This window comes from Bos mutus, chromosome 2, assembly GCF_027580195.1.
Source record: "Bos mutus isolate GX-2022 chromosome 2, NWIPB_WYAK_1.1, whole genome shotgun sequence".
NCBI lineage: Eukaryota > Metazoa > Chordata > Mammalia > Artiodactyla > Bovidae > Bos > Bos mutus.
Window position 1 is genome coordinate 106,714,602 of NC_091618.1, and position 1,050,178 is coordinate 107,764,779.

General features: G+C 38.4%; 2 protein-coding genes, 1 non-coding gene and 1 pseudogene across 7 annotated transcripts; 3 read left to right on the forward strand and 1 right to left on the reverse strand.

Annotated features, from left to right (window-relative positions):
• Positions 1–177,928: 177,928 nt before the first annotated feature.
• XIRP2 (xin actin binding repeat containing 2) lies at positions 177,929–257,568 on the forward strand. Of its 2 annotated transcripts, XM_070357855.1 has the most exons (9): positions 177,929–178,087; positions 205,038–205,198; positions 210,702–210,839; positions 237,427–237,537; positions 237,956–238,028; positions 238,966–239,096; positions 239,760–249,078; positions 251,172–251,305; positions 255,672–255,810. In XM_070357855.1, exons 2-8 carry the CDS (start codon positions 205,142–205,144, stop codon positions 251,264–251,266), a joined length of 9,924 nt encoding a protein of 3,307 aa, XP_070213956.1. In that variant the 5' UTR covers positions 177,929–178,087; positions 205,038–205,141; the 3' UTR covers positions 251,267–251,305; positions 255,672–255,810. The 2 variants fall into 2 exon arrangements, with proteins under 2 accessions (XP_070213956.1, XP_005900543.1); XM_005900481.3 differs by lacking the exons at positions 177,929–178,087; positions 239,760–249,078 and having other exon boundaries at positions 205,039–205,198; positions 255,672–257,568.
• Positions 257,569–308,293: 50,725 nt separating this feature from the next.
• B3GALT1 (beta-1,3-galactosyltransferase 1) lies at positions 308,294–936,561 on the forward strand. 4 transcript variants are annotated; one of them, XM_070357856.1, is made up of 6 exons: positions 490,442–490,513; positions 515,695–515,779; positions 516,803–516,906; positions 517,658–517,724; positions 883,575–883,705; positions 931,651–936,561. In XM_070357856.1, exon 6 carries the CDS (start codon positions 931,879–931,881, stop codon positions 932,857–932,859), a length of 981 nt encoding a protein of 326 aa, XP_070213957.1. In that variant the 5' UTR covers positions 490,442–490,513; positions 515,695–515,779; positions 516,803–516,906; positions 517,658–517,724; positions 883,575–883,705; positions 931,651–931,878; the 3' UTR covers positions 932,860–936,561. The 4 variants fall into 4 exon arrangements, with proteins under 4 accessions (XP_070213958.1, XP_070213957.1, XP_070213960.1 ...); XM_070357857.1 differs by lacking the exons at positions 490,442–490,513; positions 515,695–515,779; positions 517,658–517,724 and adding an exon at positions 308,294–308,589; XM_070357859.1 differs by lacking the exons at positions 490,442–490,513; positions 515,695–515,779; positions 516,803–516,906; positions 517,658–517,724 and adding an exon at positions 779,485–779,547.
• Positions 573,277–573,350, forward strand: TRNAV-UAC (transfer RNA valine (anticodon UAC)). The gene has a single exon. It is a non-coding gene; the product is annotated as a tRNA-Val (tRNA).
• An 84,983-nt stretch (positions 936,562–1,021,544) lies between the features above and the next one.
• LOC102283884 (lathosterol oxidase pseudogene) lies at positions 1,021,545–1,022,430 on the reverse strand (annotated as a pseudogene).
• Between the last annotated feature and the right edge of the window lie 27,748 nt (positions 1,022,431–1,050,178).

The window sequence follows — 1,050,178 nt, forward strand, 5'->3', positions numbered from 1 at the left end:
TTTTTAATTTTGACTAAGCTCACTTTTTTCCCTCTACCTTGGTTTCAGTTCACTTCACTTGCTCAGTCAGGTCAGACTCTTTGCAACCCCATGGACTGCAGCATGCCAAGCTTCCCTGTCCATCACCAACTCCCAGAACTTGCTCAAACTCACATCTATTGAGTCGGTGATGCCATCCAACCATCTCATCCTCTGTTATCCCCATCTCCTCCCACCTTAGATCTTTCCCAGCATCAGGGTCTTTTCCAGTGAATCAGTTCTTTGCATCAGGTGGCCAAAGTATTGGAGTTTCAGTTTCAACACCAGTACTTCCAGTGAATATTCAGGACTAATTTCCTTGGGGATTGACTGGTTATATCTCCTTGCAGTCCAAGGGACTCTCAAGAGTCTTCTCCAACACCCACAGTTCAAAAGCATCAATTCTTTGCTGCTCAGCTTTCTTTATAGTCCAACTCTCACATCCATGCATGACTACTGGAAAAACCATAGCTTTGACTAGACTGACTTTTTTTCAGCAAAGACAACCCAGAGGGATGGTATGGGGAGGGAGGAGGGAGAGGGGTTCAGGATGGGGAACACGTGTATACCTGTGGTGGATTCATGTTGATGTATGGCAAAACCAATACAATATTGTAAAGTAATTAACCTCAAATTAAAATAAATTATATTTTTAAAAAGAAAGAAAGAAATGAAATAAACATAAAAATTAAAAAAAAATAATATGCTGTCTAGGTGGATCATAGCTTTCCTTCCAAGGAGCAAGTGTCTTTTAATTTCATGACTGCAGTCACCATACACATTGATTTTGAAGCCCAAAAAAATAGACTCTCCCTGTTTCTATTGTTTCCGCATATATTTTCCAGGAAGTGATGGGGCAGGATTCCATGATCTTAGTTTTTTGAATATTGAGTTTTAATCCAGCTTTTTCACTCTCCTCTTTCACTTTCATTAGGAAGCTCTTTAGTTCTTCTTTGCTTCCTGCCATAAGGGTGGTGTCATCTGCATGTCTGAGGTTATTGATATTTCTCCCAGCTGTCTTGATTCCAGCTTGTGCTTCATCCATCCTGGCATTTCTCCTGATGTACTCTGCATATAAGTTAAATAAACAGGGTGATAATATACAGCCTTGATGTACTCCTTTTCCAATTTGGAACCAGTCTGTTGTTCCATGTCCAGTTCTAACTGATGCTGCTTCACCTGCATACCTTGGTTTAGGTAAAATGAAAGTCAAACAATAGACTCAAGTACAAAGGGTCTTGCATAAAGAGTATTAAAAGGACTTCCCAGGTGGCTCAGTGGTAAAAATTACACCTGCCAATGTAGGAGACTGAGATGTGGGTTTGATCCCTGGTGGAGGAAATGGCAACTCACTCCAGTATTCTTGCCTGGAAAAAAACATGGACAGAGAAGCCTGGTGGGCTACAGTTTGTTGGGTCACAAAGAATTGGACATGACTGAACAACTGAACACACACACACACACACACACTCACAGAAAAAATATTAAAAAGACTTCTGAAAATTAATAATTGAATAAAAAGTACCATTAAAATGTGATCAGTCGGTTCAGTCGCTCAGTCATGTCTGACTCTTTTTGACCCCATGAATCGCAGCACGCCAGGCCTCCCTGTCCATCACCAACTCCCGGAGTTCACCCAAACTCATGTGCATCGAGTCAGTGATGCAATCCAGCCATCTCATCCTCAGTCATCCCCTTCTACTCCTGCCCCCAATCCCTCCCAGCATCAGGGTCTTTTCCAATGAGTCAGCTCTTCCCACGAGGAGGCCAAAGTATTGGAGTTTCAGCCTCAGCATCAGTCTTGCCAATGAACACCCAGGACTGGTCTCCTTTCGGATGGACTGGTTGGATTTCCTTATAGTCCAAAGGACTCGCAAGAGTCTTCTCCAATACCACAGTTCAAAAGCATCAGTTCTTTGACGCTCAGCTTTCTACACAGTCCGACTCTCACATCCATACATGACCACTGGAAAAACCATAGCCTTGACTACACAGACCTTTCTTGGCAAAGTAATATCTCTGCTTTTTAATATGCTATATATGTTGGTTATAACTTTCCTTACAAGGAGCAAACATCTTTTTATTTCATGGCTGCAATCACCATCTGCAGTGATTTTGGAGCCCAAAAAAATAAAGTCTGACACTGTTTCCACTGTTTCGCCATCTATATCCCATGAAGTGATGGGACCAGATGCCATGATATTAGTTTTCTGAATTTTGAGCTTTAAGCCAACTTTTTCACTCTCCACTTTCACTTTCATCAAGAGGCTTTTGAGTTCCTCTTCACTTTCTGCCATAAGGGTGGTGTCATCTGCATATCTGAGGTGATTGATATTTCTCCCCGGAATCTTGATTCCAGCTTGTACTTCTTCCAGCCCAGCGTTTCTCATGATGACTCTGCATATAAGTTAAATAAGCAGGGTGACAATATACAGCCTTGACGTACTCCTTTTCCTATTTGGAACCAGTCTGTTATTCCATGTCCAGTTCTAAGTGTTGCTTCCTGACCTGCATACAGGTTTCTCAAGAGGCAGGCCAGGTGGTCTGGTATTCCCATCTCTTTCAGAATTTTCCACAGTTTATGTGATCCACACAGGCAAAGGCTTTGGCATAGTCAATAAAGCAGAAATAGATGTTTTTCCGGAACTCTCTTGCTATTTCGATGATCCAGCAGATGTTGGCAATTTGATCTCTGGTTCCTCTGTCTTTTCTAAAACCAGCTTCGACATCTGGAAGTTCACAATTCCCATATTGCTGAAGCCTGGCTTGGAGAATTTTGAGCATTACTTTACTAGCTTGTGGGATGAGTGCAATTGTGTGGTAGTTTAAGCATTCTTTGGCATTACCTTTCTTTGGGACTGGAATGAAAACTGACCTTTTCCAGTCCTGTGGCCACTGCTGAGTTTTCTAAATTTGCTGACATATTGAATACAGTACTTTCACAGCATCATCTTTCAGGATTTGAAAGAGCTCAACTGGAATTCCATCACCTCCACTAGCTTTGTTCATAGTGATACTTTCTAAGGCCCACTTGACTTCACATTCCAGGATGTCTAGCTCTAGGTGAGTGATCACACCATTGTGATTATCTGGATCATGATCTTTTTTGTACAGTTCTGTGTATTCTTGCCACCTCTTCTTAATATCTTCTGCTTCTGTTAGGTCCATACTATTTCTGTCCTTTATCGAGCCCACCTTAGCGTGAAATGTTTCCTTTTTAAAATGTGATAAAAGATTTGAAAACATATTTACTATAGAAGTTACATAAATGACCAAAAAGTAGATGAGAATGTATTCAACATTATTTATCAGAGAACTCCATATCCAAATCATGAGATGCCAAAATACTGAAACACAATTATATACTTTCTAGAATATCTATAATTATTTTGACTTACAATACTAAATGTTAGTGAATATATATAGCAAGTTGGTCAGTAACATATACAAAGTTAAATACATGTGTACCCTGTTAATCAAAATTCAACCCCTAGGTATTTATCTGAGATAAAAGATGGTATATAACAACAAAGATATTAATGGAAGTTTTATTCAAAATGTGAATAATGCAAATACCTTCAAAATTGAATGAACAAAGAAATTATGACAGAGACATATAATTGAATGCTCAGTTCAGTTCAGTCACTCAGTCATCTCAGACTGTTTGCGACCACATCAATCGCAGCATGCCAGGCCTCCCTGTCCATCACCAACTCCCAGAGTTCACTCAGACTCACGTCCATCTAGTCAGTGATGCCATCCAGCCATCTCATCCTCTGTCATCCCCTTCTCCTCCTGCCTCCAATCCCTCCCAGCATCAGAGTCTTTTTCGATGAGTCAACTCTTCGCATGAGGTAGCCAAAGTACTGGAGTTTCAGTTTTAGCATCATTCCTTCCAAAGAAATCCCAGGACAGATCTCCTTCAGAATGGACTGGTTGGATCTCCCTGCAGTCCAAGGGACTCTCAAGAGTTTTCTCCAACACCACACTTCAAAAGCATCAATTCTTCGGCGCTCAGCCTTCTTCACAGTCCAACTCTCACATCCATACACGACCGCAGGAAAAACCATAGCCTTGACTAGACGGACCTTTGTTGGCAAAGTAATGTCTCTGATTTTGAATATGCTATCTAGGTTGGTCATAACTTTCCTTCCAAGGAGTAGGTGTCTTTTAATTTCATGGCTGCAGTCACCGTCTGCAGTGATTTTGGAGCCCAAAAAAATAATCTAACACTGTTTCCACTGTTTCCCCATCTGCTTCCCATGAAGTGATGGGACCGGATGCCATGATCTTCATTTTCTGAATGTTGAGCTTTAAGCCAACTTTTTCACTCTCCATTTTCACTTTCATCAAGAGACTTTTTAGTTCCCTTTCACTTTCTGCCATAAGGGTGGTGTCATCTGCATATCTGAGGTTACTGATATTTGTCCCGGCAATCTTGATTCCAGCTAGTGATTCTTCCAGCCAGCGTTTCTCATGATGTACTCTGCATATAAGTTAAATAAGCAGGGTGACAATATACAGCCTTGACTTACTCCTTTTCCTATTTGGAACCAGTCTGTTGTTCCATGTCCAGTTCTAACTGTTGCTTCCTGACCTGCATACATATTTCTCAAGAGGCAGGTCAGGTGGTCTGGTATTCCCATCTCTTTCAGAATTTTCCACAGTTTATTGTGATCCACACAGTCAAAGGCTTTGGCATTGTCAATAAAGCAGAAATAGATGTTTTTCTGGAACTCTCTTGCTATTTCGATGATCCAGCGGATGTTGGCAATTTGATCTCTGGTTCCTCTGTCTTTTCTAAAACCAGCTTCGACATCTGGAAGTTCATGGTTCACGTATTGCTGAAGCCTGGCTTGGAGTTTTTTGAGCATTACTTTACTAGCATGTGAGATGAGTGCAATTGTGTGGTAGTTTGAGCATTCTTTGGCATTGCCTTTCTTTGGGATTGGAATGAAAACTGACCTTTCCAGTCCTGTGGCCACTGCTGAGTTTTCCAAATTTGCTGGCATATTGTTTGCAGCACTTTCACGGCATCATCTTTCAGGATTTGAAATAGCTCAACTGGAATTCCATCACCTCCACTAGTTTTGTTCGTAGTGATGCTTTCTAAGGCCCACTTGACTTCACATTCCAGGATGTCTCGCTCTAGGTCAGTGATCACACCATTGTCATTATCTTGGTCATGAAGATCTTTTTTGTACAGTTCTGTGTATTCTTGCCACCTCTTCTTAATATCTTCTACTTCTGTTGGATCCATACCAGTTCTGTCCTTTATCGAGCCCATCTTTGCATGAAATGTTCCCTTGGTATCTCTAATTTTCTTGAAGAGATCTCTAGTCTTTCCCATTCTGTTGTTTTCCTCTATTTCTTTGCATTGATCACTGAGGAAGGCTTTCTTATCTCTTCTTGCTATTCTTTGGAACTCTGCATTCAGATGCTTATATCTTTCCTTTTCTCCTTTGCTTTTTGCTTCTCTTCTTTTCACAGCTATTTGTAAGGCCTCCCCAGACAGCCATTTTGCTTTTTTGCATTTCTTTTCCACAGGGATGGTCTTGATCCCTGTCTCCTGTACAATGTCTACACAGCAAAAAAACAAAACAAAACAAAATTTGTTGGTGATTTTCAGTTGCCTGGTCATGTCCCACACTTTGCGACCACATGGACTGTAACACACCAAGCCTCCCTGTCCTTCACCATCTCCTGGAGTTCAAAATGCAAAGGGGAAAGAAATTGTGATTGGGCCATATAATTGAATGCTACTCAGCAAAAATAAAACAAAACAAAACAGAAGTACTACTACACATAACAACATGAATAAATCATGTAATTATTATGTTGAACAAAGTAAAACAGGTTATAAAGAATGCATATTCAATTATTGGTTTTATATAAATTTTAAGAATAAGGCAAATAGAGCTATATTGATAGAAATCAAGACCTTTGTTTATTTGTGAACAAGGATAGATTGTAAGAGGGCAGCAATGAATTGTGTAGAGTGATAGGAATGTCCTACATCATAATTGATTGTTACACAAGTGTATATACTTATGAAAATCCTGTGAGTTATTATCTGTGCATTTCAGTGTATATTGAAGAATATCATTCCACAACTGTTGTAGACAGAGCCTTAAATGTCCTCAGACAGATATCCTCTGATAATCACCATCAGTAATTTGGAAAATGGGAATTGAAAGATAAACTTTCTAATGGCTAAGGGAAGTAAGTCCCTTGCCACATGTGAACATAGTCATTTATATTCAATTCTCTTATAAAATAGAGAAAAATAAGTCAATAGTTTGTATTGAAGTTTATATTGAAGTTTATATAATTTCACAAAAGCACTGCTTTCTTTTTGTTTTTTTTTTAATTTTTAATTTTTTTTAGCATTGCTTTCTTTAACCTGTCTGAGAGAAGCAATATTCTTGACCTGCTAAAATTAAGTTGTTGCTTTGAAAGCACCACTTTATATTGATCAAGACATTGGTGAATATAATGGAGAAATTTTCCTAGATCATCATACAAATACTATCATTGTCTTGATCTACCATTAACAACTAGTTGGCCGCTTCAACTCATCTAAGTGTATAATTACCTTCCAATCTCACTGGGCCCATATGCTGTTTTCTATCACATAAGACAAATCAGTATCCTGATACCGTCATTAACCACATCTCCCAGTTATTCTTTCCCCATCTTTTCTATTATATTCAGAAGCAAGTCAGTTGTTTTATCTAAGGCCAACTTTTCCAGCTGTGTGGTGTTTCTTCCACTCTCACACTCTGTGTTAGCAGTTTAAATTTCTTTTATCTATATTGTATCTGAATTATTTGGCTGCTGCTTTTTGCCTCTTTGGCAGGGTGATGATAATAAAACTTTTCTATTATTAGCTTTTTCTTCAATAAGAGTTTTAGCTGCACTCTTCTAAATGTGTTTTTAGTGTTTGCTGGAGTGGTTACAAAATGCATCTTTGCAATGGACTGAGTGTTTGTGTCCCCCTAAAATTCATATATTGAAACTGTAATCCCTATGTGAATATATTCAGAGGTGAGGCCTTTGGGATGTAATTAGTTCATGAGGGGAGCTCTCATGCATAGGATCAGAGACTTTATAAGAGAATAGCTGGAGTGCTAGCTAAATCTTTCTGTGTGAGGTTACAGGAAAAGTTGGCAATCTGTGATCTGGAAAAAAAAAAGGCTCTAACTGGAACCTGACCATGCTGGCTTTCTGATCTCAGACTTCTGGAAATGTGAGAAGTAAATTTCTTTTGGTTATAAACCACCCTGTCTATGTCACTTTGTTGTAACAGACTGAATGGATGAAGACAACCCTAAAATTGTTACATCCTTCAAATTCATATTGTACCACTTTCCATGTCCCACCCAATACCTGACAAGTCCCACCTCCCACCTCATAAGTCACTCTTGACACACACCAGAGCCTCCTGATAACGTCATCCCATGCATGGCCTCCCATCCTTTGTGCTATTGTTGTCTTACGTTTTTTGTTTCTACATATATCAAAGACCCCGTCTTATAGTGTTATTCTTTTTTTTAAATATTCATTTTCCTTGTAAAGAACTCAAGGGAAGAAAAATAATCTCTATATACCCACATATGTATAATTTCTGAGCCTCTCCATTCCTCCTTCAAGATTTGAGTTTTCATATGCTGTCATTTAATTTTTTGTAAGATTACTTTCCCTTTGTTTTTGAACCTAGTTAAAATAGCTACTTTGAAATTCTTGCCTGCTAATTCCACATGTGTATTATCTCTCTATTCCTTTTCCAATGACTCTGCTATGGTTTTTCAAGTCAAGATTTTCCACTGGAGTTGTAGTCTTTCCTGAATTGGCACTGACTGGGGATTTCCATCTTATTAACAGCTGTTAAACTGTGAAGCTCACCCAAGGCTATCCCTTTGTACTAAGTGCCAACTTACCTCAAGTTTTTGCCTATTTTGATTCATTCTCTGGTGCCTTTAGTTAGTTTTTTTGTTGTTGTTGCTATTGTTAATTTGTTTTGAATAAAATTGTCTCATGAAATATCAGTGTTGGGTTTCTGCCACTCAACAGGGGTCCCGCCAATGAGTTTAGAGAATTAAGACAAGATGTACCTGGAACATTTTTAGGTACCATTAAGTAAAGTGTGCAAAAAAGATGAGAACATAAAGAATGAAGGATCCTATTTGAGGGAGCTCCCAATGTCCCTATATAGGACAACTTGAACAACAAAGTAAGTAAAAACAGTAACTAATTCAGTCAACAGAATAAAACAAATATCCATCCAAGAATCCATATTAATATAAAGAATTGAACATATAAAAAATGGAAAAATATATTCTTCCATACAGTAGAATTCTAATTAATTAATATGGAAGGCATGGTGAAAATATAAGACAACTCTTAGGCAAACTCTACTGCAATTGTGGTGACCAAGAAACACTGATGAGTTCTAAAGCCTGGGAATAACAATGTGATGAGAAATACTACATTTGCTTAGTCTCAGAGGCTCTTCCTACAAGATATTTCTTTTGATTACAAAGAAAAACAAAAGGGAAAAGGAATAACTTTGCTTCAGCAGTACTAAGACATATTGACATCAAGGGCCCCCAGTTATGGGAACATTGAAAAGGAGACAACATCACCATAGTTGTACTCTTGCCAATGATACATAGAAATTCATTTTAATGATGAGAAAACATCAGACTAACCCACCTTGAGGGACAACTACAAAATAATTGCCAATATTCTTTAAAAATGACAAGGAAAATCAGAGGAACTCTCATTAAGTGGAGGAGACAAAGAAGATATGACTGCTAACTGCTATGTGAGATCCTAGGCTGGATCTTCCACTAGAAAAAGAGCCTTAATCAAGAAAACATGAAGCTGTGATTAAAATTTGTAGATTAGTTGCTAGTATAATATCAGTGTTAATTTTCTGGTTTCAGTCATTGCACTATGATTATATAAATGATGCTGTCACTAGGGGAAACTGGCTGAAGTGTTTACAGAAATTTTGTACTATATACTCTACTTTTTTTAAGTCTGTAAATATTACAAAATAAAAAGTTTAAACATAAGAAAAATGTATACTTTGTTTTTTTTTGTTTTAACAGACATTCTTTTTATTGATTCTAGGAAATTGTTAGTATAAATACCAAGGTAGAAGTGACCATCTGGCATTTGGATATATGACTTGTTGGCATGATCAAGTTTTAGTAAATTTTTAAGGAAAAAGAATTAGTGACTTTTTTTTTTTTCTTAATGCTTTACTACAAGTATTGCCTTTCTAAATTACTGGCTATACAGTCAAGAAATATTGGCCAGAATCAATTAGCATTGATATTGATATTGATATCAATTAGCATTGATACTCTGTTATGAGTGCTACTCCATTCCTTCTAAGGGATTATTGCCCACAGTAACAGATACAGTGGTCATATAAATTAAATTTGCCCACTCCAGTACATTTTAATTCACTGATTCCTAAATTTTCAATGTTCATTCTGCCATCTCTTGCTTGACCATGTAGAATTTACCTTGATTCATGGACCTAACTTTCCAGCTTCCTATGCAACTAGCATCAGACTTCACTTTCACTACCAGACATATCTGCAACTGAGTGTTGTTTCAGCTGTGGAAAATTCTTAAAGAGGTGGGAATACCAGACCACTTTACCTGTCTCCTGAGAAACCTGTATGCAGTTGAAAAAGCAACAGTCAGAACCAGACATGGAACAACAGGCTGGTTTAAAATTGGGAAAGGAGTACGTCAAGGTTGTATATTGTCACCCTGCTTATTTAACTTATATGCAAAATACATCATGCGAAATGCCAGGCTGGGTGAATCACAAGTTGGAATCAAGATTTCCTGGAGAAATATCAACCACCTAAGATATACAAATGATAACCATTCTAATGACAGAAAGTGAAGGGGAACTGAAGAGCCTTTTGATGAGGGTGAAAGAGAGTGAAAAGATGGCTTAAAATTCAACATTCAAAAAACTAAGATCATGGCATCCAGTCCCATCACTTCATGGCAAATAGAGGGGAAAAAGTGGAAACAGTGACAGACTTTATTTTCCTGGGCTCCAAAACCACTGCAGAGGCTGACTGCAGCCATGAAATTAAAAGACACTTGCTCCTTGGGAGAAAGCTGTGACAAACCTAGAAAGCATATTAAAAAGCAGAGACATTACTTGCCGACAAATGTCCATCTAGTCTAAGCTATGGTTTTTCCAGTAGTCATGTATGGATGTGAGAGTTGGATCATAAAGAAAGCTGAGCACCAAAGAATTGGTACTTTCAAATTGTGGTGCTGAAGAAGACTTCTTGGACAGCAAAGAGATCAAACCAGTCAGTCCTAAAGGAAATCAACCCCGAATATTCATTGGAAGGACTCATGCTGAAGCCGAAACTCCAATACTTTGGCCACCTGATGCCAAAAGCCGACTCGTGGGAAAAGCCCCTGATACTGGGAAAGATTAAGGGCAGGAGGAGAAGGGGCAGCAGAGGTTGAGATTGTTGGATCGCATCACCGACTCAGTGGACATGAGTTTGAACAAACTCCAGGAGAGAGTGAGGGATGGGGAATTCTGGCATACTGCAGTCCATGGCATGGCAAAGAGTTGGACACAATGCCTGAACAATGACAATGACAATCAATTGTGATGTCTTTAAAGATAACTTTTTCTGTTAAATTTGTCCCATCATCTATCAAATTCCTGATATTTGTTTTATTGCCTTTAATCTTAAAGAGATTGAAGAAAGGTGTCTTCTGAGTTGACTGTAAAATTAAAGAGACTTCAATCTCTTCATCTCTTATAGTATGAAGATAAAAGAAGCAATAAGAACAATTACTATAGAACAGTTTTGCTGTGAAAGTAATTTTCAAATATAAATTTCTCAGTAGATGTCACATATTACTAACTTCTGTGGACTAGTATAAAATTTGTAGCAGATTGAGAATTTTGGAAAATTTCTTCCCATGGATGATTCCTTTAAGAGGATTGGCATTAACCCTCAAGCCATCAAATGGTACTTCCTGTCTCAGATTCTATGCTTACATTGTTCTGAGGTTTCTATTTCTGTCGTCACCTGACTGATTTGAATCATCCCTTACTTTCCAATACATCTCCTTCATTAAATCTCATTAATATCTCTCCTCTTCTCCTCTCCCACCCCCTACCTTTTATATGCTCCTGAATAGTGTAATATAATTACTTCATGTCTCAGGTTCCCCCACTAAGTTGTAAGCTCTTTGAATCTCATTCAAGGGTTGAGTCTTATTCTTTTCATAGCTACAGTTCTTAAGAGAGTACCTGATACATAGTAGATATGCAGGAATTATTTGTCAGAGAAATGAATGAACAATAAAATGACCCAGGAGCAAAGAAGACAAATGGTAACTGTGAGGTGACAGATGTGTTGATTAGCTTGATTATGATAATCATTTCACAAAGTATGCATATATCAAATCATCACATTGTCTACCTTAAATATATAGAATTTTTATTTGTCAGTTATACCTCAATAAATAGCTGGAAAAAATAAAAACCTATTCTGCTATATATAAGCAGTGACCCCCTACCTATCTACTCCCCCCCACCCCCACTCCGAAAATAGAGAAGGAAAAAACAAACAAACTGATGATTCAAATTCAGGGAGGAATAAACAAGTCCAGGTTAAAAGCTCATAAAATTTGTTAATCTAAGCAAAATTCTAAAATGTCTCCTTGGACATATTTTTGAGTGTATTTTAGAATTCCAAGTATCTAATGTAATGCAGGAAGATTATAATCAGCCTAAATCAAAATGATTCACTGTTGTTCACAGTTTGGTACCCCTTTTTATCACAACCCAAATTTACAGGAAGCCCCACTGCCCACCAACACACATACAAACACACAAACTCACCTCTTAAATTTAAGAATTCATCCAATCTGTAATTCTGGCTAGGTCCCATCTCCATTTTAAAATGAATCTCACTTGTGCCCATTCCCAAAAGTCTAATTAAATTGCTTCAAGAAGAAGTAATATTTGTCCTTTCTAGGAAATACTTAAACATTAATCAAGAGGTGATAATTAAAAATATACCTAAGATAAATATACCTAAGATAGATATCACAGAGTAATGAATGAAAGTAAGTTTGCTTTGTTTTACTTGTGCTAGGAAGGATATCACTCAACCTAAATACAGGATTATCTGTACATCTTTGGTGATGATCAGAACATATTTTTAGCTCTGATATATTTCAAGAACATAAAATTATTTTTAAAGGATTTTGAATAATTTCTAGTTTTCCAAAACCACCATTTGTTTTTACTATATTTTTAACCTAATTTTGTTTATATTTTTTTGAATTCTGTCTTGTACATTACAGGCATTTTTGTATTTTTGTTTACCTAAAGATACTCTTCTTATAATTGTGCAATATTTTCCAGGTCCTAACTTAGTCCCTTAGAGCAAATCAATAACTTGTGTAGCTTTAAAAAGCTACATAAAGAAGGTTAAATCAGGAAGTAGGTTAGTTGCCAAGAAAATCTAGTTCAATATGTCAGTCACATAGGGAGTAAGTCCCATTTAACTACTTATTTCTTTTCTAGTCATTGTCTCTCCATAAATGTAAGTTACTCAGAAATGACATTTTGAGGTGACTTTTGCATAAAATGTGTGCTTTGACTTTGCACAAATTGAATTTCTGTATGAAATACAGCTGAAATGCCTGAAAATTTTTGGAAGACTTTTTGGTTTAGATGTTGATTTCTGTAGGTCATATTAAAGAGTTCCAACTTGACAAATATGCAAAGATAAAATTGTTTCATTATGAAGTTATAAATGGTTTCATACATTCCTTATAAATCATAGCATCAAATGCATGTGCCTCGGAACCCTATCCTCTAGAATTAACTCAAAACTTAAGTATATCCCTAGTTTATCTCTAGAAAACAACTTTAAAATCTGTAACTTTTATTCAAAATAGATTTTTCAGTGTTGTTTTTTAACATTCAATGAATTTTTGAAGAAATTGACATCTAAATTTTTAAGTTAAATAGCTGATTAAAAAATAATAATACCTAACTAACTAAAAAAGTGAAAGTGAAAGTTGCTCAGTCCTGTCAGACTCTTTGTAACTCCTTGAAATTCTCCAGGCCAGAATACTGGTGTGGGTAGCCTTTCCCTTCGAAAGAATCCACCGGCAATGCCAGAGACCCTGGTTCAATTCTCCGATCAGGAAGATCTGCTGGAGAAGGGATAGGCTACCCATTCCAGTATTCTTGGCTCCCCTTGTGGCTCAGCTGATAAAGAATCAACCAGCAATATGGGAGACCTGGGTTTGATTCCTCGGTTAGGAAGATCCCCTGGAGAAGGGAACAGCTACCCACTCCAGTATTGTGGCCTGGAGATTTCCGTGGACTCTACAGTCCATGGGGTGACAAAGAGTCTAACACGGCTGAATGACTTTCACTTCACTTCACTTCAAAAACTAATACAATTATGTAAAGTTTAAAAATAAAATAAAATTTAAAAAAATAAATAAAAAAAGAAAGATACAAAAAAAAAAAAAAAAAAGTGATAAGTGAAGCAAGGCTAATTTTAAATACAAACTCAAAGTAAAAACCTGTGGATTATTTCATTCAACTCTAGACATAGCAGATTTGTAATAGCGACCTTAAATATATATATATATATATATATATATATATATATATATATACACTTCATATATATATGAAGTATGAGTCCCACTCAAGTGCTATTTTTGCTTGCTTAGCCAAAGATATATGCCTCACTGAATTGGAAGGACTTAGACACAGGAAAATGTTTTGAAAATATTTAAATATAAGCTTTAAATATTTAAAATATCTTAAAGATAATGCAGTGGGTGAATCCATATTGCTTTAAATTCACAACTCTCCTACCTTTCCCCACTTCTACAATTACAACAGAACTAGTCCAGAATAGGTATATAGAAGGAATAATTCCATTCTTCCTTTAATCTAAGGAAGATAGCTGTAAAAATATCAACAAATTTCAGACATGTCTCTTTGATATACTATAAACACTAGATTACAGAAGAGCCTGGTCAATTTATAAGTCTCCTGTTAAACCATTGCTATATCAGCAGTAAATCAATGAAACCTCTGACCTCTTGAACAACACTGAACTTGAAATATCAATAGCTAGATTTGGAATAGGTGTGGTTCATAAGGCTGGCTGAGAAAGTTCAATTTAAATCATTTTTGTCACTGTAAATCTTTTTAGTCCCAGGACAACAGCAAAGCCAGGAACCAAAAAAACACTGATGAGCGGAACACCTAGTGGCCATTAAAGTGATTTACAATGGATTTTTCCCTGAAATAGTGCGATTATTTCTGACAATTCAATTGACTGCTTGATTTAAAAGTTCCAGTTGCTGAGAAACTGACTGTAGAAACCAAGACTGAATACAGTATTCATGGCAACTGGGGGCTTTGGATGCCTGCTGTGATGGCAGGAGCCCTGGAGGAGTGCCATCTCCAGGAATTGTTTGTTTTTGGTGATACTGCTGTTGAAACTGGACTTGGACACTGTGCACACAAGGTCTATACCCAGTGTATCATCTAAACTGGGGCACTTTTAAGAGTGAAAGTAGGTGGTTTTACTATTAGACAAGGTGAGCAGGCATGGGGACTCCTGGACAGACCAGGTTGTATTTTCACTCTATATCGGCAGCTGGCCCTGTTCTTTGCTTAGGTCAAGACATAGCAGGTGCCTTCATAGTCTCTTAAAACACTGAACTTATTTTTTCCTGTGAATCTGGGTACATTGGACAAAATATAAAAGCTATTACTTTTCAAGCATGAAAAATATGTCACGTTATGTTTGGCATTTTGAAGAATAGAGACCATAGTTATGAATTTATTTTTTAAGGGTTGCTCATTACCTGCCTAATGCATGCTCCCAGAACAAGCAAATATCTATGAGTCTTTGATGCTAAGAGGTCTCTAAAACCAATTTTTTTTATATATATTTTTATTTTATTTTTTAACTTTACAATATTGTATTGGTTTTGCCATATATCAACATGCATCTGCCACAGGTATACACATGTCCCCCATCCTGAACCCCCCTCCCACCTTCTTCCCCATACCATCCCTCTGGGTCGTCCCAGTGCACCAGCCCCAAGCATCCAGTATCGTGCATTGAACCTGGTCTGGCGACTCATTTCATATATGATATTATACATGTTTCAATGCCATTCTCCCAAATCATCCCACCCTCTCCCTTTCCCACAGAGTCCAAAATACTGTTCTATACATCAGTGTCTCTTTTGCTGAACATGGTGGCAAGCAGGGGTGGGGCGGGGTGGGGAGAATGAAGGAAAGGATGCCCGATTACTATAATACAGCTCTACCTTTAAAAAATCTCATTTTAGTAACATTAAGATGAGGTATCTGAAAACAAAATCAATCAATCAATCAATATTCAACATAGAAATGTATATACATATATGTCGGGCCTTCCCTGGTGACTCAGCAGTAAAGAATTTTCCAGCCTATGAAGGAGATGCATGTTCAATTCCCAGGAATTGAACATGCATTGGGAAGATATCCTGCAGAAATCTTTAATTGGGAAGAAAAATAATGGCAACTCACTCCAGTATACTTGCCTGGAAAATCCCATGGACAGAGGAGCCTGATGCGCTACAGTCTCTATAGAATTATAGAGAGTCAGATATAACTTAGCAACTAAACAACAAATATATATGTGATATAGAAATATAAATTTACATATAAAAATATATATATAAAGGACAAGGAGCAAATTCTTGGTTTGTCAGTCTCTTAGCTGTATGCAACACAAACTTTTTCTAGCTGAGAGATAAGTCTCAGAGTTTTTGGAATGGTAATTTATTGAAAAAATACTGCAAAATCAATCTTAGAAAATGAGCAGGGGGTCTACCTACTAAAGAGAAGAAAAAGGGAAGATAATGATATGCAGTTTCATACGGAGAGGTGGACGCTTGTCTTCCACAAAAACCACGAAAGGTGGATTTCCTTTCCTTTCATCCAAATAGGAAGAATGTTAGCAGTTGGAAAGCTTCTAAATCACCAAGGTATCTGCAGCATCCATGCAGGGATTTAAAGCAACAGGCTAATTGAAAAAAATAAAGAAAAATTAAGTTGGCCTTAGTATTCTCTGAAACATGTAATAGAAGGGAAAATGAAAAACTTGAACCGTGAACTTCCAGATGTTCAAGCTAGTTTTAGAAAAGGTAGAGGAACCAGAGATCAAATTGCCAGCATCTGTTGAATCATGCAAAAAGCAAGGGAGTTCCAGAAAAATCATCTATTTCTGCTTTATTGACTGTACCAAAGCCTTTGACTGTATGGATCACAATAAACTGTGGAAAATTCTGAGAAATGGGAATACCAGACCACCTGACCTGCCTCTTGAGAAACCTGTATGCAGGTCAGGAAGCAACAGTTAGAAGTGGACATGGAACAACAGACTGGTTCCAAATAGGAAAAGGAGTACGTCAAGGCTGTATATTGTCACCCTGCTTATTTAACTTATATGCAGAGTACATCATGAGAGACTCTGGGCTGGAAGAAGCACAAGCTGGAATCAAGATTGCCAGGAGAAATATCAATAACCTCATATATGCAGATGACACCACCTTTATGGCAGAAAGTGAAGAGGAACTAAAAAGCCTCTTGATGAAAGTGAAAGAGGAGAGTGAAAAGGTTGGCTTAAAGCTCAAAATTCAGAAAACTAAGATCACGGCATCTGGTCCCATTACTTCATGGGAAATAGATGGGGAAACAGTGGAAACAGTGTCAGACTTTATTTTTTGGGGCTCCAAAGTCACTGCAGATGGTGACTGCAGCCATGAATTTAAAGACGCTTACTCCTTGGAAGGAAAGTTATGACCAACCTAGATAGCATATTGAAAAGCAGAGACATTATTTTGCCAACAATGGTCTGTCTAGTCAGGCTATGGTTTTTCCAGAGACAGAAATGGCAATCCACTCCAGTACTCTTGCCTGGAAAATCCCAGGGACAGAGGAGCCTAGTGGGCTGCTGTCTATGGGATCACACAGAGTCGGACACAACTGAAGCGACTTTGCAGCAGCAGCAGCATGGTTTTTCCAGTGGTCATGTATGGATGTGAAAGTTGGACTGTGAAGAAAGCTGAGCACCGAAGAATTGATGCTTTTGAACTGTGGTGTTGGAGAAGACTCTTGAGAGTCCCTTGGACTGCAGGGAGATCCAACCAGTCCATTCTGAAGGAGATCTGTCCTGGGATTTCTTTGGAAGGACTGGTGCTAAAGCTGAAACTCCAATACTTTGGCCACCTCATGCGAAGAGTTGCCTCATTGGAAAAGACTCTGATGCTGGGAGGGATTGGGGGCAGGAGGAGAAGGGGACGACAGAGGATGAGATAGCTGGATGGCATCACTGACTCGATGGACAAGAGTTTGAGTGAACTCTGGGAATTGGTGATGGACAGGGAGGCCCGGTGTGCGGCAATTTATGGGGTCACAAAGAGTCGGACATGACTGAGCAACTGCACTGAACTGAGGTTTTTATAAACTCAGCCAAGTAGTCATTCACAGCAGGAGATTACAGAAATAAATTTTAAAATACCAACTTATCAAGGAACTATGTAACACTGCACCCTTGAGAAACTGCTTAAGGAAGAACTCTAGCCTAGCAGGAAATTTTAACATAATGAAATGGTATTAGTACTGAAACTTATATTAAGAATCAAATTACTTTAGTAATTATTGTAAATATAGCTTCGAACATAGACTGTTTTAATGATAATACAAACAATATACAATAATAAAATAATTTAAAATGCATCAGATTACGAAAAGAATAAAATTTGGGAAGCAAGTAAAAATATGTATACTAATTTATTTTCACTTAAGCATAGGTAGAAAATATTTTTTTTCAAGGAGAAAAATGCAGAAATAGATAATCATATATATATATTTTTTTCCCTTATAGGTAATTTTCCCTTATAGGTTATTATGAAATATTGAGTATAGTTCCTGTGCTCTATAGTATTCCTTATTGGTTGTCTCTTTTATATGGAGTAGTGTGTAGTGTTAATCTCAAACTCCGAATTTATCCTCCCCCTTCCCCTTTGGTAACCATAAGTTTGTTTTCTATGTCTGTGGGGGCTATTTCTGCCTTGAATATAAGTTCATTTGTATCATTTTTTCTACATATAAGCGATATCATATGATACTTGTCTTCCTGTGTCTGGCTTACTCTCACTTAGTGTGATAATCACTAGGTCTATCCATGTTGTTGTAGATGGCATTATTTCATTCCTTTTATGGCTGAGTAATATTCCATTGTGTAACTATTCCACTTCTTCATCCACTCATCTGTCAATGGGGATTTAGGTTACTTCCAGGTCTTGGCTATTGTAAGTAGTGTTACAATGAACACTGAGATGCACACAGCTTTTCAAAGTATGCTTTTCTCTAAATTTATGCCTAGGAGAGGGATTGCAGGATCATACGATACATCTATTTGTAGATTTTTAAGAAATGTCTATACTGCTCTTCTGGAGAAGGGCATAATAATAATTCCTGCTGGCTCAGATGGTAAAGAATCTGCCTGCAATGCATGAGACCCAGGTTCTATCCCTGGGTCTGGAAGATTCCCTGGAAAAAGGAATGGCTACCCACTCCAGTAATTTTGCTTAGAGAATCCCATGGACGGAGGAGCCCGGCAGGGTGCAGTCCAGTGGTCACACAGAGTCGGACATGACTGAAGCGACTTAGCACGCACACACACTTACTCCATAGTTGCTGTACCAATTGACTTTCCCAACAGTATAAAAGGTACCTGTTTCTCCATACCCTCTCCAGCATTTATTATTTGTAGACTTTCTGATGATGGCCATTCTGACTGGTATAAAATGATACCTCGTTGAAGTTGTGATTTGCATTTCTCTAATAATTAGTGATGCTGAGCATCTTTTCATGTGCCTTTTAGCATTTGTATGCCATCTTTGGAGAAACATCTATTTAGGTCTTTTGCCCATTTTTCAACTGAGTTTTTGTGTTTTTTTTTTTTTTTTGAGCTCTATTCACTGTTTGTATATTTTGGTTATTAATTCTTGTTGGTTGCATCATTTGCAAATATTTTCTCCCATTCTATTGGTTGTATTTTTGCTCAGTATATGGTTTCCTTTGCTGTACAAAAGCTTTTAGTTTGATCAGGTCCCATTTGATTATTTTTATTTTCATTAATTACTGTAAGAGACAGACCCAAAAGTATATTGCTAGGATGTATGTCAAAGAGTATTCTGCCTTTGTTTTCCTCAAGGATTTTTGTAGCATCTGTTTTTACATTTAGGTCTCTAAGCCATTTTTAGTTTGTTTTTTGCATATGATGTTAGAGTGTTCTAATTTCATTCATTTAGATGTAATTGTTCAGTTTTCCCAGCACCATTTATGGAAGAAACTGTCTTTTCTCCATTTTATGTTCTTTATTCCTTTATCATAGATTAATTTACCATATGTATGTATATTTATTGAATTTTTATCCTGTTTAATTAATCTATATTTCTATTTTGTCACCAGTGCCATATGGTTTTATTTCAGCTTTGTAGTATAGTCTGGACTCAGGGAACCTGATTCCACAAGCTCCATTTTTTCTTTCTCAAGATAGCTTTGGTTACTCTGGGTGTTTTGCGTTGCCATGCAATTTTCAAAATTTTAAGCCAAATATATATTTCCTTTCTAAGCTAAGAAATGAAGAAAAAAATTTAAAGGCAAAAAGAAGAGTAGTAGCCCATGTATGACTGTGTTTAAGTGCTGCTTTCTTGTCATTTTGACCAAAAGCAAAGACACCATTGCCAATGTATATGCAATATATATCCACATTCTTATATCAAATTCTACTTGTAAATTTAATGTTGTAAAAATCTTAAGATACATATTTTATATCCTTTCACTTATATCATTCAAGGAACTCTTCTGTTTCTAACTAACCCAATATTTTAGACTGTCAATTTTTAACCCCTTATTTGATTCTCAGTTAAAATTAACCCCTTATTTGCCTCTCACTTAAAATAGATGACTTAATTTTGAATCTACATTCATAGGGAAATCCGCAGCATTGATAAACTTCAGTAAAGGATAAATAAATTGTAATAAGCATTTATTCTTCCAAACACAGGCAACTAAAAATCCAAGAGCATTTCAAGTTATATATGAAAGTGACTATTAGAATTTAGTGCCATTCTTCAAGTTGTTATTACCTTCCGTTAGCTAGAAGGATATTATTTTAAGAAAAGAATATTTAGTGTATAGAGAGCTCAAGTAGAGCCATAAATAATTTTACACTAACTTAGAATGTTTGGTCTAAAGTAGGCAAATGTCTTGGATAATTAATTCTCATTTGAAATGTGTGCTTACAATACCCTAACCTTGATGGCAGTGTAAAATTTAAGTTGCCCACTGGGTTTTCTGTCATAAATATGAGAGTGCTCCAGTATGAAAAGGTAAAAATAACATTTGATGAGGAATACCAGAGAACGTATTAGAGAAACATCATTAATGAAACTGGAAGTATTGTTTTTGTGCCTTTGCTAAGTTATTACTTTATTATTTATTAAAAAATAATACTTCTTTTTAAAGGAAAAAAGGAAATTTTCAGTTTCTTCTTGACTTAGGATCCACAAAGCCCCACATTTTGTGATTATTTAATGGATTTCATAAGACACTTTAATATCTTTTTTGTTTGTTTATTGCTTGTTGAAGAAACTTAGTTTTCCTGTAGATTTTCCCTATTCCATATACTTTTCTTGCATTATGTGAGTTCCTCTGATTTCTGAAAGTCCTATAAAATTGTAGTTGGGCTTTAGTCAAGGGTTTAGTCAAGTTTGGCTTTTTGTTGGTTTGTTTATTTTATGGCCAAGACTAATTTAACAGTGGATTATGTTCTTCTAAGAGGAGAAACATGTGTCTCTTTTGGTATGTTAGTGACCATGGGGCTTCCCAGGTGGCTCTAAAGAACACCCTGCCAATACAGGAGACATAAGAGACTCGGGTTCAATCCCTGTGTGGGGAAGATCCCCTGAATGAGGGCACAGCAACCCTCTCCAGTACTCTTGCCTAGAGAATTCCACAGAAAGAGGAGGCTGACAGGCTACAGTCCATAGTGTTGCAAAGAGTCAGACATGACTGAAGCAACTGAGCACACACAGTGGCCATGTGTGTTCAGCTTCATAAATTCATTAAGGGTTGAAATATTGGTTATAAAGAAATGCATCTCATCTATTTGTTTACATAGAGCTATAGTTTCTATAAGAGATCTGAATAAAACTTGGTTCTTTCTCTTTATTTATCATTTTTCCAAACAATAAGTCATTTCCTTAGCAATCTTTAATTTTAACTCTAGTATAATTATTGGCCACAATTTCTCCATCTCAGATTACCCATGCTTTTTGCCTTGTGACTTTACAGTTTCTCTTAATAAAAGCAAAGCATATTTTCTGACTCCTTGATTTGGACTCTAGCCATGGATTTCTTTTGGTCAATAGGATATTAACAAAATGAAACAAGCTGAGGCTTGTTTTTGGCATAGTTGGGCTTCTTTTTTGGCATTTGTCATTATTTTAAGAGCATGCACTAAGAAACCAGCTAATCCAAGGAGGCTGAGGAAGATGTGAAAAATCCTAAACCAGCCTGAAGCTTAGTGCTAAAATCAGCTGAATCCAGCCTAGATCAGTCAATCCCCTCTAGCCCACATATATGCAGGAAATAATAAATAATTATTGCTTTAACCCACTAAGTTTATATGTGATTTTATGTTGAATTTTTGTGGCAATAAATAAACTAACTCATAGTTGTTGTTGTTTTTAATTTTTTTTAGTACCACTAAGGGCTTGTGAATTTAAACACATATTATGTGTTTCAGTCATTCACGCAGTTATTTTCTTGAATTATGTTCCAATTGTCTTCAAGTGGGACATTGGGAGTGCCTTCATATTGATCACTGTGCCATTTTGACATTATCCTATTCTTTTTTATAATCTAGCATTTAAAGATTATGATTTCAGTCCTATATAATATTCAAATAACAGAAGTAGTAAACAATGAAATGGATATAAGAGAGTCTAGACAAGTTCTTATTGTTTTTTCTAATGGTCACTTCAATTTTTTCTTAAATATTGTATACTGAATTCTTTCAAGAATGTTTTAGTGGGGTGGATGAATTAGTTTTGCAAAGACACTAAACTTTGCTTTCTGAGCCTATTGGGTAAATAACTTTGACACAAAGTGAATATGTGCCAAAAGAATAACATCAATTCTATGTTGAACTCCACATCCCTTCCCCAAACATAAGAACCTATATTCCCCATGAAAAACAAATACTCACCTCACTTTCCTGAATCATTTCTGGCAGGCCATAAAGAATGGAAACTTCAGTGATTCAGAGATTCTAAGCACTGGTTAAGAATTAGAGATCATCTTTAACAAGCAGTTATTATCTCAATTCAAATGATGTCTATGCTGCTGCTACTGCTGCTAAGTCACTTCAGTCATGTCGGACTCTGTGGGACCCCATAGACAGCAGCCCACCAGGCTCCCCTGCCCCTAGGATTCTCCAGGCAAGAATGCTGGAGTGGGTTGCCATTTCCTTCTCCAATGCATGAGAGTGAAAAGTGAAAGTGAAATCACTTCTGCAGCCTACCAGGCTCCTCCGTCCATGGGTTTTCCAGGCAAGAGTACTGGAGTGGGTTGCCACTGCCTTCTCCGAATCATGTCTATAATATACAATATTATCAATCTGTCTTTTATTGCTATTTCAAGTATACCATAAATCTTAAGCTCTGAACATAAAGTTAAATCATAGTATTAGATAAAGTATAAAACTGGAAAAGAAATACTATTTTGGAAATAACACCATCACTCAACCAGTCATCTAATCATTACTATCAATGAAATCTTTACCAAAATAAACTTGTCCTTTTGAAAATAGCCTATTAGTCAACTGTTTAAAAGAAGAAGGAAATACATGCTGTAAAACCTAAGATTCTAAGTGCCCCTAGTATTGAAACTTATTTTTTGATTTTCAGGTATCTATATGCTTACTCAGCTTTGATTTATTATATTTGTGATACTTATCTTCTTCTTGAGACTTTACATTCTTGAAATGTAGCACTAGCTAAAAGAATCATGGAAGAGATACTGGTAGAGAACGTGTACACTCTTCTTTATATTTCTAAAGTAGTATGTAACATTTTAGTTGACATTTTTTATTTTCTTTATGTACCTTTATGTCAATCAACTATTGTAAAAATATTTTTAATTCCAGCTACTTTACTTAAAATATTTTATTTTCACTTGAAATAAAATATTATTTGAAAGAATGCTACTAAACTTGCTCACTAATGTTATACTCTAGTCTTGGCAAAATAACATGACTTCCTATACAGCAATACAAATAATTTTCAGAAAAACTTTTTAAGTTCACTTAGTTTGTTTAAGGTTGAATGTGGCCCAACTATAATTGGAAGATTATATAATAATATTAAGTATTTTTCTGAAAACTTTTTATTAGATTCCAGTTTTATTAAATATCCAGATAAAAATAACTGAATGGCCCCAGCTAGAGAGGAGAGCCAAACATAAGTTTGGACAGATCTGTTAAAAATCAAGTTTCAATAATTCACAATTAGACAAATCAATTGGGCTTTGACTTAATATCTAGTCTTCACATGTTATTGTCTTCATGATGTCATGTTATTTTATTGTAATTTAAGCATGCCCAGAGTGATTATGGTAGGTTTTTTTTATATCTATGCACTTTTCTTCACCAAGAATAAAAAAGGACAAATACTGAAAAATTGAAAGGAGAATAATTTCCTATCATCACATGTCCATATCCTATTAATGTCTTATGGTAAAACGCAAAAGTTTTCTTTTCTATTTTTAAAAGGGAGTTATCTTTCCTTATTTTGAACTTTTATTGCATTTCATTATTCATGTCATTTATCAATGTCTGGCTTTTTCATGTGCGTGCCTTATCTTACCTCCTAGAATTTAAATTCTCTGGGAATAAGAATTATTTCTCAGAGCATCAGGTCTAGTATCTTGCACATAATGATTTTCAATAAATATTTGTTGAATGAATGAAAAAATAATAGAATTGCATCAGTGAAAGGAAAGATGATAAAGTTATCTTTATCTGGTAAATAGCTCTTTAAATATACAAATGTGGTATCAGTGCTGTCTTAATCTATTAACATTAGGGCATAATCTGCATCCATTTGCTGTTTGGATTGTCAGATGCTCATGGCTTATTAATCCTATAGTTTATAAAGCTTGAGAAAGAAAAGTCACTAGTGTATTTGCATACAGGCATACCTCAGAGATATCATGGACAGCTTCAGTTCAGAACCACCACAATGAAGCAAATATGGCAATAAAGAAAGTCACACAAAGTTTTTGGTATTTCAATGCATTTAAAAATTATGCTTATACTATATTATAGCTTCTTGTGCCATAGTACTATGTTTAAAAACTCAATGTACACTCTGTAACTAAAAAAATACTTTATTGCTAAAAAATGCTAACCATCGTCTAAGCCTTCAGCTCTTTATAATCTTTTTGCTGGTGAAGGATCTTGCCTTGATGCTAGTGGCTGCTGACTGACTGGGTAATTTTTCTAGAGACTGGGGTGGCAGTGGCAATTTCTTCAATAAGACAACAAGGAAATTTGCTGCATCAATTGTCTTTCACAGACAATTTGTCTGTAGCACACAGTACTATTTAATAGCATTTTATCCACAGTAGAACTTTTTTCAAAATTGAACTAGTCCTCTCAAACCCTGCCACTACATTATCAGCTGCTGCTGCTGCTGCTGCTAAGTCGCTTCAGTCGTGTCCAACTCTGTGCGACCCCATAGATGGCAGCCCACCAGGCTCCGCTGTCCCTGGGATTCTCCAGGCAAGAACACTGGAGTGGGTTGCCATTTCCTTCTCCAATGCATGAAAGTGAAAAGTGAAAGTGAAAAGTGAAAGTGAAGTCGCTCAGTCATGTCCAACTCTTAGCGACCCCATGGACTGCAGCCTAATAGGCTCCTCCGCCCATGGGATTTTCCAGGCAAGAGTACTGGAGTGGGGTGCCATTGCCTTCTCCGACATTATCAGCTAGGTTTATGTAATGTTCCATATCCTTTGTTTTTATTTCAATAACCATACTAGCACCTTCACTTGGAGTAGATTCTATCTTAAGAAAACATTTTCTTTGTTCATCCATAAAAATCAACTCCTCACCCATTAAAATTTTATCATAAGGTTGTAGAATACAGTCAAATCTTTAGGCTCCACTTCTAGTTCTCTTGCTATTTCTACAATATCTTCAGTTACTTTCTCTACTGAAGTTTTGAACCCCTCAAAGTCATCCATGGGGATTGAAATCAAGTTCTTCCAAACTCCTGTTGATGTTGATACTTTGGCATTTTCCCATGAATCACAAATATTCTTAATGCCATTTAGAATGGTGAATTCTTTCCAGAAGGTTTTCAGTTGACTTTGCATAGATCCATCAGAAGAATAATTGTCTGTGGCAGCAATAGCCTTACAAAATGTGTTTCTCAAATAATAAGACTTGAAAGTCTACATTATTATCTGATTCTTGGGGTGTAGAATGGGTGTTGTGTTAGAAGTCATGTTGCCATTGTTTACTCGCTAAGTCATGTCTGACTCCTTGCAACCCTATGGACTGTAGCCTGCCAGGCTTCTCTGTCCATGGAATTTTACAGGCAAGAATACTGAAGCAGGTTGCCATTTCCTTCTCCAGGGGATCCTCCTTGCCCAGGGATCAAACCCATGTCTCCTGCATTAGTAGGAAGATTTCTTTACCTCTGAGCCACCATGGAAGCCTCATTAACAGTCTTTAAAACAACATAAATCTCACTGTACATTTCCATCAGAGTTCTTGAATGACCAAGTACCAAGTCAAGAAGCAGATATATTTTGAATGGAATCTTTTTTTTTTTTTGAGCAGTAGATCTTAACAGTGGGCTTAAAATATTCTGTAAACTGTGTTGTAAAGAGAAGCACTGTCTGCCAGGTTTTGTTGTTCTATTTGTAGAGAACAGGCAGGACAGATCTGGCATAATTCTCAAGGACCCTAAGATTTTTAGAATGGTCAATTAATATTAGCTTCCACTTAAAGTCTCCACCTGTATTAGCCCCTAACAAGTGAGTCAGTCTATCCTGTGAAGCCAGGAATTGACTTCTCTCTAGCTATGAATGTCTTAGATGGCATTTTCTTTCAAGGAAGTTTTGTTTACATTAAAAATCCATTGGTTTAGTGTAAAGTGAAGTCGCTCAGTCGTGTCCGACTCTTTGCGACCCCCTGGGCTGTAGCCTACCAGGCTCCTCTGTCCATGGGATTTTCCAGGCAATAGTCCTGGAGTGGATTGCCATTTCCTGTTTAGTGTAAATGCTTTCATTAATTATCTTAGCTAGATCTTCTGGAAAACTGCTGCAACTTCTATATCAGCACTTGCTGGTTCTCTTTGCACTTTGATTTTAAGGAGGCAACTTCTTTCGTTAAATCTCATGAAACAACTTCTGCCAGCTTCATACTTTTTTCTGCAGCTTCCTCACCTCTCTCAGTCTTCATGGAATCTAAGAGAGTTACGACCTTGCTCTGTATTAGGCTTTGGTTTAAGGGAATATTGTGGCTGGTTTGATATTCTACCCAGATCATTAAATTTTCTCTATATCAGCAATTAGGCCATTTCACATTCTTGTCATTCATGTGTTAACTGGGGTAGGACTTTTAATTTCCTTCAAGAGTCTTTCCTTTGCAGTAACAATGTGACTTACTGGTGCAAGACACCTAGTTTTTGGTCTGTCTCAACTTTTGTCATGGCTTCCTCACTACACTTAATCATTCCTAGTTTTGACTTAAAGTGAGACACAGACTTCTCACTTGAACACTTGAAGGCTGTTGTAGGGTTATTGGCAAAATTTCAATATTGATGTGTCTCAGAGAATAGAGAGCTGGGAGGAGAGGGAGAAAGATGAGAGAACTGCCAGTTGGTGGGGCAGTTAGATAGAACACACACAACATCCATCTATTAACTTCATGGTCTTATACAGACACAGTTTGGGGTGCTCTAGAACAATTACAAAAGTAACATCAAAGTCACTAATCTCAGGTCAACTTACAAATCAAATAATAGTGGGAAAGTCCATAATGTTTCAAGAATTCCTAAAATGTGAGACAGAAACTGACAAAATGCTGTTATAAAAATAGTGCCAATAGATGCTCAACTTAGGGTTGCCACGAACCTTCAATTTGTAAAAACTGTAAATCTGTGAAGCACAGTAAAGTGAAGCTTAATAAAACAAGGTATGCCTGTATTTCTGAAAATCATTATTTCTTGTGTTTCTCCTAGTGAATAATTCATAAAATAAACCAAGTTAGTTTTAAAATATAAATACCAAGAAAAGATAAAATATGTCTGCATTAAAGAGAAGAAAATAGAGATGTAATTTGACAGTCAAAAACATATGTAATATTCATTAGTTGCAGGTGAGCATTACATGTAAATGAATCTCATTTATCTAGTTAACAGACACTTCTGTAGGTATTGGGATACACCCCACAGACCTGCAAGGCCTGAACTTGCTTATCTTCAAGACCAAAGACAGAGCCCAGAGTAAGCATCACAGACATCAGTGGTTTAAGGGATAGGGGGAAATTACATGTCTGAAGCAAGGTCCTGGTGCAATACCCTACCCTGTGAGGTAGTGGCGGGGCAGGGTATGACATCAGTCTTTGCTCCCAGGGGAATGGGGAGATTACAGGATACAGAGGAAATTGATGTTAGGTTAGCTCACTGGTTATCAGGGAAACTAGCAGAGGGGGCATGCCCTTCACTAGTAGCTGAGGCCTGAAGCAAGTATGCAGGAAGGTCAGTCATGTGAATATAGTGTAGGTGAAACAGGCACTGGTCCTGCATGGGATGTATAGAGAGCAAGAGAACAGTCACCTGGTGTGGCCTAATCTTACCTTTAAGGATTTAACAGGCTTTAAAGATTGGTATAGGAAGAAAGAAATGATGAATCAAGAAAACACTTCCCTTGAAGAATTCTCATCGTTAAGTTAGAAGATAGAAATATAAAAAATTAAGTACAATCAGTTCAGTTCAGTCAGTCACATCTGACTGTTTGCAACTCCATGGACCACAGCATGCCAGACTTCCCTGTCCACAACCAACTCCCGTAGCTTGCTCCAACTCATGTCCATTGAGTCCGTGATGCCATCCAACCATCTTGTCTTGTGTTGTCCCCTTCTCCCCCCGCCTTCAGTCTTTCCCAGCATCAGGGTCTTTTCCAATGAGTCCACTCTTTGCATCAGGTGGCCAAAGTATTAAAGCTTCAGTTTCAGCATCAGTCCTTCCAGTGAATATTCAGGACTGATTTTCTTTAGGATTAACTGGTTTGACCTCCTCGTAGTCCAAGAGACTCTTAAGAGTCTTCTCCAACACCACAGTTCAAAAGCATCAGTTCTTCAGTGCTCAGCTTTCTTATGGTCCAACTCTCACATCCATACATGACTATTGGAAAAACCATAGCTTTGATTAGATGGACTTTTGTCGGTTATGTCTCTCCTTTTTAATATGCTGCTAGGTTTGTCATAGCTTCTTTTTCCAGGAGCAAGCATATTTTAATTTCATGGTTGTAGTCACCATCTGCAGTGATTTTGGAGTGCAAGAAAATAAAGTCTCTCACTGTTTCCATTGTTTCTGTCAGGCAAGTGTATGTTTCTCGGTTCTTGTCTCGTCACAACAATGATTTGGGGCGACGGACATTAAAGCCCTCCATGCATCACAGCTCTTGGGTCTTGAACAAACCGTGTCATAGCTCTTAGATAAATCAGTGTTACAGCTCTATTTTATTTAGAAGATAGCAGGAGAATCCATCCTCGAAGAAGAGAAGAGCGGAGGAGCCAGCACACATGGTGGGGGACAGGGGGTCAGAGAGAGAGAGAGAAAGAGAGCAGGCACATGGGGGAGAGAAAGAGAGAAAGAAAGAGCACAGGCACGCGGGGGAGAGAGAGCCAGAGAATGCTTGGCTCCTCCTTTTATATGTTTTTTTCCTCCCCCTGGGCCTGCCCTATGCAAATTGGGCTTAGCCAGGAGTGCTGTTTGTTCTTCCTGCAGTCCTCACTCCGGTCCTCAGACCTTTCTTTGACCTTCCTTTGTTCTATTTTCGCAGACTTTTCCCTTCCTTGTCTTTTAGCCACCGCCATTTTGGACCCCTTTTCTCTATTCTATCTACTGAACATTTCCCCATCTATTTGCCATGAGGTGATGGGAGCAAATGCCATGAACGGATGCCACAACTAAAAATAAATTGAGAACTGGTCAAGAAACTTTGAAGAAGAGGGACATTTGAACTGGTTGTTAAAGGACACATTTTGTTGATAAGTATCTGTATGGAGAGGGCTTCCCTGCTGGCTCAGTGGTAACGAATCTGCCTGCCAATGCAGGAGATGTGGATTCATGGGATTGAGAAGATCCCTGGAGAAGGAAATGGCAACCCACTCCAGTCTTCTTTCCTGGAAAATCCTATGGGCACAGGTTCTGGCAGCCTACAGCCCATGGGGTCGCAAAAGAATTGAACATGACTTAGTGAATAGACAATGACAAATCTGTGTGGAGAGAGGCAGTGAAAGAAATTCCAGACACAGAGAGCAGAGTTCCAGAGAAGTTTACTACTTTCCCTGAGTTCATGACAATAATATTGGCACAGCTATTTAACTTTTTAAAAATACCAATAAGTAGTCTTTAACTAGTATTTATTTTCAAGACAGTATTACTGAACTTGATCTGCTACATGTATATGCAGCTAAAAAGTTTTTTATTGCAAGATATTAGATCACACACTGAATACGAACACAGTGTAATTTGTAAAAGCAATATGTCCATTATCTAGAAAAAATGTGTAGCTGGATTCTCACAGAAGTAGGAGACTTGAAGCTTCTGAAACTAGCTCTCCATGTGCAATACAATCTCCATTTATAACTAGCTACCTATTTGTTTCATAAGTGAAGTGCATTGTATTACTACCTGGCATTGATATAATAGAGTTCCTATGTAGAAGAAATGATAAATTCAAAAATGAAAACAACTAACATTTTAAAATAAAAAGTACCATTTAAGGAAATTTTTTTAATCACCATTTCTTGTTGTGGTACATTTGTAGATAACAAGTTAGAACCAATTTTGGAGATTTTCCAATTTTTCTGGGAGTCATTCTATGTATAAAATGATAAGGAAATGAGGTACTTTCATCCTAAACTCTTCCCCTTTACTCTTCAGAAGGAACAAGCTTGACTTTTATATCATTCTTCAGAGACTAGATCAGCCTAGGGCATGGGTACTATCTTTTGTCTATTTTGTTTGTAAGTGTAGTCACCACAGGTCTTCAATCAGGGATGGCCCTGCAGGAGGAAACATTTGAGATACTACTGTAGATCAATCCTATCATGCACAGATGAAGGAACTGAGATGTAAAGAGATTAAAGTCACCCAGTGAGTTAATGAATAATGAAAACATTGAGATTTAGAACCATGGAAAATTATTTAGAATAATCAAAATTTCTAGAACAATTATAAAGGTTTGGCAACTGTTTAAGAGTACAGTATAGAAGACTATAGAATGAATGACCCCATAAGTAATTTGTAGTTATAGGGATTACTCAGTAGGGGAAGTTCTGTAGTTGTTCTCAATTTAACCATAGGTTAGAACAAAACAGAACAGGATGAAATTAAATTTGATGGGGGTGGGGGCTACAAAGAAGAGCATTTGCAAAGTACTTGACAAATTTTATGTACGTCAAAAAGAATCTCTTTATTGAATGGACTGACCAGTTATTCAACTGGCTATTTGCTAAGCCAGGGACTAGAATCAGCTTTAAAAAGCTTGACTTCTTGCTAGTTCTGAGTTAGCATATATGTGAGAGTGGGAATGTTGTTCCAAATCTATTTGGTCTGGTGCATGCATGTCAGAATTGTAACTTTAGAAGTATTTATATGATAATTTAATGTTTATTTTATTAGTTTGCTAGGCATCCTGGTGGCTCAGAGGTTAAAGCATCTGCCTGCAATGCAGGAGACCTGGGTTCAATCCCTGGGTTGGGAAGATCCCCTGGAGAAGGAAATGGCAACCCACTCCAGTGTTCTTGCCTGGAGAATCCCATGGATGGAGGAGCCTGGTGGGCTACAGTCCACGGGATCGCATAGAGTCGGACATGACTGAGCAACTTCACTTTCACTTTCAGGCATATAATAAAATTAATTGATTATAATAAAATTATTTTTTAAATAGTTTGCTAAACAGCAAGGAGATCAAACCAGTGAATCCTAAAGGAAATCAATCCTGAATATTCACTGGAAGAATTGATGCTGAAGTTCAAATACTTTGGCCACCTGTTGCAAAGAGCAGACTCACTGGAAACGACCCTGATGCTGCCAAAGATTGAGGGCAGGAGGAGAAGGGGGTGACAGAGGACTAGATGGTTGGATGACATCACTGATTCAATGTACATGAGTCTGAGAAAATTCCGTGAAATAGTGAAGGAAAGGGATGCCTGACATGCTGTAGTGCACGGGGATGCAGAGTCGGACACAACTTAGCGACTGAACAACAACAAAGGCAACAAAATGCCCCAAACTGAGTAGTTTAAACCACAATTTATTTTCTCAGTTTTGTTGGCCAGAAGTCTAAGATCAAAGCGGTGGCAGGTTGGTGTCATGTGAGGCATCTCTCCTTGGCTTTCAGACGGCCACTGTCTCCCTGTGTTCTCAAATGGTCTTTTCTCTCCATGTGCACAATCTTGGTGTCTCTCTGTGTGTCTACTTCCCTCTTCTTCTAAGGATACCAATTAGAATGGTCTCATTTTGACTCATTTAAAAAGCCCTGTATCCAAACATGGTAATGTTCTGAGTTACTAGAGGTTTTTGCAGCTTCATCTCCTCCTCCTTACAGCTTCAGGGCTTCCCTTGTGGCTCAGCTGGTAAGGAATCCACCTGCAATACAGGAGACCTGGGTTCCATCCCTGCATTGGGAAGACCCCCTGGAGAAGGGAAAGGCTACCCACTCCAGTATTCTGGCCTGGAGAATTCTATGGACTGTATAGTCCATGGAATCATAAAGAGTCGGACTGGACTGAGCAACTTTCACTTTCACATTACAGCTTCAACATATAAATTTAAGGGGAAGAAACTCTGCCTATTATGTCTGTCTTCCCTTTAGAATGTAAAATTCATGAGGCTATGTACTATGTTAATTTTGTTCCTCACTGTATTCCGGAACCTAGTGCTGTGCCTGGCATGTTTTAGATGTTCAGTGTTATTTTTGATGAATGAATGAATGAATTGAGAGGTTGAAACAGAAGTTACAAAAAACATTTGAGGAGATGTTTCTGTTATTTGGAAATAAAAATATTGATAAGCTTGCTACTTTTCTTTTTTTTGCAAATTATGTATGATGTTATAAGCTGTCTAGAATTTTCTTTTCCTGAGAGTTATAAAGAACAGTGTCGATGGCAACAGTTGCATGAAAAAAATGGATGAAGGTTGTAGAAGATTCAAATTCTTTGATGAAACAGTAGGAAAAATTGTGGTATTGCTCATTGTGAAAAGCTAAAATACTGTCTATGAGTTGCTGCATTTTTAAAAGACCCTTTTCTCTTTATTTGCAGAGGAGGAATATTCTCTGGGAATAGAAAGTGTGTCCTTTCTGCTTTTAAACTGTACTGCATAATATTATCATGAGAGTGTTCAGCTAGCTGATAGGCAAGACAGGCCCTTCTAAGGTTAAAAACAGCAGTTTTTATTTACAGCCAAAGCCAAATATGTACTATCTTTTAGATACAAAGGAGACCAAGTATCCCAGAAAAATGCATATGACTTTCATATCCGTAGCTGGACAAAAAAAACCTTTGGATGAATTGAAAGCATTGTTAAAAATTCTATCATGTCAGTGAGTTTTCTTCTGTTAGTAATATTTTTTCTTTGAATAAGTCTGACCATCATAAAGATTTAAGTTTTAAGTGTTTTACCTTTCTCATCCTTCCTGTAGTTTCATTTTTTTCCCATCCTTCTTTAATGTGTTTGAACTACGTACGTTCATCGTTCACTAAAGTAATACAGAAAAATAATAAGAAACTCTATAGAAACAATAATTTTTCATGGAGTATAGAATTAGAACAACTAGATGTAACACACCAAAGGAAAATCACCTGAAACAACTTATGAGGAGCAATGTTTTATTAAAAAACAACATTTAATTTCTCTAAAGCTCTTTTGATTTTTCAAAGATGTTGGCAATAACTTCTATGTTACTATAGGATGTACATAATCACAAAGAAAAAAGACTTTTTTTTGTAAAATAAGTTAAAGATACACTTGAAAACCACACTTAGGACTAGGAACTAAAATGAAGTTAGAAGTTACATAGTCACAGATTCAGAAATCTCAGATTTAGGAAAAACAACAAACAAACAACTAAACAAAAAAGCAAGCCATTGCCAGTAATGAGTTGTGAAGCTAAAAGAAACATTTCTAAATTATTATTTTTAAAAACATATACATTAATCAACATTGCCAGAGAAAAGACTGAGTTATCTTTCCAATACCCAAGAGAAAATGATATGACAGAATTTGATTTTGCTGTTGTTGTTTTGTGGCTAAGTCACGCCTGACTCTTTGCAATCCCATGGACTGTACTCTGCCAGGCTCCTCTGTCCACAGGATTTCCCAGGCAAGAATACTGGAGTGGGTTGCCATTTCCTTCTCCAGGGGATCTGCCCTAACCAGAGATCAAAACTGCATCTCTGCATTGGCAGGTGGATTCTTTACCTCTGAGCCACCAAGGAAGACCCATGACAGAAATAGTATCCAAAAAAGATGTGTAAGTATATGCAGTCAAAAATATGTGGGGCGGGGGGAGTATTATAGAAATATAACAGACACTTCAATTAAAATATTGAGTTGTTTTTTAGACTTTATGAAATTTGTGGTATTGGACATCTTTTGAAAATGTGTACATGGTTGGATATTTTCTCACTCTAAATAAGCATGTGCTGCTGTACCTATTTCTCTATTGCAGTTATGTATTTTTGTTTACTTTCACAAAGATAGTGCCACCAAATTGCAAAATCTTTAGGTTCCAAAAAGTCAGGCGCTATCCTTCAATTTAATATACTTTATCTCAAATGCCATTCCATTATAAGGCATGTAGCTTGTTTTATCATGTTGACTCAAACTTGTCAACCTTTGTCTTTTCCTATACACCAAGACTCAATCCTCAAAAACCAAAAAAGAGCAACCTTTATTTTTTTTTTCCAAACTAAAGTGATTATTCTGTTTAACCTCTGTCTTATTTTTGCTAGACAGTATCCTGTTTCCTCAGTTACTTTTTATATGGAAATAGTAAACTGATCTTTCTTTTCTGTCTATGCTTCATGTTACTCTTAAAGCGTTGCTAAGATCATAATAAGCAAGATACGATATGATGAATTTTTAATAAAGTCATAAAATATTGTTATAATAAAATAGTATTTCTGCTGTCCCACTTTAGATCCTATTCATAAAATAACTGAAAAAAATCAGCTTTTGTTGGTGAGTGGTATCCTCAGTGGGCAATGGGGTGATGTTCAACAAAATTATACATGCATTTATCATATGACCAATTTCACTTTGGAAAATTTACCTTCATATATGTTTGTATATGTGTGAAAAACTTACATATAAGATTATTTATTACATTATTACATAGTGTACCAAAAGATAAAAAATAATCTAGATGCCTATCAGTAGAGGACTGGTTAAATAAATCATGGTGCATTCATGCAACAGAATTATATGCCTCTGTTTTAAAAATGGCAATGTAGTCAAATGATGAAATACAGAACAATCAAAGCTTTAAAAAAATTATGATAACAGCAAATTAAAATATATTAAATATATAAAATCATGAGTTCAAAATGTACCTCCATGAGTCACTCTTATAGGATGCTGGGACATTAATTCATTACCCCAAGAAGTGACAAATATCCTATCTTTCCTATGGGTATTTCACAGTACCCCAAAAGTTGGTGAATAAAGGTTTGTTACAAAAGAATTACAGCAAATTAAAGCAAGAGGGATGATAGAATTATACAAGCATCATTTTGTAATTCCTTATGAAAAATGAATCTAGGCAACAATCATCAGTGGCTGCTACAAGCATCAGGGGATCAGTGAAGGAGAATTTTGTGCTGAATAAACCAGGTTGACGCCACCTAGACCCACTGATTAATCACTGCAAGTGAGCTATCCCGTAATATGTGCATCCTGCTGAGATGCATCAGGAAGAAGATAGGCTCACTTATGAAAGATGCTTGTAAGTAATTACACCTGAATTTAATAAAGCGCCTGACTCCAATAAAGCCTCTAGTTCTGACTGTCCTTTTATAGGAAGTATAGTGGGAAGAGACCCATGTTAAATAGTAGGAGGACACAGTCAATTAAATCTGAATGTGGGGACTTCTACACGACAAATGGTCCTTCGATTAAAAAAATCCAGGCCAGGGAGAGAAAAGAGAAAGAGAGATGTTATCGATTAAAAGAGGCTTTAAGAGACACATCAACCAAAAGCAGTATATAGACTTGTCCGAATAGTGATTCAAATAAACCAATTGTACAAAACTAATTTTGAGCAAAGTTGAGGAGTGACTTGAACATGATCTGAGTTTTAGATTATATAAATGAGTTGTTAATTTAATTGAATGTGGCAATGTGTTTATGCAAATAAGTAAATTATGTTTTTAGCTATTAGAAATACAATCATCCCTTGAATAATGTGGGAATTAAGGGTGCTGACTCTTTGTACTGAAATATGTGTATAACTTTTAGTTGGCCCTCCTTATACAAGGGTCCTCTGTATCTGAGGTGCCCCATCCCATGGATTCAACTAACCTTGGATCCTCTAGTACTGTTGTGCAGTTGCTATGTCCAACTATTTGTGACCCCGTGGACTGCAGCACACAAGGATTTCCTGTCCTTCACCATCTCCAGGAGTTTGCTCAAACTCATGTATCTACTGTTAAAAAAATAATTCAGTTGAATTGAACTTTCACAGTTCAAATCCATATTTTTCAATGGTCAGCTGTACAAAACAAAATATTTATTGATGAGATATCTGAGATTTGTTTTAAAATAACCAAGAAAAAATAAAAATAGGAAACAGATGAAGCATGAGTAGCAGAATATTGATAATTATTTCGGGAATCATACTATTCTTTCTACCTTTATTTGTTTCAACAGTTTCCATAATAAAAACTGAAAATAGAATAGAACCAAAAACCTCTTTATGTATGCATATGGAAAGATTACCAAAATACGACAAAGTTGGGAGATACCTAGTTGGAAAATATTTTGTATACTATGCTACCATTTGTATACAAGGAAAGAGAAATAAAAATGTAGATTCATATTCTTGTAGTGATATATAGTGAAGCTCTGGAAAGTGACATAGAAAACTAATCCTAGAAGTGGTTAGCTACAGAAGAGGACAGGGTAGTAAATTTAAACATAGTATTAATTTTACTTACATCACACAAATCAGTAAAAGTAAAAAATGAGTTGTTAATATATGCAACTGTGAAAACTAAACATAATCATCAACATGAAATTAAAGAACACATTTAATTATATCCCTTGTAAATTCCAGTATTTTAGCTGCGTTCATATAAAATCTATTCAAATATTAAAACATGTATGGAGAATGGCAATTTGGAGTTATATTCTTCATGTTTTCCTCAATCATTTTGTATCTATTTACTTCAGATCAGGATACTGTACTTAAATGTCCCTGTTGCCTGAGTTTAGTAGAACTTCCTTTTGCCAACTATAGAATTTTATAAAATTCTGAAGTGATTATTTAGTCATCATAATAACAGTTTTTAAAACTATAAATAAAAATATTTTTAAAAGATAACTTCTCTTTTTAGCAGACATTCTTACAACTCCCTATTACCAATATTTATTTCTCATTCATTCAACAGAGTTAAATGAGTGTACTTTAAATTATAATTTGGTAATATCTAAGTTAACCAGATTGGATTTTTGTCCTCAGTTTAGTAAGGGAAACTGATGTGAGCAAACGATTATAATACAAGTAGAGAGAAACCCAGTGAGAGTTGAGTAGTCTGGTTTCCTTCTCATGACTATTAAATTTACATCACAATCTCCACATAATAATCTACATTTAAGGGCCTTTGTCTTTCTAGATTTAAACTTTCCTGTCGTCATCCTGACATAACCAAACCATATGTTCATTCTCTATGTCTCCTCGTCTCTGTCAATCCATATCTTATAAGACTTGCTGGGTCAGCTCCAATGGTGCTTAAAGCTACAGCTGTCTGCTTTCTTTCTGGAATTGTTAGTGACTTCTTTTTTGATGCATGTCCTTTAAACCATTTTTATTTTAGAGACCCAGACTATGGGATCATAACCAACACATTTTTTCAAGCTTTTGAAATGTAACTTCCCATCATCTGGCCTGTCAGACTGGCTCTCCTAGATTTCTTCATTATCACCGAATCTTAAATGGCTAACTCCAATTCTCCAACCTCCTATTATTTCCAGTTCATCGACTGGCTCGTCCATGATGGTAAAAGTAGGACAATGGTGGTAAAACTTCTTGTCACTTGCTTTTTCTTCTCAGTGGAAAAATCGACATTAAGTCCTCAATTAAATTGAAAAATTTATCTGCTAACCTGCTTTTACACTGAATCATCCAGAAACTGTCTATCAAGCTAAAATGTCCACCGTTACCATATCTTACCTCTAATTTAGTCTGGTCATCTCTGATTTGACCTTGCCAGTTACTTTCTCTTTGCCTTTATTTTTGCCAGAGGTTTTCAGTATATTTCTTTTCCCAAGTACATGGATTTTCATGCAAATTTTTGACGTGAAATGCTGCTCATTGTTCTTCTCTAAGCTCTCCCCCCAAATATATCATGCTAATGCTTCCAAGATTTTGAAATAAGGTCTTCAACGTAAAATGCATTTTAAGGAAAAACTAGTTCTAGAAAAAGAAATAAAGACCCTCAACTTGATCCTCTTTCCTATCTACTGCAGACTTCAGTGAGCATAAGAATGAGCTGGGGACCTTGTTAAAATGCAGATTTTGATTCAGTAGGTCTGGGAGGGGCTGAGATTCTTCATTTCTAACAAACTCCCTCAGTTCAGTTCAGTTGTTCAGTCATTCAAACGTGTCCAACTCTTTGCCACCCCATGGACTGCAACAGCATGCCAGGCCTCCCTGTCCATCACCAACTCCTGGAGCCTGCTTAAACTCATGTCCATGACGTCGGTGATGCCATCCAACCATCTCATCTTCTGTCGTCCCCTTCTCCTCCTGCCTTCAACCTTTCCCAGCATCAGAATCTTTTCCAATGAGTTCGTACTTCACATCAGGTGGCCAAAGTACTGGAGTTACAGCTTTAGCATCAGTCCATCCAATGAATATTCAGGACTGATTTCCTTTAAGACTGACTGGTTGGATCTCCATGCAGTCTGAGGGACTCTCAAGAGTCTCCTCCAACACCACAGTTCAAAAGCATCAATTCTTTGGTGCTCAGCTTTCTTTATAGTCCAACTCTCACATCTATATATGACTACTGGAAAAACCACAGCTTTGATTAGACAGACCTTTGTTGGTAAAGTAATGTCTCTGCTTTTTAATATGCTGTCTAGGTTGGTCATAGCTTTTCTTCCAAGGAGTAAGCATCTTTTAATTTCATGGCTGCAGTCACCATCTGTAGTGATTTTGGAGCCCCCAAAAATAAAGTCTGACACTGTTTCCATTGTTTCCCCATCTATGCCATGAAGTGATGGGACTAGATGCCATAATCTTCATTTTTTGAATGTTGAGTTTTAAGCCAGCTTTTTCACTCTCCTCTTTCACACTCATCAAGAGGCTCTTTAGTTCTTCTTCACTTTTTGCCATAAGGCTGGTGTCATCTGCATATCTGAGGTTATTGATATTTCTCTCAGGAATCCTGATTCCAGCTTGGATCTCTCTTTGTGTAGCAAAGCTCTCCCTCATAACAAAGTGTATACTAATACACTGATTATATTGGGATCCTTAAATTAATATAAAGACTATACATGTGAAAATATAGATGAATATGCTATTCCACTATAATTATGTTTGTTAAAGACAAATTTATTTGCCATTTTAGTTCACACTTCTAATGTGAAACTATTAGTATTTAGTCAATAGATCAAAAAAGTCACTTATAACAAGAAACCCCAGAAATAATATCTGTCGATCTTAAATATTTCATTGTAGCTTTAAACTTATGAATATACATTCAGACACAATCTTTCCACATAATTCCAAAGTTTTTCTTTTGAGTGAATTAGTTAATTAGAGTATTCCTTTCTCGTTCTTGCTGTTCCACATCCTAAGATATTAATTAAATATAGAGTCTCACTTTCTTTAAAAGAGTATAAGAACTTAACATTTATGAAATAAATTGAATGAAAATCAGTTTAGAATTCAACATTTAAGCACTTTCATAACTGTCTTGCTCTTAATTAACCCACCAGTACCAATTTTTACTTATTGTCAATTTGGTAATTATCTGTTGAGATGTAATATAAACAATAACTCTTCCACACTCCTTTTTTTTAAATTTGTTTACCACTTCCTGTCCACTGCTAATCCAGTGATTCTTCCTATTTTAGAGAAGAAACAGACTAATCCACATTACAAAAAATATGAGGGACGGACAAGGATCACCAGGCCTCTGAGGACAACTTCTAGAATAAAATAAACAAAATAACATCTAAACAGAGAATAAACAGATTTTTCAGGGAATGTGAAAATAGCAAACTAGATTGGTACATATAAAAAGATCTAAATATAACACTGAAAAAAATCAAGAATGTATTGTTTCTGAAAATAAAATACTTAATTCTGAAAAAGGAAAGGTTGTGGGAAAATAGCGCCTTGAAATCTGAAATATGACTGTATGTGTTATAAATCTGTAAAAGCACTGGAGGATAGAATGTGATGAAATTTTTCAAAGAAAAGAGCAAACATACCAAGAGGTGAAAATATGAAAGGAAAAATGAAAAAGAACAGTTAAATACATATCAGAACAATAGAAAGAAGGTCAAAAACTAAACAGGAAGCAAGAGGAAGAATGTGATAAAAGTTAATTTCCCAGAGCCAAAGGGTGGAAATATCTTCAGAATAAAAGGACCCATATAATGTTAAGAGGAACGAGTGATGTAACCATAACAATAACTAGTTTTCTTAGGCTGTTTATTGTGTGTGATTTTCTGTGCCAAATATTTATTCCTTTTTTACAGAAAAGTGAGGCTGTAGAAATTAAATTATTTGCTCACTGTTACATGACTAGCGCCTAATGGATTCAGATGTCACTCTAAACCTCCTGCTCTTCAACACTACAGAAATAGAACATATTTTATGCCTCCTAATCTCACCTACTGGGTAGATTGTCCAATCAACCATAATTTTGCACATTCACCAGTTTTCTTAGAAGACTAAAGTATTCATGCTGGTTTCAGCACAGCATGACTGGTTTCTTTTTCTGTGAAAATGAGTTCTTTCACTGCACCTTCTCTAGTCCACATATAAGTTGGTCATAAACAGTCTACCAGACATTACCACATAAATTCAACATAAATTCAAAATGTTTTTTTCTTTGGTTGATGCTGATGACCATTTGAAATTTATTAGACATATTGTTGACTTCCCTGGTGGCTCAGACTGTAAAGAATCTGACTGCAAAGCAGGACACCTTGGTTTCATCCCTGAATTGGAAAAATCCCTTTGAGGAGGACATGGCAACCCATTCCAGTATTCTTGCCAGGAGATTCCCATAGCGAGAGGAGCCTGGCAGGCTACAGTTCACAGGGTCGCAAAGAGTCAGATATAACTGAGCGACTACACACACACAGCACAAGCATAGTGCTGGGCTTCTCGGGTGGCAGTAGTTATAAAGAACCTGACTGCCAATGCAGCAGACATAAGAGACACGGGTTCGATCCCTGGTTTGTGCAGATCCTCTGGAGGAGGGCATGGCAACCCACTCTAGTGTTCTTGTCTGGAGAATCCCATGGACAGAGGAGTATGTCAGGCTATAGTCCATAGGTTCGCAAAGAGTTGGACACGACTGAAGAAGCTTAGCACACACTTACAGCCATAGTGTTAAAATCTTTGCAGAATTGTTAAAAGTCCATATTATTGCTACTCAGTTAATACAAACCAGTAAAGAATGCCATTTCCCTTACTTTGAGCTATCTTTAATATTCTAGAGTCAATCTTCTTTGTATCATAACAATAAAAGTTATATCTAAATAGCGCTTACCATTCGAGACACCTCACAGTACTGTCTTTTACTGCTTGCTAACATCCTTCAGTTTCTCATTATCTCACTGGCAAGAAGTCAATTCAAAGTAGTAATAACCAGCCAGCTCTGAGGTCCTTGTAGGAATCATTAACCCCATATTTCTAAAACTCCTGAATCTAGTTTTTTTTTTTTTACTAATGAGACAAATATTTTTTAATTGAAGCATAGTTGATTTATAATACTATATTAATTTCAGGTGTACAACATAGTGATTCAGTGTTCTTGTATACTATACTCCATTTATGGAGAAGGCAATGGCACCCCACTCCAGTACTCTTGCCTGGAAAATCCCATGGACGGGGAGCCTGGTAGGCTCAGTCCACGGGGTCGCTAAGAGTCAGACACGACTGAGCGACTTCACTTTGACTTTTCACTTTCATGCATTGGAGGAGGAAATGGCAACCCACTCCAGTGTTCTTGCCTGGAGAATCCCAGGGACGGGGGAGCCTGGCGGGCTGTCAGCTCGGGGTCGCACAGAGTCGGACATGACTGAAAAGACTTAGCAGCAGCGTACTCCATTTAAAGTTATTATAAGATATTGTCTATATTTCCTGTGTTGTACAACATATCCTCGTAGCTTATTTATTTTATACATAGCACTTTGTGCCTCTTAATCCTCTGCCCCTATCTTGCCCCTTCCCATGCCCCTCTCCCCACTGCCAAACAGTGTCTTTTTCTCTGTATTTCTGAGTCTGTTTCTGTTTTGGTATATTCATTCATTTGTTTCATTTTTTTTAATCCACATATAAGTGATAACATATATTATTTGTCTTTCTCTGAATTATTTCAGTAAGCATAATACTCTCTAGGTCCACCCATGTTATTGCAAATGGAAGCATTTCATTCTTTTTTATGGTTGAGTAATATTCTGTTGTGTATATATATACATATATACACACCTCTTGTTTATTCATTCATCTGCTGATAGACACAGATTGCTTCCATATTGTGGCTTTCATAAACAATGCTTTATGAACATTTAGGTGCGTGTATTTTCGAATCAGTGTTTTATTTCTTTGGATATATACCCAGGTGTGGAACTGCTAGATCATATGGTGATTCTGATTTTAGTATTTTGGGAAACCTCCATGTATTTTCCACAGTGGCTGCACCAATATGTATTCTCACCAGCAGTGTCCTAGGGTTCCCTTTTCTCCACAACCTTGCCAAAATGTGTTATTTGTAGACTTTTTGATAACAGCCATTGAGTGGTTAACACTGTACTACTCTTCTCACAGCTGTGAGGTGATATCTCCTTGTGGTTCGGATTTGCATTTCTCTAGTACTCTTGCCTGGCAAATGCCATGGACGGAGGAACCTGGTGGGCTGCAGTCTATGGGATCCCTAAGAGTCGGGCCCGACTGAGCAACTTCATTTTCACTCTTCACTTTCATGCATTGGAGAAGGAAATGGCAACCCACTCCAGTATTCTTGCCTGGAAAATCCCAGGGACGGGGGAGCCTGGTGGGCTGCCGTCTATGGGGTCGCACAGAGTCGGACACGACTGAAGCGACTTAGCAGCAGCAGCGGTAATTAGCAGTACTGAGCATCTTTTAACGTTTCTGTTGGCCATCTGTATGTCTTCTTTGGGAAAATGTCTGTTAAGGTCTTATGCCCCTTTTTTTAATCAAGTTTTTTGTTTCTTAGATGTTGATGTGTATAAACTGTTTGTATATTTGAATGTTAGCCCATTATTGGTCATGTCATTTGAAATATAAAATCTCTCAATCTTTGCACCTTCATGGGGCTTCCCTATACCAGGACATTTTCCCAGGTTACCTCCATTAAAATCTTCAGCAGTTAGGCTACCACTTCTGCCCAGGGCTGTCTATACCCAGATACCACGAAAGATAGTATCCTCCTTGCTCACCACACAACAAGTGAACCAGTCAGAAAACCCCATGTTCTTTTGACTACTCTTGGTACCAACTGTGTTATTTCAGGTTTCCCAAGAAGCAGGGGATTTCTACATGCAGCTTCTGGTAAATAATCCACCTGCCAATGCTGGAGACGTGGGTTCAATCCCTGGGTCCAGATGATCCCCTGCAGGAGGAAATGGCACCCCATGCTGGAGGAATCCCATGGACAGCAGAGCCTGGCAGGCTACAGTCCATGGGGTCGCAAAGAGTCAGACACGACTGAGCATCTGAGCATAAAAAGCAGTCTACAAACCTAGGTTAGTCATGAAAGAGAGATTGAGGGTGAGGGAAGGGAACATATATGAAAGATAAAAAGGAAGAAAAAGAAATAGAGAGAAAAACCAATCAGTCCCTAGAAACTTGACCTGAAAAAAAAAATAAATAAAATAAATAAGAGGGGAGAGGTAGGAGGACTTGGAAGGAAAATTCTGACTTTAGCACAAAAGAATGCTTTATCAGGCAAAGAGGGATGGAACCAAAGGTATCCATTAGAAGAGTCCCCCATCCCACAGGAACGGCCTGCACAAGTACCCCACAGCTCTCAGTTTTAGGTCTGAAACAAGCCAAGGGAAGTATAGCTTCTATATTCATAAAGCATTGAGTCCAGCCGGGGCTGTCAGTCAACTGTGCTCCACCGTAGGAGACCTGAGCAGTGCATTTTCTTGGCCAGCAGAGACTTGAAGTACCATTCCCCCACCACTTGCTGACATTTACTGTTAATTCAAATTTAGCTTCTGTTTATTTCCACTGGGAAAACTTCCCTCTCTCTTCCCTTCCCTTTCTCCGTGTCCTTATAACATGCAAAACTTTAATCCATTCCCCAGATCCCAGTGTATACCAAATGTCTGCTTGCTTTGATCTTTCATATGAGCACCTGGAAGGCAGGGACTTTTTTCTTTTTTTAATTTTTGACTTTTTACTGCCTCGTACAGTTCTTAGGATGTGGCAAATTCTGAGTGACTGTTTGCTGAGTGAATAAGTGCATGCACAAGAGACAAAGGAGCTCTCTTCAGGTTAGATGTTCAAAAACTGATATACAACAGTGATGAAAAGGAAGTGCCTGTCTACAATCTCTCTGTAAATAGTGAAATATTTGCAATTTCCTGGAATGGTTTGGAGACTTAAACTTTGAAGTGATTTAAGAAGTAAATGACTCAAGGTGCCATTCAGTCCCTGCTGTTATCAAAATCTGAGTGTCAGCTTTTTTTTTTTTAAAGTTGTGCTTTAAACTAACAGCAAGATGTGTGTTCTGATTACAAGCAATAATGATCACAGTAATAATACCATGAATGAGAAACATTAGCAGGTGAAATAAGTCACTGCGAAACGGTAAAGAAATAGATAATGTTACTAAAAAGGACGAGAATTTAGGAGAAATATAAATGTAAAGGGACTGACTTCTTTGCTACAAATCTAATCTCTGGGGCAGTGTGATTGTCAAGAATTTTGCTTTCATTAAAGAAAAGATTCAAAGTGAAAAAGAACAAGGCAAAAAAACAAATGTCAGACATGCCCAATTAGCCAGACAGGGTTAAGACCTACAGTCTTGAATTTAAACTCAGATTTTCAGTGTTTTCATTCTTTTTTTTTTTTTTTTTACTGAGAAATAGCAATATGGTCAGAAGATTTCCCATTGATTAAATAAAATTTAATTTTAAAATGATTTCCATAACCTTGAATTTTTATTAAGACATTTGGCCCAAGTATCAGGAAATGAATTATATACTTCAAGGATTATAAATTCCTAAAGTTATTAAAAAGTAAAGTGAAGTCACTCAGTCGTGTCTGACTCTTTGCGACCCCACGGACTGTAGCCTACCAGGCTCCTCCATCCATGGGGTTCTCCAGGCAAGAATACTGGAGTGGGTTGCCATTTCCTTCTCCAAGGGATCGTCCCAACCCAGGGATCCAACCCAGGGATCCAACCCGGGTCTCCCGCATTGCAGACAGATGCTTTAACTTCTGAGCCACCAGGGAAGCCCTAAAGTTATTATACTTCTCAAGTGAGAAAAATATAACTTTCTTTAATATATTGAAACAGGTACATTTTATAGCAATCATTTGTCTTGCCACTCTAAGTGCTTCTGTTTGTAGCAAGATGACTTTTTAAAATCATATATTTTAATAATCTAGTTTTCAATATACTTATTGTGTGGTTCACAAGTGCATTATTTAATTTAGGGGATAGATATTAATGTCACACATTCTTTCAGGCATAATGAAGACCACTGATTAACTTTAAAAAGAAAGTATACTAATTAACTTGTCTTCATCTGTATTAAAGCATTTGCTTCAATTTTCTTGGAGCCAAATTAAAGATAGAGTCATAATCAGGCTGAAGAAATGTGTAGATGATCCAAAAAATTGATAATAAGAACTTCACTGTTATCTCATCTATCTGGAACTTTCAGGTTGAAATTTATTAACAGATATTTTAGTTACTTACATAGTAGCTTAAAAGTTTGTATAATATTAAACAATATTCAAATAATGATGAAATATAAATAACCAATTCTGATTTTAAAAGTATATTCTAAATCTATCTCCTTGTACCATCAACAAAGACCATAGATTATTATTTACTCTTTTTAAAATGAACTTCAGTTTAGTCAGTCAGTTCAGTCACTCAGTCATGTCCGACTCTTTGCAACCCCATGAATTGCAGCACGCCAGGCCTCCCTGTCCATCACCAACTCCCGGAGTTCACCCAGACTCACGTCCATCGAGTCAGTGATGCCATCCAGCCATCTCATCCTCTGTCGTCCCCTTCTCCTCCTGCCTCCAATCCCTCCCAGCATCAGAGTCTTTTCCAATGAGTCAGCTCTTCGCATGAGGTGGCCCAAGTACTGGAGTTTCAGCTTTAGCATTATTCCTTCCAAAGAAATCCCAGGGCTGATCTCCTTCAGAATGGACTTATGTGCATGTATATGTGTAGAGCATATTACATACAGTATTATGCATACAACATATTACATATAATATACAACACCATGTATTATGTAAAATGGGTATATGTTCTAACTGGAAATTTCTTTTTTATTATGTTTTTTGAGAGTAGAAATCAAGTCTACTCTAAAATATATAGCTCCAAGTGTCTCATACTGAATGAAAGTAATTGTTAATTCATTGGCTGATGCTTTTTTTAAAAAAAATTATTGGAGTATATTTTACATACAATGTTGTGTTAGTTTCAGGAATACAGCAAAATGAATCAGTTATACATACACATATCCACTATGTTTTAGATCCTTTTCTCATATAAGCCATTACAGAATATTGAGTAATGTTCCCTGTGCTATACAGTAGGTCACTATTAGGTATCTGGTCCCATCACTTCATGGCAAATAGATGGGGGAACAATGGAAACAGTGACAGACTTTATTTTGGGGGACTCCAAAATCACTACAGATGGTGACTGCAGCCATGAAATTAAAAGACACTTGCTCCTTGGAAGAAAGCTTATGACCAACCTGCTGCTAAGTCACTTCAGTCATGTCCAACTCTGTGTGACCCCATAGACGGCAGCCCACCAGGCTCCCCCGTCCCTGGGATTCTCCAGGCAAGAACACCGGAGTGGGTTGCCATTTCCTTCTCCAATGCATGAAAGTGAAAAGTCAAAGTGAAGTCGTTCAGTCGTGTCCGACTCTTAGCGACCCCATGGACTTCAGCCCACCAGGCTCCTCCGTCCATGGGATTTTCCAGGCAAGAGTACTGGAGTGGGGTGCCATTGCATTCTCCGATGACCAACCTAGACAGTATATTAAAAAGCAGAGACATTACTTTGCCAACAAAGGTCCATGTAGTCAAAGCTCTGATTTTTCCAGTAGTCATGTATGGATATGAGAGTTGGACTATAAAGAAAGCTGAGCACTGAAGAATTGATGCTTTTGAACTGTGGTGTTGGAGGAAACTCTTGAGAGTCCCTTGGACTGCAAGGAGATCCAACCAGTCCATCCTAAAGGAAATCAGTCCTGAATATTCATTGGAAGGACTGATGCTGAAGCTGTAACTCCAATAGTTTTGCCACCTGATGCGAAGAAGTGACTCATTGAAATAGACCCTGATGCTGGGAAAGATTGAAGGTGGGAGGAGAAAGGGATGACAGAGGATGAGATGGTTGGATGGCATCACCAACATCAATGGACATGAGTTTGAGAAACCCTGGGAGTTGGTGATGGACAGGGAGTCCTGGCATGCTGCAGTCCATGGGGTGGCAAAGAGTCAGACACAACTAAGCGACTGAACTGAACTGATTTCATATATAGTAGTGTGTATACGTCAATTCCAATTTCCCAGTTTATCCCTTCCCTTCTAACCTCCTAGTAACCATAAGGTTGTTTTCTACATCTATGACCCTATTTCTGTTTTGGAGATAAGTTAATTTGTACCCTGTCTGGATACCACATATAAGCAATATTATATATTTGTCTTTCTCTGTCTGACTTACTTTACTCAGTAAGACTACATACAGGCCCATCCTTGTTGCTGCAAATGCCATTATTTCCTAGTTTTCATGGCTGATTAATATCACATGTATGTATGTACCTCATCTTCTTTATCCATTCCTCTGTTGATGGACAGACTGCATCCATATCCTGGCTATTGTAAATACAGTTGCAGTGAACATTGGGTTGCATGTATCTTTTCAAATTATGGTTTTTTCCGGATATATTTCTCCAGGGCTTCCCTGGTAGCTCAACTGATAAAGAATCCACCTGCAATGCAGGAGAACCCAGTTCAATTCCTGGGTTTGGAAGATCCCCTGGAGAAGGGATATACTACCCACTCCAGTATTCTTGGGCTTCCCTTGTGGCTCAGCTGGTAAAGAATCTCCCTGCAATGCGGGAGACCTGGGTTTGATCCCTGGTTGGGAAGATCCCCTGGAGAATGGAACAGCTACCCACTCCAGTGTTCTGGCTGGGAGATTTCCATGGACTGTACAGTCCATGGTGTTGCAAAGAGTTGGACACTACTGAGTGACTTTCACTTTCACTTTTCAGCTGTATGCTCAACAGTGGGAATGCTGGATCATACGGTAGCTCTGCTGCTGACTGTTCTCCATAGTGACTGTACAATGTACATTCTCACCAACACTGTGGGAGGATTCCCTTTTCTCTACACCCTCTCCAGCATGTACTCTTTAGAGATTTTTTTGATCATGGCCATTATATTCAGTGTTGGGTGATACTTCATTGCAGTCTTGATTTGCATTTCTCTAAAAATTAATGATGTTGAGAATCTTTTCATGTGCTTTTTAGCCAGGCTGTTGCTTTTTTCAGTTTCATTCTGACTGCCTCAATTGATGAGATATTTTTCAATAGTAGATGGCTTCCTTTCCTGTTTTATAATTATTTACTTTATCACTGTGTGGTATATTTCATGTGACCAGAAACTCATCAAAAGACTAAGCAACATTTACTGTTTTTATTTCATAAATTACTTTTATTAAAATCTTACTTACTTCAAAATATAATTTACTTGCTGCTGCTGCTGCTAAGTCGCTTCAGTCCTGTCCGACTCTGTGCGACCCCATAGACGGCAGGCAGCCCACTAGGCTCCTCTGTCCCTGGGATTCTCCAGGCAAGAACACTGGAGTGGGTTGCCAAATAAAAACAACTTGCTCTTCTAGTGGTCTTCCAAATCTATTTCTTGGATTCTTTAGTTGACAGCAGTGGTCCAGAGACCTGATTCTCACCCCTAGCTATTTTGGAATCACTTGGGAGGCATATTATTTTTAATTATCTGTGATGAGGTCTAATCTGCATGCTTTTAAAACTTTCTGGATAATTCTCACATACAATATTTTGGAGTCTATCATTCTACAGGAGCCATGGTTTCAGATGTGTTTTAGAATAATTACTCATAAGATTTTGTTTGAAAAAATGGTCTTATTGTAAAAAAAAAAATAGAATCCTATGCTTCATTGCTCTATTTGAAATGTAGTTCCTTTGTCAGTAACTTGCATAATTTTTTCAAGAAAATATTTTATGATGATATAACTATCTGTTTATTATATTCTGATATTTCTACTTCCAAATGATATATTAGTTTATTGTTATACTTAAAAATTATTATTAATAATGTTAAATTTTATTAAAGCTTTTACTTTTGGAATACCACTTTCAGGCTCAATTTTCCCCTTTCTATGGATGGTTTCTAAAATTCACTGGGAGTTTTCATTTTTAAAAATTGCCATTTAAAAAAGAATTAATTAATGAATAAATCTGTAAAACTAGTGTCGTTTCTTAATTATTTTTAGATTTATTTTCTATATATCATCATATTAATGTCTTTTTTTTTTGAAGTTATAATCCCTACAAAAGGGAAGATCCAAAATATAGGATTAAAAATAAAATATTAACTTATTCACATCTAATGTGTTTATGACCACTATAGTAGTTTGCAATGCTTGAAGAACTTTTCATAGCAGTTCTAAATTTCTGTAGTCAATATTTAATATAGCCCTTTAATTTCTCTCTTATAACATTTTCAAATGTTAAGGTAGAGTTTTCTTATAGATAATAGAATAGTAATATATGAAATTATGAGGGTCAGCAGTACTGTGTTCCTAAGACAGCATCAAATTTTTCCAAGTAGCAACATCATATTTAAATACAGGTTCACTTGAGAGTAATTTTTGCAATGTATGTAAAAGTAGATATAGTTTATTTCAATATCACCTTATATTATTAGGTACATGTTGCTGGTTATTATTCTAATTGTTAATTCATTTCCCTACAACATACTGATCACACAATATTATGTATTCATTCTTATGAGTCAGAAAACTGAGTTCTGAAAATGTTAGAATAAATAGTATCATGCTGTCATTAACAAAGCCGAAGTTTGAACCAACATATTTCGACTTTTCACAATCCTATAACCCAAGGGTCACAGATAATCCTCTAAAAATAAGCATACATGTATTGTTGCTCAGTATTGTCCAACTCTTTGTGACCTCATGGATGGTAGCTCACCAGGCTCCTCTGTCCATGGAATTCTCAAGGCAAGAATACTAAAGTGGGTAGCCATTCACTTCTCCAGGGGATCTTCCTGACTCAGGGACTGAAGCCAGGTTTCCTGCCTTGCAGGTGAATTCTTTACCATATGAGCCACAGGAAACCATAAACACATAAATCTTTTATTAATTGTACTTCTATAAGCATAATTGCAAAGACTTCCCTGGTGGCTCAGATGGTAAAGCGTCTGTCTACAATGCGGGAGACCTGGGTTTGATCCCTGGGTCGGGAAGATCCCTGAAGAAAGAAATGGCAACCCACTCCAGTATTCTTGCCTAGAAAATTTCTTGGACAGAGAAGCCTGGCGGGCTCTAGTGCATGGGGTTGCAAAGAGTCAGACACAACTGATCATATACACAAAAAATATATAATGATGGTAATAAGCTAAATTTATAATTATTCAAAATACTAAGCATTGTTATTTCTAATGTTGAAATCATTGATGATTTTTCATTTTTCATAATATGTTTCTATATTTAAAAGTTTTCCTTCAATCAGATTTATCCTTTCCATGGCATGAAAATAGCAAGGTAAACTAAAATATTCAATTGAATTAAACCTAATATTGGCAACATATAGAAAAACACAATTTGAGAAACTTTCAATTTGTATGTAGACGTTTTCAATAAAAAAGTTTTTCTTCATTTAATAAATTTCAAATCATTAATAAGCCATGTAATATTTGACAGTATCTTTTATATGAATTTTTAAATTAAAATTGTAAATGTCTTGCTTTGCTATCTTTATAGTTCAAAGTTGTTTTTTATAAATTTCTTGATTTGGGAATGTAAATTTAGTAGCTGTCATTCTTATCATATCTCTAATTGTTAATGAAGCTCTAAGAAACCATAAAAACTAATAAAATATGCTTTACTTAAAGTTAAGTACAAACTTCAGAATGCACTTTATTTGTATCTTTTTCCAATCAATATCCATAAAAGTTATTAATCATTATATAATCATTAAATCTATAAATAGTGGAGATAAACATTGTCCTACATATTGAGATTAAACTCTTGACCCATAAATTCTATTCACAGCAATCTTAGTTTTAGAATTTTTATCCTCAATATTGGAATAGTATATAATAATTAGTGAGAAAAATCCTATTCTTCTTTTCTTTCATTTTTTACCATGTAAATAGTAAGCAAGACATAGGTTCGATCCCAAGGTCAGGAAAATCCCCTAGAGAAGAAAATGGCAACCCAGTCCAGTGTTCTTGCCTGGGAAATCCCACGGACAGCGGAGCCTGGCAGGCTATAGTCCATGGGGTCACAAAGAGTTGGACACGACTGAGCATGCACACATGCAAATATTAAGGCTAGAATAATATAATCTAATATTCATTATTTAATTTTAAAATAGGGATTCCTCACTGCATTTATACTAATATCCTAAAATGTGACCTAAGGGATTTATAGATAATTATTATGGCATGAGCCTCATGAGTCTAAATATTAATTTTGACTAATCTGATTATAAAACCAGGAAGATTAAAGAGTTTGAAAATTGTGTATGAAATTGTGTACAATCATAGAATAAATACATACAGGACCACTTAAATATCTATTTTAGTTAAGGCCTAAAAAAAAAAAGAAACTGATTTATACAATGTGTGCAGTCATTGATGTGTAATAAATGTACTGGTGTGTACAATCAAATTTCTCCTTATGAAATCAAAATAGCTGAACACACCAATTGTTTTCCTCAACTTGTTTTCAGCATAAAAATATAAATTCATTAAATTACTTTTGTATAATATTTTTCAAAAAAATTTACTATGTTATTTGATTTTATCTTGACAAAAATATAATTCAGAAGATGCACACATATACACATCTACCTATCCTCTATAAAAGAGGGATTTGTCACAAAATAATCCCTGGTGGCTCAGATGGTAAAGAATCTGCCTACAATATGGGAGACCCAGGTTCAACCCCAGGGTCAGGAAGATACCCTGGAGAAGGGAACGGCAACCCACTCCAGTATTCTTGCTTGGAGAATCCCATGGACAGAGGAGCCTGGTGGGCTGCAGTCTGTGGGGTTGCAGAGTTGGACGTGACTGAGCTAATCTCTGTCTGTCTGTCTAAGATAATTCTAAAGAGCCACAATGAATTTAGCTTTGGCAGGGCACAACTTTTGCATGAGAAACACATTTGTCTCAGTAATTCTACTTTCTTTGTACATAAAGCCTTCAAATTTTCCTTTACTGATTCATTCATTTATTCAGTTATTCACTCATTTATTTAACAATATTTGCCATATGCCAGGCATTGCTGGTCATTACTGTGAAAACACACATTAAAAAAATATATAGCCTATAATTTCTACAGGAACTTAAGTGGAAAAAAGGTTTGAGAGGCTTAATAGCTGCTGCTGCTGCTGCTAAGTCACTTCAGTCGTGTCCAACTCTGTGCGACCCCATAGACAGCTCCCCTGTCCCTGGGATTCTCCAGGCAAGAACACTGGAGTGGGTTGCCATTTCCTTCTCCAAGGCATGAAAGTGAAAAGTGAAAGTGAAGTCGCTTAGTCATGTCCGACTCTTCGCGACCCCATGGACTGCAGCCTACAAGGCTCCTCCATCCATGGGATTCTCCAGGCAAGAGTACTGGAGTGGGGTGCCATTGCCTTCTCTGGGCTTAATAGCAAGCAAGGTCAAATAATCAAATAATTATGACACAAAGTGAAGAGTAAACGGTAGAGGAAAGAACAATCAAGTCTATCTAAAGGGAGTCCAGGATGACTTCTCATTCCTATAGCTAAATGGTTATGGAAAGGGGATTCCAAGAAAATAGAGCATTATGAAAGAAGCTATGAAAAATGTGGTATAGAAAGAATGTGGGAAAGGAGAGAAGGAAAAATGGTGAAAGTCACTTTGCTAGGCTATAGTAAACTTAGATGGGCCTTGTACAACATCACACTGATTATTTGTGACTTTTTTATCATAAAAATTTTTAATCATACTATTTCTCTTTTTATCTTATTAATATACACTGGTTAATATTTGAATTCTAAACCACCATTTAATTCCTGGAGTAAGCCTTTGTTAATGAACTGTTTATTATTAACATTATGGTTTTTAATATACATGTATTTTAACCCTGTGCCTGAGTAGTCACTCAGTCATGTCTGACTCTTTGCAACCCCGTGGACTGCAGCCCCCCAGGCTCCTTTGTCCATGGAATTTTCCAGACAAGAACACAAGAGTGGTTTGCCATTTTTTACTCCAGGGGATCTTCCAGACCCAGGGATTGAACCTGCGTCTCTTGCATCTCCTGTGTTGGCAGTAAGATTCTTTACCACTGAGACACCTAAGAAGCTCTATTTTAACCCCATGTCACTATTTTTATTGACTTAAACATTTATTATTCTTTTTTTTTTCTCTCAAGCATAAACCAAACTTTTTTTTTTTTTTTTTTGCATTCTTGTGCTTATGTCTAAAATAGTTTTGTTAGTTTATTTTTCCCCAGTTAATTTGTCTTGGTATCACTTTTGGAATTGACTTACGGTAATAAATTCTTAAGAGTTTTGTGGGTAAAGAAATATATCTAGAGATAGTTTTGATTTGTTTTTATTACTGAATAATATTTTCCCTGTATATTGAATTCTATATTCAATATTGTTTCATTTCAGCACTTTAATGGTACTGTTCCACTGCTATCCATTTTCCATTATTTTATTGAGATGTCAGCAAAAAACTTAATGATGGCCTTTTATAATTAACCTTTTATTTTTCTGGTCAAGTTTAGAAATTTGGTTTTGTTTTTAAGTAGTTTTATTGTGATATTCCTAGATATGGTTTTCCTTTTATTAATACCATGTGAGTTTCTGGAATTTCTTAAATCTGTATTTTTACATTTTTTATCAGTCTTGGAAAAATTCTCAAATATTTTCTCTCCAAATATTGCTTCTGTATCATTCTCTTTTTCCTCCCTTTATGAGCCTCAGTTATACAAACAACATCCTTATTTACTCTGATCAATATGTCTTATGTGTTTTTTGTGCACATGATGATTTTTACTTTTTGCACTCTATTTAGATTATATTCTATTTTTTATATTGAGGTAAAACCTGGAAAACAATCTTGTTTCTATGTGCCTTCCTTTTTTTCCCCCCCATGATCCCAGTCTTGGCATGAAAATCTGACTGCTTTCATATCCCTTAATTTTTTATTCCTCCCTAGGATTATAAGATTGCTGAAAGCCCTACTGGTCTCCCAGCTTCTTATCTGCTTCCTCTGTCCAGCTTCTTGGCCCCTTGTCTGAAACTAAGAGCAGACAATGCCTGAAGGGTAAAGTAGTATGCAAAAATTTGAACTTACCTCAGTGAGCTATTTTTTTCTCATTCTTTCTTCCTGAGAATTTTCTTTTCATTTCTGGCTGTTAGTAATCTCTAAGAAGTTTTCAAACAGATTTACTTTTCTTTATCAGTTTGTTTATTGTTAGTGCCTTTACTGATCTGGCCAAGCTTTGCCATCTTGGCTAGAAATTGTAGTGCCTTTTTATTTTTAAATTTGTTTTTATTTTAAAACTTTGTCTGTAATTTACTAGCAAACAAAAACCAACATTATATTCAGCTGAAGATAAAGATATTCTTTGCTGCTTATGTGTTACAAAAATAGTTAACAGGAGAGAATAACATACTTTGTATTTCTTTTTTATTGAAGTATAGCTATATATATGTATAGTAATATATATATATAATACATATACATGCATATATGCTCTTTTTACATTCTTTTCCATTATGGTTTATTATAGGATATTGAATATACTTTCCTGTCCTATGCAGCTGGACCTTGTTATTTATCTGTTTTGTATAAAGTAATCTGTATCTGATAATCTCAAAAGTTCAAAGTTCAGTCGCTCAGTCATGTCCAGCTGTTTGCGACCCCATGGGCTGCAGCACACCAGGCTTCTCTGTCCATCACCAAATCCCAGAGCTTTCTCAAACTTATGTCCATCGAATCGGTGATGCCATCCAACCATCTCATCCTCTGTCGTCCCCTTCTCTGCCTGCCTTCAATCTTGCCCAGCATCGGGGTCTTTTCCAATTGAAAGCTCCTACTTTATCCCTCCTCCACCCTCTTTCCCCTTTTGGAATTGTAAGTTTGTTTTTTATGTCTGTGAGTCTATTTCATAAATAAATTCATTTTGTCATATTTTAGATTCCTCATATAAGTAGTTATATGATATTTGTCTTTCTCTTTCTGACTTGCTTCACTTGATATGCTAGGCACATCCATGTTGCTGCAAATGACATAATTTCATTCTCTTTATGGCTGAGTAGTATTCTGTTCTGTATACTTACCACATCTTCTTTACCCATTCATCTGTCAATGGACTTTTGCTTCTTTATCTAGGCCATTTTAAATATAACTACTCTAAACACTGGGATCATGTATCTTTTTTAATTATACTTTATCTGGATATATACTCAGAACTGCAGTTTGCCAGATCATATGACAACTCTATTAAGAAACCTCTATACTGTTTTCCATAGCAACTGCACCAGTTAATTTCCCAACAGTATTTGTTTCTTATATATAGACTTTTTAATGATGACCATTCTGACAAGTGTGAAGTCAGAATGAGCTCACTATAATTTTGATTTGCATTTCTATGGCAGTTAGTGACGCTGAGTATTTTTTCATGTGCTTATTGATCAATCTATATGTTGTCTTTAGAGAAATGTCTGTTTAGGTCTTCTGCTCATTTTCTGACTGGGTCTTTTGTCATCATTTGTATTTCTTAAGAGCTTTTGTTTGTTTCACAGATACATATTTTTTCAAATACTGGAGACTCTGCTCAGAAAAATGCACATAATTAAGAAATGCACAATTTAATTTGTTCTTTCCTCAGCTCAAAAATCTATTAAAACCCTTACACGAACCCTAAATTTATAGCCTCGTAGGACATCTTTTGAAAATACTTAGTGTGGAAATTATCTTTATGCATTCACAATAAAGAAAGCTAGAATGTTTGGATTAACTTTTTTCCCTTTTTGCCTTTTTATTTTTGCTGGACGTATTTTGGAAAAATTACTTATCTTCACAGTATCAATTCATCTCAAAGGAGGAGAGAACCAGAATTAGAAGATAAATGAAAAATAATAGTGTGAGACTAAAGTACACCAGAATCAAGATTTCTGGGGAGAAATATCAATAACTTCACATATGCAGATGATGCCATCCTTATGGCAGAAAGCAAAGAGGAACTAAAAAGTCTCTTGATGAAAGTGAAAGAGAAGAGTGAAAAACTGGCTTAAAACTCAGCATTCAAAAAACTAATATCATGGCATCCGATCCCATCACTTCATGGCAAATAGATGAGGAAACAATGGAAACAGTGACAGACTTTATTTCTTGGGCTCCAAAATCACTGTTCTAAACCCCATCACCAACCTGAGCTGAGAAGAATGGGGTAGGGGTCTGGAATTTCAAAGTGGAAGAAGACAAGTTACATGGAGATTAAAGTCTTTCTGATGTAAAGTACATTCTTTTCCTAAAAGCTCTCTTCTTTATAAGGGGTTCCTATGTACATTCTTTTAGGCAGTTAAGGGATGGGGAGGTAAAAAAAACTCTTGAGTCTGTAGGGCTTTGATTGTCTTCAGTTCAATTCAGTTCAGGCACCCAGTTCTGTCCCACTCTTTGCGGGCTGGTTGAATCACAGGCTGGAATCCAGATTGCCAGGATAAAGATAAACAACCTCAGATATGCAGATGATACCACTACAATGGCAGAAAGTGAAGAGGAAATAAAGAGCCTCTTTATGAGGGTAAAATAGCAGAATGAAAAACCTGCCTTACAACTCAACATTCAAAAAACAAAGATCATGGCATCTGGTCCCATCACTTCATGGCGCATAGCTGGGCAAAAAGTGAAAACAGTGGCAAATTTTACTTTCTTGGGCTCCAAAATCACTGTAGATAGTGACTGCAGCCATGAAATTAAAAGACCATTGCTCCTTGGAAGAAAAGCTATGACAAACATTGACAGCATTTTAAAAAGCAGAGACATCACTTTGCCCACAAAGATGCATATAGTCAAAGCTATGGTTTTTCCAGTAGTCATATATGGATGTGAGAGTTGGACTGTTAGAAGGCTGAGCACCAAAGAATTAATGCTTTCAAATTGTGGTGCTGGGAAGACTCTTGAGAGTCTCTTGGACAGCAAGGAGATCAAACCAGTCAATCCTAAAGGAAATCAGTCCTGAATATTCTTTGGAAGGACTGATGCTGAAGCTGAAGCTATAATACTTTGGCCACCTAATGTGAAGAGCCGACTCATTAAAAAGACCCTGATGCTGGAAAAGACTGAGATCAGGAGAAGGGGATTAGAGAGGATAAGATGGTTGGATGGCATCACTGACTCAAAGGACATGAGTTTGAGCAAATTCTGGGAGATAGTGAAAGACAGGGGAGCCGGGCGTGCTACAGTCCATGAAGTTGCAAAGAGTTGGACAGGACTTAGTGACTAAACAACAACAATCTCAAGAATGAGTTTGGGATTCTGACACTATGGTTATATGGTACTTTTCTTCTACTACAATACTGGGAATTCTAACTGAAACTGTATACTATTCTCATTGATAGCCAGTTGCCAGTTTCCTTGATATTTTGCTTTCTTATAGTTTCCAGTGTGACTGGTGATGGAGTAACTGCTAAAAACCTATACTGTTCTTGAGAAGTAGAAGCTATCTTTCAGCTGGTACATATGAGAAAGCTTACTCCAGTGACATAGATGGGATTTCTAGCCTGCACAGTGGTACAAAATCCACCTTTCACTGCCAGAGATGCAAGAAATGGGTTCGACCCCTGGATCCGGGGGATCCCCTATAGTAGGAAATGGCAACCCACTCCAGTATTCTGACCTAGAAAATTCCAGGGACACTGGAGCCTTGCAGGCCACAGCCAATGGGGTCACAACGAGTTGAACACAACTGAGTGACTGAGCACAGATACACACACAGTGATACAGATGGGTGATGGGTGATTTTAGCAGTAATTCAATCTAAATCTACAAGTGGCTCCAGAATATTTTGTTATCACAGATTTACATGATTGTCATATGAGGTCTGTGAACACAGGGGTTCTACTTAATATACATTTGAGAAATTTAAGCAATATAAGTACAGTTAGCTCCATTGTTTGTGTTTTTCAAGTGAAACCAAAATGATAGTTAACTCAGAGTATGGAAAGTTAATTGTGTACCTGGAATGAATAGAAGACAAAAGATGTCTTCACTAGAAGACAAAAGGATTTAAGTTAAATGATGCTTTTCCTAGAATCTTTGAAATGGAAATACACTTAGGACCTGATGGCACCCAGCATGGAGTGCTAAAGAGAACAGTCCTAGGGAGAGAAGTCCTGAGGACTGTTCCATATACGTCATATCAGAAAAGAGAAAACATTAGGAAACTGGAAGAATTGAACCAAAGATTAAAATCTGGTTAAAGTTAATTATTAGTGAAACCAAAAGAGTTAAGCAGAAGATGAAGCTGAAAAAGAAGGTAATAGCAGCAAGCTCACATCGTGGAAAAGTAGAATAATGGGTCAAGACTGACACTATCAATATTGAGCATCTGCCAGCACATTTCTTGTATAATTACGCTGACTCCCTTGTTTGAGAGAAGGGGAGAGACTGAAAGGAGTTGTTTGAGACAACTGAAATAGTACTCTGTTGTCTACCATAATGTGTTCCTGTAATCCATCCTAGAATTCAAGCTTCCTCAATATATACGCAAAGTTGTTTTTCTAAATTCTCACTAGTCCTCTTTAGGCATTCTTGGCATCAATTAAACTGCACTATATTGTCTGTCTATGGAAAACACCTCATGCTTCTTCTCTTAGAGTTGTAATTCATACTGCCTCTTTTCCCTTCATCCTCATATGTGTACAAACCAGACTTCCATTACATATCAAAGCAAAATCTCACCTCTTCTACCAGCTAATGTAGGAATTTCATGAAGCCTTCTGTATTTCACACTAGCCAGAAACAATTCGTAAGAGCCTACAATATTTAAGAAACTATCTTATCACTATTTTTTCATGCAAATGCATGAATTTCTATTTTATTTTCTAAACTTTTTCCAAATCATGACTCCCATTTTATAGATATACCTAAGAGGATCCATGTCTCCAATGTGTTATAATAGTACATAAGTATGTATATATATATATACACACACATATATGTGTATATATATATATGTTCTTATTAAACAAGTACATAAGTGTATATATATATATGTTAATCACTCAGCCATGTCTGACTCTTTGCAACCCCATGGACTGCAGCCCACCAGGCTCCTCTGTCAAGAATACTAGAGTGGGTTGCCATTCCATTCTCCAGGAGGTCTTCCCAACCCAGGGATTGAACCTGAGTCTGCTGCATTAGACAGATGCTTCACCATCTGAGCCACCAGGGAAGCCCCTTTAGAATATATCTAGTTCTTTCTTCACTGCTCTTATGCATGTGAATGTATAAGAGACAAATACATACAGTTCAGTTCAATTCAATTCAGTCTCTTAGTCATGTCCAACTCTGAGACCCCATGAACTGCAGCACACAAGGCTTCCCTGTTCATCACCAACTCCCAGAGCTTGCTCAAACTCATGTCCATTGAGTCAGTGATGCCATCCAACCATCTCATCCTCTGGTGTCCCCTTCTCCTCTGCCTTCAATCTTTCCCAGCGTTGGAGTCTTTTGCACTGAGTCAGGTCAGTTCTTTGCATCAGGTGGCCAAAGTATTGGAGCGTCAGTATCAGTTCTTCCAATGAATATTCAGGACTGATTTTCTTTAGGATTGACTAGTTTGATTTTCTTGCTTTCCAAGGGATTCTCAAGTCTTCTCCAACACCACAGTTCAAAAGCATCAATTCTTTGGTGCTCAGCTTTCTTTATGGTCCAACTCTCACATCCATACATGACTACTGGAAAAACTGTAGCTTTGGCTAGCTAGACCTTTGTAGGTAATGTCTCTGCTTTTTAATATGCTGTCTAGGTTTGTCATAGCTTTTCTTCCAATGAGCAAGCGTCTTTTAATTTTAAGGCTGCAGTCACCATCTGCAGTGATTTTGGAGCCCAAGAAAACAAAGTGTGTCACTGTTTCTATTGTTTCCACATATGTATGGTACATATATATAAATATAAGCTTAACTTTCTTCATTTACAAAATAGGATGTTCAATTGTGTTTCAATACATTATTTAACACTGGATCTTTCATTATTGATATGATTTTTAAGAACCTAATCCTTGTGAGGATGGGGCTAATAGATCATTTTATAGATCTCTTTATGTAAGCATCTTGCAAGAGGCAACTATGACATGAATATCTGATAAAAAGTGAGAAGATGCCTTCTCTGTATCCGAGAAGGGAGTGCTAAGTTATTTCCTTGGGTATAAATCTAATTATTGTTATGTAAAATGTGGGAAGGAAAAAATGTTTTGTACTCACTTTCTTGTTTCATTTTGTTGTGGTATTTCATACATATTTTGATCATTTATCATGTTTTACTCTAAGTAATTCTGTATGGTAACAGGGTCATTAAACATTTAATTTGAAACTTCCAATTACTGACCTTTGGCATCTTATATTTTTCTTAGTTTCAAAATATCAGACAACAAAATCACATTGCTCCAGACATGTTCACAATAATAAGAATTTCGTAGTCAGATGTTCTTGATAAGGAGTTTGTTGACTGAAGCGACAGCAATAATTGTGATGTTTTGAATAGTTTCCTAAAGTCATATTTCGGGGAAGTGTTCTTTATCATGGTTGAAGAATTGCCTGATTTTGGATTTAAATTTCCCTAAACATTGAGAATACAGTTACAGTAGTTTTCACAATTAAAGTTGACAGACTAAAATTCGGTAATCTTATGACTTCTTAAGATTTGACCAGATGGCCAGCATCATATTTTGCATGACTGCCTTCAGAAATTCACCAGCATAGTTTTTATCACAATTGCTACTAAAAAATCAAGTGCAAAATGCCCAAAGAAGTATTGTTATTGCACCTTTATTTTGAACAGAGTTGCTTTTTTACATCAACTACAATAGATGCTTTGTCATTTTCGATTATTAATGATCCATACCTTAATAGAAGGCATTGAACATCTTTGCTTAATGCTTTAGCAAAAAAAATTATTAGATATTAAAATTGACTTATTAATGGCTGACGTGTTCTGAGATCTAAAGGGATCAGGAACAAGTTTTATCTTAGCGTTAATTTACCATACTTGATTTAACTTTTATTGGTATGTGAACATAATTTTGTGTGTGATATGTGTGTATGTGTGCACACACACTCAGCCACTCAGTTGTGTCTGACTCATTGCAACTCTATGGACTGTAATCCACCAGGCTTCTCTGTCCATGAGATTTTCCAAGCAAGAATACTGGAGTGGGTTGCCATTTCCTTCTCCAGGAGATCTTCGCAGCCTGTGACTTTTGCATTTCCTGCATTGGAGGCAGATTATTTACCACTGAGCCACCTGGGAAGCTCTTGTGTGTGATAATGTGTGTGATTTTTCTGGAGCCAAGTGGAAATTTTTTATGTCTCTGTCTTTGTCTATTTCTGTCTCTCTCTTTCTCTCTCATTCATGTGCTATAAGAACCCCAAATTGATACTGATATTTGAATTTACTTTCAGAATAGATTATGTTGAAATATGATACATTACCTAGTCATTACACAAAAAACTCCAAAACTTAGTCTTAAATCAGTAATCATTGAGCTTATAATTCTGTGGATCAAAATTTATCTGAGCTAGTTGTAGGGTTCCTCTGATGTCTAAGCTCAGTGGTACTTCCTCATGCCTTTACAATCCTGCAGGTAAACTAGTTATGGTAGAATCAGTAACCCATTTAAGCTTCATATACTTTCTATTTTAATGTCATTTTTATTGTACCTCAGTATTGTATAAAATCTTTGAAAATTCTTCCTTTTCAACCACAAGAAGGACACCAAAGAGAAATCTCTGCATCGATGCTTGAAAAAGAATTATTGTTTTGTTTTTTAAAAAGGCAGTGGGGACCTTTTATCTGGGGACTAAATGAAGGTAGAGAAAGCACAATTCAAGAGCAACAGATGTGGAGTAACTCAGTCCAGCGGCTCCCTGCCACCTACAGATCATTCTTCTAGGGGGAAACATTGAGACTTTATGTGTTTATCTTAATGATGGAGGAGATTCCACAAGGTGTTTTTTATTGGGAATATTGGATGGGTCACTTTATATAAAGATTACAATCTATGAATTGAGTGCTATAGGAGTAAATATAAGAAATGTTATGGCTTATTTACTAAAGTTTATCAGAAATATAAGCCTTTCTCCTTGATGACTAATGAATCATACTCCTTGTCTTAGTTCATCTCAGGCTGCTGTTACAACATACCCACAGCCTGAGTGGGTTATAAATAAAAATTTATTCACACATTGTTGGAGGCTAGAAAACTGAGATCGGGTGGCATCATGGTTGGGTTAGATGAAAACCCTCTTCTGGTTTCAAATTGCCAACTTCTCGTATTCTAGGGTGGTGAAGAGAGGGCAGGAAAGCTCTCTAGGATCCCATTTATGAGGGCATTAATCCCTTTCAGTAAAGCTCAACTCTCATGACCTAAGCACCTCCCATAAGGCCCTGCCTCTTAATACTGCCACATTGGAAGTTAGGATTTCAACATTTGAATTTTGCAAGGGACACAAATATTCAGCCCGTTGCACCCCTCCTGGGTGAAAACATGAAATGATGCTATAGTTTCATCTCTGAATATGTTTATTACACCTAACATTAAGAAACCCAGGAAAATGAATAGATTTACAATATTCCCCAAATATATTGAGGAAGGGATGCTTTAAAAAATTTTTTTAAAAACTATTTGATTGATATAATAAAATTGCAACCTGATCTCAGACTAGATTGCTAACATCTTCTTCTGAATCTTTATTTATGTATTTTTAGGGGGATAAAAAAGTTTTATCTTCTGCCTTGGACAGTATGCTCTAGGGTTCAATTTTATATGAAATACATTAGCACATTAAGCATTTGCCATTTTAAGTAAGACCTAATTTCATAATTATGTGATATACCACACACTTTTCTTTAGAAATATACCAGGTTCAGTAAATACCTTCTATTTCATCTTAATATATTCCCTTCTTCACTAATTTTCTGGAAAGTTAAGATGTTCCTTAAGTACATAATAAAAATAAAGCCAGTTCTCCTTAGAGAAAGCATAAACCTTACCTGTATTAGAAATATTTTAATATGATAAGTAAGCAATAGCTAGGGTGGCATTTACTAAGGAGATTGAGTACTTGCAGGCTTCTATGTCATTGGGGGAAAATAAAAAGAGGGCATTGCTCTCATTTCCTGCTAGAAACCTGAAGTTATAAAAATCAATGTGAGAACATAAATGTGAAATTACTTTTTTTACGAATATAAATCTGATTGATTTAAGTGGTTACTTGTTCATGTCTGTATGTTCTCTCTCTATATTGAGAGTCTCAACACACATCTCTAGTTATTGGAAGTCCCTTTGTACAAAGTGATACCAAAAAAGTTTCCTCTTCAATAAATATTAGAAGTTCCCAGTTTATTAAGAAAACTTTGTTTTCTTACTTTCCTAAGGCCTTCTCTCGGAGAAGGCAATGGCACCCCACTCCAGTACTCTTGCCTGGAAATCCCATGGACGGAGGAGCCTGGTGGGCTGCAGTCCATGGGGTCGCTAAGAGTGGGACACGACTCAGTGACTTCACTTTCACTTTTCACTTTCATGCATCGGAGAAGGAAATGGCAACCCACTCCAGAATTCTTGCCTGGAGAATCCCAGGGACGGGGGAGCCTGGTTGGCTGACGTCTATGGGGTCGCACAGAGTCGGACACGACTGAAGCGACTTAGCAGCAGCAGCAGCAAGGCCTTCTCTGGGAAATATTATGATGGGCTCATTATGAACTTGGCTTGCACTCCTAATCACCCGTGCTCATAGTCACATGATCCTTTTGTGAGTGTGCGCAGAAGGCTTAACAGTGCTGAGTGCTGGTTTCCTCAGCTATAAAACAGGAACAAGGCTAACCACCCTACATATTGTGTTTGTTGTTCAGAATAGCACGATAATGCAGGTGTAATGGGGCAGTTTGGCTGATTGAGTAGGATACACCTGTCGATGCAGGCGGCTCCCCTGGTAAACCTGCCTTTCCTCCATATCTCTTTTCATTCTCTTATAAGAGAGGAGCTTTGGTTATAAAATAAGGCAGTGGAATAAGGGATGGGATGAAAGTTCCTGGTGTCAGTCAGACTTGGTTAAACACATGAAATGGGACATGACAACCAAAAAGCTTCTCGAACTGGGTTTGTGCTCTTGTGACTAGAGTAAAGTTGATCAGACAAAAACTGATGCAGTTTCTTGGAAACTTGTTTGATCTTTGGCGCTTTCACCTCTTGAAGTCTGCATACCCATCTGAGGAACGGTGATGATAACAATACTATTTCATAGAGGTGCTGGTTGTATTAAATGGAACTGTAAAAGTACAGTGTTTGGCCAATGATTAATAAATATCTATTATTATTTTTTTTATCATCTGTGAGACTCTATACAAGCTAGCCTATTTCAGAACCTAGATGACAAGCATAGGAAAGAATTGGGTAGGAAGCTACTTTCCCCTCTGTGTTCTTACCTTCCAAACCAAGTAGTTCCAAACTATGAGAACATAGGGAGACCACACTCCTCATGTAGATTGGCATTTTCATGATGGGAAATGATACTATGAGATTTCACCAAATGTATTTGTGGACAGAGACAGAAATAAGTGGAGCCAGAGCAGGAGTAGATATCATGGTAGCTTCCAGATGAGAACCTTCTTTGGTAAGCACAGAATGCTGAAGTTTAGGACACCTGGATTACACACGCAAAGGCCTGAACACAGTGCCGTAAGCATTCAAAAAACCGATTGCTATAATTATTATCATTGGGTCCATTTTCCACTCGCTGCAACAGCCAGATAGCTGAAAAAGAAAATGAACTCCTGAAACAGCTTCAGTCATCTACAATAGTGGTTTTCTTGGCGTGTCGACAGTTTACAATCACTTGGGTTTAAAATAATGACATAGTGTTGTAGTTCAGCCTGGTTAATGAAAATAGAGACAACCATAAATCCTGGGGGATTTTCTCCTCGGTGAGAAGTAAAGAAAGATAAGTCAAAACGTATTAGAAATACAGGATACCTATATCACTTTGCTCAATACTTAATATTTCAACATCTTGAAGGATGTGTAGGATTCCAATAGGCAGGCATACATTCTAGAAGGAAGTAAAAACATGAGAAAACCAACAATAAAAGGAGGAAAATGAGAAAGAATTTATGGAAAATGTGTGTAGTCCAGTTTGTCTGGGAACAAGTCTCTCCTTTGTACCCAATTCAGTTATTTATTGATGCATAAGGAAATACCCCCAAACAGTATCTTAAAACAGGGATTTTTACTTCTTGCCATTCTGGAATTAACTGCTCAGATCTTTTGATCCACAAGGTGTTGACTGGGGTCACTCAAGTGGCTTCATTCAGTGGGGAATCTGGCATAAGTATCTTTATTCTCCTCGACGTATCTTTCTCTCTCATTACATGAAGTCTCCTCTACCTCAGGTTCTCTCCATGTGACCCCTCTCCAGCAAAATGGCCTAGAGTGCTACTCCCAATGTAAAAACAAAGATATGCCTCTGCTTGAGTCATTGTTGCTAATACCCCACTAAGGAAAGCAAGTCATGTGAATAAACATCTGGAGTCAATATGAGAAACACAGGAAGATACAGATACTGAGAGTTGTGACTTGTGTATATATTGAGAATGGGAGATGCTGACAGCTCTAATGGAAAGGATTGAAAGATAGAGTCAACCATAGTCACTTATCATCACCATGAAACATTATAGGGCACAGAGTCTACACGTCTACTTTCAAGCATAAATCTCAGGGGGAAAAAAAAGAAAAAAAAAATTGGGGACAAAAATAATAAATCTGTCATAAAGATGAAAAGTGTGAGTTTAAAATTTGGTAGATATCACTAGAAGATTTAGATCATAGGTAGGATTAGATTGACTTGAGAGAACTGTGCTCAAAGGAAGCTTAGGAAATATCTCTGCAGAGGAAACATTCATTCCAGAAAAAAAACTAGAATTCAAGAGAGAGCAAATAGAATTAGTAGGATTAATTTTGAGGGGAATTTTCAGGGAAATGTCTCCCTTCCCACCAAAATAAAATCCAAATATATTAAGCAGTAGGCAGTGGTGGCAGTCTGATTAAAAAGAGCTGCCTACTTAGTAGACAGGGTTCCCAGTGCATGACAGACTGTTACTCTGGAGACCCCTGTGAAACACATCTCCAGGATACACAGCTTGTGTTCTCTCTGCCAACACTGAATCTGGTCGTGAGACAGCAAGAGTAATACAGGAGCTTCACAATAGCCTGCCCAGTGAAGTATAGCCATGTGGGAAGCTTTTAAGAGCATCCTGCTGCCTTCTAAGGAACTCTGGCTATAAGTTTCTAATGATAAGAGAAACACCGCATGGAAAGACAGTGGACACCTTGAATCATGGTCATCTTGGACATTTCCATCCAAGTTGAGCTGCCGCGAGTGATCCCAGTTGATGTTACATGAAGATGAGAACCAGATCCCACCAAATTTACCCAAATTGCAAAATTCAAGTTAAATAGATGCTTGTTTTATAAACCATTAAATTTTCAAATGACATGTTATACAGCAATAGGTAAATGAGAAAAATAGATGACTGGGGGAGAAAAGTACAGAAATGTGTGTAATTCTTTTTGTATAGAACATTCATGATTCAGGGAAGGCATATAAATGAAAGATAAAAGGGCAACCACATCCACCAGGAGAAGAACACTAAAATCCCCACAGCCTCTCCTTAGTGTGGCAATTTAGTGGGAGTGGTATTTCCATGCCTCTCTTTCATAATTCAGGCAAATTCTCCTGTCAATATGTCCTCCCCACTGACAATTAAACCTACGCAAAGGGGAAATATTGTTCCGTAAGTCTTCATCTTTACATTTTATTATTTTAGTCTTTTTCTGATCCTAGGAGAAAGTGTTTGGTCTTTTAAGTGCAATGTTGTGGTAGATTTTTTGTAGATGTCATTTTTTCAAGTTTTTTCAGTATTATGGATTGTATTACATCTCCCCAAAAGATATGCCTAAATTGTAACACCTAATACTTGTAGATGTGACCTTATTGGAAAGTAAGGTCTTTACAAATATAATTAAGATAAAATCATACAAGGTTAGGGTTGTCCTCATGAGAAGATAAGAAAGATGAAAATAGACACAGGAAGACCATTAAAGAGGGAGGCAGAGATCAGAGTAATCTACAAGCCAAGGAATACAAAGGATTGTTGGCAAGCACCAAAATCTAAGAGTCAAGGAAGTGTTTCCTTTAGAGGCACCAGAGAAAATATGGCCCTACCAACAACTTGATTTTGGATTTCTAGCCTTCAGCACTGTGAAGCAATAAATGTCTGTTGTTTCAAGCTATCCAATGAAAGATGATCCTGTGAAAGTGCTGCAGTCAATATGCCAACAAATTTGGAAAACTCAGCAGTGGCCACAGGACTGGAAAAGGTCAGTTTTCATTCCAATCCCAAAGAAAGGCAATGCCAAAGAACGCTCAAACTACCACACAATTGCACTCATCTCACACGCTAGTAAAGTAATGCTCAAAATTCTCCAAGCCAGGCTTCAGCAATACGTGAACCGTGAACTTCCAGATGTTCAAGCTGGTTTTAGAAAAGGTAGAGGAACCAGAGATCAAATTGCCAACATCTGCTGGACCTTGGAAAAAGCAAGAGAGTTCCAGAAAAACATCTATTTCTGCTTTATTGATGATTCCAAAGCCTTTTACTGGGTGGATCACAATAAACCGTGGAAAATTCTGAAAGAGATGGGCATACCAGACCACCTGACCTGCCTCTTGAGAAACCTATATGCAGGTCAGGAAGCAACAGTTAGAACTGGACATGGAACAACAGACTGGTTCCAAATAGGAAAAGGAGTACATCAAGGCTGTATATTGTCACCCTGCTTATTTAACTTATATGCAGAATACATCATGAGAGACTCTGGGCTGGAAGAAGCACAAGCTGGTATCAAGATTGCAGGGAGAAATATGAATAACCTCAGATATGCAGATGACACCACCCTTATGGCAGAAAGTGAAGAGGAACTCAAAAGCCTCTTGATGAAAGTGAGAGGAGAGTGAAAAACTTGGCTTAAAGGTCAACATTCAGAAAACGAAGATCATGGCATCTGGTCCCATCACTTCATGGGAAATAGATGGGGAAACAGGGGAAACAGTGGAAACAGTGTCAGAGTTTATTTTTGGGGAGCTCCATATCACTGCAGATCTTGATTGCAGCCATGAAATTAAAAGACGCTTACTCCTTGGAAGGAAAGTTCTGACCAACCTAGCTAGCATATTCAAAAGCAGAGACGTTACTTTGCCAACAAAGGTCCGTTTAGTCAAGGCTATGGTTTTTCCAGTGGTCATGTATGGATGTGAGAGTTGGACTGTGAAGAAAGCTGAGTGCCGAAGAATTGATGCTTTTGAACTGTGGTGTTGGAGAAGACTCTTGAGAGTCCCTTGGACTGCAAGGAGATCCAACCAGTCCATTCTAAAGGAGATCAGCCCTGGGATTTCTTTGGAAGGAATGATGCTAAAGCTGAAACTCCAGTACTTTGGCCACTTTATGCAAAGAGTTGGCTCATTGGAAAAGACTCTGATGCTGGAAGGGTTTGGGGGCAGGAGGAGAAGGGGACGACAGAGGATGAGATGGCTGGATGGCATCACTGACTCGATGGACGTGAGTCTGAGTGAACTCCAGGAGTTGGTGATGGACAGGGAGGCCTGACGTGCTGCGATTCATGGGGTTGCAAAGAGTCGGACACAACTGAGCAACTGAACTGAACTGAACTGAATGTGTAGTAATTTGTGAAAGCAAGCCCTAAGAAACTAACATGCTCAGTTTTCATAATTTGTATTGGATATGTGCAAATGATTTATCTACATCTATTGAGAGGAGCATAGTTTTTTTTCCTTTTATAGTATGTTAATATGATGATTTATTTGAATTGATTTTTAAACATTAAATCAGTAGAATGCCAATTGTGTGCATCTTTCCCAACTCTGAATTCAGTAAAATAACAGTGATAGTTGGATAGAAATTGTCCATTGTGGGAATTGCAACAGGAATATTGACAAATGCTGCAAATTATTCGTTTTTCTTTTTCCTCCTTCTGGAGCCTATTGTTACAAATACATGAACAGACCACTCTGTTAAATCAACTTAGTGTCTTCTGATAAATCTATTATTCATGATGTGTTTTTTTTTTAATATTTTCTGGAATTGATTTGCTGAAATTATGTTGTTTTGTTTGGTTGTTTCCCTGTTCATCGGGGCTGCTGCAATATAATATTTTTGTTACGTCATTATCTGGTTTTGATAACAAATACAGGCATCATAATATGAGTTGGGAATTATCCCCTTCTCTTCTATTTCAGAAAGAGATTGTGTAAAATTGATTATTTTAGCCACAAATGTTTGGTGGAGTTCACTAGTGAAGACACCAGGACTTCAAGTTTTCTTTGTGGAAAATATTTTACTATGATGTTGAAAGGTTGTTGTTGGATCACGCGAAGACACCGGAATTCTTGGCCCCCGGAGGAGAAGAATTCAATCCGGGACCAGAGACGAGGCTTGATCACTCAGAGCTTTTGTGTAATAGAGTTTTATTAAAGTATAAAGGAGATAGAGAAAGCTTCTGACATAGGCATCAGAAGAGGGCAGAAAGAGTACCCGCTTGCTAGTGTTAACAATGAGGTTATATAATCCAAAGACTGTCTGGAGGTTGTAAAGACCTCATCAGACCTACTCCCATAATTTACATTTTAAGATAACACTGTCCTCAGGCAAGATACATCCTTGTAAAGACCAGGTCTACTCCCATAATTTACATTTTAAGACAACAGAAGGTTGAATCCAAAGACTGTCCTTAGGCAGGATACATTATTGTTATATAATCCTAAGGAATGTGGAGAAAGAAAAAAGTTTGTCCTTTCTTCCTCCTTGAGAATTCCAGACCCTTCTCTCCTTGGGGACCCCTAGACTCCCTATCAACCTGCCTAGGAAATAACTCTCTCAATGTTACAGGGTTATTCAGGTTATCTTTTCCTCTTAGGTGATTCTGGCTGTAGATGACATGTCATCAATGAACTATGCATTTTATCTAACTTATTGAGTTGGTGGTGATAAGGTTGTTTATAAAATTCCTGTATAATGCTTACGATGCCTAAACAAGTGATACCCTCATTTCATTCTGATATCATCTTCTCTTTTCTTCTTCATCAGTCTGAGCAGAATTTTATCAACTTTATTGATTTTTCTGAAGAATCAACTGTTAGGTTTATTGATTTTTATCACCTTTCTGGTTTTAATTTTGTTGATTTCTGTTCTTTATCATTTTCTAATTTTAAGTTTCATTTTATCTTCATTTTTCTAATTTCTAGATGGAAGCTTCCACATTGATTTGAGATTTTTCTTATTTTCTAATGTAAGCATTAGAAGCATTGCTCTAAATTTCCGTCCAAGAAATGCTTTAGCTGCATTCTTCAAATGCCATTTTTATTTTCAATCTGCAAAACCAATACAATATTGTAAAGTTAAAAAATAAAATAAAAATTTTCTAATTTTTCTTGTGAATGCCTTTTTGTTTAGAAGTTAACTTCCAAATATTTCAGTATTTGCCAGAAATATTTTTGTTACTGATTTCAATTATAATTTTATTGTGTTTGGAGGCTGTATTTTGTCTGATTTTAATCCTCATATTTTTTTGAGATTTGATTAATGATTCATAAAGTAGTCTATGTTGGAGAATGTTTTTTATGCACTTGAAAGAATGTGTATTCTCCTCCTTTGAGATGAAGTGCAATCTAAAATTCAATTTGGTAAAATGGAGCAAAATGGGTTGATAGTGTTATCCAAACTTTTGTATCCTTATTGAGTTTATTTGTTTTCGTTCTAACAGTTATAGAAAGAGAACAGTTGAAATCCCCACCTGTAGTTGTAGGATAGATGTATGTGATATAATTTATCTGTTTCTTCTTTCAATTTTATCAGTTTTGCTTCGTGTATTTTTGAAAGATATACACACCCAAGATTGTTCTGTCTTAATAAATTGACATCTTTTATTATGAAATGTCTCTGTTTACTCCTAGTAATATTCTGTTTTAGTGTTCTTTGTCTTGATGTTAATAGAGCCTATTTAGTTTTTAATTTTTATTTTCTAGGTTTATATTTTTCCGTCATCCCACTTTTAATCTCTGTGTCTATATTTGAAATAGGCTCATTGTAGATAATCTATAGTAGGTCTTAATTTTTTAATTCAATCTGACTTTTTAACTTTTAAATAGAGTATGTAAACAACTGACCTTTTGCAAAATATCAATATGTTTAGATAAATCTGCAATCAGCCTATTTTTTCTCTTTTTTCCTTGCCTTTTTAAAAGATTCTGTTTTAGCTCCACACTTACTATTCCTCTTTGTTTTATTTTATAGTGATTGCTTTAGGATTTACGTTATATGTCTTCAATTTATCACACTTTGTTTCCAAATAGTTATACCACATTGGGCTTCTCAGGGGCTCAGTAATAAAGAATCCACATGCCAATGCAAGAGACGCAAGAGACGTGAGTTCTATCCCTGGGTTGGGACAATCCCCTGGAGTAGGAAATAGCAACTCACTTGCATATTCTTGCCTGGAAAATTCCATGAACAGAGGAGCCTGGTGGGCTATAGTCCATGGAGTTGCAATGAGTCAGATACAACTGAATACACACACACACACACACACACAGTTTGTAGCATAAAGTCCTTATAACAGTATACGTCAGTTCACTTCCTTCTGTCCTTTATATAATTGTTACACATATTATCTCCATGTATAATCTAATTGTAATTTCATTTGTAGCTGTGATATAACATACATAACATAAAATTTACCATCTTAGCCATTTTCAAGTGTACAGCTCAATAGTGTTAAGTACATTCACAGTGTTGTGCAACCCATCTCCGGAACTCTTTCATCTTGCAAAGCTAAATCTCTGTACCCATTAAACAGCAAATCCCCGTTCTCTTTTCCCTCATTCCTGGCAACTACCATTCTGCTCCCTAGCTTTATAAGTCTAACTACTCTAGGCATCTCATATAAATGGTACCATACAGCATTTGTCTTTTTGTGATTGGCTTCTTTCACTTAGCACAATGTTCTCAAAGAGTTATCTATGTTGTAGCATGTGTCAGAATTTCCTTTCAAGGTTGGATAATATCTTATCATGTATATATTCCACATCTTGCTTATCTATTTACCTTTTGATAGCCACTGGTGTTGCTTCTACCTTTTGGCTATACTGAATCACATTGCTGTGAATGTACTAAGTCACTTCAGTCATGTCCAACTCTTTGTGTCCCTATGGACCATAGCCTGCCAGGCTCCTCTGTCCATGGGATTCTCCAGGCAAGAATACTGGAGTGGGTTACCATGCCCTCCTCTGGGGAATCTTCCTGACCCAGGGATTGAGCCCATGTCTTTTATGTCTCCAGCATGGACAGGCAGGTTCTTTACCACTACTGCTACCTGGGAAGCCCTATTGCTGTGATAATGGGTGAACAAATATCTTCATTTCATCTGGGGAGATATAAACCCAGAAAAGGAATGTCTGGAATATATGACAATACTATGTTAATTGTTTTAAGGAATGACTGTACATTTTTCCATAGCAGATGCTCATTTTACATTTCCACCAACAGTGTTACAAGCATTTCAATTTCTCCACATTCTAACCAATACTTATTTTCTGGTTTTATAATAGTAGCCAATCTAACAGTATGAGGTAATATCTCATTGTGGTTTTGATTTACATTTACCTAACGATTATGATGTTGGGCATCTTTTTATGTGCTTATTGGCTATTTGTATATTTGCTTTGGAGAAATGTCCATTCAAACCCTATGCCCATTTTTAAATTGGGTTATTTATCTTTTTGTTGTTGAGTGTTAGGAGTTTGGTATGTACACTGGATATTAATCCCTTATCATATAATTTCCAAATATTTTCTCCCATTCCATGAACTCTGTTCACTGTATTCCTTGATGCACATAAGTTTTTTATTCTAATATAGTCAGATTTATCAATATTTTTCTCTCATTGCCTGTACTTTTGGTAACATATCCAAAAAAATCATTGCCAAATCTATTGTCATATAAATTATTTTTCAAAATATTTTAAAGGAAAACTTGTTTTTATGTTAACCTACATGTTTATCACTTCTGGCTCATTTTTTATTCTTTATGAAGATTCAAATTTCTGTGGGCTATTTTTCCTCTGTAAAGATCAATCTATAACAATTTTTGTCATACATGTCTCCAAGTGATACGATTTCTTTGTTTGACTCAAAAACTCTTTATTTTTCTTCATTTTTGAAAGAGTTTTTTCCACTGGTTAAAGAATTCAGGAACAACAGAGGGGTGTGTGTGTATATCTCTGTGTGTATGTTATATGGATTATGCATTTTGTTTTCTTGCAGTATGTTATGGGTGACCATCCTCACATGCATAGTTTCTGATGCTAATTCTTACCTTTGCCTCTTGTACATAATGTGTCTTTTTCATCTGGCTATATTTCTTAATTACTACCTTTAAGCAATTTCACCAAGATACACTTTGGGGTGGTTTTATTTTATCTTTATTCTGCAAAGGGTCATTGATCTCCTTGAATTAAATCTGTGGGTCATTGAACTCCATGAATTGAATCTATGGGTATATATATTCAGTAAACTTAGATACTCTTCAGTCATTATTTCTTCAAGTATATGCATTCCTTCTCTGTTTTCTTTCCTTCTCTGTGTTCTTTTCCTGTGACATCAGTTACATATGTATATGTTTGACAGCTTGATAATATATCCCAGTTCCCTGATAGCCTATTTATTGATTTTTTTGTCTATTTTTCTATCCATGCTTTATTTTCAATATTTTCCAGTGCTGTCTTTGGTTTCACTGATCTTTTATTTTGCAGTGCTTTTCTATTAATCCCAACCAGCGCATTTTTAATTCCATATTTAAATTTGTTTTATATCTACCATTTCCATTTTTTCTCTATATCTGGTACTCACATTTTCCTCTACCATCTTAAAAGTATAGATATCTTCATAATACATATTTTGAGGCTATGAAGATAGTTATAATGACTGTTGACATGTCCTTTCCAAGGGTTCTATCTCAGGCTTCAATGTAGTTTTTAGTTCTCTTTATTCATCTTAGATCATAACTCAGCCAAAACCTTGAGGAACCTTTCTGCATTTCTCTGCAACTCTCCTTAATTGTGTTCTCCAGAGCTCCATTCCTTTTATAAGTTTTGGAAATTGCTCAGCTATTATTTCTTGAAGTGTGCTTCTGTTCATTGTCTTTCTTTACTCTGTCAGAGACCCCAATTTAAGTTAATTTAATCATATTTATTCTGCTCTACAGGTCTCAAATACTTTTATATTTTTCACATGTTTTCCTTTATGGCTCAATATGCATATATTCTAATATTCTATATTCAGTTCAGTTCAGTTCAGTCACTTTGTTGTCTCCGACTCTTTGTGACCCCATGGACTGCAGCACGCCAGGCCTCCCTGTCCATCACCAATTCCCACCCGGAGTTTACTCAAACTCATGTCCATTGAGTCAGTGATGCCATCCAACTATCTCATCCTCTGTCATCACCTTCTTCTCCTGCCTTCAATCCTTCCCAGCATCAGGGTCTTTTCAAAAGAGTCAGTTCTTTGCATCAGATGGCCAAAGTATTGGAGTTTCAGCTTCAGCATCAGTCCTTCCAATGAGTATTCAGGACTGATTTCCCCTTTCCCTTCTCCAGGTAATCTTCCCAACCCTAGGATCGAACCCAGGTCTCCCACATTGTGGGCAGATTCTTTACTAGCTGAGCCACAAGGGAAACTCAATATATTCTATATTACACATCACTAATCCTTCCCTAATATGCTCTTTCCCCTAAATTTCCTTGATAGATTTTTTCATCTATAGAATTTCCATTAGATTCTTTTCTCTGGTGAAAATCCCAAACTCACCTTCTGTGGTTTCATCTTTTTCTCTGACTTCTTGATCTTATTAATATATTATTGTTCAGTCACCAAGTGTTGTCTGACTTCCTGCAACCCCATGGACTGCAGCATGCTCAGCTCCCTGTCCTTCACCATCTCCCGGAGTTTACCCAAACTCAGTTCCATTGAATTGGTGATACCTTCCAAACATCTCATCGTCTGTTGCCCCCTTCTCTTCTCACTCTCAGTCTTTCCAAGCATCATGGTCTTTTCCAGTGAGTCAGCTCTTCACATCAAGTGGCCAAAATATTGGAGATTTAGCCTCAGCATCAGTCCTTCCAATGAATATTCAAGGTTGGTTTCCTTTAGAATTTACTGGTTTGATCTCCTTTCAGTCCAATGGAATCTCAAGAGTCTTCTCCAGCACCACAATTTGAAAGCATCAATTCTTTGGCAACCATCCTTTTCTATGGTCCAACTCTCACAGCCATACATGACTCCTGGAAAAACCATAGCTTTGACTACACCGACCTTTGTCAGCAAAGTAGTCTCTGCTTTTTAATACACTGACTAGGTTTGTCATACCTTTCCTTCCAAGGAGCAAGGGTATTTTACTTTGATTCAGTTTGTTGTGATCCACACAGTTAAAGGCTTTAGCATAGACAATGAAGCAGAAGTAGATGTTTTTCTGAAATTTCCTTGCTTTTTCTATGATCCAACAAATATTGTCAATTTGATCTCTGATTCTCCTGCCTTATCTAAATCCAGCATGTACCTTTGAAAGTTCACTGTTAATGTACTGTTGAAACCTAGCTTGAAGCATTTTGAGCATTACTTTGCTAGCATGTGAAATGATTACAATTGTATGGTAGTTTTAACATTCTTTGGCATTGCCTTTCTTTAGAATTAGAATGAAAGCTGATCTTTTGCAGTCCTGTGATCATTGCTGAGTTTTCCAAATTTGCTGGCATGTTGACTGCAGCACTTTAGCAGCAGCATCTTTTAGGATTTTAAATAACTCAGCTGGATTGCGTCACCTCCACTAGCTTTGTTTGTTGTAATGCATCCTAAGACTCAATTGACTTCACACTCCAGGATGTCTGGCTCTAGATGAGTGACCATACCATCGTGGTTATCTGGGTCCTTGTGACCTTTTTTGTATAGTTCTTCTGTGTATTCTTGCCACCTCTTCTTAATCTCTTCTACTTCTGTTAGGTCCTTTCGAATTTTGTCCTTTATTATACCCATCTTTGCATGAAATATTCCCTTGGTATCTCCAATTTTCTTGAAGAGATAGCTAGTCTTTTTCGTTGTATTATTTTCCTCCATTTCTTTGCATTGTTCACTTAGGAAAATTTTCTTATCTCTCCTTGCTGTTCTCTGGAACTCTGCATTCAGTAAGTATATCTTTCCCTTTCTCCTTTGCCTTTCTCCTCTTTTCTCAGCTATTTGTAAAGCCTCCTCAGACAACCACTTTGTCCTCTTGCATTTCTTTTTCTTGGGGATGGTTTTGGTCACTTTACCCTGTACAATGTTATGAACCTCCATCTGTAGTTCTTCAGGTACTCTGTCTACCAGATCTAATCCCTTGAATCTATTCATCACCTCCACTGTATGATCATAAGGGATTTGATTTAGGTCATACCTTCGTGTCTGGTGGCTCGACGGTAAAGCGTCTGCCTACAATGTGGGAGACCTGGGTTCAATCCCTGGGTCAGAAAGATCCTCTGGAGAAGGAAACGGCGACCCACTCCAGTACTCTTGCCTGGAAAATCCCATGGATGGAGGAACATGGTGGGCTACAGTCCATGGGGTCGCAAAGAGTCAGACACAACTGAGCGACTTCACTTTCACTTTCTTTCTTATAGCTTAATGTCCTAGTAGTTTTCCGTACTTTCTTCAGCTTAAGCCTGAGTTTTGCAATAAGGAGCTCATGATCTGAGCCACAGTCAGCTCCCAGTCTTATTTTTGCTGACTGCATAGAGCTTCTCCATATTTGGCTGCAAAGAATAAAATCAATATGATTTCGGTATTGTGCATCTGGTGATATCTATATGTAGAGTCATCTCTTGTGTTGTTGGAAGAGGGTGTTTGCTATGACCAATGTGTTCTCTTGATAAAACTCTGTTGGCCTTTGCCCTGCTTCATTTTCTACTCCAAGGCCAAACTTGCCTGTTACTCCAGGTAGCTCTTGACTTCCTACTTTTATATTCCAATCCCCTATAATGAAAAGGACATATTTTTTGGTGTTAGTTCTAGAAGGTCTTGTAGTTCTTCATAGAACCATTCAACTTCATCTTCTTTGGCGTTAGTGGTTGGGGCATAGACTTCAGTTACTGTGATGTTGAACTGTTTGCCTTGGAAATAAACTGGGATCATTCTGTCATTTTTGTGACTGCACCCAAGCACTGCATTTTGGACTCTTTTATTTACTATGAGGGCTACTCCATTTCTTCTAAGAGATTCTTGCCTGGTGGTTTTGGTTTAGTCACTAAGTCATGTCCAACTCTTGCAACCCCATGGACTATAGCCTGCCAGGCTCCTCCATCCATGGGATTCTACAGGCAAGAATATTGGAGTGGGTGGCTGTTTCCTTCTCCAGATTCTTGGCTACAGTAGTAGATATAATGGTCGTCTGAATTAAATTCACTCATTCCCGTCCATTTCAGTTCACTGATGCTCACTCTTGCCATCTCCTGCTTGACTATGGACCTAACATTAATGGACCTAACATTCCAGGTTCCTATTAAATATCCTGTAAAGAGAAGACTCTTTACAGCATCAGACTTTGTTTTTTCCACTAGACACATTAAAAACTGAGTGTCATTTCCACACTGGCCCAGCAACTTCATTCTTTCTGGAGTTATTTCTCCACTCTTCCCCAGTAGCATAATAGACACCTACTGACCTGGGGGTCTCATCTTCCAGTGCCATATCTTTTTGTCTTTTCATACTATTCACGGGGTTCTCAAGGCAAGAATACTGAAGTAATTTGCCATTGCCTTCTCCAGTGGACCACATTTTGTCAGAACTCTCAACCATGACCCATCTGTCTTGGGTGGCCCTACATGGCATGTCTGATAGCTTCATTGAGTTACACAAGATTGTGATCCATGTGATCATTTTGGTTAGCTTTCTGTGAATGTGGTTTTTGTTTTGGAGGTTGTGGGATTTTAGTTCTTGGTTCTTCTGTCTGCCCTCTGATGGATGAGGATAAGAGGCTTATTCAGTTCAGTTCAGTCGCTCAGTCGTATCTGACTCTTTGAAACCCCATGGACTGCAGCACACCAGGCATCTCTGTCCATCAGCAATTCCTGAAGTCTACTCAAACTCATGTCCATCGTGTCAGTGATGCCACCCAACCATCTCATCCTCAGTTGTCCCCTTCTCCTCCTGCCTTCAATCTTTCCCAGCATCAGGGTCTTTTCCAATGAGTTCTTTGCATCAGGTGGCCAAAGTATTGGAGTTTCAGCTTCAGCATCAGTCCTCCAATGAATATTAAGGACTGATTTCCTTTAGGATTGACTGGCTGAATCTCCCTGCAGTCCAAGGGACTCTCAAGAGTCTTCTCCAACACCACAGTTCAAAAGCATCAATTCTTTGGCACTCATTGAGTGCAGCACTTTCATAGCATCATCTTTTAGGATTTGAAATAGCTCAACTGGAATTCTATCACCTCCACTAGCTTTGCTAATAGTCATGCTTCCTAAGGCCCACTTGACTTTGCATTCCGGAATGTCTGGCTCTAGGTGAGTGACCACACCATTGTGGTTATCTGGGTTATGAAGATCTTTTTTGTGTTGTTCTTCTGTGTATTCTTGCCACCTCTTCTTAATATCTACTGCTTCTGTTAGGTCCATACCATTTCTGTCCTTTATCGTGCTCATCTTTGCATGAAATATTCCCTTCGTATCTCTAATTTTCTTAAAGAGATCTCTAGTCTTTCCCATTCTATTGTTTTCTTCTATTTATTTGCATTGATTGCTGAGGAAAGCTTTCTTATCTCTCCTTGCTATTCTTTGGAACTCTGCATTCAAATGGGTATCTTTCCTTTGCCTTTAGCTTCTCCTCTTTTCTCAGCTATATGTAAGGCCTCATCAACATAAAAGATAATGCTGTGAAAGAACTGTACTCAATATGCCAGCAAATCTGGAAAATTCAGCAGTGGCCACAGGACTGGAAAAGGTCAGTTTTCATTCCAATCCCAAAGAAAGGCAATGCCAAAGAATTTCAAACTACTGCACAATTGTACTCATCTCATACACTAGCAAAGTAATGCTCAAAATTCTCCAAGTTAGGCTTCAACAGGACGTGAATCATGAGCATCCGGATGTTCAAGCTGGATTTAGAAAAGGCAGAGGAACCAGAGATCAAATTGCCAACATCCACTGGATTATCAAAAAAGCAAGAGAGTACCAGAAATTCATCTACTTTTGTTTTATTGATTATGCCACAGCCTTTGATTGTGTGGATCACAACAAACTGTGGAAAATTCTGAAAGAGATGGGAATACCAGACCACCTGACCTGCCTCCTGAGAAATGTGTATGTAGGTCAAAAAGTTAGACCTACATACAGTTAGAATGGGACATGGAACAACAGACTGATTCCAAATCGGAAAAGGAGTATGTCAAGGCTGTATATTGTCAGCTTGCTTTTTTAACTTATATGCAGAGTACATCATGCAAAATGTTGGGCTGGATGTAGCACAATCTGGAATCAAGCCTTCCAAGAGAGATATCAATAACCTCAGATGACACCACCTTTATGGCAGAAAGCAAAGAAGAACTAAAGAGGCTTATTACTATAGTTATTTTAGTCTTCCTCAGCTAATACCTGCATCTAAGTCACCTTTATATCTGTTCCATTTCTTTGTTTTCAGTCTTGATTTCGAGTCATGTGTCCCCTTCTTTCACAAGAATAATTTTCTTAATTGAATGATAAAGAGTGTGTATGAATAATTGTAGAAGTTCTAGAGAAAGGCATAGCAAATATTAGGTTTTGAAGGCTATATATGATCTGTATCTCATATGTTTCTTTTTTCTTTCTCTTTATTTTTGGTAACAACCCTTTAGAAACAGTTTAGTTTGTGTGGGCAAAGCAGTAAGTGTGTCTCAGCAGCCATGGCTTGCCAAGTCCACGGCCTGAATAGTGAAGTGATTTGCCATTGCCTTCTCTAGTGGATCGCATTTTGTCAGAACTCTCCACCAGTGCTCATGGTGATAGGCGGTGTGTTGGTAAATAGTTCAGTGCTATGAAATCCTGAAAGGCTGGGGGTTAGGTGGTGGAAATGATGAACTAAGAAATAGGATGCCAATGGTACAGATGTAGACATCTCTCTGAGAACAGAGTTAGAAGAGAAGCAAGAAAGGAGTTGGCAACTAAACAATCAACCACTGTCAAGATTAGAAATTTTCAAGATGACAGTTTAGGGCAAGGTCAAAGGTAAAGCTAGAGTGAACAAAATAGGAATTAGGTTTGTTATTTTCTTGATAAATATATTTGTACAAAACTTCTACAGAGTTTATACTGAGGCAGCAAAGTATATTTTGTAAAAAAAAATTTCAAACTGCAATACTAGTAAAAAGTGTATTTGAAACTTGTAAATTGCTGATTTGCCCTTAGAATAGCACTGAAAAAACAACACTTCTTATATCATGTTTTGATACAAAATCAATCAAATAATAACATGAATTTTGAAATGACTAAATATATTTTTACATAGCACATTATTCAACGTCATCATAGACTAGTAAGTAAATAATAATGCTCAAAAGTTAATAAACACATTCATATGATACACAGTATTATTTTCAATAGATTAAATACTGTAGCTTCCCAACCATGATCCTTTGATCTGTATCTGCTGCTGCTAAGTAGCTTCAGTCGTGTCCGACTCTGTGCGACCCCATAGACGGCAGCCCACCAGGCTCCCCCGTCCCTGGGATTCTCCAGGCAAGAACACTGGAGTGGGTTGCAATTTCCTTCTCCAATGCATGAGTATCTATAACAGCTTAAATAGATATTTGTTAAACCTAATCTTGAATATATATATAGGAAAAAAGTCTTACCTTTCTTATGTAGAAGTTGTTATTATTAATATTTAGCTATTTTCCTGGTAAAACATCTTGACATTGAATACTATTGCAAAATATTTTGTTTCTTCACTCTGGAGAGTCTTATCTTCTATTATAGAGAGTTCACGCTTCCTAACAGTAGATAGAACAGTGGTTGATCACTTAATATAAACAGGCACTGTGCAGAGTTAAACTGGGAAGTCTGATAACGTTCTGTTTATCTCTGCTATTCCCCTGGCCCTCCAGCATTTTTAATTAAGAGCATGGTATATAACCTGCATATCCCTCCTACTGGTGTGTCCTATACTCTAGTCATTGTCTTGTCAGAATTTCAACATTTCTACTCTGCTGTCCAGGGGCTTTCTGCTCAGATTTGTAGTCTCCTAGACCAGGTATCCCCAGTATTTGGAAAATATCCTGAAAAGAAACTGGCTCTGTGCTGGAAACTACCAAAGCCTCTCTGTCCACGGTGGCCCTCCACCCCACAGTGGCCATCCTCACCATCGGCATGCCCAGAAAATTTGGTCTGAATCCTCAGTTCCCTGCTCATGCCCAGAACGGGCGCATTTCCCCAGGAGAAGCTGGCAAAGTTCGGCTCACTTCTCTAGGGTGATTCCCTTTTTCATGTTAGCCATTCTGTTTCTAATTGGCTTCTGTTATTCTCCATCTCCTTCAAACTGATGATTTCTACAGTCTATTTGGCTGTCCTAGTTTTTCTAGAAGTGCTACCCTGCCATGAGCTACCCTATCCCCCTGGTAGCAGAGCTCTTTAAGATGGTCTAATAATAAGCAAAAAACCATCAGTTTAGCCTTCCACAGTCTGACCTCTATCTTTATTCCAGTCATATCTCAGCTATGCCCGAGTGACATGATTCTGTTCTAACTTGCAAGCGCTCCAAATAATCTCTCAACATCACTCGTTAGAGTTCTTAATCTAACCTCTTCTGAATCCCTGCTTGTAGAAGTAAGATCTGCTTAACTCTTCTCCGTAGTCAAATGCTCCTTGAAGTTAGACAGAATGAGTAATGCTTGTGTTTACATTTTCTGGTGTCTCATCATTCAGAGCTATAAGCATGGCAGGAACCCAATAAATATTTGATGATCTTATTTGAGTAGCCTTTATATAGTATTTTGACACCCTCTGCTCTTTCTTCTATGACCCATTAATCTAGGAAAGTTCAATTCCAGATAAGTCTTTTATCAGCTATGATTTTTCCTGGTGAAACTTCAGATTTTGAGCTCATTGACCTTCAGGTTAGCCATATAGAACCAAATAAACAGAAAATACGATATCTAAATGAATTTTAGTAACTGAACAGACCAGAGAAATTAAAATCTTTATCTTTGACGTACTCTGAATTTAATGACTAATATAGTTTGGAATTTAAATTCAGATACATTATTCTTTAAAATGTCCATAGGAGTCCAGATGGCTATTTCTTATCAGCTAATAAAAATAGAATTTCCTATTAACACTTTTATCTGTTCTTTCCCTTTATGAGTTTTTATTATAAGGATGGACAGTGTGTCTGCTGGTGAAAAGTCTGCCATTAATATTTTTAAAGATTTAAGTTGGAGCAAACGAGACTCACAGAAAGTTATTTTATCCATGACATGGTTTTAGCATTTTTCTTTAAAGACCAAGTTCATCTTGATACCCTTTTTTTAAACTGATTCAGAAGGAAAAATATCTTAAAGAAACAATATACAATGGCAACAACTATTGTTTCTTAGAAGTTTATTATGTTGACATCCCTGTACTAAGCAATTTTCCTGTTTATATCTCCTTTAAAATTCACAATAACTTCATAAGGTGGGTACCCTTATAACTGTTGTAATTATACATTTATAATTATACACTAACCATTGTAAATGAGTCTTGGAATAATTAAGTAGTTTGCCGAAAACCAAACATTTAACAAGTGCCAGAATGAGACTTGTACCAAATTTTGTCTGAATTCCAAAGTCGGTACACTTAACGTATAAGCTGCTGGCCTTCTACCAAGAGATGGAAAGTCACCAAAAATGATTTATGAAGGAAGGAATCAAATTAAAATATTATAGCATGAACATGTGTGATTAAGTGTTGACCTGAATTGGGTTAATAAAATATAAATTAATTTTGACCATAAATTAATATGAATGGCCCCATTTTACATAGAAAAGTTCATGAATTAATAAAATTGAAACATTTTCCTAAAGCTATCTATACCTGAAAAATGTCCGTTTTAGACGTAATATATGTCACAGATATAAGAATTCATTGCTGTTGACTGTAACAAATCTGAAGTAAGCATGCCTGGGGAACTGGAGAGGATTCTTCAGAAGTCTGTCTTACTTTGGACCGAAAAATATCATATGGAGTAAACTCGTAAGAGAAGCTTGATCGCATGTTAAAATAATCATTTTCTGAAGGGAAAGGGAATTTCAAATAGAGGGTAGGAACTGTCACTGAGATTCAGCTCCTGGTCCATTTCCTCACTGATTTATCTGTAAGAAGGAAAAAAAAATCAGAATAACCATTGAACTGTGTAAGGCAGCACAACAAAAACATAAGAGATAAGAAAAAGGGGAAAGGGTCTTTTCCCCACTCCTGCTGAAAGTCAGCTGGCCTCCACGCGGGCCAGCTTCTGAGAATGCGGTGCGTGGCTGGTATCAGTGTCTCATTGGCTGGACACCTCCCATGAGATCATCAGCATCAGCCACTCCCCATGGGCATAGATAATTGAGTGAAGAATCAGGAGCCCAGATGAGGAACACATCCAGCCACTACTGAACCCACATTTGGTGAGACTTTGCTCATAAATCGCTTTGAGGTGTTATACTCAGAAGTAATTCACAGGAGCCTATCAGTGATATACCATATGCCACGCATGGCAGCGGTTGCTCTTTAGTCACTAAGTCATGTCTGACTTTTTGTGATTCCATGGACTGTAGCCCTCTAGGAGCCTCTGTCCATCAGATTTCCTCAACAAGAATATTGGAGCCATACATGGTACAGTGTTTAAAATAATGGTCATTAAATATAACGGCGCCATGGGGTAAATGTTTTTTAAATATATCAGTTCAGTTTAGTCACTCAGTAGTGTCCGACTCTTTGTGATCCCATGGACTGTAGCCTGCCAGATGTCTCTGTCCATGGAATTCTCCAGACAGGAATACTGGAGTGGGTTTCCACCCCCTTCTCAATATCAGGCAAAAAATCACCAACATTAAATCAGTAAATATGTAACCCTGACTGGATTGCCTGATACACTATACTTTTTCTTCACATGATAAGATGACCTTCACTCTTCACATTAGGTCAAATCCTTTTGTTTTAGAATTCTCTGGTACCCGGATTTCCTTTGTCTTTAATACAGCAATACCTATGTCATAGTATTCAGCATACACGGGCTAATTGTGTGTTACTCTATATCCTCAACCCAAGTAGAGTGACAAGCATTCAGAAATACTTCATGTGAACTATGTTCTCCGAAATCAAAAGTTTCTCTCAGATGCATATATCTAACAATGACTTATACATTAACCTAGTGTATTATTGGACCACCTTTCCAATCATATTTACATTGTGGATATCTTGCTTAAATAAAAACACTTATATACAAACAATTTAAAATTTTCCATCCTACAAAGCAGATAGGAAATATTTGAGGATCCAAGAGAGACTGCCATCACCTCCTGAGTCAGACCACATCAAGGGTCACATACTCTACATAGAGTATATTTACATCTCATGGCATAGTTTTATTCTTAATGTTTTAATTTCATTGCTCTAACTGTTTATTTTATATTGAAGTATAATTGCTTAACAATGTGATAGTTTCAGGTATACAGCAGAGTGATTCAGTTATGCACATACATGTATTTATTCTTTTTCAAATTCTTTCCCTATTTAGATTGTTATATAATGTTGAGCAGAGTTCTCTGTGCTGTACAGTAGGTCCTTGTTGGTTATTCATTTTAAATATAGCAGTGTGTACATGTCAATCCCATAGCATAGTTGTAATATGAATTTTTAAAAGCCTTTTGCATTTTCCAGTTTAGCTTTATTCTATTGATTAACAAAAATAAAAAGATAAAAGAAAAAATTTTAAAAACATAAGCCCTTCTGTAGGACAAAATAATTATTTTAAAAATGAATTGAAGACCGTTACAACAGTTATTTTAAACACATGTCAAATGATCATTAATTAAACCTCCAAATTTGAATTGTTATTTAAAATATATTTTTTCTTTTTTTAAAATAAATGAATCTACTTGTAAATAACAATTATTTATTTTCTTTTATTAAGTAGTAAAAACTATTAAATAAACTTCTATTCTTGTAGGATCCATGTTCCTGTTTTTAAGAGAGTTCTACAGTAGGCTATTGATATGTCCAATAATACACTGTGTTCTTTCACCTACTTTACAAGATCTGTCACTTAACCTTATCTCAGTCTTTATCGTATGCTTTCAAGTCCTGGCAACCACATATCAGTGTCATCCCATTCATGATTTAATGCATTATAATACAGTTCTTCTTTTGTAGCAAATGTCTACCTATGTAAACCTACTGGTAAAATTAAAGGTTTGAGTAAGGAACAAATAGATAAATGAAATTTAGAAAAAGGATTTTCTTGACTGTTTCAATCAAAAGTTCTCTATTCTCATAAGTATAGATTATTTCTATGTATTAGAATATATGGTCCTAAATAGAGGGGTCAGTTTTTCATTTCCTATTTGTAAAACTATTTAAATAATAATCTTTATATTGAGCAGGATAAAAGCAAAAAAGCTTAAACAGTAAACATCTTAGATTTAGAACTTTGAATATCAAAGTAAGTTTAGTTTTTTAATAGTGTAGCCTAGCATGTTTTAAATCTTCTGTTCACTGTACACTTTCATTTGGCTACTTAGTTAAGAGCTTGTTCTCCTTGAAAGCCAGCAGCTTTAGGAGAAAATGAATTGAACCAGGCAACAGAAGTTGTCAGTACTACTACCACAGTTTCACCATTTAATTGAAGGAGTGATCTTAGCTAATCGTAAGAGGCCCAAATCATCAGCTGTAAAATGGGGATTGGATGAATTATCTTCATGTGCACTCCCAACTTTAACATCTACAATGAGTTTGTGTTTGTGTGTGGGGTGTATGTTGCACAATATACAGCCTGTAAATATTTTTTGAATCCATAGAACCTAGAACAATGTTTGGTCCCCAGGGGTATTGGTTTTGTTTATTTTTGTTTGTTTGTTTGTTTGTTTGTTTTGCATAAAAGTAGTAAGGATCAAAAGGTACAATGGCGGTTGGGAAGGAAAAAAAGTGTTTTTAGAAATGTGGAATTAAAAAAGACTATTTCTACTTCTGCTTTATTGACTATGCCAAAGCCTTTGACAGTGTGGGTCACAACAAACTATGGAAAATTCTTCAAGATATGGGAATACCAGACCACCTGACCTGCCTCCTGAGAAATCTGTATGCAGGTCAAGAAGCAACAGTTAGAACTGGACTTGTAACAATGGACTGGTTCAAAATTGGGAAAGGAATACATCAAGGCTGTACATTGTCACCTTGCTTATTTAACTTATATGCAGAATACATCATGAGAAATGCTGGGCTGGAGGAAGCACAAGATGGAATCAAGATTGCCAGGAGAAATATCAATAACCTCAGATATACAGATGACACCACCCTTATGGCAGAAAACGAAGAACTAAAAAACCTCTTGCTGAAAGTGAAAGAGAGAGTGAAAAAGTTGGCTTAAAACTCAACATTCAGGACACTAAGATCATGGCATCTGGTCCATCACTTCATGGCAAATAGATTGGAAAACAGTGGAAACAGTGACAGACTTTATTTTTTTGGATTCCAAAATCACTGCAGTTGGTGACTGCAGCCTTGAAATTAAAAGATGCTTCGTCCTTGGAAGTAAAGCTATGACCAACCTAGACAGCATATTAAAAAGCAGAGATATTACTTTGCCAACAAAGGTCCATCTAGTCAAGCTTTGGTTTTTCCATTAGTCATGTATGGATGTGAGAGTTGGACTATAAAGAAAGCTGAGCACCAAAGAATTGATGCTTTTGAACTGTGAAGATTCTTTAGAGTCCCTTGAACAGCAAGGAGATCCAACCAGTCCATCCTAAAGGAGATCAGTCCTAAACATTCATTCAATGCTGAAGCTGAAACTCCAATACTTTGGCCACTTGATATGAAGAGCCAACTCATTTGAAAAAACCCTGATACTTGGAATGATTGAAGTCGGGAGGAGGAGACAACAGTGGATGAGATAGTTGGATGGCATCACCAACTCAATGGACATGAATTTAAGTACGCTTCTGGAATTGGTGATGGACAGGGAAGCCTGGCATACTGTAGTCCATGGGGTCGCAAAGAGTCGGACATGACTGAGCAACTAAACTGAACTGACTGCCTATTAAGTAGACCTTTCAACACGAGGCAACAATATCACAGAAAGATTTGGGGAGATATTTGCTGTTGTTTTATATTTAGCCACCCCCCCCCAACATCTGGAACAATTCACTCACATTTGAGGCACAGCATTTCTAACAATTTCACAGGTGCTCCATCGAGGTACTGTTTTCATTTCTTAGCAAGGAGCACTGTTGTTAGTTTGTTAACAGTTTTTGCTTCTTAGTGTCTCTGGGTTTTATTTTCTCTGTCCATTTTTTTAAACTTCATTCACATTCAGGGCCACTATTTTAAAAGAAATTTTAGTCTCATCTCTTTTACTGAGATTTATCTTTCAACAAGGACCAACGAGTATTCACTTCACCAATCCTGCAGAGTAGGCAGTTCTTAACTGAGTTCTCACCGAAAGGAGAATAGGTCCCTAGAATACAACCTTCTTTAACATGCAGAGGGTGGTATCGTGAGAGTGGCAACAGATGTTTGCTAATTATGATAGAAAATGGTGGCTCACTTGTCTAGCTTTTATTTTTCTTAAATGTAAATGATCTTAAATTATTAGGTGTTCAACTCATAGGTGAAAGTTAAGCTAACATTTCCAAAGAAATTTAGAAGCAATTTATATGGCACCCAGGCAATTTCTGCCTTCGAGTATACTCAATTTTTTATTTTAATGCTGACACCTCAAGCTGGAAGGCTTTCAGTTACGATTGAAGTTAAAATAACACAGTGGAGATAGGTGAATAAACTGTTACCAAAGACATGATGAATGTTCAGAAAACAGTGTCTATTATATGCAAGAGAAAACACACTGAAGAGAAGAAAGTGAACTTGCAAGATGAGTTGAGGGGGAAAAAAAGACAACTAACATGCAGAAAAATGAATGTAGACTGGGGAGAGAAGAGACATGTGTTCAAGAAAAACAAAGACAATCTTCTTTCTTCGTTACAGTTAATAAGCTTCAGAAATCTTCTTTCTTGCCTTTTAGCAGTGTCTGTTAGCCCCTTCAGGTTGACTGGTCCAGGTGAATTGATTACATGTTTAAAGAGAGAAAATTATTTTTGAAATGGAAGATTCACTATATCCATAGGCATGAAATGTATACTGACTTTGTGGTGAACAGGAGAGCTGAGAAAGTATCTTTCCATTCTAAGGTGACAGTTACTATGATTATTTATTTGTTTAGTTGTGCTCTGTTTTTTTCCTAAATTATTTGAGGGAAAAACAATTATTCAATGAAGGAAAACCTTTGTGACAGTATAAATGGAGTAGTTAGATGAACTTTGCAAAATGACATTTGAAAACTGGTAGTACAAGCATTTTAATGGTTTGCCTCTCTAATATTGGTGTCCATATATTGAATCACCTACTACTCAATAAATCATTGTTGAGAGCATATTTTGTGGCAGGTGCTAGTCTACACCGAAGATGGAGGAGTTTTAGAAATTGCAAAATAACCTCCACTTAAAGGCTGATTTTTAGGTAAGGAGACACAAAATAAAATATATACACAGCTTGCCCTAAGGGCTATAGAGGAAAATAATGAATGGTAAGGGCATAGGACTAAAAGAGATGGAGACAGGACTGTGGTTTAAATAGTGCAACCCAGGAAAGTCACTGAAATACATCTAAGTAAATATCTGAAAGGCATGAAGAAATTAGTCATAAAAATACCTGGGAAAGCATTGAATCAGCCTAACACACATAAAGTACTAAGGCCTGAAGTCAAGAGCATATTTGGAGTATCACAGAAAAGACCTATAGGCCATTGATAGGATATGCCCATTACACAGTAAGATGAGAAGCTGTAGAAGGCTTTGAGCAAAAAATAACATAATAAGTTTTAAGTTTTCAGAGGATTGTTTTAGCAGTTCTGTGGGAAATAACTGTAGTTGCCCAAGGAAAATAAAAATTGTGAACAGTTAGGAAGTACTGGAACAGTCCAGACAAAATATAATGGTGGCATGTGCCAAAGTGGTAGCATGATAAAAAATGGCTATGGTGCTCTTTCTCCTTCATGGATCACAGCCTTGTCATGGTGAAGGGGCTTGTGTAACTCAGTGAAGCTATGAGCCATGACATGCTGGGCCACCCAAGATGGACTGGTCATAGTGGAGAGTTCTGACAAAACGTGGTCCACGGGAGAAAGGAATGGCAAACCACCCCAGTATTCTTGCCCTGAGAACGTATTGATAAGGCAAAAGATATGACATCAGAAGATGAGTCCTCCAGGTTGAAAGGTGTCCAATATGCTACTGGTAAAGAGTAGAGGGCAATTACTAATAGCTCCAGAAAGAGCTATTATGAAGAGGCTTGGCCAAAGCAAAAACCACACTCAGTTCTGGATGTGTCTGGTGGTGAAAGTAAAGTCTGATTCTCTAAAGAACAATATTGCATAGGAACCTGGAACAGTAGGTCCATGAGTCAAGGTAAATTGGACATGGTCAAGCAGGAGATGGCAAGAGTGAACATCGACATCTTAGGAGTCAATGAATTAAAATAGGTGGGAATAGGTGAATTAAATTCAGATGACCATGATATCTACTGCTGTGGGCAAGAATCCCTTAAAAGAAATGGAGTAGCCTTCATGTTCAACGAGAGTCCAAAATGCAGTACTTGTGTACAACTTCAAAAATGACAGAATGATCTTGGTTTGTTTCCAAGGCAAACAATTCATAACCACAGTAAACCAAGTCTGTGCCCCAACTGCTAATGCTGAAGAAGCTGAAGTTCAATGGTTCTATAAAGACTTACAAGACTTTCTAGAACTAACACCAAAAAAAGGTCCTATACATCACAGGGGATTGGAATGCAAAAGTAGGAAGTCAAGAGGTACCTGGTGTAACACAGGACAAAAGCTAACGATTGTATCAAAAGAACACACTGGTCACAGCAAACCTCCTCTTCCAACAACAAAAGTGACTACTCTCTACGTGGACATCACCAGATGTACAATACTGAAATCAGATTGATTATGCTTTTTGCAGCCAAAGATGGAGAAGCTCTATACAGAGACAAAAATAAGATATGGAGCTGAATGTGGCTCAGGTCATGACCTAATTATTGCAAAATTCAGGCTTAAGCTGAAGAAAGTACAGAAAACCACTAGGATATTCAGATATGACATAATTAAATCCTCCACTGTATAAGCATTTATACAGTGGAGGTGATGAATAGATTCAAGGGATTAGATCTGGTAGTCAGAGTGCCTGAAGTACTATGGATGGAGGTTCATAACATTGTACAGGAGGCACTGACCAAAACCATCCCAAAGAAAAAGAAATGCAAGAGGGCAAAGTGGTTGTCCAAGGAAACTTTACAAGTAGCTGAGAAAAGACGTGAAAGGCAGGGAGAAAGGGAAAGATATACCCAACTGAATGCAGAATTTCAGAGAATAGCAAGGAGAGATAAGAAAGCCTTCTTGAGTGAACAGTGCAAATAATTGGAGGAAAACAATAGAATGGGAAAGACTAGAGATCTCTTCAAGAGAATTGGAGATATCAAGGGAGTATTTCATGCAAGGATGGACATGATAAAGGACAGACACAGTAAGGACCCAATAGAAGCAAAGGAGGTTAAGAAGAGGTGGCAAGAATACACAGAAGAACTATGCAAACAAAGTCTTACTAACCCAGATAACCATGAAGATGTGCTCACTCACCTAAAGCCAGACATCCTGGAGTGTGAAGTCAAGTGGGCCTTAGGAAGCATAGCCACAACCAAAGCCTCGTGAAAGTGATGGAATTCCAACTGAGCTATTCAAAATCCTAAAAGATGATGCTATTAAAGTGTTGCACACAATATGTCAGCAAATTGGGAAAACTCAGCAGTGGCCACAGGACTAGAAAAGGTCAGTTTTTATTCCAATCCCAAAGAAGGACAATGCCAAAGAATGTTCAAACTACCATACAATCATGCTAATTTCCACATGCTAGCAAAGGTACGCTCAAAGTCCTTCAAGCTAGGCTTAAGTTTCCCAGATGGCACTTGTGGTAAATAATCCATGTGCCAGTGCAGGAGACATAAGAGACATAAGTTCAATCCCTGGGTTGAGAAATTCCACTGGAAGAGGACATAGCAACACACTCCAGTATTCATGCCTGGAGAATCCCATGGAAATAAAAGCCTGTTGGGCTACAGTCCATAGGGTCACAAAGAGTCGGACACAACTGAAGTGACTTAGCCCACACACAGGCTTCAGCATTATGTGAACCGAGAACTTCAGATGTACAAGCTGGGTTTAGAAAAGGCAGAGGAACCAGAGATCAAATTGCCAGCACTCACTGGATGATAGAAAAAGCAAGAGAATCCAGGAAAACATCTACTTCATTGACTATCCTAAAGCCTTTGACTGTGGAGAATCCTTAAAGAGATAGGAATACCAGACCACCTTATCTGTCTCCTGAGAAATCTGTATACAGGTTGAGAAGCAACAGTTAAAACCAGGCATGAAACAATGGAGTGTTTCAAAATTGAGAAAAGAATATGACTGTTTTAAAATACCCTGTTATTTAACTTCAATATGCAGAGTACATCATGCAGAATGCCAGGCTGGATGAATCACAAGCTGGAATCAAGATTGCCAGGACAAATATCAACAACCTCAGATATGCCCGTGATACCACTCTAATGACAGAAAGTAAAGAGGAACTAAAGACTCTCTTGATGGGGGTAAAAGAGAAGAGTGAAAAAGCTGCCTTAAAATTCAACATTCAAAAAACTAAGATCGTGGCATCCAGTCCCATCACTTCATGGCACATAGTTGGAGAAAAAGTGGAAGCAGTAACAGATTTTGCTTTCTTGGGCTCTAAAATCAGCATGGATGGTGACTGCAGCAATGAAATTAAAGACATTTACTCCTTGGAAGAAAGCTGTGATGAACATAGACCCTAGCATATTAAAAAGCAAAGAAAACACTTTGAAGACAAAGGTCTATGTAATCAAAGCTATAGTTTTTCCAGTAGTCATGTATGGATGTGAGAGTTGGACCAAAAAGAAGGTTGAGTTCCAAAGAACTGATGCTTTCAAATTGTGGTGCTGGAGAAGAATCTTGAGAGTACCTTAGACAGCAAGAAGATCCAACCAGTCAATCTTAAAGGAAATCAACCCTGAATATTCATTGGAGGAACTAATGCTGAAGCTGAAGCTCCAATACTTTGGCTATCTGATATGAAGAGCTGACTTGTTAGAAAAGACCCTGATGCTGGGAAAGATTGAAGGCAAAATGAGAAGGGGTGGGGGGGTGGTGCAGAGGATGAAATTGTTAGATAGCATCACCAACTCAGGGGACAGTTTTCTCTCTCTTTAGTCGCTAAGTCATGTCCGACTCTTGTGACCCCATGGACTGTAGCCTGCCAGGCTCCTCTTGTCAATGGGATTCTCCAGGCAAGAATAGTGGAGTGGGTTGCCATTTTCTTCTCCAGGGGATCTTCCTCACCCTGGGGTCGAATCCGGGTCTCCTGCACTGCAGGTAGATTCTTCACCAACTGAGGTATGAGGGAAGCCCAAAGTGAAAGTGAAAGTCACTCAGTCATGTCCAACTCTTTGTGACCCAATGGACTTAGTCCATGGGATTCTCCAGGCCAGAATACTGGAGCAGGTAGCCTTTCTCTTCTCCAGGGGATCTTCCCAACCCAGGGATCTAACCCAGGTCTCCCACATTTCAGGTAGATTCTTTACCAGCTGAGCCACAATGGAATGAGTTTGAGCAAACTCCAGGAGATAGTGAAGGACAGGGAAGCCTGGCATGCTGCAGTTCTCAGGTTTGCAGTGTCAGACAATCAACTTAGGGACTGAACTACAACGTGGCACTCTTTGCTCTAATGATGATATTGGTTATTTAGAGACCAACTCTGAAACAGAGATGCAGGAGACAAAATAAAAATGGTTCTGTGAAAGCTTTTAGGAAGTGAGCATATAGCAAGGACTTTCAGAATAAACAATTATCAGAGAAAGCAAAAATCCCAGAAAGGTAAAACAGGACACTTAAGATGCAATGGCCCAAAGGGCATTTACTTATACTGTAGGCTAGCTGATAAGCTGATGGACTCTGAAGGAGAGGGAGTAGAAATGAATGCCAGAGGGTATTAACAGCAAGAACCCTTAATAGTATGCATTATGGGATAGTATGGAATAGTATGTATAATAAAGTAGAACCCTGAAAGACAAGAATTCTATTATGCTAAAGATGACCCAGTCATCCTCATCCCTGAGGACTGAGCAAAGAGTTGGAAGGAAGGAAAGCAGAAATATTCCAATCTCATTTGACGAGTTCAAAACCAAATATATATTTTTGGCTAAATGAATTAACTCATGAATGTGTTTACTGTATGAATGTTAGTTTATACTTTGGAGTTCTGGAATAAGATAATTTCTCTCTCTCAGTTAGGAGTACAGTGGAACCTTTCCCTATATGAAAGAACCATTTCTGGAGACAAATGTAGCCATTTCCATGATCATGATTTTTTATTTATTCCCAATTTATATATAATTTTAATAAATGTATTTATGATTGTGTTAATAAAATATTTAGTAATTTCCAAAACATTGAATGTGAAGATTTTGAACGCTTTAGGACAATAATATGCTATAACTTTTTGATCTGAATATATGATATTCAATTTAGTTTTTTTTTTTTAAAGAAATGAAGCATCTTTTCATGTGTTTGTTAGCCATCTATATGTCTTCTTTGAAGAAATATCTATTTAGTTTTTGGCCCATTTTTTGATTGGGTCATTTATTTTTCTGGAGTTGAGCTGTAGGAGTTGCTTGTATATTTTTGAGATTAGTTGTTTGTCAGTTGCTGTAGGAGTTGCTTGTATAATTTTGAGATTAGTTGTCAGTTGCTTCATTTGCTATTATTTTCTCCCATTCTGAAGCCTGCCTTTTCACCTTGCTAATAGTTTCCTTTGATGTGGAGAAGCTTTTAAGTTTAATTAGGTCCCATTTGTTTATTTTTGCTTTTATTTCCAATATTCTGGGAGGTGGGTCATAGAGGATCCTGCTGTGATGTATGTCGGAGAGTGTTTTGCCTATGTTCTCCTCTAGGAGTTTTATAGTTTCTGGTCTTACGTTGAGATCTTTAATCCATTTTGAGTTTATTTTTGTGTATGATGTTAGAAAGTGTTGCAAACTAGTGCAGCCACTATGGAGAACAGTGTGGAGATTCCTTAAAAAACTGGAAATAGAACTGCCTTATGATCCAGCAATCCCACTGCTGGGCATACACACGAGGAAACCAGAAGGGAAAGAGATACGTGTACCCCAATGTTCATCGCAGCACTGTTTATAATAGCCAGGACATGGAAGCAACCTAGATGCCCATCAGCAGATGAATGGATAAGAAAGCTGTGGTACATATACACAATGGAGTATTACTCAGCCATTAAAAAGAATACATTTGAATCAGTTCTAATGAGATGGATGAAACTGGAACCTATTATACAGAGTGAAGTAAGCCAGAAAGAAAAACACCAATACAGTATACTAACGCATATATATGGAATTTAGAAAAATGGTAACAATAACCCTGTGTACGAGACAGCAAGAGACACTGATATATAGATCAGTCTTATGGACTCTGTGGGAGAGGGAGAGGGTGGGGAGATTTGGGAGAATGGCATTGAAACATGTATAATATCATGTATGAAACGAGTCGCCAGTCCAGGTTCAATGCGATACTGGATGCTTGGGGCTGGTGCACTGGGACGACCCAGAGGGAGGGTATGGGGAGGAGGAGGGTTCAGGATGGGGACACAGGTATACCTGTGGCAGATTCATTTCGATATTTGGCAAAACTAATACAATATTGTAAAGTTTAAAAATAAAATTTAAAAAAAAAAAAGAGAGAGAAGAAATGAAGCAACTTAACTGAGAAATCATGTAGACTTTGTTTTGACTCTACCTTTAAATGTACACAATGGTCAATTTTAATTTCTAAATTAAATTGCTTAGGTCACCTTGTACTGTTATAGCTTCAGAAAGAACCCAAAGAACCTTCATTCTTAAGTTAAAAGGAATCAGAATACATAATAATTATTACTTACAGTAAGAAAAAGTCTTATATTGTTAAAATAATCAGATGATAAATTGGACACTCTTCATGCACAAAGAGTTTTCAGATTCTGAGAATCTGAGTGTTATCTTCTGTTATTTATCTACGATGACTAAAATAAGAAATCTCTAATTACTAGATCAGAAGCCAGAAATTATTTAAATATAGGTCCCTTAATTTAAGATTGGAGTAAAGCTATTCAAGCACACAAAAAAATATGCCTGCTTTGAAATATTATTTCCTTTAAATATTTTAAGTATATTCAGGAGATATTATGGTTGATATCTTATGTGAGAAAACATAGCTAGCTAGGAGGGGTGGAGATCACATCAACTTAACCATGTACTTTAATCAGATAACTGGCTGTATGATTTTAAATCATGTGTCCTGTGAAAATATTTCATTAGAAACTACTGGATTTCTGACAATAGTGATCTTAAAACTTTTCTTTTGGAAAGAAGATAAATTATAGATGGACAAAATCTGGAGTGTATGAAAGTATCCAACATATTATAAAATTAGGTAAACAGTATAAAAATTTTGATCTGGGACTTATTCTATAACATTTTATATATGCTCCTTCCCTGACTCAACCCCCAAAAGCACTGTCAAAAATTCACTGCATCCTTTATTCTAGCCAACTCTTTGGCATCCTTCAAGTGCCTGCTTGAACCTCACATTCTCACTTTCACTGCACCTCAGACTAGGTTACATTTCCCTGTTTAACACCACTGCCACTGCCCCACCACCAGCTGCTTCATCTGTCTCCTCTGGGTGCCTCTTTACTGAGGCCCTGGCTTCCAATGCAGGCCTGATCTAATCTATCTCCACCTCATAGCCAGAATGATCTTTTAAAATGCTAATTTGAGCATGCCAAAGCCCAGATTTAAAGCCTCGTATCCCTGGCATATTTTTTAGGATAAGGTTTAAAATCTCTAATGTGGTCTATACATTCTAAGATTGCAGAGTGCCCAAGCACTCCTCCAGCCCTCATGACTGCCATGCCTTGTTCTTTGTGTTCTAGGCATACTGGGCTCCCTTGACTTCCTTCCATGTGCTCCCTGTTCTCTCATATTTTAAATGCATTGGTTTCCTTTCTGGAACCCCTTCTCTCTATCCTTTATCCTAGCCAACTCTAACTCATTTTGCAAGTTTGGGTTATACTGTACTCAGAAAGCCATTCACTGCACCCCAGACAGGTCACATTTCCATAGCCCTCTGAATTCTCCTCACACATTTAATTACAAGTGTATTCTCCATCTTCCCTATTAGAATTTAGCATCTAGGATCTGAGGGACTCTGCCATTTTCCCCTGTACTTGGCATATAATTAGCATGTGACAAATGTTTGTTAAATACATGGATAGATTAATGACCTGACAAACTGGAAGAGTAACCCTTGTACTGCAGTGCTGTCCACTTAGTATGCCAGCAGTGTGCACTTAAGATGCCGTTGGCTTTGCCCTCAGGTAAGTGGCCTTCTACCTTATAAGATGGTTGTCATACTTCTGGGCATCACATGCAGAAAGGATTAGACCCAGTGGAGAAGAAGCAATTATTAGAGTGTTTTGTTTTGTTTTGTTTTGTTTTTGATAGCAAAAACAGCTTTTTCCCAAAACCCCTTATAAGAGTTCCCTTCACATCTCATTGTCTGGTCTACCAAATTTCAAAATCTAAATAACTATAGTTGATGTGTTAATTGTTCTTTCAAGTAGCAGTGGTCTTCAACAAGGAAGCAGTTAGTTCAGCACACGAATGATAGGGTCACGTAAGTACCTTTCCTTAAGACAATACGCAGTTTCCTTCAGCATGTAGACAATATGCTTTATGCTTACTTCCCACTATGTCACAAAGAATATACATGTACTCAAGAGTTAAGCTTTTAAAAAATCAATAATTCCTACTCCTTCAGCAAGGGAAATTTTTAAGTAAACCTGTCTATGTGTATGTGTATATATGTGTGTGTATGTGTGTTAACTTGTTCTTACTGCAAATTGAATCATAGACCAGAGGTCAGCAAATGATGGTCAATAGGTCAATTGCAACCCATAGCTACTTTTTTAAAAAAATGACGATTTCTTGGAATACAGCCATATCCATTTATTTATATATTGTCTACAGATGTTTTGCTTTTAAATTTCAGGGTTTAGTCATTGAGACAGAGACTATATGGCCTACACAGTCTAAAACTTTTCCTTTCTGGACCTTACAGAAAAAAAAAAAAAAATACTGACATTTAGCACAAAAAAGTACAAAAAAAACTAGTAGAGTTTGGTGTCACTGCCTTATTTGGGGCTAAGAATCTAGCAATTTTACTTGTCATGGCCTCCGCACGGTCAAATAAAATGCCAACTCAGTGAAAAGGGCAAATAGCATCTTATTATGAAAATCAAACCATCTTCATGGACACACTAAATGGTCTTAGGTACCCCTTAGACCAGTACAGTACACTTTGGAATAATTCTCAGATTATAATGTGCATTCATATCAGAATCTAATATAAATTAGTAGTTTTACCTCTTCTTAGACAATGCAAAATTTTAGAATATTTTAATTCCATTTATTCCATTCACAATTGTTATGTCATTGTGATAGGGATTTTCTCTGTATTTAAACTCTACAAGACATGATTGTTTTTAAGCAATTGAAGTGAAGTGAAGTGTTAGTCACTCAGTCATGTTCGACTCTTTGTGACACCACGGTCTGTAGCCTGCCAAGCTCCTCTGTCCATTGAATTCTCCAGGCAAGAATACTGGAGTGGGTAGCCATTCCCTTCTCCAGGGGATCTTCCTGACTCAGGGATTGAACCCAGGTCTCCTGCATTGCAGGCAAAAGTTAATATCACTCAAATATCTTTTCAAATATTGCTTCCTAAATCTCCAACCTTTTCTCAAGGATCACTGGCCAATCATCTGAAAAACACTGTAGGGTATCTTGTTTGATCTGTGGCTGGTTGTAGTATATGCTCTACATTTTTATTTGCTTGAAAATATCTGTATTTCACTTTCATATTGGAGGATGTTTTTCTGAATAAGGCATAGTATATTCAATATGCTGAAATGAAGTACCTTAATGCTAGCTATGACTCCATTGCTAGTTGTTTGAAATAGTTTCCAATGAGGAATTAACTGACAGTCTTGTTCCTGTAAAATGATCTTTCTTTGCTTTTGACTTTTTTTTTTAGTCATTTTTCTATGATGATACTCTAAAGAGTATCATTTTCCTTATATCTATAATTCTTTGCTTTGTGGAAATGTTTGCTGCCTTTATCAGTCTTGGGAAATTTTTAGTCAGTTAATCTCTTTAAACTTTTTTTCCATCATGTTCCCTTTCCCAGTCCTTCTAAGACTCCAGTTATACTTATTATATACTTTTCATAGTACCCCCTTTATCTTTTATGCCCTATCTGTATTTGCAACCTTACTTTTATCTGTATTTCAGTTTGTATATTTTTTCTGACTTCTCCGCTAATTCCATCTTCAATTTTGTCTAATAGAATTCAAACCATTGTATTATACTCTTAATTTTAGGAATTGTATCTTCCTTTTGTTTAGAATCTCCATTAGGCTCTTTTAATATAAATTTATTTATTTTAATTGGAGGCTAATTACTTTACAAAATTGTATTGATTTTGCCATACATCAACATGAATTTGCCACAGGTGTACAAGTGTTCCCCATCCAGAACCACCCTCCCATCTCCCTCCCCGTACCATCCCTCTGGGTCATCCTAGTGCACCAGCCCCGAGCATCCTGTATCATGCATTGAATCTGGACTGGCGATTCGTTTCATATATGATATTATACATGTTTCAATGCCATTCTCCCAAATCATCCCACCCTCGCCCTCTCCCACAAGTCCAAAAGACTGTTCTATACATCTGTGTCTCTTTTGCTGTCTCACATACAGGGTTATCGTTACCATCTTTATAAATTCCATATATATGCATTGCTGCTGCTGCTGCTAAGTCGCTTCAGTTGTGTCCGACTCTGTGCGACCCCATAGATGGTAGCCCACCAGGCTCCCCCGTCCCTGATTCTCCAGGCAAGAACACTGGAGTGGGTTGCCATTTCCTTCTCCAATGCATGAAAGTGAGATGTGAAAGTGAAGTCGCTCAGTCATGTCCGACTCTTAGCAACCCCATGGACTGTAGCCCACCAGGCTCCTCCATCCATGGGATTCTCCAGGCAAGAGTATATATGCATTAGTATACTGTATTGGTGTTTATTTCTGGCTTACTTCACTCTGTATAATAGGCTCCAGTTTCATTCACCTCATTAGAACTGATTCAAATGTATTCTTTTTAATGGCTGAGTAATACTCCACTGTGTATGTGTACCACCGCTTTCTTATCCATTCATCTGCTGGTGAACATCTAGGTTGATTCCATGTCCTGGCTATTATAAACAGTGCTGCGATGAACATTGGGGTACACGTGTCTCTTTCCCTTCTGGTTTCCTCAGTGTGTATCCCCAGCAGGGGGATTGCTGGGTCACAAGGCAGTTCTATTTCCAGTTTTTTAAGGAATCTCCACACTGTTCTCCATAGTGGCTGTACTAGTTTGCATTCCCACAACAGTGTAAGAGAGTTCCCTTTTCTCCACCCCCTCTCCAGCATTTACTGCTTGTAGACTTTTGGATCGCAGCCTTTCTGACTGGCGTGAAATGGTACCTCATTGTGGTTTTGATTTGCATTTCTCTGATAATGAGTGATGTTGAGCATCTTTTCATGTGTTTGTTAGCCATCTGTATGTCTTCTTTGGAGAAATGTCTGTTTAGTTCTTTGGCCCATTTTTTGATTGGGTCATTTATTTTTCTGGAATTGAGCTGCAGGAGTTGCTTGTATATTTTCGAGATTAGTTGTTTGTCAGTTGCTTCATTTGCTATTATTATCTCCCATTCTGAAGCCTGTCTTTTCACCTTTCTTAGAGTTTCCTTTGTTGTGAAGAAGCTTTTAATTTTAATTAGGTCCCATTTATTTATTTTTGCTTTTATTTCCAATATTTTGGGAGGTGGGTCATAGAGGGTCCTCCTGTGATTTATGTTGGAGAGTGTTTTGCCTATGTTCTCCTCTAGGAGTTTTATAGTTTCTGGTCTTATGTTTAAATCTTTAATCCATTTTGAGTTTATTTTTGTGTATGGTGTTAGAAAGTGTTCTAGTTTCATTCTTTTACAAGTGGTTGACCAGTTTTCCTAGCACCACTTGTTAAAGAGATTGTCTTTTCTCCATTGTATATTCTTGCTTCCTTTGTCAAAGATAAGCTGTCCATGCTACTAAGTCACTTCAGTCGTGTCCGACTCTGTGCAACCCCATAGATGGCAGCCCACCAGGCTCCCCCGTCCCTGGGATTCTCCAGGCAAGAACACTGCGGTGGGTTGCCATTTCCTTCTCCAATGCATGAAAGTGAAAAGTGAAAGTGAAAGTGAAGTTGCTCAGTTATGTCTGACTCTTAGTGACCCCATGGACTGCAGCCCACCAGGCTCCTCCATCCATGGGATTTTCCAAGCAAGAGTACTGGAGTGCCATCACCTTCTCCGTAAGGTGTCCATAGGTGTGTATATTGATCTCTGGGCTTTCTGTTTTGTTCCACTGATGTATATTTCTGTCTTTGTGCCAGTGCCATACTGTCTTGATAACTGTGACTTTGTAATAGAGCCTGAAGTCAGGCAGGTTGATTCCTCCAGTTCCATTCTTCTTTCTCAAGATTGCTTTGGCTATTCAAGGTTTTTTGTATTTCCATACAAATTGTGAAATTATTTGTTCTAGCTCTGTGAAAAATACCATTGGTAGTTTGATAGGGATTGCATTGAATCTATAGATTGCTTTGGGTATTATACTCATTTTCACTATATTGAATCTTCTGATCCATGAACACAGTATATTTCTCCATCTATTAGTGTCCTCTTTGATTTCTTTCACCAGTGTTTTATAATTTTCTATATATAGGTCTTTAGTTTCTTTAGGTCGGAGAAGGCAATGGCACCCCACTCCAATACTCCTGCCTGGAAAATCCCATGGATGGAGGAGCCTGGTAGGCTGCAGTCCATGGGGTCGCTAAGAGTCAGACACAACTGAGCGACTTCACTTTCACTTTTCACTTTCATGCATTGGAGAAGCAAATGGCAACCCACTCCAGTGTTCTTGCCTGGAGAATCCCAGGGACGGGGGAGCCTGGTGGGCTGCCGTCTATGGAGTCACACAGAGTTGGACACGACTGAAATGACTTAGCAGCAGCAGCAGTTTCTTTAGGTAGATATATGCCTAAGTATTTTATTCTTTTCATTGCAATGGTGAATGGAATTATTTCCTTAATTTCTCTTTCTATTTTCTCATTATTAGTGTATAGGAATGCAAGGGATTACTTTGTGTTGATTTTACATCCTGCAGATTTACTATATTCATTGATTAGCTCTAGTAATTTTCCGGTGGAGTCTTTAGGGTTTTCTATGTAAAGGATCATGTCATCTGCAAACAGTGAGAGTTTTACTTCTTTTCCAATTTGGATTCCTTTTATTTCTTTTTCTGCTCTGATTGCTGTGGCCAAAACTTCCAAAACTATGTTGAATAGTAGTGGTGAAAGTGGGCACCCTTGTGTTGTTCCTGACGTTAGGGGAAATGCTTTCAATTTTTCACCACTGAGGATAATGTTTGCTATGGGTTTGTCATATATAGCTTTTATTTATTATGTTGAGGTATGTTCCTTCTATTCCTGCTTTCTGGAGAGTTTTTATAATAAACAGATGTTGAATTTTGTCAAAGGCTTTCTCTGCATCTATTGAGATAATCATATAGCCTTTATTTTTCAGTTTCTTAATGTGGTATATTACATTAATTGATTTACAGATATTGAAGATGGAGAAACAGTGGAAACAGTGTCAGACTTTACTTTTTGGGGCTCCAAAATCACTGCAGACGGTGACTGCAGCCATGAAATTAAAAGACCCTTATTCCTTGGAAGGAAAGTTCTGACCAACCTAGATAGCATATTCAAAGCAGAGACGTTACTTTGCCAACAAAGGTCCGTCTAGTCAAGGCTATGGTTTTTCCTGTGGTCATGTATAGATGTGAGAGTTGGACTGTGAAGAAAGCTGAGCGCTGAAGAATTGATGCTTTTGAACTGTGGTGTTGGAGAAGACTCTTGAGAGTCCCTTGGACTGCAAGGAGATCCAACCAGTCCATTCTAAAGGAGATCAGCCCTGGGATTTCTTTGGAAGGAATGATGTTAAAGCTGAAACTGCAGTACTTTGGCCACCTCATGCAAAGAGTTGACTCATTGGAAAAGACTCTTATGCTGGGAGAGATTGGGGGCAGGAGGAGAAGGGGACGACAGAGGATGAGATGGCTGGATGGCATCACTGACTCGATGGACGTGAGTCTGAGTGAACTCTGGGAGTTGATGATGGACAGGGAGGCCTGGCGTGCTGCGATTCATGGGGTCACAAACAGTCAGACACGACTGAGCGACTGAACTGAACTGAACTGAAGAATACTTGCATCCCTGGGATAAAGCCCACTTGGTCATGGTGTATGATCTTTTTAATGAGTTGTTGGATTCTGATTGCTAGAATTTTGTTAACGATTTTTGCATCTATGCTCATCAGTGATATTGGCCTGTAGTTTTCTTTTTTTGTGGCATCTTTGTCAGGTTTTGGTATTAGGGTGATGGTGGCCTCATAGAATGAGTTTGGTAGTTTACCTTCCTCTGCAATTTTCTGGACGAGTTTGAGTATGATCGGTGTTAGCTCTTCTCTAAATTTTTGGTAGAATTCAGCTGAAGCCATCTGGACCTGGGCTTTTGTATTTTGGAAGATTTCTGATTACAGTTTCAATTTCTGTGCTTGTGATGGGTCTGTTAAGATTTTCTATTTCTTCCTGGTTCAGTTTTGGAAAGTTGTACTTTTCTAAGAATTTGTCCATTTCTTCCAAGTTGTCCATTTTATTGGCATATAATTGCTGATAGTAGTCTCTTATGATCCTTTGTATTTCTGTGTTGTCTGTTGTGATCTCTCCATTTTCATTTCTAATTTTATTGATTTGATTTTTCTCCCTTTATTTCTTGATGAGTCTGGCTAATGGTTTGTCAATTTTATTTATCCTTTCAAAGAACCAGCTTTTGGCTTTGTTGATTTTTCCTGTGGTCTCTTTTGTTTCTTTTGCATTTATTTCTGCCCTAATTTTTAAGATTTCTTTCCTTCTACTAACCCTGGGGTTCTTAGTTTCTTCCTTTTCTAGTTGCTTTAGGTGTAGAGTTAGATTGTTTATTCGGCTTCTTTCTTGTTTCTTGAGGTGTGCCTGTATTGCCATGAACCTTCCTCTTAGCACTGCTTTTACAGTGTCCTCCAGGTTGGTGGTTGTTGTGTTTTCATTTTCATTCATTTCTATGCATATTTTGATTTCTTTTTAGATTTCTTCTGTGATTTGGTTATTCAGCAGCGTGTTGTTCAGCCTCCATATGTTGGAATTTTTAATAGTTTTTCCCCTGTAATTGAGATCTAATCTTACTGCATTGTGGTCAGAAAAGATGCTTGGAATGATTTCAATTTTTTGAATTTACCAAGGCTAGATTTATGGCCCAGGATATGATCTATCCTGGAGAAGGTTCCATGTGTGCTTGAGAAAAGGTGAAATTCATTGTTTTGGGGTGAAATGTCCTATAGATATCAATTAGGTCTAACTGGTCTATTGTATCATTTAAAGTTTGTGTTTCCTTGTTAATTTTCTACTTAGTTGACCTATCCATAGGTGTGAGTGGGGTATTAAAGTCTCCCACTATTATTGTATCATTGTTAATTTCCCCTTACATACTTGTTAGCATTTGTCTTACATATTGCAGTGCTCCTATGTTGGGTGCATATATATATTTTTAATTGGTATATCTTCTTCTTGGATTGATCCTTTGATCATTATGTATAGTCCTTCTTTGTCTCTTTTCACAGCCTTTGTTTTAAAGTCTGTTTTATCTGATATGAGTGTTGCTACTCCTGCTTACTTTTGGTCTCTATTTGCATGGATTATCTTTTTCCAGCCCTTCACTTTCAGTCTGTGTGTGTCCCTTGTTTTGAGGTGGGTCTCTTGTAGACAACATATGTAGGGGTCTTGTTTTTGTATCCATTCAGCCAGTCTTTGTCTTTTGGTTGGGGCATTCAACCCATTTATGTTTAAGGTAATTATTGATAAATATGATCCCATTACCATTTACTTTATTGTTTTGGGTTTGAGTTTATACACCCTTTCTGTGTTTCCTGTCTAGAGAAGATCCTTTAGCATTTGTTGGAGAGCTGGTTTAGTGGTGCTGAATTCTCTCAGCTTTTGCCTGTCTGTAAAGCTTTTGATTTCTCCTTCATAATTGAATGAGATCCTTGCTGGGTGCAGTATCTGGGCTATAGGTTATTTTCTTTCATCACTTTAAGTATGTCCTGCCATTCCTTCCTGGCCTGAAGAGTTTCTATTGAAAGATCAGCTGTTATCCTTATGGGAATCCCCTTGTGTGTTATTTATTGTTTTTCCCTTGCTGCTTTTAATATTTGTTCTTTGTGTTTGATCTTTATTAATTTGATTAATACGTGTCTTGGGGTGCTTCGCCTTGGGTTTATCCTGTTTGGGACTCTCTGGATTTCTTGGACTTGGGTGATTATTTCCTTCCCCATTTTAGGGAAGTTTTCAACTATTATCTCCTCAAGTATTTTCTCATGGTCTTTCTTTTTGTCTTCTTCTTCTGGGACTCCTATGATTCGAATGTTAGCGTTTAACATTGTCCCATTGGTCTCTGAGAGTGCCCTCATTTCTTTTAATTCATTTTTCCTTTTTCCTCTCTGATCCATTTATTTCTACCATTCTATCTTCTACCTCACTAATCCTATCTTATGCCTCCGTTATTCTACTGTTTGTTCCCTCTAGAGTGTTTTTGATCTCATTTATTGCATTATTCATTATATATTGACTCTTTTTTATTCCTTCTAGGTCCTTGTTAAACCTTTCTTGCATCTTCTCAATCCTTGTCTCCAGGCTATTTATCTGTGATTCCATTTTGTTTTCAAGATTTTAGATCATTTTAACTATCATTATTCGGAGTTCTTTATCAGGTAGATTCCCTATCTTTTCCTCTTTTGTTTGGCTTGGTGGGCATTTATTCCGTTCCTTTACCTGCTGGGTATTCCTCTGTCTATTCATCTTGTTTATATTACTGTGTTTGGGGTTGCCTTTCTGTATTCTGGCAGTTCATGGAGTTCTCTTTATTGTGGAGTTTCCTCACTGTGGTTGGGGTTGTATGGGTGGCTTGTCAAGGTTTCCTGGTTAGGGAAGCTTGTGTCGGTGTTCTGGTGGGTGGAGCTGGATTTCTTCTCTCTGGAGTGCAGTGAAGTGTCCAGTAATGAGTTATGAGATGTCATTGGGTTTGGAGTGACTTTGGGCAGCCTGTATATTGAAGCTCAGGGCTGTGTTCCTGTGTTGCTGGAGAATTTGCATGGTATGTCTTGCTCTGGAACTTGTTGGCCCTTGGGTTGTGCTTGGTTTCAGTGTAGGTATGGAGGTGTTTGATGAGCTCCTGTCGATTAATGTTCCCTGGAGTCAGGAGTTCTCTGGTGTTCTCAGGATTTGGACTTAAGCCTCCTGCTTCTGGTTTTCAGTCTTATTTTTACAGTAGCCTTGAGACTTCTCCATCTATAAAGCACCATTGATAAAACATCTAGGTTAAAGATGAAAAGTTTCTCCACAGTGAGGGATACCCAGAGAGGTTCACAGAGTTACATGGAGAAAAGAAGAGGGAGGAGGGAGATAGAGGTGACCCGAATGAGATGAGGTGGAATCAAAAGAGGAGAGAGCAAGCTAGCCAGTAATCACTTCCTTATGTACACTCCACAGTCTAGACTGCTCAGAGATGTTTACGGAGCTATACAGAGAAGAGAAAAGGGAGGAAAGAGACAGAGGTAGTCAGGAGGATAAAGGGGGGAATGAAAAGGAGAGAGACAGATCCAGCCAGTAATCAGTTCCCTAAGTGTTCTCCACCGTCTGAAACACACAAAGATTCACAGAGTTGGGTAGAGAAGAGAAGGGGGAGGGAGGAGCTAGAGGCGACTTGGTGGAGAAAAAGGAGAGTCCAAAGGGGGAGAGAGTAGTCAAGCCAGTAATCTCACTTCCAAGTAAAAATGGGTACTGAAGATTGGGTTGTTAAAGGTACAAAATTGATAACAAATACCAAAAAGCAAAGATTAAAAATCTAGAGTAGAGGTTGGATTTTCAAAAATACAATATTAAAGAAAAGGGGAAAAAAAGTCACAAAAATTATAAAATATAAATATATGAAGTTTGCTTTAAAAAATAGGGTCTCTCTTTTTTTTTTCAAAGTAATAGTAGGTTATAAAAATGAAAATTAAAGGAGTGATAGAGGACTTAAAATTTTTTTAATTAAAAAAATTAAGAATGATAGTAAAAATATATCTAGTCTTTCTCTGGTGGTGTTGTGGGCAGTGTGGGATCAGTTCATTTTCGGATAGTTTCTTGATCTGGCTTATATTTCCCAAGATCTATAGGCACCTTCCTATGTAGTCGGTTCTAACTACAGGGTTTTAATCTATTGCACCTGTCACTTCCAAGGAGGGTCCCTCTGTTTTAGCTTCTTCTGTTTGCTGGTCTCTTCAGTGTCTAACTTCCTCCCTGACACAAGGGGGCAGTGGTGGACACTTTTTTAGGCTCACTTGTTCAGTCGTGCTGTGGGGAGGGAGGGACGCTGCAAACAAATAACACCGGTGTGTGCTCACACTGTCTCAGCCACACTGGGTTTGCCCCCACTCACGGGGTCTGTGCTTTCCCTGTCTACACTGCTTAGGCTCTAGGTTGCTCCTCCAGGAACCATCTGAGGCCAGCCCTGGGCTGCATGTACCTCCCAGGTCTAAGCCGCTCAGGTTCAGGCACTCAGGTAGTCTTCAGAGGTGCAGACTCGGTTGGGCCTGCGTTTTGTGCCCTTCCCAGGTCCAAGCAGCTCAGGTGATCAGGTGTTTGGTGAGCACGGTCGCTGCATCTTATCGCCTCCCCCGTCCCTGGTGCTCAGTTTTCTGGGTGTACAACCTGTGCATCTTCTCAGGTGGATGTTGACCATCCAGAATCCCAAGAAGTCTTAGCAACAAAGCCTGCTTACAGTTTGGTAGATAATGCTTCTCTGGGGCCGCGATTGCCCCCTTCCGGCTCTGGCTGCCTGTCACCGGAGGGGGATGGTTTGCAGCTGGCTAGCTCTGCTCAGTCCTTTGTTCTGTGCACAGGCCTGGCGGTGTCTTAGGTTAGGACTTTTCGCATGTAGCTATCCCACAGTCTGGTTTGCTATCCCAAGTTAGTTCCCTCAGATTGCCCTTAGGGCATTCAGGGCCAGTCCCTACTCTAAGCAATGCAGCCTGCGCCTCCCTGCCCAGCCCCGCTCGCTAGTGGCGCTGCTTCTCCGCTGGGGGAGTTACCAATGGGCACGTAATCTGTGGGTTTTAATTATTTATTTATTTTTCCTCCCAGTTATGTTGCCCTCTGTGGTTCTGAGGCTCACCACAGACTCGGCAGTGAGAGTTTTTCCTGGTGTTTAGAAACTTCTCTCTTTTTAAGACTCTATTCCCTGGACGGAGCTCCATCCCTACCGTTTTTGTCTCTCTTTTTGTCTTTTATATTTTTTCCTACCTCCTTTCGAAGACAATGGGCTGCTTTTCTGGGTGCCTGATGTCCTCTGCCAGCATTCAGTTGTTTTGTGGAATTTACTCAGTGTTTAGATGTTCTTTTGATGAATTTGTGGGGGAGAAAGTGGTCTCCCCATCCTATTCTTCTGGCATCTTCCCATATACTCTCCATTAGGCTCTTTTAACGGAGAATGCTATGGCACCCCACTCCAGTACTCTTGCTTGGAAAATCCCATGAACAGAGGAGCTTGGTAGGCTGCAGTCCATGGGGTTGCTAGGAGTCAGACATGACTGAGCGACTTCACTTTCACTTTTCACTTTCATGTATTGGAGAAGGAAATGGCAACCCACTCCAGTGTTCCTGCCTGGAGAATCCCAGGGACGGGGAGCCTGGTGGGCTGCCGTCTATGGGGTCGCACAGTCAGACACGACTGAAGCGACTTAGAAGCAGCAGCAGGCTCTTTTAAACATATCTTTTTCTCTCCTCAAACTCTTAAATTTGTCTTTTTATTTCCCTGAACATATTAAATCATACTTTTAATTCTGTATCTGATCATTCTGTTTTTATTGTCTATTGCTTTTGTGATCCTGTGGGTTTGTATTCTTATGTTCCTGACTACTTCTGAATTAAATATTGCATATGAAAATATGTAGGAATTAATAATTACATCTGGCAGGCTACTATGAGTACTTGGCATCCAAATCCTTATATCCCAACAGAGATCATTTAACACTGGTTCTCCTTTCGTTTTAGTGCTAGTCAATTGTCAGTTCATCCTTCCTTTTAGTTTGTAGTACCTTGGGGTTGAGTCTCAAAGCTTAGGACATATACTAGATAATCCCTCCTTAGAGCCTCCAAACTAATTATTTGTCACTCTAGCCTCCATAGTTTGTCAACAGCCCTGCTCTACCTCTTAAAATCTGTCACATTTTATGGGATCAGCAGCTAACTCTAGAAGAAAAGAAGCCCAAAGATGAGGCTCACCTTTTGGGGTTCTGTTATTCTCCCGGATTTTAGATATAAAAATTGATACTACTTTTAAAGCTTTTCAGTGTCTTCATACAATTATTAATGATTTTGCTTCTCAGCTTTTCAGATAATTGTTATAGTTTGGCAGATAAAACCAAATTACCTAGTCTACCCTTATTGGGAGTAAATTCTGGATTGGTACACCTCTGTCATAGCCTATTCTACATGTCATTTCATTATTTCAACTTTTGTATTCTTTCTTTTGAGTACTATACAGTTCATATCCCATAATATTTTGATGCTTACTTTTTTTAATATCATGCTGCTGCTGCTGCTGCTAAGTCACTTCAGTCATGTCCAACTCTGTGTGACCCCATAGACGGCAGCCCACCAGGCTCCTCTGTCCCTGGGATTCTCCAAGCAAGAATACAGGAGTGGGTTGCCATTTCCTTCTCCAATGCAGGAAAGTGAAAAGTGAAAGTGAAGTCACTCAGTCATGTCCGACTCAGCAACCCCATGGACTGCAGCCTACCAAGCTCCTCCGTCCATGGGATTTTCCAGGCAAGAGTACTGGAGTGGGGTGCCATTGCCTTCTCCGTTTAATATTATAGATTTAAATAAAAATAAGTTTTCTCAATCACTCCATCTGCAAGTGGTATTTTCAAATACGCCCCCTTTCCTCTTGAACCTCCCTCCCCTACCACCCTTTCCCACCCATCTAGGTTGTTACAGATTCCCAGTTTGAGTTCTGAGTCATATAGAAAATTTCCTCAGGCTATCTGTTTTACATCTGTTAGTATACATGCTTCCATGCTACTCTCTCCATTCATCTCACCCTCCCCTTCCTCTCCGTCCTTGTCCATAAGTGTATTCTGTGTCTATATCTCCACTGCTGCCCTGCAAATAGGTTCATCAGTACCATCTTTCTAGATTTCATATATATAGGTTAATGTACCTTATTTGTTTTTCTCTTTCTGACTTACGTCACTCTGTGTATTAGGCTCTAGGTTCATCCACCTCATTAGAACTGACTTAAATGTGTTCCTTTTTATGGCTGAGTAGTTTTCCATTGTATATATGTACCACAGCTTCTTTCTCCATTCATCTGTAGTTGGATATCTAGGTTGCTTCCATGTCCTAGCCATTGTGAATAGTGCTGCAATGAATATTGGGGTACATGTGTCTTTTTCAATTTTAGTTTCTTCAGGGTATATGCCCAGAGGTGGTATTGCTGGGTCATATGGTGGTTTTATTCCTAGTTTTTTAAGGAATCTCCATACTGTCTTCCATAGTGGCTGTATCAATTTACATTCCTACCAGCGGTGCAAGAGGGTTCCTTTTACTCCACATCCTCTCTAACACTTATTGTTTGTGGATTTTTTGATGATGGCCATCCTGATTAGTATGAGGTGTTATCTCATTGTAGTTTTGATTTGCATTTCTCTAATAATGAGCGATGTTGAGCATCTCTTCGTGTGTTTATTAGCCATCCATATGTCCTCTTTGGAGAAATGTCTCTTTAGGTCTTTTTTGCACCTTTTGATTGGGCTGTTTGTTCTTCTGGTATTGACTTGTATGAGGTGCTTGTATATTTTGGAAATTAATCCTTTGTCAGTTCTTTCATTTGCTATTATTTTATCCTATTCTGAGGGTTATCTTTTCACCTTGTTTATATTTTCCTTTTCTGTGCAAAAGCTTCTAAGTTTACTTAGGTCCCACTTGTTTACTTTTGTTTTTATTTCCATTATTATAGGAGGTGGGTCATAGAGGATCTTGCTATGATTTGTGTTAGACAGTGTTCTGCCTACGTTTTCTTCTAAGCATTTTATAGTTTCTGGTCTCAAGTTTTTAATCCATTTCGAGTTTATCTTTGTGTATGGTGTTAGGAAGTGTTCTAATTTCATTCTTTTACATGTAGTTATCCTGTTCTGCCAACACTACTTACTGAAGAGACTATCTTTTCCCCATTGTATAGTCTTGCCTTGGAGACTAATAACTATTACCAAGTATATTTAATAGCTTTCTTGACTTCTTGTTTATATCATGTACAGATTATACAGTTAATGATGAAGTGCTATGGCTCCACTGTGGTTATCCAGGAATTGACTTGAAGAAGCATACTTAGTGATAGAAAATGATGATTATATATGAGTTATAGAGAGAGATTTAAGTAAACAACAAGCCAGGTACTGATCTAGAAAGGGAGACACAATACTGAAGGATGTGTGTGTGTGTGTGCTAAATCCCTTCAGTTGTGTCTGACTCTCTTCAACCCTATGGACTGTAGCCTGCCAGGCTCCTCTCTCCATGGGATTCTTCAGGCAAGAATACTGGAATGGGTTGCCATGCCCTTTGCCAGGGGATCTTTCAACCCAGGGACTGAACCTGCATCTCTTAAGTCTCCTGCATTGGCAGGCAGGTTCTTTACCTCTAGTGCCTCTAGAATGGTAGAACTTTAACTGGAGTGTAAATAGACTATAACAGAAGTTTTAAAAATGTATATATATACACATATATATTTTTTATCTACTGGTTTATATAGTGTCTAAGAAAGCAACCAGAATTAAACACTTTATTAACTTCTTATAATAACATTATTTTTCAATAGATGTTAATGCAAAACATACTTGTGCAAATAGTAAAATAATTGTAAAAGTAAAAATTGTTTCTTTTCCTCTGCTTTACTATTCCAACTTTAATTTGTGCCAGAAATTTTTAATTTAAGGCTTTGGGAATAATAATATAACATTATAGTTATATTAGTTAATATAAAATTAATAAATTAAATATTAATAAATATTAGATGTATGACTTAATACAGTAGAATATGAAGTATATTATTTGACAAATGTATATCAATGCATATTTTTGTTTTATATTTTTAGCTCAATAAACCTCTTACACAGTTTACCTCATTTACTCCCCACAATACCACCAAAAACTGGGACCACAAAAGCCTTCACAGAAATGACTCAACTAGTAGCTGAATAGTTGAATTGAAATATGAGCACCGGCTGATCTGATCCCCCAAATTATATTTTCCCCACTGTATCATATGAAGTAGAAGAAAAAAATGCAAAATCAGACATGATACTAGTGTTCACAGACATACATATAATATTTATGAAATATTGTGCAAGGATTTCTGTTTGTGGCTAAGATGGTTAATTAATAATCAGTTGTTTGAGTAATATTTATTTCTTTAGAATTATTTCAAATATTTGATTTTATCAGAGTACATAAAACACCTAAAACTCAGGGTTTATATGAGTAAATAATATAAAAATTGCATGGAAATTATTGAATCACATGTGACATATTGGCCTATCTAGATTATTATTCTGAGGATACAATCTCTCATTTAGCAGCACCAAACTCTCCCCCATAGCAGCAGACCATTAAAAACAACAGTACTTCCCTTTGGCCTAGAAGGAAGCTACATGCAGTGTTAATATTTTCAGCAGACTCTTTTAGCAATTACAATCTATAATCACTCACCTGGGACTGAACATATGTTGTGCTGAATTGTCATTTGTCTTTGCAGATTAAAAGCGAGTAAGCATCTTGACTGCAGTAATCACTCAGGAAATAGTGGTTGACATGAAATCAAAGACCTGCTTCTTGTCAGGTCTGTGCATGCTACTTTGATCTTCAGTCCTCTATCTCTAGCTTTCCTCCTTCCATCATTATTAATTCCCTGCTCCCAAGCTCTGAATAAAGTCATGTTTTAATTCATCTCATTTCTTACCAGAAAAATAAGTTATGGAAAAGATAAAGCAGATGTTTATTTCTCAGAGGTTCAAGTATAAAAGGATCCTTTGTTCTACTTTTTGTTTGTTTTTGCAATTGTTGTTTATTCTTTTTCTCTAATATCTTTACCCAGATGCTCAAGGTCATTAAGAAAAAATCTATTGAACCCTTTGAGTTTATAATCTTGCAAAACTATGGTTTACCTTACATTCCCTGTATTCTAAATCCACAAGTATAATTTAAAAATATTAGTAATATACTTCATACATTGGAATACTATCTAGTTATGAAAAAGAATGAAGATCTATATGTAATGCTATAAATAATCCATAAGGTTTATTACTAAATAAAAATTAAGGTGTAGTAGTGTGTTTAGAATATAATCTTATTTGTGAAAAATGGTGAAAGTGTCTGGATATGTACATACATACTTTGTTTTCCATTGATTGTAAGTGGAAAGATACAGAAGAGAGCAGTTTCTGAGTTCCCTGGTGGAAGGGAAACTTACTTTTTAACTCATACACTCTTGTGTACCATTCAAAATTTTTATGAAATGCTTCAGGTAGTTTCAATTTTTAAAAATAAAATGACGCAATTCAAGATTTCTCCAAACAAGTGTATGCTGCATTTATAATGCATTATAACAACAGTTATAATGCATTTATTCATTCATTTATCTAAGAACTATTTATGAAATCTCCTTAATGTTCTGCCTATTAAACTGGATTTGTTGTTGGGGAAGAAGGTGGAGAGTAGGGTGGTCAGTGTGCTTCCAGGACACAATGAGTAGAATAGGTGGTATTGACATTTCTGAAAATTAAAAATGAACAGTTATCCAGCCAAGATGAATTTCTACTCTGTGTCCAGGTGGCCTTAGTGCAGATTAGAGGTCTCCACTGAAGGGTTTAGTTGCCCATGTAGGTTACCCCTACAGTAAGTGGTTACCCGTACAGAACTATTGAACCCTGATAATAACAGCTTGATTTAGATTAGCTAGGACACCAATTAATAGGAAGAAATCTAGAGATTGTGGAAACAGGTGTCCAAATCAGAGACCTGGAGGGGCGTTGAAAACTATCAATACTAGGATGAAATAATCAAAATCCTAAAGAAAAGGAATCCTTTGGTATGGTAGCTTTTAAAGCTTCAGTTCAGTCACTCAGTCATGTCCGACTCTTTGCGACCCCATGAATCGCAGCACGCCAGGCCTCCCTGTCCATCACCAACTCCCAGAGTTCACTCAGACTCACGTCCATCGAGTCAGTGATGCCATCCAGCCATCTCATCCTCTGTCGTCCCCTTCTCCTCCTGCCCCAATCCCTCCCAGCATCAGAGTCTTTTCCAATGAGTCAACTCTTCACATGAGGTGACCAAAGTACTGGAGCTTCAGCTTTAGCATCATTCCTTCCAAAGAAATCCCAGGGCTGATCTCCTTCAGAATGGACTGGTTGGATCTCCTTGCAGTCCAAGGGACTCTCAAGTCTTCTCCAACACCACAGTTCAAAAGCATCCATTCTTCGGTGCTCAGCTTTCTTCACAGTCCAACTCTCACATCCATACACGACCACTGAAAAAACCATAGCCTTGACTAGACGGACCTTTGTTGGCAAAGTAATGTCTCTGCTTTTGAATATGCTGTCTAGGTTGGTCATAACTTTCCTTCCAAGGAGTAAGCGTCTTTTAATTTCATGACTGCAGTCACCATCTGCAGTGATTTTGGAGCCCCCCAAAATAAAGTCTGACACAGTTTCCACTGTTTCCCCATCTATTTGCCATGAAGTGATGGGACCAGATGCCATGATCTTCGTTTTCTGAATGTTGAGCTTTAAGCCAATTTTTTCACTCTCCACTTTCACTTTCATCAAGAGGCTTTTGAGTTCCTCTTCACTTTCTGCCATAAGGGTTTTGTCATCTGCATATCTGAGCTTATTGATATTACTCCTGGCAATCTTGATTCCAGCTTGTGCTTCTTCCAGCCCAGTGTTTCTCATGATGTCCTCTGCATAGAAGTTAAATAAGCAGGGTGACAGTATTTAGCCTTGACATACTCCTTTTCCTATTTGGAACCAGTCTGTTGTTCCATGTCCAGTTCTAACTGTTGCTTCCTGACCTGCATACAAATTTCTCAAGAGGCAGGTCAGGTGGTCTGGGATTCCCATGTCTTTCAGAATTTTCCACAGTTTACTGTGATCCACACAGTCGAAGGCTTTGGCATAGTCAATAAAGCAGAAATAGATGTTTTTCTGGAACTCTCTTGCTTTTTCCATGATCCAGCGGATGTTGGCAATTTGGTGTCTGGTTCCTCTGCCTTTTCTAAAACCAGCTTGAACATCTGGAAGTTCACGGTTCACATATTGCTGAAGCCTGGCTTAGAGAATTTTGAGCATTACTTTACTAGCGTGTTGAGATGAGTGCAATTGTGCAGTAGTTTGAGCATTCTTTGGCATTGCCTTTCTTAGCCACTCTCAATTTTTGTTTCTCAGTCATGTCCATCTCCTTGTGACCTATAGATGGCAGCATACCAGGCTTCCCTGTCCTTTACTATCTCCCAGAGTTTGCTCAAACTCATGTCCATTAAGTCAATGATGCCATCCAACCATCTCATTCTCTGATGTCCCCTTCTCCTCCTACCCTCAATCTTTCCCAGCATCAGGGTCTTTTCCAGTGAGTCAGCTCTTCGCATCAGGTGGCCAAAGTATTGGAGCTTCAGCTTTAGCATGTCTTTCCAATGAATATTCAGGATTGATTTCCTTTAGGACTAGCTCAGCCATTCTCAATAGCCATCTTTATATTACATTAACATGGCCATTTATGAACCATTTTCTGTGAAAAATAACTGCAAAAGTATGCATATTGGCATTCATATAAACAACATACAAATAAACATTGTAAAGAAGCAATTAATGTCATGACAACCAAGAATTATGTATAAAGCTTGAAAACAGGCTGTGTGAAAACTGCATTTACTGTATCATTAACCTAGATTTATTGCTAGGAAGAGTTTCATTGTAAATCTAACATTAAAATGGTGACAATACCATTGTTTTTTGACAGAATAAAAATGGTAAGATATGCTATCCTTTAATCTCCATAAAAGTACTATCTTTAGAAAGATCAGAAAACTGAAGAGACCACCAGTGCGGGTTTCATTGCTCTCCTCTGCACCAGAATGTGGTCTTATCAGTTCTGTGTCTCACAAGTATTCACTGTTTCCTATTTCTCTCCAGGATACAGCAGACTTTGTTGGCAGCAAATTTTTTGTTCTACTTCTATTTGGTTTCCAAATGAAAAAAAATTTTCCTTTGAGATTCAGGTCTTCTTTATCTCTTGGGTTATTTTATTACAATATCCTCTTTCTATAACTGGCCTGTCAGATAAAAGATTAATTGCTGTAAATAACAAAGACTAAAAACGCTTTGGAATTGGCCTACTGTGATCTACCAGATTAATAATTTCAAAGAAAGAATTGTGTCCTATTTTGGTACATTCATGGAGCATTGGCTTTTTCTCTTTTCCAAATTGAAAATCATCAGCTATGATACTTGAAAAAGATAATGTTCTATCACAGATAAAACTGGCTTCAGTGTGTTCTTTTTTTTCCTCTCTCTCTTTTTTTCTCTTTGTTGTTGCTCTTTGAGATTGGTGTCTTCTGGGTTTGCATGGTAAGATCTTTCTTTATTTCTTACCCAAACAGGCTTTTCTAACAAATCTTGAGATTTGGGAAGGCACCTCTGCTTCCAGGAATTTGTTCCCCAAAGTCAGCAACAGACTTAGCCAATATTATAGCAATGCTCTAGGTTACAGGAAAGCTGTTATTTGACCAGATGTTATTACAGAGTAGAAAAACAGATTACTCTTTATGTTTTGGATTCTATAGAAACCTTATAAAATAGTTATACCTAAGGAAATATAGAAATCCATTCATCAGAAAACACGTTAGCTAAATGGAGTCAAGCGCTGGTTATATCCTTGCCCAGGTTTGTAAAAACTCATTCTTATGACTTCACATTATTTTAAAAAAAGAAAAGAAAAAGTAATGAAGTGCCAAGGCCAAACTGCAGCTAATTTTAAATGTAGCTTCTCTTATCACAAAACTCTATTAAGTTATTGCATTATTACCAGAAACAGTGATTGTTTTTTCTACCCTAATCTATATTCCCTACTGTTAGAAAAAAAAAAGTCAGCTGACTTCCTCAGTGACGCCTTGCACATTATAGTTTTTGTTAGGACTCCTTTAGAAATTTCTCTTACAAAGTGTTCACTTGGGTTTTATATGAGAACAGAAACTAAGCTACCAGCACACCAGCTGATAGGAGCTGACATTCCTTGGTGATTAATTCTCCTTAAAAAGAAATTACTGTCTTTTATTCTCTTGGCTTTTCTCATGAAGGATTTATATATCTTTACTTAATTGGAATAATTTTCTTACTTCTTACAATAGAATTTATCTGTGTTTTTTTTCATGTCCAATTTTTATTTTCCATTTTATTCCTTATAAAATTAGTAAATAAAGAAATGCATACTGGTAAAATATTCAAAAATATCAATGCATATAGAATAAAAATTAAAAATTCCCCTTCCCACTTTTACCAACCCAACATATTAATTGGATTCCTCTCCCCAAAATAATCATTATCCTTGCAGAATATTCTCAATTTATATTTAGATACTCTCACAGATTCTATTTTTCTACTTCTAACATATCAAATAACCAAGCTATTTAAATTTTTTTTGAGGTAAAATTAAATGAGTAAAGTAATGACCTGAACCAAATGCTTGTGCTTTATTGTGTGAATTTAGTGACATTTATTGGCTTCTTAGAGATATTTACTTGTTTATATGTGCCTTTCTTCATTCTTAATGGTTGTAGTTGCCAAATTAGTAACCTCTTGGTAAATATTGTATTCTCATAGCTTTATTTTAGTGTTGCTTAATTTATTTCTTCCCATATGAAATTGAGTTTTTGCCATCGTTAGTAGCATTAGATGTATTTATGATTCAAATCAGTTGACCCACAGACATAGTTATGATGGATTTATGTCATCAAAGCTACTTTCAATTTGCTTTCTTGATCACTCACAATATCAGTATATAATAACATTCAGTTATCCTTATTCTGCACATACCTGTTAGCTCATTCAAATTACTAGTCCAGATGATGAAATCATCCAATATAAGTGTTTACTAAAAGTAAAATTTTTTACTCAACACAATTTTTCTGCTAAACCAATCTATGAATTGTGTTGAACTGATATATTTGAATAGCAAAATCTACTTATGATTAATAACTAATTACTACATAACTAAATTAGTTTTTTAATCAAGTTTTATTTTGAGATAGTTACAGTCTTAGCCAAGCTTCCCTGGTGGTTCAGATGGTAAAGAATTCATCTGCAATGCAGGAGACCCAGGTTCAATCACTGGGTCAGGAAGAACCCCCAAAGAAGCAAATGGCTATCCACTCTGGTGTTCTTGGAGCTTCCCTGGTGGCTTAGACAGTAAAGAATTTGTCTGCAGTGCAGGTGATCTGGGTTCGTTCCCTTGGTCAGAAAAATCCCCTGTAGAAGGGAATGGCTACTCACTCTAGTATTCTTGCCTGGAGGATCCCATGGACAGAGGAACCTAGTGGGCTACAGTCCATAGGGTCTCAAAGGGTCGGACACAACTGAGCAACTAACACTTTCATTTTTTCACATAGGCTTACACAAAGTTGTAAGAAATAATAGAGATCCTCTACACCCTTTACCCAATTTCATCTTGTAAAACTTGTAACATCTTGTAAAACTCTCACAGTATCACAACCAGGATATCCACAGTGAATATTTCCATCACTACATAGACCCTTTCTATTCCAATTTGGAGTAACATCCACTTCTCTTCCAACCCCTCCACTTCCTCAGATCTTGGCTACCACTGATCTGTTCTCCATTTCTGTAATTTTGTCATGTCAAGGATATTTTATACATGGAATCATATAGTTTGTAACCTTCTAGAACTGGCTTTTTTCATCCACCCTAATTTTCTGATGATTCATCCAAGTAGTTGAGAATATGTGTAAATAATTTGGTTTTATATTGCTGAAAAGTATTCCATGACATGGATGCATCAGTTTATTGACTCACCCACTGAAGGGCATGTGTCAATTGCAGCTTGGGGCTATTATAAGTAAAGCTGTTATGAGCACTTACGTACATAAATGAGAGAGAATGAGAGAAGAGGACTACAATTGAAAAAGAAAGCAATTTATAAAAAGGGTGGCCAGAGAAACAAGAGGAAAATCAAGAGAATATAATGTTGTAGAAGCCCAGGGAAGGAGATGATTTCAAGGGGACAAACGAGGCTAGAGTGTTAAGTGAGTTAAAGACTGAGACATGTCCATTGATTTCAGCAGCAAAGAGGATATGGATGAGCTTGACCACATTATAAAATCAATGCAGTGAATCAGTGGAAGCATGAATCTGCATTGGGGTGAGTTGAGGAGCAAGTGAGAAGTAATAGAATGGCAGTAGTAGCAGTGAACAATTCTTTCCAGGTTTTTGAAAAAGGAGAAGGAAGATAAGGACTTCTTGAAAGGGAACCAGGAAAATTTTTCTTTTTAAAATTTTAACATTAGATAAACATTAACATCTTTTAGGAGGAATCTAATAACTGGGGAGAAATTGAAAGTGTTTAAAATATAATTTTCAAAAAGGTAAAATATCTTAACAAACGGCAATATAAAGTCAAAGATTTTATGTAACATTAATTAATGAAGGAAGCAGTGTGATACTATGACCTGTTCCTATAGCAGCTGAGAAGCTGAGATTGTTAAAGGCAATCTAACAAAGATATGCTATGATAGGATTACTGGATTAGACATAAAACATGTTCATGTCCAACAGGCCATAAGTCACTGAAGTTATCGGTTGTACCAGTCAGAAATTATTTGCATCTCTATTGGACAAAAATTTGCAGATTAAAATGTGTCTTCTCTAAGTCTCCAATTCTGACTTCTAATCAGTAGTAAAGATATGATGTGGATTAAGTACATTCCTCAAGACAATATGCACGTAGCTCCAACGTGATATTGAAATGTACCATCACTTTTTTGGCCTTTTTTTCAAATTTTAGATAATTTTTCTGACATGGTACGTTAGAGACACTGGATAACTGTTGAGTAAGATCTCAAAGATGGTAAGAAAGTGTTCTCATCCTGGCTGAACACTGAAATCTCCTGCAAAATATCTTAGAATACTTAAGTCCTAGCTCTAGTCGGAGAGAACCTAATTTAATTAAAGCAGAGTGGGGCCCCAACAGCATCCAGAGGTGAGAACTGTAGCAGAAGGTATAATAATAGGGGCACAAGTGAGAGAATTAACCCTAGAAAAAGGAGGATACCACTTGGTCTATAGAAAAGAAGCAAGGGTGAACTGGAGATGCAAAATCATAAATTTAGAGGAAAAAGATATGCCTGTTTCATTTACCTGGTTCTGACAATTTAGTGAGAAAGCAGATACAGTTTCTTTGAAATGGAATAATGTTTTAATCGTGCTGAATGGATTCATCACTCTTTGTAGTTTCCTTGTGTTCATTGACAGAAACAATATTTTAAAGTAAAATTAATGGTCTCTATGGAATTTTAGTTGTTACATTCACCCTCTTTAATTTAACTTAGGTGTTCTCCATAATAGGAATGACGCATTCTCCTTAACAAACTCCTCATTTTATACTGCCCTGGTTGGACTTGCACCCCCTTTTTAATTAAGATAATGCTTTGATATGCAGAACAAGAATAAAATACTGTAGGGATCACCAGGAACAAGACGAAGAGGCAATATGTGTAATTCACTTGGAAAGTTCAGCACTTGGGTAGCATCTCAGGACTCACTACCTCTGAGCACCATTGCACCAGCCTACAGTTACTTCTGCCAGACTGGGAGCTCTTAAAGACAGGCTCTTGACTGTTTGTGTTTTTAAAATTTCAGTGTTTGATAACGTTTTTGGCATTTGATAGGTGCTTAATAATATTTGCTGAATGAATAAATATAATTTACTTATGATGCCCACAATTGTTCCAAAGACTACAGAAATAATTATAATTCAAACCACACAGTTTGTGAGTTAAGATTGAAAATTTCTTAATATGGCACATGCTAAAGTTCAGCAGTTTATTTATAGGACAATTTTGTTTCTGCTTCTCTCCTTCATTGCTGCAAATGTTAAACATCAGTCTGTCACGCATGCAAAGTGCTCATCTAATTGGCCTATAAGAGCTCTCTCTTCCCTTTCAGCATCGTAAAAATGTTATATGGATAATCCACTTAGAGCCTCCCCTTCTGTGCTACTATATTTAAAATAGTTGTGTTGTTCATGGGGATTTACAAAATGAGTTTCTAAGAGATAAGAAATCTTAGAGTACTTGTACACTTTCTACTTTTCCCTAAGTCTTTGAAAGGATTTATCTCAGTCACAGTGGGACTGATTTCCCTTAACACTTTTTTGACCATCTATAGTCCAGAAATGCAGAAATGAGAACTCTCCCAGGAAAAGCTTTAGAAAAGATGAGGTCCTTTCTGCACTTCATGAACTTCCTCTCTCTGGGGCCGTGTCTGGCTTCCTAGAGCTCCACAGTATTATTTCTAGCAGAGAGCAGTCTCCAAGGAGGCACAGACTTGAACAAGCTTTCTTTGCCATCTGTTCCTCCATGGTGTTGAGTGTTTTATTCCCTAAGAATTGCACATAATGGTGTCAGGGTGTGTTATACCTTCACAAGTCTCAGTGTTTCTACCTTTTGCTTCTGAACAATTCGAACTTTGAATGAGAGCACGGTGCCTCTGAAGCATTGAAGGTATTTTGTAAGCATTATTTTCAGTACTTATTCTAATCATCAGTACAGCAAGTCTGAGCTATCATTGCCTTCCATTTATGGTAAAGTAAGAGTTATAGGTAGTTTATGATATATCAAGTTCCTGTACCTCATAAGGGATGAAAAAGATAAAAGCTCACCTCTTTTGATAATTAGAAGATTCTTTCATAAAACATGGATAGTCAGAAGCTTCACAAGAGCATGTATCTCAGGCTGTCTTCTTAACAAAATTTCAATGGGACATAATTAGCTCATGGATATAAATATTTATACCTTATGAGGACCATATATTTTTCTGAATATTCAATTTAGTGTCTAGAAGAAAATTTGCAGCCAGAAATCAAATACACTCCCCAAGAAATCTTCTCTGAAGTGTTTCTTTGACTTTGAAAACTCGGTTTCCTTAGCATTTCATTGATGACTGTTAAAACTGTGTATTGAATTACCTATGGAGTAGCTATCAGGTGTTGAATGCCTGTTCTATCCAATGCCATATTTCATATTCACCACAAAATGAGCAATAGTATCATAATTTTACAGAGGAAGAAATGGGAGCTCATGGAGGTGAACTAATTTTCTCAAGTTCACTAAGCCAGAAAGTAATGAAGTTGAAATTTAAACCCAGGTGTGACTAGCTTTGGGCCATTTTCCACCTTGTCACCCCAACTCAACACAATCATGTGAATTGTTTGAATGATAGTTTGAGTACAGAAATTTGCTCTTAACTCAGCATGCAGCTCTAGGGAATAGCATTAGGTTATCTCATTTTCAAAAAGTTAAGGGAAAATGAAATAATGAGTGAATATAAGACTAGGAAAAGAAAACACTGTGCATGCTAACACCTAAATCTCAAAAGGCACATCAGTTTTAAAACATGTTAAAGCAGATTAGCTTTAAAGGGTTTGGCCATTAGGGAATTTTCCATTGCAGTAATATGGCCAATTGAAACTAGTTAGAATATTTTAATAGAAGTTTTCTTTTCATTAGAATTATTTCAAGCCTGGATATAGTCTCCAACTAATAAAGATAATCATAAAATACTTCAGGGGTCCATTTAAGCAAAATGAGAGCAACTGGGGGCAAGCTGCAGGCTGTTATTCTTGACTGAGAAGAGAAAGAAGGCGGTATTTCTGCTTTTTATGGAAAATTAACTGCCTAAATGGGATACCAGCATGAAAATAAGGGTACATAGCACTAAATTCTGCATCTTTGGGAATTTGTGTTCAGTTCTCCCGGAGCATAAAATGCCACGGGCTCTCTTAGGCACACAGCAAGTCAGATGAGCGTGGTCTCGAAGGAAGTGAGAAACAAAGGAACATAATGATACGCGCTGCCACTCAAAGCTCAGATAACGACATGGTTTATTTTTGTACATGGGGAACTTCAGTGGACTTTGAAACATACTTCTTTCAATTTCACGATATTCTTTCTGTTCAGTCAGTAGCAAACAGCAAAATAGTCATGTACATGTCCAGCTTCTAAATGAGATATGTTAAACTAAAGAAATAAGGAAATGTGCATTCAAGACCTGAATCATCTTTTCCCCTCCCTGAAGAATATTTCTTCTAAGAATATTAAATAATGACACACTGAATATTTTCTTTAAAAAGTTGGGGCAAAAAATAAAATAAAGTAAAAAGTTGGGACATAGGAGTATTCATTTTGGACTCAACCAAAAATGGGGTTATGAACCAGGATTATAATTATACTTAATTTCTCCCACTTAGAAAACAGGGATGACAAGATCTAACTCTCTGTATGGGGCACAATACAAGATTCCACACCAAGAAGGTGAATATATGCTGAGTTCTTTTATACCCATTTGTGTGTTCTAGGAGAGGCGAGGGGAGAAGGCAATGGCACCCCATTCCAGTACTCTCGCCTGGCAAATCCCATGGATGGACTAGCCTGGTAGGCTGCAGTCCATGGGGTCGCTAGGAGTCGGACATGACTGTGACTTCACTTTCACTTTTCACTTGCATGCATTCGAGAAGGAAATGGCAACCCACTCCAGTTTTCTTGCCTGGAGAATCCCAGGGACGGGGGAGCCTGGGGGGCTGCCATCTATGGAGTCGCACAGAGTCTGACACAACTGAAGTGACTTAGCAGCAGCAGCAGCAGCCGCAGGAGAGGCAAGGAGGAGCATATTCATTCTCCAGAGAAATGACAAAGCAGGCATGAGAAAGGTTGAAGGTCTGGGCTTCCCTGGGGATTCAGATGGTAAAGAATCTGCCTGCAATCCAGGAGACCTGGGTTCAATTCCTGAGTTGGGAAGATCCCCTGGAGAAGGGAATTAGTGTGTTCTAGTAGAGGAGAGGAGGAGTGGACTCACTCTGCAGAGAAATAACATAAAAGACATGAGAAAGGTTGAAGGTCTACCCACAGTTACTAGTGACATTGTTTCCAGCCCCAGAAGCTTGTTGTTGTTCAGTCACCCAGTCGTGTCCAACTCTCTGCGACCCCATGGACTGCAACATGCCAGGCTGCAGAAGTATAGGTGACAGTGCTGACTAGACTGTAACAGTGTTGACTTAGCCGTCCAGGCTCACCAGCCTCTCTGGCCAAGCACAGGCACCAGAGAGTACCATCTGAAAAGTACCTGACTGTGGCTGCATGGAGACCCAAGTTCCCAGTGGCTGAGCTCTGCTGAATCCTGCAGCTATGTGACTGCCCACTAGTTGCATTTATGAGCAAAAAGCCTCTTTTTGAATTAACACATTAATTTTTTTGATAATATAGTGAAGATTGGTAGGTGCATTACATTAGGTAATCTACAGAAATCCTAGAGACTGCCTTTTATTTTGAGAACATTTCTTACTGAATGCCTTCTCCAACCCTAACCTGTAGAGAACACTAAAAGGAAAAGATGAAAGATAGAAGAAACAGACCCTTATTCCTGAGGGCCACAGCATCTATTTCAGGAATCCTGAAGAAGAAAATTTGGGGAGAATTTTAGTATACATCACAGGCTTGGAGATAAAATTCAAGATGTCTTCATATCATTCTAGAACTAAAATCAAGGTGAAGAATGGCCTTCAGTGGTAAACCTAGAATTAAAGAAAATAAACACTATGTAAAATAAAACACAGGGAGAATGATCTTGAGGGTCAATGCTGTTTGTGCAATTATAGTTTTTTGCTTTAGATCTTTCTGCCAGAGAATTCTATGGGACTTTGTGCCTTCAGTTGTGCTGGCTTGTCAAGAACTGGGTAACGGTTACATTCATTTCAACCTAAATGAGGACCTAAAAATCTGCCAGAATTTAATGACATTGACTAGAATGCAGGCAGAGTCACAGAGGAAAGTGAAGTCGCTCAGTCGTGTCCGACTCTTCGCGACCCCATGGACTGTAGCCTATCAGGCTCCTCCGTCCGTGGGATTTTCCAGGCAAGAGTGCTGGAGTGGATTGCCATTTCCTTCTCCAGGGATCTTCCCGACCCAGGAATCGAACCCGGGTCTCCCGCATTGCAGGCAGATGCTTTACCGTCTAAGCCACCAGGAAGCCACAGAGGAAACATATTTGCAAAAGTCAGAATTTCAAGAATGAATCTCAGTTTGGTCAGGAGGTTATAAAATAGCTAGGAAAACTTTTGCCTGTGGCTTTGTCTCAGAAGAGAGGGTCTGCATACATTATATCACATGTGAGCCTTACAACTACTTTGATAGTTATCCTGTTAAATGCATCCAGTAAGTGTGACTGAGAGACCACATTAGTGGTAGTAAGGACTTTTATGTCTAGCTATAGAGACATGGAGCTTCCCAGGTGGTGCTAGTTGTAAAGAACCCACCTGCCAGTGCAGGAGACATAAGAGACCTGGGTTTGATCCCTGGGTCAGGAAGATCCCCCGGAGGAGGGCGTGACAACCCACTCCAGTATTCTTGCCTGCAGAATCCCATGGACAGAGGAGGCTGGTGAGCCACAGTTCTTAGGGTCGCAAAGAATTAGACATGACTGAAGTGACTTAGCATGCAATAATCAATTATATCCCTATTACTCTAAGTATACTATATTAGTTTGCCAGGACTACAATAACACAGACTGGGTAGCTTCAACCAGCAGTCCCCAGCCATTTTTGGCACCAGGGACCAGATTCATGAAAGACAATTTTTCTACAAATTGAGTGAGGAGGGGATGGTGTGGGGATGATTCAAGCACATTATATCTATTGTGCACCTTATTTCTATTATTATTACATCCGGTCTACCTCAAATCATCAGGCAATGGATCCCAGAGGTTGAGGATCCCTAGCTTAAACAACAGAAATTTATCTTCTCACAATCCTGGAGGCGGACTTCCAAGCTCCACTCACTGCAGGGTTGGTTATCTCCGAGGCCTCTCTCTCTCCTTGGCCTGCAGACGGCCACCCACTTGCTGCCTCTGCACACGGTCATTCCTCTGCGTGTGCACGCCTGGTGTCTATTAGTGAGCCCAGACTTCTTCTTCTTATAAGGATGCCAGTCCGACTGGATAAGACCTACCCTAAAGGCCTCATTTTAACTTAATCACTTCTTTGAAGACCTTATCTCCAAATACAGTCACATTCTGAGCTACAGGGCATTAAGGCTCCAGTGTATGAATTGGGGAGCGGGGAGAGTCACACAGTTCAGCGCAGTTCAGTAGTAAGTGAAATGAATTCATGAACATGGCTGGGTGTGGTATCTGTATGTAGTGTACTAGAACAGGGGACTATAGGGACTACTCGGGATAAAAGTACCTACAGGAGTGACTAGGATGATGTTGATTTTATGGCCATACAGTCAATAAGGATTTATAACAGCAAATTGAAAATTATAAAAATTATTGATGCATTTTTTTCCCTGGGAAGTGGTAGCTTCTATTTTGTTGTTTAGTATTTAAACTCATTCTGGAAGGATGAATAGAAATACCATGATAACTTATGATCCATTTTTTAAAAGGAAATTATTTTATAGCACTTTAGCAAAAATGCATATATTCTTGCTTATAAACAATAATTTTAGTACCCCAATTGTTTCTCTCATATGTCATGGATTTTTTTAAGTTTAGAATTGTTTTAAATTGTGAAAAAACCATTTTGCATTAGACCACTGAGTTGTATCTAAAGGAGTAATTTTAAAGTGTTGGCAGTAAAGTTTTGGGTTGTCACGTGTAGGGTATAAATTTTGTTTTTTCTTCTCTTCCCAAAGGAGTTAGCTTGTTTTTCTTAATATCTGCTCCTTTCACTCTCTCTCACATCTTTACCTTCTTTGGACATTTCTAGATTATATTTAGTTCTGAATTTTTATTTGAATATAAAATTCAAAAATTATTTGAATCCATTCAACAAACATTTAGTAAGCATCTGCAATGTTCAAGGAAAGCAGTGTGTTAGATGCTATGTGGGCTCTAAAGGTGAAAAAAGCATATCCTTAATGAGCAGATGGTGTAATGGGGAAAACAAGATGAATCAAAAATGAATAGAGTGCAAAGCAGAATGAAAGGCATCAAGGAGGATGCAAATACTGGAGGAGTTCTGATGTGAGAGGGATTGCTTCTCTCTATGGTCTTAGGGGAAAGCTTCCTGAAGCAAGAGCCATTTAACCTTCATGTGAAAAGACGGTTGAAATTGCAATAGTAAATATGGCAAGTAGGGACATGGGGGAGAGTGTTCTTTAGAGAAACATGTATGAACACAGGTGAAGAAGCAGAAAGTACAGAGATGATTTAGGAAATACCTTTGAGAACAGCCAGAGACATGGCCAAGCATGGGCAGATGGAATTTAGTGGAGCCATATTGAAAGATTCTAGATGCAGAGTTACTGAGATGTTACTGGGAAATCATGCAGCTCAGTTAACTCACCTGATAAACCCAACATTGAAATTATCAATCAAGTGTGGTTAAACGAGGGAGTTAGCCATGGTTTCTTTTGATCCTTCATGAGTGATGGCTTGCAATAGAGTGTATAAATTATGTTGTAGTAGTGTCCATCATGCTTTCCCCATCTAACTATTGAATTTGCTTATTTTCTTTATGTCTGTTTCTGGATGCCATGTGAATATAAAACATCATGAGATTTTAAAAATTCACCTCAACATGTGTTAAATGCCTACAGTGTATAAGGCATAATGCTACCAAAGGCGTAAGGAGGAATGAGACCCATTTATAGCTGTAAAGGACTTGATATTTTGCCTGTCATCCCATTCTAGTCCATATTATTTCAGTTTGGGGGACTGATTAATAAGTTACACTAGGAAGACAGGTTTATGTAGCAATTTAAAATATCAGCTAAGAATCAAACACACCAGCATTTGAGATGAAAATCTAGCACTTTCTACTGTGTGGATGGGGGCAACTCACTTTAGTTACTTAAGTTCTCTAACTTTATTTTCTTTACTACAAAATAAAAGTTACTGCTGGAAATTCCCTGGTGATCCAGTGATTAAGACTTTATACTTCCACTGCAGGGGACACAGTTTCCATCTTTGGTCTAATTGGAACTAAGTTCCTGCATGCCAATGGCATGACCAAAAAAGAAATAAACAACAGCAACAATGAAAAATGTATTATTTTAACTTTAAATATTAAAAAAATAAAAATAGCTACCTCAGAGTATTAAAGTATTAAATAAAAATATGCATGTAGAGCAAAACATATGGCATAACATAATATTCAGGAAATCCTGGCCCTTAAGATTTCTTCAAGGAGTGTTTCTCTTCTCCAGCTTTCTTATTTTTGAGTAAAAAAATGAAGGCCACAGAAGCTGAACAATAGGAGAAACAGTGGGTGAAGATACATTTTCTGGTTGTTTATTACTGCATAACAAGCCAGTCCCCAAATCTGGTGGCTTCATATGATTTATTTTTATCTGTCATGGTTCTGTGGGTTGGTTTGATTCAACTGAACAGATCTTACTCAGACTCTTTCATGAATTTTTCATGTCACATGGTCTGAGGTTATACACATGGTCTGAGGCTATAGGTGTCTGAAGATTCCACAGCACTCAACAGCCAAGATGGCTCATACACACTGCAAGCTGCTGATTCTCCTGTGGCGTGGGAAATGCAGCCTGGTTGTAGAATGGAGCATGTACAAATGATCTGTCCAAGTGGCTTGGACATCCCAAAGCATAGGGATGCTTTCTGAAAGAAACCATTCGGGGAGACTTGGCTGGAAACTGTATAGACTCTTCAGTTGCATTTCTGAGCACCCACGCTGCTTGCGATCTCCTTCTCCTTTCCCCTTCTCTCCCCCATCTCATTCACAAGGGCCTTTTGCTCCATGGTGTTCGCTGTTGTAAGCACACCTGCCATATCCAGTAGGTATGCCCTGACTCAAAGAAGCAGAGACGTAGACCTTACTTGTCTTGGCAAAATTGACAAGGGAGGGGAAGATAACATGTGCAGAGGGGGAAACTGTTGCTGCTTTGTGACAGTCTTTGAAAAAGTACTGTGAAAATAGGGTAGACAGCGAGGTGTCTCCATTTCTGTGATGAGGAAGCCAAGGCTAAGGGATATTTAGAGTTAGCAGGGAGAACATTATTCTTTATGAAAGAACTGGACAGTGGATTTGGCCTTCTGAATCCAAATTGCATCTTCTGGGAAAACAACCATCTGTCTCTCCTCACACATCCCATTGTGAATTCTCTGCAGAGATGGGAGAGATCATGAAGGCTCAAAGCTATAATCTCTTTGCCATTCATCTCACCACACATCTATATATCACCCTCATCTTCTTTATCTGTTCCCTGTCCTCCTTCCTATGAATCACAGATTCATAATCTCTAAAATGCGGGTAAATTTACCTTCTCATAAATTGAGATTAGGCTTGCAAGAGTAATATACATGAAATGCTTAAAATGTAACATGTTCAAGGCTTTCTAGCTATTCTTGTCATTGCTGTTATTTTTATTATTACTCAAATCCTTAAGAATAAGGATATGTATAATTCTGTTGCTTATTTTCTCTAAACTCTCTGCTGCTTTGAAAATGCCCACATCCTGGACTTTTATGACTTTCAATCATCACTGGGTGCTTCTGGCAGCCACATGGAGTTGTACAGGTTATAATCTGCTCAAGTCACACATCTAGGGAAAGAGGTACCCAAAACAAGAGTGGTGTCATCTATTATGATATTTTCCAGCAGGTGGCAGTAACATGTTCTGATCTAACAAAATCCATGTATTATGACAAGTTTCTGACAGATGGAATAGTATCTTGAAGGGGAGGCTTTTTTTTTTTTTTTTATTCACACAAGGTACCGTGTGGACCAGAGTGGCCCTGCTTCTGACTGTTTTTCCTCTCCTGCCTTCCCTAGGTAAGCTTCCTTTGCCCGTCTCCTAAATGTCAGTGAGGATCTTTCTCAGCTATCTGGACTTAGTCTACATACTCTGATTGGGAAATTTAATATACTTTTAGTATAATAACTATCACCTTATTGCTGGTGAGTCCTAAATCTTTCACTCTAGCACAGACTTCTCTTTTGAGAAATCTAGCTGCCTCCTGGATGTCTTCATCTGGATGTCTCATGTAAAACTAATATTCAGCATGTCAAAACATAATTCACAGAGGAGGCTGCACCTACCAACCCCTCAAGAATGAAACCCAGACTTCACTTTTAAAGCAAAATAACTGTTTTATTACCCCTATTTTAATGAAAAAGTTCGATTTCACTTTCATGTGTGAAATATATATTGGGAGAAAAAGAAGAGCATGTTTGTGGGATTGCCCCTGCAACTTGTATCCAGAGTAATATTGTGCCCAAACTGCGAAGGTGTGGTGTATGTTTCATCTCCCAGGATTCCTCCCGGGATACCTCACTGTAGTGGGTCCAGAAGGAAACCTGAAATTGGCCTAAGCTCTCTGGGGCACTGATTGGTTTAAAGAAGAGATTCATCCTGTTTTATTAGTTTCGGAGAACAATCCATATTAGAATATCTGTGAGTTATGCTAGACTTTGTTTACTCATCAACTTCCTTTAGCCTCAGTTCAGTTCAGTTCAGTTGCTCAGTCATGTCCAACTCTTTCCGACACCATGAATTGCAGCACACCAGAACTCCCTGTCCATCACCAACTCCCAGAGTTCATTCAGACTCACGTCCATCGAGTCGGTGATGCCATCCAGCCATCTCATCCTCTGTCATCCCCTTTTCCTCCTGCCTACAATCCCTCCCAGCATAAGAGTCTTTTCCAATGAGTCAACTCTTCACATGAGGTGGCCAAAGTACTGGAGTTTCAGCTTTAGCATCATTCCTTCCAAAGAAACCCCAGGGCTGATCTCCTTTAGAATGCACTGGTTGGATCTCCTTGCAGTCCAAGGGACTCTCAAGAGTCTTCTCCAACACCACAGTTCAAAAGCATCAATTCTTCGGCACTCAGCTTTCTTCACAGTCCAACACTCACATCCATACATGACCACTGGAAAAACCATGGCCTTGACTAGATGGACCTTTGTTGGCAAAGTAATGTCTCTGCTTTTCAATATGCTATCTAGGTTGGTCATAACTTTCCTTCCAAGGAGTAAGCGTCTTTTAATTTCATGGCTGCAGTCACCATCTGCAGTGATTTTGGAGCCCCCAAAAATAAAGTCTGACACTGTTTCCACTGTTTCCCCATCTATTTCCCATGAAGTGATGGGACCAGATGCCATGATCTTTGTTTTCTGAATGTTGAGCTTTAAGCCAACTTTTTCACTCTCCTCTTTCACTTTCATCAAGAAGCTTTTCAGTTCCTCTTCACTTTCTGCCATAAGGTTTTGTCATATGCATATCTGAGGTTATTGATATTTCTCCTGGCAATCTAGATTCCAGCTTGTGCTTCTTCCAGCCCAGTGTTTCTCATGATGTACTCTGCATAGAAGTTGAATAAGCAGGGTGACAATATACAGCCTTGACGTACTCCTTTTCCTATTTGGAACCAGTCTGTTGTTCCTGTAGCCTACCAGTTACTAATTTTATTCAAAAATATGGTTTAATGTGCTCTCTTTCTACTTTCCTTTTCACTATGCTGTTGTAGGTTTGTCCTGTCCCCCAAACGGAAATTTTAATGATTTCCTTACAAACTTACTGTGTAAGATACTATCATCTTATTCCATTGTATATTTCTCACAGAACTGACAGATACGTTTATCTAAAGTATGAATCTAATCTTGTCACCCCTATTTCATTCACTTTCAAGGATTCCTGTTACCTACAGGATGGAGTTCAACTCCAGCCCATGAATTGGCTCTGACATAACCTTTTTTAGGAAGCTCTCTCTGACCACATGTTAAAGGAATCCTCCCTCTGTGTGTCCAGGATGCCTTATTATTTTCCTTATTATTACACACTCCTGTTTGTGTTAGAAGGGTCAATTAATGTATTTCATCTGTCACTAGACTGTAAGCATCTTGAGGACCCAAGCTGCATCTTGATCATCTTTGGATTCACAGTGCCTAGAACAATGCTTGAGACATATTAAATGTTCAAAAGTATTCTGAGTGAACAAAAGATGCTTGTGGAATGGAATGATTGGAGGAACTTCATACAGAAGGCTGCACTGAGTTATGAGGGAAATTATATTTTTAATACACAGAGGGAGAAGGTAAAAGCTTCCAGAAAAATGGGCCAGGAAAAGGGGATTATAAACTTTCAAGAGGATTGTTCACTCATGAAGTTTTCAAGCCATGATTAGAGTTCTCTTTTTCTCTCAAATTAGCAAAATTCATCATGAGGAGGTTTATTCTCCTATCTCTCGCAGTTTGATGATTTCCGTTTCTTTTTGAGCTTTTCTTTGTGAAGGCATAAAACTTCCCTGTTTGTATGGGGAGGGAGGAGGGTGGAGGGTTCAGGATGGGGAACACATGTATACCTGTGGCAGACTCATTTTGATATATGGCAAAACCAATACAATATTGTAAAGTTAAAAAATAAAATTAAAAATAAATAAATAAAATTTAAAAAAAATAATAAAATAAAATTTCTCTAAAGGCAAGAATCCATTGAGTCTAGGAATGTACTTAAGCAAGCTCAGAACTTTAAATATTGGCAAGTCTAAACATTCTCATTAATCCATGCTTATCTTCCACCCCTTCCCACCTCAGCAACCTTTTCACTCATGTATCCATACTGAGAGGAAAAAATCATAACGTAATAAGGCAGACCACTTTCCTTTGAAATGTCTGGGAAGATGTTCTGACTGTTTTAGGTGATCTTATATAGCTCCATGGTCTCTTGGGAACTAGATGGCTAGATTGTGATTAAAAGTTGGCATTTTCCATTCTCATATTTAAAACACATATATTTCATCTTCTAAGATAAATTATTCATTATGTTGATACATAAATGTATATAAATAACAAAAAAAATTTCATTCTCTTTTAAGCTTAAATTTCTCCTACTTTCCATGGCTTTCCTGGTTTCAAGGTGTTTTAAAGCTAGAAGAGGTTGTAAGCATTATTGAGAGATTTTATTTATTTAGATATTATTTAATCCAGAACTTTCACCAGTACTTCTGGAGCTACCTCTCCATCATCGGCAACCTCCTCTGTACCCTCAACTTCCCCGACATGTGCTTTCTCTACTTTCTTGCCTTGACAGAAGTATGACTCTCCCCTGAAAAACTACCGTCCCTGAACCCTCCTCCTTGTGTACTTGGAGGCATTGCTCTCTCAGGCCACTCCTTTCCCACTCTCTTGTTAAAATTCCGATCATCTGAGGTTCAGGATGTACCCTCTTGTCCCCTTTCATTACTGTTTTATTTCATTTCAGTTAAGTTTCCCTTGTTTACCAGGGATGTTGAAACTTAACTTAGTTATTCTCAAGCTTCCAAGCCCTCTCATTAATCTGAGAAAGCATAGCCTCTGAGCTCCTTTTCCTCCTTTTTAACAAGATTCTCCTCTACTCTACTTTAGCTTCCATATTCATGGTCACAACTAGATCCTAGAAACTGTATCTATTTTACTTCCTAAATCACTGAAGCAAATACCTCATTCACCTTCCTTTCCAATTTGCTTCACCAAATATTCACAGTACATGTGTTCTTTAAATTCACCAGGATTCTAATCTGTTGATCTTTTTTTGTCTTCCGATCCACCCTTCCTTTACTTTCTTCCCTTTCAATTCATCTTACCTCCCATGGTTTCATTTCAATCACTTTCTTATTTCTCTTGATGGGAACCTAAATACCCCTAAACCTCTCCCCTCTCACACCTTAGCCTACCCTACAATACACATTTTATTTTGATTTTTTCCTCACATAACCTCTACCAGGTTGAAGTCAGCAACTATCCACTTTCTCATGGTCTAAAGTAGAGCTATGGAGAATTTTCAGACAAAGTCACTCAACAGCATCTAACAATATCCCTGTAAACTCAATATTATCAACCTCAAATGGGCACCCAGGGCTGCGTTAGGCCTGGCCATCTGTCTGCTCATCTCACTTCTCTGTATCCCACAGCAATGAAATTAAACTTCTTTCATTGTCTTCTCGATGCTCTTCCCACTTGCATCAGACCTCACATTCTAACAGTGAAAACAGACGATCTCAGATTGGGATGTGTTTATCTTCGAGCTACCAAGCCTACAAATTATCTATATCTGTATTAAATTCACCTTCCTTCCCCTCAGTAACAACCAGAATGCGTATGTTCTCGTATCTTTGGGTTATATCTGATCCCATGTTTTGGGTCCCATTCTCTTTCCCCTCTCAGAAATTTTACATCATTGATTTTCCTTGTCTCTGCAGCATAGCCAACCATCTTCTCCATCTCACTTAATCCATTCAGCTGACTTTTCAACACATGCACATCTCTCTCTTTACCACAAAAATAAAACATGTCTCTCAAGTTACTGCTCTATTTCTTCCCTTCACTTTAACACTAAACTATATAAGAAATTATCCTCACCCACTATCTCTCAGTCAGCTCTTCACCCATTTCAATCTGCCTCCCAGCTTTTTACTTTCACCAAAACAATTTTGCTCAACAGTTTACATCCATGTTGCTACACTTAAAGTATGTATTTAAGTTTCTACCTAATTTTACTCCTAATAAGAATGTAATACTGTTAAAGATACTCTTCCCTTCTAATTTTCTTCTAACATTCTTCTTGCCTGATATTACTTCTCTGCCCTAATATTAAATGTCAGCATTTTTCAAGACTCAATTCTGGATGTTTTCCTCATCACACTTGAAGAAAGTTCATGCACAACTGCTGTTTCAATTACTGTAAGACAGATGACTCACAGATTACTTGTTCATTAAGACCTCTCCACTAAGCTCCAGGGCTACAAATGCAATCCCTTTGGATATCTTGGTACCCAACTCATGGTCTGTTTTTTCCTGCCAAACCAGTCTTCTTCTGGTGCTTTCACATTATTTAATCATACCACAACTCATTTAGTTATGTACACCAGAAAGAAGAAAAATGAAATTCTCTCTCTCTCAAACCTCAGACAGTCCATCATCTAGCCTTGTCAATTTTACATCCTAAATAGTATTCAACTTAGTTCACTGATCTTTATTTCCATCACCACCCTTTTTCATCACTTGCCTGGAGCACTACCATAGTCTCATAAGTTATCTTCTCATATAAATATTGATCTTCTTCTGGTCCAGCCTATCCTGAAGCAGCAGCTGTCAATCAGGGATGTCTTTGCTCCCCATGGGGTATTTGGCAATGTCTGAACACACCTCTGATGGTCACGGCCAGGGGGCCATGCTACTGGCATCTAGTGGGTAAAATGGAAGAAGACTTGCTAAGCATCCCACAGTGCACAGCATAGGCCCCTCACAGCAGAGAGTTACCTGGTCCAAAATGCCAGTAATGCCAATGGAATAGTGAATAGTGAAGTCGCTCAGTCGTGTCCGACTCTTTGCGACCCCGTGGACTGTAGCCTACCAGGCTTCTCCGTCCATGGGATTCTCCAGGCAAGAATACTGGAGTGGGTTACCATGTCCTTCTCCAGGGGATCTTCCCAACCCAGGGATCGAACCTGGGTCTCCCGCACTGGGGGTAGACGCTTTAACCTCTGAGCCAATGCCAATGGAAGGCCACACTAACTATTATGACCTTAGCTGAGTTACTGAAGAAGTTTAAGCAATGTATGTATGTGTGTGTGTTTGCATATGTGTGTGTGTACATATGCACACATGACAGAATCAGGGCTACAATGTGAAAAGCTAGAGTAGGTTTTGTCAAAGTAGGATGTTTATCCTTCAAATATCAGCCAAAGTTCTTCTGGGGTAAGGGTGGAGGTGAACACTGTTTGTGACTTTCCTCACACTAGGAGGATTCTTCTATTTCAGACACTCAGAGTGTATGTATCTCTTCTTCCTTACCTGTATACAGTTGCATATTTATGTTGATTTATGTGCTTTACCACACTTTTTCCTTCACTAGACTGGAAGCTACAAAAAATGAATCACATTTTAAAATTTTGTTTTATTTTATTTCAAATGAAATTGCACTACAAATAGTTGATTGTTGGATATTAGAAGTTTGGTGACTAAATCTTTTCCTATAATATATGAGAAAACTTAGTCCCAGATATATTAAGTGACCTGAACAAGATCACACAGCTAATAAGTAGTGAAGGGAAGGCTTGAATCTGTTTCTCATAATCAAAGGCTGTGGGTATTTTCCCCCTCTAAACTGGTGTTCTGTGCATTTATTTAAGCCTGTGGATTTTTACTCAGTAAATCTTTTGTTGGGCCACAGTGCATAAAACAGATTAAAAGAGATTACAGCAGATCATTGATTAAAGACAACTCAATTCAACCTTATCTAAGAAGTCCTTTTCTATACAGGCCCCTTCTTACCATTTGACAGGGTGCTAAGGAAGTTGCCACACACTGACATGAATCTGATGATGGAGGCTTGGAAATGTGTCTACTTGTCCATATTTGAATTGTCTGTGGGGCCCTTTACTGCCTCAGTATATGAGGCACTCTTGATAGTTGTGAATTCAGAGTTGAAAATACCAATGTAATATACATCAGAGTTATCACTGGCTGAAATTTGGTTAAGCAATTTCACCAAATCACATTTTGTGTTTTTATATATGAAACAGAGAGATGATAATTTCACATCACCTTTAGGAAACATGAGAGACAGGGGTTCAATCCCTGGGTTGTGAAGATCTCCTGGAGAAGGAAATGGCAGCCCACTCCAGTATTCTTGCCTGGAGAATCCCATGGACAGAGGAGCCTGATGGGCTGCAGTCCATGGGGTCACAAAGAGTTGGACACGACTGAACGGTTGAGCACACGTGCACAACAGGTTTGCGGACCATTTTCAGCATTCTGGCCATTATCAAAACAAAAATTTTCTGAACAAGAATCATGACTTTTAAGGCATTTTTATTTTTTCTTTGCTTATCTTACTTCGTTTTTGCCAATGCAAGGAGCTGGATTAAATTGCTGAAACAAGAGCAAACAAATGTGCTGCATCCATTTCACAGTAGTCACTTCATGTGGCAGTAGGGGAAGACACCAGACTGAACTGAGGAGAGCATTCTGTGCTACTCTACTAGCTAAGGCAACCAAGCCACCTGACATGGCTTATCCGACACTGTATCTTGATGACATAAAGCAAACTACAGTTATGAGCATTTGGGTTTTTGCTAATAGTTGGAAACAGAAATGTTAAAGGCAATGCCTTTTTTAAAAATATAAGCTTCTTCACCATTGTTTGATGCCTGTAAATGTTTTTAGTTCCAGTTAAACATTCACAGTAAGGAAGACAGTATATATCATATATTGGAAGGAGGGGTACTGAAAGATGAGATGGTTAATCACATACCACTATTTTCTAATTATATATATGTAGTGTATATATGGGAGAAGGCAATGGCACCCCACTCCAGTACTGTTGCCTGGAAAATGCCATGGATGGAGGAGCCTGGTAGGCTGCAGTCCATGAGGTTGCTAAGAGTCAGACACGACTGAGCCACTTCACTTTCACTTTCCACTTTCATGCATTGGAGAAGGAAATGGCAACCCACTCCAGTGTCCTTGCCTGGAGAATCCCATGGACAGAGAAGCCTGGTAGGCTGCAGTCCACGGGGTCGCACAGAGTCGGACATGACTGAAGCGACTTAGCAGCAGCAGCAGTGTATATATATAAATGTTATAAATGTAGTATATGTATGTATATATAATGTGTGTGTGAAAATTAGAAAACATAAACATGCTAAGAAGTTAGAAGGTTATTTTTCTGAAAGCCTTTCCTGTCTAACCACATCATAGACACAGAAAATGTACCTACTCTAAGAAATGTTTTAGAGTTTTTGTCTGTCTCTCAAACTTGACTCATTCATGCCAGTGTATTTAAAATGTAACAAAAGTAAAGAGCAATTCATCAGTTCTTTATCTGAATGGTCATGGTTTAGAAAATACAACTTCATGTACGAAAATATAAAAGTTGTGAGTAGCTATTAAAGTTTTTTTAACATATTACTTGATTTAAAAAAATACACTTTGCTTCTCAAGCTGTCTTGGCTCATTTACATTTCACAATTTTTTATTCAAAATAATTAGTCTAATTGATGGGGTTTGCTTGGTTGGATTGTGTTAATCTATAAAACAAGGAACAGTAGACTCCCTGTATTTGAAATATCCTTTACACATTTTTCCTTTGGGAAATTTTTATCTCTCCAATTTTGAATTACTGTCTCAAAGAAGTAATTTCATAATCTCTATGAATGGCCAAACTGTACTTACTGTATGGAGTTGAATAGGTTTGTAATTTGGGAGCTCTATAATTACTAAGATTATCACTATAGGATGAGCATGTTATTAAAGAAAAACTCATTTCCTTCTGTCTTAAGCATATGACGTTGATACATATAGCTATTTTTAAAAATCCCTTAAGGACATTTCTCAGGCCTTAGGAAGTTGCATCTATTAACATGTATTAGGTTATATTTTGACTCTTATTTCTACTTTCTCTCTTTTACGAGAGCAAAACAAGCCACATGAAAGCAAAGCTGATTTGGAAAGTGGAACTATTTCCAGAGAAGTAAAGTAAGCGTCAGATATGCGTTTACAGTGCTTGGCTAAGTTATCAGCATTTTCCCCGAAGCATATTGGAAAGCATCACTAGTAGAAACCTCCTCCCTCCCTCGCTCCCGCTTTTTAAACCCCCTAAAAACCACAGCTGTTTCCAACTGATAGCTTTTAACACATATCCCTTTAATGTCTTCTAACAGGAAGTGGAAATTGAGAGAAATTTGTGTTCACCAACATTTAAGAGTCACCCTGGGAGCCAGTCCGACGATTCTGTGAAAGATTCAGGCAAGAAAGACAAGGAAACACCTTATGACAAGATCTCATCTGAAAGTGGTCACAGTCACATCGTAGAAGGTTAGCATAATTTTTTTTATATTTCTTGGGATTATACATTGTATAGCATGAGTGGTTAATAAGTAAAATCTTTAAAAGTTTTGTTTAAAAATTGGGAAGGAACAGCTCACAATTCAGGGGAGAAATGGCATATTTAAATACTTCTCTCTATGTATCATATTCTGGAGAAGGCAATGGCACCCCACTCCAGTACTCTTGCCTGGAAAATCCCATGGACGGAGGAGCCTAGTGGGCTGCAGTCCATGGGGTCGCTAAGAGTCAGACACGACTGAGCAACTTCACTTTCACTTTTCACTTTCATGCATTGGAGAAGGAAATGGCAACCCACTCCAGTGTTCTTGCCTGGAGAATCCCAGGGACGGGGGAGTCTGGTGGGCTGCTGTCTGTGGGGTCGCACAGAGTCGGACACGACTGAAGCGACTTAGCAGCAGCAGCAGCATATATCATATTCGCTTTGATTTTTAAAAATAAAATATCTTTTAATTGATTATAAGCCAGTACAATACGTGTTTTCAGTATTAGGCTTTTGGAGCCATGCATTTGACCGTCACTTGACTTTTCCTATTGTAAAGGAAAAAATTGTTTGTCTCCCTGTCTGTGGGAAATAAAAGAATAAAATATAAGTAATTGTCAATGGCAAAAAAAAAAAAAATGTAAAGCCTTCAACATCTCTTTTTCAGAAAATTAAACTAAATGTGCTTAATGAATTCAGAATAAAAAGTGACATGAAAGTGTCATAATTTAAGGGAAAACCTCATAAATTTGATCAGTGTTCTGCAAATGTCATTAAAAAGTTAATAGCTCATATGGTAGAAATTACAGTATCAGTATAATTTCAACTATGACAGAATTGCAAAATATAAATAATTTATTGTAAAATATGGATATAATTTATCATTTCTGATTACTCATATTCTGGGTTTTTCTATTTTAGCCAAGTAATGCATATTATAGCATTTGTGATGTTTGTTAATAATCACAATTAGTACAACTTTTAGGACACTTTTGATATATATATTTATATATAGCCAACCATCAAGATGCCAGTCAAAAGTAATGTGGAATATTCTTTGGAATATGATAGACAAGTCACAATTTGGGAAAGCAAATGATGCTCTACTTTAAAACTTTGCTGTTCAAAGTATCTTCTGTGAATCAGACCAGGAGCATCCCTTGGAGGCATATTACAAATGCAGAACCTTGGGCCCCTCATCAGTCTTACTGAATTAGAATCCGTATGTTAACAAGATCCTCAAATGATTCGTGTGCACATTAAAGTTTGATAAGCTATAGTCTATGACAGTACAAACTGAACCTCAGAATAATTTACATATGATTTAGCCCATTCTGTTTCCAATTGATTTAAGTATGTAATTTGGAGTGGGAGATGATGTGGGAAGAATAAAAGAGAGCTTTCTTTCTTTTTTTGGCGGGGTAGAGGGGAGTAGGGGTGGGTAGTTTTCTAATGAGGGCCAGGCATGGATTTCAAAATACCTTCAAATTAGGATCTCAATCTCTATTTTTCATTTTCAATTCATTGTGGTATGCCCAATAGATATCCTAATATGATTGGTATTAGTCTTGAAGAATTTACTCCATATATTTCTGGCCTTGTGATTAAACTTTGTGTGCACTTGGCTGAATGCTAAGAATTAGATTAGCAGAGGCCAAAAAAAAAGAGAAGCTTTAGTGAATGATTTATGTTCTGATGATGCTGGCCTGTGGAGATCTTAGCACAGAGAGGCTGGCAAACTAACAGCTCCTCTCATCTCACCTTACTTCTTCTCTCTTTTGCTTTCTTTCATTTCCATGCACAGCTTGTCAAAAGCCTCTTAACTTTACAAGCTTAGAAAAGGTAGACTGAAGGGTATTCTTTATTATCAAGGTATGACTTAAATTTTAGAGTGACCACAGATTTAAATTTCTAGGTATATTGAAAATCTCAAACAACTAAACTAAAACAACAACAACAACAAAAGCCAGAGTGGAGAAATTGCACTAAAGACGAACATAGCAACTAACTGAATTTTTATTTTATATGTACCTTGCACAATACCCTAATCCCTCTGCATCACTACTTTTTAAGAGAAACTTCTTTCATTATAGGATCCTTTTAATTCTTCCATGGTACCCCAAATTTTTCTCTCTGATGAAATAGTCATAAGCCCTTTTAATACTTATAGTTAACTTATAATCTTGACAAAGGCAACACAATCAAAGGATATATTCATATTGTTGTTCTGCTGCACAGAGATAGAATTTATTCCAAGAAGGTAAACACAAGTGTCTGAATAATTGTAATAACTGAAAGATATCAGAGTTTATACAATTATGTGAGTGACTGTAATGGCCTCACATATTAGTTAAGCCTCCTAAGTAGCCTCAAGCATTTCATACTTGAAGGTAGCATTTACTTATAGCTCTTTTATAGACAGTAGCATTTTTAAAATAAACTAACAATAGATTATGAACATGTAGTTACCTAATGGCCTGCATTGTTAGAATTTAGTAAAATCGATGTAAATTGATAGTCCCATCTCGGCACTCAGGAACAAAAATGCCGAATGGATTATCCCTGTCCCTCATCCTCAACTGCAGGTCACAGGGAGCAGCACAGAAGGGCACTGGGGTTTCCCCAGACTCCTCTCCGTGTCTGATGATCCGTCCCGGGTTGTGTTTAATTGCCCTCACCACCCCTTCTTAGGTTGCTGAGATTCCTCATGGATGGATTAGGGTCAAACAACATATAGTGCTGTGTGTACATGTTAGTGCATTGTGTTCATATTTTCTGTGGAATGTACTCTAGTAGTTAGCTGTTCCAATGCTTCTAGGAAGACTTGGCTCATTTGAAATTAAATGTCAAGCATGACAAATCCATAATTTGACAAATTTGGGTGATATGATAGGTGTGAGAAAAGACAAATTCATATAAATGGGTTTTGACTGAAGTGTTCCGGTGCTATTAAAAACCTGATTTATGGAATTTCCTTCAGAAATTTAAAAACCACTAAGTTGGAAAGTAAATAATGAGGGTCCTAGATACTGATTTACACGGTTTGATCTACTTCAGTTTGATCCACATGTACATAGTATACACTATCTACTTTTTCTGCTGAAAATTTCTGGACCAAGAGATGCTTCAAATATCACAGGTGATTGGGTAATGTTCATAAATTTTAAATTCATTGGGATTTTCTTATATGACAGATGCCTACTTTTCACTTTTATTCTCTAAACCATCATTTTAATACTTATTTTTTAAATCATCAACATGTAAAATGCTAACAGATAAAATATACGTTCAAAGGCACTCTTTCAAGGGCTTTTGTGATAAACCTTAAGATATTACCTGGTATATTTCTCCTTTTATTATGCCGAATTAAAGCTAAATTTATTTTTCTTCTCATAATGGCCATTCGTCTTCCCCGATAGAGTTCTGGGTTCTGTTTGTCCAAATCTTCCACTAGTCTCTAAGTGGTGGGATCCCTTCAGTTATTAATGTTTCTACTATATTGATATATGTGCACTGCATATACTTGTGTGTGATTATTATCCACGTGTCTCGTTTGTTCTTTAAAATTAGATGTTTTAATGTTTTTTAATTAGTTTAATTGTAGGCTAATTACTTTACAATATTGTGGTGGTTTTTGCCATATATTGACATGAATCAGCAACAGGTATACATGTGTCCCCCTTCCTGAACCCCTCTCCCGCATCCCTCCCCATCCCATCCCTCTGGGTTGTCCTGCACTGGCTTTGAGTGCCCTGTTTCATGCGTCAAACTTGGACTGGTGATCTATTTCACATATGGTGATATAAATGTTTCAATGCTATTCTCTCAAATTATCCCACCCTCGCCTTCTCCCACAGAGTCCAAAACTCTGTTCTTTATATCTGTGTCTCTTTTGCTGTTTTACAGATAGGGTCGTTGCTGCCATCTTTCTAAATTCTGTATGTATGCGTTAATATACTGTATTGGTGTTTTCTTTCTGACTTACTTTACTCTGTATAATAGGCTCTAGTTTCATCCACTTCATTAGAACTGATTCAAATGCATTCTTTTTTATAGCTGAATAATATTCCATTGTATATATGAAACACAACTTTCTTATCCACTCATCCGCCGATGGACATCTAGGTTGCTTCCATATCCTAACTATTGTAAACAGTGCTGCAATGAACATTTGGGTACACATGTCTCTTGTAAAAGTGTTCCACATGTGTACACTTCAGTGTGGTAACACCAGTAGCAAATAACCACTAATGACAACTAAGTACTTCAAAAGTACCTGCTGAGATTGAGCAATTTGTGAATTTTACTGAATTTTAATCAATTTAAATGCAAATAGTTACCATTTTGGACATTATAGTTTTAGTAGATGTCATTTCTTCAAGAAACTCATCATCCACCTTTCTCATAGGAAGGGATCCAGATGATAGTCAATTTTAACTTACCCTTTCTCTGCAAATTTACCCTTCTAAAAATATAAGTGGGTAAGTATAAAGAAAGTCTATGTCAGCAAAATAAACAAGTAGCAATAATCCACATAATAAAAAGGTTGTCTACGAGGTTTAGTAACTGTCTCTTCTGTGCAGTATTTCCTAGTGACAAAATTAAGAGAAACATAGTTTCACGTGTGTCCCCTTCTCAACGCACTATAAAACAATGGTACTATTATAGGAACAGACATTTCTACTGTGAGGCTATGCGATTTTCCTATAATACCTTTTCTAGAGCTTAATTGTCTTAGGAATATGAATCTGCTCAGGTCAGGAAGCAAACCATTCTCTAAATACCTAAGGTCAACAAAGTTAAATGAAATACAGTAACAGGATGCCTTAAAATTAACAGAACCATTCCTTCAATAAAAAGGGGCTTCATTTGGAAGCTCATAAATAAATTAGACATTTAGTCACAGAGCAGTTCCAGCGACAGCCATCAGCACCATTTGTTCTGCTCTGATGTGTTCTCTCTAATGAAACTCAAAATACAGGCTTTTAGACCTAGTCTCTGGGCACACCGTGGTGAACCCAAGACTCTCAACACCGGCTTCTACTCCCAGACCTGCTTCCTTACCTGCTGTTCCTTCTTTCATGCCCCCAGGTAATCTCCTATAAAATAGCCATGTTATTTTAATTCATACAGGAGACATGTCGTCAGGAAAAATATTGTCAGTGAATCACCATTTAAAATAATCTCACAGTGACGTCCTTCACAAAAGTGAAGGCTCCTTTTGTCATATCAAAAGGATTTGCTATGTTTGATCTCTTTACTCAGTTTGAGGTTGCTCTTTTTCTTTCTTAAAGTGGGTTTCACCTGCAGTTTTTCAATGACTCCCATATGTTCCTTTTAGTCCCTTTTATAGTCAGTGAGTCAAAACAAAGTCCAGAGTTAAATCATGGACTCTGCTGGAAGGGGCAGCTGGGGGTTTGCTATTCTGAGGAAACTGTAGTGAAGGATCTATTCATGAGGTCTTTCACATGGTAGCTATAAATCAGCACCTTGGAATGCTGGAAAATTTCCATTGGTTAATAATCAAAATCCCAGGAAATCATTTTGAGCTGGGACATGGTCATACTTAATTTTAAAACATGATGCCATCAAAGAAAGAGAACAACAAATATAAATATCCCACTTGAGAACCATTCATTCATCTTGTATATTAGAAGAACTAAATATTATTTTTTAAGTATTCTGATTATAGAATCAGAAATGTATATTTATTCCTGGAGAATATTTTTGATGCACTGTTTTAATTTGTCCATTCATTCATTCATCAAATTTTTTGATTGTTTATTTGAGCCAGGTACTAGTCTACATGCTTGGGAACATCCATGAATAAAATAGACTAAGATGAGGGAAAAGAAAAAAAAAATCTGCCTTCGTGCAGTTTGTATTCTAACAGGGAGAAACATACAATGCACAATAAAAATAGTTAAGTAAATTATATATCAGAAGGCAATAAGTACTATAGAAGATATAGATCAGGATAAATTGGATAGGGTACTGTGAAGGTTTGCAGTTTTAATTAGGATAGTCAGGATGAGCCACAACAAAAAAGATGACATTTAAGCAAAGACTCAAATAAAAGATTTTTTCTCTTTCTTCATCCCTAGGAGTATACAAAGTTATAGTTTTTAATGTGTTAAAAACAGATATATTCAGGAAGGTTTGAAGCAGAATCCTCCTTGAGAGATGACAGTCTCCATGATCTGAGTAGACTATATTGTTGGTATTTATGCAATTTACTTGATGCACAGGTACCATGGCAGTAAAACCGTTATGGGGTTTCATAGATGGAGCTAGTGGTAAAGAATCCACCTGCCAATGCAGGAGATGCAAAAGACATGGGTTTGATCCCTGGGTCAGGAAGATCCATGGAAAAGGGAATGGCAACCTACTCCAGTATTCTTGCCTGGAAAATTCCATGGAAAGAGGAGCCTGGCAGGCTACAGTCCATGGGACCACAGAGTCGGATGTTACTGAGCAACTAAGCACACACATACCCTTATACCTTACCAGTGTCACCATGCAAAGTGTGTGACTGTTCCTCCCTTTGTTCCTCAGTACACATCTTATACATTTGGCATATCTATTGCTCACTTTTGGTCTCCAGAAGACAGGCTAAGATAAGAGACAAATGATTCAGGCAGAATCACAGGACTAGCTAAAGACTTGGAGCTCACAATGGGACCTAAACCAAGAAGTGGTTATTCTAGGGAAAGGGACATGAGAATTGTGTTACCTAATAGGTTTGAAATTAGAATGTCAGTACAAAGGTGAAACACAAGAACCCCACATCTTAACCTGAGTTCATGTTCTGTCCAGGTTGGCACAGCTCATATGGCTGTCAGTGTTTCAAAATAAAGGTAACGTTAGAGGTTCACGAATGTGGTAGGTCCACATTGGACAAGTTTGATGACAGGTGTTGAAGATGCAATCATAGCTGGGTTTAAGCACAAAGCTAGTCACAAAGGATTAATGCATGACTAAGAAAACACATTACTTTGAGGCAGTGATTTTTGAGGGAAAAGAAAGAGAGAACGAAGAAAGGAGAGAGAGAGAGAAAGTGACAAAACAGAAGTAGGAATAGAGGCGGAAAGGCAGGAAAAGGCATCAGGGGAAAACAGTCCTAAAACAGTTTTTGAGAAATATCTAGAATCCAGTTACTAAATAACTGGCGTCAGAGACAAACACAGAGGGAGAGCAATAGCAACATCCATACATTCAGCAAATATTTACTGAACATGTACTATGGACCTGCTTCTGTATTTGGTATTGGGGAGTGGGGTATATGAAGGCATATTCTGTCCCTGAGCCACTTTTAAGAAAGGAAGCACATCCACAAGCAAAAATTGTCTTTTAAGGATGAATAGTTGTTTAGTAGAAGGACATAGAGAAAGTCATGTGTCCCTGGACCCAAGATGCTTTGTAGAAGTGCTGATTTTCTTCTTTTTCTTTTTTAAGTCTTTTTGCAGAGGGGAATGGTGCTGATCGTGAAATATGATTGGGATTTGTAAAGAAGATGTTTTTTTCAAAGATGTTTGAAAGGGAGGAATATGAGAAAGGGGGAAAATTCCAGGTAGATCAATTGAAAGTAAGGAATTTGGGGGCAATAGGAAAGCTTCCATATATTTTATACTTAGCAGTTCATGTCAATGAGTGTCTTTATACCCAGTGAGGTGGTGCCAGAGTAGGATCTCAATTCCAAAATGAAACAATTTAGGTTGAGGTTAATATGACTCAGTTGCCAGGTTAAGAAAGCTGGTTTCAATGAAAAAGGAAGGCAATTTTTATGCATTCAGGGTTGATTAAAATGTTGATTGAGATGTTTTAACAAAATTTATAAAAGTGAAGGAGTGGAGTATTTATCTATTTTTTACCACAATAAAAAACTAACATTCTAGGGATAATCCTAAGCTCTAGACATCCTAGATATAAGGAGTGGGGAAAAAAAGCTGCCAAGTATATTAGCTAATTAGCAGTTCTTTAAAAATTCAGTTTTCAAAGTATATATGTTTTTTATATATTTGTATTTTCAGATTTTGAGCCAAATATTTTTATTACAAATGTGTATTTTTTTCCAGACAATCTAATATAAGAAACATCTCATTTATTTGAAATCAAAATTAATTAGAAGCATGTTTTTAAAGATAATATCTTATTATTTCTGCTTAATGCAGCTTCACATGCTCCTTAAAATATTTAGTGTCCATGGTGAATTAGAAGAATAAAAACTTATCAATAAGGAATATGAAAGCAAGTAATAATAGCACATGAATATGAAGTTATATTTACAAAGAGTTACATGTTTCTATATTTGGCTTTTTTTGCACATCTATAAATATGAGGATTGAGCTAAAATAATGTTCTATGAATAAATTTTGCATGTCATAGTTATGATTCTTTATTTCCAACTTCCAAAGTGATGAAACACTATATGGGGCCTCAATTAGAAGAGTACACAAAGTCCCAGCCAGAGGGTCTCAGGAATTCTTGAAGAATAACACATAACTTTGTATTGCCTAATAGAAAAGACCAGTTGTTCAAGTTTTTTGAAGATCATCTATTTAAAAAAAATAATAATCAGTTCTTGCCAAACACAATAGGAAGCAGCCTGTTTAATGGTTTACTAGGTCTAATATTTCAGCACGTAACATTCTAGGTAGTTCCAGATTTATTCAGTTCAGTTCAGTTCAGTTCAGTCGCTAAGTCGTGTCCAACTCTTTGCCACCCCATGAATCGCAGCACTCCAGGCCTCCCTGTCCATCACCAACTCCCGGAGTTCACCCAGACCCACGTCCATCAAGTCAGTGATGCCATCCAGCCATCTCATCCTCTGTCGTCCCCTTCTCCTCCTGCCAGATTTATTAGGGGATGCGTAATCACTCTCTAGTGACTTGTTAAGACCATTGCCTTTCAAAAACATCAGGGAAGAATTTTATACACCACCTCCAAACCTATTTTATTTTACTTTTTTCTTTTTTTTTAAATTTTATTTTATTTTTAAACTTTACAAAATTGTATTAGTTTTGCCAAACCTATTTTATATCATCATATAACAATACTTTCGACTCATTGCTTAAGTATCTTCAATCTCTATCCCTAGTGATGATGAAGTGCTCTGTGGGAAGATGATGTCAGAGCATGGAGCCCATTACTTTTAGTTATATTATGGATAGGAAACTGTTAAGGAATTTTAATATCAATTTTTAATGGATCCAGGTTAGTAAACAGTTGGTGGGACAAAATATAAATCCTCTCTGGCAGAATGTTCTTAGTTGACTAAGGCCTCAATAAAGTCCAGGGTTAGAGTTCCAATGAACATGAGCTCACAATCAAAAATCACAGTACAGGCAAGAAGCAATACTATGTAAGAGGCATATGTAACAAGACAGAACTATACCTACACAGACATCAGATGTGAATTAGAGGTTTTAGAAAGAGAGCTCTGTATAAAATTATATTAATATAAGTATATGCTTATGACTTGAGAAGGGAAAATAAACAGAAAATGTATGAGACCCAATATCATAAAAATATTTAAACTTCTGTTGAATGAAAAAATTGCACAGCCTAAAAGGTGAGAATTATGTTTTAGTTGGGGCATTACTGAAGACTTATCTAGAATACACAATACTAAGCCCAGAATATAGCCTTTTAGATATCTCTGGGAGTCTGTTCTAAAAAGGTAAGGGAAGAGCCAGGACATTGGAATTTTTGCAAAACAAACAAACAAACAAAAAGAGTTGAACATGAAAAGATTACTGCTAATTAAAGTAAAAGCAAACATCCTAAGTTAATGAATTTAGCACTTTTCTCTGTATGAGAAGATGCGAGTCTGGGTGTTTTTGGGGGGATCATGTTGCTGGGCCTGTGGGATCTTAGTTCCCCAATCAAGAATCAAACCTGTACCCCTTCTTTGGAAGTGCAGAGTCTTAACCACTGGACCATCAAGGAAGTCTCCTCTTTTTTTAAAATCTGGGCTTAATGAAATTATTCCTTTGATATGCTTCTTAACTAAGTAGGGCCAGTGTCCTGTTTTTCGCCATCCTGAACCCCCCTAGGGTGTACTGTCATCGAGGATGGCTGATAGCTTGATAGCCCCATTGTCCTTTGGTTACTTATATGGCAGGTGACATTTTTTGTCTATGGTTCTGAAAACAATATATTAACTAAATAAGAGAATAGAAAAATAGCAAATATTATAAGACATATAACCAACAAAACATTAATATCCAGGATATATGGGAAGCATCTATCAAAGAGACAACCAAATTTAAAACTGGGAAAAGTATCAGTTTCCATTTCAGTTCAGTCACTCAGTCGTGTCCGACTCTTTGTGACCCCATGGACTGCAGCACACCAGGCCTCCCTGTCCATCACCAACACCCAGAGTTTACCCAAACTCAGTCCATTGAGTCGGTGATGCCATCCAACCATCTCATCCTCTTCTCGTCCCCTTGTCGTCCCCTTCTCCTCCCACCTTCAATCTTTCCCAGCATCAGGGTCTTTTCAAATGAGTCAGCTCTTTGCATCAGATGGCCAAAGTTTTGGAGTTTCAGCTTCAACATCAGTCCTTCCAATGAACACCCAGGACTCATCTCCTTTAGGATGGACTGGTTGGATCTCCTTGCAATCCAAGGGGCTATCAAGGGTCTTCTACAACACCACAGTTCAAAAGTATCAATTCTTTGGCGCTCAGCTTTCTTTATAGTCCAACTCTCACATCCATACTTGACTACTGGAAAAACCATAGCCTTGACTAGATGGATCTTTGTTGGCAAAGTAATGTCTCTGCTTTTTAATATGCTGTCTAGTTTGATCATAACTTTCCTTCCAAGGAGTAAGTGTGTAGGAAGCAAAATAAAGCTATAATTTATAATGATCATATGAAAATGTGAACAGCAATATTAATTATTGATAAAATTGACATAGTAATTAGGCATAATATTTTCCATCAGAATGCAAAAACTTTCTGCGACAAACTTCCATTTGTGAAAAAGTGAAAGTTATTCACACAGTTGTGTCCAACTCTTTGCAATTCCATGGACTGCAGCCTGTCCCACTCCTCTGTCCATGGAATTTTCCAGGCAAGAGTACTGGAGTGGGTTGCTGCTTTCTTCTCCAAGGGATCTTCCCCAGCATGGATCAAATCCAGGTCTCCTGCCTTGTAGGCAGATTCTTTATCAGCTGAGCCACAAGGGAAGCCCCTCCATTTGTAGGATGTACTAGGTAATGAAAGTGTGTTATCTACTCAGCCATGTCCAGCTCTTTGTGACCATGGACCATAGCCAGGCTCCTCTATTCATGGAATTCTCCAGGCAAGAATACTGGAGTGGGTTGCCATTTCCTTCTCCAGGGGATCTTCCTGACCCAGGAAATGAACTTGAGTCTCCTGCTTTGCAGGAAGATCCTTTACTGTCTGAGCCACCAGGGAAGCTTTATAAAGAAATAGACCCTCTCATACGTTGATGTGGTGGGGGGAAAAAAAAAAAAAAAAAGTATTCTTTCTTGGAGAGACAATTTAACAATGTTAATCAAATTCAAGATTTCAATCTAAAAATTCTTACCAACTTTTATCTATTTTTCTAAAAGAAACACTAGAAGTAAGTACAATCATCAATGATGGGGAATATATATTGAAGAATTGAGTTTACTAGAGAAAAATTTTTGATTAAGATTACTAAAATCTTTATAATATTATTGTTGAATTTTTTTTAATCTTGCTAAAATATTGTTAAAATCTTTATAGTATTGTATCATAAGCTTCTCATAACAAAATTCAGGCTTAAGCCAAAGAAAGTGGGGAAAACCACTGGGCCAGCCAGGTAAGACTTAAATAAAATCCCCTATGTGAAGAGGAACTAAAAAGTCTCTTGATGAAAGTGAAAGAGGAGAGTGAAAAAGTTGGCTTGAAAGCTCAACATTCAGAAAATGAAGATCATGGCATCTGGTCCCATCACTTCATGGCAAATACAGGGGGAAACAGTGGAAACAATATCAGACTTTATTTTGGGGGGCTCCAAAATCACTGCAGATGGTAACTGCAGCCATGAAATTAAAAGACGCTTACTCCTTGGAAGAAAAGTTATGACCAACCTAGATAGCATATTGAAAAGCAGTGACAGTACTTTGCCAACAAAGGTCCATCTAGTCAAGGCTATGGTTTTTCCAGTGGTCATGTATGGATGTGAGAGTCGGACTGTGAAGAAAGCTGAGCGCCGAAGAATTGATGCTTTTGAACTGTGGTGTTGGAGAAGACTCTTGAGAGTCCCTTGGGCTGCAAGGATATCCAACCAGTGCATTCTAAAGCAGATCAGCCCTGAGTGTTCTTTGGAAGGAATGATGCTAAAGCTGAAACTCCTGTACTTTGGCCACCTCATGTGAAGAGTTGACTCATTGGAAAAGATTCTGATGCTGGGAGGGATTGGGAGCAGGAGGAAAAGGGGACGACAGAGGATGAGATGGCTGGGTGGCATCACTGACTCGATGGACGTGAGTTTGAGTGAACTCCAGGATTTGCTTATGGACAGGGATGCCTGGCATGCTGTGATTCATGGGGTTGCAAAGAGTAGGACACGACTGAGTGACTGATCTGATCTGATGAATATACATTGGAGGTGATGAATAGATTCAAGGGATTAGATCTAGTAAACAGAGTGCCTGAAGAACTATGGACAGATGTCCATAATATTGTACTGCTGCTGCTAAGTTGCATCAGTCGTGTCCAACTCTGTGCGACCCCATAGACGGCAGCCCACCAGGCTCCCCCGCCCCTGGGATTCTCCAGGCAAGAACACTGGAGTGGGTTACCATTTCCTTCTCCAAATAATATTGTACAGGAGGCAGCAAACAAAGCCATCCCAAAGAAAATGAAAAGCAAGAAGGCAAAGGGGTTGTCTGAGGAGGCTTTACAAATAGCTGAAGTGAAGTGAAAGGCAAGGGAGATAGGAAAAGATACACCCAAATAAATGCAGAATTACAGAGAATACCAAGGAGAGATAAGAAGGCCTTCTTCAATGAACAATGCAAAAAAAAAAAAAAAAGAGGAAAACAACAGAAGGGGAAAGACTAGAGATCTCTTCCAGAAAATTGGAAATATCAAAGATGGAACATTGGAATCAAAGATGGAACATTGGAAGTACCAAAAATGGGCACAATAAAGGACAGAAATGGTAAAGACCTAATAGAAACAGAAGAGGTCAAGAAGAGATGGAAAGAAGACACAGAAAAACTGTACAAAAAAGGATCTTAATGACCTGGATAACCACAATAGTGTGGTCACTTACCCAGAACCAGGCCTTCTGGAGTGTGAAGTCTCCTAGGTCTTAGGAAGCACTGCTGTCTGTAAAGCTAGTGGAGGTGATGGAATTCCAGCAGAGTTATTTAAATCCTGAAAGATGACACTATCAAAATGCTGCACTCAATATGTCAGCAAATGTGGAAAACCCAGCAGTGGCCACAGGACTGAAAAAGGTCAATCCTCATCCCAATTCCCAAGAAGAACAGTACTAAAGAATGTTCAAACCACTGAACAATTGCACTCATCTCCCATGCTAGTAAGGTCCTGCATGCTAGGCTTCAGCATGATGTGAACCAAGAATACGTAGATGTCCATGCTGGGTTTAGAAAAGGCAGAGGAACCATCAAACCAGAAAAACATCTACCTCTGTTTCACTGACTATGCTAAAGCCTTTGACTGTGTAGATCATAACAAGCTTTGGAAAACTCTTAAAGAGACAGGAATACCAGACCATCTTAACTGTCTCCTGGAAACCTGTATACTGGTCAAGAAGCAACAGTTAGAACCTTTATGGAATAACTGGTTCAGGATTGAGAATGGAGAATGACAAGGCTGTTTATTGTCACCCTGTTTATTTAACTTGTATGTACCTCATGAGAAATGCTGGGCTGGATGAGTTATAAGCTGAAATCAAGATTGCCAGGAGAAATATCAAGAACCTCAGAAATGCAGATGATACCATTCTAAGGGCAGAAAGAGAAGAGGAACTTAAGAACCTCTTGATGAGGATAAAGGAGGAGAGTGAAAAAGTCAGCTTTAAACTAAATATTAAAAAAAACTAAGATCATGATATCTGTTCCCATCACTTCATGACAAATAGAAGGGGAAAAGGTGAAAGCAGTGACAGATTTCCTTTTTCTTGGGCTTTAAAATCACTGTGGATGTTTACTGCATTCATGAAATTAGAGGACAGTTACTTCTTGGCAGAAAAGCTATGACAAACCTAATAGTATGTTAAAAAGCAAAGACATAACCTTGTGGACAAAGTTCTGTGTAAGCAAGACTATGGTCTTTCCAGTAGTCATGTACAGTTGTGAGAGCTGGACCATGAAGAAGGCAGAGCACCAAAGAATTGATGCTTTCAAACTGTGGTGCCCGAGAAAACTCTTGAGAGTCCCTTGGACTGCAAGGAGATCAAACCAGTCCATCCTAAAGGAGATCAGTGCTGAGTGTTCCCTGGAAGGACTGATGCTGAAGCTCCGATACTTTGGCCAACTCATGCAGAGTCAGCTCATTGGAAAAGATGCAGACTGGGCAAGATTGAGGGCAGCGGGAGAGGGGGGTGACAGAGGATTAGATGGTTGGAAGAATCACTGATGCAATGGACATGAACTTGGGCAAACTCCAGAAGATGGTGGGGGACAGGGAGGCCTGGGTACTGCAGTTCATGGGGTCACAAAGAGTCAACACAACAGGATGACTGAACAACCATAACACTTGTTGATCCCAAGGATACACATCACATTGTTATGTATATCCCTTGAGGAGGAACCAGAACCCTGCTGCATCACTGCACTGTTTCTTGACAGTCTTTCCTTTCTTTCTGCATTCCCTCAGCCTTCTAATTAGTAACTGTTTGAATCTGCCCTTTAGAACTCTGGGAATGTCTGGAAGGTTGAAATCTTTTCCTGCAAACAAGAAACAGTGGACACGGAAATCTTTTGTATCTGGGAGGGCCCCATAGGGTCCTGCTTGGTTTCAGTACTGTGAGTGGCATGTCTATATGCTTAAGAGTTGTAAAAAGCTGAGGGACGATGGCAGCAGGCCCACCCCCCACCGGCAGCAGCAAAAAGAATTGTAAAAAGCTGTAAAGAGTTAGGTTTAAGTTTTATAATAGCAATATAAATGAAAAACTATTATGTTAAAATATGGCTGTTTAGACAGTGGAACTGGCCTTTTTGTTGTTATTTGATTCCACATTTTGTAAAAGACTATTGTTATTTCAATTTCTACTTTGGTGGAAGTTTTTTAGAGATTTGCAAGTTTAACAAATATTAGTGAATAAAGTATTTTAGAAGAGGTTAATGGAAAATCTTGTAACTTTAAATAAAATCTTTTTTTAGGACACAACTCAATCTATGACATTGTGTGAAGTACAAGGTCTAGATTCTTTTATAGGTTTAAAGAAGAATGAATTCAGTGTTCATCATTTATCACCAAGCAATCTGGATTGGGTCCCAGTGGCTATGGGATGTTGTTTGCATTTCAACCTGCTCTTAGTAAACAACTCAGTTATCTTAAGTGATATTGGAAATTGTTAATGGCATAGAGAAGGTTCTCATTAAATATAAACCAATAGGCTAAATTTCTATTGAGACTAGGCCATAACATAGGATAAGAAGTGATAGGAAATGGATTCTGGGGCAGGAAAAAGGTTAACAAAAGAAGACAGATCATGAATAAAACTGATGGTCCAGGAAGCACAGGCATCTACATTTTGAGGAAGGATGTTAATACCAATTATGTGTCAAACAGAGGCACTGACAATGTCAGGATGCATAAAACATCCTCCCTCAACTCTGGTCTTAAAATTTGAGTTTTTCAAATCACCCTGCTAGCATGATTATTGAAATGCAGATTTCCAAAATAAATAAATAAATAAAATGCAGATTTCTCAGTGCAACCTACAGCTTACAGTAAAATGTAGCTTACCTCTTTGATTTAGACTCTGAATATCCATGCATTTTAATAAACTTCCCAAGTGATTTCTTTGCACTCTGATCTAGTTTGGTAAACAATATTATCTTGGATTTTTGTTTGCTAAGGGAAATAGCACTGAGTTCTAGCAGCTCATCAGTACTAAGACTGATCCTGTATTTGGAGAGAAGCAGGAGTTGGGCTGGAGTGGGATCAAAGTTTGAGTTTTGGGCACAGGCCAATCAATGTGAAAATAACTAACAATATAAAACACAAGAATGCAAATAAAAAGTACCATAAATTTTAGATTAGCAAAAATTCTCTTTAGACAGAGAGAAACAGGGAAATAAATTCTCAAACAGATCCTGGGATCCTACATCTCTCCCCTCTCTCCATAAATCAAGGAAATATGTTGCAGTTGTTTGTGTGAGTGGAACAGTTTTGCAACATCTGGGTTGAGTTGATTTATTTAGCAAATTATGATTGAGCATCTCTTATAGACTAGGCTCAGAAGATACAAATATGAATTAAGACTATAATTTTGCTCTCAAGGAGCTCAGAATTTATAGAAGATGGATAGAAATACAAATGCAACCCCTCATGGGACTAGCCCACCAGGCACCTCTGCCCATGAAATATTCCAGGCAAGAATACTAAAGTAGGTAGCCATCCCCTTCTCCAGGGGATCTTCCCAACCCAGGTCTCCCACACTGCAGGCAGATTCTTTACCATCTGAGCTACCAGGAAAGCCCAGTAGGGCTATAGAAGTCATTATTAATTTATTCAAGCAACACATTAATAAAATGACAACTGGATACCAGGCCCCAGATATACCATGATGAACAAAAATGTGGTTCCTGCCCATATGGATCTTTTCTGCTGGTGAATAAAGTAGACAATAAGTATATAAAGGGATAACAAAATAAATAATGACAAATTGAGAGTAAAGGAAGAAAATTGGGTGTATGAGGTGGCTGTGGAATTACTGGGGACAAAGGAACCATTTACACATAATCTTTAAAATTGAATTTCTCTCTAGATTTCAGAAGAATTAGCTAAATCTGACAAGTTATTTTCTATTTATGTGTCAGTAGGCTGTCAAATGATTGTATTAATAAAGGTGATATCAACTCTCTTTTCCTGTTGTATTTTTAAATTAACTTAGTCCTAAAGTGAGCACCAGAGGCTGACAGTTCTGTGAGAGAAATGTTTTGACCATATATTTTCATTTCATTCAGGTTAAGCTTACTTTATTTTAGACCAGCTGGTTATTATTGCTTACATTGTTAGTCTTTATTTATATATATATACATAATCACTTATGTCCTCACAGCAATGAATTTGATATGTCTTCATGCCCAACACAACCTGGGCCTGAAGAGCCAGAGGACAAGTCAAATCATATTTAATTAAAGCTAGAAAAGCAATGTAACAGAAATCTCCACTCTAGATAAGGTGAATAGCTATTTCATTAAGAATAAATGGGCTGGGGCTTCCCTGGTGCTCAGTTGTAAAGAATCTGCCTGCCAATGCCAGAGATGCAGGTTCAATCCCTGATCCAGGAAGTCCCCACATGCCACAGAGCAACTAAACCCATGTGCCACAGCTAGTGAGCCTGTGCCCTGGAGCCCAGGAACAGCAGCTACTGAGCCCGGGTGCAGCAACTACCAAAGCCCACCCACCCTGAGCCCATGCTCTGCAACAAGAGAAACCACTGCGATGAGAAGCCCTTGCCCCACAGCTAGAGAGCAGCCCCTGCTTGCCACAAACGGAGAAAAGTCCAAGCAGCAACAAAGACTTAGCACAGCCAAAAATAAATAAAATTATTTTTAAAATAAGTAAATAAATGGGTCCATAGAGAATTGTTTGCCACATTGATGCCCCTCCCCCATGTAATCACTTTGAGAAGTACAACATTCTACAAAATAGAAAATACCTAGACAGCCTAAAGAGAAGTTGGTATTCTGAGCCACTGGCATTAGAATAACAGATAAAATGATCCCAGGATGTTTTCTTCAGATGCTCCGTCAGATGCAACTCCTTCCTAATTGCACACGCAACCTTTACAAGTATCTATATGATGATTCTATATTGTGTTATGATTTATTTGTGTGCGTTATTCACAAGTACGTAGCAATATATGCCTGGTGTGGACTATATGCTCAAAATACTTGTTGAATGAATAAATTAATTTTTAAATACCAAGAATCATTGAACATAGTTATAATTGTGAGCATATGAGAATATGCTGTTTCATATATGGACTCATGATAAAGTAGTTGAACATGCTGATTTGGTGATGGGCAAGTTGAGTTAAATCCTATTTGGGTCACTTACAAATTGTGCAACCTTGAGAAAGTTACTTCTCTGCTCTAAGCTCTAGTTTCCTATTCTTTAAAACAGTAAAGTTAATAATAGTAAAGTTAATAATATGTATCTCTTAGGCATATTGTTAGTATTGCCTAAAATATTACAGGAAAATAACCTATTACTCTGCATAGCACTCAAAATGGCACAGAAATAGTTTACCAGCTAGGGAAAGTGTTCAGCAGTAGGAAAGTGCAGTCCATAAAACTTCTATAAGATATATTTATAATTAGAGTGAATTATTATTTAAAACATATCTCTAAGATGTTTCCAAGTTCTTTGCATCAATAAACAATTGTAAGTTTATCAATGCAAGATAAGTTGTATTTGCGTACTCAGTGCTACATAGATGTTCAAGGAATTTTATTTGTGTGAATACATGATTTTCCAGTTTTTGACAAGGTGGTTGACTATGGATTGCACTTCTAAGGCATAAATTTAGATAATAAGTTTTGAAAAAAAACTTTGTATCAAATAAAGTCTGCTATGTTCATGTTTTATGACCTGTCAATAGGAAAAAACACTTTTTAATAACTAAGTCTTGAAGGGTAAGAGAAACTGACCTATCAGCCTGAAATGACATCTGAAGCAAAGCATAAATGGCTTTTTGGTTAGTCAATAAAAATAGATGAATGTCTAAAACTTCAAAGACAATGAAACTGACTGTTCATGATTTTCCTCTTCCAAGCTCCACTGAATATTCTTTTAGATTTTTATTTTCATCTTGCTTATGTTTTTTTTTCCAACTCACAGTCTAAAAATGCACATGCTAAATCATCCTTACACATTCTCCCAATTCCCAATATAAACAAATCAAATGTTGCTCAGAAATATTTTGTTATTTACAACAACAACAAAATGCATCGAGTGCAATAAAGTCATGGAGACAAGCATTCTCAAAAGACACACAAAGCAGTTTATGACATCCAAAGGGCATGCTTGAAAAAAGTGTTAGATTCATGAGAAAGCCCAGCGATCCTAGTTTTTATTACTAAATTCTTCCATCACATCTTCTCAGCTTTGATTCATTCATTCATTCTTTTACTTATCTATTTATTCTGTATAAAACAAACATGTTTTCAGTGTGCTTTTGACTTAATTCATTATCTTTGGGGGGCTTCCCAAGTGGTGCAGTGGTGAAGAACCTGCCTGCCAATGCAGGAGACACAAGAGAAGCAGGTTTGACCCCTGGGTCAGGAAGATCCCCTGGAGTAGGAAATGGCAACCCACTCCAGTATTCATGCCTGGAAAATTCTATGGACAGAGGAGACTGGCTGACTACAGTCCATTGGGTCACAAAGAGTCGTACATGACTGAGCACACATGCACATACTTGGGATAACATGTCATCCTACTGTGTTCAGTGGGATGTTCCTATGTGAAAAAGTCAGTATCTACTTTATATGGACATTGCTCTTCATTTACAGCAAGCAAAGGAAAGAAGCTTACACATATGCTGTATACGGTATACATGTAGATATATAACAGCTCAGAGACTATCCTATGTCTTCATTTTTTGTGAAACACCAGACACACAGAGAAGGAAGGCCACCAAAAAATAAGTGATTTTCATTACTTTAAGAAAAAATTTTGTGAATCCAGAATTTTTGCCTGTCTTTCCCCATCCACCCCTGTGATCAAAGCAGCTTGTGAAATGTTACTAATTCCATACTCTAGAAAAAAGCAACAAACTTCCTTGACAAGGCAGCTGAAGATCATTATGAAAAGTGTTGCAATGGGACGAACAAACAGTATATGTGTGTACAAGCCCATGGACAGATGTAAGAAGAAAACAATTATAGAGCTTCATCTTGGCCATAGTGACATATTTTAACTTGATATCTGTCTAGTCTTTTGGGTGAAACTATTGTAGGAGAGACTATTAAGAGTGGGGGAAAAAAAATCTATGAAAGCTGTTTTTTTCTCCCTGAAAATAAAGGGCATCAAATGTGAAGTTATTTATCTACATAATAACTTAAAACAGTGTTCTAGTTGTGCTGTAATATAAACAGTTTGGCATCAGAACCTATAATTTGCTTAAAGATAACAAAAGAAGACTCATGCACAATTAAATGTTTTCAGTCAGTTCAGTCACTCAGTCGTGTCTGACTCTTTGTGACCCCATGGACTGCAGTACGCCAGGCCTCCCTGTCCATCACCAACTCCCAGGAGTTTACTCAAACTCATGTCCATTGAGTCGGTGATGCCATCCCACCATCTCATCCTCTATCGTCCCCTTCTCCTCCTACCTTCAATCTTTCCCAGCATCAGGGTCTTTTCAAATGAGTCAGCTCTTTGCATCAGGTGGCCAAAGCAGGTTACAAACAGTAACTGTTCTTACAAAATACACCTGAAAATCATTAATTAAACAGTACATCACAGTTTTATCTCTGGGTCTACATAGGTTTTTTTCCCATGTTTTCTATCTCTTTTATAACTACAAATGTGTTTGAGTCAAGAGTCAAGAAGATTTTGAGATGCTGTTGAAGAATGCAAAGTAAATTTTTGTTGTATAATATTTACCTTTTGCTCAATGTCTTTATCTGACATTTTTAAAATTTAGCTCAAATGGACTTAAACATGAAATGGAATGATAGAGATGTGTTCATGCATCTGTTCACCAAACCAGCATTTATGGAGCACCCACAGTGTACCAAGCCCTGTGGAAGGCACTGGGTATCCAGTAACTGCAGGACAGAAATGCGCCTGTCCTCACAGCATTTACCATGTAGTAATAATAACTCACATTTCTATTGTGCTTTCACAATATGTAATGCATTTTTATAAACATATGTGTCACCTACTTCTTATCCTTTGAGATAAATGTTATTATTCCCAGCATGTAAATGAGATTATTGAAACAGGAACACTTTAAGGCTGGGAGGTTCAGAGATAACTACAGATATGTATAGGGGATATTCAATCTCAAAAAATAGCCATTTGTATATCTTTAAAAACTTTTTATTGGCATATGATTGGTTACAATATTGTATTAATGTCCGCTGCAAAGCAAAGTGAATAAGCTATATGTATACATATATCCTGTCATTTTTTGAATTTCCTTCCCATTTAGGTCACCACAGAGCACTGAGTAGAGTTCCCTTTGCTATACAGTAGGTTCTCAATAGTATCAATAGTGCGCATACATCAATCCCAATCTTCCAATTCATCCCAACCCCGCCTTCTCCCTTGGCATCCACGTTTATTGTACATACTGCTGCAGTGAACATTGGAGTGCATGTTTCTTTTTAAATTATGGTTTTGCCCAGGTATATGTCCAGTAGCAGGATTGGTAGGTCACATGGTAGTTGTATTTTTAGTTCTTTTAAGGAAACTCCATGTTATTCTACCTAGTGGCTGGACAGCCACATGTAAAAGAATGAAATTAGAACACTCCCTAATATCATGCACAAACATAAAATCAGAATGGATTAAACACCTAAATGTAAGGCTAGATACTATAATACTCTTAGAGGAAAACATAGGCAGAACACTCCTGGCATAAAGTACAACAAGATCTTTTTTGATGCCTCTCCTGGAATAATGAGAATAAAAACAAAAATAAACAAATGGGACCTAATTAAACTTAAAACTTTTGCATAGCAAAGGAAGCCATAAACAAGACAAAAAAAGTAACCCTCAGAATGGGAGAAAATATTTGCAAATGAAGCATCTGACAAGGGACTAATCTACAAAATGTACAAGCAGCTCATGCAGCTCAATATCAAAAAAAGAAACAACCCAATTAAAAAAAAATGAGTAGAAGACCTGAATAGTCATTACTCCAAAGAAGACATACAGATGGCCAACAAATACTTGAAACGATGCTCAACATCACTTATTATTATAGAAATGCAAATCAAAACTACAATGAGGTATCCCCTTACACCTGTCAGAATCACCATCATCACAAAATCTACAAACAATAAATGCTGGAAAGGATGTAGAGAAAAGGGAATCCCCTCACACAGTTGAGAATGTAAATTGATACATCCATTTATATTTTATTGCACTTAATGGTTCTTCCAGTAAGATTTCAATCAGGAGACAAGAAACATACAGTAAATTTAACAGGGAAAGTTTAAAATAGGGAATCATTAGCTATAACAGGAGATAGGAGCAAAAGAGAATGGTACATAAAGGGGTAAAGAAAACTCTAAGGAATATAGAAATAGAAGATACAGAAAGCAGCCACAACCTCTAGAGGTAACACGGATCACCCAAGAAACTAACGAATATAGAAAGGGTCCTCTGCCCTGTAAGGCTGGGATCCAGACCTCCCTGGAGAGCACACTACTGAGGCCCACCAGATGGCAGAGAGGTTCATAGAGGGGCTGCACTGGGAAACTGGGGAATCACCTTCTGGGTCTCTGAGGGAGGTACCATGGAGAGGTACCATATGCCCTGGCCGCAAAGCATTATAGGAACCTGCCAGGAAAGGATGCACAGAAACCAAGAGCTGTTTCTCTTCCAGGATCCCTCCAGGGTTCTCTACTGATGAAGCTTACCATCTTGCCAGCTGGCAAGAGAAAAATGTTCCAGCATTGCAAGCAGAGCCACCGAGGGTAGATTTGGAGCTTAGAGGAATAAAATGATAAATGACACGTTGGTATATCAAGAACATTTAGATGAATTACATAATATCATTTATTTGTCACAGTTCACTAAGGGGATACATATTTTATTCTTCCCTGATGGATTAAATAATTTTTTAAATACATTTCATCTATTTATTTCTAAAAGATAAAAAATTTTGAAATTACTTTGCCCATTACTATAAAGAGTAAGACTTACAACCTGGTAATCAAAAGCATTGAATTGGGCACCAGACTGTTTGGATCCAATTTCTGACTGTTAGACTTTGAGCAAAATATGTTGGGAAAAATATTTAACCTCTCTCTATATTTTGGTTTGTTTGCTTTAAAAAAAGCAGAACTTACTACATATATTTCTTATGAAGATTATATTAGACGATGTTTGCAATATATTTGGAATGCAACTGGCACATACATATGCTCACTTGCTGTTATTATTATTTGCTGCTATTATTTTCATATATTATTATTTCTTCCATTACAAATCTTAAATATGTAGGATAAAAAATAAAAAGTCTTATAAGCAACCTGAGAAGAAAATCAGTCATATACAAAGTAACACTGTCAAGCTGCACTGAATTTTTCTCCAACCTATGCTCTGCTAGAAAACAGTAGAATGATGTATGCAGGTTTGAGGGAGAAGAGATTATTAATAAATAATTCTATAAGCAATCTAGTTGTTTCTAACATCTTGACTATATAGGCAATAGAATCCAATGGTTAAGACTCCATGTTCCCAAAGCAAGGGGCACAGGTTCGCTGCCTTGTCAGGGAAGATCCCACATGCCACATGGTACATCTCACACACACACACACACGAAAAAAGACATAAAAAATTCTAGCTACAAAAGTTCTTCCACTTCTATGTTTTCAATGCCAAATGACAGCATGTTTATTTGAAAAACATTAATGAGGCTTATTGTTTTGTTATTGTTATAATGTGATTTTCCATTGTGAGATAAATTTAAAAAAAATAAAATTACTAATATTCCTACCATGGAGAATCAGGTATATTTCCTCCTAGTTTTTTCTCAATGGATGTACATGTAAAATAACACGTAGAAATATACATTTTTAGAAATTAGTGTTCTACTAGCTGTGTAGTGGTATTCCACATTCTACTAGATGTGTGGTGGTATTTGGTTTTGCTTTTATTAGTTATAGTAATTTTTGAAGACTTTTAAGTATATAGTAATGCTATTTGAATAGTGGTTGGTTTACTTCTTCCTAATCATTTGTCTCATATTTATTTTTCCTACCTTATTACACTGGCAAACGCTCCAGCATGATGCCAAGTGGAAAGAATAAGAGTAGACATCCTCATCACAATCTTAATAAAGACAAAACTTCACTTTCCATCATTAAGTGTGATGTAGGCAACAAAATTTTATGTACATGCTTTTTATGAACTGTAAAAAATCTTTTTATTCTTAGTTTATCAAAAGTTTTTAATCATGAACACATATTGAATGTTGTCCAATTGGTTCTTGGTTATTGGAATGATAAATTACTTAAAATATTTTTAGTCTACAATTATGATGACTGACTTTTTTTACTTTGGAGACATAAATGGATTTGCATCATTTTTCACAAAAAAATAAGGCAAATATAAACCACTGGGTATAAAATTATCCCATTATTATAAAAAAGGAGAGTATGGAGATATATATATATATAGATAGATAGATATAGAGATATAGATATAGATAGATATAGATAGATATAGATATAGATATATAATCTATATATATATCTCAAACCCTCCTTTTTTATAATAATGCGATAATTTTGTACCCAGTGTATATATAGACATACACAAATAGATATGTATTTATGCATATATTATCGCTCACATAATGTCTTTTTACGTACAAAGAACATTTCAGGAGACATGAAAAACTTGACAACAATGTGTTGTCCACATAAAAAAGGTTTGGGTGTCTGGACTACAGGAAGATTTAATTTTATTCTTACTCTCTTGTGTGAAATGCTGACTATATATGACTTTGAAAAAATACGTACATGTCTCTATTTCTTATGGTTGTTTGTTGCATTTAGGCTTAAGTATTTTATGAGCTTAGAATATATATTTGAAATATAAGGTGTGACTTTGAAATGTTCTTTTTTTCTTTTTTCCAGTTATTTAGTTGAGTTTCTATGCTCTAGAAAACTAATTCCATTTTGTATGCTTGACCAGAATGATTATTTTTATTCCACTAAAAGGATATTGATTTCAATGCCAATTTCACTATATTTGAGTTAATGTAGCTTTGTAAATTGTAATTTTTGTTGGGGCTAGTGTGTCATATTGGCTTATCATGTTTTTTAACTCACTCTTTTTCTTTAATTTTTGTATTTATTTTCCTGATAAAATTTGAAATTTGGTCACTACCTTAAGGTGTGTTCCTTGACCACTCAACCCAAAGTATTTTCTTCTTCATACTGCTGATTTCTTCTCCTTCATCAACTTATCCCTGTATAGTATATCTATTTGTGTATTTACTAGGGCCCATGGATGTTTTGTTCATCCTATAAACACTATCTATTGTGCTTGATATACAGCTGCTCTATTAATATTTGATGACTGACCTACTCAATGAATGAATGTATGAGTGAGTGATTTGAATAAATTCATCAAATTCCAAAAAAATACACACTCAATTTTATTTCCCCTGCTTTCTCTCTGCTCTTGACATTTAATGTCACATAATTTATTTTATCTGTGATTAGAACCCTGAATTATTATATTTTAAAATAAGGTGTTACGAATACTAAAATGTTGTTTTCCATATATGCTTTTTCAAGGATGTGGGGGAAGTTTACACTCAATTTTTTTTTTTTTTTTTTGGCTGCACTGTGTGGCATGTGGGATTGTAGTTCCCAGACCAGGGGTCAAACCTGCCCTCTCCCCTGCAGTGGAACAGATGAGTCTTAACTACTGGAGTACCAGGGAAGTCCTTACATTCAGTTTTATAACTGTGTTTACAATATTTGTCTGCTTTTAACTCAAATAATAAAGCTTTTATACAATAAATTTCTCATTCTTTAATTCTTGATTTGAATCATCTTTTGTAGGCTTACAGATATATTTTAGCAGCTTCCCTACTGAGGATATATTAACTACTTGCTTTGAGAAATTTTTTATTTATTGAAAATATGTCTCTATGTGCCTCATACATAAATAACAGGTACTTGTCTATAAAGAGAATTGTCCATTCAGTCTATGTCCATCATAAAAACAAACAAAAGCAAAACCCCTCATACACTATATCGCACTCTATCATGGTACATAATGTCTCAGTGAGAACTCTGAGACTAGCTTGTCTTTTTCCTTGTTCATTATTTTTTATCTTTAAAATTCAAAAATTTATAAGGGCATATCCAAGTATCTTGATGAGCCTTTGGTTTTCTCTTCTCAGATCTTTCTTCAGCTTGAAAACTTTTTCTTTTCTTTTAAACTTAATTATTTATGTCCTTGCTATTTTTTTCTTTCTTCCCCAAACAGTTGTCTTTCTTTGATCATATCTCTGTCCTTCATATCCATCATTATCTAGGCCATCATTTTCATCTCTTTGATTTCACTCCTGCATTACAAAAAATTTCTCAAATCTTTTCCCATTTCATCAATTGGATTCATCTTTTTCTTACATGCTCTTTGCTATCTCAACTGCTACTTTAATTTTCTATTGAATTTTGCATTTTCTTGCAACCTACTATAGCCTTCACTTTTCCCATTTTTTTATTTCATCCTATTCTCTCCTTAATAACACGTATTATAGTTCTGTAGAGGCTTTTCTTCATGAATCTGCTTGAGCACATCAAGAATGTAAATGTTAAAATGAAGAATATAACTGTAAATTTTTCAGCTATTTAAAAAATAAACTAATTCTCAGAATTATGCTTTCAACTGGCCTCATCAAGTCAATACACTTTTGCCTTCCTCCAGCAGTGCCTCTTTATGACATCTTGACTTATTTACTTTACTTGCACTGTGTTGAGATTGATTCAGGCTTGCCATTTCCTTCACATAGGGTGAGTGAATTTTTTCTTTTTTTTTTTTTTTTTTTTTTGCCATCATGGAACACTTGGATCTTCATTCTTACCATAATTTTTCCATTTTCTCTTTGAACTACATTGAAAAGCTTTAATTTTTACTCCTATCCAAATTTGCTGAGTAGAGGTTGAAGCTTCTACCTTCTACCTTACAGAATTAAACTGAGATTATCAGGTATAGTGTATAAACTTGCCTTTGCATAGTGCAAATCATGACAAATTGTACAGAGTTCCTCCATCTACTGTCTAAAGTGCCGCTTTAGAAGCCTAACAACCCACCCACTTCTCCATTCTGTTCTGAGAGATGTAGTGTATGTACTGATGTATTGTCAGAGGGGTAGGAGTGGAGATGAGTCAGGGCTATAGTGCGGCTTGGGCCAGAAGGTATTCACATGATATTGAGAGAAGACCTCCTAGTCTTGGTCAGAGCAACATGAGACTGTGGAGTGAGTCAGTCTTTCTCTCTTATTTGAGAGAATTATGTGTCGCCTTCTGATTCGGAGGGTTCTCTATGCAATGTGTCATCCAAAACCGTGATTCATGCACTCGGACTGAAACCACTGTTGGGTATTCTATACAAAAGTCAGCATATTTTCTCCTTTTCTTTCTTCTTTTCTCTCATTTTCTTCTTTGTTCATCTTCTCTCTTACACAAACATAGCATCCCTTTAATATTCTAGCTCTCTCATTATTAGCAATCCATGATATTTTGGACTGCTTTATTCTTTTTTACTATTTTAACTGACAGTTAATATGAGGCTTATTAGGAATACCTAGTCATCTGTCATTTTTTAACCAAACTGTACCCTAATATTAACTTTATCTGAATCAAATCTCATAGAGTCCCTGTAGTTCTTTAATTCATCTCCATCTTTGTTATAGGGAACATGTTTTATCCAAATTATATTTAAAGAGTAGAGATGATTCACATGCTGAAGTACCTAGTAAAGGACTATTTTATATTGGGAGCCAGGTCACCAGTCTCTTGAATGCAGACCCTGATGGTGAGTCAAGAGGGTCCACATTAGGCTTATTAGTCATGTCATTCCACCATCCTGTTTGTCCTGGACTGTTACAGCTTGTGCTATTGTGTTATCATAATTATTTATAGTGTTCTGTTCACTCTCTAAAGCATTCTGGTTTGCATGATAAATTTCATGATCATCCTATATGACACTATGAGATACAATTTAAATGTCAGTTATATATCCTTGAAGGACTTATTCATGCTTCCTTAATATTGTGATGTAATTTTAATGGAATTAAACTTGAGCAGGTGAAAATTGCTGTTAATTAAATTGAGCTACAATTTAGTTACTAATATCCTAATCCTGCTTGCATGAAAACTGAATGGGTCATGTCATCAACAATGTTCAAAGCAGATTGTTAAACTCTAACTGGTGGACTAGTACTTCATGTATGCTAGATAATAACACAGAATTTGGGGCTTTAAATATTCAAGTTCTTTAATTCTGTAGATTCTAGACATTTAGTTGTTAATTCTAAAAATCTTAGATTGGCCCCATTGGTCCAGGGATTATCATCAGGTGACTGAAGTGCAGATGTCCCAGCTGTAAAGTTCTCACTCATCCACTCTTTTTGTCTTTAGAGTGTCCACTGTTAGTTAACTTTGCTGCAATGCACAAAGGAGCTTTCTAGAGTCTACCTACTTTGCAGGCAGTGATCAAGACCATCTCCAAGAAAAAGAAATGCAAAAAGGCAAAATGGTGGTCTCAGGAGGCCTTACAAATAGCTGAGAAAAGACGAGAAGCTAAAGACGAAGAAGAAAAGGAAACATATACCCATTTGAAGGCAGAAGAATAGCAAGGAAAGATAAGAAAGCCTTTCTCTATGATCAATGCAAAGAAATAAAGGAAAACAAGAGGAAGGGAAAGACTAGAGATCTCTTCAAAAAAATTAGAGATACCATGAGAACATTTCAATCAAAGATGGGCTCAATAAAGGACAGAAATGGTAGGGACCTAACAGAAGCAGAAGATATTAAGAGGTAGCAAGAATACACAGAAGAACTATACAAAAAAGATCTTCATGACCCAGATAACCACAATGGTTAGGTGGTCCCTCACCTAGAGTCAGAAATCCTGGAATGTGAAGTGGACCTTAGGAAACATCACTATGAAAAAGCTAGTGGTGGTGATGGAATTCCAGTTGAACTATTTCAAATCCTAAAAGATGATGCAGTGAAAGTGCTGCACTCAATATGCCAACAAATTTGGAAACTCAGCAGTAGCCACAGGACTGGAAAAGGTCTGTTTTCCTTCCAATCCCAAAGAAAGGCATGCCAAACAATGCTCAAACTACCGTACAATTGTGCTCATCTCACACGCTAGTAAAGTAATGCTCAAAATTCTCTAAGCCAGGCTTCAACAGTACATGAACTGTGAACTTCCAGATGTTCAAGCTGGTTTTAGAAAAGGCAGAGGAACCAGAGATCAAATTGCCAACATCTGTTGGATCATCGAAACAGCAAGAGATTTCCAGAAAAACATCTACTTCTACTTTATTGACTATGCCAAAGCCTTTGACTGTGTGGATCACAACAAATTCCCATAGAGATAGGAATACCAGAACACCTTACCTGCTTCCTGAGAAATCTGTATTCAGGTCAGGAAGCAACAGTTAGAACTGGACATGGAACAACAGACTGGTTCCAAATCAGGAAAGGAGTATGTAAAGGCTGTATATTGTCACCTTGCTTATTTAACTTAGATGCAGAGTATATCATGTGAAATGCCAGGCTGGATGAAGCACAAACTGGAATCAAGATTGCCAGGAGAAATATCAATAACCTCAGATATACAGATGACACCACTCTTATGGCAGAAAGCAAAGAGGAACTGAGAAGCCTCTTGATGAAAGTGAAAGAGGAGAATGAAAAACTTGATTTAAAACTCAGCATTCAGAAAACGAAGATCATGGCATCTGGTCCCATCACTTGATGGCAAATAGATGGGGAAACAGTGGAAACAGTGACAGACTTCATTTTCTTGGGTTCCAAAATCACTGCAGATGGTGACTGCAGCCATGAAATTAGAAGTAGCTTGCTCCTTGGAAGAAAAGCTATGACCAACCTAGATAGCATATTAAAAAGCAGAGACATTACTTTACCAACTGAGGTCTTTCTGGTCAAAGCTATGGTTTTTCCAGTAGTCATATATGGGTTTGAGAGTTGAACTATAAAGGAAGCTGGGCGCCGAAGAATTGATGCTTTTGAACTGTGGTGTTGGAGAAGATTCTTGAGAGTCCCTTGGACTGCAAGGAGATCCAACCAGTCCATCCTAAAGGAAATCAGTCCTGAACATTCATTGGAAGGACTGATGCTGAAGCTGAAGCTCCAATACTTTGGCCACCAGATGCAAAGAACTGACTCACTGGAAAAGACCCTGAAGCTGGGAAAGATTGAAAGTGAGAGGAGAAGGGGACGACAGAGGTTGAAATGGTTGGATGGCATTACCGACTCAATGGACATGAGTTTGAGTAAGCTCTGGGATTTGGTGAAGGACAGGGAAGCCTGGCGTGCTGCAGTCCATGGGGTCACAAAGAGTCAGACACAACTGCTAAGCAGCTGAACTAAACTGAACAAGTGTCCCTCTCAAAGCATATCATCCAGCATACATAACAGTGATTGGATAGAATGTGTAGATTATGGTCAGGATAAATAACATATCCCAAATGATCCAAACATATGAAATCAACAAAACTGAATCTAATTTCCAATACTGCTGATTATTAACTTTTGCCTTTGAAGGAGTTCCTTAACTTCACTGACCCCCAGTTTCCTAATATGAAGTTGTAATAATACCAAAAATCTTGGTGTTTTTGTAACAATAAAAGAAAATATATGTAAATCACTCTGATACAATTCTTTTTCATAAAGTCTATATTTATTAAGAGAAAATTAAAGAAAAAAAGATTCACTGCTTTTCTTGGAAATTTGTACTATTAATGAACAAGAAAAGAAAGTGAGCCAAATGAATTCCCAGAGAGTGTCTATACTTTTTGTCAAGGATAATAGTCTTCAACCAACAAATGGTACCAGGAAAAGTAGAATAAGGGAATAAATTCAAGATAACTGATGACCCAGTAAAGAAGCACGTAGAATTTTGAAATCTCCTAATCAATACATTTTATATCAAACCACCAAGAACAATGCAATTGTATATACATAAATGAACCTAAACTCATACATCAGTTTCCCCTCAGAAGGAGGTCGTTAGCAGCACTATGACTTTAAATATGTCAGTGGTTCTTTTCTGTTCAATATTCTTTATCATTCACTTAGATAAAACATATATTGCAGTTTGTGAAGAGAAAACTATGGTAAATGGCAGAAGCATGCTGGACTAATGGGATGGCGCCATTACCATTCACTTAGGCATAAATTTTTAAAAAATAAGAGAATGTAATGTGGCTTGTCAGTAACATATGCAAAAAAAAAGGCTTACATTTTAATGAACGGTAGTTATATGATTCAACAATAGCATATGTCTACAGAAAATCTCATGAACACTTTTTGATATTCAATATAAAATATCCAAACAAAACCTTTCTATTTTTTATTCACCTGTCTTCCAGATTATTAATCTTGTCTTTCACTGTCTCCCATCTGGTGTTAAACTATCCCTCAAGTTTTTAAATTCTGATACTGTATTTTCAGCACTGGAATGTCCATTTCATTATTATTTTGTAATTTTGACTTTATTGCAAAATTCTCCATATTTTTATATACATCTTGTGATATTTCCTGTATTTTCTTAAATATAGAAATCATGATTGTTTTAAAGTCCTTATTATGTAATTAACCATCTATTAATATCTGCTTTTTTCCCTTTTGTAAGTAGAGACAATGTTCTGTCTCTTCTCATGCCAAGTACTTTTTTTTAGTTGAAAGTCAAGCATTGTGTTTTCAAAAAACAAAGGTTTAAACACCTCCAGATGATATACTTTAATCAGAGAGGTCAGCCTCTCCTCTGCTAGGCAGACAGAGCAGAGGAAGTAGAGAGGCTGACTACTTTAAGTTTTTATGGAGAATCTGTCAGATCCTATCTCTGCTCTACTTTTCAAAGGTCTTCAGCTTGGATATGTAGTGACACACCCCGTGAAGCTTCTGAGTTTGGTAAATTGAGGAAGAGAGACTGGCTCTTGTTAAGTCAATTCAAGTCATTAATTTTCTCACCCTATGCCTAAACTGGTCCCTCCTTTGCTGTTTCATCTGTCCTCCGTCTTCTAGGGGCTGAGACAGGATCCTCACTCAGCTCCAGTTCAGTCTGCACTATCAAGCACCCCCAGAGACAAAGCAGTTATTGAAGATTATTTAAAAGTCAATTCCCCTTTCCTTTGAGGATTTGAGCTGTCTCCTGCCCTTCTAGTAGATCATGAAAATGTAGGCTATCCCACTTTTCTGTGTTTGGGCTTATGACTATAGCCTGCTGTCTTGTGAAATTTTGAAACTTAGCCAATGTCTTGAGGAGCAAAATAAATCTGAGGTCCTGCTCCTCTCCAGTTTTGTTATCCCAGTCCCGTGCAACTGCCAAAACTATTGTTGTTCTTTTGTCCCTCAGCCTCAGTGCTCTTCCTGAGTTAGCCTGGATTGTCAGCTTCATCTGCATCTAGAAATGAAAAATAACCTCCAGGGACAGCTTCAGATTCTTAGCTCACACTTGAAAAATCATATTTCTTGGAAGGTACTCCCTCTAGTCTTTATGTTTGGCTGATCCTTGATGCTTTTAATATACTTTTTTTGTAATTGATTCAACTTTTCTAATTGTTCTCAATGGGAACATTGCATGCTGTCGCTCAGTCATGTCCAACTCTTTGTGACCCTTATGGACTGTAGCCGCCAGGCTTCTCTGTCCGTGGGATTTTCCAGGCAAGAATACAGGAGTGGGTTGCCATTTCCTTCTCCAGGGGATCTTCCCAACCTCCACTCAGCTATCATACAATCTCACAAAAGTGTTTTGCAAAAGAGCAGAGAAAAGAGATGCGATTCCATATATAGAAGCATTTACGCTATCGCATCAGGAGAAAAAGGAGTCAGAGAACTACCATATTACGGTATGGAGGTCGAACGAAAACCCAAAAGGATACATAGACAGAGGAGCTTTAAAAATTCAGGAGAAAAAACAAAACCAACTGAGGATCCATCAGAGTTTCTAGAAAGAATTTATCAAGCTTTTAGGTTCAGCTCAGTTCAGTTCAGTTTAGTTCAGTCACTCAGTCATGTCTGACTCTCTGTGACCCCATGGACTGCAGCACGCCAGGCTTCCCTGTCCATCACCAACTCCCAGAGCTTACTCAAAGTCATGGCCATCGGGTTGGTGATGCCATCCAAAATCTCATCCTCTGTCATCCCCTTCTCCTCCGGCTTTCAGTCTTTCCCAGCATCAGGGTGTTTTCCAATGAGTCAGTTCTTCACATCAAGTGGCCTAAGTATTGGAGCTTCAGCTTCAGCATCAGTCCTTGCAATGAATGTTCAGGACTGATTTCCTTTAGGATGGACTGGTTGGATCTCCTTGCAGCCCAAGGGACTCTCAAGAGTCTTCTCCAGCACCACAGTTCAAAAGTGTCAATTCTTGGCCCTCAGCTTTCTTTATGGTCCTACTCTCACAACCATATGGAAAAACCATAGCTTTGACTAGACGGACCTTTGGTGGTAAAGTAATGTCTGTGCTTTTTAATATGCCATCTAGGTTGGTCATAACTTTTCTTCCAAGGGGTAAACATCTTTTAATTTCATGGCTGCAGTCACCATCTGCAGTGGTTTTGGAACCCAGGAAAATAAAGTCTGTCAGTGTTTCCACTGTTTCCCCATCTATTTCTCATGAAGTGATAGGACTAGATGCCATGATCTTAGTCTTTTGAATGTTGAGTTTTAAGCCAACTTTTTCACTCTCCTCTTTCACTTTCATCAAGAGGCTCCTCAGTTCCTCTTTGCTTTCTGCCAGAAGTGTGGTGTCATCTGCATATCTGAGGTTATTTATATTTCTCCCGGGAATCTTGATTCCAACTTGTGCTTCATCCAGCCCAGCATTTCTCATGATGTACTCTGCATATAAGTTAAATAAACAAGGTGACAGTATACAGCCTTGATGTACTCCTTTCCCAACTTGGAACCAGTCTATTGTTTCATGTCCAGTTCTAACTGTTGCTTCTTGACCTATATACAGATTTCTCAGAAGGCAGGTAAGGTGGTCTGATATTTCCATCTCTTGAAGAATTTTCCACAGTTTGCTGTGATCCACAACATGTTTATAGGTGCTACATGCAAACAGACCTGGAGGTCCCTGAGAATGTAACGATGATAAATATGACCCTCATCATGCAAAGTGCCCCAGAGATTTAAAAAATGTAGAAGTCAGACTGTGTATTTGAAATGAATCCTTCTCAACTAGTAAGTGTTGTTTCAAAAGTATTCAATAACAGGGAACGATGACAGAAGCAAGGAGATGCAAAACCAAATTCAGCTTTTCTGGTAGCCACATTGAAAGCAAGTAACCTAAAGGAAGGCTTCCAAGATGGGTCAATGGTGAAGAACCCACCTGCTAATGCAGAAGATGCGGGTTTGACCTCTGGGTCAGGAAGATCCCCTGGAGGAGGAAATGGCAACCCACTCCAGTATTCTTGCCTGGAGAATCCCATGGACAGAGGAGCCTAGAGGGCTACAGTGCTTTGGATCGCAAAACAGTCAGACATGACTTAGCAATTAAACAACAACAAACACTAGAAAATATGGAAAAAATAATTTTATTTATGTATTTAAATCAAATATATTTCTTTCCTGAAAGGGCCAAAAGGTGAAAGTTTGAAGAAATATTTTCTTGAATTAAACTTACAGAAACAAGTGAAGAAACCTATCACTACAATGGAATGAGAAAGCAGGCAGTTTTGAGTAAGAAGAGAAAATACAAAGCTGCAAGTCCTGTCTTTGAGTAACTGACAATATTTTGAAAGACTAAAACCATGATAGCATCATTAGCTTCTATATTCAAATACAAAAGTAAAGATTACTGTATTTACCTTGTAGGTCAATATCCTCATGACTAAAATTGAACTGTTGTGATTATAGGTCCAGTGCCATTTTCTTAACCATATGCAGGATAAATTCATAATAATAATAATGATAATTTTTAAATAAATATTTTTCCTAGATTTGGACCTTCACGTGTATTATATATGGTTGTCATTTAGTTGCTAAGTCATGTGCTACTGTTTTGCGACCCAGTGGACTGTAGCCCACCAGGCTCCTCTATCCATGGGATTTCCTAGACAAGAATACTGGATGGGTTGCCCTTTCCTATTCCAGGGGATCTTCCCAACCTAGGGACTGAACCCGCATGTCCTGCATTGGTAGGCAAATTCTTTATCACTTAGCCATTAAGGAAGCTCCTGAGTATTATACACACACACACACACACACACAGTCATTTAATCTTCACAACCACCATTTAAAGTAGGTAAACTGAGTCCCATTTAGTTATAGAGAAGTAAAGTGAAACATAAACAATGTATGAAATTTGTCAGGTCACAGAGTTTAGTTGGCATCAAAGCTATGTTAAAATCCCGTGCTCTAAATCAGCATAGAATTGTCTGCAATAATAGGAATGTGCTATCACTGCAATGTCTAATACATAGCCACCAGCCACATGTGGAAATTAAGTATTGAAATGTGCCTAGTGCAACTGATGAAATGAACTTTCAATTTTATTTCATTTTAATCAAGGAAACTTTTGCTAGCAAATTTGGAAAACGCAGCAGTGGCCATGGAACTGGCAAAGGTCAGTTGTCTTTCTAATCCCAAAGAAAGGCAATGCGAAAGAATGCTCAACTACTGCACAATTGCACTCATGTCACATGCTAGCAAAGTAATGCCCAGAATTCTCTAAGCCAGGCTTCAGCAATATGTGAACCGTGAACTTCCAGATGTTCAAGCTGGTTTTAGAAAAGGCAGAGGAACCAGAGATGAAATTGCCAACATCCGCTGGATCATCGAAAAAGCAAGAGAGTTTCAGATAAACATCTATTTCTGCATTATTGACTATGCCAAAACCTCTGACTGTGTGGATCACAACAAACTGCGGAAAATTCTGAAAGAGATGGGAATACCAGACCACATGACCTGCCTCTTGAGAAATCTATATGCAGTAAGGAAGCAACAGTTAGAACTGGACATGGAACAACACACTGGTTCCAAATAGGAAAAGGAGTTCGTCAAGGCTGTATATTGTCACCCTGCTTATTTAACTTATCTGCAGAGTACATCATGAGAAACGTTGGGCTGGATGAAGCACAAACTGGAATCAAGATTGCCAGGAGAAAATCAATAACCTCAGATATGCAGATGACACCACCCTTATGGCAGAAAGTGAAGAAGAACTAAAGAGCCTTTTGATGAAAGTGAAAGAGGAGAGTGAAAAAGTTGGCTTAAAGCTCAGCATTCAGAAAAGGAAGATCATGGCATCTGGTCCCATCACTTGATGGCAAATAGATGGGGAAACAGTGGGAACAGTGTCAGACTTTATTTTTTGGGCTCCAAAATCACTGCAGATGGTGACTGCAGCCATGAAATTAAAAGACACTTACTCCTTGGAAGAAAAGTTATGACCAACCTAGACAACATATTAAAAAGCAGAGACATTACTTTGTCAACAAAGGTCTGTCTAGTCAAGGCTATGGTTTTTCCAATAATCGTGTATAGATATGAGAGTTGGACTATGAAGAAAGCTGATCACCAAAGAATTGATGCTTTTGAACTGTGGTGTTGGTAAAGACTCTTGAGAGTCCCTTGGACTGCAAGGAGATCCAACCAGTCTATCCTAAAGGAGTTCAGTCCTGGGTGTTCATTGGAGGGACTGATGTTGAAGCTGAAACTCCAATACTTTGGCCATCTGACTCATTTTAAAAGACCCTGATGTTGGGAAAGATTGAGGGCAGGCAGAGAAGGGGATGACAAAGGATGAGATGGTTGGATGGTATCACTGACTCAATGGACATGAGTTTGGGTAGACTCCGGGAGTTGGTGATGGACAGGGAGGCCTGGCGTTGCTGCAGCCCATGGGGTTGCAAAGAGTCAGACATGACTGAGTGACAAAACTAAAACTGAAACTTTGAATGATTGATCACGTGTCTAGTAGCTCCCACACTGGACAGCACTATTGTAAACTAATTAGATTGTATTGGCTCCTGGCCCTGAAAAATCTGTTGGGTGTACAAGAACACTGTTTCCGAAGCTTTTTCCTAGAGTTAATCAGTTGGAATATCACTCCTTGACCTATTTTTATTAGAAAGTACATGTATATGGAATATTGTATATGGAAAAATGTAATGTATATACTAGTCTTTATTAGTAAACAATATGAATGGCTTACTTGTAAGCATTTGTATGAAATAAACAATATGTGAGTCAAGTGATTTCTTTAAGGCTGATTTTTCTCTTTATTTGGGCTTCCTGTGAGGCCATTAGTGTACACAGTAAGCCTATCAGAGGCAAATAATAGAAGAGAGGAAAGATAAGGATGCTGCCTGGTTTATGTTTACTTAGACAGTATTAGATGTTGGCATTATGGAGCTAAATTGCAATTCTAGGCGAGTTCTCCCACTTCCTTCCGGGTCAGGTCTCCAGGTTGTGCTGAGTAAGGAGAGTGGCAGCAAAGGACACCGAATATGATTCTCTCAGGAGCATGTGAGGTGACTCCTTTCCTGGCCTGCTCTTCCTTCTGCCAAGTGCGCTTTATTCTCTCTAGAATGCTTTATCACCCCTTCCTCTCTCACTTTCTTTAAACAAGAGAGCACTTTCTTCCTTACAAATATACCACAGCGGTGTTTTGTTTGTATGTGAACTGCAAAAAGCAATCCAATATTTTCAATACCTAAGAGCTGTTTGTAAATAAAAATGGTGTTTCTGCTTCCTGAAAACCCAAATTCCATCATAATAAATTGGAACATTTCCTCTATGCTTTATTTTCAGATTCCTGACTCTTAAAAGGTTGAAATTTAACAAATGAAACTAATTCAAAGACTGTCAGTCCTTTCCCTCATCAGTGCTGGTTATTTTTTAGACTTTGTTCGGAAGTGGAGAGTTGGCTTGATGGTCCTGGCTGCAGAAGGAGGTTTGATTGACTGCACATGTGTTAATACCATGCATACATTACTGAGGAACTACGAGGCAGTGTGCCCTCAGAGACACACTTCTGAAAAGAGTAGTTGACTCAGGCTCCACCTATACAGAGCTCAGTTCCTAAAAATAGGTGCTAAGTTACATCCTTTAGACGCAGGGCTAAAATAAATTCAGCCGTCCCATCTACTTGCTTGATAGACCCTTCAGTGGAGCTGGCCTCCACTCCACCGATTGCTTTCAGGGGACTGGGAAATTTGCTGTACAAAGGAGGAAACTAGTCTGTGAAGAACTGTAAAGATATATGATATTTCCACGAACTTGGGGTTAAGTCTAAATATTGCAGAAGGTATGTGTTACGTCGCCATTGATAAATGTCTACTTCCATAGCTGTAATATGTTCTTACTGATTGCTTAAGATCAATGAAGACCACAGGTCAAACTGTACTTGTTAGCAGAGGAAATATTCAGTCAGATTTTGTTTTTATGACAATATTTAGCATTACTTCAGATTATTACATTTAGGGCTTCATCTATTAATCTCTTTATAGATCAATAGTTAGTCCTTTTTTATTTTTAGTATTAAAGAATAATAAGCCAAATTTGATAAACAGACATGAGTGGAAGTTATACTTCAGGTTATAGCCAAAAGAGAAAACTGAAAAAATTAGTTCATCTTTTATGAGCATAAATTGATAATCTATACAATGAATATGTTTAAAACTCTAAACTATATTTCTTAAAATTTGCTGAGGGAAAAAGAGAACTTAAAATATTCTCAACTGTTGCAGCTTACTCAGGGAAATGTATGAAATGTATTCTTTATCCATCCTTAGTTTGATTTTGTACTTCTTGCCCCAGCCACAGTCTCATCTCCTCTGGGAGTATTACTGGAGTAAGGATTAAAGAATCAGGTTCTTACATGTTTTCCAGAATTAAGAAAAGCACAGCCAGTCAGATCTGCCAGCCCTAATTATAGTAACTATAAACTTAAAGAGAGAAGACAGATTTTACTTTAAAAGTAGCATGCCCTATATACTGTTTCAAATGAACTTTTTCTGTCTTCAGTTGCCTGTGAACACCTTAATTTGGTCCTGTTGTGCCTTAAATGTTTAGAATGTTAGAAACTAAAGCGATTTGGAAGAGACATTATAACAGATTCTCTTAAATTAAGACACCAACTAAAAGCAAGGACACTTTAAGATTACATAATGCAGGGTTTAAATTTAGCCAGCTGGTGCTGAACTGAAAGATATTTTATTTTTATCAAAGCTCTATTTGCTCACTGACATGTTGGTGTTGGTTTGAATTATTTTAAAATTTTATGTACAGAGTGCCAAAGGACGAGTAAAATATTTACCTCAGCTACCTTCAGAGCCATGAATTTTAATATGAAAGAGCACCTATTTTGAGTTTTAGAAGCTATTACCATTGAGTTTTAGAAGCAAAAATACCGGATCAAAAATGGGAAAGTCTTGAATTCTATGCTTAAGTATTTCTCTACTTCTCTGCCTAATCTTTGACTCTTTTACCGTTTTTACTGTTAATATATAAACAAACAACTAGACCTTTTTTTTTAAAGTCAGTCAGCATTTCAAATGTCTACAATATGGCAAAGTGCCAGCTGTTTGGGGAAAATGTAGTCTGGAGTTTGGCATGAATGTTTCTGCATGAAGTACTGGGCATCTTTGATACAACTGCCTGTAACCACCTAAAAAATAGAGAGGCACTGTTTAATGATCACAGAGAGCATCACTTTAGAAAATGTCAGGCGAGCCTCAAGTCTTCAGTGATTACAGAGGGAGAGAGGGTTGGTTCTCTTTCTTCAAGTTGACTTTTGGGTAAAAAGACCACAAAGTTCATATATAATTTATTGTTGTTTACCATGGATAGCTGTCTGCTAGTCAAGCATTTTGCCTCTCACGTTTACCACAATTGAAAAGCTTCTGCACATCAGTATTCTTTTTTATTTTTCTGGTAAAATATTACTTACGATGAGACAATTTGGGGTTGGACTCCCGTGATAACCTTGGAACAGGGAATTGATACTTGGTTCTTCTCTCACTTTTCTCCATCTCTCTCCTCTCTTTCTTCCTCATGCACGTATGCAACTGGGCAGTAAGAGACCATTTTGTAACACTTATTTGTTAGCTCAAAGTCATGTCTAAATTCAGTAATTTATAGACCAGGGCAGCAACTTAATAAGTGCCTGGCAGTATAATTTCAAGACTTCTGATTGAACAGTCTGTGGGGAACAGTACTTAATTGACAATACGTTGTCCTTTTTGTTTTCCACCTCCTCTTTAAAAGCATTCAAGTTACACTTTGAAATTTAATTAAATTGTAATTTGTTTTTTCCTGTTTCTGAAACAACCACTTGCTCATTCAAATTACAGTTTCATCCTTTGCAGACTGTGGTTAACTTCAGACTTTTCTGATTCAGGAATAGCTATTTGAGAACACTGATTTATTCAATCTTTTTTTTTTAAGTTTTTTTAAATGTGGGCCATTTTTTAAAGTCTTTATTGAATTTGTTACAATATTGTTTCTGTTTTATGTTTTGTGTTTTTTGGCTGTGAGACATGTAGGATCTTAACTCCCGACCAGGTGTTAAACCCACACCCCCTGCACTGGACCACCAGGGAATTCCCCTAGGTAGATGGTTTTCATGTGACTGTGTAAGATATGATATTGTTGGTTTTCTTCCCTGATACCAAATGACTGATGTTTTCTAACACCAACCAGTTCTCCAATTCTCTGATAGCAACTGGGTGTACAACAATTCATTTCAATACTCATACTAACTTCCAGAGTTAGAGCAGAACCCACAGGTTGACCCCACTTTAGCCTCGAACTTGGGTTACAGCTCAAGAACAGTCAAATGGAAGAGATTCATAGAGTAAAGTGTTTGTGTGGAGATGGTGCACAGAACTTCCATGCCCTCTCTGGGCTGACCATCAATCAACGTGTCCACCAGCCTGGAAGCTCACTACATGCTGTTGTTTAGAATTGAGATTTCATTATGTGGGGAAATTGGCTGAATCATGGCCATTGGTAATAGGATTCAATGCCTAATCCCTCTCCCCCTTTCTTAAAGTAGAAAGTAGAGCTGAATATTCCAACTCTCTAATTACTCAATTGGTTTTTCTGAATGTAAACCCTGTCCTGAAACTATCTATATTTCCCCCCCACAAGCAACATGAAGCCAGGAGTTACTTCATTAGCTCGCATACCAAAGACACCATCAAATTCCAAGAGTTTTAGGAGCACTATGCCAGGAATCAGGGAAACAGGCCAAATATATTTTTTTTTTATTATTTCACATATGTCCCACAATATTACTCCTCTGTGAAGTGCTACCTATGAATTCCAGAGTGAAATATTCACAGTATTTATTTTCCAAATCACTGAAATCTTTCTTTTGCAAATTTAACTAACCTGAGTATTTTTCTATTTGTACATTATAGTCAAGAAAAGCACAAAGAACAGTGACAATCAGACAGTCAATGTAAAGAACAAAGATTTTGCTTTCTTAAAAGAGTTGAGAGTCAGCAAATTCAATGCGTTATTTGTGTCCGTTGGATATAACAAATGACGGCATGGCTATATTTAATGACTCCTGGGACTCCATGGGCCTAAATGATGGCGTAAAAATAATCTGGTGGTGAGCAGTGCAATAGGTAATCCAAATTCCTGGTAGAGTGGCTGTACTTCTGAAAATGTCACAAAGGATAAAAGGAAGTTGTCACATAGATAACACAAAGAGCCCCACTGACTCATTTGACTTAACACTTTTAAGTTCTAGATAAGAAAACTGAGGCACAGAACATTAATTAGTAACTTACAAGATTTAGAAAGAGAGAAGTAGAAACCTACTCTCTTGACTGTATTTTATTCTGCAAAGCTTCATGCAATCATCACTCCATCCCCACTCCACCCCCACGACTTGGAATACATTTCAAAGTACAACTTGATAAAGTCTTTTTGTCCCAGGTTATTATTTTTCTTTTCATTTTTCATTTCATATTTCTCTCAAATTTAGGGTAAATTATGGAAAAGGAGACCTGATCCACATATTTATTGACAACTTAATGAATGATCCTTGGTTTATTTTTTAGCTTTACTAATCATCTAAGTTTGCTTGTCATCTGTGCTAGATGAACTCTTCCCCTCTTCCCCAGCACTTCCGCCCCATGTCCCCCGCCCTCCACCATCACTTTGTCATTGGACACATCATTTTTCACTGTTCTTTTTGGCAGACCTTCAAGTAGGTTTGTGTCTTCTGCATTTTTCTAATTGCATGCAGGATATATCCTGTTGCCTGATTAACTGAACACTTTAGATATGTCTGGCTGTTCAAAAATAAATAATTGCCAAATTGCTCCAGGCATACATATGACTTAAAATGAATATAATACTAAAATAATTTATTTTAGGAAATTTTTGTTTATCAAAGACCCAATTCCCCCAAAATATGAATATATCAGCGTATGTGTTTCTAAGTGTATGTACTTGGTAGTCAGCAACATGGAAAAGCTAAAAGAAAAAAAACAAAAATCACATCACCGTTAATTTTAAAAGCTAAGTTCAGTGTTATAAATGGTTTCAAAACATGTCAATGCTTTTCATGTAAACTTTCACAAACAGGAACTATAAATATAAAATAATGTTCAGATAATAATTATTTTATTTTCTTACTTAATTCATAAGAAGTTAATTCCACTGAAGTAAGGTGTAGGCAGATCTCACTTTATTAAGTGGTGGGGTTTTTTTTTAAAGCTATATATATGCAATTTTGATGAGTAGAGTCACATTTGGAGAAGGCAATGGCACCCCACTCCAGTACTCTTGCCTGGCAAATCCCATGGATGGAGGAGCCTGGTAGGCTGCAGTCCATGGGGTCGCTAGGAGTTAGACACGACTGAGCGATTTCACTTTCAGTTTTCACTTTCATGCATTGGAGAAGGAAATGGAAACCCACTCCTGTGTTCTTGCCTGGAGAATCCCAGGGATGGTGGAGCCTGGTGGGCTGCCGTCTATGGGGTCGCACAGAGTCGGACACGACTGAAGCGACTTAGCAGCAGCAGCAGCAGAGTCACATTTCCCCACTGCTGCTGCTGCTGCTGCTAAGTCACTTCAGTCGTGTCCGACTCTGTGCGACCCCCATAGACGGCAGCCCACCAGGCTTCCCCATCCCTGGGATTCTCCAGGTAAGAACACTGGAGTGGGTTTCCATTTCCTTCTCCAATGCATGAAAGTGAAAACTGAAAGTGAAGTCGCTCAGTCGTGTATGACTCTAGCGACCCGATGGACTGCACTGGATTGCATTAAAATCCACAGGTGCTTTATCACTATCTCTGTTGTTGTTGACTGTTTTCAGTCCATACAGTCATAACAAGAATTCAGCTTTATCTTATCTAACCACTAAGCCTTTTTGTCAAGTAATTAGACTTCAGAAGTAACTACAGTAAATAAGTGTTCCAGAGAAACAGGGAGAAATCTTTTTGTAAAGCTAAGGATCAGCTTTTAATTTATTTGTCATGTAAGTTAGAGTTTTTTATTGTCAACACAAGTGTCTTATTATCAAGTTGGAAAATCCTGGAAAGAGACAAAAATAAAATGAGTTCATTCACATTATTTAGAGGTGCCAAGGAAGAGCAGTGGATGGCGATCAGCCGCTTGGTCACTCTCTCTGTCCTCTGTGCCACCCAGACTGCTCAGAGTAAGAACAGAACCCTGTTTTACAGCCCTGTTTTTCCTTCTTCAGTGGAAACTGTACTAGCCCTCTGGATCTCAGAGGACTCAAAAGTATTTATTTTGAGGAATATAACTGTGTTATGCATGTGTGCTTCAGTCACTGACTCATTCTGGAATGGGAATAATTTCAGGATTCATCATCCTTTCGTCATCCAGAGTTAGGCAACAACCACAAGTTTAATTCTATAAAGTATCAGAGAAATGAAATTTGAAAGGAAGCCATGTGTTTGTATTTAAGTTGCAATCTTTTTTATTTTTTTTTTCCTGTAAAGATCTAGTTCAGTTGTTTCAATTGTTGGCTCAAAACTACAATTTATAGTTTCTAATGCTATGCATGCATGGTAAGTCGCTTCAGTTGTGTCTGACTCTGTGCAACCCCATAGACGGCAGCCCACCAGGGTCCTCCATCCACAGGATTCTCCAGGCAAGAGTACTGGAGTGGGTTGCCATTTCCTTCTCCAAGTTTCTAACAGTCCACCCTTTAACTAGAAGCAACAAATTACCTCAAATTTCAATTTTCACTGCTTTTCTTTTAATTCATCATTCAACCCAACTGATCCCAGCTTCTCTACTATGTCATTTTGTTATACGGTTACCATCTCTTTTAATTTGTGTTCCATTATGATCATGTATATACACGTATGTGTATATATATGTATGTGTATGTATCTGCATGGGCCTCCCCAGTGGCTTAATGGTAAAGAACCTGCCTGCTGGTGTGAGTTTGATCCCTGAGTCATGAATATCCCCTGGGTGAGGAAATGGCAACCCACTCCAGAATTCTTGCCTGGAAAGGCCCATGGACAAAGAAGCCTGGTGGGCTATAGCCCATGAGGTTGCAAAGAGTCAGACACGACCGAGCAACTGAGCACATGTATATGTATACATTATTATACACAAGGCACAGTGTTACCTATGTCTCCATATTGTTTTCCCTTTATTTTATGTTCTCAAAGTCCATTTAGATGTTCAAAAAAAAATGAGTAGTCTTCGAACAATAACCAATAACCACAATATCATCTATAGTGACACTTTACCTTTTGTGTAACATTGCTTTAAAAACTTCCGTTTTGTAAGCATTTGTACTGATAAAGTACAAAGCTATATTTTTATAAAAACTATAACAATAATAAACATTTTCTATAAGATTATTCTCCCATAGATAGCTGTATAAAAGGAGTTCTAGGAGTTGATATATAAAGTTTCATTATTGATAATCATCTTTATATTTTGAAATTAGAAAACTTTTTGAAAATTTTTCAATATTAGAAAGATTTCAGAAATGGTATGCATTGTTCTCTCTCTCTCTCCCTTTCTCCTTCCTTCTTTTTTTTCATTTCTCTTAAAGACCTGTGGAATATATTACTTAACCCTAGGGCTATCATTATCCTTAAGATTTATGGAGTGTCCTCAGTTTACCAAAATCACAAGAACATCACCTTCTAGAGCCAGAAGAGATCTCAAAGGAAACCCACATAACATTTTACTGCTGCTGCTAAGTCACTTCAGTCATGTCCGACTCTGTGCGACCCCGTAGATGGCAGCCCACCAGGTTCCCCCGTCCCTGGGATTCTCCAGACAAGAACACTGGAGTGGGTTGCCATTTCCTTCTCCAATGCATGAAAGTGAAAAGTGAAAGTGAAGTCGCTGAGTCGTGTCCGACTCTTCGAGACCCCATGGAGTGCAGCCCACCAGGCTCCCCGGTCCATGGGATTTTCCAGGCAAGAGTACTGGAGTGGGGTGCCATTGCCTTCTCCAAACACTTTACTAGGAAACCAGAAAATGCTGTGTCACGTAAAATCTAACTAGTTGAGCACAGACTTTGAAACAAGACAGTATGGGTTTGAATTCTGGCTCTTAAACCTAACCAACTGGTTGATCCTGGGCAAATTACTTAATCCATCTCTGTGCCTATTTCCTCATCTGAAAATGGAGATACTAATAGAATCTATCTCATAGATTACTGTTTTGAGGATTAAATAAATTCATATTTGTAAAATGACTAAAACAACAGTGCCTGGTATACAGTGTTACATAAGTTTTTGCTATTATTATTATTATCATTATTATTACTGTCTAATATATGGGGTTCATATAATAACATTTATGTGTTTCCCAGAGAACAACTTAAGAATTTAAAGTACCAAGTTATCCTAGATACTGCAAATTCAAAATAACACCATACTAAATAAAAACGTTTTTAAGAGAGAAAATTATTTACCCGATTTAATAAGTTGTTCCCACTCCAGTACTCTTGCCTGGAAAATCCCATGGATGGAGGAGCCGGGTAGGCTGCAGTCCATGGGGTCTCTAAGAGTCGGACATGACTGAGCGACTTTACTTTCACTTTCTCTTGTTAAAGGTACCCTTCTTTTTCAAAGGTGCACTCTTGAGCTCAAATTAAATTTATGTCCTCTTTGGAGTTGTAGAAAGCTATTAAATATCATTTTTCTATTATAATCATTCCAACACTTGAAACTAATAACTTTTTGGTTATCTTCAGTGATATCAATATTACATTACTTCAAGAAACTGAACTCTTGAACCACTTCAGCCATAATGAGTCTGTCTCCTTTCTGATGGAGCTGCTCATAGCCACACACTGGACCCCCTCATTACTTTGACTTAGTTCTTAACTCTCAAAATACTCTTAGATCACAGTCTTTTTTCTTTTAGCTGCAACGAACCTTCTTGACCCACAGAATAGTGTTCCCATCCTCAACACATCCTGCCCATCAGCCCCTCTGCTCTTTTGCCTCATCTCTCTGTATTTTGAATCCACTCAGTGTCTGAGTAAAGATGCAGGGAGAACTCTTACTTGGGAGGAAAGCATTGAAAGATGCAGCTGTGGGCACCTGTTCATCAGGAGAATCTAAAGCAGAAAAGGCCAAGAGGAATCCAGTAATGGAAGAGAAAGCAAAAGTTTATGAGCCAGTGAAATGGTGCAATGTATCAGGTTTGATGGATGAAGCTAAGCTATAAACAGAAAAATAAACCACAAGGTCAGAAATAAGGAAAACTAAGCACAAGACAGGATGGAACCTAGGATGGATTAGGGCACACATTTCAACTGAGGCCAAGAACAGTTCAGGAGTGTTGGTGGCCTGGTGTTAAGCGCTCCTGACTCCAGGCTTCAGGCATGGGGCTAAAGCTTAAAGGACCCATGCCAGACCCAATGCCCACTCAGCCTGGGCCCATTGTCAGCTGCAAGATTAGAAGTTCCATTGATCTCCCATTTCATTTGTCCCCACATTCTTGAGCTCAATATACCTTATCAGAAGCCAGTTTGACATTTTCCTCATCATCTGATATATTTGCCCCCATTCCCAGGTTGTGTGTGTGTGTGTGTGTGTGTGTGTGTGTATTTAAAGGTTTGTGGTTTTGCATATATACTAATACCCAACAATCATTTTCTTCACTTTTAATTGACTGCATGTCACATTCACCATTATCCTGACAATCCCAGATGTTCTCCATTGTAATATACAACTGGAAAATTTGAAAATGAAAAGAAGTTTGCGAGTAATATTCTTTTTAAAAGTCACACTGAATTTTCAAAAGTATGGCAAGGTTAAGATTAAGTCTTAAATAGTTACTAGAGATATACATTGATATAATATGGATGAAACTGAGAGCTAATAGAATGTGTGTGGTGAGACAAAAACACAAGACTGGGGATGGAACCCTGAAAAATGTACATGATTGGGTGTCAAGAATTGTGTGTGTGTGTGTGTGTGTGTGTGTGTGTTTCAGGAGACTGGTCACGATAGATGAGTATTACTTCTGTCTGGTCTAAGCTACTCACCAGCTCCACACTCAGTTTTAAGATTTTATAAAGCACACTGCTGAGAGTGCTGCAAAGCATCAACATTTTAAATTCCTTCTCCTGAGATACTTCATGTAATAGCAAATGTTAGGCTCAGAGAGTTTCGTGATGTTTTCCTCAGGTCCTGCACGGCTGGTGAATGGGGTCTGGGGATTTCTGCCCCATATGTTTTCCTTCGCAGGCTTCCAACTCAGAGCTGCACTGGGACAGTCTGAAAACCTCGGGAGGGCTTCCTCCTCGATCTCATAAAGCAAACAGGATACTACTTGTGATTAAATAGTCCCCCAAAGAAAAGTGTGTGTGTGTGTGTGTGTATGTGTGTGTGTGTATTAGTACTTGCATGTTCTATCTGTAGTCTTGTACTTACCCACTGGAATGAGGAAGCTAGTTATCTTCTTCTGGACCAAACTGTGATGGAGATATGAATGTATCTGAAATTTTTTAGCTATAACACTTTTCTAATTTCTTTCTGCAGATAGGTAATAACAAGAGAATTTCTGACAGAAATGAAACTGGGCAGAAAGCCCAAAGTTGACTTGTTTCATTTTCCGAACACACGATTTTATGCAGTTTTAATTTTCACCTGCTCATGTGGTGTCTTGCTGAGCATTTTGGGAGATGAGCTGGATTTCATTGTGGGAGACTCACAGGTTCACAGGCAAGAAGTTTATTTCTCCTCCCTCCTGGAAGCTCTAATCCCAAATTTCACATCACTGCTCTGCTTAAATAACTTCTGTTACAGAATTGGGAACTTGTTTTCTACTCTTTAAAAAGAACTACAAGAGAAAAATTAAAATCTGTCAACAGAAACCCTAAAAGGATGTGCACTGAATTTTGCAGTATTGTTGCAAGGCAAATTCATTCAATAAATGCTTACTGGGCAAGTTATAATGTTATATGTTAAATACCTGTGAAGCTGGCCATATTCATCTCAACTGTCAATTTGCTTCTTGGCAATCTAGGAATTTTAGTTCCTGGTAATAATAAAAATTGCATATAACCGGTTCTTCCAAAAACAAAAAAATTTTAGGAGAGGCTCTGGCACTCATTGTTAGGAAAAGCACAAGAATATCATTCTTACAAATGGATTGTATTTCTTCTATTCCCATATAAAGGCCCATGGGGATCATTTCTGGCCACTGTTTGATGACCAGACTTTCACATTCACATTGTGGGTGTGACCACTTTGTAAACTGATGAGGCTAAGAGATTCTTTGACTGAAATAATGGTAAGCATGGTGATGTATGCTACTAGAAGACTGAAGAGATGGAGACTGATGCTGAGTCCCTGACTAGTGATTGTTAGTTCCCATCTGTAGCTGTAGTTAAGTGTCTAGATTTTTAAATAATCTTTAAAAATAAACAAGGACATACTTAACTTTATAGTCTGAGTTCCTTTTCAGGTAAGTTGTCTTAAAAGAGTGGAAGGTTACACTAAGTTGAAGTGATTTGTCCAGCTGCCTAAGGTTTTTTGGTGCCTAACGGGAGTAGTCTTGGAAAGTGATTCTGTTTGAAAGCTGTGAAAGCCTAGCTTCATGTGGAATCTTACAAAGAAGCACAATATATAATTTTTAATTCTTTTTACATTTCTTTCCCACCCCCCCACCCCCAACAACTTTCCTCCCCTTACCTACCACCACACCTGAGTGGTCTATCAAAACTTTTGTTTGCAAGCTTTAATTAAATTCATTGTTCACAGATGTTACTGTCTTATCGTGCATAGACAAGAGCGAGTTTCAATCCAAATAACACTTAGAGACTGATTTTTACACTTCGCCCTTTAAAAACAGGAGTGAAATAGGCAGCATAAACTGAGTTCCACCACTTATGGGGCCTGATAGGATTAGGTTTTGAATCTGAGAGAAAAGAAACAAATGCCAATGCCAGATTTTCAAGGATAGTAGCTATAAATAAATTAAGGGATGATGAGACTGACTGACTATGTGTCTCATGTGTATCTTAAGCAGGGAAGACTATTAAATTACTTCCACTCTTTGGACTGTTCTAGGACCAGGATATCATTAGGAAACTGACATCATCTCTTTCTTTTGAAATTACAGGCTGTGTTGATATGCAAAGGGTATTTAGGGCATGTTAATGGTGACAGGGACAGTAACCCAGCACCTGGCTGATTCAGTTTTGACATAATTAAAATTATTATAGTTTTAATTTATAAACATCCTTGTTCTAAATTAAAAGACCGTTCAAAATGTATACAGTATTATCAAGTGTCCTTTGCAATTATGGGGGACAATAATCAGAAAGGAGTCATGGCAGTACAAACATTTGACAAGTGCTGATTACCTTTCATTTTATCACATATTAGGAGAACCTAGAACTTTGGTAAGAGCTGTGTTTAGTCACTCAGTCATGTCTGACTCTTTGCAACCCCATAGACTGGATGGATTCTTATTATTTCTGCTTAACATTCACAATTTTATTTTCCTACCCAGGAAACATTTAAATGACTAAAGATCACATTGTTTGGAATGTGTTTGTTTCTTTAGGTAGAATTTTTCTAGCATATCACTGCTCTGAAAGAGTGAATTTACTTCCAGAGGAGTCTGTTATTTAGCAAGCAAAATGTTGCATTACTTAAGCATTTTCACTTTTCTCCTTGATTGCTTAGCCTTTCCAAATAATGTTCGGTAAGGAAACTGTGTGGAGTTTGTGAGGTTTCCTTTCTTTGATGAAGTCTATTAGCCATTTAGTTCAAAAGAAAACCATATCAAAGTATGCTGTTATTTGTGGACTTAGGCAGAGAAAGTATTTTAAACAAAGACTTACTTAAGGTCATTGAAAAGAGTTTGTGTAAATTCAGAGACTGAATTTCTCTAAGACGAAAAGCAGACTGAAAAAAATGCATTTTGTTTTTCAAAGGAAAAGTATGGTCAGTAGGAAAGAAGCTGCCACAGCATCAATTGTCTAAGTCAGTGAGAATCAGAACTGAATGATTCAGGCTTTCTTTTAATGCCCTCTGTCAGAATAAATCTCAGATGCTAACCTTAATGGAGAGGGGAAATTTAGAGGATGAAGAATTGAGGAATTCCTAAAAATGGATCTGGAAATGTCTGGCTTTTCCAGATTGCAGCTAGCATAGACTGATTTAAGTAGAAAATAAGTTTCTTACTCTGCCCAAGCTTGTTTTAAAGGTAGGCATACTGGGAAGATGTTTTTCAAAGCTGCAGATGATTAAAGGTTCATCTGCATTTTATTACTGTTGCTTATTTTTGATCTGTTGAGTGACAACAGCATCAGATCAGATCAGATCAGTCGCTCAGTCGTGTCTGACTCTTTGCGACCCCATGAATCGCAGCATGCCAGGCCTCCCTGTCCATCACCAACTCCCGGAGTTCACTCAGACTCATGTCCATTGAGTCAGTGATGCCATCCAGCCATCTCATCCTCTGTTGTCCCCTTCTCCTCTTGCCCCCAATCCCTCCCAGCATCAGAGTCTTTTCCAATGAGTCAACTCTTCGCATGAGGTGGCCAAAGTACTGGAGTTTCAGCTTTAGCATCATTCCCTCCAAAGAAATCCCAGGGCTGATCTCCTTCAGAATGGATTGGCTGGATCTCCTTGCAGTCCAAGGGACTCTCAAAAGTCTTCTCCAATACAACAGCATACTTGGAACTAAATAAAATAGTTCAGTACACATGAACTAGCTTTGCATGAAATTTTTCCAAGCCTGAAAAATAAAAATGGATTGTTTTAGGGAAAGAACATATTCTAAGCTAGTATGCAGTAGGAATATAAAAGGAATACATTAGGAAATAATGGGTGAGAAAAAGTTAACTTACATCAAAGAGGAAATGAGTTAGGAAGAGGTGAATTATGCAGAAACATAGCAACTTTGGAGAGTTTCTAGACCAAGACCTTAGGGGGAAAAGGGGATGGAAATCAATTTAAGTAAAGGAATATACAGATGAAATAGAAAGAATACCTATATTCCAACTAACCAAATATAAAAACCCCTCTTCCTTTAGCAGTTATCAAACATCTCAGTAAGGTACTTAGAAGAGATACTTAGCAGAGGTACCTAGCAATGTAGAAGTACTTACCAGAGCAGCAGTGGAATGGATTGTTAAACATGGAATCCAGGATCCTTCTCTTTCTTTGCCTTTGGAAGGCAGAAACAAGGAAGGCAGAATCTTAAGGAGCAGCCCAATCATCACTACCTAACTGATCCAGGCCAGAGTTCATTGTGCTAAGCCCACTGCTCAGAGACACTACAGGGAAATAAAACATGTGAATAGCTTTGAGTGATGATTTCATGATTTTACCTAAAAACAGAGGGAAGGGGGAAATGTGAGGAACCATTTGCAGGGAGAAAAGGAGTAGATTCATCCCCACAGTGTGATATACTAGAGTGATTTTCACACATTTCACATTTTCTAGGGGACTGCCCTCCTGTTTCCTGGTGAAAAATTGATGGTTCATTGGCTAATGCCAAAAACACAGACAGACTAATACTTTGGATATCACATTCATCGACATTCTTCTCTTTTAAATACTTTCTCCATTCCTGTGGCCATATGAACATGACCATACACCTTCTTTGCCCCAATCTTTCCCAGTAATTACCTACTCTTTCATGGTCTATTGTATTCTCCTTGTTTCAAGTGACATGACAGATACTTGACTTTAGAAAGGAATGGAATAGCCTTGAGATTCATATGGATCAGTCCAGTGCTATCCTTTCTACTTACTAGCTTTGAGATTTGGGGAACTTTGTAACTTTTATTATTCTCAGACTTGTATCATCTCAAATTATCTGGATAATAATACCTAGGATATATAACACCACCTAAGGAGACAGGAAGCTAGTGAACATATATTATTTACTATGTGCAAGATACTATGTAAAACTCATTGCTTTAATCAGATATCCCTCAGTCCTTACAGGCATTTGGGTTCTGGTATCATTTTCTTGTTATAGGGAAGAAGAAGACTTCCAGGGGTTAAGAAATTTGCTTAAAGTCAAAAGTAAGTGTCAGAGACAGAATAAATATCAGGCTTTCTGGGTCCAGAGTAGATGGTTAATCTCCCTTGGGTTTGCCTCATGCAGGATGAAACCCAGGTAGAACGGATATAAAACGGGTTTCAAAATGAGCTTAACCCAGCCCTGTGCTGGAGGAACTTGCATACAGGTGGAAGGGGAGAAAAGTAGGGATGACAGAGAGATTCAACAATACAATAAAAAGTAACACATAATGCAAACAGAAGTGTAATTTTCAAACATTGGGAGAGCACAGTAGAGAGAGCTACTCATTGCTTGGGTTAAGTGGGAAAAATCTGAAGAGAAATTAAGCCATTATGAGGATACATGTGAGGGACTTTTCAACCCCATCAATATGATTAGTCTTGATCTATTTTACTTCAGTTTCATCTCAGTATAAATGAATGTGGTTTGGGGGATGGGGATGTGGTATGTGTGTCACCAAGTTCCTTTAGGATTCCCCACCTCAGGAGGACTCCAGCTGCTGCATATTCACAAAAGCTAACTTCCTTGGCAGGGCCAGCCATATGGGAACTTTTTATTCCTAAGTCAGCATGTGGAAATGATGCAAGCTGTTGTAGTTCTATTTTTAGACACAAGGCCAGATCAACACTTAGAACACTGTGTTTCTTGAGGATCACTCTGGGGTTTTTCTTTTCTTCTCTTTTCAAGTAGAGCAGGACTAAATACAACAGTGATTACTTTGTGCCCTGCCCTGAGCACTATGCGTGGTCAACAGTTGTTGGTGTTCAGTCTTTAAGTCATGTCTGACTTTCTGTGACCCCATGGACGGCAGCACACCAGGCTTCCCTGCCCTTCACTATCTCCTGGAGTTGCTCAAATTCATGTCCATTCAGTTGGTGATGCCATCCAACCGTCTCATCCTCTGTTGCCCCCTTCTCCCTCTGCCCTCAGTCTTTTCCAGCATCAGGGTCTTTTCCAATGAGTCAGCTCTTAGCATCAGGTGGCCAGAATACTGGAGCTTCAGCTTCACCATCAGTCCTTCCGATAAATATTCAGGACTGACTTCCTTTAGGATTGATGTGATCTCCTTACTGTCCAAGGGACTCTCAAGAGTCTTCCCCAGCACTGCAATTCAAAAGCATCAGTTCTTCGGGGCTCAGCCTTCTTTATGGTCAACAGTAGATGAGTAATAAATGTTTAACAAATGTATGCTGACAGCCTTAAGGGGAGAGTTTATCAAATACCCTTATTGTATACCTGGGATACAGATTTAAACAAGAAGAAACTTTGATGGAATCATGCCACCACTTCCCATGCCCTGAGGCAAAACAAATCAATAGCAATGAGAGTAGTCCTGGCTTTGTATTTCCTTCCCTTACAGAAAAGCTTGACTCTGTCCCTGCTGGCTTGGATCAATACCTAACCCTATCTCAAGTTTGAGCTCCACAATGAGTGACTGAAGAAATATAGATGAAGAATTTGCTTGATTTCCAGTTCTAAACTCAAGCTTATAAGGACAAAAAAAGAATTCACTTAGAGGCACAAAAATTCACTTTGTTGGTTTCCCTTTGATTTATCCCTAGATACTCTGAAATAAAGGATTTGTGTGTAGATGTTTAGGAAGCAGAAAGGGACATTCATACCCTTCATTAAAAGTTTACTTTATAATGTTATATGTTAATGAAAAACACTTACATAAAAGACTGTGCAGAGTTAAATAGCCTTGTACTCAGAAATACCAGAACTTTTTCAAGCTCAGCCATGTATTGTATGATTTTATCTTTTTAAATGTTACTTTTGCCATTAGTAAACTGGAAATAATACCACCCATCAGGTAGAGTTGTTATAAGAATTAGACATAAAATGATGTGTAAGGTTATGGCTAATACATAATTGATACTCATTAACAAGTAGTTATTGTTGTAATGCAATATAAGTCTCATTGTGTTAGGGAAATATCTAACAAGACTTATTTTGTAAAAGTACGCATCATCTATAGGCATTTAATAGTTTCAATTTATTTGACCATTTCAAAGAAATTTAAGTCATTTAATTCAATTATTGATTTTTTAACTGGCCAATACTTTAAGCAATCAATTTAAAATATTTAATAGCAATATGATTGAATTTTCAAATATGTCCAAACTAGCTATAGTAAGCACTAATGATTATTTAATTTCCATCTAAATTCTATACATTTATAACTGCTCTTGTACCAGGAGAACTTCTTATGAGATGCTAGGGGCTGCAGAAAAGAGAAGACAAATCTATACAAGAAGTTGTTATTACAGTTAGAAATGGCAGTTCTGTTACTCAGAGAGATTAGAATCTAATTGGACTTTTATACTAAGTCTTATATATGAGTAGGTGAACATTTATTCTTTGAGGCACAAAGAAATTCAAAGATGTTTCCAACAGAGCATGGTTTGTGTGTATAAATCTATGAAATTTGGGGCAGCTAGAACTGAAATATGCCATAAAAATAATTTACTGTGTAGTGATTTCCAACTTGGTGAGGTGTATATATATGTATGTATAGTGGATGCTTGTATTAGTTTTCTATTGCTGCTGTAACAAATTAATGCAAACAGTTATTAATACATACAATTGTGCTTACAATAGCACAAATCCATTCTATTACAGTTCTGGAGGTCCAAAACAAGTTTCACTGGATCAACATCACAGTGTTGCCTGGGATGCCCCCCACCCCTTCCTCCTAGAAGTTCTATGGGGGAGCTTACATTTTTAAGCTTTTAGAATCTACCTGCATTCCTTGACTCATGGAATCTTTCCTCTGCTTTCAAAGCCTGTAGCTTAGATTTTGTATTACATCTCTCTCTCTCCCCCACCCCAGTCTTCTCCTTCTCCTCCTCCCCTCCCTCTCACTCCTCTTCCTCTTCTCCTTCCTCCTCCACTTCTTTCTCCTCTTTTTCTTCTCCTTCTTCACCTTCTTCCCCCTCTCTCACCTCTGTCATTACCTCTCCTTTTTGACTCTGACTCTCCTGCCTCTCTTTCCCTCATGTGAAACCTTGTGATTACATTGAACCCACCTGGACAATCCTGGATAATCTTCCCACCTTAAAATTCTTAATCACATCTGCAAAGTCCCCTTTGTCATGTATTGGGTTGACCAGAAAGTACATTCAAGATTTTCTGTAAGATCTTGCAGGAAAGTCTGAATGAACTTTTGGTCAACCCAATAAAATATCATATTCACAGATAATGGGGCCTCTCAGTGGTGCAGTGGTAAAGAACCCACTTGCCAATGAAAGAAAAGCAAAAGACACAGGTTCAAGCCCTGGATCAGGGAAATCCCCTGAAGAAGGAAATGGCAACCCACTCCAATATTCATGCCTAGAGAACCCCATGGACAGAGGAGCCTGGCGGGCTACAGTCCATGGGGTCACAATGAGTCAGGACATAACTGAACACACACACACACACACACACACTCACTCACAGATTTGGGGATAAGGATGTACACGTCTTTTGAGAAACTATACTTTGTTTACCACATTGCTAAACCTTGTCTTTCTCCTCTGTAAGGCAACTGGATGTGTAGGATCTCTTCCAGTACCTGAATAAGAAGAAGAGTGGTTAGGGAAGATTTACTAAGAAGGCAAGAACTAATCCTTTTTATTACCCTGAGAGATGATCTGTTCTTGTTAATGTATAAATCGTGCAAATCACATGAATGAATGGATTTTGGAGAGGTGACTAGAGTACACACGACACAATGCTTCTGGGGGGAATGGGGCCAGAGGGAGGTTGGTTTAAAAGGTGGAATCTGATTTACTGGGTGCATATGCCACAGCATGCCTTTCGTGCCGTCATGTCAAACAGTTTTACTCAGTTAACTCTCTGCCCTTCTTCTCCATGTTTTTTTTAAACACTGTAAATTAATGCAGGATTTGCTATACACTTGCTCTTTCATTTTATTCTCCACCTATTTCTTGGTTTTATAATATTCAAATAAGGGTAAAATATATAAAACTCAAATTGAGTACAAATTTGACTTGGCAGCAGCATTCTGAATGCTTAAAAGAGATGAATTTTATTATTAGCTGAGGGATATGCAAATGTTAAGAATTATAGAAAATTTATTCATGCTAATGGCTCTGAGTCTATGGTATGTCCATAGATTTGATCTGGTGTACACAAATTTGAGCTGGGTTATAAATCATATATTTAGATTTTATGGAATTTAGTTCATCATTCTCCCAATTTAGTTCTAAGTCAATTTTCTGAGTACTAAGTAGTTGACTTCTTTAGAATGCATCCAGAATATAATAGCAAGGCTATTAATATGTCTCCAGAAGTACACTTGCCTTTTGAAGCTGACATCTGTATTTGCATCAGCTTTGTGGACTTTTGTGACACTCCAGCTCATTCTTTGCCTGGCTTTTAGTTTGGACTAAATAAAGGCTTTTTAAATTTATTTTAGAAAATTTCTAATAAAAAAATCTTTAAATTCTTATTTTTCTGCCTGAGAGTTCAAATTACTATTAAACCTTAGAATTTCTTTTGAGTCATAATTATACATCAGATCAGTATTCTAGGTCTATCTGTTTATTTTATATGTTTTTATTGCATATGCAATGAGTCAGTTAGCAAAAAAAAACAACATCATTTTGTTGTTTGAATTTTACTTCATCTCTTTCCTTGGGAAGGTAATTGTTTGGGTTTGTCTTTTGGTTTTTGGACATTTGTACTTCTTGAGATATAGCATAGAATTGTACTTAAGTCACAGAACCCAGAGCCAGATTGTCTAGCTTCCTTTCCAGCTCTGAAGCTTACTAGCCACCTGATCTTGAGCAAGTTTGACAGTCTTTCTGTGTCTCTGTTTCCTTATCTGTAAAATGGAGATTAAAAATAAATATAGTCTCTACCTCATAAGGCAGTTGAGAGCATTAGGAAGACTAATGTCTGACATGTAGAAAGCACTTTATACATATTTTCTATTGTTTTTTTGCTTGTGAATCATTCTTTTGAGTCATTTTTTTGTCTTTTCAATAATGTTAGGTTTTTTTTTCAACCAGTGTTCTTTACAGAAAATTAGAAAATTAACACTTCAGCCTATTTATTATACTTGTCTGTCCTCCAGTTTTCTTTTGTCTCAATACATATTTTGAAAGATTTTGTCACTTTGAATTTTTATGCTGAGAAAGTCCAACTGAACTCATTTTATGAATTAGCTATATCTCTCTAAGGAATTTTCATCATTTTAAAAATCAGTTAAGTCTTGCTTTAGAAATAAGATCAAGACAAAGCACTTGGTGGTGTGAATCTGGTCATATTAGGTGTTTTCTAAATATTTTCCTGACTTTGACATGTGGTGAGAAACTCTTAATGTTTTCCTCAAAAGCATTGCCTAATTTTCCCAACACGATTTGTTGGTAATTCTGCTGTTTCGTTCCTCTTCTGCATCTTCTTCTCTTCCACATGGTCACATGCCAACTCTTTCTTGTTTCAGGGCAGATATTCCACTTCTCAGGATGCCTTCCTGACACCTAACGCAATGACACACCCAGGTAGATTAGGTTCTCCCCATCCCAGGGGCTCCCAACTCAACCTGAGGGAAAACCATAAACGCTCTAAACTAAAATTGCCTGTCTCTCTTACCAATTAGACTGGAGGTTCTGGAGCATAATGAATATTTATTATAAGCAGTATTTGTTTAATAATAAATAATACATAAATGACATTAAAATAAACCTTATTAAAGTATAATTCAGCTAATTTATTTTTGAAGTTTCATATGGCAAAGATGGAAAAACATTAAAGTCATCCACAGCAATTATGTTTACAACAATTATATAAAAATTCTCCTTTTTGTTACAGATGACCTTTATATGTTTCTGTTCTATGCTAGTCAGCATCCAGAAGCCCATTGTTGCTATGGCTTCATAGTGGGATGGCATCTTCTATTTATAGAATAGCTCTCTATTTCATTGAATATATTTTTGTTTTTAATGCTACTGCATGAAAGGAATATAGCCATGATAACTCCTCTTCATTTATTTTTGCCTGGCAATTTCTTGCCCAAGATTTTCTTTTTAAATTTTGTCTTGCAAGTGGCGTATGACTGGACTTATTAATATTTGTCTTTTGTCTTTTAGGTGAAGTTTGGCACATGTTTATTTACATTTGGTTTTACACTATTGCATTTGATTTTGTTAAGTCTCTGTGTTTTCTTTTTGGCTGACTTGTTCAAAGGATTGTGTCTTGATTTTTATTGACTTTTCACATGAGTACCAACTTGAATTCACGTAGACTCTAGTTCTCAGAGTCTTGAATTCACATAGACTCTAATTCACAGAGACTCTAGTTCTCTACGGAAACTAAAATTTCAGTAATCAGTTCTCTAACTGCTTTTAGTGTTCAGTGTTAAAAAGAAGACATCCTGAATTTTGCCTCATCATCACAGAAATCCTTCATCTGTCTGGGTGATTTCTTTTCCTTGATTCTGAAATGTTTTACCAGGATTTACTATCAGTGTTTTAAAATTACTTTTTATCCTGGATTATGGTAAATACTTTAAATCTACCAATGCCCAACTTTTATTTTCAGCAAATATTTCTTCTATTTTCAGCAAAAATTCTATTTTTCATTTGTTCTGCTCATTCCTCCACCTTCCCACTGAAATGCTACTATCTTGCAGTAGCATTTTGAATTTTGCTGTCTTTTCTCCATCTTTGTCATCTTCTTTCACATTGTCATTAGTATTTCGCTATTGGTTTTTCTCTTCTGCAGTATATGAAAAATAAAGTCGCTCAGTCATGTCCAACTCTTTGTGACACCACGTACTGTAGTTCACCAGGCTTTTCTGTCCATGGAATTCTCCAGGCAAGAACACTGGAGTGGGAAGCCATTCCCTTCTCTAGGGGATCTTCTGGACCCAGGGATGGAACCCAGGTCTCCTGCATTGCAGGCAGATTTTTTACCATCTGAGCTACCCGGGGAGTCCTCTGCAACATATAGTAACTCTATTAACTGCCTTCAATGTGTGCTTTAAGTCTTCTAAAAAAGTTTTATACCTTTAGTTCTTTTCCCACCTTTGATAACTTTCCTTCTGATTTCACCACAGCTAGGAAATCAGACACACCTCTGCTTATACCTGTGCTCTAAATCAGAGAGACCAAATATCAGCTTTACAACTCAGACTCTAGCAAACAGTCTCTTAGTGAAATAAAGAGGTCAAAGTATTTTTTTACTTTATTTCACATAGCTCGTATTGCGCAGGCAAAAGGGAGAAGTAAAGAGGTGACTCACAAAAATTTACACCATCCTTGTGCAAGCCAGTTTTGAAGCTCCTGGTGTTCAATATCAGTCTTTCATCCAATAACATCCATTGACATATCGTCTTTTCCATAAAACTTTACCCACAACTACGATTTGGGAACGGGCCTCTTGTATTTTGAAAATAAGAAGACATATTTAAATTTAGAAAATGTGCTGAGATTGAATCTTGCTTTAGAAATAAGATCATGACAAAGCACTTGGCCGTGTGAATCCTGCCACATTAGGTGTTTTCTAAGTAAATACTTTTATGACTTTGACAGTATTTTGAAGCAATACACTGAGCCTACCACTATGTATCTAGCATTAACCTTTATTTCCAAGTCATTACTCTAAAAAGACCCTAGAATTATATTTATAACTTGTTATTTTACTTTTTAGACATTTTTTAATGAGAAATAAGGATAGATTTGTCATTTTTTAATTTTTTAATGAGAAATAAGGATAGATTTGTCATTTTTTAATGCTCTAGGAATATATCATTTATAAAATAAAAATACTGAATTGCATCTTTGAAAATTCCTGAACAGCTAATTCAAAGACTAGTTCATAGCAAATGTCTCAGTGACCCTTTTGAAATGCCTCTTGATATTAGTCTCTGCATATTTCTAAGAATTCTTTCACTGATAACAGAAATTGTGAAATTAGGAGAAAATTTCAAAGTGTATTCAAAACATTGACTATTCCTCATCATTTTGTATATCTGATATCTTAAAACTATTATCACCTCCAAGAAAACACAGAAGACTGACTATGCAAACCCTTCTGTGACTGATTACATGCAGATGAATAATTGCTCAACAAAATCAGGGCATTCTGCATTACCTTGTACTACTTTGCTTTTTTAAAAATTCCTTAAACAAGGACTTTCCACAGGAAGTAAAACTCAAGGAAGCATAATAAATTTTGCAACCTAGGTAAATTTGCTTGATTGATCAATTGGTTTAGTCAGTTTCTTCATTTTTAAAAACTGCAGAAGAAAAGCGCATGTTTGGGGCTCATGGAAAATAGAGACATGAAAAATAGTCACAGACTCTCTCATGATTTAAGAAAATAGGAAGTGGACATCAATTGGGTCTAACTGGAGTATGTAACTTCTTATATTACAAAAGGTAATAATAGAAATCTTTTCCCTAAGAATCTCAGAATTCTTTGAAAAGGCATTCTTACCCTTGGTTTCCAATAGTCTCATAATAACAGCTTAGATTTGTTAGTGGTGTATATTCTTTCCAAGTGCTTCCCTATATGCTCTTTCTGCTTTACAGGATATATTCTATTGCAGAAAGAATTAATTTTGGGGTGGATTAGCAATTATTTTCTTATCAGCAAATAAAACATTCTATATATAGGGTTACAATAGAGTCTAGGCTGGGCTGGAAAACTCATTAACTGGAGATTTGAGAGAATTCATTGAACTTTTAAAAAAGTTTATTTACTCATCTGCACAGTGAATTACCTCTAAATCCCAGAGACAAATAACTTCTAGAACAATGGTTTTGTGATGTAAATATTTATAATGCTTCCTATTAGAAATAGTCATCTAAAATTTTATTTTCCCTTCCTCTTTTTCACAGACCACTGTAGCCTTATAACATGTTACTCCACCCTCTGTTTTCCATTAGAACACTTACAGGTCCTATTATTCCCTATTTTCTGCACGTATTTTATGACAATAGCATCTTTAGTTTTCAGTCAATTATTAGTAATTTTTTTAAATTATTTAATTTTTAAAGGTTATCTTCCATTTACCATTATTACAAAATGTTGGCTATATTCCCTGTGTTGTACAGGATATCTTTGAGTCTGTCTTACACTCACTTTGTTCTGTATTGCCTTTCTCTTTAAAGTAACCCTAAACTCAGTTAACACTGTTTCTAATCTCAATCGTATTCTGAAAGAGCATATCATGAGGTCAGGCAACCAATGTTCCTATCTTCTTTGCCACACATCACTAAGAAAGGGACTGTCCTTACAGATGGCTAACAAATATATGAAAAGATGCTCAACATTTCTTATTATTAGAAAAATGCAAATCAAAACTACAGTGAGATATCACCTCACACCAGTCAGAATGGCCCTCATCAAAAAGTCTACAAACAATAAATGCTGGAGAGGGTGTGGAGAAAAGAGAATGCTCTCACACTGTTGGTGGGAATGTAAATTGATACAGCCATTATAGAAGACAGTATGGAAATTCCTTAAAAAACTAGGAATAAAACCACCGTTTGACCCAGAAATCCCACTCCTAGGCATATACCCTGAGGAAACCAAAATTTAAAAAGACACATGTAGCCCATTGTTCATTGTAACACTATTTACAATAGCTAGAACATGGAAGCAACCTAGATGTCCATCAACAGATGAATAGATAAAGATGTAGTGGTACATATACACAATGGAATATTACTCAGCCATAAAAAGGAACGCCTTTGAGTCAGTTCTGATGTAGTGGATGAACCTAGAACCTATGATACAGAGTGAAGTGAGTCAGAAAGAGAAAGATAATATTGTATTCTAATGCACACATACAGAATCTAGAAAAATGGTACTGAAGAATTTATTTACAGGGCAGCGATAGAGAAATAGACATAGAGAATAGACTTATGGACATGGGGAGAGGGGAGGAGAGGGTGAGATGTATGGAAAGAGTAACATGGAAACTTATATTACCATGTGTAAAATATATGCTGCTGCTGCTGCTAAGTCACTGCAGTCATGTCCGACTCTGTGCGACCCCATAGACGGAAGCCCACCAGGCTCCTCCATCCATGGGATTTTCTAGGCAAGAGTACTGGAGTGGGGTGCATAAAATAGATAGCCAACAGGAATTTGCTGTATGGCTCAGAAAACTCAAACAGGGGCTCTGTATCAACCTAGAGGGGTGGGATGGGGAGGGAGATGGGAGGGAGGTTCAGAAGGGAGGGGATACATGTATACCTATGGCTGATTCAGGTTGAGGTTTGACAGAAAACAATAAAATTCTGTAAAGCAATTATACTTCAACAAATAAATAAGTTAAAAATAAAAAAAGAAGCTTTTTTATGAACCTTACAAATGTACATCAGGTGTCATCAACATCAGAATAGGAACAGATGGGTGTGCTGCCTCACAGTACATTCGACAGGAAGCATCACCTTGTTTTTCAGATGAGGAAATTAAAAGACATTGACTTAGGAGGTTAAAAAACATGGACACAATTTATTTGCTCCAGGTAGGTTTTCTACTCCACTACCCTGCCTGTGTAGGCAAAGTCACTGATGGGGAAAAGAGAGGGGGAGAGAGAGAGAAAAACAGAGAGATTAAAATGTAGTGTCTTTTCTGTGATCAGAATAAAGAGCCACAAGGCAATGGAAGCCAAATCTCTTTCATACTCAGGCAACTGATTTCCTGACCATTAATAATCTTAGGCATTTCCCAGTAAGTAGGATAAAAATTGATAAAAATTGAAGTATTTGGAAAGTAAATACTCTGTACATTTTTGCAAAAATAAACTACTGACTTTCTATTAAGACTGATAAAAGAATGACATATTTTATGAATAATGTACAAAATGAAATTTATATCATAATGTGGAAAACCTTTAGTGGTTCACGTTCAATAAAATTTATATAGTGACCATTTACAACAAGAGGAGTATGGCTGAACATGATCAGAATTCATCTGTACAAATAGACAATGCACAGAGAAAAATAAAGATATATTTTCCTCAGCATGTGAAAGACTTTCAGTAGATTGTGGGAATCTCTTTTTATCAGGATTATCTAGAGGAGTTATACTTTTGTGTGGATATATAGAGTTTTCGGAAGACAGGTAAATTTTAAAAACTAATTCACATTTATTGTGAATATATCAGGTTATACAATCACAGCATGCATATGATACAATGTCTTATTCCTTTATATTTTGTTTCTTTTTGATATGAGTGAAATAAAATATAAAAAAATTAAAACCTTAAAATATATCCATAATTTAATATAATAAGTCCTTAAGGAAAGCCAAATACTCACGGAGTCAAACTACAAATGATTTTTAATCTCTCCTGGGTCACACATATTATTCTCAAATTGCTGTGTGTACATAAACTTTGAAGTAGCTGATGGAAAAAACAATGTAATAAGATGGTTCAGTGTGGGGACAAGGTGAGAAGATAGGGGAACAAGGCAGGGAGGAAACAGCTTGGTGGTCTGTTAACTGGGGTTTTCTGGGGCTTTGAGTCAGTGTTAGTAAACCAATTCAAATAACAAAGTACACCAAAAACCACTACCCTATGAGTCCAAAAATCAACAAGCCCTAAGGAGAAAGGCAGGGTGTATGAATGAGTGATAGACATCAAAACACACACCTTTCACTGGTTGGCCCCAGAAGGAGCCCTTGAAATGATTTTGGAATTACAATTTTTAAAGAGTGAATAGTAAACCAGCAGAGTGATAGCAACAAAGAAACACTAAATTAAATAACAAAAACTAGTTGTGAAATCAACTCTGGCACCAATATTTAAATAAACATGGAGAATCACACTAACCAGGGAGGGTCCTTATATTCCTTTCACATCAAGAAACCTTTAGATGTGTTTCTTTATGCCTAAAAGGAACCAATTAGACCAAATGAGACTACAGTATCTCTAAGATGTTTCTGCTTCTAACATCTGTTATCCTGTGGTCATGCAATCAGGCTTTTGCTCTGTTTGCAAATATGTAATATCTAATGCCCTATATTTTTGTCAGGTAGATGGCTTTCATGGGAAAATATCAGGTGATCTGGAATGACTGGTAAAAGTTTTTTTAAAGGGAACTATTAATTCTGTCTTATGTAACACATGCCTCTATGAAATAAAAGGAAAAACTCCAGTCTATAATTCTCATAGCATTCACATATTTTAGATCTATCTCAATAGATCTTTCTAGATCTATCTCCTTGAGGGTTGAAAGGTAAAGTGAGAGGCAAAGAGCAATTTTTAGACTTGCTAAAGATTTAGTCAAACCACCAAATCTGACACTAATTGTGTGATCATGGGAAAGTTTTTTAATTACTCTGATTCTCCATTTTCTTTATCTGTAAATTTTGGAAAATAATGGAACATACTTCATGAGGTGGTTAGAGAAGTTAATGAGATTATGCTTTTATAGCATTTAGCATAAATCCAATACATAGTACTTCAGGAGTTTCATTAACATTATGTGTCTCTTAATAAATACTTACTGTTTATTGGAATGATGGCAGGAAAGAGGGGCAGTACTTTCATTTGCTGTTTGCATAAGCAGATGCTTCTCTATGGGCTTGTAGCTTTGCTTGAAAGTTTAAAAAAAGAAGGTGACCATGAAACATGGGCAATACTGTGGTATATTACAGTCTGCTTTCCAAAACCAGATGTTTTAACTGCCTTCACTGTTCCTAAGATGATGTTATTTTCTTTTTAAAACCTGAATCATATCTGAGCATGCTACGTTTGTTTTTAGTGACTACTGGCCCTAATAAGCCTGCAAGTGGATTTGCAGAAGACACTGCCGTGCAGAGCAAGAGTGCATCAGACCTCCAAGAGGTGGTGTCCTTGAAGGAACGGATGGCGAAGTACCAGGCAGCTGTTTCCAGGGGCGACTGCCGCAGCTTCTCCGCCAATGTAAGCTGCTCCTGGTGCTTCTGCATTAAGCCGGCTGATTGTCTGCCTTTCACATGCCCTCTTTACATGGCAATATAAGAATACTACTGGATAAATTGGATAAAGTAGAGAAAACAGAAATACTATGTATCAAATTCAGGGTATCTGAAATTAAGCTTCAGCTCTGCCACTTGCTGGGGCTTCCTAGGTGGCACTAGTGGTAAAGAACCTGCCTGCCAATGCAGGAGACATAAGGGACTAAGGTTTAATTGCTGGGTCAGGCAGATACCCTGGAAGAGGGCATGGCAATCCACTCCAGTATTTTTGCATGAAGAATCCCATGGACAGAGGAGCCTGTCAGGCTACAGCCCCTAGGGTCACAAAAAGTTAGACAAGACTAAAGCCAATTAGCATGCACGCTGCCACTTACCATTTGTATAAACTTGGGCTACTATCTTAACCCCTCTCTGAACTTCAGTTTCCTTAACTGAAAAATGGGAAAAACCACCTACTGCAGAGGGTCTCTGCAAAGAGTCAAAGAGATAATTTACATGTAAGCCGTAAGGCACTGTATAAATGTGTTATTATTGCCACAATTATCATTTAACCTATAGCTATTCTCCTCAGGAAGGTTGGGAATTAATTTCAAAATCTTAATAATGTGGGTCTGTCTCCCATCCTCCTTGGTCACATGTATAGTTAATTTAAATTCACTGGCAATATAATTTCTTTTGCTTTTTTCATTTCTCTGTATGCACTAAATCCATTACGAGTAGCTTAATCAACATAGAAATGAGGGAGATTAGCAATGTAGGCACTCTGCTAAACCAATTATGATTATAGGAAACAGCAGGATTCAGTAAGACCACCGATTTTTAGAGCCAGTGCATAATAAAGTCATATTCAAAAGAGTTTGTTGGGCTCCATATTCTGTGGCCTTCAAGCCACAGGATTTGAGAAGTCATGTTATTAGTAGAAGCTTTATAGTTTAATGGAATGTAAGGATATTCTTTTATAATTATAATCTTCAAATTAGCAAAGATGTTCATTTATCCAAAAGAGAGAGAGAATAGCCAAGAAGGGTGGTATTCTAAAATAGCTACTGTGAAGCAGCGTTTTTCTTTACAAATTATTCAGAGACAAGAATGACTGTGCCAAACTCATTAACAATACTGCAATTCTAGATGACATTTAAGATTTTGCATCGTAATTAAAATACATTTGAGACACAGCATAGATGCTGAATGAATGTAGAGAAGTAAGTATCTAAATACTTCCAAAACAAATAGTATCCCTCCAGCACCTCCTGCCAGCCTTCTTACATAGCACCCCCTGCTGGATCATTAAGCAACTTCACCACAAGTTAGATAATAAATTGGAAAAATGTTTCTTGGGGAAACAAGCTGACTTTGAAAATACCTAGATAAAGACTAGCTATTTACTAAGCTATCTTTTATCTAGGAAGACTTTTATCTTGCTAGGCACGAGGATACTATACCATAAAACAAATGTGTACAAGGCATGATTTGTATTTATAGTATGTTAAAAGGAAAACATTTAAATTGGGCACATGAGAAAGTAAATTTCTCACTATTTCATATAAAAAAATTTTAATTTCAGTGCTATTCTGAAGAAAGTCTATATAAAAGGAATGTAAAAGTCCCTGTGTTTCCTGCCCATGTACAGATAAAACAAACTGAGGGACAGCGATTTGTGGGAGGTCATGTAATTAGATAGCAACAGAGCCAGACTAGATTCAAAGTCTCTTGACTCTAATACTCTTTTAACTATATTCAACTGCCTCTTCTTATACAGGAAAGCATCTTTGGTCCAAAAAAAATGCCCTATTGTTTGGTTTGCCCCTAAGCTAATATTTTGAGAAAAATGAGCACATATATTATCTCAGAGAAATCCTGATAAGTATTTAAGATACAGCAAAATAACTGCCTCATTTGGTCAATTGCTTCAAATGTTTGTTTAATCAAAAAAGCATGGAAACTACTTATAACCAAGTGTTGTCTACATAAATAAACCAAATATTTTATATGCAGAATTCCGAAGTCATTGATTTGGCCCCAAACTGAATCCATTATATTTGAATCACACTGAGATAGTTTCTTTGTCCTAGATCAGTTTCTCTTTGTCCTAGAATCAGCCAGATGGTATTTTGTTGAACATAAAGGAAAGGCTGGGGCTTCCCTCAGAGCTCAGTTGGTAAAGGATCTGCCTGCAAAGAAGGAGACCAGGGTTCAATCCCTGGGTCAGGAAGATCCCCTGGAGAAGGAAATGGCAACCCACTCCAGTATTCTTGCCTGGAGAATCCCATGGGCAGAGGAGCCTGGCGGGCTGCAGTCCATGGGGTCTCAAGAGTCCGACACGACTTAGGGACTACACCACCACCACCAAAGGAAAGGCCTGCCTGTGAAAAAGCATCAGTCCACAGAAGCCCCCTGGAGGAGAAAGGAGAAGTAACATTTATTAAGCAACAAAACAATACATTTTGTGCTGTGCAGTTTCATTTCCTTTATCTTCTTTTTCAACACTTGCAAAAAATCTGTGAGAAATATGTTGCTACTCCTCCGAGTTTATAAGAAAGAAAACTGAGGTTAAGGAACTCTAGCCCAAGGTTTTAAGGCTCATACATGGGATCAGAATCACTGTTTGTCCTCTCCCCAAATTATGTCATTTCTATTATGCTCTAGAAACCAAGAACAGTTCTTTGTAAACAAAATTGCTGATTCTCTATGTAATATACTCGCCTAGGTTTAAGTGTTATATATTTAAATTAACTTACTATTAAAATAACATTAGGTAGATTTTGTGTTAGGTATTTAAATTGACTTGTTAATAGAATAATTATTATTGGTGTACCCATTAAAATCCAAATCTTGTTGCTGTGTCCAAGAATAGGAAACATAGAATAAGGATAAACATTTTTTGAAAGGTTCAACGCAAAGCAATCTAAGTTATATGGTCATTGACAAGTACATGGAGTAGTTGAGATGTCAGTACCTGGTGGTAACCAAGGCAAAATGATTTCAGTCTAAGCAAAGAAACATCACTCCAGCTCATAGTCACAGGCTGCTTCTTGAGTAAGTCCTGCCATCTTACATAGGTAAACTTGCACTTACAAGCTGAAGTAAACAAGAAAACCTTTTCAGTCCTACTAACTAAACTATAGCTCAAAGGGCTTTCCCCCTTAGGCCAGCGAGTGGCATCAGGAGTACTGGGTTGTATTACTAGAAAATATTAACAAACTGTATGCATTGTTGCATGTGTAACATGGTTTAATTCCAAAGCACGATGCTAAAGGAAATGAATGGATATATTCATTTTTTTCTAATTCGTTTAGTAGACAAGAGGCAATCTATTCAGTGTAAGAACTGATATTTTTGTGCAAACATACATACTAGGAAAGTATCCATTCATTAGCACAATTAATCAGACCTACCAGATTAATTTGCACATCATTTGGACATTGTTTATAGTTGTTGGAAAAGGTAACTTTCTTAACAAAATTTGGCTTGATTTCTGTAATTTGATATTTATATATTATCTATACATGATCAATTGAAAAAGGTCATTTATGTAAATTAAATGATGGGGATAAGAGAAATACTGTAGCCTTAATTTGCCCTTCCCTTTCTTTATCTTAAATTTCAAAAGAGATGCCATAATTTCTTATGATTTTAACATGTATCAAGTGATAGTAATTGACCAGGATTTATGCATGAAGTTTGTTACAGTTTGATAGAAAGTATCCCTTCTTTCCATTGAGCTAATGTGCTATTCTTAAATATTTGGCAGGCCCTGTAACTGGGGAAAGGTTATAAACTTGATAAAGCAACCACTTGAGTATCTGCCAGTAATTCAGACAATCCTGAATGTTAATTTCATCTCCGGTATCTTAGAGTATTGCGTGCGTGTGTGCCTGCATGCACGGTCAGTCCTGTCCAACTCTGTGACCCCACGGACTGCAGCCCGCCAGGCTTCTCTGTCCATGGGATATCCCAGGCAAGAATACTAGAGTGGGCTGCCATTTACTCCACCAGGGGATTTTCCCGACCCAGGGATCAAACCCTCGCGTCTCTTGTGTCTCCTACATTGGCAGGTGGATTCTTTACCACTCCCACCTCTGGAAACCCACTTTAGCGTATAGCAAACCTCAATATAGTGTTGTACTTTTAGTACTTGTTTGAGAAACTATTTCAGTCAAGATTTCAGGATCGTAAGAATCCACAGTCCAGGGAAGCTCAGCTCACAAGTATCCAGTTACTCTCGGGTCTCAAGTCTTCCAGGGTTATGTCAGGACTGGGCCAGACCTCAGGAGACCTTCTGTGCATGAAGTGTCACTGAATCTCCTCCCAGTCTCATACTGAGACACATCCTAGAGGAGAGTGGGTTGGCCTGGGGCCTGTTTGCTTAACAGTTGTCGTCCCACCTGGGCTTGAGTGCCTGCTGGGCTGGGGAATATGCTGAATCGTCAAAACCAAAGTCTTAGAGTTACTACTGCTTCTTACAGGGGCAGAGTATCTGAGACAACTTCTCAAAGTTGTTCAGCTTGCTCCAAGTGACTCCTACTAGAATGAGCTTTCTCATCCGTAAACTGCCATAGACCAGGATCTTTCTAAACTTAGACCCTCCCCCCAAACCCAGAGTCTCATATACCAAGGCTAAGAGCTGAGTCCTAGGGTACATCCAGCCCGGAGTATCTGTTTTTCTGCCTAGTTTTTAAAGGCTAGTGTTAAGACAGACAGCTGTGATTAAGACAGGCAGATGTGGGTTCAAACTCCAGCTCCCACACTCACACCCTAGTTGTAAGAATTTAACAAGATGTCTTACTTCCCCAAACCTCAATTTCCTCATTTTAAAGTGAGGATGATAAAAGTTCATATCTCACAGAATATGGAGAAGCATCAAATGAAAAAATATATGTAAACATATAGAAGAAAATCACTCAGCACTATGTATTAAATAGTGGTTATTTTTATTAACTTTAACATTTTTGCGTATGATTAAAAATATGCTCCCCTAAAATAACTCCAAAGCTATTTTATTTATCCTTAATGATTTAAGTACATTTTGGAATAAGTCAAATGTTTTTTAATATTCTTAATAATGTGTTACCTATCTAGACATTTGGAATTTTAATAATGACTTTATTATGGATTAAAATTTAATCCATTATCTAATATCTGGCTAGTTTGTGTAGTATGAGAGAAATATATTCTAATAGGTCTAATCTCCAGACATCAAAATCTATCTGAGATAAAGAAAATTAACTCAATACTTTGAAGATTCTTCTAACTTTATATCAGAAGACTGACACATGAAAATCCAATATGGATAGATTATTTTTATTAAGGTTTTCTGTAATAAAGCCCTTCTGAAATAATTGTTTATGTTACTGTCTTTCTATTATACCACCCATTAATAACTGTCAATGATTTTTTTTTAAACAGCTTGAGAATCCCACCCTGAGATGATGTAAAGTTGAATTTTCCTTTTTCTTAATTTGTCTTAGATGCTGGAAGAATCAGAAATGTGCACAGTACCTGGTGGTTTGGCCAGAGTGAAGAAACAGTTTGAGAAGGACAAAATTGCTTCTTCCTCTAATACCTTCACTCAGTACCAATACCAACACCAGAACAGATCTGAGCAGGTAATACTACTATCAGTAAAGGATAAATCCTGTAGGGCTGAAATGCTCTTATTTCAGTGCTAATATAAAACACACATACCCGCCTTCTTTGGTGGTATATTTGTTTACATTACTCATCAAGAATGGTAATTTTGAAATGTTTTGAAAATCATCCTGAAAGCATATCAGCATATTGACTTACTAGAGCATTTTGACATGTTTCTAGAAAATCATACTGGTATATTTTTTTCTCAGCTTGTATTGTCTCAAAAATGAAAATTAAATAGTCTAAGTCAACAGGTAAACAGAAATGTTGAGAACAATATTTACATTGAACCTCTGTCTTTACATTATAACTCATGATAAACTACCTGTTATTTGTTTGCATAGATTAAATTTGAAGCATTATTCAGCTGCTTATTCTGATGAGTTTTCTGCTTTCTTAAAATCATCAAAAATTGAGTAGTGGAACCCAGATGTTATATGAAACTTACTGATGCAACCTCTAAATGTTATCTTACATGAAAGATTTATTTTCCCATTTCATTACTCCATTGTCATTTTTCACCAAATATTGTCATGGGTTATAATGATTTTTGATTGTGAAAACATTAGTAATAAAACTCATTAGATTGAGCCTGGCACTGTGAAAAATAGTAATTGCACTATAAATAGCCTTTCTATGAGGAAGAAAGTAACTGGGATAGTTCTGAAATGTTGTCATAGGACATAAAAGTATTTTTTGTTTTTTTGTTTTTGTTTTTTTTTTTCAGAAAAATCCCAAGGATATTTAGAGTTGTCTCAGTTTTGAATATTAAGGCAGTTGAGTGTGTATGGTGGTAGGGTAGCAGGGAAAGTATATCAGATTAATTAAAAGTCTGATATGTGAATTAGTATTTGTTTTCTTTTTCTGGCTTTTTGAAAAAAAAAATTTAAGTAGATCAAGTTTAAGGCAAGATTTCTTTTAATTTTTCCTAAAGGAAATGTAAATAAATTAAGATTGGATGTTGTGTTTTTTTTTTTACTGTTTTATTTTTTTAATTTTATTTTATTTTTAAATTTTACATAATTGTATTAGTTTTGCCAAATATCAAAATGAATCCACCACAGGTATACATGTGTTCCCCATCCTGAACACTCCTCCCACCTCCCTCCCCATACCATCCCTCTGGGTCGTCCCAGTGCACTAGTCCCAAGCATCCAGTATCGTGCATCGAACCTGGACTGGCAACTCGTTTCTTACATGATATTTTACATGTTTCAATGTCATTCTCCCAAATCTTCCCACCCTCTCCCTCTCCCACAGAGTCCATAAGACTGTTCTATACATCAGTGTCTCTTTTGCTGTCTCGTACACAGGGTTATTGTTACCATCTTTCTAAATTCCATATATATGCGTTAGTATACTGTATTTATGTTTTTCCTTCTGGCTTACTTCACTCTGTATAATAGGCTCCAGTTTCATCCACCTCATTAGAACTGATTCAAATGTATTCTTTTTAATGGCTGAGTAATACTCCATTGTGTATATGTACCACAGCTTTCTTATCCATTCATCTGCTGATGGACATCTAGGTTGCTTCCATGTCCTGGCTATTATAAACAGTGCTGTGATGAACACTGGGGTACACGTGTCTCTTTCCCTTCTGGTTTCCTCAGTGTGTATGCCCAGCAGTGGGATTGCTGGATCATAAGGCAGTTCTATTTCCAGTTTTTTAAGGAATCTCCACACTGTTCTCCATAGTGGCTGTACTAGTTTGCATTCCCACCAACAAGATATTGTTGCCCTTTGGTCGCTAAGGCATATCCAACTCTTTTGTGACCTCAAGGACTGCCCATGGAGTTTTTCAGACAAGATTACTGGAGTGGGTTGACATTTCCTTCTCCAGGGCTATCTTCCCGACCTAGGGATCAAACTTGCAGGTGGATTCTTTACCACTGAGCCACCAAGGAAACCTGGGATTGGATATACTTGTGATCTAAAATATAGCTTTACAACATAGGAATCTAAGTGAATCAAGTATGTGTATTTACTTGAAATTGATCGACTACATGATATATAGTCATTATTAATAATTTAAATAAATCCTACGTAGAAGTATAGGTTTTACAGATCCTTTAACTTACAGGAAAGCGGTGTGATAGAGTGTAAGAACTATGAGACTTGTAGATATGAGTTCACGCGCCACCTCTGAAGTTTATCAGCTGAGTCACGTAGACCCAGGGCCGCCTTCACGGGGAGCAGGTACACAGGACCCCTTGGGTGGAAGGGCCCTGCATTTAGTTTCATACTCTGCTATTATCTTGAAATTCTTCATGATTTTTGAACAAGGAACATTACATTTTCATTTTACACTGAGTATCGCAAATTATGTTGCCAGTACTACATAGTCCAAATTCATAACCCCCTCAAGTCAGTTTCTGTTAAGATGGAGAAACCGATGAGTGATTTGTCTATTTCACAAGGTGATTGTGGTGGTCAAAGATAACAATGGGCATTTCCGTGAAAGCATTTCATCATCTGTAAAATTTGATATCAATTAGGACACTTTATTTTGCAAAAGACCAAAAACCCAACCACAAACGTCTTAAACTAAAAAGCATATCACAGATTCATAAAAATGCAATCTTGTAGAAGGGAGATTTGATGTAATCTCCAGAGGTATACTAGAGCAGCTGGCTTGTGCCAACCCTTTCATTATTAAATTTTTAGGAATTTTGAAAACCAGATAATATCATGTTAATAGCTTGATATCAGCCATATTATGAATATTAATACCAAGGGAATTGGCAACAAATCAGGAATATTTTTCCTCCCGTCCTTCCTGCTTTCCTTCCCTTCTATTCTTCCTCCCTTTCCTCTTTCTGTCTTTTCTTTGAGAACCCATTGTTAAGCAGGTATTACATTACCATTGATTTACCTAAGGATTCACAGTATGTCTCTAGCACAGTAGCTAGGAGCACTTGGATGGAGCCAGATCACTTGGGTCCATATCCCTGCTCCTTAACTCGTTGTTGTTGTTTAGTCACTCAGTCGTGTCCGACTCTTTGGGACCCCATAGACCGTAGCACACCAGGCTCCTCTGTCCATGGGATCTCCAGGCAAGAATACTGGAAGTAGGTTGCCATTTCCTTCTCCAGGCGATCTTCCTGACCCTGGGATCGAACCCACATTTCCTGCTTTGGCAAGCGGATTCTTTACTGCTGAGCCACCAAGGAAGCCCTTCCTAACATATTAGCTGGTGACATTCGGCAAGTTTCTTAATATCTCTGTGTCTCAATTTCCTCAATTATAAAGCCAAGATTAGAATAGCACCCACCTGATAGGTTTGTTAAGAGCATTAAAAAAGCTGTTTTTGTAAAGTACTTAAGATTGTGCTTGGACCTTATAAACACTTTCCAAGTGTTTGTTTTAAAAACTGAATATCTCCTTGATCATATTTCTTTTCTTTTTTAACCTCTCAGCCTTACTTCCTCTGAGTTGGCCCCATTTTCACTCAAATTTTCCCCAGAAAAGACTAAAAATGATGGAGAAAAAGGAGAATCCTTTTCCCAGAAGCCCCAGGAAAAGCCTTTATAACATCTAATTGGCTCTAAATGGAATACATGTGCTTCCCCTAGAACTAAAGTACTATAGCCAGAGGATGCTGATTGGCTGAGCAGCCTCTGTGCATGTCCTCCACATCCCCTTAGGAACAAACAATAAATAGAGGCTGGGTAAAAACCATCAAACCAAAACAATCAACCAATCAAAAACAAATCAAACCTGGGTAAAAACAATCAAATCAAAAAACAATCAAAAAAATCAAAGCAGTCAAGCAATATGTGTGTGTATGTGTTTTGCAGATGTACTATTATAGGCTGTAATCCCTGCTCTGAGAACATGAAATACTAAAGTGTGTAAGAGTAAATAAAAAAATGCACTAAAAACCTGAATAGCTGCATGATTCTAAGCCTGTAATGACCTCTCTGAACTTCAGTTTCATTATCTGCCTTTAGACATACTAATAATACCCCATAATTCCATAAGGACTGCAATGCAATATAAATAAAATAGAAAGGAAACGTGGGAGAATGAACAAGTAAATACCATTTATTGACTCTTACACAGAAATCTGTAGGGAATAAAAGAAACAAGTCATCTGTCCTTAAAAGTCAAATTACTGACTTATAATTCTTAATGGAAATTTGAGATATCTATCAAATTTGGTTATAGGGCAGAAAATGCAGAAAACTCATGTTTTAGATATTCACTTAAATGTTTAAAGCGTTCTGAATGCATTCTAAAAATCTCTTCTTTTATCAGCAGGGATTGAGGACAAAACATTTATTGGTAGACAAACAGTTAATTCTGTTTTATCCAAATTGTTGTCATGCCTGAGAGTGTTTTCTGTCTCTTTGTTTAAAGTACTTGAGATTTATCTCTCTGCTAAGTTCTGCCCATAGCCAGAAAAATATTTAGTTTGCTAACATATATAAATTAACTTGGAAATCAAGTTTAATTAGAGTTAAAAGAAAGAACATTTGTTTTGGATTTCTGACAATATTTAACATCACAATTAGTAATAACTTCATAGTGAAGTGAAAATGTTAGTCGCTCAGTCGTGTCCAACTCTTTGCGACCCCATGCACTTGTAGCTTGCCAGGCTCCTCTGTCCATGGAATTCTCCAGGCAAGTATACTGGAGTGGGTTGCCATTTCCTCCTCCAATAATTTCATAAGGTGTAATATGAATTCCAATCTGCCTCTTTTTTTTCCCTAATGTATTGAAGTGAGATGTTTCAAGGTAATTAGCTATTTGGAAGCAGTTTGTCTAGAAGACAGGCAACAGGACTAAACAGGTTTTGAAAATTAAGCTATCTCTGAGGGTAAAGTTCCCTCTTTTTTTAATTGATTATACCTATTGAAAAAGAGGTTTAAATAGTGGGGGGAAAGCAGGTTCTAGATACAGGAACACTCACTATGCCAAACATTTTAAACTGGGAATAATGTCCTATTTATGTATTCTAGACTTCGACTTCAGAGAAGGCAATGGCACCCCACTCCAGGACTCTTGCCTGGAAAATCCCATGGACGGAGGAGCCTGGTGGGCTGCAGTCCATGGGGTCGCTACAAGTCGGACACGACTGAGCGACTTCACTTTCACTTTTCACTTTCATGCATTGGAGGAGGAAATGGCAACCCACCCCAGAATTCTTGTCTGGAGAATTCCATGGACAGAGGAGCCTGGTGGGCTGCCGTCTATGGGGTTGCACAGAGTCGGACACAACTGAAGCGACTTAGCAGCAGCAGCAGCAGCAACAGTTAGCAACATCACTTCTAGCTTGTGGGAATATCCTTATGTAAATTAGAAAAAAAGCCACTCTGGACAGTCATGGTCTCTGGGTAACAGGGGTGTGGAGTTCAGCTTCTTAGAGGAATGTGTTGGGGAAAACTTTATTATTATCAGTGGTTCTGGTAGTTAGTACTGTTTTTAATATCACCCATTTAGAGCCTGTTTTTCAAAGTATCCGTTACTTATTCCTGTAGATAAGAATGAAATCCAACCCTCCTTAAGGGATTATGAGCCATTCAGCATGTGTCCTGTTGATATTTAGATTAGAAATACCACATTAGCATTGTTTCTCATTTTGTCTTAGGACTGAATTCTCAGAATTCTATGCCAGTGAAAAGCAGTAGGTTCTTAATACTAGAATGGAAAGGACCACTTAAGAGGGATATTTTTAATCCACTCACTACAACAGGCTCCATTTGGGAAAACATTCTGAATAATCCATCCCCTCATCTTTAAAAAGAGATCTTGAAGTACATGGAGCAGATATTAGGATAAATGTGTTGTTGGTAGGAAAATGTCATTCTGCTTGTCAGAGTTTATTTTCACTCACCCATTGTATGGTTGCTGGGTTGTTGTTCTTTTTAAAGACTTTCATCCTCTCTTTCTTCATTTTTAACAGCTTTATTGAGATAATTTGCATACCATAAGGTTCACCCATTTTAAGTATACAGTTCAATGGCTGTTTAATATATTTACAAAGTTGTGCGGTGTCGCCACAATCTAATTTTAGAACTTTCCCATTCCTCCAAAAACCAAACCTTGGACCCATTAGCAATCTTAGGACCTTCCTTCTCTGAGCCATATTCTCACATTCAGGATTTGATCTTCATCCTCTCATGCTTATTTCCTCTTCTTCTTTCTCTTGTATTTACACAGTACTGAGTAGCTCTTTGTGTATTAATTGTGAAGTCCTAGCAGCTCTTTTCTGGAGTTGCTTCTTTTTTTCCTCATTTTAAGTGTTCTACATAGGGAAGAACAGATGGAGCTCCAAAAATCTGGTAAGTACTCAGTGCAATGCTGTGCTTAGGTAATTGCTTTCATATGAGAACGGCTGCACTGAATCTATGTCAAGAGTCTAAAGCATGCCTGACTTCCACTCCCTGCTGCCAAGTCTGATGTGGACCAGTAGGGAGCTGCAAGACAGGGTGTATCTTTCCACACACATCTGCTGTTGCAAAAAGCCTCACATAAACAGTCGTACTCTATTAAGATTATGTGGATTTGAAGCAATCTCTAGACAATTTTAGGTTGATAGAAAACATTTTTGACAGCTTGTGATATATCTGACATCTGTGTGTTTTAGACTCTTTAAAGGTGACCCATAATTATTTTCTAGCAAGCTAAACATATTTTTATCAACTGTATGTCCACATTGCAAAGCATTTCTCATAAAAAGTGTTTTAAGCCTGACTTCAGCTTTCTGCCACATAGATAATTTTTCAAGGGCCTGGATTGCTATTAACAACCCCAACCTAACCTATATCTCTATCAGCACACAGGATTGTGACCAAAAGTATGTCTTGAAAAAAAATTTTTTTTTTTTAAGTTGTGTGCATGGTTTTTAAATGACTATTGTAACTAAAGTAACCCAATCAAACAGGCAGTTTAGAGGAATGGTTAAGCCTATCAGTTCCAGAATCAGACAGCCCAGGTTATAGTCTCCTGAGTTAACCACATAACCTCCTCTATAAAATGAGGATTAAGTAACATATGTGTTAAGAATAAAATGAGGTGGTTCATGTAAAATTCTTACCAGAACTGACCAGCAGATATGAACGGTTCCGTAACACCAGCTACTATCAGTAGTAGTATTGACATTACTTTGCCATTCAAAGTAGAATACGATTCATAAACTTATTTTATTTATAAGTAAAATGACAAAGAAGGATGGCATTATTCTATGCCTCACACCTTCTTTCTTTTCGCCTTTTTGGCCTGGGGAGACAGAACCATTTCCTAGAAGCTCATTAGGCAATTCGAGATTAGTTTAAAATTAACATCCCTGAATATGCTTTGCAACTGGTAACCTCCCGCTACCCAGTCTCCATCTGCCTCCTCTCTTCCTATTCATGTCCACCTTCCTATAGCTCTGTATGTCTTGGTGAAACCATGTCCAGTTCTAACTGTTGCTATTAGACCTGCACACAGGTTTCTCAAAGACAGGTAAGGTGGTCTGGTATTCCCATCTCTTTACGAATTATCCATAGTTTTTGTGATCCACAGTCAAAAGCTTTGGCATAGTCAGTAAAACAGAAGTAGATGTTTTTCCAGAATTCTCTTGCTTTCTCTATGATCCAGTGAATGTTGGCAATTTGATCTCTAGTTCCTCTGCCTTTTCCAGATCCAGCTTGTACATCTGAAGTTTCTTGGCTCACGTACTGTTGAAGCCTAGCTTGAAGGATTTTGAGCATTACCTTGCTAGCATGTGAAATGAGTGCAATGGTGTGGTAGTCTGAACATTGTTTCGCGTTGCCCTTCTTTGGGATTAGAATGAAAACTGACTTTTTCTAGTCCTGTGGCTACTACTGAGTTTTCCAAATTTGCTGGCATATTGCATGCAGCACTTTAACAGCATCATTTTTTGGATTTGAAATAACTCAGCTGGAATTCTATCACCTTCAATAGCTTTGTTCATAATAATGCTTCCTAAGGCCCACTTGACTTCACACTCCAGAATGTTTGGCTCTAGGTAAGTGACCACATCATTGTGGTTATCCAGGTCATTAAGGCCTTTTTTGTATAGTTCTGTGTATTCTTACTACCTCTTCTTAATCTCTTCTGCTTCTGTTAGGTCCTTGCCATTTCTGTGCTTTATTGTGCCCATCTTTGCATGAAATGTTCCCTTTGTACCTCCAATTTTTTGAAGAAATCTGGTCTTTCCCATTCCATTGTTTTCCTCTATTTCTTTGCATTGTTCACTTAAGAAGTCTTTCTTATTTCTCCTTGCTATTCTCTTGAACTCTACATTCAGTTGGGTATGTCTTTCCTTTTTGCCTTTTGCCTCTCTTCTTTTCTCAGCTATTTGTAAAGCCTCCTCAGACAACCACTTTGACTTCTTACATTTCATTTTCTTTAGGATGGTTTTGATTACCACCTCGTAACAGTGTTACGGAACTCCATCCATATTTCTTCAGGCACTCTGTCTACAGATTTTATCCCTTGAATCTATTCCTGACTTTGATTTAGGTCATACCTCTATGGTCTAGTGGTTTTCCCTACTTTCTTCAATTTAATTCTGAATTATGCAATAAGGACTTCATGATCTAAGCCACAGTCTGCTCCCGGTCTTGTTTTTGCTGATTGTATAGAGCTTCTCCATCTTCAGCTACAAAGAATATAATCAATCTGGTTTCAGTATTGACCATCTGATGATGTCCATGTGTCAAGTCATCTCTTGTGTTGATGGAAGAGCATGTTTGTTATGATCAGTGTGTTCTCTTGACAAATCTCTGTTAACCTTTACTGTGCTGAAAATGAGCAAAGAAACTAATCTTCCCCATGGCTTAGACGGATTTAGAAGCATCAACATATGAAGCCCCATCCCTATCCCCTGGTTTCTTAGGCAGGCAGGACCTTGGGGGATAGTACAAATACTCATAAATAAGAGTAAGTTATAAGAATAGATTCAACACTTTCAAAATATCTTGAATTGGTTGCTTTTCTTTCTATGATCATCTTACTGATTCTCCAAAACAAAATTTGTAGGAACAAGATTTATCCCAGTTATTGGAATATTATGACCATAGTTCCTCTTCTTCTGAATGGTACTGTGAGTTTTCCATTTCTGTAACCTCTTTGTTCTTATAGAACCCATTTTCAATTTCTTTTACAGAAGACAAGTGTGTTTACAGATATACCCTTCACTTCTTTCAAGTAAAAGGAGTTAGGATTGCTCAGGAGGAAAGAAATGGCATTGTGCTTATCACAGGGCCTGTGGTTGTTGAGGGAGTGTCACCTGGACCCTTTCCACAAAGACACAAAATCACGGCAGAATTTCATATTCTTGGTGCTCCAACACATGATCTCAAAAAGCTTTTGATGTTGATAAAGATGTAAAGATTATTTAGACATAATCAAGTTGTATGTCTTCTTTTATGGGAGACAGTAGACATTTAGGGAAAGTTGGAATAGGAAAAGAATATATATTTGTATAGCCCATTCTTCAATCTGAAGTGTCCTATTAGTTTAAAATTATAACTGTGCTCTGTGTATAATTACACCTAAAAAGCTTCTCAAGTATGTAGACAATATAGTATATTTACTAAATACACTTTCTTTTTAAATTTAATAATAAAATGGTAAGATACAGTATTTTAAGTTCTGAGATTATGCTAGTTTGTGAAGAGCAAGGAAAATTATAACAACAATAGAAATCATTAACATTATACAATCATTATGTTTTCAGAACTTAGTAAAATCTGCAAAAATGTGGTTTTTTCCATATAATTACTTTTATGAAAATGGGCACTTGACATCAGAGGATATAGTATTAGCTTTTTCTGCTGCTTCTGGATCTGATATTTCTCAAAATAAACCTGTCCTCTTGGGGCTCTGAAAATGATTGGATTGAGTCAAGCCTGTCTGTTCTTTTGGATGTTCATTTATTCATTCGTTTGCATAATTACAAATGAATTATCCTGCTACAAAAACAAAACTGGAAGAACACAAGGCATGAGCAAAGCAGCAGCATAAAGAGGAAATTCTTCTGCAGAGATGTCTTTAGGAAATTCTTGATTTTTTTTTCAGTTTCTTTGCAAATCTCAACATCACAGAACCCAAAAGTAAGATTACATCTCCTTCCAACAGGCTTTTCTTCTGCTTCTTCTTTATCCCTCTCTGTCCTGAGTGATCTACTCAGCATGGTCCAATAGACAGCTCTTTCAGTTCAGTTCAGTTCAGTTGCTCAGTCGTGTCCGACTCTTTGTGACCCCATGGACTGCAGCACTCCAGGCTTCCCTGTCCATCACCAACTCCCAAGGAGCCTTCATTTTCAACCCTGTCAGGAGGACAGAGCATTTCAGGTACCACCCACTAGGTGGACACCAAAAGTAGGGAGCCAAGTACTCAATCCATCTTCCTTATCCTTGGGTATATGCCATGGTCTTCTAGAGACATCATTCTGCTTTGGTATTTGAAATCCCTCCATTGAATTATGCAATTCATCATATTGCACAGTGTATAGAAATATATTTGGGGAAGATTTGTGAGGCTTCAGTGAAGTCAAGACTTTAGGCTGGGGTCCAGTTTGTGAACCCGTTATCATAAGCATTTTTTATCATTATTCTAAAAGTATCAACAACAAATTCCCCCAATCACATTTTCGTTGTTTTGTTTTTCTTAGAGGATCTAAAAAAGGAGTATTCCTTTCTTCCCCTCAATTTCTTTTCTTTCCTGTCTTTATTGTTTCCAGCCCTTTCATTACTAAAGAGGGGATTATGACAATGACAAGGTGTACCATCAAGTCTGGGTACAGAAAATAGAGAAAGAAAAAGCAGTAATTTATGGAGATGAGGGAATGCAAGGAAATATGGGTGAGAGAATTAGAGATACTTACATACACAACTACTTTTTCTATATCAGAATCAGATATATTGTGTTGATTTCCTCCTGTAAAAATAGTGGTGAGACAAACAATATCATTTCAGACAAATACAGGTTAACTTATTTAAATATAATGATCATTGTCTCTGTGTTTAGCACTTATGCTCAGTAAAATTTCTCTTATAATTCTGAGATATGTAATCAAGTATTTATCTTTTACTGTTTCCTAGACCACTACACTTGAAGTTTTAAAGACTATCACCCCTTCTTAGCAAAGTCTATTTGAATCTCATCTGCTCTGACCCCTCCTTACAGAACTAATTTGATCTTCAGTCATGAATCTCCAGCAAGTGGGTGGGTGTTCTACCCTTTACATTGCCCTGGAGTTGATAAGTACGATTGGAGGAAAATCCAATACAGGTCAAAGGCTATGTCCTTAAATTTCAATTCATCTGATTTGTTTCTATATATGTATAGGAGTTAAATGGCTCAATTTTTAAAAGCTATAGATGTATCAGTTCAGTTCAGTTCAGTCGCTCAGTCGTGTCCAACTATGTGCAACCTCATGAACCTCAGCATGCCAGGCCTCCCTGTCTATCACCATCTCCCAGAGTTCACTCAAACTCACATCCATCGACTTGGTGATGCCATCCAGCCATCTCATCCTCTGTTGTCACCTTTTCCTCCTGCCCCCAATCCCTCCCAGTATCAGAGTCTTTTCCAATGAGTCAACTCTTCGCATGAGGTAGCCAAAGTACTGGAGTTTCGGCTTTAGCATCATTCCTTCCAAGGAACACCCAGGGCTGATCTCCTTTAGAATGGACTGGTTGGATCTCCTTGCAGTCCAAGGAACTCTCAAGAGTCTTCTCCAATACCACAGTTCAAAAGCATCAATTCTTCGGCTCTCAGCTTTCTTCACAGTCCAACTCTCACATCCATACATGACCACTGGAAAAACCATAGCCTTGACCAGATGGACCTTTGTTGGCAAACTAATGTCTCTGCTTTTGAATATGCTATCTAGGTTGGTCATAACTTTTCTTCCAAGGAGTAAGTGTCTTTTAATTTCATGGCTGCAGTCACCATCTGCAGTGATTTTGCAGCCCAAAAAAATAAAGTCTGATACTGTTTCCCCATCTATTTGCCATGAAATGATGGGACTGGATGCCATGATCTTCGTTTTCTGAATGTTGAGCTTTAAGCCAACTTTTTCACTCTCCTCTTTCACTCTAAGAGGCCTTTTAGTTCCTCTTCACTTTCTGCCATAAGGGTGGTGCCATCTGCATATCTGAGCTTATTGATATTTCTCCTGGCAATCTTGATTCCAGCTTGTGCTTCTTCCAGCCCAGCATTTCTCATGATGTGCTCTGCATATAAGTTAAATAAGCAGGGTGACAATGTACAGCCTTGACGTACTCCTTTTCCTATTTGGAACCAGTCTGTTGTTCCATGTCCAGTTCTAACTGTTGCTTCCTGACCTGCATATAGGTTTCTCAAGAGGCAGGTCAGGTGGTCTGGTATTCCCATCTCTTTCAGAATTTTCCACAGTTTATTGTGATCCACACAGTCAAAGGCTTTGGCATAGTCAATAAAGCAGAAATAGACGTTTTTCTGGAACTCTCTTGCTTTTTCGATAGATGTATACTTTTAGGCAAAATGAAACTATTTAAACATCTACTTAAAGCAAATAGTTCTTTGTCCTTTTTTTGTAAGAGTCTCTTTTCAATTTTGAGACCCCTCTAACTTTTGTATTTTTTAAATCTTTGCACGTGATTACCAGTATTATATTGATAGAAAAGATGTTTCACTGAATCACCAACCTTAAAAGAAATAAAACTGTGCAGTTACCTGATAGACTAGTGAAAACCATATTAGGGGGAAAAGACTCAGTGATTTTTGAAATCAGTGTGCAATAAAAATTACAGCACATGAATTTTTTAATTCTTTGAAGGTGTTTCAGAGCAGTTCTTCAGCATAAATATTTAGCTACTTGAGGATAACGACCCTCCTTTCTTGTTCCTAGTTTAAACACACTTTAGGTACATCACAAGTGCATGTTGAGCACATAACTTACTGCTTTTAGGTGTTAAAGCATTGATTCTATACTGATGGAATTCTTGTTAACCTCTGTACCATGGTATATGTTTGGAATTTTCAAATCCTGTGCAGCATTTTCCCTTTAACTCCTTTTACTGATTAAGTCCATGGGTAATCAACATGTAGAATTTAAAAATGGGAAAATTCTTAACAAATCAGATGTTATAAAGTGTGAAGGGCCTTGTGTATTTCCTGACATTTACAACAGTCAGTGGTAGGTCTTTCTTTCTGTCTCCTTCAATACTTCCCTACACTCTATCCCGGCAGATTACAAATCAGGATTCTAACTGCGACTGAAATTAGCTGTCATTTACTTACCTGATTTCTCACTTGAATTGATGACAAACTCCAGCTCATAATCTACCATTCCTATTTCCACTTCATTATCTTTCCATTCCTGATGTTACTAGTAGATACATTCACTAGTGCAACTGCAACTAATTACCCTTCTATTTTTCAGAAGTTTCCCTCATTTTGAAGAAAACCCAAGTGATCAGAGTAATTTGTAATCATAATTAATAATTACCCTGAAAGGCTTGGTTTGCACAGATTATCTTGGAGTGCTTACATCAGAGCTAAATCTGTTTTATTGCACTTTCTTCTGCTTGGATTTTTATATAAGGAATTAAAATGTATCGCTCCAGTGAGTAGGACTGATGACCATAAAGACTCAGAGGGATGGTGAAAGGAGGAGGCAGGTTTGTATAACAGGAGCTCTTCATGATCCTTTTAGCAGAGAAATTTTACTGTCTCAGTCCTCCCAAAGGAATTTGTAAAGTCAAATGGAACATATATTGCCAAGAAATAAGCCCAATTCAGTTTCATCATAAGACATGAATAGTGTTTTCTACAATGAATGGCATCCCTTTTCTTGTGTTTTTAGAGGGTTTCTGTTTGATTAATAAGACTGCAGTGTTGATAAATAACACTTTCTTAGAAGAGATAATGCCCTATTTTCATTCTTTTGGACATCTGCACCTCCGTCTACCCCTGGGGACTTCACCATCCCATGAGGCAGAACCAGTCTCCACTAGCAGAAGCTGTAAATACCATACACTCACTAACCTGGCCTTCCTGGTATGTAGGATTCAAGCTTGTTGACTGGACTGCACCAATCAGACATTTCCAATTCAAGCTTTGCATGAGGAAGTAATGAAACAACATGAGAAGCAAAAACTATGTAGAAACAGTTTTGGTGATAGCTAGTAACAGGAGATTAGCTACATCAAGTTTCAAGAAATAGTCACTGTAAAAACAGTGTTCATGATACAGTATCAGTGACTTTGGCAGTGGGTGTGTCCAGTGTCAACCGCAAGGGTGGATTCACCAGAAGGTTCTGCAGCTTTATTCAGCATGGTTTCTCGCTATAAAACCTCCAAGTCTCATTCTCTGAGAATATTTCAGGAATCATATTCCTGGTGAGTCTGAGAAATACACTTCTACTGTGAATTGTTTCTTTAACAAAGTACCTTTCCTATTTATATCAGTTAGACTCTGATGCTTGGCACTGGGAGCTGTGACTGATAATATACATATATATGTGGTGGTTTAGTCACTATATTTTGAACTTCCCTGGTGGCTCAGACGGTAAAGCATCTGCCTACAATGCGGGAGACCTGGGTTCAATCCCTGGGTCACGAAGATCCTCTGGAGAAGGAAATGGCAACCCACTCCAGTGTTCTTGCCTAAAAAATCCCAAGGACGGAGGAGTCTGGTTACAGTCAACAGACTAAGTCTATGGGGTTGCAAAGAGTCGGACATGACTGAAGAATTAACTTTCAGTTAGTCACTAAGTTGTGTCCGACTCTTGCAACCCCATGGACTGCAGCCTACCAGACTCCTCTGTCCATGGGTTTCTCCAGGCAAGAATACTGGAATGGGTTGCCATTTCTTTCTCCAGGGGATCTTCCTGACCCAGGAATTGAACCCGAATCTCCTGAATTGCAGGCAGATTCTTTACCAACTGAACTATGAGGGGAAATTACAAATCTTAACATTCAACTTGTTATTTACATGAGAGGCAAAAAACAGGACCTTTTAATGAAGAGTTAAGTGTGAAAAGAATTGTATAATAGTGAAAAGAAGAGAAGCGAAAGCAAAGGAGAAAAGGAAAGATATAAGCATAAGAATACAGAGTTCCAAAGAATAGCAAGAAGAGATAAGAAAGCCTTCCTCAGTGATCAATGCAAAGAAATAGAGGAAAACAAAAGAATGGGAAAGACTAGAGATCTCTTCAAGAAAATTAGAGATACCAAGGGAACATTTCATGCAAAGATGGGCTCAATAAAGGACAGAAATGGTATGGACCTAACAGAAGCAGAAGATATTAAGAAGAGGTGGCAAGAAAACACAGAACTGTACAAAAAAGATCTTCATGACCAAGATAATCAAGATGGTGTGATCACTCACCTAGAGCCAGACATCCTGGAATGTGAAATCAAGTGGGCCTTAGAAAGCATCACTACGAACAAAGCTAGTGGAGGTGATGGAATTCCAGTTGAGCTATTTCAAATCCTGAAAGATGATGCTATGAAAGTGCTGCACTCAATATGCCAGCAAATGTGGAAAACTCAGCAGTGGCCACAGGACTGGAAAAGGTCAGTTTTCATTCCAATTGCAAAGAAAGGCAATGCCAAAGTAATGCTCAAACTACCACACAATTGCACTCATCTCACACGCTAGTAAAGTAATACTCAAAATTCTCCAAGCCAGGCTTCAGCAATATGTGAACCGTGAACTTCCAGATGTTCAAGCTGGTTTTAGAAAAGGCAGAGGAACCAGAGATCAAATCACCAACATCCGCTGGATCATGGAAAAAACAAGAGAGTTCCAGATAAACATCTATCTCTGATTTATTGACTATGCCAAAGCCTTTGACTGTGTGGATCACAATAAACTGTGGAAAATTCTGAAAGAGATGGGAATACCAGACCACCTGACCTGCCTCTTGAGAAACCTATATGCAGGTCAGGAAGCAACAGTTAGAACTGGACATGGAACAACAGACTGGTTCCAAATAGGAAAAGGAGTCCGTCAAGGCTGTATATTGTCACCCTGCTTATTTAACTTATATGCAGAGCACATCATGAGAAACGCTGGGCTGGAAGAAGCACAAGCTGGAATCAAGATTGTCGGGAGAAATATCAATCACCTCAGATATGCAGATGGCACCACCCTTATGGCAGAAAGTGAAGAGGAACTAAAAGGCCTCTTAAAGAGAGTGAAAGAGGAGAGTGAAAAAGTTGGCTTAAAGCTCAACATTCAGAAAACTAAGATCATGGCATCTGGTCCCATCACTTCATGGGAAATAGATGGGGAAACAGTGGAAACAGTGTCAGACTTTATTTTTTTGGACTCAAAAATCACTGCAGATGATGACTGCAGCCATGAAATTAAAAGATGCTTCCTCCTTGGAAGAAAAGTTATGACCAACCTAGATAGCATATTCAAAAGCAGAGACATTACTTTGCCAACAAAGGTCCATCTAGTCAAGGCTATCGTTTTTCCTGTGGTCATATATGGATATGAGAGTTGGACTGTGAAGAAAGCTGAGTGCCGAAGAATTGATGCTTTTGAACTGTGGTGTTGGAGAAGACTCTTGAGAGTCCCTTGGACTTCAAGGAGATCCAACCAGTCCATTCTAAAGGAGATCAGCCCTGGGTGTTCTTTGGAAGGAATGATGCTAAAGCTGGAAACTCCAGTACTTTGGCCACCTCATACGAAGAGTTGCCTCATTGGAAAAGACTCTGATGCTGGGAGGGGTTGGGGGCAGGAGGAGAAGGGGACGACAGAGGATGAGATGGCTGGATGGCATCACCAACTCGATGGACATAAGTCTGAGTGAACTCCGGGAGATGGTGATGGACAGGGAGGCCTGGAGTGCTGCGATTCATGGGGTTGCAAAGAGTCAGACACGACTGAGCGACTGAACTGAACTGAGATCAAATCCCTGTGAACTGACTCTTCGTTGGATATCAGTTCATGAAAGATGAATCAGAGAAAAACTAAATCAGTGATCTGAAAGCTACTCTCTGGCCATGCCTCTATAGAAATTTCTATGTCCTGGGGGCCAGAATGATTTAGAAGGGTTATAATATGCACAGGCACCTTTTTGCTTCTCTTTCAATAAACCTCACAAATCCACTTCTTCTCTGGTAGAATAAAGAATATACATATTGAAACTTGTTTTTTCTTTTGTTTCTGGACTTATTTATATAATGAAAAATTTCATGGCAAAATATATTGACATAACCAGAGACAATCTACTTTCTTTCAATCTTTATTTTTTTTCTTTTGCCTTATTTACTGTATATCTTGAATTACTTGGGAAATAGCTGATGCAGAGTAAGTGTACAATGAATATTTGTTAAGCAAATAACAAATATTCATGTAGCACTTATAAGCCAGGTTTTCACAAATGTTACTCTGATTCTCCTTGCAGTAACCTTCTAAGATAGGCACTATTTCATCTGCCCCCTACACGCACACACACACACACACACACACACACTTTTTTGGACAAGAAATGAACTCATGGAAGAGCTAAGTAATTTGTCCAAAGAAAGTGAGCAAATGTGATCCAAACTCAAGAAGGCTAATTCCAGAGTCTGTGCCTTGTAATTTTTTTATTCTGCTGATAGTCATTAAGCATGCACCATATGTCAAGCACAAAAGATTCCGTGATGAGTGTGATATTACTTTGCCCTCAAGAAGCTCTCTCTATCAGAAAGACAGACACATAACAAATGATTACAAGTGCAATATGGTAGATTCTATGATAGAAAATATAAATGAGGTTTGTTAGGACACAAAGGTTGTGATAAACTTTACTCTGGATGAGGGATAATTGAGGGGAATCTGAGAGTGGAGAATGCTTCAGCTGAGACTTAAATTTTTTTTTTTTTTTATAAATGTAGAACTACATTGTAGGTGAAAGAAACAGCTTATGCCACAGGTAAATTCATATATTTATGAATATAGTGAAACATAATTGAGTCGTGGGGCTGGAAGTGTAGCCAAAGCCTGCATAAGAGAAAAAAAATTTTTATTTTATTCTAAGGCAATCAAAACCCATTGAAGAAACAAACAAGGGAGAAAGAAGAATAGATATGCATTTAAGTAATGTTTTTCCTAGCTGTATAGGATTGACATAAAAGTTAGATTGAAGAAGGTAAGTTAAGAGACTACTGAAATAGCAGATTAAATACATGAGGGCTTAAATGGGTCAGAAATTCTAGAATAAAGGGGACACCGACTCAAAAGATAATTAAAGGTAGAATTGGCAGGGCTTTTACTGTCAAATCAACTGAATATTGGTGAAGAGGAGTTGTGTAATGAAAAGGTACAATTCTTCTTTTTATCTATTTTGGTTTGAATTAATTAACATAATATACATGTTACCCCTGGTTTTCTTTTTCTTTAAATTATTTTCATTCTTTTTGCAAGCTTTTTACTTGCAATTTCACTACTCCTTGAGACTCCATGTTTTAGCCTCTTTTATTGTACTTTTATGTTTATTTATATCCAAATGCCCTTTTGTTTTTAAGATGCCTTACTTCTATGTTAGACTGAAATGTTGTATACATGTATATGTGTGTGTGTGTGTTAATATATAATATATATATTATACTTCTAAATAATACTTCTAGGTGTCTTTTACTGAAAATCAAATGTTTTATGTATCCTGTTTTTTTACTTTATCAAATAAGTATCCTATTTATATAACTAATATGTTTGATGGCTCAGTTGAGAGTACATCTTTTACAAGTTCTTTTTATGAATCTTTAGCATTTTAGATGCTGAGATATGACTCTATAAATAACACTTTGGGGAAAGAGGCGGACAGAATTTTAGCAGTGAAAGCCAGCATTACTTATTCAGAAACCTCTCTTTGAAGTCAAATATTTCTACTTTTAAATTAAGTATTTTTATTAAAAATGATAAGTTTTGCTCTTTATAGCTAGATGTGACCAAAGCATAATTCTTTTGAGTCAGGAAATAGTTGATATTAATTGAATGATAGCATTCAATTAAAGTATGAATTAGTATGAATTCAATAAAGTATGAATTCAATTCTCTCAGAGACTTATACAACAATCCTACATAATTTGTGCATTTCTATATATTACAGATCTTAAGAGAATTTCAAGTTAAGTGAGCCATTTTTATTCCATTAGATATATATGTACATATTTATATATATTGCACAGATATAGAGATAGACTGACAGATTATTGATATGTAGATAGGTTGGTAGATAAAACTTTTATTAAAACAATACTGACAGACATACAGATGGCTAACAAACACATGAAAAGATGCTCAACATCACTCATTATCAGAGAAATGCAAATCAAAACCACTATGAGGTACCATTTCACACCAGTCAGAATGGCTGCTATCCAAAAGTCTACAAATAATAAATGCTGGAGAGGATGTGGAGAAAAGGGAACCCTCTTACACTGTTGGTGGGAATGCAAACTAGTACAGCCACTATGGAGAACAGTGTGGAGATTCCTTAAAAAACTGGAAATAGAACTGCCTTATGATCCAGCAATCCCACTGCTGGGCATACACACTGAGGAAACCAGAAGGGAAAGAGACATGTGTACCCCAATGTTCATCGTAGCACTGTTTATAATAGCCAGGACATGGAAGCAACCTAGATGTCAGCAGATGAATGGATAAGAAAGCTGTGGTACATATACACAATGGAGTATTACTCAGCCATTAAAAAGAATACATTTGAATCAGTTCTAATGAGATGGATGAAACTGGAGCCTATTATACAGAGTGAAGTAAGCCAGAAGGAAAAACATAAATACAGTATACTAATGCATATATAAGGAATTTAGAAAGATGGTAACAATAACCCGGTGTACGAGACAGCAAAAGAGACACTGATGTATAGAACAGTCTTATGGACTCTGTGGGAGAGGGAGAGGGTGGGAAGATTTGGGAGAATGGCATTGAAACATGTAAAATATCATGTAAGAAACGAGTTGCCAGTCCAGGTTCGATGCACGATACTGGATGCTTGGGGCTAGTGCACTGGGACGACCCAGAGGGATGGTATGGGGAGGGAGGAGGGAGGAGGGTTCAGGATGGGGAACACATGTATACCTGTGGCGGATTCATTTTGATATTTGGCAAAACTAATACAATTATGTAAAGTTTAAAAATAAAATAAAATTAGGAAAAAAAAAAAAGAGACACTTTAGTTCTTCTTCAGTGTTTCTGCCATAAGGGTGGTATCATCTGCATATCTGAGGTTATTGATATTTCTCCTGGCAATCTTGATTCCAGCTTGTGTTTCATCCAGTCCAGCATTTCTCATGATGTATTCTGCATATAAGTTAAATAAACAGGGTGACAATAAAAAAAACAAACAAACAATACTGACAATGCCTAGCAAAATGCTATAGAGATAGGTGGTGCTCAGTAGCTGTTGGTAGAATAAATAAATATATAGGTGAAGTGATATGAGGTCACTCACATTTAGAGATGCAGTAATTTCAAAGGAAAAAGTTGCTACTTTACTTTTTTTTACAAATGTTTTGCATCATCAGTCTCTTAGGATCCAATAGTCCAACCAGCTTCAGGGAGCATTCATCGCTTCAGGCAGCCCTAGTACTAAATGAAGTAAAACTGGAGTCTTCACTTCCGAGTATATACAGGGATACAAAGGATCATGACTTACATTTGCCTGGACTCTTCTTTCCCCTTTATAGTGAAAATAAGGATAAAATAGTATCTTTTATTGTCATCACAAATATATCAACTTAATTTGTTGATGTCGTAGTAATTCTGCCCAAAGCATTCTACTGTTGTTTTTACATAATGCTTGATAATGCATTGATTTACCAACCCAATGAATAATAACAATTTACAAAAGAAAAAAAAACATACAGATTAGTTTCTCACCAATAAGATCTTTTATAAAAAGAACATTTGAAAATAAATTTTCCTATTTTGAAAGGTTCTTTAGTTTCTGTGTGTGTTTGCTGCCTTTGTGTATCTTTTGGTTTCTTGATACAGGCTTTTCTTCCCTCTAATGATTTCAATTTCTCTTTATAGCATAACAGCACTGCCCATGCTCTTCCGTAAACGTTCCAACCATTTGAGTGTTACCAGGAGAACTCTGCTAAGTATACTTTGTCAGTGATTGACATATTATTGCTATATGCATCAGCTTCAGTAACCCTGCCTACCAATTATGAAATGTTCAGTATCAAAGATTATCAACTGAAATATCAAAAAATGAAATCATACGATTTTATAGAACTTTAATTTTTAAACTAGATTTTTATAAAATCATAAAGTTTTCACATTCCTAAGAAAAGTTATTTGTATCCATGCATTCACTTCTTGACATTTAGAGGGGAGGATCTACTCTCTACCAGGAAGATAAACATCAAGATTTGAAGATGCATGAGTTCAGTTATGAGAAATGTGATAGGTAGGTAATAGAGATATGTACTGACCATATAGGAATATGATAATAAAAGCAGGAACAGGTACCTCTGTATAGAAAAGTCAGGAAAGGTTTCAAAGAAAAAACAATTTTTGAGCCAAGATTCAAAAGTGTGTAGTGAATGAGGAAAAACCCTAACATGAAGCTCAAACTATAGGGATATCAAATTTTATGCTGTAAAATTTTAAAGTAAATTTTTTAAAAAGTGAAGAGAAAAAACTCAGGGCAAAAATAAAACATGTTTGAATTCAAATATATCCAAATCTAGACAAACACAATATATCAACCACAAATTTTTATGTTCGTCACTTAAAGAACTGATTATTCTTTCAAGTCTTGAATCAACTGACATCTTTGTTAACATAAAAAGCACATTTTTGGTATTATTTCTGCCTGTTTGACAATGGTACAAACCCTTCCTGGTTTTATTAAGAATGAGGTTAGTGATGGGTAAAATTGCTGAATTACTAGCATTGAAAATGAGCTATTTTTTCCACTTTAGTGAGGCAGTTATTATCTACTCTTCTGCCAGTTACATCACACTTTATTTTAATGGATGTACTTCTAAGAGTCACAATAATAGTGAGTCATCATAAAAAGCTTGTCTTTTTTCTTCCCTTACTCATTGTGATAGCATGAGTTTGCATTTTTATCACTGGAAATGTACAATGCCTTTTCTTACAGTGATAAGAACAATGGCAAATTAAGTAGGCAAAGTGTGGAATCTTTTCTGTGCTGGAGAAATCCCTTTTGGAGAAATGTATATGCATGGAAACTTTGTAATATACTTGATTAATCTATGAGCTGATACCAGATTGGCATGAGTTATGCAAACATTATAACATTTTTTTATTTTGCCCGATGTTGTCTAGATTCCAAAATTAGAGCATATATATCATATGTTTCTTTTCAGGGATGAATGAGATTTTTTTTAAAAAGTTAGGTGTGATTTAGTAAGTTACCCATAGTAACTTATGACATACCTAGTATAAAGGAGGGCGTGAGTACTGATTTTGGTTGATCCACCTGTGAACCCAAAATTGTATTTTTATTCTTGCAGCCAATCTATATTTGAATTTAATTTTTTAAGTATTAATACCAATTTCATGAATTGTTTCATGTGAATTTATGTATGGTGTTCTGGCCAGAATTCTTTATTGCATTTATTTGTATAATTGGATTTCTTCCTGATCATTATGATGATCCATCCTTTTATCTAACCCTTCAGTCTATAGACACCAACACTTGGGAAGAAAGAAAGTCAGATTTAAAATCCAACTCCACTAGTTACAAAATATGAAACACAGTAAATAATGGAAACAAAATCTTGGAATAATTTAAGACAGGCTTTATGTAAGTTACAGAAAACAGGGGGCAGTAAAATTGATGCATTGACACTAACATACCGAACTAGTGTAACAATTATAGTTCTGTTTCATAATAGCACGTAAGTGCTGAAGTAGAAGCTTATACCTCTAAACTAAATTTATGTATCCTTGTACTGTTTATGTGTTTATGTTGTGTCATCTCCCACAAGAAAATATATTTAGAGATGATAGGCCTGGATTTTTTTAAACCAAATAGATACACATTAAGTATAAAGTGTTTGCCCCAGAAAATAATAATTTTTTAAAAAATGTGTTGAAATATATTTATTTACTGTTTTTCTACTCCCAACATTTTGCATTTATCTTTCTCAGCACACCAAGTTAACTTACTGACTTTATTCTTTCAGCCTGACAGTTAGCAGCAAGTATCAGAAACTCAAATTGCTATGGTTCCAGGCAGGTTTGGTGTGAAACATTAGTGAGTGATGGGAACAGGGACCAACTGAAAAGTGTATGTCCCAACTAAGACGGGTGGCCACTTCTTTGTCCAGCAAGCCACTGCCATGCTGGAATGTGAATCCAGTGTTGCCGGATCTTCAAAATTTCAAACATAAGCAGGAATCTTGATTATTTTTGTAGGCGTTAACTAGCTCAAAACCTTAAAATCATTGAGTGGGTCAAATAAATGGGTCTCTGGATCACAGCTTGTCATATGCGCCTCTAGGCAGAGATGTCATTCTGTAGTAATGATCAAAGTGCCCTTCCATAAGGATCTTGTCACTGATCAAGTTCCCATGTCCTTTGCTCTTTCACTGTTTAATCAGTACTTCCTATTTCTCAGTGTGTCAAAAGAAACCCATAGAATATCCCCATTATATGTCGATAGATAGAAAGATCTGCCATAGTTGCAAACAGTTTTTACACAAAGAAATGTTATTTGTACCCGTGCATTCCTTTCTCTCTGTGGTCTTCAATGACAGTTTTAATTCTCTCCATGCATGCTAAGTCGCTTCAGTCATGTCTGACTCTTTTCAACCCCATGGACTGCAGCCTGCCAGGCTCCTCTCTCCATAGCGTTGTTCTCCAGGCCAGAATACTGGAGTGGGTTGGCGTGCCCCCCTCCAGGGGATCTTCCTGACCCAGGGATTGAGCCCGAGGTTCTTATGTCTCCTGAACTGAGTAGGTGGGTTTCTTACCACTAGCACCACCTGGGAAACCTAGGTGATGACAACAAAAGATAATACTTTTATTATTTCCTCCAGCATAATGTTATTAATAACCTTAAATAAAACTTGATTATGCACAACTTCTTATTATAGAATTATGATTCTCTGAACTTAAAGGAAAGAATATGGATTATTTACTTTCTATACTCCCTCTTGAGAAAGTAAAGTACACATTCGTTCATTGTTCTAACCCCAGGTCCTAGGACATTCTCAGGCAAATAGAAGGTTGAATGAAATTAATTTGTTAATGGAAGTTTTATTTTGTTTTATTCATTCATTCATTAAGTAAACTTTTCCTTAGCATAAACTATGCATCAAGCATGTTAATAAATATCATGTGATAAATGACTAGAGCTGGAAGCGCATTCTGCTTAGGAAAATATTACACTGGTCTTTAATTTAATGAGGTATAATTTAAATTTTTTCAGGTACCTTTTCAAATGCCTTTTTTAGATATTCAGTTATAACTTTATTGAAGTATAATTGAAAAAATTATAAGATATTTAAAGCATACACAGTGATAATTGGTATACTTATACACTGTGAAAGGATTCCTCCCATCTAGTTAATTAACACACCTAATGGAATATTAGGTGTAAATATTAGGTTTACCCAAAAATATTTGGGTAAACTCTGGGAGTTGGTGATGGACAGAATGGCCTGGCATGCTGTGATTCATGGGGTCGCAAGGAGTTGGACACAACTGAGCGACTGAACTGAACTGAAGTGAATGGAATATAATCTACATTTTAAAGTACAAACCTAGATTTTGGCTTCAATTCTCTGTAGGACATTTGAGAGGTTATCAATTTTTTGTCTTAATTCTCCTTCCCAGAGAAGTGTAATAAGATCAAGTCATGTTTTATATACATATATGTGTGTGTGTGTGTGTGTGTGTGTGTGTGTGTGTATACAACTTCCCTAGTGGCTCAGTTGGTAAAGAATCTGCTTGCAATGCAAGAGACCAGAGTTTGATCCCTGGGTCAGGAAGATCCACTGGAGAAGGAAATACCCATTCCAGTATTCTGGCCTGGAAAATTCCATGGATAGAGGAGCCTTTCAGGCTACAGTCCAAGGGGTCACAAGAGTTGGACATGACTTAGCAACTAAACCATATATATATATATGTGTGTGTGTGTGTGTGTGTGTGCAAATATATGACTGCCACTTTATTAACTTTGACCCTATATACCAAATAGACTTGGGGGAAAAAAGCCAAACACTGCAAGTATACTAGCAAGAAGAAAAAAAAAATCACAAGTCAAGATCTCATGAATTAGCTTTAATATAAATTTATTCTTGGTTTAAAGGTTTAGAATTTAATCACTTAAAACTATTTAACTCCATGTTTAAAAAGAAAAACTTTAGTGCTTCTATTTGATTAATAATAATAATTCACCTTTGCTCACTTGACTATACTTTAGTAAGACAAAGTTTTTATTACTGAAATCCCATATCAAAAACAGCACTTGCTAGTCATGTAAATTATCAAAAGTAAAGTGAAATCCCAACTTCAAAGGTGTTCAAATAGATGTGTTCTTGGAGAGTCATCTGTCTACATTCTATTTTTTGATGGTAAGATTTTTAGCAGTATGCCAAATGTTTCATATCAATCAAACAATCATATATTTCTGTCAGATCCCATCCCATAGTAACAGCAGGGATGGATCACCAAAGTTAGTAGCAGTTTCAACCATCCAGTTCAGTCAGGATCACCTATGCTAACTTAACTGGAGAAGGCAATGGCATAACTAAAATCAAAAGTAGCCTGATGTGTGATGATGGAGATATGCTAGCATAATATGGCCTGTTTATATTGGTTTTATGTAATGATTATACTCTTAAATTAGACTCTAGATCTGCCACCAAATCAGAAGGTCAACTTGAACACAGGAATGTCTTTCTGTAACATGAAAATCTGGCTTATAAACAACAATATTAATATATTTCTTTTTCATCAAGGATTTTCATTTTCTCTTTGAGAGTCATCCTTGTCATACGGGGTATGAGTTGCCTTGTTAACATTTGTTGCTTTTTAAGGGTGGTAAACAGAATACTGGCTCCTGAAGATACCTGTATCTTAATCCTCAGAATTTGTGGATATGTTAAGTTATGTGACAAAGAAGAATTAAGGTTGAAGATGGAATTACAGCTGCTAAGTAGCTGACCTTTTGACAGGGAGATAATCCTGGATTCTGTGGATTAGTCCAATGTAATCACAAGGGTCCATAAAAGTGAAAGGGGGATCAGAAGAGAAAATCAGCAAGATGGCAGAGTGAGAAAAAGTTTAACTAGAAGAAGGAGGCCACGATCCAGTGAAAGTGGGCAGCCTCTAGAACTGCTGGAGGCAAGAGAATGGATCCTCCCCTATAGCCTGGAGAAAGGAATGGCACCTGCTAACACCCAGCAAGACCCATTCAGTGTTTCTGACCTATACAACTGTAAGATACTAAGTTTGTGGTCATTTGTTACAACAGTCAAGCAAAGCAATATACGGAGGAAACAATTTTTTTCAGAAGTCTCTTTCACTGAAATTGCACTGATAAAATGAAAGTTAAAAATTTCAGAATTCTCTTAAGGCATTGTCTATTCATTCATTCATTTTCAGGAGGTAATCCGTAGCAGCCAGGTCGACATTTCAAGATGCAGCCAGGAAATGGAAAGAAATGAACCAGAAATTTCCGAAGCACACAAAATTGATGTTCTTGGAACAGAAATGGTAACTACTTAGAAAAAACACTTTCCACACAGTTTCCAGAACTGTGTGGACGTTCTGATCTTGTTATAAACAATTGCTTTTATATTCCTTTATGTATTTAATACCAATACACATCAGTGTCTCTTTCCCAACTTTGAAGTCTTTGAAATATAAAATGAGCACCCTGAAAATATAAGGGTACTTTAGATGTCCATTCATATATGTTCTGTTATAGCATGAGCTCATGCATTAAAATAAATGATCAGTGTTTAATTTGCATCTCTCTATGTGTACTGAAGTCTTGGATGAAAATCACTCTGCAATGTAGAATACGCTTTACCGTCTGAGCCACCAGGGAAGTCCAAGAATACATGTACAATCCTGAAATGACCTGATTTCTTAAAAACAATTATTTATTTAAAATTATCTTTAAACATAGGTCTCTCATCTTGAAAAACACACTGAGGAAATAAACCAAGCTTCTAAGCTCCATCAATATGTTCAAGAAACAGGTAAGAATCTGATATTATTTGATTTGAATATACCTTTTTACTGTTGATGCGTCTGTGTTTGAATAGAGAACTTCTAAAGTACAAGCCTTCCCACTAAATAAAGTTAGTAACTATTACTCATGATTCTAATGGAGATAGGGCAGTATTTCTATATATAATTAGGTTCTGTCTATGCTAAGAGCTGCAATAAGCTTCTAAAATAGTTCATTGCCCTTCAACCTTATGATGTATCCAAAAGCCTAGAAGGTGATAAGCCAGTCATCTCTGAATTGTTTCTGCCTTAGGGATCTAGAATAAACTTGATGTTTATCAAGCTCCTTGGGAACAGAAAAGTTATCTAGATTGTACTACTTTTAATGATAGATTCAAGCATGTTTAAGTCTAATTCTCCAACCTCCAGATATGAGATTAGATTCCAGGCAAACTTGTGCGGATCTGCATAAAATGGGTACAGAGTGTCTTGCCTGTAAAAGGGGAATGAGTTTTGCTATTCCTAAGTGCTAGAAGGGAAGATTTAAGCCAACTGTGACCCAAATGTTACTTAACTATATCTGAATTTTGTTTTATTGTAGTTTTGCTTAAGGAAGTAGATCCTTTTCTATTCTTCTGCTGTTCTTTTCTTGTTTTATAACTTTTATTATTATTTGAGCACAACAGTAAAACATGCTTGTAGAAAATTTGGAAAATATATGCAATTAAAATAAATAACAGCTTCATAACTTATGACTTTCCATCCAGTAACCACCATTATTTTTCTTCCTATATTTCTTGACAATTACTAACTTACCTAATGAAGTAGTGCCATATGTATACACTTATATCCTGAATACTTTTACTTAACTTACATTATAAGAAGTTTTCCATAGTATTATAATGACTTCTCAAACATCATGTTTATTAGTTACATAATATCCATGGTGTTCTTTTGTGTTTATAGTCATAGATACACCTGAAGAGGAAGAGATTCCAAAGGTTTCGACTAAGTTTTTAAAAGAACAATTTGAAAAGTCTGTCCAGGAAAAGGTCCTTTATTCTGACAAAGAATTGACCCCAGCCAAGCAGATTAAGGTAAGATAATGTCTCTGCACAGAGACATGTTAAGTATAAAACCACATGTAAACACATAACATTTTCAAATTATTGAATGAAGAGGTTTTCCAATAGCAAAAAAAATATCCTGAACCAGTACTTATTCTGTTCCAGACAAAGAATATTATTCTACATGAGAAAAGCAGTAGAGAGAATTAAAACTTTTCTCACTAAAGCAAATTAGGGGAGAAAAAATTATGTATGTACTTAAGTTTAATAATTCACATTAGATAAAGTAATAAAGCCAGTTTTTAAATGTCATCTACTTACTCTGTTGTGTTTAAAATTCCAAGGAAAACAAAACAACCCTCAAAAGTGCTTTAAGATTTTAATTTTTTCCCTCTAGATTACTCTGCATAGCACATTAAGTAAAGAAGGAAAGACAGTCAAGATTATGGGTAAATGTTAAAATACTGAGTTCCTGATGTATTGAATAGGGAATATAATTCTAAAAAGTGCAAATGGATTATAGGAAAGATAGCAACATATACTGAATGTTGCTTTGAAGTAGGTCTCTAAATGGACTCTATCACCTCTTGTTCCCAATGGAGATATCGTAGCATGGGCAGGTGAAAGGCAGTGCCCAGAAAGTCTCCACCACTATACTCATCTTTATAAGATTTGATTTTCTCTCCCTTAAAGATGGAAAGTGAATCTGAAGAGACTTTAAAGCCATCATCAATTGTGGGTACCTCTTCTACTTCTTACACTTCAACCAGCCAGAGGAAGGAAACATCAACCACCAGATACAGTGACCACAGTGCCACTTCCTCAACTCTGGCACAAATTAATGCCACTCCTTCGGAAAAGACAGAAGAATTTCCTCCTCCCCCGCCCGACATGCTTCAACCTCCAGTAGATGTGACAGCATTTTCCCAGTCCCCTGAACTCCCCAACCCTCCTAGAAAACCACCAGTCCCCAAAGAATTATACTCCAAACAAAGAAATTTGTATGAATTAAACCGTTTATATAAACACATCCATCCCGAGTTAAGGAAAAACTTAGAAAAAGATTATATCAGTGAGGTTTCTGAGATTGTTTCTCGTCAAATGAATGCAGGGAGCTCAGTTTCAGCAGATGTGCAACAAGCCCGGTATGTTTTTGAAAATACGAATGACAGTTCTCAAAAAGGTCTGAACTCGGAAAGAGAACACGTGGAGTGGGATGAAATTCTGAAGGGGGAGGTGCAGTCCATGAGATGGATCTTCGAGAATCAGCCATTAGATTCCATCAACAATGGCTCTCCAGATGAAGACAACATCTCCAAGGGCATTGCTGATCAAGAAATCATTGCTGGTGGTGATGTGAAATATACCACATGGATGTTTGAAACCCAACCCATCGATACTCTGGGGGATCATTCTTCTGGCACTGAGAAACATGCTGAGAAAATTCCTGAGCTAGCCAGAGGAGATGTCCACACAGCCCGGTGGATGTTTGAAACAAAGCCATTAGACTCGATGAATAAATTGCATCAAAGCCAAGAAGAATCAATAGCAACTGCCATAAAGGACATAACTGGGGGGGATGTCAAGACTGTGAGATACATGTTTGAAACTCAACATCTGGATCAACTTGGACAACTTCACTCAGTAGATGAGATGCACCTACTGCAACTCAGATCTGAGCTCAAAGAAATTAAGGGGAATGTTAAGAGAAGTATAAAATATTTTGAAACGCAACCATTATATGTTATTAGAGATGGCTCAGGTCAAATGCTAGAAATTAAAACTGTTCACAGAGAAGATGTTGAAAAGGGGGATGTGAGAACAGCACGTTGGATGTTTGAAACACAGCCCCTAGACACAATTAACAAAGATATAACAGAAATTAAAGTCGTCAGAGGAATATCCATGGAAGAAAATGTCAAAGGTGGGGTGCATAGGGCCAAGTGGTTGTTTGAAACTCAACCTTTGGAGAAAATCAAAGAAGAGACAGAAGAGGTCATCGTTGAAAAGGAAACAGTAATAGGTACAGATGTCTCTAAAAAGTGTTGGATGTTTGAAACACAGCCATTAGATATTCTGAAAGAAGTTCCTGATGCAGACCATCTAAAGTCTGAAGAGATAATAGGGGGCGATGTACAAACTACTAAGCAACTATTTGAAACACTTCCAATAGAGGCTTTAAAAGATAGCCCTGATGTAGGAAAACTTCAAAAAATTACTGCTTCTGAAGAAGAAAAGGGGGATGTCAGGCACCAAAAATGGATTTTCGAAACCCAACCTCTGGAAGAGATTAGAGAAGATAAAAAAGAGTACATACGAACAGTGAAACTTGAAGAAGTTGACAGAGGAGATGTAAGGAATTATACACATATCTTTGAATCAAACAACTTGATTAAATTTGATGCATCACATAAAATAGAGGTGGAAGGAGTCACAAGAGGTGCTGTAGAGTTAAATAAATCACTCTTTGAAACAACACCATTATATGCCATTCAAGATCACCTTGGAAAATACCATCAAGTAAAGACAGTCCAGCAAGAAGAAATCCTAAGAGGTGATGTAAGAAGCTGTAGGTGGCTTTTTGAAACAAGGCCCATCGATCAGTTTGATGAAAGCATTCATAAATATCAGATAATTAGAGGAATATCTGCTCAAGAAATACAGACTGGGAATGTAAAATCTGCTAAGTGGCTATTTGAAACCCAACCACTTGATTCGATTAAATATTTTAGCAATATGGAAGAAGTAGAAAGGAAAACTGAACAAGTCACTGATATTGTTAAAGGGGATGTCAAAACCTGTAGATGGCTTTTTGAAACCCAGCCAATGGAATCTCTTTATGAAAAAGTTTCACTAATGACTGGCAGTAAAGAAATTCATAAGGGAGATGTCAAAGCCTGTACCTGGCTCTTTGAAACTCAGCCACTTGATACCATAAAAGATGACTCTGAAGCAACAGTCAAATTGCAAACTGTGAAACAAGAGGAAATCCATGGTGGGGATGTTCGTACAACATGTTTCCTTTTTGAGACAGAAAATTTGGACAGCATACAAGGAGAAGAAGGAAAGGAGATCAAAGCCATAGAAATGGATATCCAAGCTGGGGATGTCTCCAGCATGCGGCATAAATTTGAAAGTCAGTCCTTAGATTCTATAAGTTCCGGTTCAGAGGAGGTTTTGAGAAAGATCAAAACCCTAAAGGCTGAAGATATTCAGAAAGGCAATGTTTTAAATTGTAGGTGGCTCTTTGAAAACCAACCAATTGATATGATAAAAGAAAGTCAAGAAGGTGATGAATTAGTTAAGACAGTGACAGACATACAAGGTGGAAATGTAAGAAAGGGGTGCTTTATTTTTGAGACTTTTTCTTTAGATGAGATTAAAGAAGAATTGGACTATATTAGCACCAAGAAAACAATTACTGAAGAAGTAATAAAGGGCGACGTAAAAAGCTATAGAATGCTCTTTGAAACCCAGCCACTCTATGCAATTCAAGATCGAGAAGGGTTTTATCATGAAGTGACTACAGTTAAAAAGGAAGAGGTAATTCACGGCGATGTACGAGGGACAAGGTGGCTTTTTGAAACAAAACCATTAGACTCAATTAATGAATCTGAGACTGTGTATGTGATTAAATCTGTCACACAAGAAGACATTCAGAAGGGGGATGTTAGTTCTGTTAGATACAGATTTGAAACCCAGCCACTGGATCAGATTGCAAAGGAATCACGTGATATTGTGCCCACTGTGGACTGTATTCAAGGTGGGGATGTAAGGAAAAGTAAACAATTCTTTGAGTCTGAAAATTTGGATAAGAATACTTATGTAAGAACAGTAAGTGTCAATGAAATACAGAAGGGCAATGTTAAAACATCCACCTGGCTGTTTGAGACCCATACTCTAGATGAACTGAGAGGAGAAGGATCAGAATATGAAAATATCAAAACAGTCACCCAGGAAGATATGCAGAAAGGTGATGTGAAGCAGGCAGTATGGCTCTTTGAAAATCAAACTTTGGATTCTATTAAGGAAGCAGATGAAAGCATCACAAAAATCACCAAGGAAGAAATCCCTCCTGCTGATGTCAAGACAACTACATGGCTCTTTGAAACCACACCCCTTCACAGATTTACTGAAAATAGGGTAGAAAAGGTGGAAATTATTGGCAAGAGCATTAAAGAAACCTTAGGAGAACTGTACTCTCAAAAAGTTATCGAGGCTCCTGGAATCATCATTGAAGCTGATGAGGTTGGGGATGTTCGAATGGCAAAATACAAGCTAATGAATCAAGCATCACCTGAGATACAGAAAGAAGAAATTATCAAGGTTGACCTCAGAAATATAATGGTGAACCTTCTTTCTGAAAGAGACTGTAAGAAAAGAGAGATTTTGGTCAGTGAAGAAGAGAAGGGAAATGTTAATCTGACCAAAACTCAGTTATTAAACAGATCAACAGAATTTCATGCTGAAAAAGAAGAGATAGTGAGTGGTGATGTCCAACAAGCAATAAAAAACCTGTTCTCTGAGGAAAGATCTGTAAAGAAAGGTATTTTGATTCAGGAAGATGAAAGAGGCGATATTAACATGACTATCTATTGTCTTCTTCATGAAAATGCTGGTGATACAATTAAGCGTGAAGAAATAGTAGGGGGTGATGTAAAACGTACGATTCATAATTTGCTATCTTCCATATCAAACAATAAAATATCTGAAAGGGCTAAAATTGATGCCTCTGAGAGAGGAAATGTTCAGTTTTTTACAACATGCATAGAAACTGGAGCTTTGGATTATCTCAGACAACTCCAGACAGGCTCAAATGAGATACTAACAGGTAGGAAACAAGAAAAAGAGGAAGAAATCATTGGTGGTGATGTAGAAGGCACAAAACTGTTATTAAAGAAAAGGCAATCTCAGGTTGAACGTACTGTTAATGAAACTGACATCATCCCAGGAGATGTGCATAATACAGTTAAGGTTTTTCTGACAGAGCCTCAGAATACATCTTGTAAGTTACCCAAAGAAGAAATTATTAAAGGTGATGTGAAGTCAACCCTAAACTCCCTCAGCCAGGCCGTAAGTCAGAAAACAGTGGCTAAAACAGAAGAAATTATAAAAGGTGACATGCTGACCACCCTCAAGTCACTTAAGGAATCAAGTCAAAAATGGAAAGATTCTAAACAGCCTGACGTCGTCCCTGGGGATATTGAGAAAGCTATTGAATGCCTTGAAAAGACTGCACATACGAGGACGGAAATACTGAAAAAGGAGCTTATCCTAGATGACCTCGAGGCATCATTAAGGAATCTAAAAGAAACACAAACAGCTTTCAAAGAGGTAAATAAAAGTGCAGTGAAAGATGAAGTGCAGACTGTGATGGCAGGATCCAAAGAAGAGCAGAAAACAGGGACTCATCAGGTGGCTGTACAGAGGGACAAAAAAAGCATTCTGCAGCCAAGACCAGGACCCTTTGAGCCAGCAGCCAGGTGGCAGGAGGGAGCAGACATTCTCAATCAAACTATAAACAAATCTTGTCATGGAGATTTAATGAAAGAAAGAACTGAGGTTAATCTTCCAAAAGCCCCCAAAGGCCCTGTAAAGATTGTCATAGATCGTGAACAAAACAATGATGCTCTTGAGAAAAACCTTAGAAAACTATCTAATTCACACCAAGTGGGTATCTGGACTGATAACATGACAGAGCAACATCTTAGGGATGAACATGTAAGCGGACAGTTGACTTCAACCCTGTCAGTTAGGGAACATCGAAAAACCAAGGAAGCAGAGACAGAGAGAGAACAGAAGAAGGAGGCTGTGTTTTTGCAATCTATTGACAAAACAATTGGAAAGCAACAGACTGAAACTGGCCAACTGAGGAATGACTACCAGAAGATTGAGGCTTTCCCTGTCAAGAGTCCTAAAAATACCAAAAACACTAAAATATCAACAGATACACAAAGCTCTAGGCCTGGTTTAACCCAGGGTCCAGTCAACAGGATGGCTGGAGAAACACGTGAGGTTTCAGAGGACTTTCAGAAGCAGACTCTGTTAAAACAAGAAAAGCAATATTCTAATAAAGATATAATGAAAAAGAATGTGACCCTTCAACCAGGGTGGCAGACTTTGCCTGTGAATCAAGACATGTCAAATGTAACAGAAGTGAAAGTCTCCCAAAAAAGCCACAATCAACTTAAGGCAATTGACAAAAAGCAGACTGATATTCATCTGAAGAGCCAGGACTTTCTAATGAAGACAAATACCTCCAAAGACTTAAAAATGGCAATGGAAATGTCCTTTAATCCAATCAAATTTAACCCTGAAAATAATGCAAAGGAAAATGAGTTCCCTCTTCCACCTCCATCTCCACCTCCTCCTCTACCTTCCAATGCATCATCTGAAATTGAATTTCCTCTTCCTCCTCCACCTCCTTTAATGATGTTGCCTGAAAAAAATGTGTTTCCTCCATCACTGTCCACTGAGAAGATACAGGCTGAATTTGAAAATTTTCCAGGCCTCCCTCTTCCTCCACCACCAGAAGATGAGAAATTTGAAAGAGAATGTCTATCCACGTTTCCACCACCGCCCCCTCCTCCTCCAGCTCCAGCTCTAAAACCAGCACATCTCCTTTCCTCTTCTGTTCAAGAAAAGCATAATGGAACATTCATACAATACTCCCAAGAAGAAGCCTCAAGCTCTCAGGCTAAAATCACAACAGGAAAATCTGGAGGACGTTTGCCACCTCCCACACTCCCCAAACCCAAGTTTCCCAAGCAGATAGAAGATATAAAGAATCATAGTTCCCCAAAAGTTGATTTGGAAAATTCTCTGCCAGATACAGAATGTAAAATGACTCCCTCAAAGGATCAGAAAAGAGTAATAACGGCAACTAGCAGTGAACACATAGAGACAATGCAGAATGTATCTAGCAAAAGTCTTGATAAAAGAAAACAACTATCTATGGACTCTACAAGGTCTTTCTCACAGGCAGTTCCAGAAAGTTCACCACCCAAGAAAAAACCTATAGCACCTCTCATAAAATCTCATTCATTTCCAGCAGGTTCAGGGCAGCAAAGTCCAAAACCTTATATGAGAAAATTTAAAACACCTTTAATGATTGCTGAAGAAAAATACAGACAACAAAGAGAAGAGCTTGAAAAACAGAGACAGGGGAGTTCGGGCTACAACATAGTTAGAACAGAGAGCCAAAATCAAAACATATCAGAGTTGAAAAAGGAAGTGCTGTTACAAAAAACAAAGGAGGAGGTCCCCCTAACTGGAATGGATTCAGAGGTGACTGCAGCCCAAACCAACCCGGTCTCTCAAAGTCTTTCTCAAGATCTAAGGGTCTGTACTGATAACCAGCTTTCCACAACACCGGCAGTGACATTCTCTGCCAAGAGGCTCCAACATGTTCCAGCAACCTTGGAAGGCAAAGATACGATGAAAAAGGAAGTTTTGCAGAGCTCAAAGGGTATGATCCAATCTAAATCAGCTTGTGAAATTAAACAGAGTCAGCAAGAATATAGGACCCAGCAAACACAACAGAAGCATCTGGAGCAGTTGCACTTGCCCAAAAGCCAGCCAGTTTCCCCCAGTTTCAAAGTTAAAACCATGAAGGTTCCAATTCTAGGTCATAAGTTAGATGAAACAAACCACAGCTATGAAAGTCATAAAAAGCAATCTGAAGTTGATATTCAAACCATTACCAAACAACAGTACCAGGAAACCGGGAGAACAGAAGCAAGGACTGAAGGTAGAAGCTATAAGCAATCAGTGACTGAAAAACATTATCAATTACCTGCGAAGGAGAAGAGAGCAACAATACAATTGCCTACAGAAACCACAGGGAAAAGCCATGAAAGTAAGCTCAAAATAGTTCATGAGAAGCAAAGAGAATTTAGAGAATCTGAGAGTGGGAAATTTCTAGGAAGTGAAGAAACAATTCAGGGACCACCAATGATTGGTCCAAAGAAAGAAAGTCTAATAGCTGAAAACAAACAAGAACACTTGAATATATCAGCTCAGAAGGTAGTCGAACAAAAGGTTACTGAGGCACATCTTGATTCTCAGACTCAGAATTTTCAGCAAACACATACACAGTCTTTTGAAAGTCAAGTTGAACATAAAAAATTGCCCCAGCCAAATAATAATCTTCAGGAAGAAAAATATCTTGGCGTCAAGGGCATACAACAGAAACAAGTCTTTTCTAATACTAAAGAGTCAAAGCAAGAGATTACACAGAACAAATCTTTATTCTCTTCTGCGAAAGAATCCCAGCAGGATGATGGAAAACGTGCTGTAAATGTATTGGAATTCTTGAGAAAACGTGAAGAACTACAACAGATTCTGTCTAGGGTAAAAGAGTTTGAAGCAGAGCCAGATAAAAATGGCCTTAAGACATTTCAGATGCTGTTAAAAATTATTCCAGTATGGCTATTAAGTGAAGAAAAAAGAGAATATGGAGTTCGCATTGCTATGGAGAATAACACAGAAAAAATCAAAGAAGAAATAACACACATTAAGACTCAGGCAGAGGATATGCTTGTGTCCTGTGAAAATACAATTCAAACGGCCATGATATCGTCTAAAGCGGGAAAGCAGAGAAATAAAGCTACCAGTCTTAATGAAACATTATCTAAAATGTCTAATGCTAATGTCAGTTATAATAAAAATACCCAGCAGAAAGAAAATACAATTGTGGAAAAAGCAGAGCACCACCAAGTAGCAACTCATCAAGAAACTACTGCTCATCATCAAGTGAAAACCCATCAGGAAATTAAACTAGATGATGCCAAGGTTCCTCCTCCATCTTTAAAAACACGCCCATCGTCACCAACTTTCATAACGATCGAGTCTACCGCCCGGCGAACACAAACCTCTCCCAAGGATGAGCTTTCCCAGTCCCCTAAAAAGGACAGTTTTGCTGAACTATCACCAAGGCCGTCACAACCAACTAGAATCCTCAAAGCAAGTACCTCCCCTTCGCCACCCAAGAGTCGTTCTGAACAACTTGTGAAACTCAAAGACACCACTGCGAAGTTATCCAGAGGGATCATCCCATGTTCATCGATAACCCCGGTTCCCATTGTGGAGAAGAGGTCTGAGATCATCACATCTCCTGCAACACTTCGCCGTCAAATTAAGATAGAGGCTCGTGGTAGGGACTCTCCACCTACAATCACAATACCTATAACTGTAAATCATGCTGACAGTGGTTCTTTCAAAGAATCCATGGAAGCTCAAGAGGAAGTAAGGAAAGTAGAGAATAGGTCGACTTACGTTCACAAAGATGGAGTAAATTCTGCTACAGACATAGTGCCAGATACTGAGAGTTTTGACTCAGTGGAAATCATCCGCAAAGTCGAAGGACCTCGCCTGTCAGAGCACGCGCAGAGATACGAAGCAGCCAACAGGACTGTTGAAATGGCTGAAAATTTCATGAGTGACCATGAACATGAAATAAACAGGTGGTTCAGGGGATTTGAGGATGGCCTAAGTTTTGACACACAGTCAAATAGAAGAGCTTATATAAATGGAGAAGCAAATCGTAATATAAAGCAAGAAAGCCGTTCATTTAAGGAGGAATTTGGATTAACATCTTCAGAAAGCACTAGCTTTACGGGTTTTTCTCACAGTCGTCCTAGAGAGCTACAAGAAATGATGCCCGTTAAGCTGCCCAGCATACGCTCTGAAACAAGGTCTCTCAGTGAACATTTCTCAGGTGTGGATGCATTTGAGAGTCAGGTTGTTGGGTCGAAGACGACAGTCTCTTCGTCACATGGCTCAGAAGCTGGCAGATCTCGCTCTGACTTCAAGCACGCCCCACCCACCTATGAGGATGTCATCGCCGGCCACATTTTAGATGTTTCTGATTCACCTAAAGAACTCAGGAGGAATTTTCAACAGACTTGGCAGGAGAGTGAAAGAGTTATTAAAAACTTGGGATATTCAACCTCAGATGCTTCTGCAACTGAGATGGAAACCACCTTCCAAGAGGAATCTGCATTTATACGTGGTAAATGACCTTGCAAAGAGTGAAGTAAGATTAACCCTTTAAAAGCACAGAGCTAAGACGATTTGCAATTAAAAGAGTACATGGAAAGAACTAAACACCATAACGTAAAACTAACAGCTTTCCCTGGTTGTTGCTATCCTTCCCTTTACCATGCTTGCTTTTACTACTTTCTCTTTACAAAAGCTTTTAATATGATTCACCAGCCCTGTGTGAGAGTAACAAACACTACTCTATAGGTTATTGAGACCTGTGTTTGTCAAGGTAAATAAGGCTTTAGATAAAGCAGCAGGTATAATAATAATTGCTATTGTGATAGCATTAATTATTATATAGATTTTATATTTATTAATTATTGTATACCATTAGTACATTATGAGTATTTCTTATTAAAATATTATTTTATACACTTGTTAAAGACAATAGGAGATAATATTTCTTGACCTATTATTGATAGATTTTTAACTACCAGACTTAAGTGGTGTTTGAGTTTGCATTCAATACAACCTGGTAATAATCCAAGAAACAATTTACACTCTGCATATGTGCTTTAAGGATTTTCATTGATTGGGATCTCTGACAAAAGTGTAGTATGGAATTAGACCTTTTGTATATTTAATTATTGTTGTTGAGTTGGATGGAATTGGCTCTCTAATGCCACTGCTATTTTTCCCCTTGTAATTGATTTTCTTTTGCCTTTCCTAAACCCCAAATTATAGCTCAATTGGCCTCATTCACAGATAAATGTGGACAATAATTTTAAAATATAATTATATTTGGAAGAAAAGAGATTTAAAACACATGAACTTAGTACAGATTTTTTTAACATCAGAGAACAGCTCATTTCTTTATATTTTCCTCCTTTTTACAATTAATGAGGCTTCACAATAAAAAGATTTGACATAATTAATGTAGCCCATTATTTTAGATAGATTGAAAGAAATAGCAAGCCTAAAAATAAAAACTGCTGAAACTAATAATTCTGCCCTTATCATATTTGCAACATATGTGTCTACTTTATCAGGTTAATATAATTTCTTAATGTACTGGCTTCTGGCATAATTAAGCAAAGCTGTCTAATTTCAAATGCTGAGTTTCTGTTAACTAAAGACATAAAAAATACAAGGAAACTGGTGTTAAATATAGAAGTGTGTCTCCTATTAGAACAAAATAAATAAAGGAGATTTCTTAGTAGCCCAAATTGAGCATCAAAACATTAAAGTGTGTGTATATAATATTTATTTATATAAAAAACAATGCACATATATGCTCATATATAAAACTACTACAAAAGCTTATTCTTACAGATGAGTTGTGAGAATCAAAACAATACTCTGGCAAAAGTTGTGTCAGTTTTGAACCACTAGGCAAACATTGGTAATATAACTATGCAAACACTTGGTAATATAACTACTTATAGGAACTGGCATTCACATGTAATTTTGGTGGAGGTAGGGAAATCATAAGAGGCAGAGATAAGAATCCCCAAAGCCCTGAAATCTTAAGCTATTTAGACTGAGGACAAATGGTTCTGAATAGTTCAGTGTATTTAGGAGTCTCGTCTTATTGTTAAGAATTAGTGTCACAGAGTCAACACTAAGTCATCAAGAAAATACCTAAACAAATAAAATATCAGCTGAAAAGATATATGGATATATTTTAGAAAAATCTCTACAGAATACTTTAAAGACTAAAACTTTAGACCAAGTTAGGTATAAACTTTTATATACATAGAAAGTTCAGTCATTTAGAATGATAAGTGGTCTCAGGAGGTCTCCTCGTGGCTGATTTTCCTATATATCCTTTTCAGTGTATTGAAGTTAGTGAACACATTTTACTCATGTATATTCCCTAAAATAATAAAAATTAACTTGTCCCATGTATAAATAGTAGAGAAACCAGAATAAGGTTGATTGTACCAGAACCTTATGCCTAATGGTAGATGCCCTACATCCAGAGAAGGAACATCGAGACCAGTAGTGTTAGAACTTTCTACACTAACTGCATGGCCAGTTAATATGCTGTTCTGTTTGTTTTGTTTTTACAATGTGACTGAAAACAGTATTACATAAGCTCTTATACATTTTTATTTTTAGAAACTGCAACTCCAAGACAAGGAAATATGCATACTTTGTCAAAAGACGGTTTATCCAATGGAGTGCCTAGTAGCAGACAGGCAGAGTTTTCATAAATCCTGTTTCCGCTGCCACCATTGCAACAGTAAACTGAGGTAAAACTGTTTTGTGGCCTGGGGCACAAATAGTCAAAGAGCTTGCAGTATACTTATAACATCATGTCTCTTCAAAGATGTCAGTTTTTCCAAATCCTGTTTCCATCAGTTAAAACAACAAATGGAAATGTGGTCATTTTCTGTGTTGCTCGGAATGGCTGTTACCTTTTTCCTTTTGACATTTTGCTTTCTTAATAAAATTCAGAAGGGGCCCTTTAGTCCAAGCATGAAGATCACATAGATAAGAGAAATAACTCTCACCACCACCAACCGTTCCCAATGCCATGCTCCATTGCGTAAGAAGAATGATCTTTCTAAAAATGCAAATCTGGGATCACTTCCCAGTTTTAAACATATAATGGCTTCCTCTATTCCCAAAATTAACATATAAATATGAATTAAAAAGTGATTCAATATCTTGTCCCTTCTCATCTCCCAGCACCCCTTCCTCCTGTTGCCTGTTGCTTTTCATGAAGACTGAATTTCAGTTCCTCGAAGTCATTTTTTTTTCTCGCTCATCTAGCTGATTCCAAATGTTGTTGCTGCTCCTTGGAGGAGTTTTCCCATGCCTCACCCCCATATCATTCCTCAGACCTCAACTGAGACTTTATGTCTTTGAAGTGACCTGCTTTTACCCCTGTATATGGATCACAGCATCTCCTGTGCTCGCTCCATTCTAACACAGTCTAGTGTAATTGTCCCTGGCTGTAGGAAATGTGTTAATGTTTGTCTTGTCAGTACCAAGTAAACCCAAATATACAATAAGGACTCAAAAATATTTATTCAATGACTGCTATTTTTAAAAAGCATTATATAAAACCCAGGCTTCCCTAGTGGCTCAGATGGTAAAGAATCTGTCTGCAATGCGGGAGACCTGGGTTCAATCCTTGGGTTGGGAAGATCCCCTGGAGAGGGCATGGCAACCCACTCCACTATTCTTGCTGGGGAACCCCCATGGACTAGGGTAACCTAGTAGGCTACAGTTCTTGGGCTCAGAAAGAATCAGACACAACTGAGCAATTAAACACAGTACAACACGTATAACACCCACAGATACAGAAAACCAAGCAAAGCAAATATGTGGCTCACTAAATTATAAAGTGAACACTTCATAAACACTATCAAGATCAAGAAATACAATATTGTTAGCCATTCCAGAAGCTCCTTCCTCCCTTTGCCCTTTGCAAACATAACCAGTCTCTTGCCTATGACTAAATATCATCCTTTATAGTAATTGTTTCCTTGCATTTTATAGTTTTATTTACCCAAATGTGCTTTCTTAAATTCTGTACTCTGGTTTTATCCTTTTTTAAAAAACTCTCTCAAGTCTTTCAAGTCTTTTTTAAAAATAATCTCTAGGCTAAGCTTTCCATCCATTCCTTTCATTCCTTATTGCTTACTTGTGAAAGACCCAGGACATTTGACCTATTATTAGAATACTTTCACAGAAGATGCTTCCCTGTATTTGGTATTTGGTTACACGGTGATACAGTTAATTTAAAAAAAGGCAGAATAAGTCCATAATTCTTTTCCTTTATTCATCAGTGTTGTCAATGTATCAATTTTTTATTTAACAATTTCATATAATAGTTTCTTATCTCCTAGAGATAACCACTTTTAAGATATTTTAATGTCTTTATAAACTTACAGATTTACACATGTTTACACAAACAATTATCATCATTACTGAAACTCCAGTTACTCTATACCTGGCCAGTGGAAGCCACTTCAAGTTGTCTCCTGAGTCCTTTTGACAGAACCCAAGTTGTCTGTGATAACCTCCTCTTTATCTGATAGGACTAGATGTCCCATGCTCATCTTATACATTTACTGGCCCAGGTGCAGAATCAGTCATTTCTCTAAGCCTTGGTTTCTTCTAGTGAGAATGTGAAATATTTCAAGACTATAATCTTGACACTCTTTCTACTGAGTTGATCACTATTTCTAAGCTTTTAAGTGTTAAGATCTAGTAAATATTTATATATACAGAAAAAAATAGGAATTCATAGGGATGTTTCCAAATTGAATTCAGAATTTCATAGCTTTTGCTTAGCCTCTTCTCCGTTACAGCTGTATCTTCTACTTCAGGGCTTCTGGTTCTCAAAGACAAAGGAGATAACAGAGTTAGACTATCCCATATTCATTTGAACAACAGTTTTAGAAAAACAAAGCTATCAGCACCACTAATTTGATTATCAAAGCATTAAAAATTGAATTTGCTCCGCTGATCACTCACACCCCATTTTGTTAAAATAGTGTACTGAGTCTTTGGTGTCATCATATATAGCTGTTACATGTTATAGTACCCCCCTCTATACCCTCATTTCATCCCAGTTAATATATAACAATGTATTTAATCTAACCCACAGTCCTTATGTTGACATTTCCTTAGTTATTATGGTTGCTCAAGCTTATTTTCAAGTAGATTCCTTAGAAAAGGCTCATGGAAAGTTTATTCCTTTAGTTCTTACATACTGATAACAATTTGTGATCTTTCAGTATGTAATTTCATTCTTTTTTATATTGGGAAATGCTCTTTAAATTATAGCTTTTTAGTATTTAACTTGTTTCATAATTTTATTTTCTCATTCAGGAACTCCTATTATATATTTTTCATTTATGATTATAAATTTTTTATCTTTTAATTTTCCTATTTTTCTTTAGTGAAAGTGTTAGTCACTCAGTCGTGTCCGACTCTTTGTGACCCCATGAGCTGTAGCCTACCTGGCTCCTCTGTCCATGGAATTCTCCAGGCAAGAATACTGGAGTGGGTTGCCATTCCCTTCTCCAAGGGATCTTTCCAACCCAAGGACTGAAACCAGGTCTCCCACACTGAAGGCAGGTTATTTACCATCTGAGCCACCAGGAAAGCCATATTTTTCTTAAGACGTTTCCTATTGATTTGCTCTTGTTTTTCTTTTAGTTTGGTTTTTATTGCTGACATGTTTGACTTTTTCCTTTTCTGTTTTCTTCTTGATACCTGACACCTTCTTTATTACTTTTTCTAATTACAATTCATGCTGTTCTTTTGGGTCTTTTATCATTTTCTTAATGTCTTTTAGCTCATTTTGAAATAGGTTAAAAGTTTGATGTTTCAAGAACATGTTTTTCTACCATGTTTTCGTTGCCTACAGTGATAATGCTCCTTATTCTTTCACTTCTCATAATAACTTTATATACTGTTTGGCCTTGATACTTTGCTGTTGCTTATTTTTATATGGTGTTAATTTACACAAATCTTGGAAGGAAGCAAAATTCAGGATGGTTTTCCCAACTTCACAGGGCTACCTTTTCTAATTTTCTTATACTGTTCAAAAAACTGTGGTGCCTTGATTCCTGGGATTTCCTGTCTTGAATTCTCTCCCTCATGTTGACTGGGACCTTTTGATTTCTGTCATCGTTGTTCTCCTCCCTTTTGATTCCACTCCCGTGTTTATTTTTCACAGTGTAGGATCTAAACAATCCCAGTGGGTCAGTTTTGAGTTTAATTTCTCCAGCCTCTTCAGACTTTCCTGCCACAGGACTTTTGCACTCTCACTGGCTATTGAAATGCCAAAACCTCTCCCAATTTGAGCTGCTGCTCTCCAATTGGCATGTGATACTTTCCAGGAAATATTGATTATTGTGTAGTCTCATTTTTTCAGGTCCATCAGACACCTTCCTTTCTCCCTCTGTTGTCATCCACACACATGCAACTATTATGCTAGTCTTGTAGCTGATATTGGTTTGTCCTTCCCTCCTTGTATTTTGAGGTTGATGAGGATACCTTGTCACTTAGTTTTGTTGTAATTTTATCCTTGGGTTTTTAGTTTTTCTCTCCATTTTTATGTAGTGATTCAGAAATATTAAAAAATTATGTTGCTGCCTTTGACTAAATTTGATGTTAATTTTAACAGGCATTTCTATTTGTTAATATTTCCAAAGAGACAAGATAAAAAATTGCATAGACAAGCTTTCCAATTCATTCATTCAAAGTCCACTTAACTAGGAAGTTCAAATAGTTAATTTTTTATGCTATTCAGGATTTGCTGAAAACTGCAGCCCCTCACAATTCTCGGAGTTAGCAAAGATTTAGTCCTTCCATTTTACATCATCTATAACTACATATGCATTACACTATAGCACCTTTTGTACCGGTACCTGACATACAGCACGAAATTCTGACTACTGCAAGACAAGTATTATAGAGGGCATTAGTGGTGAATATAATCTAACAGGAATGTTCAATTAATAGGCACGTTCCTATTGCCAGTAAGTTAATTGTACTCAATCTCTGATTCATTGCTCGAAATAATCAGTTCCCTAACGCTGTAAGAATTTGCAGTGTATACATAAAATGTTTAAAAATGTTTTTTCTTTTTGACAGTTTGGGAAATTATGCCTCACTTCATGGACAAATATATTGTAAACCTCACTTTAAACAACTTTTCAAATCAAAAGGAAATTATGATGAAGGTTTTGGACACAAACAGCATAAAGATCGATGGAAGTGCAAAAATCAAAGCAGCTCAGTTGACTTTACTCCTAATGAAGAACCAAATATGTGTAAAAACAATGTGGAAAATACCCCCATGCTTGGAGAACTTAATAAACATTTAGATGCTGGTAACAGTGAAGGGCAAAGGGATGGTTTGAAAAAATGTGGAAAGAGGGGAAAATTAAAAATCATTTGGCCTCCTTCCAGGGAGATACCTAAGAAAACCTTCCCCCTTGAGGAAGAGCTCAAAATGAGTAAACCTAAATGGCCACCGGAAATGACAACCCCTACATCTGCTGAATTTAAAAGTGGATCACTGATAGAACACATGAAAACTGTGGAAAACAAAGGACAAGAACGAGATAACATTTCTTTCCTGCAGCCATGCCTGCAGTCCATCCACATGTGTCAGAAAGAAGATGTTACAGGAATCAAAGAAATGGAAGCATATGAAGCAAGAAAAGAGAAGAAGGAAGGAAATAAGGATGTACAAGATAAGGTGAATGAGGCTGAAGACACGAAGAAGAGGAAAAGTGAAATGGATCTTAATGACAACAATAATGCGGTTGTGCAGAGTGCTGAGAAAGAGAAAAATGAAAAAGCTAATGAACCTGATGGTGCAGAAGTTTTACAGGTTACTAACACTGATGATGAGGTGGTACCAGAAAATCGTAAAGAGAATTTGAACAAGAATAATAATAACAATTATGTAGCAGCGTCATATCTGAATAATTGCAGGCAGAAGACATCTGTTTTAGAATTTCCTAATCTATTGCCACTGTCAAGTGAAGTGTACTACACTGCAAATGAATATCAAATTGAAAACTTAGAAAATGCTTCTAAACTCTCGGAGTTACTTGGTATATTTGAATCTGAAAAGACTGACTCAAGAAACGTGCTGCCTATGACTCTAGATAAACAGACTGACGGAGCTACTGCTGGCAGTCCTGTGCAGTCTGTCTCCAGGTCAGGCCTCGGTGATGGGAAAAGTTCAATGCCCTCTTCTGAGACAAACATTTTAAACATCAAAGGAAACCACTCCAATAATAAAAACCTACATTTCTTCTTTTCGAACACGGTGAAAATTGCTGCTTTTTCCAAAAGGAATGAGAACATTTCTACGCATAATTTAATAGATTCTGTAGATCATATTAAAAATATGCCATGTTTGTATTTAAGAGAATTGGGGAAGGACATCAAACATTGGCATGGGCAAACAATAGGAGCAGCACACGTCACAGATCTTGATGCTCCGAGCTGTGAATTTACAGCCAAGCCTCCGTTTCCCAGAGTGGAAGTCCAGTCTGAACAACTCACAGTGGAAGAGCAAATTAAAAGGAACAGACACTACAGTGACACTGAGTAAGTGTCTCTGGCCACTTGCAGTCCACAGCAGGCACTGAGAAATATCAGTGTTCTGAAAGAAGACTTTGCGGGTTTTGATAACCTCTTGTTGAATTTGTAAACGTTCAGAAATCTCATGTCTATCACAATGGATATAATATATCCATTGGATCCATAATGGATAAAATAATTCCTTGTATTACACTAGATGATGTTTTTCATAATTGGTTTGAATCTACTTTTAGTCTGAATGGAATCAAGAGATGAAACATTCTTGAATGTTTTCTTATCAAATGATACTTAAGTGTATTGCTCTGTTTTTTCAACATGCCAGATAACATCATGGTGACATTCTGTACTCTGATATTTATCACCATTCTTACACTTTCTCTATAATTTCTGCTGAAATAAAATTGAATCACCTGGGGTGCAAACCAAAACACTTGTGTCTCTTTTCTCCATGTATATTTTCATTCTAAGCATGTGTGTTATCATGATTAGGAAATATATGTCTTGCAGCAAGCATTTAATACGTAAACACACACTCCTGGAAAATTTTAATACTAAGCCAGAGCCACAGTATTATTAGAAAATATAAATACCCTCTTTTTCCCTCTTTTTATAAAGATACAAGAACTATTATGGTTGTTTATTTACCTATGTTAAACTATCATGGAACATACCTATAAACATTTAATGAAAAAAATATCACTTTGCATCAAAATAATGTGAATGTGAAGTTCATACTCAGAAATCAACTGAACTTGAAAGATTTTAGAAGTTACTTAAAAAAATTATGGCACACATTTTTAATGCTTACTATATATGCAATTGGTGGACATATAAATGATATCATTACATTTTGTCAGATTTTTTTCTTACCCTATTTAATGGACGTTAATTTTTTGTTACAAAACACTGTCTTTCGAAAATTTCACTTCTGACTTTTCCTTTCCTCAAATACATGTGATAATTCTGAGAAGAAAAATAATGTGAATATAAATGAGCCACTGCATGTTAACTTCAAGTTTAGTTCAGTCGCTCAGTCATGTCCGACTCTTTGAGACCCCATGGACTGCAGCACGCAGGCTTCCCTGTCCATCACTAACTCCAGGAGCTTACTCAAACTCACGTCCATCAAGTGTGAGGCCATCCAACCATCTCATCCTCTGTCATCCCCTTCTCGTCCTGCCTTCAATCTTTACCAGAATCAGGGTCTTTTCCAATAAATCAGTTCTTTGTATTAGGTGGCCAAAGTATTGGAGTTTCAGCTTCAGCATCAGTCCTTCCAGTGAATATTCAGGACTAATTTCCTTTAGGATGGACTGATTGGACCTCCTTGCAGTCCAAGGGACTCTCAAGAGTCTTCTCCAACACCACAGTTCAAAAGCATCAGTTCTTTGGTGCTCAACTTTCTTTATAGTCCAACTCTCACCTCCATACATGACTGCTGGAAAAACCATAGCTTTGACTAGACGGACCTTTGTTGGCAAAGGTCCTTTGTTGTCAAGAATGTGAAAAGGCATTTTGATGTAAAATGTACATATATAAAATAGGCCTTATTCTGTATTTTTCTACATGAGCACAGACCATTGTCTTTCTATCAAGTATGAAACCAAAATGTAATGTTGAAAACTCATTCTTTTTAGGAATTATAACAATTCTCTCTTATTAGTATGTTCTCAACAGGTTTCTAAGACATTATTCATTTGCCAGGGTTGCCATATAAAGAACCACATACTGGATGGCTTAGACAACAGAAATTTACTTTCTCACAGTTCTGAAGGCTAGATGTTCAAGATCAAGGTGTCTGCAGGATTGGTTTCTCCTAAGGCCTCTCTCCTTCACTTGCAGACAGCTTGCCCTCTCACTGCGTCCTCACATGGCCTCTTCTCTATGCAGGTGTACTGATGATGTTTCTTCCTCTTCCTATAAAGATATTAGGCCTATTGGATTAGGGCCCCACTCCAGTAACTTCATTTAACCTTAATCATCTTTAATACAAACCCTACCTCCATATATAGTCACACTGGGGATATGGCTTCAACATATACATTTTGTGGGAATATATTTACCCAGTTTAATGGAGTACTGTGAAAATCTGCAAAGAAAACCATTAACTGTGGTACTACAATAGCAAAATTACTGTTTAAATGGAATTATTCCACTTTTGATCTACTCTTTGAATCTTTATTATTTATTTATTGGCTTTGAGTTGGCTCAGTGGTAAAAATCTGCCTGCCAATAAAGGAGACACAGGAGATGCAAGTTTAATCGCTGAGTCAAGAAGATCTGCTAGAGAAGGAAATGACAACTCACTCCAGTATTCTTGCCTGAGAGATCCCATGGACAGAGGAACCTGGTGAGCTACAGTCCATAGGGTCACAAAGAGTTGGACGTGACTGAGCCACTGAGCATGCACATATTATTCATTTGGCTGCTCTGGGCCTTAGTTATGGCATCTGGGATTTAGTTGTGGCACACACAACCTTTAATTATGTCTTGTGAGATAATATATGCTAAGATTACACAAAAGTTTCCGTAGAGAAAAAATAATTTATAAATGATCATGGCAATATCTTGAGATTTAGTTTATTAATGTCAGTTGCACTTTTACAAAAGTGGTTTGCTTTACAAAATTTCTACCTTGGGATTCTGCGCATTTAATTTTGATATCCCAGTCCACATAACTGTCAGTTACATTAAAACTTGGGATTAAAATTAGCTAATGTAGATATCAGGGAAGACAATAGAAAAATATGAATTGTTCTTTTGTTTAACCTTCACTCAATCAACAACATATTGTTTTAAAACCTTCTTTATCAGAAATAATCATTGACTGCCTCACCTTCCTTGGGTAACATGTAAGATTTTTTAAAAATTCACATATATTTGGGGAGAGAACAAGATGGCAGAGGAGTAGGTGGATGTGGAGTACATCTCTCTCCATGGATACATCAGGAAGATGCCTTCAGCCACAGAAGTGCATGCAGAACACCAGCTGAGAGCAGACAGGAGTACCTGACCAGTGGGAAAGAATATATAGAACCACCCAAAACTCGGTAGGACAAAGGAACTAGGGGGAAAAACAGGAGTGTTAGTAGGACTGGACCTGCCCTCGGCCGGTGGAGGAACTGAAACAGGGATCTGATCCCCACATTGGGGCAACTGTCTGAGTCAGAGGAGAAACAATTAAGGCCAAGAGTGAAACAGCTGATCTGTGGCAGCCTAAATGGAATGAGAATCAGACAGTCCTTGCCGCAGCCATACCTACCCCAGACAGGGACACAGGTCCCCTGGAAGGCACAGCAGCTGGGAGCTGGATTTTAGGGATTGTGGAGCAATCCCAGTGCAGGGGCTGCTGTTGACTGAGACGAGACAGATCAATGGGATGTGAGGGAGGAGATCGTGGTGGGAAATGCCAGTTAAGGAAAGCCAGGCAGCCATGGAAGCAAGGCAGTACTGCTGAGTCATACATAAAGGGTGAAGCCATCACCATAGCCTCTCTCTCCCCAGGCGCCAGCATCAGCAGCTGGACAATAGAGAGGCTGGCCCATCAAACTCCTGACACACTGAACTACAGAGTAGGACCCCACCCAGGGTTCCCCTTTAAGTGCCTGATGCACTGATCTACAGAGTAGGCCCCCGGCCGGGGGCTGGGGGGGAGGGGCCCTCTATGTGCCTGACATGCTGAACAACAGAGAAGGACTCCAGGCAAGGGAGCACTCTAAGTGCCTGGATGGGCAGAGCTATGGAGAAAGACTGGCCAAAGAGGCTTTCTGATCGCCAGCTACAAGAGGCTTAAAAATCTGATAGGGCCATAACTCCTGTGGCAGAGGCAATCTGTGGCCCTGCACACTTGGTGCAGCCAGGGTCCCCACAAGCCAAGCAGCTGTGCTACCTTCACACTCAACACTCACTGGGGCAGAGCTGCCACAGTCAAGCAAAAGTCTTGCATCTAAGCACACAGTGAGTAGTGTTTGACTCTTTGTGACCCTGTAGACTGTGGCCTGCCAGGCTCCTCTGTCAGGGATGGGGTTCTCCAGGCAAGAATACTGGAGCATATTGGCCAATACTGGTTCCTATACCCTTCTAAAGAACTATATTTCCTGCTTCCCTTGCCACAAACTCCCCTGAGTACTGGATGCTGCCAGAAGCCCTGTGACCCAAGCAGATGCACCTCCACAACTGGCCCTCACAGGGGCAAACCCAAGTCCTCCAGGGCAGCCTCAGGAGCAAACCCCAGTGGACGAACCACATGTGGAGGTGGAAATAAAACCACAGTTGAAACCCAGGGGCAGTGTGGCTAAGGAAGAAGACCCAAAACCTTCCCACCATCTGTACAAGCTACAGATTAAATCCACACGATCAGCTAGGCAAACTCTGTTATATTCTATTTTACAGAATATAAAAAAGGTCATTGAGAGCTCCCCAAAAAGAAAACGCACTGGTTCTGATAGCTGTGGACATTGGAGGCAAGAACACAGAGGGTAGGACCAGATTAGAATCTGAGCTCCCCCCAAAGCAGGTCCAGAGATCAGCAAGTGCTTGAGGGCATCCTAGGGAGGTGAGGGGGACTGTGACTCTCAGCGAGGGAAAGGACTCTGAAGCAGCGACTCAAGAAAAACTATTTTTCTTATGTTTTGACTTTTCTGTAGATTCTTTTGGATTTTGTTACTTTTTTTTTTCCTTCGCCACCTCCCCCACCCCGCCCCGCCATTGTAGTAGTTGATTTTATTGGCACTATGAAATCGAATTAAGCTTTTGAACTTTTTTTTTCCTCAGTCACATTTGTTATTGTTGTTATAAACCTCTGCCTCTACATTGAGCTTCTGCAGTTCTGTAGAGTTTTCCTTTTTTTTTTAATTGTTCTTTTCTCTTTTTCTAATTTTAATTTTTAATTTTTTAACCTATTATTATTTTCTCTACATTTATTCATTTGTTTGCTTTTCCTACTGTTATTTTCCCCTTGCAGTCAATCTTTAGTGTATGTAAATCTTCTTCATCTACCTCTATTTAACTTTGCATATCTATTCTATCTTTCTTTCCTTTCCTCTCAACATGTTTGTTAATTTTATTTTCATTGCTTTATTCCCCAATTGGCACCTTGCTTTAGTTTTGTTTTCCAGTTTTTGCTTTAGTTAGTTTTGTTCTGGTAGATATAATTTTTGGTTTCCTTTGTTTGCCAGGCCAATCTATTGTACTTTATTTTTGTTGGACTGTTTTGATTTTGCTTATGGGTGTATAGGTATATGTGTATATTCAGTCACACTTTTTATTGTTGTTATAAACTTCTGCCTCTACATTGGGCTTTAGCAGTTCTGTGAAGTTTTCCTTTTTTCCCTTTTTTTTTTTTTCTTCTGTTTTTTTTTTTCTCTTTTTTATAATTTTAATTTTTAAAAATCTATTATATTTTTTCTACATTTATTCCTTTGTTTGCCTTTCCTACTGTTCTTTTCCCCTTGTAGTTAATCTTAAATGTATATCAATCTTCTTCATCTACCTTTATTTAACTTTGCATATCTATTCTTTCTTTCTTTCCTTTCCTCTCAATATATTTGTTAGTTTTGTTTTCACTGCTTTATTCCCCACTTGGCACCTTGCATTAGCTTTGTTTTCCAGTTTGTGCTTTAGTTTTGTTCTTAACTGATAAATATAATTTCTGATTTCCTTTATTCACCAGGCCAAGCTACTGTACTTTATTTTTGTTGGACTGTTTTGACTTTGCTCATGAATGTATATGTATATGTGTATATTCCATTATTTTAATTATTATTTGCTGATTTTGTAACTGCCATTTGTCTGGAGTTCATCTTTGATTTCTCATTTTTGGATATTTGTTTTAATCTCACTTAATGCCATAAAAAAAAAAAAACCCACTTCTGGAATCTTTGTTCCTGACCAGAGATAAGCCCTGAGCCTTTGGAGTAGAAACACTGACTCCAAGACCCTAGACTACCAGAGAACTAATCCTAGGGAGTATCAAATAGTGAGAACACAAACAAAGGAACCCATTTGAATACAAGACCCAGCATCATCCAAGGACCAATAGTACTCTATGCAGGACCCCTCATCTAAACAACTAAACAAAAATACAAACCCAATCATCAGTAGACAGGATTACCACCTCACTCAGTCTTTCCCATCAGAGGAAAAACAAACAGACAAACAAACAAAAACTCAGCACAAATCTCACCCTATACAAAGCTTACACAAACCACCGAACCAACCTTGCTGCTGCTGCTAAGTCACTTCAGTCTTGTCTGACTCTGTGCGACCCCATAGACGGCAGCCCACCAGGCTCCCCTGTCCCTGGGATTCTCCAGGCAAAAACAGTGGAGTGGGTTGCCAATTCCTTCTCCAATGCGTGAAAGTAAAGTCACTCAGTCGTGTTCGACTCTTAGCGACCCCATGTACTGCAGCCTACCAGGCTCCTCCATCCATGGGATTTTCCAGGCAAGAGTACTGGAGGAACCAACCTTAGGAGGGCAGAAACCAAAAGGAAGAAAAAATTCCACCTTGAAGCCTGGGAAAAGGAGATCTCAAACACAATAAGTTTTAAAAAAATAATAATGAAAAGGCAGAGAAACACTACATAAATGAAGGGACAAACTAGAAACACAGAAGTCCAAATAAATGAAGAGGAAATAGGCAAACTACCTGAAAAATAATTCAGAATAATGATAGCAAAGATGATCAAAACCTTGAAAACAAAATGGAGAAAATGCAGAAATCAATTAACAAAGACCTAGAAGAATTAAAGAATAAACACACAGAGACAAAAACACAATTACTGAAATTAAAAATACTCTAGAAGGAATCAATAACAGAATATCTGAAGCAGAAGAACAAATCAGTGAGCTGAAAGGTAAAATGGTGGAAATAACTTCTGAAGAGCAGAATAAAGTAAAAGGAAGGAAAAGAACTGAGGATAGTCTCAGAGACCTCTGGGACAATGTCAATGCACCAACATTCAAATTATAGGGATCCCAGAAGAAGAGAAGACAGGGTATGAGAAAATTTTTGAAGAGATTATACTTGAAAATTTTGTCAACCTGGAAAAGGAAATAGTCGGTCAAGTCCAAGAGGCACAAAGAGTCCCATACAGGATAAACTCAAGGAGAAACATGCCAAGACACATACTAATCAAACTAACAAAGACTAAACACAAAGAAAAAAATATTAAAAGCAGCACGGGAGAAGCAACAAGTAACATACAAGGGAAACCCCATATGCTTAATAGCTGATCTTTCAACAGAAACTCTGCAGGCCAGAAGGGATTGGCAGGATATATTTGAAGTAATGAAAGGGAAATATCTAAACCAAGATTACTGTACCCAGCAAGGATCTCATCCAAAATTGATGGAGAAATAAAAACCTTTTCAGACAAGCAAAAATTAAGAGAATTCAGTGCCTTCAAACCAGTTTTGCAAAAAATGTTAAAGGGACTTTTATATAGTCAAGAATACAAAGAGAAGAATAAAGATCTACAAAATCAACCCCAAACAATTAAGAAAATGGCAAGAGAAATATATATATCAATAATTACTTTAAATGTAAATGGATTAAATGCTCCAACCAAAAGACACAGACTGGCTGAATGGATACAGAAACAAGCCCCATATATATGCTGCCTACAAGAAACCCACTTCAGACCTAAACACACGTATAGACTAAAAGTGAGAGGATGGAAAAATATATTCCATGCAAATTGGAAGCAAAAGAAAGCTGGAGCAGCAACCCTCATATCAGACAAAATAGACCTTAAAATAAAAATTACAAGAGATAAGGAAGGACACTACATAATGATCAAGGGATCACTTCAAGAGGAAGATGTAACAGCTGTAAATATCTATGCACCCAACAAAGGAGTACCTCAATACATAAGACAAACGCTAAAAGACATAAAAGGAGAGATTGACAGCAACACAATAATAGTAGGAGACTTTAACACCCTACTCACACCCATGGACGAACATCAAAACAGAAAATTAATAAGGAAACACAAGTCTTTAATGATACTTTAGATGAGACGGATTTCCTTGATATCTTCAGGACATTCCATGCAAATGCAGAAGAATACACCTTCTTCTCAAGTACACATAGAACATTCTCCAGGAATGACCACATCTTGGCTCACAAATCAAACCTCAGTAAAATCTCCAGCAACAATGCTATGAGAGTAGATAACAATCACAAGAAAAAAACTGTAAGAAACACAAATACATGGAGATTAAACAACATGTTTCTAAATAGCCAACAGGTTACTGAAGAAATCAAAAGGAAAATCAGAAAATTTCAAGAAACAAATGTCAATGAAAACACGACAACTCAAAACCTATGGGATGCAGCTAAAGCAGTTCTAAGAGAGAAGTTTATAGCAATATAATCCTAACTCAAGAAACAAGAAAAACATCAAATAAACAACCTAACTTTACACCTAAAACAACTGGAAAAAGAACCAAAAACAACCCAAAAGTAGTAGAAGGAAAGAAATCATAAAGATCTGAGCAGAAATAAATCAAAAAGAAATGAAAGAAACAATAGTAAAGATTAATAAAAACTAAAAGCTGGTTCTTTGAGAAGATAAACAAAATTGACAAACCTTTAGCCAGACTCATCAAGAAAAAAGAGAGAAGAATCAAATTAATAAAATTAGAAATGAAAAAGGAGAGATTACAACAGACAAGGCAGAAATAGAAAGGATTATAAGAGACTATTATGAACAACTATATGGCAATAAAATGGATAACCTGGAAGAAATGGACAGATTCTTAGAAAAGTTCAATCTTCCAAGACTGAACCAAGAAGAAATAGAAATTATAAACAACCCAATTACAAGCACTGAAACTGAAACTATGATCAAAAATTTCCCAAAAAACAAAAGCCCAGGACCAGATGGTTTCACAGGAGAATTCTATCAAACATTTAGAGAAGAGAAGAGCTAATGCCTATCCTTCTAAAACTCTTTTAAAAAATTGCAGAGGAAGAAACACTTCCAAACTCATTCTATGGGGCCATCATCACCCTGATATCAAAACCAGACAAAGACAACACACAAAAAGAAAACTACAGGCCAATATCACTGATGAACATAGATGCAAAAATCCTCAACAAAATTTTAGCAAACAGAATTTAGCAACACATCAAAAAGCTCAAATACCATGATCAAGTTGGGTTTATTCCTGGAATGCAAGGATTCTTCAATACATGCAAATCAATCAATGTGATACACCACATTAACAAACTGAAAGATAAAAATCATATGATAATCTCAATAGATGCAGAAAAAACCTTTGACAAAATTCAGCACCGCTTTGTGATTAAAACTCTTCAAAAAAATGGTCATAGAAGGAACCTACCTCAACACAGTAAAGGCCATATATGATAAGCCTAAACAAACATTATCCTCAATGGTAAAAACTGAAAACATTCTCTCTAAGATCAGGAACATAACAAGGATATCCACTTTCACCACTGTTATTCAACATAGTTTTGTAAGTCCTAGCTACAGCAATCAGAGAAGAAAAAGAAATAAAAGGAATCCAGATCAAAAAAGAAGTAAAACTCTCACTGTTTGCAGATGACATGATACTGTACATAGAAAATCCTAAAGTTAGTATCAGAAAATTACTAGAGCTCTAGTAAATCAGTGAATTTAGCAAAGTTGCAGGATACAAAATCGATACACAGAAATTGCTTGCATTTCTATATACTAGCAATGAAAAATCAGAAAGAGAAATTAAGGAATCAATCCCATTCACCAATGGAACAAAAAGAATTAAATATCTAGGAATAAACTTATGTAAGGAGACAAAAGGACTGTACACAGAAAATTATAAGACACTAATGAAAGAAATCAAAGACAACATAAACAGATGAAGAGATATTCCATGTTTCTTGGTAGGAAAAATCAATATTGTGAAAATGACTATACTACCAAATACAATCTACAGATTCAATGCTGCTGCTGCTGCTGCTAAGTCACTACAGTGGTGCCTGACTCTGTGCTACCCCATAGACAGCAGCCCACCAGGATCCTCTGTCCCTGGAATTCTCCAGGCAAGAATACTGTAGTGGGTTGCCATTTCCTTCTCCAATGCATGCACGCATGCTAAGTCGCTTCAGTCGTGTTCGACTCTATGTGACCCCATGGACAGCAGCCCACCAGGCCCCTGTGTCCACATTATTCTCCAGGCAAGAACACTGAAGTGGGTTGCCATTTCCTTCTCAGATTCAATGCAATCCCCATCAAATTACCAATGGTATTTTTCACAGAACTGGAACAAAAAATTTCACAATTCATATGGAAACACAAAATTCCCTGAAAAGCGAAAGCAGTCTTGAGAAAGAAGAATGGAGCTGGAGGAATCAACCTTCCTGACTTCAGATTATATTACAAACTACAGTCATCAAGACAGTATGGTACTGGCACAAAAACAGAAATATAGACCAATTGAACAAGATAAAAAGCCCAGAAATAAACCCATGCACCTATGGGTACCTTGTTTTTGACAAAGGTGGCAAGAATATACAATGGGGCAAAAACAGCCTCTTCAATAAATGGAGCTGGGAAAACTGGACAGCTACATGTAAAAGAATGAAATTAGAACACTTCCTAACACCATACACAAAGATAAACTCAGAATGGTTTAAAGACCTAAATGTAAGACCAGAAACTATAAAACTCTTAGAGAAAAATTTAGGCAGAACATTCGATGACATAAATCAAAGTAAGATTCTCTATGACCCATCTCCTAGAGTAACGGAAATAAAAACAAATGTAAAAAAAAGTGTGGTCTGATTAAACTTAAAAGCTTTTGCACAGCAAAGTAAACTATAAGCAAGGTGAAAAGAAAACCCTCAGAATGAGAGAAAATAATAGCAAATGAAGCAACTGACAAAGGATTAATTTCCAAAGTATACAAGCAGCTCATACAACTCAATGTCAGAAAAACAAACAATGCAATCAAAAAGTGGGAAAAAGACCTAAACAGACATTTCTCCAAAGAAGATGTACAGATGGCTAACAAACACATGAAAAGATGCTCAACATTGCTCATTATTAGAGAAATGCAAATCAAAAAAAACTACAATGAGATATCATCTCACACCGGTCAGAATGGCCCTCATCAAAAAGTCTATAAACAATAAATGCTGGAGAGGGTGTGGAGAAAAGGGAACACTCTCGCACTGTTGGTGGGAATGTAAATTGATACAGCCACTATGGAAGACGGTATGGAGATTCCTTTAAAAACTAGGAATAAAACCACCATATGACCTAGCAATCCCGCTCCTAAGCATACACCCTAGGGAAACCAAAATTGAAAAAGACACATGTATCCCATTGTTCACCGCAGCACTATTCACAATAGCTAGAACATGGAAGCAACCTCGATGTCCATCAACAGATGAATGGATAAAGAAGTTGTGGTACATATACACAGTGGAATATTACTCAGCCATAAAAAGGAATGCATTTGAGTCAGTTTTAAGGGGTTGGATGAACCTAGAATCTATTATACAGAGTTAAGGGAGTCAGAAAGAGAAAGATAAATATCGTATTCTAATGCACATATATGAAATCTAGAAGAATGGTACTGAAGAACTTATTTGCAGGGCAGCAATGGAGAAACAGACACAGAGAAAAGACTTATGAACATGGAGAGAGGGGAGGAGAGGGTGAGATGTATGGAAAGAGTAACATGGAAACTTACATTACCATATGTAAAATAGATAGCCAACAGAAATTTGCAGTAGTCTCAGGAAACCCAAACAGGGGCTCTGTATCAACCTAGAGGAGTGGGATGGTGAGGGAGATGGGAGGGAGTTTCAAAAGAGGGAGGGATATATGTATACCTATGGCTGATTAATGTTGAGGTTTGACAGAAAACAACAAAATTCTGTAAAGCAATTATCCTTCAATAAAAAAAGAAAAGAAACACACACAAAAAATTTTTTAATTCAGATATATTTAAGAAGTCCAAATATTTCTTTGTTTAGTGATGAGTATTGGTTCACTCTAATTATGACAAAATGTTTCAGCTAAATAAATGGACCTAAAGTACAGATAAACACACAAATCCAAATTCAATAAATTTTCTTATTTTTGCAAACAGGGTATTAGTATGCTAGGGCTGCCATAACTAAGTACCACAGACTGGAGTCATTTAAATAACAGAAATCTCACAATTCTGGAAGCTGAAGTCCAAGATAAAGTTGGAAACAATTTTTTTTTCTGAGGCCTCTCTGCTGCTGCTGCTGCTGCTGCTAAGTCGCTTCAGTCGTGTCCGACTCTTCGCGACCCCATGGACCACAGCCTACCAGGCTCCTCCATCCATGGAATTCTCCAGGCAAGAGTACTGGAGTGGGGTGCCATTGCCCTCTCCTGAGGCCTCTCTATTTAGCTTTAAATGGTTATCTTCTCTCTGTCATGGTTTTTCTTTTGTATAGATCTGTGTCCAGATTTCTTCCTCTTGTAATGACTCCATTTATACTGTAGTAGGGTCCATCTTAATTACCTATTTTACACTAATTACCACTTCAAAGACCCAACATCCAAATATAGTCACTTTTCCAGATAATGAGTGTTAGGACTTCAACATATTGTCTTAGGGGACACAACTCAGTCCATAACAGCAGTTATTACATTTTACCTTGATTCTTTTTTTTAATATGTCTATGAATATTATGAATTCCCAATAACCTTTTCATTCAATTTTCACTCAAAATTCCCAATAATTTTCTCTAATTTATATCACAGAATTATGTCACATATAGATTTATGCTATCAGTTCAGTTCAGTTGCTCAGTCGTGTCTGACTCTCTGCAACCACATAGACTACAACACACCATGCCTCCCTGTCCATCACCAACTCCCGGAGTTCACCCAAACTCATGTCCATTGAGTCAGTGATGCCATCAAACCATCTCACCCTCAGTCGTCCCCTTCTCCTCCTGCCCTCAATATTTCCAGCATCAGAGTCTTTTCAAATGAGTCAGCTCTTTGCATCAGGTGACCAAAGTATTGGAGTTTCAGCTTCAACAAAAGTCCTTCCAATGAACACTCAGGACTGATCTCCTTTAGGATGGACTGGTTGGATCTCCTTGCAGTCCAAGGGACTCTCAAGAGGCTTCTCCAACACCACAGTTCAAAAGCATCAATTCTTCAGGACTCAGCTTTCTTTACAGTCCAACTCTCATATCCATACATGACTACTGGAAAAACCATAGCCTTGCATAGACAGACCTTTGTTGGCAAAGTAATGTCTCTGCTTTTTAATATGCTATCTAGATTGCTCATAGCTTTTCTTCCAAGGAGCAAGCATTTTTAATTTCATGGCTGCAGTCATCATCTGTAGTGATTTGGAGCCCCCAAAAATAAAGTCAGCCACTGTTTTCAATGTTTCACCATCTATTTGCCATGAAGTGATGGGACCAGATGCCATGATCTTCATTTTCTGAATATTGAGCTTTAAGCCAACTTTTTCACTCTCCTCTTTCACTTTCATCAAGAGGCTCTTTAGTTCTTCACTTTCTGCCATAAGGGTGGTGTCCTCGGCATATTTGAGGTTATTGAGATTTCTCCCAGCAATCTTGATTCCAGCTTGTGCTTCCTCCAGCCCTGCATTTCTCATGATGTACTCTGCATATAAGTTAAATAAGCAGGGTGACAATACACAGCTTTGACATACTCCTTTCCCTATTTGGAACCAGTCTGTTGTTCCATGTCTAATTCTAACTGTTGCTTCCTGACCTGTGTATAGATTTCTCAAGAGGTAGGTCAGGTGGTCTGGTATTCCTATCTCTTTCAGAGTTTTCCATAGTTTATTGTGATCCACACAGTCAAAGGCTCTGGCATAGTCAATAATTAGAAATGGATGTTTTTTCTGGAACTCTCCTGCTTTTTCAATGATCCAGCGGATGTTGGCAATTTGATCTCTGGTTCCTCTGCCTTTTGTAAAACCATCTTGAACTTCTGGAAGTGCATGGTTCACATATTGCTGAATCCTGGCTTGGAGAATTTTGAGCATTACTTTACTAGCGTGTGAGATGAGTGCAATTGTGTGGTAGTTTGAGCATTCTTTGGCATTGCCTTTCTTTGGGACTGGAATGAAACTGACCTTTTCCAGTCCTGAGGCCACTGCTGAGTTTTCCAAATGTGCTTGCATATTGAGTGCAGCACTTTCACAACATCATCTTTCAGGATTTGAAATAGCTCAACTGGAATTCCATCACCTCCACTAGCTTTGTTTGTAGTGATTCTTCCTAAGGCCCACTTGACTTTACATTCTAGGATGTGCGGCTCTAGGTGAGTGATCACACCATCATGATTATCTGGGTCGTGAAGATCTTTTTTGTACAGTTTTTCTGTGTATTTTTGCCACTTCTTCTTAATATCTTCTGCTTCTGTTAGGTCCATACCATTTCTGTCCTTTATTGAGCCTACCTTTGCATAAAATGTTCCCTTGGTATCTCTAATTTTCTTGAAGAGATCTCTAGTCTTTCCCATTCTATTATTTTCCTGTATTTCTTTGCACTGATCAGTGAGGAAGGCTTTCTTATCTCTCCTTGGTGTTCTTTGGAACTCTGCATTCAAATGGGTATATCTTTCCTTTTCTCCTTTGCTTTTTGCCTCTCTTCTTTCCACAGCTATTTGTAAGGCCTCCTCAGACAGCCATTTTGCTTTTTTTCCATTTCTTTTTTTGGAGGATGGTCTTGCTCCCTGTCTCCTGTACAATGTCATGAACTTCCATCCATAGTTCATCAGGCACTCTGTCTATCAGATCTAGTCCCTTAAATCTATTTCTCACTTCCACTGTATAATCATAAGAGATTTTGTTTAGATCATACCTGAATGGTCTAGTGGTTTTCCCCACTTTCTTCAATTTCAGTCTGAATTTGGCAATAAGGAGTTCATGATCTGAGCCAGTCAGCTCCCGGTCTTGTTTTTGCTGACTGTATAGAGCTTCTCCATCTTTGGCTGCAAAGAATATAATCAATCTGATTCCGGTATTGGCCATCTGGTGATGTCCATGTGTAGAGTATTCTCTTGTGTTGTTGGAAGAGGGTGTTTGCTATGACCAGTGCCTTGTCTTGGCAAAACTCTATTAGCCTTTGCCCTGCTTCATTCTCTACTCCAAGGCCAAATTTGCCTGTTACTCCAGGTGTTTCTTGACTTCCTGCGTTTGCATTCCAGTCCCCTAAAATGAAAAGAACATCTTTTTTGGGTGTTAGTTCTAAAATGCCTTGTAGGTCTTCAAAGAACTGTTCATAAATTTATGCTATAAAAATTAATGTTTCCAGGAATATAATTCTCTTTCAAAGGAATCAAAATGGGTTTATGATAGACAAGTGCTTTACCAAAGGAGTCTGTATGATGGCAGAGCTTAGTATATAAGGGGTTTTGCATCATTTTTCAAGACTGGACCTTCTAATGAATATTATAAAAATGTTATGTTACCCAGAAAACTGTGCTGAACTATCTATCTTTTTCAACTTCCACACAATCAATCCTTGTGACATATTTGGAACTCTGGGCAGCACATTCTTTGGTTTGGTACAATTATTTTCCCACAGTGCAATGAAACTTCAGAATGTACACCCACTACCCCATCTCTGATGTGCAACAATCATGTGTATCCATCCACCATACTTTCCCCTAGATTAACAGTTTTCTATAAACATTTCTAGAGTAATTTCTAAAGGGACATTAATTTTTTAAGGAACTTGAGGATAGAAAAAGTATACCTTCTCTGCTATATTTTAATAATTATTAGTTATAAGCCAATGGAGGAGGAGAAAACTTTCCCCATTTCTAAGAAAATGAATTTATAGAAAGATAATCATAGATGTTGCAGTGAAAGAAAAGTACAATGCATTTTTTTCTCTCTGGAAATGCTATTGAGAACCAAGAGTTATTGCCACATCTGATGTAAAATTTTTAAATCTGCATATTAACAGTAATATAAAATCTTACTTTAGAAAAATCAATTTTACATGGGGATGACAAGTAGACCATGAATGTAATTCTCAGATTCAAAACAAGAGCCAAGAGTATATGAGAGTGCTGAAGAGTTTAGTCTCAATGTCCTGGAAATTATCTCTAATAAAAGACAAGAAATATTTTTGGATAAATGTAATCTAAAAGTAACTTAATCTCAACTTTGATAGAGTACTTTGTGTGCGTGTTAGTCACTCAGTCATGTCTGACTCTTTGCAACCCTGTGGACTGTAGCCCTCTGGGCTCCTCTGTCCATGGGATTTTCCAGGCAAGAATACTGGAGTGGGTTGCCATACCCTCCTCCAGGGGATCTTCCTGACCCAGAGATCGAACCTGGATCTGTGCATTGGTAGGTGGACTCTTTACCATCTGAGCCACAGGTAATTTAATCTCAACTTTGACAGAGTACTTTGGAAAGGCTAATTTAAGCTCCCTAACAAGGTTCGTTTTTCATGGATGTTTCCCCCCTAAAATATCATGAGAAATTTTAAGATTTTAAAACTGTATTTATATGCAAATGAAGTGGTAGAGGGAAAGTAATAGTCATAGAATGTTTACAATGTGGTCATTATCTTTTCATATAGTACTTCTTTGTAAAAGTAAACTGATGGATAGAAAGCCTGACTAGTACATACTGTGGCAGGACCAGCCAACAGCCATTCTGCAAATATCATAGAACATTCAGTATATGTTGGGACTTCCCTAGTAGCTCAGCTGGTAAAGAGTCTACCTGCAATGCAGGAGACCTGGGTTCCGTCCCTGGGTTGAGAAGATCCCCAGAGGAGGGCATGGCAACCCACTCCAGTATTCTTGCCCGAAGAATCCCTATGCACAGAGGAGCCTGGAGGGCTGTCAGACACAACTGAATGACCAAGCACACTCAGTATATGGTGTCAGAGTGACTTTTTAAAGAAGAACTCATGGTATCTTCCATATAAGGTCTCAGATTTGAATTAAAAAAAAAAAACACTAATTATAGCTGATGTTTTAGATGTAGAGGGAACCAACCCAGGAAAATGTATAACCATAAAGAGTCTCTTAAATTAGAGTACTTCAAAATAATAGTAAATAAACGTGAGAAATTTGGGACTTTGAAAGGTAAACTATCTTCATATTGCCATAATCACAATTTATTTTGATGGAATTATATGGTTGTGGACTCTATGATGCACAGCCAAGATTCCCCCTACAGGAAGAAGGACTTATTTCCCCCAAAGCTGGAAATACTGCCCACAGAAAGTCCTCCATTTTCAGTCCCATGCCAGGATTGCTTTAGCTAAAGAAAGTCGCTTCCCTCAACACAGACTGTATTCAATAAGTTATGAATTCAAGGACAACTTGGCACAACTCTGAAAAGCCACTCCAGTGTGAATCTCCCTGTAGAGCTGGCTGAGCTCTCCACTGAGCCTGCATCACAACTCACCTTCTTCTGTCCAATCTCCATTCTTTCCCATCCCTTCCCTTCCCTTGGTACCAACAGCACACCCTGATAAACCATCACCACATCAATCTCTGTCTCAGAATCAATGTCTCTGAGAACCCACCTGGACCAGCTGGTACTAGGAATGACCCCAGAACACAGACACTGGCATGATATTTTGGAGCCGAAATATTTGCTGCCTGACACTGGGCACAAGATGGCAGTGCAATTGTTAAAAATCCCAGCATTGCTGATCTAGAATGGCTGTACTAATTGAAGTAAGCGCTTAACTGGTACCATATGTCAGATATTTGAGATGTGCAGGAAAAGTAGCAACTACAAAATGAAAATGAAATTGAGTGGCCATTATTAAACACTGTCACTCTGTGGGGGAATTAACAAAAACCTGAAATTATCAATCAACAATTAAAGGCTAAATGTAGCTTAATTGTAAGCGTACCTGGGCCCTATGAAAGCTTAAAGGTTTGCCAAGGTCAGGGACTTGTTTGGAAAAAAATGGAATTCAGAACATGGTTGGAGATAAGTTGGCTGATGTAACCAAAATGTTGCAAGATTCCTCTGAATATGTGTTTAATAGTTAATATCCAAATTTCAAAACCATCAATATCAGCACTTTTCTATGCTCTTCAGCCTGTTTTTAGCAACCCAGATCATTCAATCTTAAAGCTGTCAAAATCACCAACTCTGAATATGCCATTGTTAGAAGTTAATAACAACATTATTTGGATAAATATTTATCACTTGGATAACATTTATGTTACCAATTGTAACATTCAGGCGATGCATTTTACTCTTCTCTTCTTTATTAATACCTTCAGTGGTTTATTGTTAATGTAGATATAGTACTGGTAAGCAAGTGTGTGTCTATTAACGTAATTCGTATAACCATGCTATAGCTACTCAAAATGTTTTACTAATTTATTTTATTTCTTCACCTATATGATTCCTAGCAATTTTATCCATGCCCAAGGCTTCGATTATCTTCTTAGTATCAGTGACTCCCACATTTATATTACCTTACCTGAGTTTTCCTCTGAATGCTGGAATCATAGACAACTGCCAGTTTGATGGTTTCTCTTGGGTATTTCAATGGCACATTAAATCCAGCATGTCCAAATCACAACATTACCTACTCCATACCTCCAGCCTTAAACTTGGGTCTCTTTTGCTATTTCCCATCTCAGACTCTATTATAACATCCAGTTACTAAAAAAAAAAAAAAAAAACTAGGACTCATAGTTTATATTCTTAGTTTTTAATCCATTCACAATTAAAATCTTTCACCAAATCCAATTGATTTTTACTGTTTAGGAAACTCATCTATTCTTCCTAGCACAAATCACATTTGTGTTGATCATTTTCCATGTTTTTAATAAATTATTTGATGAATGCTGGTGGCACTCCACTCACGCCTCCCACACTGACTGGAAGCTCTACAAAGACAGGAGTAGGTCTAATTTCACTCTCCACATTTCCTAAAATTCCAGCAATAAGTTAGGCCTATGGTAGGCATTTAATAGGAGAAGTCAATGGCACCCCACTCCAGTACTCTTGCCTGGGAAATCCCATGGACGGAGGAGCCTGGTAGGCTACAGTCCATGGGGTTGCTAAGAGTCGGACACGACTGAGCGACTTCACTTTCACTTTCCATTTTCATGCATTGGAGAAGGAAATGGCAACCCACTCCAGTGTTCTTGCCTGGAGAATCCCAGGGACAGGGGAGCCTGGTGGGCTGCCATCTATGGGGTCGCACAGAGTCAGCCACGACTGAAGCGACTTAGCAGCAGCAACAGCAGCAGGCATTTAATAAATTTTGAAGAAAAAAATGTAAAGAGCCACTGTAAATCTAAAACTTGAGCCACTGTACATACTGTTTTAGAATAACATATGGAAATGGATAAAGATATTTTCTGGGATCACTTTTGGATTAAACACAAAGTATCAATCACAGACCATGTTGGTAGTAATGTAAAAGCAACACTTCCGAGAGAACTGCAGTTGTACTCCCAGACTGTATATCCAAATGTCAGTGGCACCATTGGGCATGTTTCTAGAATAACAGCTGAATGGGTAAACTTTATTATTGCAAATAAGACTAGGCTGATTTTTTTTACAGGAAAATGTGTTTATTTTCTTAAAGACTGACAAAATTAATCCAATACCTAAGGATAGACAAAATCATTCATATAAATACATATATTTAAAGTCTGTATTAATATTCATTATATTAGCTTTAAGGTATGAATTTTCCCACGTATTACTAGTTAACTTTGTACAACACCTTGTATAGAATATGCTGGTTGGATAGTTAAAGGCTGGAATGATGATAAGTCCTTGATTTGGAGGTCACATTTCAAAAAAATACCCACATATAAATAAAATGCTGTTAAAGATGGAATTTAAAAAAGCATATTTAAAGTATAAGAATGTATATGGTAATATCTCTATTATTTTGACTAACTATAGAAGTTTATATAGTTTCTTGTAACTTGTAAATCACGTCAATATGATTTATCTCAATTTTCACAAAAATCCTACACTGTATGTAAATCTTTATTTCATTTGACATATAAAGAAACTACAGCTCAGAGAGGTTATGTATTTATCCCCCCAAAATTCAGGGCTTCCCATGTGGTTCAGTGGCAAATTATTCATCTGCAAATGCAAGAGATGCAGGAGATGGGGTTCTATCCCTGGATTGGGTAGATCCCCTGGAGTAGGGAATGGCAACTCACTCCAGTATTCAGGCCTAGAGAACCCTGTGGACAGAGGAGCCTGGGGGCTACAGTCCATAGGCTCGCAAAGAGTGGGGCATGACTGAAGTAACTTGGCACTCAACCCAGTAAACTAGAAGAGAAAGAGATTTTAGTATTCCTAATTTATATTTGAGAAAAACAAGATTTAGAGATATTGAGTCACCTAAGATTACGTGTTCAGTACTTTAATGTAAGAACATAAAAGGGCTTCCCTGGTGGCTCAGCTGGTAAAGAATCCGCCCGCAATGCGGGAGACCTGGGTTCGATCCCTGGTGTTGGAAAGATCCCCTGGAGAGGGGAAAGGCTACCCACTCCAGTGTTCTGGCCCAAAGAATTCCATGGATTGTATAGTCCTTGGGGTTGCAAAGAGTTGGACACGACTGAGCAACTTTCATTACATTACATTAAGGACATAAAAAAGGTTATTGTTTGAAGTTCCATACCCTTTCTTCCATTGAAACAGTCTCTGAAAGTCTGACGATTTTGCTACCAAACATTTAATTTTTATTCTGACTTTGTTTTTGCCCTTTCATTTATCTTTGTACGTAATTGGTGATGTATGTAATATGTGTGTGACTTGTGCATACATGTACATCCATGTGTGCATATACATGTGTATGCACACATACTAATGTTCTAGAACCAAATCTGAAGCATCTATTGCTCAAACAAGGTCCTACACATGATTTGGCTATAAAGTATTAGCTTTTATATAAATGCTCATAATTTCAATATATTTAGAAATTTCTTTTTTGAGTTCTACTTTTTAAAAAAATATAAATTTATTTATTTTAATTGGAGGCTAATTACTTTACAATATTGTATTGGTTTTGCTGTGTTGATCATTTTAATGAACTCAGATAATCTGTGGAGTACATTCGTTTTGGAAGATTTTAACAAGCATTGAAAAGAAAAGAGTATGGACTAACCATTATTTAACCAGAAATTAGAGATAGGCAGAGAAGCAATTGCCATTAATTAGAAAATAAACAGCTATGCTTGTCCATACAAAAATAATATAAATTAGTTGCAGATAGTATTCATCTTTTGCTGTGCTCCAACCTCACAGCAAGGACAAGCACCATGGTCCCTGATCTCATTTAATTCGCACAAGTGTTCCACGGGTATGACACGAAATAAGGTTTCATGATTATGACATGAAATAAGGATCTGTGGCTTAAGACGGTTCAGTTTCTTGACTGAGTTTTACAAAGTTATCCAGCTTGTGAGTACAGAGGCACAGATTGAAATTAGTCCTAACTGACTAAAAAGTCCATTAACTGTGCCTTGTCGCCTTCTTCTGGCCTTTCAGCCCTTTATTGTGTGAGTAAAACATATGCACCAAATGTTCTCATACATACTTATAAGCACAAGTATGCCTAACTACTATGTTTATAACTATATTTAGATATTACAATGAGTATACATATGTGTTATACTCATTGCATTTTTTTGTATAAATGTATCTATGTACAATTTTGTGTTTATACACACACACATATTATTACATGCCTACTACCAGGTACTTATGCCCGTACATTCCAAAGACATGTTTATAATGCAAAGTAGAGAAAAAAAGATTACTTACGGAAAATGTCATCAACCTCAGGGAATGAAAGTGAAGGAAATACATCAATTCGCCCGCCTACCTCAAAGGCGAGAAACAAGCAGAACTGCTCTTTTTAAATCGATGAAATTAACAAAAGCAATTGCATGTGGCAGAGAGGAGATGTCAGGTAGGAATCAGCACATGCGGGACCTGAAGACTGAATAACTTAGAGAAAGACATCAAGGCCTCTGCTGCTACTGATTACCTCACTCTCCGTGTGGCTGTAAAACATGGCAGCGTTTTCTCCTGTGCCAGGAAATGTCAGGATGCAAAAGGTTCAGCCTCGGCCATGTGAAACAGGACAGGAACTGTTCACCCTAAATCCCAAACCTTTTAATTTTCAAAGTTCTGAAATATTTAAGCTAGAAATACTTCCAACACAGAAGGATGTGTAAATGGCTACTTTATAAAGAAGAAAGGAAGAGCATGTGCCTATTTTTTAATTCATAAGAAAGTTATTAAATCACTAGCATTTCAAAGAGCCCACTTTCAATTACCCATGAAGAGATTGCCTATAGAAAATGTTCAGTTCCAGGCTGGCGTCTCCAACCTACCCAGACCACTGGCTCCCTGCCACCTTTACTTGTGTCCTCCAGGAACAAGAACGCACTTCAGTATCAGCAGAAGTAAAACATAATGGCCACATTTACAGAATAATTTCCTCTGATATTTTTATTCCAAGGCAGAAGGAAGAGAATTGTGAGCATAAATGACACAGGCTGGATTTCTGCTGCTTCTGCTTTCAATGGCAATCTTACACAAGATCCTGCTAAGACAGTCCCCATGGACTTCCTTTCCCTCTATCTCCTGCCCGCAGGGCATGCAGCCATTTACTTCCACACCACTTTTCCTAGCTTTTTTCATTAACCATGGCACCCTGTCTCTGTCTCCCTTAATACTAACACAGGATGAGTGCTCAGTGAATACTTGATAGAAGAATGAATGAATGAATGGCATATGTTCCTGTGGACAGCAAATGGTAGCTCGTTGAAAAAGCACCTTCAGATCTTTGTTCCCCAATGTAGCTAATAATGGAGAGTTAAGGGAGCAGGAAGAAGAAAAGGAGGGAAGAAACTCAGGTGGATGTCTACATTTTGCCAAAGTTCAGTTTTTCCAAAATAAGTATCTATTAATATCCATGTGATACTTATGTTAAAATATCTGGCCTATATTTTAGTATCATGTTTTTATACTTGAGGTAACCAATTGAGGTTCATTTAGTTTTAACAACATACTTCTGAGATGAAATTATTATCTCTATGTAAAGAACTTACATCTTGAAGAAAATTAAACTATTTTCTCAAGGTCACCCATCCAGAAAGTGGCAGATCACAATAAATGATGAAAGATCTCGGGAACACTGGCCAAAAATTAGTATTCCTAAACCTAATTTGGGAGAGCCGAGAAGTAGAGGTATATAATAAAAGAGAAACTTAGTCAGGGAAACAGCTTAAAAAATATGTATTTTGGTTTCCTCAGGGTATGTGAGATGTATGTAAAGAATAACATGGAAACTTACATTACCATATGTAAAATAGACAGCCAACGGGAATTTAGGCCAAGAAACTCAAACAGCAGCTCTGTATCAACCTGGATGGGTGGGATGGGCGAGGGGAGATGAGAGGGAGTTTCAAAAGGGAGGGGATATATGTATATCTATGGCTGATTAATGTTGAAGTTTGACAGAAGACAACAAAATTCTGTAAAGCAATTATCCTTCAATAAACAAATTTAAAAATATATGTTTTTATTTGTTTTGCACTTAAATGTGGGTGATCATGAACAGATGACAGAAAAATAACAGGTTTAGCAGCATAACTGGGGTCCAGTCAGTAAAAACAGATTGGTTCAGATTCTAGGACTGAAACCCCAGAAGCTAGGAAGGCAGTTAGAGGAACGTATTGGTTACTGTCAGTGACTCCAGGTGTAACAGATAGACCCTGAAATCTCAGTGGTGTAAGGTAAGAACGGTTTAATTCTTGCTTCTATCACAATCCACTGTGAGCTGGTGAGGAAGAAACTCTGCTCTAAACAGGCCTTCAGGAGCCTAGCGTCCTGGTTCTGCCCTCCTGCACAGCCCTGGAACGTCGTGAACTGGCAGACAGAGAGGTAAGGGGAGTGCAGTTCAGCAGTGGGAGGCTTCTATGAGCCAGGCCTGGAAGTGGGTCACATCACTTTTGCCTGCGTTTCATTGTCCAGAACTCCACGCTATAGCCACACCTGCTAGTAAGGGAGCCTGGGAAATGTACTCAACTTTGGGCCCAGGAAGAAAATAAAAACATGCTTGTATCTGAACATCTGCCACAATGAGATAAATGGAAGTCCAGACTTTCAGACACCCAATCACATCTATTTTTCAGAACCATTGTACTAAATGTTATTCTTTAAAATTTGTACCTGTATGGGTTACAGCCTTTCATTTAGAAATCCACCATAAATATTTTGGGGCTTTTTTGTTTTGTTTTGTTTTTAATTTATTTATTTTAATTGGAGGCTAATTACTTTACAATATTGCAGTGGATTTTGCCATACATTGACATGAATCAGCCATGGGTGTACATGTGTTCCCTATCCTGAACCCCCCTCCCACCTCCGTGCCCATCCCATCCCTCAGGGTCATCACAGTGCACCAGCCCCAAGCACCCTGTCTCATGCATCGAATCTGGACTGGCGATCTGTTGCACATATGATAATATACATGTTTCAATGCTATTCTCTCAAATCATCTTATCCTCTCCTTCTCCCACAGAGTCCAAAAGACTGTTCTATACATCTGTGTCTCTTTTGCTGTCTTGCATATAGGATCATTGTTACCATCTTTCTAAATTCCATATATATGCGTTAGTATACTGTATTGGTGTTTTTCGTTCTGACTTAATTTACTCTGTATGATAGGCTCCAGTTTCATCCACCTCATTAGAACTGATTCAAATGTATTCTTTTTAATGGCTCAGTAATGATATGGATGGATGAATCTAAGTCAAAACAGACAAGCAGACCACCTTTGGGAGGTCGAGCACTGGGCTCAGGGCCATCTCAAAAGGCTTGCAGCTCACAGGTTCAGGAGTTAAGAGCAGGCAAAGTGGAGACCAAGCAAGCCGGAAAGTTACAGCACAGAACTTCAAGCAGGAATGCAGACTGGGCCATTTCAAACAACCGTGGGTCTTTGGAAGATCTGAGAGTTCAAAGCACCCCCAAGTATAGAAAGGTTAAGAAGCTGCACAAGTGGGAGGCACGTGGCAGACGCTACAATAATGACTCAACTCTGAGGGCCAAGATCCAAAGCAGAATATCATTCACTCAGAACAACCTGAGAGCCCAGGTGTGAGCCCTGGGAAAGACTGACTACTGTTCTCAGCCTTGCTTGCAGGCATTTTTCAAGACGCCCTGCCAGAGACTGGAGGATTGCTGCTAAACCTACAAGAATGGAAAAGGCAAAAAAAATGATGAGACTAAAGATTACAGATGGGTTGGCAAAGATACAGCGCCAGCTCCAATCTCTGAGGGAAAAAGGGAGAATTTCCAAAGTCAATCATTAGTGTTTCTAGATAGATGTGCTAGGCAGAAGGCATTCTAAATCCCAAAATGAACGGGTTTGGCACTGGCATTATCTACTACTTTGCATTATCTTGACCTCTGCATTGTTGCTGGGGTAAACGATGGGTAATTCCACACTTTGGGAACACGGTCAATGGCAAACGACAGGCCCATGGGTCACAGACCAAGTTACCGCTGTTGCCTCCTCCTTCTGCCTGGGAACCTCTTGGTATTTGGCCATCTGAGGCAGTTTAGTTTAGTCTTGTAGTTCTCTCTCTGTGTTTTGCGTGTTTCTTCATAATTTTTTTTTTTTTTCTGGCAGTTATTCAAATCAGTGCCTCGTTAAGCTTCATGGATACAAAAACCTGGGAATACTTTGGCAGGGGTAATCTTTTCTTTCCATCCAGGTCCTCGTGTGTGTCAAATAAAGATTCATACTCTTCTTATATATATATGAGTATGTATGGGTGTGTGTCCGCAGGTACATGGATACATTGTCTTTCCTCTCAAGTATTAAATGGAGTTATGTTTATAGAGATCCTTGTCTTTCATATCTATAGGCCACAGGTGTTTTCTAAAGCTTATTTGAATTCTCATTGCTGAAATACACTTCAAACATGTTAACTAACAAGTTAATTCAGTTCTATTGGATATGAAATTACTTGCACCCACTGTGAGTAATAGGTTGAAAGGATCTAGGAAAAACAAAGGGATAAATTTGCCATGAAAGAGGAGTTATTTTTCCCCATAAAGTAAATATATGACAGGATGCATGAAATAGAATATAATTAATAGATTCAGATGTCAGCTTATTAGAAAGTTGACTTTGTGCTGATTTTAAAACTGTTGATCTATCATATCGAATGAGCTTAAATTTTTGAAAAACGTGCTGCGCTGTATCTACAGGTAAAAATATATTGTGCATAAACTTCTCTAAGGGTTGTGACAAGGCTCTCACACTATGCTTTTATATTTTCCTTAATTTCAACATTGTTATGGAAAAGTGGAGGAAATGAAGTTTTTCTCTTTTGCCCCATATCAAAAATCTCAAAAGCTAATTTATGGTTAAACTTTCCTTCTCTCTTCTGGTCTTCATCCTCCTGCTTCTCCAGGGATCTTGTTGTATCAGTGGTACTTCCTATCTCCCAGAACTTCTACCTAATCTTCGTCCTGTTCTGATGGAGCTCACTCAGTCATGTCCGACTCTTTGCAACCCCCTGGACTGTAGCCCACCAGGCTCCTCTTTCCATGGGGTTTTCCAGGCAAGAATACATCTCCCTCCTTGAAACCACCATCTACTTTAGTTTCCCTAACACACATCTCTCCTGGTTCTGTTCCCAGTCTCTTGGTATTCAGCCTTTGCCTTTTCCCCAGCTCCTCCTCTATTTCTCATTGGAATGTGTATTCTCCAGACTTGACTTTTCAGCTTTCTCCATTATACATTCTGCCCAGACCAGTCTATTCACATCCATATTCACCTTGCATGAGTAGATCCTACAGCTGTGTCTCCAGCTCTCGAGACCAGACCTTCCTCCTGAGCTCTGGCACCTTGTCTCTAATTGGTTGGTCTTCCACAAAGACGTTCAACACAGTATATTCTGCCCGGACATTGACCTCTAGTGTATGTGATTATGTGTCTGTGTTTCATGGTGTGTTAATTGAGGGAGATGACCATGGCTAGCAGTCGACAAAGCCAGCTGGTGCTCATCCTTTGTTTCTTCCTCTCTGTCTCTCTGTCTTGTCTGTCTGTCTGCCTCCCTCTCTCTGTCTTCCTCATGCTGTCCTTTCCCCCTGGAGGCCCTTTCTCTGCCTTATGCTAGGTTAACCCATCTCTCATACATGTCTCTCAAGATTAATTCAAGCTTCACTTCAACTTGAAAACATCCTTACCACCCTAGACTGATTTAGGTGCCTATCCTCTGTAGCCTGTTGTTTCTGTATGTGGACTTAAAACAAATGGTCAACCATCTCGAGGTTGGAAAAATGTGTCTTTATCCTGTCTGTATTCTCAGTGATAGGAATAAAGTAAGTCAGGGCTTGAAAACTGGAGGCATCAAATTGGAATTCATCCACACAAAATGGATATGGGTATGGATGAAACTGCCTAGGCAGAATATATAAGGACTGATGAATTGAAAACATTAGAATCGTGCATGAGCATGACAATATGTTTTGTGTGCAAAAGTAAATGATTGAGCTTTATGTGTAGTACCTACGAGCTCAAGATTTAAGACAAACAACACTGGGTGTTGACAGACTAATAAACCACAACCAAATAAAACAGGAGCGTGAAAATACACACGCTCGATGAGTAACATAAGTCATAAAGAATGAGAGGCATCCAAAGTCTTGTAGAGATTACTACTCTGGTTTCACTCTGACAAAATACAAAGCAAGGTTTGAGGAAATAGTTGGATAAACCAAGAAGAGGAGACTTGGATGAGGTATTGGAGTGGGGAATGCCAACAATAGGATATTGATTATGAAAATCAGAGTAGGATAATCAGATAAAGAATAAAGGTGCTGAAATAAGTGTGTCTAAAACATGGGGGACTAGGACTAAAACAACAGTCATCAAATGTCCAAATAATACAATAAGGGATATAATGTTTGTGGGATGATTCCCTTTCACTTTTTAAGTTTAGACTCTGAATGAATTAGTATGTGTTAGTTTCTTATTGCTGCTATAATAAATAATTGCAGACTTAGCGCCTTAAAACAATACCAATTTATATCTTTTCTTTCGGGAGGACACAAGTCCCCAAATCAAGATATGAACAGGACTGTGTTCCTTCCAGCGACTTTGGGAAGCAGTTTCCTTGCCTTGCCCAGCCTCTATAGCCCTCTGGCATTCCTTGGTTCATGCATGCCAGCAGAGTAGCAATCCAGGATAAGCACACCATCACAGTATCTTTAGCTTCATCTCATCTGCAAATGTAAATGTAAATATTATTTAGCCATGTAAATAACATATTCACAGGCTCTGAGGATGAAGATGTGTATATCTTTGGGGGGACATTATTCTGCCTAACATAGATAGTAGAAAGACCATAAAAATTAGGCAAATATCTGAATTTCACTCCTTTATTAACATTTGAGAGTCTATTTTCCATTTAAAAACAATCCCTTACATTAACAGTTTCACGCTCTTTAAAACATTTTCACACTCATGATCATACTTGAGTCTTAAAATAGCCTTGTGAAAGAGATAGGGGAGATATGTCCATTTTATAGATGAGTTTATGCATGTGTTTGTAAGAGTTTAGTGGCTTGCTGCAAGGCACAGAGCTAGTGAATTCGAGATTTAAAATATAATACCATGTTTTCTAACTATAAATCTTTCTCTCCACTATTCCGTAAGTTTTCCTTGAGAGTTTTCTATAAATACATTCACACACAAAAAAATTGACAGAATCACCGAAAAGGGTTTTAGTCTTAAAGATGTGATGAACAATTCTGAAGCCAAAGAACTCTCAGTAATAGTGGGACTGTGTTCTATCATTCCAACCCAAAAAGCTCTGTCATTTTTAAGAGATAAGAGTGAAACAGAAAAAGTCAAGAAAATTCAATACACTTTGAGTAAAGAGGACATGTTGAATGAAGTGAGGACTTCCTGCCCAAAGCAGCAGGGCAGTCAGGACAGATCGGAGTAGGGAGCAGTCCAGCAGCTCACGCACCAAGGAAAGCAAGGATGACCTTGGCAACTGCTGTTTGCTGCTATGCAGCAGAAGCGAACTGGCAGCCTAGACAGAACTTGCTCAGTGACAATGACCCCAGGTGGTGAGAGCTGGCAACATAGAGGCGGAAGACCTTTTCTGGTTTACAGTTCTTGAAGATGTGGACAGAAATGAGTGCAGCGGCTCTGATCGTGGAAACTCACTTGGAGCATGTTGTTCTTGGCGAGGAAGGTATAAAATGTGTTACACTTACCTAAGGATGTGGGGTTGGGGAAGTCTCCTCAAGTCTGCATTCTGAGTGGTAGAAGTTGTGTAAGCCAAGGAAGCAAGATTTGGAAATTTTATAATGGTGTCCATTCCTCCCATTTGATATAATTAGAATAACTTTCTTTAAAAGTCAATGTCAAGAGATAATCATTGCTGTTTCTAGGTAAATATTTAAATGCCTTTCATCCTGGGATCTGCCAACCCCCAAAGTGATTTTTTTTTTTTTTTAGTTTAGTATATTCACTCTTTCTGCTACAAAGTTCCATGAGTTTTGAGAAATGCATCATGTCATATATCCATCATTATAAAATCATACAGAATAGTTTCACCATCCCCAAAATCCCCCTGTATCTCAACTATTCAGAACCCTCCACCTTGAACCCCAGGCAACCACTCACCTGTCTACTATCTCTACAGTTTTGCTTTTTCTAGAAAGTCACATAAGCGGAAAAACACAGTGTGTAACCTTTGCAGACTGGGTTTTTTTTCACTTAGCATTATTCATTTGTCTTTGTGTATCATCGTAGTTCATCGTTTTTACTTTTCCCCTCTGAATACTATTCCATTTATGGATTACTACAGTTGTTTATCCACTTACCTATTGCAGGACATCTTGGTTGCCTTCAGTGTTTGTGATTCTGAATAAAGTCAGCATCAACATTTGCACAGTATGTAAGCACAAACATCATATGGGGGTTTACCGTACCATCAAAGCACAGCAATGTTGGGTTTGGTAAGAGACTGCCAAACTGCCTTCCAAAGTGCTTGCACTATTTCACATTCCCAGCAGCAATGAATGAGAGTTCCTGTTGTGCCGCATCTTCACCAGCAGTTGGTTTTTGGATTTTAATCACTGGTAACATGCATGTACGGGCATCTCCTTATCATTTTAATTTATAATTCCTTAGTTACAAATGACTTGAGGATATTTCCAAATGTTTATTTGCTATTTGTATATCTTCTTTGAGGTATCTGTTCAGAACTTTGTCCATTTAAAAATTGGGGTATCAATTTATTGCTGAGGTTTAAGAGTTCTTTGTATATTTTGCATACAAAGCTCTTTTATCAGATATGTGTTTGACTAATGTTTTGTCCCAGTGTATGGCTTGTCTTTTCATTCTTTTTCCTGTGTGTTTCACAGAGCAGAGTTTTTAATTTTAATGCAGTCCAACATCAACTTTTCTCTTTCATGGATCAAGCTTGTTTTTGACCTGCTGTTTTCATTTAACAATATGTTTTGAGCATATTCCTTGCTAATAAATATACTCTTATAGTTTGAAAATCCAGAGTAAAAAAGCAAAACACTTTCAGACAGAGAAAAGAGTGTTAAATAAATGTTTTCTAAGATCATTAAACAGAAAATTAGTGCAAAAAATTGTTTTTGGTTTTATGAATAAATGAGTGTGTCATCTGACACACAACTCCTATTATAGTCTCTGTATTTTCCTGATTATCTCTTCTTAATTTAATTTCTATTCCGCTGCTACCACTGTGGCACTGACAAGCCGGATGCTTAAAGATTATCAGAATGTCAACATGTCTTTGGTTATGCTTCTAAAAGTATAGCCTAGTTCTTTGAGGTATAAAATAGAAGGCTTAAAAATCTAAGAATGGAACCTCAGAGAGAGAAAAAAAAAATTGGGAATGAATTTGAATCATTCATTCATAGCATCACTGAATTATTTTTATCTTTAAAAGGTAAAATTTATAAGCAAGATCAAGGTTATGGGTCTTTTGAGTCCCTTAGATTACCCTTGATTGATAATAGGGCAAAGATATACTGTAAATTAAAGGTTTGTTTACATTTTTTATTCCATTTTAGATCACATACGCAAAATGCCTTTCAATTCTTATAATTTAATCAAGTAAATTAGTACGTACTCTGTACCTCACTGGTGGCTCAGACAGTAAAGAATCCGCCTACAATGCAGGAGACCCAGGTTTGATCCCTGGGTTGGGAAGATCCCTGGAGAATGGACTGGCTACCCACTCCAGTATTCTTGCCTGGAGAATTCCAAGGACAGAGGAGCCTGGTGGGCTAGAGTACATGGGGTCGCAAAGAGTTGGATGTGACTGAGAGACTAACCATTTCACTTTCACTTTCTGCACCTAGGGAAAAAATATGGCTTATCTTTTGCCATTATATCCTTTAATCTTCCCAATTTCCTTACAAAGTAGCTATTATTATTCCCATTGTATAAATGAGAACTGATACTCTGGGAAGTTCAGTAACCCAATGGCACAGCTAATTTATGGTGTAGGTGGATTTTGAACACAGGACTAACTGATTCAAGAGCCTAAGCTTTCTCAACTATCAATACAGAAATAGGAACCAACTATATGCTTTATGTTTGTATATAAACAGTTCTCTTTTGGATGGAGATGCGGAAGAATTGACACAAATATAGATCCTGGTGTGATGAAAAATCATCTGCTATGGTGTCACAGTGAGTGTAATGAGAAATCAGTAAGAACTGAAGTGAACTGGTGAGGAACTAGTAAGCTGTTCAGGAAACCCATCTCCCTTTCCTCTGGACAGATTGACCACATTTCTCAGACTGTGCTGTGCTTAGTCGCTCAGTTGTGTCCAACTCTTTGCGACCCCATGGACTGTATATAGTCTGCAGGCTCCTCTGTCCATGGGGATTCTCCAGGCAAGAATACTGGAGTGGGTTGCCATGCCCTCCTCCAGGGAATCTTCCCAATTGAGGGATCGAACCCAGGTCTCCTGCACTGTAAGCAGATTCTTTACCATCTGAGCCACTAAGGAAGTCAAAGAATACTGGAGTGGGTATCCATCCCTTCTCCAGGAGATCGTCCCAACTCAGGAATCAAACCGGGTCTCCTGCATTGCAGGCAGATTCTTTACCAACGGAGCTATAGGCCATGACTACATATTACTTCCAGGCCTTGCTCATAAACATCAGCTATGTAATCTCCTTCCCTTTTTTCCCCTGGGTTTCTATCAGTCTGAATTCTTGAATGGATTCAGTATTGCCAACTTCATTCCTTTCTGCAGGCTGGTGGCAGCACTCTCTGTCACCCTGGCCCTCTTTGCACGGGAGCTGTCTGGTTTCTTCTTAGGAGTTTCCATGCTCAACAGCACCCAGTGTCTCATCTATATCCTTTCTAATATACTCCTTTCCTTCTTGGCCCTTTTCCACCATAATCCACACCTAATTAACTTTATGTGAGCAGGACATGCACATCCACTAATTTAAGCCAATGATATTTCTAGATTTATCTGTCATAGCAACTGGTGTTACCTTGACTAACACAGAAACTGGTGTCAGAAAAAAGAGACATTACTTTACCGGATGCTACAAAGCAAAAACTTAAAATATGTGGCACTGGCTTAGCAGTTGGGCAGTTCAGTTCAGTTCAGTCACTCAGCCGACTCTTTAAACAGTTGTGTCCAACTCTTTACGACTCCATGGACTGCAGCACGCCAGGCTTCCCTGTCCATTACCATGTCCCAGAGTTTGTTCAAACTCATGTCCATAAAGTCAGTGATACCATCCAACCATCTCATCCTCTGTCATCCCCTTCTCCGCCTGCCTTCAATCTTTCCCAGCATCAGGGTCTTTTCCAATGAGTCAGTTTTTCACAGCAGGTGGCCAAAGTACTGGAGTTTCAGCTTCAGCATCAGTCCTTCCAATGAATATTCAGGACTGATTTCTTTTAGGATTGACTGATTTGATCTCCTTGCAGTCCAAAGGACTCTCAAGAGTCTTTTCCAACACCACAGTTCAAAAATATCAGTTCTTTGGTGATCAGCTTTCTTTATGGTCCAACTCTTACACCCATACATGACTACTGGAAAAACCATAGCTTTGATTACCCAGACCTCTGCCGGTAAAGTAATGTCTCTTTTTTTAATATGGTATCTAGGTTTGTCATAGCTTCTCTTCCAAGGGGCAGGCATGTTTTAACTTCATGGCTGAAGTCACCATCTGCTGTAATTTTGGAGCCCAAGAAAATAAGGCCTGTCATTGTTTCCTTTGTTTCCCCATCTATTTGCCATGAAGTGATGGGACCAGATACCATCATCTTAGTTTTTGAACATCAAGTTTTAAGTCAGCCTTTTCACTTTGATCAAGAAGCTCTTTAGTTCCTCTTTGCTTTCTGCTATAAGGGTGGTGTCATCTCCATGTCTGAGGTTGTTGATATTTCTCCATGCAATCTTGATTACAACTTGTGCTTCATCCAGTCCAGTATTTTGCATTATGTACCCTGCATACAAGTTAAACAAGCAGGTGACAATATATAGCCTTGATGTACTCCTTACCCAACTTGGAACTAGTCCATTGTTCCATGTCCATTTCTAACTGTTACTTCTTTACCTGCATACAGATTTCTCAGGAGGCAGGTAAGGTGGTCTGGTATTCCCATCTCTTTCAGAATTTTCCACAGTTTCTTGTGATCCACACAGTCAAAGACCAGCATAGTCAGAGAAGCAGAAGGAAATTTTTTTTCTGAAATTCTCTTGCTTCTTCTGTGATCCAACGGATGACGCAATTTGATCTTTGGTTTCTCTGTCTTTTCTAAATCCAGCTTGAACATCTGGAAGTTCTCAGTTCAAGTACTGTTGAGGCCTCACTTGGAGAATTTTGAGCATTACTTTGCTACTGTGTGAGATGAGTACAACTGCAGTTTCAGCATTTTTTGGCACTGCTTTTATTTGGGATTGGAATGAAAATTGACCTTTTCCAGTCCTGTGGCCACTGCTGAGTTTTTCAAATTTGCTGGCATATTGAGTGCAGCACTTTCACAGCATCATCTTTTAGGATTTGAAATAGCTCAACTGGAATTCTGTCACCTCCACTAGCTTTGTTTGTAGTGATACTTCCTAAGGCCCACTTGACTTTGCATTCCAGGACGTCTGGCTCTAGGTGAGTGATCACACCATCGTGATTATCTGGGTCGTGAAGATCTTTTTTGTATAGTTCTATGTATTCTTGCCACGTCTCTTAATATCTTCTGCTTCTGTTAGGTCCATACCGTCTCTGTCCTTTATTGAGCCCATCTTTGCCTGAAATGTTCCCTTGCTATCTCTAATTTTCTTGAAGAGATCTATAGTCTTTTCCATTCTATTGTTTTCCTCTATTTCTTTGCACTGATAACTGAGGAAGCCTTTCTTATCTCTTTACTATTCTTTGGAACTCTACATTCAAATGGGTATATCTTTCCTTTTCTCCTTTGCCCTTAGCTTATCTTCTTTTCTCAGCTATTTATAAGGCCTCCTCAGACAACCATTCTGCCTTTTTGCATTTCTTCTTCTTGGGGAAGTTTTTCATCACCGCCTCTTGTACAATATTATAAACCTCCATCCGTAGTTCTTCAGGCACTCTATCAGATCTAATCCCTTGAATCTATTTGTCACTTCCACTGTGTAATCATAGGGATTTTATTTAGTTCATACTTGAATGGCCTAGTGACTTTCCCTACTTTCTTGAACTTAACTCTGAATTTTGCAATAAGGACTTCATGATCTGAGCCACAGTCAGCTCCTGATCTTGTTTTTGCTGACTATAGAACTTCTCCATCTTTTGCTTCAAAGAATAAAATCAATCTAATTTCAATATTGACCATCTGGTGATGTCCATGTGTAGAGTCGTCTCTTGTGTTGTTGGAAGAAGGTGTTTGCTATAACCAGTGCATTCTCTTGGCAAAACTGTTAGCCTTTGCCCTGCTTCATTTTGTACTCCAAGGCCAAGCTTGCCTGTTACTCCAGGTATCTCTTGACTTCTTACTTTTGCATTCAAGTCCCCTATGATGAAAAGGACATCTTTGTGTGTGTGTGTGTGTGTGTGTTGTGTTTGGTGTTAGTTCTAGAAAGTCTTGCAGGTCTTCATAAAGCCATTCAACTTCAGCTTCTTCGGCATTCGTGGTTGAAGCATAGACTTTGATTACTGTGATATTGAATGGTTTTCCTTGGATACAAACAGAGATCATTCTGTCTTTTTTGAGATTGCACCCAAGTACTGCATTTTGGACTCTTGTTGACTGTGAGGGCAACTCCATATCTTCTAAGAGATTTTTGCCCACAGTAGTAGATATAATGGTCATCTGAATTAAATTTGCCCATTCTGGTCCACTTTAGTTCACTGATTACTAAAGTGTGACATTCACTCTTGTCAGCTCCTGTTTGACCTGGGGAGTTCATCTTTCAATGTCAGATCTTTTTGCCTTTTCATACTATTCATGGGGTTCTCAAGGCAAGAATACTGAAGTGGTCTGCCATTCCCTTCTCCAGTGGACCACATTTTGTCAGTACTCTCTACCATGACCCATCCATCTTGGGTGACCCTACACGGCATGGCTCATATTTTCACTGAGTTAGACAAGTCTGAGATCCAAGTGATCAGTTTGGTTGGTTTCCTATAATTGTGGTTTCCACTCTGTCTGCCCTCTGATGCATAAGGATAAGAGGCTTGTGGAAGCTTCCTCATGGGAGGGACTGTCTGTGGAGGAATCTGGATCTTGCTCTGATGGCCTGGGCCATGCTCGGTAAATCTTTAATACAATTTTCTGTTGATGAGTGGGGCTGTGTTCCCTCCCTGTAGTTTGGCCTGAAACCAAACTATGGTAGAGGTAATGGTGGTAATGGTGACCTTCTTCAAAAGGACTTATGCCCAGACTCTTATATTCAGTGCCCCTGACCCCATGGCAGGCCAGTGTAGACCCACGCCTCCGCCAGAGCCTCCTGGACACTCACAGGGACATCTGGGTCAGTCTCTCGTGGGGTCACTGCTCCTTTCTCCTGGGTCCTGGTGTGCACAGGGTTTTGTTTGTGCCCTCCAAGAGTTCGGTGGTAGGTTACCAAAAAATTAGTACTATGAGTTTGAATATGTAGAACGATGCCATTTGCAGACAGAATATTTGGGGAAATTGCTGTTGGTAATTAATCAAGTAAACAATACCAAACATCCACTAAGGTTTTCTTTAGAACTAAGAAGAGTTGGAAAATGCAGTTTTAATAGTGTATATTATTTGCTTATAGCTAAACTTGGCAAAGTACTAAAATAAGTTATGAATTGACTGTTTCATAAGTAGAAATGAAAAGCGGAAGACTAAAAAATTGGTGACTTATAGTTTTGACAAACTTGACTCTGGCCATTGCATATTAGAAAAGACAATTTAAAAATAGATTTAGAAACCTGGTCAATTAAATTGGTTTATGAGTATATCCACCCCACCAGTTTTGTTGATTTATCTCAAAGATGCTTCCATTGAGTTGAAGGGCAAGAGACAGGGATAAAAACAAATACATTAGGCTTGAGAATTATGTCCAAGGAAGAACTTGTGAGTATGCGATTATGAGCATACAGTACTATCTGGAAACAAAAAGGATGGAGCCTTTTAAATTTTTGATGAATTGTATTGTCAAAGACATCAGAAGTCCAGGCTTTAAAAACAACTGCAGCAACAACAAAACTTGAACTCTCCAGGGTATAAAGCAACCATCATGTTTCTGAACTTGAACCAGCAAGAAGCAGACTGCAGAAGCAGAGTATGTGTCCCATCACTAACTTCAAATGGAATCGTGGAGAATAATTTACACGAGAGACTCCTTCCTGCAGGTAGAAGTGGGGCCAGAGAGAAATATGCACAAGAGACTTCCTCCCAGAAATTAGAAACAGGGCCTCACTAAGAAACTTTTATCAGGCAGACTGGGGGCTTTCAAGAAGCCCACAATAATGTTTTCTTGTTTGCTGTGGACCAGTCTGCTTGACATTTCCCAGTCCTCTCATTCCTAAGAAGATAGCATTTAATTGCTACTATATTTACCATTGTTCATTGGGAAGAAGGTGTAGATAACTAGTCTTTTAATTTACACTTTATGAGGAAGCACACCAGAAGGACAAGAGGGGTGAGCCAGATGTGGTATCTATCAGTGGATGGGAATTGTTTTATCTTTCTGACCATAGTAGTGGTTAAGTGAAATTTTATTTATTTTTTTCTATTTTGTAATTGGAGGATAATTGCTTTAAAATGTTGTATTGGTTTCTGCTGTACAATAATGCATATCAGCCATAATTATATGTGATATATATATAGGCTTTGCTGGTGACTCAGATGGTAAAGAATCTGCCTGCATTGGGAAGATCCCCTGGAGAAAGGGAATGGCTACCCACTTCAGTATTCTTGCCTGGAGAATTCCATGGATAGAGGAGCCTGATGGGCTCAGACTATGGGGTCACAAAGAGTGCGACAAGACTGAGTGATGAACACACACACACACACATATACATATACATATATATACATATATATATGTGTGTATATATATATATACGCATGTATATATATTTCCCTCTTGAGCCTTCCTCCCCACTCCCATCCCATCTCTCTAGGTCTTCACAGAACACCAGGGTGGTCTCCCTCTGCTATACAGCAGCTTTCCACTAGTTACCTTTTTCACACACTATAGTGTATATATGTCAATGCTACTTTCTCAATTCATCTTACCTTCTCCTTCCCCCCAAAAGGTAGCCTGTGGTAGAAATGGAGGAGCTGTTCACCAAAATCTTGAGTCTCTTTACTCCTGGTGAACAACTAGACTGGCATTCCCAGCCCCCCTTGAAGCTGATATAGCCATTTCACTGCGTTTTGAACAGTGACATGTCAGCAGAAGTGACATGTGGCCCCTGAACAATCCTTCTGGTCTCACATGTCATCTATTTCAGGGATGATGATTCCCTGCGTCATTCTGAAGACTATGTTGACAATGAAAGCATCTGAACAATCCTGTGGAACAAAGCCCTTCGCTTCTCCTTCTCACTACACCAATAGAACAAGAATGAGTAGGAAAGAAAGGTCTATTGTGTTAAGCCATGGATGTATTGGGGTTTATCCATTTCAGGGTAGTATCCCAAAAACTGCTTTAGGAAAGGTTTCCCAGAAACAAAGAAAAGTGAAATGGCCTCTGAAATTTATTTGTAATGAAGACACATATCTCTTTAGTGGGAAAAGCATGAGCAAAAACTATAAGACTAGATTGATCTTTAAAAGAATACTTGAAAGTTGGGGTAAGTCATCCACCCCAACTTTGGTTACTCCTACTCTAATATATCTTCCCTGGTGGTTCAGACTGTAAAGAGTCTGCCTACAATGTGGGAGACCCGGGTTCAATCCCTGGGTCAGGAAGATCTCCTGGAGAAGGAAATGGCACCCCTCTTCAGCACTCTTGCCTGGAAAATCCCATGGACAGAGGAGCCTGGTGGGCTACAGTCCATGGGGTCGCAAAGAGTCGGACACAACTGAGAGACTTCACTTTCACTTTCTTTCACTTGTCTAGTGCTTACCTGGTGGCTCAGATGGCAAAGCATCTGCCTGCAATGCAGGAGACCCAGGTTCGATTCCTGAGTCAGGAAGATCCCCTGGAGAAGGAAATGGCAATCCACTCCAGCACTCTTGCCTGGAAAATTCCATGGACGGAGGAGCCTGGTAGGCTACAGTCCACGGGGTTGCAAAGAGTCGGACATGACTGAGCGACTTCATTTTCACTCTAATATATTGATCAATAACAATGAAAATGATCTACATAGCTACTATATATTGAGCAGTTATCTTCCAGGTACTAACCTAAGCACTTAGAACACATCATCTCATTTAAATTTCAAAGTCCATCTGAGAACTAGACATTATTATCTCTATGTTACACAAGTGAGGAAACTGAGGCATTGAGTTATAAGTAACTGACTCATAAGAGGTAGACCTAGAATTTTAACTCAGATTGGTCTATCCCCACACTCCCCAATATGAATTACTTCTTTGTATATCATAGAAAGCAAAGCACTTTAAAACTTTCCTGCTTTACCCATTCCATGTAAATAAAAATATGCTTGGGATGATTGAGGTTCCACGGTGGGGTTTTCCAAAATGACTCAAACTGCGTCTCTCTTAAGTACATTTTCAGTTGATTACCAAAACCAGCACTCATCTTTTTGTTCCACTGTCACTCAGTCAGTGCCCAGAAAATCGCATAAAATTATACCTCTCTTGTATTTGTATCACTGAATACTAGCCTCTCCATTCCGATGAATATAGACATGACACATTAATGACTTAGTGGTTGCTTTTCATTACCTTCTCATTCAAAGTCAAGCAAAAAAAATAATACTTGCACATTTTGGGGTCTTGCATTTGTTTTCTTCTTGTGGTTGATTCGCAACTGTGCTTCGTGTAATTATCCTATTACTCTTCAGAAAATGATGGTGCTCTTGCCCCACAGAGGCAAAAGCCCAACAAAGAAGATCTACGTTCTGGTACCAGTGCCAGCTGTTGGAAATTATCTTCCAGCTCAAATTCGATCTGTTGCTTTTAGATTTTAGGGTCTACTGTTCAACCCCCAGAAACAACATTTATTTCAAAGATTGAAAAGACACGAATTAGTTACATTAAAGTACCTGATCTAAATGTTCTGTTAAGGGATTTCCAAGTTGCTACAATGGCTTGAGACTTTATACATTGTCTAATGGGTAGTACTGTAGAATATTTTGGTGTACTGGACTAGGGGATATAATGCTGGGATGCTGTTAGAAGGGTTTGAGATGACATGTGGCTGAGGACTGGATAGATTCAGGAAGATTTACACCAAAGAATTAAAATCCACAGGGCAGTGGCTTTATGAGACCTGACCATCCAGGAGGCAGTAGGGGGTGTTATTTAAATAAAAGCAAGGTAAAATACCTTGTCATCTTTCTCCCTTATACATATTAATGTTATTTCTAATATAACCTATTTATAGAGTGCCTAAAACCTGGTAGGGATGTTACAAACATGTTGGGAATCTGACTTATCTAACTATGTGCAGTTATGCTTTGCAATGTCCTTGCTATAAATATTTATAATTAATGTCTCAATTGATAAGTGCTTGATAATAATCAGGATTTCTTCTCTAAGAATGAGGTACTCAAGTCAAGTACTATATAGGTCTAACTGGTGAGTATAATTAAGGAAAAAAAAAACACCTGAATTCAGTGTATACATGTAAAATCTCAGGCAAACACTGAAGGATACAAAAAAGCATAAAAGCCATTATTATTGCAAGTCTTTAAAATTAAATGAAATAATGAGTTTTTTTTTTTTTTTTCCAGAGATATTCACATAAACTGTTAGGAATTCACATCTTTTGGGAAAGAAAAGTCAGTATGAGAATAGAGTTATAAGAATTTAGAAAGGATTGTAAGCCAGGGGCATAAATATATAGACTATAAGATTTCTGGAGAAGGAAATGGCAACCCACTCCAGTATTCTTGCCTAGAGAATCCCATGGGCAGAGGAGCCTGGCGGGCTACAGTCCACGGGGTCGCAAAGAGTTGGACACAACTGAGCGACTTCACACACACTCACACATAAGATTTTTAATATTCTAGTTTACATAAGATGCATTTTAAGATTTTGAAATGTAAAACCAGATTTTCAGTTTGTGATTAAAATAATGCTATTAAGAAAGGTAGGTTTTTCTACCTCTTTAAAACATTTACTCAGTGCTACACTGGGGATCTTTTGAAGGAGGTCATTATTATCTTCATTACCTCCACCATTGTTTAACAGGTAAATAGCAGGGAGGGAACACAGCTCCACCCATCAAAGAAAATTGGGTTAAAGGTTTACTGAGCACGGCCCCGCCCATCAGAACAAAACCCAGTTTCCCCCTCAGTGAGTCTTTCCCATCAGGAAGCTTCCATAAGCCTCTTATCCTTCTCCATCAGAGGGCAGACAGACTGAAAACCGAAATCTCAGAAAACTAACCAATCTGATCATATGGACCACAGCCTTGTCTAACTCAATGAAGCTATGACCCATGCCATGTAGGGCAACCAAGATAGACAGGCCATGGTGGAAAGTTCTGACAAAATGTGGTCCACTGGAGAAGGGAATTGCAAACCACTTCAGTATTCTTAAATCTTCCCTGGTGGCTCAGACTGTAAAGTGTCTGCCTACAATGCGGGAGACCTGGGTTCAATCCCTGGGTCAGGAAGATCTCTTGGAGAAGGAAATGGCAACCCACTCCAGTATTCTTGTCTGGAAAATCCCATGGACAGAGGAGCCTGGTGGGCTACAGTCCATGGGGTCACAAAGAGTTGGACATGACTGAGAGACTTCACTTTCACTTTCTTTCACTTTTCTGTATTCTTGCCTTGAGAACCCCATGAACAACATGAAAAAGCAAAAAGATAGGTCACTGAAAGATGAACTCCCCAGGTTGGTAGGTGCCCAATATGCTACTGGAGATCACTGGAGAAGTAACTCCAGAAAGAATGAAGAGACAAAGCCAAAGCAAAAACAACACCCAGTTGTAGATGTGACTGGTGATGGAAGCAAGGTCTGATGCTGTACAGAGAATAGGAACCTGGAATGTTAGGTCTATGAATCAAGGCAAATTGGAAGTGGTCAAACAGGAGATGGCAAGATTGAATGACGACATTTTAGGAATCAGCAAACTTAAATGGGCTGGAATGGGTGAATTTAACTCAGATGACCATTATGTCTACTACTGTGGGCAAGAATCCCTTAGAAGAAATGGAGTAGCCATCATGGTCAACAAAAGAGTCTGAAATGCAGTATTGGATGCAATCTCAAAAATGACAGAATGATCTTTGTTCATTTCCAAGGCAAACCATTCAATCTCACAGTAATCTAAGTCTATGCCCTGACCAGTGATGCTGAAGAAGCTGAAGTTGAATGGACCTACAAGACCTTTTAGAACTAACATCCAAAAAAGATGTCCTTTTCATTTATAGGGGACTGGAATGCAAAAGTAGGAAGTCAAGAAACACCTGGAGTAACAGCCAAATTTGGCCTTGGAGTATAGAATGAAGCAGGGCAAAGGCTAATAGAGTTTTTCCAAGAGAACACACTGGTCATAGCAAATATCCTATTCCAACAACACAAGAGAAGACTCTACACTTGGACATCATCAGATGGTCAACACTGAAATCAGATTGATTATATTCTTTGCAACCAAAGATGGAGACGCTCTATACAGTTAGCAAAAACAAGACTGGGAGCTGACTATGACTCAGATCATGAACTCCTTATTGCCAAATTCAGACTGAAATTGAAGAAAGTGGGGAAACCCACTAGACCATTCAGGTATGACCTAAGTCAAATCTCTTACAATTATACAGTGGAAGTGAGAAATAAATTTAAGAGACTAGATCTGATAGAGTGCCTGATGAACTATGGAGGTTCATGACATTGTACAGGAGACAGGGAGCAAGACCATCCCCAAGAAAAACAAATGCCAAAAGCAAAATGGCTGACTGAGGAGACCTTACAAATATCTGTGAAAAGAAGAGAAGCAAAAAGCAAAGGAGAAAAAGGAAAGATATACCCATTTGAATGCAGAGTTCCAAAGAATAGCAAAGAGAGATAAGAAAGCCTTCTTCACTGATCAGTGCAAAGAAATAGAGGAAAAACAACAGAATGGAAATGACTAGAGATCTCTTCAAGAAAAATAAAGATACCAAGGGAACATTTCATGCAAAGATAGGCTCAATAAAGAACAGAAATGGTATGGACCTAACAGAAGCAGAAGATATTAACAAGATGTGGCAAGAATACATAGAAGAACTATACAAAAAAGATCTTCATGACCCAGATAATCACAGTGGTGTGATCACACACCTAGAGCCAGACATCATAGAATGTGAAGTTAAGTGGGCCTTAGGAATCATCACTATGAACAAAGTTAGTGGAGGTGATGGAATTCCAGTTGAGCTATTTCAAATCCTAAAGGATGATGCTGTGAAAGTGTTGTACTCAATATGCCAGCAAATTTGGAAAACTCAGCAGTGGCCTCAAGACTGGAAAAGGTCAGTTTTCATTCCAATCTCAAAGAAAGGCAATGCCAAAGAATGTTCAAACTACTGCAAAATTGCACTTATCTCACATGCTAGTAAAGTAATGCTCGAAATTCTCCAAGCCAGGCTTCAACAGTACGTAAACTGTGAACTTCCAAGCTGGTTTTAGAAAAGGCAGAGGAACCAGAGATCAAATTGCTAACTTCCAGTGGATCATGGAAAAAGCAAGAGAGTTCCAGAAAAACATCTATTTCTGCTTTATTGACTACACCAAAGCCTTTGACTGTGTGGATCACCACAAACTGTAGAAAATTCTGAAAGAGATGGGAATACCAGACCACCTGACCTGCCTCTTGAGAAATCTGTATGCAGGTCAGGAAGCAACAGTTAGAAGTGGACATAGAACAACAGACTGGTTCCAAATCAGGAAAGGATTATGTCAAGGCTGTATATTGTCACCCTGCTTATTTATATGCAGAGTACATCATGAGAAACGGTGGGCTGAAGTACAAGCTGGAGTCAAGATTGCAGGGTGAAATATCCATAACCTCAGATATGCAGATGACACCACCCTTATTGCAAAAAGCAAAGAGGAAGTAAAGAGCCTCTCAATGAAAGTCAAAGAAGAGAGTGAAAACGTTGGCTTAAAGCTCAACATTCAGAAAACGAAGATCATGGCATCTGGTCCCTTCACTTCATGCCAAATAGATAGGGAAACAGTGACAGACTTTATTTTGGGGGGCTCCAAAATCACTGCAGATGGTGACTACAGCCATGAAATTAAAAGATGCTTACTCCTTGGAAGAAAAGTTATGACCGACCTAGACAGCATATTAAAAAGCAGAGAGATTACTTTACCAACAAAGGTCCATCTAGTCAAAGCTATGGTTTTTCCCGTAGTCATATAAGGATATGAGAGTCGGACTATAAAGAAAGCTGAGCACCAAAAATTGATGCTTTTGAACTGTGGTTTTGGAGAAGCCTCTTGACAGTCCCTTGGACTGCAAGGAGATCCAACCAGTCCATCGTAAAGGAAATAAGTCCTGATTATTCATTGGAAGGACTGATGCTGAAGCTGAAGCTCCAATATTTTGGCCACTTGATATGAAGAACTGACTCATCCAAAAAGACCCTGATGCTGGGAATGATTGAAGGCAGGAGAAGAAGGTGATGACAGAGGTTGGGATGGTTGGATGTCATCACTGACTCAATGGAAATGAGTTTGAGTAAACTCTGGGAGTTGGTGATGAACAGGGAGGCGGAGCATGCTGCAGTCCATGGGGTCACAAAGAGTCAGACACGACTGAGTGACTGAACTGAGTAATTTTCTCTAACCTTATCTAAAAGTCCTCTCCACTAGCAGCTAAAGGTAGATGGGCTTGAATGAATCTATGTGCAAAGAAACTCACATTCTGTGGTATTACACTTATAAACACATGCTCTCAACTCCTCAGTTTATTTTAAAGCCTCAAAAATTTTGACATTGTGAGGGCATAAAATATTTAGTTGGCTATTTTTATTTAAGGCCTTCTACACTGAGATGTGCAAGTCTATATAGTTTTCTCTGGGAATGTAAAAGCGTTCCATGGTGTTCACTGGGTTTTGTAAGTCAACTTGTAATGAAACAGAAGTAGCAATGGCTTGTGGGCTTCCCTGGTGGTTAGAAGGTAAAGAATCTGCCTGCAATGCGGGAGACCAGGTTCAATCCCTGGGATGGGAAAATCCCCTGGAGGCATGTCAACACAGTCCAGTATTCTTGCCTGAAGAATAACCATGGACAGAGGGTCCTGGCCAGCTACATACAGGCCATCGGCTTGTAGAGTCGGACATGACTGAGCAACTAAGCACAGCACAGCAGTGGCTTGCACACTTCACTTACCAACTAAACAATGGCACCTACCTACCCCTAGCATTGCCAGCCATAATACTAGCCAATGACAAAACAAAGGCTGTTTATGTTTGTGACTTGGTTTTTTAAACATTCAGAGAAGTGGATTTAAAAAATCAATCCTATTGTGCATTATCAGTACACTGTTAAATAGACACCAAAGGTTACTGACTATAAAGGACATATCCAGCCTACCTCCAAAGTAATGCATCATCAAAAAAATTTAAAAAGGGGGCTGAAAGAAAATACTATGGGTTTATCTACAGGTACAGAAACTAAGGCAGGCTTTCACAACAGAGAAAAAATTTTTAAGGAAGAAAAAACCTTTACAAACTTAATTTCTAGTATCAAGCTGCATGGTTGCATAAAGTCCTATTGATCCAAATTTCTCTTTCTGTATGAACTCCACAGACTTGCATGACTTGGCATCAGTAAAAGCTAATGATGATTCATGTTATTAGCTTCATCTGCCCCAGTCCCTAGGAACTCAGCTTTGACCTTTTACCCACACTTTTCTCCCTAGCAAGCAGGATCATTCTCCAGGCATACTTCCTAATCATCCAAAACCACCTGGAGAAAGAGTTACACCTGACTTGGGTGAGGGGCTGGGAAGCTAAGGAAAAAGAAAGATTCAGACTGAGGAGAGAACGTATCCCATCATATGATCTGCCCAGCAATTTTGGGAAAACTTGCAAAGTAATATTGCATATTAAGATTTCATTTACATAAGGTAAAATAGTCATAATTACAAGACATGTTAAATGTTATCAGTTGATTTTAACTTTTAGCAGCAGCCTGCCCCTTCCCCTGCAAAAACCCATGCAATATTTATAAATTCCTTTTTCCTTGATCAAACATTTATTAAGCTCCTAGCACTATGCTAGGCACTTAAACAGCATTCTACTGTGGTAATATAGAAGTCAATACTTTTTTAAAATTAATTTTTTAGTGTCCTTTACTTTAAGTGGCTTCTGAGAGAAGTATTGATTTATGAAGCCATGGAAAACTGCTTCACAAATAACTAAGAAAAACCTCTACACCTCTCCTTCCTACTCTTTCCGTCCCCCACTTCTCTTCCTTCATTTGCCTAGCCTTCCCCACAAGCCCCCTCATCTCCTTTCCACTTTTCTGCTTGAGGCTGGATCAATGCAACATGCAGGTCCAGCATGAAATAGAAAAGTAGATTAACTTTAGTGATTAAAGTTACAGGGAAAAAAGAGACATTATTACAAGAGATTGGATTATTAGTTATTAGTCAAGCAAACAACCTAATTCGAGATTATAAAAATTGAAGATAATCTAAAGGGTAGTTAAAGAAAGATTTTTTCTTCAATTTTGGTAATGGTTTGGTTTCCGTAACATACACACTCATTGAAGGATTGTGTATCTTTGCAAATGTTTTGTTTCAATGATAACAATAAAGACTGTCCATACTTTAAGACTCTGTGAGATTTTGTGTCAATTAAAATTATTATACAGCCTTCTGTATAAATCATAACTCCACCTTTATTTCAAAATACTAAACCTAGAATGAATAACATAACCCTTTTCTAACATAATAGTAGGGACTTCCCATGTGGTGCTATTGATAAAGAACCCACCTGCAGCAGACCTAAGAGATGCAGTTCCAATTCCTGGATCAGGAAGATCCCCTGGAGGAAAGCACAACAACTGCTTCCCGTATTCTTGCCTGGAGAAACCCATGGGCAGAGGAGCCTGGAGGGCTATGGTCCATAGGGTTGCAAAGAGTTGGACACCACTGAAGTGTCTTAGCACACTTGCAGCGTGATAGAAGCATGCCCACTGGAACTCCTTTTCCCATTCTGTGTGGCTCAGATGATTTTCATTCAAATCAGCCTACCATAATATCTCTCGTCAACATTTAGAGTCAAGAGTTGGCATATTTAACCTCCAGTCCTTTAACAACTTTATCTTTCCTTGAATTCTACAGTGCCAAATTACTTTTCAGTTTCTTCTGGGACTTCATATTAAATTACCTCCCCTGCAAAGAGACCCTGCCATCTTTATGTTCTCTTAATTGTAAGTAATTTCCTACGTTTGTTGCTCTGTCTGTACTTTGTCCTTGGATATCTTTTACATTCTCTTAGTTTCAATGATTCCCTTTCTCCTGACAACTCCCAAGTCTCAGGAGAAAAGTATGATGAGGGGGAATAGTATAAAGGTAGGTGTTGTAATATTTGCTTGGTTTGGAGACCTGTTCCCTATTAAATTTTGATGAGTGACTTTATTGTATCCATGTGTGTTCATGGGGGTGCTGGTATAAAGTTTGTAAAAAAAAAAAAAATACTAGTTATGATGACCTGAATAGAATACAGTTTCTTTCTGGTGGTTTTGTTTTCTTGTCTCGATTATTCTTTAATCTTTTAACACAAGAAACTTACATAGTAATCTTCTAACATGAGCATGGCATCCATTGTTATAGATGTTTCAGAGTTCTAAATATGAAAAAAGAAAACTTATGTATTTGAAGTTATCTAATTAATTACATTACTGGGTGAAATCCCTTTATTCCAGGTGCAACTGACATCCAATACTAAATGAAATGGGTTGACTCTCATTTAAATGAAGGAACCAGCCTTTAAATGTGCATATTTCAACCATATTGGAAATGGCATAGTGAAGGAACCATGAGAAAAACAGTCTCTGGATGACAACAAATAAAATGTATCTGACAGTCAATTTACTGTAAAATTGGTAAAAAAAAAAAAAAAAAAAAAAAAGCCTCTTTGAACTTACATTCATCTGTAGAAACAGGTATTATCAATACATATCCACAATGAACAGGGCTGTTGTGAGAGTTATATTAAGTCACATTCGGAATAGGGTAATATTATCATTAAATTCCAGTGCGCTACCTTTCTGGAAGATCTTTTCTGCAGAAAGCCCGTTGTGGCTTATAGTTCCAATTATAAATTAATCCTCACATCTAAGAAAATCAGCTATAGGTTTACTTTGTTTTTAATCTCTATTTTACAGATAAGAAATGCTGGGTAAGTTTAAGTGACTGACCTGCGATTTTTCACCTGGTCATAAGCAGAGCTGGAACTAGATTGATTTCTTTCCTTTTTATTCAGTTTTGTGTCTGCTGGATGTAGCTTTTATTCAGGATTGATTCCAATGAAGTATTCAGTTTCTATTCTTGATAAATATAGATTTTTTTGCATCAATTAATATAAAATTATTATATATATGTTAAAGTTTGGGCTTCCCAGATGACAATAGCAATAAAGAGCCCACCTGCCAATGCAAGAGATACAAGTTCTATCCCTGGGTCAGGAAGATCCCTTGGAGGAGGGCGTGGCAACCCACTCCAGTATTCTTTCCTGGAGAATCCCTTGGACAGAGGAGTCTGGCAGGCTGTAGTCCATAGCATCTCAGAGTCAGACATGACTGAAGCGACTTAGCATGAACGCACACAAGCAAATTTCTTCCTCCTCTAACAAGTTGTGTGAGTTCTCTCATTGCATGGGGAGAAAAACAGACATACTTAAAAACGCACACAAAGAGGAATTAGCTCATTAAATACGCATATTTAAATAACACTGGACTTTCTGACCAATATAGATGATGAAATTCACAGCCATGCATAAAACTAGAATCAGCATGCAATCTTTTCAGCTATCTTTTTTTTATAATTTTCAATCGATTTTAAATATTTAATGGTTTTCATTCTTAGTAAGTTGTTAATGGTGTACAGGTTTCTTTTGCTCAAAGCTGCTTATGCATAGCACTGCTACTGCTGCTAAGTCACTTCGGTCGTGTCCGACTCTGTGCGACCCCATAGACGGCAGCCCACCAGGCTTCCCCATCCCTGGGATTCTCCAGGCAAGAACACTGGAGTGGGTTGCCATTTCCTTCTCTAACACAGGACAAGTGAAAAGTGAAAGTGAAGTCGCTCAGTCGTGTCCGACTCTTTCGAGCCCATGGACTGCAGCCTTAGCGGTAGGCAGTATTGCTGTTTTATCTGTATGTTGTATGCTGTTAATTTTCTTTAATATTTTTGCTTCTGTAAGAAGTTGTTTGATCATCTTAATCACTACCAAATACATTAGGACCCAAATATTTTCAGGACTGACTGTTGCAAAATACCAGATATAATAGAAAAGATTACAGGATACTAGAAAAGACTGTATTAGGCAGGGCACAGAGGGGTAGTTAGAAAAATTATGTAGATATTATGTGCACCTCTCTAAAAATTTTTAGCATTCTAAAGTTTGGTAACATTTTCATATTACACATGCTTTCTTTAGTCAGGATTAGTCTTTTGATTGAATGTCATTTTATCTTTTATCACAAATATTTCTAAACTGTTATTGCATTTAAATTTTCTAATTTTAAGATATACTTTTTAATATTTCTAGTTATTACAAATAACTCCCTTTTCCCCCCAGTTTGAATAAAGCACCTTTTTTTCCCTTTCTCTCCCAGACTTAAACTCCATTCCTCTACTGATTACTTCATGTAGTTAATGAGGGTGTTAATTTTAAGTTACACAGTTACAGAAGTAATTTAAAATGCTAAACAAACAAACAAACAAAACCCTCCTCTAGATTAAAAATTCAAAGTGATGTGGTGCATACATGTTTTCAGGCTTAAAAATAAATAATATATGTTTTATTTGCACTGTTGTTTTCATAATCAGAGATGGTCTATCTCCCAAACTAGATTGGTCAAATGACTCATGACGCGGGGTGGGGGGGGGGGGGGACGAGTACAAGAAAATTTGGATGAATGGTGCTGATATGTACATACATTTTCTATAGTACTAGAAGACTGCAACACACAAGTCTATTCTGCAATCAAATTTTTCCTTAGAGTGCTCACAAAATTTCCGCAGGGTTTGTTTAAGGTATCATGGGTTACACGGAATTATCTTGGAAGGCAAATGAAGAAAGGTGATTGTTGCAAGAAGACAAAGATCACTTAAATATAATTAGAACTAGCAGCAGCAGCAGCATTCTGAATTCCAACTAATCAGACCACTATGTTGCTAATTTATACACGTGATTTTTGACTTTCGCAACAACTTTGTAAGATAGAGAAGGTTACTCGAAGAATGACCCACACATTAACATCTTCTTGTAGAATTTAAGCTTGTCTTACTGCAACAATAATTTACTGCAATTGATTATAGACTTATTAGAACTCTGGACCTTTGAGTCGTATTTGCACTGAAGGGACTTATAATGCTGCATAAGGAAAGCTCATTATTAATTCTGGGAGATGGTCATGTGGGGAAAGTTTGCCATTTTCTCTTTTTCTTTCCTTGTTAAATATTTCTCTCGTGTTTGTGTCAAGTGCGCGCGTGGGCGCGCGCGCGCGCACACACACACACGAACAAAAGAGCACCCATTTAATCATTCAGAAGTGATTCCCCAAAGGTTTAAAAAGGGGGGTACAAACCAACTACGTTGCCTGTTTAAATTAGCTTTCTCCTTGCTCCCTGAGGTGTTTTGTTTTGCTGGGTGGAGGTGGGGAAGTTCATTTGGAAGGAAGGTCTGGAGGGACCCTCCACCTACAACTTTGAGAACATTTCTCCAAATTCCTCTTTCATAGCTCGGGCAATCTTTTGGACTGATTACTATGGCAAGGAGCAGTTCGGAGGCTCAGAAGTACCACTCTTTTCAGATGCCAAAGCTACCAAAGGGAGAAGGACGGGGGCGCTGTCTGGTGACTGTTCGCATGATTTCTCCAAGGCGCCGACCACTTCCAGGGATGCGCTCTCCCGCACTGCCGTTCGTGTCCCACTCGGGTCCCATGGCCGGGGCGCAGGGATGCCAAGAAGCTGACCCTCCAAGCCGACGCTCTGGGGACTGACTCACCCCAGCACGCCCTTTTCTGCTAAGCCGCGGGCTCCGGACCATCAAAAACCGCGCCAGGCCCACCTGAGTGGGCCCGGTCGTTCAGCCTCACCTAAGGCTCGAAAGCCAGGAGTCCCGCCGCGCGCTCCTCCCTTGCCTCCCCCATCCCAAACGCGAGCAGCCTCGCTGCCTCTCCCGGAAACGAGCCTGCTGAGCAAAGGCGGAGGAAAGCCATGGGCCTTCCGCTCTGATTGGTTTCCCCCCGCCTTGCGGGGCGACGCAGCGATTGGCTAGCCAGCGTTGTCAGTCGCCGAGGCCAGAGCCTTCGCCGGGGAAGCGCAGCCTGGCTCGGGTGCTCCGGCTGCCGCCGCGGCTGCTCTAGCCGGTGCAGCTGGGCGAGCTCGCGCGGGCGCCACCGCCTCCGCTGCTGCCCACCCCGCAGCGCCGCAGGCGCTGCCGGTCCTGCAGGCGGACGCCGGGGAGGGGCGGTCGAGAGAACGGAGCACGAGGAGGCGGAGGCGGCAGCGAAGTGATGCTGCCGTTGGGGATGGGGCAGCGGCAGCGGAGCAGCAGCATCTACGGGACCCCGGCTGCAGCGTCCCTGTGGCCCGCGGGCCAGCCAAGCGGCGGGAGACCACGCGCCCCACGGGTAAGGTCTGGCCCGGCAGTGCGCGCGCCGCCCCCGGGGCCACTGATGTTATCTTTGGGGGTTTCCAGGCTCATTGTTCCTGGGGCATTCAGACAAAGGTGTTTGGGACCCGGGCAGCGAGTCCGGACGCGCGGCTAGGCTGATGATCGCCCGGGTGCCACTCCTGCTCGTGCGTTTTCCCCTCTGCGCCGGCTGACTTTGATAGCGCGGGGATGGCATTGTGTATGCATTTGCGTGTGTGAGCGCGCGGTTTAGGGCACTTTGCTGGGAGCGCGGTGGGTCCCCTCTCGCGTGAACCTACGTCCTTCAGGGCTCCAGGCTGGGATAGAGTGAATTGGATGCACTTGGCTCAGCTGGAGGGAGAGCGCACGAGAACGCACGGGGAAAGTCCTCAGTGGCTCATTTAAGAGCCTGGCAAATTGAAGTTTATTGCCTTGATGAAAAGAGGGAGCTGTCAGTGCGCCAGGGGACAGGCACATTCACCGAGGCTCCCAAAACTCCCACTTTGCGCCGGGGACTTTGGAGGGGAGGAGATGAAAGAGGAAAGTAAAGGTTGGTCCGCTTCGCTGGAAAAAAGGATGACGGAGAGGGGGGAGAGGAACGAGGGTTGGGGAATGGAGCTAGGCTTGGAGAGTGGCGACTTTTTTGTGTGTCGGACGCCCCACGTAGGAAGAGGAGCTCGCTACACTTTTCGGGGATGCAGATTTGGGGAGGGAGAGAGTCAAGCTTTGAGGGACTGATTGAGGGTGTTCCTGGCCCGCGCCAGTGTGGGGCACGCATGTCACTGGAACGGGGCGGGGCTCGAGTGCCGGTTCAGGTGGAGTCCCTACCTCATCAAGCTACCTTAGTAGATATCTTCGGGATCCGGACACGGCCGGGCGCGCGCGTGGCCGCTGCGAACTGTAGGGTGGCTCCGCCCTCGGAGAAAGTTCCAGCCCGCTGGGGTCTGGGCAACTAGACCTAAAGCAGGTTAACCTCCCAAGTGTAACCAGGGTTACGTACCCAGCTGCCTCCAGTACCTACACTGTTTTTTATTTTATATATTAGATTAACTTATTTTGTAAAGCCACTGGGAGTTCCACCAGCGATGTAAACCTTTTCCGCAGAAGGCTGTTGTTTTTTTGTTTGTTTTGTTTTGTTTTTTTCGCTGCTGCAAATGGATGGTGCTACCGGGCTAAGTCCAGATCTCCGGAGCTCAGTGCAGGGGTTTCTCCATCCCTCTTCCGGACGCACAAAGTTATTCTTGGCGATTGCTTTGTACGTGGTCTTTTGTCTCCTAGGAGTCTTTGCTTGGAAAGTTCTTGAAATACCTCGGCACTGACAAACTGTCCCTGCCTGGCATAGATGGAGAGGCTGTGGTGGTCCTGTACAGAAGCGAATGAATTGTAGCGGGGAATGGAAGTGGAGAGGGCAGCTCCCTTCTTACCAGCTAGAACCTTTGGAAAACATTTAAAAATTAGCTCAGTACAGGGAGCCGGATATTAAGCTGAGAACACCACTTCCCCAGTTATGTAGATCCTTAATCCCTTTCACTGGAAGAATATTTTGCCCCTAAACACAACGCAGCAAAACACAACAAAAATAAAACCCAAACCCCAGCGGCGGAAACGACTTTGGTGGGGCTCATTTCTGATTTGGCAAAGCTAAAAAAAAAAGTAAAAACACTTCATAGAAATGTTGTAGAAATCAGAAGGGAGCTGTCCAAAATGTCAGCATTTTTTACAAGTTTGTTTTTTTTTTTAATTTTAAAGATTACTTCCCCCCTATTTAGTAATTTAAAATAATTATGGAGCAGATGAATAATTTACTGGTGAACTAGGAATGATGTTAATTTTATGTTTGAGAATGGTTGCACATTTTTTTCATCACTTAATGCATGAACTGTAAATGGAATTTTTCGTTCTATTTTACTTGAACACTTATAATTGCATTTGGGTTAGTACAAAATTGGCAGCGAGTATTTTCCCCTTAGTAGTCATCACGTCTGGTTTAAAAGGCTAGTTTTTAGATATCATTAAGGAGAGTATAGCTTGTGATTGTTACATTTCAATACAAAATTTACCTGTTGCCAGGTGAGTACTATAATATTACAGTATTTGGTTGTAACTTTTAGGACTTTATTAAGGTGATTAAACACAATAAACGTGTTGTTGCATTACTAATCAATAGTTTTCAAATAAGCGTAAAGCCACTTACTAAAAGCATCTAGTTATCAAAATGGAACTTTTAAGGAAATTTTCAAATACTTGGCTAAGAATGTGGGTTTTCACTTTGCAAACAAATAACATCTTGTAAATCCACTGCATTATATATCAGGGCAAGTCACAACTTTCTAAGCAGAAACAGAGCTTTTGTATTAATTTTAAGGGGTTTTGAGGTTTTTTTGGAGGGAACAGACTTTTATTTGGGAGTATTTTTCAGGTAATTAAATACATTTTCAAAACCACCAGACCAAAATGTAACAAAGTGCAGAGAAATGTGACATTGAACAGAAATATTAGGATAAAGCAGCAAGGTCTGTGTGTCACTGAGGGTGACCATGCAGGGAGTGTGTGGGAAGGGGGGCACTCAGGTTTAGGGGAGATAATAGATAAAGTTAGCAACTTAAGTTTATACAAGCAATTCAAGTTCTACCTAGTCTGCAAATTCACTTTAGCTTTGACTTGTTTTGCTGCAGGGCAGCCCATGAGCTCAGATTGCTTTATTTTCTAGATGGAATTTAGTAACTCAAGTAAATGTCAAGTTGTCAAGACTCCAGGCCACCAAATTCACTTTCTGACCTATACTGGATTTTAATTTCAATACTGCATAACTTTTGTAAAAAGATCACATTTACTGTGAATAGCAATACAATAAACACCATGATCTTCTTGAAACATAATTTGTCAAATAGTCATGATTAGTTTCTATTAATAAATTGTTAAGTAAGACAGTGAAGTTTATTTTAATTAATAGTAATTTATATTCATTTAATTAATGGTGAAATAATTTTGTTTTTTGAAAACTAACATGTTTCAGGGAATTAAAAACTGCAAGCAGTTCAGTAAACCCGAAATTCATTTGCATTCTCTCGTAGTCTGTCTTTCTCTCTCTCTCTGTCTCTCTCTCACACACACACACACACACACACACAAAATACACACGCATGTACACATACTGGAAAGGCTCTCAGGAAAACTGTAACTACTCCTGAATTTGAAACAAATTCACCAACCCATCCTAAGTGATGAATATACTTCATAAGGCATAATTCTCATCCTTTCAGGTACTGTCTTACTAATTAATAATGATACTGGTTTATTCAAGTAAATTGTAACAAATTGAACTGTGTTCCAGCTGTGTGCAAAACATTGTTCTAGTTGGCTTTGACAATATTAGAGAGTAAATCAAAACCCTTGCCCTCATAAAGCTTATATTTTTGTGGGGTAAAATAGAATAGATCATAAAAAATATAAGTAGGTAACTTTCTATATATTTTGTAACTTATTTATATATGTATATAAATGATTTATCACCTACCAGCCTATCCACTATCCATGGCTCAGTCTCTTTCCATCTCATTTTGTCTCCAGTCAATACCCATCTACCCACACAAATATACTCACATTAATCTAAGAACTGGAAAATGATCATGGTTAATATCTGATACATGTTACTTCTGAAGCTGTGTAACTGAAAACACTGCATAGGATGGCAGTTAAAGATGATTAAGGAGTTAAAGACGGTTTAAGACTATTTAAAAACCTTTAAAGATGGTCAACAATTTAAAGATAATTAAGCAAAATATGACAGGATACCTGTCTTTAAAAATTATTTAAAATCAAATAACATTTTTTTCAGAGGAACTGAAGTGGGAAATACTGTTGCAGGAAGGGGGACCCTTTCCAGGGCCGGAAACTGGGCTCTTGTCTAACACTTGGAAATGAATTGTCCGAGGAGACACATTGTGTTGACAAAGCAAGAGATTTTATTGGGAAAGGGCACCCGGGTGGAGAGCAGTAGGGTAAGGGAACCCAGGGGAACTGCTCTGCTGCGTGGCTCGAAGTCTTGGGTTTTATGGTGATGGGATTAGTTTCCGGGTGGCCTTTGGCCAATCATTCTAATTCAGAGTCTTTCCTGGTGGTGCACGCATCGTTCAGCCAAGATGGATGCTAACGAGAGGGATTCTGGGAAATGGATGGACATGCGGTGTCTCCTTTCGACTTTTCCCGAACTCTTCCGGTTGGTGGTGGCTTATTAGTTCCGTATTCCTTATCAGGATCTCCTGTCATAAAACAACTCATGCAAATGGTTACTATGGTGCCTGGCCAGGGTGGACTGTTTAAATCAGTGTGCTTCCCCTAACAAATACTCTTCTAACATATTTCATTCAAACTAACAACATTTTAAAGGGTGTTTATGACTATTCACGGTCCTTCTACATAACCCCATTTAAAGGAGATGAGTGAATTTGAAGTAGAAATAAAGCACTCAGCTACATAATTTTAATGAGAAACATTCTACTTCTTCCACATTGAAAGGAATGTATTCATGTACCTCTGTGAAAGTCAATCAGAAAGAACCCCTAGAGTTTGAGGTCAAAGTTTTCCTAAAGTTTATGCATCACCCCCCCAAAAAACCCCCAAAACTTCACAATCTGATCATCTAATAATAAATGACAAAACACTTCAAAATTTCAAAATTAGTTCATCTTTAATTCAAAATTGATTTGGTTATCCAGTCAGTCCAATTACAGATAAAACCTTGCAGTATTTTCTCTACTCTTGCTCATGAAAGTGTGCAATTATGATTCCAGTTTCACTTTCCATGCTTTTCATTTCATTATTTTCTTTAGAGTCTTTAGCTTACATATCCAAATAAATGTGTGTGTGTTTACCTTCGTGTAAAGAATGGGTCCTAGCTTGACTTTCAACAGTTAGTTTGTGAACAGTATTTTTATATTAGAGGAAAACTGAAATTGTAGTCTCGAGAAGCCACGTTACATAATGAATTAATGCCCTCTTATTCACAAGTTTTATTATGACTATATATTAGTGCAGGGCACACAATATTAATAATGGTAATTTCTGAATTGATTTCCATCATTCAAGGAAAATCTTTTGAGATTACTGCTCTGCAATTCATTTTTAGCAGATGAGGAAATGTCTTCTGATACTGCTGTTTCACTATATGCTTAGTTTCAAAAATCCATGTACCACCCATTTAAGCCTTTACCTTTTATTGCCCTGGCTTTTCTCTATTCTGCCCAATACAAAACTTTAGGAAAACAGTGTTTAAAAACGCAAGTAAAGCAACCAACAGTTATTGTACCTGGCACACAAAGTCAGCTCTGGCTGATTATGAAACAGATGAAAACTTACCAGAAGTCAGCTATTTAGACCCAGGGAAAACCCAGGTCATTAGTCTAAGGTCCCCTATGTGTAATAAAGAACTTTAGGGAGTTAATAATTGCCCAAGGTCAACTGAAAGTAGAGCCAGGTTTAGAAACATTGTTTGTCATCTACTAAGTGGGCATGTTGACTCCATGTCTGCTGCCCGTTATACAGCCTTGCATTTATAATGTGGTAACATTGGAGAAGGCAATGGCACCTCACTCCAGTACTCTTGCCTGGCAAGTCCCATGGACGAAGGAGCCTGGTGGGCTGCAGTCCATGGGGTCGCTAGGAGTCAGACACAACTGAGCGACTTCACTTTCACTTTTCACTTTCATGCATTGGAGGACGAAATGGCAACCCACTCCAGTGTTCTTGCCTGGAGAATCCCAGGGATGGGGGAGCCTGGTGGGCTGCTGTCTCTGGGGTCGCACTGAGTTGGAAACGACTGAAGCGACTTAGCAGCAGCAACATCAGATTGGTTTATTTTTCTCCCTCAGTTCTTATAGCAACAAAAATTTGGAACAGTGGACTAAAGGGTTTAAAACAACAGACAAGTTACAGCTGAAGCAGACAGATCTTTTATTAGATAGGCACTCCCAAGACATGGGAGTAGACCAGCCGGAAAGGAGTTGACCTAACATTCCCTTTTGGCTTCCCGCTTTTTATACTTCTGTCTCTTTCCCAGGATAGTATTAAAGAACCTGCCTGCGGATGCAGGAGACGTAAGAGATATGGGTTTGATCCCAGGGTCAGGAAGATTCCCTGGAGGAGGGCATGGCAACCCACTCCAGTAGTCTTGCCTGGAGAATCCCATGGACAGAGGAGCCTGGGGGGCTATAGTTCATTGGGTTGCACAGAGTCTGACACAATGGAAGGGACTTAGCATGGCTCACACTCCTCCTGGTTGTACCCTGTGCAAAATAGGGCTTGTACCCACCACCAATCAAGAAAGGGAATGCAAATAGGTGTATGTCCAAGGCCAGTTGACAGTTGCAAGTTACAGAACAGTTGTATTTGTCTTCCCATAATTCAGTCTGTTATAATCAAATATATGTATATGTATAGAATATTTTGGAGAAGGCAATGGCACCCCACTCCAGTACTGTTGCCTGGAGAATCCCATGGACGGAGAAGCCTGGTAGGCTGCAGTCCATAGGGTTGCCCAGAGTCAGACACGACTGAAGCGACTTAGCAGCATCTTAGAATATTTATGAACCCTTGATTGGCTCCTAGCTTTCTAGGATTCCTTGAGGAAGCCCCTGTGGTAAGTTTGTATCCACTGGGTGCCTAGGGTGCTTGTGTAGGAATTGGAAAAGCCCCTGTGGTTATTTTTGTAGCATATCTGTGAACTCTCCTGGGTGTGTCTGAATGGGGTTTAGAGATCAGCTTGCAACCTTTTCCTTAGCCTCCCATCCTTGCTCATACCTAACTTCCTACCTAACAGTAATGTAAGCAGAAATGACTACATCTACCAATTTGTACATCTGAATATTTTCTAGTAATATCTGAAATAATATATCACATTAATATTATGGTGGATCAAGGAAATGAAAAACTGGGAGGCATTTAGAGATGTCATCTAAGATTATAGGGCTAGAGGTGTGTCTGCATGTAAAATATTTGTATTTAATACAGTCATTTTGTCTAAGATTCCTTTAAAATATTTACCAGTATTTCTAAAACAGGATTTCTTACTTCCAGAAATCTATAGACTTTAAAGTGATCAATAGGTGAATTAGGGACTTCAGGAGATAACCATGGTTTGCAAGTTCTTTCCATTCATGAATATTCCGAATTAGCTGGAAATGATTAAGAAAACCTTAAAAGCTACTGCTCTAAATTCATTCAGTTCAGTTCAGTCGCTCAGTCGTGTCCTACTCTTTGTGACCCCATGAATAGCAGCACACCAGGCCTCCCTGTCCATCATCAATTCCCGGAGTTCATTCAAACTCATGTCCATCGAGTCGGTGATGCCATACAGCCATCTCATCCTCTGTCATCCCCTTCTCCTCCTGCCCCCAGCCCCTCCCAGCATCAGAGTCTTTTCCAATGAGTCAACTCTTTGCATGAAGTGGCCAAAGTATTGGAGTTTCAGCTTTAGCATCATTCCTTCCAAAGAAATCCCAGGGCTGATCTCCTTCAGAATGGACTGGTTGGATCTCCTTGCAGTCCAAGGGACTCTCAAGAGTCTTCTCCAACACCACAGTTCAAAAGCATCAATTCTTCGGGGCTCAGCTTTCTTCACAGTCCAACTCTCACATCCGTACATGACCACAGGAAAAACCATAGCCTTGACTAGATGGACCTTTGTTGGCAAAGTAATGTCTCTGCTTTTGAATATGCTATCTAGGTTGGTCATAACTTTCCTTCCAAGGAGTAAGCGTCTTTTAATTTCATGGCTGCAGTCACCATCTGCAGTGATTTTGAAGCCCCCAAAAATAAAGTCTGACACTGTTTCCCCCTCTATTTGCCATTAAGTGATGGGACCAGATGCCATGATCTTCGTTTTCTGAATGTTGAGCTTTAAGCCAACTTTTTCACTCTCCTCTTTCACTGTCATCAAGAGGCTTTTTAGTTCCTCTTCACTTTCTGCCATAAGGGTGGTGTCATCTGCATATTTGAGGTTATTGATATTTCTCCAGGCAATCTTGATTCCAGCTTGTGCTTCTTCCAGCCCAGCGTTTCTCATGATGTACTCTGCATATAAGTTAAATAAGCAGGGTGACAGTATACAGCCTTGACATAATCCTTTCCCGATTTGGAACCAGTCTGTTGTTCCATGTCCAGTTTTAACTGTTGCTTCCTGACCTGCATATAGGTTTCTCAAGAGGCAGGTCAGGTGGACTGGTATTCCCATCTCTTTCAGAATTTTCCACAGTTTGTGGTGATCCACACAGTCAAAGGCTTTGGCATAGTCAATAAAGCGGAAATAGATATTTTTCTGGAACTCTCTTGCTTTTTCAGTGATCCAGAGGATGTTGCCAATTTGATCTCTGGTTCCTCTGCCTTTTCTAAAACAGCTTGAACATCTGGAAGTTCACGGTTCACGTATTGTTGGAGTCTGGCTTGGAGAATTTTGAGCATTACTTTACTAGCATGTGAGATGAGTGCAATTGTGTGGTAGTTTGAGCATTCTTTGACATTGCCTTTCTTTGGGATTGGAATGAAAACTGACCTTTTCCAGTCCTGTGGCCACTGCTGAGTTTTCCAAATTTGCTGGCATATTGAGTGCAGCACTTTCATAGCATCATCTTTCAGGATTTGAAATAGCTCAACTGAAATTCCATCACCTCCACTAGCTTTGTTTGTAGTGATGCTTCCTAAGGCCCACTTGACTTCACATTCCAGGATGTCTGGCTCTAGGTGTGTGATCACACTATTGTGATTATCTGGGTCGTGAAGATCTTTTTTGTACAGTTCTTCTGTGTATTCTTGCCACCTCTTCTTAATCTCTTCTGCTTCTGTTAGGTCCATACCATTTCTGTCCTTTATTGAGCCCATCTTTGTATGAAATGTTCCCTTGGTATCTCTAATTTTCTTGAAGAGATCTCTAGTCTTTCCCATTCTGTTGTTTTACTCTATTTCTTTGCATTGATCACTGAGGAAGGCTTTCTTGTCTCTTACAATTCTTTGGAACTCTGCATATAGATGCTTGTATCTCTCCTTTTCTCCTTTGCTTTTTGCTTCTTTTTTTTTCACAGCTATTTGTAAGGCCTCCCCAGACAGCCATTTTCCTTTTTTGCATTTCTTTTCCTTGGGGATGGTCTTGATCCCTGTCTCTTGTACAGTGTCATAAATCTCTGTCCATAGTTCATCAGGCACTCTGTCTATCAGATCTAGTCCCTAAAATCTATTTCTCACTTCCACTGTAAAGTCATAAGGGATTTGATTTAGGTCATACCTGAATGGTCTAGTGGTTTTTCTCTACTTTCTTCAAAAATTAAGTCTGAATTTGGCAATAAGCAGTTCATAATCTGAGCCACAGTCTGCTCCTGGTCTTGTTTTTGCTGACTGTGTAGAGCTTCTCCATCTTTGGCTGCAAAGAATATAATCAATCTGATTTTGGTGTTGACCATCTGGTGATGTCCACGTGTAGAGTCTTCTCTTGTGTTGTTGGAAGAGGGTGTTTGCTATGACCAGTACATTCTCTTGGCAAAACTCTATTATTCTTCGCCCTGCTTCATTCCATATTTCAAGGCCAAATTTGCCTGTTACTCCAGGTGTTTCTTGACTTCCTACATATAGGGGACATTCCAGTCCCCTATAATGAAAAGGACATCTTTTGTGGGTGTTAGTTCTAAAAGGTCTTCTAGGTCTTCACAGAACCGTTCAGCTTCTTCAGTGTTAATGGTTGGGGCATAGACTTGGATTACTGTTATATTGAATGGTTTGCCTTGGAAACGAACAGAGATCATTCTGTCATTTTTGAGATTGCATCTAAGTACTGCATTTCGGACTCTCTTGTTGACCATGATGGCTACTCCATTTCTTCTGAGGGATTCGTGCCCGCAGTAGTAGATATAATGGTCATCTGAGTTAAATTCACCCATTCCAGTCCATTTTAGTTCGCTGATTCCTAGAATGTCGACGTTCACTCTTGCCATCTCCTTGACCACTTCCAATTTGCCTTGATTCATGGACCTAAGGTTCCAGGTTCCTATGCAATATTGCTCTTTATAGCATCGGACCTTGCTTCTATCACCAGTCACATCCACAGCTGGGTATTGTTTTTGCTTTGGCTCCATCCTTTCATTCTTTCTGGAGTTATTTCTCCACTGATCTCCAGTAGCATATTGGGCACCTACTGACCTGGGGAGTTTCTCTTTCAGTATCCTATCATTTTGCCTTTTCATACTGTTCATGGGGTTCTCAAGAATATCAAAGTGGTTTGCCATTCCCTTCTCCAGTGGACCACATTCTGTTAGACCTGTCCACTATGACCTGCCCATTTTGGGTGGCCCCACCCAAAACTTGGGTGGCTTAGTTTCATTGAGTTAGACAAGGCTGTTGTCCGTGTGATTAGATTGGCTAGTTTTCTGTGATTATGGTTTTAGTGTGTCTGCCCTCTGACGCCCTCTCGTAACAGCTACCGTCTTACTTGGGTTTCTCTTACCTTGGATGTGGGGTATCTCTTCATGGCTGCTCCAGCAAAGCACAGCTGCTGCTCCTTACCTTGGATGAGGGGTATCTCCTCACCGCCACCCCTCCTGGTGGCGACCTTGAACATGGAATAGCTCCTCTCGGCCCTCCTGTGCCTGTGCAGCCACTGCTCCTTGGACAATTAGCATAAACCAAAACAACACAACAGAGGGAGGGAACATGTGTGGATAAGGAGAGGATTTTAAAGGACTGAAAGTAAAAGTGAAGTTGCTCAGTCGTGTCTGACTCTTTGCGACCCCATGGACTGTAGCCTACCAGGCTTCTCCCTCCATGGGATTCTCCAGGCAAGAGTACTGGAGTGGGTCGCGGTTTCCTTCTCCAGGGGATCTTCCCGACCCAGGGATGGAACCCAGGTATCGCGTATTTCAGGCAGACACTTTAACCTCTGAGCCACCAGGGAAGCCCTTTAAAGGACTAATGCCTCTCTTATTACTCAAGGAAAAGGGAAAGAAAAAAAAAAAAAACCCTGTTGCTAGATTTTATCAGAAAACAACCAGGGCAGTGGTTTGAAGAGACAATGTGTTGCAAATTTCTAAGATGCAGATTTGCAACTGATCAGATGGCTTGTTACTGATATACTGCACTTGGTTCTGAGTTTCTGCAGTTAGCATTGTTTCTTCTTTGACTAAGAAATGTTTTCATGACCTATATAGATGATATCAGAACTGAATCAATTCCTCACTGAACAACAAAATTTGTGGGTGACTTCACTAGGGCTTTAGTACTCAATCAAAGACAATTGCCAGAGGTATAGTTGGGTTGGCTATAAATTTAAGTGCTACTAGACAAGAAATCCAGAGAAGGCAATGGCACCCCACTCCAGTACTCTTGCCTGGAAAATCCCATGGACGGAGGAGCCTAGTGGGCTGCAGTCCATGGGGTTGCTAAGAGTCGGACATGACTGAGCGACTTCACTTTCACTTTTCACTTTCATGCATTGGAGAAGGAAATGGCAACCCACTCCAGTGTTCTTGCCTGGAGAATCCCAGGGATTACGGAGCCTGGTGGGCTGCCGTCTATGGGGTCTCACAGAGTCAGACACAACTGACGTGGCTTAGCAGACAAGAAAAATTGCACTAAATGTGCACGTTTGCACTGTGACTGCATGGATAAGGCACGTGAACTAATATAAACTCCCTCCGTTGCTGGTGAGTTCCCACCACAGTCTATCACTTCTTTATTTCTATGTCTATTAAATGACAATAGCATTGCTGATTACTTGAATTGCGATTTTTGAGGAGTTAGATGAATTGAATGTGAGTAATACATATTGATTTCTCTGAGTGAACACAGCCATCTAATTACAGACAGGAGAAGTGCTATATTTGATAAGCAAGACTAAAAAATAATGAATTACACTGATAAAGTCATTTTAAGTGGGGATTTTGACTTATTCTTTATTCAAAGAAAAAGATGATCTTTGGTTTCTAACCATGCTGATTAAAATTTAAAAAGTAGGCCAATCCTGAAATGTCTTGAAGGCAGCTGAAGTAGTCTTTTTTTTTCCTCCATCTTTATTGGTTTCTTCTGTGTCTCTCTGTCCCTTTGTCTGTCTCAACAGATAGATATTTTATATTCTAAATGTTGCAAGGAATTATTTCAGAGCTGCCTGAAATTTTCTACTGACTTTTTGTTATAGTAAGTTAAGACTCAGAAGAAATTAAAACTCAAACCTTTACTAATGGATATTGACAAGAACTGAGAAAAGGTAGAGGGTTTTCTGAAATAGAAATGTTGAATGTGTATGTGTGTGTATATACACACATCCATATGTAGACAATCCAAATTAAAATAGAAAGAGACTGTTGGGAAATTTAGAGATTCGAAAGTTCACACAGAATAGCAAATAAGGTTTTTTGAATATTAAAAAAATATTTATTTGGCTGTGACAAGTCTTAGTTGCAGCACTTGGGGGCCTTTAGTTGTGGCAGGAGAGCTACATGTGGCATGTGGAATCTAGTTCCTGGACCAGGGATCAAACCCAGGCCCCTGCATTGGAAGCATAGAGTCCTAGCCACTGAACCACCAGGGAAGTCTCAGCAAATAAGTTTTAATTGCCAAAGAATGTTTAAATACAAAAAAAATAACACAACATTGAGACAAAGTTGAACTGTCAACTAATGATATTGAAAATGGCTGTAATTAACATAGTATGTTAACATGCAGACAGACCTGAAGAAGAAATGAAAAGAACCTCAATATACAAGCTCTAAAATACAGAAAATAAAGCATAACATGCAATAAGCACGAATCTGTGGGAAAACAAAAAATGATCAATATGTGGTTCTGGGAAAATTGAGTAATTATTTGCAAAAAAGGTACATTCTGTATCTCACATTGCATTTAGAAATAAATGTCAGATGAAGAAACCCTAAATCAAGTTAGAAGAAAATAGACTTCGTAAACACAGTATAATGGGGAAAATATACAGATTTGACCTCATAAATTTTAACAGACTTAAAGTACCATATGTAAAGCAAGAGAATATTTTTAGCACGTTATGAATAACAGTTTAATATTACTCTAATAATAACCTTTCAATGTTTTCTATTAGAAGACTTACCTCAAAATATTGTGATTCACAGCTTATATCCATCTTACTCACTAGATTGAAAACCTCTTAAAGAAAGTGATTATCATCATTCTATCCCTAGTACTTTCAACATAATCAGGGACAGTAGACATTGTCATTGACTACTGAAAGTTCTCCAAGTATACCAGTAGAAAAGTGAACTAAGAAATAAATTGATAATCTATAAAAGCTGGACATATATAAGACCAATAAGCATCCAAGATTTTAACTTAATGATAAAAAGTAAAGGAAAAAAATTAGATACATTTTCTAACTTATCAAAGTAGCAAAGACCATAAGTGAAGGTTGATTCATTTACAACTTTGATGGAGATGAAGATGGGGCAAACTGCAGATTCCCCTACATTTTTGGTAAGGCTCTTCATTGATGTTATAGAAATCTTTTGTTGCATGCTACAGAAATTGATTATGACTAACTTAAGGAATAAGATCCACAACGAAAAGAAAGTATTTTGTAGCTCACAGAATCAAAAGAAAAGGAGAGGAAATACAATCGCTACAGAGATGATGGGCGAAACTGCTGAAGCCTTTGCCAGGAACTGTCACTGGGATGACTCAGCATCAGGCCTTTTCTGTCCCTGTGTCAATTTGCTCCAAGCCGGAATTCCTGGAATGAGAAACATGACTGACCTAGCTCCAGTTTCATACCTAGGCTTTGGTCAGCAGATCACCAGACACCTTGATTGCCCTGCTGTCAAGACCACATTCAAAAGAAAATCAAGGGACTCTTAACTGAGGAGCTGGTTGTGTAAAACAACAGGTATCCATAGTGTGTGTATCAAAAGCCTTAAAGGTATCGCCTTTGTTTCAGTAATACCACTTCTAGCAGTTAATTCCATGTAATTAGAAATAACACACAATTTCATTAAAATGCCATTTGTAGTAGTTTGGTAGTAAAATATAATCGACTTGGCCAATAACATCAGAGTAATGAAATTATGGCATATATTATTAAATTATGGTTTTGAAAGCTTGGTAGTAACATTGAAAAATGCTGATGAAATCATAGTGGAAAAGAATACAAAATTTAATATGAAGGAGAAGCTTGCATTCACATATACAAAAAGGCTTAAATATTAATGTTTGTTTTGGGGGATATTAGGATTATGGGAATTTTGTGTTTAAGCCTATGAAAATAGTTTTGGCAGGAACAAGCACTACTTCAATAATCATATGAAAATCAATACTAAAACAAAAAGACAAAAAATAACTGGAGAAATGACAGTGGCTTTGAGCTTCTTGACAGCTGTATTGGATGCAAAACATTGGACTGATATTCTTAATTTTGGAAGGAAAGGAGCTTTGTATAATACAACATTCCCTTTTCCACATTAAGTTAGTCACTATATCAAGTGAAATTTGGCTAGATTCCCATCTGAGTGACTTTTCAGGAGCAATCATGGACTTTGCTTTTTAAATCTTTAGCTGAATGTAATAGAATTTAAAATGTGTTTTCATCTTATGGTTCAAATGAAGAATTCTTACTAGCATAGGAAGTTAGGATAAAAATAATTACTTATATTGATATGTGTATTTCATTGTTTACCTTGCTCATTCCCATAAGCTCATACTTAAATTTAGACATTATATCTTAAGATAAACTATAGTTTGGCTTGGTTGTTCATTAAATAAAATTAAAGATACTATACAATTTGATGGTAATAAAGCAGAAACCCATGCTTCCTTACATAAATCAGAAAGCACGCATAGCTGACTATTTTGAATATTATTTTCCTCTTGTTCATACCTGCAGCTCAGAAATTATAGTTTCCAAAGAAGAACAAAGGGGTCTGGATATAATAATGGGTGGAATTTTCCTAAAAAAGCAATGTGTTTCTATTGTCATAGATTTTTCCTCTGGCAGTTTACTGTGGTGTATTGGTGGAGCTTTGTATGGGATGATCTTGTGAATTATACTTGAACAAATAATGCAATTACTGGAAAAGAACAGAAGAAAAAGAAAATTGGTTGATCTTTGGTTTCCTCTAATAATCACTGCTGCCTTGTAGCTCGTGGGGATGGGCAGTCTAGCAGCTAGTGCCTTCCAGGGCACAGGCTAGGACCATTTCGTTGTCATTTTCCTTTGTTAATGTATGTACTTTTTGAATGGATAGTACGCACATGGCAGAAAACACATGGTAAAAATTCTCCGTTTCATATCCCTTCTCCTTACACCCAGTGTTCATCTTTCCCAAAGAGGTAATTACTCTTACTAGTTTCTTGGTGTCTTTTCAGGGCTTGCCAAGTGCATGCAAACAAACAGTAAGCTTTCCAACGTTTTCTTTTTTCTTCCAATTTTTATACAGATGCTAACATTGTTGTTTGTGTATGTATATGTGTTTTGCTTCCTGCTTTTTAAACTCAGCAATGTTGGAAGGACTGTCAAAGTTGATCGTTTCTTCATTCATTTTTAAACTTCATGGTATTACATTTATTGAAAGTACCATAATTTATTATCAGACAGTCGCCTCCTGATGAACGATTGTGGTTTTCATATCTTTTAGCCAACGCAACCAATACTGTCATGCAAAATCTTGTAAGCATTATTTCATGTGTGCAAGAATCTTTAAGACATAGAAGTGGAGTCTCTGGATTAAAATGTATGTGTATTTATTTACTTTGAAAATGTATGGGTCTTTGTTTATATTACGTTTGATTACCTTGCTTTCCTTATTTTTCATCCCGTGATTAATAGTGCGGAATTGAACTGGACCAAAAACTAGGATTCATGAAATTTTCCTAGAGACCCTCCCCCAGGTTTGCCACGGTCTACCAGTGTGCTTTGTGTTTATGCAATTTACTGTGAACTTATCTTGCTGGGTGATCTGCCTGCATCTGCTTTACCATCTTGACCACAATAATAGTCACTAGAATAGGCAGACTTTGTCAAGTTATTCCTTAATTTCAGATAGTCTCCTCTCCTATCCTTTGGTCTACTAGACTAAGCCAATTATATGAGCAATGGGAGGACATGTTCTTCATCTACTAAATGATACTATTAAAAATAATCATGTCCCGTGTTGGCAAGGATGCAGTGAATATGGTGCTTTCAGAAACTGTTTGTTGCAATTAAGATTGGCATGGATCTCTTGAAAGGCAATTTGGCAGTATATTGGGGTAAAAACTATAAAAATATTCATACTGTCTTACCCACTAATATTACTTCTGGGAATCTCTCCTAAGAAAATAGTATAAAATATGGAAAAGGTCATATATTTGAAGATGTTGATGGATAAATTTTGTGAAATAAAAAACTCAGAAGCAACTCAAATGCCCAATAATACACTTAGATGCATGTATTTGAGGATAATATGTAGCCATTAAAACTAAATATGAGGATTATAATAGAAATGCCTATGCTATAATGTTTCTTGGATAAAACAGGGTACAGGTTCAACCATAGCTAGATAAAAACCTATGCCTGTGAACATTAAAATTATAAATGTATTACACAATGGTGGGAAAAGTGGTGATCCCTTAGTTAACTTTTTATTTTTTTTTCCTTAGTTAACTTTTTAATCTCCATTTTCCTAGAATGTTTTACCACATTTTACATTTAAAATGAAAACACACTAGATTTCCCCTTTTCTTTTTAATATTTTGTATTGAACATGAGTTACAGCTTTTGATGATTCTTTGCTACCATTCAGTGACAGGAGCTTTTCATCCTCTGTTTTTTGCACAGGTGAATGTAGCGCTTACCATCTTCAGAGATTCTTGGCTCAATCCCATCTGTGTATCAAAAGACATTTTACTCAACTTTCTTTCACTCATTCTCATGCTAGATAATTTTTTTCTTAGGCAACATTCAAATATTCAAAATTCAAGCAGTACTGAATTTGCTTTTTACTTCTTTTTAGATTTAACCTCCTACGATCCTCTCCTGTGCTCACTAAGCTCTTACCATGTTGATCTTTTTCTGTCTCCGACACTAGGCCAAATCAGACTGTTTCCTAATTTTTGTTAAATTTTAAATATTTCATTAAAGTACACTTAGGGAAGGCTAATAACATAGCACAGGTATCATGCTTTCAATGTACTTACCCTGTGCAATAGATGGACATTAGATAAGATTGCCCATGATAGTTGTATATTTTTATGAAAAAGCAAATAACTAAAGTATAGTGAGAAAAATACCCTTTTTATGGTATGAGTTAATTTGTTACATATGAGTACATGTAAGTACATTTGTACATGTGAGTTAATTTGTTAACTTGCAGTGAATTAGGAAACAGCATGAGGTATGCATTTTACCCCACTAACTCCTTGGGAAATGGATGCAGTGGCATTATCTCTCTTTATTGAAATGAGTTTTATCATAGCCTATCTTGTTATCTTTGCCCAGTTGATTATCATGTTATCTTCAAAGTGTTCAGCTCACTGTTAATTTCAAAGAGACAGCAACGAGAAGAGTGTCATCTCATGTTGGAAGCACTATATTTTACAATTCCATCTACTTATCTCTCCTGTCAAGAGAACTGATTTTGAATATCTTAATAGTAAAGATGTTAATTTCTGAGACAATGCACCAGTGACTAGACAGGATCATTTTGAAGCCACAGTGAAAGGCATGGTGTTGCTGCCTAAAGGATTTGGTTTGGTCAAGTCCCATCAGTGGTCTGCCAGGACTGTCATCTGAGATTGGGTCGGATTTTAAAGAATCTGTCTGTTTCACTTCAGTTTAGTTCAGTCGCTCAGTCGTGTCCCAACTCTTTGCAACTCCATGGACTGCAGCACGCCAGGCCTCCCTGTCTATCACCAACTCCCAGAGTTTACTCAAATTCATGTCCATTGAGTCAAAGATGCCTTCCAACCATCTCATCTCTGTCGTCCCCTTCTCATTCGCCTTCAGTCTTTTCCAGCATCAGGGTCTTTTCAAATGAGTCAGTTCTTCATATCACGTGGCCAAAGTATTGGAGTTTCAGCTTCAGCCTCAGTCCTTCCAATGAATATTCAGGACTGATTTCCTTTAGGATGGACTGGTTGGATCTCCTTGCAGTACAAGGGACTCTCAAGAGTCTTCTCCAACACCACAGTTCAAAAGCATCAATTCTTTGGTGCACAGCTTTCTTTATAGTCCAACTCTCACATCCATATATGACTACTGGAAAAAACATAGCTTTAACTAGATGGACCTTTGTTGGCAAAGTAATGTCTCTGCTTTTTAATATGATGCCTAGATTGGTTATAACTTTTCTTCCAAAGCCTCTCTTAATTTCATGGCTGCAGTCACCATCTGCAATTATTTTGGAGCCCCCCAAAATAATGTCTGTCACTCTTTCCACTGCTTCCCCATCTATTTGCCATGAAGTGATGGGACCAGATGCCATGATCTTAGTTTTCTGAATGCTGAGTTTTAAGCCAACTTTTTCACTCTCCTCTTTTACTGTCATCAAGAGGTTCTTTAGTTCTTCGCTTACTGCCATAAGGGTGGTGTCATTTGCATATCTAAGGTTATTGATATTTCTCTGGGCAGTTTTGATTTCAGTTTATGCTTCCTCCAGCCCACCGTTTCTCATGATTTACTCTGCATATAAGTTAAATAAACAGGGTGACAGTATACAGCCTTGACATACTCCTTTTCTTATTTGGAACCAGTCTGTTGTTCCATGTCCAGTTCTAACTGTTGCTTCCTGACCTCCATACAGATTTCTCAAGAGGCAGGTCAGGTGGTCTGGTATTCCCACCTCTTTCAGAATTTTCCAGTTTGCTGTCATCCACACTGTCAAAGGCTTTGGCATAGTCAATAAACCAGAAATAGATGTTTTTCTGGAACACTCTTGCTTTTTTGATGATCCACCAGATGTTGGCGATTTGATCTCTGGTTCCTCTGCCTTTTCTAAAACCAGCTTGAACATCTGGAAGTTCACGGTTCACGTATTGCTGAAGCCTGGCTTGGAGAATTTTGAGTATTACTTTACTAGCGTGTGAGATGAGTGCAATTGTGCAGTAGTTTGAGCATTCTTCGGCGTTGCCTTTCTTTGGGATTGGAATTAAAACTGACCTTTTCCAGTCCTGCGGCCACTGCTGAGTTTTCCAAATTTGCTGGCATATTGAGTGCAGCACTTTCACAGCATCATCTTTCAGGATTTGAAACAGCTCAACTGGAATTCCATCACCTCCACTAGCTTTGTTCGTAGCGCTGCTTCCTAAGGCCCACTTGACTTCACGTTGTAGAATGTCTAGGTGAGTGATCATACCATCGTGATTATCTGGGTTGTGAAGATCTTTTTTGTACAGTTCTTCTATGTATTCTTGCCACCCTTCTGCTTCTGTTAGGTCCCTACCATTTCTGTCCTTTATCGAGCCCATCTTTACATAAAGTGTTCCCTTGGTATCTCATTTTCTTGAAGACATCTCTAGTCTTTCCCATTCTATTGTTTTCCTCTATTTCTTTGCATTGATTGCTGAGGAAGGCTTTCTTATCTCTCCTTGTTATTCTTTGGAACTCTGCATTCAAATGGGTGTATCTTTCCTTTTCTCTTTTGTCTTTTGCTTCTCTTCTTTTCACAGCTGTTTCACTCATGGAGTACTAAAAATCCTCCTTCTCTAGACCTGTTAGGGATATCACTGCCACGGTCATCCTTTTTTAAATCTTCCTAGTTAAACTCAGATATTTTACTCTTACCTATTCCAAAGTCCCCTCCACTCACCACCACCCACAGTTGATAATTTAAAAAAATTGTGTGTGTCTTCCTTAAAAAGACCTTCAAATATACACACTACTGTATTTAAAATTGATATCCAACAAGAACCTACCATATGGCACAGGGAACTCTGCTCAATATTTTTTAATAACCTAAATTGAAAAAGAATTTGAAAAAGAATAGATGCATGTATAATCAAATTACTTTGCTATACACCTGGGACTAATACAACATTGTTAACCAACTATACTCCAATATAAAACAAAAAAGTCCTTCAGCAACTTCTCGAGCTCTAAAAACATATCCATTTCAATGTCTATCCCATGATTAGGAGTAGGGATGATATGATGAAATTTGAAAATGAAGTTAAAATATAATTTTAGTAAATGGTACAATAGTTCCTATCTCATTAAGCTTTTCATTGAGAATAATAGAAATAGTAATAATATATAATTTTTAGAGTGTTACCATGTGTTGGATATAGGATTGCTTATCCTTTCATAGGAATTTTATCTTTTATAACTTAGCAAAACCTGAGGAAGTAGTTGTTATTAATATATTTTATAGATGTTGAAATTAAGAACACGATATTGAGTTAAATAACATTTCCAAGACTCAAAAATGATTTTTTTCTGATGGAGTCAAGAATCTAACTCCAGAACCTCAAACAAAAAGTGAACTACTTTTGTTTACTGGCTTTTGTTGTAGAGTCAAATTTTCCTTCCTGAAGAAAGTCAATAACGGAGGTGAAATTTCAAATATACATATATCTATACATGTACATGGGCTTCCAGGTGGCTCAGTGGTAAAAAATTTGCCTACCAATGCAGGAGATGCAGGTTCAATCCCTGGGTCAGGAAAGTCCCTTGAGAAGGAAATGGCAACCCACTCCAGTGTTCTTGCAAGGAGAATCCCATGGACAGAGTCTGGTGGGCTATAGTGCATGGCGTCGCAAAGAGACACGACTGAGCCCGCAACTCTCATGCCTAGATGTACACACATGCATTTATACATATGCATGTTTATATCTATATTTGTTAGTAAAAGGGAACAGGCCCAAGGTGGTCTAGTAACTGGGAAAACCATCCCGTCTTCCTCAGACATTGGCTATAATTTCTGTCTATATTATTCATGTCCTCTGTCATGTATTTACGATGCTGTTTTATTACTTCACATCTCAATTTAAAAGTTGTGAAATGCAGTAAGTGATATTTTAAAATCAAATTTGTAAGATCCCCTTTGTGTAGTCAAGTTTAAAAATGAAATCAAGATATTTGGCTTCTAACCAAAGCTTTTTTTGTGAGATGGGTATGGGAGCTGAGAGTTGAATACGTTTGTATCACTTTTTTTTAAAGCTTATTTTAAGTTGATAGTTATTTCTCTTTCTTGGTTGGTAATGGGAAAACAGGATCCTATACTTAATTTTCCCTTATAACTCAGATAGGATGTGAGAACTATTTTATGCCATTAGAGGCTTGACAGATACTTATGATGGATGATCTTTTTCATCTATGTAAAATCCTGAAAAATAGCCCAAAATAGCTAAAGCAGTGATTTCAATTCACAGCAACTCAATCATTAACTCCTGTTTGAACTGGGGACTTACACCTGAAGCCTTGTTTCCTAGCTATTTTAAAGTCATATTCATTATCATATTTATATGTATTTACCAGTTGCAAAAGTAATTTTCCCAGCAGGACTTGGCTTAATAGCCAAGAGGCCATGAATCACAATCATGAAATTTTTTTCATTAAATATATTAATATTATATTTCAAGAAACTGAATTCTCATAGATTATGATTGAAGAAGACTCATAAATGTACCTTGGTCTGTATTGATGCTAGATGCTCCAGAGCAGAAGGGTTAGATCTGGCATTAATCCCCATTATTCAGTTTTTCTTTTTCTTACTTTTGCTTTGCTTTCTTTTCAGTTACTTTTTATACATTTCATGCTATCTCAAAACTAATGTACTATAAAATCCCAAATAGCAGAATTCAAAATTTCTGAGAATGAGAAAATAGATAATGCATGAATGTTGGAAAGATGGAAACTTAGAGTTTGTATACTTTAAAATTATATGTATGCTGTGCTTAGTCGCTCAGTGGTGTCCTACTCTATGTGACCCTGTGGACTGTACCCACAAGGCTCCTTTGTCCATGGGATTTCCCAGGCAAGAATCCTGGAGTGGGTTGCCATTTCCTTCTCCAGGGATCTTCCCGACCCAGGGATCCAATCTGCATCTCCTATGTCTCCTGCATTGCAGGCAGGTTCTTTATCTGCTGATCCCTTAGGTATACCCACTTTTTGGCTGTTGCTTCATATTTGTGAACCACTATTTGTGTGTGGCAGAATTAATGTATGTGGTGCACATGATTACTTGTTTTAGTAGAACTCTATTGCTACATTGCCCTACCTCATAAAAGTTCTTGGCTGTTTTCTAATCTGTCCTCTGGTGATGTAAAAAATACTTAGCGTCCGGATGTCTTATGCCTGTCAAATCACATTATAATTCCAAGAGTGCAATAGTATTTATTGATACTAAAGGGTGAAATAACAAAAATAACTTGTAAAAGAGAGAGTTAATAGGCAGTAGGAAAGGAAGAGGGATGAGAGTATAGGAGGGGGAGAGCAGCAAAAAACCAGATAATGTAAGGTAACGTGTCAGGGAGTGTGAGTGCTATGAATGAGAACAAGGCACAGGAGGGCATAAAGCCAGAAAGAAGAGTGGACGGCATGCTTTAGATTGGGTTGTTAAGAACAGTTTCTCAAAACTTGCAATATTTGAGTTCAGTTCAGTGGCTCAGTCATGTCCGACTCTTTGCGACCTCATGGACTGCAGCACACCAGGCTTCCCTGTCCATCACAAGCTCCCTGAGCTTGCTCAAACTCATGTTCATCGAGTCGGTGATGCCATCCAACAATCTCATCTCCCATCGTCCCCTTCTCCTCCTGCTTTCAGTTTTCGCCAGCATCAGGATCTTTTCCAATATTTGATATATGAGTAAAGACCTGAATAAAAAGAAGGACCATGCCATTTGACACTCTCTGGGGATGAATTCTCCAGGCAGAGATGCTGCAAGAGGAACGAACCAGGTGTGTTGAGACACCTCACGCAACCCAGTGCTACTGCAAAAAGTCAGTGAGGAGTAGGCCAGGAGGTGAAGATGGAGAGGTTCCAGAGCCTGCCAATGAGCCCCCTGGAGGCTTGAAGAAAGATCATAGAATAGGTTTGAAATATCAGTGATGGCAGGGTTTTGATTGGAAAGGTAGGATGATGTCTTTTCTGGCTGCTCATGTGTAGAATTGCCAACAGGAGAAAAAGAGCCTGCTAGGAAATGAGTTAGAGGCTATTTTAGAGTAGTAGTTGAGAAATAATGGTGGCCCGGGAGGCATGGAATCGAAACACCCCAGCTGCATTCACCAACCTCTGAAAATGATTCATCTTTGTTTGCTAATGTCTCACTTATGATTATACACATTATATAAGGATAATGGAGGAAACCAAGGTGCTGCAGACTTATTTAGGAGCTGTATTCTTCCCTTATCATCTTTGTGCATCTTATCTGTCCTAAGGCAACTTTTCAATAATAAAAACCCTAAGAGATTTGATGACATGTAAATTAAATGTGCTAATTAGCATTTCCATCTTCTCTCTTCTTTAGGTTTAATTCCTACTACACTGTTTATCATTTAACACACCTTCTCCTTCTCAATTGATTATTGCTCACTGACCTGGATGAGAGGAGAGATATTCTATAGTTACATACATCATTTTATTGTGTGCATAGCTTCTAAAACTTTTTAACTTATCTGGACTCTGAGTTGCAAGACAGAAACCCAGTTCAAAATAGCTCAGGATAATTTATTGGCTTCCATAACTGAACAGTCCAAGGGGGAAAATTCAGATATATCAGAATCAGAGATTTAAGCCAATGATATGGGACATTCTTTAACCCAGCATCATTGTGTGCTGCTAACTTCTGCTTGGCTTCATTCTCAAGTGATTTCTGTCTTTTTTTCTCTTTCTCCAACATCACCCTCCCTTCTGTCCCACCTAAACTAGTTATCTCTGAATGAAAGACGACAGAAAGGAAGAACTGATTTTCTTTGCTGAGGATAGTCACATGTGACCAGGAGGAGTGAGTGCCGGCACTTGTCTGCACCTTGCTTTTCTGAAACCTCTTATAAGGGCTAATCATGACCCTAAGGAGAGTTGATGGGGAGACAAAAAGTAATTACATTGACTTTGGTTGATTGACTTCAAATATATTTCAGGGTTTAACAGCTTCCAAGAAATCCAGAATCTACGTTTTTTGGGTTAATTTATGTGAGAAAAGGGTTTTTAATAGTCTGAGGTAACAGAACAAACTTCGTTGATATTTGGGTGAATGCAAAAGTTGCCCAATGGCCATGAGATAATGATTGGATCATTTTCTGTTAAACATTGCTTCCAGTTACGATACAAACATTCATTTGAACCACCCTTTCCACCAAGAGCAGCAAGAAAAGTTGTTGGATGGAATGTAAAAGAAAAGCAAAACTTTCTTAAATGCAACCAAGTGTGTGAAGAATTATAGTGCTGAAATATGGAGAAGGAAGAACCAATAGAAGTGAGTTCAGCCTTTAAGAATATTTTTATCTCTCTTACACTGTTGGTGGGAATGCAAACTAGTACAGCCACTATGGAGAACAGTGTGGAGATTCCTTAAAAAACTGGAAATAGAACTGCCTTATGATCCAGCGATCCCACTGCTGGGCATACACACTGAGGAAACCAGAAGGGAAAGAGACACATGTACCCCAATGTTCATTGCAGCACTGTTTATAATAGCCAGGACATGGAAGCAACCTAGATGCCCATCAGCAGATGAATGGATAAGAAAGCTGTGGTACATATACACAATGGAGTATTACTCAGCCATTAAAAAGAATACATTTGAATCAGTTCTAATGAGATGGATGAAACTGGAACCTATTATACAGAGTTAAGTAAGCCAGAAAGAAAAACACCACTACAGTATACTAACGCATATATATGGAATTTAGAAAGATGGTAACGATAACCCTCTGTACGAGACAGCAAAAGAGACAATGATGTATAGAACAGTCTTATGGACTCTGTGGGAGAGAGAGAGGGTGGGGAGATTTGGGAGAATGGCATTGAAACATGTATAACATCATGTATGAAACGAGTCGCCAGTCCAGGTTCGATGCACGATACTGGATGCTTGGGGCTGGTGCACTGGGACGACCCAGAGGGAGGGTATGGGGAGGGAGGAGAGTTCAGGATGGGGAACACATGTATACCTGTGGCGGATTCATTTTGATATTTGGCAAAACTAATACAATATTGTAAAGTTTAAAAATAAAATAAAAAAAAAAAAGAATATTTTTATCATCAGGAAGAAGTGTCTGAGGGGTGAGTTGAACTCTTGGTGCTCTTGTGGGTCTGGGTAGAATCCCTAGAACTTTCCCAGGGGGATTCACTGTCTTACCATCCTCCACCTGGGGCTGCTTAGGAGTAAGTTTATGGAAAGCAAACCAGTCTTTGCACAACTTGCAACCCACCTCTGTGTTATATGGGTGGCCTGGAAAACCACAAGCCTTGAAATCAGATTAAATTGGCTCAAACTGGCTGGAATCTCAAGTGCCTGGAAGAAGAAAATGAAAAGCCTGTCTAGAAGAAATATCATCATTCTAAGTTTGAAATGCTTTAACATATAATTTTTCATGTATAATAGCCAGTATACATTTAAACCAAACATACATTCACCAGGGAATCAAAATGAACACTTTTCAATGCAGGGCAGATGGTAATCATGTGCCTCTAGATATAATATCCTGAGAATGAGACAGTATCATTTATATAATATTATGATTGAGATTATATAATGTGAATCTAATCATTGGGAGACAACACATTAATGAGGTCATTTTATTTAAAAGAGGGAAAACAGGAGAAAAGATGTAGTAATGTTCTAAATTAAAAGATATCAAAGGGACATGACAGCTAAATCCTACACATTGTCCTATATTGAACTCTGTACCGGAGGGGAAAATATGCTAAAAAATGATGTTATTGACTCAATTCACAAAATAGGATATTGGATGAAAGGCTAGATAAAAATATTTGTATTAGTTTGCACGGCTACAACAAAGTATCATAGTCTGAGTGGTTTATAGAGAACAGAAATCTCTTTCTCACAGTTCTGATGACCAGAAGTCTGAGATCAGGGTGCCACATTGTCACATTCTGGTGAGAGACCCCTTCTGGATTGCTGATGGCTGCCTTCTCCTGGTGTTCTCTCCTGTGGCAGGAAGAGCTAGCCAGTTCTCAGGCCTCCTAAGGACGCTAATCCCCTTCATGGGGGCTCTATCCTCATGACCTAATTATTTCCCAAAGGCCCTACAAATACCTTCACTTGGGATTACGGTTTCAACATAGGAATTTTATAAGGACACAGACATAAGGACACAAGCATTCAGTGCACTGCAGTGTTATAACAATGTTAAATTAACCGAAGTTCATAACTATCTTGTAGTTATGTAAGGTAATATCCTTATCTTAGAAACTAAACTCAAAAGGTTTTATTAAATATCAGTAAGCAGTCATGTATGCAACTTATCCTCAAATGATTAAGAGAAAACTTATAGAAATATATTATAGACTTGTATATATATTTATTTATGGATAAAATGATAAAGCAAAGGGGCAAAATATTAAAAATATTTGAATCAAGAAAAGGTTATTTGGGTATGCTGTGTATTGCTTTTATTCTTAGAAATTCCATATAATTTTCAAGTTATTTCCAAACGAAAGTTAAAAGAAATAGGCCCACCAAGACCTAATATGTAAATTATCAGACATAACCTATAATATCTTAACTAAATAAAAAAATCATATGTATTTATTATCTTTATTGATGTGAAAAAACCAAACTTGAAAATTTACACAGGGATGACATAGAAGCTTTGAAAAAGAATCATTTTGAAATCATGATTTGAAAATAACAATAACTGAAGCTAAGGATTTACTGGAATAAGTTTAACAGTAAATTAGACATAAAGAAGAGAGACTTAACTAGCTAGAAGAAAGGGCAGAAGAAACGATGGTGATTGTAAGATGAAGATATGAAGGTATGAGAAAGACAGTGGGTAGTCTTTACATGCATCTAGTTGGAGTTCTAGAAGGGAAGGAAAGGAGGAGACAGAAGCTATTCTTGATGAGACAATGCCTAAACCTTTTCCAGAAGTGACCATGAATTTTAATCCAAGGAATCCAAAGGAAATTAAAAAAAAAAAAGGAAACCATACTTAGACACTTCATAATGGAGTTGCAAAAATAATAATACAGAAGAAAAACATATCTTTCCATAGTTAGATTAGAACAACATCCAGAACCCTAGTGGAAGGCAGGACAGTAAGATGTTATATTTAATAAATTGACTAAAAATAGCTACTTAGCTGTAAAAATGTACTTAATGGAAATATTCTTAAAGTGAATAAAATGTGGAATAAAACTAGATTTTCAGATAAAGTAAGCCAAACAAAAACTGAGTTTATCACCAGCAAACCTGCACTCAAAGAGTTATTTTGTGTATAAGGAAAGTGATCTCACAGGTACAGGAAACCAAAAGATCAAAGAGAATGATAAATCTGAAGATAAATCTAAATGAGATTTGATTTTATAAAATAATTATGAAATTGCATAAATTGAACTGAGAGAATTAAAATACCTGATAACAACAACAGTATCATATCAGTCAAGGGAAAGTTAAATGAAGATAAATTGGTTATTTTGGTCCTTTAATTGTCTGAAGAGGGATATAAGACTTTAATAAATTGATGATGTGCTGTAAATTCTAGAGTAAATCTAGGAGAATTGAAAAATGTATATAATAGAAAAGTGAAATTCTAATTAAAGGAATATTCAGTAGAAAAGATACCAAAAAATGAAAGAAACTGTAATGACACAACCAGGAAAAATAGAAAAACATAGGTGGTGAAGTCATAATGGATATTTTGTAATGATAGAAAATGTAAATTGATTAAATGATCTCAATCTCAAGGTTATTAGACTGTATTAAAACTATTTTGTTTTCAAAGGAGTACTTGAAACTTTAGGATGTGGAATTTGAATTACGCAGGACTGGAAAAGCTATCACTATTCATTAATTCTTTTTGGTGGTGATCGCTTTATAAATAATCATCAGGGAAATACATTTCAAAACTACAATGAGATACCACCTCAAGCTTACTAGAATGACTGTAATAAAAAAGACAAGAGATAACAAGTATTGGTGAGGATGTGGAGAAAAGGGAACCCTTGTGCACTACTGGTGGGAACATAAATTGGTATTGTCACTATGGAAAATGGTTTGGAGGCTTGTCAAGAAAATTAAAAATAGAACCACCATATGATCCAGCAATTCTGTATATATACACAAAGGAAATGAAACAGGGTATTGAAGAGGTATCTATACCCAGTATTCATTATGTCATTATTGACAGTAGCCAAGATAATTAAACAACCGAAGTGTCATCAGTGGATGAATGGCTAAAGGAAACGTGGGATGTACATGGATGGATATGAATAATAATGGATATTATCCATCTGTAAAAAAGGAAATTTTGCCATTTGCAACAACATGGATGGATCTTGAAGATATTATGCTAAGCAAAATAAATCAGAGAAAAATATATACTATAAGATCTTATTTACATGTGGAATCTAAAAAAACTGAACTCATACAAAGTAGAATGCTGATTGCTAGGCACTGGGGGTCAGGAAAATGGGGAGATGGTGGTCACAGCATACACACTTCCATTTATAAGATGATTAAGTTCTAGGATGTAATGTCCAGCATGATAATAGTAGTTAACAATACTGTATTATATATTTGAAAGTCGCTTAGAAAATAGACTTAAATGTTCTCACCACACACAAAAAAGGCAGTTATGTAAGGTGATGGAGGTTTTAACTAACCCTATTGTTGTAATCATTCTGCAGTATATACATGTATCAGATCATCACTTTATACACAATAGATTTACACAATAAAACTTCAATAAAACTAGAAAAATATTATAAAGCATAAGATTTCATTCACGTGATATATATAAATGTACACACACACACACACACACACATATATATATATATATATGCCACAGGACTGAAAAGGGTCAGTTTTCATTCCAATCCTAAAGAAGGGCAATGCCAAACAATGTTCAAACTGCCACACAATTGCACTCATTTCACATGTAGCAAGGTAATGCTCAAAATCCTTCAAGGTAGGCTTTAACAGTATGTGAACTGAGAGCTTACAAATGTACAAGCTGGATTTATAAAAGGCAGAGATACCAGAGATCATATTGGTAACATGCATTGGATCATAGGAAAAAGCAAGGGAATTCCAGTAAAACACCTGATTCATTGACTGCACTAAAGCCTTTGACTGTGTGGATCACAACAAACTGTAGAAAATTCTTCAAGTGATGGGAATGCTGGACCACCTTACCTTACTCTTGAGAAACCTGTATGCAGGTGAAGAAGCAATGTTTAGAACCGGATATGGAACATGAACTGATTCAAAATTGGGAAGGGAGTACATCAAGGCTGTATATTGTCACCTTGCTTATTTAACTTCTATGCAGAGTACATCATGCAAAGTGCCAGGCCGGATGAAACACAAGCTGGAATCAAGATTGCCTTGGATATGCAGATGAAACCACCCTAATGGCAGAAAGTGAAGATGAACTAAAAAGCCTCTTGATGAAAGTGAAAGAAGAAGCTTGCTTAAAACTGAACATTCAAAAAACAAAGATCCTGGCATCTGGTCCCAACACTTCATGGCAAATAGGTGGGGAAACAATAGAAACAGGAGAGAAAAAAAAAGAGAGAGAGACTTTATTTTCTTGGGCTCCAAAATCACTGAGGATGGTGACTGCAGCTATGAAATTAAAGACACCTTTTGGAAGAAAAGCTATGACAAACCTAGGTAGCATGTTAAAAAGCAGAGACATTATTTTGCTGACAAAGGTATGTATAAATCAAAGTTATGGTTTTTTCAGTAGTCATATATGGATGTGAGAATTGGACCATAAAGAAAGCTGAGCACCAAAGAATTGATGCTTTCAAACTGTGGTGTTGAAGAACGCTCTTGAGAGTCCTTTGGACAGCAAGAAGATCAAACCAGTCAATCCTAAAGGAAATCAACACTGAATACTCATTGGAAGGGCTGGCTGATGCTGAAGCTGAAGCTCCAAGCTTTGACCATCTGATGAGAAGAATTGATTCATTGGAAAAGATGCTGATGGCTGGGAAAGATTGAAGGCGGGAGAAGAAGAGGGTGACAGAGGATGAGATGGTTGGATGGCATCACTGACTCAATGGAGATGAGTCTGAGCAAATTCCAGGAGATGGTGAAGGACAGGGAAGCCTGACGTGCTGCGGTCACAGAGTTGTACACAGCCGAGCGACTGAATAACAACAACGTCTATGTAAATATGTATGTGTACACACATGCATACACACACTGACATATATATGCGTGTGTGTGTGTTTACATTAACTGGGCTTTAGTAGTGGCTCAGATGGTAAAGAATTCACCTGCATTTGAAGGAGACCTGGGTTAGATCCCTGTGTCTGGAAGATTCTCTGGAGAATGGAATGGCTACCCACTCCAGTATTCTTGCCTGGAAAATCCCATGGACAGAGGAGCCTGGTGGGCTACAGTTCATGGGGTTGCATAGAGTCGGACACGGCTAACACTTTCATATATAAAGTGGTTAGTTTAAAAATAGTATAAAGAGCAGTCATAAATATGTGCCATTAAATTATTACTATATTTCTGTTCTAGTTTTATTCTATTTTCCTGAGATGACTTTTCTTTCTCCTACAGCCCCTCAAAGTACAGTGAACTAAGTCAAGAAGTGTCCCAATATAGTGGCCTAACGGAGTAATTATCTTGCTAAATGTACAGTATCTTGGCTTTATTAAGTCCAGATTTTCTTCTTTATTCCTGGAAAAGCCAGTATGCTGTCACTTTTGCCTTTTTTCTACGAGGATCTTACTAAACTAACTCTCTCTCAGGATGTATGCATATGTGCTAAGTCACTTCAGTTGTGTCTGACTCTGCGACTCTATGGACTGTAGCCCGCCAGGCTCCTCTGTCCATGGGATTCTCCAGGCAAGAATACTGGAGCAGGTTGCCATGCCCTCCTCCCGGGGATCTTCCTGATGCAGTTATGTCACTCGCTCTTTTCTTCCCCATGTCTATTATGCCTCTTGCTTTGGCAGGTGGGTTCTTTATCACTAGCGCCACCTGGGAAACCCCTCCTATCAGGATAACTTGCTGTATATTTTTGCCTGCCTTTTCTCTGCTTTTGATAGAGAAAAGCATAGGGAATATTTTAAAGTTCATATCCTAGTTCCTAAATCGTCTTTTAGTAAGTGATTCACTGTGATTTAAATTACCTTACCTAAAAAATCAACAGACTATTCTTAACTGTGATCAACGTGTTAAATGACTGAATATAACAACTTTAATTTAAACATAAATAGATAACTGTATATAGAAAACTTAAGGGCATTTTTAGGATCTAAATCCAGGCCAGATCGCCCAATCCAGGGCAGTTTAAACAAGTACTCTGGTCCTTTGGTGACCAGAGGTCAGATAAAGTTCTCTCATGCAAAGCATTCAGTTTGTTTTTCGACATGGTTAAGGCAAGGAGGGGCTTCCCTAGTGGCTCAGTTGGTAAAGAATCTACATGCAATGAAGGAGACCTGGGTTGGGAAGATCCTCTGGAGAAGGAAATGGCAACCCAGTCCAGTACTCCTGCCTGGAGAATTCCATGGACAGAGGAGCAGGGCGGGCTGCAGTCCATGGGATTGCAAAGAGTTGGACAGGACTGTGCAACTAACTTTCACTTTCAAGGCAAGGAGAGAAAACGGTTCTCTTTTTAGTCCAGCATTCAGATGCTGTCATAGGGAATTTCTTGATTTGGGACTCTGAAAGGTGGTCTTCAGTCCTATTTCTGCCAGTCAGTTATTGAGAAGATAATTGATTTATTGATAAATATCACATGATAATTGTGCATCTGATGGATGCACAGCAATTTAATATACCTAATAAAAATATCCTTTCTTTTCAGACTTTGAAAGTCCATGTCACTTGTAGTCACTTAGTTTTCATTACCATTGTTTCCCTTGGAAAGGAAAGGGCCTTTATATTTTTAAATTGCATTTCTGAAGTCCTAAAGCATATTAAGAGTACCTCTTCTCATGTTGCAATCACTAGGAGTAACATGGCTTTGCCATTAGGTTATATCCTGATGAAGATCATATGGTATTAACATCACTGCTGGGAGATGAGAGGGTCTTGATCCTTCACACAAAAAATTGTTGTCAACAATATTAGCCGTATGTGCTTTTGAACTGAGCTTAGTGAACTTTTTAAAATATTTTCTAATCATGTATATTTACATGCTGCTTGGCATTGGTTTCCAGACTTAAAATGAGGAGGGATCAAATTTTTTTCAAAAGGAGGTTGGGGAAAACCGGCCTAGATACTGAGGTATCTGAGTCCCTTGGGAGGGGAGAGTAAATTGCTCAAATATTGTCTTTGTCCTGTAATAATGTAAGCTGGCTACTTATCGGCACCAGAGTTGGTCTGTCACTTGACTAGCATGTACAATTTTACTTCAATTGTAGGAACGCTATAAGCTATTTGACATTTTGCCAACACTAACAAGTGTTCCTCTGATTGTGTGTGTTCACCAGCTCTTCTAATAAAGATATAATTTGTGCCAAGAGTTGATGTGTCATTTGTGGTTTTACCAAATTAGTTGTTTGTGTGGAATCAAACCATAGGTTTATTTTGTTGTTTTTAAATGTAAAATATTCAGCACTACTAATAGTGATTTGTGTATCACTTTAAATTGTCATTTTCATTATGAATCTGTACTTTATCTTGGCTGGTATACAAACAGGACACATTTTTATATGAACACATTTTTTTTTCTGAGTGTGATAAGGCTGTTAACATGGGTTGCTGAAAGGTTTGGTACATTTATATTGACTAAAATAATATTTCTATTTTGTATTTTAAAGCCCTTCAAGATTCTGGACCTCCCATTTCTCACAAAAAAGATCATAAGTGATATTTTGCATAAATTATATGGATACATAAGCTTATATCCTAGGAAAATTCTCAAATTTACATAAATGAATTGTTACATATTGACTATCCATTTCTAATTAGAGAGCTGTTTCCTGATTCAGTTCAGTGTGTCCATTAGACTACCAGATAGCTCCAGAACAGGAATGCTTAATAAATTATATCGCTTAAGCATTATTAAAATAAATCATGCATATTTAGTAAAAGCTCTATAAAAGTGGTGATAATGATATACATCCATTGATTCTTGAAACATAATTGAAGTATTAGTAGAAACTTTTAAAAACGAAGAGCATGTTCTACATAATAAAATACAAGGCAGAGAATAATACACCTTGTCTTTTGCTCCATGCCAATCCATATTTAAAATCCCAGTTTAATATCATCGTGACTAAGTATAAATCCACCTACTATGAAGAGGCTCCTAGAATAGTTGCCAATCTAGATACAAAATGAAGAGAGAATTTTTTCATAAAGACTTCTTATGTTCTGAACTTTTTTCAGTCTTGGATGGGATTTTTTCAGAGTGCATTACCCACTGGACTCTGGCATGATATGTGTTTTCTTGTGACAAAGGAGCAATAGCTGCTACTACCACCTCCGTCATCCCCTACCTTCTGCTTCTTTCTGCTTCCTATTTTCAGGACTGTCAGGAAGACAGATCTTCACTGCTCATCATTTTCTGGAAAACAGAGGGAAGTAGCACCTTACCCATCTCAGAAAAGTTATATGAGGATAAAATGAGGTATTTGTGCCTTGAAAGCTTAGATGGACATAATACTTTATAATTACTATAAAATTCAAAATGTCTTTTCTCCCCTGTCTTGCCCTTCATTGCCAAACACAATCCCATTTTAGCTTAGTTGAGCAGAATTAACTTCTCTGCTGACCTGACTTCACAGCCTTTCTGTTTCTTAGGCAACAGTTTTATGCTGAGAGATCTTTTGAAAGTGAAGTGAGTTTTGTTGCCACAGAGGTAGAGAAAGTGTTCTACTTGGCTTGATTTGATAGGATATGTTTTGAAGCATTTCTGTCCATTTTATCAAATTTATAAGTATATTTTATATATTTTACTTATTAATAAAGTGCAAGTGTTTACATACCTGGTCCTTTACATATTTATATAATTCCTTATAATGTGAGAAGAAATATTAAACAAGTGATCAAGATTTTTTTTTTCACATTTATTCAGGCCTTGGAAATAGAAATAAAAAAAGTCCTGCTGAATTTCTAGCATAGTTGTACTTCTGTTGCAATTGTGAGAGCTACCAGACATAATAGCATATTCAAAAGCAGAGACATTACTTTGCTAACAAAGGTTCATCTAGTCAAGGCTATGGTTTTTCCTGTGGTCATGTATGGATGTGAGAGTTCGACTGTGAAGAAGGCTGAGTGCCGAAGAATTGATGCTTTTGAACTGTGGTGTTGGAGAAGACTCTGAGAGTCCCTTGGACTGCAAGGAGATCCAACCAGTCCATTCTGAAGGAGATCAGCCCTGGGATTTCTTTGGAAGGAATGATGCTAAAGCTGAAACTCCAGTACTTTGGCCACTTCATGCAAAGAGTTGACTCATTGGAAAAGACTCTGATGCTGGGAGGGATTGGGGGCAAGAGGAGAAGGGGACGACAGAGGATGAGATGGCTGGATGGCATCACTGACTCAATGGACGTGAGTCTCAGTGAACTCTGGGAGTTGGTGATGGAAGGGAGGCCTGGTGTGCTGCAATTCATGGGGTCGCAAAGAGTCGGACACGACTGAGCGACTGATCTGATTTGACCAGACATAAATGGGAGAGTGGGGAAGCTCGAGTATTTGGTGCAGAGGATACCACACCAGCCTCTTAAGAACTTTTTCTTAAAGTTTCTTGGGAGGAAATGGTAAGGAATGGTTTATGCACAGTGAAGATATGAAAAATGCGTGTATAACAAGAGCAACAAAATCTAAATGGGGATGGGCATCTGATTCACAAAAACTTTTACCTTGGGATTCTTGCATAGCACAGTGCTTCCTGCCCTGTAGTAAGCTGTTGAAAAATAATTATTGTGTAACTCTCAGTTTTGCTAATATCTTTTACAGTATGACAGAATATTTCAAGCATCACTCCTGTTGTGTAAAGAAAATTTGCATCCACCCTTTATTTTATTTCTGCTCATAACCTGCTCATTACTGAAAGTTTGGATCCGGCTGTTCACTGCTGGGAAGCCAGTACTCAAGCGGCAAGGTTGGTCTTTAGCACTGAGCCACCTGGAAAGCGCCAGGTAGAAAGGAAAGTTTGCTTTATTTCAGAGGCTGGCAACTAGGGGAGATGGTGGGCTCATGTTCAAATGGCAACTCCCCACTGATGATCAGTGGGCAAGAGCTTTTAAAGGGGAGTTTCATGGGTATATATATGTGGAGGGAGGGGTTAAACGCAGAAACAACACCTTCAGCTCTGACAGTCATCTTGAAACTGGTCATCAGTGGTGTGATCAGCCATCATCTTGATTGTTTTGAGTACAGTTAATCTTCAGTTCCAGGCTTGATCTGTTCCCATTTCTTTGAGGCCATTTCTAGGAATTATGGCAGCTTGTGTCATGGCTTCCCAGGTGGCGCTAGTGGTAAAGAACCTGCCTGCCAGTTCAGGAAACCTAAGAGAGACAGATTCGATCGCTGGGTCAGGAAGATCCCCTGGAGGAGGGCATGGCAACCCACTCCCGTGTCTTGCCTGGAGGACCCTATGTACAGAGGAGCATGGTGGGCTACAGTCCATGGGGTCGCAGAGTCGGACACAGCTGAAGTGACTTAATATGGTTGCATGTCATGGATACAGTCTGGTCATCATGTAGTTAAGTTCTTACAGCTGGTGGGGGTGTTAGTCTCTATAAGACAGCTTGCCAGATATGGCTCAGTTTTATCTGTAGCCCTTGAGAAGGAACTAAATGTCCTTGACTTTGTTTATTACTGATTTTGAAGGACACAACTGTTTATTTTGTCCAGTTTGACTACTTCCTTTGTTTCTGCATTTTCTTACTTCTCTGATTAAACTTATTCTTTGGCTAAAGTTTTTCTGCAGACAAAAGTAGGCAGAAGACATGGAGCTGGGGAGACCTTAGGGTCTTGCTTGTTTCAAGCTCAGCATTAGTATACTGCAAGCTCACCATTAGTATACTGACAACATTTGCTGCCAATCTTGGTAATCTCCAGCTGAGGGCTTTCAGACCTCAGACAAGGCAGGTTGGACAAGAGCACAGGTTACTGCTCCCAGGAACATTCTTAACTAATAGCATCTTGAAGTTGGAGGTACATACACACCTCTTCGCTCCCCATGTGGGCTAAGTCTGAGATATATTCTGTCTTGTCTCCTGGCATTCCCTGCAGGACCATTGGATAAAGCAGTAACCTACTCAACCACACACCCTTTTTTATAAAATTAACTTTTGTTGGTGTGTAGTTGATTCACAATGTTGTGTTTGTTTCACTTGTACAACAAAATGAATCAGTTATACGTATATCCACTCTTTTATATTCTATTCTCATATAGGTTATTACAGAGTACTGAGTAGAGTTCCCTATGCTACACAGTAGGTCCTTATTACTTATCCAGTTTCTGTATAGTGGTGTGTATATATCTATCCTCATCTCCCAACTTATCCCTCCCCCCGTTTCCCCTGGTAACCATAGGTTTGTTTTCTGCATATGAACCATACACCCTGTATTGGCTTCTTTATCTGGCACCTGTCTTCCCTCATTGATACTTCCTGAGATGAGCTCCCAAATAAACTACTTGCATTCAAATCTTCCTCATAAGATCTGATTCTGGGGACATCCAAACTAACATAAGCACCTTCCAAAAAATTCTGAGGACACTAGCAAGGTAAATATAGCACAGATACTAAAGACATACACTAGTTAAATTTTTTGTTTGTTTCTTTTACTAATTTTCAAGTTTTGTCGATCCTCTGAGACTTAATGTAACTATTTCATTTTCCCAGGCTCCTAGGATTAAGTGGGTTGGATATTTTAGGATGAGAGGAATAAAGAAACAAGGAGAACAGCTCTAATTATTTCACTGTGAAGCACTGGAGGCATTAGAAGGCTACATAAATAATGTGTTTATGTCAGAGGATAGACTGAAATATGCAGGCGTTTCCACTATTGATCAAAACATAAATGAATATTGCAGATGATGTTAGAGAATCCAGATAATCAGCTCAGCTACCTTGGATGGCAGTGGAACGAGAAATGAGTGTAGAAACAAGCTTTTTTTTTTTTTTAATTGGAGTATAATCGTTTTACAATGTTGTGTTGGTTTCTGTTGTACAACAAAGTGAACCAGCTATATATATACATGTAACCGTTCCCTCTTGAGCCTGCCTCCTGCCCTCATTCCATTCCTCTAGGTCATCACAGCACCGAGCTGAGCTCAGCTCCCACCAGCTCAGCTCCCACTAGCTCAGCTCCCACCAGCAGCTTCGCACTAGCTATCTGTTTTACACATGGCAGTGTATAGACGTCAGTGATACTCTCTTAATACATCCCAGCTTGTGCTAATAGGACTCAGTCCACCTCCAGAGCCTTCCACGTGTGGATAAGGAAAAGCCAAACTGCTTCAGCTCTGCCAACACAGTACATTCTTCCTGGGAGTGACTTGAGGACACATTTAGAAGCATGTGAACTACGAACCTCACGAATGCCCAGACCAAGATGGTCCAGTAGACTTCTTAGAGCTATAAGTAAGAAGCCTACCCTATTCTTTGAATTTTCAAATGTTTGTGTGTGAAAACACAAAACAGAAACTTTTACATTCTCCTTGAGTGATGACATCACATATTTGGTTGGATATATATTTCATATTTGCAATCCAGCATATTTGAAATTTCTTTAAAAAAATCAAAAGTCTAATAATTAAGGATAACTTCCATTACAGCAATTATATTAAAAGGAATCAGTGTATCATTTGATTTTTATGCAAAAATCTTTGCTGCTGCTTGTATATAAAGAGAATGACAGAATTTGTTTTCTAAACAAATGGCAGAATTTAAATCCTGAGATTATTTTATCTAAAAATGGCAAATTTCTTTTCAGAATTTCTGAAAGGTTAGTTTTCACATTGCAAATAGACCAGAGCCAAACATGAAGATCTAAAATTCATTATTAAAAGCTCGAATCAAACTTGACAAGAGTTTTGTGAGTACATATATTCAAAAGCAGTTGGTTATACCCAATACCAAAATTATTACTCTATTTGACCTTTTTGTAACTTTAATATTCTGATGCTTACATTTTAAAAGAAATTCTGTGAAATCCAAATAGTATTTCTTTTTGTTGTTCAGTCACCCAGTCATGTCCAACTCTTTGCAGCCCCATGGACTGCAGCACACCAGGGCTCCCTGTCCCTCACCATCTCCCGAAGTTTACCGAAGTTCACGTCCGTTGCATTGGTGATGCTAGCCAGCTATCTCATCCTCTGATGCCCTCTTCTTCTGCCCTCAGTCTTTCCCAGCATCAGGGACTTTACCAAGGAGTCGACTGTTCATATCAGATAACCAAAATACTGGAGCTTCAGCTTTAGCATCAGTCCTTCCAACGAGTATTCAGGGTTGATCTCCCTTAAGATTGACTGGTTTGATCTTGCTGTCCGAGGGACTTTCAGGAGTCTTCTCCAGCACCACAGTTTGAAGGCATCAATTCTTTGGCGTTCTGCCCTCTTTACGGTCTAGTTCTCACAACCATACATGACCACTGAGAAGACCATAGCCTTGACTATATGGACCTTTGTCGGCAAAGTAATGTTTCCGCTTTTCACCAACACTCTCTAGGTTTGTCATAGCTTTCCTACCAAGAAGCAGTTGTCTTCTGATTTCATGGCTTGCAGTCACCATCTTCAGTGATCTTAGAGCCCAAGAAGAGGAAATCTGTCCCTACTTCCACCTTTGCCTACTCTATTTGCTATGCAGTGATGGGGCCAGATGCCATGATCTTAGTTTTTTTAATATTTAGTTTTAAGCTGGCTCTTTCACACTCCTTCTTCACTCTCATCAAGAGACTCTTTAGTTCCTTTTCGCTTTCTGCCGTTAGAGTGGTATCATCCGCATATCTAAGGTTGTTGATATTTCTTCCGCCTATCTTGATTCCACGTTGTAACTCATCCAGCCTGGCATTTCTCATGATGTGCTCAGCATATTGATTAAACAAACATGGTGACAGCAGACAGCCCTGTCGTATTCCTTTCTCAATCTTCAACCAATCAGTTGTTCCATATAGGGTTCTAACTGTTGCTTTTTGACCTGCATACAGGTTTCGTAGGAGACAGGTAAGGTGGTCTGATATTCCCATCTCTTTTTTTTTTTTTTAAATATTTGTCGGCGCGCGCACAGATCACGGGCCAAGGCCCGATGCCGCTGGCGACAGGTATACCCCGGGGACGGCGGATGGAGCCAGATGGGATCGGATAACAGCGATGGCGCCGAGCTCCCGTATACTTACCTCCCATCTCTTTAAGAGCTTTCCAGAGCTTGTTATGATCCACACAGTCAAAGGCTTTAGGGTAGCTGATGAAACAGAAGTAGATTTTTTTTCTGGAATTCCCTTGCTTTCTCTGTGACCCAGCAAATTAGGAAGTTTGATCTCTGGTTCTTCTGCCTTTTCTAAATCCAACTTGGACATTACTAGTTCTCTTCCACTCTTACCCAGTAGCATATTGGACACCTTCAGACCCAGGGGACTTATCTTTTGGTGTCATATCTTTTTGTTCTTTTATACAGTTCATGAGGTTCTCATGGCAAGTACACTTGGGTGGTTTGCCATTCCCTCCTCCAATGAATCACATTTTGTCAGAACTCTCCACTGTGACCCATCCGTCTTGGGTAGCTTTACACAGTATGGCTCATAGCTTCACTGAGTTACACAAGACCCTTCACCATGAAGAGGCAGTGATCCCTGAAGGGGCAGAGTAGTATTAGGTTGGTGCTAAAGTAATTGTGGTTTTGCATTATTGAACTTTGTTGTTTGATATTGAAATACATTCCTAAATAAATGTGGTTATGTTATACATCATTTTAATGCACATTTTGTGCTTTGTTTTTTTGCTAATAACGAATTACTTGCTGTGTATTTTACATTTATTTTAGACTAGGGAAATGATGTTAGACAAAAAAAGCAAATTCAAGTGATTTTATTATTTGAATTCAAAATGGGTCAGAAAGCAGCCGAGACAACTCACAACATCAGCAACACATTTGGCCCAGAAACTTCTAATGAATGTACAGTGCAGGGATGGTTCAAGTTTTGCCAAGGAGACGGAGAGCCTTGATGATGAGGAGCCAGCAGAAATGGTGGGCCATCGGAAGTTGACAGTGACTAACTGAGAGCCATCATCAAAGCTGAGCCTCTTAAAACTACATGAGAAGTTGTCAAAGGACTTAACATTGACCATTCTACTGTCATACTGAATTTGAAGCAAATTGAAAAGGTGAAGAAGCTGGATAAGTGGTTGCCCCATGAGCTGACTGCAAATCAAAAAAAAATCATTATTTTGAAGTGTCATCTTCTTTTATTCTTCACAACAGCAAATCATTTCTCAATCAGATTGTGACACGTGACAAAAAGTGGATTTTATACGACAACCAGACACTACCAGCTCGGTGGTTGGACTGAGGAGCAGCTTCAAAGCACGTCCCAAAGCCAAACTTGAACCAAAAAAATGGTGATGGTCACTGTTTGGTGATCTGCTGCTGTTCTGATCCACTACAGCTTTCTAAATTCTGGTGAAACCATGACATCTGAGAAATGCTCAGAAAATTGATGAGATACACCAAAAACTGCAATGTCTGCACTTAGGATAGGTCAACAGAAAGGGCCCAGTTCTTCTCCATGACAATGCCTGACTGCATGTTTTACCACCAGTGCTTCACAAGTTGAACAAACTGGGCCACAAACTTTTGCCTCATCCACCATATTCACCTGACCTCGCGCCAGTCGACTACCGCTTCTTCAAGTATCTCAACAACTTTTTGCAGGGAACACACTTCCACAACTGCCAGGAGACAGAAAATGCTTTCCAAGAGTTAGTTGAATCCTGAAGCATGGATTTTTATGCTACATGGATAAACAAACTTATTTCTCATTAGCAAAAATATGTTAATTGTAATAGTTGCTATTTTGATTGATAAAGATGTGTTTGAGCCTAGTTATGATGATTTAAAATTCATGGTCCGAAACCGCAATTACTTTTTCACCAACCTAGTAGCAGACATTTACCCAAGTTTCATTACCTGTGCAAGTCTAGGTATAAAATAGGGCTTGCTGCTGCTGCTAAGTCGCTTCAGTCGTGTCCGACTCTGTGTGACCCCATAGACGGCAGCCCACCAGGCTCCCCCATCCCTGGGATTCTCCAGGCAAGAACACCAGAGTGGGTTGCCATTTCCTTCTCCAATGCATGAAAGTGAAAAGTAAAAGTGAAGTGGCTCAGTTGTGTCCAACTCTTAGTGACCCCATGGACTGCAGCCCACCAGGCTCCTCCTAATGATTAGTTTTATGAGACGAATGAGTGACCTCGGTTTCTACCCTTAGTTCCTCTTTCCAACTAGGCCCTTATCCTGTGAAGAACTGTGATATAAGCAAAAAAATCCAACTTGTGTTTTCTGTAATTATTTTCTGTTAGAAAGTTTATTTTTTTAAAAATTCATTAGGATTTCATAAATATTTAAGTGTAATGCTTGTTGATCTTAATTATCCAATTTGGGTTCAGAAATGCAAGCTAAGGAGAGGGAAAAATATTAATACCTTCTCCAACCTCCTGGATTCCCTGAGGTGCCTGGGCTTTCACCCAGCCTCTCTGAGAGACATATTCAACTGCTGTGGCGGGGAGACCCCTGTCTGCACAGAGGCTGCAAAAAGTCTATCTGACCAAATGAAAATCAGCCACAGAGAGCCAGCTGCAAACAGGATAGCGGGGTCCTTGGAAACATCTGGCCCTTTGGAGACTGCAGGGTGCCTGCCATTCTTTGTCAAGAACACCTTTCTCATCACCTTTGCTCTCAGAGGAGTTTGAGCTGCTTCTATTTATAGCTGTGAAGAAGGATGACTTGGAGAATTCAGCAGGAGACACCATTTCCTTGCTTGTGATGGACTTTAGGACTCTCTGTGAGGAATAATAATGCTTAGGGCAAACTGGAAACTGACCCCTTTAGGCTCATGATGTCTGGAGCACATTAGGAGCAAAGCTGCCGTTAATCTCCATGTCCTTGATCTCATTTCTGCAATAGGAAACTGTGTGTTCAAATATCCCTGAACTTTTAAGAGGGCTCTTCTAAACCTTTCATCTTTACCTCACTTTAGTTTACCTTTTGTAATTTTTTCCCTGAAGGCAAAGTTCCTTTCAGGACGCCTAAGATGGTAGCTTCTGACCTGTTGGTCTGAACATGGTCAGTTCAGTTCAGTTGCTCAGTCATGGTCAACTTTGCAGCCACATGGACTGCAGCAGGCCAGGCTTCGCTTCCACTGCCAACTCATGGAGCTCACTCAAACTCATGTCCATTGAGTCAGTGATGCCCTCCACCGGCTCATCCTCTGTCATCCCCTTGTCCTCCAGCTTTCAGTCTTTCCCAGCATCAGGGGCTTTTTCCAATGAGTTGGTTCTTCGTGTCAAGTGGCCAAAGTACTGGAGTTTCACCTTCAGCATCAGTTCTTCCAGTGAATATTCAGGACTGATCTCCTTTAGGATGGACTGGTTGGATCTCCTTGCAGTCCAAGGGACTCTAAAGAGTCTTCTCCAACACCACAGTTCAAAAGCATCAATTCTTCAGTGCTCAGCTTTCTTTATAGTCCAACTCTCACATCCATACATGACCACTGGAAAAAACATATCTTTGACTAGATGGACCTTTGTTGGCAAAGTAATATCTCTGTTTTTTAATATTTTGTCAAGATTGGTCATAGCTTTTCTTCCAAGGAGCAAGCGTCTTTTAATTTCATGGCTGCAGTTACCATCTATAGTAATTTTGGAGCCCGAGAAAATAAACTCTGCCACTGTTTCCATTGTTTCCCCATCTATTTGCCATGAAGTGATGGGACTGGATGCTATGATCTTCATTTTTGAATGTTGAGTTTTAAGCCAGCTTTTTTACTCTCCTCTTTCAGTTTCATCAAGAGGCTCTTTAGTTCCACTTCACTGTCTGCCAGTGAAGTGAAGGGTGGTATGATCTGTGTATCTGAGGTTATTGACATTTCTCTCGGTAATCTTGATCCCAGCTTGTGCTTCATCCAGGCTGGCATTTCGCATGATGTACTCTGCATGTAAGTTAAATAGACAGGGTGACAATATACAGCCTTGACGTATTCCTTTCTCAATTTGGAATCAGTCTATTGTTCCATGTCCAGTTCTAACTGTTGCTTCTTGACCTGCATACAGATTTCTCAGAAGGCAGGTCAAGGTGGTCTGGTATTCCCATCTCCTGAATAATTTTCCACAGTTTGTTGTGATCTACACAGTCAAAGGCTTTGGCGTAATCAATAAGCAGAAGTAGTTGTGTTTCTGGAATTCTTTTGCTTTTTCCATGATCCAGTGGATGCTGGTAATATGATCTCTGGTTCCTCTGCCTTTTCTAAATCCAGCTTGAATATCTGGAATTCACGGTACATGTACTGTTGAACCCTGACTTGGAGAATTTTGAGCATTACTTTGCTAGCAAGTGAGATGAGTGCAATTGTGCGGTAGTTTGAACATTCTTTGGCATTGCCCTTCTTTGGGATTGGAATGAAAACTGACTTTTTCCTGTCCTGTGGCCACTGCTGAGTTTTCCAAATTTGCTGCCATACTGAGTGCAGCACTTTAACAGCATCATCTTTTTCATATTTGAAATAGCTCAACTGGAATTCCATCACCTGTTGGACTGAAGATGGTACTCATGCATAAATACAGCAAAAACTGGAAATGATTTTCAGTTATCAAATACCTCTGCATTGATGCAAGTGATAGCATTTCTGTAAACTGAGGTCACTGTAATTCGAAAGTAGAAGAGCATGGAGAATCTCTGGATGTCACTCATTTGGATGTTTTAAGAATTCTCTTTCAAGAATTACCCCGTTGTCCTGCTTATTGTTTGACACAAAGAACAAAAAAGAACACACTCTATTTTGTTGGAACTCAAATGAAGAAATTTATCTCCTTCTTTAGAAGAGGGGTGTGCAGAATCATAACACATGTGATTTTTGTAATTCCTCAGACATGGGTACCTAATCATACAGAAAATGTCTATTAATGACGAATAATAATGACCAGGATCACTGAGTATTTTCTGTGTGCCAAGGCCCTGTGCTAAGTCCTCTGTTACAGGTACCAATTGGATCCCAACAGGCTTGGATGAAAATGCATTAATTTCATTTTCAGATGAAAACACTGTGGCCCAGTAGTTAAGTGATGTAGTTACTCACACACCTTCAGTTCTACAACTTAGGATTGATCAAGTTAGGGTTTGAACCCAGATCTGTTAGAATCATGTGTTGGCTTGATTAATCACTCACTATCTTACATTTCTTGCCTTCTATTTTTTAAAGATTTTCAATATGATGGTTTTATACTTAAGTATGTGTATGTGTGTGTGTATATACTCACACTATGAAATGATTCAGTTCAGTTCAGTCGGTCAGTCGTTTCTGACTCTTTGTGACCCCCATGGACTGCTGCACGCCAGGCCTCCCTGTCCATCACCAATTCCCAGAGTTTACTCAAACTCATGTCCATTGAGTCGGTGATGCCATCCAACCATCTCATCCTCTGTCATCCCCTTCTCCTCCCACCTTCAATCTTTCCCAGCATCAGGATCTTTTCCAATGAGTTGATTTATGGCCTATCCAATATTGTTTTTTATGGCATCAAACTTTACTTCCATCACCAGTCACATCCACAACTGGGCGTTGGTTTTCGCTTTGGCTCTGTCTCTTCATTCTTTCTGGAGTTACTTCTCCAGTCTTCTCCAGTAGCATATTGGGCACCTACTGACCTGGGGAGTTTATCCTTCTGTGTCATATCTTTTTGCCTCCTCATACTGTTCATGGGGTTCTCAAGGCAAGGATACTGAAGTGGTTTGCCATTCCCTTCTCCAGTGGACCACGTTTAGTCACAACTCTCGACCGTGACCTGTCTGTCTTGGGCAACCATGGCATCGGCTCATAGTTTCATTGAGTTAGACAGGGCTGTGGTCCATGTGATCAGTTTGATTAGTTTTCTGTGATTGTGGTTTTCATTCTATTTGCCCTCTGATGGATAAGGATAAGAAGTGATTACCACAATCAAATTAATTAATACATTTATCACTGTCACATTGATACCATTTTTGTGTTTGTGGTGAGAACACTTAAGATCTAGTCTCAGCATATTCATGCATGTACCATATTATTAACTATTGTTACCATGCAGTAAATTAGATGCCTGGAACTTACTCATATTATAACTGTAAATTGGTAAATTTTGGCTTATATTCTTTTTGAAATGCTGTAAAACCTGCCTTTTCTGGTTAGTTTGAATAATGTTTTGATTTTAAGAACTTTTAAGTGTTTATCTATTTTTACAATTCAACATTCTGGACTATATTTCAAGACTCCTGTACATCTAGGTTTCAAAGTTCATCACACAGCTGGATATTGCCATGTTTGTGTTAAAACAGTGAAATCCACTTTCCACTCTTCACCTCTTTTCTCTCTTCAAAATATCCTCATTCTGAGTATATACATATGAGCATAAAAACCTTTTCATAGCAGTTTAACTAGTGTTTCCTGTATAGATTATAAGCATATCATTTAGCTGTATTTTTAGAAAACAACATGTTTTTAAAAAATCGATGGAAAACACTTAAGTGGATAAATGGGAATCAAGCCATTCAGGAGTGGGCATTGTAATTGTATAATAGCTCTTGAAGAAAAATGTTCACCTAAGGTCTGCTTTTTAGGTTGAAAGGAAGATTTCCAAGTTGAAATACATTAATCACCATAAAACAGAACCCCTACTCTCAAATATTCTAAACAATGGAAAATATGGAGTCACATCTTTATAATGAGTTTTGGTAATTGTGGCAGAAAGAAAATCATTAGGTGATTGAAAAGAAAAATGAACCTATGCTGAAAATCTAGTATATATTAAAAATAGAGAAAAACCTAAAGTAGAAGAATAAAGTTAAGCCAAAGCCTTTGTGTCACTTTTTTTTTTTTCCCGAAAGTCTTATATCTGTTTCTTTTTGGAAGCGTATTTTAGAAGATTTACTTTACTTTTTTGAACTACTTCTCAGAATTCGACCCATCTGGGGTCGAAGGAGCTGAGTGACTGCACATCTCTGAGTCTCGGTTTGTTGTTGTTTAGGCTTTAAGTTGTGTTCAACTCTGTGACCGCATGGACTATAACCCGCCAGGCTCCTCTGTCCATGGGATGTCCCAGGCAAGAATACTGGAGTGGGTTGCCATTTCTTCCTCCAGGGAAAGAACTCAGTTTTTTAGAGCAGTTTAGGTTTACAACAAAATTGAGAGTATGGTAAAGAGATTTCCCATGTACCCCTGTCCCTACAAATGTACCCCTCCTCCATTATCAACATCATTCACCAAAATGGTCCATTCCTTTTTTTTTTTACCAACAGTGAAACTACATCAACACATCATGACCATCCACAGTTCACAGAATATATTATGGTTTACTTGTAAAGACATATATCCAGCATTATAAAAGCATGCAAAATATTTGCTCTGAGAATCCTTGTGCTCTGCCTATTTCTCTCTTACCCCCAACTCCCCATGGATCTCTTTTATGTCTCCATAGTTTTCTTTTCCAAAATGACATATAGTTGAAAGCAAACAGCTTTTTCAGATAGGCTTCTTTCACTTAGCCATATGAATTTGAGATTCTTCTATGTTTTTTCCATGGCTTAATATGCCATTTCTTTTCCAGGCTGAATAATATTCCATTATCTGGATAGACCACAGTTTCTCTGTTCACCTACTAAAGGATGTCTTAATTTGCTTCAAAGATTTGGTACTTAGGAAGTAAATGCTGTAAACATCCATGTGCAGGCTTTTTTTTTTTTTTTTAAACATAAGTTTTCAGTTTCTTTGGGTAAATAGTACAGAGCATGATCATGTGGTAGGAATTATGTTTAGTTTTGTAAAAAACTGCTAAGTTTTCTTCCCAGTTGGCTGTACATTTTTACGTTCTCACCAGCAATGAATGAGATCTGTTGCTTCATATCCTTGCCAGCATTTGGTGTCAGTGTTCTGGATTTTGACTAGTCAGATAGGTATGTGGTAGAACCTCATTGTTGTTTTTGCATTTCCCTAATGATATTTTAATTTGTGTTTTCCCTGATGTCATATGATGTGGGGCATCTTTTGGCTTATTTGCTATGTGTGTATCTTCTCTGGAGAGATACCTGTTAAGCTCTTTGGGTCATTTTTTTGAGTTGTTTGTTTTCTTGTTGTTGAGTTCTGGGTTCTTTGTATATTTTGAGTAACTGTACTCTGTTGGATGTGTCTTTTGCAAATATTTTCTTCCAGTCTGTAGCTTGTCTTTTAATTTACCTTATCGTTATTTTTTTCCTTCCAACTTTATTGAGATATAATTGACATACAACATTGTGTAATTTTAAGGTGTACACATGGGCTTCCCTGGTGGCTCAGATGATAAAGAATCTGCCTGCCTTGAAGGGACCCAGGTTTGATCCTTGGGTTGGGAAGATTTCCTGGAGAAGGGAATGGCTACCCACTTCAGTTTTTTTGCCTGGAGAATCCCATGGACAGAGGAGCCTGGTGGACTACAGTCCATGGGGTTGCAAAGAGTCAGATGCAACTGAGTGAGTAACACATACACAGCATACAAGGTGTACACGTGTTAATTTGATACACTTATATATTTCATTATGACCCCGCCAGAGTGTTAGCTAACACCTCCATCATATCACATAATTATCACTTCTGTTTTTGTGGTAAGAACACTCAAGATCCGGTTTCGTAGCAACTCTAAATTTTATTGCACAGTATTGTCATCTCTAATCACAATGTTGTACATCAAAATTTATTTATCTTTTCACTGGAAGTTTGTACCCTTTGACCATCATCTCCTAATTTTTTCCACTCCAGCCCCTGCTAACCACCATTCTTTTTGTTGCTGTGCTTTTTGTAGATTCCACATGTAAGTGTTACAAACAGTATTCATCTTTGACTTATTTCACTTACTGTAACAGCCTTAAGACTACCCATACTGTCCCAAATCCCATCTTTCTCATGGCTGAATAATATTCCATTATTATGTTATATGATACATATGGTATCATATCACATCTTCTCTATCCATTCACTCATTGATAGGTAGTTGTATCCATATCTTAGCTATCTTGAGTAATGTTGCAATAAACATGAGAGTGCAGGTAACTCTTGGATATTCTATTTTCACTTCCTTTGGATACATACCCAGAAGTGGGATTGCTGAATAATATGATAGTCCTATTTTTAATTGTTTCAGGAACCTCCACACAGGTGTGAAATGATATTTCCTTTTAGTTTTCATTTGCATTTTCTTGGTGATTAGTGATGTTGCACATCTAATCATGTATGTTTTGGTCATTTGTATGTCTCCTAAGTTAAAATGTCTATTCAGTTCCTCTGCCTATTTAAAAATCAGATTGTTTGTTTTTTGTTATTGGTTTATATTAGTTCTTTTTATTTTAGATATTAGACCCTTATCAGATATATGGTTTGCAATTCCTCTGTTTCTTTTGCTGTACACAAGTTTTCTAACTTAATGTAATCCCACGTGCTGCCTTTTTCCTTGTGCTTTTGGTGTCATACCTAAACAGTCATTGCCAAAAACTGTGTCAATGAGATATTTCCCTGTTTTCTTCTAGGAGTTCTATGGTTTCAGGTCTCTTGCTGCTAAGGCACTTCAGTCGTGTCTGACCCTATGCAACCCCATAGACGGCAGCCCACCAGGCTCCCCTGTCCCTGGGATTCTCCAGGCGAGAGCACTGGAGTGGGTTGCCATTTCCTTCTCCAATTCATGAAAGTGAAAAGTGAAAGTGAAGTCGCTCTGTCGTGATTGACTCCTAGTGACCCCATGGACTGCAGCCTACCAGGCTCCCCCGTCCATGGGATTTTCCAGGCAAGAGTACCGGAGTGGGTTGTCATTGCCTTCTCCAGGTCTCTTGTTTATGTCTTTAATTCATTCTGAGCAATATACAATAGAGTCCAGTTTCATTTTTCTACATGTGATTACCCAGGTTCCTGACATCATTTACCTTGGACCTGGGGTAGCTCCTCTCGGCTGCCACCCCTGACCTTGGACGTGGGGTAGCTCCTGGAATGTGAAGTCAAGTGGGCCTTAGGAAACAGCACTATGAACAAAGCTAGTGGAGGTGATGGAATTCCAGTTGAGCTATTTCAAATCCTAAAAGATGATGCTGTGAAAGTGCTGCATTCAATATGTCAACAAATTTGGAAAACTCAGCAGTGGCCACAGGACTAGAAAAGGTCAGTTTTCATTCCAGTCCCTAAGAAAGGCAATGCCAAAGAATGCTCAAACTACTGCACAATTGCACTCATCTCACACGCTAGTAAAGTAATGCTCAAAATTCTCCAAGCCAGTCTTCAGCAATATGTGAACTGTGAACTTCCAGATGTTTAAGCCGGTTTTAGAAAAGGCAGAGGAACCAGAGATCAAATTGCCAACATCCTCTGGATCATCGAAAAAGCAAGAAAGTTCCAGAAAAACATCTGTTTCTGCTTTATTGACTATGCCAAAGCCTTTGACTGTGTGGATCACAATAAACTGTGGAAAATTCTTCAGGAGATGGGAATACCAGACCACCTGACCTGCCTCTTGAGAAACTTATATGCAGGTCAGGAAGCAACAGTTAGAACTGGACATGGAACAACAGACTGGTTACAAATAGGAAAAGGAGTACGTCAAGGCTGCATATTGTCACCCTGATTATTTAACTTATATAAAGAGTACATCATGAGAAACTCTGGACTGGAAGAAGCACAAGCTGGAATCAAGATTGCCAGGAGAAATATCAATAACCTCAGATATTCAGATGACACCACCCTTATGGCAGAAAGTGAAGAGGAACTAAAGAGCCTCTTGATGACGGTGAAAGAGGAGAGTGAAAAAGCTGGCTTAAAGCTCAACATTAAGAAAATGAAGATCATGGCATCCAGTCCCATCACTTCATGGCAAATAGATGGGGAAACAGTGGCTGACTTTATTTTTGGGAGCTCCAAAATCACTGCAGATGGTGATTTTGCAGCCATGAAATTAAAAGGCACTTACTCCTTGGAAGGGAAGTTATGGGCAACCTCATGGGCTGCTGTCTATGGGGTGGCACACAGTCAGACATGACTGAAGCAACTTAGCAGCAGCAGCAGACAGCATATTAAAAAGCAGAGACATTACTTTGCCAACAAAGGTCCATCTAGTCAAGGCTATGGTTTTTCCTGTAGTCATGTATGGATGTGAGAATTGGACTGTGAAGAAAGCTGAGCACCAAAGAATTGATGCTTTTGAACTGTGGTTTTGGAGAAGACTGTTGAGAGTCCCTTGGATTGCAAGGAGATCCAACCAGTCCATCCTAAAGGAGATCAGTCCTGGGTGTGCATTGGAAGGACTGACGCTGAAGCTGAAACTCCAATCCTTTGGCCACCTGATGTGAAAAGCTGACTCATTTAAAAAGACCCTGATGCTGGGAAAGATTGAGGGCAGGAGGAGAAGAGGATGACAGAGGATGAGATGGTTGGATGGCATCTCTGACTCAATGGACATGTGTTTGGGTAGACTCTGGCAGTTGGTGATGGACAGGGAGGCCTGGCATGCTGCGGTTCATGGGGTTGCAAAGAGTCGGACATGACTGAGAACTGAAATGAACTGAACATCATTAATGAAGAGACTATCACAGACGGCATTTGTTGAAGAGTTCCCTTGTCAAGGGCTTCCCTTGTGGCTCAGCTGGTAAAGAATCCCTTGTAAAATATTGGTTGACCATATATGTGAGTATTTATTTCTTTGCTCTTAGTTTTGTTCCATTAATCTCTGTTTTAATGCCAGTGCCATACAGTTCTGGTTACTGTAGCTTCATAGTGTGCTTTCGCATCAGGAAATGTAATGTCTTCAGCTTTGTTCATCTTTCTCATGATTGCTTTAGCTATTCAGGGGTATGGTACCATACAAGTATTAGGATTATTTTTTTCTGTTTCTGAAAAAAATACCATTGGAATTTTGTTAAGGATTGCATTAAATTTATAGATGACTTTGGGTAGTATCCTATGGACAGAGGAGCCTGGTGGGATATAGTTAATGGGGTTGTAAAGAGTCAGACATGACTGAGCAACCAACAGTTTGGGTGGTATGGCTATTTTAATAATGTTCTATGAGCTATGAGTATTGGGTATCTTTCCATTTTTTTGTTTCTCTTTAACTGTTTTATCAGAGTCTTGTAATTTTCAGTGTACAAATCTTTCCCCTCCTTGGTTAAATTTATCCTTAATATTGTTTTTGGATGCATCCTTTTAAAATAGTGGATTCTCTGTTAATATAGTGTAACCCACAAAATCTATTAATGTATACTTAAGTGTTGAAAAGGGTATTTATTCAGTGAAATAAATAAATGCTGAATGTTAATACTTAAAAACCTGTTAAAGAAAATATATCTGAGTATTTTCTTCTTTTTTGGTAGTGTGTCACTATTTAAAATTTATTTATTTTTAATTGAAGGATAATTGCTTTACAGTATTGCATTGGTTTCTACCAAATATCAGTGTGAATCTTACAAACCTATTAAAGAAAATACATCTCTGAGCATTTTCATTTTACAGACAGAGTAGTCTTAGAAAAAATTGTTCTAGTATATGTAAAATGATTAGTTTTAGCATATTAACTAGTGGTTTAAGATTGTCTTAAACCACTAAGCTGAATACTTACTATATATGATGTTTATTTTTTCTCTTGTACCATCTACTTAACACAGCTTTAAATTCCACCTTCCCACACCTTCTCAGCTTCTAACATATGTCAGTTCACAAAGAAAATCATGGTCAGGAACAGACTGATATCTAAACCCTCAATATTCAGACACCACATTTAGTGAAACACCTACATTCTCACCAATTCATTGATCCTTTAACCAGGTCAAGATGGAAAAAGCATCCCTCCGTTTGGCTGTCAATAATTTTTCTTCCCATTTTCTTAAAAATCTTACCTCCCTCTCTAATGGTACTTCTCTAGGTGCATTTAAAGACTTTCTATCTTGAAAACAATAACAGAAACAAAGTAGCTATCCCACATCCTATTTTAACTGCTACCTCAGCTTATAAATTTGTGCAGGTGGTAATCTAAATTGGGATCCATTTTCCCAATTTCCATTTACTCCTCAGCCAATTTTATGCCAGTTTTTGAAGTTACCAGTCACTTGGAAGCTTTTAACCATTAAATCCAAGGGCAAAATATACAGGGAAGTTGTTGGTTCCTTTCTTGTTTAAAATCTTGACGTCATTCAGTACCTTTGGCCACTCCTTCCTTAGTCTAGAAATTCTTCTTTGGTGTTTGCTGCTGCTAAGTCGCTTCAGCTAAGTCACTTCAGTCGTGTCCAACTCTGTGTGACCCTATAGACAGCACCCCATCAGGCTCCTCTGTCCATGGGATTCTCCAGGCAAGAATACTGGAGTGGGTTGTTATTTCCTTCTCTAATGCATGCATGCATGCTAAGTTGCTTCAGTCGTGTCTGACTCTGTGCGACCCCATGGATAAGCAGCCCATCAGGCTCCTCTGTCCACAGGACTCTCCAGGCAAGAATCCTGGAGTAGGTTGTTATTTCCTTCTCCAATGCATGCATGCATGCTAGGTTGCTTCATTCGGGTCTGACTCTGTGCGACCCCATAGACGGCAGCCCACCAGGCTCCTCCATCCACAGGATTCTCTAGGCAAGAACACTGGAGTGGGTTACTATTTCCTTCTCAAATAGTGTCCTTGGTGTTTAAGACACTGCAATTTCTTAATACTCTTCGTAGGATATGGTTGTTCAATCTCAATCTCTTTAATGAATGAAGTGATATTTGCATTCTTTAGTCATTTTTTCTTTCTACTAATATTTAAATATCTACCTAGTAAGCAATTTTCCAGGCTGTCTGGTATATAAATTCTTAAAGTGTCAGAACAATTTATCCCTCTCTCCCACCTTCCTTCCCTCCATCTTTTCTTCTCACTTCCCCACCTCTCTCCCTTCCCTCTTCCTTCCTTCCTTTATTATTATTATTATTTTCTCTCTCACCTGACAGTCTACCTAAAGTAACTGACTTAAAATCTGACATTCAGGATTATGTAAGTACCTCAGTGTACTATATTTTTCCTGTAATGTGATGTATTATTTCAGAGCTTTTATATACATATTAACATTGGCAAGGTGGTAGATGTTTGAAGAAATAGGAGCCCCAAAGTGGAAAAACTAAAGTTATATCCTTGTGCCTCTAAGGATATATATGTATTTTTGCTTCTTCCATAGTTTTAGGACAGGTATTTACATTGTTAAAAGATGATAAAATGCTATTTTAAAAGACTGCATTTTCTAGAAAAGGACTGATATGCAAAGCTATTAAGCTATTTTATTTTAATGGTCTTAAAAACAATAAAAGAAGCACACTTTTAGAATAAAATATTGAGGAATTGGTTATTTCTATCTTTCAAAAACTAAGGTGAACTATTTTAAATTAAAATTTTTAATGTATTAAAAATTATTTATTAACTCTACCAATGCCCCCGCCATAAGCAGAAATACACTCAGTATCTTGAGATGTTTGCTCTTAAAAACAGAGATGGTTACATAGAACACTCCATAAAGACATAGGCATGTCTTTCAAAGACTTCAATATAACAAAGACTTATAATAAATTCCACTAGAATGAGCTACCCAGGGATAACTTAATATATTTAATGAGTTAAAAAAATGTGTGGTATCTAATAGTTATAAGCTTTTTAACAAAAAAGAACTAATATTGAGAGAAAAAATATAAGGATATTTCATTTGAGAAATGAGCTATATCTGAGATAAGAGGAGACTAATTTTTAAAATATTAAAATTTTGAATGGTTCCAAGAATCCAGCCAATGATCACTTTTCTCAAGGTGAGACTCTCGTGTACTACTTATATAAAATAAAGACACACATTCTCAGGAAAGTTAGAATCTGCTTATTTTGAACATCCAAACAAATTAATATGGTGGTTAAATGTATTATTTAGTTTTATGGAGAGAAATACAAATTCCCTGGTGTCTCAGACAGTAAAGAATCTGCTTGCAATGCAGGAGGCCTGAGTTTGATCCCTGGGTCAGAAAGATCCCCTGGAGAAGGGCATGGCAACGCACTGCAGTACTCTTGCCTGGAGAATTCCGTGGACAGAGGAACCTGGTGGGCTATAGTCCATGGGGTCGCAAAGAGTCAGACACAACTGAGCGACTAACGCTTTCTTTCTCTACTTTCTAAACGTATTATTTAATTTCTGTGAATAGAAATACAACTTATCAAATTGTTACCTAATTTTTAATGAAAAGTTCTTCCCCGATATATTTTTACAGTGATTATCCTGATGCAAGCTGTCCCCTACCTTCCAGTTAAAGCATTTAATAGTTGAATGTCTTGAGGAAAAACAGTAGAATCTCACTGATGAGATTCAACTCCCAGGAAGTTAAAAAGTGATAAAATTGATAATTAGTCTATAAATAGGGAAATTTTATGATTTATAGCTTTAATATTCTTAAAAATTAAAAACTGAATTAAACACCAAATATAAAAAAAAAATTTACCTGATATACCTCTCTGAATGCCTGAATGTGCCATATTTTCCCTATAACATGCTAGATAAGTTCACATTACTTGCATGACTTTTAGGAAAATTAAAATAAGTGATTTGACTGTTGAGAAGCATTTTATGATGATTATGCAAGGAAAAGAATAAAAAATAATGCTGTTCACTTTGATGGCTTCTTATCAACTTCCTTGAAGAATTTCTCATAAGAAATATGAACTCCCAGGTTTTCCTGTCTTGGTGAAGGGGCCTGTAACAGCTGTGTAGCTACCGTCTGAGGGTGGTAAAGCCCTCTCTGAATCCAAATTACTGGCAAGCTTTTGAACCTTGATTTTTAAACTTATAAACTAAAATGCTTATTTATTTCATCTATCACTGAATGGAAGCTTTCAGACAGAATCCTCTCTGATAGAAATAGGGTGGTTCTTCTTCATGATTTTGGATTGTGTTATTTTTCCTCGCGATTGGAAACACAGCCAGTCAAGCTTAGGATTCGTCACTTGTGGCATGACTCACCATTTCCATTTTTGTCTCAGTTATCTCCAAAACAATACCTTCATTTTCTATTTTCTGGTCATTTTTTTATGAAGTAAAGGCAAAGCACAATCAAACATTATTACGATTGCTCTATTATCGCAGCATAGACAAGGTATATTGTTTGTGAGACTACAGCCATGCAAAGCAAGGAGGCAGATAGCCCCATTGTTCAATAGCTTGAAGTATTTGTTCACCAGCCTGTGATATATAGGTCATAATTTAGCAAAGGAGAGAAAATTTAAGAGTGTTCATGTGTAAGGTTGTATGTGGCATGCGTGTTGGATATGTGAAAAGTTCATTTTAGGTGGTAAAGTATATATCATAGATGCAAATTGATTTCTGTTTTAGAAGATCTTTGGTTAAGGGCCTCTGTCTTCTTTTCTGTACATATGACTTTGAATAGATTGGTGCTCAGAATGTTTATTTGATGTGATTGTTCAGTTGCTCAGTCGTGTCTGACTCTTTGTGACCCCACGGGCTGCAACACGCCAGGCTTCCCTGTCCTTCACTATCTCCTGGAGTTTGTTCAAAGTCATGTCCATTGTATTAGTGATGCCATCCAGCCAGCTCATGCTTTGTCATCCCCTTCTCCTCCTGTCTTCAGTCTTTCCCGGCATCAGGGTCTTTTTCCAATGAGTTGCCTCTTCACATTAGGTGGCCAAACTACTGGAGCTTCAGCTTCAACATCAGTCCTTCCAATGAATATTTAGTGTTGATTTTCATATGTCTTATTAAATGAATGAGTGAATGAATGACTGAATGGTTGGCTACTTTGCTGAAATGCCAGGTTATTAGGACACTCAATAACTTAGTAAGATAGGCAGCCATGTTAAATTTAGAAAATGCAAAGGGAATTATAACTGAGTATGTACAGACGGAGTATAGACGGGTAATAGAGGTTTTTTAGGAGAGAATTGGGTGTATTAGAAAGAGCATGTTGCAACGATGCACATCTGTATTCAGATCCTGTTTTATGACATTTGAAGCATTGAGAGTGTCAGTTATGTATATGCTTTTCTCATTTGTCAAACTGAACCTTAGTTTTCTCATTTGTAAAATGGGAATAGTTTTGTTTTTCTCACTAGGTTTTGTGTATAAACCTAGATCAGAGCTTCACATTTGGTAACTGCTCAGAAATTCAAGTTTTCAAGAAAAATTTCATTTGAGAACTCGTACTTGTTTTTGCTTCTGACGTCTAGGACCTAGTGCTCCAAAGTTACTCTGCAAGTTCAAAAGTTAACATTGGCTCAGTTTCCTGATTTCTTTTTGAAATACAGGCAGTGATATTGTCTTGCTTGTGGGAGTTTGATAGAAACAATCCAGGCCACCAACAATCCCCATGGTGGCTTATTGCTTCTTGGCTCACATGTAACTCTGATTGATGAGTAGGGTTTCAGCAGGTGCAGAATTTGGCTACACTCTTTTGGCTGGAAATGCACTAGTGCCCTGCTTCAGAATGAGTACTAATGTTGATTCAAAATGCAATTCAAGTGATCACTGTTGGGTTTTGACGTTCCTAGAGGATATGGGCCAGAATTACCCTACTTATGATTCTTTTTCCTTTATGTGAGCCTAATAGATGAAATTAACAGCAGCTGTTCTGTAAAGATTTCTAGGTATATAGATGAAAAATCTGTAGTTCTGGGATTCTCTGTTTTGACTGCATCAGTTCATGACATTCAGTTCACAATTTGAGGCACATTCCTTTATGATAAATGATGGAGTGTCAGGATGGTAATCATGAGTTATCAGTTATTTATCATTATCAGTTGGTCCACGTGGCACCAAAAATGTGCCTAAATTTGTTGCCTGGTGCTGGCTTGTTTGTTACTGTTTATAAAGCTTCTGTTTGTTTTGAGATTTCCCTGTGATAAACTTTAATTTACTCATTCCTGAGGGTTTTATATTATGAGGACCTTAAACCAAGGAAAATGGTTTTTAACCTAGTTAATATAACACACTAATTTGTTGTACAGAAATTACTGAAGCAGTATTATAAAAATTTAAAATTATATGGTTACCTATTGTACTAATAGGGGCAGTTAAATAGTGTTAAATTGCTTAGAAAGAGTCACAAGATCCAAAATGGCAATGCATGCAAACCTGCAATTTATTGCAGGAAAAAGTGGTGAAATACTGCAGCAGGATTTAATCAAGGACATGCATCACATCCAAAGACTGTTGGCTCAAGAGAGGGCAGGTGCCAGCTCTGATTGCCTTCCTTAGTAATGGCCATACTAAATGCACTTCTCTCAGAAAAGGAACCACAAACAGTGCACAAAATTCCTTGGAGCCAGGAAGCCACAAATGGAGTCTGAGCCCAGATGAGTCTGCTGGTCATGGAGACAGATTTTTTGCTCTATAATCAATGTCCTAAGAAGTGTCTCATGGAGACCAGATGCAGATCATCAATTTCACTGTTACCAAGAAACAATCTTGACATAATAGACCAAACCTCCCCAAACTCTTTGAACCCGTGGTTATAAAGCAGCACTGTGAATCAGTCCATGTCATGCCTTCACCAGGTGTCAGTTCTGTAGGGTCTTCTCTAATTTTAGTAGCAGAGCTGAGGCCCATTCCAGGTCTGTTGGAATTAGTCCTCACAGCATATCGTTTTTGAAACAAGTTTAAGAAAAACTAATTCTAAGTAATGATGGCAGGTTGAACATGTGCACTGACTTTCACTGTTTGCTGAAATCTTGTTAAAATTATAGTAACTGTTCTTTAAAGGTATAAAGCCACAAGGACCAAAAAAAAAGAAGAGACAACAGTAACGTAATTTTGGAAACCAAAAACGTGGATGGGCAGGTGGTAGCTGACCTAGCAGTCCTCAAAACATTCAGTCCTGAAGTAATTGTACAGAAAGCCAAGAAACTACATAGCTAATTTTATAGATCTCCAAAAGGCTTCAATTGGTGCTAAGAGGTACTCCTGGAAATAAGTGTGAAAGTGAAAAGTGAAGTTTCTCAGTCGTGTCTGACTCTTTGCGACCCCGTGGACTGTAGCCCACCAGGCTCCTCTGTCCATGGGATTCTCCAGGCAAGAATACTGGAGTGGGTTGCCATTTCCTTCTCCAGGGGATCTTCCCGACCCAGGGATTGAAGCCGGGTCTCCCGCATTGGAGGCTGATGCTTTAACCTCTGAGCCACCAGGGAAGCCGAGATAATATATAGGCTGGGAAGTGTGAAGCAGAGCTAAAACCAGGAGAACTAATTGCATTTCTGTTTAAGTTCAATCCTCAGATCTCCTATTGCTTTCTGTCTTCCACAGTGCTGTAGATTTAGAATTTTATAATCTGAAAGTCACTGTTAGATTGGAGTTGAATCATGAGCCCAAGGGGCCTTCCTCGATCTCAAATAGCTAGTTAATAACCGTGGCTTTATTAGAACTAGGTTCTGAATTTCTTGCTATCTACATTGAAACTACTTGCTAACCCAGAATGATTCTGCAAGAGAATGCTTTGGATCAATAGGTATATCCTCTGGTTAACAGGATATACAACTCAAGATATGGAACCAGACCATGTGAGAAATAATGTATTGGTGGTTTGTAGAATGCACTAGTTTAGATTTAGAAGGCAAGAAGAGAAATCACTTACATTATTGTAGAATTTCAGGGAAGAAGTGGACTAGGCTGGCCCAAACTGTAGTGAAGTTACTGGGAATGGAAGTTTGAGGACATATTGAAAAGATATAAAAACGACCTCCCTTCATAGGGTTGTGTTTCATGGCATTGGGAAATCTTCCTCTTTAGGTTTAAGGAGCTTTTTATTTTATCTTTATAGTGTAAGGTCATTGTACTTTTGTCTCATCATTTTCTTAGTTTCCAGATAACAGCTTACTAAAACTTTTATTCAGGTGCTTATTTTTATTTTATTACTACATCAGTTAGCATTAGTTATTATATTATAATTGACTACAGTTGAGAACATGACCCTATTTATATTGGATAATAAACATAATACAGTGCAGTTCAACAAGTATTATACCTACTTACTATGATTAGTCTACTAGTGATACTCAAAAATGACATATACACTATGTACTAAAGAACTTAATGATAATGTGGATCATTTGATATTGACTGTCTTTATGATTAGTGTGGATGGATAACTAACCATCTGGTATCTCCTCCTAATCTTCCTCAAAGAGGAATAATATGGTGGAAAGTAAAGGGACTCTATTCGCTTTTAAATAGTCCCTGCAAGGTGATTTCACCATGCTTTATTATTCATTATATTAAAGACAGTTCATGAAGCATGAAGCAGTCATTTCTGTAGTTTTAAAAGAGGTCATGAGCTGATTCATTCAGGTTTGTAATTCCCTCTGAAACCATCTTTGAGCCAAAGATATTTGAAGATATATTTCTATAGCTACAGATACACACACACACACATATACACACTAACATAGAAATATTTTCTACTATTATTTGGATACTTATTGAAGGAAGAGGATGTTAAACAGCAATAAAAAGAAGTTTGCAGTCCTTCAGTTAAAGATGATAGTATAGCTTCTCTTCTTTAAGGAAAAGGATGGTATTTTAGGGTGCTATTCTTTTTTTTTTTTTTTTTATCTGAGTTTCATGTCTATTATTTTGTATGTTCAACTTTTTTTTTTCACTTTCAGATTTTATCATAAGTTTTTCCTTTTAATTTTTCATACAGATGTTTTGTTTTTTTTTTTTTTTCATTGAAATATAATTGATTCACAGTGTTCTTTAGTTTCAGGTATACACCAAAATGATTCAGTTACACATATTATTTTCAGATTCTTTCCCTTATAGGTTATTACAGAATACTGAGTAGAGTTCCCTGTGCTATACAGTAGGACTTTGTTGCTTTTCTGATTTATATATAGGAGTGTATCTATTAATCTAATATCCCTAATTTATCCCTCTCCCTCTTTCCTCTTTGGGAACCATAAGTTTGTTTTCTATGTCTTTGGGTCTGTCCGTTTTGTAAATAAGTTCATTTATATCATTTTTTAAGATTTCACATATATGATATCATATGTATTTGTCTTTCTCTGACTTTGTTCACTTAGTATGATCTTTAGGTCTATCCATGTTGCTGCAAATGGCATTATTTCACTCCTTTTAATGTTGAGTAATATTTCATTGTATACATGTACCACATCTTCTTTATTCATGCTTTCATTTCTTGGCTATTATAAATAGTATTGCAATGAATATTGGTTTCTTTTTTTTTTTAAGAATAAATTCTTAATATCATCAAATATCCAGTGATGTTTAAATTTCCAGTTGCCTTACACACCTCTTTTTTTTTTTTTTTTTTCTTGCTAATTTTCTGTTTAGTTGATCTATCCATAGGTGTGAGTGGGGTATTAAAGTCTCCCACGATTATTGTGTTATTGTTAATTTCTCCTTTCATACTTGTTAGCATTTGTCTTACATACTGCGGTGCTCCCGTGTTGGGTGCATATATATTTATAATTGTTATATCTTCTTCTTGGATTGATCCTTTGATCATTATGTAGTGACCTTCTTTGTCTCTTTTCACAGCCTTTGTTTTAGAGTCTAATTTATCTGATACGAGTATTGTGACTCCTGCTTTCTTTTAGTCCCTATTTGCATGGAAAATCTTTTTCCAGCCCTTCACTTTCAGTCTGTATGTGTCCCCTGTTTTGAGGTGGGTCTCTTGTAGACAACATATGTAGGGGTCTTGTTTTTGTATCCATTCAGCCAGTCTTTGTCTTTTGGTTGGGGCATTCAACCCATTTACGTTTAAGGTAATTACTGATAAGTATGATCCCGTTGCCATTTACTTTATTGTTTGGGGTTCGAGTTTATACACCATTTTTGTGTTTCCTGTCTAGAGAATATCCTTTAGTATTTGTTGGAGAGCTGGTTTGGTGGTGCAGAATTCTCTCAGCTTTTGCTTGTCTGAAAAGCTTTTGATTTCTCCTTCATACTTGAATGAGATCCTTGCTGGGTACAATAATCTGGGCTGTAGGTTATTTTCTTTCATCATTTTAAGTATGTCTTGCCATTCCCTCCTGGCTTGAAGAGTTTCTATTGAAAGATCAGCTGTTATCCTTATGGGAATTCCCTTGTGTGTTATTTGTTGTTTTTTCCCTTGCTGCTTTTAATATTTGTTCTTTGTGTTTGATCTTTGTTAATTTGATTAATATGTGTCTTGGGGTGTTTCTCCTTGGGTTTATCCTGTTTGGGACTCTCTGGGTTTCTTGGACTTGGGTGATTATTTCCTTCCCCATTTTAGGGAAGTTTTCAACTATTATCTCCTCAAGTATTTTCTCATGGTCTTTCTTTTTGTCTTCTTCTTCTGGAACCCCTATGATTCAATGTTGTAGCGTTTAATATTGTCCTGGAGGTCTCTGAGATTGTCCTCATTTCTTTTAATTCGTTTTTCTTTTTATCCTCTCTGATTCATTTATTTCTACCATTCTATCTTCTAATTCACTAATCCTATCTTCTACCTCTGTTATTCTACTATTTGTTGCCTCCAGAGTGTTTTTAATTTCATTTATTGCATTATTCATTATATATTGACTCTTTTTTATTTCTTCTAGGTCCTTGTTAAACCTTTCTTGCATCTTCTCAATCCTTGTCTCCAGGCTATTTATCTGTGATTCCATTTTAATTTCAAGATTTTGGATCAATTTCACTATCATTATTTGGAATTCTTTATCAGGTAGATTCCCTATCTCTTCCTCTTTTATTTGGTTTAATAGGGTGCTATTCTTTATGAGGAATTTTAAACTTTATAATACAGATGAAATATGGTGAATAAGGTGACTACAGAGATATTTTAGAGAATACTTTAGCATAACCAATAGTTTATTTGTACAGATTCATCTGGAATCATGTTTTAAGAATTTATGTCATAGACATAAGATTGCTGTACTTTGATGGTGGCAAAGTTCTTTTCTGAGGTCAGTTTTCCCTGAATTTCCAAGTACTTGTATTCTGTAATTTTATTTTTTCCTTTCTTTCTTAATATTTGTCCTTTGTTCATAGTCTTGCTTCATTTCTCAGATTTTCTGCTGAAGCTCTCCTCCTTTATATTTCAACTTGAGGTGTAATTTTTGGCTTTGCTTACATGGTTGGGTCTCTAGGTTAAGCTCCATTCTCTTTAGAAGCTTAAAATACTTCCTTTTATGTTTTAGTTCTTGGCCTGCTTTCTTCAAAATGTTCTCAAAAGGAAAAAATAGCAGCATACTTTATTCTAACAAAGTACACTGGCTTATCTGTTCTTCCAGTGACCACAGGTATATTTTTGACCATCTATTCACTTAATTAAGAAGTCTGATTTGTTTAAGGATAACCACTTCTTAATATACTATCCACCTTCCCCATCTTGACATCTGAGAAGTGTCCATAGATAAACATTTTCAACTTTGCCTACAGTAATTTATATGTTGTAAAATATAGGTATAAAAGAAAGCATACAATTCTGGTTTGTTTTCAATAAGTATAGTTCAGTGCTACATTGATTTTTAGAAATCATCTAATGATTTAACACATTCATTTTAGAGATGAGAAAATAAAAGACCTAGGGTACTTGGAATTTTATCCAAGTTTCCCAGCTAGATGGTTGCAAATTTTGATTTATTTGTTAGTTTTTTGGTGATTACATTGTTGGGAGAAAAATAAAAATGCTTTGGTTAAATTAAAAAAAAAAACACCTAGATATTCTTCCTGCTTTATTGCTAATTCTCGCCTTATCTCAGTTATGTTTGCCAGGTAATGGACTGTTTACTAATCAGTCATCCCTTGGTATCAGCAAAAGGATTGGTTCCAGGGCCACCCCTCAACCTTCCCAGGGTATACCAGAACCTGAAGATCCTTAAGTCCCTTTTATAAATGCAGTAGTATTTGCATATAACCTATGCACATATCCCCATATACTTTAAAATCATTTCTAGATTATAATAGTTAACACAATAAAAATGCTGTGTAGATAGTTACCATCATGTGGCAAATTCAAGTTTTGTTTTTTGAAACTTTCTGAACTATTTTTTCTCAAATATATTCTATCTACCTTTGGTTTAATCTATAGAAGTTGAACCCACAGATATGGAGGGCCTACTGTATCTTGTTGATAGGAACCCCAGAGGAAAACCTGATGGAGTTTATTCTGCTTCCACAAATTTACGGCTCTAGTGACTTGCAGATTGAAGTAGTTTTCTGCATGTCAACTTGGATCCACGGTTTTAGACCATCTAAGATCTATTCAAGTAAGCATCTTGAAGTAGAGTCTTAAACATTACATACATTTTCCTCCTCCTTTTAAAGGGTGGAAATTGGGATTCATGCTTGGTAAGGAGGTTAGGATTTTTTCCAAAAAACATGTCTACCACTGAGAAGGCACTTGCTCTAATACTCATCAACAAAGGTACTGATCATTCTAAATAATTACTTGGCATTCAAATTAATCTCTGAAAGATGTTGCTACTGTGGTAATTTGAGCTCAGTGTTCAGTCAACTAGGGCATTCTTACATAAAAGTAGGTTAGTTTAGCAAGGCAAGCTGATGATTTTTCTCCATTCAGTTCCTTGTTAGGTACTTGACAGTTGATTGTGGATTATTTTGTCCAGTTCTTTTTACAGGTGCAGAAGTTAAGCTAGATGACTCCATTTCCTGGGCCCTTTCTTTGTCTCCTTTAAAATACAGATGCTTTTTGGTAATTTCTTTTAAAACGTTTTTGTTGTTGTTGTTGTTGTTAGCTCTTTACCAGTCTACCATAACGTCTGTAACCTGGAAGATATAGGCTCTGTAATAATTTTTATTTTATTTGTCTTAAATCACTTAATGATATACAATAATTTTAAAAGTTTTAAGCCTTTTCTCTCAAGGATCCATAGCCAATTGTAACCTCAGCTTGTAGCCACAATTGAGGGTCGAATTCTGCCTGGAAATCCCTTCGTCATCCAGTAGGGCTAGGTGGGCACAGTTCCCCTCCAGCTCTCTCGGTTTTCTTCCCTCCTTGGCTCCCTGTCCTTCTGCCACAGGTAGGATTAGGATGCAGAGAAGCCAGGGCTGGTTAGAACAGGATCAGCATGTTGAACAGCAGCAGCGTTACATGAGGGCTGGTATAAAACTCTAGTTGAAGGTGAACTTGTCCTTTAATTTTAACTGAAAAATGCCTTCAATACAGGAAAGTCATAGGATATCATTTCTGTGGCTTCCTATAATGCAGGTCTTACCAGGGGATATAGGTAATATGCTGTGAGGATTGGAGTTTATAAAGTCATTTCTAGAGAGTCTCTTTCTCTCATCCATTCCTTTGCTACACTTTTTAAACACCCATGTATACACATACACCCACATGCACACCACACTCACTCACATATGCGTACATGCACACACACACACACTCTGCAATAAAAACCTTTCCCAAAATACATTTCCTTTTGTGAAGAAATATCTGACCAGCTGGGTTTCCTGTATAATTTATTTTCTTGTAATAACTTTAGCATGTGGGGTATATAATTAATTCTTTCAGGCTGCCGCAATAGACTTGAGTATTCATTTGGTAGCTGTGATCCTAACAATTTAAAAAATAACAAAGAATGTACCTCCTTTAGTTTCAAATGTCCTCTACTTTGAGTAAGTTATTACTAGAGACAATGTTGTCAGTGCATAGTTGCTGCATGGGATGTCGGTATTTAAATTTGAACTTTAGCTAATAATAGCCATGGAAAACTAATATGCCTTTGTATTTGATGACTTTTTAGCACTTACTATGAAAAAAAGCATGAAACGTAATCTATTAAACAATTATTGATATGCATTTGTTTTTCTCAAGTTACTAACAAGAAATATCAGTGTTCTTTCTCTCATTGGACCAATTCTCTGTATTCCCATAAATCAATTACAGAAGCCTTTTCAAGTATATTTTGCCTTATTTTGCTAAATTGGAAAAACTCTGAAGCCCAAGACACAATGGGTCTAACAACTCTTGTTGCATTCTCCTGTGTAAGGTAAATACTGAACATTTTGGATGAAATGATGGTAAGATCGCATATTTTCAAGATATTTTTGGAGGAAGTGACCTACTTTCCCATTTTAGGAAAAATGAATAAGGTAAAAATGATTATACACAGTGGACAGAATCTATTATTTCTTAGATCATATGTTAAAGTGTACAGAGATTATCAAAATGTTAAGCTAGAGTAAACAGAATGTTAGTAATCTTAGTTCTTGGTCTTGGCATGCTTGGCAGATAATAAATAGATTATCAAAGTATTTAGAAGGAATGCCTCAGTGTGCAAAATTAAGTCATTGCATCCTCACATGGCTCTATAGCTCTGTAATCAATTCCATTTCTCTGAAGTGAGGGGTTTTATACAGAAGTTTAAATAAATTAGAAAGATATACTATATTTATAAGCATAAATATTCAATATTAGGAAGATATCAGTTAAGTCCCTTTTCACCATTCTTTTTCAGTGTTACACTAGAAGTTCTGGCTAGTGCAGTAAGATAAGAAAAAGAAATAAAATGTGTACAGATTGGTAAGGAAGAGATAAAACTCTCTGTGTTCTCAGATCACCTGATAATCTGTGTAGAAGATCCAAAAAAATTGACCAAAAGTACCTGGAACCAGTAAGGATTATATTAAGGCCACAAAATACAATGTTGATGTTCGAAGGTCACTTGCTTTCCTATATACCAGCAATGAACAAATGAAGCTTGAAATTAAAAACATAACATCATGTATATTAACAACCCCCAAAATGAAATATTAGTACTTAGATATAAATCTAACAAAATATGTAAAAGCTATAAAACACTGATGAATGAAATCAACGACCTAAATAGATGGAGAGTAATTCATGTCCTAAGATAGGAAGACCAGTATTCAGTTATGCCAAACATGATCTGTATATTCAAAGCAATTCCGATCAAAATCCCAGCAAATTATTTTACGGTCATCAGCAGACTGGTTTTAAGCTTTATATAGAGAGGCAAAAAACTCAGGACAGACAACACCTAAAGTTGAAGGAGAAGAACAAAGTGGGAAGACTGACACTACCTGACTTCAAGACTTACTATAAAAGTATAGTAGTTCAGTGTGGTATTAGCAAAAGAACAGACAAAATAGAAAGCCCAGAAGTAGACTCATGTCAAAATGGCCAGCTGATCTTTGACAATGCAGATGGTGTCAGAATCAATCTAGACACAGACTTTAAACTCTTCACAAAAATGGACTGTGAATGGGTTGTAGAACTAAATGTAAAACACAAAACTCCCAGAAGTTAATATAGGAGCAAACATAGATGACGTTGGGTTTGGTGATGGCTTTTTAGCACCAAAGACATGATCATGAAGGAAATAATAATGTATATATACTTCATTAAAATTAAAAACATCTGTTATAAGAAAGAAAATGTCAGGAAAATGAGTAGACCAGCCATAGATTGGAAGAAAATGTTTACAAAGGATACATCTGATAAAGCCCAGTTATCCAAAACTATACAAAGAACTCCTAAAACTCAACAATAAAGGAGCAAGCAACTTGATTAAAAATGTACCAAAGACCTTAACAGATATCTCACCAAAACAAATTTACAGGTTGCAAATCAACATGTGAGAAGATTTTCCACACTGTATGTCATCAGGGAAGTACAAATTAAAGTAACAATGAGATAGCACTACACATCTATTAGAATAACCAAGATTGAAAACACTGACAGTACTAAATGCTGATGAGAATGTGGAGCAACAGGAACTCTCATTCATTGCTGGTGGTAATGAAAATGGGGAAACCATTTTGGAAGACAGTTGGTTGGTTTTTAACAGAACTAAACATTCTCTAAGCATATAGTCCAGCAGTCAGGCTTCTTAGTATTTACTCAGAAGAGTTGAAAACTTACATGCACTCCAGAACCTGCATACCAATGTTTATAGCAAGTTGGTTCATAAACTGCCAAAACTTGGAAGCAACCAAGATGCTTTTCAGAGGGTAAGTGATGGAATATTATTCAGCACAGAAAATAAATGACTTATAAAGCCATAAAAAGACACAGAAGAGCCTTAAATGCATATTACTACGTGAAAGAAGTCAGTCTGAAAGAGGCTGCACACAGTTTGAATTCAAGTATATGCCATCCTGGAGACAATAAAAACTATCAGTAGTTTGTAGGGATTAGGTTGTTGACATGGTGAGCAGGCAGATCACAGAGGATTTTTAGAACAGTGAAGAGAGTCTGTGATTAATACATGCTGTTATACATAGAATGTATAGTACCAAGAGTGAACTATAAGGTAAACTATGGTCTTCAGATGATTATGATGTGTCAGTGTGGGTTCATCAATTGTAACAAATATACTCTTTTGGTAGGAAATGTTGATAATCTATGGAGAAGGCAATGGCACCCCACTCCAGTACTCTTGCCTGGAAAATCCCATGGACGGAGGAGCCTGGTAGGCTGCAGTCCATGGGGTCGCTAAGAATTGGACACGACTGAGCGACCTCACTTTCACTTTTCACTTTCATGCATTGGAGAAGGAAATGGCAACCCACTCCAGTGTTCTTGCCTGGAGAATCCCAGGGACGGGGGAGCCTGGTGGTCTGCCGTCTCTGGGGTCGCACAGAGTCAGACACGACTGAAGTGACTTAGCAGCAGCAGCAGTTGATGATCTATCACAGGTGAGGCAATACATGTCGGGGGCAGGAGGTTTAGGGAATGTATACCTTCCCCTCAATTTTTGCTGTGCACCTAAAACCACTCTAAATAATTACAGTTGTCATTAAAAAAAATCAATTCTCTTAAAATTTATCTGACTTCATTGAAATAGATTTAAAGTTGCAATGGGTTTTACATGAATGTTTATATGTATAGCAGAAGCTGTACACCTCTACATTTTCCAGCTTCCCATGTAGTTATTTTAACTAAATGATTAGCACTGGCCAGTAGAACATTATAGAAAATGATAGGTGTCATGGGTGAGCTTCAGGTCACTGAGAGTGACCATGAGGTCACAGATGAAGTAACCTAAACCTCTCATTCATTACTTGGTGGAGAGGCACTTTTTTTTTAAGCCATTAAAATTTTGTGTGAACTTTTTTTTTTTTTTTTACTTATTAAGCATGGCCTTACCTATCTTGATTAATACAGCTACTAATGACAGAGGATGCGGTGGCTGGATGGCATCACTGACTTGATGGACGTGAGTCTGAGTGAACTCCGGGAGTTGGTGATGGACAGGGAGGCCTGACGTGCTGCGATTCATGGGGTCGCAAAGAGTCGGACACGACTGAGCAACTGAACTGACTGAATGAATGAAAATTTATATGAAGCAGAAAAATGTCAGGAATAGGTAGCTAATTTTGAAGACTAATAAATATAAGGTGAGAGAACCGATAGATGAATGACATTGAACAGAGATTCAAAAAACAACACAAGCATACCTGAAACTTAGTAGATAATATAGGTAGCATTGTAAATCACTGAAGGAATGCTGAGTCCATTGGCTACATACATGAAAAAAAAAATTGATACTTACCTCATACCTTAATCAAATATTAATTGTAGATGGATTTAAAACTAAAGTGTGTACAGTAAGAATTTAAGACATTTAGGAGAAAGTTTAGACAAAGAATTTCTTTCTTAGTCAAGAAAAAATATATAAGCTAAAATGAGAAAGAAGTGTTATAGGTAGCAATGGAGAAACAGACATAGAGAATACACTTATGGACAGAAGAGGGGAGGAGAGGGTGAGAAGTATGGAGAGAGTAACATGGAAACTCACATTACCATATGTAAATTAGATAGCCATTGGGAATTTCCTGTATGTCTCAGGAAAGCCAAACAGGGCTCTGTATCAACCTCTAGAGGGGTGGGGTGGGGAGGGAGATGGGAGGGAGGTTCAAAAGTGGGGGGATATATGTATACCTATGGCTGATTCATGTTGAGGTCTGACAGAAAACAACAAAATTCTGTAAAGCAATTATCCTTCAATTAAAGAATCAACAAATTAAAAATTTTAAGAAATGGAAAAAAAGAACAGAAAAAGAAGTGTTATAAATGAGTACTTTGAAGTTGTAAATGCCTGTACATTAAAAGACCCAAAAAACAAAGTGAAAAAGAAAGACCACAGGCTAAGAAAAAGTTTTGCAAAATGTATAATAAACATTAATATTTAGCATATATGAAAATTCCTTCAGTAGATAAGAAAACATAACTCAAAAAAAATAACAAAAGGAGATACCAGTTCATACCATCAGATTGTCAAAATTATAAAGGCTAAATAAGTACTAGTGAGAATGTAGAGGAGCAGAAACTCCCATAAAATGTGGATACATTTAAATCAGTATTGTCTTATTGGTGAGCAACTTGCTCACTTTAAAGATGTGCATAACCTATGACCCAGCAACTCTCCTTCTAGGTATATATTCTATAGAAATTCTCATACTTGTGAAGGGAGAAACTGTTTAAGGATATTCATAGTGGTTTTGATTGCAATGGCAAAAGAAAGAAAAAATTGAAATGCTCAGTGAGAGTGTATAACAAGAACTGCAAGTATTAACACAAATTTAAAAGTAAGTTGAATTTTTAAAAGCAAGTTGCACAAGGAAATAGAATGCATGATACCTTTAATACAAAGTTTAGAAATACATAAAAACTACTAAGTAGTACGTTATGAATTTGAATGCACATGTGTAGAGGTTTGAAAATGTGTGATGGTGATGAATGGGTGTAAATAAAGGGCATGAAGATGTCTATCAGAATCATAAAGTTTAAATTCAAGATCATTTTTGGGAGGGAATTTTATAGGGCTTTTCTATTGTACTTGCTGTGGTTTATGATGTTGGAAAGTGGGCTGATTTGCAAATATTTACTTCTTAAGCTGAGTAGAGGATACACTGGTGTTTGATATACATTATTCTCTATATGCCTTTTGCTAGTCTTAAAATACTTTACAAGTAAATGAAGTTTTCAGTTGAAGAATAGAAATTCAAAACAATGGGAGCCTTCCATTTTCAAAAAGAATGAAATGGTTCACAGTGGGCCAAGCTTCTCACTGAAAACAAGCAAGCCAGTGAATTACAAAATGATCTACGTAAAGGCATTAGGGATCAATGAAAGCAGTGAGAATTTAAAAGTAAAATTACAGATGGAGAACCCTTCAGAAGTGAGCCGAGGATCTGCAGTAGTCCTCTGGAGACAGTTACTAAACCTTCACACTAGTTATAAATCGTAGATATCAGCTAGACCCAAACAGAAGATCTCTCCTAGAAGCAAAGAATCTAGCAGAACTTTTTACATCCTCATTGGGCTAGAGTAACAGAAATGGAACGTGAGGCATCTCAAACACATGTAGTTTCCAACTGTGACATTTAGTGAGTTCTGAAGCTGCTTAAGCTTTGAGCAGAACTTTTATAAAAGCAACCTGAGTTCCTTGCATCCATGTTTGGGAAATAAAGACCTGCTGTAGGTGGAGGCAAGGAGAGGTAAATGAGAACAACAGGTGAAAGCTGGAAGGACTTGAAGGGGTGTCAGATGGACTTTGATGATCTCTTCAACCACATAATGCCTAGAGTCTTTTAAAAATCCTGCATAGAGGTTCATAATAATCTAGGTTCTACCTAAAGGGAGAACCACTTAAGTGGGACAGAAAGCTAACAAAAATAGTGACAGTGGAGCAGGGCTGATGTTACAAAATCAAGGACTTAAGAGGTCTCAAAACATCAAGGGGATTCCCAGGTAGTTGTAGTGATAGCCTGCCTGCCAATTCAGAAGACGTAAGAGACGTGGATTCGATCCCAGGGTCGGGAAGATCCCCTGGAGAAGGGAATGGCAATCCACAACAGTATTGCCTGGAGAATCCCATGGACTGAGGCGTCTGGTGGGCTACAGTCCGTAGGGTCGCAAAGAGTCAGACACGACTGAAGTGACTTAAAGTAGCATAGAAAACATCATCATGCAGTCTCCACCTCAGGACATTTGTCAAAATATGAAGCTGCACAGTCAGGAGCCAAAAAACTAGATCCTAAAGATCTTTTTTTTTTTTTTAAAGGTGAATTTTTTGCTGTCTTTTAGTGCTGAGGAGACAAAGATTCATAGGAAATTCCAAGGAGAATCATGAAGGACTATCTTGTAAGAAGAAAGGAAACCAAAGTGGAGCCTGAGTCTTAGCAAAGTAGCTGCCCTCCCCTGCATGACTGTGTTTAAGGTTAATAGCATCACTCTACCCCACCCCACTGTTTCTGACTAGCAGAAGAAAGAATAAATCTTCTCTAATTGAAGATATCATCATCTGGACCCTCTACTGTTTTCTTGAAAATGTGCAGTATCTTGTATTCAAACAAAAATTACTATGGGCTTGGAAAGAAAAGATAGAACTGTGAAATTGATCATGAAACACAATAACAAGTCAATTACTTGTGTTGGCAGGTATTCACTTGAAAATAGCTATGTTTAATATGTTATGATAGTAGAGGAAAATAAGAAAAATATGGAGAACTATAGCAAAACAGGAATCTCTCAGTAAAATCAAATAGAAACTCAGCAATTGAAAACTGACATTAAGAACTGATGTATTTAACAACAAATAACAGAACATAGGATCATAGAACTTAAGACAGGACATTAGAAGATGTCCAAGCTGAATAAAAGAGATAAAACGGATAAACAGAAACAATTCTGAAACACAGAGACAAATAAAAGACCCCCAAAACAACTTAACCAAGGCAAAGGAATAGTGTTTTTTTTTGGCTGTAGTTTTTGTTTGTTTGGGGTTTTTGTTTTGTTTTAGTGTTGAGGTTTTGGTTTGGTTTTGGTTGAATGCTTCACTGAGATGTGAGGAAGTTCTGATCAGAGTTATGATTTAAAGTCTGGTTCACTTCAAGTGTTTGTTTACCGTTTATTTGAAAGAGAGGCTGATATTCAAGAAAAGGCAAACAAGAGGATCACTGCTCACCCCTTTCTCTCTTGTAGTGAACAGTTGAGTTGTGGTTCTGAATATGTATTCTTCACTCAACCCTGAAAATGTCCTTCATCAAACTCACTATTTTTAGAAGGTTGTCAGTCAACCCTGTTGTTACTTGAATGTGACCTTTATAAGATCACCACTTATCCAAGATATAAGTCTCCAAGGAGAAATAAAACATGCAACATGAAATAAATATTAACAATAAAAAAGAGACATTTTGAAAATGTCTAAGAAAAGACAAACGGTCTTGGGATCGATATTTCTTAATAGAGATGGAGTTTTTCAATTTGAAAAAAAATTGTAAAATACTGGAAAAGGGTCTATATTGCTTCTCTGGCTATTTAGTACTTAAATTTTTTTCCTCCCCTTTAATCCATTTTTTGAGTTTCCTGCTCTTTTAACTACAGTTCCCATTCTAGTACATAGCCTGATATGTGTACTGAACATAAAGGGTTTGAGTGGTTGTGGTGACGTCATTTTTGGTGGCTGTTGTTAGTGTTTGACACATGTTTTCACTGCTTTCTTTTTCATTATCTTGAAATTATCTTTAATTATGCTTCTGGGGTCCTAAGAATTTGCTCAAAGGAGAAAGAATAACCACAGCAAAATGAGCTCCTAAGGTGGTCCACATACCTGTCACCTCAAAGGGGCATTTAGAATTTATTCACTTTTCCTTCTTGAAAGAAATTCCTTATCCTGCTCACTGGGTCAAGTGTCTGTGAATATTATAAATTGGAAGATTCTAGGCTTCCCTGGTGGCTCAGAGGTTAAAGCCTCTGCCTGCAATGCGGGAGACCTGGGTTCAATCTCTGGGTCAGTAAGATCCCCTGGAGAAGAAAATGCCTGGAGAATCCCATGGACAGAGGAGCCTGGTGGGCTACAGTCCACGGAGTCGCAAAGAGTTGGACATGACTGAGTGACTTCACTTTCACTTTCATAGTGGTAAGAAGTAGCTTCATATTTTTGTTTCACCTTTTCTCTGATAGTGTTTGAATCATAACACCCTAGGTGTGGAGCAGGTTGAGTGAAAAAGAAAAATCAGTATCCAAAGAAGGAGGGAAAGCCGACTTGCTGTATGGTATCACACAAAAGGAAACTTGTCAATTAACACTCCAGTCATCTCCCCAGAACCCCAAGTTTCCATTCAGTGCACTTTATTAGTAATGAAAGAAGGAGAAAAGGAGGCATGGATTATGAGTATGTGGTCCACCTTCTGGCCTTCTCAGAATGATTGTAAGATGACTTCTCTGTTTTCAGGTTTCAGTTCTTTTTCAGACTTTGTTAGAAGGGGAGAGGGATGGAAGAAGCTAAAAAGCAGAGGATAAAATAGGGTATGCTTTCAAAAGTGCTTCTCTATGTCTTCTCGTATACCCCAGATTTCTACTGGGTAAAATTAGCCAAAACTGAAACACATTTCTAAATCCTGTCTCTGTAATAGAAAAATATGAGGGAGAAGAAAGTATTGGATGGCTTTGGGGTGGTCAGTTTATAGTGTATTTCCATCTCTTCATTTTTAAAAATCATTACAAGCATTATACATAAAAATTATAATTAATGAATATGATGAATAAATAACAATATGACAGAGGATGTGATCTGTGACTATAATTGTAATAAAGCAAGAATGTAAAAATAAATTTAAAAAGATGGAAAAATAAGATGAGCTATAGAGTCACAATTTACTCTTGTGTCATCAAAAAGAACCTTGGCTGGTAATCATTTTGCAGTATCAAATCAGCATGTTGTATACCTTAAACTTACATAGAGTTATGTGTCAATTATTTCTGAATAAAGCTGGAAAAAAGAACTTTGTCCACTCAGTCCCAAAACAAACTCACCTCGTTTCCAAAAGTGAAGAGAATGGACAAGAAAAGCAGCATAATTGAAAAACTGTTTTGTGTTATTTAAATCCATTTGACATCTTCTTGTGCTGATATTTAATTTTCCTCATGTGCTTATAATCAGCATCTTTTTTTTGCTCTCCTCATACTAATCAAACACTCTGAAATAAACCTGGGGCTTTGGGTAGATGAATGACAATTGACAGAGTCTCCTTAGGGATATTAATCTATCTTGGTGCAGAGCAATGAGCTAAACAGAAAAAAAAATATTTTGATCCTTTTGGATACTATACCGAATTTAAAAAGGAATGGACCCCAGTATTAGATAAAAGAAGATTTTTGGGTCACGTTAAATGCTTGACTCTTCAACTGCGTTAGGTGGAGTTATTATTTCCTTTTGAGCTGGATTAACTATATAATCTTTGTAGTGAAACCTCAGTAGAGGACATAGAAATATTGTATAAAAATTGATTACAAAGAACACATGATGAAGATTTGTTAAAGAACTTTATAGGATTTTTTAGAAAATTATGTGATAAATGTGAGTGGAAAAAGAATAAAAACCTCAGTGTTTTACTTGGAAGATCTTCAAAAGATTAAGCTATAATCTGAAGCTTAACTTCAGTGAAATATCTACATCAATTTAACTAGTAAGGTATTTGTCAATTTTTATAAGGAAGGAGTGAAATAACATAAACAAATTCCCATTATATTTTAGGATTTAAGCAAAAGACCTTTGCTGAAACACTGAGATGATTTAAAATAAACCTTCTAAGTTATCTAAAATAAAATTCTAAGTCACTTTCTTCTATTGTAAAAAAAAAATGCATTGTAGACATAAGTATCATTAATTATGCATTTTTTGCAGTAAAAATGCTAGTTGGGTGATGTCTTCATATTTAAATCCCAGCCAGGAGTAAGTTGTTAACTCAGAGTCCTTTGAGACCCTCCAGTTGTCATTTCAATAATGTGGCCACCCTGACTGTGATTTGTCCTGGGTCTTAGTTCATTTGGGCTGCTATAAACCAAAATTCCACAGACTGAGTGGCTTAAGTACAATAGAAATGTATTTCTTACAGCTCTGGAAGCTGAGAGGTCCAAAATCAAGGAGCTGCCAGATTCAGTGTCTGATGAGAGCCTATTTCCTGGTTCCTAGACAGCTGGACTGTTGCTGTGTCCTCATGAGGTGGGAGGATGAAGGGGCTCTCTTCTTGTAAAAGCACTAATTCCATTCATGAGGGGTCCACCCTCATAAGTAGCTTCCAAAGGCTTCCAAATACCATCACTAATAGATTAAGAGCTTAGAGATGAAGAGGGTGAGCCTGATTGGTAAAATTACATAAGACCTCTTTTACCTAATGACCATTGTTGTTCAGTCACCCAGTCATGTCCGACTCTTTGTGACCCCATGGACTGCAGAACGCCAGGCCTCCCTGTCCCTCATCATCTCCTGGAGTTTGCCCAAGTTCATGTTCATTACATTGGTGATGCTGTCCAGCCATCTCATCCTCTGATGCCCTCTTCTACTTTTGCCCTCAATCTTTCCCAGCATCAGGGCCTTTTCCAATGACCATTAGGAATCCCTGAAACAAATTAAGTTCTGCAATAAATGTCCTTTGCCATGGGGGCCTTCTCACCAGTGTTCTCTCTCTGATTATCAGATCATCTTCCCAACTGGGTCCTAGGAATTGTATTTGAAGTTCTGCATCAGCAGGGTTTATCGTTTTCTTTTTAATATAGGAAATTTTAATTTATGTGTACTGTAGCACTCTTCAAGCTCCATGTGAGATGAGATTCACAAGAACTGATTATACTGGAAAATGGCTTGATATTTTTTAACATCAGTATCAGTGCCAGTGGAGTTTATATAAAAGTGTGGATAGAATGGTTTCTTACAGAATCTATAATCCTGACTCGTCTTTGCTTTAGAATCCATGAATTTGCTGTTTTTTTTTTTCTTTTTAAAGATAACTTTTTTTTTTCCTGTGACTAGGTAAAAGAAGAAAATATAAAATCATTTATTCTTTTATCCTGGAAAAGTTGTATTAGTATATGGAAAACCACATGTATTAATATCTTCAGAGATCGGGTTTACCTTTAGAGATATTGGTTTGGTGTTTCAGATAGCAGAAAGAAGTGACACTAGTTTTGAAGCTTGGCTGACCTGGGTAATCATCCCATCTCCCAAACTTATTTTACTGTGTGATCTTGGGCATTTCTGAACGTTAATTTTATCTTCTATAAAATAGTATTAGTAATCCTCAAATTACAAACCTGGTGTGATGATCCAAGATAGTGTGTGAAATCTAAATTTTACATAGCAACTGGCATGTAATATATATTTAGAAAAGGTTGACTCATTATTAGAAACAGTGATAGATTTTTAAGGCAAAAAGTTCAGTAAATTTAATGAAAGTTTTAAGTCATATTGGCATACATTCATAAGCATAACCAGTATTTTTCCTGATGCTTTTTAAATAAATTTAAAAGTATTCTATGTTGTACGAAATATGAGACTGCAGTGATTTGGAAATAAATTCATTTCTTTATACTCTTGATAGACACTACTACCTTTAATTGCATAGAATATCTTCATGAATAGAACTCAAGAAAGCAAATTTTATTTGATGAAGGTCTTAGGGCTTAAGATCTGCCAGAGAATTGAGGAAATTGATAGAACTTGGTATGCTTAATCACATAAAATGACCTAAATTCAAACTTCTTGGTTAGTCATTCGAAGCCTACTATAAACTGCTCCTTTCATCTTCAAACCTACCTTCTACGAATCCACTTCTTATTACATACACTGAATTTCACTTTCTGGAATTATAAATGATTTTTTATTCACTCAAAATGTAAAGCCTTTCCACCAAACTCATTATGTTCTCATTTCATTTGTTCTAAAAGACTTCTATCAAAGTCTTTCTATTCCAGATTCACTTACTAAAAGTATGTGCTGTTTCTCTAACCCCTATTATTATTTTCTACAGAGGTTTTATAGTATCTATCTTTCTGCATTGTAATATAATCATATTCCCTATATCTTATCTTTCCTGTTATTTTAAAAGTCTCATGAAAGTACTATCCATGCTCAATTAATCTTTGTGTCCCTGCAATAGTGAGCAGAGATTTTATACCTAGTAAGCCAACCATCCATATTTGCTGAACTGGTCATAATTCACATTTTTCAGGTCAGGATATAGGTATTGAGATGTTGTACTAATTGTTAAGTGATGAGATAGATAATTATTTATACTTGTTCAGTAACTAAGTTGTGTCTGACTCTTAGTGACACTGTGGACTGCAGCATGTCAGGCTCCTCTGTCCTCCACTATCCCCTGAAGTTTGCTCAAATTAATGTCCTTTGAGTCGGTCATGCTATGTAACTATCCCATCCTCTGCCACCCCCTTCTGTTGCTTTCAGTCTTTTGTGGTATCAGTGTCCAGTATTCCTTAAAGACACAGGCTGTAACTTCTTGTGTACATTTTTAATGGAGCATTACTTATATCTGTTACAGTTTTTTTTTAGTTTATTTTTAATTGGAGGATAATGGCTTTACAATGTTGTGTTGGTTTTTGCCATACAAAAATGTGGATCAGCCATAAGTGTACATATGCCCCCCCTCTCTTGAACCCCCTCCCACCCCCACGCCATCCCTCCCTTCTAAGTTGTCACAGAGTACCAGATTGAGCTCCCTGTGTTTTTCAGCAACTTCCTACTAGCTATCTGTTTTACATATGGTAATATATATGTTATATAACATATATGCTTTATATATATATATCATATATATATATGTTTCAGTGCTACCTCTCTCATTCCATCCCACCCTCTCCTTCCCCCACTGTGTTCACAAGTCTGTTCTCTATGTTTGCGTCTCTACTTCTGCCCTGAAGTAGGTTCTTCAGTACCGTTTTTCTAGATTCCATACATATGTGTTGCTGTGCTTCATCAGTTCAGTCGTGTCCGACTCTTTGCAATCCTATGGCCTTTAGCCTGCCAGGCTCCTCTGTCCATGGAATTTTCCAGGCAAGAATACTGGAGTGGGTTGCCATGCCCCTCCTCCAGGGGATCTTCCCGACCCAGGAATCCACCTGGGATCTCCTGCATTGCAGGTGGATTCTTTACCAGCCAAGCTACCAGGGAAGCCCATATGTGTGTTAATATATGATATTTTTCTCTTTTTGACTTACTTCACTCTGTATAACAGTCTCTAGGTTCATTCACCTCACTTCCTGTACAAATAATATTGAAGAACTTAAAGTGTGCAGTTAAGCTATAACTTCAATCAATGAATTTCATATATGGAATACAAAAATAGAACTCCATTTTTAAAAGTTTTTTTTTTTAATAAAAGATCTGATATCAATGTAAAGAACTTTAAGTTAAACCTTAAACTTACAGCTTCACATTTGTAATTGCCAATAATGACTACTCAGCATTTTCACAGAGACAGCAAAACATTATTGTTTCCAGTCTTTTAAACCTTAAGGAAAACATGGTAATTGAAAAAAGATTTTAAATGCAGGTAAACTGACCAGAATCATAACTTCAAGTAATTCTACCACTCATTGTTAGAGTGGACTTTTTGGTAGAGTCCTATATCTCTTTGGTTGTTAGTTTTTCATTTTTTTTCATTTTTTATTTGAAAATGAGGATAATAGCACACAGCCTGCCTACTCAGTAGGTTGTTGAGAAGATCAACCATGATTATATATGCAATGGAATTTGTAAAATCTTGCATTGCTTGTGTATATAAATAGCATCATTGATTATAATTCACATTTCAGTCTTTTGAAAGAAAGCTTTATATCGGTGTGGGAAGGGTCCCAGTGCAACTGGACGTGTCTTCTGTGTTCCTCCAGTTCTGTAAACCTTGTACTCAATAAGTGACATGCTGTCAAGCTCACAAATTGCATTTCAGGGAAAAAGCTCAGCACTGACCTTGTGTATACTTTCCTGGTCCATCTGTATCCAGCGCAGGCAAACTTTTCTCGGAACTGTTTAGCTAAGCAATGGCCGTTGGTCACACCTCCAGCTTTCTGTTTTTCAGGCCCCAAAGGGTCAAGGTTGGAGTTCTTTCACTGGGGCGGGAAGCAAGGCTCATGCAGCTTCACTGGCCACACTCTGCTACACCGTGGAGCTGGTGCCCTTGGGGGACCAGTGCGTTGCTAGAGGCCAGATATTGTGTGTTCTCTCTCCTCTTTCTGCAAATAAACACTGATCTACTGAGGCCTGGTGCACTGCTGTTTGACTCTGGGGCCTCATACACTTGTCTCTTCCCCAGATGGCACTTCTCTGCCTTTCAACCCGGGCTGCACTTGCTATGTTCTGTCCTGGGGCACAACCTGACCACTCTGTGAAGCTACAGCATTTTATTTATCATCATTCTGGAGGTATTTTTGTACAGTCTGTGCTACAACTTCTCTGTATAGTTGCAGATAAAGTAGATATTCAAGTAATTTTTGGGGGGAGCAAAAATAAATCCTATCTCATTTTGATAAAAACCACCCTTTGTAGTTTTGCATTAATTCCTACTGATGACAAGAGAGAGAAATGGCAGTTTTGCTTCTGAAAGCAGACTTGGCTTGGTGAAAAGAGGTTTGGTTTGCCAAACCAAAGGATATGTGTGGAGGAACGGTGAGATATGAGGTTTGTTTGGTGTTCAGGAATAGTTTTGTATTTCTGAATTTTGCCTGTGTAATGAGTGACATATGAGTAAAACAAGATGAAGGTCAAGGGGACTGAAAAGTTGGAGGAATATGAAATGACCCACTTTGCTTTCTTCATTTTCATACCTCCCTGGGTTGCTTAAAAACATTATCTATGTTGAGTAACATGGGTACAAAAACACACAATCACTGCTCTATTTGATTTTTACTTCAAGATAGTGATAAGTTGATGTGGTTGTGAATAATAGCTATGACTGGGGGTAAGTGACAGAATCTCCCAACAAGAAGGCTTCTTGTGAATTATTTTAACAGCCCATTGCTAGTTGCTTCTCTACACCATTGATTTATGAAGAGATAGATGAGTTGCTTGCTCTCTGTTTGGCATAGACATATCTATAGAGTTTGTCTATGTGAGTAGATTGAGAGTATTAAAGATAGTTCAGGAACTGTAGAAACTGTACCAAGAAGAGGAAGAACTAATTGCATAACAAACATCAGGAGTCACATTTAATAACCTGGCATAGAGGTTTCAATAGAAAAGCGATGGATTACCCAACAGTCTCAAGAGGAGAATTTGCTGTTGAGCAGACATCTCTCTTCTTCTGGGAGAGTGAATGTTAGGATAATAAGAATAATTATAATATTCTGATAATGAGGCATAATATCATAACTAGTAAACCCAGTGGGATTTTGTGTGCCAAGGGTTTATTTATAATGGAGATGAAAAAAGAAGCCCTGTGGGGAGAAATTAAGGATGAGAAAGCAAAATGACAGAGACTGGATCTCCATATTGTAAGTATGCCAGGTTTATCTATCTATTGGTTTATCTATCTTGATTGAGCTAGTTCAATAAAAGGGTTTCTTTTTGAGGCTAGGGTTTCACTCAATGGTATTAAAGGAAAAGTAGTTCCTCCTTTATTTCCTCTCTCAATTGGGGGATGAAAACTGGTTGCATATGAAATGACTTGGCAACAGTTATTTCCTAGAATTTTAATTTGAACCTGTGATTTGAAGTCTTGAGGTGATGTGTTTGAGGTGCAAGGTTATTGGCCAGGATTGCTGTCGACTATGGAAGAGTCAACAGTTTGTTCAGTAGTGTTCACTAAAACTCAGGCTGTTCTGCGGGTTAGGTGACCTGTGACTTGCTGCTTCACAGCTCTCTCAAAGATTACTTGAAGTTGAACCTTACTGGTATTTTTTCCAGTGAGATGTTTTTCAGGTAGACAAATACCCCTGTTTTGTGATGTTCAGCAATTTTTGTGTAAGCACTGCTCAAAGGTTGCTAGGTAGGATATTATTCAAGGCCTTAGAGCATCTTATCCAATCAGTGTATGTATGCAGTGCAGCTAACTGCAAATAAGAGTTTCATGAAGGATTTACTTTTTATTGCTATACCTTGTATCATTGCAAAATCCAAATACATCAGATAAATAATTAATAACATAAAAATCTTTATTAAATTCTAAAACCTTATTGAAATATGTCAGTATAGAAGACGTATGACTTTTCAATTGCTTGTGTTTTTACTGTACTGTGGCCACATGTGTCACTTGGAATACCTAATACCTGCCTAATAAGTGCTGTGTTTGTTGGTTATCTGATACCTCGTAGAAGTTTGGGGAAGGAATTTAGTGTTGCAGTATTGAAGGATGAAATTTCAAGCCTCCTTTTATTTATTGTGATAATAAATGATATAACTATTCATCAGTGACAATAATGAAATCTTACAGAGCTAATTCAATTCATAAAACATGATATGTGGATGCTAATACAGGTTTTAGTTTTTTTCTTCTTTTGGAAAGATAGTACCATTTTGACACACCATCTGAGGATGCTGTAAGTTGTGAGAAATCGTCCACCACCTATGGTATGTCAGCTCCTTTGTCTGATAGGCATGTTCTACAACAGTACCCTTCCCCAGCTGCCAGGTTGTATCATAGCTCTCAATTGTGTGGGTGTGTGTGTGTGTATATATATATTTCCTGACTTACACCATGCCATAGTGCCATCCTCTCTCTAAAACAGCCAAAGCCTCTTCACGTTATTGCCAACTTTTATTTCCTTCCCTCTCATAGTAGTACATCACAAGTATGGTTGTTTCTCCCTTTCTTAAATCTTTTGTGTCTGTCCTTTTCTTTCTACTTTGCCCCTGCTTGGTCTAAGATTGTTACAACCTCATTCACAGTTTATTAAGAGCCCATTGACAGGACTTTATGCTTCAGTCCATGACAGTATTCCATGCAAGTTATTCCCTGCTTCACCATCCTTCAATTGTCTTATATCGCCTGTACCACATTTACTACCTACTTGCCCAGTCTAATGTACTTTCCCATCTTTCTCTCTCAAAATATCATTACATCAATCATTGATTCCCCCAAAATTGGTTTGCTGAAACATGCCATATGGAGTCTGGACTATCACCATGCTTTTAGTCATTCAATACCTTCTGCTCCTCTTTTAAAATATATTTTAATTTCCCCCATTTTCAGTGGCTAACCTCAAGTCTTATCTCTTCCATAAAGTCTTGCAAAATCCATCAGTAGTGGCCCAACAAAAGTTTCGTTCATAGTAGGCTTTAATACAATAGGATGGGAGACTAGGTGAATTTGTTACATGGAGAGTGACTAATAAACATGTATTTTTTCACTCCTCTCTTTCCAACATATGTCTCAGAATGATAATGCACTTCTCGTTTAACCTTCTAGGTAACTATCTCAAGGACTTTTAAAGGCTTAGAGACCTAGAAGTAATTTACAAATTACAGTTAGTCTAAAAGTGGAAACCTAATTGATTAAAATTGCATTACACTGGTGAGGAAGTGAGTGAGGGCTGAGTGGACTCAGTGCTCTCTTGGGATATCCTGGGTAATCCTAACCTTTAAAGTTGAATTTGATGCCAAATACATTCTTGTGTATTATATTTAAAAACTTTAACAGGTCAATAAATAGAGTATTAGCTAGAATTATCAGTCTTTTGCTTTCATGCAGTCTGAGCTATCAATAATGTCTGAACAGGGTGTCATTATAACACTCTTGGTTTTGTTGTTCAGTATTAGCCTAGTAGTAGTTTGTGTTTCGTAAAAATTTCTATTAAAATTAGTTTCTGTCCTTGGTTTTAATATTTTTGAAATTCAGACTATATTTTCTTTGAGTTTTTTATTGTGTTTTTTAGAACAAATGATTTTTCTTAACGACAAAGCTTAAACTGTGTGCAGTTAGTTTGAACATTGTACTGAAATCCCTGTACATTTTTGATGTACTAAGATGTAGAAAGATGAATATTCATAGCTTTCCTTTTCTTCGAAAAGGCTAATTCATGGTAAGTAGACTGAAACATGCAGCTGGGGTGATAAGGGTAGGAAAATGTTTTTGTTTTCAATATGAAAAAAGAGGACTAAGAATGATTAGTGCTAAGAATGACTCATGTAGAGCAGAGTTGCCAAGTGCGACCTAGTTTTATTTACAGCAACTGAGTATATCAAGTTTTCCAGGGAAACTAAGCACAACTGATGGAGTGTGAAGACCAAACTGGGTTAAATCTCCTCCAAGAGAGGTACTACCCTAGCTCCTCTCCCCTGCTCCCTGCAGAAACTGCTGTCCACGTGGTGGTAAGGTTGCTGCTTCATGTATGATACATTATAAACGGTGGCGTTTGAAAGGGGGATTTTGAGCATGTATTTCTGTACCTGTTGCTGCTTTTCTTTAATACAGACTGTATCAACTAAAGAAAGTGAAATAGACCCTCAACACACACGTGTGTCCTTGGCCAAAATTTGGAGAATGAAAGTTGGAGGAGTATGTAGACTAGAGTGATGCATTTGGGTTTTTTTTGTTAATAAGTACTGTTGTCACTCCAGCATTCTTGCCTGGACAATCCCCATGGACAGAGGAGCCTACTAGCATGGGGTCGCAAAGAGTTGGACATGACTGAGTGGCTAAGCACACACACATTGTTGTCGTAAAACTGTAATATAAGGTGTACTACTTTTCATGGTAGACACTGTATAATTGTACTAAATTGCATCTCTTGCTTCTATCATTCTAATGGTAAATTTCTGTGTCTGCAACACTAAGTAGATAGTGCTGTATAAACAAATGCTACATACTGTTGGGAGTCCTACATTTAAAGAAAGCTACTTATGAATCCTTTTATAAAGTGAAATTTTTGGTAATCTAAAAATATTGTATTTAATATACCCTAGAACTTCAGACTTCTCTAATAGATTTGTATAAACCTTGGCTCTAAGGTAATTGCTAAAGGTTAATTTTAATAAAATTTACATAGTCACATATATAATGACATAACATATTGCTAGTTTCCAAAGAATAACTTGTATGAGTCAAGCATCATTAGGGTGGCATTTCAGTACACTGATAATGCTCTCAAATTCTCAATGGGTTCATAATTTAAATTTAAGTGAAGAAATCATAAAAATACTAAACAGAAAATAGATACACCATTAACCTTGACATGACTATTGCAGATAATTTCCCAAGTTTAAGTTGTGTGCATATATACACAGATGCGTGACCATAAACATATACTTGTGAATATACATGTATACAGAATTACTTTTCTAGTGCTTTCTGGAACTTTGCATTACAGGCAAATTATATAAAATGTGGATAATGAATACACAACTGTATATATATTTAACACCATTTAAAATAACTTATGTGCAGAATACATCATAAGAAACTCTGGGCTGGGAGAAGCACAAGCTGGAATCAAGATTGCTGGAAAAAATCTCAATAACCTCAGATATGCAGGTGACACCACCCTTGTGGCAGAGAGTGAAGAGGAACTAAAAAGCCTCTTGATGAAAGTGAAAGAAGAGGGTGAAAAAGTTGGCTTAAAGCTCAACATTCAGAAAACGAAGATCATGGCATCCGGTCCCATCACTTCATGGGAAATAGATGGGGAAACAGTGGAAACAGTGTCAGACTTTATTTTTTTGGTCTCCAAAATCACTGCAGATGGTGACTGCAGCCATGAAATTAAAAGACGCTTACTCCTTGGAAGGAAAGTTATGACCAACCTAGATAGCATATTCAAAAGCAGAGACATTACTTTGCCAACAAAGGTCCGTCTAGTCAAGGCTATGGTTTTTCCTGTGGTCATGTATGGATGCGAGAGTTGGTCTGTGAAGAAAGCTGAGCGCGGAAGAATTGATGCTTTTGCACTGTGGTGTTGGAGAAGACTCTTGAGAGTCCCTTGGACTGCAAGGAGATCCAACCAGTCCATTCTGAAGGAGATCAGCCCTGGGATTTCTTTGGAGGGAATGATGCTAAAGCTGAAACTCCAGTACTTTGGCCACCTCATGTGAAGAGTTGACTCATTGGAAAAGACTCTGATGCTGGGAGGGATTGGGGGCAAGAGGAGAAGGGGACGACAGAGGATGAGATGGCTGGATGGCATCACTGACTCGATGGACGTGAGTCTGAGTGAACTCTGGGAGTTGGTGATGGACAGGGAGGCCTGGCGTGCTGTGATTCATGGGATCGCAGAGTCAGACGCGACTGAGCAACTGAACTGAACTGAAAATATGTATTTTAATATTTATCTTGAGTTCTTTGTATTTCACAGCTCTCTGCAGTTAACTTGCATTTCTTTATTTAAAAAAAATTTTTGAAGTAGACTAAGTATAAAATATTTACTGAATTCTTGTTGCAAATTCAGGAGAAAAACTTTTCATTTTAAAAAGAAAACCAAACATTTAATTAATTTTTAAATGTATTTTTCTCTTGGAAATTCACTTCAATGTTATTATTATTTTGAATGCCAATATTTAACAGTGCTGGCATTTATTTTAGCTTCACCCTAAAATAGAATGTTTGGTGTATTGAGTTACATTTGGCTATAATTCATCATTTGAGTAGTTAAAGAGAAATTTTATTCTTTTTTTTAATCCCTGCCACGACAACTTTGTGTCAAAATGCCAGTTAGTTTTGTCAGGGACCAGGATGGTGGTTAAGAAATTGGAAACATTTCTGCTGGCAGGTTCACTATTCATTTCTGACAGCCGGCTGGTACAATATTGAGTGCTTTAATTTATTGAAGTTGCTGTTCGGATAATAACAGTCGTACACTCTTCTACATGGAACCTATTTGAACATTTTTTTTATATCTGTTTGGACACAGTTCATAGCTTTTTAATAAAACATTGCACCTTCCTCTTTTTAAACTGTAATATAAATGATAGGTAAAACCATTAACTAACTTAAATTCAAGATTCACTTTTAACACTTGCCAAAATTATAGGATATCAAACTAAAAACATTTTTAATGTATGATAAAGTGAATTTTTGTTTGGTTTCCTTGTATCATCAAACTCTAGCTATTTTTAATAGGTTTTAACATGTAGACACCTGTTTTTAAAGCCCACTTATTTGATAACAAAATTACTATCTGCTATTTTTTTTTTTTTTTTGCAAGAGATAAAACAAAATCTTTAGATGTGCTGATGACTTGGATGATTGATGGGAACCAGAGCCAAGATGGTCAAAAATTGAGTCTGAGCCATCACTTTACAAAGAGCCAAGGTCAAGACAGGGGAACCAAGGTAAGTTCATACATGCAAAGTCAGAAATAAAAGCATGTGTGAGCAGCAGGCACAATTTTTAAAAGGAATTCGGGAAGAAGATTCTGGGTTAAAGAATGGCATCAAAGTTTAGGACTTATCTTTATGGGCTACTGGTTAGAGGTGCGTGGATGGATTAAGTTATCATAATGGTAAAACGTCAGGCATTATTCTGTTTGGTAGATCTTGTTTTGTTCAGGCAATATACATAAAATTTTTTTCATTTCTAATTATTAGTAAAGCTAAGAAAAACTATCCAATTTTGTAGAGCATGTTGGTAAACATCTTTTCAGTAATAACTTGAGAATTTTGCAAAAGGCTCAATTTGAAATTGTCAAACTTGAAATTCGTTAACTAATACATTCACAGTCTTTATTTTGATGTGATATCTGAATCATTAACACTGTTCACTATTATGAGATGGGATTTTCATAGATTTTAACTATACATGTTGAGTTTTACAGACTTTAATGTATAGAATTTGTAGTTAGGTTAGGAACTGCCATATTCTGGCAAATACAGATAGGTATGTAAGCAACTATATTGCTGTCATTAGTGGTGCTGCTGCTGCTGCTAAGTCGCTTCAGTCGTGTCCGACTCTGTGCGACTCCATAGACTGCAGCCCACCAGGCTCCCCCGCCCCTGGGATTCTCCAGGCAAGAATACCGGAGTGGGTTGCCATTTCCTTCTCCAATGCATGAAAGTGAAAAGTGAAAGTGAAGTCGCTCAGTCGTGTCCAACTCTTAGCGACCCCATGGACTGCAGCCTACCAGGCTCCTCCATCCATGGGATTTTCCAGGCAAGAGTACTGGAGTGGGGTGCCATTGCCTTCTCCACATTAGTGGTGAGGAATATTCTAATCATTGTGTTCAATTAATGTTAGGAATAAAGAACATTGTTGCTAATCAAGGGACCTTAAGTTTTCACTTGCTGTCATTTACCATATAAGACTAAGTCTTCTGAGACGATCTAGTAGTAGGAAGGATCTTTATCAATGATTCCCACAGTGTGGGTCCCTAGACTAGTAGCATCAGCATCACCTTGGAATGTCTTAGAAATGCAGATTCCTAGGCCCCTCTTGGTACCTACTGGGTCAGTAACTGCAGTGGAGACCTGGTAACTCTGATGTATATTTAAGTCTGTGAACCATTGATCTGCATAAATGGAGACCTTATCTATGAAAGGGAGCGTGGGACCAATTATGACATAAGAAAGCCCAGAGATAAATCCACACACCTATGGACACCTTATCTTTGACAAAGGAGGCAAGAATATACAAAGGAGAAAAGACAATCTCTTTAACAAGTGGTTCTGGGAAAACTGATCAACCACTTGTAAAAGAATGAAACTAGAACACTTTCTAATACCATACACAAAAACAAACTCAAGATGGATTAAAGATCTAAACGTAAGACCAGAAACTATAAAACTCCTAGAGGAGAACATAGGCAAAATACTCTCTGACATAAATCACAGCAGGATCCTCTATGACCCACCTCCCAGAATATTGGAAATAAAAGCAAAAATAAACAAATGGGACCTAATTAAAATTAAAAGCTTCTGCACAACAAAGGAAACTAGAAGCAAGGTGAAAAGACAGCCTTCGGAATGGGAGAAAATAATAGCCAATGAAGCAAGTGACAAACAACTAATCTCAAAAATATACATGCAACTCCTGCAGCTCAATTCCAGAAAAATAAACGACCCAATCAAAAAAATGGGCCAAAGAACAAAATAGACATTTCTCCAAAGAAGACATACAGATGGCTAACAAACACATGAAAAGATGCTCAACATCACTCATTATCAGAGAAATGCAAATCAAAACCACAATGAGGTACCATTTCACACCAGTCAGAATGGCTGCTATCCAAAAGTCTACAAGCAATAAATGCTGGAGAGGGTGTGGAGAAAAGGGAACCCTCTTACACTGTTGGTGGGAATGCAAATTAGTACAGCCACTATGGAGAACAGTGTGGAGATTCCTTAAAAAACTGGAAAGAGAACTGCCATACGACCCAGCAATCCCACTGCTGGGCATACACACCAAGGAAACCAGAAGGGAAAGAGACACGTGTACCCCAGTGTTCATTGCAGCACTGTTTATAATAGCCAGGACATGGAAGCAACCTAGATGTCCATCAGCAGACAAATGGATAAGAGAGCTGTGGTACATATACACAATGGAGTATTACTCAGCCATTAAAAAGAATAGATTTGAATCAGTTCTAATGAGGTGGATGAAACTGGAGCCTATTATACAGAGTGAAGTAAGCCAGAAAGAAAAACACCAATACAGTATACTAACGCATATATATGGAATTTAGAAAGATGGTAACGATAACCCTATATGCGAGACAGCAAAAGAGACACAGATGTATAGAACAGTCTTTTGGACTCTGTGAGGGCTCTGTGGGATGATTTGGGAGAATGACCTTGAAACATGTATAATATCATATGTGAAACGAATCACCAGTCCAGTTTCGAAGCATGATACAGGATGCTCGGGGCTGGTGCACTCGCATGACCCAGAGGGATGGTACGGGGAGGGAGGTGGGAGAGGGGTTCAGGAGGGGGAACACTTGTACACCCGTGGTGGATTCATGTTGATGTATGACAAAACCAATATAATATTGTAAAATAAAAAAATATATATATACACACAAAATGGTGAAATAAATGAATAAAAAAAAAATGAAAGCAAGAAAATTCTCAGTGGCTCATCTCTCCTAAATGATGCAGAGAAAATTCTTCATTCAGGAAAAAAAATCCAGTGATCCAGCCAAAATTGAAGAAAGGGATTGGAAAGGCGAAGGCTTCCACATGGCAATGTGAACCACCAAAGTCAAAGGGAGCAGAAATTCAAGTCAGGTGGTGAGCAGGGGACGGGTTTTAGTGCCTCTGTAAACACAGCAGGTTGTGATCCATGAGCAAAAATCCAAAAGGGCAAATTGAAAGAAAAATCCTCTCTGCTTTTCCTTTCTCAGAGCATCTTACTGCTTAGCATTCTTGGTAACTATTCATCTGTTTCCTTCTTGTCAACATGTTGACAACCAGCACCCATCAACACTTATTCCTGTTTCCTTGTTTTTCTCTCTCTTTTGTTTTTCATTCTAAAACCTTCTTTATCCCAAATCAGAGTTTCAGGTTCTAAGAAAATTACCTGTCACCATAGCAGAGATGTTTTAAAAAATAAAAACATATTCCACAATTCAAAGCTGTATAATATATTGCAAATCCTCTGAATCAAGGATTGTTTTTCCACTTTTGATTTATGCATTATCTAAAAGACTTTTAAACTGACAAAAACGTAGTGATACAGGGGAGTGTGAATGGAATGTAGTTAGCATAGTAAAATAAGTTACTGTTTTCCCCTCTCTTTCTGTACTTTCCTTTATTCTCTTTTCTCAAATTCTTCCTTTCTCTTGTTCACACACGCTTACTTCTTGGAACTCTGGGGATATTATCTTTAGTTTTCACACCATTATCTCATGTTCTTTGTTTCTCCCCCTTTTTCAACTTTTCTGTTTTAAAATGAACATTTTTCCCAGTTCTTTTTTGCTGCATTGTCTCATTCCCTCATTCACATATTCATTATCTCTTCATGTCCCTGTTCCTTCATCTTCATGCCTTTCTTCTGGCTGGTTGTCTGTGCTCTTTCAGCTGGGTCTTACTTAACTGTCTTTTGATCTCGCCCTTCTCAGAACCTTCTGTGTGTTTTTTTCTTCCCCCTCCCTTCTCCACTCATTTTCAGTAAAATAGTTAATGCGCTGATAAAAATGCATAGCATCTGCAAAGCTTGAAATATCTACTCTTCATAGGAAGATGAATAGTCATGGTTCTTGCTCACAAAGAATACAGTATTCACAATGGCCTTTGACTCAGGCCTCTAAAATGTGTCTTGTCGGTTGTCAGCTCGGCCCTCAGTACTTGGTGGTAATGATTTTACTCATTCTTACTTGTGGCATTTTCACACTTGGTCTTATTTTCTTGTCTTCCCTCAAGCCCTGTCTCAGCATTTTCTAGTGTTGGAGGGTAGCGTTGCCTCCAGATTTACAAAGAAAGAGACACCACTGGTCATAACGTTTTCTCAATTTTTCAACTCTCCCTCACCTGGTAAACCTTCAAGTGCCCTGAAATCTGGTTGCGTTCCTACTCCATTTTCTGTTGTTTTGCCAGGAGTGACCTACCTGCTTTCCTGGATCATACTTGTGTGTTTTTTCTTTTTTTTTTAATGCCCAGTGCCTGGGTCACAAGAGGAATTTAATAAATGTTTGTGAAACCAAATTAAAGTACCTTTTCCCCATCCATATTGTCTGTAGCATTTCCTCCCATCCTGTATGTCTCATGCACCGATTATTGCCAAGTTGTCATGTACTCAGCTGTTCTTTTCCTTGGTTTTTGAGGGCAGGCTTTCCATCTCTGACTCCTAACATCTTAGTACCTAGTATGTAGCAGAAGTTCTCAAACAGTTTTGCTAAATAACAGCCAATGAGTGAGTCTCTTATTTTGCCTGCTATGAAAACTGAAGGAATATCTACCCAACTCCACCTCTGGCACTTTTGCCATTCTGCACATTTTCACCCTGGGGTCTGGGAGGGAAGCTGAGGTGTGGTTTGCATCAGCCTGAAGACTGGAATCCATTTATAGCTGAATGTTCTCTTTCAGTTCTCATATATACACATATACTTGGACATCACTGTGCTTTATATTTAGCATAAATGTTGATGTTGGGTTTCCTTGGTGGCCAAGTTGCTATAGAATCTGCCTGCAGTGCAGGAGACCCCAGTTCGTCCCCTGGGTCAGGAAGATGTTAGCTTGTATCTTCATTTTCTTTACTTTGTCCTTTCCAGTTTGCATCCCATGTGTATCGTTAGACGAGGCAGAATCAAAACATACATGAGATCCTCTTAAAGCCCACTATTTCTTGGAGCATTGGGTATTATTTGATGAACAATCTAGATGGACTTGAAGTGCCTGAAATGTAACAACAGGAGCAATCAAATGTGAGCTATATGGGAATGGTTTCCTGATGGGCATTATACACTATTTTTTATATTAGCTCAAGAACAGACTCCAAAACAGTTGTGGAATTTCTTGACTACAGGTAGTTTCTGGGGCTTCAGATAATGAATTACAGTTGAGGGATTAAAATGAGAGACTTGCATCAAGGATCTTTCTTGGCTCACCTCCCTTTGCAGAGAAGGAACTGAAGTCTAAGAACAGTCTCCGAGTGGAATCAGAAAGAATTACGTTCTTCCTGCTCTTTCAGCCTGGAGCAGTTGGTAAAGCTATTTGGAAATTTGGCTTCCAAAGCTAGCCAGAAGTCTTCAGGTTATGTTTCAATTATTCTTACTAAATTCCCCAAAACTTATTCTACTTTGGAAGGATCAGAGATACTGGCTCTTGCATATCTCTTCTTGCTTTTGCTGCTGTCATGATAATATCTTTCTTAATCACCCCTAGTTTGCAGGATGTTGAACAAAAGATATAAGAAAATCATATTTCTCTCATATTCATAATATTAGATGAACACACACTCACTCTAAATTGCCTTTTGCCAAATTCTCAAGAAGAAAAAAAACTGCTTTATTTTTATTATTTTTGCATCTTTGTTTTCTTTCATTTTATTTCTTCTGAGTGAGGATATAAAAGTAGATTGCCCTAAAATCTCTAAACCATAAAAATGAAGTCATATATACTACTGCGGCACATGAAAGAAACGAGGATGATAATAGTGACAATAATTATCGACCAGAATTTATTGAATGCTTTTGTAATGCCCCTAACAATAAGTACTCACGCAAAACAGCAAGGCAGAAATAGTTATCCTGAATTTATGTAGAACGAAACTGCATCTCCAAATGATTAAGTGACTGGCTGAAGGCTTCACACATGTGAGATTCCTGTGTTCCTTTTGTGAAGCAATTTGGAAAACATCAGAAGAAAGAGCGCAATGCTTGCAGAGAACATTATTGGGAAATGTCTTATCAAAGACACATTGTAAAGTTTGCAGAAAAGAATTTGAGAGACTAATGATGATTTTGAAACACTGTAATTTCTTCTCTAAAATGAAAATTGGCCCACTATGTGTACGAGTATGGCAACATCTTGTTTATGAGGTATTCAGCCTGCTGACAACTGAGGTTCACCAACTTGAACTCATGTGCAAAATCAAATATTCTGTTGCAAAATACGTATTACCTCTTTGGCTCCAAAACTTTACTTTTGTATTGGGAGTAATAGATAAAAATTAGAATAGGGAGTTAAAGGTAATATACTAACATGGAATAGATTCAGAAGTATGGAATAGTTTTGAAAGCACTGCAGTGCGTTTTTTGGTCACATTTTACAAACAGTCTTATGGAATAATCAGAATTTATACATGTGGAAATTGGAAATATGAACAGCTAAATGACCAGACCATAAGTGGTGGACCTGGAATAAGAATCCAGATCCTCTGATATCTTCTGTTGTGTTCTTCAAAAAATTTGATGACCATGAGCCATCAAGAAAAGATCAAGTACAGTGTTTCAGTTGTTTGTTATCCCAAAACACAGTGGCTTAGAACAGCAGCAAGCAGTCATTTGCTCATATGATACTTTGCAATCTGGGCATGACCCTGGAGGGGGCTCATCTCTGAGCCCCGCAATGTCCCCGGGGAATATCCACGGTGAATATCCCGGAATATCCACAGAATGTCAGCTGGCTCCACTAAATTGAGACTGGAGAATCCATTCATAAGGTGCTTCACTCTTAGGTGTGACAAGTTGATTTTGGCTGTTGACTGGAAGGTCATCTAGGCCTGTCAGTCAGGGACCTCAGACCTCCTTGTTGACTCCCCATGAGATGCAAGGTGCCTCATGGGGGTTCCTGGCTTCCTATGCAGCACAAAAGCAGAAGCTGCTAGGCCTTCTTAAGTGTTAGGCCTAGAGCTAGCAGAATATCAGGTTTGTGGCATTCTTCTGGTTAAAGCCAATAACAGAGCTAGTCCAGACTTCCAGACTCAAGAGGAGGAGACTCCACAAGTGCACAAATAAATTGAGGGTGGGGGCTTGCAGTCTCTTGAGGACCACTGATGTAACTGACTGTTACATCACATACAGTTTAGAGTATTCAGATTAAGAAGGACAGATGTAGTAGACCGTTTAGAAAGGTTTCTAGAGAGTCAGGTATTTACAAAAATAAACTTTAGTTAATGTAAAATATTTGTTACTTCCTCCAACGAGCCAGGTAAAAGAATCCACTGTAATTTGAAAAGGGTTCTAAAATAATCTATCTTAACTATTTTTTCCTTTTAGCAGTTTGTTATCTGATTTCGGATAGAGCTTTTCAGTGAGGATGATGGATTACCCATTGCTTAGTGTTGGATCTTCTTTGTGAGAGTGTCCAATGTTTTCTAGCATTCTTACTGGACATAGAGTCCTGAGTACAGCCTCTCATTCATATTTCTATGTCACCCTAAAGAAATCACTTATATTTCATAAACACGTTTTTGAAGAAGAGCCAAGAAGATACCTCAAAGATGAGATGTTGGTTTGTGTGTTATGTATTTAACTCTATTCAGCAAGTGGAACCTGCAGTTCTATTAAGAATGGAAAAATCAACTATTGTCACCAACTTTGCAGCTGGGAAAGATAGTGGAGTTCTTTCCAGTTAAATACATAGGCTGGCCCTGAAGGAGTTTGATCAAGAATTTGAATACTTATTTGCCAACTAAATAAAAAAATACCCTACTGCTCCCTGAGTAAGACTGGCCTCCTTCATGGGATATTTATCAAATGCTATGGCTCCCTTGCTAACATCGCCTTACAGTGGTCTAGTCATTCTTTAAATCATAAATAAGAATCTCTGGAGTGTTTCAAGGCAGAGCAAATCAAATATAACAGAACTTGAAAAGTAAGAATTTTCCCATTTATTCTTCTACCAATCTTGTGAGCAGGAAAAGAATTGACACTAAACTAAACCCTCTGCTGCAAATGCTCCTTCCTTTAGTAGCCAGGCTAAGAAGCAAGAGGACCAAATAGCTATAAGGAACACTTTTCTCTAAGAATGAGAAAAGTATGACACCTTCGTCTCAAGTTATCTGTAGACCAGGAAATGTGAAGATTCTCAGAACAGTTAAATGGGAGCCAAGAAACTAATTTGAGAGAAAAATTGTCTTCGGGAGTGTGTGACCAGACTGCTCATGTTCACATGTTTCATCCTTGAGTGTCTTGAAGTTTTGTCCTTTTTACTTTTATTCTTTTACCTAGCAGTATAAGAGACATGTAGCTTAATTCCAGATGCTATTAGGAAAAAAAAAAGAGTTGTTATTTGTGCTGATGCAGAAATCCTGAGGGTTATATTTGCCTTTTAGAAGCCTTAAATCTTACTGTCCCCACTCCATGATTTCCATTGCACTTTGCCCCTCTGCTTTATACCTGGTTCCCTAGATGACAGGTGTAGGTAAAACTGCTGTGACCACTTCATGTTTATGCAGAAACTATATAAGTAAAATAAAATTCTCAGCCACCATTTGCTGCACATGACTCTGACAACTCTCATTTTCTGTGTCTGCAAAGGTCTGGCACTTTTGTTACTTAGGCAATTTACAAAGAGGAATCACGTTCCCCTGAAACATCTGATTAGGAAGTGTTAATTAAGGCTTTATGTGATTCACAATTAAGTCTCCAAATTTAACATCGTGTATGTCTAAATAAATGTTACCCTTGCTGTCTTGCCTTACTGTTGAGAGGACTGCTTGTGAATTAATGCTCTTGAATCTTGGGAACCTGTCTCCTTCTGCCCCAGGACAAAATGTTATTTTAGTGTGCTCCTTATTTACTGCTTCTCTTCTCCACTCCATCTAATCAGTATCCTGTTTATTTTCTCCTTGCTGATGTCCTCTGTATGCAAACAATTAATTTTGTAAAATTTCTGTGAAATTTGAGAGTCTGAAAATGATTGAGAATATCTTTAACCACTTTAACTTTCTGTAAGTCTTATGCTATGTGGACATATCTTAGTTTAGGGTTATATTCCCTCAGCATAGATATTCTACTGATTTTTAGCATATGATTTAATAATTAGTTGTGCGATTCTTATTCATACATGTTTCTTTTTTCTTCCCAGAAGCCATCAATGGGGATTGTTTGGTCTGTTTTGCTTGGCACTTGGTGGACTCTTTAATTTTATGTGTATATATATATATTTCTTCAGTTACATAGTATTTTCCAGTAACATTTCTTAGAATTGTTCATACCTTTTCACATTTACTTTTCTTTCTGCTTAAATTCCTATGGAAAAGGTTTATATTTATTAATTGATTCTCTAAATTCTGTAGCTTTTCATTCATATTTTCTATTTGATAAGTTTTGTGCTGATTATTAGTAAATGATTTGTGTGGTCTTCCAAACTATTTCTGTTACAGTTTGCTGCAACTGTTTGATTATTCAAGCTATGGGTAAATGTCTTCATTTTTTTTAGTAATATACACATTTTACAGTATTATGTCAGTATTACCAGGTTAATATATGAGGATGTAAAGCAGCCAGTGTAAAATGAGGAATTAAATCATTGAAGCGATTATTTATAAGGAATCAGCTATACTTTTTTTTCTTAAAAGATTTACTTTTTAAATCCAAAGTAGTAAGATGTTTTGTATTGGATATATACTATTCATATCGTGTGTGTGTGTGTGTGTATGTATGTGTGTGTGTGTGTATGTGTGTGTGTGTGTGTGTATTGAGTATCTTTGAATAGGGGAGAGATTAGTGTGTTTTTAGATGGACCTAGCTTTGCACCCAGCGGGTCCTTTGTGCTGATATGGGTGTGACACAATATAGTGAAGTTGTTTTGAAGCTCTTGCCTTTTGCTATCTCTATATTCAGAATAGTGGGAAAGAGTGAGGGATGGGATTCTATGAATTGGAACCCCAGTGTGGGAGAATCACATCAAAAATTGCTAAGAATGGTAGTGTTTGCAGTATTTTGTATTTACTAATTGTGTAAAAGATGGGAGAGGTTTTTCAGGAAAGGGCTGTATAAAGATGTTTTGTTTTGAGTGATATCAGATAAGATTAAAGTTTGAAGTATTGACTTGAGTAAGCTAGGGATTGGAAAATATTTGACATCAACTCACCACCAAATTGACCGAGCTGTGAAACAGTTGAGAAAAGTATATGCCTTACAAAGGTAGTGATAGTAATACTCAATTTGATTTTAACTATCGAAGCATAGATTGGAGTACATTAAGTGGAGCAAATGAGGCTAGGGTGATTTCGTAGGTCTGGAGCAGGATTGCTTTTAGCTTTGTCTGCCGAGCCAGCAAGGAAAGGAATGTATGATATGAAGGATAAAAGTGGTTGTGATTAGACAAAAGCTGTGTTTTATAGAGTATCTTTGCAGGGTAACAGGGGACCAAGGAACAAAGTGAAATTCAGCATAGTCCAGGTTAAAAAACATTGTCCTTCTTAGCAGTTTTTAAATTTTATTGATTTATTTTCGGAAGATATTGAATGTTTTTTATTGTACCAGTTCGATTAACAAAACAAAACAAAACAGAAGCTTTAGTTCCATTACCGATACTTCGTAAGCCTCTATCTGTTTTTGTTTGTTTTAATAATGGAAGCAGTGATGGTTGAAATTAACTGTAAGTGCAAAGAAAGTTAGTGTTTGTTTTCTTAAAGTTTTTATCTGTGTACAAATGTTAGCAAATTTCCATTGCTTGTATTATGAGATTTTAATATGCTTTAGAATGCTTATGTGAATACCTCATTAGTGTATATACATAGATGTTTAGTTTAGATCCCAGTTTCTTGGTGTTCAGTCACTCAGTCATGTCCGACTCTTTGCGACTCTATGCACACCAGGCTTCCCTGTCCTTCACCATCTCCCGGAGCTTGTTCAAACTCATGACCATTAAGTAAGTGGTGCCATCCAACCATATCATCCCCTGCTGCCCCTTTCTCCTCCCGCCTTCAATCTTTCCCAGCATCAGGGTCTTTTCCAACAAACCAGTTCTTCCCATCAGGTGGCCAAAGTATTGGAATTACGGCTTCAGCATCAGTCCTTCCAGTCAATATTCAGGATTGATTTCTTTAGGATTGACTGGTTTGATCTCCTTGCAGTCCAAGGGTGTCTCAAGAGTCTTCTCCAACACCACAGTTCAAAAGCATCAGTTCTTGGGCTCTCAGCCTTCTTTATGGTCCAACTTTCACATCTATACGTGACTACTGGAAAAATCATAGCTTTGAGTATACAGACTTTGTTGGCAAAATGATGTCTCTGCTTTTTAATATGCTGTTTAGGTTGGCCATAGCTTTTCTTCCATGGAGCAAGTGCCTTTTAATTTCATGGCTGCAGTCATCATCTGCAGTGATATTGGAGCCCAAGAAAATAAAGTATGTCACTGTTTCCAGGATTTCCCCATCTATTTGCCTTGAAATGATGGGACCGGATGCCATGACCTTAGTTTTTTGGATGTTGAGTTTTAAGCCAGCTTTTTGACTCTCCTCTTTCAACTTCATCAAAGAATTCTTTAGTTCCTCTTCACTTTCTGCCATAAGGGTGATGTCATCTGCAAATTTAAGGTTATTGACATTTCCCCTGCAATCTAGATTCCATCTTGTGCTTCATTCAGCCTGACATTTCTCACGATGTCTGCATTTAAGTTAAATAAGCACAGTGACAGTAAACAGCCTTGATGTACTCCTTTCCCAATTTGGATCCAGTCCATTGTTCCATGTCTGGTTCGAACTGTTGCTTCTTGACCTGCATACAGATTTTTCAGGAGGCAGGTCAGGTGGTCTGGTATTCCCATCTCTTGAAGATTTTCCAGTTTGTTGTGATCCACACTGTCAAAGGCTTTGGTATATTCAATGAAGCAGAAGTAGATGTTTTTCTGGAATTCCCTTGCTTTTTTTGATTCAGTGAATGTTGCAATTTGATCTCTGGTTCCTCTGCCTTTTTTAAATGAAGCTTGAACATCTGGAAGTTCTTGGTTCACGTACTGTTGAAGCCTAGCATGGAGGATTTTGAGCATTACTTTGCTAGAATGTGAAATGAGTGCAATTGTGCAGTAGTTTGAACATTCTTTGGCATTGCCCTTTTTTGAGACTGCACTGAAAACTGACCTTTTCCAGTCCTGTAGCCACTGCTTAGTTTTCCAAAGTAATGGCCACAGTTGTATCCCTTTAACTGTTAAGTCTGTGTACATGATAGTTCATTTTGTTAAACATAAGTCCCACACAGGCATATATTATACCTAATGGCAGTGTCTGCAGGCACTGAATGACAGAACCAGGAGTTCCTGTAGTACTTTCTCTCCACAAACATTAACTAAACAAATACTCTTGACTGGCTTAGTGCTAGGCCCTGTGGAGAAGAAATAAAGATATAGCTAGCCCTGCAGTAGAGCACACACACTCAGGTTTTGGTGCTTCTAAGATGGGAAGATTAGTCTACTAGAAGAATTAGAGAGTTTAAGGATGGCTGCTGTTGGTGGAGGTGCACTGATGTGGGGAAAGGGAGTGGGACACATAGGTAGCTAAGACCAGCAATATTCTAACTGTTGGGGTTAGGTTCTGTTTCCATAGTGTTCATTATTTGTTAAAATACCTAATTGATTAATTGCATGAAACAGTGATGCACTGGTTAAAATCATCAACCATGATTTACAAAATTTCCATTCTGTGCACCAAATAGCCTAAGCAGGAAGTAGGGCAGCAGTGATGTAGCAGAGATAGAAGGAAAAAGAAGATACAGCAGCAGACAATGCCAAGAGCTCTGCAAAATTTCTGCTGTGAGTTTGAAACATCCAAGCCAATTCAGTGATGTCATTCTTCTCATTTGCATTACAAAAATATTTGCTCTATGGGGGCTGGGTTTTTTTAGTGTATTTTTGTTTACTGCTATATCTTGGGTGCTTTGCGCATAGTACGTACTTAAATTTTTCTCAGCTGTTTACCCAGCATGTCACAAAATCCTTTAGTCTTTATAAGTCAAACCTGTTATCTCATTTTCAAAATTTAACACATATATTCCTAACAAAGAATACATACTTACAAAAGAGCAATGTTTAGATCTTAAAGCTCTTGTTTGCCTTTTAATAACAATGTGTTTAAATAGAAAATACAGATACTCCACCCCATTTTTAACGATAAGGTCCAAAAATGTTCCTATGACGTACTTTAGAAATTCTCAAAAATAGATTTAATTAAGATTATTGGCAGGCTAAATTTATTCAGACTCTAAGTAAAACACTTAATACTTTATCTAAAGAATATAATAGCATAAATTGAAAGTAATGGGCTGCTGTAGCTGGATGAATTCTTAGAAAGTATCAAATCCAGTTCCTTCATTTCATAAATTAGGAAGCTAAGAATGAGGGTAGAAATTATAAATTGTCCAAATTACATATATTCTTAAGAGAAATCAGTTAATTGCTTTTTATAATTTCTTATGAGTTAATTCTGAATCTCTAGTAAGAGAAATATTTAACCAATATTATTGCTATATCCATTCTAAAATTTTTAATCAGTTGAAAAGTTTTGTAATATTAGAGGCTTTAAAGCACTTGCTGACATAAAGTGAATTTGATCATTAAGTTTTATATATATACTAATATATTTAAAAATTGGTAGTCTACCACTAAAATGATTTAAAGGTATTAAAATTATAAAGTTCAGGAAAACTTTGATAAAATTTATATCAACTGAAGTAACTACTTTTATAATAAAAAGTATTCCCACATAGTTTGGGTAGTTTCATTGGTAATTCTTCACGTACTTAGAGAAGAAATACTATTTTTGCATAAGCTCTATCACTCTTTAATGAGGACAACATAAGTTTCATAACAAACCATGACCAAGTCATTAAATGAAAGGAAAATTATAAACCAATATTTCTCATGAACATAGATGGAAAAAATCCATAACAGAATGCTAGCAAATTGAATCCAACAATGCATAAAAAGGTAAAACATCATGACCAAATTGGGTTTATCCTAGAAATGAGAGGCTAAAATAACATTCAAAAATAACTTTTATAGTTTATTATATTTACAGAATAAAAGAAAAAAAATATTATTATTTTGATACATGCAGAAAAAGAATTTGACCAAATTAACACCTATTTATTGTTTTAAAAAGATGTCAGAAAACTGAGGATGAATGTGTCCTCAATCTTATAAATGTAATCTATTAGAAGCCTATAACTAACATTATACTAAATGGTGAAATATTAAATGATTTTCCTAACACTGGGGCCAGAACAAACAAGCGTATTCTTTGAGCTGTCCTAACTTTTGTGGAGGCACAAGCCACTATAGTAAGGGGAGAAATCATAATAAAAGGCCAATAGATTGGAAATAAAGTAACAAAAGCATGATTGTTTATTTAGAATATTCTAAAGAACCTAAAGAATAATTCCTAAAGTTAATTTAGTGAGAGTACAGTTTAACAAGTAAATATATGAATATCAGTTATATTTTTATACATCAAAATCAAATAAAGGAGAATGAAAAATTTAGAAGTCCTTTACAATAATATCAAAGTAAAAACACACCTAGTAAACACTTAACAAAAAACATAGGCCTATAAACTAAAAACTAGAATACATTGCTGAAAGAAATTACGGAAAACCTAAGTGAATGGAGAGCTGTATCATATTTGGGATTAGGGCTGTCTTGGTGGCTCAGTTAAGAATCTGCTTGCAATATAGGAGACCCCATGTTTGATCCCTGGGTCAGGAAGATCCCCTGGAAAAGGAAATGGCAACCCACTCCAGAGTTCTCGCCTGGAGAATCATGGACAGAGGAGCCTGGTGGGCTACAGTCTATGGGGCTGCAAAGAGTCAAACACGACTTAGTGACTGACACAACAAGAGCACTCAATATTGTTAAGATGTCAGTTCTCTCTAAAGTGATTTGTAGATTCAACACAATCCCAACCATAATCCCAGCAGGTTTGTTTGTAAAATGTATAAGATGTGTAAGATTTATACAACTGCAAATGAAATATAAATGATATGATCTAAAATAGCCAAAACAATTTTGCAAAAGAAGTTATAGGACTCATAGTACCTGATTTCAAGATTTATTTAAAGGTACAATAATAAAGTCAGAGTGGCATTAGCATTAACAATAGGAAAGTACATCAACTGAGTAGAATATCGAATCCAGAAATAGCTACCTACTCATACATGACCAGTTAATAAGAGTCCAAGATAATTCCATTTTGAAAGAATAGCTTTTCAAAACATAGTTTTGAAACAATCCAATAAGTTTATGGGGGAAAAATATTGGGCTTCAGCTCTGCTACACATCATATGCAAAAACTAATTTAAGATAGATGATAAACCTAAATTTAAAAGCTAATTTGAAGCTTCTACTAGAAAATATAGACTATATTTAAAACCTTTGGGATAGACAGGACACAAAGCCCAAGCCATACAAGAACATAATTTATAAATGAACTTCATCTAAACTTAAAATGTCTGCGTTTTAAAAGATACCATTAAGAAAAAAATGAAAGGAAAAAAAAAGTCACAGGCTGGCAGAAAATATTCTGAGAGAAAGAACTCAATATATATGACAAAGAGAAGACCAGTTTCCATAATTAACAAATAATTCCTATAAAATCACTAGGAAAACAAACAGGCCAAAAAAAAGAGTAAAGGACTTGAAAGATACATTATAAGAGAAGCTTAATATCATGATTTGAGAAAGAAAAGTGATAATAAAATCAGTATTCAAGTGCTGCCTTGTAAATGCTTTTGTTTTAATGTAATTTTTTCCCCTAATTGTACTGACATCAGAAATGTCTAGGCCAGTGATTTTCAATGCTGACTGTATGTTAGAGTCACTTGGGAGCCTTTGAAAGCACTGTCGAGGCTCCATCCCAGACCAGAACCATTGGGGTGAAGTTGCTGGGGATGTTGGTTATGATTTGCAAGCTTTTGGTGATTGTAATATGTAGTCAGAGTAAAGAACCAGTTCTCTGTAACTAATATATACACACACATATATTTGTATGCTGCTGACTGGAGGATTGAGAGAAGTTTACATAGACTGTGTTGCACTTGTGTCATGAAAACCTGATTTACCATTGCCAACATTTCGAAGATATATTGAGCATTACTCAGTGGAACCGATGGGGAGCAAGTAATACCAACTGTTTACCAGACAGGGACTGTTGTTTTAAGGATCATATAAAAGCCTTTGTGGTATTGAGGCTGTAGAACTGGCAGCCAGCATTTCATGTAATGGTTTATTTACCTACAGTTTTGATCAATTTATCTTTCTTAACTCTGATGATGTAGACAGCGGGATCCTTTTAAATGTATATCAGATATATTGGGCATAGCCTATTACTTCAGTAACCAGTGTTGCCAAATGTGTTTTGTTGGAGGTTGAGGGTATGAACCAAAGGTGGCTAGTTGCAACAATAGTAGCAGGAATAAGTTATTGGGCTTAAATTGAGGCTATTCATTTTATAGTTGCAGGATGTCATTTTTCCATATCTCCATTATCAAGTTACCTTTAAGTCCCAGTTATTTAGCATCAGTGATTCCACCATTTAATAATTTTCGCTCATTTGTAACACTTCATTGGTGTAATTTAGGTTTGGTGATCCAAACATAATTTTGGAATGCAAGCTTTTTCATATTTTCATTCTGCCCTTCTGCGTGAGTTTCTTTCTCTCTTCTGAGTTTTTATTTCTGTAAAAATTTTTAATTAACTCTCTCATCCTTACTACCTTTGCATTACTTTTTTCTTTACTTAAGGATGCCACTTACAGCTAAAACTTGTCTTTGAGCTGAGTTCCTGCCTCTCCCTCCCTCCTTTTCTCCATCACTGTGTGTATTTATTAAGAACTCCTCTATGAGAATTATTCAAGGAGTGGTAAGGGTTTTACCTTAAAATTGAAACCAGTAGTTCTAAAAACAATCACTGTTAGAAATACAGTAGGCAGAAGACACTGCAGTAATCTGCATCGAGAAATTAAACTTGGTGAATAGGGTGTATGGAAGCCTAGCCACCCTTTGCAGGTGAAATGAAGGAAGAACAGGGGTGGCAGGTGGAGGCAGGGGCGCAAATCATACCTGAATTTGCCTAAGTTCCAAATGTTGCTTTAAAAACCACCGGGGAGGATTGCATCTACATTAAGTTAGATGCTATATTCTACACCTTGTTTATAAACACCCTTACATTCCTTGGTTCCTTATATATTCACTGAAGGAGTTGGAGTCAATTCCCTCCCAGCTCTAGCATTTTGTAATATTATAGTGTGCAGTGCCTTATTTTGACTCAACGCATGTTTACTACAAAGGCCAGGGGCAACTAGGATTCAACTCTGAGTAATTTCTAGTCTTAGGAGAAACAACTGTTCAAAAAAGAAGCTCCAGAGTCATTCAATATGCAGGGTCCAAATCAGAGATCTTTCTGGGAAGCAGGAAGTTTCTGAAGAATGGGAAGGAGGCCAGACTGTTCCCAGAACAATGCACTTGCCCAGCTTTTATCCTGGTTCACTCTTAGGTATCTTTTTAACATTATTTTATATTGGCGTACAGCCAATGGACAGTGTTGTGATAGTTTCAGGTGAATAGCAGAGGGACTCAGGCATGCATATACATGTACCCATTCTTCTCCAAACTCCCCTCCCATCCAGGCTGCCGCATGATGTTGATCAGGGTCCCCTGTGCTATATAGCGGGATCTTGTTGGTTATCCATTTTAACTATAACAGTGTATACATGTCAATCTCAGACTCCCTAACTATGCCCTTCACCCCATCCTTCCCGCTGGCAACCATAAGTTTGTTCTAAGTCTGTGAGTCTGTTTCTGTTTTATAGAGGAGTTCATTTGTATCATTACTTTTTAGGTTCCGCATGTAAGGGATGTTGTAAAATATTTCTTCTTTCTGACTTCACTCAGTATGACAATCTCTGGGTGCATCCACGCTGCTGCAAATGGCATGATTTCATTCTTTATAACGGCTGGGTAATATTCCATTGTAGATATGGGCCACATCTTCTTTATCCACTGCTCTGTTGATGGACATTCAGGTGGTTTCCATGTCTTGGCTGTTGTAAACAGCTCTGCAATGAACATTGGGGTGCATATATCCTTTTGGACTTTGTCTATCTCTGCATATGTGCTTTCAGGGATTTCAGGGTCATATGGTAGCTTTGTTTTTAGTTTTTTAATGAACCACCATACTCTTCTCCATAGTGGCTGCACCAGTTTACACTCCCACCAACAGTAACTCTTACACATCCTTTGATTCAGTGCCTGCCTTCGCTGAAGAGCCCAGGTTAGGAACTGCTTCTCTGTAACACATGGTATTACAGTAATAATTTCTGTGTGCGTTTCTGACTGCTCCACTGGAATGGGATCGGGGATCTTATTTTTCAGTGCTGAAACACCAGAATATAGTATGGTATGATATGTACTGTAAATGTAAAATAAATTTTTTAAAGCAAATGCCTGAGTATGCAGATGTTCTGTCTGGTGGTAGAACTGTCCACAGTTCCCTTCTGTACAGTTCACAGTTCACTTCAGCACAGTGAACCAAGCACTTCATAGCCCTTTACAGTATAATCCTTCAGTTATTGACAATGGCAAAGTTTTTCTTAACATTTTTCTAATACAGACTTCTCTCAGGTTTCAAGTGTAATGGTTAAAGTTCTGCCTTTTATGGCTAGAGCTTTTATTGTTTGAAATATAGTATAACATTATAACCCTTTTTAATATAGGTATTTTACTTTCAAAATGTGTAATGTTTATATATACATCCTTGCCTACATGTTAAATATAAAGCTATGGTTAGTAGGAGTTAGTGTAAAGAGGACCAGCTCCTTAGGTAATCAGCTATTGGGACTCTAGCAAATCTTTCCATTTCAGTTTTGAAATAGTAGCAACAAAATCTTATCCCTTTAATGATGGAAGATTGTGCAACTTGAATGAGAGAAATGAATCTAGAAGAATTTGAAAACCATGAAGGTCACACCACTTGGTAAAATGCAGCTGATTATCTCTCTTAGATTCTCAGAGATTTGGAACAGAACTAGAAAGCAACTCCCTCCTTGGATGGTGCATATACATGCTTGATGAGCTTGACGACGGACACGCTGCAGTTTTCCTCCAAGAAACTAGCGTATGTTGTGAACATGTGTGTTCTCCAGGAGATGCTCCAGGGGTCCTGTGGCAGGCTTGGGCACTTTAAAGTCTAGACTCTTATTTTAAAGCCCTCTCTAGGCCCCCACCTACTCATCTCCTCGTACACACTCCTGTATTCCCTGATTCACTTGGCCAGAATCGTTATCCAGTGAGCTGCCCTATCTAGACACCTCTGACTTGTGTCTCGTCCCTCCCCACAGACTGCCAGTCCCCTGGTTTCTCCAAAATGTCTGTCATACTATCTCACCCTAGTCACGCTCACCACCTCTGCCTCTGGCCAGCCGCCTGCATCTCTTTCCTGCATTATTGCCATAGCCCCAGCTCAGTATTTCTCTAAGCATCTGGCTTTTCCTTTCTATTATCTAAACCATTAACTGTGCTTTACCCCTCCTCCAGATATAAAACTCCGTCTTACTAGTTTCCATGGGCTAAAAGCCCATTCTTCTCTATCCAGACCAGCAGTTCCCCCCAAAAAGGTGATTGATCCTTTTTACACTTTTTTAGCAATCAGCAGCATGAAGCCAGAGCTTTGAAACCACTACTTCCTTGCCTCCCAGAAGCAGGCACTCTCCCCCAATGCTGTCCATCCACGTTGTCCCTTCTGCCACAAATGTTCTTTCCTCTCCCTTACCTGTCAACCTTGAACTCATCCTGGGAGATGCTGCCCAAATTCTACCTTCCTCTTGGCAGAGGGGTCATGGAAGATTCCAGGGGCCACACTGAGAGGAAATAACATGACTGAGATTATGAGACAACATGACTATAGCTTTCCTTTCATCAAAATAGTTATTTGATGGACACCACTAGCCCAGGTTTGAAAATCTACTCAAGACAACTTGTTGACTACCATAGTATTTCACTATTATGGTAGCCTAATCTCACACTCCTTGGAGGATGAGCATTAAGAGTTCTGTCAAACCATTTCCCAGATTTTCCATCTTGCAAACACAGTAATGTTTGAAAGGAAGACTGTTTATAAACCTTTGTTCATATTTTTGGGAACCATATTCCAGGTAAAGGAAATAATCTGCAGTTTCTTGCTCCTCTTCCCTTTCTTATTTGTCTTGCAGGCTAGAGCTGTTAAGCCAAAGCAGATTGGTTCCCTACTATGAGATTGTAAGTCTTTGGAGAATTTTGCTAATTGACATAGTCTAGAATTGAAATAGATGCACAGTGGGAAATCCTGTTATATCTTCATCCCGTTATCTCTTCTTGAGCAGAACCCTACCACTGTTGTTCCTTAGAAGATGCTAATTAAGTTCAGTTTGGTTTTGAGAGCTTTCTGGGTACCCTGGTAGGCCATTTGAAGATGGCATTGCTCCCTCTTAAGAAAGTCCTTTAGTGTAAAATGAAAATTCTGCTTCCCAAACCTAGTTGATTAAATTGGTACACATGGTGGTATTAATTTTATGATGGGGAGCCAAAGAGAAAACTAAGGAATAAAAACACACAAAACAATCATATAAATAATGTTTTTTAATATAAGGTGAGCAGCAGAAGAACTTGGGAATGTGTTTTCAAAATGCATACCAACACAACCATCTCACCTTTTCTCCAGATTTTGACTCAGTAAGCATGGGATACTGCCACATTTTGAATTTTTTCCCAAAAGCTTTTTTAATCATTTTGGTGTAATATACTGAACTATAAACAGGAATGCTAGTCTCAAACCATGTTATAGCCTTACATAGCAACTGGATTTCATCTTCTAATATCAAAGTCTAGTGTAGTATGCAGAGAAGGCAATGGCACCCCACTCCAGTAGTCTTGCCTGGGAAAATCCCACGGATGGAGGAGCCTGGTAGGCTGCAGTCCATGGGGTCGCTAAGAGTCGGACACGACTGAAGTGGCTTAGCAGCAGCAGCAGCAGCAGTGTAGTATGACTGAGATGCAAATTCAAATTTCTAGTGAGAGGCTTAGGACACATGACTGAGGAGCTTAAATCCTACCCAAAGTGTTCCTCCATTTGTTAAATTGGACAAGACCTTGGCCAATGTTTATTTTAATAGTGTTTCAAACTAGTTTTAGAAAAATGAAATCTTTTTTCCCTCTAACAAAAGCAGCCCTAACTATATAATAGATGAAAGAGAAGACCAGTTGAATGAAGTAGGGGCTGCATAACAGCCTCCTCTTTCCTTTAGAACTGGTGTGACCTTCTTGATTCCTTTAGGGATCCACAGTTTTAACTACTGGTAGTCTACCTGTCCCATTTCACAGATAAGGAGACTGAGGCTTAGTGGAAACAACTTGATGTGAAAACCAGTGTTAGAACGTGGGGGTCCTCACTGTCAGTCTACCACACTACATCATTACTTTTCTTCACTCTGCCTAAGAGAGGGCATTAAAAGATGTAGGCTGCCATTGTCCTTACTAGCATTACTAACATTTTTACTGACAATATGCCATTCCTAAACTCAAATTTATGATTGCTAAAATAAATGGAAAAATATATCAAAAGTTAAATTAGATTTACTATCCCATTAAAGGAATCATTTGATTTTGTCAGTTGGGAAAAATACTGTAAAATCAAATGTGATATTAATTAAGTAGAGTAATATAATGAGGCTTCAAAATTGTAAAATTGGATCCTGATAGGGCCCTGTAGTGGAGGTGGTATGTTATCTCATTATATGAAGTCTTGGGACGGGGGCTGGGGGGTGGTTTCCTCTTGCATACATTCAACTGAAAAATGTAGGAATTAGTTGAATCCCTTTGACTCCTGTCAAAAAAAGACTAATAGGCATTGCCAATGGAAATTATGAAGGTAAAGAAAAGCAAATCATTTAACTCAATGTTAACTCCTTACTTTAGCAACTACTAGGCTTACCTTAGGAGAAGGCAATGGCAACCCACTCCAGTACTCTTGCCTGGAAAATCCCATGGATGGAGGAGCCTGGTGGGCTGCAGTCCATGGGGTTGCCAAGTGTCGGACACGACTGAGCGACTTCACTTTCACTTTTCACTTTCATGCATTGGAGAAGGAAATGGCAACCCACTCCGGTGTTCTTGCCTGGAGAATCCCAGGGACGGGGGAGCCTGGTGGGCTGCCGTCTATGGGGTCACACAGAGTTGGACACGACTGAAGTGACTTAGCAGCAGCAGGCTTACCTTGGTGCCTGGTGATGCAGGAAATGTAAGAGATGTGGGTTCAGTCCCTGGGTCAGAAAGACCCCTACGAGGAGGGCATGGCGGTCCACTCCAGTATTCTTGTCTGGAGAATAATCCCTTGGACCGAAGAGCCTGGCGGGCTACAGTCCATGGGTCACAAAGAGTTGGCACGACTGAAGTGACTTAGCAGCAGCAGGCTTACCTTGAAAGCTCCCAAAGAGAGGCTGCTTCAGTTTGTTACTAAACTTGCACATTTCATTTTTCAGTACTCCTGTTTACTAGTTAAATCATAGAATATGTTGATATACATGCATTTACTTTAGGTTGAATAACTCTATATAATTCTGTAGATATTTTATTTGGAAAAGGAAAAAAAGATAACATAAACCTCTGCTGCCTAATGTCTCCCCAAAAGCTAATAATGCCTTATTTTTTTGGTACTGGCAGAATACAGAATATTGCATTTCAGAATTCAATTTTCTTTATTTCATGGTAGCATTGAAGCATGTTTGAAAGGAACATATGTAACTTAATGCCATCCATTACATCACTAGTGGCATTTTCTAAAGAACAAAACTTGGATAAAAATGTAAAACAAATATTGAATATTTTTAAATAGCAGGTGACATTGGGCTGAAAGATAGCTTTCCTTTCAGCAGCATTAAACATAATTTTGTAAGGGAGCTTTCTAGATGGAGGAGACTAAGGCATTAGAATACTAAATCCTTTGTTTATTGGGAGATGCAAGATGATGAAATAAGTAGATATCACAAAATCAAGGGAGAATGGACTTGCTTCCTTGCAACTCACGCTGGAGGATAGAATAACCTTTACCGGGTAGGATTTAAGATTGCCTTGCAACCACTGAAGGCTTCTGTGCTGTCTGAGGGAAGAATCTGGCCTTAAATCATCAAACAAATTAAAAATAGCAAAATGTTTTGTTAAGACAAACCATCTGTTCCAGAGCAGCAGAAAGAGAGAGGCTGGGGAAATCTCCAGAAGGCTTGTGGATTTAGGAGTGGAATAGTCACACAGAGCTTATACTCCTCTGAGCCTCACTCAAGTTCATTATTGATCCCAACCTCACCAGACTAGGAGATGCTACCTGGGAATTAAAAAGTGAAACCACGTGAGATTAATATTCTACCCAGATATCCAGGATTTTGGTGCACAGTAACGAGGAAATATGCATACACTGACCTTGCAGCTATGATTTTCCACCCTGACTGCACAGCAAAATTGCCTGCAGAGTTTAGAAAGAAATCCCAATGCCTGGGCCCCGTCTTGGGTCAGTTAAATCAAGGCCCCTGGGGGATGAAACGCACATCAGAAGGATTTGTTAAAAACTGGGGAGGTGATTTAACATGCAGACAGCCTTGAGAACTTCCTTTCTGTGTAGTAAGAAGACAATAGCAATAGAAACCAGGAGTCATCTCCCTGATAAAACCATATGCTGATATTTGGCAAATTTGACTTTTGTAAATACAACAGCAGGACAGGGAAGTCTTGTCCCTTAAGGGCAAATGCATCTGTTTCTTTTGTGGACAAAATAATTTCCTAGAGTGTAAATTATCTTTTTGAAAAATTCTGGCAGAGACATTTCCAAGAATATATCAGCTTTTGGCTGGCAAGAAGTCACAATCCGGTAACAGAGAGAGCCAGTATGTTATATAAGAAGAACATCTTGTCATAGACTTGATTCTGTGATTCTGGTGTGCCCGTGAATATTTCTGATGAGGAAGACAAGTCTTATTTGTTCTCAGCATATAAGCATGGGATACGAGGAATTTGAGGTTTTGTCTATGTTAAGCATTCTGGTTCTTTTGTTTGCAAGTCAGAGAGAAAATTCAGATGTATAGACCTTAGTAGTTTCATTTAGATGAAAGCAGAGAAAAATAAAAATCCAATGAACCAACCAACCAATCATGGGACCGAGATGATTTTCAGTGATTTGGTGCCATTTTATTACTCCAGTGTCAGCTGGAGTAACTGACATGTCTGTAGGAAACAACTATATTAAGAATAAGAGGAGATTTTTCTCGTGGTCCAGTGGTTAGGAATCTGCCTGCCAATGCAGGGACATGGGTTCGACCCCTGTGCAGGAAGATTCCACATGCCCCGGGGCAGTGAAGCCCACGTGCTGCAACTGCTAAAGCCAGCAAAAGCTAGACCGTGCTCCACAGCAGGAGAAGCCACCACAATGAGAAGCCTGTGCGCCACAACTGGAAAAGCCCACACACAGCAATGAAGACGCAGAGCAGCCAAAAACACATAAATAAATATTAAAAAAAAGAGGAGAGGAGGAGCCACCACCAAGAGCATTTGCTCTAGACTGTGTGAATTAAATCAGCTTGCTGAGGCTACCTTGAGGACAACCGAATACTTCAAGGCCTAACAGAGTGCGGCATGAATGGGTTGTACATGAATAGAGCACTGAAAAGGGAAAGTCTGGGTGGTTGTACAGTGAGCTAGAGCTGCATGGTGGTTGTAGGAAATTTGCTTAGTTACCAAAGGACCCCAGTCAGAAACCAGTGGTATGAGAAGCAAAGGCTAGTCACCTACAGAAAAAGGCAATGGCCAGATGAGTTATCAAGAGAATAGACCATGAGAAGAGATCCTGGTAATGACCCCAGTCTGTGAGAGACCTCAGCCATATTGAGGAGGGATCAAGGCAGAAGCTCAGACCTATAAACCAGGCCATTGTGGAGGAGAAAGGGTAAAGTAACAGCTACGTAGGGCCCTGGACCAAATCATTACTACTCCATTGCTGGCCTCCAACCCTCAATAGAAGGGAAGACTAAGGTTGTTCCAATATTTGCTGTTCCAGCCAGAATTTATGTTGGGAACTAGAGCTAGACTGGTGTGCTGGTGGGGCAAAATAGTTGATTCAAGTTTGAGGTAGAAGGACTACAGAGATGTAGGAAAAATTACGCAGCTGATGGAGTTATTCCCAGTGTACGGGATCCTGATCATGCCATTTCCAGAAATTGCCTACAGTGGTCACCACATTTCTTTAAAGAAAATGAACTCATTCTTAATATTAATAACTTACTTCTTTCCTCTCCTATTTTCCTCACTGCTGATGGAGGTGGAACACTGGGTATATTGGGAGAAGATACACTTTATTTATTTTTTTAAATTTTATTTTATTTTTAAACTTTACATAATTGTATTAGTTTTGCCTAGACTTTGACCTAGGCTCCAAGTGGAGGCTGTCACTGGGAGTACACATAGTAACCTTATCTCTGGATCTTTTCCAAACTAAACCTGCTCTTTATCTCCATATTTTGCTGGAAATTCTGTTTATATCCTCTCTCTCCATCCCTCTGCTCCTCCACCCCCAGATTCTGTACACAAGGCAGAAATCTTCTTAAGGTCCTCTTCCACATCATTCATGACATTTGTGACTATGTATTGATGTTTATCATATTTTCTGCGAGGATGTGAGCCATGCTGCTGATTTCTATGAGGGGAAGAATCCCTGTCTGAAGTAGAGAAAGCATTTGGTCAATATTCAAATTGGGGGAGTGAGTGAATCCACTTACTTATCTATTTTAATTCAACACATTCATCGTCCTACCTGCTAAAGAACCACAACATAGAGAACATTTACAGTTTTTTTTTTCTTTTTTTTAAGTTATATTCCCTCTTAACCTCCTTTCTTATTTTAGATGAGATGATGATATAGATATAGAAGGTTGGGACAGGTCTATATTCATTCTGAAATACAGTATGAAACTTGCTATGAGACAAAATTTCTCATCTCTGTCACCTCGAATTCTTCAAGGGAGAAGAACATGAATGCTATGGAAAAGAATCCAGTGGATTGGCTTCCCAAAGATGGAGGTGATTCCTTTGGTTCTATGATCCACTATCATCTAGTTTTATTGTATGAGAGAAATTCTGTTTCCTCAAAACAAGCAGTACTATACAGATGAGTGAATGCACTGGATAACAGTATATTTATGTGGCAATTTTAATTATAGTCTGTGGGTACTATATCATGATTATATTTTGATTCTGTGAGCTCCCTGGAACTTGTTTTTCATTCCTTTATTATAGCTCACTTATTATTCAGAAACTCTTATATAACAGCTTCGTGCTTTGATAAGACTTAGAATTACCTCATAATACTGGATGTTAAGCCTAATAAATTGGTTGATGAAGAACACTTTGATGAATCATGGGAATAACTGATGAAAGAATAATGAATGCTATTACACCCACTGCTGGTTGCTTTAATGGTAACTTTCATTAGTAGGTGTAATTTTGCGAAAGCTCAATCTAGATTAACCTGAGTGAGTAGATTTTTATGGCAAACGTGAGTTTTCCATTTTCTTGTTTTTAGAGAATCAATAATGTCTGAGCATTGTCTTCCCAACTACCATTATATTTTTTGGTTCTTTGTCGATGAAAACTTAATTTTCATTTCTGCCTTTAATTTGAGTTTTTGTGATTTATTTTACATCCCATTGTAAGTGGGCTATAATTTCTATAAGGAGGTAGAATATCTATTGTGTCTCAACTTTGGATCTCTGGTACCTAAAGCAGAGCCTAAGACAAGGAAAGCATGCAATAAACACCTGTTGAATTAAATACCATTGAATGATGTAACTTTAACTACTGTCCCACTTTGAATAAAGTGAGGGTGAATCTGATTAGAAAGTGCACACATTTTTAAAGTGACTAAATGTTGACCTCTCCTGAAGCATTTTCAGACTTGACTTTTTAGTCTCTGGAGCTCCAGAGACTTCATTAGTTATATCTTGAGATGTATCATCACTGTTTTAAAGATGAATTATTTTAAAAATCAAATAGTATATAATTTGGCTTCTCTAATGGCTCAGTGGTAAAGAATCTGCCTGGGTTGGGAAAATTCCCTGAAGAAGGAAATGTCAGTATTCTTACCTAGGAAATCCCATGGACAGAGGAGCCTGGCAGGCTGCAATCCATGGGTTTGCAAAAGAGTCGCATATGACTTAGTGAGAAATGCTGGGCTGGAAGAAGTACAAGCTGGAACCAAGAGTGCCGGGAGAAATATGGATAACCTCAGAAATGCAGATGATATCACCCTTATGGCAGAAAAAGAAGAACTAAAGAACCTCTTGATGACAGTGAAAGAGGAGAGTGAAAAAGTTGGCTTAAAGCTCAATATTCAGAAAACTAAGATCATGGCATCTGGTCCCATCACTTCATGGCAAATAGATGGGGAAAGAGCGGAAACAGTGGCTGACTTTACTTTTTGGGCTCCAAAATCAGTGTAGATGGCGATTGCAGCAATGCAATTAAAAGACAGTTCCTCCTTGGAAGGAAAGTTATGACCAACCTAGACAGCATATTAAAAAGCAGAGATATTACTTTGTAAACAAAGGTCTGTCTAGTCAAGGCGATGGTTTTTCCAGTGGTCATATATGGGTGTGAGAGTTGGACTCTAAAGAAAGCTGAGTGCTGAAGAATTAAAGCTTTTGAACTGTGGTGTTGGAGAAGACTCTTGAGAGTCCCTTGGACTGCAAGGAGATCCAACTAGTCCATCCTAAAGGAGATCAGTCCTGGGTGTTCATTGGAAGGACTGATATTGAGGCTGAAATTCCAATTCTTTGGCCACCTGATGTGAAGAGCTGACTCATTTGAAAAGCCCCTGATGCTGGGAAAGATTGAGGGCAAGAGGAGAAGGGGATGGCAGAGGATGAGATGGTTGGATGGCATCACTGACTCAATGGACATGGGTTTGGGTAAACTCCAGGAGTTGGTGATGGACAGGGAGGCCTGGCGAGCTGCAGTTCATGTGGTCACAAAGAGTCGGACATGACTGAGCGACTGACCTGAACTGACTTAAACTAAACAACAACGATTAAAAGATGTAATTTAAATCACTTGGTCAGTAAATCTTTTAAAGTAGCTACTCTGTCTTAGACAACTTTAGTTTTTTGAAAGATGGCGTGAAATAGCATAAAAGAATATTAAAACTTAAGATAATAACAGAGACACTATTATAATACATTTAACTCAGTATATTTTCAAAATTCTATTTCATCAGCCTTGCCAAAAGTAATTTAAATTGCATATGATATTGATGGATAGACCATAACATGCTCTCCTTTAGAATAAACACTTCTAAAAAATCCATACATTTTCTGGGCTGAAAATGAGCCATTACAAAATATTTATTTATTTTTTAATTTTGTTTGTTTTATAGTCTGTGATCTGGTGCAAGAACTGAGATTCATTTTAACAGATTTGGGCAAAATCAAGGTGTTCAAGGGAAGGGAGAGTTTCATGCTAAGAGTAGTTGGAGGTGACAGGGATCTGTTTCACATTGTGTCTCTCTCCTAACAGAAGCCCTGCATGAAACAACTACACGTAGAAAACAAAACAACCAAACATCAGTCTACATAGCCATTTGCCTTCTTTTCTTAAAAATAAATGCAACTGCACAGTATTTTTTAAAAGTAAACAATTTTGAAAACAATTTAACTTCATACATTTCTCTTTTTGAAATTAGGAATTATTCTATCTGTGTCAGTAAAGATGCCCTGCTTTCAATGAGACACAAATCTATTGTGTAATATTTTGGAGATCATCTCGAAAAATTTTTCAACATAATGTGGTATTTTTTCAGTGGTAGGCCTCCAAATGTCACTCTTAATTCTCATTACTGGGAGGGATTGGAGGCAGGAGGAGAAGGGGACGACAGAGGATGAGATGGCTGGATGGCATCACTGACTGATGGACGTGAGTTTGAGTGAACTCTGGGAGTTGGTGATGGACAGGGAGGCCTGGCGTGCTGCAATTCATGGGGTCGCAAAGAGTCGGACACGACTGAGCGACTGATCTGATCTGATCTGAATTCTCATTACATAGGGCAGGACTTTAAGGCCATAAATGGAACAGACATGCCTTACGTTTTAGAGACCATCTATTTGTCTTTGCTCCAAATTATTCTAAATTGGACATGGAGTGAACAATATTGTCCTTTATCATTATACTTAAATATAAGAACTTTTTATAGCTTATTAATCTGCATCTATCATACTACCAAATGTCCCCTTCCTTTATTGGAGCTAGTTTGTTAAATTAAAGGCAGAAATGGCTAACATTACAGAGGCATCACAACTTTTTTTTGCTTAGAATTCTTATCTAAAATAAACATGCCATTCGTCATATTCAATTTAGTTGTGAAATTAATCCAAAGTAAACATGAAAACTGGGTTCAATCCCTGGGTTGGGAAGATCCCCTGGAGGAAGGCATGGCAACTGACTCCAGTATTCTTGCTTGGAGAATCCCCATGGACAGAGGAGCCTGGAAGGCTACAGTCCATGAGGTCGTAAAGTGTCGGACATGACTGAGCGACTAAACACAATTATAAAAATAAATTGCGGCCTTTGTATGTACCTGTTAACAATAAATGCTCTGAATTTCTGATGCGGTTGTATCCAACAAAAGTTTGGGGTCAGGAAAAAAGTTAAAAAATAACCATTCCTTCTGCTGATTTAAACACACATGATTTCAGGTCAGACATGCATTGTTTTCTCTATGCAGAAGAGATTTGGCAGTTCTTCTAAATTTCATTTGTCATTACGAAAGCCAGATTATCCTGAAGTAATCATCGCATTTAGTTTCAACACAAAAGTACCATAGCCAGATTTTCATTATGCAAGATGTGTGGATCGCAATAAACTGTGGAAAATCCTGAAAGAGATGGGAATACCAGACCACCTGACCTGCCTCTTGTGAAATCTGTATGCAGGTCAGGAAGCAACAGTTAGAACTGGACATGGAACAACAGACTGGTTCCAAATAGGAAAAGGAGTATGTCAAGGCTGTATATTGTCACCCTGCTTATTTAACTTAAAGGCAGAGTACGTCATGAGAAACGCTGGGCTGGAAGAAGCACAAGCTGGAATCAAGATTGCTGGGAGAAATATCAATAACCTCAGATATGCAGATGACACCACCCTTAGGCAAAAGTGAAGAGGAACTCAAAAGCCTCTTGATGAAAGTGAAAGAGGAGAGTGAAAAAGTTGGCTTAAAGCTCAACATTCAGAAAACGAAGATCATGGCATCTGGTCCCATCACTTCATGGCAAATAGATGGGGAAAGAGTGGAAACAGTGGCTGACTATTTTTGGGGGGCTACAAAATCACTGCAGATGGCGATTGCAGCCATGAAATTAAAGGATGCTTACTCCTTGGAAGGAAAGTTATGACCAACCTAGATAGCATATTCAAAAGCAGAGACATTGCTTTGCCAACAAAGGTCCGTCTAGTCAAGGCTATGGTTTTTCCAGTGGTAATATATGGGTGTGAGAGTTGGACTATAACCAAAGCTGAACGCTGAAGAATTGATGCTTTTGAACTGTGGTGTTGAAGAAGACTCTTGAGAGTCCCTTGTACTGCAAGGAGCTCCAACCAGTCCATCCTAAAGGAGATCAGTCCTGGGTGTTCATTGGAGGGACTGATGGTGAAGGTGAAACTCCAATACTTTGGCCACCTGATGCAAAGAGCTGACTCATTTGAAAAGACCCTGATGCTGGGAAAGATTGAGAGCAGGAGGAGAAAGGGACAACAGAGGATGAGATGCTTGGATGGCATCACCAACTTGATGGACATGGGTTTGGGTGGACTTCTGGGAGTTGGTGATGGACAGGGAGGCCTGGTGCACTCTGGTTCATGGTGTCGCAAAGAGTCGGACACGACTTAGCGACTGAACTGAACCGAAGATGTGCTCTGCTGTATTTCTGGAGCAGTACAGAAATAGACTATAGACTCATTTGAAAAGACCCTGATGCTGGGAATGATTGAAGGCAGGAGGAGAAGGGGATGACAGAGGATGAGATGGTTGGATGGCATCACTGACTCAATGGACATGAGTTTCAGTAGGTTCCAGGAGTTGGTGATGGACAGGGAAGCTTGGTGTACTGCAGTCCATGGTGTCACAGAGTCGGACATGACTGAGCAACTGAACTGAATAGGTAATTGTAGCAAAGGAGGTTCTTTAAAATATATTACTCCAGATGCGTGCATGATATTTTGATACTGCAGCTTTGATGCAGTCCTACTGAGGGAAGAACCTTTTTTATTTTTTAAGGAGGGGTATGCTTTGAAATGGTCTTTTAGCTAAAAGGAGTTTGGTATGAGGATATTTTTTATATGTTATACATTTAATATACACATATTTTCAGCATATGTGTGTGTGTATATATATACACATATATATATGTATATAAACATATACATTATTTTCAGCATTTCATTACAGAATGCAATATATTTTCCTTTCATTCTGATACACGTTTCACCAAATATGTTCTACTCCCCAACCATGGAAATTGCAAATGAGGTAGTTTAGGGATAGAGAAATGTCCCACAGGGCTGAACCACAGAGAATTATTCCCAGGAATGGAAACCTAATGGAGTTTACCTAGTTGGATAGAACATTGTTTGGTAGTGGTGGTTTAGTTGCTTAGTCATGTCCGACTCTTGTGACCCCATGGATTGTGACCCGCCAGGCTTCTCTGTCCTTGGGGTTTCCCAGGCAAGAATATTGGAGTGGGTTGCCATTTCCTTCTCCAGGGGATCTTCCCGACCCAGGGATTGAACCTTTATCTACTGCATTGCAGGCAGATTCTTTACTGACCGAGCCACCAAGGAATCCTGGCACATTGTTGAGGACCAGCAAATCCTTTCTTCTTTGTATTTTCTTCTCGTTGGAATGGACTTGTCTATGGCTTTTGTCCTATGCTGTTCCGCTGTTGTATTTGGGAGCAGATCATTTATCCTCTAATCTCACAAGTCTTCAGATAAAGCAGAATTTTGCCTCAGAATAGCTCATCCCCAGAGTCTCAGCCACATCTGGTTTAGATGATGAGGTTTGGGGTTCCTGAGCTGATGATATTTAGATGAGCTTTCACTTTGAGCTGATGCTGTAATGAGTTGGGGAGTATTGGGATGGGATGAAAGTACCTTATATGTGGGATGGATCTGAATCTCTGGGGGCCAGAAGAGGACTGTAGTAGGCTGTATCCTCCATGTCCTAGTCCCTAAAACTTATGAAGGCTAGTTTATAAGGCAAACAGATCTTTGGGAAGCAATCAAATTAAGGATTTAGAGATTGGGAAATTATCCTAGATTATCTAGATGGGTCTGGTATAATGACAAGGGTTCATATAAAAGGGTCAGAAGATGAGTCAGAGTTAGAGGGACACGTGATGTGATGATTGTGGCAGAAATTTGAATAATACGTTTTGAAGATGGAAGAAGAGGCTACAAACCAAGGGATGCAAGTGGCAACAAGAAGCTGGAAAAGGCAAGGAAACCAGTTACCCCCTAGAACTTCCAGAAAGAATGTGGCCCTGCTGACAGTTTAACTTCAGCTCAGTGAAACTGATTGCAGACTCCCTCTGACTTCCAGAATTCAAACATAATAAATTCATGTTGTTTAACACCTCTCAGTTTTTAATGATTTGGTACAACAGCAATAGGAACCTAAGACAGAGGGTCCATATGAAACTGCTTTATAATGGATTCTGGCAGAAAAGTGATATTCCTTGGATATTAATTTTATTATTTTTAATTTTATTTTTTTAGATATCACTTTTTCTTGTGTGTGTGGGGGTTTAATTTTAATTGAAGGCTAATTACTTTACAATATTGTGGTTTTTGCCATACGTTCACATTAATCAGCCATGGGTGTACATGTGGTCCCCATCCTGACCCTCCCTCCCACCTCTTTCCCCATCCTATCCCTCAGGGTCATCCCAGTGCACCAGACCTGAGCACCCTGTCTCATGCATCGAACCTGGACTGGCGATCTATTTCACATATGATAATATAGATGTTTCAATGCTGTTCTCTCAAATCTTCCCACCCTCGCCTTCTCCTTCAGAGTCCAAAAGACTGTTCTTTACATCAGTGTCTCTTTTGCTGTCTCACATATAGGGTCATTGTTACCGTCTTTCTAAATTCCATAAATATACATTATTGGTGTTTTTCTTTCTGACTTACTTCACTCTGTATAATAGGCTCCAGTTTCATCCACCTCATTAGAACTGATTCAAATCCATTCTTTTTAATAGCTAAGTAATACTCCATTGTGTATATGTACCACAGCTTTCTTATCCATTCATCTGCTTGATGGACATCTAGGTTGCTTCCATGTCCTGGCTGTTGTAAACAGTACTGCGATGAACATTGGGGTACACGTGTCTCTTTTAATTCTGGTTTCCTTGGTGTGTATGCCCAGCAGTGGGGTTGCTGGGTTATATGGCGGTTCTATTTCCAGTTTTTTAAGGAATCTCCACACTGTTCTCCATAGTGGCTGTACTAGTTTGCATTCCCACCAACAGTGTAAAAGGGTTCCCTTTTCTCCACACCCTCTCCAGCATTTATTGTTTGTAGACTTTTGGTAGCAGCCATTCTGACCGGCATGAGATGGTACCTCATTGTGGTTTTGATTTGCATTTCTCTGATAATGAGTGATGTTGAGCATCTTTTCATATGTTTGTTAGCCATCTGTCTTCTTTGGAGAAATGTCTGTTTAGTTCTTGGCCCAGGATCCTCTATGACCCACCTCCCAGAGTAATGGAAATAAAAGCAAAAATAAACAAATGGGACCTAATTAAACTTAAAAGCTTTTGCACAATGAAAGAAACTATAAGCAAGGTGAAAAGACAGCCTTCAGAATGGGAGAGAATAATAGCAAATGAAGCAACTGACAGAACTAATCTCAAAAACATACAAGCAACTCCTGCAGCTCAATTGCAAAAAAAATAAGCAGCCCAATCAAAAAATGGGCCAAATAATTAATTTTATACTTCTGGAAAAAAACAAATACAGAAGATAACTCTGTGTAAAGGTGGTGGGAGTTGGAGAAGTAAAGGTCATGAATATTCACTGTGTATCTTACTGGCTAATAATTAGAAGAGTTTTACAGGTTGACAGGACTATTTTGTCTAGTATACAAAAAACCTGCATTGAAACCCCTTTTCATTTGGTTTTCCTGGATGTTTTCTCTTCTGTGTCACTCACCCCCACTCCTCCAGAGTGTTTCAAGTTGGACCTGCAGGGACCCTTTTGAAGGTTAAATGGAGTTCAAGGGCTTCCATTCTTAGTTTCCCTGCTGAGACAAAAGATACACTAATTAATGGCTTTTATGAAGACTTGACTTTTTACTGGAAATAAAACCAAATAATTCCTCTGAAGACTTTATAACTAATTGCTATTTAGCATAATTTGATTTGAATTTCTCATGGAAAACAGTTGAATGATAACAGAGTTGATTATTATGAATCCAAAAGTTTCTTCATCTGAAGATTAATCATGCTAAAAGCCTATATATCACTTATTAATTTTATTCTGCAGAACATTTCCTGTTTTGATGTACTGTTTTGGAATGCTTACTAAGTAGAGTGAGCCTTTGGAAAGCTTTTACTACCTGGAACTCTCAAGCAAATAAGTTGTTTCAGACTGAAACATTTTTTGGATGGAATTTTTCCTTTTAAGCAAAAAGTCATATGTATTTGTGTGTACTTCATGGATATATATTTATATATATATGCTTATTTTTTGACTTTAACAATTTATAAGAAACTTACAATATATAAAATCATATATATATATTTTGTGATTTTTAGATAACATGAAATACAAATGAACTTTTCCTGAGTGATACTGTATTAGCCATAAGACTATTTTTCTGGACCAAAGCTCAAGAACACAAGAATAAGCTTGTTGAGATGTGCAAAACACGAGTCTATATGAGGTCCAGAATATGCCTACATAGGGTCACAAGTATGAGTGTGATCTTTCTAAAAAGTAGTGGAAACAAAGGTGATATGATTTAGTGTGTATGAATAAAAAATATGACTTATCTTATATTCCCTTAGAAGGTTTTCATTAAAATGTCATGTTTTAATGCAGTCTGCAAAGGTCTCAACAGCATCCTTAGGATTATTATTCCAATGATTTTCTAAGGTTTGTTTAAATAAATAGCCTTTATATTGGCTTTATTGGTTAATGGCAGAAAGTCAGAGTAAAGTTTGAATAAAATTGTCTTATTAATGAGAATATGCCAGGTCTTCAAATTCAAGTCTTCCTAAAAGGAATTGGATCTCTTTAAAGGCAATATAATGTTTAGAATAGGATTTGAATTTGTTTCTTTACTAGGTGAAATCTGATTTTTGGTTTATTCATCATCTTTTATTTAGAATGAAGATTTTTCATTCCCTGCCTCATTTCTCTTTCTTCCCTCCCTTCTTTTTTCCATTTTTAAAAATCTTCCTTTTCCATCTTCCCTTTCTCTTTTTACTTCATTCTTCCCTTCTCTCCTTCCCTCGCTTCATCCTTTTTTTCCTTTCTTCCATCCCTCCTTCCTTTTACTGTACCTAACTGGTCAAAGTTGAATCTAAAATGCTGAGCCTGTTTTCTGGACAAATATGGAGCAAACTTTTTAAATATCTCTCAAGTTATCGAAGACGTGAGGGAAAAACATTTTCCTCTTAACTCAGAAGGCAGTGTATTGGAATGTCATTTATATATTTTGAAAATATCTTAGAACATCCTGTTCTCACTGGCTCCCTGATTGCACTAACCATCCCTCAATGCATACAGATTCTTGGACAGTTAAGAAAGGGAATGAAAGAGAATGAAGGGGGAGTGATCGTTTTCTACTCAAATGTTCCATACTGCACGAGTAACTAGTGAATAATGCAGAAATGGTGTCTTGTCTTCTTGATATTATAGATTTGTCACCTAAAACATGAACATTTATTTTCCCCTGCATGCCTTTATGTTCTTCAGTTTGTGTTCTCCTTTTCTGGATTTTGCTGTCCCATGGGTGAATGGAATTTACCTTCATTCCATCCGAGAACATCTTCATCAGTTAAAGAAGGCGTATCAGTGAGCAAAATATTCTCTCCCTCTTTCTCAAGGGAGGGTAGTCCTCATTCTGTTACAATCTAAGAAAGAAGGCAAAAGACTCTGAGATTGTACTTCTTATTCAGTTGGTTGAACGGCTTCAGCATTAGCTTTGACTCACAAAATAGTGTGGCATTTCTTATACCTCGAGTGTTATGTAGCAGTTAATCTTTTTTGCCCACACAAAATAATGACAGGGAACTTTTTGATATGCACCTGTATTTGAAATGTAATTCACTAGTTTATAGCTAAAAATAGTGTGTTTTATTTACTAAATGACAGAAGATAAAATGGTTAGATGGCATCACCGACTCTATGGACTTGAGCTCTGGGAGTTCATGACGGACAGGGAAGCCTGGCATGCTGCAGTCCATGGGGTCACAAAGAGTCGGACACAACTGAGCAACTGAACTGATTTAGTAACTTGAACACAGTTTATGGTTCAGTCTTTGAGGATATAATCAGTCAGTCCAATGGATTAGGTTGAATGGATCAGGTTCCAAGGAATGACCAAAAGTCTTAGATCCTCACTTGTTAGTCCAGACCTGGCAGTTACAAATTCCATTAGGTAATGAGAGAAACATTTATTTTGCCTTTCTCGTCGTCTCTCTTCTGTCTCCCTTCTTTCCTCTATTGCTAGAGCTATGCCTCTCTATCTCTACTTCTGTGTTGCTTTCTATCTCTGCTGTTGCTGCTGCTAAGTCGCTTCAGTCGTGTCCGACTCTGTGCGACCCCATAAACGGCAGCCCACCAGTCTCCCCTGTCCTTGGGATTTTCCTGGCAAGAACACTGGAGTGGGTTGCCATTTCCTTCTCCAATGCATGAAAGTGAAAATGAAAGTGAAGTCGCTCAGTCGTGTCCTACTCTTCGCGATCCCATGGACTGCAGCCTACCAGGCTCCTCCGTCCATGGGATTTTCCAGGCAAGACTACTGGAGTGGGTTGCCATTGCCTTCTCTGTTTCTATCTCTATTATTGCCCAACTCTTAAGAAATAATAGCTAATCTTTAATGAGTATTTAACATGTTCCAGTTATAAATCTACATGAATTTTATTTAGATTTGAAGGGATGATAAAATGGAAAACAAAGCAATTGTTTTACATTGAAAAGTTATGAAAAATAAACTTCACTATGCATTTCATTTTTTTTAGTTTATTTATTTTAATTGGAGGTTAATTACTTTACAATATTGTATTGGTTTTGCCATACATCAACATGAATCCGCCACAGGTATACATGTGTTCCCCATCCCGAACCCCCCTCTTTCCTCCGTCCCCGTGCCATCCCTCTGGGTCGTCCCAGTGCACCAGCCTCAAGCAACCATTATCATGTATCGAGCCTGGACTGGCGATTAGTTTCATATATGATATTATACACGTTTCAATGCCATTCTCCCAAATCATCCCACCCTCTCTTCTCCCACAGAGTCCAAAAGACTGTTTTATGAGAGGAATACCCACTAAGGATATTCATGAGAGAAATGTCCACTAAGATTATATGTCTGATGAAACTAAGTGGTCAGAATATCATTTGCTTAGTTTTATTTAATTTATCCATCCTCTCTTCATTCAGCAAACGTATCTTAGGTGCTTACTATTAGTATATCAAGATTTATGCTAATGAGTGTAGCTACAGAACAAAGGAAACTTAGTTTTCATCCATTGCAACCTATGTCCTATAGTGGGTTTTGCAATTCCTTGCTGAACTCTGTCTCAAGAGATCTCTGTTCTAACACCAGTATATCTAAAAACCAAGGTGACATCTGACAACACAGACGTTCATATGCTACATTATTGACTCCAGTCGTCAACATTCACAGATCCCCATAATTTTGAGCTACTGTAAATGTGGCAGACTGCCATGACCATGTCTGGCAGAAACTTTTTTATAGTTGTTACAGGGCAGACTTCTCATTTAATTGAGATGCATTAGGTAAATATGATGCAGGTGGCTTCGTTAGTTGAGTTTTACAGAGTGCAGTCAGCCACAGCCCTCTGAAATTCTAGAAACACAGGGGCCAGCAGTAGTAGCACAAATTAATAATTGAGTTGAACACTTCCCCCACCCTGCACCCCATCAAGGGTCATCTTCAAAACAAGCAACAAGGGTCTCTTAGAATGTATCAAATGTCTTCTGTTTCTTAGAGGTCAGAATATGTGTTAATTTATAGCATGGATAGAAATAAATTAGATAAAACAAAATTTAAGCAGCTCTTTTTTCTCTAAAGTATAAATAATATAGTAACACCTGTGCCATATTTCTAGTATTGAGGCCAGATGGCTCATCCTCATTCTCTTTCTCTCATTCTAGTTTTCTTTTAACTGTTTAAAATCGTGATATACTTGTTTCATATTCTAATACTCATTGTTCTGCTTTCAGTTTTCCCTGCATTTTTTATTGCCATTATATGTTTGCTGGTTCATAGGAAAAGCGTATTCCTTTATTCTTCAGAATTGTTTATTTTTTCAATTATATAGGTAATTCTCTTTCCTCCCAGTGAGATCTCTCCCATAGTCCTTGATCTACTGCTTTACAATGAGTTGTTTGATTTTTTTAGGCGTACTTCATAGTTGTCATTATGGGATTTCTTTTAGGTTACAGACATTGCTTTCTGAAATTTTATACCGTCTTCTATCTTGTTTAGCTCTCACTTTGCTAGGAAAAAAAATATATATAACATATACTCACATACACACCCTCTAGTTAGTTTCTTAGAAGTATGAAGTGAAGAGCAAAGAAGTAAAACGTAGTTTCATGTCAGAAAGTGTTATTATGTTACCTTTATTAATAACTTGGACATAAAATTACAAATACAAAAGCATTTTCTTTAAAAATTAACACCTCATTTTAGTATTATCTAACTTCCCTAATATTATCCATCCCCCACCCTTTTCTCCTTTCATAAATGTAAGTTTGCTTTCTATGTCTGTGAAGCTGCTTCTGTTTTATAAATAAATTCATCTGAGTCCTATTTTAGATTCCACATGCAAGTGATATCATATGGTCTTTGTCTTTTTCTGACTTACTTAATGTGATAATCTCTAAGCCCATCTATGTTGCTGCAAATGGCAGTGGTTCATTCTTTTATGGCCGAGTACTATTCCTTTGTGTAAATATGTACCACATCTTCTTTATCCATTCATCTGTCATTGGCCAATCAGGTTGCTTCCGTGTCTTGGCTATTGTAAATAGTGCTTCACCACACATGTGGTGCAGTATCTTTTCAAAATATGGTTTTCCCTGAATTTATGCTAGGGAGTGAGATTGTTGGATCATATAACAACTCTATTTTTAGGTTTTTTAGGAATACCGTTTTCAATAGTGGCTGTCCCAATTTACATTATCACCAACAGTGTAGGAGGGTTCCCTTTTATCCACATTTTCTCCAGTGTTTGTTACTTGTGAACTCTTTGATGATGGTTATTCCTACCAGTGTGAGGTGATACCTTTGATTTGCATTTCTCTAATAGTAATGATGAGCGTCTTTTCTTGTACCTATTGGCCATCTGTATGTCTTTGGAGAAATGTTTGTTTAGGTCTTCTGCCTATTTTTTATTGGGTTGTTTAGTTTTTTGTTATCGAGATGTATGAGCTATTTCTGTATTTTGGAAATTAAGCCCTTGTTGGTCTCATGGTTTGTAAATATTTTCTACCAGTCTGTAGGTGGTCTTTTTATTTTGTTTATGGTTTCCTTTTCTGTGCAAAAGTTTTAATTTGGATTAGATCCCATTTGTCTATTTTTGCTTTCGGGACACTAGCCTTAGAAAACCTTGGTATGGTTTATACCACAAAATATTTTGCTTATGTTTTTCTTCTAGGAGTTTTGTGGTTTCATGTCTTATATTTAAGTCTTTAAACCATTTTTGAATTTACTTTCCTGTGTGGTATAGGGGAGTGTTGTAACTTCATTGATTTACATGCAGCTGTCCAGCTTTCCCAGCACCACTTGCTGAAGAAACTGTCTTTTCTCCATTGTATATTCTTGTCTCCATTGTTGAAGATTAATTGACCGCAGTGTGGGAGTTTATTCTGGCTCTCTATTCTGTTCCGTTGATCCATGTGTCTGTCTGTGCCAATATCATGCTGTTTGATGTTTTGAGTACTGTAGCTTTGTAGTATTATCTGAAGTCTGAGAGGGTTATATCACCTACTTTGTTCTCTTTCCTCAGGATCGCTTTGGCAATTCTGGGTCTTTTATGGTTCCATATAAAGTTTAAGATTGTTTGTTCCAGTTCTGTAAAAAATGTCATAGGTAATTTGATAGGGATAATGTTAAATCTGTAGATTGCTTTGGGTAGTATGCCCATTGAACAAAATTAATTCTTCCAGTCCAAGAGAATGGTATATCTTTCCATTTCTTTCAATTTTCTTTAATTTCTTTTATCAGTGTTTTATAGTTCTTAGCAAATAAGTCCCCACTCCAGTACTCTTGCCTGGAAAATCCCATGGGTGGAGGAGCCTGGTAGGCTGCAGTCCATGGGGTCACAAAGAGTCGGACGCGGCTGAGCAACTTCACTTTCACTTTTCACTTTCATGCATTGGAGAAGGAAATGGCAACCCACTCCAGTGTTCTTGCCTGGAGAATCCCAGGGACGGGGGAGCCTGGTGGGCTGCCGTCTATGGGGTTGTGCAGAGTTGGACACAACTGAAGTGACTTAGCAGTAGCAGTAGCAGCAAATAAGTCTTTCACCTTGATCATGTTTATTCCTAAATTTTTTTAACTTATTTTGATATGATTTTAAGAGGGTTTTTTTTTTTTTTTTTTTTTTCCTTTCTGATATTTCACTGTTGGTATAAATAAATGCAACAGGTTTCTAGGATTTTTCAGTGGCGTAAGTTGGGGGACAGCTGTGGGTTCCTGCACCCTGAATACACCCTAGAGATACATAATTTTCAGAAAGTTGTTGTAAGCTCATTCACTGAAGATCTCCTCTCTCAGTTCTGTTTCCGTCACTAATGCAGATTTATACTCTTGTACACTTTTTCTGTCAATTTAGTGGGATTTGGAAAGGGTTAGAGGGAAAAAAATCTGTAGCAATTTGGCCATTTTGAACCGAACAGGATACACATTTTCAATAGCTTAACTGGACAAAGAGCCAACTAGAATACCTGGCTTTTGGTAAGAAATCTATCCAAAAAGATTACTGTCACAGATAGGAAATAGTGACTACAACCTAAACTTCACAGAACTGAATTAAATAAGAATTTCAATAACTGGAACTTCTAGCAGACTTGCTAGTGACTAATACAGGGTGAGAATTTTATTTTGCTTGTCTACTTTTTTAGTTCCCTTTTTTCATGGACATATGTGTAATCAATTTGAATAGGCAGATCTCATAGGATATATTTAGATATCATCATTGTTTTTGTCTTCCACTCTTTCTTTAAATCTGCTAGGTGAGTGACTTTATGTTCCTGCCACTGGAACAGTCCTGGCTGAACCAAAAGTCACTTTAAATTACCAAAGTAATCTTGATTAAATAATTATAACTACTTGGTCCCAGATAGTATTTAATATTTTTAAACTTTATGTAAGATTAGTCTGCCATCCTTTTTTGCTCCTCTGTTCTCAGCAGGATGATATCAATTTTATTAATCTTCAGTTTGATAATTTCAGTTGATTAATCAACAACTGGAGTTTAAAGAAAGCAAAGGGAAGGATGTTTATGTGTTTTCTGAGCTTAACCAATGTTTAAAACTGGCTCTCTCATGGGGACTTTTGTGAATTCTGTGAATAATTTTGTAGTGGGTTTTCTCTCTGCAGCTCCCTTGAGGTGGACATCACCCCTTCTTTGCCCAGCTTCTCCTGAGCTCCCAGCTTCAGTCTCCACTGTGTCATCCACAAACTTTTACAATCGGGGTCCTCTTGTCTTGGCAGGCTATCTTCTTTGGCAAGATCCTTTTCAGAAGGATCTTTTCACCAATCCACTGTGTCCATAACTGCAGGGAATACACATCAATTTCTCTGAGTGCTCTCTTAGAATTCTTGGTTACTTTTGCTTGGAGTTAGAGTGTGGCCCCTCCTTGCCCCTTCTGCCTCAGGGAAATGACTCCCAGACCTGTTCTCTTAAAAAAAAATCCTCCTCCCTAATTTTAGCAGACACGAGGCGCTTACTACTCTCAAAATTCTCCTTGGCCAACATCACCTATGGCCTTCACACCTTAACTAAAACTGAGACAGGAAAAGGCATGTCTTAAAACCCTGTTAGGCACAGGTTAATTGAACACAGCATTGACTAAAAAGTTTGAATGATTCTTTAAAACTCTATGAACTTTAGGCTTGAATTCTGCAACTGGAGTAGAATCTCATAAAAAGCAAGAAATTGAGTGGAAATAAATGAGTTGTTACCAATAAATGATTTGAGATTGTCACTAATTCGGATATAAAAGGTTCTCAGACAAAGCTGAAACTGGACTGGCTTTTAATAAATTCAGACAGCATATATTTGAGTAAGAATTGGCTCAAAGTTTAATTACATGATGAAAATATAAACAATTTCATTAGGAGAGCTAAATGGAAGGAGTTGTTAAAATATCTACGATTAATTTTTCCACTAATATGATAATTGTAATTTCTAGAAAAAATTATGAACTATGCTTGATTACCACATTTACGAATGATGAAATATTAGCCTAAATAATTCAGAAGTTTTATAATTCTGAATTTAGTAACTACAACAAATTTCTATTGATTGTGGTGCTGGAGCTGACTCTTGAGAGTCCCATGGAGACCAAGGAAATCAACCCAGGCAATCCTAAAGGAAGTCAACCCTTAATATTCATTGGAAGGACTGAATCTGAAGCTGAAGCTCTATTACTTTAGCTACCTCATGCGAAGAGCTGACTTATTGGAAAAGACCCTGATACTGGGAAAGATTGAGGGCAAGAGGAGAAGGGGGCTTTGGAGGATGAGATGGTTGGATGGCATCACCAATGCAATGGACAAGAGTTTGAGCAAACTCTGGGAGATAGTGAAGGACCGGGAAGCATGGTGTGTTGCAGTTTATGGGGTGGCAGAAAGTCGGACACAACCTGGCAACTGAACAATAAATAACCTACTTTCAAAATAAAATGTCAAAAAACAAATCAGGTGGAGCCTGGAAATATGCATCTAAGCAAAGCCATTGATAAGCATTATATATTCTGAAATCCACTATCTGAAGGAATGTGTAACTGGACCTACTAGATGCTTTCTTAGTAACTAATATATTTTAATTAAATGAAACCTCATAAGTAAAACCTGTGAGGGGATAGTGTTGTTACTTTATCATTTCTATTGTGTCAATATGGCTTCAAGAACACAAAACTTGAATTATGGATCAAGACATCTAGTGGCAGGACTCTTAATCATTGTGCTGGTGGAAGTGACCGGACCCTTGTGAACTATTAAAATTTTCATTATATTTGAGTTGGCAATTCAGGGACAGGGGAAAAAAACAGAATGGGCAGAAATAAGCCCAATTTCTTGATATTTTCATGATATTTGAGTGGGTTCATTAAGATGGATTTCTGAAGTCCCAGAGTTAGTCACATTTCCATGGCATGAGATTTTGGAAGATGATTGAAAGGTATTAGGAAGCACTTAGCACTGCAGCTCTCATGGTATAATTTAAATTAAATTTTTTTCTGAAAAGCCCAATATGGAATAATGGCAAGACCTCCCACCCGTTGCATTGGCCTGTAAATAATGAGTGAGATTTGGTTAAATAGAAAAAAAAATGTAGAAGACTCAGATACTGGTTTGCACAGATATGGCTTTGGTTGAGTCAGGCCAGAGAGTTATGTGATCAATATTATGATGTGGCCAGTGAACTTCTGAAGATGAGTGTAAGAAGAGTGACTGGGATCAGGGAATAGACACCCCACCACACCTATACTGGAATGACCAGGCTAGAACACTGCACAATTATGGACAAACTGAACATGTTCATGAGGGAGACAGCTCAGTGTATAATAAAGAGAATTAGAAACCAGGTTGGTGAAGAACAGTTGACTATTACCTTGGGAAGAAGAGAGAACATGAGGTTTTTATTTATTTTATTTTATTTTTTAATGTAAAGGTTAACTTCTATTCATGAAAAGTGATTAGAATTTTTTTTATTTTCTGCTTTGTCCCAAGAGGTAAGGAGAGATGGATAGAAATAGAAGGTGTGGAACAGACTACTTTGAGATTGTGCTGTGCTATGCTAAGTCACTTCAGTCGTGTCTGCCTCTTTGCAACCATATGGACTGTGACCCACTAGGCTTCTCTGTCGATGGGATTCTCCAGGCCAGAACACTGGAGTGGGTTGCCGTGCCCTCCTCCAGGGGTTCTTCCTGACCCAGGGATATAACCCACGTCTCTTATCTCCTGCGTTGGCAGACGTGTTCTTGACAACTAGCACCACCTGGGAAACCCGACTTTGAGATTAGCAATTGTTCAAGTATTAAACTGGAGAAATTTCAGGTAATTAGCAGGTTGTTCGGTTTTATTGTTTTGTTTCTTCTCGTTCAATACAACTTGTTTGCCCTGTTTTTTTGGCTGGATGCTTTTGGCCAATATGCCGATCTTGACTGATTTTGAAATTGTGAAAATGCATTACATTCTTTATCAACATGTTCGCTGTGATGAAAGTCCTCTTTTTGCAGTGAGAATTGATGTTGGGTGGCATACTCATTGTTCACTCAGTGCAGTTTGCTCAAAGACCTCTCTATTAACCAAGAATGTCTTACCAGAATGCTGCAGTGACTTGTACTGTGCTTAAAGAAAGCACATCCTGGCCTGAAAGTAAATGAATGCCTACTGACGCTCAGTTCATGTATTCCTCAGAGTGTATGATAATTAGGATGCTTGTTTAATTGCTGTCCTTTTATTTCCACTGGATTGTGGCAGTAAAGAGCAGATTTCAAACCATGCACAGGTAATTTATAAACTCATTTTTGCTGTTACGAGTACATGTAAATCATCCTGAATGTCAGTAAGTCACTCTTTTATTAATTTTGTGCCAGCTGTTACTAAAGGTACATTTGGCCCTCTTCTTAGAAAGGATTCCTTTGAGTGACGGCATTTCATGCCTGTGTCCCTTTGACCATGATAAGTAAGCATTCTACCACTATAATAATTTTTATACAGTAAGAACTCTTGAGATGTATTATGGGTGCAACCAGCTTTCAAATGCAAATATCAAAATATCTGTAAGTTATAAAGTAGCTTTCAATTACATCAGGGGCAGATATTTTATCCTATTCAGTATTATTAAATAAATATTATCAAGTAAAAGGATTATATTTTAATAATTCCTTTCAGTTCAGTTCAGTCACTCAGTCGTGTCCGACTATTTGCGACCCCATGAATTGCAGCACGCCAGGCCTCCCTGTCCATCACCAGCTCCCGGAGTTCACTCAGACTCACGTCCGTCGAGTCAGTGATGCCATCCAGCCACCTCATCCTCTGTCGTCCCCTTCTCCTCCTGCCCCTAATCCCTCCCAGCATCAGAGTCTTTTCCAGTGAGTCAACTCTTCACATGACGTGGCCAAAGTACTGGAGTTTCAGCTTTAGCATCATTCCTTCCAAAGAAATCCCAGGGCTGATCTCCTTCAGAGTGGACTGGTTGGATCTCCTTGCAGTCCAAGGGACTCTCAAGAGTCTTCTCCAACACCACAGCTCAAAAGCATCAATTCTTCCACGCTCAGCTTTCTTCACAGTCCAACTCTCACATCCATACATGACCACTGGAAAAACCATAGCCTTGACTAGACGGACCTTTGTTGGCAAAGTAATGTCTCTGCTTTTCAATATGCTATTTAGATTGGTCATAACTTTTCTTCCAAGGAGTAAGCATCTTTTAATTTCATGGCTGCAGTCACCATCTGCAGTGATTTTGGAGCCAGAAAAAATAAAGTCTGACACTGTTTCCACTGTTTCCCCATCTATTTCCCATGAAGTGATGGAACCAGATTCCTTTAGTGATCTGAAATATAGCCAATTTATTACATTAGGAATGCTTAGAGGATGTTGAGTTTCTGAGGGTCGTTAATGTTAACTATCACAGTGCAATAATTATTTTCCAAATTCTATTGTTAAGCAATAATTTTTTAAATTATAATAAGCCCAGTTTCTTGGGATATTACTGTTGGGTCAGAAAGGGTCAGAAGCTGAGGTGTTGTTATTCCTTCTAAGGAAATCATTTAAAAGTTCATGTGAAAGGCAAGATGAGCTCTTACCAGATAATCTTTACTGAATTTGTTATATTATTAAAGGATTTACTTCACATAAATACAGTTACAGGAATACTTAATTATTGGATTACTTGTGCTTTCCCTTTTTATGTAAAATGTATAATATTATATATATTACATAGTTCAATTCAGTCTCTTTTATTTTAAACCTTATTTTAAATGTGATTTAAATGAACTTCCCCATGAAGAATCATGAACTAAATCTCTTTTCCAGAAAAACTCTAATAATCCATAGTAAATTAAACATTCTAATGCCCAAAGGGTAGTATCGTACAGGCATACCTTAGAGATATTGCAGGTTCCTTTCCAAACTACCCAGTAAAGGGACTATCACAATAAAATGAGTCATACAAATTTTATAAATTCAACATAAAGTGAATGATCTTCAATTTGTAAAATGCACAGAACAAATACAATAAAACAAGTTATGCCTGTATTCAAAAATTATTGTTGAATAAATGAAGTACATAAACATGTTTGGTTAAGTATGGTCAGCCCATTGTATTCGCAGATTTCACATCCACAGTTTCAGCTAGGCTCAGGTCAAATATATCTGGGGAAAAAAATTGTGAAAACTTTCAAAAAGCAAAACTTGAATTTGGTGCAGAGGCAATCATTTACATAGCGTTTATATTGTAATTAGAATACCATTTACACTGTATTAAGTATTGTAAGTAATCTAGAGATGATTTAAATATATGCAAGGATGTACATAGATTATATGCAAATATCAATACTACACCAGTTTATTTCAGACACATGAGCACACTTTGATTTTCTGATCTGATGGGGACCTGGCGCCAATCCCAGTGAATAGCAAGGGGAATGACTGTACAGAAAGGAAGAAAAAGAATACAAGTAAACACTGGGAAATGAAAAAGCTGTTGAGTAAGAAATGATGGTATTTGGGGAAATCGTTTTTGTTAAGCATGAGCATAATTTAAATATTTGAAAATAATCACAGAGAGCACCTGGGGCAATTTCTTGCCTTTAAGCAGGATGGCATAAAAGTATTCAAGAGGGAAGAAAGAACGAGAACTAGAAGAAAAGATCTAGCAGGGACTTTGGATCAAAAAAAGTATACATTTTGGCTGAGGAGAATGATATCCAGAAATTGATTAGCTTCCATTTGACAGCTGTGGTAGATTACAGATCACCTGATTTCCAGTCCCACACAGTACAGCATGTCATTGTTCAAAGAATACTGAAGTTTAAAAAACGATTTCTAGGTTTCATCTATGTTTTTATTTTGTATTGGTGGCACCATGCAATATTTACTTTGCAACTGAAGGTAATACCTAAAACTATACTCCAACTTCAGAAAATTTAAGTTACAAAAAAGAGGTGAATTGACTCCAGATGGATTTTAGAAATAAATATGAAAGGCAGAAGAATAAGGCTTTAAAAAAGAAAGCATAGAGGAAACTTTTCATGACATGTTATTGGCAGAGGTTACTTCAATAGCATATAAAAAGCACTAACCATTTAGAAAAAATGAAAAAGAAGTAAAATAAACTAAATTACATTTTAACTACAAGTTTTTGTTTATCAAATGGCTTCTAAGTGGTTAAAAAAAACCTACTCATAGAATTGCAAAACATATTTGCAATATCTCTTAATTAGTTAGGGATTTATATCCAGAATATGTGATGAATTTCTACAAATTAATACTCAAAACACAGACAATCAAATGTAGAAGTGGGCAAAAGTCTTAAATAAGCACTTTGCAAAAAAGGAGAACAATCCAAGTAAGCAATATTTTAAATATATGTTCAACTAATAAATTGATAACAAAAACAAAAATTTAATTTGCAACAGAACACCATGCATACTTACCAAATGATTCCTATAAAAAGAAAAACCACACTAAGTGTTGGCAAGGCTGTGAAGCAAATGAAACCCTCATACATCAGTAAGAGTATATGAACTGGTGTAAGCACTTTGGAAAATTGTTTAGAATTATTTACTTAAGTTTACCATCTCTCGTTGTTTAGTTGCTAAATTGTGTCTGACTCTTTGTTAACCTGTGGACTATATTCTGCCAGGCTCCTCTGTCCATGTGATTTCCCAGGCAAGAGTACTGGAATGGGTTGCCATTTTCTTCTCCATAATTTTATCATCCCTTGTTACTGCTGTTGATCAGTTGCTCAATCTTGTCCAGCTCTTTGTGACCTTATGGACTGCAGCATGCTAAGCTTCCCTGTCCCTCGCTCTCTCCTGGAGTTTGCTCAGACTCATGTCTATTGAGTTGATGATGCCATCCAACCATCTCATCCTCTGTCAACCCCCTTCTCCTGCCCTCAATCTTCCCCAGCATCAGGATGTTTTCCAGTGAGTCAGCTCTTCATATCAGGTGGCTACAGCATTGGAGTTGCAGCTTCAGCATCAGTCCTTCCACTGAATATTTAGGGTTGATTTCCTTTAGGATTGACTGGTTTGATCTCCATGCTGTCCAAGGAACTCTAGAGTCTTCTCCAATACCATAGTTCGAAAGCATCAATTCTTTGGCACTCAACCTTCTTTATAGTCCAACTCTCACATCTGTATGTGACTACTGGAAAAACCATAGCTTTGACTATATAGACCTTTGTCAGCAAAGTGATGTCTGTGCTTTTTAATATGCTCCATATGTTTGTCATAGATTTCAAGCTCTTCCAAGGAGCAAGAGTCTTTTCATTTCATGGTTGCAGTCACCATCCACACTGATTTTGGAGCCCAAGAAAATAAAATCTCACTGCTTCAACTTTTTCCCAATCTATTTTCCATGAAGTGATGGGACTGGATGCCATGATCTTAATCTTTTGAATGTTGAGTTTTAAGCCATTCTTTTCACTCTCCTCTTTCACCCTTATCAAGATACTCTTTAGATCCTCTTTGCTTTCTACCATTAGAGGCGTCCCTCATAACCCAGCAATAACATTCCTAATATATAGCCAAAGAACATGTGTACATCTCCTCACCAAAAGGCATGTATATTTTCTGTAACATTGGATCTGAAAATTGCTATAAAGAACTCAAATGCCCATTAGTATATTGTGGTATTTTGAAGTATTTTTCAAATATGAGAAGAAAATGAAAGAAATGAGAATGCTACAAGCTGGATGGGTCTTCTAGCATAATATTGAGCAAAACACATCATACAAAAAAGTACGTATTATATGACTCATCTATTGTATGAGAAATCAGAATATTCCTCGTAGAAGGCTAACATCTAGAAACAGACAAGAAAAGGGCTTCTTGGATTCTGGTAATATCCTATTTCTTGTTTGGAAGACTGGTTACACTATTTGTTCATGTTTTGGACATTAATTGAGTGTACAGTTATGATTTGTCTTCTTTTCTGTATGTAGATTTTGCCACAATAAAACTTACAGATGGAATGAGTGTGAGAGGGCTGGAGGGACAGAAAGAGAAAGAGAGAGAAGGAATAGATGAAAATGGAAAAAAAATGGAGAATACTATCAGCTTTATATTCATTCTTTGGAATTTCTAAGGCATTTTTTGACCTAATAAATGGTCAATATTATAAATTTTATGTTTGTTTTAATAGATTGTACATTCTGATTTGACAGAATTTCATATATGTCTTCTGGCTAGACTAGCAATGGCTGCAAAGCTATTTGAGGTTGTCTGTATCACTGAATTTTTTTTTTTTTTTTGCATGACATTTTCTGAGAGCAGCATGATAAAATTTTCAATCCAAATTTTTTTTATTTATCACTGCTTTTTTTGTTTTACTAGTCTTTTGTATTTTGAAGTTGTATTGTTAGATGCATATGTATTTGTGATGAATGCATCTTATTTATCTGTTGCTCATTTTTAAAGTACATAACATGTTTGTACTGTATTTTTTGCCTTAAATTCTGTATTTTCAAATATTAATATTACTGGAGATTTGGGGGAGTTTTGTATTTGTCTGACATATCTTTTCGAGTCTATTAATGTTATAGTTCTTATGTCTTTTTGTTTTATGTCATTTATATGTAAGTTGCTCTTTTACTAGGACTTTGCTTTGTCTTCTTGTCCACATCAACTCTCTGTAGTATTATTCTGTTTTGTTTTAATATATTTTTGCTTTCTTAGAACAGCTAAAGTTGTTGGGTTTTTTCCTGATGACTCATTCTTTCTAATTTCATTTATTTTTGTAGTTGATTAAACTGAAGAACCATATTCAGTTTATTTACCCTTATTGTTGCATTTAACATAGTACTTTCTCTCCCTAATAAGAACAGCACTTCAGTAGTTAAGGGAAGTATTCTTTGATGATGTAATATTGACGTATGTGTGTATTGGATCTAAATGTGAGATGTATTTCTTTTGTGGCTGACACTTAGAAACATTGAAAGCTGTGAGTCTCTTCTGTAGACCTTTTTTAAAAAGGTCAGCATATTTCTTTTAGGTCTTCAGTTTATTTCTCTGCCCCAGCACATTACCAAAATCATTTTTATTCAGGTATTTACTGTAGCACACATCCAGCAAGGAGTTGTTCTCAGAATGATTAAAGAGCATTCAGGTATAAAACTTATAATAGGAATGTCTCAATCATCAATCTGTTGTATTTCTTTAACTGTGCTCTAGACATTCCAAGCATATGACAAGTTATTTTAATCTTGGGAAATGTTTTCAAAAGAGACAGAAAAGGAAGAGTTATTAAAAATTAAAATGGTTTTACTTCTTATGTTTCTTTTGAGAAAAAAGAGTCTCTCTGTATTAATGATCTGATAGAGTAGGAAAGATATAGCCAACCTCTTCCTGTCTAATCAGTAATTGTTAATGGAAATAAGACACCATTCAGGTTAGAGGACAATTTCTATGAAAGAGGAATGAGGAAAACTTACTTTTGATGCCTGAGCATTATGCTTACATTGATTTTTTTCATTTTGAAATATGATTTTAAAATCTTATCTTTATCTACATAACAGGTTTTGCACTACATGTAATTCACTGACTTTAGGAATTGGTAGCATTAATTAAAAATTAGAACAAGTTTTTATTGAAGGTAATCTTGTTCAGTCTAGTGCTTAATTATATACTCCCAATATCTGTTTTGAAATGTGAATATTTCTGTTGTACATGTTTTAAGGTATCTTTATTAACATGAATGTTTCCAAGTTGGCTCTACAGATTAATTTCACAATACCACCTCATATAGGTTAAATTATAAAACTCTTTTACTAAATAAAGGAACTGAAGAAAAAGAGAAAGATTCAAGTTTTCAAAGAACAGCCTTGCTTTTCTTATAGATAATGCAAACAGTGAAGACAATTTCTTTTTGTCCAGTCTTGGGTCATTAAGTTGTGGCGATTTCCATGAAAACCCAGAACACCTCTAGTTTTCTTCTTATTGCATCTGGAGAGAACAGCAGATATATTGAATATTAACTTCTAAACTAGAAGACTTAAGCTTAAATCTTGACTTGCCAATTGACTGACCATGTAATTCTGGCCAGGCAACATAAGCGTTCTGAGATGCAAAAATTTCTTTTTGCTAATTAGCTCTAATTTATAAGGTCCAAGGAACCAATTAGATTATAATGTTTCCTTTATGGAAGTCATTTTTGTTCCGTGTGTGTTACATTTCTCTTCAAGTGGCACATAATTAACCATGTGTCCTCTTCTTGTTTCAGTGCTTTTTATAAGAACCACAGTAAATTAAAGATGCCAAATCATAGATGTCAGTGCAGAAAAGCAAAGTGGGCGTTCTCAGTAAAAGCCATTTATATGAACTATGGAATCTTAAAAAGATAAGTTATGTTAAAGATTTATTACATTTGAATGAATACATACTCACTCTTAGGAACCTCGGGTAATGCCCACAGTAAACACTGCTGGAAGCCATCAATCAGAAGCTCACTTTAATGCCACTAGAAAGTTAACGGTGCTATGGGTTCATTCAAATATGCTTTCATCTCTCACCAGGCTTTCACAAATACTGTATTAACAATCTTGGCAGCCACAGGTGTGAGGAGTGTGAGGTATATTCCCTTAATGCATGGCCCAAACTGCTGTTTTAATTTTTAACAGACATTGTTCAAGAAGCAGGGCGTAGACTAATAGAGTTTTGCCAAGAAAATGCACTGGTCATAACAAACACCCTCTTCCAACAACACAAGAGAAGACTCTATACATGGACATCACCAGATGGTCAACACCGAAATCAGATTGATTATATTCTTTGCAGCCAAAGATGGAGAAGCTCTATACAGTCAGCAAAAACAAGACTGGGAATTGACTGTGGCTCAGATCATGAACTCCTTATTGCCAAATTCAGACTTAAATTGAAGAAAGTAGGGAAAACCACTAGACCATTCAGGTATGACCTAAATCAAATCCCTTATGATTATACAGTAGAAGTGAGAAATAGATTTAAGGGCCTGGATCTGATAGATAGAGTGCCTGATGAACTATGGAATGAGGTTCGGGACATTGTACAGGAGACAGGGATCAAGACCATCCCCATGGAAAAGAAATGCAAAAAAGCAAAATGGCTGTCTGGGGAGGCCTTACAAATAGCTGTGGAAAGAAGAGAAGCGAAAAGCAAGGGAGAAAAGGAAAGATATAAGCATCTGAATGCAGAGTTCCAAAGAATAGCAAGAAGAGATAAGAAAGCCTTCTTCAGCGATCAATGCAAAGAAATAGAGGAAAACAACAGAATGGGAAAGACTAGAGATCTCTTCAAGAAAATTAGAGATACCAAGGGAACATTTCATGCAAAGATGGGCTTGATAAAGGACAGAAATGGTATGGACCTAACAGAAGCAGAAGATAGTAAGAAGAGATGGAAAGAATACACAGAAGAACTGTACAAAAAAGATCTTCATGACCCAGATAATCACGATGGTGTGATCACTGACCTAGAGCCAGACATCCTGGAATGTGAAGTCAAGTGGGCCTTAGAAAGCATCACTACGAACAAAGCTAGTGGAGGTGATGGCATTCCAGTTGAGCTCTTTCAAATCCTGAAAGATGATGCTGTGAAAGTGCTGCACTCAATATGCCAGCAAATTTGGAAAACTCAGCAGTGGCCACAGGACTGGAAAAGGTCAGTTTTCATTCCAATCCCAAAGAAGGGCAATGCCAAAGAATGCTCAAACTACCGCACAATTGCACTCATCTCACACGCTAGTAAAGTAATGCTCAAAATTCTCCAAGCCAGGCTTCAGCAATATGTGAACCGTGAACTTCCTGATGTTCAAGCTGGTTTTAGAAAAGGCAGAGGAACCAGAGATCAAATTGCCAACATCTACTGGATTATGGAAACAGCAAGAGAGTTCCAGAAAAACATCAATTTCTGCTTTATTGACTATGCCAAAGCCTTTGACTATGTGGATCACAATAAACTGTGGAAAATTCTAAAAGAGATGGGAATACCAGACCACCTGACCTGCCTCTTGAGAAATTTGTATGCAGGTCAGGAAGCAACAGTTAGAACTGGACATGGAACAACAGACTGGTTCCAAATAGAAAAAGGAGTACGTCAAGCCTGTATATTGTCACCCTGTTTATTTAACTTATATGCAGAGTACATCATGAGAAATGCTGGGCTGGAAGAAGCACAAGCTGGAATCAAGTATGCCGAGAGAAATATCAATAACCTCAGATATGCAGATGACACCACCCTTATGGCAGAAAGTGAAGAGGAACTCAAAAGCCTCTTGATGAAAGTGAAAGAGGAGAGTGAAAAAGTTGGCTTAAAGCTCAACATTCAGAAAACGAAGATCATGACATCTGGTCCCATCACTTCATGGGAAATAGATGGGGAAACCGTGGAAACAGTGTCAGACTTTATTTTTCTGGGCTCCAAAATCACTGCAGATGGTGACTGCAGCCATGAAATTAAAAGACACTTACTCCTTGGAATGAAAGTTATGACCAACCTAGATAGCTTATTCAAAAGCAGAGATATTACTTTGCCAACAAAGGTTTGTCTAGTCAAGGCTATGGTTTTTCCAGTGGTCATGTATGGATGTGAGAGTTGGACTGTGAAGAAGGCTGAGTGCCGAAGAATTGATGCTTTTGAACTGTGGTATTGGAGAAGACTCTTGAGAGTCCCTTGGACTGCAAGGAGATCCAACCAGTCCATTCTGAAAGAGATCAGCCCTGGGTGTTCTTTGGAAGGAATGATGCTAAAGCTGAAACTCTGGTACTTTGCCCACTTCATGCGAAGAGTTGACTCACTGGAAAAGACTCTGATGCTGGGAGGGATTGGGGGCAGGAGGAGAAGGGGACGACAGAGGATGAGATGGCTGGATGGCATCACTGCCTCGATGGACGTGAGTCTGAGTGAACTCCGGGAGTTGGTGATGGACAGGGAGGCCTGGCGTGCTACGATTCATGGGGTTGCAAAGAGTCGGACATGACTGAGCAACTGAACTGATACATTTAATGCTTTTCAAGTGAGAAGGAAATCCACACTTCCTGAGTGTTCATTACATGTCTTACATGAATTATCTTGTTTAATTTTGTAGCAACCCAATGAGATAGATATATTTTACACTCCCACCCCCCCATTCCTTTTACAGATTAGAAACTGCATCTGAGAGTGGTTACATCATGTGGCCAGACTTACATAGTCAATCAACTGTGAAGTTAGCATCTGTGATCTCTTAAGAAGTAATTAGAGGAAAATAGTATTATTTAGGGTTTTCCTTGAAATTTCTAGGACTCATTGGCCCACCATTGAAGGATGGCGTCAAGAATAATGGTTAGTCTTACCATTATTAGTTAGTCTAATCATGGTGAATAGCTACATGATTTTAGTTAACCCATTAGGCCCAGTGAATCACAAAAATTCATGGTCATGATTATTCCAAGTATTAACTGCTCAAACAAATACTAAGTTCTCTGGCAAAATGATGGTTTTCCTATTGCAGTGGTGACTCAGTGCTCTAATGAACATTGTGTAGACCTTGGTCTAATAAGTGTAAGATATGAATTCCATGGCATGATCAGTATATCGCAGTAGCAGCTTCTGATGCTCTCTTGATGGTAAGCACTATTTATTGTGGTTACAAAAGTCCGTGTGTTTTGCCGTTCAGCAGAAGAGTTTTTAGCTCCTGAAAATGGCAGATTTGGGTCATAGTTTAGTATTCACTTAGAATTTGCGTATGATTTATTTCCATTTTGGACCTCCACCTTGTGGCCACTATGCTCTTTTGGTTGAAGACATTTTCAGGAATCACATTTGTCTCCATCATGCCACTGATGCCGTAAGTGGCACACAGCTCTGAGGCCCGGTGCTTTTCAAGTGCTTCTGGAAAGTTCAGATCTCTAGAAATGTGTGAATTAGCTGTCTGACTACTCCTACTTTCTTTTACTTTCTCTCCTTCAGTGTAGGTGTGGAAGCTGTGACTTAAAAGGAAAACAACTTGATGCAAAGTCTAACGTTGTCTTTAAAACCTTGAGGGCAAGAAGACGTAGAGATGTAGGGCTGAAGTGAAGGGAAAGAATGATAAGAAAGAAGAACAAATGTCTTTTCTATGGTGGTTAAAGAAAACTTAGCAGGGTTGAAGCTAGTCACCTCAGAGCCAGAGAAAACCAATTTTCCATTGCCTTAAGTGATACTGCAGAGCTTCCATAGAGCCCAGTGACCTCAAAGTGAGTTGTAGAATGGAATTTGTACTTGGTAGTGGTTCCTGACTTTCTCTCATAAACAAGGCTGTGACTTTACCAAGGGCTAGAGCTGAGGCTACTTTCCCACTTTTTCTTCCTCCTCCTCCTCTCTTTTCTGCCCATCTGAGCTTGGAGATGCAGGTTATTTGATTGAAAAGTGCAGTTGCCGTGGTGGCTGTTACTCCATTGGCGAACATTATGTGTTTGCTTTTGGTGAGTGGCAGATACCACCCAGCCCCTGGGTGCTGTGGTTGCTGTCAGTGTCCTACTGCAGGAATGAGATGATTCTATGTGTTTAACGGTTTTCTTACTTTTCCAGGATAAAAAAATCATTAGGAAAGTGACTCAGTGGACTCTGGTTTAAGAATTCTAGAAGGGAAAAAAAAAAAGCTTAACCACAGTTCAGGGCAATGTATCTAAATGAAAAGGAGAGCTATAATCTTATCAAATAAAGAACTAAATAAGACCTAGAATATAATGTATTAGGAGCTACTGTGCTTTCAAATATGATCACACAGAAAAATTGGGAAAATTATTTAAAGCATGGAGCACCTACTTGATGTTAGTGCTTAGTCTTTGCCTGCAAAAGACAATATTTAAATCCAGTTTCTTCTTCCTAAGAATGTTTGGTATTGTACATACTACTGATAAGCAAGTATTTATTAGATGCCTTCTAGTTGTCTAGCATGAAACTAGGCACCATGAAAAATACAGAAAATGTATGAGACATATTCCTCTGCCCATAAGCAGAGTCTGTGTGTGAGATAATAATAGATATCATTAAATTGCTAAAATGTGTAATAGAAGCAAGTACCATAGGAATTTAGAAAATGTGGAGGACTGATATGAGGTGAAACATCTGGGATGATCAGCAGGGGGATGTTGGGACAGAATACCTTTATTCATATTATCATTCATACTCAAAGAATGAAAAATTTTAAATCATACCTGAGTTAATCTGTTGTAGTCTCTTCAGCTCTGGAAACACACAATGAAGATTGTACTTCCTGTTTTCACTGACTGTTGACCTTGTTCACCACCTTTAATCAGAAACAGTCCCGTGGGCCTGACTGTGTCAAAACCAATGAGTCTGATAATAATGTTATTTCCCAGCAGATTCCAACAATGCTACATACATCACCTGAGATTATCAGACTGAACTAAAACAATTCTAAAACCATAGTAGTTAAACAAAACATATTGTTTTTTGTTTTCCTGTGGGATTTGTTCTGAGGATTTAAAGTGAAAGTGAAGTCACTCAGTTGTGTCCGACTCAGCGCCCCCAGGGACTGAAGCCCACCAGGCTCCAGTCCAATGAACTTCCAGGCAAGAGTACCAGAGTGGCTTGCCATTTACTTCTCCAGGGGATCTTCCTGACCCAGGGATCAAACCTGGGTCTCCAGCATTTCAGGCAGACGCTTTTACCGTCTGAGCCACCAGGGAAGCCCTAATAGGATACTTCCTATAAGATTATTCCCAGCAAACTGATACCTGGGTTTCATCTGTCCCTTAGAACATAACTCCAAGTGAAACTCTAGAGCAAACTGAAGGTTTTTGTAGCAGTGTTTAAAATATATATATATATATATATATGTATTTATATAAATTTATATAAATACGTATATTATATATGTATAAATACATATATATAAATATATATATAACAGATTGAGAATTGATCCAAAATTCATGTAAGTGTTCCATGAATCAGCATCAGTATTTCTTATGTGCTATCCATTGTTTGAAATGACAAAATTAGTATCTGATGAAATCCTAGAATGTGCCCTTAGCATACTCACTGAAGGTCAGTGTCAATGATTTTCCACTTAAACTGGTGAATAATGGATAGATGATTTGGCCAACTAATGAATGATAACCACAAAAATTAACAAAAAAGCAGAAATAGTGTAAATTTACTAGATGAACTGAAAGTAATGCGGGGCTAATAGTTAAGTTCAGAAATGTCTAGTTCAACCTAGAGTTATCAGAGATGATACAGGTTGTTTGTATGAAGACATAGTGCGTTTCTAAAAAACAAGGACAGATCCAAATACTAGAAAAAATTCACTATATTCTGGGGTTAGCCCCAGTGAAGACTAGTGAGTGCTGCCTAACTCAGATATGTCCTTTGCATCTCTAAAGTATTTTGAAATACATATAAATTACCTCATGCCCAGCATGGCCATTGCAGTCCATATCTTCCATGATGACTGGCTTTGCAAATCACATGAACTGTCTTAGCTGGGTCCATCTTAGTAGTTACACATAGACTCAGTCTCAGGATACATGTAGTCATTGCTCTAAACCTTCTTTGAAGGACAAATGATGCACACTGGGTTAAGTCCTAGCTTCCACAACTACTTTATACATAAAGTAGAAGAAGGGCATAGGCAGAGTTATGGTAGGAAATAGAAAGGGATGTCATTTGGTGTTAGAATATTATCAAAAATGACTTATAGTAATATCACCTACTAGACATAGTTAAGTGCTAATCTTTGATAATGTGAAAATAAGTCATTCAGTACTTCTTGAGTAGAATGATATAATGGACTACAAGTAGAGCATCATTCTGGGTACTGGTGCACAAAGGAAAAAATTAGAGATGGAGCTCCTAATGGTGTGGCAGTGCACTGTCTGGTATGTGGGTACTAAGCACGTGTGGTAGAGCCGGGAGCTCTGCTTCTGGGATGGTCTCCCTTTCCACTGAATGGCAGGGCAAAGATGTGCTTCCCCCATGAGCCTGATGTGGACTCTACAGAAGAGAGCCAGGTTTAGGTCATCTTGAAGTGATCCCCACCCAAGAGTTTAGGGGTGAGGTATACTGAGAAAGTGATGTGGGATAAATTATTGCAAGATGGGCCCGAGGAAAAGCACAGAAGCGTAAGCCAGAGGAGACAACTTATGTCAGAGAATTATAGCTGGAAAAACCCCACCAACAGCAATCTAAAAATCCCAAAAGCATTCTAGAAGATGAAAAGCAGCATTCAGATATCAAAATCTAAATATCAATAGATTTGATATAGACCAATCTAAAATCAAAAGATATTAGGCTATTCATCTATCAGTCAAGTGATATCTATTGGATTTTTGCTTCTTTGTTTCTCTAGTCCAACCTGAGGAATCCAGAGGCAGCTCTGTTAATGGGTAAAAAGCCTAGAATAGCCAAGGGTGGGGAGTAAAGAAGTTGATGGCACCCCTGTTCACAAGGGGGCGTTGAGTCCAAGCTTCAGCTGAACGAAGGACAGAAATTTTTAACTGGCTGAGTGATTACATTAAACCAGACTGATCTCTGCAATACCAGAAAGCAACCAGAAAGGAAGGACGATATATAGAGATTTATGAAGGGGACTTGGTGCAAAATAATTTTCTTTCTGCTTTCAACCAGTTGAGACTAGTTTGTGCATTAAACCAAATACAAATAAGAAAAATTTGTATTAAACCAAATACAAATTTCTCTCCAGTAAAATGAATCATTTAAAATCCTTGTAAAGATGTGAAGAAAGCTGAGTGCCAAAGAATTGATACTTTTGAACTGTGGTGTTGGAGAAGACTCTTGAGAGTCCCTTGGACTGCAAGGAGATCCAACCAGTCCATTCTAAAGGAGATCAGCCCTGGGTGTTCTTTGGAAGGAACGATGCTAAAGCTGAAACTCCAGTACTTTGGCCACCTCATGCGAAGAGTTGACTCATTGGAAAAGACTTGGATGCTGGGAGGGATTGGGGACAGGAGGAAAAGGGGACGACAGAGGATGAGATGGCTGGATGGCATCACTGACTCGACGGACGTGAGTCTGAGTGAACTCCGGGAGTTGGTGATGGACAGGGAGGCCTGGCATGCTGCGATTCATGGGGTTGCAAAGAGTCAGACACAACTGAGCGACTGAAATGAACTGAAAGAGCCTTTAAAAGTGTACATGATACATTGTTAAGCAAGTCTGAAGGTTTCCTTTCAGATAAACAAACTGAATATTTCTGCCCAAGGCTTGTGACTGTTATTCTTTGCAGCAATTAGTACTAATTCAAAGAGGATTATGAGTAACCTGTGAACCACAAACAAGACCCAAAAAACTTGATTACTAGTTATATCCCTACAGCTGCTTCCTTGGACCTTTCATTCTTGGCACTGCTGTTTCCACATTTGCAGATTGGCAGTGATAATGTCTAGAATATAAACCCCTTCCCTTAAAATAGGAGCATCTAATTTGTTTCTCTCTGTGTTCCTAGTGCCAAGAACAGTGCCTGGCACATAAGAGATAATAAACATCGAATGAGTGGCTTTTCTGCCAAACTCACAATACTGTGAAGATCAGATGAGGTGGTAGACGTGACAACATGTTTCAAGCAAGACAGAAGCCAAAGGTATACACCAAGTATCAGTGTGCAGGATGGGGATGGTTTGAAATATCCAGGTGTCAGTGTGCAGGATGGGAATGGTTTGAAATATCCAGGTGTCACCTTTTCCCAGGCACATTTGGCATCTCTAATCATTCCGTGACAATTTATTGGTGTCTGACACCTTTAGTTTTTTGCTTTGATGTGTCTCTTCCAGTCTGTCTTGAGTACCACACATGCTGTAAGTGAGAGGGTCTTAAGTGGAATCAAATAGGAAAAGAAAAAAATTTTGGAACAGAATTTCCTATTTTGTTCCCTAAGAATAAGATATAAGAGAATTTGGGATAATGCTCATGCTACAAAATGAATAAATGTGCCAGAAGACCTGGTTTTTATAGGCATCTAAAAATGATGGTGACAATAATGTAATTCTAGAACAGTGGACTGGCAGACTAGCAAAATATACAGGGAAGCCCAGATGCCAGAGATTCATTGATCACTGAAATGCCACCTGCTAAAATGCCAGAAGGAAGACATAATTAAAATTATGTAATCCGAGGAAGAGTCTTTTTTTTTCCAACTTGAAACTTTCAAAAGTGTTGTCTACAGAATGTGTGTTGTGTGTGTAGTGATTTCCAAAATGATGAAGCAAAAATATTTTGCAAGCCATATTTAGATTGAGACAAGCCAGTCTGGAAGCACTAGGGCTCTTTTCATCCCCTGCTCATTTTTCTATAGCTGACAATGAAAATATACACTTCTGTAACAGCCAGTCTCCTTTATAGCCAAGAGGGTCTTTGTGAAGGATAGTGGACTTATGAGTGGTAATAGAAGACTTACGTATATTACACCTAGTTTCCAACAGCAGATAGACAATGAAATTTGAATGTATCCTGTTAAGAATCTGTGCCTTGGGGTGAGCAGAGAAGAAGGAAGAGAATTCTTTGCCCATCATTTTGAAGTCAGCATTGCGTTTTCACCAAATGCACACACATATGCCTGCACTTCTTTACCCAGCTGCTCCTTCTGGTTAATTTGTTTACTTCTGAAAGCTACATCTTGCCAGTGGTTTTATCAGCCTCTCCTGCTACAATAAATCTACCCTATTACTTAATATGCTGCAGTAAATAATTTGTATTTGTGACTGTAAACAGCGCTGGCAACCTCTGTGGATGATAGGCACTTGACAAAGCCTGCAGAGTCTTTATTTGTCCCTGGCAGACAGAACCCTGCTGTTTGTGTCCTGTATTGAGTGCAGATCCAAAACTGGGAGCTTTATACATTCCGTTGGCAGTTGCCATTTACCACTTTCAACTAAATTTGAAGGCAGCAACTGCTTTAGTTGTTATTTTGTATGTGATTCAGACTTTTTTCATTTTTTTCTTGATGTAATGCAGTGATGAGTTACACAGAATAACCAAGAGAGTCTGCCCAGGTTCAAAGGCCCACCATGGACTATTAGATGAATCCCACCAAAGGGGAAAAAAGCCACCTATTTAAAGGAAGCATTCATCTCAGATAATATGGGTTTTAAAGGATTAAGAACAATGTAGTAATAAGGTTGAGAAAAATTCACTTTCTCATACATCTTAAGATGATATATAATTTTCCAGTTGCATGCTGTGCAGACTACTGCCAGAAGTGGGTTATCAGAATTAACTCCTCTGGCAAATTAGTGTGGGAATAAGAGAATTTGCTCTGCTGCATGGTCTTTTATTTGATATTCAGCACCAGATTTTCTTTGGTTCTTCTTCATTTTTCATTCGCATTTATTCACACAAATGTATATTTGTATCTGAGTACCAAAGCTATAATGATTCAATGCTTTTGTACATGACTTATATGCACTAATTTTGTAATTATGTGCACAAATTAGATGCATGTGTAAAAACAGAAGCACTCAGAAAAGTGTGTCCATTGAATTTAAATGAAATCAGAATTAAAGACTCCTTAAAAACTGAACCGATTAAATATTATTCTGACATGAAGTGTAATATACCATTTATTGCTGCTTTGAGGTACCTTTTATTCATTTGATTTGTGATTTGTCAGGGTAAGACATGCAACCTGGGATGGGACCAGATGGGACCAGATGCCATAATCTTCGTTTTTTGAATGTTGAGTTTTAAACCAGCTTTTCACTCTCCTCTTTCACCTTCACCCTGCAAAGCAACTATCTAGGAGTTGTTTCCTGTGACATTGAAGAAGCATATTATTCCCCATATAATATGTACATCCCAAATCAACATAACAGAAGTGAAGCAGCTTGAACTGGTGCTGTTGTTGTCAGTTGCTAAGCTGTGTCCGACTCTTTACGACCCTGTGGACTGCAGCACGCCAGGCTTCCCTGTCTTTCACTGTTTCCTAGAGTTTGCTCAAATTCATGTCTATTCAGTTGGTGATGTTATCTCACCATCTCATCCTCTGCTGCCTTCTTCTCCTTTTGCCTTCAATCTTTCCCAGCATGGGGGTCTTTTCCAATGAGTCGGCTCTTTGCATCAGGTGGCCAAAGTATTGGAGCTTCAGTATCAGTCCTTCCAATGAATGAATAGTTAGGGTTGATTTCCTTTAGGATTGACTGGTTTGATATCCTTGCTGTCCAGGGGACTCTTAAGCATCTTCTTCAGCACCACAGTTCTAAAGCATCAATTCTTCCGTGCTTAGCCTTCTTTGTGGCCCAACTCTCACCTCCATATATGACTCCTGAAAATAGCCATAGCTTTGATTATATGGACCTTTGTTGGCAAAGTAATGTCTCTGTTTTTTAATATGCTGTCTAGGTTTGCCATAGCTTTCCTTCCAAGGAGCAAGCATCTTTTAATTTCATGGCTGCAGTCACCATCCACAGTGATTTTGGAGCTCAAGAAAGTAAAATCCCCACTGTTTCTACTTTTTTCCCCTTCTATTTGCCATGAAGTGATGGGACCAGATGCCAGAATCATTTTTTGAATGTTGAGTTTTAAACCAGCTTTTCACTCACCTCTTTCAGCTTCATCAAGAGGCTGTTTAGTTCCTCTTCACTTTCTGCCATTAAGGTGGTATCATCTGCATATCTGAGGTTGTTGATATTTCTCCAGGCTGATGCTGATGCTAAGTTGCTTCAGTAGTGTCTGACTCTGTGGGACCCCATAGACGGCAGCCCACCAGGCTCCCCCGTCCCTGGGATTCTTCAGGCAAGAACACTGGAGTGGGTTGCCATTTCCTTCTCCAATGCATGAAAGTGAAAAGTGAAAGTGAAGTCACTCAGTTGTGTCTGACTCTTCGCAACCCCATGGACTGCAGCCTACCAGGTTCCTCCGTCCATAGGATTTTCCAGGCAAGAGTACTGGAGTGGGGTGCCATCGCCTTCTCCGTCTCCAGGCTGAGTATGATGTTAATCATGATCATGATGATGCCTTAGATTCTTTACCTCTGCAATAAGATTCTTTCCTGAAAAATCATATTCCTAGTTTATCGCCAGCCAGGGTGCTGATAGAAATTTAAATCCTGACGTGCATGAAGGATTTGTTTATCATTATTTCATTTTATAATGGACACGGTGAAAGAGTGTCTCATGTATTCATCTTTCTATTCCTTGTTCCTAGCAAACTGGGGCATAGATAATCTTAGAAGTTATCAAATGAATGAGTGGACTGATGGAAGAGCAAATGAGTATGATAGCCTAAGTAATATACAGTTAGGTAGTGACAGAGCTCTCAGGAATGTGCATGTACCATTGGTAAGTGTAGAAACTGGCAAAACCGCCTTGCAAAATGGTGCGGTATTACCAGCTAAGGTACGCCTAATCTATGACCCCGCATTCCACCGTGAAATATATGTTCCAGAGAAATGTATGGCTGTGTGCTGCAGGCTGTAAGGGAAAATAAGTTCATAACATCATTGTTTCATATATCCCCAAATTGGATTCAACCTGAATGTTCCTCAGTCGCAGAATGGATAAATAAGTGTGATATAGTCATGTTGTAGAATATGAAATGGCAATTAAAATGAAAGATCTGCTGTGGGTCAGTTTTCCAAGTATTATACTTTATCAAATTGTATAGCAGAAAGGAACAGAAAATAGTTTCATTTATCCAAATTTCAAAAATAAGTAAAACTAAGCTGTATTGTTTAGATCAAGTATGCAGGGATAACATGATTAAGATAACATGAAAATTACTACTATAAGTTCAGGGTGATGACTACCTGTATGAGGATGAAAGAGATGTGATTGGAATAGGATATGTGGGTGGGGATCTGGGTGTCAGTGATGTTTTGTTTCTAACCTGATTATTACACTAGTGGTCACTGAATAATTATTGATTAGACTCTATGAAGGCTCCGTGTATTCTCTGTAAGTATACCTCACAGTAAAAAAAGATAAAACCGGTAGAAAGTTTAATTCAACTTATATTACCAGAGTCTATTTAAAATAGTGGGACAGTATATTGATTATGAGCTCTCCCCACAAGGCGCTGTTGGCAAAAAGTAGCATTTTTCCCCAGCTTTGCTGAGATATAATCAACATATAACAGTGGATATGTTTCAGGTATGTAACATGATTTTATATACATATATATTAGGTATAGCCATATGTATAAATAATATGTTTTCCAGAATAAGTTTAGTGAACACATCACATAGTTACAATATTTTTTATGATGAGAACTTTTAAGGACTTGCCTAAATATACAATACAGCATGAATAGTTAACTATAGTAGATCACTAACAACAAATCACTAATAACTTTCTCATGATAACTAATACTCACCAAGTTATTATGATCACTTTTACTGTTAGAATCATAAACCATTAATGTCAGCAGTAGTCCAACCCTTTATGTCACAATTCAGATGATGTCATTGAGGCCAAAAAGAATTGGCTAAGTTTAGATAAATCCAACTGTTAAAGGCCAGAAGTGCCAATCTTAACTCTTTCCAATACCAAGGCATGTTATTCTGAAATTTCTCTCCTATCAATAAAGTTAAGGAAAAATTATGTATCCATCCTTCTCCGTTTAAGTCCAGGCTTCTTCTCTTTGAAGCCATGTGGGCTATTCATTTCATTAAACTTTTGATTTTTGTTTCCTCACTGGCTTCTCTTTGTAGTCTAGCTGCAGTAGGATGGATAGGATGAGCTGAATTGTGTGCCAAATAATCGTGAGTGTTTTTGTACAGAAGAGGTTCAGATAGAGATTGTTATGAAAGATTAAGATCGATGCAGGAGTTCTTCAACATTGAGAAGTCCATTAGACAAAAATCCAAACGTTGCAATGAGTACATTGACATTCCATCCTGCAGCCTTGCTTCTGAACAAATATCCGTAGGATTCTGATGCTCTGGCCTGGAGGAAACAGATTAGATTTAGCTGGTATGAAACACAGTGAGCTGAAGAACCCACCATGAACAAAAAGTTTGTCTGTCCCTGAATTATTGAAGATTTCAGCATAAACTTTTATGAGGTTACAGAATGACCTTAAAATGAAGAATTTAGCTTTTTCTTTTTTAACATGAATTCTGAGTTATTTTTGAATATCAGAAATATTTATAATATGACATTACAAATGTTAACATTTATAAAAGGCACATACCATAGAAACTAAAAGCAAAAATGCCATTTTACACTGCCATAGTTCCTTTAGAATTTCTATAAATGAATAAGTAAAAGTTTTTAGGCCTGAAACTTTAATCACTTGGGATATTTTTATAAAGCCTTTCTATAACATTAATAATTTTTGGTTCAGCTGTTTAATTAAAACTAAACTTTGAAATGTCACAATGAACTCTGCCTAAAAGACTATTTTTGCCAATACTTTTTGTAAACTGGAAATCAATATAGGGCATTTCAGAAGTACTATATAAGACAATGGATCTCAATTTTCTTTAAAAAGAGTTTGAAACACTGGTAAAAAAGACAGTACCATGATAGCTACATTTTCCAATCCCACGTCCCTAAGAGAAACAAGGAACAAAGGCAGATTGTCCTTAGCGGGGGCGGGGAGAAAAACAGTGGGAAAAGCAGTTATTATTTGTGACCCTCCATTCTGAGAATGTTCTCTTCCTGCTTAATAATGGAATTGCTCCAGATTTTAGACATAATATCTCAGAATTACACTGGAAGTGGAGTTGGAAGGGCCCTAGAGTCTGTCATGAGTTTGCAAAATGTTTATTCTGTACATACAGGAGGCCATTTATGTGATTATTTTAATGGTAAAATGTACTTTAACTTAGAACATGATGTGATCGTCATTCAGTTCCCCATGTGCTATAACCATGATTTAAGTTTTTTGCATTAACAAATGAAGGGAAATAGTGCCTGTGATCATGTTTGAAAATTCAGAATACAGACATGAAAATACATAATTAATAATAGTAACACTATTTACCAAAGACTTAAACTAATAAAATATTTCACATTAAATTATTGGTTGTGAAGAGACTGTGTGGAGAATTGAGAGTCGACTAGAACCACTCCTCCGCTCCTACCCCAGCTCCTCACAAAACCACGCACTGTGGAGAGTGTTTCCATATCTGAACAGCAGGGTTGACAACAAATCCTGGAAGCTTCGCAGCCCACCGGTGCTTGAGCAGTAGGATGAGTGAGTAAGTGAGCAGAGCTGATCAGCCCCAGAGTAGAGCCAGTACTGCAGGTCCTGGGTGAGGAATGGTCCCATGCTTGGCCATTAATTCATGGCCAAGGCTGAGGATAGACCTTGGCCACTCCCAGCTGCGGAGCTTGAGAAATTGGTAGTAGCCTGGAGAGCCCGTCCCCACCCTTCTGCCCGCACACCTTGCTAAGGAAACTGTGACTTAACCTCATCTACTGTGAAGAGTGAGTTTTGGCTCCATCTGACCAGAAAGGCAGACAATAGCTCCTGGAAGCTGTTTGGCCCAGCAGTGGATAAGCCAAGAGAGGGGCAGGCAGAGCTGACAGTTTGCAGAGTAAAACCAGGGCCTCTGTTTAAGCAGGAAACTTGAGGTGTGGGTCAGCTTGAGTTAAGACAGCAAAGCTTTACCAGCTTTAGGCTACTTCTCCCTCTGGGCAAGGAATCTAATTCATAGCCCTGCTCACCACAGAATATAAGCCTTAGTGTGTCCAAGCAGGAAAACTACCCAAAGCTGCACAGCCCATTCAGCAGTCCTCTGTAGAGTGGCATTTGAGGAGAGAGCACAGCTTGTGACTTCCCTTGTCTGCAGAGCAAAATTAGTGGCCGTGTCTGATCAGGGATTCCGTGCACACTCTGGCTGGATACAAGTTCCCAAATGATGAGCTGTTCAGGCACTGTGTCCTGTCTTGCTGCCCCGCCAGGACAGGCAAGCTAATTCCAAACTCCACCTACTACTGAATGTAGTACCCAGTCCCAACCATGTAGTAAGCCTGACCAGAGAATCCAGACAAATGGAGAAACCATCCTCAGCCTTGGATAGGCAGCCATGCCAACAGCCCTGTCAAACTGTTCTCATCCAGTGGCACCCTCCCCCACCTTTCCCTGTCCTTAGAACTTGAACAGTTGCCTCATCAAAAAAATAGGCCATAATGTTAACAGCCGCCCCCCCACCCTACCCAAAGACATGATCAACAGACTCACCCAGAAACCCAAACTGAGCTGACTGGTTAAGAGTTGTTTCTGCCAAAGAAAACCTGAAAAGTTTGGAAGAAGAGACTGATCATTCAAATGTGCAGATATTGATGGAAGGAACCAAGGATCACGAAAATTCAGGTAAACATGACACCACCAAAGAAAACTAATAAAGCTGGAGTCATGACCCTAAAGAAATGGAGATCTAGGAGCTGTTAGACAAATAATTCAGAATAATCCTCTTTAAAAAGTTTAGCAAACTACAAGAAAACACAGAGACAACTAAAAGGAAGTAGGAAAACAAAGATGAAAATAAAAGTTCAACAAGGAAATAGCAACCATAAAAAAAAGATTCAAGATTTGAACACACAGTAACTGAACTGAGTAATTAATAGTTTCAAAAATAGACTAGACTATCAGAAGAAAGAATTAGCCACCTGGAAGATTGTTATTGTTCAGTTGCTCAGTGGTGTCCGTCTCTGCGAACCCATGGACTGCAGCACGCCAGGCTTCCGTGTCCTTCACCATTTCCTGGAGCTTGCTCAAACTCATGTCCATTGAGTCGGTGATGCCATCCAACTATCTCATTCTCTGTCATCCCCTTTTCCTCCTGCCTTCAATCTTTCCCAGCATCAAGGTCTTTTCTAATGAATTGGCTCTTTGCACAGGGTGGCCAAAATATTGTAGCTTCAGCATCATTCCTTCTAATGAGTATTCAGGATTGATTTCCTTTAGGATTGACTGGTTTGACCTCCTTGCAGATCAAACCTGGACAATAGAACATTGGAAACTATTTCGTTAGAAGAGCAAAAACAAAAAGAATGAAAAAGAGTGAAAACAGCCCAAGAGGGTTGTGAGACAGAATGAAAAAAAACATATTTACATTGTAGGAATTCTGGAAGGAGAATAGAAAGGAACAGAAAGTATATTTAAAGCAACAATGGCTGAAAACATCCCAAACCTGGAGAGAGAAATGGACATCCAGATCCATAAGGCTCAAAAAAAAAAACCAAAAAAAAACCCCAGATAGTTTGAACCTGAATACAGCTACACTGAGACCCTTTAAGATTAAATCGTCAGAAGTCAGAGACAATTTTAAGAGTTGTCCCCATAAGGGAGTCCCTGTAAGACTATGGGACACAGGAGTCCCCATAAGACTATGGGCAGATTTCTCAACAGAAACTTTTCAGGCAAAGAGAGAATGAGGATGACATACTCAAAATACTGAAAGAAGATAATTTAAGCCAAGAATTCTATACATGGTAAAGCTGTCGTTCAGAAATGGAGGAGGACAAAGGCTTGCTTGAACAAACAAAAACTGAGGGAGTTTATTAGCTCCAGACCTGCCTAATGAGAAATGCTGAAGGGGGCTCTTAGTGTGGGAGTGAAAGAACACTAATTAACATCATAAAAACATAAAAATGTCAACAATAACAGTAATGGTATGAGAAATAAATCTCCTTGACGTGGGTCTGGGATCTAATGATTTTTTGGATATGACACCCAAGGCATAGGCAACAAAATTTAAAATAAGCAAATGGGAGTTTTTCAAACTAAAAAGCTTTTGCACAGCAAAGAAATAATCAGCAAAGTGAAAAGAAAGCCTATAGGATTAGAAAAAAAAAATTGCAAGCCATGTATTTGATAAGGGATGACTATATAAAGAATTCAGTAGCAAAATAATTGTAGCAATGGGCAAAGGGTCTGAATAGACATTTCTCCAAGGGAGATATACAGAAGGCCAATAGATGTATGAAAAGATGCTGAATATTAGTCATTGGGGAAATGCAAATTAAACCTACGATGATATATTACCTCAGGCCTCTCGGATTGTCCATCATCACAAGGTTAGGAGATAACAAATGTTGGCATGGATGTGGGGAAAAGGGAACCATTATACATTGTTGGTGGAATTGTGATTGGTATAGCTGTTATGGAAAAGCAGTGGAGGATCCTCAAAAATTAAAAATAGAACCAGCATATGATCCAGTAATTCCACTTCTGGGAATGTATCCAAAGGAAGCGAAAACATTAACTTGAAGAGATATCTCTTCAAAGATATCTTTTCAAAAAAGATAACATGTACCCTCATGTTTATAGCAGCATTGTTTAGAATAGCCAAAACATGGAAGCAGCTTAACCAGCTCTCAATAGGTAAATGGATAAAGATGTGGCGTACATGTGTACCCACACAACATGCACACAAGAATATTATTCAGTATAAAATATGTGGAAATCCTTCCATTTGCAACAACATAGATGCACCCTGAAGGCATTATGCGAAGTAAAATAAACCAGAGAAAGACACATACTGTCTGACTTATATGTGGAATCTAAAAAAAAAGGGAAACCTACCAAATTCGTAGAAAAAAAGATCAGACTTGCAGTTACTAGAGGATGGGGTGAGGGAGAGCTGGAAAACTGTGGTCAAAAGGTATAAGTAGTTGGGTTGCAACTGTAGCCAATGCTGCCATTTCATATATAGGAAAAGTTTTAAGAGAGTGAATCTGAGGAATTCTCATCACAAGAAAAATTTGTGTTTTTTCCTCTCTTTTTCCCCTTTCTTTTCTTTTCATTGTATCTGTAGGAAGATGATCGTTAGTTGAGCCTGTTGCATTCATTTCACTACATGTATAAATCAGCAGTCATGCTGCATGCCTTAAAATTATACAGCGATGCATATCAATTATTTCCCAATAAAGCTGGAAAAATTATTGGTTGTTCCTACATTAAGACATATAACAAAACTGTAGATCTTGTAGGAAAGAGAAATTTGACAGAACAGATTTTTAATTCAGCCTTCAGGGTACTCAACAGCAAGATCATTTAAATATCATTTAGAGATTATACTTCAAACCTTGAACATGATATCATTCGAACTCCAAATTCTTTTATCTGTAATTCATATCACTGTATTTGCATGTTTTCTTCTTGGTTGATGTATTGATTTGTCATTGGGTTGATTGATTAGTTTGACTGTGCTTCGTTCCAAAAGGAAGTTGAAGTAGCTTATTATGTTTAGGTCCACAAACTAAGGTTTGCAAGGATGTCACTTTAAAAAAATTTATTTTCTCTCATTTAAATCAGTTTCTGACCCCAGATCCTCAGGATCTGGTGGAAAATTTAGCCTCTTTGCTTTCAGCATTCTTACTTTCCCTAGGATGGTTACACAGCTCTGTTGTCTTTCAGAGTGCTGTGGCCATTCTTTTCCAGATCATTGTCTAAATAGATGGCTTTGGGGAAACTCCATTTCCCCTGCTGCATAATCCCTCAGTTCTTTACCACTTATGGGCAAACCTGGGGACCCTGGTGTTCTCTCTGCAGCTGCCTAAGATCTAGCCTATGGATGCTCCCCATAGCCTCACAAGGGTTACTTTTCAGAGTTGCTAACAGAGGTAGGGTCCATCTCTGCTGTCCTGGGTCTCTCTGGTTCCCCCATCCTCTCCTCTCCATCCACAAAAGCCTCCTCCCTTTCTTTGCTGTCTTCCACAGACACCTTTATGTTCTTTTAGGGAGATGTTTGTTGTTGTTTATTTGTTGTTTAGTTGCTAAGTCATGTCTGACTCTTTTGCGACCTCATGAACTGTAACCCACGAGGCTCATCTGTCCATGGGATTTGCTAGGCAAGAATACTGGAGTGGGTTGCTGTTTCCTTCTTCAGGGGATCTACCCAGCCCAGAACACAACTCTTTGATTTGATTTCTAAATAGATATATGTATCTTCATGGCATTTCATTGTAAAGGTATATGGGATGTTTACATAAATACCATATACAACAAAGATAAAATACATAATAAGGGAAGTTGAAACGTGTTTGGGAATGGGGACTTTTGGGAAGGTAATATAAAGCCATGGTTAAGATTAGCACCCAACGTTACATGGTAAAACTTAGCTTACATTTTCTTTCTGAGTTACCTAATGAACAACCCAGACGGAAACACAAACATTTACATAATTAATAGTGTCCAAAAGATAAAAATGACCCAAGTATCTTGAGAAACATAGCTTGTCTGTTCTTGAGAACTGAGAGAAATTTCTTCTATTGATATACATTAGGGAGAAACTTTCTCAAAGTAGTGAACAGTATTCTCCGCTTAAAACACACACACACGTATCAAATGAGTTTCTGATGAAAGCAAGTACAATGTTGTGATTTGAAAGTGGAGACTTAAAGGACAAAGACACTGGGTTTGGCTTTCAGCTCTGCCATTGATACCTATGTAACCTCAGTTAAATTTTTCCTGTGGAGAACCTCAGTTTCCTCCCATGGAGGGAAAACCACTGACTTCATAAAATTGTGAACATAAGTAATTCCTATAAAGATGATGCCTGGCCAATACAAAAAGGCAATTGATATTAGCCTGTAATCTTTTTTCATAATAATGTATCATATGTATTGAAGCACTGTCTTTATTTAATGCTTGCTATTTGCAAGGTACCATTCTAAACACTGGAGATGCAGATCAAAATCCCTGCCTTCAGAGAGCTTGAATTACACTAGGAGGAGGCAGGCAATGATCAAAGTATTTAAGTAAAATGAATAGTATGATATGAAACCATGAATCTGTGGATAAAATAGGAATGAGGTTAAATAATGCCAACAGTGAGTGTGGGTTGTCTCAGTTCTAAATAATATAGTTGGAGTGGCCTCCCTGGAAGAGTTGGAGAGAAGGCGTGAGTGTATCTGGAGGAGGAAAGAAGGCCAGGCAGGGAAAGCAGATGGCTGTTCATGAGTGTTTGAGGAACAAGGAAACCAGTTGGGAGAAACAAGGTAATGAGGAGAAGATACATTCCGGGAAATGGTGAAGGACAGGGAAGCCTGGCGTGCTGCAGTCCATGGGGTCGCAAAGAGTTGGACACGACTGAGCAACTGAAAAACAATGACAACAGTCAGGGAGCTTATGAGGGACCAGTGTCATTGGGACTTTGCGACCCCTGTTGCCTTCTGAATGTGATGAGGCTACTGGAGAATCCAGGTCGAAGATGGATATAATCTAACTTACATTTGTAAAGAGTCATCTGATTCCTCTGTCGGGAGGCTTTTGGACTTAGCCAGGTGAGGGAGTAGCAATAGAAGCTAGCATCAGGATGGAAGCAGTGGAGGTGGTGAAAAGTAGAGACATCTATAACCTTTTGAAGTGAGAGGCAGCAAGATGTGAAGGGTTGCAGGTGGCATATCAGAGGGAAAGAGGAGACAGTGAAGGCTGCAGAGCTTTTGGTCTGAGCCGATGAAAGGATGGAATTGACATTAACTGGCTAAGGTCAGAAAGGGATTGAGGGAAGGTTATGGGAATAGCCAGCTTCAGGAAGAATAATACCAGTATCAACATTATCATTGCTACTTTTAATAGTATTACTCTCTTTCTCAGAGCAAAGTGATGACTTTCACCAGATTATAATTCAGAGGAGGCACTTAAGTGGGGATCTGAAGGAAAGTTGAGTAAATGTGCAGCTTTTTGAGGATCTTACTAAAGCAAGCATAAAATTTAGGGTATTAGAGGACTTAATGCATTGCTTATCCTTCAGACATCCTGTCATGTCATTTCTTACAACTGAAATGCTGGTAATATTTGGACAACAGAGAATTCTTTCATATGAAACTGTCATGTTCATTGTGCTACTGCCTGGAGAAAATCCATGTGCTTTGATGGTCAACTGAGTGGCTAGCATAATTAATTATCTAAAATGAGACGGAAAGAGTTACAATTGAAGAGAGAATCATCTCCCCTTCACATAGCAGAAGTTGAGGGGGAAAATGGTCAGGGATAAATACTTTCCTCAGAGAACAGCACTTAGAAAATAAAGCTCCCAGTCCTTGATTCTTTTCCATGGAGCATCTCTCTAGTAACTGTAACCTAGTAAAATTTCATCACAATATTACCTAACACCTACTATAGAAAAATTTCATTAATGGACCCTTGAGAGTTTTTATTTTAAAATAATATAACTTTTTGATGAATTCAGCAGGACTAATTAAGTTGCAGAAATGCATCTCTGAGCAGCTAAGTGGGTTAGCCTGTAAGAGGTTATGATTGCAGAGCAATTGTTTGAGAATATCTCCTTCAGAGAGATTTTTGCTTGTAGGATATCAGTCCTTAAATCATTTGTCTTGACAGTAGTTGGACCTCATGTTCTGTTGTTTATTGAGACTTCTCTTATTTGAGGTGATAAAAATACATCACTGACAACTTTCTGTTTACTGTGTTAGAGGTAAAAGTAAAAGTCACTTAGTTGTGTCTGACTCTTTGCGACCCCATAGACTGCAGCCCACCAGGCTCCTCTGTTCATGGGGTTTCCCAGGCAAGAATACTGGAGTGGGTTGCCGTGCCCTTCTCCAAGGGATCTTCCCAAAGCAGGAATAGAACCTAGGTCTCCCACATTGCAGGTGGATTCTTTACCAGCTGAACCACCAGGGAAGCCCATGGTGGAGGTAAGGGTCTCCAGATCAACCAGAAGCAGTTTAAAGTCATTAGGACACCTGTTGAGAAAAGACAGACAAAGCACACTGCTGTTTCAGGCAATTCAGAATTATCATCTGAAATGTGGTCAATCTCTCCAGAAAAGATGACGGCTAGAGAATTTTTAGGAAAGGAGTAATTCATATACTAAGAAAAATTTCCAGGAAATATAATAATAGGGGGGAATCTGCAACAACAATGGAAACTAGAGAATAAGCTGTAAGTCTTCCACTGACTTGAAATACTTTCTGCTAGAATGACGGTAGATGCGGCATGAATAAAGAAGGAATTACTCATAAGTCACTGGCCCAGAAGAGATGGACTGTCATATAGGAAGTATGCAGATATAAGCCCTGAGAGACTGATCTGGCAACTCCCAGAGGGCCCTCATGAGTCATACTGTGTATAAGTGTGCTCAGTTGTGTCAGACTCTTTGCAACCCTATGGACTGTCATGGATCAGCAGAATTCCTGTAAGTTGTAGTTGTGCAAAACCTGGGAAATAGACACATGTATACCTGTGGCGGATTCATTTTGATATTTGGCAAAACTAATACAATTATGTAAAGTTTTAAAAATAAAATAAAATTAGAAAAAAAAAAGAATCAGAAAAAAAAAAAAAGAAAAGTAAAGGAAACAGAAAATGTGCGGTAATGACGACAGCTGTGATTTTGGCTTAGCACTTTAGTGACTTCCATGATAAAATTGAATTGGGGAATTCAATTTCAGGAACTATGGATCTGGAATCATAGTATCTTGATACTGAGTGGGAGGTTCTGTTGACTGGGAAGTTAGTGAGATTGATCCAAAGAAAGACAACTGTTGCTGCACCTGGAAGAAAGCTGGGTATCACCCAATCTAACTCCTGACAAAGAAGCTTCTGCAAACAGAGAGGAAAGCAGGCAGAGGTAAAATTGGTCTGCTGGGATCATTCACAGCCTCAGTGGCCCCACTACTCTTATACATGGATGTCTGCGTATGAGCAGTAAGCCCTCTGGACTGAGCTTTAAAAGAATTTCTCTTACAGTATGCAAGTAGAAAATGAGAAAGCCTATGGCTTTGTTGGGAAATACCAGGCATAGAGAGCCTTGCCACTTTTGAAGAATGAAAAAAAAAATTCAAGAGGGCTTATGAAAAAATGAAGTATTCAAGAGGCAGAGGGAAATCATTTTTTAAGAAATAGACTTTTATTTTTAGAGCAGCAAAATGGAGCAGAAGGTGAAGATTTCCCATAGTTGTCCTGCCTTCCCACATATATAGACTCCCCCATCATCAACACCCTGCACCAGAGTCATTGGTCCCAACCCAGGAGTCTACACTTACACATTGCGTGTGTGCGCTCAGTCGTGTTCAACTCTTTGCGACCCTCATGGACTGTTTCCAATCAGGCTCCTCTGTCCATGGAACTTTTCAGGCAAGAATACTGGAGCAGGTTGCCATTCGTTCCCCAGGGGATCTTCCCAACCCAGGGATCAAACCAGCGATCCCTTGTGTGTCCTGCAGTGACACAAAAGGATTCTTTACCACTGGAGCCACCTGGGAAGCCCTACACTTACACATTATTATCACCCAAAGTGTGTAGTTGATTAATCCATCCCAGTTCACTCTTGGTGGTGTGCATTCTGTGGGTGTGGAGAAATGTATGACGTGCACCAGAGGATTTTAACTGCTCTAAAAATCCTCCACTTCCTGCCTATTCATCCTCAGCCTCTTCTTCAACCTCTGGCAATCACTGATCTTTTTCATTATTTTCATAGTTTTGCCTTTTCAAGTTGGAATCACATAGTTTGTAGCCCTTTTAGATTGGCTTTTCCACTTACTAATATGTGTTTAAGTTTTCTCCGTGTCTTTTTGACACTTGATAGCTCATTTTCTTTTAGTGCTGAATAATACTCATGGTCTAGATGTACCACAGATTAATCCATTCACCTGTTGAAGTTCATCTTGATTGCTTCCAAGTTCTGGCAGTTATGAATAAAGATCCCCAAAGCATCTAAAACCATATTCTTTCTGTTATTGTTAATCTGCTGACTTAATTTTTCTTTTAACTTTTGGTGAGGTATAGTTGATTTACAGTATTGTGTTGATTTCTGCTATATGATAAAGTGATTTAGTTAAAATATGTATCAATTTATTTGGCTTAAATCACATTAACTATGAACATTGATATCAAATATGGTTCCCTATGCTGTACAGTAGGATCTTGTGGTTTATCCATCCTGTATATAATAGTTTGCATCTACTAGTGCCGACTCCCAATCCTTCCCTCCCCCACCTCACTCCCTGCTTGGCCGTGTCTGTGAGTCTGCTTCTGTTTAGTAGATATGTTCATTTGTGTTGTTATTTGGATTCCACGTATAAGTGATATCATATGGTTATTTGTCTTTCTGTTTCTCATTTACTTAGTATGATAATCTCTACATCCGTCCATGTTGCTGAAAGTAGCATTGTTTCATTTATTTTTAAGGCTGAGTACTTATTCACTGTACTTTGATTAATTGTATATTAATCTATACCACATCATCTTTATCCATCTGTTGATGGACACTTAGGTTGCTTCTGTGCCTTGGCTGTTGTAAATGGTGCTGTTATGAGCACAGCAGTGTGTATATCTTTTTGAATTATAGTTTTGTCTGGATATGTGCCTAGGAGTGAGATTGCTGGATCATATGGTAGCTATTTGTAGTGCTTTGGGGAACCTCCATACTGTTTTCCATAGTGGCTGCACCGGTTTACATTCCTAATGGTGTAAGAGGGATCTCTTTTCTCCACATCCTCTCCAGAGTTTATCATTCGTCGACTTTTTAATGATGGCCTTTCTGACTGGTGTGAAATGGTATTTCATTGTGGTTTTTATTTGCATTTCTCTAATAATTAGCAGTGATGAGCATCTTTTCAAATGCTTATTGGCCATCAGTACAAATATATTTTCTTGAAAAATATTTTATATATGCAGCAAGAAATTTCAGATTCTATTTGTTCTGTCCTTTTTGACAAAAGAGGAAATCATAGACTGTATAAGAAGAGAGATAAAAAATAAAAGAAAAGAGGTTATAAAAAATGGAGCTATCCAAGTGGCAAATCAAAGTTTGAAGAGAGATCAGCAATGTAAAGTTATGGAAAAAATTTTAAATGTTTTAAAACCAATTAAGAGCAGAAAGTATACAAGAGGAAACTGAGCAAATGTTATAGAGCTCAGAATGCAATAATAACAAACATTTAACTGAGCAGAAAAAAAGATAAATGATGTGGAAAGCAACATAGAATTGGCAGAGAAATAAAAACATATTAAAATGATGTTAAAACACATAAATATCATTTCATAGGTAAAGATATAATTTGATATTTAACAAAATTCATAGAGTTAATTTTAAAAGATAAAGATGTGGAAATAGTAAGGATATTGGAATTTAAGGAAAAGCTATTCAGCAAGCATTCTGGCTGAAAATCGTGAATAAAAAACACCTTTCTTGACAAAGAAACTGTATTTTTAGATCTTTATTCCACAACTATAGAAAAGAATAAATTATAATTAGCCTTTTCCCCATTCTTGTTCTATTATGAAAACTTTCAAATACATATATAACTAGAGAAAATTTGTACAATAAACCCATATGTACCCATTCCCCAGCTCAATATTTATCAACTCATTGCCAACCTGATTTCATTCGTATCTCCAGCCACCATCCCTCTGAGCTTAGAAGCAGTTCTAAGATATCATATCACTTCTTTCATAAATATTTTAATATATGTCTCTAAAATACAAAGTCTCTTTTTTGAAAGCTTAACTGCAGTCCATTGCCCTACCTAAAAAACTGTATTTCTGTAATATCATTCAATAGCCAGTCAGTGTACCAGTCATCCCAACTTCATACATTTACTTTTGATTTATTCAAATCAGGATCCTATTTGGGATAGGATTTGCATTTACAAATTGTTTGGTTAATAAATCTTTAAAATGTAATTTAATCTGTAAATATCTCCTCCCATTCTTTTTCCTTGTACTTAATTCATTGAAGTGATATTTATTTTTCTGTTCTACAGAGTTTGAGGGAAAGCGCTGTGATTCTAAATTCTAATTAAGTTCTAAATTTATTCAACTAGTCACTTATTTGTCTATGAGATTAAAAAATGTTTCATCCTTGTACCTTTCCTTAAATGTAAGCAAACAACAAAATCCGTGAAAATAAAGACTCTTCAAATGGAAATGTTATGATATAGAACTGGTAATGAAAATAGGAGTAGGTCTTAAAATTACAAGTCTACGTTATAAAATAGAATGAAAACATTGTGACTAATTCTCAAAAGCAAAGATACATAATGTATGAGTCTTTCCTCTTCGATGATTTCAATAAAACCATTTTAAATTAATTTTTACTTTGATAGTGGGTGATCAACACACTTCTTTTTTTTTTAAATGCTTTAAGTGTATAATTAGAAAAGCAAAATTTAAGAAACTGAAAACAAGTTTGTAGAGAGAGATACTTTCCTTTTAGTTCTTTCAACAACTTTTTCTTAATTTTAATTGCAAATACAAATTTACTGAAGAAGATTTATCTAGTTGTTTTATTACTTGTTGCCAAATTCTGGGCTCAACCTTTTTAAGAGTACTAAATCTTTATCCTCTGTGCATATTTTCTATAATAGGTCATCCAGCGAAAGTCTAATGCTCTTGCTCATTTGGGTGCTAAAGAGTTTTTTCTTGTGTATCTTCCCAATATGAATATTCTGATATGAACTCCAGCTGCACTTTTCTCCTTTTCCTTTAGAATTGATATCACTAATGTGAGATCTTTAATGTGGACTAGGGTCTTCCCTAGTGGCTCAGTTGGTAAAGAATCCACCTGCAATACAAGAGACCATCTGCAGTGAAAGAGACCCGAGTTCAATCCCTGCGTTGGGAAGATCCCCTAGAGAAGGCAGTGGCAACCCACTCCACTCTTCTTGCCTGGAAAATTCCATGGACAGAGGAGCCTGGCAGGCCACAGTCCATGGGGTTGCAAAAGCTGGACACAACTCAGTGACTAACCACCAACCTCCAGAGGTCAAATGATCATTTAAGACATCCCTTCATTCGTGACATACTATTTTATACCCTTCATTCATGACATGAATCCTCACATGGGAGAGAAAGTTGATGTCTATGAGCAACACAATAGAGCTTTCAGTAATTTTTCATCCTTCAAATACCTAAAGTGAATTCATACTGAGGAAAACCATACACGTCTCTATGTGGGAAAGCCTTGACTCATACTCTGCTCCTATCAATATCACAAACTACACTGGAGAGAAACCCTATAAAATGAATATGGAAGTGTCTTCTTCCAGAGTGTGTATCAGACACCAGAGAATTCACACTAGGAAAAACTGAATATAATGGATGTGGGAAAGATGTCAGTCAGAGAGCTAACCTGTATTCACACGGAGAATACATGATTGAAAAATTATGTCTGTAGTCATTGTGGAAAGGCCTTTGTTGATAGTTTATCCTTTAAAAATTAATGTGAGCAGACTCCCACTGGACAGCAGCCTGTTCTGTAGTCACAGTAAAGGGGCCTTCAGTGGAACTCCAGCCTTTGTATGCACAGGGCAAGTCAGACTTGGAGTGACACAATAGGAAAGAAGCAGGAGAGGCTTTACCAAGAGACATACATTTAAAAAATACATGCTTGCAATTAAAGATGTATAATTTAAAAAATTGTCAGAGATAGAGTGTGGGGAGAAATCACAAGAAGCCCTGGACTTGGAGAAAAATTATTCTGAGATGTATATCTGAGAAATGTAAGCCTCTCAGTTTTCCTGTATACCTGGGCAAACAAGAAGACTGGCTACAGATTGACCCTGGTTTAGTAAGGACTATCAGGCTATAAGCAAAATGTTATATAAAGGACTTTAAAGATTTTCCAGTGCGTTAGTTTTGTGTTCTAGTCTATCACTCTAGTCTACTGAGTATAGTTTCATTGTGATTGAAAGATGCTGTCTGTTTCTATTCTACTTGTTAGAATTGGTTGAGTTCTAATTGATATCCTAATAAATGATTCATTTTTAAAAATGTTTCATAATTCCTTGAAAAATATTCTATAGTCTCTGTCTGATGGATGTGAGTTCTGTTCTCTGCCTTGGTCTCTGTTTCTCTCCATCTCTATACACACACACATACTCACACTCAGTTCAAGTATCATTATGCCCCATTATGACTACTACAATAACACTTCAACTAATCTCTCTACCCAGCACATGCCCCTCTGTATTCTACATTGTTAGAACAGTCCTTTAGAAGATGACTCCTGTGACTTCACTGCTCAAAACCTTCAACTCATTCAAAATTCACAGTGCTCAACCAAAGCCTGAAATTCCTTACACCATCTGGCCTCTGGCCACTCCTCCTTACTTTTCTCCTTTTTTCTCCTTTTTACACTCAGGTTAGCCTCCTTGCCCATCCTTCCACCCACCAAGAATAGTCTTCCCTCAGGCACATGTTTTACGTGTGGCTTCCCCTCTCTACTACGCTCTTCCTCAGACGTGTATATGACTTGTTCTCTCTTTACTTCCAGGTCTCCGTTAATCTGTGTCCTTATTCAGGGATCTTTCTTGGACCAACCAAATAAAAATAACCCCTAACCATTCCCTTACTTGGATTTAATTTACTTCATTTCTCTTAAAAACCACTCAGAACACCACATATTTATTTATAATCTACATTTTTGTATTGGTATATAGATTATAACTTTCATTTTCTTTCATATGTATTATTTATTTAATATATTTGCTCAATATCTGTCTCCTTCCACTGAATCATAAACTGCATTGCTGTGTCCTAGAACAGTGCCTTTACCCAATAAATACTTGGTTAATGAATGCAACCCATTTTCATCTCTCACTTTACATACAGGTAAAATCTGCACCACCGTATTAGACATGGTGTGGGCTTCTGAGAGTCATCCATTTTGCTTTTATCCTGCAGTCCCTGATTTGGGAACATTCACTCTAGTTTGTTACCATTGATGATTAGCCTGACTCTTATCTTGATACTTAGAAGTATTATACCTGAAATTTGTCCCTGCAGTTAACTGCATCCTGGCTTCTGGATATATAATCTCCATCACTCACACTAAATACAGAGATAATGCAACTGAGATACGTTTCCCAGTGTGAAAAAAAGAAAACCAGTATGATTGTCCTGGTAGCATTATGAAACAGCAGTCTATATTGTATCCCTGTTATATTTAGTAGATTTTCATTAAATTCCTCTTCTTGAAGGGCTCTCTTGTTGAGGGATGGAAGGTTCTAGATTTTTGAACTCCCACTAGGTGGAGCACATTCCACACACAGGGTTCTAGAAATCTTCCCCTGAGTCTGAAGCTGTCTTATAGTCTGCTAGGATAAATGAGCATTTGTTTGTGCCTTCTAATCTTGAATGAGATAAGTTGGGTGAAGTGTTTAGCCACTACGGATATATTCTCTGGTTAAACACGAAGAGCTCTGAACACTTAATTCCAGTGCTTCCTATCTGAACAGTCTTCATGTTAAGAAGACTTAATGGGTTGAACATTCTGCTGGAAGCAGCAGGCACACGTTTTCCATTTGGATCTGATAACTTCTCCAGTTTGGGAGGGGAGAGGAATCACTGCCTAGTTTAGTTTTTAAATTTCTGTCCCTAATCACATATTCAAAATGATATTTGTCAAGGAGATACTCATGGAGTAAGGCTAATTGTATCCTCTGACCTTAAACTGAAAAGATCACACCTTATTTATGAATTTACTACTCAGCTTATATTTTAAGCCTTGGAAGTGGTCTTGATCCATGTGCTGAAAGAATTTTTGCTTTTCTCTTTATTGCCTGAACTAATGGAGGCAATGGCGATTTTCCCAGTGTCACATATATCTTGGTTGTTATTCAGTCGCTAAGTTGTGTTCGACTCTTTGTGACCCCGTGGACTGCAGCACACCAGGCTTCCCTGTCCTTCACTGTCTCCCGGAGTTTGCTCAAACTCATGTGCATTGATTTGGTGTTGCCATCCAACCAGCTCATCCTCTGTCGCCCTCTTCTCCTACTGCCCTCAATCTTTGCCAGCATCAGGGTCTTTCCCAATGAATTGGTTCTTCACATCAAGTGAACAGAGTATTGGAGCTTCAGCTTCAGCATCAGTTATTCCAAGGAATATTCAGGGTTGATTTCCTTGCAGTCCAAGGTACTCTCAAGAGTCTTCTCTAGCACCACAATTTGAAAGCATCAGTTCTTTGGCACTCAGCCTTCTTGACCACAGTTAAATCTCAAATACTCAGCTGTTCCTTCTTTAAGAGTATCATATGCCACTGTTGTCCCAGATTTCTTTGACTCTCATGGGAAACAGTGTCCTTGACCTGAGCTGAAGAAATTCACATCTTCATGCTGATGTCTGATCTGTGATAGACACTGGAAAATTATAGTCTGCATGGGTAGACCTGTTACCTCCAATGCCAACCTCTTGTGTAACAAGATGTTAAATGGGATATGAGTTTAGTTTCTAGTGAATCAAAATGACAGAAAACAGTAGGTGACAACTTCTGTCATGTTCTAAAGTAAGGTGTTAGACCACCTACACATGCCTTACAGAGCAGATTGTCAACCTCTAGCTATAAAAGAGGATAGGTAAGGAATTGAAGATTGGAGAGAGAATTTCCTTGTAAAAACTTGTTGCAGTGCTGTGGCATACCCCCACATACAACATGACTAAGAAAGGGAGGTGCTTTTCCTCCAATCTCCAGTAGATTGATGGAGGTTTCAAAGAAACCTGAGAAAGTGTGGTGTTTTCTTTGGAGGTTCAAACAATGCATATCAATTAGTGACTGATATGCCTGAGAGAACCAAATTGCAAGAAATGGAAGTTGCTTGTGGCAGCCCAGTAGAAGACTATAATTTGGAGAATAACTGCTTTCTCAAAGATTGGTTAAGAAATGCATGTTTCCTTTGGATATACACAGAGAGTTCCCTGGGGTTGTCTCATTGGGATTATTTCTAGGAGTGAAACCTGGAGATTTGGTGGAATTCTGAGGGGTTGGCTAGGCTTAGACTGTTGAGAACTAAAATCCGAATTGGGCGTGGGGAGAGGTCATCCTAAGCGTGCAGCCGGAAAGTGCACCAGAGGATTTCAGAGAAAGATTCTAAGCAGTGAATACTCTTCACAAAACCCACAAAGCACACTCAGAAGTGAAATTCAGCACTTAACCAAACTAAGATCATGGGATCCGGTCCCATCAATTCATGGCAAATAGATGGGGAAACAATGGAAGCAGTGACAGACTTTATTTTCTTGGGCTCCAAAATCACTACAGATGATGACTGCAGCCATGAAATTCAAACACGCTTGTTCCTTTGAAGAAAAGCTGTGACCAACCTAGACAGCATATTAAAAAGCAGAGTCATTACTTTGCCGACAATGGTCTGTCTAGTCAAACCTATGTTTTTTCCAGTAGTCGTATATGGATGTGAGAGTTGGACTGTAAAGAAAGCTGAGTGCCGAAGAATTGCTGCTTTTGAACTGTGGTGTTGGAGAAGACATTGAGAGTCCATTGGACTACAAGGAGATCCACCCAGTCAATCCTAAAGGAAATTTGTTCTGAATATTCATTGGGAAGACTGATGCTGAAGCTGAAACTCCAGTACTTTTGCTGCCTGATGTGAAGAACTGACTCATTGGAAAAGACCCTGATGCTGGGAAAGATTGAAGGTGGGAGGAAAAGGGGATGACAGAGGATGAGATGGTTGGATGGCATCACCGACTCAATGGACATGAGTTTGAGCAAGCTCCGGGAGTTGGTGATGGACAGGGAGGCCTGGTGTGCTTCAGTCCATGGGATCACAAAGAGTTGGACATGGCTGAGTGACTGAACTGAAGCTAAGGAATTATTGATTCTAGCTTATAACTTTAGGAAGCTAGTCTCTGCTTCTTTCTTCTGCCCACCACATTCAAAGAGCCTTGGGAGTCTACTGAGTTAATATAGGGAAGAGAGACAGTATCTTCAGGTGGGGTCAATAGAGAAAAACTAACTATGTCACCCTTTCCCCTTGCAGTGTTTCCATCTATAGGAAACAGAAGGACTTTATATTATCATAAAGTGGCCAAAGAAGGTGGAGATCTGCCTAAGATTTTATCTAAGGACAAGGGAAGACCAAGACCCACAGAGTGAATTTTCAAAAGCAGTCATGGAAAAAAAAAAAAATTGCCTTGTTTTGCCCCTTTCTTCTGCCCTTTGATATTATGATATCACATATCTCATATACATACATACTATATACTATGTATACATTATGGACTCCATAGCATATGTATTATACATATAGTATATATACATATAATGTATATGTATATAATGTTGATGTATGTATCAATGTCATTCATTTTTGTTATTCAAATTCTTTAAACTTTGAATAGGGTTTTACCTTCATATATGGATACCTGAGATAGTTGTGTTAATGATTAACACTCGTAGTATTCAATATGATTATTTTTTTGGTCATCTTTCTTGTACTCAGGTTTTCCTTCTGTACTTGAAAGCTATATTGCATGAAGTCTTGTAGTTATATCTTCTTAGACAACCTTAGGGCTTCCCTGGTGGCTCAGACAGTAAAGGATCTGCCTGCCATGCAGGAGAGCTTGGTTTATTTGATCCCTGGGTTGGGAAGATCCCCTGGAGAAGGAAATGGCAACCCACTCTAGCATTCTTGTCTGGAGAATTCCATAGACAGGGAAGCTTGGCGGACTACAGTCCACGGTGTTGCAAAGAGTCTGACACGAATGACTGACTAGCACTTCACTCACACTGATTAAATTCCTTTGAATCCTAATTTTCATACCAGTATTATCAACTCTGCTTGATTTCTACAGATATTTTCCTCATATATCATTTTAAATTTTCTTATTTTCAAGTTTATATATTACTTTGTTTTAGGTTGTTGGATTTGGGTTATACGTATATACTTTCTGTAATGTTCAGTTCAGTTCAGTTCAGTCGCTCAGTCGTGTCCTACTCTTTGCAACCCCTGAACCGCAGCTCGCCCGGCCTCCCTGTCCGTCACCAACTCCCAGAGTCCACCCAAACCCTTGTCCATTGAGTCGGTGATAGCATCCAGCCATCTCATCCTCTGTCATCCCCTTTTCCTCCCACCTTCAATCTTTCCCAGCATCAGGGTCTTTTCAAATGAGTCAGCTCTTCACATCAGGTGGCCAAAGGATTGGAGTTTCAGCTTCAGCATCAGTCCTTCCAATGAACACCTAGGACTGATCTCCTTTAGGATGGACTAGTTGGATCTCCTCACAGGCCAAAGGACTCTCAAGTGTCTTCTCCAACACCACAGTTCAAAAGCATCAATTCTTCTATGCTCAGTTTTCTTGATAGTCCAACTCTCACATCCATACATGACCACTGGAAAAACCATAGCCTTGACTAGACGGACCTTTGTTGGCATTTTTAAGATGCTGTCTCTGCTTTTTAATATGCTGTCTAGGTTGGTCATAACTTTCCTTCCAAGGTGTAAGCATCTTTTAATTTCATGGCTGAAATCACCATCTGCAGTGATTTTGGAGCCCCCAAAAATAAAGTTAGGCACTGTTTCCACTGTTTCCCCATCTATTTCCCATGAAGTGATGGGACCAAATGCCATGATCTTAGTTTTCTGAATGTTGAGCTTTAAGCCCAACTTTTTCCCTCTCTGTAATGTTAGAATTAGTATTTAAAGTTACAGCTATATTTTGATCTTATTGATTTCATCATAGTCTAGTTTTATTTTGACTAGTAAAAATTACCCCTATTTTCCACAGATAATATTTAAACATACGTTCTGCTATTAATGGAAACATCTAACCTAAATCTATAACCTCACTTGTGAATGAGAAAAGATGCTTAGCAAAAATTTTACCTATTTCTTCTCCCCTACTAATTGCCTTTCAGATTTTGCATTAATTGTTTACAATTTTAGTTCCCAAATTGAAATAGTTATATTATGTTTTTCCATTATACCTCTTTCATGAATCCTTATGTAATAAAAGCAGTATATTTTACAACTACAATATAAACAATTATTTGAAATTAAATACACATTTTCCTGAGCTCTTGGCATACCTTTCTTTTATCTTTTGTATTCTAGAATCTTGGATTTTGTTTTATTTTCTCAGACATCACTAAGAAAAAATTTAAGGCCAATACATTGTAACAGTTTGAGATTTTTTAATACATTATGAACATGAATTCAAAATACTGATTTAACTGGGCACAAGAGTTGACGTTTTCATTCATCACTCCTGTGCCTTATGAATTTGCACTATGATTTCCCTAAAATTTCATTTTACAGGTTAAAAGTTTGATATGAGATTCTTTTGTCTATGGAAATAACTTTTTTATTGTTCCTATATGGCTTTTTTTTTTTTTTTCTTTATTTGGTTCTTAATTTAGTTGTGCCCTGGTAATTTATTTTATTTTTTTAATATTGGCCTTTATTTTTTTCCTTTATCTTTTTCATAGCTCTGTTCTGGAATTACCATTTTGCTAGTTGCTAGCTATTTTTAATTGATCCTCTGTGTCTTACAGCGTTTCTTTTGTATTTTTTCTTTCCCTTTGCATTGTGTTCTGAGATACTTTCCTGATTGAGCTTTTCAGACCTTTAACCTTGATCTTTTTCGGTTTGTTTTTAAAAATTTGTTTTCTCTATTTTTTCCCTCCAGTCACAGCCATTGTTTTATTTAACCTTCTAATTGAGCCTTTAAAAATAATGATCATGATTAATTTTTGAGAATGCTAATTAAACAAAGTTGGTCATTGATATAAAGGATAGAGTCTGGATTGATCTGTACTAGTTGCCAAACTGTATTAATTTCTCTCTACTGGCTCTCAGGAACCAGCAATCTGAAGTCTAACTGTAGGCTCCCTAGCTGTATGAGTAGGTTGTGCATGTGATTGGTCACGTGGACTCTTGCATTATATGCTGTGAGTAGTTGAATTCCCAGCCTCATGAAGAGATTGAGAACTTTCCTGGCCCATGACCCCACTTTTGGCTTTTGTCTTCACCCATAGTCTGAATCTCTGGTGGCAGGTTTGCTTTAAAGGACTGTTCTTTCATTTTTAGCTCAAACTCTGGAACCAGCCATTCTGAAAGCAAGTGAATTAGACTTGTTAGTACATCCTTTGTTGTTGACGGGCCCACTTACACTGCCCATCATTCAGTCTTGCTCCTCAATTCTTGCTGCCCCAAGTACTGGTTTGTTAATAGGTCTTCTGAAAAAGTCACTGGCAGTTTTGTGAATTCTTACATTTTACATGCTTTTTTCTACCAATCTTATACATATGTTATCATCTAGAAATCTTCAAGATTTGATTTGATGGCACCCTTTCTTATTAGTTATTTAGTATACTGGATTTATTCTTACTTATTTTAATGTCTCATTGTGGTTTAGGATCTATGAATGAATATAGCCAGATGCTTTTCTAGTTTTAATGACCCAGACTATTGGATTTAGATGTCTGATTATTTTTAAAAAAGTACATCTGTTTTTTTTTTTTTTATTGTAAGGTGTCTTGTAATATTTACAAAATGACCATTTGGAACAATTCTGATTCTGATATCTAGTTCTCTATAAATTGTTTTACTTATATATTGTTGAAATAGGATGTTTTGCTATTTATGGCTTCTCTTTCTTACATTTGTTAACTTTTATTGGAGAGAGACATTGAAAATCTGCCAGGAAAACACATTCAGAAGCAGAGATACTGAGGAAGAACATGAGCTGCATTGCCTTGCTTCCTGAATTCAGATCAAAATAGCAGTCAGACGCTTTCATCCTGCTCAAACAAGGGAGATTGCCAGAGTGTATAAGGTGGAGAGAGTCATGCTTCTTTTGATACTTCTAGCAAATAATGGCAGTGACCCCTCCTGATAGCTGCATCTTGTAATCCATTAAGGCAAACAAACATTAAAGATATGATTTAAAGTAGGAACTCTCCTGGAAAATGGTCATGGTATGGCAACCTCAACACAGTTATTCTATCAAACAATATGTTTGGGGGAATCATACCTTCAAAGCTTGTTATCAAATCATTCTACAGTGATAGCTCTCTTTTTCTGAAGCACTTCCTGTAAAAAAAAAAAAATGAGTATTTAGGGAATTATTATCTATCAAAGAAGAAAGAAAAATGAATGTGCACTGGATAATTTCTAAGGCTTGTCATCCTTTCCTGGGAAAGACTCCCAACCATGCAACCTTCAGAACATAAACAAAAATGAATGAATGAGTTAGCAGTAATATTGTTTTCAGTTTTGATGTGAGTTAAAAAGTGAAAGTTATTCAGAATATTCCTTCATTCAAATTAATCTTCCCTGGATTCCTCATACATTATTCAGAATGCTGTGGTAGAATGACCAATTCCATATGAATACTAGATGGTTTATTTTCTTCTAAATAGAGCCTCTGCCAGCTGCATGCATAACTGTAACTCCATGACAAAATTTTTAATGGAAAATATATTTTAAAAATATTTTTCTCTTCCTTTTAGTAATGACTTTTATTGTCATTCTGACTTCTAAGTGGCATGGATTCATCAAAGATTAACACTCTTCTAGTATTTTTTTTTTTTACTATTTTGATTAATTATAAAAAAAGTTCATCTTTTGTAAACAGTTCATGATCATAATTATCTGTGTCTCTCAGGAGTATTTGGAAAAATTATGATGATGAAATGGAAAGATGTGACAGAGGAGTCGGGCTCACAGTGTGTTCAGTCTGGGTGAAGTTTAGTAATGTGCGTCTCTAGCATCATTCAGATACACAGGTGTAAGAACTGTACTTTGAGAAACATCAGTGCACAGTACTTCTCAAACTTTAATAGGAAAAAGAATCAACCAAAAATCTTGTTAAAATACAAAGTCTGATTCAGTAAGTCTTGGGGCTGCCCTGAGATTCTGAATTTCTGAAAGACTTGTAGGTAGTGCCCATGCTGCTGATTCAGAGAAACCACGCTTCACATAGCAAGTTGAGAGCAGTCTCCAACTTTGCAAATACAGAAGTCTCAATTTTTCCAGTTCATATTGAATTTGATCATGAAGAGACAACACAACAATAACCAAAGAGACAGGAGGCTGATGTTCAAGCCAAATTACCAGTTTAATTATGGCACGGCTTCTTAGCCCTGAGTGCCATGAGAATAACGCAGAGAATGCCAATGCTTAGACACAATTCTGATTTAATTGGTCTGGAATGGTCCTGAAATACATAGTTAAAACTTTCCAGCTGATTTTGATATGCAGCCACAGTGAGGATCCCTGTTTACATTGAGATTTATAATGCCAGTAGATCAACCAATGGTAGTTGACCATCACATCCTGTTTCTTGAAGAAAAGTCTACATAGGGAGCCAGGATTAGGTTGGTTGCTTGCCTGGGGAATGTAGACTCACAGGGAAGAAGTAGAATGATGTGAGCCTCAGCAAGCTTGATAGGTGCACCTTTATCATTGGGTATGCTTGCCATGGTTGAGGGTGTGCAGTAAACCCTTCAGTGCCCTTCTCCCATTGATACAATCTTACACTGTATTTCCATCTAATTTTCATTTTCTGTACTGAGTCTATACTAAGACTATCCTACCTCTGTTTTTTTCCTTCATTCTTTAAAAGATATTTCAAATGCTTTATATAAGACAGATTTTTGCTGTATTCATTTATTCCTGTTTATTTTAATCCTCTCTTTCTAGCAAAATTCTTACTCCCCTTGATTGAAAGTGTTTGTCCCAACATTGCCTCTGTGGTTCACTTTATCATTCATGCCTTAGGGTAGAGTTTCTTTATATAGTTCTGATATTTCCTATTATATATATCCTGCTTTTTAGCTTCTTTCTTTGAGTGTGAGCCTCAGTTCCAAATTCTAGACAGCCCCTCCAATTTTATAATTGCTAAATTATTTGTTCAGTATCAATTAGATGAATATATGAAATGCAGTGTTTTATTGCATTTATATTCCACTAGTTTTTTAATGCAAGAGTTATATTATTTTAAGACAAAGATGAAATGAAAATGAGTAGCACATAGTTTCGGTTCATAGAACAAGACTTCATTTGTCACTTAGGAAAAACTGTTCAGTATAAAATTGAAATGATACAAAGTCACTTTCATGCAAAACCATTTCAGCCTGCAAACTGGAGAAGTGCCAACTGAGTGTTTAACTGACTTTCTCTTTTAAGTGGGAGAACAGTTGACCTCAGAACCATTTTTTGTGAGGGGGTAAACTTTTGCTATTATTAAACTCAGTGGAAGTTTTAACAACAGATCATTTTGAGAACATGTGAAAAGAAGGAGGTAGTAATCAGGAATTCTTTGTGAACTTCTGTCAGACTAATTGAATTTTCCTCTCTGTCAGAATGATAGGACTGATATATCAGTTGAAGTAACAGATGTAATTTACCTTGACTTTAAATGAGCTTCAGCGTCTACTTTTTTGGCATACAAATTGCAATTTTTTAAAGTAATCTAGACTAGAATCTTGCACGTTAGAGTTTTATTTATCTACACCAGAGGCTTATCCAAAATTATCTAAGGTTTTTGTAAATGTGCACTGAATTTTTATTAAGTTATAACCATGTCTAAATTATATTTGTATATTCTTAACCTACAACTGCAGATGAGCCACAGTAATTGTATACAGTAATGACAGTAATATTGTGTGTGTGTTTGTGTGTATAAACCACCAACAAGTCAACAGCCTGCAAGTGGAGTGTTAGCTTAGCTTGGAATATCAGGACTAATCTTCTGGAAAAGCCATATCAAATAGTCATAGAGTCTGGGACGGAAATCAGATTTCTCTAGAGAACACAACCAGTAACAAATACATATAATGGGGCAATAGTGTTGTTTTGCTCTGTTATCTTGAAGCCCACCACAATCAACAAAGCTAAAATATATGGCTCCGTGGGGGCGGGGGAGGTTTGAACATTGCCTAGATAGTAGTAGGCATTCAATATATGTATGCTGAATTGATTTTAGCACAGTAAACATTGTACACACACACACACACACGTGTGTGTGTGTGTGTGTGTGTGTGTGTGTATAGGAGTTGACTCGCATGATGTTTGCAGAGGCTGAAAAGTTCCATGATCTGTTGTTTGCAAGCTGGAGATCCAGGAGAGCCGTGGTATATAGTTCAGTCCAAATCTGAAGACTTGAGAACCAGGGAACAGATGGCACAAGATCCCAGTGAGAGGTCAGGAAGAGACTCATGACACAGCTCAAACACTTGGAGGGACCACACTGTCCCCTCCTTCACCTTTTTGTTCTGCAGGCCCCCAGTGGATTGGATGTTGCCCACCCATGTTAGGGAGGGCAGTCAGCTTTACTCAGTCTGACTCAAATGCCAGTCTCATCTGGAAATAACCTCACAGACACACCCAGAAATCATGTTCACCCAAATATCTGGGTACCCCATGACCTGGTCAAGTTGACGCATGACATTAACCATCATAGCCACCACTTCCATCCCAGCCTCCCCTGTGTCTTTGCACTCGGTTATCTGGTGACACTGAAACACAAAAAATCAACCTTGTCATTAAAAACAAAGAGGAATCTGGGGAGCTCTGTGGAAGGAAAAATGCTTTAAAATTTCAGAAGCCAATTTCTCAAATACAATTGATAGTGTAGGAGAGATGCTTAGACATACGCCTCTTGTAAATATCATCTGCTTATTTAATTGTCAGCCTTGTTGGAAAACTGAATATGTTAAGAGGGGAAAGCAATGTTAGAAATGATAACCCCTTTGAATAGGATTTTGCAGTAATAAACAAAAGTCCCATCTGTTATCTCATTTGCGACTAAGAACATCCCTCTGAAATGAGATGACAGTTTTTACTATGATAAAATCAGAGTCAATAAATGTTAATTTTTACTGTGCTAAAAACAATCAAGTTAGCATAGATGTATTGAATACCTACACTTTCCAGGAAGTGTTCAGGCCTCATCCACACCTGAGGATCCACAGGCATGTACAGGAGCCTGCAGGTTATACATTCCTGTACCTAAGATCAAAGAAAGAGCATGAATAAGTCAGGGAAATCTCCCCCTAGAGAACCAGTTTTAAAATACTAAGCCTTATTGCAACTTACTAATTCCATTTGCAAGAATTTCATGTACCTAAGTTAAGCATTTCTAAATCAAAATTTATCCACTCATGGGTCTCCATGCATGGGACATTCCATACTTTCCTGTGTCCTATGATTGCCCTAGATTGAAAACTTCTAAAACATATGTTCATGCAATAGACTTGTCAGAATGCTGACATTTACTTTTAGGGAAAATTCTAACTGAATCAAGGTTATTTTTTAGTGTTTATGCAGACTTAAACCCAAGTTTCACCAGATTTGGAAAAATATACCTAATATCATTTGGGGGAAATAGCAAGTTCCTTATTCATATTCACATGAGTATGTGATATATATTTCATATATATATGTATATAATTTTTAGTTGATTTTGGTGAACTTCAAGATAGAGAAGTAAAATAAAAATGCCATTGCTCCTTCATTTTGAAGAATTCAGTTCTTAATTCGTAATAGATCGCTCTAAATGCTACACTGTTAATAAATATCTGTAAAATTGTGGAGTACAGCACATCTCATTCTCTTGAAAATGAGGTCCAGCCAACACATATATGATCACCTAATTTAAAGCAAAGAGACCATACAGAGCAATGGAGGAAGATGATCTTTTCAAAAAACTGTTAGTTGGCTATATGAGAAATAAATTTGATGCCTAACTCAAACCATACATACTTCAGATCTGTATGTGATAAAAGAAACAATAGAACTCTGAGAAGAAAATATACAAAAAGTCTTCCTGACCATGAAATAGGCAATGATTTCTTAAATAGGAAAACAGAAAAATCCCAATAATAAAGGAATTTTAGAAAAAGATAAATAGGACCATATTAAGACTAAAAACATCAGTTCATCAAAATATACTGATAAGGAGAATGAAAAGGCAAGGCACACTGGCAGAATATATTTGCAAAAGTCACGGGTTATTAGAGTATGTAATGCTTAAGTTTTTATTTATTGGGAGATTTCAATTATTCAGGGCAACCATGATTTTTTTTTTTTCTTGGAATGCAAAGTGCTGACTCCTGATTGGAATGTGATGTGCACCCTTCGCCTTAATGGCAGCAGGGTAAAATATCAATTTTGGATCTACTTGTGATGATTTCCCACAGCAACATTTCAGTTCAGAGAGATTATTGTAAAAGGCATAAAGATTTAAAATATACTTCCAAGGAATTTTAAATACTTTGCTCCATCAAGGATATAGGTATATTAGCTACAATGCATTTTTGGTCTAAGGAAAAGAAAATTCAACTCGAACTAGCTTAAACAATGTTGAGAGTTCTAGGGGGCTGTGTTATTAACTGAATACACTCAGAAGTGCTTCAGAAAGCAAGTCCATTTCTCTGTTTCGTGGTTCTGCTTCCTCTGTGTGTCAGTGTCCTCGTCAGGTGCTTTACGAGATCGTCACTCTACTCCTAGTTCCCCATGTGTAAGTAGATCAAAGGCAGGGACAGTGGCTCTCACATTTGGCCCATGATTGGAGCTGCTTTTCCAGAACCTATTCTCATTCCTGCCCTTACCTGTCTTTGGTCTGAAATCTATTGCACACCCATTTCTTGAGCAAATGTTTGTTACTGAATGGGCCTGAACTTAAGCTGCCCATCTTGAATGAATCGCTGGGACACGTGGCCTGGAGTTACCCTGAGTAACTTAGCCCAACATTTCTTAAAGTGTGAACTTTGGAATGACAGCATCAGTAGCATCTGAGAATTTGCTTTAAATATAGTTCCCTGGTCTTCATTCTAGATCAGTTGAATTAGTAACTCTGAGGGAGAGCTCTGGCCATCTGTATTTTGTCCAGATCTCTGGGAGCACCACAGATGTAAGCTCACATGCTTACATTTGAATACCACTTTTTGACTAATCAGAGACCACATCTAGAACTGGAGCCAAACACTCAAACAGCTACTGATTAATTGGAAAGGTGTGAGATGTATTATAGATATAGCCATAAAGCCAACTACATACAAAATATACGAAGCATGTTTTATTATGTTTAGTTAATTAAAGTTGTATAGTGTTCTATTTTGGAATCTTTTAAATGAGGTAAACTGTCATTTATTTGGATTGGTTGATTTTTCATACTCTAGATTGTGATGCATTTAGGTGATTATACAATTTATTTAGTAGTGACCAGATTTTTTTAATGTGTAGATTTACTGTATAGAATAGAATAGAAAATAGAATGTAGCAATGTGAAATTGTGATTCAAATTTATATCTACATGTTTACATATGTATGTGCTACTAGGTTGTAACATAACATCCTTAACAACAAGCTGTCTGGTTGCCATGAAGTGATGGGACCAGATGTCATGATCTTAGTTTTCTGAATGTTGAGTTTTAAGCCAGCTGTTTCACTCTCCTCTTTCACCTTCATCAAGAGGCTCTTTAGTTCCTCTTCACTGTCTGCCATAGGGTGGTGCCATATGTTACTGAGCTTTCAGCCTGCAATCTTGATTCCAGCTTGTGATTCATTCAGCCTGGCATTTTGCATGATGTACTCTGCATATAAGTTAAATAAGCAGGGTGACAATATACAGCCTTGATGTACTCCTTTCCCAATTTAGAACCAATCCATCCTTCCATGTCCAGTTCTAACTGTTGCTTCTTGACCTGCATATAGATTTCTTAGGAGGCAGATAAGGTGGTCTGGTATTCCCATCTCTAAGAATTTTCCACAATTTGTTGTAATATACACAAAGACTTTAGCGTAGTCAGTGAAGCGGAAGTGGGTGTTTTTCTGGAATTCTCTTTTTCTATGATCCAGCAGATGTTGGCAATTGATATGTGGTTCCTCTGGCTTTTCTAAATCCAGCTGTATATCTGGAAGTTCTCAGTTCATGTACTGTTGAAGCCTAGCTTGAAGGATTTCGAACATTGCCTTGCTAACATGGAAATGAGTACAATTGTGCAATTGAACATTCTTTAGCATTACCCTTCTTTGGGATTGGAATGAAAAGTGACCTTTTCCAGTCCTGTGGCCACTATTGAGTTTTTAAAATTTGCTGGCCTATTGAGTATAGCACTTTAACAGCATCATCTTTTAGGATTTTAAATCCATCTTTGTCCTTAGACACTGATGAATTGGATTTGAGCACTGAAGGGAAGAAAGGAGCTGAAAACCATCTGATATCAAAAGGTAGGTGTAGACTTTCCCTAAATTTTGTGATTTTTGCCCCTTACTAGCATTAGAAACATAGTAGTAGGCAATACCTTTTAAAGTTTATTAGAAAGAATTGTGAAGTTTTGCACATAAGTCCATACAGTTTTGTCTCCCTAATAGTTTATTATTAATATATAATGACTCAGTGCTAAAGAATTTTCCTGCCAATTCAGGAGACACAGGTTTAATCCCTGAGTTGGATAGATCCTCTAGAGAAGGAAATGGCAACCCACTCCCGTATTCTTGTCTGGGAGATTCCATGGACAGAGGAACCTGATGAGTTGCAGTCCATGGGATCGCAAAAGAGTCAGACACGACTTAGTGACTGAACAACAGCAACAACAATTAATAGTAATAATTAGTACTTAACAATTCTTAACAGTATTTCAAATATTTTTCATGAATTATTCATATAATTCTTACCACAACCTCTAAGTAAAAGGGGGAAAGAAAATTCCATGATCACATCCTTTACATCCAGATATGATTAAGCAGTAATAGCCTGTTTCAAATGTCCAGCACTGATGAATTTCAGTGCTTTTAAGATTATATAAAAAAGTGGATTTAAGATTTTGGGAAGTTCTCTAAGGCTAATGCAGTGAAAGATGTGGAAGTGGCAAATAGAAGGCATAAAAATAGACAGTAATATAGACATTTGATTTAAATGAGAAACAAGATGGGTATGGTAATCCACTGAAAGCGTACTATCAAGACAGCATTTATAAGATAAGACTGACACTTTGGAACTATAGTTCATGTCTTTGGCAAGCTCTGTCTAACCAAGAGGCCTTGAGCATGAGCAAAGACAAACTAAGCTTGGGACTGGGCCATCCTTTCAAAGCTCTGCCTTACTCTGGTCTGAGAAATGTAATTATTCCATCTTTAATCTTTATTTCTAAGAAAAAGTCAAACTGAAAAAATGGGCTTTCTGAAACATAGTTACCTTAAAAGATTTATATGAGGAATTCATTACTAGAAGCTGAGTCCTATGTGATTTTTTTAAAAGGATCTCTTTTCATTTGAAATAATTATTTGAAAAACCTAGACTATCAGGAGGACAATCATATTATGCCTTTATTGCACTGCTTCAGCTGTTTCTTAAAGGAGATAACTTGAAAATAAAGACAATTGAAATGCAAATTTTTGGCCTCAATGAAATAATCATTCTTTTCAGACAAGGATAAAACATAATATTTAGAATGGGCTTTTTTTTTCCTTGTAAGAAGATAAAAATGTTCTTTCCTGCAGCAGATTTTATTTGGCCATCAGAAAGTTCCAAGGCATTCCAATTAAGAGGAAAAATATAATCTAACCTCATTATAGAAAAAAAAAAAAATTGAGAGTGCTAATGGTGGCCAGTCCTTATTCATTTAGCAGAATCAGAATCCATCCCATGGAAACATGAGTAAGGCCACTTAGGATAGTGGCTATGAGCAGGGCAGGGTTGAAGTCAGATAATACTAAATTAGAAATGTAGCTTTTCTGAGTGTTAGTTGAGTGACTTTAAGTTACCTGCTGCTGCTGCTAAGTCGCTTCAGTCGTGTCCGACTCTGTGCGACCCCATAGATGGCAGCCCACCAGGCTCCCTCGTCCCTGGGGTTCTCCAGGCAAGAACACTGGAGTGGGTTGCCATTTCCTTCTCCAATGCATGAAAGTGAAAAGTGAAAGTGAAGTCGCTCAGTAGTGTCCGACTCTAGCACCCCATGGACTGCAGCCTACTAGGCTCCTCCATCCATGGGATTTTCCAGGCAAGAGTACTGAAGTGGGTTGCCATAATTTTCCCTAAATTCCACTTCCAAATCTCAGACATGGATATGAATGGAAATATTGAGTTAAAGGATCATTTGGGAAATTGATGGTCTAATAGATGTGACATGTCAAGTGCAATAAATGGTAGTTACAGTGTTGTGATGTAAACTCGACACTGCATTTCATTCACGTATTGCTCACTGCATAATTGATCACAGGAACATTTTTCAAATTTGTATTGGCATTATGGTCTATTCTTCTCAGTTCTTTACGTGTTAACATAAATAAGTTACTACTTTAAAATATTCAAATGGTTCTTGAGAGGGAGGGTCTTTTCAATATAAATAAACAAATAGATTCATACACACACACATATAAATACCTCATTTTTTCAAGACAAGACATTCCAGTAGTTATATTGGAGATACCTGTTAACTTCTCTATTTCAGTCACATGTATGAATATAAGATTTTCTTTCCGTTCTGGAATATGAAAAGGAAAATATTTAAGAAGTACTTATATATTAATAAAGAGTAAAATACTTAAGTGAAAAAAGTAATTCCACTGAACTTGTTTGCGTGTATATGTTTTTAATATGACAAAGTATTTGTTTATGACAGGATCAAAGATCTATATATTCAAATGTATTTCAAAAAGAATTCCAAAAAGCAAGTATAAATTATTTTTAATTATTTGTTCAGTAATTGAGATTGAACTGTAAAAAGGAATAGTGCTAAGTGGTTTTAAAAAAAACCTACTTCGTATCACCTAAAGGGAAATGGCAAATTTAATGAAGATGTGACTGAAGTTTTTTTCTCTTCCCTTCAGTAAGGTTATTTCTTTCCATCTCCAAGGGCTTTTCTCACAATGACCTCTGAAAGAGAAGCTCAATGACATTGCCTGCAGAAATTATCTGCTGCTTCTAAGTCAGTCACAGGTTTTGCTTCAAGGCAAGAAACACATTGCTCCCAATCATACCTAAGTGCACCATTTTCAGAAAGCTTCACCCTCCTCTAAATGCAGCCCCACCTCCTACAGACAGATAGAAATATTTCAATGAATTACTCAAAGGAGGTATTACCTATGGCCCAGTTTCATGATATGTACTTTTTTAAAAAAAGAAGATGCTCAGTTATCAAAAAAAGGAAGCAATAAATTTGAAAATCAAATATAGATATATTAGCACATATTAAGAAAAATTTGCATGTTATTTATGAATATTTTAAGCAGAATGTCTTGGAAAAAAAGGCTATTAACTTGACCTCAGTAAGCTGTGTACCTTATTTGTATAATTATTACCTACTATAATATTCCTTGATATTAAAACATGATACCATCATGCTGTAGCTGTAGACTTTTTGATGGATGCAAAATCAGCTACTCCTTCCTTTTGTCCATCTAATGACCAACAGGGAGGGATAGGAGACTTTCGCATTCTGGGGGCGGGGGGGTTGGGGGGAAGCAGAGCTGAATGGAAGGGAGGCATGCTTAGCAAGGAAAAGAATAAAGCTGATTGGCCCACTCAGGTTCACATTAATAGCATACATCTTTATCAGAAGTAATCTATGACTAGTCTTTGTTCTCTTGGGGAAAAAAATAATAGATACAGTAACCTAGGTATTGCCTTGGCTTATTACTGATGCAGAGTCTCCCCCAGGTCTTGCTTTTGATAACAGATACATAGTCTTCAGTAACCATGTTGAGCCCTATAGGATTACTCAGTAGTACAAACAGTAAAGAACAAAAATGTTCCATTAAGATTTCTCAAGAGATGACTACCTGTTTCTTTGAGTGATTATTCCCACGTTTGTAAATCCTGTATCATAAACAGTTGGCTAGTTTTTCTTTGTTTTGTCCTGTCAGCTGAGTTTGGACATGATGACATATGACTGGCAGGGCTGTGTTCCTTATAGAGGATGGGAGCAGAAGGCCATTCTGTGGTATAGATAATGAGCAGATAAATACGTTGACTCCTAACTCCCAATGCCATCTTGTGTGGCACTTGTATCTTGTTAGTCAAAAGTATTGTTTTTCACAGCACGAAAAAAGCAATCGATTAAGCAAATTAATTCAGCATATACTTTTAAACTTGATATAATACACATGCATAGAGAATATCTAGACTGTATAGTCTGAGATTAATGTATTCATTCATTCAGCATTTAATGTGTGGTATATAACAGACATTGTTTACGGTACTGCTGTAAGGTAAAGACCGTGTTTTATGCTGTTTACATTCTGGTAGAACAAAATAGATAATAAACACCCAAACAAATACACATGGTTAGTTGGGGATAATGGGAAGATATACAGAGTGTGGTAAGGGGGTAGAAGGGCTTCCCTGGTGTCTCAGGGGTAAAGAATTCCCCTGCCAGTGCAGGAGATGCAGGTTCAATTGCTGGGTCAGGAAGGTCCCCTGGAGAAGGAAATGGCAACTCACTCCAGAACTCTTGCCTGGGAAATCCCATGGACAGAGGAGCCTGTCAGGCTGTGGTCCAGGGGGTTGCAAAGAGTCAGACACAATTTAGCGACTGAACAACAGCAAAAGGGGGTAAAAAGGGAAGATAGTGATGCCGTTTATTGCTCAGTGGCACTCTTAAGAGCGTAGCTTTCCAGAAGGACGACAATCTTGGGAAAATTCTGTAGACTACTGATTTGCACAGTCTGAGGACTATAATGTTATAGACAGATATTTCATGACTTTAGGTTTATGGTAAGCAATTTTCTGTATAGATTACTTTTGAGAGTAGACTGCAAAATGGTCTTCTAATCAAATCTAATCAAAATCTAACAAGGGCATTATACGAAGAGGTGATTATAAACTACTCTTTCTCATAAATGCAAAAATCTTAATCCAAATATAAGCAGGCCAAATTCTATGATATATAAAAATTATAATACATATTGCTCAAGTTGGACTTATTCCAATGATGAAAGATTCAAAAATTAAATCAATATTATATCACATTTAAAAAAATAAATGAGATGTTCTGAATAAATACAGAAAAATAACTTGATAACATTTAACATTTCTTCAGAATTAAAAAATAAAACTGTTATATTACTAATAGGAATGATTTTTCCCATCTGACAGAATATTTCTGACATTATTCTTAAAGATAGAATTCTTTTTTTAATATAAATTTATTTATTTTAATTGGAGGCTGATTACAATATTGTATTGGATTTGCCATACATCAACATGCATCTGCCACGGGTGTACACGCGTTCCCCATCCGGAACCCCCCTCCCACCTCCCTCCCCGTACCATCTCTTTGGGTCATCCCAGTGCACCAGCCCCAAACATCCAGTATCATGCATCGAACCTGGACTGGTGATTCATTTCATATATGATATTATACATGTTTCAATGCCATTCTCCCAAATCATCCCACCCTCTCCCTCTCCCACAGAGTCCAAAAGACTGTTCTATACATCTGTGTCTCTTTTGCTGTCTCGCATACAGGGTTATCATTACCATCTTTCTAAATTCCATATATATGCATTAGTATACTGTATTGGTGTTTTTCTTTCTGGCTTACTTCACTCTGTATAATAGGCTCCAGTTTCTTAATACTCACTCTATAAGATCAGAAACAAGGCAAGAATACATCTATAGCCACTTCTATCCAGCATTGCACTGAAGGGTCTACCCAGTGAATAAAATGAAAAGGAACAAATGTCAAGGGATTAGAAAAAAGATTACTATGTTGTATATGAAGAGAGGATAAAATATCTATAACAAAATTATTAGATTAGTATCTAATATTAATAATTATATATTATTAGATTAATATCACCATTTTATATAACATGGTAATGGGTTTAAAAAGATGGTCACCATATACATACATACATATATATAGAGAGAGAGCGAGAGAGAGAGAGGGGAGATATATGTATGGATACACATGTGACATGTATAAACATTTCGTTATGGGTTGAATTATATCACTTAACAATTAAATGTTGGACTCCTAATCTCTAGTACCTCAGAATGTGATTTTATTTGGAAATAAATAAATAATAAATTTGCATGGGAGTCAAAGGGAGGTCACTATCATGGACCCAACTGATATAACTGATGACACTCACAGAAGGAAAATATGAGTACACACGGAAGACGACGACTGTGTGTTAGGAGTCATGCAGCTGCACGCCATGGAAAGTCAAAGATTGCCAGCAATCCACCAGAAGCAGGAAGAGTCAAGGAAGAATTTTCTTAAAGGTTTCAAGAGGCGCATGAACCTACTGATGGCCTTTAGAACTGTGAGATAATAAATTTCTGTTTCAAACCTCCCTGTTTTTGGTAACTTTGTTACAGTAGCCCTAGGAAACTAATACAGTTCATATCAACATTATTTGTTGTGTTAAAACATTTGAAAACAACCCAAATATCCATCAACAGTACCATGAACTTTTTTTTTTAAGGTGGTATGTTCACATACTGGAATAGATGTATTCATGCACTGGAGTCAGAATAAAAATAAATAGAATACTGCTACAGATACAGATAGGTAGATGATAGGTAGATAGTTATGATAGGTCCATGCATAAAGTAAAAATTAGTTCAACTCCCTGGTGTTAGATCAGAATAATTATTACTTGTTTGGGCATAAAGAGGTCCTCTTGGTGTTGCTGTTGCTGAAATGACCTGAAACACTCATTCTACAACCCAGAGAATTGCAGAAGCCAAATTGTAAGATAAGCTACTTCGTGGTATCCTGAGAACCACGTAGTATTGTGGGAGGTTCAAGAGGGAGGGGACGTAAGAATACCTATGGCTGATTCATGTTGATGCATAGCAGAAACTAACACAATATTGTAAAGCAGTTATCCCCCAATTAAAAATAAATACATTAAGAAAAATTGTGAACTCTCTAGCCAGCCTACTGAAGTTTAAAAGCCAGCCCCACAACTTGCTACTAAGTTAATCTAGGTAAGTTACTTCTCAGGTTTCAGTTTCTTATCTATGAAATAGAAACAACATTATCTATTTTAGGAGATTGTTTTAAGGATATAATAAATTAAAGCTTCTAAAACATTTAGAATAATACCTAAATATTTAATATGCATTTCTTAGTATATATTTATTAAATATATTTATATTATATATTTAATTTATGTAATTAAATTTATATATTTATTATATTTAGTATGTATTATATCTTTATTGCATATTTCAGTTCAGTTCAGTCACTCAGTCGTGTCCGACTCTTTGCAACCCCATGAATCACAGCACGCCAGGCCTCCCTGTCCATCACCAACTCCCGGAGTTCACTCAAACTCATGTCCATCGAGTCAGTGATGCCATCCAGCCATCTCATCCTCTGTCGTCCCCTTCTCCTCCTGCCCCCAATCCCTCCCAGCATCAGAGTCTTTTCCAATGAGTCAACTCTTCTCATGAGGTGGCCAAAGTAATTTTGAAATCTCATGTTTAGAATTAGATTGTTTTTATCCATTTATGCTAAGTCTGTACAAACTAGTAAGTAGTACATTAGTGAAGTGTTAGTCACTCAGTCGTATCCGACTCTTTGTGACCCTGTGGACTGTAGCCCACCAGTCTCCTCTGTCCATGGAATTCTCCAGGCAGGAATACTGGAGTGGGTTGCCATGCCCTTCTCCAGGGGATCTGCCCAACCTGGGATCGAATCTGTGTTTCCTGCGCTTCAGGCAGCTTCTTTACCATCTGAGCCACCAGGGAAGCCCAGTATGTGAGTACACTTAAGCATTAAGCAGTACATGTGAGCAGATATGTTCATGATAAGAGCACATTCTAAATCTTAATTAAATGCATCTTAAATCACTATTAATAGTATTGAAAATGTGATCTAAAGAGACATTTGCAATCATTATAGAATAAAACAGCTAAAAATATTATCTGTATGGAGTTGAGACTTGGATAACATACTGTTAAACTATAGTTATTTCCCTTAAAAGATGAAACTGTATTGAAAGCAGTTTCTAATTATCATTCACATTTTTAGACATGAATGCATGAGTTTAATTAATATACCTAATTATTAAAAATTTAAAACAGGTAAGCAAGAACTATTGCTAGTATTTAAAAACTGTTAGCCTTTAGATAGGCTTCCATGGTAGCTCAACTGGTAAAGAATCTGCCTGCAGTGCAGGAGAGCCTGGTTCCATTCATGGGTCAGGAAGATCCCCTAGAAAAGGGATAGGCTACTCACTGCAGTATTCTTGGGCTTCCCTGGTGGCTCAGGAGGTAAAGAATCCGCCTGCAATGTGGGAAACCAGAGTTCCATCCCTGAGTTGAGAAGATCCCCTGGAGGAAGGCATGGCAACCCACTCCAGTATTCTTGCCTGGAGAATCCCCATGGACAGAAGAACCTGGCGGGCTACAGTCCACGGAGTCCCAAAGAGTTGGATACAACTGAACGACTAAGCACAACATGGCAACCTTTAAATCTCCAACACCTTTGCAAATTGTCAAGTATTCTCTATTTTCTTATTAATAGCAAATTGTGTAAAATTATTTCTGTAGAATTTGCAATGAAAGACTGTCTTTCCACAATGTTGAGTCTTAAGAGTAGAGTTGTTATTTTTTTTCTGAACACTCATTTTGCCCACTTTCAAAAATAAACTCCCATCATAGTAGCTTTCCTCTGAACTATAATGCTGATGTGTATTCATGAGTTCCAGGACCAAGGGCTCGGCAATACATCTCACCAGCTTCAAACTCAGTGTCCATCTACCTGATTCCTGCTCTATCCCAAAGCGAGTTTATTTGATGCCATTAATTTCACAATACCGAGAAGATTCACTGAGTTCACTGGTATAATCATCCTTGAAAATGGGACCATTAATCATTTTCTGCTGTCAGATCAATTCAGAAAATACTAAAAATTGGTTAACTTATTTTTCAGGGTTCTGACACTCAAATATAAATAGAAGTAGTAGTTTGAACATGTTCTTTTTCTTTTATTCAAAGATAGATTTTAATCTGGGTATCTTAATTTTAGTTGTATATAGATTAATAGATTTTTAATTCAATATAGATACATAGCTATATTTGTAAACCAATTCATCAAAATATTGTTAGCGATTTGGATTTTAAATAATACTTCCTAGAGTGATGTGAGGTTATTTAAAAAACTATAATAGTTATTGAGTCTTCTGCTGTAAAAAACATGTTATCTAAATTGCAGTTGGTACCAGAAGGAGCTGGAGAGGGATTGAAAATCATCTTTATGAGTTGAAGTTGCCACCATCCTCATAATCTCTACAGCCCACTCCTAGTCTACTGACTTACTTATCATAATCCATTCAACTCACGTGGAAAATTTTACAGAGTTACTTATGATTATATTCACCAGTTATTTAAATATTACTTTTGTGAGAGATAATCATCAGTTTCTGGGACCTAATTTCTATTTAAAGAACTATGAAAAGTATTGAGTAAATCTAAAATTAGAAATAAAATATGTATTTACTTTTCCATGTAGCTTGACAGTTTCATATACCTATTGTTAAAGAAGCATTCAGAGCCTCTGGCCTAAGGGTTCATTTTTTTTCTACATAGAAAATAGGCTTTATGACTTTAGGCAGCCTGCTGTTTTGTTATCCTTTATACGGGTAGGAAAGAGCAGGCTGATTGAAGAGATTCATTATAATGTAGTTTCAGCTCCTTGATCCTGTCCAATGAGAAAAAGTAAAGAAGAACCTGCTAAAAATAGATAAGCAGAATTCTGGGTAAACAAAATGAAGAGACCCTTTCTTATTTAGGTTCCTTTCTTGAAAAAGCCTGTGGGAAATGTTCTTTCTGAACATGACCTGCTAATTAATTAGCACATATTAAATATATGTGCATTTTGAAAACAAAAATTGACATTTGGTTCATTTATGCCACATAAATAGAACTAAGACTTTGTGGGAAGACACGTTCCTATATCCAAATTATCCTTTCGTAGATGGGATAGTTTCATCGCTTCAAAGTTAGCTAAGATGCAAAACAAAATCAATATACCAAACTCCATCTTCTAAATTACTCCCATTGAAAATGAAACATGGGTTTTGCAGTTGAAAATCTGAAAGAGCAGATGTAGAAACAGAGATTTTGGCAGGCTCAGTCAGAAACTAATGAGCTTTGGGAAAATCCAGCTGATAATGGAGTTCGGGTAGATTACAGTCAAAACTATAGGTTGTTGAATGCCTACAGTGAAGTGGCTTCAAGGTGGCACATGGAAACTGACCAGAGGTAGCCTTTCCAAATTCCTTATAGGATTGCTCTTTATCACAAAAAGCTACCTAAGGTGGTATCATTCAATATGTTCAGAATTTACATTCCTCTTAATAAATATACCACACACACACTTCTTTTGAAGCAGGAGTAAAAGTGCACTGTGCATACCTTAAACTCTTGGTGCATGCCTTACATGGTCCATTAGCCACCATAAAACTATGGATGGCCTTTCCTTCATGGTGGCTATTTATGCCAAGCCTGTGCATTCTCTCCAGTTAAAGGACTCTCAGTGAGAGGCCCAGAGCCCTCAGCCAAAGGTTAGAAAACCCAGAAGGATAGTAGGAGAAAGTGCTAGCTGACCATGAAAGCTCAGAGTTCTTGTACTCTGTAATAGGGAACTCTTTCTGTAATGGGTTCTCCTGCTGGTTCTTGATCTGATGAGTTATATACAAACTAACTAATTTCATGTGTTGAGTGTTTTAGTGTGTATTTTGGTATGTTTCAGTATGTTTACAATGTTTCAAATTTAATTAGTACCTATTTGACTATGCAATTCCGGCACACCTGGTTGTAGCTTTACAGAATATACAAATTAGGCAATCTTTATGTGTTGATGCTGATAAAATGTTGTCATGGTACTTCAAGTCGGAATTCATCCATACACATTTTTCAGTTATTGAGTCCTACTTTCTTAATATGTGTGTTTGGAAGGGTATGGAATAAAAGTAGATATAAGAAGTGTTAACAAGAAGAAGCAGGAATCTCTTTGCAAAATATTGTAGTTCCCAAGTATACCATGCCTTTCCAGACCATCTCAGCACCTTCCCAACTCATGAGTCTAATCCAGTGTTTCTCATAAAATCCAGTCTCACTGTAGGCTCTACCCCTTGGGTCCAGTGGATCCAGATCGGTGATTTGCACCTGCTGAACATTCAGTGACATCCCAAGAGATGTTAGAATAAAATGCAAACCTCTAATCATAGTCTAAAGGATCCTACACAGATTTTCCCCTGTCCACCAAGCCTTCACTGTTGTCTAGGAAGCACTCAGGTAACCTTGCTCTGAACTATCCAAGTTCCTCCTGTTCCAAAGGCTTTGCCTTGTTCTTCCTGTTGCTTGCTGTGCTCTTCCTCACTCTTCATTTTTGTAATGGAAGTATAGTCTTTATTTGGCAGCATCAAAAGAGCAAATCTGTCAGCTGTTAAGTGGAATGGTGAAAAATGGCAACAACCTGCAGTGATGTTGAAATTTCAGTATTTTCAGAATTCTTTATGACAAATGGCCATATACGTATGATCTAAATGTCCTTCATATGTTTTCATGAAAAAAAAAAGGGGGAGGAATGTTAAATCCTTTTCTATGTGGAACATTAACATTGCCAAAAAATAATTTAGCCTGAATTTGGCAACTTAATTATATAATTAATTAAGAAATGTATATTGGCACATTTTGTATTTAGAAGGCCAAAAGGGTTTTTACTTAAGGCTTTAAAGTGTTTTTGTAGAAGTTAATTATCCACAAACTCAAATCTTATAAATTCATTTTTTCAATAAATATGGAGCAGCTACTATATGCCAATCACTCTAAAAGTTAGTACACCACATGTTCAGTTATCATGTAGATTGTAAAGAAACATGAACCAAATCAATAGACACTTTGGGAACAACCAGTAAAAATAGTTCGTTTTCCTGCAAGCATGAGAATGTATTCTGTACCTATTATTGTGCTTGGTGCTGAGAATATAAAATCTCTGATTTCAAGATGTTTGGACACTGACAGAAGCAGACTTTGAAAAGAATTCAGTATATTCCATCATAAGTATAGTAACATAAACATGTTAAAGGCATAGTGGTAGTAAAAGAAAAGAAAAGGAAGATGGGGTAGTCAGTCAGTGATGAGAGAAGAGGCAGTGGTCACTAGGGAGGTTTTCCTGGAATATCTGAGAGTATCTGAGTTTTGAAAAGGGAAGAAACACGGATTACCAGCATAGAGTATCCCCAGCCTTTCCTTTCCACCTGGAGGTAAAGGTAGTTTTCTTAGTTTCCTTCTCTTCACTCTGTTTGATTAGTTCTTCAGTTATGCAAATCAAAGGAAGAAGGGACTATGGGAGAGAACCAGAACTTAGGGAGGAGTTTAGGGATCATTTAGAAGAAAAATAAGTAGAGGCTATTGTATGTAAGGAAAAGAAACGAAAAAAACAGAAAAAAGAAACGGGGGAAAGTGGATGCTTTGAGACATTCCTTTTCTCAGACTATGTAACATATTTATGGGTTCAAGAGTATAATATCCTGGCATAATGCAGGGTAGTGCAAACTAACGGATGCTCAACTCATTATTGTAAGGTCTGGGACTGAACCATATGAGACACAGAATGGAAAGTAGATATTTACTAGGAAGTCAGAGAGGGATGACATTGGATCAGATCAACTATAATGGACAGAGGCATGTGTCTCTGTTTCTTTCATAAACACATGAAATTGCAAAAGTTGATGGCTCTTGAAAAGCTTGGTACTGAATACTTTACAAAGGAAATGGGAATGTGACAGAATGAGGATATGGGATATATCTCTGGAATATGAAAAACTTCTCATCAGTCAGTTAGTTCATACTTCAATAGCTGTTTTGACTGTTTGCATTAAGTTGCCAAACTGGCCCCCAGTTTGCCTTCTCATTTGACACAGTCTTACTCTTTGTATAGCACAGTGGCTTTCTGAGAAATGCTGACATGCGATTCCACTGGATTTATCTAACAACATTTGCAGTATCTTTTGTCATCATCGTCTTTCTTTTCTCTTGTGTTTCACTTCTGTTTATTTCACAGTTATAATCTAACAAAATTGTGTTGATATAAGCATCACTTCATCCCTGTGAAACTGGTTGTATTGTCTCTTGGCTGTGTCGTCAATGTCTTATCTCCAGAGGTGTATATAAAGTGAGGTTAACCGAAGCTAAGCTTCAAGGCCTGTCATTTCTGTGAGTCTATTACATACAAATCTAATTTTGGACTTTTAGTCTTATCTCCTTTTCTTTTTAATAGGGATCCTAAACTTGTATAAGATTCAGGCCACATAAAACCTGGATCTACTCTTATAGTTATCTCAGATACAAATGACATGACACAGGTTGAAATGGCAGTCAACAGTAATTGAATTGGCTCTTGAAGCTACATTGTAAGTTCTTATGCTCAGTATTTGGTAGACTCCTAAAATTTGATGTGGTTTTGACCTAGATGTTAAAATGTAAATTATGCATCATGTGGTTTGCTCTCCAAAGGGAGTACATAAATGTGATTCTAGAGTGATTCTAAAAATTTTGAATTGCCAATTCAGATATAATTACTGGATGATTGAAGATTTTATCTCCCCATAGTAACAAATAAATATACGTGCTATGCATTGTAAATATCACATCAGATTTTATGTGTCTTCTTACTAAACAGCTGTATGAGTTTGGTAAGGCTGCTGTAAGAAAGTACCATAGTTTGAGTGGCTCGAACAACAGGAGTTTATTGTCTCACAATATATGAGAGTCTAGAAGTGTGAGAAGGTTCTGGCAGGGTCGGTTTCTTCTGCAGGCTGTGAGGAAGAGTCTGTTTGATGCCTCTCTCCTAACTTCTAGGCTTTTGCTGGCATTCTCTGTTGTTCCTTGGCTTCTGCTGCATCACCCTGATCTCTGCCTTCCTCTTCACCTGGTGTTCTCCTTGTGTGTGTGCCTGTGTCCAAATTTCCCCATTTTACAAAGTCAGCAGTCATATTGGATTAGGGACCCATCCTACTCCAGTATGACCTCATCTTAATTTCTTACATGGACAATAGCTGTATTCCCAATAAGGTCACATTCTGAGGTCCTGGGAGGTAAGACTTCAGCATAGGAATCCTGGGGGACCAGTAACAACACATGATAGCAAATTACGATCAGAAAGAACAGTATATGACCTTCATGCAGTTGGCCTGCTTCTATTGTGGACAGTGCTTAGAATTCAGGTTAGCAGATCTAAGTTATTTATCTGCAATAGCACAGCCAGCCAGGACAGCTAAATGTATTGAGCATTTTTCTAATGTCAGTGGACAATAGTTATAGGTATTTATTATTGCTATGATCAGGAGTGCAGAAAATATCATATCTTTCCCCCTAGGTTGTGGCTTCAAGTTGCATTCAGTTCTGGGGCCTGCATCTTTAAAGCAACTGATATTGGAAGACACAAAAAAATGATCCTTCTTGCTAAACCTTGACAGCTTTTGGCGTTTGCCTTTAAGGGGGAATACCGTTGACACTTTTGAAATTCTTTCGACCATTTAGGGTCTTAGTATCTTAATAAAACATTCTATTCTAAAGGGTATTTCCTCATATAAAAATATAGGTACTGCATTCAAAATAAAAATTTGAAATTTTATCCTCTATACCTCTCACTGAAATAGTGGCTTCCTTAAATTTTTGAGCAAAGTTGAGCGATTGATTTTATCACCTGTGATTCATATTTAATTTTAATTGAAAAATGGAATCATCAAAAAGAAATTAAGAGGAGGCAAAGAGGGAAAAAGAGAGAAAAGCGGGTGACCAAATGTGAAGAAAAGAAGAAAAAAGACCTTCATCTAACTTTTCAGAAAGTCTTTCTTAAGTAAGTATTGTAGTTTTGTAAATAATTCTGTCTAGAGAAGATAAAAGGAGCAGATTGGCCAATTACCTTCAAACTGTTTGATCACATCCATGTTTTTGTTAATTATTCAAGTTTTAAGAGTCATCAAAGAATCCTAATGCATAACTCAATAGGAGGAGCAAAAGCTAAGACATGGGCAAATTCTTTTTATGTTTGAGATTTTGCCCACTTATGAGCACATGTGCTTTTGAGTGTTGATCTGATTTAAACCCTGTTCGTGGAGAGGAGGGTGATAGTTTAGTCTTTGGAAAAAGAGGAAGAAGGACATAAAGATGCTTAAAAAGTCAGCAAGTAGAGTAGAGGTGTAGGATGAAATGAAGTCCTTGACATTATGTGACCCACTCTGTCTTTCCCCATTGCACCCACATCCTTGGCCCAGCCACACATCTGTTGCTCCAGCCCAAGTGATAATCAACCATATACAGTGATAGAACCAGAATCTTCAAATAAAAACTAGCTGCCCAAACTGTTTAAGGGTCTTAAGAATAAACGAGAGGAGATGATTAGACAAAAGAAGCAGGTTGATAAGTGAGATGCTATAATAATGTGGAAGCGAGTTCCAAAGAAACATTTTTACGAAGCCTGTAATATATTACTTTAGTTGCATCCTGATTGTAAGTTATCAGAGCATTTTATGGGCACTGTAATGGCACTAGAAGTGAATGTCTAACAAAATAATAGAGTGCATTACCAATTCTTCTATGATGACCACTGCTGAGAAACTATTAAACCATTTGTCAATGTACCTTGGTGTCTAATAGTAGTTTTCAAGAATGAGTGATTGTGAAAACTATTCAACATTTTAAAGTTATTATTTCTCCTTATACACATTCCATTGAATCATCAGTTTCAAGTACATCTATTTGTCCACCCATGCCTTTTCAGTAAGCTGATGGAAAAGTAAACAACAAAAACAAATTGTGAAAGGATAGAAGATACTAACAACTGTGAATGGCATTTGGAAGGTCTATTTACTGTTTCAAATGGAATTGATGTTTGGTTACATTTTGAGTATTGTGCAAGTTGGCCCAGAACATTACAATAGAATATATATAAAACAGAACTTTAAAATAGCAAAAACCTGCTTTGCAATAAAACATTAGAGGTCTGGGATAGTAGTTTTCATGCCATTATAAAGAATTTCTTTACAATGGGCAGATGTAACAAGCTCTTTAGAAGCACAGCCTTAGATATTATTTATAGTACTGTAGGCACACCTTGGAGATATTGTCCTAGAATCAAAATTGTCTCAGAGTCAAAATTGTCTCATCTATGATTGTGTCTCTGTCATCTGTGCTCTTGGTTGTATTTAATGCCTGCCCTATAGACAGTGGTGCTTCCCAGGTGGCTCAGTGGTAAATAATCTGCCTGCCAAGCAGGAGATACCAGTTCAAATCCTGGGTTGGGAAGATCCCCTGGAGAAGGAAATGGCAACCCACTCCAGTATGCTTGCCTGGGAAATCCCATGGACAGAGGAGCCTGGTGGGCTTCAGTTCCTAGGGTCACAAAAGAACCGGACATGACTTAGCAACTAAACAACAATTGCAGGCATTGACAACATGGAAGTTGTTCTATTGAAACATTAAGTTCTGCCCCTGCAGCCCTACAGCTGGGTTTGGCTTTAACTCGGTTCGGCTTTTACTGATTGCCTGGTCCTCTGAGATTTAGCAGCAACCTCCATCTGATCCCTAACTGGAGCTGCCCATCTTGCAAATTTTGTTCTGTTGTGGAATTACCTTGTGCCAAACCCTTTAGGCTCTCTGATTCTTAGCTATTATTATTTCTTAGTTCAGTAGTCATAATCTTGAGAATTTCTGCTATTTCTTCCACATGTTGTGAGAGGTGAATAAAACTTGGATAGGACAGGTGTCCATCTCAGACACGTTACCTAGATCTGCCTGGCTGACTTTTCTATCTACTGAAGCTGACTAGTTTGTTGAAGGGTAACCCACAAGGTTATTTTCTTCTCAAGGTCCAGAGTAGATGTGGTGTAAGTCACTAGTACGATATTTACTAAATATCTGCGGTATTTTCTGTCATCCCACTCATGAATTTCAACCCCAAAGTAGGTTCAGGAAATAGAGCCACCATATTGTCTGTGCTCTCTTTGTTCTCCTTTTTCTATTTCTTTCTCCTTTTCTAGTCTAGAAATGATCTGTATTTTTATCACCTCTCTGTTTTGTAGGGAAAACTGCTCTTCTGGCATCTCTTAGTTTTTTTTTGCTTTTCACCGCTCTATGATGTAAACCCTTGCTCCAAGTCCCCTAGGATTTGCTTCTTGATATTTAAATCCAAGCTTTTGGAATTTTTTTCCTCTCTGGCTGCTGATACTTGTGTTTCAAAGCCATGGTTTTAATGACTACTGTCTGCACTGTTGACTTACAAAGGTCAAATTAATTGCTCAAAGGTCAAAATAATGATTCTTTGTTCTCTCTGAATCACCATACCCTGAGGCATGGAGAAAGTCCTCTTTGCTACCTAAATATGGTGGAATAATGTAACTAAAGGAAATTGAAAAAAAATCAGCACTTAGTTTAATAGCAAAATACTCCACTATGAAGGAAATCCACAGTGGAATATAATGATAGGTGTACTGTATATTTATTGATGTTTACTTATCTCCACAAGCTAAAACAAAGAATAATAAATGTCCCAGTTACATGTCTTTGTATTTATTCTAAATGGGAAAGACTAGAGATCTCTTCAAGAAAATTAGAGATACCAAGGGAACATTTCATGCAAAGATGGGCTCCATAAAGGACAGAAATGTATGGACCTAACAGAAGCAGAATATATTAAGAAGAGATGGCAAAAATACACTATACAACAAGAAATATACAAAAAAAGATCTTCATGACCCAGATAATCACGATGGTGTGATCACTCACCTAGAGCCAGACATCCTGGAATGTGAAGTCAAGTGGGCTTTAGTAAGCATCACTATGAGCAAAGCTAGTGGAGGTGATGGCATTCCAGCTGAGCTATTTCAAATCCTGAAAGATGATGCTGTGAAAGTGCTGCACTCAATATGCCAGCAAATTTGGAAAACTCAGCAGTGGCCACAGGGCTGGAAAAGGTCAGTTCTCATTCTAATCCCAAAGAAAGGTAATGCCAAAGAATGCTCATACTACCGCACAATTGCACTCATCTCACACGCTAGTAAAATTCTCCAAGCCAGGCTTCAGCAGTACGTGAACCGTGAACTTCCAGATGTGCAAGCTGGTTTTAGAAAAGGCAGAGGAACCAGAGATCAAATTGCCAACACCCGCTGGATCATTGAAAAAGCAAGAGGGTTCCAGAAAAACATCTGTTTCTGCTTTATTGACTATGCCAAAGCCTTTGACTGTGTGGATCACAATAAACTGTGGAAAATTCTGAAAGACATGGGGATACCAGGCCACCTGACCTGCCTTTTGAGAAACTTATATGCAGGTCAGGAAGCAAGAGTTAGAACTGGACATGGACCAACAGACTGGTTCCAAATAGGAAAAGAAGTACGTCAGTCAAGCCTGTATATTGTCACCCTGCTTATTTAACTTATATGCAGGGTACATCATGAGAAATAGTGGGCTGGAAGAAGCACAAGCTGGAATCAAGATTGCCGGGAGAAATATCAATAACCTCAGATATGCAGATTATACCACCCTTATGGCAGAAAGTGAAGAGGAACTAAAAAGACTCTTGATGAAAGAGGAGAGTGAAAGTGTTGGCTTAAAGCTCAACATTCAGAAAACGAAGATCATGGCATCTGGTCCCATCACTTCCTGGCAAATAGATGGGGAAACAGTGGAAACAGTGTCAGACTTTGTTTTTTTGGACTCCAAAATCACTGCAGGTGGTGACTGCAGCCATGAAATTAAAAGACGCTTACTCCTTGGAAGGAAAGTTATGACCAACCTAGATAGCATATTCAAAAGCAGAGACATTACTTTGCCAACGAAGGTCCATCTAGTCAAGGCTATGGTCTTTCCAGTAGTCATGTATGGATGTGAGAGTTGGACTGTGAAGAAAGCTGAGCACCAAAGAATTGATGCTTTTGAACTGTGGTGTTGGAGAAGACTGTTGAGAGTCCCTTGGACTGCAAGGAGATCTAACAAGTCCATTCTAAAGGAGATCAGCCCTGGGTGTTCTTTGGAAGGAATGATGCTAAAGCTGAAACTCCAGTACTTTGGCCACCTCATGCGAAGAGTTGACTCATTGGAAAAGACTCTGATGCTGGGAGGGATTGGGGGCAGGAGGAGAAGGGGACGACAGAGGATGAGATGGCTGGATGGCATCACCAACGTGATGCACGTGAGTCTGGGTGAACTCTGGGAGTTGGTGATGGACAGGGAGGCCTGGCATGCTGCGATTCATGGGGCCACAAAGAGTTGGACACCACTGAGTGACTGAACTGAACTGAAGTAATGTTCTCCAGTTAAAATACAGTTAACACTAAGATGTTTTTGCTATAATAGAGCAACACATGCTATAATTGAGTCTGTTTTTGAAAATCTAATGTGAACTTGCTGTTTCAGTTGAATCCTCTTACCTACAAACATCATTGGTTCATTTATTGAATGTCTACTGTATGCTGGGAACTAGGGATAAGTAAGCAAACAATGGACATGCCCCTAATCTACTAAATGCTGAGAATTTTCCTTAGTCACTAAAGTAACTATAAAAATCCGCAAGCTCCCACCCCATGTAGTGGGACCGGAACCCTACCTTTCCAAGTTTAAAGCCACATCTAGAAATCTGCACTTGTGCTGTCTCATGGAAGAGTTAACTGCGTATTTGGCATTTCCTTCTCTACCTCTCAAGAGAACACTCCGTTAGATCCCCAGAAGTATCTCAGGATACATGACTTTTAAGGGTTTCCCTGGTGGGGCTGAGTTCTATAAACGGTTAATGAATAATATCATAAAGAAAAGTTTTTTTAAATAATTGAAGCATACTTCCAGATCATCACAGAATGCATGCAGCAACTTCTCACCAACTGTCCAGCTCACACCTGATAGTGTGTGTGTGTGTGTGTGTGTGTGTATGTGTGTTTGGTGCTGCCCTCTCCATTTGTCTCACCCTGTCCCTCCCCTGCTGTGTTCACAAGTCCATTCTCTACATCTGCATCTCCTTCCCTGCAAATAGGTATGGCCTGGAGGGATGGGATGGGATGGGGAGTGGGGTGGAGGGCAGCTAGGGAAGGAGGCGATGTATGTATAATTATGGTTGATTTGCATTGTTGTATGGCAGAAATGAACACAATATTGTAAATAAAAATTTTTTTTTATTTAAATAGAAAAAAAAATACTTCCTTCCTAGCTGTAATTTCCCAAGATTTCTTCTGTTTTTTAGAAGAGTAGAAAATGATTCCATAGTTTACACAATGCATATTTGGTATATTTCCTTTCTTCTTGGGTTTAAAATAGATACAGCATAAATCTGCCACTCCTTACAGTCTTTTCTAATAAAATAATATCATAGTCTGATTCTAATATTACTAAGCTCAAATTAATAATACATCAAAATCCAAAGAGGTAATGATATTTTACACCTACACAGGAGAACTTTGAAAGTTTCATTAGGACTAGATTTAAAAAATAATGACATTTATTTTGAGCCTTCTTTATTCTTATAGTGTATGGTCTGATGGAAAGTCAGGAAGAATTAAAGTTGATCATGAGATTGAAATAATCTCTTTCAGGACACCAGAGCTTTATACTAAATTTCCACAAATGCAAAATTTGAAATATACATTTTCCATAATGTTGTCGGCCAGTGTTTCTTAAACTTATATAACCTATAAAGTCTTTTTTAAGGAAAAACAAAAAGAAGCACAAAAATCTTCTATGTGATCCCTGGCATTAAATCATTTTTTTTTCAGTGTTACTTAAAAATATGCAAACATAAAGCCAGGCATAAATACCTTATGCTTATACTTCTTACAAAACATAGTTACAAATGAATGCAAACAAATTTCTAAATATGAGAAATTCAATGTCACAATATTGTTTTTTAATGTAGAGGCGGCGTTTTGTGGACATGAAATGTCTGTTCACCATGTGAAGAAGACATGGGCTTGCTAATGTACAGATTCTCGTGTACAATCCAGTGTAGTATAGTGACAGTTCTCCCTATTTAGTGACCATTCTCCCTATTTTGTGGAAATTCCGTGCAGTGTCATCGTTGTCCTTTTTTGTCTGTGTTCCTATTAATACTTCTTGATGCCCAAATGATTGTGTTTACAGACATGAACACTAGGTTCATATGAGAGCACATGGTGATAAGGTAGTGTGGTCCAGAAGACCCAGAAAGCACTTGCATTATTTCTTTTATTATTATGGAAAATCAAAATACAAATATTATAAATATATTATTAAAATGTAATGTTTAAAAGCAAACTCAAGATTTTTATACAAATATGAAAATAACTTGAAAATTTTATTTGACTCCACTATTAATGAGGAAACTAATAAGATGTTATCAACTGATTCAGCAGAGAGTTCAGAACACCAGAGGTGCATAGTTGAGTCAGGAGTGTTGAAATGAATCTACAGATAGATGCAAAACTGGCATTTTTACATAGAGTTGGTATGAGGAGAGGAATTTTCCCTCCAGTAGAAGGAATTTGCATATCCTTGCATAAGTGCTGCTTTAACTTCTATGAGTTATCTGTAATTTACATCGTTGTAAACTAGTTCAAATTGCCATTTAAAAAATCAGATAACCAAAAAGGATATACTTGGTAAATGCCTCCTTTGCATTAAAGATACCCGGTCTTCTTTTGATTCATTTGAGTCTTTCACAATTCGTCCACCCCATATATCTAAGACAGATATGCAGACCTATTCATGGACCTCTCTAAAAAGCCTGAAGTTCTCCTCTGCTCATCTGTCTCTTGAGCACTCCCTCAAATGGCTGATAGGTGAGCCACGTGAGCATTAGTCTTAGCGGAATATACAGCTTTCCCTCAGATATAACACCCAGCAACCTGTTTGAATGAGTTAGATGTCTTCTAGGGGAATGAGAACTGTGATAACTAATCCCAGATGTTTTACACATGAAAGATTTACCCAAAAGAGTTATAATGATAAGTCAAATTCACAGTAGGAGTGTTTAATATTCCCTCCCTCCCTCCCTCCCTTCCTTCACAATTGTTCCATATCAGATACTGCACTGAGAATGTTATATATGTTATTTCATAAAATATCATAATAAGCCTCTTGGCATGTGCATTTTTGAGAAAATTCAACCTGAATATTATACTCAGCACAAATATTAAAAAAAAGATTTACACATCATAGTACTTCCCACCTAATCTGGGAAATTGAGTGTCCAACCTACATTTTTTTTCCCCTAGTCGTGTGTTTCCATTTGGCACATGTGTGTGTGTGTTATTCACTTAGTCGTATCCAACTCTCTGCAACTCCATGGACTGTAGTCTACCAGGCTTCTCTGTCCATGGAATTCTCCATGGACAAAACTAGGCAAAAATAGTAGAGTGGGTTGCCATTCCCTTCTCCAGGGGATTTTCCCGACCCTGGGATCGAACCCCGGGCTATGCATTGCAGGCAGATTCTTTACCATCTGAGCCACCAGGGGAAGCCTAAATGGCACTAACTTACCTTGTAATGTGTTTATGCCCCCTTACCTTCCTTGGCTAGGCTACAAGCCTCTTTAGCAAAAGAGCCATGTTTTATTCATGTGTCCTTGGTTCCTTGCACAGTGACAGGCACATACTGGGAGCTGATTACTTACTTTGGAGCTTATCTGAAGTACACATACACAGTAGAGCTAATGCCTAAAATTGAACCTCTGGAAAAATTCTGTCCTAAGTCACTAGTTCTAAAGATTTTACTTCCTCTCTCAAGATGTTTCACTACTGCTAGATAGATTTTAGGGTTTAATAGATTTGTTAAATGTGGAGCTGTTAAAATTTGCTCTGGGGACACAGGAAAACCTTGTCTTATCACTGGATACAGGCTTGCAGACTAAATGTCATTATGTGACATCTTTGAGAGTGAAGGAAGCTGTGGCAATGCAAAAACCATTAGACATCATCTAGGATTTTGCACCACAGTTATGTATCCAATGAATGGAGAATAAGAAAGTCTTAAATGCCAGAATTTTGTTTCCTTCAAACCTCCCATGCTCACATACCACATTTTACCCTAAAGTGTTTCTTAGAGTAAGAGTGAATACCAAAGAACTACTAAGGAAGTCGGAACACAGAGAGCTGATATTCCCCCTGGCAAAAGCAAGGCATAGAAACCAAAACTCAAGGGAGATTGGAGACTGAAAATTAGAAAAGTGGAGGGAAAAAACTACACTAAAATGCTAGGAAAACACTTCATTGTGCTATCAACTGTTTGAGGAATAAAAATGAAATGTAGGATTTAAAAACAATGTATTATTGGGCAAAATATACACACTTCTTAAATATTAAATAGGCTAAACTTACAGAAACAGGAACTGTTGTTCCTTTTCAGCAGTAGAGCATTTCTTTTTAGTTTATCACCGATGAGAGTAAGGAAGTAATTAAAGTGTCTATCCACAGTTTCGACAGCAATCTGGCAATATTTTCTGAAGATACGTGACATGGCTGTCACGATTGAGATAGTTATCCAGTGTCCCGGTTACCTTGGGTTTTAATGGTCACTTTCTTCAGGGTATCTTCCTGACCCGGGGATCTAACCTGTGTCTCCTTGAATTGGCAGGCGCATTCTTTACCACTGAGCCACCTGGGAGGCTTTGTTTTCTCTTAAAGCAGTCTTTGGGGAAAAAATCACGTTGATTTTCTTCTAGACGGTTTCATACAATAAGTAGTATAGCCTCCTTAGAAGCTTAGAAATTCAGTAACTTATATGGTTCATGTTTTTTTTTTTTTTCCACTTTTTAATTGTATCTTTTCATCTTATAAACAGCTCCTCCCATTTTGGAAAGAATTTGGGACAAACAGGTTAGAAAACCTTTAATAAAAAGGAATGAGGAGATTTTTTTATACCAGTTAGGCTAAGGAAAATTTTTGTATGTTTCAAAAATTGGATTGCCCATAAAGGGACCTCATTTAAAATTGTTTGGGGAGGGAGCTGTGTTGACCTGATAACATTTTATATTGGAATGCTGATCTATTCTTGGTTGTACTTTGTATATCAAGTACCGCACCGGTCACAAGCTTGGGTTTCGTGTGAATATGCATAATACTCCTTGTTAGGAGAGCTTGTAAATCCCTCACTGGCAATAGTCACCAGAAGTAGATGCACCTGTCTTCCCAGCTGGGATTTGCTCATGGGAAAGAGAGTTATTTAACACCATGTTATCCTCATGGACAGCTGTATATATAAGATGCCCTAGGGTGTGCAAGACCTAAATTTTGTTTGTTAAAAAAAACATTGAATGTCAAAATGAAATTTGGTGTGAAAAGTGTTTTGATGTTTTGATTCAGTAGCTTTAAGAATATATAGAGTTGGATTAATAGAAAAAAATGTTAGTTGGTTTGCTTTGGTCTGATTGCTCTAACAGCTTTTAATGACTCAGCGCACACCAATATTTTCAGCTCAGATTAGCTTGGGATTTAGCATAAAATACTTCATTCTGTTTTGGTGCAAGTCCTTTGTTAAAACATGGGGCTTTCCCTCAATGCCACAGCCATAACTGCTTGTTTTTGTGCATTTTCATTTTCTGTTTTCTGGTGACAGACTTTTAAACTCCATAATAGGAGCAGTGTCTATTTTGCTAGCCATTCTTTTCTCTAACTCACTGCCATTGTGTTAGCTCTGGATATATTTGTGCTTAATAAATCTTTGTTGAGTGGATACTTGAGTGAAAGAAAGGATGTAATGTTTTTTGCTGACCAGGAAAGAGGTAGTGACTCCTTCTTAAAAACTCTCTGATTCAAAATCACTGCAAAATCTAGAGATCTCTTTGAGTCCAATTTTTAAATGGAGGTATAATTTACTTATAATAAAATGTAGATTTTATAGACATGGCTTCATAGTTGTTTTTCTTTTTTTTCACATCTATTTACTCATATAATCACTATCTCAACCAAATATATAGATTTCACATTATTCTAGAAAGTTCCCTCCTGCTACTTTCCAGTTAATCTCTCATAACCACTGTTCTGATTATTACTACAGCCTCTTTTCTGTCCTTTCTAGAACTTCATTTAAATGTAACCATGAAGTATGTGCTTTTTTTGTGTCTGTGATAATAAGAGTAATAAGGAAGGACAATATTATTTAAAAAACTATTCTGTGTCTCTTCTTGGAGGTTTTACTGGCCCTATCTTCCCCAGTCTCTAACCATTTGCTCTTAAGAATTCCAAAAATATAGAGAACAAGATTCTTACATGTAGAGTTCAGAAGTACCACTCAATTTATAACTTTGTACTATGAACCTCCATTTGAAAAGTGAAACCCATCAGTAATAATCTAAATAACTCCAATGTTAATAATCTATTATGTAAATAATATATGTATGTAATATATACTATTACAATATACTAATAAATAACATGGAACTTATTATATTATAATAAATAACCTAAATAATCCTAATTTTCAGAGCTAGGAACATAGCCCTTCTTCCTGACTCCTCTACGCTCTACATAGCAGTAACCATTGGTTTCCCTTATCTTCAAGACAGTTCTGTGAGTAACCAACATGTGTGTGACAGGTTGTAGAAGGAAAATAATATGAAAAAGAATATATATATATATATATGTATGTATAACTGATTCACTCTGCTGTACAGCAGAAATTAACACAATATTGTAAATCAACTATATTTCAATAAACTTTTAAGTGAAAAAAAGGAAAAAATCTCCAAAAGTAGATATATCCTCTAAAAGTTCTTCTTTAAAATATATTTTCAATAACATATAGCATTTGGGGATATAGAAGGTATGTAGAATTGCAAAGGAGGTTTACAAAGAACTAGTCACTTTGCAGGCAGTGGGAAGAGCTTGCCAAGTAAAGCCTGTAGAAAATGGATTCATCGAATTAGAGCAGTCCATGATTGACTGCCAAAGCCAGCTTATTTTCTTTGCTGGTTCCAAAAAAGAATGTCTGAAACTTTGTGGTGATGGAAGGCTATCTTATAGAACATGCTGGCAGAGCATACTTTTTCAGTGGCTCTAGTCAGTATTATTATAGACTTGATGGGATACTTAAGGCTCTGGTAAGGATTTTTAGGTCAGAAAAAAAAAATTAGACATAGGAGATTAGGGAGCAAAATGTGTTAGTTTATTTCACAGCAGAGTAAAGCAATAAAACAGCCTTAGCAAAGCCACAGACAGGACTTGTAGAAGTCTAACAATTTTCAACTTCTCTTGTAGAAACATTTGCTGTTACTAAGGAGACCAAAAAGTATAAAATTGTGATCTAGGGAAAGTAAGTCTAGTAGTTGCTGAAAAAGAGTTAATACGGTATTACAGTCGGTAAAGAAGGCATCCTTTCAAAGATGGATGAGATTATTGATTCAAAGGAAGAAAATTCCCACAGTCAAATTACGTCTTCTGTAAAGGGTGCGATTTTGTACAAGAGAGTTTGATGCAAGATATGTGGAAATTTCATGAAATGGCAAAAAGAGAATCTGAATAACCTGAAACAGAGTATGAGTGTTAGCTGAAGTGCACCTAGAAGATTATTTATCTATTTTTCTTTCCCTTTAGACCTGGTAGAGACACTTCAAGAACTGCTGAGTCCTGGGGAGGAGGGATTGCCTGAGGACACCGTCGCTTTACCTTGAGGCGAGTGCAGAAGTTTCCATTATAAGGTAATAACTAATTTCTACTTTTGGTTTTTGTAACCTTAGAAAATTAATGAAACCGTGGTGTAAAATTCGGCTATACTATCAGAAGTATTAAAGATGCTCCTAATTTATTTATAGCTTTGTTGTCGGTCATGCTTTATACCTTTCATGTGGAGTATGTGCAGAAATAATTCCTTGGCAGATATTATCTTCATGTTTGAAGTTGGATGATACGTAGACACAGTGGGAATTGCAAAGCACCAGTCTGGCCACTTTGGATTAAAATATCGTTAGCAAAGATTCTCTCTTGTGGTGCTTCTTGGCCTTTTCCTTCTTGCAGGCACACAGAAAATGGTAATGTCCCTGTGGTACTCTGCAGAGGCTGCTCATTCCCAGAGACAACTGGTGCTGAGCCCCGGAGCATCTGAAGGGATGGAATCTCAGTAGATCTGTAAACCACTGTGTAGAAGAGCTCTGCTGGGGAGCAACAGATGCTGCTTTTTTGAAAACTCTGAAGTGTATCCCCAGCTTTTTATATGTCCCCGTGATCAGAATGTGGATTTAGAGAAGCTTTTCATAGAGGGAAAAAAAATGATACTTTGCATTCTAAATTTTCCTATGAAGTTCATTTTCCCTAAAGATTGCCCAGTGTTTTATATCACGACACTTGAACAAGTGTTTTCCTTCCATGTCCATCTGTACAATGATAAAGAAGTCCTCTTTTGGAGGACCCACATAGGCACATCAGTTTTCACAGAACTCCTTGTTCTCCTAGGGATCTGGGCAAGTTTACAGAAGACAAAATATTCCTCCAGGGATAGAAGGAGCCCCTGCAGCCTGAGGTAACTGTAGAGTTTTAGTCCTCCCTTCCGTATTTGGTCTGGTCTGGGTAAAATTAGGTTATCTCATTCAAAAGAAACTGAGTAAGCATTTGACGGATTTGGGGCCTGACTCAAACCCAGACCGAATATTGCAGAATTAGAGGATACAGGCTGATGGGACTCAGCTACTCTGGTGCTGCTTTTATGCCTTATGCCAGTATTGTCGCATGTACCACCACAGTTACCACCTCAAGGTTAAGAGGTAACAGCTGAGATGTCCAGTGTTATTTCCATGAATGATGGGCATAAATACCCTTTGGTCACAATTCTGTCAGTAGAAGCAGGACCTTTGGTTTGCTTTGCTTTGGTTTTATAACCTCTGTGTCTTAGAGTTTGCTCTTTTTTTAAGTGATTAACAGATTTTTGTTAGAGCAGTTTTAGTTTTACAGAAAAATTAATTGAAAACTGCAATGAGCTCCTCCTACATATCCTCCCTGAAAAGCACACATAATTTGTTCCATTATTAACATCTTTTATTGGTATGGTACAATTTCTGCGATTGATATGAACCAATATTGATACATTTTTCTTTTAACGTGTTGCATAAAGGCTCACTCTCTGTATTGTGCATTCTGTGGGTTTGAAAAATGCATAATGACACATTTTCATTGTTAGTGTATCACATAGAATATCTTCACTACTCTGAAAATTCCATGTGCTTCCCCTCTTGGCCCTTCTCTCCCCTCACTGAAATCCTGGCCGCCTTTGGTTTACTGCCTCCACAGCTTTGCCTTTTCAGGAATGCCATACAGCAGACAGCCTTTTCAGACTGGCTTCTTTCTCTTAGCAATATGCTTTATGGCCCCTCCATGTCTATTTGTAGCTGGACAGCTCATTTCTCTATATTGCTGAGTAATATTCATTGTACAGATGTACCACAGTTTGGTTTTCCGTAGCTTACTAAAGGACATCTTGGTTATTTCCAAGTTTGACAGTTATGAAAAAAAGCTCCTATGAACATTTATCTGCAAAGTTCTATGTGGACATAAGTTTTCAGTTGATTTGGGTATATGCCAAGACGTGTGAGTCCTACATCATATGGTTTAAGTATGTTTTGTTCTATAAGAAATCTCTAAACTGCCTTCCAAAGTGGCTGTATAATTTTGCATTCAGTATGCAGGAGGGTTCCTGTTGCTCCACATCCTTACCAGCATATGGTGTTGTCAGTGTTAAAATTTTAGCCATTCAAGTGATTATGTAGTGTTTTCTCATTGTCTTAGGTTTTTTTAATTTAATTAATTTATAAGGAAATTGTGACTGCCCAGAAAACTCTGGATATTTAGCCACTAGAAATTTCTTTGGCATTTACTTGGTAATGACATTGATTAAGAATCTGAACTTCCCCCTGGCAATATCCACTGTGGTCATGCATTTTTATGAGATAAGCGTGTGTGTACACCTAAGGGTTTATGCACCTGTGTCTGTGTATACCTTTTATTCTCCATGATAGAAAGAGGTCATAGTGGGCAAAGACTTTTCTAAAAATACACCATCAAAATGAACATATACAGAGTATATCAAAGAGATTTTTGTTTCAAAAAATGAAATATGAGTATTCTATGGATCCAACATGAAAATAGGCCATGCTTGATGTTATTTATAGCTAGTTTTTTGACATGAATAACAGTGTTTATACAGGCCACATCAAATTAGGCACTCTTAATTTTTCTATCCTGTTAAATTCAGCCATGCAGATATAGCCACAAGAAAGATTCTTTTTAGTCCTTTTAAGTTACAGTTTGTTTGTTTTATTTTTTCTGTATGCCAAGTGCATGCTTTAGATTTGATTGTATTACTTGGTAAACATTTCTGATGAGATGGACTTCCATACTAGGATGTGACTTTCTCCTGTGTAAATACTACTCCTTTCATTTTTCTGTCTGAAATATGGCACGGTGCCTGGGTGAAGGACAGAAATGCATGACACTTGTTAAAGACAGTAGGGAAGACTTTATTCAGGAGGGACTATAGCAATGAAGTTTTGCTGCAAGAGAAAGAGAAATGGCTCACCTTCAATACAACAAGGACAGTGGGAGATTTATAGCCTAGGAGCAAAGTGGGGATCAGTGGATGGATGGAAAATTACCAAGGCCAGAAGAATTCTTGCTAGGCTGACTCAACAGGATTCTTGCTGAAGGCAGGTCAGGGAGAGAAGATATGGGTGTGTGTATGTGTGTGTTTGTGTGTGTGTGTGTGTGTGGAAGCTGATCTAATATGAAAGATACCATAGGAAGAGTCCCTAAACTGACTCAGCAGAATTCTTGCTAGAATTGAACTAAGCAGACCAAGGAGAGACCCCAAGGTCAGAGCCTAGTTGAGAAGAGGATTCAGAGAATCCTCACCCAGATTTGGTCAAGGAAGAGAGTCTTTGTCATCTGACATATTACAGAATTTCAGTGACCCTATATTGTTATTATGTAGATAGCCCTATATTAAATACTGTAGGAATCTATTAACAAAGTCTTGAAGACACTTAAATGAGGATTCTAATTTAAGGAAAAAAATAAGGAAATTAGATCATGTAAATAGTTTTCTGTAATATTCAAGACTAACCTATTTAATGGAGTATAGATCTGGTTTAAAAGTTAAAGAACTAATAGGTATGAGCAGCTTTTATGTACAAAACAGAATCTGAACAGTGACAGAAATGTGAAGATATAAAAAGGCGCACTCTACTACAGGAGGCTCCAGGTGGGAAGGAAAGAGAACTATTTTGTGTTAGTGATCACAGAATTTATATATATATATATATATAATACACACACAAAATTTCATAAAGAAGTAGAATAAGAGGTCTGTTGGCACTGGGTATATCTTAAATCTAGATGGCAAAGTCATTGATATAGTGGTGTATAGAAGACTTTTTTCAAACTTTAGTGTGCATAAAAATAACGTGGAGTTCTTATTTAAATTTCTTTCTCTCAGACTCCAAACTTAAATGTCTGAGTAATTTGAAGTGTCCAGGATTCCTCACTTTTAACAAGTATTCCAGGATACTCTATTATCATTGTCATTCAGTTGCTCAGTCATGTCCGACTTTTTGTGATCCCATGGACTGTGGCAGGCCAGGCTTCCCTGTCCTTCACCATCTTCCAGAGCTTGCTCAAACTCATGTCCATTGAGTCAGTGATGCCATCCAAGCATCTTGTCCTCTGTCATCCCCTTCTCCTCTTGCCTTCAATCTTTCCCAGCATCAGAGTCTTTTCTAATGAGTCTGCTCTTCTCATCAGGTGACCAAAGTATTGGAGCTTCAGCATCAGTCCTTCAGTGAATATTCAGGATTGATTTTCTTTATGATTGACTGGTTTGATTTCCTTGCTTTCCAGGGGAATCTCAAGAGTCTTCTTCAATAAGGGACCTATAAGCCCTGTTTTTAAAAACACTGAATCTGTACTATAATATTTACAGTTTTCCTCCCTGTAGTGTGGCTGATGTTAGAAAGTACCCCCTGAAAACAGGATAATAGGGAAATTAGGGCAAAAATATAGGAACCCCAAGAATGTACGGATTCTGACTTTACAGAGTCAGTCTCTTACAGAGACTGACTTTCAATAGTGTCATTTATGAAGGATTGTCTTAAAAGTTCAAAAATAAGAAAACAACCTGGACAAAATGTTCAAGTATTAGAACATTTTAAAAAAGAGTGATATGTATATTTTGTTAATATAGTAAGTATTTCTAAATAGATAAAATATAATTCAATTATATCAATGAATTGTTTATTTCACAGGTATCAATTAAAAAATATTTAAAATTATAGGGGAATGATAAATAACGAAAACCAAAAGTGGGGTATTAAGTTAATTAGTGCCTTTATCTCAGTGGAATATTATTTTTACTACTTTGAAGAATGATGACATTTACAAAGTATTTAACATAATATTATGTTAAAGAAAACTTAGAATCTACAAATATGTGCTTGGAATGGCTGTTCCCATATAAAATATGTATGTATATGTGATGAAATTTTAGGTGTTTTGAATTCTAAAATTTTTAAAATATTACATGGTAGTCACAAAATCAGTACTAGAATCTGAAACCTAGGTGAAACAATACTATGTAGAAATCAGAGGCTTTGGTCATGAATTTTTAATAGTTAAAGAGTAAATAATTTTCAGGTCACAAGGTGCTTTGAGATTATGCTACTATCTATCCCAAGGAAAATTTATATATATAACAGGGATACCCATAGCTGGCTGATTATAACAGTTATTTGGGGAGCTTTCTGAAAATATGAATTCCTTAGAATCTAGACAAGTGCTACAATTTTTGCAGATTGGAGTCTGGGTCTTGGAATCTGATTTTTAAAAGAATATGCTATTGATGGCCTTACTGATTAGCAAAGTTTGGCAACTACTATTGAGGGAAAGATAATTTATGCCTTTAAGAATTTCCACAATGATCAATATATGGCACCCTTCCCCCCCAAAACTCCCAAAACTCAAGACAAATAATGTCAAATTCTAGATTGTTTAATGTATATATATATCATAGTAAATAGCGTAGACATTCAGAAGCAGGAAGGAGTAACATGAGGAGGATAATTTAGGAGAGCATTCTGGATCAAGAACCTCAGAAGCATTAGTGGCAGTGTGACAGGAAGGGGGACCCCTTCCAGAACCCGAAATGGGCTCTTGTTTAACACTCGGAAATGAATTGTCCGAGGAGACACATGTGCTAACAAAGCAAGAGATTTTATTGAGAAAGGGCACCCAGGTGGAGAGCAGTAGGGTAAGGGAAGCCAGGAGAACAGCTCTGCCACATGGCTCACAGTCTCAGGTTTTATGGTGATGGGGTTAGTTTCTGGGTTGTCTTTAGCCAATCATTCTGACTCAGAGTCCTTCCTGGTGGTGCACACCTTGTTCAGCCAAGATGGATGCCAGAGAGAAGGATTCTGGGAGGTGGTTGGGCATGTGGTGTCTCCTTTTGACTCTTCCTGAACTCTTCTGGTTGGTGGTGGCTTATTAGTTCCGTATTCCTTACCAGGACCTCCTGTCGTAAAACAATTCATGCAGATGGTTTCTATGGTGCCTGACCAGGGTGGGCGGTTTCAGTCAGTGTGCTTCCCCTAACAGTGGGGTAGCATAATGCTGCAGAAACCACAAACTTCATCACTTAACAACCTTCATGTCAAGAGGAGAAGTGGTGAGACCTTGAAGTGCTTAGAGATGGCTGTAAAAAGATTGCACCATTTGGGGACAGCAGCTTTCTCAGCAATCCACAGTGCAAGCCCTTCACCCCTTCCCTAGAGGTTCAGATCCCTTTCCAAGCTTCTCTTCCCATTTTGGATCCAGGTTCTGAGGCACAGAGAAGCACTCATGGGAGAAGCACTTTGGGATGGGAGAGTCCTATGGAGTCTAGAAATCAGTGTTTCTTTTTGTTAGACTTTTTAAACCCACTCCAGTATTCTTGCCTGGAGAATCCCAGGGACAGGGAAGCCTGCTGGGCTGCCGTCTATGGGGTCGCACAGAGTCGGACACGACTGAAGCAACTTAGCAGCAGCAGCAGCAGAGCTGATTAACAGTCAGTGTTGTGATAGTTTCAGGTGATCCACAAAGGAACTCAGCCGTGCATATACATGTATCCATTCTCCCCCAGACTCCTCTCCCATCCAGGCTATCACATAACATTGAGCAGAGTTCCTGTGCTATACAGTAGGTCCTTGTTGGTTGGTTATCCATTTAAATAGAGCAGTGTGTACATGCCCATCCCTAACTATTCCTTCCCCTCATCCTTCCCCCCAGCAACCATAAAAGCTGTTTCTTGAAGTCTGTGAGTCTAAATTAGTGTTTTCTTTAGATGAGAAGAAAGGCAAGGAAAGAAACTTTAGAATATTTGTGGAAGGACAAAGCATTTATTGCGTGTGTTTAGTCAAAGATATGATGGCATTTAAAAGGCATCCGTCACAGAGTACATTGAAATTAAATCTTTACGAATAGGTATGACTTGTTTCCCCAAATCAGGAAAGGCAGAGGAGAGGCATTTCAGTGATGGGGACATCGTGTACTGATGTCGGCCACATGTGTGTCTTCTGAGGACTCAGTTTCTTCTTTAACGCAAATGTTAGTGAGTCCAAGCTCACTCTGCTTGCCCTACGACAGGTCAGTGAATCCGAGAGATGAGGTGCTGAGGCAAGGAAGAGATTTTAACCAGGGAGCCAGCAGACCGAGAAGATAAGCAGGCTTAGCCCGTGAAAATAACCATCTTCTTGGAGTCTGGATGTCAGATTCTTTTAGAAATTAGAGATGAGGGGAGGTAAGGAAGCCAAGTAAAAAGGCCATTAATCTTGCAAATGTCTCTGAGAATGGCATACCTCAGGCAGGGGATGTGTTCATTTCTTCCTTCCTGCCATCCACGGGTGGGGTGGACAGGGTTCTGAACAAAGGCACTTTAGTTTAACAGTCAGGCCGAGGGGCAGGATTCTCCAAGGCAGGCCATTCTGTATGATTATAATAAAAGTAAAGAAAAGAAAGTCAAAGAAACAGTTCAACTTGGAGCCAGAACTGGCTTCCTCCCTGCAGCATAAATGCTTTTGTTTAAACTTATATTCTTCTAGCTCAGTTGCCTGAACTGACTGAACTTTGTTTTATGCAACATAGGGTCTAGGAGTCGGAGGTCCACGAATGTTTCTTTAATGAACAAAACCAATACCAGCTTGACTAGAGTCATTTGAGGTGTGGGCATAGATGAGTTTGGATGGGGTTGGTTCTCATGTGGGCAGGGCCTCAAGTCCCAGAAGAATGTGGACTTGGTCGTACAGTCAAGGTTTCTGAGAAGGATAATGAGAAGATAAATGTGAGTTTTGAAGAAGAAAATCAGCCAACAGTAAAGGAGATGGATTAAAGAGAGGGGAATAGGAAATGTAATTAGCATGCTAATTAGCTAATTACCATGAGAGGAAACCTGGATGAGGCTGTTGGCAGTAAAAAGAAAAAAAGAAGTGGATAGCATAGGGAAGTTTCTCAACTCAATTAAATACTGATTAATCACCTACTAAGTGCTGGTCACTGTTCTGGACCAATCAGTGAACAAAATAGAGCATATATTTTATAAGGATAAAACAATAATTTTAAAAAAACTAATAAATATAATCAGTAAGGTATATACATGTCAGAAGTTGCAGCTGTTATAGGAAAACACCAATTTGAGCACAGTAAGGACAGCCAAGAGGGAGAAGGGTAGCAGATCGTGATATTACAGAGGATGGTCAGGGGAGGCTGAAGATTTGAGGGAGGTCAAAGAGTGAGCCAGTCCCCAGAGGGAACAGCATTCCAGGCCAAAGAAAGAGAGCAAAGGCCCTCAGTTTGAGGGTGCCTATGGTATTCCAAGAAAAGCTACATTTAAAATCTGTTTCAAGCAAGATGCTAAAAGGCACCCATCACTGACTACTGAGATGGAGGATTTGGCTGCTGGAAACAGTCTTCCTCCTTTGTAGTTCTGCTGCAGGCCAGATTGGATTTAATTTCTAAGGGACAAAAGAGAAGGAAAGAAGCAGTGTGAATTGAGGAGTCAGCCTCAGGCCATGCCTATAGTTAAAATGAGAGAAAGTGAAGTCAGAGGAAAACCCGGATGGAGTCTATCCTTAAAGCTTTGTAAAGAGGGTTGGGCTAAGAAAAGGAGGCCCCCTGGTGCCACATGCAGGGAAAAAAAAAAAAAATTAAGGAGACTAAAAGACTGTAGGGACAAAACCCTGATGGGGTTGGGAGAGGAGGCATTGGGTTACCACGGCCACTAATGACTCCAGAAAACAGTTTCAATTGACTGAGAAAGAAAGCATAGGATTATGGTGTATCCAGGTATTTCTGTTTCCTCCACCAGGTACAGTGACCGTCTGTGCTGTTAAGAATTAGTATCCTAGACAAGTTGAGTTTTTCAGCTCAGCATTAAAGGTACTTGAATAATGTTTTGAAATCTGTCTTTGTTAAGAAGTGCTGACAAGCTTCAAAGACTCAGATTCAGTGTGTGTGGCTTCACTTCAGGAGTACGCAACTTCTTCCTCTTTGCTCCTCCATCTGCTCTGATTTCAAAATGAGGCCCAGCTTTGACATGTAGAAGAATCAAGTTTTCTTCAGGACATCACCAAAGCTTGTATTTTATTAATGCGTCAAGCCTTTTTCTGGGGCACAGTGACGTTCGGCTCTCAAAAGGCCAGCAGAAACGCAGGGTTATCCTAGGGTGAAGAGTTGAGCCTGTCAATATTTGGTAGCCTCTTCAATAGCTCCCTTAATGGATTTTTTCTTTTTAAAGTTTGCAAGAATTAAAACGTAGCATAAGTAGTGATTCAATACACGTCTGTTAAAATGTTAATAAAAAGGTACACGGAAGTCAGGGATTTATAAAATCGGTGCTTTCAGCTCTGGTTCCTGCTCCCTCTGCTATGACCTAGAATTTGTTTTTTAAAGTATCTTTTTTAGGTTATGTAGTGAGCATATCAGAAAAAGTGCTTTTAAAGCAATGGGAGGTTAGACATTCAAAGAATGGAAAAACATCCTAATCTAAGAAAAGGGATGGGTTGTTATCCTGGGAGACAAATAAGGAAAGAGTGTTAAAGTTGATGTGATAGATGGTGGCAGTTACATGGAATTTCAGGATTGATTGTAAAGAACTTTCTGAAGGAGATCAGATTCCTATTTAAGGCCAGCCTCTTGCTCCTTGATCTCTTTCTCCCTTTTCTTTTCAGATTTCCATCATCTTGCCTCTTTTAAAAACTGGTCTCAGGAAGGGATCTACTGTCAGTCTTCTATAACTTCATGTGAATTTAAATCAATGTATTACTTCTCGCAAGTGTGTATACATTTTAAAAAGGAAAGGAAGGTTGTGTCTCCATTTAAAAAAATTACAAATCAGTCTACTCAGTCTGCATGTAAGATGTGGGGAATTTTAAGGGAATTTTGACTTGGTGATTGCACTTTTATATTTATTTTTGCTTCCATTTTATATTAAAGGAACTGTGTAGCTCTCATAATTGCAACATGATGAGATCCTCATGGCTTTTTATTTACCTGCCTTTTTCTTTGTCAACTCCACAATTTGGATAAATTTGTTAGCAAACAAAAATTTGTAGCTGCCTGTTGCTTTTACCGTTTATTCTTTGATACTCCCATCATTATGTTTCAAATGGGAACAATCTTAAATGAAATCTAGATCTTATATTCTGTGATAAACATCACCACATGTTCCTTGAAGGCATTGTGTCAGAAATGAGTTTTTAAAAGGTAGTACTATTTGTCTCATTTCCCAGAAGGGAGAAATATGTCAGTCAGAATAATTAGATAGTAATCTTGGTATATTTAGTATTATGAGACTAAAGGATTTAGCAGTAGAAGGAAATCTTTTCAGAAGAAAAAATTGGCACATTTTGCTAAGAGGAAGAGAGTTGAGTTGTTATATTTGACTGTGAATCTGACAACACTGGAAGTGACTGCTTAGAAATAAAAGCTTTTCTGAAGCTTTTTATTTGAATTAGTCATTATAATTGCATCAAAAACCATTCTTAGTTGTTATAAGCACAGAAGTATGCATCATTTTTTAATCCTTCAATATTCAAAAATGCACAAGACATAAACTTTATAGAAACAGAGATAGAAAATAACCCTTTGTCAAAACATCTCAAAGCTCTTAAAGGATGAAAGAAATTATGTTTACTTTTAGCCAAGAAAAAGCAGCAAGTTGGGTGGAGGAGATGAGTGAAGCAAATGAGAATACATGGCTGGCTTCGAGATGGTGAGGAGAGGTCAAGAGTGTGTGTGTGTGTGTGTGTGTGTGTGTGTGTGTGTGAAAGAGAGGCAGCACAAGATAGACCTAGAGCAGAAGCTCAGAAGGAAGAGTTTAAACTCCCAGCTGAAGGAAATATTCGACTATCTTTCAAGTTTTTGATTTGACACTCGAAAAATGGCTTTTTGTTGCTTTGGAAACATCATTTCACCTTCTCGCATCTGAATTTTTTGAAGAAAAACATCCACTTAATGTCACAATAGCCTCACAGGAACAATTTAATAATTTCTGCTAAAAGCCTTTAAGAACTCTTGGCATAGAAGATGCCGTTTTACAAAGGTGTTCTCAGCCTCTGTCAGTCTTAACAAATTGAGAACTTGATGGGTTTATTTACCAAACTATCAGTTGTAGAGAATAAAAAGCAAGAATACTTTTATTTTAGGACTTGTTAAAATGCTAGTTAAATAATGACCAGAAAATGACAAGTTAACCTTCTTCAGGGGCACTTCCAAAACATGGCTTTAATATGCCTAGTTTTATTTCATCACTTTAAGTGATAAGTAATCAGGAAAAATTCCTTTGGAATGCCATTGATATGATCTTTGGAGAAAACTATCTTTTTCTGTTTTTGTTTTTTGGGATCTTCTCTTGATTTGACCGTAATTGGGTTATCTGGCTATATACATCTCTAGATTAGCTACAAACATCTAGAGATTCTATGCCACACTTGGATCCCAGACAGACCTTGACATAGGAGGGGAAAAAAATGCCCATATTGTGCTTCCTGTAAAGGCAAGAGTGCTTACCCATGGCTACATTTTTTATGTGTGAGCATAGTAATTCTTGAATACATTGCTAATACATAGATCTAAAAGAAGAATATGGCTCATCATCTTGGCTAATGTTTTTGGAGCTTTCAACTGACTTGTTGATTGTAACTTATTCCTGGGGCGGCAATAGAAGAATCTTTTGAAGAATGATTTGTAGCAATAGATTTTCCCCAAAAGGTGATTATAGCCTCTTTCATAATTGTTTGAACTGCAACCCTTAATTGATGGTTGGTCTATCATGCTATCTGGGATAGTGAAACTTTCAACTCTAAATTGAATAAGATTGTTTCATTGGTTTGCTGATGAATTCCTAACATAGAATAATAGGATATCCTTTAAAAATTGACATGTAAGGAGTCAGTGATGTTAATTACATGATATATTTTAATAAAGTACAGTAATTATAAAATTATTGTCCTTTTAACTAACTTCATGACATATTATATGGTGATAGCAAATGGAAAAGGACTTTGAATTTACAAAACTAGAAAAGACCTTTTTAAAGTGGATATTTTGAGCTAATTTGTTTTTTTTTTCTGATAACATATCTATTAAATAATAAAAGAAATCAAATAGAAAAATGTATGTTAACTAAATATAAAAACATTTATATTAATATAGCATTATAATTATATTGTAATATTTTAGTAAAACTGAAAAGACTCTGATGCTGGGAGGGATTGGGGGCAGGAGGAGAAGGGGACGACAGAGGATGAGATGGCTGGATGGCATCACCGACTCGATGGACATGAGTTTTGGTGAATCCTGGGAGTTGGTGATGGACAGGGAGGCCTGGTGTGCTGCGATTCATGGGGTCGCAAAGAGTCGTACATGACTGAGTGACTGGACTGAACTGAATACATTAGGTAACTAATATAAGTATTTCTAGTTTTCAAATCTGAAATTTTCAGTTTTTTCTACTTAAGCATTTGAGTTTATTAAAAATTTTTCCCTTGATTTTAGCTTGAAGTTAAAATTTAAAAGACAACAATGAACCAAAATAAGAAATAGCAATACATTTTATATTCAAGATCAAACCAGTGTTTCAAACATTATAGTTTATAGTTGCCTCTTAAATATAAAATCAATTAGAACTTTTCAATATTTGGAAACCATTTTGCCCCTAAAGGCAGCTCTCAGAAATGTTAATTCACTCATCCGCAACAGCAAAAGAATGTCAATGAGTTTGGGCCACCACTGGACTGCTTTTGGAGTAATTAAATACCTTGGACTTTACCTTGCAGTGACTGCTTATTTCTTGGCATTTAGCCTTCAAAGTAGTGTTATGTTTGAGATGAGTACATGAATGAATTACACGTGACATTTATAGCAAGACTCTAGAGGCTCATTTCCACTCTGAATTCTATAGTGTTGATCCCTTTGAAGTTATAAGCATCCTAGTGAAATAAACTTGTCTAATATCACTTCTGTATTTCATTTTTCTTACAATAAAAGGAATAGACAAAGGATTCTGGATGGTTCACTCATTCATTCATTCATTTATTTTAGGAGCATTTACTAAAAGTCTCCTTTGTGTTAGGTAGTGAATAAGGTGGTGAAGGCTTACATTCTAGTAGTGGAGATGTTTTCAGTCGCTAAGTCATGTCCAACTCTTTGCAACCCCATGGACTGGTGTACACCAGGCTTCCCTATCCTTCACCCTCTCCCAGAGTTTGCCCAAGCTCATGTCCATTGAGTCAGTTATGCTATCCAACCATCTCATCCTCTCTCACCCCCTTCTCCTTTTGCCCTCAATCTTTCCTAGCATCATGGCCTTTCCAATGAGTTGACTTTTCACATTAGATGCCTTTGTATTAGAACTTTAGCTTTAATATCAGTCCTTCCAATGATTATTCAGGGTTAATTTCCTTTAAGATTGATTGGTTTGATCTTCTTGCTGTCCAAAGGCTCTCAAGAATCTTCTCCAGCACCACAATTCAAAAGCATCAATTCTTTTGGTGCTCAGCCTTCTTTTTGGTCCAACTCTCATATCTGTATATGACTACTAGAAAAACCATAGTTTTGACTATACAGACCTTTGTTGGCAAAGTGATGTCTCAGCTTTTTAATATGCCAACTAGGTTTGCCATAGCTTTTCATCCAAGGAGCAACCATCTTTGAATTTTATGGCTGGAGGGAGATATACACTAAACAAAATATTTGACAACTATTTCTGAGTATGTGTGTCTGTTGGTCGATCAGTTGTGTCCAACTGTTGGTGACCCCATGGACTGTAGCCTGCTAGGCTACTCTGTCCATGGAATTCGCCAGGCAAGAATACTGGAGTGGGTAGCCATTCCCTTCTACAGGGGATCTTCCTGACACATGGATTGAACCTGTATCTCCAGCATCTCCTGCATTGGCAGGAGAGTTCTTTACCACTAGCGCCACCTAAAAAGCCAAGTATATCCATAGGTACAATTATGAGAAATGCCATAAAGAAAACTGGATGACTACAATGCCTTATTGTAGTCAGAGGGATCACGAATCTCCAGGGGAAAAACAAGTGAAGAGAAGGGGAACATCTCAGGAAAAGCAACCAGAGTATTCTAGGGATATATTATAATGATCAGGATATTTCCTGGATAAAACTACAACAACAAAAATGTAATGACTTAGAATTTTAATTAATACTTTATAACATATAGATTCTCATATCCATACATGGCTACTGGAAAAACCATAGCTTTGACTATATGGACCTTTGTTGGCAAAGCAATGTCTCTGGTTTTTGATATGCTATCAAGGTTTGTCATAACTTTTCTTCCAAGGAGCAAGCATCTTTTAATTTCATGGCTGCAGTCACCGTCTGCAGTGATTTTGAAGCCCAAGAAAATAAAGTCTGACACTGTTTTCCACTGTTTCCCCATCTATTTGCCATGAAGTGATGGGGCCGGATGACATGATCTTAGTCTTTTGAATGTTGAGTTTTACACCAGCTTTTTCACTCTTCTCTTTCACTTTAATCAACAGGCTCTTTAGTTCCTCTTCACCTTCTGCCATAAGGGTGGTGTCATCTGCACATCTGAGCTTATTGCTATTTCTCCAGGCAATCTTTATTTCAGCTTGTGTTTCATCCAGCCTGACATTTTGCATGATGTACTCTGCACAGAAGTTAAATATTAAGGATGACAATATACAGCCTTGACATTCTCCTTTCCCAATTTGGAGCCAGTGTGGTGTTCATGTCTGGTTCTAACTGTTGCTTCTTGACTTGCATACAGGTTTCTCAGGAGGCAAGTAAGGTGTTCTGGTATCCCTGTCTACTTTAAGAATTTTCCAGTTTGTTGTGATCCACACAGTCAAATGTTTTGGCATAGTCAATGAAGCAGAAGTAGTTGTTTTTTTGGAATTCTCTTGCTTTTTCTATGATCCAACAGATGTTGGCAATTTGATCTCTGGTTTCTCTGCCTTTTCTAAATCCAGCTTGGACTGGATTGAATCTGGAAGTTCACGGTTCACTTAAAACCTGGCTTGGAGAACTTTGAGCATTACTTTGCTAGCATGTGAGATGAGTGCAATTGTGCAGTAGTTTGAGCATTCTTTGGCATTGCCTTTCTTTGGGATTGGGATGAAGACTGACCTTTTCCAGTCCTGTGGCCACTGCTGCATTTTCCAACTTTGCTGGCATATTGAGTGCAGCACTTTCACAGCATCATCTTTCAGGATTTGAAATAGCTTGGCTGGAATTCCATCACCTCCACTAGTCGTTTGTAGTGGTGCTTCATATGGCCCACTTGACTTCACATTCCAGGATGTCGGGCTCTAGGTGAGTGATCACACCATCGTGATTATCTAGGTCATGAAGATCTTTTTTGTATAGTTCTGTGTATTCTTGCCACCTCTTCTTAAGATCTTCTGCTTCTGTTAGGTCCATACTATTTCTGTCCTTTATTGTGCCCATCTTTGCATGAAATGTTCCCTCAGTATCTCTGGATTTCTTGAAGAGATTTCTAGCGTTTCCCATTGTATTGTTTTCCTCTGTTTCTTTGCACTGTTCACTTAGGAAGGCTAAGTGAACACAAGGAGATCAAGCCAGGCAGTCGTAAAAGAAATCAATCCTGAATAATCATTGGAAGGACTGATGCTGAAGTGAATACTTTGGCCACCTGATTTGAGGAACTAACTCATTAGAAAAGACCCTGATCCTGGGAAAGATTGAAGGTAGGAGGAGAAGGGGACGACAGAGAATGAGATGGTAGAATGGCATCACCTACTCAATAGACATGAGTTTGAGCAAGCTCCAGGAGATGGTGAAGACAAGGAAGGCTGGTGTGCTACGGTTCATGGGGTTGCAAAGAGTCAGACGTGACCGAGTAAACAACAACAACATGTAGTTTATCTCAGGATACTTTGAAAGATGCTGTTGACATCCATGCTCAGTCACTAGCTCAGTCTTATCCCACCAGGGTCCTCTGTCCATGGCATTTTCCAGTCGAGAATACTGGAGTAGTTTGCCATTCCCTATTCTTGGGGGTCTTCCCAACCCAGAGATTGGCCTCACATCTCCAGCATCTCCTGCATTGACAGGTGTATTCTTTACCAATGAGCCACCTAGGAAGCCACACTGTCCACTAAACTTCTTATTAAAAATTCTCTGCATCATCTTTCATTTTTTCCAGTCTTATGGCTTGATTCCACTATTAAAAGTGTTTGCAAATAGTGAATAGATTTGATGGGTATTCATAAGTGATTATTTGTAGAAAATTCAAGGGCACATGTTCTTCAAGTCAAGGTCTGTAGAGTTTCTGGTTGCCTTGAAGTTTCCCTTCACTTGACTATCACCCAGGCTACTATTGGTTCCCCAACACTTGCAAAAAATGAAAAAGCTTACTATTGAGTCTTTATTGCATTACACTCTTTAAAACTTCCAATAGCTGATGCATTTTATGTGATAATGTCAAAAATAGTAGCTTGGCACTAAAAACTCTTTCAAGTCAACGTGATCTCCAGCCTACATTTCCAGCATCATCACCTACTGCTTCCTGACACAGATTGTATGATTTGGCCAAAGCAGTTCATTTACTTTTCTCCTAATGTAACTTATTTCACTTCGAAGAAATTCATGGCAACCAAAACACACCCCCCCCCACCATTTATTTTCTTCAAAAGCCCATTCAGTCTTCATAATATCATCACTCATCAATGTCATCATTGCTCCAGAGTACTTTTTTAAATCTGAATTCCAATTTTAAAAATCATATAAGCTCTCTCTTGCCATATTCCTGGGTGCCTGTTTGCTTGGTAACACTTATAAAATTGTGTTAAATTGTTTAGTGCACTTTGTTTATTTTGTTCATAGCTTCTATTTTTGAAACAGATCTATGTATTGTCCTAAATTCCAGGGATCCTTTTCATAGTTTAAATTCATCTTTCTAGCTTATCTTTAAAGCCTTGAAGTCAGGGTACTCTGCCTATATTCAATGTTCAATAAATGCACATTGGTGGGTTGATGAAAAAGAACAGATTTAGCAATACCACCAAGCAGAAGAAGTGCTGTGTCATCACCAGGAACTTTCTGGCTCCGTGGATTAATATGCTGTGGGTACAATTCCATAACGGATTAATTGCTACCCATCATGAAGAAGTTAAAATACTCTCTTATTTAGAAGCTGTACTAGAATCATAATGAAGTTTCCTAATTTTGTGCCAAGCCTGTAGATGGAGTATCTACAGTTATTTAGCTGGCCTTATTTATTTAGTGATACTTGTTTCCTGGAGACTGTTCAGATCACTGAATTGGAATGGATACAATTCTAGCCTATAGTCCATATCCTACTATGTTATAAGTTGCTTAGAACTAGATATTATATCCTATTATACCTTAACCATGGAAATAAGCACTAGCCAGTCAGTTTTCATTGATAGCTGGCTAATTAACTAAAGGAAGGTACATCTATGCAATGTAATGCATACAGCCATAAAAAAAGAATGTATGTTTCTCTATGCACTAAAACAAAGAGATCTCCGAAATACATGAAGTGAACAAAGCAAGGTGCAGATCAGTGTGTGATATATGCTATCATTTGTATAAGTATAAATAAAAAAGGATATGGTGGGTCTATGTGTGTGTGTAAAAGGTATATCAAGAAGATTATACAGTGTGCTGATTATGCCAGTGACTTTGGAAGAGAAAGGAGATGATTAAAATGAAGAAATGAGAGGGAAACATTTCACTGAATACATTTTGTATTTTTTAAATGTGGAGCCATGTGACTGTATTAACTGTTAAAAATAAATATTTTAAATTTTAGAATGGAAACACAAGAGGAAAAATAATTTTCTTAAACGTGACAGAGCTAATGAAAGTTATCTGAAAACAATAGACTTATATTAAGCCTGTAAGCATCTGAAAAACGCCTTCCAAACTCCTCTTTTTGATTTTGTTAACACTCACAGATGCTCCAGTGTCAAACTCAAGAAATAGGATTAGGAATTTCAAGAGGGAAATAGAGTAAAATCGTAGGACTCCCCAAGATGGAAAGGACCAGTTACAGAGCCAGTGTATTTGGTCATGAGGTGTTCAGTCAGCTTGGACTTTGAGCACACAATCGAGGCTTGATCCACAGCTACCCAGAACTCATCCACTCCCCGCTCCCAAGAATGCGCTTTAGAGTCAAGAGTGTTGAACACTTCTATGTATTAGGCACTTTTTAGGAATCTGAAAATAACAAATAATATGGCATACAACAGATAACAAAAATCCCTACTTTCAAGAAGCTTACAGTGTTATAGGAAAGAGATAATTAATATTTAAGGAGAATATATGTTATATTAACGTATGCTGATATACTTTATATATACATATATATAAAGTATACATATATATACTCTACATATGTGTGTATGTGTATATATATATACACACATAATGCAATGCTGATTGTTAAAGATTAAAAAAACAAAAGGGAGATTGGATAGGAAATACTGAAGGTGAAGTTACAGTTTTACTAAGATGACCAGAGAAGGCCTTTTAGAGTAGGAGACGTTTCTTTTAAGTCCTTAAGGAAATAAGACAGTTAGCAATTCATGCAGAAAGCATTAGCCTTTGCATAGACCGTGATATGAGACAGTACCTGGTTTGGTCAATGAACCAGTATGGCTGGAGCAGAGTGAGTCTGGGAAAGAGCAACAGAAAATGAGGTCAGAAAAGGGGGAGGAAATAAGTAAATCACATAGGGCTTTGTTCTTTGAAAGGAACTTGGTTCCAATACTGAAGGCTTGAAAGGTTTAGAACAAAGGATTGACATGATCCATTTGCATTTTTTAAGAATTATGACTCTGACTGTTACGTATAAAACTACATGAAAGAACTCAAGAGCAGAGGTAAGGATGCTACTGGGAAAATGAATGAAATAGTCCAGGAGACAGAAGATGTAGATACACTGGGAAATAGAGAGAAGTAGGAGAATAGAAGGTAAATTTTGATAGTAGATTCAGTAGAAGGTGTTGACTGTCAGTTGTGGACAGTGTGATAAAATTAAGGGTCAGATTGTCAAAGCAGACTCAAGATGAGTTACAGATCTTATCCACTATCAAGTTTACTAGTAATTCTTGGTTACAGGTCATAGCTAAACATAAGCCAAGCATTTTTCCATCGGAAAGGTATGAAGCTGTGAGTACAGCTCTCCATAAAATGATCTTTTCATGCCTGAGGACATAATACTCTGGTTCAGATTTAACAGGAGAAGTTTAAATACTGTAGGTGATACAGTGCTTGCACAGGAGTCATTTCATTTGTGAAGCATCTTCTTATTAGGTCTTGTTAATTACATAATATGAAAGGTCAACCAGGTCATCCATTTCTTTCTCAGATGGATTAAGGTAACAAACAGATTGCAAGTCTGTTACTAACTTTTGCTTTCTAGGAGCAAAGAGAGTCAAATATGGTGTACAGGAATTTGTCCTGAACACCAAGGACTGAGTTGTTAACTGTGATTGGGAAGACAGTGAGAAGAGAAGTCCTATGGAGTAAAACTGTAATAGCTCAGTTTTGCACCTTCTAAGGTTAAGGTATGAATTTGGCATTTTAGGTAGAAATGTTAATTAGCTATATGAATCTGGCATTCAGGGAGAAATCAGGAATATAGATACAAATTTTGGAATCAATAGTATGTTGACAGTATTTAAAGCCCTGAGATAACATGTGATCATCTGAAGAATGAGAGTGGATGAAAAACTAAAACTTAAAATAGCAATATTAGAATCAATAAAAGAGAGAGGGCCAAAATGTTAGTTAAGGGCCTTAATATATATTAAGGAGACTTTCTAGAGGACAGAAGTCTGCAGCTCAGAAAAGGGCCCTCATCTGGCCATGCTGCTACCCTGATTTTGTACCTCTAGCCTCCAAAACTGTGAAAAATAAATTTCTGTTGTTCATAAGGAAAAATAAATAAATTAATTAATAAATATTAAAGCAACAATACATTTATGAAAAAAACCTGCCTTTGTTTGTATTTATAAATTTATATAATGTTTTGTGTATGTTTATATTGTAAATAAATAACTATACAAATACACATGTTCATATTTTAATTAATATATTTATATTCAGTGCAAAAAAATTGAGTACAATTGCTATTGTTCTTTCTTAACTGTTTGGAAGATTTCACAGTACTGTGTATGGCTGCTGCTACTGCTGCTAAGTCGCATCAGTCATGTCCGACTCTGTGCGACCCCAGAGACGGCAGCCCACCAGGCTCCCCCGTCCCTGGGATTCTCCAGGCAAGAACACTGGAGTGGGTTGCCATTTCCTTCCCCAGTGCATGAAAGTGAAAAGTAAAAGTGAAGTCGCTCAGTCGTGTCTGACTCTTCCAGACCCCATGGACTGCAGCCCACCAGGCTCCCCCTTCCCTGGGACTCTCCAGGCAAGAACACTGGAGTGGGGTGCCATTCCCTTCTCCAATGTGTGAAAGTGAAGTCGCTCAGTTGTGTCCGACTCTCTTACAAAAAACAAAATAAAAAAAAAATTAAAAAGGAATCTATTCAAATCTCTAAACCTAATGACCAGTTCAAAAAAAATCTGAAGGCAATGGCAACCCACTCCAGTACCCTTGCCTAGAAAATCCCATGGACAGAGGAGCCTGGTAGGCTACAATCCATTGGGTTGCTGAGTTAGACATGACTGAGTGACTTCACTTTCACTTTTCACTTTCATGCATTGGAGAAGGAAATGGCAACCCACTCAAGTGTTCTTGCCTGAAGAATCCCATGGACAGCAGAGCCTTGTAGGCTGCTGTCTATGGGGTCGCACAGAGTTGGACACAACTGACGCGACTTAGCAGCAGCAGTAGTGCACAGGACAAGTTAAATGACACATGAAGAAGCAATTAACCATGTATAAAATAAAGCAATTTTACAGGATAAATGACCTGATTTCTTCATCATATTTAATGATCAGATCAGATCAGATTAGTCGCTCAGTTGTGTCCGACTCTTTGCAACCCCATGAATCGCAGCACTAGAAATATTGGTATCACAGCTTCTTTTTCAAATTGTAATTTCTGCCCCCTGGTACAAAAAGGAACATGAAAGGAGGAATCGGTTTCAGTTTAGTTGCTCAGTCATGTCTGACTCTTTACAACCCCATGGACTGCAGCACGCCAGTCCTCCCTGTCCATCACCAACTCTTGGGAGTCTACCCAGATTCATGTCCATTGAGTCAGTGATGCCATCCAACCATCTCATCCTCTGTCGTCCCCTTCTCCGCCTGCCCTCAATCTTTCCCAGCATCAGGGTCTTTTCAAATGAGTCAGCTCTTTGCATCAGGTGGCCAAAGGATTGGAGTTTAAGATTCAATATCAGTCCTTCCAGTGAACACCCAGGACTGAACTCCTTTAGGATGGACTGGTTGGATCTCCTTGCAGTCCAAGGGATTCCCAAGAACCTTCTCCAACACTGGAGTTCAAAAGCATCAATTCTTTGGCACTCAGCTTTCTTTACAGTACAACTTTCACATCCATACATGACTTCTGGAAAAACCATAGCCTTGATTAGATGGACTTTTGTTGGCAAAGTAATGTCTCTGCTTTTTAATATGCTGCCTGGATTGGTCATAACGTTCCTTCCAAGGAATAAGTGTCTTTTAATTTCATGGCTGCAGTCACCATCCACAGTGATTTTGGAGCCCCCCAAAAATAAATTCAGCTATTGTTTGCACTGTTTCCCCATCTGTTTCCCATGAAGTGATGGGACCGGATGCCATGATCTTAGTTTTGTAAATGTTGAGCTTAAAGCCAACACTTTCACTCTCCTCTTTCACTTTCATCACGAGGCTCTTCAGTTTTTCTTTACTTTCTGCCATAAGGGTGGTGTCATCTGCATATTGGAGGTTATTGATATTTCTCCTGGCAGTCTTGATTCCAGCTTGTGCTTCCTCCAGCCCTGTGTTTCTCATGATGTACTCTGCATATAAGTTAAATAAGCACGGTGACAATATACAGTCTTGACGTACTCCTTTTCCTATTGGAACCAGTCTGTTGTTCCATGTCCAGTTCTAACTGTTGCTTCCTTACCTGCATACAGGTCAGGTGGTCTGGTATTCCCATCTCTTTCAGAATTTTCCACAGTTTATTGTGATCCACATAGTCAAAGGCTTTGGCATAGTCAATAAAGCAGAGGAAAGGAGGAATAGTTAGTTACAAGTGGAAGTGTGACCGTATGTGTGTTTTAACTTGAACAAATCAACAGCAGAAACCATTCTGAAGCAAAGTAGACACTTAAACATCAACTGAGTATTAGAAGACATGAATAAATTATGTTTAATATTATTAGGTATTCTAAAGGTCCATGCTTAGTTGTTCAGTCATGTCCAACTCTTTGCAATGCCATGCTTGTAGCCCACCAGGCTCCTCTGTCCATGGGATATCCCAGGCAAAATACTGGAGTGTTTTGCCGTTTCCTACTACAAGGAATCTTGCCAACACAGGGATCAAACTTGTGTCTCCTGCATTGGCAGGCAGGCTCTATACCACTATGTCACCTAGGAAGCCCTATTTTAAAGGGACCATTATTTTTTTAAATGATTATCTTTTAGAGACACATATTGAAGGATTTCAAGTTAACTTATATGATTTCTGGGATAAAGAAAACTTCAGAAAAAATTAAATAAAGTGAAAAAAAAAGTAAAAGTGAAATAGATGAGTCAAAATTAGCATTGTTGAAACTAGGTTATGTGTAATGTGTAGGGTAATTATACCACTTTTTTTTTTTTTTTTTGCATATTGAAAATGTCTATAGTAAAGAGTTAATTGTTTATAAAAGAAAAACAGAAAGATATTGTTAGCTAATAAATGTACACATCTGCTTCAGTCTAATTTCTACTGTTGCTGTAAACTAATACTCCTTGTTCTTCCCTATCATACATGGTTTCTATTAAACTTTGAGAAAATTTTCAATGTTGATATGTATTTTACTGACTACCTTTTATAGATATTTTAATCATATATAAAAGAGGATATCAGTTGTCCCAGTTTTGTAAAAGTTTGGAATTTAATGAGAAGAATCACAACAGTTTTTAAACATATGTTTTTTATGAACATGGTAGTCAACCAGCGACAGTTTGCTGCAGGAAACAGGACAAGGATTGTATTTTCTCTCTTCATGATGCCTTTGAATCTCTCTTTAATGTCCTCTATTGAAAGAATATAACTGGGAGTCATGTGGGAAGGAGAAATAAAGTTCATAGTCACAGAGCTGAATATAAATGAGTACATTTGAGACCAAGACATAACAACAACAACTGACAAGCAGAATATCTGTTGCTTTGAATACTGAAGTTTAGTATTATGTTTGTTTGTTTATAGTCAAATAATGTAAATTGCATAGAATGATGACTGATCAAGGTAGACTTTGTTTTTTTTTAAGTAGATAAATCCTGATTCCTACTTGTGGATATATATGGATAAAGTACTGAAATTCTACACACCATAGTCTTTTCACCCATCAGTTCAGTTCAGTTCAGTTCAGTCGCTCAGTCATGTCTGACTCTTTGTGATCCCATGAATCGCAGCACGCCAGGCCTCCCTGTCCATCACCAACACCCAGAGTTCACTCAGACTCACGTCCATCGAGTCAGTGATGCCATCCAGCCATCTCATCCTCTGTTGTCCCACTCTCCTCCTGCCCCCAATCCCTCCCAGCATCAGAGTTTTTTCCAGTGAGTCAACTCTTCGCATGAGTTGGCCAAAGTACTGGAGTTTCAGCTTAATATGGGGCTAATAATGAAATCTACTTCGTAAAGTTGTTGTGAAGAAAAGATAAAATGTAAAATGAGTAGCCTGGGCACATAGTACCTGGTTAATAAGTATAAACTGCTATATTTCTTTTATAATTATCATCTTTCAATCATTATCATCATTGGGATTTCTGTTTTTTAACTTAAAAATGCATTAAAAATTTAGTGAAAAATACAAGAACATAAATATTTTGATAATTTAGTAGCCAATTAGAGTATTTTCAATATTGTCATTCATATGTTCATTTTACACATTACCACCTTCAAGGACATTATATTTAATATTCAAAATAATACTTAGGAGCAAAAGTGATTAATGTCTTCAGCCTCAGCTAACCTATTATAGCTCTGATAATACAGAAATGCATGAGCGATTTTCCTTTGGATGTAAGGAGATCCATTGATTCAGCTAGATGGCTCTAGGTTTGAGGTACACATCCACTGCAAATGTTATTTCATTCAGTATGTTTAATGCTAATCAAGCATCCTTGAAGAAATGCCAAAAGTGCTCACTTCAAATTGTCCTCAAATTTAGGTTTGAGCTTACAAAGCAGTTCTTATGATGGGCCACTGATTAGTGATGGTCCGTGTAGTCACAGAGATCAAGCATCCACTGAGCTTGTACCTATACAGGTACAGTGAAGCGTAAGTCAAAGTGCTGAGGAGTGCCTCTGTGAACAGATGATTGTTTCAAGGATGATGTGTACTCCCTGTTTTTTATTACAATGAATATAAGACCACCTCCATTACTCTTTATTAGGATGGGATATTTATGTTGGTTTTGTTTTTGGTCTTACTACTTTCACTGATTTTATTCCCCTAGAGAAAGTAAATCTATCACGAAGCAGGTTCATCTAAAAATTTTAGTATAACATGCATGATGACTTAAATTTTGTACTTTCTTCAAGGTATATTTATCTACTGAATCTCTTGAACCTTCCTGAACAAGCATTTTTTTTTTAAGGTATCACTTTTAAGAGTAGTACATTTAAAATTAGAAAATAATAATTAAATAATATTTAATATTAAATGACCTTTATATCAGAGAAGGCAATGGCACCCCACTCCAGTACTCTTGCCTGGAAAATCCCATGGATGGAGGAGCCTGGTGGGCTGCAGTCCATGGGGTTGCTAAGAGTCGGACATGACTGAGCGACTTCACTTTCATTTTCACTTTCCTGCATTGGAGAAGGAAATGGCAACCCACTCCAGTGTTCTTGCCTGGAGAATCCCAGGGACGGGGGAGCCTGGTGGGCTGCCGTCTGTGGGGTCGCACAGAGTCGGATACGACTGATGTGACTTAGCAGCAGCAGCAGTAGACCTTTATATTATATGGTTAAATGATATTCTGATAGAAAACTGACTTTTAAAAACCAGCTTTTTAACAAAAAAACAAACTACATACATTTTCCAGATGTGCCTATGTATTCAACATGTTCTAGCAATACCTATCCTGAAGCAAAGATTTGGCTGAATGCCCTTGACCTTCTACTTACAATTAATTTTAATAGTAGTTGCCATTTGTGATTTTTCCCTTTTGCCAAGTTTATATCCTTTCTATTCTCCCCCATTTAAATATTTGAAATACTATACATAATGAGAAGATTCTGTTCAATATGCGGAAAAATTCAAGAGAATTTTTTTTCTGCCAAGGGACATTTGTCAGCTGCCTTCTCCCTTCTATCAGGCCCTTATTATTTCTTGTTTGGACTGATACAAAAACTTCTTTAATGATGGCCCTGCCAGTGTCTTCTCTCCTTCCAAACATCATTACTATTTCTGCCTACGAAAGTTCTCTAAAATACAGATTTGAAATTATTTTTAGCTTAAATATTTTCAGTGTTGGCATATCAACCTCAGTATTAATTCCAAACTTTATTGTGATAGAGAAGGCCATGTTTGCCACTCTAACCTTGAACTCTGAAGAAAGTGTCAAAGGAACTTAAATTCGAGTTTCAGTGGTTAGCTGCATCACCTTTAACAAGTCATGTCATCTCTGTGCCTTTAGTTTCTCAACTGTAAAATGTTTGAAATAATATTATTACTGAGAAGGTATTATTTTTGAAAAGATTTAATGACTGCGTACATGTGAAATGTTAAGAATGTTCACAGCACAAAGTAATAATTATATCACTTCAGCTCTTACTTTTAACCTATTGTAGCTTGTTTTTTTTTTTTTTTCCCCCCTATCACAGCCCTGTCAAACTCATGTACAAACACCTCTTATGCTGTACCCATAATGATCTAATTGTTCTGTGGACTGAAAAAAATGCACAGCCTTAAAGTTAAAAAGTACATTTTATTTGGGGAACTTACTGAGGACTTCGTGGCTCAGATGATAAATCGTCTGTCTGCAATGCAGAAGACCCAGGTTTGATCCCTGGGTTGGGAAGATCCCCTGGAGAAGGAAATGGCAGCCCACTCCAGTATTCTTGCCTGGAAAATCCCATGGATCTTGGAGCCTGGAAGGCTACTGTCCATGGGGTCGCAAAGAGTCAGACATGACTGAGCGACTTCACTTTCTTACACTGAGGACTTAAGCCTGGTAGACAGCTTCTCAGCCCTGAGGGACCATTCCCAAGAGATAAGGGATGAGCCAGGATAGATAGGAATTTTGGGGGAACAAAAAACCAAAACACGTTGTTGGAGCATTAAAAGATTAACATTAATTAAAGAAAACAAGGCATCTCAAATTAATGTATTTAGTAAGGTTTTCAATGTATGGAAAGATGCAAGGGTCTTGGCTCATAGAAATCATTCCTTTGATATGCACCTTAACTATCTAGGGTCAGTATCTTGCTTTTCTCCATCCTGAATTCCTTCAAGGTACACAGTCGGGACACCCCCACCCCCATACATACACACACACACACACACACACACAGGCCAATAGCTTGATGACTGCAGTATCCTTTGTTTACTGATATGAAAGTCAACATTCTTTGTCCACAGTACACACTGAGAACTTAGCTTCTACTTGCTCTCATAACCTACTTCATTTTTTCAATACTGTGACAACTCTATATAGGTTACCCACTCATCCTGTATGTCATCCAAATATTCCTTTTCACATTAGCTTTCTTGACTAGCTTTACTGTAAGACTGTAAACACTCTAAAGACAAGAATTCATTGTTTTGATATTTTTTAAAAATCTATGTATCTGACAGAACAGAGAGCAGCATATAATAGTTATGTGATAAATAATTGAATAATTGTTTTTGTGAAATGGAGACAAAGAGGAATGTTCTCCTTGAATTTTCTTCTCTTTTTTTAAAACATGAGGAAAATTATTTTCTTCATTAAGATGTTATTATTGATGGCTTTATTCTGTGCATTTTATGAGAAATAACCCAATATGCAGAAGCTGCCTTATCCTTTCAGGGTTAACAATAGCAGCCACGCTGGATCATCTAAAAAGCAAGCTTTTGTCTTTTCTAATGGAGACACTGTTCATTTATAAGAGTGATAAGAAAATATTCTCAAAGCGTTTTTCAGTCTAGAAAGAGTTAAAATATTGCAAATGTTATTTAAGTAAATTTTACTGTTAACCAATTCTAGCCAGCTAGTGTGCTGCCCATGTAATCAAGAACTGCTTTTCTGAAATTTTTATGCACTGTTTATTTCCTATTTTATAAGTAAGCTTTTTATTTTTGCATTGATTCCCATTATAGTGAGGAGACCAGTAGCCTAGAAACAACCCATGAATTGCATTATCTAATGTAATTAAGGTGAACTGGCAGTTTCTCAAAAGATTCAACAGTCACCAGACAACTAAAAATGAAACTTTAAAATAGCTTTGTAGTGGACATAAGCTTCTGTCATTTACTATCATTATGCACTCTTACGTTCCTTGACAGGAGTTTATGAATAATTGCACAGATATCCCAATGCTTGATTTACATAAGCAAAGCAGGTGTTTCCAGATGTTAGCCTACTGCTCAGTCCCAAACAGTCCTAGAAGAAAATCATTTTCTCCAATTTTGTGAACCATACCTCTGATTGTGTGGCACTCAAGTCTATAAAAGCTATTTTATTGTACCAATATAATCCCATTTGATCCAAGTATCTGTGAATTCTCCTTGCCATGCGGTTTCCTGGTCAGAGGATGCAGTGTGCCTCTATCAATAGGACTTTGATCATATGTGGCTTTCTGGGAAAAGATAAGTTCCTGGGGCAAGGAGAAAGGTTAAGGTTGTAAGAACAGAAGAGATCAGGCATTAACTGTTTTCCTTCAAGTACATTATAGCAAGTTAGCACACCCTGCTGCTACTGCTGCTAAGTCGCTTCAGTCATGTCCGACTCTGTGCGACACCATAGACGGCAGCCCACCAGGCTCCCCTGTCCCTGGGATTCTCCAGGCAAGAACACTGGGGTGGGTTGCCATTTCCTTCTCCAATGCATGAAAGTGAAAAGTGAAAGTGAAGGCGCTCAGTCTTGCCCGACTCTTAGCGACCCCGTGGACTGCAGCCTACCAGGCTCCTCCGTCCATGGGATTTTCCAGGCAAGAGTACTGGACTGGGGTGCCATTGCCTTCTCCGCACACCGAGGAAACCTTAACAAATGAAAAGTGAGGAACTGGCTGACTGACTACAAATCATGAGATTTTGTTCTATATTTTCACTTAGTGTAACACAGACACCCATTATTCAGATAGAGATAAAACACTATGAAACTAGTTCCCAAGTTGATACATTTATATCAGCTATAGAATGCTGATTTCTTACCAATAATTTGCACTCTATTACCTATATAGATTGAAGGAATATTCAGTATTCAGTACTTATTTTACCTCTATCACATTTTACGCTAACACCCTAAAGATTTTTTTTCTTATTCAGTTGTTTTCTAAAATCAATTTTTACATTTATGCCTTGTAAGAGTCCAAACTGCATGAGAGAGGGTCTAATAACTTCAATATCTTTCATTATTGTAAACCTTTTACTGAAAATAATAAAATGAGTGGTGTGAATTTACATTTAGCTTAAGAAAATAATTTTCCATTTGCTGGTTTTTTAATAAGTAATAGGAGTCAGCTAAATCAGCTAGAATATAGTGTTAATGAAATTAAAATTACAGGTTTGATTCCTGTATAAGGTAATTAGTCTTATGTGGAAGAAAGCTATTCAAAGGCCATAATTTTGATCCCCAGTGGAGTTCTTATGAAAGGAAGACCACGTAATGAGTTGTAAAGGACTTGTGGCAAAGCAGGCTTTCCTCCTTGGGTGAAAAATGACAGATACAAATATTTAATGTAATTTAGAGCATGTAGCATGTCAAGTGGCCAAGAGCATCATCATTTTATATGAGGCTACAAATCATCATGTAAATGGGCACTTAAACGGAGTATGGACTCAGCTCATTTCTCCTTTAGCTCCACACCATTGAAAATCAGTTAGAAACAGTGGGACCAAGCATAGATCAGAGTTGCAGAATGCACAGAGAAATTGAGACATAGCCCCCTGCTAGAAAAGTTATTAAAAGTTATTCTATAATTGCTGTAACTGTTCTATCAAGCTGAATAATACCAACCTGAAAAATATTTGTATTTTCATTAGATACATATACTAAGATACGCAATTATATTAACTGTCATTTTACTCTTGTTTCTGATATGGAAAATCTTAGCTAATCAACATAGATACTGTAAGGGTATTTTATATGTACCATATGTTTTCCACATATTAGCCAGATGTTGGTATATTAAAAGTAAAATTGAAAAATCCAACCTAATTTTAGGCTTGTTGAATATAATAAGTTACTTTTTAGTCATTGAAATTTTTTACTTTGAAAACTCAGTAGTTTTATTTTAATAGAAATGGTCATTTAGAATATTTGGAAAATGTATAAAATTTCAAGTAAAATAAACACATGAAGTATTCATAATTCCAGCCAATGAACATAATCATGTCATTATATTTCCTTTTATGATGCTTTTCCTTTTATTAAAAAAAAGAATTAATATGAAAAATGGAATCAAATACATCCAAAATTGTAGCCTATTTTTTTCAACTTTCCCATCAGTTGTGCTTCAGAAGCAGTACTCTTATGACTGTATGGATTTCCTCTTAGATATATGCTATAATTTAACTATTATCCAAATCTTAGAATTTATGGTTATTTCTGTTTTTTCACTATTAGAAATAATGCTGCAGTGAGCATCTTTGTCTGCATTCTGGCCAGTTTGTAAGACAGGATAGTCTCTTGGTTCTTTAAATAGTCTTAGAACTGAGGTTGTTGAGTAAAAAGATTTGAATATTTTTAAGTCAGCTACCACAAATAGCCAAATTTCTTCTCGTCTCCTAGCACATTGCCCCAATTTATGCTGCCACCATCAGGTTACGAGGGCACTCAATCCTTCAGTTTCCCTACATCTGCTGTTATCACATTGAAGTCTTAATTGCTACAATCTTATGTAATTCCTAGAATTTGCTTTTCATAACTCCCTTTATTTTTAGACCAATTTATGTCTTAAAAGACATATAATTCATGTATGTTTATTTTATTACAACAAAATCAAACGTGTTATTTAGGTCTATTCTAGCCACCAAGCAATGTTAGGTCTTGTAAATTGATGAATAGAAACAAATCATCAGTAGTTTTGTTTGTTTCCTAACTCATATACATGAGATTTGAATGGTAAAGTTACTTAAATGTTGGCCAAAATTAAATAAGTGTTATTAATATGACCATTGTACCACCATAATGACAGATTACAGTTGAATTCTGCCATAAGATTCTAGAAAGGAAATGGCAATCTAACTTTTATGAGATAAGGTTTTGGCATTTTTTCTAAAGAGTAATTCATTACCTAGCCTCTTGGAGGACAGGTCTGAGGGGGAAAGCTAAATATATAAATTCTTCTCCAGATTTGATCAATCATATGTTCCTCTGGTTTGCCTTGTTTCCCAGATGTGTTCACTTGCAATTAAAAGCATTATTCATTAAAAATGCTTAATTAGCAGGTTGGCAAATTTTCTGTTCTCTAGAATTTTCCATAGCCAGGCCCTAAGATTTTCATGCAGATTTCAATGTTGAGCTAATTTGTTGCTATCCAGAGACATATTTGATTAGAAGGGAGAAAGATTACCTAGTAATATGTTTTCCACGTTTTTTGTGTACTAAATTAACAAATTAAAGTACATTACCAATTAGCAGTTTTTAAAATTTTCTTTCTGATGAAACCTAAGCAGTTTGTTTGTTTTAGAATTTGAAGTAGAAAAACAGTGCATATGGAAAAGAACAGATTAAGTCTCATTTGATCTCCCTGAGTTCAAAATAAAATGTATTTATCAGTTGTTATTGATATGAGATTTTAAATGGTTTTCACTGTTTTTCAAATTATCAATAGTAGAGTTCTCTGGAGTCCTTCAGGTGTGCCTTTACATCCTACAGGATATATAGTAGGTAGATACTATAAATCAAGATAGCACTTTCCTGTAGGAAAAACTCTGTATGCCCTTTAGAGACATTTTCAGTCTAGAATTAACCTAAAGCACAGTAAACCAGGGATATTCGTGTTGGTGATTCCTTAACCCTTCCTCCCTTCACATGCCATCAAGTCACCGTGACTCTCCCTAGAAAACACCTACTGTTCCACGAACATCCATACACCAAATCTCTTCTGTTTGTCTCTAGGCTTAAATGTAGTCCCAATTTAATCTCATTTGCTTCCTACTATTAAAACTAAGATTGTGTTAGATTTTTAGAAAGAATGTCCCAACCCCAGAAGAATGACTTCTTTGGTGGGAATGATAATCTCATACTTGAAGACATATCACTCCGGTTACCAAAGAGTGAAAAGTAACTCTCTCTCTCACTCTTGTCTTCAGTCACTCAGTTTCTCTAAGAACAACCACTGTTAGAAGTTTCACTTGTGTACTTCCAGAAATATCCACTCATCTGTAAGCATTTATGTGAATTCCTTTTACTTTTACATAAATTAGCCCTATATACAAAATGACCTATACTTTCTTATTTAGAAATGTAGCTATCATGAATATATTTTATTTTGTTGCTTCTGGAGCTATCTCATTCTTTGTCATGACCCCATGGTCCATTGGATGAGTGTAGCATCATTTATTTAGTCAGTCACTATTACAGAGAATTTTAAAGGTATTTTCAGACTTTTATGAACAATACTGCAATGACCGCTCTTAATATATATGTAGGATTTTCTGGATAATAGGATGTGAACATTTTAAAAACTTTTACTATGCAATGTCAATTGCCCTCCATAGATTGTACCAGTAGGTCACCAACATTTGTCTTTACCCTCACCAACTCAGCATATCAAATGTGATTTTTTCCAGTGACAAGCTAAAATTATATCTTTCAGTTCAGTTCAGTTCAGTGACTCAGTCGTGTCCGACTCTTTGCGACCCATGAATTGCAGCACGCCAGGCCTCCCTGTCCTGTCACCAACTCCCGGAGTTCACTCAAACTCACATCTATCGAGTCAGTGATGCCACCCCAGCCATCTCATCCTCTGTCGTCCCCTTCTCCTCCTGCCCCCAATCCCTCCCAGCATCAGAGTCTTTTCCAATGAGTCAACTCTTTGCATGAGGTGGCCAAAATACTGGAGTTTCAGCTTTAGCATCATTCCTTCCAAAGAACACCCAGGACTGATCTCCTTTAGAATGGACTGGTTGGATCTTCTTGCAGTCCAAGGGACTCTCAAGAGTCTTCTCCAACACCACAGTTCAAAAGCATCAATTCTTTGGTGCTCAGCTTTCTTCACAGTCCAACTCTCTCATCCATACGTGACTACCAGAAAAACCATAGCCTTGACTAGACGGACCTTTGTTGGCAAAGTAATGTCTCTGCTTTTCAATATGCTATCTAGGTTTATATAAAATATATATATCTTATATATTATATATTTAAATATATCTAATGTGATATATATGCTTAATATATATCATATATATTGTATTATGTAATTATATGTTATACCACCCACCCTCTCAGTGGTGTAGAACCTGACCCAATTCGTGGAATACACTGACTTTCCTGAAGCTAGTCCAGCTTGTAGTACCCTGTAGATGACCAAGTGTAAAACTTCTGACATAGATGGAAAGGTTGGACAAATTTATATCATTTTTCCACTTCAAATCACAACACTAAACTAAACTTATTCCCTTCCCCCTTAAGGAGAAAATTCCATGACCTTTTTTGCAATCCACATACCCATTAACCACCATAGAAAGGATGCAGATCTATTGTGCATAGCAGGGTAACCACTGTTTAGTGATTTCTGTATAACATGAAAATGCTGGGTCAACATTTTCTAATCCGGGATAGATGTAATATCTTTCCCAATGACTATAAACTGCTAACTTTATTCAGTTTATAGCTAATTAATTAGTTAAGGCTGTTAAAACCTCTAACATGTAAAAAATGTCTCCTCAGTTATTGGCAGTGTACTAATTAAAACTTTATTTACTTTATGAAATAATTTAATTAAATTTTGGGAAAGATCATGTTGAGTTTTTCAGTTTTTAGTTTTCTGAATGTTGAGCTTTAAGCCAACTTTTTCACTTTCCTCTTTCACTTTCATCAAGAGGCTTTTTAGTTCCTCTTCACTTTCTGCCATAAGGGTGGTGTCATCTACATATCTGAGGTTATTGAGATTTCTCCCAGCAATCTTGATTCCAGCTTGTGCTTCTTCCGGCCCAGCGTTTCTCATGATGTACTCTGCATATAAGTTAAATAAACAGGATGACAATATACAGCCTTGACGTACTTCTTTTCCTATTTGGAACCAGTCTGTTGTTCCATGTCCAGTTCTAACTGTTGCTTCCTGACCTGCAGAGTGAAAAAGTTGGCTTAAAGCTCAATATTTAGAAAACTAAGATCATGGCATCTGGTCCCATCACTTCATGGCAAATAGATGGGGAAACAGTGCAAAAAGTGTCAGACTTTATTTTGGGGGGCTCCAAAATCACAAATGGTGATTGCAGCCATGAAATTAAAAGACGCTTACTCCTTGGAAGGAAAGTTATGACCAACCTAGATAGCATATTCGAAAGCAGAGACATTACTTTGCCAACAAAGGTCCATCTAGTCAAGGCTATGGTTTTTCTGATAGTCATGTATGGATGAGAGAGTTGGACTGTGAAGAAAGCTGAGCACCAAAGAATTGATGCTTTTGAACTGTGGTGTTGGAGAAGACTCTTGAGAGTCCCTTGGACTGCAAGAAGATCCAACCAGTCCATTCTAAAGGAGATCAGTCCTGGGTGTTCTTTGGAAGGAATGATGCTAAAGCTGAAACTCCAGTACTTTGGCCACCTCATGCAAAGAGTTGACTCATTGGAAAAGACTCTGATGCTGGGAGGGATTGGGGGCAGGAGGAGAAGGGGACGACAGAGGATGAGATGGCTGGGTGGCATCACCGACTCGATAGATGTGAGTTTGAGTGAACTCCGGGAGTTGGTGATGGACAGGGAGGCCTGGCGTGCTGCAATTCATAGGGTCGCAAAGAGTTGGACACGACTGAGTGACTGAACTGAACTGAAAGTAGATACTCTATGCACAAAATTTAAGTGCAAAACTATGTGCAGTAAAATTAACTCACCTATAGTTCTCAATCCCCATCAGTCAGTTATTCTTCCAGAAGACACTTTTAACCAGTTTCTTATACATGTGTGCGAGTGTCTGTGTTTTTGTATGTGAGAGAGAGAGAGAGAGAGAGCGAGCGAGAGAGAGAGAACGAGCGAGAGAGAGAGAGCGTGCGTACACATATATCGTAATCAAGCCAAATAGACCATTAGCAACTTACTGCTTTTCCCCTAAACAATGTATTTTGGAGGAATTTTCATATCGGTGTATATAAAGCCTTTAAGAAACTAAGATCATGGCATCCGGTCAACAACAACAATCAACCTCTTTAACAGCTATGTAGTACTCTGCTGCTGCTGCTAATGCATAAAAGTGAAAAATGAAAGTGAAGTCGCTCAGTCGTGTCCGACTCCTAGCAGCCCCATGGACTGTAGCCCACCAGGCCCTTCTGTCCATGGGATTTTCCAGGCAAGAGTACTGGAGTGGGGTGCCATTGCCTTCTCTGATGTCGTACTCTATTGGGTGGATATACTCTAGTCATCATGATGGACATTTAGATTATTTGCAAACACTGGATATTAGAAAGTTGCTGTAGTGAGTTTTCATGTGCATAGGGCATTCTCCATATGTACAAAGATTTCTGTAGGAAAAATTATTAGGAAACCCTCTAAGTAAAATAATAAGTGCATTTTCAGTTGTTATATGTTGCCAAATTGCCCTCCAAGAGATACTTCATGCCAATTGCACCTCTACCTCCATGTGTCTCTGTGAAACTGCCTCTTTGTAATCTGAACAACTCAGGATTACCAACATTTTAACATTTGTCATTCTTAGAGGAAAAAAAAAAAATGTTTGCTGTAGATTTGAGGGGTTTAATTTGATATATTTTCCTTTACATTTTCTAAATAGGAATTATATTGTTTATTCAGTTTTTCAGCATACTTAGCAAAATGTTGAGAACATTTCTATTTATGAAATATCTTTATAAACATTATTTGTAATAAATTTAAGATTGTGAAATAATTTTAAATTTATAGGAACATTGCAAAGATACTATATTGTTCTTTTATTCATCATTTATTTTTTCAGTCACATCCATATCAGTATGGATTCATGTACATTTTATGCTTTGGGGTGTTATCTAATAATGGGGCTTCCCAGGTGGCTCAGTAATAAAGAATCTGCCTGCTGATGCAGGAAACATGGGTTTGATCCCTGAGTGGGGAAGATCCCCTGGAGAAGGAAATGGCAAACCCATTCCAGTATTCTTGCCTGGGAAATCCCATGGACAGAGGAGCCTGGTGGATTACAGCTCCTGCAGAGGAGCTTGGTGAGTCACAAGTTCAGATATGACTTAACTGAACAAGAACATAACAGTATGTTGTTTATTTATTTTCTTATTCAGATTCTTCCAGACTTAGTCATTGAGAGCTTTTTCAAGTTGACTCCCATGTCCCTTAGACACAGCCCTAAGCTTTTGTTAGTTGAGTATATCCTGTGTTTTAGTATAAAATGCTTTAGGCTTATCTCATATTTTCCCTGCCTAGACCTAGAATCAGTCATTTCTCCAAGAACTCTTGGTTTCCTCAGTGGAGAATAGGATTTAGAAATGAAGATTGAGGCATTGAGTAAGTTTGTTGCTTTTCAAGGGTTAATGGTGCCCTTTCTGTGTACAGAATCGAGTAATGTATCTATAATTATTTATCTCTCCCTCATACATATATGGGAGAAGGCAATGGCAACCCACTCCAGTACTCTTGCCTGGAAAATCCCATGGACAGAGGAGCCTGGTAGGCTGCAGTCCATGGGGTCACAAAGAGTCGGACACGACTGGGCGACTTCACTTTCACTTTTCACTTTCATGCATTGGAGAAGGAAATGGCAACCCACTCCAGTGTTCTTGCCTGGAGAATCCCAGGGACGGGGAAGCCTGGTGGGCTGCCGTCTATGGGGTCGCACAGTCAGACACGACTGAAGCGACTTAGCAGCAGCAGCATACATATATGAATGTAAATGTGTGTTTGTGTTCATGTCTCAGACTTAAATGAAATAGTGAAGGGTTTATTCTAGTCTTCCTTTCTTATTTATCTGTAACTTCTCTCTCCAATAACCAGGCTGCTACCATCCACCATCTATTTAGCTATTTGTTTGATGTGAAGCAGTTTCAAAATTAGTAACCTATATCCATATGAGAAACAAATTTGCCAACTAAATTTTTGGTTGTAGTTCTAATTTGCCTTTTGTATTATCCATGAGACTGAATTTATTTTCATATGTTTAAGAAATATTTGACTTTTTCCTAAGAAATGTTTATTATATTCTTGAAGCACTGAAAATTGAGTTATTAGCCTTTTCTTATTCATTTGTAAGTATCTTTTACATTAAGGAAATTAGCCTTTGATTCATAATGTGAATTGCAAACTTTTTGCAGTTTGTCATTTGTCCATATTTTCATATATATGTAGTTTATATATGCATATATATACAGCTTATATATATATATACGGTTTACATATATATACATATATGGTTTATATATATCTCTATATTTTTTAAAAATTCAACTCATTTTTTTCTACTTGAAAGATATTATATACAATAATAATATCAATAATAGCAATCCTCTGAATGGTTGCATGAAACTGCTGTGTATAATAATTTGATTTCAAAATCAAATAATATAAAACAATAATTTTACCTCTTGTTTATGCCTAAATCTTACATTTTCAAAAGTGAAAGGGAAGTCACTCAGTCGTGTCCGACTCTTGGCGACCCCATGGACTGTACCTGCCAGACTCCTCTATCCATGGGATTTTCCAGGCAAGATTACTGGAGTGGGGTGCCATTTCCTTCTTCAGGGGATTGTCCCAACCCAGGGATCGAACCGGGTCTACTGCATTGCAAGCAGACTCTTTACCGCCTGAGCCACAAGGTGGCTTCTATGTTTTCCATGTTTTCACGTGTGTGTTAAAAAATCCCACTTGTGTAAATGAGGAGCAGTGTTCACGTACAGTATTTTGGTTTCTTTTGACTTTGTTCCTAGCATATGTCCCAGTAATAGTAAAAATTACTACAAAATTGTTTTAGGGAAATGTTCAACCAGTGTTATAATTGACTTAAGGCATGTAATGAGATAGTTTCCGTCTCTAGGGGGAGAACTTCTGACAGTCTTTATTTGCAAGTTTTCTTCTACACATAATTGCTGAATTCTCAGGGCCAGCCACAGCATCTTCTGTAAGCTGTTGCTCCTCAATGAGTACTGCAGTTACTGTACTTTAGAGCTCAAGCGCTACCCTGCTGTGGTGCTGATTTTATTACAGTGGGGGACTAAGCTGTGGTGAAACAGCGGGAGATTTCTTGTTTGTCAAGTAGGTTAAGATTATGGATATCTCTTCTATGTTTAGCATTCCTGTCACTATAATGGGTTTTAAAATTTTGTTTATATAAAATAAGAAAATCGCTATTCTTACACATAAAATATATAGGCTTTTTTACCTTAGACAACAAAGCTATGCTTCTGTCAGGTGTTCATGTATGGCCTTCATACTGAACTGTGAATCAGGCAAATAATTACAAAATTAATTGCTCATTGTGAGTTATGAATTATCTTTTTTCCACCTTGTCTTCTTTTGTTAGCACGAACTTATGCAGTACACAGTCCTTAAAGGGTTCCAATATAGACACTTAATTTAAATTTCTTTATTTCTGCTCAAGAATAAAGCCAGTTAATTAACTACCATGGAGTCATTTAATTCTCTAAACTAATTATTTACTATTCAGCTATTCATTTGTCAGTCCCGTTCAGACGCTCAGTCACGTCTGACTCTCTGCGACCCCATGGACTGCAGTACACCAGGCCTCCCTGTCCATGACCAAATCCCAAACGTACTCAAACTCATGTCCGAAGTGTAGATGATGCCATCCAACCATCTCATCCTCTGTCATCCCCTTCTCCTCTCGCCTTCAATCTTTCCCAGCATCAGGGTCTTTTCAAATGAGCCAGCTCTTTGCATCAGGTGGCCAAAGTATTGGAGTTTCAGCCTCAGCATCAGTCCTTCCAGTGAATATTCAGGACTCATCTCCTTTAGGATGGACAGGATCTCCTTGCAGTCCAAGGGACTCTAAAGAGTCTTCTCCAACACCACAGTTAAAAGGCATCAGTTCTTTGGTGCTAAGTTTTCTTTATAGTCCAACTCTCACATCTGTACATGACTACTGGAAAAACCAAAGCTTTGACTGGACGGACCTTTGTTGGCAAAGTAATGTGTTTGCTTTTTAACATACTGTCTAGGTTGTGATAGCTTTTCTTCCAAGGAGCAAGTGTCTATTAATTTCATGGCTGCAGTCACCATCTGCAGTGATTTTGGAACCCAAGAAAATAAAGTCTGTCACTGTTCCATTGTTTCCCCAACTATTTGCCATGAAGTGACGGGACAGGAGGCCATGACCTTCCATTTTTTAAATGTTGAATTTTAAACCAGCTTTTTCACTCTCTTCTTTCATTTTCATGAAGACGCTCCTCAGTTCCTCTTTGCTTTCTGCCAGGAGGGTGGTGTCATCTGCATATCTGAGGTTATTAATATTTCTCTCAGCAATCTTGATTCGAGTTTGTGCTTCATCCATCCTGGCATTTCGCATGATGTACTCTGCATATAAGCTAAATAAGCAGGATACAATATACAGCCTTGATGTATTCCTTCCCCACTTTGGAACTAGTCTGTTATTCCATGTTTGGTTTTAACTGTTGCTTCCTGACCTGCACACAGATTTCTCAGGAGGCAGGTCAGGTGGTCTGGTATTCCCATCTCTTTCAGAAGTTTCCATAGCTTGTTATGATCCACACAGTCAAAGCTGTTGGCATAGTCAGTGAAGGAGAAGTAGATGTTTTTCTGAAACTCTTGCTTTTTCTGTGATCCAATGGATGTTGGATCCAATTTGATCTCTGGTTCCTCTGCTTTTCTAAATTCAGCTTGAAAATCAGAAAGTTCTCAGTTTATTTACTGTTGAAATCTGGCTTGGAGAATTTTGAGCATTACTTTGCTAGTGTGTGAGATGACTACAGTTTTGCAGTAGTTGGAACATTCTTTTGCATTGCCTTTCTTTGGCATTGGAATGAAAACTGACCTTTTCCAGTCTTGTGGCCACAGCTGAATTTTCCAGATTTGTTCTAGATTTGGCATATTGAGTGTAGCACTTTTACAGTATCATCTTGTAGGAAGTGAAATAGCCCTACTGAAATTCCATCACCTCCACTAGCTTTGTTTGTAGTGATACTTCCTAAGGCCCCCTTGACTTCAAGTTCCAGGATGCCTGGTTCTAGGTGAGTAGTCACACCATCATGGTTGTCTGGGTCATGAAGATCTTTTTGGTATAGTTCTTCCGTATATTCTTGCCACCTCATCTCAATATCTTCTGCTTCTGGTAGGTCCATACCATTTCTGTCCTTTATTGTGCCCATCTTTGCATGAAATGTTCCCTTAGTATCTCTGGTTTTCTTGAAGAGATCTCTAGTCTTTCCCATTCTATTGTTTTCCTCTCTTTCTTTGCATTGATCACTGAGGAACACTGTCTTATCTCTCCTTGATTTTCTTTGGAATTCTGCATTTAAATGCGTATATCTTTCCTTTTCTCCTGTGCCTTTAGCTTCTCTTCTGTTCTCAGCTATTTGTAAGGCCTCCTCAGACAACCATTTTGCCTTTTTGCATTTCTTTTTCTTGGGGATGGTCTTGATCACTGGCTCCTGTACAATGTTATGTACCTTTGTCCATAGTTCTTCAGGCACTTTGTCTGTCAGATCTAATCCCTTGAATCTATTTTCACTTCCACTGTAAAATAGTAAAGGATTTTATTTAGGTCATACCTGAATGGTCTAGTGGTTTTCCCTACTTTCTTCAATTTAAGTCTGAATTTGGCAATAAGAAGTTCATGACCTGAGCCACAGTCAGCTCATAGTCTTGTTTTTGCTGACTGTATACAGCTTCTCCATCTTAGTCTGCAAAGAATATAATGAATATGATTTCAGTATTGACCATCTGGTGACGTACATGTGTAGATTCATCTCCTGTGTTGTTGGAAGAGGATGTTTGCTATGACCAGTGCGTTCTCTTGGCAAAACTCTGTTAGCTTTTGCCCTGCTTCATTTGTTTCCCAGGCCAAACTTGCCTGATACTCCAGGTATCTCTTGACTTCCTCCTTTTGCATTCCAGTCCCCTATGATGAAAAGAACATCTTTTCTGGGTGTTAGTTCTAGAAGGTCTTGTAGGTCCTTATAGAACCATTCAACTTCAGCTTCTTCAGCATTACTGGTTGGGGTATAGACTTGGATTACTGTGATATTGAATGGTTTGCCTTGGAAACGAACAGAGATCATTCTGTCGTTTTCGAGATTGCACCCAAGTAGTACATTTTGGACTCTCTTGTTGATTATGATGGCTGCTCCAATTCTTCTAAGGGATTCTTGCCCACAGTAGTAGATGTAATGGTCATCTGAATTATTGGTCATCTGAATTTGTTATAAATAAGTTTCCTTATTTCATGATGTATACCTTTATTTTACAGGAATGTAAAAAGGGTAATAAATTTATGGTTACTTTGCCACACTAAAAGTGAAGATCATATTTGTCATTTAGTTATAAAAGATTCATTTATTCCGATGACTTTGACTAGTCAATTACTTTTTAGAAAACCACAAATAATTGACCTTTATTTTCAAACACAAGTGTGTTCTTAAAAAATATTGATTTGACCCTATATTTGTTGTTGTTGTCAGTAGCCAAGTTGTGTCTCACTCTTTGTGATCCCGTGGACAGTAGCACGTCATGCTTTCTTAATCATCATCATCTCCCAGAGTTTGCCCAAGTTCATATTTGTTGAATCAGTGATGCCATCCAAGTATCTCATCTTCTTTTGCCCCCTTCTCCTCCTGCCCTCAATCTTTCCCAGGATCAGGGTCTTTTCAGTGAGTCAGCTGTTGGCATCAGGAGGCCAAATTATTGGAGCTTCAGCTTCAGCATTAGTCCTTCCAAAGAGTATTCAGAGTTTATTTCCTTTAATATTGACTGGTTTGATCTCCCTGCAGTCCAAGGGACTCTCAAGAGTCTTCTCCAGTAACACAGTTCAAAACATCAGTTCTTTGGTGCTGACCCCATATTAGATGATACTTTATAGCACAATAGTAATTATAATAGTGTACATTTGTATATAGTTTAAAAAGTAGTTTTCACTCATGATACTATTCTGTTCCCTACAGCCTTGTACTTTTCATTTCTAAAAATTGAAGAAATTGAGGCATTCCATGGTCAAGTGGCTTTTAGGATTAACTGCCTGCAGCGCATTTCGAATTTAGAATCTGCAGACTCCCACCACACAAACACAAAACAGTTTTAAAAATATGTTTGTATGAAGGTATTCTCAGAATTGTTTTTTAAAAAGAAAGCAGTTTGAGAAATTGATGTCCTTTTTAAACTTTAGGTTAAGGAAGAATTGAATAAGAAAGATAGGATTAAATCAGCTATAAGGTTAGGAAAGAAATAGCATGCTGCAAAATACACCATCTGCAGTAGAGAGATGGGCCATACATTTGTTCTCAGCTTTGAAGTAAACATGATCTTTCACCCTGTACTGAGAATATAAGCCACACTGCTTTCTGTGATCCATAGGGTATCAGGATCTAGCCCCTGCCTGTCTCTCAAACCCATTTGCTATAGTCTCTCCTTGAACTTTCTTTGTTCTCCAAGCTGCCTGAGCTGGCCTCTGCTCTATTTCAAGCAAAGCTCTGCTTTTTTTTTTTTTTTACAGGTGGAACTTTGCATTTCTTTTATCTGGGGAACTCTATCCTCAGTCAGCCAGTCAGTTCAGTCGCTCAGTCATGTCCGACTTTTTGCAACCCCATGGACTGCAGCACAACAGGCCTCCCTGTCCATCATCAACTCCCAGAGCTTACTCAAACTCATGTCCATTGAGTTGGTGTTGCCATCCAACCATCTCATCCTCTGTTGTCCCCTTCTCCTCCCACCTACAATCTTTCACAGCTTCAGGGTCTTTTCAAATGAGTCAATTCTTCACATCAGGTGGCCAAAGTATTAGAGTTTCAGCTTAAACATCAGTCCTTCCAATGAATATTGAACTTGTTTCCTTTAGGATGAACTGGTTGGATCTCCTCGCAATCCAAGGGACTCTCAAGAGTCTTCTCCAGCACCACAGTTCAAAAGCATCAATTCTTTGGTGCTCAGCTTTCCTTACATTCCAACTCTCACATCCATACATGACTACTGGAAAAACCATAGCCTTCACTAGACAGACTCAATCCTAAGGCCTCTGTAAATCTGGCTCCTCTTTATCTTTATGTTTATGTGGTGCCTGGAGGAAAAAAACAGGCCATGCAAGGTGGCCCATCCACCATTAGTTCACTGTCTTATTCCCCTGCTTACTTCCTTCTCAGCACTTGCCATGATCAGTTGGGGAGGAACCATGTTAACTCCATGAGTGAGGCGATATTGATTAATGTCAAGAGTGTATACCCTGTTGCCAGACAACACAGATTGAATCCTACTTTGCTGTTTGTGTTTGTATGGCATTAGGCAAGTCACTTACTGTCTCTGTGCCTGGATCTTCTAACATATAGAATGTCCTTAACTAATACTCTTGCATGAACCCCTGTGAAATAGAACTATGAACTATGCAGATTTTCTGGCTCATTCTTCTACAGTCACTGCAGGTCTGTGGAACGGGAAAGTACAGACGAGAAACCTTATTCCATTGTTATTCCAGTAATTGTTGCTATCAGCTTTTTGTTTTGTTTTCTAAGCATAAAAAGTTATAGAATTCCTAGGTATCTTGTTTTCTAGCTTTGTGCTCTTGATTCTCAATCTGCTTCTCTCCTCAATAAACTCTTCCAAAGGATTGCCTATACTCCCTGTTCATCTGCTTTTGTGTCCTGATCCCATTTGGACTGGATTTTCTTTGCTACCACTCCACTGAAACTGCTCTAGTCCATGTCTCCAGTGGTCTCCACCTCATTGAAATCCATGTCACTTCCCAGTTTTCATTGTACTTGACCTGTCGAGAGGATTTAGCACATAGATTATATGGTATTTATTGAACAAATCCTTCACCTAGCCCCCAGGATGTATACTACTTGGTTTTCCTGCTATTTCAATGCTTTTTGGCTTTTTAGTTTTTATTGCTTGTTTCTCCTCATCTCTCTAATCCTAAATGCTGTCATACCTGAAGGGTAGATCGTTGATTCCATTTATATCTGCATTCATTGGTGGGTAATTTCTTTGTCATATGTCATAAAATACTGTCTATGCAGTTCCATTCAGTTGCTCAGATATGTCTGACTCTTTGCAAACCATGAACTGTAGCAAGCCAGGCTTCCCTGTCCATCACCAACTCCCAGAGCTTACTCAAACTCTTGTCCATCGCATCAGTGATGCCATCCAACCATCTCATCCACTGTCGTCCCTTCTTCTCCTGTCTTCAATCTCTCCCAGCATCAGGGTCTTTTCCAGTGAGTTGGTTCTTCGCATCAGGTGGCCAAAGTATTGCAGTTTCAGTTTCAATATCAGTCCTTCCAATGAATATTCAGGACTGACTTCCTTTAGGATTTACTGGTTGGGTCTCCTTGAAGTCCAAGGGACTCTCAAGAGTCTTCTCCAACACCACAGTTCAAAAGCATTAATTCTTCGGTGCTCAGCTTATTTTATAGTCCAGCTCTCACATCCATACATGACTACTGGAAAAACGATAGCTTTGACCAGATGGACCTTTGTTGGCAAAGTAATGTATCTGCTTTTTAATATACTATCTAGGTTGGTCATAACTTTTCTTCCAAGGAGCAAGTGTCCTTTAATTTCATGGCTGCAGTCACCATCTGCAATGATTTTGGAGCCCAAGGAAAGAAAGTCTCTCACTGTTTCCATTTTTTCCCCATCTATTTTCCATGAAGTGATGGGACCGGATGTCATGATCTTAAGTTATCTGAATGTTGAGTTTTAAGCCAACTTTTTCACTCTCCTCTTTCACTTTCATCAAGAGGCTCTTTAGTTCTTCATTGTCTGCCATAAGGGTGATGTCTTCTGTGTATCTGAGCTTACTGATATTTCTCCCAGCAGTCTTGATTCCAGCTTGCGTTTCCTCCAGCCCGTCATTTCACACAATCTACTCTGCATATAAGTTAAATAAGTAGGGTAACAATATACAGCCTGGACGTACTCCTTTATTGATCTGGAACCAGTTTGTTGTTCCATGTCCAGTTCTAAATGTTCCCTCTTGACCCGCATACAGTTTTCTCAGGAGATAGGTCAGGTGGTCTGGTATACCCATCTCTTGAAGAACTTTGCACAGTTTTTTGTGAGCCACAGGGTCAAAGGTTTTAGCATAGTCAGTAAAGCAGAAGTAGATGTTTTTCTTCGACTCTCTTGCTTTTTTGAAGATCTAGCAGATGTTGGCAACATGATCTCTGGTTCCTCTGCCTTTCCTAAATCCGGCTTGAACTTCCAGAAGTTCATTGTTCATGTGATGTTGAAGCCTGGCCTGGAGGATTTTGAGCATTACTTTGTTAGCATGTCAGATGAGTACAATTGTGCAGTAGTTTGAGCATTCTTTGGTATTGCCTTTCTTTGGGATTGGAATGCAAACTGTCCTTTTCCAATAATTTGGCCACTGCTGAGTTTTCCAGATCTGGCATATTGAGTGTAGCTCTTTCACAGCATCATTTTTTAGGATTTGAAATAGCTTAACTGGAATTTCTTTACCGCCACTAGCTTTGTTCATAAGTGATATTTCCTAAGGCTCATTTAACTTTGCATTCCAGGATGTCTGGCTCTAGGTGAGTGATCACACCATCATGGTTTTCTGGGTCATGAAGATATTTTTCATATAGTTCTTCCATATATTCTTGCCACCTCTTCTTAATATCTTCTGCTTCTGTTAGGTCCATACCATTTCTATCCTTTATTATGCCCATCTTTGCATGAAGTGTTCCCTTGATATCTCTAATTTTCAGAGAATTTTAGAGATCTCTAGTCTTTCCCATTGTATCGTTTCCTCTATTTATTTGTACTGATCACTGAGGAAGGCTTTCTTATCTCTCCTTGCTCTTCTTTGGAACTCTGCATTCAAATGGGTATATCTTTTCTTTTCTCCTGTGCCTTTTGCGTCTTTTGTTTTCTCAGCTATTTGTAAGGCCTCCTCAGACAACTATTTTCCCCTTTTGCATTTCTTTTTCTTGGGGATGGTCTTGATCACTGCCTCTTGTACAGTGTCATGAACCTCTGTCCATAGTACTTCAGGCACTCTATCAGATCTAATCCCTTGGATCTGTTTGTCACTTCCACTGTATAACGGATTTGATTTACATCATACCTGAATGGCAAACCACTTCAGTATTCTTGCACTGAGATCCCCATGAACAGTATGAAAAGGCAAAAAGGTATGACACTAAAAGATGAACTTCCCAGGTCAGTAGGTGCCCAATATGCTACTGGAGAAGAGTGGAGAGATAACTCCAGAAGGAATGAAGAGTTGGAGCCAAAGCAAAAACAACACCCAGTTGTGGATGTGACAAGGCAGTAGAAGTAAAGTATAATGCTGTAAAGAGCAATATTGCATAGGAACGTGGAATTTTAGGTCCATGAATCAAGGCAAATTGGAAATGGTGAAAAGGGAGATGGCAAGAGTGAACATCGACATTTGAGGAATCAGCGAACTAAAATGGACTGGACTGGGGGAATTTAACTCAGATGACCATTATATCTACTACTGTGGACAGGAATCCCTTAGAAGAAATGGAGTAGCCATCATAGTCAACAAAAGAGTCCAAAATACAGCACTTGGATGCAATCTCAAAAATGACAGAATGATCTCTGTTCGTTTCCAAGGTAAACCATTCATTATCACAGTAATCCAGGTCTACGGCTCTGACCAGTAATGCTGAAAAAAGCCGAAGTTGAACGGTTCTATGAATACCTACAAGATCTTCCAGAAATAACACCCAAAAAGGATATCCTTTTTGTTATAGGGGACTGGAATGCAAAAGTAGGAAGTCAAGAGATACCTTGAGTAACAGGCAAATTTGGCCTTGGAGTACAAAATGAAGCAGGACAAAGGCTAACAGAGCTTTGCCAAGGGAACACACTGGTCATAGGAAACACCCTCTTCCAACAACACAAGAGAAGACTCAGCACATGGACATCACCAAATGGTCAATACTGAAATCATATTCATTATATTCTTTGAAACCTAAAATGGAGAAGCTCTACACAGTCAGCAAAAACAAGGCCAGGAGCTGACTGTGGCTCAGGTCATGAAGTCCTTATTGCCAAATTCAGACTTAAGTTGAAGAAAGTAGGAAAAACCAGTAGATCATTCAGGTATGTCCTAAATCAAATCTCTTATGATTATACATGAATGTGACAAATAGATTAATGGGATTAGATCTCACAGACAGAGTGCCTGAAGAACTATAGACAGAGGTTCCTGACGTTGTACAGGAGGCAGTGATAAAGACCATCCTCAAGAAAAAGAAATGCAAAGGGCACAGTGGTTGTCTGAGGAGGCCTTACAAAAAGCTGAGAAAAGAAGAGAAGCTAAAGGCACAGGAGAAAAGGAAAGATATAGTCTTTTGAATGCAGAGTTCCAAAGAAAACCAAGGAGAGATAAGACAACCTTCCTCAGTGATCAACGCAAAGAAATAGAGGAAAACAATAGAATGGGAAAGACTAGAGATCTCTTCAAGAAAATTAGAGATACCAAGGGAACATTTAATGCAAAGATGGGCTCGATAAAGGACAGAAATGGTATGGACCTAACAGAAGCGGAAGATATTAAGAAGAGGTCGCAAGAATACACAAAAGAACCATACAAAAAAGATCTTCGTGACCCAGAAAACCATGATGGTATGATCACTCACCTAGAGCCAGACATCCTGGAATGCTAAGTCAAGTGGGCCTTAGGAAGCATCACTACAAACAAAGCTAGTGGAGGTGATGGAGTTCCAGTTAAGCTATTTCAAATCCGAAAAGCTGATGCTATTTCAAATCTGAAAAGATGATTTTTCTATTTCCAAAAGCAAGTGCTGCAGTCAATATGCCAGCACATCTGGAAAACTCAGCAGTGGCCACATTATTAGAAATGGTCAGCTTTCATTCCAATCCCAAAGAAAGGCAATACTAAAGAATGCTCAAACTACTGCACAATTGTACTCATCTGACATGCTATCAAAGTAATGCTCAAAATCCTCCAGGCCAGGCTTCAACATCACATGAACAATGAACTTCTGGAAGTTCAAGCCGGATTTAGGAAAGGCAGAGGAACCAGAGATCATGTTGCCAACATCTGCTAGATCTTCGAAAAAGCAAGAGAGTTGAAGAAAAACATCTACTTCTGCTTTACTGACTATGCCAAAGCCTTTGACCCTGTGGCTCCCAAAAAACTATGCAAAATTCTTCAAGAGATGGGTATACCAGACCACCTGACCTATCTCCTGAGAAATCTGTATGCGGGTCAAGAGGGAACATTTAGAACTGGACATGGAACAACAAACTGGTTCCAGATCAATAAAGGAGTACGTCCAGGCTGTATATTGTTACCCTACTTATTTAACTTATATGCAGAGTAGATTGTGTGAAATGACGGGCTGGAGGAAACGCAAGCTGGAATCAAGACTGCTGGGAGAAATATCAGTAAGCTCAGATACACAGAAGACACCACCCTTATGGCAGACAATGAAGAACTAAAGAGCCTCTTGATGAAAGTGAAAGAGGAGAGTGAAAAAGTTGGCTTAAAACTCAACATTCAGATAACTTAAGATCATGACATCCGGTCCCATCACTTCATGGAAAATAGATGGGGAAAAAATGGAAACAGTGAGAGACTTTCTTTCCTTGGGCTCCAAAATCATTGCAGATGGTGACTGCAGCCATGAAATTAAAGGACACTTGCTCCTTGGAAGAAAAGTTATGACCAACCTAGATAGTATATTAAAAAGCAGATACATTACTTTGCCAACAAAGGTCCATCTGGTCAAAGCTATCGTTTTTCCAGTAGTCATGTATGGATGTGAGAGCTGGACTATAAAGCTGAGCACTGAAGAATTAATGCTTTTGAACTGTGGTGTTGGAGAAGACTCTTGAGAGTCCCTTGGACTTCAAGGAGACCCAACCAGTAAATCCTAAAGGAAGTCAGTCCTGAATATTCATTGGAAGGACTGATATTGAAACTGAAACTGCAATACTTTGGCCACCTGATGCGAAGAACCAACTCACTGGAAAAGACCCTGATGCTGGGAGAGATTGAAGACAGGAGAAGAAGGGACGACAGTGGATGAGATGGTTGGATGGCATCACTGATGCGATGGACAAGAGTTTGAGTAAGCTCTGGGAGTTGGTAATTGACTGGAAAGCCTGACATGCTGCAGTCCTTCGGGTCACAAAGGATTGGACACAACTGAGCGACTGTAATGAACTGAATGAGCTGAATGGTCTAGTGGTTTTCCCTACTGTTTTCAATTTAAGTTTGAATTTGACAATAAGTAGTTCATGATCTGTGCTACAGTCAGCTCCCAGTCTTGGTTTTGCTAACTGTATCGAGGAGCTCCATGTTTGGTTGCAAACAGTCTAATCAGTCTGATTTTCCTATTGACCATCTGGTGATGTCCATGTGTAGTCTTCTCTTGTGTTATTTGAAGAGGTGTTTTCTGTGACCAGTCCATTCTCTTGGCAAAATTTTGTTAGCCTTTGACCTGGTTTGTTTTGTACTCCAAGGCAAAATTTTCCTGTTACTCGAGGTATTTCTTGACTTCCTACTTTTGTATTCCAGTCCCCTATAATGAAAAGGACATCTTGGGGTGTTAGTTCTAGAAGGTCTTGTACGTCTTCATAAAAATCGTTCATATTCAGCTTCTTCAGCATTACTGGTTAGGGCATAGACTGAGGTTACTGTGACATTGAGTGAATTGCCAGGAGAGCTGAGAAGTGATCTCTAGGGCCAGTGAGTGAATTCATCCTTCCTAAGGGAAAAGTTTGACTGGTTTGACTCCAGAATGGCAGAGTAGAAGGATGTGCCCTCATCTTCTCCTGTGATAACTCCAAAATTACAACTGACTGCTGAATAACCATCGACAGGAAAATCTTGAATGCCACCAAAAAAAGATACCCTACATCCAAGGGCAAAGGAGAAGCCCCAGGAAGATGGAAGGAGGGGCTAAATTGCATTTAGAGTCAAACCCTGTACCCACCAGAGACACTTGGAGGGTTCAAACAAACCTTGTGCTCACCAGAACCCAGAGACCCCCATAGACTGAACCAGAACTGTGTTTGAGTGTCTCCTCCGGAGGTATGGGTCAGCCATGGACTGCTGCAGCGGTAGGGACTCTGGGTGTAATAGCCCTGGGTATGGCTTAAGCCCTCTTGGAGGAGGTCATCATTAAACCCACCCTAGAGCCGCCAGACCTTACACAGGACTGGGGTAACAGACTCTTGGAGGGCACAAACAAAAGTCTATGCAGTGGCAGCCTCCAAATTAATATGTCCAGACCAAACTTCTACACCAATGCGACGTTCTTTTGTTTGTTGGTTGGTTTGTTTAAATTAATTGATTTGTTTTTGGCTGTGCTGTGTCTTCGTTGTTGGACTCAGGCTTTCTTTAGTTGTTGTGAGCACCTCTCTTGTTGAGGCACACAGACTTCTAATTGCAGTGACTGTCTTGTTGGGGAGAAATGGCTCATTAGTTGTGACACATGGGCTTAATTTTCTAATGGTATGTGGAATATTTCCAGACCAGGGATCAAACGCATGTCCCTTGCTTTGGCAGCTGGATTCTCAACCACTGGACCACCAGGGAAGTGTTGATGCCACATTCTTGACATTTATCTCTTGACATCTCCAGTAGGACATCTAATAGAAGTCTCAAAGTCAGCATATCTAAAACTTCATTCCATATCCTCCCGCATGGGGAACACCAATCGTTATCCCCATCTCAGTTGATAGCAACTCCATCAGTCTGGCAGCTCAAGCCAAATTATTTTGAAATAATCTTTGCCCCCTCTCTTTTTCTCATCCAGTCATTAAATAAATTCTCTTGGGTATATCTTAAAATATATCTAGAATCTAAGTACCTCTCATCCACTTTTTTGCTCCTACTGTCACATTTTGTTGCAACCACTGAGATAAGTCCCCACCTGCATCATTTCCATAGCCTCTCATGGGGTCTCCCTCTTTCCACCCTTGCCGTCAAGTTTATTCTTCATATAGTGGCTAAGGCAATTCTGTTAAATTGTCCATCATATCATGTCACTCTCCTCTTACCTCTCTAGTGGAGTCCTTAAAATAACATAATATCCAGAATCTTTACTCTATGGCCTGTGAGTCTTCCCTTGATTTAGCCCCTGTTTTCTTCTATGAGCTTAGTTCCTGCCAGCCTCTCCTTTGTCCATTCCTTCCTTGAACATGAAAGCCCATTTGATCTCTGATGTCCATCGTGCTATTGTCTCTGCTTAGAACTGTCTTCCTTCAGATATTTGCGTAGCTTGCTCACTCATTTTGTTTAGACCTCTGCTCAAATTTCACCTTCTCAAATAGATACTACCTCTCACTGCTGACTATTGATAGTGCAATTGCAATAGTACCTTGTCTCCCTCCATCTCTTACCTGGCTTTATTTTTATTTCTTATACTCACAGTGCCTGATTGTTATGAATTTTTATCTCTTTTCTAGTCTGTTTTCCCAACTAGAACATACATGTCATGAGGACATAGCTTTTCTCTAATTTCCTGAGTCCTAGATCAATGCTTAGAATCCAAAAGGTGATTACTAAACATCTAAAGGAAAGAAAGAATGAAGGGGCTTTGTACAAATGCACTATAATACATGCTGCTATAATCATTTCTAAAATAAAATTGTAATAGTCTTTTTGGATTGGACTGAATGACTAGTTTTCTTTGATATTTGATATTAGTTTTAAGTTAGGCTGTGAAATAGCTACTAAAAAATGTGAGAATCAATGATGGAAGAGAAAATAAAAACCATCTGCATCAGCTATCACCTTCTAGCCTACACTGCACTTAGGGAACGTCCATCTTTATTGAAGATTTGTCTTATTTTTACAACTCTCAACATTTCACCACCTTGACAGGACATCTTTTCCAATATTTAATTATTCTGTCAATTGAGCATCTATTTTTTTTTTAAGGCAAATCAGATTTAATCACTACATTTTAAGCTTAATTCTTTTTGGAGATCTTCTGATAAATAGAAAATTAATTTTGTGTACAAAATGCTTAGGTAGATTAACCTGAATATTCAGTACAGGGGTACATAGTAGGAATACTAATGCTTGTTGAATGTTGTTGATTGAATCATATGTAAACAAGAAAGGATTTTTTAACCATTTCATGTATTTTAGATTTTTTTATCATAAGTTTTTATCATTTCTTTCTGTTCATTTAATTATTTTTGCTTTATGTGCTTTTTCCTACCAAACACAGACATCAAATGTTCACATAGAAAATGAACATTAACTTTAAAATAATAATCCAAAGCTTTGCATGGCAAAGTAATAGATCTTCTCAGTGTCATGTTATAGTTTTAGATAATAGCTTTTCTGGTTGGCTCTGGAGACCCTCAACATAAATCTATTTGAGGATGGGTTAGAATGAAGATGACAGGGAAAATGGAAGAGGAACACAGGAGAAAAATCATGTCTGGAAATTGATGGTCATTTCTATGTATGTTTGTCACCTTGGAAAAGATTAAGGGGATGATGGTACCTCTCTATAACTCATTTTTTTATAATGTGTTAAGATGAACCCAAATAAATGATCAGCCATAACGGTGAGAGTAGGGCTACCGTTTGGGGATTGCATTGCTAAAGTCAGTCACAGAGGCCTACTTCCAGGATAGGAAAGTCTAATCCAGTATTTTTCTTTGAATGGTGTGTGGCTTACTTTTAATAAGTAATAAATACACTAAAATAAAAATAATACATGTTGTAAAAAAGTAAAAATGTGGGTTTTGTAAAAAAGAAACTAAAACACCGTGATGCCACCATCTAGATAGAATTGTTACTGTCTTTGTACTTCTTCCTGTCTTTCTTCTATGCATATTTTAACATAATAATGAAAGTAGTATTATCCTCTATAATTATGGATCATGACTTTTGGTTACTATTACTATATGCACTCAGTCCTTAAAAATGCCTAATTTTAATAATCACATAATATCTTATAATTTATCAAGGTATATTAATTTGCCTAGCCATTTACTTATTGTGAATATTTTGGTTACTTTTAACGTTTAATGTTAAACTTTTTTGCATAAAACCTTTAAATTATTTGGGAGAAGAAGTTTCTTTTTTAAAAGGAAGAATGTAAAGCAAATGTTCTGAACACCCGTCTTCTTAAAAGTAGTGAATATTTTGGTCTCATGCAGTCTTTGTAATTTTATTTTAGATTGCCAATTTGAATATATAAATTGCTATTTGAATCTTATTATTTTTGTGATTCATTTAACTTTGCTTACTACCAGTGTTGAACATTTTCTCGTGTTTACTAGCGTTTGTATTACTTCTTTGGAGACGTTTTCATATAATATGTCAGTTTATTTGGCTTTTAGTATTTATATTCCTCCATAAATAGTTTCTCCAGTCAAGATAAGACTGTCTGGTTCACCATCCATTTATTTTCTTGTTTATCAGTTTAACTCAGTACTACAGAATGGTAAAGAAATGGTCAAGTCCATGTAGCATACAATGGCTTTAAAAATATTCTTTTTTTAAGCCCTATTCAAACATTTTCTATAAAATACTAAGAATCTTTTTATAGGCAATTCTTTATAACCTAGATTTATTTTATAAGATAAATCTTTTTGTATTTGTTGTTTGAAATCAAGTGAAACATGGTTCTCAGTTCATACTTTATATATTTTCTTAATTCACACCTTGGTCACACACACATACACACAAATTTCCCATTTATTTACTTATTGTACTTTTTGGAAAAGGATAAAAATTAAAATAATAATCATATAAATGTTATGCTTAATATAAAATTTATGTGTTTGCTTCTCTCTTTTTAAATGAAGGGATGTGATATTTTGAAAGAAGAGTGAATAAAGGTGAGGATGTTGAAATTTTGGAGAATTAGAGAATAGAGAGTTTTTGTCTTGTTCCTATATGTTAAATATATAAGTTGCAAATATTTCTGTGACTAAGCATTTTTAATAGAAAATCCTCTTTGAACTATGGTAAAATTAAAAATCTTGTTCTAAATTAGGAATGTACAGATACAATGAGTACCATAGAGAATCATCAAGAGAAACCCCTAGAGAATAACGGAGCAACTCATGACCTACCTGTGGGACCCCCAGTTTCTCTGTCAACTATGAACACAAATGCAAAAAGAAAATACATGTGTGTGAAGAAATTGATATCTTATATTTACCTTAGCATTTCCTTTCCTACAGATTTAGTAATCAAATCTAGACTGGCAAATAAAGAAAGAAGGATATCAATTTTATGAATCAGTTATGATGTTCTCGATTAAGGACTGCAAATACTTAACCCCTTACAGAGGATTACAAATCTAGCAATGGGTGGATCCAGATTCATACCCAGGTCCAACCCCAAGGATCATGGTCCTTAACAAACCTAAGGTGTTTTTATCATAAGTCCTATTCTATCATACAAGTCATCAAGGAAACAGAGGAAAAAGGAAAGAAAAAAAAAAGAGAGATTATCCTATTATCCTAAAGTAAGCAGCTGAAGAGTATAAAGAATCAAAGTAAATCATAGAATTACAGGTTTGGTTTGGTTTGGTTTTTGTATGAGAGGAGACTTCCACTTAGGAGAGGGATAAATTGGCAGTAAGGCCATGGAGCAAAGGGTGAACTTTGTACATCCATAGGGATGTGATGTAATTGCTGGTCCCTTGAGTTCTCCAGTCTATAACTTAAACAGTGCAGCATCCCATTATGGAAAAACCATGGCCATCTGGTCTTCCTGGCTCTGAGGTGCAACCTGTAATGTAATTTCAGAAATGCATTAGAGCTGGGAGACTGAATCTCAGGGAAAATCAAGTTTGGTCAGCTGACAAAGTTAATTTGGTGCTTCATCATTGTACTGGCCAGCTCTTGTCATAGAAGCAGCTTAGTGCTTTGAAATTGTTCAGTCTGGGAAGAAAACAAAAAACACAAAAATGCAGAGATATGAAGGAGAGGCATACCTTTTCATCCCCCCAAATTTAGCCAGCGCTGTGTGTTTTCAAAACAATTAGATTAGGGAATTTTTTGTCTGTATTTTAAAAAAGGATAATGTCTACATCATTTCTGTTAGATAATACTTATTATTATAGAATACAATAATAAGGGCAAGGGTCAAAGTGTATTTTGCATTTAAGTATGATGCAAGGTCAAAAAGTCCAATTTTGAAAATGTCTTGCTCAACAAAACTTGTTCAGTGTAGCAGCAGTACAATTAGATACTGCAATTCATGCCATATATGCAGTTTCTAAAATGCCAGGAAGAGAGAAAAGGAGAAAGAAAGAGGAAGGAAGGAGGGGAGACAGAAGATAAAAGGAAGGAGAATGAGAACAAGAAAGAAGGAAATTAGGGAAGGAAAGAGGATAAAAGAAAAAGGAAGAGTAATATGATAATCAAAGAATTTTTAAATGGTATCAAGTCAACTGAGATGTTTGTTATTAAAAAAGACATAATTTATTTTTTGTAAAGTAGACTGCAAAAGAGTATATTTGTCCTAAAGTGGTAAGTGTGTAAAAAGAAAGATAGGTAGTCTCATCATCATTAATGTTGCTCCATAAAATCTCCTGAACTGCATTTGAATCATCCTTCAGGGTCACTCATTTCCCTTCCTTTCCTGCCTTCCTGCAGCCCTTAAAGAAAACAGCTCTAGTGTTAAGAGAAAAGGATTTGTTTCTGTGTTGAAAGTAAGGAGATGTGAAAGGAAAATATGCAAGAAAAATAAAACATTTCTGGTCCCTTTTGCACGAGGAGGACTCCAGGAGTGTTAAGAATCCTGTGAGACCCACCACACCCAAGCTTTTGCTCCCTACTGCCCTGACTGCAGGGACTAAAGAATTGGGAGTCCACCCAGCAAAGGTGCAGAAAACGTGAAAATTTTAGCTGCCCTTTTCCTTCAGCACTGTCAACACCCTATTTTGGAAGGTAGTTTTGATTTACTTACTTCTGGATGAACCTGAGTTTCTAAAAGCCTACCAAGAATCTCAGATCACTAATGGAAGTAATTGAAGGCTGACATGGTCAACCAGAAGATAGAGGGGAAAAAAAAATTAGTATCTATATATGCAGTGTGTCTCTGAGAGAACCAAATGAAGTGTTAGCAGGAAGAGATATAATAAAGAAAAGAACTTAAAATCAAATGTTCAGTTCAGTCACTCAGTTGTGTCTGACTCTGCGACCCCATGGACTGCAGCACACCAGGCATCCCTGTCCATCACCAACTCCTGGGGCTTGCTCAGACTCATGTCCATCAAATTGGTGATGCCATCCAACCATCTCATCCTCTGTCATCCCCTTCTCCTCCTGCCTTCAATCTTCTCAGCATCAGGGTCTTTTCCAGTGAGTCAGTTCTTTGTATCAAGTGGCCAAAGTATTGGAGCTTCAGGATTAGATGAGACAGTGGCTAATTACCTATACATGTTTTCCCATCAATTCTCTCTTCCCTTATTTCTATAAATGGAACAATGGCCCACTCAGTCACTCAAGCCAAAATATAGGAGCATTCTAATTCCTCTCCTTCCCTGTCTCCAAGCCCCTCCCCTACCCCATTACCAAACATCAACAGATTCTTTCCACTCTACCTCAAAACCTTAACGACCTTTACTTGTCACCTGTCTAAATTGTTTCCCTCCTTCTACTTCTATTGATGGTCCAAAGTAATCAAATCTGTGATATCTAGGAATCAGAAACCCTTTCCAAACTTTTCTTTAAATTCCTGGATACATGTTCTGAAGTTACCTGTGTATCCAGCTTCTTGCTTCTCTTATCTACTTCATATTAATGCAGATATGCTAAGACTTAATGCTGTGTCTCGATACTGGAGAAGTAAGAAAAGATTTTTAGAACTAAAAAAAAAAAAACACACAACTGAGGAAACTACATATGTGTGCATATATACACATATGTATGTATCTGTGCTAGAGCTTCCCTGGTAGCTTAGCTGGTAAAGCATCTGCCTTACAATGCAGGAGATCCTGGTTCGATTCCTGGGTCAGGGAAGATCCCCTGGAGAGGGGATAGGCTACCCACTCCAGTATTTGTGGGCTTCCCTGGGGGCTCAGATGGTAAAGAATCTGCCTGCGAAGCAGGAGGCCTGGGCTTGATTCCTGAGTTGGGAAGAATCCTGGAGAAGGGCGTGGCAACCCACTCCAGTATTCTTGCCTGGAGAATCCCCATGGACAGAGGAGTCTGTCAGGCTGCAATTCATGGGTTCACAAAGAGTCAGACATGACTGAGCGACTAAGTGCACAGCACATGTATCTGTCCGTATGTGTTTTTAAAGTGTGCATCCATATATATGTATTCTCATATATATATATTTGTACACATATATATATTTAGGTCTTGCAAATTGTAACATTTTTGAGTATATAAAACCCGTAGTACTGGTGAAAATACATGAAGGGTGTTATTGTAGGCTTATCTCAATGCTCTTCCGCTCTTTGTTCTGTTACTGAGTTGACTACTTAAGACTTTAACTCATTAGTGAGCACATCCCCAGAGTTCCACACCCCCACCCCCATCAGGTGGAGCCCTGATTTTATCACATTGTTTGCAGAAGGCAGCTTTGGTCATTCTCCAGGCTGGGTTTGCTTTGCTCACCAGTATGAAAAATTTAGAAAGAAAATAACTCCAGTTCATCCGTGTATAATTCAAATAGTATTTTAGAACATTATGTTAATCATAGAAACTGCTGAATTAAATATGAAACTGAAGAGATTTCTAGCAGAAACTTCTTAAAATACTTAACTGAGGCTTTTCAGCTTTCACAAAAATTCTACACCCTGCTTTTAGAGCCCTGATAGGTAAAACGGTTGATGCTAGATGAAAGAATGTAAGTGTAATTTATTCATCAGGTCTAACAGTACCTCAAAATCTATGTGACAAATATTTCTTGTATTCCAAACTATTATTACTGGGAAAAAAGGAATCCACAGGCAACATTGATTATACTTTCTGTATAGAAATATTCTATCTTAATATATAGGGCTTTCCCTATGGTTCAGTGGTAAACAATCTGCCAGCCAATGCAGGGGACACAGGTTCGATCCCTGGTCCAAGAAGATTCCACATGCCATGGAGCCACAAATACTGAGCCCACGTGCCGCAACTGCTGAAGCCCATGCTCCCTAGAGTCTGTGCACTACAGCCAGAGAAGCCACAGCAATGAGAAGCCTGCGCACCACAGCGAAGAATAGCCCCGGCTCACTGCAGCTGGAGGAAAGCCTGCCCAGCAACAAAGACAGCTCAGCCAAAAATAAATAAATAAAGTAAAAAATAATAGTTAATCTAAAAGTGGCATAAAGATAAATACACTGCTTTTTTTTTGGTAATTGTTAAAGATACCATGCTAAGAATCAATGACAAATGAAAGCTGTCCAAGAAGAGTAACAAACGTAGGTTAATGTCCTGAAGCTCATATGAATTAATCAGTCTCTAGTCTTTTCCCAATACTATAAACATGATTAGAATTCCAAAAAGAGCTTAAATAGAATATAGTCATTTCTTTTTCTGTTTAAAAAAGATCTGGACTAGATCAGAGTTAGCTTTATCGGTGAAAAAAACTTTATATAATTCAATTCAGAGCAGCCAAATGAGACCTCCAAGGACAAAACAAAAATCCAAATATGCAAATATTGTAATTTCCCAGAGTGGTACAGGTATACACTTCAAGTAAAGGTTAAACAAAAATTATTCATTATCTCAAGTAAACCAGAACAATGCATTACTTTTCATAAACAGATTGCCCTCTTTTTAAAAAATGATGTATTTTGAACCTCAACCTGATATGATTTATGGTACTAATATACTCTGTGAGAGGACAGAATAGCGCTGGCTATTCCCTGACATTACAGCATAAACTCTAGATCATTTAAATATGCAGAAATTGAATGATTTGCAGAGCCATATCCATGCTCCTCTTGCATAGCTGTTTGTAGTTAAGCAAAAAATAGCCTTCATTCTATTTTTACAGCTTTATTTTTGAGATGATCAGAAGGTGAGTTGAAGCACAGATAACATCATTTGGTTTACATAAAATATAAATGAAAATGGTAAGTAATCTGATATAATTTCAAACTAAATTTAAGTCAAATAGCTTTGGGGAAAGTCATTATTTTCTGTTTTCTGAACCTTGTCTAATAATCAAATCAATAAGGAATTTCTCTTTCTCCAACTGTTAGAAATCAACTGTATCTCTTAAAGGAGAAAGGATGTATTGAATATGATTCAGGTTTCATTTATTAGGAACAAGTAGAATCTATTAGAACACATTAAAAAGGTCACAAAACAGTCATTTCTCCGGTCTGGTGTTTGTAGAACCCTACTCAGCTTTCCTATGTCCTAAAAGTCCCCTTACTCTCTTTCCTGGGAGCACGAGCACCCTAGGGTGAAATCAGTAAACAAGAGAACCATTTAGAACAGAAATTGCTGAGGTTATCTCAATTCTGAGTTAGCTCATTGAACGCACGGGCCAGAAAAGCACTTCCACCTGTGCCTCCTCCATGTAATAGTGCCCTACTGCTAAAAGTGAATGCCAGACTAGCAGCAGACTTCTGTCCTGGAGGAAGCTTGATGGAGACAGAGAAATCTCAGACCCCACTCTAGACCTATGGAAGGTGAATCTGCATTTTCAAAAAATCCCGAACTGATTCATGTGTACATTGTCTGAGAGGTGCTGCTGGAAGCTATTTAGTGTTAGTGGTAAAGAATCTGCCTGCCAGTGTAGGAGACACAGGTTCGATCCCTGGGTTGGGAAGATCCCCTGGAGTAGGCAACCCACTCCAGTGTTCTTTCCTGGAGAATCCCATGGATGGAGGATCCTAGTGGCTCCTCTCAGGTAGCAAAGAGTCAGACACAGCTGAAGCAACTTAGCATACATGGGCATGCTCGAGGCTATTTATGTAGTGCCTTAGCATTCTTCCTGTAATAACTCTCATGTTTATTCGCTTTAAGTATTAAAGCTATGGATCATGCTCTTCTAATCTCAATTATGCAAAACCCACATCCTCACTTTCTGTTATGTCTTCAGTTCAGTTGTGTCTAACTCTTTGTGACCTCATGGACTGTAGCACGCCAGGCTTCCCTGTCTATCACCAGCTCCCAGAGCTTGCCCAAACTCATGTCCATCAGGTCAGTGATGCCGTTCAACCATCTCATTCTCTGTCGTCCCCTTCTTCATCTTTCCCAGCATCAGGGACTTTACCAATGAGTCAGTTCTTCGCATCAGGTGGCCAAAGTATTGGAGTTTCAGCTTTAGCATCAGTCCTTCCAGTGAATATTCAGGACTGATTTTCTTTAGGATTAACTGGTTTGATCTCTTTGCAATCCAAGAGACTCTCAAGAGTCTTCTCCAACACCACAGTTCAAATGCATCAATTTTTTTTCAGCACTAAGCTTTCTTTATAGACCAACTCTCACATCCATACATGACTACTGGAAAAACCATATCTTTGACTAGACAGACATTTCTTATAAAGTAATGTCTCTGCTTTCTATTACATGTCTAGGTTGATCATAGCTTTTCTTCCAAGGAGCAAGCATCTTTTAATTTCCTGGCTGCAGTCACCATCTTCAGTGATTTTGGAGCCCCCCAAAATAAAGTCTGTCACTGTTTCCATTGTTTCCCCATCTACTTGCCATGAAGTTATGGGGCCATATGCCATGATCTTAATTTTTTGAACGTTGAGTTTTAAGCCAACTTTTTCACTGTCCTCTTTCACTTTCATCAAGAGGCTCTTTAGTTCCTCTTCACTTTCTGCCATGAGGGTGGTGTCATCTGCATATCTGATGTTATTGATATTTCTCCCAGCAATCTTGCTTACAGTTTGTGCTTCATCCATCCCAGCATTTCACATGATGTACTCTGCATAGAAGTTAAATAAGCATGGTGACAATATATAGCCTTGACATACTCCTTTCCTAATTTGGAACCAGTCCATTGTTCCATGTCTGTTTCTAACTGTTGCTTCTTGACCTGCAGACAGATTTCTCAGGAGGCAGGTCAGGTGGTCTGGTATTCCCATCTCTTTCAGAATTTTCCACAGTTTCTGGTGATCCACACAGTCAAAGGCTTTGGAGTAATCAATAAAGCAGAAGTAGATGTTTTTCTGGAATTCTCTTGCTTTTTCTATGATCCAACAGATGTTGGCAATTTGATCTCTGGTTCCTCTGCCTTTTCTAAATCCAGCTTGAACATCTGTAAGTTCACAGTTCATGTACTGTTGAAGCCTGACTTGGAGAATTTTGAGCATTACTTTGCTAGCATGTGAGATGAGTGCAATTGTGCGGTAGTTTGAATCTTCTTTTGCATTGCCTTTCTTTGGGATTGGAATGGAAACTGACCTTTTCCAGTCCTGTGGCCACTGCTGAGTTTTCCAAATTTGCTGGCGTACTGAGTGTAGCACTTTAACAGCATCATCTTTTAGGATTTGAAATAGCTCCACTGGAATTCCATCACCTCCACTAGCTTTGTTCATAGTGATGCTTCATAAGGCCCACTTGACTTCACATTCCAGGATGTCTGGCTCTAGGTGAGTGATAACATCATTGTGGTTATCTGGGTCATGAAGATCTTTTTTGTATAGTTCTTTGTATTCTGTTATGTCTTAGGTTAGATTAATATCAGTTGGCATCACTATCTGGTTTTTGTGGGGTTTTTCTTGTTTTTATGTCATTAGCTCTATTCAGTGGACAAGTGTGTTTTACCTGACATGTGTCTGTTATTTCTAAAGTGCTTAAACCTAGTTTTACTTTTTATCATTTCCCATTAAATCTAATTCTGAAGAATTAATTTATTTTCTCTATTAAACCTTGAGAAAGAGGAAGCAGGTATACTTGCAATAGGAAGTGTCTTCATTCAAACAAGACTACCAACCAAATGGCAGCAATGGATGTTAATATTAAGTCATTGAAATGATCAGTCTTCAGTCTTGGCACTTATAAATCAATTATTAAAACAACTCCAAATAAAAGCATTAGTCATGTTCTGTTTGCGTGAAATTCTGAACTTACTTTAAAACAGGATTATTCATTTTTGCTGAGCACTACCATTTTTTATAGTTAATAGTTCTTATTTTTTAATAGTTTCTTCAGATATGTGCTTTTTTTTTTTTAAACTGAAGCTTGTGTTCTGAGGCCTCAGTTTTCAAATATACTACTTATTTTGCTTTCTTAAACTGTATCCCTCCTTTAAGGTAGAAAAATTTATACTCCCCTTTGTGCCTTTGCTTTGATTATATGATCAGAAGGATGCACTGTCAACTTTAGCCTTTCTGACCCATTCTGATGGAAGGCACTGCTGCCTGTCCAAGCCATGCTTCTCTCGTTTGTATTCTCCTTCTCATCCCCAAGTATTAGTTTATTTTATAGCAACCAACTTATATTTAAACAATATCAGATGAAAATTTTAATTTTTTTCTGGGTAACTTGAAGTTGTGAAAGTTGTGTGTTGGCTTTTTCCCTGTCCCACGTCTTTTTTGTAGGTATTTGAATATGTCTCACACAAGATTTAAACTATCTGTACACACTGAAATCGATGCAGATTTGAAGTAATTTAGATTTTTCTAGAGTAATATGAGTATTTCAGTTTGACATCTGGAAAAGTTTGAAATATTTAGAAATCACCTCAAATCCCCAGCTCTCTTTTTATCCTTACTGACAGATTCTTCTATAATAACTGCAATAGACCTGCAGAACATTTATAAAAGGCCTCTTAGACTTTTCCATGTAATGATTGTATCACCCTCCATGAATATTTCCCAGTTCACCAAATTCTTATTGTGGCTACAATAAGACTGCAGTTCTTTAACTCATTATTTCTAATTAACCTATGATTGAATTTCCATAGTAGTGAATCTCTTTAATATGACTCATTCCCTTAAAATACAAGTGATCTTGTGGAAATAGAATTGGGTTCAGAGGTCATAACACGAGGCTTTTGGTCCTGAATCTGCAATTCAGTGATTGATGTCCTGGAAGGAACCACTCGAGCTCCATTATTTTTATGGCCATGTTAACACTGACACTAAAACTTGAGGGATATTTTGAAAAGACATCAAATGCTTTTTTATAAGTTCTTCTGAATCAGTGTTTGAATTAATCCAGACTATTAACCGTTTTTGCTGCTTTTATTGCTTCCCATTTTCCTTTGTACCCCTTTGAAATGTGAGACAAACACGTTTCACTTACCATCTTATGTAATTGTTGTAAGATGCTATTCCTGACTGCTGTGATAAAAGAGGAAGGAAGGATCGGCCCTTTCATAATTTATCTGTATTCTATTGGTATTTTCAACAGTTTCAATGGTATTCAGTTTCCTTTGCTAACACAAGTTTCAAGATTTAAAACAAGGCTTAAGATGTGATTCTGCTAGGTGTTACCCTAGGGAACATACGCAGCTCTGCGATGGGGAACCCAGATGGTGGTTTGGCTGTATGCGTGTTCTGTTAAAATGTGGGCAAGTCAGTCTGTCTTTTCCACCTGAAAATATCTGTATTTGGAAGAAGGAAAAAGCACTGGCACAGTTTCTTGTTATGGACAAAACTATATATAGTGACTTAGAAGCTTTACTTATTTTTATGCCAGTAAAATGAGTTGTAAATTCAGCAGAATGCTTTTATAAAAGAAGAGTATTTTGAATGACTTTAGTAATCACTGGTCTGCTTATATAAATGCAATTTATTCTCAAAGATGTCACCAGGATGTTGATGGAAAATTACAACCACAAAGTAGAATTCTGCTTCTTCTATCTTGTTTTTGAAAGGCATGGCTTACATAGGGTAGGTGGAATCCTTTCAGTACTGTAACATCCTAGAGATCTGTGTATAAGTTGGTCTTTAGGCTTTTTCTTTTTTTTTAACATGAAACGACAGAAAGTCAGATAGGTTCTAATACTGACAGTGACATGTTTTACATACATACTGACTCTTAATGTTACACTCTACATTTAAAACATACAGCAGAACAGAACATTTTAAGTGAGAGTTCAAAGTTCTTGGTGTGGAAATAGAGCTATAAAAAATCCCATAGGAGATTTTTAAATTAAGCTTTTGCTATTAAAAAATTTATCCCTTGCATTCCTATACACTAATAATGAGAAAACTGAAAGAGAAATTAAGGAAACAATTCCATTCACCATTGCAACAGAAAGAATAAAATACTTAGGAATATATCTACCTAAAGAAACCAAAGACCTATATATAGAAAACTATAAAACACTGGTGAAAGAAATCAAAGAGGACACTAATAGATGGAGAAATATACCATGTTCATGGATTGGAAGAATCAATATAGTGAAAATGAGTATACTACCCAAAGCAATTTATAGATTCAATGCAATCCCTATCAAGCTACCAACGGTATTCTTCACAGAGCTAGAACAAATAATTTCACAATTTGTATGGAAATACAAAAAAACCTCGAATAGCCAAAGCTATCTTGAGAAAGAAGAATGGAACTGGAGGAATCAACCTGCCTGACTTCAGGCTCTCTTACAAAGCCACAGTCATCAAGACAGTATGGTACTGGCACAAAGACAGAAATATTGATCAATGGAACAAAATAGAAAGCCCAGAGATAAATCCATGCACATATGGACACCTTATCTTTGACAAAGGAGGCAAGAATATACAATGGATTAAAGACAACCTCTTTAACAAGTGGTGCTGGGAAAACTGGTCAACCACTTGTAAAAGAATGAAACTAGACCACTTTCTAATACCATACACAAAAATAAACTCAAAATGGATTAAAGATCTCAACATAAGACCAGAAACTAAAACTCCTAGAGGAGAACATAGGCAAAACACTCTCCAACATACATCACAGCAGGATCCTCTATGACCCACCTCCCAGAATATTGGAAATAAAAGCAAAAATAAACAAATGGGACCTAATTAAACTTAAAAGCTTCTGCACAACTAAGGAAACTATTAGCAAGGTGAAAAGACAGCCTTCAGAATGGGAGAAAATAATAGCAAATGAAGCAACTGACCAACAACTAATCTCAAAAATATACAAGCAACACCTACAGCTCAACTCCAGAAAAATAAATGACCCAATCAAAAAATGGACCAAAGAACTAAATAGACATTTCTCCAAAGAAGACATACAGATGGCTAACAAACACATGAAAAGATGCTCAACATCACTCATTATCAGAGAAATGCAAATCAAAACCACTATGAGGTACCATTTCACGCCAGTCAGAATGGCTGCGATCCATAAGTCTACAAGCAATAAATGCTGGAGAGGGTGTGGAGAGAAGGGAACTCTCTTGCACTGTTGGTGGGAATGCAAACTAGTACAGCCACTATGGAGAACAGTGTGGAGATTCCTTAAAAAACTGGAACTAGAACTGCCTTATGATCCAGCAATCCCACTGCTGGGCATACACACTGAGGAAACCAGAAGGGAAAGAGACACGTGTACCCCAATGTTCATCGCAGCACTGTTTATAATAGCCAGGACATGGAAGCAACCTAGATGTCCATCAGCAGATGAATGGATAAGAAAGCTGTGGTACATATACACAATGGAGTATTACTCAGCCGTTAAAAAGAATACATGTGAATCAGTTCTAATGAGGTGGATGAAACTGGAACCTATTATACAGAGTGAAGTAAGCCAGAAAGAAAAACACCAATACAGTATACTAACGCATATATATGGAATTTAGAAAGATGCTAACAATAATCCTGTGTACGAGACAGCAAAAGAGACACCGATGTATAGATCAGTCTTATGGACTCTGTGGGAGAGGGAGAGGGTGGGGAGATTAGGGAAAATAGCATTGAAACATGTATAATATCATGTATGAAACGAGTCGCCAGTCCAGGTTCGATGCACGGTACTGGATGCTTGGGGCTGGTGCACTGGGACGACCCAGAGGGAGGGGAGGGGAGGGAGGAGGGTGGAGGGTTGAGGATGGGGAATGCGGGTATACCTGTGGCGGATTCATTTCGATATTTGGCAGAACTTATACAATATTGTAAAGTTTAAAAATAAAATTAAAAAAAAAATTAGACTAAAAAGTAATTGATTTATTAGTTGTTATTTAATTCAGACATTTTTGGAAGAAAACTATATACTAATTATGCTCTCAGCAAGGTCAGTAAGAGATATTTTAATTTGTGGGATTTATCCTCTAGAATAGGGGTGTCTGTTTTTGTAAATAAATAGATCATGACATCTGGTCCCATCACTGTATGGGAAATAGATGGGGAAACAGTGGAAACAGTGTCAGACTTTATTTTTCTGGGCTCCAAAATCACTGCAGATGGTGATTGCAGCCATGAAATTAAAAGACTCTTACTCCTTGGAAGGAAAGTTATGACCAACCTAGATAGCATATTGAAAAGCAGAGACATTACTTTGCCAACAAAGGTCCGTCTAGTTAAGGCTATGGTTTTTCCTGTGGTCATGTATGGATGTGAGAGTTGGACTGTGAAGAAAGCTGAGCGCTGAAGAATTGATGCTTTTGAACTGAGGTGTTGGAGAAGACTCTTGAGAGTCCCTTGGACTGAAAGGAGATCCAACCAGTCCATTCTGAAGGAAATCAGTCCTGGGTGTTCACTGGAAGGACTGATGCTAAAGCTGAAACTCCAATACTTTGGCCACCTCCATTGAAGAACTGACTCATTGGAAAAGACCCTGATGCCTGGAAGGATTGGGGGCACGAGGAGAAGGGGACGACAGCGGATGGGATGGTTGGCTGGCATCACCGACTCTATGGACATGAGTTTGAGTGAACTTCGGGAGTTGGTGATGGACAGGGAGGCCTGGTGTGCTGCAATTCATGGCATCACAAAGAGTTGGACACGACTGAGCAACTGAACTGAGATCATGGTCAAGGAAATCTGTATAATAATTATTTATAAATGCAGTAAATTTACTATTTAAATCAAATAAGAAAAATTAATTTTGAGCAAGGGATACATGGACCTGTATCAAGGCCTACCTAGATTCATTTTGAGCAAAAGCTGTATGATCAGATTAACAAACTTGAAGTTCTTTAAAAGTGTTAATGTTTTGGTGGGTGAGATAAAGTGATTTCAGTATGAATGGTATTGGCTTATTTAGGAACCACATATGAATACATATGTGGTTGTGATGAGATGGAAATTGGGCAAAGTCAAGAGGAAAAAGAAACTAAAAAGACTTTTAGAAAAAGGAACTAAAGAGCCTCTTGATGAGGGTGAAGGAAGAGAGTGAAAAAGCCAGCTTAAAACTCAGTATTCAAAAAACTGAGATCATGGCATACAGCCCCAGTACTTCATGGCAAATAGAAGGAGAAAAGGTGGAAGTAGTGACAGATTTTCTCTTCTTGGGCTCTAAAATTACTGCAGATAGTGACTGCAGCCATGAAATTAGAAGACAGTTGCTCCTTTGCAGGAAAGCTATGACAAACCTAGACAGTGTGTTAATAAGCAAAGACATCACTTTGGTGATAAAAGTTCATATAGTCAAGGCTATGTGTTTCCAATAGTCATGTACGGATGTGAGTGTTGCTCCATAAAGAAGGCATAGTGTGAAAGAATTGATGCTTTCAAGCTGTGGCGCTGGAGAGCACTCTTGAGAGTACCTTGGACAGCAAGGAGATCAAACCAGTCAATCTTAAAGGAAATCAATCCTGAATACTCATTGGAAGGACTGATGCTAAAGCTGAAGCTCCAATAATTTGGCTACCTGATGCAAAGAGCTGACTCGTTAGAAAAGAGCCTGATGCTGGGAAAGATTGAGGGCCAAAGGAGGAGGAGGTGACAGAGGATGAGATGGTTGGATGGCATCACTGACTCAATAGATGTGAGTTTGAGCAAACTCAGGGAAATTGTGAAGGATAGGGAAGCCTGGCATGATGCAGTCCATGGGGGTCTCAAAGAGTCCGACACGACTTGGCATCTGAATAGCAACAACAAAGAGAGAAAAAGATAAAAATGTATATTTAAAAAATAAGAAAATAAAAATTATGGAGAAGAAAATTGATCATTTAAGTTTTTTTGAGGGTTCCTGTACCTGAAAGATTGTTTCATTTTCGTCCAAAATGGGAAGCTGACCATTTAACTCATCATCATTCATAGGATAAGAGACAGACTAGGGAAAAAAAGGAGTACTAGAAAAGGTGCTGACTGGGAGTCAGGAAAATAGCAAACAGTATCAGTCCAACCCGTGACTTCGAACATGGTGCTTCACCGCTTTCTTCTTTCTGTAGGGGCTGTACTTATTATAAGTGTATTTGGATACAAGCAATGGAGAGCTTGCTGTAAGCAAATGCAAGTTTGTTTTTCTTACCTAGAAAGAACGTCCTCAAATATCTCAAGGCTAATGCAGTGCCTCAAAAGTGTCTGTAGTACACTAGCAGAAAACAGAATTGTTGTGATTGACTTTGACCAGATTTGGTCTAACGCCTGGCCAGATGGGTACATTGTCTGCCCTTACAAATGTCAAGAAAAGAACAGTGGCTTTTAAATGGCCAATTAACATTGTCAACCATCCTTATGGTTGGTTGACCTTATGGATGACCTTATGGATGACCAACCATCCTTATGGTTGGTCCAGTAGACCCTGACCTGGGGATTGTAAATGAGAGGTACCCAGCCAGATTTATTCACACTCACGGGCACAGGCCTCCCAGTCTATAGGCATCTGATACCAACTGAAATGAGGGGGCCAAACAGCAAGTCAAAGGGAACATTGCTTCACAAGACTGCTCTCATTTCAAAACTGGACACAAGTTTAGAGGTCTTTAGGACCATCTCATTTCAGACCAGCTGGCTACAAATTCAGAGTCCCCACAGATTCCTGTGGGTTCAGAAATCCACTAGAATAACTTAGAATTCAAATAAGTGCTATAGCTAAAATTACTATTTTATTACAGTAAAAGGATATAAACTAGAACCAGTCTAAGGAAGAAACATAAGGCAAAGTCAGGGAGGGGTCCAAACCCAGGATTCCACTCATCTTCCCCGCTGGAGTATTGGAAGCTATTCCCTCCTCCTACTTACTCTGTGAGACTTCATAACTCAACTTATAGTATTGCCAGTCAGGAAAGCTTACTTTGGACTTGATGCCTGGAGTTTTTGTTAAGGTTCAATCATATACTGCCACACGTGGTAACTTTTAGTCTCTAACCCCTCCTGGAGATTATGGATAATGCTTTTAGTTTCTAATTCCTCCAGAGGGAGAGATTGTGATTCCTAAGCCCAATGTATCACATTGTTAGACTATCTGGTGACCAAAGCTCCTAGGCAAACAGATACTCCTGTCAGGCAGAGATAACTTCCCAGTAGCAAAGGGTAAGGGAAGGACCACTCTTGGGTTAAATTAATCCTTCACTATTGTTGTTCTAGTACTTTGGCCACCTCATGTGAAGAGTTGATGCGTTGGAAAAGACTCTGATGCTGGGAGGGATTGGGGGCAGGAAGAGAAGGGGATGACAGAGGATGAGATGGCTGGATGGCATCACTGACTCGATGGATGTGAGTCTGAGTGAACTCTGGGAGTTGGTGATGGACAGGGAGGCCTGGCATGCTGCGATTCATGGGGTCGCAAAGAGTTGGACACGACTGAGTGACTGAACTGAACTGATTGTTGTTCAGTCACTAAGTCATGTCTGACTCTTTTGCAACTCCATGGACTGTAGCCCACTAGGCTCCTCTGTACATGGGATTTCTCAGGCAAGAATACTGGAGTGGGTTGTCATTTCCTTCTCCAGGGGGTCTTCCTGACCCAGAGATCGAACCCATGTCTCCTGCATTGGCAGGCAGATTCTTTACTGCTGAGCCACCAGGGAAGCCAAATCCTTCAGTACACAGAGGGGATTGAAATGTAGGTCTGACGCAACTCTCATATATAATTCTGGCATTCAGATACTTCACCAATTTATAGTGTTAGATTCCTGCTTAATTTAGAACAGCCCTCTCCATGACACTGCTATAATTTTGTTTTTGACCTTGAACTTTGTCTACCACTCACATCTTCCCCTGTGGCGCAATCAAGCATCTTCCAACATCACCAGCGTAGAGGAGTGTAAAGCATTCTTAGCACCCGAAAACAGCGGTCAATTCTCCAGAGCATTTCTGCATTGGGCCATGCCTGCTAAAGGTGAAGATGAATCCTCGTTCATCTGGCCATGCCCCAGCATTCAGCATCAGTCCTGGACTCTGGGACTAAGACTCCGTGAACTGAGCACACAGGCTGCTGGCAATGATCTCTTACTAACCTGGACAGCTGGGCTATAGCTGTGTTGGCTCTTGTCAGTGCCATACAGCGTTGCTCTGCCTCAGATGTCATCCTGCTGTTGATGCTCTTTTCTTGCTATTACAAAAACCTCCACCTGGGGAGCTGCCAGATGTCTTACCAGATTATTCAGTGGTCATTTTGTCTGGTCCATCGACACAATGAAATCTTTGTCAAATCCCTAAGTAGGAAGAAGAGAGACCTCTGTTTCTCTACGTTATTTTCTTGTGATTCCTACAAACAAACAAAAGTTTGCATTTAATAAAACTGAGACCCAAAGAATTAAGTGATTGAGTGAAAGCCCCAGAGGGGTGAGTGGCCATACCAGAAGAGGAGTCAAAGTACTATGACTTCTTTGCCAGCTTTCCCTAGGCTGCCTGCCAAAAAGTTGAATCCAGCCATCTTTGCTGGGTGAAATTTTCTGCTGGCAGGGCCTCGTGAAGCATCAAATCAACAACCTCTAAATGACAGTTTTCACTGGCTGTGTGCACCAAGGTCAGAAATCCCTGAGGAAGAGAGAGGAAGACCTCTCTCTTTATGACTCTGGATCTGTAAACCTTTCTCTAGATCAGTGATCTAATTTAATCTTTTAAGTGTTAAACTCTTGAACCCTTTCCATTTTATAAAGTTACTGGGTCCGGCTCTCTCCGTCTGCTTTTACCCATGATAGAATTATAGTTTTCGATCAGTTAAAGGGGCTAGCTCTCATTTTACAGCTGAGAAAAGGAAGTGGAGAGAGAGACAGCAATTGTACCTAATTAGTGAGAAAGCTGGAGTGGGAGCCCAGATCCCCTTTCTCTCTGCCCACTGTGTTCTAGGGGCATGTTTTTAATCCTCTGCCTAGAGAAGGAGAAAGAAAACAGAAATCAAGCTTAGCCGAGACTCCCCATCCCTCCTATGCCCACCAGCGACCCAATATTCATTCTTTTTTCACTCTAACAAATGCTTAAAGACTCCAGTTCCAAGAAACCTATGACCACATGACTAAGTACTGAAAATGAGAAGTAAATAGAATTTGAATGTCTTTTTAAGTGGAGCAGGCCCTTTTTGGTCCTTTCCTCCTTTTTGTTACCTGTAATGTAGATGTATGATTGAAGCTGTAGTAGCCATTAGTGTCCTGGGAAATAGATAGCGTCAGACAGGAAGAAGCTGGGGTCTGACACTGAGAAGATGCCATACCTTGTGTGTGTGTGTGTGTGTGTGAGAGAGAGAGAGAAATTTTCATCTTAAATCTGAAATTGAATTTTTGGAAGTCACTCAGTTGTATCCGACTCTTTGAGACCCACGGACTGTAAAGTCCATGAAATCCTCCAGGCCAGAATACTGGAGTAGGAAGCCTTTCCCTTCTCCAGGGGATCTTCCCAACCCAGGGATCAAATCAAGGTCACCCGCATTGCAGGCGGATTCTTTACCAACTGAGCCATCAGGGAAGCTAATCTGAAATTAACTTACTCTTATTTAGGTTTTCTGTTACACATAGCCAAACCTATCCAACTAAATTTCTAGGATTAAGGTAAATCTAAAAGGCAAGGTATATCTAAAACTTAAATGGGCTTTATTATTATTATCATTGTTATTTGTCTTTTGTTTCCTAAGTAACATTTAGTATCTCCTGTTCAGAAATCTATTTCATCCAGTTCAGTCCTACCTCTCATTTTGTGTTATTCATCATCTACAACCCATGTTCACACTGAATAATTTATGATTTTTATATTAGTATTTGTTTCCCAAAGGTATAAATCCACCAATAGTTGTAATCTCCTTGATTTCAAGATCCAGCTGCTTCTTAGAGTTATTTATAGTTTCTAACTCAATACTACGGCATAAACCTGTCAGTAAATATTTAGAGCATTGTATTGTTCAGTTAAGTCATGTCCAAATCTTTGTGACCCCATGGACTGCAGCTTGCCAGGCTTTCCTGTCCTTCAGAGAGTTGTATTAAATGAATCAGTAATGCTTGTTATCAATGTAAGTTATTCATAGTAGTTAAAACCAGTCATGTATGTGTAAGTATGTGCTGCTCACGAAGTCGAGGCAGGTTATTAAATATCCCTATTTTACATAGGAGGAAACAGAATCAGAGAAGTTCATAATCTGCAAATAGCTTTCCTAGGATGCTCTGAAAGAGAGAGAACTAGAAGCAAACCCCAGCATTTATGACACTCAGATTTTTCCACTGCACCCTGCTGCCTTAAATTTACAAATGTTTTATGTATTCTCAGATGTGGTCCCTACTGTCTGGATCTAAACATTAAAAACACTGATGTGATCACTCCTTCATATTAGCAAATAATTATCCCCTCCCCTTACTGTCTTTCGCTCTCAGCTTCATTCCTAGACATGGTGGCGGAGTGAGTTAGCCAAACACAGCACACGTGCTTCCCCCACCCCTAGCATGAACCTATCACTAGAAAGTGACAACCAGCTTCTCTCCTTGCCTGTGATACCATCATTCTCACACTTAAGTGGTCTGGGGTCCACTCACAGTAGACATTAATGCCAAGCAGTGACTATGTTATATAGTCAGAGATTGTGAATCTAGGTGATTTGAAAACCTTATAGAAATGTACTTCTTCTCCCTACCTAATTATATCCTCATATATTACTAGCATTAAAGCTCATAATTTCATTTTTTTTTGTTTTAGTGTTTGTATTAAGCTATTTCAGAACAGAAGTGGTTCCAAAAGAAAAATATCTGAAAAATACTCTTCAATACTCCTCATCTTTGTGCTGATGAATGATCTATCAGACCTTCCTTTCCATTGGATATGTTTTCAATAGTTTTTAAGGTTTTGGGTTTCTGAGTCTCAATTTTCAACTCCAGTCTTGAATTATCTACAGTAATGTTTTCTTCTTTATTATGAATCTACATATCTTACCATCTACTCAAAATTAATCACAGAAGATGGTTCTAATCATGGAGGAAGTGGGAGAAAGCAGATGAAATAGGCAAGATAATCTCAGATAATGCAGTAATTTTGTGCAGTGCATACACTTTCTGAAAAAAAATTATTAAATACATTTATTATCCTTAGATGAAAGTCTGAGTCCTGAGGGAAAGGGAAGTGTCATGGAGTTCAAAGCATGCATACTGAATTTTGTGATCTGAAATGCAGTATATCTCTGGAAACTTACTTTTCTTTTAATAGTAAACAGTACCAGTATGACCAAGAACACAAAACTAATTCCAAGTATTCTTGTACAGTAATCGGGATGGTATTTCAAACCCAAATAGCTGAGTCAATTATATATTATCAGTGTGGAAGAGTAGAGATTGCATGGTTATCTCCTGAAGTTTGAAAAGCTGAAGCTATTTTTCATTATCCTGAAGTCTTGATGTCTTTGGTCATAGAGTGAGAAGATATGATGTTGTTGAATTTAGGGGTTATTGACTCTTCACCAAACCCTACCAAGTCGGGCCCTGGTGACCTATTGTGGCAAACAATTGCAACGTCTCAGTGACTTACCACCTGAAACTCTCTCACCTCTGTTACAGTCCTGTGAGGACTGGAGTGAGGTTCAGCTCTACAGTTGAACAGGAACCCATGTATCTTTGATCTACTGACCATGGTGTATAGGGCTCTTCTACTGCTTCAAGAAAAGAAAAGATGGAGAACATGGATGATTGTACAGGGAGTTTGTAGGCTAGACACACACATGGATTATCTGTTCTGTCCACCTGCCCATTTGCCAGACTTTAGTCATAACACACACCTAACTATAAGGAAGGATAGAAAATGTGCTCTACTTGTGAGCCTAGGAGGTAAGAAAAGAAGAGTTTTGGTGAACAGCTTGCCAGAATACTTAAGAGCAGGGAAGGAGTCAGGATACAGAAAAGGAGGAAAAGGTAAAGGTATAATAAATAAGCAAAAAAATGGGCTCAGTAAGACAGTAGGAGGTAAGGTAAGAAGGCATTGATGGAGGTGTTGCCTTTAAATAAAGAGGAAAGGATCACATCCTCTGGGACTAGAGAGAGGTCATATACGTTTTAATGGGCACTGTATGGAGGACTCCACAACCACAACATTTTATTCTAATCTCCAGAGGAAGTCATGAAACAGACAGCAGATCCAAAAGCAAGATCACCAAATGGAGTGGAGTTTGTGTGTTGCATAAAGGCATCCTGCCAAGAATGCAGGAAGGGATGAGAGTCAGCTATTGGTCAGATCTCTAAACTGTGTGCCCTGGGGGTGTCTGCATCCTCCTGGAAGAGGGGTGCATTTTCCTCAGCACAAACTCTTCTTGTGCCTGTTGCTGCTGCTGCTAAGTTGCTTCAGTCGTGTCCAACTCTGTGCGACCTCATAGACGGCAGCCCACCAGGCTCCGCCGTCCCTGGGATTCTCCAGGCAAGAACATTGGAGTGGGTTGCCATTTCCTTCTCTGATGCATGCATGCATGCTAAGTCTCTTCAGTTGTGTCTGACTCTGTGTGACCCCATGGACAGCAGCCCACCAGGTTCCTCTGTCCACTGAATTCTCTAGGCAAGAATACTGGAGTGGGTTGCCATTTCCTTTTGCCTAAGGGGCTACCACTCACCTGGAGAGAAGGCACCTTTTCCTAAATTCACACAAAGGTACCATATGGGTTAACAGTGTCCCCATTCAAAATTAGGGGTGACCTATGCAGACTTATACAGATTTATGAGAAGCATGCCTCCCCTGTTTGGGGGTCTGGGAACATTCTGGAAGGAACACTGGAGAAGGGTCATCATGTTGTCAGATCTGGGTCCTTACATTATAGCTTTGCTATTTTATTTGAGTTATTCCTTTTCCCAGTATTATAGTCAGACTGTGGAACAATTCTGTCATGTTCCAAGGTTTTATAGACTTATTGTGAGGAGGCTGTTTGTTGTTCTTAAAACCTTGCCTTCATTGCTAGTTACTGCTAGCATCTCGTAGCCACACGGATTTTGCTAGTAATGGAACATTTTTAGTGCTGGAAGTGAATAGAAGTAGATCTCTGCGATGACCTAGAGGAGTGGGATGAGGGAAGGGAGGGAGACTCAAGAGGGCCAGGACAATTATGACTGATTCATGTTGCTGTGCAGCAGGAACCAAGCACAAAGTTGTAAATCAATTTTCCTCCAAGTCAAAAAATAAAGAGGCAGATCCAACTTTGTCCCTACCCTGGTGACCTTGAGAGTCTTTGCACGTCTTGGACCCTGCTTTGCCTCGACTCTCATTTTGTTAGTGCTGACGGTTCCTTGAGAATATGATTACCAATGTCCCCTTCAGTTCTGACATTTCTAGATTCTAGGGGATATAGCAAGCACAGCAGTTTAGACAAAGATATTTTCATATAAAAACTTAGGAAACCCATAAGCATACAACTTTGCATGTGTAAGTTTTAATGAAAATAAATAAAACAACCTATTTAGAATACAAAAATAAAATACCTTTGTAAAACTTATGTAAACTACTTAGCATGATTATAAGCAGATAAAATGAAATAAATATACAACATAAAGTTTTGTCTGTGAATATACAATATATATTAAAACAGTGCCTATCATACAGTAAGCACAGTATACGTATATACCACTATTGTTATTATTACTACTACTATTATTAATACTCTTTCCTCAGTGGGACCAATATTACAATATAAGCACTCCAACTGTAATAAAAAAAAAATTTGTCAAGACTCTTAGTGGAGTTTGGAATGTATTTCTTCATTCAGATATGGATTTGACCTTCTACAAGAGCATTAGTGAGCCCTTACTGAAATTTTCCCTTTGGAAAAACCATTTAGAATGACAAAGAATATTAAAACAGCATGGGTTTCCAGGAAAGATAGTCTGTTTATGTTTTAGTCGTACCATATATATTTGCTGTTTTCAGATACGTGCTTCAAGTCCTTGAATCTCTTTACTGGTCACCTCTATCTCTCATTTCTTATTCCTTAATAACAGTCCTAATCAAGCCTTCAATAATTGATTGTGTTGTTAAACATCTTTAAGGGGGTTACTGTCTTATCCCTGATTACATGACCAAAACATATCATCAAATATTTATTGTATAATCATTATTAAGATATATAATCCCTATACAGAGAATTTTTAAGCTACCCTAATAGATTTTTTGAAAGGTTTCAAGGCTAACCAACTCCACAACAAAACTTAGATCTTAGCATAAAAACTGTTCATCTCAGGAAAGCAAATGAGGGCAGTATTTGCATTGTGAATCAGAATGGTGGCGGGTGAAGCATAGGTGATGAGTAACGATGTCTAGCTAACATCACCCGATGAGCTATGATGTAATGAAATGCAGGGTAAAAAAATATTCAAGCTAAAAGCAAAGAAAAAGATTACATAGTAAGAAACTTTTCTTTTCACACCAGGAAAATGAGACTCAGAGAGCATAAATGACCTTCTAAAGAGAACATAGCTGTTTAGTGTCAAAACCTGGACTCAGGGGACCCTTGTCCCCTGAGCCTGACCTTGTCAGGCGTTCTATTTTATGTACCTCCGAGAAAGTATGCAGAATCCTAGAGCCACGATCCACTCCCAGCTGCGCCTGACAGAGGGACCTGGAAAGTCAGGAACCCTCTGGGCCTTCCTTCCTCATCTATAAAATGGCAAGGTTGGACCAGACAAGAGATACGATCCCTGTTAGCCCCAGATTGCTCTGCTTTCCTGCCATGGTTCATTTTTCAGTATAAACCAGATCGTTTTCTCTGGCACAATTTAAACTTACAATTTCAGAACTATAACTATGGATATGAAGCTCTTAATCATCAAGGCATTTTTTCTAAACACTTAAGCTGATGCAATTTTCAGAAATGCAGAAAACAAATTTTGCAATCAGTTTTCCCAATGATTGAAAAGAAGGCAAAAGGACAGATAGGAGAGACATAATTATATGGTACATTTAGTCAACAACTGTGCAGATAAAATATCAAAAAGTAAGGGCCTCTATCAGGCATTTTAATGGTACCCTGACTCCCCATGTTATGGATTTTTTTCTTTTTTTGAATTTTGTTTATTAGGACCTCCCATCACTGGCCTAGATTCTAATCCTGGCCTTTCTACCTACAAATAATAAGACTTTGAGGAAATGATGTCTCTAAATCTCAATTTTCTCATGCGTGAAATGGGAATAAGAATGGTACTTCCTGCATAGTGGTTAAGTAAATAAATGGCAATAATGTATATGAAATTTGGCAACATATTTAAGGTAGTAAACACAACGTATTCTTTCTGAATACTTAGTTCCTATGCTGTACAAGTTGTTAAATAATTTAAACATTGCTCCCAGTCTGTAATGAGGAGGGACTGGGAAGAAAGACAGCATTACCAAGCAGAGAAGTACTTGGTCTGGTGCCAGCTCATTGAGGATGTGCTTGGTAGGTAGTGACTGGATGAACCCATGTTCGATAGCCCGATAAACAGACCAAGGTAACCCTAAAGGATTGTTTCAAAATCAGTGCTCTTTTAGGAACCAGTGTTACGCAGATAATCTGCCTATTGTCTTCCTCCTTGTACACACACACACACACACACACACACACACACAAAACATATATATATACTTGTAGTTTTCTTTATGCTTGTCAGATCAGATCAGATCAGTCGCTCAGTCGTGTCTGACTCTGTGCAACCCCATGAATCGCAGCACGCCAGGCCTCCCTGTCCATCACCAACTCCCAGAGTTCACTCAGACTCACGTCCATCGAGTCAGTGATGCCATCCAGCCATCTCATCCTCTGTCGTCCCCTTCTCCCCCTGCCCCAATCCCTCCCAGCATCAGAGTCTTTTCCAATGAGTCAACTCTTCACATGAGGTGGCCAAAGTACTGGAGTTTCAGCTTTAACATCATTCCCTCCAAAGAAATCCCGGGGCTGATCTCCTTCAGAATAGACTGGTTGGATCTCCTTGCAGTCCAAGGGACTCTCAAGAGTCTTCTCAACACCACAGTTCAAAAGCATCAATTCTTCAGCGCTCAGCCTTCTTCACAGTCCAACTCTCACAGTCATACATGAGCACAGGAAAAACCACAGCCTTGACTAGACAGGCCTTTGTTGGCAAAGTAATGTCTCTGCTTTTGAATATGCTATCTAGGTTGGTCATAACTTTCATTCCAAGGAGTAAGCGTCTTTTAATTTCATGGCTGCAGTCACCATCTGCAGTGATTTTGGAGCCCATAAAAATAAAGTCTGACACTGTTTCCCCATCTATTTCCCATGAAGTGATGGGAACGGATGCCATGATCTTCGTTTTCTAAATGTTGATCTTTAAGCCAACTTTTTCACTCTCCACTTTCACCTTCATCAAGAGGCTTTTGAGTTCCTCTTCACTTTCTGCCATAAGGGTGGTGTCATCTGCATATCTGAGGTTATTGATATTTCTCCCGGCAATCTTGATTCCAGCTTGTGTTTCTTCCAGTCCAGCGTTTCTCATGATGTACTCTGCATATAAGTTAAATAAACAGGGTGACAATATACAGCCTTGACATACTCCTTTTCCTATTTGGAAACAGTCTGTTGTTCCATGTCCAGTTCTAACTGTTGCTTCCTGACCTGCATACAGATTTCTCAAGAGGCAGGTCAGGTGGTCTGGTATTCCCATGTCTTTCAGAATTTTCCACAGTTTATTGTGATCCACACAGTCAAAGGCTTTGGCATAGTCAATAAAGCAGAAATAGATGTTCTTCTGGAACTCTCTTGCTTTTTCAGTGATCCAGCAGATGTTGGCAATCTGATCTCTCCTTACTCTGCCTTTTCTGAAACCAGCTTGAACATTTGGAAGTTCACAGTTTACGTACTGCTGAAGCCTGTCTTGGAGAATTTTGAGCATTACTTTACTGGCGTGTGAGATGAGTGCAATTGTGCAGTAGTTTGAGCATTCTTTGGCATTGCCTTTCTTTGGGATTGGAATGAAAACTGACCTTTTCCAGTCCTGTGGCCACTGCTGAGTTTTCCACATTTGCTGGCATATTGAGTGCAGCACTTTCACAGCATCATCTTTCAGGATTTGAAATAGCTCAACTGGAATTCCATCACCTCCACTAGCTTTGTTTGTAATGATGCTTTCTAAGGCCCACTTGACTTCACATTCCAGGATGTCTGGCTCTAGGTCAGTGATCACACCATCGTGATTATCTGGGTCATGAAGATCTTTTTTGTATAGTTCTGTGTATTCTTGCCATCTCTTCTTAATATCTTCTGCTTCTGTTAGGTCCATACCATTTCTGTCCTTTATCGAGCCTTGTGGTTTTCTTCTTTTCCTTTGCCTCTTATTACAGGGCTGGTGTGAAGAAAAATAAGTATGTGAAATGAGGATGTATACTATTTTATAAATTTAGATTTCATACTTGGTTTTCATTGCTATTCCCTAAAACTCATAGCAAATCTTCAATAAAAGATTTTTTGCCTTTTGCCTAAAAATTATTTTAAACCTATTCTTTATTTTCCCTTACCAAATTATAAAACTATACTACCAGTAAAATTATCTTTTGCTGCTTGCAAGGTACTTAGTAACTTTAGCCAACTGAGCTAATTTCTTGTATTCTTTCATAATATTCCTTTATATCTTACCATTTGGTCATCATAAAAATGATCATGCAATTCATCACATAACTTTTATTAATTAATAGCATATAAGATAAAAGGCAGTGAAACACACAGTAACAACCATAGCCCTCCTTTCTGAGTTTTCCATCATAAAATAAATAATGCAGAAATGCCATTATGTGTTGAGTGATATACAAATACAAGTTTGTATGATAGACTTACATTTCAGTTAAGTGAACTATGCCAATATGATGCATAAAAAGCTTCTAGTATGTGTACGGTTCAATGTTTAAAGTTACAATTTCTATCTGATGTCTGGGAAATCTCAGGGGAGCTTTAGCGGGGTGGAGAACGTGGGAACAGACAGGTCTCAGATATTGTGTAATGTTTTGTCATGGCACCAGCTCTGGGAACCTTACGCATGTTACCTTACGTAAATCTCACCACAGTATCATGAAGTGAGGGTGCTTATCTCTCTGAGTGCAGAAATCACTTCCCCCTTGGTCTCACTAGCAGTCATAAGCTGAGAAAGAATGGCAGGGCCCCTGTTGTTTCTGTTCTACTATGTGTCTAGGATACAGTAAAATTCAATATTTTATGGCCATTTACTTCATACCCGTGTATAGCTCAACTGCTTGTCACTGAATTACCACATCTGGAGCTATTTCATCTTTTTGCTTACATTTTACTTTTATACACTGTTATAAAAAAAAAAAAAAAAAGCTGCATCAGGAAGAAACCCAGGATTTTATTCAGACATAAAAATAGGCTAATAGCAATGACTGTGAGAGGGGAAGAGAAGGAAGCAATATTAACAGACCTATATTAAGAGTTATAGTGTTCGTCAGCAAAGAACTTGAGCATGTCATATTGTCAAATAGCATGTGATAGAAAATACAATATGATGCTGTGATTGATTCCACTTACCATATGGTGTGTTGATATATCCTGTTTCCTTGGGGAGTGCATTGAGGATGAAAGGAGAAAGAGATCCTTCGAAAGTGTATTGAATAATCAGCTGAGTCTGAATGGATTTTGATGATACCACCATGCACAACGACTCCATGAGGATAATGAAATACCAGGCTCTTTAAATACATGTTGCACCATTCTGCAGCTATTGACATCACTCATATATGAATTATTTCAACAAGATGGAATTTCCAAGGATTATTCCATGGATCCCAGGGACAACGTGGAAGAGCCCAATGTCAAATGCCACTTGTTTGTGAATTGCTGTTTTTATAATCATAACTCCTAAAGCTTCACATTTTTATCTATAGTCAGAGGGACAAGTAATGAATAGAAATCTCTTTCCATATGAAAGGAATCAGCAACATTGTCAAGAATATATTAAAATCATAATTATGGGATATTCATCTACTCAGAGGTTAGATGGAAAGAACACTGATTTAATCATCATGTGTAAAATTTAGTACAGAGAAGGAAATGGAATGTGTGTGTGTGTGTGTTCAGTTGTGTCTGACTCTGCAATCCCATGGACTATAACCCACCAGGTTCCACTGTCCATGGGATTTCCTAGGCAAGAACACTGGAGCAGGTTGCCATTTGCTTCTCCATTGGATCTTTCTGACTCAGGGATCAAACCTGCATCTCCTGTGTCTCCTGCATTGGCAGGCAAATTCTTTACCATTATGCCAACTGCAGTGGAATAGAAGAGACCAAACGCTCTTGTTGGAATCGAACAAAGCACTGAAAATTTTGTAATGTGAAAACACTCTGTTTATCTGTATTTATCAATAATGCATGTAGTGGGAATGTACAATTTCTTGGAAACAATTACTGTCAAGCATCAAGCTGAAGTATTAAAAATATAATTATTGAAGGACACTACAGGGAGATTAAAGTAAACTAACGAGGTCTTTTCAGAGTCTTTCTCAAATTCTACTCTTTTAAAAAATGATTTTACTTTGACCAAAATATGTAAACTCAAGAATCTGTTTTATTAAAGTCTGGAGCTAAGACAGTGAGGGAATATTCACCAAAGCATGACCAAAACAGACGTAGTGAGTAGACTATTTGTCTCTCCTCGTCACTAGTCGGTGGTGCCCTTGGTTGTGAAATTTCCCTTCACTGCAACTTCAATAAAGTGTGAATATTCTAGGTATGCTTCTCTCTTCAGGGTGCCATTTAGGAATAATAACTCTCTTGTGGAAAAACTGATTTATCTCTTACTAAGTACAATATTCCTGTGGGTAATCTTATGCCTGTTTTATAGTTGATGCTTGGGGAGGTGAAAAGGACTGGAGAAATAAAGAAATGTGCCCTGGGGTCGGGCCAGAGCCAAACTATAATTCTAGAGTCTATCCTGTAAAATAAGCCATTTGGTTACACATTGTAGATTGCTTTTACATTGTAGAATAATAATATGTACCTACTGCCAGAATTACTGATGATATAAGCTAGTTATCTACATAACACACACAATTAAAAATTTTGTTCATATACCACAAAGTAAATTTTAAGGTGAGGTTAAAAATGGATTATGTGATCGATGACATTTTCATCTAAATACTTTATCTGTATATTTTTATTAATTACAAATACAAACCAAGTAGCCTTGATTGCCAAGGACTTCACCTTTCCTAATAAAAAGTTATGGGTATTTTTTTACCTTCTCCACTAAAACTGTATCATCTTAATGCACAGTAATAAAATTCTTGGCTACAGAATAGACTTACTCTACCTGGTTGAAATTTTATGTTTATTTTATTATTTAATATCTAAATTGTTCAGCTCTAAAAGTTCCAGTAGAACAGAGAAACACTTTATCTTGGATTTTAAGAACAAACAAATATTTGGCAAACTCAGGGCAACCGGTTTTTTCCTTCCTTTTCAGAGGGCAGAATATAGGAGCTGAGAACCTGTGTTTTATAGCCCTTGCTGTGACTCTGACAGTGAAGCTGATCAGGGACCATACTCCATCCCCCACTCACAGATGCCTCTTATTTTTCCTTGGTGGCTCCTGTAGGAGACAAAAGGCACGTGTTGGTTTCTTTAACTTACCCCAAACAAACGAACGGTGACTACTCTTATATTCCATGTAAACAGACCTCACAGGCTTGACGAGAAGCCAAGAAGAGAGTGTATTGAAATTTCAGCCTTGGAAAGAAAGTATCAAAGCTATTTCCTGGCATCATTTTCACAGTTCAGTTTAGTCACTCAGCCGTGTCCAACTCTTTGCAACCCCATGAATCACAGCACGCCAGGCCTCCCTGTCCATCACCAACTCCCGGAGTTCACCCAGACTCACATCCATCAAGTCAGTGATGCCATCCAACCATCTCATCCTCTGTCGTCCCCTTTTCCTCCTGCCCTCAATCCCTCCCAGCATCAGAGTCTTTTCCAGTGAGTCAACTCTTCACATGAGGTGGCCAAAGTACTGGAGTTTCAGCTTCAGCATCATTCCCTCCAAAGAAATCCCAGGGCTGATCTCCTTCAGAATGGACTGGTTGGATCTCCTTGCAGTCCAAGGGACTCTCAAGAGTCTGTATACTATTCAGTCTAAATCTTTTGCAAACTAAGAGTTGCACCTACCTTCAGTTACTTTATCCATTCAGGGAAAAGGGGTGAACTACCCTCAGTGCATTCAGTCACTTTTTTGTTTTAATGTTTATTGTTTCTTCTTATTTCTGAAAGAAAATGGAGGCAATTTGTGGTCTACTGTGAAAGACACAGGTGTTAGGTTATCACAAAAAAATTGAAGCTCATTTTGAAAACCTGTGGCTTAGATAAAATAACCTAGAAAATAAAAAGAAAAATTGAGGTTTACCCCTAATTCACTAATTTATAAAGGGGATTGTGACTTTTGAAATAATATAATACCATCTACTATTTGAATAACAAGTTATGAGATTTGCTAATTGGCCATACAATTTAATAGCATTACTGGGACTAGAAGCCACATTTGTAGTGGCTGAACAAAGCAAGCTCAAGTGTAGATGAAATAGGAGCTAGAGAGGTTTATGAAATAAGGAAAGGTGGGCATTTCTATGCTGAATTTCTAAGTGACCCATAAGTCCTTTCCCGAACACTGCCAGTGGCTATGCCTTCTTGGAGTGGGAGGGCAATTGAGTTTAAATACAACTAAAATTGATCTCCATTGGCCACATGCTCTTCAACAGCAGTTTTTTAGTACTAGACCAGGCGCCACTGTCTGAATCACCTGGGGGTACTTCTCAGAGATGGAGATTCCAGGACCTCAGGCAGTCTTCCTGAGTCAGGATCTCTGGGAACTGGCCCAGCAAATCTACATTTTAAACAAACTCTTTGGTGATTTATATGGACACAGGTTTGAGAAACCACTTGTGAAGAAACTGAATTAAAGTGAATTGATTTTCCCTTCCCTGAATGGGATCTGAATATATATATATATATACTGGAGAGAATGTGGTTATATAAAATTGATATTTGGACAGTGACTTTGGCGATTAGGAAGCTTTATTTTAAAACTTAAAAAATAAGAAATATAATTAATCTGTAAGACTGTAGGTAATAAGACCTGATTATTTTTTCAAATGGTGTTCAAATGAATGTAATCCCTTGATTTGAATATAGAAGTTGCCTTTTATTATGCATGTAATTTTTATTTGATTTTGATAAATCCAAGGCCATCTCAAGGATGTATTAAGCAGCCTGAATCATTTGAACACAAAGGGATCATTCTTGAAGTTTTGTATTTGAAATAAAGTAAAATGATAGTGCCAATGATGAGTAAATTGATTTTTGGAAAAAAAACTCTCTTATAATGCATGTTTTTTAGTGTTTTCAATACACCTGTGTTTTTAAAGTTTCATGCATTTGTGCTTTATTTGCTTCCAAGATATTGTAGTAGATAACAATAAGAGTATGATGCTCTTTAATGCAATATAATTATGTTAACTAAAGAGATACTTTGGATACTCTGAGTGGTTTATTTAGCTTTGTGCTTCTTAGCAGTTAAGTCAAAAAAGGAATGCAAAAAATTACATCCTAGCATTCAAAACTATGTTCTTTAGGTTTTTCTTTGCTTCTTTAATTATTTAGAGAGATTTTAATAGTGTTTTGAAAACAAGAATTCTGTCTTCTAGTGAGCTTGGGAAATGTGGCTGTTAAATCTCCTTCTTGGACACTCAGTACACATTAGCAAGTCAAAGTCTTAAGAAAATCTTGCAAAGAAACCTGTTCAATTTTTGAATCTTGGTTCAATTGTTAAATTTAATTTCACAGGTAGAGACTTTCTCTTTTCACACATAATAACATCCTCCACAATAATTTTCTTTTAAAACTATTTTGGAATCTGTTCAGTTACATAATTCTCATTCTGGTGAAGGGAAGTATTCTATCTCTTCAAGCGGTATATTTCTCCAAGACACTGTAAAAGAAATTCACCATGGCAGGCAAGGAGATTTCTATGCGAGGCATTAACACAGCAAATAGGAACTTAAGCAGAAAGCACAGAAGAATTCTTTGTGTAATCATGTCTTATATCTGCACTCTGTGAATGTTTCTGCATGAACACGAATGTATAAATCCATATCCACAGTTTTGTCGTGGAGGAATCTCACATCATTTAGACATGCACCTTCCCAAACATGTAACTTGACACTTGACTGGAGCTTAGACCACCTAGGAACAGGACTTCCCTTAAGTCTCTTTATTAAATATCACTTCTGATAGCCTGGAGTTTGATAGGCTTGGAGACAGCAAAGAGAAATTTATACTCTGTGCATGTGTGTGAGTGCTAAGTCACTTCAGTCTTGTCTGACTGTTTGCGACCCAGTGAACCATAGCCCACCAGGCTCCTCTGTCCATGAGATTCTCCATGCAAGAATTCTGGAATGGGTTGCCATGCCCTCCTCCAGGGGATCTTCCCTACTCAGGGATCAAACCTGCATCTCTTACTTCTCCTGCATGGGCACACCGGTTCTTTACCACTAGCGCCACCTGGGTTCTTTACCACTGCTGTTGCTGCTGCTGCTGCTGCTAAGTCGCTTCAGTCATGTCCGACTCTGTGCAACCCCATAGACGGCAGCCCACCAGGCTTCCCCGTCTCTGGGATTCTCCAGGCAAGAACACGGGAGTGGGTTGCCATTTCCTTCTCCAATGCATGAAAGTGAAAAGTGAAAGTGAAGTCACTCAGTTGTGTCCGACCCTCAGCAACTCCGTGGACTGCAGCCTTCCAGGCTCCTCCGTCCATGAGATTTTCCAGGCAAGAGTACTGGAGTGGGGTACCATTGCCTTCTCCGTCTTTACCCCTAGCGAATGGTAAAGAAATATTCCGTGAGTCTTCTGTATTTCTGATGGAAGGGCAATAGGAAAACAAAGGCAGAATTGGTACCTAATTAGAAAAGAAGATAAAGCTCAATTGAACCTTACCCAGAGCACCTGACACAGAGATGTGCTGTAAAGTTTCCTCTAGGAGCTCATGGGGTCTGATCTGGTGCATGGATTAGGATTCAGTTAAGTCCCCAAAGAAAACCCACTCCAGTATTCTCACCTGGAGAATTCCATGGACAGAGGCGCCTGGCGGATCCACGGAGTTGCAAAGCATTGGACATGACTAAGAGACTACCAAGTCCCCAACTTCCAAGCTATGGAACAGGCTTTTTCACCTGGATTCTTTGAAGGTCAGTAGTAACTAGCAGTTGTAACCAACCATAAGACTTTCAGTACTACTCCTGTGGCACTACTCTGAATTTAAGCAAGCTTTCTTTGTAGTATACCGGCCAACATGGGTTAGGCAAAACTTGTAACTCCAGACAACTGAAAATAATTGACCTGCTAATAGAGTAACTCAGAGACTTATAAAACTGCAGTTATGAATGGGCTTCCCTGGCAGCACAATAGGAGACAAAGAGAAAGAGATGAATCCAAAATCAGAGTAAACTTAACTTTTGAAAGACACAGACAGAAAGATATCATAACCTACTGTGTCAGAACCATAAATAACAAAACAGAAAAGGTCAAATTACATTGATGCAGTTTGAAAACAGTATGAAATCTAGCCTTGACCACTCATTATGTTATTGTAAGTCAATAATGAGCATAAATACAATTCATTGAAACAGAAGTAAAAAGAGAATAATTAAAATGAAGGTCATTCCATGAACATTATTAATCAGTATATGCAATTAGTATAATGTTCCTTCCTTCTTTAAGTGTCTGCTTGCAGTAAGTCTCTTCACTTTAATAATATTCTATGAAAAATATACAAATGCTATGCATTTAGAAATATTTCTAATTAGGTAAGTTTGCTATACCTATTCAAGATTTTTAATTATAGGGCATATCCATTTTTAAGTTGTTGACATTTTCAGCTTTATGAAAAACCCTTCCAGAAAACATGTTTCAGATTCAGAGTTTAGAGCAAATAGATGCTTTACTTCCTTTCTTCGTTGTTGAGGATTAACTGTCCCAGTACAATAAACTTGCCATAAACTCTAAGCATGTAAAAGGAAACAGGACATTATAGTTATATCTCACCAACCAACCAAGGATTGGGATTTATGAATATTTAAGTTGAGGCTCTGTGCTTGCTTGAATATTTGGTACACATCCACTTAGTGAGGTCACAGTCTCCACCTTGCATCAAGTTTTCATTTGTCTGGGATTAGATCTTGTGTTGTTAACACTGCCGTTTATGTGATCATCTGGTAGATGGCCTAGCTCAGTTTACAGCAAATACATTCATTCGTTTCACTCTTGAGGTCATAACCTTGGTAGCAAAAGGAAACTTCCAGCGGCTTTTGAACAGACTTGGTCAATTGGTGAAGGATGCTGGGGTATGCGTGCCTTAGGTTACAGCAAAGAACATCACTAGTTGTCCTGTTAATTAGAAATAATGAGGGGAAAAGAAATTAAATCCTGCTGCCTCCTTGCCCCGATTCAAAGAGACATTGATCAATTGAAGCTTCTAAAAATTCGCTGTCAAATTATCTCAAGTCCTTAACGATGCTTACTGAAGTTCCTGCTCTCAGGAACTTCTTCTGCATGTGCAATTTTTGCTGTGTCTGAGGGTGATCTATGAGTCAAAATGATGTACTGAATTAAGGCAAGTGGAAGGTGAAATGAGGTGCTTTTACTAGTCTGCAAAGACAAAGATTTATCCTGAAAATAATTTGGGGGGAAAAAAAGAAAAGCTTTTAGAGGTAAGAAATACAGTGTTCATATTTTACATGTTTGACATATTTTGGATGTTATTTGATTATCTCAGAAAACTGCTTTTGGTTTCCAGTTAGTGAATTGAAACATAAAAGATATAAACTTTTAAAAACTATTTAAAATATTATTGAATTTTGTTTGACACTAGAGATGACAGCAAATGTGATTAATTGCCACTCATAATTGCAGTTTCATTCCAGTGGTTATTGCTTGTCAGTATCAATTAATAGCTCAACCAAAACCTCATTCATTCCAGAATATTAAAGATGATGGCTTGTGGGAATTATGCTAAACTAGCACTTTCAATTAAATTTGAATTTTATAGGGTACTGAATAATAGTTTATGAGTTTATAATAGTAAGTACCAGTGAGTTATTGTTGAATTGTAATTACTATAATTATGTATGTTTATCTGGAGAATTGTAATTAGCATTGTCTTCATGTTTAAAAATAGACAATTGTACTTAATTTTCCACTTAATGTATAGTTTCTGAAGTTCATCGTATAAGGGAATGGGATTCAAAAATAACCCATTCCAATAATTTGGAAGTTTGTGGAGCATGACTATTGGTTGATTAGTGAGGGGGAAAAAAAAAATTGAAGGTAAACACAAGCTGACAAGGTACATATCAAGAATTGAAGCTTCTGTGCATCCTGTGTGTAGTCTGAACTCTCTGTTAGAGTTCATTTTCTATTTGTATAAATTATTTGACCTACAAGTTTATAAAAATAAGGATATATCTCAAGTAATTATATCCTACACTAATGAGTCACTTCCTTTATCTTGGACTTCTCAGTCCACAGAATTGTTAAAAATATATTTCTGTTGTTTATAAGTGAGAAAAAAATGGACATATATAAGAGAAGCAAAGTGGAATGTAGTACAACTTCCTAGTTGAAAGGATTACTTGAATTTTATTTTGCTTCTAGAATCTTTATGAATTTGCTTCCAAACATTATTTTACTTATAGAATAAAAACTTGAATTTCATCAGTCCTCAGAATATTAGAGAAAACATATAAATTTCTATATTGGTGCCATAAAATATAAGCTTTTAATTTATGTAGTAATACTGTATTAACAATATATAGGGTATTTAGCATTTAAATAAAGCTTCAAAAAGTAGATGGTGGAGAATTAAGCAATCTAACCATAAATTTAAATTCAAAACTAAAATCTATTAAAATTATTAAGAGCTATTCAGAGTGGATTGAAATCCACTAAATGTAGGTCCAACTCCTTTTTTCTTAGTATCAGTGAACTGGTAGCATTCAATTAAAAAGGAAAATTAGAAACTGTATAATCAAATGAAATAATTGTCAAAGGAAAGTCTGGCTGTTTGAGAAACATGAAAATTGTTCCAGTTCACCCAAATGACTTTGGCTCAATAGGCTATGTGGTATTTGTACATTAATGTGATTGAAAAAATAAATAAATGGACTATTTACAGGTTTCGATTTCACTTTATTATCAATGTGATTTATTGAAATATTGCTCAATTTTTAAAAGTATATATTTTGAGCTCAAATTATGCTATATTTTGTTTTATATTATTGTTTGTTAATGTGTTAAGTTTCTTTATCTGTGTCAATATAAAAGCAGGAAATTCAGGGCACATAAAGTTAGATCATGAGTGAGTTTGAAGCAGGATGACACCATATGGAAGAACAAGAATGTTATCTGTCTTGTTCTAGATATATGCTGCTGGAGATGCCATTAACCATTCTGGCAATACTGATGCCTCATGTTGAACTCTCTGTCAAAGAAAATTTTCACTTATGGGCTGTTAAAAATGTCACCCTTAGCAACCTGTGCTAAGTTTTCTTTTTTTTTTTTTTTGAAAGCGAAGTATAGGATTTGTGACATAGTGCTTCTTGAATTAGATGCCCCAGGCTGTATCCTTGCCTCTTATCTACTTAGAGTAGAACTCTGTAAGCTCTGTGACTTACAGAAAGTAACTTTCCTTCCCTTGACCTTGGTTTTGTCATCTGTAAAGTAGGAATGAAACTCTCTCACTGCCCTTTTTTAAGGACTAAACGTACAGGAAAACATGTAGAAGTGTACCTATACATAATAAGGGCTTAAATAAAAATTGGCATTGTTAGCATTGCTTTTATTCTTTTTACATCACAGATTAGATTGTTAAAAGCTGACTGCTTTCTTGGTTTAAGCTTGAATATGGTCTCTCTGAGAAGCCGATGCACTTCTGTCATTGGCAGCCCATCACGCCAGCCTGTCAGTTTACTTAGATCTTGGTTGTTTTACAGTTTTTAGATATGTGAGATCTGCAAATATGACAGTATTGCCTTTATGTCTTCATACAAGTCATTCATAATAGTGTTCAGTGAGACATAGCCGAGTACAGAGCTCTTTGGCACACCAACAGAGGTCTTCTTGCCAACGTAAAACTGAGCCACTAATCTCACACTCTTCATACAGTGGTTCAACCAGCTTTACATCTGCTTAACCAGATTATTATTCTGCTCATACATCTCTATCTTGTATATGAGAATATCATGACAGATACTATGAAATGACTTTCTGAAACACAAAACTAACAATGCCTTTCTCCAAATCACCTCTTAATTGAAGTTTTAAATAGACAGTCTGTTCAGTTCAGTTCAGTTTAGTCGCTCAGTCATGTCTGACTCTTTGCTACCCCATGAATCGCAGCATGCCAGGCCTCCCTGTCCATCACCAACTCCTGGAGTTCACTCAGACTCACATCCATCGAGTTGATGATGCCATCCAGCCATCTCATCCTCTGTCATCCCCTTCCCCTCCTGCCCCCAATCCCTCCCAGCATCAGAGTCTTTTCCAATGAGTCAACTCTTCGCATGAGGTGGCCAAAGTACTGGACTTTCAGCTTTAGCATCAGTCCTTCCAAAGAACACCCAGGGCTCATCTCTAGGCTTACTCAATTATCTCACTCATATATATCTGCCACATACAAAGAACAAAGATGGGTAAACCAATGTAATAAATAATTTTATTATCATTATTATAACTTTCATGGCTTCCCAGATATTTCAAAAACAGGAGTTCATGTTTTTAATTTCTAGGATACACATGAAATATATATTTGTGTATCTCTGTCTTTCAGTTACCCCTGCAATCTTCTGTAATTATCTCTACATAATCTTGTACTTGTAATAAACACCATAAATGAAAATCCTCTTCCTGAATTTGTATGATGATACCTATCCTTCCCAGGTGATGCAGTGGTAAAAAGAAAATCCATCTGCCAATGCAGGAGACACAGGAGATGAGGGTTTGATCCCTGAGTCAAGAAATTCCCTGGAGGAGGAAATGACAACCCACTCCAGTATTCTTGCCTGGGAAATCCCATGGACAGAGGAGCCTGTGGTCTACCATCTATGAGGTCGCAAAGAGAAGGATACAACTTAGTGACTATACAATAGCAAAAGAATGTCAGTTACATTGAAAAAGGTCCTTCTTTGTTTCTCAGGATACTTATTTACAAAATGGAAAGCTCAGACTAAATTAATAGTGATATATTAATTAAAACAAGCACACTTGTTTTTATTTTCACCATCAACATCAGTATAAAGTGCCAGAACCATGTTCTGAAGCTTTAGAATGGTGGAGCAATAAGGCATTGCTTTCAGTAATCAATCCATATATGTTATTCACTTAACTGTGCTTCATGGTATCTTTCCTAAGAAATATGTTCCTTTTCCTTACTCACCTGTACTTCTTTAAAAGCTCAATCATATATCTGATTTGTACATAGCATAGCAGTATTTCTTCATATGGAATATGGCTTCAGGGATTGCGGTCATTAAAATGAATTTCCTATAGGTCCTACATATTTTGCATGAATTACAGTCCCACCAGCAGTGTGAGCATTCTCTTCCATATCCTTTCCAACTCTTGTTATTGGTCTTTTGATAATCAGATCAGATCAGTCGCTCAGTTGTGTCCGACTCTTTGCGACCCCATGAATCGCAGCACACCAGGCCTCCCTGTCCATCACCAACTCCCGGAGTTCACGGAGACTCATGTCCATCGAGTCAGTGATGCCATCCAACCATCTCATCCTCTGTTGTCCCCTTCTCCTCCTGCCCCCAATCCCTCCCAGCATCAGAGTCTTGTCCAATGAGTCAACTCTTCGCATGAGGTGGTCAAAGTACTGGAGTTCAGCTTTAGCATCATTCCTTCCAAAGAAATCCCAGGGCTAATCTCCTTCAGAATGGACTGGTTGGATCTCCTTGTAGTCCAAAGGACTCTCAAGAGTCTTCTCCAACACCACAGTTCAAAAGCATCAATTCTTCGGCGCTCAGCTTTCTTCACAGTCCAACTCTCACAGCCATACATGACCACAGGAAAAACCATAGCCTTGACTAGACGGACCTTTGTTGGCCAGGTAATGTCTCTGCTTTTGAATATGCTACCTAGGTTGGTCATAATTTTCCTTCCAAGGAGTAAGCGTCTTTTAATTTCATGGCTGCAGTCACCATCTGTAGTGATTTTGGAGCCCAGAAAAATAAAGTCTGACACTGTTTCCACTGTTTCCCTATCTATTTCCCATGAAATGGTGGGACCGGATGCCATGATCTTCGTTTTCTGAATGTTGAGCTTTTAGCCAACTTTTTCACTCTCCACTTTCACTTTCATCAAGAGGCTTTTGAGTTCCTCTTCACTTTCTGTCATAAGGGTGGTGTCATCTGCATATCTGAGGTTATTGAGATTTCTCCTGGCAATCTTGATTCCAGTTTGTGTTTCTTCCAGTCCAGCGTTTCTCATGATGTACTCTGCATATAAGTTAAATAAACAGGGTGACAATATACAGCCTTGACGAACTCCTTTTCCTATTTGGAACCAGTCTGTTGTTCCATGTCCAGTTCTAACTGTTGCTTCCTGACCTGCATACAAATTTCTCAAGAGGCAGATCAGATGGTCTGGTATTCCCATCTCTTTCAGAAGTTTCCACAGTTTATGGTGATCCACATAGTCAAAGACTTTGGCATAGTCAATAAAGCAGAAATTGATGTTTTTCTGGAACTCTCTTGCTTTTTCCGTGATCCAGCAGATGTTGGCAATTTGATCTCTGGTTCCTCTGCCTTTTCTAAAACCAGCTTAAACATCAGGAAGTTCATGGTTCACGTATTGCTGAAGCCTGGCTTGGAGAATTTTGAGCATTACTTTACTAGCGTGTGAGATGAGTGCAATTGTGCAGTAGTTTGAGCATTCTTTGGCATTGCCTTTCTTTGGCATTGGAATGAAAACTGACCTTTTCCAGTCCTGTGGCCACTGCTGAGTTTTCCAAATTTGCTGGCATATTGAGTGCAGCACTTTCACAGCATCATCTTTCAGGATTTGAAATAGCTCCATTGGAATTCCATCACCTCCACTAGCTTTGTTCGTAGTGATGCTTTCTAAGGCCCACTTGACTTCACATTCCACGATGTCTAGCTCTAGGTCAGTGATCACACCATCGTGATTATCTGGGTCATGAAGATCTTTTTGTACAGTTCTTCTGTGTATTCTTGCCATCTCTTCTTAATATCTTCTGCTTCTTTTAGGTCCATACCATTTCTGTCCTTTATCGAGCTCATCTTTGTATGAAATGTTCCTTTGGTATCTCTGATTTTCTTGAAGAGATCCCTAGTCTTTCCCATTCTGTCGTTTTCCTCTATTTCTTTGCATTGGTCGCTGAAGAAGGCTTTCTTATCTTTTTTTGCTATTCTTTGGAACTCTGCATTCAGATGTTTATATCTTTCCTTTTCTCCTTTGCTTTTCGCTTCTCTTCTTTTCACAGCTATTTGTAAGGCCTCCCCAGACAGCCATTTTGCTTTTTTGCATTTCTTTTCCATGGGGATGGTCTTGATCCCTGTCTCCTGTACAATGTCCCGAACCTCATTCCATAGTTCATCAGGCACTCTATCTATCAGATCTAGGCCCTTAAATCTATTTCTCACTTCCACTGTATAATCATAAGGGATTTGATTTAGGTCATACCTGAATGGTCTAGTGGTTTTCCCTACTTTCTTCAATTTAAGTGCAATTTGACAATAAGGAGTTCATGATCTGAGCCACAGTCAGCTCCTGGTCTTGTTTTTATTGACTGTATAGAGCTTCTCCATCTTTGGCTGCAAAGAATATAATCAATCTGATTTCGGTGTTGACCATCTGGTGATGTCCATGTATAGAGTCTTCTCTTGTGTTGTTGGAAGAGGGTGTTTGTTATGACCAGTGCATTTTCTTGGCAAAACTATTAGTCTTTGCCCTGCTTCATTCCATATTCCAAGGCCAAATTTGCCTGTTACTCCAGGTGTTTCTTTACTTCCTACTTTTGCATTCCAGTCCCCTATAATGAAAAGGACATCTTTTTTGGGTGTTAGTTCTAAAAGGTCTTGTTAGGTCTTCATAGAACCGTTCAACTTCAGCTTCTTCAGTGTTACTGGTTGGGGCATAGACTTGGATTACTGTGATATTGAATGGTTTGCCTTGGAAACGAACAGAGATCATTCTGTCTTTTTTGAGATTGCATCCAAGTACTGCATGTCGGACTCTTTTGTTGACCATGATGCCCACTCCGTTTCTTCTGAGGGATTCCTGCCGACAGTAGTAGATATAATGGTCATCTGAGTTAAATTCACCCATTCCAGTCCATTTCAGTTCGCTGATTCCTAGAATGTCAACATTCACTCTTGCCATCTCTTGTTTGACCACTTCCAATTTTCCTTGATTCATGGACCTGACCAGCCATTCTAATATGTATAATGTGATGTCTCATTCATTTTGATTCACATTTCCCTAGTAATTTGAGATGTTGAACATCTTTTCATGTGCCTCTTGGCTGTGTGTATGTCCTATTAAAAATTGTCTATTTGGGTTTTCTGCCTGGTTTTTCTCCAGTACTCTTGCCTGGAAAATCCCATGGACGGAGGAGCCTGGTAGGCAGCAGTCCATGGGGTTGCACAGAGTCAGACATGACTGAGCGACTTCACTTTCACTTTTCACTTTTCACTTTCATGCATTGGAGAAGGAAATGGCAACCCACTCCAGTATTCTTGACTGGAGAATCCCAGAGACGGGGGAGCCTGCTGGTCTGCTGTCTATGGGGTCGCACAGAGTCGGACACGACTGAAGTGACTTAGCAGCAGCAGCAGCCTGGTTTTTAATTGGATTAGTTTTGTTGTTGTTGAGTTGTATAAGTTCTTTACATATTTTGGATATTAATTCCATACCAGATATAGGGTTGGCAAATATATTCTCCCATTCAGTAAGTTGCCTTTTCATTTTAATGATGGTTTCATTTACTGTGCAGAAGCTTTTTAGTTTGATAGAATCCCATCTATTATTTTTTGGTTTTGTTTCCCTTTCTTTTGGAGTCAGAACCATAAAAACTAACACAGATGTCATGAATGTTACCATCTATGTCTTCATCTAGAAATTTTTTATTGTTTCATGTCTAACACTCAAGTCTTTAATTCATTTTGGGTTAGTATTTGTAAGTGATGTAAGATAGTGGTCTAGTTTTTTTTTTTTTTTTTTTAATGTTTCTGTCCAAATTTTCCCAGTACTATTTATTGAGAGACTGTTATTTTTCCATTGTTCATTTCTTTTTCATAGATTAATTGTTATATATGAGTGTGTTTATTTCTGACTCTTAATTCCATGTTGGGCTATGTGTTAATAGCATACTGTATTGTTTACTAAATCCTTGTAGTATAGTTTAAAATGTGAGTGCAGGAAACCTCTAGCTTTGTTCTTTCTTAAGACTTTTTTTGGGGGTGATGCTATTTGGAGTCTTTTGTGGTTTTATACAAATTTTAGAATTATTTATTCCGCTTTTGTGAAATATGCCATTGGCATTTGATAGGGATTATGTTGAATCTGTAGATTGCTTTAGAAAATATGGACATTTTAATATTAATTCTTCAAATCCACAAGCACAGAATATCTTGCCACTTTTTTGTGTGTCCGGTTTCTTTCATTAGCATCATATAGTTTTTAATGTACAGATCTTTCACTTCTTTGATTAAATTTACTCCTAGGTATTTTATTCTTTTTGATGAAGTTGTAAATGAAAATTTTTTAAAAATGCCTTTCTGAGAGTTCATTATTAGTGCATAAAAATGCCATAATGATTTTGTATCTATGACTCTGCTAAATTTGCTAGTTCTGACAGTTTTTTTGGTGAAGTCTGTAAGGTTTGCTTTATGTAGTATCATGTCATTTGCTAATAGTGATGGTTTTACTTCTTCCTTTCCAATTTGAGTGCCCGGCTAATTGCTGTGGCTAGGGCTTCCAGTACTATGTTGAATAGAAGTGGCAAGAGTGAGCATCTTTGTAGTGTTCCTATTTTAGAGAAAAAACTTTAAGCTTTTCACTCTTGAGTATGATGTTAGCTGTGGGTTGTCATATATGGCTTTTCATTGAGGCACATTCCTTCTATACACCATTGTTGAGACATTTTAGCAAAAATGGTTGGTGAATTTTGTTAAGTGCTTTTTCTGCATATATTGAGATGGTTTTATGATTTTTATTCTCTATTTTGGAAGAGTTTGAGAAATAGATATCAAATCATCTTTGAATGTGTGCAAGAGTTCACCGGTGAAGCCATTTGGTCCTTGACTTTTGTTTGTTGGAAGATTTTTGATCACTGATTCAGTCTCCTTACTAGTAATCAGGCTATTTGAGTTTTCTATTTCTTCAGAATTCAGTCTTGGCAGATTGCATGTTTTTAGAAATTTCTTCCTGGTTGTCTTAATTCGTTGACATATGAGTTCATAGTATTCTCTTATGATCCTTTGCATTTCTGTGGTGTGAGTTGTAACTTCTCCTCTTTCATTTCTGAGGTTTTTTAAGTTTATTAAGCCCTCTATCTTCTTTAACTTGGTTAGTGTAGCTGTGTCTTATTTATATTCTCAAAGAACCAGGTCTTAGTTTCATTTTTCATTTTCTGTCTATTTAGCCTTTTACTTATTTCTACTCTGACCTTTATTATTTCCTTTTGTTTTCCTTTTTCTAGTTCTCTTAGTCATAAATTTAGATTTCTTATATGAGACTTTTCTTGTTACTTGAGGTAGGCCTGATGACTATGAACTTTCCCCTTAAAATTGCTTTTACTGCGTTCTGTACATTTTGAAATGTCGTATTTTTGGTTTTCATTCGTCTGTAGGTTTTTTGTGACTCTTCCTTTGATTTCCTTGGTGACCTATTGGTTGTTCAGCAGCATGTTGTTTAATCTTCATGTTTATATGGTTTTTACAGTTTTCATTTTATAATTGATATCTAGTTTTACACTATGGTGATTGGAAAAGATACTAGAATTTATTGAGACATGTTTTGGGGGCTAACTTGTGATCCATCCTGGAGAAAGTTCCATGTGAAGTTGAGAAGAATGTGTAACCTGCTCCTTTACGTAGAATGTTCTATATATATATGTCTCTTGTTCATCTAGTTTAATGTGTCATGTAAAGACAATGTTTCTTTATTGATTTTCTGTCTGGATGATCTATGTATTGTTTTAAGTGGGAGCTTGAAGTCCCCTACTATTATTGTATTGCTTTTAATTTCTCCCAATAGGTACATTAATATTTGATTTATATATCTTGGTGCTCAAACGGTTTCATATACATTTTTAAATGATGAAGCTTCTTGCTGGATTGACCGCTTTATCATTATATGCTACCCTTTTTTGTCCTTTATTACAGTCTTTGTTTTAATGTCTGTTTTGTCTAATATGAGCATAGCTGTACCAGCTTTCTTTTCATTTATATTGGTATGGAATGTATTTTCCCATCTTCTCACATTTAGTCTGTGTGTGTCCTTTTTCTGACCTCTGTCTCTTAAATATATAGGCAACATACATTCAGCCACTGTATATCTTTTGATTGGTAAATTTACTCCATTTAAATTTAAGGTAATTATTAATAAGGATATAATTATTGCCATTTTGTTCATTGTTTTTGGAGCTGTTTTTGTAGTCCTTCTCTTTCTCTCTTCTCTTGTGGTTTACTGACTTTCCTTAGTGTAATATTGAGATTTCTGTTTCATTCTCTTCTATATATTTTCTATAAATTTGTGTGTATGTGTGTGTGATTGTGTGTGTGTGTGGTTACCATGAGGTTCACATAACCATCCTATGTATATGGCGTTCTCTTTCAAGTTGATCACAACTTAACTTTTAATATGTACTAAAATTTACATTTTTACTCCCCTACCCACATTTTATGTTCTTGATAACAGCTCTTACATATTTTATTTTATGCTTTCTTAACTATTCTATATAATTTTAGTTTCATTTACTATTTTTGAATTTCAAGCTTCATACTTGGCTTATAAGTGATTGATCCACTACTTTTAATGTATATTTGCCTTTTCCAGTAAGAGTTTTACTTTTGTATATTTTCTTATTAATTAGTGCCTCTTCTTTTCAGTTTAGAGAAGTTGCTTTAACATTTTTTTTAAGGCTGGTTTAATGATGGGAGACACAGGGGACACAGGAGATGTGGGTTCAATCCCTGGGTCAGGAAGATCCCCTGGAGAAGGAAATGGTAACCCACTCCAGTATTCCTGCCTGATAAATCCTATGGGCAGAGGAGCCTGGTGGGCTACAGTCCATGGCGTCACAAAGAGTTGGACGTGACTGAGCATGCACACATACACACATATATGCAAATGTATTCTATATATTATATAACTGAATCACTTTATTGTATACCTGAAACTAATACAGTATTGTAAAGAAACTATAATAAAAATAAATAAATACTGATGTACTATTTTAAAAAATATTCTATCTTCTTAACTTTTGCCATTTAATTTTTAATGTGTTTTGATCTGGTTCTCATGGAGTTCATTTTGTTTGGGGTTTTCTGTGCTTCCTGGATCTGGATATCTGTTTCGTTCCCCATATTAAGGAAGTTTTCTACCATTATTTCTTCAAATAATTTTTCTGGCCTCTTCTCTCTCTTTTCCTTCTGGGACCAGTATAAGGCAATAATTATTTCATTTCATGTTGTCCCACAGTTCCTTTAAGATATCATCACTTTAAAAAAAAAACCTGTTTTGCTCTATCCAGGTGATTTCCATTGCTTTTTCTTCCACTTCACTAATTCATTCTTCTACTTCATCCACTCTGCTGTTGAATCCTGCAAGTGTATTTTTCAGTTCAGTATAAATTCTGTGTGGTACTTCGGTACATCTCAAATGAGTAAGACCATCTCAGAGTTCTCACTGTGTTTATCCATTTGTTTCCTGTTGAGTGGACAACTTTTGAATTCTTTTTTAGGTAGGTTGCTTATCTTAATTTTAAGCAAACCCGACAAATTTTTCCCAGATTTGTCTTATTCTTTGGTTTGAAACATATTCCTCTTTCTGCCCATTTTGTCATGTTATCTGCTATAGATTTCAAGCAATAGAAATACTAGTGAATCAGTTGTTTCTCTTTTTATGAGTTTTGAGCATTATATTAGCATGTGAGTAATCAGTCCTGTATGCTTATAAAGCACAACATTGAGTTATGGAAGGGGCCATTCAGATATTACTTGGCCTACCTCCCTGGCAAAGAGAACATAATCAAATTATCTCAATGAAATAAGAGGAAGATTTGATACAACTACAGATGTGAAAACTTAGTTAATGAAAAATTCTAAGTTTATCCAAGGACAAATTAAAATGCTATGGTGGCAATAGGTTGTAATATTTATGTGAGTCCTCTGAATCTGCATTCTCTCCATTACCATTATTTCTCTGATGAGAAATTGAATTTTAAAATGCCACCAGAATGATGTCTAAATAAGCATTAAGTCAAGATTTTTCCTGTTTGTATCAGTATATTCAAGCAAAATTTTCCTTGCCATTTTTCAAGGGAGAAAAAAGCTCATATTTGAAAATGAAGCACAGATATCTTCAGCTTTGGTAATAAACATATTTTCTCCAGCAAACAAAGCAACTGAAATCAGATGTTCTAATAAGACTACTCTTAAAATCACAACAGGTATCCTGATGGAGGTGGAGAAACAAAATAGCCTAGGTCAGCATGTAGGTATACTCATAATCTTTAACATAATCTTTTTTCTCATTTGAATATGTTTCAAGGAATTCCCAGAAGTTGAAAATCAAGTACTGAGAGTTATGGGGACATCTGGAGGGCAAAAATGCTGCTTTTTTCTTGTACAACTATGATATTCAAGCCACAGGATGGAATGTGTATAATAAGAAACCTAATAATATAGTGGGAAGCATTTCCTTTCAGCCAAAAGAGAGGGATGTACAAAAGGAACAGATGGTGATAAGTTTGTGGTAATAGGGCGAAGCACTAAATAGTCTTTGACAGAGCTTGCCCCTAGATAAAATGGCAGCGGCAGGCTTAAATCATTTTCTACATTGCTCATTGACTTTCTTTGCCTACTAATAAGTCTTCAAAGAATGAATTTAATTTGCAGCTCGACTTTGCCTTCCTCTGCTAATGTTACATGGCCTATGCTGAATTTGTTTAACCCTGTGACCCCAATTTTGGTTTCAGAACCCTATTTTCAATCTTTTCTTGTCTTAAAATGAAATTTTGTAGAAAGCAACCATTGCCCTGAACTATTCTAAAATTTTGCATAATAACCAGAGAAATCTGGACAGAAGTGGTTCTCAGCCTTAACCATGCAGCAGAATCAGTTGGGGACTTGTATTTTGTTCTTATCTTTTAAATATTGGTGTTCTGTCTCTAACCCTAAAAAGCAATTAAATCTCTAGAAATCTCTCTAGCTGGAACAGTCTAGATATATAGGTATGTTTTCAAAATGTTCTCAAGTGATGCTGTTGCTCAGTAAGAATTGATAACCTCTGGGTTAAAGTCTTCAAAAATAGGGAGGTTTTCATACAAACTGTTGTAGCTGGACATTTGATGCACTGCTGAGAAAAGAAAGAATTTATTTGCATTGGAAATTCTTTTTTTCCTGGTGCTACAGTACCTTGGGCTTATTTTATCATAGTGCTTATCCTGTTTTATCGTAATGATTGCTTTCTTTGTCTCTTCCACTCATAGAGGTCAGAGATTAGAATTTAATATCTCTATCTTTCAAGTTCCTATAGCCTTTACATAATATGTTGTTGAAAACTAACTCGTAAAGGGCAAGGCTAGGCAATTTTTTGTATATATTGTTTCTTTTCCTTCAAGTTCCTAACCTTACATAAATGACTGATAGTACATGATTGAAAAATAGTGGACCTGAATTGTTTTAACTGAACTTAAATTGTTAAAAGGAACAAGTTAGATCAGTTCTTCACAATTTTCAAACCTTCTTGAGTCAACTTTACAATTTGAGGAAACAGGGTGTTGACTAAAAGAAATGTATTTTCATGTAGTTTCTCAGTATTATATTGCAAATTCTTTCTCAGCCTGTCAAGCCTTATGGTAAGCCATAAATGGGCTTAAGAAAGATAAAACTAAATATTAAAAAAACTAAGATAATGGTATCCGGCTTCATTACTTCATGGCTAATAGAAGGGGAAAAGATGGAAGCGTGATAGATTTTCTCTTCTTGGGCTCTAAAATCACTGCAGGTTGTAACTACAGCCATGAAATCAGAAGACAGTTGCTTCTTAGGAGGAAAGCTATGACAAACCTAGACAGTGTGTTGAAAAGCAGAGGTATCAATCTGCCGACAAAGGTCCGTATAGTCAAGGGTATGGACTTCCCAGTGATCACGTGTGGTTATGAGAGCTGGACCGTAAAGAAGGCAGAGCGCCAAAGTATTGATGCCTTCAAACTGTTGTTATTGTTGTTCAGTTGCTGCTGATATTGTTCAGCAGTTGTTCAATGAACTGTCGTTCAGTTGTTGTGTTGACAGACCACAGCACGCCAGGCTTCCCCATTCTTCACCGTCTCCAAGAGCTTGTCACACTCATGTCCATTGAGTCAGGAGGCCATCCAACCACCTCATGCTCTGTCATCACCTTCTCCCCTTGTCTTCAGTCTTTCCCAGGATCAGGGTCTTTTCCATTGAGTCAGCTCTTCACATCAGGTGGCTAAATATTGGAACTTCAACTTCAGCATCAGTCCTCCCAATGAATATTCAGGATTGAGTTCATTTAGGATGGACTGGTTTGATCTCCTTGAAGTCCAAGGGACCCTCAAGAATCTTCTCTGACACCGCAGTTCAAAAGCGTCAATCCTTCGGCGCTCAGCTTTCTTTATGGTCCAACTCTCACATCCACACATGACCACTGGAAAAACCATAGCTTTGACTATATGGACCTTTGGTGGTAAAGTAATGTCTCTGCTTTTTAATATGCTATCTAGGTTAGTCATAGCTCTTCTTCCAAGGAGCAAGTGTCTTTTAATTTCATGGCTGTGGTCACCATCAGCAGTGATTTTGGAGCCCAAGAAAATAAAGTCTGTCACTGTTTCCATTCTTTCTACATCTAATTGCCATGAAGTGATGGGACTGGATGTCATGATCTTCATTTTTTGAATGTTGAATTTTAAGACAGCTTTTTCACTCTCCTCTTTCACTTTCATCAAGAGGCTCTTTAGTTCCTCTACTTTCTTTCATAAGGGTGATGTTATCTGCATATCTGAGGTTATTGATATTTCTCTCTGCAATCTTGATTCCAGCTTGTGTTTCATTCACCCCGACATTTCACATGGTGTACTGTGCATGTAAGTTAAATAAACAAGGTGACAATAGCCTTGACATACTCCTTTCCCAATTTGGAACCAGTCCGTTGTTCCATGTCTGCTTCTAACTGTTGCTTCCTGACCTGCATACAGAATTCTTAGGAGGCAGTGAGGGTGGTCTGGTATTCCCATCTCTTGAAGAATTTTCTACAGTTTTTTTGTGATCCACACAGGCAAAGGCTTTAGTATAGTCAATGAAGCAAAAGTAGATGTTTTTCTGGAATTCTTTTCCTTTTTCTATGTCCCAATGGATGTTAGCAATTTGATTTCTGGTTCTTCTGCCTTTTCTAAATCCACCTTGAACATCTGGAAGTCTTCGGTTAATGTACTGCTGAAGCCTAGCTTTGCTAGCGTGTGAAATGTGTGCAACTGTGCAGTAATTTGAACATTCTTTGGCATTGCCTCTCTTTGGGATTGGAACTCAAATGAAAACTGACCTTTTCCAGTCCTGTGGCCACTATTGAGTTTTCTAAATTTCCTGGCATATTGCATGCAGCACTTTCACAGCATCATCTTTTAGGATTTGAAATAGCTCAGCTGTAATTCCATCACCTCCACTAGCTCTGTTTGTAGTGATGCTTCCTAAGGCCCACTTGACATCTCACTCCAGGATATCTAGCTCTAGGTGAGTGATCACACCATTGTGGTTATCTGGGTCATTAAGATCTTTTTTATATTAGTTCTATGTATTCCTGCCACCTGTTAAAACCTTCTGCTTCTGTTAGGTCTATACTGTTTCTGTCCTTATTAGGCTCATCTTTGCATGAAATATTCCCTTGGTATCTCTAATTTTCTTGAAGAGATCTCTAGTTTTCCCATTCTTTTCTTTTCCTCTATTTCTTTGCACTGATCACTGAGGAAGGCTTTATCTCTCCTTGGTTTTCTTTGGAACTCTGCATTCATATGGGTATATCTTCCCTTTTATTTGCCTTTCACATCTCTTCTTTTCTTAGTTATTTGTAAGCGCTTCTGAGACAACATTTTGCCTCTTTGCATTTCTTTTTCTTGGGGATGGTTTTGATAACCACCTCCTATTTATGTTACAAACCTCCATCCATAGTTCTTCAGGCACTCTGTCTATCAGATCTAATCTCTTGAATATATTTTCACTTCTACTGTATAATTGTAAGGGATTTAATTTAGGTCATACCTGAATGACCATTCAGTGGTTTTTCCTACTTTCTTCAATTTAAGTCTGAATTTGGCAGTAAGGAGTCATGATCTGAGCCACAGTCAGCTCCTGGTCTTGTTTTTGCTGACTGTATAGAGCTTCTCCATCTTCAGCTGCAAAGAATATAATCAACCTGATTTTGAACTATGGTGCTGGAGTAGACTCCTGAGAGTTCCTTGGACGGCAATGGGAAGATCAAACCTGTCAATCTTTTTTTTTTTAGGTGCAACTAGTGTTAAAGCAGTTTTCTTTCTTTTTTTTTTTAATTTTTTTTTTTATTTTTAAACTTTACAAATTGTATTAGTTTTGCCAAATATCAAAATGAATCCACCACAGGTATACATGTGTTCCCCATCCTGAACCCTCCTCCCTCCTCCCTCCCCATACCATCCCTCTGGGTTGTCCCAGTGCACTAGCCCCAAGCATCCAGTATTGTGCATTGAACCTGGACTGGCAACTCGTTTCATACATGATATTATACATGTTTCAATGCCATTCTCCCAAATCTTCCCACCCTCTCCCTCTGCAACATAGTCCATAAGACTGTTCTATACATCAGTGTCTCTTTTGCTGTCTCGTACACAGGATTATTGTTAGCATCTTTCTAAATTCCATATATATGCGTTAGTATACAGTATTGGTGTTTTTCTTTCTGGCTTACTTCACTGTGTATAATAGGCTCCAGTTTCATCCACCTCATTAGAACTGATTCAAATGTATTCTTTTTAATGGCTGAGTAATACTCCATTGTGTATATGTAACCACAGCTTTCTTATCCATTCATCTGCTGATGGACATCTAGGTTGCTTCCATGTCCTGGCCATTATAAACAGTGCTGTGATGAACATTGGGGTACACGTGTCTCTTTCCCTTCTGGTTTCCTCAGTGCGTATGCCCAGCAGTAGGATTGCTAAACCTGTCAATCTTAAGGGAAGTCAACCCTGAATAATCATTGAAGGACTGATGCTGATGCTGAAGCTCCAGTATTTTGGTCACCTGATGCAAATAGCTAACTCATTGGAAAAGAGCCTGATAGCTGGAAAGATTGAGGGCAGAAGGAGAAGAGAGCATCAGAGGATGGGATGGGTGGATGGCATCTCCAAAGCAGGGGATGTGAACTCTGACAAACTCCAGAAGATGGTAAGGGACAGGGAGACCTGGAGGGCTGTAGTTCATGGGGTCGCAAAGAGTCAGACATGACTGGGCGGCTGAACAACAGTAAGAGGACAGTAAAATGTGTAATCTTTTCATTTTTTAAATATTTATTTATTAATTTGGCTTCTTCCAGTCTTAGTTGCGGCACGTGGGAACTTGGTTGCATCATGCACAATCTCTCACTGTGGTGTGCGGACTCTCTAGTTGTGGTGTGTGGGCTCGGTAGTGGCGGCATGTGAGCTGAGTTACTCCATGGCATGTGGGATCTTAGTTCCCCCACCAGGGACTGAACTTGTGTCCCCTGCATTGCAAGGTGGATTCTTAGCCACTGGACCACCAGAGAAATCCCTGTAATCTTTTTAGATGATGAAATTGAAACAAATACGCCTTTAGAATCATGCTTTGTTTCAGTTTCTTTCAAATAAAACTAAGGCGTTAAAAGTAGTCCATCCATCCAACACTGTCTCCTTTCTCTGGCTTTTCTTGTCTAATGAGCATTTAACTGCCCCCTTCTTATTTCCTTCTCTTAATCTTAGAAGGGAAGGCCCGACTCTATTGGTATCTTTCCTGATGTCATTCCCCAGCCTTGGGACTCTGAGGAAAAGGTCATTTTAACCCTAGTGAGAAATTATCTACCTTTACAAGGAGACTGAAGCCCCAGCACCCTCCCCACCCAACCACCTATAGAAATGCAAACTACTCTTCACTGGGCCTGAATAGACATCACTATATTAATAAGATTTTGCAATTGTCATTGCTTTTCAATTATATTAGTTTCATTTCAACTGATTAAAAGCTTATTGGGTGGGAAGGGAAAGATTGGATTTTGTTCATCAAATCTCTGTAATCTTGTTTGAAGAATATACTAATGGTCCCAGATGAAGATAGAGTAAGAGGTTTACCTAGGAGCCTTCCAGCCTTTCAGTGATGAGAGGAGGCTTCAAGTTTAAAGAGGGAGATCTGTAGAGACACTGATACATATTCACATTTAAAAAAGGGGGGAGGGGAGACCATCAGAAAGATCTTTTTAAACCTCTTGTTATAAATTATGCTCATCTTCCTCATTCACCTCATTCTAGGCTCAATAGAAAATATATTATGTTTATTACAAAACATTTCATCCTAATAAACATTTAAATTTATTCCATAGTATTTCAATTTAATTCATCTTAAAGGTTTTGCATTCCTACAGAGTAAAGGATCATTTGTTATCTTTTAATAATATTGATTGAATTCCAACACTGTAATAGGATTTTAAAATAGGTCCAGCCCAAAACTTTCCTGCATTTACCAATAGAAACCACTATATAAGTAAATACTTTCAATATAATATATTATGTGCTGTAGTATAGGTATATACAAAATATTTAAGGGCATTTCATTATGCCTTAGAAATGTTTGAATGAATTGCCAATAATCATTAGAATCATGCTTGCCCAACTGACTGCTCTGTTATTAATTTAGTCAGCAATTTATACTCGTTCTCTTATTCTTCCACTGAGGTTTTTAACTCACAGAAAATGTATTTGCCTTGAATGCACTGAAAGAGCCTAAATATCTCTGCTGGATTTTCTGTTGCTTTAGAATATTTCTCAAGCAGATGCATTTGGACACCATTAAATCTCATGGTTCTTGTGAACTGGGTGTTTTCTGCTCCCAGCCCTGCCAAGCCTCCTGTGCCATTCATGCAATTATATCAAGTGAAAGTCATGAATAACAAAGTAATGACCTAGCTATATTGCAGGACCAATGTAACATCTATTAAATCAGAACATTAATTTCGGAAACACAGAGGTTTTGGGAAAACCATAAAGGGAGCTACAAATTGTTTGAGGAGCCACACTCCAAATATTTCCGTAAGCGTGTTAGTTTACAAACCGGTCCCTGTACACAGAGGGCAAAGAGAAAGTGAAGAAAGAGGCAGGCCACTTCAGAGGGGTAGGGGCAGGTTCATTAAGCAAAGAAACTTATTGTGAGGTTTTTCCTGGGTGGTCGCAAGATGAGTAAATTGTCATACTTGCCCAGCTGAATCTTAAAAGATTGAAAGACACCTTAACTAGGTTCAGTCATGCATTCATTCAGAGCAGGTGGTCTCAAGCACACCTTACTCTCAAGGCTGTGTCCTTGGAACAGCTCCCCCTGTGGGAACACTAGGCAAAGTGTACCTTGCAAGGGCAGGGGAGGGGCTGGGGAGCCTCCAGTTGCCCAGGTCCAGCTCAAGGGTCAAGCACAGGTCATATCCTCTTAATTACCTGTTCCATCAAGAAGGTAGCTACCCTTTCTATTGAAGAATTTGTCCTTTGGGAGTCAAGTGGGCCCTACAAATCAGATTGACAGGAATAATTTCTTAGGTCTACGTTACGTTAATGTTTGTTAACCGTTAAATCCTGTGTGCTTCCTCCTGGACAAGTGTGTTCCTGGTGACAGTGCAGGGGTCCCTCTCTGCCACAGATTATCAGCAGCCTGCAGAGCGAGAGCATCAGGACAGAAGGATAGCTTTTCTCCACTGAACTGATGAAAAGTGAAAGGAGAACCAAGGCCACGTCCTTTGGTCCACCTCCCAGATTGTCGAAACTAACCATCTCATTGGTGATTAAAACAGCAGCTGTTAATGTCCTGGAGCTGGTTGACCAGTGTAATTATCTTGGAACCTGGCTAAAATCCTCTTCTTTTAGCCAATGTGAGAATTTCACTCTCTCCAAACTCACCCCAGAGCAAAAAAAACCTTTCAAATGGTCCTGAAAAATGAGTGTCATTGCCTACCATGGGTTTTCAGACTGGATATGCTATTGTTTTAGCAGTAGTAATAAGTATTATGCAACTGACTTTGTGGTTAATACTGCAGTGGGGTCATAAATGTACTCACAGTGTACTCAGATGTGCCAGAGAAATACAGTGCCTTTATTCTATAAAATGGCTCGTATCTCTTTTCACTAGCCTCCAAGGAGTAGCAAGTAGAGATATAGTAACATTAACTGAAACATAGCCTGAGCCAATAATTAGTTTCTCTAAATTTAACTGTTTTTTGAAAACTTGTGTAGTTTCACTATTTTCTTTTTTCCTGATTCTTCCTCAGATGGTATGTGAGCTATGGGAGGTGATCTAGTACCTTGGGAAGCCGGGGTCCTCCAGGCCCCTGCTGATCCTCGGGCTTGTGCTGGCAGGAGTCTACAAACGAATGACGCATCCAAGCCCTTTCTGGACATTCTACGGGGACATGTGCTGAAGTTAGAGAATGGCACGTCCATTCTCTAATCTCTCCTGTGTGTATCAAAGCCCGGGGATGATCCCTGGGCAGCTCTCAAATACATGTTGTGGTTTCACCATGTTCTTTGAGGCTCTCAGTCAGCATCCCTGCCATGTGGGAAGAGCCAGGAGTCTAGAATGGACTCTGTTCTTGGCTATTCCATCTCACCCTGATGACTTGATTGAGGCAGCCCTCACACTATGTTCTTTGCATCAGGGAGTCAAGACTAATAACTGCTCTTGCTGCTGCTGCTGCTAAGTTGCTTCAGTCGTGTCCGACTCTATGCGACCCCATAGACGGCAGCCCACCAGGCTCCCCCGTCCCTGGGATTCTCCAAGCAAGAACGCTGGAGTGGGTTGCCATTTCCTTCTCCAACGCATGAAAATGAAAAGTGAAAGCAAAGTCGCTCAGTCGTGTCCGACTCTTCGCCTACCAGGCTCTTCCGTCCCTGGGATTTTCCATGCAAGAGTACTGGAGTGGGGTGTCATCGCCTTCTCCAATTGCTATCGCCTTCTCCAAATAACTGCTCCTAGTGTTGTCTTAATTTTCTGTAACACGCCTGCATCATCGGCTAAAGGAGCAAGATAGTGCTCAGGAGTCTGACACTAGTGCCTTTATCATTGTTTTTTCCTACTTCCCACCCCCGCCCCCACTATCCCTTACATGGCAAGAAGCAGGCTTTTCTTTGGTTTCCCATGTCATTTCTTCTTTCTACCATATGACTGCAAGCTTCATGTAATAGTTGCAAAAGGAGAATCTTCTCTACATTAAGGAGGAAATTCTATGATCTATCCATCACTTTCAGGATTAGGTATGCTTGAGAAGAAATTTAAGAAATTCTCTCTCTCTCTCTCCCCTTCTGTCTTCCTCCCTCCCTGCCTGCTCCCTTTTCTCACCTCTCTCCTCTTTCTCTCTTGCTTGTCAATGTCATTTTTCTGTTGTTAAAAGCAATCAAGTACCCCCCTTTCTGGGGTGTTGTTAATAGAAGACTGAGGAAGTGTTTTTTAAAGGGTATATTACGATGCACCTAGTATAATTTTAGAAATATTATAACTTTTACCTTACTCTACTTTTTAAGGTCCATTTAAATATATATATTTATTTAATATATATATTAAAATATAACATTTTAATATATTAAATATTAAATATAAATATAATATTAAATATTTATATATTAAATATATATTAAATATTCTGCATTTCTTCAGATAGTTTGAACATCATCTGGGATAATATCAGTATACTTGGAAAAATGTACTTGGTATCATAAGGAAATAAAAATTTCTCTTTCTATCCAGTTAGGTTCTTCAGCTAATGCTCAAGAAATTAGGCTGATAAAAACAGCTTAATATGAGAAAAGCTGAGCTTATTAATGTGTGTTATATGCATACATGTGGAAGAACTCAGTGATGAATAACTCAAAGGGGTAGTTAGGACTTGAGATTAATATAGCATCTGAACAAAATAAAAAAAAATTAAGTTTCAGAGAAATGACAAGACAAAAGGGGTTTAGGTTCTTATGGGCAACAAACTGTGGAAGGATAAATTCAGAGAGAAGCCAATGGAAGGTAAGAGTTGTTTTAGTGAGGTTTGGTGGAGGCCTGGCGTGCTGCAGTCCACGGGGTGGCAGAGTCGGACACAACTGAGCAACTGAACTGAACTGATACGAACATTCCTATCAATGCTGTCTCTCGGTTGGTAAGAATCTAGAGTTTTCTCTCATGATTAAGAATCACCTTTCCCGTCCTGGTGGAGAGGGAGAAGATGGAAGGGTTTGTTTGTGTGTATCTGTTTCACGTACCCTGAGCCCAAAACAATCCTTAGGTCAGTGGATTTCACTCTCCATTCAAAATTTTAAGTTTTGTATATTAAAAATCAGAGGTTTGATTAAGAAGCTGTGAGATAAAGGATCTGCAAAGGGTGAGAAAACATGAATTGGAAAAAGCAGAAAAGAACAAATGGGGCACACCATTCCATATCTTACCAAACCAGTTTCTTATTCCAGGAAATAGGTCCATCCAGATAAGCAGTTATGTCTCATTGCTGAAGGCAGTGATGCAACTGAAAATAGGAAACCTGCCTAAGTTAGGTTTCTATATTGTGTGATCATTCAGGCATTTTATGAGATTCATTTCTGTGGAAACACAAGAAAAACAGAGTTTAATGGTTGGAACAAACTATTAACCCAGTTTTTGAATCCAGAATGCAGTCAGTCAAGATTTCTAGATGTTGGGCTTGAAATGTACTTAGATAGTAGAGTGAGAACATGCAGTAGCAATTGGAGAAATCTGGAGAGTCAGGTTTTAGTTCTCGGGAACTTCATTTCAAGGGGATGAGAGAAAAATTGAAAGCTCAATTATTGACAAAATGCACAAAATGCAAAATTAGTTTACAAAGAGATAAAATTACCTCAAAGATAATGAACATCTATAAAGATTGGTTATAATTTTTCATTGAATTTCCATCAGTCTTCCCGCTTTCTATCAAAAATAATCAAAGTAGGACTAATTTGCTTACAACTAAGTCTTGTCTCATTAAGCTTACTGCCTTTAGCCTTTCCCAGCATCAGAGTGTTTTCCAATGAGCCAGTTCTTTGCATCAGGTGACAAGAGTATCAGTTTCTGCTTCAGAATCAATCCTTGCAATGAATATTCAGGAATGATTTCCTTTAGGATGGACTGCTTTGATCCCCTTGCAGTCCAAGGGACTCTTAAGAGTGTTCTCCAGGACCAGTTCAAAAGCATCAATTCTTCAGTGCTCAGGTTTCCTTGTAGTCCAACTCTCACATCCATACATGACTGCTGGAAAAACCATAGCTTTGACCAGACGGACCTTTGTTGGCAAAGTAATGTCTCTGCTTTTTACTTCTCTGTCTAGATTGGTCATAGCTTTTCTTCCAAGGAGCAAGTGTCTTTTAATTTCATGACTACAGTCACCATCTGCAGTGATTCTGGAGCCCCCAAAAATAAAGTCTGTCACTGTTTCTGTTGTTTCCCCATCTGTTTGCCATGAGGTGATGGGATTGATGCCATGATCCTAGCTTTCTGAATATTGACTTTAAAGTCAAATTTCACTCTCCTCTTTTCACTTTCATCGAGAGACTCTTTAATTCTTCTTCACTTTCTGCCATAAGGGTGGTGTCATCTGCGTATCTGAGGTTATTGATACTTCTCCCATCAATCTTGATTCCAGCTTGTGCTTCACCCAGCCCAGCGTTTCTCATGATGTACTCTGCATATAAGTTAAATAAGCATGGTGACAGTATACAGGCTTGACATAATCCTTTCCCAATTTGGAAACAATCTGTTGTTCCATGCCCAGTTCTAACTCCTGCTTCTTGACCTGCATACAGATTTCTCAGGAGGCAGGCCAGGTAGTCTGGTATTCCCATTTCTTTAAGAATTTCCCACACTTTGTTGTGATCCACACAGTCAAAGGCTTTGGTGTAGTCACTAAAGCAGAAGAAGATGTTTTTCTGGAACTCTGTTGCTTTTTTGATGATCCAACAGATGTTGGCAATTGGATCTCTGGTTCATCTGCCTTTTTCTAAATCCAGCTTGAACATCTGGAAGTTCAGGGTTCAATTACTGTTAAGCCTACCTTGGAGAATTTTGAGCATTACTTTACTAGTGTGTGAGATGAGTGCAATTGTATGGTAGTTTGAACATTATTTGGCATTGCCTTTCTTTGGAATTGGAATGAAAACTGACCTTTTCCAGTCCTGTGGCCACTGCTGAGTTTTCTAAATTTCCTGGCATGTTGAGTGTAGGACTAGCATTATCTTTTAGGATTTGAAATAGCTTAACTGGAACTCCACCACCTCACGTACCTTTATTCATAGTGATGCTTCCTAAGGTCCACTTGACTTCGCATTCCAGGATGTCTGACACTGTGTGAGTGATCACACTATCGTAGTTATCTAGGTCATAAGATCTTTCTGTAGAGGTCTGTGCATTCTTGCCACCTCACTTCCACTGTATAATAGTAAGGGATTTGATTTAGGTCATACCTGAATGGTCTAGGGGCTGTGCGGCTCTGGAGCATTCAGGTATGACCTAAATCAAATCCCTAACGATAATACAGTGAAAGTGCGAAATAGATTTAAGGGACTAGATCTGATAGACAGAGTGCCTGATGAACTATGGATGGAAGTTCGTGACATTGTACAGGAGACAGGGAGCAAGACCATCCTGAAGAAAAAGAAATGCAAAAAAGGAAAATGGCTGTCTGAGGAGAACTTACAAATAGCTGTGAAAAAAAGAGAAGAGAAAAGCAAAGGAGAAAAGGAATGATATAAACATCTGAATGCAGAGTTCCAAAGAACAGCAAGGAGGGATAAGAAAGCCTTCCTCAATGATCAGAGCAAAGAAATAGAGGAAAACAATACAATGGGAAACACTAGAGAACTCTTCAAGAGAATTAGAGATACCAAGGGAACATTTCATGCAAAAATGGGCTCAATAAAGCACAGAAATGGTATGGACCTATCAAAAGCAGAAGATATTAAGAAGAGATGGCAAGAGTACACAAAAGAAGTGCACAAAAAAGATCTTCATGACCACTCACCTAGAGCCTGACATCCTGGAATGAGAAGTCAGATGGGCCTTAGGAAGCATCACTATGAACAAAGCTATTGGAGGTGATGGAATTCCAGTTGAGCTATTTCAAATCCTAAAAGATGATGCTGTGAAAGTGCTACACTCAATATGCCAGTAAATTTGGAAAACTCAGCAGTGGCCACAGGACTGGAAAAGGACAGTTTTCATTCCAGTCCCTAAGAAACACAATGCCAAAGAATGCTTAGACCACCGCACAATTGCAGTCATCTCACACGCTTGTCAAGTAATGCTCAAAATTCTCCAAGCCAGGCTCCAGCAATATGTGAACCGTTAACTTCCAGATGTTCAAGCTGATTTTAGAAAAGGCAGAGGAACCAGAGATCAAATTGCCAATGTCTGCTGGATCATCGAAAAAGCAAGAGAGTTCCAGATAAACATCTCTTTCTTTACTCCAGGTGTTTCTTGACTTCCTACTTTTGCATTCTAGTCCCCTATAATGAAAAGGACATCTTTTTTGCATGTTATTTCTAGTTCATCGAACCGTTCAACTTCAGCTTCTTCAGCATTACTGGTCAGGGCATAGACTTGGATTACCATGATATTAAATGGTTTGCCTTGGAAACGAACAGAGATCTTTCTGTCGTTCTTGAGATTGCACCCGAGTGCTGCATTTTGAACTCTTTTGTTGACTATGATGGCTACTCCATTTCTTCTAAAGGATTCTTGCCACAGTAGTAGATATAATGGTCATCTGAGTTAAATTCACGCATTCCAGTCCATTTTATTTCACTGATTCCTAAAATGTCGATGTTCAATCTTGCCATCTCCTGTTTGACCACTTCCAATTTGTGTTGATTCATGAACCTAGCATTCCAGTTTCCTATATAATATTGCTCTTTACAGCATCAGACATTCCTTCCATCACCAGTCACATCCACAACTGGGTATTGTTTTTGCTTTGGCTCCATCTCTTCATTCTTTTTGGTATTATTTCTCCCCTGAATTCCCATAGCATATTGGGCACCTACTGACCTGGGGAGTTCATCTTTCAGTGTCCTATCTTTTTGCCTTTTCATGCTGTTTATGAGTTTCTCAAGGCAAGAATACTGTAGTGGTTTGCCATTCCCTTCTCTGGTGGACCATGCTTTGTCAGAACTCTCCACCACGACCCATCCATCTTGGTTGGCCCTATATGGCATAGCTCTCAGTTTCACTGAGTTAGACAAGGCTGTGGTCCTTGTGAAAAGCTTGGTTAGTTTTCTGTGATTGTGGTTTTCAGACTGTCTGCTGTCTGATAGGTAAGGATAAGAGGCTTATGGAAGCTTCCTGATGGGAGAGACTGACTGAGGGGCAAACTGGATCTTGTCCTGATAGGTGGAACCATTCTCAGTAAATCTTTAATCCAATTTTCTGTTGCTGGGCTGGGCTGTGTTCCCTCCCTGTTGTTCAACCTGAGGCCAAACTGTGGTAGAGGTAATGAAGATCAAGCACTGCTGTCTCCAGTGCCCCTGACCTTGCAGCAGGCCACCATTGACCCACGCCCCTGTGGGAGACTCCTGAACACTCCTATGCAAGTCTGGGTCAGTCTCTTGTGGGGTCACTGCTCCTTTTTCCTGGGTTCTGGTGCATACAAGGTTCTATTTGTGCCTTCCAAGAGTCTGTTTCCCCAGTCCTCTGTAAGTTCTTGTGGCTCTATGGTGGGGTTAATGGTGACCTTCTCCAAGAGGGCTTATGGCATACCCAGGTCTACTGCACCCAGAGCCCCTGCTCCTGCGGCAGGCCGCTGCTGACACATACCTTCGCAAGAAACACTCAAACATACTTCTGGCCAGTCTCTGTGGGGTCTCTGGGTCCTGGTGCACACAAGGTTTGTTTCACCCCTTTGTTACAAACTTCTTTATAACCTGACTCCTTGAATCCTTTTTCTCAGGGTCGCCTGAGAAGCTGTCTTCCAGGCTTGAAGTCTTTAACATTCCCACCAAATGAAATGTAACTCAATTTCTTGATTGTGACTGTTTAAGTCAACACCATGGAGGATAGAGCTGTCTCTAGAATGAATACAAATAATCCAAATGCAATAATCCAATAATCCAAAAACATCACTCCCACCCAAAGATAGCATTGATAAAGAAAAGCAAAAACTTCATTGCCACAGGCAATTAGAAATCTCTGAGCTTCCAGAAAAATGGGACACTTCACTCACAACCCATTAATCTATGGGAGCTAGTAGAATATACAGAGATGAGATTTTCCTAGCACTGACAAGGCAATGCAGGGAAAAGACAGCAAATATCCCTTGTGAATTGAGACCCCCTTATTTAGACAAATTCCTCTGAGAGCTGGCATTCATGGTAGGGGTATGTCTTAGGTCCCAAGCTTGACAGATGGCCACCTACAGATGCATGCCCAACAACCTATGCTGCCCAGCAAGCATAAAAGTCAGGGAGAGTGCACTTGCCCTGGATACTAGCCCAGCTCTCAAGACAAAAAGCAAGAGAGAAGGAAGATCTCATGGTTTTTTTTTGTTTTTTTTTTCTTTTTGTAGTTGGTGACTCACAACAAAATTTTGTCCGAAATGACTCCCCTATGGTGAGAACTATGAACTCGCCAGTTTGTGAGGCTGATTCAAACAACAAGCTTTTCAGATTTTACCCTATGCCTATGATTCTCCACCTTATGACAAAAGACAATGATAGAGGGAAATTGTGGCTACCCAAGAATGGATCAATAACAAATGGCCAAAGCCACATACAACCAAAGTAGTTCACAGAAATGTTTTCTGCTGCTCATCTCAATTTGGAAAACATGTTTTTATTACCGTTTTCAGGTAAACTCTACAGACTGAAATCTTAGAGGCTGATTTTGGTAAGAATTCTTACCTCTTGCTGGTTTGGTCAGTTCTAAGATTTAGTTGTAACCTCTGGGGTAGGTGGGATGTCTCAAGCATCCTATCTGGGTCAACAAAACAGTAGGGGAGAAAAAAAATTCCTCTATTTCCTCAGGTTCCCTGACTGGGCCTTCAAAATAAGCTGATGGAACACAATTTAACAAGAGATAAGCAAGCACAGTTTATTAACATGCGTATTACACATACACCCAGGAAAACTCAAAAGGTGGTTAGCACTTAGGGTTTATATAGTATATGGACAAAGAACAATATTTTTAGAGGAGTGACAAGACAAAGGAAAAGGGGTTTAGGTTCTTGGAGGGTGACAAACTGCGGAAAGATAAATACATAGGAAGCAGGTGGAAGATAAGGGTTGTTTTGGTGATGTTGGCTGCGTAGATTCCTCTCATCACTGTCTCTGGGCTGATAAAAATCTAGAGTTGCCTCAGATGATGAAGAATCATCCTGTTCTTCCTGGTAGGAAGGAGGACAGAAAGTTTGTGTATTTGCTTCTTTCCAGTGGCCTTTAGCTCAAAATAATCCTGATGTCAGAGTGCAAATGTTGGGATAGCATACCCTGAAAATCTGTAGTATTGATCATATATATTCAATTTGTGAGACCTTAATGAACCACTTGAAGTATCCACAGCAGTAATTTCTTTTCCTTACCTCCTGCCAATCTGCCAACATTTTTTTATACTCTCTTGGGCTCCTAGAAATTACAGCAGTGATTCTTAATTTTTTTATGTCATATGTTTTTAAAACTGATGAAAAATTATGGATTTTTCTGCTCCTCCCTTGCAATATTTTCACACTCACATGATTCTGCTTAAATTTAAGACATAAATCCAGATTGTGAGTTCTATGACTAGAGTCAGCTCCCAGCCATGACATAATAGTTTCTATTAAACTAACCTCCCCTCTAAGAACAGCTGCAGTAGCAAAATAATGTAATAAAAAAATAGCTAAGTGTCTGAAGGCATTGCAGAGCAACCAAGATATCCAGGGACAGGGGTACTAAGAGCCTATGAAGATGGAAAATGCATTCAAGTGAACTTGGAGTTTTTTCCCCCCACTTTTCAGGTCAAGATACTTTCTGATTCTTAAGTCCCACGGGCTTAGGGGTGGAGCAGAATGTGGTGATGTGGGCTTTCAAAAGTTTCAAGAGGCCAAGGAGATGAAAATTAGAATTAAGATTTCTAAGAAATCTAATAGAATTTATGGAACCAAGGATTCCAGGAATTTATAGAATGAAGATTTCTTAGGAAAAGTAAACACAGAAACACAAGCTCTTTTTCCATTGAAGGTAAAAGGCTAAAAGAACTCTTAGTAGTGTCATCATTTCAGTTCAGTCGCTTAGTTGTGTCTGACTCTTTGCGACCCCATGGACTGCAACACACGAGCCTCCCTGTCCATCACCAACTCCCAGAGTTTACTCAAACTCATGTCCATTGACTCAGTGAACCATCCAACCATCTCATCCTCTGTCATCCCCTTCTCCTCCCACCTTCAACCTTTCCCAGCATCAGAGTCTTTTCAAATGAGTCAGCTCTTCGCATCAGGTGGCCAAAGTATTGGAGTTTCAGCATCAACATCAACCCATCCAATGAATATTCAGGACTGATTGCCTTCAGGATGGACTGGTTGGATCTGCTTGCAGTCCAAGGGACTCTCAAGAGTGGTTCTCCAACACCACAGTTCAAAAACATCAATTCTTCCATGCTCAGCTTTCTTTATAGTCCAACTCACACATCCATACATGACTACTGGAAAAACCATAGCCTTGACTAGATGGACCTTTGTTGGCAAAGTAACATCTCTGCTTTTTAATATGCTGTCTAGGTTGGTTGGAGAAGGTGATGGCACCCCACTCCAGTACTCTCGCCTGTAAAATCCCATGGATGGAGGAGCCTGGTGGGCTGCAGCTGATGGAGTCGCAAAGAGTCAGACACGACTGAGTGACTTCCCTTTCACTTTCCACTTTCATGCATTGGAGAAGGAAATGGCAACCCACTCCAGTATTCTTGCTTGGAGAATCCCAGGGATGGGGGAGCCTGGTGGGCTGCCATCTATGGGGTAACACAGAGTCGGACACGACTGAAGTGACTTAGCAGCAGGTTGGTCATAACTTTCCTTCCAAGTAGTAAGCATCTTTTAATTGCATGGCTGCAGTCACCATCTGCAGTGATACTGGAGCCCAAGAAAATAAAATCAGCCACTGTTTCCACTGTTTCCCCATCTATTTGCCATAAAGTGATGGGATTGGATGCCATGATCTTAGTTTTCTGAATGTTGAGCTTTAAGCCAACTTTTTCACTCTCCTCTTTTCACTTTCATGAAGAGGCTCTTTAGTTCTTCTTCACTTTCTGCCATAAGGGTGGTGTCATCTGCATATATGAGATTATTGATATTTCTTCCAGCAATCTTGATTCCAGCTTGTGCTTCTTCCGGCCCTGCATTTCTCATGATGTACTCTGCATATAAGTTAAATAAGCAGGGTGACAGTATAGAGCCTTGACATACTCCTTTCCTATTTGGAACCAGTCTGTTGTTCCATGTCCAGTTCTAACTGTTGCTTCCTGATCTGCATACAGATTTCTCAAGAGGCAGGTCAGGTGGTCTGGCATTCCCAACTCTTGCAGAATTTTCCACAATTTTTGGTATCCCCACAGTCAAAGCTTTGGCATAGTCACTAAAGCAGAAATCGATGTTTACCTGGAACTCTCTTGCTTTTTTGATGATCCAGCAGATGTTGGCAATTTGATCTCTGATACCTCTGCCTTTTCTAAAACCAGCTTGAACATCAGGAAATTCACGGTTCATGTACTGCTGAAGCCTGGCTTGGAGAATTTTGAGCATTACTTTACTAGCATGTGAGATGAGTGCAATTGTGTGGTGGTCTCAGCATTCTTTGGCATTGTGTTTCTTAGGGACTGGAATGAAAACTGTCCTTTTCCAGTCCTGTGGCCACTGCTGAGTTTTCCATATTTCCTGGCATGTTGAGTGTAGCACTTTCACAGCATCATCTTTCAGGATTTGAAATAGCTCAACTGGAATTCCATCACCTCCTCTAGCTTTGTTCGTAGTGACGCTTCCTAAGGCCCACCTGACTTCTCATTCCAGGATGTCTTGCTCTAGGTGAGTGGTCACACCATCGTGAAGATCATGATCTTTTTTGTGGACTTCTGTGTATTCTTGCCGCCTCCTAATATCTTCTGCTTTTGTTAGGTCTTATTGAACCCATCTTTGCATGAAATGTTCCCTTTGTATCTCTAATTTTCTTGAAGAGATCTCTAGTCTTTCCCATTGTATTGTTTTCTTCTATTTCTTTGCACTGATGACTGAGGAAGGCTTTCTTATCTCTCCTTGCTATTTTTTGGAACTCTGCATTCAAATGGGTATATCTTTCCTTTTCTCCTTTGCTTTTCACTTCTCTTCTTTCACAGCTATTTGTAAGGTCTCCTCAGACAGCCATTTTCCTTTTTTGCACCTCTTTTTCTTCAGGATGGTCTTGCTCCCTGTCTTTCTGTGTTACAAACCTCCATCCATAGTTCATCAGGCGCTCTGTCTATCAGACCTAGTCCCTTAAATCTGTCTCACTTTCACTGTATAGTCATTAGGGATTTGATTTATGTCATACTTGACTGGGCTATTGGTTTTCCTACTCTCTTCAGTTTAAGTCTGAATTTGGCAGTAAGGAGTTCATGATCTGAGCCACATTCAGCTCCCAGTCTTGTTTTTGCTGACTGTATAGACCTTCTCCACCTTTGGCTGCAAAGAATAGAATCAGTCTGTTTTCAGTGTTTACCATCTGGTTATGTCCATGTAGAGAGTCTTCTCTCATATTTTTGGAAGAGGGTGTTTGCTACGACCAGTACATTCTCTTGGGAAAACTATTAGTCTTTGCCCTGCTTCATTCCGTATTCCAAGGCCAAATTTGGCTGTTACTCCAGGTATTTCTTGACTTCCTACTTTTGCATTACAGTCCCCTATAATGAAAAGGACATCTTTTTTGGATGTTATTTCTAGAAGGTCTTGTAGGTCTTCATAGAACCATTTAACTTCAACTTCTTCAGCATTACTGGTCGGGGCATAGACTTGGATTACCATGATATTGAATGGTTTGTCTTGGAAACGAACAGATATCAGATTTCTGTCATTGTTGAGACTGCATCCAAGAACTGCATTTTGGACTCTTTTGTTTACTGTGATGGCTACTCCATTTCTTCTAAGGGATTCTTGCCCACAGTAGTAGATATAATGGTCATCTGAGTGAAATTCACCCATTCCAGTCCATTTTAATTTGCTGATTCCTAAAATGTCAATGTTCACTCTTGCCATCTCCTGTTTGACCGCTTCCAAATTGCCTTGATTCATAGACCTAGCATTCCAAGTTCCTTGCGATATTGCTGTTTACAGCTTTGGACCTTGCTTCCATCACCAGTCACATCCACAACTGGGTGTTGTTTTTGCTTTGGCTTTGTCTCTTCCTTCTTTCTGGAGTTAGTTTCCCACTGATCTCCAGTAGTATATTGGGCATCTACCAACCCAGAGAGTTCATCCTTCAGTGTCTTCTCTTTCTGCCTTTTCATACTGTTCATGGGGCTCTCAAGGCAAGAACACTGAAGTGGTTTGCCATTCCCTTCTCCAGTGGACCACATTCTATCAGAACTCTCCACCGTGACCCGTCTGTCTTGGGTGGCCCCACCCAGCATGGCTCATAGCTTCACTGAGATAGACAAGTCTGTGTTCCATGTGATTAGATTGGTTAGTTTTCTGTGATTGTGGTTTTCATTCTGTCTGCCCTCTGATGGAGAAGGATAAGAGGCTTATGGAAGCTTCCTGATGGGAGAGACTGACTGAGGGGGGAACTGGGTCTTGTTCTGATTGATGGGTTAATCCAATTTTCTGTAGATGGGTGGAGCTGTGTTCCCTCCCTGCTATTTACCTGGGCCCAAACTATGGTGGAGGTAATGAAGATAATGGTGACCTCCCTCAGAAGATCCCAGGCATGCACTGCTATACTCAGTGCCCCCAACCCAGTAGGGTCATAATTTTAAGCCAACTGAAGTTGTTGTTCAGGGCCAAAAGAATGTGTAGTGTATGTGTGTATGAAGATCTCAAAAACAGACAAAGCTGGTCTATGTTGAGAGGCCAAGATACTTTATACTTGGCAAAAAGTAACACCTAGCATAGCACAAGGGAAGGTCTCAGTTTTGGACTGTTTCTTGAAGTGGGTGATACTTTTATAGCACATTGTCTTGGAGTCCTCAGTAATGAAGCTGTATCTTTTTGACTTGTGCATTTTTCAGTGTGTGTGTGTATGTATGTACATATTCTACTTCAATTTTTAAAATGTTTGCTTGAAAATATTTTTCCAGTTTATGGGAGACTATGTCTTTTGAACAGACTCCTTTAATCCTTCATCATTTCAGGAAGCAGTGAGCAAAGTCCAGAAGTCCCTTGGGGGCATGCAACACAGTAATGAAAAAAAGTCATATTTTTATGGATGCCTCTCAACTACACATTGAAAGTTGGTCATAACAAAGAGTCCAGTGTTTGAAGTTATATGCTAATCAATACATTTCATGGAGTAAAAATGACAGAATGTTGATAACCAGTTTGAAGCTGAGTTAAGGAAGATGGGAGTTCATGGTATTATTTTTCCATTTGTGTATATGTTTGAAATTTTTTATAACTTTTTATAAAGAAAGAAAACACAAGGAGCTGCTTCTTTGATAGCAAAAAATAATGTCACAAATGGAATCCCACAGAGGATGAAAAAGAGAAGTCAGAAAAATAAATCCTATACAAAATTGGATTTGCTTCAGCTACAAATTTTAGACATCTTTTACTCCTACTTTCTTTTGAGCAAATTGAATCCCATTTCTGTTTGTAGGGCTTATTTTAACCACACCTTTTCTAAGGAGTCTTAATTACTACTCTTGCCTCTAAACTCCCAATTACTCAATTATTATTTGTTGTCACTTCATTGATCTTCACTGTATTATGTGCTGGGCTGCCGGAGTTGTTATGTCTTTATGCATGTTATTTTTATTTTGAAATATTTTACCGCATGCCAAGGAAGCTTGTCATGTTGACTAAATATTAAATATGATATATATTTTAATTTGCAGTTTATCAGATTTATCATTTTATTGGTTATTTATTGAATGCTTATTTTTTGCCACAACTTTTTCAAACATGGTTTGTTCTCCTTAGGTGATACATATCAAATTCCCATTCACTTCTTTAGTCCTCATAAAACCGATATGAACTTGCCATTCTTAGTATCCTTATTTTATGAATCAGGTAACTGAGGCACACAGAGTAGGTTGCAGGATGTCACACAGTAAGTGTAGGAGCTCTGGGCCTAAATTCTTAAATCTACCTGATTTGGCCTCTTAATTGTAGAGTAGGGAAAGAAACTTCCTAAGGTGCTTCAAGAATCTAAAGCATTTTCTTCAGAGTATTGACTTTCTTAATTAAAACAAAATTGTCTTAACATAAACTCTATTGTCTTTAAATTTGTATGGTCTTCACAGAGTTATTTGAATCCTGTCCTTAAAACTTAGGGCTGAATTTCTGCAGCTGATGTTGAACTGTTCACCAATAATTATTGTATTTGCAGATTTTCTGTTCTAGTATTTCAATGTATTTATGTTATCTTCAAAACAAAATTTCCACAACCTTGTGAGAATAATTGGAGAAAGAGTCTTAATGAATTATTTTGCTGTCCTTTGTAAACAAGTCCCATTGTGGAGTGAGAGAAATACCTGCCATGTTACATCACAAAGGCTCATTAGATGAAAGTTAGGTTCACTGTTAAACATTGGAGAACCAGAAATTGGCGCTAATGAGTATGTGCTCACTGATACCGATGAAGTCATTGCACTTCTTTAAATATGCTTTGCTCTTCTTAACTGCCACATATTAAATGTGCTTAGGAAACCCACTGTGCTTCTGAAAATACCCTTCCCAGGATTATATCCAAAGATATGACTGTTTCCAAGTAGGGCTTCTAGTCAAAACATGGGCACACAAATAGAAAGCTAATCTAAATTACCTGAGATCTCCAAACCCCATAATTAGCATTGATAACATTGTGAAGTATACTTCCTGTCTTCTTTTCCTACATAAATGTTAATCTTTATGTTAATTAAACTGTAAGAAAAAAAAATACTATCATTGCTTATATACTATCATCCACTTATATTTGCATAATTGACAAATTATATGTATTAAATGCCGCAGAACTCCCTAGAACCAGTGCAGTTTTAGACTTTTTATGCATACTGATAAATTGCTTTCTTGAAATTTTGAACCAGTTTACATTCCCTTTTTAAAAAAATTTTTATTGGAGTATAGGCTTTCCAGGTGGTGCTAATGGTAAAGAACCCACCTGCCAATGCAGGACACATAAGAGACATGGATTTAATCCATAGGTTGGGAAGATCCCCTGGAGAAGGGCATGGCAACCTACTCCAATATTCTTTCCCGAGTAATCCCATGGACAGAGGAGCCTGGCAGCCTACAGTCCATAGGGTCCCAGAGAGTCCGACACGACTGAAACAACTTGGCATACACATTGGAGTACAGATCATTTACAATGCTGTGTTAGTTTCAGGTGAACAGCAGAAGTGAATCCTATATATATGTATGTGTATGTGTGTATGTGTGTGTATATGGATGTGTGTGTCCGTTGTTTTTCAGATTCTTTTCCCATATGTGTTATTACAGAATATTGAGTAAAGTTCCCTATGTTATACAGCAGATCCTTATTAGTTATGTATTTTATGTATACTAGTGTCTATATGTTAATCCTAGTCTTCCAGTTTATCACTTCCCCATATGTTTCCCCTTTGGTAAAGATAAGTTTAATTTTAAGAATTGTGAGTCTGTTTCTATTTTGTAAATAAATTCATTTATATCATTTTCTATTAGACTCCACATATAAGTGATATATATTTATCTTTCTCTGAGTGAATTCACTTAGTATGATAATCCCTAGATCCATCCATGTTGCTGAAATTAACATTATTTCCTTCATTTTTATGGCTGAGTATTATTCCATTGCATATCTATCTATCTATCTATATATACATACATACACACACACACACACACACACACACACACACCACATCTTCTTTATCCATTCCTCTGTTGATGGATATTTAGCTTGTTTGCATGCCTTGGCTATTGTAAATAGTGCTGCTATGAACACTGGGGTGCATGTATCTTTTCAAATTATGGTTTTCTCCAGATGTATGCCCAGCAGTGTGGGATTGCTAGATCATATGGTAGTTCTGTGTTTAGTTTTTTAAGGAACTCCCATACTGTTCTTCATAGTGGTTGTGCCAATTTACATTCCCACCAACAGTGTAGAACTGTACTCCACACCTTCTCTAGCAGTTAATGTTTATAGATTTTTAATAACGACCATTCTGACTGGTGTGAGGTGATATCTCATTGTAGATTTGATCTGCATTTCTCTAATAACTGGTGACATTGAGCCCACAATAGTTGATAAGAACATCAGTTAACAATAGCTATACCAACAATGGTTATTATTTTTTAACCATCATCTCATTTTTTAATCATTATCTCATGAGATAAAATGTCATCTCAGTAGTTTATTTCACTTGAGAATTGTGGAACTTGAATGCTTCTGTGTATTTATTGGCCTTTGAATTTCTTCAGGGAAGAATTAGAATTGTTTATGTCATTTTTTTTCCTGTTTTGCTATTGAAGCTTTTCTTATTAATTTGTAAGCTCACATTTACTTCATGCTCACTCTCACTCTCCCCACCCCCACCTGTGTGTGTGTATGTATGTATTTATACATGTATCTATATCTATATGTATATATGGGTACATGTATAAATATATATATATATCCATTTTCTAAATATGGTGTCATTTTCTTTAATGTAACTAGACCTTTCAGTCTTTTCTTTTTATGGTTTTGGTCTTTATTGTTTTATTTAAGAGAGCCTTCCCTACATAAGTGTTAATAAAAGTACACGTTACTTGTAACTGTTTTGTGATTTTACTTCAAAATTAACCTAATCAAAATTTATTTTGTTACAAGGTGTAAGGTAGGGATTGAAAAGTTATTCTTTAAAAAAACACAATGTAATTATTTTAATATTATTTATTAAATAATCTACATTTTGTCCACAAATTTAATATCCCAATTTTATCACAACACTTCTAATATAATTGGTTCTATTTCTAAACTTTTATTTCATTCCATTAATCTGTCTTCCTATTCTGACATTAGTACCACTCATTGGGATTTTTATTGGATTGCATTAAAATAATATATTATTTTGGAAAAAAGTTGCCATAACCTACTTTAAATTTTTATTATAGATATAAAATACTGACAGTTTTCTAATAGCAAAAGATAAAGAATTTTACTTTCATTTATTATTGAAAACCATAATCCTCTGAATGATAAGCTCAGCAACAAAATTGGAATCCATCTCCAATCAACTCTGCAGAGCTTGAAGGTGTACATTTTGTATATCAGCCCTATCCTGAGCTTAATTTTTCCCCATCTTTTTTTCCTATTCTGTCTCCATTGACTAATTTAATTATTTATTTTTGTAAAATCTTTGCATTGTGTTTACAACTGCTAACTACCTTCCTCCAGTTTTAAAGTGATTTGGAAGTAAAACTAAAAGCTTTTAATAGATTATCAAAGAAATCCATGACCATAAACATTAAAAACCACAGTTCTAGATCATTTAAAGTGGCTCATTAATGGCCAAAATTGAATGTAATTTTACAAATTTCTTTATACCATGCTATTTTATGAAATCAACCTGACCTAAATGATCCTGACATTATTTGAAGAAGCATATGTGAAATTAAATTGTTAATGTCCAGAAGACTGATGCTGAAATCAAGTACTACCCACAAAGTCCACAGCATAACACTTGTGTTTCAGGATAACTGCAATAAAAACTATTCAACTTTAAAAAGAGAGAATGTAAAACAATAGAGATTGGTATCTAGTATATACCAGATATATACCATAATCTGGTTGATCAGACTTCATTTATTCATTCATTCGTGCCTGCATAAACTTTGAAAGTGAAGTCGCTCAGTCATGTCCGACTCTTTGAGACCCCATGAATCACAGCACGCCAGGCCTCCCTTTCCATTACCAACTCCCGGAGTTCACTCAAACTCATGTCCATCGAGTCAGTGATGCCATCCAGCCATCTCATCCTCTTTAGTCCCCTTCTCCTCCTGCCTCCAATCCCTCCCAGCATCAGGGTCTTTTCCAATGAGTCAACTCTTCCCATGAGGTGGCCAAAGTACTGGAGTTTCAGCCTCATCATCAGTCCTTCCAATGAACACCCAGGACTGATCTCCTTTAGGATGGACTGGTTGGATCTCCTTGCAGTCCAAGGAACTCTCAAGAGTCTTTTCCAACACCACAGTTCAAAAGCATCAATTCTTCGGCGCTCAGCTTTCTTCACAGTCCAACTCTCACAGCCATACATGACTACTGGAAAGACCATAGCCTTGACTAGATGGGCCTTTGTTGGCAAAGTATCTAGGTTGGTCATAACTTTCTTCCCAAGGAGTAAGCGTCTTTTAATTTCATGGCTGCAATCACCATCTGCAGTGATTTTGGAGCCCCAAAAAATAAAGTCTGACACTGTTTCCACTGTTTCCCCATCTATTTCCCATGAAGTGATGGGACCGGATGCCATGATCTTAGTTTTCTGAATGTTGAGCTTTAAGCCAACTTTTTCACTCTCCTCTTTCACTTTCATCAAGAGGCTTTTTTAGTTCCTCTTCACTTTCTGCCTTAAGGGTGGTGTCATCTGCATATCTGAGGTTATTGAGATTTCTCCCGCAATCTTGATTCCAGCCCAGCGTTTCTCATGATGTACTCTGCATATAAGTTAAATAAATAGGGTGACAATATATAGCCTTGACGTACTCCTTTTTCTATTTGGAACCAGTCTGTTGTTTCATGTCTACTTCTAACTGTTGCTTCCTGACCTGCATACAGATTTCTCAAGAGGCAGGTCAGGTAGTCTGGTATTCCCATCTCTTTAGGAATTTTCCACAGTTTATTGTGATCCACACAGTCAAAGGCTTTGGCATAGTCAATAAAGCAGAAATGGATATTTTTCTGGAATTCTCTTGCTTTTTTCATGATCCAGCAGATGTTGGCAATTTGATCTCTGGTTCCTCTGCCTTTTCTAAAACCAGCTTGAACGTCTGGAAGTTCATGGTTCACATATTGCTGAAGCCTGGCTTGGAGAATTTTGAGCATTACTTTGCTAGTGAAATGAGTGCAATTTTGTGGTAGTTTGAACATTCTTTGGCCTTGCCCCTTTTTTGGGATTAGAATGAAAACTGACCTTTTCCAGTCCTGTGGCCACTGCTGAGTTTTCCAAATTTGCTGGCATATTGAGTGCAGCACTTTCACAGCATCATCTTTCAGGATTTGAAATAGCTCAACTGGAATGCCATCACCTCCACTAGCTTTGTTCATAGTGATGCTTTCTAAGGCCCACTTGACTTCACATTCCAGGATGTCTGGCTCTAGGTCAGTGATCACACCATCATGATTATCTGGGTCGTGAAGATCTTTTTTGTGCAGTTCTGTGTATTCTTGCCACCTCTTCTTAATATCTTCTGCTTCTGTTAGGTCCATACCATTTCTGTCCTTTATCGAGCCCATTTTTGCATGAAATGTTCCCTTGGTATCTCTAATTTCTTGAAGAGATCTCTAGTGTTTCCCATTCTGTTGTTTTCCTCTATTTCTTTGCATTGATCACTGAGGAAGGCTTTCTTATCTCTTCTTGCTATTCTTTGGAACTCTGCATTTAGATGCTTATATCTTTCCTCTTCTCCTTTGCTTTTTGCTTCTCTTCTTTTCACAGCTATTTGTAAGGCCTCCTCAGATAGCCATTTAGCTTTTTTGCATTTCTTTTCTGTGGGGATAACCTTGATCCCTGTCTCCTGTACAATGTCATGCACCTCATTCCATAGTTCATCAGGCACTCTGTCATCAGATCTAGTCCCTTAAATCTATTTCTGACTTCCACTATATAATCATAAGGGATTTGATTTAAGTCATACCTGAATGGTCTAGTGGTTTTCTCTACTTTCTTCAATTTAAGTCTGAATTTGGCAATAAGGAGTTCATGATCTGAGCCATAGTCAGCTCCTGGTCTTGTTTTTGCTGACTGTATAGGCCTTCTTCATCTTTGGCTGCAAAGAATATAGTCAATCTGTTTTTGGTTTTGACCATCTGGTGATGTCTATGTGTAGAGTCTTCTCTTATGTTGTTGGAAGAGAGTATTTGCTATGACCAGTGCATTCTCTTGGCAAGACTCTGTTAACCTTTGCCCTGCTTTATTCTGTATTCCAAGGCCAAATTTGCCTGTTACCCCAGGTGTTTCTTGACTTCCTACTTTTGTATTCCAGTCCCCTATAATGGGAGAAGGCAATGGCACCCCACTCCAGTACTCTTGCCTGGAAAATCCCATGGATGGAGAAGTCTGGTGGGCTGCAGTCCATGGAGTCGCTAAGAGTCGGACACGACTGAGCGACTTCCCTTTCACTTTTCACTTTCATGCATTGGAGAAGGAAATGGCAACCCACTCCAGTGTTCTTGCCTGGAGAATCCCAGGGACGGCGGAGCCTGGTGGGCTGCCATCTCTGGGGTCGCACAGAGTCAGACACGACTAAAGCAACTTAGCAGCAGCAGCAGGTGCCCCTATAATGAAAAGGACATCTTTTTGGGGTGTTAGTTCTAAAAGGTCTTGTAGATCTTCATAGAACCATTCACTTCAGCTTCTTCAGTGTTACTGATTGGGGCATAGGCTGGATTACCGTGATATTGAATAAGTAAGTTAGATATTGCTATATCAATAGAAGATTAGGAAGTTACTAGGAAGTATATATGAAAAGGTAGAAACATTAGAGTAGACTGGAAAGTCTCACTGTGAGGGTGGTATTTTGAGTTAAGACTTGCTGTCCAAAAGCTCTGATTTGGGAACACAGTAACATGCAGAGGAGGTGAATTAGATGAAGTAAATAAGGTAAGGAGGCAGAGGACTAGGTGATGAGGTTAAGTACACAGTGAAAGTGAAAGCGAAGTCACTCAGTCGTGTCCGACTCTTTGCAACCCCAAGGACTATAGCCCACCAGGCTCCTCCGTCCATGGGATTCTCCAGGCAAGAATACTGGAGTGGGTTGCCATTTCCTTCTCCAGGGATCTTCCTGACCCAGGGATCGAACCCAGGTCTCCCTCATTGCAGGCAGACGCTTTAACCTCTGAGCCACCAGGGAAGACTTAATAAGTACACAGTGAGGGGTACCAAACACCATCATAAACCCTTTTTCCTTTAGAGAAACACTGGAGGATATTAAGTGGGGCAGTCACTTGATCTGACCCATAGGTCAACTTTGTTGATATATTTGAAATTTTTAAATAGATCAGGGAATAAATATGTACACTTGTGTGTTTTTAAATTAATCAGAAGTAAAACTATTAACATGAATTGGTGATAGTAGAAAAGAATAAATAGGTGGAAGAAGCAATTGAAATAAAATGCAGCAGCATGAGGTGGTAGGGACGAAGCAGGGGATTCACTAAGGGCAGCGTCAGGGTCCCCAGCCTGGATGATGGGTGGTGTGGTTCAACCATAGTGACTTTAGGAGGAGAAGCCAGATATGGGAGTTTGACATGAAAGCTTACAAGAATGATGAATTTAAAGCAATAGAGAAAAACTGAAGTTGAGGAAACGGAGGGAAGAAAGTATCAGAGATATAAATTGAGAAGTTACCAGGAGGAGATAGGCTGAAGCCATGAGAATGGAGGAACCACTCAAGGGATTAAATTGCAAGAAACAAACAAATGAAATTCTCCACTTACTATTTTGCACTATATCTACACATATTTGAGATAAAAATGAGCACTTATTATGTACCTAGCTGCCCCCAAAATATCCATCTAATTATAGATGTACAACAGAAGAAGAGTAGAAGGATAGAAGAACTCAGTTAAGTATGATTAACTTAAAGTGAGTGAGGTCGCTCTTTGCGACCCCATGGACTGTAGCCCACCAGGGTCCTTCCTCCTTGGGATTCTCCAGGCAAGAGTACTGGAGTGGGGTGCCATTTCCTTCTCCAGGGGATATTCCTGACCCAGGGATCAAACCCGGGTCTCCCGCATTCCAGGCAGACGCTTTAACCTCTGAGCCACCAGGGAAGCCCATGATTCACTTGGGTGAAGATAACTTTTGCTTTAGGACACTATATAGTATAGGTATCAAAATGATAGACTTTGCAACTTCATGCTTGGGTGGCATTAGACGATTGGATGTGAAACAAGTCGCTACTGAATAGTGCTCAATAAATTGTAGGTTGTCTGCTTTTGCTGGGTATATTGTGAATTTCTATACATCTCTTTTCATTCAAGACAGTATTGTTGTAAATAATATTCTGCATTAGTTGATTGACTAAAATTCCATGACTGAGTAAAATAATGCATATATTTCCTGATGTGGCATGACTAGAGTATGATTTGATGTGTATGATTGAACCCAATTTGTTATCACATCAAAACACATTTTTTTGGGGGGGGTGTTCTTAAACTTTCTAAAAATCAAATAGTCATTTAATCTCATGCCTTCACAGCCTTGCATTACAAATGTTATTTAAAACTTGGATAAGGAACATAGGTGTAGGCAGCTCCTTGCTCTGAACTTTAAAGATGGGGCTGAAAGTCATGCATAAGGAGGATGCAGCAGGCTGGGAGTTCCAGGCAGAGCAAGGGAGATAGGGCAGGTGCCCATGTTGGGGAGCAGGGTGGATAAAGATGACAATGGAAGGTACACCAGGGGGCCAAAGCTGATTTTAAAAGTCTCTGAGGGTTATAGGGCAAAAATATACTAAAGTTAGTCATTATGGCTGTCTGCTGTAGTTAAAACTGTAGATAAAACCTGTATCATGTTTTATCTTATTTATCTGTTTTGCCATAATAATTCTTCTTAGAAGTAAAACCATTCACAGTGAAGATGGTCCTGTTAACTCATAGGTAAGGAAAGCCTTCAGATTCCCCAAGAATATGTTGAAATATTGTAGCTTTATCCACACATGTATGTACATCAACTCTTTATTCTCTCTTATATTTAGAAAAGTAAACTGGAGAATCACTGCAGCCCAAACTTAAAACATTGTGAAAACTCCTAGCAAACTCCTAGCAATAGTCAATGTCTTTCACTGATGACTTCACCATGGGGAAGAAGAAAAAAGAATAAATTGTTCAATTTAGAAATATAATTTTCAACATAAATCCCACCAATATGTTGTTGTTGTTCAGTCGCTAAGTTGTGTCTGACTCTTTGCAACCCCATGAACTGCAGCACGCCAGGCTTCTCTTTCCATCATGATCTCCCGGAGCTGCTCATACTCGTGTCCATTGAGTCAGTGATGCCATCCAATCATCCCATCCTCTGTGCCCATCTCCTCTTGCCCTCAATCTTTCCCAGCATCAAGGTCTTTTCCAAAGAATCAGCACTGGCCAAAGTATTCAGTACTTAGTTAATTGAGATACGTATAAGCTTGTGCATTTTGGCAAAATAAAAGCGAAACTTGCTTACCTTTTTGAAAATATCAAAGACCTGTTCCAGAGAGACTGATAACTCTTTCTATCTGTCTCTTTCTGTGTTACATATGCTTGTAATGGTTATTTTCATTCATTAGAGAGGGATTTAAGCTTTTCAATTTTTCTAACTTTAATACTGCTGTTATGTAAGAGAAGGAAAAGCTCTGAGGAGCCTTCCTAGAAGAGATAATTGTGCAGAACTCCTGGTCTCCTTCAGTCGTGTAACATATATCAGTTGGTAATGGTTAATTAGTGTATGCACTTGCAATTTGGTCTCCTGAGGAGGGAAATTACATTTCTTACTTTTAACCTAGAAGAGCATAGAATTCTGTGAATGTGTTCATCTTACTAAGACTTTACAGCCTTGCCTTAAGCATCTATTGAGGGGAATGGAATGGAAACAAGAGAAGATGACAAGCCATTTGCTGAGTACGCCATTTATAACAAGAAGTACCTAAGGTGTTAGGTGCCTGATTTACCTGTTGGACTTAACAGTGGACTGTGCGTATACTTGTATTTTTACATACGTGTTCATTTGACTGAAAATGAGAGACAGTGTGTTCTAGTTGAGAGAACACCAGCTTTGGAGTTATTTGTATCTGTTCCAAGCATGACTACCTGTTAGCAGTTGCATAACCTTTGAAGACGTACTTAATGTTCCGATTCTTATTCCTCTCATCTGCGAAACAAGAAAAATATTACTATACCCTTGAAGGATAGTTGAATTAGAAGTAATCTGTATATAATCCTTAGTATAGTGTATTCCACATTTAAATGTTCAATAAATGATAGAATTTTTATGATTGATATTATCGAGATCGACCTCATTTCTCTGCCCCTTCATTTTCTTCCCTTTTAATATATAATTTAAAACTTAACAGAAAATATTATAGGAACATAATATACTTTAGTAACTTGTTAAAATGATCACATTATTGTCCACAGCAATCAGTAATTTTAAAGGAAACTTGGGTGACACATTTATTGCAAAGTTCTCTTGGGGTAGACCTCAGTGCTGTTATTTATAAAATAGTAATTTGATAAGTAACAGAGTTGTGTGAATTAAATGGCCTAAGATTTGTAGAAATATTCTGCAAGCTATAAAAAATTATGTGAATGTCCACTGGTCCTGAAAAGCACTTTAGAGTTCATCCAACTCCTTGTTTTAAGGATGATAAAAATGAGAACTAGAGAAAGTATGATTCATCCAAGGGTACATAATTAGTGAGTGGCAGAATAAAACTCTAGCTTTAGTGACCAGTGTTCCAGAGTATTACCCACTAATGTTGATAATGTGTGTTCATTGTCCTGTTTGAGTGGGCCTTTAATATCCTTCTAGTTTTCTAACCGGAGCCTGGTGGGCTGCCGTCTATGGGGTCGCATAGAGTTGGACACGACTGAAGTGACTTAGCAGCAGCAGCAGCAGCAGCAGCTTTCTAATGCTCCATTGCTATAGCTATCATTCAGGTACAGAATGTGTAAAATGTGTAAAATTAGTATGATATAGTACTGCCAACTGACATCGAAGAAGATCTGGTTCTGTCTTAGACAATGAGGGAGCTATGGGATTTCCCTATCTTGCCACATCACCTGTCTTCCTTGAATCAACTCCAGTTTGCAAGGCCATTACCATGTGTCGTCTGGCACTGTTTCAGAATGAGGTGTTGCTGAAGTTAAAGCCATAGGGTTCTGCAGTTTCATTTGGGAGAAAAATTTGATTCCAAATTGAAGCAGCTATTTGATCGATACACGAGATCACTGTCTCTGCTGCCAGGGCAAAAATGCATGAAAATGAAAGTCCAGTAGTGTCTTCTTTCAATATTAAGAACAACTTCTCGTCTCCCTAAATAATTAGCATCTGTGAGGTGTGCTCAGAAACTTAAATCTCACTGGATTTCTTGATACTAATGTGAAGGAGTAAATAGTGATAAGAAGTTAGGATATCAGATAGGCCTGCTTACTGAGAGCTGCCTATACAAACTAGACAATTCTAACAGATGGCATTTAGATGTAGAATGACAGATGGAATTACTTTTATCCTGTTATTGGAAAACAGAAGCAAAGCTGAAATAGATGGCCAACTAAATGAAATCAATCAACGTAAGCCACCTTTATGTTCAGATGCTCAGTTCTAGTTTTGCATATATGTTCTTTCTCTCTCTCTCTCTCTCTCTCTCTCTCTATATATATATATATATATATACACACACACACACATATGTACACACACACACATGTATGTAGGTATATATGTGTGTACATATATACTGTATACATATAATCTGTGGTGGTGGTGGTTTAGTCACTAAATTGTGTCTGACCTTGTGACACCATAGACTGTAGCCTGCCAGGCTCCTCTGTCCTTAGGATTTCTCAGGCAAGAAAATTGTAATGGGTAGGCCATTTGCTTCTCCAGGGGATCTTCCTGATACAGGGACTGAACACGTGTCCCTCAGATTGGGATTGCAGGTGGTTTGCTACATTGCAGTCAGATTCTTTGCTGCTGAGCCATCAAGGAAGCCTCATATATACTCTGTATCTAGTATATATGTATGTGTGTGTGTGTGTGTATCATACTGTATATTATAGAACATATTTACTTATTTTAATATTCCAAGGAACTGTCCATATTATTAACTCATCAAAGTTAGGGAGAGACAACCAGTGTGACTGGCAGGTAGATTCAATGTAAATTGCTTCATTTAGGTGTCACACAGACTTTGTTTCATCACCAATAAAGAACAGTACTCATACAATGAAGAGGAAAATTATAGCAAAACAAAACCCCACCTCAAAAGCAATATTTGAAAAAATGTCATTGACTCATATAGACTCACATCATTAACTCAGTCTATCCTGGAGAACTGTAGTGAACTGTTGTTTTTATAACACATTCTCAGGTGATGTGTCCACTATTAGTCTTTTGTATAATACGGTTTTCTTTATTAACTTTGGGTATTTATTACATATATAATAGGCCTCATTGCAGCAATACCTGAACTGGCTTCAGTTATTCCATTTTTGTTGGCTTAAAATCATAAGTGTTTAAAATTGTTAGGAGTAAAAAGATACTATTATAAAGATGACTTAATTAAAATGTGGTAGAAAGGACATACATTCTGTTAATCTATTGGACTATCCAGTGCCATATCACAAAATCATAGACTGCCACAGCTTTTAAAAATTGTTGTATATGGATTGAGGCCATCTGTTCCAAAAGTTGTTTTTTTTGTTTTTTTTTTTAACAAATGAGAAGAATGAGGCTCAGAGAGTGATGACTTGCTCAAAGTGAGCCAAACAGCAAGTGGAATTAGGATTCCTCAGCTCCCAGGTCTCAATTTAACCGAAGTTGCCTCTGCATTTGCTTTGGATACTGGTTCTTAGCTGAAAAATACTCAATTCTTTCTGATTGAGAAATTACTATAATAATTTTTTATTTTTTTTTTTTAATTGGAGGCAAATTACTATAATAATATTTTTTGATGAACAGACTTCATGCTTTTTCATTATGATTTGTGTGACTTTTAGGGTCTAGAGTATAAGTCATCCATAAGTAGAAATAGAATAATCAAAGAAGTAAAAAATAATGAGATGCCATTTTATGAAAAAAACAAAATCAAAAACAGGCAGATCACATTTCTGCTTTTGGTTTTCAATGATGTTATCTTCATCTGTACAACACATTTAAGAGTCCATTACAAGTTTTGTTATATATTAGTCTTCATATTGCATAGGTGGCCAAAGATGAGCAGTTTTTCCTGATGGATGTGTTGGATAAAGCTGTGATTTTTGTGGGTGTTTTTTCCCACATGGCATAAGAATATCCCCAAATTAAATATTTTTGTTACATGACACCAAACTATATTGCAGTTTGTATTAGAACATTTCATTTTACATAAAACTTAAACAAAGTCAGATCATATTCTTTATCACAATGTACCCTGCTTCACTGTTAAAATTATTATTGCTACACAAAATTGATAGTAATTCTCATGCACTATAACTGCACATGTGTTTTTTTTTTTTTTTTTTTCTGACAGGTTACTCCTGTGGAAAAGTTAGTTGTATTCAGGATATTAAATACTTGGTTTTTGATCATTAATTATAGATATGGAAAAGACAGCAATAGGCAAAAATGGAGCATTTATCTCACTTGTATCTGTATATAGCAGAAATGTGTCTCCATGATGTATGTCCTTGTAAGCATCTGATGTTGTAAGGTACCAATCTAGTTTTGTGTTACTTGATGCATTATTTCTTTCTTTTCTGTTTGGAGAGAGCCAGATGAGGATAATAAGAATTCTTAAGAAAAATTCTACAAGTATGATCAGAGTGAAATGATCTGCAAAACCAAAGTAGGATGAAGTATCGCAAAACCCTGAGAAACAGTCACGATGTGGCAACATCTCAGAATCAATCACCCCTTTTTTATGAGTCCAAGGCCACTGTGATACTGAGAGCGACCAGTGCTGTAAAGTATTATGGTTTCATAGCTTTTGTAGCCTTTCCCAATGTTTAACCCCTATTTTTGTGGCAACTTTATTGAGATATAATTCACAAATCAGATAATTCACCATTTTAAGATGTACAGTTCAATGGTTTATAATAGTTGCAGAGTCGTACAATAATCACCACAATTTTCAGTCCTTTTCATCACCTGAAAAATACACCTATACTTTTTCATTATTATACCCTCTTTCTCCAATTTTCCCACACCTAAACCACCACTACTCTACTTTTTATCTCTGGAGATTTGCCTATTTGGGGCATTTCATACCAATGGAATCATGTAATACATGGTCTTTTGTGAGTTACTTATTTTGCTTAGCATAACTTTTTCAAGGGGATTCATATAAGCGTGTATCAGTGTTTTATTCCTTTTTTTAGACAATGTTCTATTTTATGGCCATACCACATTTTGTTTAATCAATTGTTCATCCATTCAAAAGGTGTTATTTCCAACTTTTGCCTTTTATAAGTAACACTGCTATGAACACTCATGTACAAATTTCTACATGAAATTATGTTTCCATTTCTATTGAGTTTAGATAGATAGATGGTGGTGGTGGTTTAGTGGCTAAGTCATGTCCAACTCTTGCAACTCCGTGGACTATAGCCCACCAGGCTCCTCTGTCCATGGGATTCTCTGGGCAAGAATACTGGATTGGGTTGCCATTTCCTTCTCCAAGATAGATAGATATATTGGAAGAATTTAGTAACTTTAACATTTATTTTCTTATCTAACTAGATTATCTTACTGTCAGATTATGTTGTTTTGACCTCTGTGGAGGAAAACTAGATCCTTTATGGTTAATGCTTAAGTTATAGAGATTAGTTAACGCTTTATCTCAATTCTATATAGGACAATTTGAATTCAGGTGTTTTAAAAATCTGTTCTGTTAGTCACATTGACTGTAACATGATACTGATGTAATATTCCCCAATATTTCCATTACTCAGTTTTATACTTCTCATAAACCAGTATTACTGAAATAGCTTCCAGGCTTAGAACTACAGGTTTTGATTTTTTGACTACATTTTGTGTACAGGTACTGTGCTGATTGCTCTATGTGCATTTCTGGAATTCTTAAATGAACTATGTGAGATAAATATTATTATTCCGGTATTACATTTGAGAAAATGTACAGTATTACATTTGAGGAAACTTGAGACTCAAAGAAATTAAGTGACTTACCCAAGGCCTTCAGTTAAGCAAGTGATAGAAATATATTAGAAGCCAAAAGCCATCCATCCAGCCCAGAAGCCTGGGTTCTTCTCACATAACAGGCTGTCCATATTGAGAAGTCTTTGACCAACAATACCAAGTAAAATAATTTTATTGCAGCTCTTATAAAGTTGTTTCAACTATTCACTTCAACACAGATACCCACAGTAAACAGCATGAAAAATGAGTAAAATCTCAAATATCTGCCAATATTTAATATATTATACATTAATATATTATATATATAATACATTAAACTTAATATATTATACATTAAACAATATTGAAGAGTAGTTTCAAAGTTTTTTGATCATGATACAGAATTAGGAACATGTCTCATATCAAAACCCAGTTATCACTTATATATAAAATTTCAAGCATGAATTCATATTCTTCACAGGTTTCAGGACCCATAGGTCTCCAAGCACAATTTTAAAAACACTGGCATAGACTATCTGGAATGAGGCAGACTAATTTTTATCAGAGACTAATCTGAAAGTTACTCCTCTTTCTTGAAAATAGCCAGGAACTATGAAAATCCTTCCCATTCCCATAGGGCCATGAAGCAGCCAAGCATAAGATGGCAGGTCGACTGGAGACACAGTAGTTTATAGAGGCTGCAGCTTGCATAAATGAGCGCCCAGCAAAGAGAAGAGAGAGACAGAGGACCATAGTACCCAAATGGAGAATTTCAGAGTAATCAACAGCACATAATTAGCAACTTCTAAAGCATACTGAAGGAAGGAAAGTCACTTTAGAAATATGGCCAAGACTTTCTTTTCAAACAAGTGCAAATTTAAAATCAAAGAACTATAAAATAATATGTAGTTTATGGTAAACTACTGCAGACTTGAATTGCTGGATAATCTGCAATTTATGGGATAGGCCTTGCTATTAGGAAATGACCTTCAACTATATATATCAGTTTAGGGTCACAACAAGCAGAAATGATCAATGATCAAGGATAAAAGTATCATACTGATACTAATCTGTTGAGAAATATTTCTACTGGGTATTTTTTAAAGATGTCCATAAATTTTATGGAGAATATTACTTTAACCATATATATGTTACCTATAGTTAGTTATAGACTCAATTATTTTTGACTCTTCACTGTAATTCTCAGCCCATAGTTGCCATAGTTGCCTTTACAATTTTTTTTTAAATCAATATATTTTCAGGGATGACTCTTTGGTTGGGTTGGTCCCAAATAATGGTTGTCACAAAGTAGGCAGATAAGGTAAGCAGCATCTCAGATATAATATTCCTTTAGCAAGAATTATTCTTGTTTGGCTACGCCTCACATCCATGGGAGGAAAGTCACCACATTATTAATGTTATTAATTATATTATAATTAGTATAATACTTTACATTGTTATAGTAATATTATATTAATTATAGTAATTATTATTATACCAATAATTAGCACAGTCATATAAAATGGTACTATTGCTAGATCTCCTCTTTGGAAAGCTTCCTCAACTTTCCACTTGACAGTAAATAGGGATTACATATAAGCTGTAGTTTTCAGGGCATGTGTCATCAAGATTTTAATAAAGAAATATTTACATAATCAACCTATTAAGATAACCAATTCTAGTTCTTCTTTAGCATTGGAAAGATGTAATCTTTCATGTGATTTCTGAACTTTACTTACCTACACTCACAACTTTATATGTCTCAAAATTTAAGCCACAGAAGAATGTAGCAGAAGGATCAGCCCTCAAGAGATGGAAGACCCAGATAACTACTAGCTCTGTCTTAATAGTCATGGATTAGGTTTCCTCTTAGTGAAAGTAATAATATTAGGAAAGTCAGAAATCACTTTGGAATCTCAATTTTCTTACAGGTAGAAAAGGGAAAACATTATTATTACTGGCCTCGATGAGCACAGGGTTGTTGTAGGAACTGAATGCGATAACAGGTATGCAAATTCTTTATAAATTGAACTGCACTAATGTAAAAATAAAAGGAACTTCATTGGGCAGCCACTTTCTTCATACCTCTCACAAGCGAGTTATCAAAATGTGTCTACCCATAATACTAATGAATTATTAGGACTGCTTTCTTTGCCTCCTTCTTGACATCTATATTTGCAGCCAGTTGCCTCTAAAGGTGATTCTTACCTCCTTAGTTTTCTCAGGTTGAATCCCCTTTCTTTGCAGTTTAAATTGTCTTCACTGAGAATGTGCTCTGGTGAAATGCAAAGACTGCACCGTGTCATCATGTAGATCCAGACAGCTGAGAAACAGCTGAGGAATAAATATGAAAAACATTTCTTCAAACTGAAGACTTAAGAAAAGAATTTTTTTCAAACTCATGTAGAACAAAAACTGCTACAATTTTGAATAATTTAACATTTCTATGGCTTAATTGAGTTATCTCAATTAAAAACACAGTGAGAAAATTTCAATAGAAAAATTGCCAGAGAAGAAATAATTAAAATAATTACTATGTTTAAGAGGAAATTTCCTAAATTGAGAATATTGTTCATGCAAAAAATCTGAAATCATATAATATACAGTAATCATTTTCTTCACATTACAAATACACAGCAGCTGCTCTGTTCCTAAATTGGTTGTGTATGGCCTCTTTGGTGAAGAAATGGTAGCTCCCCATAGCAGAACAACTTGAATGTACTGATGCCAAGCATGCCGTGGTAATTAATTGCTTAGCAGTTCCCATGTTATTATATTTGATTACAAACTCCACCAGGGCTGACAAGAATTTGCTCCTCTGGAAGCAGGAACTTTCAAAGGATTCAGGAGCTTGGCTTTATATCAAAAACAAAGAGTGTGATTGGTTACTGAATATACAGTTATATATTTTTATATTGTCACCTCTATTAGGAAATTTACCTAGAAACACATAACCATTTTCTTTTGTAAATTACTATAATTTTCTTTCATTTGTGCCCTAAGGAAAAAAGGTACTTTGCATTTATATACCTGCAATTAAGATAATATCATATCTGTTACCACAATGGGCATGGCAACAATGATTCCCAGTGGGGCCAAGACTGAAAATCTAAAAGTGATATTCATTAGATTTAATAGATTCTAGGGATACAGCTAATCAAGGTCAAGGATGGGGGGGAGAGAGAGACAGCATGGGGAGAAATTTTAAAAAATACCATAAGGAAGACATAGGAAGCCTACAAAGAAAATGAGGGCAGATAAATAAGTTTGGTGCTAGGTCTATGATGGCCACCAAAATAAATGGGACAAGGCGCAGGGAGGCAAAAGGAGAGTATAAATCTGCAAAGGCTGTAAGCAAAGAAGAACAAGTGAGTCTTTAAGAACTGTACCCTGTACAGAGATCATGAGACCTGATTTTGGGGCAAACATTCCTTGGTCCTACAATTTACAGTCATATAAGAACTCACAGGTATGTGATATAATGAACAGATATGCAGTACAGTAAAGATTGCAATCTAGAATTGGATTTAGAAAAGGCAGAGCATTCAGAGATCAAATTACCAGCATCTGTTGGCTCATATAAAAAGCAAGGGAATTCCAGAAAAAACATCTATTTCTGCTTCACTGATTACACTAAAGCCTTTGACTGTGTGGATGCAACAAACTGTGAAAAATTCTTCAAGAGATGGGATTACCAGACCACCTTACCTGCCTCCTGAAAAATCTGTATGCGGGTCAAGAAGCAACAGTTAGAACCAGACATGGAACAACAGACTGGTTCCAAGTTGGGAAAGGAGTACGTCAAGGCTGTATATTGTCACCCTGCTTGTTTAATTTATATGCAGAGTTAATCATGCAAAATTTCAGGCTGGATGAAGCACAAATTGAAATGAAGATTGCAGAGAGAAATATCAATAATCTCAGATATGCAGATGACACCACCCTTATGGCAGAAAGAAAAGAGCTAAAGAGCATCTTGATGACAGTGAAAGAGGAGAGTGAAAAAGCTGGCTTAAAACTCAACATTCAAGAAACATTCAAAAAAGATCATGGCCTCTGGTCCCATCACTTCATGGCAAATAGATGGGTAAACAATGGAAACAGTGACGGACTTTATTTTCTTGGCCTCCAAAATTGCTGCAGATGGTGACTGCAGCCATGAAATTAAAAGATGCTTGCTCCTTGGAAGAAAAGCTATGACAAACCTAGACAGTGTATTAAAAATCAGAGACATTACTTTGCTGACAAAGATCCGTCTAGTTAAAGCTATCATTTTTCCAGTAGTCACGTATGGATGTGGGAATTGGACTGTAAAGAAGACTGAGTGCTGAAGAATTGATGCTTTAAACGGTGGTATTGGAGAAGACTCTTGAGAGTTCCTTGGACTGCAAGATCAAACCAGTCAATCCTAAAGGAAGTCAACCCTGAATACTCATTGAAAGGGCTGATGCAGAAGTTCCAATACTTTGGCCACCTGATGCAAAGAGCCAACTCATTAGAAAAGACCCTATTGCTGGGAAAGACTGAAGGCAGGAGGAGAAGGGGATGACAGAGGACAAGATGGCTGGATGACATCACTCACTCAATGGACATGAGTTTGAGCAAGCTCTGGGAGATGGTGAAGGACAGGGAAGCCTGGTGTGCTGCAGTCCATGGGGTCACAAAGAGTCGTACATGACTGAGTGACTAAACAACAAAAACAAGATTGCAATGGAAAGAAAGCACTAGTTCTCTTAAAGAACTTTCTTTTCTTTTTTTTTCTTCTTTTTTTTTGGTCAAGTCCCCTATTTATGACTTCCCCAATATTTTGGTAGTGAGCTGTGGTATACGATACATTGACCCTAAGGTCTCTAAGTAGAGCACAGAAGCTCCAGTGTATGCTATTTTCAGTCATCATTGGAGAAAAATAATAATTGCTCCAATTTTTGCTCCTGTTTTGGCTATTACTGTGTAAGAAACTACCCCAAACTTAAAGGCTCCATTTAAAACTTTGTGACTTGGGAAAACAAAACTATTATCTCTCGTATTGACTAAGCATATGTGAGTGGGTGATTCTCCTTTAGTGTTTAGGGTTGATTAGGGCTGCAGTTCTCTGGAAGTTTGAGTGACCTGGAGTATCCAAATGGCTCACTTACATGGTTGGTGCTGGAGATGTGGCTGTCAAACCAAGTTCTTTGCGTTTCCCCCTCATGGCTTTTGTATGTGGCTTGGCTTGTCGTGGCTCGGTGGTTGGGCTCAAAGAAGTTGAATTTCCAGCATGTGCGTGAAAGCTGCATATCTCTTAAGGCCCAGCCTTGGAGATTATACCACAGCATTGCTGCTGCATTCTTCTCACCTGGGCGAGTCTCAGGAGAGGCCCAGATTCCAGGTGGGGAGAAGTAGACTCCACTGTTGGATGGGAGGTGTGGCGAAGAATGTGCTACCATCTTTCTTTCACTCCAACTACCTACTATGTGCCAAGTACTCTGGTAAGTGCTTTGTCCACTGTACATTATATAAACCTCAGAACCATAGAGCCGGTTAAACATCATTATCCTCAGTTTGTCATTTAGGAAATTTGGAGATCAGAGATATTCAATTATAGAGTTAATAAATGAGTGAAGTGGGATCTGGATGCTAGTGCCTTTGTCTCCACAGCTCCAGTAAGAGGACAGGAGTGACAACTGCGTGTGCATTTGTTAAGTCAGTTGTATGGCTCTATTAGTGGATCCTGAATTGCTGGTTGAGTCCCCTTCCCCATTCCCTTTAAGATTATGAAGTTTTACTGTTTTTTTAAGCCTATAAGACTAAATTGTCTAGAAATTTCCAAGATACGATCTTCTACACTAATTCACTTTGCTTCTTCTGAAAGTGAAAGTGTTGTGACTCAGTTGTATCTGTCTCTTTGCAACGTCATGGACTAGCCCACCAGGCTCCTCTGTCCATTTAATTCTCCAGGCAAGAATACTGGAGTGAGTGGCCGTTTCCTCCTCTAGGGGATCTTCCTGACCCAGGGATTGAACTCAGGCCTTCTGCATTGCAAGCAGATTCTTTACCATCTGAGTCACCAGGGATTCTTCCAAATAAATGAGTGTGTTGAGTTCTCGCTACGCAGAAAATTACAAAGAGAAATTAGGGCAAATCTCATGCCTCTAAGTTTTTCAATCAAGTGCAGTTGTGGTCTGATCAAGTGTACTTAATGATAGAAACCTGCGGGGCATGTGCCTAGTTGAATTGAAAAAATCTACTATTATAACTAATTTAAATCCAAACTAACTGTACTGTAAAATATGCATAGATATCTAACACTTTAAACCTGTACAAATTATTCTCTTAAACGCACTCATTACAAGTTTCCTTTATATATTTCAGAATCCTTTTTAAGGCCATAAAAACTGTGTGAAAAATGGAGCCTTCAATCAAAAGTAGTTTTGTCTATGTAAACAGTTGGTTGGTTGGATTTCTTTTCTGCTTCAGTTTCCTTTTCCACCAAATAGATCAATTATGCGACTATGGCTTATGAAAAAGAGATAGAGAAAAGTTGAAACTGTTTAAAGTTTTGAAACTCATTTGTGAGGAAAGATTAAAAGACTGGTGTGATGTAGTTTAGCCTTGAGAAGAAAAGACTGGGAAAAAGTAGGCTCAGTGATGAGAACTTGTGCACTCTATTTAAAGTAAGACAGATGTGAATGTGCTGAAATTACAGTGGGGTGGTGAGACTTCTTTACAGGTAAATTTCACCAGGAACAGTATTGTAAATTCCTGGCTTAGATTTTGAAATAAGGATGTAGACTGTTAGCACTGCTGCTGCTGCTGCTAAGTCGCTTCAGTTGTGTCCGACTCTATGCGACCCCATAGACGGCAGCCTACCAGGCTCCTCCATCCATGGGATTTTCCAGGCAAGAGTACTGGAGTGGGTTAGCACTAGCACCTTTAAAGACAATAAAGGTTCTCTTATAATCTCTAGCATTGAGGGAACAGGTTCTGCATGAACACATGGAGACAGAGGAATTTTCTTGCAAAAGGCACTGTGGATTATGATTTTATGAAATGCTTGAGTGTGTATCCTTGGGCTAATGATTGGGAATAAGAAGCCCAACAAAATTAACTAGCTTCCTCAAAGTCATTGGCTGTATCAATGATAACAAAACATTATTAGATGTTTTCTTCCTTCTCTCTTCAGTTGGTAGATTCTACCCTGTGTAGAATGATAGAAGGGAAAAAAAATGAAAGAAGGAAGGAAGAAAGAAGAGAAAATCAGAATGATCTAACTGCATTAAATGTAGTCACTTCTTGGTGTTTAGTCGCTAATTCATGTCCGACTCTTCTGTGACCTCAATCAAGGACTGTAGCCCACCAGGCTCCTCTGTCCATAGGATTTTCCAGGCAGGAGTAATGGAGTGGGTTGCCATTTCATTTACATCCTCAGAAATTTAGTGGTATAATTTTCCTGTTTTTGCTCACTAATAGTCCAGTGTGGATATTCAGCAAGCATCAGGGTTTGGAGCCCTCTCCTGTTTCAAGCAGAGCGAATGGAGAGAGTACATACAGATTTGTGGAGCAGGTTGTTATGGGTCATGTTTGTATGAGTCGTTGGTCCAAACTCAGTCATATGACCCTATCTTACTGAGAGTGAGGTTAGTACATGTAAGCTTAGCTGTGTGCCCAGGACTTTTGTATGTGTGTCCAGACAAGCGAACAAGTAACAAAGCCAATAACAGACCCAGAAGACTTTCTATCAGAAAGTTTGTTACTGTTTGTTACTGTTATTGGCTTTGTTACTTGTTCTATCAGCGTTCTTCTTAAGCATGAACTTTGAAACTGCCAATTAATACTAGAATGCTCTAGTGCTTCAAGCACAAAATAAATATTTTTATATTTAAAACTATAATTTAGGAACAAATGTTGAATTTTTTAGTGTGGACTTCTAATATAATTTCACTTGAAAAATCAAACTTGCTATGAATTCCATTAGAAATTCTTAGGGCTGAGCAGTGAAATAGTGTAACTTTTAGCAAGTGCCAACCATTTCCATGTGAATGGAGCCTTTATTAAACATATTTTAACACTCCTGTGGGTTAATAATGTGTTAGCAGAAAAAGACATGTTGAGCTTAGTGCAGTTATCCTTCCATCCCAATTATACTGTGACATTAAATCTTGTGACATTTAATAAGAAAAGCCATTTCACCCATGGCTACTTCTAGTGCAGACGATTTATGCAACAGTGTTCCCATAGACAAAATTATGAAAAGAAGGCATTCCAACATGCTGATATGTCTAACTGCCCATGTAAATTAAATAAGGTGTAGCAAAATATATAAATTGTTAATATTATGATTACCTGGTACCTAAGACAAAAAAAGAAATTAACGACCATGGCTTGTAAATTAATAAAATTAAACAAATATAAATGGATAACTCATAGGAGAAGTTGCTTCATTAATAGGGATCCAGGAAGTTATTTTTCCCCATGGGAGGCATTTAAAGCTTTTTTCATAATGTATATCCGTCTGGCCTATAGCATAGCTTAGTATTTGTTGAGATTTAAATTAATTTGTCTTTAGAGTTATAAGATGCCTTGATTACCTTAGAGAGTTGAAATTCTTATATCTGAGGTTGAATTCTTCATCTTTTAAATTAAGGTCTGAATTTTACTATTATGTATATGTGCTTAATCTGCCAGTGATTCTATAACCTATCCCTTTCCAAAGTGGTTGTATGTATAACACTCATCCTGAATTTACTGAGTTCTACAATTAAACCATTCATTTGTTATTAAGTGATAAGAAAAAGTATAAGATGTGATGCTTAAATATTTGTTAAGGTACATGTTCACTTCTGTTTCTCATCTTTACCCTGTTGACATGATGGCAAATATGTGATAGAAAACAAATCATCAAATCAGACATTTAAAGGGCCACATTAGACCTCAAATGATCAGAATGAATTTTTAATTAATTTTAAGTAAAATTTCTAGTTGCTTCCATTTTAAATCTGAATCAGAGTTTTCAAGAGAAAATGTTAGAGTCATGTAGAGTCATATTTTTGGTAAGCTGAGAGGTCTGGGGAGAAAAAGCTTTTTCCTCTGTCCTCTTATGTTCTAGACTGGGCCTAGGAATTAAACTGACAAAAGAGAGACAAACAGACAAAAACGTACAGATTTTACTTAATGTTAATATTATTTTATGTACACAGAATCCTTCATATGTAAGAAATAAATAAGCAGGTAGGCTTGAGAACTTATATACCATTTTAATAAAGAATGATAAGTTATGGAGATGTGACAAAGTGAAGGAAAAGGGGAGTAAATTGTGGAAAAGCAACCAGGAAATATATGAGGGAAACTAATGGAAAATAAGGATTATTTTAGTAGGTTTATCTGTACAGATTCATCTTAGGGTCAGCTCTCTGTCCCCAGTGAAAAGAATCTTCTCCTCTTCCTGTAGAGAGAGGGCATCTTTCTCATGGGAAATGTGTGCCCTACTTATTGATATAAAGGGGGAGGTCAGGGAGCCCTTCCTGAATCTCAGTCTCCTTGAGCTCAAAATAATCATATGAAAAAGTATTTGGGGATGGCAAATTTGGGGATGTTCTGATCGCCTTCAGAGTTTTGTATTATTTATTTAGTTAGCATTTGTAATGTAATTATATACACATATAAGTAGATAAATAGGAAAGATAACTAGCTAAATGAAGGCTTATCTTAATCAAATGGTCTAAAAATGACTATCGTTGAATTTCAGGCCCTGAAGAATTTTAGACAGTGCTCAGATCCATAGCTTCCCCAAGGAACAGGGCAGCTGGCTTCCCCAGTGGCTCAGCTGGGAAAGAATCGGCCTACCAATTCAGGTGACACAAGAGATCTGGGTTCCACCCCTAGGTCAGGAGGATTCCCTGGAAGAGGAAATGGCAACCCACTCGAGTATTCTTGCCTGGAAAATTCCATGGACAGAGGAGCCTGGCTGAGCTACAGTCTATGAGGTGGCAAAGAGTCGGACATGACTGAGCACACATGTGTGCAGATCCGTAGATGAGAAATGGCAGAATATTAGAATTGAAATAACCCTGATAGAATGTTAACCATTCTGAAGACAGCCCCTATCTATGATAGAAGTAGATTTAAAGGATAATGATCTTGAGATTAATAACTGCCTCCTAATATCATTATCCCAGAATCACTCCCTCACATTAATATAAGTGACACATATCCTCTAGATGAATTCAGTCATATCTGGCAGGTGAATGACCCTCATTGACTTAGTGATGGGACTGAGTTCTAAGAATCCTAGAGTAATCTATGGTTAGAGAACAAATATTATTGCCCATTCCCATCCTAAATGTGCTTATTGAAAACAGGACCCATGACTTACTATACTATATTTATAACCTCATGGCTACTGTCTGTGTGATTATTTTGATACAACCAGTTATTGTGTAAATATTTTTGGAAATTTATATCCAAGCTAAATAGCTGTGCAGACATAGAAACCAGTAAGAATCTATTTTCATCTGTGTTTTCATGACATAAAGGGAAACTGAAGAAATAAAAACTTAGCTCCCACTGGCAACAGTCTTTATCAATGTGACAGCTTTTATTGGTCTAATTGGAAGTATATAGGGTGAAGTGTGGCAGTTTGGATCCTTTGGACTATCGATAACAGACCAATCCAAGCAGATTGTAGCAATAAGAAAGCAGAGCATAAAATAGGATGGGTATAACAACTCAGTAATATTTTCACATTCTAGAGTTTGTATCTCTCTCCTCTCCATCAAGAATGTCTTCATCTTGAAGCTGATTTCTCTTGGATTTAGAATGACTTTCAGTGGCTGCTACATACTCCCTTGTTCAAGTCAAGAAGGCAAAAGAGAGATTAACTTGAACTGTTCTTTAGTAAGAGTCAGAGAGGATTTTCTCAGAGGTCACAAGCTTGTGCGTTGTCTGTTTTTGTATCACATGCTTTTCTTTTACTTACTACTTTCCAGGGGGATAGAATGCCCAAAGGCCAATCACAATAATGTTAATCTCCCCAATTGCACTTCTTCTTCTCTTGTAGGAAAGGAATGGAATGGATGTTGAGTGACCAGTCACAATGTTTACAATAATGGGATAAATGAGGAGAGAGATGATAGAGAAATAGATGTGGAATGAAGGCACTGGAGGTCCAGTAGGACCACTCTTTTGCCAGAAATAGAGACAATACAAGCCAAACAAAACAGTGAAGATAAAAGAGGAGAAATGACAAATCAAAAATGTTGCTGTTTAGTCTCTAAGTTGTGTCTGACTCTTCTACAACCCCATGGACTGTAACCCACCAGGCTCCTCTGTCCTTGGGATTTCCCAAGCAAGAATACTAGAGTGGGTTGCCATTTCCTTCTCCAGGGGATCTTCCTGGCCCAAAGATAGAACCTGTGTCTCCTGCATTGGCAGGCAGGTTCTTTACCACTGAGCCACCAGAGAAGCTCAAATCAAAAATCAGTAAGAACTGTTTCATTTGAAAGAAAAAATGGAGCGCTAGACTTTTTCCAAAAATTTATGATTATTCATACAGATACTTTATTTTTCTGAGATGATGAGGATATATTTTAAAAATATAAAGGAAAAATAAGGCAACAATAGCTCTCTTAATTAACATTAACTCATAACTTGTGAAAGGGTTGTATATGAGAAAGACCCTATTGACCCTATTTCTGTGGATTTTTTTTTTTTTTTTCCGGCATGGAGAGATTGAACCATATAAATGTCAACATATTGGATGGTTTGTTTTAAGTGGGAAGACTACAGATAATGAAAAATTCAACTGTACTTAACGTCAATGAGCTTGTCTTTGTGATAAGTCGTAGTGACTTCTCTGGTGTACACTGGAACATGCATATTCTTTATAGAAAACCTATCTCCACATCCTTTCCTGGATTTCTGCTTCTAGAGAGAGATTTACTATTTCATAATCAAAATTACGTACAGGTACCAGCTCTGAAATGTTCACTATCCAAATGTATCAATATATAGCCCTAGGGGACTAACAAGTTCCCCTGTTCCAAGGAGGAACTGTCACTAAGGCAGGCCTGGTTAAATATCTATAACCACAAGATTTCCTCTAATAGCATTTCAAGTGGAAAATAAGAACCAAACCTGGTCAGTTCAGTTCAGTTGCTCAGTCGTGTCCAACTCTTTGTGACCCCATGGACTGCAGCACGCCAGGCCTCCCTGTCCATCACCCCTCCTGGAGTTTACTCAAACTCATGTCCATTGAGTCAGTGATGCCATCCAACCATCTCATCCTCTGTTGTCCTCTTCTCCTGCCCTCAATCTTGCCCAGCATCAGGATCTTTTCAAATGAGTCAGCTCTTCGCATTAGGTGGCCAAAGTATTGGAGTTTCAACTTCAACATCAGTCCTTCCAATGAACACTCAGGACTGATCTCCTTTAGAATGGACTGGTTAGATCTCATGCAGTCCAAGGGACTCTCAAGAGTCTTCTCCAACACCACAGTTCAAAAGCATCAATTCTTCGGCACTCAGCTTTCTTCACAGTCCAACTCTCACATCCATACATGACCACTGGAAAAACCATAGCCTTGACTAGATGGACCTTTGTGGGCAAAGTAATGTCTCTGCTTTCGAATATGCTATCTAGGTTGGTCATAACTTTTCCTTCCAAGGAGTAAGTGTCTTAATTTCATGGCTGCAATCACCATCTGCAGTGATTTTGGAGCCCCAAAAAATAAAGTCAGCCACTGTTTCCACTGTTTCCCCATCTATTTCCCATGAAATGATGGGACCAGATGTTTAAACCAAAAGTTTAAGCCAATTTTTTCACTTTCCTCTTTCACTTTCATCAAAAAAAATAATAATAACCTTAACATATAAATATATCTGTTATATATTTATATGTTAAGATTATTTTTGTGGTACATAGACATGGCCTGGGAGTTGTAGATAAGAAATGGGGTGGCCTGTAGTAAGAGGAATATCTGTGAGAATTTCAACGTATCAAGCAAATTTGACGTAGAGGAGTGCCCTGGGGTTACATAGTTCCACCTTCGCCAAACAAGCTCACAGGCCTGCAGTTTCCCGTAGTGCAATTTTCTTTACCTTGTGAAGCCTAATCTTTTAATGTTTGAAACCCATGACTTCTAAAATGAGCATCTAATATCCACCTCTTGGTTCTCATATTCCACTGCTGCAGCGGGAAAATTTGGCTGGTGCCCCTGCAGCAGATCTGTTTTAACCTTAAGCATGGCATTGCCTTATGAAAGTTATTTTTTTCCCCTTGTCAGATTTAAGCAGAAACATTTCAGACATGGAGACTCAAAAAAATCATTTGCAGTCTGAGAAGTAGAATCCATCATATTTCTTCTCTGGTGGAAAAGACTAACAGATTGTTTAATTCAGAAAAGGGAACAAGTGGCCTGTTGACGTATTGCCTTAGTTTCAGACATTATTGGGAGAAGGCCGATAAAAATGTCTTATATAATCATTAGCAATAAGACTCTTCTAGGTGGTTGCTGATAGACTGTGGATAAACAAAAGAATTAACTCACCTCATCCTAAAACAAAATGCAAATCCATCTTTCATTGTTAAAGGGCTCTTAAGAAAATTGCCAATCTGTGAATGATCTAGCTTGTAACTTTTATCACTAGGTAGTTAATTTATGAATAGTTGACCTAATGAGACATTAACCTTTTAGAATCTTTGCTTGAAACCTAGAGTTAACTGGTTTTAATAGATATTACTGCCCCCTGCCCTTTTTTGTAGTGACAAAATACACTTTATCCTAGAGCTTGATCACTGTGCTTTTGCATTATGAATCAGCATAGAATTCCATAGTGCAAACTAACCTGTTCTCTGATAATCCTCTATGCTCTAATTCCCATTAAAACCTTGAATATACTGGGCTCCACACTTGTTTCACATAGGGTAAATGAGCAGGTGTCTTGAAGTCTAATATTTATATTTAAGCACCCTGCATCCTGTCTACTTGCTTTTCAAAAATATTGAATGTTTTTGCTATCTTTCAGATATTCTGTAGTATTTGTGTGTGAATTTTATAAAGGGAAAATTTAAAAAATACTTTTTCCCTAGAAAAATATCAGTCCAGTATTTGTCACTTCATGGCAAATAGATGGAAAACAGTGGAAACAGTGACAGACTTTATTTTTGGGGGCTCCAAAATCACTGCAGATGGTGACTGCAGCCATGAAATTAAAAGATGCTTGCTCCTTGGAAGAAAAGCTCTGACAAACCTAGAAAGCATATTAAAAAGCAGAGACATTACTTTGCTGACAAAGGTCTGTCTAGTCAAAGCTATGGTTTTTTCAGTAGTCATGTATGGATGTGAGAGTTGGACTATAAAGAAAGCTGAGCACCAAAGAATTGATGCTTTTGAACTGTGGTGTTGGAGAAGACTCTTGAGAGTCTTTTGGACTGCAAGGAGGTCAAACCAGTCAATCCTAAGGGAGATCAATCCTGAATAGTCATTGGAAGGACTGATGCTGAAGCTGAAACTCCAATATTTTGGCCACCTGATGTGAAGAACTGACTCATTGGAAAAGACCCTGATGCTGGGAAAGACTGAGGGCAGAAGGAAAAGGGGATGACAAAGCATAAGATGGTTGGATGACATCACTGACTCAATGGACATGAGTTTGAGCAAGCTCTGGGAGTTGGTGATGAACAGCGAAGCCTGGTGTGCTGGGGTTGCAAAGAGTCGGACATGACTGAGCGACTGAACTGATTGTTAGACTCTGACAGAGCGTCATGGAAAATTTATGATTTACCAACTTGAGTAATTCTAAACCCTCTTTTTATACTTTCTACAATAACTGCTATTTTTATCCTATTTAGAAAGCAGGATAATACATAATTTTATTTAATGTATTTTATTCACATATATTGGCAGAATGCAAACTGCCTCAAAGGCAAGAGCAGTCCCAAGGTGTGGTAATGGTTAGTTTTTATGTGCTTGTAATTTCATTGTTCTAATTATTTTGGGGATTTCCAGGATGTGGGCCACTGCCAACTTTTTGCCTTTCTGGTAGGCAAAACTGTCATGGCACCTGTGGGTGTGTAATTTAACATGGTAATGAGTTATAATAAGTGTATAATAAATCTGCCACCATCTTGAGCCTGGTAGGTTCTAACTGGTTTTTGTTGTGTCCAGTTCTTCTTAGAGCTCGTGCCCTGCCCTCCTTCCTTCCTGTCTCATATTGACTGATAACTGTCTCCTATTTATTACCATAAGAGTTTTGGTTCTTCTATTTGTCTTGTTTATATTTCTAACTTTTAAACATAATAGATACGTGTTTCTTCCACAAGGAAAAAAGATGGGGGCAGGTGGGAGGAAAGTCCAAGAGGGGATATATGTATACATATGACTGACTGACTTCATTGTCCAGCAGAAACTAACACAACATTGTAACACAACTATACCCCAATTTAAAAATAAAAATAAATAAAACCTCTAAAGGTGGAAAAAATGTTTAAAAAATATTCTTAAGCAGTGTTCCTCTGAGAATATCTGTCCAGATATGTTAGAGGGTAGCCTAGGTTTTGACAGAACTGGTAATTGGCAATTAACTTATTTCTTTCAGGACTTTTATCTTTTGGGAGGTGCAATCAAAATAGGTTAAGATATTGCAGAGCTTCAATACAGTTTTTATTTTCAGAAGTATTTACTGTATGCAAAAAATCTAAGAATTTAAAAAATAATTCAACATTAAGGATATTTTTAATTAATTATGAGGACATCAACATTCTTTTCCAAGAAATTTCTTAGTAAATTAAAAATAAATGTGCCTTTTCTTGAAATTGTAATCTGTCAAAAACCATGTTCACTAAAGGCAAGGATAAGACCAAACTCCCACTAATTCTATTATCATTTTATATTTTTCTAGAAGTTCTAGCAAATGAAATAAAACAGGAATAGATAAATGTATTAGTGTTGGAAATAAAGAGACAAAATTGTCATAATTATTGTTATTTATAGATGACATGATTATCCACTGAGGAAAACCTAAGAAAATCAGCACTTTCTAAAGTGATTTAGTAAGTTGACCATACTTGACTACATGAAAATCCAGTGCCTCTTTGTATATATCATTCATAATATCAGTGTAAAAGAGAATGGAAAAAGAAGATCTCCCATTTAAAATAACTATTATACATATGAAAAATCTAGCAAGATACTTAAAAGGAAAGGCAAAGCCTCTGTGAAGAAAATGACAAAATCTCAAGGACAGACATTAAAAAGCAAAACTGGATGGAAAATGCAAATATTTAAGAGTTATCAGTTTACCCTGAATCTATTTGTGAATGTAAAAAAGTCTTCATGGACATCTAAGGATTGTGGGGAACTGCAGAATTCTTAGAGAAAAATGTGAATCTAAAAATCTGTCCAGCAAAATAAATATTAAAATAGTTAAAAACATTTAAAAACAAAAAACATGTGAAATGTCATATGGGCTTGGTTAAAATATATTATAGAATTCTAATAATTAAAATGTGTGTAATAAAGAAATAAAAATAAAATAAAATAAAATCAAATTGGAATGGTGAATTTAAAAAAAAAAATTATAAAACAAAATCATTGGGGCAAAATAATGCAATAATTAAAAAAAATAATAAAGTTCAAATAGTTCATTGCAAATTGAAAAGAATGTTCAAAAACATATTTTTTAAATCTATTAGAAAAGGATGAAATATTTAGTATATTAAACTGATATAATTGGCCAACAAATGGTAGGTTGGTAGATGATGGATGGATGGACATATAGTTGTACCCACAGATTACTCCTAAATAAGTTCCAGATTAATTTGAATGTGAAAATGAAAATATACATATACTGAAAGAAAACATAAGAGTTTAAAATAAGTATCAGGCTGAGAATGAACTTCCTAAGCATTGTACCAAAGCCAGAAATGATAAATGAGATTGTTGATTTGTTCACCCCAAAATGTAAAATTTTGTGTGTCACATATGACACAATTTAAAGAGTTAAAAAAGCAAATAATAGATATTAGTAAGATTTAGGACAAAATAATATCTTTAGTAATAATAATACTTAGCTCTCATATGTGCTTATTGCATATTAGGCCATATTCTAAGGGCTTTAAATGTATTAACTAATAATTCTAAGAAATCCACGAGAATGGTACTTTTTTATCCTCATTTCATAAGCAATGAAACTAACATCTAGAAAAATTTTTACTAGTCACAAAGTTAAACAATTAGTAAACAGCAGAGCCAGAATTTGAAGCCAGGTCTCCTGGATATGAAGGTTGTGCTCTTCCTGCTCTGTTTGCTACTAAACACTTAAAAGTTGCAATTAATATGATAAAGTTAAGCATTCAAATAGAATAATGGACAAATGGGTATTTACCAAAGAAATACTATAGTTACTCTTGAAAATGTTAAACGATAATGATAATGAAAAATAAAAGGGGACTGAATATTTAGTGTTTCCTACTAGTAATGATTACAATGTTGATTGGATATGCTGAGGAATTAGGTGTGGAAAAACAGACCTCTTGTATGTGTTGAAAGATGACAGATCTAGAGGGCAATTTTGCAAACTATATCCAAAAATTTTTTAATCACATCAGATCAGATCAGATCAGTCGCTCAGTCATGTCCGACTCTTTGCCACCCCATGAATCGCAGCACGCTAGGCCTCCCTGTCCATCACCAACTCCCGGAGTTCACCCAGACTCATGTCCATCAAGTCAGTGATGCCATCCAGCCATCTCATCCTCTGTCGTCCCCTTCTCCTCTTGCCCCCAATCCCTCCCAGCATCAGAGTCTTTTCCAATGAGTCAACTCTTCACATGAGGTGGCCAAAGTACTGGAGTTTAAGCTTTAGCATCATTCCTTCCAAAGAAATCCCAGGGCTGATCTCCTTCAGAATGGACTGGTTGGATCTCCTTGCAGTCCAAGGGACTCTCAAGAGTCTTCTCCAACACCACAGTTCAAAAGCATCAATTCTTTGGCGCTCAGCCTTCTTCACAGTCCAACTCTCACATCCATACATGACCACAGGAAAAACCATAGCCTTGACTAGACGGATCTTTGTTAGCAAAGAAATGTCTCTGCTTTTGAATATGCTATCTAGGTTGGTCATAACTTTCCTTCCAAGGAGTAAGCGTCTTTTAATTTCATGGCTGCAGTCACCATCTGTAGTGATTTTGGAGCCCAGGAAAATAAAGTCTGACACTGTTTCCACTGTTTCCCCATCTATTTCCCATGAAGTGGTGGGACTGGATGCCATGATCTTCGTTTTCTGAATGTTGAGCTTTAAGCCAACTTTCAGTCTCCACTTTCACTTTCATCAAGAGGCTTTTGAGTTCCTCTTCACTTTCTGCCATAAGGGTGGTGTCATCTGCATATCTGAGGTTATTGCTATTTCTCCTGGCAATCTTGATTCCAGCTTGTGTTTCTTCCAGTCCAGCATCTTATGATGTACTCTGCATATAAGTTAAATAAACAGGGTGGCAATATACAGCCTTGATGAACTCCTTTTCCTATTTGGAACCACTCTGTTGTTCCATGTCCAGTTCTAACTGTTCTTAAGGGATCTATTAAGCAAGTGTTTGCTTGTGGGTGTGTGAGTGTACATCAATAAAATGATTGGAAATATCTAGTCTGAGTGGTTTGTAAACATCAGAAATCCATTTCTCATAGTACTGGAGGCTGGGAAGTCCACGACCAAGGCATTAGCAGATTTGGTGTCTGATGAGAGCTTTCTTCTTGCTTCTTAGGTGACTGTCTTCTTGCTAAGTCATTACATAGCAGAAGAGGAAGAGAGCTCTCTGAGGTTCCTTTCATAAATACACTAGTTCTATTGACTAGAGTCCCACCCTCATAATCTAATCACCCTTTAATACCATCATATTGGGGGTGGTAGAATTTCAACATATAAATCTTGAGAGGACACAAACATTCAATCTATAATATCAGGGATTTTTCTATTTCTGTTTTTCTATTGCTCACTCAACATGTTGACATTTCCATTTTAAACTTAATGCCTCATGGTCATAAGATGGTTGACTCGGCACTAACCATCACATTCATCACACACCACCACATTAAAAGTAGGAAAAATAATGGGGAGGGGACATGAATGTTTTCACCTTGTGTGTTTCCCTCTTTTTACCTGAAAAGAAAATACTTAAGAGTCTCTCTGTCTCAGCAAACTTACCTTTATTGTTTTGGCAGGAGTGACATGGGGTTTGATTCCTAGGTTGGGAAGATCCCCTGGAGAAGGGAAAGACTACCCACTCCAGTATTCTGGCCTGGAGAATTCCATGGACTGTATAGTCCATAGGGTTGCAAAGAGTCCAACTGAATGACTTTCACTTTCCGCCCTTAAACCCATCATTGGCAAAGAGGCACAGAGTTCCCTTTGGTTGCTTAGAACAAATGACTCAGCCTCTAGGGCTGGAAGAGAATCTACTCTCACTGTATGAAAGGGTGAATCCCTTTACTCCTCCCTCAATTATACAAAATTAGGGCTCCGTTAGCAGTGAAAAAAAGGGTGCAGGCTGTTAGGTAGACCAAAGGAGTGTCTGCCATATATACTGAAACTAAAAACTGAATCCTTGCTAACACAGTAAAGCGAAACGCAGCAAAACCTTTGTCAGACTTTTATTGGAGAAATAGTGTAGCCCACATTTCGAATTAACACATTCATTTATCATTTGTAATTTGGGAGATACAAAATCATAGAAATTTAGCTAGAAGTTAAGAATTGTGCTGCCTAATTCACTTAATTAATGAGGTAAGTGGAGTCCAGCAGGTCATAATCTTCACCACATTGTGATTAGGGAGCCAGCCCAGCCTGTTGATTTCCTCTTCAAGACAGGACCACCCATGTTGGCCTCTAGCATGCTTCAGCCTACATAATTAAAAGCAGTGTTGTAATGGATTTCTCTTCATTTATGGTGTTTTATCTGCTTTTTTGCTGTTGAATTAAGATTTTTTTTTGTAATTTACTAGTTCATGGCTTTCCCTTATTTACTCTTTATTAAATCCAAGTGAAAACTCGTCACATTTTACCATGACAAAAAACCAAATGGAAGCAAAGGTATGAAATACTTTGCTAGTTTGTTAGTTTGAAATACTTTGGAAGTTTTTTCTTCCTATTACCTGTCCCACCATGAAAAACTCTTCTTTGAACCTCTGTTCCACCTTTTCAGATTCCTCATAGTTAATGCTTCCATAATTTTCTCTAACACAAAATTTCCAAAAGTGTATTGGACTACACTATATTTATAAATTTTTAAAATTGAAACTCGTAGGAAGATTGCAAAGTAGCACAAGGAATTTTCATGTATAATACCAAAATATTAACATTTTATCTTACGCTTTGCTTTATGCATGTATATGTGTGCATATATAAACTTTTCTGAGCCTTTTGCAAGTAAGTTATAGGCATGATACTCCATTTTCAAAATACTCCGGCATGTATTTCTTAAAACATGGACATTGTCTTACATAATGTAAAACACACAAAAAATTATCAAAATCAGAAAAATAACAGTGGTACAGCATCATTCTCTAACCTACAGATCTTTTTAAAATTTCACCAGTATTGTACGTTCCTTCGTAACAAAAGAAAGTTTTCTGTTCTAAGCACTGCAGAATCACGTGTATTTGGTTGTCATGTCTTTTTAATCTTCTTTTCACCAGAGTGCTTCCTTATGGCTTGTGTTTTTGAAGCATATGGGTCCTTTGTAGAATCCCTCTCAATTTGGTTTGCTTTGTTACTCATGATTAGATTCAAGGTGAGCATTCTCGGTGCTTCAGGAAGCAAATTGTGTCAACTTTTTCCTTTATGGTTGATGTTAATGTTGATCTTTAATGAAGGCGGTGTCATGCCAGATTTCTCGACTCTAAAGTTACTTTCTTTCCCCTTTGTAATTAATAAACATCTTATGGGGAGCTGCTTTGACACTATGTAAATATTCTGTTTCTCATTGCAATACCCTCTGCCTTTGCTTGAAGCTATTACTATAATCAGATCAGATCAGATCAGATCAGTCGCTAAGTCGTGTCCGACTCTTTGCGACCCCATGAATCACAGCACGCCAGGTCTCCCTGTCCATCACCAACTCCCGGAGTTCACCCAGACTCACGTCCATCGAGTCAGTGATGCCATCCAGCCATCTCATCCTCTGTCATCCTCTTCTCCTCCTGCCCCCAATCCCTCCCAGCTTCAGAGTCTTTTCCAATGAGTCAACTCTTCGCATGAGGTGGCCAAAGTACTGGAGTTTCAGCTTTAGCATCATTCCTTGCAAAGAAATCCCAGGGCTGATCTCCTTCAGAATGGACTGGTTGGATCTCCTTGCAGTCCAAGGGACTCTCAAGAGTCTTCTCCAACACCACAGTTCAAAAGAATCAATTCTTCGGTGGTCAGCCTTCTTCACAGTCCAATTCTCACATCCATACATGACCACAGGAAAAACCATAGCCTTCACTAGACGAACCTTTGTTAGCAAAGTAATGTCTCTGCTTTTGAACATGCTATCTAGGTTGGTCATAACTTTCCTTCCAAGGAGTAAGCGTCTTTTATTTCATGGCTACAGTCACCATCTGCAGTGATTTTGGAGCCCAGAAAAATAAAGTCTGACACTGTTTCCACTGTTTCCCCACCTATTTCCCATGAAGTGATGGGACCGGATGCCATGATCTTCGTTTTCTGAATGTTGAGCTTTAAGCCAACTTTTGACTCTCCACTTTCACTTTCATCAAGAGGCTTTTGAGTTCCTCTTCACTTTCTGCCATAAGGGTGGTGTCATCTGCATATCTGAGGTTATTGCTATTTCTCCTGGCAATCTTGATTCCAGCTTGTGTTTCTTCCAGCCCAGCGTTTCTCATGATGTACTCTGCATATAAGTTAAATAAACAGGGTGGCAATATACAGCCTTGACGAACTCCTTTTCCTATTTGCAACCAGTCTGTTGTTCCATGTCCAGTTCTAACTGTTGCTTCCTGACCTGCATACAAATTTCTCAAGAGGCAGATCAGGTGGTCTGGTATTCCCATCTCTTTCAGAATTTCCCACGGTTTATTGTGATCCACACAGTCAAAGGCTTTGGCATGGTCAATAAAGCAGAAATAGATGTTTTTCTGGAACTCTCTGGCTTTTTCTATGATCCAGCGGATGTTGGCAATTTGATCTCTGGTTCCTCTGCCTTTTCTAAAACCAGCTTGAACATCAGGAAGTTCACGGTTCACATATTGCTGAAGCCTGGCTTGGAGAATTTTGAGCATTACTTTACTAGCGTGTGAGATGAGTGCAATTGTGCGGTAGTTTGAGCATTCTTTGGCATTGCCTTTCTTTGGGATTGGAATGAAAACTGACCTTTTCCAGTCCTGTGGCCACTGCTGAGTTTTCCAAATTTGCTGACATATTGAGTGCAGCACTTTCACAGCATCATCTTTTTCATGTTGGCTTTTATGTCCTTTCTATATGTCCTAATCATTCTTTGAACACTTCCTCTTCCAACCCCCTTTCTGAAATCAGCCTTTTTTCAAGGTTCTTTGTTCTTTTCAGGAGAGAATGGTAGTATTTAGACCAGTATCCAGTCCCTAGATGTATTCAGTGTTACTTGGGTATTATTACTCATGTACAGCTTAAGAGTATAATACACCGATGGAAAACCAACTGAGATTCTTAAAATAGTTAATATATTTAAATTAAAGTACACAGGGAAAAAAGTCTTTAATAAATGACAAAACTTTTATGCATTCAAATTTTTATAACATGACAATTAGAAGTCCACAAATTTTACAGAGTCTAATCATGGGATAGAGGTAGAAGGACAAATGAATGGAAGGGCAAAAGGGGGGACAATAAATGTTTTATAGAATTTGGCTTTAAAACTCTATTACCACTCTCAAGCTCTAAACCAGTAGGGTACTTTTCATTTCTTCCCTTTTCCTTCATCAGCATGTGAGGATTAAACTCATAATGTCCCTAATAGCCTAATGTCCTTCTTTTGTCCTCCTTCCCCAGTATTGGCTTAGAATTCATTGCTTCTTTTCACTACTAAAAATTGAATAAGTAAAATTGTTTTTACGGCATTAGTGTTAAAATGCTTCAGAGATTCAGATAAAAAATTTCTTTGCGCTTTGCATTATAATAAATGATCCTGTAATGATTTCAAATATAGTAGGCTCTAACTTCAAAGCTAGTAGAAATACACTTATATTTTAATTATTTATTGTTTAATGTCAGGAAAAAATAAAATTTTATGTAAACTTGAGACACTTGTATCTGTGTCAAAAAAACCTTACATAGATAGATACCCCCTCTCTAGAATTAATTTTAGAATAATATCTTTTAGATCTAATTTTTGGGTTTTCAGCATTGCGATTTTGTTTAAATTCTTTACCCCAAGCTACTGAACTGTAGCTTTTTAAGTGTGATTCCTTTTAATGCTTTATATTGAAACCTCAGTTTCATAGCACTTGATGACATGTTGATAGCTGTAATTCAGCATGCTCTCCTTCTCTTTCTGTCTCTCTTACACACACACACACACACACACACACACACACACACAAACACACATTCTATATATACTGTATACATATCCCCTTAAGAAAATGGCAGGGAAATCTCAGTTTTCAGGTGATTTATTGAAATTACTGAAAACTCTGGGTTGTGGAATCTTCAGGGGATGGATTCTTGTCTCAACTGTACCCTTTACTGGCTATGACCTGGGGGTAACTTACTTCTCTAAACTTCAAAGTCCTCTCCAAATGGTAAAGTGACCCAAAGGTGTATAATCTGACACTGTGTGTCAAAATATCTCACCAAAATAGCGCAGCCACATGAGGTAATACGTATAAAGTGTTGGTGCTAAACCTGGCTCAATGCAAATGTTCACCAATCTCCATTATTACTATTTTCTAAGGATATTTTTCTAGAAATGGATCTGGTCTTAACAAAAAAATCAGCTTAAGGATGAGCAGGCTGATTTTTTTCTTCCTCTTCAGGTGCTGTAGGTTTTCAGAGTTTTAGAGCAAAATGATACTGGAATGAAAGTCAGTGTGTGACCTCATGGACTATAGCCCATCAGGCTCCTTCATCCATGGAATTCTCCAGGCAAGATTATTGGAGTGGGTTGCCATTCCCTTCTCCAAGAGATCTTCCTGACCCAGAGATCAAACCCGGGTCTCCTGTATTGCAGGCATATGCTTTACCATCCGAGCCACCAGAGAAACCCATTGATGTTGAAATACTACAGTCCAGTTTTGGATGCCTTGGGTACTGGTGAGAATTTTTTGGCTTAGTTCTGTTGAGTCCTACCTTTATTTACTGAGAAAGTACCCTCCCCCATGGCTTTAAAACACACCTGGATTTTGATGATTCTCACAGGTACCAAGGTCCCCTGGAGGAGGGCCTGGCAATCCACTCCAGTATTCTTGCCTGGAGAATCCCATGGAGAGAGGAGTCTGATGGACTATGGTCCATAGGGTCACAAAGAGTTGGACACAATTGAAGCAACTTAGCGCGCACACGTAAGTACCACTCTGATTCAGAAATATTTTTGTTTTCCTCTATCCCCTCCCCACTGACTGCCCCCATAGAATTTTGACTTTACTCTCTAGCACTTACCAGAGTTTGCAGTTATGTATTTATGTATAATCATTGTCTAATAGCTGCCTCTATCCTTACACTAGATACTAAGTTGCATGAGGGCAGGGACCAGAACTATTTCAATCATTGAACATCCGGTGGAGTGCCTAATCATGACAGTTGTGTTTTAGAAGAACATTTCTGTCCTTGAAAATATTTTAAGGTAAACCCACATGTACATTGCACTGTGCTTTTGAATTACTGACACTATCGTTGAGAACGTATAGCCTGAAGGATAAAGAGACGAATTAAGAGGTAATATTAATTAACTGGTTCCAGCTAAGTGATAATGTAGAATCTTCCAGGTACTCTGTGGATATTGTCCTATGTACGCTTATGTGCAGAGATCCCAATATACAGAAATAACATTGTTTCTTGTGATATTGCATGGTGATATTAGTGAATTATTGATAATATATTCTATCCTCAATGTTTAGCTCAGGGTCTGGAGATGGATTATACTCAGTAAATATTTGTTAAATGATTCAGTTTGCGTGTGAGACTGAAAAACATTTTGGATAAGTAGAGAAGGAAAGTCTTCATTTAAAATAAGCATTTGATATCAGGTACTTTTACTGTATCCTGTTCTCTGCACCCTATTCCCCAGCTATAGTAGTCGTGGTCTTTACTGTTGATAACAGCAGTGCAGTTGCAGTGCGAGCTAGCTGCCTGTGTGATGGCAAGCTTCTGCCCACAGTATTTAGCTTCGTGTTGTATGTTGTGTCATAGTGTTATATATTGCAGACGAATGTCACCAGCTCAAAATTCTGGAGTAAGTCTAGGTTTGATGAATGGTATGTGCTGTGCTATGCTTGGTCACTCCGTCATGTCTGACTCTTTGCGACCTATGAACTATAGCCCACCAGACTCCTCTGTCCATGGAATTCTCCAGGCAAGAATACTGGAGTGGGTAGCCGTTCCCTTCTCCAGGGGATCGTCCCACCCCATTGATCGAACCCAGGTCTCCCATATTGCAGGTGGATTCTTTACCCTCTGTGCCACTAGCGAAGCCCAGGAATACTAGAGTGGGTAGCCTATCCCTTCTCCAGGGAAACTTCCCAACCCAGGAATTGAACTGGAGTCTCCTTCATTGCAGGTGGATTCTTGGCCAGCTGAGGTACCAGGGAAGCCCCAGTGAGTGGTTTAAGTCTTACAAAAGTGAATTTTTCCCACCACCATCATCAATTGCCAAATTTGTGTGTAGTGAAAAACAGTTGATCCTTTAAAGTACTATTCATTTCAATAAGTCAGTCAGTTGGTAGCTAATATTAATATTTATTCAGGGATTTCAGTGATCACACAGATGTTAAGAATACCGGTCATCAAATAGGCTGCCTTCAGGGAACTTGCAGTCCAAAAAGAGTGATGGGCATTAAGCTAATAGATTGCTAGCTACTAATTGTACTAAGCTAATGAAAAGATCAAGGAGAACGTTATAAGGTAGTGGTCTCCAACCTTTTTGGCACCAGGGAACAGTTTTGTAGAAGACAATTTATCTTCTTGGAAGACCGAAAAGTGGGGGAATGATTTCAGGATGATTCAAGTACATTACATTCATTGTACATTTCATTTCTATTATTATTACATCACTCCACCCCAGATCATTAGGCATTAGATCCTGGAGGTTAGTGACCCCTGCTATAAGGGATAATAACAGAGGGACCTACTTGAAATTGGATGGATAGAAAAATCCTTTTTGAGATGTTAACTGAGATCTGATGGACAGGAAAAAATTGTGGAAGGAGATAAAGGGATGTGTGTGTGTGGATGAGGAGGAGAGGAAGAAAAGAAGAACTTTCTAATGAGGAGGTAAAATGTAAAAGTGTGTGTGAGCCTCAGCTGGGGAAATAGTGGGATGTCCAAAGACTGCTAAATAACCCTGTTGCTGAATTCCAGTATGCAGGAAGGAAGTGGCTGGAGAAGACTTGGACAGAGGCTGGGGTCAAGCTGTCAGGTCCTTGTAGATAGTGGTAAGGATTGGGGATTCTTTCTTTTTCTGAGTCAAATGAGAAGTCATTAAAAGTTTGAAGTAGGGCATTGCATGATTCAAAGTATAGTCACTCATTATTCACAGATTCTGTATTTGCATATCCACTTACTTGCTGCTGCTGCTAAGTAGCTTCAGTCGTGTCCGACTCTGTGTGACCCCATAGACGTCAGCCCACCAGGCTCCCCTGTCCCTGGGATTTTCTAGGCGAGAACACTGGAGTGGGTTGCCATTTCCTTCTCCAATACATGAAAGTGAAAAGTGAAAGTGAAATCGCTCAGTCGTGTCCAACACTTTGCGACCCCATAGACTGCAGCCTACCAGGGTCTTCCATCCATGGAATTTTCCAGGCAAGAGTACTGGAGTGGGGTGCCACTGCCTTCTCTGCACTTACTTGCTAATAACATTTATTTGTACCCCAAAATGAATATATGAGGAGCTTCATGGTTATTAGCGGAAATGTGCAGAATAGTGAAAAATTCAATTTACCCTACACACAGGTTCTCAGCTGAGGTCAAACAAGGTGATGCTGCTTTCCTGTTGTAGCTCTCATAATGTAAACAAGTATCTTTTTCACAGTGTATTTAGAACCACGTTTTGTTCATTTTTATGCTTTTTATTTGTGATTTTGCTGCTTAAAATGACCCCTAAATCAAGGTACTAAAGTGCTATCTGGGTTTTCCAAGTGCAAGAAAGCTGTGATATGTCTTGTGGAGAAAATCCATGTATTAGATAAGCTTCATTCAGGTATAAATGATCGTGCTGTAACCATGAATTTGGTAGTAATGAACCAACAACACATATTAAATAAGGGATCTTTAAATAGAAGCACTGACTGACTCAAAACAGAAGAACTGACTCATTAGAAAAGACCCTGATGCTGGGAAATATTGAAGGCAGGAGAAGGGGACAACAGAGATGATATGGTTGGATGGCATCACCAACTCGATAGACATGAATTTGAGTGAGCTCCGGGAGTTGGTGTTGAATAGGGAAGCCTGGTGTGCTGCAGTCCATGGGGTCACAAAGAGTCGGACGTGACTGTGTGACTGAACTGAAACAGAAACCCACACAAAACAAGGTCATGTGTCAATCAGTTGACCAGAGGATTGAAAGAACCTAACCCTATATGTCCTCTAGGAGCAGTTGTTCCATATTTGTTAATTCATTGTTTGTAGCCTGGTGGCTCAGACGGTAAAGAATCCACCAGCAATGCGGGAGACCTGGTTTGATCACTGAGTTGGGAAGATCCCCTGGAGGAGGGCATGGCAACCCACTCCAGTGTTATTGCCTGGAGAATTCCATGGAGAGAGAAGCCTGGTGGGTTATAGTCCGTGGGGTTGCAAAGAGTTGGATGTGACTGAGTGAGTGAGTACAGCACACAGCACAGCAACTTTATAGATCTGAACTACTATGAATATCATGAATCTACTGTATCAGTTTAAACAGTTGCTGTTCTGCAGTATGGAATATGGAGAATGAACAGAAGGAAAAGTAGGAAGTTCTATAGAAATATTTCAGTGCAAATGTGAGAGATCTAGCAGCCTGTACTGGGAATACGGAGAATATGGCTTATGAGGAGACAAATGTGAGAGACTAGGACTGACCGGCGGTAAAGATCCAGAGTAAGGTTTCTCTGGGGCAGTTTCTCTGCTGCAGATACCCAAGGTACATCATTCTATCAACCCCTTCTGTCTAAAAGAAGGTCTCCACTATATATTAGTATTTGTTATGTTTTCAACTAATGATATGTATGCTTATAACTTAGCTAAATACTTAAGTTAGTATTTAAATATGATTCTTTTAAAAATCTTTCAAAGAATGATACTGATATTCACCATATCATCCAGACTATGGTTGATATTATTTTTTAATTAGTGTGATCTTAATTAATTTATTCTTTGTCATATATTTAATGGGCTTTCAAGGGCTATCAACTCATTTCTCTGAGGAAATGTCTTCTTCATCAATTTGTAATACTGACATTAATCAGCCTAGAAAAACAGATTTTTGCATTGTCATCATCTAGAGAACCTCAACCAGGTTTCACCTCCTTTCACCATCAAGTTGAAGGGAATTTTCTTTCCATAGTGAATGGATTGGCATATTAAGCAGACTAGTTAATGCTAGCTGCAATTGTAACATTTATATAGTGTCTGTCTTTTACATTTTTATAAATTAAAAATCAATTTACTTTTAAATTTAATTTACTTGACCAGAGCAGTTTCTAAGATGAAAGTAGTCAGTGATGAGTCTTTCTCCTACAAATCATGAGACTTCCTTTTTTTAAAAAAAATTGAAGTTTAGTTGACTTACAATATTGGACTAACTTTAGGGGTACTTAGTCAATTACTTTTTTCTGATGAAATTCCATTATAGGTAATTATAAGATATTAGATCTGATTTCCTATACTATACAGTAAATTCTTGTTCCTTATCTGTTTTACGTGTAGTATTTTGTATCTGTTAATCCCATATTCCTAATTTATCCTTCCCCCATGATACCTCTCTTTTCATTTCAAATAAAATACAACAGCTTCAAGTTATAAAGGTAAACAATTCAAGCAAACATATTACTTTAGCAAACAATTGGCTTTAGAAATACCTACATAAGCAGATATATAAATAAACTATAGTGAATACATTGGTATCTACACAGATAGATACCCCTCCATTCTTGTTAGAACCATCTCAAAACTATGCATGCCATCTTCTCCGCATGTCCAGGTTCTCAAAAAAGAGGATGCTATCTTCAGCCCTGGAGGTTTGAAACTTAACCTTCTTTATTCAATTCTGTCCAAAGAACTATGAGGAGGAGTGTGCGGGGGTAACTTCTGAGAAAGGTTTTCTGCTGATAGAAAGAGACAGGGACGGACAACACGTTTCTGAATGTGTGGCTAGATGAACCAGTGGTGCCAGAAGTTGGGCAGGCCGTCTGACAGCCACAGTAGCTCAAGCATGAGGACAAAAGCTGAGGCCTTGGGGAAATATGCTAAAAGCCTGAGTATGTGATGTCACTGCTGAGACATTTAATTAACCAAACCTACAGAGGAAATTTTATCTATAATTTATTATTGTTATGTTTAGGGCTTCATGATTTGACTCTTCTGTAATTTGCATCCTAATATGGACCACTATTAAGCATTTTTTGTTTTATAGTTCATAGATGTAAGATGCACATATTTGTACACTTTAATATCTGAAAAGAGATGTATCTTTAAAATTGACAGTATCAGATTCAGTGAACTAAATGGTTTTGTTTTTTTTTTTTTTTGCTAAATTAAACATTCAACACTAAAATATACAAAGGCATGGTGTTCAAGAATAGTGTTCTGGTGACATTTTAAGGTATCTAGCGTTAATAGAATCTAGAGCAGTCAGTATTATTCTGATCCAAAATGAAATAATGCACCATCCATTATATTAGTTAAAAAATAATATGACCGTAGAGCATGAACTAAAATAATGGAGTCAAGATAAAGCAATCAAAGACTATAATATCTTTTGATTCTTCCCAAATATATTTTTAATATTTAAACAACGTTACTTATATTGAAAAAATATGTAGCTATTTGTTTTGGAAATACAAAGTTATTTCTGATTCAGTTCAGTTCAGTTCAGTTGCTCAGTCACATCCGACTCTTTGCAATCCCATGGACTGCAGCACACCAGGCTTCCCTGTCCATCACCAACTCTTGGAGTTTACTCAAATTCATGTCCATTGAGTCAGTGATGCCATCCAACCATCTCATCCTCTGTCATCCCCGTCTCCTCTTGCCCTCAATCTTTCCCAGCATCAGGGTCTTTTCCAGTGAGACAGTTCTTTGCATTAGGTGGCCAGAGTATTAGAGTTTCATCTTCAGCATCAGTCCTTCCAATGAATATTCAGGACTAATTTCCTTTAGGACAGACTGGTCGGATCTCCTTGCAGTACAAGGGACTCTCAAGAATCTTCTCCAACACCACAGTTCAAAAGCATCAAATCTTCAGCGCTCAGCTTTCTTTACAGTCCAACTCTCATATCCATACATGACTCCTGGAAAAATCATAGCTTTGACTAGATGAGCCTTTGTTGGTAAAGTTAATGTCTCCACTTTTTAATATGCTATCTAGGTTAGTCATAACTTTTCTTCCAAGGAGCAAGCATCTTTTAATTTCATGGTTGCAGGCACCATCTGCAGTGATTTTGGAGCCCAGAAAAATAAAGTCTGACACTGTTTCCACTGTTTCCCCATCTATTTGCCATGAAGTGATGGGGCCAGATCTTAGTTTTCTGAATGTTAAGCTTTAAGCCAACTTTTTCATTCTCCACTTTCACTTTCATCAAGAGGCTCTTAAGTTCTTCTTTTCTTTCTGCCATAAGGGTGGTGTCATCTGCATATCTGGGGTTATTGATATTTCTCCCAGCAGTCTTGATTCCAGCTTGTGCTTCATCCAGCCCATCATTTCACATGATGTAATCTTCATATAAGTTAGATAAGCAGGATGACGATATATAGCCTGACATACTCCTTTCCTGATTTGGAACCAGTCTGTTGTTCTATGTCTAGTTCTAACTCTTAGTTCTTGACATGCATACAGATTTCTTAGGAGGCAGGTAAGGTGGTCTGGTATTCCCATCTTTTGAAGAATTTTCCAGTTTGTTGTGATCTACACAGTCAAAGGCTTTGGAGCAGTCAGTAAAGCAGAAGTAGATGTTTTTCTGAAACTCTCTTGCTTTTTCGATGATTCAGCAGATGTTGGCAGTTTGATGTCTGGTTCCTCTGCCTTTTCTAAATCCAGCTTGAACATCTAGAAGTTCACGGTTCACGTACCATTGAAGCCTAGCTTGGAGAATTTTGAGCATTACTTTGCTAACGTGTGAGATGAGTGCAATTGTGTGGTAATTTGAACATTTTTGGCATTGCTATTTGCGATTAATAGATCATAAATTCATAAATACCAATTTATGACTGTTATGTAACAGTAAGTTTATATTAGGCATGTGAAGTGCCAGGCTGGAAGAATCCCAAGCTGGAATCAAGATTGCTGGGGGAAATAACAACAATCTCAGATGTGCAGATGATACTACTTTAATGACAGAGAAGAGGAACTAAAGAGCCTCTTGATGAAGGTGAAAGAGGAGAGTGAAGAAGTTGGCTTAAAACTCAACATTCAAAAAACAAAGATCATGGCATCTGATCCTATCAGTTCATGGCAAATTGAAATGTGGAAACAGTGTCAGATTTCATTTTCTTGGGCTCCAAAATCAATGCAGATAGTGACTACAGACACAAAATTAAGACTCTTGCCCCTTGGAAGAATAGCTATGACAAACCTAGACAGCACATTAAGAGACATCTCTTTGCTGACAAAGGTCCATATAATCAAAGCTATGTTTTTTCCAGTAGTCATGTACGGATGTGAGTGTTGGACCATAAAGAAGACTGAGCATTAAAGAATTGATGCTTTCAAACTGTGATGTTGGAGAAGACTCTTGAGAATCCCTTGGACAGCAAGGAGATCAAACTAGTCAATCCTAAGGGAAATCAACTCTGAATATTCATTGGAAGAGCTGATGCTGAAGCTCCAATACCTTGACCATGTGAGGTGAAGAGCTGACTTAATTAGAAAAGACCCTGATGCTGGGAGAGATTGAGAACAAGAGGAAAATGTGGCAGCAGAGGATGAGATGGTTGCATGGCATCACTGATTTAATGATGGGAGATAGCAAAGGACAGGAAAGCCTGGCATGCTGCTTTTCATGGGGTCACAAAAAGTTGGACATGACCTAGTATCTGAACAACAACAACGAGGATGAAGTCTACTCACTCATAACATTTTAGAGAAGATAAGACATGCACTCAAGTAACAATAACACACAGCAGTGTTTCACTGATAGTACTAACTGCTGTCAGAACACCAGTAATGTAAAAATAGATACTCTACAAGGGTATTGGGAAGTATTCATGCAGAATAATCATTTGAGCTTTATTCTGAAGTATGTGTGTAATTTGGACATGTCAAGACGCAATGGGGTAAGGATACCTCAAACAAAGAGACCTCTCCAAACAAAATTTTAAAACCTATAATTGCTAGAGTTTTTTTCCAAGAAAAGTGAAACCTCACACTAAAATAATAACACTAGAATAATTGGCAACAGAGTTGACAGGTACGCAGAGGATAATTGTTTGCTCACCACCAAGTTTTTTCTCCTAGATTTGCTAAAAAGGTGGAGTAATGAAATTCTAACCTTTGACCCCTGACCTTTCCTACCTTCCCTTCAAAAGCAAAAACTGGATCTTCATCTTTTTATCATATACTTCCTTATGATTTTTCTCAAGAAACAAGACAGGACAGTGCAGAACTAAAAAAGAAATTGCAACTAAACACTCGTAATTATAAGTAAAACGAAAACAAAGCACCAGTTCTTTTGTGTTCCGTGCCAGCACTGTGCTAACATTTTACATATAATTATGAAAAGTGAAAGTCTTGCATTCGTGTCCTACTGTGTGAGACCCCAGGGACTGTAGCCTACCAGGCTCCTCTGTCCATGGAATTCTCCAGGCAAGAATTTTAAAGTGGTTAGCCATTTTCTTCTCCAGGGGATCTTCCCAACCCGGGGACCGAACTGGGGTCTCCTGCATTGCAGGCAGATTCTTTACTGTCTGAACCGCCAGGAAAGCCCTGCATATAATTTTAATGTCCAAACAACCTTGTGACTTAGATATGATCTTCATTTTATTGGGAGAAGATTGAGGCTCAGTACCTTGCAAAGGTCAAACAATGATTAAATAAGAGCTGGAATTTGACTCTAAGTCAGTCTAACTCTAAAATGTAAACTTACATTTTATATCCACATATTATATTGTGTTCCAGTCTCTTTTTCAAGTGTGGCTTTAAATAGGTATGCTTCACTCTTTGGTTTGCCATGTTGGGTAAGGGATTTGGAAGAATTTTTCTCTCTTAGTTAAGTGTCTGGAGGTATTTTTCTATTTCTTTTAGTTTATTTGTTCTTACAGAGTCCTGTTTGCTTCATTTGTGAAGTCCTATTTACATTAAACTGTGTGAAGAATGTTGATGAGGAACATTTAGTATTTATTACTAGGAAATAGCCTATAATTACCTATTTCATTAAAAAATTACTGAGTAGCTATCTAAAGATTGGTCAATCCCAACTGATCAACCAGCTAGTGATTTTCTATCAGCATAAAGTATTTACCGTTCCCTTGGGCCAAATTTCATTCCATAAGGAACAGAGGGCCAAGCCTAATTGGAGAATAAATCTCAGACATGCATCATGAGGAATATAGATTTTATTTTCTTTTCTATAAATAACTTGTCGTGGAGGTACCTTGAACTTTGGAAAAATTTTGGAGTTCTGCAGACTAAAGTACAAATAAAATAGAAAAGTATAAAACCGTCCATCTTTTTATTTTAAACAACTTAAAATCCAAGTCGTGTACTTTTTATTTTTTTTAAGTACAGACCAGTCTGGAAGTTGAAAGGCCACAAAATGCCATAGAAATAAAAATGGATGGGTAACCTTTGAGGCAATGCCAACCTGGCCACAGTCATTCTGACTTTCACCAGTTTGATCCTTTTATAACAGCTTAGTAACTCCTTTGTTTGAAGTGTTTTCTAAATATCACATAATAGGCTAAAACATTTAACTAAACATCAGTATTTAACAGGGTAGTACAAAGCAGATATCTGTGCTTATATACTGTGATTATTTGATCAATAAAATAAAAATATAAAAAGGCTAAATGTCAGAGAAAGAAATTGGATATTAAACTTCAGACCAACCCAACCCACAGGCTGATTTATATTTTCACATCAGAAGGAAAATCCTCTAAGACTCTTTATTTTCCATGTCAAAAGAGAGCTTTAGTGTTATAATGGTATGGCATGATTCATTCCAAAATATAGTTTCTCTGTACTTTGCTTGTGATTAATTTTCGTCTTTTTAATCTTTGGAGACTGATTTTGTTTCCTTCCCCCATTTAATTTCTCCATCTTCTGTAACAACTAATTATTGACTTCTAAATTATCTCTGAATGTGACAAATTAACGTGAGGCTGTATAAATCAATAAGTATAGAGACATTTGTAATGTTTGTTTTCTGCTTTTTAGCCAGATCATATAAATTAGAAATGACCTGGATGACAGAAAAATCAACTTCTAGACTCCTTGATCCTTTTTTTTTTTTTTTTTTCCACATCAGGAATTTAGAAATCTTTTTTTTTTTTTTTTTTTTTTTTAAAGGAATTTGGAAATCTAAGCCATGGCAGTGGTTGCTGTAAATTCCAAGCAATTTCCCTTTGAAGGGAACAATCTTCAGCTCAAGTGAAATGGCAGCAGAGGGGTTAGGAAAAAGAAAGGACACAAAGTTGCTCATTGTTGAATAAAAATATTTTAGAAAATATATTTTGCAGTTTTTAATTTTTTTAATTTTATTTTATTTTTAAACTTTACAATATTGTATTGGTTTTGCCAAATATCAAAATGAATCCACCACAGGTATACATGTGTTCCCCATCCTGAACCCTCCTCCCTCCTCCCTCCCCACACCATCCCTCTGGGTCGTCCCAGTGCACCAACCCCAAGCATCCAGTATTGTGCATCGAAACTGGACTGGCGACTCATTCCATGTATGATATTATACGTATTTCAATGCCATTCTCCCAGATCATCCCACCCTCTCCCTCTCCCACAGAGTCCAAAAGACTGTTCTATACATCAGTGTCTCTTTTGCTGTCTCGTATACAGGGTTATTGTTACCATCTTTCTAAATTCCATATATATGCGTTAGTATATGTATTGGTGTTTTTCTTTCTGGCTTACTTCACTCTGTATAATAGGCTTCAGTTTCATCCACCTCATTAGAACTGATTCAAATGTATTCTTTTTAATGGCTGTTTTCCAGAATGGCCATGTGAATGGAATCATGCAGTATGTAGCCTTTTGAGTTTGACTTCTTTCTTCTAGCATGATGCTCTTGAGATTGATCTGTGTGGCTGCATATATCAGCATGTGCTGAGTAGTATACCATCATATGAATATACCACGGTTTCACCACACCCTCACCGGCTGTAGCATTTGAATTGTTTCTAGTTTGAGGCAATTATGAATAGAGCTAGTATTCACATTTGTATACCAGTTTTTGTGGATGTATGTATCTTCATTTCTCTTGCACAAATACTTGGGAGGGAATGGCTGGGTCTTATAAGTGCATGCTGAACTTTAAAAAATAAACCACCAAACCATTTTCCAATGTGGCTGTACCACTTTGTCTTCCCACCACTAGCAATGCACAGTTCTAGCTGTTCTGCATCCTTGTTAGCATTTGGTATTGTCAGAATTTTTAGTTTTTGTGGATCTATGTATCATTTCTCTTGCACAAATACTTGGGAGGGACTTTCTAATAAGTGTGTGGTGGTATGTTGTGATTTGATTTTAGGTTCTTCTAGTGACTGGTAATTTTGAGTAACTTTTCATGTGCTTATTTTCCATCTGCATCTGTTCTTTCTTTGGTAAAGTTTCGTTTTATCTCATTGGCTCATTTTTAAAAATCGGAATGGTTGTTTTCTTATTATTGATATTTGAGAATCTTTTACATATTCTGATGAACAGTTTTTTTATTATATATGTGATTTCCAAATATTTTATTCCAGTCCTGGATTATCTTTTCATTCTCCTAACAGTATGCATTGTATTTGACCCCAAATGATTTTCCTAACATGGTATCCTATTGTAAAGTGAAGATGATAAACAAAAACTATTTTAGTGGAGGTGGCCATTTGTACATCATTACACAAATTGATTCCACTTTAGCACCTTTTAAGTCTGTGAGAATAAACTTTAGAAGGACAGAGCTGAGACAGTTGCTTTTTAATTTGGAAATCTGGCTTGCAATGCCATGCAATGCCATTCAGTCAAATCTCAGATTATACCTGTAAGCCGTACGCTAAACATAACTGAATATGTGATCAACCTTTTGAAGACGGAAACTTTGAAGGTGGACATACCTGGCCCCCAGGTTTAACCCGGATCCACAGCTACCTGCAAGATATATCTAGAATGGTGCAAATAAAAGAAAAACTAGCTAATGGATTTGACAGTCCTCACTTTTCAATCCATTGAATGAGTATAAATAATCAAAATCCTCTTGTATCTCTAATGCCACTGAACCAGGTAAATGCAACAACAGTGAAGAAAGTAGAGGAAGCAAAGATAACTGGGAAAATTATTCAAACTTTGGGGAACTTTGATAGGAAGTTAACTATGTTTTAATTTCACTGTATTACTTAAGCAGTAAGGGAATATATTTTACTTATTATGTATTTTTCTATCAGATTCCTTAATGTGGGAAAATTTATTTATTCTGAGAAAATTACTTGGATGGTGCTAAGTGATATAGAAGAGATTGCACAGAGTAAGGAGATGGGAAGCCAACAATTGAAACCAAGATCAGTAGTAACAATTGTTTGTGTTTAGAGACAACCATGAATTGACATAAAACAAGTAAAAATAACTTCTCAGAGTTTTATGGTATATACAACAGATGGTAGATTGGCACAGAGATATGTTACGAGTCCTTAAAAAGGCAACTATCTTCTCAGGCACAACTCTGCAGTAACCATATTGGATGTGAACATATCTAATCCACCAGAAGAGAGAATTGGTCAGCTTGTCATGTCTTTGTGCTATGTAAGCAATAGGAGATTTTGGACAGTGAAGCTTTGATGTAAAGATCCCATTGCCAAGACCAGTAGTGTTCTGAAGACGGATGAATTAGACGTACTTGAAAGTGCAGTAAAATTGAAAGTCACTCATTTGTGTCTGACTCTTTGTGACCCCAATGGGCTGTAGCCTGCCAGACTCCTCTGTCCATGGAATTCTCCAGGCAAGAATACTGGTGTGGGTAGCCATTCCCTTCTCCAGGGTATCTTCCTGACCCAAGAATCGAACTGGGGTCTTCTGAATTGCAGGCAGAATCTTTACCAGCTGAGCTACCCAAGAAGCCCAAGTCATACTTGACCTGAAGTTATTAAACTGAAGAATTATTTAAATAACTTTTCTTGTTTTTATTTTGAGGTCTGCCTATAGGCAGATAATTTGCATGTCACACAGATAAGAGAGTTATTGTGCATACAACTCTTTTCTCATCATAAATGAATAAATGTGCACTCTGGTTTTGTACATGAATTAGGTTAGTATGAGCTCACCCCAGAAGACAGAACTCCTCTATGACTTATGGAGTCATTCCCCTCCATCATCATGATTCTTTTTTTGGTCTATATACCCTCTGCCCCATTATTTTCTTAACATTTTTCTTTAAGTTGACTTTAAAATAACTCATCTTTATTTTTAATTGAACCTTTGGCTAAAGAAAAATACCTGAGGTTAGTTATATTATTTCCCTAACATGAATTAAAATAAATAACTACAAAAAAATTGTTTGTACAGTGACCTAAAATGACCTTGCACATCACACTTTGTAAGTATTCTGTACCATGGCAGATTTACACATATGAGTACAACCCTGTGAAAAGCCAGCTGACCTTCCCCAGTGACACCAGCCCATTAAGTGCTTTTTACATTTGAAAATTAGGTACTAAATAATTACAAGAGTACAAAAGCTATGATAAACCTACATAGCATATTAAGAAGTGGAGACATCACTTTGCCAACAAAGATCTGTATAGTCAAAGCTATGGTTTTTGCTGTAGTCATGTATGGATGTGAGAGTTGGACCGTAAAGGCTGCGTGCCAAAGAATTGATGCTTTCAAATTGTGATGTTGGAGAAGACTCTTGAGAGACCCTTAGACATCAAGATCAAACTAGTCAGTCATTAAGGAAATCAACCCTGAATATTCATTGGAAGGACTGAAGCTGAAGCTGCAATACTTTAGCCACCTAATGCAAAGAGCAGACTCACTGGAAAAGACCCTGATGCTGGGAAAGATTGAGGGCAGGAGAAGAAGGGGGCAACAGAGGATGAGATGGTTGGATGGTATCACTGACTCAATGGACGTGAATTTGAGCAGACTCTGGGAAATGGTGGAGGATAGGGAAACCTGCTGTGCTGCAGTCCATGGGTCACAAAGAGTCAGACACGACTTAGCAATGGAACAACAACAGCAAGGCATATCATGCTACTGGTCTGTCTGGACCTCTTTTTCTTCTATGTAAAAGTAAGACTTTTCCAACCCTAAATGTTATAATACTCAATGAAATTATGTGAGACATATATGTGATTCACATATGAAGAACAGGGAAGACAAAATGTGACCATCGAGAACTGAGTTCACTTCTTTTGCCTCCATTTTCTTATCAGTAAAATAGATGTACTAGTATTATTAATATCTTAAGACTGTTTTATACTCATGGGAAATAGATGGGGAAACAGTGGAAACAGTGTCAGACTTTATTTTTCTGGGCTCCAAAATCACTGCAGATGGTGACTGCAGCCATGAAATTAAAAGATGCTTACTCCTTGGAAGGAAAGTTATGACCAACCTAGATAGCATATTCAAAAGCAGAGACATTACTTTGCCAACAAAGGTCCGTCTAGTCAAGGCTATGGTTTTTCCAGTGGTCATGTATGGATGTGAGAGCTGGACTGTGAAGAAGGCTGAGCACCGAAGAATTGATGCTTTTGAATTGTGGTGTTGGAGAAGACTCTTGAGAGTCCCTTGGACTGCAAGGAGATCCAACCAGTCCATTCTGAAGGAGATCAGCTCTGGGATTTCTTTGGAAGGAATGATGCTCTAGCTGAAACTCCAGTACTTTGGCCACCTCATGGAATGAGTTGACTCATTGGAAAAGACTCTGATGCTGGGAGAGACTGGGGTCAGGAGGAGAAGGGGACGACAGAGGATGAGATGGCTGGGTGGCATCACTGACTCAATGGACGTGAGTCTGGGTGAACTCCGGGAGTTGGTGATGGACAGGGAGGCCTGGTGTGCTGCGATTCATGGGATCGAGAAGAGTTGGACACAACTGAGCGACTGAACTGAACTGAACTGAAGACTGTTTTAAGAATCAAACAAGATTAAATGCATGGTTTTCAATTTCAGAATGCAGGCACATTGGTTAGTCATAAGAAGTTGGGTGAGTAGTGAAACAAATTGAGCAACATTCTGAGGAAACAACCAGTTTGATCTCTTCATGAAGCCAGTGCAATTTATTTTGAACAAAAGGTGTAGGGGAGCATTGTTCTAGACAATAAGCAAGTTAAAAGATTTTACATCAAATTCAAGGTGGAATTCTTCATTAAATACAAGTCCCTCCACCAAAGAATTTATTAATTATATTCAGAAAATAATTGCAGACACTTTAGTAGTTGTGGATATTAAAATATACTTGGGAATTATTCATTTTGTTAAATACCAAAATGGCTGCACCGGATAATGTTCTTAAGCTGCAAGCATTCAGGAATGAAGTGTCATGATACATGCAATTTATTTTGAAATGATTCAGAAAAAAAAAAAAAAAGTGAGACAGATAATTGAAAGACGGAAGAAATGAATTGGGCAAAATATTAGGAGTTGTAATTAATATGGAAATACATGGCTGCTTAGTATATCAAAGTTTATACTTTTCTGCATACTTAAGAATTCTCATAATAAACTATAGAAAAAAGATCTAAATAGAGAAAGGGTTCCAATATATACTATAGAGCAAATAAAGCCAAATGCTAAGGACTGTACAGAATAATTCAATTTTATGCATCTTTTTTCTTCCTTCTTTGCTTCCTTCTTTCTATTTTTCCTTCCTTATGCTAGAAGAATAAACGAGAAAGTTTAAATTACAATATATTTTTTCAGAAGACAACTGAAATTAGGGAAAGTAGTTTGAATTTTTCTTTCAAAATTGTTTGAATTTTTATTATGTATTAACTTTTTAAAATATTGCAGAAAAATAAACTCATAGCCAAAAGTTTATATGTGTTATCATTCACTATTTAACCAAAATTATTAGTATTTCTCTGAACTAGATCTTCTGTAGAGTATATCAGGGCACCATATTCTGAAACCAGTGCTTTTGTAGAAAGTACCATCCAAGGTACTGATTTGATCATTAAAAATATGGAGATTTAATCAGGACATAAATACCCGAAGAAAAGGAACTATTGGTGCCAAAATACTTGTCATTTATGTGAATAGAAGAAATAGCCACATACTTGCTCTTTATTTTCTAGGATTAAAAATGCAGATTGTTTGAATGATTATTTTCACTGTTAAAATGTAGTTTAAAAAATTTCCCTTGGTATATAATTCTCAATTTCCTGGTCTAATAATTCTGTTCTAACATTCTATGGCATTGATCATATTTTGTTAATTCTATCGGCCTGCCTGTGGTGAGAGCAAGGAGCTGTGCTTAGTTAATATTCTCACAAGTCTGAACTTCTAAACAAGGCACGTTTTACATGTGGTTAAAAATGATTTCAAGTGAAAAGGAACCCAAATAAGAAGTCTACATATATTAGCTCTTTCCAAGACATACATTCTCTCTGGGAGAGAAGAAGATAGAAAGTTACACGTTGTAAACCATTTCGTGCATCTGTTTTCCCAGTGCTGTACTAGATGTCTGATACTTCGTTTATCTGTGGTTTGAGAACTTTTAGTCTGCATGTTAGTAGTCATTTTGCACCCTTAATTTGAATTTCGAGTCTTATTGAAATTATTTTTAAACATCAAGTAACAAACCTATAAACATTATTCAGTCAAAACAGAAACACCTTAAAGAAAGAAAGCCTATTCTTTTGGGAACTACTTCTTGCTTGTTCACAGTAAAGTTGTAAGCAGGTTGAAATTCTCTATTTGTTTATGTTCTATTATTGACAATTTAATGCATGACTTATGTATTAAGCAGTTACTATAATCTTAGATAGAGGGATAAACAGACAATAGTATGTTTAATCAGCTTCTTACTAGCTTCCTATCATGAAAACGAAGTAACCTTGCAGCACCAATACACTTGAAAAATTCAATAGTACTGGGTTTTTTAGGATATGTAATCTTTTTCTTTGGTCTGTATATAAATGATATATAATTCTATGGCTCCAGATAACAAAGCACTCTACTACCTGATCAAAAGAAATAATTTAGCTGACATCCAAATCATTGAAAAATTAGCTGGTCCCTGCATGTAACACTTCAGTTCCACACTTACTTGATGTCAAATGCCAAAAGCCTCATCAGGAAAACTGTGTGACATGTGAAAGTGGATGAAAGAAAACTTTGTTTGAGGTTACCTGGGATACATTGTAATTTAAGATGATAAAAAAAATCTTTTAAAATAAATATAGATTAGACTATTATTTGTCAGCATTGCAACAGACCATAACTTTGTGTAAAATGATATTCCAGATGAATCTCTCTAAATATATTCGTTTGATCTAGGCAGTGAACTATGAGGAGTGCCAAGCAGTTATAAAATATTTACCTGACTGTAGATTTTTTTTTGTAAGAAGTTGACCTCATGCCTGCCATTTCTGTGAATGGTGCCTAAGGCTGTCACCTCAACTGGGGAGGAGTATAATACATTATACACTATACAGTGATTCCCAGCACCATGCCCATATATTGGGTTTTCCTTGGATCATACAACTTTTCAGGCAGATTTGTTTTAGATAGTAATTAAGACCTATGCTTCTGTTTTAATCTCTTTGAAGGCCTTGAAATATATATTTTCTCCTATGAATTTTATTTTTAAACATTGAGCTGTCCTGCTATTTAAAATTATGGTAAATGTCAAAAAGTCTTTCAATTTACTTGTTTTACTGAAAATTTGACTGATTTTTCCTCTGAAAACAATTCTTTTCATTAGCTGGTTGACATTGTACAGACCAGAAATGATAAATGAGTGCCCCTTGGGCCAGTACACTCCACAGGTGTGTTCTGTTTACACTGAACAGTTATCGAAAAGTTAAATTAGATGCTAGCATTTGAAACTAAGGGAGATTTTATGGAAAAGAAAAAAAAGCCTGATTTTTGGCTTCTTTCCAATATGCCCCCATCATCTTTTTCTAAAACTTACAACTGGCTCATTTCACTCATTTCCATTGCAGCCTGGTCTCTGTCGGCCTTTGAGCTTTGAATCTCTGATCCAGACAGATAGACCTATCCCATAAATGAACATTTTGGACAAATTACTTACTTAACATTTCATAAAATTTTACATACTGAGCTCAGTAGTGGTCTGAACATCTTTGGTGATATTATACTTAACCTTCCTATCTCTTCAGACTCTACCTATCTATAAAGCCATCCCCAAATTAATTTCCTCCATTAACCTCTTCCTTATCCTAACCCAGGTTAACACTAATTGAACACCGAACAGATGAGAGAAACCATGGTAAAGCCTTAAGTAACAGAGATAAAAAATATAAAGTGTGCCCTCAGAGTGCTTAGTTCAGCAGAAAAGACAGTTATCTGAAAGAATAATTGCAAAAAAAAATAATAATATTATCAGCACTGTTTTAATAATAGCCATCAATTGTTGAATATTCTGGGTGCCAAGTGTAGTAACTGTGTGCGTGTCTGTACCGACAGCCTCTACTTTCTCATTTCCCATTTGTTCTGCAAACCATTCCAGGTTCTGTGGTGCTTTTCTGAAACAGCTCTAAGGTCATCAACCGTCTCCATCTTCCTAAATCCATTAGTGAAACTGCAGCATCAGGGGCAAGTTATTAATAATCTATTCCATAGTCTCCTCATCTGTAAAATTATGACAGTAACTACCTACTATACACGAGTATTGTGAGGATTATACAGGATAATCTATATAAACCCTCAAAGCAATGTTTGACATATAATAAGGGTGTAATATATGCTAACTATTACTATGTTGCCATCATTAGTACACTGCTATTATAACTACTCATTTTTGCAGCAGTACTCGACACAAATGGACATTTCTTTCTTCTTGTCACAGTTTCTTCCCTTGGTTTGCCTTTCCCGGTGTCACACTCTCCTGGTTTCCCTGGAATGTGACTGGCCTTGGTTTTCATTGCTGACTGCTTCTTCTTGTCAAATCTGCAGATATCAGAGTCATCCAGAGTGTGGTGGTGGGCTTCCTTCTCTTTCCTATCTATTCTCTATTCACGGTAATCATATCTGAGCTGTAGCTTTAGATGCCATTTATGTTCTCATGGCTATAATATTTGTATCTCCAAACTGACATTTTCCATAAACTTTAGTCTTGCATGGATATCCAAGTGCCTTCTCAACATACTTATCAAGCATCTGCAACTTGAACTCCTGATTCCCTTCACACATCTGATCCTCCCATTTTAACTCTTTTTCCGGAGGGTCCATTCTCCATGAAGCAGCAGAATGATTTATTAAGTTTCACATCACTCAGTGCTTCTCTGTGAGTTGGCGACTGCTGTGAGCCCCACCTAGTCTGCTGACATCTCTCCTGGTGTGTGACAGCTGCTTACTCTCACTGCAGACTTGGGGAGACAGAATCCAAGAGCAGTCACTGTTTCCAGCTACCCCCTGGGCTTATCACTTGCTGCTGGAATTCTAGAATAAAAAAGAATGATCATCATTAAAGATGATTTACCATTAGTAGCTCCAGCCAGGGATTTTATTTTGCGCTCAAAGCCAGTGAATCTAAAGCTGTATCTTACTTTGTATTTATATACCACAAAAATAACTGATAGAGTGAAATACGCAGACTACAGACTACTTGTTTTGTCCATGTTTATTAGAACGTGGGCTTTTTGTCCATGTTTATTAGGGCTTCTCAGGTGACTCAGTGGTAAAGAATCCACCTGCCAAGCAGGAGACACAAGAGATACGGGTTCAGTCCCCTGGAGAAGGAAATGGCAGTGCACTCCAGTATTCTTGCCTGGGAAATCCCATGGACAGAGGAGCCTGGCAGACTGTGGGGTCACAAAGAATTGGACACAACTGAGTAACTAAGCAACAGCAGTATTAGACCGAATAGTTGACTTAATTGTATTTTTTGATGGCCTTGTTGTTGGATTAGTGTTGTGTAAATACAGCCCATCAGAAGATAAACCTTCTTTCCCTGATTATCGGTCTTCTTTCTAAGCCCTTCATTCAACTGTCTACTCAAATGTCATCTTATTAGGTAAGCTGTCCCTCAATCCACCTGATTGGAAATGGCACCAAATGGCACTCTCTATGCTCATTCTCTCTGTTTTATTTGTCCCTGGTAGCTCAACTGGTAAAGAATCCGCCTGCAATGCAGGAGACCCTGGTTCAATTCCTGGATCAGGAAGATCCCCCGGATAAGGGATAGGCTACCCACTCCAGTATTCTTGGACTTCCCTGGTGGCTCAGTCGGTAAAGAATTCACCAGCTGTACAGGAGACCTGGGTTCGATCCTGGGGTTGGGAAGATCCCCTGGAGAAGGGAACAGCCACCCACTCCAGTATTCTTGCCTGGAGAATTCCATGGACAGAGGAGCCTGGCAGGCTACAGTCCAGAGGTTCGCAAAGATTCAGACATGACTAAGCGACTTTCAATATATTTTTATTTGTTGAGTTGTCATTGTGGTTGCTGTGGCAGTTGTTTTATCTGACTCAGTCCTCAAGAATAGAAGCTCTACGAGAAGAAGGGCTTCATGTTTGTGCTCCTATTGTATTTCTAATACCTAAAATATTGGCTCACATTAGACATGCAATAGACAAGCATGAAAATGTACAAATGAATAATTACTATTAATGTGTAAAATGTATAACCCAAGGAGTGCTCTCAGAGGGCTCATCCTGTATCATTTCACCACACAAGAATCTAAGGTTATAGTTATATGTAAGGATATGAGGAATCTACCCATTATAGAGGTGGTTGGAGCTTCAGTTTATAGTATTTTAAAGGCATATCTTATAACCATGAAATGGGTTAGTTACAAGAAAATGAACCTTTAGGCAGTGAGCTTTGTGCACATACTTTTTCAAAAATTCTCAGATATATATATAAATAGCATATATAAAACTAATGTTTAATGTAGCATGTGTTATTCACTCAGTCCTATCCGACTCTTTGTGACCCCATAGACTGTAGCCCTTCAGGCTCCTCTGTCCATGGAATTCTCCAGGCAAGAACACTGGAATGGGTTGCCATTTCCTTTCCCAGGGGATCTTCCTGACCCAGGGGTTGAACCTGGGTCTTCTGCATTGCAGGTGGATTCTTTACCATCTGAGCCACCAGGGAATGCATTAAATCTCTTTGATAATTTAGGGGAAAGTGACTTGTCTACATTAAGAATGAGAAATTCAAAGGTTGTTCTTTTTACTGCTTGTTGATGACCCAGATATTATTGATATATTCTTTTTATCTCTGCTGCCACTAATTACATTTGTAAGTGACATACAGATTGGGATTGAATCAAAATCCATGACATCCATGGTTACATCATTGTCCATTTATTGGCATTCCTGGCCGTATAGATGCACTGCATGACTTGCAGCTTCATGCTTCTATCTCTGAGAATGATAGAGGCAAGGGAAAGAAAAATGTTGAAGTTGTCTATGGAGAAATGGGGGTGATCATACCAAAACCTAAATTTGGAATGGTGACCCAGGAAACCTGATGACAGAAACAGGGAAAGAAAAAAGCAGTAATGCCAGATTTCTCAAGACTTAAACAAACATGCCATAACCCTTTTCCCTGCAGTCGTCATGCTAATGAAAGAGATTCCCACACATACCTAATTCTTCCAAATGTAATGCAGCCTCCCTCTCATGAGGTTCATTTGAACTGAACTTTATTTACAAATGTGTAAGATGCAGGTGTATGGCAGTATGATCAACACAGATTGAGAATCTCAGGTGTCATATGCACACTGCTCTGTATTATTGTGGAAATTATTTATGGTTAGAGTTCTTTGTGCAAAGTGAATTCGAGAACTGCAGCACTTGTTTGGAACTGTTTTGCCATCACTTCCACGGCTCTTTTATGTATAGCGTGAAAGTCACTCAGTCGTGTCTGATTCTTTGCGACCCCATGGACTATAGAGTCCATGGAATACTGGCAAGAATACTGGAGTGGGTAGCCGTGCCCTTCTCCAGGGGATCTTCCCAGCCCAGGGATCAAACCCAGGTCTCCAGCATTACAGGCGGATTCTTTACCAGCTGAGCCACTAGGGAAGCCCGCTTTTGTGTATAGACATTGTCATTGTCTCTAAACTGGGTGGGATTATCTATGCAGAAAGAGAGGAAAGGAGCAAAACACAAATTAAAGCCGAAGATAAAAGAGCACAAAATAACCACCGGAGTCTAGTGTTCACAGTTGTGCAGGTTGGGTTTAAAACTGTTTACAATAATTATTTTCTATCATCTTCACTATTTGTTTTGATACTGGCTGAAGTGGACAGTCGTTGGCATTCCAGTTTTGGAGTGAATGGTCAAAAGTCAGATAGTAGTTGAACCTAAAGTAAGAATGTTTATAAATGAATTTAATCGAGCTGTTTCAAATGAGGGAGAACAGGTTCTTACTGGTAGGATACAAACCTAAACAAACCAAAAGAACCAAAAAAAATCCTTATCTGGTTTAAAAGGGGAGAAGGCTGTTTTCTAAGAGCAGTTGTCCCCATCTTTTTGGCACCAGGGCCTGGTTTCGTGGAAGACAATTTTTCCACAGATGGTGGGGGAGGGAATGATTTGGGATGATTCAAGCACATTATCCCATGGGCAGAGGAACCTGGTGGGCTACAGTCCACGGGGTCGCAAAAAGTCGGATGCAACTGAGCGACTAATACTTAATAAGCACATTATTTAGGGTTCACACCCATGAGAATCTGATGCCACCATCACTGATCTGACAGGAGGCAGAGCTCAGGTGCTAATGTGAGCCTTGGGGAGCAGCTATAAATACAGATGAAGCTTCGCTGTTTGCCTGCTACTCATCTCCTGATGTGCAGCCTGCTTCCTAACAGGCCATGGACTAGGACTAGTCTGTGACCCGGGGGTTGGGGATCCTAGTTCTAGGGGTCTTAAGAGGAGTGCTGTCATTGATTTGACTTACATCAGTTTCCAACAAAAAGCCCCATAGATGCTATACACAAGATAACTAAAATAAATCTCTTTCAAGGTATTGAACTGATCTTAAAAATATTTTACTGGCTTTTATTCTGACTAATATATTCTTAATAGATTTTCTATGCCCTTCCAAATAGGAGTCTTCTTTCCTGAATTTACCATATTGATTTTGTTATCTAAGCTATAGCACCATTCAGACTCAGAGCCATGTTTACCTGAAGTGCCTAATTGCAGCTGAATATTTATGGAGAATATTCGAAACTTTACTTTGAGAATATTTTCCAATATGTTTCCCATTTATTCTGAGTACAGCCCTACAGAGAGTACTAGGCCAAGAGCTTTCTTTATCTTTCACCATAATTCTCTTCTCTTGTTATCTTTAAGCAAAACTCCTATTGAAGCAGGCAAGGCTTTAGGGGCTGAGTTGAATTGAACTCAGCCATCCACAGTTATTTAAGAAAAGCTGCCTGCTGAACTGGCCACCATATGCTTATCATCCTGATTTATTTTTCAAAGCTCTTCCAGATCTTCCAATAATTTTTTTTTCTTTAAAGGAATGGCTATAATGAAACATAATGTTGAAAATTCTTGACAATATTTTGCAGTTCTTCTCTAAAAAGTCACTTAATAGCTTTTTGGAGAAACGGGGTGAAGCAAGCAAGATACAAAATTTAAATACCCAATGATAAGCTCAGGAGAAAACTGTGGACATTATCAGAAATAAGAAGCACTGCTTCACTGCGAACTAAGTTGTCAACAAGTATCATGATGCTTCCAGGGTTTTAGTAGTGTTTGTACTTGTTCTCTCTTTGACCACTGCCAATAAAAATGTATAACTGGGGACTTGCGACAGTTGTGAAATATCTGTGTGAGTTCACCATTGGGAGAATGACTTCAAAAACCATGAATGAAGCTGTAGAAGTAACTTACAGGTAAATTATACCTGGCTTTCCTCATGAACAGTTTTCTGTAGCTTTTCTGAAATCATGGAAGGTTACAGTTGGAAGAAAGCTTAAAGATTATCTCTTTTCATCCCTTATTTTTATAGAAAAGCACATGAGGCTTGGTGGAAAGAAATGGTTTGATGCAAAAAGTGAATTAGATTTTTCAAAGATACATTGTGAAAGGCTACGGCAAAGCCAATGAGGGTCACCCTAGGCCTAATAATGATCTGAAAGCGGTTCTAAGTAGACCACACAGGTTGGGTAAAGAAGCAGAATAGTCTCCTTGTTGTAGACTCTTGTTTTAGACCCTGCGCTTCCTCATGGGCATGACCCGTGGTGTCTGCCAGGCTTACCTCAATCTAAGTCAGTCAGAAAGGGGCTCTTCCTTGGGGTGCAGGGAGCAAAAGGGAACTATTATCACCATTCCTCCCTGTCCCCTGCCTTCTCTTGCCTACCTGGCATTCTCTTGGTCTAACCCTGCAGTATAGCTGCTGACACAACTGAGACTACCTACCCTTCTGTGAGTTTTTGGTTGTTGTTTTTGCTTTGTCTTCCACCTTGACTTCAGCCACCATTACGTGATCCACTTAAACCCCTAGCTGCAGCAATGAAAAATCAGATACTTGTAAAAATGCATTTACCAAACAAGTCTGAATTGGCACAGTTCTGAAGCCATCCATTCACTGAGAATGAGTGAGGACACATTCAGCCTTGTGAGAAGAAAAAAGAAGTTAAAATGCCCAGGAAAGAAAGGAATAGCTGTAGGGTTGTCAGTGATAATTTGCTAGCTAAATGTATGTAACATTTTTGCAGCAGTGACTTTTGAAAGCTAGGGGATTTTATTAACAGATTTGTGTGGGTTTGTTTTGCATCCTCCCTAAGGTCTTAACCTAAAAGTTTAAGGTTTTGTCTTCTCTTCATTCACTCAATAGGCATCGTTGTGTCATTGGATCCTCAAACGTATTCTAGAGATTTCTTCTTTGAAAACATCAGTGTAAGGTTTATTTATCCTAGTTTAGTTTGCCTTATTGTATTTGCTTTTGATACTCAGTGTCTTCACTTACTTTCTAAACCAGAAAATTGCATTTATTAAATAGATTGTTCTGAAGACTCCCAGGTAAGCCAGGTTGCAATTGGATGTGAACTGTCTCAGCCACCCACAGTGTGCACCTCAGAGAGGAAGTGACAATGTTCCCTGTGAATTCACTCCGCGCAGCTGGCATGATGGGCCGAGTGGGACCTGAAACACACTCTCAAGTTTTCCTGAAAATCCAACTAGATTTTCACACGTTTGCATATATATTTCCTACTTAGCTTATATTTCTTACGTCTTCTGCCAGGTCTTCAAACTGAGCCAGGCATGATAAGTAAAGAAAGGACGCCCATGAAAATAATCATTCAGAAGAGGAGCAGTTTACCCCTGTGGCTGTACTCAGTGACCACACTTCTCATCTCATAATACATCTCTTTCCTCATCATTTTAGATGGAATACACAAAATCAACAGGCAAGGCAAAGAGTTCCTTCATTAAATAGTGCTGTGATATACTATTTTAAATAATTTATCCAGAGTATCTCTAAAACTTGAGACCCCTTGAGAGAGTACTACAAGTGTCCCGTACAATGGCTTAGAAATCTACATATCCTGACCCAGATTCTGTTTTTACTTTCTGTCCAGAATGTTTGCCCTGCAGGGAATCTCTACGCTGCTTTGTTTCTGGAATTTCAAACTCTGAATGTCCCATTGGACATTCATGCCCGCAGATCTAACTCTTCTTTCCAGTTACTCCATGGTTTGTAGTGTTTCCACTGGCCTTCTAGCTTTCCATCTTAGAAACCTTGAAATCATCTAAGGATTTTTTTAATCTCATTCATCCCTTGTAGTTATCAGTCACCAAATTTCATGTCCATATAATCCTTTCAGTCTCAGTGTAATCATTGTAGCCTCAGGATAATCCTGCCTGGATTACTGTCAAACCTCCTAACCAATCATCTTCCTCTTGTGACCTCCTGTATTTTCAGTTTATCCTGAATACAATTAAATTTACCTTCTAAAATTCTGCTCTTATAATAGTATAGCCTTACTCTGAATCCTCTAATAGATCCCATCTGCATGTGGGATAATGTCCAAACTTTCCACATCAGCATTTAAGGACTACATTTCTTTGGTTCTAAAATATATATATGATCTTAATTTCTTTCCATGTACAATTTAAGTGTTACACTTAATAAAGTCCTCACTGTCTCATCTATCTTCTCTCCATGTCCACTCATTCTGATCCTTACTTGCAAGTAATATCTCTACCCCTTCCATCTGTGATCAATTTCTACCCACTTTTTAGGATACAGTATAAGTCCTCAGTATATACCTGAAATAAGTATATTTCATTATTACATGAAATAATCTCACCTGTCCATATTCCACAATGATCTATACATCCCTCTTCTATTCACCAGTGAAGACATCTGGTCCTGGACTTGTATTTGTTGGAAATCCTTCGAAAACTGATTTAATTTGTTTACTTGTGATATATCTGCTCAGATTTTTTATTTCTTCTTAAGCCAAGTTGGTAGTTTCCATGTTTCTTGGATCCCTTACTTTCCTTAAGCACATTTTCTTTTTCTTTCCATTTTTGGAGATTAAATCAAGCTGAAGTCAGTGGAAAGACGTTCTCCCTTTGAAAGTAAGTCTAAATGAAAATACATTAACTAGAGTTAAGCCAGCTCCTCACCAAAACTAACTAAACGAGAGAAAAAAATATCTCTACCTTCCATGTAATAAATGGCTCTTACTATTTTTTCTGTGTTTTGGAAAAAAATTCCTAAGGAAAACCAGTGATAGGCTTGATTTCTCAAAGCCTTTGTAAGACCCATTTTTTTCTTTCCAAAAAGGTGATTTGTCCTGAGATTCTAAATGAAAAGAGTACTCTAGTATTTTGTGCAGTGAAATTTTACTAGGGAACTCACAATAAAGTTGCTCTCTAGTTTTTGTCTTATTGTGTTGCTTCTTCTAGGAATTGCATATCAGCTTTATATGCATGTCCAAGGGACGGAGGAGCCTGGTAGGCTGCCGTCTATGGGGTCGCACAGAGTTGGACACGACTGACATGACTTAGCAGTAGCAGCAGTAAATGTATTCCTGGAAGAACGAAAAAGGGCTGTGTATATGTTTAAGAGAAAGGGTAAAATGGCCACTTTATTTATGATTATTAGTTCTCTGAAAAGAAGTAGAGATTAGTCAGGATAGTAAACTACACCACAAAATGTCCTCTGATTGAACCTACATCTTCATTACTTTCCCTATACATTTATACCTCTTTTAATTGGAATCACTTAAATTATCTTTTAATCTACGCTGTCAGCATAAATAATTATGCTTTTTCATTGAGGGGAAAAAAGAGATATCTGCCAAAACACAGACCAACACATACCAATGGCTTCTCCGAGTTTATTTATTCCGTAAGTATTTATTGAGCACCTACTATGTGTCAGGTATATGTTATGTTGGACTTCACGTACACAGTATGAACAAAACAGATATGTTTTTGTCAAGGATTCGAGTTTTGACTCTTTTTGTCAAAGATCCAGTTCATAAGAATCCTGCTTTTATCGTGTGCGGAGTTCAATAGTGCAGTTGAACAAAACAGTTGAAGGCTCACAGACCAGTGGGAGCTAAATGGTAATTCAGCAAGGAGCCCTAAGCTTCTGCTGCCCGGGGACACATTTAATGGCATTACCCAGGAAGTATCATGACACCGCACAAAGGGGCATCTGTTTGCAACTCTAACCTCGACAAAGAAGCAATTCTTCTTGCCAAAGGGAGTAGAATAAACCCCTTCCCTTTGCCCCAGCACGCCCCACACCACTGATCCGGCAGAGAATGCTGAATGCTCACGATAGACAGAAGGCTGTGGGGTCGACCAACCCAACAAGCGCCACACCAGGGGTTAACAAGGAAAGCAGGAAGCCAACACTTTGCTGAGCATATTGGGGGGAAGCAAAGCCTTGAAGCCATTGATCGAAGCTGTATCCAGCACCGTTTCAACAGCCAAGAGTGAGATAATCTACCAACAGCTCAGAGTTCAGAAATGAAAAAGCAGCCAATGTCAAAACAGACAGCCTGGGGAAAAAAAGTGGCCCTGGCTACAGAAAAGAGGATCAGGAGAGCCAAGGCCGGACAGGCCCGTTCTTACTTTAGCAGTGTGGAATTGTGGCTAGACCTAGAATTCAATTCCAGCTTGTCCCTATCCTGCTGTGACATTGTGTAAGTCCCTGAACCTCTCTGAAGCTTAGATTTTTTTTGCCTGTAAAACAAGTTTCCAAGATTATGAGAATTAGAGAAACTGAATGTAAAGTAGGCATTCAATAAATGGCAGCTACTTTTGTTTTGAAATGTATATTCAGTCATTAAAATGAATCCCTTGATAGTCTTCTTAAAGTTCCAGCATGTCATTTGCTGTTAAAAGTCCGGTGTCAGATGAGGTTCCTGCCTTGGTGATGATGCGTCCCTGGGATTCTCCAGGCAAGAACACTGGAGTGGGTTGCCATTGCCTTCTCCAATGCATGAAAGTAAAAAGTGAAAGTGAAGTCGCTCAGTCGTGTCGGACTCTTCACGACCCCGTGGACTGCAGCCCACCAGGCTCCTCCATCCATGGGATTCTCCAGGCAAGAGTGCTGGAGTGGGGTGCCATCGCCTTCCCCATTTAAATGGCTTACCTGTGCCTAAATGTGGTACACCTGGTTTTGTCCTTAGCGCATAGTCCTTATCTATTTCTCTGTCTCCCTAGCATTACTTGCCTTGTGTCCTCTCCATACTAGAAGCTCTTTGGGGTCAAACCTATGGCTCGTTCATATTAATCCTCAGTGACTGTCATAGTTTTTATATATGGTAAGTACTCAATAAAATCGGGGCTTCCCAGATGGCGCTAGTAGTAAAGAACCCCCCTGCCGATGCAGCAGATGTAAGCGATGTGGGTTCAGTCCCTGGGTTGGGAAGATGCCCTGGAGGAGGGTACAGCAACAAAGTATTCTTGCCTCCAATATTCTTGCCTGGAGAATCCCCATGGACAGAGGAGCCTGGCGGGCTATAGTCCTTGGGGTCACAAAGAGTCAGACATGACCGAAGAGACTGAGCACCCAGCACAATAAAATTTAACCCTATGTATGCCTCTCTTTCATCACTTTGTGCCACATTTTCATTCATTTTTGGCTTCAAAAGTCAGATCATAAGAAAAGTGAAGTATTGTATATGTGTATGAGCATGTATATGTGTATGTATATTTCTGGGTGTAGAAAATGGGAAACCACCTCACCTTCATTAATAGCTGGATGTCTACACCTGCCAAGGATTTGTGGAGAATGTCTTTCCTTTTTATTGAGGGAAAAACTTACAAATGAGACTTTAAAAATGTTTATATATATATATATAATAAATGTAATGTATATATATATAAATGTTAGCAATAGTAAAATTATATGAAGAAGACTCCCTGGTAGACTTCCAAAATTAAATCCAGTCAATTTAATCTGTGTAACTATTTGCATATTTATTTCTCAAAAAGTATTTAACACAAGAAGGTCTAAGAAACTTTAGGATTCAAAACAGCAGGCAGTTACCCATCTGTGCCCAATGTGGACATTAACCATTTTGCCTCATTTGCTATGTATTGTTAATTTTAGGCTTCAGGCTCACATATAGCAGTTTTGAAACCCTGAAAATTTCGTGAGCTCTTTTGTTAAAACTCAGCCTTGCCTGTGTGATCTCCCTGTTAATTATTTTTTAATAAGTAGCTTCACTCCAGCATCCCAGAATCTGTTTGAGCTGCCAACATTAAAAGATAGAAACTGCAGAAAGAGCAGCAGTATCTCCCTGAAATCGTCAGGCCTCTGAAACGCAGGAGCTTTAGAAGTCTGCAGGCTCAGCTTCCCTGCCCTGCTCCAACATCCTCTGCCAGGTAATTTACAGGAGATGCTGCAGGCTCAGGCTCCTAATTGGTTTTCCCATGTGCTGAGCTGTGCCTGCATCCAGTGTTAGGAATCTATGTTCGAGTCTCCTTAAAACCCAGAGAATTAAGGGATCTAAAACTATTTTAGTAAGCAAAAGCTGTGTGTGTCACTGATGCCATTGCCCTGGTGGCAGTTCATCAGTTGGTTCCATCTAGTCCCTCTTTACCCAGTTTATTACCACTCCCAGTTATCCAGAGTCCCAAAATGCTTTCTTGAGGGCTTATGAGTGATTATCTTGGGTCACTGAAATGGGAGCTCTGAAGGCACAGTGCATCTGTGGGGCTGGTGAGCAGTCTTGGGTACCACTCCTGCCAGATGACACATGAGCTGGTTACTAATGGACCCTTCTGAAAGGGCAGTAGAGTGGTGGTCAAGAGTGTGGCCTTCGGAGTCAGGTTGGCCAGTTGACATTGTGGCTTCGGTGCTTATTTGTTGAGTGATTGTGGGCATGTCATTTTTTTGTCCCTCCATTTCCTCTTTTATAAAATTGAAATAATTATAATAGTACCTGTTATAGGATTCCTGTGAGGATTAAGTGAATTGATACTCATCATGCACTTAGACTGAATAGCACTTAGTGGATACGTAGTAAGAGTATTGTCTATATTATCAACCTCCTTCTCTTGGAACTGAGAGGCACAGACATTAGAGCTCTTTATTACCCATTTCTGCTATTGGTCAGTTCTGATGCTGGCTGGTCAAGCTGAACTCTGACATCAGACCCCGTGAAATGTTTCCAGCCTTTCTACTTCCCGCTTCTCCCAGCTCAGGAATGAGTTAGAAGTGGAAGCTAAAAATTTAACTCTGGAAATCTGCATCAAAAATTTCTCTCTTCTATCTATCCCTAGATCACCACTCCCCCCTTTTTTTTAAGCTTAAGGTTTTGTCATTTTGACTCTCAGGTTCTATAATGACCCCTTTCATATTCTTCCTACCCTAAGTAACTCCCTACTAAATTAGCAATCATTGCCTCTAATGGAACAAGGTAGAGAGGGCCTCTGTATCAGAATCAGTGAACAAATTCCATGAGTAAAGGGAGTCAAGGGAATTGATTAATATTCTTGAAAATAGTATTCTATCATGTAAATCTGGAACTATACTTATTACCCAGAAATTTATACTAATATCTTGTTCAAGCCTACTTAATTCTAAACAATTTTGATCATACCCAATGAGCTACACAAATCCCATTTGAATGCTGGCAGAAATGATTGACCATACATGATTTTAAGTTAGAGTAGGAAGAGTAATAGATGACTTAGCTGTGTAATCTAGACTCTCAACTTAAACAGTGTTGAGAGTTGTTAAAGCCTAAGGCAAGGTGGTGTATGTTGCGATCCATAATATAACTCAGGAGAGTAGAAATTAGAAACTCAGTGGAAGAAGGTGAGCATTCAAGAATTCACAGTAAAAAATAAAAGTAAAGAAATACCCCATGCCTGTGACCTGACCAAATCACTGTCTTTTCTTTCTTAACCACAAACAGCACTAACTAAATTTGATTATGCAGTCTCCAGAAAAAGTAATTTAGCTCCTGAAAATCAACATATTGTGACACTTATATAGAAATGGAAATAAAATACCACTTTTGCAAGGAGAGTTTAGAAGATGTATTTTGGACACTGGAAATTTTATTTTGGGATAAGAATACACTTAAAACTGATTGTTGACAGTTGGTAAACCATTTTTTCCCATCTTTCTCTGTGTGGTACAGATGGGAAACTAACATCTTCCAAATTCATTTCTCAGTTATACACATGTGTAAATTAGCCTGTGCAAATTACAAGTCTCTTGTGTATGCTTTATTAAATCCTGTCAAAGCTGTTATTAGGACTGATTTTATATTGTCTAGTACTTATGAAAATTGACAATGTAGTTTGTGAGTTAGTCACTACAAAAGATTTTTAAATACCTGATCAAATGCTAGTGAACTAATACAAATGCCTGCATATATAAATATCCATGCTCACCCATTAATATTTTCTTTCACATAAATACAGTACTTAGTTTAGAAAGAGTCAAAATATTTTCTCCACTGGACTAGCCACTCTGGAGCTCCTCTTCCCTTGATAACACAGACAGTGGTCTCACCTTAGTATATGTAGACAGTCTAGTGGACTCAGATAACACTACTGCTAAGTCACTTCAGTCATGTCCAACTCTGTGTGACCCCCATAGACAGCAGCCCACCAGGCTCCCCCATCCCTGGGATTCTCCAGGCAAGAACACTGGAGTGGGTTGCCATTTCCTTCTCCAATGCATGAAAGTGAAAAGTGAAAATGAAGTCACTCAGTCGTGTCCAACCCTCAGCGACCACATGGACTGCAGCCCACCAGGCTCCTCCATCCATGGGATTTTCCAGGCAAGAGTGCTGGAGTGGGGTGCCATTGCCTTCTCCAAGATAACACTACAGTTGTCTTCAATTCTCATTCCATAGACACCTTCCAGATTTATGTAAGGGAAGAACATTGGCTTCCTAATGTGCTAGAGATCTCCAGACTGAAAACCACTTCACACTTTTCCTCCTGCCACAATTTTCCCACTCAAATGGTATCCTCTCACCCTGTCCAGGTTAGAATAGAGCCCAGTTTCAGTTTGAGAAGCTGATCATTCAAAAATTTTCCTTAAAGTTCAACACTTGGGTTTAATTACTTGATGGATTCAAGGAGAAATTATAACAAAGAGCAAACACAAGCGAAGTAACCACAACAAATTTAATTATAAAACTCATTGCTGAATGGAGAAATCTCTAAGGTCTGACTTTTTTCTTTTAGAATTGCACTTAGCAGTGTTGACTTTTATTGTGAAGTTTTAATAACCTTTCAATCCTCTTCTGTATGCATTTCCCTTAAAATTCTAAGGAACCTAAATTTAAACCAGTATGATATTAAGGAATAAGAATTATAGTTCATTGTATTGTGCTTCAAGCATGTAATTGGAAAGAAAAAGGCATCAAAAATGAGAATAATGACAAGGCATTCAGGCATTGAACTGGCATATTTGAAAGTTGTGACTTACACTGGACTAGCCGTCCTAAAGCTTATTGTTGGTGCCACAAAGAGAAAACTGATTATAGTGTATCACCTCTACAGAACTTGACCACATTCACTTAATAAATACTCAATTTGGCACTTGCCTAAATAGATATAAGTGTCTTGACTGTAGAGAAGGATGAAATACTCAAAGGATTCATGGGTCTTTTCTCTAATATCTTAGAGAAAAGTAAGTTTCAATAAATACTTACTGAGAACTTAAGTTTGTTAAGTATACTGCTGGGTGCTTCACCTCAGTGAAAATTGGGCTCACCCTCTAGTGAGGTAGATAAGAAGAGAAGAGGCAACTCAGAATGAGTTGATAAAGGTTTACGATGGGGGAGAAAATGGCTTTACAACTGGGTAGAGAATGGTATCATTCTCTGAGACAGTCTGAGTTGGAGGATTAGAAGAGTACTTGGGGGAGTTGGTGTGCTAAATTGCTTCAGTTGTGTCGGACTCTTTGCAACCTTATGGACTGCAGCCCACCAGGCTCCTCTATCCATGAAATCCTCTAGACAAAAATACTGGAGTGGTTTGCCGTGCCCTCTTTCAGGGGATCTTCCTGCCCCATGGATGGAACTAGCATCTCATATGTCTCTTGCATTGGCAAGGGGGTTCCTTACCACTAGGGCCACCTTGGAAGGGGAAGTTGAAAGAAGTTATATTCAGTTGGGAACCTGTTCCTTTGAGATACCTGTTTTATTCAAATGGCAAAATCTGATAGGCATTTGGTTTTGCAAATTTTGTATCTCAAGAAAGATTTGGAATGGAGAGTGAGATCTGGGGAATTGTCCACTTTTTTTCACTGAAACATCAGGACTGGCTGAGATCTACAGGAGAGGGTGTGTAGAGAGTAAAAAACAGAGGGCCCAGGAAAGAAGTCTTAAGGGTCAAAATTTAAGGATTGGACTGGGGTCGGGACCCAGGGTCAGTCCCTTGGTTGGGAAGACCTCCTGGAGAAGAGAATGTCAATCCACTCCAGTATCCTTGCCTGGAGAATTCCATGGAGAGAGGAGCCTGGTGCACAACAGTTCATGGAGTCACAAAGAGTCAGACTCAATGAGGGACTTAACACCAGGGATACTAAGGATAGGTCAGGGAAGCCTTCATAACAGTCTGGTAAGGGGCAGTATCAGTGCTAAAAGATGTATATGTCCAGGGCAAAAGGGAGTAGAGGTCATTTTGGTAAGTTCTGTAATCATTATCAAAATGTTTAAGACAGACCATCTGCCTGGAATCCATATAAAATCGTATCAGTTAAGTTTAGTTTCTAATGTGAAATATATGACATTAAATTTGGATATCTCATAACTCATTTACCAGGAGTTATAACCAAGGAACAAGTAATAAGGGTTTTCTACCCTTCCTTAACATTAATGCTCAGGACATTTATCAATAAACAGCAATTTCAATTAACATGGTGTATGTTATAAGAATGTATAACATAAGGATAGATGAGCATGTATTTCATTACTTTCAAACTTGTATGATTCCCTCAAGTAATTGGTGAAGGTGTTTGATGATTTATGCATACACTGTCCTTTCCCTACTCTTTAGAGAATCAACACGGGAACTCTATTCGTTTATCTTAATTAGCATATCTGAAGCCAGTAACATTCGAAGGCTCATCCCCATCAACATAAAGAAGACATTGCTAGCAGTAAGTTCTAACAAAACCCAACAACTGTACTATGAAGTTTCCTATTCTTTCCATAAATTGGTGACTATTTGTTGAGTATGAACTGTGTGCCTAGAACTATTGTAGGTCCTGGAGATACAGCTGTGAGCAAACCAGAAAAGGTCCCAGAACATGTAAGACTTATATTCTAATTGAGGGAGAATATGAATACATTTAAAAATTTAAACATATAAGAACTATCAAGTTGCAATGAGTGCTATTTAAAGAATAAAAGAGAATGCTGTACTGTACATATCATGATAGATACTGGGAGGAAAATTCCTCCAGGAATATTAATAAATAAATTGATGATTCAGAAGAGAGATGTTTATCTGTGCGTGAAGTTTTGAGAAAATAAGGGGGAATTGGATCCAGAGCTAAAGTTGAGGGAGTGGCCTTTGACAGAACATCTTTATCAAAGTAACAAAAGGGAAGGACTATTTGTTCATGAGAATAGATAATGTGCACCTCTTCTGAACTACACTGCTAGACAGCCTGACATAGGTATTTTCACCATGGGAATCAGCAAATGATACAAATCAAGGCTTTTATTTTTCATGCCTCCTGTTTGTGAAACATTTTACCAGCACATCACTGGCAAAGTGTATGAATAGGTGGATACATTTCATCATAGGAGGATAAGGCATTTCCTGCCTGATGATAGCTATTTACTCCTATGAAGTATGAAGCCTGTTCATCAACAGAATAGTATATAGGAGATTTGAGGCGTTTAAAGAAAATCTGAATGGCTGCTGTCATTGGATGCTATACGGATTTAAGTGATTGGAGTTTGATCTAGATAATCCCAAAAGTCCCACTCAACCCTAAGAATACATGATAATATTATAAAATTGGTTGCTAAGAAGCAACAAATTCTAATTTACTTTTATCTTTTTAAGATAGTTTTCAGATTTTTGCCCAGAGTTGTAAACATAGGAATCATTTGTCATTTTTCTTCTTGAGGTATTTTTATCAGTACTATTTACTGTTCATTATTTCATTCTAAAAAGTCCAGAGTTCTGTGGTTTGGAATTTGATTGCAATTTGGAAAAATGAAAGAACCAAATCAGAGATGGAGACAAAAAGTATATCTGAATGGATGAAATTGTGGAGCTGGTATAAGAGCTTTAATTAGAAAATATTGTGGGCTATTTAATGTAGTATTTGTTTATAATTTTATAATATTTTAATTTTTGGCCTTGTCAACCATTGTTCTGTTATGCTTCTTTGACTCAGAGTTGCAATGCAAGTACTACAAGTACTATAGAGTAGTTCAGTGTGTGTGGTTATACAGAAGCCTTTTGACATGTGACCAGTCAGAGGAAAACTTCAACTTTGAAATCTTACTACATGAAAGGCTAAAATTGTTTAAACATTTTTTATTGAGGGTATATTTGAACAGTATGTCTCAGATGGACAACACAGTGATTCACAAATTTTTAAAAATGATACTCCATTTATTAATACAAAATATTGGTGACATTCCCTGTGCTATACGATATATCCTTGTAGCTTACTTAGTTTGTACACAGTAGTTTGTACTTCTTGATCCCCTATCACTATCTTGCTACTTCTGCTTTCCCTCTCCCCCTGGTAGCCACTAGTTTGTCCTTTAAATCTGTAAGTCTAAGTTGCTGTATTTACTAGTTGTATTTTTTAGATTCCACGTACAAGTGATATCAGACAATATTGTCCCTGTCTGACTTATTTCACTTAGCATAATGTCCTTGAAGTCTATCCATGTCATTGCAAATGACAAAATTTTGTTCTTATTTATAGCTGAGTAGTATTCCATTCGGAGAAGGCAATGACACCCCACTCCAGTACGCTTGCCTGGAAAATCCCATGGACGGAGGAGCCTGGTAGGCTGCAGTCCATGGGGCTGCTAAGAGTCGGACACAACTGTGCGACTTCACTTTCACTTTTCACTTTCACACATTGGAGAAGGAAATAGCAACCCACTCCAGTGTTCTTGCCTGGAGAATCCCAGGGATGGGGGAGCCTGGTGGGCGGCTCAGTCTATGGGGTCGCACAGAGTCGGACACGACTGAAGCGACTCAGCAGCAGCAGCAACAGTATTCCATTATGTATACCGTATCTACTTTATCCATTTATCTGTTGATGAACACTTAGAATGCGTCCATATCTTGGCAATTATAAATAGTGCTGCTGTGGACACCGGTGCATGTATCTTTTTTAATTGGTGTTTTCATGTGGGGGGTATATATATCCCCAGAAATGGAATTGCTATATCGTATGGTAATTCTAGTTTTAGTTTTCTGAGAAACTGGCATATTGTTTTCCACAGTGGCTGAACCAATTTACATTCCGACCAACAGTGTTCTAGGATTCCCTTTTCTCTATATTCTCACTAACATTTGTTATTTGTTTCTTAATTTTTTTCAATTGTAGCTGATTTACAATGTTGTGTTCGTTTCTGATGTATAGCAAAATGATTCAGTTATACATACATATATTCTTTTCCTATTATTTTCCATTATGGTTTATTAAAAGATACTGACAGTAGGACCTTCTTGTTATCTATTTTATATATAGCAGTTTGTGTCTGCTAATCCCAAACTCCTAATTTATCCCCCTCCCCTACTTTCCTCTTTGGTAGCTATACATTATTTTCTATGCCTGTGAATCTGTAGATAAGTTCATTGTATTGTTTCCTTAAGATTCTGCGTGTGATATCATATATCTTTGTCTGACTTCCTTCACTTAATATGGTAGCCTCTAGGTCCATTCATGTTGCTGCAAGTGGCATTATTTCATTTTTTATGGGTGAGTAATATTCCACTGTATGTATATACTTCATCTTTTTCAATAATTCATCTGTTGGTGGACCTTTAGGTTTCTTCCATGTCTTGGATATTGTGAATAGTGCTACTATGAACATTGTGTTACATGTATCTTTTCAAATTAGAATTTTCTCCAGATATGTGCTCAGGAGTGAGATTGCTAGACCATACAGTAACTCTATTTTTAGATTTCTAGGGAGCCTTCATACTTTTCTCCATAGTGGCTGCACCAATTTACATTCCCACCAACAGGGTAAGAGAGTTCCCTTTTCTTCACACCCTCTCCAGCATTTATCACTGGTAGATTTTTTGCTGATCATTCTGAGAAGTGTGAGGTCATACTTCATTATAGTTTTGTTTTGCATTTCTCTAATAATAGTGACGTTGAACATCTTTTTATATGCCTATTGGCCCTTTTCATGTCTTCTTTGGAGAAAGATCTATTTAGATCTTCTGCCCATTTTATGATTGGTGGGTGTTTTGTTGTTACTGTTATTGAGTTTATAAGCTGTTTGTATGCTTTGGAAATTAACCCCTTGTCAGTCACATCATTTGGAAGTATTTTCTCCAGGTCTTTAGGTGGTCTTTTCATTTTGTTTATAGTTTTCCTTGCCATGCAGAATCTTATAAGTTTGATTAGGTCCTATTTGTTTATTTTTGTTTTCATTTCTATTGCCTTGGGAGAATGACCTATGGAAAAAAATGATAGGATTTATGTCAGAGAATGTTTTGCCTATGTTCTTTTCTAAGAATTTTATCGTGTCATGCCTTATATTTAGAGGAGGGCATGGCAACCCACTCCAGTATTCTTGCCTGGAGAATCTTATGGACAAAGAAGCCTGTCAGGTTATAGTCCATAGGGTCACAAAGAGTCAGATACAACTGAAGCGACTTAGCACACACAGATACACACGTCTTATATTTAAGTCTTTAAACCCATTTAGAGTTTATTTTTGTGTATTGTGTGAGGGAGTGTTCTAATTTCATTGATTTCCATTTGACTTTCCAGCTTTCCCAACACCACCTGCAGAAGAGTCTTTTTTTTTTTTTTTCCATGTTGTATTCTTGCCTGCTTTGTCAAAGAGTTATTGACTGTAGGTGTGTGGCAACATTTGTTTTGTATTCTTTTTGATCACAGCCATTCTGACAGATGTAAGGTGATACCTGATTGTGGTTTTAATCTGCATTTCTCTGATGATTGATGATGTTGAGCATGTTTTCATGTGCCTATTGACCATCTGTGTATCTTTCAACAGACATTTGGAAAAATGTCTATTCAGGTCTTCTGCCCATTTTTAATCCAGTTGTTTGTTTTATGTTGACTTGTATGGGCTGTTTATATATTTTGGATATTAACACCCTATTTTGCCCTGTCATTTTCAAATATTTTTTCCCATTCCGTAGGTTTGTTTTTTTCATATATGCCCTTTATTATGTTGAGATATGTTCCCTGAATCCCAGTTTCTGGAAAATTTTTATCATAAATGGATGCTGAAGTTTGACAAAAGCATTTTCTGCTTCTATTGAAATGATCATATAATTTACATTCTTTAATATGTTAATGTGCTGTATCACATTGATTTCCAGATATTAAATATCCTTATATCGCTGCATTAAATCCCACTTCATCATAGTGTATGATCCTTTTAATGTACTGTTGGATTTAGTTTGCTAATATTTTTCAGAATTTTTGCATCTGTATCAATATCAATGATATTGGCCTATGATTTTCTGTATCTGTTATTTCTTTTTCTAGTTTTGGAATCAGGGTGATGGTGGCCTTATAAAATGAATTTGGAAGCATTTTTTCCTCTGAAATGTTTTGGAAATTTTGAAAAGAATAGATGTTAACTCTTCTCCAAATGTTTGATAGAGTTCACCTGGGAAGCCATCTGGTCCTGAACTTTTGTTAGGAGATTTTGTTGTTTTTTTTAATTGATTTGGTTTCATTGATGGTAATTGGTTTGTTCATATTTTCTATTTCTTCCTGGTTCAGTCTTGGGAGATTATATTTCTAGAAATTTATCCATTTCTTCATTGACCAGTTAGATGAAAACATCAACTGTGAACTCTTACTAGATAAAAACATTGAAATTTTATCAAAATAAACAGTAAGGGAAACTTTAAAACTGTCACTATGCATATTCAAAGTTTGTCCTACCACGTTGTGTAATATTTGTTTTACTTATTATTTCTCTGTCACTTTCTTGATGACTTTGTTTCCTCAGACATTTGCATCAGTTGTACAGATGCCGAAGGAAAAAATGTAAAGGAAAATATTGTTTTCGGTGGATTTTAGGGAAGTGTGCCTGTGCTGGGTTCTCTCTTCTTGCTCCACTGCCAGCCTATGATAAAGCCAGAGAGACATTTCTGAAGAGATTGTATCAACCATTTTATTGTAAAGTATTTCTGTAGTCTGATGTGTATTACTTATGCTCTTTTGCAGGGAGACACTAGTGAGTTGATAAGTGTGTCAGATCAGCAACAGTTGAATCTTAGGGCATTTCAGAGAGAGAAAATCTCCTTCTTTCTTCCTACAGTGGAGGGAAAACAGCTTCGCTTCTACCCTGCAACCAGAGCCTCAACTGCTCCTGCTTGAGAATGATGACCAGTAATGATGGTTCCCCAATTCCAGCAGTGAGTGGTACCTAATTCCAATTGTTATCCCAGTTCCCAGAAGCCTGTTTCTTTCTCTGAGTCTGGTCTTCCCCAGGAAGGTTATTTTCTGAAAACAGCCTGTCAGAGAGGGGGAAATTCCCCCTTCTACCCCTCTTGAGTTCTTGTGGCTGGACTCATAATACATAGACACAAGACAGATTAACAAGAGAAAAAGAAATACATTTTAACTCATGTGCAAGGTAATGGGACCTAAGAAGTGACCAGAGAAGACAGATTTTATATTTTTAAGACAAATAAACAGTAAGTGAGGAATTAACAAGACAAAGAAAGAGGCTTCAGGTGCTTAATTAGTGAAGAATCTAGAATTTGGGCTTCGAGTAGTAAACTAAAGAAGTAATGAGGTTTGTTTGGGCTTCCCTAGTAGCGTAGACAGTAAGGAGTCTGCCGCAATGTGGGAGACCAGGATTCAGTCCTCGGTCGGGAAGATCCCCACTCCAGTATGCTTGCCTAGGGAATTCCATGGGCAGACCATGGGGTTGCAAAAGAGTCAGATACGACTGAGCACTAAGTATCAACAAGGCTTGCTTATACAGACTACTTGGCCCCAAAGTTTCTCTCTCTGGTGAAGAGTGTCCCTTCTACCTCCAGATGCAGGAGGTGTACCTTTCACGTGAGAGATTTATTTGCTGCCTTCAGGGAGACAGATGGGAGAGTCAGAGTGTCCCTCTTGCATCAGATGTTTCTTAAGTAACTTTCTTTCAAAATGATCAGTTTGCCACTGAGGCATATTTGGAGGGAGGTCTGCCCTGGGCTCCAACAAGCCCTTGGCATACTACTGCCCCACATATCATTGGCCCAGCTCCAGATAGATGGTATTTTTATTTTGTAAACTAACTGGGATTTCATAAACATAGCAGTACTCCATGACAGGGAAATTTTAAATTTATGCAGCATATTTGGGAAGTGGGCTTTGTCACTTGAGTATTTGGAGCACTCCTCATTTGCTTGCTTGCTTAGTCGCTCCAGTCATATCCGACTCTTTGCATCCCTTTGGACTGTAGCCTGCCAGGTTCCTCTGTCTCTGAGGCTTCTTTCAGGTAAGAATACTGGAGTGGTTACCATTTCCTTCTCCAGGGGATCTTCCAGACCAAGGGATCGAACCCATGTCTCCTGTGTCTCCTGTGCAGGAGGATTCTTTACCTCTAAGCCGTTCCTAAGTCAAAGGTGCAGACCTTAGAAGTTATTAGAAGAAATTAAATTTAGCTGTTATTTTGTCTTCCCTCCCACTGTGTGGCTCTATGGAAATGTGAACAATGATGGGTACTGTGGTGTGAAGCTATGTTTTGAGGGGCCAGAAACAGCCCAGTAGGTTAGAAAAGAATGTTAGTGCAAACAGTTCAAGGGAGATTTAGTAGAAGGAACAGTTTGCTCTCTCTGCTAGGTTGGCAAAGGTATCTTGAGAAAAGACTCTTATTGTGATTTGGCTTTTCAGGCCTCAGGGGCCTGACTACTTTCCATATTCTAATTACTTGCCTACTGTTTCTAGAATAATTCATAAAGGGGCTATGTGAATTAATACCTATAAAGGATCTTGCAAAACACAATCTGTGAGGGTCTGGATCCTTCTTTCAGGACTCACGTAAGTCTTACTGTGGCCAGAAAATATTGACTATGCCTCTGTTTACTGACTTCTAAGGAACCACCTTTGTTTTCTCAAATGAATGATACATGGATGATGACATTTTCTTTATCTTGTCAGAAGGTTTTCACATAGCTACAGCATGACTGCTCCCTGGCTGGCTGCCTGCATTATGCATTGCGTTGTAAGATAAACCTTGTTTCAGAAAGGTTAAAAAGTGACAATACAGTGTACCTGAGGGTTGATGAAATAAGGTAGTTGAGGGGGAATTTTCTGGACTGCCTTATCCCATTTACAAATTTGATAAATAACCTCAGCAGTGGCCACAGGACGGGAAAAGGTCAGTTTTCATTCCAATCTCAAAGAAAGGCAATGCCAAAGAATGCTCAAACTACTGCACAGTTGCACTCATCTCACATGCTAGTCAAGTAATGCTCAACATTCTCCAAGCCAGGCTTCAGCAATACGTGAACCGTGAACTTCCAGATGTTCAAGCTGGCTTTAGAAAAGGCAGAGGAACCAGAGATCAAATTGCCAACATCTGTTGGGTCATCAAAAAAGCAAAAGAGTTCCAGAAAAATATCTATTTCTGCTTTCTTGACTATGCCAAGGCCTTTGACTGTGAGGACCACAACAAGCTCTGGAAAATTCTTCAAGAGATGGGAATACCAGACCATCTGACCTGCCTCATGAGAAACCTATATGCAGGTCAGGGAGCAACCGTCCAGCAAACTGGACATGGAACAACAGACTGGTTCCAAATAGGGAAAGGGGTACATCAAGGCTGTATATTGTCACCCTGCTTATTTAACTTATATGCAGAGTTCATCATGAGAAACGCTGGGCTGGAGGAAGCACAAGCTGGAATCAAGATTGCCGGGAGAAATATCAATAACCTCAGAAATGCAGATGACACCACCTTATGGAAGAAAGAAAAGAAGAACTAAAGAGCCTCTTGATGAAAGTGAAGGAGGAGAGTGAAAAAGTTGGCTTAAGAGTCAACATTCAAAAAACTAAGATCATGGCATCTGGTCCCATCCCTTCATGGCAAATAGATGGGCAAACAGTGGAAACAATGAGAGATTTTTATTTTCCTGGGCTCCAGAATCACTGTGGCTGCAGCCATGAAATTAAAAGACACTTGCTCCTTGGAAGAAAAGTTATGACCAACCTAGACAGCATATTAAAAAGCAGAGACATTACTTTGCCAACAAATGTCCGTCTAGTCAAAGCTATGGTTTTTCTAGTAGTCACGTATGGATGTGAGAGTTGGACTATAAAGAAAGCTGAGTACTGAAGAATTGATGCTTTTCAACTATGGTGTTGCAAAAATAAACTAAAAATGGATTACAGATCTAAACATAAGACCAGAAACTATAAAACCCCTAGAGGAGAACATAGGCAAAACACTCTCCGACATATATTACAGCAGGATCCTCTATGACCCACCTCCCAGAATATTGGAAATAAAAGCAAAAATAAACAAATGGGACCTAATTAACCTTAAAAGCTTCTGCACAACAAAGGAAATTATAAGCAAGGTGAAAGACAGCCTTCCGAATGGGAGAAAATAATAGCCAATGAAGCAACTGACAAAGGATTAATCTCAAAAATATGCAAGCAACTCCTGCAGCTCAATTCCAGAAAAATAAACAACCCAATCAAAAAATGGGCCAAAGAATAAACAGACATTTCTCCAAAGAAGACATACGGATGGCTAACAAACACATGAAAAGATGCTCAACATCACTCATTATCAGAGAAATGCAAATCAAAACCACAATGAGGTACCATTTCACGCCTATCAGAATGGCTGTGATCCAAAAGTCTACAAGCAATAAATGCTGGAGAGGGTGTGGAGAAAAGGGAACCCTCTTACACTGTTGGTGGAAATGCAAACTAGTACAGCCACTATGGAGAACAGTGTGGAGATTCCTTAAAAACCTGGAAATAGAACTGCCTTATGACCCAGCAATCCCACTGCTGGGCATAAACACTGAGGAAACCAGAATTGAAAGAGACTCATGTACCCCAATGTTCATTGCAGCACTGTTTATAATAGCCAGGATATGGAAGCAATGTAGATGTCCATCAGCAGATGAATGGATAAGAAAGCTATGGTACATATATACACAATGGAATATTACTCAGCCATTAAAAAGAATACATTTGAATCAGTTCTAATGAGGTGGATGAAACTGAAGCCTATTTTACAGAGTGAAGAAAGCCAGAAAGAAAACACCAATTCAGTATACTAGCACGTATATATGGAATTTAGAAACAGGATAACAATAACCCTGTATGCAAGACAGCAAAAGAGACACAGATGTATAGAACAGTCTTTTGGACTCTGTGGGAGAGGGCAAAGGTGGGATGATATGGGAGAATGGCACTGAAACATGTATAATATCATATGTGAAACGAATTGCCAGTCCAGGTTCGATGCATGATACCGGATGCTTGGGGATGGTGCACTGGGATAACCCAGAGGGATGGTATGGGGAGGGAGGTGGGGGGCAGGGTCAGGATGGGGAACAGGTGTATACCTGTGGCAGATTCATGTCGATGTATGCCAAAACCAATACAATATTGTAAAGTAATTAGCCTCCAATTATAATAAATAAATTTATATTAAAAAATAAAATAAACTATGGTGCTGGCGAAGACTCTAGGGGGTCCTTTGGACTGCAAGGAGATCCAACCAGTCCAGCCTAAAGGAGATTAGTCCTGAGTGTTCATTGGAAGGACTGATGTTGATGCTGAAACTCCAATCCTTTGGCCACCTGATGTGAAGAGCTGACTCATTTGAAAAGACCCTGATGCTGGGAAAGATTGAGGGCAGGAGGAGAAGGGGACGACAGAAGATGAGATGGTTGGATGGCATCACCATCTTAATGGACATGAGTTTGAGTAAACTCCTGGAGTTTGTGAGGGATGGGGAGGCCTGGCGTGCTGCAGTCCATGGGATTGCAAAGTGCTGGACACGATTGAGTGACTGAACTGAAATAACCTTTGAAGAATTATTCCTGATATTTTGTCATTGTTAATGCAATTTGTAGCTTTCAGGTGTGTATGTGATCAACTGGAATGAAAAGAAAGAAGGATATGTCATAATCTCTGTATTTTCTTCACTGTGTATTGGGACTTAAGTCCTCCAGCCAGGATGCATGCTTACCATCATCACTCAGGCTACAAAAGAAATTAATTGAGTAAGTGGTGAAATATTCCTTTAAATCTGGGAAGCCATGTCATCGCCCTTGATCCCTCAATTACAGTGTGTGAAATCTCATTAGTATTTTATTTAAGATGCTATTTAGATATTGTATTTCATTAAAGCACAGAGCAGTTTCTGTAATATATACTGTGGCAGGTGCTGAAGTGCTGCTTGAGTTATTCTATGGAAAAGCCCCTTGTGGAGGAGCATTAACTCACTCTATCCCCAGGAGGACTGGCCTGTACAGTTTGATGTCTTCAAACTGATGAAGAAGTTCTATCCACTGAGAATGCCATCCACCTCATTCACGTGTTTCTCGGCTTTTTTTTCTAGAAGAGGGTTTCTCAATTTCACTACTATGGATGTTTGGGATTAGATAATTCTATGTCCAAAGGACCTGTGCAGTGCCCTGTAGGATGTTTGGCAGAATTCCTAGTCACCAGGTGCCAAAAACATCCTCTCCCCAAAACTGATAATTTAAAATGTTTCCAGACACTGCCCAGTGTCCCCTGGGGCACAAAGCCACCCTGGTAGAGAACTATTGTTCTCGAATTCTCTTTCAAGCCACAGAGACTCTGGAAAGACAGGGATCAGATGCTTCAAGAATTAGTTCTCATCCATGTTATTATGATGTTCAAATGTGAAACCAAAGGATGAATTAGCCACAGGTTATATAAAAGCCACAAAAGAAAGAAATCAGCAGCTTTCAACGTATGGGCTCAATACTGTAATATGAAGCTACATTGTGAGATAATTTAGTGTCAGGGTGAGTTTGAAGATAGAAAGGATGACATATACCTCTCTCCCTCTCAAACATTGTCTGTAATGGAAAATTTCAAGTTTTCGGAAGTGTAAGGAAACTGCAAAAGCACACAAAATCAGCTCTGTTCAGTGTAGACTTGGTCCTATATTTTTTCTAGTGAAAAAAAAAAAAAACTCTAAGTTTTTTATAAACATCATAATGAAAACAAAGAAAAACAAACTCTGTGGTACAGTTCAAATGAAACTGTTATTATAATCACTCCTCCCACCTCATTAGTGCATGGCTCATCGCCTTGAAAATATTTATCACCTCCATGCTTGCCCAGAAGTACATCCTTTTGTATATAAATGGCTTATTTTTTAGTATTCTTTAGTAATTCAGCCATGAGTGGTTGTGGCTTCTTTTTAAAGCAATTATTTTAAAAGTATGTCAAAACAAAAAGTACACTGTTATTTTACACATTCAGGAAAAGTCTCTGAGAGTTGGCTTCAGAAAAGTAGGCAGTGCTCTCTCCCCAGTTCCTTAATGGGAAAAACCAAGTACATCATCTGCAAAGATCAGTGCTCACTTGGCACCAATATGGAAAGGCATCTGTCTCACGTAGCTTATTGCAGTAGCCCATTTAGTAGTCTCCTTGCTTCCGCCTTGCTACTTAACGTCTTCTTCTCTCTACTGTAGCAAATAGAGCAGTCCTGGTAAGCATCATTGAGATCGTGTAAATCCTTTACTCAAAGCCCTTTAGTGGCTCCCCATGTTGCTTAGAGTAAAAGCTAAAGACTGTAAAAATGGTCTGCAAGGCCCTACCTCTGGTTTCATCTCCTCTTTTTCTCTCCATTGTGCACCTCACCACAGCTTCATCGGCCTCCTCGATGGCCTGAGGACTCACCAGCTCTAGCTCAGAAATTTTGTACCTGCAGTTCCTTTGCCTGAGATGCTCTCCAAGGATATATACATGCATCACTCCCTCATCTCCTTCAAGTCTGTTTTCATAGCAACTCTTCCAAGAGGCCTCCTCTAACTGTTTAAGTTTGCTATCTCACCCACATTGCCCTGCCACTGCCCTTCTCCTGCTGCTGCTTTTTGTGTACTATCATGATATCTCTCTCTCTAATATACTAATTCCTTTTCATTTTGGTCTGTATTCTCCACTCCTTGAAAGAACAAAAATTCAGTGAAGACAAGGAATTTTTACTGTTTAATCCTCTATTATGTCACAAGATTCTAATAAGGGCTGGTGATATAACTGTCTATTGAAAGGATCTATAATCATGAAAGTAAGTAAAAGGTATTATAAGCAAAATTTATTTTCAAAGTATAAATTGAAAGATCATTTCAAGATTAGCTTGATACTTGATTTTTTTTGAATGAAGTTTCAGATGTTATTGAATATAGTTTTTAACTTTAAAAAAATGAAGTATAGTTGATTTACAAATTAGTTTCAGCTGTGCAACATAGTGATCCAATATTTTTATAGATTATACTTCATTTAAAGTTATTGCAAAATAATGGCTATATTTCCCTCTGCTGTTAACATGTCTTTTTGCTTATTTTATACATAGCAGTTTGTGTTTCTTAAATCCACACTCCTATCTTATGCCCCTGCTTGCTTCTACACCCTAGTAACTAATAGTTTGTTCTCTGTATCTGTGAGTCTGTTTTGTTGTATACATCCCTTTATTTTTTAGATTCCACATACAAGTGATTTATGTAGAGTGTTCGTTTTTTGCTGTCAGACTTATTTCACTAAGCATACTATCCTCTGGGTCCATCCACATTACTGAAAATGGCAGCATTTTGTTCTTTTTTATGTCTGAGTAATAGTCCATTGGGAAGATCCCCTGGAGAAGGAAAGGACAACCCACTTCAGTATTCTTGCCTGGGAAGTCCCATGGACAGGGGAACCTGGAGGGCTACAGTCTATGGGATTGCAAAATAATGGGGCACAGCTTAGTGACTAAACAAGAAATATTCCATTGTATATGTGTGTGTGTGTATACATATATAGGATGTGGTCTCTTTAAAATCGCTATTCCCTGCAAATACAAAGCAGTTATCTGTGAAGTTTAATTTACAAGTCAAAGAATTTCTCATTATGAAATATGAAATCTATTAACTTTTAAACATCTTGATTTTGAAGTGTGTATAAATTTTGTGGGGAAATGTCAATGACTAGATTATTGTAATTTGCCTTGAGTCAAGTTAAGGAAAAGGGGATGGATCTCTAATTTAACTGTTTTATGTTTTGAAAAACACATTATGAGGATGATCAACAGTTGATTCTGTCTAGGGCTTCCCTGGTGGCTTAGCTGGTAAAGAATCTGCCTGCAATGAGGGAGACCTGGGTTTGACTCCTGGGTTAGGAAGATCCCCTGGAGAAGGGAAAGGCTACCTACTCCAGTATTCTGGCCTAGAGAATTCCATGGACAGTATAGTCCATGGGGTTGCAAAGAGTTGGACATGACTGAGGGACTCACTTTCACTACTTTTCAGGATATATATATGTATTTAATCAAATGACTTTTTAAAAATCAAGTTAGATAGTAACAAGGGATCTTCTGTCAGTGTTTCCACGTTTCAGTTTTCATTGTGTGTATTAAGGTTCTCCAGAGAAACAGAGCCAACGGGAGGTACACATATGTATATGTCCCCCCATAGTGACATTTATATTTACTATTATAAAGATTTATCTTAGGGAGTTGGCTCATGTAATTACAGAGGCTGAGAAATCTCAAGAGCTACAGTCAGCAAACTGGAAACCCAGGAGAGCCAACTAATACAATTATGTAAAGTTTAAAAATAAAATAAAATTTAAAAAAAAATAAAATAAAATAAAATTATACTTCAAACTTCAAAAAAAAAAAAAAAAAAAAAAAGGTTTAGAAAGCCAGCAGGCTGGAGGCTCAAGAAAAATCAGTTTGACACAGTGGAGTATTGTGCTCAGTTCTCAGTCGTGTCCAGCTCTTTGCAACCCCGTGGATTGTAGCCTGCTAGGCTCCTTTTTCCAGAGAGTTTTCCAGACTAGAATACTAGAGTGAGTTGCCATTCCCTACTCCAGGGGATCTTCCCAACCTAGGGATCTAACCTGCATCTCTAGTGTCTCTTGCCTTGACAGGCAGATTCTTTACCACTAGCTCCTCCTGGGAAACCCTGCTGCTGCTGCTGCTGCTGCTGCTGCTGAGTCACTTCAGTCGTGTCCGACTCTGTGCAACCCCATAGACAGCTGCCCACCAGGCTTCCCCGTCCCTGGGATTCTCCAGGCAAGAGCACTGGAGTGGGTTGCCATTTCCTTCTCCAATGCATGAAAGTGAAAAGCGAAAGTGAAGTCGTTCAGTCATATCCGACTCTAGCGACCCCATGGACTGCAGCCTACCAGCTCCTCCATCCATGGGATTTTCTAGGCAAAAGTACTGGAGTGGGGTGCCATCGCCTTCTCCACTGGGAAGCCCTACTTGACCATAAAAAATAACAACATAATGCCATTTTCAGCAACATAGATGGACCCAGAGATTGTCATACTGAGTGAAGTAAGTCAAATATCAGACAGAAAGACAAGTATATGTAGAATCTAAAAATAGGATACAAATGAACTTATTTACAAAACAGAAGTAGAGTTATGGATATAGAAAGCAAACTTATGGTTACCAGAGCATAAGGAGGGAGGGATAAATTGGGAAGTTGGGATTGATAAAATTATATATATATACACACACACACATGCTAGTATATATAGAATAAATAACTAATAAGAACCTGCCATATAGCGCAGGGAACTCTACTTAATATGTAACGGCCTATGTGGGAAAAGAATCTAAAAATAGAAAAGAGTGGATAAACGTATATGTATAATTGATTCACTTTGCTGTTCACTGGAAATTGACATAACATTGTAAATCAACTCCAATAAAAATTCTTTTAAAAAAAAAAAGAAAAACAAACCAGAGGACTGAAAGTGAAAAAAAAGAAAAGACATCATTTTCAGTTCAAATCCAAAAGCAGGAAAAGATAAAGATCAATGTATTAGCTACAGTCTGGCAGGAGGACTTCCCTCCTACTTGAGAGGTAGCCAGACTTTTTGTTTCATTAAGCTTTCAGCTGATTGGATGAGGCCCACCCACATTACAGAGGGCAATCTGCTTTACTCAGTCTACAGATTTTGTTATTCTCATCCAAAAACACCTCACAGACTCACCCATAGTGTTTAACTAAATATCTGAACACCCTGTGATCCATTTAGTTTGGCACATAAAATATAACATCGCCTTGTATTCCGAATGTCCTAAGTACTAAATATTTTTCCTCAAAATGACTTTAGGATAAAAGTATATATCTTCATTGTCTTCAAAAATAAAGGCAATACAGTTTGAGGGGAGGGGGGTTTATTAAATTATATTTGATTTACAGTGTTGTATTAGTTTCTGCTGTACAGCAAAGTGATTCAGTTAGAGATATATACTTTTTCATATTCTTTTCCATTATGATTTATTACAGGATATTGAATATAGTTCTCTGTGCTATGCAGTGATACGTTGTCATTTATTTTATATGTAGTAGTTTAATATGTGAGAGAATTAGTTATGTGAGAGAAATGAATATTTCAAAAACTATCCAACATAATGTCAAAAACTTGTATTTTTTAAAATCTCTTATGAATTTTCTACTGAAACCCTCCCTTTAAAGAAGAATGCAGATTCTGAGGTGAAGGATTATAACAACTTCAAGAGTACATTTCTATTTCCCTGTGAAAGCAGTATAAGTAACACTTCTTTTTGGGGGGTGTGTCTCTTTTATTTCATGTTTTAGACAATGATAGAAACAAAATGAAACAAATTTTAGAACTACTTTTTTAAAGTAGTGACAGTGAAATATGTGAATGATTTCAGTGGCCCCAAGACAAATACATTCTCACAACTTCAGAATTACACAAAGTTTAACTTCACCTATAAGCATATTATCTTCAGTGTTCGTTCTGTTTGTTTAGTTGATACAGTTTTGTTTTGTTTTTTTTCATAAAATGCCTTGATCTTAGAGTCAACTATAAGCTCCGTTAACCCTACAGAGACAACTGGGTGCTCATTTTCTTCTCTGTATTGCCCAGTAATCTGCTCAAGCAAACATCAGAGTGGGGAAAAGTGAGCCTGTGACTTGAAACTGAAGCAAACGTTGGTCGGTATGGGGCTGTGTTCCAAATACTTAGCAAATGGTGAGGCATGAGTAGCAGTCAGTCAGAACACATGCTATAAATGTCACTAAATGGAACATGCCTAAAGTTGTCAGTGGAATTTTGGAAACTATTGTCACATTTAAAAATGTTTACTAATTTAATCATACCTAGACCTCTGTTGGAGAAGGCAATGGCACCCCACTCCAGTACTCTTGCCTAGAAAATCCCATGGACGGAGGAGCCTGGTAGGCTGCAGTCCATGGGGTTGCTAGAGTCGGACACGACTGAGCAACTTCACTTTCACTGTTCACTTTCATGCATTGGAGAAGGAAATGGCAGCCCACTCCAGTGTTCTTGTCTTGAGAATCCCAGGGACGGGAAGCCTGGTGGGCTGCCGTCTATAGGTCGCACAGAGTCGGACACGACTGAAGCGACTTAGCAGCAGCAGCAGCAGTAGACCTCTGTTGGGCTTCCCTTGTGGCTCAGCTGGTAAAGAATCTGCCTGCAAGGCGGGAGACCTGGGTTCGATCCCTGGGTTGGGAAGATCCTCTGGAGAAGGGAAAGGCTACCCACTCCAGTATTCTGGCATATAGTCCATGGCGTCACAAAGAGTCGGACATGACTGAGCGACTTTCACTTTCACACATCCGTTACACTTTCTTTGGTATGTTGTCTCATTTTTTAATTTCAAACTCTAAAGGCCCTAAAGCTTGATGAGGATGTAATAGTTTCAGTATGATGCTGAAACTGTCATCATGGAAATTGAGATTTTAAGAAAATATTTGATACTAAATAATGCATCTGAAAATTAAATTTTTTAGAGAACTTCTTTAAAACATCAGTTTTTTATTGAGAATGGGCCAGGAAAGAAAGAGGAAGTATGTGTGTGTGCACGCTTGGAGGGGATGTCTAATAAGGGTACACACAGAAAAAGTGTAGCCCTCCAGAAACAAAACAGATAGAAATTGGGAAATATGGACACATGAAGCATTAGAAAACTAGATCAAAAATAGGGGTTCCTAAGAAGGGGACTGAGAAAGGGACTTGAGAGTCCCTTGGACTGCAAGGAGATCCAACCAGTCCATTCTGAAGGAGATCAGCCCTGGGATTACTTTGGAAGGAATGATGCTAAAGCTGAAACTCCAGTACTTTGGCCACCTCATGCGAAGAGTTGACTCATTGGAAAAGACCCTGATGCTGGGAGGGATTGGGGGCAGGAGGAGAAGGGGACGACAGAGGATGAGATGGCTGGATGGCATCACAGACTCAATGGACGTGAGTCAGTGAACTCCGGGAGTTGGTGATGGACAGGGAGGCCTGGCGTGCTGAGATTCATGGGGTCGCAAAGAGTCGGACACAACTGAGCGACTGAACTGAACTGAACTGAACTGAAGAAGGGGACATAGGAGAATGTTACAGAGGATCAAGAGAGAAAAGATCCCTTTGTACTAAGAGACCTCAGAGAAGGCTTCATGGTGAAGGTGATGGCATAGAATATGAGAGAAGAGGAGGGAAAATGAATGAAAAGGCAGCGTTTGGATCATCTTATTGTGAGCCATAAATGGTAAACTAAGGCACTGTGCTTACTAACGTGAGGTGTGGAGAATGCTGAAAGACAGAAAAAATGCTCTCCCAGGCAGAAATTAGTTACACCTTGATAGAAGAGAAACTGACACTTGTAAAGGATTCAGGTGATGCTTGTTAGAATCTGTGATCCTCTGAAAAGAGTAAGTGCTGTTAATCAGGTTAGATTCTGTAGTTCTTCCCAAGGACTCCCAGTAAACCCAGCACTGAGAGATACACTTGTACAAGATTAGCACCTTGTGCAATGTCTTGCTCAGAATGAATGTTTTTCAAATACATATTTATAAGTTAAGACTAAAATCCTTATATTGAGAGCTCAAAAAAGGTCTAACAAATGCATTTTTTCAAAATACCAAATTGCCTAATTTGAATTCTTAAAAGTCCCAAGAATTGTCTACTTCAGAATTATTTCATTAGATATTTGTATTGTAATTAGAATATAGTTAGATATTATGATATAGTTAGTTATCTAGAAAAGCCTTTTGGGGTAAACCAGTTTTAAGGACCTTTAAATAATCAGAAGAATTGTTCCCCTCATTACATTACATTACTGAAGAAAGATTAAAAAGTAATGACTGATTATTATAATATTTACTTTGTACAATTAATCCTAATAGATAAATTGGAAGTAGGATATTAACTAGTTCTAAATTAAGCTTTGCTATTTTATTTATCCATGGAAATTATTGTTTTAATTAAAGACACCACCACAGTGAACAGTAGTAAGTGGTCTCAGGACCTACATAATCTACCAATAACAGGATTGCATATAAATTAGACACAACTAATATTGGTATTAAGAGGACAGAAATTTACATTTGTATTCAAGGCCTCTAGGACTGTGAATCAAATATTTTTTACTTATTATTAAGATGGTGCCTGCCAACCAGCTGTTCAGAAATACCCATTAGAGCTATAAAGCAAGAATTTATTTTAGTTTATTAATGGAAACTTAATGAGTAGAAAGCATGGTCTCTATCTCTCCTTCTCCTGCCTCCTATCCCATTATAGATCCACATCTTCATTTTCTTTGGAAAAACAAAAATAGTGTTCCAGTTTATTTTATGTAAGCAAAAGACTAACACTTAGAAATATATTTGTAATATAAAAATTCCCAGTTAGTAAGTGTGGGGCCGTGTCTGGACTAAAAAGCATTTTGATGCAGCTGCCTGAGAACCTTGTGTCAAAGAATAACAAACATATGACATTACCAACTAGTCCATCCTGATCTCAGTTTGTTCAGCTGTTTACAGGCCCAGGTGGATGCAAAGAAGTCCACAACATCCATTGAACATATATAAATAATATGCTGGCAGATACATTATTGGTGAACTGGCACAACTTGATGAAAATGTTAGTTCAAAGAGAGGAAGGACTGAAGAAGAAAATCAAGATTTGTCTGGTTTTTAAGATGTAGTTTTCTGAAAGAATTTATATTTTATCTCTTTTTAAATGCTGGGCAATTTGGCCTGTAATGAATAGTTGCATCTTTGTGATTAAATGTCTACAACATATGTGAATAGATTATTGAAAGTTATTTGCCTCCAAAACAAAAAAGAAAAGTTTAATACATCACTTCCTGAAATTATTTTTGACTGCTGTCAAGACAAGCCGCTGGGGTGGGACTTGATACTAGAAGTATATTTTCCCAGACCGTAGACATGCAATGACCTGAAGCATCTTGCCCAAACGAGCCCCTCTTCTTGCCTTTGAAGTGTGTTATACCCGCCATTATTTTCTACAGCATGTGAATAAACCTTTCCTCTGCTTGGAAAGGTTAAAGTCAAATCAAGAAATGAACTTGATTCCCAATCTACCATAGTATAAGAGACTGAGTGGCTTGAAAAATGCTTTTGTGTTACTTTGACCCGTTGACTCTCAACTGTGTCATACTCCAAGCCCCATTTTTATTGCAAATATTTTATGAGACGTCTTGATTTGCCTCAAAGAAATTCCCAAGATAAACTACCTGCACAGACTAAAGAACAGACATAATGCCCTGAATCTAGTGTCCTGAAAGTCACTCAGTCATGTCTGACTCTTCATGACCCCATGGACTATACAGTCCATGGATTTCTCCAGGCCAGAATACTGGAGTGGGTGGCTGTTCCATTCTCCAGGGAATCTTCCCAATCCAAGAATAGAACCCTGGTGTCCTGCATTGCAGGCAGATTCTTTAGTGTCTGAGCCACCAGGGGAACCTGCATGTGGTGTAAGGGGAATATATATAAATACCCTGGAGCACAACTGCATAGGTGACATAATGAAGTAATCAGACACTTGCATCTATCCAGCACTAGACTCAGTGGAAGCTCATAGTGAGTCTGGAGCTCCAAAGGCTGGCTATTAAGGGTGAGTATCCTGGGAACTCAAATGCCTTGTGAAGTTATTTTTCAAATAATGAACAGCTCCTGGCAAATTCTTAAAAACTGAATAAAATACAATATTTACTCCATTCACACAGCAACTCCAGTCTTGATAAATTTCAGCATATACTAAAACCATGCCAGAAATACTTTGTGTTTTACTTTGTATAAAAAGAGTTAGGTTACAGGCTTCTGTTAATTATACCCAGATATTTTACCTTCATGCATATGTGAAAGCCAGGTTAGATAGGGACTACTATATACATTGCAGGGTGTCTATTATCCATGGTCTCCACCTACTAGTTGCCAGTATGCCAGTAGCACCCTCTCCAAAACAACCAAAACCATCTGCAGAGATTAATAGGGCAACCCCAAAGGGCAGTACCTATGCTGTTGAGAGCTTTGCCTGGTTCTCAGCATGGCATGTAATCACTCATAACTTCTACCAACCCCAGTACTGTTAAAATCTAGAGCATAGCCCTACTGACTTCCTTACCAAGTGATTTTATACTCTTTCCTAAAGAAATTAGATCAGATCAGATCAGTTGCTCAGTCGTGTCCTACTCTTTGCGACCCCATGAATCTCAGCACGCCAGGCCTTCCTGTCCATCACCAACTCCCAGACTTCACTCAGACTCACGTCCATCGAGTCAGTGATGCCATCCAGCCATCTCATCCTCTGTCATCCCCTTCTCCTCCTGCCCCCAATCCCTCCCAGCATCAGATTCTTTTCCAATGAGTCAACTCTTCACATAAGGTAGCCAAAGTACTGGAGTTTCAGCTTTAGCATCATTCCTTCCAAAGAAATCCCAGGGCTGATCTCCTTCAGAATGGACTGGTTGGATCTCCTTGAAGTCCAAGGGACTCTCAAGAGTCTTCTCCAACACTACAGTTCAAAAGCATCAATTCTTCGGCCCTCAGCTTTCTTCACAGTCCAACTCTCACATCCATACATGACCACAAGAAAAACCATAGCCTTGACTAGACAAACCTTTGTTGGCAAAGTAATGTCTCTGCTTTTGAATATGCTATCTAGGTTGGTCATAACTTTCCTTCCAAGGAGTAAGTGTCTTTTAATTTCATGGCTGCCGTCACCATCTGTAGTGATTTTGGAGCCCAGGAAAATAAAGTGTGACACTGTTTCCACTGTTTCCCTATCTATTTCCCATGAAGTGGTGGGACCGGATGCCATGATCTTCGTTTTCTGAATGTTGAGCTTTAAGCCAACTTTTTCACTCTCCACTTTCACTTTCATCAAGAGGCTTTTTAGTTCCTCTTTACTTTCTGCCATAAGGGTGGTGTCATCTGCATATCTGAGGTGATTGATATTTCTCCCCGCAATCTTGATTCCAGTTTGTGTTTCTTCGCCTGATCATATTTCTTCCTTGGTCAAACTGTCAGTGGATATTTATTTATTTGTTTGTTTTATATTTGATTTAGAATGTTGTGTTAATTTCTGCCATAGAGCAAAGTGACTCAGTTATATATCAGTCAGTCAGTTCACTTCAGTTCAGTCGCTCAGTCGTATCTGACTCTTTGCAACCCCATGGACTGCAGCACGCCTGGCTTCCCTGCCATCACCAACTCCCGGAGTTTATTCAAACTCATGTCCACTGAGTCGGTGATGCCATCCAATCATCTCATCTTCTGTCATCCCCTTCTCCTCCTGCCTTCAGTCTTTCCCAGCATCAGATTCTTCAAATGAGTCAGTTCTTCACATCAGATGGCCACAGTATTAGAGTTTCAGCTTCAGTATCAGTCCTTCCAATGGATATTCAGAACTGATTCTCCAACACCACAGTTCAAAAGCATTAATTCTTTGGTGCTCAGCTTTCTTTATAGTCCAACTCTCATATCCATCCATACATGACTACTGGAAAAACCATAGCTTTGACTAGATGGACCTTTGTTGGCAAAGTAGTGTCTCTGTTTTTTAATATGCTGTATAGGTTGGTCATAACTTTCTTTCCAAGGAGTAAGCGTCTTTTAATTTCATGACTGCAATCACCATCTGCAGTGATTATGGAGCCCCAAAAAATAAAATCAGCAACTGTTTCCCCATCTATTTGCCATGAAGTGATGGGACTGGATGCCATGATCTTAGTTTTCTAAATGTTGAGTTTTAAGCCAACTTTTTCACTGTCCTCTTTCACTTTCATTAAGAGGCTCTTTAGTTCTTTTTTTCTTTCTGCCATAAGGGTGATGTCATCTGCATATCTGAGGTTATTGATATTTCTCCTGGCAATCTTGATTCCAGCTTGTGCTTCTTCTAGCCCAGAGTTTCTCATGATGTACTCTGCATAGAAGTTAAATAAGCAGGGTGACAATATACAGCCTTGACGTACTCCTTTTCCGATTTGGAACCAGTCTGTTGTTCCATGTCCAGTTCTAACTGTTGCTTCCTGACCTGCATACCAATTTCTCAAGAGGCAGGTCAGGTGGTCTGGTATGCCCATCTCTTTAAGATGTAAAATTATACATAGTTACATTATTTTTCATATTCTTTTTCATTATGGTTTATCCACAGTTATTGAATATAGTTCCCATGCTGTACAGTAGAACCTTATTTATCCATCCTTGATCATTTTTTAAATTCAAATACTTTTTAAGGAGCAGATCTTTGTATTCAAACAAAAGTTGCACATGAAAGCATGGCATATAAAAGAGATAAAAGCAGTTTTGCTCTGCTTGGGAGGGAACCCAACACCATACCCACCCGAGGCTCTCCTTACAATGCCTGGGGCAGTCTCACAAAACCTTTCACCTTAAGGCTCTAGGGAGCACTGTTTGGAAGGCACTGACTTACAGGATTCAGACTATTAGTGTGGCTCTATAAGATTGCCAGGCTCTGGCCTCAGAACCCCTCTGTCACTGCAGACATTCTTCATACTACAGCATCCAGACATACCTGCTTGGGGCTGTTTGCTAAATGCCTCCAAATGGTCTCCTGCCCTTTACCTTTGTTTTCACTGCTCCTTCTCCCCTGAATTCATCTTAACACCAAGCTTGTCCATATTCTCTCAGCTCTCATTTCTCTGGGATGTTTTCCTTCACACAGCTAGATAATCAGGCTATTTATTTTTTGTGTTTCCTTCCTGCTCTGTTCTCTATCCATCATGGGTCTAATAACAGCAGCTGGAAATGGTTGACAGTTGTCCCCATTTTATGAATGAGAAAACTGAGACCCAGAAAAGCTAAATAAGTTTCCCAAGGTTGTGCATGACTAGAAAGTAGAGGAACCACAATCTGAATTTAGGTTATCTATGTGATCTGATTATCATACCTTCCTTTATTTTTCACCCCTTATCTTCTTCTACTAGTGGCCAGATGGTAATGAATCTGCCTGTAATGTGGGAGACCTGGGTTTGATCTCTGGATCAGGAAGATCCTCTAGAGAAGGGAATGGCAACTCATTCCTGTATTCTTTCCTGGAAAGTTCCATGGACAGAGGAGCCTGGCAGACTACAGGGACTGGCAGACTACAGGGATTGTAAAGAGTCAGACATGACTGAGCGACTGACACTTCCACTTTCATCTTCTACACTGGGAATTCCTTAAAACATCAACCACATCTTACTCATCTTCCTGTACTCAGCACTCAATAAGCCTCCAAAAAAAAAAAAAAAAAAAATTACTTTCAGAGAATCAAATGAGTGCTTTCTTCATAGACTCAGCACAGTGAGATATTTTAACTCAAAAATTCATAAAATGTTTACTGGGCTTCTTATAATGACTTTTCCTTTTCTCACTTTCATTACCTTCTTATAAGCTGATAAAGCGAACAGTGTTCAATCACAGTGCACCAAGCAGCGTGTAGCTCAAATGGTAATAGAAACTGGAAATGTTTGAAAGAAAGCTTAATTTATAGATTTATAACTGTTCTCTGAATAAACTTTCCACTAATATATTAAATATGCTTATTGAATCAGGAATCTGTTTCATGTAATACATAGTTTTTGTGTTGCTATATTAAATAGATTTGTTTCCTGTCGCAAAATAAGCAATAAATATACTTCTTTTGACAGAGGTGAGCTTTCTATCTTTTTTTAGTTTTTAAATTGAGATATAAATGACATGTAGCATTATATTAGTCTCAGGTGTACAGCATAATGTTCAATATGTGCATATTACAAAATGATCACCACAGTAAGTCGAGTTAACATCCATCGTCACATATAGTTACAATGTTTTTCTTGTGATGAGAACTTTGAAGATTTACTCTCTTAGCAGCTCCCAGATGTGCAATACATGTTATGAAGTATGGTCACCATGCTGTGCCTCACACCCCTGTGACTTATTTTAGAACTGGAACCTTATGCCTTTTGATCACCTTAGCCCATAATAATTCATAGGAATATATTCATAGGAATGCATGTATTTCTATTTCTGTTTTTCCAAAGACTCATCTTTATTTTTATTTATATTAATTATATGTAATTTCAAGTATTTCCAACCTTTTTATACCCATTCTTTTATTCATTCGCTTATGCAATTATATTTCTTTTTCCCCAGCATATTGTCTTAATTCAGGCTTTCATAGAACTAAGAATTTTCCTGATCTTGAGATTTCAGAGCTTCTAGTAGTTAAGACTGTGGGTCTCAGAATCTGTCATTCTTGGCTCTGCCTTTTACTAGCTGGATGACACTGAGCAAAATTACTCATCATCTCTGAGCATCAGCTTTCTCATCTGTAAAACTGGATCACACTTGTTCCTGCTCAGTGTCTCTGTCTCTAAAACACTTACCTCAATGAATGACTCATACTATATGTTCAATAAATGTTAGTTGTTTTTAGCTTTCATGTTTATCTTGGGGGGAGAGGCTGTTCTTTTAAAAATAAGTGTTTCAACTTTCTCTAGACCAAGTACCCCTGTTAATTTCCTTGTGACAACTAGCACAGACTTCTTTCTTAGTTGCCCTTTATGGATAGAATGTGTTATCTCCTGTTGGTCTTACTAATTCATAAGCATATGAGCTCTTTCTACTTCATAAACCATGTTAGTGCCTAAATTACAGTTTTTTTTTTTAATTGTTCTTTGGTGAAACCTTGGAGCCTGGCATTTTCTAAATGCTAATTGCTTTCTTTCCTCACTCTGGTAATTCATCCCAGCACACACTTTTGATGAAGGATTAGTTCTGTATAAATACCTTGTGAATGAAAAAATATCACATAAAAAGTTAAACCTTTATTCTGGATGTAGGGAAGATTTATAAATACACATCGGATTTAGAGTCACCATATTGCTCAAAACCCAAGAAGAGGGAGTTTCTGTTTCTACAGTTCAGGAGTGAAGTGAAAGTTATTCAGTCGTGTCCAATTCTTGGCGACTCCATGGACTATACAGTCCATGGAATTTTCCAGGCCAGAATACTGGAGTGGGTAGCCTTTCCCTTCTCCAAGGGATCTTCCCAACCTAGGGATCGAACCCAGGTCTCTTGCGTTGCAGGCGGATCCTTTCCCAGCTGAGCCACAAGGGAAGCCCTTGTATGTAAAAAGGCTGATATGTAAAAAGACATTCACAAGTCAATTTGTTTAGATGGTTTTTGTTGTTGTTGTTAAAATCCAGAAAAAGAATGAAGATCTGATCCCTCTTCATGTCTCTCTCTCGCCCCCCATTCCCCCACATACACTCAGTGCTTTGCCTGCCCTCATAAGCACACATCAACATCTGTGAGTGGTTTGCGTGGTACACAGGGGCAGATGGGCAGGCAACCTTTTTAATGACTGAATAAGTAAATGACCAGGTTTCCAAAGCATTCAGGTCACTGGATGAGGGCTTTTTAAAGGGGATGTGGGAATTAAACTTTTTTCCTCTTTTTTTTTTGTCCTGTGTTATTATGTAGTTTAAATGTTTTTCCAGTATCCTCTAGTTCACTGATTCTGAAAGAGCTAGATATTTAGGATTCATGTAGGTTTTAGTGAGTGAAACAGGTATCCTAAGAAGTTCAGATTTGTCTCAGCCAAGACTGAGCCAAAACAGAAAATGTCAGGGGCAGAGTTAGAATCTGGACTTGGAGAACTTTATCATATCTTCTCTGTTTACTGGTGAAGAATTTACTTTTTTCAAATAACTGAGAGCATTAAGAAAATCTCATTACATTTCTGATGAAATAAAATATAAAAAATCAAAATGAATATAATACAAAGTTGCACATAGTTGCAGAAGTCTAATATAATGCATAGAAATATACTACTTTTATGATTTTTCTATGCATGTTTTCAGCCATTTAAAAATCCTAAAGCTAAGTAATTATTTTTAAAATTTATAATTGCAAGGTTTTTGCTGTTGTTGTCTAACCTGAAGACATAAAACATGACAACAAAGGCTATGACAAGGAGTGCGGCATTACCAGACACTACCAGAAAGTTAGGGGACGGAATGAGAGTGAGGAGGAGAGATCCAGCGGACTCCACTGTGGTTAGCACACAGCTCGGGAGAGGGCCACGTGATGTAACCCGATCACACTGTTTCGCTTTCAAGGAGTGAAGTTGCCACCTCTGGATACAGTATTTTTCCATCCATCCCCCAAATCTGCTTTAAATAGTAGGTATTTTCTCCTGGATCAAGCGGAGTTTGAGTCAAATTATTCTTTCCTCTTTGTTTTAATGACCCCCAAGAGTCTGAAACCATTTCCATTGTGAAATATTTCCAAACCCTCTCACTCTTCATGAAACCATTGAGAAAACTCCTGGGCTTCTCAGGAGTTTCCATGATGCTTATGGGGAGGGGGCTGGTCTACAAAGTCACAAATATTCGAGTCCCAGATCATCATCCAAGCTCTCTGACTTTTTAATGATATGACCTTGGCAAGTTAAATTTCTGATCTTCAGTTTATTAATTTGTACAATGAGGATAATCTTACCTCGTATGCAGGATAATCTTACCTCGTATGCTCACCATCAGGATTAAATATGAAGATAACATGTGAAAGGCTTAGCACCGTCCTGACGTTTAAACAAGTGGTAGCTACAAATGTTCTCCACTAACTCAAGATCAGTCCCACTGAGTAGTCATTTTCATTGAACCATGGAAGTTTCTCAGTTTCTCTTTACACATTATGGACCATAGAAATGTCTTTCTCAATTTCACTGTACACATTATGGACATAATTGATTTACATAGAAATGGACTTGGTGTTCTCCAAATAACCAATAATGATTTTGGCTGGTTTATGGTAGAGTCATTCCATTTACTGAGCTTTATTAACCGTAAATCACTGAGAAAATAGAGGTGAGCAGCAAAGAAATAGAAGGAATTTGAGAAGAAATGTACAATAGGTATAAATGAGAAAGGAAAATATGCACTTCATCAAAATAAGTCTAAAGGAGAATCCTTGCATATTAGACAAATTACTCCAAGAGCTTGATTCTCAAACTCTGCAGTCAAGTCCTGAGCCACAGACCTTAGACACCTCACTCAGCTTGTGTGGGACCGAGTTTGCTCATTTATAATATAAGGACTGAACTGAGTTGTCTTCCAGGTCCCATTCAGGGCTAATATTCTAGAACTGTTTTAAACTGGAGAATGTTAGCAACTTGCATCTTAAAAGCAAATACAAAGCTTTCAAAATTCCTCTGTCTTTAAATTCTGTGAAGCAAATGTAACTGGAATCTTTCCAGCCTGCAGTCCTTTCACTCTCTTATGCAAAAGCTTTGTAGAATGCAATCTGAAGGACCAAGGGCAAACCCAGGTCATGTTTCCAAAGTCAAACTGATGGTGGCTGTTGACCAAGAAAAACATCTGGAAAGCCATCTGGTGCAGTTCACACAGGGGCTCTCACATCCAATCTATTCCCTGACAGGACATTCAGTATCCTAAGTAACTGTGTGACTGCCTCAAGTACCTTTCACGCGGATTTCCGGGGACAAGGATACTGCCAGAGGACAGTGTATTTAGGGATGCCCTCGTGGAAAGCAAAGGCATGCAGCAGGGCTTCTCTGGCAGTTATTTTAGGCTGGAAAGTGCTACTTCCAGTCAGCACCACAGTTAATCAGTTTGTGTTTTCTAAAACCAAAACTGGGGGGCCTACTCTCTGCGCATCACTGTAGCAACAGAGGAAGAGCGTGGGTCTTACTGTCATACGCTCACAGCACCATGTAAGAGGCAGGTGCACAGCATACAATTGCCACACAGCGTGGAGGGGCCCAGAGAAGAGGAGCCAGCCCTGAATCCACGGCCAATGCAGAAACTCTGTCATCGGTACAGCTGGTTTTCAGAGCAGTGAAGGATGACACTGAACTGTGCTTTCTTTTTTTCTGTTTTCCATTGAAGCATTCTGTAAAGTGATCTCATTAAGGTAAATAATTTTGAATTGGTCCTATATTTGAATAATTCCAGAATAATGAATTTTCATGTAAAAAAGTCACAGCTCTTGTGCTACCTATCTTTTCCATCCGATTGAGGACCAAGTCCTTTAGCATTTCCCCTGTTGTTAATACTCCCGTCTTACCATGCAGTTCCTGTTGCCCAAGATTTCGTTCTCCTTATCTCTTGCTTTGACTATTATGCCCTCCCTGTCTGTGCTTACCTGGCTCCAATTCATTATCGCTTTTGTTACCTGATATTTTAACTATTTGACCCAATCAACAAGCCTTCACAAAAAGATAAAATGTTGAACTTTCAACTAGTTAAAATTATCAAATAAGATATGAAGCTAATTCTTCATCTGAGTTCTAAATGTAATTTCATCTCTGTGAATCAGCCCATCCTTCAGCCCTTAATTGATCAAAATGATCCACTTTGCGTTGGAAAGTTAAAATGTCCTGTCTCCCTCCACATGTCTACCAGGGCACATCTCCTGAAAAACTTAACCCCCTCATCCTGCTTGTTTGCTTGAAACTCAATGACATCTGATACTGCCAAAGAAAAGGTTTTCAAACTTGAACATGTGTGGGGTTAACCTAACGAGTCGTTTTGTTTTGCTTTTTTTATACTGAGTCTCAAGGCTAAACCCTCCTGAGGTGCTAATTTAGTAGTTCTGGGATGCAGAGCCTAAAGGATCCCCTCCGCTATGGCACAAGTGCCCTCTTCCCTGACATCTCCTCCACCTCTACTCTCCCCTTCCTGTAAATTCCTTGCGGATAGGAACCTAGTGTGTCCCTGTACCTAGCAGAAAATGGATGGCTCAGGAAATTGATGGCTTTCCATAATTACTTTTAAATGAAAGAAAGAAGCAATATATAGACTCAAAATTATTCTGCCTGATTTGATAAAGCTGGAAATGTGAGATTTTGACAAATATCTGAAATGAATGCATCAATTGATCAAAGACTGAAAGAAAACTTACAGAGCATTCAACATTGGTTTTAATTAACATCTATTCCTGATTGTTCTTGGGGGAAAATTCTAATTTATGATGATTGTGATTATTGTGAAGATGATTTATAAACATGCAGATTTGGGGAAAAACAGTTTACTTGCTTTTGATATTCAGGGTGGTTAATTTACAAAGATGCCCTGAATGCTTTAAGGCAGTTAGAGCGAGAATAAAATTGTATTGTTCATTTGTGACAGTGTATTCATGTTATCAGGCACAGTATCTTCTTAACGTGCTTATTTTTAATTACATAGTGATGAAAGTGAAAGTCGCTCACTCGTGTCCAACTCTTTGCGACCCCATCGACTATACAGTCCATGGAATTCTCCAGGCCAGAGTATTGGAGTGAGTAGCCTTTCCCTTCTCCAGGGGATCTTCCCAACCCAGGGATAGAACCCAGGTTTCCCTCATTGTAGGCGGACTCTTTACCAGCTGAGCCACCAGGGAAGCCCATACATAGATGTGGTAGGCACCAAAGACTTTCTGAGGAAGGTGTGGGGTGATCCAGATGAATGTGAACCTGGCCTTCTTCAAAGGCGTTTATAAAGCCCTGCTCCTGTATAGTTCTAGTCAGGGGAATCTCACTGTAACCCACTTTTCCAGGGTGTTGAATCTGTTGTAAAGTGATGGTGCTGATAGAAATACATCTTAGGTGATCCACATACTGAAGTGCCATGTGTGATTCCACACAGGGAACTGTGATTTGAAAAATCACAGAAGAATAAAAATAATTGTTATTTTACTTTGTGTTTTGGCCATGGTGAATGGGAAGATACATTAATGCATCCACATTGTTATGCATGTTCTTCTCTCTGCCTGGAACATTTTGCATCTTTACACAACTATTTCTTGCTCATCTTTTAGATATCAGCTCAGATGCAGTATTTCCCAGGAACCCTTCCTTGCCACCACCACATGGGTTGATAACCCTTCCTGAATGCTATCTTTCTGCATTCCCTGGTTCTGGTCTTTAACATAGCATTTAGTAACATACGTTGAAATTAAACACTTGCTTGGCCTCACCATTTGACCATGAGAAAGAAAGGCTGTTATACTCTCTGTTGTAACCCCACTGTCTAAGAATAGAGCCTACGATAAAATAGTCATGGAGTAAACAATTGTCAAGTGAATCACTGATTTATATATATTTGTTAGATTTATTAGTATCATCATGGCTTAAAAAATTTATTTTGGTTTTTATCTTGTTCTTGTTTTCATACTTCCAGCCCTTAAAAATTAGCCAGTGTCAGATTTAATTTCAAAAGAGGCATAAATTGTATAGACTGCGTCTAAGAGGGCAACGGTCTGCCTTCAGCCCTGTCTCCCACCAACTCGTGAAGTGATCTCTTTGGATCACTGGGTCTTTCTATTCTTTATTTTAGAAAGAGCTTAGAAGAGCTGATTTCTCACTTAGAAGAGCTGATTTCTAGCCTGAAGATTCCATTAGTCCAATAAAGTAAATCATTTTTCAGGCAAAATACCTACTCCCAATTTTCAGCCTAAGCCTTGATGGTTCTCCAGCCATGCTTGAGAAGTTTTCTCAATAGTAGTTTGTAATACTAACAAAGATCCAGTGGCTTTAAGCCCATAGCCTTTTTTCCCTTTATTCTAAGCAGAATTAATGTGAAAAGGAAAAGGTGAGTGTGCCTGATGGTGGTGGCAGCAGCTTGGTGGTCAGATCAGGTAGCACTGGTACCAGATGCGGGTGGATCTGTTAACAGAGTCCGCAAAGCCATCTGTGGTACATGTGTTGCTGCCCCATCAGCTTCATCATAGCCATTTGGGGCTCATGAAAAGTGAACAGTGGACAAATGACAATGAAAAGCAAGAACTCACCATCAACCACACCACTGGAGAGGAGTCACAACAGAGCCACTTCCTTCTCTAAACTGTAGAAATTAGGATAACAACACCTGACCTTCATTTCCTCTCAATTTATGTACATGTCTAAGAACATCACAAGATAAGGTACATGGAAATCTTGATAAGTTGTAAAATGACTATGCAAATATTCTTACCCAAAATCAGACTGTCACAGAGCCTTCCTTGTAACACCCTGAGAGTCAGACGGTCTATAAATATTTATTGAGCACATAATGTGTGTCAGATACAATGCTAGGCATGGTGCTAAAAGAAACTTATCCATTATTCTATGTAGTATAAACAGAAAATAAACACAGAAAAATAAATAAGCAGACAAATTAGAAAATTATTAAAATAATTTTTAGAGCATCTGGAGAGGGCAGCAAGACTCTCAAGGAAAGACCTAAAAGATATCATTTGAGGTGAGAGCTGTTCAGATCTGAGGAAGTTCCCCCTCAGCAGGTACAAAGCCCCAGAGGCAGGAATGAGCTTGTCATGTTTAAAGAGTGGAATAGGCTGCTGAAGCTAGAAAATTAGAGAAGATGCACAGAGCGAGGAAGGGGCCAAGGAAAAGAGTTTGGGTTTTATTTTATGCAGTCTCTCCAGCAAAATTAAACCAAATAAGAATGCATACTGTTTTGTTTGCTTTCTAAAACCAGTTAAATATTTTATTCTGCCTGCTTCACTTAAATGAAAAAGTCACTTTTAATTATTTTATTATTGATTTGCTTTACTGAAAATCAAAATAAGATCAGGAGTCGTTTGCAGTAAGTAGTGACCATCAGTTTGTGATCCTGGAATGTAAAGTGGAGGATTATTAGAATTCTTTCCCTGCTTTGACTTGTTAATTATTTTTAATATTCTGTTTTGAGAGAAATCTGAGGCAGGAAGATTAAACAGTGCATTAGGATTTATGAAAAGCCCATTTTAATAAAAATATTTAAAGACTTTATGCAAAATTAGGTTTACTAATAAAAACATATTCTGCATGCCATGTGCCTTCTATTCTATATTTTATTTAGAATCTCATCTTACAGTTTTAATTCAAGCAAAAACCTCTATTTAAAATTTTAATTAAAAATTTTTTATTGAAGTGTAGTTGATCTATAATGTGTTAATTTCTGCTGTACAGCAAAGTGACTCTGTTATACACATATATACATTTTTATATTCTTTTCCATTATGGCTTATCCCAAGATATTGAATATAGTTCCCTGTGCTATACACTTTGTTGTTCAATCACTCAGTCATGACCACTCTTTGTGACCCCATGGACTGTAGCACGCCAGGCTTCTCTGTCCTTCACCGTCTTCCAGAGCTTGCTCAAACTCATGTCCAATGAGTCGATGATGCCATCCAACCATCTCGTCTTCTGTCATCCCCTTTTCCTACTGCCTTCAATCTTTCCCAGCATCAGGGTCTTTTCAAATGAGTCAGCTCTTCGCAACAGGTGGCCAAAGTATTGGAGTCTCAGCTTCAGCATCAGTCCTTCCAAATGAATATTCAGGACTGATTTCCTTTAGGATGGACTGGTTGGATCATCTTGCAGTACAAGGGACTCTCAAGAGTCTTCTCCAACATCACAGTTCAAAAGCATTAGTTCTTCAGCACTCAGACTTCTTCATGGTCCAACTCACACATCCATGCGTGACTACTGGAAAAACCATAGCTTTGACTAGATGGACCTTTGTCAGCAATGTAATGTCTCTGCTTTTTAATACGCTGTGTAGGTTGGTCATAGCTTTTCTTCCAAGGAGTAAGCGTCTTTTAATTTCATGGTTGCATCACCATCTGAAGTGATTTTGGAGCCCAAGAAAATAAAGTCTGTCACTGTTTCCATTATTTCCCCATCTGTTTGCCACAGCACTAGGCAAAATTGCATTTAAAATTTTAATAATAATAAATGAAACATGATATTAGAAAATTCAGTAAAGCTTTATTAATTCATGTGTATTTCTATTTGATTAGCCATTAGAAGAATCTATATTTTTGTGCTTTAATTCCATAAAATTTTTAATGAATATGACTTTAAAGGTCAAACCAAAGTTATCAGGGTCAAATCAATTCTTTCTCCTTGGTATATTGTTATTTAAAGATTTTGCTTTTATTTTTAATTGGAAAGAACAATATTTGAATAAAATCAAGCTCCTCCTCAAAGCTTAATGTCTTTAAAAAATAGTATTTATGCAATCCAGAGTGTACAAATTCTTATGTTGGTCCCGTAATGGCTCATTCCAACATGGCTGCACACATTAAGACATGCACACACACACGCACACACACACACACACACACACATACAAGTAAATTATCTTCATTCCCTAATACATGGGGCTCCTAGAAAAGTGGTGACCAAGTATAAATTTTGGGATGCTGACTCTTCTTCATTTAGGGCCGCTGCGTCGTCTCTCTGCAAAGCTCACCTCTAAGCAAGTCAGCCTGGGCTTCCTGCAGTGTGCAGCAATCTCATCTTCACACAGAGAAAGGATGAAGGGGTGCCTCGTCTAGACAGACATTTTTAAATCAGTCAGGAAGACACATTTGTTACCATTTGAGCATTTTTCAGTATTCTGATGTGGGTGTGCTTAAGAGGTCTTGATGTCAACTCAGACATCTTGGAATTTAGAAAAAGCCTTCAGATTTATTTAATGATATTCATAAATTTTGCTCTGTATCTGAGTGTCAAATTCCTATACAGAACTTGAAAAGCTCTCTTAGATAAGTGTTGGCCTTTTTTCTTTTTTCCAAACTTCCTCTGGAGGAATTAGGAAACAGAATAGATGTTCTATAGTCAGCAACTCTGTTGCATTATTCTTTTGAAAGAGTGAACTTGAGACTTATTATATAACCAGTGTTTTAAACAAAATTACAGAGTATCCTGAATTGCTTAAGCTCCATCTCTAATTTAACAGTGAACATATTTAAATGAAGATGAGCTAAAGGGTTTGGTAGTCATGGCAACATGATATGAAAATATACCATGTCATTCAAGTCTATTAGAAAAAAACATTATCATTGCAAAGGTTTTTGTTGCTACTTTAAATACTGACTGTAGAAGAAAAAAGAAAAGAAGATGAAAGAATAGATGAGCCATGAAATCTTTTAATTTTTTTGTTACAAGAATGCTAGCTTGAAAATAATGTGATCTAAATTCTAAATAAATTTAGCTGCAAAGTTGATATTAAAAATAAAGACTATGAGAAAATAAACAGATATCAAATCTGCTGCTTGACAAAAATGTATTAAATCTACTTCCTGCAAGTAAGCTTTTAGAAGGGAAAAGTAATTTCATATTTTTAAGATTTAAGTGAGTTGCTTTTAGAGCACCTAATTTGTGACTATTCATATGAGAAATAAAACCTCAAAAATACAACTTTAAATAATTTTAAACAAACATGAGATATTCAGAGCTTCATTCAAAATCAGGTGATTAAATTGTGATTATTGTAGATAATTAAAGACACAGAAGACAAAAATGTGAATCACCCAAATACTATATTCATAAAAAATACAAGCCAGCATTTTGAGGTCTACTCTTAAACTTTTTCTATGCTGGAAATATCTAGCTGTACATTTTGTCTTGTGAAAATAGAACTGCATTGTACTTATTTGTCTGTAATTTGAAAGCCTAAGAGCCTGGCTTTTATGTCGGACACACTTGGATTCTAGTTTCACCTCTCAGTCCTATTTCCAAAGGTGTATTTTGAAGCCTGTCTGAGCTTCCACTCCCTTAAGTGAAAAAAGAACAGAATAAAAGCACCTCTAGCAAAGGACCATTTTCAGACCAGGAGATATCTAAAAAAAGACAATCAATAGATGCTAAAATAGATTGACCGAATATTAGAATTTTCTGCCAAAAATTTTAATGCAGCCATGATGAAAATACTTCAACAAACAATTATGAACCACACTTAAATGAAAAAAAAAAAAAGGCAGAATCTCAGTGAAGAAATAGAAAATGTAAAGAAAAACCAGATGGAAATTTTAGAACTGAAAAAATACAATAACTGAAAATTTTAAAACTAAGAAGATAGGCCCAAGACTAGAACGAAGTGGGCAGTGGAGAAAAAAATATCAGTGAAATGAAAGATGGAACAACAGAAATTACTCAATCTGAACAATAGAAAAGAAATTGACTAAAAAAAAAAAAAAAAATAGGGCCTTAGGGACCTATAATTAAGGTAAAAGATCTGATATCCATATCATTAGATTCCTAAAAGGAGAGGAGAAAGTAGGTAGTACTGAAAAAATATTCAAAAGAATAATGGCTGAAATGTTCCCAAATTTGACCTCAAAAAAGTAAACCTATAAATTCAAGAAGCAGATCAACCCCCAAACAAAGTCTAAAGAAATCCACACCAAGGAACATTCAAACTTCTCAAATATAAAGACACCCTCCCCACACAACCCCCCCCCCCCCCAATCTTGAAAGCACCAAGGAAAATGACCTTATTTAACCATGGAGGCCAGAAAAAAATAGTGCAGCATTTTTAAATGCTCGGGGAAAAAAAGAACTACCAACCCAAAATCCTGTATTAAGCAAAACGTATCCTTCAGAAATGAAGGGAAAATTAAGACATTCTCAGATGAGGGAAACCAAGAAAACTTGTGACCACAGACCTACATTAAAAGAATAGCTACAGAAATTTCTCTAATCAGAAAGAAGACAATAAAAGGAGAAAATCCCGTGGACGGAGGAGCCTGGTAGGCTGCAGTCCATGGGGTCGCTAAGAGTCAGACACGACTGAGAGACTTCACTTTCACTTTTCATTTTCATGCATTGGAGAAGGAAATGGCAACCCACTCCAGCGTTCTTACCTGGAGAATCCCAGGGACGGGGGAGCCTGGTGGGCTGCCGTCTATGGGGTCGCACAGAGTCAGACACAACTGAAGCGACTTAGCAGCAGAAGCAGGGAGGGAGACTTCACTTTCACTTTTCACTTTCATGCATTGGAGAAGGAAATGGCAACCCACTCCAGTATTCTTGACTGGAGAATCCCAGGGACGGGGGAGCCTGGTGGGCTGCCGTCTATGGGGTGGTACAGAGTCAGACACGACTGAAGCGACTTAGCAGCAGCAGCAGGGAGGGAGAAAGAACATGGTAAGCGAAAATATGGGTAAATATAGTAAAATTTACTTTTCTTACTGAGTCTTCAGAAAGGGATGAAGGCTAATTTCCTTATAAGGACTTCCAGACTTCAAAAGACATGGAGATTCATTGGAGACCTGGTACAGAGGAGTGATGAGATCTGCTCTGACATTTAAGAGGAACTTCCTGCTGTTGTAGGGATGCCAGAGTGAAAGCAGGGAGGCCAGGACGTGGTAATCCAGAGTGAATGATGGAGACCTGGACCAGGGTATTTGCAGTAAAGGTGATAAGAAGTGATCTATTTCTGGATACATTTTGAAGTTAGTGTAAACAGGATTTGCTGTCAATTATTGAAAAACAAGAGAAAAGAGCAAGTTCATGAAGGACAATGCCAGGATTTTTGTTTACAACCACTGGAAGCATTGCTAGCAGCTAATGGAAAAGACTGCTGGTGGAACAGACAATGGGGGAAGATCATGAGTTTAGTAATAAGCCAATGAGAGTTAAAATTTGGGAATATTTGAATTCCCTGATTATCTTCTCACACAAACATCCAAAGAACCACATTACTCTACTTGCATATTAATTCTACTCTCAAATTTGGAGATTTGGAAATATTCAAAGCCATTAACTATGACTTGAGTGAAATATACCCAATGATGCAATACAAGAGAAAAATGACAAAAATTATAACTGAATGTTAAAAATCCATGATATAAAAAAGTGAAAATAAATATTTAACATGAAAATATGTAAACATTATAAAATGCCAAATAAAAATTAACTATAAAATATGAATAAGCATACCTTAATATTCCAATGAATATAATTACTAGGTAAAATTAATTATAATGTTCAAATTTAACAAACTATTTATAGTATAAAAATGAAAAAAAAAATAACCAATAGGATGTTTTTTAATTAATTTATTTTTTATTGAAGGATAATTGCTTTACAGAATTTTGTTGTTTTCTGTCAAACTTCAACATGAATCAGCCATAGGTATACATATATCCCCTCCCTTTTGAAACTCCCTCCCATCTCCCTCCCCATTCCACCCCTCTAGGTTGATACAGAGCCCCTGTTTGAGTTTCCTTAGCCATACAGCAAATTCCTGTTGGCTATCTATTTTACACATGGTAATGTAAGTTTCCATGTTACTCTTTCCATACATCTCACCCTCTCCTCCCCTCTCTCCATGTCCATAAGTCTGTTCTCTATGTCTGTTTCTCCATTGCTGCCCTATAAATAAATTCTACAGGACCATTTTTCTAGATTCCATATATATGTGTTAGAATACGGTGTTTATCTTTTCTTTCTGACTCACTTCACTCTTTATAATAAGTTCTAGGTTCATCCACCTCATTGGAACTTACTCAAATGCATTCCTTTTTATGGCTGAGTAATATTCCACTATGTATATATACCACAACTTCTCTATCCATTCATCTGTCGATGGACATCTAGGTTGCTTCCATGTTCCAGCTATTGTGAATAATGCTGCAGTGAACAATGGAATACATGTGTCTCTTTCAATTTTGGTTTCCTCAGCATGTATGCCTAGGTGTGGGATTGCTGGGTCATATGGTGGTTTTATTCCTAGTTTTTAAAGGAATCTGCATACCGTCTTCCATAGTGGCTGTATCAATTTACATTCCCACCAACAGTGCGAGAGTGTTCCTGTTTTTCCACACCCTCTCCAGCATTTATTGTTTGCAGACTTTTTGATGAGGGTCATTCTGGCCAGTATGAGGTGATATCTCATTGTAGTTTTGATTCACATTTCTCTAATAATGAGCGATGTTGAGCATCTTTTCATGTGTTTGTTAGCCATCTGTACGTCTTCTTTGGAGAAATGTCTGTTTAGGTCTTTTTGCCACTTTTTGATTGGGTTGTTTGTTCTTCTGGTGTTGAGTTGTATGAGCTGCTTGTATATTTAGGAAATTAATCCTTTGTCAGTTATTTTCATTTGCTATTGTTTTCTCCCATTCTGAGGGTTTTCTTTCACCTTGCTTATAGTTTCCTTTGCTGTGCAAAAGCTTTTAAGTTTAATCAAGTCCCACTTTTTTTTTTTACTTTTGTTTTCATTTCCATTACTCTAGGAGGTGGGTCATAGAGGATCTTACTTTGATTTATGTCATTGAAGATGTTTAAAGAAAATGAAATAATGTTTTTCAAAGTGAGATCTTTAAAAAGCAAGGAGTATTAATGATTAGAGTTTCAAGTATATTTTTGGTGCACAATTTCTAGTTCTTGCATAAAACCCTTTGAATCTAAAAGGGTTTAGGCAAGAGTGAGAACATAATTATAAACCAACCCCTAGTACTTTCCTTCCACTCCCATTTTGAAACAACTGTGTGCCTTATTTGATACCTTTAGAGATTGTTTTAACAAGTTTTTGTTATTTGCAAGAGCTGAAATGTTTTTATTGAGTGAAAGCTGCAATTTGTGTTTCAAAGAATGTATTACCAACTTATCTTTGTTTAGGTTCATCATCTACAGATGGAGATTTTACTTTTCAGAAAGGCTTTGAACTAAAGTAAGAATTATTTGGGCACTAGAAGCTGTGCACTGTTGATTTCCATTGTTTTCTTCCTTTTGGAAATGAATGATTTACATATGGAAGAAAGCTTTCTCAGCAGATGTACCTTTGTTTATATAAAAGTTTAGCACTTTCTAACTAAATTGTCACATGAAAACTATTCAAATTTCAGATTTTTTCAAAGAACTGAAATAACAATAAGAATACCTAAATATCACCATTTCCGTTATTTTAAATGGCATAAAATGCCAGAAGAGCCGAACACAGAAAGAAATCTATATATAAATTCACTAGTAAATAACTTTGTTCTAGTATCTTTTTAAGTAATTATAGCTACATTCTAAAAAGCCTAGAATTCTCACAAGTAGTTTAAGGTCTTATTCGGTTGTTGGTTTTTTTTTTTTTTCGTTCTTCAGAACTAGTTAGAACTTAGCTTTATATTTGCATCAATATAACTTTGTTTCAAAGTACACTGAATGCAAAATTGACTTTGGCCCACTTAATCCTTCCCACACGGAATGGGGGCTCTTTCCTAAACATCCCATCTACAAGTGTTATGTTTCTCTATATTGCCTACCGGTCCAATTGAAAAGTTATATTTTCTTTTAACTGTGTATTCACTTTGTTTTTGCCATGAAAACCTACTCAAAATGGGTTAACTTTTATTTTTCCACATTCAGTAAAGTTAACACGAATAAAATAAAGGTCATTTTATGAAAAAAAAATTTTAATAGATTGTATGTGCTGTGTGCTAAGTTACTTCAGTCATGTCTGACTCTTTGCAACCACATGGACTGTAGCCCACCAGGCTCCCTCTGTCCATGGGGATTCTCCAGGCAAGAATACTAGAATGGGTTGCCATGCCCTCCTCCTAGCATTGCCATAAATAAAAAGGTTTGACCACTTAGAATACATTAGAAGATTTTCTTTGTTCTCTGTTGAACAAGCAGAATTTTTTGTTTAGGGAAATGTAAATTTTAAAAATAATTTTTATTGGAGTACAGTTGATTTGGGGTTTCCTTGGTGGCTCCACTGTAAGGAATCTGCCTGCCAATAGTTTCAAGTGTACAGCAAAGAGAATCAGTTATACATATATCCACTGTTTTTTAGAGTCTTTTCCCGTATAGATCATTACAGAGTATTGAGTACATTCCCCTCTGCTATACAGGATGTCCTTATTAGTTATCTACTTTATATTAATATATGAGTATATGAGTATAATATATGAGTATATATTAATATATGCATATATATGTCAATCCCAGTTTTCCAATTTTTCCCTCTCGCCTTTTCCCCCCTGGTAACTATGAGTTTGCTTTATCTACATCTCTGTTTCTGTTTTGTAAATAAGTTAATTTGTACCTGTTTTTAGATTACACATGTAAGTAAAATCATATGATTATTGTCTTTCTATATCTGGCCTGCTTCACTCAGAATGACAATCTCTAGGTTCATCCATGTTGCTGCGAATGGCATTATTTCATTCTGTTTTTAATGGCTAAGTAATCTTCTATTGTATATATATAACCACAGAGGATGAGATGGCTGGATGGCATCACCGACTCGATGGACATGAGTTTGGGTAAACTCCGGGAGTTGGTGATGGACAGGGAGGCCTGGCGTGCTGCGATTCATGGGGTGCAAAGAGTCGGACACAACTGAGCGACTGAACTGAACTGAACACATCTTTATCCATTCTTCTGTTGATAGACATTTAGGTTGCTTCCGTGTCTTGGCAATTATAAATAGTGCTGCAGTGAACATTGGGATGCGTGTATCTTTTCGAATTATGGTTTTCTCCAGATATATGCCCAGGAATGAAACTGCTGGATCCTGTGATAATTCTATACTGTTTTTTTAAGGAAACTCCATGTTGTTCTCCATAATGGTTGTTCTAGTTTACATTCCCACCAACAATGTAGGAGTGTTCACTGTTGTCCACACCCTCTGCAGCAGTGATTATTTGTAGCGTTTTGATGATGGCCATTCTGACTGGTGTGAGGTGATACCACGTTGTAGTTTTGATTTTCATTTCTCTCACAATTAATGATATTGAGCATCTTCTCATGTGCTTTTGGCTATCTGTATGTCTTCTTTAGAAAAGCTCTTTCATTCCCTGCTGTATCATCAGCACTTGAATTTTGCCTAGTACATAGTTGATGTTCAATACATATTTACTAAAAAATGTGTAATATGAGTTCTATGTATTTGAGAATATTTAATTCTGTTATGGAATACAAGAAAATGAGATGGATATGAGTAACTTAATGTATTTATAAGGTGTAGGCAAAATTTATAAATTGTGTTAGCTAAAGATAACGAATAAGATAGTAGTATACGAAACATGGGCTTCCCTGGTGGCTCAGATGGTAAAGAATCCACCTGCAATGCAGGAGACCTGGCTTCGATCACTGGGTTGGGAAGATCCCCTGGAGGGAACAACCCTCCAGGCATGGCAACCCACTCCAGTATTCTTGCCTGGAGAATCCCCATAGACAGAGGAGGCTGGAGGGCTACAGTCCATGGGGTCACAAAGAGCTGGACACAACTGAGAGACTAAGCACAGCATACAGCATGTAAAATAGGCAGAACTGTAAGGCCTGTAGACATGGATATAGATGTAGGTGTTAGTTACCAATCCGACAAATTGGTCATGAATAAAGTAAGTAAAGCATGTATGTACTAAGCACCTCTTCTGTATCATATGCTAAGTACATGTGAAGTGTATGGGATGCTCCATATGCAGGTCATTAAGTTGACCATTGTTTAATGACATACACCCTGGCAGATAAAACATATTGCTGCTCATCAGGCTAACCCTTTAACTGTATCCCAAAATTCCTGCTCAGCTTGCACTGTTCTTGTCACATATTTTGCCTCTTTCTTCTTGCTATGTATTTAAATTCATTTAATGAACCAAGTAATTCAAATATCTTAATTTGGTCTGTGAGCCTTTCTGTTCCCTAGCCTTCGGGGTAATTTGCTTAATCATGCACTTAGAGTCTACCTTGCATCATATCCATATGGCATAACTTTTGTAACATCAGTATATGTGAATATATTGCTTTATAAGAAAAAGGGCATGCATACTCATTTTTAAAAATCTAGAACTCAGCACAATTCCCACTTTTTTCCCTCTTTGAGTTGGTTTGAAAATCAAAGTTTGCTTATTATTAATATAGGTGGTATAAGCTTTGTAAGTGCCCCATAGTATAAAGTGTGTGTCTTTCTTTGCACTTTAACAGATATTTTCACTTTAATGGATTTGGATGTATTTCTAATTAATAATAATTTTAAAATAATAGAAATTTTCAAGAGTTTTAAAATTATCCCAGATCATAAAATCGAATACCAAGTGTCATCTGGTTGATAACTATAAATAAATGATTCTAAAATAAGATATCTTTATTTTTTTTAAATCATTTTAACTCAGTGAAGACATCATAGCCTGTGGGTAAGCCAGGAGAAAACTCATGAGATGGGCTCTTCTTTCAAGTCCCCTAGATATGCAATTCAGGCCAATTTTCAAGAAGTTTGATGAGCCAAGGAAAAGAAGAAAGTCTTCAGGAGTGCAGACTAACAGCCTGATAAGTGGAATTACAGCTCTTAAGGAAGCAAGAGCCCCATAAGGAGTTGCTGAACTTGCAGCTGAATTATCTGAGGCTCTCATTGGGAGCACTGAGATGCTGGTAAACCAAATGAGAATTCACAGCCCAAGAATGTCCAAGGTCCTGGTGCAAAACCCTGCAGAGAGTTTGACTAAATGGTTATTTAATCCCAGTCATTTCCAAAGGCTTTATTTTTAGAGAGTCAGACTCCCAATTGAATACTGACTTGAAAATAAGTGGGAGACAGACAAAAAAGATATTCATAGATGTTGTACTAGATGCTAATGAGCATGGTAGTCTCTCTAAGCATAAGAAAGGGAAAGGGAAAGTGAAAGTGAAGTCGCTCAGTCGTGTCCGACTCTTTGCGACCCCATGGACTGTAGCCTACCAGGCTCCTCTGTCCATGGGATTTTCCAGGCAAGAGTACTGGAGTGGATTGCTATTTCCTTCTGCAGGGGATCTTCCCGACCCAGGGATCGAACCCGGGTCTCCCGCATTGTAGACAGGCGCTTTACCGTCTGAGCCACCAAATATTTAAAAGACCCAAACCCTTGGGCTCATCTGTTCTTTAATCCCCTTAGTGAAAAATTATGAATGAACTTGAGTGACCTTGAAAAGATAAATCAGTAGAACATTGGGCTTCATCCAGCTTTCGGACACAACTAAAGTGACTTAGCAGCAGCAGCAGCTTTATGAAGAGTGGCAAATAATGTTAGAAAGAGAAGGACAAGTACCATATGATATTATTTATAAATGAATGTAAAATATGACACATATGAACTTATCTATGAAACAGAAGCAGACTCACAGACAGAGAACAGACCTGTGGTTACTGAGGGAGAAAGAGGGAGGGATGGATTGGGAGTTTGGGATTAGCAGATGCTAACTATTATATACACTGATAGAATGAATAAACAACAAAGTCCAAATCTATAGCACAGGGAACTATATTCAGTAACCTGTGATAAACCATAATGGAAAAGAATATGAAAATGAATTCATGTATGTTAAATGGATTACTTTGCTCTACATAAGAAATTAACACACCATTGTATATCAACTATACTTCAATACTAAAATATTTCTTTTAAAAAAAGAGTGGCAAATAATGAAAAGGACTGTTCTTCAGTGTGCTCTATCTATATATATTCCCCTCTGAAAGCAGTGGCGTAATTTGGAGAAAAGGAATTCTCACAGTGATGCTTCATTCAGTAGGTAACAAAAAGAAATGCCCGTTTTATAGATGGAATCCCTGTTGGCTCAGTGGTAGAGTCTGCCTGCAATGCAGGAGACGCAGTTTCAATCCCTGGGTAAGGAAGATTTTCTGGAGAAGGAAATGGCAACCCACTCCAGGACTCTTGCATTAGAAATCCCATGGACAGAGAAGCCTGGCGGGCTACGGTCCACAGGATTGCAAAAGTCAGACCAAACTGAGAGACTAAATCACCACCATAGACTGAATACATTAATAACAAGTTCAGCTATTCCACCTTGCTAATTGGCAGTGGTTGGATAGCATCACCCACTCAATGTACGTGAACTTGAGCAAACTCTGGGAGATAGTGAGGGACAGGGAGGCTCAGTGTGCTGCAATCCATAGGGTCACAAAGAGTTGGACACAACTTAGCAACTGAACACCAACAATTGGCAGTATGGATAATGCCTATACTTTCTAAATGTAAGATGCTGTCTGGTTTCTTTACAGTGTTTGGTGATGTAGATTGTCCCCTAACTGAGATGTCTCTTTCCTCTGCTTTCATAGCGCCACATGACCAGTCTATCTCCAGCCTTCCTAGATTTCTGTTTCCTCCACTGCGTTAGTTAGCTCCTGCTGTGTAGCATGCTACCCCGAAACACAGGGGCTTAAACAACAATTTCTTCACAATACTTTTGGTCAGCGGGTCTAAGCTGGGTGATTCTTCTTTTCCATGTGATAATGGCTGGAGTTGCTTGCTGCTGCTGCTGCTGCTGCTAAGTCACTTCAGTTGTGTCCGACTCTGCGACCCCATAGACGGCAGCCCACCAGGCTCCCCCATCCCTGGGATTTTCCAGGCAAGAACACTGGAGTGGGTTGCCAAGATATACAGTAAAAGGTTATAGATTAACCACGTACAAAGCTAGTAGGATGGCTGAGACAAAAGCTAAGTCACTTCAGTTGTGTCCGACTCTATGCAACCCCAGAGACAGCAGCCCACCAGGCTCCCCTGTCCCTGGGATTCTCCAGGCAAGAACACTGGAGTGGGTTGCCATTTCCTTCTCCAATGCGTGAAAGTGAAAAGTGAAAGTGAAGTTGCTCAGTCGCGTGGAGCCTACCAGGCTCCTCCGACAATGGAATTTTCCAGGCAAGAGGACTGGAGTGGCTTGCCATTGCCTTCTCCGGGATTGCTTATGTAGCTGTATTTACTAGGAGCTCAGCTGGGACTGCTTTAACATGGTGGCTTAGATGGTAAAGAATCTGCCTGCAATGCAGGAGACCTGGGTTCAGTCCCTGGATTGGGAAGATCCCCTGGAGAATGGCAGGGAAATCCCCTCCCTTATTCTTGTGTGGAGAATCCCATGAACAGAGGAGCTGGCGGGCTGTATAGTCTATGGGGTTGCAAAGAGTCGGACACGACTGCTCCACTACACTTTGAACTGGGACTGAAATATTCAAGTTGACCTCATTTACATCTTTGGAGTCTCATCTGTGGTGACTGGAACTGGTTAAGATTTGCTGGGCCTTTCTTTCCATCAAAGTATCAGGAATGGTGGTGTAGCCTGTAAGATGACAAAAATAGAAACTGCAAGACTTGCCAAGGTCTAGGTCTGAAAATGCTCCAGCGTCATTTCTACTACATTTAGTTGGTAAAAGCAAGTTATCAGTTCAAGGGGCAGCCAAGATGCCGGGTAAGGGACCATAGACTCTATCATTTAATGAAAAGAATGACAAAGAATTTGCAGCCCTCATTAATATAGCACATCCATCTATTCTTTTTCTTTTCAGCCAATTAGTGTTTCTATTGCTGAAGATTTGGACCTTAACGCTCTGCTTCTGTCTTTTAAATTTTCTTTTTTTAGAAAACTTCATCTGGAAGTCCTTCAACTATCCCCTGACACTTTCTATGTTTTGACCCTACTGATTGCTTTTGTTCATTTGACAGAATGAGCTGTGCTGTCTGACCTGACCTCTGCTCAGAAGATTTCCTACCTTGTCACTTTTCTTTCCTCATCTGATTTACCCCTAATCTCTCTGTAGGTCTTAAATTAAGCCTCACTTCTAGAATGTGTTCTCTAATCATCCAAGTCAGAGTTAAGCTGTGTCCTATGCACTCCAGTAACCTTCCATCTTCTCTCTTATTCCTGAATTCGATTCTCAGTGGTAAAAGTTTCTAATTTGTAGATCAGCATTCCCTAGCAGATATCCTTTGTATTCAGGTTCTCCTAACCTTCTTTTCTATTTTCTGGCTATTTCTTACCAGTCATTATCCAAATGGTTAATTCTTGGTTATCTTTAATCAATGGTTACTCTTTAAAATCGGTTCTTCCTATATCACACAGGATAGAAAATCAACATATATTTGCTGAATGGAGGAGGTAATGAATCAATCTACAAACCCTTGCTCAAAATCTTCAGTTGTTCTTGTTTACTGAAAGGTACATCCATAGTCTGATCAAGGAAACCCTTCACAACCTGACCTTTCTATAAATCTAAGAATATTTCCTGCTATTTATCAAATATACCCTTGGCCTTAATTTTTTTTACCAAATACATTTATGTTTATACTGCTTCTGCCTCTTATCCTGTGTAGCTGTATACAATGAATTATCTCAGATACAAAGCCCTGAGGAATACCAGTATGAAATGACAGTGACTTAAGTCAAAAACTATTTCTTTCTTACGTAATAACAAAATATAATGATTACAGGGCTGATATCACAACCCCATGGTGTTAGAAACCTCTCTCTCCCCCCAACCCATTCTCCACATGCAGCTTTCATCTCATGACCTTAGATGGGCTCCTGGCTCCCACCACTAAGTCCACATTCCACCCAGAGGGAAAGGAGCCAGGGGAAGTGAAGCTTGTATACATTCTCTTTTAGGAAGTTGCCTCCATCTTTTAGCTGATGTTCCACTGATTGAAGTACCAGCACATGACCACATCTTGCCTACAAAGAGAGAGGAAGGAAAGTAGGTGTTAACTGGCATCCATGTCCCCAGCAACAATTTGAGGATTCTGTTTCTAAAGAAGGAGAGAATGGACATTGCGAATAAAAAGTTGTCTCTCCATTGTTGCCCTGTAAATAAATTCTTCAGTATCATTTTTCTAGATTCCATATATATGTGTTAGAATACAGTATTTATCTTTGTCTTTCTGACTCACTTCACTCTGCATGATAGGTTCTAGGTTCATCCATCTCATTAGAACTGACTCAAATGCGTTCCTTTTTTATGGCTGAGTAGTATTCCATTGTGTATGTATACCACAACTTCTCTATCATTCATCTGTTAGTGGACATCTGGGTTGCTTCCATGTTCTAGCTATTGTAAATAGAGCTGCAATGAACAATGGGATACCTATGGCTGAGTCATGTTGAGGTTTGGCAGAAAACAGCAAAATTCTGTAAAGCAATTATCCTTCAATAAAAAATTAATTAACAAAAAAAAGTTGTCTCTGCCACATTCTTATTTCCATATTTCAAAACCTGACCTATGTTCTGGAATTGGACAGAGCAATGTTCAAATCCCAGCTTTACCTCTTGTTGATCATGTGGTCTTAGGCAAATTATTTAACCTTTCTAGTCTCACTGGCATGTGTAGAAAATAGTACATTTCTCTGAAGGTTAGTGGGAGGAATGTGAATATAAAACACCTACCACTGTGTTTTACATGTAGAAGGTGCTCAATAAATGATAGTTCCCATGCTGATTATGTTGTTCTACTTCCTTCATTAAAGCTCTCTGACTGCCTCAACCCCTTGTCTTTACATCCTGTTTCACACATATAACAATTAGCTCCATGCCATCAGATTCATCCTTCTTTCCTGTGTTGTGTTTGTCTCTGAAAATAGAAACCATGTTATGTTTTTGTTCTAGAGGTTCTCCCTATATTGCCCACCCCTCATTGAAATAATTGGTCCAGTGAATTCATAATCAAGGTCAGTGTAGAGCAACTTTAAGCTGGGATCAAAAGATAAGAATATCATCCACATTTATAGGTTTTCCATAGTATACTGAGACACATGTTGACCTCTTGATATAAATGGGAATATAAGTATGAACAGTGTTGTACAGCAGGGTTTTATAAGTATTAACACTTTGAAGGAGAAAGTGTTAATATCTTTTACTAGGAGATTAAAAAATGTTGACAACAGTGATCTTTGATTTGCTTAATCTGAGTTTAGTTAGTATGTATAATAATAGGGATTGAATTAATATCTCTGGGCCTCTGTTTTGTAATCTATAAAATCAGGCATACTGCCACTGCTAAGTCACTTCAGTCGTGTCTGACTCTGTGCGACCCCATAGACGGCAGCCCACCAGGCTCCCCCATCCCTGGGATTCTCCAGGCAAGAACACTGGAGTGGGTTGCCATTTCCTTCTCCAATGCATGAAAGTGAAAAGTGAAAGTGAAGTCGCTTAGTCATGTCCGACTCTAGTGACCCCATGGACTGCAGCCTACCAGGCTCCTCCATCCATGGGATTTTCCAGGCAAGAGTACTGGAGTGGGGTACCATTGCCTTCTCCAAAATCAGGCATAGTGCTTCATAATATATTGGGTTATTGGGAGGATTAAATGAGATAATGCACATAAATCACTTTGTATAGTGCCTTGAACACAGTTAAGGTCTTAATAATACTGAGCAATCATTGCTGCTGGTAGCAGTCTTCATGCATTGCTCTCATAAGAGATACTGCTTCAGTAGGATGGTTCAGGTGTGAGATTCCAAAATACTGGCAAGTTGCTGTGGATTAAATCAAATTGAACATAGGAAAACATCATTTTACCAATTGAATTGATATTTCACCTATAAATATCATTAACTTTGCTTCAGAAACATTTAAGTTATGTGATTTCAGTCTTGCTTTATCTTCTAGGTAAAAGCTTTAAAATTATTAAATTATGCAGCATTGAAATATGTTTGTTTCCTGGGTATCATGATCACATTTCTTAACTGCAATTTTTAAAGACCATGTTTGTTTCTTCCTGCTTTGTTTTTCCTGGGCTGGTCTTAGAAAGCTTTACAGTTTCAAAGGGCTTTAGTGATGTTATTTAGTCATATGGTTTTGCAAATTAGTAGTTTTTATGGAAATAAGGAAAGTGCTTTGAAACATCTTGGTCATTGTGGATTTGTTTACAAGCAACACAAAGTTTCGTGGTTTGAATTTTATTTATGGCTCATTAAGCCATACTTTTGGGTTCAAAAAAGTTCTGAAAAATAAAGAGGAAAAAATAGAAAATGATTTTTAAAGCACTTATTTCAGGTCATCTGCTTTCTATTCTGCAATCCATTAGTGTGTAAATGGATTTAGATTTCATAAAAATATGAAAAAATAGGGCATTAGAGATTATGTTCCTCTAAGTCCCTTATTTTACAAATTCAAAGTTAATGCAGGGAGAGACGGGATGAGCCCCCAAGATCATTGCCTTCCTGTATTAGGGAAGAAAGAAAAGTAAAATGGACTCATTGGCTTTTATTTTAGAGCTTCTGAAAGTTACATGAAGGGTAGGACTTTGATAAGTTCATTCAGGGTAAACCACTCTAAGAAAATCTTATTGAAATAAATTTTAGAGGATGATCATTCACACACATAAAACAAACTAACGAAGCTTTTGTCAGTAAGTCTTTGGCCTTAACCATTTGTATTTTTGATTCTGTAGGCCCATAACATGGTCAAAGACAAGAATTGGGGTCTATTCAATAGAGCTGTGTTTTTCTCTGCTTATCTTTGAATACACAATGAATCTTCTAAGGATATTATTTGTGGAATTTCAAACCCCAGAGAGAATCCATCTTTAATATTAAGAATGAAAATGAAGAGAGAGTAAAGAGATCTTTAAAAAAGATTCTTCTTAGCTTTAAAATAACTTTGAAATTATTTTATTCTATATTTAGGTATTTATCAGAAGCCAAATGGTATTTCTAACATTTGTAGTTATGGGGGAAATAATATACCATAGAGTTACTATGACGGTGCCGAGATCTGGATTTTTTTTTTCTCATTTAGATGTAAGCCTTTACTGTGCTTATAATAGTAATAACTTTTATTTTTCACAAAATTAAAAAATAATGACTGTTTAATAGAAGTAGATCTTTATAAGGATAGATCTGTAAAGCATCATTTACAGAATATCAGCTTGCTAAATTTGCTGCTGGGCTTCCCGGGCGGCTCAGACAGTAAAGAATCCACCTGCAATGCTGGAGACCTGGGTTCTGTCCCTGAGTTGGGAAGATCCCCTGGAGGAGGGCATGGCAACCCACTCCAGTATTCTTGCCTGGAGAATCCCCATGGACAGAGGAGCTTGGCGGGCTACAGTCTATGGGGTCGCAAAGAGTCAGACATGACTGAGCAGCTATGCACAGCACACAGCAAAGTTGCTGATGGACTTAAAACCTGTGTTTTGTTGTTGATTATTTTTGCCACTATACCTGATTTTTAAAAACATCTTTTAACTAAAGCTAAAACTATAATTAACCAGCATGTGATCTACAGTGGTTTTGAGTGAAAAGGTAAATGACCTAAAAAGGTGAATAGGCAACGTTTACAAAACTTGAAGTAAATCTCTCAAATATACCATCACAAGGACATATGTAATCTGCTGTAATTTCTTTGCCCAAATCTTTAAAAGTAAGATTAAATTCACAAAAAAATTATTTGTAACCACTGTAGCATCTAGACTATCAAAAAATATTAGGGAACGTTGAGTACACTTAATTTAGAAAGGCAAGTTATAAAACTGTATTTTAGACAAAATTTTAATTAAAGTTTAATACGGCTTTTGTCACAGAAGGTTTTATCAAATATCACATTAGCTAGTGTAAAAACCAGTAGGGGAAATGTCAGCTTTTCTGGAACATCTTGATTTTTTTCTGCATAGTTTGTCATTGCTAAAGAAATAATCTGAAAAAATAATTTCTCTTCATTCAAAAGTATTATCTTCATTGTTGCTCATGTAAAAAATATAATCCCCTTTTGAAGTAACAATTTTGAGAACTGATATGCCTAGAAAAATGTGTATTTTTCTGAGACTTAACATTTAACTCTCAATGGATGCATTTCTAAACTTTATTTTAGTCAAAAATGTATTCAAAGCAAAACAAAAGAAATAATAAAGTAATGGAACTTTTGTTTACTGTCATAACTCACATAGATTCAAAAAGCATTTTGGATTCTCAGTAGAGTGTGGAAAAGGACCCATGGGCTAAATCAGGAACCAGCCTGATTTCCAGTTGTCACTGATATCCCAAAGGTTTATCAAGGGGTAGGGGTGAAAAGAAAGAGGGGTTCAAAAGAAAGTATCTCCAAGAAAGCATGGCATTTGTAGTCACAGAGGCAATGCTTTGTTTCTTCAATGTAAAAAAAAGTATTTATTGGTAAATAGACCCTTAAAGCTTTTTGATTACATACATTATGCAAAATAATTGATTCAAATTAGGTTGTCTACTCATTACAGCAGTCTTTTTTGAGATGATCGTAAATATTAAAAGTAACAGTGACTCTGTTCACCTGAAAATATCACAATATTGTTAATTAGCTACAACTCAAAACAAAATGTTTTTGGTGTTAAAAAAGTAAAATTAAAAAAATAGTGACTGCAGTAGTAAAAAGTACTCTGAAAAATGACCCTAAAAAAACCAAAACATGAGCACCGTGATTCAATAGGTTATCCTTTCTCAGAATCAAGATTCTATATCTGCTTTTATCATCATCATAATTCCTTGAAATTTTAGCCTGTATCATGGATTGTGCCCAGCGACTTTAATATTCACAGCTTTATGAGATAAACACTATGTTTGTCTTCATCTTATAGATGACAGAAAACAAACCAAAAAGAAAAGGAAGCCTCGTTAGGAAAAGGACAAGCAGAGGTCACACAGTTCGGCAAGGCCCCCAGAGTACCGTGAGTCCTACCAGGACTCTGGCTGGATGGAGATTCTTAAGTGTCTGGGGCGGGAGGGGCATGGAGATAGCAGATACTAAAGCACTGATTCCTTACCCTTGCTCTAGAGGATGAGGAGTTGGGCCACCAGAGATTGTGAATGGGAAGGAATTCATCAGGAATAGCTTTGCACTCCCTGTGGTAGAGTGACTAACTGAGGGTCTCTGGTGTAGCATCCGGTAGGGAAAGAGACCACAGATAATCATGTTTGTAGTAGCCAAAGCCATCAGCATGGTAAGAATATGAAGAGTTCCCATGAAGATACCTATGACAGTCATAAAGTTTCCTTTCTAAGTGCATTGACATAGTAATGGATGCTGGGTTTCATAATCATAAAAATAAGTTAGTTTGTGAATCTGTTTTTTTTTCCCCCCTAGGAGTTGTTAAATTGAAAAAAGCTTTCAGAGCTTCTGACTTCATTGTGTTCCTTTATTTTTTCTGAAGCAGTTATCCTCGATCAAAGATTAATTAGTTACAATAAAAATCTGTGGGTTTTGATAATTACAAATTACTTGCAGTGTACAAGGCTGTCTTTTTCTTGGACTCACATTCAGTTATGCTTTTTATTTCACATAAAAGTTTTCTGGCCAGACATTTTGAGCAGAGATGCTATTTGGCAGACATCAACACGTTGTATCAAACCTCTTTCAGGTCCTTTGTTAGAGCTTTGGCGCTCTACTGTTGCACTGCATTTGAACTTGTTAACACTTGTGATAATTTCTCATCCATTTCAAATTATGCCCACTAAAATGTGGCCTGTCAACTACCAACCTGAGTTATTATTTTTAAAGGAGTTGAGGCTTTTCAGAATTTGTGCAGAATAAAAGTTGTGCATTCATAATTAGGACCTGCAATTCTTTGAACTAAACTCCATAGCAGTGACTTGTAGGAATCACTGTGATATAGTCATCTCTCTATAGGAAGTTCCCTTTTAGTGGCTCCCTGAGAATCCTTAGGCTACTTACTAACCCAACGTGCCATAAGCCAAAAGTCTTCCTTTTATCCCTCACCAAAGACTCCGTGAAAAAGCAACCAGAGCAAAAGAGAAAATATTTCCGTTTTTAATGTCTAATTCATATCCATTCCTGTATCCATCAAATATTGTGTATTATGTCTCTGCAGTATATTATCTTTTCTGAGAAATGTTTTGCTCAGTGAAGCAATATTCTATTTTCAATTTCCAGGAAAGAGTGATTAAAATAATGTGCATATATGTTGAAGGGCAAACGAAGGTATTGTGCAATATAGATGAAATAGTCATCGGTTTGTTTTACATTCTATGCATTTTTAATGAGCAAATTCCCACTTACAGGAATTAAATGTTCCAGATACTGATTTTAGAAGTATAATATATAATATGAAAATAAAATTTGGTAACATTATGTGATGATGTGTAATTCAATATAGCGAGAACCCTGGAAGGTGAAAAATGATGCTATTCCCGACAAAATATTTCAGAAAATCAGATTAATTCCCTGAAGTACATTATAATAAAATTGAAACGATGTTACATGATTTATAGTGTTTTAAATCTGACCTTTAAAAGTGATTTTCATGTCAGAAACAGGGATCCTAGCCCCTTTTTACTCAATCATGTATATATTCTATGACATCTGAAAAATCTACAAAATAAGCATTATAAAACAGATGTGTCATGAAGTTTGCTCTTGCTTCTCTCCTGTGGTTGTGAGATACTCATGTAACTTACAGAAGTGGATCTGGCTTAGATCCCAGACACTCATAGGTTTTGTCATAAAGTAAAATGCTATACTTGTTCCTATTCATTTTTAGAGAGCAAAGATTCACATGGTAGATTTGTACTAATTCTTTGAGAGAAGCGTTAGAAGATAAAGCTTTATTGCGGGCCCCCTACCATCCAAGTACTGTCCTAAGTGCTTTCACATGCCCCTTTATTGCAAACTCACAGGACCCAGTGAGGAAATGTCACTTTTATCTGTACTTTGCAACAGGGCAAAACGAAGCTCAGTAAGGCTTTAGTTGCTTGTGAGAGATTATACAGTATTGTAATGGAGAGAGCCAAGTTTCAAACTCAGAAATCAAAGGACCTGCTCTAACTTCTGGACCACTGTCCTTAAAATAAGATGCCCAGAAAGGATACAAATGGCCAGAGTGAGGGGACTGCCTTCTGTGAATCATTCTGACCTTGATTTGTGAAACCTTGACATGTCCCAGAGTGACCCAGGAGGAGCCTGGTCCTGGGTTATTTGTGTCTTATAATATTTTCTGTTTGAGAGTTGGTTTTGAAGGTTGAGATTATGTTAAAGTAAAAAGAGAACTATATGAATGATGCAAAGAGAAGCTTTTGCTGTTAGAATAGGTAACATCTGTTTCCTGGCTACAATTCATTTTACAGTGACACAAAATGATGCTACAGAGACTACAATGCATTTTCATAAGAAAACAGAAACTCCTGGTCACTTTTTCTCTAAGTGACTTCTGTATGGGAAGCTGAACTCAATCTGGAGCAGTTAGAAATGGTTACCAGAGCAGATCCTTTTACAGGAAGAGATATTTAGAAATCAAGGACTAAAGATAAATACAGTTGAAACTAGAGCAGAGCAAATGAACACCCCAACTGAACCCAGAAGACACCTCCTGACCCCTCAAAAGCACCCACATTTTTTTCTCACCTCTGTTAAGAAAATCATAAATCATGGAAATATGAAGTTTATTTCTATACTGCCAGCTATGACAGCCTGTCAAAATATTCAAGATATAATGATATGGGTTTTATTTTTAACAATTTTTGTCATAAAAATAATTCTTGCTTAATAATGATCTAATGATATGATAGTATATGAAGGATACAGTGAAAATGAGAAATTAGTACCTATCCCTAGAGGTAATCTTGCCTTCCTTAGCCCTTCTAAGGACATATAAACACACATATTTACTTATATAAATAGTATGTTCTATCTTATTCTTTAATCTACTTTTAAAAATAGCAATATATTTTCATATTAAAAAGTTGGCCCCTAAAATTTTTTACTGGTTTATACTAAACCAGAATTATTCTAGACAGATGCCATAGAGCTCTAAGTGGAATAATTTCAGAGAGATTGGGGACTAAATTAGTTGGTTTGTTTTTAACTAAACATCAGTGGCTTTAAGAAAAAGTAAAAAGTAACAACACTGATGCATCAAGACGTCTTCTACCACATCACAGTTAGACCATCAAAAAGTTATTAAAGATCACAGTAAGCTATTAATAGTTTTCCAGATAACTAAATTTGTTGAGGTACTTACCATTATAAAAATGATTGAAAAAAACTTGCCCAAAGATGGAAGTGAAAAAGAGGAGTGAAAGCATTCCAGGTATAGAAAGGGGTTTTGGGTTTTTTTTTTAATGTTGATGTTGGTATCTCTACCAAAAATGTGTGTGTGTGTGTGTGCATGTTTGAGAGACAGGGAGACACAGACAGACAGAAACATAGAGAAGGGAGATGGAAAGATTGAGTCTGATGTACGTGTGATAAATTAAATTTCTGGCTCTAATTCTTCACTCTCTCATAGTAATATTCTACATCAAAATCTTCTCCAGGCCCTCATCGTGGGAAGAGTGTACCTCGCACCCTTTGAGGCTTGGCTTGGCTATTGACTTGCTTTGGCCAATGGGATGTCAGTCTATGTGATCTGAGGAAAACCTTGAAAGGTGCGTGTAAGAATGTGTTTTCTCTCTTGAGCTTCTCCCATATTTATGAATACAGGTCTGGAATACATGGACCTGAACCTATCCTGTAGCCTGGAGGCACACTCAGCTCTACTCAGCCTAGATCAGCTGAACCTAGCCAGCCTGTACTTGGTTCTGTTGTAAGCCACTGAGTTTGGGAGGTTGATTGTTACACAGCATTGTTGTTGCAATTGCTGACTTATTGGTAATTATAACTGACCCAAAATAAGAACTTGTCTCAGCTTTAAGCCCTGAAGAACTCTTCTTTTGGACTCTGCTGAGCTATTTATCATGTTTGAAAAATTGAGAGAAAGGTGATATAGGCATGCGGCAGACTTTGCCAATATCAAAGCAAGATTTGGGGAGCCTTGGGAGAGGAATTTAGATGCTCTTTCTAATAAAAGCGTCTATGAGATCCATGTATACAAGATAATTGACATAGCTATGTCTTTGTTTTCTTACAAAATAAAACTGTTCAGAAACAAAGCCAGAGTCCTGTTGAACTTCTCATGCCTTTAAATCCAGCAGCACAACTAGAATTATAGCCACATATAAAAGCCTTATAGTCCCCCATATCTCATAGGGCTCTGATTGCTTCAGAACACCTTCCTTGGCTATGAAGGCGCTTTCAGAAACTGAAGACCTGAGAGCCACACTAAGATTCCATCATTTAGAGTTATACTTTTCCAGTATGGTAGCTACTAACCACATCTGGCTGTTTACCTTTAAATTAAATGAAATCAAATTAAAAATTCAATTCCTTAGTTATAGTAACCACATTTCAAATACCACATATGATATTAATAGCCATATGTGGCTAATGGCCACCATACTGGACAGCTCAGATATACAGCACATTCTCATTGAAGACAATTTCTATTGGACAGCATTGACTTCAGGCAAGAGGATCCATTCATTAGTCATCTTCTATAGTCTGAAGGCTGAAGCCATTTGGTATTGGGTCCAAAATGTTGTAGGCCCTTGTTTTGAAAAGAAAAATCCCAAAAGAAGGAGCAATTATAAATCATGGGATATACTATTTAACCTATTATATCTGTTGTTCAACCAAGCTTTTTCTTACAGATAAAAAAGATAGAAATTAAGATATTGTGCAAAGAAGGCAGATGAGACCTTAGTTACTATAATTGCCAATCAACTAAGGCTATGTGGGATTATGTACCTCCAGTAATAAAAAACGGCAAAGGCTATCTCAATTTTAATTCTGTTATTCTGAAGCTAATATATTTACTTTGGCGTTCAATTAGGTCTTGATTTGCTAGATTTCATTTGCATAAGGGACTGAAGAGCTTCTTAAAGAAATACTGTCCATGTGGGTGTTCCTTAACAGTGTAACACCAAAAGCAGAGGGACCAAAGCTGCCGTTCTTTTGTATAGCCTATCCTGTGCATTTGGTTCTTGGGCTTCCCCGGTGGTTCAGATGGTAAAGAATCCACCTGCAATGCGGGAGACCTGGGTTCGATCCCTGGGTTGGGAAGATCCCCTGGAGGAGGGCATGGCAGCCCATTTCAGTATTCTTGCCTGGAGAATCCCTATGAACAGAGGAGCCTGGCAGGCTACAGTCCATGGGGTCGCAAAGAGTCAGACACAACTGAGTGACTGAGCACAGTGCACATCCTGTGCATTGGGTTCCTAAGAGTGATGGTGCAGTGGGAAAAAGGGAACAACAGCCCTTCCATTATCCAGAAGACATAGCTGTACTCAGAAATCAGCGTCGGAGCAAAAGAAATAAAACTGCATATATTCAGTGGTAAATACGTAGCTTATTTTTAAATACTCATGAGATATACACTTTTTCCCTGATGGCTCAGCAGTAAAGAATCCCCCTGCAATGCTGGAGACACAGGAGATGGGGGTTCGATGTTTGGGTCAGGAAGATTCCCTGGAGGATGAAATGGCAACCCACTCCAGTATTCTTGCCTGAGAAATCCCATGAACAGAGGAGCCTGGCAGGCTACAGTCCATGGGGTCACAAAGAGTCAAACACAACTGGACACACAGGCACACAGAGATACATACTGTGGGCTTCCAGAAATAATTTTGGAAGGTATTGCATAAGGTTGAGATTTCACGCGTGAGGTTTGCAGATTGCAGCTTTCTAAGATGGCCTCATTAATATCTCCTGCCTTCATACTCCACTAGAAATGTGCTACTTCCTATCAAGAGGTGAATCTGGGTCCCCTCCCCTTGAGCTTGAACAGGCCAGTAGTATATGACATAGTGAAACTGTGTTACTTCCCAAGCTCAGTCGTAAAGATATCCTGCTCTTCTGCCTTGTTCTTCTCCCTTGTTTTCTCAATTTGCTTGATCTCACAATCATCTTGCATCGTGCTGTGAAGAAGCCCAGGCAGCCTGTGGAGAGACGCATGTGAGAAGGGAATGAGTCCCCAAGCCTGCAGCCTCACCTGAGCTCCTAGCCAGCTTCCCAGTTAACAGCTACCACTTACTCACCCGTGAGAGTGAGCCATCTTGAGAGCACACTCCTGGCCTGTGGTGTGTAGAACGGAGACAAAAACTGCCCCTCCTGCATCCTGGCCAAATTGTAGGTTCAGAAGCAAACTAAATGATTATTGTTATTTAGATCACTACATTTTCAGGTAGTTTATTATGTGGTAATAGATAACTGATACAGATATACTTTTGCTGCCATATGAGTGGCTTACAACAACACAAATCTGTTATCTTACACTGTTCTGTAGGTTAGAATTCAACATGAGTCTCATGGGCTAAAATCAGGATGGTGGCAGGATTGGGTTCCTTTCTGGAATCTCTAGGGCAGAATCCATTCTCTTGCTTTTTCCAGCTTCTAGAGGCTACCTGCATGCCTTGGTTCATGTTCCCTTTCTCCACCTTGGAAACCAGAAATGGTGTGGAGTCCTTCTCTCATAATGTCACCTGACGCTTGCTTCTGCCCCTCTCTCTCCCACTTTTAAAGACCCTTGTCATTACAATGGGCTCACCCAGATAATCCAAAATAATCTCCCTATTTTCAAGTTGAATCAGCTGATTAGCAGCCTTAATTCCACTGCAACCTGAAATCTCCCTCATCCTCTAACCCAGCGTTTCCCAGGTTCCAGAGTTTAGAGTGTGAGCATCTTTGGAAGGCTGTTTACTCTGCTACCACAATAAGTATGAACATGAATCGATGAAATCTGAATTATAGTTTTAAGATAGTAGTTACTTTGGTTAAAATGACTTCTAGATATCAGCTGAGCACCCCATCTATTGAGACTTAAGTGCATTTGGTTCAAACATCATATTTAGTGAAGTCTTCGCATTCTTCCCAGTCATGCCAGGAACGCTGGTGGAGAGAGGATGGCTTACATTGTTCTTAGTCACCTTTATTTTTATACTCCCACATCTCCTAAATTTGTTAAGTTTGTGAATTTTCTCACCATCCCACATGCAGTGTCCTTGGTCTACACTGTATCTTAGATATAATATCCCTCCTTTCCTGGATTGCCACAAAAGAGCAAATCAAATCAAACCAAATATGACAAACAATAAAGCACATAGAAAGATTTTAAAATATAAAAAGTTTTTTTTTTAAATATAAAAGTGTGAGGAGATGGAAAGGGTGCCCATCACAAGGGAAATTTAAAGTGATACTTCAGACATTTGGTCAAATGCGAGTTCTGCCAAGTCAGATCAGCCTCCCCCTACCCCGTGGCACAGCTCCCTCTTCTGGAGGAAAACAAAACAACACGGGGTCATCTTAATTGACTCATGCAGAACAGGGCAACTCCCTGCAGCCACTGACCCAAGCTAGGTTCAAGACTCGCATTATATACACAAAATTCATTGCTGTGCCCCACTCTCATGTCTCCTTCCCTCATCAATATCTTTGAGAAAGAGAGAGAGAAATAGGGATTTATATCCAAAGTAATAGAAACAATATCACCACTTCCCTCTAACCTCTTAGAAGGCAGCAAAGGTTACTGTCTGTTTTGCCTTAAAATGTATGTTCTCCTCCATTCAGTTCAGTCAGTTCAGTTCAGTCGCTCAGTCATGTCTGACTCTTTGTGACCCCATGGACTGCAGCATGCCAGGCCTCCCTGTCCATCACCAATTCCCAGAGTTTACTCAAACTTGTGTCCATTGAGTTGGTGATCCCATCCAGCCATCTCATCCTCTGTCGTCCCCTTCTCCTCCTGCCTTTAGTCTTTCAGCTTCTTCTCAAATGAGTCAGCTCTTCGCATCAGGTGGCCAAAGTATTGGAATTTCAGCTTCAACATCAGTCCTTCCAATGAATACTCAGGACTGATTTCCTTTAGGCTGGACTGGTTGGATCTCCTTGCAGTCCAAGGGACCCTCAAGAGTCTTTTCCAACACCACAGTTCAAAAGCATCAACTCTTCTCCATTCAGTAATATGAACCTTAAGAAAATATTTATGTAACACTGATGTTTAGTAAATTCTGTGAATTCAGGGATCCAGGGACCTCAGGATAAATGTTTTTCTGGGTTTTTTCCTCCTGATCATCTCCTACCCTTCAGTGACCTGGAGACCAAAAAGCAGGAGCAAGTAACGAGGTTGCTCATCAACACAGCAAAGTATATGGTAATGTGTGTTTGAGAAACAAAAGGAGACATTCTTGCCAGAAGCTGGCTTCAGCCCAGAGCTGAATGGTGCCACCGGCAGGAAGGCTAACAAGCCCAGATGTAACCCAGAGTCGCAGGAGCTCTTCAGACTTTCCAAGGAAAATTAAAAACTGGTAGCCAGATAATACATTCTGAGCTCTGTGCCCTGTGGACTTCTGCTGAATTTTGGATACAGTGAGAAAGTGAGAGAAGGAAGGGTGACCAGGAAAAGAAACCAGCCTTTCATAGAGGCCACAGGTAGAGTAGGAACTGTTCTAACTGGTGCCCGAGGGCTCAGAAAGTCCCTGGGGGTTGGCATATGTGAAAATTGTGTTAATATTTATTTAGGAAGATATATCCAGCTTTGATAGCCAATTTTAATGAGGCAGAGTTATGAATAATTTGAAAATTTTAGATTGTAGCCTCCAATAGTATAAAAAGTGTGGTGAGCTTGCACATGAGGTCACAGCTGGGAACAGCTGGAGGAGTCCACCTGGGGCTTGGGGGTGAGCCTGGGCTGAGGAGGGGCCTGAAGTGACCTGAAATCCAAGCTCTGTCACCCACTAGGGTTCAGTTACCTCATTTGTGAAGTGGGACGAATATATCAACTGCTTCTACTTCTGAGAATTAAATACATTTATATGTGAAGATCACTTATCATAATGCAGTATGTGACCCACAGCACATGTTCAGTAATGGCCTATGTAAGTCTATGTAAGTAAGTGTAGGTAAAATGTGTTTTCCACCCAGGAGGGGTGATCCTGCAAGAAAAAAACGTTTTGCTTATTAGAATAAAGGAAACTAGGGCTTTCCAACTAGGGCTTATGTACCTCTAAAGAAAATAGTTTTGTCCCAGGTATAAATGGTAGACTTAAAATTCAAGCAAAAGGACTTACTTGCTCTCACTTCAAAAGAACTGTAAATACTAAACCAAAACACATTTTTTTTTAATTCCAGAATTAAGTGTAGGAATGAAACAGTAAAAATCACCTGAAGAATTTTTATGACTATATCTTGCTTAGGACTTATATATTCAAGATTCCTAGAATAGACCCAGTGGGGTTTTAAGACAGAGAATTTTAAAATTGGAAGCGGCCAAAGAGAACATCTAATTTAAAACTTGTTTGCTGGCAGAGACGCCATGGCTCTTCAGCAGTGAAACCCCTAGGTGTGCCCCAGAGCAACCCACGGGGCGGCAAAGGCCCTGAGGGAGTTTGTCAGGACCTGGCCCTGCCTGCCTCTTAAAACTATGCAAAACTTTGTCTGTGGGTCCTTCTCAGCAGGTGGTAGACCAACCTCCTGGGCATTAATGTCCAGTATAAAATGCATGTACCTAATGCAATCCAGATATCACTTCATTGGAGTTCAAGCAGGTGCAGCTCTCTGTTGCCCATTAGTTTTGGAAAGTTGGGAATACTTTGCTGACACTCAATGTTTATTTAACATGATTACCCTTTCCTCCTCTCTTCCCAGTATCCTTCACCCCATCAAATCCACCATCAGTCCCCACTGAATCTGTCTTTAATACACACAGCAAATTCATCCACTCCATACGCATCTCCTCAGGCATCAGCCACCCACGTCAGACACCATCATCTCTCGGCTGCACTAAGACAGTCGCCTCCCAGCCACCTGATGTCTCCAGTCTTCTAACTGCAGATGAGATTGTAGGGGTCCTGCTGAGTGGAGCCGTCTGTGTTTCCCACAGCTTTTAGAATCATATCCAAAGGCCTCGCACTGCCTACGAGACCCCATGTGATGTAGCCCTGTCTCCCTCAAACTCATCTCTTCCACATCTTCTACTTGGTCCTGTGCTTCAGCCAAGCTTGCCTTTATTCTCTTCCTTGAGCATCCCCAGTTTCTTCCCACCTTTACAGCCCTAGCACTGTATTGCTCCTGCTTGGAGTGCTGTTCCATCCAAGTGTCCCATAACTAATTACTTGTCAGTCACATCTCCATTTACACGTCATCTCCGCAGAGATGCCAACTATCCAGTCCAACAGAACCCTAATCACACTCTGTCACATCCCTCTTTTATTTTCATGGTTGCATTTGATAACTTGATATTTTATTTGTTTGGATTATCATTTATACTCCCAGCACCTACTTCAGTATCTGGCAGTAGCAGATGTTCAGTAAACGTTGTAATGAGAAAATGAGCGAGTGAATGAATGAATGGCAGTACAGGTAGAAAAGGGTGATATAGGTAAGTATTCTTAGTTACCGAAGGATTTTGTTGATTTAAGGGTTAAAATAAAATTACTGTTTTTTTTCTTTTTTTTCTTCCTAAGCCTAATCCTGCTGACAGTTGGTAGCAGGTTTAGGCTTAGAAAGAGGTAAGAGATTTCCAAGTGGTAAGAATTTTCCTCACCACCAGTTTTAGAGAAGTAGCCTAAACATTACTAATAAAAATCATAATTTTTAAAAATATTCAACATTCCCTCAGAAATGTAAAGCTTATTAGTTGCATCCATACAAACATTTTTGCAGTGTTCACTTTATGTTTTTTGGCTTTCATCTCTTACTTCTTTTAAGCCTTTCATAAACATTCCTTTCTGAACATTTATGGCTTTCAATGGTGGGTCAATTTCCAACTTTTAATCAAAATTTTAGTAATGGGTCAGTGGGAAAACAGAAAGAGATCAAGGAAATAGAATCCCAAACCTGGATTCACCTACTTGAGGTGATCTACTGTTTGTATTTTAAACCTCCAAATATGCTGCAGAATGAAATGATATCTAAGAGATGGTTTCAAAGTACAAGCCAACACATGTGATTAACAAGTGAGATGAAGAAACGAGAATAAAAATAATGTGGAATCCAGTGAGTCCACCTGCCTGCAACTAGCACCTCACATTCAGAATCACACAACAACCAGCCCTATCATAGACCGCAGCCAACCAACAGCCTTGGAAGCACATTGCCTTAGAAACCTAAACTTTAGCTTGAATAATCCTTCCTTCGTCTTACATTTTGTGCTTTCTTTCTGCTATTTTATAAAAAAAAAATTTTTTAACAAAATTTTAAAAAGCTTTATGAGCAGTTTTAGGTTCACAGGAAAATGGAGAGGAGCGTACAGAGATTTCCCACGTGTTCCCCACCCCCATACGTGCATAGTGTGTTCCGTCATCAGCATCTGCCATCAGTGATACAGTTGTTACCACTGATGAACCTAGATTGATACCTCATAATCAAGTATGTAGTTTAAACTATGCTTCGCTCCTGTTGTTGTACCTTCTATGGGTTTAAACAAGTGTTTTAATGCTTGTGACAGTATGATACTATGACAGTATCATGCAGACCTAGTTTCACTGCCCTAAAAACTCTCTGCTCTGCTACTAACTCCACTTCCGGCAACCACTGATTTTATTGTCTCCATCAGTTCAGTTCAGTTGCTCAGTCGTGTCCGACTCTTCGCGACCCCATGAATCACAGCCAGGCCTCCCTGTCCATCACCAACTCCCGGAGTTCACTCAGACTCACGTCCATTGAGTCGGTGATACCATCCAGCCATCTCATCCTCTGTTGTCCCCTTCTCCTCCTGCCCTCAATCCCTCCCAGCATCAGAGTCTTTTCCAATGAGTCAACTCTTCGCGTGAGGTGGCCAAAGTACTGGAGTTTCAGCTTTAGCATCATGCCTTCCAAAGAAATCCCAGGGCTGATCTCCTTCAGAATGGACTGGTTGGATCTCCTTGCAGTCCAAGGGACTCTCAAGAGTCTTCTCAAACACCACAGTTCAAAAGCATCAATTCTTTGGCACTCAGCCTTCTTCACAGTCCAACTGTCACATTCATACATAACCACAGGAAAAACCATGGCAAAGTAATGTCTCTGCTTTTTAATATGCTATCTAGGTTGGTCATAACCCTCCTTTCAAGGAGTAAGCATCTTTTAATTTCCTGACTGCAGTCACCATCTGCAGTGATTTTGGAGCCCAAAAAAATAAAGTCTGACACTATCTCCATAGTTTTGCCTTTTCTAGAATGTCATATAGTTTGAATTATACAGCATGCAGCCTTTTCAGGTTGGCTTCTTTCTCTTAATTAATATCCATGTAATGCTTTTCTGTGACTTTTCACTGCTTGGTTGCTAATTTGTTTTTTAATGCTAAATAGTATTTCATTGTCTGGATGTACCATAGTTTATTGATCCATTCACCAACTGACAGATGTCTTGGTTGCTTCCAAGTTTGGGCAATTATGAATAAAGGTGCTGTAAACATCTTTGTGCAAGTTTTTCATGCACAAATTTTTCAGCTACTTTTGGTAAATAACAAGGAGTGTGATTGCTGAACCATATGATAAGAACTTGTTTAGAAACTGCCGAGTTGTCTTCCAAGGTCTCTGTACCAAAGAGTCTTCCAAAGTCTCTGGAAATTTTACATTTCCATCAGCAGTTAATGACAGTTACTGTTGCTCCCCATCTTCACCAGGATTCGGTGATGTTGGTGTTCTGGATTTGGGCCATTCTAATACGTCTTAGTGAATCCTGACTGTTGTTTTAACTTACATTTCCCAGATGACATATGATGCAGAGCATCTTTTCATATGTTTAGTTTCCATCCATATTTCTTCTTTGGTGAGGTGTCTGTTAAGGTCTTTGGACTATTTTTTTAAAGTCAGGATGTTTATTCTTATTTTAGAGTGTTTTAGGATTTCTTTATGTATTTTGGATAATAGACCTTTATCTGATAGACTTTGTCAAATATTTTCTCACTGTCTGTGACTTGTCTTCTCAATCTCCTGGCAGTGTCTTTTTGCAGAGCAGAAGTTTTTAATTTTTATGAAGCCCAGCTTATCAATTATTTCTTTCATGGATCATACCTCTGGTGATATATCTAAAAAGTCATCAGTATACACAAGGTCATTTAGATTTTCACCTTAAAATATGTTAGGAGTTACCTTCTAGGAGTTTGATAATTTTATGTATTACATTGAGGTCTGTGATCCATTTTGAATTAACTTTTGTGAAGGGTATAATGTCTGTGTCTAGATTTGTGTTTTTGCATGTGGATGTCCAGTTGTTCAATCAACATTTGTTGAAAAAAACTAGCTGCAGTCCATGGGGTCGCTGAGGGTCGGACACAACTGACCGACTTCACTTTCACTTTTCACTTTCTTGCATTGGAGAAGGAAATGGCAACCCACTCCAGTGTTCTTGCCTGGAGAATCCCAGGGACGTGGGACCCTGGTGGTCTGCCGACTATATGGGGTCACACAGAGTCAGACACGATTGAAGTGACTTAGCAGCAGCAGCAGCGTCATTGTATTTCCTTTGCTTCTTTGTCAAAGATCTGTATGGGGGTCTGGGCTGTCTCTTCTGTTCCATGTATCTATTTGTCTATTCTTTTGCTAACACCACACTGTCTTAATTATTGCAGCTTTGTCTTAAGTCTTGAAATCAAGTAATATCAGCCTTCTGACTTGGTTCTTCCCTTGAATATTGTGTTAGCTATTCTGGGTCTTTTGCATCTCATATAAGTTAAGAATCAGTTTGTTAATACCTATAGAATAATTTTCTGCAATTTTGATTGGGATTGCAATTGAATTTATAGATAAATTTGGGAAGGGCTGATATTTTGATGATATTAAGTATGAACATGTATTACCTCTCCATGAATTTAGTTCTTTGACTTTGTTAATCAGAGTATTATTGTTTTCCTCACTTAGATCTTGCATATATTTTGTTACAAATTCCTAAATATTTCATATTTGTAGTGCTAATGTAAACAGTACTGTTTTTTAAGGAATGTTTATTGAAACATGATATATTCACTCCTTTTAAATGTTAAATTTGATTGATACTGATGTATCAAACTAATCACCACCAAAATCAAGACCCAGAATATGTCCATCATGCCAGTAGGTTCCTTGTCCCTTTGTACTCAATCTTCTTCTTCCACTCTCAGCCTCTGACAAACACAGATTTAATTTCTCTATTGTTTTACCTTTTCCAGAATATTATAGAGATTCAATCAAGTTGTATTTAGCCTTTTGTATCATCTGGCCTGTTTCAAATTCCACTTGTTCACTGTTGGTATATAGGAATGAAATTACTTTTTATGTAATTACATCCTATCCTACAAACTTGCTATAATCATTATTAGTTCTGGGAGATTTTTTGTCAGTTCTTTTAAATTATCTGTATAGTTGATCACGTCATCTGACAACAAAGACATTTTTATTTATTCTATTCAAATATGTGTACCTTTTATTTCCTTTACTTATCTTATTGCATTAGCTACTACTACTACTGCTGCTAAGTCACTTCAGTCATGTACGACTCTGTGCGATGTGCCACCCTATAGACGGCAGCCCACCAGGCTCCCCGTCCCTGGGATTCTCCAGGCAAGAACACTGGAGTGGGTTGCCATTTCCTTCTCCAATACATAAAAGTGAAAAGTGAATGGGAAGTCGCTCAGTCGTGTCCAACTTTTAGCGACCCCATGGACTGCAGCCCACCAGGCTCCTCCATCCATGGGATTTTCCAAGCAAGAGTACTGGAGTGGGGTGCCATTGCCTTCTCCCTAGAACTTCTAATACAGTGTTGAAGAGGAGAGGTAAAAGGGGGCACCCTGTCTTGTACCTGATCTTAGTGAGAAAACTTCAAGTTTCTCACCATTAAATATAATGTTTAGATGTAGGATTTTTGTGGGTATTGTTTATAAGTTAAGGAAATTCCCCTCTAATCCTTGTTTCCTGAGAGTTTTAATCATGAATGGAACATGCATTTTATCAAATGGTTTTTTCTATATCTGCTGATATGATGATGTGATTTTTCTATTTTAGGCTGTTGATAATTATATTAACTGATTTTCAAATGTTGAAGCACGTGGTCGTTGTATATAACTTTTAACCTGAATGTGGCTGTGTACAAGCTCACTAGCTACATCAAATTAATCTCTAACAAATTAGATTACTCTGTGCTTACTTGGAAAAGCTTGGACTTGCATCAAGGTCCCTTCCCTTTTGTTGTTCTTCCAGATCCTGTTGTGGTTTCTATTGCAGATGGGTTTCTTTGAGCCATGAAGATTGCATGGTTGAAGGGTAAGGTTGTCTCCATTGCAAACTCTAGAAGAAAGTAGTACTTCCTGATGGGAATGACCCATCTCTAGTAACAAAGATTTAAGAAAGTAGTAGATTGGGAGTTAAATTTGTTTAAATAACAAATTGATAATTTTCTGTAAAAAAAAAAAATACTACATCAAAGGGTGAAATTAGTGACCATTTAGAATAAAGAATGCCCATGTGAAAATATTAGATAAAAGTTAGTCATTGGAGAAGGAAGCTCCATGATTTTTGCACGTATGCACATGGCAATTGTTATCCTTTCTGAGCAGAATAGTAAAACAAGTATTTGCATTCCCAAATTTTAGTTAAAAGACTTATTATTAACAACATCCAGAATTTACTTACAAATTCTTATACCCATCCCCAAAATCTAGGACCAAATTAATGCACAGCTTATTAGCTTATTATAAGCAAACTGGAAACTGTAACTCTAGAACATGCACAAATTCCAAAAATAATATATAAATAAGATATTATGAAAGTTTTCTTGGAAAGAGGACTAATTGAACTGGGAAGTTAAAAATGAATTCCAATTCATTTTATAATTAATTATTGTTATGACATAAAAATTGTATAGTGTGTGGAAAATACATCAGAAAACACAATTTCATCATCCCAACAAATCTGTTATCTGTGTTATACATCTTTCAAGCATGTTTTCACATGTATACATATATAGATTTTCACTGTCAAAGCATCCCTACTCAGAGGAAGTCTGAAATTATACCAGGCTCCATAACTTTGCTTTAACTAATGTTTTTTGGTTGAAGGGTAAGGTGGTCTCCATTTCAAACTCTAGAAAAAAAGTATCACTTCCTGTTGGGAGTGACCTCATCTGTGTGTGTGTTTGTGTGTGTGTGACCCACATCCTGTGTGTGTGTGTGTATATGTTGGTTTGGGGATTTTTTTAAAATAGAAGTATGGTTGCTTTACAGTGTTGTGTTAATTTATGCTGTATAGCAAAGCAATTCAAATATATATATATATGTATGTATGTATATACACACACACACACACTTTTAAATTCTTGTCCATGATGGTTTATCACAGGATATTGAATATAGTTCTTTGTGCTATATAGTAGGACCTATTGTTTATCCATTCTGTATATAGTAGTTTGCACGTGCTAACCCCAGCCTCCCACTCCATCCCTTCCCTAATCCTTTCCTTCTTGACAACTAGAAGTCTGTTCTCTGTGTCTGTGAATCTCTGTTCTCTGTTTCTGTCTCATAGATTGGTTCATTTTTAGATTGCACATATAAGTAATATCATATGGTATTTGTCTCTCTCTTTATGACTTCACTTAGTATATTAATCTCTAGTTGCACCATTTTGAGGTATTTTTTTAAATGACATATGTTTTGCTACTTTAGTTATTTTATCAAATAATGTAACATTTGATATACAGGCAGATCCGGTGAATTTCTTCTTGGTGTACTATAAGAGTAATATTAAACACTGCTGCTGCTGCTAAGTCACTTCAGTCGTGTCCGACTCTGTGTGACCCTACAGACGGCAGCCCACCAGGCTCCCCCATCCCTGGGATTCTCCAGGCAAGAACACTGGAGTAGGTTGCCATTTCCTTAAACACTACGTGATTACAAATATGTTTTTTGCACTCAAGTTCATGTCACATAATTAATTTAATATAAACTTATTGAATCTAAAAGAATGAGATTCATTTCTGTGATCACTATTTGTTAGAATCCTATTCCCTACCTCTTACCTATAAAGGAACACTGTGCAAATCCGCTCTGTTTGAGAGACCTGGTTCTTATCAGAACAGTGAGTGATAAAGGTGATGAGAACGTGTAAGGTGTCTGCTTGACAGTTTCCTTGGTGAATGGGAAGTAGCCACAGTGCTTGGCCAAAGTGAGCTGTACTTCTGCTCTCGCTTTGCCAGATGAATTGTACTGTCAATACAACTGCATACTGAAACTCATGAATGAAAACCAACAGTATTTCTCCAAGCCTAAACTTCTAGCACCTATTTTCCTTTTCCATTCTGACATTGTGGTTAAAATGTGATTTTTTTAATGAGTTTTTTTAATTATGAATGCAACTCTGACGATATATCAGGATAGGCCATTTTGATAAAAATAGTACTTGTTTTATCTCAACATTTGCTATTTAGGAATTAGCTTTTTAGTGGTAAAATTACTTTTTGTTTATTTTTGTGGTTTTATATGAGCTACTTATTAATTTACTCACTTATTTGTTTTTTGCTGGTAGAGGGTATATTATGGAGATAACCAGCTAAAACATCTGAATAAACAATGCAATTATCTGAATAGTTCACCTACATCATGCCTGACATCTGGATACTGGAAATTATTCTCAATTTCTATTTGGATGACTATAAGTGATACTATAGGAAAGTTCTGACCAAACTAGATAGCATATTAAAAAGCAGAGATATTACTTTGCCAACAAAGGTCTGTCTAGTCAAGGCTATGGTTTTTCCGGTAGTCATGTATGGATGTGAGAGTTGGACTGTGAAGAAAGCTGAGTGCTGAAGAATTGATGCTTTTGAACTGTGGTGTTTGAGAAGACTCTTGAGAGTCCCTTGGACTGCAAGGAGATCCAACCAGTCCATCCTAAAGGAGACCAGCCCTGGGTGTTCATTGGAAGGACTGATGCTGAGGCTGAAACTCCAATACTTTGGCCACCTCATGCGAAGAGTTGACTCATTGGAAAAGACCCTGATGCAGGGAGAGATTGGGGGCAGGAGGAGAAGGGGACGAGAGGATGAGATGGCTGGATGGCATCACCGACTCGATGGACATGAGTTTGGGTGAACTCCAGGAGTTGGTGATGGACAGGGAGGCCTGGCGTGCTGAGGTTCATGGGGTCAGACATGACTGAGTGACTGAACTGAACTGAAGTGATACTAAACTCAATCACTCTCAGACACCACTTGCATTAAAACAACTCAGATCCTTCAACTTGCAGGGTATCCATGAAGTGAATCCCTGTTGTGCAGTTCAACAACAAAAATAAAAAGGCTGTTATACACAGTGGCATAGTCACTAAGGAAGAATTCCAAGGACAGTACACAGAATTCCTGGGAATTCTTGGCTCTCAGCCCATTCACTTGCTCACTTACTCATTCTCCCACTTACCCAATAAGTATATGCAGTGCTGTTACAGACACACTTTGGTTCTGGAAATGATGCACTGGAGTAGTATTATTTAAATTTCCTTCTAGAGAAAATTTCTCTGCTGCCCATTTACCCTCCATATTGCCATTCTTAAACTTCTGGCTATTTTTGACCAAGTGTATTGTATGGGGCTTTCTGAAATGGCAGTCCCTGCCTTTTGTGTACTGGGAGCACATTATTCTAAAAGTTACTCTAGAGAGGGGGAGTGAAGAATACACCATCCACTTGGAAGATGTGTTGAAGAGCCATCCTCACTGGAGCCATCCTGTGAGATTAACTTTCTGTTTGTGCTTTGTTATTGTTGGGGCTTCTCACGTGGCTCAGTGGTAAAGAATCTGCCTGCTGATAATGCAGGAGACACAAGAGACTCTGGTTCAATCCCTGGGTTGGGAAGATCCACTGGAAGAGGAAATGGCAACCCGCTCCAGTATTCCTGCCTAGAAAATTCCATGCACAAAGAAGCCTGATGGGCTGCAGTCCAAGCCTGATGAGCTGCAATCCATTGGGTCGCAGAGTCAGACACGACTGAGCAACTGAGCATACATTGTTATTGTTGAGCATTCTCTGTCTCTCTCTCTCTCCCCCCCTCCCCCACACCTTGCCCTCTCTCTCCTTCTCCCTCTTCTCACTGTCATTTCAATCACAAAGTGCTCTGCAGGTGTGATTCATCATTGAAAATACACTCTTGTTACAGACAATTTAGTTTATGTGCTGGAGCAAATGCAGAGTTACAGACAATTTATTTCATGCAACCAGGAAGTTTTCGTATAGGATCATAGCTCCTACTTGGAGGAGCTAAGGACAACAGAAAAGGATTCAGCAGGTTTATGTACAGTTAAAGCAAAAGAAAGGGAGACAGTTTGTGAGCAGCTGAAGCGTTGCAGAAAAGGGAGAGTTTGTGTCTCTCACTGTCTGTACTGCCTTTGATCATTCTCCATTGTAGAAATTATTTTTGTGGACAGACAGAGGCAGAAGCAGAAAACGACAGTATAAATTAGAATTCATCCCTTGTCAGAAAGCGACAGGTGTATCTTAAGGGAAGTATAACAGTGTGTGTTTTCTGCATGAGCAACAACCTATGGGAACTAGAATCTAGGAGGCAGCTGGGAATTGGTAGGACAAGAATCAGAAGTCAAAATGGGGGAGGGAGGAGAAAATCGGGGAAAGCTTTGCATAGTGCCAGGGCCCAAGCCAAGGTTTCAAGACTTGAAAGATCCTACTCAGGGCAGAAGAGGGAATCAGTACATTCTCAGAGATCTACTGGTGACTGACACATCTCAGGGCTGACAGCTTCCAGGGAGAGACAACCACACACACACACACCCTTCCCTGGTCCTGTAGACAGATGAAATTCAGTCCTATAGTAAAATAGAGGTTCTTTGTGACACCAGGGACTGTATAGTCCATGGAATTCTCCAGGCCAGAATACTAGAGTGGGTAGCTGTTCCCTTCTCCCGGCAATCTTCCCAACACAGGGATCAAACCCAGGTCTCCCACATTGCAGGCAAATTCTTTACCATCTGGGCCACCAGGGAAGCCCAAGAATACTGGAATGGGTAGCCTATCTCTTCTCCAGTGGATCTTCCTGACTCAGGAATCCAACTGGGGTCTCCTGCATCACAGGTGCATTCTTTACTAGCTGAGCTACCAGCGTAGCTGAGAGCAGGCCAGGGTGGGTTTGTCATATGAGTTACATTATTTTCAACTTCTCATCCCTTTGGGGGTAGACTTATATGCCTCATCTTTTGATAATGGTAAATTCTTTTTTGATATTTTGATTGCCTTCTTCATGGATATATTACCCTTGGATGTAGTATTCTGAGTGAGTGAAAGTTGCTCAGTCGTGTCTGACTCTTTGCAACCCCATGGACTATATAGTCCATGGAATTCCCCAGGCCAGAATACTGGAGTGGGTAACCTTTCCCTTCTCCAGAGGATCTTCCAAACCCAGGGATCAAACCCAGGTCTCCCTCATTTCAGGCAGATTCTTTAGCAGCTGAGCCACAGAGGAAGCCCAAGAATACTAGAATGCGTAGCCTATCCCTTCTCCAGGGGATCTTCCTAACCCAGGAATCGAACCAGGATCTCCTGCAATTCCGGCGGATTCTTTACCAACTGAGCTGTCAGAGAAGCCCAGTATTCTATGTTGCTTTTATTGAAAATAAGAAATCTGTTTTGTGTAAAAGAGAAAAAGAAGTTTACTAATTACTCTTCTCAGATGTTAATTGTATTACCAGTACTTATTTACTTGGAATCTTTGCATAATAATCACAAGCTTTGATGTATGCTACAGTATTGATGTACTGTAATGTAAATATAAATTCCATTTGTATTAGAGAATTCCCTGCACAGCTTCTCTGAAGTTAATGAATCTGTACAATACATCACAGACTGAGTATTTCTTCCTCTTTTTGATGTGATGTGAGTGGATTATATTATATAAACATTTGACCCTTTTTCTCAAAGAGGCTGAGATTATTCCAAGAGAAAGACTTGTGTCTTTTACTTGTCATTGATCACAGTTTACAATTCTCCAGATGTACTGAATAAGTAGAGAATATCAGATATTTGAAATTTTTCATTTAATTAGCTTTTAATTAACTTTCTATGTCCTTTAATGAGAATCCCAGTTCTTTGTAATCATACAGAGTTCGTGACTCCTATGCTTCCTTAATGCCACTGAAACCGTAATTTTAAATAATAATTGGTTACTTAAAATATAGTACCATGGTAGATAAGCTATAAGTCTATGGCTTTGAATTAGCATGCTCTTTGACAAAGTTTTTATCCCACTGCTTTGGGAACCAGAAAATTTAAGAAAGAGTTGTTTAAAATTGTATAAAACCCAGAAGTAGCAAAAAACGAGTTCTTAAATCATGTGACACAAATATTAGTGAACCAGATAAGTAAAAATTGAACTGGCCCAAGAATTACCTCTATCCCTCACCTCCATCTCTACTCCACCCCCACCACCCCCAAGAGAGCCCAGCACAATGTGGGGAAGAACATACTCAATGAGCTAGTGAGTCAAAAAATTTTTTTACTAAAAAATCTAAATTCTTTAAAGGTAAAAATTCTACTCTTGCCTGAAATACTGTAGTTTTCTATAATATTGTTGAGGTCTTCTATAAAATGTCACTGAACTGATGTCGCCATTCACCATTTTGTGATGATTGATCTAAGATTGTGATGAATCTTGCCTTTGAACCTTATAGTAAAAATAGTTTAAAGGGTAAACAAAAAGAATTATAAGGCAGCGGGTGACATGTTTTATTACCTGAGAACAAAATATACTTAAGAAACCTACTTATGTTAAAACTGATGATTATTGATGTACTCTCCTTATTTGATAGTAGTGTTAACTAGAAAACTAAACAACTTGTTCAAAATTGCAAAGCAAGAGTTTTGCTTTCATTTAGTAAGTCCAGTTATATATATATATATATATATATATAAATAAAAAAGTCCATTATGGGTTAGCTGGAAATATGAAGTATATTCCAAAGCATTAAAATTTCATCTTTTAATATTTTATTTGAAAGTATTTCCATTCTAAATTTATTTTCATACATTTAGTTGGAATTCATCGCAATTAGCCAAACTTATACTGAGATTTTCCATCCTCATAAATCTTTTTGCTCCAAAGATAAAGCTTAACAGTATTGTTTATTGTTTCCTGTAAACTGCAGACCAGTGAAATATTGACAGAGAATGTTTGTATTTGATACATTAAGTGATAAAGCTTCAATCAGTTACCTAAAGATAATATTTTAAAATGTAATATTTCTCACTAATATCAACAGATTTTCCTTGCATTTATCCTAAGTTTTTCATTTAATCCGATCATGCCTGCTGCAGGGCACTTCTGTTGTTGCTGTTGTTGTTCAGATGCTTAGTCATGTCCAACTCTCTGCGACCCCATGGACTTCAGCATGCTAGCCTCCTCTGTCCTCCACTATCTCCAGGAATTTGCTTAAATTCATGTCCATTGAGTCAGTGATGCCATCCAATCAGCTCATCCTCTGCCACCCGCTTCTCCTTTTGCCTTCGATCTTTTCCAGCATCAGGGTCTTTTCCAGTGAGTCAGCTCTTCACATCAGGTGGCCAAAGTACTGAAGCTTTAACTTCAATGTCAGTCCTTCCAATGAATATTCAGGGTTGATTTCCTTTAGGATTGACTAGTTTGGTCTCCTTGAAGTCCAAAGGATGTTCTGGAGTCTTCTCCAACACCACAGTTCGAAAGCATCTATTCTTTGGTGCTCAGCCTTCTTTATGGTCCAACTCTCACATCTGTACATGACTACTGGAAAAACCTTAGCCTTGACTATACGGACCTTCATTGGCAAAGTGTATCTCTGCTTTATAATATGCTGTCTATGTTGGTCACAGCTTTTCTTCCAATGAGCAAGCATCTTTTAATTTCATGGCTGCAATCACCATCCACAGTGATTTTGGAATCCAAGAAAATAAAATCTGTCACTGCTTCCACTTTTCCCCTTGTATTTGCCAGGAAGTGATGGGGCTAGATGCCATGATCTTTTCTGATGTTGAGTTTCAAGCCAGTCTTTTCATTCTCCTCTTTCACCCTTATCAAGAGGCTCTTTAGTTCCTCTTCTCTTTCTGCCATTAGGATGGTATTACCTGCATATCTGAAGTTGTTGATATTTCTCCCGGCAATCTTGATTCCAGCTTGTGCTTCATCCAGCCTGGCATTTCACATGATGTACTCTGCATAGAAGTTAAATAAGCAGGGTGACAATTTATAGCCTTTATGTATTCCTTTCCCAATTTTGAACCAGTTAGTTGTTCCAAGTCCGGTTCTAACTGTTGCTTCTTGACCCATATAAAGATTTCTCAGGAGATAGGTAAGATTATCTGTTACTCCCGTCTCTTAAAGAATTTCCCACAGTTTGTTGTGATCCACACAGTCAAAGACTTTAGCATAGGGCACTTTCATCACTGGGTTATTCTAGAAGTGGAAATGTAGGTGAACAGTATGATCCTCACTAGTGTTCTCTCTCAAGGTTTACTCCCAAGCTCAAAGCCAATCCAGGGTGGAGAGAGTCCAGACCCTGAAGGGAGACCCTCACGTGCCAGATGGGTCACTGTACATCAAACCAAGTAAATATCTAAACCCCCATATCTCCCAGACAACATCTCATAGAAACTTAGAAAGCAAGAATCTTTGATCACTTTTACTCTGTTATTAAAAGACTGATTACTTATTCAGAAACACTTGAATTCTGATGCCTCTGAGACAGTGGCTGTAAGACATTTTTATCTCTTTACCCTCTTAAAAATTATCGAAGCCTCCCAAAGGGCTTTTTATTGTGTGAATTGTATTTATGAATTTTTCCATATTAGATATTAAAATTGAAAGATGTATAACATTTTTGTTTAGTTTTAGGAGGAATAAAGTCATTATATATTAAAAAGAAATAGTTTCCTTTTAAAAGAAAATAATTACATTTTCCTAAACAAGTTAATGAGGTGATGGCATAGTTTTATATTTTAGCAAATCTCAATACTGTCTGGCCTAATAGAAAAGAACTGGATTCTCATATCTGCTCTTGCAATCAATTTATTGTGATCGATTATTTTGTTTGAAGTTTTAGAAGAAAATCAAGCCCCACAGAAACAAGTAGTTGGAGAGGAAAGGATCTTATTGACCTCCTAAAATTATATCAGAGACATACAGGGATCCAAGGACCTCACTTAGAGAATCTCTGCTCCAGAAAATACAAGGTCTTATTTCATCCAGTGGTTGGAGAAACTAACAACTGAAGAGCCCCAGTTTCAGTATTCAGAAATTACAATGAGACTCTGTTCCAAGAATCACAAAAGTCCATCAGCAAACACTGCTTTGTGAGACGTGTTCTTGTAATTCAAAGCTTGTGTGGCCCAGCAGAGTCATTTTAGCCCACAGCCGTCTCCTATATTCTGATATGCTGCCCTTCAAACATTTTAAAGTTCATAAAACCCTACATTCTGACATCTAGATGCCTTGAAACTTGAAGGACAATAGTCAGTTCAAACCTCTTATGTAAAGCCTTGGTGTTTCTACCAATTTCTGGTATAAAATATCTGAGAAGACGTGTCCCAGTTCTGAGATACCATAGTACTTTGCAACCAAACACATTATGGGTATGGTTCTTTCATTCCCTTGCCAATGATAAATACCTTAATTTTTTGTGGTTCTGAAAGTGCTTGGTTGACTCCTGATCCTATATATATATACCTTTTCAGCTGTTGTCTTTTTCCTCGGGGATATATTTTGCATCTCTGGAGTCTCTGAACAAATCATTGTAAACCAAATTACTTCTTCATAATGGAACTTCTTATCTCCCTTAAGATGTTACAGTTCAATTCCTTTATCTTTGAGATGACACTAAGAAGGACCAAATGACTTTCCCTAGGGTACACAGAGAGTAGAACAGAATTTATATCTATCCCTTTATGAACTCTTAACAATAGCGTGGCTAGACTTTCTAGTGGACTGAACTAAATATGGCCCTATAATGGGAGCCACGCTCATGACCTCCCAGAGTTGAAACATTCTATAATTGCCCCACCACTAACCCTAAAGGCCAACATTGTATTAGTGTTAAGGGAGGTGGGGACCTTCCTTTTAGATCCATAAATTGTTCAGGATCTCTAAGAATGAAGGGCAACCCTGAGTCAAACCAATTAAGGTCAGAGAAGATCTCTCCAAGGAAGAAGCAGTTCTGAAAAGTTGTGTCCAGTTATTATGATATTGCTGACTTATATTTAATAATCATAAGGGATTTGATTTAGGTCATACCTGAATGGTCTAGTAGTTTTCCCTACTTTCTTCAGTTTAAGTCTGAATTTGGCAATAAGGAGTTCATGATCTGAGCCACAGTCAGCTCCCAGTCTTGTTTTTGCTGACTGTATAGAGCTTCTCCATCTTTGGCTGCAAAGAATATAATCAATCTGATTTCGATGTTGACCATCTGGTGATGTCCAAGTGTAGAGTCTTCTCTTGCGTCGTTGGAAGAGGGTGTTTGCTATGATCAGGGAATTTTCTTGGCAAAACTCTATTAGCCTTTGCTCTGCTTCATTCCGTACTCCAAGGCCAAATTTGCCTGTTACTCCAGGTGTTTCTTGACTTCCTACTTTTGCATTCCAGTCTGCTATAATGAAAAGGACATCTTTGTTGGGTGTTAGTTCTAAAAGGTCTTGTAGGTCTTCATAGAACCATTCAACTTCAGCTTCTTCAGCATTACTGGTTGGGGCATGGGCTTGGATTACCATGATATTGAATGGTTTGCCTTGGAAACGAACAAAGATCATTCTGTCATTTTTGAGATTGCATCCAAGTACTGCATTTCAGACTCTTTTGTTGACCATGATGGCTACTCCATTTCTTCTGAGGGATTCCTGCCCACAGTAGTAGATATAATGGTCATCTGAGTTAAATTAACCCATTCCAGTCCATTTTAGTTCACTTATTCCTAGAATGTCGACACTCACTCTTGCCATCTCCTGTTTGACCACTTCCAATTTGTCTTGATTCATGGACCTAACATTCCAGGTTCCAATGCAATATTGCTCTTTACAGCACTGGACCTTGCTTCTATCACCAGGCACATCCACAGCTCGGAATTGTTTTTGCTTTGGCTCCATCCCTTCATTCTTTCTGGAGTTATTTCTCCACTGATCTCCAGTAGCATATTGGGCACCTACTGATCTGGGGAGTTCCTCTTTCAGTATCCTATCATTTTGCCTTTTCATACTGTTCATGGGTTCTCAAGAATATCAAAGTGGTTTGCCATTCCCTTCTCCAGTGGACCACATTCTGTCAGACCTCTCCACCATGACCCATCCCTCTTGGGTGGCCCCTCACAGTATGGCTTAGTTTCATTGAGTTAGACCAGGCTGTGGTCCGTGTGATCAGATTAGCTAGTTTTCTGTGATTATGATTTCAGTGTGTCTGCCCTCTGATGCCATTTCGCAACACCTACCATCTTACTTGGGTTCCTCTTACCTTGGATGTGGGGTATCTCTTCATGGCGCTCCAGCAAAGCACAGCCGCTGCTCCTTACCTTGGACAAGTCACCCCTCCTGACCTTGAAAGTGGCATAGCTCCTCTCGGCCCTTCTGCGCCTGAGCAGCTGCCACTACTTGGTTGTGGGTTTGCTCCTCTCCACCGTCACCCCTGACCTCGGACGTGGGGTAGCTCCTATCAGGTGCCGCCTCTGTCCTAGGACATGGGGTAGCTCCTCTTGGCCGCTCCTGCACCGTTGCAGCCTGGCACTCTCGGTCACAGCCCCTCACCTTGGGCATGGGGTAGCTCCTCTTGGCCATGCTTTGTGACATTGTACAGGAGACAGGGATCAACACCATCCCCATGGAAAAGAAATGCAAAAAAGCAAAATGGCTGTCTGAGGAGGCCTTACAAATAGCTATAAAAAGAAGAGAAGTGAAAAGGAAAGATATAAGCAGCTGAATGCAGAGTTCCAAAGAATAGCAAGGAAAGATAAGAAAGCCTTCTTCAGTGATCAATGCAAAGAAATAGAGGAAAACAACAAAATGGGAAAGACTAGAGATCTCTTCAAGAAAATTAGAGATACCAAGGGAACATTTCATGCAAAGATGGGCTCGAAAAAGGACAGAAATGGTATGGACCTAACAGAATCAGAAGATATTAAGAAGAGGTGGCAAGAATACACAGAAGAACTGTACAAAAAAGATCTTCATGATCCAGATAATCACGATGGTGTGATCACTCACCTAGAGCCAAACATCCTGGAATGTGAAGTCAAGTGGGCCTTAGAAAGCATCACTACGAAGAAAGCTAGTGGAGGTGATGGAATTCCAGTTGAGCTATTTCAAATCCTGAAAGATGATGCTGTGAAAGCACTGCACTCAATATGCCAGCAAATTTGGAAAACTCAGCAGTGGCCACAGGACTGGAAAAGGTCAGTTTTCATCCCAATCCCAAAGAAAGGCAATGCCAAAGAATGCTCAAACTACTGCACAATTGTACTCATCTCACACGCTAGTAAAGTAATGCTCAAAATTCTCCAAGCCAGGCTTCAGGAATACGTGAACCGTGAACTTCCAGATGTTCAAGCTGGTTTTAAAAAAGGCAGAGGAACCAGAGATCAAATTACCAACATCCACTGGGTCATCGAAAAAGCAAGAGAGTTCCAGAAAAACATCAATTTCTGCTTTCTTGACTATGCCAAAGCCTTTGACTGTGTGGATCACAATAAACTGTGGAAAATTCTGAAAGAGATGGGAATACCAGACCACCTGACCTGCCTCTTGAGAAACCTATATGCAGGTCAGGAAGCAACAGTTAGAACTGGACATGGAACAACAGACTGGTTCCAAATAGGAAAAGGAGTACGTCAAGGCTGTATATTGTCATCCTGCTTATTTAATTTTTTATGCATAGTACATCATGAGAAACGCTGTGCTGGAAGAAGCACAAGCTGGAATCAAGATTGCCGGGAGAAATATCAATAACCTCAGATATGCAGATGATACCACTCTTATGGCAGAAAGTGAAGAGAAACTAAAAAGCCTCTTGATGAAAGAGAGAGAGGAGAGTGAAAAAGTTGGCTTAAAACTCAACATTCAGAAAATGAAAATCATGGCATCTGGTCCCATCACTTCATGGGAAATAGATGGGGAAACAGTGTCAGACTTTATTTTTTTGGGCTCCAAAATCACTGCAGATGGTGATTGCAGCCATGAAATTAAAAGAGGCTTACTCCTTGGAAGGAAAATTATGACCAACCTAGATAGCATGTTAAAAATCAGAGACATTACTTTGCCAACAAATGTTCATCTAGTCAAGGCTATGGTTTTTCCAGTGGTCACGTATGGATGTGAGAGTTGGACTGTGAAGAAAGTTGAGCGCCAAAGAATTGATGATTTTGAACTGTGGTGTTGGAGAAGACTCTTGTGAGTCCCTTGGACTGCAAGGAGATCTAACCAGTGCATCCTAAAGGAGATCAGTCCTGGGTGTTCTTTGGAAGGAATGATGCCAAAGGTGAAACTCCAGTACTTTGTTTGGCCACCTCATGTGAAGAGTTGACTCATTGGAAAAGACCCTGATGCTGGGAGGGATTGAGGGCAGGAGGAGAAGGGGACGACAGAAGATGAGATGGCTGGATGGCATCACCGACTCGATGGACGTGAGTTTGGGTGAACTCCGGGGGTTGGTGATGGACAGGGAGGCCTGGCGTGCTGCAGTCCATGGGTTCGCAAAGAGTTGGACACGACTGAGCGACTGAACTGAATTGACTTATATTTAGGAATATCGAATGGGTAAAAAGTTCTTCTAATATTAGGGATCAAATATGCCTTAATAGATCTTGATTCTTTAAGGCAGAGATGTTGGCTTCTCCATGAAACAGGTTTGAGTACTTCTTAGTTGCCTCCTCCTCAGGGAGGAAAAAAAATGACTTCCCTGGGAGCTATCCATGGTGCTCATCTCAGGACATCATTTTTTCAGCCTGCTTTGCCAGCTTAGGTCTACTACTTCCAAGTAGTTCTAGAATTTCAAGCTCCTTTGTGAGTTTTGTGATTATTGCTTGAAGCAGCGCCTATGTTTTTCATACCCAGAGGCCTTGTGCTGCAAGTTAATAATGTCATCCCTGCTCCCTACCTGTTCCTCTCTTTCTTTGTGGCAGTTTTATCTTTTCATGAATTTTCAGCCCCGCTATTGCTCCTGGCTTGGTCTCCACTAGTCCAGGCACATTGCCCTGCCTGAGACAAAGCAGCAGCCAAGACTCATCTTAAGAGTAAACAGTAAGCATGATTTAATGATGACAGGAGAAACCACCTTGCCCCAGAGCCTTTTTCCCTTGTAGACTTGCAATTTGACAAAGCTCATATTTGGTGATGCAGATCAAAGAACAACAGGGACTGGATTTACAAAGGCACTGGGTTAAACACTTTAGATACTTTACCTAATTAACATTCACAACATCCCCTTGAGATAAATATCATTATCCCCAATTTATGGTCAAAAGAACCAAGACTCCAAGAGGTTAATAACATGTCTAACTTAGCAGAACTAGTATGTGGCAGAGGCAGTTTTGTCTTTCATTCTATCTGACTGCACCCAGTGCATTCTGCAAGGCTGAATGCAGTCTACAAGAATTGCAGGTATCTTTAAATTCATTGTTATTTACATGTAATTGACATTCGTATTGTATTAATTGACATTAATATCTCTTTGATTTAGGCACTCCATCATTTCTGTGTCACATGTTCATTCACCCTTCTCTAACTAAGGTTAGAGAAGATGTATGTTCTTTACAAACCAACTGATTGAGTGCAGGTATAAAGCTGTGTCATCATAAACATCTAACCCATCTCTCTATACCATGTAACAGACAATTAAGTCACAGTGATTTGCTCTAGGCCAGAAGCTCACTGACCATCACAAGGCATCTATACTTTTTTTGAGCTTAAGAGATATCATTAACAACACAAAGCCCCAAAGCCAATGTGAAGGGAAATTTTGTAAGTGATGGAGTTAAGCTTTGTTCTTTGGGAGGTAGAGGTGATTATCTCCATCAGCTTTTCGCACTTTTCCAGTTCATTTTCTGTTTTCACTTAATCTTCAGCCTCTCCTAATTTCAAAGTCCCAGGGCTCAGAGAACTAACGCTGGGCTAAGCACTTGGTTGACCAGCCAACTAGTCTTTTACCTATGATATGATGCCATTGATAAGTTTACCTCATCCTTCTTTTAAGATACTCAACAGATGGCTTTTGGTAGATATATAGACTCCTCTTTTATGTCATTTCATAGGACTTTACTTTTTCTTTTTTTGTACTGTTTACAGTATTACATATTTACTGTCAAAATAAAACATGAAAAAGAACATTCATCCTGTTTTATTCCAAGTTGAGGACTTCATTTTAACTGTGCGGTACAGCAGTCAAAGGTTGTCTTCACCATTCCCACAAGGCCCAAAGGTCCTCTTCAGTTTTAAAGTACCCAGGCATGTCCCAAAGTCACTTCATGGTGGTGGGACAAGGACTTTTGGTAACTGCTAGGCATGATGGTCAAGTACCCACCCAGAGACCTTTAAGCCTGCTCTCCAGACCTGCTCCAAAGTGTTCCTGGGATCTAAGTGCCTCTTTGTAGGTAGTGGTCATGCCTTTAGCACGCTGGCTCAGCCTTGTCCCCTGGCAGTGGACCTTATCATACCACTGGCCCCCCTGGGACTCCTGTCTTTACCCTTCTTCCTCAGCCTCCCCTTCTGTTTCTCTTTCATTCCTTTAATCCCTTCCCATCAAAGCCATATTTCCTTATCATTAGTGATTCTTGGATTATCTGGAAATTTTAAAAAATTTTCTTAAATCCAAAGTTGACACCATTAACAACGAAAAAAGAATGTTTCACTTCTGAATGGCAGTGAACTCTTTCTTTCAGAACACACCCTTTAATCCCTATAAAGCAAGAGAATTGCCTGTGTTCTTTCCTACAGAGTACTATATTCCCCACCCTGAATAGGTCTAATTATCAATTCAAGGTTAAGGGCTCCTTTCATATCAGCAAAGGGTTAAATGTTTATACCACACTTTATACATATGAAAGAATGTGATTAAATATCACGTAAATTCTCAGTTTCCTAGAACACCATGTTATATGGTATTGCAGGATGAATGTTTACATCTCCCCAAAATTGAAGCTCTAATCACACCCCACCCTCAGTGTGATGAGGTTGGGAAGTAGGGTCTTTGGGAGTTAATTAGTTTTAGATGGGGTCTTGAGGGTGGGGCCCTCCTATCAGGATTAGTGTCTCTGTAAGAAGAGGAAGCAATCAGAGCTGTCTGTCTCTTCCCCTTGTGAGGACACAGGAAGAAAACTGCAGGTCAGGAAAAGAGCCCTCACCAGAAGCCAACCATGCTGCACTCTGATTTTGAACTTCAAGTCTCCAGAGCTCTGAGAAAAAAAAATTCTGTTTTTCAAGCTTCCTATTTTATAGTACTCTGTTAGGGCAACCCAAGCAAACCAAGACATATTATCTTCCATATGCATTTCTTTGTTTATTTATTCATTCTTCTACTTTAAAATTAAAATCACATTTGTGCTACATGTTTTTTTTTTTAACAGTTTCTCCTTCATAACTCCTGATGATGCCATACCATACTATTATATGCCCCTGTCTTTTGCATTAATTTCCTGGGGCTGGCTACTGAAACAGATTACCACAAACTTGATAATTTAAAACAATAGAAATTTATTATATCACAGTTCTGGAGGCCAGAAGTCTAAAATCAAGTCTTTTGACAGGACTGAACTGTCCCCTGAGATTCTAGGCAGAAACTGTTCCTTGCCTCCTCTAGCCTATGGAGGATGCAGCTGTTCATTGGATTTTTGCTATGTCACTTGCAAAACTCCGCCTTCATCTTCATAGTGCCTTCTCCACTGTATGTGTGTGTCTATCTCAAAATTCCCTCTGCCCCTCCTGAATAAGCATAGTTGTGAAAATGTTAGGGCCCACTAAAATAACCCAAGCTAAACACCTAGTCTCAAGATCCTTTATTTAATCACATTTTTTGCCATCTAAGGTAATAATCACTATTTTGCCACATGAGGTATTATTCACAGGTTCTGAGGATTAGAAAGAAAATACACATTTGGGGGGAGTGGCATCTTTTTTCAGCTTACCACAGTCCATCTTCTTGCCCCCCAAAATTCACATCCAACCTATATCCTATCCCAATATCCTCCCAAGTCTCAACTTATCATACCATCAGTGTAAGCCTAAAACTTACATCTAAGGATTATTGGCTCAGAAGTCCTAAGTCTCATTGTGTAAATCACCTAAATCAAGTAGGTGTGAGCTGGGTATGTTTCATTGTGGGGCAGACTTCTTTTCTATCTGTGGACCTACTAAACTATAAGTAAAGTTATTTACTTCCAAATTACAGTGGTGGGACAGGCATAGAATAATCTTAGGGACATTTCCATTCCGTAAGGGAAAAAATGAAAGAATGTGGTGTCCATCATTCATAGTCATACATTTTTGCTGGCCATCAATAGTTCTGCATTTTTTCCCAGTGACATGACACTTCTCATAACATGGGATCTTTATCTTGATGTTTCCCCACTCTTAGGGTTGATATTAAATTTTTGAGGCAAATCAAAAGACCCCAAAAGCCATATAGGTTTTCTTTTCACTCTATTTAGTTTTGTTGTTTTCTTACGTGTATTATAAATAAATGAAAGTTAAACAGCTTCTCTTGAAAGTCAGTCAGAAGCTTTTGATAAATTAGTGCTTGAGTGAGGGTCCTCCATGCTGTATGAATCAGCCAGACTAGCTTCTCCTGGCTTGGAAAATTCTGTCCTGTATTCCTAAGATTTGACTATTTTTAGTGCCTTTAATTGTATCATCTGATATGCAGCCAGACACAATCTTCTGTGCACACAATATTTTACATGTCAAAGTAGTATCAAAGTGTATTTGTAGACAATTAAAATGACAACTAAAATTACAATTAGAAGTGCAGACGTTAAAAATGAAACATATATGGTGGTACTATTACAAATAGCTCAACTGAAGTGGCACACAGATAACAGAAACAGATAACATACAGCTAAGGCTTCCCTGGTGGCTCAGTGGTAAAGAATCCGCCTGCCAATGTGGATTTGATCCCAGGTTTGATCCCTGGGTTGGGAGGATCCTCTGGAAAAGGGAATGGCAATCCACTCCAGTATTCTTGCCTAGGAAATCCTGTAAACAGAGGAGCCTGGCAGGCTACAGTCCATGAGGTCACAGTGTTGGGTACAACTTAGCAATTGAATATGCACGCACACACACTTGCATGCCCAGGCAAAATAAGTGACAACTTACTCATCTGCTTAGTACCTGTTGAATTGACTCAAGATTGACTGTGAGATACTTCCCAATTTCAGAAATGTCAAACAGCAAACTATGTGTATCTTAGACTTTAGGATATGGTATTCCCATATAATTTAATATTTTTATAGTATCATTTTTAATGGCTGCATATTCTTTTACTGTTTGGATGCATATAACTCATCTCTTATTAAGTAGTTTGTTTTCAATCTTTCTATTACTGAAGTTTGTAGTAATTATCCTGGCACTGAAATGGAGCTCAGATATTTAACATTTATTCCAGAAAATATCTTAATGGGAATTAAGTATTCTGGATTAGTATGCTAAAAAAAATACCATTTTTATCTCAATTCCTTATTTGTTTTTCTTCATTACTCTCATTTTAACTTACCAGTGTGTTCTTTGGAGAAATTAACTAGGTAGTTCATCAGTTACTCATACCTTATCCTTATACTTGTTGTTCAGTTGCTCAGTTGTGTCCAACTCTTCGGCTCTTTGGGCTGCAGCATGCCAGGCTTCCCTGTCCTTCACTATCTCCTGGAGTTTGCTCAAACTCATGTCCATTGAGTCAATGATGCCATCCAACCACCTCATCCTCTGTCACCCCTTCTCCTCCTGCCTTCAATCTTTCCCAGCATCAGGGTCTTTTCCAATGAGTCAGCTCTTCGCATCAGGTGGCCAAAGTATTGGAGCTTCAGCTTTAGCATCAGTCCTTCAAAAGCGTATTCAGGGTTGATTTCCTTTAGCATTGACTAGTTTGATCTCCTTACAGTGCAATGGACTCTCAAGAATCTTCTCCAACAACACAGTCAGAAAGAATCAATTCTTCAGTGCTCAGCCTTCTTTATGGTCCAACTCTCACCTCCATACATGACTACTGGAAAAACCATAGCTTTGGCTATAGGGACCTCTGTCTGCAAAGTAATGTCTCTGCTATCTAGGTTGGTCATAGCTTTTCTTCCAAGGAGCAAGCATCTTTTAATTTCATGGCTGCATGCACTAGAAAGACCCAAGGAAAGAGGCTTGGACTTGGTGGCTATGAGAAAAGAGAGCTTAAAGGGAAAGGCCTGGACCATGAGAGAGGGTCACTGAAGTCCAGTCCTGCCCACTTAGAGGGCCACATAAGAATCAGTAGAGAATATACCTGTTGAATGGGCAGGTGGTGACACATGCTGAAAAGAATGATAGAGGATGTTGTCTTAATATACACCAGGGATTCAACTGATTAAGACACGTAATTTTACACCCTCACCACTACCCTTTCTCTGCTGTAAGATGGCAGGTGCAAATAGTGGACAAAAGGATGATGCCAGAGAGGGAAGAGCTCTGGAAAGTAGGGGTGTGTGGGCCCCTGAGTCACAGGCTCAGTGTTTGTATTCATTAGTAGAAGAGGAGGGTGACAGCCTGGAATTGTGTGTAGGGACGCACCTCACCAGGGGCAGCCATGGAAACTTCCTCTGAGAGTAACAATCATTTGATCCATATATTTTCCCCTCTCCCTATTATCTCAAGCTTTTTTTTAGAGTTTTTTTTTTTTTTAATTGAAATAGTTGATATACAATGTTGTATTAAATTCTGCTATACAGAAAAGTGATTCAGTTACATGTATATTTTCTTTTTCATTTTCTTTTCTATTATGGCTTATCACAGGATAGTGCATATAGTTTTCCCTATGCTATATAGTAGGATCTTGTTGTTTATCCATTCTATATATAGTAGTTTGCATCTGCTAATCCCAAACTCCCAATCTTTCCCTCCTTTACTCCCACTCCTTGGGAACTATAGGTCCGGGTTTATTTTTTCAACATGTTGCTTTACCAAATACTACGATTCATTTTGATCAGTCACCATGTTCCTCCATCGTTTCCAATGTATTCTCAATGGTCTCTTTGTCCAGTCTGCTTCCTGTATACTTAGATTCAGATCAGATTCAAGCTGATCCAAAAAAGTCACGTACAGAGGTGAAGCAGGCAAAATCCCTTTGAGGAAAAAAAGCATGAGAAGAGCGGAGGGGCATCCACTGGTTTGACGAAGCTGTGGGTGGTGGCCGAGTGCCCCCACTGAGGTGTCTAATTAGACCAATTTCTTCTTCAAAGACAGACTCCTGTGTATGGATGGTGTGTGTGAGGCATTCTGGCTCTTGTATCTGACCTGCAGTACCCAGAAGGGTGCTAGACCCGCATTGTTCAGGCTCCAAAAAGAAGAAAGGAGTCCATTGTCTCTTGATAAAAGCCTAAAATAGAACTCCCCTTTTCAATGCTGCATGACATTGGAAAAACGCAACTCTTGTCTTCTAATTTACTATAACTTCTGGGTTATGTGTCCACAATGTTCCTCTCTAGGTTTCTCTGACTCTATTTCAGAGTCCTTTCTTCATGTATAATGAGATACATCTTTTGGGGTTGAATCACATTTCATTTTTTTGTTTGTTTTAAGCTAAATTTAGTACAGTGTGTCTAAGTTCTTAATGGTGTTGGCAACAATTCCCAAATTAAAAAGCTCTTCAGATTTCACTAGCGACGTGTTGTTTTCTTTTTTCAAACATTCTCATGGTGTTAACATAATAACTAATATTTGTACAGTGCTTTACAGTTTATGAAATACTTTAAAACCTATCATCGTCTGACAGGGAGTATTATTCCGAACTCTTTTACCAAGGCAGAGTGAGGCTTAAAGATACAACTGGTTTGTTGAAGGGTACACAGCCACTCAGAGCTGAGATTGAAGCAGGTCTTCTGGCTCCAAATGTCATGCCCTTCATATCACATAGCACTGCCTCCCTAGTGTCTGTCCATGGGTTTCCACATGAGACATCATATATAGAAAATGTAAGTGTTATTATTTAACATGTAAGAGAATACAAAGGTCCATATAGTCAAAGCTATGGGTTTTTCCAGTAATCGTGTATGAATGTGAGAGTTGGACCATAGAGAAGGCTGAGCACCGAAGAATTGATGCTTTTGAACTGTGTTGTTGGAGAAGACTCTTGAGAGTCCCTTGGACAGCAAGGAGATCCAACCAGTCCAATCTAAAGGAAATCAGTCCTGGATATTCATTAGAAAGACTGATGCTGAAGCTGAAGCTCCAGTACTTGGGCCACCTGATATTAAGAGCAGACTCATTAGAAAAGACTCTGATGCTGAGAAAGATTGAAGGCAGGAGGAGAAGGGGATGACAGAGGACAAGGTGGTTAGATGACTTCACCAACTCAGTAGACATGAATTTGAGCAAGCTCTGAGAGACAGTCAAAGACAGGGAAGCCTTCCATGCTGCAGTCCATAGAGTCGCAAAGAGTTGGATACAACTGAGTGTCTAAACAACAACAAGAGAATAAAGCTCAGCATCTAGAAAGATGTTCCAAATATTAGTTTTGGTCAAAAATGGGTCATTTTGCTCTTGTTCACATGAAAATCACACATAAGCAGTAGCTGATGCTTTTAAAGATATTAATAGTTCACATTTACAGAGTAGTTACCATACACCATACTTAGCATACACTCAGTTCAGTTCAATTCAGTTCAGTCGCTCAGAACTTTCCAAATACTATTTCAGTTAATACTCACACACACCCATGAAAGGAAGCACTAGGGTCTTAGCTCAGGCTTCTCTAACAGAATCCTACAGACCAAGGAGATAGTTTAAACATTTTATCCCCACAATTCTGGAGGAATTCCAAGATCACAGATGTGCCAGAATGATTGAGTTCTTGTTGCGAACCCTCTTCCTGGCAGAGAAGCTGCCTTCTCCCTGTATTCTCACATGGCAGAAAGAGGTCCCTTCTTCTTCTTATGAGGACATTAGTCCCATCATTGGGGCTTCACCTTAATGACCCTATTACCTAACCACCTCCCAAACCTTACATTTCAAAAATACTATTACATTTAAGGGTTACAGCTTCAGCATATGAATTTGAAAGAAGAATGTGAACAGACCATAGCAACCAGGATTATCCTCATTTTGTAGACAAGCAAATGAGTTGTAAGAGATTGTGTAAGTCACTCAAGCTAGTAAGTAGTAGGCTGGGAACTTGAACCCATGAAAAAATGGCTCCTATGAGCAGAGTCTTCACTAAACCATAAGGATTAAGATGTCTGGTTCTATAATCAAGCTTAGGTTAGAGTTTTAGCTGCACAGGCAACTGGCTGTATTAAATTGGGTGAATATTTAATCTCTCTGAAAGCTGGTGTGTTTTTTGTTTTTTTTTTTTCATCTGTCAAATGACTCATTAAGTTAACAAAAATTGACGGCTAATTAGGAGTCAATAAGTGGGAGCTAGTATTGTTCTACTGATGCTACACACAGCTTCCTTTATTTCTGAACTACATACTGAACACCTGCCCTGTGCATCAGACTTCCTTTGCACATTCATTGTTTACAAGTTCCATCTCCTCAGTACCCCCAAGATCAGCACACCCAAGGTTAACCAGGCGCTTTCCCTTCCTTCTTGCTGTTTGAAGGATCCTCTCACCATATGGAGTCAGGTTACTCACTTGTAGCTTCCTGTCATTGCTGTTGTTGAGAATGAGTTGGTAACTCCATCATCTTTTGTTTTGCAACATTGTATCTCTGCCTAATGCTCCTTCTTAAAATCATTGGAATTCCTATGACTATTTTCCAGGGATAATTGAGTACACCCTCTCTGAGGAACATCAGTCTGTTTCACTGCAGACATCCCCCATTTACAAAACATGATTTAAAACCAAAAGCTTCCATCTTGAGGCCCTTCTCTCTTTCTTTTCTGCTTATAGAAAACCATGGGCTGATTAATGCCTCAGAGTCAGAAGGGTGATTGTTGGTTGCTTCTCTACCCTTAAGTGGATTTGTTCCCAGGCCCCTTAGCCCTGACTGTCAATTGTCTTTCCCTAAGATTTTTGTTTTCCCCCTTCCTCAGCCCTTAAAACTTACTCAGCAAACTTTCATTTTCCTTTTGACCTGCAAGGATTTGGTAAAAACACTTGTTCAGTCTCACTGTGCTCAGCAGGAAGGGCAGTGTTTTTATACATAGAATTGTAGCTTACATAATGCTCTTCTTATAAGGCCAAGAACAAAAACTCTTTAAGTTCAATGTCAGACCTGATACGATTGTGATAAGACAAATGCAAAATGCCTTTAATTGGAACAGATGTTTTATTATCTGAATATTTATGTAAATTCAGACCACACAGCCCATGTAGCCAAAAGTAGAATACAGTGAGGCATAAAATTGTAAATTGCTCATGTGGATGAGGTTTATTGATATTATAAAATGTCATGGTAAAACTTTTTGTCAAATCTCATTTTGTCACACAATATTAAAATAATAATAATAATAAAACAGTGAGAGTTGTGAGTAATACTGACATAATTGACACGGACTCTCTTTGGATTCATAGCGCTTACTCCAGACACTTGGTGTTCAACCTTCAGCAGGTGGCTTGAATTAAGTCCTGGCAAGCCTGGAGAATCCCAGGGACGGGAAGCCTGGTAGGCTGCTGTCTATGGGTTGCACAGAGTCGGACACGACTGAAGCGACTTAGCAGCAGCAGCAGCAGCAGCAGAGCCTTTCCACAGCAGTGAAGCTGACACATAGGAAGATCTGCCATTGGCAAGGGTTTAGCTTCACCTGGAAATAAGCTGCCGGTGTGGAAACTGCTGAATCTGATAATACTGTGGCTGTAACTTTAGCAAAACAGCTGCTTCCTTTATAAATCCCTAATGTTTTTGTGTAGAACTAAAATGTGGTCAGTTTGGTGGGACACCCATAATTGAATGAAGTAGGGAGAAACAGATAGAAAAGGGGGAAGGCAAATGAATCAGTTCATTCAAGATAATTAAATGAAAGCAAAAAGAGGAAGAAAAGAATATTCTTTGAGAGATTCATGAAAACTCTTCTGACCTTTTTTGAATGTTTATGTTGGGTATAATATTCAGTTCAGTCGGTCAGTTGTGTCCGACTCTTGGCGACCCCATGGACCACAGCACGCCAGGCTTCCCTGTCCATTACCAACTCCTGGAGCTTATTCAAACTCATGTCCATCGAGTCAGTGATGCCATTCAACCATCTCATCCTCTGTCATCCCCTTCTCCTCCTCCCTTCAGCCTTTCCCAGCATCAGGGTCTTTTCAAATGAGTCAGTTCTTCGCATCAGGTGGCCAAAGTATTGGAGTTTCAGCTTCAGCATCATTCTTTCCAATGAATATTCAGACTGATTTCCTTTAGGATGGACTGGTTGGATACAAGCTGGTTGAGTAATATAAGCTGTCTGGGTATAATATATGCTTTTTATATAGATTTTTAATCCTCATAACACCCTGTGAGATAGATACTGTTTTTCTTTTCTTTTTTAGTAGACTTTATTTTTTAGGCAGTGTCAGATCCATGGCAAAACTGACCAGAAAGTGCAGAGATTTCCCACATATCCCCTGCCCCTGCACATGCACAGCCTCTCCCACTATCAGTATTGCCACCAGAGTGGTACATTTGTTACAGTTGATGAACTTACAGCGATACAGAGTTATCACCCAAAATCCATGGTTTACATTAGGGTGCATTCCTGATGTGCATTCTGTGGGTTTGGACAAATGTATAAAGATATGCACCTACTATTATTAGGAACTATTCGTTCCCATTTTATACCAGATGATTGGAAAAGGTCTGCTGAATCTAGCCATGAGGAGGCTTATCTGTGACCCCAATGAGGGCAGCTTTAAGAGAGTTGTTGGGCAAGAGTGGGAAGAAAACCTGAGTTTCTTATTAACAGAGTCTGTGAATGGGGCACTTACACATTCACTTACATGGATGACACGCTGCCTGTTTCTCATCCAGGAATTTTGGCTGCAGTGTGCTCTTAACCTTCATAGTAACCTACCTCTTAGTGTCTCATTTGCTTAAATAGTTCCTAAGTTTCCAAAACACTTTCAATCCAATACAGTTTGGTTGCCACAGTCCTGTAAGACATACTAGCTTCATTGTACAGACTAACAGCAGAGGCACAGAGAGATTTCAAATGATTTGCCAAGAGTGCAAAGCTAGTTGCTAGTGAAAAATATGAGAACGAAGGAACAGCATGCTACTCTGGAGCTCAACAATCTTTAGAACCCATTAATCTTTGGCTCAGGTTCCCACAAACGCAGCTAATGGTGTGCTACATCATCTCTCTGATGGGTGTGAGGGGAGCTTCTGTGGTGATTGAAAGGATCCAGGAGACTCTGTCCTCCCCTCTTCTCCCCGTGTGCTGGGCAAAGGCCACTGACATGGTGATGTTATTGGACTAAATTCACCTAAGGGCACCTGGCATATTGCCATTTCCTGGTTTAAAGTAAGTCGTATTACCCAGCTCGCCAGTCCAGGAAAGTAAAAGGCAGGCAGTGCAAGTTCAAGGTCATAGAGGGAATCAAAAAAGAGCCCAGGCTGTGCCAGTTCTTAAGCAACATCACTTCTTCTTGTGCACAGACAGGACATTTCACACTTTGGTTTGTTGACATCCAAGAGTCATATTCGTGGGTCTACAAGAATTATTGTTGACTACAGAGATTCAGAAACATGAATCCAGGGACTGTTCTACAGAATAAACTCCCCTGTAAATATTTTTTGGAACCCAGTCAGTAAAAAAAGCAAACATATGTTGGCCCAGTCATTATTTACCCAAACAGGGATGAAAGGAAAAAAAAGGAACAGTAGTCTTTGATCTCATTTTCTACCAGTTTACAAGTTTATTTGCTTGTGGCTGTGACTGTAACATCAAGTTAACCCAGTTTCCAGGCCATTATTGCTCTGAGGCAAAGCAACTTTTCAGTTGCTGTCATCATGGCCTGTACGTTTGGGAAAACTTCAGAGATTACTCAGACATCAGCAAAAAACTAATTATTTGAGTGAGAGTTCCATGAACCATGTGAGTCCTTGGTCTGGAAGGCACAATCCATTTATTCCTGAGGTCATGGAAAGTAACACAGGCTGCCCTAACAACCACAGTGATTCCTCTTTAGAAGCATTCAAATATGGATCTTAGAGAATGGAATATGAATTATGAAAGGCTCTCTTTTAAAATCTCCTTCTTTAACAAGCCAGTTCCTCCAGTTTCACTGCTGGACCTCTTTGCTATTAAATCAAGCAGATAATAGAAAAGAAGAAAACAGACAATATACTCAAAGTGAGTTGACTTCTTTTTATTGTGTTGTGTCTGCATCTTTGATTCTTCCCATTTTGTGTGTGTGTGTGTGTGTTTTTCCATCCATCTTTCTTTGCTTGATTTTTTTCAAATACCTCATTAACAGCGGCCACTTCCGCCTCTTCTATTTTTAATATGTGAAGTGTTTTATTTCTCTTCCATTTCTGCTTATGATGCCATCATCTTCTCACTCTCTTTTCAAGTGACTGAGTTTGCACAAGGTTTTATATTTTTAAACACTCATTCTAACAAAGTTCTTTGAAGAAAGGAATACAGTCTTAAATATAAATCAGTCTGAGCCAAACAAAAGCATGCTCAAGCAAGGCATTAAATCCCCCCTCTGATTTCCAAAACTACACTGAAAAATAGCTTAGGTTAGCTAGACAGCATGTGGCAAAGGTGGAAAACAGGAGTATGAAGAGCCCCTGGTTATATCAAATTTTGCTTTTTTGTTTCTTTGGATTTGCCAATAAATTCTAGGAGCCATGCCTTTTTTATTATATTTCCTTGGTCTCTGCTATCTCCAGCATTTAGCAAATGAAATTCCAATAGACTGTCTAGAGACCTCTGGCCCAGTAGCAGCTGAACATATCAAAGGGCCAACCACAGAGCAAGAGTAATGAGCGTGTGAGTTTCGATCTGTCTCTACCCTTGCTAGCTTAGCAGGGACTGCTTATATTCCATAATATGTAGCATAGTATTTCCTGGAGGAGGGCATGGCAGCTCATTCCACTATTCTTGCCTGGAGAGTCCTATGGACAGACGACTGGAGGGCTGTGGTCCACTGGGTCTCAAAAAGAGTCAGACGTAACTGTAGCGACTGAGCATGCAGCACAGCATAATATTGCAGAAGCATTTTCACTGGCTCAAAGCTAGTTGTGCAAAAATAAATACATCTCTCCTACATATATTCCTACAGGTATGGATAGATAAAGGTACGTATTAGTGAAGGATGAAAAAAGAGTTGAGGACAGGAGGGGAAAAAAGTAATGACCATTCACTGAGCTTCTACTCTGTCCCAAGTGCTTTGGTTGTATTATCCCATTTCATCTTACAATTATCCTATGAAGTATTTACAAGCTATGCCTTTTGAAAAAGAAAATGTAGGAATAAGACGGTTATTTTTTGGCTGTGCTGGGTCTTCGCTGCTGTGTGCAGGCTTTCTCTAGTTGTGGCAAGTAGGGGCTACCCTCTAGTTGCAGTTCCAGGGCCTCTCACTGCAGTGGCTTCTCCTGTTGCAAGCACAGGCTCCGGGGTGTGCGGGCTTCAGTGGTCGGGGCACATGGGCTCAGTAGCTCTCAGTTTCCAGAGTGTGGGCCCATTAGTTGTGGCTCAGGCTCAGTGGTTGCAGCACAGGAGTTTAGTCGCTTTGTGGCATGTGGGATCTTAGTTCCCTCACCAGGGATCAAACCAGCATTCCCTAATTTGCAAGGAGAAGTCTTGCCCACTGGACGACCAGAGAAGCCCTAAGTATTTCATATAATTCTTTCATTTACAGCAACTCTCTGAAGTAGCTAGTATCAGTACTTCCATTTAGTTATGAGAGACCAAAGAGTAGCATAAGGAGAATACTTTGTCCAAGTCACAGAATCCATGGGTAAAAGCTCCAGAACTTGACCCATAGCCGACTGACTGCCTTCATATCATCCACGTGCTTTTCATATCCAACCATGTCTTTTGAGACACATGATATGAAAATTCAACCCCCAAAATATATTTTAGTGCCATGTTTAAGACAAATAAAATTCTGTATCATTCAAAATGTGACTAGCACGACAGTGTAGCCAAGTGCTAAAAGGATTATCTCAAAAGATAATTCAGCATGTCTGTAAAATATTTGTCAACCCTTGTTGTCACTGCAATACATGTAGGACTCCTCCTTCAAAAGGCATTGGAGGTTCAAGGTAGTATTGATGGTATGAGGAGAGAGCAGTCTAAAACTCAGTTAAACTGTACTGCTCAAAAGAATTACCAGATTGCTGTTGAACTGGATTAATAAATTCAAAGAGTGCATGAATTCAGCTAGAATAAATTTCAGATTTTAGGATTCCAAACTGAACAAAACCTAGTAACTCATTCTAACAAATCTTTTTTACAGGGCTGAAGCAACTAATGATAAGCAACTCTTTGCTTTGATAAAAGTATCATTATAAGTAATGCAAATGAAAAGATCTATTATTCCAATCATTATTTTCCCCTTTATTTAGATCTCCTTGCCTCTTATAATGGCAATTTGAATAGATGGGAAAGTATGGGCTTACAGAAACTTAGATTAATTCAGAATTTACTGTGTGCCAGGCATTGTCCTAAGTACTTTAGCTTGCATTCTATGTGAGATACATACTAGGTAATCTCTGTTAAATGGATGAGGAAGCAATGGCTTAATGAGATTAATTTCCCTGTATCACATAACTGAAAAGAGCTTGGCTTTAAATCTAGATCTTCTTGACCATAGAGCCTGAGCTCTTCATCAGTAGTCATTGAATTCATAGCTGGACAAATGATCATATTCAAAAGGTGTAGATCAATAGATGATTGTTAGCATAAAGAGCTATATAAGTTCCATTTCTGGGTCTTAGAGTTTAAATGAAATACAGGTCACTTGGAGTAGGCTTAGAAAAGAACAACTTGAAGGGCAGAGGGTCCACAACCCCTTCAGTTGAAAAGGGATCTTAGGAGCCAGCAGTGTTTAGCCAGAAGAAGGGAAGACATAATATTGTCCAATCTTCAGAGATTTGAAGAGTTTCCCTCAAGGAAGTGAAATGAGCCTATAATTCAGAGGTGCCTGGAAGAGACTGTTTCCAGGTTGTTTGACATTCGGTGAGTCTATGATACGTTCTTCATGAATCCAAAGCGTATGTGTTCATTCAGGCAGTTACAACATAGCACCATAGACTAGGGGCTTAAAGAACAAGAATTTACCTCTCATGGTATTGGAGGCTGGGAAGTCCAAGATCAAGATGCCAGCAGATCTGATGTCTGGGGAAGACACTCTTCTTGGTTTACTGTTGGTCATCTTCTCCCTGTATCTTCACATGGCAGAGAGCAGAGAGGGCCAGCTCTCTTTTCCCACCATGAGAATTCCACCCCTCAAGACCTAATCACCTCCCAAAAGCCCCATCTCTGAATGCCATCTCATTAGAGTTTCAGCGTATGAATTTGGGATTGAGGGGAGACACAAACACTCATTACATAGCAGAGTAGAGCCAATCCAAGTTGCATGTCAGTTTAGCTCGAAAAAGAATTCTCTGCTAGAGCAGTCGAAAGATGGCAGTTGTGCTTCAGACTTCATCCATCATTGCAGTTACCAGTATGGGTCAGAAAAATACTCATCAGGAATTTTGGAAAGGCAATTTAAACATAGGGTGATTGATTAAATGAGTTGTCTTTCTTAGACTAGAGAGGCCGTGAATTAACACATAAAGGCTTCATGATTACAAACCCCTAAATCATTGAGCTAAGATTCCTGAGTGTGGGATCCCATGTTTCCTGTGCTCACCTCAAGAAGCCTTCAGTAGAAAGGGAAAACTACAGAGAAGAATTTATAATGACAGTAGCATCAGCTTTCAGCTCTTGCACTTGAGTTCTAAAATGACATATACCAGGTGGTAAGAAAATCTGTGAAATTATTCACAATAGTCAAGGGGTGAAAGCAACCTTCATATCCATCAACAGATGAATGGATAAACAAAACATGGTGAATATATAATGGTATATTATTCAGCATTAAAAAAGAATGGAATCTTAACATATGCTACAGCATGAATGAACCTTGAGGACATTAGGCTAAGAGAAATAAACCAATCACAAAAAGACAAATATTGCGTGATTCCTTGGTTAAATATATATGGGTATGGGTTAATGAGTGAAAAATTCAAATTAGGTGGTAAGATCAAATTCATTTTTAAAATGCAGTAAACTCAGACATCATGATGGACACAAAGAGAATGACTGGACCTACTCTGCAAATCCCTGAAGCTAGGGTCAATTTCATGTTTGGCTTTTCTCAAGTGATATTTTCCTAGAAAAGAAGGTACTACAGTGATGCACTTTTTTTTTTTTTTCAGCCTCAAATACCCCTAATATCTTCTATGTGAAACACGCGTAATATGGATACACCAAAAAATACTTAAGAATCCCTGTCTAGACAAACAGGGTTATAATTCAGACCTCTGAAAAGAGAGATTTCATATAACACCTCAAGATTTCTTAGCTTTTCAGAATAGCTAGAAGTTTCAGAGAAAAGTCAAACTCTCCCTTCTGATTGCCTTGTTGTCTGTGTATTTTCCATTGTGGGACCTACTCTTATCCATATTTGAAACGAAGAGACAGTTGCCTTTGAACTCTGTGTATCCTTGACATCTTCCATTTTCTGACATTCACTGTCTTTCCAGGTTTCCCGTGATAGCTCTTGGATTGAAATGTATAACTATTAAGACAGTATTATAAGTAGCCCTTCCTTTATGCTTAGATGTGAAATAGTGTGTCTCCCTAAGCTCAACCTATTCTATATTTTTAAGTTTCTTGATGGTTAATTCCAGTCCAGATTTTATTCCTCCTGCCCTCTTACTCAAGGTTGGATTGATTTTTTTTTTCTTTCAGCTGCCTAAGCTATAACAATTAGGGGTGTGCAATGAAGGATAAAATAGCTCTGATTCTAAATTGCATCCTAGCAAATGGGGAGATTTTTAAATTAAGTTGTTCCCGACTTTACTAAACAACTGTAATTTCTAAATTTATGATTCACATATAGTTGTGATGTAACTTACAGGACAGCTTGATATAGTGATGAAAATTTAAATAATTCCCTAAGATAAAAAATCAAAGAGTCATCCATAAGAGGTAGTAGCTTCCTTAATCCAAATAAAGAAAGCATGGGGTCAGATGGCAGAGATAGGAATTAGAAAACATTTGTCCATAGTGCCAAAGCTAAGAATTCTTCCTGAAAGCTACTGCTGAAAGGATTGTGGTCCAAATGGCTTTATTTCCCATGTTAAGAAAAATGTAGGGACATGATTTGTGTTCCCTTCAACTACATCCTTTCCAGGTATTTAGCATTTTCTCCCTTCTGGTTCTAACCTACCTTATTTTCTTCATATATAGAATATGTTAAGTGCTTTTCTCCACTTCACATTATATATTTGTGTTTATTATCAGCCTCCATATAACTAGACTATAAGCTCCTTGTCATTCCAAAGATTAACCCTTTAGTAAGAGTTCAATAAATATTTGTGAACTGAAGGAATGAATGAACAGTGAAACAGCCTTTTTATTATAGTCCACATTGTATTAAAAGTGATTCCATTGGGAAACCTTGTAAATCAATGTATTTTGGGCTAGTCAGATTGGGTAAATGGAACACATTTAATAGCTTCTCTGAGGGATCCACTTTTTGCCAACAGTAAAGATGGATGTCAGGTACAGTCTTCCTAACTTCATGCTTGACAGTGGAACATGTATTTTAATGTATAAATGTAGAATTTCCTGAGTTCTTTGACCTAATTTTTTTCCAGAAATGTTAGTACATACTGCTCTTGAACACCAGTGAAAACACCTTGTAGTGAGATGTCTTTGGCTTCTTTGGCATTCTTAACTTCTGTCAACAAAAATATTAAACTATCGATAGTAAAAGTAGAGAAGAGTTTTATTTGAGCCAAACTGAGGATTATAGTCTGGAAGATAGCTTCCCAGGTTACTCTAAGAAACTGCTCCAGGGAAGCATGGTTTTCAACATGGTTTTATATCTTGTCAGAACAAAGAACATTAAACAAGTCATGGATATATTTCTTCAAGGTTTCAGCAAAAACAGACCAACACTTACCAGTGAGTCAGTGTGGTCTTGGCACCTGGGAAGGGAGTCTTATCACTGGAGGAGAACCCGCATGGCTGTTCCAGGGAGGGAGGCATTTACTCTTTATTTTTAATATGGATTTTCTTTACTTCTGGTCAGTGCGTCCTTTTCTTTAATAATTAAGGCAGATGTACAGTGTATGTTTGAAAGTCCACAAATAGGCTGTTTTAGTCAGCATAAAATTCAAGATAACTCATATATGAGCCAGAATGTCTTGCCCATACCTCAATATATGAAAATTACTTTTGTCACTTGGATGCAAAATAATCGTCAATAAAACTCTGGTGGACTTCCTTTTAGTCAAAGTCAAATGTGGCAGGTAAAACAATATTACTATAGCATGCTAATAAATAGCTTTCTTATTTTTTCAATACTTTGCAAATACTTTACAAGAATAGCCCATATGATAAATTAGAATAAGAAGGGTACGGAGTAGAAATATCTTACCTGGCTAGCCCTCTGAATGATAACAAGGAGTAGATAAGATCAGTTTCATGCAAATATTCTGAAAATAAAATACTAGCAATACAAATAATCAAATATGTAAATAATAAAAATTTGTTTAGAAATGGTTCATATGCAGCTGATTATTTTTAGATTTTGCCCAATATCATAAGCTCTGTTCCAAGTGAAAGCCTGCATTCATCCCCCAATATACAACCTATTATACTTTATCCCTTGGGTAGGCACTGTCAGGCCTTCTCAACCTCCATGCCCACTTCCCCTGGTACACACTCCAGCCTTCCTTCCAGTTTCTGGGAGGAGCTCGCTTCTTCCCTGGCTCTAGGAGCCATTGATTCAGGGGTAAGCACGTGACCCAGGCCAGAACAATGAGAATGGAGAGCAAGATTTGGAAATCAAGCCTCCTTGCCTTTATGAAGATGTTTCTAGAATTACTCCTGGGTTTCTCCAGTCATGGAGGAAGACTTTTGTCGTCTTTAGAGTTACTGGAAGCCAGTTTTTGTCTGTGTGGGTGATGTGACACCCCAGAAAGCAGAGTGGAGAGGAAAAAAAGAGTGGGTATTTGAGAACATTGTTGGGTCAGTGAACCAAATTTCTCTTGTGATTCAGTGTATCTGCAGTGTTGTTAATATCAGTGTAAACTGGATGTTTGGTTGTGTGTCACCAAACGGATCATAATAAGTGAAATTCCTTTCTTCAACAAACCGATACTAAGAATCCATTAAATTTTAGGCTCTATTATCCAAAGGTAATTTACATCTCTTTCGTGCCCTCAAAGAAGTTGCAATCTGGTAAGAGAAACAGAAAGTGAATACCCAGGTCGGTGGTGATATACTGAGAATGTCCATCATAGATGCAGGCAATAAGGGGGTTCAGAGTTTAAAGACAATTTTAAAAACTATAAAATTGACTAAAAGTGTTTTTTTTTAATTATGACCACACACGGTCAATTTTAAATAATGCTGATACAGTGATAGAATATTTCTCCCTGTCAGGATGGACCATACCCACTGCCTTAGGCCTCCAGACCTGGGGCATCATTGTTAAATGACTACCTCTTAAATCACACTAAATCATCTTTGTAGCCTGAAGTTCACTCTTTCAGAAATAAGACTTCTAAAGAAATCTGTTCTTTGATTATATGGCAACCAAAAATCTTGATTGCAATAATGGAGAAGAGGTATCAAACTATAACAAGGTTGGCAACAGGGAGTATTTCAGTATTGTGTGAAGGCAACTCAGGAACTTATTGAAGCTATATGAGTACCATAATGTGGTAAGGAAAATTATATGCCCACAAAATATTAATGCTAAAGAGTGGAGAGCTGATATATACTTCCAATTGTCCTTACTGAGAAATTGATATCTCTCAGCCAGGTGAGGCAAAGAGAACAGACTCAGAAAGGACTCTGGAAGTTTCTACTAAGGTAATTTAATCCATCAGTCCTGTTCTGTGCATCTCCCATTCTTGCTGTGATCTAGTTCCTATCAAGAGCTCACTGGATCGGTGCTCTGGACCTCACTGTCCGATGAATGGTTGCTCCAAAATAGCTTTAATAGTAGTCTTTATCCATTGTAGTATGAAAGACAGTTGACTTCAGCATTAGGGCTTGGCTATTTCCTACCTAATGGGTACAGATTGCACTGTGTTGACCTAAAACAGAAAGACTGCCAGTTATTTCTCCTGCAGAAATGCAGAAATGGGTTTATTTGGGATCAGCAGAATATTGCAGTTTGAAGTATGCAACCTTGACTAGCCACGTGTGAGTCCCCGCACAGCAAGGAGAGGAGAACTTTTTTAGAGGAGGGGAGAGGAAGTTGGGAGGACCGTGGTAAACAAAGAGTCCATTGGAGGAGTTGAAAGTTTGAAGTATAGTGTGGCTTTTCATTGGCTGAGTTGTGACGCTCTCATTAGCTGACCTCCTGCCCAGCAAGAAGAGAGGGTTTTCCTTTTTACTGTTGGGCTGTAGGGTGTGAGAAATTCCTGTTCTGGATTCCCAACTATTTTCTTGAGTTTTCTGTTTATTAATTAGTGATTTAAATATTTTTCCCCTCTATTATTCTAGTCTTTCACAGTGGACAATAATTGTGCGTATATATGTTCTCATATTACCCTCTATGTCTTTTTTTCTCTAATAACTTACATCTTCCTATGTCTTCCTAACTGTATCTAATCACAGTCTTAATCTGTATCTTATCTGCTAAATCTTATCAGTTGTTTGAAGAGATAGAGAAGTAGAGTAAAAGATGATTTAGTAAGTGGCAGTCATTTCAAAGATAGAAGGGACAGATTAATTCCTTTCCTAAGTAGTTCATATTAATGAACATTATCTTTATTGTTCTGTTTGATTTAGACTATCTATAAAATTCATGATATACAATTAACTGAAATTTTCACTTTAAAAGAAATTTTAACTCATCTTTCCAATTGTTGCATTAATTTTTCTTTTTAAAAGACAAATAAAATGAGACCTTATTAAGTTTCAAAGTTTCACTAAGAAACTTAAGAGTCAGTGCAGTAACATGCATTTGCAAACTCACTGTATTGATTTATTTGGTATGGGATCATCTTCCAAGCCCTCTCAAGCCTTTTGACCATGTCTCTAAGAGGATATGCGTGACCTAACGCAAGGCCAGCACTGTATTCTGTGAGTGTGTGATTTATTGTTTTTCAAAAAGATCAAAAAGAGTCATGAGTTCAATGAATGCAGCTGAATTCTCCTGCAGTTGAACAAATCCATTTCCTATTGATTTTCTTCAAAAATATGTGACTATAGAACTGCTTTCCCACTATTCCTAGCAGTAACATCTTGGTCATACACTTCGATTAATAATAACTTGTAGATAGCACTGAGGCCTCGGTGTACCAAAATTAGTATTCCTTGTTACATACTAATTTAAGATACTGAGCTTCAATTATGAAATTTGTTGTTCAGTTTTTACACATTACATTTAGTGGCCCCTAAATTTGTTATGTCTTTTAAGTCTTCTTTCCCACAGATCGTAAATCAATCTCCTTTTTTATTGTATGAAAAAATTAGCACACACAATTGATTTCAGAAGTGGCATTAAAATGCATGCCTACTGCATATCTGATAATATAACAGCATACAAATTAAAGAGATTTTTCTTTCATTCCCTGTGTTGACAGTCCTCCTTTCCGGTCTTTCCCTCTTCCTTCCTGCTTTCCTTGCTTCTCATTTCCCCTCCACCAAATCCAAAATTATTTGGAGTCACTATGTGGACATTTTTCCCCTTTATAATGAGTTCAGCAGGGTCAGTGTCAGCATTTGGACTTATATAGAAAATAACTTCTTCATTATTTATGGTAATAAAGGGAGATGGCGCTGTGGGAGTAGAAGTTCTCTGCACTTTTAGAGCCGGCAGCCAATCTGAAAGGGTTGGAAGGCTTTCTGACCCTTGATGCCGTTCCCAAAGACTTCAATTCTGCCATTAGCAATTTGATCCTCAGGGTTAGGGCACTGCCCCTTATCAAGATGCAAATCCCTCTGAGCCAGAAAATGCCATAAGCTGCTGTGATCCATTAACATCATATGACTAATTCATAGATTGGGATATTTCCAACAAAACTAGGCTGAGAGCAGATTTTGTAAGGAGAACTAGAGTCTGAGAGAGAGTCAGAACTAGATGAGGTCACCAAACATCTTAAGAACAGTAGACCACTGCAAGCAGAGAGAAAGAACAACCAGAGGCTGAAGAGGTTGAAGAGAGGCTCCTCTGACTTCCATTTTTACCCATTCTTACTCCTAAGTGTGAATATTTTTTAAATGAATGAAATAAAAACATCCACACAAACATCTTAGAAACTTAGAGCAAGGGACATAGTTTCTTGTGTAATTTCATTTGGGATCACAAGAGGCAAGAGTCATGGAGACTGGGAAGCATCAATAGAAAAGAAATTGTAGATGATCAAAGGATGAAGAAGTGGGGGGAGGGGTAGAAAGAGGTTATTTATTTTGCATTTACAGGATTTTAGAATACATACGTAATTCTGATAATGACTATTAAAACTAGACACAAAAACTGGTCAGAAGTCTCATTTCAGTCTAATAGTTTAATATTTGTTTTACCAAACTAGATTTGATATAGCTGCAAATGCGTACTTTTTCTCTTCCTACATTTACTAAGCATTCCTGGTGTCCTTTTGTATACACGTTTTATTGTTAATATTCTGGGGAATACAATGAATAAGGAAAACAAAAAAGCTGCTCCCAAGTAGCTATCAAAGTGTTACAAAAAAGAAAATTAAGCAATAAATATAGTCCCATGATATGATTTCTTTAGGAAGAGCAGAGGAAGCACAATATGGTATACAGAGGGTGTTAAATAATACTCAGTACCCCTTTAAGTTATAAATAACCTGTTCAGCCTTTGCTCTAAAGATTGGCAGTTGGGGGGTGAGAAGTACTTGCATGCAGATCACCCAAGGCAAGCCTTCAGTTATCCACTGAGATGAGGGTTGAAATCCTGGGAATTTATCATAGAGGAAAAGAGCGCCCACTCCCACCTTTGCTAGAAATTCTCAAAGATCCGTAAGGATTTTAGGGAAGGAAACAAAAATTAAAGTATTTCCCTGAGGCTTTTTCTGAGATCAGAATTCCTCCTTGGTATAGTAGAGTATGATTAGGGTTTGGGAGACGCCCAAGTGTTAGAGGTTAGAACAGGGTCTTCTTAAGCTGAGGTCACAGAAAGCACCACAGCTAAGGGAAGGTGAAAAGTGGACGACTGTGGGGAAGTTGGACAACTATGGCCCGGAATTTCGGAAGGAGAAACTTAATGGACCACAAATTTGAAGGAGCCGGAGGAAAATACAGAAATCAGGATATGAGGCCAGAATTCTATCAGTTAGTCACACTGGATCCCACAGTAAGTGACAGCGTTTTGTGGCTTGCTTTTTTGAAGTGCATGGGAGAAAAGCCTGAGGTCAAACTTACTGGGCTGGGGCTGAGTGAATATTGCCAGCCAAAGCCAGTCTTCCTTGGACAGATCAGCATCTCTATCCTTGTGATCTCACACTACTTAATAATAAGTGATGAGAATCGCTCTTGCTGTCTTCAGTGTGCCTCAAGCATTTATTAAGCAACAGCTGTGTTCCAGGTTCTATGCTAAGTATACATGGAGAGGCGAGTGAACATAGCTGATGCTTCAGAACCTAGAGTCCAGAGGGGTAAAGCCACTATCCTTCAATTAAAAATGTTTTGTTTTTTTTTTTAAAAGAGAACCTAGAGAGATAAGTTCTTCATAAAGTAAAACCAAGCTTCAAATCAGCTTCATCTCTGATTAAAATAAGGTTATCCTGACATGTTAAAACACCCAGCTGTACTCTCAGAGGCAAAAATAAATCTTCTCTGATGAAACATTAAAAAAAAAAAAAAAGAATGTAGAGTCCAGAGGGCATGTATAAAACACCCCCAAGCCAGATAGAACTAAGTTGCATGTATTTTTGTGAGGCTGGCCAAGAGCTGGTTTTAGAAGTCTAGCTTCAACATGTAAATAGTCAAGATGAAGCTTTTCACAGAACTCATATTATTAATCATAAAAATCCTTTGGATCACAGCCTTTTCATAGCTTAATATACTGTAACACTGACCTTGAAGACACATGCCTTTAAAGGACTGATTAGCAGAAAATAGGAAAGCTCTTGACACTCAGGAAACTTTGGGATTTCATATCTGTTCTCTTGTACCTGCAGGTCCCATCCTCCTTCCCATCTGTTCCTTTCACTTCTGATGATGGAATCCTACACCATGGGCAGGATTTTCACTTCTCAATATAGAACCCATGTACCTTACCTCATGGTCCAACTGACTTCCTGAGAATAAATCATTGTCTTTGTATTTCATAAGCAGCAACAAACATTGATTTTGTTGTTAGTATGTATGAGCCTGCATTCATTCAACAAACTATATATTTTAATCAACAAGTGCCCTAAAATTTTGGATTTTAACGCCCTGAGAGATCAACTTTTAATCAGTTACTAATTACAATTTGAGAAGCCTTGTGTCCAGGCCAAATGCCATGTGACTTATTCTCTGGTGAGTAACTCCTCTTCATTTGAAGTCTTAAAGTTGTTTTAAATGCCTTAAACCAAGTTTCTTCAACAGCAGTGTCAGAACTGTGACATTTTATGCTAATTTTACAGTGAAAAGGATTCTTTAGCAATGTGTTGAAAGGCAATGTGAGTTCATCTGAGTCTTTGATTCTGTTTAATAGTTTTGCTGTCAGACAGTGAGTCGTGATCTTTACTTGTACTTTACATTTGTATTTACACCTCCTTGCATTTGATAAAAGCAAGGTAGCAGAGTCTGCCTATTGACAGTGATGGCTCCTTTATTTTAATCAGTGCAGAGAAAAAAAGTAAAACTTGGCACAGTGGGGTGTAAAACCCCTTCCTTCTGCCATTTGCAATGTAGTAGTTTTATGTGTAACCTTGTAGGATGACTTTGTGCAACAAAATGTCAGCATATCTAGTCATTTGATTTACATGAGAAATTTTTACTTTCCTTCTATCAGGTTCAGTGTAGCAAATGAGGTTAAGAAAAAAAAATTATCTTCTCTATTTGCAAGCCTTGGTGATATAACCATTTATAAGTATGCCTAAGTAATATTTTATTTAATGGGAGAAAATCAATGTCAATTTTCTCTCCACTCCAGTGAGGCTGAATTTTTCTTGCAGTAGGGTGTGGTCAGAATAAATGAACTGCAAAGAGAACACTAACTGAGAAGTGGAATTGGTATTTCTGAATTCCTATGGACTACAATAATTGTAAATAATTTATCTCAAGTTTGCCTCCATCCTAGTCTGCATTTTTAAATTTCCTCTAGGAGTCTTTGAGCTGATTAGCTTTGGAGGTTTTCTCCCCATGTGTGCCAGTGTCTTTAGTTAGATGTCACAAATTTGAAATAGGTTTTGTCCCTTTTGGTGAAAATAATTTGGAGTTCAACAAAGTAGACATCTTGGTACCTAGGTACTAGTCCTTCAGGTAGGAGTCTATTTAGGATACAAACAAACAGATGAAGTTATGGATGAGTATAAGGTGGAGTTTGGTAAGCTTTTTATATATAGGGTCAGGTAGTAATTATTTATGGCTTTGTGAGCTGTACAGTTTCTGTCATGACTACTCAAGTCTGCCAGTGTAGCACAAAAACAGATATAAACCACATATAACTGAATGAGCAGAGATCATGGTAGTGTTCAAATAAAACTTCATTCAAAACAAGGATTGCCCTAGTGTAAATCAGCTTCCTGGGATCATGTTTTGGCACAGTACTAAAAAATAGCGATCACAGAAACTTTCTTTACACATTCATGTGGGAAAAGTGTTGGGGTTCTTTTAGACACTGATGAGTTATTTAAAATGGTATCTTAATACCGGCAAACCCTTTCTCTAGGCTTGCAGGATGCAAGGTAACAAGTGCTTGAGTAAATGACCCAAAAAGGACCAGGTGAGACCAGGCAGAGGCAGCAGAGAGTCAGATCCATCCAGTATGTTTTCCCAGGTGCTGGTAATGTGGGGTGGGGTGCATTGAAGTGAGAATAGAGGAAGGAGTCTGGTTGTAGGAGAAGTTTGGACCAGGAACTTGCTAGTATGTCTGTTCCAAATCAGAATCCATCCAAACCTTAAGGAAGTAGGAATTACCAAGATATTGGGGCCCTGGGACTTCTCTGGCAGTCCAGTGGTTAAGACTGTGCTTTCAATGCAGGGGGCACGGGTTTGATCCATGGTCGGGGAACTAAGATCCCACATGTTACACCGTATGACCAAATAATAATAATATAATGGGGCCCTAACCTTGTGGACAATTCAGAAACAAGAGTAAATTCTCGTAAGAACACTGGACTGCTTGGTAGGCACCATTCTGGACTATGAGAAGCTATCTGTTTTGGGGGAGCTGATGGAAGCGAGGGCGTGGGAGGAAGCAGAGAGTAGTTAATGAGATGTTCAAAAAATGGAAACTTCTGTTTTCAGAAGTTAACTTAGACACTCAAGTTCTCCCGAACAACCTAATTCCTGGAATATCACAAGATTTAATTAAGGGACCACTGGAACATGTGACGAGTTTCTGACCTACAGGTTGGGTAGATGTCTACAGATAGCACAGCAAAGACTAGGGAAGGAGATAATCAAGACCCAGGAACCAGGCAGCAGCTGACAGAATTAGGGTTGCATGTATTATGCTTCCATAGGACAAAAACTGCGAGGCCAAAAATGAACTCTGTCTTTATAAAGTCTCATTTATACCTCGGCAGAAAAATCAGACACTTATGCCTAACACTGCATTGTTCCATGAGAGTCTTAGCTACTGAAAGTCATATTGTCTAACCCTTTTTTTTTCTGACACATAAAGAACTTTTACATGGTAAAAAAGATTTTTAAAGATGCAGTGAGAGTTTAACTTGAAAATGGAAGCATTTTCAAGATAAAGAGTGGAAACAAAGAACAGCATTATAGGTATTATGTTCGGTAGACATTTTAAGATGAGTTATTGTAGGCATTTTTAAAATACAGAGAACAATGTTTTTAACCTTTATGTGTATATTTAAACACTCATAAAGCATTTCTACTTTTTGCGACAAAAATTTTGATGTACTTACAAACGGAAGAAGAATGCCTGGTGTTAATTATGTAAAGGCAGCGTGAATATATAAAGCACATTGCTTTTATAGCCATGCGTCAACCCATATATACCATTTGGGTAGGTTTATTGTAAATTTCCCATAAAGTAATATTCTGTTTGTTCTTTAATAAAGTGTGGGTTTTGCCACTGGTGGAGAATAATAACCACCCTTTAATTTCACAATTAGTGGCTTCTCTCTAAGATAAGATTGGCCTGAAAGGATAAATGCATTCCAGTTCAGAGAAATTAATATCGCCTAGGTGAACAAAGCTCTAAATTGAATACCAAACAGACTTCATCTTAGAGCCCCACAAGAGCTGGAAACAGCGGGCCTGATGGCTCTGTCACACGGCTCTTCGGCACTCACATTCGGGGAGCTGCTGTGACCAACGGAAGCAGAGGAGCTTAATTTGAGATAAACGGAACTGAGATGCTTCCTGAGGGAGCCAGGAGAGAGGAGGTCATTGAAGGCAAGCAGACTGACTGTCCTCAGCACTCCTGACTCTCAGGGTAAATATTAGGAAATCTACCTAACCGTGGGCCCAAGGCTGATTCTGGAAAAGAACCTTGTGCCAGGCAGCCCATCAGCATCAGTGGAGATCCTATTGCATTATAGACAAGAGCCATTTCATGGAATCCAAATGCAACTAAATACTTGAATTTGAAACAGGAAGGTGAGTGGCACTTATTTTATTTTGAAGTTGATTGATATATTGAGTTTCCACGATATGGCCAGCTCTTTATGAAATTTACATTTCCAATAAGAAAGAATAGCACTCATTTTAAATCAGGAGGGGAAAAAAAAAAAAAACAGGAAAACTACGGTGATAGCAGAGGCCACTCACAGTTGTCCAGAGTTGAGGAATACCCTGAACCTGTCCCTCAGTGTGTTCCAGCCACTGACCTACAGCCCTCTGAGGCTAGGAGAGTCACCACCAGCAGAGGAAACCCGACCACACAAGCTGCTGAGATGTGAAACCTCGGCTCTGGCTGTGAGGTTCCAGGTTTGTAAGCCACTCATTTAACCTCCCATTCTCCATGTAGACAGTTGAGTTTGGACGCCAGAAATGGCCTGGTGAAGCTTTTCCCATCTCTAGGAGCACCTGTGTCTGTCTGTATTTCAGAACCTCCTCAGAGCCAGCTCTCTTGAGGAGGTTTTGAAATGCACTCTGTCCTCACTGTTTCTGTAATTCTCCCTTTGCCCTTCCCCTGAAAACGTGGAAAAGCTCCTTCCTCACCAAGTGGTTTGCCTCGACGCCAAACAACTCACTTGGTAATTGGTTCGACTGCAATAAATCAGCTGAACAATGATTTTGGAAGAGTTGTAGCTCTATATTGCAGACCTTCTTCATTCAAACTGCTTCCCACAGACCAACTGAGGGCTCTTAGAGAAGATGAACTCTTCTGGTTGCTAATCTGAAAGGGAAACCCAGCAAATCATATTCACTTAGTCTCTCTGTTCAATTTGCCTGTGATAAACTGGGCTCTGCTGGTTTTGTGCCTGCTTTATGCAATAGGGATAATGGAAATAAAATGAATACTTCAGAACAAAGGCAATAAAGCATTATTATGGCTAATGAAGGAATGGTTTGTTTTGAATGTCAATTGCTTAGAGGCAAGGATTTTCTAAAAATCAAATAATAAATGGTCACCATATTGGCAATATAAATATTCCCTTATTGATCTTAGATGGAAATCAGATTTCAGAGAGAAGAATGCCCGACATACTTCAAAATAGATTCTAAAGCAAGTATCTGTGATAAATGACCAAGTTCCTAACTTGCTTGCATTACATTTTTAGAAGCACCCTGATATTTTGACTTATAACTTTTCTTTCATTGCTTTGATATCTAAATTCTCTAGGTTAATACCATTGAAATGAAAGTTTCATTAGTTGAAGCAATCAGAACAAGGCTATAATGCAGTAGTTCTCTTAAGCCTGCACTAGACTTACCTGGACAGTTTATTTAAAAGACAGATTCCCAGGACAGGTCTTCCAGAGACTTTGAGTTGGAAGATCAAGTGGGACCTAGAAATCAGCATTCACACTAAACAGTCAATGTGCTTCTCTGCTTGAGGCTCTTGATCTCATTTTGAGAAAAACTGCAATAGAGTACATCCTGCTTTTGAATCAGGCTTCACAGGACACACATTAGAAAGAGGACAGAAAGTTAAGAGGCTTAAAATAGCTGGAATCGAACTGAGATCAAGCCTCTGGTTCAGAGTAGAGTGCCAAAAGGGAGGAAAAGGATAAAAAGGAATTTATACAGACGGGCCATTCACCTCGTTCCCCTTTTCCTGATCTACACCAAGTCTGCATCTTACAAGAGAACCCAGAACTAATCTCCCCCCAGTCTCTAATGCACCCACTGAGTTCAATGCACCCTGCCTCTCTGGAATAAATGTGGGTTTTAGTAAGGAACATTGCAGTTACAAAGACTAGGGCTGCTCAATACCAAAAAGAAAACAAAATCAATCATAGAAATGTATAGCCTGCCCTACTAATTATTTTAAGACATCTGGAGTAGCATGCTTAGTCTACAGTTCATCCAGATGTTTCAGCTTTGTGTACAGAGCCATGCTCTGCATTCGAGCCGTCTGTTTTGATAAGCATTTCCATGCTTGAACAGTCAGTGTCTGATGAATGTACTGTGGGGTGGAGGGGAGAGACAGCCTGAAGCCATGCACACACAGTCCCCAATTTCAAACAGTTCTGTCCCAAAGATCGGTTTGCAGCTTAGATGTTCGATTTTCAGAGCATGGTTCCCTCTGGAAACCGTGTGTCACACACACAGGGGTTAACTGCCAAGCCAGTCCACAGAAGGCTCTTTAATCCTTAACATATCTAAGATATGGAATAGAAAAAATCAGCCAGTTGAGTTGTGCAAGTTGAATGTCCCCATAAAGCCCTCTGAAGGAGGAGGGAAGACAAAGAATTTTTTCCCTTTCCTGGAGTCAAGGATGAGCCTGGGATAGAAAATATACTTCCTCCCTCCCCAGTGCTCAGTCAAAACTCACATTCTTAAACTCAATTTGTCTGAAATAAATGGTATAAAAAGAAATTTGAGAAAATTTGATTAAGTAGATAAATGACCAACAGCCCCCTAACTTTCAAAGAGATAATTTGTCTTTTAAAAGAGGCTGTTTATTTTTTAATGAATTTCTGATTGTTGAAATGGCAGGCAGTGTAGCATATTAGCCTGCACGAAAATAAAAGAGAAATACTCAGATCATTGTGCAGAAAGGGAGTTTATAGGAAGGTTGGATTTGCCCAGGCATCCACCCTAAGTCTGTTCCCCAGGATGCTTCCTACATTTATGCCAACATTTCTGTTTCTTCCAAATATTCATATTTTCAAAGGCTATACATGTTTTCAAGTAGCCAATATGGAAGCGGTGAGGCCAGCAGTGTGTGTATTTGTGTGTGTGTGTGTGTGTGTGTGTGTGTGTGGTGGGCAGGGTGTGGGTAGAGACAAAAGGTACAAGCAATTGAATATATGGATCATTTCTGAGGTGAGTTCTGCCACCACTCAAAAATATATCTGTCTATGCAGACAAAATACCTGTGCTAACTGTATGTAAATATACCAAGTGCTGATGCTGAATCATGTAAATTAACACAGACCAACACTTCTTAGTAATATGCTATGATCAATACTGTTCTATTATGATATTCATCTCTTAATTAATTTTGGCTCAGCAGGCTGAAGCTGAAGACTGTGGCTACTCAGGGGATGGCATTTGAAATATGCATTGCTTTACTTGTGGACTAAACTAGTGAATAGCTAAGCTGGGGCAGCGTAAGAAATTATTTCACATCACTCCTCTCCACTGTTGTGTTTCAACTAGAAAATTTCTGCAGAGATGAAAAAAAAAATCACTATAAGAGAATTCCAGAAGTGGGAAGAGAAAGCAACCATGTAGATATCCAAGAAAATCTTGGTGCTTGAACAGAAATCAGTCAGAAGGGCTGACCAATTTACTGGCATTTATTCCAGAAACACGACATGTATTGTTTCACTCCCATTCTCTTTGTAAGCACATGAAATGCTTCATTTGAATGTTGGGAAGCAGAATATTGGGGCAATAAATAGAAGGATTTCTTATGTCCAAAGGAGGGGGTTCAAATCCCATGTCTTCACCACTAACCACCACGTTGTTTGGGTCAAGTTAGTTATTTCCTTAAGTATCTCCCTCCTCATCTGCAATATCAGACTAAATAATAGGCATAGTTCACAACCTCAGAGGAGATGATAAAGAAGAAGCATAGCTTTAAGGGGCCTGCTACTCCATAAACATTCACAGAGAGTCAGCTGTTATTAGGCTGAAGGACATAATTTGCCTTTGTGGCCATTCAGTTCAGTATAATAATGAGCTGTGTGAAATAAAACCCTAGTCTACCCATCCAATCAAAACCATTATACTACGGCCCAGCTGAGCAACCCCCATCACCCTGGGAGACTAGAGGAGCAAGAGCCACTGTTTCTCAAAGCTGCCCTTCAGCAAACTCAAGTTTTTGTTTAGGTAGCTTGGTCACAGACTAGAAAAGAATGATCAGTTAAGTTTCTGGAAGGATATGGCCTTCTCCATCATAATCTGAAAAAAAGGGTCCCCTTACCCAGGCCTTGTACATGTACAAAGGTCAGTCTGGTTGATTTGATTTGGCTCCCTATTTACTTTCTAACTGTGGGGCAGGTCTAGCACTGGGACATCCAGGGTGCGTTAAAGCCAGCTCATAATTCAGGGTGTGATTTCACCCCCCTCAGATGAAGGAGAGGAGCAGATGTCTCAGCTCAGGCTTGAAGAAGTCATCCTCGGTCCCCACTTCCTGATGCAGTCCTGTAACTCATCTACTAATTGTCCCTCAGCACCAAACTCACTCAAAATATACTCAGAGTTTTTATTAAACATGACATTAATAAGCACTGCAGGCAATTACTGAAATATATGAATTCAAATGGGAGCAGAATTATAATGGGTTTTCTCTTTTCCATCTTCCCAGATTCCACCCTTTTCCCTTCCTCTTCTTTCCCTCCACTCCCAGCTGTCAAGTAGACCTGTAATGAAGGTGGGTAGTGATATCCCAGGACCCCCTTTTAGAGAGCCCTTGGATGCAGAGTCCAGTCCAGCCAAGCTATCTACTCTTGGATTATAATCACCTATGAACATCTCTGTCTGCCTCATTAGATCATAGCTCCTTAAAGCTTGGGATCATGTGTTTTCATCAGTTTTTTAACCCTTGGCCCCTCCTCCACCCTGCCTCAGCAACTGGCTCTGAGATATTCTGAGACTCTCTCAGTGGTAGAGATGCAAAAGAAGGGAGGAAGCCGAGGAGGTGGGCTCAGCTGCCTTGTAGGCCTGTCGTGGGCGGTGCACCAGCACCTCTGCCGGGCCAGTCAGTGACTCCAGCCCCTTGCTTCTCTGTGTGCCTCGCATGTAATCTCTCAGGGAGAGGATTTGATTAGTTTAGTTACTACACAGGCTCTCAGGCAAGTTATCTCTGGTGCCACAAGCCAGTCTAGAGATGGCCAGGCCTAGATCTCTGACCTAGTCAGCCGAGTTGGAGGAAAATTGTGTTGCCTGAGACAAACATGTCCACCTGGGCCCAGGGCGTCTGTGGGTGGCCACTCTGTACAGAGAGAAGCGGTAGGTGTGGTAGGCTCTCAGCCTTGCAGCATTTTTCCTCCAGGAAAGATGCCCTCCTGAAATGTTTCCTTAATGGCCAACTGACGCTAGAGGCTGGGCTTTTTGCTTTAGGCAGAGAAAGTAAAAGCTTTTTTGAAAAGATGAGCGCAATATAACTGTATATAACTGCTCAATTCCAACGTTGTGTAAGGCACACAGAGAATGAGTGACTCAAATGTTGTCCCCATTTTCAAAGAGCCCACAGACTAGTAGCAAAAGACAGATATGTAAGTCTCTGGGAGCAGGAGAGTATGACCATGGCTAGAGTACGGGCTTTGGATACCGGTTCAGATCACATGTTGTCTGTCTACTAGCTGAGTGACCTTAACTTTCCTGGGTTGCAGTTTCCTCTGTTTCCTCATTTATAATGTACAGCCTTGTACTGTGACTATACAGGGAGGAAAGAATGCCCAGCACACAGCCTGGTGCTTTGTGAAAAACTGGAATATGAGGATAGTATTACTTACCTGCATGAAGTTCTAGTATATAAATTTGTACGTAAATCACTTCATTTGGAACACAGGGAAATCTTACTGAAGGATAGTCATCTATTTTTCTTGTTTTGTAGTTGTTAAGTCACTGTAGCCCACCGGGCCCCTCTGTCCATGGGATTTCCCAGGCAAGAATACTGGAGTGGGTTGCCATCTCCTTCTCCAGGGGATCTTCCTGATCCAGGGTTAAACCTGGGTCTCCTGCTTGGCCAGTGAATTCTTTACCACTGAGCTGCCAGGGAAGTCCATGTTTTTCTAATGTCATGCAAATGTTAAAATGGAAGCATCCATAAGGTATCATAGAAAGGAAAAAAGGAGAAAATGGAGGTCAAAGAAGCCCCTACTGAGAGCTGGTTGTTTGGAGCAAGCCAGTAGTTGGCAGGGTCAAGGCTGAATCCCAGGACCAAAGTGCTTCTTTTTTCCACTGTGCTGTCCTGAGCTGCTGGCATTTCTCTCCAACCTGACAGGAAACAAGAGGCAACCACATGGGGAAACACTGAAGCATGCTAACGTGCTCAGGACATCCGCAGCCCCATCTGTAATAAGCTACTCCTTTACCTTACAAAGTGCATATCCTGTTATAAAGGGAGAACTCAAAATGTCTATAGATCTGCATTGATTTTGTGTCCATCTAGGGCTATTAGGATGTTATTATAGCTGAGGCACCATTTTGAGGGTTTGTTTACTTAAGTTGAACTGCTCCTGGGAAAGCACAGAATGAAAAATACATGATTGTGCTCTTGGATTTATTTCGCCCAACTTTTTCTCTCATCACTGGAGTCTGAACCCAGGGTACTAGTTTGAAAGTCTGATTAACAGCCAAGAAGGTCATTTGAGAAGGACTCGAGAATTCATTTAAGGCTATAGCCATCCTTAGTTTGTCACATGAAAAATTAAGCACAAAATTAATAGCCTCAAAGATTTGTTTTTGCTGTGTTCGTCCTAGACTAGAGAGGGGAGACTTACACTTATTTAAGCTTCTAATGAAAGTAAAAGATCCTCTTTCATAATAAATGAAGAGAACTATTTTTGGTCTAGAGGTCACAATTTATAATATTAACGTGCCCAGAATTATGATGACAGTGGCAGTTTTGTGAGTCTCTGAGAGGATAAGGACCCCGGGTACGGGAAGGCGAATTGTTGGCGCCGATGCCGGAAGCTGGGTCTCACGGTAGTAATCATCATGCCGGCCTACTGCCTGTAACATGATGAACACAGAGGAAATCAGGACATTGCTGTGCATTAAAGGGCCAGGAAGGACCTGCTAGAAATCAGGCCCATGATGCCACAGTCACCCTTTTTTCTGAGATTAAAATGAACTGCTGGATTTTTTTCAGTTCTTGGCATCTTCCTTTTTAGTCATTTGGAAATTATCTTCTATTGGCAGGTTAATTTTGCCTTATACATGTATTAAGCCTCTTGTAAGTAAGCCAATCTAAAGAATAGCAGGTGACACTTAAGCCTTTGACATCTCCAGTAGTTTCTTAAGCTACCTTGTTTCTAGTCTTATGTCTTACCATCTGTAAATTAGGATGCTTAATAAGTCTCATATGATCATTTAATGTTCTACAGAAGGAAAAAAGAGAGAACGATGTCACCATTTGACTTTCATAATACACTGTCTTTAATTTAACTGTGTGAACGCTGTATAAAGAGTTCACTCCACGCACTCAAGAAAGGGTTTGGGATGCAGTGTATTTGAACTGGAGTGCCAAGAGCTTTACAGTTCGATGTCATGTGTGCCGATTTGGCCGAGTTCCCTGAGAACAACCTCTGGTTGCTTGTGCATTCCTCAGCGACATTGTTCCAGGGCTCTAGATAACTTTTCCGGATGAAAATGTAACAGAAAATAATACAGAATAGTGAAACAGTGGTCATCTAGTGGTCGTTTAGCCTGTTTTCAGCACCTTCTCTGTAATTAAAAAAAAAAAAAAAAAAGTTCAAGTTAAAAGTTCAGAAGCAGTTTTTTTTCTTCTGCAGCAAAAGATAGATTTTCATATGATGCTGGATTGATACAAAGCACCATTTCCATCAGAACAGTGTTGCTATTGTCATTATCAGGTCCTTCTGCCTTGGGGAAACAGCATGTGTTTTTTGTTTTTGTTTTTGTTTTTGTTTTAAAGGACGCATTTATCAAAGAAATACAGTTACAGGTTGAACGTGTGTTGCTAGGAAGAATGCATTTCAAGTCAGTGGATTCACTATATCTTCCTTTTCTCTTTGTATGTATTAATTTAAATTTATTCATTCTCATGGTGTTGTTTGGTAATACTATAAATCAGAGTGTTTTTCTCCATTGTCCACTGGATGTTCAAGGGGAAGTAGAAGCAACAGAAAGAAGAGATGCTTGAAAGAGATCTTGTATGGTAACCCAAGGCCGTGAACAAGTGCTTCATAGCTTTGTAACTAGCTAGGGTAAGCGAAACAAACCTCTGTCATTTCACAAGCATCTTTTTGGCTCTTTGTTCAGAGGTTAAAGTCTTTTCCAAACAAGGAAGTTCAACATCTGTAAATAAAGATAAGAAATTGATTCTCTCTACACCCAACATCACAGGTTAAAAAGTCTCTGATTCCTACAAATGCGTTCAACCAAGACATTTATTCTACACAGATTTAAGAATGGGGTCAGATCTCATGGGCTCTCATGTCTGTTGAATACCAAGTTCTAATCAATCTGCCCCTTGTCCATTGTTGACTCACCACCACAATGTCTAGCACACAGCAGGTACACAATACATGTTAGTTAGTGAATCAACTTGGAATTTTGAGGGCGTGGAGAAGCCCAGATGAGAGGGGAATTATCAGATTCAACTTTTCCTTTTTACTATTAATAGTCTAAAAAATATACATGTAGTAAAGAAAGGCACAGGTTAGCAGGTAATTAAAAAGCAAACACCTCAGTAATCCCCACTCAGTAGTTTTCACCCCCTTTGTTCTGGATTCAAAATGTTTCATTTTTCCCCCTATAGTTCTTAGCACAATAATGTGTCAACTGATATTTAAGTGAAAATTGTGACTTAAAATATTTTCATATAAATCCATTAAAACAGTATCAGTGAAATTCACATTACTAGGTCATGAATCGGAGAAGGCAATGGCACCCCACTCCAGTACTCTTGCCTGGAAAATCCCATGGATTCAGGAGCCTGGTGGGCTGCAGTCTATGGGGTCACTAAGAGTCGGACACGACTGAGCGACTTCCCTTTCACTTTTCACTTTCATGCATTGGAGAAGGAAATGGCAACCCACTCCAGTGTTCTTGCCTGGAGAATCCCAGGGACGGGGGGGGCCTGGTGGGCTGCCATCTATGGGGTCGCACAGAGTCAGACACAACTGAAGCAACTTAGCAGCAGCATGTCATGAATAGGCGTTTCTAAAAAGAACTACTCCTTCTTCTACTCCATTCCTTTGTAGTTGCAATTATCTTTTGAAAGAAAATGTACATCCTCGTGACAATGCTGAGATTGTAACTTCAAAAATTTTCAAAAAGATGGAAATGGATCTTTTTCCTCTGGGGCAGACCACTTCTCCTGCCTCTCAGGTCAATCAAATGCCCTAGGAATCTTGAGACATTTTTAAAGAAAGAAATGGCTTTGTGACAATAAAGGAAGTCTGAACTGAAAAACTATCTAGTGAAAAGGTAAAATTTAACACAGCTGCTGCTGCTAAGTCGCTCCAGTTGTGTCCGACTCTGTGCGACCCCAGAGATGGCAGCCCACCAGTCTCCCCCATCCCTGGGATTCTCCAGGCAAGAACACTGGAGTGGGTTGCCATTTCCTTCTCCAATGCATGAAAGTGAAAAATGAAAGGGAAGTTGCTCAGTCGTGTCTGACTCTTAGCGACCCCATGGACTGCAGCACACCAGTCTCCCCCGTTCCTGGGATTCTCCAGGCAAGAACACTGGAGTGGGTTGCCATTTCCTTCTCCAATGCATGAAAGTGAAAAATGAAAGGGAAGTCGCTCAGTCGTGTCCAACTCCTAGCGACCCCATGGACTGCAGCCTACCAGGCTCCTCCATCCATGGGATTTTCCAGGCAAGAGTACTGGAGTGGGGTGCCTATTTCTTGCTTAATGATTTATGTGCTAATTGGGCTGATGACCTTTCACGTACAGAGTTTGAGATGTATCCAGGCTCCTTTGTGAAGAATGAACTCCACCAAATTTTACCTGAGAGGCAAGAGAGGAATTTAGGTTGAACATTTTGTGTGAAGGATTTCAGAAGTGGCTCAATTTAGCTAGCTTAAAGTTGAAATAGTGAGAAAACCAATAAGATCCCAAAGGCAAAATTCTTTCTTCTGTAAGAATTCATCTTTTGCTAAGAAATGTTTGCTTTCAAGCCCAAAAAGAACTCTTGGAGTTGTGACTTTAAAACAATTGCTATCATTCTTGCCCACAGGGTGAATAAAAACTCAACAGCCATGTAGTGAAATTAAATCTGTTAATAAAATACATTATTTTCTTCATAGAAACTACTACTATATATTCGGAAAGTCACCTCTAGGTTTCATAATAATTAAGCTGCATTTGTGGTTAAAATAATTAAAAACAACAAATGTTTACCAAGTACCTAGGTTTACAGAATGATACTAGCTGTTACGAAAATGCCATAAGTGGATAAGTCAGCAGACTCTTATCTTGAAATAAAATAAGTGCTGAAAATATTCATGAAAGTAAAGATGGGGGAAACTAATATTTCCTTTCCACTTTTAGTTGCCTTTTTCTATTATTAGTGATAGGAAGGGCAAAAGGAACAACTTGGTTTAATAAGCTTATCAATAAAAGAGTAAATAAACCATTTGGAATGAACATAACAACTGCATGTTTTAAACAAAGTGGACAGCATCTGTTGAGACAAGAGAGAAGATAAATTGTGGTCTGCCCCTCCTTCTCAGTAGTCTGTGTCCAACAGAGGCATTTTGAGAACTCTAGTATTTTGAAAACTATTCAGGTGTGAAAATAGAAACATAGTGTATCTATGTTTAAAGAAAGAAAGTCTTTTGATTACTGGATTCCTTATTAGCCCCTAAAGAAAAGTACTAAATAGTCTTAAGAGGAACAAAGGAAAATAGAAGCTGCACCCACATCCTTGAAGACAAAGGATCCTAGTCCTGATGAGTTTTCATGAAGGCCAAAGGTTTGGGATAGAATGCAGCCAAGAGTCATTTACATGGAAGTAGAGGAGATGCTTTTGAAAATGAAATCACTCTAGCTTAAAAGTTACGGAATATAAAACACTCCATTTTTGAGTGTTATGGGAAGAGATACCTTGTATTCATGCATACAGTTACCTCATTTCAATAGCAAGATTTGTTTCAATAGAAAACTTTCCTTTTTGCAGGTGTCAGAGCTCCAAGTAGCACTGTAGTCCACATTAAATATCCAGTGCTCCTTTCCTTCACAAAACTCCTCTGCTCTATTTCATCACTGAATTCCAAAGAATCATTAGGGTTCCAGCATTAATCCCCATTATCATATTTATAAATTAATCCTAAATAGATTACAATATTCCAAAGTTGACTTCTCATTTTCCCTCTTAATTCTATAGTATAGTTTATACTTTTCACTAGAATTATTAACAGTATAAACATTTTCTTTTTTCAGGTGTAAGAGCTCCAAATAGTGCTGTAATCTACATTAAATATGTAGCAGTTGCCTACACAGCTGAGAAGGAAGTGCATACCCAGGTGTAGGCATGCAGATACATAGTGAAACCCAAAGACATGATTGGGTTAGTCTCAGAAATAACCTTACCCTGTTATTGTTTTATAAAGGTCTAAATTAGGTTGGCATAAATACAAAAAACACTCATTTTTATTTATGCATCTTGAGTATGCTTTTATAAATATGTAAAGTGAACACACTTTGAGAGTTTAATGAGTTTTATAATTTTATTCCTAGATAAACATACTTTTAAGAAAAAAAAAGAAAAATAATTATTCCTCAATTCATTCCAAATTAGCTAAAGGGCCCAAAACATAGTAGAGCAAATAATGAATGCAAATAAGGAAAGACTCCACATATTGCTTTCCTTCAGCCCCAGATTTATTAGAACATGAAGATGTGAAAATAAGTAATGGCTTTCTACACTGAATCTTGATCCACACCAGAAGACCGGCTGCTTGGGTGTCCCCCAGGGAAGCCTGGGTAGTCTGAGCCTTAAAAAGACCAGAGAAAGCAAACAAGGATGTAGTCATATGACTGTCTTTGGGTATTTGCCAGCTTGCCAGGTTAAGGAGAAAAATGAGCATTTCAGTTACACTTGGCCTTAATGAGGTGAAAATGAAAGTGTTAGTTACTCAGTCCTGTCCAACTCTTTGCAACCCCGTGGACTGTAGCCCGCCAGGCTCCTCTATCCATGGAATTCTCCAGGCAAGAATACTGGAGTGGGCAGCCATTCCCTTCTCCAGCTAAATGGGGTAAATTTAGAATCTTTTCAAAAGGAGAATTATATGAGAAAGTTTTATTAATCTTTACAGTTCTAATGAGAAAGGCATTTGTTAAGTATATGAAGAAGTTTCTAAACATTGTAATAATTTATTCACTCCGTGGTTCCCAGAAACTAAAATCTTTACCCTGAATGGTAGGATTACGAACCTTTGCTTCTGACTGGTGGTGTTTTGTTTTCCTTAAATGAAATTAGCCATCGTGGTCTGAAAACTGGTGGGTAAAACGACTTCCGCTCTCAGTGTCTACAACATCGCCTTCTGAGGAAAGCCTGCTAACTTGTAAGACATATCCTCTCTGGGTTAGAGGATGTGGAATGATGGTGCAATTGCAAATTCCACTCACAGGAGAGGCAGTTATTTTGATGACAGGAACACATTTATTCTCAAATATATCAGGCCATAAATTAAAATGTTAGCTACTCAGACTGACACTTGGAAAAATAAAGGTTATTCCCAGTGTGTATAGTAGATATTTGCCTCCGAAAAGTTCATAAATTCATCTTTTCCTTGGTGGTGTCACCAGCGACTCTCTCAGACCCCTCAAATCTCCCTACCTTGAAAATGCACTTAAAGTTCCCTGGAGTACATGAAAGGCATTTGGAAATTGCAAAGTTTGGTAGCACTTGGTAGTGAGTATGGGGAGATTCTAACAATAGCCAAGGTGCCTTTGGATCCTGTTTGCTTTTACTAATGTCTTAATCATAAATTAGAGTCTTGTTACATTTGCTATTCCATTTAGAAAATTATTGCTTAACAGGATCCTAGTCAGCTTAGAAAGGTAATATACTTCCAAAATTGCCTAATTTTCTCACCTTTAAAGGATTAGTTATTATAAGAACTTTTTCTATTAAATCTATCTTTAAAGAGCTAAGTGGCAGCAAAAAAAAAAAAAGGATTGTATTTGGAATTGCATTGAATTACTTAGGTTCTCCTGAGGGTACCTGGTGCCCATGGACAGGCAGTCTAGCAGCTCTGAGATCCCAGGCCAACACCACTAGACACAAAAGAAGCCTCTGAACTCCCAGACCTTGTAAATTGTCACTTTGGTCTGCACAGCTCTGGAGAGTACAGATGTGACAGACGCGAGAAATAAGCCTAGAATGAGACCCCAGTCCCTGCAGATGCTTTCTGCTTTCCTCCAAAGCTAACTAGGGAAGAGTAGAGCCTGTTGCCGAGTTTCCTAAATCTCAGTGTCTTCTTTTTTCACTATTTTGAAATTTAATTTTCATCTTTTAAAAAGTTGTGTACAATAAGATTCACTCTGTGGCATGTATTTCTTATGAGTTTTGACAAATGCACCACCACAATTAACATACGAAATAGTTCCATCATTATACTCCCCAAAATCCATTGCTGCCCCTTTGTAATTTAACTCTTTCCCCATCCATAACAGAGAACAGAACTATTTTCTATCTCTATGGTTTTGTTATTTCCATAATATGGTATGAATGGAATCATACAGTAGCCTTGAGTCTGCCTTCTTTGCCTTAGCATAATGCATTGGAGATTCATCCAAATGCAGTACATATGGTAAATAGATAGGCAGGTAAATACTCTTGCACATATCAATAGTTTATTTCTTTTTATTGCTGAGTAGTATTCTACTATATGGATATACCATAGTTAATCTATTCCTCAGCTGAGGGACTTGTTTGAGGAACCTGGCTTGTTACCAGGTTTGGGCAGATACAAACAATGCATTCAGAGTTTTGTGTTAACATGAATTTTCATTTCATCTGAAATACCTAGAAGTAGAATTTCCTGGTCATATGATAAGTATAAGTTGAACTTTGTGGGAAACTGCTAAACTGTTTTGCAGAATGACTACCATTTGACATTTCCACCAGCAGTGCATGAATGTTCCAATTGGTCTACATCTTCCTCTACAAGTGCTGTTGTCAGGGTTTCTTTCTTTCTTTGCTTGCTTGTTTAGTTTTTGTTTTAGCCACTCTAATAGGGATACAATAATATCTCATTGTAGGTTTAATTTGCATTTCTCTAAAGACTAATATGCGAAGAGTTGACTCATTGGAAAAGACCCTGATGCTGGGAGGGATTGGGGGTAGGAGGAGAAGGGGACGACAGAGGATGAGATGGCTGTATGGCATCACCGACTCGATGGACGTGAGTTTGGGTGAACTTCAGGAGTTGGTGATGGACAGGGAGGCCTGGCGTGCTGCAATTCATGGGGTCACAAAGACTTGGACACAACTGAGCGACTGAACTGAACTGAAAGACTAATGAGATTATATATTTTTTCATGTACTTATTTTCCACTTGTATATCCTATCCTTTTTGGCCAAATGTCCATTCAAATCTTTGTTTCATTTCTAATTGGGTTTTTCCTTGCTGAGTTTGAGAGTTCTTTATATAGTCTGGATATCAGTTTTTTGTTGGCGTTGTGGTTTGAAAATATTCCCCTTCTATGTGTGGCTGGTCTTTTCATTCTCTTAGTGTCTTTCTCAGAGCAAAGTTTTTATCCTGATAAAATCCAGTTTACCAACTTTCATCTTTCAAGGATCACGCTATTAGTACTAAGTCTAGAATCTTTACCTAAGCCAGAGTCACAAAGATTTTCTCTTAAGTTTTATGCTAAAAGTGTATCATTTTTTACATCAGGGCCCCTTTTAATTAGGCCATGAAGTACTCTGTGAATTCTGAGTATTGTAAATGGACATAGAAAATTTAGGATGTCAGAGAAATTTATAAATGCCCAATTAGATGTTTAGTTCCTTAAGTCAAAAGCTCGATCTCCCAGGGCCTTCACTGTGCCTCTCCCCAGCCCCATCCTTGACAGCAGCTAGGGGTCCAGTAAACATTTATTAAGAACTGATAAGTCCTTTTGGAGAAGCAAGCTGTTTTCTGCATTGAGTAGTGCAATAAGGATAGGTTTTGCAATTAGCTCTGTGTTCAAATTATAGTTCCACGCCTTGTTGGCTTTACAATCTTGGGAAAGCATTTTATTTCAGTTATTTGTTTCCTGACTTAAAAATATGGACTAATAATACATTCCAGGATCTTTGTGAGAACTAAATGTGATAACTCGTGGAAGTGTCTTTGTAGTACCTATCTATTCTGGAAATACCATAAAGACTTATTTTCTCCCTTTTTCCTTTTTCCATACAACCCTAAATATGTCTGTTTTTTACAGTCAAATAGCTCTGGTTCTGAGTAACTGATATCTCCAACATGCTGTGAATAAATATACTCCTTAGCTGTCATTTGAATATATTTTTTCATGTATGCATGAATTTGTAGCAAAGATGACTAAAGTGGTTTCACATGGCCACCTTCAACAGATTTTCTTCTTAGAAACACCTCTTAGACATTTCTTCTTAGAACACCTCTTACTGTACACAAATTGAAGGAATGGAAAGAGGCCAGGTTAAAATGAGGAGTAATCAGAGGAAAGGGCTTCCCAGGTGGCTCAGTGGCAAAGGACCTGCCTACGAACACAAGGAGATACAGTTTCCACCCCTGGGTCAGGAAAATCCCCTGGAGAAGGAAATGGCAACCCACTCTATTTATCCTTGCCTGGAAAATCCCATGAACAGAAGAGCCTGGCAGACTACAGTCCACAGGATTGGAAAAAAGTTGGACACAACTTAACAGCTAAACAACAAGTCAAAGGGAAAGCCCAGAAGTATAGCATTCATTGGAGAGTCCCTGTCTCACTCATATTTGGAATTTGGCCAGGCAGTTTTTAATCAGAACCTGGAAATCAATAATTTAACCAATAGTTAAATAAAAATGGGAGAAAGATGGTTCTGCTTAGGATTTGCTTGCCAGAGCTTTACCAATAACTTAGTGCATGGAAGTTATGCTACCTTTTATTAATACCTCAACTCTCTGTTAGACAAAAAGGATTTTTCTATGTAAAATAGCTCATTAATATTTGACAGAGGAAACCAAAAAGGCTGGCATAGTTTCTAGTCCTAGACATTAGGTTGATAAACTGGATAATCAGAATCATGTTGCTTGATTGACAAGCTACAAAGTAAGCCCCTAGATGAGTTGGTTTAGAAGCCCTGAACAACACAGTATCTTGACGTGCTCTTAAAATTGGTTATTTTTTAAAGCTGACCTGAGAAGAAAGTCATAATGATATTTTGTGTAATAATAGTGCTATGTATTAAGCATTTGCTCAGTGCCAGGAAGTGTCACTGAAGCTTTTTATACATTATCTCATTTAGTTGTTATAACAACCATGGAAAGTGACTGTTATTATTTTATGAACAAGGAAATCGCAGGCTTAGGTTAAATATCTACCCTAGGTCACACTATTAATAAATGGCTAACTCAGAATTTGAACTCAAGTCTGTGTAACTAGAAAGCCCTGTGTTTAACTGCTATCCATTATCATGTAACCCTGAATGGCTTACAACTTGTGGAAGCAGAAATGCTCTCTAAGAGAGTCTCAATTTTGGAGACCCAGTGAATCAGTAAGGTAACTTACTTTTAGATATGCAGCACAAGACCTTTTGATTAGCTACATATGCATTTCCATTTGTAATTACAAGATTAAAGGTCAGTCTAGTTTTATGTTTCCTTATTAATCTCCTAAACATTTTAGCACTTGCAAATATATAACTTACCAAATATACTACTCTTCTAAAGCTCATCTAAACATATGCAGTGATACTGATTAAATTTTATTGATACCTGTCAAAAGATAATTATCACTTAATAGAGCTGTCCAAATGTTTCCTAATTTCTTAAATGCAGAATTTTCCCAGCCAAAAAAAAAAAAAAAATTGTCTTCTAGACAGAGGCGATCTGAAGCCTCTACTATCAGTTTTAGCAAAAGTTTCTCTGAGCTTCTTAGTGAAAGGACAATAGCCTGTTCACTGTGGCATAGTGCATTGATTTGAGGAGAGGAGGAATTAATGTGTGTTGTGTTGAGGTATGAATGAATGAATGGGGCAGTTGGCAAATATTAACTCAATAAGTGTTTTTAGGATGAATAAATCAATTAATGAATTTATCTATATATAAATTTTAGCTCATAGAATAATTTTTTGCCCATTTAGAATGGATTCTAGAACCAGGTAATTTAGAAGCAACTTTTAATTATATATATATATATATATATATAAAATATTATATTTGAAGGTATAATTCAACCATATAATATTTACATATATATGTATGGTACATATATGTGTATGTGTGTGTTATTTATAAGAAAAACATTAGTATCAAGTTTACCTTGCCCTAATTTACTGTGCATTTTCATGATATTAAATTTATAGTTCATGGATATGTTTCCATAACTGGCACTTTAAAATGATTTACCATAAACTCTACAAAGAATTGCATAAGAAGATGCATGAAATAATGGAAGTCACATGCAGCAGAGGCATGTTAGGTTTGGATCCTTATTTAGGCCAAATGATAAGTGAAAAATAGAAGGAAGAAGAAATTAACTGCAGAAAAACAAGGTGTTGCCTATATGGTAGTGGTCAGACTCTCCAATTCTGCATGAACTTTCCTAAGCAAAGGTTACAAAATTCAGTGAGCACAAAATTCTAGGCTCCTTTAGCAGATTCATCACTCCTCATAGGCTGCTAAAGTACTATACTTCAGTATTTCTAGAAAGAATTTCAAAAGCAGTGGGAACCATATCCAATCATGTGTTTGTTTTATTTATTTTTTTTTTATCTCTTACCACTCTTTTGCATACTTGTTAGCTGATTCCAAAGTAAAACAACTTGGGGAAACCATACCCAAGTCCAGGTGGTCATTTATTCTTATCAATCTAGTAACTTGGAGGAGATTTATTCTTCTGACATAAAAAGGTCCCAATCCACACCAGAAAGTATGGTTAAACTGATAGCTGCTGCTGCTGCTGCTAAGTCGCTTCAGTCATGTCCGACTCTGTGCAACCCCAGAGACGGCAGCTCACCAAGCTCCCCCGTCCCTGGGATTCTCCAGGCAAGAACACTGGAGTGGGTTGCCATTTCCTTCTCCAGTGCATGAAAGTGAAAAGTGAAAGTGAAGTTGCTCAGCTGTGTCCGACTCCTAGCGACTCCAAGGACTGCAGCCTACCAGGCTCCTCCGTCCATGGAGGGGGGGTACCATTGCCTTCCCCTTAAACTGATAGCTAGCTATTCCGAATACTCAGTTGAAAGATCCATGCTTCAGATTGAAATTGAAATAGTGTCCTATTTTTTGAACTATTGAAAGACTATTACTTATGCCTAGACTTACAGGACTGAGCGACTTCACTTGCACTTTTCACTTTCATGCATTGGAGAAGGAAATGGCAACCCACTCCAGTGTTCTTGCCTGGAGAGTCCCAGGGACGGGGGAGCCTGGTGGGCTGCCGTCTATGGGGTCGCACAGAGTCGGACACGACTGAAGCGACTTAGCAGCAGCAGTGTTCAGTTGTTCTTTTGTTGAACCACCATGTGACTGTTTAAGCAGGGTAATAATAAAATCACTGAAAAAGTAATTTCTCATGGAGAGTCCTTTAAAAACTAGGAATAAATCTACCAAATGACCAAGCAACCCCACTACTGGACATATACCCTGAGAAAACCACATTCCAAGACACTTGTACCCAATGTTCATTGCAGCATTATTTACAATAGCCAGGACATGGAAGCAACGTAGATGTCCATCGACAGATGAATGGATAAAGAAGATGTGTTGCATATATACAATGGAATATTACTCAGCCACAAAAAAGAACAAATTTGAGTCAGTTCTAGTGAGGTGGATGGACCTAGAGCTGTTATACAGAGAAAAGTAAGTCAGAAAGAGAAAAACAAATACATTAACACACATATATGGAATCTAGAAAAGTAGTGTTGATGAACCTATTTGCAGGGGAGGAATGGAGCTGCTGACATAGAGAATGGACTTGTGGGCTCAGCGGGAGAGGGAGCGAGCAGGACCAATGGAGAGAGTAGCATAACATATACACACTCTTGTGTGTAAAATGGATAGTTGGTGAGAAGTTGCTGTATAATACAGGGAGCCCAGTCTGATGCTGTATGATGGCCTAGAGGGGTAGGATGGAGGGAGGGGATATATGCATAATTATGGCTGATTCATGTTGTGTAGTAGAAACCAACACACATTGTAAAACAAAAAATAATTTAAAAATTGAAGAAAAGAATCCCATGTTACAGTAAACTATGTGAGCTAGTATGTTCAGACTTTCTAACAATCATTCTTATAATCATCATTTGAATATTTGTTAGCATTACAATAAACATGGATTAAAGAGCCAAAGTCCCCTACCTTTTTTATACCCTGATCCCAGCAAGCACCTATAACCCATATTAAAATAAGAATATTACGGAAAAAATGAAGAACAGTTTTCCTTGCTGTTGTCATTCTCAGAATTTTATTTTTCTATATGAAACTGAAGAAATCATTGGCCTTTGGATATTTGCTTCTGTAGCTCTCTGTTTATTCTTAAGACTGAACTTAAGCTAATGAAGTAGGTTTCCTTAATTACATTAATAAATTTATTAAAACCCAAACTCACTAACAATCAAAATTGCAAATTAAAGTAGTAATAGGATATTATCATTTGCCTCTCAGAGCAGAAGCACTAATTTTTAAATGATACAGTTTAATGCTGATGAGGTTCCTTTAGATAACCATTCCCATGTGTAATTTGTAGTAGGAAATTTAACCTTCCCAGAAAACCTAAAATGTTTCTGCCTTTATAACCAGTAATGTGAGTTCTGGAACTCTGTAAGAAGGAAGATAAATATAGGTACAGATTAAGATTTGGAAATAAGGAAATTCTTTATGCTGTTACTTGAGACAAAAAATTTAAACCAGTTAAATATTTGCAGTATGAAATCAGTTAAATTATACTATGTACAAATGATGGTATATTTTCTATCCAGTAAAAGGTATGTTTACAAAAAAATGCTCAAATGTTCATGATATAATGTTGCATAAAAGTATAAACTGTAAAGAATATAATTCCAGTTCATCTTTTAAAGTTCAGTTCAGTCGCTCAGTCGTGTCTGACTCTTTGCGACCCCATGAATCGCAGCATGCCAGGCCTCCTTGTCCATCACCAACTCCCGGAGTTCACTCAGACTCACATCCATCGAGTCAGTGATGCCATCCAGCCATCTCATCCTCTGTCATCCCCTTCTCCTCCTGCCCCCAATCCCTCCCAGCATCAGAGTCTTTTCCAATGAGTCAACTCTTCGCATGAGGTGGCCAAAGTACTGGAGTTTCAGCTTTAGCATCAGTCCTTCCAAAGAAATACCAGGGCTGATGTCCTTCAGAATGGACTGGTTGGATCTCCTTGCAGTCCAAGGGACTCTCAAGAGTCTTCTCCAACACCACAGTTCAAAAGCATCAATTCTTCGGCACTCAGCTTTCTTCACAGTCCAACTCTCACATCCATACATGACCACAGGAAAAACCATAGCCTTGACTAGACGAACCTTTGTTGGCAAAGTAATGTCTCTGCTTTTCAATATGCTATCTAGGTTGGTCATAACTTTCCTTCCAAGGAGTAAGCCTATTTTAATTTCACAGCTGCAGTCACCATCTGCAGTGATTTTGGAGCCCCCCAAATAAAGTCTGACACTGTTTCCACTGTCTCCCCATCTATTTCCCATGAAGTGATGGGACCGGATGCCATGATCTTTGTTTTCTGAATGTTGAGCTTTAAGCCAACTTTTTCACTCTCCACTTTCACTTTCATCAAGAGGCTTTTGAGTTCCTCTTCACTTTCTGCCATAAGGGTGGTGTCATCTGCATATCTGAGGTTATTGATATTTCTCCCGGCAATCTTGATTCCAGCTTGTGTTTCTTCCAGTCCAGCATTTCTCATGATGTACTCTGCATATCAGTTAAATAAGCAGGGTGACAATATACAGCCTTGACATACCCCTTTTCCTATTTGGAACCAGTCTGTTGTTCCATGTCCAGTTCTAACTGTTGCTTCCTGACCTGCATACAGATTTCTCAAGAGGCAGGTCAGGTGGTCTGGTATTCCCATTTCTTTCAGAATTTTCCACAGTTTATTGTGATCCACACAGTCAAAGGCTTTGGCATAGTCCATAAAGCAGAAAAAGATGTTTTTCTGGAACTCTCTTGCTTTTTCCATGATCCAGCGGATGTTGGCAATTTGATCTCTGGTTCCTCTGCATTTTCTAAAACCAGCTTGAACATCAGGAAGTCCCCGGTTCACATATTCCTGAAGCCTGGCTTGGAGAATTTTGAGCATTACTTTACTAGCGTGTGAGATGAGTGCAATTTTTTAAAGTAAACACATATAAAGAGAGAAAGAGACACACACACAGTTGAAGAAAGAGAGATTATATATGCATATACATATGGAAACTAAACTCAAAGTTAGAGTACCCAAAACCAGGGATATAGTAGTTATCCCTGAGCTATGGATGATATTCTTCTCTTTCTTATACTTTTCTATAATTTCTAGATTTCCTACCATCAACTTATAACATACATACTTGCAAAACATTTATTTTTAATTAGCTCATGAGATACCCCTGGAGGAGGAAATGGCAATCCATTCCAGTATTCTTGCCTGGAGAATCCCATGGACACAGGAGCCTAGTGGGCTACAGTCCATGGGGTCACAAAGAGTCGGACACGACTGAGCGTGCATGTATGCATGAGACTCCAGCATGCTATAAATGAGTGACATGGAATATAACATTACCAAAACACAAAAATAGGAGGAGAATCAATTCAAAGGAAGGCTGTGAGATACAGTGTTAAGCAGAATTCTAATTTTTAAGGTCTCCTTTCCTCTGGTTCAAGCACTGTTTTACCAAAGGAGTTTTTAAATAGTCTATTTTGAGCATTCCCCAAGTTCCCTGCTATTTAGACTATAAGTAAGATCATGCAACATTGGATTTTTTTATAATTTAGTAGTATTCACAGGCATCTTAGGAAACTTAAAACAGCTTTGCTCTGCTGCTGCTGCTAAGTCACTTCAGTCGTGTCTGACTCTGTGCGACCCCATAGACGGCAGCCCACCAGGCTCCTCCATCCCTGGGATTCTCCAGGCAGGAACACTGGAGTGAGTTGCCATTTCCTTCTCCAATGCATGAAAGCGAAAAGTGAAAATGAAGTGAAAGATGAGTGACCCCATGGACTACAGCCTTCCAGGCTCCTCCATCCCTGGGATTCTCCAGGCAAGAGCACTGGAGTGGGTTGCCATTTCCTTCTCCAATGCATGAAAGTGAAAAGTGAAAGTGACGTTGCTCAATAGTGTCAGACCCTCAGCGACCCCATGGACTACAGCCTTCCAGGCTCCTCCGTCCATGGGATTTTCCAGGCAAGAGTACTGGAGTGGGGTGCCATTGCCTTCTCCGCAGCTTTGCTCTAGGTACTGTTAAAAGACTCAAGAGAAACCGTCAACAGAGTCCTTATCCTTTAGGTGTCTGTAATCAAATGAAAGAAACCAGAGTACAAAAAGAACATCAGAAAATGTATTAAGCAGCTGTACAAAGAGATGGCTATGTAACTCTGGACACACACAAACACAATTACAGGTATCTCAGACGCTTCCCACCTCCAGAGATGTTTCTGACCTCTGTAGTTACCCTCAGCACCTCCAGACCCAGATGTTATCTCTCCCATCTTTGCAAGTTTATGTCATTCACATGATGAGAATATAGATGTGAATGATGGGGGATTCTGGACATGAAAAGCATGTTGGGGGGTGTTTTGTGGGGAAAATTCCACCCCTTTTTGCCCCAACCATCCGTTCATGGAAATTAACACAGTATAGAGGAAAAGCCGTAATCCTAGAATTAGAAGACCCTGTCCACATCGCAATCCTGACACTGACTTTCTCGAACCTGTGAAAATTACATTACCTTACGAAACCTCTCTCCTCTGAAGTGTGAATGACAGAACTGATGACACACAGCTTTCTGAGCAGTAGATTAGAGAACACGGGTGAATGAGCCAGTGCATCACTGACCCCATCAGAGGCACTGGATAAGCTCAGTGGAAATTGGGTCAGAGCCTGCGTGTGGATTAAGCAGCAGTGCTTTTCTGTATCCAACATACTCCTTAACAAACACATGAATTACTTTTCATCAGCTCCCTGCCTTGGTTTCCTGGTCTGTGAAATGGGACACTATGCAACTTCAATTTCTCCTTTCTAAATATCTGAGAGTCTACAGTGACAAACATGATTTAAATCTTAAGACAATTAGGAGTAATATTTAGGAGAATTTTTTGAATTCCTCTTGCTATTGTGCACCTTAATTCAGTTCAGTTCAGTTACTCAGTCGTGTCCGACTCTTTGCGACCCCATGGACTGCAGCAAGCCAGGCCTCCCTGTCCATCACCAACTCCCAGAGCTTACTCAAACTCCTGCCCATTGAGTTGGTGATGCCATCCAACCATCTCTTCCTCTGCTGTCCCCTTCTCCTTACTCCTTCAATCTTTCCCAGCATCAGGGTCTTTTCAAATGAGTCAGCTCTTCACATCAGGTGGCCAAAGTATTGGAGTTTCAGCTTCAGCATCAGTCCTTCCAGTGAATATTCAGGACTGATTTCCTTTAGGATGGACTGGTTGGATCTCCTTGCAGTCCAGGGGACTCTCAGGAGTCTTCTCCAACACCATAGTTCAAAAGCATCAATTCTTCGGCGCTCAGCTTTCTTTAGAGTCCAATTCTCACATACATACATGACTACTGGAAAAACCATAGCTTTGACTCTCCGGACCTTTGTTGGCAAAGTAATGTCTCTGCTTTTTAATATGCTGTCTACGTTGGTCATAACTTTTCTTCCAAGGAGTAAGCATCTTTTAATTTCAGGGCTGCAATCACCATCTACAGTGATTTTGGAGCCCAAAAAATAAAGTCTGTCACCATTTCCACTGTTTCGCCATCTATTTGCCATGAAGTGATGGGACCAGATGCCATGATCTTAGTTTTCTGAATGTTGAGCTTTAAGCCAACTTCCTCACTCCTCTTTAACTTTCATCAAGATGCTCTTTAGTTCCTCTTCACTTTCTGCCATAAGGGTAGTGTCATCTGCATCTCTGAGGTTATTGATATTTCTCCTGGAAATCTTGATTCCAGCTTGTGCTTCATCCAGCCCAGCATTTCTCATGATGTACTCTGCATATAAGTTAAATAAGCAGGGTGACAATATACAGCCTTGACGTACTCCTTTTTCTGTTTGGAACCAGTCTGTTGTTCCATGTCCATTCTAACTGTTGCCTCCTGACCTGCATATAGGTTTCTCAAGAGGCAGATCAGGTGGTCTGGTATTCCCATCTCTTGAAGAATTTTCCACAGCTTATTGTGATCCACACAGTCAAAGGCTTTGGCATAGTCAATCAAGCAGAAGTAGATGTTTTTCTGGAACTCTTGCTTTTTCAATGATCCAACGGATGTTGGCAATTTGATCTCTGGTTCCTCTGCCTTTTCTAAATCCAGCTTGAACATCTGAAAGTTCATGGTTCACGTACTGTTGAATCCTGGCTTGAAGAATTTTGAGCATTACTTTACTAGCATGTGAGATGAGTGCAGGTGTGCGGTAGTTTCAGCATTCTTTGGCATTGCCTTTCTTTGGGATTGGAATGAAAATAGAACTTTTCCAATCCCGTGGCCACTGCTGAGTTTTCCAGATTTGCTGGCATAATGAGTGCAGCACTTTAACAGCATCATCTTTTAGAATTTGAAATAGCTCCACTGGAATTTCATCACCTCCACTAGCTTTCTTTGTAGTGATGCTTCCTAAGGCCCACTTGACTTCATATTCCAAGATGGCTGGCTCTAGGTGAGTGATCACACCATTGTGATTATCTCGGTCGTGAAGATCTTTTTTGTACAGTTCTTCTGTGTATTCTTGCCACCTCTTCTTAATATCTTCTGCCTCTGCACCTTAAGTCTGGTATTATTTGGCTTGTTTTTGTCTTTGAAAACTGAGAAGGCAGTGGCAACCCACTCCAGTACTCTTGCCTGGAAAATCCCATGGACGGAGGAGCCTGATAGGCTGCAGTCTATGGGGTCGCTAAGAGTTGGACACAACTGAGCAACTTCACTTTCACTTTTCAATTTCATGCACTGGAGAAGGAAATGGCAACCCACTCCAGTGTTCTTGCCTGGAGAATCCCAGGGACAGGGGAGCCTGGGGGGCTGCTGTCTCTGGGGTCGCACAGAGTCGGACATGACTGAATCGACTTAGCAGCAGTAGCAGCAGCAGTGATCTTTAAAAAAAAAAAAAAACAGAAAGAGACTCAGATAAAGCCTTCTGAGCCTTGGGCCTCAGCTGAGACAATTTTTTTTTTTTATTATTATTATTTTATTTTTTTAATTTTTTAATAAAAATTTATTTTAATTGGAGGTTAATTACTTTACAATATTGTATTGGTTTTGCCATACATCAACTTGTCTTCTTATATGGAATAAAAGTTGATCATAGTAACTTCCCAGAATCTGCTGGAGAGAAGAAGAGTAAGAGAGAATTAAAATCACATTGAATTTTTCTGAATTTCAGGCACATACCGGATCTAATTTGGAAAATACAGTAGAGTTGAGTTGGGGGAAAACAGAGTTTATAATAGTTTTTGTAATAACAGAAATTAAAATGAACAGGTAAACTACATATATAATATGAACATGAAACTTGATGACATTCAGTAGTATATCATCTATTAATGCTCATGATCATTATGAATCATTGTATCTACCAACAAAACTATTTTCCTTAGAGAAAATAAAACCTTGTATGAAACTGTTATAGCATTCCTCCAAAAGAGGACATTTATAATTTCCTAAGAACAATTTTTAAAAAGACGTTTTATTGTGATGTCTATCCAGTATATTGTCATTAATTACCAAGTATATTTCCAGCACTGAGTGGGTCCATAAGCCTAGAACAGTGGTTCTTAACCGGGGGCAGTTTTGCCTTAGGAGACATTTGGCAATAAACAAAGATACTTTTTTTGTCACAATTGACTGGGAGCATGTAGTGGGTGAGGGCTTCCCTGGTGGCTCAGTGGTAAAGAACCCGCCTGCAGTGCAAGAGACATAGGTTAGATGCCTGGTTCAGGAAGATCCCCTGGAGGAGGGCATGGCAGTTCACTCCAGTATTCTTGCCTGGAGTATCCCATGGAAAGAGGAGCCTGCTGGGCTGCAGTCCATACGGTTGCAAAGAGTTGGACACGACTGAAGCAACTTAGCATGCATGCATGCATGTAGTGGGTGAAGACCAGAGATGCTGCTAAGCGTCCTGTGATGCATAAGTCAGGCTCCACATCAGAAAAATCATCTGACCCAAATTGTCAGTAGTTCTGAGGCTGAGAACCACTGGTCTAGAATAAGCATGAATGTGGGGATAATCTGTCCATTCATCCAATCCATATGTTTTAAATACCAAAGCTAGGGACCCCGAAAAACGTAGGCATTTGGTGGATGAATATTTGTAGTTGAAGGATAAACGAAACAGGTGTTCCTCTTTAAATCAGTTCACCATTTACTTGCTTTACTTGCTTGCGTTCTACTTTACTTCTCTCTACTTTTCTCCTCTGCATTTTTTCTCCTTTTCCTTTCCCTGCTTCTCCCTTCTGTCAACTCCTCTGTGTCCATTGTCTTGTTTCCCTATGACCCACACTATACTTTTCACCTTCCTGTCTTTTTTTTTTTTTTGCTCTAAGATTGAAGTGTTTGAACATTCTTCCTTATCAATACATAAATTGTGTGGAAAAACAGAACTAAGTTGTACTTATACTGGATACAAGGAAAAGAGTCTGTATCCTTCTTCCATTAGCAGGTAAAATCGAGACCCAACAGCTACTTCAGTATTTTGTCTTTTCTCTCCTTGTCTTAGGATTTGGAGAGAACTTCGGCATTAAAGTAATTTGTGTCCTTCTAATAAGCAGAATCTTATGGTTTCTTATGGATCGCATAAGGAAAAGAACGCTTATAAAGGAGTGTCAAATGAGTGGGGTGGCAAATCCTTTTGAGTGAAATTCTCTAGGGATTGATTAAAATGTTAAACTATTTTCTCTAATTTATCCCTTTCTGCTAGACTGAGGGGTGGGCCTACCAGAGCAAGTCTGTGCTACCTCCTTGGAAAGCGAGGGTACTTGGGCTGATTCTTATACCCATCTTTGTTTATCTCCTTAGGAGACACTTACCAATTAACAGTGACATCTAATGAAAGGATTTTGGTCACAGAATTGGGAGGCGGCTAGATCTGTACAGGTATACTCTCACCTGAGAGTCCAGAGGAACATTAAGAGAGATTTACCCAGCAGAAATGCATCTTTTCTTCATTCATTCATTGAATGTTACTAGATGTCAGACATAAGTGAAGTATTTGGCCATCATGTTCAGGTTTTTTTTTCTTTCTCTCCACACATTTTTTTCAATCTTTTTAAACAAGCTACATAGCAGAAGAAAGACATTTGGAGCCATTTGGAATTGCTTGCCATATGTAGATTATCTGAATTTAATGATCTGCATGATGAGAAGGGAATGGCAGACTCAGGAAGGTAGTAGAACTATTTCAGGCTGGTAAATATTTTAAGACCAACAGATTTATTTAAGTTACCTGCTATGAGAGTTCCATTTTCTTTCTATTGTGGAAAGGCTCCTCAGCTTGCACAGAATATATTCACAGTGATTTCCTGTTTTTCTGATGCAGTTAGTCCTGATCAGTGTGCATTTTTTCTTTGTTTAGTATTTATTGATCAGAGCTACTACATGGAGCATTGTTGAAATACAAGTCCCTTGGTTTGCATGCTCAGAGAAGCTGTTAGAACCTCTCCTCATTTGTAGGTACTGGTCATTTCATGTGTCCAGGGACTCTGTGGTTTAGTGCCCAGCAGGCAGGGCCAAATATGAATGTCTGTTTATGAAAACAACCATCAAAAAGAACAGTAAGAACCAGAGCATCACATATTGTATTGTTCTCACAGTGCCACTCAAACTCATAACTGTTATTAATTTCAGAGTAATCACTGGATGAGAGAGTTGGATCCATCTGTTCAGAGAATTATGGAAGCTATTAAAAGAATTTACCACATATGTAATCCCTTCCACTTAATATCACACATCTTAAAACATTCAGCTTTTTAAAATGTATATCAAAATGTCAACGCAAATGTTAGGAAAAGTATTTGCTTGCTAACTACCAAGGTCTGTCTCACTATGTGGATCACAGATCTCAGACAAGTTGCAAAGTGACTCAGGAAAACATCACGAAAGAGTTCATTTGTTATCTTTGCCATGTTTCATCCACTATATTTAAGATAGTACCTCAAGAAAGGCAAGCTAGTTTTCAAAGCAGTTTTTCCTAACACAGACTACCTGTGACTAAAAGAATCTTGAATGAAAAATGTTTATGGATAATATCACATTACATACAAGTGCCTCCAAGCTGGTGTGCTGAAATCTTGAACTCTGAGCCCAAGGGATGACTCATGAGATCCAGAGTGACCAGAACCTCTGTTCCAGTCACCTTCAGTCACGATGAGCTTTGACCGTTGACCCTAACGTGCTGTGCTAAAATCTTTTCCTGTGTGTACAAAAAGTTGAGAGCACTGCTTTTAACAATCAACTTTAGTAATCATGTTCTAAAGAGCATATTCTGTACTCTGCAAGGCTCACTAAAATTGCAAGAACTCACTAACAAAGAGGAGACATCTATCATGATGACATCTCTATGCAGCTCTCCATTGTCAAACACTTTCAAGTAAATAGTCAATTCCAACAACAATTCTACGCCCATAAAGCTCCCAGGGACTCTTTCACATCTTTTTGTTAGTACATCTTGACATTTTCTTACAAATGCACACTTCATTGATAAAGCCTGACTTATTGACTAAATTGCTGTACTTTGGAAGCTTAGTTGTCCCCTGGAATTGTTTCCTGCTCCTACAAAATGCCACTTTTCTGAAACCAGAAAAGTGATCCATGCTGAAGTTTCAGTGATGGACTTACACTCTATTTTAGCTCTACAGGTGTTATTGACCTGACAGGCAGACTGGGTTAGAGTGGACGTGTCAGTCTTATGGTCATTGACAGGATGCACCAGGGCTTTTCAGAGTCAACCACAAAAGCTGCTGTGTTGGTTTTTCCCATATGTATATTCAGTAGACACACAACATTGTAATTATTCTTCAATTAAAAATTATTTTTTTTAAAAATTGTGCTCTTGTATGTTAATGACACAACTGAAGACTATGGAAGAAACTTCTTTCAAATTAAAAAAAAAGCATTTCAGAGTTGAAGATCTCTAAAAGAGTATAGGCTCTTCATTTCTTTTAGTAACAGCAGAGTGGCTCGATAAATGTGATGCCGTGTGATGGAGGGAGGCATCCTGTAGCTCTTGGGTAAACCTGTGTGTTCTATAACACTTCGGTTTTCTAGAACCTGATTATGAAGTATGACCCCATGGATTGCTTACCTTTGCAGTTATTTTTCAAGCCAACATTAGCTTGAAAGCATTAGAGTCTGGAAATGTACGAGTCAGATGCTGTGAAAAGCACACAAGGGTGGCTTCCCTCGTGGCTCAGTGGTGAAGAGTCCACCTGCCAATGCAGGAAACATGGGTTTGATGTCTGGTCCGGGAGGATCCCACATGCTACAGAGCAACTAACCACGTGTGCCGCAACTACTGAGCCTGTGCGCTCGTGCCCAGGAGCTGCAGCTACTGAAGCCCGCATGCCCTAGAGCCTGTTCTGTGCAACGGGAGAAGCCCACACGCCGCAGCTAGAGAATAGTCCCTGCTGGCCACAGTTAGAGGAAAGCCCACATCAGCAAAGACCCAGCATAGCCAAAAATAAATAAATAAATATTAAAAAAGAAAATACGTGGGAATGAAGTAGTGATACATGCTACAACGTGGACCAACCTTGACATCATTATGCTGAGTGAAAGAAGCCTGACTTAGATGGCCACATACTGTTTGATTCCATTTATAGAATTTCTAGAATAGATAAATCCAGAGAAACAGAAAGCCCTTGGTGGTTCCAAGGGCTGAAGAGAGAGGAGAACAGAGAGTGACTGCTTAATGGGTAAAAGGTTTCCTTTTGGGATAATGAAAAGATTTCCAAAGTCAGTAGAGGTCATGGTGTATAACATGGTAAATATACTAAATGACACTGCATTGTTCCATTAAAAATGGTTAGTAGTCTCTCATGTGAATTTCAGAACAATTAAGAAAAATTAAAAATGTACACACGTTCAGAATCAAAGAATTGCAATATTAGATGATACAACAGCACTATGAAAGGATCTGCTCATCCAAATGAATGTAGTATGTTATCTTAATTATTCCATAAATAAGTAATTATAAACCCTTCCCCACTCCTGGAGGGAAATTTATTTTAACAGAGCATGCACTTAAAGATTTTCAGTAGAAAAGTATGCAAGTATTTTTCTAAATATATTTCTAAAAACTTAAATTGTCTGTGAAGCCTTCCTAAATAGGCGAATCTAATTATGGTACCTATCCAAGTCCCTTTAAAAGCTCTGTTTACAAGATCATGAAATTATCTTAACAGTAACCATAAAGAGAGAATAATAAGAATACATTAAAGAAAGAAACATTTTAGGTTAAATAACAGAGCTTTTGACTGTGTGACTCCTCTGATTACTGGAGAGTTCCCCCTAAGCTATGGGCAGAGGCTGGTGGGATGTGTAATTTATAGTGGATGGCGGAGAACATGAAACAGGAGCAGGCTGTGTGTTGTAGGTCGGCACTCATGGGGAAATATGGTAGAGTTTTCAGTTTACCATTTCTATCTTCAGTTATACCCACCCTCCTCCCCATCTCATACTAAACAAGTTAAGTTTGAAAGAAAAAGAAAAGTGATTAGAAAGAATAAAGAGGGTCCAAAAAATGTAATACCTTTTTCAATGAGGTTTAATCATTGAACTCAACAGAGGAAAAAAATCCCAAACGTTAGTGGTCCACCAGGGGCCATTTCTCTATTTATCTTTGTGTCAACTGCATCTGATGATGATGAGAGAGAAAATGGTAAAAGCTGAGAGTCCATGCAATTGTTATTCGCTGGAGCCAAGTGAGGTGTGAGATCCATTATACTCCCTTCCCACCTCCCGCTAACGCCTGCCTCTGAGTCATTATGTGATGCCTCCACCAGCAGAGTGGGAGTTATTTTTCTGGAATCTGAAAGAAGAAAGTTTAATCATTTGCCACACATTTTCTTACTGTGAAGCTAGTTGGGAATTCATCTTCTTATCCCCAACAAAACTGATGCCTTTAAGAGCAAATAATCACTAAGGGTGAGGTGACTGCTTAGCATGGGGTGGGGATGGAGAAGAAACTGTCTGATCCCGCCCAGATGGCTGCACAGAGACTCTGGCGAGGTCAGGAATAGAGGTCAAAGAGACAATATGCCCTTCTAGCTAATCTTGGTTTCAAATGCCAAGTCCTGCAGTCAGAGGAAATGAAATTCAGCAAAGTTTCTGTGGTCATTAACTTCCTCTGACTTAAGGACACCACCCATCTCATTAGATTTAAAAGCAGTTTTTCCAGGCTAATAACCTCTGGCAGAAGCCGGGGCTGATGACTGCATAGAGCAGAAATAAGCATGACCATTAGCAGTGGCAACAGGAGAGGGTCGGTCTTAGGAGTAACCAGCAATGGTAGATGTAAATCGGCATGAAAAAGATGACATGAGGAATTCCTAGCTGAGAGTAATCCAAGCCACCTTATCTAGCCAGTTTCCTTCTTAAACTCCGTTGCTCCCTGACTCTGTTCCCCAAGATGCCCAAGTACTGAATTCCAGCAGCCCAGCTCAAATGCATGGAGCACATTGTCATACATGGTGGCCCCTGTCGCTGGGCCCACAGATTGATGGCCAACCACAAGGAGACATATTAATATGTGCCTCTGAGGAGTCCTGTGGGCATGCATAGCTGCAGACAATGTTCATAGCCTGTTGCTTTTGGAGAGCTCTGAAGCTATATCCTTTTTCTCATGACGGTATAAACATTCATGAAGGTGAAAATAGGATTTAGTTGCCCAGGTGCCATGCTAATTAGCACGTTATTTTTAGAGAGCATTCGGAGCTGCAAGAGCTAAATGAGATGATCATGACCTTTGAGCTGGTATCCCCACCCTGAGGAATTATCTAAAGAAAGTAGCTTTTAAGCCTACTTGTTCAAAGATGTTTATAACTACCTTATTTGTAAAAGCACACAACTGGAAACAACCCGAATGCTCAACAATTAAGAGTGGTGAGACAAAATTTGGAAAGTTAATACAGTGATAAATCTCTGACAATAAAAATTATGGCTCCCTGGACTGTGTAAATATTTAGAAAGCCTATGTACAATGATGTATAAAAAGGAGATTACAGTGCATTTCAAGCACAGTAGGACACAGTGTTATTGATAGTATGACAGTGTGAAAACCACATGTGAATAGTGATAACAGAAGTGGTCACCCTCTTGTATCTAACTAGTGCTTTGAGTGAATGAGGACTTAGTGTTTTTATGGCAGTTTAAGGTTTTGTTTTGTTTTGTTTAAGCTGTTTTAAAATGCAGTATTTAAAGACAATATTTATTACCGTGGTATAAGAAGCATTGAATCATCAACATGTATTAGTCTGCCCATTCATTTCCTGTGCACTTCTGACTTATACCACATGGTCAACATAATCTGTGGCCCTGAGGAAGTTCGTGTGTTAAAACAATATATAATTGGCCTTATCCTGGTGGCTTAGACAGTAAAAGAAGCTGTCTGCAATGCAGGAACCCTGGATTCGATCCTTGGGTTGGCAAGATCCCCTGGAGATGGAAATGGCAACCCACTCCAGTATTCTTGCCTGGAGAATTCCATGGACAGAGGAGCCTGGTGGGCTACACTCCGTGGGATCACAAAGAGTTAGACATGACTTAAGTGACTAACACTTTCACTTTCACCCAAAAGTAAGCACTTTGTTTTAGGTAATGATTGCCATTTGGTATACGTCAAGGTCAAAATTTCCATAGCTGAATAATAAAGGGAGAATCTGAGCCAGAGGACCAAATCTGTTAATAGCAGAAATGAAGGATCTGGGGGAAGTGGTCATGGTCACAGCAGTGCCGAACAGAGTGAAAACCACTAGCCACACAGCCTGTGATTATCAACAAAGAAGCAGATTCCAAAAAGGGCTTTGTGTACCAGGTTATCATTCCCGAGCAGCTTTTATTTTCCTTAGTCCTTGTTTTCAGATTTCAGCTGATAGTGACACAGCTCTGCCGGGACAGAACTTCTCTTTGGTCATCTAGAAAGAGTTCACATGCCATTCCAGTCAGGTTCTTCACTGTGTTATAGTTAAGAAGCTATGAGAATGCAGTATAATTTTCATTAATCGATACCACAGTGCACTGCTCTATATCATATTATTAGAAATATTTTATTTCCTATTGCTGGAGTAAATCAACTAGCTAATTGGAACAAATGTATAAAATCCTTGAATGTCATGCTTCACTGAGCATTTAACAGAAGTGCTTGGATCTAGAATTGTTTATGTAAAGATTTCCTTACCATGTAAAGGAATCATGTAAAGATTTCCTTATGAATTCAGGGGCCAAACTTCAGATTCCCTCTTGCTGCTGAGTTCTCATTTAGAAGGTAGCATCCGTTTTCATTGTGCTCACTGTTCATGAAGTCAAATGAGAAGATAAAAGCCCTCTGTGAAGGCTGACAAAGCTCTGTTCAGCCTCAGGGCTTCTCCACAACTGCTTTTCCAATTTCATATCAGTAAAGTTTTTTCCAACTGTTCAAATCAGCAAGAACCATTGATTCATGAGTGATACATTGAAAGCAATTTCCCCTGCTCATTTCCAATCATTCCCACTAGTCAGCTTTTCTGAATCACTATAGCTATTAAATCAACACAGATGCAATGGCAGGTCTGCCTCTTTGAATTTGGATGGGCTTCGACATCATAAAAGATCTGTTGAATCTAGATCGTTCCTATTAGTGCAGACGAGTGGGAAGAGGAGGATTTTCAGCCAGGAAGCCTACCTGTCAGTTTCACCTTAGGTTAGTTGTTCACACACAATGTCTTGGGCTCCTCGTCTGCTACACAGGAGTTATACATCACTTGCCTTACAGGGAGGTTATAAGGTAAAATTAAATAAATATGGGGAAATGATAATGAAGCTCTACAGCATTATTTGATTCTCTTTAAATAAACGATGTTTGGTAGTTAATGTGTTCATTTTCTATGTTGGCTGCATTCTTACTACCCTTGTTCAAGTCAGACTGATCTGGGTTTTAATCCTGACTCTGTCACTAACTTTGCAATGCTATTGTGTTTCTTAACCTCTCTGGCCTTGATTTTCTCACCAACAAAATGGGCATAATATTTTAAGGATAAAATGGAAGGGTGTAAATAAAGCCTTTGGCACCGTACCTGCCACATAAGTGCTCAGTAATGATAGAGTCCAAATAATAATGATGGTGATGGTAATAATAACCAATACTATTGAAAAGGTTTTTTCAAAGAAAACAGCTATTTTATTATTGGGTAATAAAACATATTATTACCACAACATCAAAAAGACCCTTTCTTGTAGTATACATTGAGGAAGGTGAATGTCATTGTAAATCCCTTCAGAGCTTTCCACCTCTGCTTCTCCAAATTCCCTGTTGCTCCTGTAATTCCCAGCTTCACCATGAATCAAGAATCACTCTGTGCCAAGTGGTTACAGTGTGGAAATTATAGACACAGATGGTATCGAATCTACACAGCTACAATCTACACAGATGCAAACAGAAGGGTGAAGGTGGGGCCCACTTCCCTTTGCATTCCTCCTCTGTTTTCTGTACAACCACCACCATGGAAGTATGGACGAGTGGTTCAGACTTCTCTGGAGTTAGCAATAACTAAAGAGAATTCCGAAAGAGGTAGGGATTTCTTTTTAACTCTGTACTTCATCAGACCATCATCTAGTACAATAAATCACTAGAAGAAAGTCAGTCCTTTCAGGGGTATCCCCTTGAAGGCACGCTCAGTCCCAGGCTTGCTCCCTGGCACTCAGGTTTGACTCCTGCTCCTTTTGCACATCTGCTAAGACCATTTTAACCTACCGATTGGGAAATCCAATTCCACCCAGTGAGTTGGTCTCAGCTGAGATTGTAGCACCTTTTTTTCCTGAAAAACTATTTCTCCTAAGCTGAGATGTTCAGTCTAGACTAACACCCCACTTGGGGTCAACTAGGCGATGGGAGTGAACTTGAATGCCTCTGCCCACTGGTACTACGAGGCCAGGATGAGCACTGTGAGTCTGGTTCCATCTAAGATGTCACCACTTGGATAAGCTATGGGCAAGCTTTCCTTTTTTTATGTTTTTTTTTTAATTGTTATTGAAGTATAGTTGCTTTACAATGTTGTGTTAGTTTCTATTGCTGCAGCAAAATGAATAAACTATACATAGACATATATCCTCTCTCTTTTTGAATTGTTCTTCTTATGTAGGTCACCACAGGGCACTGAGTTCCCTGAGCTATACAGTGGGTTCTCATTAGTTATCTATTTTATACATAGTATCAATAGTATCTATATGTCAATCCCAATCTCCCCATTCATCCCATCTCCCCTCTCCCTCCTTGAAGCTTTCCTATTCTTAAATCTCTAACAGACTGTTGTTGAACCACCCATCCCTAGCCCCCATTCCCATTGCTCCCTGACCCATACAACCACACACTTCTCAAGGACAACATCAGAGGCAAGGATTTAAAACTGATACAGAGGAGGAAAAGTATATCTCCAGTAGAAAGACCCCATCTCTCTCAACCCCTCCCTGAATAGGGTTGGTGTCCACATTCTTGAGCAAATCCTGGTTAGCTCCTTCCATCAGCCCTGTGTTCTTCCTTTTCCTGTCAGATTGTGCAAATCCTTATTCTATAAGGAGATGTTTTAAATAGCAGTTTTTCTACCTTTCCCTTAATTACAGAAATGCCTAACCAGAGCTTTGAGATTATGATTTGTATTGACCTAACTAAATTCTTAAGTGCCTCCCCTTTTTCCTAGCTACATTATTTTTTTTCTAGTTGCCCTTTTGTGTAAATGTAGCATAAATGCAAAGATCCCCACTTTAGATTATTTGCTGGAGCTGTGTCAGGAGATGAATACAAATTCTTGTTTATCCATCAAACACTTGCCTAACACTTCCTATGTGCCAGCCAGTGTTCTAAGTGTGTTTTACACACATTAACGCATTTAAATCCTCTTGACAATTCTATAGATAGGCATTACCATCACCCCCTCTTACACTTGGGGAAATGAAAGCTCAGGGAACTCTATCAAGGGTACACAGCCAGTGAGTAGTAGGATTCCTACCTGGGTGACCTTCCTCGGGGGACTATGCTTTAACCTGTAGGCTTTTCCAGGTCAAAATTAGGCAGATTCTAAAATCAGAGAAGTCTTCTAAATTTAAAATCTGGTTTCAGTATATACTGACTTCTGCTTGAACTGGGACTACTTGAGTAGTCTCTGAAGAATGATTATGAGGAATTTTTGCTGTAGAATTTTATTCCTTGGTTCACTTGGCTGTCAATATGATCATTTGATCAGTCCTTTAATATAAAGCACATATGCCCAGAGGGTCGTGTAATAAATCCATTTCATACATTTTGTGCAGAAAGCCATAAATTACCTCCACATGAAGTGAGCATGGATCAGGCTGCCTTATTTCTGTGAACAATATGATATACCCTAAGCCAAATTTGTATTTTTCCTTGTGAATGGGGATAAAAATCACATTGTTTTCCCCTTTGGATCACTGGATCTTATACACGCAGTAACTACTTCTTTATGTATTGATCTGTTGAACAGGTCATACTTAGGTCATTATTTAAAGCAATTTTTTTTTACTTCTGAGAGAGTGTTTATCAAGAACTCCTGAATCATTTTCCAAAAAAAATGCAAATAAAAAAAATAATAATTTATTCTAATCTCATTGACAGGATCCTGGTGATTATGACATTGATCTCCCCCATATTATGACGTAGGCATTATCAGTTCAAGGTAAAGATAGAAGAGATGCTATATACATTTCTCAGGCTGATAGTTAAGCTCTCTTGAGTTAAAATGTCCCACCTTTGCACTGAAGACCTCCCTCTAGAATCAATCACAATATATTTCTTAAACAGCTACAATGAGCAAATCACTGGATTGAGCTCTAAAGATTCAGAAGTAAATAAGGCATGGTCTCTGGCTTCAAGAGTTTGTGGTTTATTGAAGAAGTTAGGTTTATAAACAATTACAATATCATAGTAATGAAAGTTCTGATGAAATTATGTACAAGATACTGAGGTGGCACAGAGAGGGAGTGATCACTGACCATAATGGATCAGCTGTACTGCAGAGTGGACTTCTTGCTTTTAAACTGGGTCTTGAAGGATGAATAGGAGCCAGCTAAACAATACCTTAAAAAGAGTACTCCAGGATAGAAAACTTGGGAAGAACCAGATTATAGAATACCCTGAAACATGAAAATAGTTTGGACTTATAGTCACCATTCCCAGTAATCAGTTCAGTCAGTCACTCAGTTGTGTCCAACTCTTTGCAACCCCATGGACTGCAGCACGCCAGGCTTCCCTGTCCATCACCAACTCTTGGAGCTTACTCAAACTCATGTCCTTCACGTCAGTGATGTCATCCAACCATCTCATCCTCTGCCATCCCCTTCTCCTCCCGCCTTCAATCTTTCCCAGCATCAGGGTCTTTTCCAGTGAGTCAGTTCTTCGCATCAGGTGGCCAAAGGATTGGAGTTTCAGCTTCAACATCAGTCCTTCCAACGAATATTCAGGCCTGATTACCTTTAGAAGGGACTGGTTGGATCTCCTTGCAGTCCAAGGGACTGTCAAGAGTCTTCTCGAAACCACAGTTCAAAAGCATCAGTTCTTCAGCAATCAGCTTTCTTTATAGTCCAACTCTCACATCCATACACGACTACTGGAAAAACCATAGCCTTGACTAGATGGACCTTTGTTGGTAAAGTAATGTCTCTGCTTTTTAATATGCTATCTAGGTTGTCTATGTTTCTTCCAAGGAGTAAGCGTCTTTTAATTTCATGGCTGCAATCACCATCTACAGTGATTTTGGAGCCCCAAAAATAAAGTCTGTCACTGTTTCCATTGTTTACCCCTCTATTTACCATGAAGTGATGGGACCAGATGCCATGAATTTTGTTTTTTGAATGTTAAGTTTTAAGCCAACTTTTTTACTCTCCTTTTTCACTTTCATCAAGAGGCTCTTTAGTTCTTTCCTTTCTGCCATAAGGGTGGTGTCATCTGCATATCTGAGGTTATTGATATTTGTCCCAGCAATCTCGATTCCAGCTTGTGCTTCATCCAGCCCAGCATGTCTCATGATGTACTCCGCATAGAAGTTAAATAAGCAGGGTGACAGTATACAGCCTTGACGTACTCCTTTCCTGATTTAGAACCACTCTGTTGCTCCACATCCAGTTCTAACTGTTGCTTCTCGACCTGCATACAGATTTCTCAGGAGGCAGGTCAGGTAGTCTGGTATTCCCATCTCTTGAAAAATTTTACACAGTTTATGATGATCCACACAGTCAAAGGCTTTGGCATAGTCGATAAAGCAAAAGTAGATGTTTTTCGGGAACTCTCTTGCTTTTTCAATGATCCAACAGATGTTGGCCATTTGATCTCTGGTTCCTCTGCCTTTTCTAAATCCAGCTTGAACATCTGGAAGTTCAAAGTTCACATACTGTTGAAGCCTGGCATGGAGAATTTTGATCATTAGGTTGCTAGTGTGTGAGATGGGTACAATTGTGCAGTAGTTTGAACATTCTTTATCATTGCCTTTCTTTGGGATTGGAATGAAAACTGACCTTTTCTAGTCCTGTGGCCACTGCTGAGTTTTTCAATTTGCTGGCATGTTGAGTACCACACTTTCACAGCATCATCTTTCAGGATTTGAAATAGCTCAACTGGAATTCCATCACCTCCACTAACTCTGTTCGTAGTGATGCTTCCTAAGGCCCACTTGACTTGGCATCCCAGGATGTCTGGCTCTAGGTGAGTGATCACACCACCGTTGTTATCTGGGTCATGAAGGTCTTTTTTGTATAATTCTTCTGTGTATTCTTGCTACCTCTTCTTAATATTTTCTGCTTCTGCTAGGTCCATACCGTTTCTGTCCTTTATTGTGCTCATTTTTTCATGATATGTTTGTTCCCCTAGTATCTCTAATTTTCTTGAAGAGATCTCTAGTCTTTCCCATTCTATTGTTTTCCTCTATTTCTTTACATTGCTTGCTGAGGAAGGCTTTCTTATCTCCCAATAATAAGACACTATTTAAGAATTTAAGTGAAAGGATAATGTGATTTAATTTCCCTTCTAGAAAAGGCAGGATGGTTGCAGTCTGCTGGATGTAGTCAGAGACCAGTGCTACAGACAGGGAGATTAATTATAAATTATTTTAAGAGCTGAAAAGAAAGACTTTCAGAAATGAAACTAAGACAGGAGAACAGAATTATAGATTGATGATAAATGATAGGTAGGTAGAGTTGGAGGATGAGGAAGAAAAAGAAGTGGAAGCTGCATACTCACTAGTGTAGTTGAAGGGACTAGAAACTGATCAGTTAAGGTGCTTTCAGGGAATTTATTATCTCTGATAACCACGCGTGTGTGGAAGTCAAGTAAGCCCAGGATTGGTCAATTCATCCACATCCATTGGAACTGTGATTCCTATTCGTTCCATCTTTCCATTTTCCCTGCTCGTGGTTGCAGGCATTGCTTACAGACACATCAACAGGTGACAGCGTAAAAGAGAGGATGTGTACTCAGAAGTGGTCAAACAAGAGATGGCAAGAGTAAATGTCGACATTCTAGGAATCAGCGAACTGAAATGGACTGGAATGGGTGAATTTAACTCAGATGACCATTATATCTACTACTGCGGGCAGGAATCCCTCAGAAGAAATGGAGTGGCCGTCATGGTCAACAAAAGAGTCCAAAATGCAGTACTTGGATGCAATCTCAAAAATGACAAAATGATCTCTGTTTCTTTCCTAGGCAAACCATTCAGTATCACAGTAATCCAAGTCTATGCCCCAACAGTAACGCTGAAGAAGCTGAAGTTGAATGGTTCTATGAAGACCTACAAGACCTTTTAGAACTAACACCCAACAAAGATGTCCTTTTCATTATAGGGGACTGGAATGCAAAAGTAGGAAGTCAAGAAACACCTGGAGTAACAGGCAAATTTGGCCTTGGAGTATGGAATGAAGTAGGGCAAAGACTAATAGAGTTTTGCCAAGAAAATGCACTGGTCATAGCAAACACCCTCTTCCAACAACACAAGAGAAGACTCTACACATGGACATCACCAGATGGTCAACAATGAAATCAGATTGATTATGTTCTTTGCAGCCAAAGATGGAGAAGCTCTATACAGTCAATAAAAACAAGACCAGGAGCTGACTGTGGCTCAGATCATGCACTCCTTATTGCCAACTTCAGACTTAAATTGAAGAAAGTAGGGTAAACCACTAGACCATTCAGGTATGACCTAAATCAAATCCCTTATGATTATACAGTGCAAGTGAGAAATAGATTTAAGGGCCTAGATCTGATAGATAAGATCTAGGGGCCTAGATCTTTAAGGGCCTGATGAACTATGGAATGAGGTTCGTGACATTGTACAGGAGACAGGGATCAAGACCATTCCCAAGGAAAAGAAATGCAAAAAATCACAATGGCTGTCTGGGGAGGCCTTACAAATAGCTGTGAAAAGAAGAGAAGCAAAAAGCAAAGGAGAAAAGGAAAGATATAAGCATCTGAATGCAGAGTTCCAAAGCATAGCAAGAAGAGATAAGAAAGCCTTCCTCAGTGATCAGTGCAAAGAAATAGAGGAAAACAACAGAATGGGAAAGACTAGAGATCTCTTCAAGAAAATTAGAGATACCAAGGGAACATTTCATGCAAAGATGGGCTTGATAAAGGACAGAAATGGTATGGACCTAACAGAAGCAGAAGATATTAAGAAGAGGTGGCAAGAATACACAGAAGAACTGTACAAAAAAGATCTTCACGATCCGGATAATCACGATGGTGTGATCACTGACCTAGAGTCAGACATCCTGGAATGTGAAATCAAATGGGTGTTAGAAAGCATCACTACGAACAAAGCTAGTGGAGGTGATGGAATTCCAATGGAGCTATTTCAAATCCTGAAAGATAATGCTATGAAAGTGCTGCACTCAATATGCCAGCAAATTTGGAAAACTCAGCAGTGGCCACAGGACTAGAAAAGGTCAGTTTTCATCCCAATCCCAAAGAAAGGCAATGCCAAAGAATGCTCAAACTACTGCACAATTGCACTCATTTCACATGCTAGTAAAGTAATGCTCAAAATTCTCCAAGCCAGGCTTCAGCAATACGTGAACCATGAACTTCCAGATGTTCAAGCTGGATTTAGAAAAGGCAGAGGAACCAGAGACCAAATTGCCAACATCCGCTGGATCATGGAAAAAGCAAGAGAGTTCCAGAAAAACATCTATTTCTGCTGTATTGACTATGCCAAAGCCTTTCACTATGTGGATCACCATAAACTGTGGAAAATTCTGAAAGAGATGGGAATACCAGACCACCTGACCTGCCTCTTGAGAAATCGGTATGCAGGTCAGGAAGCGACAGTTAGAACCGGACATGGAACAACTGACTGGTTCCAAATAGGAAAAGGAGTTCATCAAGGCTGTATATTGTCACCCTGCTTATTTAACTTCTATGCAGAGTACATCATGAGAAATGCTGGGCTGGAGGAAGCACAAGCTGGAATCAAGATTGCGGGAGAAATATCAATAACCTCAGATATGCAGATGACACCACCTTATGGCAGAAAGTGAAGAGGAACTAAAAAGCCTCTTGATGAAAGTGAAAGAGGAGAGTGAGAAAGTTGGCTTAAAGCTCAACATTCAGAAAACGAAGATCATGGCATCCAGTCCCATCACTTCATGGGAAATAGATGGGGAAACAGTGGAACAGCGTCAGACTTTCTTTTTTTGGGCTCCAAAATCACTGCAGATGGTGACTGCAGCCATGAAATTAAAAGACGCTTAGTCCTTGGAAGGAAAGTTATGACCAACCTAGATAGCATATTCAAAAGCAGAGACATTACTTTGCCAACAAAGGTTCGTCCTGTGGTCATGTATGGATGTGAGAGTTGGACTGTGAAGAAGGCTGAGCGCCGAAGAATTGATGTTTTTGAACTGTGGTGTGGAGAAGACTCTTGAGAGTCCCTTGGGCTGCAAGGAGATCCAACCAGTCTGTTCTGAAGGAGATCAGTCCTGGGATTTCTTTGGAAGGAATGATGCTAAAGCTGAAACTCCAGTACTTTGGCCACCTGATGCGAAGAGTTGACTCATTGGAAAAGACTCTGATGCTGGGAGGGATTGGGGGCAGGAGGAGAAAGGGACGACAGAGGATGAGATGGCTGGATGGCATCACTGACTCGATGGATGTGAGTCTGAGTGAACTCTGGGAGTTGGTGATGGACAGGGAGGCCTGGTGTGCTGCGATTCATGGTGTTGCAAAGAGTCGGACACGACTGAGTGACTGAAATGAACTGAACTGAACTGATACTCAGAATGCCTCCTTCTCAGGGTGAAGACACCCCATTCCCAGAAACCCTCAGCGGATCTTCTTTCAAGTCTCACAGTCAGGATTAAATCAAGTGTGCCTGCCTAACCTAATCACTGACAGAGGAAATGAGGCCACCATGGAGCAGCTCAGTTCAGTGACTCATTTGAAGCTAGAATCTGCCTTTCTAGCTTCTAGTATGTGAAGGGTACAGAAGGGAGCAAAATCCTTTTACTAAGGAAAAGTCCGGAAAGAATGGGGACCAGGTGGAACTAACATTGCTGCTAAGAAGATGATTAGTTTGGCTTTTCTTCCAATCTAGTTGTAGAGGCAAGATGTATAGGGAAAAGACAAACTATAAAAGTAAGGTGGTAAGTAAAATTTCTCCAGTGTAAATAACCTAAATGATCAATGTTTTGAAGACTCCAAGGATAAAGCAGATATCCTCTATCATTTATTTTTAGAAATGAAGAATTTAACTCCCATCCTGATGTTTGACCTGCATGGCATCAAGTTGACAGACATCTGAATGATGGATATTCATTCATCTTTTTTTTAATGTTAGTTCTTTATAGGCTACAAACTGTCTCTGTCTCTCTCAATTCCTTGAACTTCTTTCCTCTTTTAAGTACGGTTTCTTCACTCTCATCCCACTAGGGGAAAGATGAAGAAATCAGCCTTAGACTTTACCTCTTAGCTGTTTCCCTTTTTACTTCAAAACCAGCCTGTTTTTCAAGTGAGATTTTCCCCAAATTTGAAAATTCTCCGCCATAGATATTTCAGTAGGAAGATGGAGCCTCAGTGGGCATGTTATGCAATTTTTGCTGCGTCAAATGCCCATCCTCCTCGTATTCTGGAGGTCTGTCTCTAACTGCTGAGAAATATTTCTAATTTTCTTGAAACAGAAATTTGTTCTCCTGTGTTTGTTACTCATCCACCTCAATGACTTTTTTCAGCTCTATTATCACTGAATAAACTAAAACTTTGCAGTGAACCTAATGAATGTGTCTTATTCAGATAAATCTGGTTGAATTTGATGTTTTTAATAAACAAACATACATGCTAGAATACATTGCCTCAGTTAATAAAGTTAAAGAAAACTTTTTTTTTCTGTTGATTTACCATTGCATTAAAAAAAAAAAAAACTAGTAGGAGTACCAGCTCCTTTGTTATACCTTGTGTAACATGAACCAGAGCGTTTAATAAACTATATGTTGCAAATTTTCTCATTAGCAGGCACCCAATTTAACTGGTAGTTTAAGATTTTGAGCTTCTCTAAATAAGCCAACAGAAAAAATAAATAAGCAAAAAGCTTTCTTGTGTAGCAGTTATTTTCCTCAACCTTGACGTTTATCCATAAGGCACTTAGTAAGGTCCCTTTGATATAACAGAAAGGTCAACTTCATTGCCACTGTTTTTCTAACATGCTATTTGTTGGACAAATCCTTTTTATTTCTCTCTTTTAAAAAGTTTAAGAGGGAATTCACTAATGTGATCAACTGTGGACTTTCATCCTGGCCACCCAGTTCCACAAAGTCAAAATGATCAAAGACTCTGCTGTTTCGCACCTTGCTTTCATCTCATGGCTTCCGGGGAAGATGGAAGGTAAACAGTCTCACAGAGCTCCAATTACGAATATCAAGATAAAGAGGAGATGACTTTCCTTTTCCACCTTTAAAATTATCTATGGATTGATGTAAAATAGCTTTCAGAGCCTCAAGTACTTGCTTGCTCTCTGATTGCAAACAATGGGTTCTGAACAAGAACAAATAAACGTGGGAAGTGGAAGGGTAACCCGGTTAAGAGGCAGCATCAGTGAGCACTGGGATAAGCAGAGCCAGGTTTCTACCATCAAACTCAGCTCTCCTTCACTTTTCTGAGTATTGGGGTTGAAATTCCACTGACAAAATGTAATTTGCATTTTCCTAAGAACCTGTGTAGCAGATAGATGGTAAAGAGAATTAAAAGATTATCCAAAGAGATCCAAGATTATTAGGAAAGAAAGAAACAGTTTGATGCTATAGTGCTATAGAACAGAAATAAGAAGAAAAAACCAAGGCTCCCTTTTGAAAATTTCAGTTAGGGTGGGGAGGGAGCCTTTGAAGAACTCTATTTTGCATGTGCATTGCTTTCTTTTTGTCCTTCTTAGAGTCATTTTGCTTTTTAAGGCTCCATTGCCCATTTACTTGCCTGAATTAACTGAAATAATTTCTTATATCCATCTTAAAAAGAATTCCCCCATAAAAGCATTTTTTTCTGTGCTCTATGTTAACATTTGGGATCTTTGTTCAAATCTTAGAATCAGTCCACATTATGTCTCCGGAGAATCCTGATTTCTGTCAGCTCATTTCTGTGTTAAGATGGAAGGGCTTCTATATCCTGTACAAGCAAAGATCCAGGCTGGCTTGTTCTCTCATCGTTCACAGTAAACTAACAGTCCTAACTAAATTTCAAAGCTTATAGACCATCCATCTACCATGAAGCAGCATTATAGGAAGCCAGCTCTCCAAGGTTTTTTTCCAAAGAATTAACCTTGACTTGTTTGGCAATGCAGATATTTCCAATGCCAGATGAAAGAGTGCTCTGGGGGAAAATGGAGGGCAATTGATCTATCCATGTATTCATATCCTGAGCCATGTGTTTATATCATAATGATCCGCTTCCTTCTGGAACTGCCATCACTAAATTTGTTTTAATATTTGTCCTTGGATTTTATTGGACTGGTTGTATGAAATATGCTTCAGTATTTGGATAGTGGCCATTTTATAATTTAATCTTCTCTCTCCATGTAAAAACTATTCTAGATTTTAATGTCAAAATAACTTGATCTCCCCTGAAAAATTGGCGTGATTATTCTTTCCATTATTTAAATTATGTAACTAATTTGTCACATTTCTCATCTTTGCACTGTCTGCCAGGAAGCTCAAATGCAAATCTAAATAAGCCTCCAACTATTAATAACAGTAACTCTTATGGTTAACTTATCTGATTTCTTATAACATGGGTCCATTTTTCTATTTCTTTTTTATTTGTCTTATGATTATATCTTTTACTTTATACCCCTAAAACCTTTGCTGGAAAGTGATGGTATTTAAGTAAATTTAACAATTAAAATAGTTTTCAAAAAATAATTTATTCTAAAATACATGAAGGGTCTTATAAAGAAATTATTGTCAGACTCTTTTTTTTTGGTAACCAGATATTTTATCTTTGTCTCTTGAGAATATGTAAAACAGAAGAACCTTATGGATTGTGCCAAACATTAAGCAGAAATTAGTAAAAATAAAGCTTTTTCTCTAGTGAGCATGGTCGATAAAGGAGTTGAAGGAGCATTTTCAAGAGGCCATGGAATAGGATTATCTTGGCAATTTTTTTACATCACCTTAAATATGCCATCATTATAAAATTGATTTATGGTTAGATTGTCTATATTTCTGACTCCCTTATTTGCAATTGGCTTCTTGAGAATATGACCTATGACTTAGTTGTTCCCAATACGTAATACGATACCTGACTCATAGTAATGAAGTGAAAGTCGCTCAGTCGTGTCCTGCTCTTTGCAACCCCTTGGGCTATACAGTCCATGAAATTCTCCAGGCCAGAATACTGGAGTGGGCAGCCTTTCCCTTCTCCAGGGGATCTTCCCAAACCAGGGATCGAACCCAGGTCTCCCACATTACAGGTGTATTCTAACCAGCTGAGCAACCAGGGAAGCCCAACTTATAGTCAGGCTTCAACAAATATTTTTTTAATGCCACATGAGTTTTTATCTATTTAGAGGCACTCTTATGTAAAGAAAAATTTCAAAGGGCTTTCCATTTCTATGATTTCAATGAATGCACTCTCATTTACATTGCCATAGACATCTTTTCCCTAATATGGCACTTGATGCAGCCTCTTGATTCTGTAATAATTTTCATTGTGAATGAAACATCCTAGCATTTGTCTCACTGATGATGAAATGTATCAAAACTCTCAAAAGCAGACCATCATTTGCAGAAATAAAGGAAAATTGCCAAATATATTGGGAAGATTTCTTTTTAATTTACTAACTTTTGCTAAAAGTGATTATCCAGCAAATGTAAAGAGAGAGTTTGAACAATTGTTTCCATCCACATCATTAAACCCAATTTTGAGTTTGGAGAAGTCTCGCTTTGTAGAACACTCTAAATGACTCTTTATGGCTCTATTCCTTGTGCTTGGTTCCTGCTCTTGTCAAACTATGAAGAGATTGTAATCTCATTAAGAATTGGGTTGGGGGGGAAGTTTAAAGCGAATGTTAAAGGGCAATTTAATTACCTTATGAAATCTAAAGTGTGTACGAGACCCGCAGACAGTGGCTCTTAGTTTCAATACAATTTCTGTTTGACTTCAGTGAAAGTTCTATTAACCCATTATGTATATACACATGGTGTGCATGTGTAGTTTCTTGCCCTAGAACATACGTTTCACCAGAGCAGAGATTTTCATCTGTTTTGTGCACTAATGTGTTCCCAAGTGCCTAGAATAGTGTTAGTTAGTCATATCCAGCTCTTTGCAACCCCGTGGACTATATTCCGCCGTGTTCCTCTAACCATGGAATTCTCCGGGCAAGAATACTGGAAGGTGGCCATTCCCTTCTCCAGGGGATTTTCCCAGCCCTGGGATTGAACCCACATCTCCTGCATTGCAGGTGGATTCTTTACCATCTAATCCACCAGGGAAGCCCATAGGCCCAATACAAATCTTTTCTCATTAGACATTTGTTGAATGAAGAGAAAAAGTTCATGCTGAGGGAATGATACCATTTCATGATTAACTCTGTTTCCATCCTGCTGAATTTTTTCCCATTATTTTATTTCATGGACATAAAATCATTGAGACAGGAAGTCCAGAAGGTAAAGCACTGGGCATTAAAGCAGTTTCGAGGGTGGTTGGTGCTAAGCATTCTTGTTTGATTCCTTTTAAACTTTGGAACCTCAAGATTATCTATTCCCATGATCAAACAACCTCTGGAGTCTTTTCTTACCATTACATCAGATGCTTAGGAAGGGAAAAAAGCCACTTGTACCTTCCTTCCCCATGACTCATTATCACTACACCTTATTCACAAGCCTCCTGCTAAATCCTCCTCCACAACACAGCAAAACATAAAGATGTATATTTACAAGTTCCAAACTAAAATGCAAGTAGTAAATACACTAAAAATATTATCAGCAACTCAGCTTCCTTACCTAACATAGATCGTTGAGACTTTGAAATTATTCCTTAGTATTGAAATTTTTTCTGGAAACATTTAAGCTTATTTTTTCACCCTCAAAAAAGAGAAGTTTATGTTGAGTTACCAAAAGGAAGGAGTCTGTTGATCCTTGTCTTTGTGCTTGAGAGTGGGCAGTTCTATGAAGGAGACCTAATCTTGACAAGTCCTTCTAGACCAGGAAGAGCTTAGATGCACAGCTTTTATGCCCTAAACTAGCTAGCGGCCCTCAGCTCATTTAGCTTTGAGAGATGGAGTCTAGAGAAAGCCTTTGTGTAAAGGAGGCATGTTCTGGACCTGAATTTAGAAACCATACATGAAAAACTATCACAGAAGAGCCACTCACTGATATTCATTGAGGGTTGTTTCTATGTGACAAAAATCCATAAAGGAGAAAAAAGGTGAAACAGCCACTTAACCATATGAACAGTGCGTTTATGCACTGGATACTTGACAAAGACTGGAAAAAATGCACAACCTGAGAGTTGAGAATTATGTTTTATTTGAGGACTTTACTGAGGACTGTAGCCTGGGATCCAGCTTCTCAGATAGCTCTGAGGGACTGTTCTGAAGAGATTAGGGAGGAGCTAAGATATACAGAAACTTTCTGGGGGTGGGGGGAAGTTGAAGATCAAAAGATTACTGCTAATTAAAGAAAAAACAAATATCTCAAGTCAATGAATTTAGTGATTTTCTATGTATGGAAAAATCTAAGAGCTTGGGCTTCATTAAAGTGTTCCTTTGATATGCACCTTAAGTATCTAGGGCCAATACCCAGTTTAACTCCCTCCTGTGTTCTCCCCAAGGTGCACCATCAGAGGTGGCTGCAATAGCTGGAGGTTTGATGGCCACGATGTTCTTTGTTCACTGAAGTGACAGGCAGCATTCTTGGTCCACACATGCTTGGCTAGATTATATAGTCAAAATCGGATCTGAATATATATATATGGGTTGGGGGGTGTTGTGGGGGAGAGAAAGAATTGAAAGAGTAAAGTAATAAAAACTATGTGTGTGTGTATACATGGTGGTGGGGTTTAGTCACTATGTCGGGTCTGACTCTGCGACTCCCTGGTCTGTAGCCCACGAGGCTCCTCTGTCCATGGGGTTTTCCATGCAGGAAGGAGTACTGGAATGGGTTTCCATTTCCTTCTCCAATATAGATATATTTCTCATACCTATATATATATGTGTGTATATATATATATATATCGTCTGTGTGTATATATGTATATGCATGTGTGTGTGTGTGAACACAAAGCCAGTTAGTATATATTGGTCCTAAATTTTTAAAAAAATCAATCAAAATCACCCCATTTTGTTTTCCTCCCATTGAATGAATAAGGAAAATCTATGTAGATATGACAGATAGAAATGAAAATGTGAGCTTTAGGTTTAAATAATTCACTTCCCCTGTACTATTCTTAAAATATCAAGGTTTAATTTATACATAAAATAAAAGCCAGAATATTTTATTTGTAGTGTTTTATCCACTTCACATATGCATTACTAAAATTGAACTAAATTCCTTAGGGAAAAAATAGAGTGCATCTGCTTTTCATGAAATCTCCGTAAAGGATATAAATGTTTTTATTTGTTACAGTGAGCTACCTGAATGTCATGCCATAATACAACATGACATTACTTAACTTGAGGTAATTTAGCGTGGCAGTATTTTTTTGGACAGAATTGAAAATATTTTAGATTAACTTAGCATATTAGCAAGTGTTGCATGGAATTTGCTACAGCTTTTTGAATCTAAACGCATTAAGTATTGCATGATTGCATGCATCCCTAACACTGAATACCAGCTCTCGTAGAGTTATTAAGGGCAGAAGTCACCATGGATCAGGCAGCTATAATCTCCTCTTGGTGTACGACAGACTAGGATTTCACACATGCTCCCTGGGGTATGCCAGCACTTGTTTGGTCGGAGGAGGCAAGACTCAATCTTCCTCTCTGCACCCATAGGCAGCTGCACAATCAAATCCAGCTGGGTGGGAATATACTGTAGTCCTGTGACCCCCAAACATACGGACATGGTGTTATGGAGCTTGCTCACAGTCTTCCCTGGGAGCTCTTAGACTCCATGTGAAGCCTGCAGCCCAGGGCGCAGCATCTGGTAAAGATGTTTGTCAACTTGGGACCAGCCTCCAAAGTTACAGGGAATGAGAAGCAATTCTCTGTTCCTAATGCAAGCCTGGGGCAAGAGAATGGGTGTTTAGGGGACAGAGCCAGCACCTCACTGGTCTTCAAAGAGACTGTTGATCTCATTTTATGTGGTTGCTTTCCTTTTAATTGCTTTCGTGTTTGTTTTAAATTTATTATATTTTTTATTGAAGTATAGTTGATTTACAATGTTGTATTAAGTTTCTGCTGTACAGCAGAGTGATTCAATTATACCTTTTAATTATTTTTCAAAATATAAAAGGAAGACTTGAATTTATGGTTGTTGTAAACAATTTGAACAGTATAGATGTGTAGAGAATAAAAAGAGGGACCTTTGCACCAGCTGCTCACAAGCTCATTCCTTTTCCCAGTGGCAATGGCTGTTAATTGTTTTCTGAGTGTTTAATTTTGAGGCTAGATTTAAATATTTAGACTTAATATAACCAAATGGCTTAGTGATTCTTCTAATGTGACTCATACATAATTGAAAATCCATTGTATCTATCATATCACCATTACTTTATATCTCTAGTAAGTCCTTATTGTAAGTATTTTTATCAGTAACTCTTGAAATACATTATCTCAGCACATCTACTCCAGAAGAACTCCTTCTTAACATTTAAAATGTTGCAGCTACCTATAGGTAATTGCTATGTTTTTATTCCATGAAATTAAAAAATAGTAATAACAAAAATTTACAAAGAAGTTGACAACGCTTTAAAATGAATTAGCATTTTTCTTATGAAAGCATATGTCCACATTTGAAAAAATAATAGTGCCTACATGTACAGGACATTATTCTTTTAGGCTGTAAATGATCACAGATGGATTTTCAGATCAGATCACTTGAGGAAATTAACTCATCGTTACTGACCACATCCACCCACCCCCCAGCATACACACAGAGACACATACACCCAGAGATACACATTCATCCCAGGTTGGGAAATTCCAGTATTAAACTATAGAAACTTTTCATCAAGGAGGGAAGTTCACAGAAAATGTATCCTTAAAAAATCTCAGTGAAGCAGTTCTGCTCTAAGTGGGTCATTGTTTAATTTTTAGATATTTATATGTTTTGAAGAGCAAGTAGGCTTTCTGTTCCAAAATAGCTCAATTATGTTTTGATTGCAACATCTGATTTTTTCCAGAGATCTTGGATCTCAGATACTGTAATCATTTATACATAAGTTGATAATTGCTTTACAAAAATAAAAACTGTTGCTGTGGTGGTGGTATAGTGTGGGCATGTGTGGTGTCTTCTCTCATCCTAGAGATTTCACAGTGTACTGAGCTCTGTTGATTGGTAAAATACGCTGTTTGATTCTGCATGATTGCAGATATCTTCAGTTTGCCAGGTAACAAACAAGAGGAAATGAGCTGGAGTCTGTGGACCTGGCAGGGCCTTGTCTGGGGTGGGGAATGGAGTGAGATCTCGCAGCAGCTCACCCATCTCTTTGACCTTGAGCAGATGTCTTTTGCTCTGCATACTTGGCTTCATTGGCTTCCTGAGCAAAGACCTTGGAAATGAAATAACACTCAGTCCATTTATCCAAAACTCCCCCAAGGGATACACTTTAAAAAAATAATAATAATAAAGTATACTCTGTGTGACCCATTTCCACTCTCATTCCATCACATGTATCACAGTTCCATGGAGAAGTACGCCGTTATAGGTATGCATTTAACCTGATAAAAGAGTTGTATTTTACTTTAATGGAGGCATATTTCACAGATCCCTTTTGTATTTATTATCATTTTTTTCCCAGGAAAAAAATGTAATATTACAAAGAGTATATATACAGTGGTGATGATTTGTGACTTTTCTCAAAATATCTGTTTTATTTTTCGCTCAAAGAGAAAAGTAGACTGATTGGTTTTTAGAAGCTAGACCAAGAAGGTTTTAATAGAGGGAACAGATGGACTACTTAAGGTACCATATCTTTGGGGCTACTATTACACCGAGTTTAATGAATGTAGGTAGAACCAGGTAATTCTTATGGTAAGTTTCAGCTCTCAAATTGATCATTCCAGCCATCTGTGCACTACAGAGCACGTCTTTGTTTACTGCCTAAAGTTTAAGTAACATCCAGCTAAGCTTGCTAAGCCTAGTTGGTCCCACATCCCACCCCACACAAAGGAAACAATGCAGAGACCCAAAGGCAGTTTATCAGATAATTTTTAATAGAATTCCAGAAAATTCTGCACATATTGCCCAAGGTCCTTGATTGCTATCTTGGGAGAAAAACAGTTTCTTTTCCTCATATCTATCTGGTTAAAATGTGCAACTTCCTCCTGGGAAGAAATCAGGCAAAAAAAATAACAACACAGGGAGAAAACATGAGGATGTAGCTCACTCATCCTTTTCTCAGTGCTAGGGTGGGCTACCTAAACCTTGGACAAGGTCCCAGCAACAGAGAACGGCAAGCAGTCCAGGTGATATTGTTGTTAAAGGAGTGAGGCGTTAAGTGGCTTCCAGGACCCTTGGTGAGCGGGAGAGTCGAGATCTCAAAACTTGAAAAATAGGGCTTCCCTGGCAGCTCAGTGGTAAAGAATTCACCTACCAATACAGGAGACACAGGTTGAATCCCTAGTCCAGAAAGATTCCACATGCCACAAAGCAGCTGAACCCATGTACCACAACTACTGAGCCAGTGCTCTAGAGCCCGTGAGCCCCGGTCACTGCGCCCACGCGCCAGGACTACTGAGGCACACCCAGCTTAGAGCCCTTGCCGGAGCTCCACGACAAGAGGAGCCGCCTCAAAGAGAGGCCTCCGCACCACACCTAGAGCGTTTCCCTAGTTCCACCACAGCTAGAGAAAAGTCTGCAGAGCAACAGAAACCCAGCACAGACAAAAATAAACAAATAGATAGAATTTAAAATAATTTTAAAAAGAAGTATAAAAAGCTGTTATTGTATAAAGTATTTTTTTTTAACTTGAAAAATAATAGCATTAATCAGAGTATTAGAATACCAGGTTGGAAACCGTTGCTGAGCCAAACTTGGGCCCTCTCGCCTGCACACAGTAAATCCAGTCTACTGACACCAAGTGTGGTGAAGTCAAGCGCAGCTTTTACTGTAGGGCATCATACAAGGAGTCTGGGATAGCTAGGACTCAAAAAACCCAAACTCCCCTATTAGTTTTAGCAAAGCTTTTTTTCCCCCTCATTGAAATATAGTTGATTTATAACATGTTAGTTTCAGATGTACAACAAAATGATTCAGTTGTATATATACGTACCATTTTTCAGATTCTTCTCCCTTTTAGGTTAAAAAATATTATGTATAATTCTTTGTACTATACAGTAGGTCTTTGTTGGTTATCTATTTTATATATAATAGTATGTATATGTTAATCCCAAACTCTAAATTTATTTCCCCTTCTTCTGATTTCTCTCTTCTATTTTGAATAAAATAAGTTTGTTTTCTATGTCTCTGGTCTATTTCTGTTTTGCATATAAGCTCATTTGTATCATTTTAAAAGATTAAAACAGAATATTACTCAGCCATAAAAAAGAATGAAGTAATGCCAGTTGCAACAACATGGTTGGTCTTAGCGATTATCATACTAAATGAAGTAAGCCAGACAGAGAAAGACAGATATCATATGATGTTGCTTAAATGTGTAATCTAAAAAAAAAATTTTTTTAAAGCATTTGTAAAGGCCAGGTTAGGCAAGGGGTACCCAAGGGTATGTGACCAGCTCAGACACAATTCTAATTGGTTCATGATGAGGTAACAGGGTAGTGTAATAGGAGTTAACATTATAACTACTTAGGTACCAGTAGGTCTGGGGGCCACATGCTTATGGTGATCAAGTAGTTAATCTCTTCTCCTTGGTGGAAGTTTTAGCATCCATAAAACAATTCAGGAAGTGTGCAGTGGACACTTATTATCTAGGTACATCAGAGAGTAACTAAAGCAAAGGATCTGGAAGAGGTGTCTGTCCAGGAATGCCCCATAGGACCCTGCCCAGTTACAAAGCCGCTTCTTATGAACCTATTTCTTGAGTGTCTGATGTTTGTGTTTAGTCTTTCTATGACATCATTAATCTATAGGCTTCCCCCATCTTTGTTTTCCAAAAAGAACTTGTGGGTTTTTTTAACAAGTGTCCTAACTGATACCCTGTTTATTCAAAACATTTCTAAGTGGATTTCTTTCACAGCTTAGCCAAGGCGTGGAAAACACTTTCACAGTGTCAGGCCTAGCTCCCCATTCCTTTCAAAGGTCTAGTGAGGAAAATGTGCCCAGTTTGGAAGTAACAGATGTGCATTTTCCTTTCACATCTAAGTATCCATCAATAAAAACCTGGTGTGAAAACCTAGGGTGAAGCTTTATACTTCCGAGGGAAAGATGCACTTTTCCCATACTGGGCCTGTTGCTTGCCAGGCCACAACTTTAAGTCATATTGATCATGGAATATAGAAACCCCCACTGAGTATGATTCAATCAGGGCAAAGGGAACTTCCCACCTCCCACCCTCTGCAGGTGCTGCTGCAGAACCTCCATCATGCCTCTTCCTGGTCCATATGGCTGTGAGTGTCTGCCCCACATGTGCCCAGGGATGATGGAGAACCACTGAAGTGAGGAGGAGGATCATTCTCCAGGTGCATGTCAGGTCAAGATGCTACCCTTTGAATTAAAGGATGCTGTTGCTGCTTCAACCGTCTGCAGGGCATATACTTTAAGCTGTTGGCTTTGTTTTGCTGGTTTTTAATGGTGGTGAAATATTTGTACAGATGCTGGCCTACTGTCTCATCCATTGTCTCTAGTGGCAGACGCCATACCCATTGCTAAAAATACTGATCTAGAATAAAACGCCTATAGAAAAAGAAGAAGGAAAAAAAAGCAAAGCAATTGCCCACAGATGGGTCATATTCAAGGCTCATTGTTGTTAACCGGCTGTAGACAGTCTGTGTCAAAACCAGAAGACATGTTCAAATTCCATGAGCTTATATGGAATGATTTACTATAACAGTATTTGCAAGATATGCAGTGCATGGCCGGAAAAGTCCAGCTAAGGCAGTAGTTGGTTCAGTCAATATGCAAACTTTGCTGAATTCCTTTGCACATATGCCCTGGACTGTTCTTAATTTTCAGAACCAGCTTTTTCTATCCATAAATTAAAGACCTAAAATTGTAGCTAAAAAGTTTGACACCAAATTCAAACAGGGATCCATCCCATTGCTTTGTTTTGCCTGTTACAAATTCACTTTCTACCGAAATCATTTGTGAAGTAACTCATTTATATAGACTAACATTTCATAAATAGACATAAATTAGAGCATTTATATTCTTGAAAAGTATCATGAAATTATATCAAACTTTTGAAAGGGTCATAACATATCAGATTTTTGGGAAAGCCACTTGAATTTTCTTCATTGCTCTTCATATCCCCAGGACCTAGTCTGTGAATTGTACATAAAAGGAAAATGAAAATATTGTTGAACTACTGAAAGACTAACTCAGATGCATTCCAGCTTAAAATCAGGGAAAGATCGGATTGTTTTTAAGGCTCCATACTACATTCCTTCAGCCTCACAGTCTCCCGTTTATTTAACAGAAACGATGTTGTTTAGTCGCTAAGTCATGTCTGAATCTTTGTGACCCCATGGACTGTAGCATGCCAAGCTACCCTGTCCTTCACTATCTCCCAGATTTTACTCAAACTCATGCCTGTTGAGTTGGTGATAGCATCCAACCATCTCATCCTCTGTCACTCTTTTCTCCTCTTGCCCTCAGTCTTCTCCAGCATCAGGTGGCCAAAGTATTGGTGCTTCAGCTTCAGCATAAGTCCTTCCAATGGATATTCAGGGTTGATTCCTCTTAGGATTGACTGGTTTAATCTTTTTGCTATTCAAGAGACTCTCAATAGTCTTCTCCAACACCGTAGTTCTACAGCATCAATTCTTCAGTGCTCAGCCTTCTTTATGGTCCAAATCTCACATCTATACATGACTACTGGGAAAACCATAGCTCTGACTATACAGATCTTTGTCAGCAAAGCGATGTCTCTGCTTCTTAATACACTGTCTAGGTTTGTCATAGCGTTTCTTCCAAGGAGCAAGCGTCTTTTAATTTCATGGCTGTAGTCACCATCTGCCATGATTTTGGAGCCCAAGAAAATCTGTCACCGTTTCCATTTTTTTCCCCCTCTATTTGCCATGAAGTGATGGGTCCTGATACCATGATCTTAGTTTTTTGAACATTGAAACATTAGTTGCATTCATATTCTTCAGTCAAGTGAAGTTATTGTTCTTATTTATTAATAGTCTGAGCACCTATTGAGAGAAAAAGGCATTTGATCACACAGAAGACAAAGGCAGTTACAGTGCAAGGTCTCTCCTCTGTGCTTTAGTAGCTCCATTACTGTACTGTCTGAATTTTATCTGTCTCAAGAAGAATATGAGTTCCTCTATATTTTCAGCTTCTCCTAGAATACCACAATATAGAAAACATTCAACATAGTTTTGTTGAATGAAACAATGGGTACTATAGGAGAGGAATTAAGTAGCTGATTAGAGAATCCAAACGTGGCTAGGCTGTCTTTCATCTTCGAGCAAGGTGTTGTGTGCACTCAGTCGCTTCAGTCATGTCCGACTCTTGGCTACCCCATGAACTGCAGCCCGCCAGGCTCCCCTGTCCAAGTTGCTGAGAGAGGCTAAGTTCCTACCCTGTGGTAGGCCCTGTACTGAGTTGTGATGTATAAGACTGAGTTTGCAACCAGTGATTCTATGTCATCATAGGGCATTTGTTCGGAGAAGGCAATGGCACCCCACTCCAGCACTCTTGCCTGGAAAATCCCATGGACGGAGAAGCCTGGTGGGCTGCAGTCCATGGGGTCGTGAAGAGTCAGACACGACTGAGCGACTTCCCTTTCACTTTTCACTTTCCTGCATTGGAGAAGGAAATGGCAATCCACTCCAGTGTTCTTGCCTGGAGAATCCCAGGGATGGGGGAGCCTGGTGGGCTGCCGTCTATGGGGTCGCACAGAGTCGGACACGACTGAAGCGACTTAGCAGTAGCAGCAGGGCATTTGTTGGAAACCTCACATCCTGATTGCTTTGATGCCTGTTACAGAAATGTGATCAGTGCTGGAAAATAGATACAGTCAATACTGAGTTACTTTTTAATCACTGAATTTCAGGATCATCCACACTTTTCTGACTGTGTCTCCTTAAGTCTAACCTCATGTACTAAAATCATGACAGGTTCTTCTGCATTTGATGGCTAGTGTTTTGTTTTTTCCCTGAATTGGATGCCTAAGGGGTGTTTTTGCAATTGCCAAAGTGCTAAGAATTAGTGTGGGTGTAAAATATAAGGGGCAAAGCTGAGAAGAGGAGTTTCTCTGTAATCTGTCAAATTCTGAATCTTCTGTTATGGTCTTTCTCTGCTGTTGAGTAAAGGGCTCAAAAGAAGAAAGAACTTTAATAGATGTGTAGCTTTGTTCAGGATGGTTCCTTTACATTTTTCTGCTACCCCAGCTAATGATGAATTCTCTCATACCAATTCTCTGAATTTCCAAAAACACTGTTATTTGCAAACAGAAATTGTCTTAGTTCATTTTGTGTGGAATTCCATTTTTAAAAAACTGGAATGATTTTATCCCAAAATCTTTGTGTGGCTTGGCTCATATATTTAAAATCTTCTCCCACCTTATTGTGTGACTTCATTAAACAAAGACATGGTGTAGTGATTATCTCTCTACTGGTAGGGTTGACATAATTGCAAGTAAAGAAATGGCAGTACTTTAAAATTATGTCTATTTTATTTATTTCTTTCACTGCACTGCAAGGCATGCAGGATTAGTTCCCTGACTAGGAATTGAACATGTGCCCCCTGCTGTGAAAGTGTGGTGTCTTACTCAGTGGACTGACAGGGAAGTTCCCAAGTATTTTTAAATAAAGTCATTTCCATTGACTTTTTTTCTAAGTATTAGACTTAGGATGTTCTTTGATCATTGTCAGAACTTACTCCTCTGATAAGTCTGTCACTTGGGCCTTGGCAGTCATATCACCACGTTCTATCTCATAGGAATGACTCCATTTCTATGGGAGCTAGTTGCCTCTCTCCAGAAGGCAACAGTAAAGACCCTGATAATGCAGTGAGACTTGAAATCCTGGGATTAGAATGATACTCTGGGTAGAACAGAGGAGACCTAGCCTAGAGAAGTTATAGCCATCCAGAACCTAGCCATCCAAATATAGCCGTCATTCCCTCTATGTAGCATCATGTGCAATTAAGAACTTATCACATGGATTTGAGTACTGAGATGTGTACCTCAGTCTTTCTTAACGGAGGTTGAAGATTTGGGAATGGGAAGTGACAGAGCTCTGATTGTTTGCATTAGCCAGGTACTGTGTTGTAAATAGTTCACATGCATACCTCCAATTTCAAAGTATCAATATGATGTCATTTACCACACAATTGGGAAAAGCTGTGTGAAGCCCGCTCTGCCCAAGCCCAGGGGAGCCAGCTCCAGGACAGTGGACATGTGCTGGCTAACCCCCTGGTTCCCGAGCTCCCTGTGAGCTGGTCTCAGGCTTCTGCTGTGCCTATATCACAGTAAACCTCTCCCTCCCCTTCCTCCTTTTCCTCTTATCCCAAAATAGGTGTGGCTTCTGAGAACATGTTCTGATCAGCTTCCCACATGAGTGTCTCAAAGTCTGTTTCCCAAGGATTCTACCTGTGACAAGAGAAAAGGAAAATTAGGCTCATTATTGTTGAGATTAGAGAACGAAAACCCTCTGTTCTTTCTTTTAAATTCATTAACAAAGTACATCAACTATTACCTCTTCTTGGTTTCCCCATGAATCACAGAATATATCTTGATAAGCTAATAAATGGGCAGCTCAGTGGTGCTTTCTCTTTTGCTCTGTGGGTCTTTTTTCAAGTCCTTGATTGCAGACAGACCACACACAAACCAGGATCAAATTGTGACCAGATGCTGCCATTAGAAATTCACACTGTAAATTACTTTGCTGCCATAAAGAGGACTGTAGCAAAACTGGAGGAACTAAATCTCATGTCCAAATATTTTATTATCTTATTTGTACTATTCTATCACTAAAATACTTCATAGCTAACTTTGATGTGGAGACAAAACAAAATGAATGGACTCTTTGGAATAAATGGCATTGGCAAAATTCCTTTTTGCCATGTGAATATAAAAAGAAGAAAAGATATTAATGAGGTGTAATAGAATAATGTACTAGAGTAACTATAATTTTTAGGCCTGGTAAAATTATAACTTAGATTAAAATGTGGGTGACAAATTTTGAGTCTAGGCTATTTTCCCAGAAAAACACAACAATTTATATAGTAATTTTCAATTATCTGCCCAAGGAGAAATAGTAATAATGGCAGTTATCCAAAAGAGTAGATAATGAACAAATTCATTTCTATCAGACTTTGAAATATTGTTTTGTATTCTAAAAACATTTGAATGTGGATGCATTTTATATTCTGGAAAGTTGTGTTGACTCTAACTTATATACTGAAATTGTACTTTAGAAATCAGACTAAAGAAAGAAAGTGGCTTATATTTTTCATCTGACTTTGTGTAATGCATTTCTATTTTCTGTATTATTGCTGAGAATAGATGTCAACTCTTAGGATAATGTTAACTTTTTCTGAAAGCAGAGAAAATTTGTCTCTGTGTGTTTCCTAGCTTTTATTTTCCCAGAACTGATTTTAATTTAAAAGATACCCTCCTTTCCTGTCCTTGTTTGGCTAAAATTATTTTTAAAACATTTTCTGTTAAAAAAAAATTAGAAAGAGTTATATCTAAGTAAGACTTAAGGTTTAAATTGAAATATCTGACCCTAAAAAGTTGAATTGGCTGTATATACATTTTTCACATGTATTTTGGCCCTACCTTTATTAATTTGTGTTCATTAAATACTAATATATAAATAACAGTATATATAAATAACCTGGTATAGGATCTGGCACATGTTAGCAGTCGGTAGCTGCTTGTTCCCTATATTTCTTGCTTCCTTCCTTTTCTTCACTCAATATTTTATATAAGATGCTTCATATTAATGCTCCATATACTTTAATAAATGTTTATATCTTATTGCACTATGTATAAAAAAAAATCTGTAGAAGCAAGGATTTTTTTTTAATAGGCTAGAATGAAATCTTCCAGGTCTTATTTTCCCTATGTTGACATTCAATATGTGTTTCCTAAAAGCTACCTCCATGGAACTAGATTTATCAATAATAAGCATATAATCTATTAAGAGCCCTAACATTTTAAAGGATAAAAATGAGGGCTGGTTTAGGCTGAAAATGGACCACATGGTCTCATGTCTTATTCATAGTCATGTGGAACGCTTCTAATCTAGAACTATACATTTTCACTTAAGGCAGCAAGTTACTACACATTGCAGTGTTTTCATTGTTTACTTTGAGACTCCTTTGCTTTGGTACCTGACTTGATAAGTATTTGATGTTTGAGCAGAGTTAGTTATCTGTTCTTTAAAGATCTGAATAGTATATTCAATGGAACACTGAGAAGGCACTACTGCTACTGCTGCTGCTAAGTCGCTTCAGTCATGTCCGACTCTGTGCGACCCCACAGACGGCAGTCCACCAGGCTCCCCCGTCCCTGGGATTCTCCAGGCAAGAACACTGGAGTGGGGTGCCATTTCCTTCTGCAATCCATGAAAGTGAAAAGTGAAAGTGAAGTCGCTCAGTCGTGTCTGACCCTCAGCGACCCCATGGACTGCAGCCTTCCAGGCTCCTCCATCCATGGGATTCTCCAGGCAAGAGTGCTGGAGTGGGGTGCCATTGCCTTCTCCAGAGAAGGCACTAGAGTAGTGCATTAAAAAGTAGCTAGGCTCAGTAGACCTACGTTCAAACACTTGGCTCCACTCCTACCCGGGTGTCATTACACAAGAAGCTGACTCTCCCTAAGTCCTGATTTTCCTTTTTGAAAAGGTGACAACATGAAACAGAGAGTTGGGGTGATGATTACAGATAATAAACGGAAGTAAATTAACATACAGTAGGCATTCAGTAAATACTGACATTAAATACAAATCGTAGCAAACATTTACTGAGTATGTACCTTATCTCAGTACCATTCTAAGCACTTCCTATGCACTGATTCATTTAAACCTCAGTACAATTCTATGATTCAGGTACTGTTGTTATCACTGTTTTTACACATGGAACTTTGAGAGCTTATATCACAATAAGCAGCTAAGTCCATATTTAAACCCATCTCTTGCTCTTAACCATCACACAATACCACGTATCATATAAACAGTGGCTTTTAGCAGAAACTGGAACCAGTAGATGGATCCAATGGGACCCAGTGGTGCCTGTGCCCATAACTGTCTCCCACTCTTCACATCCGGCTACACTGAGGGACCACTGTATTTTAGTCACTTGACTTTACCCAGAAATCCTTCCATAATGTGAATGGTGAGGAGAGAAAATTGTACCTCTCATTATGAAGGTTTATAGAAATACAGATTGAGACCCAAGGGTCAGATACCCTAAAGGCAACTTCTGGTTGGCTCCTAGTCTGTTATGTGAAAAAGTCTGATCAGATTCAGCCAGTCTTAGAGTGGTCATGAGTCATAAATAAAAGGGAGAATACTCATACCTAGAAAGCCCAGCTCTGCCACTAATTAGCTGAGTGTCATTGCACAGTGGCTTCAACCCTCTGGATCCTTCTTCATCATTGGAAATTAAAGATGTTGCCTTACATCTTAGATCTCATGGCTACTCAGGAGCTAATCCTAAGCTTCCTGTGGGCTTTGGCTTTAGCCTTCTTTGAACTGCACAAAGTTTTGTTTTGTTTAATTGAATTTTAAAATATAAATTCCAAAGGTTTCACATAAAACTCTGTGTTTCTGTCTTCCCTTGAGAACCTGAAGTCATGGCATTATTGAGCCTAGTTTTCCTTATGGCATCAATGGAAGATACCAGGCAGACCTGAGCCATGGCTGTGGCCTCAGATGGGATGTGTGTTCACCAGCTGAGCATGGCTCCACCTCTCCCTGATGTCTCAAACCCAGTCTGCTCCCTCACTTACCCTACCAGTCTGGTCTTGTAGGCATATAGGTTTGCAATCCAAAGACCAGCTCTGATGTTTATTTGATCATTTGTTTATTATTATTTTTTATTTGATCAACATCTATTCAGTGCTTACTTACTTGCCTTTCTATGTACTGTATTTATAGCCTAAATATAAAGTTTTCTTTTTATATGATAGTATTCTGCCTTCATTCCCCTGAGCCTGATTAATTTCCAGTGTTCCTAAAGTGTTCTTTCTTCTTCTTATCCACCTAGGTGACTTCAGTTTGCTAAGCAGCAGCTTCTCCTGGCATGAGCCACTGCAGATCTCCTCATCAGACGGGCTGAGACTATCCTGTGTGCCCTGCACTTGGAGTAAGGAGAACACAGCAAGGTTGGTCCAACAGGTAGGAGGATACACTGCTCAGTTAGGTAGCCCATCACTGTGGAAAAATAATAGCAATTCTGTACAATCAGAAATCAACATCTAAGAACTAATGGGTACAGAAAAAATTTCATTTTTCTTATTAATGTTTACCTATTATGGTTTGTAAAATAACCTTGCCATAAATATCTGCAGGAGGAAAAAATTGATAGCTCAAAAAAGTATCCTTTTTTAAAAGTTCATATTCACAAGTGTCTATGAAACCTTTGGCTGATTTTAGTGATGGCCTCTTTTAAGATGAAATTGTAGGGAACTATAAAGAGATGCCTTAGGTGACCTGAGACAATGCCTATTTAAAAATCCATTTCTCCAAGGTCATAGCTAACTGATTCTTAAATTTTCTTTGCTGAGGTAACCTTGTCCCACAGGCAATTGTACTTCAATTATTTCTCATTTCACTTGACAATAATAGAATTTCATATAGAAAATGATGGTATAGTTATAAAAAGTGTCTAAAATAGGTAATCATAACAATGTTTTTATTTAAAATTATAAAAAGCAAAGATAAATGCTCAGAATATTTCTTTATACACTAACTTTTTGTGGTAAATAACATGCTAAGTTTATAAAAATGATTGCAGCCTTCCTGGAGTATGACTCAGAAAAAGAAGGACCACAGCACCACACTGGCAAGAGGTAACTTGAACCATAATTTTACCTTTCCCACCATCACCTCTATGATGTGGGCCAGTAACTTAATCTCTCTAAACAAACTGTTTCCTGGCACCTGAAGTGAAGAGTTATTTCGAAATGCCTTTTAAATACTGATTGAGTTTGACAGCGAAGCACAACTGTGAGCGGAGGGCAAGGTGACAGCTCTGAACTAATTCTCTACGAGATAATTTGCCGAAAGTAAATTCAACACAGTGCACATTCACCACATTCCTTTCTTCTTTTCAGTATTTACAAAGTTTACAGCAGTGTGTACTGAATGTGCTGGTTTTCGCCACTTTTGAAGATTCCTGTAAGGATTTAGCTGAGAGTTTTCCAATCGCTAACAGCATTTGAAAGAACACCCCGTTTGTCTTTGTCTTGGCCCCCACCATTGTACAGAGGGAGTATCCCGTGATAAGGGGCGATGGAGAGGTGATAGTCCACAGCCACAAAGGATGGCAACAGAGACGTGACGGTATCACAAGGATTCTCCTAGTTGAAGACAAATGTTAGATTCAGTATTTAAATATATTAGGTTGATTAACTGTTTTTGAGAACTGTTTCATGGAATTAGCCTGTTGACATGGTCCTTCCCCTTAGGGATGTAGGGATGTATGATGTATTTATTCATTCATTTACTCATCTGTGCCAGTCTTAGTTATGGCATTGTGACATCTTTAGTTGCAGCATTCAAACTCTTTTTTGTGGCATGTGGGATCTAGTTTCCTGACCAGGGATCAAACCCAGGCCCCCTGCATTGGGAGCACGGAGTCCACCACTGGGCCGCCAGGGAAGTCCCCCTCTTAGAGATCTTATAGTTCAATGGAGGTAAAACATCTAAAACTAAAACAGAAAGTAAATAAATAATACAGTTACAAATTGGGGAAAGCATTATGGACAACAAAAGGGATGCTAAGGCAGTGGAGAGTGAGAAACTGCTTCATGGAGTGGTCACAGAGGGTGTAAGAGTCAAGAGAGCGGTTCCCCTCCCTCTCCAGGCACACGATAGGACTGCATCGCCTTAGTCTGCCCGCGGTTCCATGGACCATGGGATCTGGTCTGGCTCATCAGTTGTGCACAGAAATATGTGTCACTTCCATATCGGAGCATCTAAGTGTTGCTTCTGTAGACCCCTTTCCCTGAGGCAGTCTAATAAGTGTTGTGTTCCAAGATGTGGTTGCTCCCTTAGCCTGGATCTTGTGTGACTTCAAGGAACAGAGTTCCTTCAACCAACTCACACTGGCCGTGTAGCATGTAGCGTGAGGAAACAACTGACTGTATTGTCTTAAGCCACTGAGATGTGGAAGTCGTTTGTTAGCATAGCTTAAGGAAAACAATCCTGCCTATTACAAACGGCATCTCTGAAGAGCCAGAGGGATGATTTACAGATGCTTTAAGACAGAAGGCCTTGAACTTGGCTAGTTCACAGAATTAAATGAAAGCCAGTATGGCTGGATTAGAGTAAATCAGGAAAAAATAGCAAATAATCTTTAGTTTCTACTCTATCAACTCTTGCCTGTTCTGGTTCTAAGGCTGTTCTTGTATTTATATTCCTGGCAAGGCTTTAAGATAGATCAAGTAGCTTGAGTCTAAATGCTTTTGATTTGCTTACACAAATCAAACTCTCATACTTTATCTTTCGCTTCTGGATTATGATCATTTTTATCAAGAACTTGGCATGTGGGTGATTGATATGATAGTACAATCCTAATGCAGTCCCTGAAGCTGAGGGCCTCTACCCTTTCAGTCAGTGCTGAGATGCACTTGGGTGTGTAGGCCATTCAAAACTGAGCTGTGACTTGGGATGGGCAGCCCACAGCACTCTGCATTTGAATAATGTGTAATATCGTACAGTTTTTAAGGTCTCAGTTTTCATATCCATTTCTAATATTCCAGCAACAGAATCTAGGGAAAAGCCCACATTTTCAGGTGCCTCGTCATAGCCCATTTAATGTATATGTAGGAGAGATTGTCTTTTGCACTGAAGAGCTTGTTTGAAACCAAAACAAGAACCCCTTAGCAAAAAGCAAATTGCATGAGATGCAGTTTATCTTCCTTGGAAGAAAAGACGAGCTGAGTCAACCCTCCTGGGGTTTGACAACTAAGGTATTTCTTTATCCTTGACACTGCTCAGATAGAGCCACTGACATTATAACTGCCTTTATTGAAGTTTGGTCGATTTAGAGGAAGTACATCCATCTTATATTACAGTCATTCTTGTACAGTCCTTACAGTCTTAAGGATTTTTTATTGAGGTGAATGAAATCCTGCTTAAGAAAAAATCAGAGGAGGGAAGGGAAATGGATCTAGAATAAAAACAGGGTCCTAATATAGTCCAATCCCAGTGCCGATTGCTTTCATATATAGTATTACTATCCCCATACCGTGGAGGAAGTAACCTAGAAAGGTTGTGATCACCCAGCCAGTGACTGGCAGACCAAAGAAGGAACAGTCTTCTCCCTCCCAAGGCCCTTCTATTTATCTCTGCCACTAGAGAGGAAAAGTCTAGAATGCAAAAGTCTCCCTATACCATCACCATGGTTAAATATAAAATGGCCATGTCCTGCATTTCTGTAATCTCCAGAGTTGTCCTCTAAAAGATAAATACAGATCACTCTCAACTTATTACATATCTGGAAGAGCCTTGGTTTATTTCTTATGTTTACATATCTAAACAGAGCTGGTTGTAATAAGCTGTGCTCCGCTAATTGTACATCTTCCCTTTGTTTCACCTTATCCTGTATAATTAGTGCCGTCTTGAAAATAGAAGTTTTCCATGACATTAAAATTCTTACACAGCACACCCTCTAATTATTTCATATCTTCACATTAGGGACTAAGATACTTGTGGTGGAGGGGGTAATTCTGTTTGTTATTTAATTAGTTATAGAGGAGTTCAGGAAAAAGAGATTATTAAAATAATTTCTACTTGACTCTGAGATTTTTTCTCATTGCCTACTCCCTCCTGACTTCAAACCTCATCATTTTTGGTACCAGAGTCAGTTATGCCTGTTAGGATCTCCTTCTATTAAAAAGTTACCTCTTCTTCAAGATCTACCCAAAATCCCCTTCTTTGCAGGTCTTTCCAGATATCCATCATTAAAATTAAGCTTCGTCTTCCATACTCTAGGATACTAATCCTATAGAATCTCTCTGTTTTGTATTATAGGGATAGAAATAGGGCAGAGATGGCTGGTAACTTACTCAAATATATTTCCTCTCTTTTTCTTGGGCATATAACTCAGCAGTATGTCCTTGCCTGCCTTAGAGTTGGGTGTGATCAGATGATGAATTTCTCACAATGGAAAACAAATGAAGTGACATGTTTCCTTTTGGGGCCAGAATTTTTAGGAGGTAGGTTGCTCCATGCCCGCCCTCCCCTGTTGACATCTGCATGAGAAAAGTCTGATGCCCTCAAGGATGGAGCAAGTCAGAGCTCTTAGATCACTAGGTAGAAAGCTGTCTGGCCAAACAGGAATAGCGTCACTAGGTTGAATGAGAACCGCCTATTGTGTTAAGGCTGGAAATTTAGAGTTTGTTATAGCAGCTGGTGTGGACTTACCTAATACAATGTGTGCACATTTGTGCATATCTTTGTGACTCCCTCTATTTCAGAAGCCCCAAATGACGGGAACAACAACAACCAAAAAATCACCCCTTACTGGGAGTCTTATTTGGAAATGAAGCAGATGGTCATCAAAATGAAGAATGGAGGGTCTCTAAATCATATCTAGTATTGGGAATGCCATTTTCTCATTGGCAAGCAACCGACTAGAATTTTGAAAATAATCTCATAGGCAACTAACTTAGGGTAGAGAATGAAAGGGATACCCAGTTAGTTTCCATATTAAAATGTGTCCTAGTTCATTACTCATTCAAATATTCGTCATTCTTTCAATCAGCAAGTAGATACTGGACATATTCTACATGCCAGGCAGTCCGATAACAGTACTGATCAATCACAGATCTAGTCCCAGCTCACTCCAAATATATACTCCACCTATCCAGCAAGTCATCAGACTACCAAAGGTACATTCAGCTTCTCACCCAGGTTTTCAGGTTCTTCATCTATAAAAGTAAAGAATAATATTATCTACTTCACAATTGTGTTGTATTTTTAATGAGATAATGATCTAAATATAATGATTATAAAATTTTTAGCACTGTGCTTCACACTTGGAACTTGATCAGCACTCAGTAAATCCTAGCTATTATTATTCTTATTAATTTAAATTAATTTCATAAGATTGTACAACAACAACAAAAAATCTGCCTGAAAGAGACTACGTGAAATATAATTTCCCCTTTGTAGTGACTTCTGATATGAGAGTTGAGGGATTGGGAATAATGTCCCACATTAAAACAAACAAACAAACAAACAGTATATGCAAAGGACCAGTGATATGAGGAAGCATTTTTTGGGAACTGAGAAAGTAAGAATAGAGGAGTAGAGAGATCAAGGAGGAAAATGAGGCAGGATGAGACCATGCAGAGCCTTGGGACCGCCATGTAGCCATGCTAAGAATTTGGCCTTCTTCCTAGTGCAAGAGAAAGTCACTGAATGGTCTCAAACACGTAGTGGCAACGAATATGATCATCTTTGTTTTTTTTTTAGAAAAATCACTATGGCTGGAATGCATAGGCAAACCACTTGAAAAGTTACCATAGGAGAGTCAAGATAAGAAATACCTGTAAGTTTGGATATGGTGGTGGTAGTGGAGATGGAGAGTAGTCATAAAATATGAGAAATGTCTGAAGTGACATTGGCAGGACACGGTGATGATTAAGTACAGAAATGAAAGGAAGAGAGCTGTTAACAATGGCTCCTGTTGTTTCGGGTATCTACAAGCACATTTCATAGAAATAGGGAACCCTAAAAGAGAATGAGCCTTGCTAGGGTATGAATTTACCTTTGTCCATGCTGCATTCAGGTGCCGCCCAGATAGCCAAGAAAATAGGTCAAATACACAGTTGGATGGAGAAGGCAATGGCACCCCACTCCAGTGTTCTTGCCTGGAGAATCCCATGGATGGGAGAGCCTGGTAGGCTGCCATCTATGGGATCGCACAGAGTCGGACACGACTGAGTGACTTCACTTTTCACTTTCATGCATTGGAGAAGGAAATGGCAATCCACTCCAGTGTTCTTGCCTGGAGAATTCCAGGGACGGGGGAGCCTGGTGGGCTGCCATCTATGGGGTTGCATAGAGTCGGACACAACTGAAGTGACTTAGCAGCAGTAGCAGCAACACAGTTGGATATATTGGTCTGGAGCTCCATGGATACATCTGAGCTAGAGTGTGAATATAAAAGTTATTGGAATAAATATAGATAGCAACTGAGACCACGCTGAAGCTCCAATACTTTGGCCACCTGATGCCAAGAGCTGACTCATTTGAAAAGACCCTGATGAGGGGAGGGATTGGGGGCAGGAGGAGAAGGGGATAACAGAGGATGAGATGTTTGGATGGCATCACCAACTCAATGGACATGGGTTTGGGTGGACTCTGGGAGTTGGTGATGGACAGGGAGGCCTGGTGTGCTGTGGTTCATGGGGTCACAAAGAGTCAGACATGACTGAGTGACTGAACTGAACTGAACTGAGACCAAGGAGTAGAGAACTTGCTTAAAGAATGGGCAAAACTTAAACTGAGAATAAAAGAGGGCCTGGGACCTAGCCTGAAGGAACTAGTTATCAAATTAAGCAGAGATGTGTATGTATTAGAAAAGCATTATTAGGTATTGGCTTAAGTGATTGTGGAAGCTTTCTAAGTCCAAAAATCTGATAGAGGAGGCCAGCAGGATGGAAACTCAAGAAAGATTTGCAGTTTGAGTCTGAAAAATCAGGAAAACCAGGATCAGTCAACAGTGCAGATGAAGTCCAAAAGCAGTGCTGGAGAATTCCCTCTGGCTTCAGGAAGATCAGCCTTTTATTCTGTTCAGGACTTCCATCAAATTGAATGAACCTCTCCCCCACCCCCACCTCCCAACACCCCCTGTTATGGCCAACATTCTGTTTTACTCAAAGTCCACTGATTTAAATGTAAATCACATCCAAATGCCCTCATGGGAACATCCAGAATAATGTTTCACCAAGTATCTGGCACCACAGTCCAGCCAAGTTGAACCATAAAATTAATCATCATAGGGATATACAAAGACAAGCAGAAATAGTGATTGATTTCCAGGCTTTATACTAGTTGCTGGGAATACAATCTACATCATGGTTTAGAGTCTGAGCCCAGGGGCCAGACAGCTGAGTTTGAAACCTAACTTTGCCTTTTACTTACCCTGAGACCTTAGGCAAATCACTCAATGCCTGATCTTTAAAATGGGCACAGAATAACCCACCTGTGTTGATTGTAAAAACTAGATCAGGTAATAAACATAAAGGCATTAAAAAACTGATTGAACATGGTGAGAGCTAGATAAACATTTGCTCTTATGTTTAAGGCAGACCTGGTCTTTTCCCCACAAAGTGACAGAAAGCATCATGAGCAGACAACAGTGTCAAGGAAGGCGATAGAAATACATGACCTCATTTTAGATGAGGGCCTGATCTACAGCGGGAAGAGGCAGCAGGCCCCCTGCAGTGCTTTGGGGAAATCTGGAACTTAACCATCCTTTCTCCTCCCTGTGAAGATACCAGGCATTTGAATGGCATGTGAACTTGTGAAATAAGCATCCCCTTCACTCTTTGGACCATCCCCATGGAAAAGAAATGCAAAAAATGTTGACCATCCCCATGGAAAAGAAATGCAAAAAAGCAAAATGGCTGTCTGAAGAAGCCTTACAAATAGCTGTGAAAAAAAGAGAAGCAAAAAGCAAAGTAGAAAAAGAAAGATATAAGCATCTGAATGCAGAGTTCCAAAGTATAGCAAGGAGAGATAAGAAAGCCTTCCTCAGCAATGAATGCAAAGAAATAGAGGAAAACTACAGAATGGGAAACACTAGAGATCTCTTCAAGAAAATTAGAGATACCAAGGGAACATTTCATGCAAAGATGGGCTTAATAAAGGACAGAAATGGTATGGACCTAACAGAAGTAGAAGATATTAAGAAGAGGTGGCAAGAATACACAGAAGAACTATACAAAAAAGATCTTCACGACCCAGATAATCACAATGGTGTGATCACTGACCTAGAGCCAGACATCCTGGAATGTGAAGTCAAGTGGGCCTTAGAAAGCATCACTATGAACAGAGCTAGTGGAGGTGATGGAATTCCAGTTGAGCTATTTCAAATCCTGAAAGATGATGCTGTGAAAGTGCTGCACTCAATATGCCAGCAAATTTGGAAAACTCAGCAGTGGCCACAGGACTGGAAAAGGTCAGTTTTCATCCCAATCCCAAAGAAAGGCAATTCCAAAGAATGCTCAAACTACTGCACAATTGCAGTCATCTCACACGCTAGTAAAGTAATGCTCAAAATTCTCCAAGCCAGGCTTCAGCAATACGTGAACCATGAACTTCCAGAGGTTCAAGCTGGTTTTAGGAAAGGCAGAGGAACCAGAGATCAAATTGCCAACATCCAATGGGTCATCGAAAAAGCAAGAGAGTTCCAGAAAAATATCTATTTCTGCTTTCTTGACTATGCCAAAGCCTTTGACTGTGTGGATCACAATAAACTGTGGAAAATTCTGAAAGAGATGGGAATACCAGACCACCTGACCTGCCTCTTGAGAAACATATATGCAGGTCAGGAAGCAGTAGTTAGAACTGGACATGGAACAACAGACTGGTTCCAAACAGGAAAAGGAGTATGTCAAGGCTGTATATTGTCATCCTGCTTATTTAACTTATATGTAGAGCACATCATGAGAAACGCTGTGCTGGAAGAAGCACAAGCTGGAATCAAAATTGCTGGGAGAAATATCAATAACCTCAGATATGCAGATGACACCACCCTTATGGCAGAAAGTGAAGAGGAATTAAAAAGCCTCTTGATGAAAGTGAAAGTGGAGAGTGAAAAAGTGGGCTTAAAGCTCAACATTCAGAAAACGAAGATCATGGCATCCGGTCCCATCACTTCATGGGAAATAGATGGGGAAACAGTGGAAACAGTGTCAGACTTTTTTTGGGCTCCAAAATCACTGCAGATGGTGATTGCAGCCATGAAATTAAAAGACACTTAGTCCTTGGAAGGAAAATTATGACCAACCTAGATAGCATATTCAAAAGCAGAGACATTACTTTGCCAACAAAGGTCCGTATTGTCAAGGCTATGGTTTTTCCAGTGGTCATGTATGGATGTGAGAGTTGGACTGTGAAGAAAGCTGAGTGCCGAAGAATTGATGCTTTTGAACTGTGGTGTTGGAGAAGACTCTTGAGAGTCCCTTGGACTGCAAAGAGATCCAACCAGTCCATTCTGAAGGAGATCAGTCCTGGGTGTTCTTTGGAAGGAATGATGCTGAAGCTGAAACTCCAGTACTTTGGCCACCTCATGTGAAGAGTTGACTCATTGGAAAAGCCTCTGATGCTGGGAGGGATTGGGGGCAGGAGGAGAAGGGGACGACAGAGGATGAGATGGCTGGATGGCATCACCAACTCAATGGACATGAGTTTGAGTGAACTCCAGGAGTTGGTGATGGACAGGGAGGCCTGGCATGCTGCGATTCATGGGGTTACAAAGAGTCGGACAAGACTGAGGGACTGAACTGAACTGAACTAACTCACTCTTTTCAAATAAGACCCTAAAGAACTTCCTGTTGAAATGTAAATGTTACCAAAAGCACTGTCAGTATCAGCCCCCATTAGCTTAAGGTAGATTCCTTCTCAGATAAACTACTCAGGTTCTAATGGGAGGTTGTCTTCATTTGATTGAGGCAGGACTGAGGAGGCCCCTGGAAGCTAGGAAGGAGTTGGGAAAATTAAAGATGGCAAATGGGAAGGCCAGGGGAGGGAAAGATCAAGGGGGAGGAGAAAGGACAGCAGGGCCCTTCTTGTTACTCACACCTGGGGTTCCCCTGGTGTTCATTCTCCTCGAGACCTTGTGCCTACTCATGCCTGGGACCCTTAAAATATTGTCCCAAATCCTTCATCTCCTTGCTTTAAATAAGTATTAATTTTTTAAATAATTAGTTGTTTTTGGCTGTTCTGGGTCTTCCTTGCTGCGCAGGCTTTCCTCTGTTTCAGCAAGTGCAAGTTACTCTCTGGTTGCGGTGCACAGGCTTCTCACTGCAGTGGCTTCTCTTATTGCAGAGCAAGGGCTCTAGGGCGCATGGGCCTCGGGAGCTGTGGCTCCCGGGCTCTAGAGCACAGGCTCAGTAGTTGTGGCTCACAGGCTTAGTCTGTCCACATCATGTAGGATCTTCCCAGATCAGGGATAGAACCTGTATCTCCTGCATTGGCAGGCAGATTCTTTACCACTGAGCCACCAGGGAAGCTCATAAATAAGTATTAATTTTAAGGTTTGTGTTCTATTTTTTGTCTCTTCTATGAGTCAAAGTAGTTTTCTAGAGACAGGCTGCCAGTAGAAGACAAGTCTCTTGCTAATTCTATGTCATCATATTCAGAGTACACCATAATAATTTTTCCCTTGGGACATCCTTTTCATTTCTGCTTCTGAATGACAGTCTACCCCTTTTCTTTGCCTAACTCAGGGCAGTAGTTCAGGAAGTACAGTGCCCTTGACCTATATCAACTGGAGAAATGCTGACTGTGCATTTGCTCCTCTGTCTTTGCCCTGGGCTTGTGCAGAGGGTCTGTGCAGTAGCACTTGGATCCACTCTCTAACCTCTGTAGACATTGCTAAGTTGTTTGATGTATTATCCAGCTTGTAATTTAGTATCCAGGGCTTCCTTAGTGGCTTATCAGTAAAGAATCTGCCTGCCAATGCAGTAGATTCAGTCCAGTCCATGGGTCAGGAAGGATCCACTGGAGAAGGAAACGATAACCCACTCCAATGTTCTTGCCTGGAAAATCCCATGGACAGAGGTACCTGGTAGGCTACCGTCCATGGGGTTGCAAAGAGTTGGACATGACTGAGCAACTAAACAACAATTCAGTGTTCACTGTGAGGTTGGCGTTTGTTTTATTTTTCTTTTTAAATGAAATACTGATAAAAATCTTGGACCGTGACTAACTCAGAGCTAAACTCGAGTGTTTATTACCCGATGATTCCTTCTCTTTCAGTCCTGCAAGCTAAGGCATTAATTTAGGCGCTTCTTTTTACTTAAAGATGGGGGCCCTGCAATTTCCCTCAAGATGGGCTTTTTTGAACATTCTTAATCTGGGCAGAGTTGCAGGTCCATCTGCATCTGGTTCCATGTCTCAGTTACGTGCCTTGTGTAGAATGGCCTTGGGCACACAGCTGGGAATGGGTTGTCCCTCAACTCCCAGGCCCATACTCTCTCCACTCTACCACTCCGCCCTCCAGGGCTCACGGCACACTCTGCTTATGCCTGAAAACCAGTAAGCTTTCCCCTCAGGCCTCTCAAGCCCCAGGAAGAGGAACTGATAGCAAGGGCAGGAGCCAGTGTCCTTTGGCTTCTGATGGATGTCTTCTAGAACAACTCCGCAGGCAGCTGAGCCAGAGGTGAAGGAGAGGAGACCCAGGAGACACTGGGTACCTACACTTCAGCTGAGTGACTGTCACCTCTCTCTGCCCCTATGGAGGTCTCTGAGTCCCAAACCTTCACAGAACCTTAAGGAAACTGATTAGGAGATGCCCTGTCAGGAGTGAGGTAAAGGTGAGGAATGAGGTGCTGGTCTGGTACTAAATGAGCCCAGAGAAAGGATGAAGTTCAGGGATAGGGTGAGAGTCAGGGATGCCAGTAGTGCACAGGAATATTGGGCAGTAAAGCACACAGTTTTGTACCGTGGTCTACCAAGTGTCCTCCCCACCATAACCATCACACTTCACCTTCAGAGGCACAACCCCAGGCCCCAGGGACACCAATGTGATAAACTGCACAGAGGCCAAGGCTCAGACACCAGCGCAGTGTGTACACCTTCCCCAGGCCCGGTGCCTCACAGGTGTTCTCATTCATTGCTCAAGATGGCCCTGCAGGTAGGTGTTTGCTCATTCACCTGCCAGAGTGAGGTACGTGGACTAGCACAGATGACTCTTTGAGGAAGCAGGAACTGAGATGGTTCATTTAGTCACAATGCAGTGCTTCCACTCCTAAAGGCTGACACAGAGTCCGTGGAGAATCTGACAAGCTCCTCAGCCACTGTGCTCCTGGACCAGGCCCTCTCAGTGCCCCCTGACCTGCTAGCTGGATTGGCCTAGAAGATACTTCAGTGAGAGTGAAGAACAACAGGAAGCAGGCAATGCCTACCCACCCACCCATACACAGAGCGGGGCTAAGGAGCAGGGAGCCAGGCTTGTGCGGTGCAAATAACACTCGCCCTGCCCTCTCTCTGGCCACAGACCTGACCCTTCCTCTTCTCTGCAGGGCTGCTGTGCAGGAGTTGTCTTTGCTGATGCTGTGTTTGTTGATGGCTCTGGATGCGCTGTAACCAGAGTCCTTCTCAAGCTGTGCCTTAGCCACTGAACACACTGGAATGGAAATCAGGAAATTACACAATTCCTAGGTTAAAAAATAAGGGAGAAAAAAGAAGTCCCCAAGGGTGGAAGTTGGGTTAGGACTGGCCACATCACAAGGTTGCCCCATCCTGAGACTTTGTGACAGGTATTCCTGGTGGATTTCACTGAGCCCTGGAGACACAGCACAAAGGGATCCCTGAGGACAGAAAAGACTTCTCCAGGCAGCAAAGGTGTCACAGCCCAGAGTGGATGCTCCTTCCCCTGCCTCCTAGGGTAGCTTACTCTTAACTCTCTGCTACATTTATGATGAAGAACTTCTTTCCCAGTCACCTCAATATTGATTTGCTGTGTGCAAGGCCCCCTACTTTCTCACAGCCTCTGACATGCCAGCATATCTCTGGCTCCCTGGCACCCAGCCCAGAGCCAAAAAGTACTCCTCTATAGATGTTAGACAAATAAATTAGCGTAAACCATTTACTTCCAGGATTTGAAAAAGACCCTGTAACATGAAATGGTCAACAAATCCTCCTTCACCAATACAAGCTACCTGAGATCCAACAAATGGCTTTTCATGTCTTTCCTAATAGCACAAAATATCCCTTGGACCCTAGTGAAATAAGTCTAGCACAAGACGAACTGCCTTATAAATTAATGAACACCACCCTGTAAACCAGGTGGTCTATAGGCATTGGCAATGGCCAGAAATATGATAGGCAGTCGTCATATAGTTGATGTGAAAGCCACCACAATGGTTCCTGATATACTTCCTATCACAGTCCACATAGGAGATGAACCTCTCATGCATCACATACTCCCAACAAGGTAGTCCAGCCACACCTCTTTCTTCATTAAAAAAAAAAAAAACACTTTCTATTTTGTATTGGGGTGTAGCTGACTAACAATGTTGTTATGATTTTAGGTGAACTGAAAAGGGACTCAGCTATACATATACACATATCCGTTCTCCCTTAGACTCCACTCCCATCCAGGCCCACACCCCTTGCAGGAAAGTAAATCAGACGGCAAGGCAGTAAAATCAATATTTTTGTAAGAATGCATTTGAATCTGCTCTAATTTGAAAAGTGGAACCCGGTAATGGGCAGCCTTCATTGAGTGCTTACTGCATGCTAAGTCCTGTGCCATGAGCTTTGCATACATGATCTTAATTGAGCTAGGAACAACCCTGCACAGTGGGTTCTATAGCATCTTCATCTTGCAGATTACAAAACGAACTGATGGAGGTTATACAGTGTTTCTAAGACTTAATACATGGCTAGGACTGAAATCCAAGTCTTTACATTTACACTTGCCTGTCCAAAATCATCATCCCCAAATTTCAGCACCTGGTGACTATTATTATAAATTTCCTGTGACATCCCTCACAAATGACTGCCACAATCTGTATATGATGACATGAAGAACCTTTTTTTACCAAAAATAGAGTGCTGCTTCTATCAAAACTGGATTTTGCTCCCTGGGTTGAACTCAATTCAATTATTGGAGTCAGTTTGTATCTTAAAAATCAGCAAGATAATAACCATCTTTTATTGAGTCTCTTTTATTTTGTTCAGTTCAGTTCATTCATTCATTCATGTCAGACTCTTTGTGACCCCATGGACTGCAGCACACCAGGCTTCCCTGTCCATCACCAACTCCTGGAGCTTACTGAAACTCATATCCATAGAGTTGGTGATGCCATCCAACCATCTCATCCTCTGTCATCCCCTTTTCCTCCTGCCTCTATCTTTCTCAGTATCAGGGTCTTTTCCAATGACTCAATTCTTCATATCAGGTGGCCAAAGTATTGGACTTTCAGCTTCAGCATCAGTCCCTCCTATGAATATTCAGGACTAACTTCCTTAAGGATGGACTGGTTGGATCTCCTTGCAGTCCAAGGGACTCTCAAAAGTCTTCTCCAACACCACAGTTCAAAAGCATCAATTCTTTGGCACTCAGCTTTCTTCACAGTCCAACTCTCACATGCATACATGACTACTGGAAAAACCATAGCTTTGATTAGATGGACCTTTGTCAGCAAAGTAATGTCTCTGCTTTTTAATATATTGTCTAGATTTGTCATAACTTTTCTTCCAAGGAGCAAGCGTCTTTTAATTTCATGGCTGCAGTCACCATCTGCAATGATTTTGGAACCCCCCAAAAATAAAGTTTCTCACTGTTCCCATTGTTTCCCCATCTATTTGCCATGAAGTGATGGGAGCAGATACCATGATCTTTATCTTCTCAATATTGAGTTTTAAGTCAACTTTTTCACTCTCCTCTTTCACTTTCATCAAGAGGCTCTTAAGTTCTTTTCGCTTTCTGCCATAAGGGTGGTATCATCTGCATATCAGAGGTTATTGATATTTCTCCTGGCAATCTTGATTCCAGTTCATGCTTCACGCAGCCCAGCATTTCTCATGATGTACTGTGCATAGAACTTAAATAAGCAGGGTGACAATATACAGCCTTGATGTACTCCTTTCCCAATTTGGAACCAGTCTGTTGTTTCATGTCAGGTTCTAACTGTTGCTTTTTGACCTGCATATAGATTTCTCAGGAAGCAGGTAAGGTGGTGTGGTATTCCCATCTCTTGAAGAATTTTCCACAGTTTGTTGTGATGCACACAGTCAAAGGCTTTGGCGTAGTCAGTAAAGCAGAAGTAGATGTTTTTCTGGAACTCTCTTGCTTTTTCAGTCATCCAGTGGATGTTGACAATTTGATCTCTGGTTTCCTCTGCCTTTTCTAAAACCAGCTTGAACATCTGGAAGTTCACAGTTCACGTACTGTTGAAACCTGGCTTGGAGAATTTTAAGCGTTACTTTACTAGCGTGTGAGACGAGTGCAATTGTGCAGTAGTTTGAGCATTCCTTGGCATTGCCTTTCTTTGGGATTGGAATGAAAACTTACCTTTTCAGTTCTGTGGCCACTGCTGAGTTTTCCAAATTTGCTGGCATATTGAGTGCAGCACTTTCACAGCATCATCTTTTAGGATTTGAAATAGCTCAACTGGAATTCCATCACCTCCACTAGCTTTGTTCATAGTGATGCTTCATAAGGCCCACTTGACTTCGAATTCCAGGATGTCTGGCTCTAGGTGAGTGATCACACCATCGTGGTTGTCTGGGTCGTGAAGGTCTTTTTTATATAGTTCTTCTGTGTATTGTTGCCACCTCTTCTTAATATCTTCTGTTTCTGTAGCTTCAGGTGGTTTCTTTAGGAGCTGCTCTGGTTCCTTTAATCTTGCCTCAGGTGATCTCCCGATGAGCTTCTTGAGATTACCAATTTGCGATCTTCTCTGGAATGCTAACATCTTCCATTTGTTGGGTATTTTATGTGTATCCCTTGAGGTGGAGTTGGTGATGGACAGGGAGGCCTGGCGTGCTGCAGTCCATGGGGTCGCAAAGAGTCAGACACGACTGAGCGACTGAACTGAGCTGAACTGGAGGTGGAACCAGGACCTTGTCTCAAGGCTGCAGTATTGTTTCTTGGCTGCTCCTCCCTTGTCTCAGCATCCCGTCCCTTCTCTGATTAACAGCAGTTCTTTAAATCTTCCTTTGGGATTCATGGAAGGTCATGGAGGCTGGAGTCTATTCCCTATAGACAAGAAACAGCAGGGGAGGAGGGCAGAAAAGCCTCTGTGGCCAGGAGCCCCACAGGGTCCTACTTCGTTTCAGGAGGAAGGTGAGAGAACAGGACAGAAAATGTTGGCAAGAGGATCCCTAGGAGGGAAAGTGTTCCAAAGGTGGGTATAAATCCCCAGCAGAAGAGAGGAGAGTGGGGAGAGAGGTGAGCTGGGAGACAGCACAGTGAGGGTGGGGCAGCCATCATTCCGGTGAGAAAATGGAGGAGGCAGAAGAAGGGGCTGCAAGCGCCACAGAGTCTTTGGGAGGCGAGAAAAAGGGAAAGAGATCTCTGGAGAGCACTGAGAATCTTTTTTTATGAAGGAGAAAGAGAAGCAGCAGCTTTTCCCAGCCCAGAGCTGACATGTGTGTGGGAGTCCTATTGACAGACAATCAGATCATTTCCCTGTCACTGTCACCCGTCACCACCTGTGTCTGGAAGTCTTGCCCCAGGGAGATGCCTTCAAGGACTCAGAAAAGTAAATGCTCTGGAGCCCTCCCCCCTTGAGCCGCCTCCTGAATGCTGAGCCTTACTAAGAAACTTAATGAGACCTTTTCACACACCAGGGAGCGGGGGTCAGTAGTGGGCAGGCTGTTGAGCAAACATTCTGTTGTCCGGATTTGAATGAGGAAAGATATTCAGCTGGAATGAGATGGAACAGGGATCAGTTCATGCTTAAAAAACATAAAAGTGTTGGTCAGAGAGGAAACTCAGGGACATATTCAAGTTTATCCTATCTGTCAGTGAAATGTTATCACTGAGGAGTTTGTACGTTCTTTTATTTCAAACTCGCCCACAATTTAAAAGCATCAGTATCAGGATAGTGCACTGTTCTCCATACAGTATTTGAAGATGATGCTACCAGTGGTGATTCTCCTGAATGACTATGGAATCAGTTGAAAAGAAGAATGGATGCCTGGCAATCTCCTGTATTGCACAAAGAATTGATTTCAAACTAGCTATTTGAAAATAAATACTACCAAAACCAAGAGACTGATATAAAAATAAACAAGGGCTTCTTAATCTGTATTTTCACAAACAACTGATTTAATCACTTTGACTTTAAATTCACAAATCAAAAAGTCAGCCAGTTTGGTTATAAACACGTGCATAGTCCAGTTGATTGACTGACTGAACTATACGCTTGAAGAAGCAGTGGTGTGATGCTAAGAGAAGTAGCTTGGGAGTCAGGCAGTCTGTGCTCCGGTTTGGGTTCCATTTCACATCCCTTGTAAGAACCTGGCTGACCTCTGAGCCCCAGGACACCGTACCTACATCCTGGATTCTGGTGATAATCAAATGAGGTAACATAGGTAGAAATAATTTTGCACACTGAGACGTTCTCTCCAAAATTCCATCACTGCTATCAATAACTGTTAATCCCAAAGCCACGTATCCATCAGTCCTTTGAAATGCTGCTGCTATATTTGACACACTTACTCATAGAAACTTTCTCATGTTTGGCAGCTTCTGTCCCTCTCCTGTCTGAAGTCTGAATCCTCCTTCCTAACAGTACCCTCTGCTACCAATTTAATGCAGCACCATTGAAAATAATCTGCCCAACTACTGCTGCAGTTAATAGAAATTCTCCTTTCAGTGTGGTGCATCTGCTGTGACATCTGTTTAAAACCCATGGAGAGGATTCAGTGTTCACAGCAAATTGAGTAATTACTATGTAATTACACTATAAATTGTGCAGTCAATGATTTGCTCTCAAAACTCATCTTTCGGACATATTCACTATGACAGCCACTTGGGTTCTTCTAAGATGTGCAGATCTGTTCTTAAAATGGTCAATATAAGGATGTGAGCTGAACACCTGTGGCCAAAAAATTAAAGGATTATCTCTAGAAAAAAAAGAGTGTTAGAGAAGGAAGAAAATGAAAGTGTGGAAAGGAGATGTTAATAGAGTGAGAAAGAAAGGGGAAGGATATTTTGAAGAGTATCTAAGTCTTTCTCAGTTATTTCGTAAAACCTGTGAAATTGCTAAGCCTTGCTGGCAGAAGAAAACACAAGAGGAGAGATCAGTGATGCAGGATTTCTCCTGCTTCATGAAGAGCCCATTACTAGTGATAGCTATTTGGACTTTGGGAAACTGTACCATATGTAGAAAGTAGAGAATTAATGATTTAAGAGATCATATCTAATAGTCCTTAATAACTACCAGCTTTACAGTGGCTAAAAACTGAGACTTAAGACTTTGCTGAATGGTTGTAAAACATAGATCTATGCTTCCTCTAAATCTGTTTTTGAAAAGTCAGTCAACAAATATTTATCATCCACATGTTATATGGAATATGAAATATGTATTAGACTACATGCTTGAAGCAACCTGGAATATAAATAAATAAGGCAGCAGCATGGCATAGTGGAAGAAAGGCTAGCTTGAGATCCTTCCTGACTTGAGTTTGAATCATGAGCTGTGGGACTGAGCCATATGAAGCTGCTGATGTTCAATCATTTTTAAGCTATGTACCTGGCAATTTTATACGATTCAACCAAAAGGAATTAGAAATGCCTCTTACAAGTTTGAGGATTAGAAAACGTATTTATAAAATATTTATAATGTTTGTATAAATGTTTAGAGCTTGTTTATGGTGGAAGGGATATAGAAGCATCTTACCCTTGGTCACCAAGGGCACTAAACATCATTACTGTGTAGTGGAAATAGGACAGACAAGTTAAGACAGTGTTGCAAAAGTCAGAGCTATAAGTCTCCCTTTTGACCACTGTATGTTTAAAAATACAAGTCTCACTAAATAGTTAATGAAAGGAATTTTATAAAAATGAGAGGATTCATTTGTTAAAACAAAGGCATTTGCTACTACATAAACATGAAAAAACACACATATGCTAAGTCACTTCAGTCGTGTCCGACTCTTTGTGGCCCTATGGACTATAGCCCGCCAGGCTCCTCTGTCTATAGGATTCTCCAGGCAAGAATATGGAGTGGGTATATCTGATCTCTAAAACCAAATTCTATGCCAAATGCCCACTGCAACAGTCTATTAGAATCAGTTATTCTGTAATTATATTAACATTAAGTGGTTCCGTTTTAACAGCACAACACTTTCTAAATGTGTATACTTCAGTTTTCAAAAGGTAAGTCCCATTTAGAGATGGGATGCAATTTTACAAAATAAAGTAAAAAACCAAAATGCACACCAAACACCCAGTTGTGCTAATGTCGGTTTTGTTCCTTTCGTTTGCATGGGAGCAGCAGAGCACTCACGGCATCAGAGGCAGCCGCAGGAAACAGCTAGCAGCATTAGTCAGTGTGCTCAGTAGAGACAGGAAGCAAGTTCAGTGGCGCAGAAAGGTCCTTGCCTCTGTGGAATTGATGGAGAGAAGCAATGTGATTGGTTTCTTAAAGGGCAGACAGAGGAGTGATGGGTAATTGCACCTCCCCTCATTGAACATGCCTGTCTATCTGAGATGAATCAACACCTTAGATTACACATTATGCAAATGACAGTGGCAGTTTGGCACCTAATGGTCTCCTGCCAGAGTCTAGATTCATTCCCACTGTTGTCTGAGAAAAGTGAAAATAAACATGCCCCCCTTCCCCTCCTTGGCTTCTTTGTCCTTGTGAAGTACAGCTTTCTCCAAGCCTGCAGCTCAGAGCCTAAACTGCATGGCAGTGGCCATCTCTCCTTGCAAGGTGGTGAGCTCAAAACTCCCAGACTTGGAAATTAATTTCACAAAAGCAAGAACAGAGGTGCCAGTGACTGTTGTAGATCATACAGAGAAGCTCCCAAGGAAATCCAGGTCCTTAAATTATGCGGGGTTGATCCCTGGGTCAGGAAGAACCCCTGGAGAAGGAAAGGGCAATCCACTCCAGTGTTCCTGCCTGGAGAATCCTGTGGACAGAGGCACCTGGTGGGCTATAGTCCATGGGGTTGCAAAGAGTTGTACGTGACTAAGAGTGGCACGTGCGGGGGCGCGCGCACGCACACACACACACACACACACACACACTACATTTAGAAAGATACTGCAGATGTTTCAATACCAATGAGTCAGAAGAAAACTGCTACCCAAAAGGAGCTATTTCCTGATTTGCTCATGGAAAAGTAATTCTGGGCAATGATGGAACAGCTATGTGTGATGTAAGCTCTTCTTTCTCCCCACCACTGAAAAGACCATGTCTAATCTGGGGAAAGGAAAGCTGACAGTTACTGATTTACCCTCATATAAATACTCTAAAAGAGAATTGATTTGACTCTCCCACAACACCGCCTTCCCCCAGAGAAGTCCTGGTGTAAAACTAGAAGACACGTGCTGGAATTATAGAAACAGCTAGTCTGTACATGAAATATGACATCTTTAAATGAACATGATCAGATTTTAGTACAAATTCCCAAGGGATTCTGGAAGGTCTTCCTGGAGTTCCTAAGATATATTCATATCTAATATGTGATTTATCCCTGGGGTAGATGATTGTCTTAAATCATCTTTTAAGACTACTTCCAACATTGAAATTTAGACTATAAGGATGAAATCAGAATTTTTAACAAAACAAGTTCAATGTTGGACTTCTATATCAGTGAAGAGCTGAACTCGATTGTAGAGTGGATTATTAACTAAAATGAGAACTTTGCCAGACAAATTAGGGTGTGCTGGGCTGGTCACCATTTCAAAAATACCCTCTAATATTGGTCAGAACTGAAAAAAAAAAAAGAGAGGGCGGGAATCATTTCAGGGCAATGGTGTTCTTGTGGCCATAGTATCAATCGTTATAACTTCTCAGACTACAAGAAGCCGCCATTTTGTATAATGACTTAGTAAGTGTAATGATCTTTAATATAAACATTTGTGCCCACAGTGGAAAACTTAAAAACAAATAGATACCACTCAGGTGAAGCCTAGATTTTTTTTTTTCTAGAGAGAGTCAGCCCTGTCTGAATAATGATGTTATCTTCATAGTGAACATCCTTTGAAGTGCGTAAGGCAGGAAGACAGAAGAAGACTGACTTACCCTGACTTGTCCATCCTTGAAAGGCATAATGTGGTCTCTTTTCTAGAAAATGAGAAGGCTCTTGATACAGTCAGAAACCTGAGTTCTAGTTGTAGATACCACTGGTTCTTTTACTTGAGTCACAGTGGTTCGTCTCTCTACAGACTTTCTCCCTATAAAATGTAGTGATGAAGTGACTCAACATTGAAATCTTTTTTTTATGCAAGTTAAGAAACTCTGCCACTACCTGAATTCTGTCATTTATTTACCAAGAATGGCAACTTGATATATCAATACATTTGAGCCTTGAGCAACAAGGGTTTGAACTGCATGGGTTCACTTACATGTGGGTATTTTTCAGCAAATATAGTATATTTTCATTTTACAGATCTTGAACTGTGTAGAAAAGTTTGTATTCAATTAGAGAGCATTATATTTGAAATCACAAGCACTAGGGTTTGAATCCTGATTCATCAAATCAAACTGTTTTTAACATTTTCTTTGTTTTTGAGGCAGAGATAGCAATACATTGATTTTGGGTTTTACCCAAGGGTTAGCACCCCTCACCCTTGAATTTTTCAAGGGTCAACTCTATACCTTTGTAATACTCAGAACCTTCTTGAACAGCTTTTTTTTAAAGCGTTTCAAAAAAGTTACTGTGCAGCAATCTCCTCTGTCCAGGGTTAGAACACAATATGGATCCACTCAAGGTCTTCATCCTTAAGACAAGGTTGGCTTTTGTGGTTCATTCACATCTGACATTTAATCGTTATAAGCCACGGTGGTATCAGGAGACCACAGTTTGAGACAGTGTCTTTTTATGCCTTTCGGATTAGAAAGACAATGGGATTAAACCTCCAATTTGGCAAATCCCCCAGAGACCCTGCATTTATAGGACTACTCTTTCACATTCTCCAGTTAGCAGATGTGGCCACAGTGGCATTGCCACACTTGCCAAGCAGTTTCTGCAAAATGTACAAATAAAATACATCAGGCATCTAATGAGGACTGGAGGCCCATTTCACCCTCCCCCTTTTCCTCACACTGTGTGAGAAGCTATACTGGGCTTGATTTTTAGCCTGCAGCCACTGAAGCCCTGGTCCTAATTAGGAGAGTAAAATGCCCCTGACAAAGGTATAAGAAATCCAGATGTCTACAGTGAGTATAGATCTTGAAATTCTGTATTTGCTGCCAAGAGAATATCTCAGGGAGAAAGAAAAACATGGGAAGCCACAGGAAATAAGGATGAACAGCTAATGTATTTAAGTAATTTTCCTTAACCTAATATGTTTCCTTTAAAATATAACTTTTTTTTTCTTTGCTTGTTTTTGCTTAATTAAACACCAGAAACTATTAACTTGATTTGGTCTAGGGTTTTAAACACTTGAATAGAATGTGGTTTGTGGTACATGTTAAAGAAGCTGGAAAAAAAAAAAATGAATTAAGATGTATTCCCTGTACTAGGCTATCTAAAGATATATAATATTTCAAAAGTTGTTTTGTACAGAGAATAGCATTGTTTTCTCACATCTTCTGTCAGACAATGAAAGCTCAGAGTTAAAACAAATAAAACAAGAATATTTGTGCGCTCTTCATTTCCTGTGATTTAAGCCCAGGTTGAAAGCTCCAGCGGGAAGCAGCAAACGAAATGTTTCAGTGACTCATGCTGATGCCCCACAAGTAAAATTTCACCGCTTATGCCACGTGACTCCACTTTGTCATCATTGTTTTAGTCTCTAAGTCAAGTCTGACTCTTTTGCCACCCCATGGGCTGGAGACCACCAGGCTCCTCTCTGTCCATAGATTGGTTCCCATTTCCTTCCGCAGAGGATCTACCCGACCCAAGGATCGAACCCACATCTCCTGCATTGGCAGGTGGGTTCTTTACCACTGAGCCACCTGGGAAGCCCCCTGTGACTCCACTAGGTCTTCCCTATATCTGTCTACACTGAACAATGCATCTCCACATCTTATACCTACTTCTACACCATTCATTTCATTGCTTACAACACTATATTGAAATAAACTGCAGGTGGCTACTCTCTAGACTTTATTTTCTTAGAGGACAGTATGTTATTAATGCTTTATCCCCCAGAATTAGCGCAGCACCCACACATAAAAGAGACAATGATAACATCCTTACTGATAATAAATTATATTAAAATACTTAAATATATTTGTAATTTTCTCTCAATATTATAACTAGTAATAGTATCTGTTAAGCATTTCTGTGTGCCAAGACAGATACTGAGTGTTTTCCTCATGTTTATTTCATTTAATTTTCATGAATCTGGTGTCGATACACTTTTCGTATATTCCAGCTGAAGAAATGTTTGCAGAATGGTGATACAGCTAGTAAATGGCAGAATTTGAACTCAAGTTATCTGACTATATGATCTGTAGTTTTAACATTTCACAATACTGCCTCCTGAGACAAATCCCTTAACAAATGTTTTTCAGAATTACTGGCAAATTCCAAAATCCTGGGAATTAAAAACTAAAAGTTTGTTGCTGCACTTTTTCATCAACATTTGACTTGTAGAGAGAGCCAAGGTTTTTCCTAGTCCAATTTGACCTCCTTTATGTGAAAGATTACTTCAAGGTGCTTCTTAGAGAAAATAGGATGAAAGGCAGTCAGGATCTTATCCTCCGAAAATAACATGCATAGTATAAGAGTTCCATTTAGATCAGTGAAATTCAATCACCGGGCTCCCTCATGGCATTCCTGACAAGAACTTATATGGTCAGTCTACAGATATGAATTCTCAGTGAATGTCGCTCAGTCATGTCTGACTCTTTGCAACACCATGAATCGCAGCACGCCAGGCCTCCCTGTCCATCACCAACTCCCAGAGTTCACTCAGACTCGCATCCATCGAGTCAGTGATGCCATCCAGCCATCTCATCCTTTGTTGCCCCCTTCTCCTCCTGCCCCTAATCCCTCCCAGCATCAGAGTCTTTTCCAATGAGTCAACTCTTCGCATGAGGTGGCCAAAGTACTGGAGTTTCAGCTTTAGCATCATTCCTTCCAAAGAAATCCCGGGGCTGATCTCCTTCAGAATGGACCAGTTGGATCTCCTTGCAGTCCAAGGGACTCTCAAGAGTCTTCTCCAACACCACAGTTCAAAAGCATCAATTCTTCGGCCCTCAGCCTTCTTCACAGTCCAACTCTCACATTCATACATGACCACAGGAAAAACCATAGCCTTGACTAGACGAACCTTTGTTGGCAAAGTAATGTCTCTGCTTTTGAATATGCTATCTAGGTTGGTCATAACTTTCCTTCCAATGAGTAAGCGTCTTTTAATTTCATGGCCGCAGTCACCATCTGTAGTGATTTTGGAGCCCAGAAAAATAAAGTCTGACACTGTTTCCACTGTTTCCCCATCTATTTGCCATGAAGTGATGGGACCAGATGCCATGATCTTCGTTTTCTGAATGTTGAGCTTTAAGCCAACTTTTTCACTCTCCACTTTCACTTTTGTCAAGAGGCTTTTTAGTTCCTCTTCACTTTCTGCCATAAGGGTGGTGTCATCTGCATATCTGAGGTTATTGATATTTCTCCCGGCAATCTTGATTCCAGCTTGTGTTTCTTCCAGTCCAGCGTTTCTCATGATGTACTCTGCATATAAGTTAAATAAACAGGGTGACAATATACAGCCTTGACAAACTCCTGTTACTATTTGGAACCAGTCTGTTGTTCCATGTCCAGTTCTAACTGTTGCCTCCTGACCTGCATACAGATTTCTCAAGAGGCAGATCAGGTGGTCTGGTATTCCATCTCTTTCAGAATTTTCCACAGTTTATTGTGATCCACACAGTCAAAGGCTTTGGCATAGTCAATAAAGCAGAAATAGATGCTTTTCTGGAACTCTCTTGCTTTTTCCATGATCCAGTGGATGTTTGCAATTTGATCTCTGGTTCCTCTGCCTTTTCTAAAACCAGCTTAAACATCAGGAAGTTCACAGTTCACATATTGCTGAAGCCTGGCTTGGAGACTTTTGAGCATTACTTTACTAGCGTGTGAGATGAGTGCAATCGTGCGGTAGTTTGAGCATTGTTTGGCATTGCCTTTCTTTGGGATTGGAATGAAAACTGGCCTTTTCCAGTCCTGTGGCCACTGCTGAGTTTTCCAAATTTGCTGGCATATTGAGTGCAGCACTTTCATAGCATCATCTTTCAGGACTTGGAATAGCTCAACTGGAATTCCATCACCTCCACTAGCTTTGTTCGTAGTGATGCTTTCTAAGTCCCACTTGACTTCACATTCCAGGATGTCTGGCTCTAGGTGAGTGATCACACCATTGTGATTATCTGGGTCGTGAAGATCTTTTTTGTACAGTTCTTCTGTGTATTCTTGCCATCTCTTCTTTATATCTTCTGCTTCTGTTAGGTCCATACCATTTGTGTCCTTTATTGAGCCCATCTTTGCATGAAATGTTCCTTTGGTATCTCTGATTTTCTTGAAGAGATCCCTAGTCTTTTCCATTCTGTTGCTTTCCTCTATTTCTTTGCATTGGTCGCTGAAGAAGGCTTTCTTATCTCTTCTTGCTATTCTTTGGAACTCTGCATTTAGATGTTTATATCTTTCCTTTTCTCCTTTGCTTTTCGCTTCTCTTCTTTTCACAGCTATTTGTAAGGCCTCCCCAGACAGCCATTTTGCTTTTTTGCATTTCTTTTCCATGGGGATGGTCTTGATCCCTGACTCCTGTACAATGTCCTGAACCTCATTCCATAGTTCATCAGGCACTCTATCTATCAGATCTAGGCCCTTAAATCTATTTCTCACTTCCACTGTATAATCACAAAGGATTTGATTTAGGTCATACCTGAATGGTCTAGTGGTTTTCCCTACTTTCTTCAATTTAAGTCTGAATTTGGTAATAAGGAGTTCATCATCTGAGCCACAGTCAGCTCCTGGTCTTGTTTTTGCTGACTGTATAGAGCTTCTCCATCTTGGGCTGCAAAGAATATAATCAATCTGATTTCAGTGTTGACCATGTATAGAGTCTTCTCTTGTGTTGTTGGAAGAGGGTGTTTGTTATGACCAGTGCATTTTCTTGGCAAAACTCTATTAGTCTTTGCCCTGCTTCATTCCGTATTCCAAGGCCAAATTTGCCTGTTACTTCAGGTGTTTCTTGACTTCCTACTTTTGCTTTCCAGTCCCCTATAATGAAAAGGACATCTTTGTTGGGTGTTAGTTCTAAAAGGTCTTGTAGGTCTTCATAGAACTGTTCAACTTCAGCTTCGTCAGCGTTACTGGTTGGGGCATAGACTTGGATTACTCTGATATTGAATGGTTTGCCTTGGAAACGAACAGAGATCATTCTGTCATTTTTGAGATTGCATCCAAGTACTGCATTTTGGACTCTTTTGTTGACCATGATGGATACTCCATTTCTTCTGAGGGATTCCTGCCTGCAGTAGTAGATATAATGGTCATCTGAGTTAAATTCACCCATTCCAGTCCATTTCAGTTTGCTGATTCCTAGAATGTTGACATTCACTCTTGCCATCTCTTGTTTGACCACTTCCAATTTGCCTTGATTCATGGACCTGACATCCCAGGTTCCAATGCAATATTGCTCTTTACAGCATCAGACCTTGCTTCTATCACCAGTCACATCCACAGCTGGGTATTCTTTTTGCTTTGGCTCCATCCCTTCATTCTTTCTGGAGTTATTTCTCCACTGATCTCCAGTAGCATATTGGGCACCTACTGACCTGGGGAGTTCCTCTTTCAGTATCCTATCATTTTGCCTTTTCATACTGTTCATGGGGTTCTCAAGGCAAGAATACTGAAGTGGTTTGCCATTCCCTTCTCCAGTGGACCACATTCTGTCAGATCTCTCCACCATGCCCCGCCCATCTTGGGTTGCCCCACAGGCATGGCTTAGTTTCGTTGAGTTAGACAAGGCTGTGGTCCTAGTGTGATTAGATTGACTAGTTTTCTGTGAGTATGGTTTCAGTGTGTTTGCCCTCTGATGCCCTCTTGCAACACCTACCGTCTTACTTGGGTTAGTCCATCAAATTCTCCAGACCAGAATACTGGAGTGGGTAGCTTTCCCTTCTCCAGGGGATTGTCCCAACCTAGGGATTGAACCCAGGTCTCCCGCACTTAACAGTTAATTCAAATCACTATTGAAGTTGGCTTACTGAACAGACTACTGGGATATGATGATTTTAGCCTTTGAATAATTGTTTCTGTGGTACTGAAGGTATTATCTATGGTATAAGTGATTTGGGCATTCATTCCAGATCAAGCTCTGTTATAAGTAACCTGGAAGACTTCAAACAAAACAGGGGAAACTGTCTCATGCTACCATCGTAAGGACCCTTAGATCCATACAGTTCTCATCCCAAGAGCCACAGGAATTGACTTAGTGCTTTTCTGTGGATTTGACCCATAAACTGCTTGTATTGTTCCTCTGAAATATTAGTGGCCCGGGAATAAGCTGTAATTGAAGATTGATGAGCCAGGTTGGGAAGTTATGACCATCAATAGCACCGTGAGTATGATTTCAGGGACTCCAGGTGGCAGATCATTGTCGGTGCCTTATCCTCTGACATGGCAATTAAGACATGTGAAGTTTCTAGGACAAGGCTTTAAAGAACTGAGAACACTGTCATCTGTTCTGATATTCACATCACTGCAATTTCTGTGAATGCTAGCAGAGTGAACTAGGGAAGAACAGGAAGCTTGTTAAGACTAAACATCCAACAGCAGAAAAGTGATTTCATAAATGAAATATGGCAGTCATTGAAAATGAAGTGGTGTGAGAGCAGGTAATAGCATGCAAAAGTGTTGCTGCTGCTTGCCAAGTGGAGAAAAGCATATGAAAATGTCCACATAACATCTTTCTATATTTATAAATGAAAATACATAAAATGCAAATAAAGAAAAGATCTACATCTGCTTGTCAACAGTGCTCATATCTGCTTGATAGTATTATGGGTGAGTTTCATTTTCTTCTTTTTGTTTAGTTTGAGCCTTTAAATTTTCTGTCTTGAGTATGCATCTTTTTTTATTTTTATTTTTTGCTTCTGAAAAAAAAAGCTTTCTCCAAAGCAATAAAGCTTTAAAATACACTATTAGAAAGAGAAAAGCTAAGAAAATTAAGAGTAATAAGGCATTAGGCTAACAAGATTTAAAAAAAAAAATAGAAATTCTAATAGGATTATGTTCACCCCATAAAGTAACCAAAAGGCTGTGACCAGTCTGCCTTTTTATAGATAACTTTTTTTCTAAGAAACAAGAAATACTGTATCAAAAAATGGTGATAGACATTTACCATGCCAAAAAGGAAGTCATGGAGCATCTTAACTGTCCAGTAGACCATAGCATCCCTAACTGTGCCAAGAAGCTCCTAGTAATAACAGAATTCAGTGAGTCATGTTATGTCTCTATATTGAGATTCCCAAAGAAATAGAATGTAGTGAAGGCCGTGAGCCGTCCTGCAGTGAATCAATCTGAATAACCTCATCTAACGCAGTGTTTCCCACCCTTTAGCATCATACAACCCTAACAGTAATATATTGGAATACCTCTCGTTATAAGGCAGTACTTTGAAAAACCTCCTCCGTTTAGGAGAATGCATTACTCATAGCAGAAATTTACTTATTCGATTAGCTCTCTGAGCCAAATGGAAAATAAATCATCTTGATTTCTAACAACTGCCACAATAACCATGCCCTGGAGCTCCCCAGAGACTAAGGCTTCTTTGCTAGTTTTCTGAGACTGACATATGCCCAGGGAACGGGGGAGCACATTGCTGCTATTGTGCTTCATGCCTTGAAAACCTTCCAGTCATTAGAGGGTTATTCTTCACCCCACTCCTGTTACTCAGAGTGAAACTTATCCTCTTGAATCTGGCAACATATGGTCTCTATCAAGAATTTCCAAGCATATTAAAATCAACCTAACAATAGCTCTGAAAATAATTTTGTGGAAGGGGAATTTTGTCAGTGTAATGATGTCAGCTCCAAACTTTTCAATGAATATATTCTTATCAGTAGCTTGGATGTGACATGAGGTGAAGCATCTTGTTAAGGGATTTCATAGAAGAACACAGCACAGTAGCGATTGCAAATAATGACTGTGGCTATGGTAACCCAAGGTGAAAAGCACTATTTGCATCACTTTATCACTCCTTAGAGATCCAATTTACACATGTTACTGCTGTAACTGGACAAGATAGATGTAATCACAAATGACCACCACAGCAAGCCAGATAATTTATAAAAAATCAGTTCAGAAAGACATTCCAGAAAGAATAATTCAAGGATTTGACAGTTGACAACTTGTGGAAAACTTTGCAAGATATTCACCCAGAAAAGCTGCAAATTCTTTGTTTCCTGAATTTCTCTTAATGCAGAGTTACTGTCTGTATATATTTTATTGTCACCTACAGAAACTTTATCTTTTATCCAGAAATTTAATCTAGAATCATTATAACTAAGCCATGAGTGCAAGAATTCAGTCAGAAGCAAAAATTTGCCTTGAATGGCATAATGAAAAGGTCTACCATGGGAAAAGTTAACACTCAGACTACAAAACACCTTCTTCTGTATCTTTACACATCACATAAATACTTGCTATTGAATATGGTCCACTTATCTATGACACCTCAGCAAAGGGCTCTTGTTGATGCTCCTGTTGGATGATAGATTACTGTTTATGGCTGTCTAGAAGCCATTTACTCAGCAGTTATTTATTTATCAACTATAGTATTTCTTGCACTGTGCTTTTATGCTTAGGCATAGTGATAGAGACAGACATAATAATGAGAGTAATAAAAATAGTGATAAAGCCAGATAAAATCTTTGCCCTCATAGAAGTTACAGTTTATCAAAGAGACGCAGTTAAAAAACAAAGAAACTGGTCTTTGGATTAAGGGGGTTTTCCATATGAAACAGCGGAGAAGGCAATGGCACCCCACTCCAGTACTCTTGCCTGGAAAATCCCATGGACAGAGGAGCCTGGTGGGCTCCAGTCCATGGGGTCGCTAAGAGTCAGGCACGACTGAGTGACTTCACTTTCCCTTTTCACTTGCATGCATTGGAGAGGGAGATGGCAACCCACTCCAGTGTTCTTGCCTGGAGAATCCCAGGGACGGAGGAGCCTGGTGGGCTGCCATCTATGGGGTCGCACAGAGTCGGACACAACTGAAGCGACTTAGCAGCAGCAGCAGCCATATGAAACAGTCAACCTAAAATACAATCAACAGTGAAGTTAGGAAAGTATATTGAAGAGGAAGAAATGATAAAAGGTATGGTGGGGAAGAAATATACTCCTGAGCAATGACTTCCTCTGCATTCTTAATTTTAACTACACTCTATCATGAATCCAAGAATGTGCCATACTGGAGAGCTCCCTGTTCTCCAAACAAACCAAACAATTTAACACCTTTGTTTCTTTGCAAGTGCTTTCGTCTTATCATTGAATGCCTCTGCCCCACAACCAGTGTTTCTTCTATTGAGAGTCCATTTAAAAAAATTTTAATCTAAGTAAAATGTTGTCTCTTCCATTAATTTAACCCAGTCAGCCTCATCAACAGTTAACTATTTCAGTTAAGGTAGCATAACTAATTATTTATTTCTTCTAGATTATAATTAATATAGCTATAAGCTCCTTAAAGGTAGGGGATTTTCATTTCAATTTGTATACTTAATGTAACATTTATACATTTTAATCATGGAATTGTCACATATAATGAATAAGTGCAAACAAAAATACAATGGTCCTTTTTAGTACCAAAAAAAGAAAGAAAAAAAAAAAAAAGGACAGAAAATAAGTTGTCAGCACGTCTCCAGACTCAAAAGTAGACACATGTATGATGCCATGTATAATTATATAAGTAAAATTAACACCTCACAAAAAAAGACCCAAATGAATTTTCAGCAATTTTTGACAGTACATTTTTGGAGTCCTGTTTTTAAATGAAGGCTGTGTAGTTTTGTGAATTGACCCTGGAGAAAGGGGCACAAGAGAAATAAAGAAATAATCAGTTGTCATCCAGGATATTTTTTCCTAAGCAATATCACAATAAGAGGGCCAGGTGACATCTAGTCCACAAAGACACATACTATACATTCTTAGACAGCATGGAGAGGGAAAATAGAGTTTTCAAATATATTCCTTAATTCAAAAGGCTGCACCTCACATGGGCAAAGCTCTGTAGCATTTCTCCAGATGAATACAGCAGGGACTGATTTATTTTGTGGTGGTTGGTAGTTCTCTCCAGCAAAACGTGAGTGGCCAACAATTAATAATAACAGAAATTAAAATGTATATGCCATTTTAAAGCTTACCGTATCTCACAACCATGTACCTCTAATCAAAACTAGATTATCATTATCTCATTTTATACTTAAAGAAGTTGAATGATGTCTGGAGTTCTTTGTAACGGACAACAGAGTCCACTCTAACCAGGTTAAAAAGAAGGGAACTCGTCAAGGAGTATTAGGTAGTTCGTGCAATCTCCGGGAGGGCAAGACTCAGGTTTGGCTCCTAACCAGCCAGACAGCAGGGCATGAACAACACAGCCCATACAGTGCCTGACAGTTATTTGGAGCGCTTTTAGGGGATGCAGCAAGGCTGCCCCTGCCTCTGCCCACTCCTACAATGTTCACATTTGGAGGAAATTCCATCACAGTGGTCCAGAAGAAACAACTTTGTCACTCCATGTGCTTTCCAGTCAATCCAAATAACTAGAAAGCAGTTGCCATCTTATGGTGCTCACTCCTGCAGCTTTGTCTTGCCCAGAGGCTTCTGATTGGTGGAGTTTAAGTCATATGCGTTTTTCCTAGTTGTAAAGGGACCTGGGAAATGTAGTCTGGACTTCATCTTCTATTACAGATGACCTATTTCCTGGAAGAAAAGCTAAAGGGGGATTGGAATGGGAAATCAGTTAGCTAATCTACCAAATCTGCCGTAAGTGGAGACTTGACTTGATTATAGTCATATAGCTAGTAAGTAACAGAGCTTCAGATGCCAGATCTTACACTCTCCATGAGATAAAAATGACTGCTTCGTTATGGTAGAGATGAGTAAGTAGCTCATCTGGCCTTCAGAGCTTAATTAAAATATCCCTTAAGAGCAACTATTTCCTTTTGACATTGAATTGCATGCGCTCTAAGCATCGTTATTGGTTTAGTTTTCTAGATATCTAAATATTGTAAAGGGAGTAGCCTTGTAAATGGTGATGAGTCCTTCATCCTTTCTCCAGTTCTCATTAAAAAAAATAATAACTACACATCTACATTATAAAATTAAGGATCTCAGGGCCAGAAAAACCCTTAAAGCCATGTTAAGATTTGTAGCACTTCTGAATCAGTTTTCCCTATTTCTCACATTAGTCCATGGATAATTTTTATATTACAGAAAATATGAAAACAAACTTTTAAAATCTGACTACCATGTAAAAAGTAAAATGCAGAATACACTGTATGGACCCCCACATGACAGTTTAATAGACTTGTGTTTAAATCCAGGTTTAATCACTAGCTATAAGATGCTGGTGGAGCAAGCTTAATCTCTTTGGGTCTTTTTCCTCTTGTATAAGATAGGAACAAGAATACCCATTTCTTTTTTTAAAAAAATATTCATTGATTTATGTGTGCCAGATCTTACTTGTGGCACATGGATCCTTAGTTGCAGCATGTGAAGTCTTTGTTGTAGCAAGTGAAATCTAGCTTCCTGACCTACGATTGAACCCAGGCTCCCTGCATGGGAAGCATGGAGTCTTCGCTACTGAAAATTGTTAGGAAGGTTTTATGTAAACTGTAGAGAACATGATGTGAGTAGAGGTGGGGAAGCAATGGTGTGTCTTCTAAATACGTCAACTAGATGAACAAATAGTTATTTGTAAAGCACTTAGTATAGTCCTAGAAACTACTAAGCAATGACTACTGTTTAAAATGTTATTTCAAAATAATTACTTAAAGTGATAATTTTGATTTAACAAATCTTAATAATGATGTGCTCTGAGAATCTACCCACTCATGAAAATGGTATTAGTTTTGACTGAAGAAACATAATGTTCAATGGCAAGTGAAATTTTTTTCCAAGACTATTTTCTCTCACAAATGACTGTTTCCAATTATACGTAAAGACCTTTCCTAAATCCTACTTTTGTAAAACTTTCAAACTGTCTGATGGGTTTTCAAATTATATAATAAAGGAAAAGGAAAGCAAATAGCTTGAAATCTCTTAGAAAAGTCACTGGTGCCATCTGTCTATGACTTACTGAAAAAATGACTATTAAAATGCAGTCCTTAAACAAAAAATAGCCTCAGAATTTCATGAACAGTCATCTTTAATGGGCCAAGTAAAAACACGCTTTGAATAGGACTTTACAACATTTTAACAGTTTCAGAAACAGCCTGACATCTCAAATATAATGAAAAGTAAAACCTCTCATATATGTAGGTGGACAGGAAGCACAGAATCATTTTTTACTTCTTGTTGTCATTAGCAAAACCTATCCTAGCCTGTTGAGTTTGTCTGTGGTACAGACTTCCCTGTTTAAGAACTTGGACTCGGACACTTACATTCTGAAATAAATTGTCTTCAGTGGGGGTAGGGGGAAGCAAAAGGCAGATGGAAAGCACATGTCTCCCTGCTTTGCTACAAATAAAACAGTTCTGAAAATGGGAAGACAGATAAAGTTGGTTCACCTTTCTGGTGAGAGCACTCCTGGAAGGTTGACAGCAGAAGCCTTTTCTCAAAAGAATGAGCTCCCCATGCTGAGGAGACTACAGGGAGGCCCAGGGACTGGTTTGCAGAGTGTAAAGAGCAGACAGAGGAGAGGTGCAGAGGAGAAAACACAGAGGACCACCAGAAAGCTGAGCAGCGAGAAGGAAGGAATGAATAAGAAGGAAGCCGAGACAAAAGCTGAAAGTAGAGAGGGACCAAGAATGTCAAAGGCAGCTGAGAGCGGGGAGGGCGGCACCGGGCATGCTGGTAAATTGCAAGACTTGAACAGATGAGGAAATCGAGGAAAACAGGCAAGAACACTCATTTAGGGGCTCTGGATATGACATGAAGGAGAAAAATGTACTGCTAATTTAATGTGATATCGGAGAAGGTTTTGCTCTTACTCTTGTCATTTTTTTAAGCAAAGGCAGATAAGCACTTCTGAAAACAAAAGAGGAGCCAGTGGGAATGGAGAGGCTGAAAACACCAAATCTGGAAGAGTCCTTCACCAAATGGGCTGAGAAAACATGGACTAGTGGCAGGACTTCCAATCACTGAGGATTAATGCAAATTTTTTTAAACACTTTTTTTTTTTTTTTTTTAATTTGGCTGCCCATGACATACAGGACCTTCTGTGTTACAACATGTGGGATCTAGTTCCCCACCCAGGGATCAAACCCAGTTCCCTAGCATTAGGAGCTCAAAGTCTTAGCTACTGTACCACCATGAAGTTCCAGGATAATGCAGTTTTTAAATTAAGAGAGAGTTGTCCAGGGGATGGGGGTAGGTTTCCAAAGAGATTTCATGGCAGAGCTACAGTTAGAATCTTTTCATGTCGACTGTCAATCCTGTGTTTTGTCCAAGAGACAAACTGTCTCAGTCTCTTTGATAATCAGACCTTACCCCACAATATTTAAAGGCACAGGAGTCAGAAGAAAGATGACAGGCAACAGTGGGAGATTTATGCAGTAGGGAGAGAGAAAAGAGAAATGATACTCAAGTGAGAACTGAACCAAAAGCCCATGGGGAAGATAAATATTCTAAACCCTGCCTATGGAATCCAAACTAGAGGAGTCAAACAGATTGTAGAGCTGTATAGGTAAGGCGGATTGTGGTGAAGAGTTCAACAGGGCAGTAGAATGAATATCAGCAGGCTGGCTGTCTAACCGTTGGGGAAATAAGAATCTTCAGCGAAAAGGAACTTGTAAACAGAAGAAAATGTGTAGAAATGGAAATCTCAGGCATAAAAGAGTGTCTGGTGAGGATGAAGCTGAGCAAGGGTTTGGTGAACGAACTGTGAGAAGCAAGGCTGAGGATTGGCAGAGGCAAGGACTGTGAAGGACCAAGGCAGTTGACTGAGAAGGAGAATGAAAGAAACATCAGCACTTCCATCTGATTGGCCAGTCGGTACTAAATTAAGAATATTATAGGGCTTCCCTGGTAGTCCAGTAGTTGGGAGTCTGCCTGCCAATGCAGGGGACACAGGTTTGATCCTGTCCCAGGAAGATCCCACAGGCTGCAGAGCGACAAGGCCTGCGCACCTCAACCTGAGCCCACACACTCTAGAGCCCATTCTCCGCAAGGGAAACCACGGTAATGAGAAGCAACTAGAGAATAACTCCCACTTGCCGGGACTAGAGAAAGCAAGCTCACAGCATCGAAGACCCAATGCAGACAAAACTAAATTAAACAATAAGAATATTGTACACAAAACAGGATTTCAGAAACAGAAGTGAAAGTCAATCATGTCCAACACTCTGCGACCCTATGGACTACACAGTCCATGGAATTCTCCAGGCCAGAATACTGGAGTGGGTAGCTGTTCCCTTCTCCAGGGAATCTTCCCAACCCAGGGACTGAAGCACATAGTTAAAAAGCTACTCTGCCAAAAAAAAGCATCATTGTCACCCAGAGGTTCCTTTGGGTGACGATGGAACAATTCATAAAGCTGATTCTGATGATGAAAACTGGTTGTCTCTTAGTTGTGTCACAGTGATGACTTACTGTGTAATAGTACATTTCCAGTGTTGTTTTTCAGTTGCTAAGTTGTGTCCAACTCTTTGCAACCTCATGTACTGTAGCACACTAGTCTCCTCTGTCCTCCACTATCTCCTGGAGTTTGCTCAAATTAATGTCCATTGAGTTGGTGATGCTATCTAACCATTTCATCCTCTGCTACCCCTTTCTCCTTTTACCTTCCATCTCTCCTAGCATCAAGGTCTTTTCTAATGAGTTGGCTATTCACATCAGATGGTCAAAATATTGGAGTTTCAGATTCAGCATCAGCCCTTCCACTGAATATTCAGGGTTGATTTCCTTTAGGATTGACTGGTTTGATCTCCCTGCAGTCCAAGGGACTCTCAAGAGTCTTCTCCAATACCACAGTTCAAAAGCATCAGTTAATTCTTCAGCACTTAGCCTTCTTTATGATCCAGTTCTCACATGACTACTGGAAAAACCATAGCTTTGACTGTACAAACCTTTGTCAGCAAAGTGATGTCTCTGCTTCTTAATATGCTGTCAAGATTTGTCATAGCTTTCCTTCCAAGGAGCAAGCATCTGTTAATTTCATGGCTGCAGTCATCATTTGCAGTGATTTTGGAGCCAAAGAAAATAAAATCTGTCACTGCTTCCACTTTTCCTCCTTGTATTTGCCATGAAGTAATGGGACCGCAAGCCATGATCTTAGTTTTTTCAGTGTTGAGTTTTAAACCAGCTTTGTCACTCTCCTTTTTCACCTTTATCAAAAGGCTCTTTAGTTCCTCTTCACTTTCTGCTATTAGAATGATAGCATCTACATATCTGAAAGTGAAAGAAAGTGTTTGTAGCTCAGTTGTGTCTGACTCTGCGACCCCATGGACTGTAGCCTGCCAGGCTCCTCTGTCCATGGAATTCTCCAGGCAAGAATACTGGAGTGGGCTGCCATTCCCTTCTCCAGGGGATCTTCTCGACCTGACCCTGGGATTGAACCTGGGTCTCCTGCATTGCAGCTGCCTGCAATGCAGGCAATGCAGCTGCAGATTCTTTACCATCTGAGACACCAGGGAAGCCCGTATCTGAGGTTGTTGATATTTTCAGTTTGTGGCCGGCTCATCTAGCCTGGCATTCTGCATGATGTACTCTACATAGAAGTTAAATAAGCAGGGTGACAGTATACAGCCTTGACGTACTCCTTTCCCAATTTGGAGCCGTCCATTGCTCCATATCTGGTTCTAACTGTTGTTTCTTGACCTCCATAGAGGTTTCTCAGGAGACAGGCAAGATGGTCTAGTACACTCATCTCTTTAAGAACTGTCCAAAGTTTACTGTGGTCCACACAGAGGCTTTCACGTAATCAATGAAGCAGAGCTCGGTATTTTTCTACCTTACTTTCTCCATGATCCAACGGATATTGGCAATTTGATCTCTGTTTTCTCTGCCTCTTCGAAACCCAGCTTGTACATCTGGAAGTTCTCAGTTCACCTACTGCTGAAGCCCAATTTGAAGGATTTTGAGATTACCTTGCTAGCATGTGAAATGAGTACAGTCGTGCAGTAGTTGAAGCATTCTTTGGCATTGAACTTCTTTGGAATTGGAATGAAAACTGACCTTTTCCAGTTCTGTGGCCACTGCTGAGTTTTCCAAATTTGCTGACACTGACTGCAGCACTTTCACAGTATCATCTTTAAGAATTTTAAATAGCTCAGCTGGAATTCTATCACCTCCACTAGCTTTGTTCATTGTAATGCTTCCTAAGGCCCATTTGACTTCACACTCTAGGATGTCTGGCTGTAGGTGAGTAGCCACACCATCGTGATTATCGGGATCATGAAGATCTTTTTTGTATAGTTCTTCTGTGTATTCTTGCCACCTCTTCTTGATCTCTTCTGCTTCGGTTAGGTCCATACCATTTCTGTCCTTTATTGTGCCCATCCTTGCCTGAATTATTCCCTTGATATCTGCAGTTTTCTTGAGGAGATCTCTAGTCTTTCCATTCTGTTATTTTTCTCTATTTGTTTGCATTGTTCTTTTCTCCTTGCTATTCTCTATATCTCCGCAGTTAGCTGGGTATATCTTTCCCTTTCTCCCCTGCCTTTCACTTCTCTGCTTTTTTCAGCTATTAGTAAAGCCTTCCCAGACAACCACTTTGCTGTCTTATTTTTCTTTTTCTTGGGGATGATTTTGGTCACCGCCTCCTGTACAATGTTACAAACCTCTGTCCATAGTTCTTCAGGAACTCTCTACCGTTTCTAATCCCTTGAATCTATTCATCACCTCCACTGTATAATCATAAGGGATTTGATCTAGGTCATACCTGAATGGCCTAGTGGTTTTTCCTATTTAAGACTGAGTTTTGCAATAAGGAGCTCATGATCTGAGCCACAGTCAGCTCTGGGTCTTGTTTTGACTGACTGTATAGACCTTCTTCATCTTTCCATTAAGTTCTAGTAAAAACCTTGACAACCTAATAAAGAAAAAAATCATGAATTTTGTATTGACTTTGTCTTAAGCATCTGGAAAAGAATCACGACATAGTCATTTCAGCCTATCTTCATGTACATAGAATATTAATTATGGCTATGTAAATGCTACTCAAAGGGCTAATAAAATCTGGTAGATTTTTCATATTCTCAAGTCCTATTTGATAACATTTAATTCTATCTCACATTAGTGCCAATAGTAATACCAATAATGACATTCTCTCCAACTTGCAAACTTCCTCTCCCTCTCTTTTTTTTTCAAAAGTGCAAGACCTTTTTAATATAGGTATTATAAAATGACATTGAAACTTCTTATGAAAAGAATCATCTGGAAACACCAAGCTTTTGAGGGCAACAGCCAAGTAAGAAAATTGGTTTTGCACCACATACTCAAGATGCACTGACCGATCATTGCTCAGGAAACCTTTTCTAGACAGTCCTCTCAGGATTCGTCTTTATCATGTTTATATTAACAGTGATGATACTTGTAATTCATGTAGCAGTCTTCAGCTTACAAATTACTTTCAAATAATTTTTGAAATTTGATCCTTAACACTGACCCTGAAAAGAATATCCAGATATTATCATTCTCACTGAACAGATGAGGAAACAAGGCAGAGAGATGCACTGAGTTCAGAAGCAATGACTAAAACCTGGGAGTCGAATCCAGCACCTCTAGCGCCGTAAGACTGCCTGCCTGGAGAATAATCTCCATTGACAGCGTCTACATGAGATTATGTGGGGCTATTATGTATTCTGGTGAAGTGATATGGCATAAAGGGGCATTCAGTTTAGAAAAGGGGGGAAGGAAAATAAAAATTGCAAATTCTCATCCACATATTATCAGTGGCTATGGTACTTATATCTTTCTTTGAAATATGACCTAAAATAATATCGTCTGTCTGTCATGAGCTATCTAAGAAATATTGCTCTTTAGACTTTGTAAATTTTAGATGGCAATACACTAACATCTTTCTAGCTTCTAAAAATACCCATTTTTGTCAGCTTCCCCCCAAAATAATGGGCCAAGTGAAAACTCTTTTTGGTATCACATAGCTCATCATTTTTAAATTCTCCCAGCTGCTGTTTATATTAGCAGGATGTCTTTCCTCGTGTGCTCTTCCAAATCTGTAATAAAACATCCCAGCGTTTCCTCTCCCAGTAGAGACGCCCTATCTGAGGCCCAACCGCATTACCGGCCTCCCAGGCTCCTGTGATTAAATAAGTGATCGCTCTGCCCATCTTTAAAAATGTGTCTCATATGAGGCAGTCGAGACAGAATATCCATCACTGCAAAGGAAAGCCAAGCATTTATTTAAAATAATGAGATATCCTCATTTTCATTTTTCCCTGAGAGGATTGTAGCAATGCTTAAAATTTTCCTGAATTCTAGAACTAGGGCAACACATTGATTTGAAGAAAGCTATAATCTTCCCTTCTAATTTGAAGTGTACTTTCTCTGCAGTGAAATAGAGTGTAGCTTTCAGAATAGCAAGAGCCCTAAGCCCACACAAAGGCACCCTCATCCCAAGTACTCCTCTTTCAAGCTGGCCCCATTCTTCTCAGTGCAGGGATTTATAAAGGCCCTTTGCAATAAATTTCAAGGTATATTGAACTGAAGAAAGAAAGGTTCAAATAATTTCTTCCAGATTTGAGAGAGAAATGATTTTCAACTGCCAAGTCATGATGAATATTACCTTTTGCTTTCTGCCACATCCTCGTTGCAAATGATCTGTTGGCTAAGTTCAATTATGGGGTCTCCTTGAAAGGCTTCATAATTAATTTTTTTTTAAGGAACAAATTAGCTCTTTGTCTTCCTGAGGCAGAAGAGTCAGAACAGTTACAGTTACTACGAGTGTTCAGGGATTTCAGCTTGTATGGCTATGCTGCCTTCCACGGCCAAGGAGGCTTACTTGAGAGAAAAGGCCAGGAGAGAAAGCCAGCCCTCTGTGATTTGGAAAGATAATAAGTTAGCAAGCTGTATAACATAATGGTTTATGAAATTCTGCCTTCAAGGACCATTATCTGGTGTTAATAGTGCTTTATTTCTTCCTCTCCTGTGCTTATTTAGAGCATAATTATAAGAACGAGAGGAAGGGAGGGAGCATGGCATCAAGATAACCATTCGCTAAATTAATGCAGCTGAGTCGACTCTCTGGCTTTTGGGGCTCGTTTATCAATTAGTTCTGTTGCGGTCTGAATTCTTGAATTTCCCCACAGAGCGAAGATTCTTTGATTTCACTGATTCACTGGCTGTGAGCAAAGTTATCTGAGATCAAAACACTTTTCAGAACGAATCTCTTACCTACTCACTACCGTGATGCATTGTACAGCCAGCTTCGCATTCATTTCAAGAGCATTTTATAAGCACTAGTATTTAGCCTTCTCTCTCTCTCTCTGAATTTGTCTTGTTTTCATTCCTCTATTTTAACTAATTACAAGTGGGCTTTTTTTCTTTTCAACCGGTTTATCTTTCTGCACCATGAATTTAAAGTTACTATGTAGATTTTAACATTAAGACCATTTTTGTACTCCTCCATGGCCTCTAAATATTCAAAATTTGTTCTGAAGAATAAAAATGCTGTTAATTTGAGGTGACACTGGAGAATTGTCCTTATTTTCTAGAAGCCAGATCAGTATTTCAAGAACTGTTGGCCCCCAAGCTTTTGGAAAATTCGCCACAGCCCTGACTTAGCTTTCTCAACTAATTAGTTTTTAAGGAAGGTTCCAGGGAAAGAGAAGTGGCAGGAACAAAAGGCTGCTTAAGTAAGATAAACAAATTGTGTCATATTCTTCACGTGCTCTTAACGTATAATCTGAGCTAGCTTTGTTTCTAATGTAAAAGCAAACCAAAGTTTGTGTCCCATTACACACGCATGTTCCATCGTCCTTTGAATGCTGTAACAGTTACAAATCGTTCATCCTTTTAAAGTTAATTTACTAAACCCCAAGAATTTCTGTGCTTAAATCAAGAAAATAAAATGTGTGGAGTAGTGAATTCTTGTGGAGCAAAATATTTCATTTTCTTGCTACCCAGGAAAGTAGTTATGAATGGGATTATGTCTCTCCAAATAGACACACTGAAGTCCTAGCCCAGGGCCTCAGAAGGTGACCTTGTTTGGAAACAGGGTTTTTAAATGAAGTCATGAGGGTGAACCCTAATTTAATACGACTAGTGTCCTTATAAAGGGGCTTCCCTGATGGCTCAGTGGGTAAAGAATCCGCCAGCAATGCAGGAGACACAGGTTCAATCCCTGGGTCAGGAAGATCCCCTGCCTGAGGAAATGGCAACCCACTCCAGTGTCCTTGCCTGGAGAATCTCATGGATAGAGGAGCCTAGTGGGCTACAGTCCAAAGGGTTGCCAAGACACGACTGAGTATGAGCACAGACAATCCTTATAAAAAGGAGAAATTTGGACACAGAGACACAAACAAGCAGAACGCCAAGGAAAGATGAAGGCAAAGATCTGGGTGATGCATTTACAACCCTGGGGCACCGAAGATGGCCAACAATATGCCCAAAGCTAGGAGACAGCCATGGGACAGATTTTCCCTCAGAGCCCTTGGAAGAAGTGAACCCAGCCAACATCTGTTCAGACTTCCAGCCTTTAGGACTGTGAAGCAATAAACGTACCTCATTTAAGTTCCTACTCTGTGTTTATTTGTCACAGAATCCCTAGCCAATGAATACAGTAGCTAACCTACATCTCTAGGCATGTAGGACATTTGCAAGAGTGTGTGGAAAGGCCATAGCTGAGGAACATGAAGCCAAAAAATAAGAGAAGGGCAGAGATCAAAAACCAAAAAGATGTTCCTAAGAAAGCATTTATCCCAAAGAGCCAAGCAAAGAAACAAAAACTTAGTAAAAGACTCAAGAACTAAATCAGAAATACTTGAGACCTTCTATTCTCAACTCCACTGTCCCCCTCTTAGAGACTGACCAGTTTAACCAAAGTAGCCCTGTCCCCTTGCAGCGCTGTTCAGTCTCCATCCCCCGCCGCATCACTTTATTTGTATCACAGCATGTATCTCTATCTGAACGTATTTTTTCCTTCATTTATCATGTGTTTAATATCTGCCTACCTCTCCTAGAAAGTAAGCTCTCCATCCATCTTACCATCTTAGAAAACAGAGCCTGGCATCAGCAGGTGTTCAGTGCATCTCTGCTGAGCCAGTGAAGGAGCTGTTATATTCCTTAAGACAGAGGACATGAAAGCAGGCCATTTGCTGGGACCCCTTACCTGTGGCAATGGCACCCCACTCCAGTACTGTTGCCTGGAAAATCCCATGGATGGAGGAGCCTGGTAGGCTGCAGTCCATGGGGTCGCACAGAGTCAGACACGACTGAAGTGACTTAGCAGCTTACCCGTGGGTGCAGGGCAGCCAAAATAATTGTGAAACCAGCTCAGTGCTAACTGAGGTTTAGGAAGTCAGAGTTGACTTGTGCCTGCTTGAACTATGATGGAGGACATGAACGTGGCACCCAAACCATGCATACATCACCCAAGGGACACTACCCACTTGTTATTAGGACTGACCTCTGGCTATACAACAGAACTTTTCACAAATTCAGAGACTTAAAAACAATAAGTTATTCAAAATAACAGACTATCCAAGATGCAATTTCTAGGAGAAACATGTGCCTCTCAAATTGAAAATTCTGCCCCATTAACTTCCTGAAACGTGAAGGTGGATGGTTACAGAAGTTCTGTGAATGAAGGTAACCTGTGATACAGAAAGGCCCCGGAGTGGGGGTGGGTGGGAATCTTTTAAATATTGTACTTAAATGTTTCTACATGGAGGGATTTGCATTTAATGGATGACAAGTTAATGTGTAGTCAGTCCTTATAGTCTGTGTTAGTCACTCAGTTCAGTTCAGTTTAGTAGCTCAGTCGTGTCCGACTCTTTGCTCAGTCATGTCCAACTCTCTGTGACCCCATGGACTGTAGCCCACCAGGCTCCTCTATCCATGGGATTTTCCAGGCAAGAGTACTGGAGTAGGTAGCCGTTCTCTTCTCCAGAGGATCCTCCCGACTCAGGGATGAATCCAGGTCTCCTGCATTGCAGGCAGATTCTGTACCATCGGAGCCACGAAGGAAGGATGCTTAAAAGGAGTAACAAATATTATCTGTGCCACTTGCTATTTTACTTATACCATTAAGGTATCTGTTAAACAGGGATTTGCTTTGTTTTGTTTTGTTTCAATTTTGTAAAACTGAAGGAGCTCTCTGGAGGATTCTGCTGTCTGGAGGATTCCACTCACTCCTTCCCCAGAACTATTAAGCTGATGAATTTTCTTAACTTTTCAGTGGACTTTCAGCCTTGAGTTTTCCAGGAAGAAAATAGAGTTCTCTAGCAGGAAAATCTTTACAGGCAATCCTACGTATTTAGAAGAATCGATCAATACATGTGCTTGGATCCCAAATCCTGAACCCATGGACTGACAGAAGCCCCTCGCCCCATTGGAACGTGCTGTTTGTATACCAATATCATCTGCTTGCCTAGCATTCTCTCCCCAGCAATTCAATACCTATAATGGATTTGGAAGCAAAGCAGATGCTATTTTTGCCCTTATTTTACACCCAAGGCCACTGAGACACAGTAAACTACAGAGCAAGTTACTCAAGGAGTAAAACAAGAGCATCTGGCCTGTTACCAACAACTTCATCCAACATACAGGAAATTACCCTTTAGACTTCAATGCACCAGGCTACTCTCTCCTCTCTTTACTTATATTACTCTTTCTGGTCCAGAGGCATATCTCTGTGCTTGCTTGACCACCTGGGAAATCTGTTTGGTTATGAGCAAAAAGGACATTTTTGAGCACCCCTTGCTGTGGGTCCACAGTATCCTTGGCTACTCCTTAGATTCTGGCTGATTTCTTTTCCCATTTCAAAGCCTCTCTTTTATGGGGGACCGAGATGTAGCACTGTGCCTACTTCTGTTCTTGTCTGAAAAAAAACAAAAAGTCAATAGAAAGAGTGATTCTTTCAGTGTGTGTGTTTTTGCAGGACTTCAGAGAAAAGAAACTACAGTATTTCTGAACCTCTTCAACATCTACAGCTGGTACCCCTACCCCCAGCATCTTCACCTTCAATCTGCTCTTTGCAAATCAGAATTTTTTTGTTGATTGGGGAGCCCCACAGAACTGATGTGGTGTGATGTGTAGCAAACCAAAATGAATTAAGAAAAAAAAATTCAAGCGATGGACACACATCTAAGAAAATAAACCTGTGTCTCTGGGAGGACAGCAGCCCAAGATGCTCCCTTCCACCCTGGGCTTTCCTGTGCCAAGGATTTTGCCTGTAGTCCTAACAGGCCTCAGGAAGCTTGGGGAGACTACTTGCCTGGTTACTCACCTGATGTGTGGTCTTGAACAAGCTACTTAGTATCTCTGAGTTGCCATCCCCTCATCTATAAAATGGAGAAAATCCCTCTCTTGGAACACTGTGAGCAAGAAAGTTCTATGAAATCCATGACATCAAATGCAGCACGCAGCACAGTGCCTGGTGTACTGTGCGCTGTGCTTAGTCACTCAGTCCTGTCCAGCCCTTTGCAACGCTATGGATTGTAGCCCACCAGGCTCCTCTGACCATTGGATTCTCCAGGCAAGAATACTGGAGTGGGTTGTCATGCCCTCCTCCAGCGGATCTTCCCAACCCAGAGACTGAACCCAGGTCTCCCGCATGGCAGGTGGATTCTTTACCATCTGAGCCACTGGGGAAGCCCAAGAATACTGAAGTGGGTAGCCTAACTCCTCTCCAGGGGATCTACCTGACCGGGGAATCAAACTGGGGTCTCCTACATTGCAGGCAGATCCTTTACCAGCTGAGCTACCAGGGAAGACCAAAGTAAGTGAAATTGTTAGTCGCTGAGTCGAGTCTGGCTCTTTGCAACCCCCTGGCTCCTCCGTCTAATGAATTCTTCAAGCAAGAATACCAGAGTGGGTAGCTGTTCCCTTCTCCAGTGGATGTTCCTGACCCAGGAAATCAAACCCAGGTCTCCCACATTGCGGGCAGATTCTTCACCATCTTGAAAAGCCACCAGAGAGGCCCCTGGTGCACTATATACATTTTTAAATGAGACCTACAATAAGTGGTAAGAAGCATCATGTTCGTTAGCTGAATAGGGAAGAATGCTCATTCTTCTATGAAAATGTATGTAAATACATGTACTCACTTCATGTTCTCGCCTATTCCTCTTCTGTTTCTCCCTCTGTTAGCTCTTTTTAAACTGCTCAGGTACCTATATTTATGGAGTCTCTTCTGCTAGAAAATCTTAGCAGAAAGTTACCAGATAAAATGAATTTTCACTAATTCTTCTGGGGCATAGAACTATGGGAGATAGATATCCTTTATGTGGAGGAATGAATTGCTCTTGAAAATCAGTGCACAGGATTTGGGGAAGGTAAAAATCCTCCCTTACACCCTTTAGACTGCAAAGATGGGTAACCAGCTCCTCAGCTCAAACAGTTTCTGAGTGCCACTCACCATCTGCCCCCTGCCTGTCTCTGTAAGTACCACCTCCATCACTGTCTCCTCTTCCTTTACAGTCCTGGCATGTGACAGGCTCTCTCACTTTTTGACTTGGCATGTGCTGTTCCCTCTGCCTAAAATGCCCAACCCTCATCCAGATAATTCCTAGATGTCCTTGAAGATTCAGACTGGATAGCTTTTCTGAGCTTTCCTTGCCATTGTCCCCAAGGCAACCTCTTTGTTAAACTCTGGGTGGAGATGGAGGAGTGGGATTGATTTTGCAGTATAAGGAGAATGGTGCCCTTTGGAGCAGAACTCTGCACATTCTGCAGGACCATACCTAGGTCTCCCAGGCCCTGTCCGTCAGCCCAGCTGTCCTGTGTATTCCATTAGCCTTATGATGAAAATGTTTATCCCACTGTTCTAATCATTTACTTGAAGTCTTTCCTCCTGGATTATGAGTTCCTTGAGGAGGCATTTGGGTTCTATTTCTGTTTCTCCAGCATGTCACATGCCCCATTCTTAACCCACCCCTCCATTGATAGCTTGATTAGTGACTCCAGAAGAGAACTGGATAGAAGCCTCTTCCAGTTGATGCTTTTGGGTAGTCCCTTAACAGCTCAATGATAGGTGGCTCACAGTTTAATAGAAAAGTATGAAAGGTGACAAGGGCTTATATCATCATATATGATGATAAAGGCAAGCTCCTAAGAATCAGATCCTAGGCTAGGACAGTGGTGGAGAAAGTTTGGTTTCTAGTCCCATCTTGAGACTCACTCACATCCCTGTGGCATTCAAATGGAGGCGATGTCTGTATATCCCAAGGTGAGAAGTCCTTTACTAAATTCTCTATTGCTGATTTCTCTCACTTCCTTTGACTTACTGCTTAAAGTTTCAAAGCTTGTTGTACTTCTCACCTTTTTTTTTTTTTTTTAATCACCTTCAGTGCAACTTAGAGCAGAAATTCCCTCCAGAAGGCCAGGGATACTGGAGCCTATGTTTACAGAGTGTTTAATATGGGTTGGATGGAGGCCTGACTGTGCCTGGAGTCATGCTGCTTGAAGCCATTCTGATGTTCATTTAGTTAGAACCATAACTACACTGAGTTATTGCTGGCCTCATACGTATCATATACTCACAGCAGTGCTTGGCATAGACAAGAAGGTGTGTGTTGCCTCCACTGTTGCCCATCAGGTCTTTTCATTTCATTATCACTATTGTGCTTGGAAAAATGATTTTCAGTCTGTAATCTCAGTTCAGTTCAGTTCAGTTGCTCAGTCATGTCCGACTCTTTGTGACCCCATGAATTGCAGCATGCCAGGGCTCCCTGTCCATCACCAACTCCTGGAGTTCACTCAAACTCACATCCGTCAAGTCGGTGATGCCATCCAGTCATCTCATCCTCTGTTGTCCCCTTCTCCTCCTGCCTGAGTTCTTTCAATACAGTCTATACATCCAAGAGCACAGTTTTCTTTGAAGCAGACTTTGGTGAAACTGATTTCCATTATTTGCTGTCTCTGTCTTCTAAGACACATTTTGCTGTAACCAAGAAGGAAGAGATGATTATTTACATGAATGGATGTTGTAACCTGGCATATATTTATAACTGACATGCTAGCAGCTGAAGGTCTAGAAGGGATTAGGCTTTTGAAGGGCAACATTTTAATTTGAACACCAGTTAAAGAGTTCTGCCACATCACTGAATTTCTGGCCCCCAGGCTCCATGGTCTCTCTTACTACACTCCCACTGTGTTTATAGGCAAGTGTAACTAAGTAAAAAGAATTACAAAGGAGACGGTATAATTTCACCAAGGAGACGTAAGGGTGAATTGTTAAAAACCACAAAAAGCGGTACCATTTAGATCAGCTCCAAAATGAATGTTGCTCACTGTCTGGAGGTCACTAGAGCCACGGTCTCCGTGCATGAGGAGTAAGGATATTCTCCGTATGAAGTGTCATGGAAAGAATGAGGAAGTAATATTTGTGAGACCCAAAGAAAGGGGAAAGTGAGGAGAAGTTGGGAATGACTTCTAAAAGGCAAAGGCAAGGGAGATACTATCAGCAGAGATTTTCTACTGGCAATCCATTTTCAAGAATGGAGCTAGAGAAAGCCAGGAGATGTTGAGATTAACCTCATCAGAATGATTACTTCATCAGAGTCAAACAAACAATAACTTAGACTTGAGAAAATATGAGACTGTGTGTGAGACTTCCCTGGTTAGAAGAAGACTTTATCATCAAAAGTATTTAACTGCAAAGAAGGCCTCTTGTGAAGAGGGAATCTTTTATGACAATTACGAATATTCTGTTTCCTTCACATTCATCTTTATAGTATATTTGCTAATGCCACGGAGGTATGAATATCCATAAACACCTTCCAGCAAGGAAAGAAAGGTAGAATGCTTGTGTCAGGGAGTTTTCAATACTGATGGAAATGCATGCCTATGTTTATTTTAATCAGCATGGGTCATTCTTACAGGCTCATTATGTTTATCTGAGGATGTGAAATGACTAAATAAATCTGAACGACAACTGTACTTTATTGATTTTGCAGAGTTTAGAGGAAGATTGATGAGGCTGGACCCTTGCTTCAGGTTTGGAGGCAAGTAGACTAAATACAGAGATGCCAGACAGCCACTGAGGCCCATGGACAGTCCTGCACTCACGCTGATCTGTCGAACTTTAAAAGTTCCTAGTACTATGCAACCTTTGCCAGACGAAAAGAAACTGATGCCGAGAAGGCATACTCTTCAATACTGGGAATAGACGTGCTCTCGGGACAATGGCTTCGAAGGTCTCCTGTTTGTACGTGTTGACCGTGGTGTGCTGGGCCAGCGCTCTCTGGTACTTGAGCGTAACTCGCCCCACTTCCTCCTACACGGGCTCCAAGCCATTCAGCCATCTGACGGTTGCAAGGAAAAACTTCACCTTTGGCAACATAAGAACTCGACCTATAAACCCCCATTCTTTTGAATTTCTGATAAACGAGCCCACCAAATGTGAGAAAAACATTCCTTTCCTTGTCATCCTCATCAGCACCACCCATAAAGAGTTCGATGCCCGCCAGGCGATCCGAGAGACCTGGGGCGACGAGAACAACTTCAAAGGGATCAAGATAGCCACCCTGTTCCTCCTGGGCAAGAACGCCGATCCCGTTCTCAACCAGATGGTGGAGCAAGAGAGCCAAATCTTTCACGACATCATCGTGGAGGACTTCATTGATTCCTACCATAACCTTACCCTCAAAACCTTGATGGGGATGAGATGGGTGGCCACTTTTTGTGCGAAAGCCAAGTATGTCATGAAAACAGACAGCGACATTTTTGTCAACATGGACAATCTTATTTACAAACTCTTAAAACCCTCCACCAAGCCACGAAGAAGGTATTTTACTGGCTATGTCATCAACGGAGGGCCCATCCGAGATGTCCGCAGTAAGTGGTATATGCCCAGGGATTTGTACCCTGACAGCAACTACCCGCCCTTCTGCTCGGGGACCGGCTATATCTTTTCAGCTGATGTGGCTGAGCTCATTTACAAGACCTCACTCCACACCAGGCTGCTTCACCTGGAGGATGTGTATGTGGGACTGTGTCTTCGAAAGCTGGGCATCCATCCTTTCCAGAACAGTGGCTTCAATCACTGGAAAATGGCCTATAGTTTGTGTAGGTACCGCCGAGTGATCACCGTGCATCAGATCTCTCCAGAAGAAATGCACAGAATCTGGAATGACATGTCAAGCAAGAAACATCTCAGATGTTAGGATTTTTACCAATGTAAATATGTGTTTCTTTTCTTTTTTAAGAGATGAGGCTTAGGGTGTAGGTATTTTACAGGTGTAACCAAGGGAAATGAACTGGTGAAGGGGTTTATAAAAAGTATTTTTCTTCCCAATCCTAGTTCCTTTTTTGAATCGCCAATTTCCACACGTTAAGCTATGCTCATAGAAATAATACATGGGTTTACAAGGCCAGATTTCATTCTCAGGTCCTAAGGTACTGCATTTATCTCAAAAAGCAACTTCCTAACGAAGGCTAGGATTTACATACTGTGCATCTGAGATTAAAAAAAAAAATCTGGTTCTGGGAAACTGGAACTCATTGTAATGTCTTCATATTCTTTCTGCAAAAGTAAATAACACTTTATCAAAAACAATTCAGAAACAGCACAGTCAGGGAGACACACTGGATGTGATGATTCATACTGCATGTGATGTTACATTGAACTTTTACATATATTGCCATGGAATGTGTACAGTATTTCCAGTTCCACCAAGAAATGAACTTAGTACTGGTAGAGAGGCTGCAGTTAAGTAAAATGGAAATTTATACTTGAGAATCAAATATTCTCTCTGTTTGGAAGACAACTCTGCTTGCTGATCCAAGGATTAAACCTGGTCAGCAGGTGGAATGTATATAAAATGCTACTTAAAAAATAAACAGGAGATTTGTTTTTGCTCTTTCAGAACAAACATTACCTGGTGCCTCCAAGGAGACTTTGCCAAATGTAATTTCACCTGCTTCCTTCCGTACAATGTCACTAAATACCTTTTACAGTTTCTGGTTCAGACAGGCACATGTGTAGAAATGTCGGTAGGAGGCCAGAAGGATGATAAATGACACGGAGAAAAAATAGAAATTTACATGTGCATTGTAATTAGCATGAGCTTAGCACTGGTGTCAAATGCCCCTTCCATACATTTACAAAGCTCATGAAAAAATATTTGAGGAGGGAGCAATGTTACTGAAGGATTTAGGTCTACTGTTGATAGATGCAATCTCTTTAACATCCGATACATTTAAGTATCTCTAACAGCAATGCTGTTCAGGGGTATTCTGGAAGCTCTGTGATTGAGGATTATGGGAAGGAAGGGTGGGGAAGCTTGAGTTCAGGTTCTATGGCTGCCATCATGTGAATCATGTAAGCCTGCAGCTTCACTTTGCTGTGCTTCCATACACTCATTTATAAAACAGCTGGAAAAAACACCTACCTTACAGGTGCTGTGAGAGCAAATTGCATTTGCTAAATATTTGGGGATCCTTAGTTTTAAAGGTGCTACTTAAAGCAGTGTATCATGCATTATGCTAAATGTTAAAATAACTACATAATTGCCATGATGGTCATCAGTAGTAGTAACATCATTGTAGTATAATATCTGCCAAAATACAGATCAAATATAACAATTAGTGCACCTGATTCTTCTAAGACTGACTTTTCCTTGAATATGTTAGGTGTTTGGGAAGGCTTCGATTTCTCTGTCATTTCTTCTGGTTTCAATGAATAAGTTATTACTTCAGTGCATTGCCTTGATATCCCAGGGTGCTGACAGGAAAGGCAGCTGCCTTTCTTGAGGGAGGAGCCTCTGGCTGCAGGTACATTATAGTCACTGAAGCACACGCTTTGCAAAATGTATCACATCCAGTTAGATCTCAGGAAACATTTGGTCTGGGTTCTCAGTAAGAACTTTGAAGCCTGGCAGAGGTAGTCCACCTCTGGCAGAAGAATAGACACTCAGCAAACCCACACATTGCACATTTCCAGCACTCATTAGAAAACTTCTGTTTGCTTCTGTTCAAAGAAAGCACCACAACTGAAAGAGTATACCTTTTTTTTAAACCTGCCCTTTGCAAGCCCCTCTGGGAGTTCATAGCAAATAAGCAGATGAAATGTACAAATGGAAATCAAGGCTTATTTCTTGAAAACACTGAATCTCTCATCTCCAGCCCAAGAGAACCTAATAGGAGACAGACCTTCCTGTCCCTTAATACATCTTCATCTCAAGTCAGCAGGACCACTGAGTTTGATTAGATAATAACATTAGGTAGCCTGGAGAAAGATGGATCAGCACAAGGTGAGCCACCCTCAAACCCCCAAGTCGCAACTGCTGTGAGTTCCAATCACTGGAAAAGTCTCACAACTCTGAACTTAGTTTGCCTGTCCATCATGTAGTCGAATCAAGGCCCAGTCTTATGCCAACGTCTTGCGTTTACCTTGTGCTCAGTCGAGCCACCTTCAGTGTTAAGGAACTGCACATTATAAACATCACATGTATACATCTGTGGGTCACTTATAAGTGTGTGTGAGTACATTATGAATAGAGCCCTAGTCTTGAAAAGGAGCAAAAATCGAGAATCATGTTTTAAAGAACTATTTCCTAACTTTTTTATGCTAAGTAGTACCCATGTGACAAACATGTAAATATTCATCAAAAACCATATGTATATATTTTAAAAGGCATTTTTTTCTTCTTCCCAGCTGTATGTATTGCTAGAATCTGCTTGCTATGTACATTTCCTTCTGCATGGAACTTGGTGAGGCAAGGTCATTTGTCCAGTTTCAATAGCCTAAAGCATGGTTGCCCTTTGTTTTTTGAATGTTCCAAAAATGTTTAAATCAAGTGATCAGGAAAAAGCTCTAATTTTCTACTTTTGCTAATTTTATGACACTGGCCAAATTAGTATTAGTTAACAAATCAGTGATTTGTTAAGCCATTTTTAAACTTATTATTATTTCTTTGACATAAAATAGTGTTTCAGACAGCATTTTACCAGAAGTCAATTCAGACAATTTTAGGAAAACCTTCTCACTGTCCCCCACTTGTTTTGTTCATTATGTATCAGATAACAAAAGATATCAATACTTCATGTCTATACTCTTAAATTTTCATTAAAAATTTTTTTTGGGGGGGGAATCTGTCTTTGGTGGCTAGTTTGTGTGGCTTTGTGTCTTCTTATATTGGAGCAAATGTCAGTTTCAATATATATTATTGTATTTTTAAAAACCAAAATCAAAAAATGAAGATCGTTTTCAATTTGAAATAAATTCAGAAGAACAAAACCCCTTTGTGTGACATGACATGGGGAAAAGAAACTCTTTACAGAGAAGCTAAGGAAGGAGTTTTTCAATCAAATCTCTTCTATTAAAAGACTGAAATATTTCCATAAAACATCTGGGATTCATTTTCTACCTTTCCTAATATGTGGGTTTAGGGGGGAATTGATTATGTAATTTCTTCTGTAAAGGTGAAGATAGTTTTTATAAGCAACAAAGTAACTTGTGAATGAAAGAAGCAATTTACTAGAAACGCTTGTTGATGATAATTGACATTTAGGTATGTCGTTATATATGAATGATTGTATTTATGTATTTATTTGTCAAAATTGTACATACTGTTTCACCAAATGTAATTGTCTGTAAAAGTGCACTCTCCAGTTTTGTAGTACAACTTAGGGTTACATGGGTTGCCAATCAAGCTGCTAATCAGAATACTATTTTTTGTATCAGTGTTATAAAACTGAAAAATAGATGCTGAAAATGTCTTTACATTCAGTTTCTTCACCTTCCTTATGAAATGTAAAGTGTTGATTGAAAGCACGATGCTAATGTATAAGCCCATCTGTCATGAGGAAGATTATGGCTCCATAAAGCTGATTTTTTAAACCATGGGGACAAATAAACAGAAGCAGAACAGACTTTCCACTTGGCTTCTTTTCTGAAAGAATCTCTTTGGCGAGATGTGATTATTGGGATTAGCTGATGTCCTGTTGTCTCGTTAACCTTCCTCACAACCTCAATATCAGTGACAGTTCAAATCACTTGGAGCTTGTGCACAAGAGCCCATAGCAACTTGATAGTCAACTCAGAGATGACTTGGTTTAGTAGGCTATGGACTACTCCAGGATTTAGGAAACTACTATCTTCCTTGCCCTTTGGCAACTTTACATAAGTCTGTGTTAAATGTAATGGTTAAACATGCCAACAAATTCAAATCCAAAGAGCATTATGTTGATAATGTGCAGTGAATCAGGACATGTCAAATCCAAGGCTAAAGTGTCATCCTTACATTTCACACACATGTATCCTTTGGAATATTGCATACTCTTAAAAGTTTGATGAGACTGGAAAAATATCAGTCAGGCATTCTTTGCAGCTAACAAGTAGGTGCTGATTGCTGATACCTGACTTTGCAAGCAAGAGACTAATAGCTCAAAAGGTAAAGTCTATCAGGTGAGTTGAAATGTGAGTAGAACATAAAAACATGAATTAAGACTTGTATTCAATGTGACTTTTAAAAAATTTTATAATTGGAGTATAATTGCTTTACAGTGCTGTGTTAATTTCTGCTGTACAACAAAGTAAATCAGCTATATGTGTACATATATCCCTTTCCTCTTGAACCTCCCCCCCACCCCTCCAGGTCATCACAGAGCACCAAGCTGCTTCCTGTGCTGTACAGGAGCTTCTCATCAGCTATCTGTTTTACACATGGTAACATATATTTATACATATGTCCGTGCTACTCTCTCAATCCATCCCACCCTCCTCTTCCCACTCTGTGTCCCCATGTCCCCACATTTGCATCTCTGTTCTGCCCTGCAAAGAGTGGCACATATATACAGTGAACTATTATTCAGCCATAAAAAGGAATGAAATTGGATCATGTGTGGTGATGTAGACAGACCTAGCATCTGTCACACAGAGTGAAGTCAGAAAAACAAATACCATATGTTAACAAATACATGTGGAACCAATGTGACTTGTTACAAGGACCAACATCAAGAGCAGTGCTCTGAAAGTATGGTCTCAGACTGGGAGCATCAGTGACAAATAACGATTTGTTAGAAATGCCAGTTCTTGGGCTCCCCCAGAAAAGCGGGCTTGTGTCTCAGCATTATGTTTTAATAAGCCCTTTAGGTGATTCTCTTGCACCCTATAGTTGAGAACATTGATCGGGAGTAGAGATTGGCAAGCTACACTCTGTGAACCACAGCTGACTAAGAATGGATTCACAGTAAACATTTGCAATGACTCATCAATAGGAGAAACTAACATTGAACCCCAACTAAGCAAAATATCTCAACAGGAAGATTTCCACTTTTCTCATTAGTAGATGTGTATTACAAAAAAATTAAAAATATACTCAATCATTATTTTATTATGTTTTCAAACCATCAATACACAAACTGAAAAAAATGTGTTGCTTGTTATATAAGTACTTTCCTGTATCTTCAACTTTGCCTCTTGGTTTGCAAAGCTTAAAATATTTATTATCTGGCTCTTTACAGGAAAAGTTTGCCAACCTCTGGCTTAGAGAAAGAGAAAAACATCTGAAAAAGGTGCAACATATGAAATTCCTCCACTTGTCAATGAAAAGTCACATCAGAAAAGCATCCTGGAATTGTCTCCATGCAGCCAGGGAAATGACAATGGAGTCGTAATAATGAATTGCATTAAAAACCGACAGCTGCATGTATTTTTAAAATATTTCATTTTTCTCAAAGTGATTTTTAAAACTGATAAAAGCTTGATCCTAATTGTAACAATTATCCAAAGCTTAATTAATATATTGCTTAAAGATGTGTGGGTAGTAGGCCTAAGAGCATGGGTTTCATATAGCTCGATTATCATAATTACAAGCATTCTATTTTCTCATTTACTTAATTGATTGTCATAGCTTTCCAGATGAATTCATGCTGCTGGAAGAGAATTGAATACATCTCTGAAAGAAAGGAAAAACCAGAAATGAGGCTATTTAGAAAAATGAGGTATCTCAGAATATAATCCATGGTGAGCATGAAAAATTGCCCTCGATAATATCTCCTTACCTCTTTGGTTAAAAGAGGCTTTTTTGTGAAATGAAAAAGAAATGAATGAAAAAGTATTATTGATTCAACTACATCTATAATAACACAGGCTCCACTGTCTCTTCAGCCAGAGGTGCCTAGCGCTCAAGAAAAATTTTCCATTTAGTTTTCCTTATAGAATCTATTAGTTTGGTACATTATGTTGACTATTTGTTATGCCTTTTGCAATGACCTCAGTCCTCACCTGGAGGGAGCGTGGCATGAGAGGTGATTTATTCTCTCTCTGAGGTTTATTCCAGAGCATTTCCTCAGCAGTGGCTGCCTGATATGGCAGGCTGGGCAGACTTACGTGTGGGGGTTTTGTGATGAAGACTATTTTTCAGCAGAGACAAGGATGACCCCACCAAGCATGAGGTGAGGAAAAAGAAAACATTAGAGACTTTCTCCCATTGTGAAGCCTTAAATTTTCAGTTCCCATTCCCGTTTTGTCATTATCTTTGTTGTTGTTTATTCCTAACAGTAACCCCCATGAGGTAGATGCTGGCTCAGCTGACAGGTTAGGAAACTGAGACAACAGAGAATTTTATAACTTCCAGGGTTATAAAGTTCCAGGGTGAACTCAGGTCCTCTGGCTCTCAGGCCATGTTCTTAACCAATACAGCTGCCCCTCGCAGGTAAGAACATATACAACCACGCCCACCCACGTCCTATGCGACACGCTGTCATTATTTTAATTTTTAAATTTGTTTTCAGATTGTAACTTCCCCCACATTCTTATTGTGAGGGAAGTATATAATTTACATACTTACCCTTTTAAAGTATACAGTTCTATAAATTTTGATAACTGCACATATTCCAGTAACGACCATCATAGTCAAGATACAGGACCGTTCATTCAGTTCAGTTCAGTTCAGTTCAGTATCTCAGTCATGTCCAACTCTTTGCGACCCCATGAATCACAGCACGCCAGGCCTTGTCCATCACCAACTCCCAGAGTTCACTCAGACTCACGTCCATCGAGTCAGTGATGCCATCCAGCCATCTCATCCTCTGTCGTCCCCTTCTCCTCCTGCCCCCAATCCCTCCCAGCATCAGAGTCTTTTCTAATGAGTCAACTCTTTACATGAGGTGGCCAAAGTATTGGAGTTTTAGCTTTAGCATCATTCCTTCGAAAGAACATCCAGGACTGATCTCCTTTAGAATGGACTGGTTGGATCTCCTTGCAGTCCAAGGGACTCTCAAGAGTCTTCTCAACACCACAGTTCAAAAGCATCAATTCTTCGGGGCTCAGCTTTCTTCACAGTCCAACCCTCACATCCATACATGACCACTGGAAAAACCATAGCCTTGACTAGACGGACCTTTGTTGGCAGAGTAATGTCTCTGCTCTTAAATATGCAGTCTGGATTAGTCATAACTTTCCTTCCAAGGAGTAAAAGTCTTTTAATTTCATGGCTGCAATCACCACTTGCCCCCTAAATTCTCTCACAGCTCTTTGTGATCAGTACCCTTCTCTACCCTGTGTCTATCACTGGTCTGTTTGCAAACTTCCATTTTACATGAGATTTGCATTTAATTCAGTACCCACCATATATATGTTTACTGTTTGTTTCCAATCACGCTTTTTTCCAAAGTAACATGCTTGTCAGTTCACATTCTCTTCTGTGTCAACTTGATTTTCTTGTTTGTTTTGCTTTACTTACTTTTTTGCTTTAGAAAAATGTTCTTTGAGTAACCCATTATGACAACTTAGTATAAAGACAAGGAGAAATCTGTAGAGGAAGAGAATAGAAAAAGACAAAAAGATCTTAAGATAATAGTTAAACAACACGAAAGTACAGGTAAAAGATCCAGAAATTTTTGAAATAAACCACCATTGATTCAATAATACCCAAATCTAATGAATATTAATAAGAAGTGCAAGTCAAAAATCTATAACCCCACTCACTCTGATCTAGCCCAACTCACCGGGAACTTTAATAGAGCTTCTCTCCTTCAGAGCTCACACACATTTCTGTGAAGTGGAGAGAACGATCTATAAGTTCAATTATCCTTTTTCCCTTTTAGAAGTAGAGGATCCTCTGGAGAGGCATCCATCACTCGCAAGCTCATTAAAAAGGCAAGCCCTCTCTGCCCTCTGGGATTTGTCTCCAACCACCCTCATGAACTCCGCTACTAGTAGTACCTGACTGTGATTCCTTTCTATGGTTTTCTTCAACGTATGTTAGTTCACATTTCCTTTAGGAAAAGGTAACTTCACCACTATAAGCTTCTCTTCAAACTTTATCGACAGAAATATCTGAGCTGACTTGCAAAGCATGGTATTGATAACACTATGCCCCTCCATCTGCGACACCATTCAAGCTAAAGGCAGCATAGCTGTGGGAGAGAAACAGCAGGCTGGAGCAAGACCAGCATGGGGGACGTGCGTGGTCTACAGCGGTGCTTCTCAGGCTGTGACGTGCCTGTGATTACCTGGGAGTCTTGCTAAAGTGCAGGCTAATAGCTCGGGGTATAACCCAAGGTTCTTATTTTCTTGCAAGCTCTCAGTGCTGATGCTGCTTGTCCTTGGAACAACCAGGCTACAGGTCTCCTGTTATGAAGTATGGAGACAACAGGAGCAGAAGGAAAGCATCAGAGAGAGAAACATTTGCCACCGGTGACCCCAAACCGGCATAAATGTAGCCTAAACTTGGAATATGGCCATTCCATTCAGATTAGTAATCTGAGGAGGAACAATGTGTAGTGTGGGAGAAAGGAAGTTTTTTGGCATGAAATCAGAAACTAGGTGGTCCCTCCTAAATGAGGAATCTGGTATTTATTATGGGTACCACTTTGGAGACCAAGAATCCAAGAGTCAAAGTAAGTGACTTGTCCAGTGTCAAAGATTGATAACCAGAAATATAGTATTCAAACTCTATGTCTTTTGACTGGAGTCCAAATGTTTTTTTCCATTATATTATAGTCTTCTCGATTCCATTTGGAATTTTGGAAACAAAGGAGGGGAAAATGCTGGTTTTAAAGGTTACAAGTAGCATTATATCCAAGACCAAAAGGGTAGTCAGTGCTAAAAGTGCTTAAAAGTCAGCATAGGAAAAAAAAAAAAAAAATTCCAGAGTCCAGAACATGCAGCCCAAAGAGTATGAAGATACCTGGGGAATCAGTCTTTGAATCTGTGACAGAGTCAAAGAAATAGGTTCAGAACATCCATCAGAATTACTTAATATTAAGTGGCAAAAAAATAAAGAGAACCAGATTTTTCAGGCAGAAACTCTCATCCAGCAATATTTTTAACTGCTATATCCTGGGTTGGCTTGGGGGGTGGGCTGTACCTCTACTTTGCATCTGGAAGCAACCTAGATCAGATGTAGCCACAAATCAAATAAATGTTTTTCAATAGGAACACACAGCACACTTTGCAAAGGCTTTGCATGTGCTTTTTTATTTCCAAGTCAAACGGAGGGAGGAGAAAATGACTCCAAGGTGACAAAAGAGAAGAGTCAGAAACAGAGACGATGAAAACTTTAAAAGGAAATGAGGAGCAAAGAGCAGGAAGAAAGGGAAGAGAAGAGAAAGCAGCCACTCAGGTCAGGTGGAAGGTGAGGGAAGGGTCACACCTGTTTTCATTTTATGTTGACCGATGTGTCTGCATTTGCTGCTACCGTGCAAAGTAAGTGTTATGGATTTCAGTCCATTTTCCAGCAAATTCTCTTGCAGCTGAGCGTACAGAAAAAGGAGAGAGCGGGGAGGCTCCCCAGAGGCAATTGTCAGTCGTGCTTTTTTCTAAGGTAATGTGTTTGTCAATTCACATTCTCTTGTGTATCAGCTTGATTTTTGCTTGCTTGTTTGTTTTGCTTTGCTTACTTTTGCTTTAAAATTATTCTCAGTTGGTTCTGATACCCACGCCGGAAATGCTACTTTGTTTTGCATTAAATTTTATAGGATTACTACGGCCTGGACCCCAAAGATTAGACCCTGGGATTTCCACGGGCCTGGATTAATTAATAAGTGAAATACCTACCTACCATTTTCAGTGGAGAAAGAGATAGTTAGATACTCATTCTCTGCCTTAGAAGGCAGGTACAACCTAGAGCTATCTAGGGAGTGATAGTGACAAATATCAAATAGTGACAGCTCTCCAGTTAGCAGGGTATTTAAGGAGTTCCAAACCCATCATGCTTCTTCTAGCAGCTTTTGGGCTGCTGGTTTCCAGTTTTCCATAGCTGTTTTCAAGACTATTGCAAAGCTAGGGGGAGGTGGATAAGATTAAAATTAAAAACCCACAGAACTTGCTGTTCTGGTAAAGGTCCAGCCATATTTCTTAAATAAACACTCCTCAGATTGTTGCAAGACTTTATTTATGGAGCTCTGATAAAGTTTGACAGTGAGAGTTTTTTTTTTCCCCCCCAATAGTTACATTCTTTTCATGGAGGAGCAGATTTTCGGAGGTCCTTATTCTACTATTCTGGAAAACGATTACTGGCAGTTCATAGATTCATTCTGTCACTCACATAGTTACTGATAAAGGAATGCTTTTTCATTCAACAAATATTTATTGTTATTTAACATACATCAAAAATTATTGTGCTAGGTATAGCTGAAGCATGTTAGAAGGTGGCTTCCATGGAATATAGGGAATAACTGAAAAGGTTTTAAAGCAGATAGCTAGTGGCAGTGGAATATTCAAGGCAGTGGGGATTGGATTAGAGTGAAGAGCCACGTTTGGATTCAAATAGAACAGGTATAGATGACCACTTAAGTGTAAGATGGAGGGAGCAGGTGGAGTAACACTTTCAGCATTCATTTATCAGAGTTCCTCCTTGTCAATACAGTTGGTCAATATTGTTTGAAACAGATGCTCTTATACTCAGTACCATAGTCTAGGTTTACAGATGCTAGACCATAGTCCAGCATCCCTAAATCACCTAAGCTTGGGATTGCAGGCTCACTCTAAGCCTGCAATCGACTCACACCACCAATCACTCACACCATCACTCTTTTTCCCTATATGAACTCATGTCCCTTCCTTTGTCACTGTGACTAAAGGATTTTATGGGGAAGAGGAAAACAGGGAAGTGTAGGTGGCTGCTTAGATCAATGGATGATCTTCATTCAACAGCGTTTATTCTTCATTAATCACCGTGATATTTTAGTTTTTAAAAATTATCCGAAAGTTTGAAAAAAATCAGCTATTAATCACACCATTCTAATGCAATTATTATTATTCTATGTTTCCTTCAAATAGTTCTCCTGTGTTTATTTTTACATGTTAGTAATATTTGCCGTGCTATCTGGAATCTTATCTTTGTTACTTAAAGTTACAAACATTTGTCTTGTTCTGCTCTATTTTCAGTGGATACATTGCATTTCTGCAGAGGAACATATTATAATTTAGTTAAAATGTCTGCTACTGTCAGACGTTTCTGTCAAACAAAGTGACATCATTGTAAGAAGACTGAGAATCACAGACTTAGTGTTATAAATTGATATGTGAAAATTATTTTTTTCAATTTCTAAATTGAATTGCTACCTAGCATTGTTATCTATCAGAGCAAGCAGTAAGTTCATTGGGATCTGTGAGGAAGGCGCAGGCTGTGGTTCTCTTGCAGATCAGAGCACATCTCTGGTGCTTTGGGAGTAGTCATTCTTCCATGCACTTAAGCTTTCCCCATGAAAAGGGGAATACTGAGTTTTGGCATCTAGCGGAAGCACTCCTCTAGAAACAGAGAGCACCAGCCTCTTCAGATCATCACAGGGTTCTCAACTTCCCTCTTAGGGACCTAGGTGGGCCTTTATTTCTCACAGACCAAAAGAGATGAAATGCCTGTGTTTGAGCAGGAACATTTTCATGGTCTGGGCAGCTATTTGCCACCCTTTCCTCAAAGTTTACTTTATTCTATTCCCAGGAAAACAGTCTGTGGAGTTGGTTGAGAAGAGTCCTATTCACAGTACCCAGAACAGCCTTTTTACATGTGAAGCCTTATTCAGTTTATTTTGAAATAAGCTCATGCTGGGAAGGGCTGCTTTTCTAAAAGTTGTGAAATGCAAGAGACAGTAGCAGCTGCTCACTTGCAGGTTCAGAAAGAATGAAATGAGCAAAATACCCTACCAGCCTCCATTATTAGACAATTAGCAGTTCTCCTCCTGTATCAATTGTCCGTCAGCCAAAGGAGGTGTAAGTTTCCTTTCCCCAATTCCTGTTTCATATGCACCAACATTTCGAGTAACTACACAGAAACAAGTCAGAGACTGTCTTTGCTTCGGCCTGAATAAACTACATCTTCAAAGACTTACCTTTTCACTCAGAGGTCTGGGGTGATGCAGGTGTATAACCCAAAGAGAGTTTCACTTGTGTTGAGAGGAATGGAAGCAAATAAGTTCAGGACTGAAAGGGGCCTTTGAGAGCATCTAGTTCAGCAATTCTCAAAGGCCATCATTTACCAGTCTAGCTGACTACAAAAATCTTACCACTGGAGCTTTTAATAGTATAGGTTATCACCTCTCAACTCTGGGGATTCTAACAGTGGAACAATATTGATGAGTGATACTTCTATTTGGTCATGTTTGCGACCCATTTTTAAATGAGAAAATGAAGGCCCAGAGAGAATAACATTCAGTCACTTATTTGTCAGGCAGCCATTGACAAAGGCAAATCAAAATTCCCCATCCTAGTTTTTACATTCTGTTACACTGTCTTCCTAAAACTGTAACTACAGGCTGTGAAAAGTAAACACGCTAGTCGCTTAGTCGTGTCCAACTCTTTGCGATCCCATGGACTGTAGCCCACCAGGCTCCTCTGCCCATGGAATTTTCTAGGCAAGAACACTGGAGTGGGTAGCCATTCCCTTCTCTAGGGGATCTTCCCCACCCAAGGATCAAACCTGGGTCTGGACCCTCCCAACCAAAGGATTGAACCCAGGTCTCCTGCATTGCAGGCAGACTGTTCACCATCTGAGCCACCAGGGAAGCCCCAACTATGGGCTAAGTACTTTCAAATACCAACTGAGGGCTCATGGAATAAAGTTCTAAAAAACTAAAGATCACTTATTTTGAGAACAAAGCATTTTGTTTTCCTATAAACAAAGAAGACCCCCAGTGACTAATTATTTAAGCATAGAATTGTAGTTAAAATGCTTTTTACATTGCCTCGGCTCTTCCCTATTACCTCAACAGGGTAGGGGAAATTTACTTGTTTATTTAACAAATATTTTAAGTCTAAGCACCTCTTAATACATCAGATTGTGCTAGGCATATAGCTCATTAACAAAAGACACATACTCCCTATTGTAACAGAGCTTACAGTTTAGTGAGGGTTAAGGATAATTAAACAGATAGTTTGCTGTTGAGTATGGTGGGTGTTATGACAAGCAGATTGTCTGGGAGTTTCCAAATCTTTAAAGCCTTTATATAGTTACGATGGAGAAAGCAATGGCACCCCATTCCAGTACTCTTGCCTGGAAAATCCCATGGACGGAGGAGCCTGGTGGGCTGCAGTATGTGGAGTTGCTAAGAGTCAGACACGACTGAGCGACTTCACTTTCATTTTCACTTTCATGCATTGGAAAAGGAAATGGCAACCCATTCCAGTGTTCTTGCCTGGAGAATCCCAGGGACAGGGGAGCCTGGTAGGCTGCCATCTATGGGGTCTCACAGAGTCAGACACAACTGAAGTGACTTAGCAGCAGCAACAGTTACAAAGGAATGATTTTGGCCAACAGTTATTTCCTATTGATTCAAAGAAAATTAAGGATATGAGTATATTCATAAGTGGATAAAATAATAGCAGTTCAAATCAGACAACCAGTGCTTATGGTAGAGTGGAGAGGTTGGCAAATCCTTTTCTCAAAAAACAACTATAAAAGTCAACTTAATTCTTGTAAACACCCATTTCAGGGTTCTGGAAATTGACTAAAGGCAAACAACAAATTGAGGAAAGTTGCTTCACAAAAATCTGCTAGAACTGTATATAAGAACAGAGGGCATTTGTGGCTTTCATTCCTGGGATGGCTCAGTCAATGTAATTTTGCAGGGTAAGGCTAGTCATGAAAAGTGAGAGCTTTGTTGCTGGAGGGTGCTAGCTTTATTTGGAGTAAAATGTGAAAATCCATGTTTCACCAGACTATTTCAGAAGTAGCATTATTGTTAATTGGCATTTCTGCAAGTAAAGTTAGTTGCTCTGCTCGCCTGAAGTTGCAGTTCCAGTTGGTGAGAATAGAGTGACCATAGTCACAATAGTCGATGCAGGACTTTAATAGAGAGATCTCAGAACAACAGTATTATGAATGGCTGACTTCTTATCTGAAACAGTGGAGACCAAAAGGCAATGCAATGACATTCAAAATTCTTAAAAAAAAAAAAACAAAACAAAAAAAGTCAGTGAATATATCAATATTCAGCAAAACTATCCTTCAGAAATAAAGATGAAATAAAAACATGCCTAGATGAATGAAAACCAAGATACTTTTCTGGCAGTCTTTTCTTCCAAGAATACTAAAGTCTTTCTCAAGGATAGAAAATGGCATCAGATGTTGAGGAGGTTCTACAGAAAGAAATGGAAACTAGTAACAGCCTATATAAGTATTTGTTTGTCTCTTGATGACTTTAAAAGATATAAAGTTGGAACAATTCAAAATTGGAATTAAGAAAAACATTTATGATAGCATCAAAAAGACTTGGAATAAATTTAACAAAAGTAGTGCAAGATCTGTAAACAGAATTACAATGAATTACTGAAATAAATCAAGATCTTTAAAAACAAAGAGACATTTCATGTACATGAATTAGAAGATTCAATATTCAAAAATTCCAGCAGGCATTTTTTTTCACTTGACAACCTGGCCCTAAGATTTACACAGAAATGCAAAGAACCCAGAATAGCGAAGACAATTTTGAAGGAGAAAAAAAAAAGGAAAAACCTGAAAGGTTTCAGTCAGTTCAGTTCAGTCTCTCAATTGTGTCCAACTCTCTGAGACCCCATGAACAACAGCACTCCAGGCCTCCCTGTCTATCACCAACTCCCGGAGTTCACCCAAACTCATGTCGATTGAATCGGTGATGCCATCCAACCATCTCATCCTCTGTTGTCCCCTTCTTCTCCTGCCCTCAATCTTTCCCAGCATCAGGGTCTTTTCAAATGAGTCAACTCTTTGCATCAGGTGGCCAGGGTATTGGAGTTTCAGCTTCAATATCAATCCTTCCAATGAGGTTTACATCACCCAATTCCAAAACTTAATACAAAGTAAATCAATATGGTGGGGTACTTGTGTCATGTCAATTTAAAAAAGATTCACAACGTGAGAGTTGCAAGATAAGTTTTATTTGGGGAAAAATGAGGACTGCAGCCCAGGAGACAACACCTCAGATAGCCCTGAGAAACTGCTCCAAAGAGGTAGGAGGGAAAGGTCAATATGTGATTTTGTTGAAGGGGGAATTCATGCAATCAAGCTCTCATCTTATGAAAGGTTTTCTTTTCTGCTAGTCACAAGAAGCTGATGTCACCACAAAGGAATTTACTGTTTTTCCAGAAGTGGAAAGATACAAGGGTTGGGATCATGAAATCAGTTACTGAAAGCATCTAACTATCTAAAGACTCATTCCACCAGTTTTCCTGGAGCACAATGTGCCTCATTCTCCACCCTGGACTCCCTACAGGGTGTGTCAAAGGTCAAGAGCTGCAGTAGCACAGGATTCAATCCCTACCGAGGCAGATGGCAAATGCTCTTGTTGCTGCTGCTAAGTCACTTCAGTTCAATTGCTCAGTCATGTCTGACTCTTTGCGACCCCATTGACTGCAGCATGCCAGGCTTCCCTGTCCATCACCAACTCCCAGAGCTTACTCAAACTCATATCCATCCAGTCAGTGATGCCATCCAACCATCTCATCCTCTGACGCCCACTTCTGCTGCCTTCAGTCTTTCTGAGCATCAGGGTCTTTTCCAGTGAGTCAGTTCTTTGCATCAGGTGGCCAAAGTATTGGAGTTTCAGCTTCAGCATCAGTCCTTCCAATGAATATTCAGGACTGATTTCCTTTAGGATTGACTGGTTTGATTTCCATGCAGTCCAAGGGACTCTCAAGAGTCTTCTCCAACACCACAGTTTAAAAGCATCAATTCTTTGGCACTCAGCTTTCTTTAGAGTCCAATTCTCACATCCATACATGACTACTGGAAAAAACCATAGCTTTGACTATATGGACCTTTGTTGGCAAACTAATGTCTCTGCTTTTTAATATGCTGTCTAGGTTGGTCATAGCTTTTCTTCAAGGAGCAAGCATCTTTCAATTTCATGACTGCAGTCACCATCTGCAGTGATTTTAGAGCCCCCAAAAATAAAGTCTCTCACTTCAGTTATGTCCAACTCTTCGTGGCCGGCCCTATGGACTGTAGCCCACCAGGCTCCTCTGAGATTCCTCAGAGGAAGAATCTCCTCTGAGATTCTTCAGGCAAGGATGCTGGAGTGGGTTGCCATGCAACCATCTCCTCCAGGAGATCTTCCCAACCCAGGGATTAAATCCACATCTCTTATGTCTCCTGCATTGGCAGGTGGGTTCTTTACCACTAGCACCATCTGAGAAGCCTGGCAAATGCCCTTGGCAAATGTCAATTTGTCACTGACATTAAGGATAGAACTATAGATCAGTAGTGTAGAATTGAGGGTTCAGAAATAAAGGCTCACACTTATGATTCAGTGATGTTCAACAAAGGTGCTAATGTAACAGGAGGAAGAGGGGCAGGGCACAACTTTTGAAAGAATGACATAGCCCAAGGACACAACATAAACTGATTAGAATCAAATGGGACCAGACAAGAGTAGACCTTGATCTTCAATCAGCAAGTGAAATGACACACCCAAAGGTGCCATGACAGTTCCAAGGCACTATTAAAAGACCAAGGAGTGGGCGGTGCTCCAAATCCTGGAAATCTCAGTCCCTTCCCCAAAATAGTTGAAATAATCCTCCCACTCATTAACATATGAAATTACCCGGCCTGTTAAAACTAACCACACCATATTTCACAGCTGCACTCATCTTCTGCAATGGCCCACACTCTATGGAGTGTGCTTCTCTTTGAATCTGAATAAATCTACTTCTTACCTATCACTTTGTCTCTCACTGAACTCTTTCTGTGATGAGACATCAAGAACCTGAGCTTCATTAGGTCCTAAAACCAGGTACCATGAGTTCTGGTTTGAGTCCCAGTCATGTGGGTTCATGTCCCAAGCAGGGTTTTGGCTGGATTTGAGTTCCAGCTATGTGGATTTGAGTCCCAAATAAGGTTTTGGCTGAGTTTGAGTTCCAGCCACATGGGTTCAAGTCCCAGGCAGAGTTTTGGCTGTGTTCAAGTCCCAGCCATGTGAGTTCAAGTCCCAAACTGGGTTTTGGCTGGATTCAAGTCCCAGCACATGGGTTCAGGTCCCAATCTGTGGTAAATGGTTTCACTAAGACAATTGAATAGGGAAAGAAAAATCCTGTTTTTAAAAAAATGATCTGCAACACTAAGATATCTTCAGCAACAAAATGGTTTTACTTGATATCTCACACCACACACAAGAATTAGTTCAAAATGGATCACAGATCTTAATGTAAGAGCTGAAAGACTGGTCTGAAAAAGTGAATCTAAGAATTATCAAGTTGGAATGGCGTTTTGGTTGTATCCAGAAGATACTGTCACCAGGCAATCCAGGAATACTCAGACCCTGCTTCATTCACAGTACGTGGGAAAGATGAAAGCCCAAGAAACAGTGGCCAAAGAAAATCACAGCCCCCCTTGTGATTAAAGTGGACATGGACCCCAAAACTAAATGATGAAGACTGGGAAACTGAACAAGAGACACTAGAATTGAACCCCTCTTATTTAATTGGCAGTCTCCCTTGTTAAGTTTTGAGTGAAAAGAAAGTAAAAGTGAAAAGGTATTAGTCACTCAATCCTGTCCAACTCTTTTCGACCCTATGGACTGTAGCCTGCCAGGCTCCTCTGTACATGAAATTCTCCAAGCAAGAATACTGGAGTGGATTGCCATTTCTTCCTCCAGGAGATCTTCCCAACCCAGGGAGCGAACCCAGGTCTCCCACATTGCAGGCAGATTCTTTATCGTCTGAGCCACCAGGGAAGCTCTAAGTGATGGGTGATCTCATCCAAACTGGCCTAAGAAGAAAGAATTTAATGGGTTGTAAATGAAAAACTCAAAGGTGGAGCTGTCTGCAGGGATGCTCTGTCCTGTAGCTCAATCTCAAGGTACCTTTCCATCCATATCTTAACATAATCCTGTGTACTGGCTCCACTCTCAGGCGGTCTGTTTCCTTGTGATTGATGATGGCTGTCAAAGTTCTAACATCGTATCTTCCCATCTCAAGTCCAGTGGAAAAGAGCCATTTTCTAACAGTTTCAGAAAAAAGTCTCATTGGTTTGTGCTCCCTGAAACACTGAGGCCAGGACTGGGCAATACTCATCACCTAGGACTGAGCCATTTGCTCCAGCAAACAGGAGCCCCACCCCAAGAATAGGAGGGTAGAAAAGAGGGTAGCTTCCCAGAGATAAACTAGATAACTCTTTCCTGGAAAAAAGCGAATGGATGCTAGGAAGTAAAAATCTCAGAGGTTTCCACTGCAACCATATTCTTTTAAGCTAATAATTTTCCATTTGTTTCATGCAAAATACAAGTAGAAAACATCCATCAGATCCAGAGGGAGAAAGAACGAGCAGTAAAAAGGACATTTGAAAATCAAACTTTAAAGAAAAATATTTTAAATGGTGTTTGTCCCCAAGTCCTTTTGCTTAACCAAACAAGGACCCAACTTTAGTAGCTGCCATAGCTCAGGTGCCCTATGGCAGAAAGAGAAAAGGAGAGAAGCTCAGAGAGAAAGTGAAAGTGAAGTCGCTCAGTTGTATCCAACTCTTTTCAACCCCATGAACTGTAGCCTACCAGGCTCCTCTGTCCATGGGATTTTCCAGGGAAGAGTACTGGAGTGGGTTGCCATTAAGTATCTACACCTGGGGCCAATCAGAGTGAAGAGAAAGGTGAAAGTCCGGCGGAAGACGGAAGTCAACAGCAGCAGCAGGGCGAGGCCTGGGCTACTTTAAAGTGGCAGGCCTTGCAGCAACGGACCAGGTCAGCTGCACGGAGAGGAGAGGCAGAGCAAGGGGCCAAAGCTCCAAGCCTCTCCTCCCCAGTGACGGCCAATTGGTCTTTAACAGTTAAGCCAAGAGAAAGAAAGAAACCATGAGTCTCCCAGGGAACTGGTCTTTGCAGACGCCATCATTCTGCTTACTCACGGCGGGGCGCCATTCTTGAGGTGAGCGTTCCTCTTCCTTGGAAAGGAAGGAGAGGGTGGGGGCTACCTTTCTCCCACAGGTCTTTGCGTTTAGAGTTGGTTATTAAGCCGTGAATGTGTGTAAAGTGAGGAGAGAAGAGTAGAGGAAAGAGAAACGGAGGAAGATAGAGACAGGCCTAGGCTGGATTCTGGCAGAGCGCCAATCTTTAAAGAAAAGGTAGGTTTCCTTTCCTTCACAGGTATTGTTGGTTTTGGTTTTCGGAGTCCTTGTAGGTTAAAAGCAGTTTGGACACCGGTTTACCTCCTAATCCCCAATTAGCAAACCCAGAGGATTCAGACTGCCCTGGAGGCCCACGGAGGAGGTTTGTAAATCGGGGAATCATCTGTTGTGTTCAAGCTGAAGACACAGTAGCCCAGACAGCTGACATAGAACAATAGTTGCAATTTTCTGGCTTTGAAGAGAAAATATTTTCCTTTTGGAAACCTCATTTGGCCATTTCAAAACTCTTAATAATGTATAAGTTTGAGGAAGTTACCAAACAAATTTTTGCCAGCATCCTGCCACAGATTTCCAAGTTAGCAGTTTTGTGAAGTACCAGGGGAGGAACAGCTATAGAATGAAAAAGGTGCTCATTCTTGGACAGGAAAGAAGTGTTTGGAGTCTGCTGGTTTAGTGCCAGCAGGGTCAGGGGACTTGACCTGAGGCCTTAGAGCTGAGTGTGTTTCTAAAGAGGACATGGTGTCTGATCAGGGAGAAGAGTTGAGAATGAAAACTGATTGCTTATCAAATCCAGAGTCAATTACATGGAGACAGATCATACTCTGGGAATCTGTTGAAATCCTAGGGCATGTTATTTTGAGGCTAGGATGGCAGGAGAAAAGAAAGTTGATTAACTGCTACCCTCCCCCCCATCACCCACATGCTTTAACAGTTGTACTCTACATATACGACCTCACTTTGCATCTGTGCACGTGTCCTTAGCGGCTCAGTCGTGTCTCTTTGCGACTTCATGGACGGTAGCTGAGCCAAGCTCCTCTGTTCATGGGATTATCCGGATGAGAATACTGGAGTGGGTTACCATGCCCTCCTCCAGGGGATCTTCCTAACCCAGGGATTGAGCCCAAGTCTCCTGCAGCGCCTGCATTGGCAGGTGGATTTTTTACCACTGTGCCACCTGGGGAACCTGATGAAAGTGAAAGAGGAGAGTGAAAATGTTGGATTAAAACTCAACATTCAGAAAACTAAGATCATGGCATCTGGTCCTGAAAGGTTATTGCTCAACCACGAAATATGCTGGGATTCTTGGCCTCTGGAGGAGAAGAATTCAATCCGGGGCCAGTGACAAGCCTTGATTGCTCAGAGCTTTTTTGTAATAAAGTTTTATTAAAGTATAAAAGAAATAGAGAAGACTTCTGACATAGACATCAGAAGGGGGCATAAAGAGTGCCCCACTGCTAGTCTTTAGCCAGATGTTATATAGGATTCTGCTAATTAGAGAAAGGAAATGTTTCACAACTCAGAGACTGGCACCAGGCCCAACACCTACAACATGCATTTTAAGAGAACATTGGCACCAGGTGAGTCATCCCGGGCCATGAATTGATTGACATGAATCTTGAAGAAAGGCAGGTTTCTAAGTAAATATATAGTTTCATTAACATAGATTAGGAGAACAATGTGTGAGTAAAACATACAGATTTGTCAAGTGGGTTCTGAGTTTTAGGTGGAACTGACTTGAAGAAAGACAGAGTCTAGGATAAATACATAGTTCATTAACAAAGCTTAAGATAAACGTTTCCATTAAAAAAATGCATTGGTTAGCTCAAGGTTGAGAAAAGTTAAGTTCAGCTGGAGCCAGGTGTCATCATGGCAACATAGAATTTTAAGAGAACCCTCTTTTTAAATTTATATAGAGAAAGGGGGGAAAAATCTAATACTTGTTTCCTCCTGCCACTTAAGGGAGAGAGAAAAATGTCTAGAAGCCTATTTCATCCCTTTGGAGACCCCCCTGGCCTTCCTGCCTGTTACACTCTCTGTCCCATCACTTCATGGCAAATAGATGAGGAAACAGTGGAAACAGTGACAGACTTTATTTTTTTGGGGGGCCCCAGAATCACTGCAGATGATGACTGCAGCCATGAAATTAAAAGATCCTTGCTCCTTGGAAGAAAAGTTATGACCAATTTAGACAGCATATTAAAAAGCAGAGACATTACTTTGCCAACAAATGTCCATATAGTCAAAACTGTGGTTTTTCCAGTAGTCATGTATGGATGTTAGAGTTGGACTCTAAAGAAGAAGGCTGAGTGATGAAGAATTGATACTTTTGAACTGTGGTGTTGCAGAAGACTCTTGAGAGTCCCTTGGACAGCAAGGAGATCCAACCAGTCCATCCTAAAGGAAATCAATAGATGCTGAAGCTGAAACTCCAATACTTTGGCCACCTGATGCAAAGAACCAACTCATTTGAAAAGACCCTGCTGCTGGGAATGGCTGAAGGCAGGAGGAGAAGGGGATGACAGAGGATGAGATGGTTGGATGGCATCACCAACTCAATGGACACACAAGTTTGAGTAAGCTCTGGGAGTTAGTGGTGGACAGGGAAGCCTGGCGGGATGCAGTCCATGGGACCACAAAGAGTCGGACACGACTGAGTCACTGAACTGGACTGAACTGAAAATCCTACAAAGAAAGGGCTATTGTTATCATTCCTACTTTAGAGAAAGTCAAGGCACAGAGAAATTACATAGCTTGTTTAGAGTCACAGAGCTTCGTGGAGATGCAGCTGGGGGTTAGAACCCAGGCAGTTCCTGGTTTGCAGAGTTGAAACCTGAAACTCCTGTGCTAACCTAACCTGAGGTTGGCTGGGGGCTTGTGCCAAACTTAACACCAGTGAGGCCACACACCTGTCCATACCCAGCAAGTCTTTCCCAGTTGGATACAGAGTTTTGGTACCTTGGAGTGGCTTGCCTGAGAGTGACAGACTATTGGAGAAGGTGTTTTGTGTGGTGTGGTGAGGTGAGGGCATGTGAGGTGAAGAAAGGAAAAAAGAGAGTGATCCTTACTTTGAAGAAGAGAGTGTATTGAATATTTCACACAGGACACCAGGAAATCAGACCCTCATCTTCCTTTCACCTTCTGTCTTGCCCTCACCGAGCACACTTAAAGAGAAAATGAATTCTGCCCACTGAAAAAGGGCAGACTGCAATGAAAAACAACTTTAAAGATATTTCAGTATATAAAGTCTTTGAGCTACATCACTGACAATGGTTTACAAGTTTATTTCCCACTTGCAGTTGTGCTGAGCAGACACTTTGGGAAGTGCGGCAGTAATTCAGGCTGTGGGCCACAGCATCATCTGCTGGGCGTCCCATCTGTACAAGAGCGGGTTGTCATAGATGATCAGGTGCAGATTTATCCAGACACATCGTCTGCAAAATGGTCAGCCAGGAGAGATTTAAAAATTCTTTTCCTCACCCTTTTTGCTAAGTATACAATTCTAAGAAAGCAGATTTCCTAGCAAAGACTTTTCTCCCACCCCCACCCAAAGAAGAAACAAAAAACTTTGAACAGAGGAAAGACAATACAGGCTTTAAGTCCATGTTTCAGTGTCAGCCCCTGGCACTTGTTGATTGGCAACCTTGAGCAAAGCCTCTGAATTAGAAAAGATTTCACTTGTAAAATGGGCTGTGGGGGCAGTTAAAGGAGATAATAGCCATTATCTTCTTATGCTACATAAAAACAGATTTTTTTTTTAGTTCTCTGTTCTGAGCAGCAAGTCCTGTGACACATAATACATGCTGCATGACTAAGCATGTGACTGACTCTATCCATTGAAAATGACATCTAGGGACACAGAGCTAATTTCTTCGTAATTATTTCTTCCTAAGGAAAAAGCAAAACAAAAGCTCTCCCTTTCAGGCTTTCCTTTCTTTCTAAGGTGATTTCTTTCCATGACTATTTTCATGTCCCCTTTCCTATTAATAGTTATTTTTTCAAAGACTTTTTCAGTTTTTTTTGTTTGTTTGTTTCCTACATCCTATGTCTTCTGTTTCATTGGCTTACGCCCTTGTTTTGTAATCATTTTCACCGAGCTTCCTAAAAGGACAAATTGAAGATAAATTTTTCAGTGGTTTCATGTCTGACACGTCTGCATTCTAGTGTGCTATTGATAATTAATTTGATTGGTATAGAATTCTAGGTGGAAAAAATGTCCCCTTGGAATTAAAAAAATGATTCTCCAGTGTTTCCTATTATTTATTGTATTACTTATTAAAGAAAATGTGAGTGTAGGAAAGAAGGTTAATAACGACAGTAACTGTACCACCCGCAGACAACCCTGTTACCACTGTGATGTCTGCGTCCTTCAGGACACACACACACACATACACACACTCACAAGGTCATATTGTATATTTAATTTCACATCATAATTGTTTAAGTTTATGTCATTTTATCCTCATGTCATTATATATAACTAAATTAGTTTAAGATCCTTTTCAATCCTAAGGATCAGAGATTCTATGATCTCTTAAGAAGATATTGTGACATATGGGATGGTTCAGTAAAAGGAGCAGACAGTTGAGGAGTTGGTTTCATTGACACAGGCATGAAATAGAATTGTGGCAAAGGAAAGATAAGGTTAACTCCTTGCCAAGTGCTTTTCATTTAGGGATACAGAAGGTTCTCAGTGAGTATATAGAAATCATAGGTTACAGATGAGGCTCAGTAAATCATCTGAATATAACCTACAGTCGGGAAAAGCACAGTAGGATGGAGAAAAGAGTACAGCAGGACCTCCTGGAAGGAACACCATGTGCACCCTTTAGGATGAAAGGGGGTTACATATAAGCAGAGTGCTCACGGTGCTGAATGGGAGACAGGCAACCAGTGCCAGTTTCAGAGGCCTGCAATTCAAGATGACAAGCAATAGGGAACAGAACAGAATTGCCACCTAAACACAGAAAATCTTTGTTGCTGTGAGGACAGAGCCTACGTGGGCTTCAGAAAGAAATGGACAAGGAGTAAAGAAGAGGAAGAAATGGAAATGGAAAAAGGAGTGAAGAGGAAGATAAGAGAAAATAGAGCAAGTAGCTAGGGATGGAAAAGTGGTGTTCAGAGATGGCAGCTCCTGCTGAAGATGAGAAGGATTATCTTCCTGGAGCTGACTTCTGGTTTTTGTGAGTGGTCCTCATTCCCTCTTCTCACTTTCATTGCAAGAACAATGAAAGGTTACAGTGAATTACAAGGTAATGAGAGCACGAAAAAGCAAGAAGAACTATCAACGTTTTGATAGTCTGAATTTGTCTAGAAACCAAGCCCAGACAAGAGCATGTGGTAAAAATAACAGTGGCAAGTGAAGACTGCACCCTGTGAGTCAGAAGAGCCTGGCCCTGCAGGAGAGAGGAGTGGAGGGGAGGAGGGGGAGTAAGAGACACCTACCCGGGCCCTTTGTCCTACGTGGATCCTTACCTCAAAGGTATATTAGTAAATGCTAAGACAGAGTAGAGCATACACACACAGTGTGCATCCATTTATAGAAACTTCATCACTCCTTCTTTCCCCATGTCCTTAAAGATGTCCTGTTGGGCAATGAGGCAACGGCTGAAAGCAGACAGACGGTCAATGAAATTGCTGTATGTGAAGTAGGCTTCAAGAAGGCATATAAACAGAAAGCTTCAGTAATTAATGCACTCTGGCGACTATATTTTTCATGCTTCTGCTAAAATTTTGACAAAATTAAAGAGGAAAAAGTGCAAACAACTTCTAATATGAAAGGACAAATTGCTTTGCACTGAATCAGAAGAGCAGGAAGCAGTACACAGTCCTTTTTTTAGTTCAGGAAAGCTTCATTAGATCATGCTGGTTAGACTCAGACCTGGGTGGTCCTTGTAAGTCAGGATCCACTGGGGAGATGCCTCCACTCTCCATGTGGAAGTTGGGGAATTGTTAGTTCTTAACATTTTGTACTAATAGAGCTATCTTCTCTTCTGTGGAATGTAGAACCCAAGAGACTTCAAAAGATGCCATGAATTTGAGTGAGAGAGGGAATCTGACACAGAAAACAGGAAAAAATTAGAAAGTATTTACTTTGTGTTTTCCTATGTTTCTATGAATCGAGATGAAAGGGCAAATAAGCTTCAATATAGAATTATTTTAAATGATCAGACTTAAAAACAAGCAAACAAACAAAGAAAGCAAAGCACGATCACTCACTCACGAACACTGAAAGTACAATAGTATATTAAATCTATGTTGAAAGCAGTAAAGAGTAGAGGTGATATTAGCAAAATAGGGATCAACGATTTCAGAGACTAAATGTGATGGAAAAAGATAACGTGATAAAATCTATGGTGAGAAATACATCATAGGGAGAGGCCAGGTGTTAGAGAAGCAAGATGCGAATGGCAGAGCTTCTGGGGACAGCCAGGAGGAAAGGAAGTAGGGTGCAAGAGCAGGGAACCTCGGTGCTTAAGAACATGGGCTCTGAGTCAACAGACATGGGTTTAAACCTGAGTATCTCGGAAAAATTATTCAGCTGTTTTAAGCTTTGGGTTTATCATCAATAAAGTGGGGATACTATCATTCCTATTTGATAAGGTTTTCGGAATTAAAGCATTGTGTCTGACACCAAGGAAAAACTACAAATTAGCTCAATTTGTGAAAAAAGATTCCAACCTAGACATGTCCTGATTTGTATTTAATTTCAAGGTGATTCTTGTTCCTTTGTATTTTCTATTTGTTGATTGAGTAGTGACACATTCCCCCCCCCCCCCACCCAAGGATTAAGGAAGAGGTAAAATCACACAATTAGGAGAATAGGAAAATGTGATGTTATTTTCAAAGGGATAGAATCCCTCTGATTTCAGTTTTCTTTCCTAAATTAAAGAATAGATGCTGCTGCTGCTGCTGCTGCTAAGTCGCTTCAGTCGTGTCTGACTCTGTGCGACCCCATAGACGGAAGCCCACCAGGCTCCCCCGTCCCTGGGATTCTCCAGGCAAGAACACTGGAGTGGGTTGCCATTTCCTTCTCCAATGCATGAAAGTGAAAAGTGAAAGTGAAGTCACTCAGTCGTGTCCGACTCCTAGCGACCCCATGGACTGCAGCCTTCCAGGCTCCTCCATCCATGGGATTTTCCAGGCAAGAATAGATGACGATGTGCCAATATCCCTGGAATTTTTTTCTATTCATCTTTGTCCAAATTTAATTGGCATAAAATGAATAAACACTTAAATTTCTAGAGAGACTAATCAGAGTTGTAATTTTGTGCCCTCAAACCACTCCACAGTCACTGTGTCCTGTGAGAGCTGTAACAAAAGACTATAGACTTCATGACTTAAAAGTAACAGATACCCAAGTATATATAAAATGGATACACAAAAGGACCTATTGTATAGCACAGGGAACTATACTCAATATTTTGTAATAACCTATATGGGAAAAGAATCTGAAAAAGCATATATATATATATGTATGTATACACGTACACACACATACCCATATCTGAATCACTGCTGTGCAACTGAAACTCAAATAACACTGTAAGTCAATTATACTTCAGTAATAAATAAATAAATTTTTAGAAGTTCAAACTTCAAAAACAAAAAGCAAGTTTTTTATCTTGTACCCCTGTAGGTCAGAAGTCCTACCCAGGTCTCACTGGTCTAAAATCAAGGTGTTGGCAGGTCTGGGTTCCTTCCAGAAATTCTAGAGAAGACTCCATTCCTTCTCATTTTCCAGCTTCTGGAGGCCTCCCCATCCCTTGGATTGTGGCCCCTTCCTCCATCTTCAAAGCCAGCAACAGCAGGTAGAGTCTTCCATCATGTCCCTCTGTCTCCCTCTCCTGCCTCTCTTCCCCTTGTAAGAGAACTTGTGATGATATTAAGCCCACTGGATAATCCAGAATAACCTCCTTATCTTAAGTCACCTTAATTCCATCCACAATTAATTCCCGCTTGTCTTGGAAAGAAACATAGTCACAGGTTCTAGGATGAGGAGGCAGTCATTATTCCGCGTATTAGTCAGTAAATAGGTTCTATTGGTAAATAGAAATATTTTGGACTCTATCAGACACATAACCTGTCTTACTGAGAAATGTGAGATGGATTCTGGGGAGGATAAACACCATCTATTCACTGTTTGAATTTCTTCATTTTATTTTTAATGAATTAGTAGTACAGCCTCATGGTTTAAAAAATGGAATATAAAACAACTCTCCAGTGTAAAATCTCCCTCCCAGTGCTGATTCCCACATCTACGGGTTCCAAATTCTACCCACTTAGGACTACTATTGGTATGGGGCTTCCCAGATGGTGCTGGTAGTAAAAGAATCCACCTGCCAATGCAAGAGATGTGAGAGATACAGATTTGATCCCTGGGTTGGAAAGATCCCCTGGAGAAGGAAATGGCTACCCACTCCAGTATTCTTGCCTGGAAAATTCTATGGACAGCAGAGCCTGGAGTCCATGGGATTGCAAAGAGTCAGACATGACTGAGTGACTGAGTATGCACACTATTGATATATTCCTATGTATATCATACCATTTGTGCAAATTCAAGTAACTACAAATCCATCTATATTTTGAACCCATTTATTTTTACCTTGGAGAAAGCAATGGCACTCCACTCCAGTACTCTTGCCTGGAAAATCCCATGGATGGAGGAGCCTGGAAGGCTGCAGTCCATGGGGTTGCTAAGAGTCAGACATGACTGAGCAACTTCAGTTTCACTTTTCACTTTCATTCATTGCAGAAGGAAATAGCAACCCACTCCAGTGTTCTTGCCTGGAGAATCCCAGGGATGAGGGAGCCTGGTGGGCTGCCGTCTATGGGGTTGCGCAGAGTCAGACACAACTGAAGTGACTTAGAAGCAGCAGCAGCATTTTTACCTTGAAGTTTTCATACTCTATACTATGATGATTTTATTGTGGAAAAAACACAACATGACATTTACCATCTTAACCATTTTTAGTGTACAGTTTAGTAATGCTGTTGCTGTTCAGTCGCTAAGTCACGTCCAACTCTTTGTGACCCCATAAACTGCAGCACACCAGCGTCCTCTGTCCTCCACTATCTCCTGAGCTTTCTCAAACTCATGTCCATTGAGTCGGTGATGCCATCCAGCCATTTCATCCTCTGTCGTCCCCTTCTCCTCCTGCCCTCAATATTTCCCAGCATCACAGTCTTTTCCAGTGAGTTGGCTCTTCACATCAGGTGGCCAAAGTGTTAGAGTTTCAGTATCAGTCTTTCCAATGAATATTTAGGGTTGATGTCCTTTAGGATTGACTCGTTTGATCTCCTTGCTATCCAAGGGGCTCTCAAGAGTCTCTCCAGAACCATGATTCAAAAGCATCAATTCTTTGGCTCTCAGCCTTCTTTATGGTCCAGCTCTCACATCTGTACATGACTACTGAAAAAACCATAGCTTTGACTATATGGACCTTTGTTAGCAAAGTGATATCTCTGCTTTTTGATAAGGCTGTCTAGGTTTGTCATAGCTTTTCTTCCAAGGAGCAAGCGTCTTTTAATTTCATAACTGCAGTCACCATCTGCAGTGACTTTGGAACCCAAGAAATCTATTTGCCATGAAGTGATGGGACCAGAAGCCATGATCATAGTTTTTTGAATGTTGAGTTTTAGGGCAGCTTTTTCACTTTCCTTCTTCACCCTCATCAAGGGGCTCTTCAGTTCCTCTTTGCTTTCTGCCATTAGAGTGATATCATCTGCATACCTGAGATGGTTGATATTTCTACTGGCAATCTTGACTCTGGCTTGTGAGTCATCCAGCCCAGCATTTCACATGATGTATGTACTCTGCATATAAATATAAATAAGCAGGATGACAGAATACAGCCTTGATGTATTCCTTTCCCAATTTTGAACCAGTCTGTTGTTCATGTCTGGTTCTAACTGTGTTTCTTGACCTACATGCAGGTTTCTTAGGAGACAGGTAAGGTGGTCTGATATTCCCATCTCTTGAAGAATTTTCCATAGTTTGTTGTGATCCACACAGTCAAAGGCTTTAGTGTAGTCAATGAGGCAGAAGTAAATGTTTTCTTGGAATTCTCTTGTTTTGCCTGTGATTCAATGATTGTTGGCAGTTTGATCTCTGGTTCCTCTGCCTTTTCTAAATACCAGCTTGTACATCTGAAAGTTCTCAGTTCACATACTGCTGAAGCCTAGCTTGAAGGAGTTTGAGCATTACCTTGCTAGCATGTGAAATGAGTGCAGTTGTATGGTAGCTTGAACTTTTTTTGGCATTGCCTTTCTTTGAGTTTGGAATGAAAACTGAATTGACATTATTATGGAGCCAATCCCCAGAATTTTTTCATTGCAAAGCTGAACTCTATAGCTATTAAACAACTTCCTCCTCTCTCCATCCTCAAGCACCAGACAACTATCATTCAGTCTCTACTTCCATGAATTTCACTACTTTTGATACCTCATATAAGTGGAATCATACAGCATCATTTTGTGACAAGCTTATTTCATTTAGCCTAATATCATCAAGATTCCTCCATGTTGCGGCATGTATAAGAATTTCCTTCTGTTAAAGGCTGAATAATATTCTATTACATTTTGTTAATTCATCCATGGATGGATTTTGGGGTTGCTTCCACCTCTTAGCTATTGTGAATTGTGCTGCCATGAACACGGATATGCAGTGTGCCATAATGTTTTCATTTCATCATTGTTAGAACTTTGAGATCTTTCCATAGTATGTGCAGAGAGCTTTTCTTTCTTTTTCTGAAAAATAGTATCCTTCAGGCTCTACTACAAAGCCACAGTTATCAAGACAGTATGGTACTGGCACAAAGACAGAAATATAGATCAATGGAACAAAATAGAAAGCCCAGAGATAAATCCACGCACATATGGACACCTTATCTTTGACAAAGGAGGCAAGAATATACAATGGATTAAAGACAATCTATTTAACAAGTGGTGCTGGGAAATCTGGTCAACCACTTGCAAAAGAATGAAACTAGAACACTTTCTAACACCATACACAAAAATAAACTCAAAATGGGTTAAAGATCTAAATGTAAGACCAGAAACTATAAAACTCCTAGAGGAGAACATAGGCAAAACACTCTCTGACATACATCACAGCAGGATCCTCTATGACCCACCTCCCAGAATATCGGAAATAAAAGCAAAAATAAACAAATGGGACCTAATTAAACTTAAAAGCTTCTGCACATCAAAGGAAACTATTAGCAAGGTGAAAAGGCAGCCTTCAGAATGGGAGAAAATAATAGCAAATGAAGCAACTGACAAACAACTAATCTCAAAAATATACATGCAACTCCTACAGCTCAACTCCAGAAAAATAAATGACCCAATCAAAAAATGGGCCAAAGAACTAAATAGACATTTCTCCAAAGAAGACATACAGATGGCTAACAAACACATGAAAAGATGCTCAACATCACTCATTATCAGAGAAATGCAAATCAAAACCACTATGAGGTACCATTTCACACCAGTCAGAATGGCTGCGATCCAAAAGTCTACAAGCAATAAATGCTGGAGAGGGGGTGGAGAAAAGGGAACCCTCTTACACTGTTGGTGGGAATGCAAACTAGTACAGCCACTATGGAGAACAGTGTAGAGATTCCTTAAAAAACTGGAAATAGAACTGCCTTATGATCCAGCAATCCCACTGCTGGGCATACACACTGAGGAAACCAGAAGGGAAAGAGACACGTGTACCCCAATGTTCATCGCAGCACTGTTTATAATAGCCAGGACATGGAATCAACCTAGATGTCCATCAGCAGATGAATGGATAAGAAAGCTGTGGTACATATACACAATGAAGTATTACTCAGCCATTAAAAAGAATACATTTGAATCAGTTCTAATGAGGTGGATGAAACTGGAGCCTATTATACAGAGTGAAGTAAGCCAGAAAGAAAAACACCAATACAGTATACTAATGCATATATATGGAATTTAGAAAGATGCTAACAATAACCCTGTGTACGAGACAGCAAAAGAGACACTGATGTATAGAACAGTCTTATGGACTCTGTTGCAGAAAAAAAAAAAGAAAGAAAGAAAAATAGTATCATAGTCATAGTATTTTGTTGTATTGATGGACCAGTGTATAGTTAACTAACTCCATGCTGATAAACATCTAGACTCTTTCCACCTAGTAGAGATTTCAAGGTGAAAAATTTATTCATATGCAAGTTATCTTTCTTAGAAATTAACAGTAAGAGATTCCCAGGTATTTTGACTAAAGTTCCTTGATAAAGATATATTCTAGTTGTTCTAGAGATGAATAAAATACTGAATTCATGATTTTAAAGTCTTGATGGTAAGCACTGGATATGTTTAAAAAATATTAAATAAAATAATTGTTATAATATGACTACAGGACTAAACACATATTTCAAAAATAGAAATTAAGACACATGATACTAAATAGTGATTTGAAAATAATCTGAATTAAAGAGTTCAGATATTATAGCAAATACAAGAGTGTATTTTTTAAAAGATGAGAACTAAGAATTTGCTAAATTACTTAGTGTATGTAGACAAGAGTCAAAAGTCCTTATGTTTTTCTTGTTTTTGACAGTTTAAGAAATGTAAATGAAAACATGTCAACATAAAGATTAGCAGTAATATAATTTAAGATTATATGAATGCATTACAAGTTATCAGAGAATAATGATGTATCTCCACTCGAAATTTATGGAGGAGAAAGAAAAGTTAAGAACACTGAGAAAATTATCAAAGAAAATAGAGGAGAAGGAAATGGCAACCCACTCCAGTAATCTTGCCTGGGAAATCCCATGGACAGAGGAACCTGGTGGGCAAAGAGTCAGACACTGAGGGAGGGGCAGGCGCTCGCTAGAGGCCCCAGAGCTTTTGATGGCAGAGCCAGCACTGTGGCTGAGGACTCCTGGCTCCCAGGCCTCTCTCACCAGATAGGAGCGTGGAAAACTAGTCTAAAATACGCCTGAGGGCTTTCCTGGCGGCTCAGTGGTAAAGAATCGCCCCCCTGCCAAAGCAGGGGACGTGAGTTCCACCCCTGGTCTGGGAAGACCACACGTGGCAGAGCAGCTGAGCCCATGCATCACAGCCACTGGGCCGGGGCTCTCGAGCCCGGGAGCCGCAGAACTGAGGTCTGTGGGCACCAGAGCCCATGCTCCACAACAAGAGGAGCCACAGCTAGAGAAAAGCCCACGCAGCATGAAGACCGTGCACAACCATAAATAAAATCATTAAAAAACAACAACAAAAAAAGAAAATAGAGCTAATCGGACAGGCTATAATAGAAATTCAAACACAGGAGCAGGAAACGACACAGTACTTTCAGTAAGGCAAAGAGTTACAACTGAAGGAGTTAAAAGAGTGCAGTTAATGGAAATCTTAACCAAATAAATAAAAATTACCTAAATTGGAAAAATAAGGAAACAAAACTCAAAACTGTCAGTGCTATTAGACCTTGAGAAAAGAAAATGGCAAATATCATATTTGAGAAAAGAGACAGAAAATTTTACCAGATACAAGAGGACTAAGAACTGGGACTTGCACCTCTTCCAGAACCACGGAAGCTTATTTCTGGGTGAAGTTTTACATTATCAGTCAGATACAGGAAGATCCATGATATCTGTCTTGGAAAGAGAATGCATGGATATGAATTGGGAAGGACACAAGATCAGACCTGTGAAATGCATGTAACCCCAAAAGAAATGCAAGAAGAAAATTATTTAAGGCCCTGCTGTGTTTTCTTCAACAAGAAAAATTGCATAAGGATTCTATCACCTCAGAAAAAATCTGAATGGGTATAAAAATAACCTCTAAAGTTAAATGTTTTTTTTAAAGCATGTAAGACACACTTTTAGGAGAGGACTCATTTTTAGGAATTCACTTTAAGAGTCCAGAATAAAATCACAAAAAAAAAAAGAAATTGACTGGTAGCACCAATACAGTTAATTTGCAAGGTAGAAAGAGAGTTTGTAAAATGTAAAGTGAAGACATGTCTTTTTATGTGAGTTTGATGATGCTATGAAAGCAACCACAATTAAAGCTGGGGATTCAATAAAAATTTATGTAGAAGAGGAGCAAATTTATTATATTCCTATTTCAGAACTAAAAATGACCTTAAAAAATTTCATATGACTGCTGTATTAGAAAATAAAGGCATCAGATAATGTATAAGGAATAATGAAAGGACAGAAAACAAATCAGTCTCAAAAAGAGCCAACAGTGTCAAAAATCATTCTGTCTTCTCAAAGAGTAAAAACAAAGGCTTAGAGATCAGAATTAGATATTCTTATTTGCAAATAAACTTTATATGTATAAATAGAAAAAATAGATGAAGAAATTCAAGAAGAAATATAGAAGAGTGTTTTTGAAGTAGAAGGTATTCTTGTTTATAGATTTAGCAAAAAGGGAAAAGGAAAAACAGAAGGCAAAGAAAAAGTGTTTTAGACATCTGAGAATAAGAAAAAAAGGGCTATAAGATAAAAAAAAAAAATAATAAAGCTTTCAGATGGCACAGAAGGAGAATCTACAGATGGCATGGGAGGCCACCAAGCCCAGGTGGGAGGAAGGGGATGAGACTGGATATGTGAGGAGAAACTGGCATCCATGGCTTCCATGATGAGCCAGGGCAGAGGCTCAGGTGAGCTGAGCCTGAAATTATAATGATCTGATCTTGCAAGTTATCTCCCCCACCCCCTGGAAATGCTCTGAGCTCCAGAAACTGGAGTAGAGAGAAATTGGGTCGAGTTACTAACATGCCACTGGGATTTCCAACCAAACAGGAGGATCTCAAAATAATTTGGCCACTGCTCCTTGTGTAACCCACTTCATTAGGACTGATGGATCAGGTTGCCAGGACTGTTGGTTCCTTCTCTCCTGGCTCTGTTCCCTGAAATTTTAGAAACGTTCAGCCTCAGAAGTCAACAGAATAGGCACCTGGCTCCTTGGAATGATGATTGGGCAGTATCCCAACCTGAAATATCTCCCATAGTCTCTCAAATCCCCATCAGAGATTCATCATTTAGATCCAAGAGACTGCTTTGCCTTCCTTCACAGATATTCTTCCTGTGATTTAAGAAGGTCCCCTCTAACCTTACCAAGCCCTCCTTAAGACTGGCTCCTTAAGACCAAGCCTCCTTAAGACTGGTATAAGTTAGCTTAATGTCATTCTTCAAAGAAACCACACTATATACTCTTCACAGCACTGTCACAGCTAGAAATATACATACATACATACATATATATATATATATATTATACACACACACATATATATATGTATACATAATAGGGGGCTTCCCAGGTGGAGGTAGCACTAGTGGTAAAGAGCATGTCTGCCTGCTAATGCAGGAGATGTGAGAGACGTAAGTTTGATCCTTGGCTTGAGAATATCCACTGGAGGAGGTTATGTCAACCCACTCCAGTATTCTTGCCTGGAGAATCCCGACAGAGGAGCCTAGTGGGCTACAGTCTATAGGGTTTCAAAGAGTCATACATGACTGAAGTGACTTACCATGCACATATAGATAATAAAGTTTAAAATTTTGCCTGATTATCAAGAATCATATATATTTCATCAGTAATGAATCTTCAATACAAAGTATTCTGTAATAAATATAAAGCAGATGGTGATTGCAGCCATGAAATTAAAAGACTCTTACTCCTTGGAAGGAAAGTTATGACCAACCTGGATAGCATATTCAAAAGCAGAGACATTACTTTGCCAACAAAGGTCTGTCTAGTCAAGGCTATGGTTTTTCCAGTAGTCATGTATGGATGTGAGAGTTGGACTGTGAAGAAAGCTGAGCACTGAAGAATTGATGCTTTTGAACTGTGGTGTTGGAGAAGACTCTTGAGAGTCCCTTGGACTGCAGGGAGATCCAACCAGTCCATTCTGAAGGAGATCAGTCCTGGGTGTTCTTTGGAAGGAATGATGCTAAAGCTGAAACTCCAGTACTTTGGCCACCTCATGCGAAGAGTTGACTCATTGGAAAAGACTCTGATGCTGGGAGGGATTGGGGGCAGGAGGAAAAGGGGACGACAGAGGGTGAGATGGCTGGATGGCATCACCGACTCAATGGATGTGAGTTTGAGTGAACTCTGGGAGTTGGTGATGGACAGGGAGGCCTGGCATGCTGCGATTCATGGGGTTGCAAAGAGTCAGACATGACTGAGCGACTGAACTGAACTGAATGAATGAGTGAGTGAATGAAAATCTAAGTAATACCTTGAAGCAGTGGTTCTCCAAGTGTGATCCCTGGAAGAGCACTATCTCTATCATCCTAGAATTTGTCAGAATGCACATTCTCAGACCTACTAAATGAGCCCAGCCATCAATGCTTTAACAAATCTTTCAGATGATTTTGATATGTGTTACAGTTTAAGAACCACAACCTTAAAGTTAAGTTTTAATCAGTTTCTGCTTCAGGGGAGGGGACACAGACTCAAATGCATACAGGAATAATGAAAAGTTGTGTAAACAGATGACAGAGGGAACAGGTATAAAACAACAAAGAGTGGTGGGGACTGTACCAACATAGACAGCGAGAACAAATGGCCAGCCTAGGAAGAGGTCTGTGAGTGACATCACCAAGATGGCAGAATAGGAGACCCCACTCTGGTCCCCCCACAAAGAACAGCAGTCAGCTATCCAGGAATGATGGAGAAGGAAACGGCAACCCACTCCAGTATTCTTGCCTGGAAAATTCCATGGTCAGAGGAACCTGGCAGGTTCCAAAGTCCATGGAGTTGCAAAGAGTCAGCCACGACTGAGCACGTAAGCACATCCATGAATGAGGATAGTTCATTCATAAAGAGAGCACAGGGTTCACTTCTTAAGTGGGGCAACAACACAGTGGGGCAACAACCAGGGAATAACTACACAGAATGGGTAGGAAGAAGAGTTTCATTCTGCCTGTATCCCTCCCCCATCAGCCCCAAGAGAGAACTCTCCCTGAAAAAAGAAAAGCGGGGGCAGTGGCCAGCTTCCCCAGACTACTGGGGCACTGCCACCCAGAGACAAGCATACTGAGACATCTGGAGATAGCTATGAACAAAAGAGGGCAGGGTGTAAGTATCAGCCGCTTGCTGGGAGTTCCCAGTGGCCGCCTCTGCAGAGGAGGACCCCATCAGCCTTCATCACTGAGAATCTCAACAACCTTGGTGGATGCTATGGACCCCCACAGCTTTTACCACCGAGGATCTTGACACGGAGCTCAGGAAACTGCTCTGCAGAGGAACACAACAGCTCTGCCACTGAGAAAGCTGACAGCCAGCACAGCCGATGCAGATGCCCCTGCAGCTTTCACTGCTGAAGGACCCCCAGATTTTAGCATTCACAGACTCCAGCTGCCGGAATTCCTCCCTACCCACTGTATGAGAGCTGAGACCTGGGATCTGGCACAACCTCTCCACCCGCAGCCAGCCTGTTTCTGCAGCTCTTGGCATGCGCAGTGCCAGTCCAGGACTATGCACTTGCTTCAGGGCTCAGAGCCAGACCTGTCGCTGGCCTGCACTACCAGTGCCCACAGGTAACACATGAAGGCACCCACACCTGCATGCCTCCAGCCCCAGACCCTGTCACTGGCCTCCATGCTCTGGCCTTTGTAGCCCCACAAGTGTACACCGACAGCCCTGGCCCCTGTTGCGTCTGTAGTTGACCTCAGGCCCTGCCAGTGCTCTGCCCTTGCCACTGTGAGTGTGTCTGCTGTCAACCCTGCCACCACCCAGGCACCACAGCCACCCCTGCAGCTGAATGCATGCACACCATGGGCTCCAGCCACCCCTGCAGCCTCCCCATTCCCACCACACAGAACCTGGAGGCACCATTTAGGATCCCAGCAGTCCTTGCAGCCATGGAGGAAGCCGTGCAGCTCTTGCTGACAAGAATCAAGCAGTTATTGATGTTGGAGACCCCAGCGACTTGAGCCGACAAGACAGCACAGTCCCCTGCACCCTGTGCCACCACTCACTCATCCACTTCGCACCCTTCACAACCAGACCCAGGGTGACAGCACACTCCAGCATGGCCCCACCGACCAGGGAAGGTTTTTTCTTATCAGAGTCAGCCCATAAAGTCTAAAAGAGGTGAGTGCTTCTTCCATGTGCAAACAACTACACAAGGCCACAAAGAGTCAGGGGAACATGATACCACCAGAGGAAAACAATGCATGTTCAGTAACTGACCACAGAAAATAGATATCCCCAGATTTCCCAACAAAGAACAAAATAATTGTCCTAAAGAAGCTCAGAGAGCTACAAGAGACACAGATAAACAATTTGACAAAATTAGGAACAAAATACAAAAACAAATCAGAAGTTCAATAAAGAGAAAACATAAAAAATCACCAAACGCTTTAGAACTGAAGAATACAATGATTGAGCTAAAAAATGCAAGAGTTTCAATAGGAGACTCCATCAAGTAGAAGACAGAATCAGTGAGCTTGAAAACAAGTAATTTGAGAATACCCAGAGGAGTAAAAGGCAGAAAGAATGAAGGCCCATAGAACATGTGGGACAAAATCAAGCAAAACAATGTTCACAATATGGAAGTCCTAGATGGTGCACAAAGAGAAACAGTTTGCAAGCTTATTTAAGGAAATAATGGCCGAAAACTTCCCAAATCTGGGAAATGAAATCGATATCCAGGTGTATGATGCTCAAAAGTCTCTAATCAGGTTCAACCTGAAGACTTCACTGAGGCACTTTATTATAAAACTGCGAAAAATAAAGATGGAATCTTGAAAGCAGAAAGAGAAAAGAAGCTCATCACATACAAGAGAACCCCCCATGAGTGTATCAGCAGGTTTCTCAGCACACACCTTACAGACTGGTGGCAGAATACACTTTCTTCTCAAGTGCACACGAAACATTCTCCAAGGTAAATAATAGGATACAAAACAAGTTAACACATTTAGGAAAATTGATTAAAATCATATTATGTATCTTTTCCCATCACAATAGTTGCTGTTGTTCAGTTACTGTTTCATGCCCAACTCTTTGCAACCCCATGGACTATAGCACACCAGGCTCCTCTGTCCTCTGCTGTCTCCTGGAGTTTGCTCAAATTAATGTCCATTGAATCAGTGATGCTATCTAGCCATCTCATCCTCTGCTGCCCCCTTCTCCTTTTGCCTTCGATCTTTCCCAGCATCTGGGTCTGTTCCAGTGAGTCAGCTCTTCATATCAGGTAGCCAAAGTTTTAAAACTTCAGCTTCAACATTAATCCTTCCAATGAATATTCAGGGTTGATTTCCTTTAGGACTGACTGGTTTGATATCCTTGCAGTCCAAGGGATCACGATGGTCTGAAACTGGAAATCAATAACAGGAGAAAACACAGGAAGTTCACAAATATGTGTAGGTTGAACAACATGTCTCTGAAGAGTGAGTCAAAGATGCTGAAAATGACAAAAAATATCTCTGGACAAACAACAGTGATGACACAACATACCAAAACTTATGAGATGCAACAGATGCAGTTCCAAGAGGAAAGTGTATAGATAAATGCTTATATTGAGAAAAAATAAAATAGATCTCAAAGGTTCTTACCAGACACACACAACACACAAAACATATATGTAAGAGATGATGGATATGTTCGTTTCATTACTCGTTGGGAAGGTAGTGCCGGCGGTGGCTGATCTCCCTGCACTGGCTCCATTATGGTAATCATTTTACAATGTATGCTTCTATGAAAACATCACACTGTATAGCCTAAATATATGAAACTTTTGTTTGTCCAAATATATAAAAATTTTAAAAATGAAAAAGAAGTGAGCTGCTATTTTGTAAGACTCAAGGTTCTGTACACCACATTTTTTAGTTTTCTAAGAGATTCTGATACTTGAATTTTTATATGACATTTTGCAATTGTTAATTCTGTGTCAGTCAGTCAGTTCAGTCACTCAGTCGTGTCCGACTCTTTGCAACCCCATGAATTGCAGCACGCCAGGCCTCCCTGTCTTATCACCAACTTCCGGAGTTCACTCAGACTCACGTCCATCGAGTCAGTGATGCCATCCAGCCATCTCATCCTCTGTTGTCCCCTTCTCCTCCTGCCCCTAATCCCTCCCAGCATCAGAGTCTTTTCCAATGAGTCAACTCTTCACATGAGGTGGCCAAAGTACTGGAGTTTCAGCTTTAGCATCATTCCTTCCCAAGAAATCCCAGGGCTGATCTCCTTCAGAATGGACCAGTTGGATCTCCTTGCAGTCCAAGGGACTCTCAAGAGTCTTCTCCAACACCATAGTTCAAAAGCATCAATTCTTTGGCACTCAGCTTTCTTCACAGTCCAACTCTCACATCCATACATGACCACAGGAAAAATCATAGCCTTGACTAGATGGACCTTTGTTGGCAAAGTAATGCCTCAGCTTTTGAATATGCTATCTAGGTTGGTCATAACTTTTCTTCTAAGGAGTAAGCGTCTTTTAATTTCATGGCTGCGGTCACCATCTGCAGTGATTTTGGAGCCCCAAAAAATAAAGTCTGACACTGTTTACACTGTTTCCCCATCTGTTTCCCATGAAGTGATGGGACCAGTTGCCATGATCTTCATTTTCTGAATGTTGAGTTTTAAGCCAACTTTTTCACTCTCCACTTTCACCTTCAACAAGAGGCTTTTTAGTTCCTCTTCACTTTCTGCCATAAGGGTGGTGTCATCTGCATATCTGAGGTTATTGATATTTCTCCCGGCAATCTTGATTCCAGCTTGTGCTTCCTCCAGCCCAGTGTTTCTCATGATGTACTCTGCATAGAAGTTAAATAAGCAGGGTGACAATATACAGCCTTGACGTACTCCTTTTCCTGTTTGGAACCAGTCAGTTGTTCCATGTCCAGTTCTAACTGTTACTTCCTGACCTGCATACAGATTTCTCAAGAGGCTGGTCAGGTGGTCTGGTATTCCCATCTCTTTCAGAATTTTCCATGGTTGATTGTGATCCACACAGTCAAAGGCTTTGGCATAGTCAATACAGCAGAAATAGATGTTTTTCTGGCACTTTCTTGCTTTTTCGATGATCCAGCGGATGTTGGCAATTTGGTCTCTGGTTCCTCTGCCTTTTCTAAAACCAGCTTGAACATCTGGAAGTTCACGGTTCACATATTGCTGAAGCCTGGCTTGGAGAATTTTGAGCATTCCTTTACTAGCGTGTGAGATGAGTGCAATTATGTGGTAGTTTGAGCATTCTTTGGCATTGCCTTATAGAGTTTTGCCAAGAAAATGCACTGGTCATAGCAAACACCCTCTTCCAACAACACAAGACAAGACTCTACACATGGACATCACCAGATGGTCAACACCAAAATCAGATTGATTATATTCTTTGCAGCCAAAGATGGAGAAGCTCTATACAGTCAGCAAAAACAAGACCAGGGGCTGACTGTGGCTCAGATCATGAACTCCTTATTGCCAAATTCAGACTTAAATTGAAGAAAGTAGGGAAAACCACTAGGCCATTCAGGTATGACCTAAATCAAATCCCTTATGATTATACAGTGGAAGTGAGAAATAGATTAAAGGGACTAGATCTGATAGATAGAGTGCCTGATGAACTATGGAATGAGGTTTGTGACATTGTACAGAAGACAGGGATCAAGACCATCCCCATGGAAAAGAAATGCAAAAAAGCAAAATGGCTGTCTGCGTAGGACTTACATATAGCTGTGAAAAGAAGAGAAGCAAAAAGCAAAGGAGAAAAGGAAAGATATAAGCATCTGAATGCAGAGTTCCAAAGAATAGCAAGAAGAGATAAGAAAGCCTTCCTCAGCGATGAATGCAAAGAAATAGAGGAAAGCAACAGAATGGGAAAGACTAGAGATCTCTTCAAGAACATTAGAGATACCAAAGGAACATTTCATGCAAAGATGGGCTCGATAAAGGACAGAAATGGTATGGACCTAACAGAAGCAGAAGAGATTAAGAAGAGGTGGCAAGAATACACAGAAGAACTGTACAAAAAAGATCTTCACGACCCAGATAATCACGATGGTGTGATCACTGTCCTAGAGCCAGACATCCTGGAATGTGAAGTCAAGTGGGCCTTAGAAAATATCACATGAACAAAGCTAGTGGAGGTGATGGAATTCCAGTTGAGCTATTTCAAATCCTGAAAGATGATGCGGTAAAAGTGCTGCACTCAATAACTCTGAGTAGGCCTCATAAAATATGTATCTGCCAGGCAAATGCAGCCTGTGGGCAGTGTTTTCTTTAGGGGTTATCCATGTCAACACAGACACTTGGAGTTTATTGCTGAAGACCTCTGGTAAGGACCAAAATAGGAGGAGAGACAGTGGCATTCTGTGCCTACTTGACATTTTTTCCTAGGATTGACTCTGGTTATGAGATAAAAAGAAGGAAGTCTTTGGTTTTATCAGCTAGGTCAGCTTTATCTCAGTGTAGCAGTAGATTTGATACGAAAACCTAATCAATATAGTACTTGCCTTAAGAACTCACTGAGAAATGGAATATAGAAATTTAACAAGAGAAAGGAGTATAATACACTTACAACAAAATTATAGGTTTTTACTCTGAATATCACCTCAGCCTCAAATTATATTGCGAGAAGTTGAAATTAATGGTTTGAGAGACTGCATTTTGTTTTGCCTAGTTTTGTTTTTAGACTATTCTTCTCCTTCAGTGATTATGTAATTGCCCAAACCATTGTGGAAATAGCCACATCTTTAAAAAAAGAAAAAAAAAGAAGAAGCTAAAATCAATCTAAAAAACAAAAACCACACACTGCAAGTACTTTCATGACACCCCTCTTCAAATTGGAGATATAACCGAAGCTTTAAGAAACTTCATTTCAGCCTCAGAAGCTGACAAATGAAGAATTTAATCATAGAGAAGTTCTGCCTGAGATGTAAAACACAAATCCTGGGAGTTTGTTATGGAGATTGTTTCAGAGAAATGGTTTTAATTTCTTAAGAGGCTTTATAATGACAGCTTGTGTCTCCACATCAACTGGTAAAAGGACAACAAAAACTCAAAAGGGATTCTAGTAAAATCCACACTAAAAACACTAATGAGACAGTTAAATTACCTATTGAAGGAGCTGAAAAGCAAAATTGACAGGTTTTTAGTCAAAGGAATGTTCATGTCTCCCAAGTAAACAAAGACTAGGGAGTGAATGAAAGGAAGAAAAAGAACACCCGGTTCCTCGGGGAGCTATTCTGTGAGGAATTCTTAGCAGCTACAGAAATTCATAGGTCAAAGAAATCTACACGCACTGGACCTTGAGGCCAGAGGGAACCCTAGGAAAAAGCCAGCCCTCCCTGTTCCGGGGAGGCAGAGGGAAGCCTGGAGGGAGATAGAGAGAGACAAAGAGAGAACAGTGATTGAGTTTCCTTTCCAAAGTCTTAAGTGAAGTCCCTCAACCGTGTCTGACTCTTTGCGACCCCATGAATTGTAGCCTACCAGGCTCCTTGGTCCATGGAATTTTGCAGGCAAGAATACTGGAGTGGGTTGCCATTTCCTTCTCCAGGGGATAAAACCAAATACTTTCTAGAACTCTACTCAGAACGCTGGGGGTATAAGACAGGTAATAAGGAGACCTATCATTAACTGTTGCCAGGTTTTTAGTGTCAATTTACTAGACAATGGACTTAAATTTTTTTTCATTTTTAGAAAAAATAATAAATTTAGAGATTAAAAAATATAATGTAAATAATAAAATATAGAAAAGCATAAAGAGGAAAATTAAAGAAGAAAACTTGACACTGAACTATTTAGTGTCAAATTATTAGATAATGAACTTTAAATTTTTTCATTTTTAGAAAAAATAATTATGTATTTAGAGATTATAAAATAAAATGTAAATAATCAGAAAATATAGAAAAGCATAAAGAAGAAAATTAAACCCATTACTACTACTACCTAGATACAATAACTTAATATTTTATATACATTGTCCAGTCTTCATATAACTATATTGTATAGATATATAAGAATGATTAAAGAAATATGGAAATTAATATTTGTTAAGATCAGACTATACAATCTATTTGGTAATTTGTCAGAAAATATAAAGCATATAAAATATATTTTAAACATTTTGTTAAGTCATTTAGTATTTTTATTCAATATGATTTTAATATATAGTTCAGTTTAGTCACTCAGTTGTGTCCAATTCTTTGTGACCCCATGGACTGCAGCATGCCAGGCTTCCCTGTCCATCACCAACTCCCAGAGCTTGCTCAAACTCACGTCCATCAAGTTGGTGATGCCATCCAACCATCTCATCCTCTGTCATCCCCTTCTTCTCCTGCCTTCAATCTTTCCCAGTATCAGTGTCTTTTCCAGGAGTCAGTTCTTCACATGAAGTGGCCAAAGTATTTGGAGCTTCAGCATCAGTCCTTCCAATGAATAGTCAGGACTGATTTCCTTTAGGATGGACTGGTAAGATATCCTTGTAGTCCAGGGGACTCTCAGGAGTCTTCTCCAACACCACAATTCAAAAGCATCAATTCTTCAGCACTCAGCTTTCTTTACCATCCAACTCTCACACCCATACATGACTTTCTATCGTTTCCCCATCTTTTTGTCATGAAGTGATGGGACTGGATGCCATGATCTTAGTTTCTTGAATGTTGAGCTTTAGGCAAGCTTTTTCACTCTCCAGTTTCACTTTCATCATGAGACTCTTTAGCTCCTCTTCACTTTCTGCCATAAGGGTGGTGTCATCTGCCATATCTGAGGTGATTGATATTTCTCCCTGCAATCTTTATTCCAGTTTGTGTTTCGTCCAGCCAAGCATTTCACATGATGTACTGTGCATATAAGTTAAATAGGCAGGGTGACAATATACAACCTTGACATATTCCTTTCCCAGTTTGGAACCAGTCAGTTGTTCCATGTCCAGTTCTAACTTGCTTCTTGACCTGCATACAGATTTCTCAGGAGATAGGGAAGGTGGTCTGGCATTCCCATCTCTTTAAGAATTTTCAACAGTTTGTTGTGATCGAGACAGTCAGAGGCTTTGGCTTAGTCAATAAAGCAAAAGTAAATGTTTTTCTGGAACTCTCTTGCTTTTTCGATGATTCAGAGGATGTTGACAATTTGATCTCTGGTTCCTCTGCCTTTTCTAAATCCAGCTTAAACATCTGAAGTTCTCGGTTCACGTACTGTTGAAGCCTAACTTAAAGAATTTTGAGCATTACTTTGCTAGCGTGTGAGATGAGTGCAATTGTGTGGTAGTTTGAACATTCTTTGGCATTGCCATTCTTTGAGATTGGAATGAAAACTGACCTTTTCCAGTCCTGTGACCCTGCTGAGTTTTCCAAATTTGCTGGTATATTGAGTGTAGCACTTTCACAGCATCATCTTTTAGAATTTAAAATAGCTCAGCTGGAATTCCATCACTTCCATTAGCTTTGTTCATAGTAATGCTTTCTAAGGTATCTGGGGAAAAAAATAATAAAAAGTACTACACGTCAGACTTCATGTGATTGGATAAAGCAGCACTCAGAAGAAAATACAAGGACTTCAGTAGTTATTAATAAAAGTAGAATAAAAACAAATCCACTAAATATCCAACAGAAGAGTTTAAAAAAGGAGCAACAAGATAAAATAAATCAAAGGAAAGCAGAACAGAACAATAAAGGTAAACATAGAAAGTAGTAAGTTAAACAAACAATAATACAAATACAAAATCCAGTTTTGGGAGCTATAAAGTAGGTATGCTCATAACAAATGTAATCAAAAGTAGGAGGAAGTACAAATACAGACAGTATGGAATAAGTGGGAAGGAGTTATATTTACAGAAATAATTACAGGCATCATAAAACAGTATTAATTATAGTCAACTAAATTAAAAAATCCAAATAAAGCAAATACTCTGCTAAGTAAATGTAAGTTTTATATCAAAACAAATTCAAGTACAGATAAACTATATAAACATATCAATTAAATAGAAGAAATAGAAAAAATTTTCAAAGAGCCATCCCTATCTTACTCCCCAAAAGACCAAAATCAAATGATTTTGTGATAGATTTCTAACAAATTTTGACAAAACAATTCTATAGTAAAGGAAAAGAAAAACTTTAGTGGTTTCTTTTATGATGCAGGAATTAATACCAACATTTAACAAAAATTTCCAAAGATAAAATTTCTATAGGGCAATGTCTCCTATGATTATCAATGCAAAATACTTTCAAATAAAATAATAGCAGACCTAATCACCATATTATAAGAAAATGACATACAAACCAACTAAGATTTTTCCAGTAATGTAGGAATTTTCAATATTAGGAAAGCTATTTAAAGTAATTGGCTATAGTAATAGATCCACGTGTGTGCATGCTAAGTCACTTCAGTTGTGTCCAGCTCTTTGCAACTCTGTGGACTGTAGCCCGCCAGGCTCCTCTGTCCATGGGATTCTCCAGGCAAGAATACTGGAATGGGTTGCCAGGGGATCTTCCTGGCCCAGGGATGGAACTGGTGTCTCTTATGTCTCTTGCATTGGAAGGTGGGTTCTTTACCACTAGTGCTACTGGGAAGCCCCATAGTAATAGATCTAAGAGTGGCTAAATCATATAAACACCTCTAGCCTTTCTGGAAATGCATTTTTTAAGTTTCAAAGTCCATTTGTGATGCTGAAGAATCTTAATCAACTAGAAATAGATGGCTGTTTCCTTCACTAGTTAAAATATGCCTATCATTAGGCCATCAGAAATGCTAAAATCATCCCCATTAAATTTAGAGATAAAACAAATATTTTCATTATCATCACTATAATTTAAAATTTTTTTGCATATATTAAAAAATTAGAGATGAAAATAAACCATAAACCATATATATATATATATAAACTAGGCAGTAAGGGATAAAACTAAATATACATGGTATAATTTATACCTGACATATATAAGAGAATAAACTTAAAATTGCCTACAAACAATGAGGATTTCAATAAGATTTCTGACCATAAAATTAATATACAGAAGTTAACAGTCTTCAGAATATAAACAAGAACTAGGTAGAAAATATAATGGAAGTAAAGATCCCATTTTATAATTTAAACTGAAAATTGAAAATTAAAATTAAACACAAAAATGATAGGTGTAAAGTTAATAATTAGAAGGGACATTCAGTTCAGTTTAGTTCAGTCACTCAGTCATGTCTGACTCTTTGCCACCCCATGAATTGCAGCACACCAGGCCTCCCTGTCCATCACCAACTCCCGGAGTTCATTCAAACTCACATCCATCGAGTCCGTGATGCCATCCAGCCATCTCATCCTCTGTCGTCCCCTCTTCCTCTTGCCCCCAATCCCTCCCAGCATCAGAGTCTTTTCCAATGAGTCAACTCTTCGCATGAGGTGGCCAAAGTACTGGAGTTTCAGCTTTAGCATCATTCCTTCCAAAGAACACCCAGGACTGATCTCCTTTCGAATGGACTGGTTGGATCTCCCTGCAGTCCAAGGGACTCTCAGGAGTCTTCTCCAACACCACAGTTCAAAAGCATTAATTCTTCGGCACTCAGCTTTCTTCACAGTCCAACTCTTGCATCCATATATGACCACTGGAAAAACCATAGCCTTGACTAGACGGACCTTTGTTGGCAAAGTAATGTCTCTGCTTTTGAATATGCTATCTAGGTTGGTCATAACTTTCCTTCTAAGGAGTAAGCGTCTTTTAATTTCATGCTGCAATTAACAATATATAAAATCTTTATAAGTAAAACTTTAAAATCCTTTAAGAGGAGCAAGTAAAATTTTTTTAACTACTAGGAAAATATAACTTGTTTTGGGATAGAACATTCAACATCAAAAATAAAGGTATCAATTTTCCATAAGTTAACTAATAACTTAATAATGATTTTTTAAATTGTAGCATAGTTAATTTACAATGCTATGTTAGTTTCAGGTGTACAGGAAAGTGATTTGGTTATACATATTTATGTATATATCTATTTTCTTCATTTTAAAATTCTATTTCATTTATAGTTTATTACAGAATATTTGTACATAATTCTCTACAATGAATTTTTGTTGTTTATTTTGTATATGGTAGTGAGCATCTGTTAATTCTCCACTCTTTTTTTTTTTCTTTTTTTTTTTCCCCAAATCTTCCCACCCTCTCCCTCTCCCACAGAGTCCATAAGCCTGTTCTATACATCAGTGTCTCTTTTGCTGTCTCGTATACAGAGTTATCATTACCATCTTTCTAAATTCCATATAAATGCGTTAGTATACTGTATTGGTGTTTTTCTTTCTGGCTTACTTCACTCTGTATAATAGGCTCCAGTTTCATCCACCTCATTAGAACTGATTCAAATCTATTCTTTTTAATGGCTGAGTAATACTCCATTGTGTATATATACCACAGCTTTCTTATCCATTCATCTGCTGATGGACATCTAGGTTGCTTCCATGTCCTGGCTATTATAAACAGTGCTGCGATGAACATTGGGGTACACGTGTCTCTTTCCCTTCTGGTTTCCTCAGTGTGTATGCCCAGCAGTGGGATTGCTGGATCATAAGGCAGTTCTATTTCCAGTTTTTTAAGGAATCTCCACACTGTTCTCCATAGTGGCTGTACTAGTTTGCATTCCCACCAACGTGTAAGAGGGTTCCCTTTTCTCCACACCCTCTCCAGCATTTATTATTTGTAGACTTTTGGATCGCAGCCATTTTGACTGGTGTGAAATGGTACCTCATAGTGGTTTTGATTTGCATTTCTCTGATAATGAGTGATGTTGAGCATCTTTTCATGTGTTTGTTAGCCATCTGTATGTCTTCTTTGGAGAAATGTCTATTTAGATCTTTGGCCCATTTTTTGATTGGGTCATTTATTTTTCTGGAGTTGAGCTGTAGGTGTTGCTTGTATATTTTTGAGATTAGTTGTTTGTCAGTTGCTTCATTTGCTATTATTTTCTCCCATTCTGAAGCCTGTCTTTTCACCTTGCTAATAGTTTCCTTTGATGTGCAGAAGCTTTTAAGTTTAATTAGGTCCCATTTGTTTATTTTTGCTTTTATTTCCAATATTCTGGGAGGTGGGTCATAGAGGATCTTGCTGTGATGTATGTCAGAGAGTGTTTTGCCTATGTTCTCCTCTAGGAGTTTTATAGTTTCTGGTCTTACGTTGAGATCTTTAATCCATTTTGAGTTTATTTTTGTATATGGTGTTAGAAAGTGTTCTAGTTTCATTCTTTTACAAGTGGTTGACCAGATTTCCCAGCACCACTTGTTAAAGAGATTGTCTTTAATAATTCTCCACTCTTAATTTATACTTCTCTTGCATTCCTAGCTATTAATTTGTGTACTGTGCCTGTGATCCTGTTTCTCTCTTGTAAATAAGTTCCTTTATACTATTTTTTTAGATTCCATGTATAAGTGAAACCATATAGTATTTGTCTTTGTGTCCTTCACTTAGTATGATAATCTCTAGTTCCATCCATGCTGCTACAAATGGCATTATTTCATTCTTTTTTTTTGGCTGAGTAGAATTCTATTATATATATGTACCACATTTTCTTTATCCATTCCTCTGCTGATAGATACGTAGGTTACTTTCATGTCTTGGCTATTATAAATAACACCCTCATGAACACTGGGGGTGCTTCTATCTTTTCAAACTAGATCTTTTGTCTTTTCTGGATATATGCCCAGAAGTCAGATTGTTGGGTCATATAGTAATTCCATTTTTAGTTTTTTAAGGAACTTCCATACTGTTTTCCAAAGTGTTTGCACCAAAGCAATTGCACCAAGTTACATTTCCACCAACAATGTAGGAGAGCTCACTTTTCCTTTTCTCCACACCCTCTCCAACATTTATTATTTATGGACATTTTGAGATGACCGTTCTGACAGATGTGAGTTGGTATATGATTGTAGCACTGATTTGCATTTCTTTAGTAATTACTGTGTTGAGCATCTCTTTATGTGCCTATTGGCCATCTATATGTCTTCCTTGGAGAAATGTCTGTTTAGGTCTTCTGCCCATTTTTTGATTGGGTTGTTTGTTTTTTGTTATTTAGTTGTATGAGCTGTTTGTATATTTTGGAAATTAATCCTGCGTTGGTCACATCATTTGCACATATTTTCTACAAGTCCATTGGTGGTCCTTTCGTTTTGTTTATGGTTTCCTTTGCTGTGCAAACGTTTTGTAAGTTTTAATTCCCATTTGTTTATTTTTTCTTTTATTTCTATTGCCTTGGGAGACTGATATAAGAAAATGTTGCTACAATTTACATCAGAGAATATTTTGCCTATGTTCTCTTCTAGAAGTTTTATGGTGTTGTGTCTTATAGTTAAGTCTTTAAGCCATTTTGAGTTTATTTTTATGTATGATGTGAGGGTGTGTTCTAACACATTTGGCTGTCCAGCTTTTCCAACACCACTTGCTCAAGAGATTGTCATTTCCCCATTATATATTCTTGCCTCCTTTAACTGAAGATGTGTGGGTTTATTTCTGAGCTCTCTATTCTGTTCCATTGATCTGTACGTCTGTTTTTGTGCCAATACCATGCTGTTTTGATTACTGTAGCTTTATAGTATTGTTTGAAGTCTGGAAGGGTGATACCTCTAGCTTTGTTCTTTTTCCTCAGGATTGCTTTGACAGTTCTGGGTCTTTTGTGGTTCTGTATAAACTTTAGGATTATATATTCTAGTTATGTGGAAAATGTCATGGTAATTTGATAGAAACCACATTAAATCTATAGATTGCCTTGGGTAGTATGTCAATTTTAACTATATTAAGTCTTCTAAACCAAGAGCATGGGATATATTTCCATTTCCTTAAATAACCTTCCGTTTCCTTTATCAGTGTTTTATAGTTCTCAGCATGTAAGTCTTTCACCTCACTGGTTAGGTTTATTCCTAGTATTTTATTTTTTTGATGTGATTTTAAAAGGGTTTTTTTTAATGTTCTCTTTCTGTATCTCATTGTTAGTATAGAGAAATTCTACAAATTTCTGTATATTAACCTTGTATCTTGCTACCATGCTGAATTTACTTATCAGTTCTAATAATTTTCTGTGTGTGGAGTCTTTAGGGTTTTCTACATAGAGTACTGGTCATCTCATATAATGAAAATTTTACCTCTTCCCTCCCAGTTTGGATACTTTTTTTTTCTTGTCTGATTACTGTGGCTTGGATTTCTCATACTTTGTTAAATAGAGGTGGTAAAATGCCATCTTTGTCTTGTTGTAGATTTTTAGTGAAAAGGCTCTCAGCTTTTCACCATTGAGTATTATGTTGGCTGCGGTTTGTCCTAAGTGACTTGTATTATGTTGAGATATGTTTCCTCTACTCTCACTTTGGTAAGAGTTTTTATCATGAATGGATGTTGAATTTTATCAAATGCTTTTTCTGCTTCTGTTGAAATGATCACATGGCTTTTGTCTTTTGCTGATCTGTCTTTTGCTGATCTGTATCACATAGATTTGCATATGTTGAACCATCCTGTGACCCTGGAGTAAATCTAACTTCATCATGGCATATGATCCTTTTTATGTGTTGTTAAATTCAGTTTACTAATATTTTGTTGAGAATTTTTGCATCTATATTCATCAGTGATGTTGTTGTTCAGTTGCCCAGTCACGTCTGACTCTTTGAGACCCCATGGACTGCAGCATCCTAAGCCTCCCTGTCCCTCAGCATCTCCCAGAGTTTGCCCAAGTTCATGTCCATTGCATCAGTGGTGCGACCCGGCTATCTCATCCCCTGATATCCTCTTCTCCTTCTGCCCTCCGTTTTTCCCAGCATCAGGGACTTTTCCAATGAGTTGGCTATTTGCATCAGATAACCACAATACTGGAGCTTCAGCATCAGTTCTTCCAATGAGTATTCAGGGTTGATTTCCCTTAAGATTGACTGGTTTAATCTTCTTGCTGTCCAAGGGACTTTCAGGAGTCTTCTCCAGCACCGCAGTACAAAGGCATCAATTCTTTGACATTCTGCCTTCTTTATGTTCCAGCTCTCACAGTCATACGTGACCACTGGGAAGACCATAGCCTTGACTATATGACCTTTGTTGGCAGAGTAATGTTTCTGCTTTTCAACACAGTGTCTAGGTTTGTCATAGCTTTCCTGCCAAGAAGTAATTGTCTTCTGATTTCATGACTCTAGTCACCATCTGTGGTGATTTTAGAGCCCAAAAAGAGGAAATCTGTCACTAGTTACACATTTTCCTCTTCTATTTGCCATGAAATAATAGGGCTGGATGCTATAATCTTACTTTTTAAAAAAATACTTAGTGATATGGACCTGTAATTTTCTTTTTTGGTAGTATCTTTGTCTGGTTTTGTTATCAGGGTTTTGGTAGCTTCATACAACGACTTTGAGAGTGTTCCTTCCTCTTTAACCTTTTTCGAGAGTTTGAGAGTATGTTTGTTTGTTTGTTTTGTATGTTTGGTAGAATTCCCCAGTCCTGGATTTTTGTTTGCAAGGAGGTTCCCCCCCCCCCCCAGCTTGAAACAGCAAATATTAATTATTTCATTATTTCTGTGGGTCATGAATTCAGTAGCAGCTTAGCTGACTTGGTGTGATACAAATTTTTTCATGAAGTTACTGGATGCATGCATGCTCATAAAGCCACCAGCACATAAATCCACGGGAGCTGCATCTCCTGAACCCACAGACTCAGGACCATGTACAAAGTCCTGGTCCCAAAATCTGCCAGAGGGAGAACCCAACAGAGCTGCCTCCCTGGGCCCACAGTGGATTGCTGGTAACTAGCTCAGGTTTTAGCCCTACTTCTGTGTGTTCATGCCCACAAAGTTAATAGAACCCACTGTGGCTGCAGCCTTGCCCACTGACAAGGAGGATGCTATGACAGATCCAGGCTCCTTCTTCCCTGTGTTGACAGTGGGGCTCCTATGGAGGATCAATGCTTTTTATGTCAGGTAATTTTATTTTTTGGCAGCACATCTTTCAAACAGAAACATTTTTGAGCAGTATACTCAAGACCTTTGCTGGGTACCATGAAATATACAAAAAGATATAAAATTGGGTCATTGCACTCCAGGCAGCTGAAAGGACATGGTATGCTGCAACAGAAAGAGAATGGGCCTCAGGGTCTTATTCCCTGGTTAAAATCCCTGCTTAGATTCATGTTAGCAGCTTCCTTAGCCAATTTACTTAACTTCTCAGAGACTCAATTGCTTCATCTGTACAGCCCTGAGAAAATACCGAATTCTCAATATATTATTAAAATATGACTTTAAAATACCTATTTTAGTACCTAGATCTAACACCTGCACAATGTGTTAAAAAAAAAAAAAAGTTGGCAAGGAGATCATATCCTATGAAAATATAGGCAGGAAATGCTTAGTGCTAAATTGATAACATAGATGATCATTACTGTAGAATTCAGAGGAAGGAGATCATTTCTAGGAGAATGTGGTCATAGCATATTGATTGAAGAAACAAGAACCAAAGCTGAATCCTGAAAGGGTAGTAGTCTGTGAAAAGCAAGGGCATCACCACAGGAAAGGAAAGCCATGATGTGGACACAAGTGTGAGCTGAAAATATTTGGATATAGGCAGAACTGACTTGGAGTAGAGGACAGAAAATGGGAAAGGCCAATTATGGTCAAATTAGAGAGGACATTGGAGGGGGAAATGTCCTCCTCCAATGGAGGAGGAATCCACTCCAGTGTTCTTGCCTGGAGAATCCCAGGGATGGAGGAGCCTGGTGGGCTGCCGTCTATGGGGTCGCACAGAGTCGGACACGACTGAAGCGACTTAGCAGCAGCAGCAGCAGAGAGGGCATTAAATGCCAGGCTAATGAGTTTGGGCTTTTCTCATAGGAAGCCTCTTTAGATTTACGAACAGGGTTATAATGTGATGCAAATAGTGTTTTGGATTGATGACATTTTGGCAGCCAGCCATATGGATTGGGGTCTGCAAGAGAGACAAGAAGGTCAAAGACTGTCTTAAACTGTAGGATAAACATTAGCTAATAAGGACATCTTTTAGGGTGCTGACACTGGAAAGAGAATGGAATAGAAGAGAAAGTTGTGTTCATCATGAAAGTAAGAACTGAAAAGACTTAATTTTGAGTAGATAATGCTAAGTGGTGACAAGAAGGGAGCCTTCAGAGATGACATCCACATTTTTAAGCCCAGTGACTAGACAAGTAATAGCACCATTTGAAAAAGAGCAGAGAAGAACAATGCTCCAGCAACTTGGAGAAAATATGATTCATTTATATTAACATACTGCATTTAAAATAGAGGTGATACAATCTAGTGGAAAAGTTCCCCATTCAGTTGGACATTCAAGCCTGGTGCCAGGAGGGATGATGAGACTGAAGCTATAGAACTAAGATTCATTGGCAGCTAACACAGTCGAAGACATGGGGTGAGCGACTTTCTATTGATAGTGGCAAAGTCTCAATGACTAAAACTTGGCATGTTTGTAATTATTAAGAGCAGAAAATGGAGCTAGTGAAGAGAATAAAGGTCAGAGAGAATGGATAAGAACTAAATAATACGGTGCTTCGAAAGCCAAATGAGAGAAGAGGGTCAAAAAGAAGATGCGAACAGAAGATGAACCACGTCAGATACTGCAGAAAGATTGATGAGAATGAGAAATTGATAATGTCAGTGGGTTCAGCTCTTATGAGACCAGTGCTCTTCCTGCCTATGGGTTCAGAATGCTGGGAGGGCTGACTGCAGAACAAAAGAGAGGTACAAGATAGTGGTGGAAACTGAGGGTCCTGAGAGCAGACCACCTGGATTTCAATTGAGTCTCCAGGCTTGCTGTGTGATCTTGTGCAAGTTGTTTAACTCCTTTATGCCTCCATGTCTCCATCTTTAGAATGGAGATAATAATGATAAAAATAGCAGCTAACTCTCGAGGTTTTTGTGAGGCTAAAGGACAATGTATATACATTGCCTAATGTATAGGCACAGAGTAGGCACTCAAATGCTATTTATCATTGAAACTGTGAGTAGTCATTCATCAAATCCATTTCACCTGCTTTTACTAATCAATGTCATCTACAGTAGACTTGCGTGTCCTCCAGGTGGAAAGTAGACTAAACAATAAGATATTTGCCTGAGTTGTTTTCCAGGAACTTGGAGTCAGCTGTGTCTGGTTCCAACTGAACTGGGTAAGACTGGATAAGACCACTGACCCTTCAGCTGGGCATGCGTGAGTGTATGCTCAGTGATCTTTGGATGTTAGAGAGCCAAAAACTCCACCCTCAGATCATGCTAAATGCCTTTATTTTTTTTTTCTTTTAAACATGCAGAGGCTTGTAGCTTAGGTAAGCCTGTGCACAACAATGATGACCGCGCATTTTCCTAATCACCTTTTTGCACACCCCAGACCATTATGATTCTTTATTTTTTATCCCATAAATGTCCCATGCCACTTGATTTCTAGAAGACAGAGCTGAGACTGTCTCCCATCTCCTTGCTTGGCTTGCCTTGTGAATAAACCCCCTCTGCCGCAGAGCTTGATACCCTAGCATTTTAGCTTGCTGTACATCAGGCAAAATGAACCTGGTTCCATAACACCATTTCTTGTTATTAGCATTACTGTTACAGGAAGCGGATACTGGGTGGCATTTGGTCAAGAGTCTGGGTAAGGAAAAGCAGAAGTACAGTAGCAGGATAGCTTGGGAGAGCTTCCCAGGCACAGGTGTGTACATGTCTGCAGGCAGTTGGGAAGGGGAGACAAGGCAGGAGTAGACACTGAAGATACCAGGGAGGATACAATGTGATGGAGCAGAGTCTTGGAGGGAAAGAAGAGAGTGTGGATTTCAGGATCCAGGTTGACTAATTATCCTGGGAAAGACGGGCTAGACACCACCTGAGCTCATAAAAAGTCTACTCATATAGAGATGGAATTTTGAAGAGACTAGAGGGAGAACAAGAAAACACACAAGCTTTTTTTCCCACCCAGCAAAGGAAGCACTGACGCATTGGCCAAAAGTGAGAAGAATTGAGTGGATGAAGGTCTCTGCAAGCATTTGCAAAGTTTCGTTAACATTCTCTTTTCAAGTTTAAACTTCTTCAGACATTTTTTTTTTTAATCTCCATAGTGGCTCCAAGTAGAAAGTAAAGAACAAAGGGTTAAAAGCAATTCAAAAATATTGTAGGATTAGTCTAGTACCATCCAGCAGTATGGATAAGAGAGCTGGCAGTGGAAACCAGCCCTCAGCCTGGTAAGTCCACGACCCTTCTGTTGGGAGGCAAACCAAGGAGGAAAAGGCTGGCTTCTCAAAGCCTCTTCAAGGTCCTTTTAGGTTTTAAAGAGCTTTTCTTTTTTACCTAGAGTAACATTTGATATTGAGTAGTCTGCCAGGTTTAACTTCTCTTGGGAAGCACAATTTCTCAGGACATTTTGAATCATATAAAGGTCTGAACACCATTATCTGCCTCTCATTCTCACTTTTCATTCTTTTTTTCATTAGCCGTGGAACCTACTATGTATAAAGCCACAGAGCCTCCAAGATAGATGGAGCATAGTCTTTGTGAAATGTTGCTTTCTCAATTAAAAAAAAAAAATTTTCACCAAAGTTTGTATCTAGGGTAAACAGGGGAACTAAGTCTGATAGTTTGGTCCTTGGTTTCCCAAATCATCATTCTGGGGTAGTCGAAAGAGAGCATACAGTCATTTTTCGGACTGGTGCTGGGAGAGTCAGATTGGTAGCTGTATGTGCCCTCACCTGCTTTCTGCGTTCTCTCTTTGCAATAAATTAAATTAAATTAAGAATAAAAATAAATTAAATTTCTTTTGGTGCAACAGCTTCAAATATTAAACCAGAAAGTGTGGAGGAAAGAGTTTGTCCTGCCGGGCTATAAGCCCGTTTGATCCCAAGGGAATATGGGCATGTCAGATGCTATAAACAAGCAGAGGAAAATTCTGATGAAGATAAAGTGCTATGCACCATAGTTCGTTATTCTGAGCAGCTTTGAGGCTGCCAGGACAATAGACTCACTTCTGTTTTTGCCGTCAGTATCGCTCTGAAGATGGCTTATTTGTAAAAGGAGCAGGATCAAGGCTATGCATTCATTTGTAAAAGATGCCACCACACACATTCTGCAGCTAATACCGTGTTCATGAACTTTACCTGTGACTAAATACATTTCATTTCTTACAGCTGAGCTTCAGTAATTGGTTTTTGCAGCCACAAACACATCCATCAAGGAAGATGTGAGAAGCCCAGGGCTCTCTCACTCTGCTTTTTGAAATGGCTTTTGCTGCAGATGGGAAATGCCATCCCAGCTCCGAGTTGGCAGGTCTTGAGGTCAAACCTTAGAGAGCTGGCACCTAGAAACTCCAAGGCAAGGAGGAGCAGGTGGCTTTGGAAGAGTAAATGACCCTGAAGGTAAGCAACAGGGAGGGGGAGAAGCAAATGACAGTGGGCGGAAAGTGGTGGCTAGGCAGTCTGCAGAAATGAGCCTCCCATCTCCAGCGCACAGCAGCTCCATGTTCTGTTTTTCCAGGTCCCTGCAGTCATGGAGGTCTCCAGGTGCCCACTAGGCCACAAAGTCATATAGCATAACCCAATCCAGGCTAAACTACCAATGGGAACTGAAGAATCATCATGCTGTTTGGAATTTGGCTGTGAAAAGGAAATGTGGCTCATCCAGTGAATTGATTAGTGAATTTATTCAGAAAAAATTAAGGAGCATTTGCTTTGGCCTTGAAAGTGCTGAATTATACACTTCAACAGTTTGGTTCACTCTGTCCCACATTTCCAAGAGAATTAGATTAGTTGGTATAACCCTGATATCTACACATAAAATTGACATGAAAATAAGCACCAGGATTCCAGAAATGCATCAATGAGATATGCAGAATAATATTTTACTTTCTGGACTACTAGCTCTAGAGACAATTATGATGTAAGGAAATTTGCCTTAAATTCCCTCATCCCCTCCCCTTACTCTTCCCCTCCACCTACTGAGACATTTACCATCTCTGGCTTTTTCCCTTCTGCCTGACATAACCTGTGTGGGCATCATCACAGCCCAATCTTTCACAGTCTCTACCCCACAAATCACCTTTTAAAAATATTTCCATCTTATATTAATAGCTATGGGTTGAGGAATTATTTTCCCAGTGCTATTTATGTTTTCAAAGCTCCTTAATTATGATAGAAAGTCACATACAGAAAGAAGCAGGGCCAGGAAGGAGATTTTGGGGGACAGGAGGGTTATTCTCAGGACATTTTGAATCATATAAAGGTCTGAACACCATTATCTGCCTCTCATTCTCACTTTTCATTCTTTTTTTCATTAGCTGTGGAACCTACTATGTATAAAGCCACAGAGCCTCCAAGATAGATGGAGCATAGTCTTTGTGAAACTGTGGGTAATAATTAGTGAAATCCATTTCACCTGCCTTCACTAATGAAGGTTGTGTGAAGACTTGCCTGTCCTCCCAGCGGCACATAAACAATAAGATGTTTGTCTGTGTTGTTTTCTGGGAACTTGAAGTCAGCTGTGTCTTGATCAAGATGAACTGGTTAAAAGTGTGATTATTCTGCATATCCCACTGATGCTTTTTTGGAATCTTGGTGCTGATTTTAGCATCAATTTTATGTGTAGATATTAGGGTTATAGCAACACGGACCCTCCAATTGGGCACACACAAGTGTTTGAGCTCGATGACCTTTGACATCAAAGAACCTCAAACTCTGCCCTTAGAACATGTATGGGCCTGTAGCCTGGTTACACCTGCATAGAACCCCGAGCCAATTTACCTTGGGGCAGGCTGATTTTGAGATTTGTTCTCCTGTGTCCTTGCTTGGCTGCCTTGTAAATAGACCCTAACTTCACTTGCAAACCTCAGTATCAGAGTGTGGGCTTGCTGTTTGTCAAGCAAAAAAGCACCTGGTTTGGTTACAGTTGCCTTAGAGAGGCTCATAATCTGGTAGAAAAACAGCTCTTTAAACAATCAATAATAGGGTGATTTAGTAAGTGCTAAAGTAAAGTATGGTCAGGGTTTCATGAAAACTCCAGAAAGGAAATTCTGTCTCTTGCAGGAGGAAAAGATATGAGTGTTGTTAAGATTTGAGTCAGTATTTTTAAAACGTAGAAAATTGGCCTGGCTGCTAAGGGCGTAAACATGGATTCAGCAAGTAACTCAAGATCATTCTGGAAGGAAAACACCCACTGGCCTTTGGCCTTTGACCCACTGTGCCAAATTATTTCATCTACTGATAAAACCTAGAGATTTGAGGACCCTGGCTATCAGGCAGCTCTTCGGTGGAGAGAGAGTAGAGGGTTTTGCTGGTGTCCTCAGAGCACACAGGCTGGGCTGTGAGCACGCTGAGGGCTTGGCCCTGGTGAGAGATTCGTTTTTGAGTGTGTAATTGTAACTGAAAGTGGAGTCTGGCTGCTCACCACTCAAAAGTCAATAAAGAGGCAAGATTGGTGGAAGGGAAAGTTTGCTTTATTTCAGATGCTAGCATGGGGATGGGGGGCAGACTCCTGTCCAAAAGCTGACTCCTTCACACTTTGTCAGTCAACAAGAGCTTTTATAGATGGAAAGAGGACTACATGCAGAAATAGCACAGTCAGCTCAGATAGTCATCTTGAAATTGGTCATCAGTGGTCTGACCAGCATCAACTTGATTGTTTTAAGTACAGTTAATTTTCAGTTCCAGGGTCGGTTTGTTCCCATTTCTTTGGGGCCTCAGAACTGTGTAAAATGAAGTAGTTTATGTCATGGCTTCGATTTGGTCATCATGTAGTCAGTTAACTGCTTTCATCTGGTAGGGGTTTCAGAACCCATAAGACAGCTCACAGGATATGGCTCAGAATATCATCTGTAACCCTTGAGGAGGAACTAAAGGTCCTTAACTGTGCTTAGTGACTAAACTATTATTATTTATTCTTGTTGGACAGTTTTCCTTTGTGCATTTTCTCACTTCTCTGATTAGACTTATTCTCTGGCTAAAGTTTTTTTCACAGACAGAAGGCAGGTGGGAAAACATGGTCAGGGAAAGAACCATAGGGTCCTGCTCTGTTTCATAGTTAGAAGCCCAGTAGCAACCTAGAACCAGGAATACTTCTTCCAGATGTTCAGCAGGCTATAAATGAGAGCTCCTGATTGGATTTAAAACCAATAGTCCAGCAGTCCAGACTCATCAGTTTAGACTTGCATTCAATTCCATCCTATCTCTGACACAGGAGATCTGATGAATTGGGGCGTGTGCTATAAAGGCACAAAGAATCAAATTGATTTTTCCCTCCACTTCTGTTTGCTTGGGTATTAGGTGCTGTGAATATAATATCAAATCCTCCCTGCCTTTTCTTTTTCTCACATTCTTGGGAACGACTATCCTCTGGAACCCAGGCTTGATCCCTGGATACCATATTTGAGATGGTCGAATGTCACGGTTAAGACCGCATGCAGGCTTTTGGAGACAGATGACCTGGTTTAAATCCAAGCCCTTTAGTTACTAGATATACAGTCTCAGCAAGTTATTCAATATCCCGTGCTTAGGGTCCCTCATCTGTACCATGGGGACAATACTACTACCTGTCTTAAAAGGTGGTTGTGAGGATTAAACAACTTCACATATATAAGGCACTTAAAGGTGTACCTGGTAGATTGTGAACAGTCTGTACAGTTGACTTTTATCCTTCCAACTGCTGAGCACACTAATATTTCATTCCAGATTGCAGGAAGGAGGACCTGTGACAAATTCAAAGAACCACCAAGGATGTCCTGGACCCAGGTAAGGGCAATGACCCCCTTGTTCCCTCCTCAGGACTGGGAGGTGGGAACTTTCGGTGAGCTTATAATGCAGACAGCCTGAGAGGGGCAGTTCTTTTTACTGCTGCCACCTATGAGGTAAGATGTGACCAAGTGTGCCACCTGCTTCAGATCCCTTGGTGTGGGTAGGTGGAGAATGGACTGATTCAGCTACGGGGAGAGAAACATGGGATCAGCTTTAGGCAGCTTTGGAAAAGACTTAAAGGGATCCTGCATCTTCTGATATGATCCGGACCAGCAGGCAGGGTTCTGAAGATAAGTCATCCTAAGGAATATTCTGTGTGCAGAGCTGGCCTGTGCTCTGTGCCATGGCTCTCTGTTGCGGTGCAGGACCTGTGATCCAGGCATGAATACTTTCAATCCGTTCCCCTCCTCCTCTTCTCCACTGACTTAATCCTGACTTACTATTCCCCTAGAGTCTTCAGTTCAGTTCAGTCGCTCAGTCGTGTCCGACTCTTTGCGACCCCATGAATCGCAGCACGCCAGGCCTCCCTGTCCATTACCAACTCCTGGAGTTCACTCAGACTCTTAGGGCACCTTCTATCTGCCTGGCTGTTCCAGTGCTAGCCCCTCTGCTTCCAGTCCACTTGTCCAGGGCTGTGAGATGGATCTTTCTGAGCATTGTTCTGATCACATCAATTTTCTACTAAAAACTTTCCTTTTCTTCATGGACTTATTTACCTACTGGGCCAGCAAGTATCCTAAGTGAGCAAAGTGGACCAGACAAGATGAAAGAGGCACGCTTCAGATCTGAAAGCTTGGGAACATTCCTAACTTCCATAAGGAGAGGCACTTCCTCCCATTTATTTTGATAGTGGAGGCTTTCTAAATCTGCAGTTTACATCCCACTTTTAGTTCACACTTTGTATGAGAAATATCACTTCATTCTTAACTGTCTTAAGAAAAACAACCCTGCCAGTCAAATGATTGTTTTAGGATGTTGGTTTGATGGCATAAATGGAGATCATAGTACAGTGGCTAACTGAAGATGGGAGATTTATTTATAATTCACATGAAGGTATATGTTGGTAGGTGGTCTGGTTATGGGGATTAGCATGTTCTGTTCCATGCAGTTATATTGGGACTCTAGTCTCTCTCGTTCTCAGCAGTGGTTCTCGATGTCTTAATCAAGGACTTTTGGGGCATCCCTGAGAGTTTCAAGGGTTTATAATATCAAAATAATTTTAATGAGGTATAGTTGATACATAGTATTTTCAAGCATACAATGTACTAATTAAAATTTTTATGTATTATATTCGATTTAAAATAATCATAAAACATTGGCTATATTTCTTGTGCTGTACAATATATGCTTGTAGCTTTTTTGTATTTAGTATCTCCTACCTCTTAATCCTCTATCCCTATCTTGTGCCTTGTCCCTCCCTCTCCCTGTTGGTAACCACTAGTTTCTTCCCTGTATCTGAGTCTGTTTTCCTATATATATGTGTTTTTTTATTCCACATATAAGTAATGGCATACAGTATATGTCTTTCTCTGACTTATTTCAATAAGCGTAACTTACTCAGTAAGCATGGGCTGCCTAGTGCCAGGGTTAATAATTAGCTGCCTGTTGCTCTGGCTAAGCCATGAAAAAAATCACCATGGGAAAAGAATAAAAGCAAAATATAGCAATACAGCATAACCCAAATAAAAGTACATTGGGTTGATCAGTTGGGGTTGTCATGCCCTGCTAAGCTAAGGCAAAACATAGTGTGGACCTTGGAACGCCAGGTCAGTGCAAGTTCAGAGCACTGCCTGTGCACACGTGAAGATGTTTTCCCAAGGCATATGTCGGTCTATGACCTCCGGCTAGGTGAGAGCCCTTGTACAAGAAAATAACAAAGATAGGTTAAAGTAATCAATAAAATGGGAGACGTGACCAGGGACACAGGAGGCTGACTTCATTGTAACACAACATATGCTTTCTGCTTGCCAAGACACTAAATAAAAGTGATGCGGCTCCAAGCAACAGGGCTCTTGACCAAGAGGTCTTGAGTCCCCCAGTCCCATCTTTAAAACTTTACTTCTGTCTCTAGTTTCTTTTTCCCAAACTATGCATTGACCACTTTCAATCCCTACCTGCTGTGCTGGCTGCAGCAGCCTAGGTCCATGCACATTGTTGCAAATGGTAGAATTTCATTCATTTCCGTGACTGAGTAATACTCCATTGTGTGTGTATATATACCACATCTTAATCCAGTCATCTGTCAACAGCACTTTGGTTTTTTCTGTATCTTGGCTATTGTAAATACACTCCTATGAACATTGGCGTGCATATATCTTTTTGAATGAGTGTTTTCAAGGTTTTTTTTTTTGTTTTTTTTTTGCATACCCAGGAGTGTAATTACTTAAATCAGATGATAGTTCTATTTTTAGTTTTTTGAGGAACTTCTACACTGTTTTCCATAGTGGCTGCACCAATTTATATTCTCATCAACACTGAGAACCCTTTTCACTACACCATTTCCAGGATTTGATGATAGCCATTGTAACAGGTCAGAGAAGGCAATGGCACCCAACTCCAGTAGTCTTGCCTGGAAAATCCCATGGACAGAGGAGCCTGGTAGGCTGCAGTCCATGGGGTTGCTAAGAGTCGGACATGACTGAGTGACTTCACTTTGACTTTTCACTTTCACTTATTGGAGAAGGAAATGGAAACCCACTCCAGTGTTCTTGCCTGGAGAATCCCAGGGACGGGGGAGCCTGGTGGGCTGCCATCTATGGGGTCACACAGAGTCGGACACGACTGAAGCTACTTAGCAGCAGCAGCAGCAGCAGCAGCATTGTAACAGGTGTGAGGCGATTTCTCACTGTGGTTTTGATTTGCATATCCATGATTAGTAATGTTGAGAATCTTTTCATGTGCCTGTTGGCCATCTGAATGTCTTCTTTGAGTTCCTCCTATGTTTTAATCAAGTTTTTTTTTAAATTAATTGTATGACCTGTTTATATCCTTTGGATATTGACTCCTTATTTGTCATATCATTTTCAAGTACTTTCTCCCATTCAGCAGGTTGTTCATTTTTGTCAAAGATTTCATTTGCTGAATAAAAGCTTTTAAGTTTAATTGGGTTCCATTTGTTCATTTTTGCTCTTATTTCCTTTGCCTTAGGAGACCACAAAAAATATTGCTAAAATTTATGTCTAAGAGTTCTCTGCCTATGTTATCTTCTAGAAATTTTAGAGCTTCGGATCTTACATTTAGATCTTTACTCAGTTTTAAGTTTACTTTTGTATTGGTGTGAGGAAATGCTCTAAGCTTATTCTTTTACATGTAGCTGTTCAGTTTTCTCAGCACCACTTATGAAAGTGACCGTCTTCTGCATTGTATATTCTTGCCTCCTTTGTTGATTTATTGACTGTAAGTGTGTGGGTTTATTTCTGGACTCGATTCTGTTCCATAGATCTATATGTCTGGGTTTGTGTCAATACCATACTGTTTTGAATATTGTAACTTTGTAGTATAGTCTGAAGTCAGGGCACATGGTACCTCCAGCTTTGTTCTTTTTTCTCAAGATTGCTTTGAAATGTGGGGTCTTTTGTTGTTCCATATAAACTTTAGGATCATGTGTTCTACTTCTGTGAAAAATGTCCTCAGTATTTAGATAGGGATTGCATTAAATCTATAGGTTGCTTTGTATAGTATAGCTATTTTGATAATATTGATTCTTCCAGTCCAAGAGCATGGGATATCTTTCCCTTTTTACCATCAGTTTCCTTCGTCAATGTTTTATAGTGTTTTTTTTTTTTAATTTTATTTTATTTTTAAACTTTACAATATTGTATTAGTTTTGCCAAATATCGAAATGAATCCGCCACAGGTATACATGTGTTCCCCATCCTGAACCCTCCTCCCTCCTCCCTCCTCCCTCCCCATACCCTCCCTCTGGGTCATCCCAGTGCACCAGCCCCAAGCATCCGGTATCATGCATTGAACCTGGACTGGCAACTCGTTTCATACATGATATTATACATGTTTCAATGCCATTCTCCCAAATCTTCCCACCCTCTCCCTCTCCCACAGAGTCCATAAGACTGTTCTATACATCAGTGTCTCTTTTGCTGTCTCGTACACAGGGTTATTGTTAGCATCTTTTTAAATTCCGTATATATGCGTTAGTATACTGTATTGGTGTTTTTCTTTCTGGCTTACTTCACTCTGTATAATAGGCTCCAGTTTCATCCACCTCATTAGAACTGATTCAAATGTATTCTTTTTAATGGCTGAGTAATACTCATTGTGTATATGTACCACAGCTTTCTTATCCATTCATCTGCTGATGGACATCTAGGTTGCTTCCATGTCCTGGCTATTATAAACAGTGCTGCGATGAACACTGGGGTACACGTTTTAAGTGTATAGATGGCTCACCTCCTTGGTTAAGTTTTATTCCTTAGTTGTTTTTTTTTTTTAATTCAATTTTAAAAGTTACTGTTTTGGATTTTTTTTTTTTTTTGCTTTCTCATAGTTCATTATTAGTTCATAGAAAAGCAACAGATTTATGTATATTAATCTAGCATCCTACAACTTTACAGAATTCATTTATTCTGTCAGTTTTTGTTTTGTGAAAGACTTAGTATGTTATTCACAAATAGTGACAGTTTTGCTTCTTCCTTTCCAATTTAGATGCCTTTTGTTTCTTGTCTGATTGCTGTGACTGGCAATATTGTGTTAAATAGAAGTGGCAAGCATGAGCATTTCTATCTTGCTATTAATTTTAGAGGAAAGACTTTTAGCTTTTCACCGTTGAGTATGTTAGCTGTGGATGTATTAGTCCATTTGTCATAAGTGGACTTTATTTTGTTGAGATATGTTCCCTTTACATGATTTTTGAGGGTTTTTTTTTTTATCATGAATGAATATTGAATTTTGTCAAATGCTTTCTCTGCATCTGTTGAGATGATCACGTGATTTTTATCCTTTTTGTTGGCTTGGTGTGTAATGTTTTTTTGTGAATATTGAACTATCCCTGCATCCCTAAAATAAATCCCACTTAATCAAGATGTATAATCCTTTTTGTATATTGTGTGTGTGTATATACCAGTATATATTTATATATAAAATCAGTTTACTAATATTTTGAGGATGTTTGCATCATATTCATCAGAGATATAGGCCTGTAATTTTCTTTCTCTTTTTTCTTTTTTGGTGTTGTCTTTTTTTGGTTTGAGTATTGGGATAATGGTGGACTTACAGAATGAATTTGGGAGTGTCTGTCCTCTTCAATTTTTTTGAATAGTTTGAGAATATTAGCTCTATTTTGTTACAAGTTACTGTCAAGCTATAGAATTCTGGCCTTTTTTTGCTGAGAGTTGTTTTTAATTACAAATTCAATTTCACTACTAGTGATCAGTCAGTTCAAATTGTCTTTCTGATTCAGTCTTGGAAGGTTGAATGTTTCTAGAAATTTGTACATTCCTTCTAAGTTGTTTAAATTGTTGGCACGTAACTGTGAATGGCGTTCTCTTAAGATTTTTTGTATCTCTGGTGTTGGTGGTTATTTTTCCTGTCATTTCCTATTTTGTTTATTTGGGTCCTCTCTCTTTTCTTCTTGAAGATCCTAGCTAAAGTTTGTCAATTTTGTTTATCTTTTCCAATAAACAGCTATTAATTTCACTGATCATTTTCTGTTGTTTCTTTAGTTTCCATTTTATTTAGTTCCTCTCTGATCTTATTCCTTCTGCTGACTTTGGGCTTCATTTGTTATTTCTCTAATTTCTTTAGAAATTAGATGGTAGAAAGTTAGATGGTAGGTTTGATTGTGTATTTGAAGTTTTTCTTTTTTCTTGAGGCGGGCCTATGTTTCTGTAAACTTCCCTCCTAAAATGCTTTTGTTGTGCCGCGGCTGCAATACATGGGGTTGCAAAGAGTCCGAATGGACTGAGCGACTGAACTGAACTGATACATTTTGGAAAGTTGTGTTTACATTTCTGTTTGTCTCAAGGTGGTTTTGGATATCCTCTTTGATTTCATCAGGGATCCAATGGTTTTATAGTATTTATAGAATGTTGTTAGTATCCATGGGTTTGTGATTTCCCATTTTTCTTTCTGTAATTGACATAGTTTCATACCATTCTGGTTAAAAAAATGCTTGATATAATTTCTGTGCTATCAAATTTGTCAAAAGTAGTTTCATGGCCTAGCATGTCATCTATCCTTTAAGTGCACATAGTGTGTTCTTCAGAATGTGTATTCTACTGTGTTTTAGATGGAAGATCCTGTAGATATCTAAGTGTAACTGGTCTATTTTGTCATTTATTTATTTAAGTCATTTATTTACATTTTATTTACATTATTTATGTCATTTATTTAAGACCTTCTTGACTGACTTTTTTCTCCTAGATGATCTCTCCATTAATATAAGTAGTATATTAAAGCCTCCTACTATTACTGCAGGCTTCCTTTGTAGCTCAGCTAGTAAAGAATCTGCCTGCAATGAAGGAGGCCTGGGTTTGATCCCTGGGTTGGGAAGACCCCCTGGAGAAGGGAGAGGCTACCCACTCCAGTATTCTAGCCTGGAGAGTTCCATGGACTGTTTAGCCCGTGGGGTTGCAAAGAGTCGGACACAACTGAGCGACTTTCACTTTCACTATTACTGTATTATCGTGAATTTCTTCCTTTATGTCTGTTAGTGTTTGCTTTATATATTTAAATGCTCCTGTACTGGATGCATACTTGAGTATAACACCCTCTTCTTGTATTGATTCTTGTATTGATCCCTTTGTCATTATATGATGCCCTTCTTTGTCTTTATTATAAACTTTAAGAGCTATTTTGTCTGGTGTGAATGTTACTACTGCTGTCTTTTTATATCTTTTTTTCATCCCTTCACTTTTAGCCTGTGTGTGTCTTTAGCTTTGAAATGAATGTCTTGTATGCAGCGTATGGATAGGTTTTGTTTTTTTATCCAATCAGCCACCCCATGTCTTTTGGAGCATTTAGTCCATTGACATTTAAAGTAATTATTCACCAGTGTGTACTTATTACTATTTTATTGCTTGTTCTCTGGTTATTTTTAGTTCTTCTCTGTTCATTTATTTCGCTGTAGTTTGATTTTCATTAGTGATATGATTGTATTCTTTTCTTTCTAGTTTAGTATTGTAGTGTATTGACTTGTAGTTACTACAAGGTTCATAAATGTTAACCTATAAACTATATCTACTCATTTTAGACTGTTACTTTAAGTTCAAACACATTCTAAAAGATCTATGTTTTTTTGTTCCCCTCCTTCACATTTTGTGATGTCATATTTTGTATCTTCATGTTTATCCCTTCATTATTTTTTGCAGTTACACTTTTACATTTTTTTGTCTTTTAATCTTCATATTAGCTTATTTAAGTGTTTGAGCCTCAGCCCTTACTATGTATTTGCCTTTCCTAATAGAATTTTTCCTTTCCTTAGATCCTTACTTTTTGTTAGAGCAGTTTCTTTTCTGCTTAGAGAAGACCATTAACATTTTCTTTTAGGGTAGGTTTTGTATTGATGAACTGTTAATTTTGTTTGTCTGAGAAATTCTTTCTCTCTGTCTCAGTTCTGAATGATGGTATTGCTGGGTAAAGTGTTCTAGGCTGCAAATGTTTCCCTTTCAGCACTTTGAATATATCAGCACTCCCTCCTGACCTGCAAAGCTTTTGTAAAGATACCAGTTGATAACCTTAGGGAGCTTCCTTGCACATGACTTTGGTTTTTCTCTTGCTGCTTTTAGAATTCTCTAACTTTTGCCATTTTAGCTGTTATGTTTTGGTGTGGGTCTGTTTGAATTCATTTTGTTCTGGACACTCTATGCTTCCTGCACTTAAATGTAGTTTTTCAGGCTTGTGAGGATTTTAGCCATAATTTCAAATATTCTGTCTACCCCTTCTCTCTCTCCTTTCCTTCTGGGACCCCTGTAATGGGAGTATTGGTATGCTTGGTATTATCCCAGAGATATTTTAAGATATTTTAGCTTAAATCTCTCCCTCAGCATCTGCCACCCCCACCCTGGTGTGGAGCTGCACTGTGGGGCATGCAGAGCTGTGTGAACTTGGCATGTGCTGGTGCATGCCCTGTGGCGGTCCAGCTGCCATCAGAGATCAAGAATGTTTCTGAAGTGCTGTCGTTTTTGCATTCCTCCTTATCCCTTGTTCTGCTGTCAATTCCTTCTAGTACGTTTTTCATTTCAGTTATGGTATTCTTCAATTCTGACTGGTTGTTTTTAATATTTTCTAGTTCCTTGTTAAAAGTCTCACTGTGTTCCTCTAATTCAGTTAGCATTCTTATTACTACTGCTATGAACTCTTTATCTGGTAAGTTGTTTGTTTCTGTTTCATTATGTTTTCAGGGATTTTTCTCTTGTTTTTTCAGTTGAGACTAGTTTCCTGTTTTCTCATTTTGCTTAACTTTCTCTGTCTCTCTGAATTTAGGTGAAACAGTTAACAGTTACAGTCTTGTAGTGGTGTCTATATGTGGAAGCATCCCTATGCAGTCTGCCTGTGCCCAGTGGCTTTGGTAGGAGATCTGGATTTGACATGAACACAAGTCACATCTTACATCAGGGTGTGCTGGCAGCTATCACCTTGGTACGATGTGGGGCTGAAGATGGAGGGGTACTTGAGCCAGATCCAGGGGTGAGGCAAGGAGGCCCCTCTGCTCAGGGGTCATTACCTATCAAAGGAAGATCCAGGCCCTGGTCTCAAATTGTTGGAGCAGAAGCCCTGAGGGTCAGGTCCAAGCTGGCTCCACTCTCTTTAAATGTGACCTCCCCTCCATCCCAGCACCGGCATCCTTGGCCCTGGCAGGAGCAGTGCTGAAGCATGAGGACCATGAGGGCTCTCAGCTTGTGACAAGGTATGGGATGTGGTGGTCTAGCCTCAGATAATGGTCCAGGCTGCTTTTGATGTGCTGCCTATGCAAGCACCAGTAGTAGCTTCCTCAGCCCTGTTCAGACAGTGCTTCGGGCCTGAGTGTCTTCATCCCTCACATCTGATCTCTCCCTCAGCATCTGCCACCCCCACCCTGGTGTGGAGCTGCACTGTGGGGCAGGCAGAGCTGTGTGAACTTGGCATGTGTTGGTGCATGCCCTGTGGTGGTCCAGCTGCCATCAGAGATCAAGAATGTTTCTGAAGTGCTGTCTGTGTGAGCACCAGTAAGGGCTGCCATCATCCTGCTTAGATGCTACTTTAGGTCTGAGTTGCCTGTGCGTCCCAGGGCCCAGCTCTCTTCTTTGTCATGATGGCTCCTGCTTCAGTGTGGAGTTGTGCCTTACTACGTTGGGCTAAAGAGTTCACTGGGCTCAGGCTGGGGTGCACACAGGGCTGATCACAGGGAATCAGGCAGCCACCTTGGAGTTTTTAGTCTGGCTTCTCTGCCCTATCTCAGCAGCAAGCAAACATGCATGTGTTTCTCTTGAGTGGAGTCTGAGCTTCCTACCACCCTCCTGTTAGTTTCACCAGCATTCCAACCAGTCCAGGGGGCTCATCTTCCCACCTACCAGAAACTCCAAAACCCTTCCATTTCCTCCAGCCGGCTAGATGGGCTGAGCATGGGCCTGGGCCATCCAGAGCACCAAAGGGAACCTGAGCTCTTCTGCCTCCAAGCCATGTTTGAGGTCCTACTTACCCGGTTTGACCAGTGCAGCCAGGCCACAGAGGATGTCTGTGCCAGTGGAAGTGGTGGTTGCATAACCTGCGTGACTGCAGGAATAGTGGGCCCCTAGCCTCACTCCACACAGGCTCCTCTCCAGGCCTGCAGCCAGTCTGCCCAGCTACCTTGCCCAGGCCAGTGGAGGCACTGGCCTGGCTACAGGCCCCAGCAGGGCATCCTTGCAGGTGAAAAACAAGATCCACTCAGCAGCATTTAGCCCCAAGGGATCTGGACTCATGCCTTTCCTAGGGTGGGCCTACGGCTTCACTCTGGTTCCTGGGAGACAGAGCAGACACCACTCAGTATTATTATTAATACTGCCACCCAGGTTTTGGGTCAAGCAGAACAGCTTCAGCCCAAAGACTGGGGTGCCCAGTATGCGTCTTAAACTACTCACTCACCATGGTGGCTCCCCTCCCGAGTAATCTCACTTTTCCTCTGAGTCCCCTCCCAAGGGCACAGGTTCCAACCTGGTCATTTCTTGCCCCTTTGTACTTGATTTTATGGCTGTTTCTTACAGTCTTGGTCTCTTGGCCAGTTTCTAGTTAGTTTTCAGTGAGAATTGTTCCACATGTAGATGTATTTTTGAAGTGTTTGTGGGAAGGTGATTTCCACATCCTCCTACTTTGCCATCCTGATTGATCTTCCTGGTAGTTTCTATTTTCAGTTATTTGAGAAACCGTCTCACTGTTTTCCATAGTGGCTGCATGAATTTGCACTCCCACTAACAGTGTAATAGGGTTCCTTTTTCTCCACACCCTCACTAATGTTTGTTATTTGTGGTCTTTTTGATGATGGCCATTCTGACAGGTGTGAGATGATCTCGTGATTTTGATTGGCTTTTCTCCAATTAGTGATGCTGAATACCTTTTCAGGTGCTTATTGACCATCTGTATGCCTTATTTTAAAAAAATCTCTATTTTACACATCTCTTGGACTGCAAGGAGATCCAACCAGTCCATTCTGAAGGAGATCAGCCCTGGGATTTCTTTGGAAAGAATGATGCTGAAGCTGAAACTCCAGTACTTTGGCCACCTCATGCGAAGAGTTGACTCATTGGAAAAGACTCTGATGCTGGGAGAGATTGGGGGTAGGAGGAGAAGGGGACGACAGAGGATGAGATGGCTGGATGGCATCACTGACTCGATGGACGTGAGTCTGGGTGATCTCCAGGAGTTGGTGATGGACAGGGAGGCCTGGCGTGCTGCGATTCATGGGGTTGCAGAGTCGGACACGACAGAGCGACTGAACTGACTGACTGACTGTATGAGCTGTTTATATGTTTTGGATATAGCTCCTTATTGATCATGTCATTTGCAAATATTTTCTCCCATTCAGCAGGTTGTATTTTTGTTGATTCCCTTTGCTGTGCAAAAGCTTTTGAGTTGAATTAGGTTCCATTTGTTCATGTTTGCTTTTATTTCTTTTGCCTTAGACAGAATAAACAATGCTATGATTCATGTCAGTGTTCTGCCTATGTTCTTCTTTAAGAGTTGTGGTTTCCGGTCTTACGTTTAGGTCTTCAATCTCTTTTGAATATCTTTTTGTATATGGTATGAGGAAATGTTCTAATTTCTTTCTTTTACATGTAGCTGTCCTGTTTTACCAAGACTGCTTATTGAAGAGATGCCCCTTCCCCCAATATGCTTTCCTGCCTCCTCTGCTTTGATCAATTAACTGTAAGTGTGTGGGTTCATTTCTGGACTCTTCTGTCCCACTGATCCTCGTGGTTTGTGCCAGTACACACTGTTTTAATTTCCGTAGTTTTGTGTCGACAGTGTGGTCTGAAGTCAAGGAGCATGATCCCTCCACTCTGTTCTTCTTTCTCAAGATTGCCTTGGCTATTAGGAGTCTTTTTGCTTCTGTGCAAATTTTAGAATTACTTGTTCTAGCTCTACGAAAAATACCTTTGGTTTTTTGATAGAGATTGCATTGAATGTGTAGTTTGCCTTGGATAGTCTGATCAATTTAACAACATCCTTCCAGTCTATGAATTTATCTTTCCATCTGATTGTGTCATCTTCTATATTTTTAATCAGTGATCTTATTTTCATAAGAACTTATTTTCAGAAGACTATGAAGGCATTTTGTCATTTTCATTTTCTCATGTGTATGCACGGAAATATTCCACAGATTACATGACATATGATACAACAATAAATTAAACACAGAATATGAGAGTCTAGCTGTCTTCTATTGTCAGACTTTAAAGAGATTTACAAAAATGTCAGTAAAACACCTGCCACACATTTAACAGAATTGCTTCATGTATTATCTTCCACTAAACATTTTGTTTACATTAACATGTAATAGATTGATTGTTACTTCAGAATAAGTTTTTTTTTCTGAAAAGAATATGTGATTTTTATTTATTTATTTATTTTATGATCATTTCAGTTTTATTTTTTTAAATATAAATTTATTTATTTTAATTGGAGGCTAATTACTTTACAATATTGTATTGGTTTTGCCAATCAACATGAATCCACCACGGGTGTACACGTGCTCCCCATCCTGAACCCCCGTCCCACATCCCTCCCTATACCATCCCTCTGGGTCATCCCAGTGCACCAGCCCCAAGCATCCTGTATCCTGCATCGAGCCTGGACTGGTAATTTGTTTCATATATGATATTATACATGTTTCAATGCCATTCTCCCAAATCATGCCCCCCTCCCTCTCCCACAGAGTCCAAAAGACTGTTCTATACATCTGTGTCTCTTTTGCTGTCTCGCATACAGGGTTATCCTTACCATCTTTCTAAATTCCATATATATGTGTTAGTATACTGTATTGGTGTTTTCAGAATAAGTATTTAAATGTTTTCACTTCATTTTAAACATCACTAAATATCAATAGATAAGTTAAAACTCTTTGAGGTCCTCAATTTGTAAGAGTGTAAAGGAATCCAGAAAGCAAAGTTTGAAAATTATTGCCCTAGGTGTTGCCCTCATCTGTAAGGTTGAAGCTGGCTCCTACTCCGCTCCCATTCCAGCTGAAGGGAAGGGAGGCAGAGAAAGAGGAGGGAAAGCCGCTTTCAACAGGATGTTGCCCAGAACCTGCTCTCAGTGCTGCTTCTCACATCTCATTGGCCAGAATATCATCCCATGGCCATGCCCTGTAAGGAAAAAGACTGGAGTTTTGCAGCAGCAGCAAAGATTGCCAGCAGGCTCTCTGAAGCTAGGGGAGACATGAAATGGATCCTTTCCTCACAGTCTTCAGAAGGAACCAACCCTCCTGACACCTTGATTTAGGACTTCCAGCTTTCAGAACAGGAGAAGGCAATGGCACCCCACTCCAGTACTCTTGCCTGGAAAATCCCATGGACAGAGGAGCCTGGTAGGCTGCAGCTCATGGGGTCGCGAAGAGTCGGACATGACTGAGCGACTTCACTTTAATTTTTTACCTTCATGCATTGGAGAAGAAAATGGCAGCCCACGCCAGTGTTCTTGCCTGGAGAATCCCAGGGACGGAGGAGCCTTGTGGGCTGCTGTCTGTGGGGTCGCACAGAGTCAGACACAACTGAAGCGACTTAGCAGCAGCAGCAGCAGCTTTCAGAACTGCGAGATAATGAACTTCTATTATTTAACCACCCAGATTGTGGTATATTATGGAAGCCCTAGCAAACTGATACAGACAATGTACACCCATGGCTGATTCATGTCAATGTATGACAAAACCACTACAATATTGTAAAGTAATTAGCCTCCAATTAAAATAAATAAAATTTTAAAAAAACATAAAGTAGCTTAAGAAAACTGGCCACTCAGCTAGTGAAACAGCCAGACATGGCACAGGTGCATTGGAGGAAAGAAGCTTCAATGCTACAAACAAAAGTCTTTAACATCTGTATGTGTTGAACTAGCTTGTTGATGCCAAAACGGCATCTGAACATCACCCCACTAGGAGTCAGGCATATTTATACTTTTGCACATTGCTTTGTCTCTTCTCTGGCTCCCGGACTAAGCATAAATGCAGGAATTAGAAGTCTCCTTAAGGTCCCATTTATTTGCACTCAATTCCCTGTCAGGAATGTAATGGATACTAATATATTAACTGCTCTCTTAGTATAAACATGTTACATTAAACAAGCATAACTGAGCTTCCAAAGCAAAAATAAATAGACTCTTTCTGTACATGAGAATGTGTCTGGTAAGATGTTTTTCTTCTTCTTTGTGCTGTCATTTTAGAATCAATAATATTTTTTAACAAAGTAAGTTCTTTGTGGTTTAACCTTGTGAAATTGTTGATCATTCGTTAAGTCGAGTCCAACGCTTTGTGACCCATTGGACTACAGCACACCAGGTTTTCCTGCCCTTCCCTATCTCCTGGAATTTGTTCAAACTCATGTCTATTGAGTCGGTGATGCCATCCAACCATCTCATCCTCTGCTGTTCTCCTCCTACCCGCAATCTTTCCTAACATTAGGGTCTTTTTCAGTGAGTTGGGTCTTCGCATCAGGTGGCCAAAGTACTGGAGGTTCAGTATCAGTCCTTCCAATGAATATTCAGGGTTGATTTCCTTTAGGATTGACTCGTTTGATCGCCTTGCTGTCCAAGGGACTCTCAAGAGTCTTTTCCAGCACTACAGTTCAAAAGCATCAATTCTTTGGCACTCAGCCTTCTTTATGCTCCAACTCTCACATCCGTACATGACTACTGGAAAAGCCATAACCTTTGTTGGCCAAGTGATATCTCTGCTTTTTAATATACTGTCTAGGTTTTGTCATGGGAGAAGGCAATGGCACCCCTCTCCAGTACTCTTGCCTGGACAATCCCATGGACAGAGGAGCCTGGTGGTCTGCAGTCCATGGGAGTCGGACACAACTGAGCGACTTTACTTTCACTTTTCACTTTCATGCATTGGAAAAGGAAATGGCAACCCACTCCAGTGTTCTTGCCTGGAGAATCCCAGAGATGGGAGAGCCTGGTGGGCTGCCATCTATGGGGTTGCACAGAGTCAGACACTACTGAAACAACTTAGCAGCAGCAGCAGGTTTTGTAATAGCTTTTCTTCCAAGCAGCAAGCGTCTTTTAATATCGTGGCTGCAGTCACCATCCGCAGTGATTTTGGAGCCCAGGAAAATAAAATCTATTACTGCTTCCACTTTTCACCTATTTGTTTGCCTTGAAGTGACAAGACTGGATGACACAATCTTAGTTTTCTGAATGCTGAGTTTTAAGCCAGCTTTTTCACTCTTCTCTTTCACCTTTATCAAGAGGCTCTTTAATTCCTCTTTGCTTTCTGCCCTTAGAGTGGTATGATCTGCATATCTGAGGTTGTTGATATTTCTCCCGGCAGTCTTGATTCCAGCTTGTGATTCATCCAGCCTATCATGTTGCATGATGTACTCTGCATATAAGTTAAATAAGCCTGATGACAATATATAGCCTTGATGTAATCCTTTCCCAATTTTGAACAAGTCCATTGTTCCATGTCTGGTTCTAACTCTTGCTTCTTGACTTGCATACAGGTTTCTCAGGAGACAGGTAAGGTGGTCTGTCTCTTTAAGAATGTTCTATAGTTTGTTGTGATCCATGCAGTCAAAGGCTTTAGACTCTCTTTAAGAATTTTCTATAGTTTGTTGTGATCCATGCAGTCAAAGGCTTTAGCATAGTCAATGAAGTAGAAGTAGATGTTTTTCTGGAATTTCCTTGCTTTTTCTGTGATCCAACAGATGTTGGCAATTTGCTCTCTGGTTCCTCTGCCCTTTCTAAATCTAGCTTGTACATCTGGATGTTCTTGGCTCACATACTGTTGAAGCCTAGCTTGAAAGATTTTGAGCATTACCTTGCTAGCATGTGAAATGAGTGCAATTGTGTGGTAGTTTGGGGTTGGAATGAAAACTGACCCCCTTTCTTTGAGGTTGGAATGAAAACTGACCTTCTCCAGTCCTGTGGCCACTGCTGAGTTTTCCAAATTTGCTGACATGTTGGGTGCAGCACTTTAACAGCATCATCTTTTAGGATTTTAAATAGCTCAGCTGAAATTGTATCGCCTCCACTAGTTTTATTCATAGTAGTGTTTCCTAAGCATTCTTGATATACATATACCTTGTGAATTGAGCTTCATAGTAAGCATTTTTATGCTGGTTTTACTTATAAGTAAATTATTATGTAAATTATAATTTCACCTAAGCCAGCATAAAGATGCTTACCACGTAGCTCACTTCACAAGGTATATGTTATCAAAGAATCAAGTTGCAGACTTAAACACATATAATTTTTGTTAGTTACACCTCAAAGCTAGAAAAGAAAAGGAAAAATGTTTACCATGTAATCAGCTATAAAAAGCAGGTCAATTGTAAACTGACCAGGTACCAGTGGCCAATGTGGGGGTTCATTCAGTGGTCTGTCATTCAGGACTCTGAAAGAATTGCAGTTAACTTGATGCATGATCATACACTGCCTTCGTATATAATTGAAGTATTCCCTTTACTAATTCCTCAGATGAATTAGCATTTATAGAAGCCCAGAGAATCATTGGAGTAGTATGGGAGGGATAGATAGTTAAGGTTGCAGCATCTGTGGCAGCATGACACCATGGGAAGATCGTGAGCCTGGAGGTAAAGCTATTTAAGTTCTTGTCTTGGCTCTGCCACTACCAAGCTGTGTGCGGTACAGGCCAAGAACTTCATCTCTCTGGGCCCTGCTTTCTCCATATGCAAACAGACGTGACTGGAGCGTAGAATTTCTCACATTCGTGGCTTCTGTTGAAATGTTCTCCTGAATGTAAGCTCTCAGATATTATAATGTATCTGTTTTTCTCAGAGCCAGAAATAGGGAAAACATTTTTAAAAGAGCTTAGTTTGGGTCTTCACTGTTGGCAAATAAAAGGAGGAATGGACAAATGTTTGTTGGGTGTCTGCTTGTTTAGTTTAGCCCATAATTGACTTGGAAAAACTCAATTACTATGTGAATAATTTATATCGTTTCCAAAGTTTGCTTTGGTTTTCTATTGGTAATTGAGATTGTGGAGGAAAAAGTAGGTGTCTAGCTTCGATTCCCTTTATGCATGATTCTAGCAAAATATCTTTAACAGAAAAGCAGGTTTATGGTAGAGCATTTCCAGTTTAGAATTTTTTATTTTCCTACTCTTTTAGTCAGAACTGAAAATCCTAAACGTTAATGTTCCTTTTAGTTAAATGGAGAGATTTTCTGGCTAGGTATTCTGTATTTCCTAAAGTTCACTATATCAGTTTCTTTTAAAGCATCACCGGTTCTTGGCACTCAGTTTAGGCACTGTTATAAACATAATTCTTGGCTGTACACATTGTAATAGCAGAAGTATATATCCACCAAGATGTACAAAGTCCTGGTTCCAGGCTAGGATAGTGGGAATAAAATAAGTGAACAGTGTTCTCCATTTAGGATTGTCACAGACAAAAGGCTTAATGCTTTCACTCGAGAAAAGTCTTTCGCTACCAGAGGGTTAGTTTGCCCATTTGAAGTCGAGAAATATTGTACTTAGGTAACTTTTCAGTAAAATTAATATACTTGGAAGTGTATATGCTTCATTTCTGAGTTGTGGGCTTTTGTGGTTTTCATTACGGATTGTTTTTTATATCTGGTTCAATAGTAAAGGAAAGCACCCTGTGGCAACTATACCACATAAAAAATACCAAGAGAAGCATATGGAGTAAAGAAACTCTTCAAGAAACAATCAAACAGATCCAGGGCATTTTATGGGAACAGAAAAAAAGTGAGAACTTTGACTCTTTATATTTTCATTTGTTCGTGTCTTGTTTTATAGCCTTTCTAATTCAACTTGCCTTCTGTGCTACTCAATGGCATGAGTACTTATAAAGTTTACCATTAAAGCTGAACATATACTTAATTTTTAAAGACATGTGTCTTCTCAAGAAGCCCTTCCAAATTATAGCACACTGTAATTTGTTATATCTGCTCTGTGTTCAATCAAAGAGAAGTGTTTATCTGAGAGATTTCTCAATTTTTACCTAAATTATTAATTTTCACACACCTGAAGGCATTTGGCAACAGAATTGTAATGTTCATTCACATTAATCTATTTTGAAAATGTTTAAAGAGATATGAGCCCCCTAATCTCCATATCAGCGCTACCCACTAATGACGGCTCTCCGGGTTCTTGCTTTAGAAAACATTTGGTTCATTTTGTGAAGGAAACAATCTGAGACTTTGCCTCATCTGCTTGACCTTTTATTCCTTAAAGCTTGGAAGGATGAATGGTGAGGGTGCTTTGCTAAATGAGAATAGAAAGGTTAACTCTGAAAATTGTCAAAAGAACATCATGTCTTCATGGAAAAGTGAGACAAAAATTGTGATCAGGAAACTGTAGACCTTAGACAAAGAGTAACATTTTTTATTTCCAAACAAAGTTTCGTACTCTTCTTAAATTAGTAAAATACACAACCCAGTGAATTCTTTTTCATGTGAACCCTTTGGTCTCCCATCAAACATCCACTACTTTTTTTTATTCATTCAACTATTTTTTGCAGTTTTATTGGGAAATAATTGACATGCACTGCAGTATAACGTTTAAAGTGTATAACATGATTTGATTTACATAGATTCTGAAATGATAACAGTAGATCAAGTTAACATTCATCAGTTCATAGATATACTAAAGGGGCTTCCCAGATGGCGCTAGTTGGTAAAGAACCTACCTGCCAATGCAGGAGACATGAGATGTGGGTTCAGTCCTTGGGTTGGAAAGATCCCCTGGAGGAGGGCATGGCAACCCACTGCAGTTTTCTTGCCTGGAGAATCCCCATGGATAGAGAAGTCTGGTGGGCTATAGTCCATGGGGTCACCCAGAATCGGACATGACTGAAATGACTGAACATCCCAAAAGAAAAAAAATTCACCTTGTAATGAGAACTCTTGGGACCTGCTCTTTTAACAAATTTCCTATATATCATACAGTAGTGTTAACTGTATCATGTAGCTTACATTCCTAGTACTTACTTATAACTGGAAGTTTGTACAGTTTAATCAATTTCTTCCCACTTACCCCTTCTCCTCACCCCATCACCACCCGCTCTAATAACCAGCCTGATCTCTGATCTTTTTGTATGAGTTCGGTATGTTTGTTTTTTAGATTCCATAAGTGAACTCATATAGTGTTTGTTTTGCTGATTTATTTCACTCCCTGGTAGCTCAGATGGTAAAGAATCTGCCTGCAATGCAGGAGACTCTGGTTTGATCCTTAGGGCAGGACAATACCCTGGAGAAGGGAGTGGCTACCCACTCCAGTATTCTTGCCTGGAGAATTCCATGGACAGAGGAGCCTGGCAGGCTACAGTCCATGGGATCACAAAGAGCAGAACACAACTGAGCAACTAACATACCTTCAAGGTCCATCTGTGTTGTTACAAATGGTAGAATCTGTTCGTTTTTAATGGCTGACTAATAGTCCATTGTATTTCTATAATACTACATCCTCTTTATCCAAATCCGTTGATGGACATTAGCTTGTTTTCATGTCTTAGCCACTGTAAATAATGTTATGAACCTAGGGGCTACAGATATCTGATTTAATGTTCTCATTTTCTTTGGATATATTCCCAGAAGTGAAATTGCTGGATCATATAATAGCTCTATTTTTAATTTTTTGAGGAAATTTTGTACTGTTTTCCATAGTGGCTGCTCCAATTTAAAATCCTACCAATATCACTCAGGGTTCCCTTTTCTCCACATCCATACCAATATTTGTTGTTTCTTGTCTTTTGGATAAAGACCATTATAAGAAGTGATATCTTTTTTTTTTCTTTTTTTTAAGCAGGGACATTGTCTTTAATATAGTTGGAATTAAAAAGTCACTTAGTAAAATGTTTACGAGTATTGGTTTTTATCACATCAAAAAAGCTGACATGCAGGTCAAAGTTGTTTCCCCATAGGAAGTAAGAAGCTATGTGTTAAAGCCCATGGCACTGGCCCTCCTGCCAGGTGGCTCTGCAAGGGGCTGCTGCAGAGAACACACTTAAAACAACTCTTGACGTATCAAAGAAAGGTGTCAAAATAATCATGATTATTATCATGGGGTGATTTGAGAGAACATTGAAACATGTATATTATCATATGTGAAACGGATCGCCAGTCCAGGTCTGATGCATGAGACAGGGTGCTCAGGGCTGGTGCACTGGGATGACCCTGAGGGATGGGATGGGGAGAGAGGTGGGAGGGGGGCTCAGGATGGGAAACACATGTACACCCATGGCTGATTCATGTCAATGTATGGCACAAACCACTACAATACGGTAATTAGCCTCCAATTAAAAGAAATTAATTTAAAAAAAAGAAGTGATATCTCAGTGTGGTTTTAATTTGCAATTCTCTAATGACTAGTTATATTGAGTACCTCTTCATGTGCCTATGGCCATTTGTATACGTTATTTGAAAAAAAAAAAAAAAACATATTTTGAGTTTTTTTGCACATTTTAAAATTGGATTACTCAATGTTTTACTACTGAATTGTATGAATTCTTTTTATATTTTATAAATAATAGATACATGGTTTGCAAATATTTTGCTATTCCATAGACTTTCTTTTCATGTTGTTGATAGTTTCTTTTGCTATGCAGAAGCCTTTTAGTTGATGTAGTCCCACATTTTTATTATTGCTTTTGTTGCTTGTACTTTGGGTATGATTTCAAAAAAACATATTAAGAAGACTCATATCATGAAGCTTTTTTTGCTATGTTTTCTCCTAGAAGTTTCATGGTTTCAGTTCTTACTACTTAGTACTTAATGGATTTAAGTATTTCACCCATTTTGAGTTAATTTTTGTGAGTGGTATAAGATAGGGGTCAAATTTGATTCCTTTACATGTGAATATCCTCTTTGGGACTTCCCTGGTGGCTCAGACAGTAAAGCATCTGCCTACAATGAGGGAGACCCGGGTTCAATCCCTGGGTCGGGAAGATCCCCTGGAGAAGGACATAGCAACTCACTCCGGTATTCTTGCCTGGAAATTGCATGGACGGAGGAACCTAGTAGGCTACAGTCCATGGGGTCGCAAAGAGGCAGACGTGACTGAGAGACTTCACTTTCATTTTCTATCCTCTTTGCCCACCAGCATTTATTGAATAGACTTTCTGTTTTCCATTGAGTATTCTTGGCTCCGTTGTCAAATATTCAGTTCAGTTGCTCAGTCGTGTCTGACTCTCTGCGACGCCATGTACTGCAGCACGCCAGGCCTCCCTGTCCATCACCAACTCCCGGAGTTCACTCAAACTCATGTCCATTGAGTTGGTGATGCCATCCAACCATCTCATCCTCTGTTATCCCCTTCTTCTCCTGCCTTCAATCTTTCCCAGCATCAGGGTCTTTTCTAGTGAGTCAGTTCTTCGCATCAGGTGGCCAAAGTATTGGAATTTCAGCTTCAACATTGTCAAATATTACTTGACCTTGTATGATTTATGATGTTGGCCAGGTGCTTGTCATTTATGGCTTTTATTATGTTGAGATATGTTCCTTCTGTGCCTATTTATTAGTTATGTGCTGGATTCTGTTCCACTGGATTCTTCGTGTTTTTTTAATGCCCTTACCACACTCCTTTAATTAAAGCTTTAATAGATGGGGAAACAGTGGAAACAGTGTTACACTTTATTTTTCTGGGCTCCAAAATCACTGCAGATGGTGACTGCAGCCATGAAATTAAAAGATGCTTACTCCTTGGAAGGAAAGTTATGACCAACCTAGATAGCATATTCAAAAGCAGAGACATTACTTTGCCAACAAAGGTTCATCTAGTCAAGGCTATGGTTTTTCCTGTGGTCATGTATGGATGTGAGAGTTGGACTGTGAAGAAGGCTGAGCGCCAAAGAATTGATGCTTTTGAACTGTGGTGTTGGAGAAGACTCTTGAGAGTCCCTTGGACTGCAAGGAGATCCAACCAGTCCATTCTAAAGGAGATCAGCCCTGGGATTTCTTTTGAAGGAATGATGCTAAAGCTGAAACTCCAGTACTTTGGCCACCTCATGCGAAGAGTTGACTCATTGGAAAAGACTCTGATGCTGGGAGGGATTGGGGGCAGGAGGAGAAGGGGACGACAGAGGATGAGATGGCTGGATGGCATCACTGACTCGACGGACATGAGTCTGAGTGAACTCCGGGAGTTGGTGATGGACAGGGAGGCCTGGCGTGCTGCGATTCATGGGGTGGCAAAGAGTCGGACACGACTGAGCAACTGATCTGATCTGATCTACTTTATAAAGCTGTAGCTTTATAGTAGAGCTTGAAATTAGGAAGTGTGATACCTCCTTCTTTGTTCTTCTTTATTATTTTGGCTATTCAGGGTTTTTGGTGATATTTTTAGAATACTTTAAGATACTAATTTTAGAAGTGTTTTTTGTGTTTCTGTAAAAGTGTCATTAAAATCTTATTTCTCAATTTTTATTGAAATATAGTTAATTTACAATGTTTTGTTAGGTTTAGATATACAGCAAAGTGATTCAGGTGTGTTTGTATATATGAACACACATATAGATATATAAAATTTTTATTTATATGTAATATAAATATATTTAGATTATTTTCCATTACAGTTTATTATAAGATATTAAGTGTGGTTCCCTGTGCTATACCATAGGTCCTTTTTGGTTATCTATTTTGTTTGTATATAGTAGTGTGTATATTTTAATCCCAAGCTCCAGGGATTGCATTGAATCTATAGATGGCTTTTGGTAGTACTGACATTTCAACAATATTAATCTTCCAGTCCATGAACATAAATACCTTTCCATTTATTTGTGTCTCCTATTTCTTTCATCAATAAAAATGTAATTTTCAGAGTAGAAATTTTTTACCTCTTTGGTTAAATTTATTCCTAAGTATTTTATCATTTTTAATGCTATTATAAATGGAATTGACATATTTTTCATAAAATTGTTAGTGTGTAGAAATGCTACTGATTTTTGCATGTTAATTTTGTACCCTGCAACATTACCAAATTCACTGATGAGTTCTAACAGGTTTTTGGTGAAATTTGTAGGATTTTCTATGTATAAAATCATGTCATCTGCAAATAGAGACAGTACGACTTCTTCCTTTCCAATTCTGATACCTTCATTTTTCTCTCCCAACTGCTCTAGCAAAGACTTAACAGTTCTATATTGATTAGGTGTGATGAGAGTGGGCACACTTGTTCTGTTCCTGATTTTAGAAGAAAAGCTTTAAACTTTTCACCATTGAGTATAATGTTGGCTGTGGGCTTGTCATTTGTGGTCTTTTATTATGTTGAGATATGTTCCTTCTAGACCTAATTTGTTAAGTGTTTTTTTATCATGAACAGATGTTAAGTTTTGTCAAATGCTTTTCTGTATCTATTGAGATTATCATATGATTCTTTTCTTCCATTTTATTAATGTAATGTATCACATTGATTTGCATATGTTGAGCAATCCTTTCATCCCAGGATAAATTCCACTTGATCAAGGTGAATGATTCTTTTAATGTACTGCTAAATTTGGTTTTGCTAGTATTTTATTGAGACTTCTTGCAACTGTTGGGCATAGTTTTATTGTAGTGTCCTTATCTGACTTTGATGTCAATCAGATATCAGGATATCTGATTATCAGGAGAATGCTGGCCTTGTAAAGTGAGTTTGGAAGTCTTCCCTCTTCAATATTTTGGAAGAGTTTGAGAATAATTTTATCTTAATTATTCTCTAAATGTTTGGTAAAATTCACCAGTGAAGCAGTCTGGTCCTGGGTTTTCCTTCACTGGGAGGTTTTTGATTACTGATTCAATATCCTTCCTAGTAATTGGTCTGTTCAATTTTCTATTCCTGATTTAGTCATGGTAGGTTGTATGTTTTCTAAGATTTTTTCCATTTCTTCTAGATTATCCAGTTTGTTAGCATATAGTTGTTTACAGTAGCATCTTATGATTCTTTTTATTTCTGTTTATATCAGTTGTGATGTCTTCTTTTTCATTTACAATTTTGATTTAGGTCTTCTCTCCTTTTCCTTGGTTAGTTTACCTTAGAGTTTGTCGGTTTTATTTCTTTTCAAAGAACCAACTTTAAGTTTGCTTAATGTTTTCTATTCTTCTGTTCTCTATTTCCTTAATTTCTGCTTTAATCTTTATTTCCTTCCTTCTGCTAACTTGAGGTCACCTTATTTTTCTAGTTCCTAAGGAATAGAATTAGGTTGTTGGGATCATTCCTGCTTTTTAGTGTAGGTGTTTATTGCTACAAACTTTGCTCTTATAACTGTTGTTTCTGCATCGCATAAGGTCAGGTATGCTGTGTTTCCATTTTAATTTGTCTCAAAACTTTACTGTCTTTAATTTCCTCTTCAATCTGTTGGTTGTTCAGTAAAGTGTTTAATTTCTATGCATATATGAACCTTTTCCAGTTTACCTCTTGTTATGATTTCAGTTTGCTTGAAGAATTGTTTCATGGCCTAACATTTGGGCTGTCCTAAAAAACAGTTCCATTTGCACTTAAGAATATGAATTCTGCTGTTGTTGACTAGAATGTTCTATATATGTCTGTTATATTATTTGATCAGTTCAGTTCAGTCGCTTAGTCGTGTCTGACTCTCTGCGACCCCATGGACTACAGCACGCCAGGCTTCCCTATCCATCACCAACTCCTAGAGCTTACTCCTGTCCATTGAGTCTGTGATGCCATCCAACCATCTCATCCTCTGTCGTCTCCTCCCGCCTTCAATCTTTCCCAGCATCAAGGTCTTTTCAAATGAATCAGTTCTTCACATCAGGTGGCCAAATATTGGCGTTTCAGCTTCAGCATCAGTCCTTCCAATGAATATTCAGGAATGATTTTGTTTAGGATGGACTGGTTAGATCTCCTTGCAGTTCAAGGGACTCTCAAGAGTCTTCTCCAACACCACAGTTCAAAAGCATCAATTCTTCAGTGCTCAGCTTTCTTTAGAGTCCAACTGTCACATCCATACATGACTACTGGAAAAACCATAGCTTTGAATAGATGGACCTTTGTTGGCAAAGTAATGTCTCTGCTTTTTAATATGCTATCTAGGTTGGTGTGTAATGTTTAAATTCAGTTTATTATCTTTCTGAATGATCTATCCATTGTTGACAGTAGAGTATTAAAATCACAAACTGTTATTGTATTCATGTTTATTTCTCCTTTTAGCTTTATTAGTTTTGTTTTATGCATTTAGGTACTTTTTTGGGTGCACAGATATTTACAATTGCTATAACATGATGTTGTTATTTACCTTTTTTATTATGTAATATGTAATGGCCTTTTTTAAGAAAAACTGTTTTTAAAGTTCATTTTGTCTGATGTAAGTATAGCTCCCCCTGCCTTATTTGTAGACAGTGGGATATTACCATTTGCTTGAAATGTCTTTCTCCATCCCTTCTCTCTGTTTATGTCTTTATGGTAAAGGGACTCTCTATAAGGTAGTATATTTTTGGATCTTGTTTTCCTATCTATTTAGCCATTCTGTCTTTTTTTTTTTTTAAGATTTATTTATTTATTTTTATTTGGGTGGGTCTTTGTTGCTGCATGGGCTTTCTCTAGTTGTGGTAGGGGAATCGGGGAGGGAAGGGTGTGGAGCAGGGCTGCTCTTTGTTGCAGGTATGGCCTTCTCGTTGCCGTGGCTTCTCTTGCTGCAGAGCACCAGCTCTAGGCAGGGGCCTCAGTAGTTGTGATGCACAGGCTCAGTTGCTTCGTGGCGTGTGGGATCTTCCTAGGACAGTGATCAAACCCATGTCCCCTGCATTGACAGATGGATTTTTAACCACTAGACCACTAGGGAGGCCCCATTCTGTGTCTTTTGATTGGAGAATTTCATATGTTAGTAACTATTGATAGGCAAGAATTTACTATTGCCATTTTGTTATTGTTTTCTGATTGTTTTGTAGATCCCTTGTTCCTTGTTTCTTATCCTGCCATCATTTTGCATATTTTGATGTCTTTTGGCATCAGTATTCTTTGACTTCTTTTTCTTGTTCTTTTGTTCAGTTGTTACAGGTCTTTACTTTATCATTGCCATGAAGATTACCTAAAATATCTTAAAATTATAACGCTTGATTTTAAATTGATAACAACTTCATTTCAGTTGAAGTCCTAAACTTTACACTTTTTCTTCTCCTACCCCTCACATTTTAGATTATTGTTGTTAAAATTTGCATATTTTTACATTACATGTAACTAAGAAGGCTTTTTTAGTTTTAGGTGGCTCAGACGGTAAAACATCTGTCTACAATGCAGGAGACCCGGGTTCAATCCCTGGGTTGGAAAGATCCCCTGGAGAAGGAAATGGCAATCCACTCCAGTACTATTGCCCGGAAAATCCCATGAACAGAGGAGCCTGGTAGGCTACAGTCCATGGGGTTGCAAAGAGTCGGATATGACTGAGCGACTTCACTACACTTTTAGTGTTTAATTTTATTGTACACTACCATTACTATATTATAGATTCTAACTTTTGCTATTTATCATAGCTAGTGATTTTTATGCTAAACTTTTTATGTTTCCATAAGTGGAATTGTTGGATTATTTAGTACTATTTTTTGTTTGCTGAGGAACCCCTATACTGTTTTTGACAAGTGAAGAAGTGAAAGTTGCTCAGTCGTGTCCGACTCTTTGCAACTCCATGGACTATACAGTGCACGGAATTCTCCTGGCCAGAACACTGGAGTGGGTAGCCTTTCCCTTCTCCACGGGATATTCCCAACCCAGGGATCGAACCCAGGTCTCCCTCATTGCAGGTGGACTCTTTACAAGCTGAGCCACAAGGGAAGCCCAAGAATACTGGAGTGGGTAGTTTATTCCTTATCCTTTTTGACGATGGATGCACCAATTTCCAGTAGACAAGGGTTCTCTTTTCTCCACATCCTCATCAGCACTTGTTTTTTGTGGTCCTTTTTGATGATAGCCATTCAGACAGGTGTGCAGGTATTTCATTGTGATTCTGATTTGCATTACTCTGATTAGTGATGTTAAGTATCTTTTTCATGTTCCTATTAGCAATCAGTATGTTTGGAAAAATGTTCGGGTTTTTTGCCCATTTTTGGTTGAATTGTTTGCTTTTTTAATATTTAGTTGTGTATGAGCTCTTTATATATTTTAGATATTAACCCCTTTGTGGTCATCATTTACAAATATTTTCCCTCATTCTACAGGTTGTCTTTTCATTTTGTTAATAGTTTCCTTTGCCACTTTAATTAGATCCTCGTTGTTTGCTTTTGCTTTTGTTTTCCTTTGTGTTAGGAAGCAAATGAATATTACTATGATTTATATCAAGGAGTATTCTTATATTTTCTTCAAGGAATGTTATGGTTTCTGGTCTTACCTTTTGGACTTGAATTCATTTTGAGTTCATTTTTGTATATGATGTGAGGAAACATTCTAATTCCATTCTTTTACCTATAGTTGTTCAGTTTTCTCAGCACTACTTATTGAAAAGATTGTCTTTTCCCAATTGTAAATTCTTGCCTCCTTTGTTATAGATTAGTTAACCATAAGTGTGTGAGTTTACTTCTGGATTCTCTATTCTTTTCCTTTTGATCTATTTGTGTGTTTTTGTGCCAGCACTATACTTTGCCGGCAAAGGTCCATAGTCAAGTCTATGGTTTTTCCTGTGGTCATGTATGGGTGTGAGAGTTGGACTATAAAGAAAGCTGAGTGCCAAAGAATTGATGCTTTTGAACTGTGGTGTTGGAGAAGACTCTTGAGAGTCCCTTGGACTGCAAGGAGATCCAACCAGTCCATCCTAAAGGAGATCAGTCCTGGGTGTTCATTGGAAGGACTGATGCTGAAGCTGAAACTCCAGTACTTTGGCCACCTCATGTGAAGAACTGACTCACTGGAGAAGACCCTGATGCTGGGAAAGATTAAAGGCGGGAGGAGAAGGGGACAGAGGGTGAGATGGTTGGATGGCATCACAGACCCAATGGACATGAGTTTGAGCAAGCTCCGGGAGTTGGTGATGGACAGGGAAGCCTGGGATGCTGTAGTCCATGGGGTCACAAAGAGTCAGATGCAACTGAACTGAACTGATACTGTTTTGATTACTGTAGCTTTGTTATAGTCTGAAGCCAGGGAACATGATACCTCCAGCTCTGTTCTTTTCTCAAGATTGTTTTGGCTATTCGGGGTCTGTTGTGTTTACATTCAAATTTTAGAATTATTCTAATTATGTTAAACATGTTTGGTATTTTAGTAGGAATTTCATTGAATATGTAGATTGCTTTGGGAAATAGACATTTTAATAATATTATTTCTCCCAGTTAATGAACATTATATATCTTTCCATCTGTTTCTGTCATCTTCAGTTTTTTCACAATGTCTCATAGTTTTCCAAGTACAAGTACTTTTATCTCCCTAATTAGACTTATTCCTAGGTATCCTATTCTTTTTTATATGATAAATGAGACTTTAAAAAAAAAACTTCTGACAATTCATTATCAGTGTATAGAAATGCAGCAGATTTCTGTATATTAATTTCATATCATGCAGCCTTACCGAATTCATTGAATTCTAGTTGTTTTTCAGTGATGTCTTTAGGATTTTCTGTGTGTACTATCATGTCATCTGAAAACAGTGACAATTTTACTTCTTTCTTTCCTGTTTTTCTTATCTGATTGCTGTGGATAAGATTTCCAATACTGTGTTGAATAAAAGTGGGGAGAGGGAACATTCTTGTCTTGTTCCTGATCTTAGAGGAAATGCTTTCAGCTTTTTATTGTAGAGTATGTTAGCTGTGGGCTTCTCATATATGGATTTTATTGTGTTGAGGTGTGTTACCACTTCACAGAGTTAATATAAAGAGCTAATCATAAGTGAATGTTAAATTTTGTCAAAAGCTTTTTCTGCATCTGTTCAGATGAGATTATTTTATTCAATTTTTAACATTCATAATCAGCTTTTATTGATTTTACATAAATAGCTTATAGAATGACTTTGCAAACCTTATTTTCCTAACATTTGTTACAACACATGACATTTCTTTATGAAGGTATTTGTTAAATCTTCTTTTACAGAGGAAGTGGAGAAAAATGGAGAAAAAGGAAGGAAAATAAGATTTCAAAATTAATCTTCAGTGATAGACCTAAATATTTGGCAGTTATTTCCTTTTATAGAACATCGTATAATTATAACTTTGAAACATATCAAAAGTGCTGTCCATCAAGTTAATTAAAATCTTGGTGTTCACATCACATTCCCTTGACCTATCATTGTGATCATTCCTCAGCTGTACCAACAGTACTGAATTTCAAATAATACTGTTCAATTGTTATGCCTCTTGGCTGAACATATGTAGATTATCTTTCTTTATCAAAAGTATTTAACAACTGGGCAGTCATCTACTCAGTCTTTATGAACTCTATATTGAACAACTTTTCATTTTTACAAGCATTTCCTACATGACTTTTGCTTTCTTGTCATCCTCACGTAACTGAGTGGTCCATTGCCTTCAAAGCAGGAGGGATTTTTTAACAAGCCTCCAATTCTATCCCACAATGTGAAATACTGTCCATAACTATAGTCAACGAGCATGTGGTAGTCTGTATGATGAGTTGAGCCATTAATAATTAAGGCCTTAAGATTTAAGGAATGTGAATATCACCATCATGAATAGAAACTATAAATATTGACCAGGATATATGAACCTAAATAAATTACCATGTTTAAAGGAAAGATAAAAGGATATCTATGGTAAGGCAGACTCTGAAGGACATCATCCAGAAGGTGAAAAGCATGATTTACAAATGAAGTCAGAACCTTCCAGATGTGATGAGGTTTGTGTAAGCGCTTATATATACAAGTCTCTGATGAAAGCCTCTGTGAATCCAGTAGATCAGCATGTCAGTGAAAAAGAGAAAAATAGATACCAGCAATGAGTTGAAACCAACTATATGGAAACTCTCCTATGCCATTATACAATTTGCTGTAACCTGTCACCTCTAGCAGGAAAGGAGGAAATATGGGGATGCTGATCCATGGCATTGGCTGGACAGAATGCATAATCTATCAATAGACTTGATTCTTTAAAAATTGTCTTTAATTAAGGAAAGATCATAGACAACATAATAACTCAGTGTTGCAAAGAAGGAATAAAAGGTATACATCCTGAGATGTTATAATCGGGAGGCTAATAACTTGTCAGAAGATGTCATCTTCTGGCTATGTGGCAGGATATATGTATAGCACAAACAGACAATACTCTATAGCATTGAGTGTAAGATCCATCTTAGCCGCTAGAGTGGATTTGCTGCTGCTGCTGCTAAGTTGCTTCAGTCGGGTCCGACTCTGTGACCCTATAGACGGCAGCCCCCCAGGCTCCCCTGTCCCTGGGATTCTCCAGGCAAGAGTACTAGAGTGGGTTGCCATTTCCTTCTCTAAAGCATTAAAGTGAAAAGTGAAAGTGAAGTCGCTCAGTCATGTCTGACTCTTCTCGACCCCATGGACTGTAGCCTACCAGGCTCCTCCATCCATGGGATTTTCCAGGCAAGAGTACTGGAGTGGGGTGCCATTTCCTTCTCTGTGGATTTGCTGCTAGTTGCCAGTTCAGTTCCTATGGGGCTCTGGATGCTCTGGCTAGTATTTTGTTCAATTTTTTATGCAGTGTGTATCACATGAGTTGTAGATATTGTACCATTCTTGCACCCCTGGGATAAATCCCCTTTGATCATATTTTATGATCACCCTAATGCATTGCTGGATTCAGTTGTTAATTTGTTGAGGATTTTTGCATCTGTGTTCATCAGTGATATCAGACAGTAATTTTCTTTTTTTTTGATATCTATGCTTTTGGTATCAGGGTGATGCAAGCTTCATAGAAAAAGTTTGTAAGTCTTCCTCCTTCCTCTGAAATTTTTTTTGTAATAGTTTGAGAAGGATAGGTGTTAACTCGTCTCTAAATGTTTGATAGAATACATCTGTGAAGCCATCCAATCCTGGACTTTTGTTGGGAGGTTTTGTTTGCTTTGCCTTTTTTTTTTTTTAATGAGTTAGTTTTAATGCTGATAGTTGATCAATTCGTGTTTTTCTATTTCTTTCTGGTTTAGTCCTGGAAGATTGTACATTTCTAGGAATCTATTTCTTCTAGATTGTCCATTTTATTGACATATGTTGTTGTTATTAGTCACTTAGTGGTGTCTGACTCTTTGCAACCCCATGAACTGCTACACACCAGACTTCCCTGTCCCTCACTCTCTCCGTGAGTTTGCTCAAACTCATGTCTCTTGAGTCAGTGATGCCATCCAACTATCTCATCCTCTTTCATCCCCTTCTCCTCTTGCCCTCAATCTTTCCCATCATCAGGGTCTTCCAACGAGCCAGTTCTTTGCATCAGGTAGCCAAAGTATTGGAGCTTCAGCATCAGTCCTTCCAATGAATTGGAAGGGTTGATTTCCTTTAGGATTGACTGGTTTGATCTGCTTGCTGTCTAAGGGACTCTCAAGAGTCTTTTCCTGCACCACAGTTTGAAAGCATCAGTTCTTCAGCATTCAGCCTCCTTTATGGACCAAACTCTCACATCCATACATGACTACTGGAAAAACCATAGCTTTGACTATAAAGACCTTTATTGGCAAAGTGATGTCTCTGCTTTTTAATACACTGTCTAGGTTTGTCATAACTGTTCTTCCAAAGAGCAAGTATCTTTTAATTTCATGGCTGCAGTCACCGTCCACATTGATTTTGGAGCCCAAGAAAGTGAGATCTGACAGTTTCCACTTTTTCCCCCTCTATTTGTCATAAAGTGATAGGACCAGATGCCATGATCTTCATTTTTTGAATGTTGAGTTTTAAGTCAGCTTTTTCACTCTCCTTTTTAACTTTCATCAAGAGGCTCTTTCATTCCTCTTCACTTTCTGCCTTTAAAGTGGTATCATCTGCATGTCTGAGGTGGTTGATATTTCTCCCAGCAATTTTGATTCCAGCTTGTGATTCATCCAGCCTGGCATTTCACAGGATATTGACATATAGTTGTTCACAATAATCTCCTGTGATCCTTTGTATTTCTGTGGTGTCAGTTGTAACTTCTTCTCTTTCATTTCTGATTTTATTGATTTGGGGCCCCTCCCTGTTTTTCTTTGGAGAAGGCAGTGGCACCCCACTCCAGTACTCTTGCCTGGAAAATCCCATGGACAGAGGAGCTTGGTAAGCTGCAGTCCATGGGGTCACCAAGAGTCGGACATGACTGAGCGACTTCAGTTTCACTTTTCACTTTCATGCATTGGAGGAGGAAATGGCAACCCACTCCAGTGTTCTTGCCTGGAGAATCCCAGGGACGGGGGAGCCTGGTGAGATGCCGTCTATGGGGTCGCACAGAGTCGGACACGACTGAAGCAACTTGGTAGCAGTAGCAGCCTGTTTTTCTTGATGAGTCTGGTGAAAGGTTTATCACTTTTGTTTAGTTTTTCAAAGAACCAACTCTTAATTTTTATTTTATTAATTTAAAAACTTTACATTGGAGTGTAGATTAACAGTGTGTTTCAGGTGTACAGCAAAGTGATTCAGTGATGCACATACATGCTTCTGTTCTTTATCAAATTCTCTTCTCATTTAGGTTGTTAAAAAATATTGAGCAGACTTCCCTGTGCTATGCAGTAGATCCTTGCTGGTTATCTGTTTTAAATATAGCAGTGTATACATGTCAATCCCAAACTCCCAATCTTCCCTCCTCTTCACCCTTCCCCTCCGATAATCATGTCTGTTTTTTAAGTCTATGAGTCTGTTTCTGTTCTATAAATAAGTGAATTTGTATCATTTTTTTAAGGTTCTGCATATAAGTGATATCATATGCTATTTGTCTTTCTCTGTGTAACTTACTCCACTTAGTATGATATTCTCCAGGTCCATCCGTGTTGCTGAAGATGGCATTATTTCATTTGTTTTTAATGGCTGAGTAATATTGCATTGTATATATGTACCACATCTTCTTTATCCATTCCTCTGTCGATGGAAATTTAGGCTGCTTCCATGTCTTGGCTATTGTAAATAGTGCTACAATGAACACTGAAGTGCATGTATCCTTACAAACTATGTTTTTCTCCAGATATAACCCCAAGAAGTGGAATTGCGGGATCATATGGTAGCCGTCCCTGGGATTCTCCAGGCAAGAACACTGGAATGGGTTGCCATTTCCTTCTCCAATGCGTGAAAGTGAAAAGTGAAAGTGAAGTCGCTCAGTCGTGTCCAACTCCTAGCGACCCCATGGACTGCAGCCTACCAGGCTCCTCCGTCCATGGGATTTTCCAGGCAAGAGTACTGGAGTGGGGTGCCATTGCCTTCTCCATAGCAGCAGCAGCAGCACGGTAGCTCTGTTTTTAGTTCTTTAGGGAACCAAAGAACCAACTCTTAGTTTCACTGATCTTTTTTATGGATTTTTTAGTCTCTATTTCATTTATTTCCACTTTAATCTTTATGATATTTTTTTTCCTTTTACTAACTTCGGGTTTTGCCTGTTCTTTTCCTAGTTCCTTTAGATGTAAGTTTAGGTTGTTTGAATTTTTTTTTTTTATTTCCTAAGATAGGCTTGTATCGCTATAAACTTGCCTCTTAGAACTACTTTTTCATCTGTGTCCCATAGATTTTGGATTGTTGTTTTCATTTTCATTTGTCCCCAGCTTCTTTGGAAGGAATGATGCTAAAGCTGAAACTCCAGTACTTTGGCCACCTCATGCGAAGAGTTGATTCATTGGAAAAGACCCTGATGCTGGAAGGGATTGGGGGCAGGAGGAGAAGGGGACAACAGAGGATGAGATGGCTGGATGGCATCACTGACTCGATGGACGTGAGTCTGGGTGAACTCGAGTTGGTGATGGACAGGGAGGCCTGGCGTGCTGCGATTCATGGGGTCGCAAAGAGTCGGACACAACTGAGCGACTGATCTGATCTGATTTAAAAAATTTTTTTTCCTTTGATTTCTTCAGTGCTCCATTGGTTGTTTTGTAGCATGTAGTTTAGCCTCCACTTGTTTATTTTTGCAATTTTTTTCCTGTTCATAGCGTTGTGGTCAGAAAGATGCTTTTATATAATTTCAGCTTTTTAAAATTTCCTAAGTTGTTTTTGTGGCCTAGCTTGTTCTCTATCCTGGAAAATGTTCCATGTGTAATTGAAAAACTGTATTCTGCTTCTTTTGGTCGGAATGGTCTATTTAGAAGTATTAAATCCACTCGCTCAAATGTGTCATTTAATGCCAGTGTTTCCTTGATTTCTTTTTTCCACTTTTTGCCTGAATGATCTGTGCATTGCAAGTGGGGTGGTAAAGTCCCCTACAATTATTGTGTTACTGCCAGTTTCTCCCTTTACATCTGTTAATATTTTATGTATTTGTTGTTGTTTAGTCTCTAAATCATGTCCAACTCTTTTTGCAACCCCATGGACCATAGCCTGCCAGACTCCTCTGTCCATGGAATTTCCAGGCAAGAACACCGAAATAGGTTGCCATTTCCTTCTCCAGGCAATCTTCCACTGCAGGGATTGAACCTGTGTCTTCTGCTTGGCAGGCAGATTCTTCACCACTGAGCCACCCAGGGTATTTAGGTGCTCCTATATTGCCTGCGTATATACTTGTAACTGTTGTATCTTATTGTATTGATCCTTTGATTATTATGTAATGTCCTTCTTAGTCCCTTATTACAGTCTGTTTTAAAATGTTTTGCCTGATAGTATTGCTACCCCAGCTTTCTTTTGATTTCTATTTGCATGAAATACCTTTTTGCATCCCATTGCTTTCAGACTGTATGTTTTTAGATCTGATATGAGTCTCTTATAGGTAGCATAAATATAGGTTTTGTCCTTGTACCCATTCAGTCACTCTTTCTTTGTTTGAAGCATTTAGTCCATTTAGTAATTCTTGATATGTATTGATACTTATTGCCATTTTGTCAGTCTAGGGGTTCTTTCTTGTCCCTTCTTTTATTCTCTTCTCTTCTGATTTGATAGCTATCTCTATTGCTGTGTTTGGAATCCTTTATCTTTATTGTGTTTTACGAGTTTTGATTTATGAATGTCATGAGGTTTACATACACAATTATTTTAAGTTGCATATCTCTCAATTTCAAAGATCTTTTAACATCCCCACATTTTTACTCCCCACCCTCCATGATTATTTTTGACATCACATTTTACATATTTTTGTCTTTTTTTTTGGCCATACTGTGTGTGGCTTGTGGGATCTGAGTTTCCTGACCAGGTATTGAGCCCAGGTGCCAGCAGTGAATATGCAGAGTTCTAACCAGGGAAATCCAGCATCTTCCTGTCTTGTGTATCCCTTAACTACCTATTGCAGATGTGTAAATGACTTTACTGCTTTTGTCTCAGCCGTCCTACTAGCTTTGTAAGTGGTTAATCTATAACCTTTTACTGTATATCTTGGCAACCCACTCCAGTGTTCTTGCCTGGAGAATCCCAGGGATGGGGGAGCCTGGTGGGCTGCCGTCTATGGGGCTGCACAGAGTTGGACACGACTGAAGCGACTTAGCAGCAGCAACTGTATATCTGCCTGTAGCAATGGGCTTTTTCCTTTGTTATTTTCATGTTTCTAGTTGTGTCCTTTTCTTTCTTGCTTAGAGAAGTCCCTTTAATATTTCTTATAAATCTTATTTGGTGGTGATGAACACTTGTCTGTCAAACTTTGATTTCTCCTTCAATCTAAATGGGTTACTGGGTAGAGTTTTCTTTGCTATAGGTTTTCCTTTTCATTACTTTATATCATGCCACTGCCTTCTGAACTACAGAGCTTGTGATGACAAGTCAACTGACAGCCTTTTCAGAGTTCCCTTGTACATGAACTTGTTGCTTTTCCCTTGCTGCTCTTCACATTGCCTTTAAATTTTGACAGTTTTGGACACCGTGTCTTTGTATGGTCCTCTTTGGGTTGATTCTGTCTGGGACTCTGTGTGCTTTCTAGACTTAGATGCCTGTTTCCTCTCCCAGGTTAGGGAAGTTTGCAGATAGTATGTCTTCGATGTATTTTCTGTCCTTCTCTTTTTTCCTTCCAAGCCCCTACAGGTAGGTGTTGCTATGCCTGATGTTGTCCTAAAGGTCTCTTAAGCGGTCCTCATTTCTTTCTTTTTTTCTTTTTTGTTCAGCTTCAGTGATTTCCATTTCTCTTTCTTCCAGCTCACTGATCCATTCCTCTGTGTTTTTTCATCTACTGTGGATTCATTCTAGTGTATTTCTCATTTCAGTTATTATTCATTTCTGCCTTGCTCTTCTTTATATTTTCTAATTCTTTAAAAACTTCTCATTCTGTTCATCCATTCTTCTCCCAAGTACTTTGATTTTTTTTACAGTCATTACCTTGAATTATTGAGTAGATTGCCTATATGTACTTCATTTAGTTGTTCTTCTGGGGTTTTATCTTGTTTCTTCATTTGAAACATGTCCCTCTATTATCTCATTTTACCTAACTGGCTGTTTTTATTTCTATGTATCTGGTAGCTTTACATTTCCTGACCTTGGAGAAGTGGCCTTTTGTAGGAGACATCCTATTGGTACCAGCAGCACACTCTCTGGTCACCAGAGCTATATGCCCTTGGGATATGCCTTGTGTGGACTACATGGGTCAGTCTGTTGTGGCAGGTTGACTGCTGTGGGTGGTCTGGGAGGTGTCACTGTCTGCCAGCCCAGTTGTTACGAGGCCCTACCTCATGCAGGTAGATGCTTCTAGCTTCTGGTTCTAGGTTTGGGAAGTCTTCAGCTATTATCACTTTATATATACTTTATGTCCTTTTAGATTTTATGCTTCTGGAAATCCCATAATATGAATATTTTTAAAAAATTGTGTCCTAGATGTTCCTTAAGTTTTCATCATTCTTTCTTATTTTTCTTTTTGTTCATCTGATAGGATAATTTCAGATACCTTATCCTCCATCTCACCAATTCTTCTGCATTTTCAAGTCTGCTTTTGAAACCCTTTATTGAATTCTTGAGTTTATTACTGTATTTTTCATCTCTATGGTTTCTGGGTTCCCCCTCCCCCCCCCCCGCCACTGGTTTCTACTTCTTTGTCCAACTCCTTTGGTTTCTTCTTGCCTTATTTTTCTTATTTTGCTAAACTGTCTGAATCTTTCTGTAGTTTGCTAAGCTTAAGAGGATTATTCTGAATTCGTTGAAAGTGCATAAATCTCCATTTCTTTAGCATTAGTTACTGGTGCTTTATTTGTTTCCTTTGGTGTCATGTTTACCTGATTCTTTTGTGACCCTTGAATTCTTATGTCCACATCTGCACATTTGAGTACTTAGATACTACAGGTTTGCTTTGGCAGAGACAGATTTTCACTAGTCAGCTCAGTTTGGGTTTGTGGGTGTGTTTGCTGGTAATATTCTTGGGTAGGTGGGACCTACCTTTTTTTTTTTTTTTTTTGCGTTCCCCCCCCCCACCCCGAATAAAGCAACTTTTAAAGCTCTTTGATCAGAGATAGGCACTCTGTTTGGTTGAGTACTGGTAACTTGGTTCTCTACTATAGGATGGGCTCCATGGTTACCTGAATTCTCTAGTCAGGCTTTCTAGGTGGTTAGGGCTAACTCCTGTATTTATATTCATACTCATTAGTAGATGGGGCTATACCTTGGCTTTCCTGCTATGGCAGGGCAGTAAGATGGGCCCCAGGGTCTGTAATATTTATTGTTGGAGATTCATATTAGGCAGGAGTGTGCACTGAATACCTTGTCAGATGTGCCTCTTGGTTTAGTCTGTAGATAGGGAAAGCCATAAACAGTGCTCTCTGTTCAAGTGTCAGTGTGGGCAGGGCTGTTGTATGGTCTACACTGCTTTCCCACAGCTTTCCCACATGTTCTAGTTAGGTCTTGGCCAGGCAGGCTAAAGGCAATGAGTGGAAACAGCAATGAGCATGGCTATGAATTTGTTTCCCTGCCCTGTAGCATCAGAAGAGAAAATCTGAAACTGGTAAAAGTCTTTGTTTTCTTAAGCCAATCCATGCCCCGAGTTCCATGGCCAAAAAGGGTCACTAGCTTCAGTCTGCACTATCGGCCATGCTGCCAGTTCCTTAACTCAAACACTGATGAATTATGCAGCTTTCAGGTGTTGTCACCAACCCTTCTTGACAGATCAGACTAGGAAACACCTTCCACAGCAGGTCGGGCTGCTGGGTCTTCATTTCCTAGTCTGGTGGAAGAGAGAGGGGCTATTTCAGGTTTCTCCAATTTTTTCCAAGTAGGCTTTCTGGTCGGAAGGGGTTGAGCTACCCTCGGCCTTAACTGAATGAATCTTCTGCATGGGCATATCAGAGGAGCTTCCAAGACCCCCATGTTGACTTTGCTCTGTGGGCAGTCAGCTCCCGCTCACCTCTCAGCTAGAACAGTCCTGGACTACACAGCTTCTAGGTGCTGTCACTAGGCCCTCTGGCCAGATGAGGTCAGGCTACACTATCCCCAGTGTGTTGGGCTATGACTCAGCTTTTTTCATGGTTGTAGGCAAACCAAACTAGAAGACTGGCAAAACTTATATGAGGATCAAAGGCAGGGAAATGTGCACCCCAGTGGGTTCCCTGGTCAGAGTGGACTATCAACTTGGGTCTGCAGGGGATCAAAGTTTCTGGGTGGTAATGAGCTCCATCTGCCAAGATCGTGGACTGGTGTTGGGGAGTTCCTTCCCACTTCTCTCTTGTAGTCAGATCCCAGTGATGCTCCATGCAATCCCACAAAGTGCCCCTCAGCGCTGGGGTAGCTGTTTGAAACCCATGGGATCTCTTTTCCCATTGGAGGAACCAGAGACTCCGGGAAGACCGCTCAGCAGGGTGCTGTGCTGACCTGAGGGGGAGGCGGTGCAGGACTGTGTGACTGTTCTTATCCTTCTAATATGGTTTGTCTTGGTCTTGGTGGTACAGGAAGGTACTTCTGCCTCACACCCCTGTTCTAGGGTTCCCTTAATGCAGTCTTGTTCATGAAGACTTGCTGTTTTTGCGAGGGGAAGCAGAGTCGGGAATGACTTAGGTTGCCATCTTGGTGATTTCACTCTCCCGGTATAACCTGCAGGTCTTTCCATGTGCTGCTTACGGCACTGAGCAGCAAAAAAAAAAAAAAAAATGTGTGCTTCCTGTGGGCAGCTGGTTACCCGGGTGGGTAACCAGGAAAAGGAAAAGGTGGAGGAAAAGGTGGAGCCCACAACCTCTCTCTTGGTTTCAGATATTGATAAGATGACAGAGACAGGGGAATTCTCAGTCTAAAACCTGACACCATGCTCTAAGGGGGAAAATGTAAAACAAATATCTTGAAATACTCTCTCTACAGACAGAGCCAGGAGACCCACATGCCCTTCATGCTTCCTCTTTGGGGACAGTATAATAAAGTAAAGAAGCACATGTGTGTTAGCTCAGGCAACTGATTTGTGCTCTGATTCTGACCCTTTCATATTTTGGGAGCCTGGGCAGATATCCAATGAGATATTTGTTTCATCTGTAGAACAAAAGATAACACCCATCCTTCAGGCTAGTATGAGGATTAAATATGATGTTACATATACAGTGTTTGACAAGGAGTGCCCATGCAGTAAATGGTAGCTATTATTATTATTTATTGTAGAAGACTTTTAATCCAGAAGAGTCTGTAGAGGAATTTTTAGCTTTTCTGTAGACATAGCTCCATTTAGCTCACAGGGACACAGTGCCGTAAGAGTCAATAGCTTTCTCATCCTGTCCTTTGTTTTCTCAAGTCTCAAATTGTGCTACAAAGGATCATTTGGTATCCCAGAAAGGTGGGAGGAAAATGATTTGATTAAACTTCTGCAGCCTGAGAATATGAATAACTTTAATGGCCACAAACTTAAGCTTGAGTTCAATGCACCACTGCTCATACCAGCCCCACACAGCCCTCACCATTATTCCAAAGTTGGTTTGGTTCAGGCCTTTGATTGGATCTGAGACCTCTGGACACTAAGGGATGATGTGTTGACTCTGAAAACAGCTTGACCATCAACAATCTAACAGTCATAAAATAGCCATAAAGTGATGTTTGTGTAGGCTGTAATATTGATGTTATTCATGGCGGCCAAATAAATGATGGAAGTGCCACAATGTTGGGCAGTGAAATCTGGAGTGCTAATCAGCTGGACCAGCCTGTAGAGAGCTGCAAGGGAAACATAGAGCCATTCTTTCTAGATGAAGCAAATCTGATAAGCATTTTTAGCCTCTTGGCAAGAGACACAGTGAGAGCTCCAGGAAACCAAATGCCCATTCCTGTTCCCATTTACTCGGTTAAACAAGTTCCTGCTGGGTTTATTTTGGGAAGTAGGTTCTACTTGCCCTACAGAATTTATTGATTTAAGGGAGGAGGTCATTGATCTAAACAAACTTTTCTTGGAGGGATTTTGAAAAGATCATCACAGAAACTAAACATTAATATGTAAATGTGGCTTTACCATTCCCATCTCTCCAGGCTGAGCCCTGTTATATTGCCTTAAATCTACACACTCTGGTGCCCACCCAGGATGTCCATACTCAGTAAAATCATTGTGTTTCCAAATGTCCTAGCTTCCTCTGTCATTCTTTTCCTCGTCAGGAAGCTAGTATCCATTAGAAACTGGGAGAGAGACTAAACTCAAACTGATTCACAATGATGTGTTTGTAACTGACAATCCTTAAGGCCAATACCACAGTATTTGCATTTTAAAAGATAACATCCCTTATGTCAAACAAATTTATAATTAGTAAAATTTGAGGCTAAGTGAAAAGAGAACATAAAAAGCTCCAGAACACAGCATCTGTGATTAGCTCCTCTGAGCTGTTGCTTTGTTTCACAGCTTTTCTGAAGACGTTTTCTAAAGAATTCATTCATTTATTCATCATCAAGTATTTGAGAACGTATAATATCCTTAGTACTCTTCTGAGAGTTAAAAAACATCAGTAAACAAAACAAAGATCTTTAACCTCGGAGTACAGAATGAGAGAGTATATATTAGACCAAATAAGTACATTTTATAGACTGTTAGAGAGTGATGTGTTATTTGGCGGAGAAAGTAGCAGAGTAAAGGGGATTAAGAGTGCTGGGTAATTGGGTTGAAGGTTGCAATTTTAAATGTGGAGTTCAGGAAGGCCTCATTGAGAAAGTAATGTTTATTCAAAGACTTAGAGAAGAAGAGAGAATTAGCCAAGGGGATCTGGGAGAATCTTGTTTCTGAAGGAATGGCTAAAGCAGTGCCTGCTCTGTTAGAGGGAGGCCAGTGAGGCTGAAGTCAAGAGAACATAGAGGAGAAGTCATGGAGATGATGGGAGCCATCATCCTTGGACAAGTGAAGGATCTTTAGTTCTCTGCTCCTACTCCTGTCGACTTAAAAAAGATGCATAACATGAAAGTCTTGAGTTAAGTTTTATTTGGGGCAAAATGAGGACTGCAGCCTGGAGACAGAACTTCAGATAGCTCTAACAAACTGCTCCAAAGAGGTAGTAGGGGGAGGTCAATATATATGATATTGCTGAAGGGGTGTTCACGCCATTAAGCACTTATCTTACAAAAGTCTTTCTGCTAGTTACAACAAGCTAATGTCACCATAAAGGTATTTAGTGCTTTTCTAGATATGAGGAGATGCAAGGATTGGGATCATGTGATCAGTTGCTGAAAATATCTAACTATCTAAAGATTTCCTGATGCTGAGAAAGATTGAAGGCGGCAGGAGAAAGGGATGACAGAGGATGAGATGGTCAGATGGCATCACTGACTCAATGGACATGAGTTTGAGTAAACTCTGGGAGCTGGTGATGGACAGGGAGGCGTGGCATGCTGCAGTCCACGGGGTCACAAAAAGCTGGACATGACCGAGGACTGAACTGAACTGAGAGTTCCTGGAGCACAGTGTGCCTCCTTCTCCACCCTGAACTCCCTTCAGGGTGTGTCGAAGGTCAACAGCCGCAGCCTCACAGGATTCAACCCCCGAAGAGGCAGATGGCAAATGCCCTTGGCAAGTGCCAGTTTGTCCTTGACACTCCCAAGACAGCAAGGGCATCTGTGGAAGAAAACAAGACTGGGGAAAGGGAGACAGACGATTCAACTTGTACGGAAGAATTTTTTTTGTAGACCAGTGACTGTGTCTTCTCAAGATCAGTGTAAGGTAATAGGAGCTTTATATCTAACTAAGAAAAGGAAGTTGAAAAAAAATACTGAAATCTACACTCTCATCCTCATGTGTTCTGAGCAGGTGGACAAAATGATGCTCTTTGAATAATATGTTTGAGGAAAAAGTCATCACAGATGAACACTTGGCTCTCTTTCCTCATTTTGGATTGACTTTGGTCAAAGGGCTCTTTTGAGGTTGGCGTTCCAAATACAACCACCTCATTGACATGTCAACTACAAATTGGCACTTCCAAGAGCATTTGCCTGTGACTGAACAACAACAACGAGGGCATTTGCCATCTGCCTCTGGGGAAATTGAACCTTGCCCTGCTGCTGCTATTGACCTTCAACACCCCCAGAGGGAGTCTGAACTCCAGGGGTATTGGAGAGATGCACTCTATGCTCCAAGGAATCTGGTGGAACAAGTCTTTAGATAGTTAAACATTTTCAGGAACTAATTTCATGATCCCAACCCTTGCATCTCTTCATATCTAAGAAATCACTAAATCCCTTCGTGGTGACATCAGCTCCTTGTGACTAGTAGAGAACCTTTTGTAAAGTAAGCACTTGATTACATTGAACTCCCCTTCACCAAAATCTTATATGTTGACCTTCCCCCATTCCTCTTTGGAGCAGTCTCTTAGAGCTACCTAAGGTTCTGTCTCCTGGGCTGCAGTCCTCATTTTGCCCCAAATAAAACTTAATTCACAACTCTCAAGTTGTACATCTTTTTTAGTCAACAGGCATCAGTTTGCAAAGTGAAGGACAAGGAATGAATACACAGCTTTGACAGCCTTCAACATAGAAATAGGTGTAGAGAACTTTCCCTTGTTCAGTTATTGTTAAATTAATCATTTCCCTGCAGCTGAAAGCTGCAAGGTGATTTGTTGAAACTTTAAGTTTATATATCAAATTACCTCCCTGTGTACTTATATGTATATTCCAGACTAGGGGTTTTTGGGGATCACCTTGCATTTAATATATGCTCTCTGATTAAAATGTTCCAAAACCCACTCAGAAAACTATCTATTCTCTATTTTCAAGATAACTCCTTCTTTAAAAGGAGTTTAAGGGAATTTCTTTTCATGTGGAGTATAAGAAATACAGTGCTGGCAGTTAGAAAGCTTGGATTCCAAAGATGATTGCAAGATTAGATCATATGATTCTGAAATCCTGTGATCTTCTAAGAAATATGATCAATGAGTCCAGATTTGAGAGAATTGGTATGTCAGCCATAACATTCATTCATTCAACAATAAATACTCTAAGTTTTGTGTGCAAAGTTGTTAATAAAATAGGCATGAGGCTCTTGTTTTTATGACTTAGCTTACTTCACAAGTGCCTAATTAGTCAGGGTTGTCTAGATTGCTGTGTTGAAAAATACTGAGGTTCAATAGAAGATATTGGTGATTGATTAGCGATGTCCAGTATGAGTAAAAGCAAAGTCTTGTGCATAAATGGAGCCCAGACACTTTTGATTCTCTTTTTCAGAGGCAACCCAAAACTGTTTCCTGAAAATTACAGAACTCTACCAAGGGCCCAACATTATATCACTGTTTAAAAACCAGTCTCCTGTCTTCCTGATGGAGTGTGTGTGTGTGTGCGTGCGTGCGTGCGTGCGTGCGTGCATGCATGCACGCATGCTCAGTTGTGTCTGACTCTTTGAAACCCAATGAACTGTATAGCCCACCAGGTTCCTCTGTCCATAGAATTTTCCATGACAAGAATACTGGAATGTGTTGCTGTCTCCTTCTCCTTGGGATCTTCCTGACCCTGCACTGGCAGGCAGATTCTTTACCACTGAGCCACCTGGAAATCCTTCTGATGGAGTGAAAGAACTATATACAGAATACAGAAGTGATTTAGACTCAAAGGTGATGTTCTATGGTAGTGAGCATTGTCCAGGTGATACTTCAAGGAGAAGTTTAACCTTATCTGGTATAGATATCCCTGCTGGTTCTCAGAAGTTTAAGAAAATTGACTGATTTCCCCTAAAGTGGCAGTAGCAATGGAGAAGTCAACTCATTCTCTCTTAACCCACACTGAGGTATCATTCTGTGTTTCTCAGTTCTGGGCTGATCTTTTTAGCAATTTGCTACTTCAAGTCTACTTATCTGTCAATCACTGTTAAATTCATTTTGCACAGCTGACTGTGGTGTTATCACAGCCTTCCTTATACTAATGCATTTAGGAGTTCTGTGTCTTTGAAAGGCTGCCAATATAGAGGAATAGCTTGAAAATGCGACTTCCCAGTCAGACTGTCCTTTTCATGATCAGCCTGTAACTACCATTTGCACTTTTTATAGCTTGAATTCTTTGTTGGTCTGACTGCAGTCATTGATTTTCAACAATATATTTCTCCTGTTGGACTTTTTTTTTTTTAATTTTCCAACACATGTTGAATGAGGGCCTGTACCAGATGATTTAATATTACAAGCTTCATTTGAAACAGCTCCTATGAGAAACTTATACTCTATTTATTGGGTTGAAAGGCAATCAAATAACATTATAAGCAATACAGGGAAAGCAAAGTGATATGATAGGAAGATACAGGCATGTTCAGATTCCAGTACTGCTATTTATTAGCTGTTGACCTTGGGTAAGTTAATACTTTACTTCTATGAACTTCGTTTCCATTATCCATAAGGTGGACACAGGCAAGTCTGCTTGGCTTATAAGGTGGTATAATATGTATGAAAAGCACCTGGAATATAGTTATGCAGGTTACTGTTTTTAGCAATAGTGAAAGTGAAGCCGCTCAGTCGTGTCCGACTCTTTGCGACCGCGTAGACTGTATGTAGCCTACCAGGCTCCTCTGTCCATGAGATTTTTCAGGCAAGAGTGCTGGAGTGGGTTGCCATTTCATTCTCCAGGGGATCTTCCCAACCCAGGGGTCGAACCCTGGTCTCCTGCATTACAAGTAGACGTTTCACCGTCTGAGCCACCAGGGAAGTCAATGGTAACTATTTTAAAATAATTTTAATATTAACAAGTCAGAGAACAAACATGCGAGAGATATTGGGAATATGCAACTTCTAGACTTTGGTTTTGACTTAGATCCTAGGATCATTGAGGACGCCATGGCTGCAGTTATTCAGGTTTGACAGGATGCGTGGTTAGGATCATTTGTTAGGGGTCTCCCTCCCTGCCTCTCCCTTTACCACACTTTCTGCCCCTTTTCCTTTAAGGGGAGTTCTGTGGAGAAGGAAAGAGCTTGGAGGAATGGCCCTTGAAGAGTGCTGTGTGCTTAGGGTATAATCCCAGAAACTTAGATAATACTTTAAGACCATGTCCCCTGGTTAATATAACATTGAGAAAAAATGCCTATGAAGATAGGTATGGAGCCCAGAACTGTCTGATGGCTTCCTGCAGCCTGAAGACTGTGCTGTCTCCTTCCCACACTGATGCATCAGCTCTCAAGAGGCTCCAGGAAAATAATCAGAAAGCAATAAAGCTGCCTTGTAGAGCTATGACCCTCTACCTCTTTTTTCCCCCCAGCTTTATTGAGCTATAACTGACAAGTATATATATTTAAGGTACAACTTGATGTTTTGATATACACATACATTGTGCAATAATCACCACAATCAAGTTAATTAACATATTCATCTTTTAAACCTCTAGTAGATGTGTCCTGATTCCCTGTACAACTCTTTGCTGTAACAAAAGATGCTAATTAGCTGATTGGAATTTCAAAAACCCTATTCACCAACAGCTCAACTGTTACAGCTGAATGGATGGCAAGTTCACTCAAGCAGCCAGTGGTTTATTCGTTCCTCTGCTCAATTAGGTCCCTAGAATGTTCATGTTGGAAAGGAAATTAATGATCAACTAATTAATCCCCCCCCCCAGTCTAAAATTGAGTAGACTGAAGCTTAGTGAAATGGAACTTGGGTGAGGTCACGCTGACAGTCAGCAACAAAGCCTGAGCAGAAGCCATTTTGGTTTTGATATTTTATTACCAAAGGATGTAATTTTTTTTTAATTTTAGGGTTTTAAAGACATTTAAGATAAAGAATCAAACTGAAACTGTCCCTTCTCAAACAACTATTTCTGATTCTTTGATCTTGGGAAAATTGTACTTACCTTGCTGAGTTTGGAAGCCACATCCCAAAAGGCTCTAATGAACATAAAAGTTAGTTACAATACAAATCATGAATGTAAAGCAAGTGCAACATCTATGGCTTAGGGGAAGAATTACCAGGACTAATCTTCAGGTGCCTTTGCAAGACTACCTAATTTTCTATGAATAACTTTGCACAGAAAATTTTTTAGTTTTCTACCCCAACCTGTATAAACTTAAGGACCCACAAAATCTGATTTGCCCTTGGGTAACTCTCTAAGGGATCATAGTAGGAATGCTTGGAGTCTACTGATTTGGATTCAGTTCTCTGTCACTTGCTACCTGGCTGACCTTGGAGAGGTCACTAAAGATCTTAGTATATCTGTTTCCTCACTTATAAAAGGCAGATAATGAAACTGATCTCCTAGAGTTGTTGCACGCCCTAAGCAAAGTAAGGTAGGAAAAGTCTTCAGTTTAATGCCTGGCCCAGAACAAACCTGCAATAAGGGGGCTTTTGTATTATGGAGGGAGGTTGTCGGATATAGCAGTTAAGAAAGTGGGCGTTAGAACCAGGTATGCTGCTGCTGCTGCTGCTAAGTCGCTTCAGTCGTGTCCGACTCTGTGTGACCCCATAGACGCCAGCCTACCAGGCTTCCCCGTCCCTGGGATTTTCCAGGCAAGAACACTGGAGTGGGTTACCATTTCCTTCTCCAATGCATGAAAGTGAAAGTGAAGTCGCTCAGTCATGTCCAACTCTGAGCGACCCCATGGACTGCCGCCTACCAGGCTCCTCTGTCCATGGGATTCTCCAGGCAAGAGTACTGGAGTGGGGTGCCATTGCTTTCTCCAGAACCAGGTATACCTGTATTCAAATTCCTGTTTTATATTACAATACTTACTGTATTATCTTGGGCAACTTAGTATTTCTGAGCCCTAGTTTTTTCATCTTTAAGACAGGATACTAAAACCTAATCAATATAGTAGTTTGAGATTAAATGAGATGATTTAAATTGCTCATCAGAGTTGATTTTGCCTGCAAGTAACATCAAGAACAAATATTTAAAATAGCTTAAAACAGTGACTTTTCATCTTTTTGACTACAGCCCACAATAAGAAATAGATCTTAAATTGTTCCTCAGTGTAAAAATACACATTACCACAGGACTAACATGTGAATCAAATTTGATTATGTATATGATCAAGCTTCATATAGTATTTTAGAATGGTAAAATAAGAGCGTGGTATCTAAATTCAGGCATTTCCCAAAATATGCCACAATAGCATTGGTATCCCAATATGTGACATGCTTGTATTTTTCTTCTATCTTCTATATCACTTTAATTTACTTTTTAAATTTAAGTACAGTTGATTTACATTATATGTTTCAGGTGTATAAGAGTGATTCAATATTTTTATAGACTGTAGTCCTTTTAAAGTCATTATAAAATATTGTACTGTATTCCTTGTGCTGTACAGCATACTTGTGGGGCTTATTTATTTTATACATAATATTTGTACCTCTAATCCCCTACCCCTGTTTTGCTCCTCCTGCTTTCTCTCCCCCCATTGGCAACCACTAGTTTGTTCCATATATCTGTGAATCTATTTCTGTTTTGTTATATTCATTCATTTTATTCTTTAGATTTCATATACAAGTAATAACATACATTACTTTGCCAACAAAGGTCCATCTAGTCAAGGCTATGGTTTTTCCTGTGGTCATATATGGATGTGAGAGTTGGACTGTGAAGAAGGCTGAGTGCCAAAGAATTGATGCTTTTGAACTGTGGTGTTGGAGAAGACTCTTGAGAGTCCCTTGGACTGCAAGGAGATGCAACCAGTCCATTCTGAAGGAGATCAGCCCTGGGATTTCTTTGGAAGGAATGATGCTAAAGCTGAAACTCTAGTACTTTGGCCATCTCATGCGAAGAGTTGACTCATTGGAAAAGACTCTGATGCTGGGAGGGATTGGGGGCAGGGGAGAAGGGGATGACAGAGGATGAGATGGCTGGATGGCATCACTGACTCAATGGATGTGAGTCTGAGTGAACTCCAGGAGTTGGTGATGGACAGGGAGGCCTGGCGTGCTGCGATTCATGGGGTTGCAAAGAGTCGGACACGACTGAGCGACTGAACTGAACTGAATAACATACAGTATTTGTCTTTCTCTGTCTTATATATCTCACTAAGCATAATACTCTGCAGATCCATCCAAGTTATTACAAATGCCATATGCCACAAATGGCAAATTTTTGTTCTTTTTCATGACTAATATTCCACTTATCCATTCATCTATAGATGGACGCTTAGGCTGCTTCCATATCTTAGCTATTATAATAAATAAAGCTGCTATGAACAGGCATCTTTTCACATTATTGTTTTGTTTTCTTTGGATATGCACCATAGTGCATATCCATTATGGTTTCCATATGCACAACCATTAGTGGTTGCGCTAATTTATCATCCCACAATGTTATATTAGGGTTCCCTTTTATCTACATCCTCACCAACATTTGTAATTTGTATACTTTTTGATGGTAGCCATTCTGACAGGTATGAGGTGATATCTCATTGTGGTTTTGATTTGAATTTCTCTGACTAGCAATGTTAAGCATCTTTACATGTACCTGTTGGCCATCCATATATCTCTTTGGAAAAATGTCTGTTCTAATCTTTTGTCCATTTTTAATTGCTTCTTTAAATATTTAATTGTATGAGCTCTTCATATATATTTTGGATATTAACTCCTTATCAGGCATGTCATTTGGAAATATTTTCTTTCATTCAGTAGATTGACTTTTCATTTTGTTGATGGTTTTCTTTGCTCTGCAAAAGCTCTTAAGTTTAACTAGGTCCCATTTGTTTGTTTTTGCTTTTGTTTCCTTCACCTTAAAAACAGATCCAAATATTACTGTTTATGTCAAAGATTGTTCAGTGTATTCTTCTCAGAGTTTTATGGTTTCTGGTCTTACATTTTGATCTTTAATCCATTTTGAGTTTATTTATGTATATGATGTGAGAAAATACTCTAATTTATTCTTTTACATGTAGCTGTCCAGTTTTCCCAGCAGCACTTACTGAAAAGCCTGTCTTTTCCCCATTGTAAATTCTTGCTTCCTTTGTTGTAGATTAATTGATCCAAACTGTGTGAGTTTATTTCTGGGCTCTTTATTCTGTCCCCTTGATCTATACATCTGTTTTTGTGCCAATACCATACTGTTTCAGTTACTATAGCTTTGAAGTATAGTCTGAAGTCAGGGAGTGTGATCCTCCAGTTTTGTTCTTTTTCTCAACATTTCTTTGGGTATTTGGGGACTTTTGTGGTTCTATATAAATTTAGGATGATTTGTTCTACTTATGTGAGAAATGCCCTGGGCATTTTGATAGATATTTCGCTAAATCTGTAGATTGCTTTGGTTAGTATGAACATTTGACAATATTAATTCTTCCAATCTATGAACATGAAATATCTTTCAATTTTTTTGTATCATCTTCAACTTGTCCCTAATGTTTTAGTTTTCAGAACATAGGCCTTTCACTTCCTTAGTTAAGTTTCTTTCTAGGTGCCTTATTATATTTCATGTGATTTTAAACTGGACTATTTTCTTGCTTTCTCTGGAAGTTCATTATTAGTGTATAGAAAAACAACAGACTTCTGTATGTCTTGTATCCTGCAATTGTACTGAATGCATTTATTAGTTCTTATAGTTTTTGTTAGGGTTTCATATATATAGTATTATGTCATCTTCAAATAGTGACAGTGTTACTTCTTTCTTTCCAATTTGGATGCCTTTTAGATTTTTCTTGCCTAATTGCTCTTATATTGAATAAAAGTGACAAGAGTAGATATCCTTTCCTTGTTCCTGATCTTAGAAAAAATGTTTTCAGTTTTTCACCATTGAGTATAATGTGGTTTGTTTTTTATTATGTTGAGGTACATTCCCACTATACCCACTTTGTTGAGAGTTTTTATCATTAATAGATGTTGAACTTTGTCAAATACTTTTTCTGCAACAATTGATATAATCATATGATTTTAACTGTTTGTTAATATGACATATCACATTGACTAACTTGTGGAGCTTGAATCTCCCTTGTATCCTTGGGATAAATCCAACTTAATAATGGTGTATGATCCTTGTAATGTATTGTTGAATTCAGTTTGCTTAATATTTCTTTGAGGACTTTTGCATCTCTTTTCATCAGGGATGTTGAACTGATTTTGGTATGAGGGTCTCAAAAATGAGTTTGAGAAAGGTATTTCTTTTATAAATGTTTGGTACAATTCTCCTGTGAAGCTGTCTGATCCTGGACTTGTGTTTGCTGGGAGGTATTTTTTAATTGGGTTACTACTATTGATTGATCTGTTTAGATTGTCTGTTTCTTCCTGATTACAATCATCTTGGAAGATTGTATAGTTCTAGAAACTTACCCATCTTATCTCCATTATATTGACTCATTTCTTTTTCAGTTTACTTGGATCCTGTGTTTTTATTGATGACTTATGAATTTTATCTTTTAAAAAAAAAACAGCTCTTAGTTTCACTGATCTTTTTTTTTTTTTTTTTTTTTTGGCCTCTATATTATTTTTTGTTTCTCTGTTATTCATTCTCTCTCTGAAACTGTTTTGGTTTTTTTTTTTTTTTTTTTTTTTCTGGTGACTTTGGGCTTTGTTTATTCTTTTACAGATTACTTTACAAGTTATATTAGGTTGTTTATTTCTAATTTTTCTTGTTTCTTGAGGTAGGCCTGTATCACTATAAACTTCCCTCTTAGAACTGTTTTTGCTGCCATCGAATAGATTTTGGAAAGTTGTGTTTTATTTTTACTTGTCTTAAGGTATTTTCTGATTTCCTTTTAAATTTCTTCATGTACTCATTACTTGGTCTGGAGTTTTGTTTTCATTTTTTGGAGTGTAGTTTATTTACAATGTTGTGTTAGTTTTGGGTGTATAGCAAAGTGAATCAGTTATACACATAATGTATCCACTCTTTTTTTTTTTTTTTAAGATTCTTTTCCCCTATAAGCCATTAGAGTATTGATTAGAGTTCCCTGTGCTATACAGTAGGTCCTTATCACTTATCTAATTTAGTAGCATGTAGTTTAGTCTTGATGTGTTTGTGTTTTTCCCATTTTTCTTCCTGTAATTTATTCCTAGTTTCATACCATTGTGGTCAGGAAAAAGATGGTTGATAGAATTTCTATCCTCTTAAATTTATTGAGACTGGTTTTGTAGCATAGGACATGATATATCCTGGGCAACATTCCACATGCATTTAAAAAGAGTGTATATTCTGCTGTTTTGGGATATAATGCCCTGTAAACATCTATGGAGTCCAGCTAGTCTAATGTGTCATTTTAAACTACTGTTTTTGCCACCTACCCAGGCTGCCTCAAAACATTGAGCAGAGTTCCATGTGCTATACAGTTGGTCCTTTTTGGTTACCCATTTTAAATATAGCAGTGTGTAGAGGCAACCATAAGTTTGTTCTCTAAGTCTGGGAGGAGTTTGGGGGAGAATGGATCATGCATGTGTATGGCTGAGCCCCTTCACTGTTTACCTGAAACTGTCACTGCACTGCTAGTCAGCTACACCTCAATATAAAATTAAATGTTAAAAAAAATTTAAGAAAAAAGCAACTGTTTTTGTATTGGTTTTCTGTTTGGTTGATCTATCCACTGATGTAAGTGGGGTATTAAAATCTTCCCCAATTATTGCATTATTGTCAATTTCTCCCTTTATGTCCATTAATATTTGCTCTATATATTTAGGTGCTCTTACAATAGCTGTTCACAAATGTTTTATTCCTTTCTTGTATTGATCTTTTTATTATTATATAATGTCCTTCTGTTTTTGTCTTTTGTTGTAGACTGTGTTTTATTTATATTTATTTTAATTGTGTAGACTGCTTTAAAGTCTACTTTATCTGGTATGACTAGTGCTACTGTGGCTTTCTTGTCATTTCAATTTGCATGAAATATGTTTTTCCATCTCCTTATTTTTTGTGTGCCTTTAGCTCTGTCGTGAGTCTCTTGTAAGCAGTATATCTTATCTTTTAATCTAATTAGCCATTTTAATTGGAGCAGTTAGTCAACTGACATTTAAAAATGGTTATTGATAGATATGTACTTACTGCCGTTTTGTTAATTGTTTTCCAGTTGTTTTATAGTTCTTCTCTGTTCTGTTTTTCTTTTAGTTTCTTCCCTTATGGTTTGATGATTTTCTTTAATGGTATGCTTGTGTTCCTTTCACTTTAGGTTGTGTGCATCTGCTGTAGGTTTTTGATTTGTGATTATTATGGGGCTCATATATGTTGATATGTACCTATTATCTACTTGTTTTAAAGTCATTTAACTTCAAACACCTTCTAAAAGATCTACGTTTTTTTACTCCCCTCCCCCATGTTTTGTATTTTTGATGCCATATTTTATATCATCATGTTTATCTTTTAACTTTGTAGTTATAGTTGATTTTACAGTTCTTTCAATCTTTGTCCTAGCTTATTAAAGTGGTTGATCCACAATCTTTACTATGAATTTTTCTTTACTTAGTAGGATTTTTCCTTTCCTATAGATTCTTCTTGTTGTAACCTTTTCTTTTTTACTTATAAAAGACCCTTTAACATTTCTTTTAGGGCTGGTTTAGTACTGATGAACTCTATCTCTTCTGAATGATAATCTTGCTGAGATTATCCGTTTCCACACTTTAAACATGTTATGCCATTCCCTTCTAGCCTGCAGTGTTTCTGCAGAAAAAATCTCTCATAGCCTTATGAGGGTTGCCTTGTATGTGACTCCTTGCTTTTCTCTTGCTGTCTTTAGAATTCTCTCACTAACTTTTGCCATTTTAATTTTGATGCCTAGATGTGAATCTTTTGGGATTCATCTTGTTTGGGACTCTGTTCTTCCTGTACCTGGATGTGTTTCCTTCTTCAGATTCAGGAACTTTACAACCATAACTTCACTAAATACATTTTCAACCCCTTTTGCTCTCTCTTCTCCTTCTGGAACCCTAATAATGCCAATGTTGATACACATGATGTTGTCCCAAATGTTCCTTAAACTGTTTTAATTTCAAAAATTTGTTTTCTTTTTGTTATCCTAATTGAGTGATTTCCATTATTCTATTTTCCAGATCAGGTGTTCTGTATCAGTTGGTTTGCTGTTAATTCCTTCTAGTGTGTTTTCATTTATCATATTCTTTAGTTCTGATTGGTTCTTTTTTACTTTCTAGTCCCTTGTTTGGAGAAGGCACTGGCACCCCACTCTGGTACTCTTGCCTGGAAAATCCCATGGATGGAGGAGCCTGGTAGGCTGCAGTCCATGGGGTCACTAAGAGTCGGGCACGACTGAGTGACTTCACTTTCACTTTTCACTTTCATGCATTGGGGAAGGAAATGGCAACCCACTCTAGTGTTCTTGCCTGGAGAATCCCAGGGATGGGGGAGCCTGGTGGGCTGCCGTCTATGGGGTCGCACAGAGTCGGACATGACTGAAGCGACTTAGCAGCAGCAGCAGCAGTCCCTTGTTATAGTTCACGCTATGTTCATCTGTTATTTTCCCTAATTCAGTTAACATTATTACTAATTCTCTGAACTAGTAAATTGTGTATCTGTTTCATTCGGGTTTTCAGGGTTTTTTTCCCCTTTCTTGTTCTTTTATTTGAAACAAATTTCTCTGTCTTCTCATTTTGCTTATCTTTTTCTCTATGAAATTAGATAAAGGTTACCTATCCTGGTCCTGAATGGGGTGTCCTTGTGTGGGAGCATCCTTGTGCAGTCTGCATGTGCCTGGTGGCTTTGATGGGTGAGCTGTGTCTGAAGTGCGTTCGAGTCACATTTCTCCTCTGGGTAGGCTGGCAGTGATCACTATTGCTAGGAGGTGGAGCTGGAGATGGCAGAGATGGGGGAGGGTTAGAGCTAGAGCCAGATGCGAGAGGGGGACTTCTCTGCTCAGTAGCCAACAGCATCCTGTCAAGGGATAGGAGCGCGTCCAAAGTTGCTACACCAGAAGCCCCGAGGGTCAAGTCAGAGCTGCTTCTGTTCCCTCAGTGTGTGCTCTCCCCCTCCCAGCAGTGGCACCTTTGCCCCATAAGGGAGCACTGTTGGAGCATGTGCCCTGTGCAGGCCAGGGTGTGAGTTGGCACGGTCCATGCATGCCAGTCAGAGCTCCAGACTGCTGCCTCTGCAGGTGCCGATAATGGTCACCCTCTCCCTATTCAGGTACAGTGCTGGATCCAGGTTGGCACCATCCTCCATGGCAAAGCACTCTCCAGCAGCAGCAGCCTTTGCTCTAGTGGGAAGCTGTGCTGTGGAGCAAGAGGGGCCACAGCATGTGCTGGAGTGATCCCACCTCTGGCCAGAGCACTGACCTTTCACCCCTGTGACCACCAGGGTGGATGCCTTGCCAGGTCTGAGCCGACTCTGTTCCTGACAGCTGGGCACTCACCTTGGCTGCCGTAGCCTTTGCCTTAGTATGGAGCTGCTCTGCAGCTTAGTATGGAGCTTGCTGCTATGCAGAGCAAGAGGAACCACGGTGGGTGCTCAGCTTGGCCTGGGCCTGCACAAGGGCAGTTACAGAAAACCAGGCAAAGTCTGGGGTCCTTTCAGTCTGCTTCCTCTGCCTCGTTGAGGGAGTAAGAGTGTGTGTGCATTTCTTAAGAGTGGTCTAGGTTTCTGACAGCCCCACTGTCAGTCTCACTGATATTCAAACCTGCCATGAGACTTTTCCTTCCAGTGTTGGATCCCAGGGATGGGGTGTCTGATACATGGTTCAAACTCCTCACTCCCCAGGAAGGGTGTAAGCCCCCTCCTCTTCTGTGTTCCCCTCCAGGGGCACAGGTCCTGCCCTGATTGCTTCTCTTCCCTTCCTGATCCCGACTCTGTGTGGATCTTTCTTACAGCCTTTTGGATGCTGAATACTCCTTCTGCCAGTCTCTAGTTTGTTTCCAGTGAGAACTGCTCACATTTTTGATGTCTTCATGGGGGGAGGTGAGCTCCATGTCCTCCTACTCCACCATCTTGATCTCCTCCTCTTATAGACTCATTAGTTTACTGAACGGTCTACCTAAACAATAAGCTGGTTTTTTCTGTGATAAAATACAAATCTTGGTTTCTCAAGCCAGTATTCTACATAAGCGATAAATACACTACAGGAATCGTTATTCTATTACTGACCTTTCTTCATTCTGTAACAAATTCAAATAATAGCATAAGAGTGTAATTCTTAATAATATTCCTTGCCCTTTGAGTTATGAGCTAAATTATACAGGTTCAATAAACCCCTTCAGCTAATGATGCTCATTTTGTAGGCTGTAATTCATGTAGGGGAAGTATTATGTACTTTTCTTCAAGCATCCATTGGCTTGGCATAGATGCACAGTACCTGATAAGCTAATTGTGCCAATTTGTCTTCTGTTCTTAGGTGTCTGAACTAGCCATGGTTAGGGTTGTTGAATAAGGTGTAAGAAGACAGGTAAAGAAGCAGCATTGTTATTGGACCATGCTTTTTCTCTCTGGTAAAAAAGCATTGAGGCAATCACTGAGACATTTTGGAAACAGGTACTTTTTGCTATTTTTTATGGCTTGTCTATTCCAGTGGAGTGCCAGTTCCTTTTTTGTGATGTTTTGGGTGTTAACTGATATTGTATCTCAGGTCCCTGAGGGAGTCAGTCATTTAGTCATATTTTAAACATATGCCTTTACAGTCTCCACTCTTTATATGCATTAAACAGTTTACTCATTCTTGGTAGTACACATTCTAAATACCTAACTCCAGGAAGTATTTTATCCACTTAAAGGGAATACTCTTATGATCAAACCTCATTACTTAAAATTTTAGTTCATGCCAATATGCAATGGAAATTGTCACTTGAAAACCATCTGATTATGGCAATTCTGCCTAGTGGTAGACCTCTTTTCTAGGTTGGGACATTCTGGCCCGAAGGGTATGTTTTAGCACCACCCACCTTGGCACACCACTTAACGCCCAACCCTGCCCTTTAATATCCTGGTGAGAGTATGAAATGGGTAGATTAGACAAATGTGTGCAACAGAAAAATGAGGGTATGTTTGAGTTCCTTTAATTGTATCATAGTTGGATAAAGCCACTTTTGGATAAGCCAGAAGTATGCTCTCTATACTTCTACTGTAGGTATGGATAAATTTAAGCTGATCATGACTTTACTATAACAAATTCAATGGGCCTAAGCAATAGCTTCTCTTATCCAATATATCTCTAGGGCAAAAAAAGACCTCAGATCATTTACTGTCAAATATGAATCCTAATTTCTGGCAAAGTCCTCCCTCCAGTGCTAATTGGTTATTTTCACCATCTCTGTAATTACTTGTAGATTCTGCTTGCCAACTTAACTTTGGAAGGTTAACCAGGAAAGTATGTTGCTTAACATGAAACAGGTCACAGGTGCATTGTTGAGATGAGTGAAAATTCTGATTGAAAAAAAAAAATTCCTATGCTAGGATTTTATATGGGATTAGATTTGTTTTTTGAGGGAATTCTTGACTCTTCCCCAAAAGACTACTACTTCAACCTACTCCGACATGAAGAGGCATGAAGAGCTACCATATTTACCAGCATATAAGAAATGTAATGGGAGAAGGCAATGGCACCCCACTCCAGTACTCTTGCCTGGAAAATCCCATGGACAGAGGAGCCTGGTAGGCTGCAGTCCATGAGGTCGCGAAGAGTCGGACACAACTGAGCGACTTCACTTTCACTTTTCACTTTCACGCATTGGAGAAGGAAATGGCAACCCACTCCAGTGTTCTTGCCTGGAGAATCCCAGGGACAGGGGAGCCTGGTGGGCTGCCGTCTATGGGGTCGCACAGAATCGGACATGACTGAAGCAACTTAGCAGCAGCAGCAAGATATGTAACACATAGGAAAATGGGTTAACTTTCCAAGAATAATTTTTTGGAAAAAGATTGTTTTCACACACAGTCTAGAAGTGTCTCTGAAAGTTGTCCTATATACAGAAAACCAGGTTGTTCAAATAAGAACAATATATGGACATTAAAATGAGATGATAATGTCCTTCCATTTTAGATCTCTGCAAGTTGACCACAGTCGGAGCACAGGGGACGCTGGACAGATTTTGTTTGTATGAAATGAGTCCCTTGATTTTATGAAGAAGTGTAAACCCTCCTGTTTGCCAGAGCATGTGAGCTGTCCAAATAAATAATGCCAAGTATCTGTGTTTAGCGAAGTTTAGGTTTTTGCCAGTGAGCAGAATCACAATGTGTCATGTTTAATCAAAAGCTTGATTAGGAGAAATAGTCACACAGGATTGCCTAAAGGAAATGTACCCTACTCATTCCACCCAACTTTAACTGCTGTATCTTTCTAGACCACACGTGAGAGCAACTGCTTGGATCATGATCTCAGCTCCTAGCTGACCAGCACTTCCTATCACATACCCTGCATGTGAGCCCCCACAGAAAGCACTGGAAAGGGTAAGTGTTCAAAACCTGGAATATATGGGTCAATGCTTTGAGAGTTTCTAAGTTTCTAAATTCATAACTCGAACTTCCTAGAAGAATTTCATTCCAGGCATTAGTACTAGGAAAAATCAGCGTTCATCCTTACTTGAAGGAGAAACGATGTTACTCTTCACCGTTGGTGGGTTGGGAGCTCTAATCCCAGGCTGTGTGCTGACTGACTAGGACCTCGTCATGAGCTTCTGTGCCCTAATTTTACACTTGCAATTATCTTGGTAGCCAGTTCTTACTGACCCTTCATCTTAATTTATGTACTTGAAAAAAATATTTATCTTGGTATCTGGTATATAAGCTCCTTCAAATACCATTAGAAAACATATGGGAATATGAGCATAAA

Bases quoted from the DNA above. Each gene is read 5' to 3' on its own strand.
- XIRP2 (XM_070357855.1), top strand. From the start codon at position 205,142: ATGGCGAAGTACCAGGCAGCTGTTTCCAGGGGCGACTGCCGCAGCTTC. The intron at 210,840-237,426 runs GTAATACTACTA...ATTCATTTTCAG, and splicing joins ACCAGAACAGATCTGAGCAG to GAGGTAATCCGTAGCAGCCA. The intron at 237,538-237,955 runs GTAACTACTTAG...CTTTAAACATAG, and splicing joins ATGTTCTTGGAACAGAAATG to GTCTCTCATCTTGAAAAACA.
- B3GALT1 (XM_070357857.1), top strand. From the start codon at position 931,879: ATGGCTTCGAAGGTCTCCTGTTTGTACGTGTTGACCGTGGTGTGCTGG.